Source organism: Myxocyprinus asiaticus, chromosome 45 (genome assembly GCF_019703515.2).
Source record: "Myxocyprinus asiaticus isolate MX2 ecotype Aquarium Trade chromosome 45, UBuf_Myxa_2, whole genome shotgun sequence".
NCBI classification, from domain to species: Eukaryota; Metazoa; Chordata; class Actinopteri; order Cypriniformes; family Catostomidae; genus Myxocyprinus; species Myxocyprinus asiaticus.
Window position 1 is genome coordinate 19,730,600 of NC_059388.1, and position 1,153,433 is coordinate 20,884,032.

General features: G+C 38.6%; 16 protein-coding genes and 2 pseudogenes across 39 annotated transcripts; 12 read left to right on the top strand and 6 right to left on the bottom strand.

Annotated features, from left to right (window-relative positions):
- Positions 1–53,199: 53,199 nt before the first annotated feature.
- Positions 53,200–64,985, bottom strand: LOC127434970 (dual specificity tyrosine-phosphorylation-regulated kinase 2-like). The gene is made up of 3 exons (XM_051688039.1): positions 64,582–64,985; positions 63,804–63,934; positions 53,200–58,153 (listed from the first exon to the last, which is right to left on the bottom strand). The coding sequence occupies exons 1-3, from the start codon at positions 64,628–64,630 to the stop codon at positions 56,561–56,563; spliced, it is 1,773 nt and encodes a 590-aa protein (XP_051543999.1). The 5' UTR covers positions 64,631–64,985; the 3' UTR covers positions 53,200–56,560.
- A 25,291-nt stretch (positions 64,986–90,276) lies between these two features.
- LOC127434978 (uncharacterized) lies at positions 90,277–98,262 on the bottom strand. The gene is made up of 6 exons (XM_051688052.1): positions 98,224–98,262; positions 97,425–97,488; positions 97,027–97,129; positions 96,633–96,829; positions 96,397–96,519; positions 90,277–93,202 (listed from the first exon to the last, which is right to left on the bottom strand). Exons 2-6 carry the CDS (start codon positions 97,469–97,471, stop codon positions 92,599–92,601), a joined length of 1,074 nt encoding a protein of 357 aa, XP_051544012.1. The 5' UTR covers positions 97,472–97,488; positions 98,224–98,262; the 3' UTR covers positions 90,277–92,598.
- Positions 98,263–101,660: 3,398 nt separating this feature from the next.
- On the bottom strand, positions 101,661–124,393 carry LOC127434955 (cullin-associated NEDD8-dissociated protein 1-like). Of its 4 annotated transcripts, XM_051688005.1 has the most exons (18): positions 124,093–124,393; positions 123,023–123,124; positions 122,283–122,301; positions 119,965–120,044; positions 116,756–116,899; positions 116,136–116,290; positions 115,381–115,504; positions 114,442–114,698; positions 112,960–113,065; positions 112,160–112,305; positions 109,345–109,637; positions 108,403–108,544; positions 106,631–108,124; positions 106,391–106,486; positions 105,895–106,064; positions 105,630–105,794; positions 105,064–105,171; positions 101,661–103,194 (listed from the first exon to the last, which is right to left on the bottom strand). In XM_051688005.1, exons 2-18 carry the CDS (start codon positions 123,025–123,027, stop codon positions 102,970–102,972), a joined length of 3,729 nt encoding a protein of 1,242 aa, XP_051543965.1. In that variant the 5' UTR covers positions 123,028–123,124; positions 124,093–124,393; the 3' UTR covers positions 101,661–102,969. The 4 variants fall into 4 exon arrangements, with proteins under 4 accessions (XP_051543965.1, XP_051543966.1, XP_051543968.1 ...); XM_051688006.1 differs by lacking the exons at positions 122,283–122,301; positions 123,023–123,124; XM_051688008.1 differs by lacking the exons at positions 119,965–120,044; positions 122,283–122,301.
- Positions 124,394–162,243: 37,850 nt separating this feature from the next.
- On the top strand, positions 162,244–550,364 carry LOC127434957 (glutamate receptor-interacting protein 1-like). Of its 7 annotated transcripts, XM_051688013.1 has the most exons (26): positions 162,244–162,471; positions 312,086–312,162; positions 432,359–432,439; positions 450,453–450,588; positions 453,813–453,958; positions 457,211–457,294; positions 457,982–458,057; positions 460,176–460,321; positions 466,850–466,997; positions 468,402–468,571; positions 476,887–477,033; positions 487,606–487,755; positions 498,148–498,334; positions 508,082–508,227; positions 510,267–510,347; positions 519,868–519,937; positions 522,611–522,756; positions 527,665–527,869; positions 528,099–528,238; positions 528,478–528,663; positions 534,510–534,678; positions 539,360–539,398; positions 539,700–539,811; positions 544,035–544,268; positions 545,129–545,275; positions 547,031–550,364. In XM_051688013.1, exons 2-26 carry the CDS (start codon positions 312,105–312,107, stop codon positions 547,292–547,294), a joined length of 3,468 nt encoding a protein of 1,155 aa, XP_051543973.1. In that variant the 5' UTR covers positions 162,244–162,471; positions 312,086–312,104; the 3' UTR covers positions 547,295–550,364. The 7 variants fall into 7 exon arrangements, with proteins under 7 accessions (XP_051543973.1, XP_051543974.1, XP_051543969.1 ...); XM_051688014.1 differs by lacking the exon at positions 312,086–312,162 and having other exon boundaries at positions 162,245–162,471; XM_051688009.1 differs by lacking the exons at positions 162,244–162,471; positions 312,086–312,162 and adding an exon at positions 330,570–330,702.
- Positions 550,365–558,399: 8,035 nt separating this feature from the next.
- On the top strand, positions 558,400–564,561 carry LOC127434984 (protein lifeguard 4-like). The gene is made up of 7 exons (XM_051688063.1): positions 558,400–558,617; positions 559,351–559,459; positions 559,556–559,661; positions 560,466–560,499; positions 560,604–560,721; positions 561,176–561,221; positions 563,114–564,561. The coding sequence occupies exons 1-7, from the start codon at positions 558,527–558,529 to the stop codon at positions 563,318–563,320; spliced, it is 711 nt and encodes a 236-aa protein (XP_051544023.1). The 5' UTR covers positions 558,400–558,526; the 3' UTR covers positions 563,321–564,561.
- Positions 564,562–564,701: 140 nt separating this feature from the next.
- On the bottom strand, positions 564,702–565,804 carry LOC127434996 (von Hippel-Lindau disease tumor suppressor-like; annotated as a pseudogene).
- Positions 565,805–573,357: 7,553 nt separating this feature from the next.
- LOC127434976 (wnt inhibitory factor 1-like) lies at positions 573,358–591,543 on the bottom strand. The gene is made up of 10 exons (XM_051688049.1): positions 591,311–591,543; positions 591,009–591,148; positions 587,245–587,353; positions 586,706–586,846; positions 584,091–584,186; positions 582,480–582,575; positions 582,191–582,286; positions 579,528–579,623; positions 578,930–579,025; positions 573,358–576,107 (listed from the first exon to the last, which is right to left on the bottom strand). The coding sequence occupies exons 1-10, from the start codon at positions 591,453–591,455 to the stop codon at positions 575,977–575,979; spliced, it is 1,146 nt and encodes a 381-aa protein (XP_051544009.1). The 5' UTR covers positions 591,456–591,543; the 3' UTR covers positions 573,358–575,976.
- Positions 591,544–592,994: 1,451 nt separating this feature from the next.
- LOC127434960 (inner nuclear membrane protein Man1-like) lies at positions 592,995–606,408 on the top strand. Its single transcript, XM_051688022.1, has 13 exons — positions 592,995–594,379; positions 598,437–598,477; positions 598,596–598,665; positions 601,625–601,701; positions 601,914–601,993; positions 602,247–602,392; positions 602,605–602,706; positions 602,832–602,934; positions 603,842–604,020; positions 604,195–604,276; positions 604,444–604,549; positions 604,668–604,746; positions 604,912–606,408. Exons 1-13 carry the CDS (start codon positions 593,032–593,034, stop codon positions 605,073–605,075), a joined length of 2,577 nt encoding a protein of 858 aa, XP_051543982.1. The 5' UTR covers positions 592,995–593,031; the 3' UTR covers positions 605,076–606,408.
- Positions 606,409–610,177: 3,769 nt separating this feature from the next.
- LOC127434985 (methionine-R-sulfoxide reductase B3, mitochondrial-like) lies at positions 610,178–652,617 on the top strand. 13 transcript variants are annotated; one of them, XM_051688065.1, is made up of 8 exons: positions 610,178–610,291; positions 615,379–615,535; positions 622,858–622,966; positions 623,920–623,997; positions 626,606–626,634; positions 634,082–634,179; positions 634,329–634,479; positions 652,222–652,315. In XM_051688065.1, the coding sequence occupies exons 2-8, from the start codon at positions 615,418–615,420 to the stop codon at positions 652,296–652,298; spliced, it is 660 nt and encodes a 219-aa protein (XP_051544025.1). In that variant the 5' UTR covers positions 610,178–610,291; positions 615,379–615,417; the 3' UTR covers positions 652,299–652,315. The 13 variants fall into 13 exon arrangements, with proteins under 13 accessions (XP_051544025.1, XP_051544026.1, XP_051544030.1 ...); XM_051688066.1 differs by lacking the exon at positions 615,379–615,535 and adding an exon at positions 617,526–617,683 and having other exon boundaries at positions 652,222–652,313; XM_051688072.1 differs by lacking the exon at positions 615,379–615,535 and adding an exon at positions 631,010–631,046 and having other exon boundaries at positions 610,184–610,291; positions 652,222–652,323.
- A 19,876-nt stretch (positions 652,618–672,493) lies between these two features.
- On the top strand, positions 672,494–720,936 carry LOC127435001 (high mobility group protein HMGI-C-like). Its single transcript, XM_051688093.1, has 5 exons — positions 672,494–673,049; positions 675,523–675,609; positions 682,807–682,857; positions 711,793–711,825; positions 718,846–720,936. The coding sequence occupies exons 1-5, from the start codon at positions 672,933–672,935 to the stop codon at positions 718,882–718,884; spliced, it is 327 nt and encodes a 108-aa protein (XP_051544053.1). The 5' UTR covers positions 672,494–672,932; the 3' UTR covers positions 718,885–720,936.
- Positions 720,937–751,150: 30,214 nt separating this feature from the next.
- On the top strand, positions 751,151–752,888 carry LOC127434998 (beta-2-microglobulin-like). Its single transcript, XM_051688091.1, has 4 exons — positions 751,151–751,299; positions 751,775–752,047; positions 752,136–752,173; positions 752,320–752,888. The coding sequence occupies exons 1-3, from the start codon at positions 751,236–751,238 to the stop codon at positions 752,147–752,149; spliced, it is 351 nt and encodes a 116-aa protein (XP_051544051.1). The 5' UTR covers positions 751,151–751,235; the 3' UTR covers positions 752,150–752,173; positions 752,320–752,888.
- Positions 752,889–755,440: 2,552 nt separating this feature from the next.
- On the top strand, positions 755,441–762,431 carry LOC127434969 (interleukin-1 receptor-associated kinase 3-like). The gene is made up of 13 exons (XM_051688038.1): positions 755,441–755,590; positions 755,778–755,957; positions 756,694–756,737; positions 756,839–756,905; positions 759,310–759,461; positions 759,565–759,629; positions 759,757–759,868; positions 760,465–760,583; positions 760,696–760,894; positions 761,056–761,118; positions 761,220–761,387; positions 761,566–762,007; positions 762,112–762,431. The coding sequence occupies exons 1-13, from the start codon at positions 755,473–755,475 to the stop codon at positions 762,237–762,239; spliced, it is 1,857 nt and encodes a 618-aa protein (XP_051543998.1). The 5' UTR covers positions 755,441–755,472; the 3' UTR covers positions 762,240–762,431.
- A 344-nt stretch (positions 762,432–762,775) lies between these two features.
- Positions 762,776–769,114, top strand: LOC127434932 (DNA helicase B-like; annotated as a pseudogene).
- A 1,639-nt stretch (positions 769,115–770,753) lies between these two features.
- On the top strand, positions 770,754–779,714 carry LOC127434979 (deoxyribose-phosphate aldolase-like). The gene is made up of 9 exons (XM_051688053.1): positions 770,754–770,893; positions 771,385–771,482; positions 771,623–771,770; positions 772,214–772,309; positions 772,431–772,565; positions 772,745–772,873; positions 777,239–777,351; positions 777,449–777,598; positions 777,909–779,714. The coding sequence occupies exons 1-9, from the start codon at positions 770,863–770,865 to the stop codon at positions 777,963–777,965; spliced, it is 957 nt and encodes a 318-aa protein (XP_051544013.1). The 5' UTR covers positions 770,754–770,862; the 3' UTR covers positions 777,966–779,714.
- Positions 779,715–807,236: 27,522 nt separating this feature from the next.
- On the top strand, positions 807,237–809,473 carry LOC127434997 (microsomal glutathione S-transferase 1-like). The gene is made up of 4 exons (XM_051688090.1): positions 807,237–807,311; positions 808,010–808,139; positions 808,739–808,836; positions 808,912–809,473. Exons 2-4 carry the CDS (start codon positions 808,023–808,025, stop codon positions 809,156–809,158), a joined length of 462 nt encoding a protein of 153 aa, XP_051544050.1. The 5' UTR covers positions 807,237–807,311; positions 808,010–808,022; the 3' UTR covers positions 809,159–809,473.
- An 856-nt stretch (positions 809,474–810,329) lies between these two features.
- mgst1.1 (microsomal glutathione S-transferase 1.1) lies at positions 810,330–812,612 on the top strand. Its single transcript, XM_051688089.1, has 4 exons — positions 810,330–810,676; positions 811,267–811,403; positions 811,530–811,624; positions 811,710–812,612. Exons 2-4 carry the CDS (start codon positions 811,278–811,280, stop codon positions 811,954–811,956), a joined length of 468 nt encoding a protein of 155 aa, XP_051544049.1. The 5' UTR covers positions 810,330–810,676; positions 811,267–811,277; the 3' UTR covers positions 811,957–812,612.
- A 47,694-nt stretch (positions 812,613–860,306) lies between these two features.
- Positions 860,307–934,436, bottom strand: LOC127434993 (LIM domain only protein 3). 3 transcript variants are annotated; one of them, XM_051688087.1, is made up of 4 exons: positions 934,327–934,436; positions 927,599–927,812; positions 876,139–876,264; positions 860,307–862,301 (listed from the first exon to the last, which is right to left on the bottom strand). In XM_051688087.1, exons 2-4 carry the CDS (start codon positions 927,802–927,804, stop codon positions 862,196–862,198), a joined length of 438 nt encoding a protein of 145 aa, XP_051544047.1. In that variant the 5' UTR covers positions 927,805–927,812; positions 934,327–934,436; the 3' UTR covers positions 860,307–862,195. The 3 variants fall into 3 exon arrangements, with proteins under 3 accessions (XP_051544047.1, XP_051544046.1, XP_051544045.1); XM_051688086.1 differs by lacking the exon at positions 934,327–934,436 and adding an exon at positions 931,440–931,840; XM_051688085.1 differs by lacking the exon at positions 934,327–934,436 and adding an exon at positions 930,532–930,848.
- Positions 934,437–1,069,972: 135,536 nt separating this feature from the next.
- Positions 1,069,973–1,138,083, top strand: LOC127434974 (rho guanine nucleotide exchange factor 39-like). Its single transcript, XM_051688047.1, has 12 exons — positions 1,069,973–1,070,042; positions 1,085,759–1,085,951; positions 1,091,281–1,091,375; positions 1,099,458–1,099,578; positions 1,103,014–1,103,132; positions 1,114,812–1,114,882; positions 1,119,043–1,119,171; positions 1,120,987–1,121,216; positions 1,127,687–1,127,775; positions 1,134,834–1,134,960; positions 1,135,057–1,135,178; positions 1,137,223–1,138,083. Exons 2-12 carry the CDS (start codon positions 1,085,802–1,085,804, stop codon positions 1,137,260–1,137,262), a joined length of 1,293 nt encoding a protein of 430 aa, XP_051544007.1. The 5' UTR covers positions 1,069,973–1,070,042; positions 1,085,759–1,085,801; the 3' UTR covers positions 1,137,263–1,138,083.
- The last annotated feature ends 15,350 nt before the right edge of the window (positions 1,138,084–1,153,433 follow it).

Below are 1,153,433 nucleotides of genomic sequence, written 5' to 3' on the forward strand. Positions count from 1 at the left end.
TATGTATCAATTACCGGACATTAGCAGCACCTCCAATTCTCAGGCCAATTACAAACATCTACCATACCCATTTTTGTGAAGGTCTTCCTTCTGTTTTTGCTGAAAGCACCATTTTAACAGCAAGTATAGACTGATGGCAATGGCATTGGAAAAGCATCTGAAGAGGCTGAGGGGGATGGTCTTATTGCACATGGGCATCAATCATTGACTTACGTACATTAGCATATATTAAACCAGGGATGGGCATGTATGCTGCCTGGAAATGCTGAGCACTAGGAAACTGCCCTGCATAGTTCAGCAGCAGTATGTAAAACCGAAAGAGATGGGCAATTTTTTTTTTTTTTTTTTTTTTAAATAACATTATTTTACTAGTGATACAGATTTGTCTTTCAATATTGACTCAAAACTTGCAGTCACTGACAGCACCACCCAATGTCATCACTACATTTCGTAACCATAGCAAATGCCTCCAGGAGCAATTATGTAACGCAAAAACACTGATGCCTAGAAGCATACATTAGGCAAGCTGTGCACTATTTAAAGTACACAGTGTGTCTTGACATGATATTTTTTGCACATGTGGCATTATGATGTCAAAATGTTTATGGTACCAGGAAAACGTGTGGACTTAGCAATAAACAAACAGCTGAAACTGGTACGTACATGCTTACAAAGAAACACATGCATAATTGTTTCCTCCTATTTGGGGAACCACATGCCTCTGTTTCTGTTTCACAGCTCACTAAGACTGTCTGACATTTATCTGCCATTCCAAACAAAGCACACTTTCTGACTTAGTGAGCTTTAGTCTGATTACTTTGGACTGCAGCGGCTGACATGCAGCAGAGATGGACAAGCTATTCATCTATCACTAGATTAGGGCTTTTTTTTTATGTCTCTCTGTTTCTAAAGAATAAAAACACACATAAATTGTTTTCCCAGGTTGTATTATGGACTCATGCATGGTAAGTTGGTAATGGTGTAGAAGAAGTAATGGTGTGAAATGATACAGGTTTTTCCTTTGACAACTCCATCCTTGTTTTATACAAAGGGATCTTGGACTGTCTAAGACTGGTCTTTCTGTTTGTATGGATGATGTGAAAACTCGGGGGGGGGGGGGGGGAATGAACAGTTCTGGGAAGACTTGTATTGATCTACACAGACTGTTTGAGTACATTGTGAATCATTGCTTTCATTTGATCTTTCTGCAAAAGCAGACTTCATTACTGGTTCTGCAAACAGGAGTGCTATGTCCTATTCATTCACCATTCTTTATTTTTTCCAGGACAAACTCTTACACTGAGCACCCACTGTACCATAGATTTCGATTTGCCCCAAGCAAATCAAATAATTTCCTCTTTTACATAGTTAACCAAAGGCAGAACTGCTCATTATAATCACTATGGAAACAAGATGCAAATGAGTTGCTAGGACCCAGCATGTGCATATTTGCCCTATTCACCACCCCCTTGTTTATGAAGCTAACGTTTTATAGGCAAGCAAGAGAAATACTGACAAAAAAAATTAAACATCTTCAGAAACAGCCAATCATGAAACTCATTACACTTGACAGAATCCTTCATCAAGTCTTTTTCTGTTATGAAAGTGAACTCGTTATCTTTTGGTGAGCATCCTTTTTTTTCCAACACCAAAGGATTTCAAATCATCCCACGCACCAATTTCAAATCAAGTGAATTGTGGGAACAAAATAAATACGTATTTCCAGGGACATCGCATTACACTTCATCATCCTTATCGTTGCTATGCACACAATAGTAAACTGCTCCATAACAACAGGTGATACCCATCATTTGATACAGTCTTTGTTGAAACCCGTCTCAATCTTCTGGACAGGAGGACTTTCTTTGTGTACCTCAGTGACCTCATCTTAGCTGGAGAACTTGTCCTTACTTGCAGAAACTGTCTGATTCTTATGTAAACATCAGTGTTTACTAAAGAAGCATGTCTCAGTGTAGACACACGCAACAGACTGGAACAGTTTAACTGTGTCCCTTAGTCCCTTTTCTTTGTAGCACTCAGCTCGTCTCTGCATTCTGCCTGTTCCTTGAGCTCACATACTCTATTGGCACAGTGTTCTTATTGACATTTTGAGGTTTTGTATTAATAATTGCCTTGTGTCTGTAGCTAATGCTGAAGTAATCATTTCAATATGTGTAATTTGCTTTGGTAAGAAAGGATCTGCTGAAACCATAAATGCAAAAGTGTTGCACACCTTGGTGCTTTTATACTGTATAATCTCTTTGGGCTGAACATTATGATGTTATATTACTCCCTCTAAACTGCCTGTCTGATACTGATTCATAATCAGGTGTTAATTGATGCAGCCTGTTTGGATTTATATTTGAATTTGTTCAGGAAATTTCCTTTTTTTTTTTTTTTTTTGCTGGGGTTCTGGGAATAGGTGTTCAAAACTGCACAAACCAGTTTCAGACAGTGACACATGCAAAATACATAAAAAGCAAACAAACACACACACACACACACACACACACACACACACACACACACACACACACACTGCAAAGTATTTTTGTCTTGTTTTTGAAATTTAGTCATTTAGCAGATGCTTTTATCAAAAGCAACTTACAAAATAAAGAACACAAGCAACTTGTCATACAAAATCCAGCCATATCCGCAGTATCGCACTGCTAAGTTCTGTTCGTATCTGGAGTAGTACAGAAACGTTTTTCTTTACAAAAACAAACATTTTAGCATTTATTGGAAGTCTTTCAATACTGTTTAAAAAGCATCCAAGTTGGATACCTAATGAAGTTGAGGGAACGCCCAGAGCAAAGGGTAGCTACTTTGAAGAATCTAAAATATAAGATTTGATTTGTTTAAGATTTTTTGGTCATTACATATTTCCCATATTCCATTTGAATTATTTTATAGTTTCGATATCTTTACTGTCATTCTAAAACAGGGGTGTCCAAAATTGTTCTATTGGGGGCCAAATTCAGAAAAAAATAGGTGTCGCAGGCTGCCTCACTGTAATAATAATAATAAAAAAGGGCTAGATGCTACTAAATTGACACTATAGACCATTTCAAGATGTGACGTATTTTTGGCACTGCATTTCCTGCTAGACGCGAACTCAGACTGCATTCCAAATGGGATAAATCACCTACCGAAGGGCACTTTGAAGGGAGAACAATCATGATAGTCATGCTGTAAAATCGCTTCAAACTGCATTTCCAGTAAAAATGAATTTAAAAATGGGTTCTGAATGACCCTTATTTTTGAGCCCCACTCCCTTTTAGCCTTTCAAAGCTCTCACAGTGGATGGTAAAGTCTTTGAAGGGAACAGGACATAGGAACATCTGAATGGTACGCACCCTAATTTAAAACAACAGCATGAGGTGCTTCATTCATAGTGACTTTAACATGAGTAACATTACTAACGTTAACACAATTGTCATAAAATGCCATTTTTAAAATGTGGACCATGTTGTTCGGTGGCTGGATGCTCCCTGGATGCCTGGAACTAAAGGAAACGAAAGTGTTTAGAGCTCCAAAAAGCAATGACAAATGGTTGCATGAACCACTTCAGTGAAGCGAGACAGCTGGATGGATACGTGCAGTAAAAACACATCTTATCACTGGTAGGTGAAAGAAATTTATGCCGACTAACTGAAAGTTTGAGAGGTAGAGCTCTAAATGTGAGCTCTAAAGCTCTAAAAGAGAGCTCTAAAGCTGAGCAAGTAATTTACAATTAATTTAGTCATTTAAGCAGACGCTTTTATGCAGAAGAAAGAGACAAGAAAAGTATTTTTGTCATTAAAATACTCAAGCTTCATTGAACAGCTTTAATAATTAAAACAGTAGTGATCCAATATTCCCGATCTCCCTGCTGAGGAAATAATTGTGAGCATCTAAACTATGGTACAATTTCATCGCCTCTCTTGTGTAGACTGAAAAACTCACTTCAGTAAACGCTTGTTCTGTTTTAGCTAGACTCTAAAAGGACATGCTAGTCATTTTATTTTGACAGTTCTGGGATTAAAATTTTTTTGCTACCGTAAATGCTTCAGCATCAGACATGCACAGTAGAGTTCTAATTTGTTTGTTACTGTTTACGTCCTTGAAATGGTCTATAGCGTCTGTACACTCAATATTATGCAAGTTTTAATCACACTTTGTGCTCAATAGTATTGGGGCACAGACCCTATACTTTCACCAAGAACACTAATGAAACAGTGGTGTGACTTCTTTAAAAAAAAATGTGTAGGCCTATGTATAAAAAATGTGTATACGAAATATTATACTCATTTATTCACATTTTTATATTTTTCATGTCCATTCTTTGTCACTGCAAAAAATCTAGAGCTATAGTAAAGCTACTACTGAGCAGTGTTGGGTGTGACCCATCACAATAATCAGAATAAGATTACATGTTCCTGTTATGAAATGATGGAAGGAATTACTCTTTATTTTTCAATAAATAAATTATAGTTTCTGTTCTGATACAATTTTAGTAATTATATAGTAATAATAAAGAATGAGAAGGTGTAACCAAACATTTGACTTGTAGTGTATCTCTGAAGACATTTTCAATAATTTGGCCAAGTATAGCAAAGAAGTACATTTATGTTCATAAATGGTCTGCATATGTCTGCAAATATAATTTGTGAGAGATAACTCTGAGCCTTTTGATTCATCAGACAAAATGAAAGAATTCTTCCTTTCAACACATATTACAAAAATATATTTAATAAATCGAATGCATGGTATCATGCAACAAGTCCTGAAGCAATTTCAATGCTTTACCAATTAAAATTATATTAGATGGATATTATATAGGCTGCTTTTTTCCAACAGCATAGCTGATGTTACCTTAAGTTTGAAGGTGACCATGGTTGGCATAGAATATCACAGGGCACTGAACATGCTGTGCCCTTCTGATGCGTATGTAATGTAAGTGAAACTGTGGACCAATGCATGAGCTAAATTATATTAATGAAGCAAGTAAAGACAATTTCACCACAGCAGCACCAAGTCTTCATGACACTGGCAGAAATGCATTATGGGGACCCTAAAACCTTGAATGATTGTTGGTTATTCTTGTTACTTTTTCCTCATTTCCTATTACAATAACAACAGGGTCACTATGGGAACTTTAGTGTGTGCTATGGGCTTGGCCCTATAAAACATGCCCTGAATCATCCCAGGGATCATCAACAAAACAGTGTTACCCAAACATAAGTAAGGTGTTAACGTGATCTCATTGAAATGGAACAATACAACAAGAGCCGGCTCATGTTATATTAAATGAGTCATAAGATGACCCACCTTTGCCACCTTGTTGAAGACTACTTGAAGTCCCCAATGCAACTTCAAATGAAACAACATTCTGGTTTGTGATGTAAAGTGTCATGATCCTGCTCTGTCTGCACCTTGGTCCCTGTCTGTTTGCTGTCTGTGTGTGTTTATGGTGTGTATGTGCATGTGGCTGAGTCTGTGTTTTCCCAACTCGCCCCCTCATTTCCTCTGGCCTCACCCCTAGTCTAGTCCTTGTTATGTTAATTGTCTTCACCTGTTCCTCATGTGCCTTACTTGTATGTATTGTGCTCCCTTTTCTCTTGTATTTGTCGGATTGTTTTGTTTCCCATGTTCGTCTGTGTTTTGTTTGCTCAGCCTCCAGTCCGGTTTGTCATTTTGTCTTTCAGTTTTTAAGTTCTTTGTTGTTTTTCTCTCCAGTTGTTTTCTCCCTTGTTTGTGTTTTGTTTTCCATGTTTGTATTGTTTATCTAATAAATCTTTATTTTGCCTCATTCCTGCTTTTGGGTCCTCAATTCCCTACACATTCTGTAACAGTAGAGGCATTTTTTCTGTTTGGCCAATCATGGCGTTCTGCAATAAAAAAAATAAAAAAAATCATAATGACCGCTAAATTGTATATTTAAAAGTTTACCCTTGTCCCCATTGTTCATATCTCTCATATCACTATGGTAATAATTGATAAAATATGTAAACTCAAATCAATATTTCATGTCCAATTATTTGTGTAATTGTTAAGTAGCCGTGTAATAAGTGGGATCGTGTGAAGTCAGCTGTTTTATATGTCAGTGGCTGGGTTTATTTTGTGATAATGATTGGCTGGCTGTACATTATCCATTAATGAAATTCCTATCAGTTTCTAACTTTTGCTCAAATGCTTTTGCAAAGTGACTGTTCTGGGCATTAGATTGGGCCCTGTCAATATAGTAAGTTCTTCCAGCTCACTTATGGCACTTTTCCACTGCACGTTACAGTTCAACTTGACTCGACTCTGCTCGCTTTACTTTTCTGAGCTTGCTTTTCCACTGCAGTTTAGTGCTGCCTCTACGTGGGTGGGATTATAGGCTGATCATCATAGTTGCGCCGCCTCTACTGCTGAGACATCATCTTAAACGCAACACAAACATTACCGACCATAAATAATAACACGACCGCTTGCTGTTAGCTACTAGCTCATTGTGCTGAATAAAGAAGTTGTTGCATAGTGATTTTACACAAGTGTAACAGTTAAATTGGCCTGGTTGTTTTAGAAGCAAGCTTTCCAGTAGCTGGTCAACTAAATAAAGTGAAGCTTTCAAGCAGAATATAGAGTTAACGTAACAAAACGTACCATCATCCATCGTGGACTCCAACAACACCGTGGCCAAGTCCAGGGCACTCTCCCTCCCATTGCTCGCCAGTCTATTGCCATCTGTCCATTTGGTCGAACCACTTCCATTTTCTTCTGTTTGATCCACTCTGGCTTTTGTGGTCCTTGATGGTTCTGTAGTAACTTTTAAGTTTTTTAACTTTTCCCTACACTGTTGGTAGGTCCGGTGGTAGCCGTGTGCAGCCTACAGCTGAGACACCTCGTGAAAGACTTTTTCGTTTTGCGTCGTTTCGTTCGTCGCTAACGAGAGGAATTTACTTCATTTAGTTCTGCAATTGGGCCTCTGGACTATCTCTGTCATGATCACAGACTCTTTAAATGTGCATAGCACCAATAGCTTCCTGGATGTCTTGGATACACACTTCTGTGTTGCTTCTATGTAAACCCTTATTGTACCTATACACTTGACCTCGATTCCATAAATATCATTAATAGTGTAAAATTATGTGTGGTTCAGAGTGCATAGTCTGATGCAAATCTACAAATGCCCTCTGGTACCTCACTTGAATTGGTAATGTAATCCACATGTGACATGATAACAAAGGACAAATTTGACATCTGGGGACAGTTGCGAGACACAAACAAATAAGTGTCTGTTTGGCTTCATATGTTCTAAGATGACATGTTATAAGTTACAAAGAATCTTCCTCCTTTGTAGTCGAGTTAAAAAGCCATTTGTATCTGTTTTGGAAACCTAATTTTTTCTATAACTGTAAACTATATCCATGCAGAAGGAAATAATCAAAGACTACAGAGCCAACAAAATGTATTCCATTTTTTGTTGTTATTGTTGTTTTTTTGGAAACTAATATATTGTTTTGCAACACAGCTTAAGTATGAAATATTTATCTCTTTTAATTAAGACATGGCTTCCATTTCTGATTCACTTTTAGTTATCAAACCCAGGCACTAAAACAGCACTGATAAATTAGCCTATATCTGATTTTAAACCAAACAGGACACACCAGCATAGATCACATTGAGCATGCATAGGCCAATTGCTCCTTCTATCCCCAGCAGGCAACTTAATGTTAAAAGTTCAAAGTATAGATTAGTGGGCAATATGCCAGAGTTTAGGGCAAGATCCATCATTACATCTTCCTCAGATGGATTCATATAAGAGTACCAGCTTCAAGCTCCAAGAAGGTTTGTTGCATTGTACAGAACAGCTATATAGTTAAATCTCTGCTCTGATTGTTGTTACAATTGCAAACATGTTGACACCGCTTTATTGTGTAAGTGAAGAACTATAGTTCTCTGCCTTAGGCCGGTTAATCCACCGTGGGCAACTTGTAGACGATATTAATTATTCAGACAGAGCTTCTGTTCCTCTCCTCTAGCTGGTCACTAGATGTCAGCAACAGAGACATCAAACAGTGCTTCACAGCATGAGAAGGGTAGTATGTATGTATGAATGTGAATGTGGGTGTGCATATGTGTTTGTTTTGTGTATGTGAGTGTTCATGTACATAATGTTACGTTATTTGTTTCCTTAGTGGGCTAAGAGATAAGGATAAAAGACATGAGATAAAAAAGAAAAATTATTGGCCCAGTCAATTAACTACACTTTCATTGGGCAATACATGATACATGACCCAGTATCAAACACACATCAACTTACCACAAATCTCTTTTTGCTTATGACTGTATGAATCCTTTTACCTGCATCTCTTCATATGCATTTATATTTATTCATTTGGCAGAAATTGTATTCACTTTAGGTAGTCTTTTTATAAGTATGCTTGTTTTCTGGGAACCAATGATCTTGGCGTTGCTAGTGCTATGCTCTACTAGTTGAGCCGCAGGCACACAAACTTAAAAATTGTCAAAAGAATGAACTTCCCTGCTAAAAAGACCAGCTTAACCAGCATGCACTTCCCATTCTTTTCTAGGCTGGTTAAGCTGGTTAGTGCTGGCTTGGTGCTGGTCTAGTTGGTGGACTAGCATAACCATGCTTTTCACCAGCAAAACCTAGCTGGTGAAGCTGGTTGACCAGCAGTGTCTTTTTGATGAAGTTGGTTAAGCTAGTTTAAAAGCCTGTTGGAGACACCAGCCCACCAGCATCCCATGCTGGGGGACCAGCACCCAAGACACAACATAAGCTGTCAACCAGCAATGCTGGTCTTTTTATCAGGGTTGTGTGAGTTTCTTCTAATTCTACTAATACATAAAAAATGTGGGTCGATCAAGTTGAGGAGAGCAGAAGAATTCCATCCACATAAGTACACTCTTTATGTGATGGAATAAGGAAAGAAAACGTGATATTCCATAGCACCGTATTTAATTGTACAGTGTTAAACTTGATGTCAGGTGTTTTACGGTTTTGAATTGTCAAAAGTGCAACTAGATTTTGATATGTTGTTTACTTGGGCTAAAATGACACATTTCTTGTGGCTAGGAAGGAGGGGATGCAGGACATTGTTTCCCCTAGGATTTTTTTTCAGCAGCAGTGCTGTTGTGCGTGTGTCCATGAGCCCACAACGCCAGACTCATATTAACATGCGTTGGTGGAGGAATAGCTTAAAACAGGAGTGTCATGCGTTGACACTCAATTTCAGCCTGGGCCAAATCAGGGGTTATTTGTGCCCTGAAAGGGACTGTTGAAAATATGGCACCAGCACCTGTTTTGGTAGCATCCATGCAATTATTAATAATATTACATATTTTGTGCATTGAAATTCACATTTGACAGTAAAGCATTGGTTTTGAGGTTGGGATGGAGATGTTAATTATGATATTAACAACAGTAACATTTGTGGGAAAAAACATAAACACCTATTTTTTTATAGAGCTAAATTGAAATATTCTGACAGTGTATCTAAGTCCTCCTATAAACATTCCTTTCATCAGGCTCCTACTGATTAAACTACAGTCATCTCTTGGAATTTCTGAAGGCAAACAAAACAACTTACATTTTCCTACAATTAGAGAGCATTACAAGAGTACAGATTTTATACAAATAGAAAACTGATGGCTTGGTCCATAATAATTATGAAAATATACCATAGTTCTTCCACAGTGTCCATATTTTTAACAATTATATTTGTAATGAGTCCATTGTAATCATAGGTAAAACCATGCATGGCCCCTCATTAACATGTTTAGTAACTATGTTTTCTATATAAAGAACTATGACATTTTTGTAATTATACACAGCAGTCTAAATACATTTAAAAACTTTTTTCCACAACTACCATAGTTAATACAGTTAGTGTTACTATAGTAAATCCATGGTAATGATGATGGTAAGTGTTGTGATGTGAGAACTGAAAAGCCTTCTAATGTATGTTTCCTCCTGTTTTCTTGTCAGTGTAGTTTTGAATATGGGGGCTGTTTGTTTCAAACTAGTTTCATCACTGAGACATTTGGAGATCTGCAACAGACAATTCTGTGCCGCATTCAAACAGGTTTCACGATCCCCGCATCTCACTGGTTCACAAGCGCATTTAAAATAGGCTGTTCAGTTGAGACCAGTCCGCGAATTACAGTACCTGCTCTGAGCTCCCGCTGCTGTATCCACTGAGCCGTGTTGATTAATGTCTGGGCAGCGCTGTTTCATTCCTCTTTTTAAAGCAAGCAAAATGCTCCCCAAAACATGTGGTTAAGATGACGGGGGAAGGCTCATTAATATTCATGATGAAAGCAGTAACTGATTGGTCAGTGAAATGTTGTGATCCCCTGAATCTGAGTTTGACACATGTGTTATGCAGTGATGCCACTGTGTGTACATGTGTGTATGTGTGTGTGTGTGTGTGTGTGTGTGGTAGGGTCTCTTTCGCAGTGTAGAAAGCTGGGGTTGGTAAGCGTTATGTTGCGTCAAGAATATTAAATTAACCTTGTGAAATTTAATAATGGAACTCATAATTCAGTAGCGGTGCTGCACCGCTGCTAATGCATATAGGGGAAACACTGCAGGATATATGGCCCTGCAGGTCTGTTGCCATGTAGCTGAGTGGAGAACATGAGCCTTAATCAGCTTTGGCAGAGACAAGGTCTGTTTATTGATTGACAGATCCACTCCAAGGCTCTGACAGCTGCCAGCCCAAGCAATCATTGGATCTGGGGTGGGGAGAGAAAGGGGGCAGGCTGTGAGTTTAGCTGGGGCATCCCTTCCATGAGGGGAACTGCCTGGAGCCAAGAACTGAGCCTCTGCAACCGCAACCATGTGAAGACCACTGTTGAGCTTGCCTTTCAAAACAGCATGCTGAAATACCATCCTGTGGAAAGACATTCTTCATTAAGGCCTGTGTTTACAGGCTGTCAGTAACAGGGCCTGCGGTTTCTCAGACGTCGCTTCCACCATAGGCAGGTTAGAATAGGATCCATCCCTGGAGCGCCATTCACGCAAAAAGCATGCACCAGTGCTGAAGCTACCCGAATCGGCCTGCTGTTTGGCACTGCTAGAACACCATGCAGAATGGGGATACATAGCTAGAGGATGAAATGATCTGTGATGAAACAAGATGATGCATCCTACTTAGTGTCATGGTGTGCCATGCTCTGCGTCCTGACTCAGCCAGTCTTCACAAGTGCTCTCTGTTTTGAAATTTTTCCATGAATGTCGCTCTATTCTGAGAGTGGTCATTTGTTTTAGAGGCATTCCTCTGGACACCTTATGCATTTTAAGAATGGTGCACAAGTGTCAAGTATCCAAACCCTACGTTTTTCTAAATATTTGCCAGCCCAAACCACTCTTGAAAATCACACACAAAAACTTAATCAGTATTCTTGTCTTGTTTTGTCAGTAAAAATGCTTCCTATACATCCTTGAGATATGATACACTGCAAAAAAATAAGAGAATTTGTCACTGAAGAAAACAAGTCTAATTCAATTTGATACATTTCTCAATTTATCTTTTTTAAAGGGATAGTTCACCCAAAAATTAATATTCTCACCCTTGCCATCCCAGATGTGTATGTCTTTCTTTGCTCTGCTGAACACAAACAAAGATTTTTAGAAGAATACCTCCGCTCTGTAGGCCTGTAATACCTCAGCCCATGAACAGTTCATCCCTCCACCAGAGGGAACCGTCACCTGAGTTTTAGTGGCACTTCCTGTTTGTATTATCACTTCCTGTTTGTAGCTTTATAAGCCATGTGCTTCGCTGAACACGTTGTGAAGTATTGCTAGTTCACCTGCCTTACCAAGTGTTCTCTGTTTGCCTAAGCCTGTTATTGAAATATTGACTCTTTAGCCTGTTTGTTGGATTTACCTCTTTGTCTATTCATTTGGATTTTGTTTGCTGTTTGCCTGCCTTGCTGTGTTTAGAACCTTGTCTGGACTTTGGTTACGTCTTTTGCCTGTTGCCTTGGATTGTTTGTCTGTTGATTGTCTTTGACAATAAGGAACCTCTGCAACATGGATTCTAATTTGCCTCCCACTATGAGTTCATTACAAGGCCCATACAATGCAAGTGAATGGTGGCCAGAAATACAAATCTGGGATAGCATGAGGGTGAGTAAATGGAGAGAATCTTAATTTTTCGGTGAACACTGAAAAACAAGAAAAATATTGTTTTGAGGTTCAGATCGTGGCCAGAGTTCAGAGGTTCACAATTGCTCTGTATGATATTGCTAACAACTGCAACCATAATCCTAAATTTCCTTTTTTGTGTATATGCACTTTTTTGGGGGGTGACTGTGGTGTACAGAGCGATAAACATCCACTAGATTGTTTTTCCAAAAACATGCTCCGTAATGTCTGTAATCAGAGAGTGTGGCTTTCCACACTGTCTAAATAAAGAGCCCAAATGTCTCACACATGTACAATATATACAGTCCAGGTTGTACATGATATGTTCCTTTTTTTTTTCATTGCTAGGGCCATAATTCAGCCACTGCTATGTATGCACTCTTAAGATTGATTTGCAAACCCTTATGTCTTTCCTTAGATCGCTGAACACATTCCACAATTCTGCTTCTCGACATGATGTAATTCTGTTTTCCACTGGATGGAAAATATTTTTATCTCTGGTAGGGCTGGACAATATGTAAGAAATATTTTTACTACAGTATATTTTTTTATTTTTTTTTTTTAATGAAAATTGTTTAGCAATATTCAATTGCATTGTCAATCCCACGGCCGTGCCCATTTATCAGGGTTCATATAGAGTCTTAAAAGTTTGGAAAATTCTTGATTTTCACAGTTAGGTTTTCAAAGTTTGAAATCTGCTTGAATTTTGAATATGTTCCTTTAAAAATGCTTGCTTTTTCCTTAAGTCGCTGATAGTTATAAAAGATCTAAAATTATTTCTAATTCTAGCCTGACAACAATTAGTGCTGCGTTTGCCAGTGCTAAATAGTTAGTTAGTTTAAGGTGGTCACAGTGCACACTTGTGGTGACCCGATTCCTGGCTAAAGAGAACACATCGTGGACAAGGCAGAATCCCAGGCCATGCTGCAATCATTTGATCATCAGTATGAATCACCTAGTCGAAGCTGTTTTCCAGAACAGCGATTCCAGAGCTGTGTAATAAAGTGAAAACAGAGGTTATGGGTAAAATCAGAAGTGTTGAGTATGTCGTGCTTATGACAGAAAGTGGTCCAGCAGTGATACCATTACACCCTACATGTCAATTACTGCTTACTACATTGACAAGGACTGGGTGCTACAGTCGATCTGCTTGGAAAACATTTATGTGCCTGAGAGCAACACAGTTTGGCTGAGAGTCTATTGGAAGCAGTGAAAAAATGGTGCATTGATGTAGGTGGAATTTTGTGTCACCACAGATAATGGTGCAAATGTCGTTTCAGCCATCCGGCAGCTGAAGTGTCCATGGCTCAACTGTTTCTAGAACATCCTTTCTAGAAACCTATGTTAGATTATGTTGCAAAAAGGTAAAAAAAAAATTTTTTTTGCTGTACTTCGTCTAATTATAAGACCCCCATTGAATAGCGGTTTTATATAACGGAGTAACTATTTGCACTAGGTGTAAATAGCACCTGCCACACCATTTGGCTATTTGCACTCCAATGATCTGGTGAAAGAGAGAAATCCACTATTTTATATATTTGGCAACTTCCCAGCTCCATGGTTTGTCATTTTTCGATATTGTCGATCATACAATCGGCATTGTGATATTTGTCAGAAATTGTGAACATCCGATTACATCGTCCTATCACCCAGCCCTAATCTCTAGTACATATCCTCACTAATAAAACAAGTTCTCATCATATTGAGAGATCACATTGAGAAATTCTGCATGGAATTTTATTGATTGGGTTAAATAAAACTAAAACTGTATTTGGCTGTTCTGTTTTGTTTCATGGGGTGTGTACCACAGAACACAAAAAATATCATTGCAAAATCAAATAACTGATGTAATCCAGCAGTCTTGCAAGGTATTAATGGTAGGTTTGTTGGAACTCTCAACAAAGAAGAGGAGGTGACAAAGCATTGTCCATATGAGCTGCTAAACTTCAGTCTCTGTTGTGCCAGAGATCTGTTAATCAGTTTGAAGTGTTGCACCACTCTGCAGACCATCCATGAGTGGGATTTAGAACTTAATTTTACTGCGTATTATTCATACATTTTTATGCATCTCCTGTTTTATGTCAGCCAGCATGAGACTACATTGTTACGAGATGAAGTTGAGAGGCATGTGCAAAAATATCTTTCCAGTGTGTAATGCATAAATTGGACATAAAAATATGATACAAACGCATAATTTATAAGGCATAGTGATACTTGAGCTAAATGGACTATACAGTTTAATGTCATCTTCAGAAATGAGCATAAAGTCGGAAAATGCAGCAGGTAAACTGTTAAATCAAAGAAAGTTAAAGGTGAACAAAGATTTTAATATAGCCCTACCAGATCGCAGGTTAAATGGATCAATGGCTTTAGTTTTCTGAACATATTAGTAGAAATATACTAAACTGCACTGTTACTCATAACCAGATGACTAACCATTTGTCTTAGGGGAATAAAAGGATAGTCCCTTCCAGAAGGGCTCTCTTGAAACCAGAGGAGAGTAACAGTTACGTGTAAAGAAAAAGATTGTTCACTCATGACTGCCTGATAAGACATCAACAGTCTTACTGAAATGACCATAGGTGGTTTGGAAATACATTTAGAACCAGTTTTTCACCGGGTATTAAGATGTTTCGGATGATGCGATCACAAGTGGTCAGCACTAAATACAGGTCTAAACGGGGTCTAAAACGTTTTTTGATCGAATCACAAAAACCACATAAGAAGGTTGTCAAAAACGTATGTGACCACATCGCATTTGAGGTGTAAACGCTAATCCGTCCTGAATGCATCCTGGACAGTAGCGAAGCGCCACTCCTTACCTGTCAATCAACTACTGTACTACAACAAGAGTTTTAAACTTTGAAGGTTATGTGCTGCTTTAAAGGGTGAAAAAACATTTGATCGGAAAATTTGAAAAAGCGGATACATACACAAGCACAATATCTACACGTATCTTCTTCAGTGTGTCTGATATCAACATACAGAGACACAGATGAGAAGAACACATGTTTGAAGCTCAACTAACACAGGTACCCCACTAACATTTTTTAATTTTTTTGTAAATATGACATCTGGGAGAAACAGTGTGCCGGTTTTGTTCGTGCTTTGCTTGTCTTTTCTGGCTTTTTCGCGGCTTATTATCATGCAGTAAAACAATGACATAGTAATTGATGTACTGTATGTTGTCATAAAATCAGAGACCCTCCCCTTGAAATCTGAACAAGTGGTCACAGGAGACACATTTAACTGACCAGTTTTAGGCAGCATAAAAGTAATCCACACGACTCCAGTGGATCAGTGAATGTCTTCTGAAGAAATTCGATATGTTTGTGTAAAAAATAAATCGATATCTAAAATGTTATTAACTTTTAAAAAGCGCTTCCTGCCAGCAGCTAACGAGAAGTGTGATGTATGCGCGTCAGCAAGTTCACGAGATAATTCGGAAGTGGTGCTTATTTACAACAGAAGAACGAATGTCACATGAGAGTTCGGACATTTCAAACAGCATCAGAGCCCTGGATGGAAACGCTGATTTAAAGTTAAAAACGTTTTAATTATCAACTTTTCACATAAATCTATCAATTTGCTTCAGAAGACATTCATTGTTTGACTGGAATCACATGGATTAATTTTATGCTGCCTAAATGTGACTTTTGGAAGTGCTGGCATCTGTGTACTTCCATTATAAGGTCCTGACAGAGCTCTATCTTCTAAAAATCTTCATTTGTGTTTTGCTGAAGAAAGACAGTCTTACACATCTGGGATGACATCAGGGTAAGTGAATAATTAGATAATTTTCATTTTTGGGTGAACTATTCCTTTAATAGCAGATGTAAACGGGGTCATAGTTTGTAATACTAAGCAACCTCTGACTGGGCTGTGATTATAAAAAATAATACCAACATGAATCCCTATGTTTTAGAAAGAAGTGACACCTGATAACAAAACATAAACAAACAAGCTATTTAAATGGCAAGAAACAATAATCGCTGAATTCATTACAATACATTTCAGTTGAAAGTTCTTGCAGCCAGTGTTACATATTTCGAAATTAATCACTTTGCTCAGCTCACCAAAGAAAACTGCTTTGCATAGCATAGATTTCCCATTCTTTGCATTTAACAACTCAAAGTAAATAAGAAGGTCCCACATGCCACATGTTGATTTATAGCACTTGGCATGACAGAAGACCAGATGAGTAAATTGTCCATCATTAACACCCATATTTTCTGGGCTACAGCTGAGATTTGTCTGGGGTTCAAGTGAACTGACTTCCAAAAAATGCTGTTAGATGATTGTAATTGAAACCTATAGAGACACACAGTGACTCTAAGAGTGCTCAAGTAATGGAGAGCAAGTACAAGCTGCATCTGTTCCAGTCGTGCACCAGAGGCCAACCTTTGATGGAAACATGGCTATTCCTGAGTAGGAACAGGGAACCAGCTTTATATTTAGAGGATCAGTGTCATGGAATCTTCCTACTGACAGATGTGTGAAAAATGTTAAAAGGGGTTAAAAGTTTCACAAGGTTACTAACAATAGCATGTGGCCAGTGAGAAGATCAGGGTCTATATGTGTGGCTATGGCAGTGACTAGCAATGGAGACCTAGCTAGATTTCATAACAGCAAAATAAAACAAAAGTGCATCACAGAGCTCAAGAATATATTCTATACTGCTTTCAATTATATATTTCTTTATATACAAAGTGTCGGTGCTTGTCCTGTTTATTACCTCAGTGTCATGTCAACATGGACCTGTGACATCATTCCAAAGGATTCGTGGATGGGATGAGATAAGTGAGCGCAGCATGATTCCTTTCTGAAACAGTAGAAGTCAACATTTTTTATTTAGCATATGATCAGTTACAGAACAGAGTGACAAAAATAAAGAGATAGACATTACACAAGCTCAGGAGGGCAGAGGGCAAACTGATACTGCCAGCAGGGTACAATATTTTTATGCAGCCAATTGGGTCACTTGATATTTAAGAGCTCTCTCTTAACTGACCAGCCAGATCTATGTCACAGGGTCTCTCATATCAGACCAGGGCCCACTTTTGTGCTCCAGTGTGCAGTATGTAATGGGATTTTTTTTTTTTTTTTTAATCCACATTGACAACCTGTAGAGAAATGTACACTCATGAGCTCTATAGCACATGACGGGAGTTAGCATGAAACCTCACAAGTATCAGCAGTCAGCTAGAGGACTGAACCTGCTGAGCACTTAACATGACCTGGCCCAAACTCATCACAATTAATATAGAGATTTTAAATCCAGATTTTTTTGAGCATGTTGTGGACAAATTCAATGACAAATAACATTAACACATTATAATGCATTTTCAATATGCATTATAATGAAGAGAGACAGAGTAACGGTTTAGGATTGTATTTTGTTGTTGTGCTGATATTTAGTCATTGTGATGACAGAGGCCTCGACATAACACAGCCTTCCAAATGACTTCCCTATGAAACAGTGGACAGTGTGGAGCAGGAATGTGGCAAGGCCCCATCGTGCATACAAAAATAGCTCTGCTTTAAGATGTGCTTATTGATTTCTGCAAGCACAGGGGATCCAACCCATTTGAGAAAAAAAAAATCACTCATCCCTGGCTGCTAACAGTCGCATGGGGACTGTGACACCTGTGTGTCTTTGTGAAGCAGGGATTTGCTTTGTTGGGATTCTGAGTTATACTCAAATCCCTCAGACAGATCAGTAGTGTCATATTACTTCCAGTGAATGGATGAATGTCCTGCCCCTGGTCAGTTGGACGAACCTGTTGAACCATTATTGCAGACATAGACATGAGCCAGCCATGGACCAAATTAAGATGGTGGACAAAATGACCCTGCTCATTTTGGCTAACGAAGGGCTCTGACATTCTTATTAGTCTTTCTTAAAGGAATAGTTTGCCCAGAATGTTTTATTCTGTCAGCATTTACTCATCCTCATGTTGTTCCATACATGTATGACTTCTTACATGGAACACAAAATGAGATGTTAGGCAAAACATATTACCACAAATATTAATTTCTTAAAAAAATAAAATAAAACAAATCTGGGTTACAGTGAAGCACTTACAATGTAAGTGAATCGGGTCAATCCGTAAAAACGTTATAAATACTTACTGTTTCAAAAGTATAGCCACAAGACATAAACAATATGCACGTTAACATGATTTTAATGTGATAAAATCGCTTACTAACCTTTTCTGTCTAAAGTTATAGCCAACTTTACAACTTCGTTGCCATGACAACCCTAAAAAAACAAAATCACAGGACTTAATGACTACAGACCTGTTGCACTCACATCTGTGGTCATGAAATCGTTTAAGAGACTGGTTGTGGCCTACTTGAAGGACATCACTGGACCCCTGCTGGACTCCCTTCAGTTTGCTTACCGAGCAAACAGATCTGTGGATGATGCTGTCAATATGGGACTGCATTATATCCTGCAACACCTCGACAGACCTGGAACTTATGCAAGGATCCTATTTGTAGACTTCAGTTCAGCCTTCAATACCATCAAGTCTGATCTTCTCTCAACAAAACTGACCCAGCTCTGACTGGATCACCAGCTTTCTGACAGATAGGCAGCAGCTAGTGAGACTGGGGAAACTCACATCCAGGACCCTCACTATTAGCACTGGTGCTCCTTAGGGATGCATTCTCTCTCCACTGCTCCTCTCCCTGTACACAAATGACTGCACTGCAAAAGACCCCACTGTCAAGCTCCTGAACTTTGCAGATGACACCACGGTCATCGGCCTCATCCGCGATGGTGACGAGTCTGCATACAGACGGGAGGTTGATCAGATGGCTGTCTGGTGCGGTCACAACAACCTTGAGCTGAACAAGCTCAAAACAGTGGATATGACAGTGGACTACCCCCCCACCTGTCCTGTGTACAACTTGTGGCAGGGTGAGCAAGAGACAGACACAGTGGGTGTGGCGTCAAGCCTCGGAGAAGCATTTATTGTAAATAATAATAAAAATAACAAGTCCATAAAAAGGGGAAAATAAAGTGTCCAGGGGGAATAGTGTTCATAACAAAGGGGGAATCTGGCATCCTCTCGGTGAGACGGGGCTCCGTGAAGGGTGGGGTAGTGTCTTTGGAAAGGCCCAGGTATGAGCTGGGTCCGTCGGCCGCACATGCTCCCCTCCAGGGTCCACGGTGCGAGGGGCGGTGGCGTCCTTGGCGGCCTGACTTCCCAGGCCCGCGGCAGGTGAGAGGGGAAGGCTCATCTAATCGGCCCTGGGGGTCCGAGGAGTGGGTCTGGCAGTGCATCAACTCGTCCGAACCCTCCCAGCTCTGGTCCTGGGCGTGCAAGGATGCCAGTGTGTGCACACATGGAGATTTGAAGCTGGCTCCCCGAGAAGAGGTGCGCTCTGCGTTTTAAAGACAGCGGTGATGAAGCATTATTCTCATCAGGTGTGCTTCATCTACCACTGTCAGAATGAGGCTTATTAATTATACACCTCTTCTCACTCTCCCGCCCAACTCCCATTGTGAGGCTGGCTGAAGGGCAGCCCTAAGAGGCAGGGCGATGATGATGAGCCAGAGGGACAGAACATTCCACCACACCCCCCCCCCAAGCGTCACCCCATCGGCACCTCCTCCTATGCTCATATCTAACCATGGAGTTCAGAGCCGGAGGTGCACACTCTTTAGCCACCCACATGGAAATGCTACTTCCTCAACCAGGCCCTACAGTCGAGTGGAAGTATGGGGGATACCTCTCCGGGCCAGCTCTCACTTGCACCTGGGTGGGAACAGAAAAAAAGCATGAATTAATATGACAGCCTCAGCCAGCCACAGGGTAAATGCTTATTAAATGCCACTTACCCTTTGCTGCAGCTGGGAGGCTGTCCCTGTGTTCTTTCCGTCCCACTCCAGGTTTTCCATCTTACCGGCGAACAAGAGGAAGAGTGACGTCACTGTTGGTGCCCAACTGTGCTGTCTCTGCCCACAAAAGTGCCCGCATTCTCCACCACTGTGGTGGGGTAAGCAAGAGACAGACACAGTGGGTGTGGCGTCAAGCCTCGGAGATGCATTTATTGGAAATAATAATAAAAATAACAAGTCCATAAAAAGGGGAAAATAAAGTGTCCAGGGGGAATATTGTTCATAACAAAGGGGGAATCTTGCATCCTTGCGGTGAGACGGGGCTCCGTGAAGGGCAGGGTAGTGTCTTTGGAAAGGCATGAGCTGGGTCCATCGGCCGCACATGCTCCCTTCCAGTGTCCACAGTGCGAGGGGCGGTGGCGTTCTTGGCGGCCTGACTTCCCAGGCCCGCGGCAGGTGAGAGGGGAAGGTGGCCTGGCCACTAGCCCGTCGGCCACGGCATGTGAAGTTCTCCCCCAGTGAATCATCTAATTGGCCCGGGGGGGTCCGAGGAGCAGGTCCGGCGGCGCATCAACTCGTCTGAACCCTCCCAGCTCTGGTCCTGGCCGTGCGAGGATGCCAGTGTGTGCACTCATGGAGATTTGAAGCAGGCTCCCCAAGAAGAGGTGCGCTCTGCATTTTTAAGACAGCGGTGATGAAGCATTATTCACATCAGGTGTGCTTCATCCACCGCAGTCAGAATGAGGCTTATTAATTATGCACCTCTTCTCGCTCTCCCGTCCAACTCCCGTCGTAAGCCTGGCTGAAGGGTGGCCCTAAGAGGCGGGGCGACGATGACAAGCTGGAGGGGCGGATCATTCCATCACAATCTATAACTGTCTGGTTTGGTTCAGCCACCAAATTTGACAGAAGGAAACTACAATGGACAGTCAGGACTGTTGAGAGGATTATTGGTGCCCCCCCCTACCAACCCTCCAAGACCTGTATGTCTCCAGAGTGAGGAAATGTGCAGGTAGAATCACTCTGGACCCCACACACCCTGCCCACTCCCTCTTTGAACTGTTGCCCTCTGGTCCAGGAGGGTACATACGCCATTCTGTTTTATGTCCTATTATTTGTATATCAATTTAAACTCTTACCTTGTTTTATATTCTGTGTCTCACTGTAATGTTCTGTGTGCACTTGTTTCTCCTATCACCAAAAACAATTCCTCAAAAGTTCTCTTTTGTTCCACTGAAGAAATAAAGGTTTAAAAAGACATGAGGGTAAATAAACGATGACAGACTTTTGATTTTTGTGTTAACTAACCTTTAAGGCATTGTAATTTTGTCACATATTGGCTTTTTGTTAATGTTTAAAAAAGGAGCTACTTCTCACTTCAGTTTTACATTGATCTATTTTAACCTCAACTGTAATTTCCTTCTGACTGGCTTTAATTCTTATCTTTAATTCATGTATTCTTATCCTTTAGAAATGTCACATATATATGTGCAAAAACCTTTAGATCTGAATGAAATCAAGATCTGCAGCTGATAGACCTTCTCAGCATAAACTCAGTAGCCAATCAGTTGTTTGCACTCATTACGTCAACACTTTAAATTTATCGTACTCAGTCAGCTTCTGTAGCTGGTCTCTGCACGCCATGAGAGATCTCCTCACTGCAATCGTGCTTCTCCTAGCCTCTTTTTTCCATCAAAGAGGTACCATGTCTCAGCTCGATATCGACTAAGTTTTATCTCTTAATGATCCCGGATCGGACCAAGAGGTATCTGTAGAAACTCTGGATACTCCGCCTACAGATGTTGACAAACTTAGTAAACTCCCCTCTAAACACCATAGCTTACGCCTGTCCCATCGACAAGCTTTAATATCCTAGTGGCCTGTCACTAAAATCTTGGAGGATTTGGAGAACACCCCGAACCCTGTATCAGCTTCAAACTCATCAGACAAAAGGTCCCGCGTCGTTCCACCTGCTGCCCAGGACCGGGTATTTTCAGTACTCGCAGAGATTAAAGAGTCCATTAACAAGCTGGAGAACAGAATCGTTGCTCTGGAAAATCCTTGTTTGCAGTCTACATCAGCAGTTCATGCCTGCTGCTCTGCTGGAAGTCACTCAGAATGACATCTCACCACGTTATTCCCTGGCGATGGCTCTTCCCGCACCAACCAGCGGAGCCTCATTCATTCCACCTCTAGCAGCAATTCCAATAAATCTGAGAAGCCAGATTATAGCAGGTAATGACATTAACCTAGTCAAAATACTACTTTACCCCTCCAGTACCTTGGATAAATGTATTGTAGATTGTAGAGATATTTCTATCATTTTAAAAGTTTGTCACTTGCTGAGTTTAAAGTGGCTTTTGGATTTTACAGAGACTCTAAATGCAAAGTTTTTCCGGAGAGACGATCCAAGTTGGACATTTACTTCACCATTATTTAAGGTGTGGCACATAACTATGGCGGTACACTATTTTTCGAGTACCATAAGTCCTTCTCTGCTAAAGCAGCTTTGTACCTCCAATGCTTTAACTTAAAGCTGGACTGGTCCATCATTGATCTAGAACTGATCAGCAGACATTTTACTGGCCACAGGGCTATTACATGCTCTGTTTGTGGTTCTTTTGCACATACTGTTAACCTCTGTCCCCAAACCGCTTTTCTGTGCAAGGCAAATCTGTTCAGCCAACCAACCGATCTAAGACTATCACCCACCCTGCAAGCCAGGTGAATTTTCATTCAAAGGGATCTAATGTTCCAATTTGTATTAACTTTAATGACTCTGTCTGTCTTTACAAAAAATGTAGATTTCTGCATTGATGTGCTGTATGTGGTGCAGTGGCGATTTCTCAGGGCCAGCAAAGCCTTCTCTGCTGGCCTAACTTGACAAATAAATAAATATTTTTCATCCTTTCATTCTCAGTCACCTTTTTGCCTATATATTTTTAATCGCTTTCCACTCTTAATTGATCTACAAACAAATAGAGAAAAACGAAAAGTTTATCAAGTCAGAATTTATTCTTTGATGATTACAGCAAAGTGTGACAACTGTTTCACAAATCGCATGCCTGAAGCCAAGCTTGTTAGCAGAAGCAGCGTGTGAATCTGAGCTCCACCCTTCCAATCATGTGAAAAGATGAAAAAACATCCATCTACACCAATCAACGTCCCAGAACTTTCCAAGAATTCATCTAACCACCTTAACCACTGTTTTGTTAACTTTCTTACTACTGGCCTAATCCAAGATTTTTTGGCTGGACTTAGTTTCATCCCCTCCTCCATCAATATATGTAAAAATCTAATGTAAGCTATGAAAGAGCCCATAGTAGTAGATACATTAATACAAAAAGAACTAGAAAAAGGGTATCTTATCAGTCCTTTCCGCAAGTCTCCTTTTCCTGTTTTTCGCATAAACCCCATAAGCATAGCTATGAGAAAGTATTCCGGTAAGAAAATATTAATTATCGATCTCTCGTCCCCTCACAATATCATTGTTCCTAGCATTAATAGCCTCATTCCTGAAGAAAAGTTTTCTCTAGCATATGGCTCGGTCGATCATGCCATTCAATTTATTAAAACAGCAGGTAAAGGCACGTGACTGGAGAAAGCAGACATTGCTGACGCTTTTAAAATTATGCCCCTCCACCACTCTCAGTGGCCTCTGTACGAGTTCCTGGTTTGCCTCCAGACTGAAGCAGCTCTGCGGTCTCTGGCCTCAATCCCGAATTCTACATTCCACACTCCTTCAGAATCGAAGCAGCCACCACAGCTGTGCCCAATGTGCCTACCGCTACCCTCAAGGAAATAGGACATTGGTAATCAGCAGCTTTTGAACATTATATTAGACATAATTCTAAAGATATCATTGAACCTCAAAGTTGATGAGTTCTTAACATGTGTAGTACCATGTAATAAATATCTAACTTGCTAGGTGGTTGCTGGGTCGAATCATGTCGCTCCAATATTTATTCACATTTGTCAGCCATTTCAGATTTTACTATCTAGCGGCTTAGCGCATCCACTAAGATTTGCTCGTTTCATTTTCAGCGATCGACATTAATCATGTAGAATTATCTCAACATCGTATTGAGTCTCTTATTCAGTTTTTTCCCTGGCGATAGTCTTTAAAGGGACTTATCTATCAGCTTTATTAACGCTTTCTGATTTGCTCATCAGCTTCGCAAAGTACCTAGAAGCATATTCTTCTGGTTAAGCCTTAGCTAAGCTCCGCAAGGCTCACAAGTCCGCCTAGTTCACTAATTAAATAACCAGGCTTTCGCCAGGTACACATAGCTGTCTAGACACTAGTTAAGAAATCATCTGGGTCATCCCAGTCCAAGCACATTTTCTAGTCAGGACACTAGCTTCGGGCGTTTTGGCCAGCCGGATGAAAAACACATAGTAAGTCATTACCGTAAACCATTCGGCCAAGCTAGCCCAGGAACACATAGTTAGTATGCATCAATTAACACGTCTCTCCTGAGCAGCAGCAGTACATAAGTCTTGGAGGGTTGATCTGCATTGTTGGGAAGAGGGGTTTATGTTTCGTTTGCATTCGACCGCTTTGTTGGGGTGATCATCTCTAAGCCTCACTTACTTGTAGCAGCAGCAGCATAGCTTCACCTTGTATGTCTGAGTATGTCTACCAGTAGCAAGTCCTCGTACTTGCTCTGTAGCAGCAGCAGCAGCAGCATGTCTTCCATGTTTTACTCCAAGCAGCAGCAATCCTCATACTTGCTCTGCAGCAGCAGCAGCAGCATGTCTTCCATGTTTCACTCCTAGCAGCAGCAAGTCCTCTTACTTGCTCTGCAGCAGCAGCATAGCAGATCTAGTCCGCCAAGACCAAACTTATTAATTCATAATTTCCATTAATAAATGCATTCTAAAACCAATTCCGTGAGTTGTCATGACTAAAATGTAATCAAGTTCAGTCATGAAACTCAGTTCACTGCAGCTGATAGACCCTCTCAGTGTAATCTCAGTAGCCAATCAGTTGCTTTCACTCATTATGTCAACACTTTAAATTCATTGTACCTCAGTCAGCTTCCATAGCCAGTCTCTGTGTGCCATGAGAGTTCTCCTCACTAACCCTCCTCCTCCCCAGCTTCACTTATCTAGATTTGCTAGGGGATCATCTCCAAACCTCACTTGCTTGTAGCAGCAGCAGCAGCATAGCGTCCATGCTTCACCTGGTATGTCTGAGTATGTCTAGCAGTAGCAAGTCCTCGTACTTGCTCTGCAGCAGCTGCAGCATATCTTCCATGTTTCACTCCAAGCTAGGGCTGGGTGGTTTTTCCGATTAATTCGAATTTGTATTTCACACGATTTTTACATTTTTTTAAATCGAGAAATCGATTGCAAATGCTATAGTTAGATACGTTGTAAATCCACCAAAGGCTGAATAATGAAGAGAAAAAGAATTAATAGTGCTTGTCTTAATGCCACTCCCGATCTGATCAGCTGCACGTGTGGGGCGCTCTCCAAATGAACGTAACAGGTTAACAACATGGAGACTGATATAAAAGACAGCGGTAATATTCCCACTACGATTGTACACAGTGTGATTGTAGCTCAGCTTTGTCTATCATGCAGGTATACACCGGCTTAAGACCATAACTGGCCTTGGCGTGCACATGTTGATGAACGGTCTCCTTTCTTTTCTTTTTACCCATAAAATAGTGTTAGTTTTGTGACAGTTATGGCCGCTTCATTTCAAATCATGGAGAGGCTATATATGGGAGAATCAAACATCCACTGCTCCTTTTGCCATGATGATTCAGATAGATCGCTAATTATTGCTTTGTTCTGTGACGTGTTTCAAGTGTATTGCATCTATAGCCAACATTTGGCAACCAGTAATTCTGACAAACATTGCTAGTTGAATTGTAATGATAAATTATTTCATATTGCTGCCCTGCTCAGCATGAACTGCTGCAGGGGGTCTATCTGCTGAGGTTTATGAATATACACACAAATTGTTTGCTATACATTGAGTACTTTCTAGATAAACTTGATAATTTATAAATATTGATTTCTAGATAACTTTCTAGATAGACTTTGTTTAGATAAAATGAATACCTACATGTCTTCTTTCAGCTTTCGTTAGGGGTCGCCACAGCAGACCATCCGTGATCAACATATTTGACTTGGCACAGATTTTATGCCGAATGCCCTCCCTGACGCAACCCCCAGTGGCTGGGGGACTCTCACTCACACCTATGGGGCAATTTAGAGTCTCCAATTCATTTAACCTGTGTGTTTTTGGACTTGTGGGGGAAACCAGAGCACCTGGAGGAAACCCACATGACCACAGGGAAAACATGCAAACTCCACACAGAAAGGCCCAGTTGAGCTGGGACTCAGCTGTGAGGCGACATTGCTAACCACTGAGCCACCGTGCCGCCCAAAATTAATACCTCCACTGGTTAAGAATTATTTTGTAGTTTTCTTATTCTATTATTTCTGAACATCTGGGTTTATTAGATTTTAATTTATTTTACATATACACTCTGTTGACAACTTCCCCCTATGGTGCATTTGTACATTTTTCTTGCACACGTTTGTTTCCTATAATGAAAAGAACTTTGATTTCTCTAAACAGGTTGCCTTGCATTCTAATAAAGAACAGTCAATTTGAATCATGTTGGAGTACATTTAAACGTTGAAAAAAAATCATCCATAAGTTTGATAAAAATCAAGATTTTATTTTTTTGCCATATCGCCCAGCCCTACTCCTAGCAGCAGCATGTCCTCGTAGATATAGCGTAGCACATCTAGTCCACCAAGACCAAACTTATTAACTCATCATTTCCATTAATAAATGCATTCTAAACCATTTCCATGAGTTGTCAGTACTGAACTAATGTGCACGTTCATATACATTCCTTTCATTTTTTAAATAAAAGGAAAAAACTCTAATATGCTACTTAAATTAAAATAATTGTTTAATTAACTGAAGAATAAAAGCTAATAACTCTGATGAATAAACTCAAAAAAGACAATGGGTCCAGTATGTCACTCCATGTATACATAGCAGACTCAAAGCGTTTAGGTTCTGGCGTGAGTATAGTTTCAAATGCAGGTTCCAATATGGTTTACAATGCTTTACAAGAGTGTAATTTTAAAGCTGTTTATGTGTTATTGAGTATTCTTGTGAACAAAAAAGAGGAGAACAAAGATGGTAGGGCGGGGGTCTGTTGTCTCTTGCAGGATGGTTGTGCCACTCATATGCCTGGGTCAAGAGAACACAAGAGATTAAAAGTAAAGGTGTATAAGGGGAGTTCTTCCATTAACCACAGCTGCATACCAGACCAAAAAAATAAAAAAATAAAAGAACTATCAACTAAAATGGTGAAGAAACTGTGAAATGTACATAAGCTTTTGAGTTAGAAAAAGAAAAACCTTGTCAATGATGTAGCAAAATTTCCTAGCAAAACATTTGCCTTAAAAAATTATAGCAATATCTTCAGTTAAAGGGCTATTTAGTCCTTGTCACCTAAGCAGATGGGTTAAATGATGTCTAAAATGATTGTCTTTGCATGCAGAAGCAAATCACACTCTCTGGGGACATTCTTCTAGATCAGTGATGGCTAATGGGCTGCACAATGCACAGATCCTGTTGTGTAAAAGGACACGGACAAAATCTAATACATAAGCCACTGGTAAAATTCGGAGGAAATTCAAGAGTTGATTGTGCCCATTCAAATTTTCAAACACTTTGCTCTGCTGTGTGACCCTCGCTTGATGTGACCACAGACCTCTCACTGGGAGCATCAGAGGGGCAAGGGGCAGTCAATGGCCAGCAGACGGGGATATTTTCTGGCTACACATCAAGCAAGGCTAAATATAACCTTGCTGTGCTATCCTGGGAGCACAGATCTTTTTCTAGTAATCCCTGTGTGGTAACCTGATGCCATGTCAAGAATTGACAGCAAAGGTCTTGGTGTGCAAGACTGACCTAATGTATGTAGGGTAAGATCATTGCAAATATTGCCTTGAATGGCTATTTTACCTGCATTGCAGTTGGTTACACTGTCCTTCTACAGTTGAGAGGAAAAACTGAAAAATAAAATATGAAAGAACTGGAGATGGAATGGAGGTTTGGCATAGTCAAGTGTACTTGTTCATAGAGAGCATTAGGGTAGCACTTAAAATGATATGGCTATACCTGTTCACAGACATGACATGCATCTCTTGAGACATGTTCTTAACATCCCCTCATCACTCATGACAAACAGAGATGCATAAGGTCAGCACGGTGCCTGCTCATCCAAATATAGGCCATCGTTTATTAGAAGGGACTGGGGCTAGTCGATGTTTAACATACCGTACAAAATGATGTATGCGAGACATGTTCTAATAAGAACCAGGCATGGATAATACAGAACGGACACTGAGATATGAGCTCATCTCATTTTGTCTGTATTCAATAAGCCAAGTGCAACACACATACACCCCATGTTTGGACCTCCATTTGGACACTTTTGAGATTCAATTAAGAGAAGACAGTTTTGGAAATTACAAAACAAGAACAATATGATGGACCTGCTACCTTCTCGAATAGATCTGATATGTTCTCAGACACACAGGTCATTCTAAAGCCTCTCTTGTCTGGCATACTTATCTTTGGTCTTGTTGGCTTGTGGAGTGTTGGTCCTTTTTCTGATCTTTCTTATGCTACTAAGTGGTTGGGTTACTAAACAAAAGCCTTTAAATAACCTGCTCATCCCTGTCTTTTATCCTTTGAGGTTTGTGATTTCTTTGAATCCCTCCCTAGGACCCCGTTTCCACCTGGTATTAAGATGTGTTTCGGGTGATCCAATCACGTCTAAAACATTTTGTGATCGGATCACAAAAACCACATACGAATGTGGTCAAAAAAGCATGGGATTTGAGGTGTAAATGCTAATCTGTCCTGTATGTGTCCCAACAGCAACCATGGATGGCATATCCACGTTAGCAATTGTATTTACTCCAAAATTATCAAATCAAACCAATTGAACATACAATGAATAGTGAATATGACATTTACTTATAGCACACGTGATGCGCTTTTACCTTGGGCTGCATACAAAAACGTGGGCAGCTGACTTGTTTTTCATTCTGGCTGATGGTATACATGCTTCAGTGAAAGATATTAGATGAGTGCTCATCAGGAAGAAAATGCTGGATTTTCGTGAGGTTCATTAATGACATCTGTTTAAACGAGATATCTGCATATTTGCAAACGGTATATAATACAAGTTTTATTGATATTTGCCTTTTATCATTAGAAAATTTACAGGGAACTGTTGAGGATAGACTGTTAGATTACGTGCTTTAGAGGAAGATTTATTAACATTCCACAGGATGCTGGATCTGCTGAAGTTGTGTGAGGTTGGTTTATTACATCTGTTTAAAGAGATGTGCACATACAGTATTTTCAGACGGTATATATGATATTACTTTTATTGATATTTGCCTTTTTCTCATTAGAAAAGACAGTTAAAGTTACAGGGAACTGTTGAGGAGAGAGAGGGAGAATGAAACAGGCGAGCACTTTAACATTATGAACTCAAACGCATCTGCCGCGGCTCTGATATGTGGTTAGTTTAAATGACACTGTGTTGCACACCGGTCTATTATTGTAGTAACACAATGGCACGTAACAACAAAATGAACCGTGACTAGTCGTTTACATGTCTCAGTCGCTTCACATGCAAGCAGGTGATTTTTGGCGTCCTCAAGAAAAAAAAAATCGGCCAAACGGGAAAATTTAAAATCAGAATATCGCCTGATTAATCGGCCTCACCGATATATCGGTCTACCACTAGTCACAGGTGACGCAATTAAGTGACTAGGTGTAAACAACGATGGTCTAAGACAGATGAATCATATAAATACTTGATTATTCAGGAGGCTTTGATGACAAAACAACACTAAGATCTGAGAAGATGGTTTCTCTAGAACAGTGTTTCAGAATCAGGGGTCGTAATTGCAAGGGGTTCAACCTCGTTAACACCGGACGTGACAGGCTTAATGCTGTCTATGCAGATGTGTTGAAAATGCACATCATCTTAGAACATTCTCTAACAATTGACTAATCAGCAGTGAGCTTGATGCTAGAATTCAGCAAGAGTTAAATGGGTAAAAAACTATTTGTGAAACTTTATTTTTAAACGAAATCCGTTATAATTTAATGATCTGGCTATAATGTGACGGTCAGCAGTTATTTAAACATAACGAGTAAAATTCATGTCAAAATAATTGACGCATATGATATTTTTAAGATATATTACCAATTTATTTAAGACATACAGGATAATTAAAGGGCTGGAATAACTGCATCACAAATAACGTCCGGCAGCTGAAGGCTATATCTATAATTTATAGATTATAAAGGGAGCGATTTACTTCAAGGGTGAGAACATTTTAAAAGTTGTGAATGTTTCATGTGAACTTTTCCACTGAGCACTGGTTGAATTGTCTGAATTGGCGGTGTGGCATCAATCACCGTTTGGACCTGTGGCATTATTTCTCATCTGTTCTTCTCATGTATCAAAGAGGTACGCCAACACTCACATGAAAAGCTGCACAACTCACTGGAAAGTTTTAGCATCAAAATGCATGATGACATAGTGGATATTTTCATGTTTTTGAAGTAATACTGCATTTACACCAGAAGCTGAATGTCATCTCAGAATATTCACTGACAGGAGGCTAAACTTTAGCAACAGACAGTAAAAAGTTTCCTACTTTATTTTCAACAAAAATCGATTGGTAGGCCTATTAAAATTTTCATGGGTCATTAAAAAGATTTTAGAATAAATTATGTAATGGTCAGAAACTATTTAAAAACATAACAAAAGAAAAAAAATCAACGAATTGTCATGAAATTAGTAAATAAAATAATTTTTATTTTAGAAAAGCAGGGAAAATGAAGTGGCTGGATTTGCTGTGCAGTGTGGCAAAAATAAAAATGCAAGGTTCAATTGATATTTGATTTTTCTAATTGATATTTCAATTAGATTTGATTTTTCAATTAGCCATAGATTTTTTGGGGGGGGACTATAAACATTAGTCAAGAAATCTCATTCCAATATCATTAATTAGCTACTTGTATGTAGCCAGTTATGTTTAGGTAAAATGTCTGTGATGGTAAGGTTTTTTTTTTTTTCTAATTGTTGTGCAGTACTGCATATCACCACAATTCAGCATTGCTGTAGAGTGCTGTGCCACCTGATCAGACCTATCCAGATAGCTGATCACCAGTAGTAAAAAGTAATAATGTAAATATGCTAATGAAAGTGATGCACATTTGAAGGCAAGTAATTCCAAAACTGGCTGATGATCCACAAGTATTGCATGTTTGACAGTTGATCATTATAAGTTGATACTTATATTTTCTCTGCTGTGCTCTAAATATGTCTAGACAGTAGTGTCAAAGATAAAGGATTGCTTAATTACGTCAGAGCCCAGCTCATGCACTAATGATGGTCAGCAGAGACTGACTCTGGAGTCTTCCCTTTCTGACACTTGGACTTGTTTGTTTAACATCAGACCTCAGAGAAGAAAGATTGCTTTAGAATGTTTACATGAGGGCAAGCCAGACACTTGAGTCACTTAAGTCAGAAAAGTCAGATTATATTGGTTCTTGAGAGTTAGGCACACTGGCAGTGGGCACCAGACTTTATGTCTTATATAGATGACTACACAAGATACAATTGTCAGTCCTTGCCACCAACATTAAGTATGAGTGATAACCTTTTATTTCCAAATAACCTATACACTCTTAGCAGCCTGTGAGCGATATGATAAATGGAAAGTTGAACCAGTAATGACTTCCACACTACAGAGTAGTAAGGTGATCTCTTCTTACCCCTACCCCAACCAATTTATCTCACAGATTGGACCTGTAAGGTGATCTGGGACAGATGCTACGTGGATCACATATAAAACTGACAGCCATCAACAGAATGATGATGCACCCAAATGTGGCTCAGTGTTCATGGGAAATCAAGAAAAAGCCTAGAAAACTGAAGTGCTACATTTTTATTGCTGGTAAATGGACATGAGAGAGACAGGTATGACAATTCCATGCCATATCAAAGAAATCAGATCTCTAAAACTGCTCTGGGCATGGGCATATTCTCCAACAAGCAGATCTGTATAAATGGTGAAGTTATCATTGCAGTTTTTCCATTTGCAAATAAACACACTTATCTGACAGAAACTTAAATGATATCAATAAGGCAACTCCCTTTTTACAGACTCTCTCTTTAACAATAATATGGAAGGAAGGACATTAGCAACAACAATATCCTAGCATGATAAAAATGCAAAGGGATAGGTACAATATAAGCCTCATTACTCTGCATTTACCAGTGACAAAATATCCTACAGATTTTATTTTATTGTTTTGAATGACACATAATTTCTAAAGGTGTCATGGTCCTGTCACTCTGTCAGTCTGGGTTTTTGTGTGACAGGAGCGTGACATCATTGTTTTATGTCTGTCTTGTGTTTCATTTTCTGTACCTGTGTGAGCGCACAGCTTCGGTTGTTATTTCCCTGCCTTGCGCTTCTTGGTTGGTCTCATGTTCAAGTTCTGAGCATGGTGTCTGGATCCTGACTTCCCTGTCTGGTTCGGTTTCGGTTGGTGTCGGGATTCGGACATTCATGCTCCATGTTCTGTCTGTTATTGGCATGAGTGCATTGCGCTTATGTCATATTGGCAGCATGCACTCATGCCAATCGTTTTTGTCTCTCACGACCAGGGGCAGCTTCGCGTTGCGCTTGAGTTGCACTCTGTGCCTGGGACACGAGCTGCTTTCACGCAGTGCTGATGTTCGGTCACTTCGGTCTGAGGTGTCGGATTTGTGTGTGGCCGAACTCTCGCACAGGTGCCCTGTCTCATTTTGTCACCTGTTGCGTGCATCGTGTGGCGTTTGCCTCGCAATGTACGCTCAGGCTTTGTCTAGTGTGGGAATGTGTGCCATTGCTTTGTTTGGCATTGCTACGCATTCTCTCGTCTTGTCTGTAAGTATGGCATGAGCATATATTGCCTTATTGTCTTGTGATAGCAAGAAAATAAGGCAATAAGGCTTTATTTCTGTGTTGTCGCTGTCTCTCAGTCTTGCGTCATACCCCGCCTCCTAGTTTGCCCACTATTAGTTCATTTGTTACACCTGCCCTGCCCATTAACCTGTTTGATTTCCTTCCCTATTTTAGTCTCCTTGTGTGTGCTGTCCAGTGCCAGTTTGTCTTGTGCTTATTTCATGTTAATGTCGGTCCTGTTTGCCTTCCAGTCTGTCGGTTCTGGTTGGTCCTGGACACAGTTCATCTGCCCCCTGCCTGTCATCTAGTTTGTTGCCCTGGATTGTGTTTTGTTTGGTTTTGTTTATTTTGTATTAATAAATCCTTTTGTTTTTAACTCTGCATTTGGGTCCTTCCTCTGCTTCAACCTGTGACAGAAGGCACATAAAGTGTGTCACCCTGTACCTGTTTAGAGGCTAGCTAATCAGATTACCTTAACACGCCATTCCTCACATTGATTCTGCAATGACGCAGCTAAATTGCAGAGAGGGAGGACATGATGTAACAAGGGGAATCTTTCCTTAAGATACACCAGACAGTAATGGTATATATCAACACAGTTGTAATCTTGACTAAATAAACCTGTTGAAGGTTATCAAAGAGATTCATGTCCATAGGCCTCTGTTAAGCTTAGCTGCACTGCTTACCCCAGTGGAATCTGATAGCGTCTCAAACATCAACATAACAAGATATTATGCTGTTATTTTATCGAACATTATGAACTGAGAACGGCACAATAAATAATACTTTTTTTCTTTCTTTTTTTGCAAACTTGTAGTAGAAACCCAAGGCCAGGGTCAATCTTTGGTTCACTGGACTGTTTGGTTTAATACAAACCTCAGTGACTGTATAATCTGTAGATATTGTATATACAGTATCTATTTGTGATTTGTATATACAGTATTGTATATATTGTACAAATCAACAAATCAACAAATGTTCTGTCACTGGAAAATCTGATGCCCTTTGACCTTTCACACATCAATACTGTGCATCAATCCTTTCTGCGCTAACATGAAAGTCTTCATTCTGTCACTGTATATTGGCTTTATAAGTTTTGGCAAAAATGCACAATTTACTGCTCTGGTTCTAACTGTGTAATGAAGTCACATTTCTTAAGAGAATGTCGGGTTGGTAAAACCATGGCAATAATATCCACACCCTATAAAAGACACATATTGGGGGCGGGGCGGGGGGGGGATGTATGTGTGACTCTCTGGGTACACTTGACCTGTGCATACTCAAGGGGCTTAAGTTTCTACATCTATTAGCAGTTGCAGAAATATATTTCACAAACAAAATTGCAGGTACTCTAAATGTTACACAGGAACAGATCAAATCTGATGTCATTGACAGAGCTTGGTGTCATGTGATACCTGATTTTGTATGAAGAGAAATACTGTCCCTGTCCCAATACCCACACTTTAATATTTACGATGTTTGGCCACAGTTGTTGTTGGCAGTGATGATTGTTAAATAGCCTACTTAAAATAATAATTAACTGAATAGTTTACTCATCTTTTCATTTATTGTTACACAACAGGTTGTTGGGAGTGTATTGTGTTGTTAAAAACATGTAAGTACATTTTACAATGTTTCATTGTGTGAAATTAATTGTAAAAGTTATTTAGTTTTACTCATTTGTATAAGACAACCAAATACTAATTGACACAACTTATCAGTATGTGGTTTCACACAACAAATAAAAAGCATTTAAATGTGTACTTTAAATACATAAACGCATGTAAAGATGAGACAGAAACAGTGGTAGTAGTAAATACATTTTATTTTTCATTTTAAAACCACACAAAACAAATCATACACTGAATACCACACTGGCTGACAAATTACCAAAATCACCAGCAGTAATAGACAAGAACAAACAAAATAAGGTAATTATTTGGTGAGAAGGAGATCAAAGAGGCATATAAATATGCATAAATACGCATTTAGCAAATGGGATGCTGCTTTTAAGTCATACCAACCAGTGGTGAACGTTATACACTTTATATTGAACATATTTATATATACACCAATGACATATGCGACACTTGCGTTTTACTATCTGATTATGATGGATAACTTATATTAAATACATTGATTCCTTGATGTCATCTTGGCAAAAATACGCTGATCGCTTGGGTAGGCAGGGTGTGGGCTCCTGAACATGATGAATTCTGGGATACACTTAGCTTGAAAGATCACTCCAATCTGTATTCGTGCTAGTGTGGATTTAGTGTGGGTTAAGTGCAATGGGCTGTGGCATGTTTCAGACATGCAATAGTCTTGAACACTTACTCGGTACCACGTGCACCCGCACTTAAGTAGGCAAGCACGCAAGTGTGGGTATTGGGACCGGGCCACTGATAATTATAGAGAAACCAGCCAATAAAAAATTGGTGTGTGAAATGACCTAAAGTGGGATTAGCAGAATGACAACCGAAAAGGCTTAGAACAGGTCAAATAGATCTACTACAGTTACTTCAGCAAAATGTTTGAAAAAATATCAATAGCTTGATGAAGACACAGGTTGTTTTTTTCTCAGAAGCTGGCCTGGAGCAGCGTTGTCTTCGCACACAGCAGTCTGTGACGACTGTGTCGCCCCTGCTCACAGGGGAGGACTTTTCTTGGCAAGCTCAGGGTTCGACAGGAAAAGCTTTCATCTCTTGTTTGACAGCTGCCTGTTACAAGGCCTTAGTCCCCCTACACCTCACAAGTACTCCCTAAGTGACTTGGTCAATGACAAACAGCAATGAGGGGGCCTGTATGATTAACCTGCCCCTGCTGTGGCCAAAGAAAAGGGCAATGAAATTCAAATTTCAATCTCTGCCAATGGCCTAAATAGGACACATGGGCTACGGGCAGAAGGAACTTGAACCCTGGGGTCCATGGTACATGCCATGTGCAAATATATCATAAAGTTCACTCCCCTATATAGACGGCGATAGCCAGGTCCAGGGACGCTATTTCAAAAGCTGTTAATTAACGCTGACACCTGGGTCTCGTCAACCTTCTGGTGGTGAGCCTTGTGGTGAGTGAAGTGGACATCTTTTAAAGACTCAGAGAGCATAGTGAGAGAGAGAACAGCAAAACATTATTATAAAAATGACACTGATAAAAAGCCTGTAAAAGACGTAGAGCTTAATTTAAGTAGGGTGTGAAAAAAACATTCTATAATGTGCCATTATATAAACAGCCCTTATGGACACACATGAGACACAGATCACACATTATAGATGGTATTTTCTATTTTGTGACGATTTCTCGCCAAGGGAAAAACACTGCCATGAGATCACAGTTTCCCATAATAACTATGATATTAAAATATTAATAATTGTTAAAAGCTAGAAGCAGTATATCTAATGGTGCTGTAAAGTTAATGGAGCTTTGAACTTGCAGTCAAAGCATGGAAGGAACTGATGTTAACTGTTGAGTCTCATAAATAGAAGGGGTCTTGTTTATTCTGGCATTAAAATTACACAACATATTTTCCAGAGCTGACATAAAAAGCTGTTGTTCTGAAAAGATCAAATTGTTTCAGGGAAAGTGCCTTATTAGCAATCGAAAAACAGATTAGGGAAGCATTGGGCTGCCCAGGCAGAGAGAAAAGCAGGTGCAAATGGAGATTTATATAGGGAGGAAATAAAAAAGAATGAATGACATTAAGAGAGACAGAAGACATAACAGATAGATGAAAGGACAGTAGAGTGAGACAGACAGGGTGACAAAGAGAAAGACAAGGTGAGAACAAGTGTTAGAACCGCAGCACAGATGACCAGAATTGTCCCCATTTTCAGTCTCTCTTGTATCCAGGTTTCACATTCAACCATATACACAAACACACAGCTAAGATCACTAGTTATCCATTTGTTTCTGCCTATTGTTTGACTCATGTTGGCAGCACTGCTGTCCCCACATTATCCATTATGATTGAACAAGAGAGTGGAGCTGACGTGAAAAAAGGCACTATGCAATGCAAATCTAACAAAAGGGACCCTGCACATGTGTGCAGTTCATTGGTTAAGATCCTTGAATAGGAGAATAACAGGCCCATGCAAAAGCAAGGTGGGATTTGTTGCTTTGTCCTTGTTTTTTAGTGTACTGGCTGATTGATGCAACAACAGTGAACAATCTCTTGAATGGCAACAATTATTGGCAGGAAATATTTATCTACTAAATTATGTGTTAACAGAATAAATCACACTGTGTCTGAACTAGGGTTGTCAGAATACCAACATTTCAGTATTCAATACCAATACTAAATCCGGCACTACAGAAAAAACGTATATGCTATTGAACACACTCTTCCATTAAAAAGTTAAATACAAATTTTAACAAATTAGCATCAATTAGCACACAGGTACCAAATTTAGTTTGTATCCTTTAGTACTGCTACTGCAGTACTCCATGAACTCCTCAAACTTCATTACTTTTCAGTGTGGTTTGGAAAACAAACAAATAAGGGATACAAAGTTTTTGGTAGATCTTGTCTAGCTGTATGTTCTGTGGCTCTTTGTCACTAATACAGTGCATCTGGAAAGTATTCACAGCGCTTCACTTTTTCCACATTTTGTTATATTACAGCCTTATTCCAAAATGGATTAAATTCATTATTTTCCTCAAAATTCTACAAACAATACCCCATAATGACAACGTGAAAGAAGTTTTTTGAAATCTTTGCAAATTTATAAAAAAAAAAAATAAAAATAAAAAAAAATCACATGTACATAAGTATTCACAGCCTTTGCCATGACACTCAAAATTGAGCTCAGGTGCAACCTGTTTCCATTGATCATCCTTGAGATGTTTCTACAACTTGATTGGAGTCCACCTGTGGTAAATTCAGTTGATTGGACATGGTTTGGAAAGGTACACACCTGTCTATATAAGGTCCCACAGTTAACAGTGCATGTCAGAGCACAAACCAAGCCATGAAGTCCAAGGAATTGTCTGTAGACCTCCGAGACAGGATTGTATTGAGGAACAGATCTGGGGAAGGGTACAGAAAAATTTCTGCAGCATTGTAGGTCCCAATGAGCACAGTGGCCTCCATCATCCGTAAATGGAAGAAGTTTGGAACCACCAGGACTCTTCTTAGAGCTGGCCGCCCGGCCAAACTGAGCGATCGGGGGAGAAGGGCCTTAGTCAGGGAGGTGACCAAGAACCCGATGGTCACTCTGACAGAGCTCCAGCATTTCTCTGTGGAGAGAGGACAACCTTCCATAAGAACAACCATCTCCGCAGCACTCCACCAATAAGGCCTGTATGGTAGAGTGGCCAGACGGAAGCCACTCCTCAGTAAAAGGCACATGACAGCCTGCCTGGAGTTTGCCAAAAGGCACCTGAAGGACTCTTAGACCATGAGAAACAAAGATTGAACTCTTTGGCCTGAATGGCAAGCGTCATGTCTGGAGGAAACCAGGCACCGCTCATCACCTGGCCAATACCATCCCTACAGTGAAGCATGGTGGTGGCAGCATCATGCTGTGGGGATGTTTTTCATCGGCAGGAACTGGGAGACTAGTCAGGATCGAGGGAAAGATGAATGCAGCAATGTACAGAGACATCCTTGATGAAAACCTGCTCCAGAGCACTCTGGACCTCAGACTGGGGTGAAGGTTCATCTTCCAACAGGACAACGACCCTAAGCACACAGCCAAGATAACAAAGGAGTGGTTACAGGACAACTCTGTGAATGTCCTTGAGTGGCCCAGCCAGTGCCCAGACTTGAACCCAATTGAACATCTCTGGAGAGATCTGAAAATGGCTGCGCACCGACGCTCCCCATCCAACTTGATGGAGCTTGAGAGGTCCTGCAAAGAAGAATGAGAGAAACTGCCCAAAAATAGGTGTGCCAAGCTTGTAGCGTCATACTCAAAAAGACTTGAGGCTGTAATTGGTGCCAAAGGTGCTTCAACAAAGTATTGAGCAAAGGCTGTGAATACTTATGTACATGTGATTTTTTTTACTTTTTTATTTTTTATAAATTTGCAAAGATTTCAAAAAACTTCTTTCACGTTGTCATTATGGGGTATTGTTTGTAGAATTTTGAGGAAAATAATGAATTTAATCCATTTTGGAATAAGGCTGTAACATAACAAAATGTGGAAAAAGTGAATCGCTGTGAATACTTTCCGGATGCACTGTATTGTATGTCCCCTAATGTCAAAGTCCATCATTCCAAAACAAATATGTAACATACCTGTAAGGTACATACAATCCATACAGACCTGAGAAAGCAGAGTGAAGAGGTAAGGACTTGTAGGACAGGGACGAAGCATTATGGCCACCACTAATGTGTTTGCTGGCTCTTGTGCCTGAATTTTCTCTGATGCTGAAACCTCTATAAAACTAGGCTTTACTGACTCAAGTATATGGTCTCCAGTTTCAGCATTCATTTCAAAATCCAATAAAGCTCTGCAAACACACTCACTTTTGATGTTGAGTGCATTACTATGATCCAGTAAATGGTTGTGGAGATTCTCTGCCTAGCTTTTAACAGCTGTCTGTATTCAAAGCTTCTGTAAGAGGGATGGGTGTTCTGACCAAACGCAAGTGCACTGTATGGATAAATATTTTCTGCCTGCCAAGCACAACAGATGTGTTTGAGTGTGTAACATTATTTGAACCAATAGTGTGCATTTTATTGTGTACATTTCAAATGTGTGTAAAATTCCAGGTTAAAACTGTTTAATACAGGACTAATAATTCTTCCTAAAATATAATTTTTCTTTTGTTATTATTGTTATTGTAATATTGATGGGCTTGTTTGCCTCTACGGGAGAGAATGGGTGAAAGCAGGAATGTAGTGGGAGAGAGAGAGAGAATTGGGATGGGCAGATAAAGAAGGCTGACCCCAACCTGCATCTCAAATAGAGCACCAGATGTTGCAATTGCTACACCATGACCCTGACAAATAGAACTCTTTCAATTTTAAATTAAAACTTGGAAAGCATTACAGCACTGAAATCAGTGGTTGAAGCCTTTGAGGACTGTGCAAAAATGTCAGACACTTGTGAACACATTTTTTTATATCAACTGTAAACACAGATCTCAACCAAGTCTGTTATTTCTTGACAATGAAACATGATTTACAGCCCAGTGTCCCATTAACCACAGTGCCAAACATATAACCTTGGTAGAGTTAGGTACACTAGGTACCTGAACAAAACAGCACAGTTAGATAGATTAAGGCTAAAAATAAAGGGGTCATGCAGGACCTTTGTACAGACAGCTGCATGCTGCTTGTCTTGCAAGACCAGGTAAACACTAATTTGATTTCAAATAAACCAGCTGCTACTGTCACCGAGGAGGAGACAGAAACATTCATACTGGCAGGCCAACTATGGAAGAATGTGAATCCTGGGATGTCTGCGAGTGAGGAATCCAAACATCGCTCACAGTGGCCACCAAGTGCAGCCCCACAGGCCTGTTAAGAGAACTACACAACATTTGTACACACAACTAATCATTTGCAAAGTGAACATATAGTAATCCCACCATGCTGAGCTATCTCAGGGTTTCATCACCATGTGTCTCCTGCTTTCACTGAAATCTGGTTCATACAAGCCCTGCAACCATTGGCTTATGACAGGCTGTGAGCATTCACCTTCCAACATTACTTACTGTTGATTGAATTAGGGTTTTATCCTCTAACCTATTGCTTTGCATCTGCAAAGAGGTAAAAGAAGACCAAAGACAAAATGATTAGTAATAATACTAACAGAGTGAAACGTATTTCTAAAGAAGCGCTGATTTTTCACAACTAATTACTTGCATTCCATTTACATAGAGCCTTTACATTTACATACTGCTCAGAACTGACTTAAATGAATAAATGTGCAGCATTATGAAGTCAAACATAAACACAACACAGTTCATTAAATAAAACTGAATTTGTTAGAGCAGCTCAGTATTTCAACAACAAGCATGGTAAGGTGGAAATACAATTAGGCTTCTCTTTCAATTGGATTCCTGGCAGCTGACAAAGCAGTTTACTAATTTCTTCAGAGCAGCTTAAAAATCATTACTATCAATGTACTTTCCCTTCACTTCATAGAACTGAAATGTCAGCTGCAATGGGCATCTAATGACCTCTCCAACAACAATCCTGCTTCCTTAACTCTCTTTCAAATAGCCAATTGCAGTGCATGCATAAGCCATGGACAATTAGTAAAATCAAGACTATTTTATAGAATAAAAAAGGCTGGCAAGAACAAAAGTCTTTTTTTGTTTGGACAAACAGGTTGAATTGTACCAAAGGCAAAACTAACATTACATATAGATAATTGCAGTGACCTCTACCACAAACATAGCGACTGTGATATTACTATGTTAACAATGCTGATATTATTATTGCAGGTTATGAGAGCAAAAGTGGTACATCTTATTTGGGATACATAATTACAGGGCTAACAGTGTAAGAAACAGCAAAATTGGCAATTTATACAATAAAATGGTTCAACAACATACAACAAAGTTAATTTACAGTTGCATTAGCAGGCAGATGTGAAAGAAAGCTAAGTGCATTAGCAACATCTTTAGACAGCTGATGCAGCACATCACTATAAAAAATCCATAAAGGATTTGAAAGACTTCCAACAATCCTGACAAATGCTCATCCACACATCTCAGAGCCTTTCAGCTGCACTGTTATGAAAGTCGATCACAAAAAAGAAGGTTCCTGAATAAGCTCCCCCTTCCTCCAGCCCTTTACTCAACTGCAAATCAAAGCCATGAAAAAAGTAAATTTGTCAATGCAATGAGAGATTTCACAGAATATTAAAGTAAAATATAGGAGGTGGAGATCATAGTAGTCTACATCTGACTTTTCATAAAAAAAATTGAACCCACATGTGTGTTAAAGTTTCAGAATGCTTAGCTATCCTAGCATGCCCTATCACAGATCAAGATGTCTGCACTTGTATATAGGCACTCTGATACCCTGATTCAAAGTTTCTCCTTCTCCGTCCTGGGGATTCTGATGGTTGAAAATAGCTCGGCTTCAACGCGACTGACTTAACAGTTCCTGCAAATCATGGCAGTCCCCTATTCTCAGACTCTCACATTCCTAATATGGTGAGCAAGATGATCCAGGCAGTCAGCTTAGCCATTACTATGGAGAGTTAATTATCTAGTCACCACTTAAAGAGTAGTTATTTGGATTGATGGCATCAACACAATCCTGAAAAACACATTTCCAAATATCATTTTTTTTTACAGCTCAATGGCATCAAACATGGACTTAAAATAAAAGCAGATGAGGTGAGATGTGGGTCATGTGTTATAGTAGATACAATATCTTTACATGACACATTTACAACAGAAGCCCTACTTGAGCATTATCAAACAAAATCCAAATGTATGTATTTCCAACAATGCCAGTGCAAGATTGGATTTTCCAGAACTCTTCAATAACACATACATTTAAGTGTGATTATTTGTTCACCATATGTAAAGTCTGTGCAACCCTTACAAACTTTAAGAATGCAACTGAACCTGTTGGACCAAACCAACAATTCTAGTGAAATTTGAGAGAGGGGAATGTTCTGCACAGTGGTGTGCCACGCAATATTTTTTGTTTTGTTTGCCATCCTAGTTGTTAGGACTATAAAACCAGTGTATTTGCATTGCAACTATTATTTTATACTTTTATACTATGTGAATACAACCATTTAGAACAATTTATTTTCTCTACATGGAAAAACGAGTGTAAGAGATAATCTGCAGCCATAGCACCACTGCAACTATTAACAGTATATGCAATATTTACCGAATAAAAATGTAAAACTTGCTTTGTTTAATGCATCTACACTTAACTGTATGTACATGGATAAAGAGGCACAAAGAATTTGACTTTTTTCATTAAGGTCTCAATAACATTCTCTGACCCTGAATCAGCTGACATCATTACTGACGACAGCGCCTGCTGAGGAAGATTAGCTGCTGACACTGAACCCATGCCAGAAGTCAAGCAGGGCAAGTTTGGCAGATCTATGGCATAGTGATGTACCAATTTAAAATGGCAAATAAATGTTCCCTCTGGCTTATGAGACAGTGCAGGCCATCACAGCTCTGAGATTAACTCAAAACTAAAGACATTTGAGTGTTTAGAGTAGGGGTATTCAATTAAATTTCAACATTTTCTTCCCAGCAAAGGTCCGGACAATAACTTACATGGTGTCCGTAGCCAGTCTGACTATGAAATGACATAAGAAATGAAAATTTTTTAGAATAGTTATTATAAATTTCCAAGTTGGCAGCAACAGTTCTTTGTAAAAGAAGAAAAAATTAATTCTAAATAATCTCCATAAAACTGGGTAAAGATTAGGACATTGGGGGCCCAGAGACAAAGCCAACATAGAGGGGTCTGGGGGATCTTCTACCAAAAGATTTAAATATTTCAATGAGTTCATCAATAGAGTGCACTTTGATATGAATATTAAAAAATAAAATAAACTGTTTGTGTATTACTGTACATATTACATTTAGATACCCATGTATGGGACATAGGAGGAAAGATACTGTATGGAGGTTCAGGGGTATCCCCCAAGAGAAAATTTAAAAGTCTGAATAGACCATTTTTATATTTTCCATAAAGTGAGAATCTACCAACAAGAAACAAACAATGTACTTAACAACTACATCTTAAAAATAATGTATTGCTATAGTAGGCCTACAAATGATCTGACTATCAAATAACAGAAATGTTCTCTTGAGAACTCCACCATGCTACTAACTAGTCATTTCAAACAGATGACATCTTTGATTCTCTTTTACAAAAGGCAGAAACATGCTGATTAATAAAGCTAATTTTAGATGGAGAAAAAAAAGTTCTATTCTAAATGTGCACTGGAAGCATGTTGTTCTGTCACAATGAACCTGGCTTAGCTGAACCATCAGAGTCATATCAGACACATGAAGATTGTTTCACTTTGCTTCAAACTCATCTTCTGCAGTGTGTTTTATGCCGGTATCCATCTACGTAGATTGCTGCTCACTTTTTCCGCTATGGTCAACTACAAACCTGCTAAAAACAGTAGGGTTTTAATGATGAATCCGATGATGAAGTTACATTCACAGATGCCAGCCAGGTTCTCTCCTCCGATTCAGATGGACAGTTTACTCTTCCCCCTCACCTGAGCTGTGCTTCCCACTCGCTTAACTTGGTGTCATGTAATGATGTAGATAAATGGCTAACAACCAAAAGCGAATACAAACATGTATACAGAAGGGTCATTGGCAAGTTTTAAGGTCTGTGGATCAAAGCCAGCAGCTCAACAGTAGCCTCAGAACTAGTTGAAGATGTAACCAAAAGAAAACTCATTGTCCCCAAAGCAACGAGATGGAACTCATTCTATGATACACTGTCATGCATCACACACAGAGATTTGAACACCCTTTGCAATCAATAAAATCCATCACAGAAAAAGAGTATCATTTCCTGAGGTAATTTAAGGCAGTACTGAAAGCCCCTCGCCACTGCCTTGGATATCTTACAAGGTGAAGATCATTGCTATTATGGCACCATCCTACCAACACAAGAGGTTCTTATGCCCAAAACCTTGGCACTACAGGATTTGCTTTCTGGGATGACAGCTGGTCTGCCAGATGCAATTGTACAGGTAAGCCTCTACACTGTAAAAAGTGGGTCCCTGCAATTGTTATTTCTGTTAGTTATTTCTGCTTGATCTAAACCTTAAATGATTTTTTGTTGGAAGTATCTGAAGATACTACAGTTTTCATTGTTAGGCATGTTTGAGATAAAAGAGTTAAGTTGCATTTTTAGAAATGCATCAGATCTTTCTATAGTCAAGTTGCTGACTTTGTCATGTTGCTGTAATTTTGTTATTGTTTTCAGTCGAAAGAACTATGAGTGTCACGTTTGTGTTTTTCGCAGGTTTGATGGGTTACTTGAAAGCGAATTAGTAATCGGATTACTTTCCCCATGAAGTAATCAATAATCTGTAGTGGATTATTTTCTTGAGTAACTTGTTCAACACTGGTGATCCCTGAAAACAGATCATGCACAAGTTTACAAGAGGTGGCGCAAGCTGGTGGTATCTTGAATAGCACTCGAAGGCTTTATGGGAGAGAATCCTTCTCTTCTCAGCAAAACTTGGCTTGTAGATGCTGATTATTGTTGTATCATCCAGTTGAAGTGAGAACCAAGGGTGATATCAGGTGCTGTCTGAAAGCCAGGGGCTTCTGAGGGTGTTCATATTCAAGCAGACATGAGCTGACTTCAAGAGGGAGGAGCTGTACTCCCTCCAGCTCAAAATTCTGCAACACCCTCCCACAGAAGCTTCATTTACTCCACTTCTTAGAAAACCTGTTCCTTGTTCCCCATTAGGGCAAAGAGCCATTTGACTGGCAGCATAAACAGCATGAAAACTACCTGTGTATGAGTGTCTATGAATAGGGTCCAGCCCAGAGAGGGCCATCATGTTATGAAATAGAACATAAAGCCGTAATGTTAGTAGGAGTTGGAAATCTTAGCCTCATGAGATAGAAGCTGAGTAAGAAACACTGAAAGGTTAAATATGGTTTCCTACGACAGGTCATGCCAACACAGCACACCAATGGATTTCAACATTGTTGGGAACTAGCAAATCCAATGAGGGTAGCTAAAGCCATTCAGCAGAGAACAGTAGGGTTAATAAATTGTGCTGTCTTCACAAAATCTGTTTGTTACTTAAAGATGGGATAAAGGCTGCATCTGACAAGAACAGAGTGTTCCTGAAATTCAAGTTATTTTTCAACATTGTGCTGCCTGAAAATGATTTAGACTTTCCCTTAAAAGAATGAAAACAAAGTGGCTCACTGTATTGCTGCAAGGTACAATCATTTTTTAAAAATACATTCTGCTCATCCATCGAACGTCTGAGAACTGCGTTCCACAGATGCATTTCTGTTTTTGCAACTATGAATGCAATTTTTAGAACCATCTGAATGCAGAGCCACTGCTTTGTAGAAACAGTCTTTTTCAGTTAAAATGCTGTTATTTCTACAAAGGATTTATGAATCTAAAATGTTTCACTTAGTAAAATTTTAATGGGATTTGACAGAAAGAATGATAGTGCTAGTTTTCTCTCTCTCTCTCTCTCTCTCTCTCTCTGGGGGAATACCTCTGTTCATGGCACTCTGTCTCTATAAAGTGCATTCCTCTGCGTTCCAGTAGTATGACATCACCAGTTCTATTTGTTTACAGAGGCCTATCACATGGGCATTCTTGCCACACTCGCTTGCCCAGCAAAACTGAGGGAAAGCCAATGAGCCAAAACAGCAGAAAACTGCATGGAGACAGAAAACCCCTCCTGCCTTCTGTGTCTGAGTTATGCTGATGCATTTTTGATTACTTTTATTTCATGAGTCATTTAACTGGCCTGAAATAAACTGGCCTCTTTTTCGCAGTCATGTTGTATTCAGTGTTTCTTGTTCAACTGTGCTCAGATTCTGTGTCAAGGTGGCTAGCATTAATCCATTACTGTAGAACAGAAAAGAAAAATATCTTTGACTTACTAGACATGCTTACAGAGAACTGACCATATGGGGGAAAGGCAAAGATATTAGGACATTGCTATTATTTATCTACTCTGTATTTTACTTTAAGTTACCTGTATAACTTTCTATTCCATTCATTCACAGGATAAACTAAAGATCTTTTAACTGTATATGGCAAAGTGACATGTTTAGCAATTGAACTGGGAAGCTATCAAGTGAATGGGGTAAATATCGACCATTGTCATGTTCAAAGAGATGCACTGGCAATAAAGGAAAAAAGCATGAATGCATTATGACCTAGTTTTTAACTTAGTTAAATTACTAAACTAAAAGCAAGTTAGTGGCCTACATCACAAATCAGGTTTAAGCAGCTAGCTAGGTAAGTTTAAACTAAGTTTGAGCAAACTTTGAATTTGCGGTACTAGTAAGGTGGATAGGTTTTCATCATCATAGTAACATGCACTAAATGGCTATCCTTCAATATGTTATGTTCCAGCCTGATATCATGAACATTACGTGATCGTGGCAAAATGTTTGCAAAACGAAATTACGTGCTTAATTACAGGTTTCGCTCCAGTTTCCCAGTGAAATGTGAAATAAAAGCAAGTGAAACAGTGCCATAATCAAAAATCATGTGAAATAGTGTCAGTATCAGACAAGGTTTTTTAAAGGAATAGTTCACCCAAAAATGAAAATTCTCTCATCATTTATTCACCCTCATGCCATCCCAGATGTGTGTGACTTTCTTTCTTCAGCAGAACACAAATGAAGATTTTTAGAAGAATATCTCACCTTTTTTGGTCCATACAATGCAAGTGAATGGGTGCCAATATTTTGAAGCTCCAAAAATCACATAAAGTATGTCCGCATAAAATGAATCCATATGACACAAGTGGTTAGATCAATGTCTTCAGAAGCGATCTGATAGGTGTGTGTGAGAAACAAATATTTAAGTCAATTTTACTATAAATTATTTTCCCTGCTCAGTCCATCTCCACTTTAACTTTCACATTCTTCTTCTTGTGTTTTTGGTGATTCGTATTCTTAATGCATATGCCCCCTACTGTGCAGGGAGAACAATTTCTAGCAAAAATGGACTTAAAGAGGCATTATTATATTTTTTGGGATTTTACCTTTCCTTTAGTGTGTAACATAGCTCTTTGTGCATGTAAAAGGTTTGCAAAGTTACAAAGCACAAAGTCTACGCAAAAGGGATTTATTCCCTCCCACAGATAACACTGCTCAAGAACTACAATAAATGGCTGGTTTGTAGTCCAGCCATTTCTTCCATAAAGTATCTATGTCACTATGTAACACATTTGCATTATGCCCGCCAATGGGCTACTTTGGACCGCCCTCAAACAAACTTATTTATAGCTGAGGCCAGGATGAGTTGGGTTAGTGTTGTCGCCATGTCGAGATGACGCTGTTTTATTCACTGCGAAAGCAAAACATCTTTGTTTGGACTTCCAAAGGAAGACGATTTGAAGAATCAGTGGTTAAAATTTATTTTTACCAATATTCCTAAACAGTACAACCACAAACTTTTGTTGTGTTTCCTTCATATTACTGAGGACTGCTTCCTGAACCATGCAGAGTTCAATGCTTGATTTTCAAGATGGTTAATCCTGAAAGATAGGGCAGTTCCCACTTTGTTAGGACAACCTGGCGCTTCAGGATCACAACCTGTAAGTATGCTTGATTATTTGTTGATTTATCTGCTACCGAGAGTTCAAAAGCAGAGTTTTGTGTTGTAGCTATGGTGTACACCCAGTGCTAACCTGCTAGCTAATGTTATTGTGTTGAAATAGTTTTGCTAATCAGCTGCGGGCCCACTTTTACCTACAATTGTGTAGAATTATTCAGATTGTTTGTCGTTCTTATTATTATGAATAGTGATCAAGTGTGTAGATGGATTTATTTGTACAAATGGTAATTTTAAACATTTTATGAAAAACGTTCGGCTACACCCATTCCAGCAAAAGATGACTAACTTAAATGCACTACGTCTCTTTTACTTAAAGCTTTGTTAGGTACACAATAATCAACAGTGTACTTGTAAGAAAGCTACAAAATTAAAACTTACCACTGTGAATCGTCCTGCTCAAGTCGTGCTTGCGAAGGTGGTTCGGGTCGATCAGCTTGTTCTTCCAAACTTTCATTATAGGACTGTTTTTTATTACCACAGTTACAATAGTGTTTACAGAGCTGCTCATGAAGCCTCGGGAGCTGAAACTCGGTTATGGTGAGGGGCATTACGTTTCCTACACACGCTCTGTGTGGTTGACAAATCACAACAGACTAGGCCAGCTGACCAATCAGAGCAGACTGGGCTTTTCGGAAAGGGGGGCTTTAAAGAGACAGGAGCTAAATTAGACAGTTTCAGCCAGACTATGAAGAGAGGTTTGCAGCAATGTACAGTATGAGAAAAATAATGTTTTTTGAACATTAAAGCATGTAAACCTATTCTAGTAAACCCCCAAAAATAAAATGATGAACCTGTAAATTAGCATAATATGGGCTCTTTAAATATTGATCTGTTTCTCACTCACACCTATCATATCACTTCTAAAGATATGGATTTAACCACTGGAGTCTTATGGATTACATTTATGCTGCCTTTATGTGCTTTTTGGAGCGTCAAAATATTGGCACCCATTCACTTGCATTGTGTGGAACTACAGAGCTGAAATATTCTTTTAAAAATCTTCATTTGTGTTCAGCGGAAGAAAGTAAATCATACACATCTGGGATGGCATGAGGGTGAGTAAATGATGAGAGCATTTTCATTTTTGGGTGAACTATCCCTTTAAGGTGAATATTAGACGGATGTTTTAATGAGTAAAATGAAAGTGTAAACTAATAAGAAAAGTGTTTCGATATCATTACATAGCAGCGTGTGAGTAATATTGTGAAAAATACGTGTTTATAAAGTCATTATGAGCCACTGTAGTTGTGATTTGTGTGGAAGTAAATAAAACGTACAGTTGTTGTATCACCACAATAGTGACATGTCTTCTCATATTCCAAGAGTTTATTTTTCAAATTATTAGTAGGCTATATTAATTTATAATGCTATTAAATGATATTAAGATTTTAAATTAAAAATAAAAGCTTTTATATTAAAAATAAATATTTTACGTTTTTAAAATGGATAGCCCTGTGTGTTCTTGTTGTGGACCTTTCTGAATTTACTTACACATTGATTATTTTTACACAGGTATTTTTACATCTTTATCACATTCAGAACACTTTTTTTCAGCAGTCCTCTCAAGCTCTCAAGTGTTTGTTTACGCAGTGATGCCTTGTGCTGTAAAAATGTGTTATAATTATTCATTATTTCATAGCGATCTTTTGTACTGTTTTAACTGATAATATTTTTAAAACGATTTGTTGTGCTGTGTTTACATTTTTCAATATTTTCATACTGATCTTCAGTGGAGAAGTAAATGGCTCACTCGCGAGAAACAAACCGTGCTCTTTCTCTCCATGTTGTACGCAATTGGCTGTTCGATGCAAACGTCATTTAATTATTTAAACACGCTTGTGAACAAATCATAAACTCGGGATCAAATTCTGAGTTGATAGAGAAAGTTGATAACCAGCATCTCTATACAATGTAACCCTAGTGAAGCCTGATTGGATTTGGTAGATTTGTCAAGCTAAACCCAATCCTGGAATCCTGAGTTTGTATACATGAACACTGGATACATAACACTTGTGTCTGAGCTGAACAAAGATCTGCCAATCTATCAGAAATCCAGAGGATTTATAATATTCTACTTATATTCTTCCTTGAAACTGTGGCAAAGGCAGCAACACGATGGCTAAAGTCTTTAAAAGATTCACCACCACAACAAATTCTCAGCACCTTTTGTTCATGTCAACAATTAATGAATTAGCCCCACAGACAACACATTTACATTGATGCCAAATTTTCCTCCTGAATAGCACCTTATTAAACTTAATGAGAGAAGTGGAGGTCTGCTCTGCTTCAGACCAGCATCCAAAATTCATGATCAGTCATTGCTAAATACATTTAACCGAAATACATGCTTTACTTCAAAACACATCACACAAATAAGGACATCATTACCTTAGCTAAGCAGTTACAGACATTTCCCCACCTTTTGGTTCACATGAAACAGGATAATGACACATTCATTTGCACTAACTAGAGTATTGTTGGCACCCATTTCGCCCACTTTTTATTTTTTTTTATTGCTTCATGATATGACTCAATAGCAGCAGTGGAAATGCAGTCAAAGGGTGGTCTTACTACTAATAAGTGGGAGCTCCTGAAGTTCCTGTAAATAATAAATGGCCCCCATGCTGTGCAAGGAAAACAACCTTCAAAGGAAATTCACATATTGCCCACATTTTTCATTGAGGACATGGCTGCTCATTAGTGATGTTGCTTTGCTTGTAGGTAAACAACTTTGATTATGGGACCTCAATTTTTGAACCGGTTTTTGTTTTTTCCCCCCACAAATTATGCTGAATTTTTGAAGATTGGAAACTGTGATCTGATCAGAGTTTACATCATTGACTGCATGCAACGATTGCTCTTGAGCACTCCCTTTGGAAGCCAAAGCTCCCTGAAGGAAAACCTTTGCACTGCATTTGGCAATAATATGACACGATTAAAGATAACAAGGGATCACTACCCAGTCCAGAGACATTTCTGACCAGTAGGTTTATTAATAATGCTGACATAAGCATAAGATCTCTTCCCCATTCTCTTTATCTATACAAAAATATGTAGACAAATATAGGCATATGTAGACAAATAAAGGCATGGCTGAAGCTTGCAAATAGGGATAAGCTACTGTATATCACTGAACTATAATCTAAATTCCAGTGATGCATGCAGATTATCCTGTCAACAAGAGGATCCAAGAAAGAATAGCAGCTTTGCAGAATTTTTTGTAGCCCTTTCAATCACATATTTTTCCTCACCAATAACCTTTTATATCTAATACCTTTAGAATGGTATTATAAAGATATGGTAATGGTAATATAATATAAATGTTAACTTAAATTGTCAACATAAATATAACATTTATCTATTTGTAGTCATTTAGCAGATGTTTCTGGACAAAGAGACTTAATGTACAGATATTTCAGACATAGTCTCATTGGAGCAATTAGGGTCAAGTGCCTTGCCCAAGTGCTTTGATGTTGTCCATGGTTCATTCCTTTCAGTTACTAACCATGAGTTTTTGCCACTATACCACCTACAAAGACTGAAAGCATGGTCACTGCAGACCTGGGGCTGGTTGCATGAAACTATTCACTTAAAGGATTAGTTCACCCAAAAATGTAAATTATCTCTTCATTTACTCACCCTAATGCTATCCAGGATGTGTATGACTTTCTTTCTTCAGCATAACATAAATTAGGATTTTTAGAAGAATTTTCAGCTCTTTTGGTCCATACAATGCAAGTGTTTGAATGAGTGCCAAAATTTTGAAGCTCCAAAAATCACATAGGTCAGCATAAAAGTAATCCACATGACTCCAGTGGTTAAATCAATGCCTTCAGAATGCCTTTTTTCATAGGTGCGGGTGAGAAACAGATAAATATTTTATTCAATTTTTAATATAAATTCTCCTCCCTGCTCAGTCAGTCTCCACTTTAACTTTCTTCTTGGGTTTTTGGTGATTCACATTATTCATACATACGCCCCCTACTGGGCAGGAAGAATTTCTAGCAAAAATGGACATAAATATTGATCTGTTTCTCACCCACACCTATCATATCACTTCTAAAGATATGGATTTAACCACTGGAGTCTTATGGATTACTTTTATGCTGCCTTTATGTGCTTTTTGGAGCATCAACATTTTGGCACCCATTCACTTGCATTGTATGGACCAAAAAAGCTGAAATATTCTTCTAAAAATCTTAATTTGTGTTCTGCAGTAGAAAGAAAGTCATACACATCTGGGATGGCATGAGAGTGAGTAAATGATGAGAGAATTTAAGATGCTAGGGAAAGCCTGTTGCATAAACAAACTCAAGGTTGGCTTTTGTAAGATAGTGTATTTTGCATTGCACCAAAAGTAAGACACAAAGAAACTTCAAACAGAATGGCCGGTAGTGGGTGCTTTGCAGTTTTCTCTCAAGAAAACATTTGCATATTAGAGGAATAAAGTGCTGCCAAATGCATTTGTTAACAAATTTAGTAATTACAATGCAAATAATAAAATGCATCAGGCTTGGACCACAATGACAGAGAAAGTTAATGGTGTCAGTTTGTCGGTTGCACGAATCGTTGCCCAGAGATGTTCAGAAAGGATTTCAAAACCATGATACAGGAAGCAAAAAGGGAGATATTTTAAAAAAAAAAAAGAGAGAAGGATGAAGGATGATGTGCAAACTAAAAAGGACAACAGAACTGGGCAGCGTTTCCCAAAAGCATCGTAAGCCTAAGTAGATCATAGAAACATTGGAGCCAATGGTCTCCACGATCAACTTAAGCTTGCAATGCTTTTGGGAAACGCAGCCCTGGTCATTGAAATGTATTCAGTACAAAATATCTCATGTTTTGGGGAATCCCTGGAAAACAGATTTTTTTTTTTTTTAAATTGGAAAAAGATTTCAACAATCAGTATTTTGTAAAGATAAACATTAAAACTTTTATTATTAATATTTTCCAGCCACAACAATGAAAATTTAACAAATGATCACTAGAAAAAACAACAACTTTTCTTCCATCAGCTGTACAATACATACAGTATCATAAAACTGGCCGCCAACATTAACCCCCACTACAGCAATATCTGTAGTGTTTTCAGCAGCATATCACAAAATTATAACATTATACATATGTACACAACCACATCCAATTCTCAACAAATTCACATATGTACATTACATTTGTGGCTGAATACAAACAAATGTTAACTCTGTTTCTTTGTTAAAGATTTGTTTAAAAAAGGACTGACCGAAGTTGACAGTGGGTAGATAGATTCAAGAGTTAGGGCATACGTTTAGAAGTTGTTTAAAAATCTAACTCTCAGTCAAGTACTTTGATCAACTTAAACAATACTACCACTGTATTGCACACTGGGATAACAACTGACTTGCTGTTGGTTTCTGGGTTTTCACTGCGATACATCTGACCAAGCAACAGAGGTCTGGAAGTACGCTACATCTGTCAGACATTTAAACAGGTCGTGTGACTGCAGAATAGAGCGCAAGCCTCCTTACCCAGTACTTTCCTCTCCACAGAAGATTTTAGAATGTAAAAAGAGAAAATCTGGCTTTTTTTCCTCATAGCCACTAACACAGAAAGGAATGCACTTTGGTATGTACCAAATGCCCTGGATTCATAAAGTACAAGAATATCACAACAGTCTGAGGTAAAATATTAAAATGTGTTCTTATTTCTATAGTAATAAAATTAACCAAATGGATTTCCTTTAATACTTGTGATGTTAAGACAACATGAATGCAGTAGTGAAGACACTTGTTCTACTTGAGAAAAATCTGTATAGATGTGACTGTTGTCTCTTACTAAGACATCCCTTTGGGAAAAAAGGCCCTCAAGTGATTTCTCCTCTAAAATCATTGGTTAAAAAAAAAGTTAAAAAAAAAAAAAAGTGTCTTAACTGCATGTACAACCGCTCAACTTTGCGGCCACTTGCTCCCAAGTCCCATTTCATGAGGTTTGGGGAGTATCTTTGGGCGATGCTCAAACATGTGTAAGAGAATCACCATGAGTTTTTTAAAGTAAGTGGAAGGGAGTTTCATTGTTTGAAATAAAATGAATGGCATTGATAACCAAAGGCACATTATATTAAAATTAAGGCAAAATTAATTCACACTGCTGTCAATTCTCAGAGCAATAAAAAAGTATGAAGTACATTATGAAATGCCTGCTGATGTTGGCAGGTTACTTCTGCATCTGTAAAGCACTATGGGTGTCCAAAGGGCCCCACGCCCCTGAGCAGTATGCAGCAGGCTTGGTGGGCACTGTGCCAGTCTCTAGTGAGGGGATGAGGGATCAACATGAGCATTACAGCTTTGCTGAACTCCCTGACAGCCCGTGGTTTGACCCCTTTCGCATCCCCACAATATGAGACTGGTTGAGAGCAAGCAGGACTACCTCCTGCTAGAGTAGAGTCAAAGTACTTGCAGATATATTTCTTGTGCATAACATATTAAGTCACACTCTATTGATATACTATAGCAATGCTATAGTTATGATATAACTTTAGCATTGCTTTTACACCCATGTCAGTCAAATTATACTTCCCATGTCACAAATGGTACAAAAATGGCCAGACGTGTTCTAATGTGGGGGGGGGGGTTGTTATTTAAAAAATATTTGTAACATTATTTTTAAAAAGGGAACAACCTTTAAGAATTTGAACTCTGGTCTGATATTAGCAAGTCCATACAATCCAACAGACTCTCATGGTGAAATCATCAGGATTCGTATGACATTTGTAAATTTGGCTAATTCGTATGGCTAATTCCAAGGACTTTCACTACAGCCAATGACATCGCTGGACATTGTTTCAATCTAATATGCAACAATTACTTGCTTCTGTCACACACAACAGCTTCATATCATGTTTACACACTCTACTGATTGGTTAAGTTTAGATTAGGGCATAATAAGTATGTCCTTAACGCCTCGTGCGCGGAACTCGCACTTACTTCCGCATTAGACATCCGGGAATTTGCACATGATGAAGTCGTACAAGTTTATGCGACCAACATCGTGCAAGACCATACCAAATAGCCAACTTGTAAATGATGTATGACTTTCCATGAGATCGTACAATCATTACATATTAATCGGGGTATGTAACGTTAACAACTGCCTTGTCTCAGTGGTTATACATTTTATTCAAAACTTGATTCAAATGTCACATTCAGCCATAGCCTCGACCATCTCATATTCATGTTAAAATTGCATCAATACTTGCTCACATGTAAGAAAATGTAATGTCCTTCCTATGATTTAAATCTAAGTCCATCTAGTCACTGCAAAAAATAATTAATTTTAGATACAATAGAAAAAGCAATTCAAGATTCAAGACTCTAACCTGCAAATTTAACTTAAGCGGTTACCAGTCTTCACTTAACACAATTAAACAACACTGTTTTGTTCCATGAGTGTTAAGTTAAGCTATAAAAAATGCTTCATAAATAAAAAAGGCAAAGCACCAAAGTTTTTTCCTTCTAGGACAGTACTCTTCCAGAGAATAGCTTATACAATAACAAAAACATACACGTCAATTACTGCTGACAACGGGATCCTCTCAGGCAAACCACATAAATTCCTTTAAACTTGCCATCAGTCCATTTTAGTGTAGACACTCTCTTTTTCTCATTTCTTTTCTTAAGGAATGTCAAGAGATTTATAGGCACATACCAAGTCTATCATGTAAACATTGTTTCCCTCTGCTACCTCATATCAGTCTGCAACATCCACTTTTCCATTATGACCTGTTTCTCTTACCATAGTCTCTTAAAATGTTATTAAATTATTGTCTTGATTTTGAAAGTGATGCTGGAAAATGAAACAGGCCTCAGATATGCATTAGTAAAATGCATTTTAATCCTCATCCATTAACGTGCTATTTATCTGACAGGATCAGAGTGTTGTGATTACAATTTCAGAAGCAAACACAACAATGTATCCTACCATTACTTCATTGTGGCAAGGCCATTTGCTTTTTATACTACAAGATGCATGTATTAAACCACGTGGGACTTTGTGTTTTTATAGACCAGATTGTATAAATGCTCCCTCAAAGCAGCATTCTACACAGCCCTGAGATAAAAACTTAAAGTGTTGTTCCCTCTTTCTTGGCCATTTTAGCGTTTCTAGAAAAAAAATCCAACAAAGAGGTGCTACAAAACAGTTCATAGATGGTGGATATGCGTTAAAACTCTATACCTAGAAATGCCACACTTCTGAAAGCTCAGTTCTGCACAATTTCCAAAATCCCCATTTAAAAGAAAAAATGAATTACAGTTCAACTGACTAATTTTGGCAACACTGTCCTTTGTTGTATATTCCCATTTGCATCAGTAATTTGTGCCAGGTTAGTCCTTAACTTTGTGGCTGAGCCAGAAGTGGGAGGTAATTTGGAGATTGACGTAATAGCACCAGTACCCTCAGTGATCCGCTTTACAGTGGTTTTCTCCCCAGTGGGAGGTTTTGGCAAGCGTCTTCTGAGCCATGGGTGGCGGAGGGCCTGACTAGGGGTCATACGCAGGGATGTGTCCCACTCTAGACACTGTTTGAGAAAGTCCAAGAAGAGCGGGTCATCACAGCCCTTAAGTGCTGTTACCCAGTCCCTGCTTCCTGGTGGACCTCTGAGTTTGCCCCTGCGTGACCTTCCCCCATTTAATACCACCGAGCCATCAGGTAACGTTGTGACTGTGCAATAACGGGGGTATCCCTTAGAGCTGATAAAATTTTTGGCTCTCTTAGATGAATCCTGTAGCTTCTGGGAGGGCATACCCAGCAGCTCTATGACACATGCTAGTTGGTCCCCTTCATCTTCTCCAGGCAAGAGAGGGTACCCTGTAAGTAATTCCGCTAAGATACAACCTAAGCTCCACATATCAATTGGCATTCCGTACCGAGCGCCAAGAATGACCTCTGGGGCCCTGTAGAATCGTGACTGGATGTAAGTGTAGACCCGCTGATGCTCATAGCAGCTGGAGCCAAAGTCTATCACTTTTATCCCGCTGCGCCCCTGCTGCTTCAGGAGGATATTCTCAGGCTTGAGGTCGCAGTGAATAATTCTGTTCTTGTGCAGGGAGTCAAGACACTGCAAGATGGAGTGTGCAAACTTGCGCACTAGTGGCAAACTAAAGCCCTGAAACTTGTTTTTCTTGATGAGCTCATAAAGGTTCATACTGAGCAACTCGAACGTCATGCAGATATGGTTGCGGAATGTAAAGTTCTCCAGCATGTGGATGACATTCATAGTGGAGTCCTTATCCTGCTTGCATAAGTGCTCAAGGATGCGAATTTCCTCGGCTGCTTGGCGGTGGAATCGCTTCTCATTACGGACCATTTTCAGGGCCACCTGCTGGTGGTTCTTATGGTCATAGGCCTTCACCACCTGGCCAAAGCTGCCCTTACCAATGACCTTTAGTACCTCATACCTATATGCTATATGGTCATGGGGTACATGAATGTAGGAGCCCTGATCGTCATCATAACCTCCATTGTTTGAACCACCAACTACACCTTGTCGTTTCTTTGCATTTGGACCAATAAAATATATTTCAGTGTAGCTGAAGATCTCCTGGTGTTCAAACACTGTCAATTTAGACATGTACTGTTTCATGGCCTGCTCAGGAGTCAAGGGTGCTGGCTTTGGTTTGCTTTCAGTTGATTTTATGGAGGTTGAGCTGCCTTGTCGACATTGGCTGCTTTCTTGCTGCTTCTCAGGCATGGGTAAACCCACCCTACCCACAGGAGCCAACCCATTGGGTTGTGCAGTCAACACTGTCCGTTTGTTGCTGTTCTCCTCAAACAGCTGTTGAACGTGGATCTGCTGGTGATTTCCAACGTGCAGATGGTCGTTCATTGTGTGCTTATTGCCTCCAGCCTGGAGAAGGTAAAACAAAAACAAGAAACATCATTTGAAGATTGTTTCCCAAATAAAGGACACATAGCACTGATAAAAATGACACACAAAGTCTTGATTTGTCACAAAATAGACAGTCATAGGTAAACATGACTATAAACTCTTGAAGGTTTTGAATTTCTAAGGCCCCATTTACACCTTGCATTAACATTAGCGTTTCATTTCTGGATAGTATCTGGATATTCTTAAGCTGGACTGCATTTACACCTTGCATCTCTACTATTATCGGATAAAGATTTGATCAAAGTTACCAGTGCAAAATGGAAAAAACTACTTACATATTACATCAGAGGTTGTGGTAACTGAAAATTCTCTGTCTTTTATGGAATTTAAAAAATATTAATGGATAATTAAAATGCTTTCCATCACTTTGACAGTCAGGGTTTTTCCTTTATTGAAGATTTTTTGGGGGGCCACCAAAGCTAAATTTCGGGTTGCCAAAGCAAATTTAATGATATTCATCTTGTGTTCAGCGCTTTGTAAGTGCTTTGTAAATGCTTCTCATCTGAAACACACAAACGAAGCCTGGTTTTACGTAAATGTCTCGCAAGCCACAGTGATTAGAAAACAGATGAGACGAGAGCGAGTGGGGATTTTAGGAGTGAGACAAGATATTCCAAGTGTATTCCAATGGAATAAGTCATGGGATATTGTTAATTGTTTGGGTGAAAAGATTACAAGACGGCAGTGTCTGTTGTGTTCTTTCCATTGCAATGGCAGAATTAACAGGAAAAGGCAAGAAACTGCAACACAGCACTTTAACAACGGATGACTGCAGCGTAACCTTATCACATACTGAATTACTTACATAGTTGTATCCGGAAAACGAAAACACATTTGCATTTACGCCTTCTTTAAAAATAATTTAAAATCCATGCCTGACCACCCCTGAACGTGGTTTCAGTGATCCGATCACAACGTGTCTTGGGTGCATTTACATCTATCATTTAACGTGGTCAAGTGCTATCCGATAGCGATCCGATCACCAAAAATGCATGTTTATGCAAGGTGTAAATGGGACCGAAGTCATTCCAATCCTGCCAGTGGTAGTTAAGGATCCTATTCTACTAATCTGCTATAACGTGCAAGGTATTCAAAGCAGGCTCTCAACAGATTGGTAGTCCAAGCCAAATAACAGAGCTGAGTGCTTAATCATTTTTCCATGATTCTCTATAATAGGTTTTCATAGATTTCATTCCACTTTTTTTGCCCAAAAGCATACTATTTTTAAAGTAAAATTAACCCAAATGCAAGACAATAGATTCTTGGACAGAGTACAACTTAAAGGTGCTATACGCAAGATTGACAGTAAAAATATTACATATAGCACCTTTAATCCACCTTGTCTGTTCTCAGAGGATCAAGAGGAATTAAGCGGTTTAAAGTCCAAAGATCACACATAATCGATAATCAGAAAGTCTACATTGACTATATTTACAGAACGAAGAAAAAAAAAAAATTATGCAAAGAGTTAACAGACTGGACTCTTACGTTTTATCAAAATGTTGTCCCTACCTGCCTTGTTTAATAGATATTGCAGTTCTTTACACAATGACTTCCGACTAGACATGACAGTCCCACTCATGTAATCCTAAATAATCTTATAGTTCTTTTGGATCCACACTACAAATCATTTTCACATAATTCACCTTTTAATGTTACACAACTGGTCCAAGAGATCTGGTGTCCACGTTTTTTTAAAAGGTGTGGAATGTCATTTCATACGATTTTAATACAAGTGCGATTTAATGTTTTCCAGTATTCTGTTTGTTGGAAATTTGTTTATTCAAGGACATTAGACATGCATTTCCTGCGTTCCTAAATCTCCTGCGCTGAAAGATGCTTGCTTCCTTGATAACGTGATTACCTCTGCATCTTGTATTTGTAAGGACATCCTGTTGCTTCAGCCAATGGCTTGTGTAAACCCTTTCATTTTATACAAAAGCAAAAACGTATAACTGAAATCAAACATGACTGCCCTTAAAATTACTGTTGTTCTGTTTTTTTGTTTTGTTTTTTTAGAGTGATAGATTTAATGGATTAGTGCTTATTTCTGCAATTGTTACGGATTGTAATGCCGTCATAATCCACTTAATTGTACTTAATTGTTTAATCCAAGCATTTCTGTATACACTTCAGAGACAGTGATAATCCAAGTTTAAACAGAATAAAAGACCAATACAAGACTTCTGATTTTTACAGATCTTCTTTCATCTGAACCAATCTCAAATCCTCCAGTTGGCCACAGCTGATGTTTCTAGACCTCAAATAAAGATAAAGAATAATACCCAGTATTATTCATAATATGAACTCTAAATCCAAAGGCTCTGACACAATCTGCTCTTAAAACACGCTCAAAATGCGACCATATTTCTCCTTTCGGCCCAATCTTGTGCCTAACTAGTACAATAGAACTTACAGTGATGTCTTGCGAGATGACAAGCCTCTAGTTTACTGTAGAAAACAGGATTATCCTAATAATATGGGGAAAGCCCCCCAAAGCAGCCCCCTTTAGTATCATTCAGAATCAAATGACAGTTTTAAATAATTATATATACTTATTTAAAACAGTGTGTGTGTGTTAGGGCAGGGAAATTTAAAGCATTCATTTCCGTGATTAATAGCTGACTGTTTTACATGTTTTTAAAAAATTGACAGTTAATGCAGTATCCTTTTTTTCCCACTTCCTAAACCTTCACTTATGATTTTTCCCCACTTCCTATGGCTAAAATTGGCATATATAAATTTCCAAGTGTTACAAGCTCGACTTTCCCGGGCATACTAAACACGGGAGCGGATTTACTGTTTGGAGAATGGAGACTTCACCCGCAAGTGATGAGCCAGGTGTGGGAGAGATATTGGCAAGCTGCTGAATCAAAGGTTTTTACCTGTAAAAATGTGTACAACTCTATCCGCAAAAAAATAAACATTTTATTGTTAATACTTAAATAATTAAAATAAAATTATTCTAAGTTCTTTGAAACAAAGTATAATGTTAATATATTAATGATTACATTTTAATGTTTGTTTCTATGCTTAATCACGATTAATCACAGAAAATTGTGCGATTAATTAGTTTATATTTCTGAATCGATTCACAGCCCTAATGTATATGCATTTCTTTATATAGATTATACAGGGCTGGACTGGGAGTAAAAATCGGCCCTAAAATAAATTGCTGAAAATTTCACCTTTACTGACTACCGAGTTTATGCACCGCAAACAAGAGATTATTGGGATTTAAAATTAGCCTCTAATAGGAATTAAAAGAGACAAGCTGAATAAAGCTGTGCAATTTCATCCTTTTGTTGTACTTGGTTGCCCTGCCGATTCACTCAAACATATTCTAGACAGGTGGGGCGAGGGGGTCATTGAAAGTGCAGGCTTACTGACAGTTGTAGAGGACAAAACTGGAGCCGAACAAAAGACACATTTGGTTTTGGGGATGCAGTGAGTGTGGCAATCATTCTAATGCTCACCTTCTCTGCAAAGAGCACATGCGGCACGAGACGAGCTGTGAAAAGCCAAGTGTGACTCAACTGGCCTTAATTTTGTTAATTGGCTTTAAATCGATATGACAGACTTTAGTTTAACAGGACTAGATATGTAAAAGTACAGATAAATAAGAAGCAAGTAAGTCGCACTGTCCTTATAATAACAATACTGCTTTAAGTCTAGAATGGTCACCCGTAAAGGTAAGCCAGCAATCTAAAACATTTGGTGTATAATTGGATGTAACCTTCCAAAGCTACCCAGCCAAATTAAACGCAAACTGCACGTGTTCTGACGAAAAAGCATTTAAGCCCAAAGTATACTTGGTCAGACGCAGATGCTCACGCAAATCTTGTCATCAGCAGAATGCGTGAGCACTTAATCTCCTGATGTTGCCGCTTCAAGAATGAGTTTGTGGGGAGGTCAGTAGATACCTGCATTTGTATAACTTGTGTCTTAAGAAATATAAAGACATCTTTATTGGTCTAAACTCCTGGCTGTGAGTAAAACAATATGCCTGTTGTATTCTACTCATTTATTGATGTTAGCGACTGTCAATCTATTTGTTATTTCTGATATTTGCAACCCTCTATGCTCTCCACTGATTATCCGGTTCACTGACTGAATGTTTTTAGTACGAGAGTGATGAAGCATTATTTTTTTAGGCACACGTTTGACAGCGGTCCAGAGTTTGTTAGAACAATAATGTTATGATGGACACAGTACTTAAACTGGCTGTATAAATATGCTTCTACCGACTCTATGACTGATGTTTTCATCTATTTGTAGCATACGAGTTTTAGTGTGCAGTTTGTTTGACCGGCTGACATCAATTACGTATAATTGCTGTAAATAAGTCGCTTCTGACTATGAGTTGCAGGACCTTTTATATGATGAAAAAACAACAACAACTTATATTCCGGAAAATATGTTAATCAGATTAAAAACATATATTTGATTTAAAAGATTTGCTAAGACTGGTTCTGCTGACTATTTGTGGCAGGACCTCTCTGACCTGTAAGAGTGTACACACATACAAATGGGCCTACCATGCAAGCCTGGGCTTTCTGGGTCTATATTTATCCCTATTAGAATGAAAGCTAAATAAAGAACTCCAAGGCAGTCTACTTAGTCGTAAATGGCATTGTTTCAATTCTTGCATTTTATTTAGAATGTTCCAAGATACATTTACAGAAAATGCAATTATTTGAATGTTACTAATTAACAAATTGTTGATCAAGATGTGGTTTTCATGCATTACATGGACTTTGGCATACTGAATTCTTTTCTATAGAAGATAATGTTCATTGACCCAAAACTCCTTGCCATGCAGACTCAAAGGACTATGATTTTGGATGTATCGATTTACATAAGGAAATTCACAAGATCACAGAATTCAGCTTTGCATACTGGTTACACTGATGGCCTTAGCATTGCCCATCCCCCACTAAAGGCAACCTATCCACACAATACATTAGCCAATGACTCTGTTGGAGCCACTAAGCATTACCAACGGTCATTACACACAAACGGTTTCAGTCATTTCTAAGTATATTGCTAAGATAAATTTAACTAGGTTGCATAGGTTTAAAGCACACATTTTAGCATTCGTCTGAACACCCTAAAACTGCTGTCAATGTCTTCTTGTTGATATCTTTGAAGCAAAAAAAAAAAAAGCACTTTTTTTTTTTTTTTTTTTTTTAAGAAAAATAGTCAGCAGCCTGATTCAATATTTCACAGTCTAATCATTAGATTGCAAGTGGCTATATCCATGTTATATTCAAATGACGCCCCCCTCATGCAAGACTAAACTGGACATCCAATCTGGTCACTCTACACCCCACTAAACATAGCTGTCTTCATAAAGTCACCTACTGTACATGCAATGACATGTATGTAAATGCTGTCGGAAAGCAATAACTGGTTTGTATTCTGTATTAATCACTTGACACTGCTTTAAGGCTCTTAAAAACACATGGCACATCCTGCTATAATGACCATAAGGGGTTCCTCACCCATGCACAAATCCAAAATTCACATTGCCACATTGTAGCAAGCTTGTGAGAACAAAGAAATAGACATGCATTGCTACAAAGTATAAGTAAGAAAGGTTTTGTACCGTGAGAGAACTGCTGTTCCTGAGAGGGGGTAATGTGACAGGTGATGTGGCTTCAGTCCCTGCTCCAACCCGGGGACCCCCTATGCCCAGTCCGGGGGAAGACTGTAGCTGGCAAATCTCACCCCCTTTGCCTGCAGAAACGAGAATGGTTTTGGAAAATGTTACACTGGAAAGATATGATGCAAGTGCTTTATAATATCTGTGGATCACAAAGTATTTTTTTTTTTTTTAAAAAAGGGGGGCATTTAAAAAAAAGCGAAGATGGTTATAGCTGATCCAGCAAGTGTTCAGGAGAACAATTGTGGCCCCACATCCTGCATGTTGATATCAATACATCAAACATGTGCAAATCGATTGTGAAACTGAAAAGAGAACCAGTAATATTTGAGAATGGCAGAGGTTTAATCATTTTAACGAAACGAAAACTATCATTAGCACGTCGAAAACCTTTGATGCTGAAACACCAGACTACATAACTACCCCAAAAATCTAATTCAAAGCGCGTTAAATATATTCTCACCATAAAAACAAGACTTCACTAAATATAAAAACGCCTTTCTAATGGTGTTTCCTGAAAACCGGGGCTTAATGATTCCGTACCGACCACTGTAGGCAACGGAGGGCAATGAAACATAAAACTGCCAGGCTTACAAGCGTTATGGAGCATTTAAACCGGATAAATAATCCATCTCCAAATTCCAATCCGGAGAATAAACGTGCCCGGCGAACGGATCGGGATATTCGCCGCCCTCTGAGATCCGGACACGGGGTTCCTTACCAGTCGGGTAGACAGCAGCAGCAGCAGCGCAGGGTTTCTTGGTTAACATGGCCGCTGAAGAATCTCACACACACGTAGAAAACCCACTTCAGAGTCTCTACCCTCCTCCCTTTGATCACCCACTCTGACTGTTGCTACTCCAATCAGCTACATCCAGACCCGTGCGAGCAAACTCTAAGGGCTGCTTCCTCAAACACTACCCGAATTCGCTTTATCATCGCTTGGAAACGCGCAAAACAAACAAAGGCGCACGCATGGCTCTGCTCTGCTCCGAACTTTTGGGCCTAAATTCTGCACGGCCCGTTGCATTCGCATGGTCGTGGTCTCATGCACTAACACAGCCGCTGGGAATATACTTTAAACCGGTTTAGGGTGTTGTCTCGGCTTATCTATCTATCACCCTCATTCGCCTCCACCTTCTTTTCTCTCCCCTCCCCGAGCAGAACGCGGCGAGCAGAGAGTCCACCAACCACGTCTGAAGTCTCGAATTAAGCACACAAAACTCGCATACCTGATGCCACAGAGTTTGTTTAAATATGCATACTGTTTATTTCAAACTGGAGCATCGTGCTTTGTCATGCTTTGGATCCATTTCACATAATGCATGATATAATCATACAGTCTTAAGGTTTGGTTTATTTAACACACTTCAGTTCCAAACACTGCCTGTATAGACATTTATTATTATTATTATTATTATTAATGCACATTTTCTTGTACACTTTTAGCACGTGTAAAGTTTGGGCTGATGAGTTACATTACTGTCCACTAGAGGGAGGAGTGAGTGCACCTTAACATAACCACCTCTGCTTGTGCTGTACATTAAGTTCCCAAGTAGTGGCTTCACTTGATTGTGGTACAATTATTATATGAATTGAGTCGAAGGGAAATTAAATGAACACAATTTAACCTCTTCAAAATCATGTCCACCAAGCTGCAGTAAATCTCAAAGATCATAACATCCAAAATACCACATAACTGCTGGTGCGTCACGTACGTTTACAACAGCAAGTTCAAGTAAATCACATAAATGTATTCATATCATATTATTAACATAAGTATTATATAATAAAAAAAGTGACTATTTGAACTAGGTGTAAATAGAACTTGCCACACAGCACAACTATTTGCACTCAAATTGCATAGTGTAATGGCTGCAATGGTGAAGTATGTCAGACAGTGACGATGTGTGTTTCTCAAGCGGACGATTCGGTTTCAGTTCCTCCTTTTGTCCCACTTTTTCCCATCATGTTTCCACTCTTAATATTTCCTTTAATACTGCTTATAATAATAAATAAAAATGAATATTAAGGTTGATTTCCCCAGTGATTTGGTTACGGTGAAGGTCAGGGAGTTGAGAGAAAGGTTTGATCGAGGTAAAATTAACCATAGTTTTACTATATTAATATTGTAGTAACCATGTTTTTTGGCGGAAGCCATAGTTTTAATGCAATTAATCATTTTGTCACTATAGCAATATGGTGCTAATATAGTAACCTTGATGATACTATGGTTACTGTAGTAAAACCACTGTACATTTTTGTAAAGTAAGGTTAGGGTTAGGTTTAGGGGTAGGGGTTGGTGTAAGGTGTCTGTGGGACTCTAAATAAACACAATAAACACACTGCAGTGATACTGTATGTTAATATTTAATTATGAGTGGAAATAGTATCTGCCACTATTTGCCCCGGGGTGTAAATTGCATCTAACACTATTTGCACTTAGTGCAAATACTATGCTTGTTGTTGCTATTTGCACATAATGCAAATTGCATTAATCTATTCCTATTCTGCCTTTAAAAAAAACACGTTGAATAGTTATGTAGCCCTACATATTTAAATGCACATTCTGAAGTGACTGGGTTATTCGTAATGTGATTGAATCCCAGATTATCTGTTCAAACAAGTTATTCATTTATAAAGCACAACAACAATGATTAATCTTGATTATTGGTATTTCTCCCTGTAAATATTGTGGTTTGTGTGTAAATTGAGTTCATCATTTCATTTTTTGGATAATGGGATCTGAAAGCCCGAAAGGTTTGAGGTTTTTGATGATGATTATGTAACCCTGTAGATATTTTCAGTTTCAGGCTCAGCATTTAAACAGATAAAAACATTGATTAGCTAATCTCAGTTTCATTGTGCTATGGCCAAACAAAAGTGTCAGATAACCACTCACAAACTTCCATTTAAACATTCCATTTTAACTTTTTACCAAAAGCACATGTTAAATTATTCTGATAATGATCACTTATTTATTATGGACAGCACTCAATGTGACTATAGTGTTTTTGATATGAAACAGTACTACACAGTGTATAACTTGTTTTGTATTATATCCTATTATGTTTACATAGATTTGTGTACAGTACATGCAATCTATACTTTATTTTCACTTAAATCAACTCACAGCTCTTGAAAACAAAGGTTTATTTCCAATTTTTTAAGTTTTTGGAAACTCAAACTACATTTAAATATAAGTGCATTAGATAGCAAAATATATAACTAAGTTATAACTTTACATTTCTTGCCATTTTTGCAATTACTTTAAACGTACTCATCCAATGGTCATTTTTAGTGGATGTAAAAAGTTCACACTGGTGCCCAGTTTATTAGCAATCGCATTAAATATGGACTGTACTGGATGTTCCACTGTTATGAAAACCAGAAAGTGTCCAAATACTTTTATCTAGTGCTGTCAGTCAATTATTTTTTTTAATCGTGATTAATCACGATTTTTTATTTTATTTTATTTATTTATTTATTTTTTGTAGTTAATCACGATTAATTGCACATTTTGAAAATGCTGAAATTTAACTATATATACTTGTCAAAATGCTTTTATTTCAATCTTAGGAAAGAAAACAAAACAAAATGTAACAATATAATGCTTTATTTACATTTCCAAACAAAGCCTTCCATAGTATAAAGACAGAAATGCCCTAAAATGAGACCAATTCAAGTAACATTAAATGTTTCCCAAAAGTCTAAGTGGCTAATTGAAAGAACTAGTTCCCACATAGGTTGCAAATTCATTTCAATGGGCATTAAATCTCTTAAATTCTCATCCTCCACAATATTAAACTGCCGGTAGACTGTGGCTATCTGCTTTGTTACAGCAATCGTGAAGCTGCGTTTATGATTAGTGTCAGAGCATCAACGTCAGTGTCGAGCGCCGCTTTGAACTCTCCATGAAAAGCGCTTGCATTTTTGTCACAGTCTGGCCTAACTGTGCCTCCCCTGACTGTCTGCTTGTCTCATCTGAGTATTTGCCTGTGTTGGTTTGTCTCTCACTCCTTCGTCTTGCAGATGCCACATTGAGTTTGCCATCCCCAGTTGCCTTGGCAACAATTATTACCAATCAGCTGATCATCCGCGGCACCTGTTCTCCCAATTACCTCTCCCTATATCAGCTCCCTTTGTGTTCAGTCCAGTTTGTTTGTCAGTCTGTTCCTTGAGTCTGTCATTTGGCTAAAGACTCTTCGTTTGGTTCTAGTATAATACTAGTTCTGTTTTGAGTTCACCTTTTCCTCTATTGAGAAAGTTTTTGTTCATAATCTGTCTTTTGTTTAATTAAGCTAAGTTTTGCCTCTGTCTCTGCAACTGGGTCCTTTTTCTCTGAAATGACTGTGATCGTTTTGGTTATAGACTTGCTGTGCTTCTGTGATGCACACAGAATTGCACTGTTGTGCAAGTCCAATGCAGATGAATGAGAAACAAGCGAGTAAAAGATCACTATATTTCAACTGAATCACACTAAATAAATATAAAGGATAAAGAACACTTAATCATGCTGTACATCCCATGATACCTCTGAAAAATGCCTGCATTAAAAAAATATGTCCAGTCTCTCTTTCTCCACATCTAACTCGCATGCCATTTAGTACTGATCACCTTTGGAAGCATACAAATACCTTGAATACAAATGAAAATTTGCCATTCCTCCTTTGATATGTAAAGGTTTAAGCCAGTGGGCCTGTAACTGAGGTAGTTTGGGTTATGGAAAAGGGTTTTGGGAGGGACACAGCCGAAAATACACCCTTCATTATTTCTGCATTTGGTGCTTGCTTGAACTGATGCCAGGTTTGTGTACATGATGATAGACTCTTGAAAGGGTGGGGTTAAATCTGACTAAAAAATTTTGACTGTTGGCTTAACTGTTGAGTGGTCTCACATACGTTAGAAGAGAACAGTCACCTAAACTTATAACATTTTTATTTAAGATTACGAGGTTTTAAGATTATGTTTATAAAAACAAAAACAAAGCAAATACGCATGGATGAATCGTTCACAATAAGACCAGTAACACGCATTAAGAAAATAAATAGGGTCAGTTTTGATTTCATGCTGACTTTAAAACCTAACAAATTTAGTTTTGTGTAATATTGTGCTGGAAATTACTTGTGCTATTTTTCTTTAAATGCCAAAATGCCATTTGGTTTGATATTTTATTAAGTAATACAATGACAATCATCTTTTAAGGGTGGATTAAGTGTCCAAATATTTTTGTGGCCACAGTAAGTGCTCTTAGAAAACATTTTTACCACAAACAATTTTACCTTTTAATTTGAAAACAACACCACAGTATGTGGGGTATGTGCATTGACAGCATTTAATTGTGCAGTAACAATCTCATCTATTGTAGCTTTCATGCTCAATAATCAAGAAAACAAAGTGCAGCATACTCTGAAAGTGGAAAAGTCAAAACCAATTCCCAGCTCCACCCTGCAGAAAACTACTCAATGTAGTGTCACGTGTCAGGCTGTGGTCAGATTGGAGCAGGGTGTGCTGGCTGTCATGGCATTTGTCACTGTGGTTGAAACCTCAGTAAGCACTATGTAAGGAATTGTGCCTCTGATGACAGCGTTGGGTCGTTTTCAACAGAGCAAGAAGGGCTGATTTAGGGATTGTGTTAAGCCTCACATCATAGTCTTGTAGCTTCTGATAGTGGAATGTCATAGGGCTGACAGAACCCATTTGGTGAGGCATAGCCATAGAACCCATTCACTGAGGCAAGGCACCATGAAACTATCACCCGAGGCTAGAAGCTGTGAATAGACCTGCAGGAGTGTGATAGCAACGGAATCATAGGTGTTATTTGCAGTTGAGTCCCTCAGTTGGGGATTCGAATGGTGTGAACCATGAACTTATTTCACTCAGGGATTTCATAAATGTAGCTACTACCAAGCATGCCTTTCCATCACCAGACTTTTTGTTATTAACAAAGGGTATGTGACCCCATTCTCAGAAATCACCTTTAAAATGCCAAATCTTAATATTTGTTCCCAGTCTTTTAGGAGATTCCTGATCTTTAAGAGATAATTCAGCCACTGTCACAGGCTGTTGTTCCCCTACTACCTTTACTGACTTTTACATTCAGCATAATTATACTGTATGGTTTGCATTCTTTTCAACACTGTTCTGTGTATATTTCTGGCTCTACAAGCAATAGATATGAGCAGGGATTGATAAATGGTAGTCCCTTGCCTGGAGTACCACAATGTCTTGGTGTACTTACACCATTGGCTTAGGGGGAGGATGCAAGCCTTGGTCTATATTTAGCTGCTTTGCTTTTAGAACTACAGGAGCATCCAGGCATTAGAATGGTGCTCTGGGAATGCGTGGTGATTCCAGCCTGAGCTTTCTTCACTTGGCAACATGCTCACCGAGGCACATGGATGCAGTACAAGGCTGCTTAATGTATGTGAAAATATACTACAAATTTAGATAGATAGTTCGCAATTTCTCACCCAAAACAGTTTAATGCCAGAATATAGTATCAATCTGTTTATCGCATTTCTTTTATATCTGTTTTCTGACCAAATGGAAGACAATGTTTCGGAAACCTGTATTAAAAAAGCCATTATTTTTGCAATTCTGTTTGGTGCAAAAGATTACACACTTCCCCTTTAATTTTAATAAGGGTTGACAATTTTTTTTTGAACTGTTAATATTATTTAATCTCTTTCAACCCAAAATTCACAGAACAGCTTTTTCTGTACATGTACATGTAAGTACCTGGCATCCACACATACCACAAGTCCACCAGTTAAAATAATATCTGTCTTTGTTAAAATGAGAAAAAAGAAAGAAACATAATAGCTGTCTGCTAAAAGCATGAATGAACCAAAGGTCCCTATCTGAACCTATAACCCCTGGTGACTAATTAAAGCATGTATAACTTCACCTGCTCTGCTGTAACAATAATGAATTCTACAGACAAATTACTCATAATGATACCCATTCCTGGAGACAGACAGAGAGAGGTTACACCTGAGTGGTTTTCAAAAACACCCATACACACTTAAGAGTTTTTAATGTTTCTATCATGTTCTATCATTTCATAACAGACTATAGACTCTGTTTCCTACATGCAGTTTCCTTTTGTTCACAACAGACATAAGCTCTAATCAGTTATGATAAGATTCATCATGAGTACGGCACTTAATTAAATCACAAGCTCGTTAGAGACCCCCTTTCGAAACTGAACATATAATAAACCAGTGATTCTCAACTATTGTTTCGTGATCAAAAAATGGGTTGCTGGGAAAAAAAAACACTACTTTATACAAATAATATGATGCAAAAAGAAAATACAAAAAAAAAAATAGGTTTATCAACTTTTAAAAGGGAAAAGAAAATGCATCCACCAATACCAACTCTTATTCAGCGAGGTACCAGTACAGACACAGGTAATGAATCCTATTATATTCACTCGATTTACATAAAGCTCAAAAAGGTGGCAGCTTTAACTCAGGGCCTACAGACTGCATTTGGCCAGCAAAGATTATGGGTCTAAACAAAAGTGCAGATGTCTGAAGTACTGTTTCCATCTAAATAATAATACTGTATAATAATAAGCCTGTGTGCTGTTTAGCGATTTGATCTGTTGTCATTCCCTCACATCAATTGAAAAATCAATACATACTGGGCTGGGAAGTGGTCTTGCAAATCAACACTCCTGACACACAGCTTGACTGATGAGATACATAAAATGGTGGGCAGTTACATAATAAATTAGTCATGTTCACACGTTAGACTATATTTGCATGCACACTCCCTGCCCACGCAGACTGTCTTAGCAAAAATAAACATGCGACTGCACAAATATAAAGACAAAGGAAGTATGTAAACCTTTGAAAATAGTCTGAGACAAAGACTGTACTTTTTCTAGGGAAAAGTATTCTTGTTTGTCCTTAACCCACACCCTAACAGAGAGTAAACACATGAATGTTCACTGAATATAATGCTTCAGGTATTATTCCTGTCCGAAATAAGTTTGTAGTTACAGTACCCTTCTGAATAAAATATCATAAACCAGCCTAAGCCGGTTTGCTGGTCTTAGCTGGTTTAAGCCGTTCTAGTGGTTCTCCCAGCCTGGACAAGTTGGTGTTTAGCTGATCAGAGATGCAAGAGAAAATAACAAAATAAGTCAAAATGGCTATAGTTGAAAAATGAAAAATGTGTCTGTCACCACATGACCTGAGAATTGCAATTTTCTGAAGCTTGATGGGTACAAAAATATGCTCACTGTCATTAGTCGTCCACATTATGTTCCTTTCTCTCACTGTTTACATTACAGATCCAATTTCTCAAGAAAGTTGCTTGAGGCAAAGGAGAATATTTTTGTAAGTTCCATGTCATGTATTCACCCACACTGCACATATTTAGCAGGGTTTATTTTTACATCCATCTGGTTCTGTCAGCCCTATGACATTCCACTATTCACAGCAGCAATGAATCAAATATGATGTAGACATACGTATGTATCTAATACGAGGGGTGGTGACTCAACTGTACTCACACCACAAAAGCATCTAATTGTGCTATACTTCACACAGTTTTCTAATTCACTCATGTACAGTTGCCCCAAAAGGACTTTGGACATTTTGAAGCACACTTAAATATGTCCAAAGACTATTTCAGGGTTTTGCACAAATGTATTAACACCCAGAATCAAAATCCATCCAGCCAACCTTTTTAAGAAATCATAGCCTTTAAATATGAGGATTTTTCATGTGGCTATGTTTTACATGATTGCGTTATTGTTTGTCTCTGCACGGTAGAGGGAGTTGATGTGTCTTCATTTGTGCATTGGATTTAAAGCTCTCAGGCAACATTAGCCACGCTTGAATGGTTCAGTGCCTTGAGCTTAAGGAAGCATGAGCTCCCTCTCATCTAGTATTCCCTGATTCTGACTCTCTCATTCTCAGTATTTCCTGCCTTTGGGGAACCCTTCAGGCCACATGCATGGTCATGCGTGCAGATCAATTGCTATTAACAGCAGAGTGTTGAGTAAGGGGGTGTTTATCATTGTACTTGCTGCCACACTGAAGACCTATGCTGTTATAGATGTTGGCTGCATTCAGAGTGTTCTCTCTTTTTCAAATTCAGTCCAACCCTGCCTCCAGCATTCTGAGAATTGTCACTGTGGCGGTTGGAACCACATTTGGCCTGATTAAAGTGTCCAAACGGATTGATTAGAGGAAATTAAAGCACACATTTGTCCCACTCTTTCAGCCTGTTGCAGTAATCCAATGTGAAACTTTGTACAAAACGATGGATTTCAGTTGAACACACACCACATATGCTCTTGTGGCACATGATAGCATTGTGCATGTTTAAAGAGCCAACACTCAGTATGGCTGTAATCTTGTGTACAACGGGTAGCCCTTACACAAACTACAGAGACCAGTCCAGGACTGTGTTGGGCAAATAATAGGTTGCCTGGCAACACAGGATCTTGTTTATCAGTTGAGACAGCCTGAATATCAGAGGCCTTGTTTACATCCCACAGCAGCCATAGTTTACAAGCCAGAGACAGGTCTAGATCAAATTACATTTGGTTTTTGATATTTAAATTCAGGGCTATTGTTGTCGCAATCATGCGGACGGCTGGTAACACGCCACCTACTTTTGGCACTGCTACTGCGGCATAGCTAACACAAAAGAAGCCCAAGCTGAAATGGGCACATCCATTTGATTGATGATTCTGAAGGCACAATTACCTAAAGTGTTTTCTCACAAACAAGGTTAACTACAGACCTGTGGACCAATCAGGTCATTAGAAGAGTGATGAATAGAAGATAACATCCAATCACGTGATCGCTAACTGTGGGGGTGGACTAAGACAGTAGGAGAGTGCTATCTGTATGAGTGTAAAGAGACACCAGACCCCTAACCTGAGACTCAGCATCACTTTTTAAATATACCCCACCACTGTTTAGCTGTCACTCTTCAGTGATGTTGACTGCACAGTGGCTGTTGGTAATGGTTGAAATTCAACAATGTTTCAGAAATTTTCCCAACAAAATGTTTGGTTAATCACTCTCTCAATTCCTTAGGTGTTGTGCTTAAATCCTTTTTCATAGCAATGTAATATTGCCATGTCTTAAATACACTGTGAAATCAGTCCATCTATATGCTAGTGTATTCTAAGTGAAAGTTGAACCTGTAGCAGATATACTCATTCAAAGTTTACAGTCTTTCTCTTTTAGAAAAACAGTTGAAAAATACACAAATTTCTATCCAAACAATTGCTCTAATACCATCTACAACTGACTAGCTAGCAAAATGTGTATTAACCACATTGATATTCATGATATTCAGTCGTCATTTATTCCGAAGTCTGCATTCAATGTACAGAGCCTAGTATGAATCCATCCATTCATAACCAATAAGAAAAATCCCTCTAGCCTGTGGGAAAATAAGGTGGTAATCTCTCAAACTGACTTCCCCCAGCACCAAAGCAAAGGAACAACCCAGCTGACTGCAAACTCACTTCTCCAGTTTCAGGTTGGGAGCTGCTGAAATGCTTCAATGAAGCAAATGTATTGACACTGCATGGTTATAAGGTACCACAGCCATTTCTGCTGGGGTAAAAAAAGAGCTTTGTGTTTCCTGCAGCTGTGTTTACACTCTCATTGGCTCCGCCAAAGTTACCATGATGAAGGAGTTTAATGTGCAGTTCTGGTCACATTGATGGTGTGATCAAACTGAATCATGTAATCAACTGAAGATAAACACGAGGTGTGGTGCCCTTTGCTCTTTTCTTATCTCATCATTTTCCTTTCTTCTTGCACTCAGATGACTGTCAGTCTGAAAGAGTGGACATCATCTAAGTCTTCTCAGATGCTCTTGTTTTGCCATTTCATTTAGCAAGAACAAGAATGCAGACTTATATTTCATCACCAGCAGAGATCCTATATTATAAAATAGATAGTTTAGGCTTTCACCTTTGTGAGTTATAGTGCTGCCGTGCTCAAGATATTTATTGTTCATCTTGGTGGTTGTAACAAATGAGCGTTTTCTAATCTTCTGCTCTTGCCTTTTCCCAAGAGAGTCCTATTGATTTTTTTCTCAATGCAACCCAATTTGGAATTCAGAATTTGACATCAAGATTTAATTTATTAAAACCATCTCTGTTATCCCCCCACTTCTGTTTAAAAGTGCCTTCAGTGTCTGCATCTTACCTTAGATGTGCCTCTACAGTTGCAATATTGCCAGTCACAGCTCATCAAATTCCCTGTTGATTGCCATTAGCCATCTCCAGCAGGTTAACAATCCAACTGGTTTCCTGTTCATGCTTCAGTTTTGTTCATTAAGAGGATGTCCTTACAGGAAGAAGATACCAGAAGAGACATTCCTTGTGGTGGATCCACCTAACTAGTGTGCATGCACTGCAGTTTGGGCCCTGTTGGCTTTCAATACTCTGTAATTAGGAGGAGCCTGTGACTCTCTACTTTACTTATGATTGATCACCCAAGCCTTCTGTTAGCCAAGCTCACAAGGCCAGAGCATGTGTACAGAGAACATGTGTGACAAAGTAATATTGCACTGCTTAATTATTGATGAGGTGGAAAACGAAATTGTGTGTGTGTGTGTGTGTGTGTGTGTGTGTGTGTGTCAACGACTCCTTCAAAAGTAATGAGTACTATCACTCTGTAATTGATTCACCGTATGGTCTGCCTTTTTATTGTTTGTTATTTACTGCTAAACTCCACAGTTGTATTTTCACTGCACACTCTCACATGAAAAGACTGCCTCAGTATATCATTGGTTAAACATCAGGATTAACAGTCTCTCCATCAACACCCATTCAGACTAGGGTTAAAATATCTGTTTACTTGTAAAGGACAGTAGAGCTTTGGCAGAAGAAGTAGGCTACACTTGGAATTGTGTGTGTGTGTGTTTTATCTATTTTTATTTATTATTATATAGAGCAAATTTGGGTAATCTGGGACATTAGGTAATGTGGGACACCTAAATCCTAAATCTGTTAATTTATTCTAGATGGGTTGTCATGTAATAAAGTGTTGGGGTAAAAATCACAGTAAATTGCAAAAGCTGAAATTGCATAAAATGACCCAGATTACCCCGATTCACCATATAAACATTTGTGCAGTTATAACCATAATTATTTACATTCACATTTACATTTAAGGCTTTTAACAGGTTATTTTAGCAGAGTGAAAATTTAAGTTCTTGAGTTTATGTTAAATTGCCATGGTCAGCAGATGTAACTCAGAAAGTTATTTGCTGGGGAAAGAAGTGCTACCTATGCAAATACAAATATGTACTTCCTATTTCAAATTAATAACATTGTAGTCGGTCAAAGGTTCCGGTCCTAAGTGGCAGCATGTACTGGATGCAGTGGGGTGCTTTTCCGTTGCTTTGTATGACAGGACAAGTGTTTTTAACTTGATTAACAGAATAATTAAAATACGTATTTAGAATGTCTTGTAACATAGTGTTTTAGTGGGACTTCTAAGGCCACATCCACACTTAAATATTTTCATTTGAAAATGCATAGGGCACTTTGTTTCATCAAAATTAATCTTGTGTCATCCATCGTCAACACATTCATCAATATAAGGTAAATTCTAGCAGGGATGAGGGGGGAAGGGCTGGGTAGTTCAGCAAGCAATGATGCTGACTACCAACCCTGGAGTCGTGAGTTCGAATCCTGTCAGTTGTGCTGAGTGACTCCAGCCAGGCTTCCTTAGCAACCTAATTGGCCTGGTTGGTTGCCAGGGAGGGTAGAGTCACATGGGTTACCCTCCTCGTGGTCGCAATATAGTGGTTCCCGCTCTCGATGGGGCGTGTGGTAAGTTGTATGCGGAGATTGTGGGGAATAGCATGATTCCCTCCACACGTGCTCCGCAGTAAAGCGCCCAGCAAGCCACATGATAAGATGTGCGGGCTGACTGTCTCAGAAGCGGAGGCAACTGAGATTTGTCCTCCACCACCCGGATTGAGGTGAGCAACAGCACCACCATGAGGACCTAGTGAGCATTGGGAATTGGGCATGCCAAATTGGAGAGAAAAGGGGAGAAAATTAAAAAATATATAAGGTCAGTTCTGTATATACAGACCACATGGGCTGTTGTGTACACGTCGTGTATGGGCTTTCAAAAGGATTGCAGCAACACACTCTGCTGCACTGCTTCTGCTTCCAATGTGAAAACTCTTAAGCTGTTAACATGGGCACCGAATAAATATGCGCTGCTTCTGTTCTGCTTCGGAATGCGGTGTGCAACAGGCGTTATCGCTGCTGGTCTTTCCTTATCACTGACCCTCGGCAAGCAGCAGTCAATACTGCCTTCATGTCTTTCAGTTGCCTGTAGGTTAACAGCTTATCCTTTATCACTGTAGTAATTATACAAACCTGAGATATTTTTTGCTCTATCAGACTTTCCCACGTTATCTCAAATTGCCGAGATCCAAGTTCATGCATATATAAACAACCAGATATGGTTATAAAAAGAACTATTTTTGGTGATGCAGTCAATAAAACATTAATTTTTAATTCCTTTTGTGGTGAATATAATATAGACACCACTTTCGTGATTGTGTAATTTAATATTCCTAAAACTAGCTCATAAAACAAACTTTTAAAATGAGACATAATAACCTTAAAATTTCAAAGTGTTCCACCTCTTCTAATGAATGTCTAGATTATTTTCTCAGAGAAAAAAACAACTTAAACTTACAGGGTCCTGACTCCTGTTCTATTTTATTAAATACAAAATCTATTATATCCTGTTATAATGTGATTTTCGTTTATCCAACTTTTCATCAGTGATCAGAAATTGATTTTCTGCATGCACCCCACACAGTTTTGTGATTAATTTATAAATAGTTTATGAGTGTTCATTCTCCTGACTGTAGATTACTATCCCTGTGTTTATCTTTGTGCTGAACAGTCATGTTTAAATAAAACTAGCAGGTATTTGTAGGTATCATTAACAGTAGACGTTGCATTAAAGTGCATGAAGCTGCTTTTAGGTCAAGTTAATCAAATCAGTTAAATCACTAAAATGGAACTAAATGAATTTCCAACCCTTTTAATACATACAGTGCTTTAGAGTTGCAATTTCACCTTACTTGCTGGGATTGTTTTGGGATATTGCTTGGGTTGTTTGCCAGAGCAAACTTGCTGGGTGGAAAACATAGATGTGGTTGTGCTCTGTTGTTGCTAATGTGTTCTCAGTGGTTGCCAGGCAGTTGCTAGTGTGTTCTGGGTGGTTGCTAGGTGCTCAAAAGAGCCCACCTAACTATGATATTCTTATCCCTATACATAACTCTGGCCCCTCCTTCAATGAATGTCCAAGGGATTTTTCCACATGTTTTATCATCTTCCAGGTAAATATGATAGGTCCAATTGCTCAAAAAAGTAGCAGCACATCAATTCTCAAAAAGCCCCAGGATTTGAGGTATCATTCATGTCCGTAGGACAAACAGTGAAGGACAAGTCACACACTAATGTTTACAATAAATGCAATAATTACATTCAACATTATTCTGCTTTACAAAAAAAATCATCGTCATTCGGAAAGAAAATGCTAGTGTCATAAATGGAACAGTGGACATGGGACATTCTGCCCTTGTTTCCTGCTTCCCTTGTTCATTTGTCCTAGGTGTATCTTGTTACTAGTCTTGTTAACCTTATTAGTGTTTGTGTATAAAATGCCCTCATGTTCTCTGTCTTTGTTTAGGTTGCTTTTTTTGTATTATTTATTTATTAAAGTTGCACATAGATTTGCATCTTCCCTCTCAAGAATCCATCATTACAGATTGAATATGTGTACATATGTACAGCGTGTGATGTCCAATTGAAAGTTGGTTAGTTCTGCATCTTTGCCTGCCACTCTGCCAACTGTGCTGCCGTTACTATGAAAGCATACAGACTGATGGTCTCTGGCATGATGGCACTGTGTTATCATGAGGGCATGGTGTCTGTGTAACAGTGTGTATATAGTAGCATGTCATTCTCATGGCACAGATGGATGCACACTATGACTGTCAGGCCACATCCCCACCCCGGTCCCAAGTGCATATATGTCGAAGTCAGTGGTCCAGTAATTCAGCCTAAACTTGATCCACTTTTAACAAACATGTCTGTGTCTCAGCCATGTGTTAATCTCACAGTAGCATGAAATACACTCACTGTCATACAGTACAAGCTTTCACACTGTCCACAAGCTTAATATAACTAAGTCACAGAGAGCGATGATACTGTTACACTCTTTACTCTGATCACAAACTTCATGTAGTCATATGCATGAGATTTGGCTTGCACTTAAGGATTACGTAACATATTTTCATCTAGCAGTTCTCCTGTGTGACATGTTCCCCCATGAGAACCCTTTGTTTTGTTGCTTAGTTACATATAAGGCATATGTTCAGGCCTCTTAGAGCCTGTTTACACTTGTCACTTCATGTGTCTCCACAAAAAATCTACTAAATCTACTAAATGCATCTATAATGGAGTTTACTTCTGTGATAATTGGACTAGAAGGCAGCAACATTTAGCTGATGGCTCATAAAAACTAAAAACAAGAGGCATCTAAAATTTCTGTGATGATAATGTGGATTGTGGGGCACCCAAACTTCTGTATTCTGACATAGTTTGGGTGGAGTAAAGATTGCTAATGCAGCCTGATTTACACTTTGCCAAGTCGCTTCTTGTATGGTTCTCAATCCACCTCCTGAGTTGGTTTTAATACTCGGATTGCTCTCCATCTTGGAGGGCATTTACACTTGAAGGTGGTTTGAGTGATCGGATTGCTATCCAATCAGTAAAAAAGTGTAAATTCCCCCATATTTTTATTTTTTTCTCTCTTGTGGCATGATACATTGTGTTATGTTTACTGATTTAAAGTTTATTTGTTTAGGAGTCAGGGGTGTGGTGTTGGCTTCTTAATTGACAGTTTGGGTGTCCACCCCATGAGGTCAGAGGTTGTAATGGTGACACTCTGCTGACCTGTTTCCCGTACAGCACAGATCAGCTAAGATATACAGTACCTCCAATGCCCTCTGCCACATACTACTCTCCCCTCCCATGCCCTGCACCATGTCTCCCCACAAATACCACGCAATTCCCAGGAACCTTTATCTCCATCCTCCTGAGCTACATTTGACAGCTAGAGGGAGAATTTAAAAAAGAAGACAATTTTTCTCCTGCTGTTTTAGCTGACGGACTACCCTTCAGCTCCACTGCATGTCTATTAACAGCCTTAAAGGAGCAAGCTTACCAACTTAACCTCTGAGAACAAATCATTTTATTTTTGGCAGCCATTTCATGGCATGGTGAGACAGCCACTAACCCCATCCAGCTGTCCCCTCTGATCTTTTACTTCGGGTGCAGGGCTTTCTTTAGGGCAGGATTAGCTTACCTCTGCAGGGGTAATATGCCTTTTGCCTGTCTCAAACACACACACGCTTCCAAGGAGAGTGACAGGTTGAGAGGTTGTACAGGGCTCCTCACTGGCCTTTATAAAGCTGACTCACAGCAAATGCAGGTGAATCAACAATGCAGCCCTTCTCTGAATACTGCCTGTCCTGAAACAGCCCTTTAGGGCAAACACCTTTTGTTGCTGACGCAATAACCCTGTGGTTGTTTACGACTCTTTGAATTGCTCAAAGAACTGACTGATTGACAAAGTAAACCAGTTTTAAATAGAGATGTGCATGAGTACACAATTAATCAAGTTCTTGTTCAGCTTTAAATATTTGACTCTTAAAAACACTTCTCGAATATTGCAATTTGATTATCCTTTGTGCCATTGTCTGCTGTGGGCAACAATGAACTGCTTCTCTCACCTATATCTTGCTGTCAGAACGCAATGCCCTGGTTGGCTCTATGGATGCATGATGTTGTTAAAGGAATAGGTCACTCAAAAAGATATTTTTTTTTTTTGTACCGATTGTACTTAATAAGCCAACAACATGTGTGGTCATGTAAATGCATTAAACAGCTTTCCTTTAGCGGTGTAAGGTCACTGTTGCATGGGGGGCGTGGTCATGTGTCAGTCTGCGGGAGAGAGAGAGAGCGGTAAGGCTCGTCACCTGGTTCATAATTATCTCTAACACCTGTCTCTCATTATAGTGATGGCGGAGGGAGACTTAAATGGCACGCCAGAGCATCAGAGAGGGGAGAGAATGACCAGAAAGCACAACAGTCAGAGTGCCTGAGAGTGTGCTACATTTTTATTACCTTTATGTTTATAACGACAGTTACCGTCGTGTGTGTGAAAAACTGAAAATTAAAGAGCTAACTTTGAACCTGCTTCATTGTCTCCTGACTCCTCCATTGCCCCTAACTAAGGACATTTCCACAGTAGGAAGGTTTGGAGGTGGCCTCCCGATCAGTGGCCGGCCTGCCTGTTGCCCCTGCTCTCCGGAGAGGCGCAGCTGGCGGCACAACAACTCCCCGCCACCAGCCTCCTGGATTACAATCACCTGAGGAAGGCCATCCAGCAACGGGTCGGTCAGAGCCCGGAGCAGAGTCGGCAGCTCTTCCGCTCGTTGAGCTTCGGGAAGGACGGCCGCCATCCGCTTTTGCGCAGCAGCTCTGTGACGCCTGCTGGAAATGGCTCCTGGTGGGGGGAACCCACAGCGTGTGGAAGTGGTCGATCTGGTGGTACTGGAGCAGTTCGTCTCCCACCTCCCCCGAGGCATGTCCGAGTGGGTTCAGTGCCACCGCACGGCGTCATTGGAGGAAGCTGTCCAGCTGGCAGAGGACTACATGGCGGCGTTCCCAGGAGGCGGCCAAGCAGCTTCTCTCTCTTCTCTCTCTTCTCTCTCTCCACCCCCTGTGACTCATGTTCCCTCCCCTCCCTCCTGTTCCCCTAACTGCCGCCCAGTTCCGGCTCCTCGGAGGTGGGGAGCCCTGCCTAAACCCCACCCCTGGTCCAGAGGACCCTTCCCCTTCTCTGTCTCTCCTACCCCCCGTCTCTCTCAGCTATCCCCTCCAGGTTGGCGAGACCGCCCCACAAGTGCGGAAGGAAGACCTGGGCTGGTCTGCTGGAGCTGTGGGGAAACTGGACACAGCCAGTAATGGAGGTGGGGACACTGGTCCGGATCCCTGATGCTCCACAGGCTGCCCCTGATCGGGCAGGGGTGTATCGGATACCGGTAAGAATAAAAGGGGATACACATCAAGCTTTGGTGGATACAGGTTGTTCTCAAACCTCGATCCACCAACGCTTGGTTCAAGGCGGGGCATTGGATAAAAATAAACTGGTGAGGGTGAGGTGTGTGCATGGTGACATTCACAGGTATCCTGTGGTTACCATTGAGATACGAATTAGGGGAAAAAGGCATAGAGTTGAGGCCGCGGTTAATTCCCGCCTCACCCATCCACTAATTCTGGGAACCAATTGGCCCAGTTTTAAGGATCTATTCTTATATGTGTGGATGGGTCCTGCAAAGTAGGGGGGCGGGTTGTAATGTGCGATACTATGGCTGGTGAGTCGGTGCCAGGGCCGTCAATGTCGGCTCCAAGTCAGGATGATGCAGACGAGGGAATTCCCATTCTCAGGGGCTACCCTGAGGGGGATTTCCCTCTGGAGCAGTTGTGTGACGAGTCCCTCAAGCACGCTTTCGACCAAGTGAAGGTAATTGATGGTCAACAGCTCCAGCCCGGTGTTGCGCTCACATACCCGGACTTTTCTATTATTAAAGAGTGGTTGTATCGAGTGACGCAGGACACTCAAACCAAATAGAATACAACTCAGCTGGCCCATTTTTTTTTTTGGCTGGGCATTCATGGGGACATTCGCAAGTGGTGTGCGGCATGCCATGAATGTCAGTTGGTAAATCTACCGGCCATCCCAAAAGCGCCATTGTGCCCATTGCTGTTAATCGAGATCCCCTTCGAGAGAATTGGCCTGGATCTCGTCAGGCCATTAGAACGGACTGCACACAGACATCGCTATGTATTAGTTCTGGTGGAATATGGAACGCGATATCCGGAAGCAGTGCCCCTGCGCAACATCTCAGCACGTAGTGTTGCGGAGGCACTCTTTCAAATTATCTCCCGAGTGGGGATTCCAAAGGAAATCCTCACTGACCAAGGCACAACATTCATGTCATGTACACTACGCGAACTACGAATTATTAGGCAATAAGTAGATTCGCACCAGCGTTTATCACCCGCAAACTGACGGGTTGGTCGAACGATTTAATAAGACCTTAAAAAACATGATTCGTAAGTACGTACACGAAGATGCTAAAAACTGGGATAAGTGGCTCGAACCTCTGCTGTTTGCAGTACGAGTGGTCCCGCAAGCCTCCACTGGGTTTTCCCAGTTTGAGCTACTGTATGGGTGCTGGCCGCGCGGCGTGCTTGACGTCATATGGGAAGCTTGGGAGGAAGGACCTTCGAATAGTAAAAATCAAATTCAATACGTTCTTGACCTTAGAGCAAAACTCCACACTTTGGGGCAGGTAACACAGGAGAATTTGCTCCAAGCGCAAGAACATCAACGCCGACTGTATGACAGGGGCACTCAACTACGGGAATTCGCACAGCGAGATAAAGTGCTTGTATTGCTGCCCACCTCGAGCTCCAAATTACTCGGCAAGTGGCAAGGACCCTTTGAGGACACACGATGAGTCAGAGATCTCAATTATGAGGTTAGGTGAACAGATAGGAGAGGGACACGTCAAACCTACCACCTCAACCTCCTCAAACCATGGAGGGAGGCGGTACCTGTAGCCTTGGCGACGGTAGTTCCGGAGAGGGCGGAGGTATTTCCCAAATCAAGTTAATTCACCCCGGTCCCTTGCAGAGACCACCTCTCGCTGTCGCAGCTTACAGATATTGCCGGCTCAATTTTACTAGATGCTGGACTTAACGAAGGGTTATTGGCACATCCCTTTAATGCCAATGTCCCGAGAAAAGACGGCTTTTTCCACACCATTCGGATTACACCAATTTGTGACTCTTCCATTCGGTTTGTTCGGAGCCCCAGCCTCGTTTCAGTGCCTTATGGACAAGGTCCTCAGACCACACACGGCGTATGCCGCTGCAAAATTGAAGAGCTAACCTGCTTCATTGTCTCCTGACTCCTCCATTGTCCCGAACTAGGGACATTTCCACAGTCACAAATCACTTAAGTATAAACCAATCAACACTGGTAGATTTTTGCCAAACATATTTTTGTTTCTATGTGTGACTACAAATGTTTTTTTGTTTTTGTTTTTTTTATGATGTTTTTTATGCCTTGTGCTCATACTTCTTATATGAAAAACATTTTCAAAGGTTGAAGGTGGAACTTAAATTCTAATTTAAAGTAATTGATTACTCTCTATAAACTCACTCTAAATGCCCATCCCTAGTTTGAAAGTTACCAAGTTGCAGAAGTGTTTCAGTTTGAAACTTAAATTAGCATTATGTTTATCATCATGAGCTAATTAGGCAACTTTTTATGGAATAGCACATAAATTATTCATTATTTGACAGATATTAAAGAAAGAGTTGTCCTGTCTCTTGTGATGTGCGCTTTTTAGCAAATCATAAATGCTCTCTGCCTGTCAGTCATATTGAGGGTTCTGGATTTCTGACAACGGGTTGGCTGACTTACCTTTGGAGTGTTTTGGAGAGAGGACATGTGGTTAAAGTTAGCAAAACCAAAATTCCCAATAAAAAACAGCTAGTGCTTGGCTACTAATAGTGATCAAATCATCATATAGATGATAAGTAACAGCTCCATATTCAGCTTCCATAAACAGGTTTTACCCAGTTGGTGGCCAATCTATATTCCAGTCTCCACCTCTCTTTCCTACACTCTCTATCAGTGTTCTTTAATGTTTGTTAATCCTGAGGCTTGGAGAATAATTCCATTAGCATTCTTACTCTCAAGGGGTTTTGAGACAGCAATGCTAGGACTTCATACGTGAGCTGATGAAACAATCATATCATGTATGGTCTTAAAACATGTTCAGTTGTGTTATCAGTACAGTCTAATTAGCTGTCATAGACTCATGTTGCATTACAATGATGTCAGAAAGAATTTCTGCAGACAGATTGTACAGATCTTTTGAACTAGAAGACATTTTTCTGGAAATGTAAACTATATGTAAACATTTAGTAAGGTGAAATCTATACTGATGTGCCACTAGTGGTGCCAAACAGAATTGCAAAAAGTAATGACTCTGAAAACAGAAAACTCCTGTCTTCCATTGTTCAACCCAACAATCCCACACTTATGCCATTGGTTGAGCCAATGTTGCCAGTGTTGGGCCACTCAAACAAATAGAGTTATGTTGAAAGCAGTGTTTACACTTTTTGGGGAAATAACATACAAATGTCTTATTTATAGTTATACTAAGCTGGGATAGAAGTATTTGATCATAAATAAAAATTACACCAAGCCTAACAATCTAACAAGAAAGTCATCAAAGATTTTTTCAAACTCAAAATCTGAGCCACAGCAGATAGCAATTAGAGAATAAAGCTAGATCTTATATAAAATGACTTCTCTACCGCCCATATAATAAAATATTCAAAATGAATATTAATCTGCTAAAAAATGAAAACTGCCTAGTGCAACTGACTAAATCAGTTCAGTCATGGAGGCCTATGCAAACCAAGTGCAAAAGAGCAAACAATTATGATTTAACTTTAGTATGTTGTGTTGTATGTTACACTGATCCATATACAGAGAAATCATCAGGAATCCATGCCATTTAAAAGCAACTTATATTGAAAGTGAACTCTGTGAATGAACAGCAGGTTCTCACTATGTAAAAAACAATACTGTCAAACATAGACAGTGACTTCTCTATAAAGAGTTTACAAGAGACCACTCCAGATCTCGCTTTAGATAATGTCTTTATTAGTATCTACCACACTGTGGTCAAAATAGCTCTTTTATTGGCAGATACTGTATGCACATAAAATAAAGTCCTTTGTTTAAGTGAGGTCGTTAGGGGCATCTGCTGTACATCACTGCTGTTTTGTCTTGATAAGTCCATGTGATTTCTCACCCTGCCACTGATTAGACGCCCGCTGCCCACTGAACAACTCAATCTTGTCTGAAATATCCCCCGGTTATTTAAGCGGAGTATTTTGGATCTGTGCTAGGTTAAATTAATATGGTGAAAATTAACTAGCATGCATGCTCAGAAATGTGTTCGAACAGAGTCCTTAAATAAATGGCTTGGTCAGCTTTCTCTGGCCCGTGGTACATCAGGCCTCTGCGGAAGTCAAAGAGGACGCAGCCGTTTAAAGACAAGCGCCTGGCATGTGCTGATGGGCAAGGGAGGATCTGCTCTGGCAGTCTTGGCAAAGGCCTTTATGAAAGTTATTGAATGATGCGGTTCCAAATACAGGCCCCACAGAGTGTGATCCAAATAAACCCATTCACCCTGACCTCTACTTTCTAAGCCACTGAGATATCCTGTGCTAGTGCAGTTATACAGTGAATGGAGAACCAACTATAATGGATGAATACAGGTAAAGGATTCACATTATATTCATCCATTACTAAAAAATCAGCATTAAGTTTATCCTAAATTAGTATCGAGGACATTTTTGTAGCCACATAAAAATAAAAAGCTAATAACAAATAATCAGAAAGTGATATTTATGACCCTATAGGACCAACCATAAACAAACCTTATCAGCAGTGAGTGGATTTGCATTGACATCTCTATCTTCTATTGTGTTATGGATTTCTTTTTGAGACAAACTTTTCCCGTGCCAAGCTATGCAGAGCTTAGCCTTTATATGGTTTTATTACAGGTGCTTGGTATATAACTACAAATGTGTCTACATTATTACCCACAATTCCTCTGCCAATCCAAATGTTGTGAAGTACAATGATGCCAGAAGTTCTCTGTTTACAAGGACTATCTTTACTGTGACCCATAAAATATTCAAAGCACATTTATACTGTAATTTACAACCTTGGACTGATACAAAGGATTTGCCACATTCAGGCCATGTGCAATAGGAAAAGCCATTGAGATCACAAGCTTATTGCTTATAATTTGGCTTATTATTTGTTTTTCTGCAACTAGCCTGTTTTGTATTAGGAAATGCAAGTCATATGCAACTCAAAAGTGTCAGATTCTGCTTTTCAGATTATTTTGAAAGTGGTGTCAGCAAAATGCATTTTGTATTGCAAATAAAAGAACTTACTGTATTTACTGTACTTGCAATATCTCCTCATGTTCATAATACTAAATGAAAACATATATTTCTTGACTCTGTTCCAGTTTAACACTTTTATGGAGGCATTTTTGATAAACAAACATGAGTCTCATCCACATCATGTAACAATCGTTCTTAAAAAGCATTGAATAAATGAAGAACAACTTTTGTAGACATCTGGACTTCTTTTTCTGGTTACTGCTGATGCGAGATCTTCTGGTAATAGATTTGACAATGTCGTAATCTTCATGAATTGACACCGAGTGCTGAGGTGGAAATTTGGCACCGAGAGTCGAATATAGAAAGTTACATGGATGCATCGGCACACTGCAAAATCTCACCATGCACACCAAGAAGGTGATGGTCCCTATGAGAGATAAAGATTGCATGATGCAGTATTCCGAGAACAGGTGTTGTTCGTGCACACGGGTGCATGTCGATGAAACTATAGATTACAAACGGCAGAGCAAAAACAGACTAGTGGTGAAAGCTTCACCATGGCCTTAGATAATCTTAGACAGGCAATAATATGTTGGAGTAAGTTTATAAACACAAACATGCCTTGGTTGAGATCATATGACATCAAGCATATGGTTCACATACAGAAAGGATTGACACCTCATTGTAAGTAAATTGGAACGTGTGCCCTATTGAGCATACCAGTGGCCTTCCAGTTTTGGAGTCTGGTCTGATGCTGAAGTGGCAACGGCAGCTGTAATCCTAACATTTTGCTAGAAATCTGATAATGGCATATTAATGACCTCCACATTTAAAGAGTGCTGTTCGTAAATGCATTGCAGCTGTTTTCCATAAATGCCATATTCCATGTACAGTGTCCCAAAATCTGGACACTTTTTGGCACTGAAGTCACACTTAGAAATGTAGGAATTTACTGCATTCGCTGGCAAAATCAAACTAAGTGGCATATGCAAATAAATGATGCTAAAAATGTTCTCAGAACTTTTCTGAGCCATTATTTTCAGTTACTTTTAACCAACTGGTGTCAAGGTCATTTTTAATGGAGGCATGATGTTCACACATGTGTCCTAGCTGTCTAATATTTATATATAATTGAAATAATAACTTCTATTATGAAATGTTTTGCTTGAAAAGTTTGTTTGTGCTACATTTCTTTCAGAAAAAGGCCACTTGGTTTGTCATGTATTCCTGATTTGTTCAGTTATATATTTGATTTGAAAAAAAAAGCCAAGAAGTCATTTAACCATAATGATAGTGACGATGATTTCGATTTTGTTTTTAGCAACCTGTGCTAATTCTATACTAGAATGATGCTGTCATCATGGGTTAACATTAGAACAAGAAACACCATAGGCTGACCACAGACAAAGGTTTATGATGCTCTCTAGTGGTAAAGGCATTCCTGTGCATATTGGCTAGAAGGTTTATATACAGTATGTTCTCATATTTTTGCTGCTTTATATACCTTTATTCTCTTAGTTAGTTATTTTCAAGCCGTAGACCTACTGTTTCAATTTATGGATGTTCTGAGATATATGTAAGTACCAAAAAACTAAGATTTTCTACAGCTTACTGTACTCTGACAACTTTTGCCTATTGTGCCTGTGTTTGGAATGAGGGACCATACTACCAATATTCACTGTAGGAATGAGATGAATGCTTATCAGTGGGAGAGAAAAAGGTCTGGCGGTGCAGGGACGGGGCAGAGACTTGGGGGGTTGCTGTTTTGTTAATGGCTGACCAGATAATCGAAGCATGACACCAGGGAGCCGTTACACCTTTACACAAGCACAGTAGGAGGAACAAGACCTGAGAAACAGAACACATTTTTATACACCACAAACATATTTACTGAGCTATATAAATGGGGACTTACCGTAAGACTTCTGTTGTTTTTATATAAAGCTAATTATAATGAGTACAGACTAACCCTTTACCAAACCCTACCCATACTTCTAAACTAAAACATTTTTAGATTAATATATACATTTAAACAGTCATTTCTTTATGAATTGTTTTTCCAAACGAGGATGTCAGATTTAGCTAATTTCTGCGGACAAAGTTCTCCCCTAACTATAGTACATATACAAACACATGTTTGTTTTCAATCAGAGTGCAGACTTCATTGACTTATATTGTTTTTATAATGAGCAAATTATGTTTTTTGTTCCATAATCCTGCCCTTACCCCTAAAGATAACCCTCACAAAACCTTTCTGCTTTTTTAGATTTTAGAGGAAAATTCAGGGTTCAGTACAAGTTAAGCTCAATCCACAGCATTTGTGGCATAATACTGGTAACCATAGCAATTTATTTTTAACGTCCCTCCTTTTCTTTAATAAAAGCAGAAATCTGGGTTCCAGTGAGGCACTTACATTGGAAGTGAATGGGGCCAATCCGTAAACATTAAAATGCTCACTATTTCAAAAGTATAGCAACAAGACATAAACAATATGTGTGTTAACATGATTTTTGTGCGATAAAATCATTTACTTACCTTATCTGTGTAAAGTTATATCCAATTATACAACTTCATTGCCATAACGCCATAAATCTTGTTATCCTGTGAAAATGAGGATTTAAAAAACTTTACAGCACAAATAATACACGAGTTTCAACAGATCAGTTGACATGATTGCTTTTATAAAATTATAAGCTTCACATTTCTGCCCTTAAACCCTCCAAAAATTGGCCCCTTTCACTTCCACTGTGAGTGTATCACTGTAACCTCAATTTTTGCTTTTTGTAAAGAAAAGAAGGGACGAGTCTAAATTCATTTTTAGACTCATTATGTCACAAATGCTTAAGCCTAATTTGTATTGAACCTGGAATATTCCTTTAATTAAAACATTACTTATTATGTAGGAACCGTTTTCTTCATGTAGACCATTGGGTGGTCCCCACAATATAGGTGATTTCAGGCTTTATTATTCTTGAGGGGACATTTGCTCCTCACAATGTAGGCAAAATCTGACCCATACACACACACACACACACACACACACACACACTGGCTCAGCAATCAAGCTAAGCCTGGGCAGCAGCAGACCCCAACTGTGACATGTTTGCTTACCGCTGTGGAAAGAGATGAACATTCTAAGGTTGTTCGGTATGTCCCTGTCCTAAGCACTGTGAAGCAAATCTGCGAAACCCTTCATTCCATCAGCTCCAATATCAAAGTCACATTCCTCACCTGTGACACCACCGAGCTGCTCTTTTATTTTATGTGTTCCGACAGAAGAGAATGTGGGCATTCTGCTCTGACCTCATTGCTGAAGCAGCAATGGAGCACGCAAGCATGCTTTACAATCCACCGTTGTGACATTTTTGCTTTGCTGTTCCAGTCTGTGCATTGAAGGCCATACTGACAGCAGTGTAAGAGCTGCTCTGTGCCAGATCGTGTGCTGACCACTAGTGTGAGACAGCAGCTAAGAGGCATCAGCCAAAATACTGCCACTTGCAGTCTTAATCAAATGTCCTGATAATAAATGGCCTAATAAAATATATTACGGGAATGTTTGAAACAGAATTAGCTTTTCAAAATATTTGACTGGATTGGTGTAGTTGGCAGAGCTTTATTAGTAGGGCCTATAAATAATACAATGCATAGTTTCAAAATGATTTAGATGCTGTACATTGTGATTTCAGTCTAATTTATACCAAATCTATAACCTTATCATTCTCATTAACAGCAATAAGGACAATGATAACAACAACTAAATCTTACAATTCAAATTAGATATACCGGTACAGTATATATTTTATTTCTGCAGCATAACACAGTGCCAAGCCAAAAAAACGACGCTGGTCATTGGACCATTGTTTCAGTAATAACAATAATGTGAACTCTGTTTCACATTCTGTTTAATCATCATTAAATAAATGATTAGGTAGTGGCTATTTATCCTCTAAATTTAGGAGTTGTCACTTTGGAATCATTTAAAAAAAAAATGTCTACACCATGCCAGCCTGGGTAAAATTTAAGTGAATTTAGACTCCTGAGTTGACTTCATTGAGTCTTAAATAACACAAAGCAGCTTTATATGGTCATTGGCAATAGATCTGATGCATATTATTATAGTATATTACTTTAGATTGTGCTCAACAAAGCAAATTGCTTTGATTTTATTTAGAAAAAGAAAAGAAGAAAGCAATGGAGAATAAGGTGAAGAAAAAATTAGATTCTGTGGAGCAGCGCAGCCCCCCATGTTCAGTTTTGACATGGCTTTATAATCCTTAAGGCAACCAGATAAAAGACGACATGTGATTTGATAATGACTTGACAAAATAGAGCAATGAACAGAAGTGATATGAACTCATGTCCAGTAATTGCTGAGCAATCAGGAACAGTGCCAAGAGATTGTGCAGACGTGTCTGTTTTGGCTTTATAATCTTTTAAAGGAATAGTTCACCCAAGAATGATAACTCTCTTATAATTTACTCACCCTTATGTCGTCTTAAACTTGTATGACTTTCTTTCTTCCGCGGAACACAAACAAACATATTTTAATGGAGATATGATGTCTGTTTGTCCATAAAATGTACGTGAAAAGTGACTAAACTTTCTATCTCCAAAAATGACATAAACGGTAGCATAAAGGTAATCCATAAAACTCCAGTGGTTTAATCCAAGTCTTCTGAAGCGATCCAGTTTTGGGGGAGAACAGACCAAAATATAACTCTTTTTTCACTATAAACCTTGACATCATCAGTCTCCATGGCGATCATGATTTCAAGCTTGAATACCCTTGTGCCCTCTAGCGCTCTGCGCATGAATCAAGTGCTAGGAAGTGTAATCGAGCTAATGATCATGATTGTGCCTAGAGACTGCAATGCCAAGATTGAATTTGGTGATCTTATGTCACCCTGAGTAATGACACATGTTTATGTTACCCTATTTTAAGCTCTATTGGACTGTCAAGCTCCAAAAATGTCCAAAAAAAAAAAGCAGCATAAAAGTACCAAAACATTAGTTGATATGAATTGTGCACTATATTTCAAGTCTTCTGAAGCCATAAGATAGCTTTGTGTGACGAGTTGACCGAAATTTAAGTCATTCACTTAAAATCTTCCCCTCTGTTATAGTCCTCAACTCTCATTTGTGCGATTTGAATATGTGCATATTCAAATGTTGCATGTCGTGATCGGTTACGAGGCACACGAGAAACAATGTTGTGTTGCATTATTGAGATGTAAGAGCTGCGGCAGTGGAAAAAGAATATCAGTGAATAACAACTTCCTGAAATTGAATAACTTGAATAAAAACTTTCTAACACTCTTTCTGAAGTCCTATTTTCGCACAAAGCTATCGTTTGGCTTCAGAAGACTCGCATGCACAACTTTTAGGATGCTTTTTTTCCATTTTTGAGCTTTACAGGCTTTAATCATCATTCACTTTCAAAGTATGGAAAAGAGCAGAGTCAACATTCTGCTAAACTTCTCCTTTTGTGTTCCACACAAGAAAAATAGTCTTACAGTTTTGGAACTACATGAGGATGAGTAAAGAATCTCAGAATTTGTATTCTTGGTAAACTATCCCTTTAAATGGACAGTACTATTAAGTAACAGTAAAAGTGCAAGATTGTTTTGTCTATCAAGCCACATGTCTCGTCTCAGTGCGACAGAGGTGTTTTGGAGAAGGTGTTGGGCAAGTCATGGTGATCCTGGGAAGCTTTTGTCCTTGGGAGTTGCAAAGCTCCACAGTGCGTTCCATCAGGGAGCCATATGGGCCCCTGCGGGCAGGCACCAGTTGCACCTGGTCCTGGTGGCAAGATATATGGACCTGTGGCAGAGCTGTACGATGAGGTAGGGGAGAGTGGAGGATCTGGCGGCACAAATGCTCTTGGAACCCAGAAAATGGCTCCAGCAGGTGGGGTGCCAGTGTGCAGTTAAACACTCCTCCATTTGGTGTATGTGCTTTCTTCAGTACAGACCTCAGGGGTTGGCATGCTCTGTCAGTCTGCCCCATTTGTTGCACAGTGTCAGAACTGATAGGGTACACTGCCTGCACTACAGGACTTTGGAAAGTGAGGCGAGATCCCATTGACACTCCAGAGGCTTTGAAAGGGGGCAGGTAGGGCCCATTTCCTTGAACACTGTGCACCTTGACAGACAGAGCCGTCTGGCCGACAGGTACAATTTTCGGATGGTTGAATGCATGAGCATGTTTTGCTGAATCAGTTTCCATTTTGTCTGGCCTTTTCATAAAAACATGAAAAAATTATTCGATTTTGAAACACTATGATGTTTTAAAAGCAGGAGTATACAGTATACATGAATATATAGAGCGATGGTGTGTGTATATAGGACTAAAAAATGACAACACACATGCACACTTTGTGCATGAGGTGACCAAGTAAAAGTTATAAGAATCTGCTATTGAAAAATCCAAAACAAAGGTGTATACATTAGTGCTGCTTGCTCATTCTTTAGGCCGGAACATACTCTATGCATGTACATGATGCAAATGCGAGCGCTTGGCCACCGCATTGCCAATGTGCGGTCCGGTTGAACATGCTTAAACCCTTAAACTCTATGGGCTCCCTGGCGTGTCCACAGGGGGACGCTATATTGTGAAATAAGTTTACGCTTAAAATGTTAAAGTCCCTGGATACATACAGTAAGTCAGACATATGGGGTATCATTTGAAAGCTTAGAATCTGAATTTATCATTGAATGCCATCAGTTTTAAATTTATGTCACATAAAATATTAAAACAAGGACTGAAAACATCAGCGTCGCAAATAAGCTCCACCTAGAGGTAATGTGGTAGAAACAATAATGTGAATATAAAAGTCTTTCATATCGCTCTTAAATGCACAAATCATATATCAAATGAAAGCTCTTATTCTCAGGAATGCAACTGTATAGATTATTTTGTTGCCATAATACCACAGTTTAAAAGATTTTCAAAAGAATCACAAAGTGAAATATGATTGCTTTAATCATATACAAATACAAACATCCCTTTTATGCCCTGATCAATGCAGCTGTAACCCCCAAGTAGCCCAAAAAATTATATCTGCTTTTACCTTAGGCAGTTTTCTACTAAATTTGCTATTTTTTACTTGTCTTTGAGCTTGCTTGGGTGAATAATCCAATGTTATGTCTAAGATATCCAGAACAAAATACGCAGTCCATCAGGAAAAGCATGCTAAACAAATAACCTGAAAGATATGTTAATGACTATTGGTGATAACATCTTTTATAAAATTTCAAAGGGGAGAATCTCATATTTCTAATGACACCTAGTTTGAGCTTCTAGTCCACTCAGAGGCAGAGATATTCGATGAAACAATGGAGGACTGAAACTGAAAATTAGACTGAATGTCTATGGACGAGCACATCTGTGAGGGCTAAAATGCGTTAGAGCGCCACCTACATTTCAGATATGCATTTTGTGATGTAAGGTGATAGAGGAAAATATATTTTTCCTAGTACTTGCTACCATCTAGTGGAATACAATAAGACTTTAAAAGAGAGATAAGAGTGAATAGAACCAGAATTACATGCTTACAAATTTTGGGTAAAAAAAAAAAAAAGTTTATTTTTTATTTTTATTTCTGTTCATCATAAGATTGTAAACAAAGAATTTGGGTTTTTTTAGGAATAATTGAAGTCTTTTTTTTTTATTATTTGGGGGTGTTCTAAAAAAATGAGACAAATTTCTTGCAATTAGTCCACAGTATGTTTGAATTGTGAGCTTTGAGTGTGAAAAATTGCATCTGACACCCAAAAAATGCACCAGAGTTTAGTGTGTTCTTGTTTTGCCATGGCGGGAAAAAACCTCAGTACTCAAGCGGGGTAACAGAGTTACCTTCAAACGTCTGTGACATTAAACTGGATGTGTTATAATTCTAGTAAGTTGCTATAAATATATTAACTTTAACTAACTTGCTCAGCAATATTCTCTTCAATGCTCCGCCATGACAGTACTTGGCTTGAAAGAGAAAATTCACAGTAGAGTGGACAGTTAACACTAATCTCGTTATGTGGCAACATTGAGAATGCAACACGTACTTGCGCTGTGTTATGAATTGCTGTCTGACACATTTTGGAACACAACTATGCACGAGATCAAGCTTGCTAGAAACGTCTGGGTTCACGTACTTGCGTAGAGTAAGATTTGGCCTTCAGTGTTAGGGGTTTCAACAAACTAATTTTGAAACTTTGGTGTGAAACTTGTGTAAATACACCACATATTTTCTTTTTGTGCTATAGACATGAATGATACCTCAAATTGTGCACCTAGCAACCACCAAGAACACCCTAGCAACCCCCTAGAATCCTCATAGTAACACTAATAACCATAGCTAGAGTTTTGCATGGGCAAGCTGCACTCACATGTTGAAAGAAGACTGTGAGAAGAAAGAAAATTATACAGTATTTCTCAGTGGCCATTTCATGACATTTATTGCCGGTGCCATATTGGCTTGTAGAACATTACCAAATGAACAAAACTATACCATCACTACATGCCAGATTCTGACAGACTAATCAATCTTCCCTCTCTACTGTTGACTTTGCAACAGATAAACAGAGGAATGTTATCAGGTTTTCAATCACAATAAGATCCAATTACCATTTCGGTTATTCACTCAGATCTATTAGTGATTGTCCCAGTATTCGGCAAGTGCAGACATACTGCAACTAATTGCTCTGAAATCAAATAACAAGTGATGTGTCTACCAGTGAGACAAGAGAGAAGCCATTTAAACTCGTTTACTTTACAAGCTCACAGTCCTGTTCTCTTGTTGCTCTGTTTAATTCCACTTTACTAGGACACTTTAATTTCATTTTATTGGCTCAGCTGTGGGGGATGAGAGTAACTGAATAGAAATCTGTATGGTTTCTCTTTCTGCTTCTTAGTTTTCAGAACTCTACACGCTCCCTCATGCACCTTGCAGTCTCAAATAAATGAGGGAAGCAGAAAAATACTTTCCCACGTAATGCAGAGACTAACCAAGCTTTAAATCATTAATAAGCAGAAAATGACTCTGCACATATATGCCGGGAAAGATATCGACTGTGCCTTTTCATTTTTGATCTGTGAATTTAATGAACAGTCCCCTAAATGCAGCAAGAAGTCAAGACTTGCAAAAAAGTGTCTTCTGCCTACACAGTGACACGTATGGAAAAAATGTACCTTCCTACGGCCCAAAGAGAGAAAGGCCACTGAATTCTGTTGAGAAGTCCTGTTTTCATTGTCAGGGTTTCCAGACTAAAGAACCCCCCTCCACACACACAATATTTAGAATAGTAGTCGATCACTATGGAATTTTCAGTGGCAGATTCTTATACCTTTCATTTGGTCTTTTATATGGCCTGAATGTTTTAAGTTCACTGTGGCACAAAGTAGAGTGGCTGCTAATAGGAAAAAAGGATTTAATACCTGCATCCAGCCCTACAAGGTGGTCTCGGGGGGTCCATTTCCTTCCAAGTTTTTCTGGATTTGGTGATCGGTGGAAGTTTGAAGACAGTTTTGCACCCAGTGCCTTTCACAATCAAACTGCACCTGGGACACCATTTTCCTGGAATGACTGATCTCATTGTGGTATCCAATTGATAATGAGTAATGTATGAAGTCTGCATAAAACATTTAGCTCTGGAATGGACCCTATTCAGTACCTGGAGCTTATAATAGGGGGAATTCTGGAAATGACTTTATTCTCAGAAACTCTGTGTGACCTATTGTGTCTGGGTTGGAGGGTTAATGCAGTCATCACCGCTGGTAGGCTCTTGTGACTCCGAGTGTCGTCATCGTCGTCTTCATCCCTTAGTGCCCCTTTTACACCATGGAGGCGAGGAAGGCTAGCAATTACATCCTATACAATACAAGTGTACAAATCTGTTTTTTTATTAACACAGCTATTTATAAGTAACTTATTGTTTAGATTAAACAATTCAAAATGCACTGTAGGTGTCTATCTATTTATATTTTAGCTACTTTTTCTTGCTTTAGAATCTTTACAGAATCTATAATTACTCCATAATAAAGAGCTGGATGATTTTGCAGTGTTACCCGGTGTTGTAAGAATGAGACCGGTTCTGAGTAATGTGACGGTACAGGTGAAACATCACGAAATGGTGACCGGCTTCTTCGTTTCCTGATTTTGTTGGAGGGCCTGTTGAAGGTTGCAAGTGATTTAGTATAAAATACAGATTAATTTTGCTGTTTTGGCAAAACTTCAAATGATATAAATCAACTAAGAACTCAAAAAGATTGATATATTTATGCTGCAAGTTACTTTTGCAGATTTATTAACCTCTTTAATGCATGATGACTGTTAGTATCGTAAACGATCATAGTCATAGCAGTGGTTTCTACAGACAAATACTTAGAAATGCAGTCTTACAAAAGTTTTAATATTTCTAAATATTTGCATTCTTGTTGCACATTAACATTGAGGAAAACATTACCAGTCTCCAATCCTATCCATGGTAAGACTTCTGCCAGAAAAGCCCATCCTCACTCTTATTTACCCTTAAAGAGAACAAAAAGTTAGAACTGGTGGGGACAGTTAGAATTATATCCACATTTACCAAATAAACTTGAATTAATATTCCCAAACCTCTCCATCCTAAAAATATTAATTTAATAAGAGATATTCTCGAGCAACGATTCTGTTCGTATCTTTAGCATTTAGGGATTTCCAAAATGCTATAGTGCTGCAGTCCATTAACATATAAATAGGTGTTTCTTTGCATAAATTCAATGCATGTGCACTGAAAATATATATTCAGTCACAGTGGAGATAATTTGTCTTTTACTGATGCAGCTGGATTATTTTAAATCAATCTCATGCTTTCAGATATTAATCAAACACACAATCCACCATGAAATAAATATATTGCTCCTCTTGCACTTCCCCCATTTCATCCACATAAACCTTCTTTTACTCCATCTGAAATCTGTCAGTGCCAGATTAATGCAGCTTTAAACAAAATAATGGAAACTGAAGAAATTTGTGTATTCTTGCATTTCAGCCAACAACAGATTAAAAAATAACCAATAAGGATATAAATTGCACATTGCTTTAAAACAGACTGTGTGCTCTTCTTAGTTATGCCAAAGATGTTTTATTAAACAGAAAAATAACAAATGAAATTGAAAAAGAAAAATATCAAAGACTGAGGCAAATGTACTGTTTTTTGTATCTCAATGATGAGTTGAAGAAAATCGCATTAAAAACAACAACAACAAAATCCTCTAACTTACCGTGGACATGCCAAATATCATAAATACTGCTTGGTGGAATGGCTTCCACATACTAAGGACGATCCACAGTACTGAAATCAGGACATTACCATGACCACACTAACAGACCAGTCAAAATCAAAGACAACAAAACTCTCAACTGCTGATTGGTTGGTTGTGTCCCAGAACCCCACACAGAGCTGAGAACCATTTTTTTCCTGTGGAATAATTAGTAAAGGGTCATTAATGTCAGGAAAAAATTAACAAAGAACTAGGAGTCATAGTAATACTGATTACCAAGATAACTTGTTGTTGTCTACATAATATACCGGTACTAAAAACTCTGCTACTGTATTATAAGAAAAATAACACTCACTTTTGGTTGGTTTCGTGCTCACAAAATAAGCTCATCCCTACCTTAAAAAGCATTTTAGCTTCCTTAAATCAGTAAGTCAAAAATCATGTTACAGTTCTAGAACTTGCTTTAACATACAGACATTTTTCAGCGCATAGACTTAACTCTGGCACATAGCTAGTGTAAGCATCATTAGTGAGATGATATGAGTTATATCCCCCATCAGGGGGTGAGGTCTCTCTGCATTGTTTGAATCCGGCTTAGAGGTGAAACATTAAGCTTCAGGCTTTAAAGCTGCTACAAGCGACTGCTCAGTGGGCCGTGGAGGGGTCTGACAGCGGAAGGGAGGCACTAATCTGCAGTGTGCGAACAATGCTGAGCTTTTTTATGACCTCCTGCTGTGTTCTCCCATAGGGAATCGTAGCCAAACACTCTGTCATCATCATAAAACACATCCCATATCTTACAATAATTTGCATTTTTGCTTTCTCACGATGATATGATCAAATACAGTATACACAAAGTTTGAAAGGAAACTGTGTGCCAAAAGTTTCCTTGAATCCTTGTGATATTCAGAAAAAAAAAAAAAAGGTTGAATTTGGTTGAAATGGTTGGAAAAAAATAAATAATTAAAACTTCCTCAGAACTTTGTAGTGAATTAAACTTCAACCTCACATTGTGTGGCTTATTGAAATGGATAATTGTCTAAGTGATTGGACTTAAAGGAATATTCTGGGTCCAGTACAAGTTAAACTCAATCGCTAGCATGTGTGGCATAATGTTGATTACTACAAAAACTAATTTTGACTCATCCATCATTTTTTTAATTTATTTTTTTAAGTTACATTGATGCACTTACAATGGGAGTGAATGGGGCCAATTTTTGAAGGGTTTAAAAGCAGAAATTTTAAGAATATAATTTTATAAAAGCACAAATTAATTATTCTGTTAATATATATATATATATATATATATATATATATATATATATATATATATATATATATATATATATTATTTGAGCTGTAAACATCAAATAACATTGAAGCAGCTGCATTTATGTGACCACATTTTGCTCAAAGATCCACCACTAACATTTTCTTCAGATAATGTAATAATCTAGTAACTGTGTTGTGCTTTTGACTACCATTAGAATGGCCAAATTAAATAGCTGGTAAGCACGTAAAACAACAATTCCAGCTTTTTAAAGCTGAAGTGTGTCATTTATGAGCCACTAGCACTACCAAACAGAATTGTAAAAATAAAATTGTTGATAGGACAGATAGTCCCGTTGAGTCAGTGTTGTTGTGTCAGGCTGCTCATTTTTCAAGAAAATTAACCTACAAATGCCTTTTAGAGCTGTTCAAGTTGTACTCCAAAAACCTAAAAGAGAATTAGCATTATCGAGCCATGGGTTCCCTCATAATATTCCAATGGGTTTTTATAATGGCAGTTTTGGATTTATAAAAATCCAAATGAAATACGGTCTGTGGTAAAAATTACTTGAAGGTTTCTGGACATTTTGTTCTACAACATAAATTATACACACTCATACCTAAAACATGAATTATAAAGCTGCATTAAAGCAACAGCACGGCAGCTTCAAAATTCTGGTTTGAGGTATGAAAGTGTGTAATTTATGTTGTAGAACAAAAAATCCACTTATCTTCAAGTAATGTTTACCACAAACCTTATTTTACTCATAAATCCAAAACTGCCATTATAAAAACCCACAGGAAATTATTGACTAAAAAACGTACACAAGTCTATGGAACTAGAATTTTCTTTATTTCTAGCAGAGCTTGCTTGCTTACTAAACTTCTACAGGTCTCACCTTAATGTTTAAGTCAGATTTATAAGATACAGTTGAATGAGTTAGAGATGATCACTAAAAAGATGGAGACTTATGTCTCTGCAGAATAAAAATGGGCTTTTCCCAATCAGTGGGCTTTTTCAAACCGGGATGGGCGTTTTTCAACCGCTTTACACGATTTGCTTACTACAGTACATTGAGATTCCCTAGTTTCATTGGATAGTTTAGAAATGCCCATCCCAGTTTTTAAAATGCCCACAGCTTTGGGAAACATCCATTATTGTTCTGCAGAGACCTATACTTCAAAAGATGTGGCCATGGCCATGGTGAAACCTGTTTGACATCTTTAAAATTATTGTTAACACAGAAGACCTTATGGGGTTAGTATGGCGGCCCACATGTGTCCTGATGAGCAAACTATCATCCCTGTGCATTAGTCCTTGCACCTTTGATGCAAATCAGGCTGCTGTAAATTGGGCTTTAATAGCATTTGTATGACTCATTAGCGTGGAAATTGGGAGTGGGTTCATTTAAGCTACGACAAACATAGCTAATGTACTTTCATGCTTCCAGCAGCCTAGAAGCTGATCAAAGGCCTGTTTAAGAAGACTTTTCTGCCCTTAGATTAGGATGTGTTTGTCCTCTGTGGCATACTGACACAGTGATATTTTTAAGTCTTTGTGAGCTTATAAAAATGAATTGCCAGGGCTTGTTCGCCATGCATGAATGGAGTCGATGACCTTTGCAGTGCTGCTTTGTTTTCTAATGATTAACACAGACTGTCGGAAGGCTAAACATCAGAGTTGACCAGTTCATCTCATTATCATTAATCATAAAATAATTCTCTGCTTGCACAAAGTCAGTTCCAACATGTTGTGGTTATAATTCACACCCACATCAGCTTCTGAAAAAAAGTGACATTTGTCTGCTGATTGTTACGTATTGTTGAACAAAACCAAACTTTAAAGTAAAAGATTCTACAGCTTCGTTCACACTGCACCCAAATCTGATTTATTCCTAGAAAAATCTGATCGGTAGGACTGACTGGACACGTTTTGCAAGTGATGACATCAAATCTGTTAGTTTAGATAGTGTAGTCAATTTCCAATATATTCACATCAGTTATCACAGTAATGACCTAAGTTTCAGCATGCATGCATTTTTCTTCTGTTCGGACTACACACAAATATTTGTTTTTGATATTATTTTCTTTCTGCCCATCTGAAGATAGTGTTTGATGTGACAATGATGGTTGAAACTGCACTGGAAGGACCATGAATTGACACTGGATGCAGGCAGCAATGGACCTTTTTATTGATTTCTTACTGAACAATGTTGCCGTACTGTCACACTCCAAATGGAAGTAAAATGCAGTGTGTAAATGACTAAATAAACCTAGATTGTGTACTTTACACATTGTGGATTCCAGGGCATTGAATTCAAACTCCTTTCACAGGTGGCTCTGCTGTATGTTGAGATGTACGGTGCTGTTAGATACATCAATTTTCAGAAATTCTTGGAGAACTGTACCCTACACAACACTGAAAGGATCGCAGTAAATAAAGTTAGCTCACTGAAAATTTTCCAATCAATTTTACAGGTGAGCCCCTCAAACAAGTCAGTATTTTTTACCAACCCATCAGATCTAAATAGTCCAAGCAACACCCTTACAGTTTCAGAATACAGTACCTGAAGAGAGAGTATTCTCCACTCATTTTATTCACATATGTGCGTTTCATACAGGGCAAATATTTCCTCATAACAATGTTTGATGTCATATTTCACCTCTATTTGCTTGAGCCAAACAAAACATTACGCAAATAATGTGCAGCTGAGTTCTCATTTCTATGGACCCCTGACAAGCTGATGACTCGTAATTTTTCGGACAATGGGAATGTAATAAAATTCAATGGTGAAAAGAAATAATCATTCATTCAATACTCTAACTACGCCACACCTCATCAGGATATATCTAAGACTGTTATCTCGCTCTTATCTACTTGAGTTGTCAACAGTAAAAAGGAGGAGAGATGACATTTGAATTGTACAAAAACCTAATAAAACGGGTCTGATAAGAAACATGACAAAAAAATGGTCCTTAACCATTCAAACTCATTGATTGCTATTGTTTACCCCTGTGATCCCGATTTGAGTCATCTGCAGCCTAGAATGTAAATTAATCTCCCATGGTAACTCAAATATTGTGGTCCATTTCTACACAGTCAATTTCAGGTGACCGAGACAGTCCCTTAGCTCTGCACCTCTGCGTTTGGAGGTACTTATGTAGCCTCTGGAGTTATAAAAATGAACAGAAAAAAGGAAGAAAGTGGTGGGAGAGGAATGGAGAACAGTGAACAACTGAAACAATTTCCTGTTGTTTATAGAAAAACACAAAGTATGTGGTAGTATGCTTTGAAGATTAAGAGAATGAATGTCTGTCCTTTTATAAGTTTTTTTTTCTTTTCTTGATTTTAGATTTTTGTTTTCCTCCTTTTTTGGATTCAGTGCAATGCATGGAACAATATAAGGGTCCCCCAGGGTTGGTTATCTTTGTGTATTTTCTTGGGAGCGATGGTGACGGGCACGTTGTCGTCATCGTTTAACTAGTGTCCATGGATTCCATATTGGCGCTGGAGGAGTCCCTCTGGATGCTGTCAAAGATGGTGGCCAGCTCAGGGTTGGAGCTGATCTGAGACTGAAACTCACTCATTAGAGGGCTTTTCTCGGCCTCTGGGATGGTTAGCAGGGCTACCACTGCTCGCATGGCTGATCGTTTGAGCTCATCTTGCTTTTCAAACTCTTGCTTTACGGAGTTGGCCTTTACCTAGAAAAGAACAGGTGTATTATGAACCGATTCCATAATCATAAATTCATTATGAGCACTATTAATTATATGAGCAAATCTGGTAGGGTGTACAGGTGCATCTCAATAAATTAGAATGTCGTGGAAAAGTTCATTTATTTCAGTAATTCAACTCAAATTGTGAAACTCGTCTATTAAATAAATTCAGTGCACACAGACTGAAGTAGTTTAAGTCTTTGGTTCTTTTAATTGTGATGATTTTGGCTCACATTTAACAAAAACCCACCAATTCACTATCTCAAAAAATTAGAATACATCATAAGACCAATAAAAAAAACATTTTTAGTGAATTGTTGGCCTTCTGGAAAGTATGTTCATTTACTGTATATGTACTCAATACTTGGTAGGGGCTCCTTTTGCTTTAATTACTGCCTCAATTTGGCGTGGCATGGAGGTGATCAGTTTGTGGCACTGCCGAGGTGGTATGGAAGCCCAGGTTTCTTTGACAGTGGCCTTCAGCTCATCTGCATTTTTTGGTCTCTTGTTTCTCATTCTCCTCTTGACAATACCCCATAGATTCTCTATGGGGTTCAGGTCTGGTGAGTTTGCTGGCCAGTCAAGCACACCAACACCATGGTCATTTAACCAACTTTTGGTGCTTTTGGCAGTGTGGGCAGGTGCCAAATCCTGCTGGAAAATGAAATCAGCATCTTTAAAAAGCTGGTCAGCAGATGGAAGCATGAAGTGCTCCAAAATTTCTTGGTAAATGGGTGCAGTGACTTTGGTTTTCAAAAAACACAATGGACCAACACCAGCAGATGACATTGCACCCCAAATCATCACAGACTGTGGAAACTTAACACTGGACTTCAAGCAACTTGGGCTATGAGCTTCTCCACCCTTCCTCCAGACTCTAGGACCTTGGTTTCCAAATGAAATACAAAACTTGCTCTCATCTGAAAAGAGGTGAAGGGTGTGAAGTTCACCCAAATTCTTGAATTGATTTTGCTTGACAATCCTCATAAGGCTGCGGTTCTCTTGGTTGGTTGTGCATTTTTTCTTCCACACTTTTTCCTTCCACTCAACTTTCTGTTAACATGCTTGGATACAGCACTCTGTGAACAGCCAGCTTCTTTGGCAATGAATGTTTGTGGCTTAACCTCCTTGTGAAGGGTGTCAATTATTGTCTTCTGGACAACTGTCAGATCAGCAGTCTTCCCCATGATTGTGTAGCCTAGTGAACCAAACTGAGAGACCATTTTGAAGGCTCAGGAAACCTTTGCAGGTGTTTTGAGTTGATTAGCTGATTGGCATGTCACCATATTCTAATTTTTTGAGATAGTGAATTGGTGGGTTTTTGTTAAATGTGAGCCAAAATCATCACAATTAAAAGAACCAAAGACTTAAACTACTTCAGTCTGTGTGCATTGAATTTATTTAATACACGAGTTTCACAATTTGAGTTGAATTACTGAAATAAATGAACTTTTCCACGACATTCTAATTTATTGAGATGCACCTGTATAATGATTTAGTTTTTGCCTTATTTAAGCTTTTTTTTTTTTTTTTTTGCGGTACAGGAAATGGAGACAAAAGGAGGGAAGTTGATCAGGACTGGACTCAATCCCATGTCACTCACTTGAGCACCATGCCTCAAAGTATTAAACCATTAACTGCTAAGCCACAACTTTGACTTTTTGACCACTTTGCCACTTGTATTGATGGGGACAGTAGAGGAGAAATGGGGTAAATACAGCTTCATCAATATGAGCACCACAGCTCAATATGTCAGACCATGTGTGCTAAACACTATGCCACATCTCTTACTTCTACTGTTGTCAAAGCAAACGGAGGCTGTTCTGTGTTTATGTACACTGTTTGAATTTTTACCTTTGTGGTGCATGTAGCCCTGAGTGGCTCTACAAGTCTGTCCAACCTCTGTAGCACTGCACTGGGACACAGAGTAGACAATCTAGCCAGCATGAGGAATGTCAGCATCTACAAAGAAATTAATGGAGAAAACAAATAACAGAGGAAGTTTTATTATGAGTTATGATTCTGCGAAAACACTTATGGACCCACTTTATGTAGTCCATAGCCACTATATAATATAGATATATTGGAAGGTAACTATAAAACTTCCAGCTTTAAGTGTGGGCAAACAATTCTTACATAAAATAGAAAATACTGCATTTTCTCCAGTTGATTTTACCGAATTGTATTAAAATGGTAGTTAATGCTCTGGCTTCATAATCATATGAAAACACCTAGTAATAATTAGATTTTAAATAAAGTTGGACCATCTCATCTGTTGTCAATGCATTATGTATTATGTCTTTGATATGCCCACACATTGATTCTTTGTTAATCAATTCACTCTTTCACCTTCTATGGTTATTGCCTGATCTGCAAGGCAAAAAGCCTGTCTCTCAAAGATTCATGGCATGATGTCTTACCTTGATATCGTAATGGTCCTTAAGCCCATCTTCAACATGGTTTAAGAATTCAAAGATGTCAAGTCTATCAAGGCAGCTGTCTAATAGAGTATACATGCACTCAAATGCAGCCTTCCGAATGTCCAGACCATCATCCACTGTGTGTTTGAATGGGCCCATCTCAACCTAGAATGAGACAAATGTAATTGAGCTCTGGGTTTTTAAAAGAAAAAAGACTTAAAGCCGAGACAAAACAGCAAAATGATTTGGAGAAAGAGCAGTTTACCTCTCTGATAAGTTCCTTGCGCACTTTGGTCTCATTGTACAAATGAGGAAGAACTGTATCCAACAGGTCTCGAATAAGGGAGGGTTTGTTATGCGCTGCAGAGTTGAAGGTAACTAAAGCAACTCTTCGTACATTGAGGTCTGGATCTTCCAATGTTTTTAAGAAATCACCTAAAATTGTAGGCAAATTACAATATAATGATTAAAAAACACATCTGAAAAAGTATGTTTTGCGAAAGAATACAAATAGCGGAAAACCTGGGTGTAAATTAAAACCACTCTGTGCACTTAACTTGCATGGCTTGAAATTTAATAGAAATGTTATTTATAGGCCATTTGCATCAAAATTTATACGCAGAAATGTAGGTGCAAATTTGAACTCTTGGACACTAAAAATGTAAAAGCATTCTTAATCTCGATAACTTGAAGAGGAAGGGAGAACAGTGATATGTCTGTATAGAAACCAACTGAGAAATTTCTGATTAAAAAGTACTTGCCTATGCAGTTTTTAAGAAGGGGGTCAATTGTCTGTGGGTGATCAGAAATTGTGAATTTAACAGCCGTAACTACAGAGCTCCTGGCATAAGATGATCCTGGAAAGAAAAGAGAAAATCTCAATCAAAACTCAAAGGGATTGATGTGACAGTTTGTAAATTAAAACCTCCATGTACTAATATAAAACATGAAATGAAAAGAAAGTTTTGATATATTTTAAGCAGGCAGAGTTTGGCAATCACCTGATAACAGATAGCCCTTTAACCTGGGCAGAAGAGTCTCTGGGTCAATGAGCGTTAATTTGCCCAGACATTCCGCTACCACGTTCCTTGTGCCTTCTTCTGTACACTCGCAGTGTTTGAGCAGCAATACCCACACGCTTTCCACATATGGTTTGAGACCTGCCACTGAGGCAGAGCTAATGATTTCCTTGAGAGAGTGCAAAAGCAGGTACTGTCGCTTGGGCTGACCAGAGATCTCTTGCAGAACAAAGGGCAGGTACTCCGGGAGGTTTCCCACACTGATGCTCCCCAATGCGTATGAGGCTGCCGATTTTACCTCTTCACTGGCTGAAGAGAATGCATCCAGGATGACGGTCTTCAGCTCTGGCTGGCCACTGAGATCAACGTGATGGCCGACCTCTCCCAGGGAAAGCAGAGCCAGCAATCTGATGGAGTCAGTGGAGCGGGAGTTCTTCACATCTTGTATAAACTGCCCCACCACTGCAGGGCCTTCTTTAGGGCAAGCACGAGTCAGAGCGGCCACGCACTTTGCGATGGAGTAGTAGGACTGCTTATGGGTTAGAGCTGCACTCTGGGCATACACAGGACCTGTTAGCATACGTAGCAGGTCCATGTAGCCCAAGCTGGCAGTTCCCGTAGCTACAAGAGCCTGGAAGAATTCCAGCATGGCGCTGAGGGCGCCACCTTGCAGCAACGGTGAACGGACCAGAGCGATGAGTTCAGCCAGAATGGAGCCACTTATCTTGGACAGCGTGTCTGGGTGGACTCTTGCAAGCGTGGTCAAGAAGCTGATAGCCATTTGGGAGACATGCATGTCGCTTTCATTGATAAGAGGTGGCAACTCCGCTAGCACAGCATCAATCATGGCCGGTGTTACACTATCACTGTAGTTCTTGACCAGAATATCCAGAGCAGCCAGTGTGCTAAGCTTCAGTGCTCGTTGGTTCTTACGCAGGAATGAGGCCAGGATGGGAACAGCTTCACCCAAGATGGGCCTCAGGTTGATCTTCAGTGGTGATCCTGCTATAAGCGTCAGAGCTTTGACAGTGGTCAACCTTGTTATCTCATTCTTCAAACGCTCTAGGAAGATGTGGAGAGTTCCCGGTAGGTCTGCTCCAAGGCTATCACCAAGATTGCAAATAATCTGCCCCATACAAGAAATAGCTCGCTCTTTAACTTCTTGGTCAATATCAGCTGCCTTTAACCTTTTGATGGTGCACGCAAAGAGGTCAGATATGTAGGGCGAAGCATCAAAAGCATCTGTTTGATCCAGGGGCCTGATGACTTTGACCACCTGCTGGGTAACCAGCAGGGCTTCAGAGGTGATCTTGTAAAAGGGATCACCTACACAAGCAACTACAGGCGGCACTATGGCCTGAACATGGGGGTGAAAGACTTGAGGCTGATGATTACACAGGATCACATACAGGCAGGAAAGGGCATCTATCTTCAGGTTAGAGGAGCTTGACTTATCATTGAGAGAAAATATGATTCCTAGATAGAAAAACAAAACAAAAAACGAAAACAATAAATTTCACAAATGTGAATTCAAAAAACTAAATCCTAAAAAAGGTAATATGGGGAAAGAATTCACATAATGACTACATAAGATGTTCCACTCAAAGGGAGCTAATATTTCAAGGTTTACCCTTTGGTGTTTTTTTAAATGTCACAGAGGTAATGCTGATACATTTTTTGTTAAAGAATTAAGCATATGATCACAGCAGGAATGACTCTGTTTTAACATGCTGCAGCTTGCCTGTGGCACATACCTGGGATAAGAACTGGGATATGCTGTGTCAGGGCCCCTGGCAGCACGTTCACAAGTTCTGTCAGCATGTTGAAGCAGCACTGCCTTGTCTTAACACTTTTCTCCTTCATCTGCTTGTGCAATGCTTTCACTATCATGGGCACCTGTAAAGCCACAAATGCCATATTGTCATCACAATCCCTGTTAATAAACTTAAGATATAAGGGAGCCCAAGAGTGTGAAGGAACCAGTATTCTTATTAATAACTGTCTCCAAATAGAATTCACAGTGTGTTGCATGACGTCTTTTGCTTTGATAACACTCTAGGGTTCTCACACTTTGTGACCAATGAATTTCCAGTCATTGGTGATTTTTAAAAATCATTTGCACTCACAAAGGGCAATTTATAGCTGATTAAATATTTCACAGCTTAGCAAAACTGGATATTCACTATGAAAATGTTAGTGACGTTTTTTTCTTAAATTAAATTATACTATTTCAGGCTTTGAAAAGTTCTAAAATTCCCTGACATTTGCAGATTTTCAATGACTATGGGAACCCAGACACTGAATTTATCCAAACTAGGCAAGATTAAGTTTAGAGCAAGTCATTTTTCTGTCCTTACTGAATGCATGAAGAGACAAAAGAAAAATTAAACAGCCAATCAGAACATAATTGGTGTTTAATATGTAACTACGTGGAGCATCATTTTGAACTGATGCGATTTCACTGTGGGCGGTGCTATCCAGCACATCAAGATTAAAATAGAATCCAAGCATCAGATAAATTTGGATGAAAATAGGATTTATGGCTTGAGGCTTTGTCATGTCACACTTGGTTAGGATGTGGTGCAAGGACATTTTTGGTGAGGAAACACGCATAGGCCATAATCTACACCTAAACACATTTGTGTGTAAACTAGCTGTTCCAGATAAAAAAATAAAAAAAGTGTATCTTTCTCTACCTGGCTTTGCAGCATTGTGAGAGGAGTTTCCCCCTGTTCCATGGCATCTGGGTCACAGAGCCAGCTCTGGGCCGGGCGTGTCTGCTTGAGAAGTGACAGGTAGGCATGGAACACATCTGCTTTTACATTCTCTTCCCGTTCTTTAAATCGGGCGATGAGTGCCGGTGAAACCGTGCGGTAGAACTCTGGTAACATCTCATGCCGTGTGCTCACCACGGCGTCCAAGCATTTTGCTGCCGCCCGCCTCACTTTCCAGCTCATGTCATCATCGTCACTGTACTCATCATCACTTCCTGTTGGGTCACATGAATTAGTCGCTAATTTGCATAATCCAACTGCTTGCAAGTCTAGCAGTTATGATGCATACTGTTTACAGGGCTAAGCATCAACATCATTAATAGCAACAATAGAAAGCATACTATGTCTGTATGTGTCTTTTGCTGCCTTCCAGTCATGTTGGAGTGATTATATTTACAAGATAAGCACGCATGAATGCTACCACACTGTCTTAATTACCAGTGGGGAAACTCTGGATTTTCTTAGAGACACAAATCTCTGAGTTGGGGCTGTTTTGATAAATCAATAATAGGGCTGAAACGATTAGTCGACAACATCGACAATAAAAAATTGTCGACAAAAATTTCCGTTGTCGAATAGTCGTTTGATCTTAACGTAACATAAGATCATATGAAACTCTAATGATTGCACACAAGAGCAGCAATGCAGCTCGCGCCTGACAGAGGAGAGGAAGAAAACACATCTCACAGTCCAGACGCACTCTAAACTTTCACAGCTTTAGGTGATGTAGATCGCAAAGTACGAGGGAATTATAATGCAAAAATACAAAATAAGTAAATACAGAAGCACTCTTGTTGTGGAATAAGCAGAGTCGGAGCTGAAGCTCAGCTTAAGCAAAACTTGCATGTCGAGCGTCTTTAAAGGAAACACCCCGGCGTTACATCTTAAATGCAGTTATATTTAATGTGTTATGGCTTTATTAAAGTTAAAATAAGGAAACTGGCATTTCTCTGTGCGGTCAGCGCCTCTTCTATGAGTTGCGCGAAGTGTCCCGATCTAAGGGGGAGAGATTGAAACTGCACCCACTGAGGTACACTCTGTTGCGGGGACACTCATCCCTCGAGTGCGCGCTCTTAATGCAGCTAGATTATAATGCGATGGCAACTTATTGAATCATATGTCACTGTGCATTTCTTATCGGTTTAGAGCTACTGATTAATCGTTGCAATAATCACCCGAATAATCGTTCTAATAATCGTTAGATTAGTCGATTATCAAAATAATCGTTAGTTGCAGCCCTAATCAATAATGCTGGGAGCTAATTGTTATTGATATTTGTAAATGTTGACTGTACAATTTAGTTTGTACACATTTTATAGGCTGTTAATGAATATTGATGAAAACAGTTTATGAGGTGACAGGATTGTGCAACCAAGCTACATTTCCAATAATTCTCTGTGGCAAAACAAGAAAGCTAAAATAAATAAAGCATAATTTACACACCTAGTGTGCTTTCTTTGCTCTTCATTTAGCAAAAGCCCTAAAAAAAATCAAACAAAAAAAAAACACTTTCTATCTTTGTAAATTTGGAATTGCATAATGCATTACATTTTTCCAACCAAATTCACCAATGTACATCACGTTTTCTGATCTTGTATGTAGGAACTTAAGCGCAGCAAGGGTAGAGTTTGTTTCCAAGATCACAGTACTTAAAATATTTGTCAACACTCAGGACAATGTGCAATATATGGGGCAGAAATGTTGTTCTTCAGTAACATACACAGCATGGATTTCTGAAGCATGGTCTTCTGAGAAAAAAAAAAAACATTCCCTCAAATCTGCTGCCAAAACCTGTAAGCCACAAGGCTGCTTACAAGCTAGTGTGCAGTCAGCACAATCAATTATTCAGAAGAAAACAGCAAATAGGTACTAATATGATTTATGGATGAAAACGACAATCGAGGAAAGGCGGAGAATAAAACTCACTGATGCCAGAAAGGATCAAGTAAACCAAAGACCAAAGTCATCAAGGCAGATTTTTTCAGACAGTTAATCTCAAACTCAAGCTTTTGGAGAGGGGCTTGTCATTATGGCCTGCTCCTGTCAAATTCTAGAGTGCAGCAACCCACATTTCTTCAATTATGCTTCCACAAGAGACACTTCATCCCAACACTTTCTCTGTTGCATGCAATTTTGAGTACATTTACGCTTATTTGTGCTTCAGAGCACTAATGGTGCTTAGTTCTTCAGAGATGCTTAAAATGCATAACCGCTCTCAGAGACACTAGGCATAACATGCTCTGTACATGCATTTAAGTGAGCGAAAATGTGCCTGGTTGACTGAAATATACCTTATATGGCAAATAGGACAAAAGGGCAGCAAACATTTTAGCCTGTCTGGACATTACAGGACAATCTGTCTTACACAAAAGCAATCTTAGAGCCAATTTCATTGGCTATGAAGACTTCGGCATTATTCAAAGCTGCGAGACTTGAGCAATCGCCACCATTCATTAATTCAAATAACAAGCTGATTTTTGATGATCTGGCAAAAAGTCTGTGCAGATGTCTAACTTTTCATGTCCTAATTTCCCATGTTAATCTTGGGGCGAGATTCCCACAAAAAAAACAGGGTTTTTGATGTTACGAGATTTTGACTCTGAAAGCAGAGGCCGACACACACCAGAGCTCACAATCCAAGCTGATAACTTACAGCTAAACTGAACTGTTTGGGTATGGAGAGAGAATAAATCCTTCTTCCCTCAGAGAGAGAGGATAAATGAGCCCCGCCTCGTACCTTGGTAATCTTCATCTACACCATCGGCATCCATGGCATTCTCATCTTCATCCTCATCGTCATAGTTGTAGTTAGGGTCATATGTCAGATACTTCAGACAGATGCTAATGACTGTTGGGACATGTGGGTAGACTTCCTTCGGACACCTGGGAATCAGAGGGAAGAGAGTTTGCATTACGTGTAAGTATGCAATTAATTCACATAAAGTCATGGAAAGGCTGCAACAGTAAAGCTTCAAGGTTATAGTTTTTCATTTGCTATATTCATCTCATCCACTGGGAATACTAGTGTACATAGAGAACATTTTATATTCCTGAAAACACAGTTGTCATTAAAATTAATAACATGCACATTGTTATATTCCTGCTGTGAATTATGAAATAAACATCAATCTCAACAAGACCACTTAACCCCAAGAGAAGTGAAAATGTGAGGCAAATGCTATATGTGTGAAATGCTCCCACAACTGCTGTAAAAGTTTAAGGATTTAAAAACTTTGAAATGTACATATAGTCACATTCAGTCACAGGTTTGGACACACCTAATCTTTTTTTTTTTCTTCTATTTTCCACATTTTAGAATAACAGCAAAATCGTCTGATTTGTCTGCAGTGACCAAAAACATTCAACAAAATAAACATTATTTTGTTATTCTTATTTTAGCTTCTTCAGAGTAGCCAACACTGTCCTAGATTACATCTCTGCACACTCTGGGCATTCTCTCAACCAACTTCATGAGGTATCCACAGTTTCAAAGGGGAAGCATTGACTGGTATCATTTATCATTAGATGTAGACTTACCTCCTTACGAAAGACTCAAAAGCTTGAATGCAGTATTCCCTCAATTCATCATCATCAATGTTACAGAATTTCACCACCAATGGGATGATCTTCTCTAAGTACTCACCTGCAGAGATGGAACCAGCATGTTTATATTAAATTACCATCACTACACAAACATTGGGTAGCAAAGATGTAACATCAAACTGCAATAATATTCCATGGAGAAATATAAATGACTTTGGAGAACTGTTTTCAGTTTTTAGCACAACTGAAATAATCTCAAAATGGAAATAAACGTAAAACAGTAGCGCAAAAGATAGCTGCAAAATAGCTTTGAGTGCATTCTACTGAAGTAATCTAGCGCATCTTAATTCCAGCTGTCTTTGTTTCATCAAACGTGAGAGATAATTGGTTGATGGGGGAACAGCGCACCACAGCAGCAAACCTAAATGACTTTTCACTTCATTTCATTTGTGCCAAATGGCTTGCCTTGACAGCGCAGCAATGGGATAACGTGGATGACAAGGTGACAGGTAATAACGACCAAACTGGAGATTGTTCCATCTCCTCTCATTCTGGCAATCTGTTCGGTCAAACTTCAAGGAGAGTTGACTTTAAGCCTATGCCCCCCATCAACACAAGCAAGAGTGCTGTAATACTGAATAATTTGTTCATAGGTACCAGCATGATTTTTAGTGCGATATGACTTTTATACAACAGTTCTATAAACAACAAAACAAGTAACTTTCATTTTAGACACAACATGCCCATCTGTTTTATATTTAATCCGAAAATGTATAGTTTCAAAAGCAGGATCAAACATTGTGTCATAGAGCAACGCACAGACTCTTGGAACACTGTTTGTCCAATCAAATTAGAGGACCAGAACTACCTGTTAAATGTATACCAATGCTTAACGAACCATTAAAAAAAATTAAGAAATAAATCAATTAAATGACGTTAAAATCCTTTACGTCAATGCCAAACTTTCAAACAATGAAAGACAGTGTATCTTGCCCTGAATAACTTCTAATCAATCTAAGCAATCGTAAAGTAAAATGTAATCAAGATTCATTGTCAATGCTGGTGACCTCAATCTTGAGTGAAACATTTTCTATCATAATAAAGGACCCAAGACTGCATAAACAAACCATGAAGCACTGCAGTCAAATGCAATACCGAAGGGTAGATCATTCCACAAATGCTGTGGATATATATTGATAATACTGTAGATAAATATTGTGTCTTCTTCAAAGCAGTTATTGTAATAATTTAACCAATTTCATTAAAAACCTCTGAAGATGGCTTTGGTTTGCTTTTGCAGAGGCCAAATTACAGGATCAGTGAGAAACGAATGGCTGTCTTGAGAAGATCATAGCTGATGGCTTCAACAAGTGCTCACTAAAACGGCTTTCAGCACTTAGGAGTAGCTGAAATGAGGTCTTGAACTCTGAATACATTAAGTTAAATTAGAGGTCTGCAACAATTGGAAATTCTCACCAATTCTGTGACCAGCCTGTCTGCTGATGGCAGCAATGCACTGGATGTAAGTGCGTGTGGTTGACATGGACTCGTTGCGTGAAAGCTCGGACAGCAAGTGCTCGATGAGGTCCACAAAGACCAGGTTTCCGCAGCTCATGACCAGATGTCCCAGGGCAATGATGGTCCTCTTCCGCACTGCCAGGCGAGGACTCGTCAACTGAGGCAGCAGACAGCTCAGAATGGAAGGATGGAAATTCACTAAGAGGCCTCCTTGTCTGGATGAATGAACACAAACAATGTCAGATTTTCAAGCAAAGGGTTCATTGGAGAGGCCACATACTGACCACTATTCTTGGGTTTTGTCCTGTTTATCAGGCCAAGAATGTTTTCGGAATAGCATACTACCATACTACTCTTACTATTTCTGCAGTATATAGTATAGATACTGTGCACAGTTTGCAAATTACCTGTATGCATGGAATACCCAGATGATTTACTACATATGTGGAGAATGGCAGAACATTATAGGAAAGAGAAGAATGAGATGTTGCAGGCTAGACTCGAACCTGCAACGTCCACATGAGCACCACGGCCAAACATGTCTGGAGCATGTGCACTAACCACAGCTCTAATAATTTAATTTGCATTAAATTAACATTTAGTCTTTACCCTGGACAGACACTTCTCACCATTCTCATTCTTACAATTCATTCACCAACATCACATTCAAAAGTCTGTACATGAGCGAACAACAGAGCTGAAAGCCAGCATCTAAACTGACAAGCCAAATGTATATTCAGCTCACTGAGCTGAGACATCCTTAATGTTACATAGGGGAGATGCACTTTTAAGTATGCACAAACTTTAAGAACTTACCTGGCAGGAACTCATACGCTCTTAAGAACACAACTGGGTCCTAACAAAAGAAGCAGTCATCACATAGCTGGTCTGACATACCTGCACAGCATGTCTGCCATGATGTCCAATGCTTCCAGCTGAACTGACACATCCTCCTGCTTGGCAATAGCACTTGTGAGGCGGCCTGTAATCTTTTTGCAAACACTAGCAGCAAGAGCAGAGCCTAAAGCAAAAAGAAACATGGATTTAAAGGGATAGTTCACTCAAAAATGAAAATTGTCATTATTTACTCACACTCATGCTGTTCCTAATCCTTGATTATCTACACTCACTACCTCGAGTCTATGTGCCCTCAACAAGTTTGCAATCAGCAGATGAGGTGCTATCTCACATAGGCAAAAAAAAAAAAAAAAACTTTCTCTGACTTTCACTTCCACCGTTTCTTGCTGGTGGAATGACCTTCTGAACTCCACCCGAGCAGCTGATTCTTTCTACTTTCAAGAAACATCTTAAGCACTTCTTTTTTCCTAAAAAAACGAAAACAAATTCTCACTCCATTCTTTCACCTTCCTCCCTACCTTGTACTTCTCTGAGCAATCTTAATCTCTCTATTGCAGCATTTCTCATGTTATTGCCTCCTAAGGACTAATCGCTTTTGCTGTATTCCTTAGTTGTAAGTCGCTTTGGATAAAAGCCTCTGCTAAATAAATAAATGTAAATACAAGTTCAAAAATAGCTCCTTTCATATGAGAAGGATTTCTCTGTCCTCTTTAACACATGACAGAGAAAAATGCTTAAGAAATGTTTGCACTAATACCAATGGAACAATAAGCAGAGAAAACATGTGGTTTTACCACTGGATGCTGGCGGGAGCTCTCCGATCACCGTCTTGAGGCCAATGCTGGAAATATCTCGAAGCTGCTCCTTATCTGATAACATGTTTGTGCACAATGTATCAACGATGGTTTCAACCTGGTACTCCTTCACTTTGCTGACAAGTGGGCCCAAACTGCAACAAGAAACAAAGGTTTTTAAGGCAATCTACAAAATGCTGTCTTTTTATCTACAAAGCATTAATAGGTTGGATCTCTTGCAAAAATAAACTCTAGACACTTTACTAGAAAATGGTACATAAAGATTTAATTCTTTGAAGTAATTAGGTCAGTTTATGTTAATCAAATCGCAAGACGACTTGAACTGATATCAGGTTTAGGAGACACTGCAAGCAAATTTGCATTTCAGTACAGACTAAATCAAGCAAAGGCAGAGATTACTGCAGGCAATTCATCATGCAATCCCTTCAAAACTATCTAGGTTAAATATAAAGACCACTCTCACTAAATAACTATGGCACAAATCAATTTCTCATAAAGAGGAAAATGAAGGGGAAACTCAAAACACATTAGGCAAGAGATGTTTCAAATTGACAGCATCAGCACAGAAAGACTGAAATAAATGATGCCAAAATTCGTACCATTTTACAGCCAGATTCTGAACTTCACCATTCTTGTCCTCCAAGAGCTTTAGGATCATTTTGACTACCTTCCGTTCACTATCGTCATCCAGCTTTATGGAGTCCTTCTGCAGTTCAGACATCAAGTCATTGGTGGCCATGAATCTGAGGGAATGAAGAAGCCCTTAGTCATGGTGTGTACAGAAATTTTAAGACGTCTCAATTTAAAATCTCTGATGTTTCTGATTCTAATACACGTTTTGGATCAATGGATCAAACCAAGCCCCGTCCTATATTTCTTTCTAGTTCAATATACCTTTTTCATTTGGAAACACATGACACTACGGAATTCAAATGCATTAGCAACACGGTTTCATTTTGACTTTTAGGTCTGAAACATTCCAACAATCCAAGTAATGACTAGTAGTTGCAGGACACTTTCCAGAGGTGTTCCTGATGGCCTAGACAGTGACACACTTAAGCCCTGTTCACATATTGTAAACGGGACATTGTTGCTGGATGTCGCTAGTCACTGAACTGTACAGTGCTGTGAAAAAGTATTTGCTGATCATGAATTCTTCTGTTTTTGTGTATCTCTCATACTAAATTGTTCCACAAATTCAAACAAAAACAAACATAAAACAAAGGCAATCTGAGTAAACACAAAATACAGTTTTTAAATGATAATGTTATTTATTGAAGCAAAAAAGTTATCCAACACCTATATCACCCATGTGAAAAACTAACTGCCCCCTTAAAATTAATGTGCCACCTTTAGCAGCAACAACTGCAACCAAATGCTTCCGATAACTGGAGATCAGTCTTTCACAACACTGTGGTGGAATTTTGGCCCACTTTTCTTTGCATAACTGCTTTAGTTCAGCCACACTGGAGGGTTTGAGCATGAACTGCCCGTTTAAGGTCCTGCCACAGCATCTCAATTGGGTTCAAGTCAGGACTTTGACTAGGCCACTCCAAAACTGACATTTTGCTTCTTTTGAGCCAATCTGAGGTGGACTTACTCCTATGCTTTGGATCATTGTCTCGTTGCATAATCCAGTTGTGCTTGAGCTTCAACTCACGGACTGATGACCAGATGTTCTCCTTTAGAATTTCTGGTAGAGAGCAGAATTCATGTTATGCTCAATTATTTAAAGTCGCCCTGGACCTGAAGCAGCAAAGCATTCCCACACCATCACACTACCACCACCATGCTTGACCGTAGGTATGATGTTCTTTTTGTGAAATTCTGTGTTTAATTTACACTAGATGTAATGGGACCCCTGTCTTCCAAACAGTTCCACTTTCGACTCATCAGTCCACAGAAAATTCTCCCAAAAGGTTTGAGGATCATCAAGGCGTGTTTTGTCAAAATTCAGACGAGACTTAATGTTCTTCTGGGCTAGCAGTGGTTTTTGCCTCACCACTCTTTGGCCAGTGTCTTTCTGATAGTGTAGTCTTGAACAGTGACCTTTATTGATGCGAGAGAGGCCTGCAGTTCCTTGGATGTTGTCCTTAGCTTTTTTGTGACTTCCTGGATGAGTCGTCACTGTGCTCTTGGAGGAAATTTGGAAGGTCGGCCACTTCTGGGAAGGTTCATTACTGTGCCAAGTTTTGTCCATTTGAAGATAATGGCTCTCACTGCGGTTATTTGGAGTCACAGAGCCTTTGAAATAGCTTTGTAACCCTTCCCAGACTGATGTATTTCTATTACCTTTTTCCTCATCATTTCTGGAATTTCTTTCGACCTTGGCATAGTGTGCTACTGGGTGAGACCTTTTAGCCAACTTCATGCTACTGAAAAAGTTCTATTTACATGCTGATTTGATTGAACAGGGTTGGCAGTAATCAGGCCTGGGTGTATCTAGTCCAGCTGAACCCCATTATGAATGCAGTTTCATAGAATTGGGGATTTAGTAACTAAGGGGACAAATACTTTTTCACACATGCCCAGTTGGTATTGGATAACTTTTTTGCTTCAGTAAATAACATTATCATTTAAAAACTCTATTTTGTGTTTACTCAGATTGCCTTGGAATCTGAGTAAACTGTTAGATTTTGCTTGAATTTTTGAAAATTTAGTACGAGATACACAAAAACAGAAGAAATCAGGAAATTTTTCATAGCACTGTATGTCATTAGTGGCCGTTCCTACTGCTGTCGCTTTAACATTATTTGTGGACTGCACAACTGGCCATAGCTTTAGAAAGTCTGATCACAGTTGAGATGTACTGCCGGTAAAAATTAAGTTATTCTAATTTGACATGGAATAAGTTCTCTTGGCTCTAGAAATTAACAGTCTGCAGGGGAGTGTTTTATATAATCTGAAGCAGTGCTTATTGCATCATATTTTTATGATGAACGATCTATCAGCGTATGAATTAAACACACAGAATGCAGACAATTTCTGACACGTCATTCTAATTTGATAATTAAGCAGTTCTCTTGCCTATAAAAATGTACATTCTGCAAGTGAAAGTGTTTTATTATAAATGCAGCAGTGCTCAATGCATCATATCATGAACAAGATTAATGATCTATTAATATATTACTCAAACTCACTCAGAATGCTGACAGTTTCTGATATGGTTTTTCACACATCATTGTTTTATTATATGTATGTGGTTACAGACAAATGATACTTAACAGTGAAATCCCTCACAATATTATAACTTCTCTGTCTTGCTGTTGACACCATTATCTCACAGGAGATGGATGAAGTGAGCTCCACTGACTTCACCATGATTGGTATTCACTACCGAATGTTGCTTGTCATTTGCATAAAAGTTAAACTTTTCTCAACTTTGTTGTCACTTGCCACGCCCACATCATGTCGCCAATGGTCTCTGTCGCTCTTTTCGTAGGAAGACGCTCTGCTTTCATGAACTGTTTCCATCTAAGGGTTTTTTGCAACGAAAGGTGTAGTGCATCAAAAAGTTTACCGATATAGCTGATGGAAACACAAATTATCGCTAAAATTTCACGTGTCGACATAATTTTTTTTGTTTAACTCTAGCACATAAACTCTATGTTGATACTTCAAATGTCGCAAAATACTGGTTTGGAAACTTGGCATTAACGCAAAAATGTAGTGTCACAAGACAGAATTTACCCCAATCGTTAGCCTGTGTTAATCATGACGACAAGGTATACATCCTAGAAAGCCAATTTATAGTACATGAAGCATTACTTGCACTGTTCAAAAATGTTGAATGGTCTTAACGGCATACCTGCACAGATCCGATGCTGCAAGCACATCTGCGTCATGACACTTCCAGGCGTGCCAACACAAATATCTCATATCATGCCCCTGTCATCAACAAGTGCATGCAGATCAAATGAATGGCCACTCTTTGTGATTAATTTAATTGTGGTAGTTATCCATTTATTTATTAAAGTTGCTTTTCCACACCATTAAAAATAATATACGCAGTCATGGAATTAGCCCACAATACAAAAAAAAACAATTTCTGTGCACAAAGATGTTTTAAATTAAAAATAAATACACAATACTAGGAGAAAAGCTTCAGTGTGCTTTTTTGGAACACTAAATTATTGTTTACCTTACTTTTGAAAAAATGCCGGCAAAATTCCCTGTATTAAATTAAATTACCAAACAAAAAAGTATTCAATATAAATAAATTACTAAACGAAAAAAATTATATATTGTTAGGCCTATATAATTGCCTTTTCTTTACATAAACTTAAATTAGCCTTACCCTATAGACAAAATAGTCAGCTGAATGACATTCTCAGAATGTTCTACACTTATTTCAAGACTATAAACTAACAGAACTATTTTTCCAATGTTGAGTACACTTTCAGAAAACTAGCTTTTGAACATTTTAGAACTTTTAGATATTTGAAATCTAACCCTCTTTACCTCGGATCGCATTTGCTGAGCTTCTTTAGAAAATGTAAATTGCATTATGACGCTAAAATCAATTTTAGATGACAATCAAGTTCAGTTGGTGTTTTAGGTCATTAAAAGTTGCTGGACAAATATGCGGGACATAATGCAGTTGTGACGGCGAAGCTTTAGGTTAGATGATTGTTCAAAATATTGAACATCAGGAATATATCATACATATAATATCAGGAAACCCTGACATTATGCTGCATACATTTTTCTTTAATAGCTGTGCACACAGCATATGAATGGTTGATGGATGGTTGTTATACCAAGACCTAAAGTTTCCCCCACTACTTGGTACAGGTTACTAGCTTGAAAAGGGCCATGACGATTCGCTTTCGGGTTGGAACCGGTGGCAACCTGCGATAAGCGCAACATCAGGACCAATATTACAGTCCTATCAGAAGGGCAACTGCTATTTGCAATTCCTCCTCTTCTGATTGCATTTATTTTTTTAATTAAAATGACAGTAAGCTGGCTAATTTCAATGAATTGTCTCAATACTCTCCCCATTTTACAAAGACTTCGGGAGAAAAAAATTAGGGACATCTTGGAGGCGAAAGGTATGGCCTACACAATTAGCGATATACACACATTTCTGTAGGGAAACGGGTTAAAGGTAGATTTCTTTTGCAATAAACCAAAACTTACGCAACAGTGTTTAATCATGACGTCATCATGCACACCATTTTTATCGATAAAAGGCCATTTGAATGGAAACAAGCAGAATTTTTTACGCATTTTCTGTTTGTTGATCACAAAACAGCGTGAAAAGTGGATGGAAACTAGGTTATTGAAAATGAATGATATCTTGTTGCTTTTTTGTTGTGTGTCGCTGGCGGTGTGAATGGGGCATAGTGATGGGATAGAAGGAAGTGGGATGTTTAGCAAAATTTCAGCACTAACAGAACAGACTGAAATGAAAAATTACCCATTTTGCATGGAAAAACTCTGTTTGCCTATAGCCCCAAGGTGATAGCCAGCTGTATGCGGTTGCTAGTCCTAAATGCTAGCAGGCATTTTGTCAGACTAACAGGATGAGTGAAGCATTTTTGCCTTTTCATCTCACTTGTCAAGGTTTGCTAAATTCATAATCCATTTCTTAGCTCAAACTGGAGTGGATTAAAATGAAATCTTGTCTTTGGGTGCCAACATCAAAGCCACTGCACTTGAACCTTATCTTTGACGTAAGCGAAAACCTTCTGCATACCTCATTATGTGCCATCTCAAAAACACACATAGTCCTAAGTGTGGCTGCTTTGGCATATATTTGAAGGCATTGAATCTTTTTTTTCCAGCGAGAGCTCAAGAAAGAATGAATAATGCATAAGACGCATACGCTCCAAGAGCGGGGTGAGAGAGAAAAGGCCAGCCCAAACTCATGCACACACGCACAGAGAAGACCTAAAATGATGTGTAAGCAAAATGTTCCCAGGGGGTAGTCTTGTGAAATTTAGAAAGAGCTGGAATGAGAACTGCTAGCAGTTTGACATGGATGACAGGCAGGAAAGACTCTGGGAATCTGATCCGTTGACTGCATAAGTATTCGTGTTCATATTAGTATTCAAAACTGCTGGATAAAAAACTGATAAACCTTTAACCTCAAGACAGCAGCTGTTGAATATATCAACTTACATCACTGAAGGGAATCCCCCTTGCAAGAAAAAAAAAAAAAAAAAAAAAACACAATCAACAATACAGTAGCATTACTGATCACTCAGAAAATGTAACTGCAAAAGCAAACAATTTCCCAGTGCTAGACTAGACTTGATAGCATATCAACCATGTTCAGATCAAAGTCAGACCCCAGAGTGACAAGTTAATAAGCAAGTGGGGAATCTGCATTGACATTTAGAACATTACGAGGAGTTCTACATTTGTTCATTCATTGATTAACACCTTGGAAATGGATGTAAATCCTACAAATATGCTTCCTTGACCAGTCTTTTTTTTTTTTTTTTTTTTTATAAAACCTTTTCCTACTTGAATAGTCATTGTCAGAAGTGGCATATTTGACATGCTCAAAGTACTGAACTTACATAGAGATCCTGATCGCTCTACATTAAAGACTTTATGACTAAAGTAGACTTGCCACGGTATCAATTTTCACACCGGTGCGGTGTTCAAGTTCAAACCAACTAACACTGGTATTACCGCTGGTTGAACGCTAAGTGGTACTATGGGGTCATTTTCATTAACCAACAGCCTACACAATAACTCAAGGCAGCTTAATTTCAAACTTTTATTTATTTTAACAAACAATTCAAATGAAACTGAAAAAAATGAAGTGCAATTAAAATGTGTATTATTCAGCTTTTTGAAAGATGGCTTTTCAACAGTTGTGAAGGGCAACATCTCTTTGGCAACAAACCTACTTCATCTGTGCATTCTCTCCATCAGGTATTTCGTCGTTGTGGGTTGTTGCGGGTTTAATGTTGGTGTTTTATTACCTTTCATCCCAGGACCCAGTTTAGCTGCTTCGGAAGAGTAATGACATTGAATGTGTGAATACATTTGTTTTGTTCCCTCTTAGGGCTGGGGGATATGCAAGAAATTATTTTCATGATATATATCACAATATCCAATTACATCGTCACAGTTACCCACCATGCACATTATATTCGCTACCTGCAATTACACGTCTTCTATCAGTGCGCATACTTTACTGCCTGTGTAATTTGATACGGCTTTCAATGCGTTATATAGGAACATTTATCATGGGTTGCAAACTCTTCATTTGGCAACTATTCTTTATTTAAGGCTATTCTATTTATATTGGAAGTTCCATTCATAATGTTCCACCGGTATAATATTTCACACCGGTGTTGTCCCTTGTACCGAGTAAAACCGGTAACACCGTACACCGTGGAAACCCTAAACTAAAGTTAGTTTGACAGAGTCATTTCATGCACACCTCTGACAAGTTGGCAGGCAATGCCGCTAGTACCATTAGCCACGAGGTTGGAAACAGCATAAAACAGACCATTTTGCATTGTCATTTTGCATACTTTTTACGCACGTTTCGGAAATAGTTTAATACAAAGTACTAGTTTGTTGGATGAAAATAGTCCGAGTTCATTGAAATTAAGGCGAGCTGCTAAAGCTATTCGGCTAACACTCTAGCTCCACCGGCTAACATTCATTCATAAACCTCTTAAACACTCTTGACAGCTTCTATTCCAACAAACAAAGACAATCAACAAGCTATGTCCGTTCATTTAGTGCACACTGTTGTTTTACAAGCATCCACAAACGCCTTAAAAATGAAATTAAAGCTGTCTGACGCGCGAAGCTAACTAGCTAAACAACAGTCGCGCTATTCGCGGCCTAAAACTTTCTGCGATCGTCTCTTTTCTATTTAAAACATTTTAACACAATCACAGGCCTTCTAAATGCACATGCATGCACTCTAACACTCAATCTTGACATGTGCGTCACTACTGACCTGAAATCCTTGTCGCTGGATGTCATTTTCTCCAAAAGATTAGAGATGTGGTAGGAGGCACTCGCCATGTTTGCAGTCAGGGAAACCACTTGTGTGTGTGTTTAGGGCCAGAATTATTTAGTCCGCCTCGTTTTTGGAGGTAAATAGGGGAATAAAGTAAATCTCGACGGTCCAGAGTTTGTTTTGCAGGCAGGTGATCAGCAGCAGCAGCTGTGCGGGGAAGAGCAAACGCTCATGCCTTGAGTTTGGATGGGTTTGAATGGAGGTGCCGCTCGCTTCTGCAGGAGGGAGGAGTTGAGACTACAGACACTGCTGTCTATGAGAGGATACAAGTGAGAGTGTGGCTGTTTTTCAAAGCCTACTAGTGAGCTGCCTACCTAGACAACTTCGGAATGCGGTGTTGATGTCCAAAAATGCTCAACGTGTGATGCCCATAGACCATATTCTGCCAACAAATACTTTCAACGTTTATAACTTAAAACCTCTAAATAGGGGGCTTGGGTAGCTCAGCGAGTATTGACGCTGACTACCACCCCTGGAGTCTTGAGTTCAAGTGACTCCAGCCAGGTCTCCTAAGCAACCAAATTGGCCCAGTTGCTAAGGAGGTTAGAGTCACATGGGGTAACCTCCTTGTGGTCGCGATAAGTGGTTCTCCCTCTCAATGGGGCACGTGGTAAGTTGTGCTTGGATCGCAGAGAGTAGCATAAGCCTCCACATGCTGCGAGTCTCCGCGGTGTCGTGCACAGTGAGCCACTCGTTAAGATGCGCGGATTGACTGTCTCAGAAGCAGAGGTAAATGAGACTTGTCCTCCACCACCTGGATTGAGGTGAGTAACCGCGCCACCACGAGGACCTACTAAGTAGTGGGAATTGGGCATTCCAAATTGGGAGAAAAGGGGATAAATACAACAACAACAAGAAAACCTACAAATCAACTTGATACTGTTAATGATTTAGATCATGATGACGTCATAAGCAAGTAGATGAATGAAAGTAAGCCAAACTATGAACCCTGAAGTTACAAAACATATTTCCAGAACATTTTAGCAACAGTTTGCTCTTTGTAAGTGCTTATACATTGATTGTAAGTCAGAATACTGAAAAAAACACTAGTAAAATTTACTTAATTTTTATTTTGCATGCTTCGTGCACAGTTTTTCTAAGTACATTTTAATGGTATAAAAATAAGTAAAATCTATTTAACTTTCTGACAATGCTGATTAATGTGATTGAGTAAATTTAACTTAAACATTTCAGTTAATACAGCAACTTGTACTTACATATCTGATGTGCATTGAACAAAATTTAAAGGAATATTTTGTTGAACACTTCATATTTTGAAAATTCTTTATGTAGGCTACACATGTTTAATTCTGTGGCGAATAAATACACAAGACTTACACTCGGAGACTTAATATATGCTATGTTGTCCAATAGGCAACATCACTCTGCTTGCAAGGGATAAAGATAAGATACAGACCTCAACACTTGGTGCGCAAAACATGATGACGGTAACAATCAAAAGGTAATGTTTGAATAGAAAATTAACTTCAGACTTCACAAAACAAGAACTGACCAAACGAGACAGCAAATTCAACCATAGAAACTGTGTAAATAAACCTGCAAACAGTGAAAACATGCAAACTCATTAATTATTCATGTCAGGTGCATGCTGGGAACACCAGCATCGAAACGTTCAGTAGAATTTACTTGTTTTATTTACCTGTGAAATGTACTCAAATTAACGAATAAATGTGACATGATTTTCTAATTTAAGACTGATACATGATGACGCAGTGTAAAGATAACAAACAATCATGAATAATATTTACTTACAGGGAAGAAAATTGAAATGATTTTCATTTTGGTTAGTTCTGAAACAGTTTTTTTTTTTGTTCCGGTGCAGTGTTCCGTTTCCTCTTTTCAAATTTGTAACCAGTTATAACGGAATTAAAAAAAAACAGTTAATAACGTTCTTCTTTTTTTTTTCTTTTTTTTTTTTAAATGAAGGTACTCTGTGCTAAGGGTGGGTGATGTACCAGTTGAAGTGTTACTATAGCTCTCAAGTAAAAAACAAAAGGGACCTGGTCTGGAAAAAACACGCCCAAAATAAGTGAAAATAAGCAATACATTTTTTTTCCCCCCCTAAAAAAAAGTATGCAGTAGCCTATACAAAATAATGTGTTTTCAATAAATGCATTCTTAATATTAAATATATCCCCCAAAACATTTAAAACATTTAAAAAATATATCTGGCCTAAATATGAAATGAAATCTATGAATTATTGGTACCTCACATACAGAATAAAAATCCACCCCAATCTCTATAAAATGTTTTAGTTAATTTTTTGAATCAATATCCAGTAATCATGAGAGGGCATGGAAAGGTAATGGAAATTTGTTGATCAAAAAGTGTTTGAGCGCTATACTACGGAAAGTCACATATTTAGCAAGGTTTATTAACATGGAATGTGTTGATTGAAATTACTCAATTGATAACACCTTATAAATAACACCATATACCCTAACAATGGCCTTCAGCAAAAGCAGAAAGCCCACACACATCCTTTGTCTGTATGTGTCATACTTTTCTGACATTTAAACCCATTACACTCTAAAATTGATTTTTGGAATTAATTTACAAATTTGTTATGATAGGTATTATAACTATGTTATTATAGACTGTTGACAGCGGTTACAACCTTCCCACCACATAATCAGTAATAGTTGTCTATGATCAAGTACTTTTGCTTGTTGCTTACTTATAATTTAGACATATTGCAGTCTCTTTATGAGCAGCAGCAAAAATAAATAAATAAAATTTTCCTGGAGCTCATTAACTGTGGATTAGGTTTAAACCATGTTTCACTCTTCTTTTTTTATTATATTTTTGTTTATTATTATATATATGTATATATATATATATATATATATATATATATATATATATATATATATATATATATATATATATATATATTTTTTTTTTTTTTTTTTTTTTTTTTTTTTTTTTTTGCAAGTAACCAGGAAGAATCAAATTTGTTTAAACACTCTTCATAAAGCATAAATTGCCTGGGTTTTGGTTTCATCTGGGTTGCATTGAAGACTTGAATGTAATCAAAGCAAATGCTTCATGGAATCAACTGAGATCAGATCCATCTTGACAGTTTGGATCAGTAATGAGGATGACAAGACACTCCAAAACGCTTGCAAATTATATATTGACTAGCCTGCTAGTAGCACATGAGACAAAAGTTTAACTATTGATTATTTCATTTCAAACACTGAAATTACCTGGTGCATGAATAAAAAAGGGAAAAAATATCTATCCTGTAGAGAGTACTTCCTGAGGTGGGTTTGACCTCTGGACCCACTGTTATGTGAGTCCTAGATGTTGCATTCCTCCTGTCCTTCAGTGTGTCTTAATTGAAAGCCCTCTTTCCTCATCTCTCCATCTCTTTTAGATGAAGAATGGCATGTCACGCCACAGCATCTATGAAAAATATTTCACGTCAACTACCCATGTATGCATGTGACTATGATCTGTGAGATTCTGGTGCATGTGCATGATGTGCAGCAGCTTGCTTTCCAGCATTGTCTGACAACCGCATTGCTCTTGACAACCGAAAATCTGCATTCAGTGTTGCAAAAAATAAAGACATTTTAAAAATCTGCATACAGTCTTCTCTAATTTGTGTCGGAGATCAAATATGGTACAGTTAGATGCACTACACATTGTTATTTGACTCAGTAGGAGACAGGAGGTCAAATATAATTAGGATTATAGATAACACTTTACAATAATGTTCCATTTGTTTACATAAGTTAATGCATTAGGTATCATGAAATAACAATGATCAATATATTTTTTAATCTTTGTTAATTTTAGTTAATAAAAATGCAGTTGTTCATCGTTAGTTCATGTTAGTTCATAGTGCATTAATTAATGTTAACATATATAACTTTTGATTTTAAAATGTGTTACTATATGTTGAAAGTAACCAACAGAAACCAAGATTAATAAATGCTGTAAACGTATTGTTTATTGTTAGTTCATGTTAACTAATGTTGTTAACTAATGTTAACAAATGGAACCTTATTGTAAAGTACTACTGGATTATAATTATAGCACTCCTGGCAGTGCAAAACACTGTCATGCAGTGGAAAGTACATTTGTGCTTCCATATCCTATTGACGTTCACACAAATGCAAGAAACAAGTTAATGCATCATAATGTAACTGTAATAATGTAATGTAAATAAAACTTTCAGTGTGATAATAGTTAGGCTTGCATTTTTACTGAATAAAGGTAATTTGTGTCTTTAAAAAGTGGTTAGATTTTATGCTTGTCAATCTGTCATCTTACTTTGAAGCTCAACAGCAAATCAATTTAGCATGAAATCGCTTATGATTGCAGAATACCCTCAACAGCTGTGTGGGAAATGGCTCTTGGATGGACACCAGGTGGCAAAAACATAGAAAGTAATAAAAAGTGTCTGAATGTAAAAGCACAAATGAGAAGAAAACTAAAGAAAATGCATTCATACTCATTAAACCCAGTGAAAAAGGTTAATTCTGTCATCCTTTGCTCACTCCCATGTTGTTCCATACCCATATGACTTTCTTTTGAGCAATGTCAAGTAGAATGACAGCCTCAGTCACCATTCCCTTTCAATATATGGAAAATGGATGCAATGAATGTGAATGGTAACTGAGGCTGTCAGTCCATAAAATTCTGTCTAAGATCTTTTTTTGTTTCATGGAAGAAAGTAATATGGGTTTGAAACAACATCAGAGTGAGTAAATGATGACAGATTTTTTTTAATGTTTTTAATTTTTTTTTGGTTTTTGTTTTTGTTTTTTTGGGGTGAACTATCCATTTAATTGAAAATATTTATTTTTCCTTTCTCAAGCTCAATAGATTGAGGAGAATTAGACCATATCAGTGATTCTTGAATACGATACTATGCAAAAAAAACAAAAAACGGAACTTTATGACAAACCTTACATTGATAAAAAAATAAATAAAAAAATAAAAAAACTAAAAAGTGCTGTTAAATTGGAGTAAATTAGATTGATGCTAACATTTTATTGAACAATAGGAGTGAAGTTCGTTATAGATGCATTTATTTAAACTTTTGACTTTTCAAATAAGAAAATTGAATTTCTTGACCAAATTAAGGAATAGAACTTTTCTGTTTCTCCGAACTCACGCTTGTCAGTCATCCATGATTTTAGTACTTTAATTTTCCCATTTTTTCAAAATTATGGATTATTTTTAGCTCAACCTCTGAAAGCATCCAAAAACGCAACGCTTCTCCACGAGACAGTGTAAAAACACAGAGACCAGGTGAAACATCTATCTAGCACAAGTTTACAGATGAAAACATTTGGAAAAACAGTGCAATCAGACACAAAACGCATTTGGTGTAAACAGCCCCTAAGACAACTGACAACCTCACACGGGAAACTGAAAATTTCAGATGAGCCAGATTTGGTCCGCGGGCCGCCAATTGAATAGGCCTGCCCTAGACTGAGAAAAATTCTTTGATCATTCTTAAAAGTAGACTCTAGGGGATTCAAACTGGCATTTGAGTGGCTTGCATTGCAGTAGGGCAAAGCTCCAGCAGGTGTCATGAGAGTGGGAGCATTGGCATGCAGTGGCGCCTGCAGCTGTACAGCCGTAGGCACTGTGCGCAGGGTTGGGAGGGTTACTTTTGAAATGTATTCCACTACAGATTACAGAATACATGCTGTAAAATGTAATTTGTAACGTATTCTGTTAGATTACTCAAGGTCAGTAACGTATTCTAAATACTTTGAATTACTTCTTCAGCACTGGTAGATTTTTCACTTGTTTTGACTATAAAAACTCTGCCAGTACAGTAAGACAAAATACACATGTTAAAAATACATTCTCTGAAAAACCTAAATATCTTATGCAGTGTTGTTTCTAAAACAATATAAATCAAATTGATCTTTTGAAGGATTTTTAGATATTTTTTACTGGAAAACAATACAAAAATGATTATCAAGAATACGATTTTGGCCCTAATATCAAAGGTCTTACTAATATCAAAAATGAAATTATGATCCAACTTGAATTTTCTTGATAAGAAAATATGATCGTGCCTGGTAACGTGCATGTAAAATGGCTAGAAATAGCATTTTAGCTTAGCGTAAAGCTGACAATTTACACAAGGTATTCCAGCACCCACGCCTGCCATGGCCAATGAGCCATCGCCTATGCCTGCCACGGCCAACGAGCCAGCGCCCATGCCTGCCACGGCATACAAGCCAGCGCCCACGCCTTGTTTTCCCTGGTTTCTTTGTCAGTCTTCGCATGTGTTGTTATGCTCTGTACTTGGTTCCCTGTGTTTTGTTCCTGTGCTTTGTTTCTTTATAACCTGAGTACATTGTTTATCTTTTGTTTCATTAAAGCTGCATTTAGATCCTCATTTCTCGCCTGCCTCATTACACCCATTACATGTATTCCGTTACTCCCCAACCCTTACTGTGCGTACCATGAGCACTCCGACTGACCTGAGAAATATTTACTCTCAGAATATTTCATCAATCATGAAGTGTGTCCCGTATTTCCTTTGGCTGTTTAAAAGAACTAGCAATGACCAATTTGCAAATGAATAATTCTTTTGAGTCCGTTCTTTTCAGTGAATTGGCCAAACAGGCTTGCAAAATGGTCTGAATCGATTCGTAATTCAGCGCAATTCGTTCAGAGCACTCTCTCACTGAATCATTTGGAGCAGTTTCTCACACAGTAAAATAGTATCGTATTTACGAATACAGAACAAACAATGCTGGATACAGTGTAAATTTACCTACAGTCAACTGTAACAAAAGTCTTTCTTTTTGAGAGGTAACTTTGAGAAACTTCAGCTAGTACTGTGTTATGTGAACAAGGGACTGTTCAAACTGAGCATGTTTTTGCATCCGCTCGTGCTATTTTTCAATCGTTTTCCATATAAACATTCGCTAGATGGGTGTCTTTTGATTACTGCATCAAGTTTTGCTGTGTTTTTAGCATCTCTGAAGGGAGCGCAGCATTTTTTGAAGCCGTGTCAAGTTTAAAAGAACTTCCTCAACTGATAAAAACGTGCCTCGAGACACTTGCATTCTGCTCTTTTCGTTGTGGAGTGTTTTGCTTTTATAGCGCGAGAAAGCGTCTGTTCTGAACCATTACTGGAAGAAATGCTTTGCCAATAGTTACATGAATGCAAGGGTATTGCAGCCATGGGGGACATGGGAGATGCATCCCCCACACTTTTTAAAAAGGTGATTTGGTCCCCCGCACTTTTTCAAGCTAAACCCATATCGAGTCCAAATGGTGGATTTGTATACAGATTTCTTTGCATTATAACTTTGGGCTGATTGAGCGACCATCCAGCCAATCACAAGTGATTTTCATGAGCTGAAACAGCCCTTGCGTAATAGGCCGTCAGTCAGACAGTCTAATCAATGCGGCTCCGTTCATTTCTACAAAGTTGCTTTCAATGATGCTCATGTTTATTATCAGCATTGATGTTGATCTAAACTGATAAAATAGAGATGAGGAACACACAAACGAGAGCTATTTGCAGTATTGGCATATTGTTCTTGATTGTCAGCATTACGTGAAATGAACTGCAGAAAAACAAAAAACAAAGGAAAATCCTTCTTTTAAGCAAACATTGTACAGTGGCCTGCAAAAGTTTGGGCACCCCTGATCAAAATCTCTGTTGCTGTGAATAGCTAAGCGAGCAAAAGATGGCCTGATTTCCAAAAGGCTTAAAGTTAAAGATGACACATTTCTTTAATATTTTAAGCAATTTTACTTTTTTATATTCATCTCTTACAGTTTCAAAATAACAAAAAAGGAAAAGGGCCCAAAGCAAAAGTTTGGGCATCCTGCATGTTCAGTACTTTTTAACACCCCCTGGCAAGCATCACTGCTTGTAAAAGTTTTTGTAGCCAGCTAAGTGTCTTTAAATTTTTGTTTGGGGAATTTTTACCCATTCTTCCTTGCAAAAGGCTTCTAGTTCTGTGAGATTCTTGGTCCGTCTTGCATGCACTGCTCTTTTGAGGTCTATCCACAGATTTTCGATGATGTTTAGGTCGGGGGATCTTCAGTTTGCGCCTCTTGAGGTACTCCACTGTGGATTTTGAGGTGTGTTTAGAATCATTATCCTGTTGTAGAAGCAATCCTCTTTTCATCTTCAGCTTTTTTTTTTTTTTTAACAGATGCTGTGATGTTTGCTTCCAGAATTTGCTGGTATTTAATTTAATCCATTCTTTCCTCTACCAGTTAAATGTTCCCCTGTGCCACTGGCATCAACACAAGCCCAAAGCATGATCGATCCACCCTCGTGCTTAACAGTTGGAGAGATGTTCTTTTCATGAAATTCTGCACCCTTTTTTCTCCAAACATACTTTTGCTCATTGCGGCCAAAAAGTTATATTTTAACTTCATCAGTCCGCAGGACTTGTTTCCAAAATGCATCAGGCTTGTTTAGATGTTCATTTGCAAACTTCTGACACTGAAATTTGTGGTGAGGATGCAGGAAAGGTTTTCTTCTCATGACTCTTCCACGAAGGTCATATTTGTGCAAGTGTCCCTGCACAGTAGAACAGTGCACCACTACTCCAGAGTCTGCTAAATCGTCCTTAAGGTCTTTTGCAGTCAATCAGGGGTTTTGATTTGCCTTTCTAGCAATCCTATGATGAGTTCTCTCTGAAAATTTTCTTGGTCTTCCAGACCTCAACTTGAACTCCACCATTCCTGTTAACTGCTATTTCTTAAATACATTATGAACTGAGGAAATGGCTACCTGAAAACGCTTTGCTATCTTCTTATTGCCTTCTCCTGCTTTGTGGGCATCAATTATTTTAATTTTCAGAGTGCTAGGCAGCTGCTTAGAGGAGCCCATGGCTGCTGATTGTTGGGACAAGATTTGAGGAGTCAGAGTATGTATAAAGCTTTGAAATTTACATCACCTGGCCTTTCCAAACTATGATTGTGAACAAGTAATAGCCCTAACTGTGATGAGACAGGAGAGGAATGAGGATCTAAATGCAACCTTTTTAAATAAGTAAACCAGGCAACTCAGAACATAATGAAACAAAACACAGGGAACAAAGCACAGCATAATACAAATGAAGACTGACAAAGAAACCAGGGGAAAACAAGGACTTAAATACACAAGGGAAAACAAGGGAATGAGGAACACTTGGAGAAACAATCAGAGGAAAACCAATCATGAAAAAGAAACTTCAAAAGGACTACAAAACTAACAGGAAACAGGAACAGGGAACTAAACCAGAATTTCAACATAAAAGTCAAAACAAACAACAGGGAATATGTGACAGAGCCCCCCTTTTAAGGAACAGATTCCAGACGCTCCAAAAAACAAAACAAAAACAAATTGTCCATGGGGTGTGGGAGGAAAAACAGGTAGTTCTAGGGGGGCACAAGGGGCAAAGGGAGCAGAGGAACAAGGCAAAGTCTGGGAGGCTTGAAACCAAGGTGGAGCCAGAGGGATGGAGAGCCAAGGCGACACTGCAGGCTCGGAGGACCAAGTAGACCAGAGCAGATCAGGCGGACGGCCAGGAGACCAAGGAGACCAGAGCAGATCAGGCGGACGGCCAGGAGACCAAGGAGACCAGAGCAGATCAAGTGGGCGGCCAGGAGACCAGGGAGACCAGAGCAGATCAGGTGGGCGGCCAGGAGACCAAGGAGACCAGAGCAGATCAGGCGGATGGCCAGGAGACCAAGGAGACCAGAGCAGATCAGGCGGACGGCCAGGAGACCAAGGAGATGACCTCAAGGTGGGTACTGGGTCGGGAGTCCTGGGAGGTGGCCGCAGGGCCGAGACAAGGTCAGGAATCATGAGAGGCAGCCACAGGAGAGGGACAGGAGGCAGAGCCGTTGTAGGAGGAGTCTCTGGGGGAGCAGGTGGAGCCACAGGAGGAATAGTCTCTGGGGGAGCGGGTGGAGCCGCAGGAGGAATAGTCTCTGGGGGAGCGTGTGGAGCCGCAGGAGGAATAGTCTCTGGGGGAGTGGGTGGAGCTGCAGAAGGAATAGTCTCTGGGGGAGCGGGTGGAGCTGCAGAAGGAATAGTCTCTGGGGGAGCGGGTGGAGCCGCAGGAGGAATAGTCTATGGGGGCGGAGCCACTGGGGAAATAGTCTCTGGGGGCAGAGCCGCTGGGGAAATAGTCTCTGGGGGTAGATCCACTGGGGAAATAGTCTCTGGGGGTAGATCCACTGGGGAAATAGTCTCTGGGGGCAGAGCCGCTGGGGAAATAGTCTCTGGGGGCGGAGCCATGGAAGGCGGAGCCATGGGAGGCTCGAGACAAAGAGTCCTGGATGAATGGGAAATGACCTCCATGGTCGCGAACATGGGATGAGACTCAGGAACGACCTCTGTTGCCGTGGGCATAGGCAGAGACTTGGAAATGACCTCTGTGGTCGTGTACATGGGAAGAGACTTGGGAACATAGTCAAAACACTCGAGCCATTTGGATACATTTAAATCGTAAATTGTGCACAATTGTCATTATTGTAACTGATTAAATAATTTATTCAAGACCAGCTTATGCTCAGTCTTTTATTGTCATGTGTGAAACTGAAGCAAGTGCTCCACAAGATGCCCTTTATTTTTGCAGCTAATTTAGCAAAATTTTGCAATAATTGAATCTTAAAAATACTACAAATATTAAGTATATAATATATATATATATATATATATATTCATATACTACTTATATATTAATATATTAATACTGCACTGTAAGTGTTGGGTCTGTGCGAGCCACCTACTGACAGCTGTGTCCCCCCCCACCCCATCACTTTCAAAATAACTGCTGTGCCCCTGCATGAACGCTACTCATACTCAGGAAAAAAAAAAAAAAATGCTTCTCTCAAAGTCACTAGAATTTAATGCTTTGGTGCTGTTTTTTGCAACAAAAAAAAATTCTCCCAGGGGAGCATGCCCCTGGACCCCCCTAAATATAAGGTTTATTAGGCAGATTTCTGTGCGTACCCTCAGATTAAATCCTGCAGGAACCCATGCTCACATGTACATGTCTGTGTCTGTGTGTGTGTGTGTGTGTGTAGGAAAGACAGTGAGTCTGAATGATAGAGAGAGAGAGACCTCCTGTCATCTGCCTGCACTGAAATAAATCTTGATGCTATTGCCTAAGATTATCCAAGCCTTTTTCAGGAAATGATGTCCCAATTATATTAGCTCATGGAGGCATTGATGTGTGATGGAGGCAGAAAAGCATGCCTGTAGCTCTCACATAATGCAATGCCTCCTTCTGTAGGAATTAGCACGCAGATGCTCCATGCAAAACAGGGGCAGGGGGAAGAAAATATAGTTGTGGCCTCATTTCCAAGCCTGTGTGTACTAAAGTTTCTATTATGACACAAAATTAATTATCTAAAGCAAGGTAGTTGATTAAAATGTGATGTTTCTTCATGCATGAAGCGTAGTTTTTCTTTTGTTGATGTTTTTACTATTGAAACAGGAAGTTGGGTGGGACATATCTGAGGGCTTTTGGATATGCCTTTGAGTTATCAATATTTTGATCCTTTTCCCTGGAAGAGAAAGTAAAAAGTAAAGGAATACACTAGCACATAGATGGCCCTTAAGCCAACAGACAAAGGACTAAAAGCCACTAAACCTTTGTTTTTCATAGGGTCTTTAAAGTGTTAGTTCACTCAAAAATGAAAATTCTCTGATCGTTAACTAACCCTCATGCCACCCCAGATGTGTATTACTTTCTTTCTTCTACTGAACACAAATTAAGATTTTTAGAATAATATTTCAGCTCTGAAGATCCTCATAATGCAAGTGAATGGGTACCAAAATTATGAAGGTCCAAAATGCATATAAAGGCAGCATAAAAGTGTTGAATCTATATCGTCAGAAGTGATATGATAGGTGTGGGTGAGAAACAGATCAATATTTAAGTCTTTTTTTTCATATAAATTCACCTCCCTGCCAGTAGGTGGTGATATGCATAAAGAATGTGAATTGCCAAAAACAAAAGAAGAATAATGTGAAAGTGAAAGTGGAGATTTATAGTACAAAAGGACTTAAATATTGATCTGTTTCTCACCCACACCTATCACATTGCTTCTGAAGATATCCACTGGAGTCTTATGGATTCCTTTTATGCTGCCTTTATGTCCTTTTGGAGCTTAAAAATGTTGGTGCTCAATAACTTGCATTGTATGTACCTACAGAGCTGAGATATTCTTCTAAAATCTTTAGTTTGTGTTCAGCAGAAGAAAGAAAGTCATACAAATCTGGGGTAGCATGAGGGTGAGTAAATGATGAGAGAATTTTCATTTTTGGGTGAACTATCCCTTTAAAAAAGAAAAGAAACAAAAAAAAAATAAGTTTAGATAAAATAATTCATCATTGGTTGTTTCAAATTAGAGGCTCAAAGATAATTTAATTATACAGACAGAAATCAGCCTTATGGAGCTGAATGACAATGAGGGTGAAAGAGCATAAATGGAATTTAATTATGCACATTCTGTTCACAATTGACTCAGTGGAGCCATAATTGATCATCAAGTCATAATGGTCCTTTCTTCTGATATTCTATATTAAAGAGTAAGCAAGTACACCACCCTTCAACATACAATCTTTTCTCTTCTCTTTACTCTTTCCAAAGTTCAATTGCTTTTTTCAATATTTTGCCCCAATATTCTATTAATTGCAATCTGGAAATGACAAATTACCTTTTGTTTTGAAACTGCTTCAGTCTATGGAACATTAATGGCTTCTTGAATTGAGGTAATAGTTACTCAAGCTATGGTCACTCTTTGATGCACTTAACATTAAAATTCAATTTAATTTAATTGCCCTACACTCTAACATAAATTGTTAGTGAAGTAATAGACGCATTACAACAAAAAGACCTCAGAATTGATGGGCAACAATGGATGTCAGCCATGAATACACAGCAATAACAAAGATGTTATTTACTCAATGCAGAGCCTTAAGGCAAAGTCTCAGGAGAGCACATAAATACAGGGTTCTATACATGCAGACATTATATTGTCACATTCATCTTCACTATATCAAACTAGCACACTGGTGCCTGTTAAAGAGCTACATGGTTCATTTCACTGTCTCCTCCTACTCCCTTTTCATAACAAACTGTTTATTATGGCTGAGTCTATGAAGGAAAGACATATAGACATAGAGAGAGAGACAGCAGGAAATTCATTTCACACCATGCTACATGGACTCATCAGAAGTGTTTGTTTTCACAGTTGTCCTCTCAGATCTAAGTAAACTATCACCCTGCTTCCAGCTCTGCTTTTTAATATGGACACCATGTTGCTTCTGACAGCTGTTTAGTCAAAGTATTTTATATCCACATCTGAATTACTACCAATATTAGAGTCAGTGTTATTGCAGCATGAATCATGCTGATATACACCACTGACCTAAAATGCTCTTATCGAAAGCGTTTACTGGGACTTTACAGATGCTACAAGCAGCTTTCACTCAGTTGTTCTATTCCAAAAGCTATAACACTGCCTAAGGAATCATTTTTAGTGGACGTTCACACGAACGCAATTTTGACCTCATTTGCATTGTTTTTCAATTGTTTTTCTATGTGAACATGTACTAAAAGGATATGCTATTTTTGAAAGTGCTTACTGGAACTACTAACAGATTTTGCTTTGTTCAAAACCTATAGCACTTCATAAGGAATCATTTTAAGTGGCCGTTCACACAAATGCATTTTTGCGTCTATCAGCACTGTTTTTTTTAATTTTTTTAAATAAAATTTTTTCTCCCAGTTTGGAATGCCCAATTCCCAATGTGCTTTTTAAGTCCTCGTGGTCGCGTAGTGATTCGCCTCAGTCCGGGTGGCGGAGGACGAATCCCAGTTGCCTCCGCGTTTGAGACCGTCAACCCACGCATCTTATCACGTGGCTTGTTGAGCGTGTTGCCACGGAGACATAGTGCGTTTGGAGGCTTCACGCCATCCACCGCGGCAACCACGCCCAACTCACCACGCGCCCCACCAAGAACGAACCACATTATAGCGACCACGAGGAGGTTACCCCATGTGAGTCTACCCTCCTTAGCAACCGGGCCAATTTGGTTGCTTAGGAAACCTTGCTGGAGTCACTCAGCATGCCCTGGATTCGAACTAGCGAACTCCAGGGGTGGTAGCCAGCGTATTTTACCACTGATAGCCGCACTGTTTTTTAATTGTTTTTCTATATAAACATGCACAGGGTTGGGAGGGTTACTTTTAAAGGCCCCCTCCAGTGAAAATCAAGTTTTTAACCTTGTTTACATGTCCATATGGTGTTTTTTATATGCTATAGAAGACCATGAGTGAAATCAGCAGTCAACGCCATGGCTGAGCATTTTCACCTTGGAACTGCAGTTTACCAAAGATAGTCTCAATAACACGGATTCAGACAGCCAGGGTTTCATACGTCACAAACCTAAGGAACCAATCCCGTCAACTTGCTGTGTGGGGCTTTTCATATCAATAGCATACGCTACGGTGAAGCAAGGGGTATCAGGAGAAGCAAGGTGTAGCTACTTATCAGTAATTTGCAAGACATGTTCTGTTTTCTGGTGCACAGTTGCAAAAAGACAAATGGTGAGCCTTCATGTATTACCAAAGGATCTGAAAATCAGAGATAAATGGGTGCAGTTTATTTGGAAAAATTGTAATGTCCCAGCAAAACTTCCAGAGAAAACTCGGGTTTGCAGTAGTCGTTGTCCAGAGAACTGTTTTGAAAATTTTACAAAAACAGAAGGGTTTTGCCACTAAACTTATATTGAAGCCCAACGCGGTTCCATCAATTTATCCTGGGGACACAGCAAGTACGAGCCAACATGTTGGTCAACCAGTAAGTTTCTTTTTCTTGTGTTTTATCTGTTGACTGTGTCCAACAAATCTGCAGTGTGCTAGATAAAGTTAGCCAACGTTAGCATGCCAAGTTACATGATGATTCATGTCAAATGCTGACAGGAAATTTAAATGGCTTGGGTATGTTGACGAACAATTCACTCTTCTTCTTCAGAATCAGTTTCCGGTTCGAACATATATGGCTGAATTCCTCCAATACTGCCATTGTGTAGCGTGTAGTACTTTTACAGTGAGCAGAGTTGAAGGTGAGCAGGTAGCCCAAGCTGCTGGCAAGCAGTGCAGTGGTGAGAGGAGATAGAGGCAGGGACTAATTTGCATATTCATAGATCTGTACATACTAAATGATACAAAGGTGTAGAGTTATAAGCCAGTTTAAGGCAATATTTAAACTTTTAAATATGTAATTCTGATGAACAAAGATGAGTTTTTAGGGGTTAAACCAGTGACTGGAGAGGGACTTAAACATTTATTCCACTACAGATTACAGAATACCTGCTGAAAAATGTAATTTATAACATATTCCATTAGATTACTCAAGGTCAGTAATGTAATATAAATACTTTGGATTACTTCTTCAGCACTAGTTTTTACTAGTTTTCACTATAAATAAGTTAATAACAAGTAAAACAAATCTGCCGGTACAATGACACATTAAAAATACATTCTCTGAAAAAGGTCTAAATATCTTATGCACTGTTGCTTCTAAAACAAGATAAATCAAATCTATCTTGTTTTAAGGATTTTCAGATATTTTTACAGGAAAACAATACAAAAATTATCATCAAGAATTAGATTTTTGCAGTACATCATTGGCTTAATATCAAATGTCTTACTAGAGAAACAAAATATGACCTAACGTGGATTTTCTTGATAGAAAAAAAATATAATCATGTCTGGTAACAGGTGCATGTAAAAGGACTAGAAATAGCATTTTAAATTAGCATAAAGCTAAATGTTCACATGAAAATTTACACAAGGTTAACTATTTCTGCTGCCCCAAACTTATTTCAAACCCCCACAGAGTGTAAACAATGACATCTTATCACATCATTTATGCAAATAAATGTTTTCCAACTTAATAGACTAAATACTACATGAAACAAATAACAATAACATGCAAAGTAATCTCTTTAGTAATCAAAATACTTTTTGAATGTAACTTTATTCTGATTACCAACCATTTAAATTGTAACTATAGTGGAATATAGTTACTCATATTTTGTATTTTAAATACGTTTTCTCGTTACATGTATTCATTATTCCCCAACTCTGAACATGCACTAGACGGACATCCTTGAACCTTGCACTGCATCTCTCTGTTTTTTAAGCATCTCACACATGAGCAGCGTTTTTAAGACGCCATGTTGTTTTAAAGAACTTCAGCCTTTAAAAATGCAAGACACCTGCATTCTGTTCCAATTATGGCATTGCATCTAGTTTTAACACAATTTGTCTGAAGGCCACTAATGCATCATACATGCTCTTGACCCAAAGGCTGTTTCAAAAGGTAGGCAACCTGATTATGCTGCATCCTAAGATACCTTGTTTTAGACAAATTCTAATGCAGCATAGCATGTATCCTTGGCAAAGAAAGCATTCCCGTAATGCAATGCGACAAGCTCACTAAAAAATAAAATAATCCAAGATGATGGACAAAGCAAGAGAACTGTTGATTATATCCAGTATAAACTTTTATTTCATTCAGTACTGAAAACACTTTTTTTCAACCCATATGTGCTATGTATTTTATGCTTATTAGAGTATCACGTCTTTAGAGAGAGTTGTATTAATTGTGAGTCATGTACCCCATGCTGAGCACTATTTGTGTGCCGCACAGAGTTGCTGCCTATGCAAAACGTTCTAAATCAGTCACTTATGAGGTTCTATGACAGTTAGGATGCTGCCTTAGGAGGCATGTAGTCAGCATGTCAGGGCCTCTTGAATACTTGTTGTTCAACAGCAGCTAAATTAGTTGCAAAGGGCATTTATACAAGGTCATTTATTCTTAGACACTGTGTCTCTTCACACCCCCATCATCCTCCTTCAGTCTGTCTATCACAGTGTCCGATTGAGCTCTTTATCACCAGTGCTCTTTCAGGCTTCTCTCCATCCCTCAAGCTCCTGATTCACAGTAAGAAATAGCTCAGAGCTCTCAAGGGAGGATGCTGACAGGAGATGGTGCAAGCACAGAGGTGGATGAGTGTGTGGCCTCATTGCTGGTGCTCTCTCTGATTAATCAATGGTGTAAACATAGAGCACAGCAGGACATCCCAAAGGCTCCCAAAGGGGATGTAAGGCACAAGGTATAAAGCACCTCCCACTGAGGCCTCTGTGACCTCATTTCCACCTGTGCTCAGAGGTGTCATTTTTCTGCTAAATCACAGATTGATGCAGAACATGAAGGTTGCACATCATTGATCCAAAGCGTCCAACAAGTACAGAACCCAGATCAGCAGCATAACACACTTAAGTCCACATGTAATCAAAATTTACCCTATTTACTTTGTTAGCGTACATTACTAGTATTGTGGTGAACAATCCATCCATGCAAGTTTATCCACAGAAAAAAATTTGTTTGTCTTCATAATCTTCAATCAAAATCTGAAAATAAACTTCGCCTCTGGAATGTCTTTCCTTCTCTGATGACGTAGGTTTGATGGCTTGGGCAGAACATCCTTTAACCACTCCCCTCCAACCACCAGTCTGCTTTGAGCATTGACAGCAGGTTTTGGCTCTCCCAAAACCCTTTTCCCAATCCCCAAAATACCCTGGTTGCGGGGCCAATAGCTTGATTTTTTGTATTTCGAAGAAGGAGGGTTATCAGAGAGGTCACGGTTGTGTTCGAGGCATTTCGTCCGTGAATGCTTAAATTGGACAGAACACAAAATGGGGTTTGTGAAATATCTGTCCTTAACAGATACAGCTGTCCCATCAGTGTACACCGTTGGTACCTCACAAAGTTTGACGGTAAGTGAAACTAGTTAGCAAGCTCTTCAGAAACAGTTTTAGTCGCTAGCTGCGTTATCTTCCAGCTATATATTTAGACATAGTTTTAGGCTACTGTTCTATACAATGCACCCTATTGAAAACTAGGGATGCACCAATCAGATACCTGGATTGGTATCGGCTCCCATACTGACGTTTTTAAACGGATCGGGTATCGGTCCGACAAGCCCTATCCAAATCCGATACTGTGTGTTAGTCATGTTCGTTACTGTCAAGCTCAAAAAATGACATAAAAGAATCATAAAAACACCACTGAAGTAGTTCATATGACTCATGTACTTTATTCAAAGCCACTTGAAGATGTGCGATAGCTCTGCGAATCACAAAAGGCTGTGTTTAATAAGTAAATATATAATATGCACGTGCAGCACCAACGCGTTATTGAATGGGGCTGCTCTGTTTACACACACACCTGCGACTATTTTTAGCCTTCACGCGGTGCGCAATATTTCAGCGCTACTCATGAACAACATCTCAGATGTAGATGCTCAATAGTTCAGTTCACTTATATGCATTTTTACCAGAATTTAAATAAGCAAATTAAACTACTGTGAATTTTCCTACAAACAGACACATACAGGACTTCCTGGAGAGTTCAGAATGTCAAAATAAAAGCGTGAGGGTTTAAAAGTTAAAGGTGTCACGGAGAGACTCACGGAGGCAGAGATATGAACTCAGTAGCAGGGTTTATTGAACAGATGATTGAAGCAGGGATGTAAATATTGTGAGTAAATCCAGTTGAGCAGAGTGGCAAACAGCAGGTGAGTAATATCCAGACCGGGTACAGACATGATGAACAGATAACTCAAAACAGTCTTATGATACTTGCAGGCAATAATGAAGACACAGGTATGTTTGACATAGTAGAAAGGTGTGGCGCCTCAGAGATACTATCAATGAGAACAGACAAAGAGTGTGTTTGAAAGCAGGGTATATATGCAGTCCTTGATTAGCCACTAATGATATGCAGGTGCGTGTAATCAGAACTCAGGGGAGAGTGAGCACTGTGACAGCAGTGAGGAAGAAAGAGAGACTGGTGGATCCGTGACAAAAGGTGCACGACTGCGATATATTACTATATATTACTATTATAATATATTATTATTATTATTATCATTTGTTTACAAATGATAATAATATTTAAGTTGAATGGGTTCCAAAAATTAAGTGTGAATGAAAAGTGAGCTGATATCTTACAACTAAATTGAACAAAAAAGAGATCTGAATCCTTTAAAGTCCAGATACAAGTTGAAAAATTTTGCAAAAATAAATAAATAAATAAATAAATAACGGCTTCTTTTCTAGTGATGACTATCAAAATCACTATGACTAGTGATGATCATTTTGCTGCTACATTATCCAGTATACCAGTTAACAATAAAGTTTCTTAATAAGCTATACATTTATATTGAAATAATTTGTAGTTAGAGGTTTGTGTTTCTTTACATATTAAAGAGCACACCCAGTTAGTTCCACACAATAATGTAAAGATATTCTAATCTGATTATGCAAAAAAAAACAAAAAAACATCGGTATCAGATTGGGATCGGTATCGGCCGATACTGAGATTTCCGATATCGGAATCGGATCGGAAGAGAAAAAGTTGTATCGGTGCATCCCTGTTGGAAACCTTGCCAATATGCAATAATTAAACACCGGTTAATGTAATAAAGGTTGCAGCAGTAATAGCAAATAACGATTAGTTTTGAAATATTTGTGTTAACATTGGGAGACATCGAGATGCTCTCGAGGGTGAACTTGCTCCTGAGCCTCTACGCCCAGGTCACCGTTAGTACTCTCAGCAGGTAATGGCTCAAACATATAAGACCTGATTCCCGCGATAAAATGATCCTCTCTGTGCTCCTGCTTCTAGTCCTCCTCCGCCTGCTGCAAACAAACTTCTTCCCCATCGAAAGCGATTGCTGGTGTTGTGTCAGGTGGCAAGGTGTCCTCCACAACTGATTGTAAACTTGCGTTCAGATCTGCCTTCATTTCTGTATGAAACGCCTACTTTTCTAGATCCAATCAATTCCCAGTGGATAAAATCAAGACCTGCCCTCTAATTTTTCTCATTCAATATTCGTTTCACTCAGAAATACGTCACGATACTGAAGTAAAGTTGGTCGCAACTTACGTTACATGCAGACTTTATATGTCAATTGATTAAGAAAGAATTTACTTTAAGATGGATAAGTTTAATGGTTTTTAAGTTAAACCTGATAATGATGCTGTTGGAGCCCTGGCTTAATGGTTAGCATGCATTATCCAGACATGCTGAGCTGTGGTACTCATGTGAAAGACACAGGTTCAAGTTTGACCTGCACCATGTTCCAATTCCCAAATCTGCTTAATAATTTATTTTATTGATGATGTTGAGATATAAGAAAGCTGTTTTGATTATATCTGTTGGAACTGTCTATTTAGCCAAAATTGGTGCCCAGGTCCAATGCAATTCGAATGTGTCAAGTTAGGAGGCATTCACACAGAACACGTTCTTGTGCTCCAAAACAATAAGACAGAGAACAATGGAATGGAAATAAACTAAACCTCTCATTTAATAATGTATTTTTGAGGATTTAATGTAAATTGATAAACAGAGGTTGTCAGAATCATTTAACGTCTGTTCCCTGACATTGTGAAGTTCCTTCAAACAGGTTCTGGACATGTCTAATTAGACTCACTCTTGGCCAACCCACTCTTGTTCTGAACACATTTAGCTAATTAAAGACCTTAATCTAAATCACATTTGATTAACCAAGCACCCGATGAAGCCTCAATGTGATGGCAAGGCCTCTGAGAAAGCTGTTTTACAAAGCTGATGGTTCAGTTGGGATTGAAGTAAAAGGAAATCCACAGGCACATGTGATCTTATTTAGTTATAATAGCAGAGAAGAATTATTGGCAAGTTGAAATGTTGAAAGTACTTGCAGTGAACATTAATTAATTAAAGAAATAGTTCACCCAAAAAAGAAAATTCTCTCATTATTTACTCACCCTCATGCCATCCCAGATGTGAATGAGTTTCTTTTTTCTGCTGAACACAAAGATTTTAAGAAGAATATTTCAGCTCTGTAGGTGCTTACATTGCAAGTTAATGGTGACCAGATCTTTCAAGCTCCAAAAAGCACACAAAGGCACATAAAATTAACCTATACTATTCCAGTTGTTTAATATACTGTATGTCATCTGAAGCAATGCAATTACTCTGGGCGAGAAACAGATCAATATTTCAATGCTTTTTTAATATAAATCTCCACTTTCACTTTCAGAATGTGAAAGAGGAGATTTATAGTAAAAAAGGACAAATCTTCTCACCAGCACCTATTGTATCGCTTCAGAAGATATGGATTTAACCACTGGAGTCATATGGATTAATTGTATGCTGCCTTTATGTGATTTTTGGAGCTTCAAAGGTCTGGTCACCATTCGCTTGCAATGTGACCTACAGAGCTAAAATATTCTTCTTAAAATATTTGTTTGTGTATAGCAAAAGAAAGAAAGTCATACACATCTGGGATGGCATGAGGGTTGGTAAATGATGAGAGAATTTTCATTTTTGGCTTATACATTCTTCATGTGAAATACGACATTCTTGGTTACTCTTTGTTAGGGTGCTAAGATAAACAAGCTCAAAGATGCTTTGTTAATGGAAAAAAATATAATATGGCAAAAAAACATATGAATAATGAAGTTGCTTATATATAAATATATAGTTTTAATCATCCAGTATAAAAATGTGCTGTTTGCTTTTATGATTTTTTTTTTTTTTTTTTTTTTTTTTCAAAGAAACAATACAACAGAACCAATTATTTATCCTTCTGAAAAGAACCTCTATGTCACGGGGAAGTAAGCAAACATTTTGTATTCAATAGGTCTTTCGAGAATTGTTGTTTGTAGTGCTTGCACAAGAACCACTGTATATCTTATTAAAAAGCAGTTTCTTGGTGTCCCTTGTTTGCTAAAACTAGCACACACTCACACAAGGAACACAAATCAATGTGAAGGATCCAAAAGGTTGAGCTCTGAAGAGAATCAGAGAGCACTATGAAATTCGGTAACTGGAGGCAATCAGATTTTCATGTGAGCAGAATGATACTGATAATTGTAATTCTTTTCAAATGATAACAGTAAATTCACACTCACACACACATCCAAGCCAAAAAGTCTCGCAGTACTAGCCACGAGAATCAAAAGGCAGTATGTTTTTCTTATTAAAGGGATAGTTTACTCAAAAAATCTCATGTTCTTTCAAACCCGTTTGACTTTCTTTCTTAAGTGGAATACAAAAGGAGCTGTGTTTGCAATGTGTTAGTCTCAGTCACCATTCACTTTCATTGCATCGTTTTTCCGTAAAATTAAAGTGCATGCTGACTCAGACTAACATACTGAGTAATATCTTCTTTTGTGTTCCAAGAAAGAAAGTCATACGGTTTTGGATCAACATGAGTGTGAGTAAATGATGACTGCATTTTCATTTTTGGGTGAAACTATGCCTTTAAGCACCAAAATATGGGACAAAAATATTTGAATATTACCTTCTCTTCTAATAAAAATGCATTACAGTTTCTTTAGAAAGTAGATGTATTTATGAAACTTGCTGGTTTGTGGTAGGCTAAGATGATTTTGCGGTACAGTGTGTGCAATGATGAAATATGCAGTGACTGCGTTTAAGAGCCCAAACATATTAGTCCAGTGTTACTTCTCTTTCAGAGGTTGTACCTTAACATTTATTGATCTATCTCACAGACAAGCAATTCAAAAGCTCAGGCCTTTGTGTTCTTGGCTTCAGCACAAACCAAATTTGCAAGGATTGAGGTACCTAAACAAATGATTTGAGATACAGATTTAATAATCAGTTTATGTAATGGCTTATACCCAGGGTTGGGGAGTAACGGAATACATGTAACGGGATTACATATTTAAAATACAAAATATAATTAACTGTATTCCACTACAGTTACACTTTAAATAATTGGTAATTAGAATACAGTTACATTTCAAATGTATTTGGATTACTGAAGAGATTACTTTGCATTTTATTGTCATTTGTTTCATTTAATATTTAGTCCTTTCAGATGGAAACATTTATTAATATAAATGATGTGATCCAAAGTGCATTTGAACAGCGGTGAAACACTTTCTTATGATGTGTTACATTCATACGAGCAGACAGAGAAGTACATTTGGAGCAAAAGAAATAGAAATAAACCTTGTGTAAATTGTCAGTTTACGCTAAGCTAAAATGCTATTTCTAGCCATTTTACATGCACATTACCAGGCACGATCATATTTTTTATCAAGAAAATTCACATTAGATCATAGTTTCTTTTTTTCAAGTAAGACCTTTGATATTAGGGCAAAAATCATATTCTTGATAATATTTTTTTTATTGTTTTCCTGTAAAAATATCTAAAAATCCTTAAAACAAGATCAGTTTGATTTATCTTGTTTTAGAAACAACACTGCATAAAATATTTAGGTTTTTCAGAGAAGGTATTTTTAACATGTGTATTTTGTCTTACTGTACTGGCAGAGTTTTTATAGTCAAAACAAGTGAAAAAAATCTACCAGCACTGAAGAAGTAATCCAAAGTATTTAGAATATGTTACTGACCTTGAGTAATCTAATGGAATATGTTACAAATTACATTTTACAGCATGTATTCTGTAATCTGTAGTGGAATACATTTCAAAAGTAACCCTCCCAACCCTGCTTATACCAAACATGATTTTTAATGGAGTGATCAGGAAAAGGCCTTACTGAGATTGCCTTATGGAGATCACACTGAGGAAAAGTAAAGCTTTCAGCGGTTAAAAGGTAAAGAAGCACATGGTGATGTCATGAGTGCTAGAGTGCTGTTCATATAGATGTGTTTGGATTTGTAGCTGACTCTGTAGTGGATGTTGCTTTTGCTAGAACAAAACCCTGCTGTGCCTCCACGTTTCACAGTCGCCATCAGTTGCCATTTCAATTCATGAAACATCAGGACACTTGAAAAGCCTTTGACGGGGAAGACAAATAAAGACTAAATTATAGCCGGCAATTTCTGACACAGCAGAGGACAAGTGCCATCACTGGGACTCACTGGGACTGCCCTCCCTGCTCCAGCAGTGCTAGACAAGAGTGAAAATAGTGTTGTTTATTTCAGATATCCTATGAGGAAGCCTTTTGTAGGTTGATTGAATGTTTGCCCAATTCAGATCATTTGGAATTACATGGTACATCTCCCTAGCTCCCTATGTTGTGAATCAGTATATCATGAACATGAATTCAGGCACTGGTAAGGGTACTGATTCAGTGAGCATTGGGACACTTATGACTTAACCACCTGATACACGATACGAGCTCACTCATTAAAACACACCTGGTGTTAATCAACAACATCGTTGTATAAATGACACTGTTGTGCAGTTTCATTGTAGATATTCAAATGTACAGTCTTATTATAAAAGATAAATGACTTAAATAAAGAAATAAAAATATTAAGTAGTGTATTTGTAACCTTTTTCTAACAACTTGGTAATTTCTTTGTGCATGTCGTCTTGGATTTACAGTGCAACCTAGTGGTGTGGATGCAGCATCATTCAAACACAGCAGTATTCAGTTACTGATGCTATTGTAAAAATTCACTAATCACAGTCAGCAATGAGTAATTTACTCCATGAAAGAAAGTGTCCAATAACAGGGCAGACACTGACATTTAGAGAGTAGTATTCGGCTGGTCATGTGATCCTAACATGGCAGCCCCCATAAGGGGACCCTCTTCATGTAGAATAAAACAGCTTTTATATTGTAACTTATATGACTGAAGCTTTCATCTTAAGCGAGTGCTCATGATTTTATACATAAGTTTCAAAACTATAATTAATTTCTTTAGGAATAAAACTTTTTTAATGAGGGAAAAATTACTGAGTGCACCTTTAAAAGATTGTTTCTCTTTCATGGTCATTGTGGATGAAAGATCATTCTATTTTAAAGAGAAAATAAGGCTTTGACTTAATAGTTTTTTTAGGGAGCGAACGTTTCAGTGCACTGGAACGATTTTGCGATTGAGATAGCCCTAGAAATGGCCAGCTCTATGGCAGACAATTTCCCTGAAAAATAGCTTATCTGCTGTACCTTTTGCTTGCCCACTAGAAAGGATCTATGCTACAAAAACTTTCCATAAATAAAGCTTCACCTTGATAAAAAAAAAAGTGCTTCAGAAAGCATGTGAATGAAACTGCTTGTTAAGGTCTCGGGACTTCCTTAGGCATTTATCTTTGCAACAAGGCAGGGACTTCATCAAGGGGCAATGCTGTTCATGAAAACTTCAAACACCGTCACACAAAGTTAATAGCTTAGTTGCTTTGTCATGGTGATCTTGACATCCTTTTAAATATTTTGTTTCTTGTTTCTCCCAGAGTAATTGCATACATATCCCTTTCATTGTTTTTTCACCTTTATTCCATTTTCTCCTTGGTTTTCAATAACTGTCCCATAGCAGCTGTTTGGCTGCTAAGAGAAAGTACACTGCTACTGGATTTTTATTTTGCCACGCATACAAGTAATGTAATGGGCACTAAAGTGCTCTGATTGAAGCAGAAATCATAGTGCCTTTGATTGCCCTGTGAGACTTGAAATGCTGCCACAAGGCTATGAATTACATTGTGCACAGACAGACATGGTGTGCAAAGGCTGGCCTTTCTCAGCAGCAGTGGGAGCTGGTCTCTGCTGCAAGACCTGCATGCGAATTTATGATTTTCAACTCAGTTCTCAGTTTCTCAGTTGCCTCTTCAGGAGCTGAGAAATTCTCTTTTTTTCCATCTGTCCTTTTTTCTCTGCTCTCTCGCTCGCTCTCTCTTTGTCAGCCTTTATTCTTTATTTATGATCTTTCTCTTTAGGCTCCATCTGCTTGACGCTACACACATACAGTACATAGAGCTTCACTGGCCTTGCACCCAGGTGGTGCCAACTGCTTTCTCCAGCACTGCTAGATTGCAGACACTGAATGGGGATTGTGGACACTGCAAGGCATGCTGGGTGTGTATTTAGAGTTGAGCATCACTAAAGCTGGGCGATATACTAAATATAGAATTTTAATGAAAATGTTAAATATCGGAATGATTTGAATGTGTTAAAAGTTTCCTAAATTCTGCGTCATTACACAAGTTTCGCAATCCCTCCCTATCGTACTATGAGTATGAGAGTGTTATGACAGATTAAATTGTGTTTGATTTAAATTTCAGCATCAAAATAGGTGTAAGAGGTGGTAAATTTGATTCAATTCAATTTTGATTCATCAGTTCCAACTGCCTGCTTCAATGAATAAATTCAAAACTCTGTTTCAAAGATTTGTTTTTGTCATCACTCAAAATGTTCATGGATCATGGTGTTTTAGTACAAATATATAGTATGTACAGTAGGTAAATATTGCAGTCTCTGACTATGTATTCTTTTATACTATTTGTGCATATAAATAAAAATGATTAAATATCATTCTTCATAGTGTTAATTTAGTGAAATATAGTGAGGACAAAACTGCCTCGATTACACTAAAATAGATTTTTATTTAAGTACTTGCATTCAATATTTTGAATCTACTTGGCAACAATGGCTGTTTGGTTAAAATTATGAGTCCTCTGACTGAAAAAAAAAAATCCCTCTTTTAAGTCTGTAGAGGCAGGGGCGTGACCGAGCACCATGCTGTGGGGAGTGAGGCCGGGGAGAGACGAGTGGTGAATGATTATGGGATCAAAATCCCGTCAAAAGTATTGCAGTCACGGATCCAAAAATAATACGCGTGAATCAAAATAATAAGCGTGAATCAAAAAATAACAAGCGCAGATTAAAAATATAATAAGCACAAAAATAAATAAAAAGCGCAGATCAAAATATAACAAGCATGAATCAAAAATGTATAAACACATTTAAAATATGCTGCAAAATAAAAGAAAAGAAAAAAAAGACAAATTAAAGCAAAGTCATCAGAATTGTGAACAAAATCATGTTTTCCTTGGTTATATTACTGTTTTGTTGGTTTACAAGTTACAAGTTGGGTTGTGAACTCATGACTACATTTGTACAGCTGTTAAAAACATGCATCAAACATCCACACCAACTCAGTCTTGTTTTTTTTTTTTTTTTTTTTTTTTTTTTTTTAGATATGCAGCCAATAACCTACAAACAAGGAAGTCTTAAATAATGCCTAAACTAAAGACTCTGCTAATTAAATTCAGCTGACTCGATAGACGTGTTAACGGACTATGATAATGGCCTACTTCGACAACACATTGTTTCCTAGAGTTGGAAAAAATACTCAAAACAGGCACAAGCAGCGTATCTATCAACCACAAATAATATAATATTGAGCAGCAGCTGTCAGAGTTGCATTGGGGTGACGTCACCTCCTCTCTACGAATGATTGGCTGGAGGAGGAGCGGTCGATCAATAACTAGTGGACCAATAGGGATGCAAAACGCCCCTGATTTACATGAAACTCTACTCACAAGTTTTGGAAAACCAAGCACAGAACCTGGAAACAAAAGCAAAGAAAAATACAGTGTAAGCATACAAAAAAATGAAAATATGAGCAACATTGTCAAAGAGCACAAAAAAACTGTAATATAACCAAGGAAAACATGATTTTGTTTGCAGTTCTGATGACTTTGCTTTAATTTTTCTGTTGTTGTTTTTTGCAGCATATTTTAAATGTTTATATATTTTTGATTCATGCTTTTTATTTATTTTTGCGCTTATTATTTTTTTATCTTCACTTATTAATGTTTGATTCACGCTTATTATTTTGATTCACGCTTATTATTTTTGGATCCGTGAACACAATACTTTTAACGGGATTTTGATCCCATAAATGATTTCTACCTGGGCTTAACACTTGTCTTGCATTTCAGTGAGGAGTGACGGGGCATTTAAGGAGAAGAGACAGCAGCAGATGAGAGAGAGAGCCCAGCTGACAAGCCGTCCGTGTGTTGGTCGTTTGCCGTTCTATTGAAAGCTGTTCTGATTTTTTGCCACCTTTGATTTATTTGAGTTTGTGTGCATCTCCGTTGGTTTTCTTTATCGCTTCTAAGCGACCATTTTGTTTGAATAAACAGGTTTTCCTGTGTTGGAAATGCCGTTTCCTGCTTCCTCATTCCCTGGAGCTAAGGGTCTTGATACAAAGTCATAAGAGATAATCCATAAATATTGAGATACTGTATATCAAATAATGAAAGCATTTACATACACAATCTTATAACGATTGTCAAGTCATTTTTATTTGAATAGCTCTTTTCACAACACCCATCATTTTAAAGCAGCTTTACAGAAAATCATGCATTAAGAAAAAATGAAACTGTAATATCTATAAAGTCTTAGAGTGATCATTGTGTAGTTTGATTAAATATGATTGTAAATTGTGTATAAAAATTAAATAATTGTATTTAGAACCCCTTTGAGCAAGCTGAAGGTGACTGTGGAAAGGAACACAAAACTACATAAAATGTTGGTTAATGGAGAAAAATAACCTTGGCAGAAACCAGGCTCACTGAAGGGGCCAATTCCCCTCTGACTAAACAACATGAATATAATGCCAATATTATTTATTTATGTGCAGTGCAAGTCATGGTTTAAGATTAGTAAACTAAGTAAGTGTTAAGGTCCAGTGTTTAAAAAAAAATAAAATAAATAAGATTTTTTATGAACTGTAAGATTAATTAATAATGTCTTTGAAGTCCATCCTGGATTAACTTCAAAGTTCATATAGATGCATTGTCCTTTGTTAGTTGGCTGATGAAGGCTTTTTTTGGCAATTAAATGATAGTCTATATATTCCATTTCAAGAGTGTAGTCCATCAACAGACAAAGGTGATGCAGGAAGAGATCCATGAGGTGCATCGCAGTTCAACCGGTAGGTCATTTCGGAGAGGTTTGGTGAAGTCCATCCTATATCCAAGGTTCAGGCAGTGGCATATAAAGTATCTTTTCTAGTATTTTCGAAATAAATGGTAGATTTTAAATTGGTCTGTAATTGGCCAATTCTCCAGGATCAAGCTGTGGCTTCTTAATAAGCAGATTGATAACTGCCATTTTAAAATTTCTTGGGACATGTCCTAAGGATAGCGAAGAGTTAATAATATTAAGAAGAGGTTCTAAGATTACAGGGAATATCTCTTCTAAGAGCTTAGTTGGTATTGGATCTAACATACATGTTGTGGCTTTTGATTTTTTGACAAGTTTTGTTAGCTCTTCATGACCTATGACAGCGAAGGATTGAAGTTGCTCATGAGGAAAATTATGAGACACTGTTTTCTGAGGTGCTCTGACAGTTGATTGCATAGTTCCAATTTTATTTCTGATTATTTCAATTTTATCAGTAAATAAATTAATGAAGTCATTACTATTGTGCTGTGACTGAATATCTGGTTCAGTCAATGCTTTATACCTAAACAATTTAGCCATAGTACTGAATAAACACCTAGGATTGTTGTGGTTGTTTTCTATGAGTTTGCTAAAATATGCTGACCTGGCAGCTTTTAGTGCCTGCCTGAATGTCCTTCCATGCACCACAAAATACCTCTAATTTTGTATTCTTCCACTTGCACTCCATTTTCCGAGCTGCTCTCTTGAGAGCGTGAGTGTGATCATTGTACCATAGTGCGGGGATTTTTCCTGAATTTTCTTTAATCGAAGGGGTGCGACACAATCAAGAGTGCTAGAGAAGACTGTATTTATATTTTCTGTTATTACATCAAGTTCTTCTAGACTTTTGGGCTTACTGAGTATGTGAGACAATTCTGGAAGATTATTAGTGAAGCTATCTTTAGTGGTCGAAAGAATAGTTCTAGCTGAATGATAGTGTGGTGTAGATTGTGTGACATTAGCTGATCGCAGCAAACAAGTGACGAGGTAATGATCTGAGATGTCATCGCTCTGCAGTAGAATCTCTATAGTATCAACATCAACTCCATATGACAGAATTAAATCTAGCGTATGATTATGGCGATGAGTTGGTCCTGTCACATTTTGTCTGACTTCAAGAGAGTTGAGAATATCGATAAATTCTAATCCCAATGTGTCATTTTCATTATCTATGTGTATGTTGAAGTCACCAACAATTAAAGCTCTATCTACATTAACTACTAGATCTGATAGAACATTTGCAAATTCACCAAGGAAATCTGAGTATGGCACGGGTGATCTATATACTGTAGCAAGGGCAAACGATGACAGATTTTTTATTTATATCTGATGGTGTCACATTAAGAATTATTAGTTCAAATACTTAAACTTATATCCTGTCCTCTGAATAACTTCACTGTAAATTGTAGCAACACCTCCTCCTCGAGCCTTCAGATGAAGCTCATGTTTTTAACAATAACCTGAGGGAGTAGATTCATTTAAACTAATATATTCATCTGGTTTAACCCAGGTGTTATTCAAACAGAGCACATCCAAACTATTATCTGCAATAATTTAATTTACAATTAGTGTTTTGGTAGAAAGAGATCTAATGTTTAGTAGCCTTACCTTTATATGAGGCTTATCTTAATTTTATTTTATTTTTTTTTAAGTTTGACCTTAATAAAGTTTTTGTAAATGATTTATGAGGGGTTTGTGTTTGGTAGTTCAGGGAACAGACACAGTCTCTATATGATATCTAGGTAATACAGTTTCTATGTGTTGTAGTTTATGTGACCTGTGTGACATCTCAAGGCAGCTAGCAGAAGTCTGGATTAACAAGTTTGTCTGCTTCCTGACCTGGGCCCCAGTTTGTCAAATACTATCACTATTAAGACTATGAGCCAAATTACTAGAGAGGAGAACGGCACCTTCCCTGGAGGGATGGAGTCCATCATTTAGCAGGTCAGGGGCCTGATGTATAAACATTGCGTACGCACAAAATGGGCATTGAAATGTGCGTAAGCAATTTCCCACAAACATATCGGGATTTATAAAAAAAAAAAAACTAAAAAAAAAAACTTGCCGTAAATATTTGTGCACCGTCCAGACACTCTTGATTGTGCGTACGCACTCTTTAACTGATGTGTGTGAATTGGTGACTCCAGCTGGACAAATACTGAACTGAACAGACTGATTATAAACTCTGATTTTCATTTAATTTACATTTAGAATAAAAAAAGTATGTAGTTAAGCATTTGAAACAGTAATCGTTATCAAGCCAATAGTTTCCTATATTATTTTTATGTAACTAATTGAAAAGGCATTCAAATATAAGCTGCAAAAGGGAAATATTGGTTTGGGATGTGCTGCGTTTGGAGAACTTTCCCATGTCATCATAGAGAAAGAACATACAGAGTAGGCCTATCTAAAAATGACAGCGAAGATTTCTTAATTTGACACATGTTCTGTTCTATTACAATCATGTACTGAGATAAGTACAGTCTTTGACTAAATATTATCTGTAATGCGATGCGCACTTGACTCTGACTGACGTTAAATGGCTCGGTAAAATGGAAAGTAGCTATAAGACAGGCACTACTGGCCACATTCAGTATTCGAACGGACCATTGGAGAGACATGTCTAATCAGAAACAGTATTATACAGCTGTAAACAGGTACAGCAATGCATAGAAAATGCTGCCTGCTCCAGTTCATCCCGACCCTCATCGCAATGAAACCCCGATCTAGTCTAATAAAAACATTATGAAAAGTACGTGTGCCGTTCAGCTGTTTATATATATATATATATATATATATAATATAAAATATATATATATAAAATATCAGTCAAATATAAAATCTTAGTAATGTGATGATATCAGACAATGCTACACAAAGAATTTTTCCAGTTTCCAGTAATAAATATTTAACTTCTCAATAAAAAAACCCTTAAAATGACTTTAAAGGTTTTCTGAGAAGCAAAATTGCTCAGGTTAGATGTATGTCTGCAAAGATAAAAACATTTTGCCAAGGGATATTCAAGATACATTCTTTGAAAACAGTTCATATCTTAATAAATGATGTTCCTTCACAATGCAGTATCTAACCTTATATGTGGCATTTACAGTCTTATTTCTTATAATACAGTTTCTCGTACCGTTAAACGCAGTAATCACATGTTTGGATGGTGAAATGCATATGGCAATTGTATGCAGATGAGGATATGCATAGTAAAAACAGGTGTTGTACACTCCATACATGGTTATTTTGGGGAGGAGATGGGGTGGGGAATGAATTATGTGCATGTACGCTCAATCTTCCGCTAGACGGGATTTATTAAGGGAACTATGTGCAGGTTCTGGCATAGGTATGGTTTTATAAATCTTTTTTTTGTTGTTGTTTTTTTTTTTGTGCATACGCAAAATCTGACTTTTGTACTTACGCACACTTTTAGGAAGCAATCTAAGCAGAGTTTTATACATGAGGCCCCAGGTCTACCCCAAAAACTCCAAATGTCTATACATCTTATGCTATTCTCCGGACACCACTCAGGCATCCAGCCATTCAGTGACACTAATCTACTATAAACCTCATCACCACGATGAACAGGGAGGGGCCCAGAGCATATAACAGTGTCTGACATCGTTTTTGCAAGTTCACACACCTATTTAACATTATCTTTAGTGATCTCCGACTGGCAAAGCCGGACATCGTTAGTGCCGACATGAATAACAGTTTTAGAAAATATATGTTTAGCATTTGCCAGCACTTGTAAATTTGATCTGATGTCAGATGCTTGAGCCCCGGAAATGCATTTAACAATGGTGGCTGGAGTCTCTATTTCCACATTCCTTACAACAGAATCACCAGCTATTAAGGCTCTTTCAACATGATTCTCAGTGGGTGCATCACTGAGTGGGGAGAATCAATTGGAAACCCTAACAGGAATGGGAGAGTGCTGTCGCTTTGCTGAGCGAGTATGCTGCCGAGACATCACCCAAACGCCCTGCTGGCCTTCAGCCAGAACCAAAGTGTGTGTGTTGCTCGCTGTACTACCCACATCTGAAACAGTATCTACCGGCTTCTCTTTCTCACTGACCTCCACTAGTGTTCGGATGTGTGTCTCTAACTCATTAACCTTCTCCTTTAGCCTGACTAATTCTTTACATTTATCACATGTGAATCCCTCACTGCACATGCAATGCAGGAAGAAGTAACATGAGCGGATGCCATGACTTACCGCAATTGTTTGTTGTTGTTATGGTTGTTCTTGAGCGGTGAGGGTTTGAGATTGATGTGGTTCCTGATCAGCAGATGTTTGAGATTGATGCAATAATCCATGTAAAACACAGTGGAGAAAATGAATGCACGCAAGATGTAGACAAGCGGGAAAAGAAAAAAGAGAGAAAACGGGTGCAAGCAGTAAACTACACGCAGTTGAAACAGTTGAAAAGCAGAAAAACCCGAAGCACGTGGTAAAATGACAAAGGATAAAACGATGAATGGGTACGAATAAGCACGCTAGCAAGCTACGAACACTCGTGCTATGCTTGATAAGCCAACAGAGCCTTAATTGGCTTTCCTTCACTGGGGTATGGTCATAAACTGATTGACACAGTGAGATTTTTGCCCATTACCCTGATTTTACATCGCATGTAAAAACCTTTACTAGCGTTCTTACCGGCTTATCCAATATGAACAAGTGTTGTGTGCATGCCAATTTTACATTTTGACATCAAAATGAGCTACCACTTAGGGGCAGTGGTAGCTCAGCGGTTAAGGCTCTGGGTTACTGATCAGAAGGTTGGGGGTTCAAGCCCCAGCACTGCCAAGATGCCACTGTTGGGCCCTTGAGCAAGGCCCTTGACCCTATCTGCTCCAGGGGCGCTGTATCATAGCTGACCCTGCACTCTGACCCCAGCCTAGCTGGGATATGTGAAAAAGAAGAATTTCACCATATATGTGCAAATGTATAATGTGTGATAAATAAAGAAAATTATAATTATAATTATAAAAATTATAATAATTATAATTACAAAAGCAGAGAATAACTTGATGACTTCAGGTTTCATGTCTTACGTATGTATTATTATATTGATGCTTATAAATAAATTGATTAAATATCATTCTTGTTCAAATTCAATGAGGAAAACACACCTTAATTATATTAAACTAGATTTTTATTTTATTTAACCATGGTTTTTTATTTTAAATGATGGATCCTCTGACTGAAAAAAAAAATCACCCTTTTAAGGAGTAAATATATAAATACTGAGATATATATTAATTGTCACAAGGCTGAAAAACATGGAGATGTAATTGTTCCGGCTCTATCATCCAGCCTTTGGCATAACCGTGTGCTGCCTGAAAGGTCATCTCATGAATCTCAGTTGACTGAATGGCTGTTATTAGCACTGGCAGTTAAGAGCACAAATGGCAGCTCTTGTTGTCTTTTGATTACGCCTTCAAATCACCGCAGAATGCCAACATGATAAAGGGTATCACTTAGACAAGATCTCAGGACCAATGCTTGCTGATTGTCGTTTCATAACAGCTAAATATGTGATAATTACATTGTTCTAATCAACGTTAAAATAAACCACAGTGGACAGCTGTTCAAAATGAAAGTTTATTTTAAATGGACATCTTGCAAAAGTATCATCTTTCTCCTTTTTTGTTCTGTCCTCCGTCACAGCTGAGGTAGCAGCAACATCGCCTGGTGATTTATCGCATCAAAAATCTTTCAGAAACATGTTTGTATTAATATCCATCAAAATATGACAATAATTGCATTGCTATCTTCCTCTGCAGTGAAATAAAACGGTTTTAAAGACAAGGTAAATGACACGTTCAATTGCCTGGAAGGTAAATGTACCTTTGAAAAAATTAACTGCTGGAACGTTTGGCCAGTAATGGAAAAGCATTGTGGAAACTTTTTGGGAATCAGTATTTAGGCATCATCGCTGTGTTTTTGAAGGAAGAAAAACATTGTTCTATAAATGGAGCTACTTCTAAAAAAGTATGGCTCATTCTCTTCACAGTTACAACTTCTAATCTTTATTGTTCTAATTGTTAGTAATATAAAGTGGCAAGTGTATGAATTCCAAGACTGAATGGATAAAGGCATACCTCGTTATTGATTCGCTGTTCCTTGAATAATAATTTTGATATTTTGTCCCAAACTATAATGAAAATTGTTTTGTAGGAGAACCAAAAGACTGCTGTGGCTCAGCCATTTTATATAGTTACCATATGATGAAACAGAAAGTGTTGTCCATCTAGCTTCATGCTTCATTAATAGAACAATTTAACGGTGACTGATTAATCTAAAAATTTCAGAGCATTGGTTGATGAGAGGCTAGCAGCAATAGTGCTGCTATGGTAAAAGAGCCCTATAGGTAAAAACTCACAACAAATCAATAAACAAACAAATTATTTTATGCATTCAGGACCATCTTAACTCTCTGTGATACCTCAAGGTGGCTTTTTATTAACCTATAGAACAGGGCTGGATCTAGTAGGGTTCTGGGGTGTATTTTGCCCCACAAGTGCAAGTGAAGTAAAGGGTTGAATTGTATCGCTAACCCTATAACTCTAACCCTAACCCTTACGAAATGTGCTGGAACTGAAGACATGCAACCCTGAGGTCACGATACAGCTAAAATTTCATACACAGTCTTGAGTCATCATCCTATGGCACCTTGTGCTTAGCAACCATAGAAACCTCTCATACACATATTAATAGGAACTATGAGCAACGTCAAGCTAGGCCTGCTCCTGAATATTTCATTTCCAAGTATAAAATCCCTCCCATGTGTAATTACAAGTATTCTATCCACACTCCTGCCCAGTCTCTCAACATCTTCACTTTTACACCCACCAGTGAAAACCATTAGGCCTTGGGAGCCAATAAGTAAGGGCATCAAATTCCCTCAAGCTAGCAGGTGCCCCTCCCAACCCCCTCCCACTTCCTCTAGTGTATCATCTTACAGTGTGATGTGCTACTCTGTATGCTGCCCGAGGGACAAATGGATGGATGGCAAAATGGAAGGATGGAAGAAAAGCATCTGAATGAGGATGAGCTCTGCCCGACCCGACTCATACTGGCCTTGTTCCGCAGCATACGCTCCAGTGCGTGTGAAGCCGCCAGGGCACCCCAGTGGATGGATGGATGGACAGCAAGAGGACGAGATGCGGAGGAAACACATAAGGATAAAAAACAGCAGCGGCTGAGAAAAGTAGGCCAATGATGATGTGTCATAATGCTCACCAAGTAGCAGCGTCACCTAACCCACATTTATCTGTATGTTTTTCCCCAGTGGTTCTGTGTTGGTTGTCTACACACTGGAGAAAGCATGGAGTGCCATATTGCCATTTGCAGCAGTATTGGGGACGACAAGAATAGACAGCACGTACAGTAGTACTTCCCAAAGAGGACAAACAAAAGCACGCTATCCCAGAAATAATGTTTTTTTCTGTAATTATAAATATTTTATCACATATCCCAACTAATCTAGTATTCAATGTTTTTTTTTTGTTTTGTTTTTTTGTGTTTGCTCCCCCTGTGCTAGGGACTCTTATTGGACTGAGTTAAAAATAACAGCTGCAGATGTGATTTTAATGTGTTGATTTACTTCACTGTATATAGAAAGTTGACATGTCCTATGGTGAGATAGGCTAAACTCTGTCTAAAACCATTTTAATCAGCATTTTGTTAATTATTTGATAAGTATTCTGCATGCAGTTTTTATGACTATATCAATTAAGAGACTACATGGAATTTTGATATTTAAAAAATTATTTGTCACAACACATGATCATTTGAAGGAATAGTCTGAGTTCAATATGAGTTAGGCTCAATCGACAGCAGTTGTGGCATAAAATTGATTACCACAAAAAATAAATTCCTCCTTTTCTTTCAAAAAGAGCAGAAATTAAGGTTACAGTTAGGCACTTACAATACAAGTGAATGGGGCCACTTTTTGGAGGGTTTAAAGGCAGAAATGTGAAGCTTATAATTGTATAAAAGCACTTCCATTAATTGTTCCGTTAAAACTCATGTATTATTTGAGCAGCACACTACAAAATGTCTGGGTTTACGGTGTCGCATCGTCAGGAAAAATGTGTAATCGTCCAAGCAATTTTTTCACAATAAAACTAATGTTAACGCACTTATTGTTTACGTATTGTGGTGATAATTTTGAAACACTGGGTAGTTTTAACGTTTATGGATTGGCCTCATTCACTTCCATTTTTAAGTGCCTCACTGTAACCCAGATTTTTGCTTTTTTTAAAGAAAAGGGGGGACAAGCTGCAATTAATATTTATCAACATTATGCCACAAATGCTGTCGATTGAGCTCAACTTTATATTGAACTCAAAACATTTTCCAACTAGTTTTTTTTTTTTTTTTTTTGGTGTGTACAACTTCAAAGTACATCATAGATATTTCCTTTAACATTCTTGTAGATTTTAACCTAAAATTTTGATATAGATTAAAAAAAGTTAATGAGCATGATATGCATCAACTACCCTATAAAAACTAAACTAAATATGTACCTAAATATATTTGATAGTAGGCCTATAAAAACAAAATTTAACAATACAACTTTATTTCTATAGCACATTTAAAAACAACTTCACTTGACCAAAGTGCATTCCAGGAAATACATACTATGCATAAGTTGAAGAAAGTCCCCCCCCCCCCCCCCCCCATAATCAAAACAAGGTTCTTTTAAGTTATAAACATGTATAGATAACCTCTGCGCCTGAAAATGTTCCATAAGCAGATATAATTAAATTACCAGCTCGCTTAAATATTCGATTCATTAAAGTTTGAGTTCACCACAGTAGGCTCTCGAAACCCACTCACCAAGAGACTACTAAAGGTTCAACGGTAAACTGCAGCACAATTACTGTAGGTGGACTCGTGCTTGCTGCAATGAGTGACGAACAACAACGGGGCAGAAAACCAAATAGATTATTAATGCACTTTTGGAAACTGCAAACCTTGTTTAAGATATGAGTTTTTCACAGATATGAATCACATTCCTAATTGATTTACATCACACCCGCATCGTTGAGCAAATGTAAGCTATAAGATGTCAATGAAGGAGACCACACACTCTCACTGGAATAGACCATCAGCCCACTAAAGGCAATTACACCTCAATTAGGCTACACGAAAAAACGGTGGAGTTACGTTTACATTTGCACTATGGCTGCTTTAATGTGATGAAATAATGAAACAATTCTAGACTCGCGGGGAGAGGAAGAGGGAAACTCTCTCTTTTGTAGTAGTGGGCACCTTCCCGTTTGTGTGTCTGCTGTGCTCACACCCCCCGCTCAGCTCAGCCCAGCTCTACTCTACAACGAGGCTGAGGGAGACACGGCGTTGAATTACACAGGCGGCCAGTGTATAAAGGGACGAGGCGTGGGGAAATGCACGCGGAGGGAAGCGGCTGTGCCGTCAGTGAAATGCGCCTGAGATTTAGCCCCTGAATGCACACGACGCCACCGAAATGCCGGGCTGGAAGAAAAATATCCCCGCTTGTCTACAAGCCGACCAGGAAGGAGGTATGAAAAGCTCTGGTTTAGTAGTTTTGCATGCGCTGTGTGTTTCGGCGGCGTGTTCGCGTGCAAGTTGCGCTCGATTCTATTTATTGTTATGCATTCGCGCGCTGTTTTTTTTTTTTATATTTTTTTTTACATTGGGACTGTTAGTGTTTGGAACGTTCGGTGCTTCATTGTATCAACTTTGTTTCCACGCGGTTCAGCAAGTGGTCTCGATGAATTGAGCCCTATACCGCGCCCGACTCGAAGGAATTCCGTAGTAATGCACTTGTTCTGCCGGGTATCCTCCCTGAAATCGAATTAGTAAAGGCTTTATCTGTTCACTTTCCCCCTTTATCAAAAATTCGGTTCTGCATTGGGAGGTATTGTCAAGACAGCCCTTATATATAATATATATATGTGTGTGTGTGTGTGTGTGTGTGTGTATAATATATATATATATAATATTAGTAGCCTACATAGTGTTGTGTATATACTCGTGTTAATAATGTTGCCTACAGTCATGACATTTACTTCGCTTCCACTTGGCTGGGCTAAAAAACCATGTGCATCCGATGTTTGACAGTTAATTTTACATGTGTTAAACGCTTTTATAACACGATTGGAATATAGTCATTTTACTAGCGCTTTAATTATATATTTGTCACGTGCAGTTCTGTAGGGTTATCATTTTGCTTTAAAAGTCCCTATAGCCGCGGGGCATGAATTGCAGCCCGCTATCTGTTGTTATCGTATTTAACGCAAGCAGAGTAAATAATTGTGATAACAATGGATATTTTCTGTATCCTCGCGCACGCCTTGTCGCTATTGGTCAAAATACAGCGACAGAATTTCCGAACGATTCAGCACCCAATGAAATTTTATCCATCTCAGCCATGCATGTTGAGTTGAACAGGTCTGAACGGTCAGCGGGAGGAAGTCAGTTGCTCTTGCCCATAGCAAACACACTGACTAGGCACTACAAAGATCATATATTGAATCAAATCAAAGCAGTGTGGAATGATCGTATTTCAGAAGACAGTGGACTAGATTTACACACGTGGAATAAAGAATATAATTTGTCACTCTCCTTATAGAGCATCACTTACTCATGGCAAATGTTGATGCTATGTAGTTAAAAAAAAAAAAAAAAAAAAAATTTGTACCAAGTGCTTTGGTTGATCTTCAGAAAGGGCTGTCTTCTCTAAAGCAGTAGTACTGATGTTTGTGAGGTTCTGCTTTCTTTGAAAGGAAAGTGAATTATTCGGTATAATCACAGACCATGACCACATGTGATGAATCTTTGTAGGTAAGGTGAATGGATTGCATTTTCTCTGTCAGCTGAATATTGTGGCAAGGATGTAACCAAAATATTCAAGATTGGGCAATCCAAATGTAAAAGTTTAAGAATCAGTAATTGACAAATCCGTATTGATATACCACTATTCTGAATATTGGGTGGAATTGGAGGGCTTTTCTCAAGTTCATATTCTTCGTGTGTGCTTTTTATGTGCACAGTTGTGAAGTTCTGGTATGTTAATGTGAAAAGATCTTGTGTAGAATGGAGTATTTAAGGTTATGTGGGTTTAATATTTGCTTCCACCATCTTGGATAAATGAAACAATTCACTTGTTGTGTTTATTAAACATGAACATTTGGACATGAGGTGCGTCCAAAACTGCACACTTCTGCACTATTCTATGTAATTTTGAAGTGTAAGAAGTGCGAGTAGTACGTTAACACTGAAAATGCAACAAAGTGTTTTGAGTACCTGGATGATGCACTTCTTCAACTGTCAAAATGGAGTATGGAATGTTGGACAGTTCATGCATTCAGTGCTTGTGGCTTGCTGTATGTAGCGGAAGGGGCAGAGTTACCTGGCTGCAATGCTGGTGTGTCCAAACAATTGTAAATAATGGAAAATGCAGCAACAAGAAGAACTTAAGTGAAGACAGGATCTTACAAATGTAAGATCAGTGCTTTACCATCACCCCACGCTGTGTATATACACTTAATGAGCACTTTATTAGGAACACTATGTCCCTTAAAAAGTGCCCAATGTGGTCTTCTGCTTTTGTAGCCCATTCACCTCAAGGTTCGACATGTGGTGCATTCTGAGATGCTAGCCTGCTCACTAAAATTGTACAAATTGGTTATCTGAGTTACTGTAGCCTTTCTGTCAGCTCAAACCAGTCTGGCTATTCTCTGTTGAATTCTCTCATCAAGGCATTTCCATCTGTAGAACAGCTGCTCATTGGATGGTTTTTTTTTTGTTTGTTTTTTTTTGGCACCTTTCGGAGTAAACTAGAGACTGTTATGCTTGAAAATCCCAGGAGATCAGCAGTTACAGAAATACTCAGACCAGCCCATCTGGCACCAACAATCATGCCACGGTCAATCACTGAGAAAACATTTTTCTCCCATTCTGATGGTTGATGTGATCATTAACTGAAGCTCCTGACCTGTATCTGCATGATTTTATGCACTGTACTGCTGCCACATGATTGGCGGATTAGATAATCGCAAGAATAAGTAGTTTTACAAGTGTTCCTAATAAAGTGCTCAATGCGTGTATGTACGTTCTTTGAGATACAAGTGTTGAACTGAGGTTGGCTAACACGCTAAAGCTAGCCGCATCTCTGCAGTATCATGGATGCATTCACCTTAGGTCTGGTCTTGCTACACGAGACTAGTCTAACAGCATGCCACTATATGCAAAGGCAAATCCTATACGTGGCATTAGTGCCATCTTCAGCATGCTAGACCTGGTGAGATGCTGCCTTGCTGCCTTGCAATGTGGCATGCAGTTGGGTTTGAGGGATCCAACGGAGGCCGTGTGAGCCTCCTCATACAAAGTGGGAATATTGCTGGAAGCTGTGGATGATTCTGTGTCCTTGGATCGGTGCAGAATTGCTATGTTTTTATTTTGTTTTAATATTGTTTGCAAGCCTCCACCTCCTCCTCCTGTGTGTCTTTGTATTGAATGGATAGAGAGATCTGGGACATAGAGGGAAATGCTTTGTATGTCTCTGAGATACAGATTCTCTTGTGCATCGCAGGACTGCAGTTGTTTGGAACAAAAGGTGTACATTTTTACCATTACCTTGTTTTACCCTGTTGTTAAAGGGAAAGTTCACACAAAAAGGAAAATTGTCATTTTCTCAACCTCATTTGTTGTTCCAAACAGGCATTACTTTTTTTTCCCATGGTGAAACATAAATGGAGATGTTAGGCAGTATGTTAGTCTCAGTCACCATTAATTTTCATAGCTTCTTTTTTACATCATCATATCCCTTTAATGCCCATGTCTTGGTTGTACAGGTGTCTTTGCCATTGCACCTAGCAACAATGTCATCTAGAGTTGGATAAAATGCTTTTCATCGTATGAGCTAATCAGATTATTTAACCAAGTTTCAGGCCTTGCTGATGCTTCAAAAAAGACTATTCATTTTACAAAAAGGATAACACAATATTATAGCAATCAGAAAAACGGCACTTAAAATAAGATGCATTGTGTCATTAAGACCAGCTCAAACAGGTCAAATCTTCTTGCAGTGTTTCCCTCAACATATTTATTATATGCTTATCATTTTGCAGTCATACTTTAGTATACATAACATGATACATTTCTCAAGCATTTTGTGGTACTGTGCCTCCTGTATTGTAAAGATCACCCTGCTGCTGAATGCTGATTTCTTTATACAGTCATTTGATTTGATAAAGTCTCTTTTGCACAGATTTATTTAATTAGTTCTCATTGTGTTTTTATGTTTGGAAGGATCAGGCTTTTTTTTTGTGATCCTTCTAAAGACTCTCCCGGGCGTCATTTGCCCATATGCCACAAAATCTTGCTAGTCTTTCAGCATTTGGTGTGGAATGGCCATATGTGTTACATTTAAACAGAAATGAGTCAGTAATCAAGACCGTACAAACATGCAGCAAAAACAGGATGACATGTATCATTGTCCTTGTATCTCATTTAGTTTTGAATGGAGAATGAAAGCTGGGGGAGTGGAGGAATCACATTTTGTGCATTCAAACCTGCTTTTCACAACAGCATTTGTCCTTGTGATTTCCTCTGTCTAGAATGATAAATCAAAATGACATGGTAAAATTTGAACCTTGAAAGAGGGTCATTTATTGCCCACATCTTCATTGGAATAAGATGTACTACTGTATGCTGGTCAACCTACATTTTGGTCTTCCGTTCATGTCTTCCATGCAGGACAGAAAGTTTGGAATAGCTTTTTTTGAGGTTATATAGACTTCATTTTGTTGTATTAAAGGTGATGTGTAGGGGTGGGCAATATGACCAAAATCTTATATTATGGTATAAGTAATTGTATATCTGAAGGCAAACATGGCTGGTTTATTTCCTAATATCTAACATCATTCAAACAGAATTTTATTAAGGGGATGATGTGTAGTTTAAAAAAAACCTGCATGACACACAGTTGTTGTCGCTTGACACATTAAGCTGTTTTCCTCTTCAGTGTTGGTTAGAATATCGGGCTTTCAAGCCATTTGAGATGTTTGATTTCCTCTATAGCGTTTTAAGGTAAAAAAACTCAAGAATTCAAATGGGTCACGTAACTTTTGTGGTTTGTGCCACGATATCAAGAGTAACCGGATCGAGTATCACGATTGATCCCGCTCTGCGCTCTTCTTTCTCTGGAGCACAAATGGGAAGCCTGCTGGACTCATCCAGACATTGTGCGCCACAATCTGTGAAACAAAGCTGCGTGTGTCAGAAGAGAAGCATATTTAGAATACGAGATACATTTTATTTAATTTGCTTCGATGGATGAATGTAATTGAATCTCCATCTTCTCATTTACAGGGATTTGTGGAACCTGCAGCCGCTCGGTGTTCCATTTTTCTTACAGAATGTGTACCGAGAATAGAATAATGTACACATTTCTTGCCAAACAGTGGCGATTTCGTGTAACCGAATTCTATTCCGGTTGTCAAATTCCTACTGGTTTACCATGTCTACCGGTATATCACCCACCCCTAGTGATGTGTGTAATTTTCTCAATGTTAAAATAGTTCCTCATATTCAAGCTTAACATCCTGTAACTTTTAATGTTTTGTTTGCTTGCAGAATTATGGCCACAAAACATCTTCAGAACTTCTCAAGAATTGCTTTTTTGTGGACTACTGTGCTTTTTTTGTATTTTATAAAATGAACCTTTCTGAGAAGTTTCTTAGAGGTTTGTCACTGTCAGCAGTATGGAGGGTAATAACCTCTCAGGTCATGATGGAAACATTACATGTCCAAGTCAAGTTTTTGAACGATTGATTTTGAAAATAAAATAAATTGCTTTTCATTTTTATTTTTTTATGTTCCAAAATTGCTGTTAAGCTCCAATGTCATTTGTAGTAGCAGCAAGTACAAACATGTCTCAGTTCACAAAGATAACATGGCTTTGTGGATTGTAAGATACCTTTTGCTGAGGGCAAAAAAGGTGTGTTAGTTTCCAACAAATAGACTTTCCACACATGTTGGTGAAGACTGTCTAGATCTGTGAGATTCTGTTGATCCAATGTCAGCCAAGGAACTTTTTTGCCTCTGCTTGCTCACGGATGTCATTGCAACACGTTATTCTCAATTTATTTAGCCACTATCTCTGTCTACGCTAGTACTGTCCAGAAACACAAGACCGTGTAACCTTGAATCTGTAGGAACCACAGTGCTTTGACATTCAGCAGGGATTTGCAACATCGTGATTCAACCTAAGGCTGTGGAACGTACACTGGACCTCTGACCTGTTGGGGTCATGGTAAGTTTCCTGATTAGGACAGTGCTAACATTGTTCCCATGGGCATTAGATTTCAGTGACATACAAGGTCAAGTTTAACATGTGCATTTGCTTTTTGTGTGTCTGTGTGTTTGCAATATTCAACAGACCTTGACATTCAGGTTTTTGGATTCACGAGAGGGTCTACCCATCAACACTGCCACTATCAACCCATCAGTGACCCCCACCCTTAAAAATAACTCCCTCTCCACCCATTAAGGTAGTTTGAAAAGCTTGCCACCATGTGGAATATGCAAAGGCACATTCAGTTGATACTAATTGGACCCCGCCGTTCCTCCCCGATGTAGGATCAATAGATTGAGATTAATGGTGTGACGTTTCATCATGCAACATGGAATAAAACGTACAACCTTGTAAACTCTAAAGAGCCTCAGGAGAGGCCGCAGAGGCCATAGATCAACATAGAAGCTTGATTTTACTACCATGATGAAGTTTTCTCTTACTTTCTAATTATAGGCAGAACTATACCCACTGAGGAACATTGGTGAGAGCATCACGCAAGATCACAGCTAAATTTTCTGCTATATCCTAACAATTCTTGATGGATAAGATCAAGTCCTGCCTAGTTTATTTTATTTTTTTGAATATCCTGTTTCAGTCAGAAAAGTGTCACATTAGTGCAGATGCTTTTTTTTTGTTGTTGTTGAGAATTTTTTTTTTAAAGATTGAGTTTGAATTCTTATTTGTTTTTTTTAGTTTTTTTTTTTTTAGCATTTGTAGGCTTTAGTATAATTCTGTACACTGTTCACACAATTTCAGATGATAACATGATATTTTAAGTATTGAGTCACACTTTTTTTAAGTCCTGCTGATGGACGTGCGTGTTCTGTTGATGACCTTTGATTAGCATGTTGTTCAGCACACTTTTGCAGCATTAGATAACAGATCTGATTTATCAGTGCAGGTGAGATAATGAGTTCCCTCTGCTGTGATTGTGAGCGTATAGTATGACAGAGGGCTGGATGCTGCAATCAGGTGTTTCGCCCCAGGGTAAGCTATTTATCTCAATACCAAGTCATCAAGGGAGGAAGAGGCAAAGGAAGGTGATTAGCTGATTGTTTTCTCCTTTACTGTCTTATGACAGCCTGAGTCCTTGAGTCTTGTGTGTAAAATTCTTGGAGGCCTTTGCACAATTCACCAATAAACCTGCATAAATAAGCTGAATTTGTCATTGTGAAATAGGGTGGGAGTAGAGTCCCTAAAAATAAATGTCAGCCTCTTTTGTGCATCCTTTAAAGGTTAACTGTGATTTTTATGAAATTGTTTATATATGTATGTGTGTGTGTATATATATATATATATATATATATATATATATATATATATATATATATATTTTTTTTTTTTTTTTGTCCAAACATGTTATCTTTGCCACACTCACATCTACCATTGTTTGGACGAACATTTAGCCCCGCCGCAAACTCGGGCATTAGTTGAGCCTGAAGATGACATGTTGGACCAATAAAACCTGTTGTCACCATAGACATTGAAGGGTATAAAAAGCATAATAGAACACATTCAAGCCTGAATATGAGGTTTCAACCTTAACTGAAACAAACAGCTCTGTTTTGAAAGGACCACAGTGCGTAGACATTTACGGATGTTGACTTGCTAAAGGCTTATCTACAGTTACCACATTAGACTTTGATAGAAATTACTTTAACCTTTTGAAAACATCACACTTCACCTTTAAATGAACTCCTACGCTTTTGGAGAAGAGTTCACATGGAGTTTTATGCCCTCACACAAGACTCTTGTAGTAGCTACACTGCTTTAATTCTCATGTGCTGGTTTAATTTCACATGACCCTGTATGGGTGGAGTGACACACAAAGTCACAAAGGTAGTCTTTCTCCTCTGTTACTCCCAAATCAAGTAGAAGCTCTTTTGTACTGGCACAATTGACAGTTCAAACAACTATTGATTTTGTACTGGATGTCATTGAGATGGGAGGTATTTCTCTGTGATCCTATCTCCTGCAAGTGTGTAGGAAGCATACCACTCATGCATTAAGAGCACATGAGTAATTGCCTGCCAGGATGCCATGTCTTGCCACCCAGCACAAATTGGGCTACAGATCAATATATGTCTTGAAGTGGAAGAGGTTCCCTTGGTCATAAATACAGATAAAGCTGGAAATATCAGGGAATTTTAAAATTGTGTATAATTGTCTTTTCCAGGGAAATTAAATCTTAATTCATGGAAATTTCAGTAGTTGAATATAAATGTTTAAATAGTTTAAAATATCGGCTAGATATCTAGAACCAGTATTGCTTTTGTGTTGATTGCAAGCAATATTATATCCGATTTGGTCAAAAATGGGAACCCTGAAGACAATGAAGAGTTTGGACTATCTCCTTGAGTTTCCGTAAGCATTTTTGTTAATTAAATTTTATATGAACATAGTGTGAAATGCAGGTTCCCATTTAACCTTGCATAACACATTGTATGTGCTATTATATTGTGTATTTTCATGTCCCAAGAAACTTAAATTGTACTTATGAAGTCAGGCTCCCCTGAGCCAATTTAGCTGGAGCTGTACGAAAAGAGAATTCATGACCTGTTCCCGCTCAAGGACTAGTCTTTTGCTGAAAGTCGATTGCTGAAAGAGTGTTATGCATCAAAGCGCACAAAAGCGGGATGCTGCTTGTCCATCACTTGTTACTACCTCTTTTCTTTCAAAGTCACCATCCTTTTCTTTCTACCATGCTAACTTGTGACACAATAGAAAACTGAAGGAGAACCAAGGCCCAACAGGAGGCTCCAATTTAAAATGCTGCTTCCAGTGGTCTTCATATTGAGCAGCACTGTTATTTTCTCCGCCTATGGCGACTGGGGCTCTGCGATGCTGTTGGATGTGGTACATCCTGAACTTTTGTGGTTATCAGATGGAGATGATTCAGACAGTGCCAAGAAGCGTGCACACAGATCCTTGCGTGGGTACTCTTAATTACAGGTTAACAGAAGTGTGACAGCCATTGTTATTGGTATTGTCATTAAATCTGAGTGATCTCTTCCAAATGGAAGGGGCTTGTCATTTTTAACACAATACAAAAATGGAATAATGGGAAATGCGGGCTCTGTGAGGAACAGTTGAAGGAGAATCTGACAAAATAAAAGGCAACTTTGAGTTTTCCAGCAAACCTGTTACTAATGTTCATACTTGCCTGGGAAATTGAATAAATAAGGTCCTTTTCAATGGTTTATTGTTATTAGTTGTAGTTGTTAAACCAAGTAATGAATTAATTTCATCCTGAATGGCAAAATTTATCCCAAATAGCTTTGTCTCTGGGAGATGGGTTGCTTTGGATTTTGTTAGTTTTTGTTTTGGATTAAAAAAAATTCTTACTGGGTCTACGTTACTCTGAGTCTGAAGCTCTGTGACTTTGCTGACTACTGCCTACTAAGGCAGCAACCATCAAACCACATGGAACCTCATAAGTACCTGGTCTGGAATGAAGACGCTCAAGAGAAACTTGATTCACAGGGTTGAAAAATGTTGATGGCCGAAAAGTCATTTCGGAGACAAGGCAAGTTATCATATTTTGATGAAAGATTAGGAAGACAAACATTCTTTCCTTTGGAATAATGTGCATTGGTGAATCATTCACAAAAAGAACACTGATATGCATTTAGTAAATGATTTCATGTTGACTTTAAAATGCTGTCTGTGTAGTTAAAATTAGAGGTAGACCGATATATCAGTTTTACAGATTAATCGGTGCCGATAGTTGCTTTTTGGAACTATTGGTTATTGGCAAACATACAGTATATAGTTGCATTGCAATGAAGGCAAGTCTCTCATTTTAAAATAAGCGTCCCCAGTGTATTATGGGCTTGTTTATAGTTAAGTCCCACATTATACACCAAATCTTATTTTTTTCTGGTTATTATTGGGATTTTGGTTGCACAATGCACAGCTTTTAGAATTTTATTTAATTTATAAAATTATCGGCCAATTAATCATTATCAGCCTTTTGCACCACCTTAGTTATCGTATCTGCAAAATCCACTAACGGTCGACGACTTCTACTAAAAATGTCAGTACTTTTAATGAAAGAATTAATCTGGTAAAAATATGGTAACTGGTTATAAAGTATAAATATATTGATATACATATATAACAAGCGTACATGGAATTTTTCAGTAAAATGTTTTTTTGGACGTAAAATATGATTTTAATGTATAATTAACGGTAAAAATTGTTTAACAAGAGAATACATGTAGGTACTTGTACAGTAAACTTTTGTTAAAATAACAGTGAAAAACAATTTATTTAATACTGCAAACGGCAGTGAACTGTAAAATATTGGCATTCCTGGAATGCCTGAAACATGGTTTTTATTTTTTACAGTGATTTTCTGGCAACCACAGCTGCCAGTATTTAGCAGTACATTTTTTTTTTTTTTTTTTTTTTTTTTTTTAACTGTGCAGTGTCACTAGGTTTTGGAACAGAGCTAGAGTGTTGAAGGTTGTCCTTGTTGAGTGAACCTGATAAAGCTGTTATGTTCTGCTAAGTAGTAATACATATTGACACGTCCACTAACGGCAGGGAACTAAATTGCTTGGGAAAGGAAGAAGTGATGTGCCTGAAGGACTTAACAAGCCTAAGGAATACCTTCACTTGAAGACAGTTTACAAAAAAAATCTATATTTGCACGCAGTTCAGGACTCTGTCAAATGCGCTACATAGTTCAGTCTTGCCATTACATCTCATTATAGTCCTTCATGCATGTATAAGCAGCTTGTGTTCTCATCTTCAGTTGGTATGAATTCACATTCATTCCAGCTGCACAATATAATGGTTTTTTAACCCACATCTTTTTATCTCTAGAAGGTGACTGTGCACGCTGAACAGAGGCACTTGTCTCTTGAAACCAGGCGAGATGGTAACATGAGGGGACAGCTTGCGACAAGGAGGTTGCAGATGTCTTTTAAAGGAAACAAATGTAGATCAGAAAAAAAAAGCAGAGAAAGAGAGTGCGTTTGTGCATTTTCATTCAGTTTGGCAGACAGACTAAATGTAAAGACCCCATAAAATCAAAATAAATAAAAGACATGCACATTTAAAATGTGTAGTCTCCTCTTTGGGAAAATTTACCAAAAATATTGATGACTCATGTTTAGGGATGTCGCAATTTTTACGGTTTCACTAACCATGATTACAAATGTCATGATTAATGTAACCAAAAGAATTTAGAATTTACAGTTAACCCTTTAAAAGATTTTAAAAAATTGTTTTTAAAGATTTCCTGTTTCAGTTACATACATAAAAATTTAAAGGCTTAAAAAAAAAAAAAAAAAAAAAACGAGGGTCAAGTGATTGGTATCATTGTAAAGAAAACTTTTCACATTTTTATGATATAGACTGATATATACTAAGATTCTCAGCCTGGGGGGGGCCTGGGTAGCTCAGTGAGTACTGACGCTGACTACCACCCCTGGAGTCACAAGTTCGAATCCAGGGTGTGCAGAGTGACTCCAGCCAGGTCTCCTAAGCAACCAAATTGGCCCGGTTGCTAGGGAGGGTAGAGTCACTGGGGGTAACCTCCTCGTGGTCATGATTAGTGGTACTAGCTCTCAGTGGGGCGCATGGTAAGTTGTGCGTAGCTGGCGGAGAGTAGTATGAGCCTTCACTGTTTCTGTCTTGTTTTCCATTTAAAATTGTCTAAAAATCCTTAAAACAAGATGCATTTACTTGAGAAGCAACATATAAGATATTTCGACTTGCTTTAAGAGAATGTATTTAAATAGAAGTGTATTTTGAATGTAAGTGTATTTTTTCACTTGGTTATACTTCTGCGAGTGCAGTAAAGACAAAATATACTTTATATTCAAGATCTGTCCTCTAAAAGCAAGTCTAAATATCATATATGCTGCTTCTCAGGTGAATGCATCTTTTTTTTTTTTTTTTTATTTTAGATATTTTAAAATATTTGTAATATTATATTCAACATTTTCAGATAACAATTTTTTCTTCTGCAGTATAGCTGCTAAAGAAAATGTATGTTGTTTTTAAAGGAGTTTTGGATATTTATATTGGAAAACAAGCCAAAACATAAACAAATTGTTGCAGTGTATAATGGGGCAAAGACTGCCCTCTCTCACCTCTCTGTTCACTTCAATACATCTTTATCCCACAAAAAAAACAAACTCTCTCTTATTAATAAAGCTACGTATTGCCAATTTTCTTCACAATAAAAAATGCACAATTAAATATATTATGATTCAGTAAGTCGTGAGCCATCACGTTATAATCTTGCTGCATTAAGAGTGTGCCTCAGCCAGGTGCAGTTTCACTCTATCTCCTTAGATCGGGACACTTTGCGCAGAAGAGGCACTGACCGCACAGAGAAATGGCAGTTTCTGTGTTGGTAGTTATTTACATGATCTGCTCCATATTATTTTAACTTTAATAAAGCTATAACACATTAACTATAACTGCATTTAAGATGTAACGCAGGGTGTTTCCTTTAAAGACGCTCGACATGCAAGTTTTGCTTCAGCAGCGCGGCAGCTCCAGCTCCACAACGAGAGTGCTTCTGTATTTACTTATTTTGTATTTTTGCATTGTCATTCCCTCATACTTTGCGATCTACATCACCTGAAGCTGTTTGGAAAGTTTAGAGTGCAACTGGACTGTGAGCTGTGTAATTCTTCCTCTCCTCAGTCAGGCGCGAACTGCAGTGCTGCTCTTCTGCATCATTATTGGAGTTAAGGAAATTTGTCTTTTTTTTTTTTTTTTTTTTTTTAATTGTCGATGTTGTCAAATGTCGAATAATCGTTTCAGCCTAGTTCAGTGCAATTTTTTTTTATTTTTTTTAATAAATTATCAAAACGGAACATTTCTGATTTGTCTGCAAATTTCAAAGCACTTGTTCAGTTTTAGTCATAATGTCTACATGCATTGTAAAGTAGAGCTTCTAAGCTTTCAAACGATACCTATTTTGTGTTTGTCAAGACTGTAGTTGTTACTATTTTGATGATTATATTTGTTTCTCGCCGGCGGGCCCACCCGAGCTTAAAGGGTTAGAAACCGGAAAATATTTTATATACACTTGGCAAAACTTAACACTTCAATGAGGACAAGTGAAAATCTCTTGCACTTGTGCCTGGCTTAGTGCACCTGTTACTATGGTGTCTGCGTGGTGCTTGGCCAGGTATCATGGACTGAATGTCAACTTTCAATTGTAAAACTGAGGTGAGGTGTTGTGGAGAGATTAAAAGTCAGTATTTTTATGGAGTGTGTTGGCGATTTATTATTTTTGTATTATATATTATTTTTTATTTTTTTTAAATGATGGGGTGTCTGACAGACAACTGATTGCTTAAAAAAAAATTGATGCCATGAATTACATGTTATTACATTACATGTTAAAGTGACTCCCAGCACTCTGGTTACGTTGAAGCGCATCATTCTGTGGCCGGGATGCGCATAAGCAGTGTTGTGCCCTTGGTGTGTCTCTTATTATATACCAACTATACCACCTATATACCAATTCATTTTTGTGTATTTATCAATTTGTAGGGCTTCTATATATTCCTAAGAATGTCTACTAACATGTACAATTGTGATATCATATTACCTTTTTTTGTCTCAGTTCTGTTGCATAGTAAGAAAATACAAATATAGAGAAAGTACAAATAATCATAAAACCGGTAAACCGCGATGTTTTTTTTTTTTTTTTTTTTCCTCCAGAATGTTAAACCAAAACTGACTGTAGCATGTATTAAATCATGGTTAATGGGTATGATGTAATTAAAGCCTATTGGGTATTTAAAAAAGGGACAAGCCCTTTAATATATACCCACCCAAATTTCCTTTTTTTAATAGAAAACTGTCCTTGTCGAATGATTTCATGGGGTCTTTCAAATGGTTATTTTTAGTTAATGATTTAATATAGGCATCATCTCCGGTTGCGTTCCTTTTACAAGCTATTCAGTTTGGTTTGCATTTAATATTGTATACATTTTCAGAGTTTTGCCTGCAGGCATTCCCACATGTATGCATTTAACAATCACTTCCATTTCATAAGAACACCACCTATGCAAATGCACACATCACATTGTGCTTAAACAAGCCATATGACTGTTGAATTACCATATTTTCCTAACACCTAAGTACCGTGAATGCAGTGTAATTTGTCATCATGCATCTGTGGAAGTGTGTGTGTGTGTGTGTGTGTGTGTGTGTGTGTGTGTGTGTGTGTGTGTGTGTGTGTGTGTGTGTGTGTGTGTGTGTGTGTGTGTGTGTGTGTGTGTGTGTGTGTGTTACATCAAATATGCCCTTGTGCCCCCTAGTAAAATGCATGTTGCACTTAAGCACACTTTTGCAAACAGCATAATTATGATAGCTTTTGATTATTGGGCATTGCCCTTATGTCAACCGTGTGATGGATTGTAAATCGCAGTGTTATGTTAGGGTCAGTCAGCATCGACGCAGCACAGTGGCCTGTCTTTCTCCTCCTGTAGCATAAACCACACTCGCTGAATCTGGATCAGTCAGATATTAATTATGATGGATGCTTATTGGGTGCAGAGCATCATAGTATGAGCTGGCCACTGTGCTGGAAGTGTGAGAAAGGATGCCTGAAGTTGTTGTCAGCAGGGCATGGGTGAGATGAAGAGCTTGCTTGCCTGCCAAGAGCGGACTGCTCAATATTGATCACCAGATATTGCAGACATCATCTTGGCCCAGGATTTGTGATGGCTGGTGGTAGTTTTTCTTCCCTTGCACCAGCACTGCTTTAAGTTTGTAATCTGCCATGGAAACTGATGGAGTGATCAGGGAAGATTTTTAGGCTAATAGGGCATAAGTGTTTTTCTCCAAACCAAAAAAAAAACAAAAAAACCTTCAGAATTACAATATTGTTGAATGAGCTTTTATTTAAAGCTGATGTGCGTAATTTCTACTCCTAGTGTCACCAAAAGAATCGCAAAAAGTAATTGTTTTTAAAAAGGTTTTCCGAACAGGTGTAACCTACTGACATGCACCTGATTTCTTTTGTAAAAATGTAAAAAAATATACAGGGCAAAGGGTTTGCATAGTACACCAGCTGCATTTCATGCACACAAAAGCATTAAAAGCAACTCTGAGTGCATTAATGTTGTCTTTCCCAGGTGATGACTCAAGTCGAAACGGTAATGGTCCACTGAGATTGTAGGGGCATTAGCTGTGTTAATGCCACATTGATGTAACCATGGCTTCTCTATGGTGAGTCATTACTTGTTCTGTGGGTGTTGGATATTTCTGTCACATGACATTGACACTATGCATGGTCATAGGACTTCTTTAACATCTAGAATTAGCTTAGCAGTGTAACCCTTTTTGCCAGGTAAATTGTGAAAAAATACCTGCTATAAAACTGTATTTTGCATTTGTTTATTAAAAATATGGAATGGAATTATTTAGCTGTTTTCCCCTTGCATATCCGTGCAAACTGCACCTGTCATAAAAACATGAAGGCACATTTTGATTTTGATCCTCATATTTCATTCTGGTGGCTTAATGTGAGGAATATTGCACATATGTTTTACCACATGTACATCTGGAGAAAAAAAAAAAAAACCTCTAGGCATCCTAGATAAACTTATGATGGTACATTTTCTATGGAGGTAACAGTTAATAGAAAATGTGCATGTCACAACAGATGTTTTCTTTAGTAGATTGTTTGATTTGAATCCTGTCATTTTATATCAGCTAGGGTCAGATTATAATTTTTTTTTTCTCATTTGATTTATAGCATAGATTTTCTCTCCAGTTCCTAATAAAGTTATCTGCCACATTTTTATTTACTCGCCAGAGCCATTTTTACTCATTTTGTGCAGAGCGAGTGTTAATGTTTTTTTTTTTATTTTTTATTTTTTTTATTTTTGAGCTTAGCCATTAGCCTGGCAAACAGTGCAACAATGATTTAATTGCTGATTAAAGTACATTTTCATTAATGCCAATCCACACGGGATGCTTTTTGAGCTTGCAACACGAGTATGAACCGTACTCTTCTACACATTCTAAGCTTTCATCCCACCATGGTTCTACATAAAATGCACATCACAAAACAGTAGCCTAAAACCACAAACGAACAAAGCTGTCTCTACCTCATCTGCACACTGCAATGTCAGCTGACCTCTACTAACTCTCTGCACTGGGCTTCTGCACCCCTCCCCCCCGCCTTCACTGTTCTGTACACCAGGGTGCAGTCCTTTTTGAGAGATGCTGATGTCAGGATTTAGCACATTCCTGCCACTGGATTACTAAGACTCTGACACTTTGCGTATCTCTTCCAGTCTGTGTCTGTTTCTTTTGTGTGTGTGTGTATGTACTGTGCATATACAGTTATATACAGACCTGTGCATATAATTACATGGTTGGCCCATCATAAGGCTCTGCTTATGGTTGCTCAAGACCGCATGCATGAAAACATCAATATTTAATCATGGCAGTCACTTTATGGTTTCACATACGCAAATTACAATTTCTCCAGTTAAAGACTGTTTACGGTAGCTTATTTATTGCCCAGAGTGAGTGATGCCTGACAGCCAACAGGGGGATGCAGGATGACGATTCTCTGTCTATAATTATTCATCAGGAGAGAAAATGCTGACATAAGCCTCTGTTGCCTTTCTGCAAATTGACAAGCGCTTAAGCAAGAAAAGGAATTTGTAAAGACGCCTAATGGAAATAAAGTGCCTGTTTAGACCATATTTCTTCCTCTCCCTTAATGCATCTCATATCACTTTATTTCCAACACATTGAAATGGAATAAAAACAGCTCTGTCACATCACTCAGTAGCTTCATGCTATGTCCTCCACAGATGTGTTGAGGTCTGAAAATGTCTGTGGCAGGGTTGATACCAAAATTTCAGTAGTCTGTACCGATACTAGTAAAATTTCACAGTTCTCGATACTAATTTTGATACTGCAAAAAATAGGTCACATGCTATTTAACACACTCCTTTAACCTATTTAACAAAATTTAAATGTATCCATGTAAATAATAAATTAAAGTGAGAAAAGTGTTTCTCAATTAAGTAAACATTGCTTCCCTTTTTTTATGTAGGACCCTATGAAATCCGTTTTAGTTTTTTTTTTTTTTAAATGCCACCCCACCCCAATTCTGCACTTTCCATTCCATGTTTTAAAGTTTAATTCAGTTTCATAATTTAAAATGGTGTCTAACCAAATTCATTCATAAAACTGTAATCCAATGAAAACAGAACAATTACTTTCAACATACTATTGCATTTTTTTTAATCAAATGAAGTGCTTCACTAAAGATCCTCACAGCATAATCTAAAACACGATATTGATCTTATTTTTGTCAAATAAATTTCTGCACATTAAAAATTGAAAACATTGGTGAAAACTTCTATTCAGTATGTACTGCACTCTTGTGAGATATTGCTTATGTAATTTATTAATATTACAGTAAATATTACAATATACTATACAGTATTAATATGTCTGTAGCAATTTCTTCAATTTTATGATATCCTTTTGTGTTTTAATAATCACACTAGGACTTATCACGATATAAATTTAATGTCCATTTCAGTGTAAAAGGACATTTAACAGGGCTGCACAATTAATCGTATTTTAAATGCGATCACTGTTTCTGCCTCTCGTGGTTAACCCTTGTGCGTCAATAAAACAAAGTTACTCAGAGGTCCTTCGAGGACAAAAATGTCCATGTCAAAAAACTGCCATAATAATATTATATAGTAATATTATTTTCCACTTTCACTGACCTGGATTTTATAACCAACGTCAGTCCTGATCATGACTACCAAATATTCATTCATTTTCAGGATTTTGACCCTTTAAATGCCAGTTTGTTTACATTATGCCACTGTTGTTTTTTTACACGCATTTTTCAATACACATAAAAAACACACTCTGACATCCATACCAACACACCCATACAATTTTTAGCTGCATCATTTATTCATTTGGCCTGCAGTGCTCTATAATACAGATAATAGGAAAAAAGCATGTATTTGCTCCATAGGCTAAACATGAGAAAAATGGCACCATCTGGTGGAAATATTGAAGCCAGGGCTCCAGAATGAAAGCATGATATCATAGAATTCATGATTGTATGATTTAATGGCACTGGGAGCAAATATTGCAGTTTTAATTGGGTTTCAATGGGGACATTTTTGTCCTGAAGGTCCTGAGTGTAACTATTTTGTGTACACAGTGTATTATAGATGTATTTTAGGAACTGAGGTTGAAATATCAAAATTCCCCCAAAAATACACACCTTTGGCAAAATTTATGCCGTTGGCATTAACTCAGCCAAAATGATCGAAAAAACAAAAATGAAAGACAAAAATGCCCCGAAGGTCGCACAAGGGTTATGTAAGCATAACTGTCTGCAGTGTTCGTGAGCTAGCAAGCAGAAATGATCAGTTATAGTTGCAAATTGTTGTTCATTTTCATTATAGGCTGTGTGTATGGATGACATGCTCTGAAATATGGAGCCACAGATGTTTACGAGAATCGTATGTCTCGTATGTGTGCTGCTCTGATCTGAAGTGTATTACACATGAGGCCCAACAACATGATGTGTGTTTCAGCGGTCTCAGAGTGGTTCTGTGCTTAATACATACAAATTCCATCTCGTTCTCTGACTATGTGTTATACACAGAACAGCTGTGCTCTGAGTTCGGTTCGGTTTGTGCATGTCTCTATCATGCGCTGACCACTGTATATTCAAAGCGCTCTAGATTTACTTCAATTTTGCATAACTCCAAATGTGTTTTGTCCCACTTTATATTAGTCATCTACTATGTTGTAACATTAAAATAAATACAATACAAGGTATTTATTGTGTAGCTACATGTTGTTCTGAAAAATTCTCACAAGATTCCAATTTGCTGCTACTGAGGTTGAGGTACTGTATGGGTAGGTTTAGGAGTAAGGTTAGGGTTTAGGATAAGGGTTGGGGCAGGATTAGATTTAGGGTTAGGGGTAAGGTTAATAGCGTAACTACAGATGTAGTTAAATGCAGGGACTTTAAATGTCAGAACAATGCAACAACACGCATGTAAATATGTATATTGTATCAAAAGCTTTAGTATATAGTAGTTAAAGACACCTAATATAAAGTGGGTCCATATGTTTGGCCATTACAATTGTATGTTTTGTGGACCGAGGAGATGAGAGCTTTTTACCATGTATGGAAGAAGGCACACAAAGCTGCTGTCAACTCGAACTAAACACAGAAACACCAACTCACACACTTCAGTTTTCAGCCAAAAAAAGGCTTGATGTATAGCAATGGTGTGCTTAATTATTAAAGAAATATTTTACATTGTATATTATAATAATAATAATTATTATTATAATAGTAATAGTAAGTAAAAAGTCAAGCTCAATTTCTGACACTGGTCTGGGGTATGGTGTGGTTTGCAATTTGAATGAAAGCTGTCAATACTAAGTGAAGTGAACCACTATTGATGATGTTTTATTTGAATCTTTTCATGCTCCTGGTTGCAATTATTGTGGTATAATGCATTTCTTATAGCCCCTTGCCTCAGAATGAATTGCCTTTGGAGAGAAGCTTGCATTCTTCACGTCTCTTGCAAATGCATTCACTGGAGACAAACGCACTTGAGTGCCGTTCCGTGTATGTAAAGTTTTGGTGGTAAATCCGAAGGGACAAATACTTCAATTTCACAGCGAAGCTGCCGTCGTCTTCTCGTCCTGAATTGTTATGTCAGATTTCCACCACGTCCTGTTTCATCTCTCAGAGGAGACATGCCCATCATGACGGATGGGTCGCAGCATCATATGGCCTCACTTCTGTGTCCCCACTGACTTCTATGAGGAAGATGAGAGTAAAAAATGGCTCTGCTCTAGCGTTTAAAAGATAATTGCTTCAGGGACTTCATATGCCTGGAAAAATTTGGTTAAATCTTTGATGTTTCAGAAATAAAGCTACAAAGGAGATGCAAATGCAAATCTCAGAACAGAATTATTATTTGCCCTCCAGGAGGGGTAAATGAGCTCACCTTTGTGGCATTTGCCCTGTGTCTCATGAAGGTAAATTATACAGCTAAATTTGGTTAATATCTCCATAATGAATATTTATAGTTGGGCTAAGTGGGAACAGCAATCCACCATCTGTAGTGAAATTAGGGCCAGTATGGCATGATGGGCTAGGATAAAAGGATCATTTTATGTGCACACATCCCACTGAGACGACAACTGATTGGTGGATTGTCATTTCTTGTGTATGGCTTAAGTTCATTGGCCGCAAAGTAATGGCTCTGCACAATAACCAAGGATACGTTTTGAGTGCTTTTTCTGTAGATTTAATAGATAAATCATACTTAATTGGCCATTCTATGCCTTAGTTCATAACATGCACACATACACAAGCTGAAAGACTTGTTGAATAAGCCCACAGATAAGCTGAAATGGAAAAGTGACCCAGTAACACACATACTGTATGTTGGCGCTAACATTATCTTCACCCCGCTTGACTCCTTGCCCTTTGAATCTTTCTAATGTATACACATGCTGAGAAATCCAGAGTCCTCTGATGCTTATGGCTGATAACCCAATAATACCTGCCAATGTTGAGAAAATATTGAAGAGTGGATCAGGCCTGACACCTTGTAATTTTCTTGGCTTAGTATTTCACAAGGGACTGACATCTGTCGAAATGTATTGATCAGACTCGAATCCCATATCAAATCTGTCATCCTGAAAAAAATAACTTAACATGAGCAAACAATATTGCTCTATGAAAAAGTGACAAAACTGGGCAATTTTAAAGAGTTATTTAAAGACAGAAAATCAAATTGCTGTGATAATCTGTAATATCATGGTAGAGATTTGTGCATATTATAGTTTACGCTGGATCATATTAAATTATCTCTTTCATATAGCTATAACTGCTTCACAGTTAATTTTTATACTTAAGTGGAAAAAGGAAATTAAATTTTAATTTTGGGAAATTAAAAAAGTGAAGTGTGTAATTTTAAAATTCTTCCTCTGTTTCTCTCTGCTTATGCAGAGAACGCAATAAGTAATCCATAGGCCTTTTTCACAAGAAATGGAAATTACGTCACCGCAGGGAAAAGCTATGTCTTCTATGGGTTTGCAGCTTTTACTTTAATAAACACTTGTCTCGTGACTCCAGCCAGGTCTCCTAAGCAACCAAATTGGCCCGGTTGCTAGGGAGGGTAGAGTCACATGGGGTAACCTCCTTGTGGTCGCTATAATGTGGTTCGTACTCGGTGGGGCGCGTGGTGAGTTGAGTGCGGATGCCACGGTGGATGGCGTGAAGCCTCCACACACGCTATGTCTCCGTGGCAACACGCTCAACAAGCCACGTGATAAGATGCACGGGTTGACGATCTCGGACGCGGAGGCAACTAGGATTCATCCTCCGCCACCCGGATTGAGGCGAATCACTACGCGACCACGAGGACTTGGAGCGCACTGGGAATTGGGCATTCCAAATTGGGTGAAAAAGGGGAAAAATCCCCCCCCCCCAAAAATAATAAAAAATAAATAAACACTTGTCTCGAATAACACATTTCCTTTTCTGAATGGTCTGTTTTTCAAAGATTCACAATATAAAATAGATAGACATTATTTATAAACTAATTCGACAACTTAGGCCACCGTTTCTTTTTGAGTTTATATGCTCAAATGCATTTCCTCGCCAGCTCCTGTCTCACAGGAATATTCATTCAATCATTTCTCTCCTTGTGTCACCGTATCACGAGAAATACATTTTTAAAAAGCTATATATATTCCCAGCACAGATGCAAAAATGCAAATAAAATTCATTATTTGTCAATGAACCTCGTTTTAAACTCCCAACAATGTTAAATAATCAAATGAAGTAATGAACCTAAAGGCAAGATCACACATACCTTTCTGACAGCAAAATTCCGCAGGCGAAATAGTCATCTCAATGGGAATCCGCGCGATCATGAATTTCGTGCGATGGACTTTCGTTGGTGAAGAATTTCTCCTCACGGATTTCGCGTGGCGAAATTAGCAAGCGAATTGGCTGCAATGACCAATTGGAAGTTGTTTAATTTGGCAGTGACCTCTGTTTAGGCAGTGTTATGTACACAGCTACACTGAATATTCACAATGGACAAGCATATCATTTAAAGAGTATAAAATGCAGCATTAAAAAGAGGCTTCTTGGCAGTTTAGTTTTTTTTGTATATTTCACACGCACTCAACATCAGAATTTTGCCGTGCAAAGGTACAGTATGTGTGACTGTGCCTCAAGTCATCCTGTCCTGTTTCAAAAGTATTTTTTTATTTTCATAACAAATTATACAATGTACATTAACCCTGCCATCCAAGTAATAGAGCAGCAGAGAGCAATAAGGAACTGTGCAATAAATCATGCATTTAATACTAATTATAACAATATTAACATGTACAAAGTGGTGTAAGCACTACATCAGATATTACCGCTTAGGTTTACATGCTTTAAGATGATGATCTGCAGCTATAAGAGCCAGTACAGTTTAACAGAGTAAGAATTTGATCTACATACAGTACATTTCTCAAAAATTCTAAAAAACAGTCTAACAATGAAAAAAAGTCTTCTCACGAAAGAGAGATTTTTTTTTTCCAGAAGAATGATTCTATTCTCTCTCTCTCTTTTTTTAATTTTTTTTTATAGGGATTATAAAATTGCTATGAAAAAAAAAATCTTGAAATTCAAGTCTTGTGCTTGGTAAAAGATAGATTTTATCCCAAATGTCAAACATTAACTTCACCGCACTCAGATTTTATGATTATGTCAGGAGTATGTGAATGAGATGAAATATCAGATGGAGAGATGACAAAAGTGTCCCCGTTCATGAAAGTGTTCAGGGTGCAAGCAATCAGATGTAATTTTCTCTGCTCTGCTTCTCATTCTGGAGCTGTACAGGTGTGTGTGAGGAGCGATGAATTTTTGCCCACACAACGCACTGTAGTTTTCACTTACTTTAATGCAGAGCCAAACCAAACAGACACAGAGAATGAAATGACAGAGAACAGAGTTTTTTATAACCAGTGTAGTCTAGGACTAGACCAAAAGCTCTGGTAGCAGCTTGAATATGACCGACAGAGAATATGCAGCATTCTGTTTCATTTTGCCTTTCTCAAGTTGTCAGGATGCTCTTATGTCTCTATTACATTCCAGCTTAGTATGCAAAGACAACTATAAGTAAGCCATTTCATTTTCTCAAACTGTAAACTGAGTCTGTGTGGCGCTATACAATTTCCTGTGTTTGTTTTGAGCGACCCACTTAGATCCCACCCATAAATATTACTCAACCAATGGCATGATTTGTGGGCAGGACTTTCTTACTCTTTAAACAACAGTAGATGAGGGGCGTATTCGGAAAGCTGGTTTAAAAACATTAATTATTTTTGCAATTCCATTCGGTGGTGCTAGTGTCGCAGAAATTACATACTTCAGCTTTAAAACGTTTACATGCTATTTAATTTGTGTGAAGACTTTGATTCCAGCAGATCCTGCTCTTGTTTGACTTGCTCGTTGTTGTTACCAGAAGTAAGCTTTCCTTGCAACGGCCACCCCCGAAATCGAGAAATGCGAGTGTGAAAAAGGCTAATTGGAAGATTTATTCCCAGAAAAGTGTAAACACTGGCTCTGTGGCACTATAAAAACATTTTGCACATCCCGACCAGCCTGACACAGCATCATTGGCTAAACCAGTGGCATGAGCTTGGGGGAGGACAATATGTTTGTCTGAGTATTCTGGAAAACCTTTTTCTTTTTTCCTTTATTAATCAGGGATTGTTTTTCACCCTTCAATCAGCGCTGTTATTTTTCAGGAGTATCTCATAGTGGAGATATTGTGAAGCCCACATGCTTGTCAAAATTGTACTCTGAGCTGTTCATAATACCAGAAATAAAGCATATGGTAGGCTAAGCATCATACTGCAGAGCATGTGTGTGGCTTCTATAGACAACTTCTGCTTATTGTCTCAGCTCTACTTTTGTTCTAAACATCATATAAAAAAACATGAATTTAATGGGTTATTCACTAAAGTCTAGAGTAATCTTACCCCCCTTTTTGAAAGGTTAAATGTGCCTGAGGGGGAATACAGTGAGGATTGCTTACATTTCTGGGTCTTATCCTTCTTTGAACCCTTTTGAAGTTAACTAGAAGAGTCACAATGCCTGTAGGCCCTGCCTAAAATATATATTTCAACGCCCACATTCCCCCATCCATCGTTTCCTCTTGTTCATGCTCTTTCTGTTTTTCTCTCCCCTCTTTCTCTGTATAAACCCCTCTCTCTCTTTTCATTTCTCCCTTTGCCTGGTCACCAGTTCCACTAGCTAATCCTATTGAATTGTATTGAATGCTTGGTTTATGCTCTACATAAGCACTGTCAGAGACTTAAAGCATGTGAACTGGTAAAAGCTTTAAAAGCTGCTACAAATGGAAATGGAATTTGAAAACCCAACAGTTTCAGTGGTTTCAGAAGCTCAGAAGACACTTCTAGGCACTTTCCACAAATATGGTACATTTTCTTATGACTTTTAGGCTCCATTTACACCTTGCATTATCATGCTTTTTTGGTGATCAGATTGCTATTGGATAGCACTAGACCACATTAAATGCCAGGTGTAAATGCTCCCAAGACGCACAGTGATCGGATCGTGATTGGACCACTGAATTCACGTTCGGAGGTAGTGAAGGACGGATTTGAAATGTGTTTGTTTCAAGAATAATTGGATATATAGATACACTTTTATCTAACAATAAATTAGCTAAGCATGAAAGTAGCTTGTTTTAAACACATCACATGTCTGTATCCCACCCCCTTGGGGGATATCTCACCAAAAAAAAAAAAAAAAATCAATCATTAATTTACACACCCTTGTGGTGTTCTAAACCTGTATTACATCATTTGGATACTTTCTACAACATGATGGGAAGATAAGTAAAAAATCTCATTCCATTTTCTGTTTTTACAAATATTGTAGTACATTTATCAAGCTCTACTATTCAACAATTTGTGTTATGCTCCCTAATGTTGAGAGCGCATTCACACACTGTAGTAACCCTGTTACCAAAGTTATTGTAAAAATAAAAATGTTCAAACACACATTTGTCTTTAATTTATGGGAAATAGAAGATTTTCAGTAACTATTTTGTAACCTAATCATGGAAAGTAGTCACAGGGAGTTGGTCTCACTAGTGGCCAGTTTATCACCAATGTTGGCAAAGACTCCTGCTGACAACTCTCATCTGTGTGTACATGAGATTGTACTTTCCTCCAAGGCTTCCGACTTGTTTCAGATTCTTGCAAGCGTGTCAATTGCTATGTCTTTGAAAGACATGATGGGCAAAGGGAGAAGATTGAATCAGGTCTCTGACTCATAGACTAATTACCCAGTGAAATCTGTTTGCTTCTCCCACAAGCAGAGTTATGCTGAAACACAGTTTGCTCAAAGCACTCTGTCTCATCAAGGTATGGAGGCTTGTTTTAAGGTAGAAGGTGAATTGTTCCTCTTGGAGGTGATATCTTGTGGAGTACCCTTAAAAGAGAGTATATGGATACTCACGAGAAATGGGGTGTTCACACTTGACTGTGACTAAAACGCTAGAGGTCATGTTGTTGTGTACTGTTGGTTGCTAGTAGGCGTTCCTTCTCGACAGTCGCCACAGTGCGTTGCTGTGCATTTGGATAAAGTTAAACTCTGCTCAACTTTTTTGTATCGCCAATAGTCTCTGTCATTAATGTCACCTCAAATTACCAACTCTTTACTTGATTCATTGAAAATTAATTGACTTCCAGTTGCTCAGTAAGAAAAGACTAGAGTGCATTAGGGCTGCAACTAAAAATTATTTTGATAATCGATTAATCTAACGATTATTAGAATGATTATTCGGCTATTATTGCAACAATTAACCCTCAGGGGTCGACAGACGCACCGGCACATCCTGCTGGATTTTTTCCTCATGAGAGCGGAAACAACTTAAAATACTCCATCATTTTTGGGCATACAGATAATTGTAAGACATCATTAGAAACTATAAAGGGTCTACTTTTATTTGTGTACACAAAATAACAACAACACCTTGTGCTTTTGTAAAATAAAGAAAATAAACAGGGTGCGCTTTCAGCCGCCTCTGTCTCCACGAGCATCTTTCTGAAACATGTCACAAAAATGAACAAACTCAGTTAATTCTTATCACACAAACATGAAACATATGTCTAAAGAAAGCTTAAAATGTCTACTTTCAAATAAAACAATTCACATTTAAAAAAAATATTCTCCTGCAGTGTAATCTGTATGAAACAAAGCGACGTACAGTTTCTCCTGGCTCAGCTAATTATCCCTAATGTGATCACACCCACGCGCAGAGGGCGCTATTCATACAATATATTAAAAAAAATTCAGGATTCTTTGATGAATAGAAAGTTCAAAATAACAGCATTTATCTGAAAAAAAAAAAAAAAAAAAAAAAAAGAGCTTTTGTAACATTATACACTACTGTTCAAAAGTTTGGGGTTAGTAAGATATTTTTATTTTTTGTGTGTGTGTTTTGGAAAGGAATTGAAATCTGAATTTTATTCAGCAAGGATGCATTATATTGATCAAAAGTGACCGTAAAGACATTTATAATGTTACAAAAACTTTCTATTTCAGATTAATGCTGTTATTTTGAACTTTCTATTCATCAAAGAATCCTGAACTTTTTTTAATATATATTGTGTATATGCCCTATATCAGATATTACATTTTATTCTGTTCCCAGGGGAGGGGTCTTTCCTCAGGTGTGAATCACATCAATATTCATGATCATTCATGCCTCCTCGCATATGGCCTTTCTAACACTAAAAGTGTCTTACAAAAGTTAAATATCTATATTGTTTTGAATGAGTGATCAGGATGGTTTTCACATCATTTTGTAGCAAAAACTCTAGGCTACAAGATCCAGTTCTCAAAAGTCTTGTGAACAAATGTTTAGTATGTGTTTATATGGCCTTATTTCAGTGACTTAAAATTTGTCAAAACCATGCATAAATGTTATTTTCTCAAATACAAACATGTACGTACATGTTGCTCACATATTATTGTAGCCCAGTTTGTGCTGAATACAGTGTTATCAGACTTTAGCCATTAATATGTTTTTAAGCAACTGAAAAAAGCACAAATGTCAAGGTGTGGTTGTTTCAAGGAGCACAATACAACGATACTTGAACAAAAATGAGCTGCATGGTCGAGTTGCCAGAAAGAAGCCAATGTCACAAAAAAGCCCGGTTACAATATGCCCAACAACACCTTGACACGCCTCGCAGCTTCTGGCACACTGTAATTTGGAGTGACGAGACCAAAATAGAGCTTTATGGTCACAGCCATAAGCGCTATGTTTGGAGAGGGGTCAACAAATATTGTGCTCCTTGAAACAACCACACCATCTTTTTCCAGAGCAGCCTGTATTTCTCCTGAGGTTACCTGTGGGGTTTTTTTTTGTATCCCGAACAATTCTTCTGGCAGTTGTGGCTGAAATCTTTCTTGGTCTACCTGACCTTGGCATCAAGAGATCCCGAATGTTCCACTTCTTAATAAATGATTGAACAATACTGACTGGCATTTTCAAGGCTTTGGATATCTTTTTATATCCTTTTCCATCTTTATAATGTTCCATTACCTTGTTATGCAGGTCTTTTGACAGTTCTTTTCTGCTCCCCATGGCTCAGTATCTAGCCTGCTCAGTGCATCCACGTGAGAGCTAACAAACTCATTGACTATTTATACACAGACACTAATTACAATTTAAAAAGCCACAGGTGTGGGAAATTAACCTTAATTGCCATTTAAACCTGTGTGTCACCTTGTGTGTCTGCAACAAGGCCAAACATTCAAGGGTATGTAAACTTTTGATCAGGGCCCATTTGAGTGATTTCTGTTATCATTATGATTTAAAAAGGAGCCAACCAACTATGTGATGATAAATGGCTTCATATGATCACTATCCTTAAATAAAAGACAGTTTTGTTGCATGATCAGTCATATGTTCTAAATCAATGCCAAAATTTCACAATTTCTGCCAGGGTATGCAAACTTTTGAGCACAACTGTACATTTACTTGAGAAGCAACATATAAGATATTTAGACATGCTTTAAGAGAATGTATCTTAAATATAAGTGTATTATAAGTGTATTTTTTTTCACTTGGTTATACTTCTGTGAGTGCAGTAAAGACAAAATATACTTATATTCAAGATCTATTCTCTAAAAGCAAATCTAAATATCTTATATGCTGATTCTCAGGTAAATGCATCTTTTTAAAAGGATTTTGGAATATTTTTCTCTTCTGTATTATAGCTGCTAAAGAAAATGTATGTTGTTTTAGATATTTATATTGGAAACAAGTCAAAACAAAAACAAATCAAAAATGTATTTTGTTGCAGTGTATAATGGGTCAAAGACTATCTCGCTCACCTTTCTGTTCACTTCAATCCATCTTTAACTCACAAAAAACAAACTCTCTCTTATTAATAAAGCATATTGCCAATTTTCTTCACGATAAGAAATGCACAGACACGCATACAGTGCATCCGGAAAGTATTCACAGCGCTTCACTTTTTCCACATTTTGTTATGTTACAGCCTTATTCCAGAATGGATTAAATTCATTATTTTCCTCAAAATTCTACCAACAATACCCCATAATGGCAACGTGAAAGAAGTTTGTTTGAAATCTTTGCAAATTTATTAAAAATAAAAAACGGAAAAAAAAATAACATAAGTATTCACAGCCTTTGCCATGACACTCAAAATTGAGCTCAGGTGCATTCTGTTTCCACTGATCATCCTTGATGTTTCTACAACTTGATTGGAGTCCACCTGTGGTAAATTCAGTTGATTGGACATGATTTGGAAAGGCACACACCTGTCTATATAAGGTCCCACAGTTAACAGTGCATGTCAGAGCACAAACCAAGCCATGAAGTCCAAGGAATTGTCTGTAGACCTCCGAGACAGGATTGTATCGAGGCACATCTGGGGAAGGGTACAGAAAAATTTCTGCATCGAGGGTCCCAATGAGCACACTGGCCTCCATCATCTCCTAGAGCTGGCCGCCCGGCCAAACTGAGGGATCGGGGGAGAAGGGCCTTAGTCAGGGAGGTGACCAAGAACCCGATGGTCACTCTGACAGAGCTCCAGCATTTCTCTGTGGAGAGAGGAGAACCTTCCAGAAGAACAACCATCTCTGCAGCACTCCACCAATCAGGCCTGTATGGTAGAGTGGCCAGACGGAAGCCACTTCTCAGTAAAAGGCACATGACAGCCTGCCTGGAGTTTGCCAAAAGGCACCTGAAGGACTCTCAGACCATGAGAAACAAAGATTGAACTCTTTGGCCTGAATGGCAAGCATCATGTCTGGAGGAAACCAGGCACCGCTCCTCACCTGGCCAATACCATCCCTACAGTGAAGCATGCTGGTGGCAGCATCATGCTGTGGGGATGTTTTTCAGCGGCAGGTATCTGGGAGACTAGTCAGGATCGAGGGAAAGATGAATGCAGCAATGTACAGAGACATCCTTGATGAAAGCCTGCTCCAGAGCGCTCTGGACCTCAGACTGGGGCGAAGGTTCATCTTCCAACAGGACAACGACCCTAAGCACACAGCCAAGATAACAAAGGAGTGGCTACGGGACAACTCTGTGAATGTCCTTGAGTGGCCAACCAGAGCCCAGACTTGAACCTGATTGAACATCTCTGGAGAGATCTGAAAATGGCTGTGCACTGACGCTCCCCATCCAAGATGGAGCTTGAGAGGACCTGCAAAGAAGAATGGGAGAAACTGCTCAAAAATAGGTGTGCCAAGCTTGTAGCGTCATACTCAAAAAGACTTGAGGCTGTAATTGGTGCCAAAGGTGCTTCAACAAAGTATTGAGCAAAGGCTGTGAATACTTATGCACATGTGATTTTTATTTATTTATTTATTTTATTTTGTATTTTTTTTTTTTTTTTCGTTTTTTATTTTTAATAAATTTGCAAAGATTTGGAATAAGGCTGTAACACAACAAAATGTGGAAAAAGTGAAGTGCTGTGAATACTTTCCGGATGCACTGTATATTATGATTCAATAAGTCGTGAGCCATCACGTTATAATCTAGCTGCATTAAGCGTGTGCACTCGAGGGATGAGCATCCCTGCGACAGAGTGTGCCTCAGCCAGGTACAGTTCCAATATCTCCTCCTCAGATTGGGACACTTTGCCCAACTCAGAAGAGGCGCTGACCGCACAGAGAAATGCCCGTTTTGGAGTTTGTAGTTATTTACATGATCTCCTTCCATATTATTTGAACTTTTTAATAAAGTTTTAACACATTAAATATAACTGCATTTAAGATATAACGCCGGGTGTTTCCTTTAAAGTTGCTCAACACACAAGTTTTGCTTCAGCTTCACTTATTCCACAACGAGAGTGCTTCTGTATTTACTTATTTTGTATTTTTTTTATAATTCCCTCATACTTTGCGTTCTAAATCACCTGAAGCTGTTTGGAAAGTTTAGAGTGCAACTGGACTCTGAGCTGTGTTTTTGTTCTCTCCTCAATCAGGCTAGAGCTGCAGTGCTGCTCTCATGCGCCATCATTAGTGTTTTATATGACCTTTTTGGTGGAAGCTTTTATTTTGGAGTGAAACCCTTTCTGTTTCTGTGTGTTTTTGACAGTAACGTCTCACCTCCGGAAAAGCAGGTCAATATGTGACCAAATATGATTATTAAACTGCAAAAAGCTAATATTTAAATAAATCAGTAGTCTGTATGTGTCTCATGCTTCAAAGTGAATTAGCACTCTGCTCACTGTCATCTGCTACAAACAGAGTGCGCAATGCTCATGATGATGTTTTCAGTGTATGAGCCAAGGAGCTCTAAAAGGTATGAGCTTCACACCTTCACTTTTGAAGTGCGCAGCACATGCAAACTATATATTTATCTCATTTTATTTGGTATCGGAGCATTTTTACGAGCACAAGTACTACTATATGTGCATGTTATCAGACACTATTCTGATACCAGTATTGGTATCGGGACATCCCTACATACAATACTGTATTTTTTTTTTTAATCTGTTAAAGTTATATAAAATATCTGTTATATTTTTCACAATTTTATAGCGGACACCGTGGCATTGGGTCCAGTAATGCACACTTTATTTTTATTTGCGCAAAACCCAAACTCTGAACTAACCAAAAATGTACGTTCGCAAAGCACTGAAGTACTATGCAGGTGAGTTAGAAACAAGTGAAATATCTCAGTTTATCGCAGTTTTAACTCCCACTAAACATAAAAATGCACAATATTAGCATATATTATAATTATATATTTGTACATCTTGGATATCACTATAAAATAATATTGTCAGGTCCCTGCTGATTCCCACCCCCATGAACACCCATTTACGTATGTCATTTCCTATTACAGACTTTGATATATGCTGTGAAAAGAAGTCCTCCTCCAAGGGCTTGTTCAGATATAGTCATGAAGGTTGTGAATTGTTCTCTGTCAATGATTTGCTGCTTCAATACTCCCTCCCACATTGTTTGTTTTGCTGTTTTCCAGTCATCCTTCCCTTTCATGTACTGTGCAGTGTGTTGGATTGTGGAATCTCCTGTGTGTGCTCACTTCTGTTGGCCGTCCTAAAACCTTTTTGATCCTTTTTATTCTCAGCCACCTCTTGCTGTGAATGCAGCTTTGCACAAGAAAACAGATGATACTTAGGTTATAAGAGTCCCTTTTCCCCTCTATGGCACTGCACAAATATCAGCCTAATTGAAACTTTTACTCTCAAACCAACAGTGGCTTGTGAAAGACTGTCTCAAGCAGCCAGGGAGGACTTGGGAGTGGGCATACAGTAAAAGCAGGGAAACAAGACATTTTGTCTGCCCCTGGAGGGGTTTAAAGTGGGCAAAGGAGTATGGAGATTTGGAAAAGGCTAAAGAGTGCTTAAAGGTCTTTAGAATGTCCCACATAGTTCCATCAGGATGTGTGTGTGGGCGGTATCATTACTGAGTCTGTGGGGATTATGTTGTAATCGTCTCCCTTGATATGCTGTCAAAAAGATGCTGATAGATTGGTGCCTCTCAGGGGAAGATTTTTTGTCTTACAGACCTGTTTTAATTTCATGCAGGCTTTTAAGACTAGTTTATTAGTCAATTTCTGCCCTTGCAAGGCATCTCCACACAATATCCACAAGATCCCATGCATCTCCACACAAAAACCACTGCAGATTACTTCGAGTGGAATTTTGGCTTGATACAGTATATCTCTTTTTGGAGAAACACTTTCTAGCCAGTATTTGGAGATTTCTCTTTCAAGCGTTTGTCAGAGTGACACATTTTATTGCACTTTTTGCAAAAACAAAGGGTATATTTCCTCTGTACAGGCACTGATGTGTGATATCAGCTTTTGAGGCAAATATCAGCTGTAAGAAGACTTAAGTCCAGGCTGTGTTTTTCTCCAGTCATTGCACTGACAGGCTTGTTTTTTGGTGTGCTAACAGAAACTTACTCAGGCCCATCTCTGGGAGGAAAGAATGCATCATCCATATGACAGCTGGCATATAGATGATGTCATATTTTGATCTGTGTTCCTTCTGAAATTTTCTATAAGGTTCTCAGCGTGGACTATAATCCTCTTGGAAAGTCCATGCTTTGCCTTTTTTGAGCAGATAATATTTAAAAGGCAACTGTGTGGTATATTGCTGAGGTTCAGTTGGTGAAGTGATTTGAAACGACTGAAGTAGATTGACTTGTAAAATTTGTAAGGGCTTCTAAAATGACTTGAATAGGTGTTAATTGGCTTGGACTGAGGAAGTGAGCATCAGGTAGTTGTAGTGGCATAGTGGTTTCAGAGCTAAGATTGTAACCCAGATGGCCTGGGTTAAAACTCCAGTTTGAACTGGTTTCAATCTGTTGTAATTTGTGCTCTTGAGTGAGGCATTTTAGGGTGCTTCTGAGGACTGTCCTTGTAGTTAGTGTACTCATTAGTTGCTTTAGATGAATGTGTTCATTGGTTTAAATAACCAATAATTAATAAACATTTTGTAATGATTTGCATATTGCGTAATGCATATTTGTTTTATTGAATTAATATTTGAAGTTCATTTAGAGCAATGTTTGGCAGAATTAGAGCTAGATGTTAGTTGAAATTAGTGCAGATTGGGAGTGCTTTTATAGAACTGCACTAAAATCTTTTTCTCACCTGGCACAGTGGAGGCAATTAGGGAATTAAGCAACCAATGTAGGTTTCAGCTAGGTAGAAGTATACGTGTACGCACACATGGCGTACCCATGGTTGCTTTAAAAGCAGCTGAAGTCACTTGGCTTCCTCTGAAAGGACAGAGCTCATGAGATCAAGAGTTTCAAAGCAGCAGGACAGTGAATGAAATTACTTTATACTCCCAGCAACTCCTTTTTAAATTTGAATATATATGCTGAGGCTCACACTTCTCCAGCTACCTTCATTCCATCCTCGTTTTTTAAATGCATCATGACTCGACAATGTGATGTATTCAGAAATACTGCATTTGTGTGGTTGTAGGTTCCATACTTAATGTCAAAAACAGCCAGTGTCTCTTCTCAGTATGTTTAAAATTTATGTTTGAATGAGGTAAGATGGTCGTTTTAAGTTCCCTATGATATTTTCTTGCCAAATTCCTTTTGCAATAGCATTTTATTGGTTTAACTGAGTGTTGCAGTAAGTATTTGAATTTACAGCCTTCGGAATTACGTAAAGATCTTTTCATTAAGCCCTGTTCATTGAGACTAGAATGACAGCCAAAGATCATTATACTGATAATTTTGCTTGTTCAATTAATTTCTGTTAGCTGGAGGAGACCGAAACGCTGAACCCAACAGATAGCTGTGTGTGTAGGGCACTTTTTCACCAGCCAGTGTTTACATCATTAGTGGCAGTTTTAAAAATGCAGTTTCTAATTCAGCATAATTAAAGCGGTCATTTAGCAGGCAGAACTGAAAAAATGTTTGTACAGAAATTCTAGACTTCTTGTTAATGCTTATTAACAAGTCCAGTGGGACTTATCAAGCAGGGGTGCACTGGTACGCATTTCCCTACATATCCTCCTCCAGAAATCTATATAATCTGTAGCAAGTTCAAACTAAATAGATTTAACTTTTATTTACTCCATTTATTATCTTTCGTATAATGTATTGCTTACTACACTATTGCATAAGGTATTTTATGTACACATTTAGCCACAGTGATAACATTTTTGCCAAGGACAGAGTAAATGTAAGGCTAGAGATGAAGTGCACACATACTCTGACAAACTGAGCTGTGGTGATAATTCAGGCGATTTGGGTTCGAATCTGGCTCAGTATAATGCTAATGTTGAATTTCTAATTAAATAGGCATTAAATGGTATTATGTAATATCCTCCTCCATAAATATGTATAGCAGGTTGAAAACTAAATGGGCTTTACCTCATTTAGCATTACCAAAGACAAAATTACATGCATTTGTTGGAGAATGTCCTTTCCAGTATTTTGCAGTAGCTTGTGCACTGTTGGAGTTCTCTGGTCGTTCATTCACTGCAGTTATAATCAGTGGGTCAGCCAGAGCTGTGAACTAATAAAAGCGCTTTGAAGAGAGGAGACAAGCATTTTCTTTTCCTCTATTTGTCTCCTACCTTTCTTCAGACTTTTCATTGATATGATTAAAGCAGACACTCCATCTTTGAGTTGTTAGATCTGGGTTTACTTCTGACATTTTGTGTTTTTTTGATAATGTTTTAGCATCTAATGCCAGGGTACCTAATCTGACAGATAACTTTATATACTAATGTGACATTATGGCTTTGTTCACACAGTAGCAGAGTACTGTTGTCAGTCCTGTTTTAGAGTGCCAAATATGGTTGTTAATACACTTTGTTTTGGAATGAGAGGCCCAACCAGGTAAACTGAATCACGATGGTCAACTAGTTGTTTGTCACACCATACAATGCGACTGCCACTCTCTTTTGTACACACACACTGCTTGTAATCATGTGTGTCATTTTGTTTTCATGTGGGTTTTTGGGATCTGTCAAAATTAACTTAAGGAAAACTAACTTGGTAAAATCCGATGACCTTATACTGAAGTCATCATGACTACGGAGGAGGGCTTTTCAAATACTTTCTTGCGTTATTGCTTTTTATGAGCACTAGGCCCTAAACCGATGAAACTCGCCCATTTAACATTGGAAACATGGAGAATAATAGCAATATCTTCTGTACATTTTTTTGGAAGGTTTGGTCTTTATCATCGAATTATCTTTTATTGAAAAAGGTTGTGCATATGAGCTGACATCACTTCCGTTACAACTGCTGCAGCGTATATTTTTAAATCTGTAGTTTTGATGGCACCCATCAGCTAAGCAATTTGCATAAATTCATTTGATTGAATAGGACGCAATTAAAATATGCTCACATAAAGCTTGCTGAGTGTTAAACTCACGCTTGGTTGTTTCAGACTGCGACGCAATTTTATCAAAATCAGTTGGAGGGCCAGATAAATGTGATTTTTCTGGCTGGATTTGGCACGCGATCTGAGTTGAGTAGCCCTGCTATAGAGCTTATTACTCATATGAATGAGTAATATTCAGTGCAAATGATCATTTAGCAGCAAATAAAATGTTAAATTCTGTTTATAGTCATGAATTATGTGCAAATTATTTATTTTCTACCATTACACTGCTTATGATTGCCTTCTGGCCATGAGAGAGGGAGTCTCTTAGTGTTTACAGAGTATTTAACTTCATTACAGAGCGTATAACATCACCTCCTGAGCTGAGAGTTGGAAATAAAGCAATTCATTACAGACTCAGTGGTTTTTAATGGAGGGTTTACGGACCCCATGCGATGCCAGATGATTTTGATGTGGAGTTACGGACTAGTCAGCTCACTGCTGATGGAAGCGAATGGACAGTTTCAGCATTGGCAGTCCTGGCTCAGGTCCATGAGCTTGCGGATGTTACCGAGCTTGATTGAAGTGGAGCGCAGGTGCACAGCAACAACCTGAAGGAACTCCATTATATTTCAAGTGACTGCACACCCACTAAACATTGAGGGTAAATTTACCAGAAAATGCAGCCTGTTTTTGAATGTCTAAAAAGAAATGATCATTTATTATTCTCTCACTAGAGATCAGTTCTGTTCATTCATAGTAGGAATGGGTCACAATGGTTGTTGGATGACTAGTTGATTAGGTCAACAAGTTTATCAATATTTTTTTCTTTTATTTTTTAGTTTGCATGGTAAAACTGCTGATATAGGCATACAGACGTTGCGTTTATCTTGTGTTGATCTTGTGTTGATCTTGTGTTGATCTTGTGGTAATTCAATGAAAAAAGTGGAAAATTACATTGAAAGTTATATGGTGATGAATTCCCCTAAACTGAATTTTTATATTTTCCTTTCAATATTTCAAGTGTGTAGAATGTTCTGTGTAGCACCTATATGGTTTCAAATGTTTGTTCCTCTGTGGAATTTTTAAAGGTTAAGGGTTCTTGACAGAACAAGAGTGTTCTATCAAAACACTTTTTGGTAAGGTTCTGCATAGCCCCTTTGTTAAATTGCCCTTACTCTCATCGAAAGGTAAGAATTTTAATTGTAGGCATAGGAAGTAATTTAAAGCATGTTTTTGAGTTTCAGTGGTGAAGAAATACATTTAGCAGTATTGCATTTGGCATACAAACATGTGACAAGCACTGAAGTGTCATGTAAATGTAAGGTGGATGATGTAGTAATGGTGGAAATGAACTGCAAAATTGAATTTCAATGTTGACTTACAGTAATAATGATCTTCCTCCATTAATTTGCATACATTAGCTCATTTATCTCAAGTTAATCCATTTTTTTTTTTTAAAGAAATTCTTACAGATAGACACCTGTTTAGCAAACATGAGTTTTAGCAATGAGTTTTTTTTTTTGTTTTTTTAAAGGGGTCACAATAACACTGCGTCTCACTATTCCACAACAAAAGCACAAAACATTGAGCCCAATCCTCTTTCTCTGTGCTGTCTTTCAATTGTTTTTTCTCTGTGAACCTGCTAGTTGGAAGTCTTTGACTGTTGGACTGCTCTGCATCTCGTTTGTGTCTCACAAAGGAACTCCACATTTTCTGACACCGTGTTAAGTTTCGAAGAACTTCAGCTTTTAAAAAGGACAATATACGTCGTCAATTTATGTTAGTCACATTTTCGTCAATATTCAGATTACCGAATATACTAAATCAGGTTAACTAATACCCATTATATTGAGCAGATAAACAAAAAGATAAATGAATTGATTCAAAATCAAACTTAGTGGAGCTCCAAACATTTCCATTTCAAAAACACATTAAAAAAAAAAAGAAAAAAGGAAGTAATGTCCATTATAGAGTATTATCCTGGGTGCCTGGAAATATTTTAAAATTGTGGAAAAGTCATGGACTCAAGTGAAGTGTGGAAACCCTGATTTTCCCATGACTACACCTGTTGTGAGATACCAGTCATAGATTGTCTGCAGTATGCATCTTGAGGATGCGCTAACACCATGTAACGCCGTGTAAATGCGATGGTTAATGTGGCTACTTTGACTGGTCTGAATAATAATATTCTGTACAGTCTGATAGATGCAGATAGAGACTGACTGGTTTGAGATTACACAATAATCATGCATACAGGAGGTCACGGGGGTTGATAAAGTAATCAATCACTTTCCTAATAAGAGCACAAGTGTTGGGATTAATGAAGCACTCTGTCCCATTTATAATTCCTGTGCTCAGTATTCTGTGGCCGCAGTAACGGATTCCAATTTGCTCTTTTTGACACAGAGAATAATTTACATCCCGTTAGGCAGTGTTGCAATCTGGAGCACATGTACCACTCTGGATGGCTCTCATTAGGGCTAATAATCACACAGACTGTCCAACTGGTGCATAAAATTCTCCCTGGCAATGATGATATCCTGATGTTCTCCACATTGGAAATATATTAAGTGTCATCAGCAATTGGTGCACTTCATTGTTTTGAGCATGTAGGTTCTAAAGTGATGGATGAAAGCCCTTGAAATAGTGTAGATAGCAGGCATAGTACAGAGAGAAGAGGCCTTTTATGATAAAATATGTTTGATCACAGACTTTTGATTGGATCTAGAATTACTGCAGTGTTATTGTCTGGAGTTAAAAATCATTGTCATGAAGAGGCAGGGGTGGAAATGTGTTCTGCCTGTCATGTCGATTATAACATTTGTCTGTCAAAGGTCAAGGTGACATTATGCAAGTGTCATCATACACTGTCTGGCCGCTGCCCTGTTATAGATACAATCGGCAAGGAAGCCCCGCCCACTCGTGGGGGAAAGCAGAGCCCTGTTCCATAGTTACTCATTCATTCCTATGAGGAAAAATGGGGAGAAATATCCAATAGATTAGGCTATTTTAACAACAAAAAACATGATAAAGCTGTTGTGTAGTTTTTACACTTCAGACAAAGCCAGAAAACCCGGAACTGATTATTTATCGCATTTCAGCCGACACAAATGGAAGCCGAAAGAAGACCGCAGCAGCTGAGCTTTTGAGCTGCAGAGTCATACTGTTCAGAAGTTTACATTTACAATTTTCACATTAATGTCTTGATATTTGATTGGTATCTAAAACATTTAACTTTTTTTATTTTATTTTTTTTTTTTTTTATCAACACTTTTATTTATATATTTTAATATGATTATTAAAGTTAAAATTAATGATATTTTGAAATAATTGTTCACATAAAATAGCCCAAATTTAAGGTGAAACCTGTGATATGGCTGGTGCGATTTCAATGAAAGATCTTTAATTATTTTTTTTTTCTCCCCAATTTGGAATGCCCATCCTAGCAACTGGGCCATTTGGTTGCTTAGGAAGCCTGACTAGAGTCACTCGGCATTCGAACTTGCGACTCCAGGTGTGGTAGTCGGCGTCTTTACTTGCTGAGCTACCCAGGCCAGATCTTTAATTATTTTTAGATTAAATTTACATCCTCAGAGGACAATGCAAGTAAGCTTTATCTTTGGTAAGGTTAAAATAGATAAACAAATAAACACAAAGAAGGGGGATTTAATAATGATGGGGATGAAATAAATTTGTCTAACAGCGTAATATGCAGTAATATGCAATATAAGAATCAGAATCAGCTTTATTGCCAAGTATGCTTACACATACAAGGAATTTGTCTTGTTGACAGGAGCTTCCAGTGTACAACAATACAAAAACAATACAAAAACAGCAGCAAGACATAGATAATAATAAAAAATAATTATACACATATGCACACACACACAACACACACACACACACACACATACATACATACATACATACATACACATACGTAGTGCAAATCTAATACAAATCTGTTATGTTCATTGCAAATGTTTTTTTTGTTTTTTTCTCTCAGAGGAATGAAATGGCAGAAGAGGTTGGATGTGTTGGATAAATATAAAAAAGACTAAACTCTGTATTGCACATAGTTATTGCTCAATGGGGCAATTTAACTGTTCATGAGATGGATAGCCTGAGGGGAAAAAACTGTTCCTGTGCCTGACGGTTCTGGTGCTCAGAGCTCTGAAGCGTCGGATGAAGGCAACAGTTCAGAAAGGTAGTGGGCAGGTTGAGTGTGGTCCAGAGTGATTTTTTTTTTTTTTTTTTTTTTTTTTTCCAGCCTTTTTCCTCATGTTGGAAGTGTATAGTTCTTGAAAGGGGGCAGGGGGCAACCAATAATCCTCTCAGCAGTCTGAACTGTCCTTTGTAGTCTTCTGATTATCTGATTTCGTAGCTGAACCAAACCAGACAGTTATTGAAGTGCAGAGGACAGACTCGATGACTGCTGAGTAGAACTGTATCAGCAGTGCCTGTGGCAGGTTGAACTTCCTCAGCTGGCGAAGGAAGTACAACCTCTGCTGGGCCTTTTTCACAATGGAGTCAATGTGTGTCTCCCACTTCAGGTCCTGTGAGATGGTAGTGCCCAGGAACCTGAATGACTCCACTGCTGCCACAGTGCTGTTTAGAATGGTGAGAGGGGTCAGTGTTGGGGTGTTCCTCAAGTCCACAATCATCTCCACCATTTTGAGCGTGTTCAGCTCAAGGTTGTTTTGACTGCACCAGATGACCAGCTGTTTAACCTCCCTTCTGTATGCAGACTCCTAGTCATCTCGGATGAGGAAGATGACAGTGGTGTCGTCTGCAAACTTCAGGAGCTTGACGGAGGGGTCCTTGGTGATGCAGTCATTGGTGTAGAGGGAGAAGAGTAGTGGGGAGAGCACACATCCCTGGGGGGCACCAGTGCTGATTGTACAGGTGCTGGAAGTTAGTTTCCCCTGTCTCACAAGCTGCTGCCTGTCCATCAGAAAGCTGGTAATCCACTGACAGATAGACATCGGAACGGAGAGTTGGTGTAATTTATTCTGGCATATAGCTGGGATGATGGTGTTGAAAGCCGAACTGAAGTCCACAAAAAGGATCCTTGCATATGTCCCTGGTCTGTCCAGATGTTGCAGGATATTATGCAATCCCATGTTGACTGCATCATCCACAGACCTGTTTGCTCTATAAGCAAATTGAAGGGGCATCTAGAAAGGGTCCAGTGATGTTCTTCAGGTGGGCCAACACCAGTCTCTCAAATTATTTCATGACCGCAGATGTCAGAGTGACAGGTCTGTAGTCATTAAGTCCTGTGATTTTTGGTTTCTTTGGGACAGGAATAATGATTGAGCGTTTGAAGCGGCATGGAACTTCACACTGCTCCAGTGATCTATTGAAGATCAGTGTGAAGATGGGGGCCAGCTGTTTAGCACAGGATCGAAGACACTCTGGTGAGATGCCATCTCGGCCAGAAGCTTTCCTCGTCTTTTGTTTCCAAAAGACCCGGCTCACATCATCTTCACAGGTCTTAAGTGCAGGTTGAGTAGCAGGAGGGGGGTTGCAGGAGGTGTTGGTGTTTGTGTGAAGTGAAGGTCAGAGTGGGTGTGGGGCATGAGATTGGGCCTTTCAAATCTGCAGTAGAACACAAACAGGTCGGCAGTTGTTGGTCCACCACAGGGTTGGGGGTAGGAGTCCAGTAATTTGTGAGTTGTTTCATGCCACTCCACACTGATGCAGGGTCGTTAGCTGAAAACTTGTTTTTCAGCTTCTCAGAGTATCTTCTTTTAGCCACTCTGATTTCCTTGTTCAGTATGTTCCTGGCCTGATTGTACAAGACATTATCCCCACCCCTGTAAGCATCCTCTTTGGCCTGACGAAGCTGCCTGAGCTCTGCTGTAAACCATGGTTTGTCGTTGTTGAACTTTTAAATAAGTCCTAGTAGGAATGCACATATCCTCACAGAAACTGATATATGATGTAACACTATCTGTGAGCTCGTCCAGATTGGTGTCTGCAGCCTCAAAAACACTCCAATCCGTGCAATCGAAGCAGGCTTGTAGTTCCCGCTCCGCTTCATTGGTCCATCTCTTTACAGTCCTTACTACTGGCTTGGTTGATTTTTAATTTCTGCCTGTAGGTTGGAAGAAGATGAACCAGACAGTGATCAGATAGTCCCAAAGCTGCTCTAGGGACAGAGCGATATGCATCCTTTTATTGTTGTGTTGCAATGATCCATTATGTTCCTGTCTCTGGTGAGGCATGTAATGTGCTGTTTTTATTTGGACAGTTCACGTGTGAGATTTGCTTTGTTAAAATCCCCAAGAATAATAATAATGGAGTCTGGGTATTGTTGTTCTGTGTCTGTGATTTGATCAGTCAGCTGTTGCAGCGCTGTGTTCACTCACGCGTTTGGCGTGATATACACACTCACCAGAATAAACGAGGAAAACTCCAGCGGCAAGTAGAACGGCTTACAGTTAATAATAAAGAATGCTTCCAAATTAGGACAGCACATCCTCTTTACCGTTGTTACATCTGTACACCAACTTTCATTGATGTAAAAGCATGTTCCACCGCCTCTCGTTTTCCCCGTTAACTCTGCGATGTGATCTGCTCTGAACAGCTGAAAGCCCGGCAGATGTAATGCACTGTCCAGAATGGCTTCACTCAGCCAAGTTTCTGTGAAGCACAAGGCAGCAGAGTATGAAAAGTCCTTGTTTGTGCGGGTGAGGAGATGTAGTTCATCCGTTTTGTTAGGAAGAGAGCAGAGATTCGCTAGATGAATACTCGGCAGCGCTGTTCGAAAGCCGCGCCGGCAGAGCCTGACCAGCGCGTCTGCTCGACTCCCTCGCCTGCGTCTCCCAGATAATACAGCCGCACCTCTGACTAAAATGTCCAGCAAAATGTCCGAATATTCAAAAACCGGGAAAAGGTTGTCTGGTATATGCTGTTGAATGTTCAGCAGTTCGTCCCTGGTAAAACTGACTGGAAAAATATTACTAAACACGGGACAAATGAACAAAAACAACAAAAGAACTGAAGAGCTACACACCGAGGCGGCCATCCGCGGCGCCATCTTGTATAACTACAATCATATGTAGTTTTCATTATTGTTTCTTCTGAATAAGTACTTTGTTTGGCAGTAAAGACAGTGCTAATTGAGATAAGTATACATTCATACCCAGTGTGTAAACATTTACAGCAACTTTACCTCATTAATTAAACAATAAAACACTCGCCAAACCAAACGGTAAGCACAATATGCCCAGAGAAGTTTGATTCATTGAAGTATGAAAACCAATAGAAGCAGCTCTCCACTCAGATCATGTCAAGATTTTTTAGGTATCTTCTCTTGTTCTCATCATTATTTCTCTGCTTGAAATGCTGTTGTGATGATATGATTGATTTAGTCTTGAATCTGCTCTGATGTTTCTCAAACACACAGTGGTCAGTGGTCTTCTTTCGGCTTCTATTTGTGTCGGTTGGAATGCGATTTTAAAAAATAAAATAAAATAAAAATCTGTTCCAGGATTTTTGCCTTTGTCTGAAGTGTAAAAACTACAAAACAACTTTTCGTCATGTTTTTCATTGTTAAAATAGCCAAATCTTTTGTATATTTCTCCTCGTTTTTCTCATAGGAATTAATGAGTAATTGTCGTCACAGTGCTTTGCTTTCCCCCACGCTAAACCACGCCCCCAGTGTATGACTCATTGCCGAACTGATCTCTCTTTTTGTTACTCATCTGTTTTAATTAGTAGGTTTCAAAGACCTGTTTTAAAGCCTCTGAACTTTTATGCTCCGGCACATCAGAGGCAACACTTTTTTTTTTTTTTTTTTTTTTTTTTTTTTTTTTTTTAAATCACAGAGGACTTACTCTTACTTAAATTAACCAATTAAAGTTAATATACCATCAATGTACTTTTAGTTTAATTTCCTCTTTATTATGTAAAACAAATTAATAGATTACTTTACTTTCATTTTTTTAACTAATGTGCATCATGCATATTGATATATTTATTCATATCAGAGATGACCTTACAAATCACACAATTTAAAGATATTGTTCACCCAAAAATAAAATTCTGTCATTTACTCAGTGTCATTTCGAAAGATATTTTTGCAGAATATCCAAGCTGTTCTTTGCTTACACCTAAGATTTTTATATCGGATGAAGATCCACCATTACTGTATGTGTGTCATTCCAGTTTCCCCTGTCTCTGAAGCGTTTTTTTCTTTATTTTTTTTTATTTTTATTGAATTGTGCAGTTTTAATTCCTTGAGGAAATTTTTAAATGATTTTTAACAAAGTCAGTCCTGAACCAATTTAGAGTTTTGATTAAAAATAGATTTTAAAAATCTTATATGTGTTTAATCAGTATACCTTTTATTGCATTTTTACTTGTTTTTTTTTTTTGCCATAAAAAATAGCCATGGAAGCTGGCATGGCATTAGATCATTAACAAACAAAAACACTGACAATGTCCAAAAAGACAAAAAGCACCATCAAAGTAACATAATAGTAGTCTGTATGTATTGTACAATATATTCCATGTATTCTCAATATTTATGATAGCGTTGTGTTATGAACATAATTATTTTATTATTACAAATAATTTAAATCGTTAATTATTATTCAGCCAATTATTATTCAAAATCTTAATCTCCGCTGTAGCTCTTAAATCACATTCATGTTCTGGCATATTCAAATTTGGACTTTTATCAGCTTGGATATTCTGCATAATATCTTGTTTTGTGCTCCACGGAGAATGAAAATCACACAGGTTTCATGTGGGTGAGTGAATAATGAGGGAGCTCTCTAGCAACTACCAAGGCATACTGAACATTTAAGATTTAGTATTTTATGTGAAGTTATTTCTTAGCTGTACTGCACCTTTGACTTTCCAGTACATCCCTGCAGTGTAAATTATTCAAATTAATCATCTGCAGATTATTAATCTCAGTGCAGATTTATAGGAACGTGAAAGACGGGAAGATTTATTCATGTTCCAATCATATTATGGCCAGAGAGTTTCCTCTGCTGGTTTGAGACACACATGCGGCTTGCTGTAGAAATATTCTGCAACACACTGGCAAACTGAGACTTTGCCAGCTTTGTGTGTTGTGTGAATGTGGCAGAGTTTTTAGAAAGGGAATGCAGACACTGGCTCAACCCTCTCTTGACAGCTCTATCTCTCTGGCAGAGGAAAGACTGGGAATACCTGCCTGCTGAATATCAGCACTTTACCTGCTGTCTCCCAACTGTCACTGAGCCCATTCTGTGTGCCCACAACTCTCTTAACTAACAACTGGAGCTGGATGTCAACCGGATGTGTTGAAATGAATCAGAACAAGTCTAGTGCAGGACTTCTTATTTGCCTACAACTGCTCTTGCAGTAGGGCGTGCATCAGCCACTGAGCGATGAATTATGCAGAGGGTCATTTCAGAAAAGAAGTAATTCTCCTTTTCACTGGACAGTCTGTATGTAGTGGATTGCTGTAAATTAAAATTCTGTCATAATTTACTTGCATGTCGTTACAAACCAATATGACTTAATTATGCATGCAGAACATAAGGCAAAATATTAATGAATGTTCTGCATGGCAAAAAAAATAAAAATAAAAAAATAGTAAGAAATATATATATATATATATATATATATATATATATATATATATATATATATATATAATATTTATTTATTTATTTATTTCTTACTGAGTATTTTTCTTGTGTTCCAGTAAAATATCTAAACATTCTTAAAAAAAAAAAAAAAAAAATATTATTTTACAAGATATTTTGTCTTGTTTTCAGAGAAATCTTAACACTATTTTGTAACAATTCAGTGAGGTTTTCATTTAAAACTAGAAAAAAAAAAAAATAAAAAAAAAAAAAAATAACTTAATGGGATAGGAAAAAAAATTGTTTCAAAGGGTAAACAAGCAATTTTTCTCACCCCATTGGCAAATCTGTTTTATTTTTTTTTTTATTATTTTTTTCTTGTTTTAAGTCAAAACCCCACTAAAATTAGTTAGATTTATCTTAAATATAAAACTTAATATCTCATTCATTTGGCTTCTCAAGTAATTTTTATTTTAAGAATGTTTAAGGATATTTTTTTTTATCCTTTTTAATAAATTTTACTGCAATGGCTCTTGATAGTGACTCACTTTAAAGCTAATAAAGGGCCCAAAAGTAGTCTGTGACTCTTGTGTCATTTTTCAAGTCTTCTGAATGCATCCAATAGGTTTTGGTGAGAAACAACCCAAAATCGAAGTGATTTTTAATAAAAACCTTGACGTCTGTTGCACGTTCACAAGCATTATGAGAGAAGCTCTTCAGAGTGGCTCACGTGTTCACGCGAGAACTTGAGTTGAAAACAACACATTGCGTGAACACAGTGAGTAATTTATGACAGAATTTACATCCAACATTTTTGTGTGAACCATTCCTCTAATGATCATTGTGAAAATAGTGTTGAATGTGTTATTCTCAAAAGACCAACTTTCTCAAAAAAAAAAAAAAAAAAAAAAGACCTACAATTGGATGCATCCATTTTATGACATACTCATCTCCTGTAAGGGGAATGTAAGCACGAGGAGTGAGAAGTAATCAAGAGAAACAAGTGAAAGATCACAAAATATTTTGTTGAATAACTGTACACTAAAGAATCAGGATATAATTGTATTGTGACCCAGAATGAATATTTTGTCAGGTCCCTGCTGATTCCCACCCCTACTAAAAGGTCAACTTAGCTAGTTTAGCTGCCCTTATGACCTCCAGGAAAATTTTATTTTCAATTGTCAATATGTGTATTTGCATTTTTCTTGTTTGTTTGGTGCCAGATTTTCTCGATATACAGATGGAGTGCCAGCTTCCACAGTACAAGATAATATTATTCATTGCAATTTTAATAGTTCTGCATTTCTCAAGAGATACTTTTATAGCTCATTCCTTCTTTGCACTGATGAATAGGAGAGACAAAATAGTGGTGGAAGTAGGAGCTTGCTAATTACCATTCTTATTAATTAGTGTCTTGTTTTTTTTTGTTGTTTTTTTTTTTTGAGTGGAATGGGTTGAGAGCTTTCTGCACAGAGGGAGAGCTGATAAGGAAACACATGATTGCAGTAGAGTAGAAACATGCAGACTATTCCAGAAAGGGATTGACATTTTTAGGACAATGGTTATTGCCATTTATTTTGATTTTTTTTTTTTCTTCCCATGGTTATTTCTTTAACTACAGATTTAATCAGATGGTTTTGGAAAAAAATTCTTATGTGGTGAAAAATATATAATATTGTACATTATACCCCAAAGCCACAAATGATAGTCGCATCAAAGGTACAGCCATTAAATGCACTGAACTGGAGCCTGGGTTTGTCCAGGTAAACTGTTTGTTCATGCCAGAATGTTTGACGCAGGTTCAGTTATTTATGAAGGAAGCAGTGCCTTACTATCTTCTGTGTTTAATTACCCTCTGAAGACTCCGTTGAGATTTAACGAGATTCAGAAGCTCAGCCGAACACCTGTTGGCAGATCATACATCTCAGAGAAATCAGACAGGAAATGAACGAGTATTGGAGAGATGTGTCATTTCCTGAGCACACTGAGTCACCAGCCATCAGCCCTCAGCCTCTACCCCGTGAGTCAAAGTTGCAAATCTCTAAAAATTCACTTTAAGTATGGCTTTCCCACAAAATTATGAGTAGATTATGTATAAACCTTTTTCAGGAGTAAGAGAGAGAATTTCAGGTGAAAATGTTGGCCAAATCACATGCTTAAATTTCCTGTGAAATTACACTTGGACTGAAACTAGGCTCACACATATGCTGTAACACATGTAGGCTTGCACATGATCTGTACCCAAATGCTCTTTAAAAAAAAAAAAAAACTGCAGATTTTCACTGAATTTGAACAGTAGTCATTCACAAAGTTCTGCACACCCTTTGTGTCTTTGTTTATTTGGCTAAATTTCATAATTCTTTCCAGTTAAGGCGTTTGTACACCAAACGTGAATTTTTGCAACGATTTCTCGCCACTTTTAACTGTTTGAATAGAAACAATGGATTTCTATTAAGCCAATTCATACCTTAAGTGAACATTTGCGATCCAACAAAGCAAGGTTTTTTTATGGTGAGTGTTTTGATTTTTTTTTTTTCTTTGCCAGGTGATGAAATGCCCCAACCAATAAAATATGAGCTTTGGCTCATGTGTCGGGAGCCGTTGCAGTTACCAAAACCAGCTCAACTCGTGGCGCTAAAGCACAGAAAGCCATCAAAAAACACTGAAGTATCTTGAGGAATTTTAGTGACTCATATTTTTGTCAAAATTACCTTTGTGGAGATATATACACTAGGGTTGTGCAGTTTACCGGTACTAAGTAAGTATTACGATACCAAAAAATTTAAAACGGTACGATATCATCTTGTTGCTAATTTCGGTACCATATTACAGTATGCTGTCATTAGCAAAATGATATGAGATGTGACAGTTTTGAGATGAAATCAATGACCTCCAGTGTGATAATTAAACAGCAGAAAAATGTAATTTTATTAAATATTATACAGTCACAGAATGAACAAGAGGTGCCACCCTGCTCTGTCTATATATATATATATATATATTTTGTTTTTATTTTTTTTTTTGATTAAAGCTGTATCTATCAATTTGATTAAAAACTCAAACGGAGGCTTTTTATTTGTTGATTTTAGTATCGATACCGAGGTACCAGGGCTGGTATCGTACAGAAGCCAAATTTTGGTATCGGAGCAACCTTGATACACATTTTAAATAAAGTCTTTCTGCTCTGGGAAAATTTACCGAGAAATACTGATGACTCATCTTGCACTCAAAAGAGTATACACATTTTTGTCCAATCAAATGTTCTGTACAATGAGAATGCACCTCCCACTAATTCCTCCTGCCTCTGACTAGCAATCGTGAGAAGCAAATCATGGTTCATGGACCTAACGTACTAAAGCCTATGGACAAGCCCTTAGATGTGTCATGACTCATCTTCCTGTTTCAATAAGGAATATGCCAAAAAAGGAAAGAAAACTGTTTGTCAAGCCATTTTATGGGGTCTTTAATGTTGAAGTCACTGTTGCTGCTTTGGTTATATTCTAATATTTGTTTATTTTAGCATATAGATCCGAGATCCTTGGTCAAGGATGTGACCAGCCTCGTTCCTTATTGACTGCATGTGTCAATGATGCACAACAACCTCCCTGGTCCACTGCTAATTCCTCACATAGCAGAGCTATAGATCTAAGCCACAAAATCGTTACAGATTCTATGGGCTGTGTGAACGCTCTAGACATTCATGTTCTTTAGGGAAAATCCAAGCCCAGCATCACCCCATCAAGTGTTAAATGATTGGATGTTTTCATTGCAGTGAATGGGGAGAGATGAGGCGTGGAAATCCCATTGTAAATTGAGCCTCTGTAGGTAAATTCCCCTGATAAGTTTTAGATGGCAGAGGGGAATAAATCTAGTTTATGCCACTGGACTTGATAAATTGGGTGGTGATGTTTTAATAGACTGTCTCCTTTTCGTCTTGATGGCCATTTTTCACTAACTCTGCAACAAGCAGGAAGATTAAATGTTTGTTTTGTTTTTTTACTCAAAGATTGTAGTTTTTTTTTTTTAAGCTTTTTAATTTTGAGTCTCCATATAAGAAAGATTTTTAAATCAAGGTATGGGAATGATTAGAGAATGATTGCACTTGTCTTCAGTTCCAGCACTTTTCATTAGGGTTAGGGTTAGCGTCATGACGATACAGTTTTGATGCTTTGCTTCACTTATGCTTTTGGGAGGGGGGGAGCGGGGAGCAAAGCCCACCCCAGCACCCCCTATAGCTGGCACTGTTTTTAAGGATGATAATCTGACCCTACCTAATGTAAGTGATGTAAGCGATTCAAATTAAATTGAAAAGTAAATACAAACTGCCCATCAAAGAGAACATCTCAAAAACTCATGTTGAATTAAACATTATTTTTAGGCCACTGAGAAGACATTTGTCAAAAGTGCTATTCGTTCCTTTTGGTATAACACTTTTTAAATGGAAAAAAATTACTTGGTGCACCTTTAACTATGTAAATCAAAGAAGAGAGATTTCTTAGCCTTTATATACCGCTGTGTGAAATGTGGTTCCTTAAAGCTGTAGAGTTACAGATTGGCTTGCTTCCCACTCTGTGTCATGCATTTATGCTCAAAAGGAGAAGACAGGCTGCAAATACTATAAAGGCAAAGTTAAATCGGTTGAATTTTCTTTGCCTGGGATCAGCCAGATCATAACTAAAACAATTTAAAGCTCTCTGATGTTTTCTGTTGCTCTCCTTGTGTCAAGTAGAAAGTCATTCAGTTTGAGCGTTGTTTAAAGGCAGAGTTCAGAAACTACCCGTTAGGCCGTTAACATGGAGTAATGGCGTACAGCGTGTGGGGCTATTTTTTTACTGTCTATGACAAATTGCTTTTTGCCGTTTATTGACGGACATCATCATCACTTTGCAGCAGCATAGCAATTTGTGTTTGTCAGCCCATGCTTTAATAGGATTTTAGTTTTTCATTCCCTTTAGTCCAGAGTGTAATACATTTGGGTTGTTGATCCTGGCCAGTGAAAACAACCATCAAATGCTTCGGTACAGTGGGCAGCGTATTGAATGTTTCCTCATTCTCCCTGTCAGAAGAGACAAGTCCAACAGCTGCATGCCCAGTGCAGCATAAATTTTGCATGCGGAGTTGAGCATGGAGCAGGACTAAAGCCAAGCACATACTACAAGATACTCGTTGCCCCTTAATGTTTTGCGACTAGTCTACGACAAAAAGCCCCAGATTGTTGCCAACTCATAGCACATGCCCATCTCCTATGCTCTGCTAGTGTGAGCATGCTGCATTGCGGACACTAACAAATTTCAAACTTGTTTGAAATCTGGCCGACCAGTCGTCAGGTGTGCACACTGTCCAATGAATTTGCGAGAGCGATAGAATGAAAGAGGAACGTGGGGCAGTAGGAAGTTGAAGCCAAAACAAAAACATCAGACTGCGTTTTTGGCTCTTTTTCTCATTTTTTTTTTTCCCATTCCAAACTTGTTGCTATGTGCGCAAGATATATGTGAACAAATTTTGTGATTTGTACAGTTGGAGAGAATAATGATCTTTTAGCTTTCAAGCCTAGTTTGCGATTAGTTATGTGAAGTGCACACCAACATGACAGAAATTGAGTTTTTAAATGCACACAGGGCAAAAAAAACTACAACTTGTAGTGTGTGTTTGGCATTAGCTTAAGTTCCCTTTTTCCTCCTACTCTTCCTGTTCCTGGATGGCTGGCTCCCGCTTGAGGAATACCAATCCTGTTTGAATCGATTGAATTGTGCTGCTGTTCTTCATTGGAACAGCCGTTAATAAGGGAAATAAAAAAATGGCACTCCATGTCAAAAAGGTTGACAGTGACTGTGAATAAAGTACTGGCCTTATACTCTCTGTGCTGTCCATGTTTTTCACCATCTGTTTATTTTCAAAGCCTTACTCCAATGATGCAGAACTGGATTTTCTTAGATAGGCCCTTGTCTTGGGATGGTCACTGCCAGTCGAGTTCAGTGTCTTCACTGGTCTCAGCTTGGGTTTGCACAAAATCTCAAATGTGCACTAGAGTGAAATGGCTGACGTGAGTTGGCAGAGCCTCCGAGCTAGGGTTGTCAAATTAAAATTCTTAATTCGAATATTCATCGAATGCAAGATAAAAAATACACATTCTAATGCGAAAATGAGCATTCGAATATTGGATGTGTGCCTAGCACTGACATTGACTTACATCCTTGGACCAAAACAGACACAGTGCAGCAAATAAACAGAACATGGGTGTCTCACGACATGTTTTAAATGCTGAATTTCCTTTTAAATTGACAAAGTGTCTGGAAAAAATGCAGTTTCTTCATGAGACGCTGAAAAAAACAAACAAACATGTGACGGTGCAACAGTCAAAGACATCTGTCTAGCACATGCTTGCATAGAAAAAGATGGACGTGTTCAGAGTGAACAGCCCCCCTGAGATGGAGGTCTTTGGCCGTTGTGTGTTGACTATGTCTTGCTCTCTTATCAGCGTCTCGCTGCATAAGCATTAAGTACATACATTCAGCTGTATTTAATGAAAAACAATCGGGTACCACAGGTATTATAAAGCTTGAGTTTCTGGTAGTAGGTTACTATGGCACTGAAAGAGGTACTGCGTGCAACACAGTCAACATAAAACTCTCTTTTAAAGCATTTCTTTGCCTGTTTTTACATTTGATTTGAGAATATAAACTAGCTAAATCTTTCGACTTTATAATTTTACACACATTTTTTAACAGCCAGATATGTTCTATGCAATAAAAATTGCCATAACAGTGCTGAGTGGTTTATATTGATTTGTTGCACCCTCTTGTGGACATAGGAGAGAATATCAACTTAAAAATCAGATGTCTCGGAGATTTTTAACACTACCTGGAATAATGTTTTTAAAATGTGAATATAATTAGAATATTTCAGTGAAAAATTCGAATTTAGTTTCTTAGCCCTGTTGACAGCACTACTCTGAGCTGGTGAACATAGTCAGCCTGATTTCGGAGGAAAGGGCTTGACCTGACTAATACATAAAATTTGTGCTTGCAAAGTGGGAGGGCTCCATTGATATTTATCAAACATTCTGGTTAGTGATTTAACTTTTTAGGGATTAAGCTTCATATTAAACTTCTCCATTTAATGAGGGTCTGTGATGTCAAGCTCCAAAGTGACAAAGTACCACAACAGTTTTATAAAAAAAAAGTAGTCCATATGACTATTGTTTGTCTTCTGATACCATATAATAGCTTTTTTTGAGGAACATACTGAAAATTAAGTCTCAGTGCACAGGTTTACAGTGCTTTTTTGTCATAATGTTCATAACCCAGAACACAATTTAAAAAAAGAGTACCCAGTACATTCTTAAACATTTTGTCTTTCTATGTATCACTGAAGAAAGAAAGTCATTTGCGTTTGGAACAACATGAAGGATGAATTTTCATTTTTAGATGAACTATTCCTTTGAGGGCACATGCATAGATTGTAGATCAGAAGCAGTTCTGACACTACAGAGCATTACCTGTTGGTTAACGTTAAATGGATAACTAAATGTTGCTAGTTAGCTCTGCAGAACCTACCTGTGAGGAGTAGAAAAATGATGTCAGAAAACCCTCCACCTCAGATCTATGTCCCAGCAAGTCCCTCCTCACCCCACATCCTGTTTTCTCCTCAGGCTCAGCTTTCCTGTGTACCATCCACTGAGAAAAAAACAATTTATAACGGTAGTTTCAGAGCTGGGGGTGAGCTGGAGGGGCCATATTCTTCTTGTCTTGACAGAACGTAAGAATAGCGTTATTAGTAAAACAGTCACACACAATATGGTCTCCTCTTGAATTCAAATAGTGCAGAACTGACACATCTCCACAGATGAGCTGCAAAAGTGTAATTAAGCATCACCGACCTCATCTGACCTTAAAGAACATGATGTGGAATTGAGGGGTAGATTCGCATCTTGTTCTGATCGAGTAAAGGTGACAGAACAGAATGAGGGCCATGATTAAAATTGATGCTACAGCGGAGTTTGACCACATCTCCACAGTCACGTGTAACAAGTTAGTAGTACCAACTACTAACTTACCTTTACATTTATATTCACTCACTAAGCGCTTTTATTAGTGCCCGACCTGGTCTTCTGCTGTTGTAGCCCATCTGCCTCAAGGTTCGACACGTTGTGCATTCTGAGATGCTATTCTGCTCATTACAATTGTACAGAGTGGTTATCTGAGTTACCGTAGCTTTTTCATCAGCTCGAACCAGTCTGGCCATTCTCCGTTGACCTCTCTCATCGACAAGCTGTTTCCGTTCGCAGAACTGTCGTGCGTGAAAATCACAGAAGATCAGCAGTTACAGAAATATTCAAACCAGCCCGTCTGGTGCCAAAAATCATGCCACAGTCTAAATCACTGAGATCACATTTTTTCCCCATTCTGATGAAGCTCCTGACTCGTATCTGCATTATTTTATGCATTGCACTGCTGCCTCATGATTGGCTGATTACAGTACATGGTAATAAATAGTAATATTTACCTACACATATTTTTTACTAATTTCATATATGAAGTAGTCGCGGTGATTTCCGTAAACATTTTTGAGTGATGACACAAAGAAAAATTGGATTGTAGTTTTGAATCGTTTCATTGAAACAGATCAGTTCATTTTTAATTTAATCACTGAAATGAATGGAACTTAGCAACTCAAACGCCATTTTTGCTTCTGAATTTTAAATGGACCCTTTTCACAGACCTGTTATGACGTGTTTCCACTGCCTTTAACAACGTAAATGTAGCAAATGTTTTTATATTTCCAATTTAAAAAAAAAAATGTTTAGTGTAAATTTATAACATTGTATTATATTACTCTGGAATAAGTTTAAAAAAAAAAAAAAAAAAAAGTTACCATATCTAGGATGAGGCTTCTAAAACAACTGCTGAGGGAATGACAGAAAATTTGGCATGTTTCTTTCTTCTTACTGCTGTTATCCAGCGCTGTATATTTTTATCTTCTTTTGCAAAGCTGTGAAAGCGTAAACGTTTCTTTTTGCTGATAAGCCCTAGTTGACATGCAGATGGGATTTATCATTCATAATTCTCCATGCTGGGCAAGCAGTAGCCTGCTAGATGAGACCACATGAATATATTAAATTGCCTTTGTCTTTTATGTCTTTCATTGTCTGTGTTAGAAAGGAAGGGCCCCTGCATCTATGTGTAGTAAGCATTTTCTTGTCTGCAGGGAAAATCAGCCTGAGAGGTCGATATTATATTTTTTCCTTTGTCATGCCTTGAACTATCAAAGCGAAGAGCATTTTGAATTAATCCACACTTTGCCAGAGTCAACGAGAAGCTAAACTAATTTCTCTTTGCTGTGGGGTCCTGCATGCATCGGTAGTTTAATACCGCCTGTAGCTGTCAACCATCTTACCATGTGAGAAGAAAGAAACAATCTGATAAAATATTTTTCTATCTCAGCGGGACCTATTGCCGCTGCAGAGTCAATCGTGGCTGGGGCTTTCCTATAACTGGGCTTCCCAAAATACCATAAAATTACCAATTTAATTTCCTGTTTTGCTTTTAAACTGACCTCTTTGAAATGATCTGCCTTGGACGTATTTTCAATCATAATTTTGCTTCACCCTGCAACCATCTGTGCATATTTAAATTGTGTGTATGTTTGCGTACTATTTTTCAGAAATTTTCACTGAAACTTTGAGCCCTGCTAGGGGAAAGTGTTACTCAAACATCATTACACAGTGTCCATATCAGACGGAACTTTTTAGCACCTGTTATCACTATTTGTATTCATTTATTTTTTATGTTTTGTAATTTTAATTGCAGTTAAACTACATTTCAAGCTACCCTTTTGGAAAAAGTAGCAAACTACACCACAAATTACTAACTAAAAAGCAGCTACATTGAATCAATTTACGGGATATTTAAAAAATGAGAGCAATATCAGGCACAAAACTATAAGAACCTCATTTAGCGTCACCGCATGATTATACACAGCTAAAAAAAAAACAACAACCTAGTTTATATCAATGAATTGAAACATTAGCAATGAAGGATAACTTCGGTAGATAGCCCTGCAGGGTCTTCTGGGTACACTGTTCAGTGTTTGACAAGAAATAAATGGGGCATCTTATTTATCATGTTCAATTGATTGTGCTTGCAGAGCAACTTTTAAAGTTGTTTTTCCATATTACTGATTGTATTAGTTGTAGGTCATCAAGGGGGTGGTACGAAAGAGGGAGGGAATAAAAAATGTCTGACCTCCAGATTAGATTAAGTTCTAGTCCAGCACCCAGCCAAGGTTATTTATTGGTCTGTTTCTCTGGTGGGCAGTCACAGTGACCTTTCCATGCTTCATTTGCCAGTCGGAGTGGACAGAGGCATCTGCAGTGAGCAAGTTGCTGCAGTTTAGCAAGTGGGATGAGTTTCCACTCTATGCTTCCTGGCTTTATTTATGAGTAAAGAGCAGTGCCGCCTATAATGCAGTGCTCCTCACTGGACATTACACACTGCTATAAACTGCAGACAAGCCTGAAACTTTATAACTCTGTCAAAATGAGACAAAAACGCAGATGTTGGATGGAATTCTCATCAGTAAATTTGCCAAAACATAAAAAGGTAGCACCTGCTAATACACTGTCAGTGTGTGAAACGAAGGAATTGGAATGGATTGTGGGTCGGTTGCTACTCTGTGCTCTTGTGATCTAAGGCCTCCACTCAGCTGTGCGCTCATCAGGTGATGCGTGATTTGTCTGACAGATTGACACTCAATTCATCTCAAGTATTGAAGATCCTGCTACTGTCTTTTGATACAACCATGTTTGTAATTTAAACCAATGTTGACTGAAAGAATTGTGAACTTTTTAAGAGGATGTGGGTGGTTTGTTGATCATCTGAGTATAAGTGGGCTATGTAAGCAAAAAATAGTATCACTACATTCATACATTTTTAATTGAGAACATTATCACATTATAAATCTGACAGTTCTGACTCCAAATACACATGTGCAACCACATTCTATATTTGGCAGAAGCTATTTGCACTAAGTGCACAAAGCTATGGATGCTATTTAGACTGTGTAAACAGCAACCAAAAGCATCATCTTTGCACTAAGTGCAAATAGTGTTATGTTATTTACACCTCGGTGCAAATAGTGGCAGATACTATTTGCACTCCTAATTAAATACTAACATACAGTGTAGGGACATCACTGCAGTGTGTTTATTTAGAGTCCCACAGACACCCTACAACAACCTCTACCCCTAAACCTTACCCTAACCTTACCTTACAAAAATTATCCATGGCTTTACTACCATAGTCTCACCCTGGTATTTTGTAATAAAATCATACTAACCACAAAATTAAACATGTTTACAATTAACACCATATTACTGTAGTTACACGTTGGTTAATTGCATTAAAACTATGGCTTCCTCCAAAAACATGGTTACTACAATATTTCTATAGAAAAACCATGGTTAATTTTACACGAATCAAACATTTCTCTCAACTCCCCAACCTTCATCGTGACCAAATCACTGTGAGGCAATCAACCTTTTATAGTAATTTATTATTATAGGGAAAAGTGGGACAAAAGGGGGAGTCGAACCGGGTCGTCCGCATGAAAAAAACAAAAACAAATTTTTACCGTCTTGACACACTATGCCATTGCAAATAGCCCACAACTGGTAAAATACTGTGACATATGGCCTTTTGTGGCTTATTGCTTTAATTTACTTTTTTATTTATTTATTTATTTTGGAAAAGCGCTTGAAAGACTGCTGAAAAAATAAAGAATCTGTATTTGACCTGAAACAACAAAAAAGACTAAGTGTCCATCTCAAGTGGTCCAATACAGGTTGCTTGACCATTTTTAATTTTCCATTTTTTTTATTAATTCTTTTGAGTGATTACCTCTATGTATTGGTATTGCAAAACAACCAGTTTTTTATTTTTATTTTACTTGGTATAACCACGACGGCCATCTTTGTGTCATGGCACATGACAAATTTTGGTTATACAGCTGTTTACGGAAACCTCAATATCTCTGCTCAGGATGGTCCTAGCTCCTTGGAACAAAAACAGATCTCTAGAGCACATTACAAGGTACATGTACATATATAAACATTTTGCACATTCTTGTTCCTTAGACTTAGAACTTAAGTCCTAATGTAATGTTCAAGATTGGTCAAAGTTCCACTTTAGGGTCAATTTATAGTGGAAAGGGTTCGAGTCTCAATCTTAATTTTTTTTTAGGGGGTACCTAGGTAAGTATATGTGCATGCTGAACATTTCAGGTTTGAGACTTCCCTTATTTTTTAATTTGTTTTATGGGAGAGAGAGAGTGCATTTTTTGTAAAATTCCCCTCACTTTCGGGTTGAATATCTCTGGTGAGGGACCAGATAGGAACCTAAAATTTTCACAGAAATAAGTTATCTATAGTAGAATTCTGCTTTAAAATTTTGAGTTTGAGATTCCACTGGTTACATAGCTAGGGCTAGTAGAAATCTGGAGAAAAGCCTACTTTATTCATGCATTTTGATAAATGAACAGATGTAATATAAGCATAACAAATAACAAAAATGAACAGTATTTTACATGTTTACATGTACATGTTTTATTAGAAGCTGTGAGATTTCCTCACTCAGTCTCTCTGAAATGTTGTGGGAGTGTGTGGTGACAGTAGTCAATTCAGCAGGTGTCAGTTTTCTAAGAACATTGTTCATGGAACCCAAACTTTGTCCTCAGTAGACATTTTGAATGATGTTCTTGGTCCAGGTGGGTGGAAGAATTTTACAAATACATCACAATTTTCCACAATGATGTCCTCAACCAATGGTGTGTCTTTAACTCCATTGAATTTCCCAGCCAAACAGAGAATTCATCCCTAGGGAGAATGACAGTGATCATATCTGCTCTGTCAGTCATAACCCACTGCTTAAAGGTGATGTTATCAGGAAGTGTCCTCATTGTCTGACTCTTCAAGCATCTGCTGTAAGGCCTCTATACCTGGACACTGGTCACACTTGTTGAGCATGCAGTCATAAATGTCACAGACTAGAAGTTCCAGCAGGTCCTTGTAGTCCACTTTTAGCTTTGCTGACTCAACCATCAGCTTGATGTTCTGATGTTGTGTGCAGACACAAACAGTGTGAGTTCCAGATGCTCTTGCCAGCACACACCATTTTGGCTTTTACATTTGGCCAAAATTTTGATCTCCCTATCTTTAACTCTGAGTGCTGATTTTAAACTCCACATACAGTTCATTAAGGTTACTTAAAACTAAATGCTTTTATGAACTTTTTGAAGAACCCCGTGATAGATCATGCTTCACTGTTGCTAATATCAAAAGTATTAACATTTTAGACCTCATTGACAAGCATAAGCTATTGTATGTCAATCATAAACATAATTACTGTAAAATACTGATCATTTTTATTATTTGTTATGCTTGTATTACATCTGTTCATTTCTCAAAATGCATGAATAAAGTAGTCTTTTCCCCAGATTTCTACTAGCCCTAACTCTGTAACCAGTGGAATCTCAAACTCAAAATTTTAAAGCAGAATTCTACTATAGATAACGTTCTGTGATAATTTTAGGTTCCTATCTGGTCCCTCACCAGAGATATTCAACCCAAAAGAGAGGGGAATTTTAAAAAGTTGCACTTTCTCTCCTCCATAAAACAAATAAAAAAAATGAGGGAAGTCTCAAGGGAAATAAGGGTAAAAGGTTTCTCCCTTTTCTCCCCAATTTGGAATGCCCAAGTCCTCATGGTGGCGTAGTGACTCACCTCAGTTGGGGTGGCGGAGGACGAATCTCAGTTGCCTCCATGTCTGAGACGGTCAATCCGCATATCTTATCACGTGGCTTGTTGAGCGCATTACCGCGGAGACATAGCACGTGTGGAGGCTTCACTATTCTCAGTGGCATCCATGCACAACTCGCCACGCGAGAGAGAGAGAACCACATTATAGACCACGAGGAGGTTACCCCATGTGACTCTACCCTCCCTAGCAACCGGGCCAATTTGGTTGCTTCAGAGATCTGGCTGGAGTCACTCAGCATGCCCTGGGATTCGAACTCACGACTCCAGGGGTGGTGGTTAGTGTCTTTACTCGCTGAGCTACCCAGGCCCCCCTTTGCATGGATTTTAAAGCCATCATCCATCTACAGTATCTCTTTTTCCAATTATGTGGTGGCTGATTGTAAAATGAATGAAACTCCCACACATAACTGCAACAGAAACCACTCAAATCTATATTAGTTGACAAATTTCTAATGTCTCAACTGGTGTATCGCCCACCCCAATCCAAATTTAGTAAAAGTCAGGTAGCAATCTATTTTAAAATTGGCTTACGAGTTGATTGAACCTGATTGACAATCATCTCACGCTGAACTGGAGACTCATGTTTAGGATGCTCCCTCACAAGTTCACCAGGTCATGGAGGTGATGTTTGAGCAGTCTCTGCCTGATTGGACAGACTTGCCTTGTCTTTATTACAGTATTGATCATGCTGTGGCACTTTATCTAGTGGCGTGGTGCACTAATCAGCCTGGAGGCTCGCATCATTTCAGAGTAATGCACAGTAGACATTGATTTCTACCCCCTTGATTTCCCACCTCTTCACAGGAAGTGAAAGCAGTTGTAAAGACTGGCTCCATCAGCTGCTATTGCATCTCGCCTATTGTGTAGCCATTTGTATGTCTTGATGAATGCTAAAATTGAATTGCCATAAATTGGCAAAGCATACTTCAGCAGCCATACATACTGTACCTAATCAAAACTAACACTCGACAAGCAGTAAATGCAAATAAAAAAGGACTTGGAAACTTTATTAGGAACTGCAACTGCATGGCTTAAACTGAATTGTAAAATAAATCTGTCTCTAGAGATAATCTGTCTCTCGCTGTTGTAAGTAATGTGAGCAATTCAAATGAAAGACATAACCAGCTACTAGAGAAAAAAATACTTTTACCTTCAGAAGGTTATCTAGGTTGCCTAGTGTCCCCTTTAATTTTGAACCCTGTGTACAACACAAATGTCTCTCCCTATCCAGCCAGAAGTGGCAGAAACTGACAGCTTGACCTCCATTGCTCTGTGCAGCCCTCTATGCCTTGGTTGTCATGGAGAGGCTGCTCGTCCTAATGCCTGTCCTAGATGCCCAGAAGATAGTGCAGTTGAAATACTCCTCCCCACCTCCCTAAACATACACTCCATAAAGTGCCCTTCATCTCCATTAAACCTCTGGTTTGAGACACGGGCCACAGATATATACCGTTAATGAGAACGTTTGTGGTGCAGTCAGCATTTAGTAGCACTCTGGCCACTCTATTTTCATCCTCTACGATGCTCACTTGGTAATTAACACTGCTGGACCTCTTTGGACTAACAAACAGTACAATCATTTATGCCTAGGTGCCTCTGGCACCTCTTCTAGTCCACTTCCTGTGTGATGATGGGGTCTCTTGCTGCAGTCATCAGAGCCTCATCTCTTCTTAAAGCTCTTTCAGTGGCCGCAGCGATCAGGAAATTAATGCGGCGGAGAAACCATAAGTTTATCCTTTCTAGCTTTGAGAACTATTGTATACAAGAGTTAGATGCTGTAAAGAATGCCTGGAAACAGACCTTGTGTTTTTCTCTCTGCCCCCCACCCCTCTCTCTTTCCAACTGTGACCTATATATATGGGAAAGGGTATTGGCGGATTGACTCTAGACCAAAAAGAGCAATAATCTTCACTCTTTGTTTACGGAAGTGTCAAACAGGAGCAGCAGCCTGCTGTGATTATTGAGGGTTTAGAGTGTTAACTTGGTTGTACCATATGCTCTTTGGGGTGTTTTTGAATGTTGTTGATGTCTATTAAGATCAAGGTGGAAAATGGCACTGGCATTAATGTGTGTGAACGTGTGTGTAAGTGTTCTCACTAGGGATGCGCTCTGTGCCGTGTGTAGTCTGCCACTCGGTGTTCTCCCACGGGATCCTGCTGTCGACTTTCTACTGAACTCATGTTCCTCTGCACATGGGGTTGCTCCACTCTTTTAACACACACACACACACACACACACACACACACACACACACACACACACACACTGTTACTGTGGCCACAGTGCAGCTAAACCTTTTGAGCCAACCAGGCTCAATGGCTCTCATTTATTTACCTTGCGTACATTATTGTACACAATAATTTTTTACTATAAATCTCCATTTTCACTTTTGCATTCTTCTGTTTACTGTTTACCTTACTGGTCAGAGAGGAGAATTCATAGTAAAAAAGGACTTGCATATTGATCTGTTTCTCACCCACAGTTATCATACTGCTTCAGAAGATATGGATTTAACCACTGGAGTCTTATGGATTCCTTTTATGCTGCCTTTTAATGCTTTTTTCCTTCTAAGTTCTGGCCACCATTCACTTGCATTGTATATATGGAGATACAGAGCTGAAACAATCTTCTAAAAATCTAGGGAAACTATCCCTCGGAGTCTTACTATTTTCAGAATAACAAAAGTATATATTAGTTATAGCTTGATCTGGGATGGGTTTTGTATAAAAATAAAGTTTATCACATGTGGCCTAGGCCTATATGAAAGGTGTTCATTGTGTTTCATTTGGTTTTGATAATGGCACAATTGGCTTAACTTAAAGATCTTGCGGCATGTACTCTCGGATGAGAGTGCGTGGATCTGTTTGGAGAGAGTGACAAATGCCTCTAAAGGAGAGTTTGAGCAGAAAGGCCTTATATGGAAATGGTTTGGGCATGCAATATGCAAACTACTTGCTCAAAGCACACGTTCTTTCATTTAGAATTATCTGGATTCATCAATATTAGAATTAAAATTTTGAAACACATTTATGTGTACATTCCTGTAGTGAGTCAGTTGGAAATGTTGTGATCCTTTTCTGCACACATAAAGAGCACTTGAGACCCAATGTTCTTATTTGTTTCTCCAAGAGGAAAACTATAACTCAAGACCATTTACTGCACTTACAGTACAATGTGATAGATTTATGATGTTATGTTGGGATTTCTATATACCCCATGATACCAATTCTACAAACACCATTTGGACACTAAATGCATGTTATGATGGCTCGGCATGAAAGGCGGGTGTTTGTTAATTGAGAACTGTTCTCTCTCTAAAGTCTAATTTCCCACATTCACTATCAGCTATTACTGAAAACCACTCACAAAAGGGCAGTTGTTAGAGTGAGGTGTCAGGCTGAAATACATTACCAGCAGTTAACACACCCTTGGGGGAGACAGTCCACTCTTTGCCTCTCAGCAGACACCATTTAATTTCACAAATTCATGCAGTAGAATTTCAGCACACCTGGATTGTAAATTCCCATCAGTCACATTCATTCAGTTTCTCTCTGGCTTTCCAAGAACATTTGACACTGAGGAATTTGGGTGTAGATGTACATGGATCCCATGCGTGTCGTACAGTATAAAAACAAACATGATGAGCAAAGCTTTAAAGCTCAAAATGTAATTGTTTTGAGTAGGGGAAAATTAAATCATACAAGTTGGTTCAAATAAATCAGCCTTGATAAGTATTTAGAACGTTCGTTCTTTAAAAGTTTACGATACTGACACCTTTAAGTAACCTGAATTGTTTTGAGTTTAATGAACTTGTCTATTTAAATTTACAGGAAATTAAATTTAATTGGGCAGGGGATTTCTATTTCTCAGAATACTTTGCATGGCACTCAACAGGGAGAGTTAATGTTAAAATTAATTGTTTTATAATGTGTCTTTGTGCAAGATGAATGATGCTTGTTAGTGTTTAATGTTTTATGTTATTTAGAAGAGTTCCTGTTTTTTGGAGTTACCATTATTGTGAATATCTGAGCTTGAGCTTATCAAGGTTGTTCTACAGTAGATTGCTTTACTCGAGTAATTGCTATGCTAATCTTAGCATAGTGTTTCCAATTAGCATGCACGTAGCATGCTAACATTCACTGTACTAGCTAGATAGATTCCCTCTTCTTTAAGTATTTAAGTTGAGCTTACATGGTAATTTTAAATTCAACCAAAGTGTACAATTTAGCTTACTCAGTATTTCAAGTTAAGAGCAATTAACAGGCATGTGTAGTACAAAATCAAAATCTGAAAGTTCTATTAACTTAAACTTGGATGTTAATTAACTTTATGTACCAATTTATGTAACTGATTGCCTCAGATTTTTTGAGTTCTGCTAACTTATTAGTTTTGAATTCCCAACATTGTCTTCTCTTAAGTATCTCATTAATTGAAGACAAAATACATAAGGCACCCTCACTGTATGAAAGAAAGTGAAATATTGTATGACATTGTGAAAAGTTAATTTATTCCTTCACTGTCAGGTTGAATTATCATCATTGAAACTTGCAAACCCTTTGACAGAAAACTGACCATGAGGGCATTCTTAATGGTACTTTGCACATTTTAATTTGTCAGAATATGTGTGATGTTGAGAGATTGTGGTACTATTCTTGATACAAAGCATTCATGAGGGATTCAAGACTTCGAACTTGGCCCACCTCATGCTGGCAGGTTGACAGGCCATGCCTGTTAATGAAAGTGGAAAGCTTGCAAGATAAAGATGATGAGTAAGGTCATCTGTCTTTACATTTATAACCAGTGATTTAGCCATGAGAAATGAGGCTGCAATAAACCCTTCAAGGAGTCTTACATTTGAGAGAGATGGCACTCGACTCCTGTCCCTCTCCTTTTACTTAAAGAATATTGTAATAAAATATAAAGGATAATGTACAATCAGCCAGTCATCATCAAAAAATAAACCCGGACAGGGGACCTGATGTGAAACTGAGGGCTCTTGTATCCCCCTGAAGGGGTTTATTTTTCAGTGATGACCAGCAGATTGAATATTACCTCACTTGTTACATGGATACTTTACAATTAAATGTATAAATGTCTATAAATGGACAAAATTATTTAATCATTTGAGAAGAGTCATGAAACTATAACACAACCATGTAGGAAATCAGTTGCCTAGGAAAACGGTAAATTATACAGTTTAACAAAAATATTTGACCACAGAATTCTGTTAGAGTGTAGTTAGAGTACATTTGTGAGAATAACAAACCGAACGAAACAATACACTCCATGGTCGACCACTCCTTTACCACCTTTTCCTAACCAGATGCCCCTCTCTCGCTCTGAGGGAGCAATTAATTTTGATTCAGTGAATCTCAGCAGCACGCTTCAGCTGTTCTCATTGGTTGCATGTTACCTTTCTTACCCCACAAATTCCCCGCAAAGCCTGTGCAAGCCCTATGTGTGATGACAACATGAACAATGAGAATATTCAGTTAATGGTCTCTGATATTGCTTTCTAGACACCCTGATGGGTTTCTTAAAGGGATGGTTAAAGAAATGGCCATCATTTACATGTTCATGTTTTCATTACTGTTCTCAGTCTAATGACGTTCCAAACCCACATGACTGGGTTTTTATTTCCATTTTATTTTTTTAATTTGTTTTGGTAGAACACCAAAGGGGAATTTAAGAATATTCTGTGCCACTTTTTTTTTTTTTTTTTTTTTTTCATATAATGAAAATGTATTGGGACAAAATAGCTCCATAAGTGTCATTTAAGGAATAGTTAACCCAAAAACTATAATTCTCTCATCATTTAGTCGCCTTTATGCTGTGCCAAACTTGTTTGACTTTCTTCTGCGGAACACAAACAGACATATTTTGATAGTGATATGAGGTGTTTTTGTCCACACAATGCAAGTCAAGGGGTCCAACACTTTCGAGCTCCATAGAGGACACAAAGGCAGCATAAAGGTAATCCATACATCTCAAGTGGTATAATCCATTTATTTTGAAGCAATACACCAAAATGTAGCTTTTTTTCCCCACTGTAAATCTTGACATCTGCAGTCTCCTGAGCGCAATCATGATTTGAAGCTCGATTACACTTCCTTGCACTTAATGTCCTTTTTGGAGCTTTAACCTATTGGATCCCATTGAAAAACAAATTCCCTTCAAATCTCAATAAAAAAAACAACATTTGTTTGCTTTCTGCAGAAGAAAGTAAGTCATATGACTTTGAGACTGCATAAAGGTAAGTAAATAATAATAGGATATTTTCTTTTGTTTTTTTGTGGGGATCTTTTCCTTTAGGCTAACTCAAGCTCTTGATTTGTTTGTTTAAATGGGTTACTACAATGACACAATGGATGACAATGCTGACAGTGCCTCAGGTGTTTGTTTTTTTTACACTTAGCTTAGTGTTGGTTATGCACATGGGGCTTGTTAGCATGCCCCATTGGGCCCCTAGAGGAAATTTGAGTGAGATCCCCACAAATTCCCTTCAAGTTGCTTTTTCCAATGAGAAAATGGATGCACATTACTAATTGGCGTGGGGAAAAATGGGTTTTTATCATGGAAGTTTAGTATTGGAGAGGAAAAGAGTATTGGCGTGAACAGTAAAGGTTCCCCGCGTCAACAGCCGTTCAGGATTATTATTATTATTATTATTGAACACAGCTGGGGACACAAAATACTTGTGTGGCTCGACAATCTCATCCCAATTTTCTCAGAAAATGACTTGATCTTTCTCATTCTGGGCTCACATGGAACGTGTATGTTTATCTTCAGCACAAAGCTTACCCTGATGTAACAGCAGAAGAGAAAAGAGCACGAGAGAAACTTGAATCGTTTTGTCATTTAGCGTCATGAAGGACGCTCCTGCCATAATTACGTGTGATTACTTGACAAAGCACCGTAATTAAAGCCTGCTAGCACAATGCGCAAATTGATTACTGCAGATACTTTTTGGGAATAAAGTGAACCAAGTGATCAATGAGTGTTCAGATGTGGGGTTGCAGGTGATGAAAGAAGCTGCTTCGGTCCATTACTGGTGTCATTGCAGAAGTGGCACGGATGGCATTTACTTTGCATGAGTGGAGTAGAAATAATTAGTTTGTTATTGGGGCCATTTATATTGGTGAACATTTAATTTTTGCCCAGCTCTCTTGGAAGTGAGTGATCATGCTAAAATGCTGACCAATGCAAGAGCTAGTGTCTGAATATATGATTATTTGTAAGATTGATTGTGTTACTTTTAGGGCGACACTAGTCTGCGATGGGTCGTATACAACACCAATGTTGTTGTGTCAGGCTGGTTGGGATGCTCGAGCAAACAGAGCTATGTTTTAATAGTGCCATCGAGCCACAGTGTTTATACTTTTTGGGGAAATCAACCTACTAACTTCTTGCTTATAGCTGTGAGTATTAAACAGGGACAAGAGAAAGTATTTATACAATTAAAAAAATTATATTATCTTAAGTCAGTGAACCTAAGAACTGAAACTGGGATATATTTTAAAAAAAAATAATCGTTGGGACACACCTCATGAAACTGAGACTGGCCTGAGTAGCTTGGTATGTCACTCCATTTACTTTGCAAAGCCTATACTGCAGCCAGTGGATATCCACTATGTATGCAGATCAACTTATGTACAACTGTAGTTACAGTATCTGATGTTTACACCCTCTAAGAACACATTTAAAACCGTAGTGTTGCCTTTTCCACAGTCTGAGAAATGCTAAAGGTTAAATGCTAAAGAAACTCAGGCCAATTACCACATTGACTTGATGACGAGATAATTGGGATGAAATCTGAGTGATCGCTCACTCTGCTGTGGCCTGAGTCACTGCCTACACCTCTCTCCCTCTAATTCACCTTCCAGTCTAGCTGGTCTAAAATCTTACAGAATGTTCCACACAGCTTGCTAGTGACCACCAAGTTGGCAGCATTTCAAGACATGTATTTAAAATCTGTAAAGGAATCAATAAGCCCACCTAACCAGGACCTCATTTGACACCAAAAATGTTTAAATCGCACAAACAACTTCCATTTAAAATGTAATTCGTTGCTGAATATTTATATAGCCTCAGTCTGTACCGTATACTCGCTCATGACATTTTCTTTCTGCCAGGAAAAAATAAAAAGCCAAGAAGGTTTTAATTTTTTTCCTTTAGTGAATCGGGCGATAAATCACCATGGACAAATAAACAGCACCTTAAATGGGCACTAGGGGTGAGTTTGTTTGAACGATCTAGATATCGTATTTAATTCCCAAGATCGATCATTTACGCTATGCACACCTCTCCACTACAATGAGAGGAAATCACTCGCATTAGCAACCAAATTTTGCAATGTGACATTTATATTGACAACTGGCTGGCAAATGTTTCGATTTCACTTACCAGTGATTGCGTAGTATAGTGGTGGAGCATTCGGCAGCGAGATCACTGCGTGTTGAGAGTAAAAGTTGTTCTATGTAATTTGTGTGTCCAAAGATGAGATCCGCAGCAAAATTTGTTATTGAATGTCTCTTTTAATACCGTCTCTGTTCTCTATAGTCATTTGTTGAACAAAAACAACAAAAAAAGAAACGTTTCATTCTAATCAAGTGTAGGACAGATGGGATACAGCCGTTTGAGTCTCTTTTGTTAACATGCGTTTATTTACAGAAGCTGTTTACAGAAATGCCTTCTTTCTTATAAAGACAGTACTAGGTTTTTACACGTGTTCAACAAATCAATGTACATACCTGTACATAGTACAAATTATGTTATTTAACAATAAACATGTAACAAAACTAATATATAATGTATTATCATATTTATTGATTGAATACATGGATTTTTGTTTATTTTTAAAAGCTACAATTTGACAAAATGATGAAAAACTAATAAAATATAATTAGTCAAATTAATATTTTCAAAATGTACCTAGTTAGAAGGTCCCCTGTATAATTAACAGCATTAGTTGGGAGTTAATTTCTTTCATATGTAAGCAAAAGGGACATTATTACTGAAATGTACCTGTATGAATCGATATTGAAGCTTGAATCGGGAAATCTGTATCAATAACCAGCCTTACTGGGCACAATTCATGCTTAATGCATTCCCCCCAAAATGTTTAAATTTCTCCTAAAATGTGAAGTAGTTAAGCAGACACCTTTAAATCAAAATGTTGGTAAAATCATGGCACACATCCATTTTATCAAGTGTGTCCAAACTTTTGACTGGTAGTGTATCTTCTTTTGCTTTTTTCCCTTAGGAAATCTGCACTGGTTGAGGATCATAGACAGAAATTAAACAACAGAATGTTTCTACATATTCTACAGTTTAAATACATCTATAATTTATTTGGCTTTAGAGATTCTACAAGCTTTGAGAAGATATAAAAAATAAAAAAAAATCTACTAAGCAACCCTTTTTTTTAGCAAGGAGAGGGCCAATTTTGTCCCATTGGCTGCTTCACTGGTTCAGCCTGAGGGCTTGACTGACTTTCATAACAAAATGAGGAAAAAGAAAATTGGCAGTCCATTTACAAAAAAAAAAAAAAAAAAAAATCCCCTCATTTTGTGCTCTACAACATAGAGACCTAACCAATCTGTATCGTGACCTTTCTGGTTTTGTAAAAACACAACGGTAAAATTATTAACCTTTTTTTATTATTATTCTGTGTGTGGGATTTTCAGATCAAAACATATTGTAGTCTGGATTTACACAAAGGAACCTTTGTTCAGAAGAGTTATTGGCAGAGAAAGATGTGTTGTTCATGGAGATCCAGAGTGAATATTCTTGTCAGGATTAATCGGACAGCATTTGCTCTTTTGATGTACAATATAGGTTTGATGGAGAAGCCTCTGATCTGAAGAGCAACTTTGTGAGGAAAAAAAAAAAAGCCAAAGCCTCAGAACCTTGGCCTCTTTTAGTCTTAGTTTATTTTAGTGTTGTGTAGCCAGACCTTTGACTAACGGTATAAAGTGCCTTTTCTTCTGGGTTTGAAATTCTGAGAAGGAAAAAGGTTGAATTAAGAAATTCTTTGGTTCACATAAGCATGCATGTTCTGATGTTGCCATGATTTGTTCCCGAAAACTAATGATAGGCTATGAGAAAAGTCCAAGAAAACTCTTCCACTTCTTTGTTGATAAAGGCCTTCATTAAAGATGGAGTGTGTAATTTTAATCCAATGCACTTTTTGTCAAATTCCGTGAATATCTCTTCACGGTCCACTAGCTGTCCGTTCTGTGTGTGCGCTGAAAACAAATCCGGTGTTTGTACACAGCCCTGGCTCTGTAGTGTTTTGTGGATCGGTCTGATCCAAATTGTTAATTTTCCCATTTACAATCACACAGCATTGGCAATGGACGTGCATGAATTTGGGGGCGGCGGCGGAGCTTCTGAAGGAACACTGAAGGGAGGTGTGTGTTTGTTTGGCTGTTGAGTTCAAATATCAACAGTCTTTCTCAGGAATCACTTACTCCACCTTTAACGTTAAAACCAGTTGAACCGTAACACTGGCAATGTTATCGGGGACAAGCCGATTCCTCTGCAGTTTGTTATAGTGGTCTTGTTTATTATGATTTTAAACGTTTATCATCTTTTATTTAGAATGGCCTATTTGTTCATAGGGAATCAGAGTGTGAAAGGGCATGATGAGTCTGAGGGGTGTTGGCAAAGGTTGTTTAGAAACACATTTATTTTTGTAATTCCGTTTGGTGCCACTAGTAGCGCAGAAATTACACACTCCAACTTTAAGGTCCCTCAAGGACCCCTGCTTTGTCTGTGGCCATGACCATGAGGATCTTGTTTGAAAGCTGAATTTGTTTGACCTCCAGAATATTGTTTCTGGGTTGAATTGGTGTGTAAACTGAAGCAAACTGATTTCCATCCAGATTTCTGGATGCCATAAATCACTGTTCCAAGCCCAAACTAACACACCTGATTCAATAAAACAATTGTGGTGTGATAGGTGTAGGTGTTCAGTTGTTTAGTTTTGGGCTTGAAAAGAATATTTTCTGGCATGGTCTCTCAGTAATCGAGTTTAGAAGCCATTAGTTAACTGTCATGGTTCTGTTGTGTTGTAGAGATGAAAATATAATTTGTTTTGTGGGTGAATCTAACGAAACCTGTCAAGAACATGTCCATTTCCAATTGTCATGAAAATGATGGCACAAAATATTAATGTTCCTAAAAATGCATTTTGTTTCCCCCTTGTTTTTGAGCTGAAATGTGACCTGGACATTTTTTTTAAGAAATGTATCCTTTGCCATTACGTTTAGGGCTCAATGTGTCATGCCAGGAATTGCAGTATAATGCATTGGACTACTCTAGTTTTTAATTAAATTGACTATAGAACTAATTAGGATTCTGAAAGATAACACACTAAAATGTGCCTAGCTTGTGGTACCCTCTTCATTACAATCTCTGTATCTCTCTTTCCCTCTCTCTCTTTTCTGTCCTTTTCTTCCTCAGTCTATCATTTTTGATTCACTACGCTCGTGCTGGGCCCAAATAATTTTTCTTATGGTATGCTTGTCACTGTAAAGATAGAAAAGGAAAACTGTCCTTTCTTTATCCAAGAAATCTCTTGCTGCAGTCTTATTTGCTACAGTCATATTCGTATGCACTCTCACTTTCCATGTTTTTTTTTTTTTCTAAACTTATTTTGTGTCATTTTTATCAATGCCTAATTTTAAATGTTGTAATCATGTCTGCGTTTCACAAAATGCTTTTTTCCAGTAATCAACAGCGATCTTCCTAGAAGAAAAATACATTTTAGTGTGAATGACGACCGTTTTGGGTACATTCAGCACTCTGTTGGTGAATGATACACTCATATTATACAAAATAATTTTTTTTCTTAAACTTGAATCTTCATGCTTATGCTTATCCAGTCAAACTAACGGAATACAAACAAAATTACTGAACATCTGTGTCAGTATAAATCTTACAGCATGAAGGATGACAGTTTTTGTGGTTAGATGTCTTAGACATCATTTAAAGGGATAGTTCAGCCACAAATTAAAATGATGTCATAATTTTTTTCACCCTTATGTTGTTCCAAACCCTTATGACTTATTTTTGTCTGTGGAACATAAAAGCAGATGTTAGGCAGAATGTTAGCCTCAGTCACCATTCACTTTCATTGTATGGAAAAAATATGCAGTGGAAGTGAATGGTGACTGAGGCTAACATTCTGCCTAACATCTCCTTTTATGTTCCACATAAGTAAGTCATACAGGTTTGGAACAACATGAGAAAATTATGACAGATGTTTCAAATTTAGCTGAACTATCATTTGCTCCTTGAAACCTTTTAGTCTGTTTAAGAGTGTGTATAATAGTTAGCACTAGCACTTTTCCATCAGCGCTCGTAGCATATGTTAATTGTGTAGCTTTGGGCTAGAGATGAGCTTTCAAGTGAGTAAATGGCACCAATGCAACCCTCTATATTCTCAATTCTTTAAACCACCACACTCTATTCAAGAGACAGACGGTGAGAAGGTCGAGAATGAAGGTTGCTGAGAGACGGAGATATAGACGTGTTTTGAGAAAGCGAGCGAAATGGACTCTCAAAGTCATATAAAAAAAGCCTGCGATTAACATACTGTTAATGAAGTATGTTACAAATGGGAATTGGGGCCACAGAGTGCATGCAAATCCATCTGGCAAAGTCATTCTCCATTCTATGTTTGGTAAACAGTTCTGACTTTTCACTGCAGTCCACCCAAAGTTATACAGTTGTTGTTAAAATCAAAAGACTGTCATCCTTGACCATGTTGAATTCAATCCTTGTTTTCTTGGGATTAGTTTTGACATTTTAGGGACTTTATCCTTTTTTTTTTTTTTTTTTTTTTTTTTTTTAAGTTAGCCTGTCACAGCTTCATAAATATTGCAATATTGAACAAAACCAGGATTTAGCTTTTGTTTTGCCAGTGGGGACAGGATTTAGCTAGCTTCTCTTTCTAATAGACATCCCTTTAGGATATTAACTGTCAGAGAGATAACTGAATACTAGTTTACTACTAGTTTACTACTACTGAATACTGCACAGTAAATACTGTATGCTGCCATCTAGCCAGTGAAACAGTAGGAATTGTTTTAAAATACACATTTCAAGCAGTAGTATGTTGTCACTACATTTGTCACATGATCTCATTGTTTCATGAGTAGCATCCAGTTATCATGGAAATGCAAATGGTAATTTTGCATTTTTAAATCAGTTTGGTGCAAAAACTGTCATTCTGATCAAATAATGAGCAAAACAAAAAGAAGAGAGATATAACTTGCGACTGTAATTTCTTCCAATTTATTTGGAAGGTCAAGCACATTGCATAAAGGTATACAGTATCTGTGCAGTGTCATACTGCATATTTTACTTTTATATAGTAGGTAATTTGGGTATTTTATGCATAAAAAAAATTTGCATACTGTGCACAGTATACCTACTATACTGCAGAAATGGTAAGAGTAGTATGTAAGTATGTAATTCCGAACACAGCCACTGTGCTTACCTGCGTCCTCTTCCACTGTTGTGGAACCATCAATTAAGTTAGTGCCGATCCTTCTATGCTCTTCATCCATATCCTAAAGCTGATGTCGCCTGCAGTACAAACACAGCTTTCTGAAATAATTACCCACACTGCTGGGTGGGAGGAATCATGCCACCTCCTTCAGCAATTCATTCAGTTTGGACGCCTCTCTCTTTGGCTTTAGGAAAATCTAGTAACTGCATAGATTTTTCATAACATTGCAAAACTTTTGCCTGTATTTTTGCTCTATAGACTAGATAAGTACAAAATCAAGTTGAGGTGTGTAATTTCTATGCCACTAGGTTCACCAGACAGAATATATATTTTTCAAACAGTTTCCTCAACAATTTTCTTTCTTTCATTTGGTCAAACAAACAGATATTCCCGACCCAAACACATGCAATTGTTTGAACCAATGTTGCTGTGGGTTGGTTTGGATGTTCAAACAACCAACAATGATTTGATAGCACCACAGAACAACAGCATTTACACTATTCGGGGTAATCAACCTATGTGTTAAGCAAAATGCTGTAACTAGGCCCATACATTTGGGCAAAATTAAGTTATGATCGAAATCAGGTCTAGTAGACTGATCTGTCCTGTGATAGATGGGTTTGGTTCAGCTGTGGTTCAGGGAAAACTGTGCTTCAGTTTATAGGTCTGAAAATTGCAGTAACTACAAAATCCACACTAAAACAAAAAAAAGACTTGGAAGACTCAGTTTTTTGTTTCTCAGTTTCATTGTTGATGTAGTTACTGTGTTCTGCATTTGTATGGCAGTATAGTTTTCTGCATATTAAGCTGGCATAAGAGAAACTGTTTTAACATTGAATAAATTACACATTTTACCTTTTAACAAGTTTAAGCAATACTTTTTAGGACTTTTGGGACTATTCATGTTAAGTTGTTCCAGATCTTAGACAATACCTTGTATTAGAGTAATGTGGTTTGCATGTAAAAGGGAGCTTTAAATAGAGCTCTGTGATCTGTGGAGAATCCACACAGATTTTTAGTGAGGAAATACCCAATTCATTCTCATCCACACCTATGGGGCAGGAAATGAACAGCAACTTAACGAGAGAGTGAGATTGAAAGAGCGAAAAATAAATGGAGGGAATGCAGTGCTGGCAATTTTGACTGAAAGATACCCAACAGTTTCCTGCCAGTATGATTCAAGAATCAGAATCAGCTTTATTTCCAAGTATGCTTACACTTACAAGGAATTTGTCTTGGTGACAGCAGCTTCCAGTGCACAACAATACAATACAGCAACAAGACAGAGATAGTAATAAAAAACAATAAACAATAAATAAATAAAAATTTAATAGAAAATAAAGTGTATGTGTGTGTATGTGTGTGTGTGTGTGTGTGTGTGTGTGTATATATATATATATATATATATATATATATATATATATATATATATATATATATATATATATATATAATGTGTGTGTGTGTATAGGTGCAAATACAAATCTGTTAAATACAGTGAAAGGGAATGTAATGGCAGAAGAGGTAGGATGTGTTGGATAAATATAAAATGACTAAACTGTGTATTGCACATAATTATTGCTCAATGGGGCAGTTTTATCTGTTCATGAGGTGGATGGCCTGATTGAAAAAACCGTTCCTGTGCCTGACGGTTGTGGTGCTCAGAGCTCTGTAGCATCAGCCAGTTAAGGCAACAGTTCAAAAAGGTAGTGGGCAGGGTGAGTGGGGCCCAGAGTGATTTTTATAGCCTTTTTCCTTGCTCTGGAAGTGTACAGTTCTTGAAGGGAGGGCAGGGGGCAACCAATAATCTTCTTAGCAGTCTGAACTGCCCTTTTATAGTCTTCTGATATCCGATTTCGTAGCTGCACCAAACCAGACAGTTACTGAGGTGCAGAGGACAGACTCAATGACTCAACTGGTGAAGGAAGTACAACCTCTTTCACAATGGAGTCAATGTGTGTCTCCCACTTCAGGTCCTATGACATGGTAGTGCCCAGGAACCTGAATGACTCCACTGCTGCCACAGTGCTGTTTAGAATGGTGAGAGGTGTCAATGTTTGGGTGTTCCTCCTAAAGTCCACAATCATCTCCACCATTTTGAGCATGTTCAGCTCCAGTTTGTTTTGACTGCACCAGACGGCCAGCTGTTCAACCTCCCTTCTGTATGCAGACTCATCGTCATCCTGGATGATGCTGATGACAGTAGTGTCATCTGCAAACTTCAGGAGCTTGACAGAGGGGACCTTGGCAGTGCAGTATGTTTGTATATAGTGGGGAGAGCACACATCCCTGGGGGGCACCTGTGCTGATTGTACATGTGCTGGAAGTGAATTTTCCCCTGTCTCACTAGCTGCTGCCTCTCCGTCAGAAAGCTGGTAATCCACTGACAGATGGACATGGGAACATGGGAGTTGGTGTAGTTTAGTCTGGAGAATAGCTGGAATGATGGTGTTGAAAGCCGGACTGAAGTCCACAAAAAGGATTCTTGCGTAGGTCCCTGGTCTGTCCAGATGTTGCAGGATATGATGCAATCCCATGTTGACTGCATCATCCACAGACCTGTTTGCTCTATAAGCAAATTAAAGGGGATCTAGAAAGAGTCCAGTGACGTCCTTGAGGTGGGCCAACACCAGTCTCTCAAATGATTTCATGACCACTGACGTCAGGGCAATGGGTCTGTAGACATTAAGTCCTGTGATTTTGAGTTTCTTTGGGACAGGAATGATGATTGAGTGTTTGAAGCAGAATGGGACTTCACACTGCTCCAGTGATCTATTGAAGATCAGTGTGAAGATGGGGGCCAGCTGGTTAGCACAGGATTTTATACAAGAGGGTGAAACCCAATCTGGGCCCTGTGCTTTCCTTGTCTTTTGTTTTAAGAATACACGGTACACCTCTTCACAGATCTTAAGTGCAGGTTGAGTAGCAGGATGGGGAGGAGGGGGGTTGCAGGAGGTGTTGGTGTTTGTGTGAAGTGAAGGTCAGGGTAGGTGTGGGATGTGAGAATAGGCCTTTCAAATCTACAGTAGAACACATTCAAGTTGTCAGCCAGTTGTTGGTTCCCTACAGTGTTGGTGGCAGGAGTCCTGTAGTTAGCAAGTTTTTTTTTTTTCAGGCCACTCCACACTGATGCAGGGTCGTTAGCTGAAAACTTGTTTTTCAGCTTATCAGAATCGTTACTTTTAGCCACTCTGATTTCCTTATTCAGTGTGTTCCTGGCCTGATTGTACAAGACTTTATCCCCACCTCTGTAAGCATGCTCTTTGGCCTGATGAAGCTGCCTGAGCTCTGCTGTAAACTATGGTTTGTCGTTGTTGTATGTTAAATAAGTCCTAGTAGGGATGCACATATCCTCACAGAAACTGATATATGATGTAACAGTAGCTGTGAGCTCATCTAGATTAGTGTCTGCAGCCTCAAAAACACTCCAGTATGTGCAGTCAAAGCAGGCTTGTAGTTCCAGCTCTGCTTCATTAGTCCATCTCTTTACAGTCTTTACTATAGGTTTAGCAGATTTTAGTTTCTGCCTGTAGGTTGGAAGAAGATGAACCAGACAGTAATCTAGCAAACCCTAAATTTATCAGTTGGGAAACTGTCCATAAAGTTTGTCAACCCTGCAACCCGACTCTGCAACCAGGGCTATGCAGCAATAATGAGTTTCAAGCTTGCCAGGCTCTTGAGAGAGCAGATAAGGGCACAGTTTTGTTCCCCTTTGAAAGACACGTCCTGAGCCCCTCTGACCTAACGTTAGCCTGCAGTGGCAAAGATAGCTTCTCCCCAGTGCTGTGCTCATCCAAGGTGAAAATTGCCAGTACTGTGAAACCAACGCCACTGGGCCTAGATCAGCTGTCCCTCCACCTGGCCGGGTTATGAAGGTATGGGACCTGTACAGAGGGGATAAAGAGAGTTAAAAAGAGTGCATGTTCAAGTTGCCCTCCAAGGGTCTAGCCTGTGACATGTCAAAGAGATCTCGTGAGATGTCAAATGAAAGTAGGTTGCAGCAGTTGATATGACAGTTCTTGTTGACAGATGGAAGTCTGTGACCTTAATGTAAACTCTTGTGTACACACAAAGTGATATGTGGGCCTGTTGTAGACATGCAGTGGGGTCCAAAAGGTCTGAGATCTGGGATTCAAATTTAAACCTGTAACTAAAAGTTAAAGTTATGATGTAAAATGTATAATACATATTTAAGATTCAGTATGTACAGTGCATTCAGAAAGTAATCAGACCCCTTCATTTTTTCACATTTTATGTTGCAGCTTTATGCTACAATGCTTTAAATTATTTTTTTTCCACATCAGTCTACACTCCATACCCCATAATGACAAAGCAAAAACCTGATTTTTGTTTACTTTTTCAAATTTATTAAAAATAATAAACTAAAATCACATTGACATAAGTATTCAGACCCTTAACTCAGTACTTAGTTGAAGCACCTTTTGGCAGCGATTGCAGCATCAAGTCTTTTTGGGTATGATGCGACAAGCTTTGCACACCTGGATTTGGGGATTTTCTGCCACTCTTCTCTGCAGATCCTCTCAAGCTCTGTCAGGTTGGATAGGGACTGTCGGTGGACCGCCATTTTCAGGTCTCCTGAAATGTTCGAAAAGTCCGGGCTCTGGCTGGGCCACTCAAGGACATTCACAGAGTTGCCCCTAAGCCACACTTGCATTGTCTTGACTGTGTGCTTAGGGTTAAATAACCATTTGGAAAGTGAACCTTCGGCCCAGTCTGAGTCCTGAGCACTCTGGACCAGGTTTTCATTAAGGATATTTATGAAATTTGCTGCGTTCAGCTTTCCTTCAACCCTGACCAGTCCCCCAGTCCTTTCATCAGACCAGAGAATCTTGTTTCTCACAGTCTGAGAGTCCTTTAGGTGCTTTTTTTTTATGTGTCTTGCACTGAGGAGAGGCTTCCGTCTGGCCACTCTGCCATAAAGCCCAGATCTGTGGAGTGTTGCAGTGATGGTTGTCCTTCTGCAAGTTTCTCCCATCTTCACACATGATCCCTGGAGCTCAACCAGAGTGACCATTGAGTTCTTGGTCACCTCTTTTACCAAGGCCCTTCTCCCCCGATTGCTAGGTTTGTCCAGGCGGCCAGCTCTAGGAAGAGTCCTGGTTGTTCCAAACTTCTTCCATTTAAGAATGATGGAGGCAACTGTGCTCTTGAGAACCTTCAATGTAGACAAAAGTTTTTGTAGCCTTCCCCAGATCTGTGCCTTGACACAGTCCTGTCTCTGAGCTCTGCTGGCAATTCCTTTGACCTCATTGTTTGGTTTTTGCTCTGATATGCATTTTCAGCTGTGAGACCTTATAGAGATGTGTGTGCCTTTCCAAATCATGTCCCATCAATTGAATTTGCCACAGGTGGTGGACTCCAATCAAAGTGTATCTCGATGATACAAAGAAATGGGATGCACCTTTTACTAAATTTCAAGTGTCATAGCAAAGGGTCTCAATACTTATGTCAATGTGATATTTCAGTTTTTTTCTTTTTAATAAATTTGCAAAGTTATCAAAAATCTGGTTTTTGCTCTGTTGTTATGGGGTATGGAGAGTTGCTTGATGTGAAAAATAAAATAAAATAATGATTTAAAGCATTTTAGCATAAAGCTGCAACACAATATGTGACAAAATTCTTTCTGAATGCACTGCAAGTACATTTTATGTCACTGACCATGTTGTCTTCATTGTACAAAAGGTCTGAGTTCTTTTCTTCCATTGAAGTACACAAGATGCTCTTTGGGATATTCTCAAATTATGCTGGGATAACATGGTAGATCAGGCTTTGCACAAATTTGTGGATTCCATACCAGTATGAATGCCTACTGTTATTAAAGCAAGGTGGACACCAAATACTAAGAAATTGTCAAATTCATGTTAATTTTTCAATTCAACTTTTCATTTAAATTAAACTCTGAGATGCTGATAATATATTTAGTAATGAAAACAATTGTATTATATTAGAACAATGCAAAATAGAAGCATTTTCACTAGTGGTCTCATACTTTTGGACCACACTACATAGTGTAGATCATTGTCTGTGTTTATTCAAAGAATCTTGAGACTGACATCTTAAAGGAAAAAAAAAAAATCATGACTGTGACATTTTTGCAAAATTGTACTATGTGGGTCCTTACACATCATGACAGTTCAGGGGTGAAATGTTCACTATAAGAAGAACATTTGTGAAGAAATGCGCAAAAAGTACGTACATGTTTTTCTTAAATTAACAAGGTTTTTAATGTTAATGTCCTCAAGTTTTAAATGAACAACCTACCTACCTCCCTACCTTAAACCTTACTGAGGGTGTCATAAAAAGCAAATTTGAGATAAAAAACACAATAGCTGAAGCATTTTGTGGTGCTTCTGACACTTTCAACTCATATCTACTTGTGTGCTCTTCAGGACTCATACCTCGTCCTTTGCATCGCAAGTGCAATGCTGAATACAACGCAACCTGAACAATATAAATAGTGCTTATGTAATAAAGACATTTAAATGTATCGCCAGTATAGTGAAAGTGCTTTGATATCATAAGATAGCATTGTGTGAGGAACAGGGCGAAAAGTAAGTCTTTAGAAACTGTTAATCTGCCATTTTACTCATGATTTGTATAAAAAGAAATAAGTCATTGTTGTTAGCCCCCTGGCGGATGGCAGTGGCTCCTTAGAACCTCTTGTGTTAACTTCAAATCTTACTTAATATGGACAATGAGCCACATAGTAACATGTTTCAAACCAGGTAGAGAATCTTGCTAGTAAACTTGAATCTGAAATCAGTACCCTTGTGCTTTGTTTTTTTTTTCAGTTAATGACTACGTTTATATGGACACCAGAAAGTGGCTTGTAGCGAGAAAGAAGCGTTCCCATTTACATGCACTCTATAAGCAGCATACTCTTTACTCCTGTATACATGTGGCTCGGTCAGTAAGCAGCTTTCTCCACAGCAACATCATTTCCCTACAACGCTTGTGTAAATAACAGACGTGGTATTCGAGGAAGTCTTCACTATTTTATTCTCCGTTGCTTCGCTTTATTTCCAGATATTCAGAGTTGTTGGCGTGTTTGTTTCCTGTACTTTCCATCATGAGCTGTACTGCAATAGTGGGGTTTCCTTCTTACATAAAACTCTGGGATTCCCTCAATGTACAAGTGCATATACGCAAACATGAGGGGATATTTTACATTGGTGTGTGTAGTTTATAGTGCATGTGTTTTTCCCACTGTAGTCCCAGAAATGGGTTTAGATTAATGTTGGGGTAGGGTTAGGTTTAAGATTAGTGGTCAAGGTTATGTCAGGGTTGTATGTGTTTTGTTCCATGCCATGTTTGTTCCTGTCATGTGATCTTGTCATGTGGTCTCCTGGTCATGTGATTTCATGTTTCCCTCCATGTTCATGTGTCTTGTTTTCATTGGTTCATTGTCTTATTATTAGTTCAGTCTTGTGATTGGTTGTCTTGTTTACTTGTTACCCATGTCTGTGTATTTAAGCCCTCGTGTTTGCCATTAACAATACCTGACAAGAGACAGTGTAACGTTTGGTGTAACTAAGTCAAGTCAAGTCGTTCATGTTCATGTTTTGTTTTGTTCACGTTTGGTTTTACTGCTCTTTGGTTCATCACACATCACCGTCTTCATCATCTGCCTCTCATTGCTGAGCGAACGTTACAGGTTAACAGTGTAACTACAGATGCATTTAAATGTAGGTATTTTAAATGTAAGTACAATGCAACATCACGCATGCAATTAAGTACATTGTATCAAATGCTTAAGTACATGATAGATAAATTGGGTCCATAGTGTTTATCATATCTTCCATTTGAAATGTAAAGAAAAGCACAAAACAGTTGGTCTTGAAATGTAGTTACACAACTCTAAATTGTCACCATCACCACAACCCTTCTTAGCTCCCCCATCTACTGTCGGATTTGTGATAGCTTCCTGCTTCACATGTTTAGCATGACAAATTGCTACTTAGGAGAGAGATGATACATGTAGCCCACACAGTAGGTTACACAACCAGTTAAGAAGTTGCGATGGGAAAGATCTGTGCATGACATGACTTGTCTTCCCCTATGAATTGTGTACACACTAAGCCCTGAGTATATCCTGTTGCCCTGCTCTTGTGGGAGGCCACCTCTGTTAAACTGCGATAAAGTGTGCAGTCATCACCTTTTACAAGAAATGGGTAATTTCGACATTATGCCCATGCTTGCAAGCTACTTTAGGTTGAACAGCAAGCTTCATGCCATTGTCATGTGCTCAACATACACAAATAAGCTTCATGCAGAATCATTTCAATGTTTAATCTTTAGGATATTGTGGCATTGTTTGGATGCTTGTTTGCTTATTTCTCCATGTTTACCGTAATTTGCATCCTAATTTATTTTTTGCAGAATGCATACAAATGATAAAACGAGCAAAAGCCAAAGGCTCATTGTTTGGGCAGCAGCTTTATAAATTTATAAAACTCTGTCGCACCACAACAAGAATTATCTCTCATTGCGTGCCAGCCTTTTCGCTTCTTAGACTGATTTGCTTGCTTCCATTTGCAGGCTGTCACATCCTTGCAGGCCGCCTAGTCTGACATGGCACTAAGCTTGATTGACAGGTGTGGAATGGCTGAACCCGAGCCACTGGGTTCATGCAGAAGAACCTCTTTCACCTCTGTTGGCCCATTTGGGTCTACATTCATTTCCTCTACCACTATACACCCATTTTTGTCTCTCAAAATTTAAACCAGGAGACCCTCACGCTACACTGCATGGCATCAACAATCTTTAGCGCTGAAAGCTAATGAGGGGTCCTCATTAGCACAGAGACACAGCCAGTTCTCTCAGGGTGGGTGACGAAAGGGACAGGCACATTTCTTCACAACAAAATGGAAAGAGGCTACAGGATGGGGCTTTTCTTAGTGGGCATGTTGTCATGGCTGGTGCAGATTAGTATCAATGCACTTATCATGGTTCCACAGAGAAAGCCACCCTAACTCAACCAGCACTTCAAACATAGCTCAGGTAGATATTTGACTGTTTGATCACCACAGGAGGGTGGTTATGTCATCACTGGTTCCCAACAAACAATATCCATGGCAACAGTGGCCACATGCAAAAGTTTGAGCTAAAGAAATATTCTTCAAAACAAAGAGGGGACAGAAGCATTTTGTGAGAGGATAAGCAGGTTTTCAAAGGCCAAAAATAATGCTAAGAAACATTAGCATAGCAGCCACAAGTGGAAAAATTAAGTTGGACTGTCTGGCTGTTTTAGTATGTTAATAATTACATCACTGCTGTTTAATTATTATTTACATCACTATTATGCTGCCATTATGTAATTTTTAGATTGCATTTGTAAAGGTATATTTAATAGATACAGTCTATTCTTTCCAAAGACCTGTCAGTCCATTTGGCTGTTGGTTCGTGACAGCTTTTCACTGGGGAGGGTGTCTAGTTTACTTTGGTCAATGTTGGCTTGCTTGCATTTGCATCGAAAATGCATTTTCTGCTTCAACAAGTGCCGTCGATTTGCATGCAAATATTGTATGTGCATGTCAAATAAGTTTTTGACAGCCTTGATGTTGTTGCATGGTGTATGTTTGCTTTTTAGTTTGAAGTAAATTGAAGTCTGATGGAGAAGGACTGACTGTATTAAATTGAGTTATTGGCACAATTTGTCTTTGACCTTGGTAGCTTAGTGCAACTGTGTTATTACATAGTTGTTACATAGAATAAGTATATCTTTTCTACTATTCCATTTCTGTTTATGCATTTGGCAGACACTTTTGTCCAAAGCGACATTGAGTGCATTAAATGTATACATTTTTATTAGTACTGCATGTGTGTCCCCTGGGAATCGAACCTATGAACTTGGCATTGCTTGTGCCAGGAACTAATAGGACAACTCTGGTATCTATTTTGGATTTTTTTGTATTATGAAAAGTTGGTCCATAAAGGTGGGACCTGTGGATCTTGAATTAATTTCGTGGCTGTGGCTCAGGTGCTAGAGCGGGTTGGACACTAATCACAGGGTTGGTGGTTCAATTCCTGGCCCACATGACTACACATGCCAAAGTGTCCTTGGGCAAGACACTGAACCCCAAGTTGCTCCCAATGGTAGGCTAGCGCCTTGCATGGCAGCTCTGCCGTCATTGGTGTGTGAGTGTGTGTGTGTGAATGGGTGAATGAGTCACAGTGTAAAGCGCTTTGGAACCGCTAAGGTTAAAAAAGCGCTATATAAGTGCAGACCATTTACCATTTCATTTTAGGTAACATTAGGCAAACTGGCAATTTTAATATATATATATATATATATAAAATGTGTGTGTGTGTGTGTGTGTGTATTACATTACACACTACCGGTCAAAAGTTTTGAAACACTTGACTGAAATGTTTCTCATGATCTTAAAAATCTTTTGATCTGAAGGCGTATGCTTAAATATTTGAAAATTAGTTTTGTAGACAAAAATATAATTGTGCCACCATATTAATTTTATTAACATAAAATTTTATAAAAAAAAAAATTATAAAAAAGTTTTTGAAATTGATGACTTGGATCAAATAATAAAGAAAAGCAGCCAATAAGTGCCCAACATAGATGAGAACTCCTTCAATACTGTTTAAAAAGCATCCCAGGGTGATACCACAAGAAGTTGGTTTAGAAAATGTCAAGAGTACATGTCTGCAAATTCTAGGCAATGGGTGACTACTTTGAAGATGCTAAAATATAACACCGTTTTGATTTATTTTGGAATTTGTTTAATAACAACATAAATGGAACTATGGGAATTATGTTATTCCATAGTTTTGATGACTTTACTATTATTCTAAAATGTGAAAAAATAATAATAATTATAATAAAGAATAAGTAAGTGTTTCAAAACTTTTGACCGGTTGTGTGTAATATATATATATTTATTTATTTATTTATTTATTACACACTACCGGTCAATAAATCAAAGTATATATAAATATACAGTATATACACAGTCATCGGCCACTTTATCTCAGTGATTTAGACCGTGGCATGATTGTTGGTGCTAGACGGGCTGGTTTGAGTTTTTCTGTAACTGCCGATCTCCTGGGATTTTCACGCACAACAGTCTCTAAAATTTACTCAGAATGGTGCCGAAAACAAAAAACATCCAGCAAGCGGCAGTTCTGTGGGCGAAAATGGCTTGTTAATGACAGAGGTCAGAGGAGAATGGCCAGACTGGTCCAAGCTGACAGGAAGGCGACAGTAACACAAATAAACACGCGTTACAACAGTGCTATTTAGAAAAGCATGTCTAAACGCAACACGTTGAACATTGAGGCGGATGGGCTATAGCGGCAGAAGACCCCTCCGGGTAACACTACTGTCAGCTTAGAAAAGGAAACTGAGGCTGCAGTGGGCACAGGCTCACCAAAACTGGACAGTAGACGATCGAAAAACATCGCCTGGTCTGACAAATCTGGATTTCAGCTGAGGTACACAAATGGTAGGCCCACTGCAGCCTCAGTTTTCTGTTCTTGGCTAACATAAGTGGAACCCAACATGGTCTTCTGCTGTTGTAGCTCATCCACCTCAAGGTTAGACATGTTTTGCATTCTGAGATGCTATTCTGTTCACTACAATTGTACAGAGGAGTTATCGGAGTTACCATAGCCTTTTTGTCAGCTCGAACCAGTCTGGCCATTCTCTGTTGACCTCTCATCAACAAGGTTTTTCGTCCACAGAACTGCCGTTCACTGGTTGTTTTTTGTTTGTCGCACCATACTCTACACTCTAGAGCAGTGGTTCTCAAACTTTTTTTGATGAATACCCCCTCTACTTCATTCCCTTACCCCAGCTAACCCCCCCCCCCCCCACACACACACACACACAATTATGTAACATAATTTGAAAGTGGATACTTTGTTGTACAAAAAACAAAAACACACACAAAACTCAATATTTGTGTTATTAGCTTCATTTGCTCAATGCAACTTCGATGCATTGCAGTTTTGTTCATAAATTCATGAATGTGAGACCAAACCTTGCATTTATTGAATTCAAGAAGATGGAGGGCTATATCTGGGGCCTATAAAATTAAAATGCGTAGACAGAAACTAATAATAAAAGTGATATTGTTAATGTATTTCAAAAATAAGTGAAAAGACCAATAATATTGCATATTTTGAGTTGGATACAGATGTAAATTTACTCATATCAACAACAGTAAGTTTATCTATAACATTTATATAAAGTAAACCAGTTATATTTTCTTAGTCAAACAAAAATATAGCCTATTTTTTTTTAGGATTTACAAAAAGGGCAAAAAACAAACCAAAACTCCCACGAGGGGGAAAAAACAAACATAAACTACACCATAGGGGGAAAAGGTATCCAGGGAAGGTAATCCACACCGACTGGAACAAGACACAGGACCGATGGAACACACAAGACTAGGTGCACAAGAAAAACTGGCACTGGACAGCACTCACGAGGAGACTAAAATAGGGAGAGAAATCAACAGGTTAACAAGACAGGGCAGGTGTGACTAATAAACTAATAATGGGCAAACAAGGAGGTGGGGTATGATGTAAGACAGAGAGACACATGGCGATACAGAAACAAAACAATGCCACGTGCTCTCACAAAACACCAGAATGGCATGAGCGCACATCGCCAAGACAATAAACCAATATACGCTCATGCTAACCGACAAACAAGATGAGAGAATGCATAGCATCGCCAAACAAAGAGACGCCACACATTCTCACACTAAACAAAACCTGAGCATACATCGAGAGGCAAACGCCACGCAATGCATGCAACACTTTACAAAAACAAGACAGGACACCTGTGCGAGGGTTTGGCCTCACACAAACCCAAAACCTCAGATCGAAGTGACCAAACCTCAACACAATGTGAAGACCGCTCGAGACCCGTGCGCGCAGCGCAAAGCGAGCGCAACGCACAGACACAGAACATGGAGCATGAGTGTCTGGATCCCGACACAGACCGAAACTGAACCAGACAGGGAAGTCAGGATCCAGACATCATGCTCCAGACGTGCAGCGCAACACGAGGCGCACCAGTGTTCGCGAGAGACGGACATAAACTATTGACGCGAGTGCATGCTGCCAAGATGAAATAAGCGTGATGCACTTCAATACCAGACAGAACATGGAGCATGAGTGTCTGGATCCCGACACACACCAAAACCGAACCAGACAGAAAGTCAGGATCCAGACACCATGCTCCAGACATGAAACAAGACAGACCGAAGAGCAAATGGCAGGGAATTCAACCAAAACATTGCACTTGCACAAAGACAGAGAATAAAACACAAGACAGACATGGGACGATGATGCCACGGTCCTGTTAGACAAAAACCCAAACTGACAGAGTGACAGGACTGTCACAGGATGGTGATATAGAATTCTGTGCCAAATTCAAATGGTTTCCGCTTCTCATGCCTTGCTTCTCACTGATTCTCGCAGAGCTGCGCGTTTAAGGGCTCAAGACCGGTTTGCAAGTAAAATTGAACCTGCTTTGCGCTCGCGCTGCTCTGTCTGTTGAGCCGTATCTATCTACAGAGCCATACAGGTTCATTAGCGGAGGTTGTGCCTCCACCTGTGTATTTGACACTACTAAACCAGATACTTCAGATGCGTCGCTAGACTTCAAAATCAGATGAACCGAGGTACATATGTGTACCAACCCGTATAATTGAGAACCAACTGATATACTCCGAAGTCTAGATAAATGTTTTAATGCAAAGAGGAACTTGACGATAGATTTGATTATTATGACTGATAAACGTCTCCCATTTGTAATCTAACGCCCCCCTCTCTACTAGTTTGTTCTCAGCACCCCCTGGCATCCTTTGAACGTCCCCTGGTACCGGTACTGCCCCCGTTTAGAACCCCTGCTCACCAGTATACTTATATATATATATATATATATATATATATATATATATATATATATATATATATATATATATATATATATATTAGTATACTGGTGTTCACAGTGAGCGTTTAGCTGTTAATTAGGCACTAACTATACTATGAATTGTGTTTAAGCCTAGGTGAATGAGTATATGGCATCCCTACACAGCATTTGAGCTAGGAAAACAGCTGTATAAAATGAAGATTTAAAAAACAAAAAAAAAACAATTGCTCCATATAGGGGTAAAGGAATCAACCAAACACTGTAGCTAATTGGTACCTACTTCCAAAAACGTTGCAAAATGTCTCTCTTGGATGTGTCTTTTTAGGGAAATGAAAGCAAAACCTAGTGTAAAAGTTATTCACAACATCAAATATCATGTTTTGCAAGTTGCAAACTCATGGTAAGATTAAAGTTCTGTGTTGCTTTCATCTTTAGAAACCCCTTCCAATCACTATCATTGGCTCTCATCTTTCAAGTCAAAAGCAAAGTGGAGCATGCTTCCTATTTTACTTCTTTAAAGTGATTTCAGAGTGAAACCGGTTATTCTACAAGAAAGAAATGTAGGATGGGACTTGATTTATCCATTGGGAACTGATTGGATTTTGAGAAATTGTCTCTATATGACAGATGGTTGGAGGGGTAGGGGTTAAAAAATAAGAGTGATTGGTGAGATCAGCTGAAAAGTAAAGTCTTTTTAGGCAGAGCAAGTTACTACATTTAGATTTTTGATTACAAAGGCAAACTTCGTATAAATTGTTGATAAAAGACCAGGAATATGTATTAAAGGTGCACTCGGTAATTTTTTCCTCATTAAAAAAGTTTAACTCAAAGACATGAATTGTAATTTGGCAATATATGTAGGAAATCATGACCACTCAGATTCAAATGAAGACACCATTCATATCTGTGACCTTATAAAAGCTGTTTTATTCTACACGGAGAGAGTCCGCACATGAGGGCTGCCATTTTACAATCACTAGCCAAATACTACTCGCTTAATCTCCGTAACCGTCCTGTTATTTGACACTTTCACTCATTATTTAAAGTAATCATGGCTGACTGTTAATAAAACATTTGTTCAATGGCATCTGAAACTGAAAGCTATTGATTTTAAATGATGCTGCATCCAAGCCGCTAGGTGTCAGTGTAAGTCCAAGATAACGCAAAGACCAAAGTTACTGACCTTTAAGAATGTAAATAGGGTCATTTTGATTTTATGTTGTCTATAAAGCTACTTTGTATAATTTTGGCCATGCTAGTCTTTAAAAAAATGATGTTTCCAAACAGGTTTCCCTAAAACTTGCATCGCCTTCCATTGTTTCCAAAAAGTTAGCCCCACCCCAAACTCACACCATTTGAGACATTTTTCCATGCCAGGCCTCTCAAATCAATTTATGACTGGCTTACTTATAGTTGCCTCTGCGTTAAACTGAGATAGGAGAAAGTATTTTAGATTAAGTATTTGTATTGACTATAGTAATAACAGTACATTTTGAATAATTACAAGTAACTAACCCTAATCCAAACTCTAACCCTGCACCTATAGTAAGTACATGTTGATAATTTATATTACTCAGTACTTGTGTAATTACACTGTAACAAGGACACTGTAAAATAAAGTGTAACCAAAAGTCATCGCTTTAACTCAGTGTTGGATAACCACTAGGTTATTTTCCTCCATCTTTATTGTCATCTATTATGTTTTCACTGTTATCTACTAATATCCACATTGTCACATTCTAAACCATCAGCTTCCCATTCCACATCTTTTCATGAGTGCAGACACACAGTGACTAAGCTTTTATTGAAAGTTACATTGTATTGTCCAGCTGTCTTCAGCCGCCCGCCCCATTGGCATTTCGAGGAAACACAGCGATTATCATTTATTTTTTTGTGAATGAGAGAAAATTAGTTAGGATTATCTGCAAATCCTTCAGAGTAATTTTCAGCTCCCAGCAAGTCTTTGTTTTCTTCATGTATCTTCAGTGAGAGTTCAGCTCTAAGAAGAATCAGTGATTTGCTCAATCAGTGACCTGTCTGTACTAAACCTCCCTAAGCTGGTCACTGTCTTGGCCTCTTATGTACTGTGTGTGTGCATGCATTTCTTTGGAGTGCGGGGGCATGGCTACTTTAATGGCTTAAGTCTGGTGGTTCCAGAATGGCTAAAATCACTTAAAGCACCTTTAAAAGTGCACTTTTGTTAATTTAAAAAGTTTTACACAAACACATGAATAGCCCTTTTTAGCAGCTTATTGATGCTGGTTTGCTAGTTTTAGCTGGTCTAGCTGTTCTCCCAGCCTGGCCATGCTGGTGCTTAACTATTTTAGTGGTTTGGCCAGCTGAAAATGCCTAAAACTCCCTCTAAAACCAGCCAACACACCAGTCAAACCAGGTTTGGAGACCACTTAAGATCAACATACCAGCTTAGACTATGGTAGTTTTAGTTTTTGGAATGAAAACAAAACTAAATTGAAAGTAAAATGAAAATACAAATCACATTAAACATTAAAAACTATAATAGCTCCTGCCCTCCACAGTCTAGTTTTAAGTGTGTGAAATATAGCTGTGTTGCCTGAGAGACTGCAAATCTGTGACCAGTGTCCATATTATTCCTTAAGGCTTACAGCTGATGGAATATTACTGTGTGCTGTAATATCATGAGCAGAGACAAAAGACCACTTTGTAAAGTCTGCAAATGGAGGGGACACTTACCAGCAAAGTTTAGACAGTCCCACCCAATTTGAGTTATGTTTGTCTCCCGGACCCTTTTCAGTATCATAACCTCTCTGAGCAGCTCATACAGCACCGTTTGGCCCATCGGGAGAAAGCAACAGTGATGAGAACATGCTGTTTATTGCTACCGTATTTCATCTGCATAGCTCACAGTGGACGCTAATGGAGGTCTTAAAGTGATGATATCCTAATTGTGTAAAATTGTGCATGCTGGGAAGCTCCAACTTATTTTCACTCTGCCTCCCCATTTCGGTGAACCAAACTGAATCAAACATTAAAGTGAAACTTCATTTTTGAGATTGAACATTTCCCATAACAGGACTGCAGCCTTTTTCAAAGTTCATTAGGCCCTCTTTTGCCCTAATAAAACTCTGCAAGCATAAATGTAAGTGCCTGGCTGTAGAACAGTGGCTATCAAACTTTTTTAAATGGTTCAGTTAATTCATTGTTATGAGTTGATTAATTGATTAATGTTAGTGCTTTTTGTCAATTATAATTTTCTAAATTGCCAATCAACTTTCAGACCCCTCTAAATCCTTCTCAGACCACAGTTTGAGAACCACTGTCATAGAGTCACATGGTCATTTACAAGTCCATTTTATGCCAGGAAAAATTAGCACGAGGGATCGGGTGGAGCACCCTTTTTTGCCAGCTTTCTGTCTCAGCTGATGAAGTCTTGTGATGAATGTCTTTGGACAACCTACGATATGTCCACACTTATGGATATTACAACACTCTTCTCCATCACACTGCCATTTATTGCTGGCACAAATTATCGATCAACTTGCCGTCCCTTGCATAAGGGAATCAAACTGAAATGACATTTTCCGTTGTTACTTTGTCGTTAGGTTTTACTCCTGTGTCACAGAAAACCAAAGGGTAATGAACACAAATTACTACAAGTGCCACTAGGAAGTTCAGAAAGGCTCAGGGCAGTGATGAATGTCTGGTCGAGTGGCTCTCTTACAAACAGAAACTCTGTTCCAAAAATATATGCCTTCATAGGCAGCTGCCTTCAAAGAGAGCATCCTGCTGTCACTACTGGAACACTCTACATAGGCAGCTGATTAAGTTCTGGTAAAGAGCTAAAGATGTTGGAAAAGCTGATGCGTTTATGCACCAAATCATCAGTGACTGTAGGACTACCCCTGAGAACGAGAATGTAATGCACTGCTGAAAACGTTCAACCAAACTTAAACAAGTGCCTCTACAATACCCCTGTGAGTTATTGACGCTTCTACCAGATTGAATCACAGTGCATAGCAGAACATTTCATTTCACTCATCTTATTTGCGCAGAGAGGAAGCTGTCACATCTAAACTGAGAACAGTGTAAAATGCAGTCTTTCCCAACCCTTTTTATCTTATGTACCCCCACAGCCCCATTATTTAGGGTCAAGTAACCCTTCATCGACACCACTACAAAAATGTTTCCCTTTTAACCCACACTATAAGTCTTATCATTTAACATTATCGTTTATGTTCTATAGTCACCTTTAAACAAAAAACAGCCAATACTGTGAACTAAATAATAAGCAGATATATTCTGCTACGAATGTCAATTTCTAAAGCTTGCACTTATTAATCTTTCGAAATCAAAATTGAAAATACTCACTGGAACCTTCTTATGTACCTGTAGGGGTACACGTAGGCTACCGCTGGTTGAGAATCAGTTGCTTGAATGTACTGTATCCCTGAAATTGCTCCTGTGGTTCGACATGCTCTACACCATTTACTATATGCCAGATACATCTTGTGGTCAGGCAGAAAGGTTGCACTTGAGTGGCAGCAAATGTCTCACTTGAAATTTACAAAAGTGAAGTCAACAAACATTTACCACATTCCCTGAAACCAGAAGCTGACTCAGACCTTTGTCAGAATATCTGACCTCAGATCCTCTATGTTCTCTTTTGTGGAGCTAAAGTGCTTCTTGTCTCAGTAAAGGAAGATGATCCTCTAGTTGTTGTAGTGCAAGCGTGCAGCCTTTACCAGCCGAGCTTTCTGTCTCTCTACCTCTCTCTTCCTCGCACTGCAGGAGACCCAGAGCAGCTGTTCCCCCTGCAGTGATCAGATAGCGGGAAGCCAGCACAGAACAGGGCAGCAATTAAATGATAAACACTGTGGAACTGGTGCAGGAAGTGAAGGAGGTCTTGATTGCGGATCATTGATCCTGTGAATGACACATCTTCTTTCAGAGGTAGTCTTAAAGCTGTTGAAATGGATTTGTTTGTGGTTCTACCTGAATCGGTGACATTTAGAAAAATGGAAAATGCTATGCTTTTCACCAAATGCCGGGGAGAAATTCTATTTCAAAGTCAGAGACTCTGTTTGTGACTCACAAAGAGTTTACCTTTTGCAAACTAAATACGTGGAAAGGCTGGAATTGAATTTCCTGTTTGGAAGGGGGTTGTAGACGTGGCTCAATAGCATTCAATAGCAGTGATTGCATTTTGTGAGTTCAGTAGTAAGGTCTCTCTGAAATGGAGTCATATCATGAGACATCAAATTTTGTTAAGTTGAATGCATTATGAAAACATAGTGTAACTTTCAGAACTCAGAACTACTTCCTCAGGCCACGTCCATACTAGCACCGTCTACACCAGACGCGAGCAATGTCGCATCGCGTGGCAACAGCTTGAGGCTGTCTATACTGGACACGTTGAAAGGGATGTTCTAAAATGTTTTTTTTTTTTTTTTGTCTTGTTGACATGAAATGGCCGCTTACTGTTGGCACAACGCGACTTGCATATCCAGTGTAGACCGCATCATTGATTATAATGGGACCAATTTGCTTTTGACACGTTGCGCAGCTCATGTCTGGTGTAGACACGTTGTAATACAGTATGTTTTTGTCTGAAAAGCATTGATTGTTCTATGTTTGCTGTGCTCTTAGGCTACATCCACATTAATCCAGATAAATTTGAATTGCTTAAATCCCCTATACTGCACATGTGAAAAATTGCCGTTCCATGTACGAGCTGAAATGCATTGTCCTCTTGTTTCGTCGTCGGACAGCAATTCAGAGTACTCTTCTCGTCGCATTTTAAAGGTTGTACAAAGTAACATTTATCTATAACAACGCTGTCAAAGTCAATAACAGTCAAAATAACACCGCTACAATGTGGGCCACCGTCTTAATTGTTTTGGGTTGAATGGATCACATGACTGCATCATATGACAAAAAATACCTCGTCGTTTTCAGATATCTCTGTTTACCCTGTCCACACTACAAAGCGAAGATGGCATTTTCAAATTTATCCACTTCAGAGAGCGTTTTCGAAAAGCTCAGTTTTTTCTGTCAAAAATGCCATCTCAGTGTGGACGGAGAGCCAATACGTAGAGAAAAAGATGCATTTTCAAACAAAAACGTATTAGTGTGGACATGGCCTTAATAACCACATACTTTGAAAACATTCCTAATGTCAGTGTTTTCCAAACAAAAACAGATCAGTGTTGACATGGACTAAGTTCAAAAATGACCATGCATTGAACTAAGCTCAAATAACCACATAACCGCCCACATTTACACATCATCGACATCTATTTGGTGTTCAGCAACAGTCATGGTATTCCTAAACACTAGAAGAACTAATGATAAGAGAAAATGTGAGAAATTTTGCCAAAATTTGTAATGTTCCTGACTGTGTGTACCACCTACTGCTCTGCATATCCTTCCAAAGGATGCCAGTTTTAAGGAGTGGTTGAAGTATATTTTTACACTGGTCCTTTGAGAAGAGTTTGCAAAGAGGCTGTTATTGAAGAATGGGGTTTGTATTTCACATGCGAAGACTACGTTTACATAGAAATCTTTGAAAAGGCAGAGAAAGGATGGAATTTTGCCATCCAGACTGCTTTTTTAATTTATTTTTTTATTTTACTTTAAGCATTTTAAGTTGACTACAAAAATAAAATAACATTATTAATTATCAACAATCAAAATTTGATAACACATTAACTCTTTAAGGCAGGGTTGTGCACTGAAACTCTCTGACATCATTCTCAATAGGAAGGTTATTTTTATGTAGCCCTGAGATGTGCTGGAAGTAGCCTACTTGCAGTGTTTGGTTTCAGTTCCTCTGAGTGCAGAGTGGAGCCTTCAGTCTCTTCATGACTGGGCTGGATTTTGCATGACCTCACTATGGCTCTCACTCATTGGAGGCGTTTCCCTGTCAACAGGGAAGAGGATCCCCTTGTTATTTACTGTCTGTCTTGTCCATGGCGCCCAGATAGGCTCATTTATTCCCTCTTAAGTTCAGCTCGGCTTTATACTGTTATGGTTTTGGCCAAGTGGGTAATTTGATATGGAATGTATTTCACATTATTCAGGTCAGATCTTCAGATCTTCAAAATCTTAATCTTTCCAAGTGCCCCCATGGTTTGAATTGATTTGATCAAATCTCTGCATGTTCAGTTATATTCAAGATCTACATGTATTAATGTGCATTTTCAACAACTTCTTCATTGGATGGTGTGGTTGAGATGAATCATCTGTGTTTTCCAGAAGTTTCAGGAACAAACCTCTGGTGAAGTTGGATTATACTGGAGTCAGTGTTAAAGTCAGAGTCTGGAGAGGTTGAGCAGAAGGCTTCAGCTTGTGTCTTTCAAGGAGTGTAGAAATCGCAGTATGTTGGCCTGGGGCGACGGCTGGTATATGTAGCTGCGATTTATTTGCTGCAGCTCTGTAAGATGACAGCTGTTAAACATGCTGACAGGTAGCATAAAAAGAACCTATTTATTTGTGTCCAGAAAGCATCTTCCTAACATTTCAAGCCTCACCTCCACTCTGTTTTCACCTCACATTCACCCTTGTGGCCTCATGCTTTGCACTTAATTCCGTGGGGCTTAGACTCCACAAAAATGTTTATAAGAAATCAAAATGTCTTTAGCAGTGGTGTCTAGGGATGGGTCACAATGGTCGACTAGTTGACTATTCATCGAACAACCAACTAGAGGTTGACTAGTTACATTTTCTAATATAGTTTTTTAGTTTTTATATTTTTAGTGGCATTGCTATAATCAGCATACTAACATTGTGCTTTGCTTTAGCTGTTTGACAGTTTGCTCTGTAAACCCTCTTCATCCGCTTTCAAGCACTGCTGCTACAGCCATATACATACAAATGGACGTCTTTGGCCATTGTGTCGCATCTTACGCTGTTTTTACGGCACCTCAATTTTAAAGACAGTTTTTCTGAATGCAGGAATTATGTAAACTAAGAAATTTGTCTGATTATGGTCAGGTAAATCTGAAACTAGCCTAATTATACAAGGCTTCCTTAAATTGGCTAGTTGTTCAGGCAGCCCACCGAAGGTTGTACAAATGAACATTTACCTTTAACAACGCTCTCAAAGTGAATAATAGGCACAATAACGCAGCTACAGTGTGGGTCGTGATCTTGATTTGTTTTGGGTTGAATGGATCAAATGACTGTGTCATATGACAACAAATACCTCATCGTTTTAAGATACCTCTATTTTCCCTCTCCACACTACAAAGCGAAGATGGTGTTTTCAAATTTATCCACTTGGGAGAACGTTGCTGATTTTGAAAAAAATGTAGTTTTTCACATCCCAAGAGGTATTGCCATCTTTTGAAAATAGAAAATTAAGACAGACAAGTCAAATACACCCCACACGATCTGTTCATTGCTGCTGTGCATTGTGGCTGCTGATTCACAGGAGGAGAATATTGAGATGGTGGCAGATAATAGCTTCCTGTCATTTCCAAGCCATCATAAACATGCTTGCCTCATTCATTTTTCGAAAATTAGGCCAGCCATGGCTAGAAACAATATGTGATGTTCTTCATGGTTTAAAATGGAAAGTGATACGCAAGATGTTTTACGTGCAGAATGAGGAATGTCTGCTTTGGTGTACGGCAGAACAGAAGCATAAATAATTCGTAGTTAATTAGCATGCAAAAGGAATATGGAAAGGTGTTGTATTTATTTTACTGTTTATGGTGAGGACCCTTAACTTGAGTACCTTGTGAGCATTATAGAGTAGTTCATGGTCCCAACTCCCACTTCTGGCCCTGAGGAAACTCTCTGAGAAGTTGGATAGGAAATTAAAAGTTGCATTTGTGGAGAGGACTGACTAAGCTGAGCTATGCACATTGCAAATGGAGATTTTAATCCCTGGAAGAGATCAGAGTGGAGCTGCCAGTTAAGCGAGCTGCAAAAATGAGATAAAATATTAAGACTCTTTCCTACTGAGTCAACACTGAATACCCTGCCTCCCTCAGCTGGGTCCAGTGCATTTAAACAATTAACCAATGCACTCAATACTGCATGTCTCTTAGCGATATTATTATTATTATTATTGTTTGGATAAAGATCACTAATGATAATTGTTTAAGGTGCACTTATCTAAGGAGATTTTGCTTGGGTGGCTACCGAAAAACTGTCAGTGCCTGCAAAACCCTGTCCATGTTTCTTTAATTCTCTCAGGTGAAGCCCTGACCACTGATAGATACGCACATGCTGCACACATGGATATTTACATATTGCGATTTATACATTATATGCAAACCTTGCAAATCATCATCTCCTTCACTGGGATTTGAGGAACCAGTAGCCGCTCTGCCTTCCTCCATTTCTCTGACAGAATGTGTACCGCTTATGTGTAACGTGAATATAATGCTATACACATTTCTCGCCACACAGTGGCAGTTTTACATAATCGCGATAGAGACAATAATCCAAAATGTATACAGGTTGTCAAATTTCTACCGGTTTATCATGTCAACCGGTATATTGCCCACCCCTAGTCTTACGGCTATACTTTTGAAACAGTAAGTATTTTTAAGTTTATGGATTGGCCCCATTCACTTCCATTGTAAGTGCCTCAATGTAACCGAGATTTTTGCTTTTTTTAAAGAAAAGGAGGGGCGTCAAAATATTTTTTGTGATAATCAACATTGTCACATACTGTCGATTGAGCTTAACTTGTATTAAACCTGGAATATTCCTTGTGATTATTTCAAATAATTGCAATCAGGGGATTGTAATAACTACTACAGTACACTAAGGAAATTCTTAATTTTTTCAATGGGGGACATATTACTGACAGCACCTTTTAGGTCTTTTTGGTAATAATCGATTTTGCTGCTGTATATTTTGCTTGAGCAGGAGATTGTTTACCAAAAAAACGGCTTGGCATTTCATGTGATCCTGTTTATAGTTCCTGCACACTGGAGGTTGACCTTAAAAACTGAAATATGGATGCTAGCCATCGATCATTTAAGCTAGTACATCCACATAGAAGAAAATAACTCCCTCTGCCACAGACCTCTTACACTAGGAGGAAGCAGTTTATCAGAGTTTAGAAGTGATGTGGTATTTTGTCAGACATTGAAGGACATAAACCTAAAATGGGCTAAGTTAATGCTTCCTGTTGGTGGAGGAGTTTGCCTTCAGCTAGTCACAGCAGACTGCTTTTTCTTCAATCTCTTTACTTTTGTGCTGTTTCCGTCTCTGCCATTTTGTCCCTCCAAGGTCCACCACCTGTCCTCCCTTATTTCACTTCTCTGCCTCCTCCACCCTCCAGCTCTCCAGGGAGGTATCTGAAGTTGGTGTGGACTTGGCAGCCTGTGTCCAGCCAGGCATCTGTCTCTGTCACCCTGTATCTTCAGGAGGTACAAGGCAGAAGAGAGACTCCAGGTGGATGTTAGGCGGTAGAATTCCAGACTTCAGGCCAAATTCTGATGTGCTCGTCAGTGAAGTTTGCCTTGTGTCACTGTGAATTAGCCAGAGTAAACTGCCCAAGAAATGCAGTTATTGACACAAAGTGTTAAACATCAATATATTGGGAGGAAAGTGTGTGGTAATTGCAGGCTGTGTGGCTGCTAGCATTAATGGTGTATGGTGCCTATTGATTTTGCTATTTTGTGGATAAAACAGTCAAAATCTCTTAATACACTTTTTTTGCTTGTAGTAATATACACACTTTGAGCACTTTATTAGGACCATAGTGTTCCTAATAAAGTGCGTGACATGGTGTTGTGCTGTTGTAGCCCATCCGCCTCTAGGTTCAATGTGTTGTGCATTCTGAGATGCTATTCTGCTCATTACAATTGTACTGAGTGGTTATCTGAGTTACTGTAGCCTTTGTCAGCTCGAACCAGTCTGGAAACACTGACCTCTCTCATCAGTAAGCTGTTTCCGTCTGCAGACCTGCTGCTCACTGGATGTTTTTTGTTTTTGGCACCATTCTGAGTAAACTCTAGAGACTGTTGTGCATGAAAATCCCAGGAGATCAGCAATTACGGAAATACTCAAACCAGCCTGTCTGGCACCATCAATCATGTCATGGTCAAAATCACTGAGAATTTTTTTCCCCTCATTCTGATGGTTGATGTGAACATTAACTGAAGCTCCTGACCTGTATCTGAATGATTTTATGCATTGCTGCCACATGATTGGCTGATTAGATAATCGCATGAATATGTAGGTGTACAGGTCTTCCTAATAAAGTGCTCAGTGTGTGTGTGTGTGTGGGGGGGGGGGGGGTTGTGTGTGTGTGTGTGCCCGACCGATATATCGGTTGGCCGATATTAGCCTTTCACTGCTATATCGTATCGCCGTATATTTTACTGATATGCGCAGATATGGAAACGTTTTTCAGAACATATAATGCGTAGTTTGTCCAGCAGAGTGCGCTCTGACTCCACTTTTTACAGAGCTGACTCTGAGCTGACGGTGGCTCTGCAGACAGGGCGGAGTTGAGCGGTGTCTTTGTGGTAAGTTGCTAACTAGTTTGTGAAACACATACTGGAAAGTTAATAAACCATGACCCCATCATTTTCCCTTTTCTATATAATGTTAACACTGTCCCTGACAACCATGTCACTCATGTCTGTTTGCTGTGTTAGCCAGCTATAATTTGTCAGTGCAGTAAGTAATGTAGCAGATTGAAAGGTAAACATCAGAGCATCCTTTTGCAGCTCATCAGACAATGGTGCGGTGGTGGATTGTGTCTGTTGAGTGTTGATTTCACGCTACGCTGTTACCTAGTTGGTGAGATGCAATGCTGATCCATCTTTTACTCTCCGTAACAATGAGTTTATAGCTAACTAGCTAACCACATAGCTAATTTAATTGCTTGTCAGCTGAGTGGAAGCTATTGTGTAAATGTGTATTCACCAAACTGTTTTGTTAAGGATTCACAGTTTGGTACCCCCTTCAACCGAAAAATTCCAGTCATTGCGTTTATAAAATGTAATATTTAAAAGTCTGGTTTTCCACCGTTGAAAGTTTCCCCTGAACTTGTATAGCAGAATACGGTGTAACACCGCTGCCGCTGTTTTTCTCTTGTCTCGGCAGGTGTAAATGCTTCTTGTTTTACAACCTGCCAGTAATTGACTGACAGTATTAAAATAGTCAGCATTTGACTGATACTAAACAGTACTGATGTTTATTTAGCCATTTTATTTTTATTTATTCTTTATTTTAATGGTCAGCATTTGACTGATATTAAACAGTACTGATGTTTATTTAGCTATTTATTTTATTTTTATTCTTTATTTTAATGGTCAGCATTTGACTGATCAGTACTGTTTAGTATCAGTCAAATGCTGACCATTAAAATAAAGAATAAAATAAATAGCTAAATAAACATCAGTACTGTTTAGTATGTTTATTTAGCTATTTATTTTTATTCTTTATTTTAATGGTTAGCATTTGACTGATATTAAACAGTAATGATGTTTTTTAAGCTATTTATTGTATTTTTATTTATTCTTTATTTTCTCAGTGTTCATTTCTACAATTTGTTGACAATGTATAATAATAATGTCAAATATTCTTTGATAAAAATATTTAAGAAAGTAGCCTTCTGAGTACCTTTGCATAGTCATATCGGTGAACAATCCACATAGAAAAGGTCTGTTTTCATTCCAGCTCAAAAATTAACTATATCGGCCACCATATCGGTAATCAGTGAATTTCTCCCTTCTAAAATCAGTATCGCTATCGGCCTCAAAAATCCCATATCAGTCGGGCTCTAATATATATACAGAACTGCCACTCACTGGATATTTTTTGTTTTTGGCACCATTCTGAGTAAATTCTACAGACTGTTGTGCATGAAAATCCCAGGAGATCAGCAGTTACAGAAATACTCAAAGCAGCCCATCTGGCACCAACAATCATGCCATGGTTCAAATCACAGAGATCACATTTTTTCCCCATTGATGGTTGATGTAAACATTAACTGAAGTTCCTGACCTGTATCTGCATGATTTATGCACTGCACTGCACACGATTGGCTGATTAGATAATCGCTGGATGATTGTTGGTGCCAGATGGGCTGGTTTGAGTATTTCTGTAACTGCTGAGCTCCTGGGATTTTCATGCACAACAGTCTGTAGAATTTACTCAGAATGGTGCCAAAAACAAAAAATATCCAGTGAGCGGCAGTTCTGTGGATGGAAATGCCTTGTTCATGAGAGAGGTCAAGAGAGAATGACCAGACTGGTTCGAACTGACAACGTCTATGGTAACAGGGCGGCGTGGGTAGCTCAGCAAGTAAAGACGCTGACTACCGCACCTGGAGGTGCAAGTTTGAATCCAGGGCATGCTGAGTGACTCCAGTCAGGCTTCCTAAGCAACCAATTGGTCCCGTTGCTAGGGTGGGTAGAGTCACGTTGGGTTAACCTCCTCGTGGTCTCTATAATGTGGTTCTTGCTCTCGGTGGGGCGCGTGGTGAGTTGTGTGTGGATGCCGCAGAGAATAGTGTGAGCCTCCACTCGTGCTAGGTCTCCGCGGTAATGCCTCAACAAGCAAGTCAACAAAGACGTTGATGAAACTGAGATTCATTCTCCACCACCCAGATTGAAGTGAGTCACTACGCCACCATGGGGACTTATGTGAGGAAAAGGGGAGAAAATCTGGTCAGGAAAAAAGTCTACGGTAACTCAGATAACCGCTCTGTACAATTGTGGTGAATGCTATTCTGAGATGCGGTTTTGCGCTGTTGTGGTGGCATGAGGGGGACCTACACAATATTAGGCAGGTGGTTTTAATGTTGTGGCTGATCGGTGTATAAACAAAACAATGGATGTAGTTGGCACTGTGAATGAATGGAATTCATTCATTCAGCTGTATGTGTTATCTCTCTTGACAGGAACAGTCATGACCTTAAAATTTCTTTCCCCATTCATTCCATTTTTGTTTTCAAAGCATCTGCTTTGAGTACATGCTTTGAGGAATACAAAAGGACAGAGCACACATGCTTCAATGCAGTTAATGTACAAGTTGAAACATTTTCAGTTCATATTGAGGCTCATTTGTTCCCCTGCTGAAAATTAGCTTTTCTATGCTATCAGTTTTATGCCAGGATGCTCGATTTTGGTGGTACGGATCAAGCCGTAGCTGCAGGTAGGTAAAGTCTGGCAAGCACACAGGGAATCCTGCCACATGGTGGGCACGAGTATAATTCCTTCTATTAAAAGCAAGAAAATTGCTTCTTTCTTAAAACCCACCCCTATCTGCCTCTACTCTTTTTCTCTCCCTCTCCCTCTCTTTCTCCCGCCTTCACTGCTTTACAGACTAAGCTCTTTCCACGCCCAGAGATAACGCGGGCCCATGTAGGAGTTTTAATACCGTGTCCGTGTGTGTTCATAGATGTGATTTGGCTTGAAGTAAAGCATTGTCTCTTGCCTCCACAAACCCCACACTCCCCAATGAGCTGGGACCCTGGCTGCACTGAAAATGGCCGCCTTAGGAGAATCGCAGTGCTGTGCTGTATCATACCAGTTTAGCTCTCTCAGTACATTCCTGTTAAAAAATTGCAATTTTGAAGAGATAACAAGGAAAACAGACCTGGAAACTAATGCTGGAGAAAGATGAAACTGTTTTGCATTTGGAACGGTTCCATCAATTCTTATTCCCCTGCCTTGCAGTCCAGTAGTGTTGATCAAAGCTCAAAAGAGTCTGGGCTATTTTCAGCACACAGTAGCTGCTCCCCAGTAGCCCACAGTGGGGAGAATGTTCCAGAATCCCCTGAGAGAATGTTTGACTGGTGCAGTGCCACCTGCAGACAGGTGGGTATCTTTTGGAGTGAGTTTCTTAAGTTTGTGAAAGTCAGTCAGCCATGTGTATAAATGGACCTTTTCAAAAGCTTAATTTGGCAGGAACAAACTTTTTGTCTGAAATGTAATGATTTAACCTTGTGAAGGCCAAATTTTTAAATAAATGAGCAAACATTTTTTTTACCTTTTCAGATGTTATTGTAGGAGGCCTCTGATGCAGATTTGTTTTTTTTTATTATTATTATTTTTTTTTTTTTTTTTTTTTAAGTTTTTATGTTTTAGTCATTTTTTAATGATACGTTGTAATATTTCAACAGTTATCAGGAAGGGCAGCAGAAATCCTGTATTTGCACTTGCATTGTCTGAACAAATATACAGAACAACTAAGTGTTCGTTTGCACAGTTGATTGCTTATGTAGCCCCATAACTGTATATATCATGAATAATAATCACACAACAGTCATATTTTTTACGAATTGTTATTTATTAATAAAATTTTTTTTTTTTTTTTACAAAACTGCACTTAGACTTGGTCCCAAAGTTCAGGTATGGTAGTCCCAAAGTTCAGGTATGGTAGTCCCAAAGACAGTTCTTGTCCTCCGAAAAACAAAGACGAACATTGCACTTGCGGTATAGAGTATTGGTGTAGCCAGTTTTGCAGAGTCTGCAGCGTCCTCTTGTTGTCTTCACTGGTAAATGTGCAACCATATCCCTGCACACGTCCACCAGGGGGTGTGCAGATGGGCTCTTAGCTGGGGTCCCATTTGGTTCACTCCCATCTGAGGACGGTCTCTTGTGAGCATTCAAAGGGCTCCTTGATGTCACCGTCTGTGTTACTGGGCTGCCACCGGTTGAAGATGGTCGCCCTCTCTTTGGTTTAATTGGAGTTGTGTTCACCTGAATTGGATTAGAACAGAATCAATTAAGATGTCAAAAATACATTAAGATACAAGTCAGATATGTTATAAACAGTGAAATATTAAACATATTACAAACAGTAAATAGCAGAAATGCATTCTCACCAGGATAAGAGAATCTGCTAGTTCTGCCTGAAACTGTCTCCTGTTCAGCATCTCTTTTGGCAAAATCTTGAGCGCTTTGCAGTCTCGCTTGTAGAGGAGCCAGGCGTTGATCACAGCGAGAATAATGGTGTACCAGAAGATGTACAGGTACCACCGTTTCGATTTTATGCGGAACTTGTATTTGGCAGCAAATGAATCCAATAAATCCACACCTCCCATGAATTTGTTGTAAGTTCCCACAATGTAAGGCCTCTCAACTTCAATGTAAGTTTTGGTGGCTTTGTCCCAGCATTTAATTTTCTGCACAGGTTCTGGACCAGCAAAGGATGACACAAGTGTCACCGCCCTGTTGTCAAACCATTTGACAGCACAGATGTTGTGGTTCCCCTCGACTCTGAAGTCAAAGCTTCCTCTCCCACTCTTCTTCAAGCTCTTTTCGTCTGCAAGGTTACAGTTGGGTAGGCGTACCTGTCTGGCTGTTCCCATGTAATGAATTCCACGACAGAGCTGAACTACCAATGGGATTCAGGTGAAATAGTTATCTGCCTAGATTTTGTAGTTCTGCCCTTCTGGAAGCGTGGAAGCAAGCTTCATCACAACATCCCCTGACAATCCAAGTTCAGATTTGGCTCGATGTCCATTGACATTGCCTTGGTACACCTCAAAATCACAGACCATGCCAGAGATTCAACTTCTCACCCATAATTTGAACCCCCACGGGTGTGGCTTTCCTCGCAGATACTGCTTTATGCTGCTGAATTTCCCCTTGAAAGGGATCGTCATCTCATCCACAGAGTTGTGTTCTTCTAGTACAACCTGCAGACACTTCTCTCTGAATGAGTCGAGCCAAGGTCTTTGTTTCCACAGTTTGTCTGTCTTTTCTGTCTCTGGCACTGTCAAGCTGTTGACAAAATGTAACGATCTCAGCAGTTCTTGGAATCTGTTGCGTGACATCGCATCTGAAACTTGGTTGTACCGCAGGGCCGTCTCCCAATACATACTGACTCCAGACATTTGAACTAGGCCCATCTTCAAGTAAATTCCAATCACTTTCTCGATTTTCTTTTTTTTTTTATTGGTGTTAACAGATCTTCCAGTCTTTTGAAAGCTGTACTCGTTTGTGTTTTGTGTCAGAGCCTGAAGCATGTCTTCTGACACGAACCTCTGGAAGTACTCCAGTGGTGTGTGGATGGAAACATCACCATTCGTGACATCTGGACCAGAAAATCAGTATCGGGACTGACAAAATCCCTTGCCTGCTATGCACGCCACCATATTTATACATACAATGCAGCATGGGACTCTGAGTTCATGATAGAAGCATAGAAGGTTTCTAAAAACCTAGACCTTCCACTTTCCCAGCACCAGAGGTGGTTAGCACGAGTGATGGACGGAATGGGAGAAGGCTCGAGTGGACTGAATTGTTAATGTATTTGTTTGATGTCAGAAAACATGGCTTCATCCAAACAGTGCACTCTGACGATAATGGCTTTAAACTTTTATTTAGTGATTGTTTGAATGTTTGTAACATCTAAAAATAAAGATTTTGTGATGTTGAAAAGACTATTTGATCAGTTGGTTCATTATGACAACCGCTTCAGTCCCTCTTTTGCTGGTAAACAGCTGCACGAATGCAGATCACACCAGTTTGATCGTACGTGGCTGAGCCCAGCATAGTGTGATCACACCAGTTTGATTGTTCGTGCAACAGGATCACATTTCTTAAACTCTCATCCTCCACATACTGTGGCTATCTGCTTTGATACAGCAATCGTGAAGCCGTATTCATGATTCGTGTCAGGGCGTCAGTGACGGCGTCAAGCACCGCTTTAACCCTTTCACACGTTTGATCAAACCGCATCTTATCTATCATAATCATTATAAACATCTAAAAACCACATATGTTTGATAGTGTGTGTGTGTGTGTGTGTGTGTGTGTGTGTGTATATATACTGTCCTTCAGTGCACCAACTGTGATATAATCTGTCCTTCGGTGCATCTGCTGTGAAATGTAAGGTAAGATTTTTTTAAACTCCACATGAAAAGCGCTTGCAGAAAATTTTTGATAGTTAAGTCTTGACATGCTAATGTGGTAATTAAATTGCACCTTACACAGGCTGCAAAGTACTTTTTCAGCTCTAATATTTATATCACTATACATTGCATTATATCAACCTAGCATTAATAAAAACAAATAAAAAAAAAGTTCGACACTGCTGTGATTTCTAATACAGGTGCTGAGGGAGTGACAGTCAATTTGGTATCTCTCTCTCTCTCTCTCTCTCTCTCTCTCTCCTTTATTTGAAAAACCTTGGAAACATAATTGTTTTTTTCCCTTTTGCTGTTGGAGCAAATGGAAGTACAAAAATAATATTTGCTATGTTCTTCCATTTACCTCTACATGCTAGCGGCAACGTATACCCATCTACTGTTCACCTCTTTGTTCCAAACCCCGATACGTGAAAAGTTTTGTCCATTAGGAGAGCTTCAGAAATGATCGGATTCAGACAGTTTATGTGGTTTAATGTTATTCTGTTTCAGTTTTGAGGAGATTGGAAGGCCGAAGGCAATTTAATAGAGATTGTTTGTGGATATTTTTAATGTTTTACATGATCTATCTGTATCCCTTATCTGATTTAAAGTCATAGATAGGTGGAGGAGCATAAAGGTGCAGTGGACCAGACAGAGGGTCTCAATACAAATTTGAATATTCTACTGCACATTTTCACCATACTAACTATGATTTGGTATGCAATAATTCTGATCTCACATATACCACATAGAATGTGAAAAAAATATCATATGTGAGATAGTATAGGGCACATATTAAGGGATACAGCCAGAGTTTGTCACTGTGGTAGGAAGTGGGAAGTACCTTGGGTAAGATAACCTGCTACCACTGAAACACATTCTTGCTTACCCTCAGAGCAACAGACTGTAATTAGGTGAATCTAAAACAAACAGACACATTGAGACAGAAAGAGCATACCAGAGCAACCAGAACAACTGTGGTCCTCAGAGAAGCAGATATATTGATCTCTTTGGACAGACAAGCAGTAGACCCAAAGTGGTGTGTAATTTGACCATCTTTGCAGATAAGTTACTCATTCAGAGCTCAAGGGATGGAGAGTTTTAAGAGAGACAGATGATTAAAGCCATATCTGCATTGTCTCCTTTGTGAAACATCTCTGCTGGAAACATCTTTGCAGGAAGGCTTTCAAAATAATATTATTATTTGTTTTTAACAAATGGCCAATAAATTAGTTTTGATACTGCAGTTTTATTTTCCAAAATAACTCCCAGGATGGTGCAATGTCAAATGAGTACTGGCAATTTTATGTCTCTGGTAAACATGGTACCACCTGCATTGTTCAGAATATCCTGTATCAGTTTATCTGCAACATTTTCATGCAATACAGCCAGTAACATTTGGATTAGTGGTATAAGCTTGTACAAACAGCTTTCATATTTTTCTATATTTTATTGCTATTTGTTTGATGCCTAATAAAGCAACTTAAAATAAAACCATTGAAAAACTCTTACTGTGCACTTCCCAAAGCAGTGGAGTGGTGAGATGGTTGAAAATAGAATAGAATTTAATAACATTTCCACTGAATCTACCACAAACATATGTCAAGTTTTCATTTTAAAATTTCTTTAACAGAAAAGAAGAAAGTTCCACTAACTGGCCCAAACCTCTGTCACCTCTAGCCTCAGCCCATTCGGCCATCCTTATTGTTGAGCCCTGCACATTTTTTTTTTTTTTTTTTTTAAATCCTTTTAAACATTTCAGCCATGAAAATAACCATTTTGAGTTGCTCTGAGCTCTTTCTGGCTTTTAGTAGGGGTGATTCTAACATAGTGGACCGGTATCAAATGTCCAACTACCTGTAAGCCCTCTCACTGAATCTCTCTTTTTCCCCCATAGTCCAGCCCTCCATCTTTCAGAGTGTATTGAGGCACAGAGTGCAATTGCCAGTTCTGTGTTCTCCAAACTCTCACTAGATGGCATTCTTTATCCATGACTGTGAAGAGGCAAAATGTTAATCCCACTGATAGAGCCAAGCATGACATTGATAAAGTCACACATCTTTTTGGGATGTCCAAATTAATCTGGTTGTCGGCGAAGTTCATACTGTAAGTGAGGTCCATTTGGTTTGTAGAAAGGGCTTGTAGTTTGTATAATTACATCTTTTATACTCCGTTTCAAGGATGTAACCTCATACTTAAAACAATTATATTTGGTCAACTACAATCCTAAAGTGAAGCGGGTCATTTCTGTACCTCTAGTGTCACCAAATGGAACTGTAAAAAATACTGACTTCTCAAACAAGTTTCTTAAACTCCACCATGCCTGCAATTGGTCAACAAACAAATGTTTACGGCCCAAACTCGTGCCATTGGTTGAGCCAGTTTTGCTGTTGTAAATTGGTTGTTAGGCTGTTTGGGAAGCTCAAACATAGTGCAATTCTTTAAAAGCACCACATAGCCACTGTGTTTACACTTTCTTGGGGAAATCAACCTACAAATGGCTTAATTATAGTTGTGTCTGCATATTAAGCTGTGTTAGGAGAATGTATTTTAATATCCTACTCTAAAAATGACACTTCACCTTTAAAGGGATAGTTCACTCGAAAATGAAAATTCTCTCATAATTTACTCGCCCTTGTGCCATCCCAGATGTGTATAACTTTCGTTCTGTACACAAACGAAGACATTTAAAAGAAAATTTCAGCTCTGTAGGTTCACACAATGCAAGTGAATGGTGGCCATAACTTTGATGGTCCAAAAATCATATAAATGTAGCATAAAAGTAATCCATATAAATCCAGTGTTCAAACCCATGTCTTCAGAAGTGATATGACAGGTGTGGGTGAGAAACAGATCAATATTTAAGTCATTTTTTTTGCTATAAATCTCCACTTTCGCTTTCACTTTCTTCTTTTGTTTTTTTGCCGATTCGAATTCTTTGTACATATCGCCACCTACTGGGCAGGGAGGAGAATTAATATTAAAAAAGGGCTTAAATATTGATCTGTTTCTCACCCACACCTATCATATTGCTTCTGAGTGTGTTTGTGTGTGTCCATTTGAAATGAATGATCTTGATTCTAGTCATGCCGCTGAAGAGCAGCTACAATAACTAATCACTTCCCCTGTAATCATATGTTGTCATGAAATAAATGGGCCACAGTTTTAATAGCGCCGTGTCAAGTTCATTTTTACATTCTGTCCCTTAACTCACCCTGAACCCAGGCCTCATCATGGCAAAGTAGTCACTTCCCAGAAATATTCCATAGATGATATGTCATTTGTTGTGTGACATTGGATTACAGTGCAGGCCATTAGAGGTCCAGTGAGTGTGTGTCTTTGGCAGACACTGGTGGTCATTACGTCTTCCTCTCGACACTGTGATTACAGTGTCTTGATTAAGCTGCTGTCAGCTGCTCACCTACTAGTCTTCTCTTTACATTTAGTAGCCCTTAAGTTTCTGTGAAGTACACTGGGTCATCCTTTGTTTTCTATCATGTCTTTTAAAACATAAAATGACAACCTGAAAACACTGTGCAGGGCTCCCACGATCATAGAAAACCTAGAAATATCAGAGAATTTTTATTTTATGTTTTCGTGGCCTGGTTGGAAATTAAAATAATTGTAAAAGTCTTTGGAAGGTCGTAGATTTGTATATAGTATTTTGTAGTTATGCTGTGCTCTAAAATATTTAATTGGCTAAGATATTGCACTTGCTTTCAAGTCATTGTGATGTCCAATTTGTGAGCAATTCACTCTTGAATCAATGAACTGGTCTAACCAATTCATTCATCAATAAATCAGCCTGACTTTGAATGATTTAAAAAAATTTTTTTATCCTTATCCAGTAATCATTAATTCTTCAAGTATGCGGACCCTAATGGTAGGCTAAATATTAACACACTATTTCAGTTACTAAATGAGATTTATAGCAGTTTATATTAGTATTATTTATGCATTCATTGTTGATATCAACATCTCATGGTTGTAAATCCTGTTGAAGTACGTTATGAAGGCCACTAAGTGGCACTGCATGGCAGCTAAGTCTCCAGTCCTTACAGTCCTGCTGGGAAACTCCCAAAACCCTTATAAAGAATAAGGTCACTCTTTGATTTGTTGTGTAATTTTACACACAGGAAAAAAGTTAATAATTTAAGATTTGTTTCATAAAGCTTTATTGTACTGCTGATCTTTTCTTATGGGATATTCCTTTCTTGTAAATCCACCTACAACTAGAACATCCTTTTTCTTTGCACTAAAAAGAAAAGCTCTAAATCTGTCACTGAGAACATTTGATTTGATTATCTCCACGTTAATAAGATTGCACCAATTCTGTGTGAAGTTTAAGATATCTGTTGTGTTGGAATATTGAGATATGAGGAATTAACAAAATTATAGACAGTAAAATATGTTAAAATAAGTTTGTGGATGCTGCCTAAAGTAATTATGTGGACATTTCAATGTCTCTAGATATACATGCTAGCACCTTGTAATCTATTAATGAATAGAATAAATAATCAGAATTATTGAGTCAAAGTTACTTTCTTTACACTTGTGCCTCCAAAACATTTGGGGCAATGCACTACACTAACTTACAAAACACTTGGTATGTGTGTTTATTTCTGAAATCACTTTTTTACCCTTCTGTATGAATGTGTAATGCATTTGTGATTGTCAAGCAAGTCCCTTGCCCCCTCTTGCGGAATGACAAAGTGTCAGAAATCCTGCAGGATCAGCTCAGTGCATCAATACAGGTCCCTCTGTGCTGCCACTGATCGACAAGAAAGCTGAAGCCAGTTTGAATGAAGGTGACATTTCAGTTAAATTTAGAGAAGATCAAAAACAGATTTAGTGAAATTATGTTTTGCTGGACTTGATATCAGTCTTTGTTTTTTTCTAAAATGTCACCTGGAATCCCTCTAATAAATTGGGGACTTCAACAGGGGCTCTAACCAAAACTAAAGTTGAAAGGATAGTTCACCCAAAAATGAAAATTCTCTCATCATTTACTCGCCCTCATGCCAATCCCAGATGTGTATGACTTTCTTCTGCTAAAAACAAATGAAGATTTTTAGAAGAATATCTAAAATCTGTAGGTTCTTTCAATGCAAGTGAATGGTGACCAGACCTTCACATAGGCAGCATAAAAGTAATCCATACGGATCCAGTGGTTAAATCTATGTCTTCTGAAGTGATGCAATTACTTTGGGTGAGTAGCAGATCATTTTTTCAAAAAAAAAAAATTTGTTTTGCTATAACTCTCCAATTTCACTCAGTCAAATTAAAATATAACTCTGTACGACTATGGTTTTTGGAATGGCATGTTATGTAAGCATCATAATAACCAAATGTAAAGCCATTAATTTGGTACTATATGCATGTTAATATAGGCCAGGCTTAAAATGCAACATTAAATTTGATATAATATGTAAAGGGGTTTCTGCACCGTCTTTCTATCTACCATGGAGTCCTTGGCTTAAAAAAAGGTTAAAGACCCTATAATAAACATTACAGATCCCTATTTATCCCTGTGTGCATGCCCAAGTCAGAATATCCCAATATTGCTCACAAAGCTAAGAATGCAGGACAACTTGATGGATCCTGATGTTTAAAACGGCGAGAAACTGTTTTACGACAAGCTGTATTTCTTTATGACATCAATTAATCCGTCTGCTCTGATTAAGAGGGCATTTATAGATTAGTGTTTGTTCAACGCATGCATACTGCCACGGTGCATAGCCACGTTCCTGTTACAAAATGATGAATGGCCTCTGTGTGCCTCTGTGTGTATTCGGTGCTTTGTCAGACGGCTTTACCAGCACCATACAACCGGTCCACTTGATTTACAACCCGACTCGTGTTCTACAGCACGCATCGAATCGATGACAGAGAGTGCTGCAGCCCGAGCTTCACTTGTTCCTGTATGTGACACATGTACCACAGAAAAACACTATATTATATTTAACAAAAAATTTAAGGAAATTGTTGTTAACTGCTGTACAATTTTGGTACTGTGTTGTCACCACTTGATGTCCAATGTAAAATCTGAGTCGTGAAGGGAAACCAGTCGAAAACCACTGATATAGAGAAATTGGCCATAAATTAACTACTGGCAGCTAAGATAAAAAAGGAGTCCGGTGAAACCGTTTGACCCGGTGCAGTGGTTTTTAGTTCTTGTGACAGAGATTCAAAGAATCCACTACCTCGCTTGTTCAGTGAAGCGATGCTCCGTAAGAGCATTTAAAACAGATAGGAACTAGAAGGAAGACTAAAGACAGATGAGGGGACTCACTGCTGTCTTTGTCCTTTATAAACCGATAGAAATTCAAAAGGACTGTGAGAATGCTTTGATTTTTATCACTGGTGAAAAATGAAAAGCTCACTTTATACTGCCAGCAGGAGATAAAAAGTGTAGATAAGGCAGTCAAGACATGGTATGAGCTGCTGAATAAGATTTTGCATGGTATTGCCTGTTTGTTTTTTTTCTTTCTGCCTCTTATGATGTCTTTGTTCTAGGTATGCTTGAACAAGTGAATTATAGTTTGTGCACCACTGGGCTACTGTTCTGCTTTTATTTAAAATTGCATTATAAAATTCAGTAGTGCTGAACTCTGCTTTCAGATGAATGTAGTTTAAAAACCTGTCAAAATACACAGAGCTAGATTCAATTTCCTTTCCATATTCCTAAATGTAGAAATGTAGCTGGGGTTTTTGTGTCAAGATGAAATGTCAGACTAAGGAGTATTGGCCTTTTAACTTGATATGAAAAGACAGTCTATCATTTAATACACAAAATATATTTGGTTATTCATAACAGTTTTTTCTCTGTGAAAGATTGTGAAGTCTTTATACAGTGATATAGTAGGGTTCAAAAGTCTTAAAAATTCTAATTCTAAGATAAACCTGGAAATAAAAACAGAATTGTATAGTTATGAGAGAGAGAGAGAGAGAGAGGGAGAGAGAGAGAGAGAGAGAGAGAGATCGATCTATATTAGCAGCAGCATGACCAGTTATCATAATCAGGAACATCAGCATAAGTTCTGCATAGTTTGAATAAAGTGTTGGTACTCATCACAGCAGGTTCACATTATGCTTTTACAGTGACAAGGTTTCTCTGACATATCCAAAATGCTGCCCTAAGCAGAAAATAAAGTGATTTCTAGGTTGCTATGTTGAAAATGTACTTTTACAGTGCATCCGGGAAGTATTCACAGCGCTTCACTTTTTCCACATTTTGTTATGTTACAGCCTTATTCCAGAATGGATTAAATTCATTATTTTCCTCAAAATTCTACAAACAATACCCCATAATGACAACGTGAAAGAAGTTTGTTTGAAATCTTTGCAAATTTATAAAAAAAATCAATAAAAAAAAATCACATGTACATAAGTATTCACAGCCTTTACCATGACACTCAAAATTGAGCTCAGGTGCATCCTGTTTCCACTGATCATCCTTGAGATGTTTCTACAACTTGATTGGAGTCCACCTGTGGTAAATTCAGTTGATTGGACATGATTTGGAAAGGTACACACCTGTCTATATAAGGTCCCACAGTTAACAGTGCACGTCAGAGCACAAACCAAGCCATGAAGTCCAAGGAATTGTCTGTAGACCTCCGAGACAGGATTGTATCGAGGCACATCTGGGGAAGGGTACAGAAAAATTTCTGCAGCATTGAAGGTCCCACCCAATGAGCACAGTGGCCTCCATCATCCGTAAATGGAAGAAGTTTGGAACCACCAGGACTCTTCTTAGAGCTGGCTGCCCGGCCAAACTGAACGATCGGGGGAGAAGGACCTTAGTCAGGGAGGTGACCAATAACCCGATGGTCACTCTGACAGAGCTCCAGCGTTTCTCTGTGGAGAGAGGAGAACCTTCCAGAAGAACAACCATCTCTGCAGCACTCCACCAATCAGGCCTGTATGGTAGAGTGGCCAGACGGAAGCCACTCCTCAGTAAAAGGCACATGACAGCCCACCTGGAGTTTGTCAAAAGGCACCTGAAGGACTCCCAGACCATGAGAAACAAAGATTGAACTCTTTGGCCTGAATGGCAAGCATCATGTCTGGAGGAAACCAGGCACCGCTCCTCACCTGGCCAATACCATCCCTACAGTGAAGCATGGTGGTGGCAGCATCATGCTGTGGGGATGTTTTTCATCGGCAGGAACTGGGAGACTAGTCAGGATTGAGGGAAAGATGAATGCAGCAATGTACAGAGACATCCTTGATTAAAACTTGCTCCAGAGCGCTCTGGACCTCAGACTGGGGCAAAGGTTCATCTTCCAACAGGACAACGACCCTAAGCACACAGCCAAGATAACAAAGGAGTGGCTACGGGACAACTCTTTAAATGTCCTTGAGTGGCCCAGCCAGAGCCCAGATGATTGAACATCTCTGGAGAGATCTGAAAATGGCTGTGCACCGACACTCCCCATCCAACCTGATGGAGCTTGAGAGGTCCTGCAAAGAAGAATGGGAGAAACTGCCCAAAAATAGGTGTGCCAAGTTTGTAGCATCATACTCAAAAATACTTGAGGCTGTAATTGGTGCCAAAGGTGCTTCAACAAAGTATTGAGCAAAGGCTGTGAATACTTATGTACATGTGATTTTTGTTTTTTATTTTTAATAAATTTGCATAGACTTCAAACAAACTTCTTTCACGTTGTCATTATGGGGTATTGTTTGTAGAATTTTGTGGAAAATAATGAATTTAATCCATTTTGGAATAAGGCTGTAACATAACAAAATGTGGAAAAAGTGAAGCGCTGTGAATACTTTCCGGATGCACTGTATGATGGTCATATACTGTAACTTATTTAAATGGTTATGAGTTGGCCATTGAAAATCTAATTCACATGATGAGGGAGATCACATTTACATCCAAATAGTAAATATTTTACATCGAATGGAACCAAACCATAAACTGCATTTTGTGTTGCTTCATAACAGCCTATAATGCCAGAGATTTGTGTTGCTAAATAGGTTTAATTATGCATTATCACCAAATGTTCTGCTGAGTTTAGCACGATATGTACAACAAAGTAGTATTGCGCTGCTTAGACAGGTAGTGTGAAAAATATAACCTGTTAATATGGTCTTCGAAATATGCACTGTTTTCATGTGTGGTTTGAAACAGGTCTAAGCCTTGGACTTTATTCATTTTTCAGGTTTAGCAGCTGCTTTTCATGGTCTATTAATTCTGAAGCAGATTCGTCCTCACTGTCTGACTCTTTTCTTATCACTCACTTTGGTAATGGGAACGCATGATGAAGACCACACTTTGAGTTTTGTCTTGGCAGGTGTCTGTATGAAAGCAGCCAGCTGGATGAAAAGCTCTCCATATGAAAGCCTTGATTCGTGGCATCCGCTGTCAGCATGCTCGTTATTTTAATTGAAATAAATTGGGCCTGTCCGAGGTGCAAGACTGATCAAATAAACGTAAGTAAACACAATCACGGGTCCATAAGACTGGAGACACCCCCGCGTTTATTTATTTTAATGGAAAGCAAAATGGTGTCGGGTCTCATTTAAGGCTGTATCTTCCCACACAGTAATAGATTTACTAAAATGTGGCTTCACTTGTTTTTTTTTTATACCACATAATTCCTAATTGTTAAAAAGGTGAAAACCAGGAACTCCATATTATTGACTATAACAAGGAGTGATCTAGTTTCACACCATGTACTTGCAAGTGGCATTTACACAAGGCATTCCTACTTAACCGAATCATATGAGTTGTCTGTATTCCCACTGTTGCTGCATCTCATGGCTTCACCTTTGCATGAAGTTGAACTCTGCTCAACTTGCTAATTGTCTCTCTTGCTGATGCCGCCTCAAATCGGCAACTTATTAAAAATGAATGACTTCTGGTCACTTTTAGTGATGCACACCCTAAACTTTGCTTTGTAGTTTTCTCCCTACGCAGTGCATTAACATCTTGTCGATAACTTAATAAAGAAAGAGCTTATGACTTTATATAAAAAATTTATGAGGATATTGAAATACAGAGGTCACATAAAAGTCTGAAGACATTAGACACAAATAAGAAAAAGCTTCCTTTTTGTTTATTATCACAGTTCTTGGCTATGTGTAAAAACTGAAAAAATGTAGGCAGTATACTTAGGGAAGAGGACGTCAATGCATGTCCAAATTCAATGTTTGTGTAATATCCTATCTACTAAGATGCCTTCATCTGGTTGGTTTTCGAAGGCAGCAGAGATGTATCTTTCACTATACCACAATCTTGTTCTTACAGTTTGGTAGTTGATGGAAAGAATGGGAAATCATTTTAAATTCCTATTGGGAAAGGAAATAAGCATTTTGTCATTAAATATGTGCTTGATTATGTCTAAAGCTCACTTGAATTTTATAATTAGATAATAAGTTTTGACGTTATGGTGCCTAGGAAGCCTGTCTGAAACTGGTTTCCTTAAGCCAGAGGTGCCTTTAAACAAAAATGCTGTCTGTTAAAGGAATATTCCGGGTTCAATACAAGTTGAGCTCAAACGACAGAATTTATGGCATAATATTGATTACCACAAAAATTAATCTGGACTTGGAAGTAAATGGAGCCAATCCATAAATGGTAAAATACTCACTATTTCATAAGTATAGCCACAAGACATCAACAGTATACGTGTTAACATGAATTTAGTGTGATAAAATGGTATACTAACCTTTTTTGGTGTAAAGTTATAGCCAATTTTACAACTTAATTGCCATGACGATATAATGTCAACAAACCCTAAAATGAACTTTACAGCTCAGATAATAAATGAGTTTTAACAGAAGAATTAATTCAAGTACTTTTATAAAATTATAAGCTTCACATTTCCGCCTTTTAAATCCTCCAAAAACTGGCCCCATCCTCTTTTATTGTACGTGCCTCACTGTAAATGTGCTTTTTTTTTTTTTTTTTTTTTTTTTTTTATAAAGGAGGGACAATTCAATTTATTGTAATTTTTTTTATGGTAATCTGCATGATTCCACAAATGCTGTCGATTTAGCTTAACCTGTGTTAAACCCGAAATGTTCCTTTTTAAGATGTTGAATGACTAGGAAGCATGGCAGTTGCATTCAGTTTCAGACACTGCCCTTATCATGTAAAACGCCAAATATATAGAAGTACTCTGACCATATCTCATTCAAGTCCACCAGCCTATCCAAGTTGCTGGATTTGAGTGGACAGACATTTGATGCAGCACCTGAACTTGCCCTCCTCTAATGAGGTCATTCAGCCAAGCGTTTTCTGTCAGCGTGTCTGTTGCTAGAATGAGCGATTTGAAAGGTAAATGATAATTCAGGCTTGTCTCTGAATTAAAGAGTTGTGCTAATGGCCCTGGGGTATTTTGATCACGTTCCCGTGGCATGCTGGGAGGCCGCACTACACGCAAAAACTTCCTCATTAACCGGGAGGCTCATGGACAGATGGTTTCCACAAGTAAGATGATACCTCAAAAAGGCCTTATCGTGCCACGTGATGGATGGGCGTGCTGCTCTGTGCCATAAGCAGTTATCACATTTATTGATTCATTTTTTTGCAGAATGAAATTAAATTGTGCATGGTTTAATATGGCTTCATCTCGCGCAACCCATAACGAATTATGCCCCATAAAAATAGATGCTTAAACTATAAGTGCTCCTAAAATTCACTACATTTCAGTGCCATCTAAAATGCATTATTTTACTACGCTGTTTTTCATTTTAGCTCATTTTAGATGGAATTCTGAGTGGTGCCTAAATTGTTTTTTGCTAGTATTATTAGATGATATATCAGCATTTGCAAAGCAATAATGCTATTAATATTTATATGGTAACACTTTAGAATAAGCTTCCATGAGTTCCCATTAGTTAACATTTAATTTACAGCATTTATTAATCTTAATGTTAATTTCAACATATGGTAATACATTTTTTAAATCAAAAGTTGTTTGTTAACATTAGTTAATGCACTATGAACTAACAATGAACAATTGTTTTTTTTTTTATTAACTAACATTAACAAAGACTAATAAATGCTGTAAACAATATTAATTGTTTGTTCATGCTACCTAATACATTAACTAATGTTAACTAATGGAACCTTATTGTAAAGTGTTACCATTTATATGAATTATTCTAAGCTTAATATTATTATCAACTTTGCATAAACACATTTTCAGTTCTTTACTAGAAAATTCAAAAAAGGTTCAATATATATATATAATATATTATTTTTTTGCTAATTAGATGATACATTGGTTGTTTTTGCTTTTCTATAACACTATAAATATTAAAATCATAATTAGTTTTAATATGATATATTTAATATATACACATTTTCAGTTCCTTCATACCTGTGAAAAGACCAGTTCATAGATTGTAGAAAAAAAAAGAGATAGTAAAGTTATTTGTGGATCTTGAAAAAAGTACTTAAAGGACATCTAAAACCCTTTTTGGTTCTTATTGCAGCCTTTTATTTTTAAGACTATACGCACTTTCACTTTCACCCTCTCTATGACTCACTGAAGTAGTCAGACCTTCTATAAATAATAAGCCTCATCATCCTGTACAAATGTGCTGCGAACATACAGCTTTAGACTTGAAAGCCTTCACTGCTATCTCTCCATCTGTTTTTCCTCCGATAAAAATCCAGAAAAGTGTTTACCTGTTAAGACCTCTGAATTTATAAATGTTTGTTGCTGGCTGACGTCAGTAAGGTGGCTTGTGTTAAAAAGACTGGATGACTAAGGTTTCCAACTACACTTTCCTCTAGAGGATTTCACACAATGCTGCTGTACTGGACAGTTGCTGGCACAGAGGAATCCAGCAACACTTGCAGTGGAAAACTTTATTAGACTTAAAATGAATAACATTAACCAATGTGTTTCGGCATGTAGTCCTTCATCAGGGTTAAGATAAAAATACACGACATGTGTATTTAAAACAACTCTGACCAATGAAAGTACACTTAAACAACCAATCATATTGGGCTCTGGAATTTAATCCCTGCTAATTATAAGGTTAATTAAGGACATGCATTACCTCAATCATTAAATCAGTCAAGACACTCAACTAATCACAGTGTCAGAATGGTGTATCAAATAGATAACAATTCACTAGTACACCTCACAAATGACCATATTAAAAAAAACAGACACAATTTTTCAACACCAAACATAAAAATATCAGAAATCAACAACATAAGAAGCATTATTGTCAAAATTCCTTCAAAGATTGCGCTTCTATGTTCTGTCATTCACTCCTTAAAGAATGAGATGTTTCTCCAACATAAAGCTTCTTACAAGGACATTGACTAATATAGATCACATTTCTAGTTTTACATGTTATAAACTTTGTCTATACATTTATCATTTATAGGATGATTGAAATGTTTTATATTTTTGGTAAATTGACAGTTAGTACAATTGCCACATTTAAAATTTACCCTCTGGAATTTGACCTGTAAGAGTATTTAACGAAGTTTCCTTTGATGGACAGGCTTTTACAACTATTTTTTTTATGTTTTTGGCCCTTTTATAGGTAATCATTGGTATATTTTTGAATGTATCCTTCAAAGTCAGGTGCTGACAGCAAAGTCAGGTTTTATCCAGATGTACTGCATTCCTGTCACAAAGCATTAGTTCACTGTGGACCAAACTGCATTACACAAAACTTGCAATCTATCCTTGTTCTTTTTAGTTGCATGCTTGCTTTGAAGCAGCTATAAATTCATGATCCTGGTTTTGAATGAAATAAAGCAGGTTTTGTTGTTTTATTTATTTATGATGCATGGAATTGAGCTCCAGAAAGAGTTTACTGCTGTTTTCCAACAGCAGCCCATCTCAGTGTTTCAATACTTTTTCACTCAGTTACCTCACTATCAACCAGCCAGTGTTTTATTGAATAAAAAACAGTCAAATCGAAAGAGAGGCCAGTTATGGAATAATTAATTAATTAAATGAATGAATAAATGGAACCGTTACCTTATTAAATCTGATTTAGCATTATCTGATCTCTTGAGAAATTCACAATCACTAATTTTCTAAGGCATTGGACCTTGGAGGTACATAAAAAGCAACAAAAGGCCATCAAGTAGCATTGAGTAGTGTGTAGAGACAAGGTTCTTGGCAATGTTGTTGTTGTATTGGCTCTATAATGGAGCGGTGAGCAATCAAGAGTAGAGAGAAATAGCTTCAGTCATCAAGCATTATCCTCTGTTCCCGGTGTTGGCACTTGGAAATTGACTGGGCTGATTTTCACAAATGGTGGCCATTTGTGTATTGGCCATTTGCTACTTACGTGAGTGTGCTTTTTTTATTTGAGAGTGTTTAATGTGATATGTGAATGAACTGTACTGTATTCATGGATATGTCAGGCACATTCCTCAATTAGATAATTGGCAATTACATGGGTATGAGGGTATTTACTTACATTTGCTAGCCAGTTGAATTTAATTTAAAATGCAATGGTCTGCTTTTGAGCAGTAATGATTTCAAATGCCTTTTTAATATCATTGTGAAATGACTATATATAGTATGAAATTATGATAAGAGTATTGAGACACAATCAGATTCTTTGAAAACATGTCTTGCTATATAACTTGGTCAACATGACAAGACATTCGTAACCTATTTTACTTCTTTAACAAGACTTATTTAAGAGTAATACAGAATATTCATTGAGAAGAAAATGGCCGTACCTTACCAGAATGGAGCCAGTCCCTGATGTTGACTTTGAGATTTGCAGAAGACTTTGAGAAGTCTTGTCTTGAAGTCAGTAAATGTGCACAATTTGTTAAAATATCTGTACATGAGCATGTTTTGTCTATCTGGACTCCAAAGACTAATGATGCTACTAATATTTCATATTAAATCAATGTAAGCTTAATAATAGCATTTACCATTATTGTCCTATTTGGTATATACTCCAAGTAATTCTCAGTCTTGTCTGTGATCTTCAATTCGACCACCTCCCGCTCGCTCACTCTAAGCTAACTGCAAGTGTCCACTAAGCAGATTTTCATCACCATGATTAATGCAGCGTTCTAGTTCAAATGAGTTTCTTTGTCTTTGCCGAGGATCAACGACCGACCCTCTTGAACTGCTATCACATAAACGGCAAATCACATCTTCATCCCTCAAGAAAAATTTACCTGTGAATATTGATGAGTTCAAGAGAATAGTCACTGCTGAACCGCTAAACTCTTAAAGAAAGGCCTGAACTGTTTGTGAATTGTTTTTTTCCTTTCCAAAAGTAGCACTGTAAATAATATGTTAACATTGAGATGCACTGTAGAGACATACTGTATGCTATCTCTTTGGATCTTTACAAAGGTGAGAGCCCAAAAGTCTATAGACTCTACTAGATAATCTCAAATATTCAGGTCTTTTAGCAACATCCTCATGGGAATAATGTTTGTATTATCTGTGCTAAGTTACCATTTGTTCAACTCTAAAGCAGTGCTACAATCTTAAATGGTTGTTAGATCATTGTGATTTCTATTTTAAACACAGATGCTCTTCCTTTTTGCCCAACTCAACAAATGTATTACTAACAGACTGTGCCAGGAGGAAAAAATATACGTATTTTTTTTTAATTGCTTATATTATCTTTTTGCTGTCTAGAGGGGCGAGGAGCTCACATCCCTGGTACTGAATTATTACCATGGTATTTCCTATACACTCACTGAGCACTTTATTAGGAACACCTGTACATCTACTTATTCATGCGATTATCTAATCAGCCAATCATGTGGCAGCAGTGCAGTGCATAAAATCATGCAGATATGGATCAGGAGCTTCAGTTAATGTTCACATCAACCATCAGAATGGGGGAAAAAATGTGATCTCAGTGATTTAGACCATGTCATGATTGTTAGTGCCAGACGGGCTGGTTTGAGTATTTCTGTAACTGCTGATCTCCTGGGATTTTCATGCACAACAGTCTCTAGAGTTTACTCAGAATGGTGCCAAAAAAAAAAAAAAAAAAAAACATCCAGTGAGTGGCAGTTCTGCGGATGGAAATGTCTTGTAGATGAGAGAGGTCAATGGAGAATGGCCAGACTGGTTTGAGCTGACATAAAGGCTACAGTAACTCAGATAACCACTCTGTACAATTGCAGTGAGCAGAATAACATCTCAGAATGCGCAACATGTCGAACCTTGAGGCGGATGGGCTACAACAGCAGAAAACCACGTGGGGCACTTTATTAGGACCATCATTTACCTAATAAAGTGCTCAGTGATTGTAAATTAGTTGATGTTTTTTGAGGGAGAGCAGCTCACAACCCATACCAAAAGTAATGTGGTGGTACCATGGTGCATTGATGGTATCAGATGGTAATATATTTATCATGGTACCAATTTCATAGACCATGGTATTTGCAGGGAATTCCAAGGCAATGTTCCAAGGCAATGTCCAAAAAAACCTATGGTTTTGCCACATGGAAGAAACACATGGTACTGCATTGGTACTTTTTGGTGCTTTTTTTGTTAGTGAAAGTCGAATATGACTGGTTTTAACTAGTATGCATGATAATTTTTGCAGCTCAAGGCCCTCTGTTAATTTTCCATTTTCCAGCTCTGGAGGCAAAGAGCTTTTGTGCAGTAGAGAGGATCTGTGTGCATGTTTGTCTGTGATTACCCCTCAACACAGGAAGTGCAGTTTTTCAGGAGAAAGGGAGTGGGATAGATGGAGAGAGAAAGGATAATAGAAATCATGTTTATTCTGCTTGAAAGCACTTTCACTTCTGAGTATACTGTAAGTTAAAATAAAGGATTTGTGTTCAATGCTGCCTCTGTTCCTCCGTGATGCAGGATCTCATGAGCAGTTTTTCTTTTGTGTGTGCAGTTCTACTGACACGGCCTGACTGGGCATCACAAATGTCTATGCTGTTCAGACCATAGACCATGTTCGGATCAGAGAAGAGGTGCATACAGACATACTAAGGGGCCGTTCACACTGGGCACATTTTTGCATCTGTCCGCAATGTTTTTCAGCGTAAACGTGGTAAATTGTTGATTTTCTGATGTTTTTTATTTTTTATTTTTTATTATATCTGAGGTTGCCAGATCACTTTACTATTGGTCACTAGTAGGCATTCCTTCCAATGGATGCTCTGGACTGCACAATTAGCCATAGCTTTTGAAAAGCAGAATACAAATTAGATGTATTGCCAGTCAAAACGAGATGTAATTATATTTTGTTTAGGAATCAGTTTTCTTTCTGTAAAAAATGTACAATCTGAATGAGAAACTGTTTGTATATTATAAACTGCAGCAGAGCATAATGCATCATATCATGAACAAGCTGAATAATTATCAATGCATGAATCAAACACACTCAGAATGCAGAATTTTCTTAAGGAGAAATGCTTAACTTTTTCATTGAAAATGTGTTTATAGGCCATGTGTCACTGTAGGAAAGGCCTCCAGTAGTTCTGTATTTAATAATCTTGGGGTAGATATTCCAACTCTGTTCAGCTCAATTTATCAGTATGCCATGGCTCTGCTACCACAACCATATTAGCAGATGCTAATGATCATTTGCATCTCTCATTAAGCACAACTAAATGTACTTTATGAAAACAGCTTCCAAGATCAGCAAGCAATATTTGTTTATTAATTCTCTCTCACTCCATGTCTAAGACTGACTGATTAAATGTGTCGATTGCAATGGCTCGAAAATTGAACAAAGAACTCTTCTGTAGAAAAGTCAAACATACTGAACAGTATGTGTGTGTGTATAGCAGTAATGGTGGTCATGATCCAAGAAGTGTCACACCATTGAGTCATAATTCTCAGCATGTGGCTGAGATGCCCCATAAACCAGGATGCTGAGGCAAGGCATGTAATATGCACATTGCGTGTGTGCGTGTTCGTGCGTTTTGAGTAAGTAGGACATGTAGAACAGGCAATGATCCTGTGAAGTGCTAGTGCTGGAGCGCTCAGTGTTGAATCTGAGTCTCATGTGTGAATCTGAGATGGAGGTTGGAATCTGGGAGTGCTGGAGGGAGTTTTGTAGTAACTGGCTTCCCATGTGGCACTCCGTCAGCATTCCACATGGAATGTGCAGAGAATGCAGAGAAGTACTGCACCCTCACAATGGTGCACTGAATGAGTATGAATATTCTGTATGTAGCTTTGTCCATCTGTGAGACAAATTAAAGCTCAAATTTGCCCTGTATTTCTATTGTTATTAAAGGGTTAGTTTACCCAAAACATACTAATTCCATTGTAATTCTCACCTTCATGTTGTTCCAAACCCAAATGACTTGTATCCTTGTGTGCAACATAAAGGAGATGTTAGAATGTTAGCCTCAGTCACCATTCACTTTCATTGCATCTTAGTTCCATACAATGAAAGTGAATGGTGACTGAGGCTAACATTCCACTGAATCTACTTTTGTCCTCGACGGAATTAAAGTCATAGAGGTTTATAACAACATGAGAGTGAATCAGTGATTACGGAATTTTCATTTTTGAGTGAACTATCCTTTTAAGTGTATCTAGAAACTCCTGTCTTCATTGTAATGCTTATTAAACTAACAAAAGAAAATGGAAGCATTTGTCTGCTCTAATTAGTGAGTTGATCTGAAAAAAAAAAAAATGATTCTGTTAATTATTAACAGTTGAATAAATATGCATATGGTTTGCAAAACAAAACGTGCAATAATCTGACCTGGCTTTTGCCTTTAGTGGAACACCCTGCAGTTCGGAGGTTTGAGATTGTAGCAAATTCCTCCGCTTTAAACCATAGACTACTGACCACACATGTTTTGTTTCAATATTGTTAATTTTACTGTATGTAGCATTTGGATAAAGTGCACCAATCTTCAATTCACATTCTAAAATAGATAGTTCAGGTCCTTAATGCTGATCAGTACAGTGTTCCAACCATGCTATAGTAAAAGCTATGATATAAAACACCCGTTCAGCTAGATACTGTACAGTATATCATTGTGCAGCACCAATAGGCTGATTGTTATTTCTATATCTTCCAGCAGATGGATTGCAATTAAGGAACGTGCATAATAAAATTATTTTGGTAACACTTTTTTGAAGCCCATGTTTATAATGCATTGTAAAGGCATTATAATGAATTAGTAATATCTTTTAATACACCTTATAATATGTTATAAATTCTCTATTAGAATTAGAACACTTACCTATTCATAGTTATACTTACAGTGTAATGAATTATAACACAAGCAACTTCCAATTTTATCTGCTGATCACGTTTTATATATATTTGTAAGATTTATATGATAGGTAAGCTTTAAGTAAAGTGACAAAAGCAATGTCTTCTTATAAACATCCATAAGATATTTTTAAGTGGTTATAAGACATTACAAGTCATGCTGGAAGTTATATAGAGTACACATGCACAAAATAACACGCATTCAATGTAAATTGAGATATTACGAAAAACACTTGTAAAGCTTCAAGGTTAAAATATAACAAACTCTCTTTCGAGGAGAGAAAAAAAAAAAATGTTGATCAACATGTAGCCAGTGTAAACACACCCAAGAATAATAAACAATAATATAAAAAATCAAACTGATTCTATACTGGACTCTAAAGTTTAATGTTTGTGCATCTTATTTGGAGACTTTATTTTATAAATACAAGTTTGACTTGTATGTTACAAGTTTATGTTATGCTGAAGATATTGCTTTTGTAACTTTACTTAAAGCAGGCAAAGACCACTTATAACATGATCATGTCATAAAGCCTTTTGACTGTTTACACTATACAGCACTTATACGATTAACTTTATTAACTTCTGCTTCGTTAAAATTGGAATTTGCTTGTGTTATAATGCATTATAATCTAAAGTATAACTACGAATAGGGGAAGTCTTATGTATTATAACTGTAGTTATAATTATTTATGAGAAGTTGTAACTTATAAGGTGTATTACGAGACATTATGAATGCAGTATAATGCATTTATAATGCCTTTACAATGCATTATAAATATGGGCTTTATAGAAAGTGTTACAATGTTTTTTTTTTAACGAAAATAACTGTCCTTAATAAATGTAGTTACTGGTTTATAAAAGCAGTAAGGTGCTCAAGGCTAATAACCCGCTTTTCAAAACACAGCCTCTCGTACCTTATTGCTTAACTTTTTACTTTCACCCAGTCTGCTTTTATGCCTACTGGCACCTTGAACGTGACACTGGCTGTCATATGCATGTCAGTATAGGAAACACATATAACATTTTGTCTGCCAAGATCTGTTTCCCAGAACTGCAAATAAAAGGCCTCGACAATTCATTTTTAATCGGACAGACTGGAAAATACAATATTGAAGCATTGCTTTGATTTGTCAGAATAATATGTCTCAAGCTTATTGAGGGCAGCTTAGACAATTACTGAGGACTGTTTCTCTCATTCTGCCTTGTTTCTCTCTCTCTCTCCAAATGTCATATTGTTTGTACCCCACCCCCCCCCCCCCCGAAAACCAAACTGTCTGCCATGGCCACTTGGCAAACAATAAGAGTGAGCTCACTAGAGCATATCTCCTAAAATGATGAACATTTTCCAAGGTAGAACAGCCTCCCCGGTCCTAGGGCTCCCGTGTTCATACCTGTGGCCACAGATAAGAGGAAACGCCTGCCAGACTCGACGGCTACCACGGCAAATAAATGAGCAGCCAAGAACACAAGCGGAAGGCACTGGTGTTACACTCATCCTATTTAGTAATGTTTTGATTTTGTGGAATTAATGAAAGATTATATAGAACCTTTTCCAGGTGTGAAAGACCTAAACATTCAATCAATTGATTCTAAACTTTTGACTGGCCGTGTATACCATGGTACTGATTAATTACCATATAACCATGGCATGGTACTCCAAAGTACTTTAAAGACTGTCCAAAAAACATGGTCATAACTTGGTACTACGTTACTTTTTTGTTAATTTCATTTAAAATCAGGATTCAACATAAACTACAGTATTGACTTTCTATTCAGTGGCTGTTCCTTTATTTCAGTTAGAAAAAAAAATTTTTTTATTTATTTATTTATTTATTTTTTATTTTTTATCTGAGCAAGGTTTCACTTCCACACACACATTCGTGCGCACACAGTGTGTACATCCACTCTTATCTGGTCCTACACAGCCACTGTGTGAAGTGACCTTGAGGACATTAGACCCATCTGGTAGTCGTGTGTTACACACTGACCTGCAGAGAGAGGCTCCTCGTTTTATCTCCAGGCAGCTGAGGTTCAAATGCAGGGTTAATGACTCCTCCACCAGCCCAGCATGTGCAGGGAGACCTAAAGTGTGACGTTTAACACGAGAGCCTTTCTTTGCACCTGTTACTGCAACTGGCTCAAACTCCAGTGGCCTTTTAGAGCACTGTTTAAACCCAGAAGGACTCTTTGTGGTTTTGTTGGGCAGTTTTAACCCATTGTGCCATTTCAAGGCTCGTATTGTTTAAGGTTTTAAAAAAATAAGGGGCTCTAAAAGAGAGAATTATTGGATTATTAACATACAGCACTTTATAGTAATACCATATTTTTACCATGTTTTTTTATTTATTTATTTTTTACATTTACCATGGTGATACAACTGAATATTCTTTTATGTACTTTTGAGTACCATTCAAGAACCTGGTAATACCAGGGGTTTTGTGCCTGTAGTAAGTGTGCTGTAAGTTGAAGTTGCTTTGGAAATAAGTGTCTGCTTAATGACTACTGTGCAGTTGGTACTAGCATACTTGTCATTTAACTGTGCTGCTTCAGTGAGCTTTGCTTGTTATTATTTGTAAATGCTGGCTTTTCGTCATAAGAGGAATTTGCACTGGCTTGTGAAATATACATACCTGTGTAGTTGGGGTGACATTACATGAATTTGCCTTAGGTACATGCTGATTTCATGTTAAAGAAGAATACGATCATACTGACACATATGGTTGTCATGATACCAACATTTCAGTAGTTGGTGCCAATACCTGTAAAATACCACTTTGTTTAGCCTATGTGAAAATGTTAATATCAATGTAAATAATATGTACAGTCACACATATGTGACTGTTAATAACTGGCCCCCACAGAGTAGCATCACACATGTGTTTCTGCACCAGCTAGTTACGTTACAAGCTGCCAGATTCAAACTGGCTTTCACGCTGACACAGGCTGCGCTGGTCAAGCGACTTATTTATTTTCACTCAAACAGTTACTCATACAGTCTTTTAAACCACAGAATACGTTTATTTTATATACATACATCAAACCCGTCACCAAAGTACCACGATAAAAAGTTTACAGCTCTTATGCGCACAGTCAATACATCAAACGCGATCTTCCTCTGATGCGTGCTGCCATTTGTTTACATTAGTAGCGGTTGTCATTTGTCAAACAAACAGCTACTCAAAGAGTCTTTTCAAGCACATATGTTTATTTTATGTAACAAACAGCCAAATTCGAGTACCACGGTAACAGTTCACAGCTTGTATATGCACAGCCATCATATTCAAACGCAATCTTCCCATGCACGCAGCCACACCTGCTTATTATTAGGTGCAGCTGCGGTTTTCATCAACACAAACATCAACTCAGACAGTCTTTTCAGGCATATAATACATTTGTTTTTTGAAAGAGACAGCCAAACTATCACAAAAGCACCACGATAACAGTTTAAAACTTGTATACTCAGTGAAAACATGCTGATCGAGCACAATTATCCATGCATGCAGCCAAGTCTGTTTACATTAGCGCTTGACACACACACACACACACACAATGTATTGAGATGTCAAACAGTGCAAAGGCAAACCGGACTGCCGATATTATTTGGTCATTTGTTTTTACAGCTATAAAAACTAAATAAATAAAACAAAAACAGTACAGCAGACATAGCCTGTTTGTTTACGTTTACTATATTATAAACAGTATTTTTTATGACAAGAAATTAAAAATTAAAATAATTAAAAAAAAATACTCATCTACACTTTATCCCTCTACCGGCTGTGCAGTGTCACATGCAAAAATAACTCATTCAATGGGGCACTGCAGAGGAATTTAGATCCTACTCATGAAAAGGTTAAAACAGTTTTCTTCAAGTGTTATTTGATTGTTATTCAATTAAGTAAACATTGTGTCAAGTTTTTTGCAAGTTGGCCCTGTTTAATTTGTTCCCCATATCTTTTTTCAATTTGTTTTTCTGAATTCCCTGTTTTGAAGTTTAAATCAACTTCAGCATCAAATTGGTGTTTAATCAAATTAATTCATATAACATTTATAAGATGAAATTAGAATAGTTGCTTTTCAACATACCGTGCTCTATATATGCTATGCGCTTGGACCGTGCACCACGTCTTATGCAATTTTCATGAGAGCGCTAATTCTATGCACAGTTTTCGTGCCAATTAGTTCGTACAAAGTGCATGTGGCCGTGGGTGGGAGTGTTTGTGCTATCAGTGTGTGTATGCGCGCAAACTGTGGATGTACTGTATGTCAATGAAGTGTAAAGCGCAATTTGCTGTTTTCCTGAGAAACAGGTAATTGCACTAAGACACTTGAGATATTATCTCAGCGCTTTAAACTCAGTTCCTGCACTTGCAGTTTGGAGATTCCACCAGCAGGTGGTAATAAAGTTCATTTCCAAATCCTGATGAGAACCGCATTTCCCATACGTATAAAAGGAGGTCACTCTCATAGAAATATGCCAGACATTCAACAAGGATGCAATTAATGCACAAAAGAATGTAAATCCAAATTGCTGTTCTTTTAATTCATTTACACTACCAACTTCTTATGATTGTGCTGTCTTTATTTATATCACTGTTGCTTGACAGAAGAACCTCAGAATTAAATTGCCTTTGACCCAGCCCATTAGCACTTTTTGCGCGCAATTTCGTCAAGCCCACTTGCGCCTAGACTTCGTGCATCTTTGCACGAAAATACCAAAACTTATCCTAGTCTTATTTTTTTGTCTGTAAAGTGCTGCACAACAGAGCATCACAGTGTAAAGGAAAACATTTATAAAAAACTTGTATTCAGTACAGCATCACTCTTGCTTGTGAGATATTGCTTAAACATTATTATTGTAGTTATTAATAATGTGAATATATTTTAGTGGATATTACATTTTACTATACTGTAACATATTTCTGTTGCAAGTTCAATCAAGCTTTTTGTATTGACATGGTGGCTTTTCAGTTTGTGTGTGTTTTTGACAGTAGCTTCACACCTCCGGATAAGCAGTTGTTAAATGGCCCAGTGTGATTATTTAAACAATAAATGCTGCGGTTTAATTATACAAAAATAGTCTGCAGGCATTATGTGCTTCACGGTGAATAAGCACTCTGTTCTGTCATCTATTACAACATGCACAGCGAGCGTGCAGTGTGTGATTTTTAGCATATGAGTGGCTACATACCTTGACAGTAAAGTGGGCATGCAAATGCATGCAGTATATTTACTGAGTTAAATTGCATCCTTTTGCAGTTAAATAGCCGCACTAGGACCTAACACGATTTTAATTTGAATTCTGCATTAATTTTTTTTCCCAAATATGTAAAATCAGTCTTGTGTCAGTCAGGTAGCGCGCGAGTATCGAATTGAGTCGATGCTCGGGACTAGCGGTACTGCATAAACACTGGTATGGTGACATCTTTAGAGCCCTATGAAATCAGTTTTATTTTTTTCCAAATTACGTTAAATTTTTTTCACAAATTCTGGGTTTTCCATTTTATTTTCTCTGAATTCTAGGTTTTAAAGTAATTATATTTTATCATTAAAAAACTGTCTGATCACATTTTTTTATTTTTTTTAATAAAACATACCATTGCATTATTTTTTTATGAAATGGAGAGCGTCTATACTGATCTTCACAGCACAATCCAAAACCCCAAATTTGAGTTTAAATAAATATATATTTTTTAAATTATTATTATTATTATTATTATTATTATGGTCAAATATAGTGCTGCACAGTAGAGCATCATAGTATTAATGAAAGCAGTTAAGAAACTCTTAAAATATTGTTAAAATATAATGCAATTATTATTATTGATATATTATTATTAACATCATCATCATTATTACTACTACTACAACCACATTTGAATATTACATTTTACTATACAGAAGTAAAATATTTCTGTTGCATTTTTTCAGTTTCACGCGTCTAGTTAAATTGAGCTTTTATATTAGCGTTTTGGCGGAAAACTGGATGTTTTTGATGGCTTCACTTCTCACCTCCGGAAAGCAGTTCACAAAATGGGCTAATGTGCTTATTAAACTGCAAAAGGCTATGATTTCTTTATATAAATATATAGTCTATATGTGCTGCGCTTCACAACGAATAAAGTGATCTGCTCTTTGTCATTAATACACTCACAAGATGTACGTAATGTTAATAGTGTATAAGCAGTGGCTTTTCACATTCACTTTCTGCTGAAGCTTATACAGACTGTATAGGCTATTTGTTTAATTAAATCTTAGCCTTTTGTGGTTAAATCATCATACTATGACATATCACGATTTTAATTTAATCAATTGTGCAATTATACATTAATCCCAAATATGTCAAATTATATGACATTCCGTGTTTAACTGTACATTCCTTTTTTTATTAATGGATTATGTCCGTGTTAGTAGGGCCCTATATATTTTTTTATTTTAGTATAGATTGGTACCAAATTACCGGTACTATTGGCATCTCTACTGACGCATTCATGCATTCAAACATACTGTACAGCGCCTTTCTCCGAGAACACACCATTATACCGCTTAAATATTCATGGTGCTCTGGCCAGTCATATCACTTATCCTGCTGTGTGCTGTGAATCTCTACTTATTTTCTGCTAGAAAAGATTTTAAATATCATTACGCTTTCTGTTGGTGGTGATGCTATTTTTATTCCCTCCCACTGAGTAGTGATATGACTTAACACTCAAGGTTAATGGCGCTCTCTCTCATTCAGTAAAATTGGTTTTTGGGGGTTTCAAGGTGTTATTTATTTTAAAGAACTCTTGCAGTGAACAAAGACAGGGTATTGATTTTAATGGAAAAATGGCAGGGTGAAAGTTTCTCTCTCCTGCATCGCTATCAAAAGTGAATGCTAATGAGTAGTGCTTGGCGACATATTAAATATTCACATCATGCTTGTGGTGATATAAACTTAAGCAACATTGTGAATATTGCAATGTTTTTAAGGTGCTTTTTATTTGGTGATTAGACTAATTTCACAATATGAAAGCGCTAAAACAAATAACCTTTTATAGCGTCTCTGATTTTAACCTTAGTTGGGAAAACGATGTTAGAGTTGTTCAGTTTGATTCATTTCTGTAAATCAGGTAAAACTGTCCACTTCAAAGTATCGATTCAATGATGTGTTTGCGTTAACACTCAGAAATGTTAATGTGAGTCTATGTGTGGCATTTTTCATAATAAAATGTTAAAGTAAAAGAAATATATTTAAGTAAATATTGCTGTATGTAAAAAACATTTTGTTTATTACTTTGCATTGATATGTTGAAGCACAGTCACCTCACAATAAGAAGGTCCCTTGTTCGAAGCTCAGCTCACCCAGGGCCTTTCTGTGTGAAGTTTGCATGTTCTCCCCGTGTTCGCGTGGGTTTCCTCTGGGTGCTGAGGTTTCCCCCACAGTCCAAAAACATGCAGGTTAAGTGAATTGAAAATTCTAAATTGCCCATACGTGTGAGTGAGAGTGTGTCTGTGTGTCTTAGCCCTGTGATGGACTGGCCACTTGTCCAGAGTGTTTCCCTGCCTTCGGCCCGAGACAGCTAGGATTGGCTCCAGCACTACCCGCAACCCTACATAGGACAAGCAGCTACAGAAGATGGATGGATGGATGGATGGATGTTGCTGCATATGACAACTTCAAGGCAATTTTCTGTGTTCCACAGCTGCTATCGGGTTCTGAATAACACGTGTGAGGAAGGGAAGCTGGTGGAGTTTATGATGCCCCCCTATGGTAAGATGGTGCCACCCTAGGGAGTTGGTGCCCTATGCAGACTGCGTACTATGCATATAGGGAGCAGCGGTACTGCTTGGCACCTTTTTGAACCTGTAGACCTTTATTTTTATTTTTATTTTTTGCTAATTTTTCTCTGTCCACTGAAACCCACTATGTACTGTATTTCCAAAGCTAGCTGTCTAAGAAGCTAGAATTCTTGGTTCTCAGAGTAGTATCAGGTCTGAGGGATGTTCTTTATGATATTTGTCTTTTTATTGAGGAAACAGAAAAACGATGTTTCACAATCTTTTTCTTCTCTCCATTTCATTTCTACTCTCTCCAAAATCTAGGCAGTGTCCAGTCTCAAGTGCCTGAGCCATGATTGCATGCTGCTGCAGTAATACTTAGCTCCTGATTTAATCAGTGTACTTTGAAACATAAAAAGAGCAAATTGTTCTCTATGTGCTAGTAGGTCACACTAGGAACCATTACCGTAACCATAAAATTAGAGTGTACTGAGTCACCAGCTGAATACTCACTTTTATTTTGATAACCTCCCGATTATTGTACATTTTTGCTCACAGTATATATGAATCGTGGCTAACTGTGAATTGCACATTTCTACAATGGCATAACACCATATCGGCCAGCAAAGTATAAGCAAAAAAAAGGGCCTTTTAAGCAGGGACATAAGAATATTTAAGTATTGCTTACCTATACAATGAGTTTGCAATTGTGTTTGCAAGCTTAAGTGTTCACCGTGTGGTGGTCGTCCGAGATGATTTCCAGGGAACGTCTGCCACCGCTGCACTTTGCAAAAATTAAATCAGGGTATTTATTCCATGCAGCGCATCCAGCTGACTTTGGCATTTTTTTTTTTTTTTTTAAGTGTTAAAATTCAGAGCCAGCTGAGTAAGGAAATAAGTGTGCAATTATGAGCTCTAATGTATAATCCGTCGGGAAATGTGGCTGAATATTTGACTCTGTGATTGATCTACATGGCATGCCCTTGATTTAAAAAAAAAATAAAAAAATTAAAATCAATAAGCGAACTTGGTATCCCACTTTGCTCAAGGTTGAGCATGCGTTTACACTAAACAGCTCTGACTTTTATTCTCTGGGAGTCTGTCTCATTAGATGTATTTTAATCAATGTGTTAGATGGCAGTGATAAAGTTTCTCTAATGCAGCCCAGTGCAGTTCACCTGAATTGGGTTTCCTGCCATTGTAGAGCTCAAGGTTACCTCAGTAAAGTGCTTCACAATTACTAAGAATGTAATATTGGGTATCGCATTGATTGAAGCTATTATAATGCCCTTGCCACCGTTTTACAGTTCGAACCAAGTTTGTGTAGAGTTCTGACTAAGTGTCCACCACTTAAATGGAGGAAGACTCAAAATCGCCAAAATGGTTTGTCAAGGTTATGATTCAATAACACAAGTCAATTCAGCAATAAAATATGACAACAATTGAATTAGAAATGTTGCTTCTTCGGCTCAAACCATGACGACAAATTTGTTTTTCAGTCTGGTCCAGTTGGCACCCGAATGTTTGTTCTAGAGTAAACAAACTATCTTCAGGTCTTTCATTTCTTTTAGTTATAACTTCCTGTGACATTTGTGATCGTTTAGAGATTCTGCATTAAGTGAGTTTTATTAGCATGCCCTGTTGACTCCGAAGTTAATAGTTTTGGCTCTCCTTTAAAGTGGCTCTTTACTGCTCAGCTTTGTTAAGAGAAGAGTGCTTTCTCAGAACATCTAATTTAGTGATATCAGTCAAGTAATTGGGTCAATTCATGCGTGATACCTATTTAAAAAAAAAAAGGGCTCATGTCACCTTGAAAAGAAAAGATGAATTGAAAAAGGTCACACTTTTCTCACCTTTTTGCATCAGATTTCATGTTAATAGACTATCACAGTTTATACTTGAGAATTGATTTCGGTGCAGAATGAATGTTCAGATTCTCATACATCCATAGTTCATCTCACATGAGTAAACTGTTCATTTCATGCTATAAACAGGATTAGGACCACATTTGACATACAAAACACACATACACAGACACTCAGTAAAAAATCTGTTATCGCCACTTTTTGCATACAGAGAATGTGTGCATATTGCAAATATTTGTGTGTCCACAGGACTGGCAAGCCAATTATGCATGCCTTTTTCATGGTCAGTGCATCTAATCGTGACCTGTTGAAAATCTGCTCAGTTCTACTCCCAAGATGAAAATGAAATTACAGCACATTCACCAGCACCCCATCCATGTTAAATCTGGAAAGAGGTCCCGGATGAGTTCTCTGCACCTTAATTGATTGTTAGAACAGCTTCTCTCGTTACGGGTTAATAGGATTGTTTGAATCAGATGGGAAATGGGATTGCCATCCTCAGTTCAAAGTAAAAAAACTGAATGGAACTGGACTAGATCTGAGATTTCCCATCTCCCTCTCTTTCACTATTAAACTCTCTTTTACAATATGTTTTATCTGTATGTATTAGTTGTCTTTTCAACAGCTCTTAGTTACTGCTGTCATAGGAAGCTGAAAAGGATTAATTAATAGCAGTACTAAGGCAAAATCTTATATAACAGTATTTTTATATCACAATATAGCTGGTATTTGCTGGTACTGTAATTCCTATTTTAATGGCTATTTGGACAGTTAAAGACACTTCATCTCTTTTGTTTAGATTCTTAGTTTATTTGGAACTTGACAGACCAAAATAGAAGATAAATTAAATGAGTGATTTAGTCGATAACACTTAAAAATAAGGTTCCAGTTAATGCATTTGGTATCATGAACTAAGAATGAAAATGTTTGTAATTTTTCAGCATTTAATCATTTTAATAACTTTAATGTTAGTTAATACAAATAAAATTGTTCATTGTTAGTTCATAGTGCATTAACTAATGTTGACATTTACAACTTTTGATTTTAAAAATGTATTACTAAATGTTGAAATTAACATTAACCAAGATTAATAAATGCTGTAAATTATTGTTCATTGTTAGTTCATGTTAACTAATGTTAAAGGAATATCCCGGGTTCAGTAGCTTAAAAGTTAAGCTCATTCGACAGCATCTGTGGCATAAAGTTGATTACCACAAAAAATAATTTTGAATCGTCCATCTTTTTTTTTTCTTAAAAAAAAATAAATAATAATAATTATCAAAAATTGAAGTTACAGTGAGACACTTACAATGCAAGTGAATGGGGTCAATTTTAGGAGGGTTTAAAGGCAGAAATGTTAAGCTTATAATTTTATAAAAGCTCTTACATTAATTGTAATAAAGTTCATGTATTATTTAAATGTAAATTTAAAGTTGATTAAATCGCAATTTTTACAGTCATTTTTGTATTTTAGGGTTTGTTGACATTACAAAGTCATGGCAACAAAGCTGTAAAATTAGCTATAACTTTACACTGTAAAGGTAAGTGATTGTATCACACTAAAATCATGTTAACACTCATATTGCTAATGTCTTATGGCTATACTTTTGAAACTTTTTTTTTGCCCCAGTTCACTTCAATTGTAAGTGTCTCACTGTATCCCAGATTTTTGCTATTTTTAAAGAAAAGGAGGGACAAGTCAAAATAATTTTTTGTAGTGATCAATATTATGCCACAAATAGTGTAGACTGAGCTTAACTTGTATTGAACCTGGAATATTCCTTTAACAAATGGAACATTACTGTAAAGTGTTATTACTCCCATATTAAGGAACATCTTAGAATAAAAAAGAATTTACAGAACATAAAGCTGTAAAGCCTTGCCCACTGATAACTGTACTGACATTATGCACCACGTGCACTGTATAAACAATATAGCAGAATCCCTACCAGTTGACACATTTTTACTTTTGCATGTTATATACATCATTCCTCCAAACGCTTATTGTTCACAGTGCAACTACTTCGTCATGATTGAACTAATTATATGTGGTATATTTTTTTTTCCAAGTGCCTGAGGGGGTTCAATCCCTGGAATCACTGTTTAATTAACAGCAAGGAGACTTTTAATAACGAGCAACTGCAGCTCTATTAGCAAACTGAACTACAATTGCCAGAACTCAATTGTACAAAGAGCTAAGGTGAAACATGACTGTTATTAAGCTTATACTGTATTTTATTCTCCTTTTGGTGTCCATACTGTATGATATTCTCAACCAGTACTGGATTCCTACTGGTTTTGAATGTGAACAGATGGTTCATGTATCAGTGTCCGTGTCTTCTCACCCTAAAGGGAATGACTGGAAGACTACAGGACTGAGCTCAACACAAACGCCAATGCCTCAATTTAACAGAGCCTATGGAACCACTTACTGGACTTGTTGAACAGTCAATAAGCTTTAGGAATTGCATAGTTTAACACTGTTGTATTCCTTGTACATGGAATGCTGTTTGGAGTTTTACATCCTGATTCCAGTGGAATTGTGTTTCATGACCTGACATGCCATCTCAAACAGAGGGTCTTGTGCTACAGGTTGTTTACTTGCTTAAAATGTGTTTCCATGGTTTTAAACATATCAATCATGGCCTCCTTATAATCCCCATACCAGAGATGTTCACAAGTCTCTGATCGAAAAGTCTGAGTCAAGTCTCGAGTCTTATCACGAGTCTCGACTCGCCAAACATTACATCTTTCATTACATCTGTTTGTAACATTTTATTTATTTATTTATTTTATTTCACATAAAAATCCTATTTGCAAAAATGCACTGCACAGCCAATAGTACATACTGGAATTTCTGAGAAACTTCCACTATAATTATACCAATAATCCACTGGTAGCATCATTGTAAATGATAAGAAGGGCTTTTATATGTAATTATGTTTCTGACCAGTAAAATGTATTGTTTGTGAGTCTGAAACCTTATCAAACCTTGCATCAGGAATATTAAGTCAAAGGGATTCAGGGATTATACATGATTCACATTAAGTGATCTTACAACAGCACTAAGACTTCTAATATCATTCTGTTTATAACTATTTATTATTTTTAAGCTTGTTATTCTTACTAGTACCCTATTAATATAATTCTGTTACACCTTGTATTATTAGTAGTAATAGTAGTAGTAATAGTCATAATATATTTATCTCAATATTGTCTGTATATGAAAGACTCATCATGTTCATAAGTCATTTTCCTCGACTCGAGTCCGAGTCTCTAACTCGACTGCCCATCTCTGCCCCATACATGAATTGGCTCTATCACTCCACTCTCTCCTCTCCACCAATAGCAGGTGTACTGGTGCACTATGGCTGCAGTCGCATCATCCAAGTGGATGCTGCACACTGGTGGTGATTGAGAAGAGTCCCCTGTTCACTGTGTAAAGCGCTTTGAGTGTGCTGTCAGAAAAGCACTATATAAATGTAACATTAATTTATTCATTCAAGTAAGTGCTACAATAACATCAACTATCAAGAGTTCTATAATGATCTTGAACATGTATTTTTGGCCCCTTCAGCAGCAGAGGTGTTATCTTTCTCTCCTCACACTGCAGCAGATGCATGCAGCAGTGACTCACTTTATCTTTTGACAAATCATCATATTTATATCCTCACATCTTTCATATCATCAGAATGCACATCTTGGGGTTGAAAAAAGCAGATGATATGTAGCACTGCTATGTGGTTTTAATTTAACATGAAATAAAATCGAGAGCGATTGGAGGTGCTTGTAATTTTTCTTACTCTCCAGTGGTGCTTGAGCTGCATCACACTCCATTAGGCAGGTTATGACGAATCAATATATTGGCGCTACCACACAAGACAGATCAAGGCGAGAGCGAGCTCCTCAGACAGTGGAATGATTGTGTTTACTGCGGCAGATGAAACTAGTGCCCTACAGTCATTGCGACACAAACGCATTCCTCACGATGTAACAACAGTCTGCCACATGAAGACTTAATGTCTCAGAGGTGTCAATATGTTTCCAAGGGGAGAGATACCACTATCTGTAGTGGGTTTATGCATGAATCATGTGATGGTTAGTAGTTTTGTTGTCTAAAGAAAAAAGGCCAGTTTCTAGCCTGCTTGCATTCACCTCCACAGTCATATACTATAACTTGAATAAGAGACGTTGGCCCCAAAAGAATGACTCGTTTTGTTTCAGATTTTCAATGTTCAATTAGGTTTAAGTCCTCTAATCTGATTGGACAAGCAGTGTTCCAAGAGTGATATTTGGTAAAACAGCACTGGGACATGTCACTGTTTGAATCATTTTGCATTTGAATTTGCAGTGTTACCACAGAATGTCAGTCTGTGCGTTGCTCTGTGATGAACAATAGTAGGTCCTCCTTTGGGTTCTTTTGGAACTATTTTTATTGGTGGAACAAAGCAGTTTTGTAGTTGAGACCAGCTCATCCGAGTCCAAGTCCAGTCCAAGACCAGAGTAGGTCGAGTTCGAGTTAAGATCGAGACTAGAAGAGGGTTGAATACAAGTCAAGACCAAGACCGGAGAGGGCGAAGTTCAAGTCGAGACCGAAACCAGCAAAGGCTGAGTCTAAGACAAGAGTTTTTTATAAATGTATTAAATAGTTTAATGAACTATAGGCGCATATCAAATAAACCTAATTTATTTTTTTTAAATGTAACATTTCTGCTTTACAAAATATAGTATAACTTTTACAATAACTAAAATGGGCCTAAAACCAAACAATAATGTATTAAATATGATATTTATGCAGAAAGTGAAACATTTACTTTCAATTTGTTAACAGTTTCATCAATTGCACTACTCTGTTTCATTCATTGTAAGTCAAGCATTTCTGCTTGCTTTTGCCTGCAAGATTTTATTTCGGGGTACGCACAGAAACTACAGAAACATCTAACATCTGCTTAACATCTTAGAAAGATCAGATTTACAATCATTCTAAATCATAAACATCTCATTTGCGGAATGTCTTATTGACATCCAAGACCTACTTATTGACATACGTCGAGCAAACAACATAAAATAGATGTCTTTCAGATGTAAACGCACACATCAAATAGATGTCTGGGTGTTGTACATGTGCAATCAGGGAAAAGAATTTAACACGGGTGTCTCGAGACACGTTTTTAACAGTTGATGTTCTTTTTAACTTGACAAAAGAACTTTAAAAAAACGTGGCGCTCCTGCACGAGATGCCAAAAACACAGCGATACGCAATGCAACGGACAAAGCAATCTGTTTAGCGTGTTTACATATAAAACTACTGAAAAACAGCATGGGTGGACGCAACAACGTTGCGTCATTCTCCACCCCATGTTGTCTAAATCGCTCCAAACCTGTGTCATTCGTTTGTGCTCGATTTGTGCCGGTTTGTGTAATATAAAAATTAGTAAAATGTACAAGTATTGTTGACACAAGCATTTTTATTTATTTATTTTATTTTTTTTAAATATTGATAGTTTGATCATTGACAGTAACTTCAAGCTTTAAATCCAAATCACCAATGCCCTGTATTTGTGCCGCAGATTGTCGTTTGTAATGATTGATGTTTAAGTTAATCGACACAATACTCTGTGACCTCATTTACCTCTAAATATTTACTGATACTGCTGAAGTAGGGGTAACACTTGAATTTTTACAATAAATAATGATTAAACAGTCTCAGTGTTGGTGTCTTAAGTTATCTGAACACTTAACAGTTTATAGATGTTGTAGTCTTTGCCCCCTTAAAAACATGTATTTACCCTAAGCACTGCATCACGGGAAATAACAGGAAATAACGTCTGGCTGTGGGTAAACATAAGCATTAACATGTGCTTGAATTACAATACTCAAAAATAACAAAATAATAAAAAAAAATTTAAAAAACTCAGAGCATGTGTGTAGGAAAATACATAGCACATTAAAAAAATTACAACTAATTGTTAAGCGCATACTTCAGAGAGATTAATTTTTTTTTATTAGTATTTGGCATTCAATAGAAACTCACATGAACATCCTCATGAATAATATTATCCTGCACTGGTCACACCATTAAGGGTAGGACATCTTTGTTCCCTGCCATAAAACACATTAAGGTTTGATGTGCACAATGATGCACATTTTGTGAAAGTAAAAAAAAAAAATATTCAGTCATAAACCCATCCCCCTTATACTCATGAGGTTTCAAACTTGAACCTCTTTTTCTTTGACCACAAAAGGTAAATTTTTGAAGGACATCCTGGCCACATATTTCCATATAATTAAAGTAAATGTGGACTAGTGCTGGAAAGCTTTAAAATGACAAATATATATATATATATATATATATAAGTACCATAAATGTGGTCCATACCACTCGTGCAGTATATTACAAGTCACATTATAGCTTTGTGGAACAGACTGGAATTTCAAAATTTCATAAAATTATTTTTTTGATAATCTTCCTTTCCAATGAACTGAATCGTTTAGTTAGAAAGTTAAGAGCAATTTGTCCAATTCATGAACAAATCATTAAGACTGGTTTTGTGAGCTGAATAATGATGACTAAAATTTCAGTCTGTTTATCACACAAAGCTATCAAAACACTTCAGAAAACTTGGAATAAAGTGCACAAGTTAATATATGATAATAAATATATGATAGTAATATATGGTTTGTTTATTTTTTAATTTTAATTTTTTCATTTTTGGCACTTGACAACTCCAGTCCACTTCACTTTCATTATATGGGAAAAAAAGTGGCCAGGATATTCTTCAAACATGTACTTTAAGCTGTGGTCCATGGGAGAGAGAAAGTCATATTGGTTTGGACTGACATGAGGGTGAGTAAATGATGACAGAATTTGTTTTTTTTTTTTGTCATTTACTCACCCTCATGATGTTCCAAACTCACATGACTTTCTTATGTGGAACACAAAAGTGGATGCTAGGCAGAATGTAAGGAACTGAAAGCCACCATTTACTTACATTGATTTGAAAAAGATGCAGCGTAAGTGAACGGTAACTGAGGCTGTCATTCTCAACACATAATTTCCTTGTGTTCCAAGGCGGAAAAAGTTAAATTTGAAAATATTTTTTATATTACCCTTTAAGAATAAGCATGCAACCTCAGCATTTGCTATGTGGGCTGTTAGAAATGAGTTAGTGCCCTTGACATAGGGATTACATTAAAAATAATTCTTGTTTTGATTAGATGCCGAGGAGGCCAGCTTGTGGAAGTGATGACATCATCAAAGTCATCAGTGCTTCAAAAGATCAGATTATTACAGGGCGGAACATAGCAGTTCCCTCAGAGAAGGTGTGGGTAGATTTAAGTCAGAAACTCAACAAAACTGTTTCACCAAAAAACCTTTACACTTTTGTCAAGACAAACGGGCACAATATATGGCAAGTCCTTGGCCTTTGCAAAAATGACAAAACAAAGAAATCCAAGATGAACATCCAAACATTGACAGCTCAGAAGATCATTTATCCGTGTCAAACTCAGTCACAAATTAGCAAAGTCAATGCTATGACATTCAGTTTGAGATTAGTCTAGAGATGGGTAGAAATCTGGCCTGATAAAGTTGTTTACAACGACAAAATCACTCTACACATGTAAAAGAGAATACACCATCTTGAAACATGGTGCATGGATATCTTGTATGAAGAGATATGGAAAGATATCAACACCTCATGCACTCTTAGATTTAGGAGAGCAAAAATCTATCCAACTGTTACATCTCACTAGACAGACATAATTGGGAACTGCACTGAGTGTGACGCACAACTGTCTATAACAGTTGAAGATATGCCAGTGACTAACGAACCACGAGTGCTTAAGTGTGTTATCCGGAATGTTGATGACAGTCTCCATATTTGGAAAGCAAAACGCAAGTTATCTGGAGATCTGAGAACACAAGTGTCTAAAGAACTCTGGGAAGGACAAAAACCAGCACATGTATGGCGAGCAGCTGAGGCTTACAAAATGATGGATGTGGGTGACCCAGAGCCTAGCCACCTACCAAATCTGGCAACACTAAGAAAAGCCAAACAGGAGATGGGTGACAAAGAGCTTGGTGACAGGGACCCAATAATGTCATTGTATCTGCTGAAATACAGTGTGCCCCACAATGGAAGCATTCATGACATAGGCCTTGATACGTTTTTTTGCCATTACTGGACTCCATGTCAGATGCAAATTTATCAAAAAAAAAAAAAAAAAAAATCTAAGGACTCAGGCTCCATTGTGAGTTTTGATGCAACAGGTACAGTCGTTAAAAAACTGAGAAGACTCTGTGGCAGTTCTGGACATGTGTTTCTGTACCAAGGAGTTTTGTGTTCACATGGTGATCATGTCCCAGTAGTGCAAATGCTTTCTGAGAACCACGCCATCAATTCCATTGCATACTGGCTCACAGAATGGCAACGAGCAGGTGCTGCTGTGCCCAAAGAGGCAGTCTGTGATTTCTCCTTGGCTTTGCTTGGAGCATTAGTTAAGGCCTTCACTCCGTACCCAGACTTGAAAGCATATATCAATGAGTGCTTTGGATTGTTGATGAGGAATGACTCAAAGCTACCACCTTGCTTCATCAGGATTGATGTTGCACACTGCATCAAGCTCATTAGCCGGTGGGAATGCTTAAGACACAGAGGAAACAGAGTTAGAGAATTCTACCTCATAGCAATGGAACAACTTTTACAATCTGATTCACTGGAAGATGCAAGGGAGCTCATTCACTCAATTACAGTTGTTGCCTTCAGTGAATCAGAAGGCAATGACGAAAAAGGCATACATGTTGTTTCTGAAACATGCAAAGCACAACTGAAGAGACTAATTGCAGAGGGGGTGCTGCCATGTGTCAATGAAGATGGCAATTTCACAGTGGTGATGGAGCATGAGGAGACACTCCACACAGATCTGAAAACATGGGTAATAGAAATCTGTGCAGAGAGTCAGATGACTGCAGCACATCATGGCGACAGAGACAGTCTTCATTTCCTCCCAGAGCTTGTCCCAAATATCATAAGAACGGCATGATACCTACCTCTCTGGAAAGCTGTGATGGTTCCACACTTCAAAAGTGTACACAATACAGCAAGCTCTGCAAATGTTGAGGCTGAATTTAAAAACATAAAGCATGGTCTCTTCAAACGTGAAAGCTTCCTATCCGAATTGACCGCTTTGTCATACAACACATTGAATTCCTCGAGGGCAACATGAGGCTTTCTTCTGCTCCAGGGAAGCCATGTGAGCACACCAAGACAAAGACTGAGCCAAAAACTGACTGTATTGAGCAGGATACAGAGATTAAACCACAATCACTGGAAGAAGATCCTGTTGAAAACTGGAAAGGCCTCAGTGTTCCTCCCAAAAAGCATCTGTCCTACCTGACCCCTTGCGCAGAGTGGCTGCATGTGGACACAAACCTGAATGACCAGAATTAATCTCTTAAAAAATGGAAACTACCAGGCTAAAACGCCTATTAGAGTAGACAAAATGCTTGTAATTGTCAACAATACTTGTACATTTGACTCATTTTGCCAGTGCCTTTGCTCTGCATTCTGTGACTGGATCATTCTGCAATTATCTAAACAAAGAGCACACAAAAACTGAAATATTTGATTTGGTGAAGACTATTGTCACAAAAGGAGTTGGAAAATATGCTTATGCAAAGAGGGCAAAAATGCTGTTGGGAATGTTTCAATGTGATCACCTTAAATCAGGTGTGAGGCAGGTCAGTGCGGAGTGAAATGTTGCTAACATAGTAACATCAACAATGAAACAAGTACCAAGTGCAACAATTACGACTTAGTGCTCTTCTCCATACTGCAGTCGAAATACAAAATCTTCAAGGACCATCTCTCTCCTACCAGTCAATGTGGATATTCTCCAAACTGATGGATTGGGTAAACTCCAAGCAGCACTGGAAGATGGACTACACCTCAATAGGTCCAAGTGTCTGAAGCCACTGAAGTCTCCTCAAGAGTGCCCAGATAACTTGAAAATAAAGGATGTTTCAACAATGAAATTCCTCTGCAATGGATCAGTCACACACAGCTGCATCACTGGACAACTACTTTGTGTTGAAACAAGTGCTGATACAAACCATCCACTGTGTGAAATCCCTGTGAACATGGACCTGGACAATCATTTGTTTACATTGCGAGGTGTTGTCGCATTCATTCCAGGACCCACAAGGGATTCTCTCAGACATTATGTGGCTTACTGCAGGAGAATATCTGTTGGCTGGGAGACATATGATGACCTGTGTGACCGCGTCACAACAGTATCAGCAAAAACCAAAATACAACCCCACGTCATATTGTTCACTAAAGAGGACTAAAATGTTTGTTAATCAATATCTTGTTCTGGCCTCTGTAGAAATAAGTTGGTCAATAACAGAAATAGTCCGTAGATCATTTCATTCCCATTTGAAGGGACTCAAGATGGCGCCGAGTATGGCTGCTGCGTTGCGAGCTCCGACACAACATAGTAATGTTTTGTTTGTTTTGTTCACAGTTCTTATGTTTTTTGTCTTGGATGTTGTCTGCTTTATTGTCTACGACAGACGAACACTTTTGGACATTGGTTCAGCAATTTCACACCGTAAACCGGACTTCACATTCCTCAATGCCGACCCGCTGTTTACAAACACGCAAGCGGAGCCCGTTGTCTGGGCAGCACGGCCGCGGAAACGCAAAAGGAAAAGGGGAAACGGAGCCGGCGTTCTCATCAGAGTAAGACGCCGCGCAAATCGACCCCCGCTACCCACTATTCTTCTGGCAAATGTTCAGTCTCTGGATAACAAGCTCTGCGAGCTGAAAGCGCGGATCTCTTTCCAATGAGATTCAAGGGATTGCTGCATTATCTGCCTTACGGAAACTTGGATGTCTGCGGAGATTCCAGACTCAGCCATTGAACCCGCGGGGTTCTCCGTGCACCGAGCGGACAGAGCGAAAGACCTCTCAGGTAAAACTAGAGGAGGTGGTGTGTGTTTTATGATCAACAAATCCTGGTGTGATCAGAGGAACGTTCATTCTATCAAGTCTTTCTGCTTTCCTGATCTGGAATTTCTTATGCTTCTGTGTCGACCATTCTGGCTACCGAGGGAATTCACAGCGGTCATTATCACTGCTGTGTACATTCCCCCACAAGCCGACACAGACCGGGCACTCAAGGAACTGTATGGGATTATAAGTGAGGAGGAAACCGCACACCCTGAGGCCGCGTTCACTGTGACTGGGGACTTTAATAAAGCCAGTTTAAAATCAGTCGCACCAAAATATCACCAGCACATTAGTTTCAACACACGAGGGGACCGGGATTTGGACCATTGCTACTCTCCCTTCCGGGATGACTACAAATCCCTCCCCTGCCCACCATTTGGCAAATCGGACCACTCTTCCATTCTGCTTCTGCCCGCTTACAGGCAGAAATTGAAACAGGAAGCACCCACCCTCAGAACGATCCAGTGCTGGTTGGACCAGTCAGACTCTACGCTACAGGACTGTTTTGATCACACGGACTGGGAGATGTTCCGATCCGCCTCTGATGACGACATCGAGCTTTACGCTGATAGCGTAATGTGCTTCATCAGAACGTGCGTAGAGGACGTGGTTCCGACCAGAACAGTACGGATCTATCCGAATCAGAAACCTTGGATTAATAGCGATGTTCGTGCGGCACTTAATGTGCGGACCTCCGCTTTTAATTCCGGAAACGCGGAGGAGCATAAACAAGCCAGTTATGACCTCCAAAAAACTATCAGAACCGCAAAACGCCAGTACAGGAGCAAGATTGAAGGACAGTTTAACACCACCAACTCTAGAAGCATGTGGCAGGGAATTAACATCATCACGGACTTTAAAGGGAATAAAAACTCCGCCATGAACACCGCTGCCTCTCTCCCGGATGAGCTAAATACTTTTTATGCTCGTTTCGAGGGAAATAACACCGCCCTTGCGGAGAGAGCTCTCGCGGCTGAAGCTACAGAGGTTAGTTCACTCTCCGTCTCTGTAGCGGATGTAACCCGATCCTTCCGACGGGTGAATATCCGCAAAGCCGCAGGCCCAGACGGCATTCCGGGCCGCGTCATCAGAGTGTGCGCGAACCAGCTGGCTGGTGTTTTTACGGACAATTTCAACCTTTCCCTCTCTTTGTCTCTAGTCCCCACATGCTTTAAAACATCCACCATTGTGCCTGTTACAAAACAATCCAAAATCACTTGCTTAAATGACTGGCGTCCTGTTGCTCTGACCCCCATCATCAGCAAATGCTTTGAGAGACTAATCAGAGACTATATCTGCTCTGTGCTGCCTCCATCACTGGACCCATTGCAGTTTGCTTACCGCAACAACCGCTCCACTGATGATGCCACTGCATCTACAATACACACTGCTCTCTCCCACCTGGAAAAAAAGAACACTTATGTGAGAATGCTGTTTGTAGACTGTAGCTCAGCATTCAACACCATAGTGCCCTCCAAGCTAGATGAGAAACTCCGGGCTCTGGGCTTAAACAGCTCGCTGTGCAGCTGGATCCTGGACTTTCTGTCAAGCAGACACCAGGTGGTTAGAATAGGCAGCAACATCTCCTCATCACTGACCCTCAACACTGGAGCCCCGCAGGGCTGTGTTCTCAGCCCACTACTGTATTCCTTGTACACACATGACTGTGTGGCAACACATAGCTCCAATGCCATCATTAAGTTTGCTGATGACACGACGGTGGTAGGTCTGATCACTGACAATGATGAAACAGCCTACAGAGAGGAGGTGCACACTCTGACACACTGGTGTCAGGAGCACAACCTCTCCCTCAACGTCAGTAAGACAAAGGAGCTTGTGGTGGACTTCAGGAGAAAAGACAGAGAACACAGTCCCATCACCATCAATGGAGCACCAGTGGAGAGAATCAGCAGCTTCAAGTTCCTGGGTGTCCACATCGCTGAGGAACTCACATGGTCCATCCACACTGAAGTCGTTGTGAAGAAGGCTCATCAGCGCCTCTTCTTCCTGAGACGGCTGAGGAAGTTTGGAATGAACCGCCACATCCTCACACGGTTCTACACCTGCACTGTAGAGAGCATCCTGACTGGCTGCATCTCCGCCTGTTACGGCAATAGCACCGCCCACAACCGCAAAGCACTGCAAAGGGTGGTGCGAACTGCCAGACACATCATTGGAGGTGAGCTTCCCTCCCTCCAGGAAATATATACAAGGCGGTGTGTGAAAAAAGCTCGGAGGATCATCAGAGACTCCAGCCACCCGAGCCATGGGCTGTTCTCACTGCTACCATCAGGTAGGCGGTATCGCAGCATAAGGACCCGCACCAGCCGAATTCATGATAGCTTCTTCCCCCAAGCAATCAGACTTCTGAACTCTTGATCTCCCACGATCAAATACATCAGCACTGCACTTTATTACCCTTACTCTTATATCTCACACCGGACTGTCATAAATTATATTATTATTATATTATATTCTCTTAATAACTGACTATCAACCGACAGCTGAATGTCAATACAGTACAATACTGTACATTCTATATATACTATATATATTTTTTATATATTTTATTTTTTATTTTTATTGAATAATGTGTATCTATATAGTGCGTATTGTATACTGTACAGTGTATGTTATTATTTGTATATTGTTGAGTGTAATTATGTGTATATCAGATGTTTAAATTGTGTTGTGTTAATTTGATGTTATTGTAAATTGGTATATGTCTCATCACTGTCACGACTGCTATGTTGATCGGAACTGCACCCAAGAATTTCACACACCATTGCACTTGTGTATATGGCTGTGTGACAATAAAGTGATTTGATTTGATTTGATTTTGATTTCTATTAGCCTTTTGACATACTCATTTAAACAGTTCCATGTTTTTTGAACAGCAATTCTTATCAGTTATTGTTCTGTTCTGTTATTTATACATAGATATCTTCGTGTTCTTTTCTTTGTAAATTTTTTTCATCTTTGCATTTGAAAGTATACACAAGCATTGGGTGTTGTCTGTTCTTTGTTCCATCTTTAAATAGCAATGCTGTAAGCTGCATTCTGCTTGATACCTTAATCTTCAATACTGATTACATGATGGAATTTAAACATAACTAATAACTAAATTATTTGGCATTAATGATATTTCAGATGGATACTGTGCTGAAAAAAAAGAAACTTACAATAGCATAAGATGGTTTTTTGGTCTTATTTGGTCTGCCAGCCTTGTCTTTCAGCTGGCTTTAATGGGGTTTGTGCACTTTTCAAGAGGTCAGACTGGGAAACCAGGTTAAACCAGCTAAGACTAGAAAACCAGCATAGGTTGGTTTCATATGGTTAGCGTTATTTTTCATCAAACTAATTATTATTATTATTATTGTTACTTTTGGCAGGTAACTAAAACAGGTTTAAAATATTTGAAGATAAAAAGCTTCGACTGTCTCAATTTCTTATGAAACTGTTTATCGTATACAATAATTTCATCATCGTCGTTGCATAATGCAATAATCATTTTTAACATAATCTGCACTTACATCAAGTTACACACTAACTAATCCAGCAAACGGTTATTATAACGCAGTGGCCTTAACGATATATTTACTGAGGTAAATTTAGGCTACTCTTTACTTTGAATAAACTCCTAAAACTTAATGGTAATAAACAAGATGTAACACTTGGTTCAGCGATGAATAAGGAACACAAACAACATTTATATTAAGTACCAATATACACAAGGTGAATTCAAACTAGTGCTACAAGCGCACAAATACAGGGCATATGTGATTTGGATTTTAAGCTTGAAGTTACTGCCAATGATCAAACTGTCAATATTAAAAAAAAAAACAATGACAGCAACGGTAAGAAACCTGCACCGAGTGAGTACAAACGAACGAGTCAGAAAATGAGTGCATTGGATGAGATGAGGTAAATGCATGACTGACGACACAGATCCATCCGGGAGATCATTTTGTTATTTCTATGTAAGGGAATTAGTAAGATTGTTTCTTTCAACAGCACAAACCGGCACAAATCGAGCACAAACTAATGACACCGGTTTGGAGCGATTCGGACGACATGGGGTGGAGAGTGACGTCACTGCCCCAAATTAAATCTGTTATTTCTAAAGAAGGGAAACAGATACACTGTTCATTTTACCGGCACAAATCGAGCACAAACGAATGACACCGGTTTGGAGCGATTTAGACAACATGGGGTGGAGAATGACGTCACCGCTTCCGAAAACATTCTTGCTATATCTAATCAAGGGAAATAGTTACAACGTTTGTTTTAACGGCACAAAACGAGCACAAATGACCAGCACCGGTTTGGATCGATTTGAGCGAGATGGGGTGGAGAGTGACGTCACACAACCCAAAAAAAATGCTTAATATCTCAAACACCAAACCAGCACAAACATTCATTTTTGCGGCACAAATCAGTACAAACACAGCACAAACGAATGAAACAGTTTTGGTAATTATTTAATTATATGGGATGCCAACGTCACGGAGGTCATGTACGAGCATAGATGCTCTATATTTTCAAAGACATTCTTCACAATAAATTGTCTTATCGAGCTTGCCAGTCACATTTGTCTACCTATTGGAAATGCAGACAGTTTGATACAAGGTCAAATGCTGGCCAAATAGGCTCACACATCTCATTTGAGACATGGGCTGCAATGAATGACCTCTGAAAGGGAGGAAATGTTAACAGTCATAACTGTCAGTCACCCACTTGTCGCTTTGGCAATGAGGTTCTTTCCCAAAGAGCTTGACAGTAGAGGAGCCTTTGAACACAGTAAAATGTTATGTTAATCAGACGCCTCTGCCTGCTGCTGAAGACTTCGAGTCGGCTGTGAGAGAGGGTCTGTTAGCTAATGAACAGCACAGGGCATATTTATTCAATACTGTGTTTTGCAGAATTTCATTTCTGACAGGCTCCCCAGGAGGACGTTGAGCAATTTAAATGATAATGCTCAGAATTGCACATTTTGTCTGCCCCCATAATTCTTAAAAAAGTGGTGTGTAGCATATTTCTATTTTGTAAACTTTAAATTTACTAGATCCACACTACTGGTCAAAACTTTTGAAACACTTGACTGAAATGTTTCTCATGATCTTTTTATCTGAAGGCGTATACTTAAATGTTTGAAATTAGTTTTGTAGACAAAAATATAATTGTGCCAACATATTAATTTATTTCATTATAAAACTAAAATTTATTATAAAAACAAAAACAAAAAAAATAGTTTTTGAAATTGATGACTTGGACCATATAATAAAGAAAAGCAGCCAATAAGTGCCTAACATAGATGGGAACTCCTTCAATACTGTTTAAAAAGTATCCCAGGGTGATACCTCAAGAAGTTGGTTGAGAAAATCTCAAGAATACATGTCTGCAAATTCTAGGCAAAGGGTGACTACTTTGAAGATGCTAAAATATCACACAGTTTTGATTTATTTTGGATTTTGTTTAGTCACAACATAATTCCCATAGATCCATTTATGTTAGATCCATTTATGTTATTCCGTTTTGATGACTTTACTATTATTCTAAAATGTGAAAAAAAAAAAAAATTATAATAAAGAATGTGTTTCAAAACTTTTGACCGGTAATGTGTAGTGTTTATGTATATTGGTTATGTATTGTTTTTTTAGTTTTTCTATTTTTAGTGATCGTGCTTTTTTCTTTAGCTGTTAGACAGTTTGCCTGCAAAAACCTTAATCTTTAAATTCATCCCCTTTAACCTTATGCGACCCCATGAACATATGCAGGGTTGTTGTATTTTGGCTTTGCTATATGCAACGCATAATTAACATTAATTTAAACTGACTGATCTCAGTTCAGGAGACTCTGTGCTGTCAGTAAAGTGTTAAACTTTCGACACGCAGAGTCATGTGACCAAACAACATGGTGCCGACCACAGCGGAGTTTGTCTTTGGGAGAAGTGGCAACAAAACTACATCTGGTAAGAAACCTTAAGTTTTTACATTGAAACCTGTTTGAGTCAAAATGTTAGTCTAGTTTCATCCGATATGCCTTTTTAAAAATGTTGCGATTTGACATACTAATGTGTACTTTAGTGCATTTTTTCCATAGAAATCCTATTTTTACTGTGCATTATCACATTGAGAATCAATGGGATCAGCCAAAAGCTGAAAAATGTTGCTTTCAGAGGCGTTATATGGAGTTAGGATGAAAATAAGGTGAATTTCGAACTGTTCTGAGACCAGTGCAGACAGTCAGCACACTGGAGGTTGAGTAATTCAATAAATAGGGAGCAGGGGAGCATCCTGTATCTCTCAGTGCAGTTAAGAGCATTCAATCCAAACTTCCTATCAAAAGTTCAGTTTCAGACTGCAGACGATGTTTGGACCACTCAGCATGTTTGGCGGACATGGTACAATGATAATCAGTACATAGATTATGAATTTATAATGTATAATTTTGGCAGTTTATAATTATGTTTATAATTTTAAACATGGTTGGCAGTGATTGGATGATGCTGGCCATTACTTTGAATCAGAATTAATTATGCTCATTTCTGATGTAAAGTCAGTAATTTCTCAAAAACCTGAATAACCAACATTCCTGGAAACATACTGTAATAAACAATTTGGTAAAAAAAAAAAATCTGACTTTCTATAGCTTGGTAGTATTTAAAATTTCACAACTTAGTCCCGCTGTCCACATATGTTGGCATACATTTTTAGGGAAAATATTTACTCTAGATTTTTTTTTTTTTTTTTTTTTTCATGTATATTAGGTGCTATTAGTTATAAATCAAAAAGGGAAATATAAAATGCACACAGCAGTGACACTCGGGTCTCAGGCGGTTAAAGCTCATTTGCAACACATTAAACTGGTCTTTTGCCATTCCGTTATGTATCGCACTGTTTCTTGAGTGTCCTGCCATGAGTGTTCATTCAGATGTCACGAGACCTCTGCATTGTGTTTCATTCTATTGCACTCTGTCTAGCTGTTTTTGAACAGAAGATGCATTTTACATAAACGCTCCTTAAGAAATGAGTTTGATTGGGGTAAGGCAAACCTAAAACCTGCCTATTTATTCAGGGAAACCTTAAAACAGTTTAGTCGATAAGTCGTTCAGGCAACCTACTGAATATTACATTTCGAAAGAATGTAGTTTTCCCTAAAATTACCTTGAAGTACCTTCCTCTGGCACAGTCGTGTAGCGTGTAGAATTTTGTGTTGTCACTGACAGGCTTGTGGAAAACAATCAAATCTATCTGAAGTCATGTCACATACATTAATAATATGGACTTTTCTGTCAAGCCTGGTGGAAGATTTCTCCCTCTGTCAGGGATGACACATGGGGGTGCCCAGGGACTGTGACTGCCAAAAGGATGCATCGTAGAACGGCACATGCTCACCCAATCCCTCACTCACACTAATTTTTAGCAGAGTGCTGGCAGTTATTTGATGCTGGTTGAAAAGGTTGACTGCTTCAGGGGACAAAAATGGCATCAAAGGACCAAAGGTCAGCCTAGGTCAGCCGAGAAGTCCCAAGCAGGAATTGGTCACTTTAAATTTGAACACATATCTTTGTTTTCGGAAATGCTGTTTGTGACATTTCGAATCTGTGCTCTTATCCGAATGCGATTTTTAGCAGTCTGTCACTCTCCGCTCATGTTTTATTCAGAGTCGTAGGCCATCTGTGGGCTCCCACAGTCTTGTTTTCACATACACCATACATTCGAATTTCCGCAATGAATGCCTTTCACGTGACAATAAAACGCTTAATTAAAGGATTCTCAGAAGGGCTTGTCAGTATAGCTAAAACAATTATTTTCAGCCTTTTGATGATATCTGATATATTTCTTTATTTATGTACTGATGTGATTGAAGTTCCAAGCAACTGAGCTTTGCCCTGAAATACGTCTTTCCCGTCATTTGCTGTATAGCTTGTGACTTCCTCTCTGCCTGTGAACTGGGTTGACTGTGGAGACCAGACAGTTGTGGTTGTATTTTTCTGGTTGATAGATAATCCTTATGGCCAATAAGTGATTCCTCTTATTCTAAAACAGTACATAATTACCTTGACTGTGGATTTAGAAGCCCATGCATGAAAAGGGGTGACTTGCACTTCAAGTGAATGATTTAATGATGTTTGTATGTCCTCCACTCCTCCAGTGCTTGTCCACAGAGGCCTTGGAACACCCAGTAGAGGGAGGATGGGTCACAGGTTTGTTCTGCCCACTGCAATTTTAGGTTGAGTGAAGGCCAGTGACAACCCATATGATTTTGTCTAACATGAACAGCTGGGGCGTGACATGAATCAGAGAGAGTGTGAAAACCCTTCGATCTTTTTTTCCTCTAACTCTCTTCTGACAGCAGTTTTATAATCAAATAATTACATGCCCTTTTATCCCACTGCTTTGCTCTGTCTCTCTTATTCTTATCCTGTTTTCCAACGTCTTATCAACATGCACTTTCTGTCAATAACTCCCTTCAGCTGAAGTTGGTTGGCTTGTTTGGATGACAGATCGCCTCTGGATTTCCCCTCTGCCACAACCCAAAAGAATCAACCATTGTGATGTTCTGCCCAGTGTTATGTTGAGGCAAAGTATTACACATGTATGAGTTCTTACTAAGGTAATGACAATGTCAAAATGGGGTCTTGGAATGTTGAGCATCTTCAAGAGTGTCTTGGCCTGACCTTTAAACCCTTCCATTAGCTCTTTCCATACTCAAACAGCACATCAAGGCTGTCATCAAAAAATGGACAGGTAGGCATTCCATACAAGCTGTAAGGAGAAAGCTCCACATTCAAAGTTATAGCAGAGGAATGGATAAGTAAGCAAGCTCTAATCTACTCAAAACTGAGAGAGGAAGAGGCACATTCATACTGTACAAGTTTTCCATGATTTTATAGCAGCTCTATGTTGTTGCAGAGATACAATAGTGCTTTATCTGAGATTTTGATTGCTTACCTCTCCCGCCTCACCACATGCGTTTTTTCTCCATCTACAGAACTGAGAAATAAGGTGAGCTCTTCCTGTAGTCATGTTATAGAATAAAATCTTTATTTACCGACGACACAAATTTGTTTTTATTTGCATTTTACATTACTCATTTAGTAGATGCTTTTATACAAAGCGATTTACAAATGAGGAATGCTACAAATGTTGGGTCTCATGTATTCAGATAGAAGACAAAGGCAGGCCTAACAGTCAAAAACATTCCTCAAGCCCCCTCCTTCTAAGTCGTAAATCTTACTGATAAAAATCGCGCCAAAATCAAACAAAGGGAGTCCAAAACAGACTACAGATCCATGAAGCCTTGCCCTCTAAAGGATCGAGCTCTCAACTCCTATTGGATGAGGCACACAACAGAACGTCCCTCAAACATGACATCATCCGGACTTCCAATAATTCTGAAAATACTTCCAAAGTTGCTTCCGGCGACTTCGTTCACCGAATACGGACGTAGCTTTTTGCTGCTCTCCGGTGTAACCTCGTGGCATAAGGAAGTAATGTCCGACTTGAAACTGTAGCCATACAATCTCCATCTCGCTGGACGAGTTGAGATTACTCTGTGTTCAACCAAACACTCTAACGGATCCGAAGGAGACCGCCGAGCAATTCGCATCTTCATCCGTTGGCCTACAGAAGTGAAGAGATTAAAGATTTCTCTTCCATCTTCAATCAAGTCGACATTTCTGAGTTCTCCGCCAGCCCGCCGAGAATCAACAGCCGTACCGGCCTCTGAGAATCAACAGCCGTACCGGCCGCCGACAGCGCGAGGAAATGGCTCTCGTCATCACACGAGCCTCAAGAAACCGGGTCAAAGTTAAAGGACGGAGGAAAACGCATTCTACCTGTGTCCTCATGCGATTCAAGTAAGAGGTTTACGTCTGGGCAGAGATAGAATATTATAGCGTGTTATTCTTGTGTTTCAAGGTTTTTGCTTGTACAGTTTACGGACCGCCATGTCCGCTAATTATTAATACTCAGGGTATTAATTATCACGAATTTGTTTTGCTGTATTGTGGTCCAACCAAATTGAACTGTTGTGCATTTTCGCCATCGCTGGTGAGACAGCAACTGAGTTCATCCATTAAAGAGTCAAATAACAAGGGACTTTTACGAGCCCCGCTCGTAAAACCGCGTCTCTGAGTGATGAACACGGCTGCTTCATCTCCAGCTATCGCGAAATCAGCTTTCGGGCTGTCACTTAATCATCTCTCTCTCTCTCTCTCACTAACCACACTGACACACACACACACACACACACACACACACACACACCTTGTGTGTTATAGGATTATTTTTATTTCCATATCTAATCACATCACTGTTTAGTTTGTAGTTGTAAGTCGGAAGTTTATTGACTGCATTGTATTAATTATTAATTGATATTACTGCATAAATAAACTTTGTTTATATTACAAAGAGAAGTGTTTTGGTTTGTTTTGCATACGCCTGTGTCATGCTGACGGGATGTCAGTGCTCGGATTCAAACCTTCATTCATTGTTTTTTTTTATTCGAAAATCGATATTCTTCGGATGTCGATTTTCCTAAGAAAACAATCTAATATTGAGACTGTTTTAATATTCGGTTATTAGTCCCTGATTTCAGGGTGGTGCCCCGTCAATGTTAATCCTTATTAATATTCTATTGATTTTTGATAATTGATAATTATCTTTGATTGAATTAGAATGATCAATAAGCTAGTGTTAATTTTAATGTTTCATCGATGTTAACAATTGATAAGTGTTGATTTTAAAGGATTAAAAAAAAGCTAACATTGATTCTCATCAATGTTCTATTGATTTTAATAATTAATAATTATCTTTGATAATTATTAATTATTGCTAATAACCAAACTTGCTCCTAAACGTAGCACACTACATTTACTGGAGTCCTATATGAGGTTTTAATGAGTTAGATCCAATTAATTAATTTAAATATTGATTAATAACTACAGAAATAATTATTAATTATTTCTGATATTAACACTGATCTAAACAACCAGTAAAGCCCTACACAAATTTGCAGAAAAGCAAATTCATCCTAGGGGTAGAGCACTGGTTCTCAGTGGTATGAATGTGAAAAATCGGGCAGAGTGATTTTGTGTGTCTTTATATTGGTACTCACTGACCGAACATGAGTAGAGGTAGGACAGTGCGGAAATTTTATTCCATTTACATGAGATTTCACCCAAGTATAACACCATTAACTTATTCCAGGGGCAATTCCCCTGGATGAACCTGAGGTTAAGTGTTTGATCAAAAGCAAAGGTGATGATCAGTGTCTTGCTCCTTGCAGAGACCTTATGGTTGCCAGACTGAGCATTTACTACTACACAACACCACTTTTGTGTGCCGACTCTTAGTCATGTCTTCCTTAATTTTGAAGGGAAGACACAGACTCTCAATGCAAGAACCAACTGTCATGCCTCAACCCTTGATTCAGATGTTTCTCCACATCAAGCAGATCCCCCTCTGAGCTGACACCTTGTATAAGGAAGAGTCTTGTGGAGAAGGGATGGAAATAGAACCACTTCACAGAACTTGCTCAGGGCGGATAAAAATGAAGGCCTGGCCGATGTGATAAATTAGTAAAGTATTTTCACTCAGCCACTAGATGTAGAGTATAGGAACTGAGGAGGAGGCAGAGCACTCTTGGAGACTGTGCATGTTGTTGTGGGTTTGTTTGTTTGTTATTTTAAGGTGTGAAGCACTTGAATCAGTAATCCTTCATGAGTTCTGAATGCCTCTGTGCAAAAAAACTATGAAAACACAACCGTTTAACCTGTCAGCATCCTCCTAATTCAACTGAGGCTGTTTCAACAGTCTGAGGCATTTGCTTATAGCAAATGTAGTGTTTGTTTACAGCTTTTTTTTCTATCCTAGTGATAGACTTGCTTCCTGAGAGGATCTACCATATTGCTACAAAATGGCCTGGTTCTAGTAAAAAGCCTGAGGCATTCCATGCTCAGATGGTCACACAACAAAGGGTTTTAAGAAATTCTGTCTGTCTCTCTCATACATACTTACCATCTTACTTTCGGTCTGTCTTTCACTGCAGTGATGTATCTTCAAAGAGATAATTCATCCAAAATCCAAATTCTGTCATTTACTTGCCCTCAAGTTTTTCCAAACCTGTATGACTGACTTCTGTGAAACAGAATGGGAGATGTTAGGCAGAAGGTTAAGGACTGACACCCTCATTCACCATTCACTTTTACATTATCTTTTTTTTCTCCATACAATGGGAGTGGATGGGGGTTTGAAACAATGACAGAACTCTGCACCTAGTGCAACATTTACTGTACAAATGGAAGTAAGCAAAAAAAAAAAAAAAAGAAATAATGTATATTTAGGCTTTGTGGGCCAGGAGGACCGCGAATATGGTGACAGCAGTAAATGCTCAGCCCTGACTGCATGCAGATAGACTAAGACCTGGCACAGACTCAGTGTTTAAAGCCTGACTTTTACTGCAGTGGTGGTTTATCTGAAAATGATCTCAGGAGAGGCTGCACCTGGAACACCGCCATATTCTCTGTAACATGCAAGCGAAAACCATCACAACATTATTACCCCATAATGCTTGACATCTTATTCCAAAGTAGCAAATGTAATATTATGAAATGTAGTGAATTAGTCCTAATTACACCATCTCCATAAGGGGTAGTCATAGTCTTAATTTCAATGCACTTACCTCATGAATAATAATAGTTGCCGCATTGTGAATCTCATATCTCAGATAAAGAAAGGAACTCTGTCATGCTTATTCATACGCCCCTGGTAGAAAATACAGCCTCTGCAGTTTTGCAGAGTGCTGCAGCCAAATCCAGTCCTCCGCTGAGGAACACAAGATGTGTAATTACGAATAGTACCACCACATAGCTAATTAAAGTCCCACCCGCTAACTGGATTGTGTCTGAATTTTTGTATTTCTCTGGATCAATGGTGAGTCTGTTGAATGTGCATTGATTGCCTCAGGTGGCAGACAGATTGGATAAACAAGTCTCTGTCTCCAAATTGTGAAATCCCAGGATGCACCATTCCCTGAAGAGAAAGCATGTGTTTGCTTATAGGTAGACAATCAGATTGTGAAGTGAGGCAGTATTAAATGTGATAGTGGGAAGTGTATTACTGTAACTCTAATTACTAGGCTTGGGCTCGATGCTTGAAAAAGGCATCGATAATCTGAAGATTTTCTTGATGATTATCGATATATATATATATATATATATATATATATATATATATATATATATATATATATATATATATATATATATATAGAGAGAGAGAGAGAGAGAGAGAGAGAGAGAGAGAGAGAGAGAGAGAGAGAGAGAGAGAGAGAGAGAGAGAGAGAGAGAGAGAGAGAGAGAGAGAGAGAGAGATAACAGATTTTTTTTTTTTTTTTCAGATATAAATAGGGCTGCTCGTTGCACAATAGTCTTTTCCATTCAGATATATTTCTCAAAGATTATTTACTGTAGTATAGCTGGATGATATATTTTGTATAATTATTTTTCATAGAGCCTTCACAATGTATTTTCAGTTACAAGTATGTCTTTTTGTGGTGGTTTGACAGCTTGAATGAAAGATCTGTTCATGGCTACATACGGAGAAATTGCATAAAAAAATGTGAATTGGGAAAGCACACCAATTGGGCTTCAAATTTAAATGTCGGCTAATTTATATATATTGATGCCTCAAAAATATATCGATAAAATGAGGTGCTGATCAATAATCGATATATCGATATTTTATGACATCCCTACGAATTACTGAAATAATTTTTGTCAGCTTCCAACCAGTTGACTTCTCTGACAATAAATTTGGAATCTGACTGCCATTATCATCCTCTTTTGGAATGGGTGGAAATGTAATAGACAATTTTTCTTTGGCTGTTGGAGCAAATGTAAAAATAAAATTAGCTTTGGTCTCCGATACACCATTATAGAAATGTTCTCAGCTATAGTTCACTTCTGTGTTTTTAACCTGGAAATGTGAAAAGGGTCCATTTACACAAAAGAAAAATATATATTTCTGATTTTTTTTTAAACCTTATTTAAACCTCAGCCATCCAGACTGCAGACTCCAGACTGCGCTGAGAGGAATGATGGGGTAAATCCATAGGTCATGGAAATCAGAGTTTTTTTTTGGTGAGGAACGAAAGGGTTATGAGAACTAATGCACATATTTTCCAAATCAAGGATAAGGAGTGAGTTCTGCACACTATTTTACATGACTCAATTAATTTGCATGCATTCCCTATGTTTGGAATAGCATACTACCTTACAGCTCTTAAAATTCCTGCAGTAAAATGTATGAACACTATGCACAGTATGTGGATGCGCTCAACTTCACCTTCCATTTGCACTGTGATGAAAGATCCTGAAATAATATCAGTTGTGATTTTATTTTATTTTTATTTCTGCCTTGATTCAGTCAGACAGCCAAATGTTACACAAAATTGGATTTAAAATGCAAAATATAATGACGTTTTTACTTACAAGATGAGAACCAAATAGCACTCACTGAATTAAACATGCAGCGTGATAACAATGTAAAATACTTCTGTTCGAAATGTTTTTCATGGAATAATGCCTACTGTTTCACTTATTGTTTTTGGGTTTTTTTTAATAGTAGGCTATTCTGTACAGTATTCAGTGAGGTCACATCCACATCAGAGGCAATTTAGCAGAGACAGGCCACTTCTATTAAAATGAATGAGATAAATATGAACGGTAAACGGATGTAGAAAGGAAGTCCCGCCTTACAGATAATAGAACCAATCACCTTTTAGATGCCAACATCGCCTGTCAATCAACTCAAGAACGCGCTTACGCATTGGATCTATAAGCCGGGAAAATTTTGTTTTTTAGCGTAATATGAGGTAAAAAATGCACAATTTATGATACCAGTGTTGTCAGATTTGACTTCTGATTAGAAATATGTTCTTTGATCATAATCTTGACCATCCGTGGTTTTTTTTTTCTGCCTTTTTCCATTGAAGTAGATAGGAGCTGCACTTTCATGACTGAAAATAGCTTCCTGGGAGCGCTCCAAAGATGGCCGCCAGTGGGCTGACTTGCAAGAAAGACTTTTTACACACTAATATGTTCTAGTTTAAAAAAAAAAAAAAAAAAAAAAAAAAAAGCATGGTTTTAGCTAGGTTTACTCCTCTCATCCACCCTGGAATAGGGTTTTTCTCCACCAAAAATGCTCTCTAGTACCACATACTTTGAAAAACAATGATGTTAGGAAACTATTCACCCTCATGTTCTAAACCAGTATGACTTTGACACAATGAGTACAATTAAGGAAATGTTCGACAAAATTTTAGCCACAGTCATCTTTCACTTTCATTTGTTTGTCATTTTTGAAAGTGAATGGTGAATGAGGATGTCAGTCCCTAACATTCTGCCTAACACCTTGTTTTTGGTTCCAGAGAAGATGAAGACACAAAGGTTTGGAACAACGAGAGTGAATCAAAATGATGACAGAATGTTATCATTTATTATATCTAAAATCATTTCTGCAGAGTTATGTTTCCACCAGAAGCCTGCGTTCGGCTAATGAGCGGCACCTTGTTGTACCAACACAAAGATGCAAAAAAACACTTTCCCAGACTTTTGGTTTCACTGTACCTCATTGGTGGAATGACCTTCCCAACTCCATCCATGAAGCAGACTCCCTCTTTGTCTTCAAAAAATGGCTAAAAACATATCTTTCCATGAGCACTTAACCGTGCACTCATAATATATATATATATATATATATATATATATATATATATATATATATATATATATATATATAATATATATATATGCCTAATATCATGTAGGTCCCCCTTGTGCCACTAAAACAGCTCTGACCCATCAAGGTATGGACTCCACAAGACCTCTGAAGGTATCCTGTGGTATCTGGCACCAAGACGTTAGCAGCAGATCCTTTAAGTCCTGTAAGTTGCTAGGTGGGTCCTCCATGGATCGGACTTGTTGGTCCAGCACATCCCACAGATGCTCAATCAGATTGAGATCTGGGTAATTTGGAGGCCAGGGCAACACCTTGAACTCTTTGTCGTGTTCCTCAAACCATTCCTGAACAATTTTTGCAGTGTGGCAGGATACATTATCCTGCTGAAAGCCGTTGCCATGAAGGGGTGGACGTGGTCTGCAACAATCTTTAGGTAGGTGGTATGTGTCAAAATAACCACATGAATGCCAGGACCCAAGTTTTCCCAGCAGAACATTGCCCAGAGCAATACACTGCTTCCACCGGCCTGCCTTCTTCCCATAGTGCATCCTGCTGCCATCTCTTCCCCAGGTAAACGACACACACGCACCTGGCAGTCTACATGATCTAAAAAACATGATTCATCAGACCAGGCAACCTTCTTCCATTGCTCCATGGTCCAGTTCTGACACTCACATGCCCATTGTAGGCGCTTTCAGCAGTGGACAGGGTTAAGCATGGGCACTCTGACCAGTCTACGGCTACGTAGCCCCATATGCAGCAAGCTCCAATGCACTGTGTGTTCTCACACTTTTCTATCATTGCCAGTATTAAGTTTTTCAGCAATTTGTGCTACAGTAGCTCTTCTGTGGGATCAGACCAGATGGGCTAGCCTTCGCTCCCCATGCACTTCAATGATCCTTGGGCACCTATGACCCTGTTGCCAGTTCACTGGTTGTCCTTCCTTGGACCACTTTTGGTAGGTACTAATCAATGCATACTGGGAGCACCACACAAGACCTGCCGTTTTGGAGATGCTCTGACCCAGTTGTCTAGCCATCACAATCTGACCCTTGTCATAGTCACTCAGATCCTTACGCTTGCCCATTTTTCCTGATTCCAACACATGAAATTCAAGAACTGACTGTTCACTTGCTGCCTAATATATCCCACCCCTTGACAGGTGCCATTGTAACGAAATAATAAATGTTATTCACTTCACCTGTCAGTGGTTTTAATGTTGTGGCTGATCAGTGTGTGTGTGTGTGTGTGTGTGTGTGTCTAATATATATATATATAACTCAGCAAAAAAAGAAACGTTCTCTCACATTCAACTGCATTTATATTCAGCAAACTTAACATGTGTAAATATTTGTATGAACATAAGAAGATTCAACAACTACAATATAAACTGAACAAGTTTCACAGATGTGGTGCTAACAGAAGTGGAATAATGTGTCCCTGAACAAAATGGGGATCAAAATCATAAGTAACAGTCAGAATCTGGTGTGGCCACCAGCTGCATTAAGTACTGCAGTGCAACTCCTCCTCATGGACTGCACCAGATTTGCCAGTTCTTGCTGTGAGATGTTACCCAACTCTTCCACCAAGGCACTTGCAATTTCTCATATATTTCTAGCCCTCACCCTCCAATCCAACAGGTCCCAGATGTGCTCAATGGGATTGAGATCCAGGCTATTCGCTGCCATGGCAGAACACTGACATTCCTGTCTTGCAGGAAATCATACACAGAAAGAGCATTATTGCTGGTGGTATTGTCATGCTGGAGGGTTATGTCAGGATGAGGCTGCAGGAAGGGTACCACATAAGGGAGGAAGATGTCTTCCCTGTAACGTACAGCGTTGAGATTGCCTGCAATGACAACAAGCTCAGTCCAGTGATGCTGTGACACACCGCCCCATACCATGATGGACCCTCCACCTCCAAATCGATCCCGCTCCAGAGTACAGGCCTCGGTGTAACACTCATTCCTTCGACGATAAACCCGAGTCCGACCATCACCCCTGGTGAGACAAAACTGACTCGTCAGTGAAGAGCACTTTTTGCCAGTCACTCTGGTCCAGCATGTGTTTGTGCCCATAGGGGACGTTGTTGCCAGTGATGTCTGATAAGGACCTGCCTAACAACAGGCCTACAAGCCCTCAGTCCAGCCTCTCTCAGCCTATTGCGGACAGTCTGAGCACTAATGGAGGGATTGTGCGTTCCTGGTGTAACTTGTTGTTGCCATCCTGTACCTGTCACGCAGGTGTGATATTCGGATGTACTGATCTTGTGCAGGTGTTGTTACACGTGGTCTGCCACTGCGAGGATGATCAGCTGTCAGTACGGACAGTGCAGTTTATTGCACGTTCACGCAAATGAGCAGGGACCCTGGGCATCTTTCTTTTGGTGTTTTTCATAGTCAGTAGAAAGATCTCTTTAGTGTCCTAAGTTTTTATAACTGTGACCTTAATTGCTTACTGTCTGTAAGCTGTTAGTATCTTAACGACCGTTCCACAGGTGCATGTTCATTAATTGTTTATGGTTTGTTGAACAAGCATGGAAAACATTGTTTAAACCCTTTACAATAAAGATCTGTAAAGATATTTGTATATCAAAACTTATCTTTAAAATACAGTGTCCTGAAAAAGGGCCGTTTCTTTTTTCTGAGTTTATATACACACACTGTCGGCCAAAAGTTTGGAATAATGCACAGGTTCTGCTGTTTCTGAAGGAAATTGGTACTTTAATTCACCAAAGTGGCATTCAACTGTTCACAAAGTATAGTCAGGACATTACTGATGTAAAACAAAAACAGCGCCGTCACTATTTGAAAAAAGTCATTTTTGATCAAATCTAGACAGGCCCCATTTCCAGCAGCCATGACTCCAACATGTTATCCTTGAGTAATCATGCTAAATTGCTAATTTGGTACTAGAAAATTACTTGCCATTTATATCAAACACAGTTGAAAGCTAGTTGGTTTGTTAAATAAAGCTTAACATTGTCTTTATTTTTGTTTTTGAGTTGCCACAGTATGCAATAGACTGGCATGTCTTAAGGTCAATATTAGGTCAAAAATTGCAAAAAAGAAACAGCTTTCTCTAGAAACTCGTCAGTCAATCTGTTTTGAGGAATGAAGGCTATACAATGCTTGAAATTGCCCAAAAACTGAAGATTTCATACAATGGTGTCCACTACAGTCTTCAAAGACAAAGGACAACTGGCTCTAACAAGGACAGAAAGAGATTTGGAAGGTCAGATGTACAACTGAACAAGAGGATAAGTACATCAGAGTCTCTAGTTTGAGAAATAGACACATCACATGTCCTCAGCTGACAGCTTCATTGAATTCTACCCGCTCAACACCAGTTTAATGTACAACAGTAAAGAGAAGACTCAGGGGTGCAGGCCTTATGGGAAGAATTGCAAAGAAAAAGCCACTTTTGAAACAGAAAAACAAAAAGAAAAGGTTAGAGTGGGCAAAGAAACAGAGACATAGGACAACAGATAACTGGAAAAGAGTGTTATGGATCTTAACCCCATTGGGCTTTTGTGTGATCAGCTAGAATGTAAGGTGCATGAGAAGTGTACGACAAGACAGCCACATCTATGGCAAGTGCTACAGGAAGCGTGGGGTAAAATGTCACCTGAGTATCTGGACAAACTGACAGCTAGAATGCCAAGGATCTGCAAAGCTGTCATTGCTGAACGTGGAGGATTTTTAATAGTTTCACGTGGAGGATTGAGTAGTTTCAGAAGTTCTGAAATTGTTTTTGAAATTGTAATAGTAATTTTTCACATTATTAATGTCCTGACTATACATTGTGATCAGCTTAATGCCACTTTGGTGAATAAAAGTAACAATTTATTTCCATAAGAGCAATATCTGTACATTATTCCAAACTTTTGGCCACGTGTGTGTGTGTGTGTGTGTGTGTGTGTGTGTGTGTGTGTGTGTGTGTGTGTGTATATGTGTGTGTATATATATATATATATATATATATATATATATATATATATATATATATATATATATTTCTTGTTGCACTCTAATCTGTCTGGGATACTACTATTCTGATGCTAGTGAAACTTTGTAATGCAGCACTTTTTGTACTGCTGTCTCCTTAAGATGAATCGCTCGTTGTATTATTCCTCTTTTGTAAGTCGCTTTGGATAAAAGCATCTGCCAAATGAATAAATGTAAAATTAATAGATTTAATTTATGGGTGAACTCTCACTTTAAGGATGCTTGACAGATCGGGTCTGAAAATTTAAAATTCCAAGCAATTATTACAGAAATAAATTAATGTCTCACAGGCTCAATTATGTTATGTGTTATACTGCATATTTTTTAGGTATGAATCAAAGCAAGATTGTGCATTATAAATGCCTAATGTCACTATATCACAAATTCTTAAAGTCCTGCATGCATTCTTAGTTAAGTATATTCTGTGGCTTACAGTATACTTTATACACTGTCAAAAGAATTGAGATCATTAGTGAATGAATAGTGAATGAAAACAATGAAAAGTTAAATTGCACCTTATCTCTGCGTTTAGAGGCGCATTTAGGCTCATTTTAGTTCAGAGCTGGTTTCTGTTGTTCTTAAGAAAAACGCAACACACATGCGTGTACGCGATTAGCAGATCAAAATAACGCTCTGTCCTAGGGCGTAGCAGCCTTGGGGTGACGTGTTCCCTGAATTCTTTAAAAAGGTGATTTGGTCCCCTGCACTTTTTAATGCTAAACCCTTATCGAGTCCAAATGGTGGATTTGTGTACAGTGTTCTTTTTTGTAGCTAATTAAGCGACCATCCAGCCAATCACAGGTGAGTTTCATGAGCTGAAACAGCCCTTGCTTAATAGGCCGTCAGTCAGACAGTCCAATCAACGCGGCTCCGCTCATTTCTACAAAGTTGCTTTCAACAATGCTTATTTATCCATGTTTTTTTAATTGCCGTTGATGTAAGTTAATAATCTAGAGATGAGGAACACACAAACGAGAGTTATTTACAGTATCGGTATATTGTTCTTGATTGGCAGCATTATGTGAAATGCACTGCAGAAAAAGTAAAAACAAAGGACTGTCCTTCTTTTAACCACGCATTCTAAGTGGAGTTTATATCAGTGCCTGAGTTCTTATTAAGTTATGCTTTTTACATTGTTTTTGAGGTAATAGTTTGGTGGTTTTTGCCAGTTTGAGCAAATTACTAGATCTGTGTTAAATATGTAAAGCTATTTTTAATATCTCCTGTTTTTTACCTCTATGTTGGAGTGCAGTCGACAAACTGTAGGAAAAAGATCGATCTCTTTTCGTTTGATCATTGATTGAGTGACTAACTCATTTAACAAGACATTACCAGGTGGCATCACCAGAAATGGTCACTGAACGAATCATTAAATGGATCTGAACTCATTTTGGTGAACGTAGTCAAAACGTTCGAGCCACTTGGATACATACACTTGGATTAAATCGTAAATTGTGCACATGCACAATTGTCATTATTGTGATTGATTAAATAATTTATTCAAGACCAGCTCATGCTCAGTCTTTTATTGTCATGTGTGAAACTGAAGCAACTGCTCCAAGATACCTTTTATTTTTGCAGCTAATTTTGCACAATTTTGCAATTAATTTGAAATACTTGAATCTTTAAAATACTACAAATATTAAGTATATAATATGTATACAGGTGCATCTCAATAAATTAGAATGTCGTGGAAAAGTTCATTTATTTCAGTAATTCAACTCAAATTGTGAAACTCGTGTATTAAATAAATTCAATGCACACAGACTGAAGTAGTTTAAGTCTTTGGTTCTTTTAATTGTGATGATTTTGCTCACATTTAACAAAAACCCACCAATTCACTATCTCAAAAAATTAGAATACATCATAAGACCAATAAAAAAAACATTTTTAGTGAATTGTTGGCCTTCTGGAAAGTGTTCATTTACTGTATATGTACTCAATACTTGGTAGGGGCTCCTTTTGCTTTAATTACTGCCTCAATTCGGCGTGGCATGGAGGTGATCAGTTTGTGGCACTGCCGAGGTGGTATGGAAGCCCAGGTTTCTTTGACAGTGGCCTTCAGCTCATCTGCATTTTTTGGTCTCTTGTTTCTCATTTTCCTCTTGACAATACCCCATAGATTCTCTATGGGGTTCAGGTCTGGTGAGTTTGCTGGCCAGTCAAGCACACCAACACCATGGTCATTTAACCAACTTTTGGTGCTTTTGGCAGTGTGGGCAGGTGCCAAATCCTGCTGGAAAATGAAATCAGCATCTTTAAAAAGCTGGTCAGCAGAAGGAAGCATGAAGTGCTTCAAAATTTCTTGGTAAACGGGTGCAGTGACTTTGGTTTTCAAAAAACACAATGGACCAACACTAGCAGATGACATTGCACCCCAAATCATCACAGACTGTGGAAACTTAACACTGGACTTCAAGCAACTTGGGCTATGAGCTTCTCCACCCTTCCTCCAGACTCTAGGACCTTGGTTTCCAAATGAAATACAAAACTTGCTCTCATCTGAAAAGAGGACTTTGGAACACTGGGCAACAGTCCAGTTCTTCTTCTCCTTAGCCCAGGTAAGATGCCTCTGACGTTGTCTGTGGTTCAGGAGTGGCTTAACAAGAGGAATACGACAACTGTAGCCAAATTCCTTGACACGTCTGTGTGTGGTGGCTCTTGATGCCTTGACCCCAGCCTCAGTCCATTCCTTGTGAAGTTCACCCAAATTCTTGAATCGATTTTGCTTGACAATCCTCATAAGGCTGCGGTTCTCTCGGTTGGTAGTGCATCTTTTTCTTCCACACTTTTTCCTTCCACTCAACTTTCTGTTAACATGCTTGGATACAGCACTCTGTGAACAGCCAGCTTCTTTGGCAATGAATGTTTGTGGCTTATCCTCCTTGTGAAGGGTGTCAATGATTGTCTTCTGGACAACTGTCAGATCAGCAGTCTTCCCCATGATTGTGTAGCCTAGTGAACCAAACTGAGAGACCATTTTGAAGGCTCAGGAAACTTTTGCAGGTGTTTTGAGTTGATTAGCTGATTGGCATGTCACCATATTCTAATTTTATGAGATAGTGAATTGGTGGGTTTTTGTTAAATGTGAGCCAAAATCATCACAATTAAAAGAACCAAAGACTTAAACTACTTCAGTCTGTGTGCATTGAATTTATTTAATACACGAGTTTCACAATTTGAGTTGAATTACTGAAATAAATGAACTTTTCCACGACATTCTAATTTATTGAGATGCACCTGTATATTAATATAATACTTATATCATACTTGTATATTAATATATACTGTAATATATTAATACTGCACTGTAAGTGTTGGGTCAGTGTGAGCCAGCTACTGGCAGCTGTGTCCCCCCCACTTTTAAAATGACTGCAACGCCCCTGGCTCTGTCTACTTAAGATGCGAGCAGTGCAGCATGATCAGACAAAAAAATTTGCTCCCATTATAATCATTGACGCTGTCGACATCACTCGCGTCCAATGTAGACAGTTTGTAACATAGATTTATAAGCACTGATGTATTGCAGCACCGATATAAGAAAATGTATAATTAAAAACTGAGGTATATAAAGCCCGTAGTTAAAGAATCACGCTGAGACTGACCATTACCACAGCAAACAACCCAGCATTTTCATCATCACCACAACTAACCGCAACGTGTTTTCTTAAGTTGAATCTGTAATTCTGTATGTTGACATTTCCACTTGTTTTGGTGTTGAATGAAGGCATCACATAAACGTAACTCTTCATTTTTACTGTGTGGAGTGCAAAAAAAGTGTTTGTTTTCAGCCTTTTCTGCTGACCTGCTGCTGAATGATGAGTGATGAACTCGAATCGAGTGACAGCGCCGCTGTAAAGTTCCGGTGCCATAAAAGTACCATTCATAAATATCTCAATAAATTACACATTTATTAACACTTATTAAATTAAAACCAGTAATGTTACAACAGTAATGTCCCCAATTTAACGAAGAGTAATTTTTTTTTTTTTTTCATAAAAATCTTATTTAAGATTAAAAAGTACCCACCATTAAACCTACTCTTAAAAGTACATTTTCTCCAAAAAGTTACTCAAGTAAATGTAATGGAGTAAATGTTGCACGTTACTACCCACCTTTGTCCACCACTCCACTGTGCTCTGGAATGAGACAATCATAGTCCAAGGATTTCTCGCCTGGCTGCCAGTTCCTTTGAACTGTCATTCTCTTCTTTGTGAGACGAGTATATCTGTGTTTTTCCCCCACCCCCTTATTCTTCCTTTCTCACTCTCCTCCTTACCACATTCTACAATGCACACACGTTCTTCCCTACACGTGCACACATGCATGCACAAAGACCCATTGAGCTAAGAATGGAGAATGCATGGGTAAGGATACTGCCATGCCTACATGATTCTACGGGTCCACCGTAGAAACTGATATTTGACCCATCCTCTTCTCCCCAGCTGACTGTGATCTGTCGCTCCCCCCCTCCTCCCTCTCCACCTCTGTCTCTCTCTCTCTCTCTCTTTGAGATCTCTCTGAGCTGTGCTCTTTGTGAAGCTGAGCACACACCTTCACACACTGGCTGATTGCAGTGGTCTGTGCCGGTATCAATTGGACTGCACACGGTGGACAGGCATGGAGCGCTTTCTTGGCTTTGTTAAGCAGATACGGAGGTCCAGGAGACGCAAGGGAAAAAAGTACCGCCCGGAGGAGGATTATCATGAGGGCTATGAGGATGTTTACTACTATGCTTCAGAGCACCTGAACCGTAAGTGTTCTCTGCTTGCCAGGTTGGAAGAGGGATTACAGCCTACGTATCAGTCATTGTTTTACATGCATGACTAGCCTGGTGAGAGCATAGGGCGGATATTGTGACCAAGTCCACTTTGGGGAAATGAATGAATGAAAAGATTATCTGCAGACCACAAACTCCTGGAGGGTCTTCAGCTTGCAGCAGTTGAGTTTCCTTGTCAGTGCAAGTGTGTTTATAAGGGTGTGGGTGTGAATGTCCCCCCTACCTCTGCCTGATTGATGGTTTCAGTCTGTCACCATTTGTTTTTATTGATTTAGAGGGTGTTTAATGCTGCACTGGCCATTAAATGCATACTAGAGTGGATATTTATTGCCATTCTTGAACACTCACTTCTGAGCTGCTGCTGTTTAAGTGATACTCAGTGTATTTGGATTTCTAACTGTCCTTTCTCCAGGTGTGAAGTTTGTGTGCTTGCACATGTGCCCATGTGCTGACACTAGGCATTGTTTTCAACATCATGCCAGTCTCAAGTAGCTGTAGTGCTATGTTTAAAAAACACAGTCAGAGTGTAGCATCATTCCACAACCATTGTTCTTCCGTTGTCTGTAATAAAGTATGTCTTCAATGCACACTGCATCTATTAAGTTCCTGTGTTCCTTTACTCTGTCTTTTATATATTGATGTCCTTTTTTTCCTATCTGGGCTGAAGTTCTCTCAGGGAGATTTGTGTGTAGATGATAGAATGACAATTAGCATTGTGCTCCACTGGCACTCTCTTACCTGTTTTACCTGCCCCCAGGTGTCATGGGGTAATTACAGGGACGAGGGCAGGGAATCCTGTAATCCTCATTACACAACTCTCTAGGTGAAAGATGGACAGTCTGAGAGTGGTTTAAAGCAGATGTTTGCTGTTAGCAAAGCAACGTTGTAGTATTCTCTTTTGTATTACATCAACTTAAGAAAATCAGTTCTGTGCATTAGATGACTGAGAAAGGTGCTCACTATTCAAAGTTATTGGATTGTTAAAAAGGTGGCATACATTTTATATGCTTCCAATGATATGCAAATTCACTTTTTATATTTTAACTTTTTTTTTGTTTGTTTGTTTTTTTTTTTTTTTTTAATTTAAGGCCTATTTATAACAAAATTTGTGATGAATTTACAAGATGAACTGCTGACAAAAGGTCTATTCACACAGACCATAAGGAGTTAAGTGAAAAACATTTTCACCCCTGTACAGTTAGAGGCGCTGTTCTACAAACATATATTCTGGTGCACAGATCTTTAAGCATTCAGCGGTCAATGCATAAGATTACTATATTTAACGCAGTTAAGGCAGATAATGACCTAATTTGGCATAACAGTTTCATTATGTTCTTTCCATATGTTTGGATGCATTTAGAGTAATATAGAATCTGAGTGAGATGAGTAAAGAGTGCTGTTACATACATCCCTGTCTTTATATTTATGTATATATTGTGCTGCATATATTCTAAACAAACTCCCGAATCTAGCTTCTCTTTTTTTTAATGCATGGTTAATATAACACAATGTACAGTGAGATAAATACATGTAAAGAAATGTACATTAAGCAAAACAGGTATAGCATAACATATGATGCATAACATTTAAAATAATATAAAAGAAAAAACAGCCTTATGGTCTCTTCTTAATTTAATTATTGCATAATTGTATTGAGTTCAGGGTTTCTTGTGCATGATGAGAAAAAGACCATCGTTACAGGGATACTTTTGTGTTATTTTATTTTTGCAATAAAAATAGCAATGAGGTTCGGCAATTCATCTGTCTACACTCATAATAAAGTATTTCATGTAAAGAGCCTTTTTATGTGTTATTTCACTGCAAGCTTAGTCCAAAGGAATTGCCAAACCTCACTGCTGTTTTTAATGCCTTGATAATATAACAGACACGTAATATACATTTTAAATTAAGCACATTAAGACAAAACACCAGGTATATTATATAATGAGGTATCAGCTTATTACATAGCCTATATATTCTAAAAAAGAAAGATTGTGTTAAACTTTATGTATTGTTTATTTATGCATATTTGCATTGAGTTCAGAGTTTTTGTGAGTGAGACAAGTAAAAGAGCACAGCACCTGTGTTTGATAGTTGTTAAGCGCCACCATCGTGCTGGATTGTGCAGCAACAGCGACTCTGGAAAAATGACAAAAAGCTCTCATCTCATTGGTCATTCAGATTGTATCGCACTCCAAAGAGAAAAAAAAATGGTTGTCGGCCAATTCTTCTGACCCTGTTTGAATACTGCCGTGGGAATCCATTGATAGGCCTTTATACCACCTCTACAGGTCTCTTCACATACTAGAATGAACACATAATATTCTCTGTTTGTATCTGTAAATATTTTATTCTTGTAATGCTTTGTCTAGCTGTAGCATTTCTGTGAATACTAAAAGTTTTATTACCAAGTTTTTCTTCTGCGTGAAGACACTTGAATAGTAAAACTCATTCAAATTTTGATTCAAATTCTGATTCTTAAGTAGCCTGAACCTTGGTACAGTATGTGTGTTTAAATTTATGACTCATTATATTAGTTTTATTTCAGTTTTTCTCCATAAGTATGTCATTACAGGTTTTAGGGTTCTGAATCATTTGTTAGTCAGACAGCATTACCCAAGATATACTCACTCTTTGTCATCAGCATTCGTAATACTCTACATAAAAACACTGATTTGCACAAACAACCTTATAAAATCGGGATTCAAATCTGCAGAACTTCAGCATTCTCCTTAGTTGTTTCTAGCTTGAATTGAGGATGACTAGTCAAACTGATTGCATGACAAAATTAATTCATTCATTCCACAGTTTGCTTCCTCTCGTCTTTGTAGAGACATTAATTAAATGAAATTCTTTTTGATCAGCGAGTTATGCTGATTATAATTTTGCCTGATGGCTGCAACCTGTTCCATAAATGGTTTCTCTCTTTCAAGTGTGAGTTTTAATGTCAGGTATTCACTTTGATATGCAGCAGCAAAGTGCTCGGTACCGAAACCTAGACTCCAGCTAGGCCAATTAGGTGTCTAATTCTGAGTGAGTCATACAGAGAAAGTGAAAGAATAAATGCCATTTGGAATATTTTTAGATTGCTAGGATATATGAATGTTATATTTTCCACGTATCACTCCTCAGTTTGGCTTAACGCATTAGGTTTGTGTTAAATGTAATTGGACTTTGAGCTTGCAATGCTGTTATTAAAATGTAAAGGCAGCTAAGTGCAGCTTCATGGACACAAAGGGATCAGCCGCTAATTATCCCATGGCAAAACCCTGGAAATGTCACACTTGGACCTCCCTAGCCCAGTCGGCCTCCCCTCAATCAGCTAGAGCCTCTGTCTCTCTCTTCATAATTTCTGCCTTGCTCATGTATAGTTTACGATCAGGTTTTATTGTGTCTGTTCACATTCATTTATCAAATTCTCCCTTGTGCAGGTTGTTGTTCCTTTTTGATACAGTAGATTTTTCTACTGGTGGGCATGCTGTAGGACCCACACTTTGGAGGATGTCTACAGGACATTTTGAAATGGATCATATCACCATAAAGAGGAAGAGAGAGATGATATGTTTTTGTTGATTCATTCAGGAGTTTAGGGACTGTAAAACAGAGCTTGTTGGTGGAGGTGACCCAGAGTTGTCACCTCTTTTCCATTTATTTATAGTGGAATATGTGAGTGTTTTCAAACCCATTTTCCAGTTCACTCCCCCTATTTGTAACTGAAGTTAAATCTGTCTCTATTCCTCATATTCATTCACTTATAAACACCTTAACTATTGTTTTCAACTGGATAAGTCAACACATGTGAACCCATTTCTTCTGCAGACTGGTGTGTTCCAGAGCTTATTAGTACAGTATGTAGAATACTGTAAACTAGTGTTTTAAATGTTTACTATTATTCTTTGAAAGAGACTCCCTAAATGAAACATTAGCCACACTCTTTTAGCTCAGAGCAAGTGTCCTTTCCCTGCTGTGAGGTTCACTGAAACCTAATGCACAGCATCCATTTTGCTTGTTTGTATTTCTCTTGGTTGCAGGAACAGTCTTTGGTGTCAAGTTTCATGCAAGCAGGGATGGGTTACCGACCGGGCCCATGGGGCCAGTGCCCAGGGGCCCTTGACTGCCGGGGGGGGCCCTGGGCTTTAAGTTTGCACGATTCAGTTTGGCGATCCCACCTCTCGAAAACCCATCAACAATGACACCCACCCCCCCACTCAACAACTTTTGGGCCAGCTGCTATGTAAATAAATGGTGCGAGGGGAAAGGGCCCTTGGAGATAATTGGCCTTTGCAAGTCATAATCCGTCCCTGCATGCAAGTACCAGTCTTTTTGGTCAAAGACTTGAAATCAGCATGAAATTAAAATTGACACAATTTAATGAAAATTCTGTCAGACAAATGAAAAAAAAATTCCTTTTATCAAATTGTTGTCCTTGCAATTTTGATTCCTTGCTTGGTAAAGAGGATATACCTTTAGTAAGATTACATTGCCTTCAAGATATCTCTGGAGGATATGCCTCAATTGAGATTAGAAGCCTCCAAGTATGCTGTGGCAGAATATGTTTGGTTCCCAAAAAGAGAGTGGCAGCTATCTCAAAGGAACTGGGAGAGCTAAATCAAGGAACTGGCATATCATAGCAGAAATCTCCATAGTAGGTCACACGAAACTCTACAGAAAAAACTAAATGCATACCAAGTGTCTTAATTTTGACAGTAAAGAGAAACAAAATGTTTCCCTCTGATAAAATGTTAATTTGTTTGATCCAAATTACAAGATGAATAGTCCCTTCTTTTTTTTCCTATCGGTAGCAGACAGTAGAAAAGGCAAACAAGGTTTTCTCCGTTCTAAATATGGATGGGTGTTTAGTTAAAATAATGGTTCGTTCACGAATTGTAAGTCACAAGATTTTGCTTTCCGAAGACACGTTCAAGCCGACCCAAATTAACATTTGCCCATAACCCTCTCCAAATCCTTTTGGAACGATGGCAGCGTTTGTTGAAATATGGTTAAAGGGTTGGGCTGTTGCCCAGTGACAGCTGTTTTAGCCCCGCGGTTGCTAAAGAAAGATTTTGTCTGATATTTTAATGAGCTGTTCACAGTTAGTAGGTGATAATGAAGCCTGATGGTCCTCCGCAATCATCTCTCCTCTCCAGTCACCATTCACAGTCAGCTGATACTTCTTTAGGCCTTAGCAATTAAGCCAAGAGAAAGATGGTTACCTAGGGATATTGTCTTATCACTCTTGTTTGAGGTTTAAAGTACTTGGCACACTTTCAGTGTTTATCTTAATCTTTATCTTTTTGTTGATTTTATTTTGATGTTAATGTAATTTTTCTTTTTCATTATTCACTTTGCACTGTTTCTCTGCTTTGTCCGCTAGGTCAAGTCACAATTAGGCATGGTCATCATTTGATGAACTGTGCAGTGTTGATGTAATTGACTAATTGGAATAAACTGTTGAAAAGGACGTTCACCAAAAATATCTATTGTGGTCCTTCGCTTATATTCTTCATTGCTGTGTTTTATATTTGTCATACCAAAACACTTCTTGAATACTTCATTATGATTTATTGACAGAAGTTCCAAGGTGTTGATGTTCTATAACTGCATGGCTATGAAGTAGTTCCACGTTTGTTGACCTGATTACAGTTCCATATCTTTTCATCAAATTATCGGCACTTAAAAGAGCCATACAGCTTTTTGAGACCAAGAAAATATGTAAAATAATGTAAAATAATTTTATAATAAAACCTACCCATCTGTAAAATCCTGCTAAAGTAATCTAAAGCTTGTGTTTCTTGCTAGCCATAACTGTTCCAGTTTGGTTTCAGCTGGATTCTCAGTCAGTGGAGTCATGGCTGGGCTGGTAGACAATCTTGGTCGTGGACTCCCTGCTGGAAAAAACAGGTCATATCAGGTTAAGGTTTTTGGAACATGATATCTCCTTTGTTACTGTTCCATAAAGGCCTACCAGCTCAGCCAGATCTCCATCAGCTGGTAGTCCAGCTGAAACCAATTTGGACAAGCTAATGACCAGCTAGAAACCAACAACATTTACATCTGTGTTTTACTTTTATTCATTTAGCAGACACTTTTAACCAAAGCAACATACAGTGCATTCAAGCTATGCATTTTATCAGTATAGTTTGAACTCATAACCTGGGTCCAAACCTACAGAAACCTTAAGATGGTTTTAGCTGGATGTTGGGCAGAGCATATATTCCATGAAATCTACTCAAGCTTATACTGCCTCATTTGTCCTTACTAGGACATAACTTTAGTTCAAGACACTTCCTGTTTATTATTAGCTGTAGAAATGTTTTGCACTGAAAAAAGTGGACCCTATCTTTTAATGCCTTTTCTCACTAAATGGATGCCTTCCTGTGATCTACAGACCATTCCAGCGCTCTCAGCTGTCACGCCAGTGCACTGCCCCATTTACAGTGGGCATTCTACTCCCTCCTTGCACCATGTACTGTAAGGCCACCTCATCCTCCCCGCTGGAAATGTCCTCTCTGAAAGCAAAGGTGTAATCTGTTATCTCCCCCATTTCTCTGCATGCAATAGAGCCCTCAGCATTAAAGAGGCATGATAAATTCTGATATGTTGTGTAAGAGCCATTAAGGAATACATTTAAGCATTAATTTTCAATGACAGTACCGTGTATTAGATACATCTTGGGTGAGTCTAAGGAGTTCCAGGCCTCTGGAGTCTTGGAATCTGGTTTTTTGTTCATTTTTGGGGGAACTCTGTCAAATAGGTTGACCTTTTCAGATAAGCTGAGTAAACAACAGCGATATTAACTTGTCTTCTAGTGATGACATCTTGTTCTCAGTTGCAGCCACAAATGCCCCCTGAGAATTCATCCTCCTTATTACTGTCAGATGGGCTATCATGTGTTATTGTTCAATTTAGTGTCTGAGAGTGCATGATACTCAGCTTGCAACAAAAGGTGAACTAACCAGATCTTGGTGGTTCTCTCAATGTTTTTAATGTGAGGGGATAAAAGCCATGTTCATGGTTAAATTTAACTAAATATAATAAAATATTTACAGTGATTTGGCTGATGAAAATCTAAAAAAAAATTCAGACTGATTGAATTTTGAATTCTGCGACAGTCGGTTGAAAGTTCTGAAATTGTTCAGTGTCTCTTAATTAAATTAATGAAATTCAATTTACTTTTTTGTGTTTAATGATATTTTTATTTTCAGCTTGTTTACCATGTAAATGTTATCACCAAATTCAAACAATAAATGATGTTTTGAAGCTTCTTAATGAGGTGACCAGTCATGCTAATTCAAACGGATGCGCTGCATATAGCGCTCTCTCCACAATCTTTAGGGTTCATAGAAACATAATAATTATAACATTAGAAAGCTGAGACTTTCTTTTTCTCCCCCTATCCACATCCCTATCAGAGTTGGCCACAGCGAAGACAGCCTCCGCCACCCTTTCCCATTTACCCGCCTCGTAATTTCCGGCATGTCATAATTATCGAGCTTCCCAAGGAGAACTTTTTCCGTGCATTAATTTCCTCAACAAGAACCTATTGTTTACTGAAGTATTTTGTATTTTTTTTTTTCCATGTCCAATTAAAAGGTATCAAATGGTTACCAGCAAGTAAATTCTCCAGTGACGGGTAGTGTTGTTAAATTAACACATCTTACACAACACGAGGTGCTTGCTACTTAAGGTTAATTGATACATTTATTGTTACGATTGTGTTGAAGTATTTAATTTGTTGTTTGGTTATTAGACAAGGCAACTCCATGAGCAGGCTAGTATGATCAGACAGTGTCAAAGCCTGTCGTTTTATTCTTAAAGGTGCTATATTTAAGATTGACAACAAGCATTTGAAATGGGTACTGCAGTCCAAATTCAAAATATTGGAGAGTTGTCTGCCCCACCCCTCCTCCCCAGACTCAAAGCTCATGCGGGTTGCCAGAATGAGCGAAACTGAAAATGTCTCCAATATTTATCCTTGTTTTACTACGCCTCTGGTCATGGTGGTTTTAGACAGATGGCGAGGCTTTTTAGGTCAGGTGGAATCTGCTATCTCTGATCCAGTTCGTTTGCTGACATCCATGGTTGCAGCACACAGTGTTGTTTGCCTGCAAACTTGTTCAAATCTGGCAACCCGGCGGTGTCGAAATACTGTTGGTGAGTGGGCAGTGGGCGGGATCACACAGGCCAAAAATAAACATAAATTCCGGCCCGGAATGGGAATTTCAAAGTAGAATAAACTGGCTGTAGCATTGTTATCGGAGAAGCCAGTATTTCAACTTAGCATGTTTCCTCAAGAAAATATTTGAGAACTTCTTTTCAAGAACTGCACTTAGGAAAGTTCTTACGAATTTCTCATAATTTATCTTAATTTATCCCATACTATTTTTTTCTTAAGAAAATTGTGAATCCGGCCCCTTATTCGGAGCAGCCGAGGGGAAGTTATTCATGCCTACCGGATACAACCTCTGTCAGTGCGACTTAAGCACAGATGAGACTTATCTCACTCTCACAACAACTTGATTTTTAAATATATTTTAAAGGATTCTACAGACCCCTTGCAATTATGCCACGGACCACAAGGGGTCCGCGGACTCCCAATTGAGAAACACTGCTCTAGTGTTCATTTCACCTGAAAACTGCAGGGAATTGTACCTGGGGATACATGCAACGTATATAAAGTCACTTTTTCACTATGAGACCAGGTTGTTCCAGTTTCTGGGTATAATGTCTACAGTTTTGTGCCAAAAGAGAGTTGTATTTTTAGTTGTAAGTGATGTAATACAGTCAATAGGAATGCATATTTTATTAAGAATATGGCCCAACCCTAAACCTAACCATCAGGGAAGTAAAAATGATGCAGACATGTCTATTTTGGGATTGCGGTGTAATTCAGCAGAAAGGAGTTGATTTCAGGGTACATGATTATTCTGAAGCAACATGTTGATTTCCTGCATGATCATGTTGAAAAAATGACATAATTTGTATAAATTATGAGATTGTTTACTTGTCTTCCCACAATGCTGTAGAAAGGGTCCAAATTATTTTACTTTTTGGGTGTTACAAAGTGTACCGTATTCTTGGAAAGTGGACATACTCAAAGGTCGTCTCTGTTAATGATGCTTAATGATGTCTCAATGTGACAGGTAAAGGGGTATGTGTCACATAGGATTGCGATTCCATGTGCAGTACTCAGTGAAATGGCTTGGCACATTCTCTCACAGCTTTCATCATCAAGCGCTGGCTGGACCCTCATAATGGTCCTTTCTTCCCAGAGTGCTTGGGAAGAGCACCTCCCCCCATCTTCCACTTTTTCCCCTTCACATTTGTCTTCTGCACTTCCTTTCGCTTGATCAAACTCCTCTTTTATTTCCATCTCTTTCTCCCTCCATTTCTCTGATTTCACTAGTGGCGTGATCCATCAACTCTGATGAGATCAGGACCCAAACTGCCTTGTGCATAGAGCACTGCACCGTAGGCTGTTTTTTGGTTGTAGCTATTTCTCTAGCCTTTAATGCGCTTGAATGGTTTCTTTGCAGAGACGATTCAGGATAGATTTTTTTGTATGGGTAGTTGATGCATAATGTGACCATGGGCTTTTTTTTTTTTTATATATATATATATATATAAACATCAAGATTTGAGGTTAAAATGTATATGAATGTATAAAGGAAAATGTATATCTAAGGTCTTTTTTACAATTTCATAATTTATAATAATTTTTTACCCGCTTTTGCCTTCATTAGTTTCTTTTAAATTTCAAGTTTTTAAAAGTATACGAATCAGTTAATACTATCAATTAATATGAAGTCATAAAAGCAACATGGATAATAATAATAGCATGTAATGCATAGCATGTAACACTGCAGGGCATGCCAACTTTTTTTCAAAAAAGTTTCAACTACCCGTATGCCTTACAGACATGATAATAGCTTAGTATGGCAGCATATCTTTTGCAAAACAAGTTTGAATTACTTAAAAAAAAAAAAAACAAATTCAAACCATTCCAAAATGACTGGATTTACAATGTGTGTCTACTTCTATTAAGACTACATAATTCTGTCTTGGCATGTTATTTCAAACTACTTCAATAGAAGTCTTAAGAAATGTGTTAAGCCCTGCTTAGCCATGATTGCTCACAGCATTTAGATAATTGTTACAGCAGAGTGAATTACATTCGAATTATTTATTTTGAAATGTGAATCAGTTGGTGCCTCTTAAATTAGGTATCAAATTTAGGTGACCCAAAGTTGCAATACTTTGAAGTGCAGTCCCCCACCACCTCTAAAATGAAAGATGTGGAAACACTTTAATTTCTTTGAGTCTCTGAATGATCACATAATGCCAGTTGATTGCTTTTTCTCAGACGTTTTATGAGCTCTCTAAGCATCTTATCCAAGACACCCAACATTTGCTGTTCAAATGACTGCTAAAAAAGGAAGTAAATTGAGTCTAGTTTAGACAAATTGTTTGCCTATTGTATAATCATTAGTGTCACCATGCATCAGACCAAGATCAGCACTTTGGTCTATTCCAGTTCTATTGGCTGTTACTCACAGGCTGCATTTGTGGAACATAATCAAGTTATCTCAGTGCCACAACAAACACACCATTTCTCAAAATCACCCCTAAAGTTATTAATCAGTGCACAAGTCACATTTTGATATGCTTGCTTTTAGATGGAGAAGAATAGAGAAAAAGAGAGCAAAAGAGATGCTATCGAATTGTAAATGAGGCTTTGCAGGACTGACCTGAGGCTGTTTTAATAAGGATGTTTTGTGGAGCTAACAGGGTTTCTGCAGAGAACGCCCAATCAGCTATGTTCGCTACAGTATGGCGAGTGCCAGAGTCACACCTGCCTGTATGCTTGTGGGAGCTGGTAGAAGAGTGTGTGTGTGTGTGTGTGTGTGTGTGTGTGTGTGTGTGTGTGTGTGTGTGTGTGTGTGTACAGCTCTGTCACTTGTACCTGGCTCTGTTTACAGATTATTACTCTACTCCCACAAAGCTGGCACTTGAATCTTTGCTCGTGGTTGTGGTACTATGCAGAGGAGGGTTTTATATAAACTTCGAAAATGAGATGACTACAACAACTGAAATGCAGATATCACAGGTTTGTTTGTCTGTGTGACCTGCTGTGTTACAGCTGTACATGCCTTTTAATCCATATATATGCTGTATCTGCAAACCCCTGTAAAACCAGCCTGATCGGGCTGGAAGATCAACGAAGGACTGCAAACCAACAACTTGTGTAAAATGTTTCTGGCTTTAATTGCATTTTGGTGGTGATGTTTGATTAGTAGCAATATGTAAAAAATGATGAACACTGTGGCTTTTATGAACAACATGTAGTTACAGCAGTTTAATTGGTTTCATGTGTGTGGACGGAGCTATTGCCTTTTATGTCCTTTAGGGTTTGTCATAGACTCACAGTGAAAAGTGCTAGGAGTAAAAGGGGCTAGCAGTAGATAGAAATTGATTTATTGCAGTAACTACAGGTCAAGGCCATATGGCTTAGTGTAAATGAGCATCTCTTTGCCTTTTTTCCGATAATAGCAAATGTTCTTCAACAAGTGACAGTTGACTTTTGGGTAACACTTTATAATAATGGTCTGTCATTAATAGGTAACTATGCAGGAATTAATGCAGGACAAATTACTAATCGAAACATTACAAACAACAAACAGTGTTTAAAATATGAATGATTATGTTTTCATTGTGAAAGATCATGAAATGCACCTCCAGAGAAATAGGTGTCTCACGTGCGTTCTTTGTGGAAATTAATTTATGAACGTAACAGCTCGCTAAATCAAGGCTACAGTGTCTGGTAGAGTATCATAGTCAATGATGTAACCACATATTCAGGATTGACGGGGACCAAATTTAACAATGTAATAATTAACCATGGAAAAAACCCATATCAGTAGACCAATATTATTAATATTGGGGGGACATTTCCCCCTCAATGTCTACGTTGGTTACGGCCATGATCATAGTCCGCTTGCCTTACAGAAATATAGGAATGTATGTGCCCAACCTGTGTATTCCTTGGGATATCTCTTCTGTTCATTACAAATTTCGGCATGGAAGATATTGCGGGAGGTATTTTTAAAATAATTTTGGTAACCCATAAGCAGGGTTGGGGAGTAACGGAATACATGTAACGGGATTACGTATTTAAAATACAAAATATAAGTAACTGTATTCCACTACAGTTACAATTTAAATCTTTGGTATTTAGAATACAGTTACATTCAAAAAGTATTTTGATTACTGAAGAAATTACTTTGCATTTTATTGTCATTTGTTTCATTTAATATTTAGTCCTTTCAGATGGAAAACATTTATACATATAAATGATGCGATCCAAAGTGCATTTGAACAGCGGTGAAACACTTTCTTATGGTGTGTTACATTCATACAAGGAAACAGAAGTAAGTTTGTAATAAATAGAAAGAAACCTTGTGTAAATTGTCAGCTTTACGCTAAGCTAAATTGCTATTTCTAGCCATTTTACATGCACGTGTTACCAGGCACGATCATATTTTTTATCAAGAAAATTCACAGATCCTAACTTTATTATTTTTTTTTTTTTTTCTAGTAAGACCTTTGATATTAGGGCAAAAGTTGTATTCTTGATAATAAGTTTTGTATTGTTTTCCTGTAAAAATATCTAAAAATCCTTAAAACAAGATCAGTTTGATTGATCTTGTTTTAGAAACAACACTGCATAAGATATTTAGGTTTTTCAGAGAATTTATTTTTAACATGTGTATTTTGTCTTATTGTGCTGGCAGAGTTTTTATAGTCAAAACAAGTGAAAAAATCTACCAGTGCTGAAGAAGTAATCCAAAGTATTTAGAATACGTTACTGACCTTGAGTAATCTAACGGAATATGTTACAAATTACATTTTACAGCATGTATTCTGTAATCTGTAGTGGAATACATTTCAAAAGTAATCCTCCCAACCCTGCCCATAAGTAATGAGTCAAGTGTTACCACATAACTATGAAGGAATTACAAATTATTTTAAGTGAGGGTCATAGTAATGCATTATTATTTAATTAATATACACTTGAATATACACAACATTTATTTATTTATATATATATATATATATATATATATATATATATATATATATATATATATATATATACATATACAGGTGCTGGTCATATAATTAGAGTATCATCAAAAAGTTGATTTATTTCACTAATTCCATTCAAAAAGTGAAACTTGTATATTATATTCATTCATTACACACAGACTGATATATTTCAAATGTTTATTTCTTTTAATTTTGATGATTATAACTGACAACTAAGGAAAATCCCAAATTCAGTATCTCAGAAAATTTGAATATTGTGAAAAGGTTCAATATTGAAGACACCTGGTGCCACACTCTAATCAGCTAATTAACTCAAAACACCTGCAAAGGCCTTTAAATGGTCTCTCAGTCTAGTTCTGTACGCTACACAATCATGGGGAAGACTGCTGACTTGACAGTTGTCCAAAAGACGACCATTGACACGTTGCACAAGGAGGGCAAGACACAAAAGGTCATTGCAAAAGAGGCTGGCTGTTCACAGAGCTCTGTGTCCAAGCACATTAATAGAGAGGCGAAGGGAAGGAAAAGATGTGGTAGAAAAAAGTGTACAAGCAATAGGGATAACCGCACCCTGGAGAGGACTGTGAAACAAAACCCATTCAAAAATGTGGGGGAGATTCACAAAGAGTGGACTTTGCTGGAGTCAGTGCTTCAAGAACCACTACGCACAGACGTATGCAAGACATGGGTTTCAGCTGTCGCATTCCTTGTATCAAGCCACTCTTGAACAACAGACAGCGTCAGAAGCGTCTCGCCTGGGCTAAAGACAAAAAGGACTGGACTGCTGCTGAGTGGTCCAAAGTTATGTCTGGAGGAAGAGAGGAGAGGCACACAATCCACGTTGCTTGAGGTCCAGTGTAAAGTTTCCACAGTCAGTGATGGTTTGGGGTGCCATGTCATCTGCTGGTGTTGGTCCACTGTGTTTTCTGAGGTCCAAGGTCAACGCAGCCGTATACCAGGAAGTTTTAGAGCACTTCATGCTTCCTGCTGCTGACCAACTTTATGGAGATGCAGATTTCATTTTCCAACAGGACTTGGCACCTGCACACAGTGCCAAAGCAACCAGTATCTGGTTTAAGGACCATGGTATCCCTGTTCTTAATTGGCCAGCAAACTCGCCTGACCTTAACCCCATAGAAAATCTATGGGGTATTGTGAAGAGGAAGATGCGATATGCAAGACCCAACAATGCAGAAGAGCTGAAGGCCACTATCAGAGCAACCTGGGCTCTCATAACACCTGAGCAGTGCCACAGACTGATCGACTCCATGCCACGCCGCATTGCTGCAGTAATTCAGGCAAAAGGAGCCCCAACTAAGTATTGAGTGCAGTACATGCTCATACTTTTCATGTTCATACTTTTCAGTTGGCCAAGATTTCTAAAAATCCTTTCTTTGTATTGGTCTTAAGTAATATTCTAATTTTCTGAGATACTGAATTTGGGATTTTCCTTAGTTGTCAGTTATAATCATCAAAATTAAAAGAAATAAACATTTGAAATATATCAGTCTGTGTGTAATGAATGAATATAATATACAAGTTTCACTTTTTGAATAGAATTAGTGAAATAAATCAACTTTTTGATGATTTTCTAATTATATGACCAGCACCTGTATACACACACACACACACACACACACACACACACACACACACACACACACACACACACACACATATTTTTACAATAATTTTTTTTTTGTCATAGATACTGTAGGTTAATCTCACAAGAAGTGTTTAATTTTATGTGAAGTTCATTTAATATTATTTTTTCTGAGTAACTTAATGGATCCAATGAAAAAAAAGAATGAGTGTCTGGTCCTTCAAGCTTCTAATCCAATCAGGGTTCGCCCTAATCAATACTTGCGCTGAAATTGAAAGAAGTGAGTGCAATTTTGATCCACGCTCCCGTCGCTCTGCCTGCACGGGGTAAACTTCAGCATACATTCTGTTCTGTTCAGACTGAACATAGGGAAAGGAGGAAGAATATAAAATTAATTTGATAAAAACTGTATGTATTTACCGAGTGGACTGTCTAGGGCGGAAGTACATAGGTGGAATCGGCCTCAAAGCTGCACGCCGGTTTTCTCTCCGTTTCTGTTGAAGTCTTGTGGAGATCAACACACGTCCTTTAGACACATAATTTTATTATTTTACTTTAAGAGATAAGACTTTTGAAACATGTAGAAACTGTGAGCACCAGCAATTAAAAGCATTATCCTGCTAAAGGTTTGTAGCCTATGCAATTATGTTCAGTTATTTCAATGATTCATAATTTAATGCCAGAAAAAACATGTTGAATGTTTGTTAACTATTTGTTTGATTAAATGAATAAAATGTAGGAATAAAAACTTGAGAATTCATTACTAAGTAACACCTCAGTTACTATTAATGGTTTATAATGTGTTTTCACTTTATAATAATGTTCCAGATAACCTTTAACTCGCAAGGAAGGAAACCGTAAGATCTCAATAATTAATAATGTGTTACCATGACCCTCACTTTAGAATAATGTTTATGTGCTAACACTTGACTCATTACTTAATTATTTAAAAAAGACCTCCTGCAATATCTAACATGCCAAAGTTAATAATTTGTAATGAAAAGAAGTGATATCCCAAGGAATACACAGGTTGGGCACATACATCCCTATATTTCTGTAAGGTAAGCTGACTGTGATCATGGCCGTAACCACCATAGACATTGAGGGGGACATGTCCCCCCCAGTATTCATAATATTAGTCTACTGATATGGTTTTTTTCCATGGTTAATTATTACATTATTACATTTGGTCCCCATCAGTCCTGAAAATATGGTTACATGCTTGACTATGATACTCTACCAGCCTTGATGTAGCGAGCAGTTACATTCATAAATTTCCTGCAAAAAACACACGTGAGGTGCATTTCATGATATTGTTTGGATATACAAAAAAAAACAATCATTCACATTTTAGACACATTAATGTTTTGATTAGTAATTAATTAGTAGTTATATTAAATTAGCCATAGTTAGTTTATAGTTCTCAATGAGGCAAATCAAATTCAGTAATTATTGATTACCTAACAGTGAACTACCTCGGTCATCAGTTCACTATTACTTACTGATTGGTTAATCATGTTTCCATATTAGTTAATAGTAGTAACTGAAGTGTTAATGTAGTACTACTCATTTGTCCTGCATTAATTCCTGCATAGTTATCCATTAATGACTAACCATTATTAAAAATTGTAACTGACTTTTGCCCGTCTATTATGGCTGCTGAGTCTTACCATCAGGTGCTAAAATGATTAGCATAATCAACCAGTCTATAAACTGACACTGGGGACAATGTTAGCAATAGGGAAGCTGGTTTCTAGGGTATTCTTTCTTTTTGATATAACATCACACCCTGTTGAGGCACTGCTGTGCTTTGCTAATATATATTCCTATTGCGTATATTATTTGCATGCTAAATGCTCTCAATCTGAAGCGAGCAGCCAAACCATGATGCATTGCTGCTTCAAAGGTTTTCCCAACTTGAATCACTGTATCACAATATACAAGTGAGCCATTTATCCAGCCATAATAATATTGTACAGCCTCTCTTTGTCAAGACCTCTCCGTACTTTTTAATTAGCCAGGAGTTCATTAGAGAAAATTAGTTTGGAGGAAAAATGGCACAGGAGTTTTGTTGTTCAACTGAGCATAAAATGATGCTAGAGTGTGGGGTACTGTGGTAACAAGCTGGCCTGACACCCTGCCTCTTCCCAGCTGTGCTTGATTTCCTTCCCTCTCATCCATGTCCAAGACAACATCCGAGTCATTTCCACAGCCAAGTATCTCTTTTAATTGTGTATAGCTTCTCTATTGAACTCTGCACAGAGCCAAAGGGGATATTTGGATCAAAGAGAAGTTCTTCTTACCCCTCTCATACACACCAAGTCCTTTTTTCTTGTAAAAAAATAAATAAATAAATAAATTGAACGTCCTTTACTGGACCACAGTGTTTCTAACAATGCTATATGATGATTTACCCAAGTTGATGGCTTGCAGTCTGAATTACATGTGATAAGATAAAGACTGTGAACTACAAAAGATGACATGTCTTCCTGTTGTGCAATATATTCTTTACTGGTTGTACTGAAATACAAACAAGCAATAGTGCAGTCTGATTCGCAAACAAATGAATCTTTGTGCGATTTGATGATTTACTAATATGTTTTTGTTTGAAAGGCATTGATTTTGCTAAGTTTATGCCAATGTGGATGGAACAGTGTTTTCCTCCTCTGAAATGGAGACTTTTGAAAATGCAATCTATTTCCACAAACTTTGGAAAATGTTGAAAACTAGGAAAGTGAAGGAAAATGGATTTGTGTGGACATTGCCTGAATTAATCTGTTAAAGTGAATACTGGTAACATCTGACACACTTTCTGAAACACAAGTCATCAATCTCTTTTCACTTATAACTTCATAAAAAAAAAAAAAAAAAAAAACTAGAACAAATTATCACATACCTGTACCATCACTTAAAAGAGGTGATTATCTTTCAAATGAGCCCACACACAAGGTAATCAGATGCATAAATCATTAGATAATTGACATGAAGCACAATGTGCACAATAAGAACACAGCATCTGTCTTTCTGTCATCTTGCAATCTGGCTGAAAACACGTTAACTTTCCAAGATCAGATGATGTCATTGGAAATGATTTAGCACCATTTTACGCTAAACCAATAGAATTGGGTTCAGATCTGTGCCAAAGTAATCCATATTTGGGCAGAAAGACATGTGATTGGTGACTGTTACATATGGCCACCAGGAGATGGCACCAAGCACATGACACAGACTCGATGATGCAGACTGATTGAGTCAAATGGCACTTATTCTGTGAAATCTTATTACTAAAACCATGTATGTATGCTATGTGTAATTAGTTCTTATGTACACTTTTTATTTTTATTTGTTTGGAGAGACATTTTTGTACACTAGGTTATATTTGTAATGCTATAACTTTTGATTGCTTTGTTGAATCAACACAAAATTACTCGGTTACAGTTGGCATGATTGGGAACAAAAAAGCAGTTTTTGGAGCCACCTTATTTATACCCTGAGATATCTCAAGTTTTTTTGTGATTTTTTTTTTCAGCAGTTTCTTAGTCCATGTCTACAGTATACTGCATGCTGCCATTGCGTCAAAATCAATAGAACCCCGTTATAATCAATGATGCTGTCTACACTGGAAGCGTCTGTTGTGGTGCGTCCACGCGCCGACAGTAAACTGGTGTCCCGTTCCATTTTGCGTTGCACACGCTTGCGCTACTGTTGCCAACAAGACAAATAAATGGTTTAGAACATTCGCATCATTAAAATTCGTGAGACCTAAATCAGTATCATCAAGGGCTGTTTGATCTTATGACATGTATTTATACATAGAAGATAGTCATTTGTAGTTATTTTTAAAAAAATAAATTATATATTAGTTTTAATCACTAAAACTATTAATGAAACCTTTCTAAGCACTAAAATATGTTACCAAAATAGTACCAAAAATTACATGGAGATAGTAGCAATAATAATTTAATAAGACAAATGTTTTTATTTTATTTTCTATTTTTTTTTATACCATTTCCCCCACTACAGAAACAGATTTCTTTAGGAAACACAGATTTGCCATTGGTGCATTTGTACACGTTGTGTGTGCACGTTGTGTTGCGAGTGCACTTTTGGTGAGTGCTCTGGCCCCTTTTGTAAAGAGAGTCAGGAGTTTAACAGACAACTGAGAGAGGAGGCTTGAGGAGCTTTTGGCACTTCTGAGTAAAACAAATTATTTTGCTCTAGTGGAACTCTGAAAAGCCATTGTTGTCATATGCCCAGGGCACTCAGAGATGGCTGTGTAATGCCACTGCTATCTGAGGCACTTAAGTTCTTCTTTACTTTACTAACTTGCACTGTGGGAACAGAGGATGCAGTGGATATAGACTTATGAGGTGGCTAGGCCTGGTCCTACATTAGATGACCAGTGATTAGAAGCTCCACTGCTGTTTATATATTAGTGTGAGTTAATAACAGGGCTGTGCATGTGTGTATTCATTGTTGGTCTGCGAATGTTGATATACCTCATAGAAGAACAGTTCACCCAAAAATGAAAATTCTGACATTTCTTTCTCACCCTCATGTTGTTTCCAACCTTTATGCTGTTATTTGTCCATCAAACACAAAAGGAGAATTTAGGAAGAATCTTTGTTCATGCTCCTTTCCAAACAATGACAGTTCATAGCTCCAAATAGGATAAAAAGGCATCACAAAAGTGATCTGTATGACTTGTGCACCATAGCTCGCAAATCAAATGTGCACCAATTGATAAGTTTGACGTCAATGACGTTTGGTCACAAGATACATGAGAACCAATGACATGATTTCACTGACATAGAACCGTACAGTTGGCCAAAAAGGCATTATTGTTGATCTGAAAGCTGCGACAGAAGACAGATTTCATAAAGTGAATTAATGTATGAGGGTGGGTAAATAATGACATTTTTAATACTGGAGTAACCTAACCCTTTAAAACCACACTGATTCTGGAAGCCTACTCTTTGAATAGGTGATCTTGCAGAGAATGCATGAAGGCAAAAACTGCATAGTTAAAGGTTTAATTCAGTTTACATTTACACTTTTTGTGAATGCAAAATGCGTATATATGGTGGAGCTTTTGAATCTGACAGTTTGTGCATATTTCATATTGACTATGAATCTGGGGAGACAAGTTTACACAGTAATTAGGGGCTGTAGATAAAAGCCTGAATCCTGTGTGGGTGAATCAGTGCAATTCAAAACGGGCCTCTTTCCCAGTGCCTGCAGCTGGTAAGACAACAATACCCAGGATACATTCAGGAGCTCTAAAGACTTTGAGGCTTTTGTGTCATGCATGCATTGGATGTTTTCTATCTCTTCTACTGTTACTGGGATCCACAGTTGTTAAAGAAGGTGCTAGTGAATCTGAGCAATGGAAGTGAAGGCAGAAAACATTCCATTCCGGCATGTATCCTTTTAATTAGACTAAAAATGCATAGCATGTAATGAATTTCAGTGTTACTACAGAGACGAACAGATAACATTGACTCTCTTTAGCTCTCCAAAGCCTCAAAGACTTAGTGTTGGTCCTTATTTTAAGAGGAATGCCCACAGTTTAAGTTTGTACAGATATTAGAATAGTATCGTGCTTTACAATCTAATTGTAAGCACATAATCTTCGACAAGATGTTAGATAAAAAGTGCATAATCTGGAAAATCTTATTTCAATTAGTGTATAGATGTTGGATAAATAGAGCAGATTCACATTTATTTTAAAACATAAATGTCATAATGTCTTTCATCACATACTGTAGCATTTATATTACCAAACACTGCCTTGGCTGTAGATTAATGTGATGGGGAGTGTTCTGGATTCAATACAAGTTAAGTTCAGTCGACAACATTTGTGGCATAATGTCGATTACCACGGAAATTAATTTAGACTCGTTCCTTCTTTTCTTTAAAAAAAGCACAAATCGAGGTTACAGTGAGGTCCTTACAATGGAAGTGAATTGGGACAATAAAAGTGAATGTGGCCAATTTTTGAAGGGTTTAACCACAGAAATGTGAAGCTTATAATTGTATAAAAGCACTTGCCTTAATTATTCTGTTAAAACTTTGAGGGTTTGTTGACATTACATCGTCATTGTAACAAAGTTGTAAAACTGGCTATAACTTTACACAGAAAAGGTTTATAAGAGATTGGATCACACTTAAATCATGTGTACACACATATCCTTTATGTCTTGTGATTATACTTTTGAAAGAGTATTTTAATGTAAAAAAAAATTGGCCCCAATTCACTTCCATAGTAAGTGCCTCATTGGAACCTCAATTTTTGCTTTTTTTTTTTTTTTAACAAAGAAAAGGAGGAACGAGTCAATAATTTTTGTGGTAATCAACATTATGCTACAAATGCTTTCGATTGAGCTTAACTTGTATTGAACCCGGAACATTCCTTTAAGCACAAAACTCAAGAGCTGTAAACGTCTAATCACACTAAGTATGGATCTCCGAAATTAGGCAAACCGAGAAAAGAAATTTCAATAGCTCTTCGGCAACACCAATTATAGAAGCACCCACTTATCATGTGTTAATGACAAACCAACCATTTATAATGGGAAGTCTCACTTTGTATTAACCATTTTTCTTTCTTGTACTGTTCACGTGTAGCATTGATTTGCTTTTCAATCAGCTCATTAATATATTTCTCTGCTGATTGAAAACTTGAGTGTCATTACCCTCTGTGCTCTATACAGGGAAACAAAAATAATGACTGCTAGAAAATGAGTACATCCAAACCGCCTTTGACTAGCAACTACCTTTAGCCACAGCATGTGGGAAGCTGTTCTTAAAAAATAGGCTTTTATGGCACAAAACTGTGACATGACTCATTGGATGATCTCTTGTGATGTATTTTTGTAAAATTAAGCCAATTCACCTTAGTGAATTTTTCTAAGTTGGCATTTCCACAATTATCTCCACCTGCCAGCTGTCTGTCTCACTTTCAATCAGTTTCCCCTTCCCAGTTAGCTGATGTAATTTCAACAATGAAATGTTCATCCTGCACATCTTTTCAAAGATGTTTTTAAGACAATTAGTCCAAGCGTGACAGCTATAATTAATAGCTCCCTAGCAAATGGACTAGTTCCAGCTAGTTTTAAACATGCAGTTGTGCAATCTTTGTTTAAATAAAAAAAAGAATGATTCAGAAATACTAAGTAGTTACAGGCCAATTTCTAAATTGCCCTTTATTTCCAAGCTTTTGGAAAGAGTAATTTATTCACAGCTTCACTCTTACCTGAACACTTAACATTTTAGACACGTTTCAGATCCTTACACAGTACTGAGTCTGCTTTGTTGAAAGTCACAAATTATATCTTGCTTGCTCTGGACTCAGGCTCATACACTGTTTTAATTTTGTTGGATCTCAGCGCTGTGTTTGACACTATTGACCACAACATTCTTCTCAAGGTCTGGCCTTGCAGTGGTTTGCTTCCTATCTTTTCTCTCAATTTAGGTACTTTTTCCTCTTCATCAGCTCCCTTATCTTGTGGTGTCCCTCAAGGATCCATTTTAGGTCCGTTATTGTTTTCCCTTCATATGCTTCCACTGGATTACATTTTTCAGAAATATAATATGGCTTATCACTGCTATGCTGATGACTCCCAGTTTTACTTTCCAGTTAGACCAGACACTAACTGTCCATTTGAGAATCTGTTGAAGTGCCTTGAAGAAATTAAAAGTTGGATAATAATTTTTTGCTGTTAAGTGAAGGTAAAACTGAAGTGTTGATTTTAGGCTGTCCAATGTCTTCCTCTCCTGTCTTGGAAGCCCAGTTAGGTCCACTTTCTTCCAATGTACAAAAGAAGAAGAATCTTGGAATAATTTTTGACTCTTTGCTTCTTTTTGATAAACAGATAAGTGCTGTTATTAAGGAAAGCTTTTTTCATCTCAGATCTATTACAAAGTTAAAACATTTCCTTTCTAGTAAAAATCTGGAAATTGTGATCCATGCTCTTATTACATCGCGGCTAGACTATTGTAATTCACTGTACATTGGCCTTTCTCAATCTGCTTTATCTCACTTACAAATTGTTCAAAATGGCAGCCAGTTTTTTAACAGGGTCATAAAAGAGGGATCGTATTTCCCCCATATTGGCATCTCTTCACTGGCTTCCTATTAAGTTCAGGGTTGATTTTAAAATCTTTCTTTTTGTTTATAAAGCCTTGTTTGGTCTTGCACCAAAATACATTTGTGACCTTCTCCACCCTTACTCTCCAACCAGAGTGCTTACATCTTCCAGTCAATTGTCCCCGGTTGTCGATGTTAATCCAAGGGTGATCGTGCCTTTTCTGTGGCCGGACCTAAACTTTGGAATACTCTCCCCATCACGTGAGGTCTGCTTCATCGTTAGCTATTTTTTAAAGCTTCTCTTAAATCATATTTTTATTCTTTAGCCTTTGAAAATGTTTAAATGATGGATGTTTATTGATTGTGATTTTTTTTTATATATTTGTTTTATTTTTTTTTTTATTTTTTTTTTTTATGTATATGCGGTTTTATTGTTTTTATTCTTTATATTTTTCTACTTTATTATTGTTTCATTTTCTCTATTGTACAGCACTTTGGAACAACTTATGTTGTGTTTAAACGTGCTTTATAAATAAATGTTGATTGAAGTGATGTGCTAAACAAATGTATACATAATCATTTGGACTTTAGCAATGTAAAAGGAACATTAACTTTATTAAAACTACTACGAATAGCTAAAGAATAAGCTGATATTTTAAATCAACAAATGTGTTTAATTTGTGATACTGTAGCTGTTAGTATTACAAATACTAACAGATTGTAAATTGTCACATTGTACTTTACAAAACAGGTTAGTATGTCTGTGCAGCGTGTGTGAGCAGATTAAGATGAATGGACAACAGCATGATGTGTATGTGTGCAAGATTTGGGAATAACAGTCTCCTACAAGCTTCATAAGCCATTTTTTTATTGGATGGCGGCTATATTTGGGGATGTTGTGTTCCCCAGTTATAGACTGCGATTGCTCATCTACTATACTTTTTATGTAATTTGCCAGCTTTCATGTTCCAGATAGGCTTAACATTGTGTCTCTTAATGGTCTTGGTTGAAGAGATACACTATACTGCCAAAAGAATGTGGACATCCAAACACCACACCCAAATGTGCTTGTTGAGCATTTAAAACAATAGGCATTATGGAGTTGGTCAGACTTCACAGCTACCACTCTTCTTCCTTTAGATGTTGGAACATAGCAGTTGGGATTTGCTCGCAGTCAGTGTTACAGTTCATCCCAAAGGTGTTCAGAGGGGGTTCAGGTCTGAGCTTTGTGCAAGCCAGTCATGTTCTTCCACACCAAGTCAAGTCATTTTTATTTGTATAGCACTTTTCACAACACACATAATTTCAAAGCACCTTTACAGAAAATTATGCTTTAACAGAAAAAAAAAACAAAAAACTGTAATATAATAATGTCTTCGAGTCATAATAGTGCGGTTTAATAAAACATGAATGTAAATTGTGCCTTAAAATAAATAATAAAATAATAAATAAGTAAATTATATTTGTATTTAGACCCACAGTGTGGCAAGGAACACAAAACTCCATAAGATGTTTGTTACTGGTGAATAATAATCATAGGGGAAACAAGGCTCACGGGGGTGTCAGTTCCCCTCTGGCTAAACAGCGTGAATATAATGCCAATATTAGTTATTTATGTGTAGTACATGTCATGATTTAAAATTAGTTAATTAAGTAAGTGTTAGGGGCCAATGTTTAAACCAAAAGATTTTGTATAAACAAAAACAGACTAAAAACAAAAACATTTATTTATGGGACTTACTTTGTGCAAAGGGGCATTGTCATGCTGGAACAGAGGAGGGCCCTTCCCAAACTGTTGTCACAAAATTTGAAGTGCACAATTTTCTAGAATGGCATTGTATGCTGTAGAATTAAGAATTAAGATATTTTTTGGAATTAACGGGCTTAGGTAAACTCTGTTATTAGACGGGGGTGATGGCATACTTTTTGGCTATGCTGTGTATGACATAGGCATCATCACAGTAATACACAATCCCAAAATGTGGCCACACATGGATGCCAGTACAACAGTAGTACTTGTACCAGTGCTTCCTGCCAGTTTTAAGCATGCTATACACTGTGAAACCTCTTAGCTTTTTGTACACAGAGTAAGGAGAAGACATGAATTACATTGCATTATTGAAGTCAGGATCAATCTTTTTTTTTTTTTGCTTAGTAGTTTGAGGTGCATTGCAGCGACAGAGATTTACTCAGTTGATTCACCATGGAAGCGAGCTGGCATAGACTGGCACATGCTGGATGACTTAAACATGGTCTTATGCACCACAGGGGGGCTGGATAATCTAGGATCCCCACTTTGTGCTGCTGTTTCTACTGGGTTGTTTTCTTTAATGGATTTCATTCTGTTGTCAAGAAGAATCAAAGAATGTGTTATTTGACTGTGGTTACCTTACTCTAACCTTGTATGTTTTACATAGCTTGAAGTGGTTTAATGCTAAGTGTTGACATAGTTTATTGCAGAAGGATGCACATTGGCCTGACAGAACCAGAGCGTTTTGGATCTGCAGAAGAAAACCTGTGTATCTGGCATTTGAGTGAACATCTAGATATGACTAGAGGGGAATCTAGTTTAATGTGTTATTCTCCCTCTAGCCTCATAAAGCTACACTTGCTTCAGTGCCAAGCCATGTCAAAGCCATAATTTTCTCACAACCAATTACTAGTGCAGTAATCCCATGATGTTTTTCTAGGGTTGGGAATGAAGAACAGTTCTTATTCAGAAAAGGTTAGATTTTTAAAAGAAATATGAAACTGAATGAGTTTCATGACACTCCGTTCCATTTAACTGTTCTTGAATATCTGCATTCTTCCACCGACAAGGAACATTAAATAATCTAATGTCTGATTAATGGACTGAACTGCACGTCATTTATTTTCAGGCATATCCAACTTGAAATAAACCAAGAACTGTTACTGTGTTTAGTGTACTAAAGGTTTCTGTGGGACTTAAAGCAGTGCAATTACTGACTTTCTTTAATGTAGTCAAAGATACACTTTAGAAAGAGTTTTGTGGTATGATACTTTAAAATAGTTTACCAAATATAGTATTGATTTTTAGTATTTTTATGTATAATTTATGAGCAAAATATAGCGTAGTAAATAGTATAATGGTAACATATTACAGTAAGGTTCCATTTCTTTAACATTAGTCTACAATATAGTTAATATGAACTAACAATGAACAATACATTTACAGCATTTAATAAACTTAGTTGCAACCCATTCTCATTCCCATTCCTCATCCAATTTTGATGCTCGTGCTGAAGCCATGATGACGCCAAATGTGCCCCCTGGCATCCATTCATTGACGCGGTGAGAAACCCCATTGTTTTCAACGAGAAAACTTTGTCGTCAGTTATCAATCTTTGAATATAATTTTGTGTGCTTAACCTCAATGTTTTATAAAACTTCTAAATATATTAGTGTGATATTACATTATACAGTCATATATAACATATTCCTCTAAACCCATTCCTACTTTTAAACCTAACCGATATTCAACAATATAAAACATGAAAGAGACACTTAGATATTCATAATTTGATATACATTACACTATTTATAGATATTTTTTAAGCACCCAACTGCAATGTTATGCTTAAACCTAACCAGTTCTCAACAATAGAAAAGACATAACAAGCAGATAAGGTACGGTCACGATCATTTATTTATAAAAATGCACTATAGTAATATTCCAAACCATACGATGGCATTGTGTGCCTAGTAGAGTGAAACTGATGGTTTTAATCAGTAAAAATATTCCCCCTCCGTGAAGGCATCCTGATCCTGTGTCATCCTGATGTCCCATTACTACTTGTTGATAACACAAGCTATCTACAAAATTAGGTACTTGAAACACGTTTCATATCATAGCAACCAAAGCATCTCAGCTGAAAAAACGCTGCGCCTCCAAAGCGCTCTCAAGCGCTCCCAGCTGGGCGCTTTAGCCAATAGTTTCATGAATGCAACTCATACTCAAGAAAATAAAACAAATGCTTATCTCAAAGTCACCAGAATTGAACACTTTGATGTTGTTTTTTGCAACAAACAATTATCTCCCGGGGGCCCCCGGACACTCTTAGATATAAGGTTTATTAGGCAGATTTCTGTGTGTACCCTCAGATTATATCCTGCAGGCACCCATGCCCAACATATGTCACAATGACAAAATTGTACCCTAAAGTATAATTAAATGATGCTAAAATTCTGATGCCCATCACATCAGTCAGTTGACGTCAAAGGTTTCTTGCTGAAACGAACGCACTTACCGGATGCATCGTAAAACTGACGCCAGAGGGCGCTTTTGGTGTCTGTAGATTGACGCTGGACTCTTGCACAAGCGTCAGTCTTTGATGCCTTGGGAGTGAGAATGTTTTGTTTGTTGATGTTAATTTCAACAGATACTACTAATACATTTTTAAAATCAAAAGTTCGATTAGGTGCACTCTAACTTTTGTCTGTAACCTCTTGGACTTTCACTGACAGCTAGCGGCTGTAGTTTTTAATGAGGAAGAGTGCACCTTTAAAGGTGCTATAAGTGATTTTTTTCTTGGAAAGGTATGCAAAAAAAAAAAAAAGGCAAATATGCATACTCGAAAGTTTTTAATAAAATAAGTGTTGTGAGATATCTCCCCAGTCTCTTTGGCAGCTCTAGACTCTGTAAACAGCTAACAAAAATGTGTCTGCGGGCCGCGGACTCTGACGCTTTCTGCCTGTCAATCATTTTGCGCATTCTCATAGTATTGTAGTTGCAGCAAATTATTGAGGCTTAATGCCATTTTTATGCCATGTTTTTCATAACAGTTGTCAGTTGAGGGCACTATTTTGCTACTGTTGTGCTTGACAACTGTGGGATGACAGTCTTCTGCTCTGTGTCAGTATCTTTGTGCAGGGTTTTGGGAAAAGAGGGCGTGGCTAATTCAACGGTTCAGCTCATGGAAATTCCAGAAATGCAAAATAACTTTAGTTAATGTACTATGAACTAACATGAACTAACAATGAATAATTATATTTTTATTAACTAACACTAACAAAGATTAATAAATGCTGTAAAAACATTTTGTTAATTGTTTGTTCATGATACTTAATTTATTAACAAATGGAACCTTATTATAAAGTGTTACATTACTTTAAAATCTTCACAATTCCCATTGCTAGTTCCTAAGTAATCATTTTTGTCTGCACCCATTTTAAAGGATTGAGGCCCATTCTGTGGGTTAAAGACTGTGGCATTTGTTGAGAACACCAGAGATGAGGAGCAGGGAGGTAATTGTTAATTTCCACACCAAAGTTCATTATCACAGACAACCATTATAGCCATTAAATCTTTAATTAATGATCATTAGTGTCATTAAAGGACATTTTCCTGCACACCAAACAAACGAAGATGCACAACTGAAGAGTGAACAAAACCTCAACTACGTCCTTGGGACAGTGGAATTTTGCAGGGTGCAGTTTTGTGCAAGCACCTTGTAATTTCCTACCATTAATTTTCATCTGAGACATGCACATCATGATGTTAAATGCCTGGTCAGTCACACAGGCATTTGTATGAGTCAAAGACAGAGCTCTACTTTTATCATAGTCAAACATGATCACCTGTGAATTGTGCCTCATATTGCCAACTACAAATTTTTCAGCCGTAACTGCTGATCTTCGATAATATTTTTTTTTAAATAAAAGTGGTGTTATTAATTATTTTTATTTTTATTTATTTTTATTTTTTTGGATGTTAAAATACTTTCTCCTATCCTGGCTTAACATGCAGGAATAACTGAAAGCAAGCAATTGGTTGACTGATTTCCCCAACAGTGTAAACACTGTGGCTCTGTGTTGCTATCAAAACCTATATGAATATTTTTTCTACACATTACACTGATATAGGAGAAATCACACAATAGAAACAAATAGTCATGGTGGACTGCTGTAGTAGCTGCAGGCTGATGCAGATGTCTGCCCACTAGAACATATGAGACAAGGTCTTACTAATTTGGGCTGCAGATCACAATTTACATTTCAGATTCAGCTGTATCCTTGAGATTGCATCCTGATTACAGCATAGATGTTTCTACTTGAAAGACTCCAAAGAGTTTTTTTTTTTTTTTTTTTAGCAAGCCTCATGTTTGCGCTCTGCACTTAGCATTGTTTAGAACATAAGGACCTTGATTTTCCATCACATTATTTTTTTAAAAAACCTTAGAGTTCTGTTACTCGTTTCATGTTTGGAAACCCCTAAAAAGTTCCATATGGAACCTTTTACAAGGGTTAATTCAAAAGAACCCTATTGAAGTCATTCTATATGGAACATTTAACTTAAATGTTTTTTTTTTTTTTTTTTTTTTGAATGAACATTCCTTAATTTTCTAATAAAGTTTTCAAACTTAAAATGTAAAAGTACAGTTAAAGTTTTATTTTTCAGCATTTTTCAACAACACTAAATTATAAGGTAAAACGATATTCAAAACCATGTACAAATAAAACGTAGAATTATGTAAATGCATAAATTGAGCAAAATATTTTTGCCTAAATAACCCTTTTGTGCCAAAATAAAAAAATTGTTTATAAATAGAACCATTTGGCAAAAAATGGTTCTTTGGAGTTATGTAATAAAGTAGGGCTTGAAGCTGCATTCTTCTCATATGTAATACTGTTAAACTTCACTACTCATCCAGACCGTTAAAAGAGGCCTGTACTTTTGAAGAATACAATGCAAAACATTATGGGGGTTGTCATCCCATCATTATATTATCTGCCTTCTTGAGTCCCTTGTCTATGAAGACAAAGGCTTTGAATTACAATTATCAAGATGTGAGAGTAAAACTCTTAAAGCACCGGAATTGCCTAGACTTTTTACAAATGTTATTTTTAGTGTCAGCTTGGCATTCTGTTGTAAACAAGTATGATATTTTACAGGCCGTCTGAGAGAATGGGTTAGAACAAGGAGAACCAAAAGAGATGCAGAGGGAAATTATTGCTGTAAGTTAAATCAATATGAACATTGGCAGGCTGTTGAACAGAGGGCTCTGCCAGTTCAGTTAAGGACTCGACCGTTATCAAATAGTTTGCGGCATAAAACATACTGAACACAATGCAGCATTTTGAGTACCCTTACGGCAGACAGTGTTTAGACAGTAGCTCAAACAGCTTAATAATGATCTTAATTATTATACATAATGTCTATGTGGGCTGTCCTTCTAGAGGTCCTAGCTTATGAAAAACGGGGTCAGACAAAACCATTAGAAACTGTCCTCGCCTGTGATTCTCAGTTTTGTATACATATTTATAAGCAAACATGAAATTGATAAATGTTTTGTTGACTAAGCGTCTCCGGTAATTGGTTTTCATTAATTGGTGCGGCAGAGGATTGCGCATTTTGTTGCCTGAGGAGTCTGGGGCAGATGGAGAAGGGCTTTACAGTCAAAATGATTGACCGTACTCATCTATTTCACATATTTTTTTAGCTTCTTCACCAAATATATTTTCAGTGAAATCATCGTAGGAAGGAACTTGAGGTTGTCTGATATTGGATTTTGCCTATACCAATAACTTAGCTGGTGGATAAGTCAAATAACCAATTAATCAGCTAGTAGTTTATAAAATCAATTTATTACATAAAAAATTAATCAAATTGATCTTGTTTTAAGGATTTTTAGATATTTTTAAAGGAAAACAATACAAAAATTATTATCAAGAATATTATTTTTGCCCTAATATCAAAGGTCTTACTAGAAAAAAAGAAACTATGATCCAACGTGAATTTTCTTGATAAAAAAACCATCATTGTGCCCAGTAACGTGTGCATGTAAAATGGCTAGAAATAGCATTTTGGCTTAGCGTAAAGCTTAAGGCTAAAGGTTTATTCCTATTTATTCTGCTCCAAACTTACTTCAAACTTACTTCTCTGTCTGCTCGTATGAATGTAACACATCATTAGAAAGTGTTTCACCGCTGTTCAAATGCACATTGGATCACATCATTTATATGTATAAATGTTTTCCATCTGAAAGGACTAAATATTAAATGAAACAAATGACAATAAAATGCAAAGTAATCTCTTCAGTAATCAAAATACTTTTTGAATGTAACTGTATTCTAATTAGTGGAATACAGTTACTTATTTTTTTGTATTTTAAATACGTAATCCGATCCCCAACCCTGTGTGTGTGTGTGTGTGTGTATGTATATATGTCTATATATATATATATATATATATATATATACATATATACATATATATATATATATATATATATAATTTAATACATTCTGAATATTTTAAGCTAAAACCTTGATGTTGATTTAAAAAATTGCATTAACTACCCAAATGCTTCATTGCATTTTTCTATGACAAAATTTCACCAAACCTAAATGCCAGCCATAGGTAATGAAAGAAACTTATTTGAGAACATTAAGTTGGCTATAAATTAAAATAGGAAATTCAAAGCACTGACATTCATTAAGCAACTCCAATTTCACCTCATTAATTAATTCAATTGGATGGAGAGGCATTGGCAGAAAAAAAGGTAATTGCTGTGACTTTTGCCATGCTTGAAATCCCATATTCACTCGAGTATTAAATTAGATTTGTTCAGGTGTGGATTACACAGAAAACCTGCACTAAAAACCTTTGTGTTTTCACAATTAGATTCCTAATTCAAAGAGACTAGAAATGATTGGAAATAGTTTTTGATACTATGTTTTCTGTTTTTGTGACTTTTTGTGTACCACAGAAATGTTTTATTAATGCATTGCATGTTTGTGAGTGATTAGGTTCGACTGTTCAGTCAGACTTCTCAGGAGACCCAAATAAAGGGCTTGAGATAGAAAAAAGTATCAGGGCCTTTCTAAAGCAAAACCAATTTGAACTGCATTTCCTACATACCTGACTGCTTTCAATCAACCCACACAAAAGGTGTGAGTCAGCAGCCCTCTGTGGAGTCTTTGTGAGGGAGGGCTCTTATATTGAGGGACTAGGGAGGCTGAAGCTGTATAGGGTGAGGAGAATTAAGAGGTTTATGAAAAATAAAGCAGAAAGTGCGTAATGATATCTTCTTTCTCTCTCTCTCTCTTTCTCTCTCTCTCTCTCTCCAGGGGACATACTTAAGTTCCTGTTTATGAGAATACTTTCATTTCCTTTTTTTTAATTTAATTTAATTTTTTAATGGAGGAGGAGGTGTAAAATGATTTAGAATTGTACTTTTTTCCCTGAAAAATGGCATGCTTGATATTTTTCATCACCACAGTGGGACATTTTCTCAGGAAGTGCTTGAGTCTAGTTGAACACTCAAATTATTTTCTGTGTATAACAATCACTCTACACTGAAGTAGTTTCGTTTAAAGGAGTAGTTCACCCAAAAATGAAAATTCAATCATTTACTAAAACATATGTTGTTCAAAACCTGTATGACTTTCTTCCATGGAACTCAAAAACAAAAATTTAGAAGAATGTTAACACAGCTCTTTACCATTCAATGCATACAGTGGGTAACACCATAAGTAGTCCATAAATATTATGCTCAATATTCAGAGTCTTCAGAAGCTATGAACAAATGGTATTTGGTGTGACTGATTTTAAACGTCATGTCTTGATATGGCAATTTTGAATATGCACATGTGCAAATGACATTTGAGAATTATAACAGAGGGGAAACAATTTTTTGTGAACTCTCAAATCATTAGATTAATGTTTAGTGGGAAACGTTTTGGGCATATTTGGCCAAGCAAATTAACACAAAATCCTGTTAACCAACCCAAAGACATTTCAGCACAAACTACCCTTCATGTTCAGAGAAAGGATGACAGGACAGGATGAGCTCTGTGAAAGAGTGACATGGAGGAATTGACTGAAAGCATGAAACGATAAGACAGACTGATATTGGAAAGAACACAGTGGATTGGGTTATTTTATCTTAATTGGCACCCCTCTATGCTCCCCACTACTGTCAGAGCTAATGTTGTTAATGACACATGGCACATTGCAATCTAAGGTCTAAAAAATTCCTGTGCACTTTGAAACAACTGGCCAAATTTGGAGGACATTGCTGTAGAGGGACATTCAGCTACAAGTTGCTGTTTAAATTCACTTATTGACACAGTGGTGTGTGACAAAACGGTTAGATGTCCTACAGCTGAGCTGGTTGAGTCTTCAGTTGTTCATATTGGTCTGTGTGTTTGTGTGTGTTCGTTTTATAAAGGTATTGTGTCAAAAACAATACACTCTCACTCTCATAATGGTGAATGGTATGACTGGAATCGTATATCACGGTATGAGTAATTTTATATCACGGTAACCAGGGGTTAAATTGGGCTGAAATGATCCAAAACGGCATACCAGCACCACTGATAAAAAAAAAAAAAAAAAAAAAAATGATTTCCTGTTTGCTGCTTGTTTTCAAGCAGATATATTTTGGCTATATAGTTCTATCACATGGCGTATTGTATCACAGAAAGTTTATACTATATACTCTGACTGGATGAGCTACATTTGAAGCCATTGTAAAATAGCCAATATACAAATTAACACTAATTAATAAATGGTGAAATTAACACTAAAGGTGCTTAATCAACTGTGCATTTTATTCACTTTAATCATGGCTACTATGACTGTTAATGACTTTATAAACACTTAATTTTTGCTCTATTACTCGCACCCTGCTATGTTATTATATCAAAACACTTTTACTCTAACGCTTCATTTGAAAAAAAACGATACATTTTAACGCTTGTATGACAGACCCACCAACATTTACACACTTATTCCAATGTGATTAGCTTCTGTGGTAGCTCACCTCATAGAGTGTTGGACTTTGGACTCTGAGACCGAGCCTTGAGCTCAGCCTGCAACACTTGAAATGAAAGTGCAAGTGAAGCAAAAGTGCCAAAGAAGCGAAAGATTATGATGTGCTTGCTTCAGTAAATGTTCATTTCATGACGAAATTGCTTTTAAAACTCTATCGGTTAGGTTTAGGCAAAGGTTAAGGGTAGGGATGTCTGTTTTGTTCACCTCTCATTTATCTTTTAGGACACTTGGTTAGGTTTAGGTTAAAGTTTTAGGTTAGGGAGGTACGTTTTACTCATTAAAACATCCATCTAATATTCACCCCTGCTGGACATTTCACTGGGAAACTGCAGCCAAATGTGAAATGAAGCACGTAATTTTGGTTTGCAAAATTGTTGGCATTGTCATGGAATTTTCGTGAAATCAGTCTGCAATTATGACAGCGCTTTGCAGCCATGGAGGTTTAAACTTTCCAAACAGTTTGTGAAATCATGGAGTTGTATTGCGTTATTCCTGTATCACATGCCTGTAGTGAGAAGCTTCTCACATCAGAATTGAAAAGCAGCTTTAATGAACAAAAGTTTATTGCTCATTTTACTTGATTGTGTCATTATTATATTGCATATTATGCATAGTCCATCACATTACAGCGCAAAATAAATGCAGACCTGAGATTACCTGATTTTATTTTTTCAATTTGTTCGGTAAAATTCCCGGACACATTGGCTAGCACCAACATTTCTAAGCAGAAACTCTGATCCACACATCAGTTGAATTCTATAATAATGTGTCAAGTTGTCGTAAACCGCTGAACTCCACAGCTCAAAACTAGAAGTTCCATTAAGGTGAAAAAGAGAGGGATAGTAAAGCAGAATGATTGCTGGAGTGGCACAGTAAAGGTCAGTGCACTCGGCCCTGGTATTAATCATAGAGACTCATTGATAATTTAGCTGCATGGGCAGCTCTTGGGTCATGGGCATCACTGGGTCTTGTAAAGTCCAGTCATGCACTCTTTTACTGAAACTGATACACACACATTCACACACTCTCTCGATTCGTGTTTCATTCTGTTTCATTTCCGTCATTCATTCATATTTCCTCTCTCATACACATACACCTTCCACTGCTCACAATAAACCTGTGGCTTGCAATTCAGCACTGCACCAGAATAGGGAAACACAAGACAGGGCATTAATCTAGTGACATTCTCTTGTCCTTACTCTTCCTGTTTCCAAGCCGAACACAGAAACAGCCCTATTTTAAGAATGCATTGCTTACCTGAGGCCTAAAGATTTTTACATTAGATTCCACTTGTGCCCCTGGTAGCTACCTCTCTCCCCATATTACATGAGTCATTTCACAGCATAGCTGATGGCTTATTGACACACAAGCCTCTCAAAAGCTCTTACTACAGTCTGATCTTACGTGGTAGCTTATAGTCATTTGATTGACTACATTTCTATTGTCTTGATTCTAAGAAAACTCAGGTAATCACTTCTAAATAACTCTTTCCAACCTTAATAGATTTTCATTAATGACCTCATGCATGTTTCAAGGAGATGATGTACTTGCAATTTCGAAACCCTGCCAGGGTGAAGATAGTTCCACATGTGTCAGACCGCAATTCATAACACAACGCAAGTATGTGCTGCATTCTCAATCTTGCCGCAAGGGGCGCTATAATGGATGTTTATTATAACTGTCCTCTTCTACGATGAGTTTCCTCTTTTTAGCCAACTACTGTGATGGTGAAGCAACAGTTTGAAGAGAATATTGCTGAGCAAGTAAGTTAAAGCCAAAATATTTATAGCATCTTACCAGAATAATGTCACATCTGGTTGTATTGCATAGACTTTTGAATGTAACCAAAGTCTTTCTAGCAAGTCAGTCCACTCGGCACCATCTTTGGAACTCTCCCGGGCAGCTATTTTTTTTATGTAAACAAGCGGCATACAAGTGCAGCTCCTATCTACTTGAATAGGGAAAGACCAGAATCTCCAAGATAACGATCAAAGAACATATTTCAAATCTGCAGTAAAATCTGACAACAATGGTATCATAAATTGTGCTTCTTTACGGTCATTTTTCTTTTAAAGATTACTGTAAAAAACGCAATCTTCCTACCTAGTAGGAAATGCTAATGCATATGCTTGTTCTCGAGTTTATTGACAGGCAATGTCTGTATCTTAAAAGGTGATTGGCTCTTTTACCTTTAAGGCCGGACTTCCTTTATACATCCGTTGACTTTTGGGAGTTCCAATTCATTTTAAAAGAAGTGGCCCGTCTCTGCTAAATAATCTCTCATGTAACTCTGTTGAGGCACTCATAATGGAAATTATTGGGCCAGTTCATAAATATTGAAATGCACAATGTTTCAAAAGTATAGCCAGAACACAATACATGTTAACATAATTTTAAGTGTGATCAAATCAGAGATTTACCAGCATTATGGCGTTTACCAGATTACAGGGTTTACCGGGGTCACGTTGTCATGACAACAAAGCATTTTCTTTTTTAACAAATAAGGGAAGAGTCAAAATATTTTTTTGTGGCTATCAAGGTTATGCCACAAATGCTGTCTATTGAACTTAATTTGTACTGAACCCGGAACATTGACGTTGTGTTTAAATCTGCATATGCATAGTTGAATAAAGGTTATTTCTGGCCTTAGGTGTGCTATTTTTGGCACAGTAGGCATTAATAAAGCATGATCATGCTTAATTTTATTCAGCATTATATATTATTCAGCTTGTGGGACATTGTTCATGTTTTTGACCATAATAATTACTAGAAACTGGTTTTCAAACTTTTCTAATTGACAGATTCATCCAAATAAGACAAGCGTCCTTAAAGTTATAGTTCTGTCATCATTTCTCCACCCTCATGTTGTTCCAAACCTATGGGAATTTCTGTATTTTGTGGAACCCAAAAGATGTTACATAATGTTAGGGACTGACAGTCTCAGTCACCATTCCCTTTTAAAATATGGAGGAAAAAAAAACATGCAGTGAAATCAAATGGAGACTCAGGCTAATATTCTGTCTAACATCTCCTTAATTGTGTTCCATGGAAGGATGAAAGTCTTATGGTTTGAAACAACATGAGGGTGTATGATGACAATTTCCATTAATAATAATAATATTAAGAAGAAGAATTATTATTTTTAGTAGTATTATTATTGTGTAATACATGTTAAATGTGTATTATGTAATGGAATATTGGGGCATAAGCGTCCATTATGTTAAATGTGGAAGTAACTAGTTACTCGCTACTTGAGTATTCTTTTAATTGGATACTTTCTTACTTGAGTAATTTTTTACATGACCACTTTTACTTCTATGTGAGTAATTATTATTTAAAAGTAATTGGACTTTTACTTGAGTAAATATTTTGGCTACTCTACCCACCTCTGACTAAATTGTGATTTGGTCTTTTCTCTCTTGCATCTACACTGCCTGGCCAAAAAAAAAAAAAAAAAAAGTTGCATACTCTAATATTTTGTTGGACCGCCTTTAGCTTTGATTACAGTTTGCATTCATCATGGCATTGTTTTGACAACCTTATGGAACGTCACAACATTTATTTCCATCCAGAGTTGCATTAATGTTTAGCAGAGATCTTGTGTTGATGACGGGAGAGTCGAACCACTCCGTGAAGTCTTCTCCAGCACATCCCAAAGACTTTTAATGGGGTTAAGGTCAGGACTCTGTGGTGGCCAATTCATGTGTGAAAATGATTCCTCATGCTTCCTGAACCACTCTTCCACAATTTGAGCCTGATGAATCTTGGGATTGTCGCCCTGGAATATGCCCGTGCCATCAGAGAAGAAAAAATCCGTTGATGGAATAACCTGGTCATTCAGTACATTCAGGTAGTCAGCTGACCTTTTTCCATTTGCTCTACAGTCCAATATTTATGCTCCCAAGCAAATTGAAGTCAAATTTTCTTTTTAGCCTCACTAACAAGTGGCTTTTTTTGTGGCCACACAGCTGTTTAGTCCCAATTCTGTAAAAGTTCTCATCATCTCATATTGTGCGTGTGGAAATGCTCTTACTTTCACTAATAAACATAGCCGTGAGTTCTACTGTCGTTTTTTTTTACGATGTGACTTCGCCAATAGTTTTAGTGATCTCCGATCACGATCATACAAGATTTTTTTCCGACCACATTTCTTCTGCGAAGATGATGGTTCACCGCTATCCTTCCAGGTTTTAATAATGCGTTGGACAGTTCTTAACCCAATTCCAGTGATTTCAGCAATCTCCTTAGTTGCTTTCTTTGCAGGCCAATAATTTGCCCCTTCTGAAACACAGTAGCATCTTTTCCACGACCACGGGATATGTCTTCCGACATGGTTGTTAAGAAATGAGAAGCTACACACTGCATCAGTTAGGGTTAAAATAATTGTTGCCAGCTGAAACATGATCACTGCAATAATTATCCAATCATAGGCTATTAAGTATCTGCTTATTTAAATCCAAACGGTGACTTCTTTTGGCCAGGCAGTGTATTTAACCATTTAAAGCCACATTTAAACTGCAAATACAGCATCATGTTATGTGTTGGTTTTCATGCATAGCAGACAGAAAACAAGATGCCTGTTGAGTGTCATGATAACAACAAAGTGATGCATCATTTAATTTACAAAGATCCAAAGCCTAAAACTAAATGTATTCTTTTCCTGCCTTGCAAGCCTTAGTATTTCCTTCATGAAATGCACATTAAAAAAAAAAAAGTTTCTTATTTTAGTGCTGGGTCATTTCCCCCAGACCAGATCCAACCCTGTTGCATCTCAAACCTTCCAGCTTCAACCCCTCACTCTGTTTCCTAATCTACCTTGAAATTTCTGTCACGTCTCTGCCACCGCTGTTCTTGCCATTCTCATTTTTCAACAGCACTGGCACAGAACTGTCAAAGAACAACCTGTCACTCACTCCCCGAAAACGCTCTTCACTTCCAGCCATTTTCTCTATGCAGGAACATCAAGGCTCGCTCGCATCCTAACACTCCTTCCTTATTCCTTTTCTCTCTCCCTTCAATCATTTTGAGTAAATTTTTGGCAGTCTTTAAACTCCTACTCGGGCATCTGTTTTCAGTCATTGCCTCTGGATTGGTCTGACTGTGTCCTCACTTTCACAATTCCTTTTCAAGAAAATTTGTTTTTGTAGTATAGTATTTGCCTGAACAAAACGATTGGCCAGTGTGGTGCGAAAAATAAACAAAATTCAAGTCTTAAAGGAATGTTCCAGATTCATATAAGTTTAACTCCATTGACAGCATTTGTGGCATAATTTTGATTATGACCAAAAAAAATTATTTCGACATCACCTGTTTCTTAAAAAAATAAAAATTAAATTGTGGTTAGAGCAAGGCACTTGAACGTGGCCAGTCCATAAACGTTAAAATACACACTTTTTCAAAAGTATAGCCCGAACACGTAAAATAAAAAAGTGAGATATAATCAGAGTTTTACCTGCTTTGCAGAGTTTACCAGATTACTGGGTTTACCGACGTAAGACATAATATTGGATATTACTTTTCACAGATAAGGTAAGTAATTCATTGTAAAACACTACAATCATGTTAACACGTGCAATGTCAACGTCTTGTGGCTATACTTTTGAAACAGTGCGTATTTTAATGTTTTATGGATTGGCTCCATTCACTTCCATTGAGTGATGAGTCAGTATTTTATTTTTATTTTTTTGGTAATCAACGTTAGTCCACAAATGCTGTCTATTGAATATAACTTGTACTGAACCCGTAGCATTCCTTTAACATCTTATGAAATTTTGCTTTAAGTAAATATTGTTTTAAGGATATGTAGATATTTTACTGGAATACAAGACAAAAATACTAATTAAGAAAAGGATTTTGGTGTGTTGTAAATTAGGCTTATATACTGTAGATTTTGCCTTGTTCACAAAACTCAGCGCTGTTGGCCTGCCGCAATGAAAACTGATTTTAAATGATAACCTTCAAACCTATAAAGACGGACCCGCCGTGAGCTCCGAGGTTGTTCATCGAAAGTTAAGGCCTTTGTTGAAGCCATCAGTCTGTGTAATTTCAACTTCTTTTTTTACCCTTTTTTTTCACCCAATTTGGAATGCCCAATTCCCTGTGTGCTTTTTTAAGTCCTCGTGGTCACGTAGTGATTCGCCTCAATCCGGGTGGCGGAGGACGAATCCCAGTTGCCTCTGCGTCTGAGACCATCAACCCGCGCATCTTATCACGTGGCTTGTTGAGCGCGTTGCCACGGAGACATAGCGCGCCTGGAGGCTTCACGCCATCCACCACGGCATCCGCACTCAACTCACCATGCGCCCCATTGAGAACGAACCACATTATAACGACCACGAGGAGGTTACCCCATGTGACTCTTCCCTCCCTGCAACCGGGCCAATTTGGTTGCTTAGGAAACCTGGCTGGAGTCACTCAACTTCTTTTTTTTTTTTTTTTTTTTTTTTTTTTTTCGTTTTTAATAGCGGAATTCCTTGTGAAAAACTACACTACCCATGGTCCAGCAGAGAGAGATTCTCCAATCAGAGAACCGTGGCCAACAAAGCCCACCAAATATGTCCAGCAGCGACCGTCCACTAGCATGATGCACTGTGAATGACGCAATGGAGTTGGTCTCCCTATACCCTCAAACTACATATTTAGTTGTATATATCAGAATATTTTTAAGTAAACCTAAAATATATTGTTTCTATACATATAATCAACAACCTAAAATTAATAGTTTTATATATTTCCATCGTTTTTTATTAGATTATGTCATTCGCATTGCTTCTTGGGATTGTAGTATGTGCCCAAGACGGTAAGTACACAGTCTTGTACCTTTTGTCTTTTTGTCCAATTTTCAAATACTTTTTTGCTTCAAAAAATTGTTATAATGTTGTGATTCACCTCAGAGCTGGTTGGTTTGGCTCATAACTTAGAACACTTTTATGAAGGAGTTTATCAAAAGCCTTTGGGAAAAAATTAATGGAAAAATACTTTTGGAACCCAGATGGCTTAAAAAGTGGGTGAGTGCTGTTGCGCTCCATTAATGTTGCTTTATTACCACCCACAGAAACCATGAAGTAAACACATTTACGTTGAAGACATTTGTATAGATTTTTTTGTGATGATGACGGCAGAAATTCATCAAATGATAATCAAATGATGACTGTTACCTTATTTGCATAGTTACTTTGCATAATACTGGGTGTTAAAACAGCACAGATAGCATGTGAAAATAAATGATGCTATCATCGGGCACAATTCATTCTTAGTTAGTTCCCACATCAGTGTCTAAAGTGCAGCACTCTTTAGTCACCCTGCTCACCTCACTGAGGACTGCTGTGCTCTTAAGGAGTTATCTCTTTCTCACTCTCTCTCTCTCTCTCTTTCTACCTCTCACTATTAGCACGGTAAACAACCTCTTCTCACCTATTATCTCTGTCTGCACAGCTCTTAGTAGCAGCAGGCCCACATCTGTAATTATGCTAGCTTGTACACAGGCACGAGGATGTGAGGGTGGCTTGATTGATAAGAGCCCTGAGTCCCTGTCAGAGCTGCCCTATAACTGCCTGTCGGGACCATTACAGGGTCTGTCTGCTACGAGGGAACAAAACAAAAAAGTTTCAGGTTGTTACCACCCCCTCAGGCACCAGGGAGAATTCTGGCTGTTTGAAACAAGAGGCCAATAAGTTGGCTTTGTGCATCTCTGTGTGTGGCTAAACAGTATAAGGGCTCTCCACATGTCACAGGTTAGGTTGCTGAAAAGATGCTTATTCACTCGGTGCTGTTCACATGTGGACAGTTTGAGTCAACTCCACGAAACGGTAAACACTGCAGGCTGAGACTCCAAGAAAAACTCTTGACTTTGCTTGGAACGGGTAATGAGTAAATCTTGCAAGTGGGAACAATTAAACGTGTGGGCTTGGGTATGGCTCCAACACTAGCACTGTAGTTTGAATATCCCATGTAATCAAAATTGGAGTTGTGTGGCTTTAAGTCCTTGTCTCTTAGCTTTGAAGCCATTTATACAAATGTAAAAAATGTACAGTCTTCTGGGAAAATGGACCAAAGATATTGATGACTCATCTTGCACAACACAGACTTTTGTCCAATTAAACACTCTCTACAATGACTGTCCCTCCCCCTAATACCACCTGCAGCAGTCTAGCTAGTAGCATATGGTTCTCGGCTGTGACAAAACTAAAGCCTTTTTGCTATTAAAACAAAAAAGAGATTATCTCTTTGATATGTCCCACTAAAATTTCTTGGATCATAAGGAAATATGACAAAACAAGAAAGAAAACTGCACTCTTGAAACAAATTCTTAGAGTTCTAAGATTCTTAAAGTGCTTAGATGCAGCCTTAATTTCACATAAAAATGATAGTAACTAAGGGCACTTGCAGTGGATGCAGCGTCTGACACAATTAGCAGAGAATCAGAGGCAGGACCCAAATGCAGAGTAAAAGCCAAGGGAATTTATTCAAACCAAACAATGCAAAAATGAACAAAAACCACTCCATAGGGGAAAACACAGTCAAGGCTGGAAACCCACTGAAGCTGGGCTGGGGGCAGACGAACTATGTCCAGGACCGACTGGAACCAACAGACAAGAAACTGGAACGGTTTGAGACCGACATGAAACATGAAACAAGACGAATTGGCACTGGACAGCACACACGAGGAGACTAAAATAGGGAGAGAAATAAAACAGGTTAACAGACAGGGCAGGTGTGACTAATGAACTAATAATAAGCAAACAAGGAGGCAGGGTATGAGGCAAGACTGAGAGACACATGGCAATACAGAAACAAAACAAAGCCATGTGCCACCCGAATGGCACGAGTGCATATCGCCAGGATAATAGGCAACATGCGCTCATGCCAACCTACAGATAAGACGAGAGAATGCACGACAACACCAACAAAACAATGCTGTGCATTCTCACAGTAGACACAGCCTGAACCTACATCGGTAGGCAAACACCACATGATGCACTCAACAGGCAGTAACACAAAACAAGACACCTGTGTGAGAGTTCGGCCACAAAAAAACCAACACCTCAGACTGAAGTGATTGAAACTGAGCACAACATGAAGTTCATAACCCGGAAGCGCAATGTGAAGCACGCCCGAGGTCATGAAAGACAGACATAAAAGTTTGACATATGTGCATGTCTAGAAGTGCAGTGCACATGCCAATAAAAGACAGAACATGGAGCATCAGTGTCTGGATCCTGACACCGAAACCGAACCAAACAGGGAGAGGCTGAGTTTGAGTATTTCTGTAACTGCTGATCTCCTGGGATTTTCACACACAACAGTCTCTAGAATTAACTCAGAATGGTGCCAAAAACAAAAAAAACATCCAGTGAGCAGCAGTTCTGGGGATGTAAATGCCTTGTTGATGAGAGAGGTCAACAGAGAATGGCCAGACTGGCTCAAACTGACAAAGTCTACGGTAACTCAGATAACCGCTCTGTACAGTTGTGGTGAGAAGAATAGTTGGCACTGTTTTGGCAGCACGAGGGGGACCTACACAATATGAGGCAATTGTTTTTAATGTTGTGGCTGATCGGTGTATAAAACACATAAAAGTCTTGCTATCTTGTGTATATTTCTAACCCCCATACTCTCATCCACAATTTACATGCCCTGTAGGAAACATTAACTCATGTCAACTGTTCTTGCGACACTTCTCTTTTGTTGCTGATGATATGTAATGATTTTAAAGATTAAAGTAATGGCCTTGGCATAGCTGCAAGTAGTGAAATGTTTATGAGAATGCTTGTATCTCGGCCAGTCAGGCTGTCGCTGCAGCGTGGGTTATTTCTCAATGAGGGAGGATGTGTTTTTGCTTGTGTGTGTGCAAATGTATGTTTGCAAGATTAAGAGGACATCTGTCTTTTTTTTCCACTTAGACTGTGCAATTGTCAAGGTTTCTAACAGAGGAAATGTGTGGATTTTTAACAAGAACAAGGGCCCAGAAAAGACAGGGTTAGATGAGGGAAAGAGGTAAATGTAGTAATGAGGTTTTGGGAGGAGCAAAAAAGAAAAAAGCTGTTGCAGGAAAGGATAAAGATGCTTAAATTGTGAAGAGATGCTTTAAATTGGCTACCAATTAGCAACAATTAGTAAAAGTTACTGCAACAATATCAACTAGATTTTTATATTTTCTGAAGGTTCTGCATGGTTGCTTGGGTGTTTTGGTTGGTTGCAAGGGTGGTGCTGTTTGGTTGCTCGGGTGTTCCGGGTGGTTGCTCGGGCTTTGCTCATTGGCTCGAGTCAAAATAGCCCACAGTCAACTCTTAATGATACACTGCTCCCTAGATATGGTTCTGTTCTCTCCTTCAGTGGAAGTCTAGTCCCTCCTTTTTTGCCTGTTTTATCATCTGTCAGGTGCTAATCAAAAGTCTATTCATTTAGGAAAGAAATAACACATGAAGCCAAGCAATTTGAGATATTCATGTCTGGAGCACAAACTGTGCGAGACGAGTCACGCACCAAAGTTTAATCCTTAATACTTAGGGAGTTTGTTCAGACCTAAGTATGAGCAATAGTAATAGTGATGCTTACCTTAATACAGTACATGTAATGCTGATCCATGGAAAAAAAGGCAGAGAGATTGATTGAAGTTGTTGGAAAGAGAATAAGGAGAGTTTGAGCCTAAGACGAGGTGTGTTCCAATCGACTGTTAGTGCCCTGCCAAGTGGACGTCACACGGTATTCAGCCATCTTAAGTGAGATTCCAATCCAAAGGATTCATATATGTTCAGTTAAAAGGGCACTTCAAATAGCATCGGGAATTAGAGTACATCAATACATCACTTCAAAGGAAGTGGAAAGGGAAATTAACCCACCAGTCATTGCGAACCATCATAGTACTACACAAAGTTTAGCTAAAATAAATGCTTAAAAAAAGAAAGAAAAGTAAACTCTGGAGTTTGTGTTCCACTTAATTCACCTCATGTGTGCTCTCTATTCAGTTGTGTGTGAGTGTAAAGTGCACGAGGACTTGATAGTTACATCCATTATCGTGACAATTGGTCATATAACAGTTAAGAAGACACAGATATTATAAAATAACTTAATTATAAAATGTATTTTTATATCAAAGAGCAACTGCCATTTACTTTTGGGTTATGAGTCTTGAGAAATATATTAATTATATTTTATATCATAATTATATTAATCTCGCTAATGAGAAATGCATTTAGCACCTGATGCATGACATAGCTGTACTCCCTTCAGAACAAATTTAAATAGCTGATTTCTCTTTTTAATGCACGTGATAACAAATCTCACATCAGTTAACATGTCAACAGACACTCAAAGTCCTCCAAGCTGTACGCTCTCAACAGGTTGTGTAAATATAGATCCTGCAAAGAGCATAGTGCTAATCTCACTAACTAGCGCTCAGTAGAACCTCAGCTCAAAATTAACCACCTGTTTTCTTATGGTAACGATAAAGCATTTGCAGTGTTTAACTCCATCTTTTGTCTTCATCTTTCGTGTACCTGCTATCTCCTAATGTGTGTCACAGCGAGTCATCAGTGTCCCAATGTTTAGTGGATCAAGACTCTTGCTGCTTCCCAAATTTATGTTCATGATATAAAGTACTGATTTACAAAATAGGGGAAAAGGGGGCAGAATTAGAGACAGCCTTTTTCTCTTTATGTATCATTCACCCATTCTCCCAGCTGGGGTTTAAAAATGGAGCTGCCATGTTTGCCACATCTGCTCAATCTTTGAGTGCACGTTTGTGCTTCTGGCTTTAGATTACAGACTCTGGAAATCTGTAGGAGGTCCAGATGAGCCAGTGGCATGATAATGCTAGACCCTCAGCTTGATCCGTTGCCTTTTGGGAGCAGCTGGAATTATGGACTTTATAATGTTGGAAGTGTCAAACCACAAAACTTGATACTTTGAAGAATCCAGACATACCCGTTGTTTACAGAGTGTTTGCAATGTTGTTCGACTTGTTGTATCTGAGTGATCAACACTGGGTTGGGATGTGCATCATAATCACAGTCTCCACCATGCTCTGTCGTCCCACCTGACCCAGGTTTTCACCTTTTGACCTGCTAAAAGTGTCTACATGCAGGTCAAAGTCCTGTTTTAGAACAGCCTCAAGTTTAACACGAGACAGAACATGATTTTCTATAACCACATGCATGTTATTATTCTGTCAAACTTTGAATTCATGTATAATTTATAACTAAATGTGGGTTGCTTGTTGTAACAATGAAGTTATAACATTGCTATCCTCCATGAGCAGCAATGACAGCTTTGCAGATCCTTGGCATTCCAGCTGTCAGTTTGTCTAGATACTCAGGTGACATTTCACCCCATGCTTCCTGTAGCACTTGCCATAGATGTGGCTGTCTTGACGGGCACTTCTTACGCATCTTACAGTCTAGTTGATCCCACAAATGCTCAGTGGGGTTAAGATCCATAACACTCTTTTCCAATTATCTGTTGTCCAATGTCTGTGTTTTTTGCACACTAACCTTTTCTCTTTTTTTTATGTTTCAAAAGTGGATTTTTCTTTGCAATTCTTCCCATAAGGCATGCACCCCTGAGTCTTCTCTTTACTGTTGTACATGAAACTGGTGTTGAGCAGGTAGAATTCAATGAAGCTGTCAGCTGAGGACATGTGAGGCGTCTATTTCTCAAACTAGAGACTCTGATGTACTTATCCTCTTGTTTAGTTGTACATCTCACCTTCCACACCTCTTTCTGTCCTTGTTAGAGCCAGTTGTAGTTTTTCTTTGAAGACTGTAGTGTAAACCTTTTGTATGAAAAGTTTTTGGCAATTTCAAGCGTTGTATAGCCTTAATTCCTCAAAACAATGATTGACTGACGTGTTTCTAGAGAAAGCTCTTTCTTTTTCATGCCATTTTTGATCTGATATTGACATTAAGACATGCCAGTCTATTGCATACTGTGGCAACTCAAAAACAAACACAAAGACAATCTTAAGCTTTATATAACGAACCAAATAGCTTTCAACTGTGTTTGATATAATGGCAAGTGATTTTCTAGTACCATTATTATTCAAGGATAAGGTGTTGGAGTGATGGCTGCTGGAAATGGGGCCTGTCTAGATTTGATCAAAAATGACTTTTTTCAAATGGTGATGATGCTGTTTTTTACATCAGTAATATCCTGACTATATTTTGTGATCAGCTGGCTGAATGCCACAATTAAAGTACCAATTTCCTTCCGAAACAGCAAAATCTGTACATTATTCCAAACTTTTGGCCGCCTATGTATGTATGTATGTATGTATGTATGTATATATATATATATATATATATATATATATATAAAATATGTATTTATACCCAAAACAAGTTATACATTTTAACTGGAGGTACAAAAATGGTCCCCTTGGGGGTTCCACCCCACTAAATGCCATTGTACCTTTTTTTCTGAGAGTGTAGGTTTATCATATTATAAAGTGAGTTGGCTGATTTACTCTCAAATAAAAATGTAAGTAATCAATAGTAAAAAACAGTGCTCATTTAATTAGATGTCTATTATACCATTACCTTGTGGACTGCACAAGGTAACTACACCCATAACCATACATTTCATTACATTTCATTCTTTTTGAAAGGTGCCCTATTATTCTAAATCAGCACATGATCTACAGTATTTGTGCAAGGATGTCACCAGCTTAAATATGAATTTCCAGTGAAGCAGGCAGTTAGTGCTGTAATATAGATGCACATGATTGCAGTTGCAGCTTCTGTGGCTCAAGTGCAAGCAGAGGATCAGATTTAATGTCTAGCCCCCCGCCATCTCTCATGAGGACGCCCCAGTTCAATAGTGAGCAGCTAGCACGTTTGTGTTCCCTTGCTGTAGTGGAGGCTGGTTAACATGCTAGCAGAGGCACTGAAGTGCTTTTCTCTCCTCTACATTGAAATGCACGGCCACATCGCAAAGCCCAGAGGGTTCGGCTTTGCTTGATTCATCTCTGTCATACACACACACACACACACACACACCAATGCACACAAGCAAACGCACATCCACACTAATGTTACTCTCACACTCAAGCAGACCTTTGTAGATGTTTATCACTGTTGTCACCCCCTTTACCTAGAGTTATGTTTCTGTCTCGGGGGATTTGCAATGTTTCAGTGCATTAAACGTCTAGAGGTTCTTATATACAGTATTGAGGCTTTTGGCTTTTTTACAAAGTGTTGCCTGCGTAACTGTGACGGATTCCACAGAACTTGTGGAGAAGCATCTATTAACACACATACACTATACAGTTTCGTGCACATACAGCTCTGGAAAAAATTAAGAGACCACTGCAAAATTACCCATTTCTCTGGAGTTACTATTTATAGGTATGTGTTTGAGTAAAATTAACATTTTTGTTTTATTCTATAAAGTACTGACAACATTTTTCCAAATTCCAAATAAAAATATTGTCATTTAGAGCATTTACTTGCAGAAAATGACAACTGGTCAAAATAACAAAAAAGAAGCAGTGTTTTCAGACCTTGAATAATGCAAAGAAAACAAGTTCATATTCATTTTTAAACAACACAATACAAATTATTTAACCTGAGAAGTGGTCAGAAATCAATTTTTGGTGGAATAACCCTGATTTTCAATCACAGCTTTCATGTGTCTTGGCATGCTCTCTACCAGTCTTTCACTTTGCTGTTGGGTGACTTTATGCCACTCCTGGTACAAAAATTCAAGCAGCTTGGCTTTGTTTGATGGCTTGTGTCCATCCATCTTCCTCTTGATCACATTCCAGAGGTTTTCAATGGGGTTCAGGTATGGAGATTCGGCTGGCCATAGAGTTGGGGAACATTGTCAGAGCAGATGGAAGCAAGTTTTCTTCCAGGATAACCTTGTATATGGCTTGATTCAAGCGTCCTTCACAAAGATGAATCAGCCTGATTCTAGCCTTGCTGAAGCACCCCCAGATCATCACCGATCCTCCACCAAATTTCACAGTGGGTGCAAGACACTGTGGCTTGTAGGCCTCTCCAGGTCTCCGTCTAACCATTAGATGACAAGGTGGAGGATCTGTGATGATCTGGGGGTGCTTCAGCAAGGCTGGAATTGGGCAGATTCGTCTTTGTGAAGGATGCATGAATTTCTTCCTTCTGCTCTGACAGTGTTCCCCAACTTTGATGATTGGTTTTTCCAGCAGGACAATGCTCCAAGCCACACAGCCAGGTCAATAAAGGTGTGGATGGAGGATTACCGGATCAAAGGCCTTGTCATTGCTAGCCCAATCTCCAGACCTGAACCCCATTGTAAATCTCTGGAATGTGATCAAGAGGAAGATGGTTGGCCACAAGCCATCAAACAAAGCCGAGCTGCTTGAAGTTTTGCACCAGGAGAGCGATAAAGTCACTCAACAGCAATGTGAAAGACTGGCAGAGAGCATGCCAAGACGCATCAGGGTTATTCCACCAAATATTGACTTCTGAAATCTTGCTAAGTTAAAACATTAGTATTGTGTTGTTTAAAAATGAATATAAACTTGTTTCTTTGCATTATTCAAGGTCTGAAAACACTGCTTCTTTTTAGCTATTTTGACCAGTTGTCATTTTCTGCATTTTCTGTAAGTAAATGCTCTTATTTACTGAAGGGGAAAATTCATTCAGCCCTGCTTGTCCAAAGGACAGCAGTCCCTACTGGCAGAACAAGCCCCCCATGGCGATAAACAACCAACAGTGTGACAACCCAGGGTGAGGCACCTAAATCTGAACATTGTTGCCAAATAACACAGCTCAGCCCAACATGATTTCAAAAAGGGACTGCATTTACCCATGCCAGCTATAGAACTCAGGAGAAATTGAGGGCCTATTGGGTTTAATTTAACCCTGGAGCTTAAATCGTGCATTATTTCCTCTCGAGTCTCATTTCACTCTCACTAGTAGCAGAACATCTCTGAAGGTCTGCAGTTGGATAGAGAAGTCCATGAAACTCAGTGGGTTTAATAGTTGACATTGTGTCTTTTGAAAGCTGTGGCTTTGTCACTCATTTTTAACTGCAGTTTCATAGTTCACAATACGAAGTCTGATAGAACTGTGACTTACGAGTGTAAAAATACATAGATGCATCGCGATACATTTATCTGAGAATAAAAATTAAATGCATCAGTTATAGAATGTTATAATTGATTACAATTATAGAACAAACTTCTAATTGAAATGGTGATGTACACAACTGAGCATATGAAATAATAATAATAATAATAATAAAAATAAAAAAATAAAAATAATAATAATAATAATAATAATAATAATTCCATACATTTTATATAGCACTTTTATAGGCACTCAAAGCACTTTACATAGTATAGGAGGAATTTCCTCAACCACCACCAGTATGTGGAAATGTAAAAGCACGGCTGTCAGATGCATGTAAAATGGCATAAAATGCATCGATGGATCGTGATTCATTGATCTGAAAGTGAAAATTCAATGCATTCGTTACAAAATGTAATAATTGAATAAAATTATGTAACAAACTGACAATTGAGATTGTGATGCACATGACAGCTTTTGAAATGCAAATGTGATGCAATCTGATGTAACACATTTATTGTAACTTTAGTAGTCTTATACAGGTGCATCTCAATAAATTAGAATGTCGTGGAAAAGTTCATTTATTTCAGTAATTCAACTCAAATTGTGAAACTCATGTATTAAATAAATTCAGTGCACACAGACTGAAGTAGTTTAAGTCTTTGGTTCTTTTAATTGTGATGATTTTGGCTCACATTCTAATTTGTTGAGATAGTGAATTGGTGGGTTTTTGTTAAATGTGAGCCAAAATCATCACAATTAAAAGAACCAAAGACTTAAACTACTTCAGTCTGTGTGCACTGAATTTATTTAATACATGAGTTTCACAATTTGAGTTGAATTACTGAAATAAATGAACTTTTCCACGACATTCTAATTTATTGAGATGCACCTGTATTTTGCCTATTGTCATTTTAATTATTGCAAAAACAGTTCTGAGATTTCACTGTTAGTAGTTTAAACTGTTTTTTGCGGCAACATTGCAGTCACCAAAATAAAATAAAGAAAATATTCTGTGCTTCCCCACTCTTGAAAACACAAGCTAGCCATCACTGATTTAAACCCATTTCCCTCCTGATTATGCTGTGACAGCATCCAACTGATTGCAATATAGAGTTTGAGGACTAGTTGTCATGTCTTGTAAACAAAGCTGTGCTCATATTAAAGGTAATTTCATCATCTGTTAGTTTAGAGCAGTGGTTCCCAACCCTGTTCCTCCAGGCCCCCCAACTCTACATATTTTGGATATCTCCATAATCAAACGCACCTGATTCAACTCATCATCTCGTTAGTGGAGACTACAAGACCTGGATTGGGTGTGTCAGAAAAGGGAGATATACAAAATGTGCAGTGTTGTGGGGCCTCCAGGAACAGGGTTAGGAACCACAGGTTTAGAGCATTAACATCATTCTCACCAGAGCAGGTTGGCGATGACATCAGCTGTCATGCCTCGATATTGAGTCATTTGCAGTTCCATCTTTAGCAGAAACTCTCCTACCTCTCTGCAGTACTGTTTGTGCAGAGTAAACAAGCTCTAAAGCTGCAGTTCATTCACATTAGACCATGATTATGCAGTTGAGATGTTTTTTTTATTTTTTTTATGAGTTATGTCTTCATTAGAACAGGCCGCATTATGGGCAGCTCAAGTGCTGCATCCCCACTGACCCAAAGCTAATTTTCCTACCCGCATGCATGCTGTATTTGATTTGTTGATGCTCGCAAATGCTGATTGGAAAGATGCAAATTTGATCGTCAAATCATGTGCCATTTTCTTCTCTCCTCCCTTTAGCTCAAGGCACTGAAGTCATTGGGGTAGAAAAACATTTTGAAAAATGTCAATTGTGATTTTTTTTTCCTTTTGGAAGGGGGTGAGAGAAGGTGGTTAGGCTGTCCTGTGCATTGAGATAGAAAACCATTAGACACGAGTCATTTCAGCAGAAAGTTCTCCATTATTTAAGGTGGGGTGATGATATAAATAAATTGAAAGGCTACATACAGTACACACATTCTGCTTCCCAAAGGTATAGTGACGCATCTTCAGTCATGCTTGCTTAGTTGATGCATAGCTGGTGCCGTAAGGCTGCTTATCTCAGCAAAAGCTAGCAGCATTGATTATGTTTAGATAGCATGTCCATTCTAGTGGATTGCCTCGGGAAACACAACCCATAGGAAAATTGTATTGCTCAAATGTTGCTCGTTCATAGTGATTTAACTATTAACGAGACTAAACAGAGTTCCCGGTTATGTTTCGTTAAAGGGATAGTTCACCCAAAAATTTAAATTCTCATCAATTACTCACTTTCATGCCATCCCAGATGTGTCTTTTTTTCTGCAGAACACAAAGATTTTTAGAAGAATATTTCTGCTCTGTGAAGTCCAAACAATGCAAGTAAATGGTGACCAAACCTTTCAAGCTTATACAGTGCATTCAGAAAGTATTCAGTCCCCTTAATTTTTTTTTTCACATTTTATGTTGCAGCCTTATGCTAAAATGCTTTACATTTTATTTATTTTATTTTTTCACATCAATCTACGTTCCATACCCCATAATGACAAAGCAAAAACCAGATTTTTGATAACTCTGAAAATGTATTAAAAAGAAAAAACTGAAATATCACATTGACATAAGTATTCAGACCCTTTGCTATAGCACTTGAAATTTAGCTCGGGTACATCCCATTTCTCTGGATCATCTGAGATGTTTCTGCACTTTGATTGGAGTCCAACTGTGGCAAATTCAATTGATTGGACATGATTTGGAAAGGCACACACCTGTCTATATAAGGTCTCACAGCTGAAAACGCATATCAGATCAAAAACCAAGCCATGAGGTCAAAGGAACTGCCTGCAGAGCTCAGAGACAGGATTGTGTCGAGGCACAGATCTGGGGATGGCTACAAAAAAATTTCGGCTGCATTGAAGTTTCCCAAGAGCACAGTGACCTCCATAATTCATAAATGGAAGAAGTTTGGAACAACCAGGACTCTTCCTAGAGCTGGCCACCCAGCCAAATTGAGCAATCAGGGGAGAAGGGCCTTGGTAAGAGAGTTGACCAATGGTCACTCTGGTTGAGCTCCAGAGATCATGTGTGGAGATGGGAGAAACTTGCAGAAGGACAGTCATCATTGAAACACTCCACTGATCTGGGCTTTATGGCAGAGTGGCCAGATGGCCTCAGATGGCCTCAGTGCAAGACACCTAAAGGACTCTCAGACTGTGAGAAACAAGATTCTCTGGTCTGATGAAACGAAGATTGAACTTTTTGGTCTCAACTGAAGCATAGTGGTAGAAGCATCATGCTGTGGGGGTGTTTTTCAGTGGCAGGGACTGGTCAGGGTTGAAGGAAAGCTGAACGCAGCAAAATACAGAGATATCATTAATGAAAACCTGGTCCAGAGCGCTCAGGACCTCAGACTGGGCAGAAGGTTCACCTTCCAACAGGACAATGACCCTAAGCAGCCAAAACAACCCAAGAGTGGCTTAGGGACAACTCTGTGAATGTACTTGAGTGGCCCAGCCAGAGCCTGCACATGAACCCAATCAAACATCTCTGGAGAGACCTGAAAATGGTTGTCCACTGACGGTCCCCATCCAACCTGAGAGAGCTTGAGAGGATCAGCAGAGAAGAATAGCAGAAAATCCCCAAATCCAGGTGTGCAAAGTTTGTCGCATCATACCCAAAAACACTTGAGGCTGTAATCGCTGCCAAAGGTGCTTCAGATTTGTATTTTATTTTTATTTTTTTAATACATTTGCAAAGTTATCATAAATCTGGTTTTTGCTTTGTCATTATTGGGTATGGAGTGTAGATTAATGTGGTTTTTTTTTTTTTTTTTTTTTTTTTTTTTTTTTGCATTTAAGAATTTTAGCATAAGGCTGCAACATAACAAAATGTGGAAAAAAATTAAGGGGTCTGAATACTTTATGAATGCACTGTAAGTGTATTATGATGCTCCTTGACTAATATATTCTTTCTCTCTCTCTCTCTCCCACTCTTGCTGCCTTTCCTGCTCATGCTGCTCCTACAATTTAGGTAAGTCCATCTCTTTAATATTTCATGTGCGTGCTGTCTGTCACTGTCTGTCACATTCAAGGGTCTTTTGTGGACCCTTTTCAGATCAAGAAAAAGCTCTGCCACCCACACAGTGACCTGATGACATCAACCCTAAGAGACCCCCTATTTACAGGCAGCTAAAGGTTATATGGTCACGCTGGTGTCAGCAGTTTGATGGGTGACATCGGTGCATATGTGTGACCCATCAATTTAAAGAAATAGTTCACCATAAAATACAAATTCTGTTGTTATTATTTACTCACAGTATGTCATTTAAAAACCATATGTCTTTCTTTATTTCTCCTCCCAAATCTCAGTCATATTTGTGTATTTTTAAATATGCGTTATGACGGATTGCGGCAAGTTTGACTAGGTATTAGTTGTTGTATGCCTTGTAACTAAACGTAGTGCAACAGTTTTAATATGCTTAAGAGCAAATGAGATTTAAGAGCTGTGTCAGAGGTGACGTTTTTCAGTGGATAACGACTTAACCCTCATGTTGTGTTCCGGTCAGTTTGTCCCTAAGAGGATTTTCTTTTGCCTGAAAATGCTAGTTAATGTTAGCAATTGGACTAAATCTTACTGACTTTGCTCACACAGGGTATCACAACTTCCCCCCCAGAAAATTTGATAATTTGTTTCACCTTGTTACACTTTTGGTGTTCTCAATCAAAAATGACCGGCCTATTAAAATTGCTTATAAATCTCTCATTATGCTATATTATCACCAAATATTGGATTAGATCTTTTTGCCAACTTGTTTTCTTTCAATTAGTATTTGTATGTGAACGTGTGTGTGTGTGTGTGTGTTAGTGTGCGTGTGTGTGTTAGTGTGCATGTGTATGTGCACGTGCACAGGTCCGAGGCCTTTATGTTTGCAAGCACACATGCACATATGTGAACATGATGAACATGCTCCTGAACACTAAATTTTTCTCTTATTTTTGATCTCCCCCATTCATTTTCAATGGCCAGTCATTTTGGACCGGGAACACCACAAGTGTGATTTTGTGCCATTTTGTACAAAATAAAATCATTTCAAAACAAACTTCCTGAATAAACATAAAAGCACACTAGTGTGATGAATAGTACAGAATGTTTTCATATTGTATTTAATATTGCCAGAATTATCCACAAATAATGCTTTTTTTTCACTCAAAAATGGGGGTGCATAAGCTCATGTCAATGAGGCCTACGATCAATAAGCTCCAAAAAGAAATACAAAACCTGTGCTAATTGAAAGAAAACAAGTTGACAAAAAGATCTAATCTAATATTTGGTTATAATATGGCATAGCGAGGGATTTATGAGCAATTTTTAATAGGCTGGTCATTTTTGACCGGGAACGCCAAATTAGGTAAAAAAATTTAAACACAGCACAAGGGTTAAATATCTGTCCGTTCCTCAGACAAAGCTATTGTATACTTTGAGAAGGCTTGGAGTATAGCACACAAGTCATATGGAATACTTTTAAGGTGCTTTTATAGCTCTTTTTTTGTTAATTTTGGAGCTCGACATACCCAGTCCCCATTCACTTTCATTGTATGGGAAACAGCAGTGTGAACATTTTTCTAAATTTCTTCTTTTGTGTTCTATGGAAGAAAGAAATTTACATGAGGTTTGAGTAAATGATGTCAGAATTGTAATTTTGGGGTGAACTATCACATTAAAAAAACAGTCAGCTCAGTTCCTCAAGATTTTGTTAACTGCTCCACCATCCTCCAAGTGTAAACAAAGAGATTGCCTGCCTTTTACGGATGTTGTTGATATAAAAGTCTGAAAAAGTCTGTGTGTTTGTTTAAAGAGTTTAGACCACCCAGAGAGTCTGAGTTTTAAATAGTCTCTTTCACTGTCATTGTGTGAGACCAAAATCGATCTGGGGAGTGTATTGCATTTCCAGCAGCTAGAAATAGGCCTTGATGGTGTGTCGTTCCAATTTAGTTTATGTAGATGTGAACTTTTTAAATGTGACCCATTTAATTTAGCCTGGGAAAAATGTATAAGAAAATTATTTGCACCTCCATGCCTTTCGATTTAGATTTTTATAAGCACTTTTGTGCTGTCTTTTTATTTTTTTTAATCCATCTTGACAAACAATGATTAAATCGATGAAATGTCTTCTGAAGCGACTTTGTGAAGTCTAATATCTTTTGACGTGGAGCTGGTTGGATTTTAAAAAGATGTGAAAAGGTGTGTAGCAGCCCTGAAAATAACCACTTCCCCCTCACACAGGAAGTGGGGGGTAGCAATGCTGCACTATGCCAATTGTAATCTCTGCTTGGCTTACTCAGTCAAAGTCTGATGGCTTTACGATACGGAACCAGCAAAAGTGATGCTGACTGATACAATAATGCACCATTAGCAATGAATCCTTGTTTTCGTAAAATAGCTGTTGTATTGTAAAGGGGTTGGCCACCTCTTTTTGGCTTATGTCAGTCAGCTGCGACAAACCAATAGAGATGTGATTTACTTCACTTGCCAGAAGCCAAATAAATATTTACTCGCAGCCCTGAGGCCATGGAAGTACTGTAACCTACTGGCAATAGGATTTATAGACTGTTTAGAGACATTTTATGTTTCAAACACAACAAGAGATTTTGGATAGCAGTGCAAATAAATTAAGATACCGAAATGTCAGGTGTAATGATGAAATTCAGGTGCAATGATGTTGATTTTTACTGCTCTGCAATACCAGGTGTCCATAATTTCAGACGAGTTTGACTAGGTGTTTCTAAATTCAACATGAATTTACGTAATGTGACATTTCTGAAACAGGATATTCAACAAAAAACAATGTATTATTATTTTTTTTTAATGGATTGGAAAAAGTGGACATTCCATATCAGAATGGAGCCATCCTGAATGCAAGGAGGACAAAACTCTCCTTTTGAAAACCCACCAGCACATACTTGAGGCTTTTTGATCACGATGTGGAGGCTGAAGGTCAAGTTCACCCTCGAGAGGGCTTCTCAATGTTTCCCAATTTTATTGTTTTTTCCTCTTTTAAATGTAGCGATATTAGCTATTAGCTGTAACCTTACATTTACTTAAACCAACATTAAATAAGATTTTACAAAGGCTACATTACCACAACAAAAGCCTAAAGTAATGCCAAATAGCCATTTGGCTACTGATTAACATAACTGTTTGTGTCCGCATGGCCTAGGTAACACAAGCCAAAAAGAGGCAGATTACATTTTGATTTTTCTTTGGAATAACGTGCACTAGTGACACTTTACAATAAGGTTACATTCGTTAACATTAGTTTAGCATTAGGTATCATGAACTAAAAATGAACAATATATTTTTTTTTACAGCATTTACTAATCTTTGTTAATGTTAGTTAATAAAAATACAATTCTTCATTGTTAGTTCATGTTAGTTCATAGTGCATTAACTAATGTTAGCATTTACAACCTTTGATTTTAAAAATGTATTGCAAAATTTTTTAATTAACAAATGCTTCAAATTAACTAACTGTGCATAATAAGACCAGAAAAATGTATTAAAGTAAATAGTGTGAATTTTGATTTAATGTTGACTTTAACACCCGTCAAGTGCATCAAACAAGGGAAACTTTCTGGATCTTGGACAACTGAATGGTGTTAAACCCTTGTTAGGCTGCTCACACTGTAAAGGGGTCTTGGATAGCAGGTGTGTCACAGATAAAACAGCAGTAGAATGATTCGTTGATATGTAGCACTGGAGGTCAAATGTTGTCAGGCAATTATTGGCATTGATGTTCAAGCCTGCGCAGGTCTATTGAAGTATCATTCTCTCTCTGTCCCTGTCGCTCACACACACATAAACACACACACAAAGACAGTGATCTGCCCTCTGGCTGGCCTTGGTTCTGATTAAATGCAGATACTGTATGCTGGTAGCTGTCACAGTGTTTTGTAATAACAGTGACTAAGATTGATGGTGCCTGGATGTCATTCCTTCATCATGGCTGTGCTGTCTTTGATTTCAGCAAAGTGTTTTCCACAGGCTGCCCTCATTTAAAGCACACACACAAACTTGCATGCTCTGCCAAATGAGGACCTGCAAAGACTTGCATCTCAGGATTAAACAGATTAGCACAGACTGTCAGGAAGTTTTAGACTGAGCATATGATGTATGACAACAGTCCTAGTACCCAACTAACCTGGTGATACAGCTCCCTCTGCTGAGGTGCTGCAGCTCTACATCAGTGTCATCAGATGATTTATAAACCTCCCTTATTAAAATGTCATTGACACATCCATTTGCTGTAGTGAACATGACATCATTAAGAGCTTGACTGATCATAGTTAACATTGCAGTGTTAAATTTTATCTGTCTGTCTGTCTTTCTGTCTCTTTTTCTATGGCCCTCCACTGCAGTGATTCATTTTGTTCTTGTATTGGCAAAGCATTCTTGGTCAACTGAACTTTAAATGAGATGTTTAGATTAGCAGCAGTCGTGTTTGATGGGTAAACGGGTCAATGACACACACACACACACACACACACACACACACACACACACACACACACACACAAACAAAGAAAACAGTGCATTAGCAGCATTATATAGGTTTGCTGAGTCAGATGAGCAAGTCATTATATTGTGTGGTCTGCCTGGCCACCTTTCCTCCACTAAATCCATATGGAGAAGACATTAGCCACCCTGCAGGGAAGTCATTCATATTCATAATATTCATGAACTGCTTTACATACACTGTTACCCTTGCCTTGCATGTTTTGCCATGCCAAGAGTGGTTTATGTTGGTTTTTCAAACCTTTTCTATCCCCAAACACAGACACACACACACACATTGATTCACAAACACACACTCAAATACTTGCATGCATTCTCACACCATATTTCGCCAGAGGGTCTCAGCCCACTTCCTGTCAACTCCTATAAGCTGCACACTACCGCTCACTGATCCATCCTTACCAAGAGAGACTGCACTATTTCCATGGCAACCACCTTCATGTGCATGCATCTGTGGTTACTGAAAACCCCCCACCTGCATTTGCCAGTGCACAACTATGGGTGTTGCTGCCCTCGAGTGGTGAAGAGAGGGATCTGATGTGTGTATAATGAATTTAGGGCTATCAATTAGTACTTGTTTTAAAAGAGAGTCGATTAGAGTGGCACATGAGTTGAGGGACTGTTCTCCCAGGTCAGATCTAGTTCTCACAGCTGGGATCGGAGGCAGAATGCGAAGGCTGCTGCAGAGCTGGGCTGGGGTCCCTCTCTCATGTCCAACCTTTCACACTGCTCACATTCATGAGGAAGAACTGGCAGGTACAGGAGAGGAAGTAGTCATCCAAGGTGAGAGACCATGAGTGGCTTTGGTGCATATTGGTCATTCTATGTGATTTTACACAGATCACTGTGTAATTTTGAGGGTATTTTTGGAATCTTGCAAATCATGAAGGAATTTGTAATGTATGTTACAATAATTGATGTAAATGTGTTATTTTTCTTGGTCACGATAATGTTGCTAGAATGTTATCCATTCCTGAAATCCTTGGGTTAAGGAGTTGTCCGTCATACTTACCTAATTTTGCAAAGTAGAACATGTTCCTAATTAACATCCATGTTGGTGCTGAAACAACATGCCTATCAGTCAGTCAGATTATAGGGTTAGGTTTAGGATTAAGATTGGGCATGAACAACATTCTTTTAAATCTATCATTAGGGGTAGTTAATGGTAAGAGTTAGCCAAGGGTTAAAGAGAGGCACTGCACTGCATCCGAATTTGCAAACTGTCAAAGGACTGCATTTATTGAAGAACGTACTCCTCAGTTGTTAATAAAGTATGTTGTTTTGGTATGAAGATGATAGATATATATATATATATATAGGACATTAATGATGTGAAAAATTACGATTACAATTTGAAAAAATGTTCAGAACTTCTTAAACTACTTCAAAGATTTCTCATCAAAAAATCCTCCACGTGCAGCAATGACAGCTTTGCAGATTTACTTTGATGTTTAGGGTCATTGTCCTGTCATTGTCCTGCTGCATCACCCAACTTCTACTGAGCTTCGGCTGGCACACAGCCACCCTGACATTATACATTAGGATATCTTGATAAACATGGGAATTCATTTTTCTATCTGATAGCAAGCGGTTCAGGCCCAGAAGCAGCAAAACAGCCCCAAATCATGAGGCTCCCTCCACCATACTTCACCGTTGGGATGATGTTTTCATGTTGTATACGGTGCCCTTTTTACGCCATATGTAGTGCTGCGTTTTCTTCCCAAACAATTCAACCTTAGTTTCATCAGTCCACAAAACATTTTCCCAGTAGCGCTGTAGAGTGTCAAGGTGGTCTTTGGAAAAATTCAGGTGCACAGCAATGTCTTTGTTGAAAAGTAGCGGCTTTTTCATGGTGTCCTGCCATGGACACCATGCCTGTTTAATGTTATGTTAACCAGTTCCAATGATTCCTTCAAGTCCTTAGCTGTCACTCTAGGGTTCTTTTTTTCCTCATTGAACATTCTGTGGTGTGCCTTTTGAGTCATCTTGGCTGGATGGCCACTTCTAGTGAGTAGCCACAGTACTAATTCATCTCCATTTTATAGACAGTTTGTCTAACTGTGGACAGATGAATATCTAAGATCTTCAAGATAACTTTGTAACCCTTTCCAACTTTAAGCAATGCAACGATTCTTGATCATAGGTCTTCTGAGATCTCTTTTGCGAGGTATGGTCCATGTTGCTTCTTGTGAATAGTAAACTCAAAATGTTTGAGTGCTTTTATAAGTCTGAGTAGTTCTAACCCACACCTCCAATCTCATTTCATTAACTGGATGGCAGGTTTGCCAACTCCTGACTCTAATTAGCTTTTGTTGACGTCATAAGCCTAGGGGTTCACATACTTTTTTCAACCTACACTTTGAATGTTGTATTTAATATATACAACAACATTACAATAGTATGTGTGTTATTAGTTAAAACAGATTCAACCAATCATAATCAAGGACCGGAACTATCCGTTTTATAAACATAAATGCAGGTAATTCCAAAGGGTTCACATACTACTACTTGCCACTGTATATAAATTGTATCATATTTGATACATTAGGCTTTAAAGGTTATTATCCTTGTGAGACCCTGCATTTTATTTTTATATTTAAGTTTCTCTTAGCGCATACATGCCATAGTAAATCATGGAGTGTCTTAAGAGTTATTTTCTTTACATGTATGCTTCATCAATTCTAATTAAATATTTAATTATTACCTTTGGGTGAAGTGTGTGGGTGTCAGACCTTTGTCAGAGAGAGCGAGAGAGTGCTTGAGCAAACAGTCTTTGGAGATCCTTTTTGATGTGGCCTCACTTCAAAGGGACAGAAGGGTTGTTCCGTTTTCCCATTGGAAACAAGGCTGTGGTTGTTTGCGAAATCACTGTCATCAGCGTTTCATCACACTTGATGTGCAATATGCCAGGAACAATGCAAGTGATTCTTCTCTGCAATCCAGGCGGAGCAGTTTCATTTTGTTCTCTTGTGTGAAGACACTCGGTGCTCTTATTTTAAATCCCTATCTCTATTTTGCTCACTGCTCCTTTCATCTGGAAAAAGCTACTTAAGACAATTCTGTGGGATGAAGATGCTTGGCTAGACCTATTAATCGCTTGAGTTGCACCTTGGCTTGAAGACAGGTCTGTCTGACAGGGGCGTCTGTGGGTAGTTTTTGCTCTTTCAAAATATTTTCAGTTAGACGAAGGTTGTTTATGCTGTAAACTGTTACTGCACTTGATTGGAGATGGCATGAGTGGTCTCTTCATCTTTGTGTCTGCTTGGCACCTGGCCTGAGTAGCAAATTGCCCTGATGGTGAATTTCTGCTCAAGGCAAAGTCAATTTTGCAAATTGCCCCCATCCTTTCCCTGGTAACATGGGGCTGGCACCACATGCCCTGGAAGTCCAATCATGTCCCACTGAGAGAGATGCCAGGATCCCAGCTTTTCCAGTCTTGCAGTAGTTGTGACATGCAGTGTGTGGGAAGCTTGATAAGCATTTAGCTGGTTAAACTTTGTCATGGCAGTGAGTGTTTGAGGATCTTCCCATGGTCTGTTTTGAGGAGAAACATTGTTTGGAGGTTCAGCTCAGAAATGTCTAATTTTCTGCATTTATGAGTAAATGAATGAATGCATTGGTCATTTTAAAACACATTTTGCTCTTCCATCTGACATTGATGTACTATATACTGTATAATGTTTTTATATTATTTGCCATATGTAACATCACATTTGAATGCCACTGCTCATGGCTTTCTAGGCCAGGGGTCAGCAAGCTTTTTGAATTGATGTGCCTTTTTTTGCTCTTGTTAATCTATGCCAAATCACCTCCCCACCCACTCTACAGTACATGCACAATCTCCATTTCATTTCCACTTTATTTGCAGTAGGGGTAGCACGGAGTGGTTAACTACTCAGTCAGTTAGATTTGCCACTAGTCAACGCATTGGATCTGTGCAGAGTAGTTGTGAGTCACATGATTTCAGTTGTGCTTGTTGCATATGGTGATAGCAAGAGGAAAATTCCTTAGAATTGAAATTATGCTAGTGTAAATAACGTGAAGCACTTTGCGTTTACAAAGCATGTATGAAAGAACCGATAATTCGATAATTGGTGGAATTATCAATTAATGATCAAATAGCAGAAAAAGTTATTTACATAAGGTAAACATTGACCTGCTGATTAACTGAGTAATCTGCTACTTTTCTGGTCTGTTAGTTGACTAGTCAAAATGAGTACCCATGCAAGCCCTAATCTGCAGTAACATTTACTTTTACAAAGTATTGTTTTAAAGGCATAATTCACATCATTTACTCACCCTCATGCCATGCGAGATGTGTATGACTTTCTTTCTTCTGCAGACTGCAAACGAAGATTTTAAAAGAATAGCTCAGCTCTGTAGGACATTACAATGCAAATTAATGGTGACCAGACATTTGAAGCTCCAAAAAGCACATTCAGGCAGCATAAAAGTAATCCATATGACTCCAGTGGTTAAATCCATGTCTTACGTTATATGATAGGTGGGGGTGAGAAACAGATCAACAAGTCTTTTTTTTATTTTTTACTATAAATCTCCACTTTCACTTTCCCATTCTGACAATCTTAACCACTATTAAGATAACCACTAGTCGTATTAATTACTTTTATGCTGCCTTTATGTGATTTTTGAGCTTCAAAGTTCTTGTCACCATTCACTTGCATTGTAAGGACATGCAGAGCTGAGATATTCTTCTAAAAATCTTACACATCTACTCTTCTAGTATGGCGTGAGGGTGAGTAAATGATGAGAGAATTTTCATTTTTGGGTGAACTATCCCTTTAAGAGCAAAAAGCATGCCAAAGTGTATTACGCTGTCAGCTCCAATATAACTGCGCTGTTGTTTTTTGTTAATCAATTATTTGTGCTACCGGCTGATTGCAATGTTTGCACCCTGCTATCACGAGTAAACGGATCTGCTCTGCATTATACAGTGGGTCGTGCAGATAGTTTGGTCCGTTTTTTTGTCCCACTTTTTAAGTGTTTGGCTTCCTGTACAACTTATAATTAAACAATACAGGCTGCATGACTACAAGGAAAGAATGCGACAAGAGGTGTTTGGCACTTCAACATTTGGACTTCAAAATTTCTGAAAGAAATATCTAAATATAATACATACCTTTCCTTTAGTCTCATCACTAAATTGCCAATGGCTGCCAACTCCTGTTATAGGCTAAGAAGAGCAGAGATTTAACATAACAGTCTTATTTGTGACTGACTGCTGATGTTTCCACCTCATCAACACTTTAATACAGATCAAGTTAGAAAGGGACAGGTAAATTTTCTCAGTCTAAGTTTTAGAATAAGGAATTAACCAAATGCACAGCTCCGTTTAATTCTGTTCCCCAGAGCTTGCTTGGAGCACCTGTTAATTTGAGTAAATAAAATATTTTAAGGAAAGATTTTTAATTTAGAGATGGTACGCTTAAAACAGCAACAGAAAAGCCCTCATTTGCATGACATTGTGATGCACACTTCACTTAAATGTAATGGCCAGGGCTTCAATCCGACCTCTCAATTTGCTTCCATTAGACTGGATCAATATATAGCTCTCTCTACGTCTAGCATAGCGCAAGAACAAGTGAGAGAGAAAGAGATGTCAATGTGCGCACTTTATTGTAGCTTTATTATAGCTTAATATAGAACTTAATTAGAAGAAAACCATGGAAAATAATGTTTCTGCCACCAAAACTGTACTATGGTAGATTGGAAATACGTCAAATGTTCGAATGAATTTCAATTTCGAATGATAGAATGTTTTTTCAAGAAAAGGAAATATTTTGACACACATTAGGCCCCTCAATACAAATGAATAATCTTTTCTATCCACTGTGTTTCTATGCTTTGTGGATGACTGTGTGGATCCCTATAGCAGCAGACTGCTCGTTTTTAAATAGACTCTTCCAGCAGGATAATGTGTCCTGTCACTAAGTACACATCATTTCAAGCTGCTTCCACGAACATAATAGTGATGTCTGTTTACTCTAATGGCCTACACAGCCCCAGATCTCTGTCCAATAAAGTGCCTGTGGGATGAGGTGGAAAACTGTTCACAGCATTAATGTGTAGCTGAAAAATCTAGTAGCCACTGAGCACCTATATACATACACTCATTCACAATTATATATTGAACAGCTTTGCATTTTTAATACCATGATTTAATTAAGCTATATGAGGATTTGAAATTGAATAATGCTCCCACTGCAGAACTAATTTTATTTAAGCCCTTTCCTGTCTTAATGCAGACACGAGCAATAGTGCGTTTCACCACTTTCGTCACTAGAGGCTACTAACGTCGCAGAAAACACACTGCGACTATACACGCCATTTCAGCACCATTGCTAGTGGACAGCTCCCATCATTGTCTGTAGTGTTTTTTATAGGCTAAAGGGCATCAGAATGCGTTCTCGCAACTTCTCTAGCTTTGTTGTGAAAAAAAATGCTTTTTATGGTCTGGTTAATCTCAACCATAAGACATCCAATATTCATGAGGACATGTTGTAAGCTTCTATCACCTAGTGAATTTTCATTTTTATAATAATGGTTTAATAATATTGTATAATATTATAAAATATATGATATTTTATGTATTGACTGCAGTGTGACATGCTATACTTCATCTAAAAAATAAATGTAAACAGCAGGTTGCTGATGCTTTTATAATTGTTCTGCATGCCATTTTTATTAAAATCAGGTTTATTGTACATTTAAATTCTTACTTTGTGCATCACCCAGATTATTGGCAGTAAATTTACAAACAATACATATTTGCTTAAAAATATGAGCATCCCTCTATGTCAATATATACAAATACAGATAAAGAGTTATTGTGGATGTGTAAAATGTGCAAAATGTCACATTGCTGGACTGTTAGTGATGGCAAAAAAAGAGAGACTCTATAATGAACACCGAGGTCTGAGTGAGTCTGAGATTGCTGTGAAACATATTTTCCATCTGTCCGACCGCAGTTGCCATGAGCGTTCTGAGCATCTGATGACTGAGATTTGCCAGGACCCCCAACCCGGCAAGTTTACAGCCTTACAATTTGTTTAATAACAGACCTCTGCACCAGTATGTCATGTTGATGTGACAGAGTACATCCACCCATGCACATGGAACACCCCTTAATTACTTGCATTCACACATATGCATGAATGCTTACCCTTACGGAGCTATTTCCCATGGAGTTTGGCAGGTGCCTTTGGAGATGCTATGAGAAAGCAAAAAGTGTCCTACTGGTTTGATTGCCATTTCAGCCACGCACATCTCAGGAGAATTGATTACACCTCCCAGGAGACAAACAAGAGACTTGATGTCCATGATTTAAATATGTTTCATAACCATGTGGTGTCTCTCATGAATGATGATGATATGTCATGTTGTATCATATGCTCTTTTCTCACTGAGCGTAGACAGGAAATTAGATGTACCTCTCAATGTACCTGCAAATTTAAAAACTTTTAGTGCATGTCTATTAGTTTGGAAGCCATATACAGCTCTGGAACAAATTAAGAGACCACTGCAAAATTATCAGTTTCTCTGGATTTACCATTTATAGGTATGTGTTTGAGTAAAATTGATGTTGTTTTATTCTATAAAGTACTGACAACATTTCTCCCAAATTCCAAATAAAAATATTGTCATTTAGAGCATTTATTTGCAGAAAATGACAACTGGTCAAAATAACAAAAAAGATGCTGTGTTTTCAGACCTTGAATAATGCAAAGAAGACAAGTTCATATTCATTTTTAAACAACACAATACTAATGTTTTAACTTAGGAAGAGTTCAGAAATCAATATTTGGTGGAATAACCCTGATTTTCAATCACAGCTTTCATGCGTCTTGGCATGCTCTCTACCAGTCTTTCACATTACCACTGGGTGACTTTATACCACTCCTGTCGCAAAAATTCAAGCAGCTCGGCTTTGTTTGATGACGTGTGGCCATCCATCTTCCTCTTGATCACATTCCAGAGGTTTTCAATGGGGTTCATGTCTGGAGATTGGGCTGGCCATGACAGCGTCTTGATCCGGTGGTCCTCCATCCACACCTTGATTGACCTGGCTGTGTGGCATGGAGCATTGTCCTGCTGGAAAAACCAATCATCAGAGTTGGGGAACATTGTCAGAGCAGATGGAAGCAAGTTTTCTTCCAGGATAACCTTGTACGTGGCTTGATTCATGCATCCTTCACAAAGACGAATCTGTTCGATTCCAGCCTCCAGATCATCACTGATCCTCCCCCTGGCTGTCTAATTGTTAGATGGAGACCTGGAGAGGCCTTCAAGCCACAGTGTCTCGCACCCATTGTGAAATTTTGTGGATGATCGGAACTTTTGAGGTCTGAAATCATTGCATCTTTTTTGTTATTTTTACCAGTTGTCATTTTCTGCAAATAAATGCTCTAAATGACAATATGTTTATTTGGAATTTGGGAGAAATGTTTTCAGTACTTTATAGAATAAAACTATTAACTATTAATAGTAAATCCAGAGAAACGTCATGGTTACTTGTGTAACCTCCGTTCCCTGATGGAGGGAACAAGACATTGTGTCGATGTAGTGACACTAGGGGTCAATCTTGGGAGCCCGAGACGCCTCTGGTCTTTGATAAAAGGCCAATGAAATTTGGCGAGTGGTATTGGCATGCCACTCCCCCGGACATACGGGTATAAAAGGAGCTGGTATGCAACCACTCATTCAGGTTTTATGCTGAGGAGCCGATATAAGGTCTGGCGATTTCAGCGGGTAGTTCAGCGTTGTGGCAGGAGGGACACAACGTCTCGTTCCCTCCATCAGGGAACGGAGGTTACACAAGTAACCATGACATTCCCTATCTGTCACTCACTCGACGTTGTGTCGATGTAGTGACACTAGGGGTCCCTATATGAAACGCCACAACTGGCTGAAGTGTGTTACGTGAACTGGCGGTGTGTGGTGGGCAGACTCATAGCCAGCGCACCAAGTTGACACGTAACCTCCCCCAACATAGTTATGAGTGTCGAACGCCCCTTTTTGGGGACAAGTCGACTACCCAAAGATAGAGACAGGCTTAACCCAGTCGTGGCCTCTTTTCCCCTTCTCTTTTTCCACTCCCTAAAAAAGAAGGGGGATTATCCGACTGGGCCGCCAGGTCTAGTCGGGGGTGTCCCCAAGGGGAAGACACCGCGGAGACCACACCTCGCCCAAAGAGAGGGGGGATATTTAAGTGGAAGAATACGTCACATGGTCTTTCCAACCATGTGGAGAGCCTTCAGGGTAGATCCTGCCCAATGGGGGAGGAGTTACTACAAATATGGAGACTGGGGCAGAGGGGTTCTGCCCAAGGAAGACGCAGTTTGCCAGCAGGGAAACGAACTAGCGGAAGATATATATCACATGGGGTTAGCCTTACAGGGAACCGCCACATGCGGAGCACCTACCCCAGAACAGGGCTCTTAGTTAGCGCATGTACTGGGCCGGCAGCGAGTCTCTCCGAAAACTCGACTGCCACAGGGCTCGGAGGAAGTCAACCAGGGAACAAAGTTTGTGAACACTACTGGGAATTAATGGTGCACGTCTTCAGCTCCAAGGGAGGTGGAAGGCGCTATGTGCAAGCGATACACCCGGCCAACTATCCCGGGCTTATCCGCTTGTGTTGCGTGCCACTACCTGGGACGAAACCGGTTCCACCCGGAGGTTGTAGAACCTTGCACAGGTGTTGGGTGTTGCCCAGCCTGCTGCTCTGCAAATGTCTGTTAGAGAGGCACCGCTGGCCAGGGCCCAGGGAGCCGCTACACCCCTGGTAGAATGGGCTGGTAGCCCTACCGGGGGCGGCATGCCCTAGGCGACATATGCCATAGTTATGGCGTCAATGAGCCAGTGGGCGATCCTCTGCTTGGAGACAGCGCTTCCTTTCCGCTGTGCACCAAAGCAGACAAAGAGCTGCTCAGAGATTCTAAAGTTCTGCATGCGATCCAAATATATGCGCAAAGCGTGCACTGGTCACAGCGACGACAGGGCTGGGTCTGCCTCCTCCTGGGGCAGCGCTTGCAGGTTCACCACCTGGTCCCTAAAGGGGTGGTGGGAACCTTGGGCACATAGCCCGGTCAGGGTCTCAGGATCACGTGAGAGTACCCTGGACCGAACTCCAGGCACGTTTCGCTGACAGAGAACCCTTGCAGGTCACCTACCCTCTTGATGGAAGTGAGCGCAGTCAGGAGGGCAGTCTTCAAGGAGAGTGCCTTAAGCTCGGCTGACTGCAAAGGCTCAAAGGGGGCTCTCTCTAGACCCTGAAGAACTACAGAGGTCCGATGAGGGAACGAGGCACGGTCTGGAGGGATTCAGCCTCCTGGCGCCTCTTAGGAAACTGATGATCAGGTCGTGCTTCCCTAAGGACTTACCGTCGACTGCGTCGTGGTGTGCTGCTATGGCAGCAACGTACACCTTCAAGGTGGAAGGGGACAGCCTCCCTTCCAACCTCTCCTGCAGGAAGGAAAGCACTGATCCGACTGCACATCTCTGGGGGTCTTCCCACCGTGAAGAACACCACTTAGCGAACAGACGCCACTTAAAGGCATACAGGCTCCTCGTAGAGGTGGCCCTAGCCTGAGTGATCGTGTCCACCACCGCAGGTGGTAGACTGCTTAGGTCTTCCACGTCCCGTCCAGGGGCCAGACATGGAGATTCCAGAGGTCTGGGCGTGGGTGCCAGATGGTGCCCCATCCCTGAGAAAGAAGGTCCTTCCTCAGGGGAATTCGCCAGGGGGGAGCTGTCGCGAGGTGCGTGAGGTCTGCGCACCACGTCTGGGCGGGCCAGTAGGGTGCTACCAGGACGACCTGCTCCTCATCCTCCCTGACCTTGCACAGGGTCTGTGCAAGCAGGCTCACTGGGGGAAACGCATATTTGCGCATGCCAGGGGGCCAGCTGTGTGCCAGCGCGTCTACGCCGAGGGGAGCCTCGGTCAGGGCGTACCAGAGCGGGCAGTGGAGAGGATTCTTGAGAGGCGAACAGGTGCACCTGTGCCTGTCGAATCGACTCCAATCAGCTGGACCACCTGAGGGTCATTTATGGTTGAGGTTACACAAGTAACCATGACGTTCCCTATCTGTCACTCACTCGACGTTGTGTCGATGTAGTGACACTAGGGGTCCCTATATGAAACGCCACAACTGGCTGAAGTGTGTTACGTGAACTGGCGGTGTGTGGTGGGCAGACTGCTGTGTGCCTCATAGCCAGCGCACCAAGTTGACACGTAACCTCCCCCAACATAGTTATGAGTGTCAAACGGCCCTTTTTGGGGACAAGTCGACTACCCAAAGATAGAGACAGGCTTAACCCAGTCGTGGCCTCTTTTCCCCTTCTCTTTTTCCACTCCCTAAAAAAGAAGGGGGATTATCCGACTGGGCCGCCAGGTCTAGTCGGGGGGTGTCCCCAAGGGGAAGACACCGCGGAGACCACACCTCGCCCAAAGAGAGGGGGGGATATTTAAGTGGAAGAATACGTCACATGGTCTTTCCAACCATGTGGAGAGCCTTCAGGGTAGATCCTGCCCAATGGGGGAGGAGTTACTACAAATATGGAGACTGGGGCAGAGGGGTTCTGCCCAAGGAAGACGCAGTTTGCCAGCAGGGAAACGAACTAGCGGAAGATATATATCACATGGGGTTAGCCTTACAGGGAACCGCCACATGCGGAGCACCTACCCCAGAACAGGGCTCTTAGTTAGCGCATGTACTGGGCCGGCAGCGAGTCTCTCCGAAAACTCGACTGCCACAGGGCTCGGAGGAAGTCAACCAGGGAACAAAGTTTGTGAACACTACTGGGAATTAATGGTGCACGTCTTCAGCTCCAAGGGAGGTGGAAGGCGCTATGTGCAAGCGATACACCCGGCCAACTATCCCGGGCTTATCCGCTTGTGTTGCGTGCCACTACCTGGGACGAAACCGGTTCCACCCGGAGGTTGTAGAACCTTGCACAGGTGTTGGGTGTTGCCCAGCCTGCTGCTCTGCAAATGTCTGTTAGAGAGGCACCGCTGGCCAGGGCCCAGGGAGCCGCTACACCCCTGGTAGAATGGGCTGGTAGCCCTACCGGGGGCGGCATGCCCTAGGCGACATATGCCATAGTTATGGCGTCAATGAGCAGACAAAGAGCTGCTCAGAGATTCTAAAGTTCTGCATGCGATCCAAATATATGCGCAAAGCGTGCACTGGTCACAGCGACGACAGGGCTGGGTCTGCCTCCTCCTGGGGCAGCGCTTGCAGGTTCACCACCTGGTCCCTAAAGGGGTGGTGGGAACCTTGGGCACATAGCCCGGTCAGGGTCTCAGGATCACGTGAGAGTACCCTGGACCGAACTCCAGGCACGTTTCGCTGACAGAGAACCCTTGCAGGTCACCTACCCTCTTGATGGAAGTGAGCGCAGTCAGGAGGGCAGTCTTCAAGGAGAGTGCCTTAAGCTCGGCTGACTGCAAAGGCTCAAAGGGGGCTCTCTCTAGACCCTGAAGAACTACAGAGGTCCGATGAGGGAACGAGGCACGGTCTGGAGGGATTCAGCCTCCTGGCGCCTCTTAGGAAACTGATGATCAGGTCGTGCTTCCCTAAGGACTTACCGTCGACTGCGTCGTGGTGTGCTGCTATGGCAGCAACGTACACCTTCAAGGTGGAAGGGGACAGCCTCCCTTCCAACCTCTCCTGCAGGAAGGAAAGCACTGATCCGACTGCACATCTCTGGGGGTCTTCCCACCGTGAAGAACACCACTTAGCGAACAGACGCCACTTAAAGGCATACAGGCTCCTCGTAGAGGTGGCCCTAGCCTGAGTGATCGTGTCCACCACCGCAGGTGGTAGACTGCTTAGGTCTTCCACGTCCCGTCCAGGGGCCAGACATGGAGATTCTTGAGAGGCGAACAGGTGCACCTGTGCCTGTCGAATCGACTCCAATCAGCTGGACCACCTGAGGGTCATTTATGGTTGATTTGTGGGTCTTAAACAGTGGTAGAGTGCTTCAGTTCACTGACATCTCTATAAATGTTGCACAGAAATTACATCTCTTTTCCCTCCTCTCTTGTACTTGTGGACTGATGCACTTTCCCTGCGTGGTAGAGCAATAATCTCTGATGTGTAGGGTTCCTACTCCAAAACAACATTATAAAGATCAATTTAGCCACATGCAAACAGGCCTTGCAATACTCTTGTAGACACTTCCCAATGAGAACCACATGCATGGCACACCAAAATATCTCATCTTTATGTGGTGATCCCTGTTCAAAGCATTATCGGTCCAAGTGGACAGACAAATCCCTGTATGTATGTAATCTGATCAGTATGCATAATCCCAGTAGCAGACTTCATCCCTTTCTTCAGCAAAATTGATCCACTCTGCTGGACCATCAACCTGGATGCTGTACAAAATTCAAATGAAGGGAATAGAAATATTTTAAAAGAGAGATTAGACCCCTGAGCTCAACCACTGCAGTGATGTCAGATACATACACTGCTCAGATGTTATCGGGGAGAACACAGTACAGTTGCAATGACCTTAATACTTTCATTCTTGTTAAAGACTCATTCGGGAGTATTTTATACACGCACGCACATGCACTCACAGACAGAGATAGACCCCTTTAATTCCACTGCCCCTTGTTGCCAGGATTATGGAGGCCGCGAATATCTAATAATACGCAGATACATGATGACTGACCTAAATGCATGTTATCTGTGTTTAAAAAAATAAATAAATAAAATTGCTGATTGCTGATTCATAATTTCGCACATTACATAATCCAGCAGGTATGAAAGGTGATATGCAAATTTTTGACGTCAGTAAACAGACGCAATTGGCTTGTTAACTGTTCAAATCCGCCAAACAGGATTTGCTATTTTTTTTGTCCATTTGAATGTGTCTCTAACATTTATGTGAAAGTGAAGAACAATAAATCGTAAAATTTCAGTGGCTTGATTGGGTTGTTGCGTGTTCAGAAAAATGAGTGTCTGTGTTTTTATTTCTTTTGAAGTGACAAAATAAAATGCATGAAGTTTGTTATTTAAGTTTCGTCAAGGAAATTATTCAGCCCTCACCAAAGGGAAATCGATAGACTCTCAGTTGCGCACTTATTCACCTTATGCGCAAGAGAAACAAGCACGCAGCAATCTGGAAAATTTTGTCTTTAAAGGTGCACTCAGTAACTTTTGTCTTTGTGTCATCTTGGACTTACACTGACACCTAGCGGCTTGGATGCAGCATCATTTAAAATCAGTAGTTTTCCATTTCAGATGCCATTGTAGAAATGTAGTATTCACAGTCAGCCATGATTACTGAAATCAATGAGTGAAAGTGTCAAATATCAGGACGGTTACTGAGATTAAGCGAGTAGTATTCGACTGGTTGTGTGATTCTAACATGGCAGCCCCCATGAGGGGACCCTCTCCATGTAGCATAAAACAGCTTTTATAAGGTTACTGATATGACTAGAGTCTTCATTTTAATGTGAGTGGTCATGATTTCATACATATATTGCAAAATTACAATTCATGTCTTTAGGAGTTCAACTTTTTTAATGAGGAAAAAATTACTGAATGCACCTTTGAACTTCCGGTCTAGCGTTTTCTATATAGATATCTATGGTGTTGATGTCAAAGTGTAATTAGCTAGCGAAGTGGATTTACAGGTTATAGAGTTGCCAAAAGGTATCAGTATTTTTAGTGCTCAGCGGATGTCATAAACCGGAAGCAGAGAGGGTAGATTTTAAAACAAGAGTACTTCATTCATAAATCTGCAAGATCCTCCATCTGTGCTCATGAAACTCCACGAGGCAACACAAAGTCATTAAAAAGATTTCTGTACGACACCTCTGACCATCTTCTCATGTCATTCATCCATCGTGTTATAGTAAAGGTGAGCAGATTTGAGTGTTAAGCAAGGGAAGAGGTGCCACTGTTTTTACACAAACACACAAAGCCTATCCATGTGAAAGCGTACGTTTTGTATTCCATTTACAACAATTTTAATCACATTTAAGCCTTTTAAAAAAAAAAGTGGGGTGAAAAATTAATTTTCAGTACAATTACATATGTAATTTCCTTTAATGTCATGAACTTGGATGTGAAATAATACAAGCTATCACTGTTTGGAATGTCATGTCAACTTCACATTTTAAAACAAATTATTAACAAATCAAAACCTAAAAAATATATTAGAATTACGCATATAATAACAATTAAACACTTGTATCGTGAAAAAGAGCAGTGTGTCATAGCTCTCTGAATGAGATCTGCCAGATCGAATTTACCTAAATGGCATTTTCACTTAGTAAAGGGTGGTGTAGACTCACAACATTAGCTCTTGGTGAAAACTACTTTCTGTGCTCACAAAAAAAATAAATAAATAAAATAAAATAAAATACAGTCCGGAAGTTAAGAGACAAAACACGGAAGCGCTGAAAAGGGGCGGGGCTGAATAAGATGATTAGATTTTATTTCCCCGCTTGTATTAATATCGCATCCCTAATAAAAAGAGCAATCCAGATAATATTATAAGAACCCACTCGTCGTCCCCAGACCAAAAAAAAAAAAAAAAACGAATCAAAGCGAGCCTTAGAGGTCTCTATCCCAATCGGTTATGTAATGGTTGCGAGGGGAGGGCACAGTACATCTCGGCCAAAAAGCAATTATGGTAATAATATAAATAAATATATTGTATTTTTTACTATAAATAAATGCATACATTTATTATAATCATTACATTGATATATAAATATATATATTAAGTATAATTGATCAAGTATAATATAGGCTAGTCTAAATAAGACATAACAATGTAATATCTAAAAGAGTAATTTGTCCCTTGGCTGGAATAAGTTATCTGGCTACTACTGAATATAGTAATAAGCATGCAACTTTAAAAGCTCCTTCAGACCAGACTGACTCTCAGATGAGAGAGACTTCAGCAGCCCTGCGTGTGTTCTTCTGCTGCGCGCACCTTGCACAACCACAGGATTTTTTTATGGGGGGAAAAATATGATTTGCCACTGCAAACCACGGATCCCAGCATTGGATTGCGTGCTGGAAAGAAGTGCATGATTCGAGGTCTGCACCGCTTACTGAGTCTGTCTTTCTCCGGCGGGACACTGTGCCTGTACTATGTGCGAGGAATCTGGATGCCCATGTGCATGCATCGCTTTTATCGGACGAGCACATCGGCAACGCGCACTGAGCTAGTATGATAGCCGTCTCTTTTAAATGCCGATGCCAGATATTGCGGAGAGTGAACAAAGGTACTGTCGCTTATTTTAAGCCTTCATTCTACCTTTTGCAACCCTCCACCTTGTCTCTGTTTGCGAGCGCGCTGTTGTCTGATTGTTTCTGTAATAGATGTGGGCTGCTGACATTTACGCAGGATATTTAGACGCAGAAAGGGGTCATTGGACCTGAGAGAGGACAGCGGCATGGACCAGAGATGGTCATCAGCTGCGCGCCTTTGTTTTAAAATGCTTTTGCATGAAACCTTCGGGCAAAAAAGACGCACTGAAGTATCGCTCATCACCCACCCTCCACCATCCACATTAATATTTAATAGGAGTGAGTACCGTAGTTTGGTGGTCTGCCCAGTGTAGGCTACTTGAAATTATGCTCAGTGTCTTTCTCCCCTGTTGATTATTTACCTGAAGGCGAGCTGTGCTTTGGGAATGCTGTTTGTTTGCTGGACGAGAAGCTCATGATCAAGGTGTTTGTTTAAACCATCAGTCTGTGCATCTCCTATGCAAACTAAATTAAACCTTGTCTTGAATGCCATGTTGTGTTGCTCTTGAGACTATGGGATTATTCTTTTAAGGATATTTGTATAAATTTGCCCATTGTGCAATGGCTAGAAACTGTTTTCTAAGAGAGTAGTGGTAAACCATTCAATGATTTCTGTATAGTTTCCCTTGACTGATGTGAATGTGAGTTGGCCAATTTGGCATTACTTAAAAGACGTGAAATGGTGGAGTTGTCATAAATACTGCAAGTTGTCCTGCCTCAGGGGAGAGCACTTGACCTAAATGAGTAAATACTCAGTTGGCTTTGTGTAAAAAAAAAAAAAGAAGCATTTCAGCCAGAATGTATGCCTTTCATCCATGCACAAACCAGTCGCTTGTGTCTGGATGATACTGATTTTGGCAACTACCTTGAAAGGATCTCTCATTAATGTAGCTAAAACAGCAGGTGCAAACTATAAGCTACATTATAGCTGCAGGTGTTGTGTTGAGAGGATCATATATGATTTCCCTTGACACTTAGTGCATTATACTGTTGTTGTGTTCTTTCACGGACGCCTGTGTGTCAGTCATATATAGTTTTCTCTACAGATCTTGCCTCCTGTATGGTTTATCACATGGTTTAACTCTCTATCGCTTTGTGTGTGTGTTCAGAGTCTTAGTCATTTGGCTCATGATGAGTCAGCGAGTAATCTACTGTAGGTTAAATGAGAAAATATGAAGAATAATTTATTTTTGAAAGATAATGGACGCTGCAGTCATACTGTAGGTGATGTAGAGCTGGTATTGGTTTCTGGCCACCAAAGTTTAAACCAGTCAAGTCTAATCATTATGTCTGGTGATATCATTAAATATACTGCACTCTCAAAAGTCAACAGCCATTTTATAGTAAGAAACAGTGATGTTTAAGTAAAGGATAATGAATTACAACATTGATAATAAAGTTTTTCAACATGATTATCACATTATTACATGACTTTCTGGAGTAAGTGATTTTGATTGGTCAACTGCCACATTATATTTTTTATAATGGCCACTAAACTGTATATCTACCATTGTCCCATGCAACTGGTTTTAACAGGTGTGCTGGTGATTTTATATATATATATATATAACTCACTGAGCATTTTATTAGGGACACCTGTACACCTGCTTACAGGTATTCATGCATTTATCTAATCAGCCAATCATGTGGCAGCAGCGCAATGCATAAAATCAGCAGATACTGGTCAGGAGCTACAGTTAATGTTCACATAAACCATAAGAATGGGGAAAAAATGCGATCTCAGTGATTTCAACCTTGGTATGATTGTTGGTGCCAGACAGGCTGGTTTGAGTATTTCTGTAACTGCTGATCTCCTGGGATTTTCACGAAGAGTCTCTAGAGTTTACTCAGAATGGTGCCATAAACAAAAACATTCAGTGAGCGGCAGTTCTGCGGACATAAATGGCTTGTTGATGAGTGAGAGAGGCCAATGGAGAATGGCCAGACTGGTTCGAGCTGAAAGAAAGGCTACGGTAACTCGGATAACCACTCTGTACAATTGTAGTGAGCAGAATATCATATCAGAATGCACCACACGTCGAACCTTGAGGCGGATGGGCTTCAGCAGTAGAAAACCACGTCAGGCACTTTATTAGGACCATAGTGTTCCTAATAAAGTGCTCAGTGAGTGTGTGTGTGTGTGTGTGTGTGTGTGTGTGTGTGTGTGTATATATATATATATGTATATTTATAATATACAGAGTTGGGTGTAATGCTGTAATTAAATTACTTTTTCATTGAAAAAGTAAAGTACGGGATTACTCTTATTTTTCAGTAATTTAATTACAGTTACTTCTGATGTAATTGCACTAAATACTGTATAGAATATAGAACAATTCTAAATATAACGTCTAATGTTAAAATATAAGTTTTCTAATTTAACGCAGCCCCTTAAATTCTTTGGTCAGTTCATGAATAATTTATTTGATTTTAAATGATTTATTTGAAAGAATGAAAAGAACAGTTTCATGTCTGTCCTTGTATTTTTAATCTGGTCGAGGTTGATAAGGGTTTTAGAAAGTAATTAGTATTAAGTAATGCAATTACTTTTCAGACAGAGTATTTAGTACAGTAATCTAATAACACTGTAGATGTAAATAGTAGTTAGTAATTAATTACTTTTTAGAGTAACTTACCCAACACTGATAATATATACCTAGGCCTATAAATATACAGTAGCTGGTTATTATTGCAAAATAAACCAATTTTGCAATAAAGACCGACTGACTGTATATTGTCCTGCTTATTACATGGCTACTTACAAGGGTCTCACTTTATATTAGGTATCTTTAACTATTATGTACTAACATTAAAATACATGCAATACAATGCACTTATTTTGTAACTACATGTTGTTCTGCAAAATTCTCACAAGATTCACATTTGCTTCTACAGTGGTTGAGGTACGGGTAGGTTTAGGGGTAGGGTTATGGTTTAGGGTAAGAGTTAGAGTAGGGTTGGGTTTAGGATTAGGGGTAAGGTTAACAGTGTAAATACAGATGTAATTAAATGCAGATACTTTAAGAGCAATGCAACAACATGTATGTACATAGTAAGTATATAGTGTCAAATTCTTAAGTACTTAGTTGTTTAAGACACCTAATATAAAGTGGGTCCCTTACAAAATAAATGGCCATGGAATACTGATTTGAGTTGAAATGTTTAGTTTTAAAAATAGAAATATTTGCCGGTCATAATATAAAATATTTGACCACAGACAAAACATTCATGAAATTCATGTAATAATGTGATATTCTTATTGAAAAGCTTGTTCAATATTATGTTCTTTAAAAATAAAATATTGCAATTCATTTTAGAAATCTCTCCTCAAAGAAAAAAAAAAAGTTTGGTTTATCTCTTTCTTTCACCAAGGGTCCACTGCAGTGTTTCCCATAGGATTTTTTTCAGCAGCTGTGCTGTTGCACGCATGTCCACAAGCCCGTAACGCCAGACCTGTATTAACGCGTGTTGGTCAAAGAACAGATTAAAACAGGGGTGTCAAACTCAATTTCAGCCTGGGCCACATCATGGTTTATTTGCACCCTCAAAGGGCCAATTTGAAAATGTGGCACCAGCACCTGCTTTGGTAGCACCCATGCAAATAATATTACATATTATGTGCATTGAACTACAGTCATCTCTTGGAATTTCTGAAGGCAAACAAAACAACTTACATTTTCCTACAATCAGAGAGAATTACGAGAGTACAGATTTTACACAGATGGAAAACTGATAGCTTGGTCCATAACTTTGAAAATGCACCATAGTTCTTCCTTAGTATCCACATTTTTTTTATTTTTTTGGCTGGATTTTAATGTGTAAACCACCTCAAATAAATAAATGGGACAAAAAAATAAATGGATGTGTCTAAATATCAGATTTGGGCATTAGGCCTTGCAGTGTAGAGTTGTGCTCAAAAGTTTGCATACCCAGGCAGAAATTGTGAAATTTTGGCATTGATTTTGAAAATATGACTGATCATGCAAAAAAACTGTCTTTTATTTAAGGATAGTGATCATATGAAGCCATTTATTATCACATAGTTGTTTGGCTCCTTTTTAAATCATAATGATAACAGAAATCACTCAAATGGCCCTGATCAAAAGTTTACATACCCTTGAATGTTTGGCCTTGTTACAGACACACAAGGTGACACACACCGGTTTAAATGGCAATTAAAGGTTAATTTCCCACACCTGTGGCTATTTAAATTGCAATTAGTGTCTGTGTATAAATAGTCAATGAGTTTGTTAGCTCCCATGTGGATGCACTGAGCAGGCTAGATACTGAGCTGTGGGGAGCAGAAAAGATCTGTCAAAAGACCTGCGTAACAAGGCAATGGAACTTTATAAAGATGGAAAAGGATATAAAAAGATATCCAAAGCCTTGAAAATGCCAGTCAGTACTGTTCAGTCACTTATTAAGAAGTGGAAAATTCGGGGATCTCTTGATACCAAGCCAAGGTCAGGTAGACCAAGAAAGATTTCAGACACAACTGCCAGAAGAATTGTTCGGGATACAAAGAAAAACCCACAGGTAACCTCAGGAGAAATACAGGCTGCTCTGGAAAAAGACGGTGTGGTTGTTTCAAGGAGCACGATACGACGATACTTGAACAAAAATTAGCTGCATGGTCAAGTTGCCAGAAAGAAGCCTTTATTGCACCAGTGCCACAAAAAAAGCCCGGTTACAATATGCTCGACAACACCTTGACACACCTCACAGCTTCTGGCACGTTGTAATTTGGAGTGACGAGACCAAAATAGAGCTTTATGGTCACAACCATAAGCGCTATGTTTGGAGAGGGGTCAACAAGGCCTATAGTGAAAAGAATACCATCCCCACTGTGAAGCATGGTGGTGGCTCACTTATGGTTTGGGGGTGTGTGAGCTCTAAAGGCACAGGGAATCTTGTGAAAATTGATGGCAAGATGAATGCAGCATGTTATCAGAAAATACTGGCAGACAATTTGCATTCTTCTGCATGAAAGCTGCGCATGGGACGCTCTTGGACTTTCCAGCACGACAATGACCCTAAGCACGAGGCCAAGTTGACCCTCCAGTGGTTAAAGCAGAAAAAGGTGAAGGTTCTGGAGTGGCCATCACAGTCTCCTGACCTTAATATCATCGAGCCACTCTGGGGAGATCTCAAACATGCGGTTTATGCAAGACGACCAAAGACTTTGCATGACCTGGAGGCATTTTGCCAAGATGAATGGGCTGCAAGAATTTGGGGCCTCATAGACAACTATTACCAAAGACTGCACACTGTCATTGATGCTAAAGGGGGCAATACACAGTATTAAGAACTAAGGGTATGCAGACTTTTGAACAGGGTCATTCCATTTTTTTCTTTGGTGCCATGTTTTATTTTATGATTGTGCCATTCTGTTATAACCTGCAGTTGAATATGAATCCTATAAGAACTAAAAGAAATGTGTTTTGCCTGCTCGTGTTTTCTTTAAAAATGGTACATATATTACCAATTCTCCAAGGGTATGCAAACTTTTGAGCACAACTGTATATAAAGAACTATGGCATTTTTGTAATGAAAAAACAGCAGTCTAATAAAGTTTTTCTGCCACAACTACCATATGTAATTTAGTACAGTTAGTGTTACTGCAGTAAGTCCATGGTAACGTTTTGTAAGCATTGTGATCTGAGAATTGAAAAGCCTTCTAATTTATGTTTTCTCCTGTTTTTTTTTTTTGTTTTTTTGTCAGTGCCGTTTAGAATGTAGGGGCTGTTTATTTTAAACTAGTTTCATCACCGAGACATAAGAATTTTACAACAGACAATTTTGTATCACATTCAAAAGGGTTTCGCAATCCCCGACATGCATCTCACTGGTGCACAACTGCATTTAAAATAGTCTGTTGTTTGGTTGAGACCAGTCCGCAAATTACAGTACCTGTTCTGCTTATGTGGTGCTATGTGTAGCGCTGTTTCATTCCACTTTTTAAGCATGCAAAATGTGCTACAAAACATAGAGATGACAGGGGAAGGCTCATTTATATTCACGAGGAAAGCCCCAACTGATTGGTCAGTGAAACGTTGCGATCCCTTGCCGTCCTACATTTAAGAAATGAGCTCGCGGCCACTTGAAATGAAGCAAGTTTGACGTGTTATGCGGTGACGTCACTAAGTGCGTGTATTTGTGTGTGTGGTGGGGTCCCTTTCGCAGTGTAGAAAGCACACAGCTGACTGGGGCTGGCAAACATTAAGTTGCGTCAAGAATATTAAATGAAACATGTGAAATCCCAAGAGCTGCGCTCATAATTCAGCAGTGGTGCAGCACTGCTGCAAAATGCATATAGGGGAAACACTGGTCCAGTGCAACCATTGTTTCTGATGAATTGTCATTTTATTTGAGATCATCTAGTAATCCTGGCCTTAGCCCATACAGCATTTGTCTTGGTAGAGGCATTTACGGTGCCATGGCCAGCTGGTTTTATAACTCTGTTACACATTTGCAGCCACCCAATCAGAAAATGAAAAAGGGGCAGAAGGTGTTGGATTTCTCTTCATTTTAAAATGAAAATGATGTCCTCATTTATTCACCCATGTGTTGTTCCAAACTTGTGTGACTTTTCTGTGGAACACAAAAGAAGATATTAGGCAGAATGTTAGCCTCAGTCACCATTCATTTTCATTGCTTTTTTACCCTTTTACCTAAGAAATGTTATGGTGTTATGGTTAAATGAATTTATGCCATTTTTGTTTTCACCAAATGGAATATCCATGCATGCCTTCACTTCTGCAGGTGTTCTGCGAGCTGTGCCAATTGTATTTTAGTAGCATGTTTATTAATGAGCCGAGTGATGCCATTCACTGCTGTACTGCTTTTCTGGGATACAAGGTGGGCAGAGGGACCTTGCCTTAATACTACAGTCACGGAAAAGCATGTGTTTTAGAGATTGTATATTTGTGCTTGTGTGGGAGTATATATTCATTCATTCCTTCAGTTTGTATGTTTGAGCATATGTCCAGTTCACATCCAAGTGTGTGTATTTGTGTGCGTGTGTGGCTGCTGGTCTTCGTAGCGTTATACCGTGCCTGCTGTAATGATTGGTATGCTAATCGCCCCCTGGCTCTGATAAGAGTGCTTTCAATCTTCATTCTTGAACAGTCACTGGGTACACTGTAACCCTTTTGGACTGAGCTCACTGGCTCAGGCCACCTGTTTTCAAAGTGAAAAACAATTTAGAGCTCAGTTTGTGGAGCTGCATTAAGGGAACCTGCAGATAAGGTCTAATTCACACCAGACAGAGAGATGCACCCCAGCTGAGAAGAAATAGCATGGGGAAAAATCCACAAAAACCCAGAAGGATATTATCAGGCAAACAATATCCTGTTACCTGCATCTTATTCCTTGGATTCAGCCACAGGAACAACAGTATGGGTTTGGTAATGATAGTAGAACGATTTATTGACTAGTCGTCCAACAACCAAATAGTCGATAAGTAAGGTCAACTTGTTTATCTAAATCTTTATATATTTTTTAGTTTTGATATTTTTGGCAGCTGGGCTTTAATGAACTAGCTGACAGCATACTGCGCTTTAGCTGTTGTACAGTTTGCATGGTTTTAAGCACCGCCCCCTTTTTAAGCACAAACACTACAGCCGCACACATTCCGACGGATGTCTTTGGCTACTGTTTTTTTTTTTTTATTTTTTTTTTTTATAGAGGTTATGACATGCTTATTGTTTTAATATGTTCCTTGAGGTTCACTTATAATATTAGTAATATAATATTAATATTATTTTTTATACAAGAAAACAGTCATATATTTGTAAAACATGATAACTTTCCACCTTCATTCTAACCCACTGTCAGAGACACTCGGTTTTGTTGCCGTTTCTTCTTTAAGACTTGACAGTACACGCCCACTGTTATAATTGGGAGTCTGCTCTTGGCTGACCTGCTCTCTCCTTGCCATCTCACTGCTCACCACTACTGGGCAGGGCTACAGAAGTGATTAAAGGTAAAGTAGGCATTGATGTGTTGTTGTGGAGGTGGTCAGATTCAAATGTCTACCACGGTGTGACATCACAATGTGGAGGAAGTAGAGAATGAGTCGTTTTGGCAGCTTGATTTAAAAAAAATGCTCTTTTTGCAGTAAGGAACTTTTGAGTTATGAAACTTACAGTAAGTTTTTATAGTGCGATGACCTCTTATGTCAAAAGATCAAGGAAAATTAAATTAGTATTTAACAGCGTTGTGTCGTCATGATGATGAAGTGTTATTATTTCACACAGATAAGGTTAGTATACAATTTTATCACAAAAAAAAAAAAAAACAATTCATGTTAACATATGTTTCGTATTGTAGCTACACTTTTGAAACGGTGCATTTTGATGTTTATTGACTGGCTCCAATCACTTCCAATGTAAGTACTTTACTGTAACCAAAATTTTTCTTTAAAAAACAAAAACAGGGAAAGTCTACATTTTTTTTTTTGTGGCAGTCAACATTATGCTACAAATGTTGTCGATTGAACTTAACTTGTATTGAACACGGATCATTCCTTTTCCTCACATCCCTAGTTTCTACCACGCAAACAATGCGAGAATCACACCTTTTCTGTTCTATTCACTCACCAGAGGAACCATCATGATTTCAGGAGAAGTCCACAGGGCATCAAGCTGTTTTGACAGGCTTGAGTTTAAAAAGAAAGCTGTCAGTTTTTGGAGATGAGAGATGCAGTTTCCAGTGCATCTGGCTCTTATTCATTCTGCTGGCACACATCTGTCCTGATCCTCCACAGCTTTCCCTTTGAACAGGCTCCATCAATCCCTTTACAGCCTGACAGCTGGATTTATCATTAGGAAGTGGAGGTAGTGGATGAGGAGGTGGTGGAGGTGCTGCTTCGGCCCTGCGGAGCATTATGAGCGGAGACCTGAAATTGTAAAACCTAGAGACATTATGGTTTGACAGCTCCCAATGAGTGTCCTATATTTAAATTATGGTTACTACAGATATAAAGTGGAAGATAGTAGAACAGAGCTCATTAAGTTTGAAGTTCAGGGTCCTGGAACGCCAACCTTCAGCCTTTACAACCACTAAAATGAACAGCTGTCAAAGGAAACTAAAGGACTAATTAAAAGATTTTTATTTTATTTTTTTATAGAAAATGTAAATGGTGCTTTCCTGTGCAAAACTCACCCCCACAATGCCAAGCTGTTATGAGTGGATGCCAAGGCATTGTTATGCGGTTTATTAAGCTCTATATATTGCGATACTATGTGGTTGCTAGTAGGGGTCGGAGAAAAAATAGATTCACAGATGAATTGCAAATCTTTCTCCAACAATTCTGAATCAGTTCTCAAAAGGAAAACATGGAGATTTATCAGGAAACATTTTGAAATCGGATCGTGACTCCCAGAATCGTGAGGAGCCAAAAAATTTCCACCCCTAGTTGTTATAGTGTTCTTGGTGGTTACTGGCCCAAGATGCCACCCCAAATCTCTATGATATTCAGATCCCTAGACATGGAATGGTCTCTCCTACAGTATTTGAATAATATATAGTAGTTTTGGCCCATCAGGTCAAAATTGGAAGACTAATCACTTATAAAAGCAGTAGCATACAGCGATAGTAATAGTAATGCTTGTCGTAGCAAGAACCATCCCCGATTCACTTATGTGAAAAGAAAAGACTATCGAAGATTAAATTAAATAATTATTGTCAACAATATCACCAACATAATGTTACCTTCCTCACACGGCCCAATGCCAGTTTTATAGATTGCTCTGCTGATATGTGAGGCGATCAAACCAACGTGAGCCTCCATTGTGTTTTCAATCAGCCCTGTCTGTTTCAGTAGAATAACCTTTGTGCCCAGAGAAAGTCTGTCATTTTGAATGGACTACACTGTGTCGCCATGCCTTGTACCCTCTCTATAATTTCTCCACACGAGTATGAATGTCACTAAAGGTTAAGTGTAAGTTTTTGTGCTCTTGCGGATGGAAAGCAGATAAGCACCTCTCAGCCTCGGCTCTGGCAGGGTTTAAATATCGCCTCAATGGCAAACACAAGTGTGCTTCTCAGACAGGTTAATAATATGGTAAAAATGCCCATAAATGGCAGTCCTTTCTCAACTGAATGACTCGTCTAAGAGAATGTCCTCTGTTGGGCACAATTAAGTCATTTCCACCCCTACGTCTGATTTTGGCATGGCTCGTCTGTCTCAGGGATAGTCACACCCCTTCCAGGCAATCCAGCTGGTCTTGAAGCCCGGTGCAGGTTTGGAGGGACCTTTGTGGCATGCTGTTCTGTTATAATTGAGTTGCAATCACTAACTGTGCACATTTGTGCATAAAACTTGTGTGTGAACGTTTTCATACAGAAATAATAATGGTTCATCAATAATTTTTTTTAAATGTTATACAAAATTTAGTAGCCAACTCAAACCATATGTACACCATAGATAGACAGACAGACAGACAGACAGACAGACAGACAGACAGATAGATAGCACGCCTTTATTACTGGAAACTACTAACGGATCTAAATGTTACTTATTTCAGAGTAACCAAAATTATATGCGTTATACAGTAGCTCAATCTGGAATAGGATCTGCATAAAAATCAATCATGTGTGGTCTATGCCTATTTAAAAGGGCTTTATTGTGTTTCAGATGGTTTTGAGAATGGCATACTCGGATTTCTCAGGCGAGAGAATAAGGATGCATTTGCAGAAAGTGGCAATTGGCTGTACAAGTGAGGTTATGCAGAAAGAGTTTATAAGGAGAAGTCTTGGGCGTGTATTATGCTAATTGCTAATGCAGGCACACGCTTCCTCATTTAGAATTATTCGGATTCTTCAATATTAGAGCAAAGGTTAGAAAAAAATGTGCATACACACCTTTTGTAAATGTGTGTATGCACCTGTTGCAAATCCGACAGAAATTGTGTGCGAGAACCTTGTCTGCACACATTCAAGACACACAATTATTAGTGAATGAGGCCCATTGTGTTTGTCAGTCTGGACTAGGCTCATCCTGTAGAATTTTTCACACCCAATTTAATGAGTTGCTATTCAGCTACTGGCAGCCCAATGTAGGTCCATAAACTTGCGCACACATACACACACACACCAAAACAAGCAGCCCTGATTCTGAACAGAAGCCTTCATTAGCCTCATTACATGCAAGGCTTGCTTTGCTTCTGCTTGTGTCAGCTGGACAGCATATGAAAGCAACCAGCGATAGCTAATTTGACCAAATTCTTGTGCTGCCCTGGAGCTTTAATGCTCTTGCATTTAAAGCTCTTCTTGGCTTTGCAAAATTTGTGGCATCAGCATTGATTCTAACCCGACCGGTTGTGTAAGGCGACTGCCTTGGAGGAATTCTGTGTTGTCTGATTGGCTAAGCTGCATGCATATGTTGGAATAGCAAAACTGGAACTGGTACAGTGTGTCATGGAAACTGAATGCAGCCAAGCTCAAAGCAAACCCAAACAGCCGTCTCTCGCCTGGCTCCAGTCGATTAGGTGTCAATAGAACAAACACTCTTTTGGCAAGAAATTTCAAATAAACACTGGCAAACACATCAAACATTACATCTTAAGTGGACTTGTAGGTATAAGCACATGAATGGTAGCGCTCTCCAAAACAATTTTTCTGACTTCCTTGAACACTAACACTACACTGCCAAATGTTTATGGACATCCCTTCTAATTCAAATCAGGTCTGCAAGGTCTCTTATTTCTTATTAAAACTATTCTTAATGCTGCATTATACAATCTGAATGACATTCTATAGCGTACTTTCCCTGTTCCAGTATAACAATGCCCTTGTGCACAAAGCGAGGTCCATAAAGAAATGGTTTTCTGAGTCTCATGTGGAAACACTTAACTGGCCTACACAAAGCTAGACCTGAACCCCACTAGACACCTTGCGGTTGAATTGGAAAGCTGACTGTGAGCCAGACCGCTTCACCCAACATCAGTGAGTGACCTTACTGATGCTCTTGTGTCTGAATGGGAGCAAATCCAAGCAGCTTTGTTACTACATCTAATGGAAAGCCTTCCTAGAAGATAGGAAACTGTTAAGAAGAACCAATTCCATTTTAAGGCCAATTGTTTAAATGCTCAACAAGCATATATGCATGGTTTAGGTGTCCACATACCTTTGGCCATATAGTGTAGAGTGGTCACCCACTGTATTTGAGCTTAATGCACCTGAAAAGTTCCCAAACATTCCATCCAAAAAATAAATACATTGTTTTCCCTATAGCTTTGTCCACTAATACTTTAATTTCTAGTGACTGTGTGGGCTTTGCATAGGAGACACAGTTCTGATGGAGGCTTGGCCCTGTGGGGGATAAAGCAACATTGTGAAGCAGCAGGCGGTAATGGGGCTCGTGTTCAGTTTGGTTGGGGAGCTAGGGGAATAGAAGAGGTAGAGAGGTTGGTTGTTTTCCGTCATTCTTAATCTTCTCTGCTGGTTAGTATTCCTTCAGAGTTGGGGGAGTGATAGAGAACAAACAGTTTGTTCTTCTTACCCACTGAGAAAGTATCTTCTAGCACACTCCTTCCACCATCTTCCCTTTGATTTATTTTTATTTCTCTATGCACATGGGGCATTGAAGTTATAAAGCAATGTTATAACATGCTGCTCTAAGATAATGCACTTGTGGCACCCAGTGATCTTGCACAAAACATGTATCACACACATTTTAGTTTACAGAGAACTTCAAAGACCTTCAAAGAAACTCTTGGAATCAGTGTGTTCATAATATTTGCAAAGTGCAGCCAACAGCAAGTTTCAAAGGAATACTCACCCAAAAATGAAAATTATATCATCATTTAATCACCCTTATTTTTGTTCCAAACCCATATGACTTACTTTGTCTTCTGTGAAACACAAGGAGATTTTTTGCAGAATACCCAAGATGCTCTGTTTTATACAATGAAAGCATATAGAGTAGTATAGTGACCAGGGTGTCATGCTCCAAAAAGGACAAAAAAGTGCCATAGAAACAAAAGTAGTCCATACAACTATTTCCCAAGTTTTCTAAATTCATACAATAGCATTGTTTAAAGAAAAGGGCAAATCAATGGTGAAAACGAGACTATCTTCAATAATTATGTAAGATGATTTTATCTGGATTTAACCAGGTTTTGCCCATTGAGAAACTGTTGCCATTTTGTTCTTAAGCAGATTTTTAAACACACTATAATGGTACTGTAATGTCACACTGTCAAGAAATATTACCAAGGCTGGGAGTGGTATTCATCTTTAAAAATGCTCAGCAACGCCTTTCCTTTATGGAGGTCAAAGAGAGTTACATTCATTAAATTCATTTGGAAGCATTCTCATGAATTTCAAAGACATCCTGCAGTTTGAGTTTTAGCTTTTAAATGGATTGGCCTCAAACACTTTACTCAGCCAATTACTCTCAGTAGTGGCCTTCAGTGAGAGCTGGTGCTCCTCTCACCTGCTCGTCAGATAAGCTTCATAGAAGGGCAGCAAACACTGTGGGCTGAAATGAAAGTAAAATCAATCTGAGGAGTTAGCCACTTAACTACAGGAGGGATGCAGCCAAAGGGTAGTCTGCTTGAAATAGTTCACGACACTGTTGGGTATCTTTATGAATGAAAACCTTCGTTGAATAAGCAAACCTTTTTTTTTCTTCCAATCAGCCCTGATGGAAAATCCAGCATAAAGGAATAGTTCACCCAAAAATTTAAATTCCCTCATCATTTACTCACCCTCATGCCATACCATATGTGTATGATTTACTTTCTTCTGCAGAACACAAACAAAAGATTTTAGAAAAATATTTCAGCTCTGTAGGTCCATACAATGCAAGTGAATGGTAGCCAAACCTTTGTAGCTCCAAAAATCATGTAAAAGACACATAAAAGTAATCCATATGGCTCCTGTGGGTAAATCTATATCTTCAGAAGCAATATGAAAGGTGTGGGTGAGAAACAGATCAAAATTTCTCAAAAGTATTTTTTATTTTTTTTAACTATAAATCTCCACTTTAACTTTTACATCTGAAAGCCACATGTGGTGCTTGTTTAGTTTCACTTTCACATCTGAAAGTATCATATCGCTTCTGAAGATATGGATTTAACCTCTGGATACTTTTATGCTATGATTTTTGGAGCTACAAATGTCTGGTCACCATTCACTTGCATTGTATGGACCTACAGAGCTGAAATATTCTTTGTTTGCGTTCTGCTGTAGAAAGAAATACACTTCTGGGATGGCATGAGGGTGAGAAAATAATGGGAGCTGGTTTTTGGAACATGGTAGCTTGTTTCTAGCTGGTCTAAGCTGGTTTCTACCTGGTCCAAACTGGTTATTAGCTGGACCAAAGTGGTAAACCATCTTGGACCAGAAACAACCCATTAACCACCTTGTCATATCAGCTCAAGGTGATCAATAAACTGGTTTTTGGAACATAGTTTCTGATTTTTAACTGGCCATTAGCTGGTACAAGCTGGTACACCATCTTTTACTAGCAACAAACTAGCTACCAACTGGTCAACTTAAGGTCATTAAACTGGTTTTTGGCGCATGGAACTGGTCAGCCAATAACTGGTTTGGACCAGCTAGTAACCCTTCTTAAACGTTTTACAGTAGGTAGAAGTGGCATTCCAGGGTTTCTGTCATTTACTTTCCTGTCAGTTTACCAAATGACTCATGGATTTTGTTCTTACAAATTAGAAGCTGTTGTTCTTTGTTGCCAATTCAAAGCTTCGTCGCTGCATCAGCATGTTCTGGTCGATTGCTCTTCTTCTAAAGGCTGGAAAATCAAGACTGGAGAACTGCAAAGAGCAAACTTGCCACAGGGCAGCTGTTTTTATCTTCATATATTCCGTATAATCTTTAATTTGCCTGCCCACCAATCCAGTTGACCAACCAGCTGAACACACTATGAAATCATCTACTGCTTTAGGTTGCAGTATGGACAATAATGAGCCCGCTGTTGGAGCCTGGGTCAGGCTGAAAAATCGGAGTGTTTGAATGTCCATTGAGCCACCAGGTGTGGCTCCAGCACAGAGCCCAGAGGTGAAGGATTACATAAACTTCCTTTCCAGAAGTTCCCACTGTGCAGCAACAGCAGCAGGTGCTGACCAGAAGATGAGTTATGGCCCTGATGCTAGTGGTCTGCCCTGATGTCTGCACAGTTCAGAATATTATATGCACCCATATGCAGGGTTGGGAGGGTTACTTTTGAAATGTATTCCACTACAGATTACAGAGTTAGATTACTCAGGGTTAGTAACATATTCTAAATACTTTGGATTACTTCTTCAGCACTGGTAGATTTTTTCACTTGTTTTGACTATAAAAACTCTGCCAGTACAGTAAGACAAAATACACGTTAAAAATACATTCTCTGAAAAACCTAAATATCTTATGCAGTGTTGTTTCTAAAACAAGATAAATCAAACTGATCATGTTTTAAGGATTTTTAGATATTTTTACAGGAAAACAATACAAAAATGATTATCAAGAATACGATTTGTGCCCTAATATCAAAGGTCTTACTAGAAAAAAAGAAATAATGATCCAACGTGAATTTTCTTGATAAAAAATATGATCGTGCCTGGTAACGTGCATGTAAAATGGCTAGAAATAGCATTTTAGCTTAGCGTAAAGCTGACAATTTACACAAGGGTTGTGTAACACAGTTCAAAAGGGAAAGGAGGACACAGGGAAACGGGCTTCTCCTGGCACAGGTAAGACTTTAATTGCCAACTTCAACGCTTACAGTTTCACAAACTCATTAGCTTCACAGATACGAACACTCATAAACTCGTCAGCTTTACAGACACCATGGACTTCCTTGTGCCAGGCTCTCTTTCTCTCTCTCTCTGCTGGTAGCTTGGCTGCTTATATGCCGCTCTCCCCATGCTCACTGGAAATAGAGACAGGTGTTAAACATAATCTAGCCCAGGTGCAAGCGCCCTTACCGATTTCTCTCTCTCTGGACGGACGCTTGACCACGCCCCCGCTGCCACAGTTTATTTCTATTTCTACTTCTCTGTCTGCTCGTATGAATGAAACACATCATAAGAAAGTGTTTCACCGCTGTTCAAATGCACTTTGGATCGCATCATTTATATGGATAAATGTTTTCCATCTGAAAGGACTAAATATTAAATGAAACAAATGACAATAAAATGCAAAGTAATCTCTTCAGTAATCAAAATACCTTTTGAATGTAACTGTATTCTAATTACCAATTATTTAAATTGTAACTGTAGTGGAATACAGTTACGTAATCCCGTTACATGTGTTCCATTACTCCCCAACCCTGCCCATATGATCAAGTGCTGCAGTGAAGTTTGTACAGTTTCAAACGATGTGTAACCACAAATTACAAAATCTCAGTTTGTGTGACATTAGATCAAGGTTGTTTTAATCAGACTTAACAGTCTAAGTAGAGTTTAACATTTTCTGAAAAAAAAAAAATAAAATGTGAGGGGTGCTTGCCCATGCAAAACTAGGGTGTTGTGGATGGTTGTCGAGGCATTGCTATGTGGTTGCTAAGGTGTTCTGAGTGGTTTCAGCATGCTGCTATATGGTAGCTTGGATGTTATGGGTGGTTGCTTGGCAGTTGATTATAGGCCAAAGTGTTATCCTTTCTAGTCCATAAGACCTTTTCTATCCATACTGTGTTAGGCTTTGATCCCTCTTTCAGTGTAAGTCTGAGACTTTTGATGCCAGAACTTGAATGCTTAGAAATCTAATAGCACTCTCCTCAAGTGTAATGATTTATGCTGCCATGTGCTATCGGAATTATCCTACTTCCCACTTCTGAAGTGGTAATTACGAGTACATCGCGTTCAAGTGCTTTGTTATCGGAAAGAACAGGAAACATGGACGACGCCAGGTTCATTCATACATATTTCTTGAGGAACGTTTATTTTGACACCATAATACATATAACTCCGTAAGCTTTTTCTATTGTTTAAAAATATACAACATGCATCAAATGGTTGCTGATAAACATAAATAAATATGATTGAAATGGTAAGCGCTAACAGTTAGCTGTATTTCATTAACTACAGAAACAGTATATCATTAACTACAGAAACCATACTTTCCTCCGCCATATTGAAGGATTAGGACTCCACTCAACTCAGAAACTTGGGTATCAAAATTATCTCAGAGTTTCCCAGTCGTAATTACGACTTGAGGGGTCGATCATTTGCAAATTCTGAGTGGGAAACTTGTATTTATGATAATTCTGATAGCATGTGAAGGAAGCATTACTGTTTCATTCATGTGTGTAGACCAGAGTTTTATACTTAGGGGTTTGTTCAAATACCTAACCATAAGGCTGAGCAATAATAATAGTAATAGCTCAACAAGCACCACTATTATATAGATAAAGCACCTTGTATTTTGCTGCCCTCTTGTTTCTCGTTTTGTTTTAAGTCCAGTCCATTTAGTGTGTCCTTTGATAGGTGAAAGAGCACATTAGCTTGAATTACTGTCTCAATGATTTAGTGTTAATGCACAGTACTGCAGCCTGCCTGTGGAGGTCGTTTACTAACACTTACTTTCATTCAGGTAATTATTCTAGTGTTACATTCTATGGTAAGTTCTGTCAAGAGCAGCTTCCCATAGCTTTCCATACAGACACTTACTAACAAGATCATGGCATTTAACTGGGATTTATTGTTAACATTTGAAGTCAAGTTAGTTCTCTCTTTTCACTCTGTGTTAAGTCCAACCCTAGTTTCACCTCATATGAACCACCTGGGGTTGAGAGGGAAATTAACTGAATTCTCAGGCCACCCATTTTAAAATGTATGGCCTTATAATCCCAGGATGTCCCATCTCTTCACTCAGCTGTGAATATGAACAGGCACTCCTCCACCGTGCCCAGGAGAATGCTTGGATTGTTGCTTCCTTTTTGTATGATGTAGTTTCGCACTAAAATACAGTGATTCTTATTATACGGGTTTGTTTTGTTCTCGCTGTGATTTCATGTAGAATAATAACAGTGTCATGTTATGATTGTAATGCCACATAGAGAAGGCCAAATAGATTGACCTTGTGCCTTACATTCATACACAAATAAAGATGATGCTATGCAGAATGTTAGCCTTAGTCACCATTCACTTTCATTGTATGGGAAAAAAGATGCGTAAATGTCTGAAAGTGAATGGTGACCGAGACTGAACATTCTGCCTAACATCTCCTTAAGTGTTCCACGGAAGAATGGAAATCGACAGAATTAGCATTTTTGGGTTAACAATCCTATTAAACGATTCAGTGGTGAAAACTGGACAATCTCCATTAATTCTACCAGAAGCTAAAGTTCCGATGTGTGTTCCAGCTCATATGAAACACCAGGAGTTGGTACTTTCATACACTTGTCACCATCTGTGTTGCAAATTATTTAGTCCAGCTCACATTGGTTGCTGAGAGAAAAAGGTCTGTTGAGCTTACAAAAGTCCAGAGTCTGCTAATCTTTTAGGAAGCTTTTAGGATGTGTTTTTGTACCTTGCTTTCATGTCTTCCAGTTCCCCAAATGAAAGTGCTAGTATGCATGAGCGATCATGCTGGGACCTGACAGAATGACGGCCGCTGTTCTTGCATCTCTGTTCTTGTCTTTTCTCTCTCTCTCTCTCTCTCTCTCTATCCTACTCTGTATCTGTCTCTCTCGCACACATCCACAGACACACAAATGCATGCTCTCTCTCTCTCTCTTTCTTCCTTTTCCCTTCTGCTTTATGACCGGAGTTCCATTTTCCACATTCAGGCTAATGTTTAGCATCTTGAAAACCAGGTTTGTATTAATTTATTCATCTAGCCACCTGCCTCTACATTCACACACAGAGGATGAGTCTTCAACCAGCCAAGATGTCTCTTTAAAACAGCTTTCAGACAAACATTGAGCTGGAACAACCCAGCCAGGGATTTTAGTAATTTTCAGTGAGTTGGCGATTTCTGGAATTATAAGTGACAACAACTGTGATGAACTGTGGGCATGTGCAACGATACGACAAAGTTGAGAAAAGTTTTACTTTATGCAAATGGTCAGTGGCGCAATGCAACAGCTACCCTCCTATTGGTTGAAGACATGGGAGCACACATGATCCGTCTCCAATGGGATTCTGTAGTCGAATGTCGACAAGACAGAGAAGTTCATGTTACTGTAAGCTATTTCACTGTTCTATATTATTTTTTTCTGCCAAAATAAACTGATATAATAAAAAATGGTGCGTTGAAAATAATTTGAGGAATTGTCAGCAAAGTTAGTTTGATTCATCGATTGATAATCGTTCATCATGATGTATTTTGCACTGTGATCATTTATATACAGATTGTTTCCACTGTAGATTGTACTTTTTTTAGAAGCAATAATCCTGATTCCCTGTCAAAATAGAACTGCATTGCCGTCACAGTCTTTGTGATTAGATTTTCGAAAACTAGGGTCAGTTGATCAGCCCACCAATAACATTAGTGGCAGGAACGTCTTCAAGTGACCAACAGAGCAGCGACCTGGCGACCTCCAGCATTAAAATCGCAGTGTATGAACAGGACATGAGTGTCACTAGTGGAATGGTTCTAATGGTTTTCCTAAATACTGGAATGTTCTGTCATTTTTTACTTTAGTCATGTATACGAGAGTGCACTAGCACCCTGTGGTTTTTCTCTGAACTGAAGTGGAAAACATTGCCGGGCCATCATCACTTTCAGAACGGCCACTGCCTTAGAATCTACTGGTGCCCTCACACTGGTGCCGAACAACATCTCCATTTCCAAGTTTGGGAGTGTGTGAGTAAAGGACTGAACTTTGAAAAAAAAACTGGCACTTGAGAGCTTCTAAAGTTTCAGCACATCTCTGGCAGTGCTAGTGATGGGGGGTCGAGTGGCCTTCAGACAATTACTGGGTGTTATAAAGTGCTTTCACGCCATAGCTGGCCATGGCATTCCTGTGTGGTATCAACAGAGCTTTCCGCAGTGATGTTGGTGAGTACCGACCATGATGGTCACACTGCCAGAATGAGAGATTGAATGCTAAAAAATAGGCTTTGCCTAATGTAGCTAATTGTTATCCCGCTGTGCAGCTTTGTTTTCTCAAAACTGCTAAATCTATGGGAATTGTGATGAAATTGTAGTGTAAAATTGCATGTTAATTGTGAAATTGGGAGTTTTTTTTACTCTACCTAATGGTATTCTTTGTATGTTTTTGATAAGAACCAGGAATGAAAATAAATATTCAGTCATGCATGTACATGTCTGGCCTAACAAAATGTCACCTGCGTAATTATGCTTGAATGATACAAGAGACTTGGTTGAACCACCTGATTGGCTGATGGGCTTGGTGAGCTTTTTGATAAAAATATTCACCTGTCTGTAGTGACACTACATTTTTGCTTGCCAGTACTAAAGTTGGTGATATAGAGTGTTTAGGGGTTGCTCTGCAGTTGCTAGTATAGTCTGGCTGGTTGCTAGGGTGTTGCTAAGGGTGTTATGAGTGTTTGATTGGCGGTTGAATAAGCCCAAGTCAGAACAGCCTACCCATCAATTATATTCTGGTCCCTAGAAATGCCTGGGGTACCTCCTTCAGTGTAAGTCTATTTCATCAATGCAAAAACAGTGCAGGGTGAGTTTAATACCCACTGCACATGTGCTTATATCCTGTGATTCTCTTTCATTTATTTCTCTATGTATGCATTTGTGATCTGTACATATTAACAATGGAAGCTTAATTTGGAGAGCTGTCTGTCTTTGTAAGATGGTGTAACCTAGACAGAAAACGAGCCACTTTGTAGACCCATAGTTTGCAGAAAAAAGAACCACTGGATGAAGCCCTCTCTTTCTCTTTGTCTCTCTCTTTCTATATCTGTAACCCAGATTCAGGAAAAGAGGCAAAAAAAATTGACATCCAAGAGCATTTGAACGGCTCACACATTTCGCTGACACTGTGGTTGAATCGTGTCATGATTCAATCTCAATCATTTCCACCAGAGACGAATTATCAAGACACAAAAGGGTGAAATTCCTAAAATTCATGAAAGAAGCTCGATTGATAAAGTGTCATTATTTTCTGATGAATAAGTGAAGCATCTCTTCTATCCTTATTCACTGTAATGAGCTCTGATGGAGCAATGAAGCCTTGGGCTACTTTATCGAAAAACACCCACATGCTGTTTTACACTTCTGTGCCCATGAAATGCTTTGAAACTTTTATATGTTGGAGCTTTTTGCATATTGTCAATGGAAGTTTTCGGCATGAAAACAGAAATCTGCTCCCACACTTTCATCCCTTTTTAATTTTCTCAAAACAAAGTACTTTTTGCTTGAAACTGGTCTCAAATTCTGGGAAATCTCATTACTGGATGTGCCAACAATCCATTTAGCGACCCCTATGTTGTTCTGGTCATCACCTGCTTTTCCTAAAAGGCTTTCTGTGGTGGATCTGACCTACTACTGGAAATCATCACATCCACAAACATAGTATGTACAGTATATACAATATATATATATATATATATATATATATATATATATATATACACCGATGAGCTAAAACACCTGCCTAATATTCTGTTGGTCCTCCACATGCCGCCAAAACAGTGTACAACACTCTGCAAGACCACTGAAGGTTTCCTGTGGTATCTGGCACCAAGACATTAGCAGCAGCTGAAGTCCTGTAAATTGCGAGGTAGAGCCACCATGGATCGGACTTGTTGGTCCAGCACAATCGGATTGTGATCTGGGGAATTTGGATGTGTGCAGTGTGGCAGGGTGCATTATCCTGCTGAAAGAGGTTACTGCCATTATGGAATACCATTGCCATGAAGGGATGTACCTAGTCTGCAATGATGTTTAGGTAGGGGCATGTTTCAAATTAATGTCCACATGAATGCAGGGTTTTCCAGCAGAACATTGTCCAGAGCATCACACTCCCTCCACCGGCTTATCGTCAGTGCATCCTGGTGCCATCATTTCCCCAGGTAAACAGCGCATATGTACATGGCCGTCCACCTGATGTAAAATAAAACGGGACTCATCAGACCAGGCAACCTTCTTCCACTGCTCTAAGGTCCATTTCCAACGCTTGCATTGTAGGCACTTTCGACGGTGGTCTGGGGTCATCATGGGCACTCTGACCTGTCTGCAGCTACGCAGCACCATACGAAGCAGGGTGTGTTGACACATTCCTTCCGTAACCATCATTAAACATTTTCTGTGACTTGTGCCACAGTAGATCTTCTGTCAGTTCGGACCAGATGGGATTGCCTTCGTTACCCTTGCGCATCGATGAGCCTTGGGTGCCCAACACCCTGTCCTCGGACCACTGTCAGTAGGTACTCACCACTGCTGACCAGGTGCACCCTACAAGCCTTGCCGTTTCAGAGATGCTCTGACCCAATCATCTGGCCATAACAATTTGGCCCTTGTCAGGTCTTTACTCCTGCCCATTTCTCCTGCATTCATGATGTTGTCTACAAAAACTGATTGTTCGCTTGCCATCTAATCTACCCAGACTTTGACGTGGCCTTGTTAGGAGATGATCAACGTTATTCGCTTTAACTGCGAGTGGTCATAATGTTTTGGCTCATCAGTGTATAATTTATGTCTTAAGTGGTTTTAAATTATGTATGAAATGCAGCCTAATAGACTTGCCTGTCTGTCACGTTGCTAATATTAATTAAACAACAATATTTACAAGAAAAGACTACTCACTGCTCTTAATTTATGTGTTTGGTTTTTATTATTGACTGAATAATTGGTGAATAATTACTTGAAGCTATGTTGACTTAATTATGAAATACTTGAAGGCTGTTTTAATTGAATCTGTTAATATTTATATTAATGTTTAAATTTTTAATTTAAAATTGTTCAATAGCATATTCGTTTTTGCTGTGGTATTGAAATTCATATCAAGAATCTTACAATATTATTGGTTGGTTTCGACAACTGAAATGTTGGTCACGTGACAACCCTAATACACAGTCTGAGAGGAGACTGTTGGCTCAGATGGTGGCATATCTAGACCAGCTAATTCATAGATGTTGTGAACTTAATTTGAAATCAGACTGTCTGGTCTGCTCTCTGGGGAAATGCATGCAGTCGTTTTTCCACTCAGACATAGTGCCAGCCAATAGTTGCTTTTTTTATGTAAGGACATTCTGCCCAATAGAGGATGATGGGTAGGTGGATTTGTTCTCAATTTATTCTCCAATTTAAATTGCACCTCGGAGTAAAATGCAAATTCATTTCAAAGTGAACTGCTAATTAAAATGTCAATGTAAAATTAACTTGTAGTCTAGTTTAACAAAGTAAAAGCTTTGCCAGATGTATGGACGGATGATCTCTCAATTAACATTCAGATATCTTCATGCAAACTTCAGCATTCATATATAAGTCATAGAGGATGTCATGTATGTTTAGCGGAATGGGGTTCCATAATTTCACCATAATTTTAGCCCCAGTCTCTCTCTTTACCAAAAAACACACTATCTATGCCTTAATTTCTCATAGTACATTGGCTTCAGGAAAGAGCACATTCATACATTTAATAGTTTGCTGCATTTGATTTAACCCAGAAATGCCCTAGGAATTCCTGTCAGCCTTTTAACTGACTGATTTAAAATGGAGGAGACCTATTTGTCATCATCTGTGGTCTTCAGAAGGGTTCCTCTTGATTTTGACCTCTCCTCATTTCCATGAGCAGCTCTTGCTGGGAAATGACTTATTAATGAGAGGGTATTTTTAATACCTGATTCATTCTGATTCAGAGTTTTTTTTCTGCCATTGGTTCAGATGCCCACGCCTGCCACGGTCAATGAGCCAGCGCCCACGCCTGCCACGGTCAACGAGCAGGCGCCCACGCCTGCTACGGCCAACGAGCCAACGCCCACGCCTGCCACGGTCAACGAGCAGGCGCCCACGCCTGCTACGGCCAACGAGCCAACGCCCACGCCTGCCACGGCCAACGAGCCAGCGCCCACACCTGCCACGGTCAACGAGCCAACGCTCACGCCTGCCACGGCCAACGAGTTGCTAGCCTCGTCCGTCCCAGAGCCAGCGTTGCCAGCCTCGTCCGTCCCAGAGTCACCGTTGCCAGCCTCGCCCATCCCAGAGCCAGTATTGCCAGCCTCGCCCATCCCAGAGCCAGCGTTTCCAACTTCGGCCATCCAGAGGAGGAGGAAGTGAAGAAAAGTTTCCGTTCCCAAGTCCCTTCCCATGAACATGGCCACGGAGGTCGTTTCCAAGTCTCTGCCCGTGTTCACGACCACGGAGGTCATTCCTGATTCTCTTCCCATGCCCACGACTACAGAGGTTGTTCCCAAGTCTCAGCCCATGTCCACGTCCACAGAGGTCGTTCCCGAGTCTCCTCCCATGCCCACGACTACAGAGGTTGTTCCCAAGTCTCTTCCCAGGTACACGACCACGGAGGTCGTTTCCGAGTCTCTTCCCAGGTACACGACCACAGAGGTAATTCCCGAGTCTCTTCCCATGCCCACGACCACAGAGGTCATTTCCCATTCATTCAGGACTCTCTGTCTCGAGCCTCCCACGGCTCTGCCTTCCACGGCTTCGCCCCTCGATCCTGCCACGGCTTTGCCTTCCATGGCTTTGCCCCTCGAGCCTCTCCTGGCTCTGCCCCCAGAATCTTTCAAGGCTCTGCCCGCTCCCCCAGAGACTATTTCCCCAGCGGCTCTGCCTGTTCCCCCAGAGACTTTTTCCCCAGCGGCTCCACCCGCTCCCCCAGAGTCTATTCCTTCAGCAGCTCCGCGCCGCTCCCCCAGAGACTCCTCCTACAGCAGCTCCGCCACCTGACCCAGTCCCTGTCCTGCGGCCACCTCCCAGGCCTCCTGACCCTGTCTCGGCCCTGCGGCCACCTCCCAGGACTCCTGACCCAGTCCCCACCTTGAGGTCAACTCCTTGGTCTCCTGGCCGTCTGCCTGATCAGCTCTGGTCTCCTGGCCGCCCACCTGATCTGCTCTGGTCTCCTTGGTCTCCTGGCCATCCATCTGATCTGCTCTGGTCTCCTTGGTCTCCTAGCGGTCTGCCTGATCTGCTCTGGTCTCCTGGTCGTCCGCCTGATCTGCTCTGGTCCCCTGGCCGCCCGCCTGATCTGCTCTGGTCTCCTTGGTCTCCTGGACGCCCGTCTGATCTGCTCTGGTCTCCTTGGTCTCCTGGCCATCCACCTGATCTGCTCTGGTCTCCTGGCCGTCTGCCTGATCTGCTCTGGTCTCCTTGGTCTCCTGGCCACCTGCCTGATCTGCTCTGGTCTCCTTGGTCTCCTGGCCATTCGCCTGATCTGCTCTGGTCTCCTTGGTCCTCACTCCCACCGGCTCTGCCTCGGTCTTCAGAGCCCCCAGCTCCACCTCAGCACTCTGAACCTCTGGTTCCAGCTTGGTCCTCCGACCCTGCAGCATCGCCCTGGCTCTCCATCCCTCCAGCTCCGCTTTGGTCTCAAGCTTCCCTAACTTTGTCTTGTTCCTCTGCTCCCCTTGCCCCTTGTGCCCCCCTGAACTACCTGTTTTCCCCCACACCCCATGGACAATTTGTTTTTTTGGAGCGTCTGGAATCCGCTCCTCAAAAGGGGGGCTCTGTCACATTTTCCCTGTGTTTGCATTGACTTTTGTTGTAATTCTTGTTTAGTTCCCATGTTCCTGTTTCCTGTTAGTTTTTAGTCCTGTGTAGTTTCATTTTATGATTGGTTTTCCCCTGATTGTTTCTACAGGTGTTCCTCGTTCCCTTGTTTGCCCCTGTGTATTTAAGCCCTTGTTTTCCCTGTTTCCTTTGTCAGTCTTCACATGTATTGTCATGTTCTGTACTGGGTTCCCTGGGTTATGTTTTCATTTTTATTCTGAGTTACTTTGTTCATCTTTTGTTTCCATTAAAAGCTGCACTTAGATCCTTCATCCTCGCCTGCTGTGTTACAATAGTATATTTAATGCAACATGACCAGGGCTTAGAATAGAATAGAATAGAATGGAATATATTTAATGCAACATGACCAGGAGTGAGAATACAATAGAATATATTTGATGCAAAATGACCAGGGGTGGAATTAGAATAGAATATAGTATCTTTATTGCAACAAGACCAGGGCTGAAATTAGAATAGAATAGAATAGAATATCTTCCATGCAACATGACCAGGGGTTAAATTACAATACAGTATAGCATCTTTAATGCAACATGACCAGGGGTGAGAATAGAATAGAATGGATTGTCTTTAATGCAACATGAAGAGGAGTGAGAATAGAATAAAATATTTTAATGCAACATCACCAGGAGTGAGGATAGAATAGAATAGAATAGAATATGCAAATAAAAGTAGAACAAAGAATTCTGCAACAGATGGTATGGCCCTCACAGAGCCCAGATCTCAACATCATTAAGTCAGTCTGGGATTACTTGAAGAGACAGAAGCAATTAAGACAGCCTAAATTGTGGCATGTGCTCCAACATGCTTGGAACAACCTATTTTCCAACAATCTTGGAAAACTATGTACAAGCGTACCTAGGAAAATAACTGCTGTTTTAAAGGATTGGGTGGTCACAGCAAATATTGATTTTATTTATTATTTATTTTACAAATTATTCATGCCATTTATTATTAAAAACATCTTCACTATGAAATTTTTTTATACAATTGCCTTAAACTTTTGCACAGAACTGTAGTTTCTCCTTGAAGACCTTAAAGACTTTCCTGCTGTTCTTTAAGGGTCCCATTATGATTGGAGCCCTGCTGTCTGTTCACTGTATTCCACAACTCTAAACCTGAGCACACAATAGGATGGCCCTAGCTGGAGCTGCTCGCATTCAGTGAGAACCCTAATGCACTCACTGCATTTCACAGATGGAAGGCCGCTGTTCTCTGTGTAACAAGTATAATCAGCAGGGGAGCATGATGTGTTAAAAGCGTGTATGCCTTTATGTTTGTGTGTGTGTGTGTGAAGAGCTGACAGCTTCCACTCTGATTTATTTTTGTAGCATTGAAGGCTACGTCTATTTTAGAGTTTGTAGCCGTACATGACGGCTATAAACTCCTGTGAAGAAGGCTTACTTGTCTTTAGTCTCTTTGAATTTGTGTACATGTTGCTTGCATGTGACAAAGACATGTTTTCAAATGTAATTTGGTTTGCTTGTGTTTTGCAGATGAGGGGCCCTACACTAAACACTCCAATCCCTCCAGGCCACCAGATGGCGCGCTGGCCGTTAGGAGACAGAGTATTCCAGGTATGAAATATGATGTCTCACTTGTCTCAACTGTTCCTTTAAAGGAACAGTTAACCCCTAAAATAAAATTCTGTCATTGCTTGCTTTGTTTAGTGCTAAAACAATGCAATTTCTCGCATGAACGTGTAAATGAGCTTATCTCATGCAGTCATGAATGTGTGACTGACAACAACATTTTCACTGGAAAAATAACTTTCAAGTTGTTTCTCACCAAAACCTATTGTATGCCTTAAGAAGACTACAAGCCACATGGACTATTATTATGATAGTTTTGGGTCCAATAAGCTTTAAAGTGAGGCACTATCCACTGCCATTGTATTGAAAAGATTGACTGAGATTTATTAAAACGTTTCATTTTGTGTTCTGCATAAGAAGGAAAGTAATACAGGTTTGGAAAGACATGAGGGTGAGTAAATTTGGGTGAACTATAGTATCCCTTTATTGTTGTAAATTAGGGTTGTGGCTAATGGTAACCCTCATTCTGTGACACTCCCACAGGATTTGCAGTTACTACTTCCAAAGAGCTGACTGCAGTACCCTAAATAAACACAGTGTATGAATGTTGACTCTCCCGAGACTTTGCAGAACAACATTTGCCTTCTGGACACAACCATATATTAGTCATTACAACTCCCCAAAATGGCCGGCGTTTACTTTCAGTTGGAACTGCTACCGTTTACTTTCAGTGGGAATTGCCACCATTTACTTTCTAGTTGGAAGCCATTTGAAACTGTTGGAGTTTTATGCTAGTGTGCCTTACCAATTCGTCCAGCCCTGTGATGCTTCAGCGATTTTTAATCAGATTTAGAATGGTGTTGTTAAATCATTTACTTGTACGTTTCTGTACTTGGCATATTAACACACACAGTGATGTAATTAAAGCGCAGTATTCGATTACACATATTATGCATTAAAAATCATTCTAATAGTAATAACATTAACAAAGTATGAAACAATGTTCTTCTAAATATTTCCACATTAATGTTATAATTAACGGGTCTATGACTGGTTCACTAGTAATGTGACAAGATGAACAACTTGTACCCCAGAGTAATGTTTCAGTAGTCTTTAGAGAAGACCTGCTCCCCTATTGTGTTAGTTTTAGATCCTTTTTGAAACAGCTCTCATTTCTGTGCTAAAGAGAATAAAAAAAATGTCTCTCAGAGGGTGTTGAAATAAATTCCCTGTATAATCTCTCAGTACAGAGCTCTAATCACATCAAGCCCATCTTCAGAAGTGGTTAGCGTTTAGTATGACGGCTTTGGGGCCCTCGTGCCCACGTTCTGATGCTTTATGCCGTAGGCACAGGGCTCTTTGGACTGCTGTATTAAACCATCCATCTGAAGACAGATTAGGCGCAGACTGTGATGCTCCTGCCGAGTTCAGTGTGATGGTTTTACGGGTGTGCGTATCAGCGATGGTGGCACGTTGCATAATGCTTCCTTAGAAAATGAGTTTCTGCCAAAAGTGGGATTATAGGGCGCTGTCGCAAAGTGCTTTACATACATCAGACATACCATAGAACAAGCCAAGCGGATGCAACTGAACATTGTATTGGGCCGTGGGTGAAATATGAAGAGTGGGAAGTTACCTAACTTGTTGGATATGTTTCATTGGCTGTTCCTTATGCAATCACAGTTAGTTACTATGGACCTCATTCAGAGTTGCAACATATTTAATTTTTGACAGGAATGAAAACAGTTCTGTGAGGGATAGATGTACAGCTTGTTCAGTGGGTTGTAATGTTTAAATTGGTGGTGATTGTTCAGCTGATAAAACATTAAAATGCATCTTTCCAAAAAAAATATCAGCAGACAAAAAAACCCTAGAAAACACAAGTTGTGAAAATTAGATGTGATCTTGGGCCTTTATGCACTGCATACAATTGTACAGACTGTAAGTCTACCCCTTACAGCCTTACAGCATTTTTGAAGATTAATTTTTTATTATTTTTTTTTTTTTTTTTTTTTTTTTTGAATTTAAGACATGATACGCTGATTTAGCAAAATAATCGCAATATTTGCAATATTTTTTTTAAAGACATTACATTATTGTGGCAGATGAGTAAAGCATTGACTAGACTTTACAAAAAGTGGCTTTAGAAGGCAATTTATTTGTTGTTTTATTTCTGTATCACTGAACATAAGTCTGTCACTGGCCGACATTCCACAGCAATCCAGTCTGTAATATGTCCAAGGTAGACTTAGTGGCTGTTCACAAAGAACCCATTTGTGTATTTTGTCTGCATTAATTTTAATTGTTGGTCTGTATGAACATGTGTCATGTGGCTTTGACCATTGCATCACATCTTGCTGTTTTTCAGTGTCTCATGCCATGACCACTGTAATTTTAAGACGCAGTGTTGAGTTGAAAGTAGTTCAACTTGGAAAAACGTGTCTCCAGACCCCTATGTTCTGTGTCATTCAGTAGTGCTCTATTTAGAGTTTTTGAACCCGAATCCTGTGTGAATGGCTCCTTACTCATTCTGTTCTTTTTTTATATATAAACTAAAAAAAAGAAACATCCCTTTTTCAGGACACTGTATTTTAAAGATAATTTTGTAAAAATCCAAATAACTTTACAGATCTTTATTATAAAGGGTTTAAACAATGTTTTCCATGCTTGTTCAATGAACCATAAACAACTAATGAACATGCACCTGTGGAACGGTCGTTAAGACACTAATAGCTTACAGACGGCAGGCAATTAAGGTCACAGTTATAAAAACTTAGGACACTAAAGAGGCCTTTCTACTTACTCTGAAAAACACCAAAAGAAAGATGCCCAGGGTCCCAGATCTCAATCCCATTGAGCACATCTGGGACCTGTTGGATCGGAGGGTGAGGACTAGGGCCATTCCCCCCCAGAAATGTCCGGGAACTTGCAAGTGCCTTGGTGGAAGAGTGGGGTAACATCTCACAACAAGAACTGGCAAATCTGGTGCAGTCCATGAGGAGATGATGCACTGCAGTACTTAATGCAGCTGGTGGCCACACCAGATACTGACTGTTACTTTTGATTTTGACCCCCCCTTTGTTCAGGGACACATTATTCCATTTCTGTTAGTCACATGTCTGTGAAACTTGTTCAGTTTATGTCTTAGTTGTTGAATCTTTTTATGTTCATACAAATATTTACACATGTTAATTTGCTGAAAATAAAAGCAGTTGAAAGTGAGAGGACGTTTCTTTTTTTTTTTTTTTGCTGAGTTTATATAATAAATTGTACTTAGTAATATCTTCTATTGACAGCCCTACTTAAGTTTAGAGAAACCCAGCTAATAATATTCTTTGGTACATTCTTTTTTTTAATGTCTTAAGATGCCCATTCACATTGTCCATAAATGATTCAGTATTCGAGACACCCAGGAGTTGTTTATGAATATTAAAATCATTTAAACCTCAAGGACTGTCTGCATTAAACTTAAGTGATGCGGTTCACTAGAGCAGAGTGGCTTTAGACAGAAAGGAAGAATATGAAAACTGTTTTCCTTGCTTAGACTCTCCAAAGACCATATGTGCATCTGCTAAGTGTAGATATCCTGAATTTTTAAAGTGCTGATTTGAGTGATTTGTACTAGCTGATGAAGGATTTTATGCTGAGATACAAATAGAAATCGCTTGAGATTTTTTGTGTTGATGTGTTACCTTATACGACATTTAAATAGCCAATACTGAATAGGCTTTAGATATGTCACAGCCTCGAACGTACTTCCTAATCGATTGCAGATGGTTTTAGGGGGAGGGACTTAATCATTCTGGAGAGCATTTGATTGGACAAAAAGCTGTGTAGTGCAAGATGAGTCATCAATATTTTTTATGCATTTTCCAGGAAGTCAGAGACTGCATATATCTGCTAAAAGTACATTTTGGTAACTTTTGGAAGTGCACTAGCATATAAATTGCTTCAGAGCTAATATACATGGTCTAAAAGTGACTATTTTATTTTTTACTTTTTGGGTTGCACTGCTCTGGTTTACCATATCCTGTGAAACACCAGAACCCTCCAAAAAAAAACAAAAAAAACAAGAGAGAGTTGCCCAGGAGAGTTACTCAATCATGTGAGTCCCAAAGGTTCCGAAAATTAATGTAAGAATGGTTGACATCTCTCCACTCTTGCACCACCAATAGCTTAGCTGCACAGTTAAAACCCTATGATTAGTCCCCTGCACTGTAATTAATATGTATGAGAGGATTAGCAAATTGTTGCCTTGAATTGTGTAATTGAATCCATTGGGGGTTGTGTTCTTTAAATGATTATAATCACAAAATGTTTTAAGCAACGTAAAGATGAGCTAAAGCCTGCAGTGCAGAAGCCTCCCCAAGCTCATTGGGTTGCAGGTGAAGAGATAACGAAATATCATTCATGTATAACCTCAATTTCCTGCTACCACACTAGCTCATGCTTATCCCACATGCAGGTCCCCTGGCATACACATCTCTTTTTAAATGCCATGTTACCATTCGTCGTGCAGGCTTAGAATGAGAGAGGGAGTTAGCTGTGGAAGGCATTGGGTGTTGGGTGTTGGCTTGCAAGATAAAAAATGTTGTTGCATCAAAGTGATTCAGCACTTTCAAGACTGCATGTAACGCAGGATGCAACTACAGCGGCATCTATTAATTTTGCCTAAGAGCTGTCATAGAACTGTCGAAAGTGTGAAAGTTTAATGGAGGTTGTGGCTCATTTTAAAAGATTTTGTGGTGCTTCCTTGTGGGCATTTGAGTTTCTCAGGGAGTTTTAGGAGCTGTTCACACAGGACGCATTCTCGCATTTCAAAAAAATCCTGGGCAAAACACAACAGAATGGAATAAAATAGCCGAACTGTTTTTAACTTGAAACAGTGGGTTCATGTCCGCACTAGGCACAGCACAATGCACAACAACCGTTGCGCAACATCTTATATAATTTTTGTGAGAGTGGCTATTCTAGGGGTGGGAGTGTTTGCACTATCTGTGGGTGTTTGTGCGCAAACTTTGGGTGTATTTTATGGTAATGAAGTGCCGCAATTTTCAATTTTTTGAGAAATAGGTCATTGTGCTAAGACGTTTCAGAACAACTTCTGTTTTTTTAAACACCAAGTCTAAACTCGGTTCTTGCATTTGCAGTTTGGAGATTCCACCTGCAGGTGGTATTAAATTTCATGTCAGTGTCTGAAAATATAGGAACATCAAATTATGTCCATGACGATCACTGTTGTAGCAGTTTTATGAAACTAAAATTTATTAGATTTGTGTTAATCTTTCCAGAGGTCATGGATTATTTTTGAATTATTATTATTGCTTATATTTACAATTGTATGTATGATCTAATTTGTTGTAGAGTAATTTTTAAGTCACTGCAAAAAGGGCCGGTGGAAGAAGTTGGAGAGGGTAAAATGTTTGGATTTGAGGAGGTGGATATTTAAGATTTTTTTTTGACCACTTCATTATTTTGATAATACTTTGTGTAATTTGAATTTAGAAATTTTTTTGGGTTGTTTTGTTTTTGTGTGTGTGTGTGTGTGTGTGTGTGTGTGTGTTTTATAAATGAATAAAAATTTTAAAGCAAAATCGACTGGTAGAAGTGAAGTGCGTGCAAAAATCCCTCGATCCACAGCCTAACCTCAAGGCCGATACAATCACTGTTAATACCAGCCATGATTTGTTTGTCAGTTTGATCAGTATGATATATAATACTTACATTCTTTATAATATAATTGAGTCTTCATCTAAATCCTGAAGACAACCACATTTTCCACGCGTATACATGGAGTGTGTAACTGTCATAGAAATATGCCTGACATTCCACAAGGACACAGTTAATGCACAAAAGAAGTTAAGTCCATATTTCTATTTTCCTAATTCATTGCATACTGCTCAAAAGGACTAACAACTTATGAATGTGCTATCATTGTTTACATCGCTGGTGCTTGACAGGAAATGGACTATTTGATAGGTCACAGACTGTGCAATAACCGGAGAAGAACCTTAGAATAAAACTGCACTTGACACAGCCCGTTAGCACTTTGCACGCGCAATTTCACCAAACCCACTTGCGCCGGGACTTAGTGCATGCTTGCACAAAAATAACTTCATGGCCATGCCCACTGATTTTGCGTGTATGACATATCGCATAGTGGTAAAATAGGGCCCACAGTCTTAAAAATATAGTACTCATTTCACAAGATGTCACTGTGGTCTTAGATGTTCATACCAAACTGATCACACAAACCACCTCAGGAAATGCGGGGTTGCAACACTGACAAGACGCAACTTGGCCAAGTGTAAATGCATTTTATTGTTTAGGCCACATACATAAACTTCTCCCAAGCGGAAATGCGTCAGCATACCAATGTAAAAAAAAAAAAAATGCTGCACAAAAGCTGTTGTCTTTTGTACCACAATTCGAAGCAATTGTACCCACCAGTTTTTATGAGCTGCTTAAAGTGCAGCAAAATTTTGCTTCCCAGCATTATCATCATCATGTAAGTGAACGCTGTTATATTTGCATAGAGTGCAGGAATAGTAGATCGGATTCATATCCATTTTGCAGAGACAGAAGTGAGTACACCCCTCACATTTTAGTAAATATTTTATTATATCTTTTCATGTGACAACACTGAAGAAATGACACTTTGCTACAATGTAAAGTAGTGAGTGTACAGCTTGTATAACAGTGTAAATTTGCTGTCCCCTCAAAATAACTCAACACACAGCCATTAATGTCAAAACTGCTGGCAACAAAAGTGAGTACACCCCTAAGTGAAAATGTCCAAATTGGGCCCAAAGTGTCAATATTTTGTGTGGCCACCATTATTTTCCAGCACTGCCTTAACCCTTTAGGGCATGGAGTTCACCAGAGCTTCACAGGTTGCCACTGGAGTCCTCTTCCACTCCTCCATGACGACATCACGGAGCTGGTGGATGTTAGAGACCTTGCGCTCCTCCACCTTCCGTTTGAGGATGCCCCACAGATACTCAATAGGGTTTAGGTCTGGAGACATGCTTGGCCAGTCCATCACCTTTACCCTCAGCTTCTTTAGCAAGGCAGTTGTCGTCTTGGAGGTGTGTTTGGGGTCGCTATCATGTTGGAATACTGCCCTGCGGCCCAGTCTCCGAAGGGAGGGGATCATGCTCTGCTTCAGTATGTCACAGTACATGTTGGCATTCATGGTTCCCTTAATGAACTGTAGCTCCCCAGTGCCGGCAGCACTCATGCAGCCCCAGACCATGACACTCCCACCACCATGCTTGACTGTAGGCAAGACACACTTGTCTTTTTGCTCCTTACCTGGTTGCCGCCACACACGCTTGACACCATCTGAACCAAATAAGTTTATCTTGGTCTCATCAGACCATAGGACATGGTTCCAGTAATCCATGTCCTTAGTCTGCTTGTCTTCAGCAAACTGTTTGCGGGCTTTCTTGTGCATCATCTTTAGAAGAGTCTTCCTTCTGGGACGACAGCCATGCAGACCAATTTGATGCAGTGTGCGGCATATGGTCTGAGCACTGACAGGCTGACCCCCCCACCCCTTCAACCTCTGCAGCAATGCTGGCAGCACTCATACATCTATTTCCCAAAGACAACCTCTGGATATGACGCTGAGCACGTGCACTCAACTTCTTTGTTCGACCATGGCGAGGCCTGTTCTGAGTGGAACCTGTCCTGTTAAACCGCTGTATGGTCTTGCAGCTCAGTTTCAGGGTCTTGGCAATCTTCTTATAGCCTAGGCCATCTTTATGTAGAGCAACAATTCTTTTTTTAAGATCCTCAGAGTTCTTTGCCATGAGGTGCCATGTTGAACTTCCAGTGACCAGTATGAGAGAGTGAGAGCGATTAACACCAAATTTAACATACCTGCTCCCCATTCACACCCAGGACCTTGTAACACTAACGAATCACATGACACCGGGGAGGGAAAATGGCTAATTGTGCCCAATTTGGACATTTTCACTTAGGGGTGTACTCACTTTTGTTGCCAGCGGTTTTGACATTAATGGCTGTGTGTTGAGTTATTTTGAGGGGACAGCAAATTTACACTGTTATACAAGCTGTACACTCACTACTTTACATTGTAGCAAAGTGTCATTTCTTCAGTGTTGTCACATGAAAAGATATAATAAAATATTTACTAAAATGTGAGGGGTGTACTCACTTCTGTGAGATACTGTATATGTGACTTAATCGGACAACAATCTGATTGATCAAGACGCATGAAGTGACTAGGTCCATTGGCTCTTAGATTTTTTTGCTTTTTGTTTTCGTTCTACTGAAATGCCTTTCCGTAGTGGACTGGACCCCTCTGAGGGGTCTTAATGTGTCAGAAGCAGATAAGTAAAGAGATAATAGGTAGATGTGTAGGCTTGCACTTCATAGCTCAATGCGCCTCTGTGAAATTCATGATAAATGCTCTGAAACTTTTTCTCCCAGAAGACTCTGGTTGGCGCAGGAGCCAACAGAAAGTGTTTTTCATATGCGTGTGTGTATGTGTGTGTGTGTGTGTGTGTGTGTGTGTGTTGTCCTTTTTCAGAAGAGAGGTCAGCTCTGTATACATTAAGGTTTACTTCCAACTCCTCCAGTTCAGCAGGTATTTAAATCTATTAAAACTGGCACTCAAATGTAATCCTATTATTAGAGCTACTGTAGTTCTACTCGCTTGTGGTAGGATTAGGCCTGGGAGATATAGCTACCAAATTTATATCTTGACAATTTTCAGACTTTTGACAATATTTAATATATTTCTCATTATTTATATTTGCTCTGAAATGGCTTTTTTATTATTATTATTAAAAGAACCATCATTTTGACAATTGGATTCAAAATGTTTTAGTAAAGAAGTAAATACACAATGTTTATTGCAACAATACATAGTAATAAACAGCAACATTTATCTACATATATTTTTTACTAAGATATTTTAGTATATGAAAAATGCCACATGTGTAATTAAGGGAACATTTGTGAGCGATGATGGCACAAACAAATTGCTAAATTAAGGTTTTGACCTGATTTTGAACAGACCGGACTATTTTTTAGCTGACTGATTCATGGAAATGAATCAAACTTTACCAACTTGAACAGTGTTTTTGATACTGAATCTTAAATCACAGATGCTATTTATTCATATGTAAGTCTCAAGACATGGAAGGTCTGTGAAACTTGTTTAATGACCTCTTTAGGAAACTTAATATCTAACTGAAATCATCCCTATACTCACTACAGTATCTAGCTTAATTTTATATCACCAGCAAAATCAGCAGGATTATATAAGAACATATTGCCTAGCCTGATTTAGGTATTTTATTGATGTGGTGTTTTCTACCTTTTTGACTGTTTCTAAACTGTCTCAGTGTGGCTGGAAATATTGATCCTTCTCTCATTCAGCTTCAAAATGGAGTCCATCAACAGGGAAAATAGCCTTTAAGAACCACTGTGGTCAATTCACAGCACAGAAGATACTTATATGGCATGCAGAAAAAAGGGATTTCCAAGTCTCAATGTAATAAAGTCTATCATAATTAAACATTAGCAAAGAGAGCCATTATTACATTCAAATGCCAGATTGTTTATACCCAGAATGCAAATATCACATTCAATTATTAATTTCATTAGTTGCAGTCAATAATTTGTCTGCACTTTGAAGAAGCGGTTAAGTAATTGTGTAATGAATGGTGTCTAGGAAGGTCTTTATTATAATTGTAATTCTGAACTAATTTTGGAGTAATTAAAGCGATTGTTTCAGAATTAGTTTACTGTTGTATCCCGCAAATGTTTACTGGCATCAACTATTAGTCATGGCTGGCCCTATTTTGAATTAAGGGCCTTTTTTTCTCCTTTTGACTGCTAAATTCTTGCTGGTGGAAAGCTAGTTCAGTGGTGAGCCCACATTCCGGTATGCCCACAGCCCTCATAGAGACTTAAAGCGTGAACTGACAATGAGCATTTACCAAAATGTTTTCATTGCACCTCCGAGCAATGTTCTAGACAAAATTATTCTCCATTCCAGACCATGCTGATATCCACGTGTGAGCACAGAAAACAACAGCGTTTCTCTAAATCAAAGCTGTTGGTGTTGTGACTTGTATTGAGAACACAAGAATAGTTCACCCAAAAATTAAAATCCTGTCATTATTTACTCACCATCATGTCATTCCAAGCCTGTTATTTTTTTCTGTGGAATGAAAAATAAGAAAATTCATGCTTGTCTTTCCCATAACAATAGTTTGTAGTAACCAAATCTGTAAAGCTCCAAACTGGACAAAAAAGCACAATAAAAGTAGTCCATGTGACTTGTGCACTATATGCCAAGTCTTCTAAATCCATACAATAGCTTTATTTAAGGAACAGGCCAAAATTTAGGTTGTTATTTACTGATAATCTTGCCCTCCAGTGAGCTGTTAACTTAAGAACCCGATCAGTATGATTCGTGAACGAATCATTCTTTTAAGCCGGTTCTTTTCAAAGGACCAGTTGATCTGGTTCACAAATCGGACTGTTCTAGTTCTTTACTTCAGTCCACAGAATTCATGATCGAGATTATATCTCATTGAGGGCAAGATTATCAGTGCATAATGACTTAATTTCAGTCTGTTGCTCACACATATCTATCATATGGAATATAGCGAACAAGTCTGAGAAATTGCTCATTTTTGGAGTTTGACAGAGGTGGTCACTATGAACTGTTGTTGTATGGAAAGAGCTGCTTGAAAAAATTTAAAATTCTCCTTTTGTAAAACTATATGGGTTCGGAACAACATTAGGGAGTGAACAATGACAGAATATCAAAAATGGCAGACGCATATGCTGTGCAAACCTGTCAAGTTTTGAACAGGCTATAGCCCTGTTCACACCACCAGTGGCACAGCAAAGCAACAGGATGTGATTCATTTTCAAGGAGTGTACAGCAGCTTCCGGTGATACGAGTGACAGTGACCATTGGTGACAAGATATGGGTGTGGCGAGCGACACGACAAAGTTTAGAAAAGTTTAACTTTATGCAAATGATGAGGATATAGTTAAACAATCATGTGTGGAAAACTGTGTCAGAAACTGTCACCATTCTGAGTGAGTTTGTTTCATATATTGATAGATTATTAATCTTGCTCATTATATGATGCATTGAGCACTGCTGCAGTTTATATAAAACATGAATGTTCATTTTTATAGGCAACAGAACTGATTAATTATCAATGACGTGTCAGAAATTGTCAGCATTCTGTGTGTTTAATTCATACATTAATAGATCGTTGTTAATCTTGTTAATTATATGATGCAATGAGCACCTGTGACGTGCACAGAACCGGGGCAGCAGGGGTGCAAGTTTGTGTTTCATGAAGGTACAAGTGAAACGTGACAGAAGATATATGTTTACAGCATATAAAAGCATCTAAAAGCTTTTTCCTTCAGGCCGCTACTTGATATAAATTTAATATGTGTGTGAAGTAATGTGTTGTTTTCTACTCGCAAGCTTTCCGATCGGCATGATGATTTGACAGTATGATTAACAGTGTGTGTAGAGTAAATAATTACATTTCAAAAGTTATGGAAACGGAACACTTTCTCAGCAAATTAAGAAACACCTGGTAATACATGTTTATATTGCCTGTATGCATTGTAACGTCTTTAAAACGACACCAATTTTGTGTTATTGAGGCAAGTAGTTATTAATTATTTAGATGATTTCTTTTTCAGCACGTAATGTCAGAAGTATGCCAAAATATTTTATGTAGGCCTATTATTAAAGCGACTCAAGAGCAAGCATATAGTAATTTCCTAATTTATTTTCGATAATTTCATAAATAATTTTGAATCCATAAATGACATTGCTTTTGTTTATTTATGAAACATATAGTTAGCATTTTATAGAACTATAAATGCAAACCAGATAAAATGTCCACTCTATGTATTGTGTTGTCAGTTCATCAACAGATTAATACTCGATTGCTACCGCATTTCCGACATCACATGGCACACCTGCAGTGTAGACAGATTTATTAATTATAATGGATCGGTCGCGTCGTTTTCAGTGATAGAAATGTAATACGTCTTTTATAGAATACAGCCATTAACTGAAGGTGCTGTTTGATTCAGGAAAGCCAGTTTGGTTTTTGTTTAAACTAGTAGACTAATCACTTTCAGAAAAGTACCATAGTATTACCATTTTTGGACATGTGGGCTCCCACTCAAAACCATGGTGACGAGGTCAGAATGGAAGCAATAGAGATAAAAGGATAAAGTGAGGGTTCATTAATAAGAAATGTGAAGAGAGTGATGAGGCAAGAAAAAGATTTGAGCCCTATATATATATATATATATGACACTGTGTCATTATCAGGGTAATACCATGGTACTGAATAATTATATTCATATTTCATGATACTGTCGTAGTACTCCAAGATACTTAAAAAAAAAAAAATACTATGGTTCTACTATGACACATGTCAATAACATGGGATTATCACAGACCATGTCTAAAAAAAAAAAAGTGTAAACTGTGGTGCTTTTTGTTAGGAATATAACAGAATAGGCTATTATTTGTCAAAAAGGAAATAATGGAAAAAATTCTGTTTATAATACAAGAAAAATGCTTAAATACTTAAGAATCAAAGAATTAAGTAAGTGATACATTTAAAAAAAATATATAATAATAATAATAATAATAATAATAATAATAATAATAAAATAAAAATCAGTGCCCTTTTTTTATCCTTTCGTCCCTGTCCCTGCTGAGGTTTGTGCACGCCACTAATGAGCACTGCTGCAGGTTATATATAACCTGCAGAATGTAAATTTATAGAGCCAAGAGAACTTATTCCTTGTCAAATTAGAATGATACCTTATAGTTTACCAGCAGTACATCTCATCTGTGATTTGATTTTCTAATACTATAGTTGTGCAGTCCACCAATAACAAGTGTATTTGTCTGCATCCCACAAGACGACAAGGAACACCCACCTCACTTCACGACAAGTCCATGACAAAGCGTTTCTATTGGCTGAAAGAACTTTTAAACTCCTATGCAATTCCTGTATGATTCATGTTGTCTTATCTTTGTAAATAGTACCCAAGAATAACTATTAAATTATATTTCACATATCATATTATTAAACCGGAGATATAAATGGATAAATTAAACCTTTATCTTTTCTGTTTTCTCCAGTTAGCTCACAAGCTAATCAGTTAGCCTATTAGCTTAGCGTAGTTTCTTCTCCTCTTCATTTTCACCACGTTTCTCCTCACTGTCGCCACCTAGTTATACGGTGGTATGATTGTATTCTATAGAACTTTTACGTTTCGGTATATTTCAATTTTAATCTTTGTGTTTAGGGTATATTAGGTATATGGGTTGCTGCGGGACTCCAAATAAACACAGCAAACACAGTGTATGAATGTTGCATCAAACTTTTGCAAGACCTCAGCATTTCACCGGTTATGTGAAGGGGCATGCCTTGCAGTATTCTTGCAGGACACAGACAGAGCCTTCTCACCATTAACGTTGAAGCAGTAAGAACGCCCACTAACAACTTCACAGTACAGGGACTAGTTACATCAAACGACAATGTCTGGTGTTGGAACGGGACTAATGATTGCAGGTTAGCGTCTTCTGTCACAGTTTGGGATAAACCTGCACACATCGACTCAGCCGCCAATGTAGATGTCTTTATCTCTTTTGCTCTATCTGTCTCTCTTGTTATATATTTGACTCTGTCATACACTCCATCTCTTCTGTTTCTCTTTCCCTGTATCTCTCTTTTAATCTCTCATGCTGTCTCAAACTCTCTCTCTCTCAATACCTGTCTGATGGACCCAGCAGTCTCTAGTATCTTCGATTATGCCACAGAAATCCATCGGCTTTGAAAAAGCTGATGGCCAACCTCATCACCGTGGCAACATGGCAAGGTAACACTAGCTCTATCTAAAGAGGAAAGGTGGTTGCAGGGACATGGAATGAAATGAAAGACCACAAGTAATGGGATCAACTTATCAACCTCCACACCTGTCCCAGTGTTACCCCCAGAGCTCAGCTCATTAGATCCCAGCGGCCCTTTTCCAAGCTCAGGCCAAGATATTGCACTGAACCCTCTGTGAACTAAGAGAAACATGCTTTCCCAGACAGCTTAAGACTGAGCTTGTAATATGACAGTGGCATACTGTCACCACAAATTGCTTGGATATTGGATGACCCACAGTGGGCCCATCGGTGCAGTTGCATCTATTGTATATTGTGGATACAGCCGTGTTTGGCTTGGAATGTGTTTATGTTTGAAAGTATATATATGTTTAATATGACATTAGACAATCAGAGATATGAAATGACGGTTATATTTTACTTTGCCATATTACAGACTTCACACAGTCATGGAACATTGTCATTTCTATAGTGATTATATTATTATTATTATTATTATTATTATTTCTAGTTTTGGACTGCTATAAAATATTGCTCTTTGTAAGTGCTTGTGTAAAGTAAAACTAGCTTGTAAGCTGATGTTAAAACATCAGTCTCTTCATTGAGGGTTTTATTGGAGAGATTTGTACAGTAATAAGTATGATTGTTTACAGTACATCCAATAAATCAGAAGACTGCTTGCACAGTCTTGGCTTCCTCCTGAAGTGGTTTGATCCGGTCTTTTTACTCAGTTCAGGTTTTACAGTATTTTAAATGCACCGAGGAGGGAAGATGTAAAAAAACAAAACAATGTAAACTAAATCAAGGAGCTATCCTAAATTCCTTACGCCTTGTGTTTGTTTTAATTATTTAGCCTAAGTTTGAAATTTTTCACACAAAAGTTTTCCTGTCTTCCACATGGCGAGAGTTAATTTAATGCTGTCACAAATCTCAGAAAGACCCATAATTTATTATTTACCCGAATGAGAGGTGAGAAATGACAGCAACATTTATAATTTGTCCCTCTGTAATTTTTCACTGTCAGTTGAATCCCCTGAAGATCTTTTAATCAAATTATTTGATGAAAGCTTAAGGCAAATTGAGCAGTTCTTCTACTGTTAATCATTAAAAGATTGGCACACAGCACGAAGCATGTTATAGATTGAAATCTCTTTTGAAAATTGATTCCCATTTTTTCTCACGACAAGATGTTGTGCCTCTCCCAAACACAAACTAACACACACACTAAATTATTCAGCATTTCCTTTTGGCACATTATAGGTTTGATTTCTCTTTTTTTAATTACTTCGCTGTCTTTGACATGTCAGCATGTTAAGTTTGGACCGGAAGCTCCCTGCTTGACTCCCAAGGCTTGCCCGGAGGTTCAGGTTCAGGCTCGATATTGAGAACCGATCTAACCCCTTTCTTTCCTGGGTCACATTTCTACAATGCTCCTGTCCTGTGTCAATATGGCAGCAGTATTGATCTGAGTTGGAGTGCAATGTCAAATCTGTTTCCTCCTCTGCTGAGGGTTACTGCATTGCTGATTTATATGCAAAGGGCTGTGCAGCAGTTATGGATTTTAGGGCAAAACCAAGCTGATGGATTTGTAATGGATATACAGATTTCATGATTTGATTACAGATTTAGAAACCCTTTTCTGTGAGGTTTATAATGTATGACCCAGCAGATTCAAAGTGTTTATTCTAATAGAAGTGTGCAAGACTGCTATTGAAGCTGTTTACGACTAGGGAAGTGCATTTTGATCATTTTGACTACTGTTGTTCTCCGATAAATCAACTGAGCGCTTGGGGTTTCAATTGTTCAAGTGAGTGCTTGGTTGTCAGCGTTTTTCTTTTTTTTTTTTTTTTTTTTTTTTGCATCTTGCGGATCTCTAAGACATCAAGGGCCCTATTTTAAGAGCACTATGCCTTAAGCGCAGTGCTATGCGATGCATCATACGTGCTAAGTCAGTGGGCATGGCCATGAAGTTTAAATATTTTCGTGGAAGCATGCACTAAGTCTAGGTGCAAACCATGGGTTGGTGAAAAGCCGCGCGCAAAGTGCTTTGCACTGGCACGAAAATTGCAATTAGAATTAGCGCTCTCATAAAAATCGGATAAGATGTAGTACATGGTTGTTGCGCTTAGTGCGATAATGAAATTAGAGCCCCGTTTCAAGTTTAACGAAGTTGCACTTAATTGTGCTCTGTACAGTGTAGTGATGTTTCGTTCGTGGACGAATCGGTGGTTTTGAACAAATCTTTTAAGTGAATGAATCATTCTTGTGCACTTCACACTGACTCCTAATTCTTGCTTTCAAAGCAAATGAGCTCTAGTTTGAAGTGCAAGACTTCTCTTGCCTGTAAAGACAGACCATAGTGTGACAATAGCATTTGTGAGCAGCATATGAAGGAGCATATTATTGGTTTTACACCCCTATGTCTCTCTCTCTGTCTCTCAAATTCTCTGTCTCTCGGTCGGTCGGGTGGTTGGTCTTTCAGTCTGTCTGGTGTTGTCTATCTAGTCTACCTAGAAATTAATTGGTCATAAGGTTTGGAAACCCTGAGTCAAGTACTCAGGTACTAGTGCCCATCCCAAGTCTTTACTAGAGTATTTATTGAGCTCTATTTATTGTCACTGAAGAGCAAGTGCCTTTTATTTTGTTTCCATTCTAGCCTTTAAGTACTGAAGAAAAAGCTTTTCTTGTACCCTGTGTCACGTTATTGCCATCCTCCTGTGGAGAGATGATCAGCATGTCTGTTTTATCAGTGGCCTCTGGAGCGGTATGGAGTTCCAGCTCCCCCCAGTATCTGTCCTACAGTACCTGCCACTGAAAGATAGAGTGAGAGGAAAGGAAACTGAGAAAAGGCATATACATCCATCTTTTCTTCCCTCCAGTGACGAGAGAGGCATTACAAATCCCTTATTTCTATTTCTTCTCCAGCTAAGACAGCTGATGTTGTTGATGGTAGGGTGTGAGAGAAGGGAGGAGAGGACACACTGCTTGCGCAGATATACAGCATACTTAATGTGACTTTGATGATCTCGCTGAGGGATTGAATGACAGCCTGTCGATGAAGTAGAGAGCAGCGGAGAGATGCGTCTGCCTAACCAGCAAAATCTGTGCAAGCAGATGAGGATATAGGACCAAAGAGTGATTTTGTTTAAAGGGATAGTTCACCCAGAAAAGAAAACTGTGTCATCACTTACTCATCTTTATGTTGTTTGACACCCATTTTACTTTATTTATTTCATTGTTCACAAAAGAAGATTAGCGGGATGTTCACTCTGCTCTTTTTCATACAATGAAAGTGAATGGTGATGAGGGCTTGTCAAGCTTCAGAAATGACAATAAGTGTACCATAAAAGTAGTCTTTGTGCTATATCCCAAGTCATCTGAAGAAATTTGATAGCTTTGTTTGAGAAACAGAGCAAAGTTTAGGCTGTTTTTCTGAAAATCTTCCTCTCCATCGTAGTTCTTAAATTCCGGTCAAATCTACAGTCTTTTTCTCGCTCAGCGCTTTTGATTGGCGTCAGAAGATTTTGAATATAGTGCAAGTTGAAGTGACTACTTTTATGTTGGGTTGTAGTAATTTTTGTGCTTGACAGCCCCTGGTCACCATTCACTTTCATAGAATGTAAAAGAGCAGCAAGAACATTCTGCAAAAATTCTGAAGAAAATCATATAAGTTTAAAACAACATGAGGGTGAGTAAATGATGACAGATTTTTAATTTTTGGGTGAACTATTCCTTTAAAAGAACAATATGGAGATAAACTGGAAGTGAGACGAGATTGAAATGGTCTCACTATATTTCGGAGTCTCTCTCTCTCTCTCTCACACACACACACACACACACACACACACACACACAAACACACAGAGCACTCTGGAGTGTAGGTATAACTAATTACCAGCCAGGACAAAGAGAGGTAAATTGAGTAAGAGAGAGAGAGAGAGTAAGAGAGAGAGAGAGAGAGAGAGGCCAGGATGCCTGATCACAGTCATTTAGAGGAGAGGAGAGAGAGAGGTATGGCAGCTGCTGGCCTCCTCTGCTCCTGTAACCCACTCATCTCCTGTCTCTGCTCTTCCTCTCCCACCTCCCCCCACCCTACTCCTCCTCCCTCCTTCTGTTTTACAGACGAATTTAAGGGCACAAGCACTGTGGAGCTGATCAAGAAGGAAGGCACCACCCTGGGCCTGACCGTATCCGGAGGCATCGACAAAGACGGCAAGCCCCGTGTCTCAAACTTGCGCCAGGGCGGAATCGCTGCCAGGTTAGTGTATAGGGTCAGGGTGTGTTTAAAGGTGAAGTGTGTGGTCTTTGTGATTTTAAAGCTGATGTGTGTAATTTTTTTCAACCTGGTCTCATAGAAACACATTACCATACCTACATTTTTGCAAAAGGATTTTAACTTGGCTGTTTGTACAAATCACTGCAGTTTCCTGGTGAAGTGAAAACTAGAGGCGCTACAACATTGACTTTTTATTCAGTTTCACACAAATCCCGAGTAGAATGGCAGATTATCACTTTATACACACTTTTCGCCCTGTTCCTCACACAATGCTATGTTATGAAATCAAAACCCTTTTACTATAGTGCATGACTTGCAAGGTGATACATTTTAACATTTGCATAATTTTTACATAACCAACTACATTTACAAGTTTGTTCAATGCAATCAAATTGCGCCGTAGCTCAAAAGTTGCTCTTCTGATGCAAAGGACTGGGATACGAGGCCTGAAGAGCACGCAAGTCGACGCATGAGCCGAAAGTGTCATAGACGAACCACAAAAGGACGTAGTTGCTTCAGCAATTGCATTTTTATTTCACATTTGCTTTTTTATGATGCTATCAGTTAGATTTAGGTTTAAGGTTTAGGATAGGGAGGTAGGTTTTGTAAATTTAAAACTAGATAGAGCATTAAGCTTAAAAACCGTATCTGTTTGGGAGAACATTTAATTCGCTTTTAGCGCCACAGAGTGGACTTTTCATGAACCACGTAATATCATTTTGGAAAAAGATTGTTTTTTCTCCAATTTTCATGAGATCATGTTGAGTTTTTCCTGATGTTAAAGTATTTTCTCCTATCTTGGCTAAATATGCAGAGTCAACTATAAGTTAACCATTCTTGGGATGATTTCCCCGAAAAGTGTCAACATTGCAACTCTGTGGCGCTTTCAAACATTGATATCTCAGTTAGCACACGTACATCTCCGAGATGTCTGATTTAGATTGTTTCATCTTGAAAGCATCACAATCTAATTTGCATCTGCTAAACATCTTAAAAAGATAAGATTTACAACACTATAAATCATAAACGTCTCAAAGACATCTGCTGAATGTCTTATTGACATCCGAGGCATACTTACTGACATCTTATAGGTGTATTGCAGATGAGAAAACAACATAAAACATTTGTCTTCCAAATGTAAACACACACACATCAAATAGACGTCTTTAAGTATGTGTTCTAGCAGGGATGTTTTTTAGGTTTTTTTTATGTGCATAAACAACTATAAGTGAGCCATTTGTAGATTGACGACAACTTGTGTGGTGCTTTCAAAACTGAGCCACAACTTCTGATCAATGGCGTGAGTTAGGGGTGGGACTAACAGTTTGGCTGAACAATAGCAGATAAGGGGTCGGTAGGACTGTTTTGGAAACATGTTTGGAAACCATCATTAGTGGTGCTTGCTAAGGCATTCAAAAAACCTTAGCAACCGCATAGCGACATCCACATTTTCTTCAAAATATTTAACAATCTACTTTGCTCTTTTAATCCAGTTTGGCGATGCTTGTGATGCAGAAAATGTACACTTCACATCTAAAGCTGTGTATTCTGTACGTTTTTTATTTTCTGTGTTGATGGTAATAAGTTCACTAAGTCAGCATCAATTGAAGAGAGATTGGGTTCAGAGTCCGCGTGCGTGTGTGTGCCTGTATGTACTGTATTTATTCTTTTGTCTCTGCACACAGAGACAAAGTGCATGTTGTCTGTGCACATTGTATGTGTGTATTTGTATAAGGTAGAGAAGAATCCTTTAATCAATACTACATTCAGTCAGAACTCTTCTCTAGTTTCCATACTGGCTCCTGGAAATTGCAGATGTTCCTCTGCTCACTACAGTGTCACCCCTCTCTATGAATACACACACACACACAATCCTCAGAGAATACATGCTCAGATCCATGAACAAACACAACATATGCCTTTCAAACATATTTATATAGTAAAACAAACAGACACATTCACACACACACACACCTGCAGCTCAGCACACTTTTTACACCTCTTGAGAACTTTAAATGTTTCTCTCTGTATCACCTCTTGTTTCTTATTACTGCAGAGAAGCTGAAATAACTGCCTGAATTCATATTTCATTTTGCAGAATCTGTTGACAATCTGTGCACCTTGTGAAACACAAGAGCTTTTAACTGGATGCATGTCAGCCAGAGTAGCCCATCTCTGCCTTATTTTCAACATTTCTCCATCTTCGTTCCATTTGTTCATTCTGTTCTCTCCTCCTGCCTGTTCTCTGTTCTGTTTTCTTTCTTTTTTCTTTCTTTCTTTCTTTCTTTCTTCTTTCTTTCTTTCTTTTCTGCTGAAAAAAAAAAAACCTTCTTACACCAACTTATAATGGTTTTCTCATCTAAAGGCCCAGATATACTTCCAGAGAAGTTCTTCTGCGTTCTTCGTTCAGGGGTAAAATAAGTTTAAATATAAATAAAAAAATAAATATGTTTAGATTCTGAATTCATGACGCTAATGCGCTAACACGCTATATGCAGCCATAATATGCGCTGATTACACTCTGTTATTGTAATTTATGATGACACTGGTACAAAGATGGCTGTATAAAAGAGTAATAATGGGCAAAATATAGACAAACAATTTATAAATTGTGTGAATGGCTTTCGCTGCAGATGGCACATGAGTGAATGGGCACTTGAGAGTATTTGAGTAGATCTGATTTCTTTTGTAAACAAATTAAACGAAAAAGTTGCTTTCACGCTGGTGTATTCATGTTGAATACTGACTGAAAAACGTTTAAAAAAAAAAAAAAAGTAGTAGGTGGAGCTTCAGGTCACACCTACCGATTACATGTACCAGTGGCAGCAAGAAGATGTTTAGCAGCCAGTTAGAAGTTTTCCTAAAACTTCGCCCAGGCGAGCTGTTACGAACCACCGAAATGAACGCAAAATGTTCGTTATTCAATTTCGTATGAAGTATATCAGGGCCTTTAGCTGGTTTAAGATGGTCTTTAGACTTAGGCCACTAAGCAACCATCCCACAACCACCCTGAACACTCTAACAGTAGCAAACACAAAGAAATGCCTTGGTAACCATCCAGATCACCTTAGCAACCACATAGCAATGCCCTGGCAATGACCAACAACACCCTAGCATCATGGTGGCGAGTTTTGCACAGGCAAATGCCATTGACATTTTCTTTGGAAAGATATAAACATCTTAATTCTTGCTCTCTTTCTTTGCAGGAGTGACCAGCTGAACGTAGGGGACTATATAAAGTCTGTAAATGGCATCAACTTGACAAAGTTTCGTCATGATGAGATCATCAGTCTTTTGAAGAATGTGGGCGAGAGGGTCATGTTGGAGGTGGAGTATGAGCTGCCACCTGTCTGTGAGTGACATTATAAGATCAACAACCATATAACATAATATTTCTGAAATTATTGTATACATATTGATTAGTGGTGGAATGTTATGGGCTTAATATGTTCATATCTAAAGTGTGGTTGATGGCCAATACAATGCCTATACTTACAGTATACAATGGTTTATAAAAGTCTGAGGGCACATTGAAAATTGGGGATTTAACCCTCTGGGGTCTGAGGGTGTTTTGGGCCCTGGAGAAGTTTTGACATCCCTTGACATTTGTGCTTTTTTCAGTTGCTTAAAAACATATTAATGGCTAAAGTCTGATAACACTGTATTCAGCACAAACTGGGCTACAATAATATGTGAACAACATAAGAAAATAATGTTTATGTGTGGTTTTTGAAAAAACAAAAATTTTAAGTCACTGAAATAAGGCCATATAACACATACTAAACATTTGTTCACAAAACTTTTGAGAACTGGATCTTGTAGCCTAGAGTTTTTGCTACAAAAATTCTGCGCAAACCATCCTTATCACTCATTCATACAAAAAAATATAGTCATTTAACCTTTGTAAGACACTTTTAGTGTTAGAAAGGCCATATGCGAGGAGGCATGAATGATCATGAATATTGATGTGATTCACACCTGAAGAGACAAAGACCCTTCCTTCCCCTGAGAGAGAATGAATGTGAGGAGACTTAATGATTGAATGTATTATCTGATTCTTTACATAAAGACTTTACTTAAAAACTTTAGACCTACACTACCATTTAAAAGTTTTAGATCTGTAAGATTTTTTTATGTTTTTAAAAGAAGTCTCTTCTGCTCACCAAGGCTGCATTTATTTGATCCAAAATACAGCAAAAACAGTGATATTGTGAAATATTTTTACAAATTAAAATAACTGTTTTTATTTGAATATATTGTAAAATGCAATTTATTCCTGTGATAAAAGCTGAATTTTCAGCACCATTACTGCAGTCTTCAGTGTCACACGATCCTTCAGAAATCATTCTTATATGCTGATTTTCTAATATGGGCATATTTACAGCACATTTTACACATTTACACCTGAACAGATATTTGCAAGCACAAGCTTCATTGATGATAACGAGGCAGCATAAACACTGGTTAAAATATAATCTAAACATTCATATTATTTTTATATCATATTACATATCATATTTATATCATACAGCATACAATTTAAATACCTGCTTTAGCCGAAACAACATGTAACTTAAATGTAACTAAAACTTGCCTATTAGGACGTATTTCAAATTTCAATTCTCTGAATCCTGGCTGGCAAGTCTAGAAATAGTCCAACTAGAAAAATATGTCCATGTTTATATAAAATAGCATGTCAACTAATATGTAAATAAAACTAAATGACTTACTCATCCGAAATTGTATCCTTGGCTGGATCGAGTCTCTCTTCAAAATGCAAACGTTCCTTGTCGGATACCCGAATACCATTTTAACCTTGAAATAAACAAAGTTTTGGGACTTTTAAAAGTTAAATAAAAGTTATGGCTTTTGAGAAATTTTGAAGATTCTACACTATTTCTAGGACACTAATCAAATGCGTGCAAATTTGTGACATTGAACATGTTAAATCAAATCAAATCAAATCACTTTATTGTCACACAGCCATATACACAAGTGCAATGGTGTGTGAAATTCTTGGGTGCAGTTCCGATCAACATAGCAGTCGTGACAGTGATGAGACATATACCAATTTACAATAACATCAAATTAACACAGCACAATTTAAACATCTGATATACACATAATTACACTCAACAATATACAAATAATAACATACACTGTACAGTATACAATACGCACTATATAGATACACATTATTCAATAAAAATAAAAAATAAAAATATATAAAAAAGTGTATATAGTATATATAGAATGTACAGTATTGTACTGTATTGACATTCAGGCTGTCGGTTGATAGTCAGTTATTAAGAGAGAATATAATTTAATAATAATATAATTTATGACAGTCCGGTGTGAGATATAAGAGTAAGAGTAATAAAGTGCAGTGCTGATGTATTTTGATCGTGGGAGATCAAGAGTTCAGAAGTCTGATTGCTTGGGGGAAGAAGCTATCATGAAGTCGGCTGGTGCGGGTCCTGATGCTGCGATACCGCCTACCTGATGGTAGCAGTGAGAACAGCCCATGGCTCGGGTGGCTGGAGTCTCTGATGATCCTCCGAGCTTTTTTCACACACCGGATTGTATATATTTCCTGGAGGGAGGGAAGCTCACCTCCGATGATGTGTCTGGCAGTTCGCACCACCCTTTGCAGTGCTTTGCGGTTGTGGGCGGTGCTATTGCCGTACCAGGCGGAGATGCAGCCAGTCAGGATGCTCTCTACAGTGCAGGTGTAGAACCGTGTGAGGATGTGGCGGTTTATTCCATACTTCCTCAGCCGTCTCAGGAAGAAGAGGCGCTGATGAGCCTTCTTCACAACGACTTCAGTGTGGACGGACCATGTGAGTTCCTCAGTGATGTGGACACCCAGGAACTTGAAGCTGCTGATTCTCTCCACTGGTGCTCCATTGATGGTGATGGGACTGTGTTCTCTGTCTTTTCTTCTGAAGTCCACCACAAGCTCCTTTTTCTTACTGACGTTGAGGGAGAGGTTGTGCTCCTGACACCAGTGTGTCAGAGTGTGCACCTCCTCTCTGTAGGCTGTTTCATCAACCGTTATAACACAGTTATAACAGCTTGAGTGCATGTTGTCATTAAAGCAAACGGGAAACATACAAAATACTAAGAAATTCTTAAATTGTTCATAATTTTTAATTAAACTTTTCACTCAAATTGTTACGCTGATAATATAGTTTGTCATTTTAAAAAATTGTTTCAATTAGAAAATAATGCAAAATAGAAGCATTTTCACAAGTAGATTCAGACTTTTGAGCCCCACTGTATACAGTTTTACATAAATACATTTACAAAATATTACATCTAAATTCACTCAAAAATATTTTAAACAGAAAATGTTTACAAAAATGTAATAAATGTGCAGATTTATTGGCCTAACCAGTCAGTCTGCCACTGCATTAAAAGTATTATATATTTTAGCTAATAAAAAAATGATTGGGGGAGTTTTCTAACAGGAAGTTTAAATTGAGTTCTCTCATGCTCTCAGTGAGCACTGAACATTTATTTTATTTTAGTTGGTGTACAGTTGTTGTTCTGGTCAACCAATGAAGTCTTGTCAGACCTTTGAACTGTTTCTTCTCTCCCTCAGCTGTCCAGGGCTCAGGAGTCATGTTCAAAAACATGGAGGTGACGTTACACAAAGAAGGCAATACATTCGGTTTCGTCATCAGGGGTGAGTGCCTCTGTAGTCTAGTCTTGCGAATGTTTTTGAGTCCACCTCATCAAAACAGATCCACATCAAACAAAAAAGACTATTTAAGATTTGTTGCCCTTGGGTCTAGTGAAAGAAGACAGGAGACTACATACAGTATTGAGTCTACATTTCGGTCTCCTTTACACTACTAATGCTCAATTTACAGATATTTACCAAACTGCATTTGAGACTTCATTAAAGCGAAAGAGACCATTTTTTTTCAGATCCATCTAGGGTTGGAAGTCTTTTGAAGAGAGAGAAAAAAAGGTTTCCATGCAGTCAAGGTCTTGGTTCACTGGGCTCTTTTTTTTTTCAAATCTATCTCAAAATGAATCAAAGAGGCATATTGAGGACTTCCTTTTCATCTTTGAGACTCCATTTGTGAATACGATGATATGCAATTTCATAGCGAGCCTTGGCTTTAAAAATGTAAGATCTTGCTCTCTTGTTGGAAAATGTATGGAAATTTCTTTAAGGTGAGCGAATAGCCTTTGGTCTGTACCACTGTGCTGGTATTTGCCGCTGTGATTTACCTCATTGGCTAAGTGTATGTTAAACATATCAAATGTGAGTATAAATATCCAGGGGCATAAATGCAAAGTGTTTTGCTTTATGACTAGCATTTGTTAAATTTGTCAAAACATGTTGTTTTATTTCACGGTGTAGGAGGTGCCCACGAAGACAGAAACAAATCTCGCCCGGTTACCATAACAACCATCAGACCCGGTGGTCCGGCTGACAGGTGAGATAAACCTCAGCACTGACAATGAATATTGGTGTATCACTAGTATATTTATTATGTTGTTGATTAAAGATAAATGAGTATGTATATACAGTACTGTGCAAAAGTTTTAGGCACTTGTGAAAAATGTTGCATAGTGAGGATGTCTTCAAAAATGATGCCATAAATAGTTTTCATTTATCACTTAATGTCATACAAAGTCCAGTAAACATAAAAAACCTAAATCAATATTTGGTGTGATCACCTTTGCCTTTAAAACAGCCCCAATTCTCCTAGGTACACCTGGACACAGTTTTTCTTGGTTGTTGGCAGATAGGATGTTCCAAGCTTCTTGGAGAATTTGCCACAGTTCTTCGATCTATTTTGACTTGTCTCAATTGCTTCTGTCTCTTCTTGTAATCCCAGACTGACTCAATGTTCAGTGGGGGGCTCTGTGAGGACCATGCCATCTGTTGCAGGGCTCCCTGTTCTTCTATTCTATTTGCAAAAGAAATGTATGGGAGTCTAAAATGTATATTTCCTATTGACACACTAAAGCTGAAAATATAAATAATCATCTTAAGACAAATGTTTTTGTGAAACATCTTATGTGCCTAAGACTTTTGCACAGTACTGTATATCTTTGTGTCACATTAATTATTGAAAAAAACTGTATTTAAAGACAAAATATGTGTAGTGCAAGATCAATATTTCTGGTTAGTTTTTCTGAAAATTTTAAATTATATATTTTTTTAATTGTGACTAAAATTGAATCATGTTTAATTGTAATGTTATTATACGTTTATTGTCCATTTTTAGGAGTACACTAGCATATCGACATCAACTAAAAGTTGATTTCATGGGGTCTTTAATTCATGTACAAATACGTTTTTACTCTTTGGACCTTGTAATGCATTCAACGTTTAACGAAATAAGTCTAGCATAGTCGGACTGTAGTCATTGCCATGATTTGAAATGGCAAGAAATTGCTTGATGAAAATAGTGTTTCCCAGTTGGACTTCTCTCTCAGAACTGGAATAGATTGTCCCGCTCCTAACTTCAGTGCCCACCTGAGAATTGCAAATGGACTGGTTTGATATTTCACACACTCTTGCGTTTGAACTGCTCTGTTATTACTCTCATTACACACAGCCCGTTTCTCTCTCTCTTTTCTCTCAACTCTTATCAATATTCATTTTGCACAGTTGTAATTACATTTTTACCAACATAGTATTCCCATTTCTTTTGTTCAATGACGTGCCTCCTGTTTTTCTGAGTAAATATTGTGTTCTGTTCCCACCTCTGCAATTTAATATTGACTGTGCTCAGTCAACGGGTCCCCTCGGAAAATAAAAGCAGCATATTTCATTTCAGTGTTATAAATCAGGGCTCTAACCAAAACTTTGGTCCCCCTCTGATTTTCCCATGGTTGAATGTTTTTTTTAAACTGTTCTCTCCTCATAAGTCTCACCTAAAGCTCAATTGTTTCACAAAATCAAACTTTTGACTATCGAAATTAAGTCTGGTCCCCCTCGCACCTTATTCTATACAACGACCACCCAATTAAACAGGAAGAAATCCTCTGACTGACATGTAAAGTGACAAATCACAGTTTGTTTTGTTTTACACGTGCCGTTTAGGGGCGGACAAATCTGAAATCAATGATACTTCAATAATAGTGCTCTACAAAGCCATAACTATGCCAAACACTGAAACTGGAAGTTGGCAGAAGCCAGCCAATCAAATTGGAACTGGTGATTTCAGCTAGCACTTGCCAGTTTTGTATGCAGTATGCATCAGATGCTCCGTAAATGTCAACATGCACTCCATTCCATTCCGAAACGTTCAGGTTTACCCCATATTCTTGAGTGCCTCCAATGGTGCATCAGTTTATTTTTATACCTTTCTTCCATTCTTCAGGTATTATACTGTTTTTGTGCAAGGTCTCTGGTGTGTTGAACACAGACATAACTTGGCCAACAAAGATAGAAGAGGGATTGTTTGGAATTTCTCTCCATACACGTTGTAAAGCCCACAACCTTGCTGACATTTACATGCAAACAAGCATTTTGTCTCTGGTAAACTACACATTCCCCCTTTAATTCAGAGTGGCCATTTGTATTTGATTGTCTTTTTCAGGGAAGGTACCATCAAACCTGGTGACAGGTTGCTCAGCATCGATGGAATCCGTCTGCACGGAGCGTCTCACGCTGAGGCCATGAGCATTCTCAAACAGTGTGGCCAGGAAGCCACTCTGCTCATTGAGTATGATGTGTCAATCATGGGTAAGGACAAACCCCTCTTGAACTAATCCTATCCCCAGATATTTACACTTACTCATTTTATCCATAACGACTTACAAATGATGAAATCACAAGGAATTTATCTCAGCAAAGTAAACAATATTAGCAGTAATTAGCAGTATTAAGCAGCAAAATTATTTGAAAAGAGGAAATAGGGAAACATTTTTGTTTGTGGGTGTTAAAGGGATAGTTCACCCAAAAATGAAAATTCTCTCTTCATTTACTCACCCTCATGCCATCCCAGATGTGGATTCATTTTTTTCTTCTGCAGAATACAAGCGAAAATTTTTAGAAGAATATTTCAGCTCTATAGGTCTATACATTGAAAGTGAATAGTGACCAGATCTTTCAAGCTCCAAAAATCACATAAAGACAGCATAAAAGTAATCTATATGACTGCAGTTGCTAAATCTGTCTTCAGAAGCGATATGATATGATTGGTTGAGAAACAGAAAATATTGAAATCAATATTTCAATCATTTCTTACTATAAATCTCCACTTTCACATTCTAAAAGTGAAAGTGGAATTCATAGTAAAAAATGATTGAAATATTGATCTGTTTCTCACCCAAAGTGATTGCATTGCTTCAGAAGACATAGATTTAACCACTGGAGTCGTATGGATTTCTTCTATGCTGCCTTTATGTGATTTCTGGAGCTTGAAAGGTCTGGTCACCATTCACTTGCATTGGTTGGACCTACAGAGCTAAAAAAAAAAGAAATCTTCTAAAAATCTTTGTTTGTGTTCAGCAGAAGAAAGTCATACACGTCTGGGATAGCATGAAAGTGAGTAAATGATGAGACAAATTTCATTTTTGGGTGAACTATTCCATTAAAGTTGAAATGTGTTTTTGCAAATGTAATTGCAAAAATAACTGTTTGCAAACAGGTTTCCCCAACACTCCCCCCATTTGGCATTGGTTGGACAAAAAGAAAGCCCGCCCCAAATTCACTGCATTAGTTGAGCCAGTTGTGCTGTATCCGGTGAATTTGAATGCCTAAACAAACTCAGCAATGTTTTCATTTGGGATATGCCTTTAAAATATCTTAGCAGTGCCTTTCAAGGCTGTAAACATATATTGACTGAAAAAGTTTTTGCAATTTTGAAAGTGTATCATGCAATTATGTCATTTTATCGAACTCTTTATAAAAAAAAAAAAAAAAAAAAAAAGGGTTGATAAGTTGTTTGGGTTGCATTTCTAAATGTCAGAGTAAACACACTGTGGATAATGCCAAAGAGCTAAATGAGGTACACAAAGAGAGAAAGTGATGGCAATTTATCTGAACTGAAAAGAAAAGGAAATCATATAAGGTTTGAAGTGCCCTGTCGCTGAAACTCATCTCTCTGATGTCTCAGTTGGGCTCTGACCCGGAAGTGATAAAAGGAACGTTGTGCTTCATTGCACTGATAGGCCCCTCTGTTTGGACAGAGCTTTGCAGAAATTGAAGCATTAACTACCCACTGTGCCTATCAGACAGCGATTTTGGTCAGTGCACATTTCCTCTCAGTTTAAGTCTTGCTGTGTAACCTGTACATTGCTCTGCTGCAGGTATGGACTGGGAATAAAAAAAACAGCATATGCGGCCCATTACAACTCACAGTGAATAATCCTCCACTATATGTATTTGCATATAATATAAACTATTGCCTACTGCATTTTCTAGTTTATAAAAAGTGTGCCATATCAATCCATAAGGGGCGCACTTGGATGACAAAATATACAGTATTTACTGATGTGTATATTAACAGTTAACATTGTCATGTCTGAAATAGCCTAATTTAGGGACAGTTCAGTTTGAATACGTTCTTGTGGTTAAAAAAAAAAGCTAGACACAGCGTAATGAATGGAACAGGGTCCATGCGTTTTTAAAAGTAGAACATATTTTAACTTAAAATAGCGTTTTAAAAACACGGAAAAAACAGTGGTATGTGGCACAAAGATTATAAGACCCCAAAATGGATGAAAAAATACATTGGTTGTGACATTGACAAAGAGCAAAATAAAATAACAATAATAATACATTTTTTTTGTTAAAAAATATTTTTAAGGTCATTTAACACTTTACTCATTCTGCACTGCCTATTCTCGAAAAGTGTTGCACAGTTGGGGTTGAATGCGCAAAAACATGCTTTGCATTTAGGCGTTACTTCAAGCCTGAATTGCTCCAATGATAGGAACATTTTATTTTTTATGAAATTAACTTACGGATCAAGGGGCATGATTAAATGTGTTAAAAGTTGATTTTTTTTTTTTAAATAATTAATTGTACAGTCTCAAAAACAAGATGAATCACACTCCTTTTTCTCAATTTCTTCATATTTTATACATATCTCACATATCAACACTAATTAATTGTACAAAATTAACATGTTAAATTGACAGTCCTATTTTGCATATATGATTTTGACCAGCTAACTGGGAAAAGTCACAGCCAGTCCTTCCCTGCTCTTCTGTGATCACTGGTTAGGCCAAAATAATGTGCTTTCTCCACACTAAAAACAATTTACACCTCCTTTCTACCTCTCTCTCCACCTCTGCTTTCTTGCACTTCAATGAACTCTCCTACACTAACTAGACTTTGATTAAAAAGGACCGCCAGAGACCAAGTATGCATTGTGCATTCATCACGATTTACGACCGCACTTGTCCAGCCCCCCTCTACATCCCACTGCTAGAAGCTCTTCCAGCTCAGTTCAGAGCCACATCACGCCAAAGCAAACGCTCTTTTGCAAGCTCCTGACTTAACCACTCATCGGCATGATGCACTTAACAGTGGCACGTTAATCATCAAGACTCTGTCACCCATGTGGCATCCTCATGATTGAACAATTTCTCCTAGCTTTATTAATGGATGCCCCACTCCTCCCTTTTTTAGCTGGTGTCAGGCAGGTCTGCAGGGTTTGCCAGGAAGGTGGAGGTAGAAATCAGGGGCCCGAAAAAAATAAAAGAGGTGTAATCACTCTTCATCATTACCAGTCATGACGTAATGCCAGGCAGCTTATTCAGGCTCTCCTTTAGCATTATTTAACCCAGACAAGGTAACTCATGCATCCACTAGGGATGTGCATTTTGGTCATTTTGACTACTCTGGTACTTGACAGCAGATAAGTCCAAGTAGGTATAGCTGCAGCTGAGCTGAGTTCAGTTTGTACTATTTTTTAGTTATTTGTCTATGTTGTTCTGCATCAGATGGAGAAATTTGGCCATCACATTGCGTTTCCCTGTTTTTTTTTTTTTTTTTTTTTTTTTTTGTGTCAGTCTCATGGCATGAGCTTTACAGTTTTAAGACTGCATTTTGAGTTTAAAAAGGTCAGCTTTGTTCACTCTATATAGGGCTGAGTGCTGTTGCTGCCCCGGACTGAAAGTCACCATGTACAATATTATAAGTTGTTTCTAGTTGAAATATCAAGTTAATTAATTTGTTTTCATGATAGATCATTGCTATCCATTCTGAGTACACTAGAACGGAAGTATTCATGCCCACCTATAGCTTCCCCTCAACTGTTTTTATATTTTAAACATGTTACCACATATTTGACTTTTTGCAGAGCCAATATACAGACCAAAGTAGCTGCAAAGCTGTTTTTGAAGACAGTAGATAGTTGTCAGGCTAACACAGGAGTTTCGCCTTATGTTGGCATTTTGGGATGTTACTAAGCATGTTTATTGCGAATACAGGGAGGAACTTGACATGCCTGACAGCCGACAGCTGTACGCCCACTCTAACTAAAGACCACCTGCACCTTCTGTCCGCTCCACGCACAACAGCAGGAGCTATTTCTCTTTGTAATGAGCATCAAGTGAAATCAGCATGTTGGAAACGTTTGGAGGGTTTATTCTGTGCTCTGAAGACGTATGGTGAAATTAGGTCTTTTAGTGTGGCCCATTACTAAACTGAGATGTAGAATTACCTCCGTTGCACCTAAACAGGTGCAAACCCAGCCATTCACCCTTATTCACATTAATGAGGTGTGTGTACATGTATGTTTAGCTATATCACCTTCATTCTAGGACTGGGTGGTGTGATGGTATATATAGTACTGTGCAACAGTGCAAATGTACCAATTGGTAGAGATTTTGCTGTGCTGTTTATACTACAGTAGATATATTTGTGTGGCTATTAGCAGGCAGAACTGCTTAACGTAATTTACATGTGAGAAAGATAAAAAAAAATAAAAAATAGAAGTATGCAAATATATAGAGCAGAGCATGACCCAGACATGCCAAGATGAGAAAGCAAGGGCGTAGGTTTGGTTTGAAAGTTGGTATGGACATATTGCGAGGAGGATGATTTTCAAAATGATGGTTTTAAAAACAATTTCACACCCTTACCTGTTGTTCATATTCAAAGGTGTTTTCCTCAATAAGGCACTTACTGACCAAAGCAGAATCCTCCTTTAATTGGCCCATATGCAAGTCCAGGACTTTTCACTTAGACTAGAAACATTTGTACATGAAGAGTATGCTTGTTTAAATGTATTAATTTCAGTGGGTGGTTGAAAATCTACCCGTGTAATCTCCAGAAAATTGTTTAAAAAGACTACTTATGCAATAATCACAAACGACTGTGATTGGAGCAGCATGAACAGCCCTGAGAAAATGTACAGATGCCACATGACAACACCTTTTATGTATAGCTTCAGAAGAGGTAGGACAATAATTGACACATTAATAATTACAGTAAGAAACTTTGATAGTTATTCAAATGAAAATAAAAACATAGTATAAAATCAAAGTATTTTTTTTTTGTGTGTGTGTAGGGATGTGCCCCGATACCATGCTCATGTACTGGTACTCATACTCGTAAAAATGCTCAGATACCAAAAACCGATACCATCTGACGAACGAATGTCATTACATAAATATTCAGAGAACAAATTAAACTCTTGTCATGTCCTAGTGAGATTATTTAACAGCAAAAGCTGTGATTTAATGTGATAAATATATAGTTTGCACGTACAGCATTTTAAATGTGAGTGCTTGTGAATGTGTGCAGCTGGTGTTATGCAGGCAAAAAGACACAAAGTGCTCATACCTTTTAGAGATCCTTGACTTATACATGGAAAACACTATTATGAGCATTGCATGCTCTGTTTGTAGCAGATGACAGCAGGCAGAGCACTTTTTAGCGCGAGTCATATGCAGACTACATATTTATTTATTAAAATAGTAGACTTTTGCGGTTTAATGATCACTTTGAGTCACGTAGCGACCGGCTTTTCCGAATTGGGAAGCTGCTGTGATAACACCAGAGCTCCTTGGTCATAACAACACAAACACTTCAAAATAAAAGCTCCGCCAAAAATAAAAGCTCAGTTTAAATGAAAAAGTATGACAGAAATAATCACTGCTGTATAGTTATATTCACTGTTATACTAATACTACTAATACTTATTATAAATTAATAGTAATTGTATTATATTTTAGCAATATCTCACATCTGTGATGCTCTGTTATGCAGCACTTTATTTGACGAAAATAATTCCAACGTTGTATTTAGGATTGTGCTGTGAGGTTCTATATAAAATCAATTCATTTGATAAAAATATTACAATATCATGTTGAAAATTAATTGTTATACTTACATTTGATCAAAGTTTTAATTTATTTATTTAAACACCATTTTGATGATAAAATTGAAATAAACTGCTGATATGGAGTTCAGCTATCGGACTCGGTATCTGCGAGTACTAAAAAAAAAAAAAGAATCGGTACTCGTACGCAAAAAATGGTATCTGTACTTCACTAAATATGTGGTAAAATTGCCCAAATGTTGATCAGGACATTTCCGATTTTCTGAAAATTGGTAGAGACTTGTTCCTACCATCCCTACCTAATATTATGTTATGATATCGAAACAATTTTACTATAATGCATCATTTGAAAAACGATACATTTTAGCACTTGTATTACAGACCCACCTACATTTACACAGTTATTCCAACATTTAGATTGTGCGATAGCTCACCTGATAGAGTGTTGGACTTTGGACTCAGAGACAGAGTCTTGAGCCCAGCCAAGGACACTCGAAACAGAAGTGCCATAGAAGCAAAACAAAAAGACGTGATTGCTTTAGTAAATGTGCTTTTCATGTCGAATTTACTTTTAAAACAAATCGGTTATGTTTAGATGTTGTTTAAGGTATAGATTGTTTGTTTTGTTCACCTCTCATTTATCTTTTAAGACACTGTTGGTTAGGTTTAGTTTAAAGTTTTAGGTTAGGGAGGTACGATTTACTTATTAAAACATCCATCTTAAATTCACCTTAAACGCTTCGTCTGATTACAACATAATTTCACTTGCTTTTGCCCCCCCCCCCACTGGACATTTCCCTGGGATCTGCAGCCAACCGTTTAATACAGCACGTAATTTTGAGCATAATCACGTACATTTTAATGAAATCAGACTGATTAAACTGAACAGTGATATACGTTTTTGGACTTACTGTTCACCCCTACTTCATCCATAATTTTATGTACGTATTCACTGTTTTTTCTTTTTACTACAGATTCAGTAGCGACAGCTTCAGGTCCGCTGCTGGTGGAAGTGGCCAAGTCGATGGGCTCCAGTTTAGGTCTGGCTCTCTCTACCTCCATGTACTGCAACAAGCAGGTCATCATCATCGACAAGGTCAAACCAGCCAGCATTGCTGATAGGTAATTACTGCTACAATCATTTCACCCACACAGTGGCACAGTGGAAGGTGACCGTTTTGATTCCTTATAAAAGAAGCATCATTGCTCATCTTTTTTCTATTATTCTGTGAGTGAGATCAATGTGCTGAGATGAGAAGAATGTATGCCGCAGAAACATGATGCCTGCTTAGGAATTTTTTAAAGTTTGAAATGCATAAAGCTTAGCAACTAATTATAGAAATTCAATAACTCATCTAGTCTTGATGCTAGCAGAAAGGCCTGGAACAACAATAAAGGTGGTGGATTGCTGAGCAAGTGAAAATGCTTTCCATCAGAGCAGATTAGCACTTTGAAGATGATTCAGGGGTTTGCTCTCGGAAGAAACATTAATAAATCTTAGATAACTGATATGCATGGCTTTTATGGTGATATTTGTAGTTTATGGAAGAGAATTTGTTTAAGAAGGTCAGGTTTTGCCACTTAAAGGTGAAGTGTGTAATTTCTGCACCACTAGAATTACCAAACGGATTTGGAAACATCTATTGGATGACAAACAGATAGCCCCGCACCTAACTCTTGCCATTGGTTGAGCCAATGTTCCTATGTCAGGCTGGACAGGATGCTAAGGTTACGTCCACATTAATCCAGATACATTTGAAAACAGCGTTTTTGTTTTCGAAATACTATCCATCCACACTGCCGTTTTCAAGCAAACGAAAACGCTTAAATCCTCTTAATGCGCATGTGAAAGATCGCCGTTCCATGTACAGGCTGAAATGCAATGGTCCTCGTGTTTCGTCGCCAGACAGCAATTCCGAGTAAACTTTGCGTCACCTTTGAAGGAATGCATTGTAAAGGTTGTACAAAGTAATATTTATCTTTAACATGCTCTCGAAGTGAATAACAGGCACAATAACGCCGCTACAAAGTGGGCCTCCATCTTGATTGTTTTGGGTTGAATGGATCACATGACTGCGTCACATGACAACAAATACCTCATTGTTTTCAGATATCTCCGTCTTTCCCGTCCACACTACAATGTGAAAACGGTGTTTTCAAATGTATCCACTTGAGAGAGCATTTTTGAAAAGCTCTGTTTTTGCTGTCAAATACGCCTTCTCAGTGTGGACGGACGGCCAAAACGTAGATAAAAAGATGTGTTTTAGAATGAAAACGTATTAGTGAGGATGAGGCCTAAAACAAATACATGTAGAGCAATGTATTGAAAGCAACAAAGTGTTTACACTTTTCTGTGGAATTAACCTTTACTTACTTTTAGATGACTGCATATTAAATAGGATAGGACAAGCATATTCATTTTTGAAAACATTGTTAATTTCACCTTTAAATTGCTGACTCTGATAAGTGTAATGCACACAATGTTTAGGGCTGTCAGAACAGGAAGTGATGTCAGTGTCTTTGCAGGTGTGGTGCACTGCACGCGGGTGATCACATTCTGTCGGTGGATGGCACAAGTATGGAGTATTGCACACTGGCCGAGGCCACCCAGCTGCTAGCTAGTGCTTCAGAACATGTCAAAATGGAAATTTTGCCCCACCACCAGACAAGACTGGCTCTCAAGGCCCCTGAACATGGTAAGAACCCCCCACCACACACACACACACTTTCCATTGACTTCTATTGTTTTATACTGAGCAAATTATATTTCCTATTCCCTAACCCTCATGCAAACCTTTTTGCATTTTTAGATTTAATTAAGGCATTATTTAGTTCTTTGTGGGGACCGTTGGTTGCTCCACACAATGAAGGTGATTTCAGGTTTTATTATCGTAGTCCGTCAAATGCTTAGAGCTTTTTTTTTTAGTGTGTAAGCCCCCTAAAGTGACATGGATCAGAAAGCTCTGCTGATAAGAGAAGCCCATTTTTACTCACTCAGCATTTTATTTTTGGTCACATTTATTAATGGGAGCTGTTGTATGAAATGTAGTCTGTCGTGCATCATGCCGTGTAGCATATCAAATCCCAAGGCTCTGAGAAGAGAGAGTGGAAGCATCCCTTTAACAAGTTAATCAATATTCAAAGTGATGCCATATGCATAATTGATGTATAACATCATTCTTGCCTGTCTTTGATATCAACCATGTAGTTCCTAGACACAATATGTTGTCTGAATTAGGGTTGGGTGATATTGTTAAATATTTTATATCTCAATATCTTTGTGTCTTTTGACTATATTCCATATACTTCCATATTTATAGATTTGCCCTGAACATTGTTAAAATCAAAACAGCAATATTTGCTTACATAATCAAGCAATAAAACAGGTTAATATATGAAAAATGCCACATTTGAAAGTCTGCGAACATTTTTGAGTGATCACAGAATTGAATCATTGAATTTGAATATGAATGAATCAGTAATTTCAACTGATTCACAGAAATGAATCAAACTTATCTAACTGTTACTGATTATAACTCTAATTTTTGCTACTAAAGAGACACTAAAAAATTGTTAGTGCTCTCATACTTGCAAGACATAAGACCAAGAAGGATTGTGAAACTAGTCTAATGTCTTTAGACAAATAAATTAAATTAATAAATTAATAAAATAAATTGCATTAGACAAATAAATTACATGATATAATTAATTTATTATCATTACAAATAAATTGCATTAAGATTATCACAAAGTTGCAATTTTATTTCTGTTGCAAAATAATTGCAAATATATAGTGAATTTACAATATATCGCCCAGCATTAGTCTGAAAACAGTGGGTTTGGCATCTGAGTGCAAGGCCAAAAGTGTCTTGTCCACATGGTGGTTATCTTAATGATTGTAAACATCTTTTCAGCTGAGATATCTTAGCTGCAGACAGGGCCGTGCAAGGACAGAGGATGTTGCTTTGTGTCTCACATTGTCAAGGGTTATATGTTGTTCGCAAACTCGTTCTTTATCACCTGACAGGCTTTTATTAAGCTCTGCTGCACCAAATGGTGTGATAACAAAGGCTGGCGTCAAAAGTTTTGAGCAACGATGTTTCTCCCAGAGGAGCGCATAGATTCTCATGACATCTGGTGTTTGGCATTTCATGTCTTATCAGCAGCAGGATGCTAGCATTCAACACCAGGGACAAAAGCTTCAGTGCTGCTTCACATCCTGATAGGGTGGGATTTATACCAAGATGTGGAAAGCCAAACTACATGTAGACAAGAACAGGAAGGAGTGCATCCTGTGATCCTGTGTTGAGGAATCCCTGCATCTCTTATATCCAATTTAGAATGGATTGAAAGTGATAAATGACAGGCCTCTGGACATTTACAAGATGTATAGCTCTTAAACTTCTTCTAATGTTCCCTTAAGAAACCATGCTACTCTATTGCAGACTAACACAGTAAGATGTCATATGAGCAAACAGGAAATAGGGCAGAATAGGGAACCTCAGGCAAACATCAACAAAGCGTTTGCACTTTTATTATATGGACAAACATGACACCTCAAATGTACTAGTGCTTTTCTAAGCGATCAAACGTATGATTTTCATTTGGTTGATGATAAAATGGCTGCAAAAAAATCCCAAGCCAGATCTACCGTAGGGACCAGGAATATCATGGAGGTGGCCTCTTTTGTCTTGGGTCAGAAAGAAACCACCTAGCAATCACTCAGAATACCTTAGCAGCTGTATAGCAACATGCTTAAAATCCCTCAGAACACCTTGGCTACTACATAGCAATGCCCTGGCAGCCACCCTAGCATAATGGCGCTGACAGGCAAGCATCTTTCAAAAAGAGTGGATTGTCCCCTCTGGGTAGTGAGTGAGCTGCTTCCCCAAGTGGAGGAGTTTAGTTATCTCAGGGTCTTGTTCACAAGTGAGGATAAACTTGAGCATGAGATCGATAAGCGGATCGGTGCAGAGGCAGCATTAATGGTGGTAAAAGAGGGAGCTGAGTTTGCAGGCGAAGCTATCAATTTACCACTCAATCTATGTTCCTGCTCTCACCTATGGTGATGACCGAAAGAATTAGATCATGGATACAAGCGGCCAAAATGAGCTTTCTTCGTAGGGCTCACCCTAAGAGAAAGGGTACGGAGCTCAGACATCCGGGAGAGGCTCAGAGTAGAGCTGCTGCTCCTCCGCATTGATAGGAGCCAGTTGAGGTGGTTCAGGCATCTGGCCAGGATGCCTCCTGGACGCCTTCCTAGGGAGGTGTTCCGGGCATTACCAGCTGGGAAGAGACCCCGGGGCAGACCTAGAACATGCTGAAGAGCTATATATCTTGGCTGGCCTGGGAACACCTTGGAATCCCCCAGGAAGAGCTGGAGGATGTGGCCGGGGAAAAGGACGTATGGGCTGTCCCGCTGAGTCTGCTGCCACCGCGACCCGAACCCTGATGAGCTAAAGAAAATGGATGGATGGACGGATGGAAGCACCATTCACATTTTCTTAACACATTTTTGATATCTTGTTGGCTTTTACTACTACTCTGCCTTTGCTGCTGGTTCTGCTAGGCTTAGACCACAAAAAAGAGGTCAAAGATCTAGAACACACTCTGTATGTTCCATAATTCGAAACATACTGCTGTTCTGCTGGGTGAAAAAACTTTATTGGTTAATTAGAATTATTCTGCAGGATGTTCACAAGGTCAGTAGCTGTAGGACCTTCTGGCTGTGAACTAAATAAGAATATGGAATAAAGCTGAGGCCGAGAGAACATAAATTAAACATAATAATAATGCTTTGTGTAACATGCTGTAGGGCTTTACTGGTTGTTTAGATCAGTGTTACTATCAGAAATAATTAATAATTATTTCTGTAGTTATTAATTAATATTTAAATTAATTAATTGGATCTAACTCATTAAAACCTCATATGGGGCTCCAGTAAATGTAGTGTGCTACGTTTAGGAGCAAGTTTGGTTATTAGCAAAGATAATTACTAATTATTAAAATCAATAGAACATTGATGAGAATCAATGTTAGCTTTTTTAAATCCTTTAAATCAACAGTTATCAAAGATAATCGTTAATTGTTAACATCGATGAAACATTAATTAAAATTAACACTAGCTTATTGATCATTCAGATTCAACAACCATCAAAGATAATTATCAATTATCAAAAATCAATAGAATATTAATAAGGATTAACATTGACGGGGCACCACCCTGAAATCAGGGACTAATAACCAAATAGTAAAACAGTCTCAATATTACATTGTTTTCTTAGGAAAATCGGCATCCGAAGAATATCGATTTTCGGGGGAAAAACAATGAATGAAGGTTTGAATCCGAGCACTGACATCCCGTCAGCATGACACAGGTGTATGCAAAACAAACCAAAACACTTCTCTTTGTAATATAAACAAAGTTTATTTATGCAGTAATATCAATTAATAATTAATACAATGCAGTCAATGAACTTCTGACTTACAACTACAAACTAAACAGTGATGTGATTAGATATGGAAATAAAAATAATCCTATAACACATAAGGTGTGTGTGTGTGTGTGTGTGTGTGTATGTGTGGGTGTGTGGTTAGTAAGAGAGAGAGAGAGAAGTGACAGCCCTAAAGCCGATTTCGCGATAGTTGGAGAGAAAGCAGCCGTGTTCATCACTCAAAGACGCGGTTTTACGAGCGGGGCTCATAAAAGTCCTGCGTTATTTGATTCTGATGGATGAACTCAGTTTCTGTCTAACCCGCGATGGTGAAAATGCACAACAATCCAATTTGGTTGGACCACAATACAGCAAAACATAATTTGTGATAATTAATACCCTGAGTATTAATAATGAGCGGACATGGCGGTCCGTAAACTGTACAAGCAAAAAACCTTGAAACACAAGAATAACACGCTATAATATTCTATCTCTGCCCAGACGTAACCTCTTACTTGAACCGCATGAGGACACAGGTAGAATGTGTTTTCCTCCGTCCTTTAACTCTGACCCGGTTCCTTGAGGCTTGTGTGATGACGGGAGGCCGCTTCCTTGCTCTGTCGGCGGGCGGTATGGCTGTTGATTCTCGGCGGGCTGGCGGAGAACTCAGAAATGTCGACTTGATTGAAGATGGAAGAGAAATCTTTAATCTCTGCACTTCTGTAGGCCAACGGATGAAGATGCGAATTGCTCGGCGGTCTCCTTCGGATCTGTTGGAGTGTTCGGTTGAACACAGAGTAATCTCAACTCGTCCAGCGAGATGGAGATTGTATGGCTACAGTTCAAGTCGGACATTACTTCCTTATGCCACGAGGCTGCACCGGAGAGCAGCAAAAAGCTACGTCCGTATTCGGTGAACTAAGTCGCTGAAGCCAAATCTTTAAGCATTTCAGAATTATTTGAACTCCTGATGATGTCATGTTTGAGGGACATTCTGTTGTGTACCTCATCCAATAGGAGTTGAGAGCTAGAACCTTTAGTGAGCAAGGCTTCCTGGATTTGTAGTCTGTTTTGGATTCCCTTTGTTTGATTTTGGCGTGATTTTTATCAGTAAAATTTACGACATGGAATGTGTGGGGGCTGAGTTAGGTTTTACGACTGTTAGGCCTGCCTTTGTCTTCTATCTGAATACATGAGGCCCAACAATGCTTGAAGAGGTTCTCAGGGCCCAGCATTAAAAAACAATGAAATGACCTGTAGGTCAGCTTATAGGAGGCATCTTGATTGGCTTTTAAGGAAAGGAAATTGGGTTTAGTGCTCCATTCAAACACATTCACTGATGGAAGTTCACACTAGTTTTCTGTGGAGAGCTGCTCACATCTACCGTCACACTTCTCACATTACTATGCATTTGCACGTTCCCAACACAGTCCATAAACACATACGTATTCTCTATTTCCTGAGCTCAAGCGGATTTAGTGCACTGAAGCGTTTTCGTAGTACTAACACCGTTCTGAATACCAGCCAGTGTAAAATTCTAGACAGCTGGCAGACGCCAGAAACATCTAACCACCAGACAGCTGGCTGACATCTGAACACACATACACATCTTTCTACCTTATCACTGCATAGTCAGACACTCATCAATATAAGTTTAATGGGCTGCCATGGGTGGCAGTGTGTGTCACAGGAAGCATTTGGATCTACTGACAAAAACACAATTATCCTTCACCCATTACTTGTTTTAGCATACTCAAACACTGATCAAAATAAATTCACTGGGTTACCATGGGCATTTGCTCATATCTTGTAGTACAAATCTTGTGTATATTAAACATATACAGTAGTATATACATTTGAGGTTAAAAAAAAAAATCTCATTCTTTCCTTAATGTTTTGGGCACAGACACAGAGGCTACAAGATTCCAAAATGAATTAAATCCCAGATTTAGGTCCGAGCCGTGGTGCAGTGGGCTGTGCTGCAGTGCTCAGGACATATAAGAGCTGTTTGCTCACGGGGACTCAGGTTCGAGTCCAACCTGGGTCATATCCTAATCCAACTCCCCCTCTCTCTCAACCCTACTTTCCTGTCATACTCTACTGTCCTACAAAAAAATAAAATAAAGACCCCACCAGAAAAAATTAAGATTTGTTTCATAATGTGGGACTTTTAAATAAAACAAAACCCTGAGACTTGGCTCTGTTACTATTCTCTGTATTTAAGTATTTACCAAATTAAGCTTTTTAGATGAAATCTAGGCTAGTTGCAACATTTTTGTTTTCTTGGCTTAAAAGAATAACTGAATGCATTTGAAACTGAAAGTCTGGAATAAATATCATGAGATTATTCATGATTGATTTATTAGTAATCGGTTCACATCCATAGCACATACTGTTATGTCATATGAATAAATAAAAGATTGCAAAACACCTATCATATATTAATTTGCACCTTCCCTGCAATGATAGATTAACAATCTCGTATTTATCTCCTACATACACATACATACATAATTGTAGAAGTAATAGATCTCATCTGTCCAGGCTGGATTACCTTCAGTCTCAATATATTCTTCATTGTCTTTCAGCTTTACACTGCTGTGTGATGCTATCTTGATGATGGATCCCTGGTCTCCACCTTTACACAAAAACACACTCCTCCTTCACCTCTCACTGTCTTTCTTTCCCTGTCTGATCGTTTTTTTCTCCCTTCCCCTGCAACCACTGCCCTCCTGCAGTTTCTTTCTCTCTCTCTCTGTTTTTCTCTGAGACTGCATTTGTAATCTCTCTTTCCAAATTGTGTGCTTGTATGTTTGAAAGCTTTGGTCACAGCAAACATGCTGCTAAAATTAACTCTGAAACAGAAAGGCGTTAAAATAGAATATGATCAATGCTGTAGCAGGATGCTTGTGTCCATGGTTGAATATTCCTGGAGGACGCTCTGAGAGAAGCGCCTACCTATTGGATATTTAAGATCTTGCAGTGCTCTTCAATACAAGAGAAAGTCTCCATGCCTACTGGATACATATGAGTCATTATTAAAAAGACAGTTGTTTACTTGCACTGCATACTGTATAAACAAAAGTCTCAGAAGATTTCATTTTAATGTTGTTAGGTAGCTCACATGCATGTTTTTGTCAGGTCTACATGTTTGTGACATTGTTTGCATAGACCTAGAACTTGGGTTGCCACTTGTCCAGTAAAAAATGGGGTCGTCCAATATTAAAAGATGAAATGATGCATCCCGTATTGAATCAGTTTGTCCCATATTTTTAAGCCTGTCTCAAAACGGTCAAGGGGGGAAAATCACCCCAAAATGCTTGGTGTTGTTTTGTTTTCTCTTGTTGCTTTATTCATCAGTTTTAATAAAAAAAAAAAAAAAAAGGTCAATTAAAAAAGCTTGTCTGATAAAACTAACAGTTACATCTCTGAAATCTGATTGGATGAGCCATATTTAAAACTTGTAAAAAATAGGCGACACACACACTAATAAGCTTTTGTTTGAAATCGCATAGATTTCGCTTTGTTTACACCTCTAATCCACACTGGAACATAATTTTCCTCCATCAAAAATAGAGCCTTTTGAAGTATGTACTGCATACTAGAGGTAGACCGATATATCGTTTTTTTGGAACTATCGATTATCTGCAAAGAAACTATGCCGATAGTTTCCGATAGTTTCTTTTTTGATTCCTCAACAATATACCTCATCTGGTGAAATAATATATACTAGGCTATAAAAAGCTTAAATACGTATTTATTGTTAAATACGGTCATATGGAGTATTATAACGGAGCCGAGTCACTATCATTTTATTAAATAAAATGCCCCGTTGTGTTACGGGCTTGTTTATAGTTAAAATGTCCACGTTATGCACCAAATCTGCATTTTTCTGGTTATTATTGGAATTTTGTTTGCACAATAATCTGTTTATGGGATTTTATTCATTTTGGACTCTTGTAGCCTCAGTGTCTGTGACAGTCATAGTAAGGAAAGACTAAGAAATATTTGATCATTCTATAAATCAAATGAAAAAAAAAGCTGTCGGACGATTAATCAGTTATCAGCCTTCGTTATCAGTATCAGCAAAATCCATTATTGGATGACCTCTACCGAATATGTAAAAAAAAAAAAACAATGATGTTTCATCCATTTTCAACTGAAAACATAGTGTGGATGAGGCCTATCCAACTATGTCATCTAGAGTTAGGTTTATTAAGTATATGAATTGGTGGAAGAGCTGTTTATTATGAATACTATTATAATTATTATTACTGGTAGAAAATGATATTGAAACATTTGGAACTTACATTGGATCTATCATATTGCTGTTGCCGTTTTATAAAAACAATATGCCAGTCAAGGAGTGAATAACAGTGATTTTACCATTCTGTTGTCCCTAAAACTCCCATTAACCATGGTAAAATCACTATCCCTTGGCCTCTCATGGTTTATTTCTTTATTTTAACCCTTTAAGTGTCTCATTATGTATTGTAGATTGTGTATGTTCTACATGTGTAATGATCTATGTTTCTACCTGCTCACACCCTCCCTCTCTCTCCTCTCTGTGTGGTCAGTCAAGGTGCAGAGGAGTAACCGGACATTGCCATGGGAATCCGGAACTAACAACAACAGCAACTTCCTTCCCTACCAACACTATAACACCTACCACCCCGACCAGTCCCGCAGCCAGACCAAGCAGAAAACCTCTCCAAACAACCCCCGTAATTTTCCTACCCTTTTTCCTTCATCCTCATGAATATCCCTCCTTGTCTCTCTTTAAAGGTGAAGTGTGTATTTTTTGGGATGTTAAAATACTTATAGACATCTATAAGATTGCAGATCTTCGTAAGTGGATTACCCTGAAAAATGTAAACAGAGTTGCTCTCCGGTGCATTCAAAAGATTTGAATATCCCTACCAGCCCGACACAGCTCAAGCAATGATGTGAGTTTTGGGCAAGATAGTCTGTTTGTATGACCAGTGGCAGATGTTTTTGGGAAACCTGTTTGAAACCAGTTCTCAAATTTGTAGTTATTTTGGTGATACTACAGTTACAAAAAAGTATTGTGGTGATACTAACACTGTTGTTATCAGATAGTAATACCATTGTACTTCGATTAGTACTGTACCATGGTACCGAAATTCAAAATTAATCTTCTATGGTATTTACATGCTACATGGTACTTCTAAGTATCATATTACATGTAAAAAAAAAAAAAAAAAAATAAAACCTTATTAGTGTGACGGTACTTTTTGTTACTTTTTTGTGTAGTGAAGCAGAAATTACACACTTCAAGTTTATCTTGGCAATTCTGTTTTGTGATGCTACCCTTAAAAAAGTTTACTTTGGTGTTACTATGGTGCAGTGATTGTATCAGACAGTAATGCTGACATTTATTACAAGGTACTTCAAAGAACACCATGGTATTTTTCAACTTTTTGAGTAGTGAGGCAGAAATTACTTTACTACTTTTATTTATCACCTATAAACAGATTTATTCCATTAGTGTATGGGTTTTGGCTTTGTAACATGACCATGTCATTGACATGTCCCAAATAATTGTTTCTCAAGGTCTATTTTTGTGACTGTTGGCATAGTGAATAATGTTCGCATGGATATAAAGTTCTCTTAATAATGATTTATGTCTACATCTGTCTGGATGCTGTCAATTCTTATAGCATCTCATTTGTGCTTTATTTCAATATGGCTGTTTTTGTTTTTGATCTTATAGGAAAACAGAGCAGAACTAATTTGTTCTCAGGCTCTTTCTATGTCTCTAAACTATGCTGTGGCTAAAGACAAATTTTCTCTCTTCCTTTCTTCCTTTCTCTGTCTCTGCTGCTTCCTTCCCTGGTATTATCTGCTCTTTTTTTCACCATCTGTGGGCGTAGCTGAGCATTCTTTTCCCAGAGGCGAGACAACATTACTGCTGCCATACAAAGCCAGACAGGCACTAAGATTGTGGTTGTGGTGTTTGTGAGATGGTGATATGAACATAATCCTAGTTAGAGATGTGATGTTGCTCTATTGATATTCCAACCACGTGACCAAATCATTTCTCAGTGCAGTCATAGATTCTTTATTGTCGTCCAGTGAATTCTGGGACATGTAGTCGATGATAATTGATATCTTGAAGCCATGTACTCGTAATGCTCTCTAATTGCCCGATAAGATGATGTGTTACTAACAAGATTGTCACTTGTCATATAAACTTCTATCCCATGTAGCTGAGATGACTATTAAATGCACTCCGCAGTTGCTTTTTTAGGTCATGCTTCTCCTCATTTAAAATAAAAATAGGACTTACAGAGTCTGCTACGATTATATAGAGTCTGCTATAAATTCCAGCCATCACTGCTCTATTGATTTCCTTTGCTTGCACTCTCTGCATTTCAAGGGTGCTGCAAAAGTGTTAGAAATAGCCTGCACTTAAAGGGATATTCATACTAGCAGCAATTTTCAGACACAAAGCGACTGGAAATCATTAATTTTCAATTAGAATAGGCGATTTGAGGCAACATCAATGCTTACATGCACTTTAAATGTTCGATTTCAGTTGGTCATGTGAACGCTTTACCAGTCCGATTTTTGCAAGAAGTCGGGCTAACAGGCCTACAGAATGTGACTGAATGCGTTTCGTGCAGCCTGCATGCACATTAATTGTAGCTCAACTGGTAGAGAATGGCAATAGCAATGCCAAGATCATTGGTTCAATCCCCAGGGAACACACAAACAGATAAAATGTATACTCCTGAATGCACTGTAAGTCACTTTGGATAAAAGCTTCTACCAAATGCAAAAGTTTAAAGGTAATCAGACCATAACTGACCTTGCCGTTGTGCACATACATTTTCCGAAAGAAAGAGGTGACGTGTAGTGTTTATTTAACACCCTCAGCTAATGTCTGTCCTTCAAATAATTAAATAACGCATTTTGTCATGTATACTTGGACAGGCAGATGAAGACTGTAGCTCGAAAAAATAGAGGTACTATTTTTCTAGCCTTATGACTACGACATCCTTTTAAGTCAAATACTATAATTTAAACAATTAATTACATTTTAAAATGGCATGTTTCAGTCATTACAAAATTGCATGATCTCTACATTGCATAATGTGCATTGTCATTGAATTGTTTTTGTTTTTCTCATTCACATATTTCCAAATATTTTGGCTATTAAATTACAAAAAAAAAAAAAAAAAAAATGCACAGAGTAGATGACATCATTTCTTCAGATTTGGAATGAGGAGCTTATAAAAAACTTAGCAATTCCAAGCCAATTTAATAAAATAATGAACATTAGTCAGAAATATGATTCATACATCAAAAGTGGTTAATGTTCTGTTAAATGATTATTGTATCATTAATAACATTTTTTTTAACATCAAGGCTATTTAACACATCCAGATATTATTTTTGTTAATATAATTAACTACATTGTAGCATTTGGTAATTTTAGCACATGAGCACAACACCGAACTGATGCAAAACGTGAGAAGCGGAGTGCCCGTTTGTGTGCGTTTATGGCGCGAGCATCTGCCACTGACTCGGCAAAATCTGCACAACGGATGTCACTGTAACGTTGGGGTCTAGGAGTGGAAGAGGAAGAGAGGAGACGCAGGAGTAGATTCTTTAAATCCTTTAATAATAATCGTTGGAATGGAAACAAATGCTGGAGTGGAAACACACAATATATCTTAACACTGGTAATCGATGGAGTGGAACAAACACTGGAGTGGAAACAATAAATTTTAACACTAGTAACCGATGGAGTGGAACAAACGCTGGAGTGGAACTAACAATAAATCGTAACATAACACTTCACTAACTCAATGTAACACTTCAAGGACTGACAAAGGAGTGGGTAAAACTAGAGGACATTTATACAAAAGGAACTAATGAGGGAATGGAATACATGTGAGGATAATAAAAAACAGATGAAAGTGATGAGGGCAGTGCACTATGGGAAATGATGTCCGAGGGAAAACTTCAAAATAAGAGTCCTTGAAAAAGATGATGGAGACAGACTGTGACAGTCACAAAACAAACAATGTTCAGCAAAAATTCTAAAGAAGAAAAAAATCAAAAAATCTAATCACTTTTATTGTCACAACCATATACACAAGTGTAACAGTGGGTGAAAGTCTTGGGTGCAGTTCCGAGCAACAAAGCAGTCATGACAGTGATGAGACATATACCAATTTACAATAAACACCAGATTTACAATTTACATATCTAATATACACATAATTACACACAACACAATATACAAATAATAATATACAATGTACAATATACAATACACACAGTATAGAATACACATACACAATATAGAATACACATACAATAAAAATAGTATATAAAGTATATATAAAATATACAGTAGGTTGTATTGTACTGTATTGACATTCAGGCTGTCGGTTGATAGTCAGTTGCCAGTGTGTTGTTAAGAGAGAATATAATTTATGACAGTCCAGTGTGAGATAATAAGATTAATAAAGTGCAGTGCTGATGTATACTGATCGTGAGAGATCAAGAGTTCAGAAGTCTGATTACTTGGGGGAAGAAGCTGTCATGAAGTCGGCTGGTGTGGGTCCTGATGCTGAAATACCACCTGCCTGATGGTAGCAGTGAGAGCAGCACATGGCTCGGGTGGCTGGAATCTCTGATGATCCTCCGAGCTTTTTTCACACACCGCCTGGTATATATATCCTGGAGGGAGGGAAGCTCACCTCCGATGATGTGTCTGGCAGTTCGCACCACCCTTTGCAGGGCTTTGCGGTTGTGGGCGGTGCCAGTCAGGATGCTCTCAACAGTGCTGGTGTAGAACCATGTAAGGATGTGGTGGTTCATTCCAAACTTCCTCAGCCGTCTCAGGAAGAAGAGGCGCTGATGAGCCTTCTTCACAACAGCCTCAGTGTGGACGGACCATGTGAGTTCCTCTGTGATGTGGACACCGCAGAACTTGAAGTTGCTGACACTCCCCACCGGTGCTTGATGGTGATGGGGCTGTGTTCTCTGTCTTTTCTCCTGAAGTCCACCACAAGCTCCTTGGTCTTGCTGACACTGAGGGAGAGTTTGTGCTCCTGACACCAACGTGTCAGAGGTGCACCTCCTCTCTGCAGTGATCAGACCTACCACTATCGTATCATCAGCAAACTTAATGATGGATTTGAAGCTGTATGTTGCCATACAGTCATGTTTGTACAAGGAATACAAGAGTGGGCTGAGAACACAGCCCTGCGGGGCTCCAGTGTTGAGGGTCAGTGATGAGGAGATGTTGCTGCCCATTCTAACCACCTGGCGTCTGCTTGATAGGAAGTCCAGGATCCAGCTGCACAGTGAGCTGTTTAAGCCCAGAGCCCGTAGTTTCACATAAAGCGTGGAGGGCACTATGGTGTTGAATGCTGAGCTGTAGTCTACAAACAGCATTCTCACATAAGTGTTCCTTTTTTCCAGGTGCGAGAGAGCAGTGTGTAGTGTAGATGCAATGGCATCATCAGTGGAGCGGTTATTGCGGTAAGCAAACTGCAGCGGGTCAAGAGAGAGAGGCAGCACAGAGCAGATGTAATCTCTGATTAGTCTCTCAAAGCATTTGCTGATGATGGGGGTCAGAGCAACAGGACGCCAGTCATTTAAGCAAGTGATTTTGGATTGCTGTGGTACAGGCACAATGGTGGACGTTTTGAAGCATGTGGGGACTACAGACAAGGAGAGGGAAAGGTTGAAAATGTCCGTAAAAACACCAGCCAGTTGGTTCGCACACGCTCTGATGACAAGGCCCGGAATGCCGTCTGGACCCGCGGCTTTACGGATATTCACCTGTCGGAAGGATCGGGTTACATCCGCTACAGAGACAGAGAGTGAACTAACCTCTGTAGTTTCGGCTGCAAGAGCTCTCTCCGTGAGGGCGGTGTTATTTCCCTCGAAACGAGCATAAAAAGTATTTAGCTCATCCGGGAGAGAGGCAGCGGTGTTCAGTTTTTATTCCCTTTGTAGTCCGTGATGATATTACTTCCCTGCCACATGCTTCTAGAGTCGGTGGTGTTGAACTGTCCTTCAATCTTGTCCCTGTACTGCCGTTTTGCTGCTCTGATAGTTTTGCGGAGTGCATAACTGGCTTGTTTATGCTCCTCCGCCTTCCCGGAATTAAAAGCGGAGGTCCGAGCATTAAGTGCCACACAAACATTGCTGTTAATCCGTGATTTCTGGTTGGGGTAGATCCGTATTGTTTTGTGTGTTGAAACTGATATGTTGGTGGTATTTTGGTGCGACGGTGGTCCACGGTCACAATGAACATGGCCTCAGGGTGTGCGGTTTCCTGCTCACTTATACTCCCATACAGTTCCTTGAGTGCCCGGTCTGTGTCGGCTTGTGGTGGGATGTGCACAGCAGTGATAATGACCGCTGTGATTTCCCTCGGTAGCCAGAATGGTCGACACAGAAGCATGAGAAATTCCAGATCAGGAGAGCAGAAAGACTTGATAGAATGTACGTTCCTCTGATCACACCAGGATTTATTGACCATAAAACAAACAGGTGCATCTCAATAAATTAGAATGTCGTGGAAAAGTTCATTTATTTCAGTAATTCAACTCAAATTGTGAAACTCGTGTATTAAATAAATTCAGTGCACACAGACTGAAGTAGTTTAAGTCTTTGGTTCTTTTAATTGTGATGATTTTGGCTCACATTTAACAAAAACCCACCAATTCACTATCTCAAAAAATTAGAATACATCATAAGACCAATAAAAAAAACATTTTTAGTGAATTGTTGGCCTTCTGGAAAGTATGTTCATTTACTGTATATGTACTCAATACATGGTAGGGGCTCCTTTTGCTTTAATTAATGCCTCAATTCGGCGTGGCATGGAGGTGATCAGTTTGTGGCACTGCTGAGGTGGTATGGAAGCCCAGGTTTCTTTGACAGTGGCCTCCAGCTCATCTGCATTTTTTGGTCTCTTGTTTCTCATTTTCCTCTTGACAATACCCCATAGATTCTCTATGGAGTTCAGGTCTGGTGAGTTTGCTGGCCAGTCAAGCACACCAACACCATGGTCATTTAACCAACTTTTGGTTCTTTTGGCAGTGTGGGCAGGTGCCAAATCCTGCTGGAAAATGAAATTAGCATCTTTAAAAAGCTGGTCAGCAGAAGGAAGCATGAAGTGCTCCAAAATTACTTGGTAAACGGGTGCAGTGACTTTGGTTTTCAAAAAACACAATGGACCAACACCAGCAGATGACATTGCACCCCAAATCTTCACAGACTGTGGAAACTTAACACTGGACTTCAAGCAACTTGGCTTATGAGCTTCTCCACCCTTCCTCCAGACTCTAGGACCTTGGTTTCCAAATGAAATACAAAACTTGCTCTCATCTGAAAAGAGGACTTTGGACCACTGGGCAACAGTCCAGTTCTTCTTCTCCTTAGCCCAGGTAAGACACCTCTGACATTGTCTGTGGTTCAGGAGTGGCTTAACAAGAGGAATACGACAACTGTAGACAAATTCCTTGACATGTCTGTGTGTGGTGGCTCTTGATGCCTTGACCCCAGCCTCAGTCCATTCCCTGTGAAGTTCACCCAAATTCTTGAATCGATTTTGCTTGACAATTGTAAGGCTGCGGTTCTCTCGGTTGGTTGTGCATCTTTTTCTTCCACACTTTTTCCTTCCACTCAACTTTCTGTTAACATGCTTGGATACAGCACTCTGTGAACAGCCAGCTTCTTTGGCAATGAATGTTTGTGGCTTACCCTCCTTGTGAAGAGTGTCAATGATTGTCTTCTGGACAACTGTCAGATCAGCAGTCTTCCCCATGATTGTGTAGCCTAGTGAACCAAACTGAGAGACCATTTTGAAGGCTCAGGAAACCTTTGCAGGTGTTTTGAGTTGATTAGCTGATTGGCATGTCACCATATTCTAATTTTTTGAGATAGTGAATTGGTGGGTTTTTGTTAAATGTGAGCCAAAATCATCACAATTAAAAGAACCAAAGACTTGAACTACTTCAGTCTGTGTGCATTGAATTTATTTAATACACGAGTTTCACAATTTGAGTTGAATTACTGAAATAAATGAACTTTTCCACGACATTCTAATTTATTGAGATGCACCTGTACACCACCACCTCTGCTTTTACCTGAGAGGTCTTTTGCTCTGTCCGCTTGGCGCACGGAGAACCCCGCAGGTTCGATGGCTGAGTCTGGAATCTCCGCAGACATCCAAGTTTCCTTAAGGCAGATAATGCAGCAGTCCCTCGTCTCTCGTTGGAAAGAGATCTGCGCTCTCAGCTCACAGAGCTTGTTGTCCAGAGACTGAATATTTGCCAGTAGAATACTGGGTAGCGGGGGTCGAATTGCGTGACATCTTACTCCGATGAGAACGCCGGCTCTATTTCCCCTTTTCCTTTTGCAGAACCAATGTCCAAAAGTGTTTGTCTATCGTATACAATAAGGCAGACAACATCCAAGACAAAAAACATTAGAACTGTAAACAAAACAAACAAAAAACTGCAATGTTGTGTCGTGCTCGCAACGCAGCAGCCATACTCGGCGCCATCTTGAGTCCTGTCGCAATGGATATATTATTTTTTTTTTGCCCAGAGCCTCTGTTAATTTCCGACACTGGATGGAACTAGAGATGAAAATGACAGGTGTAACAGGTGTTTACGGTCTCTCTTTACCATGCAGCTGGTACATTACGCAAAAATATTTGCTTTTTCTGCCTTTGCAAATGGGCTGCATTATGAATAATGAGGGAGCGCCATGATATGAAAGGCGCTCACGCTTGCAATGTTAACAGCTTTGTTGATTATAAACAGGAACGATATTTAAGCAATAAATAATTGTGATATGGCCCTACATCAGCACTACTTTATGATTTCATTATAAAAAAAATTAATAAAAACATTACTCTGCAATCTGCAAAATTAATGCAATGAAAAGTTGAGTCAATACGTCAAGGCGGGCCAAATCAAGTTGTCTTACCCTGTCTTTCATTGGTCATAAAAAACAGATTGTCCCACCCCAAACTCGTGCCATTAGTTGAGGCAATATTGTTGTGTCGAGCTAGTTGTGATGCTTAAACAAACAGAGCAATGTTGTGATAGTGGGACAGAGCAACATTGTTTATACTTTTCAGGGAAATCAACCAACGAATGGGTAACTTGTTGTCTATCCACATTAAAGGAATATTCCGGGTTCAAAACAAGTTCAGCTCAATTGACAGCATTTGTGGGATAATGTTAATAACCACAAAAAAATTGTTACAGTGAGGCACTTACAATGGACGTCAATGGGGCCAATTTTTGAAATGTGAAGCTTATAATTTTATAAAAGCACTTACATTAATTCTTCTGTTATAACTCATGTATTATTTGAGCTGTAAAGTTGTTTAAACCATAATTTTTACAGCCGTTTAAGGGTTTGTTAGCATTTCATCATCATGGCAACAACGTTTTGCATAGAAAAGGTTAGTAAGCTACAGTATTTTGTCACACTAAAATCATGTTAACACACATATTGTTTATGTTTTGTGGCTGTACTTTTGAAACAGTGAATATTTTACCATTTACGGATCGGCCCCATTCACTTCCATTGTAAATGACTTTTTTTTTGTTTTTTTTTGTAAAGAAAAGGAGGGAAGAGTTTAAATTAATTTTTGTGCCAATCAACATTATGTCACAAATGCTGTCGATTGAGCTCAACTTATATTGAACCTGGAATATTCGTTTAAGATGGGATAGAGTAAGGTATTTCAGCATTGAAAAAAATTATGCATTTCATCTCTAAGTAATCATTCATCTTCTCTATGTAGAGGGTTGGTAAAGATGCCACAGGCAATTCCTTAGATAAATCACAGTCCGTTACACATAATTTACTGTCATATCATCAGTACCTTTTTAGTCACATTCTTTTTTTATTCCTCTATAATCCTACCCTTGATTATTTATTTTCCTCTTGGTTATGGAAGTTCAGAGGCTTTTTGCTGTCTCTAAAAGATGTGTCCTTGATATGTGTGTAAGAGCAAAGCTCCCCTGAGAGTTATATTACTTAAGTCTTTGCTTCCTTTGGCTCTATAGACAAATTAGCCTGCATTTGCTGGACTTCAACTAAATAATTTTATCAAATACAATACACAAGTAGACCAGAATGCCTTAATAAAGCTCTTATAGCTTTACATGTTTGAGCAGTAAAAAAAAAAAAGAAAAAGAAGAAGGCCATTGCAGAATTTACTTCCATAAACTAAGAGCAACAAATGTTTCAAAAAGCAACACAAAAAAGTATGTAATCTGTTCTAATTCTTGTGGGTCTGAACATAACTAGTATCCCAGCCAAGCAGTAATGTTCTGCCAATTGGATTTTAATTTAATTTAAGTTCACCCAAAAAAATGGAAACTCACCTTCATGTTGTTCCAAACCTGTGTGACTTTCTTTCTTCCATGTAACACAAAAGGAGATGTTATGCAGATTGTTAGGGTCAGATTGACCATGCACATTCATGCATCCCTTTTCCATATAATGAAATTGAATGGTGACTGAGGCCGTAACATTCTGCATAACATCTCCTTTTGTGTTGCATGGAAGAAAATCATACTGGTTTGGAACAACATGAGGGTGAGTAAATGATGGTAGAATTTTCATTTTTGGGTGAACTATCCTTTTTAAGAATTGGCTTTGAAGTGCTCTATCTGATAAGTGGGAACAGTGATTTGATTCTTAGCCGTTGCTTTGCCATAAGATAAGGCTTTTAGGCACTTGAGTATTTTTAGAAATGTGCTTTAATGAAGACTTTGATTCACACAATGTCAAACACGAGAGCACAGACTACAGTGTTTTAATGAGTTGTTGTATGCATTTCTTCGACTGTTGATAAACCATGGGTCTTGCTACCAACACCTGTTTTTAGACTGCTTAAATCATGGTAATATGTACAATATACAGTGGAGTTCTATAGTCTGATTACACATTGCAAATGTGGGACTCAAAATCAAATTTAAACCTGGAAATAGACAAAGTTTTAGGATTTTGAAAATGATAAAACAAAGAAACTCGAGTGCGTGCTGTCATTAAAAAAAAGACAAACCAAATACTATGACATTTTTAAATGAATGTAAATTTTTTTAATTAAATTTTTCACTCAAATTAGTACGCTGATAATGTATATGGGGGAAAAAAAAGAATTTAGGTGCATTTTTAGTACATTCTGTCTAAATTTGAAATGAGTATTTTATAGTGTTTTCTGCACCACTTGAGAGTTTTGTTGAAAAGTTTAATCTCTGTTTCTCACACAGCTCTGGGTTCATCGTTCTCTCCCACCTCCATGAGTGCCTACAGTCTGAGCTCACTCAACATGAACACACTGCCGCGCACCATGTATCCCACTAGTCCCCGTGGCACCATGATGAGACGTAAACTGAAGAAGAAAGACTACAAGAGCTCAAGTATGTTTAATTCAGTTGCGTTATGTTTAATTCAGTCGCATATCTAAGGTTGTGTACATTTTGCTATTTGTTGAACAAACGTATTAATGTCGTATTAATGGAAAACTGACTCTGCAAAATGTTTCTATATCACTTTTGATAAAGGAATAGAACAACCAAAAATTAAAATTCTGTCATTATTTACTCACCCTCATACGTTCCAAACCTGTATGCAGTTCTTGTAACACAGAATTAGAACTTTTCAAAGAATCTTTACGTCTCTTTCCGTACAACAACAATTCATAGTGACCAAGTATGGCAAAAAGGACAAAAAACACTCATACACTATATTCCAAGGCATCTGAAGACTTGCGATAGCTTTGTGTGAGGAACAGTGTGAAATTTAAGCCATTATTCATTGATAATCATTTTAGACCCTGTTTGCTTCCATATTAAAAAATGGTGTTCAATGTTAGTGATGTAAAAGGCATTTGTTCTTGCTTTTGTGGTGACTGAATGTGATGTGCCAGGACCAGGGTCAGAAATGTTAGGGGGCTTGGGGCACAAATTGCAGCAAAAACTATTACAAAAAATTAATAAAAATAAAATAAAAAAAAATGTACTCATAATGAATTCTTGTTTTTTATTTGTAACATTGGATGTATTCTATTATAGTCTTAGTTATGCATATTATGGAATAAAATATGACTTAATGTTGATTAAAGTCTTGGTGTAAGAGTTAATAAATTCTCAATTTGTATTAATAATTTGTATTAATGAATTGATTATATTCAAGTATTTTACTTAAAGGATGAGACACAATTTTTGTTTTAACCCTTATGTTGTGTTCCGGTCATTCTAACCCAGACAACTAATGTAAAGAAAACAGCACCATCACTATTTGAAAAAAGTCATTTTTGATCAAACCTAGACAGGCCCCATTTCCAGCAGCCATCACTCCAATACCTTATCCTTGAATAATCATGCTAAATTGCTAATTTGGTACTAGAAAATTATTTGCCATTATATCAAACACAGCTGAAAGCTATTTGGTTCATTAAATGAAGTTTAACATTGTCTTAACATTTGCCCAAGTATTCAATAGACTGGCATGTCTTAAAGTCAATATTAGGTCAAAAATGGCAAAAAAGAAACAGCTTTCTCTAGAAACTCGTCAGCCAATCATCGTTTTGAGGAATGAAGGCTATACAATGCTTGAAATTGCCAAAAAACGTAATATTTCATACAAAGGTGTACACTGCAGTCTTCAAAGACAAGGGACAACTGGCTCTAACAAGGACAGAAAGAGATGTGGAAGGCCAGATGTACAACTAAACAAGAGGATAAGTGCATCAGAGTCTCTAGTTTGAGAAATAGACACATCACATATCCTCAGCTGACAGCTTCATTGAATTCTACCCGCTCAACACCAGTTTCATGTACAACAGTAAAGAGAAGACTCAGGGGTGCAGGCCTTATGGGAAGAATTGCAAAGAAAAAGCCATTTTTGAAACAGAAAAACAAAAAGAAAAGGTTAGAGTGGGCAAAGAATCACTGACATTGGACAACAGATAATTGGAAAAGAGTGTTATGGATCTTAACCCCATTGAGCTTTTGTGGGATCAGCTAGACTGTAAGGTGCGTGAGAAGTGCCCAACAAGACAGCCACATCTATGGCAAGTGCTACAGGAAGCGTGGGGTGAAATGTCACCTGAGAATCTGGACAAACTGACAGCTAGAATGCCAAGGATCTGCAAAGCTTTCATAGCTGCATGTGGAGGATTTTTTGATGAGAACTCTTTGAAGTAGTTTAAGAAGTTCTGAACATTTATTTCAAATTGTAATAGTAATTTTTCACGTTATTAATGTCCTGACTATACATTGTGATCAGTTGAATGCCACTTTGGTGAATAAAAGTACCAATTTATTTCCATAAGAGCAAAATCTGTACATTATTCCAAACTTTGGCTGCCAGTGTATGTTTTGGGTAGTAATAAGGAAAAACATGACAAAGACTATTCTCTTTATTATAGTTATATGTGTCTGTGGGAATTGTATACACTAATACCGCAGTCTGTCGTCTGAGTGAAGCAAATTTGCTCATTGCATTCTACTAATTGAGACCTTTCCATTGATATATAACACATGGCCATCTCATCTTAAATATGGTTTTACCAACTCTGAATATAATCATTGTGATAACAAATTTGCAAGTAATGAGAACAAAATCATCCTTATTTGTCAGCAAATTAAAAAGCATTATTTAAGAATTGGTGTGATCACCTATATGCATGGTAAAGTCCAGATTCTAGGCTTTAAAACGACACCTATTTTGTTCAGATCAAGCAAGTGATTACTTATTTATTACGTAATTATTATTATTATTATTTTCTTCAGGGATTGCACCCCACTAGCATCAGTTCAATTAATCCTATCAAATTGTTTTTTGTTTTTTTTTATGTTTAGATAAGGAGTGCAACGCCTGGCATAATTACTAAAAAAGAAGTTGATAAAAAGATCTAATCTTGTGATAAAATATGCAATATGAGAGATTTACTAAGCCGGTAATTTTTGACCGGGAACACAAAATGTGTTGTCACAAAACGAACACAACACAAGGGTTAAATGGTTAGAAAAAGGCCCACTTAACGGTAAAAAAAAAAATGCCCCTAAAAAATGTAATCCAGGAGGCACATATTGCCTTTTCTTGATGTAAATGCGAGCTTTGGTAGAGGGAAACTATATGTGAACTTTGGTAGAGGGAAAGATTATCAATAAATACAATTTTGGGCCTAACTTTTGCTCTGTTCCATAAACTACTAGAATACTTTTATAATACTTTTAGGGTGCTTTTTATTGTACAGAGGCCATTTATATATATATATATATATATATATATATATATATATATATATATATATATATATATATATATATATATATATATATATATTTTTTTTTTTTTTTTTTTTTTTTTAACCATTTAGAAGATTGATAGATGTTGTTTTCTGTAAACTACTGTCGTATGTCTGTGTAACAATTCTTCAAAAACTTCTGTGTTCCACAGAATAATAATAAATATATAAATAAAAACAGTGAACAGGTTTGGAACAAAATGAGGGTGAGTAAATAATGAGCTATTGTGAGCTATTCCTTTAAGAGTAGTTGATTTAGAATCCGCTGGTGGTCTTTACCCAGTTCCACTCCCATTCAGTCTTTAAACCCATTTTTTTTTATTAGAATGGCTGAAGTAAAAAGAAAAGGCTTGGATACTGATTTCCTGTAAAACTTCTATAATCAGCATCTCCATGCAGACTCTGGCCATGGACTTGTTTCAACTTTAATATTGGCTTTAGCCATTCTTTGTGCAAAACAGAAGTCAGAAGGTTTCAAGTACCACCCACAGTAATTCAGAAATGAACCTTTATAAATGCCACATTATGCTAAATGCATGCAAGTTATCGTAGAGTAGCTTGGTCAAGGCATTGAAACAGCAATGTAAATCCAAAGAGGTCGCTTGGTGAGAGAAAAAGGGCCATACAGCTGTAATTATGCTATAATAGTCTGTCTTTATCAGTAAAATCTGACATCTTTACTCTCTCCCCCACCACCTCAGTATAAGTATAGGCTCTGAATTTAAATGAGATCACAGAGAATGATAGCACTTACCTGGAGTGAACACCTTCAGCATTGTCTTTCTATATCTAAAGCTGCCAAGCAAGAGCGGGAAATTACACCTCTGGCTACCAAGTAATTAGATCCTGAAAGATATTTAATATCCTTTAGCTGAGCAGCGTCGCTGGCACCAGTCGCCGCCTCTGCCGCAGATAATTACCCAACCACACTTTCATATCTCGTGGGTTTGGGGGGCTTATTGGCATGCTCTGTGAACAGTAGCTATAAACAAACACTGAGTCTGGAAAAAATGGTTAATCAACTGCCCACATCAGTCGCTGTAGTAACTTTGAGCTAGTAGCAGAATTGCTTGCAAGTTTAATTTGTCTTGCTTTTGTAGTGGTGGTTGGTTGATTTACTGTGGAAGTGAGAGGAAATGTGGTTCAATTATATGAGAATGAGTCAGTACTTACAATGGAAGTGAATGGGGCCAGACCTTAAACATTAAAATACACAATGTTTCAAAAATATTGCTACAAGATGTAAACATTTTACATGTTAGCATCATTTTATTGTGATAAAATCGCTTACCTTGTCTGTGTTAAGTTATATCCAATACCTGAATTACAATGTTTACCATTGGTTGGAGTATGCCATGTTTTTGCTTTTAATTTCACGATAGATAAACTGAAAATATCAGATACCATTACTTTGAGGTGGCGATTATCTTTCAAACGTGCCCACACACAAGGTAATTGGATGCATAGATCATTAGATAATCCACACGAAGCACAATGTTACATATGGCCACCCGGAGATGGCACCATGTAAATGACACAAACTCAGTGATGGCAAAAGGCACTCATTTTGTGAAATCTCATTACTAAAATCATGTCTCCATGCTATGCATACCTTTAGTAATTGTTGTGTTTGCATGTGTAATTAGTTCTGTGTACAAGTATTATGTTTTATTTGTTTGGAGAGGCTTTTGGACACATGGAGATGATTTGGACACTATGATAAATTATTATTTGTAATACTATAACGTTTGATTGCTTTGTTATATCAACACAATTTTTATTCTCGGTTACAGGTGATATGATTGGGAACCAAACAAAAGCAGTTTATATTTACACCCAGAGATATATCACATCAAAAAAGAAAAATAAGAAAAAAAGAATTTTTGGCAATTTTCTTTTTGTTAATTTTTTTTTTTTTTTTTTTCAGCAGTTTCTTGAGCTGAAAGTCTCAGAATATATCATAATCAATATCATTAAAACATGTGAAAAGTTTTCTTTACAATGATACAAAACACCTTTTTCTTTTTCTTTTTCTTTTTTTTTAAATAAGCCTTTAATTTTGGGTAAGCCACTGAAACAGGAAATCTTTAAAAACACCTTCAGAGTTTAAAGGGTTAAAGGTAAAATGTTTAATTTCTGCACAGCTAGCAGCACACATTTAATTACAAAAATAAACTGTCTCTGCATATTAAACTGGCATAAAAGAAAGAATTTATGAGGAAAGAGAAGACTTGTGTGGCTTTTAGTCCATGTCTATTAGCTTTGAAGCCATATTTGCTAGTGTACTGGTCAGAATTGGCAAAACATAATTTATGTAGGTATACACATCTAACATTTTCAATCTCATTTTCAGACTCATCCTGCTTACAAAATTTGTACAATCAAATGCTCTCTAGTATTTGAATGTCCCTCCCCCTCATTCCATCTGCCTTTTACTAGCAATAGCAAGTAGCAAATCATGGCTTAAGACTACAACAGAAACTAAAAGCTATTGGCTGTTTTAAAAAGGGACAAGCCCTTCGATCCCTGGAGATCCCGCCTCAACTTCCTATTTTAATAAGAATTACATAAACACTAAAAATAAAACTGCACTAGTCAAGCTGTTTCAGGGGGTCGGTAACATAGAACGAATTGCACACATCACCTTTAAAGCTGATTGAAAAGTCATTTAACTTTTCCCCTGTAAAGATGTCTGTTTTGGGGTATCTCTGACTTTGAAGTGCTGAATTTTCCATGATTGGGCTCCACTTGTTCTGAACATCAAATTTAAAAGCTTTTCCTACCATGCTGTTCACCATTTGCATTTGGCAAATATACCTGCCTTGCAAAACGGAGCATCTCATCTATTTCACCAATTTATTTTCAGTTTTACAGCCATGAGCTTGTGCATGGCCCCTCACAAACGCCGTTTGTTTAGAAAAATGATTTCATAATGGTTCTGTAATAGCTGTATTGAGTCTTTCCTCTGCTGTGAATTTACTTTAAGTTATGAAATTTGCTCTGAATAATCATAGAGGCACACCAGAGTGAAATATCTCATGATGCCCAGTATTCTTAAATTAACAGGCAAACACAGCTGACATGCCAGTTTGTCCTGCAACAATATTTACTTGCAAAGAGGTCTAAAATACCTGGAGCGAAGTCTCCATTAGCATTCCATTGACAGTTGGTTGGCTGGCACAGCAGCCCCATAAGTTTGCAACTTGAATGCTACAATCTTTGCTTCATTGGCCAAAATAAGAAGCTTTTAACACTTTGGTGCTGTACATGAACCCAATTTGCATAGTATCTCACTATTAGTGTCTGGAGACCTCAGCACAGCAAGAGGGGAGGCAGTGGCGGTTATATCAAAGAGGCCATTTGCCAAAGATATTTTCTGACAAGCTAAAGAGTAGAAGGGAAATGAGTGAAGATGGGTCTGCTGCATGCAGCACTGCTGATTCATCATTTCCAGTCTTTGCATGACCGACATCTCCCTGCATAAGATGTGGCAGTCCCTCCTGAGGCAAGCACTTTCACTGACTCACAGAGACAAAATAAAGGTCCTGGACGTGATTCAACACATTTTAAAGAGAGAGAAATTGGAGCGAGGGAGGGCAAAAGGAGATACATGCCACAAAGTCACCCATCAGACAACAATGACAAGTCTGGATGTTAGGGTAGTTACGATAACCAAAATTTCAGGAGTCAATAACAAAATCAGTGACATTTCTCGATACCAATTTTGATATCATAGCAAAAACGTATTTACTATTGAGCACTTTATTACATTTGAATTTGTAGACAAAAATAAAATAAAATATGTTTATTATTACAAGTTGTTTTTTATAATCTTAAAATGTTACATTTTGAAGTTATTCCAACTAATTATTCAAGTAAAAAGTTGGTAATAAAGAACAAAAAGTTAATGGTTATATATAAATAATTAAACAAATATTATTATTTTAAATAAATATTATTATTTAATAATAAATTAAATAAATTAAATATTAAGTACATAAATTAAGGTGTGATTTACCCAAAACTAATAAGCCTGACCGATGTATCAATTTATCACTAGTACTTAGTAAAAAAGTACAGATACTCAGGTATGTGATGCCATCTATTTGATGTGACCTATCCGGACACATTGTGAAATAATACACAACATTACCAGACAGCTGCAAGATCAAATGAAGCAGTGAAGGTGAGGGCAAACTATCTGTCTTGTCCACACACCCCATAAACCGACACACATTCATGAATGTTTCTTTTCTCCCTCTCACCTTCTGGGGATAAACTAAAACACTTTCACTGATGTCTTTTCTAAACCTTGCTTACCCCTGTTGCGGCTAGTGTCATGCTAATTTTAACATTTCCCATCTGTGTCTCTGTAGTCCGGAACAAACCTTTCAGCACATAATGTACTGTGACCAAACTAGCAGCATATGTCCTTACTGGGAGAGCATTAGCATAATTTTATTGTTGGGTAATGCCCAGAGTCTACACTTAATTTCTATTCGGTTGTCAGTTGAGGTGCTAATGAGTTTTGCTAGATGAAAATATAGCAACATTAAAGGATGGCATTGAGGACCTGAAGGTCACATGTATGTTCTGCAAGGCACAGATCAGGCTTACAGCACATCTTAAAAGATTATGACCCATTTTTCCCATTTAAAAGTCTTGTATCAAGCTTCAACACACCTCTTAATACAACTGACATTCTAGAGTGTCAGTTGCGTAGGGGGATGTTGATTTGAGTCATAGGCCTTAAAAGATTAGAGATCAGTTTCCAAATGTTACTAGAATCATCAAGAAAAAATGCTTAAAAAACTAGACTGGTTTTCTGGTGTCCTAGTGTCAGGTGGTCCGGTTGGCTGTTTTTAAATGTTTTTTGGGCACTTGTCAGCTGGTCAGACTGAAAGACCAACTTAAACCAGATAAGACCAGCAAACCACCTGAGGCTGGTTTAAGCTGTTTCAAAACTCTTCTGACACATTCTGAGGATTTCAGGTTTACGCTGACTCATTGGTCTGTGGGAAGCAGAATTGAACATTTCTTGCAGGAGAAAGAGAACAAGAAAGAGAGGCAGTTGGCTGGCGATTCTGTGAGATCTGTAAAGGAAGACCCCTCAGGTGCTTCCTTGTCTGTCAGAGCCTTTGAAGTCTACCAGAAGCGGAAGTCTCCACTTTACCAAATCGCCTCACAAAGCGAGACTGAGCAAAGGCTCCAAAGCACAAAGCCCTGTCGGGTCAATTTATAATCTTCAGCCCCTAGACAGTCTGACCAATTTGCAAAAAGACCAGTCAGAATCACTTCCAGGGCTACAAGAAGATGCCCCAAACAAATGTTGATGGATGTGCACTGCAGACCAGTTCCCGTTGTCCCTGAAAACATTTCAGTGTCCTTTTCACACACAAAAAGGCATCCTATCCTCCTCTGCATCACTTTAACCTCTCTTTCTCATCCCTCACTCCCAATAAAAGGAAAGGTCACCGCATTTAAAACAATAAATGTGTCTGGTGCGGTAAATCCAGCCCATAAGCAGGGCCATCAATCTAAGACATACTCACTCTAAAGTTACAGTAGAGTGATCCCAGGAGTATAAGAGGCTCTTTATGAAAGCAGCAGGCTTGGTTTGGTGCCGGTCGATAACCCAGAGGCAGATTTCCACATGAGCTTTGAGGACCCTGCTGATAAAAACAGCTTAAACCTGCCTAATATGGTTGGCCTGGTTTTATAGTGGTTTTGAGAACTTTTTAGTGGGCCATCCATCTAAACTAGCTTAGCACCAGTTTTGGCCAGGCTGGGAGACCAGCTTCGCCAGGCTGGAATGCCAGCTAGACCAGCAAAGAGACCAGCTAGACCAACTGAAGACCATCTTAGCCAGGCTAGGAGACCAACTCGACCATCTTAAACCAGGTAAGACCAGCAAACCAACTGAGCACCGGCTTGGCTAGGTTGGGAGACCAGCTAGAACAGCTTGACCAAGTTGGGAGACAGGCTAGACCAGGTGAAGACTAGCCTGGCCTTGACTTTAGACTAGCTAGACTATTTTAAACCAGCTAACACCAGCAAACCAGCTTAGGCTAGTTTAAACTGGGCCAAACTAGCTGAGCACCAGATTGACCAGGCTGGAAGACCAAACTAGACCAGTTGAAGACCAGCTTGTCCAGGCTAGGAGACCAGTTACACCATCTTTAACCAGTTATCACCAGTAAACCAGCAAGCACCAGCTTGGCCAGGCTGGGAGACCAGCAAGACCATCTTAAACCAGCCCAGACCAGCACACCAGCTCAGGCTGCAATGGATGGAGAATGCGTCTGTGGGGATTTTAGAGAGAGAACACCTTTTAGAATTGGCCAGCTTCTGTGTTTGCTCTCTTTCGCTTGTGATGGTGGATTAAGCCTGGTCAATCAGGAGTGTGACGGGCCCTGATATGTCTGAGTGGGTTTACTGCTGTCTCTTTGGAGGTGTACACAGTGTGATCAAACATCTCTGGAAGTTGTGTTGACAAACTGTGGGCAAGGAAAATTGGTTCTTGTTGTGGTCCAGTTATTGCTACCATTGTGGCTTTTCAATTGAGATAGATCCCAAGTGACTTTATTGATATAGACAATTGTAAATGGAGCACAGCACAGTGCATAAATCAAATTGATTATGCTTGTGTCCTGTTTTGTTGGTGAGCTGGTAGAAACACTCTCAATCAGTGTGGTACAAACAAATGGGTAGATCAGACAACACAGGCTATTACAGTGTTTTTCATAGAAATACAGTAGAAATAAGCTAAACATAACTGAACATAAATTTTATAAAACATTTTAGGTATTCATAATATTGTCTTTTAAGAGCAGAATTTTGACATAGGACAGTTTTAGATGCTTCTGTTAGCATGACCCTAGCAACCTCAATATCATGGGTTTCGATTGCCAAGGTAAACACATATTGATAAAAACTATACCTTGAATGTACTGTAAGTCACTTAAATAATTTGCCATATAAAAAAAAAAAAACATAAATGTAAGTTTTAAAAAATGCATAATTCCAACTGAATCTGTTGGAGGAAATTCCCAAAGCCCTGCAAACTGATATGAACCTCTATATCAAAGTGTTTTTTTCTTATTTCTAGGAATATCTAGCTTGGCCAAAGATACTTGCACCACATATTTGATTCTTAAATGCAGTGAGGGCACAAATCCATCTTAGCCTTAGCAAAGACTCACATTGCAGACAACCTTTTAGTCTTTTAGAAGCTCTAGGATGGTGCTCGGAGATGCACACAGAAAAGCTACGAAACGTTTAAATTAATAGTTTTCCAAAATATCTCCTTTTGTGTTTTACAGAAGAAAAAAAATGTATTGATTGGAAACAACACAAGACTGACAAAATTATGTTGTCATTGTGCGTATGCAGTACCAAGATTTGCATTGTTCTGGTCATAGATGGGCTGTTCATTCTTGTATACCACATGCATTACACTTTGTATGACTGTGTTCTCCTCTGTCTTTCATCTCTTCAGTGTCTCTGGCTTCCAGCACTGTTGGACTGGCTGGTCAGGTGGTCCATACAGAAACAACAGAGGTGACCCTCATTAGCGACTCCATTATGGGCTTTGGAATCCAGCTCCAGGGAGGGGTCTTTGCCACTGAAACCCTGTCCTCACCGCCGCTCATTGCTTACATAGACCCCGACAGCCCAGCAGAGCGGTGAGACCATAGAACCATGATGTATATTAATCCCCAGTACTTCATTTGACCTAGTTAACACTCTGAGTTTTTAATATTCTGGGTTCCCCTAGATCTGAGCTCTCATGACTTAATTGTTTATGTTATCACAGAAGTGTGAAGCTCCTTTTGGGAATATTTAATATTTAATCTCAAATCTAATTTTGATTATGTGAACATATCCCAAACCCCACAGTTATTACATCAGTCTCCACTCACAACTCGTCCATGATATACTTCATCCATGAGATAATGTGATAATCAAACATGATATTTAACTACTTGGCCATGAAGATCTGAACTCAAGTCTGCATGTGCTTTGATTGAGTGTGCTGTTATGTGATCGAGCAAGGCACTTAACTATAATTACCTAAGCATGGGTGTTTTAGCTCCCATACAAATGAACTTGCACATCAAGGATTTATGTCCCAACTTTACTGCAATTACTGACCTGAACAACGGGTATGACTTTTTCCTGCCAATTGAAATTTTATTTGCAGTGATGGACGTAAACCTTTTAATATTGGTGATTGGTGATAGTTGGTTTTGCTACTTATTTTGTCCAAAAACTGCCCATTTAGATAGGAAGTGACCATCTGGCTGACATTAAATGCAGTTAGTTACAGTTAGTAATATAAAATTGGATATAACTCTGAAAGCAAAGTGGATATATGCAGGTGTGTTCAAGGTTATCTGGTTTACTAGCTACCAAATTCCTTAAACAAATCTCTGAATATCTGTCAAAGATTTGATGGCATGCAGCCTTGCAAACATCAAAGTCAGCTACTATATTTTATCCTTAAAAGATATGTGTTGCATCCAAAGTACCTTGTAAACACAACCAGGTTTTTATGTCAGACTGATAAAAACCTGTGCACTCTTACTTCTGTTTATCAATGGTATATGCTCCTATTGAATATATAACTGTATTCTTTTTTTAAACAAAAATCATGTTTATGGTGGAATTCCTGGTTAAGAACTACACTACCCATGTTACTTAAGTGCAATTGTCCACCAAACAGAGAATCACAGCCAACAAAGTGTACCAAAAGAGCTCAGCAGCGAGCACCCACTTGAATGATGTGCTGGGAACGATGCAGTCAAGTCAGTCTCCGTACACTCTGAAATTACATACATGTTTGTTTTTATACATCTGTTAGTTCCAGTCCTCTAATCTGATTGTACAAGAGGCATTCCAAGAGTGCTGATAATTCACACCATCAGCACCGGGATGCATTACTGTTTGTATCAGTCCGCTTGTGTTCGTGGCATTCCTAACTAACATTTAAGAGCAGTGCAGATGTGTAAGAGCGGCTAAATGTATGAATTTTCATTAATATAGTAAGACAGGCCATGACTGGAGTACATGAGAATGCAAATTAAGTTGATGAGCAAAATAATGAGACAAAAAATGTAGGCAAGACTACTGAGGTATAGAATATTGTTGAAGGAGATCAGTTTAGTGTTGAAATAAAGCGTACTGATAGTAATGCAATGAATAACGTTAACTTATTTGCTAAATCAGAAATACTACTAGCTGAGATACTGGATTATGACAGTGAGGCAGAAATGAGGGAGATACATATTCACAGATATCAGGTGTCTCTGTAATCGGTTCTCAGGCTGAAGTAGGGTCGTTTTATACTCTCCAAGTGATCAATGATGTTTTAGGTTAAATGTTGGCAAAACTGTAGATGTTAAAGATTGTTTTCCTAATGTGGATAAATTTGTAGTATCTGAAACAAGATTGCAATGTAATGTTGGACTTGATCTGAATGAGAAAAAGAGGTTCCATTTAAAAAAGATACTAACTAAATTAAGGAAGTGTAAGTGTTTATCTTCAAATAAGTAAGTAAAATGGGTCAGTTGCACTGGGTGCCTTCTCTTTCCTTACAACTTATGTTCTTTTTTTATATCTTTCTTTTTTATATGGAGCTTATAAGAATAGATTTGTTAAATATAAATGCAGCAAGAGATCAGAATAATAGAGCAGTGTTAACATAGTTTATGAAAGTTAGGAATATTGATATAGTAATGTTACAAGAAACACATTCTGACAGATCTAATGAGGTAGAATGGGGTATATGGTGGGAGGGGAAGTATGTTCTTAGTTATGGTCCAAATGTGAGTGCTGGTGTTTCAGATTTATTCTCAGAAAGATTGACTGTTGATATTTTAAAAGTGGAAGAGGTAGAGACAGGGAGGACACTAATGGTTAAGGCTGAAGTGGAAGGTATAAAGTTTTTGTTTATAAATGTGTATGTGCCAAATATTGGATCAGAGCGGGTTGCACTGTTTTTAAAAAATTTAGAACTCTATTCCCCAAATTGATGATGATATATGTGTAGTTATGACTGGAGACTGGAATTGTACAGAAGATTTCAAAATTGGTAGAAATGGAGTGGAACCTCATTTTCAGTCGGGTCTGATGCTTTCCAGTATAATTCAAGAGAGTGACTTGAATGATGTTTGGAGAAGCAGAAATAACGGGATAAGACAATGTACTTGGTTAAAAGTGAGTGATAATATAGTTAGGGGTGCCAGATTAGATAGGATATATTTAAGTAGGAGTTTTAATAATAGAGTAATGAATGCTGCCATTCTTCCATATGTTTTTTTCTAATCACCATATGGTAACTATTGACATAAACAAAACAACTTCTGTAAAGACACATTACTATTGGCATTTTAATGCAAAGTTGTTGAATGACAAATATTTTTGTGAGAGATTTGCATGGTTGTGGGAAGAATGGAGGTTATAAAAGAATAATTATGAAACAAAAAGTCAATGGTGGGAAGTCTGAAAAATGCAAATTAAAATGTTTTGTCAAAATTATGTTTCTTAAATGTAATCTAAAGTTAATGATACAGTTCAGGAAAAGTGTTGATAGTCAATGAAGAAGGGTTTAAAAAAAGTGCTGAGCTAAATAAAAAAAGGCTAGAACTTAAACAGTTTTTTGCAAGTTAAAGGTGCTTTTAATAAGGTCCAAAATATATTCAATCAAGGAAGTGGATGCTACAAGTGTTTATTTGTTTAAATTGGAAAGAAGTTTGGTTCAGAACAAGCCTATGCTTCATTTGGGATGCCCTAATGGAACAATTACAAAAAATCCAGAGGAAATGAGAAAGCTGACAGTCAGCTTTTATTCCAAACTTTTTGGAGCTGAACACTGTGAGACTGAGAGTACTGCAGATCTTTTTCAAGAACTTTCACAGTTACAATCTGAACAAAAAAGACTCTTGATCAAGATATTAGTATGAATTAATTTACAGTAGCAGTTAAACAGCTCTTAGTGGGGAAATCACCTGTGATTGATGGATTAACGGTTTCGTTTTATCATCATTTCTGGAACTTTATAGGACCACACTTTTATGAGGTGACGAAAGAATGTTTTGAAACTAGAATTCTCCAATTCTTAGTAATTGGAGACCGATCTCTTTTTTGTGCACTGAATGCAAAATTTTGGCAAAGTGTTTAGCAAACAGATTCAAATGTTATTTAGATACTATTATATATAAGGATCAGGCATATTGTGTACCTGTACTAACATGGACAACCTTTTTCTGTTAAGAGATATTGTTGATTTGACAATGAAAGTCTGGGGTTTTTATCAATAGATCAAGAAAAAGCCTTGGACAAGGTAGATCATGGGTATCTTTTTAACAGCTTACATGCCTTTGGATTTGGAGAAATATTTTGTATCTTGGGTGAAACTGTTATATAGTGATGTTTCTGTAACGGCAAAGGTAGGAGGGAGGTTAAGTATCACATCCCATCCAGGACCGGGTCGCTGTGGCAGCAGACTAAGCAAAGTAGCCCATACGTCCTTTTTCCCAGCCACATCCTCCAACTCATCCTGGGGGATCCTGAGGCGTTCCCAGGCCAGCCGAGAGATATAATCATCCAGCATGTTCTGGGTCTTCCCCTAGGCCTCCTCCCAGTTGGACATGCCCGAAACACCTCCGCATGAAGGCATCCAGGAGGCATCCTAATCAGATGCCTGTACCACCTCAACTGGCTCTCGGACGTTAGAGCTTCGTATCCTATCCTTTAAGGTGAGCCCTGACACCCTATGAAGAAAGCTCATTTCGGCCACTTGTATTTGCGATTTTATTCTTTTGGTCACTACCCAAAGCTCATGAACATAGGTGAGGGTTGGAACGTACACCAACTGGTAAATTGAGAGCTTTGCCTTCAGGCTCAGCTCCTTCTTCCCCACCATGGTCTGGAACAGCGACCGCATTACTGCAGATGCTGCACTGATCCGTCTGTCAATCACAAGCTCCAACTTTCCCTCACTCATGAACAAGATCCCGAGATACTTGAACTATTCCACTTGGGACAGCTGCTCCCTCCCTACCTGAAGAGAGCAATCCACCCTTTTCCGGCAGAGAACCATGGTCTCAGACTTGGAGGTGCTGACCCTCATCCCAACCGCTTCACACTCAGCCACAAACCTCCCAAGTGCACGCTGGAGGTCACATCATAATGATGCCAACCGGACCAAATCATCTGTAAATAGCAGGGATGCAATCCTGAGACCCACAAACTGGACACACTCCACACCTCGGCTGTGCCTTGAGATCCTATCCATGAATATCACAAACAGGATCGGTGACAAGGGACAGCCCTGTCGGAGTCCAACACTCACTGTGAACAAGCTTGACTTAATGCTGAGGATGCGGACACAGCTCTCGCAAAGGTAATACAGGGACTGAATGGCATGCACTAGCAGCCCTAGTACCCCATACTCTCGCAGCATCCCCTACAAGACATCCCATGGGTATGCCTTCTCCAAGTCCACAAAACACATGTAAACTGGATGAGCAAACTCCCACGCCCCCTCTAGGAACTGCGCTAAGGTAAAGGGCTGATCCACTGTTCCACGACCAGGACATAATCCTCTTTGTTCCTCCTCAATCTGAGGTTCAAAAATCATCTGGAGTCTCCTCTCCAGCACCCTGGCATAAGGTTTCCCAGGTTGGGCTGAGAAGTGTGATCCCTCGATAGTTGGAACACACCCTCTGGTCCCCCTTTTTAAAAATGGGAACCACCACACCTGTCTGCCAATCCCTAGGTACCACCCCAGACATCCACACAATGCTAAAAAGGCATGTCAGCCATGACAGCCCAACAACATCCAGGGCCTTCAGCATTTCAGGGCAAATCTCATCCACCCCTGGCACCTTGCCACTTCGGAGCTCTTTGACTATGTTAGTGACCTCTGCCAGGGAAATGGGTGCCCCCCTAAGTCCTCCGTCCCTGCCTCCTCCACAGAGTGCGTGTTAGTCGGGTTTAGGAGTTCCTCAAAGTGTTCCTTCCACCACTCGACTATATCACCAGACGAGTTCAACAGTTCCCCACCCCAGCCAACAACAGTCTGGACAAATCCCTGCTTTCCATGCCTGAGCCGTCTTACGGTTTGCCAGAACCTCTTTGAGGCTGACCAAAAGTCATTCTCCATGTCCTTCCCAAACTCCTCCCACACCCGGGTTTTTGCTTCCACTGCCTCTGCTGTCCTTCTGGCTTGCCGGTACCCGTCAGCTGAGTCCAGAGTTCTGCAGGCTAACCAATCCAAAAAAGCCTCCTTCAGCCTGATGGCTTCCTTCACTGCAGGTGTCCACCTGCGAGTTCTATGATTGCCACCCTGACAGGCACCAACAACCTTCCAGCCACAGCTAACAGCAGCTGCCTCTGCGATGGAGGCCTTAAACAGGGTCCACTCGGACTCCATGTCTCTAGTCTTCTCCAGGATGTGGGAGAAGCTCCTCCGGAGGTGGTGATTAAAAAATCTTCTTGATAGGGGTCTCCATCAAAAGTTCCCAGTTCACCCTAACAATCCATTTGGGTTTGCCAGGTCTATCTGGCAGTTTCCCTTGCCATATGATCCAGCTCAATACCAGGTGGTGATTGGTTGACAGCTCAGGTCCTCTCTTCACCCAAGTGTCTAGAACATACGGCCACAGGTCTGATGATATGACAATAAAGTCGATCATTGACCTTTGGCCTAAGGGGCTCTGGTACCAAGTACACTTATGAACAACCTTATGTTCAAACATGGTGTTTGTTATGGCCAATCCATGTCTAGCACAGAAGTCCAATAACAGAACACCACTCTGGTTCAGAACAGGCAGGCCATTCCTCCCAATCACTCCCCTCCAGGTATCTCCATCGTTGCCAACATGGGCATTGAAGTCACTCAGCAGAACTATGGATTCCTCAGCTGGCACCCCTACCAGGGCCCCTCCTAGGGTTCAGTGCATAAGCACAGACCACAGTCAGAGCTTTTCCCCCTGCAACACAAAGTCGCAATGAAGCAACCCTCTCATCTACTGGGCTAAACTCCAAGATCGAAGCACCAAGCCGGGGGCTTGTGAGTATACCCACACCGGCATTTTCAGCAAAAGTACATTGGGGAAAACGTGTAGGATATGCAGTTGGCCAGTGGTCAGTTGAAGGGCTTCCACATTTACTGGGGAATTAAAATGGGGCAGAAATGGTTTTAAAGTTTTAGGGGTGTTTTAGGTAGTCCTAAGTTTCAGGAAAAGAATTGGGAGGATGTGCTGCAGAAGGTTATTGCCCGACTGTCTAAGTAGAAATGGCTGTTATCACAATTATCTTACAAGGGGAAGGTTATGGTTACAAATAACTTAGTGGCCTCCACTTTGTGACACAGACTGATTGTAATCGAGCCTTCGGACGACATGGTCACAAATATACAAAAAAGACTGATATACTTTTTTTGGAATGGGCAACACTGAATTCATCCTGCAAAGCTCTTCTTGCCTACCCATGAGAGAGGGTAGGGACTAGTGAATATAAGGAGTAGAATTCAAGCTTTTCGGCTTCAAGCAGTCCAGAGACTTTTTTTTTTTTTTTTAGAAATGATTTAACATGGACTAAGACAGCAAGTGTGATATTGCAAAGAGTGGGGAGATTAAATTATGATTCATAGCTTTTTTGGATAAAACTTCAACATTTTGAACTGATCGAGAGTGCCCCATATTACTGCTCCCTGTTACAAGCATGGATGAGGACTTTTATCGCCAGACGAGTTCAACAGTTCCCCACCCCAGCCAACAACAGTCTGGACAAATCCCTGCTTTCCATGCCTGAGCCGTCTTACGGTTTGCCAGAACCTCTTTGAGGCTGACCAAAAGTCATTCTCCATGTCCTCCCCAAACTCCTGGAGATGAGGAGATTTTTAAGTTCCTACACATTGGATGTTGGAGGAACCTCTGTTTCACAACCCAGTGATGCATGGAATACTGTTGGTGTGCAAACCAATATGTTAAGGAGTGTCTGCACAAAGTTAAGAGATATAAGGAACACTGGAGGCCTGTAGAGGAGATTATGGACATAACTGGACTGCAGTCCTCAAGACTAGCATCGAGATTTTGAGAAGTCTTTAGCCTTAGCCCATTTAGCCTTACCTGGTCATTTTCAGGAAGTGATAGAGGGGAGAATCTTGAATGAGCAGATAAACGATGCTCGTCCAAACTTGTGGATCACACCTAAATTAAATTTGGAAGAAGACAACATGGAGGAATATTATTCAGGAGAGAACATTGGGGCTTTCGGGCCATGGACATTTGATGAAGTTCCAAAAAAGGCTCTGTACTGTTTTTGTGTGAAAGTGATTCATCATATGCAAAAAGAAAACAGAAAATATTAAAGTGGACAACACAGTTTAGACTAGACTTCCCACTGAGAGATCAGTAGAGATCCCTGTATAAGCCTCCAGTAGAGAAGTGAACTGCAGATCTACAATGGAGGCTAATTCACATGGTACTAGCGACAAACAGATATGTGGCTTGCCTCAATCCAGCAGTAAGGGAGGAGTGTAGGTTTTGTGGACAGGAGGAGACAGTGGAACGTTTGTTTTTAGAATACACATGATTAGAAGAGCTTTTCAGACTATCGACAAGGTGGTTTGAGGGTCTCGAGGAAGAATTTTCTGAAAGTATTTTTATAGGAGGACAATATGTTTAAAAAAAGACAATACTTTGCCTGCTGAATTATGTTTTGGGTACAGCTAAACTAGCAATCTGGAAAACCAAGAGAAATAAGGAATTGGGGACATCTGGAGTAGATCTAGAGACTATGTTGAGGGGATTAATTGCAAAGAGATTGAGAACTGAATTTGCTTATTGCGAATTGGTTGGAGATTTGACAACTTGACAACAAAGAATACTGAAAAAGTTAGAGTAACTTTCTTATTTTAAAATTATATTTGATATGTCATTATTATGGTTCATTTGTTTTATATGGGGATCTAAAATGCTTGGAATGGGTTTGATGTTATTAATAAAGGTTGTTTAAACCTCTCTCTCTCTCTCTCTCTCTCTCTCTCTCTCACTCACTCTCAATCTATCTCTCTCACACACATGTCCTCGTTTCTCCAATAACTTGTTAGAAACAGCCCAAGTTGTCGCATTATGAGTTCTAAAGTGTGGTTTCGAGTTGGTAATGGAAGCTCAGGCACATCTTTCGAACTAGCACAGGTAGATCTTATGGTTTAAGAAAGTAGTTCCACACACAAGATTATTTTTCTGGACAGTCCTTATTTTTTCCCTACTTATTTACTTGTTCGTTGAACTGTTGTATAAAAGCAATGTCACACTCACAATTGTGCTGTATTGTTCATCTTAGCAGCACAGCTGAGGTTACCTGTGGCTGTTGGCACTGATAGCTGGACATATAGCACTCTTGCTTGTGTGATATTGCTTTAATATCTGAATATTTTGCAATAAAATTAAAATATATATTTTCTATACTTGTAATCAGCAACTGAAAATCAATAGTTTTACATTTTTCCATATAGTTGAATTGCATTATGTCATTCACAATGCTTTCATGGGATTGTAGTTCATGCCCTCATGAAAGATGTTAAGTACACATTCTTGAACCTTTGTCAGATTTTGAAATACTTTTTTGCTTAAAATCAAAGTTTGTAATGTTGTGATTCACCTCAGAGTCGGTTTGTTTGCTTCATGGTTTAGAACTCTTTGATGAAGTATTTATGAAACTGCTTTAAAAAATAAATTGGTAAACACTTCCGGTACCAAGACGGTTAAAAAATGGGCGGGTACTGTTGTGCTTTAATGCATAATGCCGGCCAATCAGATAAGTGCATGCCATTTTTGTAGTATTTTTTTTTTTTTTTTTTTTTTTTTTTTTTTTTTGTAGACTGAATGCTTTCTGAAGCTGACACTAGTAAGATATTGACCTTGCTGTTCTTGATGGTGGACAAGCATATTCATGATGTTCCTTGCAAACCTGACTGCAGAGACTTGTTGACCAACATGGTCTTTCTCTTGAAGCTGGTTGACCAGGGAAGTTGATGATTAACTATGCTAAGAAGCCTGATGAGGACACCAATAGATCAGAACCATGCTGTAACATGACAGTAGACTATTGCTTCTGTTTTGCTGTTTTGGAATTCAGTAAAGGTATTTTGTTTCCTCTGCTGCTTAATTTTTTTTTTTTACTCTGACCTTGAAGTGGAAGCCTAGTGAATGTTTGTGTTTTTGGCATCCATTTAACAGTGCCAGCTGGCATAATATAAGAGGCTGGCACAGGGGTGGCTGGTTTATGCTCGACATCACCACCTCTTCGTCTCCTCTGCAATCAGTCTAATTTATAAAAAAAAAAAAAAAAACACTCTGTGCCTTTACTTGGCCAGTTTAAATGGAATTGTGTTTGCTAGATCAGCTCTCTGTGCACAGGTGTGGCATCCTGCAGATTGGCGACCGCATCCTGTCAATAAACGGAATCCCTACAGAGGACAGCACGCTGGAGGAGACCAATCAGCTGCTGAGGGACTCCAGCATCACCAGCAAAGTCACACTGGAGATTGAGTTTGATGTAGCAGGTAGGCACACAGACATATTCATCAATTCTAAGACACATTTGGGGAGGAAAGATCCATCTGGCCACATTCTGCTTTTGTCCTAGGGTTGTTATGGTTTTTTAAAAAAGTTATCCCATTATTCTGAGAGCCAAACCATCTGGTGCTTGTTTGACGTATATAAATGATTCACACTACAAGACAAGTGGCCCATGATTTAATAGCTACCATTTCTGGCCAGATAGTGATATGTTGAGGCTCAACATAACGTTTATTCACTTTTGTCTAAAAAACGACAGCACACACTCTCATTTTTCCATTTCGTGTTGTGCTTTGGCAGTGTAATCACAGTACACGCCTCGCCGATAGCCTGCAGTCCTTGAGGACACACTGTAATTAGCTTGTCATCTAAGTGTTGTGTTTAATGTAGTTTTTTTTTTTTTTTTGTCTTTTGTTTTTGAAATCTTTTAAACTTATGTAGTGTTCCTAACTACAAAAAAAAAAAAAAAAAGAACTTCATATCATGAAGAACATGTTCTACGTTAAGGTAGACTCCACCTTAATGATTGAATGACAGTTTTCTTTACAACCCAATAAAGTGTGCCATTACAGAGTGACAACGTTTGCTTGGAAGGTAGGGGTGTGCAGCGAAACTGTTATCTGTATCTGTGTTTTTATCTGTTGCAATGGCAAAATGATCTAAATATGTATCTGTATTCGGATATATCCGGATGTGGGCGGGCCTTAAACTGGAAGTGGGTCAAAACTTAATGAAAAGCCCATTTTAAATGTGACTATTCCATTTATATAAAAGTATTTATTATTATTATTATTATTATTATATTTAATTACATTATTTTTATTCTTTTTTCTTACAAGATAAAGCTGATTGTGTTGTCAACTGTGGATTGCTCTGCCTCATCCTCTATATTGTCAAACAAACAAACAAAAAAAGCTACAAATATAATACAAAAAGATTCTGTTTGAATTAGAAATAAACAAAAATATATTCTAAATATATCTTGATAATTATCTATTTGCGCTGAAATGACAAGTGTTTGTTTGTTTGTTTTTATCAGAGGCAATATCATTTTAATCAAGCAGACTTTCTAGACAAGTAGATTCAAAATGTTTAATACATGGATGTAAAATTCATGTTAAAATAATGAAGGCATGTTTTCAGCCTGCTTAAGGAGCGAGTGAGACACTGAGGCATGTTATCGTATATCTCACTCGGAAGGTTTTATACATTAATATAAACATTTCAAAAAGTGAAAAATATATATGACATAGTATCTTATTCAGTGTTACTCTTGACAAGCTCTGATTTGGGAATGTACAATAAATCGATTTGAACTTGAAATAACACTGTGCATTTTCATTCACAAAGTATACAGTTTAGTCATATTGGCTTCACAGACTCACCATTGTGTTTTCATTTTAGATATGTTTATTTAAAATATTGCTCTATCCCTGTGCTTGTTTAATAATCAGTCTAACAGATTTTTATTAAAAAAAAAAATTCAGTTATTCAGTAGAATTCGTTGTTCTTTTTGAAGTAATTTCCGTACCTGAATAAGGTATTTGGCTTCTGGCGCATCTCTATTGGAAGAAGAATGACTTGAGAGTGTTTTGACACTTAAAATATTCTTCATCCTTCATGTCAGGTGGTTGTTTTGAGAGACTCTTTTGTTGGTTGTGGAGAAAGGAGATTGCTTGAATTATTGAATGGTTATTCTGAGAGCTGCGGGCTTTATGTGTAATTGCTGGTCATTGGAGTGCAGTGCAGGTTCTTTGTTCAAACAGTTTGATACTTGCCCAGCGGAGGACATTTTTATGGAGATTTCTTCTCAATGTGGCTTAATACGCCTCTGTCAAAAACATAGTCATTGTTTATTGCTGCCTGAAAGAAAGTCAATTACTTTGTTGCATGAACTATAACAGCTCTCCAAGGCACTTCAAGTGTTCCATAATTCTTGTGTTCATAAAATTAGAAAATGTTGATCTGGACAAGCTTGCTTCTAAAATCGGCCCCTTAAACCTCTTGTCCCTTTCTTACCCAGAGTCGGTCATCCCAAGCAGTGGAACCTTCCATGTGAAGCTACCAAAGAAGCCAGGTGTGGAGCTGGGCATCACCATCAGCTGTAAGTACTCTCTAGCTCAAGGTCTGAATTTATTCTAAAGTGAAGCATGCAGATCTCAGTTTGTTCTCAAAGTGGACTTCACTCATGCTGTGATGTTACACTGATCTAAAGAATTAGAACACTATACTTAATGATGGCATTTGGAAAATAGTTCTATACTTTATGCTGATTAGAGTTTTTCTAAAATCTCCAAAACAAGACCAACTCCTCCTAGAACTTTCAACCTACAGTTCATTCACCAAACTCAGTACAGACCATCACACACTGTTCTGGAGTAGTGTGTTATGTCTTCGCTAAGTATTACAGTTTTCGCACTGCGGTCGATTCAAACTCTGTGTCAAATTTCAAATGTAAACAAACTATCTGTTTATCTGTCTTTGTAAACAAACCTATCTGCTATTCTGTCATAAATCACAATGCGTTTTCAGAGGGAAGACACTGAGTAATTACACCGTACACGAGATGTTGTTATATAACCATGTCCCCTTAGAATTTCCCACTTTCCCTTTGATGTTTTAATTGCAGTCGGTTGTGCATATTTAGCATTTGAAATGACCACAAAGTCAGAAAAAAGCATCACAAAATCACTGAGATAAAAATATTTATTATGTTTAACCTTTTTTTCAGTTCTAAAAATACTTGCTTAATAGAAATGTCACAGTAGTTAATGAGTAAGTCATATTGCTGTTGCTTTTGGAAAAATCTGTAAAACTTTTTGAGGGTTTATTCTTATTTCGTACATTCTTTTAAGTTCTTCATAAAGAAAAACCTAAGTATATATTATCTATCATTCATTATGATTGTATTTTAATTGCTAGACACACACTGTAGATCACAGTATCTGCGTTTTTGGAGGAAGGTGCATTGTGGGAGCATTTTAAAGTAATGATGAGCAATTGCTGATCTTTTTAGTCATTTATCTTTTCTGTAACTCCATACTAAATATTGTAGCATTAAAAGTACCTTTCCTAGTTTTAATTCCTGTAATAGACCTACTTTTGTCCTGTTTCAACTACAGCTATCACACTGCAAAAAATTATGTTTTCAATCTTTTTTTTTTTGTGTCTTGTTTTCAAGTAAAAATACCTCATCATCTTTAAAATAAGACCAATCACAAATCAGTATGCAAATATTGCAATTACGTCATCACTGTCTGTCAGATTTTCAATGCCAAATTATAACAGCTAAAGGTGAGATTTTTAAGCCTTAAGGCTGAGTCTGCACATTAAAACTTTTGTGATGAATTAATTGAAGAACATAGTGAACAAGAAGAGGAGTAAGAGGAAGAAGAAAAGGTAAAGGAAAAGAAGGAAAAAGGGGAAAAGAAAAAGAGGAAGATGGAAAAGAAGAGGAGGGAGACGAAAAGAAAGCAGAGGAAGAGAAAGGATGGAAAGGAAGCATAAAGAAGAGGGGGAGGAGGAGGGAGGATAAAAGGAAGAAGAGGAGAAAGGGAAAGGAGGAAGAAGAGGAAAATAGAAGATGATGAGGAAGAGGAAATCGATTAGTAAATGTGAGGAGGAAGATAATGAGGAAGAGAAAGAAGGAAAATAAAATGGATGAAGTGGAAGGAGAAGAGGAGCAAGATAAAAGAAGAAGAAGAGGGGAAGATGATTAGGAAGAGGAAGGAGGAAGAAGAGGAGGAAGAGTAAGGAGGAAGAATAGGAAGGAGGATGAAGATAAAGGGGAAAGAAGTAGTTTTACTTGAAGCAACATTGAATAAGATATTAAGATTTGTATTTAGAGAATATGTCTTGAAGTTCATTTTTCTTGTCCCTATTGGCAAGTATTTTTTATTTTTTTTTCTTGTTTCAAGCATAAACATAATAAAATATACTTGAAACCTGTCCTTAAAAACTAGACACTTCTTAAGCCCCTGACTCCCAAAAGTTCTTAAACTAAGCTCTTTTTCATGAAACTAAAAACCAGACTATTCCCACTATATCCCTTGAACACACTTGTGTCTTCTCACCCGTTTTATCATTTGTTTACCATCACCTGACTTTTTGGGAATGGTTGTTAGAGACAAATTTGCCTGCAAATGCAATCTGTTTTGTGCCTGCAGTCAGAGCTCTGTGGAGCTCCATTCATAAACCCTACGCTCCAAACGCTTGAAGCTTTTGCCAGCTGCTTCATCAATGCCCGCCCGCATCGTCAGACCAGAGTGATTCATCACCTCATCCCAGCTCAGCTTTGTGACATCAACTGTTTTCGCCATTAAAGCATTATGATACATTATGAACTTTTGGCTTTTATTTTCTAGCCCGTTGTCAAGTCCTCACACAATGGTGGGCTACATGCAACAACCCAACAGTAATTGCTTCTCTCTGAAGCTCTGGAGTTGTTTACCTCCAAAGCTATTTCTGCCCGTCATCCTCCACACTTTCTAAATTAAAGTATTTATTACATTGCTGTTGCACAAGTTGTGTCCTGGCTAATTTGGAGCAATTTCTCACTGGATCTGCCATGCAGATTTGCACAGTCCAAAGATTATAGCAAACTAAAGCATTTTGTGGGTTTTACAGCTGTCTGAACTTTATTAATGAATCAGCCGGACTATTGTGCCCTGTACTAAAATACCACAGTAGCTGCTTTCTCAGATCATTAAAAAAATTCACTCAAAAATCCCTCTTGTTCCCATTTTACTGATTTCAAAAATTCTATGATATTCCTTGAAGGGATAATTTACCCATAAGTGACAATTCTATAATCACCCTTATGTTGTTCAAAACATGTATGGGTTTCTTTCTTCTGTGGAACACCAAGGAAATAATTAGCAGAATGTCTGAGCTGTCAGTGGTGGCTCAGCGATTAAGGCTTTGGGTTGGGGGGTTCAAGCCCCAGCACCGCCAAGATGCCACTGTTGGGCCCTTGAGCAAGGCCCTTGACTCTATCTGCTCCAGGGGCGCCGTATCATGGCTGACCCTGCACTCAGACCCAAGCTTAGCTGGGATATGTGAAAAAAAGAATTTCACTGTATATGTGCAAATGTATAATGTGTGATAAATAAATAAAATTATAAAAAATAAAATAATTATAATTATTATAAAACATCATAAAAGTAGTTTATGCAACTCATGCACTCTATTCCTAGTCGTCTTAAGCCAAGTCATATCATGGCTTTGTTTGAGGAACAGATTGAAATTTAAGTCATTATTCACTGAAAATCTGCCATTAATTGTATGGAAAAGAGCAGCTTGGACATTCTGCTATAAATAACTCCTTTTGTGTTCGACAGATAAAAAGAAGTCTTATGGGTCTTAAGACATGAGTGTAAGTAAATGATGGCAGAATTTTTATTTTTGGGTTAACTATCCTCTTAATGCTCTTCAGAGATCCTAAATTTGGCATTGAATGGGTGGAGCTCTTGTTTTTAAGAAATGAAGGCTTTGTGCAGGAGGAGAAGTTTGTTTTTTGTTTTTTTTTTTAAGAAAGGCTACCTTATTATAGTGGACCTTCTTTATTCCAATAGGTAATATGTAATATGCAGATGAAGTCTGTTCAATTATACCTGCGGCTTACTCAGAGCCATTAGGGTGTTTGAGAAAGTCAACTTTTATGACTTGGGATGAGAGAGAGTGAGAGGTGTTGAAATAGGCTGTCCTGTTCATGTTTAGATTTATATATATGGGCTTTGCCGAGCTCTTGTGGCCTTCCTAAGGAGTTTAATGGCTTTCTGCTTTGTGCCTCTGTGTGGCCCGTATTTCACAGGTACTAATAAAGCCATACAGGGACATCTTTATAGATGTCTTGTTTACCTCTCCTTACAAGATTTCCTTGTCTTATTCTCCTGGTGGCAGCTCATTGTGGACTGGAAAATGAAATTTAATATATAGTAGATATTTATACAGTGGAGTCCAAAAGTCTGAGACCACATTGAAAATCAGGGTTTCAAAATCTCATTTAAACCTTGATTTTATACATAATGATGAAGAAATATTTAAGATTCTGCACTATTTCTAGGTCACTGATCAAATTTTCGCTCAAATTGTTATGCTACTTATATAATTTGTAAAGAATTTTTTTTATTATTGAATTAGAAAAATTACTGTGAGATAGAAGGTATAACATCAATACCGAGACGAAAGTTGGGCAGAATGTCATAAAATAATTGTTTTTAATTCTTAGGGTGGTGTTAGTTGTTGCCAAGCCACTGCAGTGCGGTTGCTAAGGTGTTCTGAGTGGTTTTAATCATGTTACTATGCGTTTGCTAGGGTGTTCTGGGTGGATTCTAAGGTGTTCTGGTTGGTTGCTGGGAGGTTGCTTACTGACCCAAGTCAAAAGAGCCTACCCCCTAAGTCACTAAGATTTTCGAATCCGTAGATATGGCTCGTCAAATCTTTAAAAATTATAGTTTTATTGTCCTCCAGGCAAAATAGAGCACACTTCGACATCTCTATGGTTTGTAGAAATTGGTTTACTGTAAAAAATAAAATAAAATACAAAATTGATCAAACAGCACACAATTACATAAGTTTACTTTCTGCAGTTGTATTGCTCCAATTAAACGCTTAGCTTGTGTCACGCCTTTTGAAGATTGTCATTCACCTGGCCCCAGACCATTTGAAATGCCCAGTATGAGCAGAGGCAGGTGCAGGGGCTGCGAGTAAGCCACACTATTTATCATGGTTAGGCCAAATAGCAGTGCAAGCGAAAGGGGGGGACTTTGACAAATCGGCTTACCAACAGCAGCCACAAACCAGTAAGCTCTAAGCTACCATGCCACAACAGTAGAGAGAGACTCCTTACATTCCATTCTATGAAGAAAAAGGAAGAACAGTGAATTTGTTAGAATACATCTGGTATTGCATGGCTGTATTTACAGTTGTGCTCAAAAGTTTGCATACCCTGGCAGAAATTGGGAAATTTTGGCATTTATTTTGAAAATATGACAGGTCTTTTATTTAAGGATAGTGATCATATGAAGCCATTTATTATCACATAGTTTTTGGCTCCTTTTTAAAATCATAATGATAACAGAAATCACCCAAATGGCCCTGATCAAAAGTTTACATACCCTTGAATGTTTGGCCTTGTTACAGACACACAAGGTGACACACACGTTCAAATGTCAATTAAAGGTTAATTTCCCACACCTGTGGCTTTTTAAATTGCAATTAGTGTCTGTGTATAAATAGTCAATGAGTTTGTTAGCACTCACGTGGATGCACTGAGCAGGCTAGATACTGAGCCATGGGGAGCAGAAAAGAACTGTCAAAAGACCTGCGTAACAAGGTAATGGAACTTTATAAAGATGGAAAAGGATATAAAAAGATATCCAAAGCCTTGAAAATGCCAGTCAGTACTGTTCAATCACTTATTAAGAAGTGGAAAATTCGGGGTTCTCTTGATACTAAGCCAAGATCAGGTAGACCAAGAAAGATTTCAGCCACAACTGCCAGAAGAATTGTTCGGGTACAAAGAAAAACCCACAGGTAACCTCAGGAGAAATACAGGCTGCTCTGGAAAAAGATAGTGTGGTTGTTTCAAGGAGCACAATACTTGTTGACCCCTCTCCAAACATAGCGCTTATGGTTGTGACCATAAAGCTCTATTTTGGTCTCATCACTCCAGATTACAGTGTGCCAGAAGCTGTGAGGCATGTCAAGGTGTTGTCGGGCATATTGTAACCAGGGTTTTTTGTGGCACTTTAAGGCATGTCAGTTCACTCTGCAGCCATCTCCTGGGCAGCTATTTTCTATGTAGTTAACTGGCATACAAATTTAGTTCCTATCTACTTGAATGGGAAAAAAACGAAATTTTTAACTCTGTTTGTCAGTATATTGTTTCAATTACATATTTGAAAGAAGCAATACAATCTGACAACAATTTATCCAACATTTTGCTTCATTAGCTCGAATCATGCTGAAAAACAATATTTTTTTTAGCCTGTTCTGGTTAATATGCATCAGTGTTCAAGAGTACATAAACTCTATCAAAAAGTTTTTTTTATTTTTTTTTTTATACTGAATTTTTTTTTTTTTTTTTTTTTTACTGTTTCTTCCATTACTGCTGCACCTTGTACATGTTCTATAGTATTTATATGGAACTCCAAGGTACTCCCAAGAACACCATGGTATTTCTATTGTACATTTCTATGGTACAGATAGTATCATGGTATGTGTCCCAAAAAACATGGTAGGATTATGGTACATGTCCCAAAAACCATGAATGGATGATGGTATGTCCCCAAAACCACGGTAGGATCATGGGATATGTCCCCAAAACCAGGGAAGATCATGGTACATGTTCAATAAACCATGGTAGAATCTTGGTATATGTCCCAAAAACCAGGTATGATCATGGTACATGTTCAATAAACCATGGTAGAATCTTGGTATATGACCCAAACTCCATGGTAGGATTATGGTATAGGTCCCAAAAAAACATGTTAGGATCATGGTATATGTCCCAAAAAACATGTTAGGATCATGGTACATGTTCAATAAACCATGGTAAGGTGTTGGTATACTTCCCAAACCTATGGTAGGATCATGTAATATGTCCCAAAAACCATGGTAGGATCATGGTATATGTGCCAAAAAACATGTTAGGATCATGGTATATGTCCCAAAAAACATGTTAGGATCATGGTACATGTTCAATAAACCATGGTAGGATCATGGTATATGTCTAAAAAAAAAAGTTTGGATCATGGTATATGTCCCAAAAACCATGGTAGGATGTTGGTATGCCCCCAAAACCACGGTAGGATCATGGGATATGTCCCCAAAACCAGGTAAGATCATGGTATTTGTTCAAAAAACCATGGTAGAATCTTGGTATATGTCCCAAAAACCATGGTAGGATTTCTTTCTTTCTTTTTTTATTTATAAAGCACAAATAATAAATGTAGAGCCGAGGAGGGCAGGGCTGGGCTGGAATGAGACACACCCGGTCCCCAATCAGCCTGATGGGGCGCGCGAGGGATAAAGGCGGCCGGGGACGACAGTTCGAGAGAGAGAGAATTGCAGGCAGCTGTGCTGTGTGTTTTTAGTTGTGTGTTTTTGGTTGTGTGTTGTGTTTAAGTTGTTCATTAAATTATTATTTATATTATTAAGCCGGTTCTCGCCTCCTCCTTTCCACTGAACCCCCTTACAATAAATAAATAGGATGTTAGTATATGTCCCAAAAACATAGTAGGATCATGGTACATGTTCAATAAACCATGGTAGAATCTTGGTATATGTCCCAAAAACCAGGTATGATCATAGTACATGTAAAAAAATAAATAAATAACATTGTAGAATCTTGGTAGATGACCCAAACTCCATGGTAGGATCATGGTACAGGTCCCAAAAAAAACATGTTAGGATATGGTATATGTCCCAAAAAACATGTTAGGATCATTGTACATGTTCAATAAACCATGGTAAGATCATGGTATATGTCCCAAAAGCCATGTAGGATCATGGTTCATGTCCCAAAACTCGTAGTAGTATGATGTTATATGTCCTGAAACCCATAGTAGGATCATGGTATATGTCCAAAAATACAGTGTACCCTTTGTAAGTATCAAGTTCCAATCGGTGCCAGATATCTCTGAGAATTTGTTGACAGTTGTTATTCAATTGGAATTGACAGTTTAACTTAAGCCCTTTTCAGATGAACAAGATCTTCAGAAAAACATAATCAGAATCATCTTGTTGTTTGGTGTCCAGACCATTACTATGAAATTGAAGAATGCTCTTTTTTTTTTATATGTAGTTGTGTAAAATTCTTAGATTTTGTGTGTGTCAGAGAGAGGGTGGTTTGATCTGGACACTTGCTGCAAAATTCATCACAGCAGCCTGGTATGGAAGTGCTTTGAAATGCGGCTTCTGAAGGTGACATCACACCGCTCTGTACTGCAGCTTGTGGTGAGATGCCCTTCTGATCAGCGGACACATTCTGATTAGCAGGAAACATGATTATTTCCTGGTTAGAGAACCCAACATTAGGAGATTGAATTGTCAGGTACATGAACCAGTTTCTAGCACCTGTATTGCTAACACTTTAAAAGTTTGTATTCGGGTAGCTTGTTCAAATATGGCTCCCTCCTTTTGACAGTCCTAAAGCAATTCCTTTCCTCCATTTTTAGACTGAAGCTAGTGTGGTAGCCTGTAGTGTCTTGATTTAATCTTAGACCTTTCTCAATTAAATTGTCCTCTATTTAATTTTGTCTATGTACTACCAAAATGCTCTGGCTTGCTCTACACTTTGGGCAGAGAAAATGGCTCTAATTCGGGTCTCATTCAGGACATATTAGCTAAATGAAGAGCTTTTGCATAGTTTGACATTTTTCCAGCCAATATATTTGATCCAAGGTTGTCACTGTTAAAACATCTACTATAATTACACCATGACTTTCTGTACAGCTGCTTTGAAGCAATGTGTATTGTGAAAAGTGCTATACTATTTAAAAATGACTTGTCTACTATAATGAAATATTTGTTAAATGTATGTAATTATTTTCAGCTTAGTTCTCTATTTCCACCAGGCTTTAAAATATTCCATCACATTAACTGGAGAAATCTTCCAACCTGTCCTGACAAAAAGAGTCAATTTTCCTAAAATCATCATGTACTCTGTCCGTAACAATCCACCAAAGAAAACCACTAGGTCCCTCTGTACGAAATGGACACACTATGCATTTTAATTCATAGAGTTTAAAGAACAGAGCCCCAAAGGGCAGCACAGGATAGTTCCCCATCACCTGCAGGCTGCACAGTGCTTCAAAATTTATGATGAAGCTGTGACACCAGCTGGGTGGCATATTAGGCGGAAAAAGTGCACAGTAGGTATTAGCAAAAGAGTTTATTTTTCTCATTCAAAGTGAGAAAGACCTTCCAGTCTTTATGTGATGCAACAAGCGAAGATGAATCATCATGAGCTCTGACTGCAATTAAAAATGAAGTTTGATGTCACACCTCCAGATATTCCTGGTGTGTGGGGAACAGATTTGACATATGTGATTATGCCCTCACATCTGTCCCCACTGGTGTATCAACAGATAAGCTGGGCTGCTAAAAAAGTGTAGTGCATTCTAACAATGATTAAAAACGTAAAGAGCTGCCTACCTAGCCGAATTTTTAGGTATCATAGCTTCTGATATGTTTTGCTGGTCTTAGTTGGTTTAAGCTGGTCATATCTGCTTTAAGCTGGTCTCCCAACCTGGCCAAGCTGGTGCTTAGCTGATATAGCTGGTCCAGCCTGATCAGGACAGCAAGGCAGCTCACGAGTGTTTGGACCAAATGGCCTGTGACTTACAACCGCAATCAGTAATTGCAGAATTTGCTAACCTTCAGCTGACAAGCTGTTAGCTACTTGGAAAAGTAATAGTGTTCCTCTAAAGTATGTTGGTGCTTTCACAAACATTTTTAATACTTGAAGTGGTACTTGTTCGTGAATGACGAAAGAGCCTAAATGTAAGTTCTTAATTACAAAGAATGACTCCCAGTTAAATAATAAGTGCTGATGCCTACAGAGAATGGGTGAGATTGGTTTATTAAACAAGTTTAATTGTTCTCTTCTCTCTTTACAGCTCCTTCCAGTAGGAAGCCTGGAGATGCACTCATCATCTCCGACATTAAGAAAGGAAGTGTGGCGCACAGGTACTGACTCAAGCCATATCTCTGTTTAAATTATACAAAAAAGTACTAATCTCATGCAAAACTAATTTTGACTCGTATATTCATATACTGCCTCCAGCGCACCTACACCCACCAGAATCTAACGCTTTAGTATATTAAATACAGATATACAGTACATAATAGTTGGATTATGTGTTGTATCCAAATGCACAATGCTCCACTGTGACTCAACATAACACGCTCTACAAACATAATGTACATCAAACACTGCCTCCATTGAACAGCACATTTAAAAAAAAGAATTGAATGCAAAACTCAGTTGACTGTTTTGCTCAAAAGTTTACAGAAAACAAGTGTTCTGACTCATTTGAATTGCCACTTGTTGTCCATTGCAAAACCAGTAGAAAACCACAATCGAATATGATACCTTGCTATGCTGGCCTACAAAGGCAAACTACAGTAACTATGCCAACAATGAAACTGAGAGCAATTGCTTTGAAGTTACCTGGTTTAAGAGTGGATTTTGGAATTACTGCAATAGTCACTATTCGTTCCCTTGAATCTGAGGATAGTTTAGCCAAACCTGTCGGTCACATGACAGAACATAGTCTAAAAGAGCCGATTTTGGTTGTATCTCAATTTTGAAAAATGTGTGGTACCTGTGTTTTGCCTTTTTATAGGGCAGTATGAGTGCAAATGAATAAAAAAAAAGAGTAAGGCTAAGAGTGACAATAAATTCAAGGCAATGGTTTTCAAAGATTTTTTCAAGGTAACACAGCTGGGTATATTTAACAGTGCACGAACCTATATAAACCACACTGCAATTGACAACAATGAAGTCATGCTGCACTCTAAACCTTCCCTCAGGTTAAACTGCTGAAATTTATGTCAGTATGGAGGGTCCACATTCTCTCAGCCTCACTAAATTAGGAGCCCTCCTCTGTAGCCAGAGAAAATTTGCATTTATCTACATAAGTCTGCTTTCACAGGTCAGTGTAGATAGCATAATGCACGGTAGTCAGGCTCAACTCTGTGCGCAGATATTATAACATTATCCGTTTAAGTCTAGCTGAAGCTATTTAAGGCACGAGTGAAGTGTTGATCTGGTTGATAGTCCAAAAATTCAGCCGCACTGATGATGTGTAGCAGGGCTAAGAATGGAAAGTGCAGAGTGCAATAACCTGATTTGATTAAACATGCTGAAATGAAAGCGGAGGGCAAAAGTTTTCAAGATTATGTAAAATATATCCATGTTGCTGTATACCAACTAATTACCCCACTTTCAGCACACATACTCTAATTTGCTGTGCTTTTACATAATGGAACATAGGTTTACCTGATAATTATCCAAGCAGGAGAAAGAATTGGGTTATGAACCAGTGTGTTAAACACTGAGTTGTTAAAAATGACTCTATCTTGTCTTTGTGTTTAGATGCCCATGTTAGATGGCCTTGCCTCTTACAATCTTTCAAATCTTGCTCTCCTCCACTTCAGCTCTTTTCACAGGGTCTAAAAATAAGCGAGCTATTTAATATTAAGAAGTAGTGGAATATTTGTGAATTCAGGCAGGGCCACGACTCATTGTCTAATCTGAATATGGAATGGCTGCACAATTATGTCCAATACCATAACAGGGGTCATTGTTTTTTGTTTTGTTTTTTTGCTTCAAACTTTGTGACTGCTCTTGGCTGTACACCTCAATCCATCTTATGAATAATGGATGTTTTTTCTTGCAGAATGCAAGCACAGAATAAAACAATATGACAATGTAAATGTCGGAGAGAATAACCTTTCCCTCAAAATATTGAGAAAAGAAATATGGACTTGCTGTTTTTGAAGAAAATCCAGAAGCAGTTGTGCTTTTACACAAAGACAGGCTCTTGGGTAAACCTCACAAAAAAAACAAGTCCATTTTACACCAAAATCGAAAGAAAAAATATTATTAAAAAAAAAAAAGGTTTGGGTTGAAAATAAGCCAATTTTCAGGATCCTTAAGGTTGTTTGTATTGTATTATTATTTTCATAACAATTAAGCAAACTTTCCCCAAAAATTCATTATTTTAATGCATTACTGAATTTTAAATGTTCATTTATAATATAATTTCAAAATCACTTTTCACAGATTTTTTTTATTATTTCTTTATTTAATTTGGGGGTGAAATATGCTTAATTGATATAAAAATAATGCAAAATAATAATGCAGTCACAATGAAAAAATCTTAATGATCCTAAAAATAGGCTTAATTTTCTTTGTTTAGCATTTTCATATGCCCTTGATTTTGTGGGAAACCCCAGTGTGTGTGTGTGTGTGTGTGTGTGTGTGTGTGTGTGTGTGTACTTTGCTATAGTTTGGGGACAAATTTGTACCCAAAAGTGAGCTTAATCAGACAAAACCTCCCTTAGGGGACATTTTGGGACATCATTTTGGGACGTCCTAATTTGGGATGAGCCATACCTAAATAATTATTGTTTTTTTATTTTTTTTATTTTTTATAATGCAAAAGGTTTTCTGTTAGGGTTAGATTTAGTGTGTGGGTTAAGGTTATTTTGTAGTAATTATATTTATATAAAAGCAATTGAAGTCTATGGTATGTCCCCATTTAGATAGCTGAGCAAACGTGTGTGCTGATGTGTGCAGAGGAACAGCAGTCTCTTGGTCTGCCAGATTATATCTGTATTTTACTGTGTATGAAGGACGGGCACCCTGGAGCTTGGGGATAAGCTACTGGCAATAGATAACATCCGCCTGGACAATTGCTCCATGGAGGACGCTGTTCAGATTCTGCAGCAGTGTGAAGACCTGGTCAAACTCAAGATCCGCAAGGACGAGGACAACTCAGGTACCTCAGAGTCTCTGCAATCACCCCCCACGCACAGATATTTCACCCAAAATAAAAACTCTGTCATCATTTACTCACCCTCTTGTTGTTCCAAACATGTATGATTTTCTTTCTGCCACAAAAGACAAAAGGAGATATTAGGCCGAATGTTTAGTTTCAGTCGCCATTCACTTTTACTGCATTTTTGTTCTATACAATAAAAGTGAATAGTAACTAAAGCTTGTCAGTCCCTAATATTCTGCCTAACATCTACTTTTGTGTTCCACAAAAGAAAGTCATACAGGTTTAAAACGATATGTGGGTGAATAATGGCGACAGAATTATGAATTTTTGTGTTTAGTATCCCTTTAAGAGTGAAACCCCCATTCAAGGACAAAGACGCTGCCTCAGCAAAGATTCATAATACCAATGTTTGTTAGCCAGGATCAAGATAATTAATTAGCTTTTAGGGCCCGACTGATTATCTTATTCCGATTTAATCTAGTTTCAAATAGATACGGCAAGGACATGAGAATGGACAAGGTGATAGAAAACATTCGGAAGTGCTCTTAGCTATAAAAACTTTGGGCACGACAAACAAGCAAACCTAGTTGTACTTCTTGATGTTTTGTGACAGATGGAGGTTTCATGAAGGTATTATTACTAAGAAGCAATTTGTTTCTTCCTGAGATCCTTCTGTTTAATACAACTGTCCCCTATTTCAGCTTGAGTTAGCCCATGTTCAACCTGTGATAATGGTTCGAAGTGCCTTTGCTGCCTGAAAATGTCATACTGAGATGCTCATTATCTCCACTTGACCTTCTGGTCAACCTGTCCTTTCTTCTGGTGGGATAGAACAACATAGAGATATCTGCTCTACAAAGACAAAATGTAACTACACCAACACTGAAACTGAGAAACATGGCGATCAAAGCTTTGATTCTTCAGCCAAATGTGTTGTACATACTTACATGGTAATGCACTGATAAAGATATGTACATAAATTCATTTTTGTTTGACCCTAATAATATAAAAAATTCTTCAGTCTGCCTTAGTTTTACCTCAAACAGCTGTAAGAACTGTGGTTTGCCTTGGTTTTATTGTGGATTTTGGAGTTAATAAAATTTTTACATTATAATTTTCTCTGAGGATAGTTGAGCTAAAACTGTCTGTCACAGGACAGATCATAGTCTGGCAGTGGTTCTCTATTCTGGTCCTAAAATTCCCCCCAAAACTACAATGGTTGGCTGGTTTTAGCTGATCTAAAGGAATAGCTAATCCAAAAATGAACACAAGCGAAGGTTTTTAGAAGAGTATGTCAGCTCTGTAGGTCTATACAAGTGAATGGCGACCAAAATTTTGAAGCTCCAAAAAGCACATAAAGGAAATCCATAAGGCTCTAGTTGTTTAATTCATGTCTTCTGAAGCAATCCAATCGATTTTGGGAGAGAACAGACCAAAATTGAACTCCTTTTTTATTATAAATCTTAACATCTGCAGTTTCCTTGGCGATCATGATTTCAAGCTCAATTTCACTTCCTATAGCGCCATCTAGCGCTCTGCGCATGCGTCAAGCGCTAGGAAGTGTAAGTGAGCTTGAAATCATGATCGTGCCTAGAGACTGCAATTGCAAGATGTACAGTGAAAAAGGAGTTCAGCTTTGGTCTGATCTCACCTGAAAACTATTTGATTGCTCCAGAAGACATGCATTTAACCACTGGAGTTTTATGGATTACTTTTATGCTTCCTTTATGTGCTTTTTGGAACTTCAAAGTTTTGGTCACAATTCACTTGCATTGTATTGCCCTACAAAGCTGAGATATTCTTCGTGTTCTGCAGAAGAAAGAAAGTCATACACATCTGGGATGGCATGAGGGTGAGTAAATGATGAGAGAATTTTAATTTTTGGGTGAACTAACCCTTTAAGATGGCAAGGTGAAAAGTGCCCAAAACCCCTCTAAAACCAGCAAACTGACTACCCTCTCCAGGCTGGGAAGCTGGTTTTAGCTGTGTTTTTTAGCAGGAAAGATACCAGATTTTGGTCATTTTGCTCAGTTTTGACTGAACGTATAGTTACTGTGATTTGCCTTTGCATGGCCTAACCTGTGCTTGCACCCACACACTTCTCACTTCATCCTTAACACTATTAACATTGCACTTATAGAGGATAATTGGGCTTAATCACTTCAACTTAATGCTTGTTTGGTTCAATTATCTGATTAGAAACCCCTTAGAGCCCTCACCCATCCCTGAGAGTTGCAAAGCAGGTTTCCATACAGCTCTGAATCTTTCAAAAGCATTTAACTGCGATCCTTTGCTCCTTTGTACTCTTCATGGGCATCATGTGTATACTAGAAATCAAACCTGTGAATTGCATTTATTTTGCATTCATATTTCATGCTGAACGTCCAGTATGTCCACTGAAGGGCCCTTCTCCCGTGTCTCAGTAAAGAATAGACTCCATCATGCTTGCTTGCTCAATGCTAGAAGCTCGTTTAGATCATTCTCGCCATGAACATTAAGGTCGACATCCATTTTTTACGAGTCCTTTTTTTAGAGCACTGACAACAGATCATCAGTTTAGGGCAGCATCAGCACACAGACTGAGAGAGGGTGCTGACTCTCGAGCTAAATGGGGGTAATTTCCCTGCGATCTCTCCATTAGTCCATCGTCAAAAAACAAAGGCTTAATGAGCCAACTTCGTGTTAACGAATATCCCCAGACCTCTAGTGCCGAAAGCAAGTACATACAAACACACATACACATACACAAACGTTTGTAATGTGAGAGAGGGAATGCTGTGCAAGATATTAGTGCTTCATTATTATGTGGAAGAGGGAGGGAGATGACAAGGATTGCCTAGAGGGTCTTTTAAAGTTTTTCCCCTATTTTTCTCTTTCTCTTTAGTGCATTTTCTCTTCGAGGTGTAACTATGTAAAAACAGATTGGTTGACCTCTTAATTGATTTTGAGTGTTATAAAGAAATGTTACAAATATTTTATTAAATGGCTTTAAAACTAAAGTGCCTTTTGGTGTTGCCAAAGGTCCTTCTGTTTGCTGATTGCACAGTGCATTTTCTTAATCAGTATTTTTGTCTTTTCTAGCTTAAAAATTTAAACACTGACATGTGTTTATTTAGAAGATGCCTTTATCCACAACAAAGAGTTTCTTTGTTCCCTGGGAATCAAAAGCTGGTTCCACACTTTACCAGATGAATGACAGGAATGCCCAGGATCCCCCCTAAATTTACTTGAAAAGCAAAAAGGTTACTAATTGTTTTCAGAGAATATATCTTTAATTAAGCTGAATTTTCTCACCCCCATTTTAAATAGTTTTTCTTGTTTTAAGCATAAATCTAACTAAATTTAGTGGGGTTTATGCTTAAAAGAAAAGAAATATTAATATCTTATGCATTATATTATGTTTTAAGGGTGTCAACTTATTTTTACAGGAAAACAATACAAAAATACTGATTAAGAAAATGTTTCTTTGCAGTTTACATGAAATGCACTCGAGCTCGCTCCTATAATTAATTCACATCTGACATTCAGTTTCTTGAAAACCACTGTGGGTCTAGGATATAGAGGTTTAGTTCTCCTCTGCTGCTGGTGTGTATAATGATTTGTAGTAGTAGGTGCAGTATCCATTTCTGAACCCAATGAAGGTCTCCTGAAATGGATAACAGAGCCGAAATCCCATTTTTTTGTATTATGCATGTGGATGTCTCTATTTTGCCGCTCCCCCATATTTTTTTCTCTCTCTCGTGTTTCTTTGTTTTCCGAATGCAGCATTTCCATTATCTTACATCATTCTTTCCTCGAATTGCCTTTATTTCCTTTCTCTTCCAGCTATCCATTTCTCTCCAGTTTATTACTTAGTCTTTTTTTTTTTTTTTTTTACATTTGCGGTTGTATTTATTTCCTTGGCTTTTAGTTGGCTATTTTTCCAATTTTGTTTTGTTTCTTTTAGTTTGGCTCCTCTCCCATCTATCTTCTCTCCACCTGACTCTTACATGGAAAAAAACAAAAATCTTATTCTGAACAAGTATATTTATCTGTTTTACAGTAAAAAATAAATAAATAAATAAATAAATAAATAAAATCCATAAAACAAGATAAATTCACCTGGTGTGCAAAACTGCATAAGATATTAATGCTTGTTTTCAGAGTGTTTTTTCTGGCAATGGCAAATTTTTTCATTTATTTTAAACATAAAACAGTGAAGAAAATATGCTACTTTCACAATACCAAATACACTTATATTCAAAATAGATCTGAAAACAGGCCATAAAAGTATACTTTACCCAAAAGTGAAAATTCTGTTGCGAGTTATTTATTGTTAATTCACCTTCATGTCATTCCAAATCTGTATGACTTACTTTCTTTAGTGGAGCACAATGGGAGAAATTTCGACCAAGGTACTGGTCACTCTTTTTCATGCAATTATAATGAATGGGGACTGGAGCTTCCAAGCTTTAAAACTGATGCAAACGCACCATAAAAGTGATATGTGATACTTTACGCTGCTTTTGTGCCTATTTTCAAGCTTGAAAGCTATAGTTCCCATTTATTTTAATTGCATAGAAAAGAGCGACCAGTACATGTTTAATAATTTACTGGTTGCTCTTTTCTATGCAATTAAAATATCTTTTTTTTTCATGGAATAAAGAAAGTCATATGGGTTTAAAACCACATAATGGTGATATCTTACTCAGTTTTGCTTATCAGATGAATTTATCTTTTTTTAAAGATATTTCGATATTTTTACTGGAAAACAAGAAAGATACGCATTAAGGATACGATTTTTTGCAGTGAATTTCCTTTTCAATCCTCCTTTTCCCACACCATCCCCCCCCCCCACCTCCTTCCCTCCTCTCTCTGTCCGGTGTTGTGAGGGGTGTCTTCGCTCTGCTCTCTGCCCCTTGTGAGGTATCCTACGTGATGGCAGTGTTGATAGGGACGCCCGTGTGCTGTTGGCCTGTGTTGCAGACGAGCAGGAGAGCTCTGGTGCCATCATTTACACGGTGGAGCTGAAACGGTACGGCGGTCCACTAGGCATTACCATCTCAGGCACCGAGGAGCCCTTTGATCCCATCATCATCTCCAGCCTCACTAGAGGAGGCCTGGCTGAGAGGTAACACTGTTCATGCCTTCAAGGCTCAGGGCTTCAGTGATAAATGCTTTTAAGGCTACTAAATAATGCAGAATGTGTCATTTGTAATCATATATTTTATATTAGGGGTTAACCCTTAACAAAGGGTTATTATAAATGGATATAATTATACAATAACATAAGAATGCTTTTGAAAGACTTTGATGCATTGCACTTGCACGTGAAGAGTTGGTGTGCTCATGTCATACAGAACGGGTGCCATCCACATTGGCGATCGCATCCTGGCAATTAACAGCAACAGTTTGAAGGGCAAACCTCTCAGTGAGGCCATTCACCTGCTGCAGATGGCAGGGGAGTCCGTCACACTGAAGATCAAGAAGCAGGGAGAATGTAAGTTCTGCAATAAATACTGTACATACAATTCACGATATACACATTTGGCAGTTTAAAAACATAGGCAGCATAATATTGCTTTTTAAAAGAAATTGTTCGGTACAGGAAAGGCAGCACAGCATGTGTCCTGAGCGGAGAAAGCAATCTCAGAATGCATTGCAAAAAACTCCATCCAAGATGGCAGATGATTCTAGATTCTTGTTCATGCTCTCTTCTTTCTTTTTCTCTTTCTGTAGTGACAAGCCCAAATCAGCCCTCAGTAACGGGTCGTTTGAATGATCTGGGTGACATGGAGGATGACAGTCAAACAGGGCAGAAACCCGGCAAACTCTCTGACATGTATTCCACCACCATTCCCAGTGTAGACAGCGCAGTGGAATCTTGGGATGGCTCTGCCATTGATGCCACCTTCAGCACCCAGGGTAAATTTGAGTATGAGTTTGGAACAACATTAAGGTGTATAATTGATCACAAATTTTCATTTTGGGTGAACAATTCCTTTAATATCTCATGTCATTTTCTGCCCAATGAAATACAATAGATCTTGTGTTCAGAGTCTGTTATGACCATGGATGCACCACCTGTTCTTTAGATTAGATCAGACCCCCAAACTTAACTATAGTGCCAAGCTGTGTTGATCCCATTGTTTCCTGGAGGGTTGGTTGAAGCCCAGCAGGTCTAATGGACGTTGAATTGAATTTCCTTTTCTCTGTAGACCTGCAAAAATGTATTTACTTAGGTAATTATTTACAGTAATCTGCAGCGGGATAAGTGTCTTTTATGAGGCCATCTGGCGGTACAGTGCATTATATAGAAGAATGCATTAATTTGCTGAGTGGAAAATGGGTTCTAATAAGCACTGGGATACACATGACCATTTGGATAACTCATCAATAATGTGTTTGAATCGCAATCAGCTCTCTCGACACTGAGGCCTCCTGGTCAAGACTAAATATAATCATGTATTGCAGCAAGAATGCCAAGTAGGCAGATCTCACATTTGAATGTTTAATTCTGAGAAATGGGTTCTATTAATTTACAGTGCCTGTTGGTGTTATTCCCACAAAGACCTGTTTGCATTTATATGTAGTGAAAATAATGGCTGTAGTAGCAATTAGTTAATTGGTCCGCAAGGTTTCATGACCTACAAACAAATTATGAAAACAGAACAATGATTAAATAAATTATGGCAAGGCAGGACTGTAGTGAAATTCTTTTCTCCATCATCTTCTCTTTCCCCTTCCTCTTCTTCCTCCTTCCTCTTGCTCTTCTTTCTCCTTACTTTTCCTCCTCTTCCTCATCTTCTTCCTCCTCCTTTCTCTTTCTCATCTTCTCCATCATTCATCTTCTTCCTCTTCCTCTTCTTCCTCCTTCCTCTTCCTCTGTTTTCTCCTACTTCCCCTTCCTTCTTTGTCTTCCTCTTCTTCTACCTGTTTCTCATTCCTCTTCCCCCTCTTTTTCCTCTATCCTCTTTCCTCCTCCTCTTCTTTCTCCTTCCACTTCACCCTTTTCATTTTCCTTCTTCCTCTTCCTCACATTCTTCCTCCTTCCTCTTCCTAATCGCCTTCCTCTTCCACATCATCTTCCTTCTTCCTCTTTCTGTTTTCTCCTGTGTCCTCTTCCTCCTCTTCTCCTTTCACTCTTTTAATCTTTCTTTCTTCTTCCTCCTTCCTCTTCCTCATTATCGTCCTTCTTCCTCTTCTTTTTCTTCCTCCATCTTCTTCCTCTCCCTTTTTCCTCTTCTTCCTTTTTCCTCCTTCCTTTCCCTTTGTCCTCTTCTTCCTTCTTTCCTCCTCCCTCCTCCTTGCTTCTTCCTTCTTCCTCTTCTTCCTCCTTCCTATTCTTCATTATCTTCCTTCTTCCTCTTCCTCCATTTTCTTCCTCCTTTCTCTTTGTCCTCTTCTTCCTTTTTTCCTCCCTCCTCTTCTTCCTGATTCCTTATCCTCCTTCCTCTTCTTCTGCTTGCTTTTCTTCTTCCTCCTCTTCTTCTCCCTCCTCTAATTTTCTTCTCTTTATTTTCTTTTACCTATTCTTCTTCCTCCTTGTTCACTACGTTCTTCAATTAATTCTTCACAAAAGTTTTAATGTGCAGACTCGGCCTTAGGTGTTCTGTAATGTTTAGTATTTTGAAAACATGGTTTTTAAGAAACTTTAAGATTTGAAAATCCCTCTTTAACTTGTAATTTGGCATAGCAAATCTGAAAGATAGTGATAATGTAATTTCAGTATTTGCATATGAGCTATTCTTTTACTACCTTGCAAACACTGTTATTTTCTTTTGGAAATGCAAATCTAGTAACAAATATAATTGCAATATAAATACATTATGACTAGCCTATCAGTGAGCAAAACCCTTTCATCATTCCCATTATTAACCAAATGGCATCATCAGTCATTTTTCATTTATAGAGATGATTAATTTGTCCCAGTGCTGCTGACATATATTTCCTCAAGGCCACCTTTGCTTTCTCCTGCTCTTTTCCTCCTCTCTCACTCTGATGAGGAAAGGAGATTGGGAGAAAGACACTCACCCCTCATGTTAACAGGTTCATATGAAGCATCTCTTTCTTTCTTTCTTTCTTTCTCTCTCTCTCTCTCTCTCTCTCTCTCTCTCTCTCTCTCTCTCTCTCTCTCTGTCTGTCTCTCTCTCTCTCTCTGTCTGTCTGTCTCTCTCTCTCCCTCTCTCTCTCTCTCTCTGTATGTAAACGTGATACCTGGGATGCTATTCAAAGAATAGTTCACCATCTCTAGTTTAAAGGTAACATGCCATGATAACCTTTAAAAGGATAGTTCACCCAAAAATGAACATTCTACATTTTAATCACCCGATGTCATTTACCATTTCTTTTTTAGAACACAAAAGGTTACTTTTAAAACAATATTCTGGCTGCCTGCTATTTTCCATATTTGCAATTACATTTAGTTATTTAGCAGCTGCCTTTTTTTTAGTGAATTACACATTACTTATTTACTTATAAATAATGATAAACATATAATGAAATTGATTGGGGACTGGGGCTGTCAAGCTGCAAAATGACAAAAAAGCACCATAAAAGTTCCTTAAAATTGATCCATATGACCTGTGCACTACATTCCAAGTCTTCTGAAGTCATATAATAGCTTTGCGTGGCAAAAAGACTGAAATATGCATTGTTATTCACTGAAAATGCATCTAGTGGTGTCATTTTTTATTTGAGATCTTGACAACGGGCAAGAGTTTCAGTGAGTAATGACTTTCAGCCTGTTTGTGACACAAAACAATTGTATTGCTTCAGAGAACTTGGAATATATACAAATAAGTCATATGGACCACTTTTATAATGCTTTTATGATGGTACTTTTGCTATTTTGGAGCTTGATAGCCCCAGTCCCCATTCACTTAAATTATATTTAAAAGAGCACTCAGGATATTCTTTAAAATTCACCTTTTGTGTTGCGTGAAAAGTCTAAAGATTTGGAAAAAAATGAGGGTGAGTAAATGAAGACAGTTTTCATTTTGGGGTGAACTTTTCCTTTTAAAAAGCCCCATGTCACATGTCTAAGACAATAAATGATCTATCTGTATGATCTACCTGTATGTATCATTCCTTGGAAAGGGGACATTTAAATAAAATAGCTATTCAGAGAATCTTATTAAGATTTCTTCCACCTTCTCAAGCCCTGCAGGGTGAACAAATTACAAGCAATTAATCCGTATTGAATTCTGGGGAATTATAAAGCCCTGAGGCTATGCTGTGCTTGGTGGTGGTCTCCGAGGGAGAATCAGACCAAAGTGAATGAAGCAGAATGCTGTTGCTCCCACCGGAGACGAGTGTGTGAACACAGCAAGTATGCTGTTCTCCTCTCTCCCTGTAGTACTCACCCTGCCTGCAGCAGTCTTTAGCCAGATTTATGACCGGAGCCTGGGAACCTGAACAACCTGTAGCCTCTGTGCCAGTGTTGTGAGAGAGAGCTGTGTAATGCATATATGCGCTCTGTCTTCTGGGAACAATTCATTATCGGGGCTTTTTTTGTCAGATTCACAGTCAAATCGATATTTGGATCTTTACAGAGTTACATTGTGTGCAGGGTCCAAACTTAACACTTGGCAAGCAACAATGACTGATTTTGGCGATGTTACTGTCACAGTTTTAAGGACTATTACTGTACAATTTTGTAATGGGAGAAAGTTGTGGGAACAGGGTTGTGCACAAAATGTAGAACACTGCTAAATATTATGATTTTGGTAATTAAAATTTGTTAACAATTAATGTTTTTGTTACTAAAAATATTGAGTATCAGTTTGTCAAAATTATGACGTTGTTTGATTTTAATATGTGGATTCAGTTGAGAAAGTTGAGGTGGTACAGGCCAAAATCATCATTTTAAGGGGTCGATACTGACATTTGATGTGTTTTAACTACTTTACATGCAAGGCTAATTTTATGTTTGATCATAAATTATCAAACCATTTACCATATAGGACTGTGATGTGCACAGAACAGGGGTAGCAGGGGTTAGAGCCCCTGCCCCTTTCATTCACAAATCTAAAGGTTTTCTACTGGTCATCCAAAAAAAAAAAAAAAACACAAAAAAAAAAAAAAAAAAAAAAAAAATATATATATATATATATATATATATATATATATATAAATTGTAATAATTAAATTAAAATAGTTAAATAAAACAATTAAAATCTCGTAATAATCTCACAATAACAGTAATATAATAATATTATATATAATGTGTTATTATGAGGTTTCTTTGTAAATCGCGGAGGTATTAAATAAAATTAAGTGTAGGTGCTTTTAACACAAAACAGAACGTCAAAAGTATGCCAAAACATGTTTATGTATTATTATTTAAGCGACTCGAGCAAGCATACAGTAATTTTCTCATTTATTTTCTGCCTTTTCAGGCAATATGAATAATAAATAATATGTAACTAAACATGTTTACATACTTTTAACTCCTTTTTGATGCTACAATAATTTAATAAATACTTTTGAATCCAAAAATTACATTGCATGCATTGCTTTTGTTTATTTATGAAACATATAGTTAGCATTTTGTCTATGTACTCACAGAACGACGCAGACACACAAACGCAGAACTATAAATGCAAACCAGATAAAATGTCCACTGTATGTTTTGTGTTGTCAGTTCATCAACAGATTAATACTCGATTGCTACCGCATTTCCGACATCACATGGCACACCTGCAGTGTAGACAGCTTTATTAATTATAATGGATCGGTCGCGTCGTTTTCAGTGATAGAAATGTAATACGTCTTTTATAGAATACAGCCATTAACTGAAGGTGCTGTTTGATTCAGGAAAGCCAGTTTGGTTTTTGTTTAAACTAGTAGACTAATCACTTTCAGAAAAGTACCATAGTATTACCATTTTTGGACATGTGGGCTCCCACTCAAAACCATGGTGACGAGGTCAGAATGGAAGCAATAGAGATAAAAGGATAAAGTGAGGGGTCATAGATGAGAAATGTGAAAAGAGTGATGAAACAAGAAAAAGATTAGAGCCCTATATAAAAATTAAAAAGACACTGTGTCATTATCAGGGTAATACCTATGGTACTGAATAATTATATTCATATTTCATGATACTTTCATAGTACTCCAAGATACTTAAAAAACATGGGATTATCACAGACCATGTCTTTAAAAAACAGTGTAAAATATGGTGCTTTTTTTAGGAATATAACAGGATAGGCTATTATTTGTCAAGAATGATAGTTATTTTTTTATAATACAAGACAAATGGTTAAATACTCAAAACGCAATGAATAAGTTAAGTATATATAAGTGCTACTCTTTAAAAAAAAATTATTATAAAATAAATAAAAATAAATAAATAAATAAAATCAGTGTCCTTTTTTTATTCTTTCGTCCCTGTCCCTGCTGAGGTCTGTGCACGGCATTAATATAGGATGCCCAAAGATTTTTTCTTTTGAACTCAAGAGGCCACACATATGTGGAATTGTCCTCGTAATTGTTTTTTTTTTTTTTGTTTTTTTTTTTTTTTTCAAAATGAAAATACATGGAAAAAAAATACAATGGAAATAATTGTTAGTTCTCTTAATCCTTTTTGAGAAAGGTGCAAAAATATGCAATGGGAAAAAATTGCTAAATAATACCATTGTCGTGGGGACAAAAAATTAATAATAAGGAAATGGCCAGTAAGAACTGTTTATGGATGATATATTTTCAATTCACCCCTTTCCAGATGTCACGAAGTTAATTATGGACCCTGGGTCATGTGTTTGTTTCAGCTCCCACAGGTTTCCAGGCATCAGGCTACAGTTTCCACAGCCACGAGTGGCGGAACGCCAAGCCCAGCCGGGGCAGCCTCTCCCCGGTCAACAGTAGCCGGCAGAGGAACAACATCCTGCCAGACTTCGGGCTCGGTGTGGATGACTGGGACAGGCCAAGTGCTAGCGGGTACATTACCATAATAAACCATATCTCATTGTTTAAATAACTCATATTAAACCTTATGAATCTTGATTTCATCGCTTATTACTAAATTTTCTATTTATTTATTTTATTTGATTTTTTGCTCACTAGACAAAATATGATAATAGTGGAACATCTTTAAAAAGGCTGGCATTTAAATACAAATAAAAAAATGAAAGAGAAATTTGTTATAACAAAAAATAAGGGATGAAAACTTAGTAGAATGGAAGAGAAAGTTGGAAATAGTATCATGCTTTAGGAACTATTGCCAGACTCTTTATAAGCCAGAGTCATTGTACTTGGACACAAATAATTTAAACAGTACTTGAAGTTTTTAAACCTCCCTACAGTTTCAAGTCAACATAGTAAGGCGTTAATCTGTCCAATAACAGAGGAAGAGATTTTAATAGTTATTAAAAAGAGTCAAATGGAAAAATGTCCAGAATATTATGGATTTACAGATGAATTTTATAAAGAATTTCATGATTTATTGTCCCCAATCCTGGTTGAAGTTTTTAATTAGATTTTATAAAAAGGGGAGTGGCCACAGACATGGAACTCTTCTATTAAATCAGTAATACCAAAAGAAGGAAGAGATCCCACACAGTGTTCATGCTACAGACCAATATCTCTTGTAAATGTAGATCAAAAGTTGTTTACATCAATAATAGCTACAAGACTTGCTAAAATAATACCAACAATAATTGATTTAGACCAAACTGGATTTGTGAAAAATCATTTATTGTTTGATAATGTGCGACGAACACTTAATCTTATCGATTATGCAACAAAAACTAAGCAACAAATGTTAATGACTTTAGATGCTGAAAAGGTATTTGGCAGGGTGCTGTGGCCCTTTATTTTTGAAACATGCGAAGAGTTTGGTTTTGATCAGAAGTTTATTAAATGAAAGAAATATACAGTCAAACAAATGCAAGAGTGAGGGCCAATGAAACTCTCTCAGAGAAATTTTAATTAAAGAGGGGGACAATACAAGGGGACCCCTTGTCACCTCAGATATTTGCTTTATGTATAGAGCCTTTAGCATTAAGTATACAAATTAATTCTAGAGTGAAAGGTCTTAAAGTTGAGGATGAAGTACATAAACTTGCACTGAATGCAGATCATTCAGGAACACATGCAGTCATAATGTGTTTAACAGAAGTAGAAACTTCACTACCTGCAGTGTTAGAGGAGGTAGATCTGTATGGAGCTTTGTCTGAATATAAATTAAACTTGAATAAGACAGAAGCTATGGAAATAGGGGGCAGATTATGTTAGATTTTTTAACATAAATTATGATAAGTGGAATCTAACAGAAATAAGGTACTTGGGAGTGATAATTCCAAACAGTTATAATTTGTATAAGTGTAATATTGTATATTAGAAAATACAATAAGACAAGATTTTAAAAGGTGAAAAATAATATCATTGTCCTAATTTGAGAAAATAAATACACTTAAAATGAATGTTCTCCCAAGATTCTTATTTTTGTTTCAAAATCTACCAGGATATATAAATTTTATAAATTGGCATAGTCTCTTTAGAAAGTTTATTTGGGATGAAGGGAAATCATCGCTTTACTTAAAGCAATAGTTCACCCAAAAATGAAAATTCTGAAATAATTAAAGCCAAGCGTACACACACGACTTGCAGTCGGCGTCCTGCGACTCACAGTCCGGTTTTTCGTCGTGCTGGTGCGAATACTTCAGGACTCCAGTGTATCAACTACATGACCATTCGTCCCCGACTGAGACCATGTGTACACCTGGTATTAAGATGGGTTTTGGGTGATCCTATCACAAATGTGCAAGCGAGACATCACCGTTACACCTGGTCGTCTCTGTTGACCATTTGTGTTCAGATTTCGAGGAGAGAGAATTTCTGATTTCATGAGGACATACATCAGTCATTACGTCTGTGTTTTACTGAATGACAATAAAGCGTAAAAAGTAAAAGACGAGATGGAAAGCACTAAAAACCAGTGCAGTACCTGTAACTGAGCTTCCAGTGTGCCTGCTGCTCATATCTGTGCCTCTTCTATTGTAAATGTTCATGCATTCGCTTTTTTAAAATTTCCAATCGTACGCTTATTCCCTTTTAATCTACATGGAAACGGTGAAAAACCTGTTGTTTCTGCTGCCCTTAGTGTGATCCCGTTTCAAACAGATCGCCAAAAATGCATCTAAAATTAAGATAACGAAATTCATTCACATACTCCTGCAGTTTATTCTTGATATGTCAAAAAACATGAAAGAGTGGCTCTCGCCCATTTTCGGACTGGAAAATTATAAAAACTTGATAATAATAAAAACAGCGGATAGGGAGAAGTGGGTGTTTTTTTTGTTTTTTTTTTTATATAATTATTTTTTGTCTCCTGCAATCCAAATCTTGCTCTCCTCCTTTCGACAGACATGAAAGAACGGCTCGTGCCATTTTACTATTTGCAAAAGGAAACATTTAAGAAAAACAGATTAACATAATAAAGACAGAGGGTATGGGAGATGTGGGTGAAGTTTCATTTTATTATATTCTAATTATTTATTGTCTTCTGCTTCCTAATACCTTGCGCTCCTCTTGCGCTCTCTCTATATTTCATTGATTGTGGCTCATTGTCGGTCTTTTGCTTGTCGGGACAGTGCGCACACATGACGACAAGACGTCTAGATATCAAGCAGTTTTGAAAACTGTCGCAGCGTCTGGGACTCGTCTCGGCCTGTCGCAGGAGTGCGCACACAATAAGACCTTTCGTCGTGAGATCCGAGACTTTTCGTCACAGACCAGTCGTCGACTCGAAACATCAAAAGAGACAAGCTTGAGTCGTGTAGTGTCCACTAGGCATTACTCACCCTCATGCAGATCCAAACCTGACTGACTTTCTTCTGTTGAACACAAAAAGAGAATGTTGAAGAATGTAATGCCCAGTCTTTCCCATGTAGCAAATGAGAATCATTCACCATAAGAGCACCACAAAAGTACTCTATTTTACATACATGAGGGAGAGGAAATAACAACAGAAGTTTCATTTTTAGGTGAACTATACCTTAATGTAATAAATTATGAAAGCCAGACACCTAGGTTAATGTGATGTCATGAATTTATTTGAGGGATTTTCTACTATATTAGCAGTATACATAAGACTGAGTTAAGTGGATTGGAAAAGTGAAGTTTGCAGCCCTCGCAGACATTATCCTTTTATTACCTCTTTAATTTTCCTAAAAATGAAAAGTACTGAAGAGTCAATATCCATTTCATCAAGAACAAAGATTAATACCAGACAGAAAAGTATTGTGCTGCTCAACTGCACCTATTAAAATGTGACTTCTTCGCAAAGAGCATCAGTGTAAAGATTAAGATGTGAACATTCTGACTTTTACTTTATTATTCACATTAACTGGGCCATCAGCAATATTTCCACAAATCCGCCTGTGCATAATAGACTTTTCTTAATCCAAAATGTGACCCTCAAGTCATATTATTAACTGAGCCATGCAATACGTTTGCAGAGCATTGTATTTTCAAATATGTGGTAGCAGAGCTTTGATCAATAGTTTCTGGGGTGAATTCACTTTATTCTTTGTTATCTGACTGTACAGTCGGAAATTTGTAATTCAGATTCCTTGTGCTGTAGATCAAAGCCTTAAGTCGCCCCTATGTGCAATAATGAACCCAGCAGGACTTGGTAAGGGACAAGGCCTTTTAAGTATTTAGCTGACACAATAATTATGATCACCCTCTGAGGTTGAAGATGTTACAATTGTATTTATGTGGTGACTGTGTGTGCTGCCTTATACCCCTACAACATGGGACTAAAACAAATCATCTGGATTGTGATTTTGCCAAGTTGAATGTGTTCCTGAATTAACATCCTTGTTGGTCCTGGAACAACATTCCAATCAACCAATCAGATTTTAGGGTTACAATTAGTCTTGGGGTTGAACAATATTATAATGAACTTATCATTACTCTCTGATGTTAGAGGTGTTATTTGTGGTTTTTTGACACGAATGTTAAGGGACCAAAAAATATATTTAAAAAAACTGGATCCAGAAAACTCTACCTCTAATTTTACTTGAGAGTAGAGACTCAACTCATCTTTAAAACATTCAATCATTCCAAATATGCAGTCTGAACTTAAATTGAAAAATGTATAATGTGGAGCATCCTCCAGCTTCACCTACACATCACTTTTATTAGGTATGCCTTTATAAACATGCCCCTATAGTATATTCCATAGTGTGAATACAGGTAAATTGGACAACTGGCAAAGTGGGACAGTTAAGCTCAGCCATCTGTCATTATGTGTATATTTTTCCATTACGTAAAATCAGCATTAAGATTATCCTAAACTAGTATAGGATGGCATTGATAGCCTATTGGATCATATTTTAAAAGCAATGCAAATGAAAAATGATCAGAAAGTGTCCTACTTTACCTTTATTCTTGTCAGTTGAGAATGTATTGTGGTGATTTTTAAGGCAAAGCCCCTTAAAGTGTTTCTAAAATGGATATAAAGTCTTGGTGCAAAAACCCTCTGTAGTTCTACATCAAAAAATAACAAATTGAGTTTTAAGGATTGAATCAACAACTGGTGTTTGTTTCTCTAAATTTGTCCTGACTGGACTTGTGAGTGTCATTATTGATTGAAGCTGATCTCCCATTGCAGAGTGTCCACGCTGCCTACCGGTTTAATCTCAGACAGCAGGTGAGGTTCAGTGCTGTGTGCCTGTTACCTGCACTACTTCCCCAAACCAATCCGGCCCTTTTCACTTCATAAAGCCCCACTATCCACCAGGACATCATCGCCCACCATGGCGTGTCCATCACAGTGTGTCCAACTGGGTGTGTCTGTATGCGTCTCTCTCCAAGAGTCCCACCTCTACCCACCATAGCCTGCACAAATCATTGGCCGTCTCCTGCACCCATCACTGTGATGCCTGCCTGCTCATTGAATGTCCTTATTTTTATGTACCATGTGGTGAAATGTATCATTGTGTTTTAATCAGGTTCACTGTGGGACATGATGGGACAGAGCCAGACCAGGAAGAGAACTTCTGGTCCCAAGCACTGGAAGACCTGGAAACATGCGGCCAATCTGGGATCCTGCGAGAACTTGAGGTGATTTGAAAAAAAAAAAATGGCTTACAGTTGTGTCCATTTCCCCACCCTGCTGAAAAAAGAACTTAAACCAGCCTAACATGGTTTGCTGGTCTTAGATAGTCACCCAGCCTGGTCAGGCTGGCCTGTTAGGTGGTTTTAGAGGGATTTGGGGCACTTTTCAGCAGGTCAGGCTGGGAAGCCTGCTAAATGAGCTGAAGACCAGCTTTTTCAGGTTGGGACACCAGCTAAACCATCTGAAGACCTGCTTGGCCATGCTTGGAGACCAGCTACACCAACTTTAGACCAGCTTGCCCAGGCTGGGAGACTAGTTAGACCATCTGAAGACCAGATTGGCCAGATTGAAAGACCAGCTAAACCAGCTGAAGACCAGCTTGGCCAGGCTGCGAGACCAGCTAAAGACTAGCTTGGCCAGGCTGGGGGACCAGGTAGACAATCTGAAGACCAGCTTGGTCAGACTGGAAGACCAGCTAAACCTGCTTAAGACCAGTTTGACTAGGCTGGGAGACCAGCTAAACCAAGTGAACACCAGCTCGGCCTGGCTGGGAGACCAGCTACACCAACTTTAGACCAGCTTAGCCAGGCTGGTAGACCAGCTAGACAATCTGAAGACCAGATTGGCCAGACTGGAAGACCAGCTAAACCACCTGAAGACCAGCTTGGCCAGGCTGGGAGACCAGTTAGACCATCTGAAGACAAGCTTGGCCAGACTGAAAGACCAGATAAACCATTTGAAGACAAGCTTGGCCAGACTGGAAGACCAGCTAAACCAGCTGAAGACCAGCTTGAACAGGCTGGGAGACCATTTTAACCAAATTAACACAAGCATGGCCTGGCTGAGAGACCAGCTAGACCATCTGAAGACTTGCTTGGCCATGCTGGAAGACCAGCTACACCAACTTTAGAACAGGTTGGCCAGACTTTGAAACCAGATAAACCAACCTTACACCAGCTTGGCCAGGCTGGAAGACCAGCTAGACCATCTGAAGATCAGCTTGGCCAGACTGGAAGAACAGCTAAACAAGCTGAATACTGGCCTGGCCAGGCTGGGAGATCATCTTAAACAAGTTAAGACCAGCAAACCATCTAAAACTGGTTTAAGATGTTTTTTTTTTCTCAGCAGGGCACTTTCCTGGTCATCCTAGCTCTTTCCACTCATTGAATCCCCCTCTACGCCATGCCCCCCTTCACTGTCTTTTTTAGTAGCATGCTGTGCCGACCTTGGTTTTGAGTAACAGCTCCTTCTTTTTCCAGGACAAGCCAGACAGGCTTCTGAATAAGAGAAACCTGGCCATCTTGGTACCTCTTTCCTTTCTTTGGGCTTCCTCTTTGCTTGTAGCGCTGGCACACAAGTGCTCTCCTTGTGCTAATAAGCTCAGTGTCTCTTGCCGGGTGCCTGCTTGAAAGTGGGGGGTTTCACAGACAACCACTAATGACATCCACTTCAGTATTACGTGTTAAAGGAATAGTTAACTCAAACATGAAAATGTTTTCATCCGTTTACTCACCCTCATGTCATTCCAAACCTGTATGACTGACTTTTTTCAGTGGAATTACTTTTTTTTTTTTTTTTTTTGTAGCGTTTGTATACATTCAAATATGGCTTGTCAAGAATAGTCATCTTGGAGAGTTTTGGTAGAAGGGAAGATTTTTTGTGAATAACATCTTAAATTTAGTCTGTTCCTTCTGTTAGCTATGTGTTTTTTGTCAATTTTGGAGCTAGACAGCATCTGTCCCCATTTACTTTCATTGTATGGAACAGATCATAGTAAACTTTCTGCCTAACTTCAGAAGAAAGAAAATCATACTGGTTTGGAATGACATGATAATGACAGAATTTTTATTTTTGGGTGAACTGTTTCTTTAAATACCAAAAATGCTACAGAAGAATAGAAAGAACTGTTTTACGCTTAAAGATAATGATGGAAAGAACAGTGTGGGGAATTTCTTGGAAACTGGCTTTAGGACAGGGCCCTGTGTTAAATAAATGTTTCTTTTTTTAAGCCTTGTAAAATAGATATCTTCTGTCATGTTATGCATTGTTTTATTTGACATGATTTGTGACTAACCTTGAAACACTTCATGAAAGCAGATTGATTTTCTTGTCTTTGCTTTGTCAGGTACCTTGAATTAAATGCGGACTAAATGTAGCCGATGGCACACAGAAGCTTTTAGTACTCAACATTCGCTTTGAAAGTCCTTCGCTTTCCACTGTTACTAGTCTGTGGAAATACAATGAAATCAAAAGGCTTTTACACTGAATGTAACCTTTGGCCCTAGTTGGATTTGATGAAAGGCTTTGCCTCTGGTTTGTGCCAGTAGTAGACAATATTGCACACTTTTTTTTTTAACAAAAGTCACAATTTTTCATTTTTCATATGCTGAATTAATTGTATGTGTCCTTTTTGTCAAGGTGCATGATTGTGTGTCTGATAACCGATTTAATGGTTTTTACGCTGCTTACACTAATGCATCAGCTTGGTGATATGAACAGTTTCCTCTTTTTTTTGTATGGTCACCTGTCACTGATCTGGAATTCTATTCCGTGCAGTTTGAGTGAGATTCACACAAACTGGCAAATGATGGTAGATTGAAGAGATATTGACAAAGGCATGTGGGCTCATACAAAGCATGATCTGAGAGCTGCTGCAAGGGCTGTTTGTTGTGGAGTTTTTTAGTTTCAGTCTTGTGTAGTAGTGTCCTCTGCAACAGAACCGAAACAAGTTTCTTTTTGAAGATTTTCTTAAATGATACATCACCAATTTGCCCACTAGCCATAAAAATGTTTTGTTTAAATATTGCCATGGCTTACCATGGTGGAAATTGAAGTGGTTTGAACTGTCATTAGTAGTGTGTAAAAATGCATGTTTCTACTAAGAGTTTGTTGTCCATCAGAATTTTGCTTCTTGTTACTGTATTTATTGAACAGGAAGTTTAACACAAACCTGTGCATATAATTGTACATGTAATGAAGTGCCTTAGTCTGTAGTGCAAGACTCAAATAATATTTGGTCAGTGTTAAAGGGATAGTTCGCCCAAAAATGAAAATCCTGTCATCATTTACTTAACCTAATTTTTTTGCAAACCCATATTATTTTCTTCCACGAAACACAAAAAGACATGTTAGCAGTTCATTTTCAATACATCTTTCTTTTTAATACAATAAAAGTGAATGTTGCCTGTCAGTCCTTAAATGCTGCTTACAATCTCCTTTTTTGTCTCATGAAAGAAAGTAAGTCACATAGGTTGGAACAACATGAGGTTGAGTAATTGATGACACAGTTTTATTTTTGGGGGTGAACTATAATGCTTTATGGCCCTTAAATGCTTATCTATGAGAGTTTATGGGTGTTTTACTATCAATGTAACTTGATACTGTGTTCTGTTAAACAATGAACACAGTGAAGTATGTTTTATTCTACATAATGAAAACCCTTTGCAAAATGTACATTTCAGTTGTTGACTGACATTTGAAGCAGTGACGGCAGTTTTCTGCAGTGTGAAATGCAGTACTAAAACTGCTATCTAAAACAGCACTTTCAAATTTTTGTAGAATTCTGATACATGCAGTTTTTATGACCTCATAATAAATGAGATACTACATGGAATATTTGTAGCTGACAAAATTCAATCATCACACCCAGTTAATGGGATAGTTCACCCAAAAATTAAAATTCTCTCATCATTTACTCACCCTCATGCCATCTCAGATGTGTATGACTTTCTTTCTTCTGCAGAACACAAACAAAGATTTTTAGAAGAGTATTTAATCTCTGTAGGTCCATACAATGCAAGTGAATGGTGGCCAGACCAAAAAATTCAAGCGATGCAATCACTTTGGGTAAGACACAGATCAGTATTTCAATCCTTTTTTATTGTTAAAAAGGACTTAAATATTGATCTGTTTCTCACCCACACCTATTATATCACACCTGAAGATATGTATTTAACACCTGAAGTCATATGGATAGATTTTTTGATTTTTGTGATTTTTGGAGATTGAATGGTCTGGTCACAATTCACTTGCATTGTATGGATCTACAGAGATTAAATATTCAGCAGAAGAAAGAAAGTTATACACATCTGGGATGGCATGAAAGTGAGTAAATGATGAGAGAATTTTCATTTCTGGGTGAACTATCCCTTTAAGAGAACTGAAAAAAGCTGAAACACTGAAATGGTTTTTAAATATGGTTCTTGTGGTTTTCCTTGCCACGCTGTAGGCCACCATCATGTCGGGCAGCTCTTTGAGTCTAAACCATGACCCTGCGCCCACCCGTAGCCATCTGGGCCGCCAGGCCAGTTTTCAGGAACGCGGCAGCAACAAACTGCAATACACACAGGCCAGCCGCAGCAACACGTTGCCCACTGACGTTGGCAAAAAGGCTTTTGCTATGAGGAGAATGAAGCAGGAGATAAAGGATATTCTGTCGCCCACCCCAGTTGAGCTCCATAAGGTGGGAATGCTTGTCAATAGTGTCTTAGTGTCAGCCTTGAGCAAATTTGTATGTCATTTTTGTAATCCCCTTTTTCTCCCCAATTTGGAATGCCCAATTCCCACTACTTAGTAGGTCTTCATGGTGGCACGGTTGCCCACCTCAGTCCGGGTGGTGGAGGACAAGTCTCAGTTTCCTCCGCTTCTGAGACAGTCAATCTGCGCATCTTATCATGTGGCTCGCTGCGATCCACGCACAACTTACCACGTGCCCCATTGAGAGCGAGAACCACTAATCGCGACCACAAGGAGGTTACCCCATGTGACTCTACCCTCCCTAGCAACCAGGCCAATTTGGTTGCTTAGGAGACCTGGCTGGAGTCACTCCGCATACCCTGGATTTGAACTCGCGACTCCAGGTGTGGTAGTCAGCGTCAATACTCGCTGAGCTACCCAGGCCCCAGCCTTGAGCAATTTAATCTTTAGCAAAAAATTTGTTTACAAATTATATCACTTAATTAGTATTTTTTATATGTTTTCCAGTAAAAATATCTAAACACAAGATAGAGACATAAGACATACTAACAAGAATATACATTGAATTAAGTTTATCTTTTTTAATTACTGAAAAGTATTTTTATTTTATTTTTTCTGGTTTTAAACAAAAACGAAAAATTGTTAGTGTATGCTTAAAATAAGAATAAACAGTTTGCAAATGGAGTGAAAAAATACACTCAGTTTATATCTTAGGCAGTTTTGCTTCTCAAGTAAACGTATCTTGTTTTAAGGATGTTTAGATATTTTTACTGGAAAACAACATGACTGATTAATGATTTTTTGAAATTTAGAGCTTAATGTGTGTAACTGCTTTTACATTCATAGGTGAGTCTCTTGAAGGACTCTGACCTTGAGGACTTTGGATTTAGTGTGTCTGATGGCGTCCTGGAGAAAGGGGTTTATGTGAACAACATCCGTCCGGGAGGGCCTGCTGACATTGGAGGCCTGAAGTCATATGACAGATTGCTACAGGTGAGCCACTGTGATACAGTCAAATTGAATTAAAGGACATCAAAGTGTGAGGTCTTTCGATACGTACAGTATTTAACCCTTTAAGCTGTGAAGTTGTTTTTAAAGATTTCCTGTTTCAGTGGCATGCCCAAAATAAAAGACTTAAAACTCTACAAGAAGATCAGTTGTTTGGTATAATTTTAAAGAAAATTAAAAACTTTTTTTAATGATAATTATGAGAGACTAAATAAAACAAATAAACCATCATAAATGTACATAAGAACTATTAACATGCAAACACAACTATGAATAAAGCAGGGGTACTCGATAGGCGGATAGACGGACACTTCAATCCAGACCAAGATCTAAATCTTTGCTAGTTGTCTGACACCTGGCTAAGTGATTGTGTAAGCATATGTGTATACACGTGTGAAGCGGGAATAGCGCGTGAAGCGCTAGAGAGAAATATTTCGCACTAGTGTGGGAATAAAGCGTGTCCAGCGCTGTGCACTTATTCCAGCTCTCCGTGCGTTGCCTCTCTCCCAGCTATAGAAATGAGGTGCCGCATAAAGCCTGATTTACTGTACGTACAGTAGTTGCAGGCGTGGTTTTTTTAACAATGGTAGCAAAGACCCCGCTATAGATATAGCCATCTTTTGCTTAAACACTGTAGAAAACAAAAATTAAGCAAAGTGAAACTATCTGTCTGATATGTGATTCAGATGGTTCAGCTAAGCCAGGTTTGTGTCGGGATGTTTTTTTCTGTCTAAATTTAGCTTCATTAATCAGCATGTTAGGAGCCTTTTTTATAATAATATAATTATTATTTATAATTTCATCAAGGCATGGATGGCAAGGAAAGCCTATTTATACTTTTAATTAAGCAAACAGTATATTAATGCATCACTGTTGTTATTTTAATTGTTTGTTTGTTTGTTTTTTGTTAGTAGATTCTCACTTTAAGGAAAATATAAAAATGATCAATTCAGACTTTTACATTTTTATACATTTTCTTTCAGGGGACACCCCTGAACCCTCATACAGTAGTTTTAATCCTTCAAAGGCCTCCTATATCCCATACACATGCTATATATTCTAAATATAAAAATATTTAAACACAAAAACTGGACTGCTGTCATTCAGCTTCAAAACAAATTATTGATCGTATCTTTTAATATTCATATCCAAGTGCCTTCAACTGATGAAATATTTTAATCCTTTGGTAGATTGTCCCTCAGACCCCCCACTACTTTGGCTGTCTCTGGGCCCCCAATGTCCCCCATCCCTGCCCAGTTTTGAACAGACTATTTTGACTGTTTAGGATTTATTTTGTATTTCTTTACAAAGTACTATTGCTGCCAATGTGGCAAGTTATAAAAACTATTCAAAAATATATATTATATAATTTCATTGCCATATGACTACTGATTCTACGAAAGCTACATATTGTTATCCGGACCTTTTCTGGGAAGGAAATGTAGAGACCGGACCTCTTGGAACTTTAATTGAATACCCTTGGAATAAAGGAATTAGGATTTAGTTGAAGTGTTTAATCAAAATGTGACAGTGTAGCCCCAGAATGCCTACCAACCAGAGCATGTTATTAACATTACTTAAAGCTGAAGTGTTTAATTTCTGTGCCACTAGTGTCACCAAATGCAACTGAAAAAGTAATGACTGATACTTTAATATTCAAGTATTGTAACAATGAAAAAAATAAATAAATAACCCTAAGTGCACATGCAATGACATTAATTTGTCACTTTGTTTCTACAGATAAACCACGTCCGTACCAGAGACTTTGACTGCTGTTTAGTGGTACCTCTAATAGCGGAATCTGGAAACAAACTGGATCTAGTCATAAGCCGAAACCCAGTTTCCTCCCAGCCCTCAGAACTGAACCCGTTATCCAATGAAGAGCCAGTGAACTGGACTGACCCCGGAGACCCACTCAATTCACCCACCGCAGGGCTGGAACAGGGCCAGCACAACTCCACACTAGCAGGACTGGAGGACACAGACCCCAACAAGACTTTATAGCAGAACCTCCCTGGTGCCTGCAATTAAGCGCTCCTCCTCATGGTGCTAAAGTGAACTCTCCCTGAACGGCTCCCTCTGCTGGAGGAAAAAGCGAGGGTCTTGTTCTTAAATAGCACACAACCAGACCTTTTTTCCTGAGAGCATGAGCCACCATGACAAGAGGTCCTTTCCTGATGTGCTGGGTGTGTTTTTACCCTGTGAAAATGGCGATAATTATGGAAAAGACCAAACTGACCTCTTGGGAAACCAAAACTATTTAAAAAAAAAAAAAAAAAAAAGGGAAAAAACAACCATGACGACAACTGAAACAGTGCCATCCTTAATTATTATTGCCAATAAACATGAATAGTTTGAAGGAGAATACAAAAAACAAGCAAAAGATGCATAAAAGCAACATTTTGAGACTTTTAAGGATGATATGACTGGCTACACAGTGTCTGTGTTTGTGAGAATGTGTGCGCGAGTGTGTGAAGACTTTATATCACAAGCTTGCAGTGCAGTCCACAAAGTCTGTCAGAGTCCAACGTCCTAAACACAGCCATCAACCCTTCTATTTAGTGAGACTGCAACACAAGTGTGTGTATAGTGTATGTCTGTGTATTTCCTCCTGATATCTGATGCCAAGGTCAAAGTGCACCCCCTTTTTTTGCTCAAAAGGAGGAGCGACAGCTGTGTGGTAAAAAAAATAATCAGCACAATGAATTTGGAAGCCATTTTTCAGTTGTAAACTGAATATGGGTTATAGCATAATGCATGAGACCTAATATGAACTATTTTGTATTGGTTGAGGTAATTTTGTCCAAATACAAGAGCTTGGCAACATCCACTTATGAAAAGAAAAAACAAACCCCATACTTCGGTTCTCTGTCCGCTATGCTGTTATTCATTGTAGCTGACCTTATGTCTCGTATAAATATGAAATCCAATGTCACATTGATGAGAGGGTGGCACAAAGGCACCTTATCTTGAAATTGGACAAATATCTATTTTTATGAATAGAAAATGATGATTTATAAGGGGTGTTTGTATTTGAGTGATGGATAGTGAACATGAGGGTTGCCGTGGGCTCTGTTAACCATGTATGGGAGCAAACTGATGGCATAGAAAAGGTCATTTGATTTAAAAAAAAAAAAAAAAAAAAAAAAAAGAAGAAGAAAAAAAAAGGCGCTTTGTACTTTGTAGAGACTCCTGTTTATTGCCCCACTTTGAGGAAATCCATCACTGGCCCACAGAATAGTACGGCTATTTATTCCATTCAGTCCAATATCAATCTCTTCACAAAAAATAACAGCTGTTTAAGTAGGTAGTTGGATATTAACAGTTTACTATCAGTTACATCTATGATACATATGATTTTTAGGAATTACAAACAACAATAATATGGAAATGTTGGGATGGGCTTTAGATTTTACGGTAGAAAGTTTCCTGTTCTAATTTGTTCTTATTTGCTCAAATTTGCAATCCCTTGCAAAAAAAAAAAAAAAAAATACCATGGTAACCATTGTTTCTGGCAAAATAACACAGTTACTAGTTAATTTTACTCTAAAATTAGTAACATTTAAAATTAACTTGACTCTAAAAAGTCATAATAAGTTAAAATGGGATCTTCCAATGGGAACGTTTCCACCATTTAATTTTGTGATGACACTGGTGGCTAATGCCAAGTTACAGTACCACTGTTTTGTTGTAGCAACAATAACTGTAACTATGGTATTTTGGAGGAAATTGGTTACTATAGTAAATTGTATACCTCACTTATATTGACAAAATAAATAAAAAAATGCAAGCATGGGGTTAATATCCATAAGAATCCAGAAAAAAAGGTATTTTGTATTCCCCCCCTTTGTTTAAATAGTTATTAATCATTATGGTAATTTGTATGTGGTACTGTTATGGTTTTATATGTCTCATCTGACTTGTTTTTCAGACTGTGTAAGCCCAAAGGGTGTGCAATCTGTTTGTAAAGAGGAAAAAAAAAGTGTGTCAAATAATGAGAGAATGGATTTGTCTATTGAGTTGTCAGTTCTACCATATGTGGTAGACCACTAAACATACTTCACATTTGTAGCTCTGCTTGAAAAAAAAAATGTTAAAAAGAAACATATGGTAGTAAAGAGAAAAACATGTTGTCATTGGCAGGCTGCTAATGGCAATGAATACCTTCACCCACCTTTGTGAAACATTGTGGCTTTTGATTGAGTGCCATCACCCTTGTTGTCAATGCTCAAAGATCCTGTCTACTCAATATTTTCAAATGGCACATTGTGGTCCAACTACTGAACCTCATCAATGGTACGCTCACATGGAGTTTCTTAATGGAGAACGTTTGACTATGAAAAAGTGTCTTTTTTGTTTGGTTTCAGATAAACCTTCAGGTACGGGTTCATTCCCCAAACTCATGCACTGGATTTAGAGATGTTCTCAAATGTCATAGCATAAATCACTACATGTTGAATTATGGTTTTCGAGCCCTGATTCAAGCATTAGTTTTCACTTTGAACATTGTGAACATTCATTACAACATGCAATGCTTGCCTTGACCTATGTTTGTCACAGCACTTTACTGTGTTACTGCAAATACTCTCTGGTCATTTGCACAAATTTTTTGTGTAAGAAAAAAAAACCTCATTCATGTTCATGTTTCATTTATGGAAACATTTAGTGAAGTCAAGCACTGCCAGTTAAAGTAGTGGGTGTCCATTTTCAGTATATGATGAATTTATGATTCAATGTCACAGTTATGTCCCTGAAATATTGTATTTTTATTTCTAATGGACAGGTATTCTGAGCTGTAAAGTATTTTTGTACAAATTTACTACTTTGTTAGCATGATGTTTATCGTCTATGTATAAATTTGGGGATTCCTACAGCTGTAATCCTTTGTATGGCCGACAAAGAGAAACAATAAAACGACATACCGAGTGGTGAGGTGACGCTGATTTGATCTCTGTCATATGAAACCTCATTAAGTGTGGTAATCTATGTTGGATCGTTTCCCCCGATGATGTGATCACTTCAAGTCAAGTCATTTTTAGTTGTATACCGCTTTACACATCACACATCATTTCAAAGCAGCTTTATAGAAAATCATGTATTAACAAAAAATTAAACTGTAATATCTATAAAGTCTTAGAGTGATTATTGTGTTTGATTAAATATGATTGTAAATTGTGTATAAAAATTAAATAATTAAATGATTGTATTAAGAACCCCAGTGAGCAAGCCGAAGGCGACTGTGGAAAGGAACATAAAACTCCATAAGATGTTGGTTAATGGAGAAAAATAACCTTGGCAGAAACCAGACTCAGTTTAGGCCAGTTCCCCTCTGCCTAAACAACATGAATATAATGGCAATATTAGTTATTTATGTGCAGTGCAGGTAATGGTTTCATATTGGTAAACTAAGTAAGCGTTAAGGTCCAGTGTTTAAAAAAAAAAAGATTTGTATGAACTGTAAGATTAATGACTAATGTCTTTGAAGTCCATCCTGGATTAACTGCAGAAGTTCACATAGATGCATTGTCCTTTGTTAGTTGGCTGATGAAGGCTTTTGTTGGCAATTAAATGATAGTCTATGTATTCCATTTCAAGAATGTAGTCCATCAATAGACAAAGATGATGCAGGCAGAGATCAGTGAGGTGCATCGCAGTACAACCGGCAGGTCATTTCGGTGAGGATCGGTGGGGTCCATCCTATATCCAAGCTTCAGGCTATGGCATATGAAGTATACGATGTCTTACAGTTGGAGTTGGCATCAGTTCATCCTCTGAAGTTCATCGTAAATGACTGAAGTGATGTCTGGCTAGCACCGGCTGCATTTAGTCGTCATCACTCAGAGACACATTACAGTGGAGTCCGACACCAAACAGGTACGGAGCTGGGATATGAATCCCGAGGTTGAGACATGGAACTAAATAGAATAATATTTTCAAACTACCTTAATAGACATTATAACAAACCACCATTTGCTATACATTGTAACTCTTTTGTTGTGCATATGAAAATTTGAATTTAACACCACAAAGCTCAAGATTTTGTTTTAGCGGTTATTTTATTAAAGTTGAGATTTAGCTCAGAAAGATGAATATGTGATGTAAAATCAAAGTACTTCAGGAACTGACTGAATTATGATCTCAGAGACTTGTAGCACAAATATAGACCATTGGAGATGAACATCTTTCATCATTTCAGCAACGGTGACCTGTAGATTAAAATGAACACGAATTAACAATGAAAATACAGTAATTTTGTCTGGATAAAAACACTTATCTAAATACCAGTCACTGAACTGTTAAAGAGTTTAAACTTAATGCAATTTGTGACATCCAAATTAGACATTTTATGTCGCAATATTATCTAATTTATCAGTAGTTTATAGGATTATATAAATAAATATTAAAAGGTTTTAGAAAATCAAATTGTATTCATACCAGTCCAATTAATCTCTAAGCAGTTTTCAGGATTGTCAGGATAATAGTTCGGTTCTCCATCACACCAACCAGTGTAATCTAATACAGACCCATCACTCCACAACCACTGTCCATTCTAATGAGTGAAAGGATGGTTACAAAGAGTGCACTTCTGTACTCAGACCACATGGTATTCAGTCTTTGCAAAGCTCTTGCTTTGAAGAAGTCAATGTTCTCATCTTCATAATAATCTTACACTGACACCTAGTGGTTTGGATGCCACATCATTCAAAATCAATAGTTTTCATTTTAGATGCCTTTGTAGAATAGTATTCACAGTCAGCCATGATTATTTTAATCAATGAGTGAAAGTGTCGAATAACAGGAGGGTTACTGAGATTAAGCGAGTTGTATTCGGCTGGTCATGTGATTCTAACATGGCAGCCCTCATGTGCGGACCCTCTCCATGTAGAATAAAACAGCATTTATAAAGTCACAGATATGACTGAAGTCTTTATTTTAATCTGAGTGGTCATGATTTCCTACAAATATTGCAAAATTACAATTCATGTCTTTAGGAGCTGGAAAAAAAGGTCTGATAGCTTTTTAAAATCATTTTACTGTCTTGTATTTTTAATCTACAGAAAAGGAAGTTTAGAATTCATTAAAAAAATATTTGCTGCAACTAACAAATTACCTCTGCTGTGACTTAGTCAGTTTGTTTAGAGGACAGTTTGTAGTATTGCAATCCAAAATGAGTCCATCCAAAGGAGCAGAATCCAGCTGTAGCAACAGAACAGTTGGATCTTGTAATATGCACAACAAACTATTTTGTATGTGCTGCAAAGGAGAATATACAGTATATATAGGGTTTGTGGAGTAACAGAATACATGTAACGAGATTACGTATTTAAAATGCAAAATATAAGTAACTGTATTCCACTACAGTTACAATTTAAACCATTGGTAATTAGAATACAGTTACATTCAAAAAGTATTTTGATTACTGAAGAGATTACTTTGCATTTTAGTGTCATTTGTTTCATTTAATATTTAGTCCTTTCAGATGGAAAACATTTATACATATAAATGATGTGATCCAAAGTGCATTTGAACAGCGGTGAAACACTTTCTTATGATGTGTTACATTCATACGAGCAGACAGAGAAGTACGTTTGAAGTAAGTTTGGAGCAGAAGAAATAGAAATAAACCTTGTGTAAATTGTCAGCTTTACGCTAAGCTAAAATGCTATTTCTAGCCATTTTACATGCACGTTACCAGGCACGATCATATTTTTTTTATCAAGAAAATTCACGTTAGATCATAATTTCTTTTTTTCTGTTAAGACCTTTGATATCAGGGCAAAAATCATATTCTTGATAATCATTTTTGTATTGTTTTCCTGCAAAAATATCTAAAAATCCTTAAAACAAGATCAATTTGATTCATCTTGTTTTAGAAACAACACTGCATAAGATATTTAGGTTTTTCAGAGAATGTATTTTTAACATGTGTATTTTGTCTTACTGTACTGGCAGAGTTTTTATAGTCAAAACAAGTGAAAAAATCTACCAGTGTTGAAGAAGTAATCCAAAGTATTTAGAATACGTTACTGACCTTGAGTAATCTAACGGAATACGTTACAAATTACATTTTACAGCATGTATTCTGTAATCTGTAGTGGAATACATTTCAAAAGTAACCCACCCAACCCTGAGTATACATGTCCTGATTTTCCATTCTGGGTTTAATAAAGTCAGACACCAATACGCTGTTCTGCTATATTTAATGATTGTATCCATGATTGTATTCACATTATAGCACTGCCTTGAGGGTCTTATTGCTTTTACTATATGGTTACTTCTTAATAGAGATATTAAAGGGATAGTTCACCCAAAATGAAAATTCTCTCATCATTTACTCACCCACATGCCATCACAGATGTGTATAACTTTCTTTTTTCTGCTGAACACAGACAAAGATTTTTAGGAGAAAATTTCCGCTCTGTAGGTCCATACAATGCAAGTCAACGGGATCCAAAACTTTAAAGCTCAAAAAGCACACAAAGGCACCATAAAAGCAATCCATATTACTGGTGGTTTGTTTAATCCATATCTTCAGAAGTGATTTGATAAGTGTGGGTGAGAAAAATATCAATATTTAAGTATTTTTTTACTATAAATCTCCACATTCAAACAGCCCTCCTAAGCGTTCTTCTTTTGTTTTTGGCGGTTCACATTCTTCATGTATATCACCACCTACTGGGCAGAGAGGATAATTTATATATATAAAAAAGTACTTAAATATTTATCTGTTTGTCACCCAGACCTAATATATCGCTTCTTAGGATATGGATTAAACCACTTAAATTGTATGGATTACTTTTATGCTGCCTTTATGTGCTTTTGGAGCTTCAAAGTTTTGGACCCTGTTGACTTGCATTGTATGGACCTACAGAGCTGACATAGTCTTCTGAAAATCTTTGTTTGTGTTCAGCAGAAGAAAGAAAGTCATACAAATCTAGGATGGTGTGAGTGTGAGGGTGAACTGCATTTAAGGACATAAATGATAGAATCACAATGAGTTAGCTTTTCATCTGGAAAATGTCTTGATTACCTGCTGCATGAGGGACTATTATGAAAAGAAGCAGAAAAGTTCTCAGGATTGCCTAGAATATCCCTCCACTGACATAATGCACAGTATAGATCATCAGAGAATATTACACAGATACCAAGCACAAAGGTACTTGTAACAGAAAGTTTTTGATCAAGGCTATGAGGCAGTGGTTAAATCTTACCAGGTTATTGAGGTTATTGCCTTCAGAGTTTCAGTGAAGCTTGTAAAGCTCAATGAAGAGCCTTGCTTTTATACTTTAAGTTAACAAGTATGACTCAATATTTGAATGTTTTAAGATTACCCTATAAAAAATCTGGGTATATTTCAACCACATGGATGGGTAAATATTTGGCAAAACACATTGCACAAACTAAAAGTTGCAGCTGCCATAATCAAATAGATTTGATCTAATATTATGCTAAATTATTCCACAGCTAGGGCCATAACCACCACAGACAGGGGTAAACATCACCCTAAATATTGTAAATAGTGGTCATTCAACTTCTATACAGTGGTACACTTGTTGCATGCAAACTACATCTTGAAACTAAAAAATGAGAGCAAAATACCACTTTGAAAATGGAAATAAAAAAAAAACACACTTGCAAGAGGAGCAATGTGCTAACTTTCTTAAACATCAACCAGCTCATGGTGAGAAAAAAAAAATGATGACAAAAAGTAGGCTAATAGTTCGTAAATAGTCTATTTTTTCAAAGAGTAACGCAATAAAGTGTTACTTTAAAATGTTGAAAGAAAGATGCCATTATAGCTGTTAGTTATTAAAAGTAAATTTACAGTATGTTATCATCTATCTATCTATCTATCTATCTATCTGTCTATCTATCTATCTATCTATCTATCTATCTATCAATCTATCTATCTATCTATCATCAGTCTTTTCTTTCTATCTATCTATCTATCTATCTATCTATCTATCTATCTATCTATCTATCATCAGTCTTTTCTTTCTATCTATCTATCTATCTATCTATCTATCTATCTATCTATCTATCATCAGTCTTTTCTTTCTATCTATCTATCTATCTATCTATCTATCTATCTATCTATCTATCAATCTATCTATCATCAGTCTTTTCTTTCTATCTATCTATCTATCTATCTATCATCAGTCTTTTCTTTCTATCTATCTATCTATCTATCTATCTATCTATCTATCTATCTATCTATCTATCTATCATCAGTCTTTTCTTTCTATCTATCTATCTATCTATCTATCTATCTATCTATCATCAGTCTTTTCTTTCTATCTATCTATCTATCTATCTATCTATCTATCAATCTATCTATCATCAGTCTTTTCTTTCTATCTATCTATCTATCTATCATCATCAGTCTTTTCTTTCTATCTATCTATCAATCTATCTATCTATCATCAGTCTTTTCTTTCTTTCTATCTATCTATCTATCTATCTATCTATCTATCTATCTATCTATCATCAGTCTTTTCTTTCTATCTATCTATCTATCTATCTATCTATCTATCTATCTATCTATCTATCATCAGTCTTTCTATCTATCTATCTATCTATCTATCTATCATCAGTCTTTCTTTTCTATCTATCTATCTATCTATCTATCTATCTGTCTGTCTGTCTGTCTGTCTGTCTGTCTGTCTATTGGAAATAGAAAGTGAGGCACTGGAGTGTTCTGCAGAAGAAATGATGTAAGCATCCCCTGAATGTGTAAGGCATTTGGTTATTTCAGAAACACCTGGGAATGCATTCAGGAGTTACAGGATACAGTGTACCTCCAAATGAATTATTTGGCCACGTCCCTGAGGCAGGCACCACAGAGCCTTTAATGAAATGCTGTGTGGACTCCATAAAGAGGCGGTTTCCCCCTCAAGCTCCTGGGGGAGAGAAAGGTGTAGCAGTGCATTTTATTAAGAATGCCCAGGAGAGACTCTGAGCAACTTATACAGCAGCACAGGCACAGCCCGAGACCCACAGGCATGTCATTACTGGAAAATATGTCTCATGGTTGAGCTAATAGGTAAAACCCCCACAAAAAAGACAACAATATTCTCTTTTTAGATAAGGCTGTAAGTAAACCTGAAGGAAATTACTTTTGACCACTGCTGGGCTTATAAAATAAGTGGAATATTAAAATAAAAATGAATTGCCTGAGAATTAAAATGTGTTGGTTAAATATGAGGAGGAGTGCTCCACGGGACATTTTATGGACTTGCATGAGCTGATTAGCACCATAAAGGAATAAAGTAGGTGCACAAACCCCCCTGAGGCTGGAAAGAGATTAGACAAAAGAATAGAAATTGTGGATTCTTCAACCGAAGCTTGACCTGGAGATTTGATTAAGGGGCTATTTTTATTATTATTTTATTATTTTTATTATTATTATTCATGAAAAGTGGAAGCATTTAATTAATAACTTTAAAAGAATCATGTAAAGAAGCACAGAATTGTGTTGGTATTTGGATTTCTGCATTTCGTGTCTCCATTACAGTCATATATAAATGACGTTTTGGTCCTCCAAAGCTACCAAGGCTATACATGTAAGTTTGAGGTGCTTTCATGATATGATCGAATCCCCCACTTTCCTGACTGGCATAATGTTCTACACTAATTTGTTGTGGCATTTAGTGTGCATTCTAAGTGTAATTCATATTTAATGAAGTATGTGGTATACATCTAGATGTACTGCATACTACATACTGTATGTAGTGGACACTAAATACAATTTTAAGGGTAGTCATACAGTATTAGTATTACATACTAGATTTGTAGTGCAAGTTGTTCAGTACATATTACAATGCAAATTGCACAGTTCATCATGCATAGCCTTTTTAAGATTTTAGGATTGAATTTTAGGAATGTTGCAAACTAGCTATATTTTGGACATGCCACAAGATACCCACTCCATACTGCATGTCACATCATAGCTACATGAATCCAGTTCAAAGGTTTGTGTTTCTCTGTATTAAATGGTTTTCTTCTTTTCTCGATGAGTTTGTGATTGTAGGTTCAGAGCCCATAATTTAGTTTTGTTAAACTCACACAAAGTTGAATGTTAACCACCCACTGACTAAAGGTGGCCACGATTGTTTCAGTGATGACAGCATAAATCATAGCTCAATTAATGAAGCAAATTATTTCAAATAAATAAAAAAGATTAATGGTTGCTTAACGGTCCGTGTAACACTCAAGTTTCAGTTTTCAGAACATACCAAATCCAAATGCAAAAATAGAAAAATGGTTTGAAACGTTCTTTTTTTCAGTTACTTCAAGAAGGGATTTTTGACATTTTTTTCTCCTTTTCTTCAATTTAACTTTTTCTAAATTGTGACTTCAGAATTATTATTTTTTTTTTAATACGTGACTTCTCACCCATTCATTTCCTTTTACATTTAGTGTTATTAATCCTTTCTTATGCGTTAAGGCCTTTTTACGGAGCTAACTTGGATTGGTCCTGGTTTCTCCACTGCAATAAAGACAGTTTGCGGTTAGCGATTTGGGGATTTAATTTTTTTTTTTTTTTTTTTTTAATATACAAGAAACGGACCTGGTACATTGAGAAAAAAAAAAAAGGAACATTTTCAAATCTACTTTTGCATTTGGATTGATATGGTCTGAAAACTGAACTGTGCCGCATTATATGAATCCTTAACACAGTGGCGTAATGGATCTTGCGGGCCCCAGTGCAAAGAACCTGTTGGGCCCCCTCCTTTAGGGGCCTCAGCCATTTTTCAATGCCTTGATTAGGGTTAGGGTTAGGGTTAGGGCTAACCTTGCCCTCCCTGTAGTTACACCCTTGCCTTAATACATTAGTAACTAACTTAAGCCTGCAGTTGCTTAGGAGCTTGAGCAAAAGGAAAAATACGTCCAGTTTACCAGAATCTAATATAACTTTTTTTTTTTTTTTTAGCTTAGAGCTTCTTCCAATTTATGACTATACTACTGTAGTAACCACAATTATATTCACTAACGTTAAAAATATGTATCCAACACTAAATCAATTACAGAGGTTTTCTCTGTTTCTTTCATAAGCTTATCTTTCATTACATTAAAATACTTTCCACTAGATGGCAGTAACACATATTTGAGCTTCCAAGTGGTCAACACCAGAAGAAGAGAACAAGGAAAAGACGGAAGATAGCATAATATCAGAGATTCTGAAAATATCATTTAGTTTGGTCAGTACACGATTCTGATTTAAATCAATTAAGCATGAATCAAGAGAAATATCCGCGGTCATCCATTGAGGATGATTTTAATTATGGCACGAACGTCGCAACGGCGAGCGTCCAGATCCGGATGGGTGAGCTGCTTTTTACGTGTATTTAAATAGCCTTGGTGTCTAAGTAATCAATAATAGTACCCTTTCAGTATATTAACATGGACTGGGAATGATTAACATTTGAAAAATACCACATTTGTAACAAAGAGTGTGATTTTAAATTCTTTCACTTAATCATTTATTCATTTATTTCACAGACATATGGTGTAAATGTCAGCCAGTTGAATCAGCTGTCAGGAGTCATTAAGCGCATTGATTTCTTGAAATGTCACAATTGTTTTTCTCAGAAATGTCGCCTGTGGTTGTAAAACCAGCTTATCTAGGGGTGCAACGTGATTGCCATCTTATTTTGGAATGTAAATAACCCCGGACATTAAAAATAAAATATTAATAATAATAATTTAAAGATTTACGCATTTCAATTTCGTATCAAAATTTCATTAAATTGTATAGAGTAATCTTTAAACATATCAAATTAAAAAACTAAATATTTTACATTTTAATTTATTAATTTTTTTTCATTGCACAATTCAATTTGGTCATGGTTATGAAATTGAAATGCGTAACTTAAAAAAAAAAATAGGCAAAAATATTTTTTGAGTGTTTGCTGAAACATCTGATGCATCTGTTCTTGTTGCATCTATCTATCTATCTGTCTGTCTATCTATCTGTCTATCTGTCTGTCTAGACAGACAGACATGCATATGTTTGTACATATTTGAGGAGTTGACACTCAAGACTTCTTTTTCCCTAGATTTCCTCCGCAAGGTGTACACCATCCTGTCGCTGCAGATTACTGTCACCACTGCTGTATCTGCTCTTTTCATGCTCTGCAACCCCATTAAAACCTTTGTGCATGAAAGGTAAGAGCACACCACCCATGTGCATTTGCCTATTCATTGTGGAAGTTTTGGTATATAATGGGAGTATATTAAATGTGATCTACTGTATTATTTTAGTCCCATTCTGGTGCTGATATCTGCTATCGGGTCTCTTATCCTGCTCCTTGCGTTGGCTGTATACCGACACCAGCACCCTATCAATCTTTATTTGCTGTTTGGATTTGTGAGTATGCTTTTTTTATAGGTTTGGAGATAACAGTTGCAATTGCACTTTTGAACAATCACATTTATTTCTTAAACTGCTTAAAGTACAAACTGGGACTACGAAAATCATCATCTTAAAGGAACATTTCATTATTTACTCACCCTCATGTCATTCCACACCTGTTTGCTGTAATTGTTTCTGAAGAGCATTAAAAGAGAAATTTCGAAGAATGTACTGCTTGCTCTTTTCCATCAGATTACAGTTTCTTTCGCACACAAAAGCCTTCACGCAAAAGCACCGTAAAAGTAACTTAAAAGTCATCCATGTTCTGTGCAAAGTCTTCTGTAGTGAAATGAAAGCCTTGTTTAAGAAACAGACTGATTTTTAAGTCACTGGAAATCATGACATTCCATCTTCGCTATCATTGAGCATTTGTTAGAGTTCTGCTCTTTTGAGTCAGATCCAGTTCACAAAACTACTTCTCACTTAAATTTTGGTCCCTTCTTTACACAAAGGTATCAAACGGCTTTATATGACTGTGAATATAGTGCACAAGTTGTGTAGACTACTTTTATGGTGCATTTGCGCCCTTTTTGATGCTTGAAACTTCCAGTCACCTTTCACTGTAATTGCAAGCAAAAGAGCGACTAGTACATTCTTCAGAGTTTCTCTTTTTGTGTTCCATGGAAGAAAGTCAGTCCTAGGGTGAATTTTACTCAAAAGGGTGAGTAAATAATTTTTGGATGAACAATTCCTTTAAATATTACTTATTACTCTTATAATGTATAAAACTGTAATGTAACGTATGCAGTGTTGTTGCAGACACTGCTGGAGTCTATGTCTGTTGCCACTGCGGGTAAGTTTAGGCATTTTCTTGATTGATTAAAAAAAGTCCAGTCTCACAACAGTAATGCAACCATCTATAATTGATCACCTGATGCTATATTGTTTTTCTTTCAGTGACATTTTATGAGTACACCATAGTGCTCCAGGCCTTTGTGCTCACTTCTGCTGTGTTCCTCTGCCTTACTGCCTACACCTTCCAGTCCAAACGTGACTTCAGCAAACTCGGAGCCAGGTAACTCTCTCTCTCTCTCTCTCTCTCTCTCTCTCTCTCTCTCTGTGATCCGCTTAAGGCCTGGATCTGTAACATTCTTCATGATAACTGAGAGCAAGAATATTGTTTTAATCCACAGGGAATGATGTTCTTGTAACTTTGTGGCAAAAACTCTCTTGAGAAACATTCATCTGAACCAGTCATTAAAAACATGAAGTCTAACAAAAATAATGGGGCTCCATGAGTTATAACTCTGTTGTATGATGTGATGCATGGTCTATTATTCGGCATGGGAAGACACAGGGAGGAAAAATTAATGTCTTTGTGAGGAGGGTTGCAGAATTACTAGTAATCATTCCTGTAATTGGACTACTTGACAGACTGAGGTTATTAGCCTACTATCTTGACAGCTTTTGCTCAGTACCTGCTTACTCAACTTGCTGAAAATTCCTAATTTATAATTTTTATTTCATAGTCTATTTGCTGGCCTGTGGATCCTGATCATTGCCAGCTTTATGAGGGTGAGTGGACTGTCCATCATTTAAAGACCCAGTTATTTCAGAATTTAAGTTTTGTGGCTTTTAGTCTAAGTATACCGATGAGCCAAAATATTATGACCACCTGCCTAATATGCTGTTGGTCCTCTGCGTGCCGCCAAAACAGTGCCGACCCCCCGATGCATGGACTCTACAAGACCCCTGAGTTGTCGTGTGGTATCTGGCATCAAGGCATTAGCAGCAGATCCTTCAAGTCCTGTAAGTTGCGAGGTGGAGCCGCTGTGGATCGGACTTGTTGGTCCAGCCCGTCCCACAGATGCTCAATCAGATTGAGATCTGGGGAATTTGGAGGCCAGGGCAACACCTTGAGCTCTTCGTCATGTTCCTCAAACCATTCCTGAAAAATGTGTGCAGTGTGGCAGGATGCATGATTCTGCTGAAAGAGGCCACTGCCATCAGGGAATACCATTGCCATAAAGGGGTGTACCTGGTCTGCAACGATGTTTAGGTAGGTGGCATGTGTCAAATTGACGTCCACATGAATGGTTGGACCCAGGGTTTCCCAGCAGAACATTGCCCAGATCATCACACTCCCTCCACCGGCTTGTCATCTTCCCACAGTGCATCCTGGTGCCATCACTTCCCCTGGTAAACAGCGCACATGTACATGGCCATCCACGTGATGTAAAATAAAAAATAAAAAACGGGACTCACCAGACCAGTGGAGCTTCTTCCACTGCTCCAAGGTCCAGTTTCGACACCTGTGTGCCCGTTGTAGGTGCTTTTGGCATTGGACAGAGGTAATCATGGGCACTCTGACCGGTCTGCGGCTACGCAGCCCCATACACAGCAGGGTGCGATGCACTGTGTGTTGTGACACATTCCTCCCGTAACCATCATTAAAATTTTCTGTGACTTGTGCTACATTAGACCTTCTGTCGGTTCGGACCAGACGGGATAGCCTTCGTTGCCCTCATGCATCGATGAGCCTTGGGCGCCCAACACTCTGTCGCCAGTTTGCGGTTTGTCCCACTTCGGACCACTGTCGGTAGGTACTCACCACTGCTGACCTGGAGCACCCCACAAGCCTTGCCGTTTCAGAGATGCTCTGCCCCAGTCGTCTGGCCATAACAATTTGGTCCTTGTCAAAGTCACTCAGGTCTTTACTCCTGCCCATTTCTCCTGCATTCAACATGTTGACTATGAGAACTGATTATTCGCTTACAATCTAATTGACCTACCCAGACCTTGTCATGTGGCCTTGTTAGGAGATGATCAACGTTATTCGCTTAACCTGTGAATGGTCATAATGTTTTGGCTCATCAGTGTATATTTGTTTTAAAACCATCTATATGCTGTTTTACTCTTAAACGTTGACAAAATTAACCTTTAGCATAAATATGCAATAAAAAAAAAATTCTTGGGGGTCCTGGGTAGCTCAGTGGTAAAGACGCTGGTTATCACACCTGGAGTTCACTAGTTCGAATCCCATGGCGTGCTGAGTGATTCCAGCCGGGTCTCCTAAGCAACCAAATTGGCCCGATTGCTAGGGAGAGTAGAGTCACATGGGGTAACCTCCTCGGGATCGCCATAATGTGGTTCGCTCTCGGTGGGGCGCGTGGTGAGTTGTGCGTGGATGCCGCTATATCTCTGCAGTAACGCGCTCAACAAGCCACGTGATAAGATGCGCGGACTGACGGTCTCAGACGCAGAGGCAACTGAGATTCGTCCTCCGCCGCCCGGATTGAGGTGAGTCACTACACCACCACGAGGACTTAGAGCACATTGGGAATTGGGCATTCCAGATCGTGAGAAAAAGGGGAGAAAATCCAACAACAACAACAAAAATTCTTATATGCAATGAAAAGTTTTTTTTTCAGAAAAATTGACTTAATTTGCAACATTCTGTCTTTTAGCTTTTCTTCTACAATGACACAATGGAGCTGGTTTTCGCTGGGGCTGGAGCCCTGCTGTTCTGTGGGTTCATTATTTTCGATACACATGTGCTGATGCACAAGCTGTCCCCGGAGGAACATGTCCTGGCGTCCATCAATCTCTACCTGGACATAGTCAACCTGTTCCTGTACATTCTGCGTATCCTTGACTCCATGAAGAAACACTGAATGTTTTGAAGTTCTTTAGTTTCAGGGTTGATTTCTGGGTACTATAATGCTGGAGTGGACTTGAAAGTACAAAACATTATTCTTTAATTTAACAGGCTCCATGTACCATAGGAGAGTATATTTTTGCCAAAATACATATGCTTGTTTCAACTAATTAATTCAAATGTTATAAATTAAGAGGATCCACAATAAGTCTTGTAGATAACAGCATTAATATTCTGGACAAAAAGTCTTAACAGAGTACATGCACTGTATGCCAAACATTGAAGTGATTTGTAATGTAGTTTTTTGCAATGTCCACATACGGCAGTGTTCAGAATTGGAGTATGTGCATCATTCTTCTATTAAGGCATAAATATACTCAGATTATTTTTGTACCCGAGATACTGCTCCCACATTTCATCACAGCAGGGATTTAAATGTCAACTCTAGTGTATTATAGTTTCTTCCTTGTTTTCAAACCAATGGTGTGTGCTTTCAGCTCTCTTCATTTTGTTGTAGTGTAAATTTGAATGTTATAACTAGTTATGATTGTACAAAACACATTGATCTGTTAAAAGTGTTGTGTTGATAGTAACTGTAGCTTGTTTTGTTTTGGTGTAGTGTTCAATTCCATTCTACTACTTATCCTTAGTGATTTAGTCTTCAGTTAAGTGCTTCAGGAAATTAGTGATAATGGTTTGGGAACAAACTTTACCTCAGGCCTACTCATTTTGTTTAATTTGGGTGTGTATATTCATAATTCATTTAATTAATTGCAGATGTACTTCCTTACCAAAAAGGCCTGAGATTACAAGAACATTCCATTAAGGCTGCATTGAAGCTATTACACAATCAGCACAAACACAAGTTAGAAACTTTCATTTTACTTTTGGACAATATAAAATATTTTTGTTTATAGCAGTCATGGGTGTCAGTTAAAAAAATGTTTAACATTCAGTAAAGTAACATGATTCATACATTTCATACAGCATAGTCTGTTTTTAAGAAATATAGTTTTCAACATGTAAAACAAATATTTCCCAGCCAAACTGCCAGTCATCTCATTTAAATAAACTAGGAAAAAGGAAAGAAATAATTGTAAACACAATATTCCATTTTTTATTTTTATATTATTTTGAGGGTCATATCTTATTTATTAACAAATGCAAAGTGCAATATTTATCATAATGGAAATATAATTGCAGTCCTTGAATTTAAGGGCAAAAAAGTAATTTAATAAAACTCAGCTGTTGAATGAATTTACCTCCTTTGATGTGCATAATAACCAATCAAACTAGTTTAACCTGTATGTGTTGTCTTATAATAACCCAAAACAGAGCCATGCTCTAATTATGGAATATAACTCATAAAGACCTAATGATCTGTTGGTTTATCTGTCTCTAAAGTACTGGTTCCCTGTTTTTGAAAGAGTATCAGTAAAAAAACAAAACAAAGGAAGCCTGGTTACTGATAACATTTCAGCATTTAATATTCGCCCCGAGTGCATCTGATCAGCTGAGACCTTTGTGGTCTGTCAAAAGTGTCTGCATACTTTCAACATATGACAGCTTAAATTACTTTTGCTTTCTGTTTGACCGACAGGAGGTAAACATGTCATACTGAACCATTCATTGATCTCTGCTCAGACAGAATCTGAATCTCTTTCAGCAGATTGGGTGTACAGCTGATGTCCTGTATCAAATACTGGGGGATTTCCAACTTGCAGATGTCCTCTTTTCTCACCATCTTCAGGATCAACCGTACACAGTTTTCTTGTAATGAGTACACTGAAAAATATGTCACATACAAGAATGTTATGGTGAGATATGAATACAAATATTATGCATATCAGGGTTAGAAATTAGGTAAAATTCATATTGTGAGTGCAGAACATTCCCCAGAATTATTATTATTATATTTTGATTGTAACATCTGATATTAAAATGCAATTATATGCATAGTTAAATATTCTAACTGTTTACAGATTATTTAATGAAGTGACTCAAATGACATAAAAGGATGACACGCAGTGTGTTTTATTTCCGACACTGATATCAAAGCATGTGAAGCATTACATGATGAATGAAATGAATACCTGGAGCTGTTACATACACCATCTGATATACATACTAGTCGTTCTCTGCAGGAGTTGGAAAGTAAACTTCACTAAAGTTTGCTAGCAGTTTAGCTCCGTCAGATGCTCTAAATATCCACGGATGAGTTGTAATATAGTGTATCTTATTACAAACTGGCAGGTGAAACAAGTTACCGGTGCAACATATTGGCGGAAATACAAGTGACTTTACTAGTAGGCTACTTACTCAAGTAAGTGTTCATCTTTAGTGTTTTGTCAGGTTTTATGTCAGCGTAAGACACTGGGTTGCCCGTGAAGTTTAGCCACCACGCCTCAGCATTGCCGTTGGATTTGTTAGTAAAAACGATGTAGGTTGGATCATTAGAGTTGACAGATTTAAGAGGAGCAGGCTCTTCCTGGTCAGCCATGATGCTGTGTGATAGATGATGGATATGCAATGTTATCTTATCAACGATAGGGGGTAGTGTTTCCCACTTTTAAAGGGATAGTTCACCCAAAAATGAAAATTCTCTCATCATTTACTCACCCTCATGCCATCCCAGACTTGTATGACTTTCCTTCTTCTGCAGAACATACACGAAGATTTTTAGAAGAATATCTCAGCTCTGTATCTCCATATATACAATGAAAGTGAATGTTGGCCAGAACTTTGAAGCTCTGAAAAGCATATAAAGGCAGCATAAAAGTAATCCATATGACTCCAGTGGTTAAATCCATATCTTCAGAAGCAATATAATAGGTGTGGTTGAGAAAGGACACAAAAAGAAGTCATTTTTTACTCTAAATCTCCACTTTCACTTTTACATCTGGAATCCACATGTGGTGCCTGTTTAGTTTCACTTTCACATCTAAAAGTGAAAGTGGAGAATTAGAGTAAAAAAGGACTTAAATATTGTTCTGTTTCTCACCCACACTGATCATATAACCTCTGAAGATATGGATTTAACTGTTGGAGTCATATGGATTACTTTTATGCTGCCTTTATGTCCTTTTTGGAGCTGCAAAGGTCTGGCTATCATTCACTTGAATTGTATGGACCTACAGAGCTGAGATATTCTTGTAAAAATCTTTGTTTGTGTTCAGTAGAAGAAAGAAAGTCATGCACATCTGAGATAGCATGAGGGTGTGTGCATGATGAGAGAATTTTCATGTTGGGGTAAACTATCCCTTTAATGTGTACACCAAATTTACAACATTTTGTCATCACAGTTCCGCTACAAATTTTACACATCTAAGGGTTTATTAGTGAATTTTGGTGTGAATGTGTAAAATTGGTATTTATTACATTTCAGCAATTTTGTTTTTAAATTGTATAATAATGTCTCTATTTCGCCAGTATATCAGCAATTGGCCATGCTGCTCTCTAGATATCAATATCAGCAATCTGCCATTGAAAACCTGATTTTTAGTTGGATACTAGTTTACTTAGGGTAAAACTGGGCTAAAGGCCCCCTGGGTTGAAAGTCATTTGATGATCTAATATTTAATGCCAATTTATGTTTCTAATAATCCCTGAATTGATCACATTTTTTAAGAGAAAATACTTATTTATCATTTTCAGTTTTGTTCAAGGTGCTTAAATCAAGTTTTTAAATAACTGTCCAATAAGTGAAAGGATAGTACTTGGGGTAAAAAGTCCCCCTGTTGCAGGGGCTAAAAGCCCCCATTAAAACCCCCATTTGTTTTTCTTAAATGGGCCGAATAGATTTGATATATGAAAAATGTTCAAAGTGGGCTCACATTGACTGATCCAATCACAATAGAGATTCATTTGTTTATAGAATACCAAGTGTGGGGTAAAAAGCCCCCCTTGCCACCTTTAACAAATGATTATTATTATTATTTAATCAAATTATGTTGCTCCATCATTAATTAATAAAAAGAAATGAATTTTTTCAATCTTGATACACTTTGTGAAAAGAAAAAAACAAATTTTCCTTAAGGTTTCCTTAAGGTTTCTTTAGCCCCATAGTAAATTACATGATTTATGTACAGTAGATAAAGACATGGGACGTGGTGCCTCATTAATATACACCCCTTGCCCATTTTTTAAGTGTCATATAGGCTTTCATCAAGGCCATTTTAAACCTGGGTTAAGCAAGTTTCACACTTTTAAAACGTATTTCATTTTTGAAAAGGCTTTAGCAACACTTTTAACCATGAGTTATGATTCTCTGCTCCAGAGCACCATGATTTCAGAAAAGCACAATGTCCCCATACTGTAAGCCTACACCAGCTATCCAGACCTGCTACAGAGCCTAAATAGACTTCGTGTGTGAATCATTAAGCACGTCTATGTGAGAATGGGAGCTGAAGACCAGTGAGACGATTCAGAATTTGTCCCAGTTTGTTTAAGGAGTCACATGATGAGCCATCCAAACTACTGAATCTTCAAACAGGTCAGTAGCCCCTCACCCATTCTTTTCTGAAAGACCCAGAAAGAGATGGTGAAATCCACTTAAAATTCCAGGGTGGCTGGTATTCTTGAAAGATGGGGGCACTCAGAAATTCTTGTATGATGACAGCAAGGCTTTGATGTCAGTGTTTTTTGTCTCTGGAGAAGCAGGCAGGGCTGTCTTGAGAGAAGAGAGGAACTATCCTATCTCTAGAGACACTGGTTCACTTTACAGCTCAGACTATACAGTACACACAATCAAATAGCCTGATTGTTTTAAGGCAAGCCATTAGTGTAAATGTGATCATCTCACATGCATTTTAGTTTTAAACTCGCTTTGAACATACATAATTGCCTAATTAAAAGGGGGAAATTTCTTAACCCTCTTTAAAATTTTTGGAGAAGTTTGCACTCAGTCAGTGCAAACTGATTACATTAAAGCATTTTCCTACCCATTTCCTTTTCTTTTTTGTATTTCCTTTATTGCTTTCATACCATTTAGTTATAGCATTTCACCATATTATATATGGTGGCACAGCGGGATTCTCTCTGATGTTACTTGGCAGGTTTCATTTGAAGGAGTGGGAGGTTTGGCATTCACTCTAAAGGCTTCAGAGGTGTTTTCGTTTAGCTTTTATGCCCTGTTAGCTGTTTTATTGTTAGCAATTAAAGTCTTGCCACACGTTTATAGACAAAATTTGCCATTATGCAAATATATATATATATATATATATATATATATATATATATATATATATATAAAGATTCATCTGTGTTTTAAAAATTGAAAGAATTTAATGGATAGAAACGAAGCAAAAAAATCCACGATAACCAGTTTCTATATGTACTGGAATTATGCTTTGAGCTAAATCTTGGTCAGATTCGATATAAAGCTCAGTCAGCACAACAGAGCATTGGCAACCCATTTTACTTCTGATGTTTTTTAGAGTGAAACAGGATTTTCAACAAGAATAAAATTGGCAATTGATTGTATTGTGAAAAGATGTAGGTGGTTGGAAAGGTAGTATGAAAAAAATAAATACAAGGGCTTAGTTATGTCATCAGAGAAGGAAAGTCATATTATAGGTGGAGTAAGTTGTTAAAATTTGTTTTATTTTGATGAAGATTATGATGACAAAGATTTTTTTATTTAGAATGATGTGCACTAATGGATCATTCATAAAAAAAGACGACAAACATGTAGGATAGTTCACCCTCATGCCATCCCAGACTTTTTTTCTTCTGCAGAACACAAACAAAGACTCTTTAGAAAAATATCTCAGCTCTGTAGGTCCATACAATGTGAATGGTGGCCAGAACTTTGTAGCTCCAAAAAGCATATAAAGGCAGCATAAAAGGAATCCGTGTCTTCAGAAGTAAAATGATAAGTGTGGATGAGAAGTAGATCAATATTTAAACTTTTTTTTTTACTATAAATCTACACTTTCACTTCCGTATTCCTCTTCTTTTGTTTTTGGCATTTCACACTGTTCTTTGTATATCGCCACATACTGGGCAGGGAGGAGAATTCATAGTAAAAAAAAAAGGGGGCATAAATATTGATATGTTTCTCACTCACACTTATCATATAACTTCTGAAGATATGTATTTAATCACTGGAGTCGTATGGATTACTTTTATGCTGTATTTATGTGCTTTTTGGACTTTCAAAATGTTGGTACCAATTCACTTACATTATGAGGACCTACAGAGCTGAAATATACTTCTAAAAATCTTTGTTTCTGTTCAGTAGAAGAAAGAAAGTAATTCACATCTGGAAGTTGGCATGTTGTTTTCAGAATATTCCATGATGCCCTCATAATGCCGAGTCACTGACAAGAGACATCTTTCCAAGTGTGTGTACCTTCCCCTGTGACGCGACTGATAGTGTGGGAGACCTGGGTTCTTGTACCATGTTGAAACCAGGAAGTACTTGCGTTTGCATAATCAGTGATGAGCGCAGTTCGGAGGTTCAATTTTCCTCTAATGTTACATTTTTACTCTACTGAGAGTTTGGGGTTTGGGTTTGTGGGTAGAGATAATAAAATATGCATTCTTCTTCACTGTATTACACCATTAACAGCTAAAAACAACTCACTTTTGACGCCACTCTGTGGACATTTCAGCCGGAAACGAGAAGGATATAGCTGCAGTCCGAGCTCCAAAGAGGGGCGGGAGCTCCAAACAGCCAGCAAAAATATAGGGAGCCCCTATCCTAATCCTTTACCTAACCCTTTGTGGAAGTGTCACCCCTTTTTGGAGCTGACCCCGCCCCTTTCTGATGCTACCCCACCCTCTTTTGGTGATTACGCCCCTATTTGGAGATCTTCGGGCTGCAACTATACCTATACCTACTTGCCAGAAACTGGAGCTCACACGTGCCCTTACATTCAGTAATACATTCTGCTTTGGCCACTGGGGGCAGTTCTTCAAATTTCGGTAAGCACAGACCAACTTTAGTTCAAGACAAGTCAACCTACTGTTTCTGAATTCACTGTGAGATCAGGCTAATTAAGAAAATCATTTTTAAATTCATGCTGACTTTAAATGTTTGAATCCAGAAAGCCAAGCTTAAAAAAAGTCAGTCCTCACCGTTAAAGGGCACCATGTCTCACTACGAAAAATGAGGGATTTGGCAGGTCATTGTCATGGTCCTGTATATTTGTTTAGCAATCTGTATTCTCTAAATTCTTAATATTGAGCTGCTTTGTCCTCTTTCCTGTTTATAAAAAAGCCCAGAACATCTGTAACAATGTGACTTGAGGTTAACAGTCAGCACCCATCCCCTTTATCCACACTGCAATATTTTCTCGATCTTGTCTACCTGTAAGCCTACTGTATTTTCCAGTGGGGTGATTATGTATGAGGGGAAGAGCCGATCTAAAGCTCTTGGCTCAGAAAGCCCATTCTCCTGCTCGTCCTTTGATGTGCTACTTTCATTGCTTCTCTTTTGCTGGGACAATGAAGAGAACCTTTCGCCACAGTGGGCATAATGTGCTTGTTGCTTTTGTTGGTTCTGTCTTTCTCCTGCACACCACAGGGGAATTTTACTAGCTGGCACAGACAGACTCCCACTACCCCAACGAACTGGCTTCTCCTGCCTCTACCAGGGCCCTCAAAATTTCCTCCAAATCCTTCTTGCTTTGATTACATGAACAGAAGATGTACTGTCATTTGGCAATGTCAACTTAATGTCAATCACTCATAAAACTTGCCTGTGCAAAACTCGCTGCCATGATGATAAGGTGTTATGGGTGGTAGCTAAGGTGTAGCTATGCAGTTGGTAGGTGTTCTGATTGGTTTTAACATGTTGCTATGTGGTTGCTAGGGTGTTATAGGTACTTGTAAGCTGTTAATAGGTTATTATTTACTGGCCCAAGTCAAATGAGCCCATTCTGGTCCATTGATATGGTTCAGTTATATCAGGAAGACTTGCAGACTTGAGTGAAATTTAAGATGACATTTATTTGATGAATATAAAACAGAAATGTAATGTCTTTCTTTGGCGTAAGCCCCGTCTGGCGGTCCGAAGAAGTTGTACTCCGAACCGTCATATCCTGCCGGAGATAGGAGGCAGGGGGCGAGGAGCCTACCTCCATGCAGGTCGGGACTCAACTGGTGGTGGTGGGGTGGTGGAGGTTGCCGTGTTAGCTCACTGAAACAGCAGTGTGATAGATTGTGAGCAAACTTATAAAGCAATGGCTTACATGTGATTGGCTAGGAGTTACCTAGCTAATGGTGCGATGATGTACAGCTGCTAGTCTTCCTGCTAGAACTACGCTGCGCTTACATTTCCTTTCAAGTCTATAGGATTTTTTCCACTCATTTAATGGTCCACCAGGCGAAAATCATTAGTCTTATTGCTTAGAAAAGTAGTAGCATAACACTCTTCAACAAAAGGCAAGGTTTGAGGTGTCATTCTTGTCTGTAGTGCAAACGGTGAAGGTTGAGTTACACGGCAATCCCTAACCCTAAGTATGAGCAATAGTAATAGATGCTTGCCTTAAGCAACACTAAATATTTGTGGATGGTATCATAGTGTGTGTGAAACCCACAAATGTTCCTTCTTACTTGCCCTCTTTGAGAGTGAATCATTTAATGTGATGATTCCCAGAAGAGGTATCGTATTACCTGTAATAGAGCGACATTGCAGCTGATTCTCAGTAGACAGAATCTTTCTGATTTTCTCACTTCAATGCCCACAGGCAAGTTTAAATGGAACATACCTGTTCATACCCAGACTGCACCTGCTTCACGCAAGTTACCAGATGTTAGAGGAGATTTCCTCCAGCATCTTCACAAAATGAAGTCTGTTACCATGTTTTCAAAAATTGTAAAAAATTAAATGGATAGGAACAAAGCAAAAAATCCATGAAAGCCAGTTTCCATACGCACTGGAAGTACGCTTTGACCTGAATCTTGGTCAAATTTTCTATGGATAAAGTTTAAAGTCAATATTAAACACATTTTACTTCTGCAATCATTTTTGTTTTAGAGTGAAACAGTCCCATGCTATGCAAAAAGTAGGACAGGACTTGATTTTCTCCATCAGGAATTGATTGGATTGTGGAAAGTTATTTCTGTATAACAATTGGTTGGAGGTGATGACTTGAAAAATAAGGGCTCTGTGGCATCATCTGTAAAGGAAAGTCATTTTAGAGGTGGAGCAAGTTATTACATTTTGTATTTTGATGAAGATTATGAAGACTGCACCTGCTTCACAAAAGGTACCAGATGTTGGAGGAAAATTCTTGGGCAATATCAAACAAACCCTTCACGAAATGAAGTCTGTTACCATGGTTACCGCCATTTAATTTGACTGGTGCGTTTTTGGGATTCCACATAGTGTTTTTGTTATTGTTTTATTTCCCCCATGAAAGGTGACCTGACAGTGCAACGTTGCGTGACTCCCATGGGCATGGGAGGACGATCATGGTGGGCCCTGGTGCTGCTACGTGATGTGGAACAGTACAAATAATCACCCTTTTCTCTGGCCACCAGACCAGCTTCCTCTGTACTGTGGCGGGAAACACGGCCGATTGAGCAGCACCCCCCATAGCCAAGCCAAGGTTAATTGGTGTAATGTGTGAATGGTCCTAGTGCTTCCACATGCATATTGAGACTTAGCTGTGACATCATTTCTTTTTATCAAGACCGGATTGAGTTACACTTTTATTTTTTTTTTGCAGGGTCAATGTTACACATATTACATGTTATTACCATTAATTACTACATAATAACAGTAATAGTGTGTAATTACAATCAGCTCCTCAAAATAGTTACACAGCAAGTACATGTAGTTCATCCACATCCTTAAAACAAGATGCATGTACTTGAGAAACAAAATGATATGAGATATTAAGCCTTGTTTTCAGAGAAATGAACAAAATGTTGTGTGGTTTTTGCTTAAAACAAGACAAAACTTTTGCCAATGGGGTAAGAAAAGTAAACCTAGATGGAAAATTAATTTTTCTTGTTAATTACCTATTGCCAAATAGTTTATTACTTGCTTTAAAAATTAACCTTACTAAATTTTGTTAGATGTCTCTAAAAACAAGACTTAATATTTAAGGTTAATTTGCTTTTCAAGTAAATCTATGGTATATTGTTTAAAGGATGTTTAGATATTTTTACGGAAAAACAAGATTCTTCTGTATTTTTTTATTTATATGTTTTTTATTTATTCATTATTATTTTTGCAGTGTTGGTATTGTTCAGTTCTTATTTATGTTGGAGATCTATAAAGTGTTACGTATACAGACCTCAGACTCATGTCATGCAGCTATCTTGTCCTTTTCAACCCAGCCTTGAAAGCCAAAAGATGGCCATTTCCAAAGATTGTTTTTGAGAGCACTGCTCAACAAATGATTCAAAAGCAAACCAGAATAATGGTGTTCCAGGTGACTGGTGCAACATCTTTATGTATTTGGTAACTAGACATCCACATTCCAGGTGCATGACATAGTCTTTTACCGAAACCAACATCTGACAATTCGTCACGATGATGGAGATGGTGGAAATTAAACCTATGCCCCATCTTACAGGGTTTGCACACCTTATAACCAATGACTTTCCATGACTTTTCCAGTTGTGGTTCACAACTTATTTTTTTTATTATTGCTATTTCACTTTCTCTCTCTTTATTTTTTTGGCAGTGTATATGTGAAATACATTCAATGTTTTCAGAAAGCATCACTCAAAGTGTTGTGAGCAGACATGTTGTTTTCCTGTGCAAAATGTTGGTTTTACAAGTAACTTATTCTTTTGCCAATGCACACACAGAGTAAGCCCAACCGCAGTTTAGCCAATCCTAGATTCTACAGAAGTTACAAGACCAGTCCATAAAAAAAACCTGGCCCATTCTTTTTTACAATCCTCCCTTAAAGGTTTAGAACCTTTTGGAAGAAATGAAAAGTATCACCAGGTAAAAGAAAGATCACGTTTTGCATAGATGTTTAGGGAGTCAAGTTGCAGTACTTTGCCAACCATAATTTTTGATCATGAAAACTTTTCAACTAATATCAGTTTTATTGAGCTTTAGTCTCATCCAACAAATAGTGACTGTCTGGAGTTTGCTTTCATATATTGGATCTGGAAAGCTTTTAGTGTTCATAGATCTTGACAAGCTCCATGACAACACAACGGAACATTTTATTTGTATAATTCATTGTCACATGGATGAAAATTGTATTTTTGTGTGTCATGTTTATGATGTTGCAAGCAGCTTATGTACATAGTTATATGTAAGTATGTAAAATTTTATACACAGTATTGGCTATCCTAATGTATCATATCTATATATAATCTATATATTTCAATTTTACATAGCATGAGCAGGATACATATTCAAGAAAGTGGTAATACAAGTACTTGTTTGAGAAATATCTCAAGTTACTAAATAATAGTTTTTTATGAAAAAATAATGTTAGTGACAATAATATACATTGCAAAATATTAATTTAATCAGTTCTTTTCTCTTGTTTTCCTGTAAAAAAATATTTACATTTTAACATCCAAATATTAAAACTTTCATATTTTTATATATTATATATTTTTTTATTGTAATTATTTTTATTAAACATTGGCTCTTGAATTAATGTATTTTTTTCTTGCCCCACTGGCAATTTTTTTTTTTTTTTTTTTTTTAAGCCTTAGTCTAACAAAATTGAGTGAGATTTATGCTTAAAAAAGAAAAACAATTTGTCAATGGGGTAAGAAAAAAGAATTCAAAATATATTTTCACAAAACTGTTAAAGGGATAGTTCACCTAAAAATGAAAATTCTCTCATCATTTACTCACCCTAATGTATAACTGTTAGTGAGTAAATGATGAGAGAATTTTCATTTTTAGGTGAACTTTTCCTTTAATATGTTACACAAATTTGCTTCTCATGTAAATTTGGAATAGTTACCCAAATGTTATAGTTATCAAGGTATAGTTATAAAACAAATTAAAATGTGCTATTATTTACTAACTCTAATGTTGTTTCACACCCTCATGACTTAATTTCCTCTGTGAAATTGCATCTTTCTCCACACAATAAAAGTGAATGGTGGTGACCGAGGCTGTCATTCAAATGATGACAGAATTTTCATTTTTGGGTGAACTATTCTTTTAAGAATGTGTACAAATATTTACTGGAAAACAAGACAGAAATAATGATTAAGAAAATTATTTTTGCAGTGTAGGAAATGACAACAACATGTTTTCAAAATAAGCAGGTAAATCAAACAAATCTTTAGCACGAGCCAAACACAGTAATTACCATCTTAAGCCGGGTCCCCACACAGAAGTTCTTTGGCTGTAATGTACAATTCACCCAATGATTCACCCCCACATCTGAAGCTAAACCACAGGGCAACTCACAAACATCTCTGACGTTCACCACACTAGACAAACAACTCTGTGACTCCTGTAGGACTCACTCCCTACATAGTTAATGCAGGACAGAAGCTAATTGAAGGGGAACTCTGGGAGATATTATATCAAAGGAACTGTGGTAAAATAAGACCCTGTGACCGTACTACAAAAACAACTCTTGCTCTGAGAAAGCAGCAGTCCGGCTTGGGAGTGTCCTGTTGGCACTGATGAGGATCGGAAGAAGAGGATAAAAGATTTGTTTCAAGGAAGGAGGTGTTGAAAGGGAGGGGGTGGCCGGACACCACTGGCTAAAATTTATAGGTTTAAACCACATAATTGGTGTCAGAGGGCTGACTGGATTCGGGGGCTTCCTTGATGTCCTTTACTACTGCAGGCTGTGACTTGTGCTTGGAACCAGAGGCCCTCTGACTGTTGGAGGCTCCACCACGAAATCCTGGGGAGACAGGAGGGATTCAGAAGTGTGTTGCAAAGTGCAGGACAAGTGTTATAGTTGACAAATGGCCCCTTAGTGGCAGAGAGGGTTCAGTTTATTTTTTTAATCATAGTTTGAATGGCACAATTGTGGAATATTTAAAACAGTTAAATACCACTGCTAAATTGTTACATTATTGGTTCTTGCCTAATAGAGTTGATAACTTTTCACCACGTGAATACAGGACCAAATACTCTAAAATACGGGACAATAGGTGTCACGTACATGATGTCTTCATTTCGGCCAAAATACGGGATGTCCCAGCTAATACAGGACAGTTGGTAAACCTACTGTCATTTTTTGGTTAACCAGTGGTTATATGGCACAGTGAATGATTATGCTTGACAGTAGACAGGCATTTACCTAACAAAATTACTGCAGTGGAACCATGGTACAGGGATGGCATCAGATGGTAATACCATGGAACTCAATGGTTACAATATTCACATACCATGGCATTTACATGGTACTTCAATGTACTTCAAAGAATACCATGGTCATGATGGTATCATGATACATGTCCAAAACCATGGCATTACCATAGAACCATGTCCAAAGAAAAAGTTAATACCATGGTGCTCTTTTGTGCTTTTTTGTTTGTGTGATTGCAGATTTAAGAAGCAAGTAAATCCAGGTGAAAACTCTAGTTATTACATTTTGATGACAGATTACAAAGACAAGTTTTTTTGGATTTATGTGCATTGATGAATCATTCACAATTAGACCAGAAACATGTATTAATCGATTTAATGTTGATTTTAAGCCAGTGAATTGCCAAACGTTTTGCCCTTCTGCAGTAAAATTCACACAAATTTGCATACTGCATATTGGTGAATGTCCCTTTTTTCACAATAGTATGCAGGCTACTAAGGATGCACCGATACAACATTTTTGTTCTGATCTGGCATCTGATTATTTAGAACAACATCTGCAGATACCGAGAGTTTGGTGGTTCCCCTGCTTTTTAATGCTATCTTGTTTCAAATCACTTATAATTAATTACACAGCTTTGAAAGAAATGTAAATAATAACTTTATTCTCTGTCACTACATGTCTAACATGTCTCAGAGTAGCTAGTCTCAGTTATAAACAAAGCACTGAAACAAAAAGCACATTATTAACTCACTTTAGAACCTGGCAAATAGCCTCATGTTAGGTCACATTAAATTGGTAAATTTTCTTAATTTTTGTAATGTTCTTAACTGACATGAACTAATTTCTGAATGATGAAACTTGTCCTTTTTTAGCGGAAGCAGTCTCCGCTTTAGCTTTGACAAACTCATAATTTTCCTTGCTGTCTTAAGCTTTAACCTCGCGCGACCCCGCGTACAGGTGTGGATGTTGTGTTTTGGCCTCGCTATATGCAAAGCATAATTTAAATTAATTTAAACTGACTTATCTCAGCTCTGTGCTGTCAGAAAAGGGTTAAACTTTCGACGTATGGCGTCATGTGACAAAACAACATGGTGTTGATCACAGCAGAGATTGTCTTTGGGAGAAATGCCAACAAAACTACATCTAGTAGGATACCTGATTAATTTTTCACATTGAAACCTGTTCAAGTCAAAAGGTTAGAGTCTCTAGTTTCATCCAATATGCCATTTTTAAAATTAGAGCAATTTATCGTGAAATGTCATGCTGCTAAACACAGTGTACACTAATTTGTACTTTAGCAAATTTTTTCCTTAACAATACTATATTTACTGTGCGTTATCACATTGAGAATCAATGAGTTCATCCAAAAGCTGAAAAATTTTGCTTTCAGAGGCTTTATGTGGAGTTAGGATGAAAATAAGGTGAATTTCGAACTGTTCTGAGACCAGTGCAGACAGACAGCACACTGGAGGTACAGTCATTCAACTAGGGAGCAAGGGAGCATCCTATATCTCTCTATGCAGCTAAGTGCATTCAATCCAAACTTCAAATCAAAAGTTCAGGTTGGCAGTGATTGGATGATGTTGGCCATTACTTTGAATCAGAATAAATTATGCTAATGTATGATGTAATGTCTGTAACGTCTCAAAAACATGAATAACCAACACTCCTGGAAACATTAAAAAAAATAATAAAAAACAAATTCTATAGCTTTGTATTATTTAAATTATTATATTATTTAAAAAATGGACATACATTTTTAGGAAAACTACTTGCTCTTGAATGTTTTTTTTAAAAATTATTATTATTTATTGTTTTATTTTTTGCATGTTTACTAGGTGCTACTAGTTACAAATCAAAAAGAGAAATGGAAAATGCACACAGCAGTAACACTCGGGTCTCAGGAGGTTGAGTAATCAAATTACGCTAATTCGACCTGCTGAAATTCGAGTAGTGCAAAGCTTACAAATTGTAGACTAATTGTCCGACACATTTTTCCACCCCTTTTGACAGGAAATAATTGGCCCTGATCATCGTCTGTTTTTAAAAAATCAGCCAATGTCCGATAGTGCAGATAATTGCTTCAACTGGCCGATAATGATGATTGGCTGATATATCATTGCATCTCTAATAAATACTTAAGGCCACAGTGCTTTGGGGTGATGTAAGTTCATGAATACCATGTACAAAAAAGTAATAAAAGTAAAAGTAATAGTATTTTACTTTTGTTAGTATGATAGCAGATGTAACAGTAGGTAACATCTTACAAGCAGAACAACGTTTTGCCTTCATATTCCTGAAAATGTCTCCTTATGCTATAGCATTACAGCGGATTACTTGCTCTAATCCATTTCCAGGTGGCATTAGCAAATGGGCTTTGGAAAAGGGGTTGTAAGATCTTGTCTTACTCTTATTGCAATGACGTCCATGCCAGCCATCCCTGCACTGGCACCTGTTGGGCTCTACACAGGTCCCGTGTGCTCCACAGCTGGGCTCGCAGACAGCTACACACATACACACGTATACACATACACATTCAGCCATACACAGAGACGCACTGTTTAGTCTTGGAAACGTATCATGTGCTGTTAAGCATGGAGCCTGAGTGGAAATTCTAGGGCGCAATCAAGCACTGATACTTCATTTTTACAATGTGTGTACTGTGCAAAAAGCAAAGTTGACTAAAGTGATGCTTTTGGAACATACGCTTTCAATCAAAAATGTCTATAGTTGTTTTGCCAAGTTGGTCATGGATACAGTAGCCCCAAAAAGTATTTTGACACTTAAGTCACACTTAAAACTGTCTGAATGTCATTGCATTAGATAGGTTCATTTGAAACCTAAAAAAAAAAATATTTTTGTGAAATGTTTTGTTTGATATTTCCTTAAATATGTCACTTGGTTTGGTATTTTGTTATAAAGACATTTCAAATATTTTACTGTTGATTAAGTGTCAAGTTTTTGGTGCCACTGTAACTATGTGAGGAGAAACGGGGATAGTCTCACCTTTGGAGCACAGATCACCATGGTAACCTTTGCTGCACTTGCATTTGTTCCTCCCCATGCATTTGCCTCCATTTCTGCAAGGCTGTCGACATTTACCTGCAGTCATACAAAAACAGCCCACCAACTTAATAAACTGCATAAAGAGAAATCAAGCGTAGCATCAGTTCAGATAGGTCAATTTAGTCAAGCTTGCAATCAGCTGATGTTCAGCTGATCACGAAGTCTACCAATACAATTCAGATGCTGATCAGAGCAGTTTTATTTAAGTACACCATTTATTTATTTATTGCATTTCCATTTCATTGATGCAAACTGCATTTAACACCCTCCTCCACCCCCAGCTCCACATCTTGTTTTGCAGCTTTGTCTTTAGTTTTCTCTATATCTGTCTTGTTCTGTGCTCTTAGAATAATTGACTGCCAGTTTGGAATTCTTATTTTTATGTATTTGCACCAAGTATATTCATATAAATCTCCACTTTCACTTTCTTCTGCTTTTGTTTTTTGGTGATTCAAATTCTATGTGCATATCGCCACCTACTGGGCAGGGAGGATTTAAAGACTTAAATATTGATCTGTTTCTCATCCACACCTATCATATCACTTCTAAAGATATGATTTAACCAGTGGAGTCATATGGTATATTTTTATGCTGCATTTATGTGATTTTTGGACCTTCAAACTTCTGATCACAATGCACTTACATTGTAGGGACCTACAGAGAAGAGATATTCTTCTAAAAAATCTTTTTTTGTGTGTTTTGCAGAAGAAAGAAATTCATATACACCTGGCATGGCATGAGGGCGAGTATATGATGAAAGAATTTTCATTTTTGGGTGAACTATCCCTTTAAACGGATTACTGTGGATGAGGCCTAAGTAGGACAAGTAAATATTATTGATTTTTTTTTTTTTTTTCAATAGGAGCTAAAAGCTAGAATGCAGGAAGAGGATGTAAAAAAGGTAACATAACTGAAACCTAAAATAAAAAGGAAATCCAATGACAAAGTACAAGGGCATGGGTAGGGTAGACCATTCTTTCTAAATGCTTACGGATCTCATTACCCCTGCATATTTGATCAAGATCAAGTGAATTTCACAGAGCTCTCTGCTCCTTGACAAATCAACAAAATCCATACCCATGAAATAGACAAAGAGGGGGACATCTTTACATAACATGACCTCAATGGGATCCCGGATGTTTATGTCACAGACCGTTTTGATAGTGAACATGATACTGCAGTGGATCAGTGAGCAACAACTGGCTTAATGTTGTTAAAATATTACTGAAACATTACTTCAATGTTTTTCTGTTCCCTCCCTTTACAGATCAAGCAATTGAAATATGGTGCTAAGCCACTTCTGAATTTCGATGCTTGAATACTTCCTGTCTGCTGAGGCATGATGAATGAGGAGTCTAGAGTTGCTTAAACATTAGTGAAAAAGACTCCCCTAAAGCAAAGGAATTTGATGCTATCCTCACAACAGACATCTGTGGCAAAGCAGTAAGTAGAATTTTAGCTTAAAGTCGAAGTGTCATTTTTCATGTTAAAAACTTTTCCTATTCAGCTTAATATGCAGACAACTAGAAGGAAGGTAGGTTGACTTCCCCAAAAAGTGTAAACACTCTGGCTCTGTGACACTTCAAAACATTGCTTTGTTTGTTTGAGAATCCCGACCAGCCCGACACATCAACACTGGCTCAACCAATAGCATGAGTTTGGGGTGGGAATATCTGTTTGGTTTACCATTGGCAGATAAGGAGGAGTGTTCAGGAAACCTGTTTGAATTTTTCTTGCAATTCCATTTTGATGATGTTAGTGGTACAGAGATTACACACTTCACCTTTAATGTTCATGAACTGGCAAAATGTGTACCTTGAATGCATTGTAGACCACTTTGTATTAAAAGTGTGTGCCAAAGTGCAATATAATGTTATGCTGTTTGTGATAAAATATTTGGCAAAGAAGAAGACAGGCTTATAGTATCTTATCAGAATCTTTGTACAATGGCGGTACGATAAGTAAAATAATTTCCTCCTACAAAAAGAACCATGCATGGCTAACCACAACAGTGCTTTAGATTGCATGATGTGAGCTCATGAGGTGGACATCAGTGATTAGGGTAACAACTGCATTACATCCTGTGTTTGCTCATGTAGGCGCCGGCCCATTTAACACTGATGTGAGAACACACTTCACTTAGGAAGTTTGTTTGGAGAAATGCTCTGAGGCCAAACCAAAGAACAACAACCCAGCCTTTCCCTGAATATAGATGATAATAATAATGATGTTATCGCCAGTCTGTAGTTACAACTTATTCAGTATTTTCTCTGACATTTTAAAAGATATTGCACTCGATTCAATTTTAGCCGATGAAATATTTTACTGCTGAGCATTACTGCATATAACTGGTGAATATAACAAATGTAAATTCACTAAAGAAATGTCCATGACATTTTAAGATTTCATTCATTTCCATGACGTTTCCAGGTCTGGAAATCACAATTTTAAAATTCCCTTATATTTTGAGGTTATCCAAGATTGTGGGGACCCTGTGGTTTGTTACTGTGGATTTTGGCATTGTTATTATGTGCATCATTGCAATGCAGCATTTTTGTTGTGTTGCCGTGTTGATAGTGAAAGCACATTGGATCTGAACTCACTCAGCTCACAGCGGCTGCCCTCAAAGCCAGTGGCACAGATGCATTTCCCAGGATGGAAACACGTCCCTCCGTTCAAACAGGTGGTGCTGCAGTTAGCTGTTAACACAGCAGAGATGAGGTAAAGTCAATGCATCAAATCCACAAAACATTGTGCTTGTTATATGCATAATACATTAATGAAAGATTACAAGGAATAAGACAGAATAGCAGAGATTTGAAAGAGGAGCAAATTAATTCAGCAGTAAAGTAATGTGTTGAAGAACTGGGGTCTTGCAATTCAAAAACCAACCTTTCTCACAGCTGGGTCCATGGTAGCCGGGAGGACATATACACATGCCTGGACTCATACACAGACCACCATTCAGACATCTAGTGGAGCACAGAGCTAAAAGATGGGGAAAACACATTTCATTCATTTCTTTACCTCTTATTTCTTTTCTTTCTGCTAGCATTTGATTAAACGTTATAGTATAAATCTAAATACATTTGCATGCAATTTAATGTTTAGCAGCTCAGCCTTCATGATAAACCGCAAATTATTACAAAATATTCTGAAACCAAGGTTTCCACACTTTCTGATCAATACATTTCCATAACGTTTCCATGACCTTTTCAGTCGTTCATGATTACTAGATAAGAATTTTTAAAACACATTTTAAAGGAATATTCCGGGTTCAATACAAGTTAAGCTCAGTCGAACAGCATTTGTGGCATAATATTGATTATCACAAAGATATATTGTGACTCATCCCTCCTTTTCTTAAAAAAAAAAGCACAAATCTGGGTTCCAGTGAGGCACTTACACTTGAAGTTAATGGGGACAATACGTAAACAATAAAATGCAATTTTGTCAGCAATGAAGGCAAAAATAAACCAGCCAAAAGCTGTGTAGGATGAAAGGTGTTTCATGGAAGTGGTTTAGGTACAAACACAGCAGAGCTACAATGAGGATATTGTAAACATTATAGCATCTAATGGAAGTCTTTTTTTTTTTTCTTTTTTTTTCTGTAATCCGCCCTTTAAAGTTGTAAATAGATGAAAAACACATGTTTGTGACTCCCAACATGCTGGGTAATTCATATATTTTTTCAGACAAGGAAACTTCTAGAATACATGCACCATTCCCTCATCTAAACTAGTATATTGCAGGCTTTACCACACTTTGTAATTTGCACAAGGCATTTTGGGAAGTGATGCCCTGAGGTTGGGTATAATCATCTTCATAATAAACTATATACACTCATTTGTTTCCAAAGGAAGCTTGTCTTTCTGAGAAATGTCTGTCGTGCAGAACACACTTCCATTGAAAATGGCACCCTCCTTTTTTTATGAATCTATTTGTGGTTAGAGACTTTTCTACAAAGTTCTACATGCTCAAATATATTGTTTATGGTTTTGTATTATTCAGATCTTTTGAGATATTTTGGAGATGTATCCAGGGAGACCAAACTATTAATCTTTCTGCAACTTTAAGCCATACCGTAGGTTTGTATGGGGAACAGACAAAAATTTACAAAAAGCTTCAGCGGAGGTCAAGATTATCACCGAATAATGATTTAAATGTCTGTATTTTCCTAACAAAACCAATTGTATTGCTTCAGATGACTTGAAATATAGCATACAAGTTGTATGGACTACATTTATGTCACTTACATGGTACTGAGCTTGAAAAGTCCTTGGTTGCTATGAACTGTTGTTTTATGGCAAAAGCTACGGGACAGCTCTTTAAAAATGTCTACTTTTGTGTTCTACAGGAAAAATAACAGCAAACGGATTCAAAGCAACATGAGGGTGAATAAATAATTACAGAATTTGTATTTTTGAATGAACTACTTTAAAAGTTTACTCTTTTTTTATTTTATTGTTTTGTATGGTGGAAGGTATTTATAAACGTGGTTACCTTTCTCACAGTGCACGCCATAAAAACCATCCTGACACTCGCAAACTTGCCTCTCATTGCAGTAGCCTCCATTGCGACAACCACCAGGACACTTTGCTTCAGAAAGAGAGAGAGAAAATGGAGAAGTCTTCATTTCTTTTTTTCATCTTCACCAAAATTTCCATAACTTCCTTTCTTCCTATACCACTTCAAGGACAAGTTGAAATGCCAGTGAATTCAATAACAGCATTTCCTTCAAAAGAACTGACACCAGTATACATAAAGAGAAAAAAGAATCTCAAAGGCTTTGAGGTGAAACCACAATGTCAACAACTCAGTCAAACACAATGTGGCCCCAACATGAGCTTGTGATGTTTCATTGTAGTTCACATACTGTTTCTGAAAGGCATGTAATCTAGTCTCATGTGGTTCATTCAATGGAGGAGGTTTTGTAAGGAGGAACTTTCAGAAATAACTTTCAATCTACAATAACAGTCGTTCACAGGGCGACCCTATAGTGACCTGGTTCCAAATAGCAGCCTTCATCTATAGACATAAAACAGACTTGTTATAAACTATGAACACAGACATAGCACATTTGACGATCACCTTTCTATGTGGTATAAAACACACAATGGGGTCTAAAAGTCTAATACAACATTGAAAATCATTTTTTCCTTTAAACCTGGAAATAAACAAAGTTTAAGGGAAAAATTACAACTAAGAAACATACAACATGTTAAGACTTAAAGGGATAGTTAACCCAAAAATGAAAATTCTCTCATCATTTACTCACACTCATGCCATCCCAGATGTGTATGACTTTCTGTCATTTGCAGAACATGAACAAAGATTTTTAGAAGAATATTTCAGCTCTGTAGATCCTCACAATGCAAGTGAATGGGTACAAAAATGTTGGAACTCCAAAAAGCATATAAAAGCAGAATACAAGTAATCCATAAGACTCTAGTGGTTACAGCCATATCTTCAGAAGTGATATGATAGGTGTGGGTGAGAAACAGATCAATATTTAAGTCCTTTTTTTACTATCAATTCTCCTCTCTGCCCAGTAGGTGGTGATATGCACAAAGAATGTGAAGCTCCAAAAACAAAAGAAGAATGTGAAAGGGAAAGTGGAGATAGTAAAAAAGGATTTAAATATTGATCTGTTTCTCACCCACACCTATCATATCACTTCTGAAGATATGGATTAAACCACTGGAATTTTATGGATTACTTTTATGCTGCCTTTATGTACTTTTTCGACCTTCAAAGTTCTGAAATATTCTTCTAAAAAGATGGCATGAGGGTGAGTAAATTATGAGAGAATTTTAATTTTGGTGTGAAGTATTACTTTAAAATATATTTAAAAAAATCCACTTTTCACTCAAACAGTTATTCTAATAATTTAATTTGTATGGATTTTTTTTTTTATTTTTATTTTTTTTTTTTATGAAATTACAAAAGAATGCAAAATAAAACATTTTCACTAATGGTCTCAGACCTTTGGACCCTATACTGTAGTAAGCACTAAATTGTGTCCAATACTTTTAATAACGGACCCTAATCAGGCCATCTTAGAAGGTAAACTTTAATCTTTTTAACTATATTAGCTAGCTCTTGATGTAATTTTGTCCTGTGGGTGAAATTCAAGCAGCCAGACATGTTTTTAAAAAAACAAATTGTGAGGACAAGTCATTAAAGCACCCTCAGCTGTCACTATAGGAAACACTTTGCTTCCTCCCTGTGGGGTGGCGTCACACAGATGGACCATTTGATCTGTGAAGTCTACACGCCGAATGGAGAGGGGTGGAGAAGGGTGTGTAACGGAATGCAACACCGTGAGGTCAGTGTGTGTGAGATGGGGTGGAGGGGGGATCAGAGAAAAACATAACACGCTCATTCTAAAGGGCTGCAGCTGGCAGAATTCACATGACCTAATAAGCCAGCGATGGCTTTAGGCGTAAGATTGAAAGTCACCCATACCATGGTCTATCTTTCTCTTTCTCTCACTTTTTATCAACTCTACAAGGTTCTTGCTAAAGAAAGAGAGGAGACAAAACAGAATCATTTGTACTTGTACTCCCCTATGAAACAACAAACACAAATGAGATCTCTTTAATGTCTCAATTGTTTCTCCTAGACAGTAATGAAATTAAATAGAGAGCAAATGTAGACTTTTCAAATGGAGTCTTCTCTGACTTTTCTCCTGAGAAAAAGACCCCATAAATCGCACAAGTGTCTCCTAAGAAGAGATCTCAACAATGTCTCACTGCACTTAGATTTGCCAATATACTTGCTATCACAAGTCAGAGATTTCAATATAAACTCAGCAAATTCCTCAAAGAATTGTCTTTTTGATTTAGAATCCTCAATTGAATTGTAAAACAATTGTCTTATTAGTGTCCATCATTATTTCACCCAAGGAAGTTTAGGAAAAACTTATTTGAAAAAGTTAATACTAAAAAGGAACATAACTGAGAACTCTATTGACTATCAAAGTGCGAAAAATACGAATCTTCTGGACACTCCTCTGCAAAGTTTCACCATCATACAATGCATCTGATCCAGTATTTTAGATTCTCTATAATTATCTCTTAACATACAAGGTTGGACTTCAAAGTTAGAAAACTCACCTCTTTGGCAGGTCTTGAAGAAGATGGCATTGTGTGGAGTCCTCAGGATGATGTTTCCACCAGCATTCATCACCAGGATGGTCACCTCAAATGCTGCGACACCATCCTGGTCACCTCGGCATGGAAAGCCCACCTGGACCACTGAGTATACAAGAATGCTTTGGTAAATCAACCTAACAGCTGTTAGATCAGCACTTATCTGCTGTTAGACCAGAACTGTCTAGGCTTCAAATAATCTAAACCCTCTGTATGTGATTTTAAAGGCATAGTTCACTCAAAAATAAAAATAAAATTACTCTACATTCTTTCTTCCATGGAACACAAAAGGAGATGTTCACTTACCATTCACTTGCATTGCATCTTTTTTCCATACAAAGAAGGTGAGTGGTGACTGAGGCTAAAATATTCTGCTTATCATCCCCTTTTGTGTTCCACGGTAGAGAGAAAGTCTGGGTTTAGGACAATATGGGGTGGGGGTGGGGGGGGTGGGGGAGATTTAATTTAACATTAGTAAATTAAATGAAAGAATAAAAGTGCACCAGATGCTTTGTGCGGCACTGAGCCTAACAGAGGAACGTTGACAGTGGGGTCATCCATAATGTCCTTATCCAATGAACGCAGAGTCTGAAACTCATAGAAGAACTCTGCCTGAGGAAAAAAAGAAAAATAGGTAAACTTCCACTAACATTCTCTTTTATTAACTTTTTCAACTGTAAAACAGGGCAATGACGAAAATGTGAGTTTGCATGTGATTATGCAGCATAAATCCCTTCATGAAAGGAGCACATACATCTGTAAAGAGTAAAGAAAGTTTTCTGGTAGCTTACGTTTGCAAGGCAATCAATTTCCTCCAAAAGAACCGCAGCTTCCCTCTAATGACCTCAGCCCTTTGAGAATTACACACTTGTGAGGACAGCCGTGATGGCAAGGCCAAACACACGCCGCACACACACACAAAAAACTGTCCCAAAAGGAGATGAAAGCCAGGGAGACAGCTTTTTTTAACCTCTTTTTTTCTGTAGATTTCTGAGTGTAAAAGCAGGGCAGCGTTTGATGAAGGGAAAAGTACACAAGCTGTGTGAAGAGCTTAGCTAATCCTGCAGCTGAATGGTAATAACCAACACAGATAACTCTCGCCGCCAGCCTTTTAAGCTGGAGACCTTTGTTCTAGAGCCTCGGCGGCTGTCTTTGAAGAGAAGACTAACAGGGCCCAGGATGGAGTGGGCCCTCTCTTTCTCTCTATATCCCTCCCCTTGCTCTTTTAATTTCTCTCTCTTGCTCCTCTTTCGTCAAGTCAACATGCCATTCATGGATTATGATCCCGGTGTGCATAGATGCTCATAGATCATTTGTCCCAATGTGCATAGGTCATCTGCGAGAAAAGATTCCTGTTCATTCCCCGAACAATAATTTTTAAAGAGTTTTTAACATTATAAATTTACAGTCAGATATTCAGATATATATACACTGGCAGCCAAAAGTTTGGAATAATGTACAGATTTTGCTCTTATGGGAAGAAATTGGTACTTTTATTCACCAAAGTGGCATTCAACTGATCACAATGTATAGTCAGGACATTAATAACGTGAAAAATTACTATTAAACTACTTCAAAGTGTTCTCATCAAAAAAATCCTTCACGTGCAGCAATGAAAGCTTTGCAGATCCTTGGCATTCTAGCTGTCAGTTTGTCCAGATACTCAGGTGACATTTCACCCCACGCTTCCTGTAGCTCTTGCCATAGATGTGGCTGTTTTGTCGGGCACTTCTCACGCACCTTACAGTCTAGCTGATCCCACAACAGCTCAATGGGGTTAAGATCCATAACACTCTTTTCCAATTATCTGTTGTCTAATATCAGTGTTTCTTTGCCCACTCTAACCTTTTCTTTTTGTTTTTCTGTTCAAAAGTGGCTTTTTCTTTGCAATTCTTCCCATAAGGCCTGCACCCCTGAGTCTTCTCTTTACTGTTGTACATGAAACTGGTGTTGAGCAGGTAGAATTCAATGAAGCTGTCAGCTGAGGACACGTGAGGCGTCTATTTCTCAAACTAGAGAATCTGATGTACTTATCCTCTTGTTTAGTTGTACATCTGGCCTTCCACATCTCTTTCTGTCCTTGTTAGAGCCAGTTGTCCTTTGTCTTTGAAGACTGTAGTGTACACCTTTGTATGAAATCTTCAGTTTTATGGCAATTTCAAGCATTGTATTGTTTTCATTCATCAAAACAATGATTGACTGATGAGTTTCTAGAGTAAGCTGTTTCTTTTTTGCCATTTTTGACCTAATATTGACCTTAAGACATGCCAGTCTATTGCATACTGTGGCAACTCAAAAACAAACATAAAGACAATGTTAAGCTTCATTTAACAAACCAAATAGCTTTCAGCTGTGTTCGATATAATGGCAAGTGATTTTCTAGGACCAAATTAGCAATTTAGCATGATTACTCAAGGATAACATGTTGGAGTCATGGCTGCTGGAAATGGGGCCTGTCTAGATTTGATCAAAACTGACTTTTTTCAAATAGTGATGGTGCTGTTTTTTACATCAGTAATGTTCTGACTATACTTTGTGATCAGGTGAACATCACTTTGGTGAATTAAAGTACCAGTTTCCTTCCGAAACAGCAAAATCTGTACATTATTCCAAACTTTTGGCCGCCAGTGTACATGTTGGTAAAATGAAGGTGAGAATGTTTTTATTACCATTGCCGGTTTAATATACAATATATTTGCACTTTATTGTACACAATAAATGTTACGTTTGCATGTTGACTCATCAGATTTAGAAACAAATGCATAGGGAACCTTACATAACATTAATTGCACTCATGTTAGCACAAACATTTTAAGCTTTCATAATCTTTTGAGGTTTTTAAACATTTTTAATTGCAGCGTTTGCATTATATTCTAATTTTTGTAGACTCATTTCTACATTTTATGGTTTTTCGGAAAATGTGTTATATGTAAATAAACTGTTAAAATAAAATGTAATAACATAAAGAACTTTGTTACATTGCTGGCTCACTCTAGTGGGTTGCTATCATATTGCAACAACATATTACAACTCAATCAGATATTAAACAATATAATATAATAAATTTAAAGATACAAATAAATTGTATACCAAGGTATTGTGAAAGTTGTTTCTCGTGATGAGGAAAGGGGGAAATAGGAAAAATGGTTTGCCACAGTTTCTGCCAAAACCATAACGAATAATAAAGCGAATCAACAAGCAATAAAAACGCAACAAAGTGATTCCAAATGGAACTTTCCCCTTAACAATAAAGCGCGGGTTCTGGCACGCGCGTGTTTTCAGTGTACAGATGTTTGGCACATGCGTGTGGGGGGCGCGCTCACGCGGCGGTCTCGCGCTTTGATCCGTATTGCCTGCCAAGCTTTACAACACCAAGATGCAAAATACCGCAAGAAATAGAAATAAAAAATTTTCAAAAGAGAACAAACGAAACCGTGAGGGTTATTATTAGGTCAAGTTTCGACAAAATCGTCGTTTTACATCATAATAAATATGTTGTTTGAACAACTTTCAAGCGACATTCGAGGAATTACAAATAGGCTTCATGAGCTGTTGCAGAGACCATTATTTGGAGTTCGTTGAATGAATTATAAATGTATGTTCCAGAATTTCGTATGAATTTCAACGTTATCTACAAGATAAATCACAAACATTTTCATTATAGGGTACAAAGAATATTACATATTGTAGATGTTCACATCCTAGTTGGTATTGTTCCTCAGCAAACACAGAACGTTTCCCTAACGTTAGTGTATTGTTCAGATTTGGTTATTTACTAACGTTCTAGAAACGTTCTTTTCAGGTTTTATTTTAATAGCCATAAACGTACCTTCCCAGAACGTTGCAGGAAGGTTTTTGTGTGACATACCTAATAAGAATTTATAAAGAACATTATATATTGGTTTTATATAGCAGAATAATATTTTTCCATTATTTTTCATCATTGTTTATACAGTATATCGTTATTTTTTCATCATTTCATAATTTTTATGGTCATAGTTATTTATGTTTAATAAACGTTGCAAAGATGTGTTTGATGGACAACATTGACTGACAAAAGTGTAGTAGGCTTCAGCATTTCATTAACTTTTCAGCTTCATAAAAGTATTGAAAATGTAGTATAGAATGGAGCCTATAACATGACATTATGCAGGCAGTTAAAGCATCCATTGATACATCCCTTGTTATCACAAGCAATGAGCATGCAAACTCAAGAATACAAACCTTGACAACCATTTGCAACTTGCAGAATGAAGTTGAACAGTACCTGATCAGTGGCTTGCCAGGTGAAGTTCACGTGGTGGATATTGACAGGTATTGCTGGCATCCGCTGCTGCGCTTTCCTGAAGTCGTCTGTGAATGGGGCCATTTTCCCCTCTGAGACTATTAAAATATCTTCCTCAAAACCTGTTGGATAAAACATTGAGCATTGAAATCCTGTCAAAGTTGGAAAATAACTTTGATTCAATGTATTCTGAAATGTGATAGCTCAGTTTAGAATTTGACTCTAATAGCGTTTCTGTTCCATTGAACCATTTGCATAAATCACGCCAAACACTAGCCTATTACCAATTAATATTCTTGCTTGATTGGCATCAATCCACATGTACATGCTTCCTTGCTCTGGGACAGCTTCGATTAACAGACCCCCTAAAAGTAAAAGAATGCACGTTTTAAGGTGCAGTTGAACAGCAGAGCCATTCGTGAAAGCCATGCCTCGATTTATCAAAGTGAATTGCCCGGTTTCCCCTCTTGTTCAAATCCCGTTCACTAAATGCGTCTCAAGCGAGTCTGGAATTGACAGAATGATTCGCGCGGACTGTTCCGCGAGCTACTTGTACACAGCAGGATTTGCAATTCCTTAATCTCTCCACTAGGTGGCGACGTATTATATAACAAAGAGGCGCCCCTAATCTAAGATCACAGATTTTATATTTTGAAATCTAAAAGAATTATAACTGATTAAAATCCTTTCTTCCATCCACTTAAATGGGTTTTTATAACCAAATAGAATTTGATTTAGTCTAATATCCAAATGGCAAGACAATATTATAATATTTGAATCAAGTGTAACATTTTATTAAAATAAAAAACGATATTACATAATGTACTTTCTATCAGTTTATTGAAACATATAATTAATTATCTAAAAAACTATAAAACGAACTTTGATTTTCCCGTTTTGTCGGCAAACTAAAGACTAAGCCCAATTTATTTTAAGAAATATAATTTTATTTATTTATTTTCTACTTAACCGGTAAATACATTTGTTGCTTTTACACCGACAGCTCCCGCTTGGTTTGATTTCATTTTGATTTCATTGTGTTTCATTTATTTTTCATCTTGTAGTAATTTTATTTGCATTTTCATGACTACAAGAATACATGAAACAAAACATTATTGCATTGTATAGAAAGGTTGAAAATTAAAAAAAAAATGTCAATGATAAAGTATCAAAAGTCAAATATAAAATAAAATATTTTTACATAAATACGACTGCATTAAGTTCATAGTTAAAATGTATTTAAAAAGTCAGTTAAAAATATTTTTTTAAATTTATTGTTCAGTTTTTGCATTTCTGAAAGTTTCCCATTTCTTTTTCCTTTTTTAAAATGAACATCAACATTATGAATGTTTTTATTATTACAAATATTAAACATTTTATGTATAAAGGTATGTATACATTTTATTTTAAGACACAAAAAATGAAAAGAAAAGAATAAAAGAAAGACAGAAAAGTGACAGGGAAAGATAATAATATCTAAAACAAAATAAAGATACAAATTATATATATAATTCAAATACTTTTTACATTTCAAAATATTTAATGTCTTAATACGTTTTTTTTTTAATTTACATTTATGCTTCACTCAATAAAACCATTAATTTTTTTTTTTTTTTTTTTTTTTTTTTACTAGTAAATTTGCATTTATGCGTATACAATTTGGTCAGTATTATAATAATATTAATTCAAAATATTTATCGAATCTACTTTTGAAAAATCAGTGAAGCCAAAAAGTAAATTTTCCCTTAACAGCAAAAAAGTTTTTGAACACTGAATACATTTCTGTAAATTACGCCACAATGTAACTGAATGAATGCAATGTCAAAATAAATGCAACGTTTTTTATGGTAGTCATTACAGAAAACATTTTTTATTTATATCTTTTTGAATTTCTCTCAATAATAACTTGCCGGATCGAATCTGAAGTTTCAAATTGGCCGTCTGTCCGCTTACTTGTACGTCACTTCCGCCGTTGCTCGCTGTGCGTGCGTTTTTTCGTGCAAAGATGGCGTCCATACAGTTAACGGATGAGGAGCTTTTCTCGGCATTAAAACGACTCGGATTCATCCCGGGCCCGATGACAGAGAGCACGCGGCCCGTGTACCTGAAGAAACTGAAAAAGCTGCGGGAGGAGCAGCCACAGGCCCGGGGATCCAGGGGCGGGAAAGGGCGCAACAGCAGTGGGAGTATCAACAACAACAACGGCGGCAGCAGCAACAGTAACGCCGCGGCGCGAGCTCTGGAATACAGAGCCAGGCCACCGGCCAGTGACGTCACGCGCCTGAGCGCCAGCCGGAGCGCCGGTGGACGACCGACGCCGAGCGAAAAGCGCAGCGGCACAGACAGAACCGGAAAGCTCGTGCTGGGCTTCAGCTCGGACGAGTCGGACGTGGAGGCGCCGCTGAAGAAAACAGGCCCGAATCACGGCGGCGGCAGCAGGCGAGACCGAGGATCCACGTCGCAGACACCAATCAGGCCCGCGGGAACACCCGCCGCTACTCGCAGGAGCGACCACAGATCCTCCGTGGAGGATGGGTCTCCGTGGTGGGCAGACCGGGGTAAACCCAGCATAGGGGTGGATGAACGAGATCACGACAAGGACGAAGATTTGGAGGAAACGGAGAGGGACATTCGGGCTGTGAACGGGAATAAGGCGTTTTACGCATATAATAGTGGTAAGTTAAAACGGGATTACTCCGATTCAGACGAGGAGGGGGAGGAGGAGGATCGAGAGCGTCCCCGCGAACGCCGACTGACTTCCAGACACAGTCCTCCGAAATCCGCCTCGTCCCCGTTCCGAAACGTCTGGGGTTCGGAGAAGACAGCGCATAATATTCGAGACTTCAGAGGTCTAGACATGTTGGGGGAACGGAGGGAAGACGATGACGGTGAACCAAGGGAGCTCAGTGGATGTTTCTTAAGTCTCAACCACCCTAAACGGTCTGGTTTGTTCACCGGTACTGACGGGGCTGACACTAATAAAAACCACATCGACAATGGAGAGGGTGAGTCCGCCAGCAACAGCCCTCGGTTCAGTATTGGACTCAGACCGCGGTTCTCCTCCTATACCGGTCTGTCTGCTACTTACCGAGCGAACCACTCGAACCACATCGGTTCGAACCACTCCTACAGCCATGCCTCATCCCTCAAGCCCAAACAGCACACAGCGACGGTGCCGGAGGACGAGCTCTTGCAGCAGTTTAAAAGGGAAGAGGAAGTGTCAGCCACCGGGGGCTTCAGCGCTCATTACCTGTCTATGATTCTCCTGACAGCCGCTTGTCTGTTCTTCGTGGTGCTGGGCCTCATGTACCTGCGGATGCGGGGCTCCAGCACCTCAGAGGCGGATGCAGTCAGTAAGTATCTTGTGTAGAAGGTGTGTTCTCTCGCTTCGCCATCCGACTGGGGGGGGATGTCATAAGTTTCTGGGGGGACACAAGGAAAATCTGGGGGTGCACCCCCCACCCCCCATTTACAAATAAGTATTGTAGCTGTACCATGGTACTTTGACATTTATCAATGTACTGAATGATCACCATGTTCATTTAACATGGTACTAACATTAGGGCTGGCATAAAGATTTGCTATTAATTTAACAAATATAATAAAGCAATCAATATTGAAGTAAACTGTAAAGTAGCAGTAAAAGAAGGAGCTTGAGATTTTAAGAATCGGGATCGTTCAATTGAAGATCATGAATAATTGGAACATGTATATTTTTACCCAGCCCTGATTTACATGTTATTTAAAGGTAAGTCAAAGAATATCATGTCATTGCCATTGTATATGTTCATAAATTATGGTAACTATTGCCATTGTACTAGGGCTGGGTATTGATACAGATTTCCCGATTTCATTCCGATTCACAGGCTTTCGATTCTGATCTCGATTCGATATTGATTCTTATGGGTACATTCCTGTTACAATATCCATTTGACTTCCATATAAAAATAAATTCTCATCTAATGTTCTTAATTATAAAGTAATCTTCTAGGCAATCCTGTTAGGTACAATTCAAAAATATTAATTTTACAAAATTTATTTTATAATTAGTTTTTCATCAAATTGGTCGCATTTTAGCTTTTGAAAAATATAAAAATTCAGTCTGTTCCATCAGTTAATGTCTTGAAATTGCATATAATATGTTGCATATAAATTTTGTTAGATTTTTATTGTTTACTTGCATAATTTGTACTATTTACATTGATATGTAGAACAGGTGCTTAATCGGTATTGTCTCTTTAAGACTAGTGGCATCAGCCAGTAAGCGCATATAATGACAGAAGATGTGCGTAGTTTCTTTAGCGCATCCATGTGTAATTACAATTTTATCAACATCTGACTGTAATAAACAGTAAGGGTATTAAAAGAGACAATATTCAATGACATAGGGATCTGTGAATCTCGTCTTTGGACACAGAGCAAATTAAACCAAACTTTTGATTGGGTGATATTTGGTTGCACATGCGAGTGATTTACTTGCATTATAGAGGGCTGCCACAGAGTGAAAGATCGATTTTGGGATTTAAGAATCGAGATGGTTCAAACGAAGACCGCGATGCATCAGAAAATCTATATTTTTACCCAGCCCTACATGGTACCATATGCAAGTACCATGGCACTTTTGGTACATTTTATCATTTAAATCACCTATTAATATCAAGGTACTTTGACATATGCAATTGTACTGAATGATCTCCATGTTTATTTACCAAGATATTTCCATGCTACTTAAAGGTAAAGAATACCATGTTATTGCCATGGTAAATGTCCAATAAGCATGGATTTACAAAAAAAACATGCTAGTACCATGCTACTTTTGGTACATTTTAATGTTTTAATCACCCGCTTACAATACCCAAAAATGTCTCTTTGCTCTCAATCCAGTAGTCTATGAGTACTCTTCTTTGGAGTAAGTTTCTTTAGTACATAAGGAATGGTGTAGACATAACCACAGTGCCAGATGACATTTTCATGTAAAGGTACTTGGGCTGAGGTTTCAGTATCCAGACCATGCAAATAAGACCATCGTCCATTTAATTTGAGTGGTAGCAGTAGTCCTTGTGTCAAAGCTTCATCCCATATAAAAGTATGTACAGTATTGTTTACAGTGTAGTTCATTCTAGTATATGTGGTAAATATAGAGACAGTTTTTAAATATTTGTGCAGATTCACTAAGACTTTATTAAATATGACACCATTCACACTGTAGGGAATTCCTTTTAAGTCCCTCGTTTTTATTTTATTTATTTGTATTTATTTTTTGGCTACTCCATTAGTTAGACATGCCCAATCTTCATAGCCGTTATCATGCCAGACTATTCAACTTCTAGACAGGAAATGGACTGTGCCACTGGCTGTTTATGGGACACAGAGAGATATTTTCATTAAAAATACTAGTGCACTTTGTGAAATGTCCAAATTGAGTGTGGTTGTTGATTGAACCTTGTAAATGCTACAACCAGAAGTCTGTGACAAGACAAAAACTAGCAGCCGGATTTCTCAGCACTTTCTCTCTCACCATTTTTGTGACTATATAAAGCCTTATCTCTCAGTTTTCCCATTCTCATTTGGCCGTTTTCTCACCAAAAGTGAGCATGCAAGATTTTACTGAGCTACTCATCTAAATCCCTCTTTAATACATCACCACAGAATACCATTTTAATCTTTACATTTTCTGTATTAAGCGATTCCTGTAATTTGAAAATAACCTTGTCTCGTAGTCCCCACATTGGTATGTTGTAATCGCAGTCATAATTTGATGACCAGCATTAATCTTTTGAAACATTTTTCCTAAATGAGAGAAAAGTTGAAGTCTGTTCTTGGATATGCAGGCACTGCCACTCAGTTTAAATGGCTTGAGTACCATCAGAGTAAAGTGCTTTTGAGGCAGAGACGGCTCTTGAGAGGAAGCCGATTGATGAATTACTGTGTATATTTGTGGCATGGCCAGTCTCTTTGGGAGGGAGCTTTGACTGGAGAGTGCACTGCAGACATCTAGGTCACAGACAAGCTAAAGCGGCCTAATTGTTAGTCCGTCAGGGGACTCGGGAAGCTTGTGGCCAGCCAGAGTGACTAAGTTTTCTGGCCGGCTCAATGCCCGACTCTCACACTGAGTGAGATTATATGTGTATCATTTCATACTTGCTTAAAGGAATATTTCAGGTTCAATTAAGCTGTCAACAGCATTTGTGGCATAATATTGATGACCAAAAAGACGTATTTCGATAAAAAAGCAAAAATCAAGATTACAGTGAGGCCCTTACAATGGAAGTGAATGGGGACAATTGTTGGAGGGTTTAAAGGCAGAAATGTGAAGCTTTCAATTTTATAAAAGCACTTCCATTAATTCTTCTGTAAAAACTCATGTATTATTTGAGCTGTAAAGTTGTTTAAATCGTTATTTTTTACTGTAGTTTAGGTTTCCAGGTTTGTTGACTACATGGTCATGGCAACAAAGTTGTAAAATTAGTTATAACTTTACACAGAAAAGGTTAGTTAGCGATTTTGTCACTCTAAAATCATGTTAACATGCATATTGTTTACATTTTGTGGCTTATCTTTCGAAAAGAGTGAGTATTTTAACGTTTACGGATTGGCCCCATTCACATCCATTGTAAGTGCCTCACAGGAACCCAGATTTTTGTTTTGGTTTTAAAGAAAAGGAGGGGCAAGTCAATAATAATTTTTGTGGTAATCAATATTATACCAAAAATGCTGTTGATTGAGCTTAACTTGTATTGTAACCTGGAATATTCCTTTCAGTTGCTCTTTTCTTTGCAAATTTGGCTCTATTTGGAATATCTAGTGGATATTAGGATGAATCAGGTGTAGGCTGTTTTAGATAAATCAAGTGCATTCAAGATTCAATTTGACTGACAGCAATCTATAAACCAGCCAATTAGCAAGGAAAAACACATGCAGAATGTGTCTTTGCACATCTTTGGCACAACAAATGAAATCAGGGTCAAGCTTGATCACGACACGAAGTGCCATTTTTTTATAGGAGTAAAGTGCGGTATATTGCTTCCACTCTTCTGTTTAGAGGTTATTACATGATTTGCGACATCAGACAGCTCATATTTTATATCCTAGACAAATGCAGCCAAAGAGTGAGACATGTAGGGCGGTTGCTGTGCTAAATCTGGGCCTGGGCCAGAGCGAGGAGAGAAACACAATGTTCAGACAATGACTCAAGAGTGAGACACTGAAAAGCTCTCACCCGCAGTCACTCGTTTAAGTGTGAGACGATGAGCAGCCCTCCGCCATAGTCACTCCCTCTGTCTGCACCCAGCATGGCTTGGAAACTCCGTCTGGCCATGATATTATAATTCTCTTAGTAGGTCACTATATCAGCTGGACTAAAACAGTTTTGTCTAGTAAGTAATGCCATTTTGTCCTTGTCTTTTTCAGTCACGAAACACCCGTTCGGACCAGAGTTCGATAAAGCATATGTAAGTGTCTGTCTGCTCTGAGATTCACTTGTTTCTCGTGTATTAAAATTTGAATCAGACAGTTGAGCTGCTTGAGTCAACTGAACATCCACTTCATGTATTTGCATTGACTCAACAGGACGTCAAAGAGCGAGACCTCATTCTCAACCTTCTCCTGTCTCTACATGATCACCTGGCCAATGTTGCAGGTGAGTGAACAATTTAGCCATGTGCAAAACTACATATTTTCAAAATTGACTAGTCTGTGATTTGTTAGAGACGCCGATCAGATGCATTTCCTGGCAACGTATGTACACTAAGACCATTCTATATAATAATTGATCAAATAAATACACTAAATAACCTTTCTTTGCACAAAACTATCAGTCCTTATAAAAGCTGAGATTTATGGATAAACTTATGCATGATAACAGGAACTTTTAACAGCAGGCAATTTTAAGTCTGACAGAAAATGTGTTGTTATTCTGAATATGGGGGATTTGTTATTGAAGTGGTGCATTGACACAGTTACGGTGGTGCTTTTCAAGGGACGAATTAAGGCCCCATTTCCACCTGGTATAACAGTGCGTGTCGGGTGATCCCATCACATGTGGTCAGGTGAGACATGTGGCTGTTTACACCTTGTCACATAAATGCATCTCCTATGACCACATGTGTTCGGATTTGGAGGGGAGGGTCTCTGTTTCATGACAGCATACATCAATCTCTGTCAGTGATGTGCTTTAATATCATGCAATAACAAAGTCAGAAAAGACAAAGCAAGCGCAGTAAAACTGCGCTGTTTCTCCCAGATGCTGTTGAAATTTAATCTAAACAAATGCAACATGTCAAGTAAATTATCTGTTATTTTATTGCATTACCTGTATTAAAGGAGCTTCAGGTGTTTGTGCTGCTTTTCTGTGTTGATATCAGACACTTAAGAAGATCCGTGAAGCTCTCGTGATTGTGTATGTATCTGCTTTTTTACATTTTCCTTTTAAAACCGCTTGTAAATGGCCAACTTTAAACTCTTGTTTTAGCACAGCGTTTGATTGACAGGTGAGGGGTGGCGCTTCACTGCTGCCGGGACGCATACAGGAAAGATTAGCGTTTACTCCTCAAATGCGATGTGGTTTTTGACCACATTCGTATGTGTTTTCTGTAATCCGATCACAAAACGTTTTAGACCTGTATTTAGGGCTGACCACATGATCGGATCACCCGAAACGCATCTTAATAACAGGTGGAAACGGGGTCCAAGGCTATGTTCAGACTGCAGGCAAATCAGATTTTTTCTCAAATCAGATCTTTTCAGGCAGACTGTCCGCACTATTAATTGCAAGTGATCAAATCAGATTTGCGCGTTCAGACATAACCAACCTATCTGCATGGGTTGCTTTGGTAACGACGTAGGCGTACCCACGTGACGATGCTTTCAAAACAGATGCGGGAAAAATGGAAGTGCATCATCTCGCTCTCCAAATAAGCGCCCCGTCCAGTCGCGGTGCAGAACTCCTCCGTTGCACAAGAAAAATTCAGCGACGGAGGAGACTGGTAAATATTGTGATGTTCAGTGCTGCAGTCACCGATTTTTGACGTCATTGTTGTGTGTCGCGTTGAGAGTGACGCAAAAGACCATTTGAAATCCAATTTGAGCAGCTACAGTGTCCGGAGTGAGACGCATCTGAAAAAATCAGATTTCACTTGCATTTGAAACCACCTCCCGATATGGTTTGAATCAGATTCGGAAAAATCAGATTTCATGTGGTTTTTTGCTGTCCAGACTATCAAAAACTCATCTGGATACAATCTGGATATGCAAAAAATCAGATTTTTAGTGGCAGTCTGAATAAGGCCAAAGAGAGTTTCGGCATGTTGATTCAAAAAGACGGCACGCTAAAACTAAGGATTCACCGATACCACTTTTTCTCTTCCGATTCCGATATCGGAAATCCCACAATCGGCCGATACTGATCCCGATCCGATACCAGTGTTGTTTGTTGCATAATCAGTTTAGAATATCTTTACATTATTATGTGGAACTAATTGGGAGTACTCTTTAATATGTAAAGATACACAAAACTCTAACTACAAATTATTTCAATATCAGTGGATAACTTATTAAAAAGCACTTTATTATTAACTAGTATACTGGATAATGTAGCAGCAAAATTAACAGTAATTCCAGTCTTCAAGTCTTCAGTAGAAAAGAAACCAGTATTGTTGTTTTTTTGTTGTTTTTTTTAAATGTTACAACTTGCATCTGGATCACTTTTTCGTTCAATTTAGTTCAATCAGTCCACTTTTCATTCACACAGTTAGTTTTTGGAACCCATTCAACTTAAATATTGTTATAAATTGTAAACAAATACTAATGATGACAATAATAATAATAATAAATTGTTATTATTATTATTGACTTGTAATTTTAATTTTAAATACAACAGTAATATGTATAAATCGTGCACATTTTAAACCCTCACGCTTTTATTTTGACGTTCTAATCTCTCCAGGAAGTCCTGTATGTGTCTGTTTGTAGGCAAGTTCACAGTAGTTTAATTCGCTTATTCAAATTCTGGTAAAATGCACCTCCGGTGCCGTTCTAAATGCATATTATAAATGAACCGACTAATGAGCATCTACATCTGAGATGCTGTTCTTGAGTAGCTATTGCGCACCGCTGTGAAGGCTAAAAATAGCCGTGAGTGCATCACCAGCCTGTGCGTGAGTTTGTCAGCAGAGCAGCAACATTCACTAACACGCTGGTGCTGCGCATACTGTACATGACTAACACAGTATCGGATTTGGATCGGGCTTGTCGGACCGATACCTGATCCGTCTAAAAGCTTCAGTGTTTGAGCCGATACCGATCCAGGTATCGGATCGGTGCATCCCTAGCTAAAACCCTCTCAAATAAGTCTCTACATTCATCCACTTTATAATTATTATTATTTTTTATTTTTCGTTACAATTTCTGTAGTTGAACTTATCAACTAGTGTGGATCATGACCCATCTGTAATATACTTAATCACATTTTCACCATCTAACGTCAGAACTCGCTTTTTTGTCATGTTGAGTGTAATCATCATGCTGTACGGTTTGGAATTGATGTATTTGGAGCTAAAATTTTTAACAACAGGCATGCAAACTCTTTGACTTCTTTTCAGGAGAACATGACTGTGGTGATCATAGCAATCCTTTAAACAGAAGTGTTTCCTTCAGTGATGCGTCTGAGTACCTCAAGGTTTGTTGTTGTGTTTTTGAAGGGTTTGATGCTCCATTTTTGTAAATATGAAATTAAGTGGCTTAAATTATTCAAATGGGTCAAAGTAGGTTCTTTCACTTGAATTAAACATGGACCTTTCGTCATACTGAATTGCATAGTTTTTATATTTAGACAGAAGTTGCACTTCCTGTTTGAATGCACATTCTAATAACACTCATTTATTTTTCAAGCTCCAAAATAAAGCCTATGAAAACTGGATTGCAACATCTTTAGAGTGGATCTTGAAAACCAAAGAAGTTGTTGGAATAAAGTATGTAATATCTATCTGTAGGCTTTTTTTTTTGTTTTTTTTTTCAGAATCATTCCATTAAAGTGTGTTTTTATTTTTTATTTTTTTTTTATCATTTTATGCATGTGTGTAGAGGGAATACAGATTTCAAAATATAGTTAATTCAGGATTTGCAAGTAATGTAATACCATTAGTATGTCTGTGCATGTAGCGTTTTTTTTTTTTTCTTTTTTTTTTTCCCCATTTTCACTGGTTGTATGCACTTTTTGTGTAGGTTGGTTGGTGCTGACCCCGATGAACCTGTAGAGGACATATCGGAAATCTCACGGCTAGAGTCCAGCCACCCCCGCATGTCCTTCTACTGCCGCTTCAGACGGGCCTTCTTCACTGTGATCCTCAGAGTTTTCCTCATCCTCGCAGGTGCACATCGTTTTTTAAAATCAGTAAAACACAGTCATGAGATCAGACTCCTGTGGTTATGATTTGAATGTGTAGTTGAAACTGACTGTAAACAGTTCTAAGAAGACAATTTCTGGTTAAACTTACTCGTATGCTTTAAAAACATACTCAGAATGTCTTGCCCATGGTAAAAAAAGCAACCGTTTTTCCTCTTGTACTCTGTTTCTCTGAAGGCATTGGTGTAGTTTGGGGTTTGGTGTATTATATGAAATACAGATGGCGCAGAGAAGAAGAAGAAACAAGGCAGATGTACGACATGGTTGAGAGAATCATTGGTAAGGTCATCACATCACTTACAAACTGCATTACACTTGCTCTTTATTTTCAGTGTTGAAATTGATCCATCCATTGGTGAGAGACTGTAAAACATTTTAAATGCCTGTGTTTTGTCTTTGTCCAGATGTCTTGAGGAGCCATAACGAGGCCTGTCAGGAGAATAAGGATCTACAGCCGTACCTGCCCATTCCTCACGTTCGCGACTCTCTTGTACAGCCTCAGGACAGGTATGCTGTTTTTGCAAATGACAGAGTGAATTGCCATTCTGAAATTCATTTTTGAAGAATTGCATAACAAATTTAGGGCAAAATTCTTACTCCATTCTGGTATAAGATTTTCAAGAAGTCTTTGCATTTGTTTCACTCTGAAATACAGCACATTATGGAATTCTAACGGGTATTTCATGTTGATAAAAAACTTCCACACTAATACTTCTTCATTTAAAAACGCAGCTTTTTCTCTAAGTTTTGGCCTTCCGTCCACACTGAGACAGCATTTTTAGACAGCGAAAACGTAGCTTTTCAAAAGCGCTCTCCCAAGTGGATACATTTAAAACTGCCATCTTACCGTTGAAAGCATGCACAGGGAAAACTGAGATATCTGAAAATAATATTGTATTTGTTGTCATGTGACACAGTCATGTGATCCATTCAACCCTAAACAATCAAGATGGCGGCCCATGTTGTAGCGGCATTTTTGTGCCTGTTATTCACTTTGATAGCATTGTTAAAGATTAATGTTACATTTTACAACCTTCACATTGTATTCCTTCAAAGGCTACGGAAATTACTTGGAATTGCTGTCTTGCGGTGGAACACGTGGACAATTGCGTTTCAGACCGTACATGGAACGGCAGTTTTTTCAAATGCGCTGTAAGGTGATTTAAAGGTTTTCATACGTTTTAGTGTGGACAAGCAACTTTTGGAAAACGCTTGAAAACGGCAGTGTGGCGTTTCGAAAACGGCGTTTTTAAATGTATCCTGATTGATGTATACGTAGCCTTAGAGGTTATTTTAATGTTTAAGTGACAGAACATAAAACTTACCAAGAGTTCAGGTGAATCTTCCTCTAAATTGTTCATTTATTTATTACACAACAGAAAAATGAGTACTGAATTATATGTGTGTCTTTCAGAAAGAAGATGAAAAAAATGTGGGACAGAGCTGTTAAGTTCCTCTCGGCCAACGAGTCTCGAATCCGGACAGAAACACAGAGGATTGGAGGGGCAGACTTCACTGTGTGGAGGTGGGTTCAGCCCACAATGTCACCTGATAAGATGTCCAGCATGCCTTCAAAAGTGTGGCAAGGCAAAGGTAATGCTTTCTCATTGTGTGTAACTCTATAACTTAATGTAGTCTATTCTTTAAGGCCAAAGATGTGGAATTCATATACAATGCGCTGTCCCTGTGTCCTGTTAGCTTTAATATCTGAATGTTTATAATTCCAATTTGCACCTTTAAGGAGTTAAAGTAGCTTTTATTTCTCAGCATTTCCTTTGGACAGAAGAAATTCGCCACCCAACAGCTTAACGCCATGCTTGAAGATTCGCAACATGTTTGACCCAGTAATGTAAGTTTCCCAAGAACGCTCACAAGTTTGAGAAATGAATTGAAGTGTGATTGAAGACTGACATTACCTGAATTACCTTATTTAGAGACAGTTTTTACAAGCTTATGTAATCTTGTTTAAACAGACTAGCTTCTATTTACACTGCTTTGTACTCTTGTCTTTCAAAGGGAAGTTGGGGAAAACTGGCACCTTGCCATTCAGGAAGCCATTTTGGAGAAATGCAGTGATAACGATGGAATCGTTCACATAGCTGTTGACAAAAATTCTAGAGAGGTGGGTATCCTCTAGGCAGTCTAGACATGTATTCCTAGAAACAAAAACACGTGTTGCGTCTGGAAATATGGTTAACAAAATTTCTAAATTGTTTTCTATATGCTTTGTTATTGTCTAGGGCTGCGTTTATGTGAAGTGCCTTTCAGCAGAGCATTCTGGGAAAGCCTTCAAAGCACTTCATGGCTCCTGGTTTGATGGTAAATGAAGACTGCTTGTTATCAGAACTAGCCCAGATTTAAAGCTGAATTTGCTTGTTTGTAACAACACTGGGTAATAGCATGTCATTTTAAGATTGAATCAAAAACTCACAACAAATCCATATTTCAGTAGGTAACAGTCAATCCTATCACGTCTCTTCCTAGGTAAACTGGTTACTGTGAAGTACCTGCGTCTGGATCGCTACCACCAGCGTTTCCCACAAGCCCTGGGCTCCAACACACCCCTGAATCCCTCCAGCTCCAGCATGAACAGCATGTCACGCCTGAACCAGCGATCCAGTACGTCCAGCTCGTTGGGTTTCTCTTGAGGGACATGTTAACTGCCACCACCATCTTCTCTGCTCTCTCTTTTGCTATATATGAAGCTCCTTTCTCCGTGTCCTCCTTACCAGTGAGAAGTTGAGGAGCTTTGACAGTCGGACAACCTGAGGACCACCCAATCAACTACTTACAGCCATATGCAAGCAATGGTGTTTAAACCTGTGAGCTGCTGTGTTTTTCTTAATTTCCTGTCCTTTGGTATCAAGCGAAGCAAGGGAGATGCACACATTGGTGTGAAAGACCGTGGACTTGGTCCTTTAGGAACTTTAAGGAGAGTTGGACACCACAATTCTCTTTCTTTCCCATAACTGGTGCAAGTGGACACAAATTTCCATTTATTGTATTTTCCTTCATTTTTTTGATATGCCATCTTCATGGATTCAACAAGGAAACATAATGGCTTCCAACTCTGTTCAGATTTAAAAACAAGAATGAGAGTGAACAAACAGATGTCGTTTTTGCTCTCCGCCCTCTACTTTTTTACACAACTAACTCCCCTCCTTTATTTTAAGGGGGTCTGTTGGGCTTTACATAGCTGCATGTGCTGGTAAAACTATGCCTATATTTAAGCTTTGAATTGTATCATATATTGTGGATGTTTATTTCTCTAAGTTGTTAGCTTATGTATTCCTTTTTTTTATTTTTTTTATTTTATTTTTTTTTTGGTCCAAGAATGGCATGCACACACTCCAGAAAGGGGTGCTGTAAATATTTAATTGAATGGTGGTGGTTGAAATAATCTGTATACAAATTTAAATCGTCACAAGCTCTCATTTGTTTCTTGCAAACACAGTATTGTTGCTGCATTCAGAGACATGTCAGATGGGGTCCTATTCAACATAGCTTTGCAAGAGAAATTACCAACGATTCTGATCCCTTTCAATGCCATGTTTCTGAACACTAGTTTCAATTGTTACAGCCTGATTATATTCAAGTATATAATTATTTACTGTTTTGTTTATATTTTAAAAGTTATGCTTCTCCCATTAGAATTGGAGCAAGTGGATATTAACTTTTTTCTCACCCATCTCCACTGGAAATTTTAATGCCACACTGTCACTGTTTTTAATCTGTCCCTCACCTCTTCTAAAATTCCAAAGGAGACACTTTTGAAGGAAGTTGGTTGCTGATTTTCTTGTACACACTTGTGCTGCAGTCACAGAAGATCTGACGATCTGTTCTGATTCTAATTTGTATCAGGACACATTCATAAATGGAGCATGTTATGCTGCATTTTTGGATCACAAAGATTTATCAGCTTTTGTTTAGATGCAGTTTGGGTTGATATGAGGTAAATAAAATGTAATTGTTTATTAATAATGTTTATTTCTTTTTTGTGTAGTTTCATTGCGTGATCTGCATAAGCACGTACTGAAGAACTTAATCATGCCTCAACTTTGTGCTGTCTTCAAATTACTGGAAACTATATTTACATAAAGGGTTGAAGGCTATACTCATTTTAAGACAGATAAAGATGAATTGTTAATAATTGAAAACATTGTGAGAAGTTTGAAGAGGTATCAGAATAATTGCTTCAAGTTATCTGAATAATATTAATGGTATTAGTAATATTTTACAACAGAAGCCTTACAATAACACTGTTTTTAGATTTGCTTTTAGTCTAAGAACTAAATTATAAGGATCATGAGTTGCATCAGTTTACAGATTTTATCTTTGAATAAAGAACATGGTGTTCAAAATGCACTGTTATTGGATGGAACTACAACTTCAACCTGACCTGAGATTCACTTTAAATAGTTTATTCATGCTCAGATGTTTTAACAACAAATTAAAACATGTAAAAAAAAAAAAAATGTATCATGGTAAACATAGTTTCCACTAAAATAATATAGTTACTGCAGTTATTGTTATTACTGTAAAGTCATGGGATATTTAAACAGTTTAAAAAGCTTCCAGGATTTTTCTGATTTTTCTTAGGTGACTGTGGTGGCTAAAACCAAGTTACCACAGTTTTACTGTAGAAGCGATAACTATAGAAACCAGAATATGATATTTTGCCAGACACCGTGGTGACCATAGTGATTTTTAAAAGGGTATTGGAGTATATGTTGGCCAGATTCCTGTACATTACAATGATACAGTTTGCTTAAGCTTTAATCGTCAGTTTGCTTTAGTTTTAAAAATATTATTTACCTGTATAATATGTATAATTATTTTATAATCTAAAATTTTATAGACTGATCTCAAATCTTCCATTTATGTCTAAAATACAAGAAAAGGTATTGTCCTCCCAACTGTGTTCATTTTTGTAGAGAAATTGTATCTGTGAAGAATTTAAGGATTTAAGCCACATCATAGCACAGAGATGGCACTTATCAGAGTTACAAATGACTTGCTTCTATCATCTGCCTGCAGCTTCATCTCTATTCTAGTGCTATTAGATCTTAGTGCTGCCTTCGACACCGTAGATCATGACATTTTTTTAGATAGGCTTGAGAATTACGTTGGCATTTGTGGACTGACATTGGCGTGGTTTAGGTCCAGTTTGTCCGACCACTACCACTTTGTGTTAACGAGGAATTGTCAGATCAAGCACACGTTAAGAATGGAGTGCTGCAGGGCTCAGTATTAGGTCTTTACTTTTCTTCTTGTATGCTTACCTTGGGAGACGTTATCAGGAACCATGGAATTAGTTTGAATTGTTACCCCAATGATACTCTGCTGTATATTTCTTCAAACCTGACTAAATTACCCAATTTTCTGAGTTGGCAGAGTGTATCAATGTTATGAAAAATTTAATGGCTAGAATTTTCCTTCTACTCAATTCTGAGTAAACAGAGGTATTAATTATTGGACCCAAAACCTCTAAAAAATAAGATGCTATAATTTCCCTTGATGGATGTACAGTTATGTTGTCTTTACAGTTGAGAACTTGAGAAACGTTTTCCACTTCAGAAATATCACTAAATTACAGCATATGCACTCTGTTTCTGATGCCGAAAAGCTCATGCGTTCATGCCCTTGAGACTAGATTATTGTAATGCACTACTGGGTGGATGTCCTGCAGACTCAATAAATTAGATTCAATTGGTTCACAATGCAGCAGATAGAGTGCTTACTAGAACTAAGAAGTTTGATCATGTCAGCCCAATTTTACTGTCACTGCATTGGCTGCCTGTTAGGTTTCATATCAATTAAAAAATTCTACTAACTATTTATAAAGCTTTAAATGATCTAACTCCTAAGTTGTTAAGCAACCTTTTATCGCACCTTAATCCGTCATATACACTACTGTCGCAAAATTCCGGCCTGTTGATAAAATATCAAAATCCACAAAAGGAGGTAGATCCTTTTCCCATTTGGCTCCTTTGTTCGGGACACACTCTTTCAGTTTAAGTCTAGACTAAAGACTCATCTCTTCAGCCAGGCATACACCTAAATTATCCCTCAACCCATGCTGCATTAGTCAGGTCTTCCAGACCAAAAACACTTCTCATATTCTATAACTCTGCTTCAAAAATAAGTTAATGGCATCTACGGTAATAATATTCCATTTGTTTCCATGTCTCAACCTCGGGATACATATCCTAAGGTTACCAGAGCCTGCAAGATCTAGTGTCTGTCCAGTGCGATGTCCCACTCCTACTGCTATGTGTCGTTGAGCGATGACTACTAACTGCAGTCTGTGACAACCTGGGAGCAAGGAGCGCATCAATGATCACTGTCTGCATCACTTCAGTCTACTACGATGGACTTCACAGAAGATGAACTGCCAATGGCCACTGCCTGCACCTCGGCCTTAGGATGGGCTTTAGTGAAAATTCACTGCCACAAGCATCTAGCGAACTGCAAAGCACACCTCACTGACCACTGTCTGGATCATCTTGGTCTTAGGAAGGACAACACAGCTAATAAACTGCTATCAACTGCAATCCAATCAAACAGCAAGAAACTTTTCTCTGACCACTGCTTGCATCACTTGTCTTAAAATGGAATATGTAGACAATAAATTACTGCCAACTAAAGCTTTTATCAGCCAAATAACTAGGGACACTGCATCTTCGTGCACTTCTGCAGTCAATGCCAGGATGCACTTTGAAGACACTTAATCATTAATCTTACAGTTCAATCAATTTCCTTTAGTTTTTAACATTGCCCACCAAAAATCTACTCAGTTTACTCAATTAATACATGACTTGTATTACATATAGCTAACTGATACTGGCTTTAGATTCATGCTGTATAGCCAGAGAGGAACTGGCTCCCCCAGCTCAGCCTGCTTTCTCCCAAGGTTTTTTTCTCCGTTAACTAACAACATGGGGTTTTGGGTTGCTTGCCACAGTCCTCTTTGGCTTCCTCTCTGGGGGCCAAAAGACAAGTAATATTAAGGCATGATTTTCAATGATGTTTGTTTTGGTTTTTTTTTTTTTTTTTTTTTGCTCAAAATTGCTCAATGAGGACTCTACGCCATTTGAGACATTACAGACTGCTTTGAAATGTGTATTTTGAAAAGCGTTATACAAATAAATATGACTTGATTTGATATTTGACTAGACTTAAACTAATATTTTATTTCTTTATTTGTATTAATACTTTGTCCTAATAAAATGACATAATAAACTTCTAATAAACAAATGTTTTATTTAATTTGTTTTGATTTATTTTATAAACTAATGTTTAACATTTTACACAAATGAAATGACAAAAACCTCTAATGAACTAATATTTTTTCTACTATTTATTTCGTTTAGTTTATTTAAAAAAATAGTTTTAACACTTTATGCTAATAAAATTACATAATAAACTATATATATATATATATATATATATATATATATATATATATATATATATATATATATATATATATTATACTTTATAACCTAATATATAACATTATTTACTAATAAATTAAATAAACTAATGTCTTTTATTTTCTATTATTTATTATTTAAATTTTCGTTTCTTTTATAAATTCATATTTATCATTTTATGCTCATACAAAGGCATAATTAAATGTGCATAAATTGCTTCGAGTTGTGTAAGAATGCGCGCAAATTACGCATTGCTTATATTTGGAGCGTGTCTGACCGGCGACAGGAATTTCCCACAATGCACTTGCCATGACCTAAGAAGTACATTGACGTTCGGCTGTTTGACGAACGTGCTGCTCTCACAGCGGTCCCACTTTCACTCTCTGTCCTGCTGATCTGCTCGGCCCTAACGCTGATTCTCCTGTCTGGTACGTTTAACTGCACAATATATGTTTGTATTCTATTATTAGGCACTTTCAAGCGACTTTATTGTAATCTTGATCAGGAGTCAATAGAAATAGGTCCCTATGAATGCGTGTTAAACACGTAACGCAACACCGTTACTTTTCTTTCATTTTAAAAATTGACGCAGTTGTAATATTTCACGAAATACAGTATTTGTGTGTATGCGCTTGTCTCAGATGTTTATTAATTTAATACTTCTGTTTTATATGACAAAGAATGATCTAAATAGGGAAATGTTTTGTAGTCATCTGTAAGAGGCATGTCATTGAAATAATATGTGTCCTCCCACACTGTCGTCATAGCAGTGTGGCATTATTACGTAACGTTTTGTATATGGAAACCTAGGCATTAATATTTCACGTCATGTTTTTTATTTATTTATTTATTATTAGCGACCCTATACTTATTGACACCTGCTGAAATTAACTTGAACGTGCCCTGCCTATCAGAATGACCAGTAATAGATATTGAACATAAAAAATGAAAAAAGATGAAATTGTTGTGTTTGTGTTTGTGTGAGAGAGGATGTTGCTCATTCAGTTACTGAAACTTCTGGTCTCTCTCTGCTGCACCTGGTCATAGAAATGTCCTATTCACATTCTAAATGTTGTTCACGGTCAATAACAAAACAGCTTATCACTTTTGGCAGTGTGGGTGCTGGCAAACAATACGCACAGATTATTTGCCAAAATTCCCGGATGCTGTTTTTTTCACCAGCTATTCACTTAGTCATTGTGGTTCACAATGGCCCTTCAACTACCATTAATACTTGGTTTGTCGAAATGTTGATATATTGCCCTATTTGCTCTGCTTTTAAAACATTTTAGGCTGCTTCAGTCCTTTATGACCATATATAGTATCCAGCATGCTGTATTTATAAACTGCATTGCTCAGAGTGAACTGTATTTTCTCTGCATAGAGACTTTACATGCCACATGCATTGTTTGTAGCTCAAATGAGAGGGTCAGTTCAATCATAGTGATAGCCTAAGCAACAGCTGTCAAAACGATAGACAGACATTTTGTTTAGTCAGTCACTCTCATCAAGCTCCAGTTTGAAATAGGTTGGCTTTCCTCAAATTGATTGAATTAAATTAAATTGGCTTTCCTTAGGTACATTTACGAAATGTAGTGATTCATTATGCAGTACACTGAAAAATAGTACTATTAAGATTTACTTAATTTAATAAGTTGCTCTCACAGCTTTTCTTAGCAAATGTTAATTATATAAACTTAAGTAAAATCTACTTTATTTCATGATGTAATATTGATTAAAGTGAATACATTTAACTTAAACATATCAGTTAATACAGTAACCTTTACTTACAAATGTGAGCAGTTTATGGTGACCACCTCTTCAAGCTTCAAAAGGACACAAAAGTATCATTCAGAAGTCTAATAAATTATTCCATGAGACTCGAGATTGTTATGAAAGCATATGATAAGGTTTGGTCAGAAACAAACCGAAATCTATTGTATTATTTAGTGCAGAGGTTCTTAACCTTTTTGCAAGTGCGACCCCCTTTTAAGAATGACAATATTTCCTACCACCTCTGGAGTCACGAGTTCGAATCCCATGGCGTGCTGAGTGACTCCAGCCAGGTCTCCTAAGCAACCAAATTGGCCCGGTTGCTAGGGAGGGTAGAGTCACATGGGGTAACCTCCTCGTGGTCGCTATAATGTGGTTCGCTCTCAGTGGGGCATGTGGTGAGTTGTACGTGGATGCCGCGGAGAATAGCGTGAAGCCTCCACATGTGCTACTTCTCTGCGGTAATGCGCTCAACAAGCCACGTGATAAGATGAGGGGACTGACGGTCTCAGACGTGCAGGCAACTGAGATTCGTCCTTCGCCACCCGGATTGAGGCGAGTCACTTCGCCACCACGAGGACTTGGAGCACATTGGGAATTGGGCATTCCAAATTGGGGAGAAAAAAAATAAATAAAATAAAAAAGAATGACAATGTTCCGATAATACTCCAGTGGCTTTGTTTGTAGTGATTAATGTTTAGTTTTTAAGTGCCTTAGCATCTTGGATGGTTTAAGGCTCTCATTCGCTAACACATCGCCACAAATCACACACTGTGGTCGTGGATCCCCATCGTCTGAGTGAAGCCATATTCCAAGTACTTTTCATCATATTTCCTGCTTTTGGCTTTCTTTCCTTTTGACTCTGTTTCTGTTGGACGATTTTTAACGTCAGCACCAGTTAGAAATCACCCCATGACTAATCTGCTGACCAATTAAGATGACTACAAATGTATGAACCCGGGTGACGTCTTGCAATAAGCAGTAATTAGTTTATATCAAGTCGCCTGTAGGTGGTGCCATGATGCAAGTATGTTTTACACTCATTCAAAATAAACATTTTCCCGTGACCCCTTTGGGATCCCCTGGGGGGTTACGACCCCCAGGTTAAGAACTACTGATTTAGTGAAAATGTTCACTGACCATCGATCTCCTGTGCGCGTTCATGATAGGGCACGAAAGCAGCAGTTCACACAGCCCCCTCACAACATTGGGGCGTTCAAGTGAAAACTTGTTTTGTTTATTTAAAAACAGATCCGCCACAGCAAGAGTGACAAAAGAACACAACACAGCAGCACACAAAATAGAGAATAGAACTTACTAAACATGTCTGAAGAGTTTGTAATCGAAGAATTGATGCATTTCTATGCCCAGCCTTATTTTTTTGAACGGAGTACTCTGAAATCAAACAGAAACAAAGAGGCAGCACAGTCACACCATGTCCTAACCTGACGGTAAACGACATGCGATAAAAGGTATAATTTTGCGTTCTTTTGAAGCTTGAAGAGGTAGTTCTGTGTTAAGAAAAAACTGAATTTTCATTTTTTGGTGAACTATCCCTTTTAACGTAGTAAAATGTAAGTATTTATTTTAGAACAAGTTGACATTTTGAACTTTCCTTATAAACACAAGTTTAATCATGTATAACGTACGATGCCTTCCACAGGAAAGCTTTGTACGTGCTATGTTGTCTTTTAGATAACGTTACTTTGCTTTACTGGCAATATAAAAAAGGTAAAGAGCTGTGCATACAGGTCTTAACACTGTGCACAAAACATGATGACGTGACAATCAACAGATCATTTTTTTGATCATGAACAGGTAATTTTGTGTAGAAAATTAACTTCAGACTTCACAAGAAGTTACCAAACATAACAACAAAATCATCAATAAAAACGGAGTAAATAAACTTGCAAACAGTGAAACCATTCAAACTTGTTAATTATTCAAGTCCGGCACATAGTGGGAACATCAGCTTCGAAAAGTTAAGTAAAATGTACTTATTTTATTTACCTGTGAAATTTACTCAAATTAGCGAATTAACACGACAAGGTTTTCCACTTTAGGACTGATAAGTAATGCATTTCGCATTGTAAAGATAACAAACAATCATAAATAATATTTACTTAAAAAGCTAGGGCATTACTTTTTACATGTTGGATTTGAGTACAAATTTTGAATTTACTTAATATTTTGTAGTTAACGTAGTTCACGCTTTAACTTATTCAATGTAGAAAGTAATTAATTTTGTCTGCTTTATTTACTTCACCACTAAATCACTTTTTTCAGTGTATAGGCAGCGTTCTGATGGGCTGAATAAGAGACTTGTTGCCTCAGTAGCCAACCAGATACATCAATTAATAAATACATTTTCTATGCAAACACAAGCAGTAACACTGGAAATATAAAGATCAGGTTTAAAAATCATTTAAAGACCTTTCTGGAATGCCGAAGATGTAAACTTCAAGCTGTGAACAATTAAAGACATGGTATCACACTCTGCAGAGCTGAAATTGAGCATAGTCTATTTATAGTCCACTCTTGAAGTCTAAGATGGGTATTTTTAAAATATGGCCTTGCTTGTCTCTTGATCATATGTTGAAATCACTCCTGCCAGTTAGCCAAGACATAATTGAAGATTTACTTAAGTTCCAGCAAGTTTATGTTTTAGCTGTTGCATTCAATTTTCTAATTCTGTATTCAGATTCAGATGAAGAAGAATTGTGAGGGGCCTTTATTTACACTAGGATAGGGTCAGTGGCCTACATTAGCACATTACTTAAAGAATGGTCCAGGCTCATAAGTTAAGCTGCATTATTACCACAAAAAGGCACTTACAATGGAAGTGAATGGGGCCAGTACATAAACGTAATAATACACACCTTTTCAAATGTATGGGCACAACACTATATACAATGCATGTTAACATGATTTTAGTGAGATAAAAAAATAAAGGATTTACTGGCGTGATGCCATTTAACATGTGGGACATTGTTGGATTTACTGATGTTATGTCGTCAAGACAGTTGTAATGTTGTAGTATACTGTATTACACAGATAAGGATAATAAGCGATTTTACACTAAAATCATGTTAAAACATATAATGTTTATGTCTTGTTGCCATACTTCTGAAAGATAGTGTATTTTAATGTTTATGGACTGGCCCCATTCACATTGTAAGTGCCTTACTGTAATCGCAATTTTTTTTAAATTTCTTTTTTTTTTTTTTTAAATGAACAAGTTGTCGATTGAGCTTATCTTCTAATGAACCCGGGACATTGCTTTAAGTAGAGAATAGAATGGTTTAAGCAAATCCTTGAAACCTTGTTTTTTGTCATTTTAAGCAATAGTTTTTTAATAAGTGTTATTTGTTTTCCCTTATTAGATGTGGAAAAATGTCTAAATCAAACTCTTAATTGAATGACTTTATAATTTGTCTTTTTTGCCTCTCTTCATGCTCCTTTGTTGCAGCATAATGAAAAGATCTCTTCCCCCTCTCCATCACCTGCATGGCCACTAGATGGACCTCATTCATTATAAACCATAGCTTTTAGTAGTTAAACTATAAACTCTCCTCACAAACAGTTAATAACAGTTTTTAAGGTATATTTTTCTCAGGCCTTTATCTTTATAATTGATCATAGATGGCTTGGAGAAAGATTATTTAAAACATCTTTAATCTGCTCTTAAATACCTGACTGCTGAGTGACGCTGGCCCACACCTTCCCGCTCTCTTCCTCATAGCTCTGTCCCATTGTGTGCTCAAGTTTGCCATAGACCAGGATGGCTGTCCGTCTTCTCCGATACATGGCACCGCTTGCTTCCACAGCCCTGCTCCAATGCAGGCGCTCCCCTAAGACCGCAGGGCCACTCCTAACTCTGAGTCCACCCACTGCGCTAGGTACTGTTATCTATCACCTTGGGTTGTGGGTCTGAGGTTCAATAAACTGTATATTCATTAGGCAAGCTGAGTCTAATTAGAAATAGGATAGATTGTTGTGCTTTGCATTGTTTTAGGGAATTGAACAACAAGACTGTCCATCCATCAGTGTTGAACAATTCCTCAAGTGTATTGTTATGAACTGGGGTGTAACTCGTCCCAGTTTCGTTTTCTGTTTATGGCCCATATATCCAGCATTGACGTGCTACAGCCATAGAAACCACTGATAAGCTTGGTAATAGCTTCAAATCAGTCTCTTATTCAAATTGCATCTGTGCTGCTTTTAGTTCTTTCTCCCTTTATGACTCTAAATTCAAAAACTAATGATGAAGGAAATCTCACAAAAACATGACCAGATAACATTTCTCCTTAAAACTGAAAGAAAAAAAAAAGACATTTATTGTGCATAAAGAAAATTAAGCATATTTTGAGGCGATGTATGATTTATTTTATTTTTTTACATTGTGACATTATTTTCATGACAATTAAGCATGGTTCCCCCAAAATTATCATTATTGTAATGTGCCTGGATAGTTTTTTGTTATAAAAATATGTATATACATATTTGCAAAAATATGTATTTTATACATTATATATATTGATAAAAATATTTATATAAAGTGTATATAAATTACTCTGGGGCACATTTGGGGGCACTGCTGCCTGCAATGTTTCACACTCAAATTTAAAAGCTCACCATTTAAACATACTGTGGACTAATTGCCAAAAATTGGTCTCATTGTTTCAGAACCCCCCCCCAATTTTTCATAAATATTATTGTTTATGTTTACAACCTTATGATAAATATATATATTTAAATATTTTTTGTTCTAATTTTGTAAGCATGTAATTCTTTTCCAAAATATTCTTCTTTTTTCCACTAGAAGTACTAGAAACATTTTTTTTTCCTCTATAACCTTCCATCACAAAATGCCGATCTGAAATGTATGTGGCGTTCTAACGCATTTTAGCCTTTACATATGTGCTTGTCCATAGACATTCAGTCTAATTTTCAGTTCATGCACCACCGTCATTGTTTCATTGATTATCTCGGCCTCTGAGTGGACTAGAAGCTCAATCTAGGTGTCTTTAGAAAGCTGAGATCCCCTGCTTTGCAATGAAAACATTTTATCATCGATAGTCGATAATATATTGTATGCTTGCAATGATTTGTTTAGCATGCTTTTCCTTCTGGAATGCATATTCTGTCTGGACATCTAAGATATAACATTGGATTATTCACACAAGTAAGCTCACAGACAAGTAAAAAGTGACCAATTTAGTTGAAAACTGCCTTAAGGCAAAAGCGGAGTTGAAAAGGTTAAAGGCAGTTCAGCTTCAGGTCTAAATATTTTACAATTTAAAAAAAGAAAATAAATGCAAAATATCGTAGTGGTCCTAAAAATAGGCTTCACTTTCTTTGAGTAAAATATGATTCCTTATTTCATCATTTTGATATTGGAATGAAATATGATGGGACATGTTCTTGAGAGGTTTCATGAGATTCACCTTTTTATACATTTTTATTTAAAATGTCTTTAGTGTGTTGTTGTCTAAGTCTTACAGAAAAAAGAGTGTTGGATACTAACGAGGTTATCTAACTTTTTAATTGCTTATTAAACTCGTCAAGTAATCATCTTTACCATTAATCTCTACCCTCTGCTTGAAATGTACATTTGACTGTTATTTAAGTAAGAAAATATCTTTGCCTACAAGGTTTCCATTTGAATTACGTTGATACTTTGTTTAAACACCATCTTTATAGTTCCTATTCACCTGTCTCTCTTTACACAGTGATCAGTAATCAGTCCTCTCCTGCATGAAAAGCGGTAACCGTCTCGTGATTGGCCGCTCTAAGTGTCCATCTCTGTGACTGACATCTGTGTTAACCTATGTTGTGTTCTCTCTTCTTCCTCTCCCTCCTCGCCTATGTTTGTCTGTATTTTTTTAGCCTGAGTGGTAGGACAGTGTTTTAGCAGGCGGCTCCTGTCTCGCCACTCTCTCTTCTTCCAGCAGCAGCAGCAGCGCCAGCAATGTCCGGATTCAATCTACTGCATCTGGTCAACCAAGGCCAACCTGTAAAACTCAAGGCCTGCGGGCTCCCCTCAGGTCACCTGGATGCTGTGTGTGTTTGCAGTGTGCTCTGCCTTTCCGAGTTTTGAAAAATGCTTTCCTATGAGTGCGCATACGAGCGAGAGTATTGGGCAAGGGGTGTGTGTTTGGTTTGATGGTAAGGTAAGGTCACTTGTGGAGAAACCAACTTCTTAATTTATCTAAAGGCAGCCTACTGACCTGCACTACTACAACCCCAATTCCAAAAAAGTTGGGACAGTATGGAAAATGCTAATAAAAACAAAAAGGAGTGATTTGTAAATTATATTCACCCTTTGCTATATTGAAAGCACTACAACTACTCATTATGTTATGTTTTTCCTTGTAAATTTCATTGTTTTGTTTTTTTAAATGTACAGTAATTTCAAATCAGATGATTGCTACACGTTCCAAAAAAGTTGAGATGGGCAATTTAAGACTAATAACAATTTGACGTGTTGAAATAAGGCAATGTGAAACAGGAGATGTTAAACAGGTGAGGCAATTGTGTCAGTGTATAGGGAGCCTCCAAAAACAGCCTATTCCTTCAAGAGCAAGGATCATTCGAGACTTGTCAATTTGCCAACAGATGTTTCGGCAAATAATCCAGCACTTTGAGAACAATGTTCCCCACAGACAAATTGGAAGGATTTTGGACATTTCATCCTCAACAAATGCACAATATAGTTAAAAGATTCAAGGAATCTGGTCAGATCTCAGTGCATAAAGGGCAAGACGAAAACATTTCTGAATGCATGTGATCTCTCATCCTTAAGATGTCATTGTCTTAAAAAATGGCATTCATCTGTAATAGATATCATGAACGTGGGCTTGGGATTACTTAGTAAACTTTTGCTAGTTAACACCACTCGCCGCTGCATCCACAGATGCAAGTTAAGACTTTACTATGCAAAGCAGAAGCCATACATCAACACTGTCCAGAAGCGCTGCAGACTTCTCTGGGCTCGGTCTCATCTTAGATGGAAAGTAGAACTGTTTTTTAGTCTTAGAGTCCACATTTCAAAAAGTTTTTGAAAAACAAAGGCGTCGTGTTATCTGGGCCAAAGAGGAAAAGGACCATCCAAGCTGTTATTAGCATCGGGTCCGAAAGCCAGTGTCTGAATGGGCCAGGGGTGTGTCAGTGCCCATGGCATGGGTAACTCGCACATCTGTGAGAACACCATGAATGCAGACAGATATGTACAAATTTTGGAGCAACATATACTGCCATCCAGCACCATCTTTTCCAGGGACGTCCCTGCATTGTCCAGCAGGACAACTTCAAACCACATACTGCCTGGATTTCAAGTGCATGGCTGTGTTTGCAGAGAGTATGTGCTAGACTGGCCTGCCTGCAGTCCTGACCTGTCTCCAGTTTAGAATGTGTGGTGCATTATGAAGCACACTATACTGCAACAAAGACCCCGTACAATTGTGCAGCTAAAGACCTACATGATGGTTGATTGGGGGAAAGTTCCACTTTCTAAACTTAACAAACTTGTGTCTTCAGTTCCTAAATGCTTAATAAGTGTTATTAGAAAAATGGTGATGTTTCACAGTGGTAAACACTCGACTGTCCCAACTTTTTTGGAGCATGTTGCAATCATCTGATTTGAAATGACGGTACATTTAATAATTTACAAAACACTCCTTTCCGTATTAGCATTTTTCATACTGTCCCAACTTTTTTGGAATTGGGGTTGTAGAACTAGATGACAAATGTCCTTTTTATTTTGACTGGCCTAAAATGGAAACAGTACATTGTGGTAATTTTTCAGTGTAAATGCCAGGATGATTTAGCCTGGTTGTTGGAAACATCTTTTATATATATCCTCATCTGTCCAGCCATATATGACTGATATTCAACAGGTGAACAGTTAATCCTTTTGGTTTCATTTATAATATAAATGTTAGTCATTTTGTAAATAGACATTCATACAGTACCAGTCATTCTACATTATTACTATTTTGAACATATTAGAATAATAGTAAAGTTATTTAGTTGTTTTTTCTGCATTTGATGACCCCTTGCTCAGTAATGTCACATTTGCTTTGCTTCTTTTCTCCGTATAGCTCTTCAGTTGCTCATGGAATAACACTTAACTCACTGTTTACCTTCTTTTAAGCCTGCATGCCCAATTTCTACTATTGCTTTGTTTTTAAAACCTTTTCTAATTTAGGAATCTAGATGCACATAGACGCACATTTGCAACAAAGAAAATGTTGTCTTTTAGAGCAATTTTTTAAATCAGTTAGTATCTGACTGTGAATAGTGATTTTCTACAATGGCAGTCTTTGTATTGTAATGGTGTCTATATGGTTAAATAGATCCAAGGAAGATGACAATCCCAATTCAGTATGCAAATATTGACGTCAACATCATCACTGTCTTATATTTTGAATGCTGAACATTCAATCAGTGCAATTGTGAAAATCCCCTCATTAACTTTAGTCTTAAAGCAATATTCCAGGTTCAATAGAAGTTAAGCTCAATCGACAGCATTTGTGGCACAAAATTATTTAGACTCATCCCTCCATTTCTTTAATAAAAGCAAAACCGAAATTAGAGTGAGACACTTACAATGGAATTGAATGGGGCCAATTTTTGGAGGGTTTAAAGGCAGAAATGTGAAGCTTATAATTTTAGAAAAGCACTTGCATCAATTCTTCTGTTAAAACTAATTTATTTAACAGGGCTGCAAACTACTAACCTTTCAGCTAAAATCACCATTATTGAAGCAAATTTACCCAAATTGTTCGGTAAAGTTTTTTTCTAATTGTTTCTTATTAAAATCACTTGAAAGGTTTACTTTAAGCTTAAACACTTTAAATGCAACAAAAAAGCTTTAAATACAACAATCAAAACAATTAAAAATAGATATCTAGAACAGCTGCTATGACTTTCTCACCTTTTTCACATTTCATGAGTTAAACTGTAAAAATGTTTACATCGTCATTTTAGAGTTTTATGGTTTGTTGACATTACATCATGGGAATGAAGTTGTAAAACAGGATATACATTTACACAAAAAAGGTTAGTGAGTTAATCTAACTAAAATCATGTTAACACACACATTGTTTACATCTTTTGGCTATACTTTTGAAATTTGTTTTTTACGTTTACGGATTGGCCCCATTCACTTCCATTGTAAGTGCCTCAATGGAATCCAGATTTTTTTTTGCTTTTTTTAAAGAAGGGGCAAGTCAAAATAATTTTTGTGGTAATCAATATTATGCCACAAATGCTGTCGAATGAGCTTAACTTGCACTGAACCCAGAATATTCCTTTAAGGTTCTTTTAAGATTACAGATTACAAAAACTGTCTAATATAAAAATAATCCAGGGCTGAAGTTATCCTTAAAACAAAGTTTGAATGGAGTCTGTACATTAAGTGGTTCAGGCTGAATTAAATGCAAGTTAAATTTTCAGTTTCCTAACATCATTTTTTTTTTTCGAAAGAACGCGGTAATGGAGAGGGTTTTCGAAACTCTCCGCTTTAAATGGAGGATGAAACGCGTAGCAAAATCAATGCGTTTTCAAACTAAAACCTAAGTGGACGTGACCGTAGGGTGAGGGGATTTAGAACAAACCTTAGCCAATTGTTTGAGGAATATCAATACAGTGCTGCCTTGCAAATTTTGCAATGAGTTGCTAAAAATATAGGCTAGAAGAACCGTGAAAAATGCCTGGGGAAGGAGAGATTTGTTTTGGTTTTAAGTCATATAACCAAAAGAGGATTTAATTGGGAAATAACTTACACAAGGTTATAGCAGAGGGATGTTTGAGGAATGTTCTGATTTGTAGAGTGACCTCTCTGTGCACCAAATCTAAATCATTTGCAGGGGGTGACACAGACCAAATTCCTGAATTTCTTTAAATGCCTCCTTCGAGGCTATTCTAGACAAACCGAGAAATAAAACACTTTTTTTCATCCCCCCTCCCTTTCTCTCACAGTATAAATAGGGTTCAAAACCCTTCATACACAAAAAATAGGAATTCTGTCTCTCTGTCTCACTAATAGGATCCAGAAGATCCCTCTCACAGAGACCAGAGGAATATAGGAGAGTCCTGCAGGGAGGGGACCCCCTCCTCTGTGTGCTCTCCTCCCCTCTTCCCTGTGTTTGCCAGAAGTAACTTTGTACTCGCTGGACAGAGCAGGGCCCATCAATGGAGCCCATTCACCAGAGAGACCTTTAAAGACCCCATTATTTCCTCCATTCACATGGTTTCAATCTTGTCAAGAGAAATTCACCACATAGTGCAAGTGAAGGGAGACCCGGTCTCACCAGAACACTCGCTGTAAAACTGGCAGAACAATACAGGAGCAGGACGGACCCCACAAGAACACTGCAAAGAGTGAAAAAGAAATTTATTAGCTGAGAAAAAGGCAGAAAGGAGGTAGAATGCACTCCGTAATGGGAAATTGCAGAGGAATTGTGTGTAATCAAAAACTGCTGCTTGTCCCAGTGACTAAATGGTGTACAGATGGACAAATGGCAACATGCTTTTCTTTTCTTTTTTAGCACCCTAACAATGCCAAAATGGATATTTCTGACTGTAAACAAATGGCATTAAGTCTACATTTCAACTGTGTCACCTAATGAAATGACCTCTTGCTGTTTATTATGAATGGGCTTCTAAATACGTTCTTATTAATTATATTGCAATTATATGATCAGTTGTCTGGAAGGTGGGAATTGCAAGTTAACACTGTCAAAATAGAAAACAGTTGCCTTGTGGTGACAATTAGTCGGTCTTTGGTTTGACCTCTAGAGGTCAGCATTGTTGCAAAGCTAGGAAACAAGTGTACTAACGCCTGTAAGGGTAGACTTCTGTGCAACACCCAACATGAGCACTAATCTAGAATGTCAAATTTGCCTCAGCATAATACTTTGGCTGTAGCACATCACTGACTTGGAAGCGTTTTAACTCTGTGTGTGTTTGTGTGTGTCACTGAAATTGTGATTTTTTTCAGGCAAGAGTCAACTAATGAATTAAAATGGACAGATTCTTGCCATCGGCCAGATAATTTGCGAAAATATGATCAAACAATTGCACTGACTCCTGCTTGGAAAGAGTCTCAAAAACGTGGACTTGACTAGAGTGATAATTGTTGCTAGTGGTTTAGCACTGCGTTGTTATGGTGATTAGGGACACTTACTTTTGTCCTACCTTAATTACTGTCCTGTAGGAACATGCTGGAGCAAGAAGACATGGCCCAAAACCTTCCCAGAGGAGGAGCTGAGGAAGCAATTGACCCCCATGCAGTACCATGTTACTCAGGAGAAAGGTACAGAGAGGTGAGTTGCCCTCTCTAACTCAAAACCACCACAACATATGCTACCAGACAAAAGTTTGAACACACTTGATTGAATCTGTTTCTCATGATCTTGGAACACCTTTTGATCTACAGGCTTGTGCATAAATGCTTAAATTTAGTTTTGTATAGCACATTTTGTCTGCAGATGAATTTCTTTATGAAACTAAAATTAATTATATTTTTTTAAATGGATGAATTTGATCGGATTGTGAAGTAAAAGCAACCAACGAGTGCCCAGCATACTTGGGAACTCCTTCAATACTATTTAAAAGCATTACAGGTGAATACCTCATGAAGTTGGTTGAGAAAATGCCCAGAGTGTACAGAGCTTTAATCTAGGCAAAGAGTGGCTACTTTGAAGAAGCTAAAACATTTTTGTTAACATTTTTGGTTTTAATGGCTTTGCTGTTATTCAAAAATGTGGAAAACAGACATAGGTGTGTCCAAACATTCAACTGGTACTGTATAACACAAAAAATCTGCACAGATGAAAATCAGGGACAATGGATTTGTCTTTCACTTGAATTTTCAATTCCAAGGGTTGCACCTATACTGTAAATGTTTGTTCTAGTAAATTATGACTGCGTGCATTGATTTCTTTTATCCGTGCCTGATAAATGCATGGCACTTTTTCTTCTGAATGACCCGAGACAATGAGATGGATGTTGAGCAGTAGGATGTTAGTAGACAAATGAGCATGTTTGCGGATTGGAAGGGAAAACACTGACACTTCCCCTGTTCCCCTCCATCGCTCAGTGGTAAAACACACGTGGGGAAAGTATTTATCGGCCCATTGGCAGTAGGAATGTGAAAAATGCCCTTAGCCTGTCTGAGGAAAGGAGAGGTGGATTTTGGGTCCTGAACAAACCATGTACCTTCTTGATCATTTAAATGTATAAAGTCTCAGTTTTGATGTGTGTTTTTTATTTCTAGTGCTTTCACAGGAAAATATACTGATAACAAAGAAGATGGAACATACCATTGTGTCGTTTGCGGCACCCCTCTTTTCACGTAAGTGTCTTAGTAGCCCATATTGAAATTTCGTCTTTATTTGGGTCATTTCGAAAGTCACTTCAAATAAAGTGAAAAGTGTGCTCTCTTTATTAATGTTTTAGACTGGTCATTAGGTACAGTTTGCAGTTCAAAAGCTTGCTTTTGTTGGTTAGAGACATATAAAAAGGCTGTCTGATCTGTTTGAAGTTCAGATAACTAGTTTTTCCCAATATATCAGTGCATTCTCAGAACAGAAGGTACAGTAGCTCAAGCTTCTGTCTTTGGCCAGTCTAATTGGCACCCTATCACACACGGCCCAGCTTTGGACTGGGTTGGTTGTGTGTAGCCAGTGGTTAATTCTACCTGATGGGGTGTCCAGGTGGGCCCAGAAGCCTTTACCCAGTTACTTTTTTCCCAGATCGTTGGAGAGAATCAAAGGCAGGAGTTAGTATTGGCTCAGGTCTTAAAGGGATAATTCACCCAAAAATGAAAGAAGAATATCACAGCTCTGTAGGTCCATACGATGCAAGTGAATGGTGATCAGGCCTTTGAAGCTCCAAAAAGCAGATAAAGTCAGCATAAACATAATCCATATGACTGCAGTGGTTTAATCAATGTCTTCTGAAGCAATCCAGTTGGATTTATGAGAACAGACCAAAATATAACACCTTTTTCACTGCACATCTTGACTGCAGTCTCTTTTGCAATCATGATTTCAAGGTCGTTTACACTTCATATAGCGCCATCTAGCGATCTGTGCATGCGGTAATGCTAGGAAGTGTAATTGAGCTTGAAATCATGATCGTATCTAGAGACTGCAATGGCAAGATGTACAGTGGAAAAAAATGAGTATTTTGGTCTGTTCTCACCAGGGTTATTTTCATAAACTAAAACTGAAGTTAAGACGAAAACTATCGATCAAAAAATATTTTCGTAAACGAAAATAAAATAACTATTTCAAACTAAATGAAAAACTAAAACTAAACTAACAACAGTTATTGAAAAACTAACTGAAATAAAATAATAATCATCAAAAATAAATAATCGTGTTTGTAATCAACAAGCTCTCATCACATGGCGGAAAAATCTGACCTGTGTGGCTGTTTAGGGGAATACCTGCAGATTACGTGCAGCCTAATGCACGTGAGTTTAGCTGAGCCTGATAGTACTGATAGATTGATAGATGAAGACGACTCGGACACGAATGATGGCTGCTGGGAAATGACAGAGCCATGTGTGGGACTATTTCGAGTTTTATTCTGAAACTGGAAAAAGCAAATGCATGGTCACATTCAGTCAAACGATGTGGTGTTAAAATTAAGGGGAAAAGTCCCACAAACCTGAAAGTACATTTGCAAACCAATCATCACGAGGAGTACAAATAATTCATGACGAAAGATTCGGAAAGGAATTGTACCATCAATAATGATGAAGCCGAAACAAGTAGATCTCAACTTGGGAAGCAGCAGACTCTGACTTAGGGGCGAAAAGTTCAAATTGATAAAAGAAATGCGAAAATGGTTGCTGTTAATTGGGGGTGCGCACGCGGCTGACCGGTGCGTTGCACGAGCCAATTGCAATGTGAGAGTGTTCCGTGACAGGCTTTATAAGGTGCACAGAAGTGGAGCCGGTGGACTTTTTGGTGCACCCATAGGGTAAGATGGTGCCCCCCTAGGGGGTTGGTGCCCTACGCACACTGCATCATCAGCGGCGGTACTGGACTGGTATGTCCACTAGACTCGGTGATTCGGTAGCGTTAAAATCTTTTAATGCTGCTCTTGACCGCAAGTTCATCACTCCCAGCGCTGCATGGATAAATTCACTGATTGCGCTAAAAATGTAAACCGCAAATCAGCGTGTGAAAGAAATGCTGAGAGAGACGTGCAAAGTGACTATGTGTAGATGGATGGAGTAAAAAGGCTTGACTGCTTTATTTTTGTGTATTGTGTAAGTTTGCCAAGCTTAAATTCTAATGTCTTGCCTTGGTCTACACTGTGGAAGTGTTCTGTTAACTCTGCTAAACTATAATTACTAAAACTGAAACTAAAATATATAAAAACGAAATGTTCACAAAATAAAACTAAACTAAAACTAATAATATCATTAATGAATCTAACTAAAACTAAACTGAAATTTATAGCAAATCTGAATACGATATTAAAGTAAAAACTAATTTGAAAATGCAAAACTATAATAACCTTGGTTCTCACCCAAAACCAACTGGATTGCTTCAGAAGACATGGATTAAACCACTGGAGTCATTTGGATTACTTTTATGATGACTATCTTTTTGGAGCTTCAAAGGCCTGATCACCATTCACTTGCATTGTATGGACCTACTGAGCTGAGATTTTCTTCTAAAAATTTACGTTCGTGTTCTGCAGAAGAAAGAAAGTCATACACATCTGGGATGGCATGTGGGTGAGTACAATGAGAGAATTTTCATTTTTGGGTGAACTATTCCTTCAGTAAAATTCTCAAAAGAGACAGCCCATATATAATATAATATGTAATTGAACCAGCTGGTTTTACCAAGTTATCCTTAAATCAGCATCTTCATTTGGATATTTAATGTTTGTGTTTCTAGTTTATAATTGACTTTATACTGTTTTACATGTGTTTATAGGTCCGATAAGAAGTTTGACTCTGGATCAGGTATGATTCCTCCCTCCCCTTTAACAGAACTGCAGCATATTCAGTTTGCTAATACTTAATATTTAGTTAGCATAAAATCAAAATTGACCCTAGTTACTTTCTGAACACATTCCTGGTCATTTTGTAAACAATAGATGGTTTGTCATCGTAATGAACTTGCTCCGCCCCTGAAATGACCTTCCTTTGTGGCTGATGTCACCAAACCTCTTATTTTTCAGTCCCTCCCCTTTAACACCCTGTCATATTTTCTCATTGAATACCTTGTTTCACTTCATTGCGGAAGTAAATGAGTTATGAATGGCATTTCATGTTGATTTAATATTAGAGATACCAAAGATTTCAGATTTATTTTTTACACATGAACACACAGTCTCAAATGATTAAAGGGATGGTTCACTCAAAAATGAAAATTCTGTCATCATTCACTCATCCTAATGTTGTTCCAAACCAGAATGATTTTCTTTCTCCTATGGGAAACAATAGGGGAATTTAGACATAATGACAGGCTTGGTCACCATTCACATCTCCTGCATCCTTTTTAATACAATGAAAGTAAATGTTGTCACTGAATGGAAAAAAAGATGCAAAGGAAGCAAATGGTAGCTGATAATATACACAACATATATTGTGTTCAACAGAAGAAAGGAAGTAATTCTTGTTTGTAAAAACATGAGGGTTGTATTGCGTAAATGATGACGGAATTATCATTTACTATCCCTTTAAGCACAACTGTTTCTCTAAAAAAAGCAAGATAAAAAAAAATATATATACACACATACAGAGTGCTCATTGCACTCTTCTCTTGTCCACCTCTCTTGTTCTTTACAAAGAAAGAGTTTGACCTCATTAACCTCCTTTATGGTTGATTTCAAGGCCAAATGTGAATTCAGTCAGCTGTCTAATGGGCTCTAAGTGTGGGGCAGGAAACCTCACATGCTACTTAAAATATGAGTTATAGCACCTACTTGAAAAACACACTGATTTAAGAAGCTTACAAAATATCCAGTCGGTTATTTTAATGAACGCTATCTGTTCCAGTGAGATTAATGGTATTGGCTGTAAACATTCAGCCGCTGTCATCCATAATCCTTTGGAATTCTCTGGCTCTTAATTGGTCCACATCAAACACTGCCAATCCATCTTTCTTCGTAATTAGGGAATAACTCGCAGGGAAAAGGTATGTGGAGGTTTGTTTTTGTTTTGCAGAAACCTAATGCAAACGTTTGAACCACTAGAGTTTAAAATGGTCTTGTTAATGGCTATATGTTGGTTATTTTGACTGATTTTGATACTTTAAAGTAACTTCAGTGTTTATAGGTGCACTCAGTAAATTTTCCCCTCATTAAAAACGTTTTACCCCTAAAAAAAGTAATAGTACTTTTGAAAAATGTTTTTAAAATCATCCACCTCATATGCAATTTGTGTAATACTCCAGTCATATCAGAAGTGTAATAAAAGCTTTGTTTGTTTAAATCTTTCATTTGGTAGAGCAGTGGTAGAGCAGGTAAGCATTAAATTGGTTCATAGATGTAATTGCAGCCATGTAACAAATCACATAAATACAATCATATGGCCCTTTCTGCTGCTGCCCTAACATAGCCCAAACGTATTTTGTTGTTGCAATGGCATATGTTTCTCTTATGAGTTTAAGATGTGTATTAAAAAAAAAAATGTTAAGCTTGAAAAGACTCTCATCAGCTCAGACTAAATGAATGTTGAGTTGACCCAAAATGTACACAATGCCATTATAATATATTGCTGCAACGGTTAGTTGATTCGTTACAGATCTGAGCTCCAAATCTCATACATTTAGAGTGTTGCACATGCTATTTTTATTCGCTCTTCGAAAGATGTATATGCGTATGCATGAATTCTCCACAGAAAACAGCACGAAATGAGAAACATCTGGGGCCCATGGTGAAAAATCTGATTTTCACTCAAGTCGAATCTTTTCTGTCTTCGCTTTTGACATGGGAGCCAAACGTCCTGCGTTGCATACAGGCAGCGCTGCAGCCTGGACTCATAGACTCAATTTCCTGTTTTGTTAGAGCACTGCTACACTGCTCCATTCACTGGGCTGCTCGCTCTGGCGATAAAGCTCCATTAGATCAGCCCTGCAACGATCCGCCGGGATTCTCCTGCTCTGAGTCATAGGATTCCTATATTCCCCCTAGAGCTTCCTGTGTCTGAGTGGAATTTCGTGGCTTTGTAGTTGTGGCCAAGCATCTCCTCCCTAACAGGGAGGAGAGAGAGGGGGGCCGGTATAGAGGGCGGAGGGGGGTGTTCGAGGGGAAAGTATAGAATGGGCGGGTGAGTGACTGATAGACAGTGTCTAACTGACTTCTGTTTTTTGAACACATATAGTATCACAGCAGTGAGCCAGCTCCTGCATCCTCAAGCCTGACTTGGTCTCATTGCGAAAGGTAAAATCATCTCGAGTTGAATGGTGAAGCTTTATCAAGAGAGAACACACTTTTGGTTACTGACATGAGTGCAAAAACTTGAATAAAGGATATGAAAGAGTGTTGAACTTTAAATGCCAAATCTCCCACTGTGGCGGTATTGTCCGTTATTAATTCAAAAAATCTCTCTTGATCAAAAGCCACAGTTTTTCGAATCCAGGGCATGCTGAGTGACTCCAGTCAGGCTTCCTAAGCAGCCAATTGGCCCAGTTGCTAGGGTGGGTAGAGTCACGTTGGGTTAACCTCCTCGTGGTCGCTATTATGTGGTTCTCGCTCTCGGTGGGGCACGTGGTGAGTTGTGCGTGGATGCCACGGAGAATAGCGTGAAGCCTCCACACGCGCCACGTCTCTGCGGTAACGTGCTCAACAAGCCACGTGATAAGATGCGTGGAGTGACGGTCTCGGATGCGGAGGCTACTGAGGTTCGTCCTGCGCCACCCGGATCGAGGCGAGTCACTACGCCACCATGAGGACTTAGAGCGCATTGGGAATTGGGCATTCCAGATTGGGGAGGAAAAAAAAAATCCACAGTTGTCTGAGGGAATTAACCTACGAATGAATTACTTATAGTTGTCTCTGCACATCGAGTTGGGATAGGAGAAAGTATTTTAACATCGGAAAAAAATACTCATCACTTTTTAAACTGCTCAAAATCAGCAACTAGTCATAATTCATGACACATCACGGTACTAAGTATTCTGTGTGTTCTCAGTATTGTTGTGTAGAACTTGGTAGGTCTATTGTGACAGACCTAAACAAATGTGTCTGCAGCGACTGTGTAGTAGTAAGTTCCCAAAGTTCCTCTTCTCCAGACGTTCCACCTTCTCAGAGAGCCATGAGCTGGACCACCCATGAGCCACAACAGCCATTCTTTCCACTTGCAGTCCTGTCACTGGACAGAAACTTTCCAAATGAAAGAAGCGTGATTCTGAGACAGCTCATAACTCTGCTGATAACACTGTTATTTCACTTTCTTAACTCATGAGATGATGGTCAGCCACAAAACAGGGTGGATAAAAGATTGCAACTATGTCTGGATTTGCGAGAAACAATTCAATTCAATATTACTGTGATGTGGATCTTTCATTTGGAGCCTTGCTACATATTTCTGAAAACTATTATGAATTCTGTTGACAAAGAAATTAAGTTATTATATAGAATATGCAAAATCAACATAAAACAGCCTTCGAAACCCATTTTACTTCTGTAATGTGACATATGTCCAAGTTAAACAGGATATTCAACTACAAAATAATGTAAAGCGGGACTTATCTTGTAATATATGACCGAAATTATCATTTTATTTAATCAACAATAAAGGGATAGTACACCCAAAAATGAAAATTCTCTCATCATTTACTTGCCCTCAGGCCATCCCAGATGTGTATAACCTTCTTTCTTCTGCTTAACCCAAAGAGTTTTTGAAGAATATATCAGCTCTGTAAGTCTGTAACAATTGAATTGTGGCCCGAACTTTGAATGTCCAAAAGGACATAAAGGCAGCATAAAAGTAATCCATACAACTCCAGTGGTTAAATCCATACCTTCAGAAGCAATATGATATATGTGTGTGTGAGAAACAGATAAATATTTAAGGTTTACTATAAATCTCCACTTTCACATTAATTTTATTTTGTCTTCGGTGATTCGCATTCTTTGTGCATATCGCCACCTACTGGGCAGGGAGTAGAATTTATATTAAAAAAAAGGACTTAAATGTTGATCTGTTTCTCATCCACACCTATCATATCGCTTCTGAAGATGGAGATTTAACCACTGGAGTCACATGGATTACTTTTATGCTGCCTTTATATGCTTTTTGGACCTTCAGTGTTCTGGCCACAATTCACTTGCATTGTATGGACCTACTGAGTTGAGATATTCATCTAAAAACCTTCGTTTGTGTCCAACAGAAGACAGAAAATCATCAACACCTGGGAAGGCATGAGGGTGAGTAAATGATTAGAGAATTTTCATTATTTTCATTATCCTACATTTTCTGATGCTGTTGTCAAAAACATCTTCACAATAAGCTGCTTTACATCTAAGAAAACCATTGCTGCTGCTTAACATTCTATGCCTATGCAGAATATATTTAAAGGTTAATACTTAGATTGCATTGTAGATGAGAAATACAGGGAGAAAGATGATAAGAATTAGTGTGGGGGAATTAACTGAATGTTAATTGCTTAATGAACAAGGCCTATAATTACCATATTCAGAATTCCTCAAAAAGTTCAAGATTCCTGCAAAAAGAATATGCCAGTCCTAAGTAAATTGTATCATTGTTACGGAATTCTGGATATTCTACTTTTAATGTAGACCAACAACTCAATACATGTAGTGGTACAATCGTTGCTGGTGATATCAATGTTGTTAAAGTCAGATGTAGTAATAAATATATTAGGAAGGTGTTTAAAAGGAGTTATGTGCTGTGTTCAACAGTATTTTGGTCATCTATATTTGAGAATATTAATTGGGAAAAAAAGTCTGGACAATAACAAATAAGTTCTTTATAAACAATAAAGTTAAAGAAGTATCCTTTAAAATACTACACAGAATTTCCCCTGTTAAGCAGTTATTTGAATGATTTAATTTGGATATTGAAAGTTCGTTTGAATTTTGTGGAGTTACTAAGGAATCGGTCATGCATCTTTTATTTCAGTGTGTATACTCAAGAATCTTTTGGACTGATATCTCTAACTTTCTTTCTAGTACCTTTGGAACATTGATACAAATTTAATTGTATGATGTCATATCATTTTTTGTACAAGATACCATTATTATGATTGTAAGAGTATTATTTTCTTTCTTGTGCAACTTTTTATCTTACTTGGAAAATATCACATTCATGTGAGGAAATGGGCCAAAGCTAAGCCAAACTTTGAACAGTTTTTGAAAGAGGTTAAGCAATATGGCATTTCTTTGGACAGTATTAGAAATCAAAAAGCAAAAAAGCTTTATTTTTCTTTTTTCTTCTACTGGGATAAAATATAAATCTTTTTATTTATTTTTTTACATTCACATTGGTTGTGAGTTGTATATGTTTGTATGAATTCTGTATATTTAAAACAACAATGAAAATACTCTTGAGTCCCATGACGCTTTGTGGGCGTTGTGGGCGGAACTTACAGTTAAGTGTAAACGATCGTTTATGTACTAACGCAGCATTAAAATGACAGACTTTAGAACAACTGATCACAGAATTATAGCGAGGCGATAATGTTCTTCCTCACCTATCTGTTAATGATTATGGATTTCAGGATGATGGCCAAATATCGCAAATAGAAGCATTTTAGTTATTTTGTCGAGTTTTATCCATCGATGGAAGAACCTGAGCAGATTAACCTGAAAAGCTATGTAGCCTATTAGTGTCTTCACAGCTGTAAAGTTGGACATGTGTTGAGAACTGTAGATAATCATGTTTTTTTTAAAGCATATATTGAGTCTAGTCAGAACCTGAAGAGTTTGTTTTACCGAGATTATGTATTTACTGCAGATACAGGGGAGGTCCAGACAGCAGGATGCTCGTGTATTACAGGACTCAGGCGATGATACTTAAATGCTGCCATTTTTCGATAAAATACAATTACTTTGTGGGAGATGAATGTGTAGTAATCTCAATCTAGCTTTATAATTGCCAATTTACATACTTGATATCCATATCTAAATGCTATAACCTACATTAAATGTTTTAGTGTTGACTGAACAACTGATCCTGTTGATAGATTGGTCTTGTGTAGGAAATAACGATGTATTAGCAGTCACACAATAAACTGTACCATACAAAAAGAACTACATGCAATACAAATAAACATATTTATTTGGACATACATTATAAACATTGTACACAAAAGTTCAGTGTTCTCTGTAAAGCAGCTATAAAACAGTATGTATTATTAAAAGCACTGTACAAATAAATGTAATTGATACTGAATGAATGTCCACACTGTTTTCCAAATCACCTTTTCCCCTTAAGAGAAGACATGCAGATTCTGCAAAGACACTCAAAAGAAAGTAAATTGCAGGCAGGAGAAATGCAGGGCAGAGGAAAATCAGAATACAGTTTATTTCAAACTTGATAAAACATCTCACTACTGTACATGTCTAATAACTATGGTCTTCCATTGTAGAATTTATCCATTTAGCATCACAGCATGAAAACAGCTGAAAACATCGTCACTACTCACAGACAGTTCAGGAAAAACAGCGTTCCTTTTTATACTCCGTAATAATGTCATTTCAAAACATGTGAAACTTTCACAAAAAAAGATGCTAAATAGAAATGAACAGACTCTAAAAAAAAAAAAAAAAAAAAAACATTCTAATGAACTTTCAGTACATGTACACACACCTGTTAGCACAATAATGCTATCGTTTATATGTAATTCATTGCGCTCCGTTTCTGGACGTCTATCGTAGCCAGACCGTAACGGTGGATAATATAAGTAATCTCCGCTATTGACTTCTTGCCAATAAAGTTAAAAGAGCACACAAACAAATTATTCCAAGCTTTTTCAAACAGATGTTCCTAAGTCAATCCTTCTGTAGGCAGCCGATGGAAGAAGCAGCATCTGGGACTGGAGCGCTGTGCTTTATGAGCGGTTTCTGATCATAACATTGCTGTTTTAGACTAAACTATAGTTTTGCTTGATTATTAGGATAGCCATTAACTGCACACATTGTCCGGTACATTTTTGAGACATTTTACAACATTTAAAAAGCAGGAATCTAACTGCATGACACGCAAGCAAGCAGTGATCGGCTACACGCAAAACGCCAACCAATTGCACTTCCGCTAGCCAACCGGAAATTCTGCCCACCTTGCGAAATACAGTGTACTCGCTGAGAATATTGTGGATACAAAAACTTGTACCTGCAATAGGTGGGAACGCACACTTTGATTGAAGTTTTCATTTGTAAGGTACATCTGCACGTTTCGCTTGAAGATTAACTTGGCCATCAATGTTTTACTGATTTTGCAGGATGGCCTTCCTTTTTCGATTTGATCAATAAGGACTCTATCACACTAACAGATGACTTTTCGTACGGCATGCACAGAGTGGAGACAACGTGCAGTCAGGTACAAAACCAAGGGTCGCTCAAGAGTGTATAATCATTCTAAATGTGACTGTACGATAATATCCTAAATGTTCCTGCAAACACAATTTATAGTTTCATTAGCCTTGAAAGTGTCTTATTTAAGATGTTTTTTCCCACCATTCTTTTTAGTGTGGCGCTCACCTGGGGCACCTCTTTGATGATGGACCCCGGCCAACAAGAAAGCGCTACTGCATAAACTCCGCCTCCCTCAATTTCCAATCGAAAAACAGTGCCTCTGAGGGGGTGGGGCCAACCGAAGTTGCAGGCCAATCAACATCTAGTAAGAATGAAGATCTTTAATGGGACTTGAAAAAGATCAATCAAGTTGCAGATGTCATACCTACACTCTTAGAAGAAAAGGTTCCATATAGATCCCTAAAGGGTTCTATCGCTCGCTTCATATTTGGAACCCCTAAAGGGTTCTTTGAGCCAAGTGGAAAGGTTCTATATCGAACCCTTTTTAAGGGTTCTATCAAGGTGGAAAGGTTCTATATAGAACCTTTTAGGGGTTCCCAAAATGAAACCGTAACATTTGTTTTTTGTTTCTTATATATATATATATATATATATATATATATATATATATATATATATATATATATATAATTATTTTATTTTTATTACCATAAGGTCATTTAATGGGTATGCGAATTGAATAATCCAATATACTTTATCACTAAGAAAGTGAAATAACCATATAAAAGACATTTAAGTATTAAGTAAAGCATTTTTAATTTTTTGTATTTATAACAACACAAGCATTAAGTAACACAATTCATAATACAATAGTTATGAAGAACTGACTTAATAAATCCACAGGTTTGTAATAATAAGTTAAAAGTTAATTAGTAGGAATAATATCATTTTTATAAAAATCATAAACATTAAATAATATAACATTAATTATAAGTTAACATTATAATCATAAGTAAGATTAATAAACGTAAAAAACTAAGTAAAAATAAATAAAAACAAATGACCTATGAAAAGCTGTTAAACAATTTTAGCACTGGGTAGATACAGAATAATTTAGTTGCCACTGGTCTGACAAACTGCGTGAGGTCTTTTGGATACAACAAATTAAAAAAAACTTCTTCAGCCATCTCCATGTCATCAGTTTGATGCTGACTCTCTGTTCTGAGGGGTCTTGACACCATATGAAATATTAGGTTGAGGATGAATGTGCTGATCCCAGTAAGTATGTGAAACATTTAATAGACCTGCTGTTAGTACGCAGAGTAATTAAAAACAGAAAGAAATATGTATCTCTCTAAATGACATCTTAAAACTTACATGAATAGGAGTGTTGTGTTTTATCTGTATAAAGATGGTCAAACTAGTAATGCTGCACTCCAGAGCCACTGCAAACAGAAATGAACCATTATTTAGTATCATAAAAACCTTGATGCGATACAAAATAATGGGAAAAGATATACCTTTTATGACATTGTTTATGTCATTGATTTGAAGTCAAATGTCCCCTTTTGACTTCCACTTGTCATGGCACTGATGATGTTGATGGCCAGAACTGCAGAAGTGCTCTGGGTTTGGTGAAGGTCTTTGCTAAAAACCCATGTTCAATTAATATGGCATCTTCAGTAAAAAACAAAAAAACAAAACATAATTATCATATTTTTGTACATGACAATAAAACTACAAACACCAAATACTCACAAGTTGAGAAATTGAAACTTTCCATCACTTCCTCTCTTTGACTTTGGACATTTGACATATTCACACTCTTTATATCAGTGCAGTTGGCTTAATTCAGTGCTGTGATGTGCTCCTGAAAACATGTTTTGTTTTTTCCCATGTTTTCTAGATGAAAAGAAAATTTAATTATGACATAACCTGGTATCAGCATTACTAGTCAGTCCAGAATGTAGTCAAGTTTGAAATTACTAACCTCCTGGCGGAGACTATCGCAGGCCTGGACGAAACAGTTTTGTCGACATTTCTTCTTTGTGCTTGCTGAAATAAATGTGTAAGTCATTAATGACAAAGAGTTCTGTCAAACTAAATAAAAATAACATAACATTAATCAACAAATTAATTTATTTCTTACAGTTGTGCTCAAAAGTTTGTATACCCTTGGAGAATTGGTAATATATGTACCATTTTTAAAGAAAACATGAGTGAGCAGGCAAAACACATTTCTTTTATTTCTTATGGGATTCATATTCAGCTGTAGGTTATAACAGAATGGCACAATCATAAAACAAAACATGGCAACAAAGAAAAAAATTAAATTACCCCTGTTCAAAAGTCTGCATACTCTTGGCTCTTAATACTGTGTATTGCCCCCTGAAACATAAATGACAGCGTGTAGTCTTTTGTAATAGTTGTCTATGAGGCCCCAAATTCTTGCAGGTGGTATAGCTGCCCATTCGTCTTGGCAAAATGCCTCCAGGTCATGCAAAATCTTTGGTCGTCTTGCATGAACCGCACGATTGAGATCTCCCCAGAGTGGCTTGATGATATTAAGGTCAGTCTGTGATGGCCACTCCAGAACCTTCACCTTTTTCTGCTGTAACCACTGGAGGGTCAACTTGGCCTTGTGCTTAGGGTCATTTGGAAAGTCCAAGAGCGTCCCATGCGCAGATTTCGTGCAGAAGAATGCAAATTGTCTGTCAGTATTTTCTGATAACATGCTGCATTCACCTTGCCATCAATTTTCACAAGATTCCCCGTGCCTTTAGAGCTCACACACCCCCAAAACATCAGTGAGCCACCATCATGCTTCACAGTGTTGATGGTATTCTTTTCACTATAGGCCTTGTTGACCCCTCTCCAAACATAGCGCTTATGGTTGTGACCATAAAGCTCAATTTTGGTCTCGTCACTCCAAATTACAGTGTGCCAGAAGCTGTGAGGTGTGTCAAGGTGTTGTCGGGCATATTGTAACCGGCTTTTTTGTGGCATTGGCTTCTTTTTTGAAATTTTTATTCAAGTATCGTCGTATTTTGCTCCTTGAAACAACCACACCGTCTTTTTCCAGAGCAGCCTGTATTTCTCCTGAGGTTACCTGTGGGTTTTTCTTTGTATCCCGAACAATTCTTCTGGCAGTTGTGGCTGAAATCTTTCTTGGTCTACCTGACCTTGGCTTGGTATCAAGAGATCCCCGAATTTTCCACTTCTTAGTAAGTGATCGAACAGTACTGACTGGCATTTTCAAGGCTTTGGATATCTTTTTATATCCTTTTCCATCTTTATAAAGTTCCATTACCTTGTTATGCAGGTGTTTTGACAGTTTTTTTTTTTCTGCTCCCCATGGCTCAGTATCTAGCCTGCTCAGTGCATCCACATAAGAGCTAACAAACTCATTGACTATTTATACACAGACACTAATTGCAATTTAAAAATCCACAGGTGTGGGAAATTAACCTTTAATTGCCATTTAAACCTGTGTGTGTCATCTTGTGTGTCTAACAAGGCCAAACATTCAAGGGTATGTAAACTTTTGATCAGGGCCATTTGGGTGATTTTTGTTATCATTATGATTTAAAAAGGAGCCAAACAACTATGTGATAATAAATGGCTTCATAAGATCACTATCCTTAAATAATGTTTTTTTTTTTTTGCATGATCAGTCATATTTTCAAAATCAATGCCACAATTTCTGCCAGGGTATGCAAACTTTTGAGCACAACTGTTCCAAGGTAATGTCGCCCTCAAGCTTTCAGCTCAACTGACTTTCTGTGACTGTTAAAATTTGAAATAGGATATTCGCGCATTTGATCACTCGCGCGAGTTGCGCGTCTGCAAGTACGCGGCTTAAATGCTCCTTTGCGCAATGTAGATAGGAGGGGATAACAGTGCTACACGCTCAAGTTGTTTGCTGTTTATGATAAACACACTTTTTTGTGAATTGAGTCAAGAATAGGCTAGCATAGACTATATATTAATACAACCTGTCATCTGAAAGAGAAAGGATATTAGATCTGATCATCTGTCATTTATCATTTTGTAATCAAAAAAGTTCTTTATTTGTTTCTGCTGTATGAAATGCAAATGCTAAATTAATGTAGTGAAGTGTTCAAAACTATTTATGAACAAAACTTTCAATAATGTAATGTATGCATACATACATACATACATACATACTCACATTAAGCAATTGTCAACCCAAAGGACCATTTTGTGCAAAAAGGGTTCTTTTTTTCTGTAAATCTTTGTAAATAGAACCTTTTTAGCATAAAGGGTTCTTTGGAGCTGAACAAAGAACCCTAGGGTTCTATATAGAACCCCAAAGAACCCTTTTTTTCTAAGAGTGTAGGCTACTCCAAAGTCACTCTGAACTTCCAAATCAGGCCTGATGTTTTTCAAGTGACCCATGCAAATATATTTTAAGCAACATTTGTCCAAATTATACTGTAGGTCTTTGGGGAACATGGTATGCAATGTCAGATTAGAATTGCCTTACGTTTGCTCCTCAACTTAAACGCTTAAACGGATAGTTTACCAAAAAATAAAAATAAGACTTAATTTATTCTGTGGAACACAAAAGAAGATATTAAGGGGCGGTAACGCGGGCAACCGGAAACGCAAGCTCATGCAAAGAACTTGCATATGAAACATTTAAAATGTTAACATTTTAAATGTAATATAATTTGTGATTTATTATTTATTTACACCAGAAGCCATCCCACGTGACATCATACCCTGGTCCGTTGCGTTGTCCGAAAAAAAGTTTGTGTGCTTAAAGCCTACTGTCACCGCCCCTTTAGGGAGAATGACAGCCTCAGTCACTGTCAACTTTCATTGTATTGAAAAAAGATGGAACAAAAGTGAATGGTGACTGACACTAGCATTCTGCCTAACTCAACTTTTGTGTACCATTGAAGAAAGTCATACGGGTTTGGAACAAGGTTGAGTAAATTATGACAGAGTTTTCATTTTTGGGTGAAAAACCTGAAAAAATAGAGTGATCTAGAAACCTGAAATTGCTCCCAAGAAATTTGCTGTGCTAAACTGTTTTTGAACACTCAGTGGTTGTTTTCATAATGTTAAGACTCTTGACTGTAATATATTTTCTGCTCAAAGATATATTGAAAGCCCTGTGATTGGAAACAAATTATATATGTATACTTTTTCAGAGCACCATGTTGTTTTTGAAGTGACATGTGATACAGGGAGGTCATGAAGTCTGAAGAAAATGCTATGCAAGTGCTCCTGTGAGCAGTAAAATAAGCACTGAGTGGAGAACAAAGCATTCTTTGAAATAAAATGGAACACATGACAAATGTTTAGTCTGAACACAAATGTAGCCTGACTTTTAAGGGTGCTTTTTTTGGTCTCCCTGCTTGCAGTGCCTATTTTCCTTCTGAGTTGAGTATTTTCTTGGATATTGATTCACTTTGATTGATAGAATTGTATTGTTCTTTATTCATATTGACCAGTGTGAATAAAGAGATATTATGTATAAGTTGTTGTTGTGAGTTTTGTTTCGCACATATAAAGGACACATATTATACATGTATTATTTAGTGTAGTATTTTTTACTACTACTAAATACCATACTATCATTATGATATTGTACTACTTCAGAGCTGAATTTTACACACATTGAGTTGATTTTAACTTGTGTTGATTCTGCCATTCAAATGAATCTCTATTCATGCTTGCACATTCAAACTTGCCGTTTCACTATCAGTCATGAGACACGAGAGAAACAGTGCAGTTTGCCATTGTTTTTGAGCACATAATGACTTAAGTTTTGGTCTGTTTCTCATGCAGTTGTATTGTATAACACACATTGTATGGACTACTTTTATGGTACTACTTAATGTCCTTTTTGGAGTTTAACAGCCCCTGGTCCATGTCTGCTTTCGTTGTATGGTAGAGTAGCATAGACATTCTTGAAAACATCTCCTTTTGTGTTCCATGGAAGGAAGAAGGTCATACGGATTTGGAACAACTTAACGGTGAGTAAATTATGACAGAATTTTCTTTTTTTGGTTGAACTATTTCTTTTAATATATGAACACAGGGTGTTTTGTGCATGAATTTCATATACTTGTTGAGCTTTACAAGACATTACAATATCAACTATTGCTTGAATCCCAACAGACAAAAATACTTTTTGCTCATCTTGACTGTAATTTTGTTTCAACACATCTCAGCATAGGGGAATATTATCCTCAGGTTGCCATTGTGAGGGAAGAGATCCAGACACCCTGGAAGTCCTTGTTGGGTTGTATGGGCGGTGTTGCACTTGATGAGTTGCTGGATGTGATCCAGGCTTGCAGAGGTGACGTCATTCTCGCCATCCTCTCTGGAGTGCTGTTGTTTAGAGAACAGAGTGGTTGGTTTTACTCTGAGAGTGTGGGAAAAATCGTACAACGGGCCTGTCACTAAGAGCGTTTACGTTACCAGTGCAATAAAGAATATTTACAAGTCAGGTGTGTTTAGACTGAGGAAACGCTGGTGAGGGGAGGGTGGGGGTGGCGGGTGGCGGCAGCTGGAGTGTCTCAAACCAGCTTTCAATCCCATATCATCTCCCACCCGGAAGTCAAACAGTTTTGTCATTTATAGAGCAAAAATGAACAAGAGTGACACGATTTGTGGATGTTTAATAGGTAGCGTGACTACTCAAAACTGTTAAAGGTAATTTATACTTGCTGGGTGGTCAGGCTTCTTTTAGTTTGCCTAAAATTTAAAACTGACATTTTTGTTCTGCTAAGGTGTTTGTTTGGTGATATTTCTCTTCACACACATCCCTGATATGCTTGACCTAAGAGAACTCGGCTAGTCGAAGAGCATTGATGATTGGTTAAAAGTAATAATGGGTGTGGTTTGGACGTCACCTTTTTTTTATTTTCCTCCACAAACTAATTTTAAATGGATGCTGTGCATAGTGTAAACGAAGGCTTTGTTAGCAAAAGTGTACTTTAGTTCATTCAGGAGAAAAAGGTTTGGCTTCTTACATAGTATAAGTTAGGCTTTGTAGCTGGAATTCCAAAACATTCCGCAGTTGAAATGAGTCGCTACATGTCTCTCGAATGTAGGACGATGTAGATAAACCTTGTCCATCAGTCTGTCTGCACCTTCAGAGTCCTGTCTTATCCAACCTGGTCTCATAGAATCATGTTACTATAACTAAATCTTTTCTGAATTATTTTTACATGGCTCGTTTTAGGTATCGCAGGAGTTTGCGGGTAGAATAAACACTAGAGGCACTACAACAACAAGTACTTTTTTTCATTCTCACACAAATCACGAGTAAAATGGCAGATTATCAGTTCATAAATGCTTACTTTTCGCCCTGTTACTCACAAAATGCTATCTTTTCAAATCAAAACGCTGCATGACTTGTAAGGCTATACTTTTAAACATTTGTATTACATAACCAACTACATTTACAAGCTTGTTCAAGTGCAATCAAATTGCACATTAGCTCAACTTATAGAGTGTTGCGCTTGTGATGCAAAGGACTGGGGTTAAAATTTCAAAGAGCATCCAAGATTGCATTTTTCGTCTGACATTTGCTTTTTATAACACTATCGGTTAGGTTTCAGTTTAAGGTTTAGGATAGGGAGGTAGGTTTTCTTGATTTAAAACTCGGTTGTGCATTAAAGGGATAGTTCACCCAAAAATAATCCTCTCATTTACGCACCCTCATGCCATCCCAGATGTGAATGACTGACTTTCTTCTGCTGATCACAAAGATTTTTAGATGAATATCTCAGCTCTGTAGGTCAGTGCATGTGAATTGTGGCCAGAATTTTGAAGGTCCAAAAAGCACAAAGGCATCATAAAAATAATCAGTATGACTCCAGTGGTTTAATCTATGTCTTCAGAAGTGATATGATAGGTGTGGGTGAGAAACAGATCAATATTTAAGTCCTTTTTTACTGTAAATTCTCCTCCCTGCCCAGTAGGTGGCGATATGCGCAAATAATGTGAATCACCAAAAACAAAAGAAGAATGTGTAAGTGGAGATTTATAGTAAAAAGGACTTAAAGGTGCTGTAAGCAAAAGCTCATTTGGGATATTTGGAGTGTGGGGTTTTGGAATAAGGGGGCATAGCTAAACCAGCAGATCAGTTTGTGAACATTTGTGAAAATATTGATCTGTTTCACACCCATACCTAGTATATTGCTTCAGAAGGTATGGATTTAACCACTGGAGTCGTATGGATTACTTTTATGCTGCCTTGATGTGCTTTCTGGACCTTCAAAGTTCTGGCCACCATTCACTTGCATTGTATGGACCTACAGAGCTGAAATATTCTTCTAAAAATCTTTGTTTGTGTTCAGCAGAAGAAAGTCATACACATCAGGGATGTGTATGTCCACACAGTGGACATTTCACCTCAGAACTGACGCGATACGTGTCAGGAACTACGTAATATCATTTTGCAAAAAAGTTGTCACAGTAAAGTGAGATCATGAGATTAGGCTGGTCTTATCCACATTGTGAAATCTTTGTCCACCTCACTTCCTGTCACCAAAATTGGCCAATGAACTGACAACAAACACTAGACCTCCATCTAGACTGAACACGCTCATTCACAGTATCTTTGGAGATGTATGTGTAGAAGCCCGCTTTTTTCCCTGCTTCATGGCCTGCTCTGTGCTGACTTTGAGGGATTACAGGGGCTTTGCACAGACCTGCCTCTGTGTTCAACTGAAAATGCTTGCTTGTTTAAGACCACAGCTTTGTTGCAAGCACGAGAAACTATTAATTTAAACGGGGTTTGTGAATTATCACTTTTAGTCTTCTCCTTCATTCCCTCAATGTGTAGAGGACTTGAAAAATAATTAGATAATAAATCAGGCTCCTTGCTCAATCACATCCGCATGACGTGTAACCTCATGTCGTTTTCAGATTCAAAGATTATGGAACATTTGCAAACCAAACTGAAATTAGGGTAACTCATCATGGGAGCTTGGAAAGCAAAACAGAAACCCACCCCAACGCCTGTGCAATCTTCTGGTCTGTGCAAAGAATTTTCTGTCTAGGCAAAAGCAGCATTTACCAAGTTTCCCTTCATCTGTTTATGTAGCTAATTGTTAAAGATAATATAGCAACTCCAGCATCAGTGAAAAATTAAACAAAAATTGAAATACACCTTTCCCTTACCTTGTCTGTAGTTGGATGCACCTCATAGACATGAGTTAAGATAAGTCTTGTGGGAAGACTATGATTCTTGTTTTGGAACTTGTTATTGAAATCAAGAATACTATATTTATTTATTGCCATATGTCCAGAACCGATGGACATTTTTGAGCCACTTTAACAGAATGTTGCCATTGAACAGTATCATGAATTTACTACAGGTTCAGTTCCAATGGATCAACCTTGGGGTTAAGTGGTTTGTTCAAGGGTACAAAGTTGATGGCTCATGGCTTGCTCCTAAGCCACTACACCACCCTACTACTATTATAGAGTCTGTCTTGACTGTCCTGAAAGCATTGTTCCATCCCAGGCACTAATAAATGTGTTAAATTCTGCTTCACCTTTCACCTGCATTTGCTTAAGTGTCATAATCTGGTCAATTGCAGAAGCCAAAGAAAGGGAGGATGAAACTACATCGAAAGTAAAAAACATTCTCAGAATTTGTAGAATAGCGGTGCTCTTGCCAGCTCTATCAGGCACTTATCTGATGGATGTGTTGTGACTCCTCTCCTGGAGAAAAGTCAATGATCTCATTGCAGCTCTGTTAACGTCTGCCAAGTATTTACTTTTTTCAATGAGCAGTGTGGGGGCAGAGGGACAAAGTCTGCCTGTGGCCTCGCTCCAAATGATGCAATTTGACAGAAACCACATGAAAGGCCCACGGTATGCTGTACGGCTAGAGTCCTGGAGCATGATGACAACACTTAGCATTGCTGCGCAGAACCAGGACCCTCCTGTACCAAGCGCGGCTTTCGCCTGATTAGTTCCAAATGAGTCAGAGCTCAGCTACCTTACCAGAGGAAGTTCCAATCAAAAATAATTAATTCAGCCAGGAAAATAAAGAGCAAAGGAGTCATCTCCTCTATGATTCTGTGGCTTGGGTTGTGTCAAAGAAAATACAGAAATAGAGACTATTTACATTGAGCCAAAAAACATTCAAGATACAATCAGCTCTTTCGGTCCAAACTCAAAATTACTCAAAAACCATTCATCAGCCATCTCGCATAATCTTTACAAGTTAAAGGACTAGTTCACTCCAAAAATGAAAATTCTGTCGTTTACTCACACTTACGTTATTCCAAACCCGTATCCACTTTTTTCCTACATCCCGTGATGCTTGGCGAGAAATATGGGTGTTACTTCTGTTGTCAAGTAAACACAGCTGTTATTGCGCATACGTCCATTCATTTTTTCGTTGCGGTGTTGGGATTTTGAGGAGAGCATGTATGATTTCGTATGGACATACATCAATCACTATACCAGTGTTACTGAACGTTAATAAACTGCAAAAAAGTCATTTAAGACAAAGAAAGCGCAAACAGAACCGTTGCGCTGTTTCACCCAGATGCAGTGGAGATTTAATCTAAGCACAAACGCAACATTTCGAGCAAAATTATCAGTTGTTTTAGTGGAGTACATGTGTTAGTTCAGCTTCAGATGTGTGTGCTTGTCATCTTGTCACCCTGCATTCAAATCAGACAGACACTAAGGAAGAGCTTTGAAGTTCTCATACTTGGGAATGTACTCGCTTTTCCAAGTTTTCTGATCGGACGGTTATTTCCTTTTTAAATCCGCACGCAAGTTTAAACATTTGTTCGGCGGGTGATTGACTGGTGAGAGGTGGTGCTTTGCTGCTGTTCGGGACGCATCAGGACGCCGTTTTAAACCTCAAATGTGATGTGGTTTTTGACAACCTCTGTATGTGTTTTTTGTGATCCAATCACAAAACATTTTGCACCCCGTTTACAACTATATTTAGCGCTGACCATTTGCGATCGGATCATCCGAAACGCATCTTATTACCAACTGTAAACAGGGTCAAAAATGACTGCAGCCAGAGCTAGGGAATGCTGTAGAACAACTTCCGGCGGAAGTCCCACCCACATTCATTTCCCCAGTAAGACCCCCAGGAAAAAGGTGGATAACTTTCTTTCGTGGAACACAAAAGGAGATATTTAAAAGGATGTTCTGTTTGCTGATTTCAAATCAAAATCAGTTGATAATTCATTACTTTAGAGATTAGAACCAAAGTGATGTCACTGATGTGTCACCATATTTCATTTGTGTTCTGTCTACAGAGTTGATAAATGATTTGATTCAATTGACAACTTAAATTTCGGTCTGTTCATCATATAAAGTGATTGTATTCTTTCAGAAGACTTGGGATCTGAACCACGAGTCGCATGGGTTACTTTTATGACAATTTTCTGTCCTTTTTTTTTTTTTTTTTTTTTTTTTTTTAAAAAAAAGCTTAAGTGTGTAATTTCTGCGCCATTGGTCGAAAAACAAATAGTCCCAGACCAAAATCTCTGCAGCGGTTAAGCCAGCGTTGCTGTGCAAGCTGGACTGGTCGCTTAAACAAACAGCAGTTTTGGAAAGCCACAGTGTTTAAACATTTCTGGGAAATCAACCTGCTCTTGGCTTACTTATTGTCTCTACATATTAAGATGTGATCAGAGAAAGTGTCGAAACATCGAAAAAATACATCAGCTCCAAGCTTTAAAGTGAGTCACTAGCAACTGCTATTGTATTGAAATCACTGAAAGGAACATTCTTTAAAACTTCTCCGTTTGTGTTCTGCAGAAGAAAGAAAGTCATTCGGGTTTGGAACGACACCAGGGTGAGCAAATGATGACAATTTTCATTGTTGGGCGAACTGTTCCTTTAATCTCAGTTATTTGGTAAATTTGCCTTCTCTCTGCTCTCCCTTTGCACTATTGTCATTGAACTGTTTGTAAATTGTAATTTTATAAAAAAAAAAAAATCTAAATGATGGCGGGGGTCTGTGAGTGATACGTCACAGCTTTGGAATGCCACCAGGCGATCACCACACCACCTCTCTGGCATGTCAAACAAAAATAAACCCCAGGATTTAGCTGCCTTGTTATTTCTAGCATAACTATCAGGAAGTGTCGGGGGGGAAGAATGTTAAGACATTCTTTTCCCAGGATGGAATTAAAACCCAGCTCTGTGTTTTGAAGTTGGTCAAGGGGATGAGGCTCACCACGACCCCTGTGTTTGGTTTAGGAGTATGTGCTGTTATTCGGGACGTGTGTATGCAGTAGTGTTACTTTTACAAACAAGCAGGATTGGGTCTTGCACCTGCATGAAAGCTTAATGAAATAGTTTACACAAAAATAAAAATTCTGTCATTATTTACTCACCACTGCATCATTCAAAACCCCTATGACAAACTTTCTTTTGTTAAGCACAAAATTTGAGTTTGAAAAAAAAAAAAAAGATAACGAAAGAGAGTGAGGACTGGGGTTGTTAGGCTTTAAAATTATGAAAAAGCACCATAAAGGTATCGTAAAAGTGGTGCATATGACTTGTGTGGTATATTCCAAGTCTTCTGAAGCCATCTAATAGCTTTGTGTGAGGATGAACCGAATGAAATTTAACCCTCAGAGACCCAGTGTAGCAGAATTGCAATGTTAAATAATATCAAATTTTCTTTAAATATAGGTAATAAGTTACACATAATAATAGCTGACACTCTGAACTGTATCACAACAACTGTTTTGGCGAGGAAAAAAAAATAGCAATAGTATGTAACCACAGCTTGCTAAAGTCACAAAAAAGTTAACAGCTAGATGGCACAATTGCTAACACTTTTGGAACAAATTTAGCAATTTTTTGATTCAGTATTTGACCTGTAATGTGTGTGTGTGTGTGTGTGTATGTATGTATGTGTATATATATATATATATATAATTTTCTTTTTTTTTTAATTCCAAACGTGTCGTTGAAAATTTATTACATCTCCGGAAAAGATCAACTTACGTAGATTTGTCACAGTATTTTAAACTGCACAAAAAATGCAACGCTGGGTATTAGTGGTCAAACATTTTCTATAATTGCACAATGGAGCCATTCAGTAAATTAAATATAAACAATTCCAAATTATTTTCATCCGTTTTCTGTGCTGTTCTGTCATGAAAAATCGTTGTGTTTTATTTTATTGTGTTTATGGTCAAATTAAATGTTACTAAATATGTTAGAGAAGGTCATTTATTTATATTTTTTTTTTGTAACCAGCTAATATATCATTAATATCAATAGTTGATATTAGACTTAAATAGGCAAATGTTCTAACCGTTCATTAATTTACCCTTACTGATTGTAATAAATTATTTTTTATATACTTTTGTGCCTTGTATTGTGCTGTGAATTCAAAAGTTCCACTTACTGTCTTCAAAAACTGTGAAATTTTACAATTCTATTTGCCCAGACACTGCCCAAACACTGCCCAAACACTATCTGAATGTTTTCCAAAACAAAATATGCATAAAAATCACCATTTGAATAACCAGTGAATTAATTTATCTAGTCCACATATAGCCCACGAGTTATGGACCACTTTTTGATACATTTTATAGTGCTTTTTGGAGCTTGGATGTCCTTATTTACTTTCATTAAATGGAAAAGGGTGGCCAGAATGTTCTTAAAAAAAAAAAAAAAAAATCACATTTTTTGTTTTCCACAGAGAAAAGAAAGTAATATGACATGAGGATGACTAAGTAATGACAGAATTCTCATTTTGTGTAAACTATTCCTCAAGGTATTGAAACAGAGCTGGTCATGGAGTGTAAGAGAGCGAAGTAAGCCAGGTTAATTATGACTCTGATGTCTCAGAGCATAGGGCTTTGTTCACAACAGCAGTCTGGGATAACAACCAGTGGGTGCCTTTTTTGCAGAGGGGCAGGGGAAGGAACAGAGCGGAACCATACTGACACAAGGAAATGTGCTGAAAGGTAATTTCTTCTTTAAATAGAGGATGTATGGAACATGTTAACTCTTTGTGTTCCTGCTGATTAATTAATAGTCAGAGGTGTGTGTGTGTGTGTCAGAAAAGAAGTTCGGAATGGCATCTGAAGGTTCTGGGATCAATTATGCAGGGAAGGAGGTGGAGAGAAATTGCGGCCATTGGGCCTCTTGTTTGTACTCGTTGCTGAGTTCTGCAGTCACTGACTGAAAATTAGTTTTTATAAGAACGTATTCAAGAGCTGACACCGTAAAACTGACAGAGGGCATTTGTGCCTTTGTACTTTCAGCCAGTGCAGGGCTTGCATCTAGATTAAGGTTCTTAGCTGGTCCCTTTTCTCCCATAGCCCATGGGAGGAAAGGCAATATCTCCGAGCCCAGAGTTAAATATAGAATGGTTACAAAGCAGTCATGATTTGCATACCTGAGAATAAAATGGCCCTGTTCTGGAACAACTTAGCCAAACTGTGGAGAAAGCCATGGGAATTTCCCCAGCCAGCAATGTGGAAAATCTTCTGGAGAATTGGACTGCGCAGAACAACTGCTCTTTGATTTAAACTCGGAATAGAAAATGTAAATCCATGACTTCAACCGAACAACTTCATTTGCCGTTTCCCATAGAAAGTATCCGACTGGCTCCTTGAGGAAAAATAATCAGGCAGAAAGACAAGATGATACCTGATCGCGCTGTATTGATTTCAGTGCACTGGGGAAAATCCCTCTTATTTAACTGTGTTGGTGATAAGTGCAGTTGTCTTATATTTTGAACTGCATCCATGAAACTGCAGAATAAGTACTTTTATTAACATGGAATCATAATGTTTTTTTAGTGGTGCTTGCTAAGGCAAGCATACTTATTACTTTTGCTCATAAGGGATAGGGATTTAAACAAACGCAAACCCTTTTACTCCTAGGAATTTCTTTAGTGTATATCTCGGCATTGTTTGTGCTACTGACATGAATTATACCTCAAACAGAGAGGCTTGCTGAGGGAAAGTGTGCTATTATTGTTATCCCATAGACTTACATTAGAGGAGGAACCTTAGCCATGTACCAGAATATCATAGCGACCTGGAAGTGTTTACAAATACCCAGAACACCCTAGCAACCATGTAGCAACACACTAAAAATCACACCAAACACTGTAGCAACAGTCTGGCCAACATCCAAAATCATTCTGGCAGCAACTTTTGCACAGGATATTGGCTCTTTAAACTAAAAGGCAAGACTTGCATGAGCTGTATTTCTCCCATTCACTTTTCTACGAGTCCGTCTCCTCCTCATACTGTATCTAGTATCATTGAAGCCAAAATGTAGAAAAATCAAGAAAAATGAATTATTTGATACCAATAGTCGCGGGTTGCAGTTGCATCATGCAGTTGCAGAATTTTTCTTTATTCACGCTTTTACTCAGTCTTCTTTTTTTCCCCCTCAAATGTAAGCAAATAGCCTCTGGCTCCCTGGACGGTGGGGAGCATGGAATGAACGCCAAAATCTTTAGGATGTCATTGGCGCTCAGTTGCTTCCACTTAGGCTTCCAGACTTTCCCCTTGCTTCTTTTTAAAACAAATCTTGGAGCGGGCCAACAGAAAGTGAATTTTTTCAGGGTCCCTGTGAGCAGTGCTCACGCACTCTGCCACTTCCAGAGGTTGCTCAGACAGACACACTGAGACGGTATTTGTTTACACAATCCACATAAGGAAATACCGAATATATATACATACTAGATACATACTGTGCATACAAACGTATGTGCATTTGCATACATTTATGGATATACTTCTTAAGAAAAAAAGGGAATTAGAAGCCCTGAGCGTAGGTTTGTTTTTTGTTTTGTTTTGTTCTTTTTGTTTTTTGTTTAGTTTTGTTAGTGTTTATTTATTTTTTTGTTAAACTGTAGAAAAAGCAAGAAATTGGTTACCCAGTTGTACAAAAAAATTAACACGACATGCACGTCCATGGAAAAATAAATTATAAGGTGCTTGACCAAAGTGATCAAAGAAGAAGCACAAAAAATAGCTCACATAATTGCTAGTATTTATTCTTACCACAAAGGTACAAGTGACATTTGTGTGGTGACTATTTGTTTTGTTTTTTGGTTTGTTTAGTTTTTTGGTTTGTTTTAGTTTTTGTGTTTTGGTTTGTTTTAGTTTGTTTTGTGTTTTGGTTTGTTTTGTGTTTTGGTTTGTTTTGTTTTGTGTTTGGTTTTGCTTGGTTTTGTTACTGTTTTTTTTTTTTTTTTTTTGTTATACTATAGAAAAAGCAAGAAACTGGTCATGCAGTGGTACAAAATAATTATCACAACATGCACGTAGATTGGAAAAACAATTCATGAGGTGCTTGACCAAAGAGATCAAAGAAGAAGCACAAAAAATAGTTCCCATAATTGCTAGTATTTACTCTCAGAATAAAGAATAGAGAATGTATTTATTTATTTATTTTTGCTTTGTTTTGTTAGTGGTTTTTGTTATACTGTAGAAAAAGCAAGAAATTGGTCTCACAGTTGTACAAAGATATTAACACGACATGAATGTCCAAAGAATTCATAAGGTGCTTGATCAAAGAAGAAGCACAAAAATAGCTCCCAAGTGACATTTGTGTGGTGAGAATACATTTTAGCAGTTTTAGGGCAACAGTGTGCCAAATTTGTTTTTGTTTTTTACACTGTTGTATGTTACGAAATTCACATGATATGAGAAAATAGCTGACCTGCTAAACGCTAGTGTTTTATCATCTTAATTTGGAAGTATGATAAATACATTTAAATTATAAATGCTATTCCAAAAGACTAAACCTTGGGCAAACTTGGTGTCACCTAACAGGCTTTCAAATGGCTTCCGCCACTCAAGCAAATGAGTTAAACTAACTTTACTCTAATCTGCTGTTCTCTCGTTGGCCTTGGCAGGTGTTTCATGGAGACCTAGTGTTGTTTTACTTCCTCTGTTTGCTTAGGCTAAAGGTGAATGGGCTGTTGGCAAATTCTTGAGGTTGCCTCTTTGAGTAGTAAGATTAGGCAGCTGTTAGCATTTGGTCCAATCAACAAAACCCCTGTAAAGCTTTGCTTCTCTCTCTCTTTCTCTCTCTTTCTCCCTCCCTCCCTCCACAGGATCAATATGTAAACATCAACATACATACATGCTACAATTTACACACTAAAAATCATGGTTTCATGTGGTTCTATTCTTTGATTCTTTAAAAGAATTGTTTGTTATTGGGAGCACTGAAAGGTACCACAGAGGATATATATTGTTCAGAGCTTGTTCTTTCAAAGCTTAGGAGACTTTATTCTGCCTTTATATCGGAATTATCTTACTTCCCACTTATGAAGTCATGATTATGAATATGTCGCCTTCAACTGCTTTGTTGTTGGAAAGAAATGATTATCTAATCAGCCAATCATGTGGCAGCAGTGAAATGCATAAAATCATGCAGATACGGGTCAGGATCTTCAATTAATGTTCACATCAACCATCAGAATGGGGGAAAAATTTCATCTCAGTGATTTCGACCGTTGTGTGGTGGTTTGTGCCTGATGGCTGGTTTGAGTATTTCTGTAACTGCTGATCTCCTGGGATTTTCACACACAACAGTCTCTAGAATTGACTCTGAATGGTGCCAAAAAGATATAGTGTGCGCCAGTTCTGCGGACAGAAACGCCTTGTTAATGAGAGAGGTCAGTGGAGAATGGCCAGACTGGTTCGAGCTGACAGAAAGGCTACGGTAACTCAGATAACCACTCTGTACAATATGTAGTGAGCAGAATAGCATCTCAGAATGCACAACATGTTAACCCTTGAGGCGGATGACCACATTGGGCACTTTATTAGGACCATAGTGTTCCTAATAAAGTGGTAAGTGAGTGTATATGACCACCATATTAATTACATCTTCACCCAACTTGGAAAATCGGCTATCAAAATTATCTCAGAGTTTACAAGTGGTAATTACAACTTGAGTGGGCATTCATGTGCAACTTCCAAGTAGGACAATCATATTTACGAGAGCACGTGAAGGCAGCATAAGTGTCATCAGTTGTGTTTTATATACCTTTATCTTATAAGTTTCTCTTTGATGAAATGGAGACAAATTAAACAATTATTGATGTGTTTATATTGAAATCTTTGACTTTTGATTGCAGACTTTGGTAAAGCTGAGCATGGTGTAAGGTATGGTGCTGAGATCTCTTCTGAAACTCTAAAGGAGACATTTGTGTGATTATGGGGTCCATGTTTCCCTCAGGAGTGAAATCTGAGAAGCAGGAGACTTGAGGTGCATTTGCTCTTCATTTATTCTTATTGCAATTTAAAAGAAACGTTTGAGATGAAGAGGTCTCAGTTGTGACTGGGAATTTCAGATTGTTGATGAGTGAGAGATGGCAACTGAACAATTTTGGAATCCTTGTTATAATTGTCTTTTTACAAATATTTATTACTTTATAAATTAATGTTTAACAATGTTTTCTTTTTCTTCTTTTTTTACTCACCCAGCCCTGAAACCAAACAAAGGTCATGGAGACTGACCCTTTCCCCAGGCATATAACCATACTACAGGTGACTGTGTAGCACGGGTTTCCGAAAGGTATGTAGTATTAGCTAATGTGTCAAAGACTCTACCTGTATGTTCTTATCTGAAATGTCTAAATACTGCCGTGAGTGAAATTTAACAATAACTAGTCAATGGCCCACAAAACCATTGTCTCCATGGAGAGCACGAAACTCCAACACAAACAAGAGTTCTTAATGGAAAACGTAAGGTAGACACTTTCGTGAAGAAAAAAATCAACACTTTGTTCACCAAAATTTTAGAATATAATGCACTGGCAGCCATAAGTTTGGAATAGTGTACAGATTTTGCTGTTATGATACTTGGTACTTTTATTCACCAAAGTGGCATTCAACTGATCATAATGTATATTCAGGACATTAATAACATGAAAAATTACTATTACAATTTGAAATTTTTTTTTCAGAATTTCTTAAACTACTTCAAAATGTTCTCATCAAAAAAATCCTCCACATGCAGCTGTGAAAGCTTTGCAGATCCTTGGCATTCTAGCTGTCAGTTTGTCCAGATACTCAGGTGACATTTCACCTCACGCTTCCTGTAGCTCTTGCCATAGATGTGGCTGGCTTGTCGGGCACTTCTCACGCACCTTACAGTCTAGCTGATCCCACAAAAGCTCAATGGGGTTAAGATCCATAACACTCTTTTCCAATTATCTGTTGTCCAATGTCAGTGATTATTTGCCCACTCTAACCTTTTCTTTTTGTTTTTCTGTTTCAAAGGTGGCTTTTTCTTTGCAATTCTTCCCATAAGGGCTGCACCCCTGAGTCTTCTCTTTACTGTTGTACATGAAAATGGTGTTGAGCGGGTAGAATTCAATGAAGCTGTCAGCTGAGGACATGTGAGGCGTCTATTTCTCAAACTAGAGACTCTGATGTACTTATCCTCTTGTTCAGTTGTACATCTGGCCTTCCACATCTCTTTCTGTCCTTGTTAGAGCCAGTTGTCCTTTCTCTTTGAAGACTGTAGTGTACACCTTTGTATGAAATCTTCAGTTTTTTGGCAATTTCAAGCATTGTATAGCCTTCATTCCTCAGAACAATGACTGACGAGTTTCTAGAGAAAGCTGTTTCTTTTTTGCCATTTTTGACCTAATATTGACCTTAAGACATGCCAGTCTATTGCATACTGTGGCAACTCAAAAACAAACACAAAGACAATGTTAAGCTTTCAGCTGTGTTTGATATAATGGCAAGTGATTTTCTTGTACCAAATTATCAATTTAGCATGATTACTCAAGGATAAGGTGTTGGAGTGATGGCTGCTGGAAATAGGGCCTGTCTAGATTTGATCAAAAATGACTTTTCAAATAGTGATGGTGCTGTTTTTTTACATCAGTAATGTCCTGGCTATACTTTGTGATCAGTTGAATGCCACTTTGGTGACTTAAAGTACCAATTTCCTTCTTAAACAGTAAAATCTGTACATTGTTCCAATCTTTTGGCCGCCAGTGTATATGAATGTATAAGAGAGTGTATATTTTAGGTGTTCTGATTGCTCACCATTTCTTTGAAGTATTGCACCATTTTAGATCAGCTTTGTAGCTTTTTTGCATTATGGCCTTTTTAAAAGTACAAATATATATTTTTGTAGTCTATCAATTAAGATGTAGTTATAAACTGCATGTTCACTGAAAAAAAAATTAATGTGTTGAATTTATTTAAAAATATATATGTAGTGTTTTTGCATCATGCTTTTTAAGTAAATTATTGTCATTTTATGTCAGCATGACTAGAAAATCTTTGTTAGATTTACACAAATGTATCAGTTCATTCAACTTTATTTATTTAAAAAGGTATGGCACATAAATAAGATTTAACAACTACAGGTGCATCTCAATAAATTAGAATGTCGTGGAAAAGTTCATTTATTTCAGTAATTCAACTCAAATTGTGAAACTTGTGTATTAAATAAATTCAATGCACACAGACTGAAGTAGTTTAAGTCTTTGGTTCTTTTAATTGTGATGATTTTGGCTCACATTTAACAAAAACCCACCAATTCACTATCTCAAAAAATTAGAATACATCATAAGTTGTTTAAAAATAAACATTTTTAGTGAATTGTTGGCCTTCTGGAAAGTATGTTCATTTACTGTATATGTACTCAATACTTGGTAGGGGCTCCTTTTGCTTTAATTACTGCCTCAATTCAGCGTGGCATGGAGGTGATCAGTTTGTGGCACTGCTGAGGTGGTATGGAAGCCCAGGTTTCTTTGACAGTGGCCTTCAGCTCATCTGCATTTTTTGGTCTCTTGTTTCTCATTTTCCTCTTGACAATACCCCACAGATTCTCTATGGGGTTCAGGTCTGGTGAGTCTGCTGGCCAGTCAAGCACACCAACACCATGGTCATTTAACCAACTTTTGGTGCTTTTAGCAGTGTGGGCAGGTGCCAAATCCTGCTGGAAAATGAAATCAGCATCTTTAAAAAGCTGGTCAGTAGAAGGACGCATGAAGTGCTCCAAAATTTCTTGGTAAATGGGTGCAGTGACTTTGGTTTTCAAAAAACACAATGGACCAACACCAGCAGATGACATTGCACCCCAAATCATCACAGACTGTGGAAACTTAACACTGGACTTCAAGCAACTTGGGCTATGAGCTTCTCCACCCTTCCTCCAGACTCTAGGACCTTGGTTTCCAAATGAAATACAAAACTTGCTCTCATCTGAAAAGAGGACTTTGGACCACTGGGCAACAGTCCAGTTCTTCTTCTCCTTAGCCCAGGTAAGACGCCTCTGACATTGTCTGTGGTTCAGGAGTGGCTTAACAAGAGGAATACAACAACTGTAGCCAAATTCCTTGACACGTCTGTGTGTGGTGGCTCTTGATGCCTTGACCCCAGTCTCAGTCCATTCCTTGTGAAGTTCATCCAAATTCTTGAATCGATTTTGCTTGACAATCGTAAGGCTGCGGTTCTCTCGGTTGGTTGTGCATCTTTTTCTTCCACACTTTTTCCTTCCACTCAACTTTCTGTTAACATGCTTGGATACAGCACTCTGTGAACAGCCAGCTTCTTTGGCAATGAATGTTTGTGGCTTACCCTCCTTGTGAAGGGTGTCAATGATTGTCTTCTGGACAACTGTCAGATCAGCAGTCTTCCCCATGATTGTGTAGCCTAGTGAACCAAACTGAGAGACCATTTTGAAGGCTCAGGAAACCTTTGCAGGTGTTTTGAGTTGATTAACTGATTGGCATGTCACCATATTCTAATTTTTTGAGATAGTGAATTGGTGGGTTTTTGTTAAATGTGAGCCAAAATCATCACAATTAAAAGAACCAAAGACTTAAACTACTTCAGTCTGTGTGCATTGAATTTATTTAATACACGAGTTTCACAATTTGAGTTGAATTACTGAAATAAATGAACTTTTCCATGACATTCTAATTTATTGAGATGTACCTGTAATAGCATGTTTAAAAAAAAAAAAAAAAAAAACTTTATGAACTTTAATTGTATTGTTTCTACCTAATTTAATTTGCTCAAAAGAAAATAAAGACTGAGGTTAGTCATTAAACAACTGATTCGCCGTAGAAGTGCAAATAAAGCTGCAGTTCAGCTATGCACATTCACATGCACAAAGCAAAATTACATGGATTGAACAGGATCCAACTTCACCAAAGGCAACACTAATCACCCTATTGGTGACTACACAAAACAAATAATTACAGTAAAAATACATCAGTAATAAAATCTCTGTGAATTCTTAATAACATCAAATTAAATGACCCAATAAGCTCCTTTTGACCAAACAAACGTTTTTAAATTATTCATGTGCAAGGGCTCAGTTCTGTACTTGATGATAGTTTTCGTAAGTAGTACTTAAAATCTTAATTTTATGGATTTTTAAGGCAAAAAGGTAGGGAAGGAAGAGTCAAGGAACACACAATTGTTCTTTTACTGTATTTATCACACTAAGTTAATTTGTTGTGTTGTGCACGTTCATGCAAATTAAGTAAAGCTAAGCATTTTATAAATATGTACGTTTCGGAGTAGATGCTATTTATTTTCTTATGTTATGTTTGTTGAACCAACCAAAATTTTTTTTTTTTTTTGGGGGGTGATAATGCTAGAATTAAAGACTTAAAATATTTGTAGAAAAATTAATGGATCTCTGCATGTAAAACTGTGATGTTAAAACAATTGTTTTGTTGCCTCTCTGTCTTGGTCAAATTTTTTCTCAGATGTTTCTCCTAAAAATCCTGAGGAGAAATTAGAAAAAGAAACAAATCAGACAATCGTTCACATATTGTAAGAAGAGTGGTGTGTGTATACACCGATCAGCCACAACATCAAAACCACCTGCCTAATATTGTATAGGTCCCCCTCGTGCCACCAAAACAGCGGCAACCCACATCTCAGAATAGCATTCAATAGCAACAGAAATACTCAAACCAAACCGTATGGCACCAATAATCATGCCACAGTCCAAATCACTGAGATCACATTTTTTCCACATTCCGATGGTTGATGTGAACATTAACTGAAGCTCCTGACCCGTATCTGCTTGATTTTATGCACTGAACTGCTGCCACATGATTGGCTGATTAGATAATCACGTGGCATGATTGTTTGTGCCAGATGGGCTGGTTTGAGTATTTCTGTAACTGCTGATCTCCTGGGATTTTCATACACAACAGTCTCTAGAGTTTACTCAGAATGGTGCCAAAAACAAAAAACATCCAGTGAGGGGCAGTTCTGTGGACGGAAATGCTTTGTAGATGAGAGAGGTCAACAGAGAATGGCCAGACTGTCAGTTCGAACTGACAAAGTCTACGGTAACTCAGATAACCGCTCTGTACTATTGTGGTGAGAAGAATATCATCTCAGAATGCTATTCTGAGATGTGGGTTGGTGCTGTTTTGGTGGCACGAGGGGGGGCCTACACAATATTAGGCAGGTGGTTTTAATGTTGTGACTGATCAGTGTATATATACTGTATATATATATATAGAAAGAGAGAGCTATGAATGAGGATGACAAATAGCTCAGATAATGTTTAAGGTAATCAACATTATGCCACAAATGCTGTCACTTGAGCTAAACCTGTATTGAACACGGAATATTCCTTAATAAGGAATGTTTCAGTTAATATTAAAATCTCTGACTTTGCGGAATTTAGTATTTTGACAAATATGAGCACTCTGTGAGACATTGTTAAGATCCCTTCTGAAACTCAAAGCTAGTTCAATATACATCAAATGTAAAATAGTTGTTGATGCTTTTTGCAGCCAGAAGCAGGTCTGTTCAGTGTGATGGTGTCTGAGGTTCACAGTGGCAGACTCACTTGATGTTTTTGTGGAGGTCAGGAATGTGCAGTGGGCCGTTCACTCTTTTGAAGACTTCCTGTCTCTGAGGCCAAGGTTCCATAAATTTGTCAATGAGAGCGAGTTCATTGAAGAACACAGCAGAATTGACCAGAGCTACACTGAGACAGTGTGTTGTGTGTGTGTGTGTGTGACCACGTGCATTTAAGAGACATGGGGCAAGAGAGCGTGTATGTTTGTATTTGTGTAAGTTTCCTTGCTTGGAATAACATTTGTTTTCGAGGAAAACTAACAAAGATTCAGTTTGCACCCTGTTACGCTGCATTCAGCCAATGTAAGAACAGCAATTTTGTTCAGACCTTCTATAGAAAATAGTTGGGATTGCTGTCGCCATATGACGGAAGAGCGTGTGGAGAAAAGGAATTTCTTTTACAACAACTGCACGGAAGTAAAATAAACACTTGTACACAGAAATGTACTCCCTGATTTACAACCATTGATTATGGTCGATCTGAACTTCTTCAGGTTCAGGTAGTTCACATTAGCCATTCTGACTTTAGCTCCAAAATGTTTTATATCTAAAGACCAAAGGAAGAACCAGTTCAGAATTCTTGGTTCATAAAAGCTTCAAATATATGAATGTAACCACTTATGAACGTCAAAGGAGAGCCATGGCAGAAGTCAAGATTTTCACTGCAAAATAATTTTGATTTGGGGTTGTTTCTCACAAACCTATTGCATTCCCTTTAGAATACTTGAAATATGATGGACTAGTCACATGGATTACTTTTATGACATTTTTGGGTCCTTTTTTGAGCTTTAAAGTGAGACCCTATCAACTGCCATTGTATTCAAACCAGCAAACTGGACATCTTGTTAATTTTCTTAAAAGAATGTCATTCGTATTTGGAATGACACCGCATTAAAGGGATTATGAGTTGCATGTTTTTTATTTTTATTATTATTATCTTCCCTGGGGTCCACTGATAATGTTTTTAAAGTTTTTTTTTTTATTTATTTATTTTTTTGCATCTAAACAGTCATAATTTAGTAATATATTACATTTTCCACCTTGTCTCTGGCCCTCTGTCTGAAACGCTCGGTTTTGGCCTAAGCGCCTCCTTAAAACTTCAGCGTATATTCCCACTGTTATGATTGGCTAACATTGTGCATCCCCTCGAATACACAGCCATATTTGAAAATCAGTCAGAAGCTCCACAGCATTATAAAACTAAATTTCAGGGTTTTCACATAATGCACACTGTAAGCACAGCACCGCCATAAACTATCAAACAGTCATGAAAATATTCATGAATGTAACGGTTTACTTACATTTTTGATAAGGTCCAAGTGTTTTTAGCTGCCCCATCTGTCAATAAGAGTTCTTTGCAAAGCATGAATCATATTATGACTGTATCACAAACAATCCATGCTGACATAAGCAGAAAAAACCGCACACACACAGTCCAATGCACGGAAAAAATGATGCGTGCACTGAGGCGCACATCTCCGGAAACGCATCGAAACGGCCAAAGACATCTATCTACTTCATGTTTACCTATACCAACAATTAAAAATAGCGCGGATGTGCGAAAGAACACATCCATGATGCGTTTGTGCTCAAAACAGCAAGAGGCAGCAGCTAAATGAAAGAGAATGGCGTCTCCTCTTCAGAATTGTAACTTGACACCGCGTCTTTTAAAAGTGGCACGAGATACATGACAACGGTCAAAGAAGTCTCAGTAATGCATGTTTATGTAAAAAAAAAAAAAAAAAAAAAAAAATATAATATATATATATATATATATATATATATATATATTGAAAATAGTCCCCTTTGGTGTTCAGGAATAGTTAATCACACAAGGCCTCTTCTCGAACTGCGCACCAGTGGGCGGGGCCAAGGGTGCGATGACACGTGTTGTGGGATGTCTAAATACAATTGAGCGATTTCAAACCGAGACGTTTCAGCAGGGTGGCAACTATAAATGCTCTTTTTAGACTGGGGAGGAAGTTTTGAGTTCTGAAATTTACAGTATGTTTTTATAGTAGTTACCTCTTATTTGTCTAAAAAATCTAAGAAAATTTGATTCTCCATTTCATGACCCCTTTAAAGTCGGGGGCACAGACTGCAAATCACTATCCACCTTTTTTTTTCTTTTTTTCGCAGAGACATATTTTAAATAATGAATTCATAGGTTGATTTCACCAAAAAGTGTAATGCAGTGGCTCTGTGGTGCTATCAAATAATTGCCATTTTGATTGAGTGTCCCGACCAGCCAGACACAGCAACATTCGCTTGTCCAATGGCATGCATTTGGGGTGGGACTGTCCATTTATCCGACCAATAGTAGACAAGGGGAGTGTTCAGGAAACTTGTTTGAAAACAATCCCTATTTTTGCAGTTCTGTTTGCTGATGCTAGTGCCGTTGAACTTACACACTTCAGCTTTAAAGTTTTCTTGAGCAACCTTGTGCAAAACGGATGCGGAAATTGCCACACTGACCGATTTGTGCAGTATTTAGTTTTTAGATGACAGAAAATGGAGAAATAAATCTACTGCTAGAAGCTTTATAATGTTTAGTGGTATATTCATCTTGACAATTTGAATATCTAAAAGGTTTGTAATGCCTATACAATGTCACAACTTATGTGTTCGTTATTTCCCATATTCATAATAGCTACAACAAAAACATCTAAATGTGAGTCTGAACAAGTCCCAGACACAAGGCAGTGACTGCTGTATTACTCGCGTACTGTCTCGACACAATCCCTCTAGTGCAGTGCCAGTGAGGTGTACCGAGTGGGGACAGATTTAGCAGGGCTGGAGGTTTTCAAAGGAATGTGCTCATTTGGCATCCTCTGATCATTTGCTTTCCAGTGAAAGGGGAGTGTTCGTTGTCAACTTCTCTACTCTATGCCAGCAGATGGAGCCTTTGGTCTGCCAGGTGTCATCATCTCTGCACACATTTAGAGGTGGCACTGAGTGGAACAGATAGGTCAGGGAGCAACAGACTTAAATTCAGGTGGCTACTCCGATGCTCCTCATTTAAACAGGAGAATGAGAACTGCTTTTAAACCATGCTGGTTGAATTAAACTGTTTCTTGAGAAATGAGCTCTGTAAGAATTTGCTGGTTGGGCTACATTGCTGCTATTTCTCAATGTTTTTATGATTAATGTACACAATTGGAAAAAAGGCCTTGCAGTACTGTTTTTTTGCTCATTCTAAATTCTGTTTCTCCAAGTGCTATCATTTTATGTTGTAATATAGATTTAAATTGTATTATTGTCTATACTAAGTTATGTCAAAGAAATGTGAAGTGTGGGAGGGTTGGGAGAGAACAGATTCTATTTATACTATGAGAACAAGAAAGGTGGAGGAGAAAGCAGTGGGCAGGATTTCTGTGGTTCACCTCAGCCTGGGAGGTACATCCTTTTTGTTTTGTACACTTTGACCCTAACAAGGTGTGGAGGCAAAACTCTGGCAGCCCAAAGGTCAAAGGTCAGTGGGTTTTTCACTCTTGGTTTCCTGAATGCCTCCATCACAAGAAGTTAACATGGGGAGATTTTCTGCTACTGGAAGCTCTTATACACAAAGAACAGTTCTGCCATGTTCAGCGTACACTTACAATAAATGCTATTGCACATTTCATGAAAATAATTAAGTAGTATTGGTAGTTGCAATGCAATAGTTAGTGGTTATTTATATGAATTTTTGTTTTTATTTAATTTATGTAAAAGCAACCATATAGTGGTTAAGCAGTTTCATATGAACCAAGTGTGATGAAATGTAATGTTCTGTGTTTTTGTTTTTAAATTATGGGTGTTTTCTAGGACCCTTGTCACTGTTAATTCTATTTATTTGACCTTAGATTTTTCAGGGCAATCAGTTTACATGTGTTTTCTAAGTAAACGTACTTATTTGGCTCAAGTAAACTGAACTTAATTTTTTTTTTTTTTTTTAAGTAATGTTAACCAGTTACAAGTAAACTTAACTCATTTGTGATTTAAATTAAGTTATAGCATCTTTCAGCATCTTATACAGTATAAGGGCAATAATGACTGGAATCTCGTTGAGACATATGCCACATCGGATTCGCTTCAGTACTTCAAATTTGCTCTTTTGTGAAGGACAATTCAGTAAAGAAGAATGGCTTAAATTTAATGGGCTCCAAGTTCACCAGAGGTAACACTAATTACCCTGATGGTGACTTCACACAAATCACAACTATCAACCAGCTACAACAAAACAAAAACAAGTAGTCATAAGTCATTTTTTTTATTTTTTATTTTTTTTTATACATAAGTTCCGCTGTTCTGACCAAACATAGATAATTTATTCAAGCACGAAGGCTTATGGGTGTTCCACACAGCCACAATTCAGTACTTGATCATTTTGAGTTAGTAGGACTTGAAGCCAAAGTTTAAAGAGCGTTTATATTTGAGTTATGATTACAAAATTATATATTTCAAAAACTGTTTAATTTGGACCACTATAATGTTTTTATTAATGATAATTTTAGGATTTAGAGTGGAACGGTAACTTAATTAAAACTAGTAATGATAATAAAAACTTAAGCTTAAGATGAGGAAACGATTTTTTTATTTTATTTTTTTTTTTACAATTTGAGAACAGTTAGTACTGCATTTACTGTGCGCTATTTATTGTAGCTAATTTTCAGCTATAGAACTTTAAAAAAAAAAACTAAAAAGTTAAACTTCTGTATTTAACAGTACTAGCTTAGATGTTTGGATCCCTTTGCATGAGAAATAATGTGTGATTCCCTTTTTTTTTTTTTTTTTTAGAATTGTTTTTTTTTTTTTTTACATGAATTTCACAATAAAAATTCACAATTTAAAATAAGCTGAGTTAATTATAAATTGCATTTAAGAAGTCTTATCGCTACCCGAAATGCCTCAAGACTACTAAAGTTTGTAGTGATGCATCATTACAGAAAAAGCACTTGTTACCCACTCTGAGTCTTCTCAACAAACCAGCATGACATTCACTTCACTTTACGGCTGCGTTAGTGAGGAATGCCCTGCATACTGCATTCACTTACAGCCCAGATTCACATCTGACCTTCCCTCGGGTCAAGAGCCACAGTGCGATTGGCCATGTCAGGGCCATCAAACAACAGGCACAAAAATAGGTTAACATGGTGTTAAATTAGGGGATATATGGTTAGAACAAGGCTAATAGGAAATGTATGAAATATAGTAGAGCACAGGAGCAGTGTTGGTTGTTACTTTAAAATAGTAATCCACTACAAATTACTAATGATTTCTCTAAAATTGTAATCAGATTACTTTACTAATGTGCACCTCACATTTCTCCTTCACAATGACTTGTTACAGGGCCATAATTCATCTATTCTACATAAATAGTATATTAATTAAGAAGTTAATTTCTAAATGAAAAGTTAAACTGTGTATATTAACACAAGGTAATGTACTATAAACTAACAATGATCAATAGTATACTTATTAACATTAACCAACAATATTAAATGCTGTAAATAAATTGGTAAATTGATATCTTATGCATTATGTTAATGTAAATAACTTTTAAAATATTACCAGATGTTTAATTCAGCCAATATATACCATCTTATTTGCACTGAATAAGAATACAAGCTCTATTTCTGGTTTGCAGAGCCATTTAAAAGATGAGAATTTTAGAAGATTTGTTTTGTGTACCACTTTGCTTAATGTTGACAGCCCTAGCAGATGCTGGGTATCAGTTTAAAAGATGTCATGTCAGACTGATAGCAGATCATCTTTACCTGGGGGTTGGTCCAGGCTTCTTCACCTGCTCGAGAGACCCTTTAAGTGTCCCAGGGTAGTCTATTGTATGCACTGTTTGTGCACAATCACAACCGCTCATGGAAATGGAGGTGGTCCGGGTCAGGCTCTTGGCGTCCTGGGAACAGTGGCTGTGTGTTAGGGACGATTCCACCTGTTGCGTGAATTGGTATTAAGTTTGTTTAATTTTTGTATCTTCAAATGATTCTGAACAGGACATCTAAACCAAGCCACCCTGGTTGAGTGTATAAGAGGCTCTCTTGAAGCTGAAGCCCCTTGACATGATGACATGCAAATGTTCTCCTGCATCAGCGTCATCTGTTGACCTTGTGACGCCACATTGTACTTGCTTTCCTCTTGAAGTGCTTCCCAAACTAGTGCATGAGCTCACTGAGGTCCATTTCCATCTCCTTTTCCATGCTGCTACATTAAGAAGATGAGAGCCTGGAGACTATGAATAGACCAGCAGACCCTGCTGTTCACAGGGGACTCCGGTTCAGTGAGGTGGGAGTTTTGTGTGTGTGTGCACACATTGCCTCCCTGTCTCTCCAAGGTGGCCAGGGAGCTGACCAGACTTCCATGTCACTTCAGAAGGAAGGGAATGGGAGAGGCAGCTCGGGCTGATAATTTGTCTTTATGGCCCCACATCACTTTTAACCCACAGACAGGGTAACTGACCCTAGATAGTGACCAAACAGGCAGTTTGACTGTGTGGTTAGGGGATGCACCAGCTCACTCCCCACAGAGTCATAAATGGCTGATCATATGGATTCAGTTTTTCCCCTGCTTTCAATTCTGTTACACAACCAACCAACCAACCTATGAGCTGTGAAAAGCTGTTTAGGAAAACCAGTAATAGCAGATATAAAAGTTGCATCTCATTGCTATTTTACCCAGACCCATGAAAATTTTATTTTTATTCTCCCCCCATACCACTGCTTAAGAAGCTATAAGACTGAAGTGATGAGGACAGTGCTTTAACAGTTTGTCTGATGTGTAGCTATAGGCCCCTGGCAGCCAGCTTTCATAAATATATAGCATATGTGGGGGCCGCTTTGAGGCTGTCTGGGGGTGAAATGGTTAAAATTGACATCGAGTGGCAAAGGGGCTGGGGTTGGTCTCAAATTTTTTTAGTGTGCCGTGGTGGACAAGTTCTCTCACAAATTTGCCCTGAGCATTCCCCCCCTCTGTCCGAGGGAGAAAAAAAAAGGAAATCTGTGTCCGTCCCAAAGAATGCCTTTTGAAATGCCCATACTACTACTTTTTACACCCGGTGAGTGCTTTGTTTCCTTCACATTTGGGTTGCATTCTTGTCATTTACCTCTACAAGCACTACTTTCAATGGTGAAAAAAGCACAGCATCTTCAAAATAAATCTTTAAACACAGTAAACATTAGGCCTATGCACTGTAAAATACAAATGCCTTTTATTATTTTTTTTAACTGAAGTTTGACATAATTAGATTGTGTGTTGCCAAGATGCATGCATGCATATTAAAATTAATATACAGTATATAGGCCTATAATTATTCAGTAATCCTTTGGCAATGGAAAGCTTTTTATTATTTTTGAATCTTGCACAGGGAGAGCGAAGTGCATTTTGCACAATAGTATGTATACATTCAAGTCATATGTCTCCATGTTCTGACAAAAGTTTCAAGTTGGTCGTAATCAATCTTGGTAGTACTTTGGGCAGTAATTTGCGGCTGGGGCTATTGATTGTATTCGTTTCATTCGCTGGCGGTCCTGACGCCGCTCTGTCTGTGGGGGAGTGGTCTGAAATTCCTCTTCTCCACCTTCTTTGGGGGTCTGAGAGCTGTTTTTTATGAATGAACTGAATACCAATGACAAATTAACCACTCTCTTTCTTAAGCGCTTCTGCAGCATATTCGAAATGTTCAATTCCCCCATACAGAAATCTGGTCTATGGCTATTTATATACTGTGTGTGTATGTGTATGTATGTATGTATGTATGTATGTATGTATGTATGTATGTATGTATGTATGTATGTATGTGTGTGTGTGTGTATATATATATATATATATATATATATATATATATATATATATATATATATATATATATATATATATATATACAGTTGTGCTCAAACGTTTGCATAACCTTGCAGAAATTGTGATATTTTTTGTTTTTTTGTTTTTTTTTTTATAAAAGTATTTTATTTAAGGATAGTGATCATATGAAGCCATTTATTATCACATAGTTGTTTGGCTCCTTTTAAAATCCTAATGATAACAGAAATCACCCAAATGGCCCTGATCAAAAGTTTACATTCCCTTGAATGTTTGTCCTTGTTACAGACACACAAGGTGACACACACAGGTTTAAATGGCAATTCCCACACCTGTGGCTTTTTAAATTGCAATTAGTGTCTGTGTACAAATAGTCAAGGAATTTGTTAGCTCTCACATGGATGCACATAGCAGGCTAGATACTGAGCCATGGGGAGCAGAAAAGAACTGTCAAAAGACCTGCGTAACAAGGTAATGGAACTTTATAAAGATGGAAAAGGATATAAAAAGAGACTCTCAATACTGTTCAATCACTTATTAAGAAGTGGAAAATTCGGGGATCTCTTGATGCCAAGGTCAGGTAGACCAAGAAAGATTTCAGCCACAACTGCCAGAAGAATTGTTCGGGATACAAAGAAAAACCCACAGGTAACCTCAGGAGAAATACAGGCTGCTCTGGAAAAAGACGGTGTGGTTGTTTCAAGGAGCACAATACGACGATACTTGAACAAAAATGAGCTATATGGTCTAGTTGCCAGAAAGGCAAACAAAAAAGCCCGGTTACAATACGCCGGACAACACCTTGACACGCCTCACAGCTTCTGGCACACTAATTTGGAGTGACGAGACCAAAATAGAGCTTTATGGTCACAACCATAAGTGCTCTGTTTGGAGAGGGGTCAACAAGTATTGTGCTCCTTGAAACAACCACACCATCTTTTTCCAGAGCAGCCTGTATTTCTCCTGAGGTTACCTGTGGGTTTTTCTTTGTATCCCGAACAATTCTTCTGGCAGTTGTGGCTGAAATCTTTCTCGGTCTACCTGACCTTGTCTCGGTATCAATTTTCCACTTCTTAATAAGTGATTGAACAGTACTGACTGGCATTTTCAAGGCTTTGGATATCTTTTTATATCCTTTTCCATCTATATAAAGTTCCATTACCTTGTTACGCAGGTCTTTTGATAGTTCTTTTCTGCTCCCCATGGCTCAGTATCTAGCCTGCTCAGTGCATCCATGTGAGAGCTAACAAACTCATTGACTAATTATACACAGACACTAATTGCAATTTAAAAAGCCACAGGTGTGGTAAATTAACCTTTAATTGCCATTTAAACCTGTGTGTGTCACCTTGTGTGTCTGTATCAAGGCCAAACATTCAAGGGTATGTCAACTTTTAATCAGGGCCATTTGGGGGATTTCTGTTATCATTACGATTTAAAAAGGATCCAAACAACTATGTGATAATAAATGGCTTCATATGATCACTATGCAAAAAAAAAACTGTCTTTTATTTAAGGATAATCAGTCATATTTTCAAAATCAATGCCAAAATTTCACAATTTCTGCCAGGGTATGCAAACTTTTGAGCACAACTGTAATATATATATATATATATATATATATATATACACACACACAGACATACACACACACACACACACACCGATCTGCCACAACATTTAAACATTAGTGGAGTGGTGGTGGCGTAGTGGGCTAAAGCTCAGAACTGGTAAGCAGAAGGTTGATGGTTTGATCCCCACAGCCGCCACCATTGTGTCCTTGAGCAAGGCACTTTACTCCAGGTTTCTCTAGGGGGACTGTCCCTGTAATAAATGCACTGTAATTCGCTTTGGATAAAAGCATCTGCCAAAATGCATAAATGTAAATGTGTAGGTCCGCCAAAACAGCGCCACCAGTTACAGAAATACTCAAACCAGCCCATCTGGCACCAACAATCATGCCACAGTCCAAATTACTGAGATCATATTTTTTTTACCCATTCTGATGGTTGATGTGAACATTAACTGAAGCTCCTGACCCGTATCTGCATGATTTTATGCACTGAACTGATTTTCACACAGAACAGTCTCTAGAATTTATTCCAAATGGTGCCAAAAACAAAAATCATCCAGTGAGCGGCAGTTCTGTGGATGGAAATGCCTTGTTGATGAGAGAGGTCAGCAGAGAATGGCCAGACTGGTTTGAACTGACAAAGTCTAAGATAACTCAGATAACTGCTCTGAACAATTGTGGTGAGAAGAATAGCATCTCAATATGCTATTCTAAAATGCGGGTTGGTGCTGTTTTGGCAGCACGAGGGGGACCTACACAATATTAGGCAGGTGGTTTTAATGTTGTTGCTGATCGGGGGTGTGTGTGTGTGCGTGTGTGTGTGTGTGTGTGTATATATATATATATATATATATATATATATATATATATATATATATATATATATATATATATATATATATATATATATATATATATATATATATATAATATAAAATTTTTTTTTTTTTGTATCTTAAAAAATATATTGCATGTGTATACAAGCAAAAACATATGAACATATATTTCACATGTGTTTTGCATGCATCTCAGATTTCTGTATGGGCCTGTATACTGATGAGGAGGGTGCAGTCAGGCATAATGTAAAAGTGCTTAAAAAAAATGTAATGCTCAGTTTCTCTATATAAAAGAGTATTCATTAGAACATACATTGCATTACATATGTACATGCAATCATGCTTTATGCATGTATTTATATAATCATGCATTTTATATATAATACTTTACAATAAGATTGTATTTGTTAACTTTAGTTAACTACATTAGTTAACATGAACTAACAATGAACAATACTTTTACACTTTTTAATCTTTCCTAATGTTAATTTCAACATATACAGTACTAATATATTTTAACCATTAAAAGTTGTAGGCTATAGGTTAACATTAGTTAATGCATAATGAACTAACAATGAGCAATAGTGGCTGTATTTTATTTAACATTTACCAAGATCAATGAATGCTGTAAAAAACACAGATCATTGTTAGTTTGTGATACTTGTTAACAAATAGAATCTTATTGTAAAGTGTTACCTACATATTTAATGCACTTTTTAGCTATTGATTTTCTTTCTTCCTGGCTATCTTTTCTTTCTGCTTATCTCTGCTGTCTTTTGTGCAGCGTTTGGAGTTCAAGATCCTCAAGCTCTTGGTTATAAAGCCCATCTCTGACACAACTGTATTCAGTTGGAGAGGGTAAGAGAGGACTTTGCCTCTCTCCCCCCGTTTGTCGAGCAGGCTTGGTCAGATCGTGGGAAAGGCCTTCCACGTAAAGCAGTTTATTCTTTGTCACTGTTGTTCTTGTGTAATTGATCTCACTCCACGTCGATGGGTGGAAGACTTCAAAGATACGCTGCTGTTGGAGGTCGGGCTGCTTGTGCTCGCAGCCTTGAAGGACATAAAACAACTGCTTCTTTTTTCTGTTACAACACGCACTTTTGAGAGGTGTAGAAAAAAAGTATGCACATTCGTATAGTTGGTAACAAGCCGTGCACAGTAACTTGAACTACACGGTTTGAAGGCAAGCTGTTAGAAATGGCCTGAAATGCGTCAATGAATTTCACAATAAACTGCATTTAAGCAATAAGGTACGAGAAGCATTGTGAATGTAGCCATGGCTGAACCACTTTAGTCGCAGCTATATTCACAAAATGGCTTAGCCTCTAGTGCCTTATTGCTTTTATGAAACGGTTACCACATAATTTTTTTTTAATGAAAAATCATTAAATGTCATCCTTATTAAATTACCATAATTACGAGATTCTGACTTGTAAAAAGCGTTCACGTCTTTGTAGAGCTCGTAATTGCAGGTTGAAAACTCAGAATTCTATTGGTGCATCTACGTCATGTCGGAATTACCGTATTTATGAGAGAAAAAGCGTTCACGTCTTCATAGAGCACGAAACTACAAGTTGTAAACTCAATTCTACTGGTGCGTCTAAATCATGTAGGAATTACTGTAATTACGAGATTCTGATTTGTAAAAAGTATTCACATCTTCGTAGAGCTCGTAATTGCAAGTTGTAAACTCAGAATTAGATTGATGCATTTGTCATGTCGGAATTACTGTAATTACGAGATTCTGACTTGTAAAAAGCATTCAAGTCTTCGTAGAGCTCGTAATTGCAAGTTGTGAACTCAGAATTCTGTTGGTTTGTTTATGTCATGTCGGAATTACCATAGTTATGAGAATCTGACTTGTAAAAAGCGTTCACATCCAGATAGCTAGTAATTACAGGTCAAATACTCACAATTCCATTGGTGCATCTTCGTCATGTCGGAATTACCGTAATTAAGAGATTCCGACTTGTAAAAAGCATTCACGTCTTCGTAGAACTCATAATTACAAGGTGTAAATTCAGAATTCTATTGGCGTCTCTACGTCATGTCAGAATTACCATAATTCCGAGATTCTGACTTGTAAAAAACGTTCACGTCTTCGTAGAGTTTGTGATTACCGGTTGAAAACTCAATTCTATTGGTGCGTCTACGTCATGTCAGAATTACCGTAATTAAGAGATTCTGACTTGTAAAAAGCATTCATGTCTTCATAGAGTTCATAATTGCAAGTTGTAAACAGAATTCTATTGGTGCATTCACTTCATGTTGGAATTACTGTAATAATGAGATTCTGACTTGTAAAAAGTGTGCACATCTTCGCAGAGCTCATTATTACAAGTTGAAAACTCAGTTCTATTGGTGTATCTACATCATGTCAGAATTACATAAGTAAGAGATTCTGTCTTGTAAAAAGTGTTCACATCTTCGTAGAGCTCGTAATTACAAGTTGAAAACTCAGAATTATATTGGTGCATTTACATCTTATATTGGTGCATTTATGTCAAGTCAGAATTACCGTAATTACGAGATTCTTACTTATAAAAAGCGTTCACATGTTGCATGGCACCAGAACTATTTTTTCTTTTGCTCAACTTGACGCACCAGAAATGCTAAAATACACTAGCAGTCACAGACAGCACTCACCCTTTCAGTCATAGCGCTCGTTCAAAGAGGGAACAGTGCTTTCCTGAGGTAATGACAGAAAAACAGCATCTGGAGTTATTCACACCAAGTAATGACAAACCTAGATATGACATGTATTATAATAGGCTTGCGTGACCATTTTTACAGGTTTATTTAAATTCAGAGTTGTTAAAACATTGATAATGATCTGTAATCCTCATTAACAAATGATACCCTTATGAAAACTTACCATGGATTTACTGTAGTAATATTGTATTAACCATGACTGTAGTAACCATGTTTTTTTTTTTGTTTTTTTTTTGGGCAGTAACCAAGGTTTTGATACAGTTAACCATGGTTTTACTACAGCATTACTGTAGTATCCATATGGTAACTTGGTTTTAGTAATAGTAACCATATAATAATATCTATGATTAATTTTGAAGTTTTAAATATGGCTAATACTAACAAATTTTTGAAGGGTAAACAAAGCAGCCTAATAATTTTCTGTTTAGGCACATAAATATATATAAAAAATTAAGTAATAATAAAGTTACTCATTTTATCTAAAGAATTTGTAAAATTTCAATTTAATAGAGGTATCATATCGGTATGATATCGGTGATATTTCTCTAAAAGTACTTGGTGTCGGATCGAAAAGAAAACAAGTGGTATCGGCCATCCCTAGTAAAAAGCGTTCACGTCTTTGTAGAGCTCATGACTACAGGCTGAAAACTCAGAATTTTATTGGTGCATCTACATCATGTCGGAATAAACTCAGAATTCTATGAAAGCTCCGACATGACAGTCATGAGTTAAGAACCAATATGGCAGCAGTATCAACAATTAAAGGTAGTGAACACATATTTCTGTTTGATGCGCCATCTTATTATGTCAACTTTACCTGGAGTGTTTTCTTTGTTCTTAACAACATATCAAGGTGAATTAATGAATTGATGTAGTGATAAATATTTTGCTGTTAACAATAGCAAAGCCGTTTTGACGTTTTAAGTGTTGACAGCTCCGAGTAGAACCTTGTAACAGAACGTGACTGTGCAACAAGTGTAATGGTCAGTGATGGTGTGCTGCACAGTAATATCAGCCATTGACCAATCAGTATCCGGATGTCTACAAAAAATATGACAGTAGTGGTAATTAACCACATATTACATTAGCTGATGAAGTTGGTGGATTAATTACATTTATCTAAAAAAAAAAAAAAAAAAAAAAAAAACATCTGTGGAATGTACTGTCTCTTTAAACTCTCTGGCGTGTAGCCAGTTAAATGAATGGTGCTGGACACGTGAGTTTGTCTCAATGTGGTCTCTCCTCTTAGCGTCGCAGTATTTGTCATGTTTTTTTTTTTTCTGGCTGTTGTTCAATTCTTTCTCTCTCTCTCTCTCTCTCGCTCTCTCTCTTTCTTTGCGCCTTTCGTGCCCCCTTCCTCATCGTGTTATTCACCCACGGGAAAAGTGACTTTCGCCTTCATACCTTCCCTTCCCTTCTCTTCCTTTTTTTTTTTTTTTTTTTTTTATTTATTTTTTTTATTATTATTATTATTTTATATATATATATATATAAATGTATATACCTCATCCTCATCCCCAGTCACTGTACTTACTATTTCTGTGTAGGCAGCAGGGATGCATTTAAAATCTTTTTTTTTTTTTTTTGCATAAACCAATCCGCATAGAAAGTCTTAACCCCGCAAATTCTTGAATTACTCGCACCAGTAGTGTTGATTTGACAGTGCACTGTCACAAGTTCCCTCTCGTTTGCACAGACGGTGATTGAAATTCCAATCGATCACCCATGGGCTTATTTTATGACTGAAAGCCACCCCCACCCAAATCTAAAGAGATTTTTTTTTCCTTGTGCATGTGTGTGCGCGACAGATTCACAACCAAGAGGCAGCACGTGCTTCTCACAGTACCGCGAAAGGCGCGCGTTTAATTTTTACATTTGGCATCCCCTTTGCATTGTTTTTTTAAGCGCGTGCTGCTGATTCTGATTCAGCGCGGATTACAGCAGCAGGACGTCCGGTGAGCGCGGCTGACTGAGCGCTCGTGCTGCAGTAACAGAAGGTGCGCGAGACTCTTGTTTAGTACAAACTCGCACACACACACACACACACACACACACGATGAGCGCTAGTGGTGAGGAAGCCGCCGGCGAAGCTTCAGGATCGCAGGAGCAGCCCGAGCCCACCCCGGCCGAGCCACCGAAGAGGGGACCGGGCAGACCCAGGAAACCGCAACAGGTCAGTGTGTTCGCGGCTGTTTGTGCTTTATACGTTACAGCCTACTGGAGTCAAGTGTTTATTTATTTTTTATTTAAGAATGGTGGTGGTCGTGTTTAAACATGGCCAATTTAATGAGGTGTAGTTAGTACGAATTATTTAGTTTCTGTGTGTTTTGTGCATTTGAAGTTTGAGTTACTCTTGTAGAGTATGTCTACGGGCTGACTGAATGTATAGCGCTGGCTATAGGTCCTCTGCTCTAAAACTTACATACAATGTTGTTGTGATGAGATCTAAACAATTTTGATTGTGTAAATTTGCTTGAAACATTTCAGCTGTCCAAACCAAATTTGCCGTTTGCTTCTGAATAGTCAACAAACCGATACAAGTATTTAGGGTTGTATAATGATGTATAGCCCACCCAGTGATTTTCAGCAATCACTTGTTACTTTGTTATATTTCTCCTGGCAAGTTGCATTTTTTTAAAATCATTTTGATTAATATATATATATATATATATATATATATATATATATATATATATATATATATATACACACACACACACACACACACACACACACACACACACATATATATACATGTATATGAATATGTGTGTGTGTGTATATATATACATACATACATACATACAGTGTTGGGGAGTAACAGAATACTTGTAGCGGGATTACGCATTCAAAATACAAAATATAAGTAACTGTATTCCACTACAGTTACAATTTAAATCATTGGTAATTAGAATACAGTTACATTCAAAAAGTATTTTAATTACTGAAGAGATTACTTTGCATTTTATTGTCATTTTTTTCATTTAATATTTAGTCCTTTCAGATGGAAAATATTTATATATATATATAAATGGTGCGATCCAAAGTGCATTTGAACAGCGGTGAAACACTTTCTTATGATGTGTTTCATTCATACAAGCAGACAGAGAAGTAAGTTTGGAGCAGAAGAAATAGAAATAAACATAGTGTAAATTGTCAGCTTTATGCTAAGCTAAAATGCTATTTCTAGCCATTTTACATGCACATTACCAGGCACGATCATATTTTTTTTATCAAGAAAATTCACGTTGGATCATAATTTCTTTTTTTCTAGTAAGACCTTTGATATTAGGGCAAAAATCGTATTCTTGATAATAATTTTTGTATTGTTTTCCTGCAAAAATATCTCAAAATCCTTAAAACAAGATCAATTTGATTTATCTTGTTGTAGAAACAACACTGCATAAGATATTTAGGTTTTTCAGAGAATGTATTTTTAACATGTGTATTTTGTCTTACTGTACTGCCAGAGTTTTTATAGTCAAAACAAGTGAAAAAATCTACCAGTGCTGAAGAAGTAATCCAAAGTATTTAGAATACGTTACTGACCTTGAGTAATCTAACGGAATACATTATATATTACATTTTACAGCATGTGTTCTGTAATCTGTAGTGGAATACATTTCAGAAGTAACCCTCCCAACCCTGTGTGTGTGTGTGTGTGTGTGTGTGTGTGTGTGTGTGTGTGTGTGTGTGTGTGTGTATATATATATATATATATATATATATATATATATATATATATATAATACACACACACATATACACATACTGTTACTCTGATGCTGTGTTGTAGAGGCAGAGAGAAATAAATCGGTGTTGTTTTAAATGTACCTGTTGAAATAAACGATACTTCTCTTGAATAGGTCGCTAATATGTTCAATGGTTACTATAACAAGCATACAATTAAAATGTAATGCCACTGAACATCTAACTGTTTAGTCATTACCACATCCTTCAAAATGCTTGATTTGAGCATGTTGATACTTTAAAGGATGTGATTCACTATCTAAAGTAATTCACCAATGAGTCACTCCAATGCATCTTATTGCAAGTATTCACCAGGAGGAGTTTTATGAATGGGGTAAAAAATAAAATCACCCATTCAACTAATGTATGAATGTAAAAATGTTAACATTTTTGATATTTTAAATAAAAAATTCACATGGTTAAAGAAACATTTCAGATTTCTATTGTAGTATAAGGACATAAACATTGTGTGACTGTTACCCTGGTATTTTCTGCCATAATACTATACTGTATATAAACATAGGGTGCATTTTTTGTTTTTTTTAATCCACCCTATCCATTTTTGCAACCACCTGTAAATTACATACACATTTTCTTTGCATTATACATTTTTCGTATTACATGTCAAATTTTATTGTTGTCTGTGCAGGTATTAATGATGCATATTATTCTTCCTATGTGCACAAACAACCTTTGTCAATTCCTTTGTTCTTCACTCGTTAAGCACAAGTGAAGGGGAGACTACCAGTAAATGTGTGCATGGTTGAAAGGGACCCTGTCCTGAGTGTGGGGAGGGGGCAGCAGGGCGAAGGGTATATATGCTGGTTGAGGGGGGCCGGCGTTAGGCTGTGGCTTTTTTCCTGTCTTCATGGCCTGCATTCACCTCCTCTCCTCAGGAACCCACAGGAGAGCCTGTCCCCAAACGACCGAGGGGACGCCCCAAAGGAAGCAAGAACAAGGGCCCCTCCAAAGCAGCGCAGAAGGTGAGAAACCAGGCTACTTTCTGCACACCTTAACAGTTACAAAAACACTCACACACATGCATACACACACAGACACTTGACACATTCTGTAGCACCTCATTCAGCTCTGGTGAAAAATTAACAGAAAGAAGCACAGACACACTTGTTTGTGTGTTTTCTTAACCCTCCCACTATATTCCTGACACTATCAACACCAGCACACCGGATCTGGGGTGTACTTTGTTTGTATTCTATCAAGCGCTAGTGCCATAAGCAATTTTAATTGACTGATTATTGATTTTTAGTTGTCTGTCTACTAATTTATCTGACCGCACTTTCTTTGTGTAATCTTAACCTTTTTATTATATTTATAGTACTATTAAAACACGACTCAATAGGATCAGGAATATTAGTCAACATAAAATCAAAATTGCTCCTTTTTTTATTTTCCCTTAAAAAAAATGTCAAGAATATAAAGGTATCTCTGAAAATTTATTCATTTACCTCCAACACGTTAGGGCACACATAATTTTCATGTTATTTTCTAAAATATTGCTTTTTTTGTCAATTTTACAGCTTGTAGAATCATGAAAATAACACTGAAAACAAAGGTATATTTGCATCAAGGTCAGCTACCTTAAATGCTTCAAAAAATGCTGTCATGTTACTCTTAAATAAAGACTGCAAGTTGAGGCCAGACTTTATATTCAGTCACATGATCTCAGTATTTGCAGAGATCCCCTTTTCAATATTTTTCATTAAAAAAAATTTGACCGACACACATTTATTGCTCCTTTCCCCAGCCTCTTAAATGTTTGTATCCTCCAGGGTACAAAATATTTTTTGGGGTTAATACACATTCCTTGTCTTATTTTGAAAGATTCAAAGTGCACGTTATTTCAAAGAAGAAAAAAAAAATGTCTTCGTAATCTTAGATCAAACTATAATAACTTGCGCCGCCTCTGAAACATCTTTTGCTGTTCGGCTGACATCACCAAGCTCTTTTTATTTTTAATCCCTTCCCTTTCAACAACCTGTCATACAGAGACAACTTTTCAATGTCCTATCAACCCCCAATGGATAAAATAAAGTCCTGCCCTACATTTGTTTTTCTCATTGTATACTCCACTGTATACATATATACTAATATATATATATATATATATACACTGTATATACAGTATAGTGTGTGTGTAAATATATATACACTACTGGTCAATAGTTTTGAAACACATTCTTTATTATAATTTTTTTTCTTCACATTTTACAATAATAGTAAAGTCATCAAAACTATGGAATAACATAAATGGAACTATGGGAATTATGTTGTGACTAAACAAAATCCAAAATAAATCAAAACGGTGTTATATTTTAGCATCTTCAAAGCAGTCACTCTTTGCCTAGAATTAGCAGACATGTACTCTTGACATTTTCTCAACCAATTTCTTGAGGTATCACCCTGGGATGCTTTTTAAACAGTATTGAAGGAGTTCCCATCTATGTTGGGCAATTATTGGCTGCTTTTCTTTATTATTTGGTCCAAGTCATCCATTTCAAAAACTGTTTTTTTTTATTTTTATTTTTTATTAAATTTTAGTTTTTTAATGAAATAAATTAATATGTTGGTACAATTATTTTTTTATCTACAAAACTAATTTCAAACATTTAAGCATATACCTTCAGATCAAAAAAATTTTTAGATCATGAGAAACATTTCAGCCAAGTGTTTCAAAACTTTTGACCGGTAGTGTATATATATGTGTGTGTGTGTGTGTGTGAGTGTGTGTGTGTGTAAAAACTCATGTATTATTTGAGCTTTAAAGTTGTTTAAATTGTCATTTTAGGGTTTTAGGGATTGTTGACATTACATCATCATGGCAACGAAGTTGTAAAATTGGATATAATTTTGCAAAGAAAAAGTTAGTAAGCCAGTTAATCTAAATAAAATCATGTTAACACGCATATATTGTTTATGTCTTGTGGCTAAACTTTTGAAACAGTGAGCATTTTAACGTTTACAGATTGGCCCCATTCACTTCCATTGTAAGTGCCTCACTGAAACCCAGATTTTGCTTTTTTAGTAAAAAAAAGGACAGAGTCAAAATGAAAATTTCATGGTAATCAACATTATGCCTCAAATGCCGTCGATTGAGCTTAACTTGTATTGAACCCGGAATATTCCTTTAATGACATGTGAAGTGTGTCAACATCCGGGACATGTATGTGTGCGTGAATGTGGGGGAATGCCTCATTGATGTTTCCATTACAAAATGTCAATGTCGCCCATTTGAATGGGTAAGTCGAACACCCTGGGCCAAACAGTGACCCAAGCCCATCACTAGTTTCAGCACAGCAGTAAACGCTAAGCTCCCCCCTGCTGACCTAGACACCTTAAAGTAGTAGTGAATTCTACACACACACTTGCTCGCACACATAAATACTCTGTCTCCCCTTAGGCAAATTACCACACATACTGTATGTGAGAGGACCACAGACATGCAGGCGTGCACACATACATACAAACTCATGCATGCACGGGGAGTATAGAGCATGTTCTGTTGCATATTGCTAAAAGAGCTCTGATCCCATGGCTAATGCCCATGTAAACAGAAAAGCAAATTGCAGCATCACAGAAGATTTAGTTGGCGCACAGCAGTTTAGCTGAATGTGATTGTCAGCATTTCTAATTGCAGAATTCTGTCTTGTATTCTGTATTATGTATTGGGAATGCCTTTAAAGAGGGGTTGTTCTGGAGAGCGTTTCGTGATGAAGTCATTAACATTTCTGCCTCGCTCACTCCTGTGTGTGTGGTCTAGTCTGGCATATGTTTGTGGGAAGTCCCTCCACTCCCTAACTGTCAGTGCATTTGTTTTTAAAAGAACTACTATGTAATTCTGATCTCCAAGCCATCGAGGAGAGCTGAAATTTGCCGAATTAGTCCGTGTTAATAACTCTCAGACAGCTCAGACCCCTCTCTTTAGCATTAATGTCTTGCTTTGAAAGTCCCGGGCACTTTTCTGCCAGCGTAATCCCATTTCGTCTTGTTTGGCATTGTTATAATATACAGTGGACTGATAAATCTTCTGAGATGAAAGGAGTCAAAATCAGCAAGGCGCCTCGCTAGAGACCCTTTTCGCAAGAATCAGTCCAAACCCAGGATCAGTCATTTTTAGTGTCTTCTAACACTTTAAAGACCTCCATAAGAGGATGGAGTGTTCGGCCCTTGGTTTAAAAGCTCTCCTTCTCAGGCTCACTCCCAGATGGATGCTGCACTTGCTAAAACAAAGTAGTAGGTACCATCTGAAAACTTTTTTATATAGAAAGGGGCCCTTATATATAAAGTACTGTATGGTGAGAAACCTGCTGGTTTTATTTTCAAAGTGGAACTCCCAGCATAATTTATCTAGTCTACTGTTGATACGTGAAACTGTCCTAAGAAACCGCATAGTCTTGGATCTGAATAAATGGTCAAAAAAATTTACGATATTTTAATATTTATGTGCTGGCCCCATTCACTTCCATTGAAAGTGACATACTGTAACCGCAATATTTTTTTAAATAAATGAGGGACGAGTTGATAATTTGTGGTAATCAATGTTATTCCACAAATGCTGTCAGTTGAGTTTAACTTGAATTTAACTTCAATTGAAACATTATAAATTCCGCCATTGTCAGCCCTTAATTGAATCCATAGAAACTGTATCAAATGACCAATCCAGGCTAAACGTGTCAGGATACACCTCAGTGGTGATTAACATGGTTGTTTCTGTCAACAGATATAACCTGGCAGTTTCCACCCTACTCTGATCGTTTCGTCAGTGCAGTGGCCCTATCGACTAACTGGAATATTTTCCGTTGACCAGTCATTGTTGGAACTTGATACAGGGTACCAGGGGCTTATTTTAAACTGGCCATTCGCAAAAGTGAGCTTGGCAAGAGGCGATACTGCCCCTCCCTTCCTACATACTCGCATGCCAGGATGTCCTGGTGTCAAAGAGGACAGTGAGCGGCCAGGCGTGTGTCTGCTGTGGACATGGGACTTGGCTGGATGAGACACACAAACACAGGCATGATTAATTGATCAGGGTGTCGGCTTGCAGACCATTAAATCTCCTAATTAAAAATGCAGCATTCCCAACAGAGAACTGAGGGAAGGGAGACACTGATTGGCCCAAGAAAGACAGACAGAGAATAAATACAAAGTCACACAGAGTGAGAGAGAATGCTTTTCAAGGGGTTGTGTCTTTGACAACTTCTGTCACTGCACAATAAAAACACAAGCCCAATGATCGAATTCTTATGCGAAATCATAGAAATGAAGGGAAACCCATTCATGTTAATCAGAGCTTCAATAAATCTGTCAGACAGAGTAATCTTGCGATATTTGGCCTTTTTTAGATTATTGGCCGATAATCGTGTCCTTTTGACCGATTAACAGAAGTTGTGGTTCCCAATTCTGTCCGTTCCAAAATCTTGTCAGTGGATGGTAAACAATATCTGTTTTAAATTTTAAGTGAATATTGAGGGAATATCTTGTAAAATAAGTATTCAAATAAGTGTTTAAATTGGCAATATATTGGCAATCGGCCACACTGCTGTTTAGATAAGGGACTGTTCAGACCAAATGCGTTCTTGTGGCAAAAACAATAGATGCAGCGCAACTAATAGTACAAAACGCAGGTGTCACGAGACACGTTTTTAAAAGTTGAAGTTCTTATTAACTTGACACAGCGAATAAAAAAAATTTGAGGCTTCCACACGAAATGCAGATAAAACAGTGACAGATGGCGCAACGGTCAAAGACGTCAATCAAGAGCATGTTTGCATAGAAAAACCATTGAAAACAGTGTGGGCGGACGCAAAAATCTTTTCATAGTTTAATTTTCTCAAACTGTAAGCACTGTGGTTCTGTGGCGTTATGAAAATTGCTCTGTTTGTTTTGAGCAATACTATTGTTGTATTGGGGCTATCTCTTTGTTTGACCAATGGCACATGGGGGGGCATATTCAGAAAGCTTTTGAAAGCTACGTTTATTTTTTCAATTCCGTTTGGTGGTGCAGAAATTACATAAGCTTTAACTCTGTTGGTGTTTGTTGGGTAAGTGTGAAAATTACAGTTATGTTTCCAATTATCTAAATCCAACTTTAGGCCATGTCTACACTGATAAATTTGCCATTTGTTAGGGAAACACCAGTGAAATGTGTAGGACACAAAAAATTGGTTGTTGGAATTGGCTGACCGCTGACCCTGAGTTGCATCCATGTTCTTTCTTGGCAAGAACTGATGCTAAGGTTTATGTTTCTCCAGTCCATCATGCCTTTGCTGAACAGCGAAGCGTCCTTGGGGTATTCAAAATAAACTGTGTTTGTTGGAGAGATGGTAATGTGAGCCTTGACAATGCCTGCATACTTAGTCAGGGCAAACAGACCGAACCAAACAGGGCTAAATACATCACAAACAACAACGTTCCGATGTGGTTTAGATGCTGTTGTCGAATTCTTTATTCAGAACATAAGAATAGGGGTTCAAATTTCCAAACTTCAACATCTTTTCAGAAACATCAAGTCAAGACATGTGAACAGATACCTTGTTTGTGACATATGTTGCTTTTATTAACTTCTTAAGTCTTCATGAAATAAAAACTAACCCTATTTAATTTCTTAATACACCTTCCAGGTCTTATTGTACATAATTCATCAGTGAATGTTTTCCAAAGTTTGTCTTTGTAATCTTTCATCAGATATAATAACTTGCCTCTGACATCACTAGGCCTTGTACATTTTAACCAATGGGTGTAAGTGATGTTTCAAAAGGGGAATTGTCATCCTCAATTGACTGCAACCTCTGGTATGGAGTGCCCAGTTTTACCAAAGGATAAATCCAAATCCGTCCTACATTCTTTTTCGCTTGAGTATACTGTTTCACGTGGAAATAAGTCACGTTATGGAACAAATTGGTTGTGATTGTTTTTTCATGTTGACTTTTAAAAGAAATTGGTGATCCATATGTCGTAACTTTGCACTATTAAAAAGCTTGACAGGGTTCACTCTTGATTCTGGATCCCTCATTACTGTGACACTATTAGTAACTTGGTTAAATATCTTCTTGGAATTCTCACATTAGTCTAATCCTTAGGAGTTCTGGTGTTGTTAATATGTTAGAGACACACACAGTCTCTACCAGCATTGATTTGTATCTTGCTCAGTTGGGTGTAATTTGCTGACAAACGTGATACCATTGACACCTGCCCTTCCTAGGTAATTTGCAGAATTCATAATGTTTTTTGATTTGAGTTCGGTTTCCTTGGCTCTCCATGACAAAAGCCCATGGGCAGAAGAAAATTTATATACTATAACGCATCTTGTCTTGTTAATTGTCTTTGACCGCGGTGGGAAGGCACCATCGTACAAGCCCGCAGGGCAAGATTCTTCTACTTCCACCTGTCAAATAATTTCAGTTGCGTTTTTCAGAGGGTGGCAGGATTGTTGCCTGAACAACGAAGAGTGTCTGTTAGGAATTCTTAATCAAATACACGGAGTTGGAGAAGTCATACGCTTCTGTTTTGGCTTCGACCCCCTCGTATAGGGATCCTGCGGTGTAGTTAGACAGCCGTCAGATCAAATATGGGCTCCAAAACATTACTGATGGAGGATGTTGTGCTAAAGTCTAACTGCGGAAAAGTAAAGAAAAGAAAAAACAGAGTTTTTTCCCCCCCTTTCTTAATAGGAAGTCCCTTTGTTTATGATTATGCAGTTTTAAGCAAGAAAGATATTAGAAGGTGTTTTATTTTAACTTGAGTTCTCGGCTCTTAGACTTTTATTCAACTTCAGTGCACCCCTATTATTTAGTTAGTCCTGCTGTGATAGAAACCCCATAAATGTCTCTCATGGCTCTTATCTGGGTGGTGCTGCTGATAATAGTGCTCTTATTTACACTTGAATGGCATAAAATTCCTTCAGTGAAATATTACTCTACACAGACCAGGAACTTGAGCAATGTAAACAGTTCGTTGTTGGAGGCCCGGATATACCTGACACAACTCTCTGTGCATTAAAAGCTTTAAAGGTAATGGAGCCACAACATTTCACCCTCTCCTTCTGTGCCCATATATGAAAATGACTACATAAATGTTGTGACAAATTGTGTGTCTGAATTTTTTTTTTGTTTAAAGCACTTGATAAAATGCCACCACTAATTCATGATATTTGGCATTTGCAGAAAGCTGAGACCACAGGGGAGAAAAGACCCAGAGGAAGACCCAGGAAATGGGTAAGTTTGTTTCCAATAATGACACATCATAGACCTATAAAAAGTTCAATCCATCACAGCCCGTTCACATTTATCTTTCAAAACTCTTACATTCAAAAAAGAAAATTGTAGGGCTTTTCAATGTATCACCATGCAGTGAAAATAAAATTAAAATAAAGGGCTCCCACGGTCATGGAAAACTTGAAAAAATCAGAAGAGTTTTAAAAATGTGATTTTCATGACTTTAAGGTTTTAATCATTAACATGAATTGACCTGGTAACGTATTGAGAATTTCTATGGTGACTATAAATTTTTGGTTCTAAAATATTTAATTGACTAAAAATTGCTCTTTTTAATAACAAACGACTGGAAAAGTAATGGAAAAATCATGAAAATGTTGTGGTCAAAAACTGTGGAAAACCTGAAAATAACGTTTATTTATTTTTATCAAAGACTTAAATGTTTTTACATTAAACGGTATATCGGTATTATTTTGCTTAAATAGTTGATAATTAAATATGGTGTCAGTAGTTGTAACAACCAAGCAAAAAAAAAAAAAAAAAAATTTTTTTTTTTTATTTATGAAACAATTGAACAAATATTAGGGGTAGTTCTATAACCTCCCGTCTTCTTAGGAATCAGTATTCATCTAATCAAGTACACTTTTACTTAATCATGTTTAGCTTAATCAGTTGGTTGCCAATGGGCAAATGAATGAGGAGATTGTGCAAATGTTTGTGCTCAGGTTTATTTCAATAATTCCTCAGATAACATGGTTTTCAGTGTTTATCAGCCAGCAAGTGACACTTTTGATTGATAGCTGTGGGAGTAAAGCTGCAGGCAGTTAAAAGTGCCACCAGGATGACTTTGGAGAGATATGGAGAGAATGAACCCTTTGTGGCATGCCGACTCTGTGTCCTTACGGATTTTTCTCTGGCGGAGAGGAAAAGCAAAGCATTTTGAGGCCCCTGAACACACAATGGCTCCGAAAGTGTGTCAAGTCTAAATTCACTATTAGTTTAGAGAAAATGTCTGTAGAGATTTGAGTATAGTATACCTAGTACAAATGTTTGGATTATTATTATTAATAAAAAAAAAATTTTGGTTGAAATTCTTGGATCTTCCAATGTGATTTCATTAAACTGCTCGACATATATGCATATATATTCGTATATAGTGGGGGGGGGGGCGTTTAAAAAAACACAAGCTGAAATTACTTTTTCAATGCAAAAATTAGTACATTTGTATTGGACAAAAACATAGCTCATCTGACTCTATCATCTAGGGATATTATTCTAATCACATGTGAGCCGAGCTGTTCCAAAACACCCTTTAAATCCAAGTCTCAGCTGAGCCCTTTTAGCTAACATGATGAAGTTCAGCCTTTACTCACCATAGCAGACAGATTTAGGACAAAACTTCACTGGAACCACACACAGATTTTTAGTGACTTTTTTGCCACTTTCATTTATAGAAAAGATAGGACAGGAAATGATTATGAGAAGGGGGAAAGGGCATCGGGAATTTTTGCAAGCCAGAATCAAACTTGTGGTGCCTGCATGAGCATTTTGCGGCTCTGCTAATATTATTTTCTCCTGTATGATAAATTGCTTGTTTTTCCTAATTTCTCGCTTTGCATAAAGTGTCTGCTAAATGATTAAAGGAATATTCCGGGTTCAATACAAGTTAAGCTCAATTGACAGAATACGTGGCATAATGTTGATTACCACAAAAATTTATTTTGACTTGCCCCTCCATTTCTTTAGTGTGAGACACTTACAATGGAAGTGAATGGGGCAAATCTGCAATCGTTAACTCACTGTTTAGCCCAGAAGACATAAAAAATATGTGTTAACATGATTTTAGTGTGATAAATCACTTAATGTGCTTTTATAATTTGTAAGCTTCACATTTCTGCATTTAAACCTTCCAAAAATTGGCCCCATTCACTTCCTTTGTAAGTGCCTCACTGTTACTTCGATTTTTGCTTTTATATAAAGAAAAGGACGAGTCGAATTTTTTTTTTTTTGTGGTAATCAGCATTATGCCACAAATGCTGTTGATTGAGCTTAACTTATATTGAACCCGGAATATTCCTTTAAATCAATGTATCGGACTCAGCATGCCTTCTCTAGCCATCAAAACCTCTACACATGCAGTTACTTTCAATTGATCAGTCCATTTAAACCCTTAAACACTTACATTAGCTCAAATGATTTAATTTTATTGGTGTTTAACCAATTAATTGCATTGTAAGGGTCAAACCTATAGGCTGAGGTATACCACATGCCAGGACGTATTGTGACCCCGAAGTATCAGTTGAATTTATAGAGATACAGTTAGAGAGACTTTGAGTCTGGATGTGAGCATTCGGCTATGGCTGAACTCTTTGGACTAAACTGATAATGTTCACATTTATTGCCCTGTTTCCTTTGTACCTATGCCCGAGGCGCGTTCGGCTGTGCTTTCATGATGGGTACGTGATGCAGGTACACACTCCCACGCACCACGTTGCCCCACACAAACACGCACTCCCTTGATCCACCCACACATTGATGTCAGTTAGTCTTAAACAAATAGATAATGGAGTAATATGCATTGTAGATGCTAAGTTGACTTTGTAAACTGGTTTCCACAGAGAAAAAAATCATCAAGGACTTAGAGAAATGTAACAAGATAAGTATTTTTTGTTTGAAAGTTGAAGCAGAAAGGAAGAACAGTTCTATTTTGAAATGCATTAGAGTTTATATTGTCCAACAAATGAGTTTCACCGAAAACTGTAACATTATGAGTCAAAGGTTAACAGACTTCTGCAAGTGCAAAAGTCTGTCAATGAACAAGACATTTTCTCATGGAAGTGTGATACATTTTACCCTCAGGAGAAACAAATAAACCGGCTTTTTAAAGCAGCAAACCAATGGAAAATGTTCATCCAAGCTGGAAAATATGGCTTAAACCAGCCTAAAGGAGTTTGCTGGTCTCCCACTGTGGTCACTTTGCTGGTGTTAGAGAGATGTGGACACTTTCACTGTCCAGTCTGGGAGACCATCTTAAAACAACTAGGACCAGCAAATCAGTTTAGGCTGGTTTAAGCTGTTTTTTTTTTATTTTTTAACTGGGATCTTTTTTATTGCTGGAATTATTTGTTTAAAAAATTCTAAATCAATATTAATGGCCAAAAGACCTTTCTTTCCATTGGATGAAGACACATTTTACAGTTGTTATGAGTGTTAAAGACTGATGTGGTTTTGGACTTAAGGCATATTCATCAGACCGTAGTCATTCTACAAACATCCTGAATGAGGAGTGGGCAAAGTGGAATGACATCCTGTGAATAAGCCCGAGATGAACTTGTGGCCAAGTGTATGAATGAGAATGAATCAGAAGCAGAGATGGAAAGCAGAAAGAGATAGGATTCCGATAGATAGATTCCGATTGGTTTGATAGGGTCAGGGTGTCTGCAGAAGAATGAGCTCTTCATTTCCTGATGCTGGCGGAACACCAACATTTTTTATCTTCCTGTCTTCTTTCTTTATTAATGGGCAATAGGAAACGTGTGTGCAGCCTTCCATCATCTTGTAATGGTCATTGTGTGTGGGTTATGATCTGTTTAGTATGTCACCGATTAATTGGCATGGCCGAGAGGTCTGCACGGCGGTCTCTACATATACATCTTGGACTTGACAAGAGCTTTGCCATTCCTCTTCTGAATAAACAAGTCAGTTTTCTACATTCAGCTACTGCTCGCCCTCCTGGAACTAATTATAGCATATCCTTTTTGGCTACAAGGGGGCTGCTGGAATGTTTTCCTTTGCCCCCTCCCCAACCAAGTATCTCCACCCCCTAAATGGTTAATAGTGGAAGGTGACTCTGGCCATAAGGAGAGAAAAATCTTAACCATATCCATTCCACTGGAGACTATGAAAGATGTGAGACCACCAAGATTTGCCAGATTTATAAGACTTTAAAACAAAGGGAAACTCCAGCTCAACAAAATTCTGAAGCCTCATTGTAGCGGCCCATCGGTCTGTGGCATATTCAGCTTCAGAATATCCCTGTCCCTGTAGCCAGAGACTTGTTGAAGGATGCATTGGGTATCATGGTTTCTGATAAGAAATCCAACAGTCTGAGATGTCGAAAAATTAGATTTTGCTCCTTAGATTCACACTAGACTTTGTGTTCCATTCACTTTCTATCATATGTATATGATTGCGATAGACTATGCAAGCATAGGTATGCAAGTTTGGTGAACTTTGATCTGTGGATTCACATAGTGAAAAGACATTTGACCAATAGAGGATCTGAACAACAAAGATTGAAGTTTTGGCTAAAAATCAGGAGGAAATTCATATATTTGCTTGTGCATCAATAATAATTTAAAATTGGCAACTTCAATTAAAAAGACCTGCTGTATGATTTAAACTGTTGCAGGAAACAGTTAATAGAATACTTTATTCCTGTAATATTTAAATTTATCCATTAAAAACACCCTTGATCATGACATCTTATTGCCTGTATTCGTTGTGGGGAAATAATTTCACATACTTAAAATCTAGCATGGCTGCCCCTTTTAAACAGCATTTCACAGGTGGCACAGCTGATGTTAGAATGCTAGTTTGCAGCAGGGAAACTGTCCTCCCGTGAAGTGATAAGAATAAAATTCACTCTAATCAAAACCTTGAGTTGTTTTTGTTGTTGTATTTTTTGCTATCAGTAATATTTATACGAAAGGAATTATTTGCTCTCAGCAACCCTGTCGTGCTCAAACCACCAGTCGCTAGACTGCAAATTTAGTCTTTAACAAGGGGTCGTAACATTTTCAATGGTCTTTCACCCAAAAACAAAACTTTTGTCATTTACAGGTTGTTCCAAACCTGCATGACTTTCTTCTGTAAAACACAAAAGCATATGTTAGGCATTAAGTTAGTCTCAGTCACCATTCACTTTTATTATATTCTTTCCCATAAATGGAAGAGAATGGTGACTGAGTCTGTCATTCTGCCTAACTTTTCCATTTTGTGTTCTACGGAAGCAATTTGGGTTTGGTACAATATGAGCAGTGTTGGGCAAGTTACTCTAAAAAAGTAGTTAATTACTAACTACTAATTACATCTTCAACAGTGTAATTAGATAACTGTACTAATTACTCTGTCTGAAAAGTAATTGCAATACTTATTACTAATTACTTTCTAAAACCCTGATCAACCTCGACCAGATGAAAAATACAAGGATAGACATGAAATTGTTCTTTTTAATTCTTTCAAATAAATCATATAAAATTATATAAATTATTCATGAACTAGCCAAAGAATTTAAGGGGCTGCATTAAATTAGAAGACATACATTTTAACATTAGATGTTAAATGTCAATTTTAAATTCACTATTGTTTTATATAGAATTGTTCTAGAGTCTATAAAGTATTTAACACAATTACATCAGAAGTAACTGTAATTAAATTACTGAAAAATTCAGAGTATTCCCTTTACTATTTTTCAGTGAAAAAGTAACTTAAGTACAGTAATTAATTAGTAATGCATTACACCCAACACTGAACATGAGTACACTAGTTCATGACATAAGTTTAATTTTCATATTCCTTTAAGGTTATGGTCCAAAATTCTGATCATCTGCCAAGTGTTTTTTCTTTCCAAAGAACATATTGGAATATAAATAACTCCATTCACTGGGTGTAAAATTACATTAAAGCATTTCATTACTTGTTTTTGCTCTAGTCCTTTTGTTATTTATAAACCAGGCCAACAGGAAGTCCTGCTATAGAGCGCATTCTGTGGATCCTCTACACCAGGCGAAATGTTATCTGGAAGATTTGCCTCAGCAGCCAAAAGACTGATTTATTGCCCCCCTCTTCCTTTTCCGGGTGCTCCTCCTCCACAGGTGCAGAGATGGCCAGGGTATGCTGTGCCAAGTGGACAAGCCACACTGTGTTTTGGAGGTGGGGGTGGGATGGAACGGGCTATCTATGTCCTCAAACAGCAAACATTATTCACTTGTGCACTGCAATTCCCCTTTCCTAGTGCCAACTGGCTCGTGTCCATTGAGTTTACGTGTTGCTCTGCAAGTCAGTTGGATGGAGAAGTTCTTGCCTCTTCTTCTGCTCTCTCTAGATATCCAACTCCCACCACAGCGGTCAAGTGTTTGCTCACTTAGCACTTGGCTCCTCAGCCAACAGCCCTGCCTGTTAGTAACCAAGGTAATAAATGGGAACGCCAGCAAAGCCAGTAGATTTACTTCCCTGCATGGTGTATTCCCTCGGAAGCCAACCAGTGAGAGATGTCACATGCACTCAAAAGATGATGTCCACCTTGTCTCATGCCAAGAATTCCTTTGATATGAGGTTGATGAAAAGATTTGTATTCATATTTGCTCTTTCCTTCCGAGGTGGTTCTATCTCCATCTCTCTTGTTTAGTTTACCCAGCAATATTTGTTGGATAAATACAGCTCACTGCCCTTTCATTCCCCAGACTTGTGGAAACTATGGATGTGCAAAACTACATACACTCACTGAGCACTTTGTTAGGAACACTATGGTCCTAATAAAGTGCCAGAATTGGTCTTCTGCTGTTGTTGCCCATCCGCCTCAAGGTTCGACGTGCATTCTGAGATGCTATTCTGCTCACTACAGTTGTATTATCTGAGTGGTTATCTGAGTTACCATAGCCTTTCTGTCAGCTTGAACCAGTCTGGCCATTCTCCGTTGACCTCTCTCATCAACAAGGCATTTCTGTCTGCAGAACTGATGCTGACTGTATGTTTTTGGTGCCATTCAGAGTAAATTCTAGAGACTGTTGTGCACGAAAATCCCAGGAGATCAACAGTTAAAGAAATACTCAAACCAGCTCGTCTGGCACCAACAATCATGCCACAGTCGAAATCACTGAGATCACATTTTTCTCCATTCTGATGGCTGATGTGAACATTAACTGAAGCTCCTGACTAGTATCTGCATTGCACTGCTGTCACACGATTGGCTATTTAGATAATCGTTTGAATGTGAAGGTGTACAGGTTTTCCTAATAAAGTGATCAGTGAGTGTATTTAGAAAATTATATAGTCAGAGGTTTGCTTGAATGACTATTCGTCTAAGGAAGCCCAGTATAATTAGGCTGGTTTCAGGTTCATCTGACCCCAATCGGGTGCATTTATTAGGGAGCATTTACATATTCTTGAGTTCAAAAACTGCTAGAATGTGCAACAAAATGGAACATAAAGCAGGGGTCTCTAAATGCTTTTTAAAAAAGTTTGACTATTTTTAACTTGACACAGCACTCGTGGCGGGTTGCTTAGAAAATGGCGTGAGACATGACACAGCGACCAAAGATGTTTGTCTGCATGTAAATGGCTGTAGCAGTGGTGCTTTTAAGGAAACAATTTGAAGACGCATCTTTTCCTGAAGGGTTTTATCATGCAAACTCTCTAATGTGTGGTTACTTACATGAATGTTCCAAGTTAAGCTCAACTGATAGCATTTGTGGTATATTTTTTTTTTTTACCACAAGTAATAATTTCGATTCGTCCCTTGTTTATTTAAAGAAAAGATGCAAATATGGCATAATTTACCGGTAGTACCTCAGATACCTGTAATATTGTAATATATAACTTTACACAGATAAGGTTAGTAAAAAATCATAACTTAAATCATAACTTTCTGTCTTGTGGATATACTTTTGAAACCACATTCACTTCCATTGTAAGTGACTTACTGTAACTGCGATTTTTGCTGTTGCTTTTTTTTTTTTTTTTTTTTTTTTTATAAACAAGGAACGAGTCAATTATTTTTTGTGGTAATCAACATTATGCCACAAATGCTGCAGCTTGAGCTCAACTTGTACAGTACTGAACCTGGAACATTCCTTTTTAAAGGGATAGTTAACCCAAAACTGAAAATTATTTGATCATTTGCTCACCCTCATATTGTTCCAAACCTGTTTGACTTTATTTTCATCTGTGGAACACAACATTAGTTGTTAGGTTGAAGGCTAGTCTTAGTAACGTTCACTTTCATTGCATCTTTATTCCATACATTGAAAGGAAATTGTGTCTGAGGCTGTCATTCTGCCTAACAAAAAAGTCATACAGATTTGAAGCAACATGAAGGTAAGTAAATGATGACAGAATTTACATTTTTGGGTGAACTATCACTTCAAAATGGCTACTGCCAAATTGGAAGGGAAAAAATTACTATGGACATCGCAAACCTAACACTTGCGCCTTCGACTCCCCCACCCCACGTCTAAGAAGAGATGAGGAAATGAGTAAATGAATGAGTGAAGAGGCACGAATGAGCAGATGAAGGGAGGAAGTTGTCTCATCTCACACAAGGATCTGCTGCTCTTGGATGCGGGACAGACAGTGTTGTCAGGTGGTGAAGAGCGGAATCAGAGCCGAGGGGAAAAAGTCTGGCAGGAAAGAGGAGAGGCGGGTGGCGTTTGGAGATTGGAGGCTGCTATTGGGAGTTATCCAACAGTCTCGATCTGGTGGGGAGGCTCGGAAAACCCTCAGCCACTGCCAAAGTGTGAAAATACTTTTTTTTTTTTCTTTCTTCCCTTTTTTAATGCGTGCATGTGTGAGACAGGAGGAGGGTATTGTGATGGGAATTTGGTATCAAACATCAAAAACTTTTTTTTAACCTATGCAAGCTTCACGGGCAAAGTGTTGAACTCGGCCCACCAGGCTTTCTAGGCATGAGACTCTGAGAGTAGGACAAGAACTCAGCTGACTGCAGTCAAATAAATTAGTGGTTTGGCCTATGTTCTTCCTGCCAACATCTTTTTTTCACGTTTTGTGCACTCTAAATGGGACTGAAATAGTACAATGGTGTCAGTTTTACTTAACATGTAAACAGACCCAAATGTATAAAGAATGCGAGTTAAATGGACATCTACATTTAAAGGGATAGTTCACCCAAAAATGAAATTCTTTGTCATTTACTCACCTTAATATTGTTTCAAACTCGTATGACTTTCTTTCGTGAAACACAAAAGGAGATGTTAGGCAGAGTGTTTAGTCTCAGTCACCATTCACTTTACAGGGCCCTATGATCTCTGTGATGCTAAAAACAAGAACAGAATCTTGTAATCTAGTCTTCAAAATGGAATTAACAATAAAACGTGGGATAAAATGAATGGTTGAATACACAATTATTCAAGTTAAATCACGGTATGTCATAGTGCGATTATTAAACGTCAAAAGACTGCAATTTAATTAAATAAATATTAAGTTTGCATGTGCTCCAAGCTTCAAAATTAATGTGTGATGCTGGCCGCTCATACACTGAAAACACCTCATCATGAGCAGAGCACTCATTCACTGTGAAGCACGCAGCACATTCAGACTATATATTTAACTTGAAGCATTTTGTGGTTAAATAATCACTGGGCCATGTAGCAAACTTATCCGGAATAAAAATTTTTGGACAAAAACAAACTCTGAGGGATTCACTCAGTTTTCCGCCAAAATAAAAGCTTGATTTAAATGGACGTGCAAAATTAGAAAATAATATTTATTTATTTTATTTTATTTTTTAATCATTTTGATGATAAAATTGAAGTAAATGAAGAATACATTTTAAAAAGATTAAATGTAAAACATATATGGATGGGAAATAATCAAACGGAATTTTGAAGAAAAAAAAAGTTTTATGAAATGTTTAATTAAAGTTTATTAGTTAAATTAAAGTTTATTAAAGTTTTACTAACTTTTATTGCATAGTTTTTTTTTTGTTTTTTTTTAAACAATGAAAGTGAACGGTGGCTGAGGCTGTCACTCTAACATCTCCTTTTGTGTTTCATGGAACAGCCCAATATGTAACCAATAGCAAAATAAAAAATGGAAAGGTTAAAATGCTGTTGAAGTCAAAATTTCAGTCAAATTTACAGTTTGCCAGTAGAAATCATTGATGGACTTGAGGGTTACAACAGTCTTTTTTGTATTTCATGTTTAGATACTAAGTTACTAGTAGTTTTGGTTTTGTCTGGCAGGAGTCTTCTAATTAGACGTAGTTGGATGGTGAGTAGATTTTTTTAATGAGCTGCAGAAATTTTATTAGCAATAGCAATGGGCTAGTGTTGGGGTCTTGAAAGTATGCACTTGCACAAGCTTGGTTTACATTGTGGCTTGGAGCCGATCCTGTTGCTCAATTGGATAGCTGTGCGAGTTAGATAAAGTGTAGTCTCAGCCTCAGACGGCATGCCCACGGACTGCCCACAGTCCCTGCTCTAACCGTCTGATGCACAAAATTGGAAAATGCTTTCTCACTACGCAGCACAAATCTTATTGGCTGGTTTGATGGAACTTCCGCGAGTAGAAGTACACAGGACTTTTCGTTAGTCCGCCTGGAAATGGAGTCGTATTCACACAGTGGCATGCGGTCAGCTCTTTCAAACCATTTAGAGAAGAGGTGACAAACAGAGAAGGAAAAGTTATTTGATTTATGAAACATTCTTTCTCCCGTTATATTTAATACATATACATTAAAAGACAGTAATATACAACTTCTAAACAACTTAAAATTACTGTAAACTACCTTAAATATCTTTGCATTGTTTTTCCTGTTTGACAGAGTTTAAGCAATCCCTGACAGCCAATCAAAATTGGTCATTATCACGCTTTGGCTTGACGTTACTGTATCCCCCTTCAGAGGATATTTTGAAGGGTTCTGCAGTTCATTTGTATTAGCAGAGTGACAGAAAATCTGACCAATCAAACTGTGGTATGATATATGTCCAATAACCCTGCCCCTAAACCATACGTAATGACAAAACCGGCTGTGATTGATCGCTTTACATGTCAGTTAGATGGTTTTTCCTGTCTAAGTTGGCTGTTCTTGGCTATTTTAACTGGTATATGGTCTAGACCTTTGCCATTTTAGTCAAAGGTCTGGCTGTGTGAGACTAGATACCGTTGGTGCTTCTCATTTCTTAAATTGTGCATCCTCGTTTTCTCGCCCCTCCGTCCTCAAGCACGTGACCCGGAACCCGATCAAAGTCCGGCATCATAGAAGGATGTATCAATTCTCTAAATGCACCACAAGGACCGAGGATGGAAGAAACTTACAGAGGACGCTTGAGTGAGGAAGCACAGGAGCATCCTATGCGGAAGACTTTTTTTGTCAAAGTATCTGACGCACACAGCAGTTTTAATTCATGTTTCAGCTTTGCTGTTTAAATAGACCATAAATGTAACATACTTTAATAGTGCAACTTAAATTGTTGGGTTTTATAAGAAAATATCAATTAATCAAATTTCAACAACTTGACTGCATGTGCTCCGAGGTAATGCAGCTGCGCAGAGATGGCACTTTGAAGAGATGAGTGAGTCGGACATTCCATTTTATAAATCCATCTTGCTTCGATTCTTCTGTCCTCGTTTCTTTTCCTTGGATCCTTTCCTCATTTCCTAAGAGGGAGGAGCTAGGAAGTAAGGAAAGGACAGGAGGATGCACAGTTTCAGAAATGAGAAGTAACCCCGTGTCAGAGAGAGAGTGGAGATCTCATTCCCCACGTTCTTTCGAGCCCTTCCCCTGTGTTCTCCCGTCCTCTCTCCTATATTTTTCTATCTCTGTTCCTCTAAACCGAGGCCCGACAACCTGAATTCCTGCCAATAGGGGCATGTGCAGAGTATGGGGCTCTGCTCACACAGCAGGAGTTTGCTAGGACCACCTCAACGGATTTCCACCAGTGACCCCTGGGACCCCTTTTCCGTCCCAAGCTAGACTCTTCCCCCCCCTCCCTTTTCTGTTCCAACTTCTGGCGCTTTAATCATTTTTGCTCTTAACACGTGACAATAACAGCTGCCACTATAGGTGCTCTGGAGATGAGAATGCCAAAAAAAAAAAAAAGAGAGAGAGTCAGTGCCAAAGAAAGTAAGAGAAAGAGCTGTGGAAAAAAATAATAAAAGAAAAATACTTTTTTTTTTTAAGTCCACTTAAATAATAACGATTTACATCATTGTTTCCATGTTATACATATGTTAATATGACTAATTGCAATGGCAATCAAAAATGAGCGAGCAGTTCTACAAAATAATTACATAGGCCCATTAGTTTAAGCTGCTGTGTGTCGGCAGGTGACATGAAAACACTTAACTTATAAATCATAACGGCAGCATCCGTAGTGGTGCTGATGTGTGAATGAATAGAGAAAGTAATAGAAAGACATGGCGGGAAAGACAGTAAGCATTTGTCTTTGGAAGAACAGAGAAAGGTATGTGACATACATTATTGATGGTGACACCTCTATGACACAAGACCTTTATGATGCTATGGCCACACAGGGCTTGTAACTTTTTTTCACCAATGTCTTTCTCCTGGCACTTCCAGGACAATTTCATGAAAACATTTATGTAAAAATTTACAGTGACTGATTTCCAAATGCAAAGCAAAAGAACCCCAAACTCAGAACCATGACTTATTATAAAATGATACAAGGCTCAGCACCTTTGCATTCACTCTTTTCTAAATAAATAAATAAATAAAAATCAGGCAAATAGTATTAGTATTAGTGCAGATCTGGCAAAACGCATCAGAGGTTTGTGTTCAGTGCCACACATTCTGAAGAAGGACAGTAAAACAACGACTAGAGAGAGACAGATAATCGGTTTGACCAGAATTGTTTACCAATACTCATGCTTTTTTACTTAATATTGATCAGGTTTACAGAATTTTGTTCCAAATTTTCATAATAATAATAATTTATATTATTATTATTATTAATATTAATACAATTATTAATTGTTTTTATTAAGTAATAAGAATAATTTAATAATATTATACATTGTACTATTAAAATATTATTATTATACAAATATTTGTATTAATAATAATATAGAATAATAATTAATATTATTATAATTATTGTTTTAATTATTATTTAATAATACAAAATATATTATTAATTATTATTATATGATATTCATAGCACATATAATACTTTTATTGCTGTAATCTAATTTACTTGAGGGTTGTCCACATTCATTTAATTTACTATAAGTCCAAATGCTGGAAGCAGAAGCAAACTAAACAAAAACAGGGGCCTTCACAAATGAATGAAAGTGCCAGATGTGGATGTAAATTTACTTGCAATGTGCTGGAAGAAAACACTGTGGAAGCGAGAATGTCCGCACTCACCTGTCCCAGCTGATGTTTGGACGCGACCACAACCATGTCAAATACCTACAAACCTATATACATTGAGTGTTAAATGCCTTTAACAAGTTTGTGGACACAAACTAAAAATTTTAAAACAGCCCTTTTGTTGTTTGATCAAGATGAAATGTTTGGTAGAAGCGAAACAACTTTGGCAAACAGGTCGAGAAGTATAAGGCTTCCCATTGGACCTACTGAGGTATTGACCTAGTTCCCAATAATAAAGACCTCTCAAGACTAGAAGAACTCAGAGCTTGGAAAGTTATGTGTAACTGAAATAAAACCTGAATTACTGTGCCGGCCCCCACCCCTCTCCTTTCTCTTCCTCTCTCCTTTGAGAAACTCTGGGAACTGATTTCACTTCAAACAGCAGAGGCTCATAAACAGACCAGATCCAATTTGTCTGCGCTTTTCTTTCCCTCCAGAACACCCCCCTCCAAAAAAAAAAAAAAAAACTCCTAACAAAAGCCTGCTTGTCCTGCCAGGAATTTTCCACAGTTCTTGCTCTGGCAGACATTTTTCTCTTCTACAAAGGGCCCTTCGGCGAATTCTCCCTAATCGCAGGGTTTAGACTGGCTCTGATAGGTGGCATTCATAGCACTGTTTGGTTGGGGAGGGTGGCTGATCTGAAGCCCAAGAGGAGATGTGTGTGAGGGGAGGGAGAGAGGTGGGATTGGGGGGACTTCTGGACCTGGAGTCTTTTCAGAATCGGCCGAACTGGTGGAGACATTCCAATGGAGATCATAAAGCCAGTGCTGTGGCCCTGTACCCTAGAGATGGCTGGCTTGTTTTTCCCACTTCCACTTCCATTTTAACAGAACATGTTGCCTTTATTCACAGGAGTGATGGGCGTGGAGAGGGGTGCAGTTACTGGGTGGCTCATCTGTGGGGTCTGCTTCTAGTGGGAGTCCTTGGATAAGTTTGCCTCATCAAATCAAACAGAGTGTTTTTTTTTTTTTTTTTAATGTTTCCTGTCTTTGTGAAATTCTTGTCAGCAGCCCTAAGGAGACTATGTTCAAGTAAGGTTTTATTCACAAACACAAAACATATGTTTAAGTTTAAAGCAAATGTGAGCTGCGTTCTGTAGTTCTAGACTTTCCCTTATTTCATCAGCCACCCAGGTAAAATGAATATGGCTTGTGGGCAAGAAGGTCTCATGGTCTGTGCCATGTCAGATTGTCTCAAGCCATGTCCACACTAATCCATTTTCTAGATTTATGCCTTTTATCCACACTAGAACACATTTTCTTCCACTGAAAATGGAATGTTTTGAAAACACTCTCCATAACTACATGCTTTGGAAAACAATGACGTTAGGAACCTGAAAACGGAGGTGTTAAACTTAAACAGACTAATGTGGACGTGGCCTTAGTAATGATACACATTTGGACTTTCATATACAGTGTTCTTAAGCATTGAGGCATCAATTGGCCCAGACGGAATCTGCAGACCTTTTCCAATATTCTTTGCTGATTTTGAGGGAAGGATGGATTTAAATGTACCAAAATGTGTTAAATGGAGCTGAGAATACTTAATTCTTACTGTACTGGTTGCTGAAAGATTCTAGGGGCAATAGATGAAAGAGGGAGATCTCTAACTATGGACTTCAGTGCAGTTTCTTTTAAGAGGAAGGAGGGGATTCCCCACTTTTAGTAAATGACTCTTGGCACAAAGATATGCCAGGTTCTGAGAGCATGAGTCTTCCACTAGTAGCAGCTTGGCTTTGTTGTGCCCCAGCACGTTGTGTTCTGGAGCTGCTGAGACTTGCAGCTGCACGCTCTCTGATTTTTGCCCCCTGGTACCTGTGCCAGAGGCTGATTTACAACCATTACATAATCTCTTTGTGTAACTGGCCCAAAGACCTCTTGTTTAAGACTGAAGTATCCAATATTGAATTACAAAGGAGGACTCCAAAACTGTGTCTACCAAAAATCCTTTCAATAATCAAGAGATTTTAAAGAACTTCCCTCCATTCAAAGTAGCTTGAGAGACCATGGCAGCCAGAACACATGATTCTACAACAGTATGCATCACTTTTTGCCAAGAAAATGGGCTCAAGCATTCTTTGAAATCCAAGAGCATTGAGTGATTGCTTGTGTATTTAATGGCCACAATCTAGCTTTTCAGATAGATGTTTGACAGACCCATGGCAATGTATGAATGTTGGATATTGTTCCTCTGATTTTTGGTGGATATTATTTGGAATGTAGTTATGGCTGACTTGCTGTTACACTGAATGTTGAGCAGTTGGAATGATAGCAAGAAGAGAGGGCTTTGCCATGCTTGCATGCTTGCATGTCTTGCTGTTGGGCTCGGGGCCTCAAGACTAGACTCTAAGTTAAGGAAGCATGTGGGTTTCCTGGCCCGTTACGCAACACCTATACACAACTTTCTCCTGGAAGAAGTTCAGGCCTGTCTCATCATTTTTGAGGAAAATGCTGACTGATTGTGTAGTCAGGGTTAGCACAACTTAAAAAGAGACCGCCAGTCGAGACAGGATTTAATTGGATGTCAGAGATGTTGCTTATCTTGTCATTTTAAGTCCTTAATAAGAAGAAATGTTTTGTACCAAAGGGAGGAATTGTGTGTCAAGTTGTCCTTTGAAAGTAAGATGTAACACTATCTATTGGATGTGCAAAACTACATATTTTTTTTAAAGTGACTAGTCAGTTGCCTAAATGCAGGGCTCCAAGCTAAAAAAAAAAAAAAAATGACTTAGGAGCCATTGGCTCCTAAACTGAAACATTAAGGAGCCAAACGGCTGTTTTAGTAGCCAAATCACAGATTTTCTCGATTTAGATTGCTGTTCAGAAACAAGATAGAAAGCCAAAGAAAAGGAAGTCAGCTGATAACCCATTAATCAGAGGTTTAATAAACAGTATATATAGTTGAGAAGATAAGTTTGCATTCCCTTTTGTCTCATAAATGTTCACACCCCTTTCATAATTTATACAAATATAAGAGATAAAATATTTTTTATTTTATTTAGGACTGCTCTTCAGAATCTACATTACAGATATTTCCATAAAGTATAGTATGCACATAGTAGTGTGTTGTCTTCTTGAGCATCAATGAATGTTTGCACCTTGTGTAATAGTTGTGTACAAATATATATATATATATATATATATATATATATATACACAATTTTAATTGTTTTTAAATATTGCCTTAGTCTTTCTTTACTGTTACCGGATGGCCCCAGACACAGAGACTACAAGAGTGCAAATTGAATGAAATCCCAGATGCAGTTTATTGTGTTACTCCAATCCCAATCAATAATTACCAGAAGAAAAAAAGTGGTACACAATAAAGGACTTGCACATGGAACAGCACAGAAGCCCGAAATGCACATGGGACTCTTATTTTGAAATGTCTGCACTCCCAGTTGTGAGCTTACTGACGGCTGATTCGCTGAGAAAGTGAATCTGATTCAAACTGCTAACCTGAGCTTCTGAGTTCAAACCCTCAGTTCTTTTCGGGTGATTCATGAAAAAGATCCGGTTCAAAAGAGTTATTTGTTCACGACTCTCTCGTGCTGGGTTTGTTGTTGCATGCGGTGCAGCAAGCTCATTAGAAACAGAACGGGTGAAAAGCGGCACGAGACACTGGTTGTGCGCGTTCTAAAAATATATTCAATAACTCACAAGATGATATCTGACAAAACCGTATATGAACTCACACAACCCGACTGTCACTGGTGGCGAGTAGATTTTAAATTTTGGCGTAATCAATTATTTTTGGTCACATTTGCGACCATTTTAGTCACAGTCTGGAGCCCTGAAATGGCTAATGGACTAATCGACCTTAAGGAAGGCCTGCATTATAAGGCTGGTGTTGGGTTCACCTGACTCCGATCTAATGCATTTTTAAGGGAGGGTTTACATATGATGCGTTCTTGCATTTGAAATCAGCTAGACAGAGCACAACGGGAAGGAACAGAATGCAGGCATCTTGAGACATGTTTTAAAAGCTGAACAATTTTTTTACTTGACAATTAAAACACAACAAACATGCTTTAAACAATCCTTCCAATTCTTCTTCAAAGGGTATCTGATGGTTAAAGCAATTAAATATTACCTGTTTGTGATAACATGCTATTACATATAACAGTTGCTGACACTCTGAACTGTATCACAACAACAGTTTTGGATGGACAAACATTCACACAAAGTCGCACAAAATTCACCCTAAAACAAAATACGCTTAAATTGAAATTTTTGTGATCAGTGGCTTTCTAAACACTTTCAAGGAGTAAATCAATGCTTTCGTGTCTGAGGGTTAAAGATGGATTTTAAGACACAACTTTTATGTTGAAAACAACAAGTGTTTTACTGTGTACACCGTTTATAAGAACAAATCTAGATAAACTAATAACCTCACTGATCGACTATATTTTAGGCAAGGTTCCGAAGGCTTGGTAAGAATTAGAGATGCCACATTCTTTTCTTTCCCTCTTTGCCTTTGTTTTTATTTTGGAGATACTGTTCATTAATGTTTTCATTCCTGAGCATAGTGGGTGTCTCCATTTTCCTCCCGGCAGTTGTTTCAAGGCATGCGTAACACTGTAGGCTGGAAAAAAAATTCACAGTAGTACTTGTTTCCAATGTGGCGGGTTGCGGCAAGCAATGAACTCTGTGGCCAGTTGGCAGTGTAGCGTTAAGAGCTTGGAAATTCACTCTTACTGGTATATTACTCTTATGCAATACCTTAATCTGTCGCCTGTGTGAGAAAACTAAATGTTTAGTGCTTATATCAAAGCATAAGTGAAAGTTTCAAAAGTCTGAATCCACTTGTGAAAATGCTTCTGTTGCATTTTTAAATTATAAATTCTATTATCACTATAAAAATTTGAGTGAAATGTTGATTTGTAAAATTAACTGACCTTTTGTACAAAAGAGTTAATATGGTCAATGTCACAAACTTGGTTGATCAGTGACCTAGAAATAGTGCAGAAGCTTAAATATTTATTATTCATTTTGTCATTTTATTTTAATTTTTTTCTTAATTCATACATTGTTGTTATTTCAAGGTTAAAATTAGATTTTAAATGCTTTATTTTCAATGTGGACTCAGACTTTTGAACCCCACTGTATGTGCATTTCTCTAACCAGCCAATATATCTGGGTTATTAGCAATATGGTGTGCAAAAACGGACCTGTATATACATATTAATGGTTTTAATTGCTGGAGAACAATTCTGGTAATTGTCAATCAACCCAATGTCAAAGTAGACTCGCTGTTTTGTGCTGCATGATGAATGTGACTCATGACTTGCAATAATATTTGAGCAGTTGCTCTGTTCTCATGTTGGCATAAAACTTTAATGGCCTTAACAACCTCTCAGAGTGCCATTTCTGTTCACGTATAAACACAAGCCTTTACATTGGAAGTTACTTACTGAAAGGCATGGTTGTTAAAACCTAAATGTGTAAATAGCTTGGCATTCCTGATTTTTACAGCCTTCATATTTGCACACAAGATCTTATTTGAAACATATACAAATGTATGTAAAAACTAGTTTTACGTGTTGGTTTCAAACTAGTTTGGAAAGCCATACTACAGTGTTGAAAGTGTTTAGAAATGATAGATGCAGTTGTGTGAATTAACTTATGTTTAGAGATATACCTCTTCTTTAGATTCTCCTTGTACATCATTATGAACTTCTGTCTTCTTAAATTAAACAGATGTCTCTCAACTATGCATTAGGTATGGTAGCAGTATAACATATTGAGTATGTGTCAGTTCATATGTGTCCTTTTAAAGAAGGTGCAAAGGCCACCAATCACATCAACATTTAACTCAATTAACTCGCATACACAATCATAGTACAATTTCCTCACAAGTTAATTGGCTTTTGTCTCACGCCAGTTAGTTCCTTTTGGTAACCAAGCATGACTTCCTCCATTAAATCCAGATCCCATTAAAAATAAATTAAGAATACAGAGCTGTTAGATGAATTAGAAACATTTACATTTAACCATTTAGCAGATGCTTTTATCCAAAGTGAAATAAGGAAAAACTCAAGCAATTTATCAATAGGGAGCCAACAATACTTGCTGTGGCACAACACCAAATGTAAATGTAGACCGGAATAGCACACAGCTACAGCATTAGTGTTGTTATTATTATTATTATTATTTATTTATTTTTTTTGTAACAAGACTTTTATTTATGGCAATGGATTATTTAATTGTTGGCAGAAGAGGTGCCAACTTATAAATGTACGAAGATGAATACGTAACTTTAATGCTGTTTCTGTTTGTTGATTATTGACAGGTATTGTGTTTAAAAAGTGTTTTTTAAAGAGGAATTTTTTTTGTCTGTAATTAGGTCATCTGGATTTGCAGGCCCTGATGGCTAAATGTATCTCCAAATGATTGCCGCAAATTTACAGCTGGGACAGGAATAGTATCTGAGTGCATTTTCTATGGGTCACCTGATACATCCAAAGTAGTTGTACCTATTATATTAACAGTGTCACTTGCCAACACAAATGTGCTCAGATTATGAGTACAGTTTAGCTCGCAGTAAATCCAGAAGTTATGTAGAGCAGTTTGCACTAGGGCTGACTGATATATTGAATATTTACAGTATAATACATTTTTGATGATTTTGCTGGTGATATAAAAAGTAAGCAATATAATGAATATTGCAATGATTTGAATGTATTTAGTTGTTTCCTAAAGATGGTGTCTTCAAAACTCTTATTCAACAATTTGTTTGCCTCATTACTTAATGTTCACGGAAGACATTCTGTGGCATTTTTCATGTATTGAAGTAGTTTTAGTTAAAGATAGATATAAAGAAGTAGATAAATATGGATGTTTATTACTATGTATTGTTTTATTGGTGCATATACACTGATGAGCTGAAACATTACGACCACTCACTATGAAGCGAATAACATTGATCATCTCCTAACAAGGCAAAATTTCAAGGTCTGTGTAGATTATATAGTAAGTAAACAATCAATTCTCGTAGTCAACATGTTGAATGCAGGAGAAATGGGCAAGAGTAAAGACCTGAGCGTCTTTGACAAGGACCAAATTGTTATGGCCAGACGACTTGGTCAGAGCATCTCTGAAATGGCAAGGCTTGTGGGGTGCTCCCAGCAGTAGGCACTCAGCAGTGGTGAGTGCCTACCAACAGTGGTCTGAGGAGGGACAAACCACAAACCAGCGACAAGGTGTTTGGAGCAAAAGGCTCATCGATGCGCGAGGGCAACGAAAGCTATCCTGTCTGGTCCGAATTGACAGACGGTCTTCTGTGGCACAAGTGACAGAAAATTTTAATGATGGTTGGACTCTGCTGCATATGGGGCTGCGTAGCCGCAGACTGGTCAGATTGCCCATTATGACCCCTGTCCACCGTCAAAAGTGCCTACAATGGGCACGCGAACTGGACCTTGGAGCAGTGGAAGAAGGTCGCCTGGTCCAATGAGTTCCATTTTCTTTTACATCACATGATCGGCCGTGTACGTGTGCGCCATTTACTTGGGGAAGTGATGGCACCAGGATGCACTGTGGGAAGATGACAAGGAGGGAGTGTGATTTTCTAGGCAATGTTCTGCTGGGAACCCTGGATCCGGCCATTCATGTGGATGTCAATTTGACACGTGCCACCTACCTAAACCAGACCAGGTACACCCCTTCATGGCAATGGTATTCCCTGATAGCAGTGGCCTCTTTCAGAAGGATAATGCACCCTTCCACACTGCACACATTGTTCGGGAATGGTTTGAAGAACATGATGAAGAGTTCAAGGTGTTGATCTGGCCTCCAAATTCCCCAGATCTCTGTCCAAGATGGGATGTGCTGGACCAACAAGTCCGATCCACATTGGCTTACTTGGACTTGAAGGATCTGCTGCTATTGTCTTGGTGCCAGATAACACAGGACTCCTTCAGGGGTTGCAGCACGCGGAGGACCAACAGCATATTAGGCAACAGCATAATGTTTTGGCTCATCGGTGTAAATGTAAAGATTAATAATCATTCTTAATTGAATGTATAGTATTAATATACATGTGATGAGGAGGAGGGCGTGGCCAGGCCGTGAGGATGGACGCCTTGCAATGAATTATCCCAATCAGCTGGGAGAGGGATAAAGAGGAGCAGGAGATGCCAGTTCGAGAGAGAGAGTTGCACACAGCACGCAGATGTGTGCATTCTGCGTTGGGCCAGGAAGGTCAACAGTGTGAGCGTCACACGGAGCTGTGTATGTGCCGCCGTTATTGTGCTGAAAAGCACTTATTTCGTGTCTGTGTTTAATTAAAGTCTTTTGTGAACCGTTCACCCGGCCCCGCTTCCTCCTCCTTAGGGAAGGCAGAGATCTGCCACACTGGTGCCGAAACCTGGGAGTTGGAGGAAGATGTGCCGTCAGAGAGCCCTCACCGCTGACGGAGGATCACAACGTCTAGAGAGTGATAGATTCATTGGTGCTGGAGCAGTGTGTCAGCCGGCAGCCGAGAGGGATGGCTGAGGGGTCCAGTGTCATCGCCCGGCATCGCTGAGGACCGCTGTGTAGCTGGCTGAGGATCGACTGGCGGCGTGGTTGGGGAACGGCATGTTTTTTTTTTTTCTCTCTCTCCTCTCTCTCGGTCTCCCCCACTCTCTCTTTCCCTCTCCCCTCTCCCTCCCCTCGTCTTGCTCATGTTCTCAGGAGGCGGAGAAGACCATCTGGCAGCAGAACGGCTAGAAGGGACACATCTCCCCTCCAGAAATGCTTCCTGGCCTGAATCGGGCGATGGGGGTATGTGGAGATCGTCACACAGAACTATGTATGTGCCTGCGTTATTGTGCTGAAAAGCACTTATTATGTTGTGTCTGTGTTTAATTAAAGTCTTTTGTGAACCATTCACCTGGTCCCCGCTTCCTCTTCCTTAGGGAAGGCACTACAATAGTCATATAGTATCATAATATGAATTTTATGATTATTATTTCAATATTTATAGGCTAATGTTATTATGTTTTCATTGTTGTAGTCTAGTATTTTTTGTTGTTGTTGTTGCAATTGTGCAAAATGGCATAAATAAAACAATTATTAAATATTGGTTCAGCATATCGGTTATCGGACATGTAAACAAAAACAATCGTATTGGTTGTTAAAAATCAGTATCAATCAATCTTTCCTTTGCAACAAAATTTTTTAAAAATCAGTATCGGTGAATCTTTTCTTTGCAACAAGTGTGTTTGGACAATATATTTCATGATTTTTTATGATTTATTGAAAAACGTGCCTTTTAACTCACTTCAGAGCAATGCATAGTGAATACTGACAAAAGTAAAAAAAAAAAAAAAAAAAAAATATATATATATATATATATATATATATATATATATATATATATATATATATATATATATATATATACATATATATATATATAATTCATCAACCAGCCCTAGTTTGCACCATCTCCACCAAAAATTTGTCTCTTTAAGAATGGCAGTTTTGCATTTATTTGTTGAGGGCACTCAGAAGATGAGTGAGTGGTAATGGGATAGTGTGTATCTGGGTGCAAGTGTTGCATTTCATGATGGGGTGGCTGTTTCTAGGGTTTCTGCTGTTCTCCCCTTGTCTTTTTGGGAGCACACTTCTACTTCTATAAGTGCAGCCCATTTGCAGATCACAAGAGGGACACGGAGGCCCTGGGGTCATTCAGATCTCTGGCCCTCAACTCAGCAGAGCTTGCAGAAGTGATTTGGTGTGTCAGCTAATAATGACTTCAAAGAGTGAGCTCAGTCTTGTGAAAGACAATGCTGTGAGTTCTCCTTTTGTGCTGAGGGGCAGAAGAGCAAGAGGGACCGGCATTTCAGATGTGCCTGTGTATGTAAGGGGGCCAAGTTAAGTGCCATTAAGAAAAGGGTCATTCTACAGAGAGTATTTTCCTCCAGCACTGATGGGAAAAGAGAATGGTCTTCCCTAGTGAAATGTCTTGTCTTCTCCAAATGGATAAATGTCAAAAAAGGAATGGAGTTTCATTCTAAGCCATTCTACAATTTTAAGGGCAAGTGATATGTTTTTTTTAAGTAGCACATCATGCCATTCAGAGGGACCACATTGAAGGTATTAGATCACCTACAGGGATTCATAGGCAGTCAGCCTTCCAGATAATCCTCAGTTTAGGTTAACACAAAAGGGAAGAGAGGGATGATGGCTTGTCAGTCATGGAAACTTCATGCTTAAAACCAGTAGCAATAGGGACCTAACAGATATGGTTGAGAGACATGTATGACATGATAAATCATCAAGCAAGAATATTAATGGCTTTTTTTTTTTTTTTTTTTTTTGTCCAAACTAGCCATGGCTGCAACATATAATGTGCAGAAAGACATTTTGGTGGGCACTTGGTATTTATTTTTGAGTTGGGCTGGGGTGCATTTCCCAAAAGCATCGTTACCCAACTATGGTCGCAAGTTCCATTGTTACCAACATAGTAAAACGATTTGGTGTTTCCCGAAACCGTAGTTCGAACATTCGCAAACAGCAACGCAAAGTTGTGTGGTTGGAATGACAGCTCTCCAATGAAGAGAAATATTACAATATAATGATTGCAGAAGTTATTACTCCACCCCTGCGTAACGTCATTGATGACAATTGTGACTAGCTAGTTAATTTCCACAACGTTGATCGTACTTTGGTGGTTACGCAGTGAGTTATGTCGTTGTACTGGAAACGCACCCCTGGGTAGTCCCATCCTTGGCAATGTCATTGGTCCAGAATCTGCTCCACATACAGCCTGCCATCAATTACGTTTCCAGCCCGCATTTCTCAGCACAATTAGCTGACCGTACTTGGGACAGAGAACCATGCTGGTGGAACGACTCTAGTGACATGGCAACTCACGATTGGACACTTGTTTATTCAGTCCATTTAAATCCTGATTTGGAAAAAGAAACCGTAACTGTGTCAACAGACCCGGATTGGTACGGAATGGCATGGTTCCACAACAAGAACCGTTCGGTACCTTGGAGGAAAATCACCTTATATTTGTATATTAATCATCAAATATGTTTTGATTTGCTCGGTTTCCATCCAAAATGTTTAGCATTTTTTAAGCACATTTCTAAAAATTAGACTTAAGAAAATACAAATTGTTGCACGTTTCCATCCGCTACGTTATGCTCATTATCATGAGGGAGCCCCCTCGTCATGATGGATCAGCTGAATGACCTCTCCCTGCTTTGGAGACAGTTTTATTTGCAAGATTGGAGCAAGTATCTAATTTTATTAAATGCATCCATGAGACACCGCAGAATAAGTATATCTGATATAATGTGGGCTGAAATAGCTGCAATGCCCACACACTGCCAATCTCCACATACCTGGGAGCGCCAGCTCTTAAAACTGTTCTGGCAGATTGTGAGGACCCACTTTATCGATCAGCTGTGGTTTGAACACTTCCGAATGACCAGCGCTATGTTCAAAGAATTGTGTGCCAAGGTTGGACCTTTTGGTGGGCTAGTCACATCAAGCTATCGTACACTCATAACACATGCACAAATGGTCAAAACACATTATCATTTTGCGAATAAACCGTTTCCATTTTAACTAAAGCGTAACTCTAGAAAATCCACCTCCTCCTAGTGCATTCAATTTTAAGCGAATTTAGAAGTGCCTTGGACTATTTTTGTAAATGCTATGCGAAGAGAAGGTTGCTTCCTAGTACATATATATCCCTGCAGTCCTTTACCCAAACTCACCCTAAAATAGGCAATCATACCATAACCAAAATCCTAACACAAAAGAAAAGGACTGTAAACATGTTGGTTACAACCTGCCAGATTTAATTGAGTCATCTTCCTTTAGTATCGAATGGAAGGTGTAATTGTTGCTGAATCGGATGGTAACATGATGTGTTTACAGCATTACCTTTTTACCATAAAGTTTGCATTAATTTTATACTTTTGCGATTATCATTAGAATCTGATATAGCAGAGTACAATTTTAATATCCACGACCATCTGTTAATCACAAAGTGCACATGGCACTATCTTGTATTTCATGTGTTTGCAAATAGATGCAATCAGGAAGGTGTTGGAATTCCACTCCTCCTCATGCCTATTGCTGTATGTGGTTATCCAGTGTATATTTGTGTTCCATCCATCCCATTTGGAATGTGTGCATCATTTTCTCAATTTTCCTTTATCGCCAGTTACATTCTTCGCCTGCTTCTATCCGCTGTTGACATTTACTGTGTTACAGCCAGATAGCATTCCAAGCGGAGCTGGCACAAAACACACCAGCTGCTCCCAACAATCCCAATTGCTTTGTGTGTGTGTGTGTGTGTGTGTGTGTGTGTGTGTGTTGGCTTTGGTTCCTATCACTGGGGGGACTTTGCCTGGCTCTCAGAACAGCGGAGAACTCCTCAGCTGTCAAGCTCCGGTCTTAGAATCACTTCCTGTGGGGTGGCAGTGCTTAGCATTTGTGATGTAATATGAGTAGGGCACAATCTGGGATTTTTGCACTTGCCTCTTGCCATTGTGGAAGCACTGCTGTGTTCACTTCTACTGTATACATGCAACTATATCCTTCTACTGTACAGAAGGCTATGTAGGGTATTGTGACGAATTCTAAAGGTCTCGGGTGGGTTGCGTTGATTTTCTTGTCTTGTTGTGATCTTTATAATTAACTGAATGGACCCTTTTCACACGTCCGCGTTTGCGAAGCGGAAGTTGTTGTAGTTGGTTAAACGTGAATGGGGGACCACAGCAAATTAAATTTTTGCTTACCTGTTTGCTCCAGCAGCAAATAAAAAAAATCAACGATTACACTTTCACAGTTTGCAAAAGAAGATAAAAATATACAGCGCTGGATAATAGCAGTAGGAAGAGAGAAACAGGACAAATTTCCTGTCACTCCCTTAGCAGCTGTGTTGGAAGCCTCATCGCAGCTGTGGTAACTGATTTTTTTAAACTTATTCCAGGGTAATATAATACAAAGTACAATGTTATAAATTTACACAAAATATTTTTAAAATTGGAAATATAAAAAAGTTTGCTATATTTACGTTGTTAAAGAAGGCCGAAACGCGTCATAACAGGTCTGTGAAAAGAGTCCATAGGTAAAATTTGTTAAGACTGACCTGTCCTCAAATCTCGTTCACATTCAACAACAATAGTGAAACTACACATAAGAAACGATGTGTGCATTTTATTTTCCTCTGCCTTTTCTCTTGCCTTGTTTAAACTTTCTCCTGGTACCGCAGCACATCCTGCGCGCGCAGCTCTTGACAGCCCAAAGCATTGATGTCAGGTGCACTCATGTAGGCAAGGTCATTCTTCTGTGTGCGCCAGTTTCAAACGAGTGACGAGATGAATTAACACCTACATTTTGGTCTGTTCCTCACACAACACTATCATATGGCTTCAGAAGAATTGAAATCTAAGGCACGACTGTTATGGATGACTAGTGCCGTTTTATGTGTGCTTTCGGAGCTTGGACAGCCACAAACACGATCCTCTCGTCCCTTAATCTTGTGTTTCATGGATGAAAAAAGTTATACTGATTTTGAACAATGAGGGTGAGTAAATAATGGCAGAAAGTTCAGTTTTTATTAAAGTTTCAGTATCATTAATCAGGTGCAAATTATTGTCCAGAGGGCAAACGTTTATCTTGTTTCAAAGGGGGGCGTGACCCGAAAAATTTTTGAACCACTGACTTAGTGTATGTAAACTTCTGACCCACTGGAATTGTGATAAGTCAATTAAAACTGAAACAATCTGTCTGTAATCAATTGTTGGAAAAATTACTTGTGTCATGCACAAAGTAGATGTCCTAAACCACTTGCCAAAACTATAGTTTGCTAATATGATATCTGAGGAGTGGTTAAAAAATGAGTTTTAATGACTTCAACCTAAGTGTATGTAAACTTCTGACTTCAACGATAGATAGATAGATAGATAGCTTGTTTACATTTGTATGGTTTGACAGTTGGTGTTTGAATCACAAACATTCTGTGGTCTTTTTGAACATTCCATGAACGTAAGTTTTTAGGGTTTTTGGTATTTTTGACCATCCGTTACGGGAAAACCGTAAGTCCAGTCAGTTAAAAAAGTTATTGCAACACAATCCTGAAGGTCTGTGCCGAGTTTGGATGTAGCTTGAAAGCTCTAGGAGTTACCTTTGCAAATTTTGGTATGTTTTTTTTGTTTTTTTGTTTTTTTTTTAAACCAGCATAATATGAACTATGTATGTTGTGCACAAGTATGTCTGTAATATATCGATTAGTGGCTGAATGAAATGTACTTTTAGTCAAATTACAAAATCAATAAACAAGGGCTTTCAGTCCAAGATCCCCAATCAAATAAAATTTTACTGAAGAGTTGTACAAAATCTACATTGTTATAAACTTAAATGTGTACATGTTGATGTTTATTTGGCTATTAATTGTATTTTTATTTATTCTTTATTTTAATGGTCAGCACTTGACTGATACTAAACAGTACTGATGTTTATTTAGCTATTTATTTTTTGTTTTTTCTTTATTTTAATGGGTGCGGTGGTGGATTATGTCTGTTGAGTGTTGATTTCACGCTATGTTATTACCTATTTGGTGAGACACAATGCTGGAAAGTCAAATAAACAACGTCCGTCTTTCACTCTCCGTGACAATGAGCTTATAGCTAACTAGCTAACCACGTAGCTACTTTCATTGTTGTCAGCTGATTGGAAGCTAATGTGTAAACATGTACGTTATGCGCTTTAATAAAATGTACTAAAAAGTTTAGTCCCAAAAACTATCTTCAGTGCTTCAAATGAATATGGTAAAAAACTAAGCATTTATTCATTTTAAGCATTGGTCAATTTTATTTTAATGTCCTTAAAGATGACCTTGTTTTTTTACCCATTGTTTGTAATTAGCTATTTATAATTATGCTTGCTTTTGCAATTTAAGTAGGTGTGCGGATTCCTTTTTGTTTCTAATTTATTCATTTCAACCAGGGTTTGAGAGATAAGAGATAAGATTGCCAGAGCACTGGGACAGCAAAAAGTAAAATTTGTATGACTCAGTCGGGCTTTACTCGATATCGCGTGTGGCCAGTGGAGACCACAAAACTTATGTGACCCATTTAAATTCTACAGAGAACAGTTTAGTATAAATCTCTATATGCTGGAAGTCAAACCTCTCAAACTGCTAGACAGCCCCTAAATTATAAACAGAACTGATGAGGTAAAGAGGATACATACACATCATCAGACATCCATTGTTTTACCTGTGGTAATGGCCTTATCATTACAAATGCCACTGTTAAACAATGGTAAAACAATGGTAGAATAATGGTAAACCTTTATTTAGGCAAGTACAATTTAGAATGAAGGGGTTTAAATTTCTATGAATTATGGACAAATTATATAATTTTTTTTTTCTCCTGTTCTATTCTACTCCTGTTCTAACTGACCATGTTTGCCTTAAGATATTCTAAAGGTGACTTAAATCATTAGGCTTGTGTCCTGCTAAACTAATATCATTCTCGTTCAAATGAAATGTCCATACAAATGCATGCAGTTACAGTCTCCAGTTACCTTTTATCAGTTTTTGTGGGGTGGGGATTTTGGCTAGTGAAAACACTGAGTGGCTAGTGACCTTAGAACACCACTAACCACAGTGGCCGATGAGCCAAAAAGTTAATTTCAAACCCTGATTTCAACACACCCATTAAAAATGTACTATTTATATTTTTTGATGCAGGGCAAATATATTTCTGTGAGAGGAATTTTCTGCCAGTATTGCAGCTATTAGTTTGCATTCAGAAAGTCATGATTGTTTCCCTTTTTGTCTTTCAGCCACAGCAAGTGGTCCAGGAAAAGCCTGCTCAGGTATGTAAAATCTCTACATAAAATCTTGCACCATGCATAGTTAATGAAGCAGGTGGACATGCTCGCAGATATGACTGTATTCTCAGTATTTTCCCTACACTATTTTTAATCAATGGATATATGCCCAGTGCCAAAGGGTGCAGTTGGCTCTGGGCTGTCACACTCTTGATGACCCATGGTGTACTGCAGAATAGTTCACAGGGCGACAGGACAGACATCTTGATTGGCGGTGAAGACACATTCTGTTGCAAAAAGTCACATTCAAGCAGTCCATGATTTAAATGTGCTAGCTCAACATGCATTTTGCAATTATGCTTTTAGTAGATGCTTTTATCCAAAGTGGGTGCTCACTCAAAAAATATTTCAGTCTATTTTTAAGATCTACGCATTTCATTTGAATGACAGTCTGGTTGTGTGTGTGTGTATGTGAGGGAGGGCATTTGCTGTTTGGGTTTTCAAAGTCTTCAGAAGATCCAAAGTAAGTGAAAGGAGGGCATAAGTCTGGCTTGATGAGAGACCTGTGTGCTCGCTCATTAAGGCTAATGTAAATCCTAGAGCGCTGTGTGTGAAATTCCAGCCTTTTTCAGTTTCATCCCCTTACAGATGGATATGCAATCTGGCAGATAGGATTAGTTTTGAAGAGTTGTCTCTTTTTTTTCTCTTCTATAGTTCTACAGGTTCTATAGTCTCTGTGCACATTGCTGCTTCAGTGTGTTCAGGAGGAAAAGACTCAAGTCTGATGTCTATACTAGAGGCCGACTGATATGGGATTTTTGAGACCGATGCCGATGTTAGAGAGGAAAAATTAACAGATTACTGATATGGTGGCCAATATATTTAATTTTTGAGCTGGAATGAAAACTGACCTTTTCTATGTGGATTTTGCACCGATGTGACTATGCAAAGGTACTCAGAAGGCTGCTTTCTTAAACAAATATTTTTATCAAAGAATATTTGACATTATTATTATACATTGTCAACAAATTCTAGAAATGAACACTGAGAAAATAAAGAATAAATAAAAATACTATAAATAGCTTAATAAACATCAGTACTGTATGTTCAGTATCAGTCAGTTGCTGACCATTTAAATAAAGAATAAATAAAAATACAATAAATAGCTAAATAAACATCAGTACTGTTTAGTATCAGTCAAGTGCTGACCATTAAAATAAAGAATAAATAAAAATACAATTAATAGCTAAATAAACATCAGTACTGTTTATTATCAGTCAAATGCTGACCATTAAAATAAAGAATAAATAAAAATAAAATAAATAGCTAAATAAACATCAGTACTCTTTAGTATCAGTCAAATGCTGACCATTAAAATAAAGAATAAATAACAATAAAATAAATAGCTAAATAAACATCAGTACTGTTTAGTATCAGTCAAATGCCAACCATTAAAATAAAGAATAAATAAAAATAAGATAAATAGCTAAATAAACATCAGTACTGTTTAGTATCAGTCAAATGCTGACCATTTAAATAAAGAATAAATAAAAATAAAATAAATAGCTAAATAAACATCAGTATGCTGACTATATTAATACTGCCGAGTCAAGATAAACAGCGGCAGCCATGTTACACTGTATTCTGCTGTACAAGTTCAGGGGAAACTTTCAACGGTGGAAAACCAGACTTTTAAATATTACATTTTATAAATGCAGCGACTGGAATTGTTCGGTTGAAGGGGGTACAAAACTGTGAATCCTAAACAAAAAAGTTTGGTGAATACATGTTTACACATTAGCTTCCACTCAGCTGACAACAATGAAAGTAGCTACGTGGTTAGCTAGTTAGCTATAAGCTCATTGTCACGGAGAGTGAAAGATGGACGTTGTTTATTTTACTTTCCAGCATTGTGTCTCACCAACTAGGTAATAACATAGCTTGAAATCAACACTCAACAGACATAATCCACCACCGCACTGTTGTCTGATGAGCTGCAAAAAGATGCTCTGATGTTTACCTTTCAATCTGCTACATTACTTACTGCACTGACAAACTATAGCTGGCTAACAGCAAACAGATATGAGTGACATGGTTGTCAGGGACAAGGTTAACGTTATATGAGTAATATTGAAAAGGGAAAATGATGGGGTCATTTTTTAAGTTTCCAGTATATATTTCACAAACTAGTTAACTTACCGAGACACCGCTGAACTCCGCCCTGTCTGCAGAGCCACCGTCAGCTCTGTAAACAATGGAGTCGGAGCGCGCTCTGCTGGACAAACTACGCTATGACACCAATTCTAAAGCATTGTTTTCTGCATTATGTGTTCTGAAAAAAAGTTTTCATATCGGTGCATATCGGTAAAATATACGCCGATACAGATATATTGGTGAAAGGCTAATATCGGCCGACCAATGTATCAGTCTGGCACTAGTCCATACTGTATGTTGGTTTGAGTAAATAGAGGTAATGTCTGACAACACGGAAATATAAAATATTCGTTAACAAATTTTCAAACCAAATCATCTATTTCCACTGTCAAATTTTTGTCATTCTCCAAACAATTAAAAATCCAACTTAGCCTCTAAATAAAACAAGTATGATATTTTGGAATTGGTGTGAGGTTTAATTTATTTAGATGTTACCAAATGAGCCACATTTTTTGAGACCTGACAAAACGTTTTTATAGTGTATGGACATATAACCATGATGTTTGCCTTTTTGGGCGTAGGTGTCTTGATTAGAATGGAAAGAATGTAATAGTAAAAAAAAAAAAAAATGGCTAAGCTACAATTCCCACACATTTACCAGGAATTTTCTCGCCGCCTCTTGTTCGCTGGTGCGGACCAGTTTATGGTGTGAATGCATAACTGCAGCCTGATTTGTTGCTATGTGGGAACGCACAGGCCCTGATGGCTTTGAGCCACACTAAAAGCTGCAGCACATAAAAATGCTGTACACACACACATTCACTGCCCAGGTAGCTATAGGTGAACAGACACGGTACCTCTGAACCACAAGGCAAAGCTTGACCATTATCCTCATGCGTAATTATGTAGTATTAATGTGGTTATGTTATTATGGTGTAATTATATGTTATAAGACATTGATTACAAGTGCTTGGAATGACTTGCAAGCATTAAAATTAATGTTTATATAGGTTGGTCTTCTGACTAGCATTAAATAGAGAGCAATATTTGACAGAAATGGAAAATTTACTTAATTCACTGAGTTGCAAAGTGATATTTTAACTTAAGGGGCCCATTTTATTCCAAATAATATAAGTAAATGCATTTTATTCTTTGAATAGGACTATGAATCAAACTGATTTTCTAATGTGGCTTTAGTTTGCCAGAATTATAATTAATTGATACAAAGAATTGTTCTTATACAGGTATCTAATGTATTTAATTAAATACTCAAGCCATAATTAAAAACTATGATAAAAATGGTCAGTAGTTTATTCTTGTGTTATAGATTTTACCTGTGAGTATATGCATATTTAGTAACTTCTCAGGGTGTGGTGTATTTACATAGATTTTGTTATTTGTTGTTTCAAAAGCATGGAATCCATTGCATTAAAAAAGGCTGAATTGTATTGATCATTTAATGTCATAAATAAAAGTGTCAGCTTGGTTTCTACATATATCACTACACTGGTAACAAGAGGTGGCACTAAAATCAGTTGATCAGTGCTGATTTCCCTCAACTCCTTAACTTTAAAGAACAAAAGGGATTAGGAGGATTCAACCCAATCTCATTAAGTCATAATAATTAGTACGAGAGCACAAAATCATCTGAGTTGGCTCCCACAAAAACATAGCCTACAACTTTATCTCCCATAGAGAAAAATTAACAAACGATGTTATTACGATTTCTCCTAAGTTTAACCCTTAACACAAACCTACACCTAAAACTAACCATAAAGTCTAAACGCTAACCCAAACAATAAACCTAACCATGGTTTTAATGGAAAAATAATTGTGAACCATGGAATAAGAAAACATCGGGGTGTTGGAAGATGAGGGAAACGTTTTACATGTTATTGACATCCAACTGTCATTTCTATTGCATTAATAGTTATGGAATGAGTAACAAGATTTTTTTTTTAGGAAGAAAATTTTAGTGAACAAAGTGTTGGACAGTAAGCTAGCAAATATGTGATGCCTGTATTGTATCGATTCGAAATTCTGTTTATTGGTTGGTCTGAATGGGAATAAAATTTGTACCTTTTCATTCGAGCCATGTGGGATTATGTCTTACGATTTCGCCATCTCGTATGAATTATTTTGAGTTGTCATGAGACTATGTTGGTAGAATTGCTCTCTGAAGGAAATTGTGAGTGGTAATGTGTGAGAATGTTCAGTATAAAACGGATTTTGTGACTGAAATTTGATTGTGAAAGCTACGTTCAAAGCCGTTGTAAAATAGCTGGTATACTTAAATCTGTTACCGCACATCAATGGAATAGTAATTAATTAATGTGCCAAGTCTACATATCTGTAATATCACCTACAGTCAGACAAATAAATTCCGTTGTTTGTTTGAAGAATTCTTGATTGGGATTATTTATTGTTAAAAACAATTATTAGTTATTGAACTAATTCATTAAATACAATAACATCCTTTACTGGCAGTAATATTACTGTAGAGCACAGCCTCTTGCGTATTAATGCTTAATTCATCTTCTAGATAAATATTAGGAATTTGGGAGCAAATAAATGTATTAAAATTTATTGTAGAATCCTGAAGAAAAAAGCCCTTGTGAAGTTTTTCAAAATTCTAGTGCTGAAGTTTAAAAAACGTAAGCACTAAAGAGTAGTGAATGGACCTTTTTTTCTGGTCTGTGTGGCATAGGTGTTGGGGTGTGTGCATGGGGGGTGGGTGTCCCATTATGATTAAAGAGTATTTTCACTTTCCTTCAACCCCTCCTTCTTCATTCTTTCCCTCACCCATGTCACACATGGTAGCGCTTAGCTGGTCCTTCACAGCTGAAGTGTCTGCCGTACTAATGAATGGAGTTTGGCTCGTATAATGCAGACAAGCTTTTGCAACAGCCCTTTCCCCTGAATGGGAGCAACACAGCAACTTGGGAAAGGAAGAGGGTTATAAATTGTGTCGGTTAGGCCCCCCCAAATAAAATGAAGCCATGTGGAAAATGAAATCTATTTCATTCTGAAAACTGCCCAAAGCCAAGCATCTCTCCTCAGTACCCCCATTCACTACTTCCCTCCGTCTCAATCGTGGTCATCTCAGCAGCAGCTGTGGGATGTTCACTGTCTGAACGCATGAAAAAGAACATTTGTAACCACAGAGAAAACAAAATGCATTGACTATTATTAACTTGACACGCCATCTAAAAATGCAGCACCATTGGCGTGAGATGCTGAAAGACCAGTGAAATGTAATGCTATGGTAAAATCAACCTGGTCTCATAGAATCATGTTACTATAACTTTTTTCAAAATTACATTTGCATGGCACTTTCTTGGTGAAATTAACACTAGATGCGCTACAACTACAATGACTTTTATTCCCACAAATCACAAGTAAAAGGGCAGATTATCAGTTCATATATATTTATTTTTTACACTGTTCCTCACACAATGCTTTTTTTTAATGACATAAGAACAGTATAGTGCATTTGTAAGGTGACACGTTGTAATATAATACAATTACATAATAACTAGAGCTGTCAGAATTAATGCGTTAATGCATGCGATTAATTTAAAAAGTTTAACGTGGTAATTTTTCTTAATCGCGATTAATGCATTTACAGTTAATAAAGCATAAACCAGCAAACACTTGTTGGAAGGGTGTCTGCCCGGAGTCATTACACACACACACACACAAAACAGCGCTTCCATGTCAGTGATAAAATGGAGAAAGGACCTCTTAATGTTATTTGATGAACAAAATAATCCCAGACAGGACTTGTGATTTTCACGTTTTTGTCTGCAAGCACATTTCATGTGGAGTTCAAAGCGCCGCTTGACCCTGACGCATTGACAAGAATGATGAAAGCGGCTTCACGATTCATGATGTAGGAAAGTGGATAGCCACAGTCTACTGGCAAATTGATATTATGGAGGATGAGAGATTTAGAGATTTGATGCCAATTGCAATGAAAATGCAACCTATTGGGAGACTAGTTTTTTCAATTAGTCAGCCTCCCAATTAGACTTTGGGAAATGTTTAATGTTACTTGAATTGGTGATATTTTAGTGCATTTCTATCTTTTATATTGTTGAAGGCTTTGTTTGTAAAATGTTAATAAAGCATTATATTGTTACATGTTGTTTTGTTTTCTTTCCTAAAATGGAAATAAATGCTTTTTGACAGGAAAATATGTATATATAGAGTAAAATTTCAGCACTTTCAAAGTCTGTGATTAATCGTGTTTAACGATGAAAAAATCATGCGATTAATTGCGATTAAAAAACTGTAATAACTGACAGCACTAATCATAACGCAAATATTTTTAGTATTTTCAGAGTCCGATCAAATTTCTTGTTAGCTCAATTGATAGAGCCAGTGTTGCACTTAATGTGAGTCAACAATTGGCGCGAAAGTGTCATAGAAGCACATGTAGTTGCTTCAGCGATTGTGTTTTCATGTCACATTTGCTTTTTATGATTCTTTCAGTTTGGTTTAGGTTAAAGGTTTAGGGTAGGGAGGTAGGTTTTTTTTATTTAAAACTCCATAGAGCATTAACCTTAACCTCAGTTTGGAAGAAAATTTAAGTCCCACTCAGTGGACATTTCTCATTGGAACTAACGCAATATGTGTTAGGTACCACATAATATAATTTTGAAAAACATTTCACAGCAGTCACATAATTTTCATGAGATCAGTCTGGATAAAAGACATCAGCCGGATGCAGTTAAAGATATGTTTTAGTGCTCAACAGATTTCATTGCCATGTACTAGAACAGTCTAAATTACATTAAATGCACATTCCTAATACACACAGCTATGTTTCAGTATTTTTGTGGTGAATAGATCCAGCTTTTTGTGTGTTTTGTCTGCCGGTGACTGATAGATGACCACTGTGTTTTGTAGGAAGAAGAAGAAGAGGAGGCGGAGCCAGAGGAGGACTAAGCAACCACAGGATGTTACCTCTACCTCATCCAACTGTTAGCTCTTTCCAAGGGAAAAGACTGCCTTGACCACTTATCATTGATTTCCCACTTTCATTTGATCGTTTTTGTTTGAGTTTTTTCCTCATTTGTTTATTTTGGTTTTGTTTTGTTTGTGATAAACACACACAACACCTCAGAGCTTAAACCCGAAAAAAACTACGTAAATGCAAACCAACATCTTGCAGATAACGATTGGAGCCACCTTGCTGTTCCCACTAAAGCGTTGAAACTGCTTTAAGCGCACAGAGTAAGTGCAGGGGTTAAACACACAATATGTGCTGCAGCGGTTTCCTTACACCACACACACTTTTAACCACACTCACGTTGAATGATTTTCCAGGCTTCACTGGTAAAGAAGGTAAATCTATAGGTCTGTTTTTGTCATTGAAGTAGTCACAACATGAGATGCCTCATGGGTGAAGCTTTAAATGGACACACCCATCCTGTCATACACAAATAAACACACATGAACTCCCTCTCCACAGCACCGTGCCACCAAAGATTTATTTTCCCTTTTGCATTTTCCTCTATTCACACTGATTGGTTAAGTGGTTCGCGGTTTACCTAAAAAATGTCCTAGTGATTTTACTATAAGATTAAATTCAGTTAAATATTCAAACAGGTGTAAAATGCTCCAGTAGAACCTATGAAAATGTTCTCAAGGAGTATTCCGGGTTCAAAACATGTTGAGCTCAATCAACAGCATTTGTGGCATATTGTTGATTACAACAACAAAAAAATTTAGTTGTCTGGGTTACAGTGAGGCACTTACAATGGAAGTGAATGGCGCCAATCCGTTAACATTTAAATACTCACAGTTTTGAAAGTATATCCACAAGACGTAATCAATATGTTAACATGATTTTAGTATGATAAAATCACTTACTAACATTTTCTGTGCAAAGTTAAATCCAATTTTACAACTTCGTTGCCATGAATGCGTAGCGCCATAAACTATAAAACGACTATAAAAGGGACAAGTCGAAACAATTTTTTGTGGTAATCAACATTCTTTTACAAATACTGTCGAGCTTAACTTGTATTAAACCTGGAATATTCCTTTAAGAAAAATTATCTGTCAAAAATGGCTCGCGATGCATTAGTAATTTCACCAAAATGACCGTGAGTCACCTTAAATGGTCTTAAAGTTGCAGACAGACCCTTCACCCTGTTATTGTAATTGATTGCGAGTTTAATTTTTGTGTGAAGGTAAGAATTAGCCCTACCTCTTCCTTAGAGGTGAATTAGAACCTAAACTTTTAATATGCATTTTTTTATTGTTGCAGCAAACATAAATGGCATGTGGGCGATAATTTCCAGCATTACAACAGAACAATGCCACAGCATTCTACTGTACATATCTTGCAACTTCGGCTTTGCTTAATTAACACGTGTACATAATTGTTTTTATTTTCTTGAATGGCATAGCTTTAAGAACATAATATCAGATAAGCTCAACTAAAGGGAAATGTTTGAACTCAGACTGGTTCTAGACCTAAACCTCAAAAACCACAGGAACAAAACCGCTCTATACCTCATTACACACTAAAATACCTGAATGACAGTGACAGCGTTGTGTCATAAGACACAAATGGTGTTTGATGTATCTTAACGTATGCCAGCACTGTCACCAATGCAATATCTCCTCAACATTTCAAAGCTACCTCTGATTTCTTCAACCAGCAAACCAGTTTGAGAAATGCACGCTGCTATACAGTTCTCATTACAAAGCAGGGGCTGGCAGTGAGTGCCAACATTGAAAACGAACCTTATTGTAACATTGTCGTAACTTGGCATGAGGGCACATCAGTGCTCTGCAAAATGTTTTTTGTGGGTGTTGGGCAGGTAATAACTGAAATCTGAGGTCTGTTTGTAGTCATATGTAGAACTAATCATGCAGCTAAGGGAAAAAAGTACTGTGTTTGTTTTTGTAAATTTTTCTCTTTTTTTCCATATTAGCTTATATCAGACATTTGTAACACGACACTCTTTTATCTACAACTGGGATGTCTGTTTTACATTTTTAACTTGAATATATATATATATATATATATATATATATATATATATATATATATACATATATATATATATATTCATATATATAGTACTGTATATATAGTACAGTACTATACATATAGTATACATACAGTACTAATATATAGTACTGTATGTATAGAATATATATATATATATATATAGTACTGATTTACTCAATGGTTTCTAAGGATCAATTGCTTGTATGACACTAAATGATATTTTTGCAAATGTATTTTTCTTTTCTGTATTATTTCTCCACTATTGCTCTGATTTTATAGTTTTAGTTCTCTTTATGTACTATTCAGATATGTACCTCAAAAAATGGATAAAAATGGAATTATAATCAGCTGACAAATACCTACCTCCAGTCTTGGAAAAAAATGGAACAAATTTTGCCTTGTTTCTTTCAGTATCAATTGGAATACTGACAATTACATTCGGACTGCAAAAGATCCTTTTACAAATGTTTTCAATTTGAATCTTAATTCAGCTGGGGGAGAAGACAGATAAGAAAACAAATATAAAACACATCACATGAAACAAAAAGAAAAAACTTGAAACTTTCAGGTTTGAAAAAAAAAATGTTTTTGTATATTGCATATATTATCTTTTCAAAAAATTAGTAGATATTGAGATATACTTGATTAGCGTTTTTTTGTGTACTTCACACAAATGTGATTTTCTTTTCTTGTTATATGGTTCAAACAGATGTATATGTAATGCTTATGTAGTGTAAGAATACACCTTTTTCAGACCATCACCATGAAAACCTTAAGAAATGTTAACATGTTAATCTCAACTGGGCCTGAGGTAGAGCCTCAGAGGAAGCTAAAGGAACTGTTGGCATGCCCATTAAACTTACAATGGCATGTAATGACTGTCTTTATATGCGGCAGCTTGGCTTTTGCCACAAACCAACATTAAACGTTGCTCAAACACTGTAATGCTATTACCTAAATGGTTACAGTTCTTGTAAAAGTGTCATGTCTCATGTCTCAGCGTTGCCTTTTGACAACCTCAAAACCATCCACTTGAGATCATGTGGTCTGAACTCTCGCGATGGTAATGGTAGTAGGCGGAAAGCTGATTCTAGATCAGTGTAAGATGGCAACTTCCACACAAAGCACCCTTCACTGTTAAGCAAAAAAAAAAAAAAAAAAAAGGCGATCTATCATGATGCCCACAGCTGACATTTATGTGTCTCTGAGGTAATTTGTCATTGTGTTCATATACTTCCTATGTTGGTTTGAATGTGTATCTACAGGAGCCACTGTTCATGTGCTTTCAACTCTGGGTGTCTTAATGAAGATGAAGTTGTATTTTCACGACAACATGTTCTAGTACAATCGAATACACTTTTCTACCTCCGTGAGGGCCTCCTGTTACCTCATTTTTCAAACTTACTGTCTGCTTAAATTCAGGTGCCTGAGTACAGAGAGAGCATCATATAGTTTTAAATTTAAATATATATATTCATAGTTTATTTTTGTGTATGGGGGATTTTTATAAGGCTGTACCTCTCTGCCTCAGTCACAAGTTAGGTAAGACTGGACATTTGTCTGGTTTTTTAAACGTTTGTCTTACATTATGCAATTACATTATGCAATGTAATGTAGATTCTGTGGCTGTGGAGATGGAAAACTATCACTAGGTGGTTTCACTCTCAACTGTCTTCACATGATTTAACTTTTCTAACAATTATGGCTGTTTCACTTAGTATTGCTGTTTGTGATTTCACTTAAAATTGCTTGCTTGTTTAAAAAAAAAAAAAAAAATTAGAAAAAGTCCTCTTTATACATATCCGCCTCTTTATTCAGCACAATAAAAAAAGGTGCCTGTGATTGTTGTTGTGTATGAAGTTAATATTGCATGTTTTATGTGTGTCATCTCCATGGAGAAACATGTTTTCATGAAATCACATCTTAGGTGTACCATTTCCTAGTCCCAGCAATCCTGGTCAGCTTGTAAACAGAGGAAATGATTAAGACAGGAAATAAATTCCATATTCAATATCTGTTTCTTAAACATGCACAAATTGGTAGTTTTTGTAATGCTGGCCAATATGAGTGGTCTTGAACATATGGATCACAATAGCTTTTTTTTTTTTTTTTTTTTACTAATGCCTTTCCAGAAATACAGTGCATTCAGAAAGTATTCAGACCCCTTCATTTTTTCACATTTTGTTATGTTGCAGCCCTATGCTAAAATGCTTTAAATTATTTTTGTATTTTTTCACATCAATCTACACTCCATACCCCATAATGACAAAGCAAAAACAGATTTTTTATAACTTTGCAAATTTATTAAAAAGAAAAAACTGAAATATCACATTGACATAAGTATTCAGACCCTTAACTCAGCGATTACAGCTGGCAGCGATTACAGCCTCAAGTCTTTTTGGCTATGATGTGACAGGCTTTGCACACCTGGATTTGGGGATTTTCTGCCATTCTTCTCTGCAGATCCTCTCAAGCTCTGTCAGGTTGGATGGGGACTGTCAGTGGACAGCCATTTTAAAGTCTCTACAGAGATGTTTGATTGAGTTCAAGTGCAGGCTTTGGCTGGGCCACACAAGTACATTCACAGAGTTGTCCCTAAGCTACTCTTGGGTTGTCTTGGCTGTGTGCTTAGGGTCATTGTCCTGTTGGAAGTTGAACCTTCGGCCCAGTCTGAGGTCCTGAGCGCTCTGGACCAGGTTTTCATTAAGGATATCTCTGTATTTTGCTGCATTCAGCTTTCCTTCAACTCTGACCAGTCCCCCAGTCCCTGCCGCTGAAAAACACCCCCACAGCATGATGCTACCACCACCATGCTTCACCGTTGGGATGGTATTGCACAAGTGATGAGCGGTGCCTGGTTTCCTCCAGACATGACACCTGGAATTGAGGCCAAACAGTTCAATCTTCGTTTCATCAGACCAGAGAATCTTGTTTCTCACAGTCTGAGAGTCTGAGAGTCCTTTAGGTGTCTTGCACTGAGGCCATCTGGCCACTCTGCCATAAAGCCCAGATCAGTGGAGTGTTTCAGTGATGGCTGTCCTTCTGCAAGTTTCTCCCATCTCCACACATGATCTCTGGAGCTCAACCAGAGTGACCATTGGGTTCTTGGTCAACTCTCTTACCAAGGCCCTTCTCCCCTGATTGCTCAGTTTGGCCAGGCGGCCAGCTCTAGGAAGAGTCCTGGTTGTTTCAAACTTCTTCCATTTAAGAATGATGGAGGCCACTGTGCTCTTAGGAATTCACCTTCAATGCAGCCGCAATTTTTTTTGTAGACTTCCCCAGATCTGTGCCTCAACACAGTCCTGTCTCTGAGCTCTGCAGGCAGTTCCTTTGACCTCATGGCTTGGATTTTGATCTGATATGCATTTTCAGCTGTGAGACCTTATATAGACAGGTGTGTGCCTTTCCAAATCATGTCCAATCAATTGAATTTTCCACAGGTGGACTCCAATCAAAGTGTAGAAACATCTACAAGATGATCCAGAAAAATGGGATGCACCTGAGCTTAATTTCAAGTGTCATAGCAAAGGGTCTGAATACTTATGCCAATGTGATATTTCAGGGGTTTTTTTGTTTGTTTTTTTAGCATAAGGCTGCAACATAACAAAATGTGAAAAAAATGAAGGGGTCTGAATACTTTCTGAATGCACTGTATCATCACCTTTTGACAATTAATCATGTGCAGAATATAGATATCTAATTTAGTTTTCAATAGTTAAAATGCTATTACTTGATATCATCATTATTATCAAGTTATTTACGTTTGCGCTTGTCAAAACTTTAATGTCATTACTCATGGAAATTTGCATTCTTGATTTAGAATGACATTTCAACTAGTAAAAGCTGTGATTTGTTTATATCTGTAACTGCAATGATCTGTCATTCACTTTATTCAAAATGCATTTACACTTTAGCTAACTAAAATAATTCCTTAAAGGGATAGTTCACCTAAAAATGAAAATTCTCTCATCATTTACTCACCCTCATGCCCTCCCAAATGTGTATGACTTTCTTCTACAGAACACAAATGAAGATTTTTAGAAGCATATTTCAGCTCTGTAGGTGCTTTCAGTGCAAGTCAATGGTGGCCAGAAATCTGAAGGTCCAAAACGCATATAAAGGCAGCATAAAAGTAATCCATAAGACTCCAGTGGTTACAGCCATATCTTCAGAAGCGATGTGATAGGTGTAGGTGAGAAACAGATCAATATTTAAGTAATTTTTTAATGTAAATCTTTCACTTTCACATCTGAAAGTCACATGTGGCGCCTGTTTAGTTTCACTTTCACATCTGAAAATGTGGAGATTTATAGTAAAAAAGGACTTAAATATTGATCTGTTTCTCACACCTATCATATCGATTTTGAAGATATGGATTCTTATTGAGTATTATGGATTACTTTTATGCTGCCTTTATGTTCTTTTTAAGCCTTCAAAGTTCTGGTCACCATTCACTTGCATTGTGAGGACCTACAGAGCTGAAATATTCTTCTAAAAATCTTAATTTGTGTTCTGCAGAAGAAAAAGTCATACACATCTGGGATGGTATGAGGGTGAGTAAATGATGAGAGAACTTTCTTTTTTGGATGTACTACCCCTTTAGTTGTTGCAATTCAAAATACAAAAATTAGCCATGTACTTCCTACTAGTAAAAATGAACATTTTAGATATCTGTAATTTGGTTTCACTAGTGGCAATGTTAATTTCCGATATCTACAGTATAATGTTAATGTAACCAGTAACGTATCTTTAATTACTCTTCAGTTTATTGATATCTAAAACCCATTTCCAGATATCTGAAATATTAAATCTAATATGTTGAAATACGTTTATAGATATAAAAAAAAAATATACAGGTGTCCTATCAGAGAAAGCAGGTGTTGTTTATCACAATAACTATGAAAGTGTCCAAATACATTTTGTCTTCATTTGAGCAGTATATCTATTGTTTTATTTATTGTTTCAAAACCTAACAAATGTCTTTTTGTGAAAGGTTTTGCTTGAACACTATGCTTGGATATCTTTCTTTAAAATAAATGCCACTTATTTGGATATTTTGTCATCTAATATAGTGACATTTATTTTTAAAGGAATATTTCACATTTAACACAAGTTAAGCTCAATCGACAGCATTTGTGGCATAATGTTGATTACCACAAAAATTTATTTTGACTCATCCCTCCATTTCTTTGAAAAAAGCAAAAACCTGGGTTACAGTGAGACACTTACAATGGAAGTAATGGGGCCAATCCATAAATGTTAAAATACACACTGTTTTAAAAGTATAGCCACAAGATGTCAACAATATGTGTGTTAACATGATTTTAGTGTGATACAATCACTTACCAACCTTTCTGTGTAAAGTTATAGCCAATTTTACAACTTCATTGCCATGATGATGTAATGTCAACAAACCCTAAATGGACTGTAAAAACAACTAATTAAACAGCTTTACAGCTTAAATAATACACAACTTTTAATAGAAGAATTAATGTAAGTGCTTTTATAAAATTATAAGCTTCACATTTCTGCTTTTAAACCCTCCAAAAATCAACCCCATTCACATCCATTGTAAGTGCTTCACTGTAACCTCCATTTTTGCTTTTTTTAAAGAAGGGAAGTGTCAAAATAATTTTTTTGTGGTAATCAACATTATGTCACAAATGCTGCCAATTGAACTTAACTTGCACTGAACCCAGAACATTCCTTTAAGTGTTGCTTGAGCGCCCAAAAACGTTTTGGGGTCACAGTATACAAGCATCAAAAAGTCAACACTAAGGTGTCACTGTGACGTTATTCGAGGGCAAGACAGTAAATGTGTAAATTCACAATGAGAGAGGCCCTCTCCCATGTATGGAGTTTCTTGGTACACAATGTTAGGGAATTTAGACCACTGCTTTGTTTTCCCCGTTCCTCTTGCACACGCTTCCCCACCCCCTTTCCCAATTCCAAAACATCTCTTCAACTCCCATTCTTTGGTGTACTCATGGGGGACACGTAGCCCACCCTGGAGCCCCTGACCTCTGCTCTGTAGCAGACTCTGTGAATGGAACGGTGGCCCCCACTTCAAAGCCCAGCCGTTCTGTGCACTCTGACAGCGCCCGTCACTCATCTCCCCCACACCCCTTCATCCGTCCATGCCTGTTATTTGCCCCCACCCTTCATTGTACAGATTATTTGGTCATTAGTGCACGCGCACATCTTCAAACTACTCTGTAGTTCCACCAGACTGACCCACATCCAGGAAAGGGAAGTTATTATAGATTTCAATTTCTAATTTAGATTTTATTTATGTTTTATTTTCAATATGTCCGTACAATTTAGTTTTGTTTTTGTTAATTCACTCTATGGCTGTTAGATTTAGTGCTTTACATTTTTTTTTTCCCTCTAGATTTTCATGTTTAATTAAGATGAGTTGTAAAGGTTTCAAATTATATATTGTGTATCAAATTAATTTGAAGTAATTTATTTTTTATTTTATTTTATTGTTTCTGGTGTTATGAAAATGCGTTTTCTCTTCAGTTTTTTCCAATAGTTTTATTTTATTTATTTGAGTTTAAAATGTTTTTGTAAATGATAACACTGGTGTGTGTGTAGGCTTAGTCTTGCTCTTTCTTTATCAGTATTTTTGTCCAGTAAAAATATACAAACATACTTTAAAAAAGATATATTTACTTGAGATGTAAAATTGCATTGTATTCAGAGTTTTAAAGTTTACATTTTGTGTCACTTTATCCCAGAAACACATTTTTAGTTTTTTGTTTTGTATAGTTTTTTAACTAAAGTAAAAAGGAAAGTTTCAGTTTTTTTATTATTTAATTATTATGTTTCTACTCCAAACTGTTGCTGAGATATAATCATTTAAACGTTGGCTGAGAATTTCCTTTAGTGCAAAAATTCAAAATGATGGAGCAAAATATAGGCTTTAATATAGGTTTTAAACATAAATCTAACAAAACATTTTAGAAGTTTATGCTTAAAAAAAAAAAAAAAAAATACAATAAGCTAGCTGATAAGATAATTAAACTTTTAATTAAAGATATCTTTTCTTTAAACAATTCTTATTATCATACAGTTTTGCTTTTCCAGTAAATTTAGCTTGTTTTAAGGATGTTTAGATATTTTTACTGAAAAACAAGACAAAAAATACTGATTAAAAACATATTTTTTGCAGTGTTCTCTTTCTCTCCAAGGTGAGTGGCACATAATTGTTCATTTCTTGAATCTTCCACACTAAAGGATGTCTGTCCACTCTGCTGAGCAAATAAAACACACTTCCTGTTCTCTCTTGTGTGTCTGGCTGCAGCTGTTGTAGGCCTGCCATAGACTCTCCATATAGTCACAGATCCTAAACACATTTTATATAAGGAATATTTATACAGTAGCAAGAAAAAGTATGTGAACCCTTTGGAATTAGCTGGTTTTCTGCATTTATTGGTCATAAAATGTGATTTCATCTTCTTCAAAGTCACAATTATAGACAAACAAAAATGTACTTAAGCTAACAACACACAAACAATTATAATCTTTCATGTCTTTATTGAACACATTCCATTAAACATTTACAGTGCTGTGGAAACAGTAAGTGAACCCTTGGATTTAATAACTGGTCAATCCTCCTTTGGCAGCAATAACCTCAACAAAGCGTTTCCGGTAGCTGCGGATTAGACCTACACAGCATTCAGAAGGAATTTTGGACCATTCTTCCTTACAGAACTGCTTCAGCTCAGTCATGTTCTTAGGATGTCTGGTGTGAACGACTCTCTTCAGGTCCTTCAACAACATCTCTGTTGGGTTAAGGTCTGAGCTCTAACTGGGCCACTCCAAAAGGTGGATTTTGTTTTCTTTTTTTTTTTTTTAAGCTATTCTGTAGTGAATTTACTTCAATGTTTAGGGTCATTGTCCTGCTGCATCATCCAACTTCTACTGAGCTTCAGCTGCCACACAGCCACCTTGACATTATCCTGTAGGATATCTTGATAAACTTGGGAATTCATTTTTACCTCAATGATGGTAAGTGGTCCAGGACCTGAAGCAGCAAAACTGCCCCAAATCAGGATGCTCCCTCCACTGTACTTCACCTTTGGGATGATGTTTTCATGTTAGTATGCAGTGCCCTTTTTATGCAAGACATAGCGCTACGTGTTCTTCCCAAACAATTCAACCTTAGTTTTATCAGTCCACAAAACATTTTACTAGTAGTGTTGTGGAGTGTCAAGGTAGTCTTTGGCAAACTTCAGGCACGCAGCAACATTTTTGTTGGAAAGCAGCGGCTTCCTTCGTGGTGTCCTGCCATGGACACCATGCCTGTTTAATGTTTTCCATAGATTCATGACTTAACCAGTTCCAATGACTCCTTTAAGTCTTTTGCTGTCACTCTAGGGTTCTTTTTTACCTCACTGAGCATTCTGCAGTGTGCCCTTGGAGTCATCTTGGCTGGATGGCCACTTTTAGGGAGAGTAGCCACAGTACTTAATCGTCTCCATTCATAGACAGTTTGTCTAACTGTGGACAGATTAATACCTAAATTCATCGAGATAACTTTGTAACCCTTTCCAGCTTTATGCCAAGCAACAATTCTTGATCGTAGGTCTTCTGAGATCTCTTTTTTGCGAGGCATGGTACAAAAATTTTAACTGTAGTCTTTATTAATCAAAGCAATGCACACAATCATAGTTTACAGAGTTTGATTCATTTGACATAGAGATTAAGATTAAGATTAGACATTGCATCTGATAGCTGGGACTGAAAACAGTGTTTTCAAACAACAAAACCAGGAAGCAAATCTTTCCTCACACGTGTATACAAAAAAAAAAAAAAAAAAAAAAATCACAATCAAATACAAAACTGCACTATTTTATACCCCACTAGTAACTTCCTATCCCTTGAGTAAATATGAAACGACAATATCCCTCTCAGGAACTTCCACATTTCCTCAAGGGAGGATAGGAAAAGACAACAAGCAGCTTCATGCATCACACACTTCTTTGGTTCGAAGCACAGAAACGTTTAATTATTTAGGTGCATTTCCCCCTCTTAGGACAAACTAATGTTAAAAGGGTAATAAATCATGTGAACCAGTGCATGATTTTTTCCTAAAACACTGAAGAATGCTCAGTGCATAATTAATGTTGAAACCAGTTTTAAAATGAAAACATGATGAAGAAGCTGCTCTGGGTGGAATGACAGCGCTGTTAAGATGACATTCCTCAAAATGGTTTATTGATTCCGGCTTCTCCAAAGGAGGATCGTGACTTTAGGAACACTGAGGCCCCACAAAACTGTTATGATGAGTAATCTTTTTAAGAATGGCATGAAAGTCCGTTTCCTATGATGAGCTGTAGCTGTGATTTAGTGTTTTGGTTTGATTCATTGTTGTGTCCTTTACTTCAGAGATTTTGGATCTGTGGATTGTCTGGGAGTTGTGGGATCCAGAGGGGCTGAAGAGGGGGGTGGTGGGATCATAGCCTTTCCGAGGCCATGCTATGCCTGGGTACTTCCTGCAGACGAGTGTTTGAAATGGGTAATCTGGCTGAGGAAGGCCAGAGCTGCTGCATTGTTCCACAACAGGAGAAAAGTTAAGGTTAGTCACACTGGCCTCTGTCAGGGTTAAAATATGTCTAAGCAGTAAGCACACACACTCAGAAAGTTACAGACCTTTAAAAACAGTTACAGAGTGACTTGTTCACATGCATACCCAGATAAAAGAACACTGGAAGATGATCCCAAAATTCCTTAATCATGTTTTCGGTCCATATGAATAAATTCACATAGTAAATGTGTGGGGTTGAAAACCATATTTACTAACAGGTGTGACTCTCAAATGGTCCAATCCACAGAACAGTAGACAAGAATGGATCGGATAATGTTTAAACGAGCAGGAAACTGACGTCATGAGCTTCAATGTCTATGATGACAGTGTTTATGTAACTAAAAGCATAATTCTCAATAATCTCAACAAGTGGCATATCTAATCCATATCTGCATTCTTGGAGCACCTTGGCCTCATTCATGCCTTAACAGATCATAACAGCTCAAGTCAAGGTGAGTCAGCAGCACATTTGTACTACATTGTAATATTACAGTGGTGAGATGTCTGTAGACTTTGAATAGCCCTCTAACACACTTCCATTCAGAAGTGGCTGTTTATTTGAATGAGTCAGTGGACATCAAATCTACAGGCTGTGCCTGCTTCCCCCGAATGTGGAGCGGATGTGACCATGTCTGGTTTCCCCTGCCTGAGTGAGTCCAATCGCTGCTGCGAGCTCAGCGTGGGTTACGTCTGAGGTGGGCGTCTGTTGTTTTGGGTTACAAAGCCAGCAGAGAGGTGGATGTGTAGGCGAGGTGAATGGAATGGAGTGGGTGTGTTCCCAGTGTGTTTTTGGCCTGCTGAAACCAAATGCACTTTTCCACCATCGGGCCAAATGGTTCGGTGAGTAACAGTTCCAGTAGCACATGGTTTGGTATGGTACAATAACAAACCCATCCCAGATTTATCAGGACGGAGAACTTTAGTTTAGTATTTGGTGACCTACGATTGGTCACTTGGTCACAAAAATATAGTTATAGTAACGTTCATTCAATAAGACTAAGTTGCAAAAAAAAAAAAAAAAAAAAAAACGTAACTTAGTCAATGAGCCTGGGTTGGTATGAAATGGCATGGTTCAGCAATGTTAACTGTTTGGCACCATGGTAGAAAAGTACCTCAAATGTCCAGATCATGATGTAGTATGAAAAGGAAAAATGGGTATTTTAAAATAAAATTTTATGGAATCAGAGAGCCAAATATGGGTGTGTATCCATGTATGTAGTTCAGGTGCGAGGATTTAACAGCCGGTCTTCTATCACGCTAAAGCTGTTTATTTTACCATAATGGCCGACTGAATGTACATTATCCTGGTTATTTCACGATAAATTACCAAAATAAATGAGCATGAAATTTTGATTTTAAATTATTTTATAGGTGAGAAGAGTGGAGTGATTAAAGAGGAAATCGAAGGAAACAGGAAAGTTGTCTGCATGCACTGAAAACCCTAATAAGTTGACTTTAGTCAACTGACTGAGCAAACTTGTTCCCTCAGTTGAATTGAGTAATGGTGTCTCCAAAACTTGTGTAATAAATTTCACTTAACTTGGTGATCATATAGAATGAACTAAACTATTTAAGTTAATGTAACTACTGTTGATGCAAGTAGACTTAACTCAGATTTGCTATTTAAATGTTGTTGCTTCTACTTAGTAATTTTAATTGAATGGGCTCAAATTTAGGTCATACAATTACACAGCTCAACCCTTAAATGCATGGGTGTTTTGCCAAACTTTTTTACATACTTGGGTCTTTAGAGACCTGGCACGTACATATCTATCACAAATGGATCTACAAAATGCCCAGATAGTGTCAAATTTTAAAAACATTTTCAAGACAATTAGAAAATAATAGAATATAAATTGTGACAGGTTCGAACGTGACAGTGTAAAGAGGAAGCGGGAGATGGCGAAATTCAACTCAGTGGGTAATTTATTTTATAACAAATCAAAAACTCGCTTTCCAGCAGAACAGTTCTTTCAACACACACACAAAGCTCTGAAGCTCGGCTCTCTCTCTCTCTCTCCCTGGCGGTCTGGATTACCCTTTTAAATCCCTCTCCACTCTCACTGCAAACACCAAACAGCTGTTAGAGGTAATTTCCCATAGGTGTCAATCCTTAATTTACTCACTCTCTCTGCCTTGCCCTCCAGCCTGTGACCCACTACCCCCCCTCCCCCATTTCTAGAGAGGAAATCTGCCACAGCCATCTGCGCCCCCGGCCTGTGGACCACCTCGAACTTAAAAGGCTGGAGAGCTAGATACCTATGGGTGATCCACACATTGGTATCCTTCATGCAATGGAGCCACTGGAGTGGGGCGTGGTCCGAACGGAGGGTGAAAGTGTGTCCCAACAGATAGTACCGGAGGGTGAGTACCACCCACTTGATGGCTAAACACTCCTCCCCTGTGCTGTACTTAGTCTCCCTCAGTGAGAGCTTACAACTAATTTACAGCATGGGGCACTCCTCCCCCTCCACCATCTGGGACACCGCTCCCAGACCCCCTGTCTGATTCGTCCATCTGCAAGATAAAGGGAAGAGTGAAGTCAGGAGAGTGCAATAGCGGCCCACCGCAAAGTGCAGCTTTCACCCGCATGAACGCCTGCTGACACGGCTCCATCTACTGGACTGGATCTGGTGCCCCCTTTTTAGTGAGATCAGTCAATGGGCTGGTGACGGTCAAATAATTTGGCACAAACCTGCGATAATAGCCAGCCAGCCCCAGGAACTGTCTCACCTCCTTTTAGGTCTTAGGTCTCGGGCAGGTTGCAATTGCTGCGGTCTTATTAATTTGGGGCCACACCTGCCCGTGACCCAAGTGGAAGCCCAGATACCGTATTTCCACCCATCCAATTACACACATCTTAGGGTTTGCTGTGAGTCCTGCCCATCTCAACAACTTCAGGACAGCACTCAGATGCTGCAGGTGCCGCTGCCAATCGTTACTGTAAATAATGATGTAGTCCAGATAGGCAGCAGCGTAAGCGCCGTGAGGTCAGAGGTTTCTTTCCATGAACCGCTGAAACATAGCCGGGGCCCCGAACAAACCGAAAGGAAGGGTGTCAAATTAGTGTAAGCCAAACGGTGTGGAAAATGCTGTTTTTTCAAGGAACATGGGAGTTAAGGGGATCTGCCAATATCCCTTCGTTAAATCCAATGTTGAATAAAAGCGAGCCGTGCCTAAATGATCAAGCAGTTCATCAATCCAAGTCAAATTTAGACACCGCATTGACTTTTATATAATCCACACAGAGCCGTCACTCTTCGGAACCAACAGTGCCGGGCTGGCCCAGTCACTGTGGGATTCTTCTGTAACCACCTTTAATTCTTCCCGAACTACTTTTTTTTGTGCTCAGTAACCGGTAGGGACGACTGCGTACCACTACCCCTGGGGTCGTTTTGATATGGTGCTCTATGAGATTCGTATGACCGGGAAGAGCGAGAACACATCGGAGAATTCTCCTTGCAACTGGCAACCTCCCTGACTTGTGACGGTGAGAGGTGGACACAATCAGTGGCTTTTAAGTTCACCTCCGATCTTAGCTCCTCCCTCTCCGGAATCACCATCACCACAGTCATGAGGACTGCCTCTCTCCACGGTTTTAGGAGGTTGAGGTTGTAAATCTGACGTTCTCCGCCTCTATCCGTTCGCTTAACCTCATAATCGATTTCCCCGACTCGCCGTGTGACCTCAAAGGGCCCTTGCCACTTGATGAGTAATGTAGAACATGATGTGGAGAGTAATAAGAGAATTTTATCTCCCAGTGCAAATTCCCTTAGCCGAGTACCCCTGTTATACAGCCAGCTTTGACGTTCTTGAGCCTGGAACAAATTCTCCAGTGTTAATTGCCCCAGTGTGTGGAGTTTCGCTCTCAGGTCAAGAATGTATTGAATTTCATTTTTGCTATTTGAAGGTCCCTCCTCCCAATTTTCCCGTAGGACATAAAGCATGCCACGCGGTCGACGCCCATACAATAATTAAAATGGGGAGAACCCTGTGGAGGCTTGCAGGACCTCTCGAACTGCAAATAATAGGGGCTCGAGCCACTTGTCCCAATTCCGCGTGTCTTCGTGCACTAACTTACGAATCATATTTTTTAGTGTCTGATTAAATCGCTCCACCAAGCCGTCTGTTTGAGCGTGATAAACGCTGGTCCGAATCAATTGAATCCCCAATAATTCGTACAGTTTGCATAGTGTGCATGACATAAACATTGTGTCTTGATCAGTGAGGATTTCTTTCGGAATCCCCTCTCGGGAGATTATTCTGAAGAGTGCCTCTGCAACACTGTGTGCTGAGATGTTGCACAGAGACACTGTTTCCGGATATCGCGTTGCGTATTCCACCAGAACCAACACAAAGTGATGCCCACGTGCCGACTGTTCTAATGGCCTGACGTACATACTAATTCATTCGATGGGGACCTTGATCAACGGAAGGGGACGCAATGGAGCTCTTGGTGTGGCTGGTGGATTCACCAGCTGACATTCACGGTATGTCGTACACCATCTGCGAACATCCCCGTGAATGCCCAGCCAATAGAAACGGGCCATTAGACGGTTAAGTGTTTTCTCATGCCCTAAGTGACCCGCCATAGGATTATAATGAGCCATCTGGAATAACATTTACTGACAGCTCTTCGGTACTAACAACTGGGTTGTATCTTCTTTTGGCTGAGCACCCTGTGTCACCCGATCCTTGATAATTGAAAAATACAGATATGCGAGCATGACGTCTGGCAAGAGACATTGACCATCAACCACTTTCATTTGATCAAAGGCGTGCCTAAGGGTCTCGTTACACGTCTGCTCCAGAGGGAAATCCCCGGCAGGGAATCCCCTAAGTGCTGGGGAAGCCAGAACTTCCCCCTCCCTTACGTCATTCTGACGCGGAGGACCTGGTTTTGGGGAAGAATTTCCCTGTTTCCAGGGAGCAGGAACAGGATGAGGGAAGGGGGGGAAGAAAGAAGGAGAGAGAGAGAGAAAACGACTCGCCGTCCCCCTGGATACGTCGCAACTTGATCGCCTCCTCCAGCGACGCCGGACGGTGGCACTGGACCCACTCCACCATCCCCTTCGGCATCTGGGAGACGAACTGCTCCAGCACCATGATGTTGATGACATCATCGGCGTTGCCCTCCTCCTCAGCCAGCAACCACATCATGGAGCTGTTGTGCGAAGGCAAACAGGTGGCCGACCTCACTCAGCATCAGTGTGCAGAAACGCTGGTGGTGCTGTTTCGGGCTGCGGCTGACCCGTTGCAGGATGGCTTTCTTCAAACCGGAATACTCCAGGAGGTTGGCAACCGGCAGTTTTTGCACCGCGAGTTGGGCTTCCCCAGACAGCAGCGGCCACAAATAGACCTCCCACTGTGAGTGCGGTCACTTCAGGGCTCTGCCCGTGTGCTCGAAGAGCTCCAGGAAGGCCTCCGTGTCGTCCTGTGGGGTCATCTTCGCGAGCGTCACATGGGGTCTTGCTGCTGCTGGGGTTATGGCTGAAACCCCCTCTTGGGGCAGCAAGCTCCGCAACACCCGCTGGTCCTCCGCTTGGGCCTGGAGGAACACGTCAAAACCCTTCTCCTGCTACATCCACAGCTCCATGAGGGCCTGGTGTTGTGCTTGGTGGATGCTGGCGAGGGACTTGAAGACTTCTTCCTGTGGCGAGGACGTCATGGCAGCGTATCCTTCCTCCATCCCGGGTTTCAGCACCACTGTGACAGGTTCATACGTGAAGGTGAAATTCAACTCAAAGGGTAATTTATTTTATAACAAATCAAAAACTCGTTTTCCAGTGGAACAGTTCTTTAAACACACACACACACACAGCTCTGAAGCTCAGCTCTCTCTCTCCCCGGCAGTCTGGATTGCCCTTTTAATTCCCTCTCCGCTCTCACTGCAAACACCAAACTGCTGTTAGAGGTGATTTCACTCTCTCTGCCTCACTCTCCACAGATGTCACTTGCACGCTATTCTGATATATTTTGATGTTTTACTTTTCATTTATCAAAGTGATGATGCAACAAATCTAGAACAGGATTCATTACTTCCAGATGCATCTGGCAGTCAAACATATTTTGAGCTAAACATAACACATAATCTACACTTAAGTATTGTTCTCAGGCATTGTTTGAGTCTAAATAGACACACAACTTACATAATTTCAGTATTACACCCAAATGACAATATCTAAATCATATTGTTCATGTGTTACACTTGCTATAGTTTACTTCCACATTGCTTCTTCATCAAATAGTAATGTCAACTCTAAATTAAGTCAATCACTTACACATCAGCACCACCGTATGTGTGTATGTGTACACGCATACGGAATACTGATAGTTCATCAGTGTCACACAGAAAATCAATATGATATAGTAGTTATTTGTATGAATGCAGTACTAATTTGTCTTGTTATAAACAAAGAAATACATATCCTTTGATAGTAAACTTATATATGTATTTTTTTTCTGCATGAAAAAAAAATGTGTACGGTCGTTATACAAAAATATTTGACCATAGAATGCTACAGTTGACCAATCAGAATCAATTATTCTAGAGAGCCGTATAATAAAAACAAATAACTGTGCTTTGATCTCTGTTATCTAAATATGAGCATGATTTTCCATGTATGTTTGTGTATTTATGAAAGATTTTCAAGCAGTGAGTTCCTCCTAGTGAATCAAGCTTCATGAATCAGTTTTTTTATTTGTATGACTGATCTGTGTTTGTGTGCTTCTGTTTAAGTGTGTCTGACCCAACTGTCAGCTGTGTGACACACTGCCACTGACTCACGCCCGGCGGTCCTGAGTCATCCCACCATTACCAACACCCTTGACTCGCGTGCCACTCCACACAATCCGGCCACACACACACAGTCATCGAGGAACGATTTCCCCTTCTCTTTCTCCCTTTTTCTCTTTCCAAGTCTCTATGACTCATTTTGGTTTCATTTAGCCAACCCGCTCCACCCACCACCAAAACTTGCCCTCTTCTGCTGCCTCATTCCTTAATGGTCTATCTCTCTTTTTCATTCTTCTCTCTCCCTCTCTTTCCCTTTCCTTCCTGGCTCTGTAAATGACCTCATTTTCATGAAGCACAGTCTTGGCGGGACGACCGAACCGCATGGCTGGAACCTCTCTCTCTCTCTTTCTGTACTCCAGATCTGGCTTCCATTCTCATTGCTAACAGAACCAACTGTGGAGTCTGTGAATTCTAGAGTAACTACAAGAATTCCATGACAAATGTTTGATTGCATTCCTTGACTTATGGCAACAATACCACATGTAATAAAAGTACTTTCTGTGGCTCTGGCTGCAACTTTTTCTCATAAACTAGGAGACGATGAGGACAAGGCCTACATTTACATACACAGGGGTCCAAATGTCTGATACCACAAAGAAATATACATAAAATAATGATGAAATATTAAGGATTCTACACTATTTCTAGGTCACTATTCAAAGAAAAAAATTTGTAACCACTGATCATGTTATTTCTTCGCGAAATATCAGATTTCTTTACTTTCATTAATGCACACTAGATGCTTTTGGAACATTCTCAAATAGTGCAAAAACATGGATCATCTGGATTTCACCTACATTGTTAATCTGGTAATATAATTTGTAATGAAATATTTTGTATTAAAACAGAAAAATGCTAATTTGAAGCATTTTCACTAGTGTTTGGAATGGACTCAACAAGACCTCTGAAGTTGTCCTTTGGTATCTGGCACCAAGACATTAGCAGCAGATCCTTCAAGTCCTGTAAATTGCGAGGTGGAGCCACCGTGGATCGGACTTCTTGGTCCAGTACATCCCACAAATGCTCAATCGGACTGAGATCTGGGGAATTTGGAGGCTAGGGCAACACCTTAAACTCTTCATCATGTTCCTCAAACCTTTCCTGAACAATGTGTGCAGTGTGGCAGGGTGCATTATCCTGCTGAAAGATGCCACTGCCATCAGGGAATACCATTGCCATGAAGGGGTTTACCTGGTCTGCAACGATGTTTAGGTAGGTGGCACATGTCAAATTGATGTCCACATGAATGGCCGGACCCAGGGTTTCCCAGCAGAACATTGCCCAGAGCATCACACTCCCTACACCGGCTTGTCATCTTCCCACAGTGCATCCTGGTGCCATCACTTCCCCAGGTAAACGGCACACATGTACATAGCCATCTATGTGATGTTAAAGAAAATGGGACTCACCTGAACAGACGTCCTTCTTCCACTGCTCCAAGGCCCAGTTCCAACGCTCGCGTACCCATTGTAGGCACTGGGGGTCATCATGGGTACTCTGACCGGTCTGCGGCTATGCAGCCCCATACACAGCAGGGTGCGATGCACTGTGTGTTGCGACACATTCCTCCTGCAACCATCGTTACAATTTTCTGTGACTTGTGCCACAGTAGACCTTCTGTCGGTTCGGAACAGACGGGATAGCCTTTGTTGCCCTCACGCATCGATGAGCCTTGGGCACCCAACACCCTGACGCCAGTTTGTCCCTCCTCGGATCACTGTTGGTAGGTACTTACCACTGCTGTCCAGGAGCACCCTACAAACCTTGCCATTTCAGAGATGCTCTGACTCAGTCATCTGGCCATAACAATTTGGCCCTTGTCAAAGTCGCTCAGGTCTTTTTACTCCTGTCCATTTCTCCTGCATTCACCACATTGACTACGAGAACTGAATGTTCGCAATGTTACAATTTAATCTACCCAGTCATTGACATGTGGCCTTGTTAGGAGATGATCAACGTTATTTGCTTCACCTGTGTGTAGTCATAATGTTTGGCTCATGTATATATATATATATATACACACACACACATATATTTTCAAGTGAATCATTTGATTTTACAGCTTATGACAAACTGATTTAATGTTTTGTGTATTCAAATCATATAAAAGTTAATGAAACATCAGTAAAGACATTGTTAATAACATAAATAAGTCTGAAATATGATCAGTAGTTGGTCCAAACTTCAAATTCAGTTTTAACTGTCTGGCTCAAGATTTGATTGTGTGCATGTTTAAGTAATACTGGTTCAATGCTGACATCATGTGGACAAACTGTGCTTTAGAACCTGCCCCATATTTTGAGGTCTTCAAAAGCACCAGAGTTTTTTGACCACAAAAAGACTACTCACATGATTATCAGATGGCGTTTACAATTTTTCATTTTCGATTGAGATATTGCTTTCTAGATTCCCTTCCACATATATGACAGTTATAAAACATGCAATCAAAAAATCCTTGCATTTATCACGCAATTTCCTGTAGATGTTGTCCAAGCAATGGAATCTGCTTTCATTTTTTGTTCATTCAGTGGCCCCAGAAAAGTATTTGAACACTTAAGCCACACATAAAACATATGAATGTCATTGCATTAGATATTAAAATGTCAAACCAAAGTGCATCTGTAAATAAATAACCTTTTCTAAGATCTAACTTGACTTTTTTAGCCATTAGCTACTACTCCCGACCAACTGGTCCCATGTTTTGAAAAAATATATATACATTTTGTGATGAAGTAAATATAGCAGTAAATGTTCATTTACATTTTACTAAGATTATTCTAGTAAAATGTATATCATGTTTGTAAGTAAAATTTACTGTATTTACTAACATATGTAAGTTAAATGTACTCACTCATTTTAATACATTTTATGTCTTGAAGTTAAATAGATTTTACTTCATTTTATACCATTAAGATTTACTTGTGATTAAGTAAATCTTACTAGTCATTTTTTTTCAGTGTGGTCATTTTGAGGGGATGAAAGAAGTCAGTCACCCTCAAGTTCAGACTGTTGCCCCTAGCAGGAGATATTTCACTAAATTTGACAACCAGAAAGTGTCCAAATACTCTTACTTATCCAAAATAGACAGAACAATGGATTTAAAACAGTAAACCCATTGCTTTATCATTTTAAACCTAACACGTATATTTTTGTGAAAGCTTTTGATAGATATTTTGTTATACAATGAAATGTCAATCATATATTAAGTGTCCAAATACTTTTTTGGGGCCACTGTATGTTAATTTTTCATCAGAGGGTGAATCAACATTTGCAGAGATTGTAGCTCATCTGTAATGTGCCCAGGCTGGTAAATCTGCTTTGGTTTGATACAACTACACAAACAATACACAAGGAAATATATTCATTGTGTTTGAATTAAAAGTGAAAGCACTTCTGAAGCGGAGAGCATAAAGAATGTATAAAGAGGAGTTTTATCATTTTTCCCAAACCTCTAATACATTACGTTACAGATCTCCACAAAGTACAGAGACCTAATATTGTGCTTAGTTTCCATAGTGACTGAGGCGGGGAATGTTGTGGCAGGGACGCTGGCATCCAAGCCAAGCCACAATTCATATGGATTTCCTTATTGCTCTTGCATGCAACAATAACACTGTGTAACAATTTTTTTTTTTTTTTTTTGGTTCCTGGGTAGTGTGTTATTTCCTAATTGCTTATACCTCAAAAGTATAGAAAATGGCTATTATTCCCCACAAGCTTTGCTTTTGTGACCAAGACAGTGATATTTTGAAATGTACCTATTTTCCAGAACATTCCAGATAGATTCAGTGCTGAGTAAACTTGGAGTAACTTCTAGAACTTTCTAGAACTTTCCAGTAATATAAATAGTAGTATAAATACAGGGGCCTTAAGCCCACCAGTTCAGTTTAGTTCCAGCTGCCTAAGTGGATACATATCTGCATTTTTCTGAGATGGCATCAAGAGGCTGCAAGCATCCGGCAAACGCATTTTGCTATGTCTGCGGCCAATTTATCAAGATAAGAGCGAAAAAGTACTCAGTGGAAGCATCTGCTAAGATGTGTGAGGCCTACAAGGCATATTTTGGCATGCCTGTCAGGGATCAAGACAAACCCTGGGCACCTCATTTCACCTGTGAGCACTGCAAAAAAAACTCTGGAAGGTAAGATAGACAATTGTTGCTTGGAATGTTATGTTATAAAATTTGTTAGTTTTTAAAATTGTACAAGTTTTTAATTTTAAAATGTTTTTTGGGACGCCTTTGGGACAGCAGGGACACCAAGGTGCACTACCACAGGTGGGACTGGCCACAGCGGACCGAGATCTCTGTGGGGAGGAACAACGTCAAGTGAGAGCCACTGGTGGACCCCCGGAAGGTGCTGATGCCACCACTGCACATCAAATTGGGCCTTATGACACAATTTGTCAGAGCTCTAGATAAGGAGTTGGCAGCCTTCAAGTACACTCTTTAAAAAATAAAAGGTTCTTAAATAGTTCTTTGCAGCACCTTAGGTTCCACGAAGAACATTCTTCTTGTCAAGAACCATTTTTTATGATGTAGTGTTCTTGATTTTAAGTCAAGAACCCTACGTGGTACTTTGGAGATTAAAAAAGTTCTTTACATTTCAGTATAGGTTCTTCAGTTCAGTGTATGGTTCAATGAGGTATCATCTAAGGTTTCATGTAAGTGAAGCCCTCCTGGCTGCATGTGTGTGTGTGTGTGTGTGTGTGTGTGTGTGAGAGAGAGAGAGAGAGAGAGAGAGAGAGAGAGAGAGAGAGAGAGTTTTATATATTCACTCACGTGTGTGTGAGAGAGTTTTATTTATTTACACACACGTGTGTATATACCCAAAAACACACACGTGCACACACACACACACGCGCGCGCGTGTATTTACCCTTGTAATTACCAGTTTGTAACCTAAAAAAAAGTCGTAAACCACTTAACCCCCCCCCCCCCAGTTTTAAAGAAATAAAACTGCACAGAGACAGACACAAGAACCAGCCCTGACTGAACAGTCTTTTTCGCGCTTCATTCGAAACAACCAATCACGCGCTCGCTTCTCCTCTCTCCCACCTACGAATTGCTCCAGCGGGAACTTCAACTCCAACGGTTTTTCAATCAGCTTAATTTGACGGTGGTAAGTTATTATTTATACAATTATTATTTATAGTATTTATAAATTAAAGTTCTACTTATTGTCGAGGTGTTAATTAAAATATTGGAACAATTATTGTGCACCGTTAGTTGTACTTAGTTCAACAAAATTGATGGACATGAACGAACGAACGTTTAATTAATTCTTGTAACTTGCTATTCTTAGAGAAAGGTCAGTATGACGAGTTAGTTTGATGACGTGGGTTATGCTTTTTGCAATGTCAGTAGAACTGTGTATAGTATAAATTAAAATGGCGTTCTTTTGGCGCCGAAAATGGAGTTTAACCTAGCTGGAATTGTTCATTGTGATATTATAAGATTAAACTCAATAGAAACTATGTATTGCATAAATTAGCTTTATATGAATATTGAGAGTTATTTTAATTGTGACCTTAAAGGATTAGTTCACCCAAAAATTAAAATTTGCTGATAATTTACTCACCCTCAGGCCATCCAATATGTATATGACTTAATTAAGAGATGCACCTCCATGCAATGCAGTGAACGGCAATCAATTTGTCTAAAAGACACATTTAGGCAGGGTAATAGTAGAAGGTCTTCTGAGGCAAAACGCTGTGTGTTTGTAAGAAACAAATCCATATGAACCCTTCAATTCTCTTTCCTTTACAATTTACCATTTTGACCCCACACACTTACAGAACGATTGTATAAAAAATATTAATTTTTAATAATACAAAGAATATATATATTTTTTAATTTATTTACTTATCTCTACATTTGTGCTGTGTTTTGGGGGATATATTTTTATTTATTTTTTTACTTTATTTTTTACTTTTTTTTAACCTCAAAATTACTAAACAACGGCATTAGTTTATATGTAAAATATTATATTTTTATGAAAAAATTAATATTGTTTGGAACGGAATTTATTTTGAACCATTGGTTTTCAAAAATGTTGATGCCGTAGACCTACCAAATATAATGATGCTCTTGCAAAGGACCCTTTCCTAAAATCTTAAGATATATTTTCCACAAAAATATGTCAATTTGCTTGTAAAAATTGAGCTTGTAATACAGGTTTATAAAGTTTGGAACGACATGAGGGTGAAAATATAACAACATTTTCAGATTTGGATGAACTTAAAATCTCTTAAAATCATGATTGTTTTTTGAAATTAGTAAAAGTTATCAAACTCTATTTGTATTTGTATATTTTATTTAATATTGTTATTAAACATTTTAAATTTGACAACCCTAAAAAAATACAATTTGTAAAAAATTTCAACATTTTTCTGATGTAATGGCTCCAATAAATCTTTAAATTCTGTTGCTTTTGATTGTTTACAAACAACGATATAATAATTGTTGTCCTTTTCCATCTTAGATATGACACACACCAGTGGACAGTGGATGATGTATGCAGCTGGCTGCAGAAGAATGGACTTAGTGCTTTTGCATCAGTTTTCATTGGTGAGCTAAAGATGTCCAATTAAGAGCACTAATTACTCCAAATAACTTAAACATCTGCAGCTGTACCACGAAAGTGAGAGTAATTATTTGGTTACATGTGGAATTGACAGCTGTATTCCAAAGTAAAATCCCTTCATAATCACATCCGACGGAAACACAGAGACACCATTATAGAAACTGACCTTGATACATCTCTGAACTGTTCTTCAGTCCCAGAGGAAAGTACTGACAAACAGTACAACAAACATTACTGTTGGCAGTGTTGTTGACAATCTTATAAAGTCAGTGCAACAACATCTGACACTCTTCTCTTTAAAGGAGACCTATTATTGCCCTTTTTGCAAGATATAATATAAGTCTCAGGTGTCCCCAGAATGTGTCTGTGAAGTTTCAGCTCAAAATACCCCACGGATCATTTATTATACCATGCTGTAAATGCCTCTTTTTAGGTGGAATCAAAAACACGCTGTTTTCGTGTGTGTCTCTTTAAATGCAAATGAGCTGCTGCTCCCCGCCCCCTATTATTATACACACAGTAAGCGAAGCGTAAAAATAACGACATAGCTCTGGTCTCCGTGAATACATTCAGAGACAATGGTAAATGACAGTAAGCGTTTTCGGGTTAAAAATTAAAAATAACGACATAGCTCTGTTCTCCGTGAATACAATCAGAGACAATGGTAACTTTAGCTGCATTAGCTGTGGAATCAGCTAACAAGCACATTCAGAAAGGCGATTTGCAAACATAACAAAATATAAAGTGCAATACTAAAGCTGGAACACGAACAGTTGGTACTGATCAATGCTTGAGAATCAAATTTTTGGAAAATCCTTCTTTATATTTGTGGCAGCGGGGGCGTGGTCGAGCACCCGTCCGGAGAGAGAGAAAGCGGTAAGGGCGCTTACACCGGAGCTAAATTATGTCTAACACCTGTCTCTAATTCCAGTGAGCTGGGTAGAGGGGCATATAAACAGCCATGCCACTGTCAGAAGCAGAGAGAGAATGACATGTCAGTCCAGTGTTGGCGTGTGTCCCGAATGTCAAAAAGCTGCATGTCTTTAAAGAAGTTTATGTTTATGGAGAGTTTTTGTTATTGGTGAAGCTATCTGAGTGAACCCAGCAAAACACTAGAGAGAGTGTACAGGCTGTACTTTGACGGTGTCTGAGCTTCCCGACTTGTCCTTTCCTGTGCAACCTTCACAATATTGATCCTCATTCACAAAGCAGTCCGGTGTAAAATGATTTAAACAAACATACACAAATTTTTGTATGTTTTGGGGCACATTTGCTTCAAAAACTAAATTTGTCCACTGCGTCTTCAGTGGCTCTGATGCTGGGAGTATATGAAGACTCTTATGTTCACTTTTACAGCCAACAACAGAACACTTATGACGCGTACGAAGTTGAGACATTATTCTTCCCACCGTAGCTGCTCCAGCGTGGAAAAAAATGGCGGACTGTGCGTAGATCACTCGGGGGAGGATCTATGATAATAGAGTGGAGTCCGTCACCATTCGTGGGCGAAACGAAAACCGATCATTTTGAGACACTGTTTTTGATTAATAGAAATATAAGAAAGAGGAGTGGGTGGACTTTTAACATAGTAGGGTGGTTGGTACACACACTGCCGACTCACATTTATGTTCAAATACCATGTGAAAGTGAATTTTGCATAATAGTTCCCCTTTAAAGCTTCAAGGGAGCCATGTAATTCCAAGATCTGTGCATGGAACAGTCATTAGTGAAGTAGAGACACTTTTTAATTATTTTCATGAGAGTTATAAAGATCTTTTGGCACAGTGTCTTGAAAAGGGAAACGCTGACCTCAACAATCCAGAGTTGTCACTTTTAACACAAACTAATTTGCTGGAGCATTGCTTTAGTGCTGTGAGTAGTACCTATCAACTTGACAAACTTTCTCTTATTGAGCCTGTGGAATACCCTCTGGGTGAAGGACACTTTTCAGTATATTCCCATACTGGATATTTTGAATCTAATTTTAAGGGACAGGGCCACAAAAGAACATGTCCTTAATCATCAATTGAAGGATATTGAGGCTATCAATGATTTTAGTGATGGTACTATTTTTAAGGAAAGCACTGTTTTTAATTGTGGTGCACCATTCTTGACTCTCCACCCCTACAATGATGAGTTTGAGGTGGTAAACCCTCTAGGTTCAAAAAAGCTTGTGCACAAGTTATCAGCTTTTTTATTTTACACTTGGAAATATTGCACCCAAGTACTGATCTATTTTGAAGCATAGCCATCTAATAATTTTAGTCAAGTACAGACATTTGAAACAGTATGTTTAGTAGAAGTAGAAGAAGTCTTAAAACCCCTTCTTGAGGATGTTGCAAAATTACAGAGTGAAGGGGTAAAAGTCTGTTATAAAGGTATCCCACATTGTATCAGAGGAACTGTTACAACTATATCTGCAGATAACCTTTCAGCTCATGCTCTTGCTGGATTTTCATGATCATTTAGTAACGGTCGAATCTGCAGATACTGCCTTTGCCATTACAATGATCTTTCAAGTAAGACAAATGAAGAGAATGGTGTGCTTCAGACCTCTGCTGTGCACAGTTATCATTTAAATTGTGTCACAAATGACCCACGTGTTAGCTCAGTATACGGTGTTACTGGACCCTGTGCTTTCTGTAAACTACCTAATTTTGAGGTCACCCAGGCATTTCCTCCTGATGTTATGCACAATGTTTTAGAGGGAGTCATACCACGCTCAAGTTGATCATCAAAACACTGCACAAGGAAAAATATGTAAGTGTTCGTGTACTGAATTTTGGCCTAAAACACTTCAGATATGGTCATAATGACATTCACCACAGACCACCATTCATTTCTGAAAAACTACCGGCTGATGGACATATTGTTGGAAAAGCTGTTGAGAAGTGGACTAAATTTCGATTGCTTCCTTTTGTGGTTGGAGATAAAGTTGCACCCAACAATAAGCAGTGGCAATTGTATCTTGTACTTCGGGAAATATGTGAGATATTACTTGCACCATTTGTCAGTCAAAGATGGATAAGTTATCTGGATTCTCTAATATCAGAGTTTCTGAATGAATTTAAAGACTTGTTTCCAGATGACTTTACTCCAAAGCTGCACTACTTGGTTCACTAGCTTCGACTTATAGTACAATATGGTGCCCCAGGATCCAACTGGTGTATGAGATTCGAGGCAAAGCACTTGTATTTCAAAAATGTTTCCAATGTCATGAAGAACTTCAAAAATATTTGCTACTCATTGGCCAAAAGAAATCAACTCAGACAGTGCTGGGAGTGGAACACCTCAAGTCTAGATAGAGCTGATACTGTCCCCCACTGTACAACTCCAGTCACTTTGAATGAATTGCCTATGTGTGTACAAGAACCCTTTCAAGGCCTGCAAACAGCCTTATCACAGGAGGAAAAGCTTTGGAAAACAAAGGAAATTGTGGTGGACATTGTCATATATTCTGTTGGAGACTTCTTCATTGTTTATTTGTTGCATGGAGATGAGGTTCCATTGTTTGTGCAGGTCACTCACATACTGAATATACAGACAAATTGTGTGCTTGTTGCTAAAGTCTTTATAACACATTCAATGGAAAGGAGGAAGCGAGAACTGGCTTGACAATATAAATAATAGTTTAATAATAAACTTAAACCAAAAGACACAAACACACACAGGTGTCGGACAGCTGTCCGTAACTCTTTCTCTCTCTCGCACTGCCGTCTTCGGTGGGCCTTATCCCTCTCGGGCTTAATCAGCCTTATTGGGGGCCAGGTGTGCGGAATCACGACCCAGCCCCGCCCTCCGCCCTGCCACAGTCTTCCACACAGTGGCATTTGAGAGCCATTTACATGCCTTCTATATCAAGGAGACAGAAACAAATGTCCTTCTGAACCTTGGAGATGAAATAGATTTTCATGCACTTGACTGTTACCATTATTCTGTAAAAGATTTCATCACATTCCTACATCACCCATTCAAATCTGTATATGCTTAAAGGTAATTGCTTTGTCCATCTTTGGAATTTGCATTATTAAACGCACATTCATAAGGGTCTTCTATTGTTTGAGGCAAGGGTCACCAATTCTGGCCCTGGAGGGCCTTATAAAACAATTTGTCAGAGCTCCAGGTAAGGAGTCGGCAGCCTTCAAGTTTACCTTCAAGACTTCTTCCCTAAGCTGTCTGAGGCAAAGGTCAAAGCCGGTGTCTTTGTCGGACCACAGATAAAGAAGATCCTGGAGTGCAATGAATTCCCCAAGAAGCTCACTAGTAAGGAGAAAGCGGCTTTGAACAGCTTTGTCGCAGTGGTTCGGGGCTTTCTGGGCAATCACAAGGCCGAAAACTATGTGGAGCTGGTTGAGACTCTGGTGAAGAGCTATGGCACAATGGGCTGTAGGATGTCCCTAAAAGTCCATATCCTTGATGCTCATCTTGATAAATTCAAGGAGAACATGGAAGTGTACTCGGAGTAGCAAGGCGAGCGCTTCCAAAAGGATATACTGGACTTTGAACGCCACTACCAAGGACAGTATAACGAGAACATGATGGGAGACTACATTTGGGGACTGATTCATGAAAGTGATTTATAGTATAATCGTAAATCTCGAAAAACTACTCACTTCTAAATCTTTTGTAGTCATTTTTGTATTACTTAAGTATAAATACATGTTCATTTGGATTCATATATTGTTTTTTCTGACTTTATGAAAACGAAAAGACAAATTTCGAAAATATCACTGTCCTGGTAACAAAAGCAAAGTTTGTAGGGAATAATAGCCATCTTCTATAGTTTGGGGCATAAGCAATTAGGAAATAACATTTACTACCCAGGAACAAAAATTGTGTTACATAGTGTAATCCATACATCCAAAGCCAGAGAAATAGGGATAGTGTAACAACTTCTAACTGTTCGGCTGATTTTTTAAAATGTATTTATTTAGCTCGGGCCTATTCTTACTGGCTGCAATTTTACAAATATTAAGTCATTCACATCTGTGAATAATTGTTTTGGTTCATGTCGATTTACCAGTTTTGCTTATGGAGACTGGATGCGTCTTATTGTTTTGGTAAGTACGGGTAATTCCAAAGGGTGCTTTTTCGACTATGGAGTTATATATGTGCCAAAATTCTGCACTTGCAACATTTTATTTGGAGTGTGCAAAATGATATATTGAGCACATAAAAATGTTCTGTGTGCACAAGATGATATTCTGAGCGTGCAAGTTGATATTTTGAGCTCACAAAAATGTTCTGTGCGCGCAAGATGATATTTTGAGCGTGCGAGTTGATATTTGAGTGCAAAAAAGTAATTTTGCGTGCACAAGATTATAATTTGAGCACACAAAAAGTTATTTTGTACGTGCTTGAACTCAGTTTTGTAAAGCAATGTATCTTGCAAAGATTAATAGTTTTTTATTTTTGCATGTGCAAGATCTCTCCTCGTATGCCCTCTGCGTGTGCTCGGAACTTTAGACTGTTCGCTTGCTTTCCCAACTGTATTCCGACAAGTCCCACCTCCTACATCAGGACTGGCTATTAGAAGCTGCTTACAAGCGCTCTGCAAGTAGCTACAGCAACCATGAACATCTCTGTGTAAATGTAGCAGAAGAGCCAACAGGCACAATGCTCCAAGTTCAGTACACACTTTATATCCTGTATGCAGTTATCATTACAAAAGCTATTTTCCCCATGGATTATAGACATACCAGGAATACTGTAAGGCTTGACTTACTGTAATGTAGGTTTTTCAAAATATAGTAGCCTGGGATCATGCAATGCTAAGGATTTCTTTATTTTAATTTGATTTTTTTTTTACTTTTTGCAGTTTCTAACAATTGAAGGTCAATACACCGTACATTTAATTTACCCCAAACTAGGACAGGAGACATAATTAACTTCTTTTTCTTTTCTTCTCCTTAATTAATTTTGCCATAAGGGTGGTGGTAGAATGCATAAACTTCATAAAAACAGCATACTGAACATTTCAAGATACCCCACAGCTTTAAAATGCAAACATAAACAGCTTTTCTAATGTATTATCAAGAACAGAATGTTGTTTTAGGCAATATTTATAATATTCATAATATTTATAATATAAAAGACTGTCGAAAAATAGGAGAGGACACACTAAAGAAGGTGGACAAAATAACATGTTTATTAAAAAATATATATATATTTCACATAATAATGACAAAAATAAGAAGGTTAAGTGGTTGCTGATCCATGGTAGACTGTAATCTGGTCATATTTATTTTAATAAACTGCTCTCACAGAATATCCTGTGGGACAGATAGAAGTCAAATTAAGTTCCCCCAAAAATACACTATTACGTTAGTCTTAAAGAGTTTTACACATGGGATAGATTATATTAATATAATTTCAGATGGAAGTGGTAGCTAACATGGCCAAACTAGTAGCTATGTAAGTGTAACTTGGTAACCTAAATAACCAAATACTAGCGAAGAGAATCATATTAAGAGAGCTAGCCAGATAGTTAGTTAGCATATTGACCGTGTACAGACTAAAAACGATATTTTATAAAGGTTAAATAAAAAGAGTTGTCAACAAAAGAGCTGCTTTCATGTGGCCATAGTGTGTTATGCATTTCCTTTCTTGAAAACAAACTATCCCCTTCTCCTCTTCTTGTTTTTATTAGCAGTATGATCTGTGGTCTAGTCAGCTAATCAAAATTTACCACCTCATCTCTGATTGGCTGAAATTCTGGCACATTATAATGCTGTGACCTTGTTGAGCAAACAAGCAAAGCTATGAGCGTACACAGAGTGGGTAGGAGGAGAGAGCGAATTCTGTACAAATTCACATTCAAATAAACTATTCAACTGCAAAATATGTTTTTGTTTGCTCAAAGTGAATTCATATTTGCAAGAAGATACATTGCTTAACACGCGTGCAAAATACCTTTTTGTGCGCTCAAAATATCATCTTTCATGCATAGAACATTTTTGTGTTCTCAAAAATAAAATCTTGCACGCTCAAAGTATACTTTTGTGCACACACAGAACATTTTTGTGCTCTCAAAATATCACATTGCGTGCTCAAAATTTAATTTTGGCGCCCAGAATTGTGGCACACATATAACTCCATATTCAACTACCGACTGTATAACATCACCAGACCAAATTTACCTGACAACAACATGAAACTGTCTTATTGTTGGAGGTTGTACTTGGTGCTGTCCTCACAGTGCATTTAGGGTAAGTGCTGATTGTACTTTCGATATTAACTGCTGGAGATCTGAGAGCAGAAAGGTTGTCTGGTTGATAAGCTCAAAGAAAATCGTCAAAGATGAGAGAGCTCATTACTTTTGCTCTTTTTTGCGTGCTGTACGTCACTGTACAAGGAAAAACCTGTAAGTAATCCATTTAGAATTTATACTTACCATTGTTTCAAATAATGTTTATATAATGCATATATAACCTAAGTAGCCTAGTTAGTACACTTGTGAAATAACATGGTCTTATGTAGTTAGTGTTTTGTTTGGGAAAATTCATGAAATGAAAACCTTTCCCTCCCCCATTTCCTTTGTCTGTAGAATATTATTATGTTGCGCACTGTACATTTAGATCAGAACTGTCTATTTGAAATACTGACTTCTAAATATATATTTTATTCAGTGTTTTCTGTTACATTTGTTTTTATGGTTTGAACAGAATTATTTGTCAAATGAATAATATCCTGTTTGTTCTGACTAAATTTAGCTTACTTACGCATTATCTTTGCTCACTTCATTCCCTCTTCATTTTCCCTTTCTCATTCCACACTTATTTTGATTAGACTATATCTTACAGAGCTGAAGAGACTAATATTTTGAATTGAAATTTCAGCCAGTCCCAAGATCCAGGTATACAGCCATTATCCAGGAGAGTATGGCAAAGAAAACACCCTGATCTGCTATGTGAGCGGCTTCCACCCTCCTGATATCTCCATTGAGTTGGTGAAGGGTGATGAGGTTATCCCTAATGCCCAGCAAACTGACCTGGCCTTCGAGAAGGGCTGGCAATTTCATCTTACCAAGAGTGTCTCCTTCAAACCAGAGAAGGGAGATAAATACATCTGCAAAGTTCGACATATGGATAAAACATACAATGTCATTTGGGGTAAGTGTTGGATGTGTAGGTCTATATGTGTTTTAAGATACTCTTGGTTTGACAGTGCACATGAACTGAATCTTCTGTTTTTCCACAGAGCCCAACATGTAAAGCCAAACAAAGAGACAAAGAAAGGTGAGCGTCATCATCTTTAGAATGAGTGAAAAATATTTAAATATTTGAAATTCTATTTCTAGCACATAGATATGTTTTTCTACAGTTTAAAATGCATCCACTCAGAAATGTTAAGATGTTTAATTGTGTTTTTCTTCCCCTCTTAGGATAATTTCTCATGTTTTTGGAACTTTTTCACCATCAGCAGAAAACACTGCTGTCCTATCACAAATATGATTTTGCTCAAGATGCACAATTCAAACAAATGACAATAAATAACCTGATTCATTGATTTTGGTTTTTCCTTGAGTCGGCTTAATTATAAAGTTCTTTTCTCTATGAGATTAATGTTTATTTAACCAAAGTACAGCTGCTACATGTTTCTGTATGTGTTTTGTATGGTTTGTTGTTGTTTCACTGGTTTCATTCCTCTTTGTGTAAATGTTATGTAGACCATGCAGGAGTAGTAATGTGCAAGTAAACAACTATGAAATTACATTCAATTGCAGGCTATGTTTTTGCTTATTTTGGGCTTTATTTTCAAATGTATTCATATGACATACAATACTCATTTGTAAACATAAATGCTCATTTTAAATCTGCATTTTCTCACACATGTTCGGACTGCTGTAAATGAGTTTTTAAATAATATGTATTTACCCTAATTTGAAACTTTTGTCCCAAGGAAAATTACATTCTACTAATGGGAAAATAAAGTATATCAAGTTTAGTAGAATTGGCCTAATTGTGTTTATTTATTTCCATTTCCAGTAAAATTTATTTTATATCTTGTTAAATCAGTTACATTTAGGTTTTAATGAGCTTTCAGTTTGAACTTATATTAATATAAAAGTGATTTGTGATTTGTCTCGTTATACTTGCAATAAACCTCAAACACAAATATCTGCCTAGCAACCGTGCGACCCAGGCGGTGATTGGATTAAAAAAAAAAAAGAAAGAAAGAAAACTGGCTGCCAGTAGTAGTTTCACTTTATTCACAGCTATCAAATACTCCAATTTCGTGGTTGTAAATATGATATACGGTTTATCATATGCATATTTGTTGTCATGAAATTAAATGTGTTTGGTAAACAATATAAGCAGCCTCGTTTTGACGCCGTTTGCATCGCGCGCCATTGCCAATTCTGCCAAGCAAAATGCCAATTCTGGAAGTCATGTGATTTCCCGCTAAACCTGTAATCATGACGGTGCTTTTGTAATCCTGAAATGGGGAACGCTGATATCAAGTATAAATGTAACTGATAATGCAACAACAACGCTAAGTTTCTATAAAACGTAATGCTGGAGAGAACACTACCTTTTTCAATTTTTCAACTGTGTCACTTTGATGCAGATACAGAAGGACAATGTTTTTGTTTACAGAATCTGGCTGTCCCAGTTCTATAACTTTCCAGAGTTAATCATAAGAGGAAATATAGGCCATGTTCTGCATCACGATGTTCATGTTTTTGCATTCTATGTATTTTTTTATTTTTTATTTTTATATTGTTAATAGCCTGCCATTTGATGTTACCACATCATTTATATTTGTTTTACTACTTACTGTTTATATGTACTATTTAAACTATTTTATTTATTTTAATAAAAACTAGTCTACTTTTAATGGTGAACTTTCTACTTTTATTTTGCAACTTGCATATTTAACAAATAAAACTTTGACTTGAGGGATTTTGCAGCATTTAAAGGGATAGCTCACCCAAAAATAAATATTCTCTAATCATATTCTCACCCTCATCCCAGATGTGTATGACTTTATTTCTTCTGCTGAAAACAATCGAAGATTTTTAGAAGAATATTTCAGCTCTGTTGGTCCACACAATGCAAGTTAATGGGTATCAAAATTTTGAAGCTCCAAAATGACATAATGGCAGCATAAAAGTAATCCATATTACTGGTAAAAAATATATCTTCAGAAGTGATATGATATGTGTGTGTGTGTTTGTGTGTGAGTGAAACAGATCAATATTTAAGTAATTTTATACTATCAACCTCCACTTTCACATTCTTCTTCTTTTTTTTTTTCCTCCCCTTTTCTCCCCAGTTTGGCATGCCCAATTCCTAATGCGCTCTAAGTCCTCATGGTGGCGTAGTGACTCACCTCAATCCAGGTGGCGGAGGACAAATCTCAGTTGCCTCTGCGTCTGAGACATCAATCCGCGCATCTTATCATGTGGCTTGTTGAGCGCGTTACCGCGGAGACTTAGCGTGTGTGGAGGCTTCACGCTGTTCTCCGCGGCATCCACACAAAACTCCCCACCGAGAGCAAGAACCACATTATGGCGACCACGAGGAGGTTAACCCAACGTAACTCTACCCACCCGAGCAACCGTGCCAATTGGTTGCTTAGGAAGCCTGACTGGAGTCACTCAGCACGCCCTGGATTTGAACTTGCGTCACATTCTTCCTCTTTTATTTTTGGCGATTCACATTCTTAGTGAGTATCGCCACCTACTGGGCAGGGAGGAGAATTTATATTAAGAAATGACTTAAATATTGATCGTTTCTCACCCACACCTATCATATCACTTCTGAAGAGATGGATTTAACCACTGGAGTCTTATGGATTACTTTCATGGTGCCTTTATGTGCTTTGGAGCTTCAACATTTCTTTACCCATTCACTTGCATTTTATGGACCTACAGAGCTGAGATATTCTTCTAAAAACCTTAATTTGTGTTCAACAGAAGAAAGAAAGTCATTGACATTTAGGATGGCATGAGGGTGAGTAAATGATCAGAGAAATTTCATTTTGGGGTGAACTATCCCTTTACGATTCTACTAATTAACCCTAATAGTTTCTATATTTTGCATGTTCTGAAATTGTGAGTTGTATATTGTCTTTATCTTTGATTGTTGCCAGAAGGGTTATCAGACTCTCAAAAAGAGCATTATGTTTTTTACACCTTGTGTACAGAGCTGAAAATGACAGTATCTTCACATATTAGGTTATATTTAGCCTTCTTTGTCTAGTCATTAGCTATTCTATTGTCTTGTATTGAGTTGCATTATAAACAACAGATGGACAAACAATGGACTTGTTCATTTATTATTAATGTATTATTTATATATTACTAGCCAATGGCTTTTTAACAAACCTGAGAAAAAGCATAGAAACAGGTAATCAACCAAATTTGATTGATTTGATATAAGAGAATATTTATCAAAGGATTTTGAGGAAGTAGGTGCGGTTTAGGAGTTTCCAAGTTGTAGCAACAGATGTCCACGCACGAGAGCGTCATTCATCAGAGAGGCGTGTAACATCTATACAAGCTTCACACACCTTCATTGTCTGGAGAACCATGATGTCAGGTAAAGTTGATCAGTCAATGTTCCTCTTCGATTTTCCGCCGCTGCTTATGGGGACTTTCTGTAGACTGATGGACAGCGGCGTCGATGGACTGGGATGGCGAGATTTAGGTAAAAGTAGCCGACTTCGACATTGTATCATTTTGAACCATTGTCTGAAAAGATTTAACAACAAGTCCTAATTTTCTTGAGTTGGATGTATGGTTCTGCTTTGGAGATAAATTATTTTACATAAGCTACTAAGTTCTTTTTTATGTAACATCTTCTGTTTATTGCCTCTAAATCTGATTCCCTACAGCTGCTCGCATCCTTCCCAGTCTGCTGGAAGTGAGGTATACTGAAACGTTTGTGGCTGCAGGGAAAAGTCCAACCCAAGAGCTCATGTGGTCATGGGCACAGCAGAATAAAACAGTGGGGGATCTGCTGAAGGTGCTGGATGATATGGGCCATGTACGTGCCAAGAGTCTTTTTCAATCAGGTACAGGATGATGTGATGTAGTAGAGAGAATATAATTTCATTTAAAGACTCTAAGCCTGGTTGTTTATAATAAATGTACCACTAGTTCATGCCAAAATACCATGGTTACAGTTATTGTTAGGGTACAACAGGGCTAAAGGCACACCTTATGGGAAATGTGTTTTCCAAAGTGTGTCAAGATTGATACAAATACATACATTTTTATTGAATATCGATGGAGCAACATCATTTGTGTGAAAAGAAATAAAAACGGAAGGTTGTTTTGATTAAAATTCTTATTTTAATAAGATGGTGAGGAGCCCCCAGGGCGGTTATAGTGATATCGTGTAAATATAGTGACAATAGTTATAGGGCAAAATTGTATAACTTTTGAGAAAGCAAGATACCTCAAAACCAAACTTTAGACATTGCATGCAATGATCTCACAGATCAGGAATATTTTTCAGTGTAAAGTGACAAACAGGTGTTTAGGAAAGTACTGTGGAGGTTTTTGTTGCTGTTTAGTGTTTTGGGAGAAATTAAATAGAAATCATATCGAAATACGAAGGTGTTGCAAAGCAAAACAAAGCAATTTATATAACCTCAACTATGCACATGACCCACGTGCAGTTCTAACAATTCATAACGCCCACAAAACCGCATACCACCATAAAGACTTCAAGGTAAAGTTGTTGATTTTGCTTTAAAGCAGTTCACTGAAAGAACAGTAACAGAACACTTTTGATTCTCTTTTTAGATTCTTGTGTGCTGAAGTCATCTTCGTCTCCTCTGTTTCCCATGGTAATGTCTGATTCTATAATAACTGTGATTTTGTGAAACTGTGAAATTTCAGGATCACACATTCATATTCAGTCTGTTCCCTTTTTTTGTTTTCCAACCAGTATCTGTCAAATGGTGAAAAATCCATTCACATCTCAGCTCTTAATCCAGAGCCTGTGTCTGTTAAAGGTAATATACTTTAAAAGTACAAACACATTTGTATTTACATGGTCTCTGTATTAATTAGTATGACTGTACGTAGAAGCAGCAATAGAATAAATTCTTCAGTACGAACTTCTTTCTTTTACACATTCTAGATATACAGTTGAAGTCAGAAGTTTACATACACCTTAACTAAATACATTTAAAATCAGTTTTTCACAAGTCCTGACATTTAATCGTAGAAATTTTTCCCTGTCTTAGGTCAGTTAGGATCACTACTTTATTTTAAGAATGTGAAATGTCAGGATAATAGTAGAGAGAATGATTTATTTCAGATTTTATTTCTTTCATCACATTCCCAAGAAGTTTACATACACTTAGTTAATATTTCGTAGCATTGCCTTTAAATTGTTTAACTTGGGTCAAATGTTTTGTGTAGCCTTCCACAAGCTTCTCACAATAAGTTGCTGGAATTTTGGCCTATTCCTCCAGACAGAACTGGTGTAACTGAGTCAGGTTTGTAGGCCTCCTTACTTGCACACACTTTTTCAGTTCTGCCCTTAAATTTCCTTTAGGATTGAGGTCAGTGCTTTGTGATGGCCACTCCAATACCTTGACTTTGTTGTCCTTAAGCCATTTTGCCACAGCTTTGGAGGTATGCTTGGGGTCATTGTCCATTTGGAAGACCCATTTGCGACCAAGCTTTAACTTCCTGGCTGATGTCTTGAGATTTTGCACAAGTCCCTCCTACAGCAAAGCACCCCCACAACATGATGCTACCATCCCCACGCTTCACGGTTGGGATGGTGTTCTTCAGCTTGCAAGCCTCACCCTTTCTCCTCCAAACATATTGATGGTCATTATGGCCAAACAGTTCGATTTTTGTTTCATCAGACCAGAGGACATTTCTTTTATTTCTTTCATCACATTCCCAGTGGGTCAGAAGTTTACATACACTTTGTTAGTATTTGGTAGCATTGCCTTTAAATTGTTTAGCTTGGGTCAAATGTTTTGGGTAGCCTTCCACAAGCTTCTCACAATAAGTTGCTGGAATTTTGACCCATTCCTCCAGACAGAATCTGATGTAACTGAGTCAGGTTTGTAGGCCTCCTTTCTCACACACATGCTTTTTCAGTTCTCCCCACAAACTTTCAATCAGATTGAGGTCAGGGCTTTGTGATGGCCACTCCAATACCTTGATTTTGATGTCCTTAAGCCATTTTGCCACAACTTTGGAGGTATGCTTGGGGTCATTGTCCATTTGGAAGTCCCATTTGCGACCAAGCTTTAACTTCCTGGCTGATGTCTTGAGAAGTTGCTTCAATATATCCACATAATTTTCCTTCCTCGTGATGCCATCTATTTTGTGAAATGCACCAGTCCCTGCTGCAGCAAAGCACCCCCACAGCATGATACTGCCACCCCCATGTGTTCTTTGGCTTGCAAGCCTCACCCTTTTTCCTCCAAACATAATGACGGTCATTATGGCCAAACAGTTCAATTTTTGTTTCATCAGACCAGAGGACATTTCTCCAAAAAGTAAGATCTTTGTCCCCATGTGTACTTGCAAACTGTAGTCTGGTGTTTATGGAAGTTTTGGAGCAGTGGCTTCTTCGTTGCTGAGCAGCCATTCAGGTTATGTCGATATAGGACTCGTTTTACTGTGGATATAGATACTTGTCTACCTGTTTCCTCCAGCATCTTCCCAAGGTTCTTTGCTGTTGTTCTGGGATTGATTTGCACTTTTCGCACCAAACTACGTTCATCTCTAGGAGACAAAATGCGTCTCCTTCCTGAGTGATATGATGGCTGCGTGGTCCCATGGTGTTTATACTTGCGTACTATTGTTTGTAGAGATGAACGTGGTACCTTCAGGCATTTGGAAATTGTTCCCAATGATGATCCAGACTTGTGGAGGTCCACAAAAAAAATTTCTGAGGTCTTTTCTCATGATGTCAAGCAACGAGGCACTGAGTTTGAAGGTAGGCCTCCAAATACATCCACAGGTACACCTCCAATTGACTCCAGTTAGCCTTTTAGCCTTTCAGAAACTAATTGGCTAATTGCCTAAAGGCTTGAAATCTGGAATTTTCCAAGCTGCTTAAAGGCACAGTTAACTTAGTGTATGTAAAGATCTGACCCACTAGAATTGTGTTGAAGTCAATTAAAAGCAAAACAATTAGTCTGTAAACAGTTGTTGGAAAAATTACTTGTGTCATGCACAAAGTAGATGTCCTAAATGACTTGCCAAAACTATAGTTTGCTAATATGAAATCTGTGGAGTGGTAAAAAATTTGTTTTAATGACTTCAACCTAAGTGTATGTAAAGTTCTGACTTCAACTGTAGATAGTAATTTTCATTTCTGTTTTGTGTGGTTTCATGATGATATATTGCTTTATGAAAACTTCTTTGTCCACCTCACTGTCATAGGTGAAAAACAGAAGTATTTGATCACTTATGCAGACGTCATAGAGGGAACCAGAAATTTCCATAAGGACTTGAAAATTGGAGCTAGCGCATTTGCAGAGGTCTTCTGCGGAAGATGGGCAAACAAATCTTTTGCTGTGAAAGTGTTCAAACAGGTATTTGCCTCTAAGCTCTGATTTTACATGGTGAAATGTTTTATATATAACATTGCCACAATTTTGAAAACACTGATTAGCATTCTTGATTACTTTAACACAGGAAAATAAAGCTACTTGGAAGAAATTGTGGGAAAAATTCACAAACGAGATTGAAGTTCTACAAATGTAGGTTTTAATCAGTCAATTATTTTAAGTTTGTTTATTATAAGTGGTGTGCTTGTCATTTTATCATTATTCCCCTTCCATAGTCCTGACTAAAAAGGATTTTTTTCCTCACCTTCTGTCCTCTCAGCTACCAGCATTCTAATATCTTGGAGCTATGGGGCAGCTTTTCAGAGAGAGATCACTTCTGTTTAGTTTATCCATACCTTCATAATGGATCATTGTTCCACAGGCTTCATGAGGTAATCATTCTGTTTTCTCATCATTTACTCACCCTCATGCCATCCCAGATGTGTATGACTTTCTTTCTTCTGCAGAACATAAACAAAGGTTTTTAGAAGAATATTTCAGCTCTGTAGGTCCTTTCAATGCAAGTGACTGGTGGCCAAAACTTTGATGCTCTAAAAAGCATATAAAGGCTGCATAAAAGTAATCCATATGACTCCAGTGGTTAAATCCATAACTTCAGAAGCAATATGATAAGTGTGGGTGAGAAAAATATCAATATTTAAGTCCTTTTTTACTGTAAATTCTCCTCCCTGCCCAGAAGGTGACAATGTGCATGAAGAATGTGAATCGCCAAAAACTAAAGAAGAATGTGAAAGTGAAAGTGGGGATTTATAGTAGAAAAGGACTTAAATATTGATCTGTTTCTCACGTACACTTATCATATTGCTTCTGAAGATATGGATTTAACCACTGGAGTCATATGGATTACTTTTATGCTGCCTTTATGTGCTTTTTGGACCATCAAGGTTTTTTAGTGAACTATCCCTTTAAGGAGTTTTCATAGGCTAGCTTCAAGTAGACTTTACCTTTACTCTTTCTTCCTTTACAGGAAGCCGAGAGGCCTCTGTCATGGCAGGAGAGGCAGAACATCATCAAAGGCACTGCAAAGGCAGTTCACCATCTACACACTGCACAACCCTGCATGGTTATTTGCGGAAACATTACAAGGTGCCAGTGTTTAGTCATAGCTATAATGTTTTCTTGAGTCCAGTGAAGATGATGCAGATTGAAGATGATGCATCCTTATTACTGCTAAACCTAGTTTGTGGTGTGTTGACAGTTCAAACATACTCTTGGATGAGCACCTGCAGCCCAAATTATCAGATTTTGGATTAGCTCATCTAAGACCCCACTCTGTCAACCAGAGCTGCACCATCCTCATGGATACTGCCTCCCATAGCAACCTTGCCTATCTCCCAGAGGAGTACATCCGTGATGGCAAGCTGTCTGTCAAACTAGATGTTTATAGCCTTGGCATGGTTAGTTCAGGATCCTTATTAGACAAAATGATAAACTATCGCTGTAATAAACTATAAGTAAATTATCTACAAATACATTGGCCATTACAATTTCTTCCTCATCTAAAACTGACTTGTGAGGACTGCTCTAACATGACTCAGCCAAGTTTTTATGATTGTAGGTTATACTAGAGACATGTACAGGACAGAAGGTGATACAAGAGTCAGCAAAGAACCTGTATTTGGTAAGAATCCACTCACCAAATACATGTTTTACTAGCCAGAATAATGTACAGAGTACTCTTTACTGACTAATCTCTAACAATATCATTGCATTCTCCTTTAGAGAGATGTTCTGAGATCAGAGTTTGAGGAGAAGGGCTGTGTGGATGCCTGTTTGCGGTTTTTAGATCCTAAAGTGGAACACTGGTCTCCCGCGGTGGCGCTCTGTCTGCTCCAAATTGGGCTGGAGTGCACAGCCAGCAGAATGCGAGTCAGGCCTAGCATGAAAACTGTTAGTAAATGTACTCACCAAGACAAATGTGCACACAGAACACCCCCTGTTCTAAGTCCCACTCTTTATTTTTATTACTATTACTGTTAATTACATAATTTGTCCTATAAATAAGCCAGTGTAAACTCTTGCAAAATAAAATGATAAATGCTATAGTGATATAATGTGATCTGTTCAGGTGCTTCAGAGGTTAAGCCAACCTCTTCCCATTTCTGCACCTCCTGAGGACCAACCGCACCCTCTAGATGATATGATCTCTCCTCACGGGTTCCACTGTGTCCACGTTCCGTGTCCCAGCCTGCCCACTGAAGATGATGAAATGTCCAGACCCCTGGAGGAAACTCCACCACCCAGAGTCCCCAAACTGGCAGGACCCTGTGAGTGCAGCCAGTCCGAGGTTACTTTCCTGAGTGTTGGAGAACATTTCCACAGGGAATCTTTCCTGGAAAGTGACAGAGTGGTTTCAGCAGCACAGTGCTTACAGTCAGACCCTGTTCCTCACCTGGACTTATATGGGAGTTGGCCTGTGGAGTGCAGCTGTTCCACTGAAACTGAAGCACAGGGGTGTGAGGACTGCTGTGCTAATGGCTTTAGTCAGTCTATCGTATATGTCACTCTAGGCAAGTAGCAAAAATGAAGGATTCATAATGAAATCTGTCAACAAACAAACAAACTACTAACAAACAAAAAGATGAGATTAATGTCCAACGTTTTACTTTTTCAGATGATGGTGCCCAGCCCTCACAAATTGACATCAAGAATCAAGCAAAAGTGAAAATGAGGAATAAAATTCACCTCTACAACCAAGGGCTGATAAAAACAGAGGAACTTCTCTCGCTAAAGTCAGACTGATTCACCCATTAAATGGGAGAACTTTATAAAAAGGGAACTCTTCGGTATTCTAACCAGTGTTGTACTACCATATCACTAGACATGCATTTACCCCTGTGAAGATTTGTATATTTGATGTTTCTGATGAATCCAGTAAATACAATGATCTAATTTATAATAGTTTAAATTTTAACCAATAAAAATAATGCAGTATTCTTGGCATACAAATGAATTATTATAATTACATAAATTATAAATGAATAAGTGAAATATAAATATGTAAATGAGTTGCAAAAAATCCATTTTTGTAATTTTTTCAATCATTTATGCATTTACTAATGTGTAAGAAGGTTTAGAGGACTAATACAAATATTAAATAAATAAAAAGAATCTAAATAATAATAATAATAATAATAATAATAATAATAATAATAATAAAAAGCTATCAAGGCATTTCCAAATGTTAGAATGTTTGGAATGATCTGATTGGCTGTTGGGTGTTACAGTAATATCATAGACAGTTGCCGTGAAGTATGAATAATTAAAACTGAAAGCATTAATTCCTTTTTTGATTCGAACACAATTCAAAATGGTGCGTCAAAGTTCTCCTGCCATATTTAAAACTTTAACTGGCTACATTCTACCGGAACGCCATGATGTCCAGTCAAACCAGGATGATGATTCAGAAAGCGAAAATGAAGAAGAGGAAAGACTGAAGAATGAGTGAAATGGACTCTGTTTCATCTGGCGGGAAAAGGTTAAAATCTTGCGCACCAGCTTCAAAAAAAGGTAGAAATATTTCTTAAACAGTATTCAAACACAAAAAAAATTATTTTGATTATTTACGCATTTCAATTTCCTTACAAAATTCTATCAAATTGAATTAAGTAATCTTTAATAGAATACAATAAAAAAATTATATTTTACGTTTTATTTATTTAATTTGGTTAAACATTACACAAATCAATTTGATATGATATTGAAATGCGTAAATCATAAAAATAAACTATAATATTTCTGAGGGCAGTGTGTGCAGCAAATCAGTCTGTTAAATAGTGAATGTTTTACTAAAAGTAAAGCACAGTCTACTTCAAAGAGTTCTCATCAAAAAATCCTCCATGTACAGCAATGACAGCTTTGCAGATCCTTGGCATTCTAGCTGTCAGTTTGTCCAGATACTCAGGTGACATTTTACCCCGCACTTCCTGTAGTACTTGCCATAGATGTGGCTGTCTTGTCGGGCACTTCTCACGCACCTTACAGTCTAGCTGATCCCACAAAAGCTCAATGGGGTTAAGATCCATAACACTCTTTCCAATTATCTGTTGTCCAATGTCAGTGATTCTTTGCCCACTCAAACCTTTTCTTTTTGTTTTTCTGTTTCAAAAGTGGCTTTTTCTTTGCAATTCTTCCCATAAGGCCTGCACCCCTGAGTCTTCTCTTTACTGTTGTACATGAAACTGGTGTTGAGCGGGTAGAATTCAATGAAGCTGTCAGCTGAGGACATGTGAGGTGTCTATTTCTCAAACTAGAGACTCTGATGTACTTATCCTCTTGTTTAGTTGTACATCTGGCCTTCCACATCTCTTTCTGGCCTTGTTAGAGCCAGTTGTCCTTTGTCTTGATCTATCTATCTATCTATCTATCTGTCTATCTATCTATCTGTCTGTCTATTTGGACATCAGGAACCTATTTGGAAAATGAAATAATGTTTTCCATTCAAAATCAAGTTTTATGTTTTGAGCTAATTTTCATCATTAACACATAATTTGCGACAAAGCTTTAATGAAAATATTGAAACGTGTATACATTTTGTTTTTATATTGTATTTTGCTATTCACTCTTTTCAGGATTTGGCCATAACAACTTCCTCTTCTTGGTCATTCAAAATGCCTGACATCACAATTCAGCACAATTTATGGAAATAGGAATGTTAGATGTATTATTTTGTAATTATTTTATTAATATTTTATTAGTTGTAAGTATTTGTTTTATAAATAAACATCTCAAGAAAAATTAGGTGATTTTTCAAAGCATGGTAAGATTTTCTTTTGCAAGACATTTCTTCAATGTCCTCTTTAAGGGACATCAGACTCAGTACATGCGTTTTCACCTAGGTTATGCTACAGGTAAATAGGTTTAAAAAATGAAAAACTATTTTTTATAAAATATGAGATGTTCCTATGAAATGGAACTCATTATTATTAAAAACTGATTAAATACAGGCACTAGTCTAGGGTGTCCTTTTTAAGAAATGTGGCATGTACAGTATAGTCTTAAGAGAAAAAAACATCTACAGTTTTACTAAGGACAAAAATTATTGGCTGGGTCTCAGGAGTGTAAATTACACAAGCAAAAACGTTCATTTTGACATTTCATCTTATTCCTTAAAAAGAAACAATTCTTATTTGGACAGTATCATAATTGAAGAGATACCTGGTGCCAAAGTGTTAATGTTTCATGCATGGTTTTTCTTTATTTGCAGTGAATTTCCAAGTCAGTAAAAAGACAGGGTTGTGGGATGTTTTCCATTACATGATCCCTGGTGGGAGATCTCCTGCACAGTTCGCCAAGGCCAGCGCAAGAGTCATGTCAAAGGCTACCCCTACTACAGCCTCCGCACTAATCTAGTTACTAGTGTCTCTTTTTCTTACTGCTTGTGGAGCTAAGCCCTTATTTGTTCATAGATTTATGGAGTGGTTGCCCAAAGACCGATACATGGAGCCTGTCAATGTGCAGGATTTTGAAGAGTCAAAGCTAGAGCATAAATTCGTGGCTGAACAGCTCAAGACAAATGTCAATTACTTGGGTTGGACCACCTATGTCACCTATTTGCATAACCCTTGCATTCAGTAATTTCTTGAAAAACAGTAATTACTGTGTTTTTTGTTTTGTTTTTGAGTGATTAGTTAAAAGAACCAGCTCAAATTAACCGGATCATCATAGGTGTGTGTGTGTGTGTGTGTGTGTGTGTGTGTGTGTGTGTGTGTGTGCAGCCAGTGAAACAACTTACACTGACAACTATAATAAATTATTTTGAAAACATACATTACTGTACTTATTCTTAATAATTTAAAACACAGACCCTGGGACACGTGAGAATTGCCAACACGTACCCTGAAATCATGAAATATTTACCACCATTGCTTCCAGGCCAGTTTGGATATAATAAACAAAGGAAAGTTGGAACACACACTAAATACCCTTTATACAGAAGTATTGGCCAAACTGGATGAGCTAATTAAGACTAGTGATATACTGAAGTTGGGCTTCAACTTTATTAGTAAGATTTAAATGCACATGCAATGTCTGAGCATTTTGTTATTGTTGTTGTTGAACCATTTTGGATATTAGCTCACATTATCCCTTGCTGACATTTGTTATCCTTTTGTTATGGTTATTTTTATGGTGTGAAGCAAAGGTGGAGGCCTTTCAGCTTTGTAATCCCTGTGCTACAGCGCAACGCCTTACTATTGTACACAAAACTGAAAGAATATTGCAGAGCCACTAGCAGCACATACACTGAGCAGGAGAAGCTGGTGGAGAGGATGAGACGTGAGATCGGAGTTGAGAATGTCTGGAAAGCTGTCCGTTTCCTGGAGGAGCAGGATGTGCTGATGAGGGAGGAAAGAAATGTGGCTCTTTGGAACATCTTCTTTTACGAGAATGGCATTGCTGAATGCTTGAGGTGCCTGGTGGAAGCAAAACCCTGGAAGATCCACTCGGATGTGAGCGAGGTTCTTCGCAGAGCTCAGCTAGAGAGATTAAAAGTGAAGGCTTGTGAGCAAGACAATACGACTCGGTTGAGGAAACCTCATGCTGACACAAGAACATCTGCCTCAGCACACTATGACTTGGAGCAGGGTGTTGGGTCTGAGCAGAAAGATCTTGCTTTTAATCAGCCTGCTACTTCAAGCATAGAGGAAAGTGTCACTCCAAACAAAGAATCTTCCTCCACAACCTACGTGGATCCTGATCTTTCCACTGAAGAACTAGACCCCGATCATGTGCGAGCGGCAGAAATGATAATGCAGTGACGGTGATCAGTGGGAAGGGGGTTTGTGGAAAGACCACAGTTGTCAGCCTGGTCTTTAAAGCGGCCATGCAGACAAAAAAGCTTCAGTGAAAATGCAGAAAAGGCCCCTGTAGAAGTTCTCCTTACTGCTCCTACAGGGAGAGCTGCTTCACTTCTTACTAAGAGAACCAGCTTCACAAAAATCGAGGTTACAGTGAGGCACTTACAATGGAAGTGAATGGGGTCAAATTTTGAAGGATTTAAAGAAGCTAATAATTTTATAAAAGCACCTACATTTGTTCTTCTGTTAAAACTTATTGTGTATTATTTGTAAAGTATATATCTGTAAAGTTGTTTGAATCATAATGTTTACAGTCGTTTTAGGGTTTTAGGGTTTGTTGACATTACATCGTAATGACAACAAAGTTGTAAAATTGGCTATAACTTTACACAGAAAAGGTTAGTAAGAGATTTTATCAAACTAAAATTATGTTAACACACATATTGTTTGCGTCTCATGGCTATACTTTTTGAAACATATTTTAACGTTTACATTTTGGCCCCATTTACTTCCATTGTAAGTGCCTCACTGGAACTCAGATTTTTGCATTTATTAAAGAAAACAAGGGGCAAGACAAAATACATATTTGTGGTAATAAATATTATGGAACAAATGTTGTTGATTGAGCTTAAGTTGTATTGAGCATTGAATATTCCTGTAATATAATGTTAATGGACATGGCTGAAACTGATTTTTAGTCTAGACAAAACACAAATTTACTACACACCAAAGCGAATACACTCCAGATGCAATACATACAACACAACAAGCATTGTGTTATTTATCAGCAACCTAATTTTACAGGGTGGACAACTTATTGTTGTGGTATCATTTTGAATTCCTTTGTTTTTGCGAGTATAGGTGATGTGAGGCAGTTGCCTAGCATTGAGCCTGGAAACACACTTTGAAATCTGTTTGAAGGTCTCAGGAATATCCGTTTTGCCATTGAAATGCAGACCAACCATCGTGCCGAGTCTGAGCTCATCATCAGAAATGGTGGACTGTGAGCATGTGTGATTGGGTTATATAAATTGTTTATTGCCTCCCAGGTTTCCTTCACCAAGTTTTTATGATTGTATTGCTATTCCTATCGTGTTTGTGTTGGATGTGCAAATTGAATAAATCTAAATGATATTTCTAGCTCGACCTTAATGGTAGTTTTTCAACCATACTCTTGTTCTTTCTATAAACTCTTAGAATTTCAGAGATGGGGAAAAAAGACGCTATAGTCCTTTGGAGTTTGATGCTACTATAGTCATGACAAGATCCTCCAAAGTGCCATCATCTGACAAAAGGTTTATTTTTGTCCAAATCTCTAGGGAAAATTATGATTATGGTAAGTGAGCAGTTTACCAAAGTGGCCATCTCAAATGTTTGTGTGGAATTGGTAAATGGCTTGAAATGTTTTTGTTACTCTTTTCAGAAAACTTAGAACATGTAATCTAGGTTTTAAAGGATTATGCACAGGATTAAACTGTTTCCAGGCATTTAAACTGTGATTGTGTCTTAGATACAAATGCATTGTGCCTGTGACTGTAAAGGTGTAAATTAATAGGGCTATATGACCAGAATAACAACGAGCAAATATGGTGTAGAAATGTTAATGTGATTGGCTTATTCATTTTCTTTTTTGTTCTTTAGACATCCAGAATGCTATTCAATTCTTACTTGAGAAAGCTCCTGGACACTAACATCCCAATTTGTGGCTTTCAGGAGGTAAGGCCTTGTTCAAAAATCTGTTAAAATAGGTGAGCGAAGTGACTCAACAAAAGAACAGTCTAGCTGTGTTGTAACCCCCCCCCCCCCCCCCAAAAAATAAAAATAAATAAAATAAATACATAAAACAAATTAGCGAATAACTAATTTGCTAAATTATGTAAATTGTATTGCCTTTTTTTATTCGCATCACTTTGTTACAGCATTCATGCTGTGAATTGGCCTTTTTGCTGTTATTTTGCTGGTCAGCACTCATCAGAATTCATTTAATGAGACTATGCTAAGATGCCAACAGTGAAAATAATGAGGCTAATGGTTAAATTGTTGGTTGTTATTGTGGACAGGAAGGACTGTGACTTGATCAATGAGCTTTGCTGCAAGTATTATTCTGGCCATATTACAAAGTAAGTAAATGTGAACACAATTTATTTATTTTTGTATTTTGCTACTAATAAACAATCTTAACAATTTTAGGAATCCTTTTTACTAATTTGATGTAGAATATATTGTTTGATTTTTTATATAGGTTTTAATAGTTGGTCTTGTTTACTTCAGGACTCACAAGAATAAAATTAACTTTAAACTGGCGGATAAAATTTGCTGCACAAAGAATGGCTACATCTCAGAAAAAGACAATAAGAACAAGCAAGAAGAGAGTTTCTGTCATAATGCAAGAGCTTCCTACAATATTCCTGGAGCTTCCCACGATATTGAAGGAAGTCCGAAAACAAGTAAGTTTTCACATACAAGGAATTTGCTTTGGTGTTTGATGCATACAATAACAATAAACACAGTAAGATAAATAATAAACTATATTTAAGATACAATATATATAGAAAAAGTAAACAAACTGGTTTTAATAAAGGAGCTGTACAGTTGTGCAAAATATGTGCAGTTGTGCAGGGATGTGCAAAATATGTGCAGAATATGAACCATAGAATGTGCAAATGTTCACTGTTCACAGTTGTTCACAGTTTACAGAAAAGTTCACAGTTTGAGTATAATAAAAAGTGCAATAGACCAGATAAATGTTTTTTACGTTGACGCGACACAGATGTGGAAACTATGTTAATGTAACATGTAGTGTCTATGGAGGTGGGATAAGAGACAGTGTCGGGGGGTCCTAGTCCTTGTTTATGAGGCCAGCTGCAGACGGGAAGAAACTGTTCCTGTGGCGTGAGGTTTTGGTCCTAATGGACCCTAGCCTCCTGCTGGAGGGGAGTATCTCAAAGAGATTGTGTCCTGGGTGGGAGAGGTCGGCAACAATCTTTTCTGACCGCCTCAGTGTCCTGGAGGCATACAGGTCCTGGAGGGATGGCAGATTGCAGCCAATCACCTTCTCGGCAGAATGAATGACACGCTGCAGTCTGCTTTTGTCCTTGTAATTGGCAGCAGCGTACCAGATGGTGATGGAGGAGGTGAGGATGGACTCGATGATGGAGGTGTAGAAGTGCACCATCATTGTCTTCGGCAGGTTGAACTTCTTCAGCTGGAAGTACATCCTCTGCTGTGCTTTTTTAATTAGAGAGCTGATGTTCAGCTCCCACTTGAGGTCCTGGGAGATGATGGTTACCAGGAAGTGGAAGAAATCCACAGTGTTAACTGGAGAGTCACACAGGATGATGGGGGTGGGTGGGCCTGGGTTCTTTCTGAAATCTACGACCATCTCCACTGTCTTCACAGCATTGAGCTCCAAGTTGTTCTGACTGCACTAGGTCACCAGATGATCAATCTCCTACCTGTAGGTGGACTCATCCCCACCAGAGATGAGCCCAATGAGGGTGGTGTCATCCGCAAACTTCAGGAGCTTGACAGACTGGTGACTGGAGGTGCAGCTGTTAGTGTACAGGGAGAAAAGTAGAGGGGAAAGAACACAGCCTTGAGGGGAACAAGTGCTGATGGTCCGGGAGTCAGAGACATGTTTTCCTAGCCTCACATGCTGCCTCCTATTAGTCAGGAAGTCTGTGATCCACCTGCATATGGAGTCAGGCACACTCAGTTGGGAGAGCATGTCCTGCAGCACAGCTGGGATGATGGTGTTGTAGGCAGAGCTAAAATACACAAACAAGATCCTGACAAGAGATTATGGGAGAAAGATTTCAACTTGGTATTGGAGGAGGGAGTGTGGGCTAGGATTCCAAAAAACGTATGGAGACTCTGCACATGTTTTTTGGTGGTGTACTGAGATCCAGGAATTCTGGTTGAAGGTTCAGAGTTTTGTGTGTGACGTGGTGGGCACTCTGGTTTCGTAAGTTCCTGAGGAGCCCAGGTGCTGGAGGATAAAATGGAGGACCATGTTAACTGCATCTTCTCCTGTCGATGAAATAGGGATATCCCTCACTTTGAGGTTTGATTGGACACGGTTAGCATAGTTTTACATTATCTTTCTTAATTATTTAACATTTTTAAGCATTACGTAGGTAGGGTACTCAAATGTTTGTCATTAAAGCACTTCATTTATCAATCAATAATGGAAATAACAGCTTGTATTCACAAAATACATGTTTGATCCGTGCACATTACTCATCTTTTCATATTGTGGGTGTCAACTAAATTCAGAAATGAAAACGATATTCTGTTGTTAAGGGGGTTGGGGGGGGGGGGATAAATAAACGAATTTTGAATGAAAATTTATTTTTTCTTTAGCCAAACACCTCGTCGTAAATACAAAATACGTCATCACTACGCCCAGGTGAGGCTGTAAAATAATTGGCTGAGATTGCTTGGCGGGGCGTATCAGTGACGAGTATCCCGGAAGAAGGAGCAAAGGTCTCTGTGCTGTCAATGTGTGGAGCTGATGCTGATCAAATTTTTCTGTCATATCCATTTCATGCATTCACCTATATATCATTATGTCTGCTAGAAATCCGGGAATGCACCTAGGTGAGTGTTTTATTTTCCTTTAAACAAAGCAAAGTTTTATATTGAGTAAAACCGCTACTTTTTGCACGTGATAGGCTGGGCATTAAATAAAAAAATTAAAAAAGAAATAAAAAAACAGTGGACAGAAATAAATTAAGGATTTTTGCAAATTAATAATGATCTACACAGATAGTGGTGTCCCTTTGGCCATACGACTAACATTTACATGTTAAATGCAAGGAGTATATACTTTGTGCTGTGTGTGGTCAATGTTTAACTACCGTACATCTGACCAGACTTATGAACTCCCTAAATCAACCTTCTTATGTCCTATGTAGGTGCATATTGCCTGAAATAAATATTTAAATTCTTTCTTTTCTTTATAGGATGTATTCTAAACTACATATCTTAATGAATCACACATGACCCATGTGTCTCATGACTTACATTTAGCATGCAGAGGGGAGTGACAAAACCAAACTGATTTCTTAAACCTTGTTTTCTTCTTTTAGATCTGGCATGGGTATCAAAAGTCCGAGTCAACACACAGGCTGTTCTTAAAAGAGCCCAGCAAATCCAGGGATGCAAGGTGGCCAAGAAACAGTGGCAGGTAAATAGTTCAGAGAATTTGTGGCACCTGATCACCGGTTTTGCTTTATGCATCATCTTGATTGCATTGCATTGCATTGCTATTTGCATTGTAAAATCCAGTGTAGCCTATAACTTGACTACCATAATCCTCTGCTGTAGGCTGCCTGGCTGCTGAAAGCAGTCACATGCATTGATTTGACGACCCTCGCTGGTGATGACACCCTCTCTAACGTCCATCGACTCTGCATGAAGGCCACACAGCCGATTCGGCATGACCTGCTGAAGAGTATGGACATACATGACAAAGGTCTCTTAGACAGGTGCCAAAGTTTTCACAGCACATTGGCACTTGCAGTAGTACAAAATAACTTTAAATGATTAACTATAAAGTTACAGAATATGCAGGTGGCAGTTGGAGTAAATGATTTTTTTAGATGTTTTTGACCTGTCATTCCTATCTATAGTTGGAACTTCCATTGTATTGATGATCGATAACAAATGTGTAGTGATACATCTGCCCACAAGAGGGAGAAAAAGCTCCATTTGTGTCACCATGAATGAAATTCAACCATATTACTCAATAAAACAACAGTATGCAGAATTGGAGGCATCTGACATTAACAGAATATTTTATTGTTTTTGTTGTTTTTTCTTTACTCTCATTTTCTTTGGTTGCTGCCAAATTTAAAATGCATGCTAGTTTTGTCTGACAATATTTGTGTGTGTGTGTGTGTGTGTGTGTGCTTACAGGCATCACAACTGCAGCTGTCTGTGTGTACCCATCACGAGTGGCTGATGCAGTGAAATCTCTGAAGGCAGCCAATTCTAGTCTTCCTGTTGCATCTGGTAAAAGATTTGAAACCACTCTTTCTAAACCTCTCTTTCTTCACACATCATCCTAGAGAGGGTGCAACCACATTGTCTCACCTAATATTTTCTATTACTTTTCTATACCATTGCCTTCCAGTGGCCACTGGTTTCCCTGCTGGACAGACACCATTAAAGACCCGTCTCGAGGAAGTTCATATGGCTGTGGAGGATGGTGCTATGGAAATTGATATTGTCATAAACCGGACTTTGGCACTTACTGGGCAATGGGCAGGTATGTGTGTCTAAGGAATGTGCGTACAGTTTGTATGAAATTTGTCAATGTATTTACATTATATATAAATAATAAATAATGTTCCCATAGTTTTTGTTTCTTCAGTTCTAGTTTTGGCACTGATTAACATGAACAACTAAACTGAGTTATTTATTTTTTCACCCATGTTATAATCTCAGCCCTCTACGATGAGATCCGGCAGTTCAGAGAAGCTTGTGGAAATGCTCATATGAAGACTATCCTGGCAGTGGGAGAGCTGGGAACCTTCACAAATGTCTACAAGGCCAGCCTGGTGTCCATGATGGCAGGTGAGGACAGTAAGCTTAAGATTCCAGACAGGCCAAGATCTCAAAATGCAAACTTGGTTACAAATTTCAGATGTCTAATTTTATTTAAAAATGATTTCCTATGTGCGTCCAGTAGGTGAATGCAGAGTAAAGGCCAGCTTATCCTCATGCGACCCCTTGTACACACACGTGGATGTTGTATTTTGGCTTCGCTATACGCAACGCATAATTTTAATTTATTTGAATCGGCTGATCTCAGTTAAGGAGACTCTGTGCTTTCAGGAAAGGGTTAAACTTTAGACGCACATGATGTGACATATGTCATGTGACAAAACAACATGGCACTGACCACAGCAGAGTTTGTCTTTGGGAGAAACACCAACAAAACTACATCTGGTAAGAAACGTAATTAGGTTTTTACATTGAAACCTGTTTGAGTCAAAAAATTAGAGTCTCCAGTTTCATCCGAAATGCCATTTTTAAAATTTGAGCAATATATCGCAAAATACCAGGCCACTAAACACAATGTACACTAATGTGTACTCTACTGCATTTTCCCTTGGAAATCTGATATTCACTGTGCATTTTCGTATTGAGAATGAATGGGTTCATCCAAAAGCTAAAAAATTTTGCTTTCAGAGGCTTTATATGGAGTTAGGATGAAAATAAGGTGCATTTCAAACTGTTCTGAGAACAGTGCAGACAGTCAGTACACTGAAGGTTATGTCATTCGCTAAATAGGGAGCATCCTATATAGTGCATTCAATCTAAATTTCCTATCAAAATTTTAGTTTCAGGCTGTAGATGATGTTTGAACAACTCGTAGCAGACATGGGGCAATGGTAATCGGTACATAGATTCAAAATGTATAATGTATAATTTTATTTTAATATGGTTGGCAGTGATTGGATGATGCTTGCCATTACCTTATATCAAAATGAATTATGCTAACTAGTCTCAGAAACATAACCAACACTCCTGAAAACATAATAAACAGTTTGATTAAAAAAAGCTGGCTTTCTATAGCTTGGTGTTATTTAAAATTTCACAATGTATTCCCGCTGTCCACATATGTTGCCAAACATTTTTAGGAAAACTATTTGCAATAGATTTTATTTTTTATTTTTTATTTTAATTTTTATTTTTTTTGCATGTCTATCAGGAGCTACTAGTTACAAATCAAAAAGGAAAATGGAAAAATGCACACAGCAGTCACGCTCGAGTCTCAAGTGGTTATACTTCTTCATCATACCAGCACCACTGGTTCCGCGCTTGAGAATTCACAGTTCTGCGTTGGTGTGTATGCGTCATTCTGCAAGTACACAGCCAAATTGGTAGTGCATTGAGAGAAAATGTCTTCATTTCTAAAATAATTATACATTTCATAAATAAGCAAAAGCAATGTGTGTGAATATGTTGAGATTTAGGTGCATATTATTTATCATATATGTTGTCCACCATGCAGAGAGAATATAAATTGGACACATACTGTAAGCTTGCTCTTGAGTAGCTTAAATAATAATACATAAATTTGGCATACTTTTGATGCACTGTGCTGCAAAAAAATAAATAAAAATTTCATCAAATCATTTAATAACTGCTCACCAATGCAAAATGGGTGTCATTTTAAAATTGAGAAGCTGGACTTTACAATATAACCAACTCTGAACAGATATTTTTTTCTAATTGCTGACCAATTAGAAGTGTTCCATTTTCATAACTTATGAAATATTATTATTTACTGTACACCATACTGTCAAAACATTGTGCAGATCGGAACGTTCTCAAGTAGAATACAACAAATATTGTATCACCAAATATATAGAGAGTAAAAAGCTTTGAGCTTAAAAGTTGTAAACAGATTGTTTTTAACTTCATGAACCATTAACAGAATATAAAAACAGCAGATGTTTCTGATTTAAACAAATCTCCCAAGTACAAATACAATGTAATCTTATAATAATCTTGGAGAAAATGCATTGCTACCTCAGATACCTAATTGTCATGCTGGGTGATTGGTCTCTGGGTGCAAAGTTGACCAATCACAGCAGGAGAGACACATGACAGGCTATGGCGTAGGCTATGGCGTAGGGATAAATTGGCCTTAAGACTTGAGACTCACAGATGGTCTAAAGGAGTCTTAATGAATATAGATTAAATCCACTTGCCTTTATAGTAAACATTTAATGACCTTCAAATCCTATTTGATTTCTTAATGTGACTTAATGTGAAGATTTTCAGTGATAATTTTTTAGGCGAGACTTGATTTTATCCATCTGGAATTGATAGCATCATATGGGTGTTTCATACCAGAATGGAGGGTAAGGGGTTAAAAAGTAAGAGGGCTTGGTGATGTCTTATGAAAAAGAAAGTTGTTTCCAAAGTGCAGCAAAGTGTACAATTTTGATATTGACTGTGTCATTATAAAGTATTGGTTTTTTTTTTCCAAAGCACTTTTCAAACAATTCCACTTTTACAGTTCACACCAAGCGCACATTACAAAAAAATCAAGCGCAGTTAGATGTTCTGTCCACAGTATGCCGCTATTGTTCATCCTTTTTACTCTCCACATCCAGATGGCCACACATACACACGTGCATGCACTCCCACACATCAGGCCAGTGACTGTATGCTTAAATAGCCATTGCACATTAAGCCGATTACTGTACCCAATTGTCAGCGGCTCTGATAGGGATCGTTATTAAAATGCATTGCTTTTGTCGCAGTGCTCATTCCTTAATCTCCCCTTGTTCCTATGAATTGCATATGAGGTTTCTGAAATTGAATGATAATTTCACCTATTAATCTGCGATGCAGGAGCTATTTTACTCCCACGCTCTCCGGCAGTGTCCCCGCTCTCCGCCGCAAATGAATAGAGCTTCATTACTGTCGCCCGCGTTTAATAACCATTATCCATTATCGTGTAATTAAGACTCCCCAGAATGAATCTCAAGGATTATGTCAGTTTGAGGGAGAGGGTGAGCAATAGACTGAAAAAGTGGCGGAAGGGGTGGGGGTTGCAAAAAAGAATGGAAAAACACATAAAACATATCTTTAATGAACTGGAAAATGTTCATCTTGTTCTGTACGGTAATGAACAGTCATTAGACATGAGGAAAGGCAGGCAGAACTGGGGTGCTAGGGGTTAGACTGGTCCACAGTTTTAGGTTCATCTATTAGAAGCGTCATTTTTTCTTCTATTTTTATCGGAACGCTGATAAACCGTAATTGTCTATGAAGGAGAGTAAGGAAAAAAAAGGAAGGCTCTTATTGATGAACGAATGCACACCCTCTGTGCCCTGCCGACAGGACCATATGTTCTTGTCTAGCCTCCCCTGGCCTCACGAGTAATGTCCTGTCTGGGTGCAAAATCTGACACCTCTCCAAAGTTCCTGAATGGAGGTGCTAAAAATGTGCACGTTCATAAAAGGACGTTTCTATTTTTAAGAGCACGTTTAAGTGAACTTTGACCTGTCAGAATGAAGTGAACAAAAGGTGGCAAAAACATTACAATTACTAATCGGCATGACCAGGAAAATGCAGAGTCTAAGTAGTTATTTGATAGTTGTAGGAATGGGAATCGTAAGGAATTTAACTGTTCCATTAACGAATCTTTTAGTACTTTTGAGAAAGAAAGAAATTAGAGGGAATGCGATTTTTATTTTTTATTTTTTTTATTGGATGTTCTTAGCAGTCTGTTACCAAATCATGAGATAATTTAATATTTAAACAGATAAGATGCTTGGAAATGGTGAGTTTACACAGACTTAAAGGGTTAGTTCACCCAAAAATGAAAATTCTCTCATCATTTACTCTCATCTCTGTCTCCCAGATGTGTATGACTTTCTTTCTTCTGCAGAACATAAATGAAGATTTTTAGAAGAATATTTCAGCTCTGTAGGTCTATACAATGCAAGTGAATGGTGACCAAAACATTGAAGCTACAAAAAGCACATAAAGGCAGATTAAAAGTAATCCATAAGACTCCAGTTGTTTAATCTATGTCTTTAGAAGCGATCCAATTGATTTTGGGTGAGAACAGATTAAAATATTACTCCTTTTTCACTGTACATGTTGCCATTGCAGTCTCTGGGCATGATCAGGATTTCAAGCTTGTTTACACTTCCTAGTGCTTGACGCATGCGCAGAACGCTAGATGACGCTAAGAAGTATAGTCAAATGCTAATGCATGCTTCGTCTCTTACCTACTGGCCGGCGACTTATACCTGAAATTTGCTGGAAAAATTGGCTAGTGTGACGCCGGTTTTACTTGTCAGTCAATGGGCGGTTCTTGGCCAGAATAAGCCGCAAAGTAAGCAAAACTGTATGCTGATTGTCAAATGTTTGGCTCTGAGAGACTATGTCTGCTGTGCTTCATACCACTAGGATCTGACTTCATCAAAACTTCAACTGGCAAAGAGTCTGTCAACGCCACTTACCCTGTTGCCATAGTAATGGTTCGGGCCATTCGTGACTATTATCTAAGGACAGGCCATAAGGTAAAGGATCCATTGTATCTGTAAATCAATATTCTTTACATAAATCATACATTTTATCCACCAGCCTCCCTGAGTGAAATATCTTTTTCTGTTTCAGGTGGGTTTCAAGCCTGCGGGAGGCATTCGAATGGCACAGGAGTCAGTGGTGTGGCTGACTCTGATAAAGGAGGAGCTCGGAGACGAGTGGCTGAATCCCCACCTTTTCCGACTGGGAGCAAGTAGCCTGCTCGCTGACATTGAGCGGCAGGTAATTAAACCAACGCTGTGTTTCACACTCTCAAAGCTGGTCTATTCTGGCTTAAGGTGTGATAAACTGATAATTAGTGGCCATTATGGCAGGAAACAGAAGCTATTCAGACAGTGTGGCTTCATGGCCTTGGACTCTTGTGGTGAGCTGGATATAGATTAGCTCCTTTATTTATGTATACATCTATTTTAAGTGCTTAATGTAGCTGCCTTTTGACAAAGCTTTTAAGAGGTTAGAAAGTGTTACTGAGTCTATCAGACCGATTTAACCTACAGGAAAAAAAACATTTCTTGTCTCTTTATTGTTGCAGATTTATCACTACGTAACTGGACGCTATCCAGCCTATCATGAACTTCCTCTGGCCTAAATCCATGAAAAATCAGTGAACCCCTGAATCTCCAGGGCCAATGAACTGTTAAAAATGAAAAATTCTCTCATTTACTCACTCTCATATTGTTTCATACCTATGTGTTGTTATTTTTTAAATGTTTATTGTTATTTTTACATTTGCTGCGGAATTAAAAAAATGCGCTTACTATGCACATCAGAAGCAGTGCAGTTTTGTCTTCAGTTTCATCAATGTGCCATTTTTTACATTTGGACATGGACACAAGCTGTGGCGGAGGTGAAGCTTATCAGTGGTTAACAACTTAATTTTGGACTATTTTTTTGGAGCATAAAGTAATATTCCGGATATGAGGCAAACCGTAAACATTAAAATACTCACTGGTTCAAAAGTATAGCCACAAGATATAAACAATATGCATGTTAACGTGATTTTAATGTGATAAAATCACTTACAGACCTTTTCTGTGTAAAGTTATGTCCAATTTTACAACTTTGTTGTCATGATGTAATGTCAACAAATGCTAAAACCATAAAATGACTGTAAAAATGATGATTTAAACAACTTTACAGCTCAAATAATACATGTATTTTAACATAAGAATTTATGTAAGTGTTTTTATAAAATAAGCTTCTTCACATTTCTGCCTTTAATCCCTCCAAAAATTGGCCCCATTCACTTCCATTGCTTTTTTTAAAGAAAAGAAGGGACGAATCGAAATTATTTTGTGTGGTAATTAACATTCCGACACACATGCCATCGACTGAGCTTAACTTGTATTGAACCCAGAATATTCCTTTAACAGATGTGGTCAATATGAGCTTTTTCCCCAAAAACATTTCTACTTTTGGGTTACACTGAATATAAAGTCAAATGGGTTTAAAACAACATGAGGGTTAGTAAACAATGACAGATTTTCATTTTTGGATGAACTATTTCATTAAAGTCAGCCAGTGACAGTGTAAAGATGGATTGCCGGTTTATGAGATTCATTTTAAAGAAATTAAATAGTCTTATGCTGAAAACGTGGTTACTTAGAAGTCATGAATGTTCGCATTATCGGTCAACTGTTTCTTTCCAATATGCACATCAACATAAACAGAGTATATTTTATTATACTGTAAAAACTTGGATGTCTTTTAACAGTATTTTCATAGAACAATGCAAACACAAGAACAAATACCTGATTTCTGGATGACATGGTGCAACCTGCAAGTTTTTGGAAGTAAAAGTGCTCACTTTACATCAGTGCAAAGGTGTCTTGCATCACTTTTCTCTGTGTGAAATCCCAGCAGGCGTTTTTTTCTCAGACAACCTTACACATCTAGTATAAGCTACACCTGGGTTACAATATCACTGTCCAAGGCTGATCTTATTTGACTTCCAAGCGCTAATTTCATTAATCAAGAGCTGGCTGTCTGAAGTGTGTGTTTGGGATTAATTAAGGAGGGTTAAGAGAGTTTAAATGATCAGATAAAGCCTCGTGCCAATTTGAGCTTCGTTTGAAGACAGAGGAACTTTCTTTCTCTTCTCCTCCTTTCTTCTTTAATTAAGAGATCTCGGGCCGTGCCCTTGACTGGAACAGAGGATAAATGACTGAATTAATTGTGGAATGGGGAATGAGCTGAGAGGTTGTTAGAGTGAGAAGGAAACTTCGGGAAAACGGAGGTAAATTCAGTCAAGTAGGACTGGGAAACTAGAGCACGAATAAATTTGTATTCACAGAGAAACATTAAAAGCTATTCTCACAAGAGCTTAATAATACCTGCATAAGCACTATTTTAGAGCTGGTATTAGCATTCCTAAGAGGCCCACACTATGGCTTGTGCAAGCAGAGAGAAAAAATCTAATTAATTCTCAAAAAAGATAGGGATAATTCACCCAAAGAAAAAACTTCTGTCACCATTTACTCACCCTCATGTCACATCAAACCTGTATGACTTTCTTTCGTCCGTGAAATGGAAAAGGAGACGTTAGGCAGAATGAAAGCCTAACATCTCCTCTTGTGTTCCACAGAAGAAAGTCATACAGGTTTGATGCGTCATGAGGGTGAGTAAATGATGACAGAAGTTTTATTTTTGTGTAAATTAGCCCAGAATTTAAAATACACTGTTAAATTCAGCGTTTTATGTTTCTTTCTGCCTGTCTGTTAATTACGTCCCTAATGCTGATTGGCTGTGCAATTGATTGGCAGCTGTGTTTGCGAGTATGTTACATTAGCAGTGACTCTAGTAGTTTATGAGGCCACACTTAAGAGTGATGAAGCCTGAGCGCTCTGTCTGGTTCTCCCCACCTCCCCGAGGCCATGACAGATTAGCTTAACTTACATAATGGCATGTAGATCATCAGCAATCTGGACCTGTGGCCTGCTCCAGCAAGCCAGATAACGCTGAGGGATTGAGTTAGCCTGCAGATTGATTCTCTCCTGCACGGACAACACTCCATTTCTTTCTTCTTCTTTTTTTCTTTTTCTACAGCTCTTGCCTCTTTTACTCTATTGCTTCCTGTTTTTAAGACTTTGTATCACAGTTCCTGCAGAGAAGGTGCGGCTTATATTTAATACAAGCTGATATAGCTAGCAAATACAGTGTAATATACATGTGTTTTATTAATCCAAGTCCTCTATACCTGTTTTACAAAATACAGCACTTTAATCTTGCATTCAAAACCAAGGACTATAAAACGGTTCAAGGAACGAAAACTAAAATGTTTTTTTTTTTTTTTTCGCTTATTTTGAGCTTGTTTTTTTCCAGACCAGGTCGCTTGTTTCTCTTGTGAGATCTGGCAACACTGCAACTGGTATATCACCCACCCTTAGCAAAGAGTACTGTCATTTTAAAAAGAACATTATTATATACCGTTCTTTTATTTCATTTTACCCGGTTACCACTTGAAAAGGAGGCTGTGGAATAATTTTATGGAACAAAATAATACAGTTTCTGCTCAGAACAGACTGAAATGAAAAAACATTTCGTTTTTAGTCCTTTTTCAAAACAGAAAAATATACATTTGATAAAACGGTGTGTGGAAAAAAAAGTTGGTGTGACATGCTGTGCTCCATCCAAAACAATTTTAAACAGCGATTTTCTAGTTTTATTATTTTTTATTGTGGAACAACAATTTTTAGTCATTTTACAATGGGTTTGAATGCCAATCAGAATGTAGAGATGGAGTGATCATATATTTCCTTTTAAAAACTCAATGAAACAGATTGTTTTGACTTCAATAAGACGGACTACTTCTATTAAAATGAATGTGAGAAATTGGAACTCCCAACGGATGTAGAAAAGCAAGTCCTGCCTTACAGGTAAAAGAGCCATTCAGCTTGCAGATTCAGATTGTCTCTCAACCAACTCGAGAACGTGCATGCGCATTAGCTGAATCAGCCTGAGAAATAGCATTTTTTAAGCATGACCTCAGCTAAAGAAGCACAATGTATGGTACCATTGTTTACAGATTTTACTGCTGATTTTAAATATGTTCTTTTATCGTATCGACCAAACATTTTGGAGATTCTGGTCTTTCCCCATTCAAATAGATAGGAGCTATACTTTTATGCCATTTGTTTACATAGATAGTGGTCCAAATATGGCCACCGAGTGGACTGACTTGCCTTGAAAGGCATTTAATGAAGGGAAATGTAGTTTTGTTGCAAATGCTTGTCGCTGCATAAACTGGCTAAATGAGTCTTACTTTCTGGCAAGTTTTATCGCTATTCTTCATTAACAGTACAAACATGCATACAAACTAAACCGCACAGTCAAAATCCTCAAGTAAAACTGAAATATTACCAATAACAATATGCTTCCGGCATAACTCTTCAATCGACACACCCCCAACTCGGAAAGTCGTGGCTCGAAGAAAATCCAGAGTTTCCCACTCGTAATTACGACTGTGGTGGCGTTCATGTGCACCTCACTTGTAAATACGATCTTTCCGACATGACTTGAACATGTCACCATGCCAGATGTCAACTCTGGAGTTATTTGTTTCTATGGCAACTCTCACAAATGGCTTTGTTGGTGATTACAGCAAAATAAACTATATTAATTATTTAACCTCTACAGTGCATCTGGAAAGTATTCACAGCGCTTCACTTTTTCCACATTTTGTTATGTAACAGCCTTATTCCAAAATGGATTAAATTCATTATTTTCCTCAAAATTCTACAAACAATACCCCATAATGACAATGTGAAAGAAGTTTGTTTGAAATCTTTGCAAATTTATTACAAATAAAAAATGAAAAAGAAAAAAAATCACATGTACATAAGTATTCACAGCCTTTGCCATGACACTCAGTATTGAGCTCAGGTGCATCCTGTTTCCACTGATCATCCTTGAGATGTTTCTACAACTTGATTGGAGTCCACCTGTGGTAAATTCAGTTGATTGGATGTGATTTGGAAAGGTACACACCTGTCTATATAAGGTCCCACAGTTAACAGTGCATGTCAGAGCACAAACCAAGCCATGAAGTCCAAGGAATTGTCTGTAGACCTCCGAGACAGGATTGTATTGAGGCACAGATCTGGGGAAGGGTACAGAAAAATTTCTGCAGCATTGATGGTCCCAATGAGCACAGTGGCCTCCATCATCCGTAAATGGAAGAAGTTTGGAACCACCAGGACTCTTCCTAGAGCTGGCCACCCGGCCAAACTGAGCGATCGGGGGAGAAGGGCCTTAGTCAGGGAGGTGAACAAGAACCCGATGGTCACTCTGACAGAGCTCCAGCGTTTCTCTGTGGAGAGAGGAGAACCTTCCAGAAGAACAACCATCTCTGCAGCACTCCACCAATCAGGCCTGTATGGTAGAGTGGCCAGACGGAAGCCACTCCTCAGTAAAAGGCACATGACAGCCCACCTGGAGTTTGCCAAAAGGCACCTGAAAGACTCTCAGACCATGAGAAACAAAGATTGAACTCTTTGGCCTGAATGGCAAGCATCATGTCTGGAGGAACCAGGCACCGCTCATCACCTGGCCAATACCATCCCTACAGTGAAGCATGGTGGTGGCAGCATCATGCTGTGGGGATGTTTTTCAGCGGCAGGTATCTGGGAGACTAGGCAGGATCGAGGGAAAGATGAATGCAGCAATGTACAGAGACATCCTTGATGAAAACCTGCTCCAGAGCGCTCTGGACCTCAGACTGGGGCGAAGGTTCATCTTCCAACAGGACAACGACCCTAAGCACACAGCCAAGATAACAAAGGAGTGGCTCCGGAACAACTCTGTGAATGTCCTTGAGTGGCCCAGCCAGAGCCCAGACTTGAACCCGATTGAACATCTCTGGAGAGATCTGAAAATGGCTGTGCACCGACGCTCCCCATCAAACCTGATGGAGCTTGAGAGGTCCTGCAAAGAAGAATGGGAGAAACTGCCCAAAAATAGGTGTGCCAGGCTTGTAGCATCATACTCAAAGACTTGAGGCCGTATTTGGTGCCAAAGGTGCTTCAACAAAGTATTGAGCAAAGGCTGTGAATACTTATGTACATGTGTGTTTTTTTTTTTTTGTCTTCGTTTTTTTTTATTTTTATAAATTTGCAAAGATTTCAAAAACTTCTTTCATGTTGTCATTATGGGGTATTGTTTGTAGAATTGAGGAAAATAATGAATTTAATCCATTTTGGAATAAGGCTGTAACATAACAAAATGTGGAAAAAGTGAAGCGCTGTGAATACTTTCCGGATGCACTGTATATGTTGCAGGAAAAAAAATTAAGGACAGAAAAAACGCTCCAGGTAACAATGGCATAATAAAATGGCATATCAAACATAAATATGGGTTCACTACCTTTAACTTTTGAAGCCTCTGCCATATTGGTTCTTTTCAAGATAAAATAATTCCCTAACAATTAAAATATAACTGGGGAACATGTTTTTCAGGTTCCCATTATGTGCTATATAGAGCTGGGGAACATAAGACTCTAGGAACATAGGACCCTTTGTCATGTGTTTATTATGTGCCACATAAATATGGGGAACAATAGGACCCTGGGAACATAGAAATGACTCCCTTTTTACATAATATCGTGACTGTGAAGTCGGAATTTACATAGAATTCTGAGTTTACAAGTTCTGCAAAGACATGAACACTTTTTACAAGTCAGAATCTTGTAATTATGGTAATTCCAACATGACGTGAACGTGCAATAAATTCAAACTGGCATTTGAACCCATTGTAAAATAACTATAAATGCTTAATGACTGCACATCGGACATGAATGTGCCAGGTTGCTATTGTTGCTTGGCAATCGCAAATAGCCTACAGATAGGGTTATGAATTGGCAGAATTTTTATTCTGATAATAGTAATAATAATTGTAATTATTGTGCATTGTTGTCTTTTTATAAAAGCAATAAGCCACTTAAGCTTACGCCTTACAGTGATTTCACCACGTTTAAGGGGTGAATTGTGCCTAAGAACACCCTTACCTGTGGTAAATTCACATTAACGTATGGCTTTGAGAAGTTTATTGCTTTATTCTCACACTGCAGGACCATTTAATTGAACTGCAATAATAATGATAATAAAAAAAGATAAGTGGTGAAAATCTTGAAATTAAACAGTGACCAGTCATATCTCCTAAAATATACACTTTCCCTTGTACATTCATATACATTTTATGTTGTAAAAAAAGTAAATGCCCATGTTATTTGTCAACAACCCACCTATTGGGACAATTATCATCTTTTCTTTCTTTACTGACTATATGAATCTAATCTCTATGAACATATCTATTTGTTATCACAGTCTAATTTGATTATGGGGTCATGCAATGCATGAAAATGTAAATTAACCCAGGAATTAGCTGAAATGCCAAAGGGAATGACTGAATTACATGTGAATTATTCATTAGAATATGTAGGTCTACTGTTCAAGGCACTGCTTTGCATTTGAAGTATTTTATTGTATTTGACACACAATCTGAGACTATTTCTAAGGTCCCACATTGAAATCTTTTCATGATAACTTTTTCCAATAACATTCCCAGCTGGTCCAGATTATTAAAGTTACACTTGTTGTTGTTGCGTAAGCCGATATGGCAGTCATCATGGACTTATACTGACACCTAGTGGCAAGGATGCTGCATAATGCAAAAGTAATTGTTTTCTTTTGCCGATGTCATTGTAGACATTGCATGTTGTCATTGTTTTAATCCAGTTTGTTTGGCATAGATTAGGTGGCCAGTGCACATGCTATTTTACATTGTGGCAGTTCTTGAAACAATCTGACTGACTCTGTCAGGTGGTCGGAGTGCCACTCACTCACTCACTCTCTGACAAATCTCTTTTTTCAGATTGATTGCCTTTCTGCTGTTTTATTCATAAATGTCTTTTTTCTTTGTTTCTCGAAGCAGTTGTGAAAAATGGTGTACTCAGCGTGGTGTTTTCAGGCTAAAAAAAACATTTTTAATGACACGTGAGTCACCTGTCAAGTACATTTATCATAGGCCAGGATTTTGCTTTGTGGAGATTTGTGTGTGTGCATTTCATATACCTAGCAGCGATACTAACCTACCCCATAATCTATTGCTATGGAAACATGCTATTCAGTGTGATTAATAGCAAACACACATCTTATGTTTCTCTTATTTGTCTGAGGGCGCCACAGATTTGTAAGGATGTTTTAAAATGATTAAGTATTTCAATCGAATATGAAATGTGAAATATCCAGTACTGTGCTGCTTAAATTCTGACAGGATGTCATTCATTCTTATTGGCATGTCATCTCAGCGCTGCTGAATTTTAACTTATTTAGAGACAAAAGAGTAAAATGTCTGTAAAAGGTATGTGACATAATGTCTGAAGTCATCTTCAAAATGCTGTCTGTGATATTATGAATAATTGGTAACATTTTGTTGAGCTGACATACTGTATGACAGTGAAGCCTGACAGTTTTGTGTAAATTGCATGTTAACATGATTGTTTTGACATCCCCGATTTTGGAGTCTGATGAAGCGGGAAGTGTTGTCCGTTTATATACGTGTGTGGTGTATGTGTGTGCAGTGTTGAGGACACTTCTTTGAAGCCGTAGCTTGTCAAGTTACAAGTCACTCTTTCTAAAGTAGTTAAGATACAGTCAAGCTACTGTGTTGATAGCGAGTATCTATTTGCTATACAGTTGAAGTCAGAAGTTTACATACACCTTAGCCAAATACATTTAAACTCGGTTTTTCACAATTCCTGACATTTAATCATAGAAAACATTCCCTGTCTTAGGTCAGTTAGGATCACTACTTTATTTTAAGAATGTGAAATATCAGAATAATAATAGAGAATTATTTATTTCATCACATTCCCAGTGGGTCAGAAGTTTACATACACTTTGTTAATATTTGGTAGCATTGCCTTTAAATTGTTTAACCTGGGTCAAACGTTTTGTGTAGCCTTTCACAAGCTTCTCACAATAAGTTGCTGGAATTTTGGCCCATTCCTCTAGACATAACTGGTATAACTGAGTCAGGTTTGTAGGCCTCCTTGCTCGAACATGCTTCTTCAGTTCTGCCCACAAATATTCTATCAGATTGAGGTCAGGGCTTTGTGATGGCCACTCCAGTACCTTGACTTTGTTGTCCTTAAGCCATTTTGCCACAACTTTGGAGGTATGCTTGGGGTCATTGTCCATTTGGAAGACCCATTTGCAACAGAGCTTTAACTTCCTGGCTGATGTCTTGAGATGTTGCTTCAATATATACACATAATTTTCCTTCCTCATGATGCCATATATTTTGTGAAGTTCACCACTCCCTCCTGCAGCAAAGCACCGCCGCAACATGATGCTGCCACCCCCATGCTTCATGGTTGGGATGTGTTCTTTGGCTTGCAAGTCATTATGGCCAAACAGTAAAAAAAAAAAAAAAAAATTAATCAGACCAGAGGACATTTCTCCAAAAATTAAGATCTTTGTCCCCATGTGCACTTGCAAACTGTAGTCTGGCTTTTATATGGCAGTTTTGGAGCAGTGGCTTCTTCGTTGCTGAGCAGCTTTTCAGGTTATGTCGATATAGGTCTCGTTTTACTGTGGATATATATACTTGTCTAACTGTTTCCTCCAGCATCTTCACAAGGTCCTTTGCTGTCATTCTGGGATTGATTTGCACTTTTCGCACCAAACTACAGTCATCTCTAGGAGACAGAATGCGTCTCCTTCCTAAGCGGTATGATGGCTGCATGGTCCAAGTAGTTTTAAACATGCAATTCTACATCCTTTGTTAAAAAAACCTTCTTTGGATCCGGCAATACACAACAATTACAGACCAATCTCAAAACTGCCTTTTATTTCCAAGATTTTGGAGAGAGTTGTTTATTCGCAGCTCTACTCCTATCTAAATACATTTAACATTTTAGACACATTTCAGTCTTCATATTTTACTCTCAATGGATTCAGGTTCACCTGTCATCTTAGTTTTATTAGATCCCAGTGCTGCGTTCGACACTATCGACCATAATATTCATAATGTATGGTTGGCATCCAGGGGATGACCCTCCAGTGGTTTTCATCCTATCTAAAAGAAAGGACATTCTCTGTAAATTTAAGTAATTTTTCTTCTTCTTCGGCTCTGTTACAGTGTGGTGTCCCTCAAGGGTTGATCCTAGGACCCTTGTTATTTTCACTGTATATGCTTCCTCTGAGCTCTATTTTTCATAAATACAGCATATCTTATCATTGTTATGCTGACAATTCCCAATTTTATTTCCCAGTGAGTGTAGTCAAGAATTGTTCATCTGAGAAGGCCCTAAATTGCTTCAAAGATATTAAACATTGGCTGGCAAACAATTTCTTACAATTAAATGAAAGCAAAACCAAAGTTCCTGATTTTAGGTTCCTCCATGTCCTCCTTACCTGTTAGGTCCTCTGTCGTCAAATGTACAAGATCTTGTGAGGAGTCTTGGAGTGATTTTAGACTCATCATTACTTTTCAACAAGCAGATCAGTGCTGTTGTCAAGGGAAGCTTTTTCTACCTGAGATCTATTGCTAAAATAAAACATTTTCTTTCCCATTAGGACTTGGAAATTTCATCAAGGTTAGAATATTGCAATTCATTGTACACTGGTCTGCCCCATACTGCGTTATCTCGCCTACAGCTAGTTCAAAACGCGGCAGCTAAGCTTTTAACAGGGTCAAGAAAGAGGGATCACATTTCCCCGGTTTTAGCATCTCTACACTGGCTTCTAGTGAAATTCGGGGTCAATTTTAAAATTCTGATCTTTGTCTACAAGGCACTATCTGGTCTTGTGCCCCAATATATCAGTGACCTTCTACACCCTTAATCCCCCACCAGACCGCTCAGGTCTTCTGATCAACTTCTATTGAGGGTTCCTCATTGCCGCTATAGATCTAAGGGTGACTGTGCCTTTTCTGTGATAGGTCCTAACCTATGGAAAAGTCTCCCTTTCCATGTGAGGTCAGCTTCATCATTAGCCATTTTTAAATCTTCTTTAAAAACATATTTTTATTCTGTGGCTTTTGAATAGATCATTGAATAGGTTGAAATGGATAAATACATGATGTTATATTTAAATGTTTTTATTTTTATTATGTTTTATATTTAACTTTAAATCAATCTGTTTTTATATATTTTGTTTGTTTGATCTGTAAAGCACTTTGGGTCAACTTCTGTTGTTTTTAAATGTGCTCTATAAATAAAGGTTGACTTGACTTGACTCATCTGGCCATTAAGTTTCATAAAGAGCGCATCAGTTGAATAATTTCACGATCCTTCAGGGCTGCACAATTAAACAAAATAACATCAAATGGTATGTTGGTCATGTATGATTATTAATCCACAAAAGTCTGTGATTTAAAGAGAGATAAAGGGTCTGTGTGTGATTCAGAACATACCAGGGACGCGCTGATCTGTGTGCACGTGCATGGCAGCGCTCAGATCAGTTCACATGCATTGTGAAATCAAAGTAATGCAGGTTCAAGCATTCGTGCAATTCCAAACATTAGTAACAGTTACAAGTTATTATACAAATCTTCAAACGCGGCACAGAATAACAGAAAAGGAGGAGATTATAGCGTTTCATGAAATGCAGAAGATTGTAAACTGTCAAATACACAAAGACCCTTTTTCGCAGACTGTGATGATGCATTTCCGCCTTATATAGCAGCGTAAATCTAGCAAACTGTGATGAGGAGGAGGGTGTGGCCGTGCCGTGAGGATGCACACAATGAATCAGCTGATCAGCGGGAGAGTGAGATAAAGGGGAACTGGATGAGTTCGAGAGAGAGAGAGAAAAACTTGCTCGCCAGTTCCTGGACACGCTGTTGCCTGGTCCTCAACTGCTCCTCTGCCCTCTGGTGGACGACAGCTCACTCCTTCCCCGGCGGACGGCAGTGAGTCCTCCGGCCCCTGGCGGACGGAACCACTCCTCCCGAGGACTCTGCGACAGCGCATCCTTCCTCCCTCCCGGGTTTCGGCACTGTAACAGATAAAGGACGGGCAAGGAGGAGGCGGGATTTGGCTGAACAGTAAACATAAAGTTTAATAAGAAACTCAACATAAAACAAACATAAACAAACACAGACACACATGCAATGCGGCCAAGTGCGTCTCTCTTGAACTCGCGCCTCCGGCTCCCCTTTATCTCGCTCTCCCACTGATCAGCTGACTCCTCCTCATCACACAAACTGTGATATTTTATAAAAATGATCTTTTTTTTTAATATTTAGTGTAAATTTATAACATTATTCTTATTGTTATATTACTCTGGAATCAGTTTTAAAAAATGAATTACCACAGCTGTGATGGGGTTTCGATTACAGCCATCTGACTGTCTTAATCCACCGATCTCTATTTTTTTTTTCTTCTGGAAAGTCATTCAAATGTAATAGTGGATTTTTCTTTGGTCTTGGAGCAAATAGGTAAGTAAAAATAATATTTGCTGTGATCTCCCATCCACTCACATTCACCGCTGTCGAGGTTTACCCTGCAATTGTTTACTTCCATGTTCCAAAACCCGGAGTATGAAAAAGGTTTATTGTCTTTTCTGTGTAGAAATAAAAGCTCCTTGTGAAGTTGAAGTAAATATTGCAGCACTTTCGGTGTCAAAATAAATCCCCCAGGTGAAGATGAAGTAAACAGGACAGAAATATATTACTTTTGTATAACGCAAATCTAATAATCAGAATAATAATGATGATTCAGCATTATATTATAATAAAAAACCTGACGTGTCCCACAGTAATAATTTAGTATTATGCAATGTTCAACTGGGGTTTCAAAGTCAGTGAAGTAGCTTTGCACAGTAAAAACATTTGAAGGTAAATAATGCTTTTTTTTTTAAAGTTACTATGATCATTGTGTATGAAATATAAATATAAAGTGCATATCAATGAAAATGATTGAATTTTATTCTCCCTTGTGTTTATTTAATGAAAAACAAATTATTCCATTTTTATTTAATGTCTTTAAAATATTTAATCTACTTGACCACAATGGCTGTTTGGATGAAATGATAGTTCCTCTGATAAAAAAAAAAAAAAAAAAAAAAACACTTTTGAGCCATTTTAGAGCAAATACATAATTATCGAGATATATATCGAATATCGTCAACAGGCTGAAAAATACATATTGCCCAGCCCTACATTGAACATATGTACCTAATAATAAAACTATGAAACTACACACGTGAAGAACAGAGCAGTAGCTATTTAACTGACACAAACACAATCAGGATAAATGATCAGCCGAAACAGATTTTTAAATGGCTGATGCCTATATCTAGAGAGCAGGGCCAATAAAATGCAAAAATAAAATGACGTGAAATATTATTTAGCATAATATTTACTCACAATTTCACACAAAAACTGTAACTTTGTAAAAATGTTCTGCACGCCGGTGTGTTCATGTTGACTGATTTTGAATGAACAACGTAAACAAATTTGAAGTCCTCTTCGAAGTAGGTGGAGCTCTATGTCACATACCGGTGACGTGGACCAATAGCAGTAAGAAGGTGTTTAGCTGCCAGTAAGAATTTTTCCTAAAAGTTCACCCATGCGTGCTGTTACGAACCACCGAAACGAACGGGGGTTTGCTGCTGGCTGAAGCCTTCAGACGATCCCTTACCACACCCTCCACAGTTTAAGCCAACACACTCTCACGGCGGAATCGTCAGGATTCCTACGACTTTTCTAAATTTGGCTAATTCGTATGATATCGTGTGACTGCACTCGGTTGAATTCCAACAACTTTCACTACAGCCAATGAAATCGCTGGACATCGTTTCCATCTAATACGCGACAATTATTTGCTTCTGTCACACACAACAGCTTCATATCATGTTTGCACAATCTACTAACTGGTTAAGTTTAGATAAGGGGTTTGGGTTAGGGCATAATATTAATAAGTATGTCCTTAACGCCTAGTGCGCGGAACTCGCGCTTCCGCATTAGACATCCGGGAATTTGCACGTGATGAAGTCGTACGAGTTTATACGAACACCATTGTGCAAGACCATACGAAATAGCCAACTCGTAAATTATGTATGACTTTCCATGAGATTGGGTTGGCTTGAGCACGTTTTTGTTTGTTTACAGGGCCCATAAAAAATGGAACGTCTTTTACAAAGTCTGACATTATTTTCACTATTGATGTTTAGCCAGTAATTCCTCAGTGAAGCAGAAGATTATGTTGGCCTACAAAGGGAAACTGTCCTTAAAAGATGGACGAAGTTTATTTAATTATGTTCCTTTAAGCTTTTATAAATAGGTACAAGAAGCCTTTTATTTTTGTCACACATTATACATTTGCACATATACAGTGAAATTCTTGTTTTTCACATATCCCAGCTAAGCTGTGGTCAGAGTGCAGGGTCAGCCATGATACAGTGCCCCTGGAGCAGATAGGGTCAAGGGCCTTGCTCAAGGGCCCAACAGTGGCATCTTGGCGGTGCTGGGGCTTGAACCCCTGACCTTCTGGTCAGGAAACCCAGAACCTTAACTGCTGAGCCACCAAGAGGCAAGAGGCTGTGCTAGAGTTTATTGGGATTATAGGGCCATTTTTTCACAGCTAAAGGGCCATTTTTATGTACCTTACTGCTTTTATTAAACCGTTATACATAATAAAAATATTTAGGTCACGCATTTTCATTAAAACATTATTTCATTAAATAATAGTAATAATAATAATATTGATTACCACAAAAATTATTTTGACTTACCCTCCTTTTCTTTAAAAAAAAGAACAAATCTGGGTTACAGTGAGGCACTGTACTTGACAAAGCGGGAGACCGTTTCTGTGTAAAGTTATAGCCAGTTGTACGATGTAAGGTCAACAAACCCTAAAACAACTGTATGAATGACGATTTAAACAACTTTACAGCTCAAATAATACACAAGATTTAACAGAAGAATTCATTTAAGTGCTTTTATAAAATTATAACCTTCACATAGCTGCCTTTTAAACCCTCCAGAAATTATCCCAATTCACTTCCATTCTAAGTGCCTTACTGTAACATGGATTTTTGATTTTTTTAAAGAAAACAAGGGAGTTGTTGAAATTATTGTTTGTGTTAATGCCTAAATACAATGGATTTAGCTGATAATTGGTGTTTACAGTGACAAAGTTCAAGTACTTAACTTCATCTGGAACTTGATATACACTTGCAAAGCCATATTTCAGACTAGGTTTCGGATTACCAAATACAAAAGGCCATAGTCGCAGTGCAATCAATATGCAAATATTCGTCTACAATAAATGAAAAAAACCCTGCAGAGCAGGTTCAGGTGGAAGAGATGAGTTTTAGGGAGGTGCAACGATGGATCAAGCTGCATTTGCAGACTGCAACATTTGATAGATACTCCAAAAACATGGCAGTGATCTTTATTGATCGTTGTTCTTTCTAATCAGTGAGTGTAATTATTGATTTGGTTTCAGATTCCTGTGAGGCCATTTGTGCAATTAGATCATCAGGACAAAAACCAGCTGGACGGTTTTGGGCAAGCATATACAAAAAAAAAAAAAAAAAAAAGAAACTATTTCTGTGTAAGACAGATACAATAGATGGTTTAGAAAGAAATAGGAGGCTGATATTTGTAAGAAGTGAATATCTGAAGACATGGAGCTTTTTATTCCTGGTGGTGCAGTGTTTACATATCCCAGCTGGTTGTGGACAGGTCTTTTGCCCTCGTGTAGAAATCTTTCATCTATATTACATGATTTAGTTTCACAAGATGAAAGCCTGTTGTTTGTTTAACAATATGTTCTCAGGTACAGAGCAGTAACTGCCTCAAGCTTGTTCTGCAAAGGTGTAAGAGTCAGAGAAAGTAACTTTGTACAAACCATACAGATTCTCCAGGCATCCTCCATTCTTATGGCGTGAAGGTCTAGTTAGACTCTCGAAATCGGCATCAGTGCTGTTCATTCGTATGTATCAAAAAAACCTACACTGGGGTCCAAATGTCTGAGACCACTAGTGAAAATTGTATGTACGTATTTTGCATTTTTTGAATTTTATACAAATGTTTTCATTGCAAATTATCAGTATAATTTGAAGGAAAAGTTGAATTAAAAAATTAAAATGAATTTCAATAATTCTCAGTATTTGGTGTGTCCCTATTTTGCTTTAATAAAAGCATGCATTCGAGCTGACAAGTTTGTGCAAAACCTGATGATCCATGTTATTCCAGCATGATTTGAGTATGTTCCAAAGCAAGGAAAACTTTTGTTCAAAGATGTTAACATGGTCATTGTTACAACCTAGAAATAGTGCAGAATCTTAAATATTTCTTATTCAATTTATGACATAACAGTTCTTTCTTTTAAGTTTAAACAAATCCTTACAAAAAAATGATTTCCAGGAAATTGTATCTTTGTGTTTATGTTTGTTACACATAAAAACAATAATAATATTTATATCATTTTCTAATAAAAGGTTGATTTAATGACTTTAAAATGTCATGTGGTGTAATCAAGAAGTAAAGGGTATGATTACAGTTCTTTTCTTGCACCTTGAATACATTAAAGAGTGTATGCAACTTTATCATTAATTTAAAAAAAGTTTTCAAACATATTTTTAAAGGTAAAAAATATTTTTTTTACAAAGATCATGAATATTGAAGTCAAGATTATCGAGAGGTTTCCACAGGGTAACACCAAATGACTTAAACGAGATTAGCCTTTTCATAATAATGTTAAATATGACAAAAGTAATGTTTAGATTTTTGTTTTAATTCACAAACAGTCTTGAGGGCCTAAAGGGGTTTTCTCTGTTTTGTTTTTTGTCACATGACAACAAAATGGCTATCTATGTTGGTTACACCACATGACTTTGATTTAGTGGACAAACTTCTTTTAAATAGGAATCATATTTTAAAATAAAATGTAAAAAAAAAGAAATAATAATAAAAGATTAGTCTGCAATACTCATGCCAACATTTCGTTTTTCAAGAATTTAAGCTTTTAACGAGACTTCAGTATTTATTAATTTTTTACTGTCCCCAGATGGTTCCACCACATGACATTACTTTAATCCTCAGAAATAAAATATCAAAATAACTATGGATCACAGGTGTATTAAAGTAATTATTGTGTTTGAATTGCATTTATAATGTTTTTTATATATATAATTTAGTGTCAAGTCATTGACCTACGTCACTGTGTATAAGTATTATTATATTCACACATGCACCTACCAATGAAGGACAGAAGTATCTGCACGTCCATAGTCTTGTTGATGGGCCAAAGGGATCTTTTGATTGTACTTAATACTCTGGGAAGAGATCTGCCGTGAGCAGGATACAGAATAATTGTTTGGAATGGGGATTCTCAGTGGACTCCTCTGAGCTCGTCAGCTGGTGTTTGAAGTTTGCGCTGACATTGAAAAACTCAAGGGCAGGGGTTGAGCAGGAAACAGCCTCTCAAATGAAAAAGCAAAAGAAAGGGAGAGCAGCAAAGAAAACACAAAGACAAAGGCAAGTTCACTTCAGATACTTGTAAGTGGTGTTTTATTTTGAAGCAGAGCAGGGGAGAGATTTGAACTGTGTATTAAGTGAGTTGCCTGTGTGGGTCTGTTTGTATAGGTGTTGAGAGACTTGGTTCTGAACCTTTATTAAATATAAGGTTGAACTGTTTCCTGAAAGACCTCCAGAAGGCCTGAGAAACATCTAAACCTCAAGATCCTTTCGAGAAACCTTGAGTTTCCCCCCGAAATCCAACATACAGAAAAAATCCACCAGCTTGTCGCTTTTGAGAGTCACCTTACATGACACAAGATGGAAGTTGAGAAGAAGACATTTCTCAGTCTACATTCAGGTGGGTCTCCCTTCATCTGACTTGAAGACTGCATCGGAAACTATAGAACTTTTAAAAACTTTGAAAATGATATGAAACGGCATAGTGACTGCAAATATCCCTTCTGGGGTGTATATTTGTGTGAGTGTGTGTGTGGTTGATTACCCTGTTGTGCCTACAAGCAGTTTCCCTACATCTTAACAGATATGTTTGTAGGTCGATCAACTTATAGTTTCTCTCATACGTTTGCATACAATAACATATCCAAAATTTGACCGTTTTGACCAAAGAGAGTTCTTGTAGCTCAAAAAGTAAAGCATGGCCAAGCTAAGCCTGGGTTATGGGTTCAGTTCTCAGGGAACTTGTAAACTATACCTTAAATGCATTATCACTTTGGATAGAAATGTCTACCAAATGAATAAATGTAATTTGATACAGTTTTCTCACAGCCTATTCCTGGAGGTGTTTACATACAATGCAAAGCATTGCCATTATTGGCCGATCATAACACATGCTTGACACTGAAAGTGTGTTCAGTCAAACCGGAAACAAGGGTATAAATTATAGCAAACAACAAAAAGTTGCGTGATGTTTCCCTGGGTGTCCTTGTGACAGGCAGCGCACTGCAGAAAATGGTACACTGCGAAAAAGGGGACAACCCACTAGACAACTAGATGAAGAGGGAAACAGTCATGAAGAAAACATGAGACTTTTATTCTCTTCCTCGACACATATTAAAACCGAGCGATTAAACAAAATCTACTGTCGAGGGAAAATATATAAAAAAAAAAAATGTTTTTCTATCAGTCAAAACCGTGTCAGAACTGTCACAGTCTGCTTTGAAGTTAGCGATGGAAGCCAACCAGGGATCTCGTGAGTGGGTAAATAATAGATGGAGCGCTTCTGCCCCTCTTGCCTTTGCTGGCTAATAGGGCAGCCCCTGCTGATCAAAAGAACGTTAGCTTTGATTAATCAATCAATGCTCTGGCGGCCTGCTCCTTCTCGTCAATAACTGGGGCCACCAGTGATCACCGAATGGAGGTTAGTGTATGATCCAGACCCCTCCTTACAGCGTGGCAAACATTCGACTGGCTTTCTCACGCTACGCAATGCCAGTCAAAATCCCCCGGAATTAATCATCAGTCCCTTTTACCGCCTTAATTTGCAAAGCTTTTCCTGCTAATGAATCTGTGTTTGAGGTGTCTATTTTATTTACCAGAGAAAAATTTCTGTGTTTTTTTTTTGTTTTTGTTTGAAGTTATATATAAGGTGAAGTTTAGTTGTGTGAATAGCAAAATAATCCTTACGTAATATAAAAGGGATAGTTCACCCAAAAATGTACAATTAAACCTTCACTCTCTTCTCTCCTAAGGGTTCTTCTTCTTTTGTTTTTGGTGAATCGCATTCTCCGTGCATATCACCACCTACTGGACAGGGAGGAGAATTTATAATAAAAAAGGATTTAAAATGAATCTGTTTCTCACCCACACCTATCATATCGCTTCTGAAGATGTGGATTAAACCAATGGAGATTAATTTTATGCTGTCTTTATGTGCTTTTTGGACCTTCAAAGTTCTGGTCACCATTCACTTGCATTGTATGTACCTACAGAGCTGAGATATTTTTCTAAAAATCTTTGTTTGTTTTTAGCAGAAGAAAGAAAGTCATACACATCTGGGATAGCATGAGGGTGAGTAAATGATGAGAGAATTTTCATTTTTAGGTGAACTATCCCTTTAACATTAATGTTAGTGAAACGATCTTTTAGCATTTTATAAAAATCTCAACATAGTCTCATGACAACTCATAATAATTATTTCGAGATGGTGAAATCGTAAGAATAGTACGACTTTTATTCCCATAGAGACCAGTCTATCAACAAACAGAATTTCAAATTGATACAATACATTTTAGCTGGCCTCCTATTCAACACTTTATTTTAAGAAAGCAAACATCAGTGAACCAATTTGGTTACTCATTACATATTTATTTCTGCAATACAAATAACTTATGTGAGTCAATAACCAATAAGCATCCCTCATCTTGTTCCAAACCTGATGTTTTCTTTCTTCCGTGGTTATTTTTCTAATAAAATCATGGATTAGATTTAGGTTTTCGGTAAGGGGTTAGACTTTATGGTTAGGTTTAGTTTTGGGTTGGGTGTTAAACTTAAACTAAAATCGCAATATTGTTCTTTGTTGGTTCATTTATATTTCTCTGTGGTAGTAAAAGTTGTATGTTTTCTTATGATTTTGCCATCTCGTACTAATAATTACGACTTGTCATGAAACCAGGTTGAAAATCCTTGACTTTAGAACTACTTTAAAAGCATATAAGTAAGGGATATTTGACCAGGACCCCAACTAAGTTATTTTGTGATAATGACTGGCTGACTGAACATTATCCCACTTATTATCCAGCAAATTGACAAATAAATAAATAAATGGACATGAATACATTATTTAAGTTGAAATAATGTAATTATGTGAGAAGAAAGAGACCATGGAGTGTTTTGAGAGCGATGAAACTGCAAAGATATGTAGGAAATTGATTGCCTGGAACAACAGACAATTATATAGTTTAGTACATTCACTGAGCACTTTATTAGGACTATGGTTGTAATAAAGTGCCTGACGTGGTCTTCTGGTGTTGCAGCCCATCCGCCTCAAGGTTCAACATGTTGTGCATTCTGAGATCCAATTCTTCTCACTACAATTGTACAGAGTGGTTATCTGAGTTACTGTAGCCTTTATGTCAGCTCGAATCAGACTGGCCATTCTTTGTTGACCTCTCTCATCTCATCAACGAGGCGTTTCCATCCACAGAACTGCCACTCACTGGATGTTTTTTGTTTTTGGCACCATTCTGAGTAAACTCTAGAGACTGTTGTGTGTGAAAATCCCAGGAGATCAGCAGTTACAGAAGTACTCATACCCGCCCATCTGGCACCAACAATCATGCCAAGGTTGAAATCACTGAGATCACATTTTTCCACATTCTGATGGTTGATGTAAACATTAACTGAAGCTCCTAATCTGTATCTGCATGATTTAATGCATTACACTACTGCCACATGATTGGCTGATTATTATAATCGCATGAATAAGTAGGTGTACAAGTGTTCCTAATAAAGTGAGTGCTCAGTGAGTGTGGTCTAAACAAAACTGTCTGACCATAGAATGCCACAATTCACCAATCAGAATAAAGTAATCCCGAAAACCATGTAATAATAAAATAAAACTCATAGCCTTTATCGCTGTTGGATGTACAGTATACTGAGAAATTAGTTACTGTACTTCCGGAAGTTCCTGTTGCTGGTGCTAGTATGCCAAGATTGTGGGTTTGATTCCCAGGGAACACATACTCAAATGTGTATAGTACCTACTTTAAAGTTGCTTTGTATAAAAGCATCTGCCAAATGCATAAATGTAAACAATTATCAACACTTACCTGTTTTTAATATAAAGAGCCTCAGGAGCTAGTCTACAATGACCAACCTGAAAGAGCGCTTCTTTCATAGGTTCCACAACACCTTACTGTTTTCTGTTGTGTTGGCCTGCTATGCTCTGCAAATGCAAATAAATGTAATTTTATATGACAGGAAAAGTAAACTTTCTTTTCGGAGTTGTGTGTGTGTGGGGGGTAGGCTCCCAATGGGGGACAGAGTGCTGAAGAAGCCCTGTTCCAATTCTGTCATTGTCAAAGTTTGACATAATAAGTGATTGTTCACGCGCCTTTGTTGAGCGATACAACACAAGAGCAGGGTCCCAATTCCACGCTGTTAATTTTTTGTTTAAAGGGAAAAACACGAGATGTCTATTCCTTTAAGGGATGCTTGGCAGTGCTTATGCTAAGTAATCTAACAAACCTGTCGTGATGTCTGTTTGAGCACCTTTTATCTTCCCGAATCCACAGGAGGGCTCTACCTTTGCCACGTTGGAGAGAAGCGACATCTCTGAAATAATTTAAGTAGCCCCTTTTTGAAAGCCCAGACAAGTTAAGAGAATTCATATCTAAGATCAAAGCTTTGCTGTTGCAGGGCCACTAGAGTAAGTATTGGCTCTCTCGTTTTCTACATTGCAATCAAGTGGTGTATTCTTGGTTAAAAAGCTGTGCTCTCTGAGCAACTATAATGTTGAGCATGTCTACATGTTTACTGCCAGGTGTGTGTGAACAGCAAATGAAATGTCAAGATATAAGATGCCCACTGATGGTAAGCAGGCTTTTATTATGTACCAGCTAAAAGACTACTTTATCTCTTAAGACTAGCATTAATGTAATGTCAACAATGGTCATTTGTTCTGTTAGTTAACATAATGCATTCAATATTTCAGCTGACTTTAGGGACATTAAAAAAATATTTTACCCCAAAATGAAAATTCTGTCATTATTTATTCACCTTAAGTGCCATTCCAAATGATGTTTATGCTGCTATTGCTTTCAGTGGAATACAAATTGAATCATTTTTGAAGAATCGTTGTGCAGATTTTGCCATAAAATACAGTTTCTAGTGATCACAGCTGTCAAGCTCCAAAAAAGAAACCATAAAAGTATAATTGAGCTATTCTATATGACTGGTGCACTATATTCCAAGTCTTTTGATACCATACGATACATTGATTGAAATTTAAATCATAATTCACTGATAATCCCTTGGTATTTTGGCATCAATGGGCCATTTTTAAATCTGGATAAGGATGTAGGCTAGATGCGAGCTTTGCCGAATTAAAATATTATCAATGATTAATTATTTGGTATGTTCCTCACACAGATCTATGGTATGGTTTCAGAAGACTAAGAATATAGTGCACAAGTCATATGGACTACTTTTGTGGTGTTTATTGGACCTTGTTTATAGCAATAGATGGATAACATTTCTTCATAAATCTTACTTGTGAAAAAAATAACAGAATACAGGTTTGGAACAACATGACGGTGAGCAAGTAAGAACAGAATTTTCATTTTTGGGTAAACTATCCCTTTAAGACGTTTGTTTCAGATTCCTTATCTAAAAAATGTTATGTGTAAGGTTGCAAGAAAGTTCTTTCTCTACTTTTTTTATTCATCTCTTTTCATTCCTGACAGATAAACCTGCTGGGATTCTCTCACTTTTTTTTTCTTACACAAGAACATCTCTAATTTCATCAGCTCTCCTGACTGACAAGCATCATTATGGATAAAATTATCTTGGTAATTATCCTGCCGAAAAGAGATTTATTTCCCTTTGTGAGGAGGAGAACAGATCCATGGGGCCACGCAGTGATCTTCAGCATGGAGACGCTTCGTTAAAATAAGCATCCTAATGAGACGAGCCCTCCTGCCGAGCGCCGGGGCCCAAGCGTTATGCCTAGCTGGAGCAGTCGCTTTTGTTCAGATGTGCATTAAGTAAGTGCGAACATGGCATTGTCTTCGTTTGGAGGGCCACTTATCGAGGAATTCACAGTCCATAATTTTCTTAATTTGCACCCTGGAGCCACATCCGAAATGAGACCTTCCACCCATGACTGTTCTGACGTAACTCACTCGTAGGCCCATGCCATGGAAAGGTGTCAAGCTACTGTCGGGAATATGAGATGATTAACAGAGTTCATTGACTGAGAGTATGTTCATGATAAGAGCAGATTAAATACTTGGTTTGCGAAAACTTTGCCTGTAGTTACAGAAAATTTTAATATTAACTTGAACTTGAATGTGCTTGAACTTTACAGTCTAGCTGTTTATCATGTAGTTGTTGTACAAAGGAAAGTCTTACGTATCTCTTGATTTGTCCTGGTAAGTTTAAGTTTAAAGTGACATGGATAACGGCAATATGAATTTGCAATTCTTTGATTACTGCAATTGGCAGTAAACAGCTACTGACATGACGCAGTTCTCTGTGTTTCTATTCTTTAGTAAATCCCCTATGACATATACTGTACATTTATGCATTTGACAAACACTCTCTTTTTATTTTTTTTATCAGTATGTGGGTTTCCTGGCAATCGGCGGCTGATCGGTGTAGTTTTCTGAAATATGTAAAAAAAAACTAAAAAAAAACAAAGTGCAGTACGGTAGAAATTTTTACTGTTAAGGCTTCTGAGTCTCCACTTAACTATGGCTTGTGTGTTTGATTTTCATAATAGGTAATTAGCGCGCAATTGTACGGGTTGACTAATTTTGTAATTGAACTCAAGAGTTTAGTTGAAGCTGATGGGGAAACGAGCCCTTTACGATAATGAGCATTAGTGTTTGCCTTAATTAAGTGTAAAACAAGTGCCCTCTTTTTCATAATGGCTCTGCTTGTTAAGGGTCATTGCAGATGGATATTTAAAGCCTACAGGAGCTGCAGGATAACTTTCAAGAGTATGCAAGGAATCTTTTGCCTAGCAACAGCCTTGAAAAATCTGTGAAATTACTCATTGCTAAAATAGGTAACATAATAAATTTTTTGCAATTGCAGATGGAACTAGACTTGCATTTTCTGTAGAAAATGTGAGTGGTGCTTGCCTTTGCACAACTTGCCACCACAATGCAATGGGTGTTGTGAACGGTTACCAATGCATTGCCATCCATTTGCTAAGGTGTTCCAGGTGGTTTTTAGCATGTTGTTATGTGGTTGCTATGGTGTTCTTTATGGTTGCTAAAGCATTTCGGTGGTTGCTTACTGGCCCAAGTCTAAAGAGCCCACCCCATTTTCTATGATATTCTTGTCTGTAGATATGGCTTGGGCCTAGTAAGCAAGTTTAGTACTTAATAGGGGTTTTTCAAATTATATATGTATGAGCAATAGTAATAGTAATTGCATAGACAAACATGACTATTGAGGGGGTCTCCATGACATTGTTGTTTTCTAAAGTATCCTAAGTAACTTACTGTATGAACAAAACAGTGCCCGAAGTGTTTTCTTGAGTCACATACTGCGAAACTGTCTTTCCAGTGCAAGACAAATTGATAGTATTGTACACACCTATTAATTGCCCTTAGGGTGTCTATGTAGACATCTTTGTCATTCAATTTAGCTTCCATCCATAAGTTCTCTATAACTTATCAGCCCTGTCAAAGTGGGTCACCTCCAAACACTGATTGCTCGATGGGAAATTTATGGCATGTGCTTTCACTGCCTTGAATGCCTAGGCACAGTGTATGTGACAGTGCAGGGAGAAATTTAGACGCCACCTTGGGTCGATAAAAAAATGTAGGTGCTCGGAGCCTAGGAGGCATTCAGTAATGAAATCAATAGCTGTGCTTGGCTCCTAGCATTAAGATCATTGGTCTGGCTGTTATTTAGTCATCGTTGTCCTACAACCAGAGTGCAAGTTGGCTACCAGTGAAAAATCAATAAAATGACACCACAGCCAGCATCCCAATTACTGGTGAGACTAGTGAGAGATCAATTTGTGTGTTGGCCATTAAGGGGTCCTTTTGGGAAATCATGCTGCATTATTTGTGTTTGTCTCTCACTCATAAAAGCTCTCTTTCTCCTTGTGTCTCACATAAAAAGAGTGAATTATACAAATCAACAAGAGATTGTAAGACCAAACACCTAGTTACCTTATTTTGCTTTGCCTTATGGATCCCACAGATCAATAGTCCTGCCATAACGTGTATTATTAGGAGTGTGTATTAGGTTGTTAGAGATGTGTTCTGTGCTAGACATGTTGCAAAATGTAACAAAACACATGAAGAAAAAGTAACATGCATGTTTTCTGTTCAATGAAAAAAAAAATGCTAGTTATAAAATTGATAGTTCAAACTCTAAATTCTGATTGAATGAGCTGTGTACTAAGCCATTGTAAAATTACTATAAATGCACATCTGTGACTGCACATTCTATATTAATCCACCAAATTGTCTGGCAACAGCTTACAGTTAGGCTATCCACAGTTTATTTTTATATTTTTTGACCAACCACTGGAAAGTGCCATGATGATTCTGATAGACGCTGGAATGTTTGCTTCTTAAAGATAAAAACTACTGAAATGAGCGATCCAGGTGGAGAACAACAAGCATTTTAAGTGTTAGTTAGAGTAACAGTGAATTCAGACTCAACTTGTGCAGTTATTAGCTGTCATAACAAATCGAAGTAGTTAATGATATCAATGTGACTAACCTCGGGCCATTGCTTAATGTCATCTACACACTCCTTAAACTCTCACGGTCATCTAGACTCTGTAAAGTATCGTCACTATGGAGCCACATGTTTTTGGTCATTCATTCTAATTTAATACACTAAACATTACATTATGTGCTAAAAACATAAGCCAATGGAGTGAAATCCCTGAAGACCGGAAAACAAAAACAGGCTTCCATTATGAATCGTGGAACACTTCTGTGGAAAAAGGTAAATAGAACTATATTATTTGCCAAAATTGTTGATTTTGATTATTATTATTCTCTGCCTTGCGTTGTACTTAACAACATTCCTTTCCTGTGATAAAATCACTGTCAGGGGCCGTTCATTCTGAATGCGGTAATGGAACTTCTTTGAACATTGCACCACATCACATCTGATTTTTTACAGCATCTCGCGCAGGAGTACTACATTTTTTAGAAGTGTCTCAGGTTAAAAAGAACTTCAACTTTGATAAACGCATCTCGAGACACTTTCGTTCTGTTCTATTTGTGGCACTGCGTCTAGTAATTGGCCCCTAACACACTTTCTACACCTCTAGTGTCACCAAACGGAATAGCAAAAATAATGACTATCTTCAAACAGGTTTCCTGAACAATGCCCCCATCTTGCATTTGTTGGACAAACAGAAAGTCCCGCCCAAAACTCACACTAGTGGTTGTCAATGTTGCTGTGTCGGGCTGGTTGGGCAAACAAACATGGCAATGTTTTGATAGTGCCACAGAGTGACAGTGTTACACTTTTTGAAAAATCATCATCAAAAAAAAAAAAAAAAAAAAAAACATCTAAAAATTACATCACCTTTATAATAAGAGATATTTGTTCCCTCTTGATGAGCTAAGAAGCCGATTTTACATCAAGACTCCCATGCAGCATGCAGTGTTGAAAAGCCTTGTTATAAAGCATAAAAAAATAGTTTTCTTATTAAAATTTAAACTAAGTCTGAAGGAACTTAGTTAGCATTCATCTCCTCGGGTAAGATGGAAATCATACACTAATGATATTTCTCCTGCAGCATTACTGTTCTGATGGAGAATGTGTTGACACCTGACATAGACCACTGTGTTAAATCTGTGACTGTGGAATGACATCTTTAAATCCCTTGTCCCACAATGATTGACATCTCTCATGTGCTCCTATGGCAAAGAAGCACTGTCTCACATTTCTACCTGGAACGGTAAACACACGGTAAAATATACTACTTGGAGAAGCCAGCAAACACCGCATGTCAGTTGGAGAATTTCTCATCAGTCCACGTTCTTTATCAACTAGTTCTGCGCTGCACTTTCTGTTGCAGCTCATGCATATGTAAAGACCAGAATATGTTCACACAGTGATAAGGATGTTGCTCGCACCTGCAATGCCTTGCAACAACACGAGCACAATGGAAACATGACGTGCAGCTGTTTAGTGTGACAGTGGTGTAATTGTATGGTGGAAGACGATGTCTTGCTCTTCACTCAGCTTGAGACAAGGCTAACTTCTCACTTTGAGATTCTCTGCGGAGGGAAATTACAGGGACGGAAAATTACTAGATCTCATACTGTACCTACAATAACATGCCACAATGCCTTAGGGTTGCAGTCAACAGAATAAGGCCTAACAGAGCAGAGACCCATGCAAGATAGTTCAAATAGAGTAAGTACCAATGCACCATGTGGTATTCAGCATAACAAAGAGAACATTTAAGGTTATATACATATACACACTCACTGAACACTTTATTAGAAACACCTGTACACCTACTTATTCATGCAACTATCTAATCAGCTAATCATGTAGCACCAGTAAAATGCATAAAATCTTGCAGATATGGGTCAGGAGCTTCAGTTAATGTTCACATCAACCATCGGAATGGAGAAAAATGGAGAAAATGGAGAAATCTCAGTGATTTCGACCATGGCATGATTGTTAGTGCCAGATGGGCTGGTTTCTGGATTTCTGTAACAAGCACAACAGTCTCTAGAGTTTACTCATAATGGTGTAAAAACAAAAAACATCCAGTGAGCGGCAGTTCTGCGGACGGAAACACCTTGTTGATGAGAGAGGTCAACGGAGAATGGTCAGACTGGTTCAAGCTGACAAAAAGGCTACGGTAACTCAGATGATCACTCTGTATAATTGTAGTGAGCAGAATAGCATTGCAGAATGCAGGAGCCATATCACCCTGTAGCTCAAGACTGGTTGCTTACTGAAGCTAAGCAGGGCTGATCCTGGTCAGTTCCTGGATGGGAGACCTCCTGTGAAAACTAAAGTTGCTGCTGGAAGAGGTATTAGGGAGTCCAACAGGGTGTGCTCACCCTGTGGACTGTGTAGGTCCTAATACCCCAGTATAGTGATGGGGACACTATACTGTAAAAAGGAACTGTCCACTCTCTGTGGTCATTCAAAATCCCAGGGCACTTCTTGAAAAGAGTAGGGGTGTATCCCTGGTGTTCTGGCCAAATCCCCCCCCCCTCCCCCTGCCATTGGCCCTTATCAATCATGGCTTCCTAATAATCTCCATCCATTAATTGGCTGTATCACTCTACTCTCTCCTCTCCACCAATAGCTGGTGTGTGGTGAGTGTACTGGTGCACTATGGCTGCTGTTGTGTCATCCAGGTGGATGCTGCACACTGGTGGTGCTTGAGGAGAGTCCCCTTGTTCACTGTGTAAAGTGCTTTGAGTGTAGAGTCAGAAAAGTGCTATATAAATGTAACTTTCATTCATTCATTCATAACACATCAAACCTTGAGGCAGATGGGCTGCAACAGCAGAAGACCTTGTCAAGCACTTTATTAGGACCATAGTGTTCCTAATAAAGTACCATAGTGTTCCTAATAAAGTACTCAGTGAGTGTATACTGTTCTAAAGCTTGAGTCCATGAGTGAAAATGCTTCTATTTTAGCATTTTTATTTAATGTAGTTTTTACATTACAAATTACAGTATATATCAGCATAACAATTTGAAAGAAAAGTTGAATAATTATTATTTATTTTTTTTTTTTTACATGAATTTGAGAATTTTGTAGGTTTTGTTTTGTCCCCCTTTTGCTTTGAATTAATGACATCATGCAAAACCTGCTATTCCCCTCTTTGGAACATTTGAGAATGTTCCAAAGAGCATCTTGTGTACTTCAATGGAAGTAAGGAAATCTGTCCATTCATAAAAAGGAGTGGCAATGTCACAAATTTTAGTGATGCAGAAATAACACAAAATCTTCCAATTTTATTATGCTTTTTAAGTCATATTCTTTCCATGCTTTAACATTTTCAAAATACTAAAAATATGTTTATTTCACGGTTCAATTTAGATTTTGAATCCCAGATTTTCAATGTGAATTTAGGCTTTCGAACCCCTGGTCGACGAACATAGACGAGCAATGTGTGAGAAGGCCAAATTTACTCTCCAAACTTTCATTCATAGACTGCACTTATTTGCAAAGTTTGAGCAAGCGATACAGAAAAATAATGGGCCTCTGAGATTTTGAGATAAATCATTATTGATTGCTTGGGGAAAGTTGGGGCCACATGAGGAATTGCAAACATCCTGATAATGTTACAGTGACTCAGCAATATACACAGAAACACACCATTTTACTGCATGGGTAATGATATTTTAGACAAACTTTGATTTGAATGTGAATTAAACAGCAAACCCACCTCTCCGCTGTGTTACATAAGATGATAAACAGGCTTGGAAAGTAACTTAACTATACAAATGCATGCATGCACTTATTGTCACCAGTATTAATGATGCATTTGTAGAAAAGGCAGTTATGTTTAAATTAGCTGCACTGTACAGATATAATCTAGGATTTCTTTATAAATCCACAATTTTCCAAGGTATTAAATTGTTAAACTGTCATGACTACAAGAAAAGAAAGAAACCACTCTAGAAAGTTGAAGAAACATGAAGCAATGCACTGGTTTTGGTCCAAGTAGGCTGTCTTACACTTTAACTTGCGCCATACACTGTTGCAATACCTCAGTGCACTGATTAACACTTGTTGTTATTCAAGAGAGTCTACATCGAGGTAAGAATGCAGCAACATTTCCCATGTTGCTCTAATTTAGATTTCTGCATTTTGATTTAGGAGGGTGGTATGCAAAGCTTTGATCATAAACCCACAATGTTTTTCCACTAACACCCTGTAGACACTACACGCGAGCGAAATTTGAACGCTCTTATTATAATTCGAGGCTGGGATATGCTCGTGTGAAATGTAAACACTGGGGTAGATTATGATGGGAATGATTTAATTTAGAGTGATTTAAAGTACAAAATGTGTTAGAAAGTGAGAGGTAACATTTTGGACAACTCTGAGTTCCTTGTATTTATTATGTGGAAGTTTCTCATAAAATAAGTGCATCAACTGCCATTGCCATGTGCATCGTTAATAAGCGCTTTTGTTTATTATTTGTATATTAACTCATACAAGGAAATTATGACCCTGGACAAGTAGAATAAAGTGGTAGATGATACAGTAACTGTTAACTCAAAACTATTGGTAACAACATTTCACTGATGACCTTTAATAGACTAGTTTGAATAAAATAGGACCTCTTCATATATGAAAATGATTGGTGTATAACTTTATATAGGCTGTAGGCCTACAGTATATGCATTTCTGAGTTATACTGCCAGTTGTACTAATTTCTGACATCTATTTGTTATTGCTCTTTATACAAATTTTGCAAGCTTTTTATATGTTGCACTTGCATTCCTTTTCAGGAAAGTTTGGGAAATGGCCCATCTGATAAACAATAATGTGTTCCTGGCCTTCTCCACATATGCCACCATTGTCGTCCTCAAAATGATGTTCATGTCCTTCATTACTGTTTACTACAGGATGACCAGAAAGGTGCACTTACTTTAAAAAAAACTGTATGCTTGAAGTGACAGTTATGATCAGAATATTACTTTTACATTTTTTTCTTTTCCTTTTTTTCATTACACCAGTTTTACTTCAGCCAAGACTGCTGTACTGATCTAGTTTAAAATATGAGCCACATAGACAAGTGACCTAATCAGGTTGATTCATTCTGCATATTGAAATTATCTTGACCATTAAATGTAATCTTATATAACCTGACCATTTTTCCAATTTGGAAACACACTGCTCCACTTTTATTAGGACAATCTGGTGCAATTTACTGCAGCACTGTAAAAAGGGCAGATTTGCTCTTTTAGCTTGTATAATAATAAAGACCTAGTCTGCCCCATTGATTTTACATGTTGCATTTTCCAAATTTCTCAAAACTGCCCATTTATGTTGTTAAAATTATGTTATTTTAAACATAAATTTAAAGTGTTTCAATGTTATTTCTTGGTTGGCTTTCAAGACACATAATGACTAAACATATTTTATTGAACAAAGGCCATGATTGCCAAAAAATACATTTATAAATCAGCAATGCACTTTATCTAAGGTTCAGAAAAGTCGTTCTGTTCGTTATACAGGCCTTTTCAAACTGGGAGGACACTGCAATGGGCAATAATAATCCAGAAGATAGAAAGAAGTTGCTTCAGACCAATCCTGATGTAGAACGTGTTCGAAGGTAATAGCAAAGGACCAGTTAAACCAGATTTAAACTTTCAAATGTGAATAATTTCAGTTCCCTCTTTTATTACAGATGCCATCAGAATGACCTGGAGAACATAATTCCCTTTGTGGTAATTGGTCTTCTGTATGCACTCACGGGGCCAGATCTCTCCACTGCTCTGTTGCACTTCCGAGTGTTTGTGGGTTCACGTTTCATCCACACTGTGGCCTATGTGATGGCTCTGCCACAGCCTAGCAGAGCTCTGGCCTGGATTGTGGGGCTGTTCACAACTTTCTCTATGGCTTACAGGGTGCTTACCGCTGCTCTCTTTCTCTAAAGGGTGCACAGCACTGTTGGATATAACAGAAAGGAACAAGCTTTTTTTTAAATTATGTGCTATAATCACTGGCTATATCTTTTCTTATTACGTTCTATGCAGTTTATAATAGAAACAGTCAATATTTCATTAAAAGTTTTTAAGAATCTTTCTAGTTTGAATAACATAAAAACTGTTATCATGTTGTAATGCACAGGTATGAGTTTGACGACACTGGTTGTAATGTCACTCTCTCAACTAAAACATGTTTGTTCACAGTCAACAAGTCGTTGACAAAATGAGTCAGCAATAAAAAGAGGGTTGCTACCAAGGGCATAGATTTGGCTTGAACATTTGGGGGGTTGCAGTGTAAAGCATTTATATGTTTCCATTGATCATGGTATAAATATTTATTTATTTTTTTTCTGGGAAATCCTTGCATTCCAAACACTCATAGCTTGAGTGCTTTTCTTCCAAATGTGAATGGGAACTTTTAATTTTAAGTCTTAACATGACTTACTTTGTAAAATTATTTATGCAATTATTTATAAATGAGGTTAGAAATGTTCAGATTTTAACTGCACCTTTATTTAGAAAGTAGCTACTGCTACATTTTACAATTCTAAAGTCTTCGCAAGGGGGCAAATACAAGTTTGGGAGAAGATCAGTCAAGTCAAGGTTTATTAATAAAATGTACAACAATACAGCATGCAACATTAGGCCTAATAGTTGGCAGTTAAATATAGTTTCATTAATTTCCAGAGAAAGACAATTAAAGGTAGAATCACAAGAGTTAAACTAAGAAGTTTAAAGTTAAAGAGAGAGAGAGAGAGAGAGAGAGAGAGAGAGAGAGAGAGAGAGAGAGAGAGAGAACAACAAAAAAACATACTATTTAATACACAGGCATAAAAGGTATAAACAGGGAAATAGAAAAATGTCAAAACTGCAAAATAAATACAGTGTGCAATAAATTTGCATGAGTAACATTAATTAATTAATCTAATAATTATTATAAATAAACATAAATACAATAAATATATAATAAATAAACAGGTAACACTTTACAATAAGCATTAGCTATCAACATTAGTTAACATTAACAAAGAACAATATATTTTCACAGCATTTATTAATCTTAGTTAATGTTAATTTCAACATATAGGCTATTAATACAATTTTTAAATCAAAAGTTGTGTTTGTTAACATAAGTTAATGCACTATGATGGAACAATGAACAATTGTATTTTATTAACTAACATTAACAAAGATTAATAAATGCTGTTAACAGTATGATATATTGTTAATTGTTTGTTCATGATACCTAACGCATTGACTAACGTTAACTAATGGAACCTTACTGTAAAGTGTTACCAATAAAAGAATCTCGTTATTATGAATGTGCGCATACATTATTACGTAACAAGTAAGTGAATTTGAACTGAAGTCAGTATTAACACGATACAGTTGATGACACGCCCACCATCTCACGTAATCTCACGAGAGTTTCAAAACGCTAAACTGGCAGAGTTTCGTCAAAAGGTGAGAATATCTTGAATTATATTTCACGTTTGCACTTTTTACTCGTACCTAATTTGTTTCTTGCTGTGTATAAGCTGTTTATAAAGTTAGTTTTTTTAATATATATTTTTGGCATTCCATAAAGACCGCCTTGAGCGTTCTAGATCGCGCGGAAAATAACCTAGTTAATCTTCCCGTGAAACTTACGGACGATGAAATTGGCATGTAGTATGCTCAAAAACAATACTGCACATACAAATAAAATAAAAAAAGTTTATTTATTAAGGAATTGTAAACTTCCATAAAGTAAAGTTGAACAATGTAAATGATCCCACCTCTACAGTCCATATTACAAGGTAAATGACTAAGAATGTAAGCTGTGAGGATGTAAACAATGTTTATTTATCATATTAACCAACATATGTAGCCTTATATTCCTTTTATAAGACTTATGTGGGTTTCTTTACGTCAGAATAAACAATAACAAAAATGTTTAGACCTTTCCTTCTTTTTTGTATGTGTTTGTTCTAAAATAATATTCGTTTCAGTTGTATTATTTTGTGTGTGCTCACGGTGACCTTGTTTATCATTTATCAAACTGTTCACTGCAGTTTGAATAAAGATGGCAGAAATTTTGCACATGATTGACAGCGAGGTCTTCCTGGCCTTCTCCACTTATGCAACCATAGTCATCCTCAAAATGATGCTCATGAGCCCCATAACCTCATACTATCGATTGACAAAAAAGGTACCCTATTTACTGTGTTGTATACACCGATCACATATTTTTTTTTTTAGTTCTTATACTTGAAGTATATTTGCCTCATATTGTACATACTTGTAAATGTTTAATAGCTCCTCTACTTTTCTAAAGGTTTTTTCCAACTTGGAGGACACCAGCTTGGTCAAGACTTGTGAAGACAGAAAGAAGTTGGTCAGGGTCGATCCAGATGTGGAAAGAGTGCGAAGGTAAACATATAAACCTGTTTATGGAAAAAGTACTGGACTAGCAATTCTGGTACCGCTTTCTAATGCCTTTGCTCTTTTATTACAGATGCCACCAGAATGACCTGGAGAACATCATTCCCTTCGTGGTAATTGGTCTTCTGTATGCACTCACGGGGCCGGATCTCTCCTCGGCTCTTTTGCACTTCCGGGTGTTTGTGGGTTCACGTATCATCCACACTGTGGCCTACGTGATGGCTCTGCCGCAGCCTAGCAGAGCTCTGGCCTGGATGGTGGGGCTGTTCACAACTCTCTCTATGGCTTACAGAGTGCTCACCACTGCTCTCTTTCTCTAAAGGATAGCACTCACCTTGTTTGAAAACCTTTTGTTATCGTTACATGCTTTTTGCAGCCTTGTGTGAAAGAATACTCAATTTTAGTCATTTTTTACTTTTTTTATTGAACTACATTTTTAGTGTGTATTCTGTTGTCTTTCTGTGCCTCACTCCCAGCAATGCTCTTTATAACAGATAGCAAAACTGAAATACCACTTTATACTGCTGGATAATCTTTAACAGCTCCTGGCATGCATAGTGGGATGAGTCTAATTTGATCAGTACTGTACATTGAACAAACAATGTTTTTTTTTTTTTACTTATTAATCACAGACTTTGATCAACAGCTTCAGATTGTTTTAGATTAGTAATCATTAATAATTCGGCCCATGTAAGTAATTCAAAACGACTAAAATCTGTGCACATTTTTAGCAGTTCTGTTCCAGTTGTGAAGACAGGCATATGAACATTAAAGCTAGAAAATAGCGTTCTGATATTAAGAAGCGTGTTAATTTATAGAAACTTGTAATACGAATGCAAAGTAACATCATAGATTCTTGAAGGTTAATGTGAAAAGCTTTAAACAATCTTTTCCATATAGGATTTTTTTTTTTTTTTTTTTTTAAGTTTATTGATGGATTGACTTACGTTTGAAAATAAAAGGAAATTATTTCTGACATTGGTTGCAAGGATCTTAATTAAATACGTTTAAAGTTGCAAGTGTGAAAGAAAGCAGTTTGTGTTTTACCCACCAGAGGGAGCTATCTGAATGCCCAAGTAGTACTGATGTTTTGTTCATGTTTGTCACACTTTCAATGGAAGTGAATGGGGCCAATGTTTTGAGGGTTTAAAGGCAGAAATGTGAAGCTTATGATTTTATAAAAGCACTTCCATTAATTATTCAGTTAAAACCTGTGATTTATTTGAGCTGTAAAGTTTAAATTGTCATTTTTACAGGAGTTTTATGGCTTACAGCGTTATGTTGTCATGGCAACAAGTTGTCAAATTTGATATAACTTTACACAGAAAAAGGTAGTGGTTTTATCACGCTAAAATCGTGTGAATACACATATTGTTTACGTCTTGTGGCTATACTTTTGAAACAGTGAGTATTTTAACATTTATGGATTGGCCCCATTCACTTCCATTGTAAGTGCCTCACTGTAACCCAGATTTTTGCTTTTTTCTTTAAAAAGGAGGTGAAAGTCTAAATTAATTTTTGTGGTAATCAACATTATGCCACAAATGCTGTCGATTGAACCAGAAATATCCCTTTAATACACATTGAGCACATTCGTAGTTTTCCTAATATAGCCTCGGCATGCAAACACAAAGCTCTTTTTCCTTTGTACTCGGTCTGATTGTATTTATCAGATAAATTATCAAATTATCCTCAACAGATAAATGAAACTATTTTCAAATAGCCATAACACATGGGATGGTGTCCTGAAAGTAGTCTACAAAACACACACAAATTCAGCCAGAAGACAGCTTAACATACAAAGGAATGATAATGATATTATTCAAATTTAAATGAGTCTTGCTTTTCTAAAGCACCACTAAAATATACTAGATTTCATGCTTGACTTATTTTTTTAAATGACCTTTATGATATGAATAGCTTTTAAATGTACTCCAATTCCACTGCTTAAATAAAACAATCATTGTAGATCCATTAAGCATAATTAGCTTTAAATAACATAAAACTATCCTACAATTGCTATAATAATCTAGATGGTGCAATATTTTGTTTAAATAACCAAGTCTTTAAATATTCATTTACAAAAAAACTAAAAACATTGGGTCTGAAATTCTAAGTTACCCGTTATTACATTTAACTTTTTGAAGCCAAGCAAGAATATCTGGTATCCTAGTAAATCCTGGAGTACTTGAAGTTAAAATGATAGTAAGTCGAGATATGCATTATATGTATGTTTTAAAAAGTATTTTAATCCACAATTACAGAAATGTAGATAATCAAGTTTCACACTGGGTGGATCTTTAACTATTGATTGGATATTTTTTAAATTGCTCCAGTTAACCCCTTAAACTCTGGTGCATGTTTGGGCTGCTGGCAGCAATTTTTCACACTCAAATGTAAAAGTTCACCATTCACACATACTGTGGACTAATTGAAAAAAAAATTGTCTCATTTTTCAGAGAACCCCCCCCCAAATAATAATAAAAAGACTCAAATTATTCATAAATAATATTGTGTTTATAATCTAATGATAAAGTTTAAGTTTTTTTGTTGTCCTAACTTTGTAAACATGTAATTTGGGTTCTGTTTACTCAGCCTCACTTTGAAAAGTCACTATGCATTTTTATTTCATTAGATGGCAGAAAGCACTAGAAAAATCACTTTTTCTCTATCACATTTCATCACAATTTACAGATCAGAAATGTAGGTGGCGCTCTAACGTATTTTAGCCTTCAAAGATGTGCTCCTCCATAGACATTGTCTAATTTTCAGTTCAAGCACCACCCTTGTTGTTTCATTGAATCCACTTTGTGATCAGCATTAGCACATAGCACCTAAATGGACAAGTCATATATCAAATTAAAGCTCTCATTCTCAGGAATGAGTTCAAAAGATTTCCAAAATAATCACAATTTCTGTAAGTCAGCAAATACAAACGTCTCATATATGATCCAATAAATGCTGCTGAAAGCCCCAAATGGCCAACAACTTTATATCTGCTTTTACATTTGGAAGTTGTCTAAAACATTAGCCATTTTTTACTTTTCTGTGAGCTTGCTAGGCTGAATAATCTAATGTTATGTACTCAAACCAGCCCATCTGGCACCAATAATCATGCCACAGTCCAAATCACTGAGATCACATTTTTTTCCCCATTCTGATGGTTGATGTGAGCATTAACTGAAGCTCCTGACCCATATCTGCATGATTTTATGCACTGCACTGCTGCCACACGATTGGTTGATTAGATAATCGCATGGATGATTGTTGGTGCCAGATGGGCTGGTTTGAGTATTTCTGTACCTGCTGATCTCCTGGGATTTTCACGAACAACAGTCTCTAGAATTTATTCCGAATGGTGCCAAAAACAAAAAACATCCAGTGAGCGGCAGTTCTGTGGACAGAAATGCCTTGTTGATGAGAGAGGTCAACAGAGAATGGCCAAACTGGTTAGAACTGACAAAGTCTACGGTAACTCAGATAACCGCTCTGTACATTTGTGGTGAGAAGAATATCATCTCATTATGCGGCACGAGGATGACCTACACAATATTAGGCAGGTGGTTTTAATGTTGTGGATGATCGGTGTATAACATTTTATCATCAATAGTCGAAAACATATTTTCTGATGATTTGTTTTGCATACTTTTCCTTCTGGATGACATATTTTGTTCTGGACATCTAAGATATAACATTAGATTATTCAGCCTAGCAAGCTCACAGAAAAGTATAAAATGGCTAATTTATTTAGACAGCTTCCAAAGGTAAAAGCAGATATAAAGTTTTTGGCTATTTGGGGCTTTCAGCAGCATTTATAAACATTATTATTATTATATAAATATTTCTACCCCATTACCTCTGGGGGGCACTAATTTTCAACACGAATGTTTTGAGACCATATTTTGTTATTTTAAGTAACATAAATGCCTAAGTGATGCTTATCTCTGAAAATGACAGATTCTAAGCTTTCAAATGATACCTCATATGCTTGACTTATGTACGTATACGGATACTTCAACGATTTAAGTGTAAACTATTTTCGCGATATAGCGCCCCCCTTGGGACCCGCCGGATATCCTTATATATACATATATATATATATATATATATATATATATATATATATCTCCTAAGAATTATGAATTGTCTTCAACTAGTACTTTAAACCATCTGCCTTGAGACTGGGTGGTAAATACACATCCGTCTCTGCATCAAGGTGAGAGGAGGCAGTTTTCAGCATCCTCCTCCTGTTTCATCCTTCTGTTTACATAGGCCCTCTCTTGGTGACACAGTAAATACTACTACTTAGCCCCAATGTCACCACGGCTGGCCATGCTTATGCCCTGTAAAGGCCTTTTCTCATTTGTTTTGAGTCTGTGCCCAGCTTTAGGGTGTGCAATATTTCAGTCAAGCCAAGCATTTTACAGGCAGGCCAGATGAAGAGTATCTAAACCTTTCTCTGTGATCAATAATGACTGATCCGCCCACAAGGGGCTCTCGGCTGGCTCGGCTCTGTTTGGGAAGAGCTGGCTCTGGCCTGGCTGAGATGCCACTTGAAGCTTGCTTTTTTTTTTTGTCTTTTATTTATTTATTTATTTATTTATTTATTTTTTGGAATCTCAAGGTTTTTGGAGTCGACCTTGAAGCTGTTTCACATGTAGACTTTCTTTTAATGTCTGTAAACAGAGTGAAGACTGACGGTGTCTGTGATTTTGCCAAGCTGCACATGTGCCTGGATCGACATGCTGCAACAGCATTCCTAACAGCCAATCATATTTGAGGGTTAGGTTTAGCGTTAAAGGGTTGTTTGGTTATTATTTACTCACCCTCATGTTGTTTCAAACCTGTATGACTTTATTTCTTCTGTGGGATACAAAAGGAGATGTTACTCAGAATGTTAGAATCAGTAACCATTCACTGTCGTTATATGGAAAAAATATGCAATGAAAATGAAGGTTGATTGAGTCTAATCATCTCAATTTGTTTGCCATGGAAGAAAGAAGGTAATATGGGTTTGGAACAACATGAAGTTGAGTAAATGATGATATTTAGGTGTATGTTATTGTTTGGATAGGTTAGGACTGTTTATTTAAAAGGAATGTTGTTCCAGGACCAACAAAAGACATTGATCCAGGAATACCAAATTTACGGTGACCCAAGACATATGCTCAAATATACTGAAAGACACATGCTCACGCATTGCATCTTCATGGCTAACGGTGTATTCCTCCCACACTGTTTCTATATTACAACAGACATCATATATTTCTTAGATCTACCCACTGCCTTATTGTAAGGTTCGTTAACTGTACAGGCTCTTAATTAGGGAGCACTTCAAAGTCATGGCGTGGGCCAGTCTCAAGGTTTAGCAGAGATTTATATCACACAATGGCTCCATGGGTCCTGAAAAATTAATGAACGCTTAGCTGGGATCCGACTTATAGGCGACATGGCGCAATATAAATCAATTTTGAGTCCGAGCCTTGCTGTATCTGCAGGACTAGACATTTTTAGAGCATTTTTGGAGGTGCATAGGTGGCTGTTTTGGACGCTGATGGTCTCTTTGTCAACGCAGAAAGTTATTTCGAAATTGGTCAGGGGGCAAGAAGTGACCACGCGGTTTTGTAATCTTTCTGCTATGACAACATGTATCTCTACTGCTTTCTTCTCTCTTGTATACACGCACGCACGCACATAACGACTTGTGAGTTTATGTGAAGTAATTATGGGTGCAGAGATCAGCCGTAATACTTTGATACAACATGATACAGTATGTAATGCAGGTCAGGACCATGTGTTCGGCTGATGACTGCTTTCTCTGTAGAACAGACTTGAGTGGAATGCGAATATAATTAGGACTAACTAATGCCTTTCACAGTACTGCTCTCTCTGCCCTATATGTCCACCAAAGCCCATTACTGTGCTCACAGAATTGCATTTTTTTAACTTGTCAGTGCCATTTATATACAGGAAGTCATACTATCTCATGTGGGGTAAAACTCACACTGAAATGGCCACTTGAAGGGCCAAATAAATCTAGCTAAAATGCTCACCGTAGCAGGTGCCCTGTGTAAACTCAATGATTTCAATGTATTTATTTCAACATATCTCCTAATAGATAGCCTGTGGGGCAAAAGGGGTAAAATCACTTACACACCCTCATGTTCTTCCAAACCAGTATGACTTACTTTCTTCCGGAACACAAAGTCACCATTCACTTAAATTGTATGGAAAAAAGCTGCAATGAAAATGAATGGGGACTGAGGCTAACATTCTGCCTGACATCTCTTTTAGTGTTCCACAGAGGAAAGAAAACATGTGTTTGGAACAACATGAAAGTGAGTAAATGATGGCAGAATTTACATTTTTGGGTAAACTCTCCCTTTAAAACCCTTGCCAGGGGGCCTGGGTAGCTCAGTTAGTATTGACGCTGACTACCACCCCTGGAGTTGCGAGTTCGAATCCAGGTCATGCTGAGTGACTCCAGCCAGGTCTCCTAAGCAACCAAATTGGCCCGGTTGCTAGGGAGGGTAGAGTCACATGGAGTAACCTCCTCGTGGTCGCGATTAGTGGTTCTCGCTCACAATGGAGCGCGTGGTAAGTTGTACTTGGATCGCGGAGAGTAGCATGAGCCTCCACATACGGAGTCTCCACGGTGTCATGCACAACGAGCCACGTGATAAGATGCGCAGACTGACTGTCTCAGAAGCGGAGGCAACTGAGACTTGTCCTCCGCCACCTGGATTGAGGTGAGTAACCGCACCACCACGAGGACCTACTAAGTAGTGGGAATTGGGCATTCCAAACTGGAAGAAAAGGGGATAATTTTTTTTTATAACAAATAAAAACCCTTGCCGGCCATCTTGGTAATGCCCCTTGGCAGCTATTTTCTATGTACTGTAGGTAAAAGTTCCTAAATGCGTTGGTTAAGATTACATTTCAGTAACCAATCAGCAAACAAATCTGACAAAAATGGTATCATCAATTTTGCTTCTTTAGCTCAAAGCATGCTAAAAATATATATAAATATTTTAAAGGCTGGTCCAGTTAATGCACATATGCGAGTAAACAAACTATATCAGGGTCATTCCGTAAAATCTGTCCCATTTGTGACCCTCATTAATAAATGTGTAAACATTAATCATGAATAACTGATACCAACTTTTACAACGTGTTATTTTAGGCAATTTTCTTAACACATCAGCAAAAATCCATTAACTTAATTTTTAAATGTTTTTTTTCCCATTATTTTACTTTATGAGAATGTCTTTTGGCCTGCCTCCAGCCCTGTATTTCCAACTTTACCTAGGTTATTAGCAAATATGCACAATTTGATTGAAACAAACAAACAAACATGGATGCAAAAATTGGTACTTAGTATTTATTCTGCCTCTATATATTTCTGTTTTAGTGGGCATAATATATTTTTTTAATGTCTTAAAGTTGTGTCCTCAAAGTTTTGTCAACCCTGTTACCATCATTACTCCATTTTATTAAAATATATAAAATATATGTGTATAATTCCATAAATACACAGCTATTACAATGTTACAACAGTCGCTGTTACAATGATTTTGTACGAAAACAACTGATAGTTAAAAGTGAATATTAGTAGAAATATCAGCATTAAATTCTCTTTTTAATAAACATATTGTATTGTCATGACCTTCAGCATAAATCTAGTAATGGCGAAATGAACTGTAAAATGGTCAACCCTGTTACTTTTTTAAAAGCATAGCTATAACCCAACATACACTGATGAGCCAAAACATTATGACCACCTGCCTAATATGCTGTCGGCCCTCCGTGTGCTGCCAAAACAGTACCGACCTGCCAAGGCATGGACTCTACAAGACCCCTGAAGGTGTCCTGTGGTATCTGGCACCAAGATATTAGCAGCAGATACTTCAAGTCCTGTAAGTTGCGAGGTGGAGCAGGGGCGGGGCCAGAAGGGTGGCACGGGGTTGCAGCACCCAACCTAAAAATGAGCTTTGCCACCCCACTTGCCACCTGCTCACGTCCTGGAGACAGTCCGTGTCGTGCATGGTCCATAACAACATTCCACCCATGTCTGGCAGGACACAGTGGCATTCCACCCCCACAAGACTACACAGCACAACAACATTTACCAGTGGAAACGAATAAACAAAAGGCCTCATTTTAACTGCAATTCTGCAAAAAACAAAACAAACAAACAAACCAAAAAAAAGATAATAAAATAAATAAAATTTTAGAAGTATTGATTGTGTGATCAAAAATGGTCGAACACATATATATATATATATATATACAGTATATATAAACTCAGCAAAAAAGAAACATCCTCTCACTTTCAACTGCTTTTATTTTCAGCAAACATATTTGTATGAACATAAAAAGATTCGACAACTAAGACATAAACTGCACAAGTTTCACAGACATGGAATAATGTGTCCCTGAACAAAGGGGAGGGGGTCAAAATCAAAAGTAATAGTCAGTATCTGGTGTGGCCACCAGCTGCATTAATTACTGCAGTGCAACTCCTCCTCATGGACTGCACCAGATTTGTCAGTTTTTTGCTGTGAAATGTTACCCCACTCTTCCACCAAGGCATTTGCAAGTTCCCAGACATTTCTGTGGGGGAATGGCCCTAGTCCTCACCCTCCAATCCAACAGGTCCCAGACGTGCTCAATGGGATTGAGATCCGGACTCTTCGCTGGCCATGGCAGAACACTGACATTGCTGTCTTGCAGGAAATCATGCACAGAACGAGCAGTATGGCTGGTGGCATTGTCATGTTGGAGGGTCATGTCTGGATGAGCCTGCAGGAAGGGTACCACATGAGGGAGGAGGATGTCTTCCCTGTAACACACAGTATTGAGATTGCCTGCAATGACAACAAGCTCAGTCCGATGATGCTGTGACACACCGCCCCAGACCATGACAGACCCTCCACCTCCAAATCGATCCCGCTCCGGAGTACAGGCCTTGGTGTAACGCTCATTCCTTCGATGATAAACGCGAGTCCAACCATCACCCCAGTGAAAAGCACTTTTTGCCAGTCCTGTCTGGTCTAGCAATGGTGGGTTTGTGCCCATAGGCGACGTTGTTGCCGGTGAAGTCTGGTAAGGACCTGCCTTACAACAGGCCTACAAGCCCTCAGTCCAGCCTCTCTCAGCCTATTGCGGACAGTCTGAGCACAGTTGGCAGGGATTGTGTGTTCCTGGTGTAACTCGGGCAGTGGTTGTTGCCATCCTGTACGTGTGCCGAAGGTGTGATATTCGGATGTACTGATCCTGTGCAGGTGTTGTTACACTTAGTCTGCCACTGCGAGGACCATCAGCTGTCCTTCCTGTCTCCCTGTAGTGCTGTTTTAGGTGTCTCACAGTATGGATATTGCAATTTATTGCCCTGGCCACATCTGCAGTCCTCATGCCTCCATGCAGCATGCCTAAGGCATGTTCACGCAGATGAGCAGGGACTCTATTGGTGTTTTTCAGAGTCAGTAGAAAGGTCTCTTTAGTGTCCTAAGTTTTTATAACTGTGACCTTAATTGCCTACCATCTGTAAGCTGTTAGTGTCTTAATGACCGTTCCACAGGTGCATGTTCATTAATTGTTTATGGTTCATTGAACAAGCATGGAAAGCATTGTTTAAACCCTTTACAATAAAGATCTGTAAAGTTATCTGGATTTTTACAAAATTATCTTTAAAATACAGTGTCCTGAAAAAGGGACGTTTCTTTTTTTGAAAGGTTTATATATATATATATATATATATATATATATATATATATATATATATATATATATATATACACAGTTGTGCTCAAAATTTTGCATACCCTGGCAGAAATTGTGAACTTTTGGCATTGATTTTGAAAATATGACTGATCATGTAAAAAAATATGACTGATCATGTCTTTTATTTAAGGATAGTGATCATATGAAGCCATTTATTATCACATAGTTGTTTGGATCCTTTTTAAATCATAATGATAACAGAAATCACCCAAATGGCCCTGATCAAAAGTTTACATACCCTTGAATGTTTGGCCTTGTTACAGACACACAAGGTGACACACACAGGTTTAAATGGCAATTAAAGTTTAATTTCCCACACCTGTGGCTTTTTAAATTGCAATTAGTATCTGTGTATAAATAGTCAATGAGTTTGTTAGCTCTCACATGGATGCACTGAGCAGGCTAGATACTGAGCCATGGGGAGCAGAAAAGAACTGTCAAAAGACCTGCGTAACAAGGTAATGGAACTTTATAAAGATGGAAAAGGATATAAAAAGATATCCAAAGCCTTTAAAATGCCAGTCAGTACTGTTCAATCACTTATTAATAAGTGGAAAATTCTGGGATCTCTTGATACCAAGCCAAGGTCAGGTAGACCAAGAAAGATTTCAGCCACAACTGCCAGAAGAATTGTTTGGGATACAAAGAAAAACCCACAGGTAACCTCAGTAGGGCTGCTTTGGAAAAAGATGGTGTGGTTGTTTCAAGGAGCACAATACTTGTTGACTCCTCTCCAAACATAGTGCTTATGGTTGTGCCCATAAAGCTCTATTTTGGTCTTGTCACTCCAAATTACAGTGTGCCAGAAGCTGTGAGGCGTGTCAAGGTGTTGTCGGGCATATTGTAACCGGGCTCTTTTGTGGCATTGGCGCAGTAAAGGCTTCTTTCTGGCAACTCGACCATGCAGCTCATTTTTGTTCAAGTATCGTCGTATTGTGCTCCTTGAAACAACCACACCGCCTTTTTCCAGAGTAGCCTGTATTTCTCCTGAGGTAATCTGACACTCCATCTTTCTCTCTCTCTCTCTCTCTCTCTACACACACACACACACACACACACACACACAAACACACACTCACACACACATACACACACACATGACTGAAGATGGCGCCGAGTATGGCTGCTGCGTTGCGAGCTCTGACACAACATTGCAGTTTTTTGTTTGTTTTGTTTACAGTTCTTATGTTTTTTGTCTTGGATGTTGTCTGCCTTATTGTATACGATAGACAAACACTTTTGGACATTGGTGCTGCAATAGCACACCGAAAACCGGATTTCCAATTCCTCAATGCCGACCCGCTGTTTACAAACACGCCAGCGGAGCCCTTTGTCTGGACTGCCCGGCCGCAGAAATGCAGAAGGAAAAGGGGAAATAGAGCCGGCGTTCTCATCAGAGTAAGACGTCGCGCAAATCGACCCCTGCTACCCAGTATTCTACTGGCAAATGTTCAGTCTCTGGACAACAAGCTCTGCGAGCGTGGATCTCTTTCCAATGAGATACAAGGGACTGCTGCATTATCTGCCTTACATAAACTTGGATGTCTGCTGAGATTCCAGATTCAGCCATCGAACCCGCGGGGTTCTCCGTGCATGGAACGGACAGAGCGAAAGATCTCTCAGGTAAAAGCAGAGGTGATGGTGTATGTTTTATGGTCAACAAATCCTGGTGTGATCAGAGGAACATACATTCTATCAAGTCTTTCTGCTCTCCTGATCTGGAATTTCTCATGCTTCTGTGTCGACCATTCTGGCTACCGAGGGAATTCACAGCGGTCATTATCACTGCTGTGTACATCCTGCCACAAACCGCCACAGACCGGGCACTCAAGGAACTGTATGACAGTATAAGTGAGCAGGAAACTGCGGGTTTTGGACCATTGCTACTCTCCCTTCCGGGATGGCTACAAATCCCTCCCCCGCCCACCATTTGGCAAATCAGACCACTCTTCCGTTCTCCTCCTGCCCGCTTACAGGCAGAAACTGAAACAGGAAGCACCCACCCTCAGAATGATCCAGTGCTGGTCGGACCAATCAGATTCTACGCTACAAGACTGTTTTGATCACACGGACTGGGAGATGTTCCGGTCCGCCTCTGATGATGACATCGAGGTTTACGCTGATAGCGTAACGTGTTTCATCAGAAAGTGCGTAGAGGATGTTGTTCCGACCAAAACAATACGGATCTACCCCAACCAGAAACCATGGATTAATAGCGATGTTCATGTGGCACTTAATGCGTGGACCTCCGCTTTTAATTCTGGGAACGCGGAGGAGCATAAACAAGCCAGTTATGCCCTCCGCAAAACTATCAGAGCAGCAAAACGCCAGTACAGGGACAAGATTGAAGGGCAGTTCAACACCACAGACTCTAGAAGCATGTGGCAAGGAATTAATATCATCACGGACGACAAAGGGAATAAAAACTCCACCGTGAACACGGCTGCTTCTCTCCTGGATGAGCTAAATACTTTTTATGCTCGTTTCGAGGGAAACAACACCGCCCTCGTGGAGAGAGCTCTCGCGGCCGAAGCTACAGAGGTTAGTTCACTCTTCGTCTCTGTAGCGGATGTAACCTGATCCTTCCGATGGGTGAATATCTGTAAAGCCGTGGGTCCAGATGGCATTCTGGGCCGTGTCATCAGAGTGTGCGCGAACCAACTGGCTGGTGTTTTTACGGACATTTTCAACCTATCCCTCTCCTTGTCTGTAGACCCACATGCTTCAAAACGTCCACCATTGTGCCTGTACCAAAGCAATCCAAAATCACTTGCTTAAATGACTGGCGTCCTGTTGCTCTGACCTCCATCATCAGCATATGCTTTGAGAGGCTAATCAGAGATTACATCTGCTCTGTGCTGCCTGCCTCACTGGACTCACTGCAGTTTGCTTACCGCAACAACCGCTCCACTACACTACACTACACACTGCTCTCTCCCACCTGGAAAAAAGGAACACTTATGTGAGAATGCTGTTTGTAGACTGTAGCTCAGCATTCAACACCATAGTGCCCTCCAAGCTTTATGTGAAACTCCGGGCTCTGGGCTTAAACAGCTCGCTGTGCAGCTGGATCCTGGACTTCCTGTCAATCAGATGCCAGGTGGTTAGAAGGGGCAGCAACATCTCCTCATCACTGACCCTCAACACTGGAGCCCCGCAGGGCTGTGTTCTGAGCCCACTTTTGTATTCCTTGTACACACATGACTGTGTGGCAACACACAGCTCCAATGCCATCATTAAGTTTGCTGATGATACGACGGTGGTAGGTCTGATCACTGACAATGATGAAACAGCCTACAGAGAGGAGGTGCACACTCTGACACGCTGGTGTCAGGAGCACTACCTCTTCCTCAACATCAGCAAGACCAAGGAGCTTGTGGTGGACTTCAGGAGAAAAGACAGAGAACACAGCCCCATCACCATCAACAGAGCACCGGTGGAGAGAGTCAGCAGCTTCAAGTTCCTCGGTGTCTACATCACATGGAACTCACATGGTCCATCTACACTGAGGCCATTGTGAAGAAGGCTCATCAGTGCCTCTTCTTCCTGAGACGGCTGAAGAATTTGGGATGAACCACCACATCCTCACATGGTTCTACACCAGCACTGTAGAGAGCATCCTGACTGGCTGCATCACTGCCTGGTACGGCAATAGCACCACCCACAACCGCAAAGCCCTGCAAAGTGTGGTGCGAACTGCCAGACACATCATCGGAGGTGAGCTTCTCTCCCTCCAGGACATATATACCAGGAGGTGTGTGAAAAAAGCTTGGAGGATCATCAGAGACTCCAGCCACCCGAGCCATGTGCTGCTCTCACTGCTACCATCAGGCAGGCGGTATCGCAGCATCAGGACCCGCACCAGCCGATTTCCATGACAGCTTCTTCTCCCAAGCAATCAGACTTTTGAACTCTTGATCTCGCACAATCAATATACATCAGCACTGCACTTTATTAATCTTTTTATCTCACACCAGACTGTCATAAATTATATTCTCTCTTAACAACACACTGGCAACTGACTATCAATCGACAGCCTGAACGTCAGTACAGTATAATACAACCTACTGTATATTTTATATATACTATTTGTATTGTATGTGTATTCTATATTATGTGTATGTGTTTTCTATATTGTGTGTATTGTATACTGTACATTGTATATTATTATTGTGTTGTGTAATTATATGTATATTAGATATGTAAATTGTGTTGTGTAAATCTGGTGTTTATTGTTAATTGGTATATGTCTCATCACTGTCATGACAGCTATGTTGCTCGGAACTGCACCCAAGACTTTCACCCACTGTTGCACTTGTGTATATGGTTGTGTGACAATAAAAGTGACATGATTTTGATTTGATGCACATACTTGTTTCTCCAATAACTTAGTTCTAAAGTGAAAATTTTCAGCAGTCACAGCACTGCCAATATAGGGCCATATCGCACTTTTGCTTGTGTGATATTGCTTAAAGAGCATCTATTATTGTTTTTCAAATATTACCTTTCATGTAGTGTGTTATATAGCTGTTTGTGAATGTAAAAAAGTCTGCAAAGTTTCAAAAATCAAAGTGCACAACAAATGGAGTTATTGACTCCCAAAAGAAAGAACCGATTCTGAACACCTGGAACGAGTCGTTAGTAATTTCAGACTAACTTCCTGTACTAACCTATGTAATTTGGTAACAAAAAACCCACCTCTGGTCTTCATTGGCTGCTCTCAAACAGCTTTGACCCGCCCTCAAACACTACAATAAGCGGTTGACCAGTCACAACAGACTGGAACATCTGACCAATCAGAGCAGAGTAGGCTCTCTGAAAGGAGGAGTTTAGAATGAATCTTTTAGAACAGATCATTGAACGAGTCGTTTTTGACACTGGGGGGAAAAAAAAGGTAATGCTGCAATTTAAATTATGAGCAAATTATATACACACACACTGGCAGCCAAAAGTTTGAAATAATGTACAGATTTTGCTTATATGGAAAGAAATTGGTACTTTTATTCACCAAAGTGGCATTCAACTGATCACAATGTATAGTCAGGACATTAATAACGTGAAAATTACTATTACAATTTGAAAACTACTTCAAAGAGTTCTCATCAAAAAATCCTCCACTACAGCAATGACAGCTTTGCAGATACTTGGCATTCTAGCTGTCATTTTGTCCAGATACTCAGGTGACATATCACCCCACGCTTTCTGTAGCACTTGCCATAGATGTGGCTGTCTTGTCGGGCACTTCTCACGCACCTTACAGTATAGCTGATCCCATTAAAGCTCAATGGGGTTAAGATCCATAACACTCTTTCCAATTATCTGTTGTACCAATGTCAGTGTTTCTTTGCCCACTCTAACCTTTTCTTTTTGTTTTTCTGTTTCAAAAGTGGCTTTTTCTTTGCAATTCTTCCCATAAGGGCTGCACCCCTGAGTCTTCTCTTTACTGTTGTACTTGAAACTGGTGTTGAGCGGGTAGAATTCAATGAAGCTGTCAGCTGAGGACATGAGGCATCTATTTCTCAAACTAGAGACTCTGATGTGCTTATCCTCTTGTTTAGTTGTACATCTGGCCTTCCACATCTCTTTCTGTCCTTGTCACCTTTGTATGAAATCTTCAGTTTTTTGGCAATTTCAAGCATTGTATATATATATATATATATATATATATATATATATATATATATATAAAACACAATGGAGTCGCATACAATTACACTGCACATAGGACAATGTTGAGTTCATAACAGCCAGACTATGTCATGATTTTAACACATAATAAAAAATATAATGTCAGTTTACAGTATATTTAATTGCCTTTTCAGCAGATTTGTTCAATGTGAATTGCCATGGAGCAAAGAAAAGACATTTTGCACATTATTAAAAATGTAGGTATATTAAACTGCATTCTTTCATCGATGTCTGTTGTAATGAATTTGACACAGTTTAAGATCGATTTTAACGGTTTCACAGGGTAACATGCCCATGTTAACATGGGACATTGGTTTGTATGGAAAATGGCGATTACACTTGTCAGAGCAGTAAATCGCCAGTGTAATACTTTTATATATAAATAGAGTACATATACACCTATCAGCCACAACATTAAAACCACCTGCCTAATATTGTGTAGGTCCTCCTCGTGCTGCTAAAACAGCGCCAACCCGCATCTCAGAATAGCATTCTGAGATGATATTCTTCTCACCACAATTGTACAGAACAGTTATCTGAGTTACCGTAGACTTTGTCAGTTCTTTTGTGGCCATTCTCTGTTGACCTCTCTCATCAACAAGACATTTCCATCCACAGATCTGCCTCTTACGGGATATTTTTAGTTTTTGGCACCATTCTGAGTAATTTCTAGAGACTGTTGTGTGTGAAAATCCCAGGAGATCAGCAGTAATAGAAATACTCAAACCAGCCCATCTGGCACCAAAAATTATGCCACGGTCCAAATCACTGAGATCACATTTTTTTCCCCATTCTGATGGTTGATGTGAACATTAACTGATGCTCCTGACCCGTATCTGCATGATTTTATACACTGTACTGCTGCCACACGATTGGCTGATTAGATAATCGCATGGATGATTGTTGGTGCCAGATGGGCTGGTTTGAGTATTTCTGTAACTGCTGATCTCCTGGGATTTACACACACAACAGTTTCTACAATTTACTCAGAATGGTGGCAAAAACAAAAAACATCCAGTGGTGGCAAAAACAAAAAACATCCAGTTTTTGCCACCATTCTGAGTAAATTGTAGAAACTGTTGTGTGTGAAAATCCCAGGAGATCAGCAGTTACAGAAATACTCAAACCAGCCTGCGGATGGAAACGCCTTGTTGATGAGAGAGGTCAACAGAGAATGGCCAGACTGGTTCGAACTGACAAAGTCTACGGTAACTCAGATAACCGCTCTGTACAATTGTTGTGAGAAGAATAGCATCTCAGAATGCTATTCTGAGATGCAGGTTGGCACTGTTTTTGCACAAGGGGGACCTACACAATATTAGGCAGGTGGTTTTAATGTTGTGGCTGATCGGTGTATACAGGATATGGTGTGGAGCAGAATCCCCAAGGAATGTTTCCAGCACCTTGTTGAATCCATGCCATGAAGAATACAGGCCATTCATATATTTATATATCCATTCATTCATTCATTTAAAATGAATTTTGAGCTGTTTCCATCGCTTTGTGATTGTCCAAGAGAGAGATTACACTGATGCTCGTTTACTCTTCCTTGCATTCCCAGATGTCATCCTCGAATTTTGACACCTGAATTTCTCAACCTGTTTTCAACAACCTCAATATTGATACCTGAATTTCACAACCTGAAATCCACCACTTGAATAATAAAAACAAAAATTTCACAACCAGAATTTTTTTTAGGTGAATTCACACAAATTATTTTCAAAAATGTAAAATTAACAGCAACATCAAAATTACACAGTCTTTTTTCAAGATCATGAATTTGGAGGCTTTTTCAAATTCAAGTTCTGGTGAAATAAAAATGATGCCATTCATTATCCTGCTGAAAGAGGCCACTGCCTTCAGGGAAAACCATTGCCATGAAGGGGTGTACCTGGTCTGCAGCGATGTTTAGGTAGGTGGCATGTGTCAAATTGATGTCCACATGAATGGCCGGACCCAGGGTTTCCCAGCAGAACATTGCCCAGAGCATCACACTCCCTCCTTGTCGTCTTCCCACAGTGCATGCAGGTGCCATCACTTCCCCAGGTAAATGGTGCACACATACACAGCCGTCCATGGGAAGTTAAAGAAAAAGGGACTCATCGGACCAGGCGACCTTCTTCCACTGCTCCAAGTTCCAGTTCCGACGCTTGCGTGCCCATTGTAGGTGCTTTCAACGGTGGACAGGGGTCATCATGGGCACTCTGTCCGGTCTGCGGCTACGCAGCCCCATATGCAGCAGGGTGCGATGCACTGTGTGTTGTGACACATTCTTCCCATAACCATCATTAAAATTTTCTGAGACTTGTGTTACAGTTGAACTTCTGTCGGTTTGGACCAGATGGGATAGCCTTTGTCACCCTCATACATCGATGAGCCTTTGGCGCCCAACACCCTGTCGCCGATTTGTGGTTTGTCCCTCCTCGCACCACTGTTGGTAGGTACTCACCAATTCTGACAGGGAGCATCCCACAAGCCTTGCCATTTCAGAGACCCAGTCGCCTGGTCATAACAATTTAGCCCTTGTCAAAGTCTCTCAGGTCTTTACATCTGCCCATTTCTCCTGCATTCAACAAGTTGACTACAAGAACTGATTGTTCGCTAACAATCTAATCTACCCTGACCTTGACATAAAGGCTTTGTTAGGAGATGATCAACGTTATTCACTTTACCTGTGAGTGGTCATAATGTTTTAGCTCACCTGTGTTTATTAAAAACGTAAAACTTTGCTTAAGATGGCACAGTGCAATTTATTAAAAATTAATGACATTCTTTGTCTGACAATTTTTTTTAAATCATACAGAAATTTACTTTAAAAATCACCTTTTTGAAATGAAAATGGTACAGATTTCGCCGTAATGACCCATCAATTCTACAGCCACAATATTGAGTGTTATGATTTCTCCCATTAGTTTTTCTATGAGTGGTCCGTCCCTTTGTCCTTTACACTGTCTCTGCTCTCACCTCATTCCTGAATCCCATAATAACTGTCACTAAGGCAACACCTTGACCCAATCTAGCAAGACCTTTACACATGTGTTTCAGTAGGAGATTTGGAGTGTTGATGCTCTGGGACTGTTAGACTTGGCTGGGGTCAGCAGATATCCTATGCTGATTTTAGTGATTGGATTGCAGGTGATTACCATAAGCAATTTAAATGAAATTGATTTATTCTCCTGGCTGCTGTAATTGAACACCATGACCAAGCCCCTGCACCCTTTCCCTCTCTCTCCTGCTTGCCGTTCACCACCTTATTCTCTTCTCTCGCATTGTCCTCTAAAGTAAATGCATTTGCCTGAGGAGCACCCATAAAGAGGGGAGGATCGGGCCTTGAAGGGCCAATCAATTGACAGTTTGCCACAGCAACAATGGAACTGTTCAATTAATATTCTATTTCTGCTTAATTTAGCTGCTTAGCATCCTGGCTCCCCTCACATTGTACACAGAGAATGTTGAGGTAGCATTGGGACCTCTCCTCCAATTTGGATGCAAACGTCCTTCTTGTTTCTCATCTGGACAAGAATAATAGAAGAAAATGCTGTTTCCTGAGAGCCCTCTCCAGATAACCCCCTTAGTGTAATAACCTTGAGAGTTAATCAACTTCTTTTAAATCAAATGGCTAATTTGGATGATAATTATAATTTGGCATTTAGATAACATTGACTAAGCACTTGACTGAGGCAACAGGACAAAAAACAGAGCTAATGGCAATTCTTCTCATGAAAGCAGAGTTAAATAAGTTTCTGTATCTCCAGTATTCCACGCTCTTACGTGGAGCTATATTTGGCACTCGGATCAATTAATGGATGGAAAAAGTCCACCTGGGAGACACGCTCATGCGTTTTTCATTTTTCACCCACCTTTCCAGCACCTCGGGAGAGTGCGCAAATTTCTTGTTTTAATATTTTAGCGTTCTGACTTAAGATTCAGAGTTCTCTGCAGGTAGCACACTAAATCACCCTGACATTTCAAAGTACTGAAACCTTTGGAATAAAGTGTTTTTTATTTCATTCTATTAACATAATTTATGTTTGTCAGAGAGCCCAATTCAAATGGAAGTCAACTGGGGGTGTTGCCATAATTCATCCTCGCATTGTGTGTGTGCTCGTATGTGTGTGTTAGATACATGATAACAGCTGTGTGTGAGACTTTAAGACATTCAACTTCATTACTCAGGTCTGAAACATTGATGAGGCACATAATAGACTCAGCTTAAAGCTAGCCTCACCATTTGGAGTCTGTTGTCTGAAAAGGACAAGCACTTTTTTCGCCCTCAGACAGCTCTGTCAGCGTTGATGTGATATCATCTCAGTTTAAGCCAATCACAGTCAGGGACTCAATAGAGTGCAATTGTCTGGTTCCAGAAGTAAAAATCTAAGTCATTTTTTACATAGCGCAATTGTTTATCAATGATAACATATAAACATTTAAAGACATACTTACCAAGATCTTAGAGATTGTTAATTGATGGTATGTGCTTCTGCTGTAGCCATCAGTCCACGTTAGTTCAGCATTTTTCAAAGAAAAATAAATAAATTGTTTAAAGGACTTTTCTGGATTCAAACAAGTTCAGCTTACTTGACAACATTTGTGGCATAATGTTGATTACCACAAAAATGTAATTCAACTCGTGCCTCCTTTTCATTAAAAAAAGTAAAAAATTAGGTTACATTGAGACACTTACAGTGGAAGTGAAATGGGCCAATTTTTGGAGGTTTAAACGCAGAAATACGAAGCTTATATTTTTATAAAAGCACTTTAATTCTTCTGTTAAAAATTCTTCTGTTATTTGAGCTAATAGGGTTTTAGTGTTTACGGAGTTACTTCATGGCAACCAAGTTGTAAAGTTGGATAACTTTACACAGAAAAGGTTAGTTAGCGATTTTATCACACTAAAATCATGTTAACGCGCATATTGTTTACATCCTGTGGCCTTATTTTTAAAACAGTGAGTATTTTAACATTTACGGATTGGCCCCATTCACTTGCATTGTAAGTGCCTCATTATAACCAAGATTTTCGCTTTGAAATTTATTTTGCGGTAATCAACATAAGGCTACAAATGCTGTCAGTTGAGCTTAACTTGTATTGAACCCGGAATAAACCTTTAATGGTGCAATTCCTGGTAGAAAAATTACACTACCCATGATCCTAAGGTATAAACTCACCAATAAGAGAACTGTGGCAAAAGAGCCTGACAGCGACTGCCCAACTCCATAACACACTGCAAATGATGCAATCTATTTGGTCACCCTACACTCTCAAACCACTTATACACTGGTACTGTATATATTTAAATATTTTGCAGTATACTTAAAAATCATGCAATCCAGTCTCTTCACATCCTTTCAGTATGTTGATGCTATAGTGGGAAAAGGACAGGAAATGGGATCGGGAAACAATACCAGCTCAGTATGTTGTTTAATATGTTCTCCAAATTAGAGCCATCCCTGCTGAAAAGACCAGCATAGAACAGCATGAATTTCCATGACCAGACTGACACATTCTGATTTGGTGCTTGTCTAGCTGGTGGATCAGCATAGTTTTCTGGTGAAGCTGATTGACCAAGAAAGTCTTGCTGGTTGAGCTGGTTAAGAAGCCTATTGGGGACACCAGCACATTAGTATCCAAAACACAACATATACTAAGTTGCCAAAAGTTTTTTGACACCATTTGTGCTTGATGATATTTTAATTTCACATCCATAGGCATCAATTCCTGCTCTGCTGCAAAAGCAGCTTCCAATCTTCTGAGAAGGCTCTTCATTATACTATATGTAGTAACAAAGCTGTATGGATTTTCTCCCATTCAGACACAAGACCATCAGTAAGACCATCAGTGGCCTGGCTCTCAGTGGCCTAGCTCACAGTGGACTGGCATTCCAATTCCTCCCAATTCATCCCAAATATGTTCAATGAGGTTCAGGTGCAGTAAACCATTTCTTTATGGACCTCGATTTGTGCACAGGTGCTTTATCATGCTTGAAACGAAAATGGCCATCCCCAAACTGTTGCCACAAAGTTGGAAGCACAAAATGCCCTAGAATGCCATTATTTGGAGTTGCATTATGATTTGTCTTCGGTGGAATTAATAGAGAAACCAAACTCAATACTTTTGGCCATATAGTGTATGTTGGTGACCAGCAATGCTGGTCTTTTTAACGGTGCTAACTGGATTCAGCTGTACTCAGCCAACATTCAAACTTGACAGTCTTAAGATAAGTGTGATGTTAAAGGCCTAGTACACAAAATACAAGCCTTTTCCTCAGCAATTTCATCTCAAGACATTCAAAACTTCAAATGGGGAATGAATAGATTTGTGATTTATTGGACAATACTGTATTGATTAGAGCATATACTGTAGGCTCTTACCATAGTTATGTTGCAGACCTATTCAGTTCTCTACTATATGCAGCAGTAGACCTTCAATTTGCTTGTTTCATGAGCCCATTGGGCATACACACATCACATTCGAGTCCTTGTGCTGCTACAGTGGTAGAAGATTCAAGTGATTTAACTTCTCAGCAACACCAACAACTTAAAATGCTTTAATGTGAGTGTTTTGTATTGTGAGAGCATCTCACCGAAATTGCAGCCTCTGCAGAAGATTCTAGATTTCCTGAAGGTTTGTGACTCATTGTATTAAACCACTTCATTATGCTCAAATTTCTTGTGAAACAGTGTAGTGTAGGTGCATCGGCGATGTCTCTCAGCATCAGACCGGCTACCCTTCCATGCAGCCATGATCAGAGAGACAGCACTGAAGCTGTTCAGAGGCCTCGGTTTGGAGCTCCGCTGCCTTCTGGAGGAAAATCAATAACCTGCAGGCAAGCTAATTAACTGAAAATCATTTAACCCTGTCTCAGCAATACATAAAAATGTGGCTGCTATGAGGAGCAGAGTTAATAATAGATAAATCTGCCCAGTTTTATGAAAGAAATAAAAGCTGCTTCAGAGGCTGTGAGGGACCTGAGGGAAGCTGCTGGCAGCTCAATCACTCTTGAAATATCATTCAAATCCTGTCAAAAAAAACTTCCTTTTGGAATAGTCGGTACTGGACACAGCTTGTCCTAGATGTTGTAATGGAACCTAAACAAGGTAGATGTGATATTTAATTTACAAATGAAGACGTACAGTATGTTTACTGTTGTTTACCTTGATGTTGATCTTTCAGCCTATGCAACATTGAAAATGCGTCTTTCCAAAAAATGTCCAATGAGAAAATGTTTAACTCTGTAAATTATAGCCATGGACCATAACCAACTCTAGGTTAAAAAGGTGTTGCAGCATTGTACATACATTATGGAAGCATACTCCACTCAAACTATTGAGTCTGGCAGAGAATACATTGTTCCAGCATTGGAAAATTCTTTTGACACCTCAAATTTGGAACCACAAGTTTGATTTCTTCCTGATGTGACAAGTAATTGTGGTTTTAGCATCCTCATTACCGTTAGAAGTCCAGGGAGTCGAAGGCACAGCCTAAAAAGTCCAAACAGAGATTTATTTGGTCTTCGTATACCATGCTTTCGTTCACCCTGTGGCACTCACCAATCAATAATTGAACAGACCGAGGATAATAGCTTCTACGCACACAGTGCTGTTTCTGAACACGCAGGAACACGAGAGAAACTCATCTGGAGGTGAAATAAATTGCTGCTTGAATACCAAATGCAGCCTCTCTTTGAAGGATAGAGAACTTTAGAGCAACCTACACGTTATGATGTTTGTCAGCACTTCTTGACTACTGTAGCCATGGCCAAAATTAATTTCCTTGGATTCTATTTTCTGTCCCCCTAGATTTCCTAGATGTAAAAAAAAAAAAAAAAATTGTGATTAATGATGATATTAAAGGTAGTGTAAGTATGTTCAGCCATTTTGCTGACTCCCATTAGACTTAGCCACTGAATTAGACTGCCTCCATCCCAACTACATGTCCTGTCTCAAAATCTCCACCCTCCAAAGACATGTCAGCAACTAGGGTTGCCCTGTATTTTGGCCGAAATGAAGACGTTTCATACTATTAATGTACTACTAATGTAGTAGACATTATATGCATGATAATCTCAACAAGGTCACTAATGGTGGCTTGATTTGTACTGAATGCAATACTATGGCAAAGATCTGGCTTAGGAGACTGTGATACAAACAATGGCAGAAAACCTCCTAGAGACAAATAGTGATGAACTTAGTGAGCAGGCAGGCAGGTGATAACTGGACACCATTAAGTGCACAGCCTGCAAAAGCCTCCATGAGCTGTGAAAAAGCTCCATTACTTTAGGGTAAAGAGGGGTGAAACGCAGAAAGGCACTTTTCTGCTGGTAACAGGCCTTAATGTGGTGCAAATGGGCAAGAGTGCATTGTCACCTCTCAATTTAATGCACTACCATTCTAGCTTGACAGACATGGTACACTTATTGCCAATATGCACCTGCTTTGATACCACTGACACTGAACAACGGCTCAAAAGAATTGATTGTGTAACATCAATCATTCCTTTAAAAAAGCCTAGGTATTTGGTGCATTTGAGCTTTTTCCTAACACATTTTTCTAAAAGCTAATGCTTATATGGGCATGCCTGTTCTTAAAGGAATAGCTCATAAAAAAAAAATGAAAATTCTGTAATCATTTACTAGCCCTCAAGTCTTTAAAAACCTGTATGATGTTCTTTCTTCCATGAAATACAAAAGGTGAATTCTGAATAATTTGCCACTCTTTCTCATATGATGAAAGATTATACTTTTATGGTGCTTTATTTCCTTTGTGTAGCTTGAAAGCCTCAGTCCCCATTCATTGTAACTGCATGGGAAAGAGTGACCAGTAAAACTAATTTTGAGTTCCACAAAAGTAAAAAAGCCATAGGAGTTTGGAATGACGTAAGGGTGAGTAAATAATGACAGAATTTTAAATTTTGGCTGAACTGTTCCTTTAAGCTTAACATACATTGTGTTGACAATGCATAAAAAATAATAATAATTGTGGACTGAAAGGAGAATTGGAAAAGAACCAGCTGAGAGAGAGAGAAAAAAAAAGTAGTTATATTTTGAGTGCTTATTACTTTATTTCTCTCGAACCTTGGCAGCGAGTCCGAGGTGTAGGGCAGAAGATTAATTTTTGACGACGCAATCGATCGAGAGAGATTTTTAGCCCCTTACTTCCATCTCCCCAACACAGGCACATCTAATTTGTTGCTGATCTTACACCGAGTTTTGCGCATTGTTAAATCATACCTCTCAGCTGTTTAATATAGCCTGCTGCCTCCCCCACGTTCCATTCAGGCAAGTGTGCCCAAACACTTCATATTTTACCCACCCTTGAAAAGGGAGACAAAGAACAAGGGATCAAGATGCCCAGGGTGTGATTTGGATCGTTCTCATCTAAATATGGCCTCCACCTACCACTCTAAGTCTCTTTCATGATGGAGGTGCTTGTATGAAATGCTGATGTGGAGTCTCCGGCTTTCTTCACACCAACTCTCATCTTGTTCTCCTTCTCTATCAGGTATTTCTTCTCCCCTTCTTTCCCCTGGCAATAGATCGGATCTCCTCAGGGGAAATCATTACATGGCATCATTACCATCCTAACACTTTCATCTACCAGGCCTTGTTTCCATCCCTCATCATTTAAGTTTGGGAGGAGAGTGTGGGAAAAAAATAAAATGCTTTAAATGGCAAAGCTAATAAATACCTCCTTGAGGACACTTTTTTGATTGGGTGCTCATAGGGTACCAATTGTTGGGTATTGTCCAGAGGGACACTCTTCCTCCACATGGTGCTCATTTGGAAGAGAAGTGTTGTGATTGTGGGTGGAGATTAGGCTTAGCAGATGTTCTGAAACTCCTTGCTCTTAGCAATGGAAATGAGTGTTGTGGGTTGCTTCAGAGAGGTCATTTGTGTCTAGAATTTCCAGTAACAATAACTTGATTTCTTTTAAACTAAACTACAGATGATAAAACTAAATTGCTTAATTTTCTGAAGTGCTTGCTTTTGCAAACATCGTCAGAAAGTTGTGGGTGGTTGCCAGGGTGTTGACAAAGTGTCCTGTCTGGTTTGTAGTATTTTTCTATGTAGGTGTCCTGGGTGGTTGCTAGGTTGTTCTGAGTGGTTGCTAGGTTGTTACTTAATGGCTCAAGTCATGAGCCCACCCCCAAGTCTCTGTGTCTATGTCCTTACTAATTTGTTTTCGATTGAAAATGCATATATTTTACAACGTTTACACCTCTCATCCACACTAGAATGGCATTTTCCTCCACCAAAAGTCATATTTTGAAAACGCTCTCCATTACCACACACTTTAGAAAATGGTGATGTTAGGAAACTGAAAATGATGTTTTCAAACATAAAATGATAAGTGTGGATGTGGCCTGAAATGCTTGAGTTCTTTCATTAAATATAAGTCAGTGTGATTTCTTTCACCGGGTTTTTTCGTCCGCCAGATGTCTGTAGCATTCAATAAAAGTTCTCATTAAAGAACATACAACCGACAGCATTTGTGGCATAATGCTGATTACCACAAAAATGAATTTTGACTTGTACCTCCTTTTCTTTAAAAAATAGCAAAAATCAAGGTATCACTTACAATGGAAGTGAATAGGCAAAACCTTGTTTTGTGGTGTCCAGGTACTGTTTGAATTGATCTTGTGCATAGTTTTTCTGAGAGGTTCTTAAAGGTAACATCCAAAGAAAGGAAATAACTTTGTGGCTTATTTTCTAAAGCCTGAAGAGGGCTGGCAATAGTAAAGCTTTCAGACAACCATCCAAGAACTAATCACTCAAATTTAGAATTCACTTGAAGGTTTAGAGTGAGCAACACATACACAACAGCATCTTTCTACTGCTCTCTTTGCCCAGCCCACGTATCTGACCCAAGACCAGAATGCACAGCAGGAGTGTGGGCAGACTTTTCCTGCTTCATCCAGAAGTTACGGGTCACCAGTCGAGGAGGAAAACAGCCGTCTTTTATTACCATTACTAATATGAACACATTTAACCGACAAATAAACAAACAACAGAGTTGAGTGGACAGCAACGTCTTTTTTAGAAGACGCAAGCTTTGAAAGTGAGACAGAAAAGTAAAATACATTTTAGTAACTTGTATAATGAAAATACCCTGCTTTATTCATACTTAAAGCCAACATGAAATTCAAATTAATCCTATTTACCCTTTTACTAGACCTTTCTGGTCTTACTGGGAGCATTTCTTGGATGCATGTTATTTATTTGCTCCGCATTTGAAACAAATGACCAACGTTCAGGCATGCAGCTCTATGTGGCGCAAGCTGATAGGTTCTTTGACTTGTTATCTGTAAGCAATCGGCTCACTCACATGAGATGTTAATCCAACTGGCTCACATGGCGTAAGCTGATTGATTCTCTGACTTGTTATCGGGTAGCCAATCATCTTTCATCTCTCTCCTTGTCTTTTATTTACATGGTTCAGTTTAGTGGGCCTGGGTAGCTCATCAAGCAAAGAAGCTGGCTACCATCCCTGGAATTGGATCCAGGGTGTGCTGAGTGACTCCAGTCAGGCTTCCCAAGAAACCAATTGGCCTGGTTGCTAGGGTGGGTAGAGTCATGTGGGTTACCTTCCTCGTGGTCACTATAAGGTGGTTCTCACTCAGTGGGGCGTGAGGTGAGTTGTGCATGGATGCCCAAGTGAATAGCGTGAGCCTCTTCAGAGCCGCAGCAGTAGTACATAAATCCCATAGTATACATCGGTCAAATCTGGATGCTGCATGATGCAAATCTCGTCATCAGCAGCATGCTCGAGCGCTGAATGTGCGCAGCCCGATTTTTCTAACCGCATATGCCTGAAGTTATTTGCACTAATTAGTGGGTTCACAAGGTAGCAATACTCACATTTGGCCATTGCTGTCACGAAGAAGCGCTAGAAGATGTAATCGGTGCTAAATTTCAGGAGATGAAGGTAAAAACAACAACAGTGGATGTGCAAGTCACAAGAGCGTGTGGGAGGAGGTCAGGAGATACCTGCATTTGTATAACTTGAGTCTGAAGGAATATAAAGACATCATTATGGGTCTAAACTCCTGAAGAGAAATAGTCCAGTATCTTATAGCAGTCGAAGTGCATATGCGAGGACAGTTACGGTTGAAGTCATTAAAACTCATTTTTTAACCACTCCACAGATTTCATATTAGCAAACTATAGTTTTGGCAAGTCTTTTAGTACATCTACTTTGTGCATGACATGAGTAATTTTTCCAACAATTGTTTATAGACAGATTGTTTCACATTTAATTGACTATATCACAATTCCAGTGGGTCAGAAGTTTACATTCACTAAGTTAACTGTGCCTTTAAGCAGCTTGAAAAATTCCAGAAAATGATGTCAAGCCTTTAGGCAATTAGCCAATTAGCTTCTGATAGGCTAATTGGAGTCAATTGGAGGTTTACCTGTGGATGTATTTTAAGGCCTACCTTCAAACTCAGTGCCACAGGGAGTGTGATGAAAGAAATAAAAGCTGAAATAAATCATTCTCTCTACCAATATCCTGACATTTCACATTCTCAAAATAAAGTAGTGATTCTAACTGACCTAAGACAGGGAATGGTTTCTTCGATTAAATGTCAGGACTTGTGAAAACTGAGTTTAAATGTATATGGCTACGGTGTATGTAAACTTCTGACTTCAACTGTATATGGTGTATACTTTGACAGGCTCGCATTCGACTGTACGCAGATGCTGAGCGTTCGCTTCAAAGTCTTGGCGAACAGATCTGCTTGGTTGGGAGTTTGTGTTTGTGTTTGTGCAGCTTCCCTGATTTGTTTGGGGACTGTTTATGTCTTATTGTGTAGCAGCATGTAACACATGCTCGATGCAGCATGTCTTTTTTCTCATTGTGCTGCAGCAGCAGCGTAGCAGATCTAGTCCACCAAGACCAATATCCTATCAATATGTAATTCTCACATTCACATGCTAAATCTTCCCTAGAGTTGGCATGACTGAACTCCTTTTCGGCTGCTATCACCAAGTCCTCTTATCCTTTTCAACCCCCCACCCCCTCTAACCACCTGTCATATAGAGACCAATTTTTATGATCCAATTAAGTCCTGATGGATAAAATCAAGTCCTACCCTACATTTTTTTTTTTATTTCTCATTGAATATCATGTTTTAATTAAAAATGTTTAGCCTAACTTCTGTCATCCCAGAACAAATTCTTTGTTTGCAGTCCAAAAAAAAAACAAAAAAACACGGAAGAGAATTATCATTTTCAAGCCATGAGTTCCCTGTGGAATTCCCAATAGGTTTTTAGTATAGCGGTTTTTGATTAATTAGAAAAATAAGGTCTACATTACGTGTTCTACAACAAACTTTTTTTGTTACACACAAGTCATATCTTAAATGTGAATTATGAAGCCGCTGTATGTTTTGAAAAGTTTTTAAATAAGGATTACAACTTCAACAAGCATGTGAGTTTATGTGCATGATGAACTGGGCAGCCCATGTAGCAACTTGTTAGCAACTTACATTTTTAAAAAACACAGTGTGTTTAAAATTCACATCTGAGGTATGACGGTGTGTATTGATTTATGTTAAAGAACAAAAAGTGAAGTCCCTTCAAGTAATGTTAACCACAGATCTTATTTGACTCATAAAAGGTAAACACTTTTCTAAACACCCATCAGAAATTCTCAGGGGGAACACATGGTGAATTAGTCTTCAAGGTTGGCCTATATATTGACATAATCACTGATCAGTTCTATAGCAGAATATTAGCTAAGAATTTTTTATTTTTTTTATGCTGGCTTAGAATCTCTGATCAGATAGTGATGGATCAGAGATTAGCCCCCAGTCTCACAGGTCTAGAGTAAAGCTAGCACCAGAGTCTCATCAGGTATTACATCTGTCACTAGTGTAATGGTGGTCAGTAATTACATGGCTCCACTTCCCGGCAGAGATACTTGTGTCAAAACGGATGCTGTGGATCAGCAGGGTCCACTGGTCCATGGTCTCCTGAGTGCCCATTAAAAACGAGACTCACCGATCTGATTAGCACCCTATATTCTATTTTTTTCTATCCCTCTAGTGTGGATACCAAGTCTGGTATACACAGCTTACTGTGTTTAGAGCTTGTGTTGGTGAGGGGAAATTTGAGACAAATCACTGGTTTTTATACTGTTTTCACAACACAAGTTCAATTCCACTCCCCTCCCATTGCACCTACAGTTTACTGTTCACATTTTATTATTTGGGAAAACTGAAAATCATCCGATCAGTAAGTCATAGCACTCCAAGTTAGAACAGTCCAAAGGTCTGTGCCAAGTTTGGTGGAGGCAGCTTTAAGGGTTTGTAGAATAACAGTATTTTATATGCAGTAAATTACACTCACCAACCACTTTATTAGGAACACCTGTACACTCTTTTCATGTAATTTTCTAATCAGCCAATCATGTGGCAGCAGTGAAATGCATAAAATCATGCAGATACGGGTCATGGGCTACAACAGTAGAAGACCACGTCGGGTTCTCTGCAACCTCAGCTTTCTGTTCTTGGTTGACAGAAGTGGAACCCGACATGGTCTTCTGCTGTTGTAGCCTATCCGCCTCAAAGTTCAATGTGTTGTGCATTCTGAGATGCTATTCTGCTCACAACAATTGTACAGAGTGGTTATCTGAGTTACCGTAGCCTTTCTGTCAGCTCGAACCAGTCTGTCCATTCTCTGTTGACCTCTCTCATAAACAAGGCGTTTCCGTCCACAGAACTTCCGCTCACTGGATGTTTTTTGTTTCTGGCACCATTCTGAGTAAACTCCAGAAACTGTTGTGCAAGAAAATCCCAGAAGATCAGCAGTTACAGAAATACCCAAACAAGCCCGTCTGGCACCAACAATCATGCCACGCTCGAAATCACTGAGATCACATTTTCCTCCATTCTGATGGTTGATGTGAACATTAACTGAAGTTCCTGACCCGTATATGCATGATTTTATGCATTACACTGCTGCCACACAACTGGCTGATTAGATAATCACATGAATCAGTAGATGTACAGGTGTACCTAATAAAGTGGTCGGTGAATGTATATGTCAGAGTTAGGAAGGATTGCTTTCAAACCAATTGGGAACTGAATCAACCACCTTTTCAAGCAAATTCAGGTGCGGTTTGCTAGTGCAAACCCAATTTCGGAAAATCGATTTCTCACCAACCAATTGTCAAAGAGACGTAGGTCCAGGGCCGTAGCAAGGTAATCTGGGACCCCTGACTGTATATTGCTCTGGGCCCCTTTCCTATTAAAGCATACAGTTTAGAATTTGTTGAGGGGCCCCCTGGACCTTTGGGCCCCTAGAATCGTTACCACCTTTCACCCCACTAGCTACGGCCTTGCGAAGGTCCACACCAAAATGCGTCCTCAGTGATGACTTTATGCTTTTAGAGTCAACTTCACTCACACAGTAGCTGTTGGTTTATGCTTGCGATCCTATGTGGGCTCAAATCGCACTAGTGCTCTGAAATCCTTGGGCGCAAACATAACTTTCACAGATGTGGTTGCACACAAGCACTCCCCCTCTAAATAAGACTACAAAATCCAAGAGTCCTACTTCGCACCTGAAATAAAGCTCTCATCCACCGAAGGCTTCAGCTCGACACTTAAGGCCACACGTATGTGCTGGTCTAGATCTTCAAGCTCTAATGCCTCATCAGATCAACATTCTTCTCATATCGCTCATCTGATCTCTCACTGTGTTCTCCTCAAATCACAAGCCCATCTCGGAGATTTGCACTTGTTTCTGTGCAATTTGGTTGGTAAAGATGAGGTGGTGCTGTTCTTATCTCACTGGACCTCAGTTTAACAGGCTTTAGCTGGTTCCCATAGCAGTGCAGCAATGTTTGATTACTCTTAAATCACCCACTGAGAGAACTTGGAGCTCAGCTCTCCCTGTTGCCTCAACCATTTCAGTCTGGCAAAATAAGATGTTTCAAGTCGTTACGCCTGCCAAAAACATGCAAGCTTGAGGTAGGAATGGTAGAAAATTGCCTTGAACAATCTCAGATATTTGCTTTGAAAGGGTTTTGTGAGGATGTTGTCAGGAGTCATGTGTGTCTCGCACCCCCTGCCAAATACAATCATTTCTCCAATTTAGTATAAATTAGGTCAAATGGGAATAGCCCATCATAAACGGCTAGAGCTATTCTCCACTCCAGCTGTGTCGCTATACTTGAAATAGCCATTAACGGTGCTCTGCATGGGTGTATCACTTGTAATCCTTATTCACAGTCCACAAATTTACATCTTTATCTGTATATCTAAAGGTTAGCAATGAGAGAATGATGTGTGCTGACATGATGACATGTTAAGAGTGATGTTTAAATCTGGGCTATTTTCGAAATGGAATTCTAGCATACTGCTTACTACATACTATGAAGTATACATTGAATACCATATGCTATTTTAAAAAATAAAAATGGTTTGTGGAATTTGAGATAGCATTTTTATTCCAATTTTGTGTAAAAATGTCTTCAAGACCCCATTAAATTGCTTGACGAGTTCAGTTTTCTTTCTGGTGTTGATATGTTTCCTATTGAAACAGGAAGTTGGGGTGGCATATATTGAAAGGCTCATCCATTTTGTTAAATAGCCAATAGCTTTTGGTTTACGTCACAGCCATGAGCCATGTTGTGGTACTTGCTATTTCTAGTCAGAAGTGGTAGTAGGAGGAAACAACAGGCATGGACGAAATGCTACTATGTATTTCTTGCATAATTTCACACACTGTGCACAGTAAACACTGTATACTGCAAAAATAGTAAAAGTAGTATGCTAGTATGCTATTCCTAACATAACCCTGGTGTGTTTGGAACTTAAATATGGCTCTTTGTTTAAGTAGGTTTGTGTGCATGTGTCAGTATCCTTATATCTGTAGCCATGTCTCTGGTATGTGCATTACGGTGTCATTGCTGGGCCTCCTCGGTGGACCAATCGTGGTCCATCTGGTATAGGCTAGCATGCCACCTCAAAAGAGATCTTCACAAGGTTTTCGGATGCTCAATCTCACTCTGTCGTTTATTGGAGCTATCCAGAGCACATTACTTAGGGTGACCATATTGTGGTTGTCCAAAAAGTAAGTAGTATATAAGTAGTATATTTCAAAGTCAACATTTTATTCACAATTTACGTTATTTATGATTCTGGTTGAGAGCGCAGAGCACGTCTGATGACACTTTGCCTACACACATACAGTGCATGGCTGCACGTGCAGAAAGCAAGTGGGTGGGCAAGAGAAAGAGAGAGATTAAAAAAAAAAAAAAAGACTGCACACTTCTCAAACAGAAGGCACAAACAGCATCCTTCCTAGACCAGTCCTTCTGAGGCTGTAGGCTAGACTCCTCCTTAGCACTCAATGCTAGAATGAGACAGTCTAGTAAGTGTGCATGGCGAGCCATAAGCTTAGAACCATGTGATATTTTACTTAAATATACTTCATTATATTATACTTCAGAAAACGAGAAATATGTCCTTAATCCCTTCATTATTTTAGCAAAATGTTTTATTCACAAAGCTAGAGTCACTCAAAAAAGCCTTTATATAATACATTTTGCAACACTGATCTTAGAATTTATATTTAAACCCTTTGAAATATGAAAAAACAGAACCCTAGACTTGTAAAAACTATAAAACTTTTAAAGCTTTTCAAAATCATGTAGTTGCCCTTTTATTATTATTATTATTTGTGCTTTGTATCTTCTAATTTGTTGTATTGTCTAAACTACTTGCATTGTTTTGTTTTTTTCTACATATTGTCTTGGTGCAAATGTGAATAAAAACTTGAAGAGAGAAAGAAAAAATAGCAAGCAGCGTCATAAAGTTTTCCGCCTCCGCGGTCACTACTCGGCAGCATTCTATTTCACATTTTTATCCCCTTCCCTCGCAAACTTCACTCGTCTCATGGACTTGGATGTACGTCACTGCTTACGTTGCACGAGTGTCCACTACTGGCGGAAGTTGTGCAATGGGTTTAACTAGAACACTCTTAACCCTTGAACACTTGGAGCATGTTGAAGGCTGATGTCAGTTTGTAGAATTATTTAGTGATTCTTGCACCTGAGAAAACAATGTTTTCGGAGATTGATTTCAGAGGCTTATGTATAAATCTTGTCTGTGTATATATATATATATATATATATATATATATATATATATATATATATATATATATATATTAGAATGAATTGTTAGAAAGGATTAATCAAGATTTACACAAAGGAAAATGTTAGCATAACAATGAACACAGGCTATAACTGTGTGATAAACTGTTTAAGGTAGCTACAAGTATTATGCTGTTAAATCTCATCTCAATATAACTTTTCTAAACTGCTTAATTGACCTAACTTCACTTCCATCATACATTACAGTTGTGTGGGGGTGGGGTTTATGAAGTGCAATCTGCTGTCACATCACAATCGAGTTGCATTGTGGGATATGAAGCTGCCTGAAGCGTACATCAGAGTAGGCTCGCTCCCTCGGTCAAAATCGAGGGGTTGAGGATCTGTCAACAGAAACTTCCCTCGCTTATTGAATGAAGTGGAACGGACTTCCAAAATGGTGGTGGGGATTCCCCCAAGGGGAAGTACTTAGGGGAGTTAGCGAGTGGATGTTAAAAGTGAAGTGGAACGCAACCCTCATTTTCCACCCTTTTTAAAAATAATTTGCAAAGGATTGTGGGTGATTGAAGGCCACAAAGGATACACCTGATGCATCCTTCAAGAATGCTGCGAAACGAGGCTTCCTTCCAATTGTCCTCACAACTGAGATGGCCTTCAACTGTGCTTGATGACATGGCAGCCGAGATATTCAGCCTAACAAGGCTGCAGCCAAGCACCCTTAAGTGTGCTTAAGGTGAAATAACTAGCATTCTTGCCGCCTAACAGGGTATGATGTGAGCCACTTACATATGTGCATCTGCAGAGTTGAGATTGAAGCCAAGTATAGAGACAGAAGCATTTGGCCCATTCAAACCCCATTAGATTTTTGAGTCAAGTAGATTTTTGAATTCAACTTCCAAAAAAAGTATCTTTAGTTTGCACAATTATTGAAGTTTAAATTTCAATTTCAATTTAAATAAAAATGTAAGTTTGACATTTATTTGTCTAGAGCCAGTGTTGGGTAAGTTAAAAAGTATATAAAAAGTAGTCCAATACAAATTACTAACTACTTTCAAAAATTCTAATCAAATTACTTTACTTCATTGAAAAATTAATGACATTACTAATTACTTTTCTTTTCAGTTTTTTTTTTCACCCAACAAATTTAAAATAGTGTCTATTTTCACCTTGTTCATTATCGTACACCCTTCAGCTGTCACAGAAACGCAAACAGACGTACATATGAATTCACATTTTAACTGTATTACACATACTATATTTTTTGGAAATATTTATAACCTAAATAATTACTTTTATTGAAAGTCAGTAACTATAATCTGATTACAATGTAATGCATTATATTACTTTTGTGCCTAAAAGTAATTAGATTACAGTAACTAATTACTTTGTAATCCAATTACACCCAACACTGTCTAGAACAACAACAATGCATCTGCCATGATTCACTGTTGTTTGCCTTGTGTTTCTCCCTTGTCATCTGTTCCTCCCAGACTACATTTCCCATAATTCCCTGCCCTCATCACTGCCAGCTGTCCTTGATTGTCCTCACCTGTGTCTCATTAACTCATTAGTCTTTGTGTATATAATGCCCTGTTGTTTGCTTGTTCTTTGTCAGTTGTTTTGTGTTTTGACCTTCCATGTATGACCAGTGCCCTTCGTAGATGTTGCCGCCTGTTCTTGGTTCCCATTGTGGATGTTTTGTTTTGTTCCTGTGTTTACCTGTTATTTTGTACTTGTTTATTTTTCATTAAACTCCTTAGCTGCACCTAGATCCAGCTCTCGTGACTTCCTTCCAGATCATTACAGCATCATGCTCAGTTGCGATTTTGCTTGGTTTATTAGTAAAGTTTAAAAATAATTTATTTATATAATGTTCATATGTTTATATATATATGAAAATGTATTTATTTAATTAAAATATTTATTTAATTTTTTTTAAATATATATTTAAAAAAATTTAAATAAATATTTTAATATTAAATATAAATACATTTTCATATATATATATATATATATACTACTTACCTTTTCTTTGGTCATGTCTTATCTTGCTTATGAGCCAGGACTGCCACTGGTGCCCCTTCAAAAAAAGGTGCATGATGCTCCTGGGTGGAGAGGCATGTTTGTTTGCATGTCTGAGGTTAGGCATGTTTTCATGGTGTGTGCATCTTAATTACGACCCCTGAAAGGTCTTAGTCTTGTATAATGTGTAGTTTGTTGTGTTAATGATACTGGTAATAAGCAGTGATAACTGAATCACTGCATTGTGGCAAAATACCCCACAATTAGCTCTGCTAATCTATGAAGCTCAAACCAGATTCATATATGATGTTTAATTCAGGGAGATTTATAATTCAGGAAGATTTATAATTTACCTCCAATCACTGGCAGGGTAGAAACAAGGAGGTCTATAATACCTGGAGAAAGCTATCCGTTAGCATTCCCATTGATCTCAATGCCAGTTGTTTGGCTAGTGCAAGAAGAAAGTGATTTAAAAAATTTACCAGCTTTGCTCATGGGCACTCTGCATCTAGGTTTTTTTGAGCTAATCACCTGAGCCATAAATGCCATGTGACTGATCACTCTGTAGCCACAGAAAAATTACATCATGACAATGCTAATTGGCTAATGGCACCATTGACGTGAACGCCACAGGCAATACATTTACTATAATATAATGAAATATTAAAGGTTTTTTTGTTGCATACATAAATTTAATTTTGTCAGAATACACAGCTACTTTTGAATAGCAGTCATACGTGAAAGATGCTTTTTGCCCCCCAGTATGGTGTAGTTACGGCATCTACCAGCAGGGCCTAACTGGATCATGCAAACCAGTCAAAACTTGACAACTTGGGTAGAAATTTCACTTGTAGTGAGTAATTACCATTATCTAGTCCCTGCTACACTGGCTTTATCAGTTTTTAGGGGTTCAACCCTGAAGGGCTAGGAACCCTATTGTTTTTGTCAGTATTTTTATTATTATTTTTCTGCCCTAAAACTGATCATGCAGACCAAACCGTAAGCCCTAGAGACTTGAAACTTTCAGGGATGGTAGTACTCTGGCCCATAGGAACAAAATTCTTTTTTCCAGTGATTCCTTGAGTAATGGCGAATCTTTTAAGCTCTGGCCAATTATGGCTCCGCCCCCTTATTTTCTGTTTGAAAAAAATTCAAAATGAACTCGTCCTAGGCCGTTCACCTGATTGGAACCAAACCTGTCCCAAAATGACAAGTTGTTAAAGGAATTTTGAACTTTTGATTTATCGTCAAACGGTACGCCAAAACATACGTAGTGGGGGTGGCCACTTTTACTAAAACGGTTAACACTTTTGAACGGATTGAGATATTATCACCAAATTTGGTACACTTATGTATGGGGTCATTCTGAGGACACACAAAAACTGTGTGTCCTCAGAATGAAAATTGCCTCTATCTCTTGGTGTCGCTATAATAATTAGAAAACTAAAAATGGCTCTATCTCTGGAACCATTGGTCTGATCGACTTTAAATTTTGCGACTTTAAATTTTCCAAGGTGCCATCTAGGTTTATGAGGACAGTCTAATATCTTGAAAATCTTGAAAAACATGTCCGCCATCAACCAATCAGATTTTAGCAGCAATTTGATAATGTTGAAAAAGGCGTATCGAAACGAAACATGGTAGGCTCTTTGTCTCTTGGCCCAAGAGGTCTGTGCAAAATTTGAAAACTATTGGCCATCATAAATCAATGTATATATGGATGTCTTTCACAAAGAAAATAAATACTTTTTTTAACTAGTCCTAGGCCGTTCGCCCGATTGGAACCAAACCAGTGCAGAAAGATTCTCTGGAGTCCCAATATGAATAATTATTAAAAAAAAGTTTGAACTTTCGATTCGTCATCGCAGAGGTAGGCCAAAATGTACAAAGGGGGCGTGGACACTTTTTAAAAATGGTTATAACTCTTGAATGGAGTTAGATATCATCAACACTTATGTAGGTCAATCTGAGGACACATTAAAAAAAATGGGTACCTCTGCCTCTTGGTGGCACTATAACAGTCAGAAATGTAAAAAATACCATGTCTCTGTGCTACCTAACCTGATATTTCTGAAAATGAAAGCTACACTATGTAACTTTTGGCCCTCTAACGGTTAAAAAAGAAAACTACATGCGTGGAAGGACATTATTTTGTTTGTGCTTCAGCTCTGCTCCTCTGCATGGATGAATGTGGTTCGAGGCACTGGTGTACACATGAATACTGGCCATCTTCTCAGAGCGAATGGACAAATAAATAACGAAAGAAAGGAAAAGACGGATATCCGAAAACATGTCATCTGAGCAAGTTAGTGCCATATCTTTTGCTGTTGTTTTAACTTATTGGAAACATTGACGAAGTAAATGACGTTACAAAATTTAGGCAACGTTTGTTAACATTAGACATAACGATTGCTAGTCTGATAAGGTCAAACGTTGTAAAGTTTTTAGAACTGCAGGATATTCTGCCCAAATAGACCAAGCTAGTGACTAATTAATAGATTGGCATTGTTACCAACCAATGGTCAACATCATTTCAATACTCACATGTCCTTGGCAAGCCTAGGGCTAAAGGATTTATTTATATAAATTATTTCTGTTTTAAAGAAAAATACACACGTGTGCTAGCAAGTGAAAAGTTCTGCACAGATTACAGTATAATTATTGTATTTCATCACACACACACACACACAGACTCATGCTGGTGCAGCTATCATTATGAGGACTCTCCATGGACATAATGATTTTTATACTGTACAAACTATAGATTGTATCACCTAACCCAACCCCTAACCTCACAAAAAACGTTATGCCTTTTTACATTTTCAAAAAAACATAGTTTAATATGTTTTTTTAAGCACTTTGAATTATGGGGACATTAGAAATGTCCTCATAAACCACATTTATAGCATAATACCCTTGTAATTGCCAGTTTGTAACCTAAACAAATTTCCTCGTAAACCACTTAAACCTGCCCACACACACAGACATGTGTGTGATTACACAACTATACATACACCATATCAATAAAATATCGTACCTGTTGAGTAAGAAAAAAGCCATCTCTGGGTCGCTTTTAAATCCTTTCGGATCTCGGAGTTGTTGCCACCTCTGAAAAGCCAAGCCGATGTTGATTCGGGTTTTATTACGGACTCTGTCACTTTCCCTTTTTGCTTGTAGACTCTGCTCTGTTCGGGGTTTCTTTGTTTTTACAAAGTGATTCCCTGGAGGTTTAGCATTTTGAATAATCCATGGTAAATTTTTCTTGTTCGTTGTGACAACAAACTTTCAGCTTTAGCTACTCCTGCTACAGTAGCCGGATCTTATTTTATCTGTGTATGGATATGACGTCAACACGCACGGGCGAATGACTTATGAATGCAATTTCCCGCGATATCCGTCCCGACAGCTTTAAAATATTTATCATATAATAATTATAGGTTTATCAAAGTGTATTTGGGTGAAGTAAATACATGGTTTGGAAGATGGATTTTTGCTGCACTCTCTCATTAATATCATTTTGTTATTTTTTTAACAGAAAAAGTTACATATTGTAGCTTTAAGGCACTTTATCATTGTTTTAGTTGCAAACTGACTGTCTAATTAACACTTAATATCTGTTACATATGTTCTTAAAGGACCTTAAAGGCTTGAACCCCATTAATCACTGCTTGCAGCTATATTTTTTTTGTTGTTGTTGTTGAAGAAACTGTCACAGTGTTTTTCCAATACCGGCTAATGATCTGCTAATCTGGAATGAGAAACAGATCCTTAAGCATCCTTACCGGCCGTCTGCTAATCTTTCTGAGGGCTATTTTCCACTGGATAGCATACACTCGAATTGGACCCAAAATTCTTAAGTCCATTATTGCTGCAATAAAGAGCTAATGACCCAACGACGAGAAAATATATTTGCTGTGACACCCATCTCTACGGAGAGGCCGAAAGACAAGGAGTCATTAAGACAGCGTTATCTGGTCCAGATAGCATTGGCATGTCTATGCAGATCATTATTTTCGCCCCTGGAGCCGTTTGCCAAACGTGAAGACGAGCCAGACGAGCAGAGCGTGCACTTGGAATCAGCGGTCAGCTGCGATGTGTGCGGGGTGTGGGAGATGTTAACGATACGTGGCCTGGCAGCTAATGCTCTGTTTAAATGCCCCTAATGACTATTTTATGAAAGAAACTTGCATTTTATTTTTTCTTTAGTCCGATTGGGGGGGGGGGGGGAGGGGGTCAGGTTGAGATGTTTCTCAATTCCCCCCACATTCACCTTTATTCTTTTGTCAAGCACAGATCTTTAAAAAATGCCCTTGTGAATAGCGCTGATAAAACAATAACAGTGTGTTAAATAAGGCACAGTTTGTACTATCTGCCTCAATGCATTCAGAGAATGTTCCTAAGCTCATCTTGTGTTAAATGAGCTGATAAAAAAAGGACGTTTTAGGGGAATGAAGACTGGAATTTGGTGATGTTGTATCTCCTGTGAGTTTTATAAATACAGGCTGACCACTGTCCATTCCTATGAGGTCTTTCCAATATGTTTTTTTTTAACTTGCATCATGGCACCGGGGATGGCCCCATTGGTATGGAGCTCTCCAGTTCTTTTGCCATTTTTGTTTGTTTGTCCTGTGTTTAGTCATTTATTTCAGATCAGTTTTACCAGAGACGAACTGCTGAATATTCGGCAGCACACGTCAGACAAACTTTTACAGGTTTTTGATTATTCTAACATTTTGCTGGACATTTTAGTCGGAGGAGCAGCAGTGTTGCACAAGCGCATTAAAAGATGCAAGCGTGGGAAGCAAGTCGGCGCGCTGGTCAAGTTCCTACAGCATGGCTTTCGAACCGTGCTGCCAAGCATCAAAAAAAATTAGAACTTTGCAAATTCTGCTGCATTGTGCTTCACGGAAACCTGGCTGAGTGAAACCATTCCAGACAGTGCATTACATCTACCTGGCTTCCAGCTGTTCAGAGTGGTTTGCACTTCGGAGTTAACGGGGAAAACGAGAGGCAGAGGAACATATTTTTACATCAACAAATGTTGGTGTACAGATGTAACAACGCTGAAGAAGATGTGCTGTCCTAATTAAGAGGCACTCTTAATAAACTGTAAGCCTTTCTACTCACCACAGGAGTTTTCCTTATGCATTCTTGTACGTGTTTATATTCCTCCACACGCGTGTGTGAGTGCAGCGCTGCAACAGCTGGCTGATCAGATCACAGATATGGAACAAAAATACCCGGACTCACTTATTATTATTTTTGGGGATTTTAACAAAGCAAATCTCACATATGAACTGCCCAAATACAGACAGCACATTACATGCCCCACCAGAGACAGAAATATACTGGATCATTGCTACACAACAATAAAGGATACATATCGCTCTGTCCCTCGAGCAGCTTTGGGACTCTCTGATCACTGTCTGGTTCATCATCTTCCGATCTACAGGCAGAAACTAAAATCAGCTAAACCTGTTGTAAGGACTGTAAAGAGATGGACCAATGAAGCATAGATGGAACTACAAGCCTGCTTTGACTGCACAGATTTGAGTGTTTTGATGCTGCAGCCACAGACCTGGATGAGCTCACAGATACTGTGACATCATATATCAGTTTCTGTGAGGATATGTGTATTCCTACTAAGACTTATTTAACATACAACAATGACAAACCATGGTTTAAAGCAAACTCAGGCAGCTTCGTCAGGCCAAAGAGGATGCTTACAGAAGTGGGCATAAAATCTTGTATAATCAGGCCAAAAACAGACTGACAAAGGAGATCAGAGTGGCTAAAAGAAGCTATTCTGAAAAGCTGAAAAACCAGTTTTCTGCCAACGACCTGGCATCAGTGTGGAGAGGCCTGAAAGTCTTTATCAACTACAAGACACCAATCCCCCAACACTGTAGGGAATCAACAATTGGCTGATGACCTAAATGTGTTTTACTGTAGATTTGAAAAGCCCAGTCACACACCCACTCTGACCTTCACAGCACACAAACATTTACACCTCCTGCAACCCCCCTCCTCACCTCTCCTGCTACTCTACCTGCACTTAAGATCTGTGAAGAGGATGTGTTCCAGGTCACAGGAAAACAGAAGACAAAATAAGCACAGGGCCCAGATAGTGTTTCACCCACTTGTCTAAAATCCTGTGCTGGCCAGCTGGCCCCCATCTTCACACAGATCTTCAACAGATCATTGGAGCAGTGTGAAGTTCCCTGCTGCTTCAAATGCTCCACAATCACCCCCATCCCAAATAAACCCAAGATCAAAGGACTTAATGACTACAGGCCCACCTGAAGGACATCACTGAACCCTTTATTAATCCCCTGCCTATCTAGCAAACAGGTCTGTGGATGATGCAGTCTATATGGGACTGCATTACATACTTCAGCATCTAGACAGTCCAGGGACCTATGCAAGGATACTATTTGTTGACTTCAGTTCAGCTTTTAACACCATAAACGCCACTCTCCTATGGACTAATTTAACCCAGCTCTCTGTTCCTGCCTCTATCTGTCAGTGGATCACCAGCTTTCTGACAGACAGGCAGCAGCTAGTGAGAATGGGGAAATTCACCTCCAGCACATGTACAATCAGCACTGGTGCCCCCAGAGATGTGTACTCTCCCACTACTCTTCTCCCTGTACACAAATGACTGCACCGCCAAGGACCCCTCTGTTAAGCTCCTGAAGTTTGCAGACGACACTACAGTCATTGGCCTCATCCAAGATGCCGATGTGTCTGCATATATAAGGGCAGTTGAACAGCTGGCCGTCTGGTGCAGTCAAACAATCTAGAGCTGAACACACTTAAAACAGTGGAGATGACAGTGGCCTTTTGGAGGAACACCCCAACATTACACCCACTCACCATTCTGAACAGCACTGTGGCAGCAGTGGAGTCATTCAGGTTCCTGGGCACTACCATCTCACAGGACCTGAAGTGGGAGTCCCACATAGACTCAGTTTTGAAAAAGGCCCAGCAGAGGTTGTACTTCCTTCGCCAGCTGAAGAAGTGCAACCAGCCACAGGCACTGCTGATACAGTTCTACTCAGCAGTCATTGAGTCCGTCCTTTGCACTTCTATAACTGTCTGGTTTGGTTCAGCTACCAAGTTAGACATCAGAAGACTTCAAAGGACAGTTTGGACTGCTGAGAGGATTATTGGCACTCCCATACCCACCCTGCTAGAACTGTACACATCCAAAGTGACGAAAATGGCTGGTAAAATCACTCTTGACCCCATTCACCCAGCACACATCCTTTTTGACTGTTGCCCTCTGGCCGGCGCTACAGAGCACAGAGCACCAGAACAGCCAGGCACAGGAACAGTTTTTTTCCTCAGGCCATCCACCTCATGAACAGATAAACTGCCCCCAAATACTTTTCCTTTTGTCAATACATGTGCAATATTCAATCCATCTGTTCCTACTTATACCCATATTTCATTTATATTCTTTAATAAATCCTACCTCTTCTTCAATACATTACATCACCTGCACATAACTGTGTATCTGTATATAAAATATTTGATCAGCATTATTGCTTTATTGTATATTTCTCTTTTTCATCTGTTATACCTTTTTTTATGTCACTATATTTATATATGTTTAAATGTACCGTATATGTTTGTATGTATGTATATACGGTTGTATTTGCACTGGAAGCTCCTGTCACCATGACAAATTCCTTGTGTGCGTAAGCATACTTGGCAATAAAGCTCATTCTAATTCTGAGTTAGACATGTCATTGTTCAGTTGTTGCTCTTTCATGGCTTAGGAGAATTAATGGAGGTCTCATGTATGTTTTGTTGAATTATCAACTTTGTTTCGGACATTCCTTGTAAAGCACCTTAAAGGAGAAATTAAAAGACAAGAACGTCACAATTTTTGACATACAGTATGAGTATAGAACTCTAAAATTAATGTGAATGGCATAGTTCAGATAATTTGGTCTTGGAAGAATTTGATGAGAAATGTTTGAGTTTTTAAAATCTCTGACTTTTGATGACAGACCTTGGCAAATCTGAACACAGTTGTAGACAATGTTGATATCTTTTCTGAATCTCTATCCTCTTGAGACTCAGTAACTGCTGTGTGCATTTTCCATTTCCCTTTTTGAACTGTAACTAATAGCACCAAACAAACATGACAAAAAAATAAATAAATAAATGTCTAGAGCAAATAGTTTTCCTAAAAATTAAAGGCAACATATATTGACAGTTGTGAAATTTTAGATTATAATCATTTTAAATGGCCAGCATCATCCAATCACTGCCATCCAAGTTAAAATAAAATTATACATTATACATTCTGAATCTGTGTACTGATTTCCATTGTCCCATGTCTGCCAAACATGTTGAGTGGTCCAAACATCATCTGCTGGCTGAAACTGAACTTTTGTTAATAAGTTTGGATTGAATGCACTTAGCTGCATAGAGAGCTATAGGATGCTTCCTTGCTCCCTAGTTAGTGAATAACTTAAACTCCATCTGTCTGTCTGCACCTGTCTCAGAACATGTGATAATGCACAGTGAATGTAGGATTTCAAAGGAAAAAATGTGCTAGAGCCACATGCAGCTGCCGTGTGTGTTTATGTTTATGTCTTTTTAAGTTTTCATTAAACATTATTTTGACTGTTCAGCCAGTTCCCGAATCCTTCTTACCCATTTAAAATCTTGTTACATTGGTTCCGAAACCCAGGAGGGAGGAGGGATGCGCTGTTGTGGAGTCCTCGCCACTGCTGTCCGCCCAAAGGAGCAGCCACTGCCGTCCGCCGGGGGATGGAGGAGTCGCTGCCGGCCACCTGGAGCCGCTGCCAGGGGTCGGAGGACTTGCTCCGGTCCGCCCGGGGAGGAGCGGCTGTCCTCCGCCAGAGGGTGGAGGAGTGGTCGAGGACCGGGTGACGGCGTGTCTGGGAACTGGTGAGCAATTTTTTCTCTCTCTCTCCTCTCTCTCTCTCTCACTGTCGCTCCACCTCGCTCTTTCCCTCTCCCCTTTTCCCTCCCCTTGTCTCTCTTCCAGGTCTCTAAAAGCGGGGAAAGCCTGCCAGCAGGCACGGCCTGAAGAGCAACACCCCCCCTCGGAAGGTGGGGGAGGGGGTGGTGGTGTACGTCATGCCGGGGGTTCCCCAGCCTGAGGCAAAAGAGGGAGGACTGTGACGAGGAGGAGGGTGGGGCCGGGCCATGAGTGCGCACGGCCGGCCCCCATTCGGGCTAATCAGCCGAGGAGAGGGATTGAGCTGAGCCGGATGCAGCAGTTCGGGAGAGAGAGAGCCACACGCAGCTGCCGTGTATGTTTATGTTTATGTCTTTTTATGTTTTCATTAAACATTATTTTGACTGTTCAGACAGTTTCCGCCTTCTCCTTGCCCATTTTACCCTTGTTACATACACATTAGTGTACATTGTGTTTAGCTGCATGTCGTTTTGAGATTAATCGCTGAAATTTAAAAAATGGCATATCGGATGAAACTAGAGACTAATCTTTTGACTCAAACAGGTTTCAATATAAAAACTTAATTAGGTTTCTTACCAGATGTAGTTTTGTTGGCGTTTCTCCCAAAGACAAACTCTTCTGTAATCGGCGCCATGTTGTTTTTAAACATGATACATCGATCCATATACAGAAAGTTTAACCCTTTGCTGACAGTACAGAGTCTCCTGAACTGAGATCAATCTGTTTTAATGAATTTAAATGATCTGTTGCATATGGCAAAGTAAAAATACAATGTCCAAGCATGTGTGCACAGGGTCGTACGAGGCTAGAGGAGAGACATGTGAGATTATTGGGGTCTTTTTCTCAAGAGACAAACTGGATTGGATTTTGAATGCACTATTTAAAAAAAAAAAAAAAAAAAAAAAAAAAAAGTACTTATAGTAGGTACTAGTAGGTATTAGTGGGAAAAAAATAAATATCTAAAACAATGCATGGGGATCACTGACTGTCATTTTCAGTTTTCGCTCAGTTTATTAAACAAGTAAAATTATTATAAACATTTTAATATATAGTTTATACTGTTTTATATGAATATAATATTATTTATTTTATTTTACTTATATTATGATTTATTATTTAAATTTGAACCCAGGTCATCTGCATGCTAATCAAAACACTGAAACTCTGAGACTCAAAAAGACATTTGAGATTATTGTGATCTTTTTTGTGAAGAGACAAAACTGAAAAGGAAACTTGAGATTTTGCCAACCCAATCTCATGAAAAGTCATACATAATTTACGAGTTGGCTATTTCATATGGTGTCACATGATGTTGTTTACATAAACTGTAGGACTTCATCACGTGCAAATTTCCGGATGTCTAATGTGGAAGTAAGCGCGAGTTCCGCGCACTAGGCGTTAAGGACATACTTATTAATATTATGCCCTTACCCAAACCCCTTATCTAAACTTAACCAATCAGTAGAGTGTGCAAACATGATAGAAAGCTGTTGTGTTTGACAGAAGCAAATAACTGTTGCGTATTAGATGGAAAAGATGTCCAGCGACGTCACTGGCTGTAGTGAAAGTCGTAGGAATTCAAACGAGTGCAGTCGCACGATATCATACGAATTAGCCAAATTTAGAAAAGTCGTACGAATCCTGACGATTTTGCAGTGAGAGTGTGTTGCATTTTGCTCTTCATTAAATCTCATTGCTGTCTAATAGAATCTATTGAGATATTTTACAGATCTCATTTGTGATATTTCTTTTCTATGGGTAGAGCACCACTAATTGCACTTTCAACATACAGTATGTGTTTTTTAATTGCAGGCATGCAATATTTTCCCCAAACAATTCCTGTGATACTATTCCTAATTATACTTAAGTATTGCTATAATCAGTATCTGGCAGAGTGCATATTACTTCACAGTCCTGTCACTCTAAAGCCAGGAATAATGACAGTGTTATAGCTAACAGTGTGATTTCATCAGATCTTTCTTCAAACACTGCAATGTACGAGACAATTACCGTAAATTAGTGAAGTAGATCCTCCCGTTCCAGGCTGGATTGTTATCTAGTGAGGTTTCAGAGCAGTTTCTGCTTTTTACTGAAGGATTTAACAGCTTGAGTATAATCAAAGACATTTTTTCCTCTGTGTTTCAGGCTAAAGAAATTCAATTAGTTTAATTGGTCTGCTTATTATAGGCTGTAATGTGATGTGAGTGCTACTGTTGTCAAACTTCACAGGCCACTTTAAACAGCCGCTTTAATTAGAGGGAGAACTTTAATCTCAGTGTTACAGTTGAGGAGGATCTTCAAGCAATATTCTGACTTTGCTTGCAAAGCAAACTACAAAAAGGTTTTAAATGGTTTGGGTGTGGGCCTTGGTGAGAGAGTAGCGGTTCGTGTATAGGTTTATTGGTAAGAGGTAGTTCTTGCTTTAGTTGTTTGTATATACCGTTCATACAAGTTTTTATTTTCCATGAATGTGTAACTGTTAAAGGGATGACTTTCTTTCATTTGACTTAAAAAGGAGTTATTCTCTGTGCCTCACTGTAACATTAATGTTTGCCTTTTTTAAAGAAAGAGAGGTACAAGTTGAAATTAATTTTGTGGTAAACATTATGCCACAAATGCTGTTGATTGAGCTTAACTTTCTGAACCTAGAATATCCATTTAAGATCCTCAAACGTACTCTTAAAGACTCCTTATCAGCAGGACTCGTAGATCCATTTCTTTCCCTCTTGCCCTTTTTTCCTTCTCTTAGACTAAAGGGGTGGAAATTTTTGAAGCACAATGACAACAAAATGGCTGACAAAATGACAAATTGCACTTATGATCAATCATGGAGCCGGAAGTGCAGCATGGTCTGGTGGATGGGCTAATGGAGTGGAGACCTGAAGGTTCACCACTGGCTGCTCGGCATCTACAGTGGTGCCCTTGAGGCACTTAACCCAAATTGCTCTAGTAAACACTCCATTGTAGAAATGGATGACAGTGTATGCAAACCAGCCTGTCGGCTTTCTTTAGAAATAGTGAGATCTAGCCTATAAACCACTAGTTCTCAACTATTTTTCAGTCAAGTAGTGGCCCAAGTGGCTCATTGTATAAAAGTAAACAAAAGGGTTAGTTCACCCCATAATTTAAATAATCTCATCATTTACTCACCCTCATGCCATCCCAGATGTGTGACTTTCTTTCTTCTGCTGAACACAAAGATTTTTAAAAGAATATCTCAGCTCTGTTGGTCCATACAATGCAAGTGAATGGTGACCAGACCTTTTGAAAATCACATCAAGGGCACAGAAAAGTAATCTATAAGACTCCAGTGGTTAAATCCATGTCTTCAGAAGTGATATGGTAATTTTGGCTGAGAAAAAGATATTTATGTCCACAAGAAGAATACATCTCCACTTTCACTTTCTGGTCACCATTCACTTGCATTGTATGGACCTACAGAGCTGAAGTATTCAGCAGAAGAAATAAAGACATACACACGTCTGGGATGGCATGGGGGTGAGTAAATGATGAGAGAATTTTCATTTTTGGGTGAACTATTCATTTAAGGCAGTCATTTACCGAACAAAACACATCGTGGTCGGCACAAACCACGTTTTTCCTTATTGCAAGCAAACCCGGATTTAATGCCTGATTTCTTTTGCCTGGAATAGTTTTGTTAATAGATTTAGAGGATGAAGGCATGACACAGAACCTGTCCATGTTGGCATCTGCCAAATTTGGCTAGTTTCTACTAAGCAGACGAATTTGTGCCAAAACACTGTAGAGTTTGATTAGACGCTCCGGCTTTGACATTAACAATAAAAGATATTGGAAGTGTTTTCTTCTTGTTTTTAAAAGTTGATAAGCTATTTATTTTTCCATTTATTATAAATATCCTTACTATGCATGATTATATGGTTAGAGCTTTCTTTTATTTGCATTTTAGCATTGTCTTTTGCTGTAAACAACCCTACCAGAACAGACCTGTGAACCATTATGGGCTGCGACCCACCAGTTGAGAACCACTATGCTTTTTTGGAAAAATAAAAAGACAAAGAGAAGTCACCACACAGTTCTAACACAATAAAACTGTATTACATTTGTGCTTAAAATGATTACAATACAGTATGTACAGTCCTAAAAATAAACATCTCATGCTGGATAACACATAAAAAGAAAATCCATATACAATAGCAAGCAAAAAGGAATATTTTTTTATTTTTTGTTTTATTATGTACAACCACCATATACAAATTAAGTTTGTCCTCATATTTTCTCTAGGCTATGCCCTCAGTTTCAAAAGGGTAAACACAACCCATAAAAGGATTATCAAGGAATAACACTTGAATGTAGTAGGCTACAGTTTTGATTTTCTTGCGCTTGAGCGTTGCCTTGTAAACAAAACCTGGAAAAGACCAGGCATTCAGGTGTTCTGTTAATGCCTACAGTTTATGCGACCTGATTGTGTTTTAAAGAGGAATATGCCAGCTGATCAACACTGGCCGCACAAAAAATACAACATTCAGAAACTGATACTCATCACGTCTGGAGAGTAGACACTTGGCGACTTTGCAGTTATTAACTTCAGGTATAAACATGTCAGGGACAGAGCCTTGGAATTACGCGCAATGACAAAAAGCCTATTAAATAAATACAGTGAAGAAAGTAACCCCCCTTGTTTTTCCAGCCCGCCAACCCCACCAAACCCCATCACATATGTGCCAAACCCAAATGTTTTTAGTGTTCTCTTTTGACCACTAGGGCCTTTAAGGTATAAAACAGGGTTATAGAAGTTTTGCAAAATATGAACAATCTCACTAATGAAATCACATCACTAGATGTTGATGATGACTCGGTCAAAGCCAAAAGATCTGCTAACAGTTGGGTTCCTGCACCTTTTGACCAATGAAATTACATGATTTTTCCAATCATTTGTGATTCCTAGATAATAATAATAAAAAAAATAAATTAAAAAAAATTGGTTCTATTTGTTAAGATCAGTAAGTGCATTAGGTGCCATGAACTAGCAACGAACAATATATTTTTTACAGCATTTGTTAATCATACTTTGGTTAATTTATAGAAATGCAATTTTTTTCATTGTTAATGTATGTTCATATTGCATTAATGTTAATGTATACAACTGAGGTAAAAGTATTTAATTGTTAGTTTATGTTAACAAATACAACCTTATAAAGTGTTACCAAAGATATTGGTACATATAGAGCAATTTCTAGCCAAATAAATAATTTAGAACTGTGAATAACTACAAAAATCTATATTCACATAGACATTTCCATGAGTTTTCCAGGCCATGAAATCACACTTTTAAAATTCTCTGATATTTCCCAGTTTTCCATGACCGTGGGAAACCTGTTGGAAGAGTTAAAACCCTGGAGAGCTGAGCACTGTCTTAAAAATTAAAGTGTAAGGATGGCTGGCTGTGGCTGTTAAGAGAAAGGAAAAAAGTAAGGAAATAGTGATAGAAAAGAAAATGAGGAAACCCATTCAACCTGAGATCTTGCGTTGACATGGCTCCCTTTTTCCTTGCAAACTTGTTCATGCCTTTTCACCAATAAATATCTAGTTTATTTTCTATATTTTATTAAACTCTGTGCTCCTCACCCTGTATAGAAAGTTGAAATGGCAATTGTGATTTGGACAGGGGCCTTGGAGTGGGGCTGTATTTGTGTGGGTTTGTGTGTGTGTGTATGTTCACAAAAGTTAGGCCATTGAGATGACAGTCTTCATAAGGCCATCAGGTAGAGTCATTAAGACCACAGTCAAAGTCCGTGACCACTTTCCCGAGAGCTCCTAAAATTTCTCCCACAAAAAACGTCTCTATGGCTAATCTGTACAGTACCGTCGCTTATCTGGGGTCTTTATATATACAATGTGATTGGGGACAGGAGCTAGAGAGGACACTAGTGCTTTTTGTGTCTGATTGCATGTCCCCTTCAGGTTCTCTCTCAGCTCTCTTCCCTCATGGTCAAAGGGCGGTTAGCGGACCTGTGGCGCATAGCCTTCCTTCATCAGCCCTTCCTCATAGTCTGTCTGGCACAAGATCATGTTGTTCTTCAGGAAGAATTTGTCTCCGACGCAAAACCTGCACAGGCAAAACAAGAAAAAATGCAGTTTATATAAGGGTGTTTCTTCAACTACGGGCAGTATTGGGTGTAATCTGATTACAAAGTAATTAGTTACTGTAATTACTTTCGAGTCAAAAAGTAGTTCAAAATATACTGTATATATATTTTTAAATCTGATAATCTTAACAGTGAAATTAACAAACCATTTCAATATTTATTTTATGAAATGACAAGTGTCAGAGTAGAGCGTACTTGAGATGAAATATGAGACTTGATGTGTGAATATCACAACATTTTTTGTTGTGTATCGAAATGTAACTAATTCTGTCAAATTATGAAAAAAAGTTAAAATATTATTAAATTGTGTGTATTTTGTGTGTATAGGAAATTAGCCTCAGCAAAACAAAGAAGTGTGCCATTTATTTCCAAAAATGTAATTTTCACCACCAAATGTTATCAAACAAAATAAATAATTTGAGATGTGGTGGAAATTATATTTGTTAGTTCAGTAAAATGACAAAAAAGACAGAATTCTGCTGTGATGTATGTTATGTCCACTGTTGCACATAAATTAAACTAGTGTGGAAAGTGTTTTAATGAGTTTTCTTAAAGTCCACAAGGCCAAAAGTGCCCATGGTTGAAGAAACACCCGTAACATGGGAGGTAAACAGAAGTACTCATTAATACCGAATGTTGTAGACTTCCCCAAAGACCGATAAAGACATGCTTGCCATAACCACCCCCTCAATATTAGTGTGCATCTAGAGGACTTGTCCTGAGGACACACGCCTTGGATAGAGTATCTCTAGAGTGTATCACAAGGGTAGAATACATCTTCTTTACCTGCAGCAGTTTCATAAATAAACCCCACAGACGGAACGCAGACTCCACTGCTTTAGCATTGCCCAACAGGCCACTGTCTCAATTGACCTTTTGAAAAGAAGATTATGTTGGTCAGGCAGAAGAGAGAAACAAAGAGAACGGTGGAAAAAGGGAACGAGTGTGAGAGAGTTTGGTGTGTCGAGTCATCCTGAGGGCCGCTTATCTTGCTTGCAGCGAGAGTTTGACAAGGTCGGCGTGCCATCAAGCGCTCGTGTTTACTGCCGTGGTTGGCCAGTGTTCCAAACCCAAACCCTCCCTCCCTGATTTCACTTGTGGAGGACTGAGAAAGAGAATGTGTTTGAGTGTTTCTGCTGGTGCCTATTAGTCCATCTTCACCATTTTAACTCTGATTAAATGTCTATGCTGGAGGCAATATGGAGAATGCAATTTTTCAGCAAACTACACAGAGATATGCAATCCACTCCCAATCTATCACCAATTAGGAACTTTAAAGGAGTGTGCGAATTACATAATGACTTTCAGGGTGAAGGACATTTTATCAGGAATATTTATAGGTAATTTTAAGGTTTGCCTCGTGCAACATAATTTTTCATCTCTACACATTGTTGGTAAACCTCAACTTACTTTAAAAAAAATAAATAAATAATACAAAAAAAAAAAAAAAAAAAAAATAATATATATATATATATATATATATATATATATATATATATATATATTTTATTTTATTTTATTTTATTTTTTTTTTTTTGGGAGATAACTATATATAAATGAAAGGATATCTAAACTGTAATTTTTTGTACAAAACAAACCCAGAACTTCAAGTGAAAAATTGAGTACGTTGCAGCCTTTTTAGGCAGAATTTAATTACCAAAGAAGCCTAAAAACCAAACACATGATACACAGCCCTGATGAGGGATCACAGCAGCAGGCTAGCTTTCTACCACACATGCAACAAACTAAACTCGCATTCACATGACTTGCTTCAGCATTGCTGAATACATTAAGCTGTATGAGTTTTAAACATTACAGCATCAGCATTTCCCTGACCCCTCTTAAATTTGAAACTCGTTCAACTTTTACCGTTTTGCCGCTGACCTTTCGAAGCTTCAGCCAATGATTACCTCAAAACAAGACGTTCTCTGTAGCACTTTTCATGTGGAGTTCAAATCAGTGTGAATCATGTGAATGCGGCTTCATGATTTCTGTAGCTAAGTGGATAGCCACAGCATACCTGCTGATTAATATTGTGGAGGATGAGGTGTAATGTAAAATTTAAGAGATGTAATGCAAATTGCAATGAATATGCAACCTATGGTTGCATAGTTCTTTAAATTAGTCAACCTCTCATGTATAATTTGGGAGACATGTAATGTTACTTGAATATGTGCTATTTTAGTACATTTCTATATTTATACTAGGGTTGCATGGTATACCGGTGCTACGGTAATATCGCAATACTAAAGCTTCAAAATACTGGCCATGCCACAGTATTTTTTAAAAGGTAGTACCATAAGTAAAAACCTTCATTTGAATCAGTTCTTTAAAGTAGTCTTTTCGAGTGGCGTCCCCTTCACGCAATGCCCTTTAAGAGCGCAAAATGCTGTTTAGAATTTTCCCCTTATATGATATTGTTTATTTTTCGATGCTTCAAACACATATGTTTGAATCCCAGCATGTTAATTTGTTGGTTGTGTCTCCTAATGGACAATATGGATTAAAACAAAACATTAGAGAGTGAGAAGCTTTTTAAAAAATGCAATTCACCAAGCGAGATTTGGAATTCTTTTGGGTTTGGCTGATGAGACTGGGAAAACCCATCGGTCGTGAATGTCTACAAAGATTTCAAGCCAAAGGGGGAAATGCCAGCAACCTTATTAAACACCTTTGGACACATCCCACTGCCTCTGCAGAATACACACGGGTTAGTGCAACTTCATTTAACCTTAATGCTTCACCGTTTCTCTGAAAAACCGAACGTTGCACTTGTTTATTTTTTTCCAATTACAAATGCATGGTAGCGATAACGTCACACTTATGATTGGCGCCAATGGTTTGTACCATCTACTTAAGCTTGCAAAGCTTTTGGGAAACACAGCCCAGATCAGTTTGATCATGCCCCTGAGTCTTGCGATCAAGCCGGTGTGTGTGTAATCTGCATTCCCGCTGCTGTTTACCAGGAGAGAGGGGCTGAAGCGGTTCTAATAAAGAAACAGCAGCTCAAAACAGTCTTTTCAACATTACAATATCTTTATATGTTACCAACATTCAAAAAATCATCGAAATTATGGAATAAAGGTTTAAAGCCATTGCATTTTGAACTGGCTGTTTTTCTTTTTTTTTTTTTTTTTTTTTTTTTACAAACTAAGAATGTATTAGGTAACAAGTTAGTCCATTTGAGCCTTCTCCCTGTTCCTCCATTAGTCCTTTTCACCACTTTTGGAGCTGTGTGTGGAATGACTAGTTTTTAGGAACCACTATGACAAACTGTATTAAGAATTAACACTATCGTGTGGTATCGTGATACTACTTGGTATCGTAATACTTTAGCTGGTATACTATCGTAAGTTATGATTATGGTATCGTGACCCTAATTTATACTCTGGAAGGCTTTGTTTGGTAAATGTTAATAAAACATTATGGTTTTGTTTTCTTTCCTAATAAGGAACTAAATGCATTTTGACAGGAAAAGTTTATATATAGAGTAAACTTTCAAAATCTGCAATTAATCATGATTAACTCTAAAAATGTATGCGATTTATCGTGATTAAATATTTTTATCCACTGATAGCACTGATGTTGAGTACTGCCCGATACTGACATACTGCCCGATACTGATCGCACACTTATGCAAGCTGAGTTTCAGATTACTTTTCACAATAATTGGCAGGTACTCGATTACAAAAATAATTGATAGACTAACTTGTAATCTAACTTTTATCATTACTGAAACGTTTTAAAACTCTGTTGAAATGTATACTTTATTGAAAAAAGTTGTCCTTTTATAGATCCCCCCCAGAATGTTTTTACGATTGCCCCTCATAATGTGCACCCTGCTCTTAAACACGTTTCCAAATGTTTAGAACTCATCTAATAACTATTACCCTTTCCATCATTCTTGAATATAACGAGCGAGCGAGAGAATACTTCGTAAACGGCTCTCTCCTTCCTTCCTCCCTCCTGCACAAAAAAAGCTCTGGAAAACTTTCTATTCGTTATACATGGCAATGTCAAGCAGAAAGGCACAGGCATTAGTTTGGAGCAAGTATCAACAAGTAATATCCATTAATCGCGCTTGTTGACATGGTGATTAACACAAAGCAGAGGTGTGCTTAATGTAATGGTGTCATTCACTCCAATAAAAACGTCCTGTTTAAATGACACATTCTTGCCAGGAATCCATTAGTGTCTGTCTTCTGTGACATGCTGCCCCTTTCCACCTCCTCTTCTGAGCACCTCCATCTTGCTCATCCTTTCTTTTTGTCTGTCTCCCGCTCTCTCTCTTGACTAATAGGATCTTTCTGTGTTTATTTACAGCCCGTGTTTTCTGTTCCCTTTTAGCCTCGTCGCCGCCCCGTTTCACAGCACCCAAATTGTTTCTGCTTGGTGAAATGTCAACAGCGTTTGTGACATCGGAGTGCCAATTATGACGAGGATATTGCAGTCAGCCCATCAGAAGAAGCAGTAATAAATGCCCTTGTTCTGCCCTCCGTTTTCTATGTGTGCAGTCATTACCGATCTCCACATGTTCCGAGCACCTACATTACCCTTAGCTTGATACACCCCCTTTGCCCTCCCTGTTCAATCTCTCTTCCCAGATGAGTTCAACTTCACATTGCATTAATCGTTTTTTAGTATTTTTTTGTCAAGTGGAGGGGAAAAAACTAAACATGCCTGATATAAAGAGTTTGTTCAGGTATGACCATTTTTGATCCTTTTTATGTGTTTTCACTTTTAACTATAGGGCTCTGCTGATACATACAATTGGTCCCACTTTGGGAGTCCACAGTGAAAATGTGGAATTCAAAATCTTATTTAAATCAATAAAAAAAAAAAAATTGTTTTGGGATTTTGAAAAATGTAGAAAGAAGTATTTAAGATTCTGCACAATTTATAGGTCACTAATCAAATACGCAAATTTGTAACATTGACCATATGAACTCCTTTGTACAAAAAGTCACATTTTCTTGCTACCATTGAAGCACACTTTGGAACATTCTTAAATCATGTTGTAATAACATGGAATTTCACTCAAATTGTTATGCTGATGATAAAATTTTTCATTTAAAAATAGGTATTAGATTAAAAGAATGCAAAATAGAGGCATTTTCACTAGTGGGCTCAGACTTTTGGACCTGACTGTATATCAATATATTGTGATTATTTTTTCCTCACAATATTTTATTGATACTTTAGATGCTTGCATTGCGATTAAACATCATATCTGCATTAACATTTCCTACAGTTTAAGTAATGAAAAAGGAGGTTTCATTTGCAAATCTATTATGATATTGTGATGTATCGCGATGTATTGAATCATGACACGTATCGCAATGTGTATCGTATCATGAAGTAGTTGTCGATACCTACAGTAACTTTAATTAACAATGCCTCCTTGATCTCCCAGGCTCTCTTTCTTTTCTTTCTTTGACGTTCCCCCATTTATACATATCTGACTCTCTCTCTATCTCTCTCTCTCTTTCTACTTTTCCTCAGGTGTGACAGTAATGATGAATATGTCTATTGAGACCAATCTTGTTAAAGAAAAGATGGCTTCCAAGGCAGTGGACTTAATGATGTATGGCTTCGTTAGCTATTTGCCTCTGAGGTCTGTGTTAACTAGAGTAGTAACATTCCTCTTCTGTGAAATAACATGCTGGCGCTGAGTGGCCGAGAGAGAACTAGAAAGAGTGAGCGAAGAAGAGAGAGAAGAAATGAATCAAGAAGGGAGGTCTGTAGATGGAGAGAAAAGAAATTGGAAAGAAACCTTACTAAATGTCATTGGGTGTGAACAAGACATTATGATACAGAACAAAACGGAACAGAATAAAACTGAAATAATTGCAGCAGCTCAAAAAAGGGACTGCAGAGACAGTATATATGGGGGGTAGACTCATAGGACAATTATTATGGTGGCTGTAGAAATGGAAGTCCAGCCTTTCAGTAAAAAGAGCCAATCACCTTTTTGATACAGGCATCATCTGCTTGTTTACTCTAGAATGTACAGTTAGCAAGCGCATTAGCAGGACCAGTCTGAAAAATTACTACGTTCAGGAATATAACTCTACATGGTGCAAGCTGATAGGTTCTTTGAACTTGTTATCTGTTATCTAATCAGTTCTCTCACATGTGATATGTTAAGCCAGTCGGCTCACATGGTGTAAGATGATAGGTCCTTTGACATGTAATCTGTTAGCCAGTCAATTTGTGTACTCTTTTTGCCTAACATTTAAATTTGCTCAGTTTGCAAGTAAGCTAATTTCACTGCAGCACACTTCAAGAGTTTTCTCTGAAACCCTCCTCCTCCCCAGCTTCACTGGTCTAGATCTTCTACATGGGTATTTATGTCTAATTGTGCAGCAGCATGTCATACATGCTTGGCCTTTTGTTTGTCTAATTGTGCAGCAGCAGCAGCATGTCCGTGTACGTTCTAGCAGTACCAAGTCTTTGTACTTTCCATCACTACCAATATTCAATCGAGATGTCATTCCCACATTAACATGCTAAATCTTTCCAAGAGTTGTCATGACTGAAATTCAGATGTGCTAGCATGATTTGAGCTGAAGAAGCTAAATTTATGACACCATTGTTGTCTGTATTTATTTCTGGTTTAAACAATATTATAAACGTGTATCTTGACCGTTTTGGAGATTTCTGTCTTTCCTAATTCAAGTAGATAGGAGCTGTACTTGTATCATCTACAGAGAAAATTAAGATGGCTGCAGAGCTGACTCACCTTAAAGACTTGCCCATGTAATGGCTTGATGAGCACAGTTTAATTTTCCTTTTTTTTTTTATGCATCTCCTATTGATTTAGGAAGGAAATATTGAAGGGCTTGTCCCTTTTTTTTTTTTTTTTTTTTTTTTTTACAAATAGGCTTAAAATAGCCCTTTTTTATATCCCAGCTGTAAACCAAGATTTGCTACTTGCTAGTCAGTTGCAGGTGGGTATTATGGATAGGGACATTCTAAAGAGCATTTTATTGGACAAAAATCTGTGTAGTGCAAGATGAGTCATCAGTATTTTTAGTATGTTTTCCCAGAAGAGAATTCTATTTGTGAATTTTGTCAGTGTTTAGTAGTACACTAGCACATACAGTAGATGGCCTCAAAGCTAACAGACATGAACTAAAAGCCACAAAACTCTCATTTTGATGTCATAGGGACTTTGGGGTGCAACAGCATTGTTTCTTCTAATGAGTGAAGACTAGAACTCAGGTACACTGAACTCTCTGAAGAAAAAAAGATCACTGTTTGGGTCTAACAGGCTGAAACTGCAGTCCCTGAGCATGTGCGTTCCAATTTGGTTCGATCACTGCAGACTCTCCGACAAGGACAGTGACCCATACTAGTGACCTCTCTGCCCTGCCAACCAGGCCTTGGCCTTCTTCACATCTCCCGGGAGGGCTCTGAGCAGCATAAACCAGGCCCATCACCAGGATCTGGGACTTCTAATACTGGCTGTTGAGGCCCGAGCGGACGACAGACTCATTGATTAGCTGTCCCCCAAGGGCTGATCTGTGTCTAACGGTCTCAAAACCACACAAACATGCCACATGCAGTAATCCCAATCTCTGTTAACCAAGTGGAGGATATAGACTCCAGCCAGATGAGCAGATTCATATTCAACTCATAAGTAATCACTACTTATGAGAAGTCCAAACTGGAACATACTGTTCAATGCAGAATCAGTGATAAAAAAAACAATGAAACTACATTTGCAATCCATTTTACAGTACTTCCATAATGGTATGTATTTCAAAGTGAAACAGGATACTCAATGAGAAAAAATTAAGGGCTAGACCTGATCTTATTAATTGTGATTTGATTGGATCATGAAATGTGGGCATTCCAAACCAGAATGGAGTCAGGTGATTGGAGGGGAGAGGAGTTGAAAAATAAGAGAGCTACGTGACAACAGCTGAAAAGGAAAGTCATTTTAGTTTCAGGTCATTTTCTTCTGAATTAATCATGCAAAATAAGACCAGAAATGTGTATTAAGAAAGTAACGTTGAACGTTGAACGTTGTTCATGTTGATATTGGCCAGATAATATCAATAACAATATCAAGTTATGGACATTTCTAATGTTATATACAGTTGTGCTCAAAAGTTTGCATACCCTGGCAGAAATTGTGAAATACCCTTGAATGTTTGCCCTTGTTACAGACACACAAGGTGACACACACAGGTTTAAATGGCAATTAAAGGTTAATTTCCCACACCTGTGGCTTTTTAAATTGCAATTAGTGTCTGTGTATAAATAGTCAATGAGTTTGTTAGCTCTCACGTGGATGCACTGAGCAGGCTAGATACTGAGCCATGGGGAGCAGAAAAGAACTGTCAAAAGACCTGCGTAACAAGGTAATGGAACTTTATAAAGATGGAAAAGGATATAAAAAGATATCCAAAGCCTTGAAAATGCCAGTCAGTACTGTTCAATCACTTATTAAGAAGCCAAGACAAGGTCAGGTAGACCAAGAAAGATTTCAGCCACAACTGCCAGAATAATTGTTCGGGATACAAAGAAAAACCCACAGGTAACCTCAGGAGAGATACAGGCTGCTCTGGAAAAAGACAGTGTGGTTGTTTCAAGGAGCACAATACGACGATACTTGAACAAAAATGAGCTGCATGGTCAAGTTGCCAGAAAGAAGCCTTTACTGCGCCAATGCCACAAAAAGCCCAGTTACAATATGCCCGAAAACACTTTGACACGCCTCACAGCTTCTGGCACACTGTAATTTGGAGTGACGAGACCAAAATAGAGCTTTATAGTCACAACCATAAGCGCTATGTTTGGAGAGGGGTCAACAAGGCCTATAGTGAAAAGAATACCATCCCCACTGTGAAGCATGGTGGTGGCTCATTGATGTTTTGGGGGTGTGTGAGCTCTAAAGGCACGGGGAATCTTGTGAAAATTGATGGCAAGATGAATGCAGCATGTTATCAGAAAATACTGCCAGACAATTTGCATTCTTCTGCACGAAAGCTGCGCATGGGACGCTCTTGGACTTTCCAGCATGACAACGACCCTAAGCACAAGGCCAAGTTGACCCTCCAGTGGTTACAGCAGAAAAAGGTGAAGGTTCTGGAGTGGCCATCACAGACTCCTGATCTTAATATCATCTAACCACTCTGGGGAGATCTAAAACGTGCGGTTCATGCAAGACGACCAAAGACTTTGCATGACCTGGAGGCATTTTGCCAAGACGAATGGGCAGCTATACCACCTACAAGAATTTGGGGCCTCATAGACAACTATTACAAAAGACTGCATGCTGTCATTGATGCTAAAGGGGGCAATACACAGTATTAAGAACTAAGGGTATGCAGACTTTTGAACAGGGGTAATTTCATTTTTTTCTTTGTTGCCATGTTTTGTTTTATGATTGTGCCATTCTGTTATAACCTACAGCTGAATATGAATCCCGTAAGAAATAAAAGAAATGTGTTTTGCCTGCTCACTCATGTTTTCTTTAAAAATGGTACATATATATTACCAATTATCCAAGGGTATGCAAACTTTTGAGCACAACTGTATATAGTTTGTCAAGATTTTAAAAAGACTTTACAGTTTAAACACCAATATTTGCACCAATATATTGCCTGTTTGTTTATGGTTTTCAGATGAAAAACAGAGCTATATGTAAGCCAAATGGATCAATTCAACATCTTTGTGGCCAGTTTTCAACATTTTCTTGTCTTAAAGGAATAGTTCACCCAAAAGTGAAAATTATCTCATGATTGACTCACCTTTAAACCATCCCAGATGTTTATGATTTTCCTTCTTCAGCAGAACCAAAGTGAAGATTTTTATAAGCACACTTCAGCTCTTTATCTTTTTTTTCATACAATGCAAGTGAATGGGTGCCATTAGACTGCTGGCTATTTCACAGTCCAAAAGGCATATTTAGGCAGCATAAAAGTAATCCACACAACTCCAGTCAATCAATTTATGTCTTCTGAAACAAATAGATAGGTTGGTGTAAGAAACAAATGGATAATTAAAAAGTTTTTAACTTTAAATATTTGCTTCCGCCCACCACAGTGCTTGCTGTTTGAAATGACCTAACTCTCGTGTGACGTTAGTTCCTCTGTTGTATACAAAGCGCACGCTTCCGACTTCTCGCATGAAATGCCACTGATGCGTCGACTGCTGGCAGGAAGCAATTTTTAAAAGTTAATAAAGTTTAAATTATCGATTTATTTTTTACACAAACCTATCGATTTGCTTCAGAAGACATTAACTGATTGACTGGAGTCATGTGGAAGACTTTTATGCTGCCTAAATATGCCTTCTGGACCATCAAAAAGCCAGCAGTCTAATGGCACCCATTATCTTGCATTGTATGGACATACAGAGCTGAAATGTGCTTATAAAAATCTAAATCTAAAAATAAAACTGAAGAAGGAAAGTCATACACACCTGTGATGGCTTTAAGGTAAGTAAATCATGAGAGGATTTTAATTTTAAGGTGAACTAACCCTTTAACAGTGCTTTTGTGTGGGCCAGCCTGACTAATGAAGCTGCTCTGTAATAGCTGATGGCTTTGCTGATGTGTGTTGAAAATGTGGGTGGCCTTCCTGTATTAGAAGCTTTACTGTAATCATTTAAGCATCAAAAGCCAATGTCGGGCCATTTCTAACCCTCGTCGAAGAGAATAATTATATGCCATGACCTCTACTGACCCGATAGCCTGCTCTCAGCATCAGAATGCCTATTCAACGTCATTGTTGATGAGCAGAGCATTTTGCTGAGCGTTTGGTAAGATGGATTAGATGGCTCTTTTAAAGGCCACGGTCTCTTTAATAATGTTTGAGCGAAGGAAATGAGAATGGAGAGTGCAGGGATGGGATGTATATGAAAGAAGACAGAGGGGGAACAAAAGAGTTAGTTTCAAAATAACCCTTATTTAAAGGATACTTCAGCCAAAAAAATTTATTCTGTCATCATTGACTCTCTTGTTGTTTCAAATCCATATGTTACCCATAATGTGTTATTTTCATTCAAGTACTAAATGCACAGTACAAAACAAACAAAACGTTGTATGAAAACCAAAAATTCAACCTGAATTTGGCTCGACTGGATATTCAAAACAATAGCAGACAATATTGTATTTCTCTAAAATATCCTCTTCCATCAAAGGCTCTTGAGACTTGTTGTTTGTGTTGATGTTTATCAAAGAGCATCGCAGTTATCGCTGCGCTGGTCTGAGCTTGTATCCGAGTAATGTGCGAAGCTGTCAAAATGATGGAAGCATCGTGAAAAAACCCTAACGTTCCTCTATTGTCCTTTTCTCTTTTGGAAGAGTCCATCAAATGCACTGGCAGAACAACAAAGTGTCTGAAACATGTCGGGTGGCGTGTGTCTATTGAGATAATGTCTCGTCAGCTTGTTGACAAATGAATTTGCTCTTGGTCAAATGCGGGGTATTTGCATATCAGACTGTTGATGCGCTGCTCTCTCGGGTAATGCTGAAACAGTCGAGATCTGATGCAGTAGTCTCTTCCTGACCCTTATAAATTCACTAGTGGTTCTTTACCATCAGGGTTTAGTCAGGGACAACATATGGTGGCTTGTATATTGTAAGTGCAGTGGCTCCAAAAAGTATTTGGACACTTAAGCCACACTAAATATCATTACATTAGATAACAAAATATCAAAGCAAGTTGCATCTGCAACACAGTCCTAGCAGAGTAACCACAGGTGTAGTTCATCACATTAACTATGGACATGTTCCACTAAGTTTGACAACAGAAAGTTCTCAGAAAAAATTATTTGTCTTAATTTTAAACAGTAAATGTGTTGTTTTATCATTTAAAACCTAACAAACATATTTTTGTAAAACAGTTGATCGGCTGGCCTAATGTAGAAAGAAAGATTTTGCCTGAGTCTAAATGGGCTTTAATGCTGCCCAAGCGGGTAGACTTGTCTGATTAAAATTAGCTGACTTCTTAGATTAGGTGAGCTTGATTCGTGCAGTCAAGTGAAGTGGCAAGACAATAACCCGGTGCTACCTAAGCGTAGCTGTATCCTGCAATCTGCCCATCTCATGTCTACTGCTTTTTGGCACCTGTGTGTTTGTCTTTTTGTGTGTGTGTATGAAACCTGAGAAAGTTTTCTTCTTTATTTGGCCTTGCTTTACAAGGACTTTTCAGATTCTAAGACAAATGGCCTCTTTTTCTTATAGTGAATCAGAACAAACAACAAAATTTGCCTAATGTGATGGAGTCAAAAATTAAGAAAAAGGCAGGGCATTTAATATTAAAGTATTTTATTGCTATTTGTTTGATTAGTAAACTGCAGCAATGAGCAATTTATTTAGTGTTCTGGGGTCATTTTAAAGAAACATCTAAATTCTAGAATGTTATCTTATCTGTTCAGTAACCATGGCTATTTCAGTTAGGATCTCATTTAGGACAAAAGCAATTCTTTAAGACTTAAAGGAATATTCTGGGTTCAATACAAGTTAAGCTCAGTCGACAGCATTTGTGGCATGATGTTGATTACCACAAAAAAATTTGAATAGTCCCTCTTTTTCTTAAAAAAAATAAATAAATAAAAAAAAATTAAAGCTCGAAGATACAGTGAGGCACTTACAATGGAAGTGAATGGGGCCAATTTTTGGAGCTTTCGTACAAAAATTAAAGACAATTCTTGATCTACCATACATAGGAAAATTACTATTGAAAACATGAGATCCTGTCATGATAGACAAATTGAAACCTTAAAACCTCATCAATGGTCTTTGATGTAAATAAATTAAATAACAAATTTAGTAGAACAGCCTTGGTAGTACAAAAGCCAAATTAATTTAACCTGTAGTAATATATCTTACTTTTTAAGCCTAACATGATTCAGGAGTGGTTGTATCTCAGTGGTTAAAATTATCCAAAAGCTATTAGGCCTAGTTTCAATCCTGGAATAGGCAGGGGTTATTTTGTGTTCTCGAACAATTAATGTTGTTTGAGAGTGACAGCCCCAATATTAGATGTACTTTAAGCTATTTTGAATAAAAAAGTGTCTTTTTTGGTGGTACATTTTGGTGGTAGGGTGGTTGTTACACAAAGAGCTTGAGGTCGAGTGGTTGTTGGCTCAAATCACCAAAAATGGCAGCTCATGAACTAGAGAGTTGGTGGGATTTACTGTCACCATTGTGCCTTGGAGTAAGGCGCCCCTTTGGGGCCCTCAAGTCACTTTGGACAATCCAGCATTTGCCATACACCCCTTTTCGCAGTACCATGGTGGGCATACAACTGTGCCAGCAATCCAGAGGTTGCTCTTTCAAGCCCAAGAATGTAGTGATTTATGAACTGGAGAGTTATCCCCTCTCACTGTTGTGCCCCTAAGCAATGTGCTTTTGCTCCAGGGGCACTGTAGTACATGTAATAAACAGACTGATGTAATTTCAGATGCTTTGGATAAGGAAACGTCTGCCAAAACCACTTATTGGTGGTAGAGTGGTGGTTGAACAAGACTCGCAATCCGAAGGTCATTTTTCCAACCCAAGGAAGGGCGAGTTGTGAACTGGAGAGTTACTGGGATTCCCTATCAGCATTAATCCTTTGAACAATAAACAATAGGCTGAGGGGGATTGTCATTGTAATACATATACTGTAAGATGCTATGGATAAGAAAGTGTTGTATACAAATAACCACTGAGCTTTGAGTGGCTCCATAAATTCAACACATCTGTACACAGATATCAAGTTCTGTAAATTTCCTTGCAAAAATACTGTTGATGTTAAACGTCCCAAAATGTGAAAGACATAGGTTGATATGACTTACCTCTGGTTACACAGCTGGCAGGCAAAGCAGTCCAGGTGATAAACATTCTCCTTGGCTCTCATGACCATCTCGAATGCTGGGATGAGTTTACTGCATGCTGCACAATTTCCCGTCACACCAAACAACCTAGCAGATTCAAAAGGAGATTCAGCCTATTAGCACCAAAATCATCTGACCATCCATATCTAGGCTGAGGTCAAATGGCATTATTATGGGTTGCAGGGGCATACTTTCCTAGTTTTTAGGCCTTACACATGGACTCTTCACTCTTTCCCACTCTATCATAATGCATCCTTATCAGTGTTAGTAACTAAAAAAAGTGATGCTGCTGACTTAACTACATTTTTCAGAAGTGAGACAGTAGCTCTGCTGTTTTCAAAATAGGGTAGCTTTCGACTTAAATGCAGTCACATTGTGGTTTTGTGCCATATAAATACTGATAATCAGTAGTTATACATGTATATTAAAAACTATCACTCCCTTAAATAGCTTTAATGTAGTTAGCTTCTTTTTGTAAGTAATTTGTAGTGTAGCTAACTACTTCTTAAGAGTCTAGGTAAAAGAAATGTTTTGGACCCAAAACAATTTAAGCTCAATTGACAGTATTTGTGGCATAATGTTGATACCACCAAAATTGGTTAAAGTAAGGGAGGCAGTCCATAAACATTAAAATACATACTGATTTAAAAGTGTAGGCACAAGACATAAACATTATATATGCTAAGATGATTTTAGTGTAATAAAATCAGGGATTTACATATGTTACAGCATTTTACTTAATTATAGGGTTTATCAGTGTTATGCCACCATGACAATGAAGTTGAAATATTGAATATAAACGTACACAGGTAAGTGGTTTTATCACACTAAAATCATTTTAGCACATACAATTTTTACTTCTTGTGGCTATACTTTTGAAACAGTGTGTATTTTAACATTTATGGACTGGCCACATTCACTTCCATTGTAAGTGCCTTACTGTAACCCAGATTTTTGCTTTTTTTTTTAATTTTATAAATAAATGAGGGGTGATAATCAACATTATACCACAAAGGCTTTTGATTGAGCTCAACTTGTATTGAACCCAGAACATTCCTTTAATTACTTTAAATTAAGAGTGGCTTGTAGCTTGGATATCTGCAGTTTCAAAGTAGCTTCCTCAACACTGATCCTTACATGATTTCAGGGAGACAGGCTATTATCACAGAGATGACTGGGCTGAGTAAGGTTAGCACCACAGAGCAAGAGATTCCACTGCCCAGGGATGACCCTATTATTTTCAAGCCTGCTCGCGGGACATTAGAGTGAGGATTCATTAGGGATTCATGGCTGTTACTCCACTGCGACCTAGACTGAGTAAAAGGGGGAAGGGAAAAAGAAATATCTGATAACGAAATCATATAACAAAATAACCTATTAGGCGGACTTCTTCAGGCACTTTTAGCCATCGTTGTTAAAATGATAAAACTGCATGCCACTCTCCGGTTCTGTAAGAGATCGCAATCTGATAAATGATCTTGGGGCCTGGGATATGCAGGGTTGTTTATTAACCTTCAGAAACTATGTTTCCCACAGGCAAATATATAAAAAAGAGAGAAGCAGATAGATTGTGCCCTCATGAATACCTACAAAATTAAGGGCTACTGTCAACACACCTTCAGACAATAAAGGATATCTCCTATTACATTCTAGGTACAAGAGGAAACAAGACCTCATTCCAAGGATTGGTGCTGATTTAATTAAAGGAATTAGGTAGTTTCCTTTGAGCTTTCTAAATATAGACACATTTGTGTTGTCTCGTCTTCAGTATTTTCAGCATAAAAAGTGCATAGCCAGAAGGCCTCAGCATGAAATATTAGATATTTTACTACCATCTTGCAATTGATCTAAAAGATCTAAACATAAATATAAGATGATAGATTATTGTAAGATAACTTGCCATCTGACTTGCATAAATTAATGAATTAAAGAGGAAAATGATTATGCTGTGGGTGTTTAACACTTTAAAGTCTTCTTGTAAGAAAGACTGGTTTAGAGTAGCAGTAAAGCGTGCTAAAGATTTCAGCTAATGAATGATAAATGATATTCATATGAAAGAATTATGCTTGAAGGTCTTTTTGTCATCAGGTTAAATTAAAGCAGCATTGCATTTTGCCACTCTAGCCAGATGTGAGCTCAGACTTCTCATTTTGTGCAAATTTCTATGCTTGTCCTGCTTTTTTGCTTTGAATATTTGGTCATCCAGGATTTTCTTACCAAAAAATTCTACAAAAAAACATGGATTCAATGTAACTTGAATTCAGCAAAAGACAATCACAGATATCTGAAGGGAGAATCAGCAATATCAGCAATATGTAGAATTTCTTTACAATGTTGATCTTTTAAGGATTTATTTTCAAAAGTTTCCAACTTTCTTTTGCATGCAGAATTTGGCTATTCCCTTGTTTCAAAAACTGATAGATTCACTTCTGGTCTGTATTTTCACACATTACATTCCTTTATTTTTGAGTTTTGTAAAAGCTTGCCTTTAGAAAATATGAAAGACTCTTGAGTTACAGTTATGCAGTTACACAGGAAATAAACTGGGCCAGAGTTTTAGCTGATTTAAAAGCAGAAATGTGCAGCTTGTATTTTTGTTTAAGCAGTTACAGTACATTAATTATTCAATAAAACCCTATTTATTATTTGAGCTGCAACGTGGTCCATGTAACGCTTTACAATTCATTTTTCAGACCATAACAATCCAAAGGCAAAAATAGAAAAACAGTCTGAAACTTAATTTTTAATTTTTTCCAGTTACTTTAAGAATGGATAATTGGGAGTCACGTGACGCCATGCGAGGTTCGGACGTGTGAACGGTGAGCTCTGCGCACTTTGCTAGTTTTAACACTATTAATGTCATAAACCGGTGAGATTCGATACAATCTGTTCCATAACTGTTCTAGGAAGACAATATGTCAAAGAATTCAAAATCCTCGGGCTCTGGAGACATTAAAAATACTTACGTGCTCATGCTGACACCCCCGCGGAGGCCTCGAGCCCGGGAGTCAATTTGGTCGGAGAAATTAGGGAATTTCGGTGAGAAATATGGAACATGTCAGCAATGCTAACGAAGGTCGTTGCTGACTTGGAGGATCTTGCTGTAATACGTTGATCGATCACTGCCATGGAGACAAAATTCACTGAGGTGGTTACAAGAGCGGGGGATGTCGAGAAACGGATCGATTATCTGGAGTCATCGGAGAGGGAATTATCTGCTAATCTGCTAGTGACCACGGTGGATCTGGAGCATGTCTGGGAGAAGTTGGATAACATGGAGAGCTGGCGGAATAACATCCATGTTGTTGGAATTCCCGAGGGCGAAGAGGGACAGGATATGGTGAAATTCCTGGACGGGCTCTTTCCGAGTCTGCTCAACATAACAGGCCATAAGCTGGAAATCAAGCAAGCTCACAGGGTTCCGGCTTGGTAATCTGCTGAGGGAGACAGGCCCCGATCAATTCTCATGTCTCTCGTCAAGATCTCGTTTAATGCGAGGCGAGGAGTAAAGGAAGGCTTTCTTGGAAGAACCACAGCATTTTCTTGTTCCCAGACTTTGCGAATTCAACAAGAGAGAAACGTGATCGATTCAAGGAATGCAAGAAACTCTTACATCAATGGAAGGTCGCTTTTGCACTGATGTTGCTGGCCAAACTGAGAATAGATGCTAAGGATGGCCGTAAAACATTCACATGTCCCCAGCAAGCGATGACCTTCATAGTCAATGGACTGAGTAAGTTATTTTGTGGTACTCACATTGCAGCCGAATGGCTCGAATCATTGAACATCCACTTGACTGTCCGAGGAAACTGAGCACCTTTTTGTTTCTTTCTGTGCTGTTTCCGCCTAGCAGCTGGAGTTTGTTTTGTGGAGTAACACCCCTTCGGGACAGTTGTGTGGATGAATCTGCAGGCTCTTGTAGGCGTACATGGACTGTTAGAGTTTACAGGGATGGACTGCGTGGGGTTAATTCGCACCCTTTTTCCTGTTTGTTTGGTTCAGGGTGAAGTTTGGGGTTTGATTGTTGCACTAATGTTGGAATGTGGTCTTTATAATTTTGTTTTGAATACACAATTTATTTTTTTAATACGTCAAAATGTCAAATGTTAATATGAGTGGATTGTCTCTCTCCATGTGGAATGTGAATGGGTTGGGGCACCCCATAAAAAGAAGGAAGGTTATTTCTCTTCTTAAGCGTAAAAAATATGATATAGTGTTTCTTCAAGAAACGCATCTTTCCCCGCAGGAAGCTGAAACATTTGGGAAGATATAGGGTGGACATTTTTTCTTTAGTGCTGGCTCAATAAGAGCAGGGGCATCATTACACTGATAAGTAAGCATCTACAATTCAAATATCTCAAACAGCTTAAAGATAAATTAGGAAGAGTCATTATTGTTTTAGCAGAAATTCAGGGGCAAAGTCTTATTTTGGCTAATATTTACACACCTACTATTGATGATCAGGGCTTTTTTATAGATCTTGAAGGGATGTTGCAAGCTGCTTGCATCCGTCATGATATAATATTGGGAGGAGACTTTAATCTTTTGATGGACTAAGTCTTTGATCATAGTGAAGCAAAAGTGTGTAAGCCCCTAGAGCAACACTGATGTGTAAAAATCTTGGTCTTACAGATATTTGGAGACTTTTGAACACCCTCTGGTAGGGACTATACATTTTTTTCATCAGTCCATATGATATATTCTAGAATAGATTTTTTAAAAATATTTAAGTCCCTCATTTCATCTGTTGTTGACTGCTCAATTGGAAACATTTTAGTCTCAGATCACACCCTGGTGAGTTTAGAGGTGTTGCCACATATGAAGAAAAGGAAATCATATAGTTGGCTCTTTAATGTATCCCTTTTGCAAAATCCTGAATTCCAACAAATGTTAAAGGCTGAAATCAATGTTTATATGGAGACCAACTGGTCCTCAGTATCCTCTGTGGGCGTGGCTTGGGAGGCACTTAAGGCGGATCAAAAAGTGTGCCTCATTCACCAAAAAATCCAAAGTACGAGAACTCATGGAGTTGGAAGGGAATATTAAAAGTGCAGAGGCAGAGCTGAAGCGCCGAATATCGTCTGATGGCCGATTGAAATACAGATATAATACTATTTTGCCGCGGAAGGTGGAGTTTTGGCTATTCAGGGCAAGACAGTCATACTTTGAGTAGGGGGACAAGGCAGGAAAACTTCTGGCTAGATATATAAAACAGTGAGAGTCTTTTTCTACCTATTCCCTCAGTGAAATCTGCTGGTGGTGAAATATTTAATTAAATTAATTAAATGTTGCCTCGAGCATATGGCTGAACCTAAAATAATGTATTAATAAGTCCCCTTTCTGCTGGTCAGAGTGGATTGTGCGGGAGGTTACTACATTTGGTGACCTATATGAGAGTGGAGTGTTGAGATACTTTGAAAATTTGGTTCAGCATTTTGGGATTCCCAGATCTCAGTTCTTTAGGTATTTACAGCTGCGCCACTTGCTCTGTACTATTTTTGAGAGTAGCATACACCCGCCTAAAGCGGCAGGTACTCTGGGAGTGGTGATTACTGCTTTTGGAAAAGGTCATGAGGCATCAGTGTATTACTCCCTGCTAATTCAGAGTCTGGGGGACGGAGCTTTAACTTCAATCAAGAGATTATGGGAGAAAGATTTAAACTTGGTATTGGAGGAGGGAGTGTGGGCTAGGATTTTAAAAAAACGTCAAGTCTGCATCTAGAGATGCGAGAGTGCGCCTTATGCAATTCAAGATTTTACATCGATTCTATTGGACCCCATCCAGACTGTATAGGCTTGGTCTTAAAGACACACCCACCTGCTGGCGATGCCAATCAGAAGATGGAGACACAACCCATGTTTTTTGGTGGTGTGTTAAGATCCAAGAATTTTGGTTGAAGGTTCAGAGTTTTATGTGTGACGTATTGGGCACTCAAATTTAATTTTGCCCCAGACTCTGTGTTTTAGGCGATGGGGCGATCATCAATATAGGGAATAAACACATAAAAAATTGGGTCCTAACCAGTGTCATCATCGCCAAACAAATTGTTTTAAGGGGATGGAAGTTGGCTGGAGCACCCCCATTTCAGGAGTGGTGCTCAGAGATGGGGAGGGTGGCGGCTTTCGAAGAAGGATCATCTAGAAGATTGGGGAATTTGGACTCGTTTGTGGGGAAATGTTTGGCATTCTTGGAGGGCTTTCCGTGAGGGGCAGTGGAGAGAGAGGTGTAGTTGTTAATATGTTTGGTTATTATATTTTTTTTGTGTGTGTGTGCATATACTTGTATGTGACCACAGGAATGTTTGTTGAGGGTCAGGGTGGGGTTGGGGATTGGGAGGGGTAACAGTGGGGGTTCAATGTTGATTCTGTGTATATATGTTTTGCTTATCTTTGTTTAATGTATGAATCAATAAAAACAATTATCACAAAAAAAGAATGGATAATTGTCATTTTCCTTTTTCTAAATTGTGATGTTAGAAATTATTTTTTAAATAATTGACTTATTAATTTTAAATGTTTAAATTTTTTTGTCTTTTTGTACCATTAGCACAGGGGTGTGGGTTAGGGTATGGACTGCATGTACATTGAAGAGTAGTTTAAAAGGCTTGCCCAGGGGTCGACAACTGAAGGTGCACGTGCCACATGGATAATAGCAAGAGAGTGGACAAACCATTCTCAAGACCCACTGAACGGCAACTTGGTGGCAAGCATGTCTCTACACTTTAAGTGGGTTGAGCAAGCATAAAGTGTTCGGCTTTGCATTGTTCACTCCACGAAGTGAATGAAAGGGGTTTGATCTCTCACTGGCTGGCATAAACTGGCACTGATGGATCACATGTGTCCTTAGTCTACATAAATATATTGGTATGGTTCTATTCTAATGAATTAACGTATTTATAAGGAATTTACTTGCAAATAATTTTTGGAATTGGGAGTTCTTCACTTATAGCCAGCCACCATGCGGCAGTTTTCTTTCAGAAAATATCATACAAGGAGAAATAGACCTGATAAATTGCAAGTATACGCTCCATAAAGGCCTTAATACATTAAAAAATATTATTATTATTATACATACAAAAAAATGGAAAAATAGAAAATTGGTGATGTCAACTATTCCAAAAATAATTTCTAGTCACAATTTAGAAAAAGTAAAATTTAAGAAAATGAGAGAAAAGATCAATTATCCATTGTTGAAGTAACCGGAAAAAATGAAAAATGAAAGTTTCAAACCGTTCTTCTATTTTTGCATTTGGATTGGTATGGTCTGAAAAATGGAAAGTGTTACATGGATCCAAAGTTGTCTAAATTGTCTAAATCTGCAAGTTTTGAGGTGGGAATAGTTTTCTATGTGGATGAAGTTCTTGTATAGTCTATAAACTTTTATAACTATGTGTATTTGTTCCCTATCTGTCACTCACTCGACATTGTGACGATGTAGTGAAACTAGGGGTCACTCTTGGGAGCCCAAAACACCTCTGATTTTGAAAAAAGGCCAGTGGGAACTGGCAAGTGGAATTTGCATGCCACTCCCCCGGACATAAGGGTATAAAAGGAGCTGGCTTGCAACCACTCATTCAGATTTTCTCTTCGGAGCCGAGCGGTTGTGTTCAGCGAGCTGAATTACTTTGCCGATCCATTCACCTCGAAAAGCTGTTGGATTTATGGCGCATTACAGCGGCTTCTCCCCCTCTTGCACTGGTGAAGTGCAGAGAATGCCCCTGGGTGCTTCAGCAGCTAAAAGAGTATATTCTTCCTACTGAAAGAGTATATTTTCCCTTCTAAAAGCGTGGCATTAACAGAGAGCGTCTTTTTAAAGATGCCTCTCTGTTTGTGTGTATTTCCTGGTTGTGGTCGTTACCTCTCCGCTTCTGTTGGCCACGATCGCGATCTTACATGCTTGGGCATTGCCCACGTGGAGACAGCCTTCGTGGACGGGTCATGTTCTCACTGCGAGAGCGTGACCATGGCAATGTTGTGGTCGCGGTTTTTCCTTCGTTAGAGGGAAAAACCACCCCAGCGGCTCCCCGCCTCGGTCCTTCTACCTACGGGTTTGAGGCCGCGTTGGTTAGCACTGGGGGAGATTTGGGGACCCTAATAGGAGCCACTCTGCGGGTAACTCCCCATGCACCTCCCATTCCCCAGTACGCTTGTTTTCCCAGCTGGGATGAGACCGCTGGCTCATCTCAGGGCGAGTTTGTGATCTCGTTTCGGCGCTCGCGAAGTGGATGAGCTCTCGATTGCAGTATCGGAGAGCGGGCTGTCCAGTCTGAAGCTGAGGACTCGACTGGGCTCCCACCTTCAGGTGTGGTCACTCAGTTGCAGCCTGACACGCAGCAGCCATGCTTGCCCGGGCGGCTGCGTGTGTCGGGCTGGAGTGGAACCCTCCACTCCCCCCGAACCCTCGCAGCCTGATGATTGGTTCCTGGGCCCTACCCTGGTCCTTTTCTTCCCGGAGGTGCATGAGGAGCCCACGAGGTCGTGGCAGGCACTTTTCACTGCCCGGACCCGGTCTCTGAGCTCCTCCGCTCTCGCTACCCTCGATGGTGGGGCTGCCAGGGGGTACTCTGTGATTCCCCAGGTGGATAAGGCAGTTGCATTGCACCTGTGCCTGCAAAACGACACCACCTGGCGGGGCCGCCTGAGACCCCAGTCCAGCACCTAGGGTTACGTCGTCTCTGGCGACTGAGGCCTGCGGTTCCGCTGAACAGGCCACCTCCACCCCGCACCCCATGGCTCTCCCTGCAAGTGCACCAAGCCAAGGCGCTAAGATAACTGCACGAGGATAGTTCTGACCCGGGGTTGATGCAGGAGCTGTGCTCGGTGACTGACCTCGCTCTCCGTGCGACGAAGGTCACGGCGCAGACTCTCAGGCAGGCGATGTCCACCCTGGTGGTCCAGGAGCGCCACCTATGGCTCAACTTGGTTGAAATGTGGGAAGCTGACAAGGTACAGTTCCTTGACGCCCCCGTCTTCCAGGTCAGCCTGTTTGGCGACACCGTCGAGGACTTTGCCCAGCAGTTCTCAGCGGTGAAACAGCAGACGGAGGCTATTCAGCACATTCTGCATCAGCGCGGTTCAAGACCTCGCACCTCGTCTGCTTGTCTCCAAGGGCGTCCTCCTGCCACAATAACACTGGCCCCTGCGGCCCGGCCCCGGCTTGGAGCCACCCGCAGGAAGCAGACACCACCCGTCTAACGGGCGGCCGCCAAGAACCCATGGAAGGCTTCGAAGCGCCCCTGAGACAGGTGACCCAGACATGTGGAGACCTGCTGCAGGCCTAGAGATGGTAAGCAGACCATTCCATCCCCCGGTGGAGGGCTGGGAGGAGAATTCTTTGTCTTTTCGTTGATTCGCCACATGCCCGAAGGGTGTCTCTATCGCACCTTCTATGGAAGGGTGCGATAGAGCCTGTCCCTCTGGCCGAGATGAAGAAGGGGTTTTACAGCCCCTACTTCATCGTACTGAAGAAAGGCGGTGGGTTGCGGCCAATCTTGGACCTGCGAGTATTGAACCGGGCCTTGCACAGACTCCCATTCAAGATGCTGATGCAAAAATGCATTTTAGCGAGCGTCCGGCATGAAGATTGGTTTGTGGCACTAGACCTGAAGGACGCGTACTTCCACGTCTCAGTCTTACCTCGACACAGAACCTTCCTGCGGTTTGCTTTTGAGGGACGGGCGTACCAGTACAAGGTCCTCCCCTTCGGCCTGTCCTTGTCCCCTCGCATCTTCACGAAGGTCGCAGAGGCAGCCCTTGCCCCGCTAAGTGAAGTGGGCATCCGCATCCTCAATTATCTCAAAGACTGGCTAATCCTAGCTCACTCTCGGGATGTGTTGTGTGCGCACAGGGACCTGGTGCACGCACCTCAGCCGACTGGGGCTCGGGCCAACTGGGAAAAGAGTTGGACTCAGTCTCGATGACGGCACGCCTCACGAACGAGCGTGCACAGTCGGTGCTGAACTGTCTGAAGGCGTTCAGACAGAAGATAGCGGTTCCGCTGAAACTTTTTCAGAGGCTCCTGGGGCATATGGCATCCTCAGCGGTGGCCACACTTGGGTCGAGTCCCAAGATGGGCATGGCGCCACGGGACACATCGTGTGGTCATTACACCGATCTGTCACCGCCTCTTCAGCCCTTGGACCGACCTTGCATTTCGACCTTGATACCATGGGACTTCTCCACATGACATACTACCGACAAGGCTCGGTAAAACCATGTGACATATTTCCACTCAAATACCCCCCCCCCGGGCGGGGTGTGGTCTCCGCAGTGTCTACCCCTTGGGAGTGACACCCCCACCAACGTAGACACTTATGGCCCCCAGCCGGTAAACAAAATTCCACTCTTTTTGGGGAGAAAAAAGAGGAAAAGAGGCCACAGCCCCTATTTGTTGTGCAAGTCGACTTGTTCCCAAAGGACCATTCGACGCTCGTAAGAGCATTGGGGGAGGTTACGTAATGGCCTGGTGTGCTGGCTACGAGGCACACAGTGGTCTGCCCATCTCGCACCGCCAGTCCACGTAACACAGTTCAGCTTATTGTGGCATTTCATATAGGGACCCCTAGTGTCACTACATCGACACAACATCGAGTGAGTGACAGATAGGGAACGTCTTGGTTACTTTCGTAACCTCTGTTCTCTGATGGAGGGAACGAGACATTGTGTCCCTCTTGCCACAATACTGAACTACCCGCTGAAATGGCCGGGACCTTGTCTCGGCTCCTCAGCACAAAACCTGAATGAGTGGTTGCGAGCCAGCTCCTTTTATACCCGTATGTCCAGGGGAGTGGCATGCAAATTCCACTTGCCAATTCCCACTGGCCTTTTTTTCAAAATCAGAGGTGTTTGGGGCTCCCAAAAGTGACCCCTAGTGTCACTACATCGACACAATGTCTCGTTCCCACCATCAGGGAACAGAGGTTACGAAAGTAACCAGGATGTTTCCTGCCTGGCCCTGTGGACTACAATTATAAGTTAGGGTTAAAAATCAAGATTTTCCCATAGACTGCCATTGTTTTCTGAAGTCGCACAAAATTCACCCTTAAACAAAATATGCTTAAAAATCTAGATTTTTTTAATTAGTGGCTTCCTAAAAACTCATTCAAGGAGGAATTTAGAAAATAAATCATCAATCTCTATGCTTGGGTCTCTGAATCATGGGACTATGCCAGAAACACTTAACGTCTCTCTGTACACAAGACTTTTTCAGAGATGGCTGTGTCCCAGCCCAACAGGAAAAGGGGAGGGGCAGGAAGATGGATGAAGCCCTACCTGCCACTTGTCTTTTACCGGTCTGCCAGTTTGATGCCGCAGACGCTAATGGCTCTCAAGGGAGGCGGCAAATTAAGCGTGCTTGGCTTGTAATGAATTCAGAGGTACATGTTCTCTAAATGCAGTCTGCGAGAGGAAGACCTGGGAGTACGGAATGATTTTAGTCCTGTTTGGTTCCTCTTGGTTCAATCAGTCCAGTTTTCATTCAGTGGTCAGTGGCTGTGTAATATTTGTAGAACATTATGAAGGAAATCACATTGCCTTTGACATAAAGGCTGACAAAAAAGCATGTATACTTTAACAGGCTGTAGAGGCGGCATGAACTTAAAATTCATCACGGCACGGATTCGTAAGTTAAAAGAGAATGCACAATCAGTAGCACCTGATTGGACACAATAGGTGTTGGAGGTGCACAGCGGCTTTTCACAGTTGAATGGCACCTATTTGACAGACACCAATTAAATTATTCCACAAGGTTTTATCCTAGCGGTCGCAGAAGCGAGTTGTAAGCGTCCAGCTTTACTGTAATCATTAGACAGTGCCCCACTGAAAAATGCATGAGAGATGTCACCTCAGTATCCTCATCGAGCTTCAAAATCTTGGTAAATTACTCCCTATTGAATGAGACACCTGTGGGATTCTAATAAGTGAATTAATCAGATTAATGAGAAACAACAAATCAAACTATTTAACTTTGGATTCCTTAATTCAGAAAGTGAACCCACGGGTGTGTTTACATGCATAACACTATACTGACAACTATATATATATATATATATATATATATATATATATATATATATATATATATATATATATATATAAAAGGTCTTAACATTAAAACGTAAACAGAACGACAAAAGAAGCTAAATCGAGGTAACCCGACAATAATCTAGAGGTGCCAATCTCAAGGTAAAGGTGAACTGAGGCTGTCATTCTGCGTAATTTCCAAGAAAAAAAGAAAGCCATACTTGTTTGGAACAACATGAGGGTGAGAAAATTTTATTTTTAGGTGAACTATCCCTTTAAGTGTCAATGTGACCTTATAAATTATCGTCTTATTAAGCACAATCAGTATAAGATTGTGCATGTAAATGCATTTCAAACAATACAAAGCATCACATACAGTATATCTAAATCGTCAGGCCTGAATTTGTTTCGCTTTGTTTGCTTGGGCATTCTCTGAACATCAAGGGCAACAAATTAAGCATTACTTTTTCCTTTCCGATCCGTTTTTTTAGGGGGGAAAAAGGAAAAATTATAACATTGCCACCTCCAGAAGTATTTGAAATTCTGACAGCAGCTCCTTCTTCCTCCTCTCTCCCTCCACCACCCCCACGACTTCAATCGCTCCGGCCTCAGCATGCATTCATCAGCTGCTGAATTAGAATTTGTTTCCTCACAAACAATTGATCATGGGCCTATTACCAGGCAAATGACAGTTAATTACCCACTACATTAACCACCGGGACCTGGGGACCGTCCGCCTGTGCCATCAGTCACTGTGATGAATGTGGCAAGTTCAGTAATGCACGGCCGTTCTCGCGTCCGCCTGCCACGCTGAGAGCAACCCCTGGATCTCACTTCTCAGCACCCAGGGAAAATCTATGGCAATCTGCATAATTACAGGCTCAGGGTTAATAACAGACAAATGATTTGTTGCGTCTCGAGCAGCAGGCTCTCTTGCTGTTAACGTGCGCCGCTGTGTCTGCAGCTAGTGTCGTCGCAAACTTTTAACGTAAATGTTCAGCATAGAGGGGGGTGGGGGTAAGTGTGGCGCTCTTGGAGCTGGAGGGACTAAAAAAGTAGGGATGGGTGGATTATTATTGAAATAATAATACTTTAGATACTGTTCTATTGATAGCATTGATCCTCACATAAAAATATTCACATAAATATATACAATATAATAGTGTTTTGAATCCTAAGTTAAAGGGACTGTTTGCTCGTCTGAACTTTCAGACAAAGCTTTGCCGAGCCAACATCAAAGTTTGTCTTGACAAACTTTACCTATCTAGTTATTTTTGCAATTCTATTTGGTGACACTTCACCTTTAAGAACCAGCTAGTGATTTTATTATCTATTTAGCACAAAAATGACTGCATACTATAAGCTTGGATTTGAAAAACAAGAACTGACAGAGAAAAAGAGCAACATCTGGAGTTATTATAGATTAATACTGCACATTTTCATAGTGTTTAATATAACTTTAAACTATAGAAGTTTAGAAAGAAATCATTAAAAAATGATTGATCATGTTCTATAAATAAAACTCCAAAAATGGAGTCTGATAATCTGCAGTTCAGGCCTATTTAATGTAAAATGGCTATAATTACCAGTTTTATACTCAGAAATAACAAAACTACTGTTTAGATTATTAAATGATGTTAACTTCATATAATAACCTTTTGGAACTATAAAGGTCTGATTTTCACTTTATAATGTATTGTTATTCACCGTAGTAACTACAAAATGCCACATGATGACTTAAAGTGCATCTAGTGTGACCCATCCATGAGCAATACTTAATAAACATGTAGAGACAGTACACAGTGTTACACACACAAACACAAAACACCATCAGGGTAACACATGTGACACTAAATTAATGTAATAAACATTAACCAAACTACATAATATATAACAGAATCACCCAATGTACTCTAAAAACTGATAAAAAATAATAAGAAGAAACATGACTATTCCCATAAAATATAATGAAATGTGATGGGTCAAGCAGGAACTTCTGGGAACGCCTGGTTTTTATTTTTTAGTGTAATTAAAAAAAAATAGTTACCACCAAAAACACATTTATTTTCTTGTTAAACATAATATAAATTTTTACCGTTAATTATACAGTAAAATGATACTTTTTACAGCTAAAAAACATACATTTCTTCAATATTGTACCATAAAATTACATGCATTGTCTTGTTAAATATATTATAATTTGTTTTACCACATATATTAAGGTAACTATCCGTTAACCAGTTAAAGTTTTTTTTAATGTAGCATTCTTTTACCATTAAAATTATGGACATCTTTTACAGTGTATCGATATTGGATTTGATAGTACTCTGTAACGGATTGAATTGAAGTCGCTCATCTCTGTAAGAAAGTAGGAAATGAAGGGGCTTGTTGGAAACAGAGGATCAACTGGGGTCGGCAGATGTGATCAGATATGTACTTTCTTCAGTCGAGCACCTACATCTGTAAATTTCGAAGATTAAACAACTCTTGGGGCAAAATTATTACAATTACAGCGGGTGTGACCTGGGAATTGTCTGTGGGATAAGATTTTCCTCCTTGAGTGCCCTGACTTGCCTAGCTGTTGGCTCAATCAGTTCTAATCTGCACCTGGACTCTGATATCCTAATGATGAATTATGGGCCTCTCTGCTTTCCACTGCAGAGCAGATAAAACAGCTCTCCAATGACCTGTCAGCCTGCTTAGGCTGAGGCAGAGACCCACGATAATTACCTAGAAAGACCATGTGCACGTTTAAAACTCATGAGCATCACATGAACATCATTCACTCATTAGGCCTTTCACTCTGTCTATGCCTCTCTTCCCTCAGTAAAACCACAGCAGAGACAATTTTTTGCACAGAAACATTCCCTCTTAAAAAGAGCTCATCCAAAAATGAAAATTTTATCATCATTTACTCACCTTCATGTTTATCCAAACCTATGTGACTTTATTTCCTCCATGGAACACAAAAATAGTTGCTAGCCTAACTTTCTCCTTTTGTGTCTCATGAAAGACAATATGAATGGTGAGTAAATGATGACAGAATTTTCGTTTTTGGGTGAACTATCCTTTAAAATAGAGGATAATTGTTTTCTGACATCGAAAGATCTTGCTTCTATCTGCCTTAACAATGTAACTACTGTAAACAGCCCTCTAAGAAGCCAACAACTTGAGGAATTGACTTGAGAAACAGTTATGTAAGGAATAATTGATGACAGACCGTTGATTTGTTGAAAAATAATGCACACCCGAGGTGGTAATGCGCAGCGGAGAGACCATTACTCCTCGGATGTACATTATTTTTAAACAATTCAACGGGCCGGAGTCAGTTATTCTACTTATACCATGGTTACCATACCTTAAGAAATCGTTAAGGGTTTTATCTCAATAAATTTTCTGGTTTTTGTCCCTAAAATGCTCTTATGAGAGGAACTACTTTCTTTTGCCACAGATTCAGCATCCTGCTTTAATACAGTCTGAGCCTTTGTTGCTAGTTTGAAAACGTCACTTTAGAACTAGCAACAGAGGATCGTGAGGCCTGTGCTGCTTTACTCTAGGACTTACTGGATAATGAGGTAGTGCAATTGTGCATGTGTGTGTGAGTTTGTGTGTGAGTTTGAGGGATCGAAAGAGAGAAACTTCGCTTCTGGGATTACCATTTTTGTTGCAGCTCTCGTCAGAAGTAACATTGCTTCAAAATCGCCAAGATGTAAGTTTAAGCACTTCTCAGCAGCAGCGAGTGTTGCCATATTTCCGTCCAAAAACTTTTTTCAACCCTGCTGAGATGTAGGAGTGCCCTGACATGACGGCTCTGTTTTTCTCTCGTGAGTAATTGTGTGCATATGCATATAATGTCTGTGCGTCCACGCATGTGGGAGTGTGTGTGGGAGAGGAGGGGGTGGGGCGAGGGTGTTTCCCACAGATATATCAGATAATATAGAAACTGTTGTATTGATCAAGTGTATCTAGCTTTGATACAGCTCAAGCCTTTGTTGCTAGTCCGAAAACATCACTTTACAACTAGCAACAGAGGATGCGCTGCTTTTCGGCACTGGAGTAACAAGGTAGTGCGTGTGTGTGTGTGTGTGCGTGTGTGAGCGAGAGAAAGAGAGAAACTGAGAGAGATCGCGAGTTGATTTGCCTGTGTTTAACCTGGCTCTCGTCAAACTGCCAAAGTGTAAGTTTAAGTCTCAGCAGCAGAGAGTGTTGCCATTCTTGTATATAGCTTTTCTATTGCTAAACAACTGTTTACAATCGCAGTGAGTCAAGGGGGAGCGCTGACTTTGCTACCAAGAGAGTTTGTGTGAGAGCGAAAGAGAGGTGGAGGGGTAGCGCGTTACTTTTTTCCACTATTGCTATGTAAGGCTGATGAGGGCGAAACATAAATTGGGGGGGGGGGGATTTTTTCCCCTTTTTCACCCAATTTAGAATGCCCAATTCCCAATGCGCTTTTAAGTCCTCGTGGTCATGTAGCAATTCGCCTCAATCCGGGTGGCGGAGGACGAATCTCAGCTGCCTCCGCATCTGAGAACGTCAACCCGCACATCTTTTCACGTGGCTTGTTGAGCGCGTTGTCACGGAGACGTAGCATGTGTGGAGGCTTCACGCCATCCACAATAGCATCCATGCTCAACTCACCACACGCCCCACCAAGAACAAACGATATTATGGCGACCACAAGGAGGTTACCCCATGTGACTCTACCCTCCCTAGCAACCGGGTCAATTTAGTTGCTTAGGAGACCTGGCTGGAGTCACTCAGCATGCCCTGGGATTCGAACTAGCAAACTCCAGGGGTGGTAGCCAGCGTCTTTTACCACTGAGCTACCCAGGCCCCCCGATGAGGGCGAAACATTAAAAGTTATTCAGAATAGTAGAAACTGTATTGATCAAGTCGTGGGAATGCGGCTCTAATTGTTGGTTGCGACTCAAGTCGCAATGTGTGTGTGTGTTTGTGTGTGTGTGTGTGTGCATGTGTGTGTATGTATGTGTGAGTGCGTGTAAGTGCTGGTGAGACGAGGGAGCACGAGGGCTCTTTTTAACCAAAATTGAAATAAATGTAGGATATTTTAGACATTGTTTGACATTTTTAACCGATTTACTTTAACCAGTGTCTTTGTTTTAATTGGTTATTTTGTTGTGGTAGCCTGTAGGGCTCTTTGAAATAACTGAAATAATTTGGTGAAGTGATATGGAACCGTTATGCGGCCAAGACCTGGAACTACTTCATAGTCGTGTGTTTACTTGAAAAATAATTGCACATCTTAGAACGTCAATGAACCAATCAGAATTAAGCATTCAACAGACCCGTGATATAATCTGAAATAATTGCATATATATGCATTTTGGGAGATAACACTTTAACTTTAATTGACTCCCGAAAAACAATGGCAGTCAAATATTGTCATGCATCTGTGTATTCAATAAACAACCAAGATGAAAGGTGCAATTCCTCTTTTTTTTAACTCTTTCAAGTGAAAATCACAGAGAAACAAAAATAAACATGCCCTCATTAACTACAGCCATCCAAAGGCTTTGGAGGGCTTTTCACCTAGAAAATCTGGCATGGGTGTGCGGGGATTCATAGAGGGTGTTTTGAAGATGGGTGTGATGAAAGTTTTCAACCCCCGCAGGGTCCAGATGTACACTTTGATAGGCACTTCTCAATGCCAACCCACCTGCAGTTGCGAGCTGGGCACTGGGGTGTGCCATGCAAGCCCTACAATTATCTGCACCAAACATGCGCAGTCCCACGAGTCATTGTTCTTCACAGCTAATTAAGCTAATCTCAACTGGAGGGGACCATCCAAAAACATAATGTGTCCAGACGACTAATCTCAAAAGCGTTTAGCTCCAATGGAAATGCCGGCATTGTGAGCTTTTTACATTTTCAGATGGAAACAAAATGATTGCAAGGTTGGCTCGAGCAGAGAGGAGAGCTCCTGAGAGAATTTTCTGTTTTTGTTTATGGCATTGCTGAGTATATCTGTGTAGGAGTGGAAATCAGTAGAGACCGGACGATATTATATATTGATATAAAGCGATTCTTTGTGTGATAAACTCACTCATTTCCTATTTATCTTCATTGAACTTTGGTGATTTTCACATTAAGTGCTGAATTTCCTGATATATACTTTATTGTAAAGCCACAGAAGTAGCGTAGAGCATAGGCACGTCTGTGTCGCAAAAAAAACAAAACAACGTATCTTGGTCCCAGCAAGTTTATTATAACATTAAAACCCTAGCAGTCTATCTGTATGAAGGATCTGTAATGACTAGAGGTTTGCATGGGCCTTAAATTGAAGCCTTAACCCGGTCTATTCCTGAGACAGTGTGACCTGACCTGTACCGTCAAATTTTCAGCTCGAACCTGACCCGAACCCAAACTTGCAACAAATGACTCAACAGAACACAGCAATCTCGAGATGCGATTTTTTTTTTTTTTTTTTTTTTATCTAAGTTTTTGACAAGGCGTCTAAAAAATGTGGTGGTCGTGCACAAGACACTGTAAAAACTGTGAGATTTGTCACAGCGGTTAAGGACATCCATCCAGCGTGTTTACAAAGAAAATCAATCAAAAAGCAGTGCAGACTCATGCAAAAATACTTTTGGTATGAACAGCCCCTAACCCCTCTGTTCGCACACATTGCTTTTAATTAATTACAAACCCCAACTTGACCAGAATCCCAAGTTATACTTGAAAAACTGACCCGAACCCGGCCCGAAATCCAACAGTCGGGTAGCAGACCTATAATACTAACATCAATTTTTTTTAGCTTGTTCTGAGGTTGCATTTCGGTTGAATAGAAGTAATAGAAGGTTCACGCAGGGAAATTTCTTTGCCACCGGAAGTCCATCGGGAAATTCCTGATCACGTGGAATCCTGTTGGCCACGTTCACACAGCAGCAGAATACGGTTGTCAGACATGTTTTAAGTGCTTAATACGGTTGCGTTCACACACAGTTTTGTTATTTACAAGTGTGACAACTGCATTCTATAAATGATCTGACACCAGCAAATTTTCAGGACTCAAAACCCCATCTCGAGAAACCTGTGTTGTGTGAACAGAACCGTACTGGACAACTAGTTGTTAGTCATGTCATATAATGTGAGACCCACAGTGCACTGTACACAAGCGTGTCTCGTGTGTTTCATGTGGAGTTTTGTCAACTCACAGGGATGAAGATATGAGCTTTGTGTCATCCAAATATCCAAACGCTGTTTTCCACTGGTTGCTCACGGGCATGATCCGCGCGACACAAAAGCTGCGCTCTGTATGTGGTTAAAAAGCATTCAAAGCCGCTGTCGGTTAATTATGGTCTGATGATGAACTTGCACCTCGTTTGGACTTGTTTATTTAATAACATGGAGTCAATTGTGAAAAGACATGCCAGTGTTATGGACTTTGCCATCTTTAGATACAGCTGTTAGAATACGGTTGTGACTCTGGTTGTTTATTCATACAGACAGTATTCAAGACACTACTATAAGATGTTGTATGAACAGGGCATTTCGAGATTCACACCTGAAAGTAAATGCAGATGTCAATCCCAAACACTGATTGTGAACGCAGCCATTGAGATGACTTTATTTTCCCTGGAGAATTTCCCAGTTGAAAGGTTAATGTGACTGAGCCTTATTGCTGCAGTATGTTTCATCTTTTCACACACTTGTCTGGAGTGTTGCTCATTCTCTTTTTTCCCCATAAAATATTAGTCTAAAATGTAACAAAGACATTGATTATTGGCATTAGAAAATCAACAGTATTGTGAGGTAAAATATTGCTATCCTTTCAATTATCAATCTTTCCCCCCACCTAAAGCTGTGTAGTTGTCGCATTAGGGCTGTGGTATTTGTGTAGCTATTGGCCCATTCAATTAATTATTCTAGGTCTAAGTTAACACACTCTGTTGGAAAGATGCATTGCAGTGCATGTGGCCTTCGGTGAATGAGTTATGGCTACATGAATTGCTGTGGAGGATACATCATCTAGCACAGAATGTCATTTTAAGAGAGTGAGCAAAGTAACTTTTACAGCTTTTACAACTTTTGATACTCTTATTCATCATCCACTTTTCAAAGTCTTTTCAAAGAAGAGATGCCCTTAAGTTAAAAGAGCTGTTAAAAAAAATGAGCGTTCATTGCTCATTCTTCTTTTTGCCACAAAATGTATATTCCGCCAAGGACTGGAAAGAAAGAGAGAAAACAATGCCGTCCTTCGCTAAATCCCTGACCTTCTTCGTCAGCAGAGTAGGGAAACATATAGTTGGCAATGAACACCCCAATCGCTTTAGTTATTGTTTTATGCCTGTCCGAATTAGCACTCAGTGCCTGCTTAAAAACAAAAGGGAATGTGTGCAGTTTCGGCTCATCTGCGGCTCTGTGCACGCCACACGCTATCTTTCCCCGGTGATTTTGCTGTAATTACTAGTATACAGCACTTGCGCCGAATGATGTCTTCAAACAGTGCCTGTTTTGTAAAAGTTTTTTTTTTTACCATCGCTGTTGTAATTGACTGCAAAAAAAATTATTTCTTCTATTTGCCACAAAACATATATTCCGCCAAGGACTAGAAAGAGAGGGGGAAAGCAATGGCGTCCTACTACTGACCCCTTCGCTGAATCCCTGACCTTCCCATCAGGACAATTTAGCGTGGAAGAAAAATAGATGATTAAGTATTTGCACCTCTACTTCAAATTCGATCGATGGTGATTACGAGTGCCCATTTTGACCTCTCTGCGATTTCAGATTACATGTGAAAAGCCCAATTTAATTACAGGAAGTCAAGAACACACACATTCTCAAGAATGGAGCATTATTGGCCACGTAATTGCCAGACATGTGAAGTGAATTGTATTGAGGAGAGGTTAATGGTGGCAATGCTTTTTTCCAAGCACAGCATAGCAATTACAGGACGCCTTCAAAGCTTTTAACATCTCCACGCCATCTCGTTTAACACAAAATAGAGGCAAGAGGGGACGCTGGATTTCTTTGTTCCATAGCTTTATCTATTAATTTATTTTCTGAGGACGCAAGACTTAATTCTCATCTGGAGAACAGATGGTTTTGTTCATAATATGGAGGCCTCCTGTTAGAGCCGTTGTTTGAAATGTCACAAGCCAAAGAAACTGTGAGAAAGGGGAGAGAAATTAATAGAAGAATATCTTGGGCCACATTCAACTTTAATAATCATTAGTTTGGGGCTATCAGAAAAGTAATGATTGAACATAGTGTGTACATTTTAGAAGTTTAAAGGTGAATTGTGTACATTTTTCAATGTTTAAATACCAGCCCTATACCAGCTTAATATGTAGAGACAAAGTAAGTTATTTGTAAGTTAATTTCCCCAAAAAGTGTAAACACTAGGGGTGTAATGGTTCAAATTTATCACACTTCGGTTTATATCATGGTTTTAGGGTCACGGTTTCGGTACGGTTTGGTATTTGCCATGTTCAAAAAAATAAAAATAAATATTAGTGCCAAATCCAAAGTAAGAACACTCTATTTGGTAACAAGCACTTCAACAGGTTTAGCCTTAATAAAAATCATTGTTTTATATTAACCATAGTTTAAATATGGTATTTGTAGTAAAAACATATGTGACGAGGAGCAGGGCGGGGCCGGGCCGTGAGTATGCACGCCTGGCCCCAAACTGGGGTAAATCAGCCGAGGAGAGGGATAAATGCAGCGGAATGCAGCAGTTCGGGAGAGAGAAAGCCACATGCAGCATGTCATGTGTGCGTTTGTGTTCTGTGTGTCTTTTTGTTTAAGTTCTTATTAAATATTATTTTGACTGTTCAGCCGGTTCCCGCCACCTCCTTTCCCATTCTAACCCTGTTACAACTAAGTAAGCACAAAATCAACATGGTTACTGCCATGTTTACAATATAGAGTATAATCATGGTTACTATATGGAATCTACAGTATTACCAGTGGCGAATTCTCAGGGCCAGCAGAGCCTTATCTGCTGGCCTAACATGCAAAATAAATAAATATTTTTCATCCTTTCATTCTCAATTACCTTTTTGCCTATGTATTTTTAATCGCTTTCCACTCTTAATTAATCTACAAACAAATAGAGATAAACTAAAAGTTTATCAAGTCAGAATTTATTCCTTGATGCTTACAAGCTAAGCATGACAATTTTTCACAAATCACATGCCCAAAGCCAAGCTCATTAGCCGAAGCACCACGTGAGTTTGAGCTCTACCCTGTCAGGCCTTCAGAATTTCCACAGAATCCCTCAACACTGCAAATTAATGGGCATCTAAAGTCAGATTGTCAGATTCATCAGCCAATCAGATTGATTTATTTGTTCTTGGGGGGTGTGATCTTTAGGATATGTCCCTGTCGAGGCCTTCTAGCTGGCCTTGAGTGACGCAATCACGCTGTGATGTACATAATTTGAAAGCAAAGTGCATGAGATCTTGCTGACGAGTCGACTGTCATTACTGCCGCTATCGCCATTGAGAAAGAGATCCTTATGGATTTACAAACACAAGATGTTATGCATGATCATGTGATTGTTACATTTATTAAACAGGAAAGGAGGACTGATTTTCACTTCAAGCAAATTTGTAAGTGCTTTTTGCATTGTTATAGCAACATCAAGAGTTTTCTAAGTGTATATTAGGCTGCTTGAGCATTCAGTGTCAGTTTTGAAAAGTAGTGCTGCATTCCATTCAACTCGGAAAGTCAGATTTTACAACTTCCTACTAGGAAAAGTGCAATGGAATGCATCTTGGAGTCAGAATTACAACTTGTAGGCTTATGCATAAATTCTCAACTCCGATTTTGCCGAGATGCAGGGGCATGATGTCACACAAACATGTCGACACTCAGGGAGATATACAAAGTAAGTGATAAACATTCACTTTATTAAGTAATATCGATAAATGTGTTTGTTTCCACATTACATGATATTAAAGCTTGTTTAACAAACGCCTGCAGAAACAGGTCTATAAAACATTATAATCTCTTTTGATAATCGTACACCTGAAGCACAAATGCTAGTGCTGCAGCATTGTTTATCAGTTGGGTTGCTAGGAGACATCTCTAATGAGAGTCAAACCCTGCTAAGCTAACGGGAGCGTTGCAGTTTCGAATATCGGGGAATGGAATGCATTTATGGTCGGAGATATCAAGTAGGAATATCTCACATCCGATTTGAATGGAACATAACCGTGTACTCTGACGAAACGAAATTTATTGCAAGTAACATTTAAATTGCAAATATTATTAGATAAATTTTTCCAGGTATTATAGACCTCCTTGGTAGATTCATATGAAAAATTATGATTTTTGAATGTCTGTTCGGGAGACGTTCATTTCACAAAACAGTCATGCTGCAGTTAAAATTAAGCTTGCTTGAGCGTTAAGTGTCATTTCAAGTTCTGGCTTTCTTGCTTGGACATGTTTTTAAAATGAATTGGTATTACTAGTTAGCTGCGACATAATGTATGATGCCCAAAGGCACAGTCTTATTCATTGTGAAACTGTGTTTTCTTAATGGCATGAATCACACTGAAGGCCTAGTGTAACGTATGCTGGAACTGCTGACAATGATGACGATGACGAGGACGTGAAGATGAAGAACCCAAGTGCAGTTTATTTAGAGACCGTGAAAACCATTAACCCTGACTACAAACATGAAGCAATCATAACATGAAACTTGACTATAACCAGACTAGACTTGACTTGGCTTGACTTGACCATGGCTTGACAAACATATACGATAACATTCAATACTCGACAAATAGACAATGCAAACATGAGGGCTTAAATACAAGACATGGGAGAACATAAACCATTGAACAAACAGAACTGATAACAAGATAATTAAACAATAAACCAATGAAAACATGACACATGAACATGGAGGGAAAACAGAAATCACATGACTAGGGAAACAGGAACACATGACATGAAACAGGAACTTGAATTTCAAAATAAAAGACATGAATCAACAGAATACACCTGACATATCCCCCCAACTAAGGGGTGGCTCCTGACACCCCAACACATAAACAAACCACGTAATACATGACATAATTCAAAGTTCTGTAGGGAGCGGGGGGGGGGGGGGGGGTGTCTTGAGGCGTGGGGCGTGGCGTGGCGAGAAAGGGCGAGGGGCATGGGACCAGGGCAAAGTCCGTGGGAGGTGAAGCCATGAGAGGCTCGAGGGGCGGAGCCATGGAAGGTGGAGCCGTGAGAGGCTCGAGGGGCGGGGCCTTGGAACGTGGTGCCCGGAGAGGAGCCGAAGACTCGAAGGGCCAAGGTGGAGCCGATGGCAGGGAGGACCAAGCCGGTGCTAGAGGCTCGAAGGAGCAAGGCGGAGCTGAGGGATCGAAAGACTGAGGTGGAGCCGGTGGGACTGAGGACCAAGGTGGAGCCGTAGGGAAGGAGGTCCCCGGTGAAGCTGACAGATCGGAGGGACGAGGCGCAGCCAGAGGATTGGAGAGCCAAAGCGGAGCCAGGTGACCGACAGACCAAGGAGGAGCCAGAGGGACGAGGGACCCCGGCACAGCCGACAGGCTGAAGGACCGTAGTGGAGTCGAGGGAACGCCGAACTGAGGCAATGTCGAGGGACCGACAGGCCAAAGCAGAAATCCAGGGCTCAGAGGGTCCAGGCGGGATCGGAGGGCCGAAAGTTCCCCTTGCCTGCTCAGGAGAACTAAAGGTGGGTATAAGGGTAGGAACCATCTCCAGGTCCCACTGCTCAGGTGTGGCTGTGATGTGGCATGGAGCAGGCTGAGGCGTTGCTGTGACGTGGCATGGAGCAGGCTGAGGCGTCGCTGTGACGTGGCATGGAGCAGGCTGAGGTGTCGCTGTGACATGGAACTCTGGCTCGGCGGCGGCCATGACGTGGAACTCTGGCTCGGTGGCGGCCATGACGTGGAACTCTGGCTCGGCAGTGGCCATGACGTGGAACTCTGGCTCGGGATCCGCCTCCCCCACAGTGAACAGGGAACCAATGAACCGTAGGGCGAGGTTGATATATTGAGCCAGGCTGAGGGAACTGCGACCGCCAGGCATCAAAAAAGAAATGGACTCCAAATCTAAAACAGTCTTTGAGGGCAACCTCATTAAATTCCACCTGGCTGGCCAGACCGCAGAAGTCCTCAACATAGTCCTCCAGGGGACAATTCCCCTGACGTAGGCGCAGAAGTAAAACTGCTGGGTTCATGGTTGGTCAAGTATTCTGTAACGTATGCTGGAACTGCTGACAATGATGACGATGACGAGGACATGAAGATGAAGAACCCAAGTGCAGTTTATTTAGAGACCGTGAAAACCATTAACCCTGACTACAAACATGAAGCAATCATAACATGAAACTTGACTATAACCAGACTAGACTTGACTTGGCTTGGCTTGGCTTGGCTTGGCTTGGCTTGGCTTGGCTTGGCCATGGCTTGACAAACACATACGATAACATTCAATACTCGACAAATAGACAATGCAAACATGAGGGCTTAAATACAAGACATGGGAGAACATAAACCAATGAACAAACAGAACTGATAACAAGATAATTAAACAATAAACCAATGAAAACATGACACATGAACATGGAGGGAAAACAGAAATCACATGACTAGGGAAATAGGAACACATGACATGAAACAGGAACTATAATTTCAAAATAAAAGACATGAATCAACAGAATACACCTGACACCTAGACTTTAAATGCACGGCCCACTACTGAGTATTACTGTTGTAAAACCATGGTTAATTGTATCAAAACCATGATTTCTGCAAAGACAACCTTTGTGACAGCAGTCATGGTTACTACAATATTACTATATTAAAACCATGGTTAATTTTCGTTAGGATCTTTACCTAAAAAAAACACTTTTCTCTATTTACTAAATCAACATTTTAACATAATACCTACACTATTACGCTACATGCATCGACATAAGCATTGCAAACTCTACTACACATATATTCAATATTCGGAAGCTGTACATCACTACAGAAGGAACTTTGCTATTAAAATGGATACGAGGGATGTTGTGACATGGCTCGAGTGTTTTAATCATACACGGAAATCACACATCTTCGTCAGCGGAGTAGGGAAACATATCGTTGGCAATGAAAACCCCAACTGCTTTAGTTATTGTTTTATACCTGTCCGAATTAGCACTGAGTGCCTGCTTAAAAATGAATGTGAGTGTGTGCAGTTTCAGCTCATCTACGGCTCATCTTTCCCCAGTGATTTTGGCGTATTTACCAGTATACAGCACTCGCGTCGAGCGATGTCTGCAAACAGTGCCTGTTTTGTAAATGGTTTTTTGACCGTTGCTGTTGTAATTGACTGCAAAAAGAAAATGTTTCCAGACAGGAGTCCTGAATAACACAGGGGGCTTCACTATCAGTGGCTTGTTTTCTCCACTTGACATTTTCAGCTACACACAATGCTTGCAGAACAGTGATGTCATCATGTTGACCCATGTGAAACACAGGCAGAGCATATCCATTTACAGATCCATTCAAATGCATTAGCGGAGGTTGTAACTCTGCATGTCTATTTGACGCTTTATTTTCTTTGCAAAACCTTGTGCTCCAGATGCATCCAGGGTGGGACTATCATTTTTCTATCTGTTTGGTCTTTATTTTTGCAAATCTGTTTGATGTTGAAAGAGGCACAGAAATGACACAATTCATTTTAAAGCCTAAGAAGATAACAGTATTTGGTCTTTTATAGCACTCTGTACAGTATGTCTCTTCATGGAATAGATATTAGAATTTATATTCTTGACCTTTTTGCATACAGTATCTTGATGCATTTTAAATGCATATACAGTACATTGAGTAACTTGTCAATATACTGTAGTTTGTTGGCTAATCTACAGTTTTAACAGATATCACTTTGAAAAAAAAAAAAATCTTAACTGTTACCCGATTCATAGATTGTATCAAAAAGTGCATGTAAAATAGGCTTTAAAAAATAAAGAGTTAAAATATAGAAGTGATTTTTGCATCTTCAGTTATCATAGCAAAAGATGTTGCTCATGATATTCAGTTCTCAAAAGCCTTATATCTTGTGTCAGTGCAGAATTTTTGGATAGCAGGATATCTGATACCGGCTGTGTTGTCTTACAAATATTTCTAAATTAATAGCATCAGCTTAGATCTTTATAGGTTTTTAAATTTTGAATTGTTTTTCAAACTGCAGTGTGATTGTCAGGTTGTTTTTAGTCCACCCTGTTGATAACAGAGACAAAACAATTAGTTTTTTTGCATACTTCTGCATACTTCCATAAGAGGTTCCGTCTGCCTCTGAAGTTATTTTGTGCTGCACAAGGTTTTGTGAGTTTGAATAGATTTTTGTGTGTATGAATGGACAAGCTTCTTATTTTGAAGGTAAATCCATTTAAATATTTTTTTAAACTGTCTAGTCAAAGAAATTTCCCCAGTCCAATTGCAATTCATTTACGTACCATAACTGCTCAAGGTTTGTAAATGTATTAGTGAATAACCAGAGTTTTAAACCAATAAAACTGATAAAACAATCTAATTGTTAACTAAACAGAGTATGTCATAGCTCAGTACAGAGAAGGGGGAAAACAATGACACCCTCAAATTGTTGCAGGACAAGATATATTGATCCCATCTGTGAAAAGGGCTTCAAAATCGACCTAATTAATTTCCCTTTCCTTTCTTTTCATGAAAAAGATAATTAAGAAATGTTTAATGTAGGATTTTAATAAGACAGAATTCTGAATGCCGCCCCACATCAAGCTTGAGGGGTGTTTTTGTGGATCCAATGATTAAAATGTTTTAGTCACTGATAAAATTGATTGACTGTATTTTTTTTCCCAGGAATTCCCACTGGCAGTAAAAATGAAAACCACCTTGATATTATTCAGAGCAAAGTAATTAGTAGAATGAAGATAAAGCCAAATTAACTCATGATCAATACATTAACCGGCGTCCTCTCTTTCTCTCCACCCACCTCTCTCTTTTGAAAATCAAATTAATCAGTATCAAAACCCTCTTCTGCTTTGTGTCAGGGACTTATGGGTATCAGAGTAATGCTTAACGGACACCAGCACCTACACTTCCTGCAGTGATGCCTCTTTTTATGCAGATTTGTGGTAGAGAGAAGCGAATCAGGGCAAATGATCTTGCTATCCAGGCCTGAAAATGGAGAGGTCTCTAATAAACAGAATAAGAGTGAGCTGTTTTTTCTAATGAGAGCTTACAAAGGCATTGAATCTGATCAAATCCAAAGATCTGCAACTGGTAGAATGTGGGAATGGTAACTACCGCAGTAAATTTGATTGGAGAGAAGAGATACCCAACTATTTTACAGTTTTCTTTTCTAATTATGTTCTTTTTTTGTCTGTGTTAACATTAGTGGCCAACCATTGTGGGTTTTGTAATGGCAGATGCTGATACAGATATCTAGAGAGCATTGTTGATAATATACTGTATAATAAATTATGATAGCAAAATTGCTGTCTACAAGAAATTGCTTATATTAAATGAGCACTTATTTACATAGTAATTACTCAAAATTCACACACAAAAAAAAAAAAAAAACATTTTTGAAAACAGGAAATGTGCACTGTGCATTGACAAAACTGTAGACTTTAGAACTGACACTAGGCGAAATTAACATTTCTTTTTGGGCACATGTGGGACGACACCTTAATTGGCCAGGCTGATATTTTAGGCTATCATTGTGACTCTGATTGTTCTAAATCAATCATGGCTATGCTGTATAACAGTGTTAAAACCACATGAAAAACCCAAGACTCTGCAATTCTGTTCTGGACTCTGTCTCCTCCGTGGTGTCAAAGTAGCTGGTCAGTGATAGCATTTAGCATACAAAGTGTTAAGAATGCTAGCAATCTTTTCAACCAGCACTGACATGCACAGTGGTCAGGCCTCCAGCACAATGTATAAACTTCCTTTGATTCAGCATTTCAGAGAGATTAAAATTATATGGGAAAGTGGCGGAGATTTAGCGCAATCAATGTGGCAGCGGCAGTAGCACTGGCCTCATCTCTCTTTTCTCCCTCCCTCTCTGTCACAAACACAAGCATACAGTTGGAGTAATCCCATGTCCTAATTTCTGCATGGTCATATATATGTTTAATGTAGAGCTTCAGAGTGATAGGAGTGCATTGATTAGATAAGGCAAGAGGCAATATTCACAAACACGAGTTAAATAGAAAATTTACTCAACATGAGTAGACCTACGTGGACTGCTATAATTGACCCTTTTCAGGATTAGTTAATTTTGGCAGCTATAATTGTAATCTTGATTATTTAAGATATTTTTATTTTTTAAACACAACTTTATTTTGTCAGTCAAATTCAAAAAACATAGAATTACACTTCACAACATGTCAGTACAAAATCCCAACAACTTCAAATTCATAATTCTTCAAAATTCAAATTTCATTATAATATAAGTGTGAATATTAAAACTCCATCAATTATTGTACAAATAGCATCTTCATAAAACCACTTACATGAAAAACTTTCAAGATTGTTCATAACATTAAAAAAATCTATAATCAGTACAAACTCTAGCTTTCACTAACCTTTTAAACATTGACACAATTTTAATCCATTTCTATCCTCAATCCTATTTTCCCTGCTAATATAAATCACATCTTGGCTTGACCCACTATAAAGTTTAAAAGCTGACTTGTCCTTTTGGAAAGAAATGTGTATTTTGGTCCAAAAATAAAACTGTGAAAAGAAAAAACTTCACCAAATTTTGAGAAAATCATTTTAAGAATTTTGAATAAATCTAAAAGACTTTAACATTCCATAAAACAATGCAAAAAAAAAAAATAAATAAATAAATAAATATAAATAAAAATAAAAAATTAGCTGTCTTCACAAAAAGTACATCCACTCTGTACAATGTGATTAACAATCACCAGCAACTGTGCCATTTAAATTTAAATTTAAGAGAGAGAGAAAGAAAGGAAGAAAGAGAGAGAAAAGGAGAGAATGAAAGAGAGAATAAAGAAAGAAAGAAAAGGAAACAGAGAAAAGGAAAGGAAGAAAGAAAGAGAAAAGGAAGGAAAGAGAAAAAGAAAAGAGAAAGAAAAGGAAATGAAAGAAAGAGAAAGAAAGAAAAGAGAGAAAGAAAAAGAAAGAAAGAAAGAAAGAAAGAATGCAGAAAATTAAAGGAAAGAGAGCAAGAGAAGGAAAGAAAGGAACAAAAGGAAAGGAAGGAACAAAAGGAAAAGAAAGAAAGAAAGAAAAGGAAAAGAGCGAGAGAAAGAAGAAATGAAAGGAAAAGGAAAAAGAAAGAAAGAAAGAAAGAAAGAAAGAAAGAGAAAGGAAGACAAAACAAAACTCAACAAAGAAAAAATAAGATCTAAACATTTTCTTTGTATAAGGAATATTCAAGACAAGTGAGCTGGACAGCTCTTCTAAAGTCGGAAATGTTGTAATACAGTTACACAGTAAGAACTCGGCACAATTACATGAGAGCTATTGTCAGATGATTTAATAATGTTGTTAATTCTTTTGGTAAGATGGAATTGTTTGTGGATGTGTCCAGTTCAAGGGCAAACCTTAGTGCCTCATTTGCATTCTTCCCTATCTTTTGGCTCTCTCATGAATAAATCAGGGCGTTAAAACGGCTGCATTTACATCTCATTTTACACAAGCACAGTTCAGAAACTGGGTCTGACTGGTCTCTCCCACACCATTAATATATATATAGAAAAAAATGATACTTTGTTATACAACTTCAAGGGATCGTTCATTCAAAAAATGGAAATTCTGTCATCTGGCAGAATGTTAGCCTTAGTCACCATTTACTTCCATTGGATCTGCAACTTTCATTGGTGATTGAGGCTATCATTCAGTCCAACATCTCCTTTTGTGTTCAACAAAGGATAAAACAAACATTCGTGTTTGGAATGACCGGTTCAGTGCTCCATTCTGATAATAGTCCTAATAATCAAATATTTTTGAAAAGCCAACCATTTGGAAGAGTTTGGTGCTCTTTGGGTAAATGCATCTGAATTTACCAACACCGAAAAAATTGCTGTGTGCCTCGTGCACTTTTCAGTCAGGCTATGCTTTGGTCTGCTGCTCTCGATAGAAGCATGTGTATTGATGTAACATCCACCGCAAAATAAGCCTGACCATGTGATCATATGAGATATTTTGGCAGATGCTGTGTGCCTGGAGCCGAGTGGTTGAGGTGAGGAGCATCCAGCAGCGTCTCACAGTTCCGCTAGGCAGCACACTAATTGAGAAGTCGCTCAGGGGTTGAGCGCAGGGGGCTCGCTGCATTGCACTCCCTATCCAAATCGAGCCCCTGTAAGTGGGACTGACATGGACCAATCACCATCTGGCTGGAGGTTACTCCTCTAAACCCCCTTTACCATTACTACTTCCTGACTACAATGAAAGGAACTGCTGCTACCCTCCCTCTTTTTCATCTCCATAAATGTTTATTACAAATGACCATGACTGAGGGTCTGATGACAAGCCCATCCTCAAGAACTGTGGTTTAATTGTCAGTGAGTGCAACCGACTGCTGTGTGGTATGCTGACAGGGTTGGGAGGGTTACTTTTGAAATGTATTCCACTACAGATTACAGAATACATGCTGTAAAATGTAATATATAATGTATTCCGTTAGATTACTCAAGGTCAGTAACGTATTCTAAATACTTTGGATTACTTCTTCAGCACTGGTAGATTTTTTCACTTGTTTTGACTATAAAAACTCTGTCAGTACAGTAAGACAAAATACACATGTTAAAAATACATTCTCTGAAAAACCTAAATATATTATGCAGTGTTGTTTCTAAAACAAGATCAATCAAATTCTTGTTTTAAGGATTTTTAGATATTTTTTAAGGAAAACAATACAAAAATTATTATCAAGAATACGATTTTTGCCCTAATATCAAAGGTCTTACTAGAAAAAAAGAAATTATGATCCAACGTGAATTTTCTTGATAAAAAAATATGATCGTGCCTGGTAATGTGCATGTAATATGGCTAGAAATAACATTTTAGCTTAGCGTAAAGCTGACAATTTACACAAGGTTTATTTCTATTTCTTTTGCTCCAAACTTACTTCTCTGTCTGCTCGTATGAATGTAACACATCATAAGAAAGTGTTTCACCGCTGTTCAAATGCACTTTGGATTGCATCATTTATATGTATAAATGTTTTCCATCTGAAAGGACTAAATATTAAATGAAACAAATGACAATAAAATGCAAAGTAATCTCTTCCGTAATCAAAATACTTTTTGAATGTAACTGTATTCTAATTACCAATGATTTAAATTGTAACTGTAGTGGAATACAGTTACTTATATTTTGCATTTTAAATACGCAATCCCATTACATGTGTTCCATTACTCCCCAACCTTGTATGCTGATGAGGTCCATACAGCTGGCATTTATACACAGACACAGATTGATGGATGTGGTATTCCAGATTGGTCTTTGTTAGGAGAGAGATCTGTACCTGGCTAACACATACTGTACATTATAACACAGAGCCTAAAGCATTTCAGAGAAGTTTAACAGTTTGAGTTGCAGCTAGGAGATGCTTTGTTTGTTAAACTTATATGTGCCAGATACAGTGAATGATACTCAATTTATTTATTTAGAGGTGTTATGGTGTCTTGAAAAATGGCAAACTTATCATTAAGCACGTTTACACTACTGTAAAGACATTTTTGTTTCTGAAATAAATTGATGCTTCTGTTCACCAAGGATGCATTAAATTGATCGAAAATACAGCCAAAAAATATCAGTAATGTTGCAAATTATTATTAATGTTTAAAAATAAGTGTTTTAATTTGTTTTATTTAATTTAAAATAAAAATTTTACCCATGATGGCAAAGCCCCATTTTCAGAAGTCATTGCTCCAGTCTGCCATGTCCAAGCCGGTATAGTGTGGATGAGAGGCATAGCGAAATGTTGTGAAATTAATGTGTTTTCAATCGAAAAACATATTAGTGAGGATGTGGGCTAAGAATACACTGTGTAACCTAATCCTAAATAAATTATTCTAATGTGCTAATTTGCATTGAAATGTTGTACTTGTTAGTACTTAAAAAAACAGTGCTTATTATTAGAACAGTTGAAAATGGTTGTGCTTCTTAGTGGAGTGTGGAAATCACAATATAGAGTATTTTTCCAGTTGCTGAGGTATTGAGTACACTTGCATTTCTTGCAAGACAAATTCTGGTTGTAAAAATGGCCAAAAAGAAACACATTTCTTCAGGAATTCATAGGTCTATTGTTATCGTTTGTAACATTCTAAATGTCTTTACTGCAATTCTTGATAAATTTAATGCATAACAGACAACACAGGAAACCTGTGTTTACATGTGATTTGAAATCATCTGGTTATTTTCTGCTCTTGATGTCAAAACGTAAACAGTCATGAACAAAACTTGTGCATTCTGGATAAGGCAGAGAGAACGAAGGTAAATATATTCCTTTGTAACACAAAATGGAGGTAATGGGCAAAGATTTACATGTGCCGATAATTTCTGTGCTTTCATTTATGACCCTATCCTCGATAAAGGAAATCTGTTTAAGGCATTTACATGACCTAACATGTTGTCGGCTTATTAAGCATAATCGATGGAAGAATGTGCATGTAAATGCACTCATTGTAAAATGGACTAATGCCTTCAATGACCTGAATGTGTAAGCATAATAATAATAATAATTTAATAATTATAATAATTTTCTTTATTTATCACACATTATACATTTGCACATATACGGTGAAATTCTTCTTTTTCACATATCCCAGCTAGGCTGGGGTCAGAGTGCAGGGTCAGCCATGATACGGCGCCCCTGGAGCAGATAGGGTTAAGGGCCTTGCTCAAGGGCCCAACAGTGGCATCTTGGCGGTGCTGGGGCTTGAACCCCCGATCTTCTGATCAGCAACCCAGAGCCTTAACCGCTGCATCAGGTCTCAAGAGAGGAAACTTGCTTTAGCCATGGACCCAACCAGCAGTACTAAACAGAGTGTTGGGAGGGACTTTTTGTTTTAGTCAACTAATGGTAGACAGGTGGAGGGTTCGGAATTTTGCCATTCTGTTTGATGATGCTAGTGGCGCAGATATTACACACCTTTAACTTGGAGCTTAAAGACATGCCGACTAGATCACTTTACACCTTAAGGCAAAGCACCAGACCCCTCAGCCAAAATAATTTTCTGATCCTACAACAACATGGCTGTCTTTGTTAAGGTGCACATTTTGCCCTGAATAGTTAAGCTACCAGGCCTTGCTAGGTGATGCTTCAGAGGAGAGATTTTTTTCTCCCTCTCAGGGCGAGGAATCCATCTTGTTTGCTGGATTGCGTCTGGTGCTTTATCACAGGTAAAAGAGGAGTTGGTTTTGAAGGAATTGTACCAGTAGGTTGGAAAATGAGCCGCAAGGTTTTCAAATGGCTGTGTTGTTAGCCAAGATGGCTGGCGGCTTCCAGGCGCAGAACCCAGAAACAAAAGCCGATCGGTGTCTGCCAAAGCTCTGGGGGTGGCAGAGGGGCTTGCATATCTCTGCGTGTCAAGCGACAAGGCTGGTTATCACACTGTCACATGCCGGCAGAGAAAGGATGCCAGCCAAGAATGCAATGGCACCAACCTCCCCTACCATCATCAACCACAGCAGTGCCAGGCAAGGCAATGCTTCTTTTAAAAGAGCACTGAACTTGAAATTAAAATTGAACATAAAAAAGAAAAACATGCCTGACAGCTACAGGCCGAACAAACATAATAAAGCCTATTCAAAATTAAAGGAATAGTGAAAATGATATTTATTTACCCTCATGTCATTCCAAAAAGGAAAAAACATACCAAAAAGCACCATAAAAGTTGCAAATGACTTGTGTGCTACATTCCAAGTCTTCTGAAGACAAACAATTGGTTTCAGACCAAAATGTAAGACACTATTTACTGATAATCATATAAACAACATATTCATTTTTTCTGCACCCTTTCAGAAGCTTGAACATTCCAGTACCCATTTAGAGTGAACAGTACATTCTTTGAAAAATTCTCCTTTTTGATTGCATAGTAGAAAGAACATCATAAAAGATCGGAAAGACATGAGGGTGAGTAAATTTGACTGAATTTTCATTTTTTCAAATCAAATAAAATCAAATCAAATCAATTTTAGATAAACTATTCATTTAATAGTGCAGATCTTTCAATGATTCCTCAGCTAGCAGTCATTGAGGCCTCTCTGAAATGATACACTTGATCTTTAAGATTTCTCCTCCAACAGCAGATCAAATATTTGGCTGATATTCTTCAACCGCACCTCCGGCTTAATCTGTAAATCCGAGCGGATCATGGACACACTAGAAGCAAAGAGGAGCTAAAATGTGGTAATATATGCATGGAAATGACCTACGGCAATCCTCACAAAGAGGGGGCTAAGAAGGGTCAAATAACTGTGCTCAAGTTTAATTAAAAAGACAAAGAAGAGCGGGAAGCTCCATACGTTCAACCTAGATCACGGACTCTCACGTATGAGAGCCCAAGCCTAGGCTCTTTCAGGAAGCCCCCAGACCTCTTCCCAGACAGCCTTGTGCTATATTCCCATTCCTTTGATGTCAATATAGACCATTTATTAAGGCATAAAGTTTCATCTCTGAGGAGCAAGGAAATCAAATGGTTTGAAGGTGAAGAAAAATATATATTTTGGAGAAAGTTACGTTTTTTTGAGTACAAGAATGATCGGCCCATTCAGTCTAGTCGGCAGGTACAGGATTTAATTCCATCATTAAGCGATGGCCACACTTTCTGAAAGTTAATGTGACGACAAGAGCATGGGGGGAAATGAAGCACCCATATGCTCGTAAGGCATGTGGAAGTGATTTCGACAACGAGATGTATCGCGACAACTATTTCGGGAAAATCCTCTCATCAAAAATTAAGGGGTAATTCAAATCAACTATAACCTTGTACAAGCTCTTAAGGGCTCAAATAGAAATAAAACCCCTGAATTAATGGGGAGGAGAGGATGGATGAAGATCACCCTTGGCATTAAAATACCTACAGTACTTTACATTAAGTTAAATGTTGTCATTAGATACAAAAACACATCAGTGTCATGAATATCTTTAGCAGCCTTGCTCTCACTATAACTGCTGTGTTATTACAAGAATTAAAACCTTGAAAAACTGTAGACATATACAGTGGCCCCAAAAAGTATTTAGACACTAAATTCACACTTTAAAATGTCAATGTCATTCCATTAGATACACATTTTTAAATCAAGTGGCATCTGTAAACAAATGACGCTAGAGCTTTTCTCAGAACTAACTTCACTTTTCTTGGCCATTTTTGCAAGTAATTTTAACCAATTTGTCTCAAGGTGATTTTTTTTTTGTTGTTGTTGTTGTTGATATACAGTATGTTCGATAGTCCATAGAGGTGTCCCAGCAGAGTACCCAAAGGTCATGTTCCACAAAATTTGACCACCAGAAAGTGTCCATATACTTAATTTTAAACAATATATCTATTGTTTTATAAGTTAAAAACTAACAAACTGAACCTAAACCTAGCACATTTCTTGCAAATAAATGCCACCTGGTTTGATATTTTGTAATAAAATGTACATACATTCATACATTTTAAGTGTGGCATAAGTGTCCAAACACTTTTTAGGTCCACAGTACAAAGAAAAAGGAAAAACAGAGAAGAAAATCCAATATAGCTGAATGTCCAGGAATAGTAAGCGTCAGAACAACAGTTCCTCCAGTGTTTCAATGATAACACACTCAGCAGGTAGTCGTGTTGTAAGAGTACGTGTTTCTCTGCTAGCATGGTTTTGCTCCATGGCCGCCAATTTTAACTGTTGCAGTTGTACATGGTATCACCTGCTAACATCAGGTGTCATGAATACAAAACGATGGCTCTCTGCAAATACATATTTCAAAGCCATTTGTTTAATGCATTGTGATTGTCCATCTTGAGCATGACTGTCTGGCCAATTTCACTCTTGGGATGAAGTAAACACAGTAACTTGGCAGGTGCAGCTGTAACAAAAAACCTATTAAAGCAAAATGCATTTAAATAAAATCACATTATTGCAGTCACATATGACTTTCTTCCGTGGAACACAAAACGAGATGTTAGTCGGACTGTTAGCCTCAGTCACCATTCACGCATGGCATCTTTTTTCTGTATAATTAAAGTAAATGGTAACTGAGGCTGTCACTCCCTAACATTCTGCAAAACATCTTTTGTTTTCCATGGAAGAGAGAGAGTCATACAGTTTTGAAACAACATATGGATGAGTAAATGATGACAGAATTTCCAAATTTGGGTGAACTGTCCCGTTTAACTTGAGTAAAAAGGGTTACGATGAAATCGTACTAGTCTACTCCAAGGCAATAAATCCACAGGGGTTCATACTCCTTCTCTAGACCAAATCAAACCCCTCTGAAGGTCCTGGGTGGCCCTTTCCGATCGACAGCAGAGCCAAAGTTGACATTTAATCTAGACTTCAACTCACGGAGTCTGTCTACTCATGGCACAGTCGAAGCAATCCAACATTTTGCTCCCCATAAATCCACAAAACAAATAGGACTTGAAAAACAGTCATCTCTCTTTCCCCCCTTTCTCTCCCGGGTTATTACAAGGTTCCCATACGCAGGCACAAGAGTACAGCAGTGCCTGGAAAAGGTAGGGTGGATTAGGTCTTTATAGTTTGGAGTGATTGGAATGATGTAGCTGGATGTCTATGTGGGACAGTGGAGAAAATTAAAGCAGGATTTGTAATGCATTCAAAGTGCGAGTATACGGAAGAGAAGATGAGCACAAATAAATTGCTGTCACTACCTTCCCACACACATCTCCGGTCGGCACCCTGTTTCAGTTATAACACTCATTTTAATGGAAACTTGTTGGATTAGAGGTGGTGAAGGGAGATTGGTTCTGGCCACAGCAATGCAGTTACTGTATGCACAGAATGACAACATCCACTGTTTTAAAAGAAGAGCAAGCCTCTGTAATACAAAAAGTGCATGCAAACCTAAAATGCAGCCCAGTATTGCAAGCTCTTTCAGCTTTCTTCCTTAGTCTAACTGGCTAATACACACTGTACAGTGGGGTCAAAAAGTCTGAGACCACACTGTAATTCTGTTTTTTATTATTTAAACCTGAAAATAAACAGTTTTAGGATTTTGAAAAATGTCAAATTTGAGAGTCTACACTCAAATGTAAGCAAATTAATGACTTTGACCATGTTAACTCAAAAGGTATTTCCTTCTCAAATAATGTTAAGATAACATGGATCATCAGGTTTTGCACAAACTTGTGGAGTCCATGCTAGCTTAAATGCATGCTGTCATTAAAACAAAAGACAGACATACAGTACCAAATACTAAAACTTCTGAAATTAAAATTTTGGTAACAATTTACAATAAAGTTCCATTTGTTAACATTGTTTAACAATATTAGTTAACATGAACTAACAATGAACAATACTTTTACAGCATTTATTAATCTTGGTTAATGTTAATTTTAACACGTAATAATACACGTATTACAAAAGTGAAAATGAAACCATTTTTGTTAATGGTCTGAATCTTTTCGACCCCACTATAGCTTCCCATTCAGCATATTTACATGCGTAGTTACATTCGAGCCAGTAATACAACGCGTCATGCGTCTTTCAGAGCAAGCGCATAACGCCAAGTCCAATTTTCATCCGATTAACATTCATACATGCTGGACAAAGCCAAGCTACAATCGTACAGTATAGGTCTGTTAGTCCAATTTCACAAAAATCAAACAAAATAGAACTTTGCGAAAAACTAATTCAGTCAGAATAAAGCATTTACATGACATTACTTGTTTTAGTCCAACTAAAATCAAACTTCTAAAATGTATGTAAATGTACTGACTGATTACAACAAGCCTCACCAAATCTTTACTTATTTTATATCTTCCTGGCCATTTCCACTTCAACAAAACACTAACCTTTGACGCAAGTCCAGAATAGGGTGGGGTGTGGCTGGAGGTGGCGAGGGAGACATTCAAACGGCCTGCCTTTGCCTTGTTCTGTTCTAATAGATAGCTTCATGCTCTGGCAAAAGGCATGCTTAACAGTGCCAGGTGGTGACATCTTAATTTTTCACGGCTGGAAACGTGGCCGAGCCCTACTCCCCAATCGCTCCCATGCATTATTCCTGCCTTAAGCACTCATCCTCTGGGGAGGCAGGACGGGGGGAGGGGGTATTGTTTTACAAGGCGCCCAGCTGCGGCCTACTTGCCTTGCCCTGGGTTCTTTTCAAGGAGTTGTCGTGGGTGACCCCTTCTGGCTGACAGTTATTAATAATAACGCACAGCAGGGAATAGTTCACCTTGTGGCGGTGGAGCTGCCGCTGCTGTTTAGATGCTTGCTGTGCAGCCTCCAGGGGTAGAAATCCTGCACCACACCATGGGGGAACAAATAATACAAGAATGGGCAAGCGCGGAAAGAGACGGCAAAATTTTTAAATTTTGTTCGGAGTCATTATTGTAGCTTAGATTAATAGTAGCCCCTGATTGCACTATATTACTTTTGACTAACTCCCTGGTGCTTACTTGGGAGTTTGAAAACAAACTTTTACATTCGAATGTAAATTAATCTCATAACCACTGCAAAATCTACAAGCATCTCAATTTCCCAAGTGGAAGGTGTGTTAGACATCTTAAAGGAACAGTTAACCCAAAAATTTAAATTCTGTCATCATATACTCACCCTAATGTCATTCCAAACCTGTATGACTTACTTTGTTCTGTGGAACATAAAGGCAGAAAGTTTGCCTCAAACCTGGTGGGCATAAAAACTGGTCATCACAAGGATACATACGGAGCACAATCAAAAACCATAGCTCAGCTGAAAGGAAGAGAAGGTGGTAAGGGGCTGTCTAATGAGACGGAGGGGATAAGGAGGTAAAGTGTCCAGAGCCACAAAGCCATTAAAATCTAGACCGGGAGAGCCCGTTTTGTACACGCTGAGTGCTCTGTTGTAACAAGTGCCGTTGAGACAGAACACTATCCAGGGCTGAGAGAAACGGCGCACCCGCTGAATCCACGCCTCAAGTGCCTGTGATCCAGCAACACTAAGGAGCACTCCTATTGTAGCACCTCTCTATAAGAATTGACCTCCTTGAAGACATCAATATTTCTTCTTCTTTAGAAATCAGAGTTAATACGGCTTGTCAGTCTGTTTGTCCAAACTAAATTGATGGTGAAGTAAATCAAACTCTCAAATGAGTGCAGACTGGTGTCTGCAATGAGAGTATAGTTTGAGTATTTTGGGGAAAAAAATCAAGGAAAGTTGTGACATAAAATAGTAAAGCAATATTTAAGATTTCCTGGTCAACTAATCAAATGTAAGCAAATGTGTGACATTGACCCAATTAACTCATACAAAGTCAGATTTCCTTCTTAAATCATGCTGGAATAACATGGATCATCATGTTTTATGCAAACTTGCATGTTGGCTTGAGTGCATGCTGTTTTCTTGAAACAAAAAAACTTGATGATAGGGTAAATCAAATTCTCCAATGAATATACCAATTGGAATCCGAAATGGTAGCCCTACATAATAGATATTCACCATGTCGATATAGACAAATGTTTTCTTGGTTAATTAGAAATAGAGTGTCTAGCACCTTTTTAAAGCCATCAACAGATTAACTGAAGATGGGAAAAGTCTTTAAACATGCAACAACCACAATAAGACTTTAAAACAATAAACACATTGAATAATTACCTTTTTTTTAAAAAAAGCCATTCTTTAACAGACAGAAGGGGGAAAAAACAATTACAGCCCAGGTGCATCCACAAAAAAACTGCTTTATGTTGGGTGCAGCATGTTTTGAAAAGCCGACCTTGCAGATGCATCCCTCTAGATTTAGAAATTTGTCAGCTTGAGATGCCGCTGCCAACAGAAGTAATGTGGGCTGTCTATAAAGAAATTAATGTTTTAAATTCAAATCATTAATGTAAAATTGTTCTTCTGTTATATTTTTTATGTGTGTCCTAAGGGTTGTTTTTTAACGCGTTGCTCAGCTCATCTTTCATAATTGCTACACGGTCTGAAATGGTCTGGGCATTGATTTCCTTTTTAAACATTTTTTAAATGAAGATTGAAAAAGATGCAAAACCTTATAATTTATGCTCAACATCTAACCTGCTAAAACGTGCAGTTAGTTTTCAAAAACTTAAAAGACTTTAATTTTCTTATTAAGTCATTTTGTCTTATTTTCTGGTAAAATGTTGAAACCAAATAACTTTACAGATCTTTATTGTAAAGGGTTTAAACTATGTTTTCCATGCTTGTTCAATGAACCATAAACAATTAATGAACATGCACCTGTGGAATGGTCGTTAAGACACTAACAGATTACAAACGGTGGGCAATTAAGGTCACAGTTATAAAAATTAAGACACTAAAGAGACCTTTCTACTGACTCTAAAAAACACCAAAAGAAAGATGCCCAGGGTCTCTGCTCATCTGCGTGAACGTACCGGCTGCATGGAGGCATGAGGACCGCAGATGTGGCCAGGCAATAAATTGCAATGTCCGTACTGTGAGACGCCTAAGACAGCGCTACAGGGAGACAGGAAGGACAGCTGATCATCCTCGCAGTGGCAGACAACATGTAACAACACCTGCACAGGATCGGTACATCCGAATATCACACCTGCGGGACAGGTACAGGATGGCAACAGCAACTGCCCGAGTTACACCAGGAACGCACAATCCCTTCATCAGTGCTCAGACTGTCCGCAATAGGCTGAGAGAGGCTGGACTGAGGGCTTGTAGGCCTGTTGTAAGGCAGCACCGGCAACAACGTTGCCTATGGGCACAAACCCACCTTCGCTGGACCAGACAGGACTGGCAAAAAGTGCTCTTTACTGACGAGTCGCGGTTTTGTCTCACCAAGGGTGATGGTCGGACTAGCGTTTATCGTTGAAGGAATGAGCATTATACCGAGGCCTGTACTCTGGGGTGGGATCAATTTGGAGGTGGAGGGTCCATCATGGTCTGGGGTGGTGTGTCACAGCATCATCAGACTGAGCTTGTTGTCACTGTAGGCAATCTCAACGCTGTGCGTTTCAGGGAAGACATCCTCCTCCCTCATGTGGTAACCTTCCTGCAGGCTCATCCTGACATGACCCTCCAGCATGACAATGCCACCAGCCACACTGCTCGTTCTGTGCGTGATTTCCTGCGAGACAGGAATGTCAGTGTTCTGCCATGACCAGCGAAGAGCCCGGATCTCAATCCCATTGAGCACGTCTGGGACCAGTTGGATCGGAGGGTGAGGGCTAGGGCCATTCCCCCCAGAAATGTCCGGGAACTTGCAAGTGTCTTGGTGGAAGAGTGGAGTAACAGCTCACAGCAAGTACTGGCAAATCTGGTGCAGTCCATGAGGGGGAGATGCACTGCAGTACTTAATTCAGCTGATGGCCACACCAGATACTGACTGTTACTTTTTTCAGGGACACATTATTCCATTTCTGTTAGTCACATGTTTGTGTAAATTGTACAGTTTATGTCTTAGTTGTTGAATCTTTTTATGTTCATACAAATATTTACACATGTTAAGTTTGCTGAAAATAAAAGCAGTTGAAATTGAGAGGACGTTTCTTTTTTTGCTGAGTTTATATATATATATAATGTATACATATATATATATGTATATATATATATATATATACAGTATTTAAGGCATAATCATTACTAAATTTTGCTAGATTTCTCTGCAAACAAGACAAAATATTTTTAAGGGGCCATGTCATGGGGAATCTAAATTTCCTTTTGACATATAAGAGTTTTTACTATAAAAACATACTGTAAATTTCAGAGCTTGAAACTTCCTTTCATGTCTAAAAAGAGCATTTATTGTTTCTACTCTTCAAAAAAAGACTCGTTTTGAAATTGGCTACATTGTGACATCTCAGTGCATTGTCATTTGAATGGCCACGCCCCCACAATGTACATAATAATCATCACGGTGAACTGATAGTGTGGCTGAGGTACTTCAACTCTAAAAAGTGGTAGTTTGCTTTTAACCAACAAAAAGATTAAGATGTCAAGTAAGGTCCCCAGACGTTGTTGTGTTCCTGGTTGTGAAAACTGCATCTCTGCATGGCCTTCTGAATGATCCCAAAGTTAGGAATGAGTGGCTTGTTTAGACGTTCCTGAAGTTCCTGAACGCGTCAATGTGGGATTATATGTTTTGGATTATATTTCTTTAAGGATTTTTTTGAGAACTAATATGATTCACACTTTGCAAAGAAACTTATATTGAAAGAGCAGTGCCAAATATATTAGACACACAAGTAATGCCGGTGAGTAACACATTTAATCCTACTGTTTCTGTCCTTGTTTGTTTGATATGAAAGGAATTTGTATAGCAGCTGCTTTTATCGCAAAATAAACCAGGATCAGGAATTGTGCTTATTACACGGTTACTTACCAAAGAAATACATAATTGCTCACAAAATTTTTATTTCTTTTAAGGTTACAACTCCACCAGTGTAGCAACTTTATGGCCGAAGAGAAATAGGTAAAACCAAGTCCTGCTTAATGCCCATCAGAGCAAGAGGGCACTTGCACTGTTTGTGAACATCTGCACTGTTCATTAGAACAGGAGATGGCCTCAATCTTTCAGCAAGCTTCAAAAACACTGTAAGGAAAACACATGACAAACTACACTGGCCTGCACTCCACCAGTCCCAGTGGACAGACCAGGCTAACCTTTAACAGACAACATGGCTGCAACTGTTACTTTAGTGTCATGTCAGCATACAATAAAGTTCATATTTGAGAATTATTGCTCTTATCAGTTAAGGGCATAATCTAGAGCACGGCAGCTTCTGAACTAACTAGTTCACATCTATGTTTTTGACCTCTTTGTGATTACAACAAGTAACGTGTTAGCAGAACCCTTAGACATAAAAAATGAGTAGGCTACTGCACACCTGTGCCACCTCCAAAACATAGATTAAAATAAAATAGCTGATTGGACACAGTTTGTGTAGAGGTCCACATACTGCAATTTTTCTAACAATTTGTCTTTGTCTTCATACAGTAGGTGTTGACAATTCAGACTACTGTTTGTTTGGCACAGACCCAAGTATGATGCTTTCATATGAATGTTTTCAAGGGCAATTGGACCTTTACATGGAGGTGAAGATCAACAATCTAGAAGAGGTACAGTTTTGCTTTTATAAAGCATGTAAGCCAAGTGCAGTTTTTACAACTGATTTTTTTATATTGCACAATCCTCTCTTTCAAAAGGGACACCCTTCAGTATCTTTCCTCTAGCAACTTGTTAATTACAACTTTGCATATCAGAACTGTTCAAGCAGAATGAAGCACAAAAAAATAAATAAATCTCAAAACAAGATTCGGTTCTGAGCAATTTGCCGTAATTCCTGACTTTCAAGATTGCTCACGTTTTGTTGACCTACAGTATGACAGATAAACATATGGCACATACATAAATGCATACAATCTACGCTCTGACTGCACTATGACAAATGTAAACATGAAAAAGAGAAAAGATACATTTTTATGGGTAATTTCCGAAAGTTTATACAGCACAAGGTAGATGTGAACCACAAAGTAGTTTAAGAATGAGCAGGAGAGGGAAAAAAATACAAGTTATTACAACCAAACCATGCTTTACATGTTGGTTATCTTTCACTGATAACCAGCTTTCCATAACAGTAATAAATCCAGTCATGTTGACGGTTCTGTGAATTTGCTTGCATTTACAATCTTACTAAAACCACTGTAGAAGAAAATTGAAGTTGGATTAAAAAAAATGAATGAATAGATAGATAAATAAATAAGTGGTCACCCTGTGCTGTCTTTAAAATGGATGCCTGAAATTTACAGTTTTCCATTAACTGATGCCTAACAGCTTCCCTCTCCCTGCTTGCATCCTGGGCTTTTCTGTCTGCTGCTACTTTCTGTAGGCTTTGCCAGGGTTCATTTTTGCCGGTTTCTCAAATCATATGTGTCAGTCCCTTTTTTGTCAAGGCCTTTTAACTTTATCGCTCCCCGCTATGAAATGCATCCGCGGCATAAACACTGCCATGGCAGTTATTACCTTTATCATCAATGGAGATGTCTGCACAGTGTCAAAAGAATCATTTGTTGATATGACAAGCCAAAACCATTTATCCATATTTTGAGTGCAATACAAGCATTGAGCCGGGCACGATAATGCTTTCCGTCAATGATTACCTTCTCGATGCTTTGAATATGAACTAAATGATATCTCCCACTAGCTGACAGCTGAAGACTACTACTATTACAAAAAAAACAAAAAAAAACAACACATCATATTTGACAGTACATACTGAGGAAAACAGGTTTGGTAAGGCATAAATCTTTTTTTTTTCTTCTTTAATTTGATTTGTGTGTGTTGCGATAGGGATTATTATTTCTCAACTGGTGGGATCACATCGCTCATGGTTGTAGACCCCAGAAGAATTCTATTAACCCTGGTTATGTCATCCTTAATAACATGCCATACTGATAAACAGGACTGGATTGATTCTGTGTGGACGGTTGGGGGTGGGGAATCTTAATAAAAATCCAAGTATAATTTACTTGGAATAAGAATGATGAAATAGAACACAGAACAGAGAGGCAGGGATTAAGTCTATCTCTTATCTTGCCGGGCTGATTCCGGCACTAACTTGAGAAAATAAATAGGGAAACGATCCAATCGAGGGAAGAGTGTGTTGAGGGCACTTTGTAGGAGTAGCAATTGATTGGCTCGTCAATGAAGACTGCTTTTCTTTTGTTGAATTGCAGATGTGATTTGTGGAACTGGGGCTGTGCCATATTTGCCCCTAATTTGCTGTTCATAAGGGGATGTCAAGCTAAAGGCGCACAGGAAGAACATTCGTGTTATAGCCAGAATCAAATCAATTCACTCACCTTGAACTTTGAAGATGAAAGAATCAGGCGAGGTTGGTTTCTCGCTTTACTTATGAAGGTATGGGAATCATAAATTCCAATTCTGATTCCTCTTAAAAGATTATTCCAGATTCAATAACAGTTAAGCTTAATCAACAGCATTTTTAGGGCATAATGTTGATTACCACAAAAAATAACTTCAACTTGTCCCTCCTTTTCTTTAAAAAAAGAAAATTCGAGGTAACTGTGAGGCACTTACAATTGAAGTGAAAGGGCTAAATTTGTATAATTTCATAAAAAGCACTTATGTATTATTTGAGCTGTATAGTTTTAAATATCAGCATTTTTATGGTCGTTTTAGGGTTTAGAGTGTTATGTCATCATGGCAACGAGGTTGTAAAATTGGATATAATTTTATACAGAAATGGTTAGTATTATATTCACACTAAAATCTTGTGGCTATACTTTTGAAACACTGAGTATTTTAACATTTACGGATTGGCCCAATTCACTTCCATTGTAAGTGCCTCACCAAACCTGGAATTTTCCTTTAATGATTCTAGAGTTTCAGAGTATTTTAGGCAATGACCACGCTAATACATTTATGTTTTAAAATGCATTAATTTTGCTACATTTGCACCTCTCTTCCATTCTGGAATGGCATTTTCCTCCACTGAAAACAGAGACTTTCGAAAACACATTCCAATACCGCACACTTTAGAAAATGACGAAAACCCAAACCTTATGCTGCGTTTACATCCTGTAAAGGGGGTCGCACACCGGACGCATCTGGTGGACAACATGGTGCATTCTAAAATTAGAAAATGACATTCTATGAATGTACACACACTGCCGCTCGACGTCCACCTACAACTCCGGAGGCTGTTCAAATTTCTGCCGTGCCACTGAGCGCAACTTGCATATTTTCCATTAAATTCAACCCAAATTATTATCGGTGAACATATATTATTTACTCTAACCTTGTTCATTATTGATGAAAGGAAAAACCTTGGTAAATTTTGTCTGCCACCTGAACCACATCAACGTACCCTGTGTTTGATACCTGTGCCGTGTCCTAGCCGCTACGCAACATGGCGCTTCTCGTCCAGTGTGCGGCCGCCTTCAGATTTGCTGTAATTACGAGATGGCAACTCGGAGATTCAACTTGGTTCACGTCCTCGACTGAAAATTTTAGGATGTGCATAAGCAGTTTTGTGCCGCTCTGTATTGGAGCCTTTGTTATTTCTTACTTTTCTTACTTTGGTAGTTTTCCATTTCTATGGCAATGCTCATTAAGGCAAAACAAATCCATGTGTGACTTTGTTGTTGATGACAGCAAAATATTGAATCACTCCATTAATTTATTAATTCACCTCTATATGTTCTTGCAAAATGTTTAAAAACAAAGAAAGTGCTTCAGTTAGCATTGGCTTTAATAAAATGGTATATCAAACAGAAATATACATGTAAACTACTTTTAATTGTTGAGGCTGCTACCATATTGGTTCTTTCTACATTACTTCACAACGGCCAAGTCGAAATCTTCATAGAATTCCAACTTGTAAGTTCTACGAAGATGTGAGGGTTTTTTACAAGTCAGAATCTCATAATTACGATAATTTCGACATTACATGAATGCACCATAAGTACAGTGTTCTGTCCACATTGGTGGCAGAATGCAAATTCACAAACCATTAATGGAAATGAAAGTAGGCAAATTGTTCGTTTTTAAAATATATATATATATATACATATTTTAAAAACAATCAATATATATATATATATATATATATATATACAGTACTTTGCAAAAGTCTTAGGCACATAAGATGCTTCACAAAAACATTTGTCTTAAGATGGTTATTTATATTTTCAGCTTTGGTGTGTCAATAGGAAATATACATTTTAGACTCCCAAACATTTCTTTTGCAAATAGAATAGAATAGAATAGAATAGAATAGAATAGAATAGAATAGAATAACAGGGAGCCCTGCAACAGATGGCATGGTCCCCACAGAGCCCCCCACTGAATATTGAGTCAGTCTGGGATTACATGAAGAGTCAGAGGCAATTGAGTCAGCCGAAATAGATTGAAGAACTGTGGCAAATTCTCCAAGAAGCTTGGAACATCCTATCTGCCAACAACCAAGAAAAACTGTGTCCAGGTGTACACTCCTGTCTAGGAGAATTGGGGCTGTTTTAAAGGCAAAGGTGGTCACACAAAATATTGATTTAGCATTTTTTATGTTTACTGGACTTTGTATGACATTAATTGATAAATGAAAACTATATATGTCATTATTTCTGAAGATATCCTCACTATGCAACATTTTTCCCAAGTGCCTAAAACTTTTGCACAGTACTGTATGTGTGTGTGTGTGTGTGTGTGTGTGTGTGTGTGTGTGTGTGTATTAACTCGTTTCTAGGTTCCCATCCCTACTCATAAGCAGTGGGGTGTGTTCAGAAAATAATTCAAAGATATAGAAAATAAATGAAAAATACAGTAGTATGCACAAGAAAACTATCACTCAGGAATTTAGCCCAGGTCTAGTGGTAGAAACAATTTAAAATTCTTATCTGTCGCATCTGGCACAAACCGTTGTCGTAGCACTTCGATGTTCTACTAAAGACAGATATGCACAATTCAAAGTGCCATCTTCTAATGACACATCTACTGTCATCTATCTCATCACCACCATTGTTTCAGGCACAAACTTGTCAGTGTCGTCGTGAATGAAGATGCAGTTAAGAAGGGCACAGTCAATGAGGCTTACTGAGATGGTAATCTGAGTCTGCCTCTGGCCCTCTGGCAATGCTTTACAGTCAAGTTTCCCCAAAGCCTGCTTGTGTACTGCGCCTAATGGAGACTCGCTCATCGCCCATGCCAAAATTAAATGAACTGTGCCATTTCAAAGCGCCTCCTGCCTACTGTAGCTTCTAGCACACTCACAAAGCCGTGACTCCTTGGAGCGTCCCGTTGAGCATTTATATAATTTTATATACATAGAACGCACAGACATGCACACATGTACATGGATTTCCTAACATGCAAATGTGTAACTACAACTGAGACACTGGTACAAAAAGAAATGTGACGTGATGATTTCTAGACCTCATTCATGCAAAAGAGTAGTGTTCATGCGTTCATCCATTTTTACTCATTAGGAGAAAGCAAGTGAAGCTGCTAGATAGTTTTGTGAGCGACCAACCAAGCCATACATAAAAGATTAAGTAGAGTCAAAAATGGTCAGTATTATCATAGTGACATTGCTGAAACAGAATTTTGGGTGACCGTAGTCTTGCTGTGTTTGGGCCCTTAGAGGTCTCTCGTGAAGCACACACATTTTTTATTCAAATATAAAAACAGACTGAGTTCATTATTTTGGCAACAGTATACATCATGTGTGGTAGTACTTATCATTGCTAAATGGCACAATGTGTGAGATTAACTAATAGAGCACAGCAATGTCCACCCATTTTTATTTTTTTTTTAATTGTCTTGGTTACGCAAGTATTTTTCCAATTTATTTTTTCCATAGGGATTTCATAAAATCATTCATAAAAAAAGTTAAAAGCCATGAACCAAATCAGCCAGATCCGAGGCACATCACAACATTACAAACTTTGATTTGAATAAAAAAAAAAAAAATTTTGAAAATCGGACAAAAGGGACTGTGTACTTTACTGAAGAAATGAACTACAATCACTTGAAGCAATGCAAATGTAGGATTAAAAACGATGGAATGATTTAAAGTTGTTGATTAAACAATACATTGTAATCTTATTGCAAAATATCCAGATATGGAGACTGATTTGATTGCTGTTTTCGTGCATTTTGTCCACCGCAATTCTCTGATTGGTGGATCATTTCCCTTCAGGAATAAGGGTAGTGTAGTTCTTCACCAGAAATTCTGCTAAACACCTTTTTTTTAAATGCAGATGAAACAATGCAGACTGGTGGCTTCGACAGATGTATATACCATCGATTAACAACCTCTGAACTAATGGTAGGTCAGTCTTTAAAGGTTAAGAAGTAATCGTTAAAGGGGTAGTTCACCCAAAAATGCTAATGTCTCATCATTTACTCATCCTCATGCCATTCCAGATGTGTATGACTTTTTCTTCTGCTTTTTTACTATAAATCTCCACAGGACGAATCAATATTTAAGTACTTTTTTACTCTAAATCTTCACTTGAAGAGATTTATAGTAAAAAAGTACTTCAATATTTATCTGTTTCTCACCCACACCTATCATATCGCTTCTGAAGATATAGATTTAACCACTGGAGACTTATTGATTACTTTTATGCTGCTTTTATCTGCTTTTTGAACCTTGCGATTTCTAGCAACCATTCACTTGCAATGAAAGTACCAACAGAGCTGAGAAATTCTTCTAAAAATCTTTGTTTGCATTCAGCAGACAAAAGAAAGTCATACACATCTAGGATGGCATGAGGGTGAGTAAATGATGACAGAATTTTCATTTTTGAGTGCTATCTTTTAAAAATCAATGAGTCCATGAAGAAAATGAACGGGATTATAACTTCCGAAAACCAGACTGTTGCACTCTACAGGATTAGAGTTTGTGGGTGACCAGGCCTACCATAATATTAAACAAGCCTATTAGTAGTGTCTAAAATTGTCCATATTTTGGTGGTGCCATTGCCAAAACTGAATACTGGTTGGATTTGGGAGGTTGGGTTTCTAAGGAAACTCTTCCATCAGTGGACATAGGTAAGCTAATTGAACCGGAACCAGGGTAATCTCTTGCTAAACAATGCCCCTCTGACAAGGTTCTGTGTGCTGACTGGATTCAACTAGTGAATTCCTTGAAACCTCAGAAATGGCAGCAGTTTATAGGCTCATAAAGATCCCCTTTGAGCTCATTTTCTATTATGGAGAGCAAAGGATATCTAACAGCATGGGAGAACACTGGGTGTTAAGGGCAGCCATTAAAGCTAGTGTTAAAAGCAATATGGCTTTATGTGGCACTTGCTGTGTTTGGGCATGGTATTTGAAGCAAGGGCCTTAGAGGTTTTCTGTGAATCTGGTACAGGTATTCATTCTTTAGGCAACAGTAAACATCTAAAATGCTAGTATTAGTAATTGCAAAATGCCTTAAAGGGTTAAATTACCCCAAAATGAAAATGTTGTCATCATTTACTCAGCCTCATGTCTCAAACCTTCATGACTTTCTTTTTTCCATGGAATAGATTTTGAAGAATGTTGACACTGCTCTTTCCCATACAGTGAAAGTGAATGGTCACTAAGGTTGTCAGTCCCTAACATTCTGCAAAACATCTCATAAGTCATACATATTTGAAATGAGATGAGAAATTTATTTTTATTTTTGGGTGAACTATCCCTAAAATAAAATATTCTATGTAACAACATGAAAGTAATAGCACATCTGTGTTATTGCATAGAGGTTGTGTCACAATACAAAGAGCGAAAGGTGATTTTTCCTTACCGTAGGTAGTCTCTCCGACAGAGGATGAGATTGGCTTTGGTGTAGAGTGTGGAGCCCACCTCGCCAAGCCTGCAATCACAGCAGGCACACTTGAGGCAGTCTTCGTGCCAGTACTTGTCCAAGGCCTTCAGCAGGTAACGGTCCTTGATTTTCCGGTTGCAGCCGGCACAGCCCTTTGGCTTGGTGTCCGGCTGGACGGAGAGCATTTGTATACCTGTAAAGAAAAGCGACAAGAGGCAACATTGTAAGAACTAGGTTTTAGGTAACATGTACATTACAACTTATAACATTTGTTTTACATTTCATTGAATAGATCCATATGGACACAGACAATTTCTTATTTACAATAACAAGAAGTAGAAATCAACCGGTAAGGGTATGTCTAATACTGTACAATTTCCTAATAGTTCAACAACCCACATATTTAAGGCTGTTGGTGTAAATTGAAACTCACGTAGAGTAATAGTTTACCCAAAATTGAAAATTCTGTCATCATTTACTCACTCTCATGTTGCTCCAAACCCAAATGACTTTCTTTCTTCCATGGAATGCAAAAGGAGATATTTGGCAGGATGTTAGCCTCACTCAGCATTCATTTTCATTGCTTTTTTTTCACATAACATGAAAGTGAATGGTGGATAAAGCTGCCAGTCCCTAACATTCTGCCTTCTGTTGTGTTCCATGGAAGAAAGTAAGTCGCAATGACAGAATTACCACAAGAAGCCAAAGTAGCTAACATCCTCGTCATCTTTCTGACTCCCTCATCTTTAACGCCCTCTCTTCCCCCTCTTTAAGGCAGGGGCCAGGAAAAACTTGCCCCCAGAGCAGTCATTGTGTAGCCCTATACAGGGCGTGAAAGGGCTTTGTTGGGTGGAGAAGGAACAATGTGGGCTTATGCTGAAGGCCTGTAATTAGTATTCTCCTTCCATACAGAGGAGAGTAAGCTCTACCCCACTCCCCCATGCCAGTACTCCAGCACCTCTTTTGTCCTGGCCCAAAAAGTTTTTGTCCTACATTACAAGTACGACTGATTCTACCCCGTTGTCCACTGTGACAGTCCCCATTTCTCACCTTGTGCAGCAGAAGCTGTCAGAGCCATAGATTCCACCTAATGTATATGCTGCTCTTGGAGGGGTGTGAGCGCAAGCGGTGAGAAATTGCGAACTTTGAGTGAGAGGGTCACTGCGAGTTTTCTCAGCTGTGGTAAATTGAGTGTCTCTGTCTGAATCGAGGACCTCTCTCTGGATAGTTATAACGTGCTTGTCGCCGCGATGCGTTGTTCAGGCAATCTCGCTGAAATACATTCATAGTGGAATATGAGATCACAAAGTCTTGTTTGAACTGCGTGACATGTTTAAATCTGTCTTGATAAGAAAAGTTTGTGAATTGTCATCATGAGGAATGCAATCTGAGATTTGATAGATTTTTTTAAAATAAATGCCAACACATCTGGAGAACGTTTAAACACTGCTCTACATATGAGATTTTTTAAAAAGTGTTTCTCTCTCCCCATTTTTTTAACACGCACCCTTGATGATAATTACTTTCAAAAATTATTTGCAGAAAGCATGACAGTTGGCCCTCACCGAAAATAAACAAGACAGTGCACCAATTAGCAAGACTGAGGACAGGTGTGAAATTGTTTCAATTCAACTGAGCATTACAATGCGGGGAAAGGAACAGCAGGTAGCCTATCCCTCTAGGGTCATAATTATAGCCTAGAGCAAATATCTGATGCAGTACCACAGGCTTAGACTGTGGAACAACTTCTTTCTGCTGTAGGAGCATGCTCATTAAGATGTAGGAACATTCAATGAAAAAGAGCGAAAGGGATAGTATACAATAAATATTCCTTCAACTTCTCCGTCCTATTTATGATTCTTTATTAGGAGTTTATTCAAATGGAGAGCTTTGATGAGTGGGGAAACAGAAAGGAGGCACATTAGTCAGGTAATGAGCGAGCCCTATTTTGTCCCATTGCGTTTAAGCTGTTGAGCTTTTAATTGGCTGGACTGGAGTGTGAGAGGAGCGCACGGCTGATTGCGTCCTTGTTCTGTCCCACTCATCCACACCGTCCCAGCTCGCCTGGTTAACACAACAAAGTCACCACCTCTCATTACCAAGCCAAAGAAGTTAGAGTTTCGAGTCCCCTCGGTCCGCAATCAGATTTAACCCCAAATGAATGGATTCTGAACAAACTAACTACCCATTCTATTCAAAAGCGCGCGCGCGGATCTGCGTGGCTCTTCGATTTGTCCTATTGCGAAACAAAAGATTCATTTTCCACACGGGAAAATAAAATGTGATCCATTAACTGGCATTGGGACATTGGTGTCTTTTTTTGTCTTTGCTCGATCATTCAAATCTTTCATTATGTCCCGTTCGCATAGCGATAGAATGCTCTTTGTACGGTTCACTATTCGCGTTTGTCAGATACTGATGGGGACATTTCTGGCGACGCGAGCAAACACCGGGCGCAAAGTACCAATTTGATTTCCCATTTCAAGCACATCACAGCTGCGCGAGCCGGAGATGCTGACATTTCGCCCTCTTATCAGTTTAATTACTGTTGCCATGGCAACGTAGCGCACGGAAAAGGCCAATAAGATTTGCTACACAGCAGCTAATTTTCGAGGCAGCTTGCAAAACGACGAAATGAAACCGTTAACTCAAAAGACCATTAAGGTGTTGGAAATAATGATACGCGACGGCACACCAAAATAACGTTATTTACAATTTCCCCACACACGGGGAAATGAGGAAAATGCACTTTGAAGCGTCGCTTCAGTTAAAAGCAGATGTATTGGGTTCGCGTGCGTTTCGCTAAACTGACCACATACGCATAGAATCATTCCAACTATCCAGGCACACATTTAAACACGCCACCCTCACGTTGATATTGTTCAAAGTAAGACACAAAACGTTGCTCTTACCGAAACTTTGCTCCCTTTTCTGCATTGGTTGGCCCGCTTCTGCTCCCAGAAACACCATATGCAGCAGACGAGGCGCGAGCCAAAGATGCGCGTGAAGTGAGCAGCTGTATGCGCGCGAGGGAGGTTCGCTTTTGTTACGAGTAACAATCCAGCTCTCTTCGGCAGAAAAGAGTGAACACGAGGAAAACACCAATCAACAAAACACGGGAGAATGAAAGAAAGAGCGAGCCGCGGCGCGCTATCGCTCTGCGCCACACGCTGTTAAGACTGCATTAGTCACAACAGTGCTCGACTATGAAATTAGATCGACCAGCAGCCGTGGCAAGGCAAGAGGCGGCGAACAAATGACAGCGGATGACAAAGGCATATGCTTTACCCCTTCGCGCGCGCCGTAATCTTATAATCCTATCGTGTCTCGCGCTGTTCGCATTTTCTAGGCGTTTCAGTGTGCGTACAGCAAAAGGAACGAATTTGCATATATGTAAGGGACAACATTCAGACTGACTATATGTAGTAAAATGCAGTCATATTTTGCCATGCATTTATTAACTATTGCTAGAATTTGCATTTGTTTTGACGCATTCCGTATTTTTAGAACCAAAACACAAATGCAATCCCCTTTGTGTATCCAAATCCTTTAGCAAGCTGTCAAAAAGTGCAGTAAATGGAACAACTTTTATTTATCATAAATGAGCTGTCATCTACATGATATCACGATGTATAAATAATCACCACACTCTGAATTTTACATTAGCCTAAACATCAAACAGCCTCGTTAGATTAAGCCATTCGTTTTGCACTTTGACAGTTATAACGACTCAATCCAGAGCAGAGACTATAGAAATAGACTAAAAACAAGCCTGTAATCCTTTTGGGTAAAAAACACAATTAAAGCGCAAAAAACTCACCTTCTTGACCAAGTTATGCAGAAGGATAACTTAGGATAGAGCACCGTCGAGCAGACTCCAACTCAATATTCCTCGAAGCAAAAGTTCACGAATCTGACATTGCACCGCGGATAAGAATGATCTTCAGGTTGAAAATAATGAGATCCACATGGATCATCTACGAGTAGTTGTTCGCACCAAAAGCTACAGGTGTTCTCGCGCGAGCCGTCAGCCGTCATATATTGGGTATTCTGAGAGGGATCAGAACAACTTGTCCATCTGTGAGTGAGGAACGAGGAATAGTGAAGCCTAGCTTTATCTTCAAACCCAATCCCTCACCACTGAGACATTACACGAGGAGTAAAAGGTCATTACCGACAGCCGGAGTAACGGAGCGCAAGCATGCGAGCGCACGCTCCTCAAGACAAACTTAATGCTTACCTCACTGAGACGCGCGCACAAACAAGCTATGAGCTTTATACTACACATTTTTGACTCTCTCTCTCTCTCTCTCTCTCTCTCTCTCTCTCACTCTCTCTCTTTCTCTCTCTCTCTCTTTGTTTCAGCAGCTGGGTAACATAGAATGATGCATCCAGGTATGCATTGCGTTTGATAACAGAAACAGTACTTTCTGAAATATACACATCTTTTATGTATGACCACATAGGTTTCTATAATCCAGGGATTTTTCCAGCAGCCACCAGAGAACATGTTAATTTAGGGAATTACGAAGTGTTACGGGTAAATAAAATTGCTTAGGTGCAGCACCTCTGGGCAGGTCAGGTGCAAATACTGGAGTTGACAATTTTGGTCCCTTATTAAACCAACACACCCAAGTCACCCAATATTTAACAACTATAATAATATAACGGATTATTATAATAATAATGTACGTCAGTTAATCAGGTGTATTTATCTATGGTGATCAAAGAGGACTAATCTTTTAAGATCCATCACTAATCATTCACAGCAAAAGAAGAAAAAAATAATAAGAAAAGGGATAGTGCAATGAAAGAGAACAGGCGGCTTATCTAAGGTGTCCTGTTTTTAAGACAACATTTTTTTAGTCAGCAATTATATATTTTAAAATACCCTTTATAGTGTCAATGTACAAAGCAGACTTAAAAAGACCTCTTCTGTATTTATGTAGCACTTTGATATTAGTTTGATATGTGCTATTGCAACATTTAACTTTTCTGAATGTGTTATAGATTTATTATCCAGGCCTAAGTCAAGTCATATAACCCCAGGCCACACTAAACATTTTCCCTTATTGATCATAATGCTTTATGCGTATGCGACTCTGCACCCTGCGACTTCAAAGGCCATAGAATTCTGGTTAAAGAGTGTAAGAGAACGAGTAGGCCTACTCAATTTCCCGTGCTTGTTTTTTAATATTTCAGATATTGCTCTTTTCGTGCACATTTTGATTATTTGTGCTTCTAAAGCTATTCCTCCCCCATTGGTTACGCATGTTCGCTCTAATTAGCGCTGCTTGATGCCCATGTTGCTGAGGATGAATCTCAGGCCTTCAGTGCCAGCTATACCCTCCCTACCCACTAACACAAACACTGAAAAAAGTAAACGTATACACACTCACTATAGAGTTTATTTTCTGTCATGGTCATCATAGCCCAAAAGTAGTCATTTATCATGAGCTCAGATTGGAAGAGGCGGTGAATATGGAGAGTTAGAACTTAGAACAGTAGGGTAGGGGTAAGATTGCGGTCTCACGCCAATCACTCCCGCCTAAAATACAGCGGTAATGAGACGGGTCATAAAATGCTCCTCGCTTCCATTATGAGTGATGAGATGCATTAAAGCTGACAGGGTATTACCTGCCAGTAATTAGGTTTTGTCATGGATTGAATTATTTCAAAGCGGGCTATCTTGGTAATCATGCAATTTGCGGGGGAGACGTTTAAAGCTGAGTGAGTGAGTGAGAGAGAGAGAGAGAGAGAGAGAGAGAGAGAGAGAGAGAGAGAGAGAGAGAGAGAGAGAGAGAGAGAGAAATCCCTTCTTCTTTGCTACCCTCCCGCCACCACTTCATCTAGTGCATTATCACGTCAATAATTCACCGAAGATATCTGAATTATTGGGGTGATGAGCTAGTGCCAACATCAGACTGTGCCGCGCGACGTGAGCTCAGCCGTCCGTCACATTACGTTATGTTCTATGCGCAAAATAGTCCAGAAACCCGCGTTCCGGGAAGCACGCGCAGTCTTGGCGTGGATTTTGCTGCGAACGGACATGAAGAGCTGCGTATAATCTCTCTCTCTCTCTCTCTCTCTCTCTCTCTCTCTCTCTCTCTCTCTCTCTCACTCACTCTCACACACACACACACACACACACACACACACACAGAGATTTGCAGTGTACGTCTGCGAGGAAAGGGATACATCCGGCAGACGACCACCCCACTTCATCCGTTTTTGTAGAAATGAAAGCGGAGTTTAATTACCGGGCTTCACAGGGAAAATCTTTTCGGAGAGGATTGGAGTGAAAATATATTTCCTGGTACTCTTACCATGGTTTAAGCCTCCTTTGAGCATCTCCAACGACCATTCATTTCACGGAGGCTTCAACTTAATCCCAGTTTTAAACCTCTGCTAGTAATGTACAGGGAATCTAATACTCTTGCTCACTCACCACAACCACACACATTATAATGGAGGTAACCCACTCTAAGAGTTCAGTTCGTTTTCTGATTTAGGACAGAAAAAAATTAAAAGTAGTTGACAAATTATCCAGAGATCCTTTATCTTAACCTTAAAGTGAACAGTAGATGTTCACCATTTCCTCCAGTTTATGGTAAAATTTAAATATTGCACACGCAATTGTTTCCACGCTTCTTAATGAGCTTGCTGATCAGAAAAGTAAAGCAAAATCTGATTGAAAGATACTGTACCGAGGAAAAGTGCGGCGTAAGACGAGTTGGTAGCTCAAAAATAGCCTGTTCCCTTTCCAATTTCCAGGCGACTGGGTAAAAACGCCCAGCCCGCCTCAGTGCAACTCCTTTCCCGCTTGCTCTCAGTCTCACTCCCGCTCTAAAAGATTCCCCTCCTTCTCCCACCACAACGGCTGTTTCTTCGCTTGCAGTCTCGTTCCCTCCCTGGCAGCAAAGCACAACAGACCTGAGCCGGCCCGCACGTCTCCTCGCCTATTTAAGCACCTTCACTAGGTCCCTAGTTAGTACACTCCAGCTCATCCAAGAAGCTGACAAGCGCCGTTAGGGAAGGCAGCGCATGTTGCTCTAATGGACCTCATTAAGTTCTACTTACAGATGTTCTCTTAACATAATTGATCTGCAGCGAGTTGAGAGGACGGCAACTTATTCCCTAGCCCCCAATTATGGCCTGGTAATTAGATCCCCAACCTCCAGTTCTCCACATTCACCCTTCTAACATTCCGAAATATCAAAGTATCTCTTTCTCTCAAAGCAAAACCTCCTGCCTCCCCCACCACCTAACCTTCGTGTCTCCACCTCCTTTGCTCCCTCCCCTCCCTAAGACTCCATTCCTCTGACAGTATTGACAGTCAGATCTGCTAACCTTTGTAGTGAAGCCAGACTTAGTAGTGCACTCACTCCAATTGACAGAGCTCAGTCTCGCTTTTTTCTGTCTCTTTTCCCTCTCTTTTTTCACACCCTCTCTCTCACTTGCTCTCATTTTCTCTCCCTGCTGAAACACCCAGGGAAAGAGTGAAGGATGGAGCGAGACACATATGGAGGGTGGTGGCTGGGGGGGGGTTGATAAAAAACAAGTTGGCACTTTTTGATAAAAGGTTGTAATGATCATATCTGTCAGGGGAGGATCTTTTTTTCCACAATACCTTTTTTTATCTTGAATAATTCCTCTGATGGTAACTGTGAGCTTGAGTGCAGAAGAGAGAGGCAGGTGGTGTGAATGGTGAGTAGTGATGGAACAGCGTTTATAATGCCAATCAGAGCCACTCCCTCCACTCGCTTAATTATCCGCCGTGCTAAAACACAGAGAACTTTAGGGAAATGAGAATGTCACACTTCCGTACTTAAAAGACAAGACAGTTTCGTCACAGAGGGGAGAGGAGGAAGCTGGGGTGGGTGCACTCTGTGCCAATCATCACTGTGCAAATTTTCTAGATCATCCACAGTTTGTGATATGTGCACAAGCATTAAAAAAGTAAACATTTAGGCAGCAGATCGTGACCTAAGCATTGCGAGACAGCAAATACTGCAATATGAATTTTAGTTCAAATGTACGTGCAGCTTTGAAATACACTCACTTAGCACTTTATTAGGAACATCTATTTATTCATGCACTTAAGTAATCAGCCAATTGTGTGGCAGCAGTGCAATGCATAGAATCATACAGAAATGGGTCAGGAGCTTCAGTTAATGTTTACATCAACCATTAGAAGGGGGTAAAAATGTGATCTCAGTGATTTTGACTGTGGCATGATTGTTGGTGCTAGATGGGCTGGTTTTAAGTATTTCTGTAACTGCTGATCTCCTGGGATTTTCACACACAACAGTCTCTAGAGTTTACTCAGAATGTTGCCAAAAACAAAAAACATCCAGTGAGCGGCAGATCTGCAGACGTAAATGCCTTGTTGATGAGAGAGGTCAGCGGAGAATGGTCAGCGTGGTTTGAACTGACAGAAAGACAACAGTAACTCGGATAACCACTCTGGACAATTGTAGTGAGCAGAATAGTATCTCAGAATGCACAATACGTTGAACCTTGAGACAGATGGTCTACAACAGCAGAAGACCACATCTGGCAATAAAGTGCTCAGTGAGTGTATGTATTCCTTGTATTGAGCCAAGAGGTCTGTATGTGACATTTCGATCTTCTATTGGTAGGGCTCAATGCTAAGAATTTTTTCTACTGGCCCGGTTGGGCCAGTGCTTCAGATTTTTACTGGCCCTGCCAACATTTTCACTGGCCCCAACACAAAAATGACAAATAGCTGTTTTTACCATCATGGCTTTAAAAAAAATATGTCCGAAGATAAATATTTTTTACATATCTTATGTTTTTAATACAATGTCCCCTAGGGGCCTGGGAAGCTGAGCAAGTAAAGATGCTGATTACCAACCCTGGAGTCACAAGTTCGAATCCAGGGCATGCTGAATGACTCCAGCCAGGTCTCCTAAGCAACCAAATAGGCCTGGTTGCTAGGGAGGGGAGAGTCACATGGGGTAACCTCCTTGTTGTCGCTATATTGTGTGGTTCTCGCTCTCGATGGGGCGTGTGGTGAGTTGTGCGTGGATGCCGTGGAGAATAGCGTGGGTCTCCACACGGCTACATCTCCGCAGTAACATGCTCAACAAGCCACGTGCTAAGATGCGCGGATTGATGGTCTCAGACGTGGAGGCAACTGAGATTCGTCCTCCACCACCCAGATTGAGGCGAGTCACTATGCCACCACGAGGATTTAGAGCGCATTGGGAATTGGGCATTCCAAATTGGGGAGAAAAAGGGGAGAAAAAAATAAAAAATACAATGTCCCCCAAAATTGAATCACATTTATAATTTGCAAGATATGATTTATGCCTTATGTAATCCCATCTATGTGCTTTACAGATATAAATTCATAAATACATCATATTAACCTCAGCCGTCCTGCCATTTACACGTGTTTTTAAGCCAAGAGTTCTGTGGAGGAGATGATGGGTTTTCAGTCACCTGTTTAGTCATGCTGTCATGCAACTTTTGCCCATGTGTAGTGTTTTCACAAGAAGGATCAAAGATTATACACCGAGTTAAAGATTTGTTTATTGGCTGAGAGAACAGACTTGCTACTAAATCGGTTGTGATGTGTAATATACAGTAGGTAGATATTAGGCCTAATCTGTGAGTTAACAATGTGTATATAACATGAAATCAGACAACCCAAACAATACCAACACTGACTGATATACAACGAACAAAAACAAAAATACCTGTATAGTCCAGAAATGAGACATTTAACAGGTGTTTTATGAGGATGACATGAAGCAGACTGTTTCAAATATTCATCTTCACCCTGCAGCTGAACAGCTCTGATAATAATAGCCTAATAACCATAGTGATCTTGCTTCTTTTCATATCAATTGGCATTATCATGTCGAATTAATGTTTACGTTTTGAAACATTACCTAATTAAATGTATACTTACATTTTGGATATTGAGCAGCTCGTGATTTCCAGACACGTGTATAACTGGGATTTAACAAAGTTTATTACGTCTCATTTGGCGCTTCATCTATAGAGGTGAATTAATGAGAGAAAATGTGTTTGTTTTTTTACAGTGGGAATAAAACTAATGCTCTTTCCCTTTACGAGAGCACATGCATGTTAAACAGTCTATGCTGAATGGAGAGAGATGATGATGAGACATATGCACGAAGAGACATGGATTTTCAGTCCTATAGAAAGAAACTGTTGATTTCTTGTGTTCCAGTGTGTGGATTACTAATTTCACCAACATGTAAAAATGAAAAATGTGGGGATTTCACCCACTGTGAACACGGAATGTGCGGGAATACTTAAAATGTTGCACAATACGTTAAATCCCACAACGAAATTCATTAAGTGGGTTTTTTTCCTGCTATTTTCTACACATTGGTAATAGCTGCTGCTAAGACACTTGGAAAAGTGCGAGGACAGTGCTAGGAGAGTGCACTCGGTGTCTGCACGATCTTGTGCATGCACACGACTGTGCCTTGGCGCATCCAGTATATTATGCATTTGCGCATCTTTGCTAGATAAATATACTCGTGCTCGCTCCTCGGTTAGAAGACTTCGTTCGCTCTGTGTAATTTTTGTGCTCTCTCGCTGGTTGTTTGCTTGCTACTATGCCTTGCTACTATGCTTACTATGTTATAAATGCAGCACTGGCCCGATCGGGCAGTCCAGGCCATCGGGCAGTACTTATTGTCGAGCCCTGATTGGTCACATGTCTTCTTGTCATACAAATTCTCAGGTCAAAGTTTGCCAAACTTGAACTTTGATATGCAGCAGAATGTGAAATTCCTTTGCATGAGCTTGCGTCAGGGCCATAGCAAAGTATTCAGGGCCCCCTTACTGTATATTGCTCTAAGCCCCTTTCCTATTAAAAAATACAGTTTAGAATTAGATGTGGGCCCCCCCTGGACCTGTGGGACCCTAGAGTCATTACCATCTTTCACCCACTAGCTACGGCCCTGGCTTGCATTTCCGTTCTCCTGCGTTCAGATGCATTGGAGTGAATGGAGTGCAAAGTGTAGTGTGACTGCAGCTCTAGGGTGTTTAGTATGTACTCTCTTCAGTCATCATATACTGTAGCATGTGTTAGTTTCAAGGTGCCTTGCCATGTGGCATTTTATCCTTCTTTTACTGACTCAGTTTAGCTGTTGCCCCATTGAGATTTTAAAGCAGAATTATGGGCAATCTTTATGTTCTCATTGTTGCACTTCTTATCATCTTTTCCTGACACTTTTAAAAATGTTAAACGTCGTTATCCACAACTACACATACTAAGCTTCCACAATCCAGTGAGCACACACAGACTCTGGTAGAGATTCACAATCTAATCCAACACATTCTAATCCAACATACTCTCCCACAGTTCTCCCACATGTGACTTGCACTAACGACCACAAGAGCCTCTCCTTAAAGAGACACCATATAATTGCTTAAGGTATATGACCCTCTTCTCGGGTCAAAGGATGCCTAGTTTTTAATGACAACTTTCGTACTCCTTCTACCTGCCCTGTAGACCAATTTAAATTTTTGGCAGCGAGACAACTAAAGCGAATAATAGAGACGCTCCTTAGCAAAGTCTGAAGAATCACCTTTGGTAATGTGTCTGAGGGGCACCTCTGAAGTTAAAAGAATACCTGGACCACAAAATACTGGCCCCATCTTATTGTCACAGAGGGAACCGAATAAGATTACTTAATGTGTGCCCTCCACAAAATATGCTTTGGTTACTTTGCATGAATCCAAGTAATATAGATCCCACAATTAAACATTTGATGTGATTAAATATCTATTAGGATGAATGTTTCATTGTTATTTGACACTTGAGATTCTTGGTCACATTGGAGTTTTGAATGTCACTTTCATGCTTTCCAATTAAAACTTCATCATAATGGAGCCTTTACAGTCAATAAACCAGTCAGTGCCTTGTGAGAGTTAGGCCTAACACACACGCTTTCAAAACCACAAGAAGATGAACCTTTGAATAATATGTCCACAAGCATTTAATGATAACCTTGAGCAATACTGGTACCTGCTACATAATATCTATTGATTCTATCCTGCATGATTTCCTTGAGTAGCTCGACTGAAATGACTTGTGTGTTTGGAACTAAGCATTTCAAACAGACTGCTGTCTACCTCTGCGGCAATCAATCAGCCTTAATCCAAAACCAATTTACTCCACCTGAAGAGGAAAATATCTTTTAATCTCTTGCCGACATTCCCTGATTGCAGTGCCGAGCATCAGTTGACAGTAAAATGGAGGCTTGCGATGTAACCTCTAGTTTATGTACTACACAAAAGACCCTTTAATAAGATGTGCTATTGCTATACGTACACATTAGGCAAAGAGTTGCCATTAGTTGTAAAGATGGTTGTAGTCTATTTGAATTCAACACAAGATATATTGCTACTCCGAAGCAGTGAATTTATTGGTGCATACTGTATTTGCTGTATACATTTTTAAGGGTGAAACATATTAATGTAGTTCAAGATTTATCTTTGAAAACTCGCTAGTCAATAATTAATGCCAAGCCCAACCACCAGTGCAAAAGGAACAGAAACAATACATTTTTCTCCTACCCAGGAAACTCCTACCCAGCCCAATCAATAAAAATTTTGTGAACTACAACTGAAAGAACTATCATTCCACTTTGTCAGGGCCTTCATTTTTATGCCACAGCCCTTAATATAAAATTGCAATCTGTTAAATATTCATATCAGCTAGCACCAAGCCATCTGTGGTGCATAAAGCTCACATATCAGAGCCCTATGTCTTCAGAGAGAGTGAACATGTACAGTATTTACAAACAGAAATCACACCACAATGCTATCTGCAACTTAGTAATTAAATCTTAAGGACATATGAACTTAAGTTCACCTTTCTTTATGACTGTAAGGCATCAGTTACTGCTATGACAATCAAATCTTGACGCATGTGTGGAAATGGCTAGTTCATCACAAAACTGACTGTTGTACCAAAGCTCAGCAAAGCACAAAACCGAGATTGAAGCTGTGGTGCAAGTTTGTTTTCTTTGACCAATCAAAACTGGCATAACCATGTCTACTTTGTCTTGATTGCAAATAAAATGAGTCAATCTTTGTTTCAGTGAATGACACCAGAGGCCCAGGAATAAAACCAGACATCTCGTTGTAAAGTTTTGGTGCTGCTGATGCTGTTTTGGGGGTTGTGGGGTTGATCTCAGAGTCTGTCAGACAGTTACATGAGGCTCTGATTTTCATCTTTGTGTATATCTGGGAGCACTAATTGGAAAGATGAAGCAATGATTGATGTCACTGATGTTCTCCTGCGCTCTTGCCGCAATTTTCCCACCTACACGCGTCAGTCAGTGTAATGACATGGTGTTGCTACCATAAAAGTTGCCCTTTTACATTGATCTGAGATCAGCGCTGTGCCATTTGTTAAAATAATTAAGCCTGTGATTCAAGGAGGGGGAGCTAATCCTTGATCAGCACATTAGAGGCAATGACATAACGGCCCATCCTCCATCTGCTTTGACATTGTACAGTCTCTCCTTATTCGAAACACTGAAGGACATCACCTCTCTGTTTAGTGCCATTAGTCACAAGCTCTTTCTCTACCCCAACACTAATTGACTCAAAATCACACAAGGTGAGGTCCCTGGGATGAACTAAAAGCATGCACAGACAGGGCTTACAATGGCCTCATTACAAAAATTAGATGGAATAGATTGTGGTAATTGTGCAAACTCTTGTTGGCCATGGGGATGGAAGCATTTGCGCTTTGGTGAGCTTTTCCAAACATAGTATGACATTAATTTTCTGCACGTCAAATGCTCCTACACCTCTGTTATTTGAATGAAAAGTATTAACCTTCACCTTCAGTGAGGCATATGAATTTGGCAGATTCCAAAACTCATAGACATCAAACATAAACTCAAGAGACATAGTCAAAGCAATACACTTATTTCCATGCCATTGAGTGCTCTCAAGGTAAGGCTACATAAGTAAGATTGAAAAGAAAATCAGCTGAAGTGGCTTTTAGATGTCATTATTTGACTAATATTTTGGACCCTGACAACGAATCTCTCTGATACAGCCTTGACTAACTTTACACCCTTTCAGCGGTAAGTCGGGATTGAAAGACGATTGCTACCTATTCGCTATGATTGATCCTTTAGAGAACAAGTTTCCGTCATGCAGAGAAGGCCTGAGCAGGAGACAACAGCTAATTAAGATGGCTAATCGGCACATTTCACAGTGGCTAGAGCAACTGTCACTCTTTACAATCTTCTCAGTGAGTTCCGCACAAACCTGTGACATCATTAAATGGCTCCAAATAGACAGCTTTTACACCCACACACCCCCAACTTGCTAATTATATAATGGCCTCTAATAGGTGGGCCTTAAGTGGTGATAGGAAGTGCAGAATACCCAGGAAGAAATCTGTTAGAGAAAGCAAGGAAACTCATGTAAACAGAAGCCTCCATATCCAGTCTCTTGTCTCTTTTTGTCACAAGCACCCAGTTCCTGGTACATAAATTGGAGAATATTAAAAGGGCATGGTAAACATCCGTCAGATATAACACATTTATTGCTGTTTTTTACATTTGGTTTCTCATGTCACAACCCCTGTGAGCTTGATGGGAATGTGTTCTGGCATAAAGCTGCAAATTAGGCATATAACTTTCTTTGGTGGTTCAAAGCCATCCAGAATTGGGGCTTTTATCCCGGATTCAAATGGTTCATACCGACGAAAAACGGGGTTGATGTACACGCAAACTGAGAATCTTTACATCTCACTCCTGCCTTTTCGTCTCCCTCTTTCTCCCTACCCCTTATTTATCTCCATTTTTTTTTTTTTTTTTTTTGCATAGGAGCGTGAGAGTCCCCTCCTTCATGTTTTAATTGGCTGCTCTCTTTGCATGTCAGGGGACCCTGTGGAATACTTACTAATCCTCCAGTGATTATCAGACCAGATCCCATCTTGGGCGGGGCGGTGAAGCCGACGTTTTAGGCTCACTCTTCTCATAGCATGCCCCATTGTAGTTCAAATGGCTCTGATGCCATCTTTATTGTAGCCCAAACTAAACACAGAAGAAGGAGGTGCACCATCTTCAAATGTGCAGAATTATATATAGATATAGATGTGAAATCTGTCTAATCAGGCATTGTGGTGTCTTTGAAAACAAATGTAAAGATTCTAATGGCAGATTAACAGAAAGGAACTCAATTTGTTTCTCAAATTATGCACTTACCCTTACATTTTGTCAGTTGAATGTAATGACGTTTCAAATGCCCTTGATGAGTTGCTGCTATCTTTAGCATGTTAGCAAATGTGAGTCCAATAACCGAGGATGTCGTACTCCGAACGTGTTTGGTGGACGACACACAGCGTCCTAAAATTCAAAACCATTGTTGCACTATGTATGAATGTACGCACACCACCACCACCCAGCTGCAACTTCGGGGTCTGCTCAAAATTATGCCGCGCCACATAGTTTTCTATTAAATTACATTAAATGTGACCCAAATGTGTTATTAAGGGACATACATAATTGACTTTAGCCTATGTTAGAAGACGTGACACTTCTCGTCCAGTGTGTGACCTGCTTTATGTCTCAAATTATGTACATATTCTCACTAAGTGTGGTGATGGTTAAGTATTCGCAATTGTAAGGTGCTGTATTCACTACAGAAGTTTTGGTAGTTGCTATGTCCATCATTATGACAATTTTGTTGTCGGGCCAGCATTGTGGCCTGATAACCTGCCCCTTCTATGTGCCCAACATTCCACACAATTATTATTTTTGTTTTTTCAGTTTATGAAGTATATCATCTGCATACTTCTCAGTGTGAACACATAACTTGTGCTACTTATACTGTAATATGACTTGGAATTATGCAAATTGAGATGCAGGTACATTATAGACCAAAAACGGAGTAGTACTTTTGTGTAGTGGGACTATACAGGCCAGGTAGTTAAACCTTTCCTTGCACAAGGCCTGAGCTTGGCCCATTATTTTCCAATATGATGCTCTGTGTCTTTGAGGATACTCCTTGGTCATGATAGGAGTAGCAATATTGAAAATGGGAATGGATGCACAACTGAGACATTGGACCCACCAAAATGAAGGCAGGAGACGGAGGCCTATGAGCTGGCGTCTCATCAACTGGCTCACGAGGCCTTACATTTTTTTCCTACTAAAGCGATTTGCGCATCCTCTGCACAGAGATGAACACCAACCTGGCTAAGCCCTGACGAGTGCTTATAAAAGAAAACTGTTTGGGAGTGATTTCCCATCTGGATTCAGCTCAGATAAGCAGTTTTAAATTGCAGTGACTTATATCATTGACTACATTACTGAGTCCGCCAGGCCGCAATATTGTATCACTTGCTCATTGTCTGATCTCAGAATACAGCTAAGGTGACATATATATATATATATATATATATATATATATATATATATATATATATATATATATATATATATATATATATATATATAAGGCTGGCAAGTAGCAGATGTACTGGAAGTTGTACTTGAGGGTTATACTAAATTGCAGGGGTTAGCCATATTTGGTAGACTGAAAGATTCAATGAAAGTGGCATAATCATAAAATATCTGATTGATCTTTTTACTTTGGGAATGTCATCTAGTTGAAGCTATTGTGATGTTCTTCCAGTTTTTGGCTCTCTTATATCCTAGCTGAGTGATATTCTCTAATTCAACTCAGTCATAAGGGAGGGAGAAAGATACATTTATGCGTAGCTAGAGACCAAGTGTTCTATCTGGCCAATTTTTAAAGTTTAGTCAAAAACTAAGTTGAACCACAGTGCCACACTTTTTTGTAGTCTGTTATGCCCGTGCAGTTTTGCGTGATAGGGCTTACTATTTCACTTCATTACATTGGTTATTTAGCCAATGCATTGTAAAACTTTTAAGCATGTAGTCTTATGGCATACAGTTGTACTAAATGAGGGGCCACATTTACCTTTGCAGGCAAAGAAAATGTGGGCAGATGTGAAGCAATTGTGAAACGCGCGAAGACAACTAGTAGGCCAAGTAGCCTCTTTTCTGTGCTGTACTTTTATACATATGGACAGTGATTCCAAACCAGGAGTACGAGCACTCTAGGGACAGGGTTTGGGGAGTAGCAGAATACATGTAATGGGATTATGTATTTAAAATACAAAATAATAGTAACTGAATAAACTACAGTTACAATTTAAATAGTTGGTAATCAGAAAACAGTTTAAAGAGATTACTTTGCATTTTATTGTCTTTTGTTTAATTGAATATTAAGTCTATTCAGTTGGAAAACATTTATCCAAATACAGTAAATGATGCGATCCGAGGAGCATTTGAACAGTGATGAAACACTTTCTTATGATGTGTTACATGCATATTATTAGTTATATAGTGTTATGAGTGAAAAGGTGGATATGACTTCATTGAGGAACTATCCCTTTGGGAGCTTAATAGAGAGAATTCACAAATGATTAGAAAAAAGATGTTGTTGTGTACACTCTGTGGGGTTTTGAAGTAAGTCTGGAGCAGCAGAAAATAGTTAACCTTGTGTAAATTGTCATGTGAACATTTAGCTTTATGCTAAGCTAAATTGCTATTTTTAGCACTTTTACATGCACCTGTAATCAGGCACGATTATATTTTTTCTATCAAGAAAATGGATGTTAGATCATAATTTTTAAGACCTTTGATATTATGGCAAAGATGTACTTCATAAATCTTATTCTTGATGAGAATTGTTGTATTGTTTGCCTGTAAAAATATCAAAAAATATTTCAAATAATAATCTATATGCATTTACTTTTTCTTGTTTTAGAAGCAACACTGCATTCTACTTTTTTCAGCGAATTGTTTTTTAATAAAAAAATTTTTGTTTGTTTTACTGTACTGGCAGATTTTTTACACTTGTTGTTAACTTGTTTATAGTCAAAACAAGTGAAAAAAATCTCTGTGCTAAAGAAGTAATCCAAAGTATTAAGACTGCGTTACTGACCTTGAATAATTTAAAGGAATACGTTGCAAATTACATTTTACAGCATGTACTCTGTAATCTGTTTTGGAATACATTTTTAAATATAATCCCAACCCTGTCTAGGAAATGCATACTGTAAGCAGGTTCCAGGATGTACTCAGAAATAATTGATTTTACTTAATGTATGATTTAAATTAAAAAATATAGGCTGGGGGATATTACACCGTGTAACAATTGTTTTTTTTTTTTTTTTTTTTTTTTTTGGTTCCTGGGTAGCACAAACTTTGCTTTTGTGACCAGGACAGTGATATTTTGAAATGTACCTATTTTCCAGAACATTCCAGATAGATTCAGTGCTAAGTAAACTTGGAGTAACTTCTAGAACTTTCTAGAACTCTCCAATAATATAAATAGTAGCATAAATACAGGGGTCTTAAGCCCACCAGTTCAGTTTAGTTCCATCTGCCTAAGTGGATACATATCAAGACCTTGCTGGATGCCTTGAAGTATGATGAGTACGGCTGGGAGGTCATAGGAGACTTCAAAATGGTGGCATTCCTGATGGGTCTCCAAGGCGGTTTTACCAAGTTTTCCTGCTATCTTTGCCTTTGGGACAGCAAGGACACCAAGGCGCACTATCACAGGCGGGACTGGCCACAGTGGACCGAGTTCTCTGTGGGGAGGAACAACGTCAAATGGGAGCCACTGGTGGACCCCTGGAAGGTGCTGATGCCACCACTGCACATCAAATTGGGCCTTATGAAACAATTTGTCAGAGCTCTGGATAAGGAGTCGGCAGCATTCTGGTACCTTCAAGACTTCTTCCCTAAGCTGTCTGAGGCAAAGGTCAAAGCGGTGTCTTCATCGGACCACAGATAAAGAAGATCCTGGAGTGCAATTAATTCCCCAAGAAGCTCACTAGTAAGGAGAAAGCGGCTTTGAACAGCTTTGTCGCAGTGGTTCGGGGCTTTCTGGGCAATCACAAGGCCGAAAACTATGTGGAGCTGGTTGAGACTCTGGTGAAGAGCTACAACACAATGGGCTGTAGGATATCCCTCAGAGTCCATATCCTTGATGCTCATCTTGATAAATTCAAGGAGAACATGGAAGCGTACTCGGAGGAGCAAGGCGAGCGCTTCCAAAAGGATATACTGGACTTTGAACGCCACTACCAAGGACAGTATAACGAGAACATGATGGGAGACTACATTTGGGGGCTGATTCGTGAAAGTGATTTACAGTATAATCATAAATCTCGAAAAACTACTCACTTCTAAATCTTTTGTAGTCATTTTTGTATTACTTTAGTATAAATACATGTTCATTTGGATTCATATATTGTTTTCTTCTGACTTTGTGTGACCGGAAAGACACAAATTCACCCGTTTTCTCATTGGAAATATGTACATTTCAAATATCACTGTCCTAGTCACAGAAGCAAAGTTTGTGGGGAATAATAGCCATTTTCTATACTTTTGAGGCATAAGCAATTAGGAAATAACATTTACTACCCAGGAACAAAAATTGTGTTACATAGTGTTATAGATTGATTGCGATTTGAACGATCTTGATATCGATTTCTAAAATTCCAGTATTTATCTTTTTAAAGTATTTTTTTTTTTTTTTTTTGCGTGTTAAGAGTGAAAGTTTGGTTTGATTCATTCCATTTAATGTGTGTCCAAAGACGAGATCCAAGAAATCAATTTGTCATTAAATAATGTGTCTTTTAATATCCTTTTTGTTCTTTACAATCAATTGTTGATAAAAAATGTTTATAAAAAAAAAAAAAAAATGTATCCGATAATATGTGCTCAACTAAAACAAAATGCTGAACTACCGGTATTCTTAAAGAGAAAGTATTGTTTTAGTGCCTGTTCTATTATCAATGTAAATACTTCTAAATAGTACAATTTATAGTAAATGTAAACAAGAAACATGTAGGCCTAACAAATATATATATATATATATATATATATATATATATATATATATATATATATATATATATATATATATATACACACACACTGTATATATATATACTGTATAAATATTTTTCCTTTTTTACAATCATTCAGAAGGTCCCCTGCAAAATGAACAGCATTAGTCTGTTCTAATGGCAAGTTTCACGACTCATATGGCTGGTTTTGTTGTTGATGAATAAATGTCTTAACTGGCAACTTCGTCTTTTCATTTCGTACATTAGGGATATTACAAAATTTATGATAACATTAAACAATATTTAGCCTTTGGTACACATCTTTTGTTTTGTGTTGATGAAAGGGTTAGCCTTACTGATGGTGCTGTCGTGGTACTTTGTTTAAAAAAGGTTGGAAAACACTGCATTAGCAGAGTGAAGTTAAAAAAGAAACTAAAAAAGAAATGATTTACTCATCCATTGTGATTATTTAGTGTAGCTATATTTTGCCAATTGATTTTCACAGTGCAAAAATAAATGTGATGGAGCCTTTAAATTAAGAAGTAACCAGAGTTTACAGGACAGACTTATGGGGAAAAATATTATATATATATATATATATATATATATATATATATATATATATATATATATATATATATATTAGAATACAGTTGTTGTGCAGGGCTAAGTCCTTATCACAGCATGTTATACTGTTATAGTATGACTGCAGCTCTGTGACTGGTCTTTTCTTGATGTTATGCATTGTCCGTGGCCTAGATACCTGTGTAAAATGGAAATCAGTTCCATTAGATATACTTGGAAATCTGAGGAAAAAAAAGTGGGGGAAAGCATTTGAAATTTATCCAAAACATTTTCCCTTAAGCACCCCTAGTGGTGTGTAAACATAACTGGAGTCAGAACTGTGCAAAGACTTATTCCACAGTATGACATCCTACACTTTAATGCCTTAGTGCAGTAGAAGACATATGATCACCATCTTTGAGTTTTTCAATCTCCATTTTGATGTGAATGCCAACACTGCTGACTCAGTTTTGTCCTTTTCAAGATTGTTTTTTTTTTCTCTCTCTATTGCAGCATTCTGTTAAAAATGGATTGCTTTGAACCTATGCTTCTGAATACTGAAAACTGGAAGCTCTACCATAAGTTGACACCAGGGTACATCAACCACTTGTTTGTGGGTCTCCAGTCTGCCTCGGTGGAATGAGTTCCATCCTCCTCTCCCATTCCTTGTGTCCTTCAGTCAAAATACATTCTCCTCCAAACATGGCATAATCTTCCCGTTTGTGAGGACAGTGCTCAACTCCAAAAAGGGTTTGCCTCAAAATAATTGCTTCAAATAAATTAGCTCTTAAAGGTCCATTAGCCCTTCCTCAGCTAATAGCGTTCAGTGATATCAAAGATTGCTGGAAGGGGCCTTGCCACGGAACAGATGGGGCCATCCTCTCCAAGCAGTTTTATTCAGCTGCTCTGGCTCTTGCTGTTTTGCACAAACTTTATGGTTCTTTCGCCCATCGGAACTATTTTTAATTGTTGGTGTATGGAAACATGCGCTAGATGGACGTCTTTAACCGTTTTATACGTTTCCGGTAATGTGATGCTGTATGTGTGTGCGTCTAGTTTACACTGTGCTTTAGACTATGTGTGTGCGTCATGTGGATGTGTCTTCATCGTATTTCAGCTTGGATTGTATGTTTTTTTGGCTCATGTCAGCATGGATTGCTTGTGAACCAGTCATAATATGATTCAAGCTTTGCAAAGCAACTATTATTGAAGGATGGGGCAGTTAAAAACACTTAGACCCAATGCAAAACAGTAAGTAAACGGTTTCATTCATGATTATTTCAAATGTCATAACTGTTTGATAGTTTATGGTGCTGAGTGTTAACAGTTGTGCTTGAGATGAGCAATTTAATATGTTTGGATGCAATGTGTTGTATGTGCATTGTGTAAACCCTGAAATTTAGTTTTATAATGTTTTTTTTTTTTTTTTCTCCCAATTTGGAATGCCCAATTCCAAAGTCCTCATGGTGGCATGGTTACTCACCTCAATCCATGTGGCGGAGGACAAATCTCAGTTACCCCTGCTTCTGAGACAGTCAATCCGTGCATCTGATCACATGGCTCGCTGTGCATGACACCATGGAGACTCCCAGCATGTGGAGGCTCATGCTACTCTCCGTGATCCACGCACAACTTACCACGTGCCCCACTGAGAGCGAGAACCACTAATCGTGACAACGAGGAAGTTACCCCATGTGACCCTACCCTCCCAAGCAACCGGGCCAATTTGGTTGCTTAGGAGACCTGGCTGGAGTCACTCAGCACACACTGGATTTGAACTCACGACTCCAGGGGTGGTAGTCAGCATCAGTAATCGCTAAACTACCCAGGCCCCCCTAGTTTTATAATGTTGAGGGGCTTGTTCATTCCCTTCTGATTGTGTTTCAAATATAGCTGATTTCGAGGGGCTGCATGCTGTTAGCCAATCATAATACTAGGTTACAATACATTGAAAATTTAAGGAGGGCTTAGGCCAAAACTGAGCATTTCGGGAAGAGGGCCAGAGACAAGGTGGAAAATGTTCACATATTACTAAATTATGACTGTTTTGGTGCAAAAAACCCTTAATAACATTATCAGTGGACCTTGGGGAAGATAATAAAACTATAAACAAAAGAGCATTTCATGACCCCTTTAATACAGTGTTGGGGAGCCGGTAATTAAAAGTACTTTAGCGATGCTGCTAACTTAACTACATTAGTGTGACAGTATCTCAGCTATTTTCACAATAGTGTCGCTAATTCCATTTGCACCCCTGTGCAAAGGCTATTTTATTTACTATTTATTAAATTACTGCAGTTTATCACAATATTTTGACTGAGTTATATAAAATAGGTTGTTGTCTAGTTTTATTAGTTTATATTTACTATTAATTTATATGTTACATTTTATGTTGTCACTCTAATTGATTAATGTCACCCTAATTAAATAATGTGATCTGATCATTATATTTTTAATTAAAATTTCTTAATAGTTTCAATGTAGTTTGCTACTTTTTATTAGTAATCTGTAGTGTAACTAACTACTTTGTTTAAAAAAGTACCTTAAGTTTAACTACTTAAAGTTATGAGCTACAGTTTCAAAACAGCTCCCTAACAATACATTGAGGCCGGAATGTTAGCCTCAGTCACCATTCACTTTCTTTATATAAAATAAGATGTAATGAAAGAGAATGGTGACTGACACTAACATACTACCTAACATTTTTGCAATCCACAGAAGAGTTTGGAACAACATGAAGTTGATTAAAATGATGACAGAGTTTTCATTTATGGCTGAACTATCCCTTTAAAAAATATCATTTTTACAGAATACACAGGGCAAAACCTTTAAAAAAATCCATTCCTTCCCAAAAAGAATGTAATTTATTTCACATCTTACAGATTTGAATCACTTTAGTAAAGAGGCAGGAAAAATCTCCTTTTTGAAGCAATGCATTTTTCATTTGTGTTCTATTTATAAATGCAACCGAATCATTAACATGTTCATGCTGTTGTCAGGCTGGTAGAGCATCACTCAGACTCTCAAGTGACCAATAAATTCCTTTGGGCATCTTCTCCCTAATCAGAATTTAATCTGTTAGCTGGCCCACTCCTCCCCTTTAGGTGTGTGAGTTATGTTTTTCTGGGGGGGGGGTGTATTGGTCTCTAGGGGTCAGCTCCCACCTTTCCTTCCTGTAACCAATCTGGCACTGATTTAAATATCTCAAAGCCCTCTGTCATCTTCACCTCACTCCTGCTGTAGTAATAGCACATTAATTTAGGCCAAAATATTTCATAACGTCCTCAGACAGATGCCCGGGTGCAGTTAGTTGACAATAAAGCAGAAATACATATAGAGAAAGAGACATATATAAAATTTGCATTTAATGAGAAAAACAAATAGCATTTCAAGAGAGCATCACAAGAGAGAAGTGGGATGACAGCAGTGTGTGTGGCTGTATGAATGTGTGTGGTGGGGGGGTGCAGAGGGGTAATGATTTTTTAGAATTTCCCAGGGTGTAGTAAGAGAGGCAACAGAAGGTGGCTCTGGCAGAGTTCTCGCCTTCGATTATGTATACTCTTTTATTCAATCATTGCATCTCTGTGCCTGACATTTGGTCAATAGTGCAATCTTCTAGTGATCAGAAAACGCCAGACAGCCCACTGCATAGAATTCCATTAGTTTTGCTTTCAGTGGATGCACTTGAACAAGATAACTGGATATAGCGTTATTTGGACTGATTCTTTTCTTACACTTATTGAATAGGGATCATCATATAAATGGGATTTTTTAATTGGCTGGTGCATCTTATAATCTGCACTAGGGATGCACCGATAACACTTTTTCACACAGTTATTCTTTGGAACCCATTCAACTTAAATATTATTATAATTTGTAAAAAATGATAATAATAATAATATATGATAATAGTAATATATACTGTAGTAATATATCTCAATCGCACACCTTTAACTTTTAAACCTTCACGCTTTTATTTTGACATTCTGAACTCTCCAGGAAGTCCTGTATGTGTCTGTTTGTAGGCAAGTTCACAGTAACTTCACAGTAAGTTCACAGTTTAATTAGCTTCTTATTCAAATTCTGGTAAAAAAAAAAAAAGCACCTCCAGTGCCATACTAAATGCATATTATAAGTGAAACGAACTTTTGAGCATCTACATCTGAGATGTTGTTCGTGAGTAGCGCTCAAATAATGAACATCGCGTGAAGGCTAAATATAGCCACGAATGTGTGTGTAAACAGTGCAGCACCATTCAATAACACGCTGGAGCTGCACGTGCATTTTATATATTTACTTATTAAACACAGCCTTCTGTGATTCACGGAGCTATTGCACGTCTTCAAGTGTCTTTGAATAAAATGCACGAGTCGTATGAACTACTTTAATTGAGTTTTTTTTGGTTCTTGTATGTCATTTTTTGAGCTTGACAGTAACGAACATGACTAACACACAGTATCGGATTTGGATTGGGCTCGTCGGACCAATACCCGAAGCTTCAGTATTGGAGCCAGTACCAATCCAGGTATCGGATCGGTGCATCCCTAATCTGTACATGGTCTGTGGGTGTGGATTAGGGTTCGAAAATGTCACAGAAAAGTATAAAAATGTTCAAGATTTTTACAATTTGGCCAAAAAGTGAGTTCTTACATTCAATAGGGAAATGTTACTTTGGCGAGGAGCAGGACATGGCCGGGCTGTGATGGTGCATGGCCGGCACTGAATCAGCTGATCAGCAGGAGAGTGAGATAAAGGGGAGTCAGAGACGCCAGTTCGAGAGAGAGATGCACATGGCTGCATTGCATGTGGGTCTGTGTTTTTTTATGTTTGTTTTAAGTTAAGTTTGACATTAAAACTTTGTTTACTGTTCAACTGGTTCCTGCCTCCTCCTTGCCCATCCTTTAACTGTTACAGTGGCGCCGAAACCCAGGAGGGAGGAGGGATGCACTGTCGCGGAATCCTCGCCGCTGCCATCTACCAGGGGAGCAGCCGCGGCCGTCTGCCTGGGGACGGAGGGGTTGCTACCGGCCGCCGAGAGCCGGAGGAACCACTGCCATCCACTGAGGAAGGGGAGGAGCGGTTCTGTCTGCCAGGTGCCGGAGGACTCGCTGCCATCCACCGGGGGAGGAGCAAGCTGGCATCCGCCAGAGGGCGGAGGAGTGGTTGAGGACCTGCGACAGTGTGTCCGGGAGCCAGCGAGTAAGTTCTTCTCTCTCTCTCCTCTCTCTCTCTCTGTGTGTCTCCGCTCACCCTTTCCCTCTCCCCATGCCTCCCCTCGTCTCTCCCCCAGGTTCACAGAAGGCGGGGTGGACCACCAGCTGACAGATTGGCCGGAAGGGCAGTGTCTGCCCACCAGAGATGGAGGGGGAGTTAGTCAGACCGGCTCCCCGGCCTGAATCGGGTGGGGGAGGAGTGTGATGAGGAGGAGGGCATGGCCGAGCCGTGATGATGCACGGCCGGTGCTGAATCAGCTGATCAGCAGGAGAGCGAGATAAAGGGGAGCCGGAGATGCCAGTTCGAGAGAGAGATGCACGTGTCCGTGCTGCATGTGTGTCTATTCGTTTATGTTTTATGTTGTTTTAAGTTTATTTATATCATTAAAATTTATGTTGACCGTTCAGCCGGTTCCTGCCTCCTCCTTGCCCGTCCTTATACTGTTACAGTGGTGCTGAAACCCGGGAGGGAGGAGGGATGTGCTGTCGAGGAGTGTGATGAGGAGTAGGGCGTGGCCAGGCTGTGCACGGCCGGCCCTGAATCAGCTGATCAGTGGGAGAGCGAGATAAAGGGGAGCCGGAGGTGCAAGTTCGAGAGAGAGAGAGATGCACACGGCCGCATTGCATGTGTGTCTGTGTTGGTTTGTTTGTTTTAAGTTAAGTTTGATATTAACACTTTGTTTACTGTTCAGACAGCCTTTCGCTGTTACAGTTACTTTTCATATATCTTCAATATAATTCATTATATTCTTTTCCTGGCCTATTAAAGGAATAGTTCACCCAAAAATTAAAATGATCTCATCATTTACTCACCCTCATGCCATACCAGATGTGTATGACTTACTTTCTTCTGCTGAACACAAACAAAGATTTTTAGAAGAATATTTCAGCTCTGTGGGTCCATACAATGCAAGTGAATGGTGACCAGAACTTTGAAGCTCCAAAAATCACAAAGGCAGCATAAAAGCAATCCAGTAATGCAATATAATACAGTGCATCCTGAAAGTATTCACAGCGCTTCACTTTTTCCACATTTTGTTATGTTACAGCCTTATTCCAAAATGGATTAAATTCATTATTTTCCTCAAAATTCTACAAACAATACCCCATAATGACAACGTGAAAGAAGTTTGTTTGATATCTTTGCAAATGTATTAAAAATAAAAAACAAAAAAATATCACATGTACATACAGGTGCATCTCAATAAATTAGAATGTCGTGGAAAAGTTCATTTATTTCAGTAATTCAACTCAAATTGTGAAACTCGTGTATTAAATAAATTCAATGCACACAGACTGAAGTAGTTTAAGTCTTTGGTTCTTTTAATTGTGATAATTTTGGCTCACATTTAACAAAAACCCACCAATTCACTATCTCAAAAAATTAGAATACCAATAAAAAAAAAACATTTTTAGTGAATTGTTGGCCTTCTGGAAAGTATGTTCATTCACTGTATATGTACTCAATACTTGGTAGGGGCTCCTTTTTGCTTTAATTACTGCTTCAATTTGGCGTGGCATGGAGGTGATCAGTTTGTGGCACTGCTGAGGTGGTATGGAAGCCCAGGTTTCTTTGACAGTGGCCATCAGCTCATCTGCATTTTTTGGTCTCTTGTTTCTCATTTTCCTCTTGACAATACCCCATAGATTCTCTATGGGGTTCAGGTCTGGTGAGTTTGCTGGCCAGTCAAGCACACCAACACCATGGTCATTTGACCAACTTTTGGTGCTTTTGGCAGTGTGGGCAGGTGCCAAATCCTGCTGGAAAATGAAATCAGCATCTTTAAAAAGCTGGTCAGCAGAAGGAAGCATGAAGTGCTCTAAAATTTCTTGGTAAACGGGTGCAGTGACTTTGGTTTTCAAAAAACACAATGGACCAACACCAGCAGATGACATTGCACCCCAAATCATCACAGACTGTGGAAACTTAACACTGGACTTCAAGCAACTTGGGCTATGAGCTTCTCCACCCTTCCTCCAGACTCTAGGACCTTGGTTTCCAAATGAAATACAAAACTTGCTCTCATCTGAAAAGAGGACTTTGGACCACTGGGCAACAGTCCAGTTCTTCTTCTCCTTAGCCCAGGTAAGACACCTCTGACGTTGTCTGTGGTTCAGGAGTGGCTTAACAAGAGGAATACGACAACTGTAGCCAAATTCCTTGACACGTCTGTGTGTGGTGGCTCTTGATGCCTTGACCCCAGCCTCAGTCCATTCCTTGTGAAGTTCACCCAAATTCTTGAATCGATTTTGCTTGACAATCGTAAGGCTGCGGTTCTCTCGGTTGGTTGTGCATCTTTTTCTTCCACACTTTTTCCTTCCACTCAACTTTCTGTTAACATGCTTGGATACAGCACTCTGTGAACAGCCAGCTTCTTTGGCAATGAATGTTTGTGGCTTACCCTCCTTGTGAAGAGTGTCAATGATTGTCTTCTGGACAACTGTCAGATCAGCAGTCTTCCCCATGATTGTGTAGCCTAGTGAACCAAACTGAGAGACCATTTTGAAGGCTCAGGAAACCTTTGCAGGTGTTTTGAGTTGATTAGCTGATTGGCATGTCACCATATTCTAATTTTTTGAGATAGTGAATTGGTGGGTTTTTGTTAAATGTGAGCCAAAATTATCACAATTAAAAGAACCAAAGACTTAAACTACTTCAGTCTGTGTGCATTGAATTTATTTAATACATGAGTTTCACAATTTGAGTTGAATTACTGAAATAAATGAACTTTTCCATGACATTCTAATTTATTGAGATGCACCTGTAAGTATTCACAGCCTTTGCTCAATACTTTGTTGAAGCACCTTTGGCACCAATTACAGCCTCAAGTCTTTTTGAGTATGATGCTACAAGCTTGGCACACTTATTTTTGGGCAGTTTCTCCCATTCTTCTTTGCAGGACCTCTCAAGCTCCATCAGGTTGGATGGGGAGCCTCGGTGCACAGCCATTTTCAGATCTCTCCAGAGATGTTCAATGGGGTTCAAGTCTGGGCTCTGGCTGGGCCACTCAAAGACATTCACAGAGTTGTCCCGGAGCCACTCCTTTGTTATCTTGGCTGTGTGCTTCGGGTCGTTATCCTGTTGGAAGATGAACCTTCGCCCCGGTCTGAGGTCCAGAGCGCTCTGGAGCAGGTTTTCATCAAGGATGTCTCTGTACATTGCTGCATTCATCTTTCCCTCAATCCTGACTAGTCTCCCAGTTCCTGCTGCTGAAAAACATCCCCACAGCATGATGCTGCCACCACCATGCTTCACTGTAGGGATGGTATTGGCCAGGTGATGAGCGGTGCCTGGTTTCCTCCAGACATGACGCTTGCCATTCAGGCCAAAGAGTTCAATCTTTGTTTCTCATGGTCTGAGAGTCCTTCAGGTGCCTTTTGGCAAACTCCAGGTGGACTAACATGTGCCTTTTACTGAGGAGTGGCTTCTGTCTGGCCACTCTACCATACAGTCCTGATTGGTGGAGTGCTGCAGAGATGGTTGTTCTTCTGGAAGGTTCTCCTCTCTCCACAGAGAAATGCTGGAGCTCTGTCGGAGTGACCATCAGGTTCTTGGTCACCTCCCTGACTAAGGCCCTTCTCCCCCAATCGTTCAGTTTGGCCAGGCGGCCAGCTCTAGGAAGAGTCCTGGTGGTTCCAAACTTCTTCCATTTACGGATGATGGAGGCCACTGTGCTCATTGGGACCTTCAATGCTACAGAAATTTTTCTGTACCCTTCCCCAGATCTGTGCCTCGATACAATCCTGTCTCGGAGGTCTACAGACAATTCCTTAGACTTCATGGCTTGGTTTGTGCTCTGACATGCACTCTTAACTGTGGGACCTTATATAGACAGGTGTGTGCCTTTCCAAATCATGTCCAATCAACTGAATTTACCACAGGTGGACTCCAATCAAGTTGTAGAAACATCTCAAGGATGATCAGTGGAAACAGGATGCACATGAGCTCAATTATGAGTGTCATGGCAAAGGCTGTGAATACTAATGTACATGTGATTTTTTCGTTGTTTATTTTTAATAAATTTGCAAAAATTTCAAACAAACTTCTTTCACGTTGTCATTATGGGGTATTGTTTTTAGAATTTTGAGGAAAATAATGAATTTAATCAATTTTGGAATAAGGCTGTAACATAACAAAATGTGGAAAAATGAAGCACTGTGAATACTTTCCGGATGCGCTGTAGGTGTGTGTGAGAAACAGATCAATATTTACTATAAATCTCCACTTTACTTTCCCATTCTGAAAGTGAAAGTGGAGATTTAAAGTAAAAAAGGAATGAAATATTCATCTGTTTCACACCCAAAGTGATTGCTTCACTTCAGAAGGCATATGTTAAACCACTGGAGTCCTATGGATTACTTTTATTCTGCCTTTATGTGATTTATGGAGCTTGAAAGGTCTGGCCACCATTCACTTGAATTATACGGACATACAGAGCTGAAATATTCTTCTAAAAATCTTTTTTGTGTTCATCAGAAGAAAGTAAGTCATACACATCTGGGATAGCATGAAAGTGAGTAAATGATGAGAGATTTTTCATTTTTGGGTGTACTATCCCTTTAAACTATAACTTTAGACAATGTAGTGACCAGTTCAATTGATTGGCCTACAGTTCCTACTGTACCTATCGTGAAGCATTGTGATCAATTATTCATTAATATTTTGATTACATTTTCTTTGCTGGTAATTAAAGAGTAAATAAATGTGTACAAAGGACACACAGAACAAAAACCTTAAAAACATTCACAAAAGCCTTAAAGAGAGACACAACATGTTGTTAAATAAGCTCTTATGACATTTAAATGAGAGATAAAGTGCTTTCATAAACAGAGGCCCATAGTGGAGGATTTTATTAAGATTCCATACATCCATTCCCATTCAACCTGCCATGGTCCTGTCACTCTGTCAGTCTGGGTTTTGGTCTGACGGGACAGTGGCATTATCCGCCCATGTCTGTCTTTGTGTGAGCATGCGGTCTCTGTTTTATTCCCTGCCGCGCGCTCTTCAGTCTGTTGTGTTTCATGTCTGGAGTGTGGTGTCTGGGTCCTGACTTCCTGTCTAGTTTGGTTTCAGTCTGTGTGGCTGTGTGGTGTATGGCAGGAGGACAGGTCCGTGTGAGAGTATGCCTTAGAGTTTCTATCATTGTCCTAGGGTCTGGGATACAGCCAGACCTGCCTCATCAATCTTTTATGGGCAGGTCTGAATGAACCATTTAGATCTTGTGTCCCAGATCGGAATGGAGATGTTTTCGAGGCAGTCAGGCAAGTTATGAAGTGGGAGGAGCTTATTTCAGCCTGTGCCTCGGAGGATTTCCATTCCTCATCCCAACCCGCAGCAGCAGTACCACTCACCGCCCAGAGGAGGAGGAGGAGAAGGGCACCTACTCCTCAGGCGTCCATGCCTGCCACGGCCAATGAGCCAGCACCCACACCTGCCACGGCCAATGAGCCAGCACCCACGCCTGCCACGGTCACTGTCTGAGCTCACAGCCATGGAGGCTGCCCCCCTGCCTCTGCCACTGTCCGAGCCTTCCACGGCTTCACACCCTGAGCCTTCCTCGGCTTCGCCCCCTGAGCCTTCCATGCTTCCGGCCATGGAGACCGTTCCCCAGTCGCTGCCGATGCTCCCGGCCACGGAGGCCATTCCCCAGTCACTGCTGGCATTCCTGGCCACAGAGGCTGTTCCCCGGTCACTGCTGGTGCTCACGGCCACGGAGGCCGTTCCCCAGTTGCTGCCCGCGCTCCCGGCCACGGAGGCAGTTCCCCAGTCGCTGCTGGCACTCCCGACCATGGAGGCTGTTCCCCAGTCACGGCCAGTGCCCACGACCACAGATGTTGTTCCCCCATCACTGTCTGAGCTTACAGCCACGGAGGCTGCCCCACTGAGCCCACCTCTGCCCTGAGGCCACCTCCCAGGTCTCCAGACTCTGTCCTTGTTATGTGGCTGTCTTCCAGGCCTCCAGACCCTGTCCCTGCTCTGTGGCCATCTCCCAGGCCTCTGGACCCTGTTCTTGCCCAGAGGCCCTCTCCTAGGCCTCCAGACCCTATCCCTGCCCTGTGGACACCTCCCAGGCCTCCAGAACCTGTCCCTGCTCTGTGGCCACCTCCCAGGTCTCTAGACCCTGTCCCTGCTCTGTGGCCACCTCCCAGGTCTCCAGAGCCTGTCCCTGCCCTGTGGACGCCTCCTAGGCCTCCAGACCCCATCCCTTTCCTCAAGTTCCCTCTTTGGTTTCCCTCCCTCCCTTCCCTCCCTTTCTGTTGTATCTTCTGTTCTATGTCACTACTCATTTTGTCTGTCTTGTGTTGTGTTTGATGTTCCTGTTTTGGGACACCATGTGGCATCCCTTTGGGGGTAGTCACGGTCCTGTCACTCTGTCAGTTTGGGTTTTGGTCTGACAGGACCGTGACATTATCTGCCCATGTCTGTCTTTGTGTGAGCCAAGGTCTCTTTATTCCCTGCCTCGCGCTCTTCAGTCTGTTGTGTTTCATGTCTGGAGTGTGGTGTCTGGGTCCTGACTTCCTGTCTAGTTTGGTTCCGGTCTGTGTCGGGACCCAGACATTCATACTCCTTGTCTGTCTGTTGTTGACGTGCATCACGCTTGTGTCGACTTGGCTGCATGCACTCGCATCAATAATCTATGTCGGTCTTTGTGTCTGTCTCTCGCGGTAGCAGACGTGCATTGCACTCGCTTTGCACCACGCAACCGGGTCACGAGCTGCCTTCATGTTGTGCTGAGATTCGGTCACTTCAGTAGGGTGTCATATGTGTGTGTGGCCGAGCTCTCACAGGTGTCCTGTCTCATCTTGTTTGTTGATTGGCATGAGCATATATCGCCTCATTGTCTTTGTGGTGTGTGCTCATGCCATTCGGATGTTTTGCCTTCTTGTGAGAACACGCGGCTTTGTAATTGTTTCTGTATCACCGCGTGCTTCTTTGTCTTACGTCACAACCCGCCTCCTTGTATGCTCATTATTGTTTCATTAGTAACACCTGGCCTATATTAATCTGCTTAATTTTTCTCCCTATTTTAGTCTCCTCATATTTGCTGTCCAGTGCCAGTTCGTCTTGTTATCTTGTCGGTCCTGTTTGTGTCTCCCAGTGTTCTTGTCGGTCCTGATCACCTTCCTGGTTCCAGTTCAGTCCGGTTGGTCCTGTTCCCCGTTTCACCTCAGCCTGGATACCTTTTTCCCCTAAGGGGTAGTTTTTGTTGATTTCCCCCTCATGGGAGTTTGAGTTTGTAAATAAAGTATTTTTATTTTTTAACTCTGCGTTTGGGTCCTCATCTCTGCATAACTGTGACACAACCACTATGGCAGCCTTGAGATTTAAATGAGGCCACCTTGAAATGTCTCACGCAGAAAGTAATGAAAATAGTGGTGAAAGTAGTTTTCAGTTATGACATATGTCAGTAGGATGGAGGTCATGTTTTAACCATCATTTATTGGGCCTCTGTGTAGCTGCTTACAAAACCTCAATGCATCTGTGAGAGTTTTTGTTGCAATGCTGTAATCAGCTGCCATGCTGTGACCAGCTCAATTGAATTCAGATATAGGCCACAGGTTTGTTGATAGTGGAGGTTTGTAGGGAGTTGGTGATTATTTTTGACATTTTTAATAATTAACTGCCATCGGCCCCTCTCTCGCGTCTTTGCATCGCTCCGGCCATTGCTCATGAGACTGCCAGTGAGTCTCTCCAGATTGCCACTGTGTGAATATTTCAAGAAAACAACATGAATTAATTAATGCCCCACTGCTACTGTAGATGCCCTGCGAACTTGGACAACAGAAAAGTACTGTGAAGTAAGAATGCTCTCGCTCTCAAATGCATCCAAGACATGAAATTCTGAAATAAAATTTCGAGTTTGCATCGTATTCTGGTTATGCAATCAGCCCTTGTGAAAATGTTGAGTTAAACAGTCAAATGTATTTATTTACTTTTTCTTTCTGTATTTATACTTTTTTTTAATATTATTTATTGATATATTATTTTCTCTTTTACCTTTTCTCTCTTTATTTCTACAGTATATTTGTATGTCAATTTTAATTTCCCTTTTAAAAACAATCTCTGCTGGGAAAAAAAAGTTGTGTGCACATGTTGTTATCATTTTTTTTTCTTCATCTTCTTTTTATTATTTGATGAAAATCTGAAAGACCAGGACCAAATTCTTGGTAGCTTTATGTTAAACTGTGGCTACTAAACCAGTAGCAGTCTTAAAGAAATGAACCCAAAAATTAAATAATCATGAAAGTGATAGTTCACCCAAAAAGGAAAATTCTCTCATCATTTATTCCAGATGTGTATGACTTTCTTCTGCAGAACACAAACAACGTTTTTAGAAGAATATCTCAGCTCTGTAGGTCCATACAATGCAAGTGAATGGTGGCCAGAACTTTGAATCTCCAAAAATCACATAAGTCAGCATAAAAGTAATCCATATGACTCCAGTGGTTAAATCCATATCTTCAAAAGTGATATGATAGGTGTGTTTGAGAAACAGAACAATATTTAAGTCACATTCTTCTTCTTTTGTTTTTGGCAATTCACATTCTTCATGTTTATCGCCACCTACTGGTCAGGGCTGGGCAAAGGTGGAGATTTATATAAAAAAGGACTTAAATATTGATCTGTTTCTCACCCACGCCTATCATATTGCTTTTGAAGATACGTTTCAAGATGGACTTCTTCAGCAACGAGTAGTCCAGGAGGTTGGCGACCGGAAGCTGTTGTGCAGCGATCTGGGCTTCCTCAGTCAGCAGCGGCAGAACATGGACCGCCCACTGTTCCAACGCCCATTTCAGAGTTTCGGTTGTGTGCTCAAAGAGCTCAAGGTAGACCAGATCATCTTGAGGCCCCATCTTGGTCAGCAACACATGGGGGTGCACTGCAGCCGGGGCCGGGGAGGCCACCCCCTCCTGGGGTACTAGGCTCTGCAGCACCCAACGGTCCTCCTCCTGGGCCCGAAGGAGCACCTCAAAGCGCTGTTGCTGCTCTCTGCAAAGCTCCATGAGGGCCTGGTGTTGGCCCTGGTAGATGCTGGCAAGGGACCTGAAGACTTCCTCCAGCAGTGTTGACTCCATGACAGCGTATCCTTCCTCTATTCCCGGGTTTTGTCAGCAGTGTAACAGATTCACATGATGGGCAAGGAGGAGGCGGGACCGGCTTGACAAATACGTACTCATTTGTTTATTAAACATAACATAAGACAACTTCACGTGCTGCTTCCCTGCAGAACACACACACACACAACTCCGTGTGTCTCTCTCTCCTCATCTGCCGCTGTCTCCTCTCCTTAAATACTCCTGCTGCCCCTCACTGGAATGCGAGACTGGTGTGGCACACAGGTGGAACTTGTTCACCACATATTTTCCTGGCCTCACTCTTCCCAGAGCGCTCAGCCCCGCCCTGCTTGCCACACAAGGAACAAAGAAAATCATATGTATATTGAATGAACATAGGGTGAGTAAATGATGACAAAATTTTCATTTTTGGGTGAATTATTCCTTTAAAATTTACACCTCTATGAAACATTTCTCCTGTGTTTGACTTGAGCTGTCAACACTTTTAAATGAATGATTACTCTTTTGTATCCACTAGAAATAGAATACAAATTTTGGCTGTGGCTGTTCACCTCGACTCTAAATTAACTGCCATTCACTATATACACATAAAACAGTAGCCACTGGTTGATTCTTTAACTTCATCTACCTAGTTCTTATTCAAAAGGTTTAACCTTTACGTTTTAAGCAGATGTGGACCTACAGGACAGGCAAGCCAGGCAATTGCCTGGGGCCCCAAGCTAGGGGCCCCCCGCGGGCGGCAATAACAGTAGTTCACTGCAACAACATTTGAAACCAATGATTGCCAATGCTTAGCATGCTTACCCCATCCCTTTAGCTACTAATTCAAGTAGAGCGGGATGCAATCTGGAATTCTAGAGTCAGAAGAGGAAAAAAGAAAGAGGAGGAGAAGAAGCATGACAGTGCTGACTGGTACAGAATCTGTAATGTTTACTGAATTATCCCTTCTCATGAAAAGATTGCCAACGGCCGCGCAATTCACGATTGGTATTGTTTACATTTACTTCGTGTTATTCTACATACAATTCTTATTTAATTTAACAAACTATACATCATTAGAAAGGTGTAATGCCAGCTCTCTTAAGCCTCCTTAGAAAGTACAGGTGCTGTTGGTCATTCTTTACTAAGGAGGAGGTGTTCAGTGACCATGTGAGGTCGTTGGAGCTGTGCAGGCCCAGGAATTTGAAGGTCTGCATTGTTTCAACTTCTGTGCCATTGATGAATAATGGCTGATGGTCAATGATGAATAATGGCTGATGAGGAGCTTTGGTGCATCTGAAGTCAACAATAATCTCTTTTGTCTTGTTGACATTCAGGGAGAGATTGTTGAAATCACACCATGCTATGAGCTTGTTCATCTCATCCCTGTATGCTGTCTCTTCATTGTTGCTGATGAGCCCAACATTTGTGGTGTCAACAGTAAACTTTATGATGCTATTGCTTTGGTGTTTTGCATTGCAGTCATGAGTCAGAAGGGTGTATAACAGTGGACTCAGTATACTGCCCTGTGGCGCACCGGTGCTCGGTGTGATGGTTGAGAGGTCTGTGTGTTGATTCTTACAACCTGTTGTCTGTTGCTCAGGAAATCGTGTATCCAGTTGCACACTGATGTGCTTAGTCCAAGTGCTGACAGTTTTTCAGTTAGCATCTGTGGGATGATTGTGTTGAATGCTGAGCTGAAGTCAATGAACAGCATTCTAACATATGAGTCTTTGTTTTCCAAGTGTGAGGGGGCTAGGTGAATTGAGGATGCAATTGTGTCTGTATGCATATTGTTGAAGGTCCAGTGTGGGTGGGATGAGTGCTTTGAGGTGTACTTTGAGGTGAGACATGACCAGTCTTTCAAAACACTTCATGATCACAGGGGTGAGTGCGACAAGACAGTAGTCATTGTGGCATGACACTGTAGACTTCTTAGGCACTGGGGTGATGGAGGTAGATTTAAAGCACCAAGGGACGAACTCCTGCTCAAGGGAGATGTTGAAGATGTCAGTGAAAACATCTGCTAGTTGGTGGGCACATTCCTTGAGCACGCAGCTTGGGATAACATCTGGTCCATTGGCTTTTGGGGATTTACCCTGAGGAGGGCCCTCCTAACATCACTCTTAGAAACAGACAGCACTTGGTCACCTGGTGGAGGGGTAGTCTTGACCACCTTCCTGAAGTTAGTTGCTTCAATTCAAATTACAACACAGCTAGGTTATTATTTCTGTCGAGTTTAGATAGCAACTTCTACAATGGATTAGATCATCTATTTTTTATGAAAAGAGTTGTTGTTAGATGGAATTGCCAGCTTTTGAACCAGTAGTGTGTTACAAAAAATGATGCTTGTTAGTGAAAGATAGGAGTTTAAATGCTCCATGCTTTCTTTTCTCTCTCTAAGAGCATTACTGAAGTCTTTACAACACCCCAGATAAGCACATATTGAATGTGAATTCAATGTATCACAATGTGGTATTATTGATATCGTTATAGCCTTCTCTCAAAAATTAATTTACCTAATTCTGTGTGTTACAATGTGAATATTCATGCTGAATAAGAATATTCAAGCTAAATTTATCTGATATCTGAATGTCTGAATGTATATAATTATTTACTGATATCTGAATTTATATAATTATTTACTTTAATTATTTAGCAGTTCCATGGACTTCCATTGCAGCCTCCTGCTCTGCTCATGATGAAGAGGATCTTCACACATCCAGCAGTGCCATCAGCAGTACCTCAACAGCAGGTACATGCATCACATCAACACCTCATAAAGAGAAAGAGGCCACACCATTCCCTAGCAGCATCACCACAACAACAGAAGGCAGTCAGTTCTCTTTAATAATATCAGATGACCCGTACTATGTGTCATGATCCTGCTACTTTGGTCTCGTTTTATTCTTATTGTGGCAGGATTGTGGCAGTCTCCTCCGCCCATTTGTCAGGTTGTCCCATGTGCTTGTTATTTCCTCTCTCCCTCATGTTTCTCACAGGTGCCACTCAGCAGCGCAATCAGCGTTGTCATGGCAGTGCTGATTCATGCTGCTCGTTAGTATTATTGGTGGCACCTGTCTTCAGTGTTCTTTTTTCTATTTAGTTTCTCCTTTGTCTCATCGTTGTGTTGCTTCATTCTGTTCACCTGTCTAGTCAGTTGGTTCCTGTGAGTTCTCATTTTATTATTGGTTTATTATCATTTCCATTTTGTCTTGCTTCATGTTTATTTCTCCCTCATGAGAGTTTTTGTTTGTATTTTGTTTTGTTTTGTTAAAGAAACATTTATTCATCTCCAGCGCTTTGGTATTTCCTCCAAATTCGTGACAGAACAATCTGACCAATTATGGACCCAGCAGAGATGAAACTTTGTTTTTCCCCCAATCCTGATTTTTCTGTTCATTAGAGAGTGGCGCAGGTTGATAAGCTCTACAGGTTACGGCAGGAGGATAAGTCTGTGTGGGGGGAATGCGTTTGAGTTTTTGCCATTGTCCTTGGATCCAGGAAACTATCAGGCCTACCTGATTTAGTGTTTTAGGGAAGGTCTTAATGAGCCCATTAGGTCCTGTGTCCCAGATTAGGGTGATGTCATTACCCCACCTGAGGCAGACAACTCATCCATTTCCTCCAAGACCCGGAGGAGGAGGAGGAGAAAGAAGCCTAGACCATCAGTTTTTGCAGTGCTTGCTGCAGCCTTCCCACCCGTTCCCGCTGCCAGCGCCCATGGCCACGGAGGTTGTTCCCCTGTCTCTGCCAGTGCCCACAGCCACAGAGGCCGCTCCCCTGTTCCTGCCAGTGCACACGGCCACAGAGTCCATCCCTCTGCCACTGCAAGGGTCCATGGAGGTCGTTCCCCTGCCGCTGCAAGCGCCCACGGCCACGGAGGCCGTTACCCTGTCTCTGCCAGTGTTCACAGCCACGAAGGCCGTTCCCATCTCTGCCAGTGCCCACGGTTACAGAGGTCGTTCCTTTGCCCCTCTCAGTACTCACAGACATGGAGGCCATTTCCCTGCCCCTGTCAGCACTCACGGCCATGGAGGCCATTCCCCTGCCCCTGTCAGTACTCACGGACATGGAAGCCGTTCCCCTGCCTCTGTCAGTGCTCACGGACACCGAGGCCGTTCCCCTGCCTCTGTCAGTGCTCATGGACATGGAGGCCCTTCCCCTGCCCCTGTCAGCACTCACGGCCATGGAGGCCGTTCCCCTGCCTTGTCAGTACTCACAGCCATGGAGGCCATTCCCCTGTCTCTGTCAGTGCTCACGGCTGCAGAGGTCGTTCCCCAGACGCTGCCTGCGCTCTCGACCACAGCGGTTGCCGCACAGCCTGTCCAGTTCCCTTTGCCTGTTGACGAGTCTGTCCAATTCCCTGTGGTCATCAAGTCTGTCCTCACTCCCGTCCTGGAGCCGTCTGCCCAGTCTTCATCCCAGTCCGAGGACTATGTCATTCCCCCACCTGAGGCAGATCGTCTCGTATTTAAAGAAAAAAATTAAACGATTTGTCCCGTATTTAAGCTAGTCAGATGCCGTCACGTGAAATCGTTCCAGATCGCTAATTTAACATTGATATAAGTTGGAAAATGTGCCTATGGTGGGTAAAGAACTGTCAGAAAAGTCCACAAATGATGCTAAAACTGGGGATTTTTTTCTATATACATATAAAAGTTTTATTTATTTTTTTATAAGTCAAGGGTCAGGAAAGTTCTAATATCAGCATATAAGAAAGGGTATACAATTATTTATTAATAATGCATATTAACTCCTAATGCATTTATTGCTAATACTGTGGAGGATGTGGTTAGGGGCCATGATCCCTTCCCAAACCACCCTCATTTAAGTGTCCCTTATTTTAAAACATCAAAAGTGGCAACCCTAACTGTCATGATCCAAGGGCATTCAGAAGGGCCTGCTTTTTTTGCCTAGGGCCCCCAGAGAAATCAAACAAAGATCAGGAAATCTTTGCTCGGTTACAGCACAGTTGTTGGTTGAGATAGAATTACCTGACACTAATCAGATGCTAAAGAGTGAGCAGCGACCAAGCTTGCAGATATTCGAGTGCAGGGAAAGATGGCGTAATATTACAGGGAACATTAATGGAAGAGGAGAGGTAAGCAAATATCTGGCAAGATACCTGCTTTCAAGCAGTTAAACAATTTCCAGAACAGCCCGCATGTCAATATGCGACTGCCCTCAGCCGTTGGGAAAGTTCTACTTTATTGCAGATTTACACTGCCGTTTGGGGTCACATACTCAATCTTTAATATTATTTTTTCTTCACATTTTAGAATAATAGTAAAGTCATCAAAACTATGGAATAACATAAATGGAACTATAGGAAATGTGTTGTGACTAAACAAATCCAAAATAAATCCAAAATATGTTATATTTTAGCATCTTCAAAGTAGCCACCCTTTGCATAGAATTTGCAGAAACATACTCTTGGCATTTTCTCAGCCAACTTCTTGAGGTATCACACTGGGATGCTTTTAAAACTGTATTGAAGGAGTTCCCATCTATGCTGGGCACTTATTGGCTGCATTTCTTAATTAGTTGGTCCAAGTCATCCATTTGAATTTTTTTTTTTTTTTAAATAAAATTTTTGTTTTGTAATGAAATAACTGAATATGTTGGCACAATTATATTTTTGTCTACAAAACTAATTTCAAACATTTAAGCATATGCCTTCAGATCAAAAGATTTTTAAGATCATGAGAAACATTTCGGTCAAGTGACTTGAACGGCAGTGTACATAGAAATTGCCTTATTTTAGACTCAATGTTTTTTTTTTTTTAAATATGTTATCCGCTACTCTGTCTTATCTATAAGACGGTGAGGTTCTGATTGGAATTATTCACAATCAGTGCAGAAGAGCACCTTAAGTTTGTGAAATGTTCATAGAGTTCAATCCAAGAGTTCTTTATCTATTGTGTAACTTGTTAAAATGCAAGGCGAAATCACAGTTCAAGGGATAGTTCACTTAAAAATGATTAAAAATCATTTACTCACCATCATATCGTTGAAACCCGTATGAAACTCTTTCTTCCGTGGAACACAAAAGGAACATTTTTGACAAATGTACTGGTTGCTCTTTTTCATGCAATTACAATGAATGAGGACTAAAGCTTTCAAGCTTTAAAAAGGATGCAAATGTATCATAAAAGAAGTCTATACAACAATTTATTTTCCACAGAAGAAAGTTGAGAGGGTGAGTAATTGAAAATTGTATTTTCTTTATTATGTGAATTGCAAAAATAATAATATAAAGCACCACCACATTGCTATAGAAATTATTATTGATAAGTATGTGATGGTGAATTTATTTGCTCCCTTACTGTTAAAGTGTTTGCACACAGTCCATAAGAGTAATTATTATTTCAGGAGAACAAATATCACCCCTTGGGCTCCAATTATTTTCATGCATTGTCTCCCTTAGCTTCTGACTAGTTCTGGTTGTTTTGTCTTTGTTCTTTATTTATTTTTAATGCATCTTTTGGATTTTTGTTTTTCTTTATCTTGGTGGGTTTGCACTGTACTTTTGCAGTGTTAACCCTCTGTATTGTTGTTGGTTTTTTGTTTTGTTTTTATTTTTTGCAAAAAAGAGTCCTTTTGTGGCCTGCTGTGAATTCCTACCCGCTTATAAATGTTTGATTAGACATCTTTTTGGAGATGACTTTTTGACTGCCCCTGGTACCAATCTACTTTCATTTTATGGAATAGAGCAGCTTGGATATTTTGCTAAACTTCTTATTTGGTGTTCCACGAAAGAAATACAGTCATATGACATAAGGGCGACATGAGGGTAAATTATTGATGACAGAATTTTTGGGTGAACTGTCTCTTTAAACAAGCATATTGCACCACATTTTCAAACTAGATATTATTCAATGAATGCATTACTTAGGCTGACTGGTTTAAGCTCATCTTTAGTTGTTTAATCAACACAAATATATATATATATATTTTTGTACCTTTATATATAACCATAAGTAAGCCGTCCGTGGGTTGATTTCCCTGAAGGTGTAAAAACAGCTGCCTGACATACAGTAGGCTCAATCAATGGCAGGATTTTGGGGGTGGAATTTCCTAATTTCCCAAACAATTGCAAAAAAAGGGGGGGGGGGGGGGGGTGGTGGAAAATTACAAACAGCAACTTTAAGAGAAGCTCACCGCCATTGTCGTTAAGGTGAAATTTCAATAAAAGCGTCAACTTCAAGAGAAGCACTGAACATCCATCTTCATTTGCATCTGAACATCCATCTTGTCACTCGCGGACCAACCTGTGGTGGAGCCGCAGCCGTACAGGCATCCAACAGGGATTTGCTCTGTAAAAATCATCATCGTCAAAGGCAACTTAAAGTTTACACCAACTAATTGGCAGCAACATAAAAGGGGAATTGAAAAATGACAGGAGACACCCCTGCCTCCGACCCTCCCTTTTGAAATTTGTCAAAATGTTTTCTCTTATAACGGGAAAACAAAGCATTCTCTTGTTAACGATGAAAGAGTTGCCTAAGTCCCCTGTTGATTGACGATCACTGAGATGTATGACACCTCTCAACTTGTCATGGAGGAGTTATTTGTACTCAGCTGCGATCCATTCTGTGATGAGAGACCAGATGTCCCGTCTTAATTAGGCCTGCAGTGATGTTTTTAATGACTTCTACCCCATTACGGGCAGAGCGTGCGCTAGTTGAGAACGAGAGAAGAGTTTCAAATCTTCCTCCTTGTCAGTCTTGTCAATATGTGTGTGAGAGCTTCTGGAATTGTGCTGCTTTTTGTTGGATTGTGGTGTGCGATTTAAGATACGCTGAAACCCTCTGAAGAGTTCGAGAGAAACATTGGGTTTGGCGGGAGAGGAGGTAGGCGAAAAAGACAGAGAACAAATGCAACTTTTCCGCCTAATCTCCTCTGAATTGTTTTTGTCTTGTATGCTTCATTTATAACTATGAGGGCCCACATTTTGTAATATATTGAATTAATTGTGTCTGTTATGAGAAACTAGGCCAGACTAGTTGATGGGAGATCTCTGTTGCACAAGCTATTCTTTCCCAAAATGTTTATATGGTAGACTACTGTTTTATTGCACCTTAGATCTCTAATTCTGATTCCCCCCATTGACAACCACAGAGACAAGGGAACATTCTCCTTCCCAGGGTCTGTGCTCAGAGATTCATGATAGGCGGTCAGTACATGAGGTATTAGAGCTCTAACTCACAATGCACATATCAAATATAAATTTGGCCTATATTAAATCATATCCCTTCCTCTGATGTGTCAGTGCAATACATCATGGAAAACGGTGTATAAGACTGTTAAGATGTTCTGACTGCTGATGGCTGCGTTACCTGCCGAGGAACAGACGTGCAAACCACCTCAAGGTAAAATTGAAGTAAGTTTCTGAATAAATGTAATTGCTTTGCCATAATGAGGGTATAAAATGTTATTAATATTTTAGAACAAGTCCTATTTTTCATTTCTGAAAACCACTACGGGGCACCTTTCAAAGGGTTTCGGTCGAAACCCAATGGGAGATTCAATTGACTTTAATCTTGCATTCGTTTGAAAATTTTAGCCCATTAGTTAACTTTGCCTTTTCTGCACCGTTTTCATTGCATTTCAATGAAGCCACTTTCCTGTGGTGTTAAAACACTAATAGTTGCTTCAAATAGTAAATGAGGAAAGGATATAGAGAAAGAGAGCAAGAGAGGGGGAGAGAGAAATAGAGTTGATGACCTAAAATATTTATATTAAACATCTGTGTTTTTATGGAGGTTGGGTAAAAAAAGATCCAATACACAGCTACAGGGTATATGAATTAAATATTTATATGCTTTAGTGAATAATTTGGGGATTGATGCAGCTATTAAGTATTCTGCACAATGCGTGCTGCACTGACAACATATCAATTGTGGCCAGGTGCGGGAGCTAATTGGTGAAATGCATTGTGGTGGCTGACGAGGGGATGTCAGGGTACCGGCTGTAATCAAATAAAGGGAAGGTCTGAATAATTCTTTTTGAAGTGCTACAGACCTCATGAGCGGGACGTGCTCTAATTGCCAACATTCAGCATGTACCCACCCACTCGTGAAGACCCCCACTACACCTGCTCTGACCACTGGGGACCAATATGTACTCCGCCACAGGAAATATGAGGAGTTGCAGTGGCTTAACAAGTTAAAAGTCATTTAAAGCTGATGTATGTCAATTCTGCACAACTAGTGTCACCTAATGGAACAGCAAAAATAATGCATGGTTTCCGACACTCAACCTGTCTGCCATTGGTTGATCAAACAGATAGTCCCACCCCAAACTCACGCCTTTGTTTGAGCCAATGTTAGTGTGTCTGGCTGGATGGGCTGCTCAAACAATCAGAGGAACGTTTTGATAATTCTACATAGTCATTGTGTTTACACATTTTTTTTTTTTGTTCCATAAATCAGCCTGAAAGTGATGTACTTATGGTTGACTCTGCATATTAATCTGAAATAGGAGAATGCATATGAATACAGAAAAAATACCAAATTTAAAAATACAAGTTTTCAAGCAGATTTTCCCAACATGTTTTTGGTTGGACAAACCGATAGTCCCATACCAATATAGTGCAATAGTGCCCACCAACTTTTTCAGCCATCCTGGTTCCGGAACTTTTTTCCCATACATTTTTTCCGTAGGGATTTAATAAAATCCTTCATAAAAAAATTTGCTCCTGCACAAGATGCTGAACAAACAGCGAGACACGGCGCAACAGTCAAAGATGTCTGTCTAGCGCATGCTTACATAGAAAAAGACGGATTCGTATATAGTAGCTGTAACATGGTGCTGATTGTTTTATATTGATTTATTTGCACCCTCTTGTGGACGTAGTTCACAAGGTCGATTCAAAAATCTGATGTCTTATAGATTTTTTCCCCTTGCCTTAAATATTTTATCTTAAAAATGTTAATATAATTCAAAAATAATTAGAATATAATTTTGGTAATATTTTAATGAAAAAGCGTAATTTATTTTCTGAGCGCTGTTGACAGCCCTAATAAATAATTGTTAAAACTCTATTCCCTTATGGTGAGAATGAATGAGATTTTTACTTCTGGAAACAGACTGTTGCATTCTATAACAATGTTGCCATGTTGGGCTGGTCGTGATGCTCAAACAAACAGAGCAATGTTTTAATAGAACTACATGGCCACAGTGTTTTTACAATTCAGATGAATCAAACTGTGAATGGTTTACTTATAGTTGTCTGCATATTAAGCTGGGATAATAGAAAGTGTTTTAACATCAAAAACATTACACACATCACCTTCAAGTCACATATTATGATTGAAGAGAGTGCAAAAAGACTTATAAAATGCTAATGCATTAAAAAAAAAAGCACTTTTAAACATTTGCTTTACATTTCCAAATAACAACAGTTCCTATCTCGAGGCTGACCAACCTCCCTCTGGGTCAGCATTCTGAAACTTGGCTGCTCAGCTTTGAATAAATAAATTGTGTCATTATGCTTTTCATCGTCTGATAAACAGCTCTTTTTCACACTCAGAATCTCCATTAATGAAAAGTAGGTCAAGAGCAGGGGCTTTAAAAGGCAAGCCAATACATTTCTCTCCTTCTCTCCTAAAAACCTGCAGAGTAGCAAGTCAACACTGTGGTTTATCTTGCGCCTAACTCAGCACTTGCACCAGTTAAATACATGTGCACATGAAAGGATACAACCAGATCAGGATATTTTGGATAAACTTCTGGTATTGTTGAAAGACAAGGCAATGCCATGAAGTTCCCTGAGAGATGTTTGATGTGTTTTATAATTTTTTTTGTAAATTTCACTGATCCTCTGGCCCTTTACCAACTGTGTATGGTCTAATTACAGTATATTTCACTTAATTTTATATTATATTTATTTGTTGGAATGTCCCGACACCAATACTGGTATCGGAATCGGGTCTCATACCGCACTTATCTACTTGTATACGTACTCATAAAAATGATCCTAAACCAAAGAAATTTACCATCTGATGTACGAATGTCATTCTGTAAACGTTCAGTGCACAAGTGAAAGTCATGTTATGTCCTAGTGTGATTATTAAACAGCAAAAGCTGCGATTTTATGACATAAATATATAGTTTACATGTGCTGCGCGCTTCAAACACCATCATGAACTTTGTGCACTCTCTTTGTAGCAGATGACAGTGAGCAGAGTGCTAATTCACTTTGTAGCATGCACCACATACAGACTACATATTTATTTAATGACATAGCAGAATTTTGCTGTTTAATAACCACAATAGGTCATGTAGTGACCTGCTTTTCCGGAAATGAGAAGCTACTGTCAAAAACACACAGAAACTGAAAGGGCTTCACTCCAAAATAAAAGCTTCTGTCAAAATAAAAACTCAATTTAATATATCACTACTGTATAGTAATGTAATGTTCACTGTAATACTATTACTACTACTTCTACGAATAATGATAATAAATCAATAGTAAATGTAAGGGCTTGGTAAAAATATAGATTTTCCGATGCATCGCGATCTTCGTTTGAACGATCTCTATATCGATCCATAAATTCCAAGATCAATCTTTTACTTTATGTGGCAACCCTCTACAGTGCAAGTAAATCACTCGCATGTGCCAGTATAATTTCTCGTTTAATACCCTCTCTGTTTTTTACACAGTTGTTGATTAAAAAAACAAACATTTAATTCTAATCACACATAGATGCACTAAAGAAACCATGCATGTCTTCTCTCATTACTTGCAGTAGTCTTAAAGAAACAGTACAGATTTAGCATGTGTTCTACATATCAATGTAAATTATAACAAGTACAAATTATGCAAGTAAACAATACAAATTTAACAAAATATACAGTATATGTGCAACATAATATATGCAATTTCAAGACATTAATTGATGGAATAGAGTGAATTTGAACATTTTCAAAAGCTCAAATGTGACGAAAAACCAGTGATAAAATATAACTGTTAAAATTAATATTTTCTAAATGTACCTAGAAGTGTTGCCTAGAAGGTTCCTTTATATAATAAAGAGCATTAGCTGAGAAAGAATTTATTTTATGAGTAATCAAAATGAACATGGTAACAGAAATGTACCCATATGAATCGATATCGAATCGAGATCAGAATTTAATCGAACTGAATCAAGAGCTTGTGAATCAGAATCGAATCGAATGGGGAAATCTGTATCAATACCCAGCCCTAGTAATTGTATTATATTTAAGCAATATCGCACGTCTGTGTTGCTCTGTTATGCAGCACTTTATTTGACAAAAATAGCTCCAGTGTTGTTTTTTGGATTGTGCTGTAAGGTTCTGTATAAAAGCACTTCATTTGATAAAAAATAATGCAATATTATGTTGAAAATTGTCATATTATCACTAGATTAAAGTTTTAATGAATTCATTTACTTAGATATCATTGTGGTGAATTTTTTTTAAATAAACAGTTGATATGAATTCAGAAAAAAAAACAGGTATCTGTATCGGTGAGTACAAAAAAGGAAGTAACATTACACCCATATGAGCAATTAATTTGCAAAACTATGGGCATTAATATTGAGTTGGTCCTCCCTGACAGCTTCCACTCTTCTGGGAAGGCTTTGTTTAGATTGGAACATTTGCTCCCATTCGGACACAAGAGCATCAGTGAGTCAGGCACTGATGTAAGGCAATGGGACATGGAATTTGACACTTCCAATTTGTCCCAAAGGTGTTCAACTGGGTTCATATCTGGGATTTGTGCAGGCCGATCAGTGCTAGAACAGAGGGCTTTAGCCCCCCTAAAATGTATCTCAGGCCCCCTAAAAATCAGCACACAATTCTTTTAAACAGCAGCAGCACTGCTTTAGTTTTAAGTTTTCCACTTGTATAGAATGACTATAGCGTGAGCCAATAGCATTGCAGTGCGGGCTGTGAAGGAGCATATCATTGGTTTGACCCACTGAACAAATATGCCATATTCCCCAATTTGATTTGTGAACAAGCTAGGATAAGCATCTTTTGACTAACTGAAGGAGAGAGAAGCATGTAGTTTTTTTTTTTTAGTTCGGTAATCTCGTTTAACAAGGAGAGAAAGAGGCAGGATGAATTAAGAGTAAAAGTGACTAATGATATTACAGTGACATCAGGACGTATTGAAAACTTAAGTTACGAAATTATTGATTCATATGCAAAAAAAATTGATAATATTTCTACCTATGCAACAGAGTGTAATACATTAAACGTGCACATCTTATTGGGGGCTGAGCCTCCTACAATTTTAAATCCTAGAATCGCCACTGGTCTAAAGGGATAGTATGACTACGCTTGATTTTATGCACCTGCTAGTAATGAATGTAGCTGATTACGTACTTTTGGCCATATAGTGTATCTCAAGTTGACCCTCTTTTTGTTATGCACTCAAGAAGTAATACTTTCCAGGACCCTGAACTGATTTAACTGGTAAACAACCTGCTAACCTTGATTTGCAGCTGTGAACTGCCTGTTTCTATGCAACAAGATGTCATAATCATCTCTTAAATTACAAGAGTCCGGCATTATGCATGGTATTTTCATCTCTCGTTGGCATCCTTGGCAGAATAGCAAAATGTGTGGAATCTAATAACTTAAAGCGAGAATGATTGGACATAAATGGACATAATTTCACTCAGGAAACCACTTCAGTTGGAAGTAAACAGAAAACTACAAATGCTTTTTCTCAGATATACTGTAGCTGTGCACCTTAATAACGTCACTGTATGTTTGTGCACTATATATCCAGGGAGTATAGTACTCTTCATAGATGTTAAGGTAGGTCTCAGGGAGAAGAAGTCAGACACAGTTACTATGTTGGGTCCATATCAAAACCCAGTCATCGCACAACTATCCCTGTCAGCATCCAATTTCAGCATGAACGCTTCCCGTTAAACCCTCATCAAACAGACACACGGCAGTACAAAGGAAAACCTCATCTCCACAGGAAACTAATCCGCCAGTGTGTGCTGTAAGCCTGTCAGTTTTCATTTTTTATTTTAATTTCTTTTTAATTTTTTTTTATTTATTATTATTATTGAAAGAAGTCATCACTCATTTTTTTGCCAAAGATTAAAAGTATGGCTAAATTGAGAAAATCCGCTTAGGAATTTTTCTAAATTTAAATTTGGACCAGGAAGTGAGGTGTGGAGCAGAAAGATGTGTTTAAGGTGAGATAGTTTAAAACATGTAGACAACCTATTTGTTTCTGCCCTCCCTCCTCCCCTTTTTTCTTTGTCTCTATCTCTGTAACTCCTTTGAATGGAGAACAAATAGAGAATTTACATCATTGTTGCAAATTAAAATGCTGCCCCCTTAAAACCGTCCTCCCTGACTGGCGATTCTGGCATAAGAGACAAGCATGTGAAATGAGTTCTCCATCGCTTTAACTGCATCGCCACTGGCAACAAGGTTTTTCAGTGGAGGGAAAAGGGGGAGGAAGAACTGGGCTGGGTCAATACCACTTTCACATCCTCCGTGCAACATGCCTTCCCTGGATAGAGTTTATTTACCTCAAGGCAGGTTGGCATTAACCACCAAATAAAAACAGGCAAATTAAAAAGTTATTTTGACTATTATTTTACATCTTAGACTTGAAAGCAGCCATTCTAAATGAATTATAGTATGGCTATTTGCTCATGGCTATCATTAAAGAAAGTAAAATATGGCACAAGCCACACTGTTTCATTTCATTCTGGCTTCAAGGTGTCATTTTTTCAATGTTAGAATACTTTTTCCAATCCAAGCTTAAAGGTGCATTCAGTAATTTCTTCCCCATTAAAAAAGTTTAACTCCTAAAAACATGAATTGTCATTTTCAATATATGTATGAAATCATGACCACTCACATTAAAATGAAGACTCCAGTCATATCAGTAACCTTATAAAAGCAGTTTTATTCTACATGGAGAGGGTCCACACCGGGGGTTGCCATGTTAGAATCACATGACCAGCCGAATACTCACTTAATCTCAGTAACCGTCCTGTTATTTGACACTTTCACTCACTGATACTAAATTTCTACAATGGCATCTAAAACTGAAAACTATTTATTTTAACTGATGCTGCATATAAGCCACTAGGTGTCAGTGTAAGTCCAAGATGACACAAAGACAAAAGTTACTGAGTGCACCTTTAATGTAGCGCAAAAAGTTTTGTAGGTTTATTTCCCTGAAAAGTGTAAACACTGTGGCTCTGTGGCCCTTAAAATGTTTCGTTGGTGTGTTTGAGCAGTTCAACATGGCAACTGGCTCAGCCAATGGCGTGAGTTTGGGGGCGTGGCTATCTGTTTGTCCAATTATGATTGACGTGTTGGCCGTGTTTGGGAAACATGTTTCAACGGTCATTCCTTACTATACATTATGCCAAAAGCAGTATGTCTAATAGGAAGTATGTCCGAATCCTCAAAAATTTAAAAACAGTAGGTGATACATTCCCGGACCTGCTACCTCCTGCGAGATTCAGAAGTGCGTATCCACTGGACACTTTACTATCACATAATCTAACAGGAGCTGAGAAGACGTCATATTCAAAACAGTTATTAAAAAAAATAAACAAATGGTGGAGAACTGCAAGTTGTGTGGTGCTTGACAACATTAAGCACTATATATCCAAAAAAGTTGTTCCATGTTGAAAAATATATATTTGGGTCATTGGACAATGAACACGTACCATGTCCGTGAATGTATTCATAATACTCACCTGCATGGCTAAAGAACATACTTTTTTAATGGCCAAGAAGTCTTTTTTAAATTCTGTTAAATAGCGCAAAAATTACACATTGCACCTTTAAAAGTGCAGTTCGGACACTCTATACTCTTGTTGTATCTGTATACAAACTTCACAGAGAAATAACTGAATGCAGCAAAGGTAGTTGGAAAGAGAGAAGCAGGGCTGTATATGTCTAGAAAGTCAGGCTAATCACCGTAGAGTGCTTGGCCTATCACTCTCTCCTCTGCCATTGTTACTGAGCTTCATAGTTGGTAATTATGTCAGCTACAGCCTAAATTATTTATTATTTATTTTGCCAGGCTGCAGCCTGAGAGACAGCTGCCCCTGGAGTGGTCATTAATGTGCTATCTGGCCGGGCAGGGTGCGGCTCCTATGATCCTGACCCAATCTCAGATCCTGATCCAAGGAGGAAGGAGGCTGCAGGCCAGGATTTGGTGGCCCAGCTATCTCACTCTCTATAATTGATAGGTTTTAGGCAATTATACGCTTCACGTGATTAAGATCTATAACAATGTATTGATCGGACTTCACCGGGATTCGACCAGGGGGTGCGAAACATCTACGACTACCCATACCGACCGAGCCTCCTCCTTCCCCCCAACCGATGGTTTGACATTTTGATATCTGACATTAGATAAAAGAGTGCATGTGTGTATCTGTACATGTGTGTGTCTTTCCTCCCTGTATAGCAAACGTGGAGATGAAAGGCACAAATGTTGTTTGAGTTTATGAGTACATACTTATTTACAGTATGCGTGCACAGAAACATGCACATCTATCAATCCAAGGATCAGAAGAGGAGCTGGATTGGATTTTGAAGGCTAGGCTGAGAAGCCTGTAGGTGGGTGATTATTAATTATGATACCAGACTCAGATTTTATCCTGCAGTCTGAGAACTGTGGGACATCAGCTGAGCAGGGTTGCCTGACACTGAGACAATCAGGAACAGGGTTATGCACCACTTGATGAGACCACTGTAGGAAAACGCAGCACTTTCATCTATGAACATTGGGGAGAATTTGTAGCACAAATACACTACATAGTAACTACTATAAACATGCAATTTCAGATTGCGGGGGGGTTGTACTTGCTAGTCTTGATTACAGTCCCCCAGAATCTACGCCCCTGGTCATACGGATTCGCAGGTCAGAGTTTGCCAAAGTTGAACTCTTGTGTGCAGCGGAGTACGAAATTTCTTTGCATGAGCTTGCGTTTCCGGTCTGGTTGCATTTTGGATGCATTTGAATGGAAGTGAATGGAGTGTAAAATGTAGCGTGACCACCCCTTAATGCCAAAAATACATTTGCAATTTCGCAAAATGTAAAATAAAGTAAAACTGGAGCACTTTAAGTTCATAAAGCACAGTATTATAATGTTACAAGCCAAAATTGTTGTGAACCACCCTAAAAATAATAGAGTGGGACATGACTGTTTTTGAGCATGAATCTACGAATAGAGATATGCACTTTTGTTTATCGTCCAGATAATATTCTCCACAGCTCTACAGCTGTACAACAATTCTCTCCACTCTCATACTCTTCACCAATGCAGCATTGGACCTGCCAAAAACGGCAAAGGCCATTGATGCCTGACATTATACGCCCTATTATTAGTAATTTACATAAGGTACACAATGACTAGTCAACTATTCTGAATGTCCAGTTTCTAGTAAAAATAAGTAGTTGTGCAAGCGAATCTACAGTATATAACTGTGTCCAGCATGCACATAGCCAAAAGATTCGACCCAGTTACCCAAAGCTAAAATCCATGATAGAGCTTTTCAACTGACTCTTTGGTTATCAACAAGCTACCCTGCTGTTGATTATTTGCCATGCAAGAATCAATCCCTCTTGGTAATAAACTGAGTGCAGAAGGGAAACAGTGCGAGAGTGGGGAAATTAAAGAAAAGCAGACAGAAGCACTTCTAGCCCATTCCTGCATTATGGCGCATTTCCATTTTTGTGCCTCAGTCTTAATCTCCATTGAATGACTGTCATCACCCTCCGGCAGTAATTAGGAACGGACTCTGGACAACAACAGACGATCCGGCCTAGCTTGTCTCAGGCAGCAAATTACCTTTAGCTTATGGTAAGCAATATTCTGTGCCAGCCTACTTTTACTGCTGATTAGCAATTAGCCCAAACTACTGTCAGCCGAAGAGCTAATGTTTAATTTGGTCTTCTAATGATAGACTCTCATCCAGTGCATGTAGGCTGAGAGTGGGAACTCACAGGGAGGAGGCCGCATGTTGAAATGTATGGATTTCTTCTTAATTCCTTTTCACTTACAACCTGACAGGCCCGCAGGTTGTAAGGAAAGGAAATTTCTTAGTGATTAGTAATGGCTGCCCTCAAAGTGGCAAACGAATGCTAATGCTGCTCTTCAAGGCCTTCCCCTCAGAAAATACACTTCTCGCAATTACTCCCTCCACAGGCTAAGTAATCAGTGTTTGCTTTCACAAGAATAAAATTGTCAGTGCATGTACGTCCTCAACGAGGTGACAGTGAAGAAATTAGGTATTTGATTTCATCATGTTCCTGCTGAAAATAAACAGCTTAACCAGCCTAAGGTGGTTTGCTAGTCTAAGCTGATTTAATCTGGTTTAGATGGACTCCCTAGCTTGACCAGCAAAACAGACCAGCCTAATTAATGTAGCCAGGTTGGGAGACCAGCTAACCAAGTAATCTGCAGGTTACAGACCAATCTTTTCCACTATTTAATGGGGGAGAGGGGACTTAAAGGGATAGTTCCCCAAAAAATTATCTCATCATACTCTCACCCTCATGTCATCCCAAATGTGTATGACTTTCTTTCTACTGCTGTACACAAAGATTTTTAGAAGAACATTTCAGCTCTGTAGGTCCACACAATTCAAGTGAATGGTGACCAGACCTTTCAAGCTCCAGAAGTCACAGTAAGGCCTCATTAAAAGTAATCCATGCGACTTCTGAAGTGATGCAGTCACTTTGGGTGAGAAACAGATCAATTTTTAGATCTTTTTTTTTACTATAAATCTCCAATTTTGGTTTCAGAATGTATAAGTGAAAGTGAAAGTGGAGATTTGAAATATAGACTGAAATATTGATGTGTTTCTCACTCACACCTATTGTATTGCTTCTGAAGATATAGATTGAACCACTGGAGTTTTGGACTTTGGACTCAAGATGGCGGCGAGTATGGCTGCTACGTTGCAAACTCCGACACAACATTGCAGTTTTTTGTTTGTTTTGTTTACAATTCTATGTTTTTTGTGTTGGATGTTGTCTGCCTTATTGTCTTCGACAGACAAACACTTTTGGACATTGGTTCTGCAATAGCACACCGAAAACCGGACTTTAAATACCTCAATGCCGACCCGCTGTTTACAAACACGCCAGCGGAGCCCTTTGTCTGGGCAACCCAGCCGCGGAAACGTAGAAGGAAAAGGGGAAATAGAGCCGGTGTTATCAGAGTAAGACGTCGCACAAATCGACCCCCACTACCCAGTATTCTACTGGCAAATATTCAGTCTCTGGACAACATGCTCTGCGAGCTGAGAGCATGGATCTCTTTCCAACGAAAGACAAGGGACTGCTGTATTATCTGCCTTACAGAAACTTGGATGTCTGCTGAGATTCCAGATTCAGCCATCGAACCCGCGGGGTTCTCCGTGCACCGAGCGGACAGAGCGAAAGACCTCTCAGGTAAAAGCAGAGGTGGTGGTGTATGTTTTATGATCAACTAATCCTGGTGTGATCAGAGGAACGTTCATTCTATCAAGTCTTTCTGCTCTCCTGATCTGGAATTTCTCATGCTTCTGTGTCGACCATTCTGGCTACCGAGGGAATTCACAGTGGTCATTATCCCTGCTGTGTACATCCCGCCACAAGCCGACACAGACCGGGCACTCAAGGAACTGTATGGGAGTATATGCAAGCAGGAAACTGCGCACCCTGAGGCTGCATTCATTGTGACCGGGGACTTTAACAAAGACAATTTTAAATCAATTGCACCAAAATACCACCAACACATAAGTTTCAACACACGAGGGGACCAGGTTTTGAACCATTGCTACTCTCCCTTCCAGGATGGCTACAAATCACTCCCCCGCCCACCATTTGGCAAATCAGACCACTCTTCCATTCTGCTTCTGCCCGCTTACAGGCAGAAACTGAAACAGGAAGCACCCACCCTCAGGACAATCCAGTGCTGGTTGGACCAATCAGATTCCACGCTACAAGACTGTTTTGATCACGTGGACTGGGAGATGTTCAGCTGATAGCGTAACGTGTTTCATCAGAAAGTGCGTAGAGGATGTTGTTCCGACCAAAACAATACGGATCTACCCTAACCAGAAGCCATGGATAAATAGCGATGTTTGCGCTGCACTTGATGCGCGGACCTCCGCTTTTAATTCCAGGAATGCGGAGGAGCATAAACAAGCCAGTTATGCCCTCCGCAAAACTATCAGAGCAGCCAAACGCCAGTACAGGGACAAGATTGAAGAACAGTTTAACACCACAAACTCTAGAAGCATGTGGCAGGGAATTAATATCATCACGGACTTTAAAGGGAATAAAAACTCCGCCGTGAACACCGCTGCCTCTCTCTCGGATGAGCTAAATACTTTTTATGCTCATTTCGAGGGAAATAACACCGCCCTCGCGGAGAGAGCTCTCGTGGCCGAAGCTACAGAGGTTAGTTCACTCTCCGTCTCTGTAGCGGATGTAACTCGATCCTTCTGACAGGTGAATATCCATAAAGCCGCGGGTCCAGGTGGTATTCCGGGCCGCGTCATCAGAGCGTGCGTGAACCAAACTGGCTGGTGTTTTTACGGACATTTTCAGCCTTTCCCTCTCCTTGTCTGTGGTTCCCACATGATTCAAAACGTCCACCATTGTGCCTGTACCAAAGCAATCCAAAATCACCTGCTTAAATGACTGGCGTCCTGTTGCTCTGACCCCCATCATCAGCAAATGCTTTGAGAGACTAATCAGAGATTACATCTGCTCTGTGCTGCCTCCATCACTGGACCCATTGCAGTTTGGTCACCGCAACAACTGCTCCACTGATGATGCCATTGCATCTACAATACACACTGCTCTCTCCCACCTGGAAAAAAGGAACACTTATGTGAGAATGCTGTTTGTAGACTACAGCTCAGCATTCAACACCATAGTGCCCTCCACACTTTATGTGAAACTCCGGGCTCTGGGCTTAAACAGCTCGCTGTGCAGCTGGACCCTGGACTTCCTGTCAAGCAGACGCCAGGTGGTTAGAATGGGCAGCAACATCTCCTCATCACTGACCCTCAACACTGGAGCCCCACAGGGCTGTGTTCTCAGCCCACTCCTGTATTCCCTGTACACACATGACTGTGTGGCAACACATAGCTCCAGTGCCATCATTAAGTTTGCTAATGATACGACGGTGGTAGGTCTGATCACTGACAATGATGAAACGGCCTACAGAGAGTAGGTGCACACTCTGACATGCTGGTGTCAGGAACACAGCCTCAGCAAGACAAAGGAGCTTGTGGTAGACTTCAGGAGAAAAGACAGAGAACACAGTCCCATCACCATCAATGGAGCACCGGTGGAGAGAGTCAGCAGCTTCAAGTTCCTCAGTGTCCACATCATCGGAGGTGAGCTTCCCTCCCTCTAGGACATATATACCAGGCGGTGTGTAAAAAAGCTCGGAGGATCATCAGAGACTCCAGCCACCCAAGCCATGGGCTGCTCTCACTGCTACCATCAGGCAGGCAGTATCGCACCAGCCGACTTCATGACAGCTTCTTCCCCCAAGTAATCAGACTTCTGAACTCTTGATCTCTCACGATCAATATACATCAGCACTGCACTTTATTAATCTTATTATCTCACACTGGACTGTCATAAATTAAATTCTCTCTTAACAACACACTGGCAACTGACTATCAACCGACAGCCTGAATGTCAATGCAGTACAATACAACCTACTGTATATTTTATATATACTATATATACAATTTTTATTGTATAATGTGTATTCTATATTGTATGTGTATTCTATATTGTGTGTATTGTATACTGTACATTGTATATTATTATTTGTATATTGTGTTGTGTGTAATTATGTGTATATTAGATATGTAAATTGTGATGTGTAAATCTGTTTTTGCAAATTGGTATATGTCTCATCACTGTCATGACTGCTATGTTGCTCGGAACTGCACCCAAGACTTTCACTCACTATTGCACTTGTGTATATGGTTGTGTGACAATAAAAGTGATTTGATTTGATTTGAAAGTAATCTCTATGACTCCAGTGGTTAAAACTATATCTTCAGAAGATATATTTATTCATTACTTTTAATGAGGCCTTTATGTGATTTCTAAAGCTTGAAAGGTCTGGTCACCATTCACTTGTATTATATGGATCTCCAGAATATGTAAATGATGAGAGAATTTTCATTTTTGGGTGAACTATCCGTTTAATCTCAAAAGTAAAGAAATAAACACAAAGATCATCTTGAAGCATTATTAGTCTGATCTTGTGACATCACAGAATAATATCATATTATAAAGGTTACTGTCTCTGTTCCAAAGACTGAAGAACTGTTCTTTCCTCTCCTTCTAAATACCTTGATTTTCGTAAAGAGGCTCTGCCTTGTTTGCAAACATGAGCAAGTGGCGTCAGTGGGGCTTCAAAGTGTCCCTTAAGACCCTGCTAATCATTCTCATGTAACAGAACACACACTTGTGGGCTGGACCTGCCAAATCAGGTGGGCTATCTACAGCACTCACTCAAGGCAAGTTCAGAATAGATGCTTGTTAAGAATGTGCAATGGTTACCGTGGGAATTATCCCATCCCTTGGGGCTAGGGAGTTCTCTGTGCTAATGAATGGCAAGGATGAGGCTCGTTATCCTCCTGTGTCTGTCTTATATTCAGCCACAGTGTCTCATCTTGCTCACGCTTCTCTCTAGTAAAGATGGAGGATTTCTTCCTCACATGGACCAGCACTTCGAGAAATATCCCCAGTGGTACAGTTAGAATGAGAAGATTATATTTCACAAGGCTTGGCAAGCAGCTGAGGGTCAACACTGGTCATGTACACTGCATGTAAATACAGTTGTTAGTCATCTTCAATCCTGTTCTGTACACACAAAGTTGGTTATTTCAGTTTGCATTCTATAACTGAATTCTCTCCTGAAACATTCAGACCATGTCTGCACTAATTCATTTACATTTGAGAACTCTGTTTTCAGTTTCCTAATGTCTCTCGTTTAGTTTCCTTTTCTGTTTTCGGTGGAAGGAAACTCCGTTGTAGTATGGATGAGAGGTGTAAACATAGCAAAATCAATGTGCTTTCAAAGACATGGGTATGTATTGTACAGTATCTTGACTCATTCACCAATTTTGACACTAGTCTGTTTCTCTTCATTGTACAGTAGTTGCACCCACCAGCCCTGTGGACTCATAAACCATACATTACAGTCTAGAGAAAGGATGCTGTTTAAAAGTAGCCTCTTAATGCACATAAACGAAACATGGTGCCCCTGCAGATGCCAGTTCACTAAAAATTGCTGTACATTAATATGTCTCTAGCCACCAATATTACTTTGGTCAAAAATTGCATACACCAAATGTTTACGGTCATATTTTATGGTCATTTAACAAACTTTTTCTTAATGTTTAGAGTTGTGAGACCAAAAGATTAAGAATATTTATATGTCAGCCATCACAATTTCAAGTGTGACTCCTTTATTTGCACATACATTGAACAATAATTTAGTGAATTTGCTTCTGCAAAAAAAGCTAAATCTTGTTTCAAGGAAGTGGTATATTTTTATGAAAACGACAAAAACACCCATTTAAGGGATAGTTCACCCAAAAATGAAAAGGAGACGTTAGGCAGAATGTTACATTCAGTCACCATTTACTTTCATTCCATCTTGTTTCTATACAATTAAAGTAAATGGTGACTGAGGCTAACACAGTCTAACATCTCCTTTTGTGCTCCATAAAAGAAAGTCATTTGGGTTTGGAACAACATGAGTGTGAGGAAATAATGTCACAATTTTCATTTTTGGGTGAACTATCCCTTTAGGAATATATATATATATATATATATATATATATATATATATATATATATATATATATATATATATATATATATTTATTTATTTATTTATTTATTTATTTATTTTTTTGCAGTGTGATGATTGTGATGTTTGACATCGAGACATTCTGAAATTAATAAATGCCGATTTTTGTTTTTGAAAAGCGAGTTTAAAAAGGATCAAATAAAGCAAGAGAAAACAGGTAACAGAACCCTTCTCTTTGGGGAATAATGTTGCAAAGGAAAGCACGTTGTCCACGCTGACCAGTGGTGCATGTTGTTTGTTTACTTTTTCTCTTTTCTTTCTAATTCTTCCTCTTCTTTTTCTCTTCATCAGACAGGCAAGGTATGGCATTGCTGCTTGGCAAGTTCAAAAGCAAGGGGTGTTTTTCCTTTCCAAAGTCCACAAACCCAACTTTTTCAAACCTGTGTTTCTGATTTGTGCAGACTCTTGGGAATGACAGCAGTGGAAAAGAGAAATGGGCCTGTGGAATAGTGAGGAAGAGCTTGAGAGGGACACAGAGAGATAGAAAGGTATGAGAAGGAGAGAAAGAAAGAGAAAGAGAGAGAGCTCCAGAACATGGAACTCTATCGCTCATCTTCTCTCTCTTTCATACACACACAGAAAAACACAAAAAAGACTGACAGGCTGGAGCTTCAAAGCTGTAGCTTCTCTCTTTCCTTCCTCTGGTGTGGAATTTCAATGCAGTATTTCATTTTTCATTGGGGGGTTGGGGATGGCAAGGAGGTTGAGGGCAGGAGGAGTGTGTTTTCTCTCAGTGATCCACTTCTGTCCCATAGCTGCACTCTTTTATAGTGGTGATGAGTTTTGAGTAAACTAATAACAACATATTCTGTATGTAGTCACACTGTTAATGACCAACTTGTTGTTCAAGGGGGCAGATCGTGTTTAGAAAGTCCAAATTTAAATCCAATTCATTTATTTTGATTGCACACCACATGCACCTCATAATCGTAATAGATTCAAGGGAGCAGGGTCTAAAATACACTTTTTGCCAAACCTGCCATTGACGAGAGAATTGAGAAAATGTACTGGCCATAAATATTTCTTGCCAGCCGTGAAGCTGTGTTTTGTGTTTTCTTTTTTTTATTAAATGTAGTATATTTGTCTTTATGACAATGGGATTATTTAGCACACAAAGCCCACCGAGATTTACATGAAGAATTCATCTAAATGTGTCATGTTGGAACAATTATTTCTTGTTTGAACACTTCTTTTTTTTTTTTTTGTACCAGTTTGTGCCAGACTAAAATCCCAGACTCCTAAACTCAACTTTTTCACAAAATCCATCTGTCTCCATCATCACTTTGGGTTCTTGCCATAGATGCCTTTGAGACACCATTATTTTATCTAGCATACTTAAAGGTCTGTAGGATCTACAAGCCTCAGAGGGTAAGTGGTGCCTCTAGTGGCACATCAAGAAGGTGAGATGAGGAGGAGATGTCACTGCCCAGAGGTACCTTGGCAATCTCAACCTTCTCCTGAGGTTCTGCCCATGAGGACGTGTCAGTGAGTTCTGCCCTTTCTGCCTGTGATATCACTGAGAGTGATAAGGAAAGGTCAACTTGCTAGCATCATCCCATGGCCAAGGGCCTACTGAAAATACCAGAAGAGAAGTCAAAGAGCCCCGACGCATCGCAAGGCTTCATGTTCTGTCAAGGTATACTCTTTTGATTGTCTCTTTAGTCCTGTAAGCACAACAATGAGAGATGTTGATTCAAGCATTTCGTTATTTTGTATTCTGGTGGGTCAGGTTTGGCTAGTTAGGTTCAGAAAGGTAGACCCTGCTGGGAAATTCAAATTTTTTTTTTTTTTGTTTTGTTTTTTGCAAGCAATGTATAAATAATGAAAATTCAATTATATTACAGTAGGTATGACAATTTGTTTTTTAGGTCTTTTACCAACATGAAACAGAAGTCTATTTTGTCTGCTGACTTTGACGTCAAAGTTCAGGCACTGACAGAATCTGCATTGTCATGACGTCATTTTCCTGCTGTTCCAGAGTTATCAGTAACTTTTGGCTAAGTTGATTGGCTCACAAATATGTTTCAGGAAGTGCCCATGAAGCAAAGATGTTAGCATCCAGGTTGCATTATTTTTTGGGCTGACTTTTGTGGCACCAGCTGAGCAACTGCCATTAAAATGAATGGGAATGCTAACAGATAGCTTTCTCCACTGATATTTGAACTCCTTGCTTCATTCCTTGAATGTTCTTTCAGACACACGCATCCTTTTTAGATTTCCCTCCTCAAAGTGCACAATCATGCACTGACTTTTTCTTCCAGCCCCCCACCCCCCACAAACACACACACACACCCATCCACCCCACCACCACTACACCAACCATCTCACTCTGTTATTCCTGATTAGCTGTAAACGAGCAAATATTTTCCCAGTGTTCGCCAGGTTAGATCCCCATTTAATTAAACTGGCTCATTATGTTGCTCTCTGATTAGTGGAGGGGAATCAATTATTCAATTCACAAACATGGGCCGCAGGAGCTTGAGGTGCACAAAGAGCTGCTCATTTAATTCCAAGGACACTAATTAGCTACAAAGCAAAGCTGCAACTTTCTGTCTCTCTCCCTCTTGCATACCCCCCACCTCTCTTCCTCAATTACTGCGTGCGTAGGACACTGGGTGTCAGGAGTAGGGAGTAGGACTGAAGCAGATGAGAGAAGGACGAATAGGAAAGGATGATGGGAATGGGTGGGGCAGGTCAGTCCGTTCCTGATTTGTCAGGATTCTCATCTTATTAGTGGGGTCAAGATGTTGTGGCTGGCGGACAGTGGTTATATTTGCTGATATGTAGATCAGGTTTGGGGGGGAACTAAGCATCCAGGGAACAACCCCAGGGATTTCCAGCAGCTTGAAGCTCAAAGGCTGCCACTTTTGTTCTTCGCAATCAAACATTGGGCAATTATCTGAATTATTGACAGCAGATTTTTCATTTCAACTGCAAATTAAGGCTATCAATACAGCTTTCTGATGCAAAAGTGACTAATTAACAAACGGAGTGGAGCTCTGAAGCCGTGCTATAAAAAAAAAAACTCCAGTCGGCAGCACGTAGTCGAAACACAGGGGAACTAATTAGTTTAATTATCAAAACAGCTCATTAAAATTACACAGTTAACTAATTAGTTGTGCTTCTTGCTGTCTCTCTCTCTCCCTGTCTCTCTTTTTTCCTCTTTGCCCTCTCACTCTTTAATTGACAGGTTGAAGTTAAATATAAAACAGGAGAAGAGAGAAAGAAAAAGAGAAGAGGTGGGTAATGAAAAAGCAAGCGTGTTGTGGAGTAAAGAGAGTTTAGTTGAATATCTGATGCTGCTGTCTGTGCAAGTGGCAGCTATCTGATGCAGGAAAACAAATTACTTTCATCCAAGCAATTCCAAATTTTTCCCACTAATGTGTCTTGTGGACAACTCTTGTCCTCCTTTGTCTAGGAACAAATTACCCTGACCAAAAACTGGGTCTAGAACAACATAGGATAAAGCTTGCCATGCTGCAAAACCAGGGAAATCCACTGTAAGACAGTTTACTTTGGACATCAAGTGGCTACCTAACATGCAGCCAGTATTTAATGTAGCCTGGATCATTTTTTTCTTTTACCTTGCATTTTTTTAATCACAGGTGATGTCGACATGTTGTAACCGAATGTTCCAGTACCCTGGCAACGACCCCGTTCTGCCGAGATACTGACAAGCGCCATCTCCCATCAGACATCTTTGCATCAATTAAAATGTATTTACTTTTTTCCATTGTGCTACTAGGGTTACAACCTTGGCCCTGTAAAATTCCTGGACACCTGATTAATAACTGAAAAATGCATTGCTGGCCATCATTCAAGAAATAAAACTAGAGCTGTCAGAATTAACACGTTAATTTTAAAAGTTTAACGCGTACATTTTTCTTATATTTACCATTAATACGGCATAAACACTGGTGTGAAGGGCGGAACCTTTGTAATGTGTCTGCCCGGAGTCATTACACTGATGCACACTTCACAAACAGACACAGTGCCATCTCTACCAAGATGAGTCTACAAGCTTAGCATAAAATAGCATAACGCGGTGGTCCCATAGACATTCAATGGGCGGTACTGTTGACCGTTACGCTCTCTCCAATGATAGAGCCGCGGAGGTTGTTATCTCATTAAATTAAACTCTGACAGTGCTTCCCTGTTAGTGATAAAATGGAGAAAGGAGCTTTTAGCACTATTTGATGTACAAAACAAGCCCAGATGGGACTTGTGATAGAAATCAAGTATTTTTCAGCCTATGTAAGGCACATTTTAATTACCACAGAAGCAAATCAAGGCTTATCTATCATCAAAACGCAAAATAATACATTTTTGTCAGCAATCGCTTTTCATGGTGAGTTCAAATCTTCACGCTGGCGTTGACGCTCTGATGCGAATCATGAACGCAGCTTCATGATTGCTGTAGGAAAGCGGATAGCCACAGTCTACCATCAGATTAATATTGTGGAGGATGAGAGTTTAAGAGATTTAGTGCCCATTGCAATGAATATGCAACCTATGGAGAGACTAGTTCTTTCAGTTAGTCAAACTCTCACTTAGACTTTGGGAAACGTTTAATTTTACTTGTATTGGTGATATTTTAGTGCATTTCTTGTGGAAGGCTTTGTTTAAAAAATGTTAATAGCATTATATTGTTACATATTGTTTTGTTTTGTTTCCAAAGATGGAAATAAATGCATTTTGACAAGAAAAGAAGTACATATAGTGTCAAATTTCAGCACTTTCAAAATCTGTGATGAATCGCGATTTACTACATAAAATTATGCAATTAATTGTGATTAAAAATTTTAATCGACTGACAGCACAAATAAAACATTATTTATGATTGTTTACTCCTCGTTTGATATGAAAATATCTATATACTGCATATATAGAATACAGTATATTTCAATCAAACAATAACATCATTACAATCAAAAAATATTTTAAGCTATTTTAAGATACACATTTCAATTTAATAACATAATTCCATCAAAATGAATTTTGTAATTTTTTACTAAATTAAATCAAACTTAAAATATTTAGTTTTTTATTTTTATTTTGTTATTGTCTGACATTTCTCAATTCAATTTGATGGAATGTTGTTATTAAATTGAAATGTGTAAAACAATTGTAGTTTTTTTTATTAGTTATGTGTGTGTGTGTGTGTGTGTAGGTTTAACATATTATTTACTCTGGCCCTAAGCAGATTTCTTGAGTTTTTGTTTCACACTGAACATTTAAATGTTATAAAATGTATAAATATGTATAAAGTTATGTATATCCTCCTGAGACCCCTGTGTGACTGCTGTGTGCATTTTCCATTTCCCTTTTTGATTTGTAACTAGTAGCACCTTATAAAAAGCAAATAATAATAATAATAATAATAATAATAATAATTTTGAGTGCAAATAGTTTTTCTAAAAATCTATGTCCACATATGTGGACAGCAGGACTAAGTTGTGAAATTTTAAATAAATATAAACAAATAATAATTGTTTATTATGTTTCCAGGAGTGTTGGTTTTTCATGTTTTTGAGAAGTTACAGACATTACAGCTGATTTTATGTAAAGCTGAATACATAATTCTAATTATAAGCATCATCCAATCACTGCCAACCATGTTTAAATAAAATGTAGCACTATAAAATTCTGAATCTATGTACTGATTACAATTGTTCCATGTCTGCCAAACATGTTGAGTGGTCCAAACATCATCTGTAGCCTGAAGTTGAACTTTTGGTCAGATTTTAGGATTGAATACACTTAGCTGCATTGAAAGTTAAAGGATGCTCCCTTTCTCCCTGACTCCTTATTAATGAATGACTTAACCTCCAGTGTGCTGTCTGTCTTCACTGGTCTCAGAACAGTTTGAAATGCACCTTATTTTCACCCTAACTCCATATAAAGCCTCTGAAATCAACATTTTTCAGCTTTTGGATGAACCCATTTATTCTCAATGTGAAAATGCACTGTAAATATATAGGAATGCATTAACTAATGTTAATGAATAGAACAGTATTGCACAGTGATAACAAAATTAAACATAATAAATTGTATATTAAAATAAAGCTAAATGATCCACAGATGTGTTGGAGTTGAAAGTTGTTCAAAATAACTAACATGTTTTTTCTTCTTCCGAGGAAATGCGGTGCCAGTTTCCACATATGTGAACATCATGTTTATCAGGGCGCTGATGTGCGAATAATGAACTGATTTTTTTAAAGCGACATACAGTATCAAACAAAACCAGAGACTCTACTCTTTACAACCAAACAGGTTTTTATGAAAAAACTTAGAGATTTCTTACCAGAGGCACTTTTTTTGCCATTGTGTCCATAGGAGCCCTTCAAGCAAATTGTGTTTTCAAGGATTTAAGTTTCAGTTTCAAAGTAATCTTTAACAAAATTAAGTAAAGAAAATCGTACATTTAAGAGATAAAATTCAAATTTGATGGAAATTTGTTATGAAATTGAAATGCGTAAATCTCAAAAAAAAAAAAAAAACTCCTGGACTAGGTGCTATCTTTAGAGACACTGGTTCTGGTCCTGTGAAAATTAGTAATCGCATTTACATAAACAATGATGAGGTTTAGGGTTGGGATATCGGTTAGGGTGTATGGTTAAAGGAACATTCTGGGTACAATACAAGTTAAGCTCAGTCAACAGCATTTGTGGCATAATGTTGATTACCACAAAAGATTCATTTAGATTTATCTTTCTTTTTTTTTCTTTAAAAACAACACAAATCTGAAGGAGGCACTTACAATGGAAGTTAAAGGCCAAAATTAAAGGCATGAGGGGAAAAAAATGCAACTGTAATATGAGAAATGTTTGTGCATACAGTACTTGTATATTTACAGGCTGGTGGTTCAAGTGTGATGGAGGGCTCCTCTCACTGTATGTAGTGTCTCTGTGTATCAGATTAGCCTCTGAACATGCAAATAGGCCAGAGGCCCATCCAAACACCTGGCCCCTTTCGGCCACCCTGGTATTTTTAGCAGCGCTAATCAGGCAGCTTATTATTTCTCAAGTTCACAGAAACTTTGAACTCCAGACTCCCCCTGCCTAAAAGATTCATGAAGGCCGGGGCATCGAGAGACCTGCTTAAGTTTGCAGTGGGGTCAGAGATCTTCATTATCGTATGGTATATACTATGTTTGTCAGTTCACCATTTCTTTTTCCAGTGTCCATCTTATACCTTAAGCAATTATTTAGGCTATAGCATTTACAGAGAAACCTTCTGCAGTCAAGTAAATAATGGAAATAGATGCCCCACAAAATGTGAATGTCATGAAATATAATGTGGTGGATTGGGCTTTTATATTGGCCTACAACCATTAAAATCTTGGGTCAATCAGTGGTTATTTTGCGTGATTTTTAAAAAAAAAAATGAATATTTTTTTTATATTATTATTATTATAAATTTGTGATGATTTAATGGAAACATTTGGGGAATTCTTTGAAATGGAAATAAACATGGTACAATCCCTACTGAAAAAAACCCTCAAACAGTTAAAGCCAGCCAATAGTGGTTCACTAAGCTGGTTTAAGCTGGTATTTGTCACGGTCCTGTCACTCTGTCAGTCTGGGTTTTGGTCTAACAGGACCGTGGCATCATCGTCTGTCTTGTATATTGTTGTCTGGGTCCGGACACTTGTGCTCCATGTCTGTCTGTTATTGACGTGGGTGCATTGCTGATATGTCATCTTGGCAGCATGCACTCGCATCAATAGTTTGTCTGTCTTGCGAACATGGGTGCACCTCGCGTTGCATTGCACGCCTGGGTCGCGAGCTGTCTTCATGTTGTGCTGAGGTTCGGTCACTTCAGTCTAAGGTGTCAGGTGTGTGTGTGGCCGAACTCTCGCACAGGTGTCCTGTCTTGTTTTTGTCAACTGTTGCGTTTATCGCGTGTCGTTTGCCTCACAATGTACGCTCAGGTTTCGCTTAGTGTGAGAATGCATGGCATCACTGTGTTTACCGTTGCTACGCATTCTCTTGTCTTGTTTGTCAGTTGGCATGGGCGTATATTACCTCAGTGTCTTACGGCGAGTTTGACTTCTTGTTCGGAGCCCGTGAAGCTGATGAGCTCTCGAGCGCAGCATCGGAGAGCGGGCTTGTCCAGTCGGACGCAGAAGCCTCAGCTGGGCTCCCCCCTTTGGCGATGATTGCCCAGTCACAGGCTGATGCAGAGATGACGTACATGCTTTCCCGGGCAGCCGCTCAAAGCAGCCACACCCCGCTCCAGTGCTTTTCTTCCCAGAAGTGCACGAGGAGCTGACAAAATAGTGGGAGGCACTTTTTACTGCCTGGTCCCGATTTCTCAGTTCCCCCGCCCTCACTACCCTCGATGGTGGGGTGGCCAGGGGCTATACGGTGATTCCCCTGGTGGATAAGGTGCTCGCAGTGCACCTATGCCCGCAGAGCGCCGCCACCTGGTGCGGACGCCCAAAGCTCCCGTCCAAGCCCTGTAGGTTCACGTCATCCCTGACGGCCAAAGCCTACAATGCTGCTGGACAAGCCGCCTCTGCCCTGCATGCCATGGCTCTCCTGCAGGTCCACCAAGCTAAGCCGCTGAAAGAACTGCACGAGGGTAGTTCCGCCCCAGATCTGATGCAGGAACTGCGCTCGGTGACTGACCTCGCTCTCCGAGCAATGAAGGTCTCTCGGGCGGATGATATCCATATTAGTGGTCCAGGAGCGCCATCTTTGGCTCAACCTGGTCGAGATGGGTGAGGCCAACAAGACACGGTTCCTTGCTGCCCTCATCTCCCGGGCTGGCCTATTCGGCAACACCGTCGAGGACTTTGCCCAGCAGTTCTCGATGGTGAAGCAGCAGACGGAGGCTATCCGGCATATCCTGCCCCGGTGCGGCTCAAGATCCCGCACCCCGTCTGCTCATTGCCAAGGGCCTCCTCCTGCGGTGACTGCACCGGGCTCCGCCGCAGCCCGCCCCTTTGGCCTGGCCTGGCGTGGAGCCCACCGCAGAAAGCAGATGCCACCCATCTCACGGCTGGCCGCCAAGAACCCACGAAGGTCATCCAAGTGCCCCTGAGACGGGCGACCCAGGGTCGACGGAACTCACTGCACTGGAGCTGGTAGTAAGACCACTCCATCCCACAGTGGAGGGCCGGGTGGAGAATCTTTTGTTGCCTTTTCATTTGATTTCGCCGCATGCCCAAGTGGCTGCGGTACCCAACAGTTCAGCAAAAGAGTGGTTTCCTCCTTCCCTGGGTCACATTCCCGGTGTGCACGGTCGTCATCACGACCACCGTCCACCTTTTTCCCTTGCAGGATTGGCGGTCCAGCAGCAGTCTCCCCACCCCTGCGTGCCCAGCTGTGGTACACATCCACCCCCGATGTAACAGTCTCCACATGTTGCAAGGACAGGCCTCTTCCTCCCCCATCCCAGGCTGTTCCAGGGGTGGTCACAAGGAGCCAGGTAAGTGCTTCGATGTCCCTAGACTCAGTACGGCCACGACATGGTGTGGCACCTCGAGCTCCGCCTCGCCGCGAGGCCCCACCTGCCAGTACATCCGACAACGTTGTCCCTTTGGTTCCCCTTGCGCGGAACTTGGATGCGTGGCTTGTGCTTTCCAATCCGTCATGATGGCTGATCTGGACCATCAGACTTGGCTACGTGATTCAGTTGACCAGGCATCTGCCCAGGTTCAGCGGTGTTCACTCCACCTTGGTGAAGGACGAAAACGCTGCTATCTTGCATGCGGAGATTGCCACCCTCCTACGGCAGGGTGTGATAGAAACTGTCCCTCCGGTTTTACAGCCCCTACTTCATCGTACCGAAAAAAGGCGGTGGGTTGCAGCCAATCTTGGACCTGCGAGTACTGAACCGGACTTTACACAGACTCCCATTCAAGATGCTGATGCAAAAACACATCCTGGCAAGCGTCCGGCATCAAGATTGGTTCGTGGCGGTAGACCTGAAGGATGCATACTTTCACGTCTCGATTCTAACACGACACAGACCCTTCCTGCAGTTTGTATTCGAGGGTCAGGCATATCAGTACAAGGTCCTCCCTTTCGGGCTGTCATTGTCCCCTCGCATCTTCACGAAGGTGGCAGAGGCAGCTCTTGCCCCATTAAGGGCAGTGGGCATTCACATTCTCAACTATCTCGACGATTGGCTAATCCTAGCTCACTCTCGGGACATGTTGTGTGCACACAGGGACTTGGTGCTCTCGCACATCAGCCGATTAGGGCTTTGGGTCAACTGGGAAAAGAGCAAGCTCCTCCCGGTTCAGAGCATCTCTTTTCTCGATTTGGAGTTGGACTCTGTCTCATTGACAGCGTGCCTCATGAACGAGCGTGCACAGTCAGTGCGGACCTGTTTGAAGGTGTTCAAACAGAAAACAGCGATTCCACTGAGACTCTTTCAGAGGCTCCTGGGGCATATGGCATCCTAAGCGGTGGCCACCCCGCTTGGGTTGATGCATATGAGACCGCTTCAGCACTGGCTACAGACTCATGTCCCGAGATGGGCATGGCACTGCGGGACACTTCGCATGGCCATTACACCGGTCTGTCATCGTCTCTTCAGCCCTTGGACCGACCTCTCATTTCTACGGGCAGGTGTTCCCCTAGAGCAGGTCTCCAGGCGCGTCGTGGTCATGACAGACGCCTCCAAGACGGGCTGGGGCGCTGTTTGCAACGGGCACGCAGCCACCGGCTTCTGGACGGGCCCCACGGCTGCATTGGCACATCAACTGCCATGAGTTGCTGGCAGTTCTTCTCGCCCTGCAGAGGTTCCGGCTGTTGATCCAGGGCAAGCATGTGTTAGTTCGGACAGACAACACGGCAACGGTAGCATATATCAACCGCCAAGGCATTCTGCGCTCTCGTTGTATGTCACAACTCAACCACCGTCTCCTCCTCTGGAGTCAGTAGTGTTCACAAACTATGTTCCCTGGTTGACTTCCTCCGAGCCCTGTGGCAGTCGAGTTTTCGGAGAGACTCGCTTCCAGCCCAGTACACGTGCTAACTAAGAGCCCTGTTCTGGGGTAGGTGCTCTGCATGTGGCGGTTCCCTGCAAGGTAACCCCATGCAATGTATATCTTCTGCTAATTCGTTCCCCTGTTGGCAAACTGCGTCTTCCTTGGGCAGAGCCCCCTCTGCCACAGTCTCCATGTTTGTAGTAACTCCTCCCCCGTTGGGTAGGATCTACCATGAGACTTCTCCACATGGTCGGAAAGACCATGTGACGTATTTTCCACTTAAATATCCCCCCCTCTCTCTGGTCAAGGTGTGGTCTAGACCTGGCGGCCCAGTCGGATAATCCCCCTTGTTTTTTAGGGAGTGGAAAAAAAGAAGGGGAAAAGAGGCCACAACTGGGCTAGCCTGTCTTTATCTTTTGGGTAGTCGACTTGTCCCCAAAGGGCCATTCGACACTCATAACTATGTTGGGGGAGGTTATGTGTTGGCCTGGTTCACTGGCTACGAGGCACACAGTTGTCTGCCAGTCACATACCGCCAGTTCACATAACACAGTTCAGCCAGTTGCAGCATTTTGTATAGGGAACCCTAGTGTCACTACATCAACACAACGTCAAGTGAGTGACAGATAGGGAACGTCCTGGTTACTTGCATAACCTCCGTTCCCTGATGGAGGGAACGAGACGTTGTGTTCCTCCTTCCACAACGCTGAACTACCCACTGAAATGGCCGGACCTTTTCTCGGCTCCTCAGCATAAAACCTGAATGAGTGGTTGCATACCAGCTCCTTTTATACCTGTATGTCCGGGGGAGTGGACATGCAAATACCACTCGCCAATTTTCACTGGCCTTTTATCAAAGACCAGAGGTGTCTCAGGCTCCCAAGAGTGACCCCTAGTGTCACTATATCGACACAACGTCTCGTTCCCTCCATCAGGGAACAGAGGTTATGCAAGTAACCAGGATGTTTTTCCCCCTTGTGGGAGTTTGTGTTGGTTTTTGCCATTTTTAATTAATAAATTCCTTTTATTTTTTAAACTCTGCGCTTGGGTCCTGAGCCTCATTCTCTGATCCTGACAGTTTTAGCTGGTTTAAGCTAGTCTCCCAGCTTGACCAGCTAAGAAGCGCTAAAACCAGCCAACTGTCCAGGCTGGGCAACCAGCTAAGACCAGCTTAGCATTTTTTATTTCTATTTTAACTACTTTGTAAGCAGCTTGTAGTGTAGCTTTTTAATGGGTAGCAGTAGTTGAATTACTTTTAATTATGAGTAGCTTGTACTTTAGGAAAATACAGTTTCAAAGTAGCTGGGAAAATAGAAAGTAGGAGAAACAGGAATTGGAATCCTGATTGCATATTTGAGACACACATTACTAAAGGAAATTAGGCTAATTGCCATCTTGTTATCCTTTGTAAGAAACATTTAGTCTTTCTGATTTACCAGTGTTAGTGCACTTGTAAACCAGTGGACTTTATTAGACTGTGAGTGAATATGAATGGTCCTACTGGTGGGGGGATGCATGTAGATTGCAGGGGGAATTGCCTGCAAAGCTGCTGTCCGATTTGAATTGTCAATGTGTCTTTGTTCCATTTGACTCATACGGAGAGCACTTTGGCTCAGATAGTGCAAAGACAGATTCCATCAGGTCCTTATCTATTACAACCTGCATTGCTTGTAGTTGATTCAATAGCGGCCAATAATAGTGTTATTTTTTTTAAACATTAGTATACCTGTGTTTTTTGCACTGGTCAGCAGTGGGGTGTTTGGGGATGAGGAAAAAAGGATATAAAAGGGAACTGTATTCTACCTTGTTTTCCACCTCCTGCTGTCCAATGTCATGAATAGTGCATTATTCTGATCATTTTTCTGACTTTCAGGAGGAAAAAGTAATTTTATCTCGTAAAGGATGTTTTTTTTCCTTTCCGCCTGCCCGTCCCCAGAGTGGTGTGTATTGTGTCGGGACGAAGAACTCCCATCACTGCACTGATACATCACAAAAGCCAACTGCAATCATCATCTGAGGGATATCCTCTGAGACCAATTTAGACCCCAAAGACTTTGACCATAACATTTAAATCAGCACAACTGACTAATATAGTGCTGGCTATGATAGTTCTGAATACAATTATTGTACCCTCAGCATGGCAGAATTCATTAAATTACCCATATAACTGATTTTAATGTTGGTCCAGTCTTTCTATAATTTCTTCACTCTAAAATAATTGGACTTGCTTTTATTTTAAGTCTGTGGGATAACTTTGAAGGGACTCATTTGCAATGAGGGTGTCCTTTTTTTAAACAAGACATTAATTAAATGAGACTACCCACTTTCCAAAACTTCATCTGCCTTATACATCTTTGTCAGCTTTAAAGGGAAAGTGCACACAAAATGAAAATTCTTTCATCATTTCTCAGCCTCATGTCAGCCTTTCTTCTGTGGAACACAAAAGGAGATGTTAGGCCAAATGTTAGCCTCACCATTCACTTTCACTGTATGGAAAAGAGCAGACTGGACATTCCGCTAAATATTTGCTTTTGTTTTTCATGCCAGAAAAAAGTCAAAAGGGTTTGGAATGACATGACGATGAGTAAATTATGTCAGAAATTAAACTTTTGGGTGCACTATCCTTTTAAGATTTCCTCTTCAAAATGTGAGTAGCTGGTTCTTGGTTCATAAAGTGGAATTCCCATGTGCAAATGTAATATGAAGTTCTCCAAGCATATCATTATGAGGGTTAGGATTCGTAGTGGTACTATTCACAATTTCTTAGCAATATTCTTAGCAATAAAAGTGAGTCTCAATTTGCCTTCATGTTAAAAGTTTAAGTCAAACATTCATCCTTTGCCTGAACCATATTCCATTTTTTTCTTCCTCTAAAGTCGAGCGTGTTGGTATCAGGTCAAACAATGTGTGCATCTGTTCAAAGCTTCAGAATAAGATGGGTGAAACTCTTTAAGACAAGCCTTTTTGATTGCCTCAGATGCAGGCGTTCTTTTCTTGGAACAGAACAGAGCTGTCGCAAACTCCATCTTATTTACATTTTCTTTTTTCTCCCACCCCACATACAAATGCTGCACAGTTCCAGAAACGCAAAAGGGAAGGAAGCAGCCCAAAAAAAGAAAGAGTGTCTTTCAATGCCAAGGTGCCAGGGCCTTCATTTAAGTCATAAATGTTCTGACGAAGGAGAAGAGAAGGCGATAATGAGAACTGAGCTCCTTTCCAAAACGTCTGTATTGTTTTAATTGTTCTAGCTGCATAACGGAAGGGAACAAAGAAAGAGTGAGAGAGTGAAGTCTCAGAGCTGCAGTGCCAACATTTAAAAAAAGAACAAACCTGGCTTTTTCCAATGTGTTGCAGCAATTATGTACAAACCCTGTAATTATGCATATCTTTTTGAAACATGTAAAGCTGTATGGAAATGAGTCTGGGATGATTTAACTCCACACGCCGAACCCCCCCACTGGCTGCACATTGTTTGATATTTCAGATAGTTTTGGAGAAGTAATGGGGGACTTTAAGTCAAGGTTTTTTGCGCGGGTGTGTGTGCACTTGTGAATGTGAGTGTGAGCACGTCAAGCTAAAAGGGGAAGCTTTGGGCCGTTTATTGCGGAAAACGGTGAGAAACAGCCACAGAAACACACCACATCTCACAATCTTGTGTAAAACGCCATACACGTCTCTGTCTCGCTCTCTCTGTCTTACCCTCCCCCTTCATGTGCGAGGTCCCACCCTTAATTAAGTCTGTTGGGGTTTCAAAGTGTTGAATCTTCTTTAAAGACCATCTCAGCACACTTAAAGGACTGCGTGTGAGTATGGTAATCAGGCCATCCACTAGCATTTGGGTGTTGGGTGAAAATCCTATTTTTCAACAGATTTCCTCCCCACACACACTTGTTTTCCCAGTGATTTTTGAATAGATGCGGCGAGAGCGATTGTTCCCAGCTGTAAGTGAGAATATCTCTTTTCAGCACCTCTGTTTTTTGCAATTACCACTCGTTAATCCTTTCAGAAAGGAATTCAATTACTTTTATCAAGGTTATTTCATACATGATAGACAGCGCTGATGCAAACCCTAATACAGGTGCAATGAATGCAGGCGTTTTGTGTCACCGTGCTGTTTCGAGCCAAATAATTGAGCTACGCTTGCTCTTCCAGTAGAATGGTCTTCCTAGAACCGCAACAATATGACTTGTAACAGCTCTATGAATGACCAATAATGGTGACGTTATTCTGGTTCACCGGGAGCTAAGCACCTGTTACGGGTCTTCGACGCAGAGCCCGCACTGACATTTAAAATTTTCATTTTCAACATTGATAACAGTTTATTGGCAGGGCTTTAAGCCCTTAAACTGATGAAGGCTTTTTAAATGCTTGCAAAGTGGCAAGATTAAAATCAAATAGGTGCATTTTTTCTCCCATTCCTTCATTCCCTGCCTTTTTCTGCTTGACTTATCTGCATTAGTTCCTCTAGACCCCTCTCTTAGGCAGCCAGTGAAATCTTGGTAGCATTCCCCTCCCCTCCTCACCAATGACCCCTGGATGGATTTATTTTTTTGGAGTGAAGCCAGATAATTGTGTAATTATCTGGGGGAAATGGGAAGTCTAATGTGTTAAAGTGGGATTTTTTTAAAGTCATGGTGTGGAGAGAGTACAGGGAGTATGGTGAGACCGGTCTGCCAGAGAGCCAGACACTCAACCAAACTGATAAATAAAGAGATAAAACTTCACTCACTAGGATGATGTAGGACCACCAACCCCACAACAAAGAAGGGAAGGAGGCCCAGAAACATATTTTTTTCCTTCTTGAGAAACCTAATAACACTGCGACTTAGGTAACAGTAGGTCGAAAGTTCTTCAGCTGAAATTGGTCTGTGCCTACCAAAATTCGAAGCACTGCCCCCAGTGTCTGAAGCTGGAAGTGTTGTGAAATGTCCACAGAGTGGGTCAAAAGTGAGTTGTTTTTAGTTGTAAATGATGGAATTCATTCAACAGAAAAGTATATTTTATTTACTCTTACCCAAACCCCAAGCCTAAACCTAACTGTCAGAAGAGTAAAAATGTAAATTAGAAAGGAAAATACTACTCCTGAGATGCACTCATCATTGATTATGTGAACATGATTACTTCCTGATTTCCATGGGCCAGAACCTGTCTCTCTGAGGCTGCTCAATCACTAGCACCACAAAAAAGGGTAAATGTAATTAAATTAGAGCTGTCAGAATTATAGGCTTGTTTTGTACATCAAATAGTGTAATTTTATCACTGACACAGAAGCACTGTTGTACTGTATGTGTGTGTGTTGTGAAGTGCGCTTCAGTGTAATGACTCCGAGTCCGACTTCCAACAAGTGTTTATGCTGGTTTATGATGTATTAATGGTAAATGCGTTAATTGCGATTAAGAAAATTAACATATAAAACTTTTTAAATGTCTCGCATGCGTTAACACATAAATTTTTCTTAATCACAATTTACGCATTTACCGTTAATAAAGCATTAATGCAAACGTTTTTCTTGCTTTAAAGGGGGGCGTGACCCGAAAAATTTGAGAACCACTCTTTTAATCGATATGGAACTCTGGAATTCCAAGTTAGGTCTCTCAAATGCATTATTACAGTGACCTTAAGCCGTTTCTGTTCACACATGTGATTTCTCACTGCCAGTTCTGAGATGTTGGCTCCAAGACAATGCTGGCGGTAAACAATGACTTGTGAAAATAGGATTTTGGAGCAGAGAGAAACAACACAATGAAAATTCAGGGAAAAGGAACATGAGATATGTTGTCTCCTTCAGCGGTTGTTAGGAAATAAATTGCTTTTGAACGTTGAAATGTTTACCTCAATTGAGAGACGTTTTATGCCCTTGACAGGAAATTATTTCACAGCTTCTCTTTGCGGTTGCTCTTTCCAATGGTCATGTTTTCTTAACCTTACAAAATAACTTGGCCTTTACATTCACCTTGAGTATAAACACTTATTCTGTGTTTTGAGGCCTCTCTCAACGGGTACCTTAACTAATTTCTTTCTTCTGTGGAGGAACTGCCAAGACAGAATGGATGGGAAAGAGGCATGCTGCTATTCTGACTACTCCCCAATATTTGCCCTTTGTGTTGTGTATGTACCAAGTGGCAAAAAGTAAATCAAATATAGAATTGCACTGACAGTCAAAAAATGGAACGTTTTTCGCTCTTTAAATTTGTATTAAATGTATGCACCTTGCTCATAAAGTTGCTGTTGTTGTTAGCAAAACAAATCATGTGAACTGCACAACTGAGAGTCAGATTTGTTTATGACCGTTAATGTTAGTGTAGTAAAGGCACCATTTGCTCATTGTTGAGTTGCCCAGCCAATTTAAAACTTATCACTTCAATTTGAATGTGTATTAAGCAGTGCTTGGGGGACAGACAGAGGACTTTTGAGTATATAAGGTGAAATCAGAGGATGGATCAGAATGGGACATTCTCGCTATTCTGCTGTAGTCTACAGCTCTAATGATTCATTTTGTTGGAACACGTTTTCATCTGAATTCCACTTGAAGAGTTCCGGGCCATGAACTAACTGACTGTAACAACAGAATAATAGAGCCAGCTTTAAGCCACTATACAGGTGCATCTCAATAAATTAGAATGTCGTGGAAAAGTTCATTTATTTCAGTAATTCAACTCAAATTGTGAAACTCGTGTATTAAATAAATTCAATGCACACAGACTGAAGTAGTTTAAGTCTTTGGTTCTTTTAATTGTGATGATTTTGGCTCACATTTAACAAAAACCCACCAATTCACTATCTCAAAAAATTAGAATATTTTGACATGCCAATCAGCTAATCAACTCAAAACACCTGCAAAGGTTTCCTGAGCCTTCAAAATGGTCTCTCAGTTTGGTTCACTAGGCTACACAATCATGGGGAAGACTGCTGATCTGACAGTTGTCCAGAAGACAATCATTGACACTCTTCACAAGGAGGGTAAGCCACAAACATTCATTTCCAAAGAAGCTGGCTGTTCACAGAGTGCTGTATCCAAGCATGTTAACGGAAAGTTGAGTGGAAGGCAAAAGTGTGGAAGAAAAAGATGCACAACCAACTGAGAGAACCGCAGCCTTATGATTGTCAAGCAAAATCGATTCAAGAATTTGGGTGAACTTCACAAGGAATGGACTGAGGCTGGGGTCAAGGCATCAAGAGCATCAAGGGGTCAAGGCATCAAGGGGCAGTGGTAGCTCAGCGGTTAAGGCTCTGGGTTACTGATCAGAAGGTCGGGAGTTCAAGCCCAAGCACCGCCAAGATGCCACTGTTGGGCCCTTGAGCAAGGCCCTTGACCCTATCTGCTCCAGGGGCGCCGTATCATGGCTGACCCTGCACTCTGACCCCAGCCTAGCTGGGATATGTGAAAAAGAAGAATTTCACTGTATATGTGCAAATGTATAATGTGTGATAAATAAAGAAAATTAAAAAAATTATAATAATTAAGAGCCACCACACACAGATATGTCAAGGAATTTGGCTACAGTTGTCATATTCCTCTTGTTAAGCCACTCCTGAACCACAGACAATGTCAGAGGCTAAGGGCAAGAAGAACTGGACTGTTGCCCAGTGGTCCAAAGTCCTCTTTTCAGATGAGAGCAAGTTTTGTATTTCATTTGGAAACCAAGGTCCTAGAGTCTGGAGGAAGGGTGGAGAAGCTCATAGCCCAAGTTGCTTGAAGTCCAGTGTTAAGTTTCCACAGTCTGTGATGATTTGGGGTGCAATGTCATCTGCTGGTGTTGGTCCATTGTGTTTTTTGAAAACCAAAGTCACTGCACCCGTTTACCAAGAAATTTTGGAGCACTTCATGCTTCCTTCTGCTGACCAGCTTTTTAAAATGTTTTTTTTATTGGTCTTATGATGTATTCTAATTTTTTGAGATAGTGAATTGGTGGGTTTTTGTTAAATGTGAGCCAAAATCATCACAATTAAAAGAACCAAAGACTTAAACTACTTCAGTCTGTGTGCATTGAATTTATTTAATACACGAGTTTCACAATTTGAGTTGAATTACTGAAATAAATGAACTTTTCCACGACATTCTAATTTATTGAGATGCACCTGTATATCCTCCTGAGACCCAAGCTTGACTGCTGTGTGCATTTCCCATTTCTCTTTTTGATTTGAAAATAGTAGCACCTAATAAACATGCAAAAAATATAAAAAATATATTGTAGAGCCGAGGAGGGCGGGGCCAAGCTGGAATGAGACACACCCGGTCCCCAATCAGCCTGATGGGGCGCGCGAGGGATAAAGGCGGCCGGGGACGACAGTTCGAGAGAGAGAGAATTGCAGGCAGCTGTACTGTGTGGTTTTGGTTGTGTGTTTGTTTAAGTTGTTCATTAAATTATTAAGTTGTCAAGCCGGTTCTCGCCTCCTCCTTTCCACTGAACTCCCTTACACTCCGGTCCGCCCGGAGAGAGAGGGGGAGGGCTCTTCCGCCCTCGGGATCGCCGCCATGTGGTCCTCCGCAAGCCGGATAGCTCCCTCCAGCGACGCCGGGCGTTGCAGGATGGCCTTTTTTAAGTCTTCGTAGGCCAGGAGGCTCATCGCTGGTAGTTGTTGAGCCGCAAGCTGGGCTTCCCCGGACAGTAGCGGAATGAGTCGGGCCGCCCACTGGTCGAGCGGCCAGCCCCAGATCTCGGCAGTGCGTTCAAAGAGATCCAGGAATGCCTCTGGGTCATCCGCCACCCCCATCTTTTGTAACGCAGGCGGGGGTAACGGTGTGTGGGTGTCCAGGGTCGCGGCTGGGGCTGCCTCCTGGCTGAGAAGGCTCCAGATCGCCTGTCCGTCCTCTGCTTGAGCACGCATGAGCTCCATAAACCGGCGGTCTTGATCTTGCTGAAGCTCAAGCAGGGATTGCTGGTAGCCCCGATGTAGGCCAGCGAGGGTCTGGAGGATCTCCGCCAACTGGGAGGACTCTATGGTGACTTCCATCCATTTTCAACCAAACTTCAGTTCCTGGGTTTCGGCACCAGAGTAAGGGGGTTCATTGGAAAGGAGGAGGCGAGAACCGGCTTAATAATATAAATAATAATTTAATAAACAATTTAAACAAAACACACAACCAAAACCACACAGTACAGCTGCCTGCAATTCTCTCTCTCTCGAACTGTCGTCCCCGGCCGCCTTTATCCCTCGCGCGCCCCATCAGGCTGATTGGGGACCGGGTGTGTCTCATTCCAGCCCGGCCCCGCCCTCCTCGGCTCTACATATATATATATAGAGAGCAAATAGTCTTCCTAAAAATTGATGTCCACATAAGTGGACGATGGGACTAAGTGCTTTGGAGCAATGTGTATTGGGAAAAGAACAAATAAAAAACAATTCAAATAAAAATTATTACTTTTATGTTTCAGTGTTTCTTTTTTTCTACTTTGGCAACAAAATCTAAATTTAAAGTGATAGCCAGTGCTGAAGCATTTTATCAATCAGGAATTAGCACAACTATTATGCCAACCATGTTTAATTAAAATTATACAATATAAATTCTAAATCTAAGTACTGATTACCATTGTCCCATGCCTGCCAACCATGTTGAGTGGTTCAAACATCATCTGCTGACATGATCCGGTGGGTCTGCCTGTATTTTCCTGTGTGTCTGCGTGAGGTTGTTTCCCTTGTGTGTTTTCCTTCTGCCACGTGAACGGGGCGAATTGATGTTTCTACAAGCCGTTCACAAGCTGACTATCGCCACCTGCAGCTTGTTAACTTTGTCTATTTATACCCTCTCCTTTCTCTGTCTAGTGCCAGATTGTTCATTTGTGTAGCATCTTAGTCTAGCCAGTCAGTCGGTCTTGTCCTGTTTTTCTCTTTGTTTGTCTTCTGCTAGTTTGTTCCAGTTTGCTGCTATCGGTTGGATTATCACTCTGAGGACTGTCTGTTGGATTTAATCACCTTTGGAGTACTTACCCTGTCATCGATGTCATCTATTCTCTGCCCAGGTGTCACTGTTCATCCTCACCTCTGCCATTGCCTCCAGTCACCTGCAACCTGAGCCGGAACTCTTCACTGTTTACATTTTTCTACTGTGTTTTCAATAAACTTTTATTTGTTTCTCTGCATCCCTGGGTCCTCCACTCATTTTGTGACAGAACAGTCTGGCCAAGAATGGGCTCAGCAGAGGACACCTCTATCCGTACCGCCATCGATAGCAGTGGGTGCTCCTTGGCCATCAGCAGGACCAGCTTAACACTAGTCATGCCACTGAAGAGATGGCAGGGAGGATAGCTGAGTTAATATCAATGCTTCAACATCTACAGATCTCTCTGAGGGTCCCACCCACATCTTCGCCGCCGCTCCTCCCACTACTGTTTTTTCCATCAGATCCTCTGAGCCTCAGCTGAATCCGCCAGCACCATACTCCAGTGAGCCCAAAACTTGTCGATCATTTCTGTCACAGTGCTCTCTGGTTTTTGCTCTCCAATCATCGTTTTCCACTGAGAACGCCAAGGTTGCTTATGTGATCACACTTCTCTCCGGCTGGGCTTGTGAATGGGGAATGGTCGTTTGGGATAAAGGACATCAGTGCTGCTCGTCCTTCCGTACCTTTTCGGATGAATTGTGTAAGGTTTTCGACCATGCTGCCACGGGCACTGAGGCAGTGAGAGTGCTTTCGGAACTTCGTCAAGGTGACAGGTCAGTGTCGGACTAATCTACTGAATTTCGTACTCTCGCTGCATTGTGAGGATGAACGAGCAGGCACAGTGGGACCGGTTCCTGAATGGGCTTTCCGACCAGGTTAAAGACTCTGGACCTCCCTAAACGCCTCTGATCTAGTTGATTTGGCCATCAGGGTGGATAATCACCTCGCCATTCGATGAAGATATCGCAGAGCTGCTCCATCTTGGGAGGTTCCTGTCTTGTCTGCCTGTTTTCCATCATCGGCCAGTCCATCATAACCCTTGTCAGAGGAGGAACCCATGCAGGTTGGGCGAGCTCGGCTATCCTCCAAGAAACGCTACAGATGACTAGTTAATGATTTGTCTGTACTGCGGACAACCGGGTCATACTGCTGCTTTCTGTCTGGTAAAAGAGACAGCTCACCAGTAGACAAGGGGTTACTGGTGAGTGTTATCCCTCTGCATAAATCCCCCAGAAGCAAGATGCTCCTCCTGGCCAGGTTGCAGTTTAAGGAATCCGTCCACTCCATCTTCGCTCTTGTCGATTCTGGTGCTGAGGGTAATTTTTTGGACTCTGAACTGGTTACTAAATGGTCAATTCCACACTATCACCACTCAAGGATCCCATCTCTGCTAGAACTCTCTGCAGCACACCGCTCACCATGGTTACACATGCTACGGCACCCTTCACTCTTACCATCTCTGGGAACCATGTTGAAGAGAGATGTTTTTTGGTCATCCGGTTACCCTCAGCACCAGTAGTCTTGGGACATCTGTGGCTGGTAGCCCACAACCCTCATTTAAACTGGGCTGATAGTTCTGTGTTGTCTTGGAGCCCTTTTTGCTTGTCTCAATGTCTTGTCTCTGCTCTCTCCCCAGTTTCGTCTTGTTCTGTGTCTCAGGAGGAGTTGGAAGATCTCACTGGAGTACCTGAGGTCTACCACAATCTGAGGGCGGTGTTCAGCAAGTCCCAAGCTGCTTCTCTACCTCCGCACCGTCTGTACGAATGTGCGATAGATCTGCTGCCTGAAGCTTCTTTGTTTCATCTCTGTAACACATCAATGGAAAGGAGGAGGCAAGAACCGGCTTGACAATATAAATAATATTTTAATAAGAAACTAAAACAAAAGCACAAACACACAGGTGTCGGACAGCTGTCCGTAATGCTCTCTCTCTGACACATTGCTGTCTCCGGTCGGCTTTATCCCGCTCGGGCTTAATCAACCTTATTAGGGGCCGGGTGTGCGGAATAACGACCCGGTCCTGCCCTCCGCCCTGCTACAATCTCCCATTCTGATTAATCCTGATCTGTCTCACCAGTTTGTGTTGGAGGCTGATGCATCAGAGGTCAGAGTTGGGGCTATTTTGTCTCAGAAGTCTCCGTCTGATGAGAAGCTGCATCCCTGCACATTCTTTTCTCATCACTTGACTCCACCGGAACGGAATTCCAGTATCAGCAACAGAGTTGCTGGCTGTCAGGTTGGATTTGGGTGAGTGGCGTCACTGGTTGGATGGGTCAGGGGTTCCTTTTTTGGTCTGGACCAATCACAAGAACTTAGAATACATTCGTACCACCAAACGCCTAAATTCTCGGCAGGCACGTTGTGCACTTTTTTTTTTCATCCGTAACGGCCCAGTTCTAAGAACGGCAAGCCCAACGCATTGTCCTGCTCTTTTGAAACCGAGAGCACCTTGACTTCTCCAGATACCGTTCTTTCACCTAATGTGGTGGTAGCAGTGGTGTCTTGGGAAGTTGATTCTAAAGTCCGCTCAGCCATACGTAACATTCCTATTCTCGCAGAGTGTCCAGTGTATCTGTTATTTGTTCCTGAATCGGTTCGGACCAACGTTCTTAGTCTCGCCAGTCAGTCGGTCTTGTCCTATTTTGCTCTTTGTTTGTCTTGTTCCAGTTTGCTGCTATCGGTTGGATTATCACTCTGAGGACTGTCTGTTGGATTTACTCACCTTTGGAATACTTACCCTGTCATCGCTGTCATCTATTCTCCACCCAGGTGTCCCAAGTTGGTCATCACTGTCTTCCTCACCTCTGCCATTTTCTGAACTGGATGCATCCTGAGCTGGATGTCGTCACTGTTTACATTTTTCTACTGTGTTTTCAATAAACTGTTATTTGTTTCTCTGCATCCCTGGGACCTCAACTCATTTTGTGAGAATCTGCAGCCTGAAACTGAACTTTTGATAGGAAGTTTGGATTGAATAATGCATAGAGAGCTATAGCATGCTCCCTTGCTCCCATTTAGAGAACGACTTAACCTCTAGTATGCTGACTGTCTGCACTGGTCTGAGTTCGAAATGCACCATATTTTCATCCTAACTCAATATAAAGCCTCTGAACAACGTTTTTATTCTCAAAGTGAAAATACACATTAAATAAAGGATTTCTAAAAACCTTGTGCTATTGTACACATTAATGTACATTGTGTTTAGCAGCATGTCGTTTTGCAATAAATTGCTAAAATTTTAAAAATGGCATATCGGATGAAACAAGAGACTCTAATCTTTTGACTCAAATAGGTTTCAATGTAAAAATGCAGGTTTCTAACCAGATGTAGTTTTGTTGGCGTTTCTCCCAAAGACAGACCTATATCAATCGGTTTAAATGAAATTAAATAATGCGTTGTGTATAGCGAAGCCAAATACTATGTTCATGCATCTGTATGTGGGGTAGAACGAGGATAAGTGTGTCTATATGGTATGTATATTAGAAATTCTGTTTTGTTTAGTGGGTGACCTTTAGGAGTCAGGGTGCACTGGTTTTTAGTCCACCTAGATTTAAATCAAAACTTGCAGCTATTACTGCTGCTAATTTAAGGAAGAACTAACCACTGGATTTATGAACTTTGTCAGGTTTTTAGTATTCAATCATTGAAAGATATTCAGAGTTTTGTTTGAGGCAGTTGGTAGCAAGTAAACTAAATATTTAGCAGACAATCTGTTTTGCTTTCTGAGTTATGTCTTTGAAATAATCAACAGCTATTATATTTGGCCAAATGGAGATTCTGATCAGTTTACACAAAGTTTTTTTATTTTATTTTTTATCGCTCTTTGTTGACCAAAGAGCTACTCTGAAAAGTGGTCCAGACTTTATGCCAATATTGGATATAAGCATGGTTGGGAGCGTTACTTTTGAAATGTATTCCACTACAGATTACAGAATACATGCTGTAAAATGTAATTTGTAACGTATTCCATTAGATTACTCAAGGTCAGTAACGTATTCTAAATACTTTGGATTACTTTTTCAGCACTGGTAGATTTGATACATGTTAAAAATACATTCTCTGAAAAACCCAAATATCTTATGCAGTGTTGTTTCTAAAACAATATGAATCTAATTTTTTATTTTTTTTATCCCCTTTTCTCCCAATCTGGAATGCCCAATTCCCACTACTTAGTAGGTCCTCGTGGTGGCACAGTTGCCTCTGCTTCTGAGACTGTCAATCCACGCATCGTATCACGTGGCTTGTTGTGCATGACACCATGGAGACTCTGCATGTGGAGGCTCAAGCTACTCTCCGCGATCCACACACAACTTACCACGTGCCCCATTGAGAGCGAGAACCACTAATTGCGACCACGAGTAGGTTACCTCATGTGACTCTACCCTCCCTAGCAACCGGGCCAATTGACTGAGAGACCTAGCTGGAGTCACTCAGCACACCCTGGATTCAAACTCACGACTCCAGGGGTGGTAGTCAGCATCAATACTCGCTGAGCTATCCAGGTCCCCTTTAATTGATCTTGTTTTAAGGATTTTAGATATTTTTCAGAAAAACAATACAAAAATTATTATCAAGAATACGATTTTTGCCCTATATCAAAGCTCTTACTAGAAAAAAAGAAATTATGATCCAACATGAATTTTCTTGATAAAAAATATGATCGTGCCTGGTAACGTGTGCATGTAAAATGGCTAGGAATAGTATTTTAGCTTAGCGTAAAGCTGACCATTTACACAAGGTTTATTTCTATTTCTTCTGCTCCAAACTTACTTCTCTGTCTGCTTGTATGAATGTAACACATCATAAGAAAGTGTTTCACCGTTGTTCAAATACACTTTGGATCACATCATTTATATGTATAAATGTTTTCCATTTGAAAGGACTAAATATTAAATGAAACAATTGACAATAAAATGCAAAGTAATCTCTTCAGTAATAAAAAAATCATTTTTGAATGTAACTGTATTGTAATGACCAATTATTTAAAAAATATATTTGGATACTTTTTCTCCCAATTTGGAATGCCCAATTCCCAATCTGCTTTTTTAAGTCCTCGTGGTCGCGTAGTGATTCGACACAGTCCGCGTGGCGGAGGACGAATCCCAGTTGCCTCTGTGTCTGAGATTGTCAACCTGCGCATCTTATCACATGGCTTGTTGAGCACGTTGCCATAGAGACATAGCGCGTGTGGAGGCTTCACGCCATCCACCGCGGCAGCCACGCTCAACTCACCACATGCTCCACCGAGAACAAACCACATTATAGCGATCACGAGGAGGTTACCCTGTGTGACTCTACCCTCCCTAGCAACCGGGCCAATTTGGTTGCTAAGGAGACCTGGCTGGAGTCACTCAGCATGCCCTGGGATTTGAACTAGTGAACTAGCGAACTCCAGGGGTGGTAGCCAGCGTCTTTACCACTGAGCTACCCAGGCCCCCACAATTATTTAAATTGTAACTGTAATGGAATACAGTTACTTATATTTTGTATTTAAATACGTAATCCCGTTACATGTATTCCGTTACTCCCCAACCCTGGATATAAGTCTGGGTATGTGATACTAGTGTACAGGTGACACACATGTATGAGTGATTGTTTAAGCATCAAAGAAAAATATGTGTGTATGATTGTCTAGGAGTGTGTTACATTAAAGTTTCGAGGGATGCTCTCTGACATTGACACTGGCCTTGCGTCCACATCTCCAAAACAGCTCTTATCAAAAGCCTGAAGGCCACACATTCAGCTTCACTGACTAATCTGCCCCCTGCCTGGCTACTGCCCCTTACACTCCTTAACTGATGGTTAGTGTCCACAGACTGGAGTCCCAAAGGGGCGAGAAACTGAACCAACTGACAGCAAGCAGTGGGCTAGACAGTTGTGGAGACATATTTTAAGACTGCTATGCCTTAAGCGCAGTTCTATTGGATACGCCGTGCACACAAAGTCAGTGGGCTGGGCCAAGGAGGTTTTGTATTTTCTTGCAAGCATGGCCTAATAATTAGTGCAGTGTTGCAGAATTACACTTTCACCTTAAAAGATCTTGAACATTAGCTCAAAACTACACAGGCATTCTATTGTATTGTATTCTATTCTATTCTATTCTATTATATTTAGTGCCATCAGTCGATTAAAATTTTAAATCATGATTAATCGCATAATTTTTTGTAGTTGATCTTGATTAATCACAGGTTTTGAAAGTGCTGACATTTGACACTATATATACTTATTTTCTTGTCTAAATGCATTTATTTCCATCTTAGGAAAGAAAACAAAACAATTTGTAACAATATAATGCTTTATTAACATTTTCCAAACAAAGCCTTCCACAAGAAATGCACTAAAATAGCACCAATTCGAGTAAAATTAAACGTTTCCCAGTCTAAGTGGGAGGTTGACTAATTGAAAGAATCTCCTCCACAATATTAATCTGCCTGTAGATTGTGACTATCTGCTTTGTTACAGCAGTCGTGAAGCTGCGTTCATGATTCACGTTAGAGCGTCAACTCCAGTGTCAGTCTTTGAACTCACCATGAAGAGCGCTTCCAGAAAAAAGGTCTCATTCTGCATTTTGGTGATAATTAAGACTTGACTTGCTTCTGTGGTAATTAAAATGCACCTTACAAGTCCCATCTGGGCTAAGTGCTCCTTTCTGCATCATTTTATCACTGACAGGGAAGCACTGTCAGAAATAATTTTATTTACTGAGATAACAACCTCTATCATAGGACAGTACCACCTATAGAATGTCAATGGGACCGCCGAGTTATGCTATTTTATGCTAAGCTTGTAGGTTCATCTTGTTAGAAGGAAGGGCTCTGGCGCTGTGTCTGTTTGTGAAGTGTGCATCAGTGTAATGACTCCGGGCGGACACATCACAAAGGTTCTGCCCTTCACACAAGTGTTAATGCCGTATTAACTGTTAATGCGTTAATCGCAATTAAGAAAAATTAACGCGTTAAACTTTTTAAATTAATCGCATGCATTAACGCATTAATTCTGACAGCTCTAATTATATTATATTATTATGTTGCTAAACAAAGCACACAGATGACATCTGATTCTGATCTGATTCAAATCTCTCATTGTGTACATATAAAAGGCACAGATATTGGTGGTTGTTTTTTTTGTTTTGTTTTTTAATGCTCTACAGTTCAAAAGTAATAAATGAGTCACACCTGTGAAACAAGATTTCATCCAATTTTACTAAAGAGGCAGTACCTATTAGCAGCTCACACTTATGCTGGAAGCATTTTAAACAAACAGTGTGCCCCATCAAACAATGTAGTGCTTTCATGGATCAAATATTTAATTTACAGCGGATATTGGTGCAACCTTTTTCTAAAGCGATGGAACCACAATTTATTAAGCACCTCTCAACCACAAACACAGGTAAACAACAACACAATGGCACTCCAACCAAAGGCCTCTAAGTGTAGCTGACCCTCTCTGGGTTCAGACTATTGTATTTTCTGTTTAAAATGAGTCGTGAAAGTGAAAAAGAATGCTAAATTAAGTGCAAATGGCCAATACTGCATTGTACAAACTAGTTGATCTCATATCTCCCACCACTGAAAATAAATGTTAAATAAAACATAGAGAGTCATATCTACAATATGTTAGACATTAAGACTTCTATGCATAAACCATTTCTAACATAATGTAGAGACTGATATAGTGGAAGTTAGCTAATGTACTTTTACCCACAGTGTGTTTCAAATGTCTGAGACAACACTGAAAATCATATTTTTATTTGTATTATTTAAACCCACAAATAAACAAAGATTTTTGATTGTGAGATAAAAAAGTAAAACAATGAAAAGCAATGGTAGATCGCTTATCTAATGTTATCAAATTTGAGACATTGGCCATGTTAACTCCTTTGTGCAAAGGTCAAATTCCTTGCTTTCATTGAAGCACACAAGATGCTCTTTGAAACATTCTCAAATCATGCTGAATAACATGGATCATCAGGTTTTGTACCAACTTGTGGAGTCCATGCCAACATGCTATCATCAAAGCAAAACAGGGACAAACCAAATACAAAAAATTCTGAAATTCATTCAAAATAAATGTCATGCTGACAATATAATTTGTAATGAAAAAGTATTTTGAACCTCGCTGTATTTTATTGTGAAACTAAGTTGAGTATGATAAATGTGATTGAAACATTTAAAACAAGATTCCCAACTTTAAAACTTGGAATTTATATTAATGCCACTGCAAGGAAAATGCAACATCCTCTTGACAACATCACCAATAATCCTGATTGAATAGTGATGATGACTGTCATAAACGCTACGCTTGTCTGATCAACTTACTGCGTTCCAACTAACGACGACAACTGCGTCTGGGGGGGGGGGGATTGACGATAGCTAATTAGCAAATCCATAATGTTTTCCTCTTTTTAAGCGTCTCCCTCGAGGGTGTTTTGAATCATTATGCAAATGATGTTGTCAAATGTCAATTAGTGCAGGAAGAAACTCTCATGATTTATTATTTTCAAGAGTACTTTTGCAAAGGCAAACTTCTCCCACTAGTCATCAAAGGAAATGGAAGATGAGATATACAGTATGTGTAGGAAGAGCACACGTGCATGTGGAGCATTTGTAGGCAAAAGAGGGGGGGAACGCTGAAGTGGTCTACTCAGAGACCACCCCAAACACACATTTGACATGCAATGCAGACAATTGCTGTGTACCAAGCTAACATTATTGCTCCCAGTTGTTTCAATTGGCGAGGATTTGAACACAAGGACTCTACACGTTCACTGCAGATGTTGTAATTAATGTCACAGACAAAAGATACTTTTTTGATGTGCCATAATTATGAACAAGGACATAAACACATTAGCAGACCTTCTGTTTGACAGTTGAAGTATATATATATATATATATATATATATATATATATATATATATATATATATATATATATATATATATATATTCCTCCAGTGAATTTCATTGGAATGACAAGAGTTTTGCTTCCAAAACTATTCACAATCATGGGTAAAGGGCATTTCTTTATAGCAGTGCTATTATCTAATAAATTGATCAATAAAATACAATTTCAGATGTCAATTAGGTTTTAGAATTGAATAATTATTGGACAAAAAGCCAAGGTAGGGTGATAATGGCACTGGTTCACCAAATGTCACAAAGCAATTGAAATGAATTGCACATCTCTAAAACGACTCCCACAATTAGCTAGCAATAAAGCCGCACTCCATTTACTTTGTTTAGCAAAACCTCCTCTTGATTTTCTTTAGCTCTTTTTCACTCTCAGTCTCATAGCTCAAAGGCTCTGGTTTTAACCAATTAACCAAGGGTGTATGTCTTTGCTCAATGGACCCTTTTCACAGACAGAGGTGATGAATTTCCACTTTAATTTAGCAGCATATATCAAGCAAACTTTTTTAGACTTTCAATTTCTAATAATTTAATGTCAATTTATAACATTATATTTTGTTATATTACCCTGGAATAAAAATTGGGATTTCAGAATGCAGCGAGAAAAGGAGTGACATCAGATTTTCTCTTTCTCTTTCTCTTTTCTGGACTTCTACACTGAAAAAACAAATTGTTGGTATAATTACATTGGACACTGGTGAAAATTAGTTGTTGTTTGTTTTTTTTGTTTTTTATATGAAATTAAAATTTACGCTCTACTCAAATACTTTGTGTAGCAAAAACCTAAATGAATTGAGTTAGGTTCTGCTAAGGGTTTACAGATTCCCAATCAGTCATTATACTGATAAACCTTCACTATTTGCTTTATGTAAACAAGCAAAATACACTTATTTTTTAATAGTAATGTCCCCAACCTTGACCTAACCATTAGCTCCACTGTTCTCCGCAATGGTAACCTCCCAAAAAAATTAAACATAACAGAAAGTCCTCTAAATCCCAACATAACAGAACATTAAACACAAAAAAGGCTCCTACTGGTTTCATTTTGCATAGAAATACATTAAAATAACACTTGATTTTAAATGTTACTCTCCCAATCCAATCCCATGCAAAGTATGCTGGGAACTGAAATTCCCTGCCCGGATTCAGCAATATATTGATGCAACAAATATTATTCATATAGTACCAACACAATTGGATGAAGTGAACACAGATGGAGTGTACACAATGAAATTAGGTTTAGACCAAATGTTAAAGAATTTTGTTGCAGCAGATCATTTAATAAAAGTTAATTAAGCAAGCAATTAAAAAAACGTTGAGTGAACACCATCCGTAAGAAGTCTGAATCCTTTTCAAAAAATGTTTGATGACTGTGGTGAATATCACTTGGACTTTACGCAATATAATTATGTTCTTTTCTCAAACATAAATGTATTAAGTTGATTTCAAGTGTACTGGTTTAGTATTTTCACTAGTGTAATCCATCTTCCTCTATTTTTTCCTCTTTTTAAAAATCTTGAAAATTTAATAAGGGATTTTATTATTTTGAAACAAATCGAAATGAAAAAATTATATTTACTGTGGTCTCCCATATTTACCCCGCTATAGATTACTTATGCATTCTGTACCTGTAAATGTGAAAAGGGTCCATACACGTTGTGAAGAGGAGGAGGGCATGGCCTGGACATGAGGGTGCACGGCCAGCGCTGTCAACTAATCAGCGGGAGAGAGAGATAGAGGGGAGCCGGAGATGCCAGTTAGGGAGAGAGAGAGAGATACAGCCGCTGTGTGTGTGTGTGTGTGTGTCTATGTGTTTGTGTTTACGTTGATTCAAATTCATTTATGACATTAAAAGTTATGTTTACTGTTCAGCCGGTTCCTGCCTCCTCCTTGTCCACTTTACCCGTTACATTGGTGCCGAAACCCGGGAAGGAGGAGGGATGCGCTGTCACGGATTCCTCACCGCTGCCGTTTGAGCAGTGGTGAAACACTTTCTTATGATGTGTTACATTCCTACGAGCAGACAGAGAATTAAGTTTGAAGTAAGTTTGGAGCAGAAGAAATAGAAATAAAACTTGTGTAAATTGTCAGCTTACGCTAAGCTAAAATGCTATTTCCAACCATTTTACATGCACATGTTACCAGGCACGATCATAGTTTTTTATTTAGAAAATTCACGTTGGATCATAATTTATTTTTTTCGTATTCTTGATAATAATGTTTGTATAGCTTTCCTGTAAATATATTTAAAAATCCTTAAAACAAGATCAGTTAAATTTATCTTGTTTTAGAAACAACACTGCATAAGATATTTAGGTTTTTCAGAGAATGTATTTTTAACATGTGTATTTAGTTTTTATAGTCAAAACAAGTGAAAAAAATCTACCAGTGCTGAAGAAGTAATCCAAAGTATTTAGAATACATTACTGACCTTGAGTAATCTAACGAAATACATTACAAATTAAATTTTACAGCATGTATTCTGTAATCTGTAGTGGAATACATTTCAAAAGTAACCCTCCCAACCCTGGCCGTCCGCTAGGGGAGGAGCCGTTCTGTCCGCCAGGGGTCAGAGGACTCGCTGCCGTCCACCAGGGGAGGAGCCGTTCTGTCCGCCAGAGGGTGGAGGAGTGGCTGAGGACCAGGTGAAGGTGTTTCCGTGGACCGGGGAGCAAGTTTTTCTCTCTCTCTCCTCTCTCTCTGTCTCTCACGCTCTCCCTTTCCCTCTCCCCTCTCCCTCCCCTCATCTCTCCCCAGGTTTCCAGGAGGCGGGGTGGACCATCGGCTGGTGGGACGGCCGGAAGGGCAGCGTCTCCCCTCCAGAGATGGGGCTGGGGGGGGAGTAGGCCAGTCCGGATGACGCCCCGGCCTGAATTGGGCGGGGGAGATGTGTGACGAGGAGGAGGGCATGGCCAGGCCGTAAGGGTGCACGGCCAGCTCTGAGTCAAATAATCAGTGGGAGAGAGAGATAAAAGAGAGCCGGAGATGCCAGTTAGGGAGAGAGAGAGAAAGCAACATGCGGCCGCTGTGTGTGTTTGTCTATGTGTTTACGTTGGTTCAAGTTAATTTATGACATTAAAAGTTAAGTTTACTGTTCAGCCGGTTCCACCCTCCTCCTTGTCCACTTTACCCGTTACACACATATATAAAACCCATTTGAATGCTCTTGCAACCATTTTTATGTGCAATAATTTACAATATCATGACAACATCTGTGGTTGATCTCTTAAGTTTATGTAAATTATTTATCCTACAGATCCCACTTATTGAGGAGTGTTTCCAGATGGAAAGTACCGGGTCAGCAACAGAGTCTTCTTATCCAAAACCCAATTAGGGATCACATCAGAGTTGTAAAGTTAATTATTTATTAATTATCCAGAGGTACATTTAATGGGCCAAACTCATTTAGATGCTCATTATCAATCTTGGCAACAGATCATATTATCCAGACGTTTTGATCTTTCTGAAGAGCACTCGTGTACAGAATGAAGGTGGAGCTCTGTGAAAAAACCAACAACATACCAGATCCTGCCTTTGATTAAACATTGAGGAATGGCCTCTTGCAGAGAACAGTCATAGTCTGTTTCTCTGTTTCTCCTCTTTAACTGTCCATTGTCCACCTCAGTCGACAACTTTCACCAAGACCAGACGAGCCTATTATCTGCCAAAACTCTTTGTGCTGAACACAATCTTGCATTTACTTAATTTGAATATGCCAAAAAAAAAATGCTATTTCTGTGCCTGCTAAACTGGATTTAGGATGGTTAGTGAACCAGACTCAGGTTTTTGCACAAAAGTGGCTTGACTGTTTAATGAATTTGCCCCTTTGAGTGTCTGAGATACAAGTCTGAACCAAGATAGCTGTACTGCAGTGTTAAAGACAACTAATCAACAATTAATACTCCAACTTCAGATTTGTACCAAGGAAGAAAACACACCACAAGAGGAAAGTTAGGAGGGGGTTTGATTGGCAGCATATGCTGAACATCAAGGTTGGTATTAATAAGATCATGCTGATTCATGTTTGTCATAGATCTGTAAGTCCAGAGGGATGCAGTCCCTACGTCAAGTGTGTTCTATTTTGATGAAAAGTACAAGAACAAAATTAATAAATCAATGAGCGTTTTGGCCGCAAGACACACATCATGGGTAAATTAGTTACAGTTGTGCACAAAGGTTTGCATACCCTTGGAGAATAGGTAATATATGTACCATTTTTAAAGATAACATGAGTAAGCAGGCAAAACACATTTCTTTTATTTCTTATGGGATTAATATTCAACTGTAGGTTATAACAGAATGGCACAATCATAAAACAAATCATGGCAACAAAGAAAAAAAATGAAATGACCCCTGTTCAAAAGTCTGCATACCCTTAGTTCTTTATAATGTGTATTGCCGCCTTTAGCATCAATGACAGCATGCAGTCTTTTGTAATAGTTGTCTATGAGGCCCCAAATTCTTGCAGGTGGTATAGCTGCCCATTCGTCTTGCCAAAATGCCTCAGGTCTGAGATCTCCCCAGAGTGGCTCGATGATATTAAGGTCAGGAGACCTTAAGACCATTGTCATGCTGGAATGTCCAAGAGCATTCCATGCGCAGCTTTCGTGCAGAAGAATGCAAATTGTCTGCCAGTATAATATGCTGCATTCATCTTGTAATAAATTTTCACAAGATTCCCTGTGCCTTTAGAGCTCACCCCCCCCCCAAAACATCAGTGAGCCACCACCATGCTTCACAGTGGGGATGGTATACTTTTTTCTATAGGCCTTGTTGACCCCTCTCCAAACATAGCACTTATGGTTGTGACCATAAAGCTCTGTTTTGGTCTCGTCACTCCAAATTACAGTGTGCCAGAAGCTGTGAGGCGTGCCATGGTGTTGTCGGGCATATTGTAACTGGGCTTTTTTATGGCATTGGAGCAGTAAAGGCTTCTTTCTGGCAACTCGACCATGCAGCTAATTTTTGTTCAAGAATCATCGTATTGTGATCCTTGCAACAACCATACCGTCTTTTTCCAGAGCAGCCTGTATTTCTCCTGAGGTTACCTGTGGGTTTTTCTTTGAATCCCAAACAATTCTTCTGGCAGTTGTGGCTAAAATCTTTCTTGGTCTACCTGACCTTGGCTTGGTATCAAGAGATCCCCGAATTTTCCACTTCTTAATAAGTGATTGAACAGTACTGACTGGCATTTTGATTTGGCATTTATATCCTTTTCCATCTTTATAAAGTTCCATTACCTTGTTACGCAGGTCTTTTGACAGTTCTTTTCTGCTCCCCATGGCTCAGTATCTAGCCTGCTCAGTGCATCCATGTGAGAACTAACAAACTCATTGACTATTTATACACAGACACTAATTGCAATTTAAAAAGCCACAGGTGTGGGAAATTAAACTTTAATTGCCATTTAAACCTGTGTGTGTCACCTTGTGTGTCTGTAACAAGGCCAAACATTCAAGGGTATGTAAACTTTTGATCAGGGCCATTTGGGTGATTTCTGTTATCATTATGATTTAAAAAGGAGCCAAACAACTACACTATATTGCCAAAAGTATTCGCTCACCCATCCAAATAATTGAATTCAGGTGTTCCAGTCACTTCCATGGCCACAGGTGTATAAAATGAAGCACCTAGGCATGCAGACTGCTTCTACAAACATTTGTGAAAGAATGGGCCGCTCTCAGGAGCTCAGTGAATTCCAGCGTGGTACTGTGATAGGATGCCACCTGAGCAACAAGTCCAGTCATGAAATTTCCTCGCTACTAAATATTCCACAGTCAACTGTCAGTGGTATTATAACGAAGTGGAAATGATTGGGAATGACAGCAACTCAGCCACGAAGTGGTAGGCCACGTAAAATGACAGAGCGGGGTCAGCGGATGCTGAGGCGCATAGTGCGCAGAGGTCGCCAACTTTCTGCAGAGTCAATCGCTACAGACCTCCAAAGTTCATGTGGCCTTCAGATTAGCTCAAGAACATTGCGTAGAGAGCTTCATGGAATGGGTTTCCATGGCCGAGCAGCTGCATCCAAGCCATACATCACCAAGTGCAATGCAAAGCGTCGGATGCAGTGGTGTAAAGCACGCCGCCACTGGACTCTAGAGCAGTGGAGACAAGTTCTCTGGAGTGACGGATCATGCTTCTCCATCTGGCAATCTGATGGACGAGTCTGGGTTTGGCAGTTTCCAGGAGAACGGTACTTGTCTGACTGCATTGTGCCAACTGTGAAGTTTGGTGGAGGGGGGATTATGGTGTGGGGTTGTTTTTCAGGAGCTGGGCTTGGCCCCTTAGTTCCAGTGAAAGGAACTCTGAATGCTTCAGCATACCAAGAGATTTTGGACAATTCCATGCTCCCAACTTTGTGGGAACAGTTTGGGGATGGCCCCTTCCTGTTCCAACATGACTGCGCACCAGTGCACAAAGCAAGGTCCATAAAGACACGGATGAGCGAGTTTGGTGTGGAAGAACTTGACTGGCCTGCACAGAGTCCTGACCTCAACCCGATAGAGCACCTTTGGGATGAATTAGAGTGAAGACTGCGAGCCAGGCCTTCTCGTCCAACATCAGTGTCTGACCTCACAAATGCGCTTCTGGAAGAATGGTCAAAAATTCCCATAAACACACTCCTAAACCTTGTGGAAAGCCTTCCCAGAAGAGTTGAAGCTGTTATAGCTGCAAAGGGTGGGCCGACGTCATATTAAACCCTATGGATTAAGAATGGGATGTCACTTAAGTTCATATGCGTCTAAAGGCAGATGAGCGAATACTTTTGGCAATATAGTGTATGTGATAATAAATGGATTCATGTGATCACTACCCTTAAATAAAAAGTTTTTTTGCACGATCAGTCAAATTTTCAAAATCAATGCCAAAATTTCACAATTTCTGCCAAGGTATGCAAACTTTTGAGCACAACTGTATATTTTCTGTATATTTCCTGATGGAGGGAATGAGATGTTGTGTCGATGTAGTGACACTAGGGGTCACACTTGGGTGCCCCAAACACCTCTGATCTTTGAGAAAGACAAATGAAAATTGGTGAGTGGAAATTGTATGGCACTCCCCCGGACATACGGGTATAAAAGGAGCTGGCGTGCAACCACTCATTCAGGTTTTGTGCTGAGGTGCCGAGACAGAGTCCCGGCAATCACAGCGGGTAGTTCAGTGTTGTGGCAGGAGGGACACATCGTCTTGTTTCCTCCATCAGGGATCGGGGGTTACAACAGTAATCTAGACATTCCCTATCTGTCACTCACTCGACGTTGTGTCGATGTAGTGACACTAGGGGTCCCTATACGGAATGCCACAAACAGCTGAACTGTGTTACGTGTATCAGTGGTGCAGGTGCAGGCAGGCCACTGCGTGCCAATAACAAGTGCACCAGCATCACATGTACATCATAAGGACCCTCACCCCCTGAAAGCATAAAAGGGGGGGGTCAGATGTGCCCACAGCGGGAACAGGCCACGCCAGCTGGGTCAGCCTTTTCTCTTCTTTCTTCTCCCGGAGAAAGAACTTGCTTGATTCCAGCTGGGGCCAAAAGTATTTGCGTCAGGGTAGGTGTTCTTGGAAAAAGACACCGCGGAGACCACACCCTGCCCGAAGGGGAGGTAATTGTGTGGAAATACATCACATGGTCTCACCGAGTCTTGTCGGCAGTGTTGCATGTGGAGAAGTCCCCGTGGTAGGTCCTACCCAGAGGGGATGGAGCTCTACAAACACAGCGACCAGTGGCAGAGGGAACTCTGCCCAAGGGGAGACATGGGTCTACCGTCAGGGAGACCGTACCATGGAAGATTACATCATATGGGGTTACCGACAGGGAACCAACGCATATGAGCACCTGTCCCAGTACAGGGGCTGACCTGAACAGGGCATACTGACACAAGTACTGGGCCTGGCGTCGAATTCCTCTGTCGAATTTGCTTGCCGCAGGTGCTGAGGGAGGAATACAGGGTTCACCGATCCCGGGAACTCAAATGGACGAAAGAGCACACGTCTTCCCCTGGGGAAGGGGAAAGGCGCTTGTGTGCCAGCGGTACACCCAGCCAGTTCTCCCGCCACTTACCTGTTTGTACCTGACAACACACGGGACGAAACCAGCTCAACCCGGAGATTGTAGAACCTTGCGAAGGTATTGGGTGTTGTCCAGCCTGCTGCTCTAAAGATGTCTGTTAGAGAGGTGCCATTGGCCAAGGCCCAGGAGGAGGCTACACTGCTAGTAAAGTGCACTCGTAGTCCCAGAGGGGATGATGCACCCTGGGCCTGGTATGCCAACGCGATGGCGTCCACAATCCAATGGGCAATCCTCTGTTTGGAGACTGCATTCCCCTTCTGCTGTCCCCCGAAACAGACAAAGAGCTGCTCGGAGCATCTAAAGCTCTCCGTGTGGTCCAAATAGATACGCAAAGCACGTACCGGACACAGCAATGACAAGGCTGGGTCTGCTTCCTCCTGGGGAAGTGCTTGTAGGTTCACCACCTGATCTTTAAAGGGGTTAGTGGGAACCTTGGGCACATAGCCCGGCCGGGGTCTCAGGGTCATGTAAGAGTACGCCGGACCAAACTCTAGGCACGTATCACTGACAGAGAATGCTTGCAGGTCCCCAACCCTCTTGATGGAGGTGAGCGCAGTCAGGAGGGCTGTCTTCAAGGGCTTTCAGCTCAACTGATTCTAAGGGCTTGAAAGGGGCTCCCTGTTGGTCCAACAGGACCACAGAGTGGTCCCATGAGGGAATGAGGTGTGGCCTAGGAGGATTCAATCTCCTGGCACCTCTAAGGAACCTGATGATCAGGTCGTGCTTCCCTAAATACTTACCGTCCACCGCATCGTGGTGTGCTGCTATAGCAGCTACATACACCTTCAAGGGAAGAACACCAATTCGCGAATAGGCACCACTTCAAGGCGTACAGTCACCTGGTAGAAGGGGCTCTGGCCTGAGTAATAGTGCCTACCACCGCGGGTCTGGTTGCGGGTGCCAGATCTTGCCTCGTCCCTGAGAAAGAAGGTCCTTCCTCAGGGAAATTTGCCAGGGAGGGGCTGTCGCGAGGAGTGTGAGTTCCAAGAACCAAGTCTGGGTGGGCCAGTAGGGTGCTACCAACAGGACCTGTTCCTCATCCTCCCTGACCTTACACAACGTCTCTGCAAAAAGGCTCACTGGGGGAAATGTATACTTGCGCAGATCCCGGGGCCAGCTGTGCGCCAATGCATCCATGCCGAGGAGGGCTTCAGTTAGGGAATACCACAGCGGGCAGTGGGAGGATTCCCGGGAGGCAAACAGGTCTACCTGTGCCTTGCCGAATTGACTCCAAATCAAATCAAACCTGGGGGTGAAGCCTCCACTCTCCCCTGAGTGTCACCTGCCGTGACAGCACGTCCGCTGTGCGATTGAGTTCGCCCGGGATATTAGTGGTCCGCAGACTTGAGTCGCTGCTGGCTCCAGAGGAGGAGATGGTGGGCGAGTTGCAACATGTGTGGCGAGCGCAAACCGCCTTGGCAATTTATGTACACTACCGTTGCTGTGTTATCCATCCGGACCAAAACATGCTTGCCCTGGATCAACGGCCAAAGTCTCCACAGGGCTAGCAGTACCGTGAGAAACTCGAGGCAGTTGATATAACTGGCCTGAACAAGAACCTGCGGCTGCGTTCCCATTGCAAACGGCGGCCCAGCCCATCTTGGAGGCATCTGTCGTGATGACGACTCGTCTGGAGACCTGCTCTAGGGGAACCCCTGCCCGTAGAAATGCCAGGTCCGTCCAAGGGCTGAACAAGCGGCGGCAGATCGGTGTGATAGCCACGCGATGCATGCCGTGGTGCGATGCCCATCTCGGGACTCGAGTCTGAAGCCAGTGCTGAAGCGGTCTCATATGCATCAACCCGAGGGGCGTGACCGCCGCCGAGGATGCCATATGCCCCAGGAGCCTCTGAAATTGTTTCAGTGGGACCGCTGTTCTCCCCCTGAATGCCATCAGGCAATTCAGCACCGACTGAGTGTGCTCGTTTGTGAGACGAGCGGTCATAGCGACCGAGTCCAACTCCATCCCAAGAAAAGAGATGCTCTGCGCCGGGGCGAGCTTGCTCTTTTCCCAGTTGACCTGAAGCCCCAGTTGGCTGATGTGGCTGAGCACCAGGTCCCTGTGTGCACACAACAGATCTCGAGAGTGAGCTAGGATCAGCCAGTCATCGAGATAGTTGAGAATGCGGACAACCATTTCCCTTAGTGGGGCAAGGGCTGCCTCTGCGACCTTTGTGAAGACGCGAGGCGACATGAACAGACCGAAGAGGAGGACCTTGTACTGGTATGCCCGACCCTCGAAGGCAAACCGAACAGTCTGTGACGAGGCAGGATCGAGACATGAAAGTATGTGTCTTTCAGGTCTACCGCCGCAAACCAATCTTGGTGCTGGACGCATGATAGAATGTGCTTCTGCTTGAGCATCCTGAACGGAAGCCTGTACATGGCCTGATTCAGTGCCCACGGGTCCAAGATCGGTCGCAACCCACCGCCTGTAGGGGCGTAGGGGCTGTAAAAGCAGAAGGACCAGAAGGACCGTGACTTCCGCACGTGGGGCACCTACCGAGGTGAAACGGATGCCGCTGAACCTGGGCGGGCGCCTGGCGAACTGAATCGCAGAGCCAAGTCGGATCGTCCTGGCCAGCCATCGCTATGGGTTGGAGAGCATTAACCATGCCTCCAAACTCCGGGTGAGGGGCACCAAGGGGATGACCACTGCTGACGTACCCGCAGAACGGGTGCGGCAGAGTGGGCGGGAAGTGCTATGTAGGGGGGCTTCGTGTCCTGATCTTGCTGTACAGGGAGAGACGTTAAAGCACTTACCTTGCTCCACGTACCCAACGTAGGACTGGTCAGAGATGGGGGAGGAGGCTGCGCGTCCTCGTAACCTGCCACAACCACCTGTAAGAACGACAGCCGAAGTCATCGAGTGTATGACCCAGAGAGTGAGGAAAGCACTTTTTTTTTAAATGTGGGTACCGCAGCCCTTCGGGCGTTCGGCGAACTCAATAAAAAAGGGAACCAAGGATTCTCCCTCCGGCCCTCCACTGGGGGATGGAGTGTTCTGTCAACCACCTCCAAATGTGGCGCGAGTCTCTTCACCTCTGGGTCGCCAGTCTCTGGGGTGCTTAGTAGCCTTCCTAGGGTTCTCGGTTGCGGGCCGTGAGACGGGGCGTCAACTTCTCTACACCGGGACCGAAGTGCTGGCTCAGGCTGCGGTAGAGCCGATGTTGCCACTGCAGGAAGGTTGCTGCAGTGATGGGTAGACGGGGTGCGCGATCTTGAACCACGGCGGGGCAAGATGTGCTGGATGGCCTCCGTCTGCTGCTTTACCGTCGAAAACTGCTGTGCAAAGTCTGGCCAAAAAGGCCAGCCTGGGAAATGGGGTGTCAAGGAAGTGAACCTTGTCGGCCTCCCTCATCTCGACCAGGTTGAGCCATAGGTGGTGCTCCTGGACCACCAATGTGGACATCACCTGCCCGCACAGCTCCTGCATTACTCCCGGGTCAGGACCATCCTCGTGCAGCTCTTTCAATGCCTTGGCCTGGTGGGCCATGGCATGCAGAGCGGAGGTGGCCCGCCCCGCGGTGCCGTAAGCCTTCGCCGTCAGAGACGACGTAGTCTTACAGGCCTTGGATGGGAGCCTAGGATGGTTCCGCTAGGTGGCGGCGCACTGCGGGTACAAGTGCACCGCAATCACCTTCTCTACCTGGGGAACGTCCATGTAGCCCCTGGCCGCCCCTCTGTCGAGGGTGGTGAGAGCAGCAGAACTCGAAAGCCCGGTCCGGGCAGTGAAAGGTGCCCGAGTTCTTCATGCACTTCTGGTAAGAAACGTGGGTGGAGCGTGGCCATGAGTGGCGCTCCGATCCCAGGAACCAATCATCAAGCCATGAGGGTTCAGGGCAGGGTGGAGGGTTCCACTCTAGCATGACGCACACGGCAGCCCGGGCAAGCATGGCCATCAGCTCGGCGTCAGCCTCAGACTCGGTGACCACACCAGAAGGCGGAAGCCCAGCCGAGTCCTCCGCATTGTACTGAAGCAGCCTGCTCTCCGATGCTGCTATCGAGATCTCATCCTCTCCCTGAGTGCCGAATGAGAGGTCGAACCCACTCTGAGGTGGGCTGCCTGACTTATCCCGGAACTCAACCGGGGCGCACAAGCATGCTGGGGAATGGGAGGTCCGTGGGGATTCACCCGCTGGAGCTACTTCCATTAAAGTCCCCAAATCACCCCCAGTGCTAACCATCACAGTCTTGTGCCCGTGGGCAGAAGAACCACGGCGGGGAGAGGCTGGAGTGGCTTTCCCTCTGAGGAAGGAAAGCCGCGATCGCAACATGGCCATGGTCATGCTCTCGGAGTGCGGGCATGAACCATCCATGAACGCTGTCTCAGCGTGTCTGGAGCCCAGACACATAAGGCAGCGATCGTAACCGTCAGAAGCAGAGAGATAACGACCGCAACCAGGAACTGCACATAACCGGAAAGGCATCTTTAAAAAGATGCTTTCCGTCAGTGCCCACTCTTTTAGAGGATATATACTCTTTTAGAGAAAATATATGCTCTTTTAGAGAAAATATATGCTCTTTTAGCGCTCAATGCGTGCTGTCAAAGCGCCCAGGGGCGTTCTCCGCACTAATCTGTGCGAGAGGGGAGAAACCACTGTGATGCGCCGTAGAATCCAACAGCCGCATGAGACAGTTTGTTTTCTTACAGAGGCGAATGGATTGCCAGTGGAATACATCAACACCGCTCAGCTCTGAAGAGAAAATCTGAATGAGTGGTTGCACACCATCTCCTCTTATACCCATATGTCCGGGGGAGTGGCATGCAAATTCCACTCGCCAATTTTCATTAGCCTTTTCTCAAAGATCAGAGGTGTTTGGGGCTACCAAGAGTAACCCCTAGTGTCACTACATCGACACAACGTCGAGTGAGTGACAGATAGGGAACAAGGCATTACAATGTCACTTACCCACATGGATGCAAACTGTTAAAAGTTTAACAGGTACATGAAAGATAGAAATGCTTAAAGTAGGATCGCAAAGTAGGATATTTCTGGTGTGATGATAACCGGTGTCTCTTAGAGAGTTACTTTTACAGCAAAATCCAGACTAAGTTGGTTATTTAGATGTGTACCAATAGTGGACAGTCTGTATTGTGATTGCTTGGCACTGGGGGGATATTTGCAAATGGAAATTGTTTTGTGCTTTCCAAAATTCGAACCACTGTCCCCAGTGGCAGAAACAGGAAGTGTTCATGTAGAGTGAAAATACAACCTTTGAATTGCACCAATTATTTTTTGTAGGAATGCAATTACTTCCTGGTTTCCATGGTGCCAGAATCCATGTCTTGGAGGTTACTTGTGGGTTAGATGATCATATTGGAAATTATGCAAAAATGTTTCATGAGGCAGTATGAGATAGATTTCAGGGTACATGAACATTCATGAACATGTTGATTTCCTGTGTGATCATGTTGATTAATCCAACCAATGGCAGATGGGGGAAATGTTCGGAAAACCTGTTTGAAATACTCATTTTAGTTTTTCTGTTTTTTGATGCTAGTTGCACATAAATTACACACTTTGGCTTTAATAAAAAGATAGACAAGTAACTTCTCCAACATAGTTCAGCAGTACAATAATAAAATTTGGTTTCCAAATGTCTACCCTGTTTCATAGGTTTGTTGGGTTCATAGTCAAACGGAATAATAGTTAGTGAAAGCTTGTCCAGGAGTCAAAGAATACCAACTCTAAGCTATCCAATTAGCCCAAACTAGATCTTTATGACTGCACTCTTTTTAATTGAAATACTTGAAAAAATAACATTAAATGAGAGCCCCACTCTTCCTTCTTTCCATCCGGTGTGTATGTGCTGTTAGCTTGCTCTATCAAGTGGTATAAATCTTTAATTTTAGAGATCAGCATTAATGGCCAAATACAGTCTAAGATCTCGGCTCGGCTTCTGTCTTTCATCCTCTCTGTTGGTGGAATTCCGGAGAGGGCTGCACTCAGTCGTTTGCTCCCCTAAGTACACAAAATTAGCTGCTTATCTGTTGATCTCCGTACATGATCCCTGTGAAATCCTTTCTGTGTGTCCAAGGCTGCTACCTTCACAAGAGCCTAGGAACCTGCTTGGTCTCTGTTTCGCTTGCATTGTTCCTCATTCTCTCTCTCTCTTTCTTGGCCCACAGAGGAGAAACTAGCCCTTATTAAATTGCTCTCAAAGACAATGAGGACCAGGCTTTCACCTTTTACGGCCTCCCCTGTCACTTCCAAGGGTTCAGGCAGACCTTAAGGCCCAGTCTTTTACCAAGCTGCTTGGAGGGATTTTGCAAAAATTGAATTGTCATTCACATTTTTTTAGCCTATCATAATGCAGGCCAATGGCAGAAAATGGATGAAGAAAGAGAGAGGGAAAAGCAAGAGACGTGTGGAATTGTTAAAAGGATAAATGAAAATTCTCTCATCATTTACTCACCCTCATGCCATCCCAGATGTGTATGACTTTCTTTCTTCTGCAGAACACAAAAACATTTTTCTGGAAGTATATCACAGCTCTGTAGGTCCGTACAATGCAAGTGAATGGTGGCCAGAACTTTGAAGGTCAAAAAAGCATATAAGTAATCCATAAGACTCCAGTGGCTAAATTCATATCGCCAGAAGCGATAGGTGTTGGTGAGAAACAGGTCAATATTTAAGTTAAATTTTTAATATAAATTCTCCCGCACAAAGAGAAAAATTGAAAATGAAAGTGGAGATCTATTGTTAAAAATCATTTAAATATTGATCTATTTCTCACCCACATTTATACCACTTCTGAAGATTTGGATTTAACCACTGGCATCTTTTATGCTGCCTTTATGTGCTTTTTGCAGCTTCAAAGTTCTAGGCACCTTGCATTAAATGGAGCTACAGAACAAAATTTTTCTAAAAAATCTTTGTTTGTGTTCAGCAGAAGAAAGAAAGTAATACACATTTGGGATGGCATGAGGGTGAGTAAATGATGAGAGAATTTACATTTTTGGGTGAACTATCCCTTTAAAGAATATGGAAAGAAAAATAAACTGAGAAAAATGTTCCTTGCTGAAATAAAAACCTGATTCAACTTGCATAAGATTGTTTGCTGGTCTAAGATGTTTCAAGCTGGTCTAGCTGGTCTCCCAAGCCTGGCCAAGGTGGTATTTAGATGGTCAAGCTGTTCTTAGCTGGTCTTAACTGGTTTAAGATGGTCTATCTATTATCACAGCAGGGCCAAGCTGGTCTTCAGTTAGTCTAGTTGGTCTTCCAGCCTGGTGAAGATGGTATTCAGATGTTCTTGCTGGTCTTAGCTGATTTAAGCTGGTCTAGTAGGTCTCCCAGCCTGGCCTAGCTGGTAGTCAGAAGGTCTAGCTGGTCTTAGCTTGTTTTAGCTGGTTAAGCTGGTCTTATAGCCTGCCCAAGCTGATCTTCAGCTGGTTTAGCTGGTCTTCCAGCCTGGGCAACCTAGAATTTAGATGGTCTACCTGGTCTTAGCTGGATTTATCTGGTCTCCCAGCCTTTCCTAGATGGTCTTCAGCTAGTCTAGGTGTTCTTCCAGCCTGGCCAAGCTAGCATTCAGATGGTCTAGCTGGTCTTAGCTGGTTTAAGATGGCCGAGCTGGTGTTCAGCTGGTTTCATTGTTCGGCTAGCTGATCTTCCAGGCTGGCCAGCTGAAAAGTGCCCAAAACTACTCTTAAAACATCAAACCATACCAGCCTGTACAGGCTGGCACACCACCTAAAACCAGCAAACCAGCTTAGGCTGGTTAATTTTTTTAAAGCAGGGTGAGAATACATAAGAGACATGTAGGGGGCTACCAAGATTATTTAAAGGTATAGTTCACCCAGAACATCACATTTTCAGTATCTATTCCATGGAACACAAAAGGAGATGTTAGGAAGAATGTTAGGAACTAACAGCCTCAGTCACCATTCACTTTCATTGTATAGACCAAAGAAAAGCATTGACAGTCTTGAAAATTAATTTTCTTGTGTTTCACCATAGAAAGTTATACTGTTTGGAACAACATTATGGCAATAATCATGATAGGATTTTCATTTTTGGGGTGAACTAGCTGTTTAAGTTAAATTAAGTTATTTATTATTATATATGTGAAGTTGTGTGTGTTACGTCTTTGAGGTCCAGGGCAATACAGAACTTTGCTTTGGCTAGATATTTCAGATGCATTTCTGCATCTGCTCGTCTGCAAACCGCTCCTTAATCTTGCCGATGTGCTGTATTTGGCTGTGTTAATGAGCACAGGCTGTGGAATTAAGCTTGCCTCTGCCTGTTAATGCTGTCTGTCGAGTGAATGCAGCCCTTCTTAGCAGTGCCTTCTTGCTATTGATTGTGCTGGGCCACTAGGGGCTCCCTACCTGCAGTTGACTTTGTATTTCTTCAAGAGTTGTAAGGGTCTGCCGAACAACAGAGACCACACACATCTCAAACAAGGTCTATGAAAAGCCTATCAATTAGGCTTTGAAGGTCAAGCAAACTCTCTCTGTGCCTCTTCCTACAGTTCTTTCTTTTTTCTCTCTCTCTCTCTCTCCCTGCTCTGGCTGGACATCCTCATCTTGAATTGGCAGTATCTCCCATACTCTCTCTCTCTTGAATCGCTCTCTCAAAATACATCTGAAGACTCCATTCAATTAAATATCTCTAAGCTCCAGCTGCTCCCTAAGTGAAAGGTCAACCAAATCCAGGAGGCTAAAAGAGAGAGTCTTGGCTTCTTCAGAAAGCTCCCCCCACCACCTAACAAAGCTTCCCCCAAGCCCGGGCTCTCTCTTAATGATCCCCACTGGTCAAACCCTAACTAGTGATGACAGTTCCCCCCAGAAGCACCACTGCGGATGGGAGCCAATCGATCAGTTGGTGAAAAAAAATACACATAATGATAACCCGCAGACATAATGTCAAGCCCTTGTGCCGTCCCAATTGGTTGACATTCAGGTGGATAGAGGGGAGGGCCAAGTGCCGAGACATCAGTAGAGAGGTACAGCGGTGTGCTTCTCTGCACCAAGTGAGGTCCATTAACCCTTCTCTCACGTGACCTCTAATTACCCGAGATATGGCCTGAAGGAGTGTAAATGGGATGGTCGTCAACTTGTGATGACCCACACACCATCTCCATCAAAACAAACACCAATAATTGCACCTCATCACTGAAGCTGTAATCAAGCTACTGTATATACAGTGGGTGTAGTAAGAGGATGAACCGAGATGCTAACCATGTAGATCAGGTGTTTTTTTTTTTTGTCAGCTGAACTACTCTGATCTAAATTATTAGATTTTTAAGAGATAATTTACAAAAAAATTCTGTCATAAATTACTTGCTCTAAACATGTATGTCTTTTTTCCCACAGAACACAAAAGGAGATGTTTAGCAGAATGACACCATTTATTTTCATTATATGGAAAAAGGGATGCAATAAAAGTGAGTGGTGAATGAGGCTATCAGTCCCTAACAGTCTACTCAGCATTGAAAAAAGTTAGTCATACAGGTTTGGAAATACAGTACATAATGTGAAGTTCATTATGACAGTATATAAAAATTTAAGGTGGACTATCCCTTTAAGTTATCCCATATACTTAATTTCTTCATATTTATTATAGTCCTCTTATTTCTTCATCTTCATACTTAATTTCAAAATTTTCATGTTTTTATTTTGAAATAATAACTTTTAGAACTTTTTAAATAATTTTGATAAGATCATTAATTGTTACATTTTTATTTTATTTTTTTTGTAATAATTTCTTAATATTATTTTTTACAGTATAATTTAGTTGAAAAATAATCAATTATAATTTTATTTTAATTATATTTATTAATAAAAATATTAGTTTATGTATTTATTTTAATTAATTTTGTAGTTTTAAATTGTTTTAAAAATGTAAAGTTTTTTCGCCATTGCCATTTCTTTTGTAACCTGAGAAACCAGGTGTTCACAAAAACCCGGTTGGGGAACCCTAATCTGGATAGTTTCTTGAAAAATGTTGGATGAAGTTTTTTCTATTGACATTTTTCATTGATTAAATCACAGCCCTGAATCCAAAACTGAATTAATATCATTAACAGCATGAGTGCATGTCTTCGTTCACCTTAGAGGCAAAGATTGCTTTTTCACACTCAAACTTTGAAAACAAATGGCTCCAGTGGGACCATGCACTCGTATGGGTTCGTCTTACCGTGCAATGCTTTAGCAATCTATTTCCACATTTAATTGCTTGCAGACAAGTGGAACCATACATCTGCTCTATGCTGCTTGACCCAATACATAAGCGCCATTGATCAGTCTGGCTTAAAAAGTGGTGCCACTTTCCAATCCCTCACTGAAAGCAGGGGAGGCACTATCAGAGGAGTTGATATGATACACCAACTCCTGCCTGCCACCCCCTCTACGTTTCAGATTAAATTCAGGGTGTCTCATTTTAGATGAGAGGCGGACAGACGGCCTGACTCCAGCGCTAGATGAGAAAGTGTTTTTCTGGGCCGCCCCCCTGCCCCAAAGTCTCATCAATAGCCACTGGAATGGCAGCCAAGCGACTGTAACCCAGGACGCCTGACACTTGTATGCTGATTAGAACAGAGCTAGCTGCAAGGAGACTGGCATGAGCTCTTGATCAGTACCTGTCTCTCTCTCTCTCTCTCTCTCTCTCTCTCTCTCTCTCTCTCTCTCTGCTAAATGCTGGGACAGACTGCTGAGATATCGTATTTCACATTCTATCAATATTATCTCTACTTCGGCCCCTGCTTCTTCCAGTCGCCATTGGTTTCATAACCTTGTGGTTCACAGTGTCCTCTTAATTAGTTCCCCTGCACTTTACTGCACTTTACTTTAAAAACTGTTGTCTCTGGCCTAAAGAAAGTAACCATTTTTTATGACACTGAATTAAAGGGACAGTTCACCCAAAACTGAAAATTGATGACATTCCAAACCTCTATGCTGTTATTTTTTTCATGGAACATAAAAGTTGTCCATAGTGCTTTTATGGTGCTTTTAGTCCTTTTTAGCACTTTAAGGGACAATTCACACAAAAATGAAAATTATAATACTATTTACTCACCCTCATGTCGTTCCAAACCTGCATGACTTTCTTTCTTCCGTGGAAAACAAAAGGAGATGTTAGGCAGCATGTTCAGTCACCATTCACTTTCATTGAATGGAAAAGTATGCAATGAAAGTGAATGGTGAATGAAGCAAAAATTCAGCCTAACATCTTCTTTTGTGTTGCAAAGAAGAAAGAACAGAATTTTGAATGACATGAGAGTAACTAAATAATGACAGAACTGTTATTTTTGGGCATACTATTCCTTTATTCATGCTCTGCTAAGTGGTTTTACGACTATTAGTGAATTTCTTTTTTTACAGAGCACTATATTTGTCTAAAAGCTGAAGAAGGACCTATTCTAGAGCAGCAAAAAAGCAGCAAATATTAGTTCTGTACAAGAGTTTAACTCCAAGCACCATTTCTGACTCTCTTCCAGAGATGTGAAAGATTTGTTGTCAGTAGCGTTTACCACTGTAGGCAAGAGGGGGTCATTTATTTTCTTGAATTCATCTCGTGCAGGGAAATAAATGGAGGAAGACAACTTAAGGTTGCCTTAACCTTAGGATATTAAGTACATAAAGATTACGATATTCAGCTCTGTATCAGTTACTGGAAACTGGAAAAGTGCTGCGTAAGTTATGACAAACATTGGATTCTTCAATCAATCTTTTTTGTCCCTCATCGATCCGAGGGTCATACTTTCCCTTGTGTCAAAAACAAAACAAATGTTGCAGTGCTCTATGACTTCTCATTAAGTCCATGTCTCCAGTGGTCTCCAATGGTCTGCAGACACTCCCACAAATCAATAGCTGGGGGTCTCTATGAATTGCTATTGTGATGATGGGGAATTGATTTTTCCTCTTTTGGGAATGTTTTGCATGACAGAGAGACTGGTTACATATTCAAATATCACAGCAGCATATGATTTCAGTAAACACCAAATCTATTACTGGATTTAAATTTCCCATGCCCTATGGATAGAAAGAAATGGTATACTATTGTATAAGTGTATCAGTTAGCTAAATTGGTCCATTACTGTCACCGAAGGAATCAAAACTCATTGCATACAGGATAGCTCGGTGTTTTATTGGAATAGTCTAATCCAGTTTCTTGACAACAGTCAACCACAGCAATGGTTTCATGTTCATAATTAAAATTAAATGGATAGTTCACCCAAAAAGAAAAATTCTGTCATTATTTACTCACTCTTATGTTGTTCCAAATGCTTTTATTTCTTTTGCAGAACACAAAAAATGATAAAGGAATATTCCGTGTTCAATACAAGTTATGCTCAAATGACAGCATTTGTGAAATAATGTAGATTTGATTACCACAAAAATTGTCATTTCTACAGTCTTTTTAGGGTTTGTTGACATTACATCATCATGGTAACGAAGTTGTAAAATTGGTTGCCTCACTGGAACATTATTTTTTATTTATTTTTTAAAAGAAAAAGAGGGGCAAGTCAAAATTGTTTTTGTGGTAATCAACATTATGCCACAAATGCTGTCGATTGAGTTGAACTTGTATTGAACCCAGAATATTCCTTTAAGCCAGACGTTAGCCTCAGTCACCATTTTATTGGATCTTTTTTTCCATACAATGAATGTGAATGGTGACTGAGGCTAACAATCTTCCTAACATCTTTTATGGTCCACGGAAGGAAGAAAACCATACAGGTTTGGAACAAGATGAGGGTATTAAGACAGAATATTCATATTTGTGTGAACTATCCTTTTAAGCAAAGAAATTTCAACAGTTCAACTTCTGAAAATTCTGATTTGATTGCCTATTGCATTTCACTGCAAAGCATTTCCAGAATTTCCACAGGTGCCGCACTCATAATCATTAATTTCCTTCAGGCTCTTCACTCTTCGCTTGATTTTTTGAAATGTCCCTGCTTGCTCCCTTTGATTGAACTCAATGGGATTACAACAGAGTTAATCGCTTCTGGGTTTGTCCACTTATTACCATGTGAACTCCACCTCGGCGCCCCATTGTTTTCTGCCCTTCCATAAAGATTACCTTGAGCGGTGTGTGGAATTGCTCTATTGTCTCCATCAGAGTGTGGGAGCTTAATGAAAGCAGAGTGGCAGACTTCACAATGGAGATGACTGTCGTGGCAAGAGGTAGACGCGTGCTCATTAATGAAAGCCCAGCGACTACCTTTAAAAATAGAAATGCTGGTTGGCCACAGATTGAGCTATTAGGGACTTGTGATTGCATGCAAAGACCTCCCATCCTCAAATGTACCCTCAAACACTTACCAGCAGGTAACAGACAAAACTGGACCACAGGCCACCAGCAAGGCAACCTAGATAAGGCAACTTGACTTTACAGCAGATGAGTAGCTAATGACTTCTCTCATATACTGAGAAATCAGAATGATTTAATTTAAAAAGAGTCACACAGCCTTTTGTGCTACAAAAGACATTCAAAATTTTGCCTATAAAGGTAGCTGCCTTAAAAGGCAGCATCCTAACAGAGATTGAATCTCATAAGAGAGTAATTTGGAACGTTGTTCATATGCAGCATCTCCATGCAGTACACAAATAGTGCGCCTCACAGGAGATTCAACTCACGTTTGATTCTAATAGAGTTGGACGTTAACATGTTGCTAAGCTAACAATTAACCTATTGGGCACAAAACCTGTCGGGCACAAAAAAAACAGAGGGTAAGGAATTTTTAGGCTAAAGTCTGTTCCAAAATCTTGCCTATATACTGTAGGCAGCTGCCTTGAAAACCCTTAAAAACCCAAGCTCATGTGAAACAAGATCATGTAAAAATAATGAGTGGAATATATGCAGCAAATCTGTGGCTAGTTTGCCAGAAATGTAGATTTTGTTTTGTAAGGGAGGCTGTATCCTAACAGAGATTGAATCTCATAAGAGAGTAATTCAGAATGCTGTACATATGCAGCAACTCCATTCGGTACACAAATAGTGCACCTCACAGGAGATTCAACTCACATTTGATTTCAAATAGAGTTGGATGTTAGCATGTCACTATGCTAACAATTAACCTGCCGGGCACAAAGCGGGATGTCCTAATAAGCATAACAATACATAGCACTCACAAATATTGGGTAAAATAGTCTACTTTTAATTTGTTTGAGTTTTATTATATCTATAGTTTTTGGCATTGAATGAATGGTAAGTATATTTATATCTAGGATTGCCTTCTCCATGAAGGATAAGTGCAGTACTGTCTTAGTTTTTGGACCAAACGAGGCATCTGAGGAGGCAGCATAAATATGAACTATATAATTTTGGCATAAAAAGCGTTTATTCCGATTATTATTAATATTAATACATAGAACTATTTATTGAAAATGTGTGTCTTTTATTATATTGCTTTTGCCACCATTGTTAACAAGCAATAAATCACTTGAGTCAGTTACAGTTACAGTAAGCAGTTACAGTGATTTTACCACGCACAACCTCTCATGGCTTATTGCTTTAATATATAACAGAAGAAACAATTACAACTAACCAGATTCACTAATTTGGTTTAACCAAGCTGATTAATTGAAAACAGTAATTCATATGGGATCACTTTACCCAACTTCAATAAACCAGTTGCAATTTGCTCACTAAGAGGAATGTGTCCTCCAAAAATGAAAGGTCCCTCAGTTTAAAAGCGGCGTAATGAGACATTCCAACATGCAACATCTGAAAAGATGTTCATTAAGAGGAGCATATTTAATGCAGTCCCTGGTTAATAAGAACTGGGTCCATGTTGTAGTGAAAAGGTCTTTGTTTATTGATGATGTCTTATTATCGTAATGAAATCATGCCTTTGAATAGAAGACCTTTAAAATAAGAATATATCAAATTCCTTTAAAGCTCATTTTTAATAACATTAAGAGTGAGTTTCCTACTGGCCATTGAGACATTGGAGCTTATTAAATCCAATTTCACAGATTTGTAAATTCTGAATAATCTTTTCAAATGTATTAACCTGTAAACCTGAAGTGTGTAATTTCTGCGCCACCAGCATCACCAAATCATGACTGTTTTCAAACAGGTTTCCCTGAACACACCCCCTCTGCCACTGGTCAACAAACAGACAGTCCCGCCCCAAACTCACAGCATTTGCTGAGCCAATTTTGCTATGTCGGGCTGGTTGGGATGCTCAAAAAGTGCAATGTTTTGAAAGCAAGTGCTTACAGTTTTCAGGAAAATCAACCTACGAATGGCTTATTTTAGTTGTTTATGCATATTATGCTGGGATAAGAGAAAGCATTTTAATTTTAAAAAAATTATCACATTTACAGCTTTTTGGTGAAAAAAAAAATACTTGATTAAACAGCACAGATGTATATCTATGAGTAGTGACTAAAAAATAATCGTTGACATATATTTTGACTGGCACATCACAATTTCACATTGTGGCAGGGCTTTCAGAGGTGTAGAGCTACAGTATAAATGATAGCCATCCTTTCATAAGCAATCTGTTTAGGAACTACTGAGAAGGTCAGGCTGTTATTTTGGGTAATTAACCATCTAACAGCCTTTCAACAGAAACTGTCATTTGGGCTTTACGTTCAGCTCACCCAAGGTAAAGGAAACCAGCTGTGAATCAGTCCCACACTCCCAACAAACCTCTCCTAACATGTGCTTTCAATGCCGAAAAAAGGTCAGATTTACTTCTTGCCGAAACCTTTAGTGGTCTTTTTGCTTTGCCACCAGTAAGGGCATTTGGTGAGGGACTGTCAAAACCGTATAGGTCTTTTGCCGAGAGAAAGGTGTGCAACCTTTAATGTCCCTGTGCTCCCCACCGCACCCAAACATCACCTTAAAGGCCATATATTCTGTTTACTCTTCTGTATCCTTTGGTTCTCTCTCCCTGGGTTTAAAGAGCAGTTCTCTGACTTGAATATCTATCACCTCATTGAACTGGGAACTCTGTTGGGCTTTAAGGCAGGAAGACAAAGGATGGTGAGAGGGGATATTAAATCAAAAGCTTAATTAATGATCAAGCTAGTCAGACAGAGTTGAATTTAAAGACCCTTCTTAAAGACATGAAAGTCTCCTCTTCCGTCCTTTTCTTTAAAAAAAATAAATTTAAAGTTACGGTGAGGCACTTAAAATGGAAGTGAATGGGGCCAATTTTTGGTGTGTTTAAAGGCAGAAATGTGAAGATTAAAATTTTATAAAAGCACTTACATTAATTATTCTGTTGAAACTCATGTATTATTTGATCTGTAAAGTTGATTAGGGTTTTAGGGCTTGCTGACATTACATCGTCATGGCAACGAAGTTGTAAAATTGGCTATGACTTAACACAGAAAAGGTTAGTAAGCGATTTTATCACTCTAAAATCATGTTAACGTGCATATTGTATATCTTGTGGCTAAACTTTTGAAATGGTGAGTATTTTAATGTTTACAAATTTGCCCCATTCACTTCCATTGTAAGTGCCTCTCTGTAATCCAGATGTTTGTTTTTGTTTTTATAAGAAAAGTAGGGGCAAGTCAAAATAATTTTTTGTGGTAATCAATATTATGCCATAAATGCTGTCGATTGAGCTTAACTTGTATTGAAACTGGAATATTCCTTTATATGGAAAAGTCATTTATATGCTAGTGTACTCGTAAAACCTCACATAATCTGAAATATGTCAACACAGGAATGAAAACTGCAATCGTCAAGCCATTTAATTTCAAAGTTGACATGAAACACCATTCACAAGCCGTTTTACTTCCATTATCTGACACATCATATAATAATCAACAAAAAATTTTACCCTGGACTTGGTTTATCCATCAGGAATTGATTGGATTATTAAAAATTGTAAAGTAAATAAGTGAACATTGTGATATCATCCGAAAAGGAATGTCAAGTAACATTTTGATAAAACATTACCAGTAAAGTGCACTAAAGAATCATTCACTAAAGACTTTTAAGGATTTTTTTTCTTTTTTCGCAGATTACAGACTGCACAACGTATTGTTGGATATCTCACAGTCTTTGATGGTGTTCAAAACCTACCAATGTAAGTGATGGTTTGAAATGTTTCTGAAATTTCAAGTGACAATGAATACTGTGACTTGGCCCAGACTATCTAATTCATCTATCAAATATCCTAGAATCAGAAAGGGAATTCCAGATCTGTTCACCATAGATGACGCATATTGATAGCAAATGTTTCAGGACACCTAGTATAATATTAATAATCAAAATCCTGTTGCTTAACACCCTTATCATGACATTTGCAGTTAGCAGTAAGAAACGAGACATCCAGTGGGGAGGCTTTATAATTAGAAGTGTTTTGCATGATTTAATCGGTCTTCAGATATGCAGAATATCCACAAGGTATTAATTACTGCTCCACTCCATCACCTGGTGCCATATCACCAAAATTCACTCAAGTGGGACACATTTAAAGCGATATCCTCTTCATCATAAAACATGAATGAATATCCAGGGTGGCCTCAGCTTCGAACATTACCCCAAGCCAATGCCTTAGGCGAAACGTTTCTACGGCTCATTTCTGTACAACAACCCTCCAGCCAAGAGCCGTTCTCTTTTCAAGTGTGCAACACAAAGTGGAAATGTTGAATAAAGAGAAGAAGGAGGACTGCACAACCACAGATATGTGAATCAAAGACGCTGGCATCAGGGGAAGGGAATACACACCTTAATCAAGACAAGTAAGCATATTTTATTTATCAGCTATTTATTATTGAGTATATATCACCCATAAAAAATTTACTGAGTATTGCCTTGTTCTTTCTTCGCCCTAAGTTAGGTCTCAGTGCACAATACCTACAGGGTATTCTCGCATTTTTTTTTCTCTCTCTCTTTTCGCAAGTATCACTGCTAACATTAACTCAAAACTTTTCTAAACTACCTCAGGAGTTTATGTTCCATTATTCTAACATAAGTCCTTCAAGGTTAAAAAAAAAAAAAAAAGAATAAGAAAAAAGTAGCGCTCCGATTTTCAGTACAATTAGTGATTAAATTGGCAAATGAAAGCTTGACAGATGGTTGAAGTCTTTGTGATGCAGCCACATGCCATAAATATCAAATAAGGTATGTACTGTACAGGTATGCATTGAACATAAATTACCCAAATTAATATTATGATTTAAATTCGCCTGATCTAGGTCAAGTCAATCTGTACCTTTAAAAGTTGCATGACAGCGAAAGCGTGCAAAATTTAGAAAAAGACCCCCCCTTGAAAACTAGAGCAAATGAACCAACAGCCCAGTTGGCCAGTCGAGCGACATTTTATTCATTGCCTGTGAGACATTTTAATTAAAACTGTGACATTGTATCATAAAAAGCAGGAGTCTAATCATGATGGAATAAATATAATGTAATTATCACTCAGGTTATAAATAGCTTTAATTTCATGCTGTGCAAAAAGAAAAAATTTAAATGGAAATGGCACCCGAGTGTTTACAGAGCTCTGCGCAACCTTCAGTTAGTGCCAAAAGACAGGAGCCAGATCCAATTTCTCCACTCCAGTCCTGCGTCTGTCCATTTATCCATCTACCAAACCTGTCTCACTCACTTTTTCACTGTAATACCCATCAGAACAGCTCCTCTTCTATGGTGTAAGAGGCCATTTACACCTGGTTTTAACATATAGTGCTAAATACAGGTGCAAACATGGTCCAAAATGTGTGACTGGATCACTCAAACCACTTTTTGGATTAGTCAGAAATGCATGTGACCACACTGCATTTGTAGTGTACCCAGCTAACAAAAAAAGGTCCTCAGAATGTCCCCTAAATGACCTCTATGAACGTCCCACGAACGTCCATGTGTAGGGTCCTCTTGCTGTCCTCCAGACGTTCAAGTGTCATTCACAGGACGTCCATTCAGGACGTATAGGGGATGTTCACAGAGGCCATTTAGGGGACGTTCTGAGGACCTTTTTTTGTTAGCTGGGTTAGTTTAATTTTTCCTTTGTCTGAGTTGCAAGGTGTCAGGTCTGATGATAAAAGGGAACAAATGGGCAAATGGATTTTGCAAGTGTTGTTATGGAAATGTCAGATGAGGGACGATATAGGGACAGTCGCAAACTCTGGCTCAGAAGAAAATTGGACTTGTAGTGAACGTTCGGAATGTCCTCGGAACGTCCGCCAGCGAACGTTACAAAGCAGACCAAATGCGGACCTAAGTGGACGTTCGCAACATCCGTGGGACGTCCCCTGTTTGCTGGGTAAGTGCTAATTGATCTTGATGCATCCCTAGAAAACAGCAAAAGACTACCCACTCACCTGTCAATCAACCACTGTGCTAAAACAAAGGTTTTACATTTTCCTAGCTATGTGCAAGCTCAAACATACAGTATAAATGCACAAGACTTCACAGAACTTCTTCAACATGCCTGATATTGACATGCAGTGACAAGTGTTGTCCAAGTTACTCAAAAAAAGTAATACTTCTATAAAATTCTAATATATAATTGGAAAACCATTGCCATTACTAAATTTCTAATTTACTTTCTAAAACACATTTTACTGAGAAGTTAGTTTATTTGCTTAACAAATTTAAAATAATGTCTATATTCCCTCCATGTTCATTGTAGCACACAATTCATACACTCTGCACTATATGTTTCTCCCTTACTATGACTTATAAGGGGGCGTACACCCTTCAGCTGTCACAGAAACGCAAAGAGGCGTACATATGAACATAATTCATGTTTTAAATTCGATCTAAATACTAGGGCTGTGAATCTATTACAATTTTTCTGTTCAGTTTTCTGTGATTAATCACGATTAAACATGGTACCATACATGGTACATTAAAACAAACATTAAAGTATAATCATAAATATATTTACTTTATGCTATGTCTCAAATAACTTTTTAAATAATTTATTTTAATTATTTAAATAGGTACATGTTAAAATGCTGCGAAGAGATATGGCAGTTTGCCCGTGTCTCTTCCACACCTGGCTCACCACTTGCAGGTGAAGTCTCCATTCTCTGTACAGTAAATCCACTCCCATGCTTACAATGCCCGGGACATGTGTCGAGCGTAATAAATACACATGCACTGCTCCACACAATCAGTTTCTGTGCTAGAATGTGCTGTTAAGTAGAACGTGTACATCCTGGAAATCTATATACGCCAATTTTTAGCCACAGGAAGTGGGGAAAAACATTAGTGAAGTTTCAGGAAGTGAAAAAAACAAAAAACAAAAAAACAATACTGCTGCCATGTGTATTTTGTTGATTCTTGTATTTCATGTCTTTTATTTTGAAATTTGGTTCATGTCATGTGGTTCCCTAGTCATGTGATTCCTGTTTTCCCTCCGTGTTCATGTGTCTTGTTTTCATTGGTTTATAGTTTAATTATCTTATTTAGAGTTCTGTTTGTTCATTGGTTTGTTCTCCCATGTCCATGTATTGAAACCCTCATGTTTTTCATTGACCTTTGTGAAGTATTGTATATGTTTGGTATGCTGTTCATGTCAAGTTCATGTTTATGTTCCAAGTTTATAGTTAGGGTTTTATTGGATTTCACTTTTGTTTAATAAATTGCACTTGGGTTCTTCAATTTGTCTTCGTATTCGTCATTGCCAGTGCCAGCAGCTATGTTACAAATGCATTCATTGCGTTAATTTTTTAAACGTGTTAAAAAGTCAATTATTAATCTTGTTAAAATTTCCCAGCCCTAATAAGTACAACTTTAGAAATGTGTAACCCAAAAAGTTTTTTCAAATTAATTATCTTTATTTAAAGTTAGTAACTGTAATCTTATTAATAGAATTTAAAATTTAATGCACAACACTACTTTTTTTTGGATAAAAAGTCATTAGATTATTGCAACAAATTACTTTGTAATCAGATTACACCCAACACTGGCAGTGACACAGATGAAGCACATGAAGCATTTCCAATGTTCATTCAATGAAGGTACTTTATTAAAAATAACTGACAATTTATTAATTAGAAGTATTGGCAACCACAACATGATACAGTTCGTACCGTGATACATGAGAAAATTAAATATATTGCGATGCAACATGATATCATAAATGGGTGTGTTATGGCCACTTCATGTGTTTTCAGTGATCGGATAAAAGACTAGATGTAAATGCCCTCCAAAATGCATTCGAGATGGATTGCAAGCCGATCTCTCAAACCACATCAGGAGGTGGTTTGACATGCATTCTAGATGAAACTGGTCAAGTGTAAATGAATCTGGCTGTTCAAGTCACATGTGTAAACTTTGCTCCGCCCAAACAATGCTGTGTCAACATAAATGTGAAACATAACAGCTGTTACCGAATATTTGGATAGGGCTCGCATCACGCAGTATAAAATAACAAAGAAAAAAATGGATGCACATTGTAGGAGAGACAGAAGTTTTTTCCTCACTTATTTAATGCAAAACACTGGTGAAACTGAAACTAAACACTGACCTGAGCGCAGCTGACATCCATGATGCATCTTATCTACAACAAGCCCCGAGGGGAAAAATACAATATGCACCCACATACAGACACACACGCACGCTGGGCAGTCACTTGGAATCAAATAATAAATCACATATCTTAAAATCGCTGCCCAGAATTAGCATATTCACAGAAGTAAACTCTGTTTTATTTGCACATTGAGCGGGAATTGACAATCGTATTTATATCTGTTTGGTGGAGACATGTTGATGTGGTCAGGTGTAAATGGAATGAGCTTATTCAATCGGATAGCAATCTGATCAGTAAAAACGCATGAAGTGAACAAGTGTATATAGGCCCATAATTGGATTGCGACTGAAACTTCAGTTTAAATGTCTCTGAATGCACTAAGGAACAACATATCAGATTTTGCGCTTATTTAGATGATCTATTTTTTTTATTATTATAAATACAGAAAGATCAATAAAATATTGATACTGGGATTTAAAGTAAACAATACAATACATACAATATCGTGAGTATGATTTTTCTCGGGAAAGACACAATGCAGTGATGTTTTGTGGTCTTTTTTTACTCTTTTGCGCTTTATACAACATACATTAAAACACTGACATAGTAGTGTTTACTCCTTGAAATTTTTACCGCAAGTCGCCACAAGAGATGTATTTGATATTACTATCAGGTGTAAGCAGCGATCTGTCTCGGCCCGGCCATTTGTAATCAGATCATCCAAAACGGATTTTAACACCAGGTGTAAACAAATCCTGAGAGGTCACACAGAATGCTTCTCCAAATAGTGAAGAGAAACTCATGTTCGTCTGGGAAACACAAACGAATGCCTAAGCTGACCAAAACAATAACATCTGAATTTTGGCTGATTTACAGGATGCGCACAGCACCCAGACAAAACAAAGGAACTCCAGACGAATGGAGAAGTGTGAAGGAGAACACGGGGCTTTAATGAGTGGCCTGCAGAGGAAGAAGGAAAACACGAGGAAAAATTTGTGATGAGCAGTCACTGGCACAGGTGCAGGTGGTAAGAATGAGAAGCGTACTGCGTCTAATGATCACAAGGGGTCCTTGAAGTGGTCCTTGGGGAACCCCAATACACATGGAAGAAAATTCATATAATGAAAGAAGCCATGGTAAGATTGAGGGGGAAGTTCAGTGACTGTAATGATTGCATGGTTAGATCTTGTGAGGGGTTACCTGAAAGACAAGGTTCTGAGAGCCCATAAGCCATGCCTTAGTTGGCATGCACATATAATTTGTTCTAGTTTCTCTTTAAAACAATGAACATTGTGATGGAAATTTCTAAGGGCAACGTAATCTGTTTTGCTCTTTCAATTGAGTATAGGAGGAAAAGGAAAAGTGTTTAAAATCAAAATGGAATTAAAATTGACTCTATTTACTCTCTTAATAGTCACTCCTGCTCTGATTGTGCATGATCCATTGGTGCAGATTAAAGAAAAAAAAAAGTGTTTACCTTCATAAACTTTCATCAAAATGTAATAATTTGCTTCAACTTTAACTTTCCTTTTTGACTGGCATTACCAATCCCTCTATTATCTGGTATGGAACGTCAACTTTTCACAATCCATGATGAACAAAAGTCGTTTGAATGGTGGTTGAATTATCTCTTTCACTCTGAAATATGTCGGAAGATGGAAGTAAAATGGGTTGCGAATGCCATTCATGTTGACTTCAGTGGATGGCATCCAGAACCTCTTTGTTGAATTAAATTATACTATTTTAAAGAGGATTGCCAAATGATCCATAAAACCAAATTAATGTCCAAAGGAACTAAGAGGGTCATAATATAACGCTCTTTCCTGTTTCCTTCCCTTTCAATAGACTTAATGGAAGAAAGACTTAATTTTAACTGACAAAAATGTGTTAACCTTAAGGCATGAATGACCTCAGTGTATCAAAATAAGAATGTGTATCACATTTTGGGACATGCACCATAAAATAAGAGCTATAAATGGCCATTAGAAAGCCATTTTATTGATAAAGTAGTCTTTTATTGACCCTAATATTCTTCTAAACCCGTATGAACCATAAAAGTAGTCCATACAACCTATATTCCAGTCCAGCACACTATATTCTAAGTCTTCTGGAGCCATACGATAGCTTTGTGTGAGAAACAGACTGAAAATTAAATTATTCTGTGAAAATGTTGCTTGAGAGCCATGTTCACTATTCACTTTCATTTTGTGAACAAGAGGAGCAAGAAGTCAAATAGGCATTAGATTGAGTGAATGATGGGTCATTTTAGGGTGAACTATCCCTTTAAGGCTTATTTACTTGTATTTTGTGTTCCATTGGCTCCTCATTTGTTTGGTATTGATGCCGTCGCATTAATTTCGCCTGCAGTGACATTCTGATAGGAGCAGAACAGATGGAAATACGGGATTGTCCCAGCAAAATTCATCATGAAAAATGCATCCGACACCTGTGTAATTTGCCTAATCATCTTTTCCTAATAAGCTCCCTCCATTAATTATGCACGACTTCCACAATGCAATCAAGATAAAAGTAAATCTGATGACTTAATACCCTTCAAAATAATTGGTTCAGCCACCCCCCTCAACACTCCCTCTTCCAATCAAGCCTGTCTCTGGGACAGCTTCTCTTTTGATTCTCTCTCTCCATTACCTCTCTTGGACATTAATTGGGATTAGGGATCATAAAATGTGTACTGCATAATATGTGCAGCATGTCAGGGTATATGCTTAACAGGAGGTATGTCAATAGGATGGCTGGCAGGGTTATTATAGTTTTTAATTTAGTTTTTATTTTAATATGTGCTTTCATTTCAGTTTAGTTTTCATTAGTTTTCTCTTTATGACTGTTAGTTTTAGTTTAGTCAGTATTTAGTTAAGTTTCCAGGTTTTTTACTTATGACTTTCTTCCATCTTTATTTTTTCATTTTTTTATTTTTGGGTAAAATATCCCTTTAAATAAGGCCTTAAGAACTGCTGGTGCAACCCCATCCAGTTCCTTTAACTCCTTCTTCCATAACCCACCCCCCACCTCTGAGTCTTTCTCACCGGCTCTGGCTCACTGTCTTGTTGCAATTTACAGATGCTGGTGCAGATGAACGTGCATCAGGAGGCAGCTGCAAGGGCCTGTCGGTGGGGCTTTGGAAACCTAATGAGAGTCAACCTTTGCGAACTTTCTGTCTTGCTGTGCGTCCCACCTGTCACTTTGTTACAGCTGGTGTGTGCCTTGAATTTAGTGCGCTAAATGAGCGGGAAACAAGGCTGACATCGCCTTCATGCTGAGGCTTAAAGCTGAAGGTGTGGTGCCCAGGGCTTGTCCTAAACTGAAAAATCTGCTACAAAAAAACAATGTAGTCCCTGAAAAAGCTATTTTAATTTTCTCTCTAGAAGTGAATTTAATGTTCTCCTAAATAGATGAGGTTTCGAAGGTTAATACACTATGAAGTTTTTGATTCAACAAAACCTCCATTCCTACCCTAAACCTTAAATCTAAACGATAATGTCATAAATGCAAATGTAATATGAAAAACGATTATTTTTTTTTAATTTTATTTATTTATTTTTTTGCTGAAGGAACCATGTAATTTTGTGGTGCTTGTGTGACGCTTTACATGCTCATCTGGACTTGTACCGCGTTCCTTCACATCGCAAGGTCAACGTAGTTGAGCTGCAACACAAACAAACTTGTACATTTAGTTGGTTATGTTATGTAGACTTTAAAATGTATCACCTTACAAGTCGTGCGCAATAGTAAAAGTGTTTTGATGTAATACGATAGCATTGTGTAAGGAACAGGGCCAAAAAAGTCAGCTTTTCAAAATGAAGAAACACATTTCCAACTGCATCAAGAAGCAAATATGTATTGTGCGTGAATACTTAGCTCTGATTTCACTGGTTCGTAGTCTGTGAGAGCTCTGTCTTCAACTGCATTTCAGACCTTTGACTGGTGGTGAGTCTTTGAGCGTTATTCTTTACTGCACGGTTGCTAATCCTTGGCATAATGGAATCCTTGTTACTTTTAAGATATGTGAACAATGCCTACATTTTCTGATTCCCCAGCATTCCACCTTTGATCAGCTGCCTTACTCCTGGTGAGAGTCTGTAGTTAATGGGAGTTAATGTTTCTCTTGGCCGCGCTGCCCACAGAGTGCTGCGTTAAGCCCACATCAATGGTGATTACAAGTGTGTGTGTGCAAGTGTGCTTTAGAGCAGTAGTGCTCTTTGCATTGAGCTGGCCAGAGCTAGCAGTATGGTCTTCTTACCTGACAAATATTTTTAACTGCTTTGAATTGCACAGAATGCACTGTGTATTGTAATTATCTTCGGACCAAGTGAGGTGTCGTGTTGTTTTTCCGTAGAAATCAATGGATAAAAACAATAAGGCAGGTTTGCTGGGCGAATAAATGTTAAAGTTGGTGTAAGAGGTGTTGATTAAAGAAATAGTTCAGCCAAAAATGAAAATTCTGTCGTTATCTACTCATCTTTGTGTCGTTTCCAATTTGTTTGTTTTTCTTTCTTCCGTAGAGCAAAAAATAAGAAGTTAAGCAGAATGTTGATGCTGCTCTTTTCCCTACAGTAAAAGTGAGTGGTGACCAGGGGAGCCGAAAATGTCCAAATGCACACATAGTTGTCGTATGGCTTCAGAAGACTTGCAGTATTGCAGTCATTTTTGGAGCTTCACAGCCTCTGGTAACCATATTATTTTCATTGTATGGAAAAGAGAAGTTTTAACATCCAGCCAAATCATCTCTTTTGTGTTCCAAAGAAGAAATAAAGTCATACAGGTTTGGAAAAACATGATACCATAATTTACATACCATAATTTACATTCTCTTTTATTGCTGTTTGCCAAAAAGAATTAAAAAAAAAATATAGGTGTTTGTGACTGACAACTTTTAAAATACTTATCTATGATACTGTAAACACTACATGAATCTGATGGAAAAAATAAAAAACATGATTACAGAAATGAAAAGATGAAAAAGTTATTTTCAATACAATGATCCCAATTTTATATCATAATGAATGAAACAGTATAAAATCAGTTTATGTGTAATGTCTAAATGTCCCTTAATGTCGACAGAGAGTTACTGTTGTGCATAAAACATGTTCAAAACAATGCAAGGGAAAACACTAAAAAAGTAGGGTCACTTGGCGCGTCATGTCCCGCACAATAAAGGGGGTAGAGCATTTGTTTGGTACAGGGCCACATCGGGCTTAAAAAGGAATAATTCACCCAAATATGAAAATTATCTCATCATTTACTCACCCTCATGCCATCCTGGATGTGTATGACTTTCTTTCTTCAGCAGAACACAAATTAAGATTTTTATAAGAATCTCTCAGCTCTTTTGGTCCATACAATGCAAGTGAATGGGTGCCAAAATTTTGAAGCTCCAAAAATCACACAAGTCAGCATAAAAGTAGCCTAATCCATGTGACTCCAGTGGTTAAATCCATGTCTTCAGAAGAGATATGATTGTTTGGGTGAGAAACAGATCAACATTTAAGTCAATTTTACTATAAATTCTCCTCCCTGCTCAGTCAATCTCCACTTTAACTTTCACTTTCACTTTCTTCTTCTTTTGTTTTTGGTGATTCACATTCTTCATGCATATCGCCATCTACTGGGCAGGCAGAAGAATTTCTAGCAAAAACTGACTTAAATATTGATCTTTTTCTCACCCACACCTATCATATCTCTTCTGAAGACATGGATTTAACCACTAGAGTCATATGGATTACTTTTGTGCTGCCTTTATGTGCTTTTTGGAGCATCAAAATTTGGCATCCATTCACTTGAATTGTATGGACCTACAGAGTTGAAATATTCTTCTAAAAATCTTCATTTGTGTTCTGCAGAAGAAAGTCATAGACATCTGGGATGGCATGAGGGTGAGTAAATGATGAGAGAATTTTAATTTTTGAGTGAACTATTTCTTTAAGTAGCACATGGGGGGCCACATTGTCCTCCTTCTGAGATACAGTGTTCAACATTGATTTAGTTCTTGTATCTTTTAAGCCCAGAAATAGTTGTGTTCTCATTCTAATGCATGATGCACAATTTTCTGAAGTTTGTGACTGGTGGAATATTCTGCTGAAGTATTGCTCTACAAAGGCTGATACTTTTCTATCAGGCGTTAGAAAAAACATGATAAAGGCTAAGCATAATTATAAATTATTTTATCATCTCTACTTTCATGGTAATTTACTATACAAATTAACACACTATCTACATCAGGGGTCGGTATTATTAAAAAAAAAATTAAAACGAACAATATTATTTAAAAAAATATTGTTATTAAAAATGTCACTGTTTTATTCTATTACATTAATACTTTAAAGCTACTCAAGTTATTCAGCCAAAAGTAGTGAGTGGTTTTCTTGTTTCCTTGTTAATATTATTTGATTAATAGACTTTATATGACATAGCCTACTAGACAGTGCTCAATTTGGTTACGTGCACACTTCAAGTCCAACATTTTGATGCAAATACTCTTTTTGTCCCACTGTTTACATTCACTTTAGACCAAACCGACTGCATTTACATTAAAGCCTCACCAAGACGGGCATTGGTGGAATTATAAAGTGTATTTGATCATTTAGGCGCGAACCGCATTAGCGCACAAACATTAACCGCCTGTCAATCAAACAGCACGCAGCTACAGACATCAGGAAATAAAAAGTCAATCTTTTATATTTTATCTAGATCAACCAACCAGTGGTTGTCTTGCTATCATGATTGATGTAATGAACACCCCTGTTCTAGATGTAGAACATAGACTAAGTATAGAAAATTACTCAAACGTTTATCTTGATATCGAGGACATCTCTCTCTCTCTCTCTCTCTCTCTCTCTCTCTCTCTCTCTCTCTCTCTTTTTTCTCCAGATAAACATCAAGATTGTTTTATCGCCCAGCCCTATTGATAACATTGCTTTAATCTTTCACATCAACCCAATAGTGATAGTGATAGATAGCTAATTTACAGGCTACATTATAGACACACAGAATCTAGTAAGCAGAAATATGAAATTTACCTCGATATGTTTCTTCATATTAGAGGCAGGATTAATGCTGATATCTGGCTTGAGCAAGTTAAACTCACATGACACGATCAAGCAGTTGGCCTTTTTCACTGCGAAAAGCCCTTTCAGGTGCGGCCGTGATGTTCAGGTGTTGAAATGTGTTTGAGGCATCATCCACATCCACAACAGCTGGCGCTGATCTACAGCTGCCATTCAAGTTTTTTACATGTGAATTAATTTGGAGTTACGAGACTCTCCCTAGCCAATCATGTTGATAGATAAAAATAAAATCAGGACAGGGAAGTAGCGAACACAGACGGTGGGAAAATAGCGCAGTAAAAGTACAGTTACAGCACTTAAAATTTACTCAAGTATAAAATTTTTAAACTACTTAAAAAAGTACAATTCCTGGGAAAAACTACTTAATTACAGTAACGCGAGTATTTGTAATTCGTTACTTTACAACCCTGGCCATATCTCAATGTCAGCAGAGCTATAGGTGAATATTTGTTTGATATTCATGTAAACATGGTCCAAAATTAACAATTGGCAAGCGCCAGATGTGAGAGAAAGAAAATGCTTTTGGCAAGAAAATAAAAGGGAAATATTCACCAGGTGGTAGGTATCATTATTAGCAACTGCATCATTACATTTTTTTTTATTAAACAGTGGACAACATTCAGATGCTTGCTTACTAAAGTGACATGCACAATTCAAATCAAACTGTCAACATCTGCCGCTCCTCACGCATCTACTGTATAAACATATTTTACTTCAGTGCAAAATCTACCATCAGATGTTCATCCATGATGCCTAAATGTAATTTCTCCAGAACTCCATGGGATACATGTGAAATTTTCCTCACATTAAGCCACTAAAAGGATATGTGAGGAACAAAATCAACTGACGTTGCGCTCAGATGCCATTATCTGTTTAAAGAGACAGTCCCGATTTAGCATGTGTTCTGAGTATCGATGTAAATCATTGTAAATAGAACAATTTATGCATGTAAACTATAAACATGTAACAAATATATATATATATATATATATATATATATATATATATATATATATATATATATATATATATATATATATGCAAAATAATAAATGACGTTTCAAAGACATTTATTGATGGAAAATAAATGAATTTTACAATTTTTCAAAAGCTAAAATGCAACTAATATGATGAAAAACTAAGTATAATTTGTAAAATGTATATTTTCAAATTGTATCTAGAAGGGTTCCTTGGAGGTTAGAAGGTCCCTTCATAATAATCAACATGAGCTTAGGAAGAATATATTTTATATTTAAGTTGTACCCAAAATTGTACCAAACATTGTAATCAAAATATCAGTTGGCAAGTTAAGACTTTCTAAAACTACCTGAGAGCATAAATGTCCCAGGATAGACTGAACAAACTGACACTCTTCTCATTTCAGAAATGTTATGATGACTTTGCCAACAAGAAAACTCATAAATGTATGCATCATTATACATAGTATAATTTATTTTGTTAGTAGGCTTTGTATATATTTTTTTAATAATGGATTGCTTGATCCAAATAATATTTGCGTTTGAACATAAAAAGTTGTGAATTAGCACTGTTAACCCTTTCGCACGTACGATCAAACCGGTGTGATTACACTAAGCTGGTTTCCGACATGGACAATCAAACCAGTTTGATCTTCATTCATACAGCTGTTTACCAACAAAAGAGGGACTGAACGGTTGTCATAATGAACCAGCTGCTCAAATAGTCTTTTCAACATCACAATATCTTTATTCTTATATGTTACAAACATTCAAACAATCAGTAAATAAAAGTATAAAGCCGTTACCGTCGGAGTGCACTGTTTTGATGCAGCACTGCGGCCATGTTTTCTGACATCAAAGAATATACTAACTTTATAACCCCTGGTCACCATTCACTTCTATTGTATGGAAGAAAGCAGCTTGAACAGGATGTAAAACATCTCCTTTTGTGTTCCACAGAAGAAATAAAGTCATACGGGTTTGAAACACATGAGGGTGAGTAAATAATGACAGAATTCTGATTTTTGAGTGAACTATGCCTTTAATTTTTTACTTTTCCTCACATAAAGCTATCTTATGGCTTCTTATGACTTTTATGGTAATTGAGTTTTTTTTTTTGTTTTTTTTTTTCAAATGTTACAACCCCTGGTCACCATTCACTTCCATTTTATGGAAGAAAGCAGCATGAACATCCTGCAAAACATCTCCTTTAGTATTTGATGAAAGAAAAAAAATCATGCAGCTTTGGAACAACATAGCGGTGAGTAAATTATGACAAAATTTTCATTTTTGGGTGAACAATCACTTTGAAACAAAAGGTCTATACAGGAAATGGGGCCCTTTTTAGAGAGCTGTTGACGAGCTGCAAAATGTTACTGCATCACAATTCCTCTGCAGATTCAGTCCAGAGGACTTAAGATAAGTGGCTCTAAGAGGCTTTCAGATTAAAGTCTACATTTCGAGATATTTGCGACTGACAGAGAGTTAGATGCCACCCTCCACCTGCAACACCTCCATCTCACAATGCCTTATTTTCCCAACCCAAACATTCACAATTTAACACCTGCACTGAAGCATTGATGCACTGAGTAGCTGTTTATAGGAGCTTTTACATCATTAATTTGGAGACTGCTGAAGTGTTAATCAATGTTGCTGCCATAGTAACAGAACATACAGCGAGCCCTGAATCCCCCGCTAATTGTGCTTTATTGTTTCAAACAGAGCAGGCAGAGCATATGGGGCTTCAGTCTGATGTCTGCTCATAAAGACAGCATTCCCATTTTAGTCAAATGTCTCTCCATCAAACTTAGTTTGGGCGTTGTTTCCATTAACCACTAGTAACACTTTGCCACCGCAGAGTGTTTTAATCAATTATGGTCTGACTCGCTTACAGCTTATAGAGATACATTAACCGCATTTGGCTTCATCTTTAAAGGGATAGTTCACCCAACAATGAAAATTCTGTCATCATTTAATAATTTTCATGTTGTTTCAAACCCATTAGCAATGCTTTTCCCAATTTGGATGCTTGAATTTGAGAATTGGGGGTTTAAAGTGCACGCATAACGTTAGCATATGTATAATCAGGTTAATCATGCCCAATTATGGTTTGGAATGAAGTTGAAAACTCTAAAAGCTGTGTTTGTGGATCCACTTATGGCCATTATGTGTGTCGGTTGCTCATAGGAGTATAAAAATTGCAAACCAGCTTTGGAAAAAGTCTTGGTTCAACAGGAAAGATCAATAGGAAGTTTTAATGGATTTTATGTGGGTAATGATAGAGGAGGTTAAGAGGCTAGGGCACGGGTTAATGGTACTATCAGGACATAGACCAAGTTAAGTGCAAAGGAAAGGTCTACCATCAGAGGTTAATTAACCTTTTTAAACCCCAAGGTGTTGGAACACACATACATATTGAATAGAAGCTGCCACAAGAAGTCTGTAGGTCACGGCAAATACATTTCACGAGTTACAATTAAAACATCATCAGACCACTCCACATCTCGATTTAGGAGCCATTTATGAGGCAAAAATTCAGAAGGCAATTTATAACTGTAAAAAGCTATCTGAACAGAGGGCAGCAGGGTTACCAGATATATAATTTGAGGCAATGGCACATGGTGTAAAGGGACAGCAAGGCCAGTGATGCAAACACAAAGGCATCTACTTTTCATTTCTACCTCTTCATTTGCACAGAAAGTTTTCAAATTAAGGATTAAGGGAAAAATGGCTACAAATGATCAGTGTCTACATTGTGAGATATTCAAAAAAAAATTATTATTTTACTCACCCAAGTCATTCATAATAGTTTTTTCGCTGATGTTGTTTTGGGGACATATGCTATTAGGCAAATTATTTACTAAAAAATAAACTTTTAAACTTCCTTTGAAATTGCTTGATGAGCACAGTTTTCTTTCCTGTGTTGATGTATTTCCTATTGAAACATGAAGTTGGGGCATCATAAGATAGATGTCATAAGGGCTCATCCCTTAAAAAATAATAGCACTTATATATTTCGATTTGCCCCACCTTTAAATAAAAATCCAGGTTACGGTGAGGCACTTATAATGGAAGTGAATTGGGGCCAATTTTTGGAGGGTTTAAAGACAGCAATGTGAAGCTTATGATTTTTTTCATACATTAATTCTTCTGTTAAAACTTGTGTATTATTTGAACTGTAAAGTTGTTTAAAGGTGCTGTATGCGATTTTAGCCATTCTGGAACTTCCAAGAGACTGAGCTGTTGAATTAGACACGCCCCCCTTTTCAAAACTGCCCTCAAAAGTTAGCGTGGAGAAGTGTGTCTTCTCACGGTTGTCAAACACAACAGTAGCAAAAAAAGTGCCCTCAGGTGAAACTGTTATGAATTTGAATATGGCATTAAACCTGAATGAACAGCTTCAGCTACTACATCATGAGAATGCGCAAAATGATTGCATTTACATTTATGCATTTGGCAGACACTTTTATCCAATGTAACTTACAGTGCACTTATTACAGGAACAATCCCCCTGGAGACACCTGGAGTTAAGTGCCTTGCTTGACACAATTGTGGTGGTTGTGGGATCAAACCAGCAACCTTCTGCTTATAAGTTATGTGCTTTAGCACGCTATGCCACCACCACTCCATGACTGACAGGCACATCAAAGTCTTCTGATTGGCTGATCAAGGAATGTGTCCACGGCCTACGATCACCTATTTATTTGCTGTTTACACAGTCTAGTGCATTCACAGAGACCGGTGAGATACACTATATTGTCAAAAGTATTCGCTCATCTGCCTTTAGACGCATATGAACTTAAGTGACATCCCATTCTTAATCCATAGGGTTTAATATGACGTCGGCCCACCCTTTGCAGCTATAACAGCTTCAACTCTTCTGGGAAGGCTTTCCACAAGGTTTAGGAGTGTGTTTATGGGAATTTTTGACCATTCTTCCAGAAGCGCATTTGTGAGGTCAGACACTGATGTTGGACGAGAAGGCCTGGCTCGCAGTCTTCGCTCTAATTCATCCCAAAGGTGCTCTATCGGGTTGAGGTCAGGACTCTGTGCAGGCCAGTCAAGTTCTTCCACACCAAACTCGCTCATCCATGTCTTTATGGACCTTGCTTTGTGCACTGGTGCGCAGTCATGTTGGAACAGGAAGGGGCCATCCCCAAACTGTTCCTACAAAGTTGGGAGCATGGAATTGTCCAAAATCTATTGGTATGCTGAAGCATTCAGAGTTCCTTTCACTGGAACTAAGGGGCCAAGCCCAGCTCCTGAAAAACAACCCCACACCATAATCCCCCCTCCACCAAACTTCACAGTTGGCACAATGCAGTCAGACAAGTACCGTTCTCCTGGAAACTGCCAAACCCAGACTCGTCCATCCGATTGCCAGATGGAGAAGCGTGATTCATCACTCCAGAGAACGCGTCTCCACTGCTCTAGAGTCCAGTGGCGGTGTGCTTTACACCACTGCATCCAATGCTTTGCATTGCACTTGGTGATGTATGGCTTGGATGCAGCTGCTCGGCCATGGAAACCCATTCCATGAAGCTCTTTACGCACTGTTCTTGAGCTAATCTGAAGGCCACATGAACTTTGGAGGTCTGTAGGGATTGCAGAAAGTTGGCGACCTCTGCCCACTATGCGCCTTAGCATCCGCTGACCCCACTCTGTCATTTTACGTGGCCTACCACTTCATGGCTGAGTTGCTGTCATTCCCAATCGCTTCCACTTTGTTATATTACCACTGACAGTTGACTGTGGAATATTTAGTAGCGAGGAAATTTCACGACTGGACTTGTTGCACAGGTGGCATCCTATCACAGTACCACGCTGGAATTCACTGAGCTCCTGAGAGCAGCCTATTCTTTCACAAATGTTTGTAGAAGCAGTCTGCATGCCTAGGTGCTTCATTTTATACACCTGTGGCCATGGAAGTGATTGGAACACCTGAATTCAATTATTTGGATGGGTGAGCGAATACTTTTGGCAATATAGTGTATCTCAGGACAATTATTTCAGTGATTTCTTTCAGGGAGAAGGAACATTTTCTGCATACCATTCCATAAAAAAAATCGCTTACAGCACCTTTAAAGGTGGGCAGTGGGCGGGAACACACAGGCCAAAACAGAAACAGAAATTTTGGCCAGGAATGGAAACTTCAAAGTAGAATATACTGGCTGTAGCATTGTTATCGGAGAAGCCAGTATTTCAACTTTTCAAGCAGGTTTCCTAATTCTCTAATTACATATTATAGTCATTTTATGATTTAGTACAGTAAAAATATTACATATAGCACCTTTAACTACTTGACCTGTAAAGTTGTTTTGTAAAGTTGCTTTGCTGTTTTTAATGGTCATTTTAGGTTTTGTGTTTACGGTGTTACGTCATCATGGCAATACATTTGTAAAATTAGATATAGCTTTACACAGAAAAGGTAATTAAGAGATTTTATCATACTGAAATCATGCCAACATGAATAATGTTTATATCTTGTGGCTATACTTTTGAAACAGTGTGTATATTAACTAGTGCTGTCAGTCCATTAAAATTTTTAATCATGATAAATTGCATAATTTTTCATGATTAATCACAGATTTTGAAAGTGCTGAAATTTGACTCTAAATATACAGTACTTTTCCTGTCAAAACGCATTTATTTCCTATAATGCTATATTAACATTTTCCAAACAAAGCCTTCCAAAGTATAAAGATAGAAATGCACTAAAATAGCAAGTGGGACTTTGACTAATTGAAAGAAATAGTCCCCACATAGGTAGCATTTTTATTTCAAAATGAAATCTCTTAAACTCTCATCCTCCACAATATTAATCAGCTGGCATACGGTGGCTATCCACTTTGTTACAGCAATCGTGAAGCCACGTTCATGATTCGCACCAGGGCGTTAGCACCAGCGTTAAGCGCCACTGAACTCCACATGAAAAGCGCTAGCAGACAAAAACGTCTCATTCTGCTTTTTGGTGATAGTTAGGACTTGCCATGCTCATGTGGTAAATAAAATGCACCTTACATAGGCTGAAAAATACTTGATTTCTGCCACAAGTCCAAGTCCCTTCAGGGCTTATTTTCTACAACAAATAGTGTCAAGAGCTCCTTTCTCTCTAATTGTAACGTTTATGGATTGGTCCCCAATCACTTCCATTGTAAATTCCTCTGTTACCCAGATTTGTGCTTTTAAAATTTCTGTGGTAATCAACATTATGCCACAAATGCTGTTAATTGAGCTTATCTTGTATTGAACCCGGAATATTCCTTTAAATGTACTGTATATAGTATATCTGATAAAAATTAATTTGTGGTTTTTCAAAAGTTGCATGGTATGTATGTTTTATTTCTATATAAAAGCTGATGGTTAAACAGCTCAGATAGCACACATACATCTCTGAGATGTCTCTTTCTTTTTGCATTCCATTAACATCCATTAAACATCTTGAAAATATCAGATTTACAAACATTCTAATTCATAAACATCTCAAAGACATCTTCTGAATGTTTTTTGACAAACACAAGAAAACATCTTATAGACATATTGCAGATGAGCAAACAAAATACATCTTCCAGATGCAATCACAACACATCATCTGGCTGATGTACGTGTGCTATCAGGGAGCCCTTTATGAAACTTCTGAACTTTGGGAAAATTATCAACACATTATAGATAGAATTTGAGAACGTTTTGGTATTTTTGGTCTCAGAAATAAACTTTTTATGAAAATCCTTGGATTTAATAGCATTTTCATGATTTGAAGACACAAGATGCTGACCGAAAGTTACTGTTGGCAAGTTTTACTTACATCAAGGTTAGTAACAAGAGGTAAAACATCCCCCTGAAAACAAGTCTGAAACACTGTGAAGCACAAACTATGATAGACATCAGACTGATTCGTAGTAAATAGTATACTGAGAACCCTGCTGATGACTTCCAACATATGCGATCAAAAACTTTCTGCAATCCAGCATGTACATCCTACCATTCCCTTAGTGACTGGTACCCCTGCCAGCTCCTCCATTTTGGATTTTAGAGTTCCCTAAGGCCAGCTGTCCCAAAGGGAGACAAGGAGAAAGCAAGTTTTGTGCATCTCTTCAATCTGAGGATCCTTTGCATCTAACACGGATGGGAGGTAAGGGATGGGTGGGAGTTGGAGCGGGTGTGAAGAAATCATGAAGCTGATATTTCCCTATCCTCTTGCTCAGTATTCCCTTTTCCATCCTGTCCCAGGAGCCTGTCAATCCACACCCAAAACAAAGGCAATAAAGAAATCCCCAATGGAACCAGACCATCCTTAGAAGCTTAGCGCCAAGAAGGTACTCTCCACGCCCATGATGTAATGAACAAAACTCTTTGCTTCTTTCCTACATCGCTCTTTTTGGATATGCTCCCTTTTTTATTTTAAGGAGAAAGTTTTTCTGCATATTTACTATGAGTTTAGAGTTTAAAACTTGCTCACTCCAAACCACGCATCCACTCTCCTGCGATGAGTGCTATTCCCAAGGTGTGCTCTTTCCAAGTAATTGCCCTGTTTTTCTGAATGCACCAGATCCAGTGCCACACTGATGCTGTGCTTTAATTTGTGGGTAAATAGGCTTTCTGCTGAGTTTAAAAGCACAGCACCCGTTGAGGGAATTAGTGGTGGGGGGATTCGAGGAGGCAGGGAGGCGAATCATTAGGCGAAGGAGGCACCTTATATCTGGCTGTGCATCGAGGAAATTAAGCAGGTGAATAATACAGCAAACAAGTGTGCCGATGATAACGAAGCTGACCCCACACATCATGCACTTATCATAGTTTAGTCACTGAATGGTACTGCCAATCAACGGAAACATCCTGAGTTGTTGGTTTCAAGTAAACAGCTTAGGAGCTGCAGGCAAATCTCACCATGAATTAAGGCAGCACACAGCACCATTAAACTTGATACAGATTTGAAATCTGAACTAACCAAACTATTTAAAGCACAGCATGCGTCTTTTCAGGGTTTGGGGAACGGGATGCGAGTTTGGGAGGCATGAACATAAGCATACAAATAAAATATGCAGAAAGGTAATACTTAACATTAAATTATTGCTTTTTTATAAACACAATTTGAGAATAATAATCTCTGGGACAATTATATAGAGAAACATTTGAATGCACAAACTAATTCATATAAATTATCCTTTTCTGATGGCATTTTGTTTCATAGACAGATTTATTTATACAAATTATCTCAAAATATGACCTAAAATAAGTTATACATTAAAGATACAGGAAACAGGTCATTGCTTGTAAACTAAAGCTCTTTGACCACGTTTACATGCACATAATTATCAAATCAAGGTCCATATTCTAGTGAAGCCTGGAGTGAGTTAATAATTAACATACATATTTAGAATAAAATGAGATTAGCCTAAGAAAAAAATGTAGCAAGGTAAAGTTGAAAGTTGAAACTTAACAGATGTAAAAGTGGAATTAAATGGATATGTTAAAGCATTTCACACTGATCGCATAGTCTCTTCTGCAAAAGTAGGTTGAAAGTTTTATTGCTGAAACTGATCTGTGCTTACCGAAATCAGAGATTACATTGCAAAAATGGGCTAATTCTATTAAAATTAATGTGAGAAATTGGAACACCCAACGGTCAATGGATGTAGAAAAGAAGGTCCTGCCTTACAGGTAAAAGAGCAAATCACCTTTTAGTTACAGACTTCACCTGTCAATCAACTCAAGAACGTGCATGCACATTAGCTAGAAAAGATGGAATCTGAGGTAAAGATGCACAATTTAAATTACCATTGTTGTCAGATTTGACTGATGATTTGAAATATGCTCTTTGATCATAATCTTGAACAACCGTTTTTGAGATTTCGGTCTTTCCCAATTCAAGTAGATAGAAGCTGCACATGTATGCTGCTTGTTTACAAAGAAAAATAGCTGCCCAGCCTGCCTGAGAGCATTCCAAAGATGGCTGCCGAGTGACTTGTTAAAAAGACTTTGCCAATATTTTAATCACTGCCCCCAGTGGTCGAAGCTGGAAATGTTGTTGAATGTATGGGCATAGGTGAGCTCCTGTTTCCAGATAAAAAGTCTACACTGCGGTGTCACAGGTGAGTTGTAATTTTATTTGTAAATAATGTTATACAGTCAACAGGAATGCATAGTTTATTAACTCTACACCCTAACCCAATCCCTATCCCTAAATCTAACCATGTGGAGTAAAATTTTTGTTTCAGAGCGAAAATGCAACCTCCTAATCGCGCTCACCATAGTGAACGCGATTTCTTCCTGGCTCCCACAGGACTACAACCTGTGTTTCGAAGATGCCACAGGAACTGAATTGAAAGGAAAACACAATTGAATTGATGCAAAAATGTCTGATGGGTGTTGGCACTTGTCCGAAATTCAGCTGAATGAGGTTGATTTCATTCTACATGAACTTTTGGAAGCAACATCTCCAAATCCCATGTCATCATGTTGAACATTCTGGCCAAAATGTTCCAATACATGCTTAACATGGTTTCAAACTGTCTTAAATATGAACTAAACTAACGACTGAGAGACTTGTGGCTGTTTTTTAAAACTTCATCTTTAGAAAAGAAGTAGCAAATAGGTTGACTTTGACATTTCCAAGAGTGTATTTGCATTGTCAAGTCACATTTGTAGGTGGATAAATCCTGATAATTAAAACCGAAATATTAGGAACAGCAGAGTGCTAATAATATTTTCAAATGAAACAGGCAACACAAGCTCACCAGACCTTCTTTGTGTTTAATCACTTTGAAATAAAAGACAAAATATCTCAAGAGAATAAACCAATTATAACGAGATAAAAGAAAGCTAAAAAAATAAGGTTGCAGTGAAAAGAATTGTGCTGCCACTGTTTGTTTCCTATGACTTGCACTGCTGGAACAGCTTTGACTTAAATGGGATCCCAGAGGTCCGTGTACTGGTTAAAGACATGCAGTGACAACCTAAGCATAACTCTAAACATTCACTCTTGCCGTGTTTCTCCCACAGGTAAAACACAGCCTGGACATTTAGTGTCATGATATGAGTTTAACTTTAAATGTTTCCAGTGAAACTGTGACAGTCAGTGCTCCCAGCACAGAGCGAGCAAACTTTTATGCTCTAATTTTCATTCCCAAAAGTGGATGTCTAAAAACAAATGTATTGGTGATGGACGTTCACATATCACAAACACAACACCAACCCATTCCCTAGTGCTACCTTGTGGTGTATGTGTTCAAAACACATAGAAAAAAATTCAATAGCTGAGCCTCTCGTTCTAACGCTTGATGGTTGAATGACAGCTTTCAAGAGAGTTAGTGTCCCCCATCGTCAATTAGGAGCAAACCTCATTGACACGCATAAAACCCTGCCATCCTGTGCTTGCAGTAATTGCAGGCATGACAGTTTATCATTATCCATGAAAACTGGGTTTTATAAACGCTACACTTTTTTTCAATGGTCCTCATCGCCTGGAGAGTCGAAGTGTCTATTTGTTTCCATGTGATTATATTTTTTTCCTAGGGCCAAACAGTCATTTTACTCTAATAAGCTCGCCGTTTTCAAACAGGCCGAAACAAGTTTTGAGGGCTGGGTTGTGGGGGCCGATTGAGAACTTTAATCAAGGCAACCAAAGGTAGACAACAGGCAATTACAACAGATTGCTTTTGAAAATCGTCTGCGCTCTTTGAGTTCTTTTGCCTTGTTCACCCCTTTAGTCTTTGTTTATACTGTATGTTTTCAGCATTGATCATGACTTTATTTTGCTCTCAGCACCTAATCTATCATTTACCTTTTAAACTATTGACTATATGCACAATTTTAAGGTATGTTTATATGGTCAAATAAAACTAGGAAAAGTATAGAGTTAAAGGGATAGTTCAGCCAAGAATGAAAATTCTCTCATCATTTACTCTCCTTCATGCCATCCCAGATCTGTATGACTTTATTTCTTCTGCTGTACACAAACATAGTTTTTAAGTCTCAGCTCTGTAGGACCATACAGTGCAAGTGAATGGCTACCAAAATTTTGAAGGTCCAAAAAGCATACCCTTGACTTGCATTGGTAGGACCTACAGAGCGGAGATATTCTTCTAAACATCTTCATTTTACATTTTACAACTTTTTAAAAAAAAAAAATCCATTCACCCACAAACAAATAAATCCATAAACGGTGAAACAAAGAAACAAAACACTGTCTTCTTCATATTCAAATTGTACCCATCCACCATGAACCTGTTTTTGTCCATGTTGTGATAGGGTTTCAGCCCACTAATCATCATCATTAGTTTTTGAAACACAGTCAACATGAATAAAAGGGATGCTCCAATCAGGATTTTAATGTCCGATACCAATCTCCGATTTTCTTTTTATCTAATTGTCCGATGCTGATCATTTAACTTTCAATCAGCAGATCTGTCAAAACTGGTTATATGTGAGCTTTCTGCTCAATGTCACTGTTAACTGAATTTCCCTGGTGGTAATACAATAGTTTGCTGTCAAAAATACTGTTGGTTGGTTGAATAATTAAATTAACACAAATTATTCCACTTACTCTTTACTCTAGGCCTTAAAAACAATTAGGCTTATACAAACCATTTGTTACTGTATATAAGAGTCCTTAAGAACGAGGCTTAATGTCAAACTGAAGTTGAACTGATAACCCATTGGTGTAATTAAACTTAAAGTGAAAGTTTTTGTTAGTCACCATTTAATATAATTTTGTATTCATTATTTTATTATATTTCATTTAACAATGTAATCATCTTATTTAGTTTGTTCTTGTCTAATACTGCTGGTGATTTTGGTCATTAATCAGCCAGTGTGACATACAATATGCGGTCTAGTAAATGTTTTAAAATAAAAAATTGATCAACTACTACCACATGTTCTTTCTCATCATTATGTATATAAAATATACGTTTTAATGCTTTTCATTTGTTGTATGAAACCACATACTGATAAGTTGTGTAAAGCAGTCTTTGGTCGTCTGATATAAATGACAATCCAAAGCATATAATTTAAATGGTTTGTATTAGTGGCTATTAATGGATCACACAGGTTTATAGAATAAAGTTTTTACTATTTTTTTTTATTTTTATTATTATTATGTTTTATGCAGTGTATTGAGAAACAAAGTAGAAAGTAATTGCTTATATTTCATATTTTACAGCAGTTATGGACGACGCAGTTTTACAGTTAAACAGTTTTTAATGTGCAAAGTATTGAAAATCAAAATGAGTAAAAATTATTAACTTGTACAATTATTTTCACATAATAAAATCATTATAAAATGTTTTACTTACATATTTTCTACAGCACAATACACTTCCAACAACCAGTAGTGTATTAGTAAATGAAAAGATGGGTTAAATTTCAGTTATTTATTATTTTAAGTAGGCTATAACAGTCACTGCTACCAAAAACAATCAGTCCTCAGTTTAGTGAAAAGACAAAAACAGCTGTCGCAACCAGCACCAACATCTTTAAGTCTATGAGTGTCCTAATGTGCAATCAAAAGTCATCCACACACTCACAGTCTCACACTAGTGGCCAAACACCGGAAATATGTAAGACAAGTGAGTAAGTAGGCAAGACCAAAACCGCAAGTGGGGGTATTGGGACAGGGCCAAACAAGTGACAGGAGAATGGAGGAAAAGCGCATTTTTCTGGACTCTACAGGTGCTACTGTTAATGCTGTTTGCTCAACAATCATTTAATAAAGATGTTTAAATTATGCCCATTCTTGTACTCCACGTTATTATTATGATACCTGTGCCTGGCAGAGACTGAGATGCTGCTACCACAGATGATAATAAAAACAGCTTCAAGCAGGACGGGCCAGTTTAGTGTAAATAAAGCGCTTAGCGCACATAAGGAAACGGAACCAAACTTTGAGTACTTCTGTTACTCTAAGCATGAAATGGAGTTGTGGAGCACAGAACCACTTTAAAAACATTGTAATAATGCTCTAACTTACTATAGACTGGACAGAGCAGTGCAAATAAACTTTGAAACGAGCAGACTATTTATTCATTTAATTAAATCACTGCCCTTTGTGATTTAATAATCGCACGAGGTCATATGGCGATTTCGATTTTATTTTGATTAACTGTGCATGCCCTACTGCAGAACATTTCATTTTATGTTCCACAGGAGAAAGAAGTTCATATGGGTTTGGAACAACAAAGAAATGTATGACATACATTTTTTCATTTTTGGGTGAACTATCCCTTTAAAGGGGATAATATTTAAGTCCTTTTTTACTATAAATTCTCCTCCCTGGTCAGTCAATCTTCACTTTCACATTCTCCTTGTTTTTTTGGTGATTCACATTCTTGATTCATATGCCCACTACTGGACAGGAAGGAGAATTTATGATAAAAAATGACTTAAATGTTGATCTGTTTCTCACCCACACCTGTAATATCGCTTCTGAAGACATGGATTTAACCACTGGAGTTGTATGGGTTACTTTTATGCTGCCTTTATGTGGATTTTGGAGCTTCAAAATGTTGGCATCCATTCACTTGCATTGTATAAACCTACAGAGCTGAAATATTCTTCTAAAAATCTTCGTTTGTGTTCAGCTGAATAAAGAAAGTTATACACATCTGGGATGGCATGTGGGTGAGTAAATTATAGGAGAAATTTCATTTTGGGGTGAACTAGCCCTTTAATGTCCTATCAAACAGCAGGTGTCATTTGTAAAAAATAATCATCTTATCAGAACAGCTAAATAAGGATACTGACCTGTAAATTCCTCAAAAGGCTTCCACATAACAAGGCCCTAAACTATATTTGTTATGATCGGGCCTGTATTTGTTTTTGTCTAAGTGATGCGATATGTTTTGGAGTTGCAGCATAGTTTCCTATGACATTTCTACGCTTAGGGTTACCGCTCTGTTTTCTCCTGAATAATTCATGAACAGAAATCCAATACTATTGAATTGGAGTAAAGGGGGGGCTCAAAAAAGTTGAATTACAAAACATCGCATTCTTTCATCTCGTGAAGTTTTGCAAGGAGCAAAGGTCAATTAAGAGTCCTCTGGCAACAGCGAGTATGAATAATGCACCACAGGGCTGGAAAACCTTGGGAGAGTTGCTTTACTTGTGTAGATTATTGACGCTCCTGCCGTTTTTTTTCTCTTCTCTCCTCAGGTGAAAAAGGACTCTTTGTCTGCAGTGTCTCTGACTGTTCATGCCTCAATAGCCTGGAGGCAAAATGGGCCTAATTTGCACAGGTCTGTTTTGGGGCCAATTATTATAATACCAAATGTTCTGGAAACACAATAAAATTGAAAACAATAAAGAGTGGAACCGCCAATATTGTCATACATTTTACATTTTAATGAACCTCTCATTAAAGATGTATTTTAGAAGTTTGGCAATTCGCAACACTTTTCATTTGCACTTTTTGAAGATGTTTTTGATGTACGATTTTATGGCTTATACTAACATATACTGCATGGTTTATTATATACAATATATATACTGTATATAAATGTGTGTGTGTGTGTGTGTGTGTGTGTGTGTGTGTGTGTGTGTATGTGTGTGTGTGTCCAACAGTCTGAGAATATTGAAAATGCCTAATTTTTATTTCTTTTTTTTCCCCCGTTACATATTATATTATCAGCATAACAATTAGAGTCAAAAGTTCAATCGAAAAATGGTCAGTGACATAAATTTGCTTAGGCCTGTTAGATTAGTGACCTATAATTGTGCAGAATCTTAAATATTTCATATTCATTGTACTTGATAATGTTTCATTATTTCTTTTTTTTTTTTTCTCAAGAATTCTTAAATTTTATTTATTTACAGGTTTAAATTAGATTTTTTCCATTACAGATTTTCAATGTGGACCCAGACCTTTAAACCCCATTATAGGCCTGCATGATGTATGTGGTTTAAATATTTATATCTATTTATTCAGTACTATGTAAAAACACATTTAACATGTTCTGGTATATCTATAAGCAACACTTTAACTTAAGGTGTTATTGTTCCGTACAATGACATCTCAGGTATATTCACACAGCGCTTTGAGTTCACTGAAAAAACATACGATAACTCAAGGGCACAACCTCATCTGGCATTCGAAACAGCTTTTACCTTATACCAGGAACATTGCACACTGTAAGTGGTGTCATATTAATAATGATGATGTTGAGTGTTACAATACTATGTACACCCTGTCCTTGCTTTAAGAGACACACCGTATAAGCAGCAAACAATGTCATGCACTCTCAAGCATGATTAATTCTGTAGCAATGGCTTATTTTAATTCCAAAATTATGATTTAATATCTCAATGTCTGGTTTGTTTTTAATGCAACAGGACAGTACAATCGAGCCTGTTTGAAACATTTTACATAAAGTGGCTGGCTGCACATCATGGTGGTCAGAGGCTGACTACCCTCAGATAGCCACACATGCAACACTAGATGTCAGTATTCTCGCTGATGTCGGATTGCAACCTTTTTGTTTGAGGTTAAGGAAAGGAGAAGAGAATAAATGATTTGATGCCTGAACTTTGGGGTCCTAATGAATTTCCTTATATTAGAAGGACTGTCTATGAAGAGTTAGGGGCTATTACTTTGCCAAGTCTGATGATGGGGCATCACTTTCATCTTGCCAACACTCTTGTATAATTAGCAAAAATTTGCTGAGATGTGTTTTCTCCTCCCTTCATTTCCTAGGATGTATCATCAAGAGTATAGACTAAACTCTCTTTTCTAAACTCCTAGAGTGCAAAATATACTGTAAAACGAATGTTTCTCCTTAATTAGAAGATAAATTAAGGATTCTTTCAGTTTCAGTTTTTGCTTTGAAGCTTTTGGATTCACCTAACATGCCACAGATACTTCTGGAGGCGCGCACTATATTCTAAGTTTGAATTCACACACACACGCGCACAATAGAAAAGGAATTCGCCTAAATGTTCTCGTGCTTGCAAGAATTGTAAACAAACAAAAATTAACTCTTGTTATAAATAATCTATCCAGAAACAAGCGTTTTTTCAGGCAAGAACATGTATTTATGGTCAGTAAACGTAAGTAACAGTTCTAGGATCAGCCCTGAAATGTCTGGATGACGTTTAGTGATGTCCAATTCGCAAACGAATCATTCTTTTGAATCGGTTCATTTGAATTCATCGGTCGAAGTTAAACGTACATCGGAATCTACGTGCAAATTGCAGCCTAACGTGGGTAAAATGAGAGCAAAACAAAGGGTATAACATTATTACATTTAAAAACCAAACAATTAATAACCACACGCACAAACCACACCATTTTGCGTGATGGATGAAGAGAATCACTGAATTGGTTTGTTGAAGTGATTCCTTCTAACGAACAGTTCGAATGAACCGATTCGCTAAAATGGCTCAGACGTATCGTCGCTAGGTGACGTCACCGTCGCGGAAACCAATCATATCGTCGCATAAACCGGAACTTCTGAGAAAGTAAGAAAAAGCGCCTGCATTCAATTTGAAAATAACGAACTGCATCAGGTATGCCACATATTTTATACACATAACATCAACGTCTTTCTAGGAACAATGCAAAATGTCCAATGAATTGTTACTTCTTTTTTATTTTATTTTTTTTTAAAGACAAAACACTGTATTTTGTCTTTCTGAGGTGTGACACTATACAACTGTAGGTGTATTCTGTGTAGTTGTACAACGCATTAGTGTGAAAAAAAAATTCCAACATGTATCCAATATAAACTAAGATGTAACATCGAGACATTGTATCCATAACCGTATCGTGAGCTATTCCACGTGTTAAACGTGAGGACCTCGTTGGTGTCTGAATAATGTGAAAACCTTATTTGAAAATAGATATCGATAATCAAAAGTACGTTGTCCCTGACACATTTGAGCTTTCTGTTTTGTTAAAGTTTTACAGAAACAGCATGGTAGTCTCACTGCATGTTTAATAAGGAGTATTACTGTTTGTATTGTATTCAAGTCGAATTGTATTGTTATTCAACTCGGAAGTAAGCTAATCACAAACAAGCACTGGCAAAATAATAGTATTAATCCCAAAAAGCATTATCTCAAAGTGAATTTATCCCTAATAGAACCTATAGCTTGGATCGAACTATGCAATTTTACTTTCCTGTATAATTTATGTGAAAGTAAAGTATAATTATGTGGGGTTTAGCTGTAAAATGTAAGTAAAGCATTATTATTTTGTGTTAAAGGAATAGTTCACCCAAAAATGAAAATTCTCCTATAATTTACTCATCCTCATGTCATCCCAGATGTGTATGGCTTTCTTTATTCAGCTGAACACAAACGAAGATTTTTAGAAGAATATTTCAGCTCTGTAGGTCTATAAAATGCAAGTGAATGGGTGCCAATATTTTGAAGCTCCAAAATCCACATAATGGCAGCATAAAAGTAATCCGTACAACTCCAGTGGTTAAATCCATGTCTTACATTTATGCATTTGGCAGACACTTTTATCCAAAGCGACTTAGTGCTCTTATTACAGGGACAATCTCCCTGGAGCAACCTGGAGTTAAGTGCCTTGCTCAAGGACACAATGGTGGTGGCTGTGGGGATTGAACCAATAACCTTCTGCTTACCAGTTCAGTGCTTTAGTCCACTACATCACCACCACTTCAGAAGCGATACGATAGGCAGGGCTCCAGGCTAACATTTGAGAGTGGTAGCACCGGTGCCACCAAGTTCTACAGATGGTCGCACCAGCACCTGAGTTGGTCGCACCGTGGGGTGGCGTGTATATCTATAAAATGAAAAATATATGGACAAAAACTAATATTATTAAGTACATATAAGTACATTTCCAATAAGTATGCACATTTTGTCCCACTGAAATGCCCACATTAAACTAAAGCATTGATTTTTAAATTTTGTAAACGTTTATTATAAAAGTAATTTGTCAAATGTTAACACCTTTTTTTATGTTGGGATAAATGTAAAAACTTTGACAGTGGGAATGAGTTCTTACTGATTAAAATACAGTCATCTGAAGACAAACAAAGACTTTTTTTAAATTAGTTTAATCACTGACACATTAGGGGTTTTCATGGAGGTTTTAAACAAATAATCAATGCTGAATCCGCAAACCAGCCCGCACGTCTTGCAGCGCTATTTATGGGTGCGTTCCATTCGGAAGTGATCATCCTTATGCCCTATTCCCTTTGAAGACTTTACCGTCCACTGTGAGAGTTTTGAAAGGCTAAAAGGTCTAGGGCTCAAAAATTAGGGTAATTCAGAACTCCCTTTTTAAGTCATTTTTATTGGAAATTCTGTTTGAAGCTATCTTACAGCATGACTATCATGATTATTCTCCCTTGAATGTGCCCTTCGGAGGGTGGGTTATGCCATTTGGAATGCATTCTATGATGATCTGCGCTGCTGAAAGCTCGAGACTGGTCCACGTGTAATCACATGAGCTCTGTGCTGATCTGTCCATTGAGTCGCGGTGACTGGTCCAGGTAGAGCTGTTTCGTTTAGCTTCTGGAACATTTGCCATTTGATATTTCTCATACGTAACAAAAAAAAACCACAGCACATAATCAGAGTTGGCCAACTTTGTAGTTGCGCCAGTGCGACCTCTTGCAAAGTTTAATCGCACTGTTAGGATAAATGGTTGCAAAATGCGGCCATTTAGTCGCAGTCATGAGCCTGATATGTGTGGGTGAGAAACAGATCAATATTTAATCCTTTTTTACCTGCCCAGTAGGTGGTGATATGCAGGAAGAATGCGAATCGCCAAAAACAAAAGAATAAAAATGTGAAAGGGGATATTTATAGTAAAAAAGAACTAAAATATTGATCTGTTTCTTACCCACACCTACAGTTGAAGTCAGAAGTTTACATACACTTTATTTTTTTTAATTTAAATTTTTTTTATTCTCATTTCTCCCAATTTGGAATGCCCAATTCCCACTACTTAGTAGGTGCTCCTGGTGGCGCGGTTACTCTCCTCAATCCGGGTGGCGGAGGACAAGTCTCAGTTGCCTCCGCTTCTGAGACAGTCAATCCGCGCATCTTATCACGTAGCTCGTTGTGCATGACACCGCGGAGTCTCTGCATGTGGATGCTTATGCTACTCTCCGCGATCCATGCACAACTTACCATGTGCCCCATTGAGAGCGAGAACCACTAATCGCGACCACGAGGAGGTTACCCCACGTGACTCTACCCTCCCTAGCCACCGGGCCAATTTGTTTGCTTAGGAGACCTGGCTGGAGTCACTCAGCACACCCTGAATTCTAACTCACGACTCCAGGAGTGGTAGTTCAGCGTCAATACTCGTTGAGCTACCCAGGCCCCTAAAACTCTTTTAACCACTCCACAGATTTAATATTAGCAAACTGTAATTTTGGCAAGTCATTTAGGACATCAATGACTAATTTTTCCAACAATTGTTTACAGACAGATTGTTTCACTTTTAATTGACTATATCACAATTCCAGTGGGTCAGAAGTTTACATTCACTAAGTTAACTGTGCCTTTAAGCTGCTTGGAAAATTCCAGAAAATGATGTCAAGCCTTTAGGCAATTAGCTTCTGATTGGCTAATTGGAGTCAATTGGAGGTGTACCTGTGGATGTATTTTAATGCTCACCTTCAAACTCAGTGCCTCTTTTCTTGACATTATGGGAAAATCAAAAGAAATCAGCCAAGATTTCCTGGCCATTATGACCATCGTTATGTTTGGAGGAAAAAGGGTGAGGCTTGCAAGCTGAAGAACACCATCCCAGCCGTGAAGAATGTGGGTGGCAGCATCATATTGGGGGGTTCTTTGCTGCAGGAGAGACTGATGCACTTCACAAAATAGATGGCATCATGAGGAAGGAAAAGTATGTGGATATATTGAAGCAACATCTCAAGACATCAGCCATGAAGTTAAAGCTTGATTGCAAATGGGTCTTCCAAATGGACAATAACCCCAAGCATACCTCCAAAATTGTGGCAAAATGGCTTAAGGACAACAAAGTCAAGGTATTGGAGTGGCCATCACAAAGCCCTGACCTCAATCCGAAGAAAATTTGTGGGCAGAACTGAAAAGGCGTGTGCAAGCAAGGAGGCGTACAAACCTGACTCAGTTATACCAGTTCTGTCTGGAGGAATGGGCCAAAATTCCAGCAACTTATTGTGAGAAGCTTGAGGAAGGCTCCCCAAAACATTTGGCCCAGGTTAAACAATTTAAAGGCAATGCTACCAAATACTAACAAAGTGTTTGTAAACTTCTGACCCACTGGGAATGTGATGAAATAAATAATTCTCTATTATTATTCTGACATTTCACATTCTTAAAATAAAGTAGTGATCCTAACTGACATAAGACAGGGAAAGTTTTCTACGATTAAATGTCAGGACTTGTGAAAAACATTTAAATGTATTTGGCTAAGGTGTATGATAACTTCTGACATCAGCTGTGTCATATCGCTTCCGAAGATATGGATATAACCTCTGGTGTTATGTGGATTACTTTTATGCTCCATTTATGTGCTATTTGGACAGTCAAAGTTTTGACTAGCATTCACTTGCGTTGTATGGATCTACAGAGATATTTTTCTAAAAAATCTTTGTTTGAGTTCAGCAGAAGAAAGTAAATCTTGCACATCTGGGATGGCTTGACTATGTAATGATGAGAGAATTTTCATTTTTGGGTGAACTGTCCCTTCAAACTGTTACCCTCTGACAGAAAAAAAAAAGTCAAGACAACAGAAAGAGGCAATTTGGAAGGTACATTATGCTCCAGATCCAAATGGCTGTGGATCTGGCTCAGTTTCTTCTGCATCTTGCTCCTCCCTCTAAGCATTCACTAGACTAATCTAAAGCTTTCCATAACCATCACAGTAATAGCAATGAGTGGGATAGTTTGGACGTGGTTCAGCTCCACCCCTCATCCATAGACTCAGGAGGGATGCATATCTGTAGACCTGCCAATGGTGATGAGGTCGCACTGTTTTATTTACAGGCGTTACCTAACACTTCTATAATAAGAGGCATGAAGAGCTTAGGTGTGTTCGAAAAAGGGTTTATTGCAGCATGTTTATTAAAATGCCCTTTTTTGTGAGGTTTTTACCTTCAGGGATCAGAAAATCTGTCTAATTTTGCATATTTGTGCATAGTTGGTATATTGTATGGTTTTAGAATCTTATTCTCAACAAAAGAAAGTGGTCTTGTTTAATGTAAGCTCTGAGTTATGCAAACAAACCCTGCCGGTTGCTTCATATTTAGTCTTTTTAACTAAGTACTCCTGACCCTATTCCTCCTCGGCTGGCTTTTAATTGGCTTCACTGGGCCTAAAATGTTGCAATATTTCTCGAAATTGACTGCTTATTTGAGTGTCGAGAGTGATGCAATTTACAGTAAGTTGGTGGTAAAAAGGGTCCTTGGCATCACACACAACACTTAGCACAGGCTGCAAGGGGTACGAATAAATTAAGGGGATGCATATCACTTTTGTAACATTTTTAAGGAGATTTTGTACAAACAGGGGATCTGGCATTACAAAGGCAGATGTGATGGGATTTTTCTATTGTACTTTTGCCATCAGTCAAATCGCAAATATGGTGCATAGATAAGGGATACTTTACTGGTAGCCTTCTCATGCACACCAGGTAGTGCGCCCTCTACATCTTTGGGATTGATCAAGCTGGCTTGTTTACAGTGTGTTAGAGAAAGGCTGACGCCAGCCTCCCTGGGGAAGGAACAAGGGTTAATTGCTGTTAAAGTGTTGGTCTCGTCCCACTCTCTGGCCCTGATGCTCCATTAGAGTTGACACTAATGAGGCAGTGCAGAGAGGACACCCTGGAGTCGGGGGACAACACCACAGACTGGGGGGAGGGAGTCATGATGGAGAGACTTTATTTTGCAGAGAGGTAGAGAGAGCACATACAAAGTCATAGATCAAGACTGTGTTGTTTAGAATATGTGTAGGCTTGTTTTTTCGTTATTGGTGTCCACACATTGTTCATTTCAGATTCAGAGGGGACATAATCGCTGGTTGTCCCTCAGACTTGGTCTAATATAGCCAATGGTGTTTGCTTAGTTATGTTGCTGTATTAATTGTAATCTACAAATGGAAAAAGTGATTTCAAGGAATAGCCTAGTGCAGCCATAAATTATTTTTATTTTTTATTTTTATTTACGCACCCTGTGGTTGTTCCAAACTCTTTTGTTATATTTTGTGGAATGTTTATGCTGATCTTTTTCATACAATGAAATCATTTAGCGAGCAAACTCCAAAAAGGACAAAAATGTGCAATAAAATACCATAAAAGTAATCCATGTGACTTGCTCTTATTCACTGTAAAGCTTCGCCACTCAAATTTCATTTGTACTTTATGGGTGAACTTTTTCTTTAAATGTTAAGTGTTTAATTTGTGCGCCACTAGTGGCACCAAACGGAATTGCAAAAATAATTCACGTTCTTTCATACGGGTTATATTGGTAATCAAGTCATTATTCACTGAAAAGATTTGCCTCAAATTTCATTCGCACTTTTTGGGTGACCTACTGTATTCCTTTATGTTATGTGTTTAATTTGTGCACCACTAGTAGCGCCAAATGGAATTGCAAAGATAATGAGTGTTTTTTTCAAACGGGATACATTGGTAATCCATGTCATTATTCACTGAAAAGATTCTCCTCTCAAATTTCATTTGCACTTTGGGTGAACAAAACAACTAATCTGCAATTTGCCACCCATCTTTTTATTTAAAAAAATTACATTTAAAATAACATGTTATGTCATAATTTCTTACCTTTGCTAATTTCCTTGGCTCTTTATTTTTATGACTATTTTTCTCAGATTTTTCTGTAGAATCTGTAGTGGCAGATTAGGACTTCGCAAGTTTCAGGAAAGTTTAAACCTCATTGTGACCAAAGTGCTGTTATCATTTGGGTGGCTTCACACTGTACACTTGTGGCATCAATCAAAGGAGTTGCTGACACATTGTTTAAAGATTTTAATCTGAAATTGTGTCCGACAGTGTTTGAATTTGTCAGACATTAGGACATTTTAATGATCAAAAAGCAGTAATTAGTGGCTAACGGAAACCCTGAAATGTACATCTGTTTGTTTGTGTGACTGCGACAGCTGAAAGGACAACTATAAACAAGGAGGAAATATAGACAGTATTTTGAATTTGTTGTGGGGAATCACAGAAGTTTTTGTTAAGTATAATTTCTAGGAGTCGCGTGACGCCATGCGAGCATCGGACGTGTGAACAGCTCTGCACACTTTGCTAGCTTTAACACTTTTAATGGCATAAACCGATGAGATTTTATACACTCTGTTCCTTAACTGTTCTAGGAGGACAATATGTCAAAAATTAAAAATCCTAGCCTGGGAGTCAATTTAGTCAGAGAGGTGCGGGAAATGCGGCGAGAGATGCTGAATATGTCGGCAGTGGTGATGAAGGTCGTTGCTGAGATACGTCGATCGATCACTGCCATGGAGGTGAAGTTCTCTGATGTGGTTCCAAGAGTGGGGGATGTCGAGAAACGGATTGATTATCTGGAGTCATTGAGAAGGAATTATCTGCTAATCCGCTAGCGACCAAGGCGATTTTGGAGTGTGTCTGGGAGAAGTCGGAGGATATGGAGAACCGTAGCCGGCAGAATAACGTCTGTTTCGTCGGAATTCCTGAGGGCAAAGGACAGGATATGGTGAAATTCCTAGATGGGCTCCTTCCGAATCTGCTCGACATAGCACGCCATAAGCTGGAAATCGAGCGAGCTCGCAGGGTTCCTGCTTGGCGATTCGTGGAGGGAGGCAGGACCCGATCAATTCTGGCCAAATTTCTGAGATCATCCGATAAAGATCTTGTGTTACGTGAGGCGAGGAGTAAAGGAAGGCTTTCTTGGAAATATCACAGCATTTTCTCGTTCCCAGACTTTGCGAATTCGATGAGAGAAATGTGATCGATTCAAGGAATGCAAGAAACTTTTACACCAATGGAAGGTCGCTTTTGCCCTGATATTCCTGGCCAAATTGAGAATAGATGCTAAGGAGGGCCATAAAACATTCACATGCCCACAGCAAGCAATGTCTCACTTTGCAGCCGAGTGGACCGGCACACTGAACATTCACTTGACTCTGAGGAAACTGAGCACTTTATTTTTTTTTTTTCTTTGCTGGTTCCGCCTAGCGGCTGGAGTTTATTTTGTAGAGTAAAACACCTTCAGGACAGTTTTATGGATGAACCTACATGCTCTTTGTACTTATTCCTCCTGTTGGCTGGAGTTTTTGTGGAGCATTTCTTGCAAAGACAATGGAGTGATTAAGTAATTTGCCTTCACTCGTTGCAACCGAGTGGACCGGCTCACTGAACATTTGCTTGACTTTGAAGAATCTTTGCACTTTTTTTGTGCTGGTTCCACCTAGAGGCTGGAGCATATTTTGTAGAGTAACACACCTTCAGGACAGTTTTATGGATGAATCTACACGCTCTTTGTGTTTATTCCGCCTGTTGGCTGGAGTTTGTTTTATAGATTATCTTTTGCTGTGCAATTCTATCTCACAAAATTTGTATAGAAACACCGGACTTGAGCAATCTGACGGCAAAGTTGTTGTGGGGAATCTCGTAGGCGTGCATGGACTGTTTGAGTTTGGAGGGATGGACGACAGTTGGAGCTGTTGTGTGCGGGGTTAATGCACACATTTTTCTTTTTTCTGTTTATCTTGTTCTGGGGAAGTTTTGATGGTCGCACCAATGTTGGAAAGTGGTCTTTATAATCTTGTTTTTGACACTCGATTTATTTTTTTCTTATGTCAATGTCAAATGTTAAAATGAGTGGATTGTCTCTCTCCATGTGGAATGTGAACGGGTTGGGGCACCCCATAAAAAGAAGGAAGGTTATTTCTGTTCTTAAGTGTAAGAAATATGATATAGTGTTTCTTCAAGAAATGCACCTTTCTCCGCAGGAAGCTGAAAAATTTGGAAAGATATGGGGTGGGCAGTGGAATTATTACGCTGATAAGTAAACATCTACAATTCAAATGTCTCAAACAGAGTAAAGATAAATTAAGAAAAGTCATTGTTTTAGATGAAATTCAGGGACAAAGTCTTATTCTGGCTAATATTTATGCACCTAACGTTGATGATCAGGGCTTTTTTTATAGATCTTGAAGAGATGTTGCAAGCCACTGGAACACCTTATGATATAATATTGGGAGGAGACTTCAATCTTTTGATGGACTCAGTCCTTGATCATAGTGAAGCAAAAGTGTGCAAGCTCCCTAGAGCAACATTGACGCTTCACAGGATGTGTAAAAATCTTGGTCTTACGGATATTTGGAGACTTTTGAAACCATCTGGTAGGGACTAACCATTTTTTTTCATCAGTTCATAAGATTTACTCTAGAATATATATTTTTTGATATCTAAGTCCCTCATTTCATCTGTTGTTGATTGCTCAACTGGAAACATTTTAGTCTCAGATCATGCCCTGGTGTGTTTAGTGGTGTTGCCACATACGGAGAAAAAAAAATCTTTTAGTTGTCGCTTTAAAGCATCCCTTTTGCAAAGTCCTGAATTCCAACAAATGCTAAAGACTGAAATCAGTGTCTATATGGTGACCAACTGGTCCTCAGTATCCTCTGTGGGCGTGGCTTGGGAGGCACTTAAGGCGGTTCTTAGGGGTCGGATCATACAGCATGCCTCATTCACCAAAAAATCCAAAGCACAAGATCTTGTGGAATTGGAAGGGAATATTAAAAGTGCCAAGGCAGAGCTGAAGCACCAAATGTCGTCTAATGGCCTCAGGGAATTGACCCGATTGAAACACAGATATAATTCTATTTTGTCACGGTGGAGTTTTGGCTATTCAGGGCAAGATAGTCATACTTTGAGTCGGGGGACAAAGCAGGGAAGCTTTTGGCTAGATATATAAAGCAGAGAGAGTCTTTTCTACCATTCCCTCAGTGAAATCTGCTGGTGTTGAATTATGTACCTCAGCCATTGATATTAATAATGCTTTAAAACAATTCTATCTTGATCTCTACTTCCATGTCTTCATCTACTGATGAGGATACTAGAAACTTTGTGAAACCATTAGAACTTCCTTAACTGACGACTGAGCAAAGGAATTCTCTTGATTCTGAGATGACCTTGGAGGAGCTTGGTGAGGTAATTAAGGCCTTGCCTACAAGCCAGATGGCTTTGCTGCTGAGTTTTTTAGATCTTATGTTACAGAACTGACTTCACATTTGCTAGAAGTTTAAACGGAATCATTAAAGAATGGAAAGCTTCCGCCAACCATGACGCAAGCCAGGATCAGTCTGATTCTTAAAAAGGACAAAGATCCAAGTGAGTGTAAGAGTTTCCATCCAATTTCCCTGATCCAGCTAGACGTTAAAACGTTTTGGCCAACCGATTAAGTAAAGTTATGACATCTCTTATACATATAGGTCAGGTGGGGTTTATTCTGGCCATAGCTCTTCTGATAACATTAGGCGTTTCATCAATATCATGTGGTCAGTGGGAATGATCAGACTCCGGTCACTGCCATCTCACTTGACGATGAAAAGGCATTTGATATGGTAGAATGGGATTATCTTTTTAAGATTTTGGAAATGTACTGGTTCGGGAATTCTTTTATTGGGTGGATTAAGTTACTTTATAGACACCCGGTAGCAGCGGTTCAAGCGAATTGATTAATTTCAGATTATTTTACTCTGGATAGGGGCACCAGGCAGGGTTTCCCTCTTTCCCCCTGTTGTTCTGTCTTACTCTGGAACCATTAGCAACCGCGATAAGAAAGGAGGATGATTTTCTAGGGGTGGTGGTGGGAGGCGTGGGGCATAAGCTTTTGCTTTACGCAGATGATATTTTATTATTTGTCTCTGACCCTACTAGATCTATGCCTTGCCTCCACAGAATTATTAATTCATTTTCTAAATTCTCAGGATACAGAGTGAATTGGTCTAAATCCAAAGCTTTGGTTCTGACAGCGTACTGCCCAGTAACGGCTTTTCAGCTGGGCGCCTTCCAGTGGCCCAAACAGGGCATTAAGTATTTGGGTATTTTATTCCCAGCAAATTTGTGTGATTTAGTTTGTTCATTATGACCCTTTAATAAAAAGGTTTTCGAGCGATGTGGGTAGATGGGCTTCATTACATTTATCTATGACTGGGAAGGTTAATGTTATTAAAATGAATTGTATTCCAAAATTCAACTACCTGCTACAGTCTCTCCCTATAGATGTCCCCCTCTCATATTTCAAGCAATTTGATAGCATAGCGAAGTCCTTCATTTGGAATGGTAAACATCCCAGATTACATTTCAGTAAGTTACAGGTGGGCTAGGCCTACCCAAGATTTTGTTTTATTATTATGCATTCGTCTCAGACATTTGGCTCATTGGTCACTTTCACCTGAGAGAGCCCCTCCCTGGTTTTGTATTGAACAGGAAGTTCTTGCTCCTATATCGCCATTGCAAAGCCTTTCTATCAAACTAATCAGAGAAGTTAAGTTACACCCCGTTATCTATCACATTTGCACTCGGTTTGGACAAAAGTAGAGCCCGACCGATATGGGATTTGAGACCAATACCAATTTTAGAGAGGAAAAATTACCGATTACCGATATGGTGGCCGATATATTTAATTTTTGAGCTGGAATGAAAACAGACCTTTTCTGTGTGGATTTTACATCGATTTTGCACCGATATGACTATGCAAAGGTACTCAGAAGGCTGCTTTCTTAAATATTTTTATCAAAGAATATTTGACATTTATTATTATACATTGTCAACAAATTCTAGAAATGAACACTGAGAAAACAAAGAATAAATAAAAATACAATAAATAGCTTAAACATCAGTACTGTATGTTCAGTGTCAGTCAGTTGCTGACCATTTAAATAATGAATAAATAAAAATAAAACAAATAGCTAAATAAACATCAGTACTGTTTAGTATCAGTCAAATGCTGAGCATTTAAATAAAGAATAAATAAAAATAAAATAAATAGCTAAATAAACAGTACTGTTTAATATCATTCAAATGCTGACTATATTAATACTGCCGAGTCGAGATAAACAGCGGCAGTGGTGTTACACTGTATTCTGCTATACAAGTTCAGGGGAAACTTTCTATGGTGGAAAACCAGACTTTTAAATATTACATTTTATAAATGCAACGACTGGAATTATTCAGTTGAAGGGGGTACCAAACTGTGAATCCTGAACAAAACAGTTTGGTGAATAGATGTTTATTCATTAGCTTCCACTCAGCTGACAACAATGAAAGTAGCTATAGTTTGTCAGTGCATTCAGTAATGTAGCAGATTGAAAGGTAAACATCAGAGCATCTTTTTGCAGCTCAGCAGACAACGGTGCGGTGGTGGATTGTGTCTGTTGAGTGTTGATTTCACGCTTCGCTGTTAACTAGTTGGTGAGAGACAATGCTGGAAAGTAAATAAAGTCCATCTTTTACTCTCCGTGGCAACGAGCTGACAGCTAACTAGCTTAACATGTAGCTACTTTCATACCTTGTCAGCGTGTAAACATGTATTCACCAAACTGTTTTGTTCAGGATTCACAGTTTGGTACCCCCTTCAACCGAACAATTCCAGTCGTTGCATTTATAAAATGTAATATTTAAAAGTCTGGTTTTCCAGATATTAAAATAGGATACGTAATAAAAGTAGATTTAATAAATAGTATATTTGCCCTGTGTAAATAATAATATATAGGAACTGTATCTAAAATGAATGAGGGGTGATAAATACTAATATACAACAGTTATTTCCGGTCCTCAAATCTGATTGGACGAGAGATTTTCCATGAGCACTGATGGTCTCACACCATCGGCACTCGGACGCTTCACTGTGTGTATCACTCCACTTGTGTTTGTGCCGTTCTAAACTAAAATGTAAGAGCAGTGCATATGTGTTAAGAGCTACTGTATGTGTGTCTTTTTACATTTATTTATTTTTTGACATTACATATGTTAGCCAGTAGGTGGTGGCAAAAGATAATTTTTGTGTGTAATATGAGCCAGTTGGTGACTGAGTGAATCCGCATCAGCAACTGTTTACATGCAACAGCGCTCTGTGATCACTACTATACTACTAAAGCTAGGAAATAGCTTTAAATGACCAACTTAAGCATTAAGACTCATCACAGCTGAGAGACACAACAGACTGATTAATTACAGAACTCAAGGCGCTTGCCTCTTACCGGAGTTTCCACATTGGAGAGAAAATACCATTCAAAATGGCAGAGGAGAATGCAGTTTCTATAGTGAATGACTCTTGCGCACTGGCCACCATGAAATAGAGAGGAATACCCCACTTGAACGGCTATTTTACCACTGAGAAAGCTGATCTTCAGAAAGCTGACAGCATCTCTGCTTGGGTGTGCCAACAGGTGATTGCACACGCTCCATCTTTCTCTCTCTCTCTCTATCTCTCTCACACTCACACACACACACACACACACACACATCCATCCTTGTTTATCCAATAACTTGTTAGTAACAGCATAAGCCCTGATACTATTTCTGAAGTGACATTTTTGAATTACTAATGCTTGGACGCATCATTTGTTTTGAACCAGCAACGGCAGATTCTGATCCGCCGCGTAAGAAAGTAGTTCCATGCACAAATGTGTTTTTATGACCATACTCAGTTTTTCCTAATTTTTTAAAATGTACATGTTCAGTGAACTGTTGTATATAAGCAATATCACACTCGCAATCATGCTATATGGCCCTAAATCAGCACTGCTGTGATTTACCTACGGAATCACAGCAGTGCTGATGTAGGGCCATATCGCACTCTTGCTCATGTGATGTTGCTTAAATACAACAGGCTGGAAAAATAGACATTTATTCTTTTTAATATCCTATATATATATATATATATTGAATGTGTTGAAACTTGACACCGAGTGACACACCCTAAAAATGGCACCGTTAGATCGGTTTCATGCTGAAAAAAGTAAAAGCTGCTTGAAAGTATTTTTTTTTTTTTTTTTTACGTAAATGTAAATGAGTGTAAATGCCAACACCATCATATATGTCGAAAGGACTGATGCCTGTCAACCAAAACATGAGCTCATTGATGTCATTAAATGAGTCTGCTTTTTTTATTCCATCAGTTACTCAGCTCGGAGGCTGCCGTAAATATTTAGTTTATAAGTAGGGTTACGTTCTATCTAAGTTTGATGGTGCAATGGTCAAATATTTAGTAGAGTGTAAATTTTGACTTAGTGCCCATTTACGCCACAACTAGGCTAAGTTGTAACGTACTTGTACATAATAAACCCCAGATGTTTATTTAGCTATTTATTTTATTTGTATTTAAATGGTCAGCAGTTGACTTATACTAACATACAGTACTAATGTTTATTTAGCTATTTTATTTTTATATATTCTTTATTTTAATGGTGGGCAGTTGACTTATACTAAACATAGTACTGATTTTTATTTAGCTATTTATCGTATTTTTATTTATTTATTTTCTCAGTGTTCATTTTTTGACAATGTATAATAATAATAATAATGTCAAATATTCTTTGATATAAATATTTAAGAAAGCAGCCTTCTGAGTACCTTTGCATAGTCATATCGGTGCACAATCCACATAGAAAAGGTCTGTTTTCATTCCAGCTCAAAAATTAGCTACAAATTAGCACCATATCGGTAATCGGTGAATTTTCTCTCTCTAAAATCGGTATCGGTCTAAAAAAATCCCATATCGATTGGGCTCTAATTGTAAGTGAACCGAACTATTGAGCATCTACATCTGAGATGCTGTTCTTGAGTAGCGCTCAAATATTGTACTCTGCTTTGAATGCTAAAAATAGCCGTGAGTGCATCACCAGCCTGTGCGTGAGTTTGTGTCAACAGAGCAGCACCATTCACTAATGCGCTGGCGCTGCACATACTGTATATTTACTTATTAAACACAGCCTTTTGTGATTCACAGAGCTATCGCATGTCTTCAAGTGGCTTTGAATAAAAAGTCATATGAACTCTTTTAATGGTGTTTTTATGGTTCCTTTATGTCATTTTTGGAGCTTGACAGTAACAAACATGACTAACACACAGTATCAGATTTGGATCGGGCTCTTTGGACCGATACCCGATCCGTCTAAAAGCTTCAGTATCGGAGCCGATACCGATCCAGGTATCGGATCGGTGCATCCCTAGTTGAGATCCTTTGAAAATATTGTTCAACATTTTGGGATTTCCAGGTCTCAATTCTTTAGGTATTTACAGTTGTGCCACTTGCTCTGTACTATTTTTGGGAGTAGCATACACCCCACCAAAGCGGCAGATACTCTGGTAGTGGTGATTACTGCTTTTGTTAAAGGTCATGAGGCATCAGTGTATTACTCCCTGTTATTTCAGAGTCTGGGGGATGGAGCTTCAACTTCTCCAGAGATTATTATAGATTTAAACTTGGTATTGGAGGAGGGAGTGTGGGCTAGGATTCTAATAAAACGTCAAGTCTACATCTAGAGATGCAAGGGTGCACCTTATGCAATTTAAGATTTTACATCAATTCTATCGGACCCCCTCTAGATTGTATAGGCTTGGTCTTAAAGACACACCCACCTGCTGGCGTTGCCAATCAGAAGATGGGGACACAACCCATGCTTTTTGGTGGTGTGTTAAGATCCAAGAATTTTGGTTGAGGGTTCAGAGTTTTATGTGTGACGTATTGGACACTCGAATTTCATTTAGCCCCAGACTCTGTATTTTAGGTGATGGGGCGGTCATTAATATAGGGGATGGATGTTCAGGGGGGAAGGGTTTAATTTTGTATAAGCTGATTCCATATTTTCTGTTATGTTTATTTAATTTGTTGAAGGGAATCAATAAAAATTGATAATAATAATAATTTCTAATGTGATAATTTTTTCCATGAAGTAATCAGCAGAGTAATTTGCTTACAATTTTAGATAAGTAGTTAGTAATTTGTAGTGGATTACTATTTTTGAGTAACTTGCTTAACACTGATAGTGAGTAACAGTGTTTTTACTCTTCTGTGGGTCACTTCAACCTTTAAAATAAGAACATTATAAATAATTTATTAAGGTGTAGACTCAACGTATAAAGCTGATATAAAATGAGGGATAAAATAATATTGTTATTGAAAAATCTTTGTCATTCAACTGCTAATGTGCTTTGGGCAAATTAGAAATGACTTATTATTTATGTGAATGCAAACATTTAGCCGTGAATAGAGATGAATTAATAGTAATTTTCTGATTTGTAGGTAGCAACACTGATCTGGAGTCAGTACCCTTAACTGATCGGTCATGAGTTTTGCTCCAAGTCCGTTCACCCCCATGGGCAGCCGCAGCATTCAGGAGCAGCGGGACCGCTGGGAGAGGAAGAGGCTTCGCACAGCCCGCGAGCTAGTCCAGACCGAACAAAGATACTGTGAACAGTTGGATCTGGTCGTCATGGTTAGTGTCTCTGCAAGCCCACTTTAAGCCAACCTTACATTCATGCCCATGGGCTTGGAGCAATCTTTTATTGAACAGTATATTGGAGATGCACTTGTCAGGGCTGGACTCAGCCATTGTAAATGGCACACATGGCCAGAAACAGACTAACATATTTGTTGTGATGTGTTGATCATTAGAATATCCTAATTAATCAAACATCTGAAATTCTAATAATCTTTGAGAGCTTTATTCACCACATTTCAAAGCCACAAGGTTTTCTATTTGAGTGGTCCTTGACACAATCAGGGCTCTGTACTTTTGAAATTCATGGTTTATAACCTGATCAAGGCCTCTGTTGCATTTTTTGGTACCCAATTAGTTTTCTCTCTAACATAGCTGAGAACTCCTAGATTTTTTTTGCACATTGTCAATTGCATTGTGTAGTGCGATGCATGTAGAATCAGCAGACAAGAGTTTTATTAAATATGAATAATGCATTATTATTTATTAAAATTTATTATTTACATATGGAGAAAAAACTAAAAAGAAAATATGAGACATAAAACTAAAGGTTATATAGAATTCATATACATGCAGTATTACATCATCCAATGAAATCTAAAGAAATCATTAAAAACAACGGAACATCTGTGTGATTGATGCATGATTTGTTCTTAAAATTACTATTAAAATTTTCCCCAGACAGACAAAATCAGGATATATTCATCTACAAAAAGCTGCAGCAAGGATGTGAGGCCTACAGTTGAAGTCAGAAGTTTACATACACTTAGATTGAAGTCATTAAAACTCATTTTTTAACCACACCACAGATTTAATATTAGCAAACTATAGTTTTGGCAAGTCTTTTAGGACATCTGCTTTTTGTATTACACAAGTAATTTTTCCAACAATTGTCTATAGACAGATTGTTTCACTTTTAATTGACTAAATTACAATTCCAGTGGGTCAGAAGTTTACATACACTAAGTTAACTGTGCCTTTAAGCAGCTTGGAAAATTCCAGAAAATTATGTCAAGCCTTTAGACAATTAGCCAGTTAGCTTCTGATAGGAGGTGTACTGAATTGGTGGTGTACCTGTGGATGTATTTTAAAGCCTACCTTCAAACTCAGTGCCTCTTTTCTTGACATCATGGGAAAATCCAAATAAATCAGCCAAGACCTCAGAAAAAAGAATTGTGGACCTCCACAAGTCTGGTTCATCCTTGGGAGCAATTTCCAAATGCCTGAAGCTACCACGTTCATCTGTACAAACTATAGTACACAAGTATAAATACCATGGGACCATGCAGCCATCATACCGCTCAGGAAGGAGACTCATTCTGTCTCCTAGAGATGAATGCAGTTTGGTGCGAAAAGCGCAAATTAATCCCAGAACAACAGCATCTTTACAAGGTTGTTTGCTGGAGGAAACAGGTAGACAAGTATATATATCCACAGTAAAACTAGTCCTATATTGACATAACCTGAAAGACTCAGCAAGGAAGAAGCCACTGCTCCAAAACCACCATAAAAAAGCCAGACTACAGTTTGCAAGTGCACATGGGGACAAAGACCTTTCTTTTTGGAGAAATGTCCTCTGGTCTGATGAAAAAAAAAAAAAAATTGAACTGTTTGGCCATAATGACCATCGTTATGTTTGAAGGAAAAAGGGTGAGGCTTGCAAGCCGAAGAACACATGGGGATGGCAGCATCATGTTGTGGGGGTGCTTTGCTGCAGGAGGGACTGGTGCACTTCACAAAATAGATGGCATCATGAGGAAGAAAAATTATGTGGATATATTGAAGCAAGACTCGATTACATCAGTTCTCTCTGGAGGAATAGGCCAAAATTCCAGCAACTTATTGTGAGAAGCTTGAGGAAGGCTACCCAAAATGTTTGACCCAAGTTAAACAATATAAAGGCAATGCTACCAAATACTAACAAAGTGTATGTAAACTTCTGACCCACTGGGAATGTGATGAAAGTACTAAAAGTTGAAATAAATAATTCTCTTTACTATTTTTCTGACATTTCACATTCTTAAAATAAAGTAGTGATCCTAACTGACCTAAGACAGGCAAAGTTTTCTATGATTAAATGTCAGAAATTGTGAAAAACTGAGAAATGTATTTGGCTAAGGTGTATGTAAATTTCTGACTTCAACTGTAGGTATAAAATATGAAGAATACTTTGAAATATTTCTTAGAAATAACTTCTACTAAAAGTAGCACTGCTTCACTGCAAGGTCACAGCACCACATGTAAGGTCACAGATTTAGATATGTATAGAGATGCATATACCCTTAATATTTCACATATTATAATATTTCTGACTTTTTAAATGATCGGCATCAGCCAATAAATTTTCCCGTTTGGCCGATTTGTTTCTTGAGGGTGCCGAAAATCGCCTGCTTGCATGTGAAGCGACTGCGACATGATTTTGTTGTTACGTGCCATCTGGTTACTACAACAATAGACAGATGTGCAACAAAGTGTCATTTAAACGGTCCACATATCAGAGCCGCGGCAGATGTGTTTGAGCTATAATGGTACAGTGCTCACCTGTTTCATTCTCCCTCTCTTTCCACAGCAGTTCCCTGTAACCTTTAACTGTCTTTTCTAATGTTAAAAATGCAAATATCAATAAAACTAATATAATATACTGTCTGCAAATATGCGCATATCTCGTTTAAACACATGTAATAAACCTCACAAAACTTTAGCCGATCTAGCTTCCTGTGGAGCGCTCATTTATTTACCTCTAAAGCACATATTCTATCAGCCTCTCCTCAGCAGTTACCTGTAGTGTTGTCATGGTACCAAAATTTCAGTAGTCGATACCAGTGAAATTTCACTGTTCTCGATACCAATTTCGATACCACAGCAAAAATATGCTAATATGATAATGTGCTATTAAACGCATACAGTTCTTCTCAAAAGTTTGCACACCCTTGGGGAATTGGTAATATATGTACCATTTTTAAAGAAAAGAGGAGTGAGCAGGCAAAACACATTTCTTATGGGATTCATATTCAACTGTAGGTTATAACAGATTGTTTTATGATTGTGCCAAAACATGGCAACAAAGAAAAAAATGAAATGACCCCTGTTCAAAACTCTGCATACCCTTAGTTCTTAATACTGTGTATTGCCTCCTTTAGCATCAATGACAGCGTGTAGTCTTTTGTAATAGTTGTCTATGAGGCCCCAATTTCTTGCAGGTGGTATAGCTGCCCATTTGTCTTGGCAAAATGCCTCCAGGCCATGCAAAGTCTTTGGTCGTCTTGTATGAACCGCACGTTTGAGATCTCCCCAGAGTGGCTAGACGATATTAAGGTCAGGAGACTGTGATGGCCACTCCAGAACCTTCACCTTTTTCTGCTGTAACCACTGGAGGGTCAACTTGGCCTTGTGCTTAGGGTCATTGTCGTGCTGGGAAGTCCAAGAGCGTCCCATGAGCAGCTTTCGTGCAGAAGAATGCAAATTGTCTGCCAGTATTTTCTGATAACATGCTGCATTCATCTTGCCATCAATTTTCACAAGATTCCCCATGCCTTTAGAGCTCACACACCCCCAAAACATCAGTGAGCCACCACCATGCTTCACAGTGGGGATGGTATTCTTTTCACTATAGGCCTTGTTGACCCCTCTCCAAACATAGCGCTTATGGTTGTGACCATAAAGCTCTATTTTGGTCTCGTCACTCCAAATTACAGTGTGCCAGAAGCTGTGAGGTGTGTCAAGGTGTTGTAGGGCATATTGTAACCGGGCTTTTTTTGTGGCATTGGCGCAGTAAAGGCTTCTTTCTGGCAACTCGACCATGCAGCTCATTTTTGTTCAAGTATCGTCGTATTGTGCTCCTTGAAATAACCACACCGTCTTTTTCCAGAGCAGCCCGTATTTCTCCTGAGGTTACCTGAGGGTTTTTCTTTGTATCCCGAACAATTCTTCTGGCAGTTGTGGCTGAAATCTTTCTTGGTCTACCTGACCTTGGCTTGGTATCAAGAGATCCCTGAATTTTCCACTTCTTAATAAGTGATTGAACAGTACTGACTGGCATTTTCAAGGCTTTGGATGTCTTTTTATATCCTTTTCCATCTTTATGAAGTTCCATTACCTTGTTACGCAGGTCTTTTTATAGTTCTTTTAGGCTCCCCATGGCTCAGTATCTAGCCTGCTCAGTGCATCCACGTGAGAGCTAACAAACTCATTGACTATTTATACACAGACACTAATTGCAATTTAAAAAGCCACAGGTGTGGGAAATTAACCTTTAATTGCCATTTAAACCTGTGTGTGTCACCTTGTGTGTCTAACAAGGCCAAACATTCAAGGGTATGTAAACTTTTGATCAGGGCCATTTGAGTGATTTCTGTTATTATGATTTAAAAAGGAGCCAAACAACTATGTGATAATAAATGGCTTCATATGATCACTATCCTTAAATAAAAGACTGTTTTTTTTTTTTTTTGCATGATTAGTCATATTTTTAAAATCAATGCCAAAATTTCACAATTTCTGCCAGGGTATGCAAACTTTTGAGCACAACTGTAAGTATAGTTTACTAAAATAATTATTAAAAATATTATAAAATTATGAGTGCAACATCAAAGTAAAAGTGCTTTACTTGTTCTATAAGTAAATGTCTTATTCGCTATGCACTGTATGTACAATTGGTTTGATTTGGTATTTTTGGAGAAAATGCAATTTCTGTGTGACTACTGTGTGTACTGTTATTTCCTTCTTCCTGATATATTAACAATTTCTTCATGTGCAAATAAATTACTAAAATTTGATGACTAAACAGAAATCAGAAGAAACTGCTATCTACCATTTAAAATACAATATTATTTTTTAGATTCTTTTTTCAAATTAAATTTTTGTGTGAAATTGAGTAAATGTAAATAAGAGTTTATTCTTTTTTTTAATACATTTTATGTTTGTTATTTACTATATTAAATTGTGTGATATATTAGCATCGTTTCGGCCTGTCGGCCACACTTCTCTCTGGATATCGGCATCAGCCATTTAAAAAAACCCATATTGGTCGACCACTACTTACAATAGTGAGTCGGGGTAAGACAAGGACAGAATTTTGAACATGTTTTTTTATGTACTCAATTAACTTGTTAATTGTAACAAAAATAAAAATCTTGCGTAGTGCAGCTTTAAGCTGTTAGAAGTAATTGAGATGTCATTGCTGCAAAAAGCTTTTCTCTCCTCAGATTTGTCAGATTTTTCACAAGGGTATGCATCAAGAGTTGACACTAACAAGATAAAGAGTCATGTACGAGTGACGTCTAAAAATTTAACTTTCTCTTCCCTCCTATCTCTATCTTTTTTACAGTACTTTGTGGAGATCTTGAAGGCCAAAGGAACCCTCAGGCAGGACATTAGTGAAAGCATCTTCAGTTCAATTAAATCCATTCATTTAATAAACCAGTAAGTATCCTTTAAATAATTAAGTGAATATTCCCACTCTTGGGAGGGAGACGGCTGAGGGTGGCTAGCTTTGATACATTTAAAAAAGGATGAGAGGATAGGGGAGTATTAATTGGGGTCTAACAGCAGAATCAAGTTTGAGAACTTGAAGATTGCCTGGTGTGTCTTATCTTATGTTATTCTCTCTAATTGGATTGCAAATTGATGAGGATGCTGGTTTTAGGCTTACAGAGGTACTTTCTACTGAGAACTCCATTTCATCCCGCCACTGTTGCCATCATCAGAGACGACTTGGCACATAATGCTGCCGTTTGCGTCTTCAAATCCTGATGTGTTGATAAAAATAAGCTTTTGTAATTGCTGGTGTTTTAAACAGAGGCACATGCGTTTTTAATGAATGCATTCATTGCCATACGTTCATTATCAACACATTCACAGACTTTCATCCAGATGTCAACACTAGTCACAGGTTCACCAACTTTAGAAATCGGTAATACAAGTTTTAAAGCATTTGCTGCTCATTTTAGTTTAATTCTCTAGAATATCATTGAATGCTCTAGCATTAAGATTTGTCTTCACTGGAATTAAAGGGCTTATCAAAGCCCATTATTTTGAAATAATATCCACATACTTTTGGCCATGTAGTGTATTTGAGAGTTAAAACAGGATATTAAATGAGAATGAAAGGCAGGAATTGATATGTTTTTATCCACCAGGAATTGATTGGGCCATAAAAAGTGGGCGTAACAATCTAGAATTGAGCCAGATAATTGAAAGGGGTTGGAAAAATTTGTAACATCAGCAAAAATGGAAAGTCGTTTTAAAGGCTGAGCTTGTTATTGCATTTTAATGAAAGAATGTAAACATACACTTTTTTTACATTAGGAATAATGTTCATCATTGAATCATACACAAGTACATTAAATACAGTGAATTTAACAAGAAGTAAATAGTTTTGGTTTCAAGTTGACTTTAAGAATAATTTTTTTAACAGTGGTCGAGTGGCCTTAGTACTAATTCTAATTCATAATTCAAGCCCAGTTGTGACTCTGTCTCATATAGGCCACCTGCTTAAGCGGGCTTTGCTTCATGACAGCCTGCGCAAACGAAAAGCCAAAGCTGCTAGAAACGAGAAGATTAAATAATACATCAGAAAAACTGTCCTGAAGAACAGTCAGCATTGATCTGCCCATGCGGGCAGGGCATACTAACAACAACTTAACTTGCAGGAGTCATGCCTGTTCTTGTTCATTTTATCTGAGGCTATCCATGGCACAGATCTCTCATGAAACATTTTGTGTTTTGATGTACCGGTGTTTTAACACATCTGAAAGCAACAAGCAGAAACCCTCTCCGAAACTATGTCCAATAGCCTGAGAGCAAACATGCTTCCAGCCTTTATGAAGAGCTTCAAACCTGCATAAGAGAAATCACGTTTGAAGAAATATTTCCTAACAACAGAAACCTAGTTAAAAGATTTTATTAATCCCAAATTGCCTGAAGTTCCTGTATGAGTTGATGCTGTGTGGTTTTATGTGATAAGCAAACAACTGAAAAGGGAACAGCTCACCACCTTTGAGGGCTTCATCCAGGCCCTGTTGATCAGGAATCATAAAATTGTCTGAATAATGAATCACTGTGGGTCCCAGAGGCTCCCATCAATGCCTGACTGACGGGCTGCTCTACAAACAGTGGCTGAATGGAGATGGAGGGCTGAATTTCAGAGCCCGATGTATTGGATATATCTGTGCTTGGTTATCATATATCATCATTAGAATCGGTTATTGAAGTGCCGGGTGAGGCGTAATGGCAGTCTCTTAATTTAGATCTGTGAACAGACAGTGGTGGCTGACTGATTAAAATGAATATAGTGCTTGCGTACTCCAAAACCACATCATTATAAGGAAGCTTCTTTAGATGCAGGTTTATATTTGCACTGGGTGTTAAATGTTATTTAAATGCTTTGCTGAAATCATCAGTTTTAATCTTGGATTTGTTGAAAATGAGAAAGCATGATAGGATGTTGAGCCATCATTTTTATCATACACAATTTGCACCATGTTAGAAAAGTAGTGTTGAATTTTATGGTCCCAATTGAATTTGATAAACAGATCTTGATTAAAGCTTCACTATGTAAGATTTATTTTGGTTAAAAATGAACAAATTGCCATTATTGAATGAGTACATAAACAATCAGTGTTTAAAACCAATGTCCTTACCTTCACTACGGTAAGCCTATAAAAATTATTTGTATTTTGAGGTGTCTGGTCTGATTTGGCATGAAATCGCTGGCTTATGTCATACGTCCTTGCGTCATTACATCATGTTCGTAAACACAGGAAAGAAGTGCCGGCTGTCTCATGTTCCGGCTGGAGAAACTACATTCAGTTCAGTCAGTCACACTCGCACGGTTCAGGACAGCATTCAGAAATCTGGATGGATTTTTATCTGTTATCCGTTTGGCTAAGTTGTTTACCTGCTATAATGCTTGGATATGTTGTCTGATAGGGTTGTTGAAGCTAATATTGGTTGTCATGCTTCTATGAATCGAACATTACTCGTGTGTTAACCAATTGCGATTTATCTTCGTTGTCGGGGGAAGTTACTGTGACATGTTCTTGTAGTTGCTATATTGTGCATTTTCATGTTTAATAAAGTATATTTTATACCCATCATAATTGAATCCTCATGTTATGTTTTTAGTTTATGTTGTTGTTGTGTGCATTGCATAGACATACTATTGTAGTATTACAGTTCACTTGCATTATCAACTGAGGCTGTACAATATAGCGTACTATAAAAATAAAAGTCTTCGATTTAACTCATATCAGCCATATCACGAGTTTCACCTCTTATATTGATGTGTAGTACAATACAAACATTAATGGTAGATAAAGCACTTAAATTCATTTTTAAATGTACTGGTAACTGATGATGATTGAGAGGATTGATTCCCCTTTTCTCTATGTAAATGCGCTTTGAGTGTAATGTCAGGAAAGTGTAAAATCCATTCATTCAAAATATATATATATAATATAGGTGTTTTTTATCTTCATCAAAGCAAGTAATATTTAAGTTTTAAAGGTTTAATTGTATAGCATAATATCAAAATGAAAGTAGCATTTTATGACTCTGGCTCTGAATATCTCCCAGTTATGATCACACACACAGGTGATGTTCAGTTAAGCTCAAATCATGAGTTTCATCCACCAGAAGAGCAGTGACGAAACACGACTGACGCAAAGTGTTCTTCAGCAAATTGCTTGCAATTAAGTTTCAATCACAGATGTTCCTAGAGAGCATAATGTTACATAGTGCAGCTTTAATTAGGCATTAATTAGAGCTTAACAATTTAAAAAAAGAGCACAGTCTAACACTGTGTTGTAACCAGGTATAATGCAATAAACTGATGAGCGCTCAAAGCGAACTCTGTGTTAATTCAAGTTTTTTTTATAATCAGCCACAAATTTTTGACGATAACTTGGTTTCTATTATTGCAACTGTGCACTTTGTTTGAAAAATGGTATTGTATTGTAAAAATAATATGGGATTTTATGGATCCAATCGAATATTATAAGCCATTCTTGACTGATGCATTAATTAGTGCTAAATAATGGAGTACAATCTTACACGTGTCCCAACCAGACGAGATACAATGAAATCTGAAAATCACAGTGAAATCTCATTGGTCCTAAGTCCCGCTCCACAAAATGTTAAACATGAAATACCTTTTTTTCTGATTGGCTGTGTTTGTATTATGTCGAGCAACAGTTTTGCATTCAGTGTGAACAGGCAAATAGTTTGTTGTTGCATTTTGCCTGGTTGAAGCAATTGCGAAACCCTGATGACAATAAAACCCAGTCTTAAAGCAGTTTTCATTAAACACCCTCAAAACATTTTGGGGGCCTGGGTAGCTCAGTGGTAAAAGACGCTGGCTACAACCCCTGGAGTTTGCTAGTTCAAATCCCAGGTTGTGCTGAGTGACTCCAGACAGATCTCCTAAGCAACCAAATTGGCCCGGTTGCTAGGGAGGGTACATGGGGTAACCTCCTCGTGGTCGCTATAATGTGGTTCGTTATCGGTGGGGCACGTGGTGAGTTGAGCGTGGATGGCGTGAAGCCTCCACACGCGCTATGTCTCCTTGGCAACGTGCTCGGCAAGCTACGTGATAAGATGCACAGGTTGACGGTCTCAGACGCTGAGGCAACTGAGATTTGTCCTCCGCCACCCGGATTGAGGCGAATCACTACGCAACCATGAGGACTTAAAAGCGCATTGGGAATTGGGAACATGACAGCAACCTCAAAGGTGATTTGTTTAAATGCAATGAATCTTTTTTTTATTATTATTATTATTATTATTATCCCCAATTCCCACTACTTACTAGGTCCTCGTGGTGGCGCGGTTACTCACCTCAATCCGTGTGGCGGAGGACAGGTCTCAGTTGCCTATTCGGAGATAGTCAATCCATGCATCTTATCATGGCTTACTGTGTATGACACCACGGAGACTCGCAGCATGTGGAGGCTCAAGCTGTTCTCCGCTATCCATACACAACTTACCACGCACCCCATTGAGAGCAAGAACCACTAATCGTGACCAAAGGGTCGTTACCCCATGTGACTCTAACCTCCCTAGCAACCGGGCCAATTCGGTTGCTTAGGAGACCTGGCTGGAGTCACTCGGCACACCCTTGATTCGAACTCGTGACTCCAGGGGTGGTAATCAGCGTCAATACTCGCTGAGCTAACCAGGCCCCCCAAATGCAATGAATTCTTAGGAAATATAAAAAGTTTGTCAGCTATGTTTACGTTTAAAAGACTAAGCTGCAATTGGTTTCAAGTTTATTCTTTGTACCTCGTTGATACTCTTGGGTTGGCGAACACTTAAATACATTTTGGATTCATTAAATGCTGCTGAACAAAACAAACAAAACCTGAATATATTGACACACCGGTGCCATTTGTCAGAATTATAGCTGTTTATGTGATATGGGGATAGGGCAATAGTGCGAACAACCCAATTATCTCAGAATGCACTGTAATACACAGTGATCACCAACTTGAAAGGGCTGTCACTTTATTAAGTAGCATAAAATCAAAAACATATTTGAGAGATAAATACTCTGAACGAGTGTGTCTAGGGGGTTTCTTAATGACAGTAAATGTGGTGTGAAAATAGATCAAATACAATGCAATAAGAAGGCAGAGGCTCCCTGTCATTATTAAGGGGAGGGGTGTATCTCTGTTCACACCGAACGCTGCTTTTGGGTTCTACAACGTCCTGTTATTTCCTTTACAGATTTCTGTTTTTACGTGTGTTTGTGTCTCTGCTAACTATTCAGTGGCAATAATTAGTATTCCTCAGTTCTCTCTTCCCACAGATGAAGCCAAATAGGCCTCTATTGTTTGGTTGAGTCTGTGCCCAGGCCAAATGTCGCAACTGTTAGGAATTAATGTAGATTAACGTGACGCAGAAGGAATGCTTATGTTATCTTTGTCATCTTCCAGACGGCCAGAGAATTTAATTGCCCTAAAAAAGAATATAAAAAATGTACCTCATAATTTCATATTTATCATAATAGCCTCTGGCTGTGAGAAGGAAAAAGGAAGCACTGATTTTCCCGCCCTTTGCCCTCGTTAGAACTCTCTCAGCTGCTCTGGCATCTCCTGATTATGAACAGAAGCTACCTTGGCTTGCAACTTCATTAAAATCTATTTAAATCAACTTCAACCGCAAAATGCTCCTCCTTTCAGCATGTAAAAATGTTAAGTCTCAGGGAACATCATTAGAGAGAGAGAGTGTGTGCATGTATCTGTACCTATATTTCTGTTTGGTCTACCTCACCTAGTTTGGATAATAAGCTTCCTAACAAGTGTCAACACCCTCACCCTTGAATTATACCCATGTCACCCTAATGTGCCTGACAGCCAGAGCACCATCTCTTCCATTCCTCTTGAACGCCTTGTTTTGTTCCTGGTTTCGCAATGAGTGCGTTCCCACTACAAAGCGTCACACGCTTGCCCTTGGGCGCTAGCCCCAGCACCCTTGTCTCAAATAAGTATGTCACCCACAGGGAGGGGCCCTTGGATGACACCACACACATCTGACTAAAAACACTTCCATTCGCAAATACATCTACCTCTGAACTAACCCCCCCCTCGTTATTTGTGACATGACAAATGCCTTGCTTTCCAAAACAGTACAAGGATTATCGTTGTTTTTTGATTGGAATAGCAAAACTACAGGGTAGGATATTGACCAGATTTGCTGCTACTAACACATTTGAGGGTTGGTTAAATCAATGAACTCTGATTAAATTAAAACATAACTTATTTGATCTATATTGAGCTTATTTTACATCGATGTAAAAGGTGAAGTGTTTATATTTTATGAGGTTAAAATACTTTTTCCTATACCACTTTAATGTGGTGAGACAATTGTAAGCCATTCAAGGTTTATTCCTCCAAAAAAAGTGTGAACACTGGCTCTTTTCCGCTTTTAAAACAATCTGTAGGCTTACCTACAAGCCTGATACAGCAACATTAGTAACAAACCAATGGTGGTAGTTTGGGACCGGACTATCTGTTTGACCAACCAGTGGCAAATTGGTAGAGAGTTCAGAAAAACCTGTTTGAAAACAGTCAGTGTATTTTCAGTTCTGTTGAGGAACGCCAGAAATCACACACTTATGCCCTGTCTACACCGGATGCGGGCGGTGCATCGCTTCAAAAGCAATAGAACCCCATTATAATCAATGATGCTGTCTACACTGGAAGCGTCCGTTACGGCGCATCCGGCGCGCCGACAGTAAACGGGTGTCCCGTTCCATTTTACACTGTACGCGCTGCCGCTACTACTGCCAACAAACCAAATAAATGGTTTAGAATATTCGCATCGACGTGTCCAGTGTAGACAGCCTCAAGTTGTTGCGGCACGTTGTGTAGCGTCAACAGACGTGTCCGGTGTAGACAGGGTGGTAGGGGCTGTTCACACCGAACCTGTTCTTTGCGTCTGTCTCTGCTATTTTTTTAACTGTTTTCTATATAAACATGCTAGACGGACATATTTGACCGATGCATCGTGCCTTGCTGTTTTTTCAGCGTACTGCTCATGAGTGCTGTGTTTTTAAGCCACCATGTCAGTTTAACCCTTAAATGCATGGGAATTTTCCAAACACTCTTACGTAGTCAGGTCTTTAGAGACTTGACATTTATATCTATCACAAATGGATCTACAAATTGCCCAGATAGTGTTAAATTTTCAAAATATTTTCAAGACAATTAGAAAATAATAGAATAAAATATATTTTGATATATTTCGATGTTTTATTCTTCATATATCAATGGCAAAAGTCATATCACATTGTTCATGTGTTACACTTGCTATAGTTAACTTTCATGTTGTTTCTTCATCAAATAACAGTGTCAAATATATCTCAAATCAATCGCTGAAACATCAGCGCCACCTTGCATGTATAATATGAATGTGGACATGCATATGGAATACTGATAAATCACCATTGTTGTTAATTCATTGTTGCACAGAAAACCAACATGATATAGTATTCATTTGTATGAATATAGAACTCATTCCTCTGGTAATAAACAAAGAAATATCCTGTGATAGTAAAGTTATGTAGATATGAAATAATCATAAAAATATAATTTATGGAAGTACCAAAATAAAAAAAATAAAATGCATACCTAGTGTCTCTAATTTGGTACTTAAACCATTATAAAAAATAGAAATATTTTGCAATTTTGGCATTTTTTGTGTCTTACACTAGAGATTCAAGAATACTAAAGCAGTGTGGGCACAACTCCAAAAAAAATGGATGCGGTATTGGGGAGGGGTGGAATGAAGTCCCGTGTCACTAAAGACCCGAGGTATGCATTTAAGGGTTAAAATAGCTTTCAAAAATGCGTCTTGAGACACCTTCATTTTGTTCCATTCATTGCATTGTGTCTAGCTCTTTTTGACGCAAGAACACGTTCGGTCTGAACGACCCTTTATCCTTTAACTTCAGTTGCATTTTACACAAACTGTGGGTCTAATATGAGATGTATTTTCTTGAAACAGGACACTACTCGCCCATCTAGAAGAGGAGAGGTTTGGTGTCGGGTTTGAGGAGTTCTGCACTCACCTCCAGCTGTACAATACTTATGTTGACAACATCCTGACGGCTAAAAAAGTTCTTATGGTAGGTTCAACGTGTAGGTATAAAAGACCTCACTGTGCACTTCTAATAGGCTACATTTACACAGTCGATATTTGGGTTTTGGTGATAAATAAGGTTTGGTGTGCTTCTGTGATAATTAAAATACACCTTACATAGGCTAAAAAAATACTTGTTTCCTATCACAATTCCCATCTGGGCTTGTATTGTACCTCAAATAGTGCTATGAGCTCCTTTGTCCATCATTTTATCACTGATAGGGAGGCACTGTCAGAGATTTTTTTACTTACTGAGATGATAACCTCCGTGGCTCTATCATAGGAGACAGTCAACTAGCATTTTACGACAGCCCATAGAGTGTCTATGCTGTTTTATGCTAAGCTTGTAGGCTCTTCTTGGTAGGAGGGCTCTGGGACTGTGTCTTTGTGACGTGTGCGTCAGTGTAATGACTGCAGGTGGACACATCACAAAGGTTCCGCCATTCGCACCAGTGTTTATGCTGTATTAACGGTAAATGCGTTAATCGCGATTAAGCCAAATGAACGCGTTAAATGTTTTAAATAAATTAATCGCATGCGTTAACGCGTTAATTCTGACAGCTCTAGTAATTATACATAACATGTTATTATGTTTCACTGATTCTGTGTTGATTTACTCTTGTTCTTTAAATGTTCTTTTATCATTTTGTACTTGCTGCATTAGTTACTAAATTGAATGAGTTTCAGTATTGACTTTTTGTGAGTGAGTTGCCTTTGAATAAAAATCTGGATAGAGGTCATCTCCTCACACAAGAGCTGGTGGCTATGTCTGTCAATATGAAATCATGAATATGTATTTGTTATAGATCTGTGGTAATGTGTGGGATTGACAGTATGTCATGCTCCAGTTCTAATTAGTCTAAATCCATTAAGACATTGTACAGCTCCTCTATGGCACTTCTTTTTCATTGTACCATATTGTTATGCTCAACCTTGTGGGAAATAAAGAGTAGGCACAATGTCAGGTCAGTAACTCAAAGATCGCCAGTTCGCCATTCAAAATGATTGACGTGTGGAACGTTAAAAAAAAAAAAATATATATATATATATATATATATATATATATATATATATATATATATATATATATATATATATATAAAAAATGGAGTCACCTACCTGATTAAGGCTTATGGATGACACTCTGTGCAAACAGATCTTTCCCAGGCAAAGCCCAGCGGTACTATTAGGTCCAACACTACCTTCTCATTACGCCTGACTTAAGTGGGCAGCCTCCATCAGTTGGCTGAAAAAAAGTCCATTGGGGGATCTTTCTCTTTGCTAATTATCTCCTCCCTCAGCAAGGCACCTGCACACAAGTGTACGGATGACTGATTCCTTGTTAGGCCAAACCAGTTTGCGGAATCATCGCATCACTAAGCTAGTGCTAACTACTTCTTACGGTGCTTCTGCCAACTTAGGGGGGAATTTTAGTCTGATTTTCAAACTGGAGATGTTTCACTCAATGCGAGTAATTGTGTTTGACACCAAATATGTATTAGTGGAAAGGTCGTTTAGTGTGTTAGCCTCACACCAAATCTCCTCCATATGGTGTCTAGCCACAGAGCCACGGTAGTGCTAACATGTGCTCTTATTTATCTGGGGGAAGCCTGGAGCCTTACTGATATTAATGTCTTAATTAAGAGGAGGAATACGTCTGCGGCAAATTGACCGATTCCCATTGATTGGAGACTGAGTTGTTTAAGTTAGCATTGATTCTCCAGCCAGGCCTACATGGATCACGAGAACTCGAGGCAGCGTTTTCGCCATGGTACGTGACTCAAACATGGCGATCTGTCCCTCTAGATGCTCAGTGTCACCTCCATCCTGAGTGCATTTTGCAGTATTTTTACAAGAGTCATCTTTTTCATAGATCGCTTCACATAATATCCCTGCTATCATTATTATAAGAGATCGGCCAGAATTTTTTTTTAAGGACGAATACTGATGAATTCTGTGTCCGATAACTAATATGGAGAACTGATAACTGTTATTATTATTTTTATTATTAATAATCATTAATTATTATTATTATTATTATTATTATTATTAATAATAATAACTATTATTATTATTATTAACTATTGTAATAATTATTATTAATTAATACATATTTTCATAAAAATAATAAATGTTTTTATTATTAATAATAATAATGTTATTATTATTGTTACTTCCATTATATTTTTTTCAGATTTTTTTTTTTTTTTTTTGCAATCTAAATCGTTGCTCAGTTTTATCTGTCTCACTGTTAAGCTTAAAATGCTATACATTTCTCTTGTGATATTGTATAGCTGTTATGAAAGCTATATGGTATGTAAATGATACATTAAGTAACTTTTAACTTTGAATACTGTTGTTTCCTTTAGAATGCATGGTAGTGTAATGGCTTTGTTTTGTGCTATTCTTCAGAGATCCCCTATATGGCAGCGCTTATTGGTAGACCTGATATTAAAGAACTGATAAACAATTAAGTTATGATTGGTTAATGCTGGTAAATACACATGTTTTTTGGTCAACTGATTATTGGTCTATCCCAAATTTTTAAAATTGAAATAGAACTCTAAAGATGTCTAAAGTCTGATTTCCCCATCTCACAATTAAAATGGCAGTATTTTTATATTGTATTTCTAAAACACCATTATTTCTTTGCCTGCACTGAATAAAGGATTCCTCTCACAGCATGTCCAGCATGCTGTGATTTAATGTGATTGTGTTTCTCAGAGGGAGACCCCAGCTGCCTCCACCATAAATGTTAGCTGAGCAGGTGTTGTACATGGTGTGCACCGTTTGAAGATGAAGGATTGTTTGTGTACTTGATGTGTCTATTTATTTACTTGGCACACAAACAAAGTCCAGATCCACACTTTTCTTTGGGAAGCACAATTCGAGAAAAAAAAATTACATTTATGAATTCAGAAAGTGTTATTTGCTCTGCTAATGTAGACACTGTCTATCATTAGCCTGATGTGGTACACATAAATATATATTTAAAAACAGAAGCAAGTTTACTTGCTTGTAATGATAAAGAGACAACAGAGATGTTTTGCTATGCATGAGTGAGATTCACAAGCAAGACTGAATACACAATTCAATACAATTCACACCAGCCTATTACTATAAAATTTCAGAGTTTAACCACGCTCCTAAACGCTGCATTAAAACAAAAGGAAAACCATGGTTTGCCATGTTGGTCAGATGGTCTCTTCCTGTCTAAGAGGGTGGTTGTTGGCCAGAAAAAGCTACAGTGGGGACCAGACTTTATTTTAATAGTCAGAAGTCTGGCTACTGGGACTAATGGAACATTAACAGAATTTAATCTCTAGCATTATTAAATTCATTCTACTCATACTTTAAGATCTGATCCTGGCAGCCGAACTTTATAGAGTTGATTCACAGTTATGGCTCATCTTTTTCTCAGGTTCAGGTAAAGAAGAACAAAGCCTTCAGACGGTTTAAGAAGCTCCAGGAGTCAAGGCCTGAGTTCCATCAGCAGAAACTAGAGGACCTGCTTCCACTCCCCCTCCAGCGCATCCAGCAGTAAGTATTTAATATTTCTTATTAATAGAGATTTTTTTTTTTTTTTTCGGTTCTGTTCGCTAACATTAGTAAATTCTTTAGGTATCATGAATTAACCATGAATAATATTTAATTATTAATTAGCCAAGATTAATAAGTGCTATAATGTTGTAGTTAACTAATGTTAACAAATTCAACATTGTTAAATGTTACCATTTTTCGTGTATTTATAGTTTTGATATTTTAAGCAGTGTTTTAATTAGCATGCTGACAGGGGGCCTGGGTAGCTCAGCAAGTATTGACGCTGACTACCACACCTGGAGTCACGAGTTCGAATCCAAGGCGTGCTGAGTGACTCCAGCCAGCTCTCCTAAGCAACCAAATTAGCCCAGTTGCTAGGGAGGGTAGAGTCACATGGGGTAACCTCCTCGTGGTCACTATAATGTGTGGTTCCCGCTCTCGGTGGGGCGCATGGCGAGTTGTGCGTGGATGCCGCGGAGAATAGCGTGGGCCTCCACACGTGCTACGTCTCCGCGGTAACGCGCTCAACAAGCCATGTGATAAGATGCACGGATTGACGGTCTCAGACGCGGAGGCAACTGAGATTCATCCACCGCCACCCAGATTGAGGCGAGTCACTACGCCACCACGAGGACATAGAGTGCACTGGGCATTCCAGATTGGGGAGAAAAGGGGAGGGGGAAAAAAAATTTGCATGCTGACAGAGTGCTGCGTTTTAGTTAATCCTCTCGGTAGGTTGCGTGTTTAAATTATTCCCATTTAAAGTAAAACCACTACATCCTTGCATATACAGGCAGACAATTTTGGTCGTTGTATTGTCTCACTTTTTTTTTTTTTTTTTAGCTCGTCCCCCTAAGAGTGTTAAGTTAAAGTTTTAAAAAAACTGTCCAACATTTAAAAACATTTCTCAAGACCCCTGCATTCTGCTCCATATCATTGCGCTCTATCTAGCTGTTTTTGAACACATCTTAAACACCACTTAGAAATGCATCCAATCTGAGTCAGTTGAATTCAAAATCATTTTAATTATACAGTGCTTCCTTAAGACTGAATATTTGTTCAGACTAGTAGATTTCAGTGTTTTGCACATACCTACACAATATTGTTTAATGGACTCCTGAAGCACTTATATTGGAATTGACTTTTCTTTTAATCTCTTTAAATATCAGAGTTCTTCAGCCATTGAATTTCCAAGCAAATTAAATGTACTGGTCATCAGACATGTTTTGTGTGTTTAAGCCATCTTCTCTCCTGGAGTGATTATGGACAGCATCAACAAGTTGACAGAACTGAGATGCTGCCATTTCTTGATGGGAATGTAAAGCATTTTGGTTATGCATCAGTATCTTCTGAAACAGGCCAGTCTACTTTGAAAATCTTCTGCTTGGCTGTCAAAATCACTCTATGACATTACATTTTCAGATCTTACCATGTGGATTTTCTTTTAAGCAGAGTTTTGGGAATCAGTTGATAGCAGATAACAGAAAGCTGTCGCCACCGGGTTACGATTTTCATGCTTGAATTCTCCATCCATATTTCGTTACTTTGGAGGAGTCGTTGCGCACCACATACCGAGGCTCTCAAAGACAGACGTAATTATTGTTTGATGTTGTGCTCACGCCTGCCTTCAGACTGTCCAGAAACTGTCAAAATCCCTTTTGTTAAGCATATGATTTTGTTGGCTGTAATTTCATGCGGTCATAGTCTCAGCCGTTAATTAGTGTAACAGGGTGCGAAATGAACTAGAACATGCTTAAGAGCCAGCGAAAATTACATGGCAGTCCTTTATCAAGCTGCTCAAGTCCATCTTAATTAGGCTTTTATGTCACTCCTACATATTAAATGTAGTTTCCAACACAAAATGTCATTTCTGCTTTGGAGATAATTATCCCTTTATATTTATAAGAACATTCTTCTGCTTCTGTTATGTGAAATGGAAGCGTCCTCCATTGTTTTCACCTGCTGTGGTTCATGTAGGGGTTGAGCAATATGTGTTTTTCAATGGCTTATGCAGATTCCAAAATCTATAGAGCGGGGTGGCCAGTGGCCAATATAATGCTGTTATACTGTATACATAAAACCGATTAAAGATGGCAAACAAGATGTTTCTTCCAGCAAAAGAAATTACGTTTACCAGAGTTGTGAGTGTGCACTGAATGTGATAAGATAAAAATTCGGAGTAAAACAAAATAATAGAAAGACACTTCTTTTCACGTTGTCTTTGCTGGCTGCACACAAAAACTAACGTAAAGCATGACCAGTATAGTCCTATTTATGAATATATGACTCATGAGCTGATTCTTTTAATCGTTTTATTAACAATTTTAAATAAGACTCGTGAGTTATCAATTTGAATCAGTCTAGTGAACTTTACAGTTTCCTCCTCTTCAAATACGGAATTTTCAAAATTGTCAGATTAATCAGCCTGTCTAATATAGCGGTCTATCACTAGTTCCATCATATGCAAAACGTCAAAATCCTACTCATTTACAGATGCCAGCCCTTAGAATGGTGGGTGACATTTTCTTGCTGTTTTGTCATACACAAAACTGCAGTATTTCGTGCTAAACACCGCCTTGGAGTGTTGTACTGCACCCTGATTTTTCTCCACCCAGTTATCACTGAGATAACCTCTAATTTCCCTCGGAACTGCTGAGTAATGATGTCTCAATCAGTGTGTTTGAAGACGCCCTTGATCTGATCTCATCCTCTCAGGCCCTGATCACTGTGTTTCCCATTGCCCCCCCCCCCATCGATTCTACCTCTCCGCTCTTGGAAAGCAAGGGTACACGGGGGGTGCGTAATTGTATGATGATCTAAAGTGGCACGGCAGAAGAGCTCCATTCTCTGAGAGTGCAGATAATCAGGAGTACCGCCTCTAAACGGGGACACAGGAGGAAATTGTTGTCACTTATCCAGCTGGAGGATGATGGGTGGCAACAGTGGGTGTGTGTGGATCATGGTGGCTACTTAAGAAGTGGAGCAAGACTGCTGGGAGGAAGGATAAATTCATTCCTATTACTAAAAGCTTTAACTGTTGAGAAAAGATTTGTCTCTTTGGCCCTGTTTACACCAAATATTTACATACTATCTGTGATTGTGATACGATCACAACTGGTCAGGAGAGACAGATCACCATTTATCGCCTGATATTTACGTTCGTCTCCTGTGACCACTTGTTATCGTATTTTGTCGAGGGGAGGGTTTCTGATATAATGACATATATTACCATGGTACTTACTATGTCGCTGCATGTTAATGAAGCGTAAAATGGAAAAAGGACAGAAAATTTGAGAAGGATATAGCTGCAGGCAGAGCCCTAAAAAGGGAAGGGAGCTCCAACCACCAGCAAAGATATAGGGAGCCCTTAACCTAACGCTTTCCCTAACCCTAACTGTGATTGGCAGTGATGCCCCCTTTTGGAGTTGGCGCAACCCCCTTTTGGAGTAACCCTGCCCTCTTTTGGACATCCCCGGCCTGCAGCTATACCTACTTGGAAAATTTGGTGTGCCAATGTTGCTTTCAAATATTGAATTGAATTTTAATCTCGCCGCAAACTTAACATTTCAAGTGGATTGTTCATCGTTATTTTGACTGAGTGGCCTGTATTAAATTAAATTGAAGGGATATTAAAGATAAAGTTAACCAAAAAATTAAATTTCTGTTATCATTTACTTACCCTCATGTCATTTCAAGTGCGTATGTCTGTCTGTCTTCCATGGCAGAATGTTAGGCCACGTCCACACTAGTACATTTTCGGTGAAAATACATACATTTTGCTAAATTTACCTCTTATACACACTAGAACACCAATTTTCATTTTTAACGTTTACTACAACACACTGTGACTTACGGAACTGTTTGTCAATGAGAATATCAGAGAGGCGTTGTGTTTTCGGAAACCAATTCACTGTATTTCTACTTGATTTCATACTGACATGGTTTTTTCCACGCCCTCAAAATGAATATTACGCATTCTGATCCATCAAAATGTTGACGCATCCCTGCAGAGTTTGGTTCCAACTCTAATTAAACACACCTGAACCAACTAATCTAGGTCTTTGGATTTACTTGGTCATTACAGCCAGATGTGTTGAAACTAAACTCTGGAGGCTCTCCTGGAGTTGGAATGAGTAACCCTGGTCTAGTGTGTAGCCGCCCTTTGTGTTTACACCACAAAGGTGATGTGGTCATGTGCATTTTTTAACTACCTCTGAATGTGTGTGATCAGATCATAACACATTTTGGACCCCATTTATGCTTGTATTTACCGCTGTCCACTTGGGTTCGGATCACCCAAAATAGATGTTAGTACCAGGTGCAAACAGGGTCTTTCTCGTTGTGTCCCTGACTCGATCTCCTTTCCATCCTCCTCTCCTTCCATGTAGACTTTCTGGTCAAGACATTGATTGGGTCTAGCATTAGTTCTTGGTGTTTTAAGCCCTACAGATATAAAACAGGCGTGACTTTTTTCTTTAAATTTGTTCAGATCCATAATGGATTTGTACGTCTTCAACATTGAAAAGTACCATATAATAGGTTAATCCTTAGTTTTGTGGCAAACTCTCAGCTCGGAGCGGGTCATAAGGTCACGGCCATTTCGCTTTTACATGCAGAGAGCTTCAAAAAGCAGAGGAGGGCTTGTGTTAATGGAGCCGAGCCATTATGTAGCCGATAGTGTCAGGGCTTTTATATAGGCCTGTGCTTACACAGCAGATAGGTTCAATTTAGTCTGCACTTCAAACACAACATAATGAGAGGTAGTTCAGAAGGTTTTTACTCTGTTTGTGTTTGTTTGCAAAGGTGTTGATTGAACTCATTTAAAAGCAGATTTATAGCAGCATCCTCCTAATCGCAGTTTCTTTACAATCAAGATGACGCTTTTACATGGAAGTTGATTGGTCACATCCTCCATATCTATGGTTCAGTCTTAAGATAAGACCTCGAACAAACTCTCCTCTCTTCTTTTGATCTCTCCAATGGGTGATGTGAAAGCTCACTTGTTTCGATTCAGCCAAAGTCTTGAAGGACTAGCACTATAGGAATCTTCAGTCTTTTTTAAAAAGCGTTTTATTTAATATACTTACTCTCAGAACTGGTATTGATCCACTAAATATAACATTACCCTCATCTCATCGTCCTTGATATGCTGACCCCAGGAAGTGATTGCCTTCCACAATGCTCAGCTCTTGAGCAGAGAGGACTTAAAAAAAATATTTGAGGCTATCAGACAATCTACTTTATGTCTTGCTTTTTGTTAATTAGGTTCAGGTGCTTGGGAACAGTCAAAGTACGGCAAAAGTTGTTGTAGCTCTCTTTCGAGAAACTCTTTTTGAAGTGCCTGTCATAGACACTGCCGTGCAGTTATATACGTACATTTAGGCTTGTTATTTCATTAATTAAAGACAATGGTTTGCATGCCTAATGAGGAAGATTTCAAGATCGCATGTCAATTTGGTGGGGAAAAAAATTCTATATTGAGTCCAATTAGCAGTTTCAGTATTTTGAAATGATAACATGCTTTGGATGCAGTTAAGATGGCATGTTTTAGGTAATTATTTCAACAATGCAAGTTTTGTGATTGAGGGTTTTTAAAGTGTACTCCGTGATGTTTCCCTCATTAAAAAGTTTTACACACGAAGAAATGAATTGTACTTATAACAAATGTGTTTAAAATTGTGTATACTTGCATGAGATGATTTCAGTGGCATAATAAAGCTGTTTAATTTTACATTGAGGACATGTTAAGATCACTTGACCAGCCGAATACTATTTGCTCAGTAATCCCACTATAATCATAAACTTTTTAGCTTTACGGAAACGGAAATTCATCGTAGCTGACTAGGAATGGTGCATATCTACAATGGCATTGGTAAATGTAAACCATTGTTTTTTCGCAAAGCTGCATCTACACCTCTAGGTGCTGGTGTAAAGTCCAAGACGGCACCCATATCTGTTTCTCTTATCAATGAGTGGTGAGGGAGTAGGAAATAGACAACCCGGAGTGGAGCTGAAGCGTACTGATTATAGAATGATTTGAGCGCAGAGGGGAAATTGTTACCACTCACATACTCTGGCTTCAAAGCCAATGTGCAATGCTGATACGTCTGCAGCTATTAAGGAGCACTAATTATGCAACAGCCAGCACCATGGTCAATAACCCATGCAGGATCTTGACAGTTGCTTTTGTCTCTTAATTAGGAATTTGAATGCTTAATGCTCGTATTTAAAGAAAAATAATTAGATTTTTCCTACCTCTCTTTTCCCGCACTGACATGTGTGTAACTATGTGGTGACCCAACATATCTGCTGCGGTGGGGGTGTGGGGGGGTTGATTGAAAATGTGAAACTTGTTTCATCTGCATATTACAAAGGAATTAGCGAGGCAAGGCGTCCATGGCGGTAACTAGGCCAGCGATGCTTTCTAGTAGCGTGCGGCTCTTCATTAGAATATCTGAACTGTTATAAATACGGTTCAGATTACGTTATTGTCTCGTTATCTTCTCTTTGCTTTGGCGCTAATGAGTGGGACAGGGCAGCTAAATGAGCAAGTTCCGTTTACATTATTTGGAATGTGCTTTCATAATGCTCATTAGGCTGTTCTCTTTTTTGTTACTTTGCCGCTTTAATTAGATTTCTTTCCCCCACTACGCCCCTAATAAGGGCATACGTGGCTGATAATGCCTGTAATGTATTTGTTACTACAAGATGAGACAAGGAGAAAAAGAAGTGAGATTATTTCTCTTTTTAAGTGCCTTTTAATAGAAGGTGGCTTAATTGGGGCTTGTTTGGTTTCCTTTTCCCTTTCATTTCTAATGTGTAATACAGTACTGCTCTAGTTTCCCCTGTTTTCAGAAAGCCTGTTTAGTTAGCTTTTAGTTAGACTGTTTGTAGGCCTGCAGAGGTTTTTTTTTTTTTTTTTTTTTGTGCTTTGGCTTTGTAACGAGTTGTACAAGACAACTTAGTCTAAAAAGAGAGCAATATTTTTTTTTTTTATTTTTTTTTTTAGAAAGTTTTGCGAATGATTCCAGATATATACCTTTTCTTTTTGACTTTTTAATGGCCTTTTGCCTTTTTAACATATGGATGAATCTCAAAACCTATCAAAAACATGTCTGGGTAATATTTTAGTCCAAAATCAAAAGAAAGAAATAAGAAATTATATTTTGCTTCAAGTAAATGAAGCCTATCTTTAGGACTCTAATGAGTTTAAGGCAAAATAATCTTACTGTTAAATTTGTATTTATGGAACATAATAGGATTTGAGTTCTTTCATTAATTTTGATTGATTTAAGTTTTTTTTAAATCATTGTATTACACTAATTTTTCATGTGAATAACCATGAGAATAATGAGAATAACCATTGAGAATAATAGGAATTACAAATGAACTCTACAGTAAAATGTCTGGAAGCGTTTGGGGAGGGAAATGTGGTTAATCGTCATGAAAATTATGTTGCAATGAAAATAATTGCCCTAACAATAGGCTTTGTTTTCTAATGCAAAATATGCATTTTGTTATCCCATTTGTTTTTGGGGTAAAATGTGACGTGGACATATTGAGATTCACTGAAATAGGAACGTCGAGAGACAGGAAGTTGAGGGACAGAGGGGGAATTAAGACCAGGATTTTATCATGAGCACTTGTATACACGTTGCAATATGGCTCTGACTCGTGATTTTCTTATACAACTATCATCTCTCTTTCAATCTCACTTCTGCACATGAGAGGTCTTTGAGCTGTGGCATTTCACCACCATGGCACCCACATATCTGCTTTACTGACCTCAGACTGCAAACAGTTGGATTCAAGACTTGACCTGATGAAGGGAGCAGTGCAGAGCGAATGAGAGTGACACTTACAGACAGAAATCAATGGCAGTTGTCAATGAAGTACAAGGTCATTGTGCCCCTCTGAACAAATAGATTAAGGGAGCGTCCATTTGGCAGAAATACTTTTCTGATGGTGATGGGATTTTGATGTCCCCCTCAGCTATGATGAACCACATATTATCCCTATTGGAGTTTACTTGCAACCAGAAACCCATTAGCTAATGCAGTTTAACTCATTACATTCTTTGTAAAGGATTTAGATAATTTTTAGCCCTAGATCTTTACTGCACATTATTTCCACAGTCAAGGAAAACCTTTAAATATCAGGGAACTTTAAAGTTGTGATTTCCAGACCTTGAAAAGTCATGGAAATGAACGATATTAAAAAGTCAAATGGAAATATAATCAATTTACATTTTTCTTCTTAAGCTCAGTTTTGACTGAAACTGTTAATTAAATCACCTCTTAAGTCAGAGACACTGAGAGAGCGAGAGAGAGAGAGAGAGAAAGAAAGAAAGAGAGAGAGAGAGAGAGAGAGAGAGAGAGAGGGGGCCAAAAAGGAGTCGTCAGATTTTGAAGGCCACATATCAGATATTTGCTTTGCTCCTCTCCTTAGCCTTGTAGTCTCAACCTCTTCAAATCTCTCGTCAGATGTGGAGTTTAATGGATGTGCTCCTCTACCCCCCTCCGTGGTTGTCACTGGTGACGGGTGACATGGGCGTCTTGGTGGCTGTCACAACTATTTATATAATTTCGACATGGCTGCAGGCAGGGGCGTCGGAGCGTGGATAATGATGGACCTGAGTAACAGGGGCCCTCACTGCAGGGGGGCCCACAGAAAGGCTACACTGATATTCCATTATATTGCCATTTGTTATATACATACAGTAATGTATGTAACATGCTATTGTTTGGAATAAAACGTGGCAAGAGTCTGTTTTCCACCTGAAAAAAATTTCCCCTATAATCTGCCTTGTCGTCTCCCATGTTAGCGTCAACATCTGCCGCTCCTCACGCATCTACTGTATAAACATATTTTACTTCAGTGTAAAATCTACCATCAGATGTTCATCCATGATGCCTAAATGTAATTTCTCCAAAACTCCATGGGATACATGTGAAATTTTCCTCACATTAAGCCACTAAAAGGATATGTGAGGAACAAAATCAACTGACGTTGCGCTCAGATGCCGTTATCCGTTTAAAGAGACAGTACCGATTTAGCATGTGTTCTGAGTATCGATGTAAATCATTGTAAATAGAACAATTTATGCATGTAAACTATAAATATGTAACAAATATATATATATATGCAAAATAATAAATTATGTTTTAAAGACATTTATTGATGAAATATGAGTTTGACCATTTTTCAAAAGCTAAAATGTGACCAATATGATGAAAATCTGACAAAATATATAACTGAATCTGGAAATCTGTAACAATACCCAGCCCTAACTTTAAGTTAATTTTGGATCCTGTGCAGATATCAGTTGGCAAGTTAAGACTTTCTAAAACTACCTGAGAGCAGAAATGTCTCAGGATAGACTGAACAAACTGACACTCTTCTCATTTCAGAAATGTTATGATGACTTTGCCAACAAGAAAACCTATAAATGTATACATGTATAATTTATTTTGTTAGTAGGCTTTGTTTTGTTTGCTTTATAATGTATTGCTTTTATCAAATAATATTTGGGTTTGAAAATTAAAAGTTGTGAATTACTTATGAATTAGCACTGTTAAATATCCATCTAAAATGTTTATACTGGATATTATTCCCACCACAAACACAAACTGTTAAAGGAGCCCTAAAATAGTTCTGTACCAGGGCCCAAAATTTTGTGCTACGCACCTGGCCACAGGGGAAAATACTGCGGCTGCACCGATCTTCACTTTACACTTCTCCAATTAGAAAGGGGTCCCTGCAACACTGCTTAGCAGGGCTCTCAGGGAATAGGAATATTCAAGCTTAACTTTTTTGCCTGCAGGGATTGGCAGGCTGAGTCACCAAAGAAAGATGCCACTGTGGAGTTGAGAGGACATTTAAGACACTAAAGATGTCCCAGTTTATCTGACAATATCTAAAATGGTGGACGTGAAGTAAAATTTAGTGCCAGAAATGTTGATAATGTTTTGATAAAAACATCATTCTATTTTAAAATTCAACATGTTATCAATATTGACCCTATTTACTTAATGCATGCTCTTGGTCTTATTGTGAAATATTCCTCATTTCACGTTAGTCCAAATAATTGTTTTCTTCTTCTATCAGTTTTGCATTGTGGGGGTGTTCCAGTTAGTACAGTACAAGTAAAATGGGTTCACGAATTGGGTTTCACGATAGCAGCCATTTTTCTTTAACACAGTTGACTTTGACAAGAATTCATACATTCTATTAACGTTTAGTGAATACATTTGATATTTAGTTTTTTATTGTATTTAGTTGAATGCATATTCGATTGCTACATTAATTGCATCTGTACACCTGTGTAATACTCTCCCTCCACATTTTTCAAATCAAAGTATAGAAAACTGTAGAGAGTCTTATTCCCAATTGTGACAATACCACAGAGTCTTACTTTTCTGAGAGCTTTCTCATTTGAAAGAGTCCTTTGATGTCTGTAGTCACTGGAGTTCTGCTTAAGTGAACTGTAATCTCAGGCATTAAGACTCTATCTTTATCTCCGTCCCTGGAACAGAAAAATGAATTACCACCAAATTTTCATCCCCTCTCAATTTGGCCCTCACCTTGTGAAAGGGGTCATATCTTTAATGGGGCCCTTGATTTGCCCAGCCATTTATAACCTTTTATCGTGGAAGGGGGACGGTGCCACAATAATTAATATACATTTTTTTCCGAACAGCGGTCCGTCCGCAGTGGGCAGAGGTAAACGTGAAGTTTGACCATGTCAAATGTATGCACTTGTTTGTGTAAATTGAATGGGCAGAAACATACAGTGGGGTTCCAAAATCTGAGTTCACATTGAAATTCTGGGATTCAAAATCAATTTAAACATGGAATAAGCCAAGTTCTACCATTTATAAACATGTAAAGCAAATAAACGTTTTGACGTCAAATGAATAAGAAATATTCAAGGTTCTGAATTATTTCTAGGTCATTAATCAAATAAGCAAATATGTGACTTTGGTACAAAGGAGTTTACATGGTCAAAGGTCCGATGTCCCTGCTTCCACTGAAACACACAAGATGCTCTTTGGAACATTCTCAAATCATGCTGGAATAACATGGATCATCAGGTTTGGCACAAACTTGTGGTGTCCATGCCAGCTTGATTGGGTGGGGGGTGGGATACCAAATACTACATGTTTTTCAAACTTTTCTCTCAAATTGCTATGCTGATAATTTCTGATTTAAAAAAAAAACTAAAAAAAAAAAAAAACTATTAAATTAGAAAAATGCAAAATGGAAGCGTTTCCACAAGTGGACTTTTGAACCCCACTGTATTTGCTTTCATTTTTTTTATTTTTTTATTTCCATCCCTATTTTAAAATCCTTCTCTTTTTCTCTCATCCTTTTCCTGCCATTTAAATAGCACAAAATCAGTTCCGCTACATTGTAGGAGAAAGCAGAAAGACGGCACATTAGTGTAATTTTGTACGCTGAATGGCTCTTTATTCCATTTCAAAAAGCAAAAATGCATTTTTTTTTTTTTTTCATTAAAAGTATCTTAATATGAGTAATGTCATCATACGGTGACAGCGCGTGTCCAACCTCCTTACCCTGACACGCCGAGATCCGTTTTCTCTTGTTCTTCAAGGGTGTATTTATAGAAATGTTGCAATAAGCCTTTGCCGTGTTTTGTTTATTTGTTGCTTTTTTTAGGTACAATCATCTCTTGAGGGACTTGACAGGGAACACCAGTCCAGACAACCCGGAGTTTCAGCAGCTTTCAAGTAAGAGGCTCTGCCGTCTCGCAACTTGACAAACACTCTCTTATCCTGTTAGCGCTCTGTGACAAAAATGTTGATGGGTTTAGCCTGTCTACATTTTTTTTTTTTTTTTTATTATCTGTTTATTGTCAGGATCTGTATCAAGCTGTGGAATCACATTCACCCAAAGTCAAACTTGTTATGCATGTCAAATTTGCTTTCCACTCTAGTTTGTCACTTACAGAGCAACCTAAAAAGAGATCACTCTGTTTTGTTTGTGATGACGAGGTGCTTTTCGAAGATAAGTAGTGCGGAAGATACCTTGGCCTGTTGAAGAAGGTGCAAATGCTGAAATTGTTTCAAATGGTGCCAAAACAAACCCGTTTCTTAAAGGAAAAAGTTTTTAAGCTGGAAGTCGAAAAGACAGCCTCCCTTGTGTTTGTTAAGGTGACAGTGAACAAGTTTGGGCTCTTGTTGTAGCGTTAAATCATCGTTATTGTTGCCGGGTGGCTGTGCTCGCCGAGGATGAAAGTACAGCAAAAGCTTAACGCGAGTCTAAATTCTCTATGTGGATTTTGACTTAATTAATAGGGACCAGATCTAAGGATATCAGCCATACAAAATATAAATAAATAAAATCTCCGGCATCAACAGAAGCCCCGATAATGACTCATTTCTATCGTCAAATAAACAGCAAATCCGACTTAAGATCCAGTGTACACAAGGAATTATTTATGTGTATCAATTAAAATCTCATTGGTTGCTTGCTGCTTTTGCTTACAAATTAAAACGGCCCCTGATTCTAAGATGAAGGTACATATCCAGATTTGCCCCTCCATTGCCTTTTCCTCTTCTCATTAGAGCCGCTTTTTAAACTCCATAGTTTTAAAGAGAAAGAGAGAAAAAACTTTTCTCATTCGGCATAGGCATATTGTAAAGGGAATTATTTAAAAACAACCCCAGACAAATCATATTGTATCTGATTAAGCAAACTAGCAGTGAAAATCACCAGAGGCTTTGTTGTTGTTTTCTAGTTTCCCTTTTTGTGTTGTTTGTTTCTTTTTTCTCCTGTCCTCTTTTTCTTTCTATCTCCTCACCACATGTACTCTCACACGCTGTGCTTCATGTGAAACAGTATGGTTTTAATTGTAGTAATTGCCATGCTTTGCAGAGTTTGTCAGTCATGGCTTAAAGCATGTTTTTCTGGCTGCTTGCTTCTGCAAACCTCGTGGACAAGAAGGGCTGAACGATATAGCTTATTGAATATTCACTAGATATTTGCAAAGATTTTGTTGACTATATAAAATTAAGCAACACTGTGAATATCACAGTTATTTTAATCCTTTTTATTTCACTGTTAAATTTCCTCAAAAGTGTTTAACTAGACTAGTTTTGTGATCTTGCTTTCGTGACTCGCATGTTAGTGTTTAGACAGAGATGTTTTAATAGCGTCTCCGATTCCTGCAAAAAGTTAGTAATTTCGATTCATTTCCATTAATCTTTTCAAACTGTTAGTTTAAATGAATTGATTAACAGCTATGATTCAGCGATTAATTTGCGTCATCACTCAAATCTTCATTTCAATCTCTGACATTCTTCATGTATGAAAACATTAACACTTTACAATAAGCTTTTATTTGTTAACGTAATTTAACTTGAACTAACAACAAGCAATACTTTTTCAGCACTTGTTAATATTGGATACTGTTAATTTTAACATATAGTAAAAAAAAAAAAAATTTATATTAGTAAACGCATTATGAACTAACATTAACTAACAATAAGCAATTCTTTTTTTATTAAAACATTAGCCAAAATAAATGGCCTTAAAAATATATTGTTCATTATTAGTTTATGATACTGAATGCATTAACTATTGTTAACGAATATAACCTTATTGTAAAGTGTGACCAAAGTATTTTAGGAAAAATTTATGTAGGTAAATATATGTTTGTTTGTTTTTACATGTATTGTTATCACTGCATATCAATTAAAATGATTAAGTAACAGGTTCATTTAGTGAGAAACAGGGTGAAAAACATGCCATATATATATATAATGTTTTTAGCTCTATTGCCAAACCCTACATCCAAGTATCTCCAAAACTCTTCCCCCCTCCAACACTGTCAAAGGTTAATTAAAAAAAGTTAACACTCAAAAACTCCTCACACCAAGTTCTGTTTAAACATACTGGATGGCTAAAATGAAAAAGACAAAGTGTTCGCAGAATATGGAATGAGATTGTATTAATAATGTATCAGCCATGGCTCTGTTGAAACACAATTATAGAGAGGGTTTTCTTAAAAGGAACGGACTGAAAGATGTACAGACTGCGGCCCAGTCATCTCTAAACAGACACTTTGTTTGCTTTTGCTTGTAATTGTTCTAAAGATAAGCGACTCAATTAGGCAGTGATTATATCGTACTATGAGGCAAACTTCCCGAGCACTGTGTTCATTGTATGAATTGTTAGAGTCAACAAGACCAAAGCTGGGTTTAAAATTAGTATCCATCTGCTTGTTTGTTTCTTTTTTTCTCGTTAATGAGTTGATGTCTACATTAGTTAATGAATTCTGGGCACGGTAATTGGCAAAATGTTTTCTCCTAAATTTCTGTTGCAAGCTACAAAAGTACGATCTGAAACTCTGAAAAAGAGTTCACTCTATTTAGATTACATTTTGGTATTTTTATGTTTTGAACAAGCTAAGGAACCACAGAAACCTGTTCTGTTCAGATACCTTGTTTATCAGGCACACAAAAAATAAAAATGTTCCAGATTAAGTATTTAGACAATGTAATTAAAACTGCAATCACTGTATTTATTCTACATTTTCAATTACATTTCATATTTACTTAACCAGTGATCTATGATACACTGGCCTTGTGCTTTTGATAGCACAACATTAGCACCTCATTCTATGGCAAGGTCTGTACATACATTTCACCCAATCAGTGATGTTTGAATGTGTTAATGCTCCCTCATCACCTTACTCCAGGGGGTTGATGGCAAAATCAAATATTGTGTGGAGGCCAAAAACAAACTTGTTATTACCATATGCAATAATACGGTATGCATAATACATGAGCGCCTATGGGCGTGCGCCTATTAGTGTGTCATGCTGTTGTATTACTCCTTTGACACTAATATTAAATTCAAAATTGCATAAATCGGTCACGCTTTATATTAGTTCATGTTACAGTGTGATTATGTAAGTATTGGTAAGTAATACTGTAGAGTAATACTATTGAACTTGTTTTTAATTATGTGGAACCAACTGGCATTGCACATACACGACCAGTCAAAAGTTTAGCGTCACTTACTCATTCTTTATTATTATTATTTTTCACATTTAAGCATAATAAAGTAATCCAAACTATGGAAGAACAGAAATGGAACTATGGGAATTATGTTGTGACTAAACAAAATCCAAAATAAATCAAAACTGTGTTATATTTTAGCATCTTCAAAGTAGTCACCCTTTGCCTAGAATTTGCAGACATGTACTCTTGACATTTTCTCAACCAACTTCTTGAGGTATCACCCTGGGATGCTTTTTAAACAGTATTGAAGGAGTTCCCATCTATGTTGGGCACTTATTAGCTGCTTTTCTTTATTATTTGGTCCAAGTCATCCATTTCAAAACCTTTTTTTAATTTTTTATAAAATGTTAGTTTTGTAATTAAATAATGGTGGCACAATTATATTTTTGTCTACAAAAATAATTTCAAACATTTAAGCATACGCCTTCAGATCAAAAGGTTTTTAAGATCGTGAGAAACATTTTAGTCAAGTGACCCCAAACTTTTGAACGGCAGTGTAATTATGGTTATTATTTTTATTTTTGTTTCTTATTACTATGTTAATTATAGCAACATTTTAATATAACATCTAAAATTATTGTTGTAAACAATGGTGTTTATTTATACAAATCATATTACATTTGAATTATATACATTTGCATTATATTCACATTCTGTTGCAAGCTTTCAAAACCAGATTTTTTATTTTTTTTACAGATGAAATTTCTTTATAGCTAAAGTTGTACTTTTACCTTGCCTAAAATACAGTCCATCTAAAATGGGCTTAACATGCACATAAGATTAAGAAATAGGTTATCAGATATGATTAATATTGACATTGGTATTAGAAAACCTGAAAATATCCATGAATTAAAAACATGTAGAAGCAGTGAAGGCCATCTCAGAAGTCACCCAGCGGATCCAGGACAACGCTCGAAGCCATGAGAACTATCTGCAGCTGCGCAGAGTCCAGAAACAGCTGAAGGGCCGAAAGACCAGAATCCTGGCTCCAGGTTAGAGTCTGTGATCTGTAATTCTTTTCATCTCAGAGAGTACCATGGAGAGACAGATAGTTAAGTGGATGAAGGAGGTCAGATGGAAGAGTGTGGAAAAGTAGTCTTGTTTAAAAGAGACCCAACTGTTTGCCCATAATCAATAGAGGCGATTGCGTATGTTTTTTTTTGTTTTTTTTTCCACAAGGCACAACCGAAGTCTCCGATGAGAGAATTAACTGAATTTATCGACTAGTTCTCAGCACTAATTGGTAAATGGAGGGGGAAGTTTGCTCTGAGTCAGTTCTTTCTATCTTCTCTTGTGCTACTTGTGGAGTGGAGGTCCTTTCTTCCTCCTCATTTATCCCAAAGGGGAATGCCCACATGTGAAACAAAAGACAAGGAGATGGAGAAGGAAGCAGAGAGAGAGAGAGAGAGAGAGAAAGACAGAGAGGGCCTTGTCGTGAATGCCTTGGCCTGCCAATCTCCCCCAGGACCAATTAGCGCCTCTCCTCATCTTGGCCGGCAGATAAAAAGGATGCTGGGAGAAAGGAAGGGAGCGTGTGTGCACAAAGGTGGTTGGGAGACTGGCGATGAATACCCAACGACCGTTGGGCTCATTTCACACAGAGCCGGATGTAGGAAGTGTGTAGAAAAAGCCCTCTCATCCTGTTTTTTCAGGACTCTAGAATTCTACAGAGGATCTTTCTCTTGTCCAATAAGGCTTCTTTTTCTTCCTCGCGCAATATTTCTGGCTTCAGAAGGCCGTACCGACCGCGATCGTCCCAGCTTATCCCATTCCATCCCCTCTGTTTCCTTCGATTTGCCATAACAAAAGTGATACTTGACAGACGAGAGGCTTTGGAGCCCCTGAACATTATTAAGTGGCTGGATTGGAGACGAGTGGTGTAATTCTCTGACGTAAAGCTTGAATCAATGGGACATTGATAAGCAAGTTCATGAAAAAACAAGGCCAAAGTCGCTTGTAAGTGACCATTGCTACACAGCGTGCTGTGAACAAGTCGACTAACTTGCTCAAAAAAATTCTCTTCAAACTGTTGCTTCACCATGACAGTAGTTGTTCCAAAAGAGAAAACTGACCGCAGAAGACAATGGTAATGCTCGCAATAACACCTCTTGTGGCAATACTGAGAATGCAGCACATTCATGCATTGTGTTTTGAATTGGTTTTTGGCACATTTCGGATTGCAACGACACATGAAATTGAGCTTGCATAGCTTGAAGTGTTTGTGTCTATATATTTGCATAGATTATGGGGTTATTCTTTTGTGCAAGCATTGACTATCCCCTTTAAGCCAGAACATGTAAAAGCATGTAACCAATTTATAAAAGCCACAGAACCCATTAAATTCAATCTGCACACGCCGCCTGGGAGTATCACAAGATGTGTCCTCATTGTTGCCTCATATTAAACCTGTGGCATTTTAAAAAAGCGGTTTGACCCCTACTTGACCCCTGTGCTAATCATAGAGTGCTTGTATGTTGCACAGAGCATCCATTTTGAGCCCTACGCTTGCACATTCACCAGAGCTGCAATCACAAGGTTCACCGGGGCAATTAAGGAATCAGTAGCAGGAATGCAATTTCATCTGATCTATCTAAATGTCAGCATCTAATTTACTTTCCATCATGCAACTGCCAATCACAGAGAGGATAGATTGGTTGTCTCTTCTCATCTTAAGTCATGTAAACCTTACGCTTTTTTATTCTCGGGGTGAAATTTACTTTTTCCTAATGTGGTGGTAAAAGGTGGATGTGGTGACAATAGGTAAGCCCTTCAAACAATTTAAGTTGTCTTATCTCTCTTTCTCATAGGAAGGTGGTATATTCGGGAAGGTTGGCTGAAGACGGTGCCCCCTAAAGGCACAGAGGCCAAGCCCAAGATGTTCTTCTTATTTTCGGACATCCTGCTCCAGGCCAAGCCATGCAGTCCCATACACCCAGTCAATGGGGACAAGTTTGCTAGCCAGCGAGTCTACCCGTTGAAAGAGTGCACAGTGGACAAAGTCTTTGGGCACACCAAGAGCCAGGGAGGACTTATTAGTGTAAGTTTAAATGGTCTGTGATTTTAGCACGTACCAAATAAAGCATCCCCTCTTGACACAGTATTTATTAAGACTGTAAATAGTTATTATGTAAATTTGATTTTGCAGATTCAGTTACGATCCTTTATTAAGATGTTCTTTTCAGTTATTTGGTTAGATTTTTTTCTAATTATTTTTAAAGGTGAAGTGTGTAATTTCTGCACCACTAGAGGCAATGAACAGAATTGCTAAAATAATGTAAACATTTTCAACAATGTTTTCAAACAGATAGCCCACCCCAACCTCATGCCATTGGTTGAGCCCGTGATGTTTACGTGGGGGGAAAAATACACAGATTGGGGATGTGGATTTTTACAACTGAAAATAAAAACAAGAATTTCTCTTTGAATAAGAAATTAATGTTTAATACATTTGATATTATAGTAATCTGTTTTTAAATTCTGTTATTGATTTATTTAATTTTCATTGTCAGATCTATTCTTCAGTGTATTTTACCCCCCCTAGTATTTCTGGTTATTTTTATTACACATTTTTATTTAAGCTTACATTCCTCATAGGCACTTATCAGATCCATCAAATACTGTATATCTTAAACATATGTGCCTCCCCACACGGATTTAAGAGATTTATTGTTCTCAGAACTGCTTAATCTGCAAGTTAGTAAAAATGATCAATTTATCATTCTTTTGCTTGCACTAATTACTTGAGTTCCTCGTAAGGCTTCAAGTTTTAATGTCTTCACATGGCTTGATCTCTTTCCAGGTCTCTGCACTGCCGCTGTGTGACAAATTGTCTAAACGGTCTTCGCACTCTCATGAAACATTCAGACGAATATATCGCACACCACAAAATCGTTTATTCTACACTGTTTAATCAGTGCCAAACACTAATCAATCAGCAGATTATTTGTATTATAGTTAAGATGCATTTTATTGTATATATTTTCACTTAAAGGCATGGTTCACAAAAAATAAAATAAAAAAATAGAACGAATAAATAATTCTGTCATCATTTCACTGTAATTTTGTTAAGCTTAGAGATGTTAAGCAGAATTACAGCCTCAGTCGCCATTCACTTTCATTGCATCTTTGTTGAGCTGGAACGCAAGTGTACGTACTGAAGTTCAAGTTTGGTGAACTCAGACCTGCAAATTCATAAAACAATGTTTCACCAACATTTTCAACAACATTTCACTAAACGTCAGCTTGACCTCTTGGCAAAAAATAATGTAGGAAACTCATTTTGTCAGTTCTGTGTGAGTACAAGAAAGCATGGTTTACATTTGTGCAAGATTCTTGGGTAAATGGTACAGTATATTTATTTACATTTTAAATTATCAGAATTCTTATTTATAACAGAAGCCTGAAGCTTGACATCACATCCTGTTGCCCATATTCATTGCGGACTCTGAAATAATTTTGCATAAAACCTACCGCATAAACAGAATAATCCAACTACAGTCATTGTACTCCGTAAGATCAAAGTCTGTTGCACTGATTGTCACACTAGTGCTCCCTGATCTACTAAACAATTTTTTGGCTCATAGAATAGACATAACTAGTAGCCTCTCTCCACCTGCTCTGAAAAACTCTACAATAGCGCTCGTCTCACTCCATCAGATTAAATCAGAGATGCATCTTTTCCTTTCCACCATTGAATGCATCTTCCTAAAACCCTGTCACCACTCGACTCCTTTCTGATCTGCCTGTGCTGTGGACTTGGGTGCATATTATATAATGGCTAGAAATGGCATTTCATTAGCCAGTTATCCCACAGGGGCCTCAAATGCATACTCAATAGCATTAGGTGCAATTTCTCATAAGGACACATTATTGATCCCGGTTCTACCCGCCTCCCACCTGGACTGTAGGGGAAAGAGGCTGTCAGCACACTCAGACCCCCCCCCCAGCCAGGCTGTGAAGAATTAAAGCAAAATTAAATTTGACAGCTGGAAATGCCATGGCAATCTATATGCAAAGTTTGAAAGTAGAAGTAGTAGAGGAAAGGGACAAAAATGTGCTATGAAAATTATTGTGCGCTCTCTCTCTCTCCATTTGTCTAGATGAGAGAGTGTTTGTATTTGGATAATTTTTCCCCTTTTCTCTTTCTCTCCGTCTTCGCATCCCCCTCCCTTTCCGTCTCTGTCTTCCTCTTGCAGTTCTATATTCCTCCACCTCCTTGAATATTATTCTGCATCCATGACCGATTCCCTTTGATGTATAAATAATCAAGTGAAATTATGTGCGTTGAAGAGCCTCCGTGCCTCGCCATTCATATTATACAAAGTGTTTTCTACCTAAGAGGGTCAGATTTCCTGACAGATCCCTAATTACTGCATCGCAATAGAAGTGGAATCTATTTGTGCATAAATCAGGCCACCAGTCCACCCCCCATGCAGCAGACTGCTAATATATCACGCTCCGCTTTGCTTCGCTCACTGAACTCGGTAATTAGGTAATACTTTTGATGACAGTACATTTGAAATCTTAATCTATTTAATACATAATGAGAAACAACCCGTGCCAACCACCCGCCACCTTAAAATATAACCAGAGAGTCATTACTTTTACCAGGTGTCCATTAAAGTCCTCTCTCCGCTCATCATTATGGTTCTTTACCCAGTTGTAATAAAGATTAGGACTGATTATTGATATGCTGTCGGTAACTGGTGCTGTTTCCTTCTCTGGCGGCCTTAGGTAAATGTGAAAGGTCATTTAATATTTTCAGGGCCCCAATTATAATCCACTCTAATGGGTCCCTGTTGTAATTATGCTGAGGAGCCTTTGTTTGGGGTTGGATGGCTCCCGTTGTCTTGTTTGACATGTGTAATCTAGCAGTAAAGTCTCCTCAGTGCAGATGACTGATGGTAATTGCTGTTGACTCATGGATGAGCCATCTGATGGGAGGAGGAGAACGTGGGCAGAGCTCGAAAAGTTGTTCTCAAAGTGCAGATCATTGCTAAATTAGAAGTCGAGAGCATCAACTGGCACATCTGTGTGCCTTTGGTCCAGAATGCAGAACATGTTGCTTCCTCTGCATCTTCTGCTCAGTTCTCCTTCTCTTGCGTGATGACCTATTTTACAGCAGGTTCTATATCTAATAATTTATCAAGCTAAAGGGATAGTTCTGTCATAATTTACTCACCCTCATGTCGTTCCAAACCTATATGATTTATGACCAGGCCCAGACGAAATGTGCAAAATTGCGACGTCTGTCATTCATATATTTTTTCTTTTTTACATATTTCCCACCCCTTGCATATTTGTTTGCAGTTGAATTCGTCACTTTGTCCAAGATAGATTTATTATAAGGGATTTATTTTAGGGATTCGTCAATGTACACAGGCATCAGATAGATGCTTTTGGAGCATCTTAAGGCTGAAACATACTCTACACCAGTACGTGAACGCATATGCGAGTTCTTGACCTCTGCATAGCCAATGCGCTGTCCAGTTAAAGGTGTTCTTGGGTTACCATGGCGGGAACAAACCTCTGTACTCAATGGGGCAATAGAGTTACCTTCAAATGTCTGTGCCATTAAACTGGATGTTCTTATTTAGGTAAGTTGCTATAAATACACTGAGCCAAAACATAACTCACAGGTGAAATGAATAACTTTGATCATCTCCTAACAAGGCTACATGTCAAGAGTAGATTAGATGGTAAGCGAACAATCAAGTTCTCGTAGCCAACGTGAAATGGCAAGGCTTGTGGGTTGCTCCCGGTCAGCAGTGGTGAGTGCCTACCAACAGTGGTCCAAGGAGGGACAAACCACAAACCGGCGACAGGGTGTTGGGCGCCTAAGGCTAAATGCATGATGGCAACAAAGGCTATCCCATCTGGTCCGAACCGACTGAAGGTCTACTGTGGCACAAGTCACAGAAAATTAATGATGGTTATGAGAGAAATGTGTCACAACACAGTCTGTAGCCGCAGACTGGTCAGAGTACCCCTGTCCACCGTCGAAAGCACCTACAATGAGCACACAAGCGTCGGAACTGGACCTTGAAGCCGTGAAAGAAGCTTGCATGGTCTGAAGAGTCTGTTTTCTTTTACGTCACGTGGATGGCTGTGTACGTGTGTGCCATTTACCTGGGGAAGTGATGGCACCAGGATGCAATGTGGGAAGATGACAAGCCGGTGTAGGGAGTGTGATGATCTGGGTAATGTTCTGCTGGGAAACCCTGGGTCCGGCCATTCATGTGGACGTCAATTTTACACGTGCCACCTACCTAAACATTGTTGCAGACAGATACACCCCTTCATGGCAATAGTATACCCTGATGGCAGTGGCCTCTTTCAGCAGGATAATGTGCCCTGCCACACTGCACACATTGTTCGGGGATGGTTTGAGGAACATGATGAAGAGTTCAAGGTGTTGCCCTGGCCTCCAGATTTCCCAGATCTCAGTCCAGTTGAGCATCTGTGGGATGTGCTGGAACAACAAGCCCAATCCACAGCAGCTTCACCTGCAATTTACAGGACTTGAAGGATCTGCTGCTAATGTCTTGGTGCCAAATACCACAGGACACCTTCAGGGGTCTTGTAGAGTCCATGCCTTGGCGGGTCGGCGCTGTTTTGGTCGCACACAGAGGAACAACAGCATATTAGGAAGGTGGTCATAATGTTTTGGTTCATCAGTGTATATTGACTTACTTGTTCAGCAATATTCTCTTCAAACTGTTGCTCCGCCATGACAGTAGTTAAGTTGAAAGAGAAAACACAGTAGAAGTGGACAGTTCACACTAATCTTGCTCTTGCGGCAACGTTAATAATGCAACGCATAGTTGCATTAAGTTATGAATTGAGTACTGACACATTTTAGATTGCAGCGACGTGTGTTACGTAGATTTTAGATTGCAATGACGTACTTATGTAGAGTATGTTTCGGCCTTTAGTTTGGTTGCGTCGCATCATAAACAGCAGTTTTGTGTCAAGTTAAACGTAGTTTGAAAAACACATCTCAATGCATTCAGAATTGTGCCCGATCCTCTGTGTTTGAAAGCAAGAACGTATTCTCATTTTGTGCTTTCGCTGGTGTCAAGCAAGCCTGAGTGTGGTTTGTTGTCTGTCCAGCTGCCTATACAGCTGTAGGTTAGCTTACTGCCCCCTGCTGAAATCAGGTTGTACTTCAAGCTTGAACTGCTCCGATGGTGAGAATTTTCCTTATGATGGTCCGGGGACATGATTAATTGTGTTTAGTTTTTTTTTTTTGTTTTTTTTACGTGTTATTTTTTTATTTAATGAATCACACTGAATTAACCCATTAAATCCACAGCACTACTAATTTCATGATGCATTCAGCTACTAATAAAAATGTAATACTCTCAAATCAGTTTTGCACATTTTACTCTGTTTAAATACCTTCCGCAGAATCCTGTGGATTTTCCCTCAAAATCTGCACAGAAAATGTCTGCAGATTCCGTCTGGGCCTGCTTGTGATGTTGCACGTTTATGCGCGCTATGAGAGAAGCTCGTTCACAGGTGCTCGCATTTAGCACTAAAAACAACGCAAGTTCCTGCGTGAACGTGTGCCACTGTAAACTAGCTTCCCTCATACTGCTCATAAACACACAATGGATGTCAAGATTTCACTGAAAAATTACTTAAATTGTGGGTTGTTTCTCACCATCGTATTCCTACAGAAGACAGAAATTTTATGACCGAGGTGCATGGACTACTTTTATGATGCTTTTGGGTCCTTTTTAAGCTTACCCAATACTACTAATTGCCATTGTATTGAAAAGACAGACTGAGATATCCATTAGTATTTTCTTCTGTGTTCCAATAAGAAAGTAATTTATACTGGTAAGTAACGACATGAGGATGAGTAAATGATGACATAATTTTTATTTATGTGTAGATAAAATACCCATCTTTTAAACAGTACTGATAATATTCCATAATGCTATTAGAAGTAGATTAAGCTGTCACATACTCGATGCTGGGTGTTTTAATACCTTCAAAGCCACAGTAGTTTGACCAGTAGTCTTTGCTTAGGTGATGTAATTTTGCATCTTTTAAAATGTCATATTGTTGTTCCTGCAACCTCTTCTACTCTTGTCGACTATATTCCTCAAGTACAATGCAATCAGTACTGTGAACCTTAAGGTTTCAAAGGAAGATAAACTGTCAACACAATGAACACTGGTGGTGATGCCATCAAACTGGTTTATGGACGCCCTCTAGTGACTCAGTGGAATTGTGTGCACAGGAATTAAAATCCAGGCTAGAGAGAAATGGTGTGAGGCATTTAGATTAAGATCTCTGGATTTTTGACAAGCTCATAGTATGTCCCATCTGCTTAGGAGAAAAGTTTGATCTATAGGCATTCTAAAATTATACCTACGAAATCTGCAGTTTTCTTCTGAAATTTCCTCACCATTTTCCCCCAAACATAAACTCCCAATCTCTTCCCTTTTACACGTCACATTTAACATTTAATTGTTTCCTCTATTTTGTCTCATCTAGTTGACCTTCGCCAGGGCCAAACTGCTCCTGATGTCTGATGATCAGGAGGATATCAATGATTGGTACCGTAGCCTCTGCATGGCCATAGGGTGAGTACAACTATATCAATCCAAGCTCTGAACATCTGATACCAATACCGACCCGAGGTTTTGGGGTCTTTATTGCATATATAACTTTGGGTTTTTGTTGGGTTCAGCTTAGTAGGTAATGATCAAATAAATTATTAGTAGAAAATATTTTGTTTTAATTTTATCGCAACTCATTTTGTGTCCAAACGCATGCACTTTCATCTTTGACGCATGTCTTTCATCTTTGAGGTAGCTTAGTGAGCCTTGAGAATGTGTCTGAGCCTACTTGCTCTGGTTCGAGATGGGTTTGATCTTCAAATTTGACAATACAGGTCCGGTCGGGTCACACAGGCTTCATTTAAAGGAATATTCCTGGTTCAATACAAGTTAAGCTCAATTGATAGCATTTGTGCCATAATGTTGATTTACCACAAAAAAAAAATATATATATATATATATTGACTTGTCCCTCCTTTTCTTTAAAAAAAAAAAAAAGCAAAAATCGAGGCACTTAATGGAAGTGAATGGGGCCAATTTTTGGAGGGTTTAAAGGCAGAAATGTGATGCTTATAATTTTCCAAAAGCACTTACACTAATTCTTTTAAAATGTATTATTTGAGTTGTAAAGTTGTTTAAATTGTCATTTTTAGTAATTTTAGAGTTTTAGGGTTTGTTGACTACATCGTCATGGCAACGAAGTTGTAAAATTGGCTATAACTTTACACAGAAAAGGTTAGATTTTATCACACTAAAATCATGTTAACACACATACTGTTTATGTCTTGTGACTATACTTCTGAAATAATGAGTATTATAAGGTTTATGGAATGGCCCCATTCACTTCCATTGTAAGTGCCTCACTGTAACCCAGAATTGTGCTTTTTTAAGAAAAGGAGGGGCAAGTCAAAATTCATATTTGGTGGTAGTCAATATTATACCACAAATGCTGTCGATTGAGCTTAACTTGTATTGAACCAGGAATATTCAGCTTCATGCCTGTGCAGACCTCTTTTCCATACCCGACCCTTTGCCAACAAAATCAATTTAGGACTGTGCGTTAGAGCTGCTCTGTTTTCAAAGTTCAAGTCAACTCAATTTTAGAGTTCACGTTTTACATGTTAAGTAAATAAGTAGTCATTTAGTAGTTATGAATCGTCCCAGATGGGGCTAGAACCTAAAACTTTTGGTCACCAGCCTAGTTGTTTATCTACAATACAGCTCCACCTACTGTATGTTTTGGAGGGAAGGTTTAAGCATAAGCATCAACACATTTCATAATATTCAGCCTTTTACGCTCTGAACAATGTTACCAAATATCAGTGCACTTTACTTTCCTAGGGCAAGAGGGCAGAGCAAAAGTTAACCTGGGGTGAGTTCTTCACAGGGGACAGGCCTCTCAAGGCTAGGCTAATTAGTTTATCACTGTCAGAGTGATGGGGAGGGATAAACTGTCACCTCACACCATCTTCACAGTGGGGAGATCCTTGCGCGTGGCCTCCTGCCTAACCTTCAGGCCCTGGGGAGAACAATTAGAGAGTAAGCTGGACATGTTGTGGTCAGAGGTGATTGGTTTGAGGGGGACTGTGTGAGTGTTTGAGAAAAAGACACAGTCCAGTGACTACCCTACTTTTACAGTTAAGTTAGGTCCAATAGATGTTTGTATGTTTGTTTTTTTAATAATCTAATATCAAATAATTGTACAAACTTAGCTGTATGTACTATACCCTATGCTCTGTTTAAAGGTGTCATATCATATATACTCACAGAGCACTATAGTAGGAACAATTATCTAAGCCAATCATGTGGCAGGATTGCAGTGCATAAAATAACGCAGATATGGGTCAGGAGTTTCAGTTAATGTTCACATCAGCCATTAGAATGGGGAAAATGTTTTGCTTTTGACCGTGGCATGATTGTTGGTGCCAGAGAGGCTGGTTTGAGTATTTCTGTAACTGCTGATCTCCTGGGATATTCACGCACAACAGACTCTAGTGTTTACTCAGAATGGTGCCACAAAACAAAAAACATCCAGTGAGCGGCAGTTCTGCGGACGAAAATGTCTTGTTGATGAGATGAGAGAGGTCAACGGAGAATGGCCAGACTGGTTTGAGCTGACATAAAGGCTACGGTAACTCAGATAACCACTCTGTACAATTGTAGTGAGCAGAATAGTATCTCCGAATGCACAACACATCGAACCTTGAGGCGGATGGACTATAACAGCAGAAGAAAACTTTGGGCACTTTATTAGGACCAAAGTGTATTTTCTGCTTAAAATACCAAAAAAGGTTTTTTTTTTTTCACATTATTTAGTTTTTCATAACCATTTTTCACTCTCTCTCTGACCCTTGGAATTGGACAGCCAATTCGTTGCTTGAGACTTATGCAAACTCCCTCATCGCATGTGAAATGAGAAAAAGTGGGAAAACAACTTGGGCAGGCCAAGTTACTGAACGCTGAATAGGCATTGTTAACATATTAATGAATTCATCTCTTTGGTGTGTTAGTTGCAGACATTTGGAACAAGCCGTTTTTGCATCTTAGTATCGAGAGAATTAATTACCTTTTCACCGATTTGTGTCACATGACTTACTACTGCCTTTCTTATTCCACACTCCTTTACCCTCCATGATTATCTCTAATCCATATGTAATCATTTCCTTTCATGAAATGCTATCAGATTCCCGTTATTGATACGGCATTATGTTATTACTATTGCTTGTGGTTGGGTAATACAATCCCTGTGCTTATTTTAAGTTGTTGCATACCAGTAATCTTAATGTCACTGATTATTGACTCAAAGCAAGACCACAAAAGTATTGTGCCCCTTAAAACCCTTTTGAAACTTAAAAGCATACCGTTCCATCCAATTTCTCTAAACATTATGCACAGAAATAAACATCCTCATCAGAGTAGTTTCATTTTGGAAATGTTTGACTCCAAGTACACAAACAGTGGTAAACAAATAAGCTTACACACACACATGTACAGACAATACTACTAGTTGTTGGCTAGGGGGCTCGATCAGTAGTTCAATCGATGGTCTCAATGACATGAGGTGGAGGAAGCTGGAGCCTTATGACAAAACTGAGCGTCTCTTATCGAGGCAGGTCCTCCGCAGAGAGAAACGTTATGGTCAGATACACATCTTCTATACAAACCAAATACTTCCCTTCACCAGAAAACAGACACATCCTGTGCTCTGTTAATACAGCATCTCCAATATCGGACCAAAATGACTGATCACAATGTGTTTTAGAAGGTTGCAATATAGGAAATTTTTGAATGATTATTCTCCTACTTTCACTTTTATAAAATCAGTTCAATCTCCCAGTTTCACTTTTTGGAATGATGTGCAATTTTCTTGCCTGTGTTTTGACTTTTCAGTGAGGCAGTATTAGTCAGTTGCAGATACTATTAGTGGGATGCAGCATTCTCATTCTAGAGTGCATTTTATTGGGTGAAATGCTCCTGCATATAAGATTTTAGTCTATTTTAATTTAAGATGGGTCTATCTGCTTTAGTTTATTACACTTGCAAATAAATGGCTTTCAATCTAACAGACTTGTATGGTGGCTGAGAAATGCACAACACAACAGAAATAAGCCACAACACAACCGAAAAGCCACAGCACAACGAAATTAACAGAAAATAAATATTTTTTAAGCACTGTATTTTAAGTTGTGTGGCAGTGTGACTCAATGCATGAGGGATCATGAGGCTGCTCGAAAGATGCAGAGAGCTGATAGACCCACTGTAATTCACAACTGTGCTCTTCGCCATTGAGCAGGGGCATAAAGCCCATTTTGTTGATGAAGTTATGTACATTAAAAGTTCTGGTAGAAACCCATATTGACCAGAGCACTTAAGGACAAAGAAGTACAGTAGTTATGTACTATATATATATATATATATACAGGTGCATCTCAATAAATTAGAATGTCGTGGAAAAGTTCATTTATTTCAGTAATTCAACTCAAATTGTGAAACTCGTGTATTAAATAAATTCAGTGCACACAGACTGAAGTAGTTTAAGTCTTTGGTTCTTTTAATTGTGATGATTTTGGCTCACATTTAACAAAAACCCACCAATTCACTATCTCAAAAAATTAGAATACATCATAAGACCAATAAAAAAAACATTTTTAGTGAATTGTTGGCCTTCTGGAAAGTATGTTCATTTACTGTATATGTACTCAATACTTAGTAGGGGCTCCTTTTGCTTTAATTACTGCCTCAATTCGGCGTGGCATGGAGGTGATCAGTTTGTGGCACTGCCGAGGTGGTATGGAAGCCCAGGTTTCTTTGACAGTGGCCTTCAGCTCATCTGCATTTTTTGGTCTCTTGTTTCTCATTTTCCTCTTGACAATACCCCATAGATTTTCTATGGGGTTCAGGTCTGGTGAGTTTGCTGGCCAGTCAAGCACACCAACACCATGGTCATTTAACCAACTTTTGGTGCTTTTGGCAGTGTGGGCAGGTGCCAAATCCTGCTGGAAAATGAAATCAGCATCTTTAAAAAGCTGGTCAGCAGAAGGAAGCATGAAGTGCTCCAAAATTTCTTGGTAAACGGGTGCAGTGACTTTGGTTTTCAAAAAACACAATGGACCAACACAAGCAGATGACATTGCACCCCAAATCATCACAGATTGTGGAAACTTAACACTGGACTTCAAGCAACTTGGGCTATGAGCTTCTCCACCCTTCCTCCAGACTCTAGGACTTTGGTTTCCAAATGAAATACAAAACTTGCTCTCATCTGAAAAGAGGACTTTGGACCACTGGGCAACAGTCCAGTTCTTCTTCTCCTTAGCCCAGGTAAGACGCCTCTGACATTGTCTGTGGTTCAAGAGTGGCTTAACAAGAGGAATACGACAACTGTAGCCAAATTCCTTGACACGTCTGTGTGTGGTGGCTCTTGATGCCTTGACCCCAGCCTCAGTCCATTCCTTGTGAAGTTCACCCAAATTCTTGAATCGATTTTGCTTGACAATCATAAGGCTGCGGTTCTCTCGGTTGGTTGTGCATCTTTTTCTTCCACACTTTTTCCTTCCACTCAACTTTCTGTTAACATGCTTCGATACAGCACTCTGTGAACAGCCAGCTTCTTTGGCAATGAATGTTTGTGGCTTACCCTCCTTGTGAAGGGTGTCAATGATTGTCTTCTGGACAACTGTCAGATCAGCAGTCTTCCCCATGACTGTGTAGCCTAGTGAACCAAACTGAGAGACCATTTTGAAGGCTTAGGAAACCTTTGCAGGTGTTTTGAGTTGATTAGCTGATTGGCATGTCACTATATTCTAATTTTTTGAGATAGTGAATTGGTGGGTTTTTGTTAAATGTGAGCCAAAATCATCACAATTAAAAGAACCAAAGACTTAAACTACTTCAGTCTGTGTGCATTGAATTTCTTTAATACAGGAGTTTCACAATTTGAGCTGAATTACTGAAATAAATGAACTTTTCCACGACATTCTAATTTATTGAGATGCACCTGTGTATATATATATATATATATATATATATATATATATATATATTAGTTGTATCATTTTGTGGCTTATTTTTGTTGTGTTGTGGCTTAATTCCGTTGTGCTATTTTTTCCATTGTTATGTCATGGCTTATTTCAGTTGTGTTTTTCAGCTTTTATTTGCTTTGCTAATTTGGTTGTGTTGTTCACACCTTTGTCACTACAGACATATACTTAAAAGCAACTTAACCTTTTTATTTCATGGGGTCTTTAAGCAGTAAAGATGCTGACTACCACCCCTGGAGTTGCGAGTTCGAATCCAGGGCATGCTGAGTGACTCCATCCTGGTCCCCTAAGCAGCCAATTTGGCCTGGTTGCTAGGGAGGGTAGAGTCACATGGGGTAACCTCCTCATGGTCGCTATAATTTGGTTCTCACTCTCAGTGGGGCGCGTGGTGAGTTGTGCGTGGATGCTGCAGAGAATAGCATCAAGCCTCCACACGCGCTGTCTCTGCAGTAACGCGCTCAAGCCACATGATAAGATGTGCGGATTGACAGTCTCAGACGTGGAGGCGACTGAGATTCGTCCTCCGCCACCCGGATTGAGGTGAGTCACTACGCCACCAGGAGGACCTAGAGCGCATTGGGAATTGGGCATGCCAAATTGGGGAGAAAAGGGGGGGGAAAAATCAACAACAAAAAAATAAATAAAAAAATGGTCAGGAGTTTGTCATCTGTATTAAAATGTCAAGATTAGCATCAGGGATACCATGTCTCTCTATGATTAAAGGGATAGTTCACCCAAAAATTTAAATTCTCATAATTTACTCACCCACAGGCCCAGATGTGAATGAATGACTTTCTTCTGCTGAAAACAAATGCAGATTTTTTTTGAAGAATATCTCAGCTCTGGATATCCATATAATGCAAGAGAATGGTGTTTAAAGCTCCAAAAAGGAGATAAAGTCAGCATAAAAGTAACCCACAAGACTCCAGTGGTTTATTCAATGTCTTCTGAAGCATTCCAGTTGGTTTTGGGTGAAAACAGACCAAAATATAACTCCTTTTTCACTGTAGATCTTGACAGCAGTCTCTTTGGCAATCATGATTTCAAGTTTGATTACACTTTCTATAGCACCATCTAAGAAATTGAATCAAGCTTGAAATCATAATCGTGACAAGATGTACAGTGAAAAAAGAGCTATATGTCGGTCTGTTCTCACCCAAAACCAACTGAATTGCTTAAGAAGACATTGATATAACCACTGGAGTCTTATGGATTATATTTATGCTGCCTTTATTTCCTTTTTGGAGGTCTGGTCACCATTCACTTGCATTGAAAGGACCAACTGAGCTTATCTTAATCTTAAATCTTAATTTGTGTTCAACAGAATAAAAAAGAAAGTCATACACATCTGGGATGGCATGAGGGTGTGTAAATGATGAGAGAACTTTCATTTTTTGGTGAACTATTCCTTCAAGCTAGAGATGTGAAAGAGGAGCTAGTAGTATAGTTTCATACTCCAAGTCCCTGTTTTCTGTTTAACTGACTGATCTTAATGTCTTCTCTGGTTTGGTCGATGACAGAGAGTTTTGTGTTCCATTTCAGGCAGCTGAAGACAAAAAATACAGCGGTGCACAGGAGAGAAGAACTGCGCAGGAAGCCGATCAGATCAGATCCAGATAGTAAGAACAGTCCAGAACTCCAGCAAGCATGTGGAATTAAAAGGACCATGGTCAGTTATCATTTCATGGTTACAGTTGTAACTAACAAGTTCATAACTAATATAAACTAATAATATTACATATTGTATTTATTTTCTCTTATGCAGATGTTTGATGAACAGGTTAGGGAGCACAGTGAGGTTCACAGCAGCAGTGCCATGCCTTCAGTGGGGGAGAACAGCCACAGTGCAACCAAGAGGTTAAAGCCTAATGAAGCTCCATCTGCAAGGTTATAATGCATCATTGCCTGTTTTCAGACCTCTATGTACATAGTAACCAGAACTTTGCAATTATTTACCTAACATAATACAGCGCTCCTTTGTCAATTGTTGTGACTGCCACTTGAAAATGTTCTCGTTAATTAATAACAAAGAAAAAAACGTGTTTACACTGAGGCACTTACAATGCAAAATGTATAGCCACAAGATGCAAACAATATAAACTCAGCAAAAAAAGAAACGTCCTCTCACTTTCAACTGCTTTTATTTTCAGCAAATTTAACATGTGTAAATATTTGTATGAACATAAAGATTCAACAACTAAGACAAAACTGAACAAGTTTCACAGAAATGGAATAATGTGTCCCTGAACAAAGGGGGGGTGAAAATCATAAGTAACAGTCAGTATCTGGTGTGGCCACCAGCTGCATTAAGTACTGCAATGCATCTCCCCCTCATGGACTGCACCAGATTTGCCAGTTCTTGCTGTGAGATGTTACCCCACTCTTCCACCAAGGCACTTGCAAGTTCCAGGACATTTCTGGGGGGAATGGCCCTAGCCCTCACCCTCCAATCCAACAGGTCCCAGACGTGCTCAATGGGATTGAGATCTGGGCTCTTCGCTGGCCATGGCAGAACACTGACATTCCTGTCTTGCAGGAAATCACGCACAGAACGAGCTGTATGGCTGGTGGCATTGTCATGCTGGAGGGTCATGTCAGGATGAGCCTGCAGGAAGGTTACCACATGAGGGAGGAGGATGTCTTCCCTGTAACGTACAGCATTGAGATTGCACACCGCCCCAGACCATGACAGACCTTCCACCTCCAATTCGATCCCACTCCAGAGTACAAGCATCGGTGTAACACTCATTCCTTCGACGATAAACGCGAGTCTGACCATCACCCCTGGTGAGACGAAACTGCGAAAAAGGTGGGTTTGTGCCCATAGGTGACATTGTTGCCAGTGATGTCTGGTAAGGACCTGCCTTACAACAGGCCTACAAGCCCTCAGTCCAGCCTCTCTCAGCCTATTGCGGACAGTCTGAGCACTGATGGAGGGATTGTGTGTTCCTGGTGTAACTCGGGCAGTTGTTGTTGCCATCCTGTATGTGTGCCGCAGGTGTGATATTTGGATGTACAGATCCTATGCAGGTGTTCTTACACGTGATCTGCCACTGTGAGGATGATCAGCTGTCCTTCCTGTAGCGCTGTCTTAGGCGTCTCACAGTACAGACATTGCAGTTTATTGCTCTGGCCACATCTGCGGTCCTCATGCCTCCATGCAGCATGCCTAAGGCACATTTATGCAGATGAGCAGGGACCCAGGGCATCTTTCTTTTGTTGTTTTTTAGAGTCAGTAGAAAGGTCTCTTTAGTGTTCTAAGTTTTTATAACTGTGACCTTAATTGCCTACCGTCTGTAAGCTGTTAGTGTCTTAACGACCATTCCACAGGTGCATGTTCATTAATTGTTTATGGTTCATTGAACAAGCATGGAAAACATAGTTTAAACCCTTTACAATAAAGATCTGTAAAGTTATCTGGATTTTTACAAAATTATCTTTAAAAAACAGTGTCTAGAAAAAAGGATGTTTCTTTTTTTGCTGAGTTTGTGTTAACATGATTTTTTGTGATTTAAAAACACTAACCTCAACTGTGTAAAGATATATTTAAGTATTACAACTTTGTTGTCATGGCTGTAATACCTGTGAACCCTGTAATCAGGCAAATGTAATTCTGGTAAATCCCTGATTTTATTGATCAAACTCTCTAAATTGTCACGTCTTTTTGGGAGTACTTTTGAAACAGTGCATATTTTTAATGTTAATGAACTGGCGCCATTATCTTCCATTTGTAAGTGCCTTGGTGTAATTTTTTTATATATATATATAAATAATAAAGTTGAAAAAATGTTGTGGTACTTATTTTTTGTTGATTAACCTCAACTTGTTTTGAACCTAGTATATTCCTTTAATGTTTCTATTTTGTGTGCATATCTGTAGTGTATATCTGAAATGAGATTTCAATAACTTACTACTCGCATTGTTAATACAGACCACAGGAATCGTCTGGATCGAGCTGTTTGATTCTGTGAGGACCTGGCCTGAAGACACAGGTGGAGAGGACGTCCCAAATGTGATCTGGGGTAGAATGAATGCAGTGCACATTTACTTGTTATAGTTGTTTAAAGCACATATACTTTTCGCCTTTTTAAAGGTAAAATATTTGTACACTGTGATGTCTAATTTGGGTGTAATACTGTGCATAATGTGTCTGATTTTAACTCATTGCCACCTAACTAATTCATAAGTAAATTCAAACTCACACACACACATACAGAAAACACACAAGAATGCGTGTTGTACCAGATTATTTTTAAAGTCAATTACTTGGCCAGACTTTATATTATTGATAGCGTGGAACAAATACATTTTATGGTAATATAATTTGTATCATGATTTAAGGTTTTGGTGCAATATGACTTTGACTTGCACAAGATTTTTAACACTGGATTTTATACTGAATGAATTATGATGATACTCTACAATATATAATAAATGCAAACGAAAGCTGAAGTGCTTACTGCTCTATGATATGTATTATATTTTTAATTCTTGCTTGTGTTATACACTGTTTTCTGCCAGACTTATTTAATGTGTTGAAGGGGGTTTTATTTTTACTGAAATCTGTTACACTGGTCAATATTATGTTATTATTGCATATGAATTAATAAAAGCCCAGTGATTTGGTGTGAAGTTCTGTTAAAACCATTTCTTTTGTATGGCAACTTCAGTGTCATGTTTGTCGAGGTGTTGACCACCTTATTTCCTTGAAGTTTAAATATTTTTAACTAATAATGCTTGTAAAAACCATAAAAATTTAATAAACGCATTGAGCAGACTAACCTGAAAATAATAGTAGTCATAACTGTTTTGTCTTTTATGAGCTGTTGTTAGGTGATTTAGATGAGCAACAGGATTTTTCATCATTCATATATATATATATATTAGCATGTAGCACATTTTTACATTTAAAAAGTATTGAAAAATAACACAGATGGACACATCTATTGCATGTTTGCATATAAAATCAATTGAAAAATGGAAGAGCACATTCAGATGCGTTTGGTGTGAACAGCCCCTTTGGATACAGAATTTGAATGATGCATTCCATTACCAACGGACTTGCTGTTGACTTAAGTTGATCATGTTTCTGATCCAGATACAACACTGCCATCTTTTGGCACATTGCTGATAGCTCAAATCCAGTTGTCATGCATCATCTCTTAAGAAATTCAAGACTATGAGAATGAGTCCACTTGTACCTGAACGCTGTATATAATGCATGTCTTGAAAATATTTAAATCAAGTTAAACTGGTAAGAGAGATTTGTGCAATCATTTTTACAACGTGTTTCATTTTGACATTTCAGTTTACTTCCACAAAAAAAAAAAGTGTGTGTATAAATATATATATAAAAAGTACATCCTCGAAGTCTATGGTTTTATGTATCAGGACATAATAAAAATCATATGGTCCTTAGCAGGTCTTAAAATTAGGTAAATACAACCTCAGATGAACAACAACACATGACATATTACACAGTATCATGATTTATTGAGCGAAAATAAAGCCAAAATGGAGAAGCCATGTGTGGAAAAACTAAGTACACTTCAATAGCTTGTAGAACCACCTTCAGCAGCAATAACTTCAAGTAATCGTTTTCTGTATGACTTTCAGTCTCACATCGTTGTGGAGGAATTTTGGCCCACTCTTCTTTACATCGTTGCTTCAGTTCATTGAGGTTTGCAGGCATTTGTTTATGCACAGCTCTCTTAAGGTCTTGCCACAGCATTTCAATCGGGTTGAGGTCTGGACTTTGCCTGGGCCATTGCAACACCTTGATTCTTTTGTTTATCAGCCATTCTGTTGTAGATATGCTGGTGTGCTTGGGATCATTGTCCTGTTGCGTGACCCAATTTCAGCTAAGCTTTAGTTGTCAGACAGATGGCCTCACATTTGACTCTAGAATACTTTGGTAATACAGAGGAGTTCATGGTCGACTCAATGACTGCAAGGTGCCCAGGTCCTGTGGCTGCAAAACAAGCCCAAATCATCACCCCTCCACCACCGTGCTTGACAGCTGGTATGAGGTGTTTGTGCCGATATGCGGTGTTTGGTTTTCGCCAAATGTGGCACTGTGCATTATGGCCAAACATCTCCACTTTGGTCTCGTCTGTCCAAAGGACATTGTTCCAAAAGTCTTGTGGTTTGTTCAGATGCAACTTTGCAAACCTAAGCTGTGCTGTCATGTTCTTTTTAGAGAACAGAGGCTTTCTCCTGGCAGCCCTTCCAAACAAACCATACTTCAGTTTTTTTTTTTCTAATTGTTCTGTCATGAACTTTAACATGCTAACTGAGGCCTGTAGAGTCCGAGATGTAACTTTTGGGTTGTTTGCAATTTCTCTGAGCATTGCACGGTCTGACCTTGGGGTGAATTTGCTGGGACATCCACTCCTGGGAAGACTGGCAATGGTCTTGAAAGTTTTCCACTTTTGAATAATCTTTCTCACTGTAGAATGGTGGACTTTAAATTGTTTGGAAATGGCCTTATAACACTTCCCAGATTGATGGGCAGCAACAATTGCTTCTCCAAGATCATTGCTGATGTCTTTCCTCCTTGGTATTGTGTTAACACACACCTGAATGCTCCAAACCAGCAAATTGCTAAAACTTCGACTTTTTTATAGAGGTGGTCACACCCTGATGATCAATTAATCAAGGGCATTTGATTGGCAGCACCTGGCTACTACTTAGCCTCTTAATTCCTATGGAAGCAGTAAGGGTGTACTTAGTTTTTCACACATGGCTTCTCCATTTTGGCTTTATTTTTGTTAAATAATATGTCGTGTTGTTGTTCATCTGAGGTTGTATTTACCTCATTTTAAGACCTGCTAAGGACCAGATGATTTTTATTATGTCCTGATACATAAAACCATAGAATTCAAGGAGGGTGTACTTTCTTTTTCACATGACTGTGTATAGGAAAATGTTATTTACCATCTTTTCTCTTAAGATTGTTATAGCATGGCTGAGTTGTTGTATACCAAAAGACACGTTTCTTATATTCTTGCTGGGTCCATTCCAGGCATATTTTGTCTTATTAACAATCATTCTTTTTAACTAAAGTCATGGAGTGTGTTTCTCCTTAATCTCAACTGCTTTCTCTTCTCTTTCTCTATCTCTCTTTATATTTGTATAGAATAAGGGTAGATCTTCAGCCCTACTCCAGCACACTTGCCTGTAATTTTGTGAACACTGTAATAAAGTGAACACTGAAAAATTAAGACATTTATCTTCTGATTTAGTTGTGGTTGTTTCTCTAAGGGCAGAAAGAGAATATGCCTGTGACAGATTTCTAAACCATCCAGCTGCATTTTAATGTATTTTTTCTCTTAGCTGAGGCAACATACTTCAATGAGATCACGTGGTTTTTGTCTTGTTACAAGAGTAAGTTGTTTATCTCACTGCAATGTGTACCTTAGTTGTCCACATGGTGGCAGCACGCTCTTCAAATCAATTTTTTTTTTTTTTTTTTTTTTTTTAATACAAAAGTTGGCCATAGAGCACTGGCTGTAATGAGGAATGTTGACCCCTTCTGTCTTTAGACTGATATGATGTCACTAATAGATAGTTAATAATAAATTCATGCATCGTTGTTTTCTCCTTCATTTTGGACCCACAACACACAAAAAAGATGGTGCGGAAGACTCCATTTAAGGTTTTTAAAACACGAATTTGGATCATTTGGTAGAGACTGATGCATCATATCCAATTACTGAACCTTCCAATTACCCAGTTACATACTGTACTTGGCTCAGTTTATGCAATTTGCACCTCTCCTATTCATGTCTGCTTGCTGATGCCAAATACTCTTCTGATTGTTCTCCCTCGTGCCTCACATTCTCTTGGCAAGTTCTTTAGGATTCAGAACACCATTCATGGTCACTGAGTTTCAGAATACATTGGAGGCCAGAAGTCTGACAACATATTGAAAATCTACAACTCAAAATCAAATTTAAACCTGAAAATAGACAACATTTTAGGATTTTGAAATGTTTTGAGCAAAGAAACTTTATGAGGTAAAATAAGAAATATTTTAGATCAGGTAGGACAACCAAATAAGCACATTTGTGACATTGACCATGTTAATTCCTTTGTACAAAAGATCAGATTTCCTTGAAGCACACAAGATGCTCTTTGAAACATTCATAAATCATGATGGGATAACATGGATCATGAATGACTGACTAATTTAATGCATTTCATGCACAACTAATCATTGCATTTTTAGAAGTGATCTCAAACTTTTGGAACCCAATGTGTCTTCATCCTTACTGGAACTGAACAGTGCCACGTCTATAATGCACTGCATTATTTTGAGGCATTTTGTCATTCTGCTCATTTTAAACTTGAATCCCTTTCAATTCAGGGACATCTTTTTGATTTCCATTGTTCATGGATTGTTCTTCCTCAACATACCAGATCTCCAGAGCAGTTACAAACGTGCTCACGGATAACATCATCAGTAGAAACAAAACTCTGTATGATAAATCAAATAAATAAAATGTCTTACCTTTTCCAACTACTGGGCAGTTAATCAGGTGTTATCTGAATCTGTGGAATGCTGACCCTGGATGGTTGCCCTGCTTAATTGGGGAAAAGGGGAAACCAGGCCTCACTAACCTCAGTGCTTGGGTGCTGTCACAATAACTTGACAAAATCTGAAAAATGTCATTATTTGTCACTGCCATATCTCTTTGAGTCTGTGCCTGTCCCTATTAGATGAGGTAAATATTAAAATGTTTTAAAAATACAGTCAATGTATAGCCTAATCTATTATTCCAATCAAACATGCCTCATGATACATTAGTTTCATAACTGTTGGTTCATAACATTGAGTCTTATAGCTCTTTAAACTCTGAAGGTGACTCATCTTGACTATATTGTCAATAATTGTAGCGATTACAGTGTTTTTATAGATTGTTTTGATTATTTAGTGGTGCTTGCTTTGGCCCATGCACTTGTAATTGAGCTTAAATCATGTGATGCATTAGTTCTGTTCACTAACAGCAAGTAGTTTGTATGGTGCATGACATTGGAGGATGTTTGGTTGGAACTTGCATCCTTTGCTTAAGTGCTCTCCTTAAATCAACACCAGTCAAAAGAGTGAATGGAGGATTTAAATGTTCTTTATGACACGCCTCATTGTCAAACAGTCTATTCTCTTGTTTCTGCTTTGAAATGGATCCACACTGTTCATTAATGCGCTAAAGTACAGGTTCCATGCAGAACAACACATGCTGTTGACCTTTACAATTCCCCTTCTTTTGGAGCATTTCAAGAGAGAGTACTAATGCATTAAACACTAGCATGCTTACCATTCGTTTCCCGTGAAATGGGTCTGAAGAGTTCAGTGGTGATTTTAAGACAATTTATTTTCAACTAAGAATGTTTGGCATTTCAGAAAGATCTTATGTTACAGTGTTGGAGTGCTTGTAAAGACACAAGTGTCAGCAACTCAGATTGTCTGGCACTGTTTACTCTGCATACAGACGAGGTAATTCTTGACTTGAAACTTTTTTTTTTTACATGTTCAAAAGTTTGGGTTCTCAGAGTCTTTGGTGGGTTTAGTGCAAATCAGAGGGCAAGGATGTGCTTGCGCATTGCATTACAGTCAATTAATGCTGTGCATTGCAAAGAACAGTAATGTTTTAACTAATTCAGTCCACCTTTTGTATCAAGTGTGCCAAATGAAAAAACATTCTTTGGCCATTCAGTCCAAGACAGTATTTTGTTACAGAAAAGCTATTATATTCAGATAACATTTCTATGATATAAGCTTATATCTATTCTAATATCTGTATCTGTACATAAAGCATCAGTACAGGGGAGCAGACTGAGAATTAGGCTACAGTAGATATGTCTGAAATCTCATTTATACATTGCTTTAGGCTGTGATAAATAACTGGTTTGCAACCTCAGTAACATAAGATGTTTCACAAAAATATTTGTGTTATTTGGTTATTTATATCTTCAGCTTTAGTATGTCAATAGGAAATATGCATTTTAGGCTCCCAAATATTCCTTTTGCAAATAGATAGATTAGAATAGAAGAACAGGGAGCCCTGCACCAGATGGCATGGCCCCTACAGAGTCCCCTGCTTAACATCGAATCAGTCTGGGATTACATGAAGAGACAGAAGCAATTGAGACAGCCTAAATAGACAGAAGAACTGTGGCAAATTCTCCAGGAAGTTTGGAACATCCTATCTGCCAACAACCAGGTGTACCTAGGTGCTGTTTTGAAGGCAAAGGTGGTCACATCAAATATTTATTTAGAATTCTTTGTTTACTGAACTGAAAACTATTTATGGCATTATTTTTGAAAAAGTCCTCACTATGCAACATTTTTCACAAGTGTCTAAAGCTTTTGCACAGTACTGTATGTCACTGAAAATTTTAAACAGGCAGGATTTGGCCTGCAGGCTGCTAGTTGAATAGGCCTGCACTACATGATCACACAACCCTTTTCTCCCATTTGGCTTTGTCCTAGTTTCGCAGCTTGCATGATATCTCTCCCCAAATCCAGATGTGTTATTTTTTTCTGGTGTATATTATCGCCACTTTATCACACAGTATATCTGAGTTGTTGCATAATCTGCTTGGACTGGCCCCTTCCTTGCCCTGCCACTGGATGTTCACTTAACCTTATTTACTTAAGTCAAAGGAATGTTTTGTTTCCATCACATTGCATCTATATTAATAACTCACTGTCCTAACCAAGCAACCATCAGTCAGCACTGATCCACATCTGCATCCTATAGCAGTACCATTCATCTTAGACTGAACTGTGCTCCCCTTTATTTTGCCCCTCTTTTTAAATATATGCGGCTACTGTGTTGTAGTTACACAATCAAAACAGCACATTTGTTGTCAGGCAGCAGCAAGACAAAAATAATAATGGATACTTACGTCTAGTCATTTCAGATTTGACCCCAGTGGGTCAAATTTGGTCCATTGTTATTGTAAGCATTACATTATGTCTCCCCGGGGAAAAGAGAGGAGTTGTTTTGCAGTTTATTTCCTTCTCTAACTGTGTTGTGATTCAGCGATGCACAGAACTACCGTAAATACTATGAAAAATAGACACCTCACAAGTCATACACATTTGATAGGCTTTTGATAAATATATTTTTGATGATGAAATCATAACGTGGGCCGCAAAAGATGAATCGAGGACCGTATACATATTTAGTAGCGCTGGATTAGACTTATGGTCAGGGTTGGGTGGGTTACTTTTGAAATGTATTCCACTACAGATTACAGAATACATGCTGTAAAATGTAATTTGTAACGTATTCTGTTAGATTACTCAAGGTCAGTAACGTATTCTTAATACTTTGGATTACTTCTTCAGCACTGGTAGATTTTTTCACTTGTTTTGACTATAAAAACTCTGCCAGTACAGTAAGACAAAACACACATGTTAAAAATACATTCTCTGAAAAACCTAAATATCTTATGCAGTGTTGTTTCTAAAACAAGATAAATCAAATTAGGAAAAATTTGTAACATGTGCATGTAAAATGGCTAGAAATAGCATTTTAGCTTAGTGTAAAGCTGACAATTTACACAAGGTTTATTTCTATTTCTTCTGCTCCAAACTTACTTCAAACGTACTTCTCTGTCTGCTCGTATGAATGTAACACATCATAAGAAAGTGTTTCACCGCTGTTCAAATGCACTTTGGATTGCATCATTTATATTAATAAATGTTTTCCATCTGAAAGCACTAAATATTAAATGAAACAAATGACAATAAAATGCAAAGTAATCTCTTCAGTAATCAAAATACTTTTTGAATGTAACTGTATTCTAATTACCAATGATTTAAATTGTAACTGTAGTGGAATACAGTTACTTATATTTTGTATTTTAAATACGTATTCCCGTTACATGTATTTCGTTACTCCCCAACTCTGCTTATGGATTTTGCCTGGTGGGCGATAAATCTTTCCATAGACTTTTACTGATAAGAGGGGCCTGAACCATAGCTAGGGATCAGAATATCAAATAGACTTAATAGCTCTTTTGACTTGGGCCAGAAATCAACTACCTAGCAACCTCCCAGAACACCTTAGCGACTAGGGATGTGCCAGGGTGGTCGACTAATTGAGTAGTCATCTAACAACTGACTAGTCGATAAGTGAGGTTGACTATTAACATTAATATATTTAGTGGTGGTGGTTTTAATGGGAGACCCTATTTTCAAATTAATTGAGAGACGCAACTTCTTAGAGAGCTTTTTTGCATGATGATAGCTTTCTTTAACTTAACAGTGAATAACAGTCAGCAAATCCTCTACAAGAAGTTCCATTGCTTTAATGCTTTAGGTTTAGTCTTTTTATGTGCTGTTGTTACAGCAAAGTGCTGTATCAAATATGCATTTCAAGATGATCAGTGTTAGACATGAAATCCTCTGCTGTGAGTAATTTGGGAGATGTTGTGGAAAGATTAAAGACTTTTACTGATTCTGTATGACACTGTTTAAATAAATAGTTGCAGTAAAAAAAAAAAAAAAAAAAATGTAAACTGCTTGATTTCGTGAACTAGATATGCACCCTGAACATTATCTTTTGAATGTGCAGCGAGGGTCACCCTGAAGCACTCGGTTACAATGAAGCATGTCTGTGATGAGGAGGAGGGTGTGGCCAGGCCGTGAGGGTGCACGGCCGGTGCTGAGTCAATTAATCAGTGGGAGAGAGAGATAAAGGGGAGCCGGAGACAGCAGTTCGAGAGAGAGAGACACACGCGGTCACGTTGTGTGTGTTTATGTTTGTTTAAGTTCATTGTTTAAGTTCATTTATGCATTAAAAGATTATGTTGATTGTTCAACTGGTTCCCGCCTCCTCCTTACCCATCCTTTACCTGTTGCATTGGTGCCGAAACTCGGGAAGGAGGAGGGATGTGCTGTCGTGGAGTCCTCTCCGTTAGGGGAGGAGCCGCGGCCATTCGCCGGGGTACGGAGGAGTCACTGCCGGCCACCGGGAGCCGGAGGAATCACTACCATCCGCCAGGAAGGGGAGGAGCCATTCCGTCCGCCAGGGGTTGGAGGACTCGCTGCCATCCGCCCGGGGAGGAGCGGCTGTCATCTGCCAGAAGGCGAAGGAGTGGGGACCAGGCGACGGCATGTCTGGGGACCGGCGAGCAAGTTTCTCTCTCTCTCTCTTTCTCTCTCTCTCTCTCTCTGTGTGTGTCTCGCCCTTTCCCTCTCCCTCCCCTCGTCTCTCCCCAGGTTCCTAGGAGGCGGGGTGGACCATCTGCTGGCGGAACGGCCGGAAGGGCAGCGTCTCCCCTCCAGAGATGGGGGGGCGAGTAGGCCAGTCCAGATGGCGCCCGGGCCTGAATCAGGCGGGGGAGGAGTGTGACGAGGAGGAGGGCGTGGCCGGGCCATGAGTGTGCACGGCACTATTAACAACCACATAACAATGCCTTGGCAACCACCCATGACACCCTGGCGTGGTGACGGTCAATTTTGCACAGCCAAGCACCTCACTTTTTCTTCAGAAAATGTAAAAATCTAGTTACACTTATAATTTTAAATTATTTTTGCTTATTTTTACTATTTTACTTGAAATATATTGCATAGAACACTTTCCCTTAAGTGCATATTCACATAGTCATATATATGCTTGTCTGGCTATATTGAGCTCATAGCCTAAGTTCACCTATCAGCTTGCGAACACTGTCTTGCAGATTATCACAGCTGTTGACCTTTATAGCAAAGTCTATGGTGACGTGTGCTAGTCCTGTACACAATGCATCGCTGGAGCATCAAAGAGTCTAGAGGTAGGTCAAGGGTAGGTTTCACATCAACATCATGGATTTATCCAGTGCAAGTGTGTATTGAGGTCACATCTTAAAGGTATATTTAATGGTTTAAGGTTTTAGCTATTCAAGAGGTCGCCAGACTTGATTTGTAACTAAATATGGCTTTTTGCTGTGCGTTAAATATATTCCTATTGTTACTTCCATTTCAGTTATTCGTAATGGCAAAACAAGTTGCATAATTTGTATGTTGCACTTCAAATCAGCAGTTCGTATTGTTGAAAATACCTCAGATGATTGATTAAACATCATTGAATATTAGTATCTGTGGACCCTGACCCACTTTATAGCTAAAATGAACATTTCTACAGTTATAGTAACATTTGCAAGTTGACATTTTAGTTTAAGATGGCCTACATTTACATCATTGCGCAACTAAATGTATACAAAAAATTATATAAAAATTCTGGAGCTCTTTGAATCTGTATGTCACTGTACTTGCTTAAAGTTACGTAACAAGTTAAATATGTGTAATTCCTTCAACTGTTTTACATATTGTATGAGCAGTATTCTTTTTTGATATTTTAATACTATGTAATAATTGCATTCTTTTTCAGATACATTTTTTAAAGCTATTTTTTAAAGTATATTTTTTTTGTTTTAAAATCTGATATACAATGCCAGTACACTGCCTTCATGTACAGTAGTATGCCATATATCATTGGGTTTGTGAGGGAGACGGAGGATATCTTACGGCTGTAATCTGTAGGGAGTTCTTTTTGAGACATGTTTGATAAATAGTGCTCAAAAATAGTTTCTGAAGGCAAAATGTCCAAGTTTAAGTTAAGTGTTTATACTTAACTCACTTTTAGTATATCAAGCTGTTCTATGATCTTATTTGGATGATAAAAGGCACTTATTACTGTATTGCTATTGGCACTAAAGGCAAGAAATCATTTGAAAGGCAACCAGTGTTGTAAAGACCCATTTGTACCTTGTTAAAAAAATAAATAATAATAATAATAATTGGCTTTTATTTGTCAAAAGTTAAAAGATTATCTGAAAAAAAATATTACTTTGTAGTTTACACTATCTTTTCTACCAAATATTATAGAGCGATATTAAAATGAAGAGAAATATTTTCAATTTATATTTATATCACTTTCCAAAATACAAATTGTTCCAAAGTAGCTTTTTTATCTCATTTTATATGAAGAGATACTATAGACTAAAAACAAATACAAATAAATGATTGTGGAATGTATGTAGCCTATTGGGCTTTTTTTATGTCTTACTGTTAAGATACATTTTGTGAAAATGTCTTACATTTTCAGTCTACCCCTGTTTGAAAATTCCTGTTTAAGGCATATTTGCATAGCATGGTAATGAAACAGCACCCAAACAGTATTACAAGACTTGTTGCTCCAAAGTCACTCTAGTCTTGTGTAGTCAGTGTCTTAAGAATTTTAAAAGAGTCATATGTGGTTTAAGATTATGTGATGTGGAATTGGCATGTTATGTCATAGTGCAAATACCTCTGTATTTCTGTCTTGTGTGTTTAATGATAGTGTACAGGATTTTGTGGTTATGACTGTCTAGTGCTTTGCGTTATTAGTGTGGTGTGTCCTTGAAAAAACATGGTGTGGAAAGACATTATTGTTAAATGCAACGTGCTGATGCCTGACCTTCTATTTGTTGTAATTGGTCATTGTATACTGCCAAACAGAATCGACTGCACCCATATATGTTTTACCTTATAGTTCACTCAATAACTTCTGATATTATGAATTAAAACAACACTCCAGTTGGTCTGGAACGTTTCTGAACTAACCACTTTCTGAATGCCAGAGGAAACCTTTGGGCTATTAAATTTACTCCTCCTCATCGTCACATCAAAATCTTTAAGAGCTATATCTGTAAGACAAAGTATATTTTTTAGAGAGCTCATGAAATGTTACATTACCCTTAATTTGAAATCTACAGAAGCTGGAGTCATTTCCAAACATTTTCTGACATGCAGTTAGTGTTCTGTTGAAATCAACACACAAGAATAGACAGACTTGTCACTTTTAGCCCTAACCGCTTATGCTATTTATATGTTTACAATGTCTTGCGGCATGTTTTCTCACAAGATTAAGTGCTTGGTAAGATCCAAGTTTGTTTGTGTGGGCCTGTAGGGTGTAGTGTTTGGGTATGGAATTGGTTTTTGTGGCTTCTGTTCAAATACAGGTGTCATTGAGTGATTTTGCAACTGTGGTTTAAGTTGTTGTTTGGGTGTGACAAAAAGTGGCAAAATAAAAGAACAATGCATTTGTCTATTTCTGCCCTTTTATCTTTTGAAATTTCATTGGTGTTCAAAAGTCTACATTGAAAATCCAATTGAAAACTGTATTCAATTAGAAAAATGCAAATACTCTGACTTTTTCACCCCATACTGTGTATGTAAGCTATACAGTATACTGTATTAAATTTGCAAGATACAATTAAATGCAGGTGCCTATACTGACTTCAAACCCCATCATATTATTATATTGATAGCCATTCATCATAAAATGTTCTTATTTTGTATTATTAACCTTTTTGATTTCCTGTGCCGAGAGAACAAATCAAGCCGTGACATTTTAGCTAAATGGATTTTTGTGTTTTAGAATGTCACTCTATACAGCTTCCTGTGCTCTGTATGAAAAGCAGGTAGACATAAGCGTCACTGGCGACTGATCTTTAAATTTAATCTCACAGGTCATTGTGTGCTGGTCTGCTAACACTTTGAGTATGGAATTGGTGTCCACCACATATAATGGCTTTTGTTGACAGTATTGCAAAAAAAATAGCAAATCTTAAGGTGGGAAAAACGGGTGTAATATCTTTCATTGTGATATTAAACAATAAATAAATAAAACCAATTAAATTGTATAGAGTGATCTGGTTGTCAAGTAACAATAGATTTGGATGAAGAGCGTGGCACATTTTATTGCATTTTACTGACCTGATAAACATTACCTGCACCACTCAATATTTTAAATGCCAGGATCTGCCACTGCAGCTTAAATGGGCCGGCATGTGGATGTCTAACTTTTTCTCCCTTTAAATCTTTGTCTATTTGCTTTTGCCAACCGGATCACCAAGAAAAGTCCCAGTGCTCTATACAGCCAGTCCATCCCTACTGAGTTATGATGAACTACATGTACGCCTACTCGTTATGTGATTATTTTGTTGGACAGCTTGTAATTTCACGTTGTTCTTGTGCTAATAGCATTGTAATAACATGTAATATGCGTATCATTGAGATTATATTGTATAGTGTCACAATTATACACTTGTTAAGTTTGCATCTTTTAATATTCCTAGTACTGGAATATTTGGAAGAGAGAATTTTCATCAGTTCGAACTTGGAACAATAGTTTGTTTCATTGCATAATTTTTATAAACAGTATAATCTTGTCTATCTGACACTTCGGGACACATTTATAACAAGTGAAGCTATTTATAATCATTTTGGGTTTGTGTATAAAACATTGAGAACTAATACCACAAACTGTTTAAATAGGAACTTTTTTTGTTACTTGAAGAGCTATTCATCTTTGCTAACCAAATGAAATACTAAAATAAAGATTTTTAATAAGCATAAATATTTACACCCTATGACACTAGCCAACCTAGATATGAAATGGACATTGCAGGGTCTGTCAAAAGAAACTGGTCAACTGGAAAATGTTACAGATATCGCTTCTCTTTGGTAAGAGAGCAATACCATCTATGGCAAATGAGACTGTTGCTATGGGAGACACTCATCCCTTGAGAATTCACTGGATGAAATAAAGGCAGTTTGGAGCATGCTGCTTAAATATAAAAAGCAAGTGCTACCTCTCTCCCTTCTTCCTTCCCTCTTCACACAGGCTGAGTGTTTATCTTTCATTTCCAGTGGAGAATTGCTTTTTAATTGCTCTGTATCATGTTCTTTGTTGATTGACATCAGTTTGGCTCCTATGGTTTGAACATTTTGATAATTGTCCCTCACTCTCAGATCAGCCTGCCCTTTCTTGATCAAACCTTATCCCTGCAAATTCCAGAGGGAAAGCACTACATATTCAGATTCTGCACATATTAATTCCCCTGAGCCGTGAGTGGATTACTTTGTTCCCAATAATACACAATTGAAGAAAAAAAAAACTTAGATACATCAATCAGCCACAATATTAAAACCACCCGCCAAATATTGTGTAGGTCCCCCTCATTCCGCTAAAACAGCACCAACCCGCATCTCAGAATAGCATTCTGAGATTATATTTTCCCCACCACAATTGCACAGAGTGGTTATCCGAGTTACTGTAGACTTTGTCAGTTTGAACCAGTCTGGCCATTCTCTGTTGATCTCTCTCATCAACAAGGCATTTCTGTCTACAGAACTGCCTCTCACTGGATGTTTTTTTGTTTTTGGCACCATTCGGAGTAAATTGTAGAGAATGTTGTGTGTGAAAATCCCAGGAGATCAGCAGTTACAGAAATACTTAAACCAGCCCATCTAGCACCAACAATCATGTCACGGTCCAAATCAATGAGGGGGACCTACACAATATTAGGCAGGTGGTTTTATTGTTGTAGCTGACAGGTGAAGCAGATAATGATGATCATCTCCTAATAAGGCCACGTGACAAGGTCTGGGTAGATTAGATGGTAAGCGAACAATCAGTTCTCGTAGTCAACATGTTGAATGCAGGAGAAATGGGCAGGAGTAAAGCTGAGCAACTTTTACAAAGGCCAAATTGTTATGGCCACATGACTCAGAGTCAGAGCATCTCTGAAACGGCAAGGCTTGTGGGGTGTCCCTGCGCAGCAGTGGTGAGTACCTACTGACAGTGGTTCGAGGAGAGACAAACCACAAACCGGCAACAGGGTGTTGAGCGCCTAAGGCTCACCGATGCACAAGGGCAACAAAGGCTATCTCGTCTGGTCCGAACCGACAGAAGGTCTACTGTGGCACAAGTCGCAGAATATTTTAATCATGGTTATGGGAGGAATGTGTCACAATACAGTGCATCTCACCCTGCTGCATAAAGTGGGCAGAGTGCCCGTGATGACCCCTTTCCACCGTCAAAGCACCTACAATTGGCACGCGAGCGTCAGAACTGGACCTTGGAGCAGTGGAAGAAGGTTGCCTGGTTCAGTGAGTCCCATTTTCTTTTACATCACGTGGACGGATGTGTACGTGTGTGCCATTTACAGATTCATATACTTGTACATAACACTTTAATACTTACAACATTTTTACTGTGGAGGGGACATTTAGCTGAACTTTGGCTTCTTTAGTTACGCATATTTAACGCACAGGGTTGGGGAGTAATGGAACACGTAATGGAACACGTAATGGGATTACATATTTAAAATACAAAAAATAAGTAACTGTATTCCACTACAGTTACAATTTAAATTTGGTAATTAGAATACAGTTACATTCAAAAAGTATTTTGATTACTGAAGAGATTACTTTGCATTTTATTGTCATTTGTTTCATTTAATATTTAGTCCTTTCAAATGGAAAACATTTATACATATAAATGATGCGATCCAAAGTGCATCTGAACAGCGGTGAAACACTTTAAGGACTAGTAAGACCTTTGATATTAGGGCAAAAATCATATTTTTGTATTGTTTTCCAGTAAAAATATCTAAAAGTCCTTAAAACAAGATCAGTTTGATGTATCTTGTTTTAGAAACAACACTGCATAAGATATTTAGGTTTTTCAGAGAATGTATTTTTAACATGTGTATTTTGTCTTACTGTACTGACAGAGTTTTTATAGTCAAAACAAGTGAAAAAATCTACCAGTACTGAAGAAGTAATCCAAAGTATTTAGAATACGTTACTGACCTTGAGTAATCTAACGGAATACATTATATATTACATTTTACAGCATGTGTTCTGTAATCTGTATTGGAATACATTTCAAAGGTAACCCTCCCAACCTTGTTAACGCATAACAACTAGTTGAAAATTAAGTCATAAATCCAGGTTTCTCTCTTAAAAGCAATGAGAGTGATGGAAAGCCAATGAGCATAATAGAAATGGAAAATAAAGTGCTCTATTTTTCATCCTCCCTCTACTTCCCTCTCATGCTATATTTTCAGCTTTTTTTGGCTTTGCTATCTCCATGGATTAGCTTGAAAAATATCTGTAGCTAAAATACCTCTGCTCCTTTGAATTGACGTTTTTTCCTCACAGCCATTTTCAATCTAGAGATGTGCTTTCAATATTTGGCCAAAGCAAACAAATTCCTCAGACATTCACCTCAGAGAACTTCCTCACCTAGTGACACTGAAGCAAATCCTACTACAATCCGATGTATGTCCAGCATATTAACCTTTATTTTTATTCTG

Coding starts and splice junctions, on each gene's coding strand:
- LOC127434970 (XM_051688039.1), bottom strand. CDS start 64,630: ATGTTAACCAAGAAACCCTGCGCTGCTGCTGCTGCTGTCTACCCGACT. Junction 63,935..64,581: donor TGCTGCTGTCTACCCGACTG/GTAAGGAACCCC, acceptor TCGTTTCTGCAG/GCAAAGGGGGTGAGATTTGC. Junction 58,154..63,803: donor GGAACAGCAGTTCTCTCACG/GTACAAAACCTT, acceptor TACCTTCTCCAG/GCTGGAGGCAATAAGCACAC.
- LOC127434978 (XM_051688052.1), bottom strand. CDS start 97,471: ATGGGCTTTTCTGGCAGAAGTCTTACCATGGATAGGATTGGAGACTG. Junction 96,830..97,026: donor TCTCATTCTTACAACACCGG/GTAACACTGCAA, acceptor TGTATTGTATAG/GATGTAATTGCTAGCCTTCC. Junction 93,203..96,396: donor CCTTGTAGGGCTGGATGCAG/GTATTAAATCCT, acceptor TTTTATGAAAAG/GCCAGACAAAATGGAAACTG.
- LOC127434955 (XM_051688005.1), bottom strand. Junction 116,291..116,755: donor CAGAATCTGGCTGTAAAATG/GTACGAATTTTG, acceptor TTCTTGTTGCAG/TTTGGGCCCACTTGTCAGCA. Junction 114,699..115,380: donor ATGGCAGACATGCTGTGCAG/GTATGTCAGACC, acceptor TCATTCATCCAG/ACAAGGAGGCCTCTTAGTGA.
- LOC127434957 (XM_051688009.1), top strand. CDS start 330,570: ATGGAGCGCTTTCTTGGCTTTGTTAAGCAGATACGGAGGTCCAGGAGA. Junction 330,703..432,358: donor TGCTTCAGAGCACCTGAACC/GTAAGTGTTCTC, acceptor TGTGTTTTGCAG/ATGAGGGGCCCTACACTAAA. Junction 466,998..468,401: donor CCAGCCAGCATTGCTGATAG/GTAATTACTGCT, acceptor GTGTCTTTGCAG/GTGTGGTGCACTGCACGCGG.
- LOC127434984 (XM_051688063.1), top strand. CDS start 558,527: ATGAATCAAGAGAAATATCCGCGGTCATCCATTGAGGATGATTTTAAT. Junction 559,460..559,555: donor AAAACCTTTGTGCATGAAAG/GTAAGAGCACAC, acceptor GTATTATTTTAG/TCCCATTCTGGTGCTGATAT. Junction 561,222..563,113: donor TCATTGCCAGCTTTATGAGG/GTGAGTGGACTG, acceptor TCTGTCTTTTAG/CTTTTCTTCTACAATGACAC.
- LOC127434976 (XM_051688049.1), bottom strand. CDS start 591,455: ATGGCTTTCACGAATGGCTCTGCTGTTCAACTGCACCTTAAAACGTGC. Junction 591,149..591,310: donor TCAAGCAAGAATATTAATTG/GTAATAGGCTAG, acceptor TTTATCCAACAG/GTTTTGAGGAAGATATTTTA. Junction 579,026..579,527: donor TGGTGATCTGTGCTCCAAAG/GTGAGACTATCC, acceptor GTATGTGTGTAG/CTGTCTGCGAGCCCAGCTGT.
- LOC127434960 (XM_051688022.1), top strand. CDS start 593,032: ATGGCGTCCATACAGTTAACGGATGAGGAGCTTTTCTCGGCATTAAAA. Junction 601,994..602,246: donor AAAGAAGTTGTTGGAATAAA/GTATGTAATATC, acceptor CTTTTTGTGTAG/GTTGGTTGGTGCTGACCCCG. Junction 604,550..604,667: donor TTGACAAAAATTCTAGAGAG/GTGGGTATCCTC, acceptor GTTATTGTCTAG/GGCTGCGTTTATGTGAAGTG.
- LOC127434985 (XM_051688065.1), top strand. CDS start 615,418: ATGGCTGTCCGTCTTCTCCGATACATGGCACCGCTTGCTTCCACAGCC. Junction 623,998..626,605: donor TGCGGCACCCCTCTTTTCAC/GTAAGTGTCTTA, acceptor ATGTGTTTATAG/GTCCGATAAGAAGTTTGACT. Junction 634,180..634,328: donor TGGAGACAACGTGCAGTCAG/GTACAAAACCAA, acceptor CATTCTTTTTAG/TGTGGCGCTCACCTGGGGCA.
- LOC127435001 (XM_051688093.1), top strand. CDS start 672,933: ATGAGCGCTAGTGGTGAGGAAGCCGCCGGCGAAGCTTCAGGATCGCAG. Junction 673,050..675,522: donor GACCCAGGAAACCGCAACAG/GTCAGTGTGTTC, acceptor TCCTCTCCTCAG/GAACCCACAGGAGAGCCTGT. Junction 675,610..682,806: donor CCTCCAAAGCAGCGCAGAAG/GTGAGAAACCAG, acceptor TGGCATTTGCAG/AAAGCTGAGACCACAGGGGA.
- LOC127434998 (XM_051688091.1), top strand. CDS start 751,236: ATGAGAGAGCTCATTACTTTTGCTCTTTTTTGCGTGCTGTACGTCACT. Junction 751,300..751,774: donor CACTGTACAAGGAAAAACCT/GTAAGTAATCCA, acceptor TTGAAATTTCAG/CCAGTCCCAAGATCCAGGTA.
- LOC127434969 (XM_051688038.1), top strand. CDS start 755,473: ATGATGTCAGGTAAAGTTGATCAGTCAATGTTCCTCTTCGATTTTCCG. Junction 755,591..755,777: donor ACTGGGATGGCGAGATTTAG/GTAAAAGTAGCC, acceptor GATTCCCTACAG/CTGCTCGCATCCTTCCCAGT. Junction 756,738..756,838: donor CGTCTCCTCTGTTTCCCATG/GTAATGTCTGAT, acceptor TTTTCCAACCAG/TATCTGTCAAATGGTGAAAA.
- LOC127434979 (XM_051688053.1), top strand. CDS start 770,863: ATGTCTGCTAGAAATCCGGGAATGCACCTAG. Junction 772,566..772,744: donor ACTTACTGGGCAATGGGCAG/GTATGTGTGTCT, acceptor TTATAATCTCAG/CCCTCTACGATGAGATCCGG. Junction 777,352..777,448: donor ATCTAAGGACAGGCCATAAG/GTAAAGGATCCA, acceptor TTTCTGTTTCAG/GTGGGTTTCAAGCCTGCGGG.
- LOC127434997 (XM_051688090.1), top strand. CDS start 808,023: ATGGCCCATCTGATAAACAATAATGTGTTCCTGGCCTTCTCCACATAT. Junction 808,140..808,738: donor ACTACAGGATGACCAGAAAG/GTGCACTTACTT, acceptor TTCGTTATACAG/GCCTTTTCAAACTGGGAGGA. Junction 808,837..808,911: donor GATGTAGAACGTGTTCGAAG/GTAATAGCAAAG, acceptor CTTTTATTACAG/ATGCCATCAGAATGACCTGG.
- mgst1.1 (XM_051688089.1), top strand. CDS start 811,278: ATGGCAGAAATTTTGCACATGATTGACAGCGAGGTCTTCCTGGCCTTC. Junction 811,404..811,529: donor ACTATCGATTGACAAAAAAG/GTACCCTATTTA, acceptor ACTTTTCTAAAG/GTTTTTTCCAACTTGGAGGA. Junction 811,625..811,709: donor GATGTGGAAAGAGTGCGAAG/GTAAACATATAA, acceptor CTTTTATTACAG/ATGCCACCAGAATGACCTGG.
- LOC127434993 (XM_051688085.1), bottom strand. CDS start 930,589: ATGGTGTTTCTGGGAGCAGAAGCGGGCCAACCAATGCAGAAAAGGGAG. Junction 927,813..930,531: donor GAAAAGGGAGCAAAGTTTCG/GTAAGAGCAACG, acceptor TTTTCTTTACAG/GTATACAAATGCTCTCCGTC. Junction 862,302..876,138: donor TGCCAGCTGTGTAACCAGAG/GTAAGTCATATC, acceptor TTGCCTGTGCAG/GTTTTGCGTCGGAGACAAAT.
- LOC127434974 (XM_051688047.1), top strand. CDS start 1,085,802: ATGAGTTTTGCTCCAAGTCCGTTCACCCCCATGGGCAGCCGCAGCATT. Junction 1,085,952..1,091,280: donor AGTTGGATCTGGTCGTCATG/GTTAGTGTCTCT, acceptor TCTTTTTTACAG/TACTTTGTGGAGATCTTGAA. Junction 1,099,579..1,103,013: donor CGGCTAAAAAAGTTCTTATG/GTAGGTTCAACG, acceptor TCTTTTTCTCAG/GTTCAGGTAAAGAAGAACAA.